Source organism: Ambystoma mexicanum, chromosome 6p, assembly GCF_040938575.1.
Source record: "Ambystoma mexicanum isolate Mex_15411 chromosome 6p, UKY_AmexF1_1, whole genome shotgun sequence".
NCBI classification, from domain to species: Eukaryota; Metazoa; Chordata; class Amphibia; order Caudata; family Ambystomatidae; genus Ambystoma; species Ambystoma mexicanum.
The window spans coordinates 1,519,667,495-1,520,630,150 of NC_090935.1; the positions used below are offsets into that span (position 1 = coordinate 1,519,667,495).

General features: G+C 46.5%; 2 protein-coding genes across 18 annotated transcripts in view; both read left to right on the top strand.

Annotated features, from left to right (window-relative positions):
* Positions 1-117,583, top strand: part of NRG1 (neuregulin 1) — a 2,309,699-nt gene extending 2,192,116 nt beyond the window's left edge. For 16 of the 17 annotated variants that reach the window (XM_069626365.1, XM_069626367.1, XM_069626363.1 and 13 more), the window contains 3 exons: positions 29,744-29,874; positions 49,375-49,578; positions 115,167-117,583. In XM_069626365.1, the coding sequence (XP_069482466.1) occupies positions 29,744-29,874; positions 49,375-49,578; positions 115,167-115,824 (993 nt within the window). In that variant the 3' untranslated portion in view covers positions 115,825-117,583. The remainder of the gene's footprint in view (positions 1-29,743; positions 29,875-49,374; positions 49,579-115,166) is intronic. The other variant, XM_069626364.1, reaches the window with a different exon arrangement.
* Positions 117,584-217,634: 100,051 nt separating this feature from the next.
* IDUA (alpha-L-iduronidase) lies at positions 217,635-834,485 on the top strand. The gene is made up of 14 exons (XM_069626380.1): positions 217,635-218,091; positions 325,627-325,767; positions 385,341-385,423; positions 421,921-422,028; positions 457,575-457,670; positions 506,917-507,119; positions 570,918-571,097; positions 587,454-587,670; positions 642,485-642,694; positions 645,324-645,445; positions 747,413-747,538; positions 777,452-777,528; positions 784,995-785,095; positions 834,340-834,485. Exons 1-14 carry the CDS (start codon positions 217,952-217,954, stop codon positions 834,438-834,440), a joined length of 1,905 nt encoding a protein of 634 aa, XP_069482481.1. The 5' UTR covers positions 217,635-217,951; the 3' UTR covers positions 834,441-834,485.
* Positions 834,486-962,656: the final 128,171 nt, after the last annotated feature.

Below are 962,656 nucleotides of genomic sequence, written 5' to 3' on the forward strand. Positions count from 1 at the left end.
GGTTCAATTGTATTTGTCTAAATCTGTGATTTCTGGATACTGTTTTAGGAAATATGAGGGCCCTTTCCCATTCCCCGTCCGTTAACTCTCGGCCTATGTCTGCTTCCCATTTGGATTTTAGCCCGGCACTGCGTGGGTTGGGGGTGTCATTTAGGTGGCTGTAGATCTGAGACACTGGTCTCCCTCCCTCACCTAGTTCATATAGTAGCGTAATCAGGGGGTTCGTGTCTGGTTCCTCCGGCCATGTCGGCCATCTGGCACGTGCCGTGGATCTTAATTTTTGGTACCATAGAAACTGGCCAACGTGGACATCATTTTGTTCTTGAAGTGTTTCAAATTCCATGAACTCCCCCTCCGTGTATAAGTCCCCCCATGAGTAAATCCCCTTCTGTTCCCAGTGCCTGAGGTGTTGCAGATCTGGATGGGTTTTGCATAGATCTGAGACAAGCGGTATGTTCGGGGAGTATTGGTGTTTAGCGTGTGCAAGGGATTCAGCCCTATGCCAGATTTTGCGTCCTAGGGAGACCAATAGGGGGGGCGTTTCTTATCAAATGGGTGGGGGCCCAGGGAAGTTCCTTCATATATAACGGGGAGACCAGTGGCTGCAGGAGTGGCGTCTCCGATGTGGCATCGTCTGCTAGCCATTTGGTGACAAATCCAAGCTGCGCTGCTAGGAAGTACTTTTCAAAGTTTGGGAGTTGGATTCCCCCCTGAGTGTACGGTAGTGACAACGTGGCAAGCGCAATCTTTCGTCTTCCCTTCCCCCACAGGAAGTCTCTCAGCATACTTTCCAGTAGGCGAAAGAAGGGCGCTTTGATGTAGAAGTGTACGTTCTGAAATCCATACAAGAGTCTGGGAAGGACAATCATTTTAGTTACGGAGGCCCTGCCCATCATGGATAGGGGGAGTTTCGCCCAAAAGGCCATAGATTTCCTCAAGGCCGGGAGAGCCGCTTTAGTGTTGCGCTCATGCATTTGTTCCGGGGAGTGCATTATGTGTATGCCTAAGTATTTGAACGAGGTGTTTTCCCATCTTATTCCCACCGAAGGAAGCTCCGATGCTTCCATTCCCTTAAGATTCGCCAGGGGGAATAGGCAGGATTTGGTTCTGCTGAATTTTATTCCAGAGACCTTCGCAAAATTATCTAGGACCTCCAGCATCGTGGGCACATTATAGTATGGGTCCCTGACAAATAATAAGACGTCGTCCGCGTAAAGAGAAATAATGTGGTCAATGTCTCCCAGCCGGATCCCAGCATCAAAAAATTGCTTTCGAAAATAGATAGCAATGGGTTCCAGGCCCAGTACGTAGAGCATGGGAGAGAGGGGGCAACCCTGTCTGGTTCCTCTGCATATGTTCCAGACCTCCGAAATATGCTTCCCCGTTTTTACTCTGGCTCTAGGTTTCGTGTATAGTATCTTGATCCACCTAATGAACCTAGGGCCAAAACCAAATCCCTCCAGAACCGCCAGTAGCCATTCCCAAAAGATTGAATCGAACGCCTTGGTGGCGTCCAGGGACAGCAGTGCGAACTCTTCTGTGCAATCTACAGTTTGAGCGATGACATGCTGCACTCGGCGCAAATTCATGGTTGTGTTTCGGGCTGGTATGAAGCCGCATTGGTCCTCATGTACTACTTCCCCTATAATTCTGGCCAGTCTATTAGCTAACACTGTCGTCAGGATTTTCGCGTCATAGTTAAGCATTGCTATCGGGCGGTAAGAGTCGCATCTATCAGGGGGTTTATTGGGCTTAATAATCGGGATCAGGAGGGTCTCTCTCATGCTATCGGGTAATATTCCTGTCTCATATGCTTCCCGAAAGACCTCATGTAACAGGGGCGTTAGTGTAGGCTCATACGTCTTATAAAACTCTGTGGGTAGGCCATCGCTCCCAGGCGTCTTGCAAGTGGCTAGTGATCTAATAGCTTCCGTGATTTCCTCAGTTGTGATATCTGCGTCTAGGGCCTCTGATTGCTCTGGGGGCATCCTGGGGAGTCCTATCTCTTCAAGGGTGTCCATGATTTTTTCTAGGGGGACCTGGTCATCATGAGAGTAAAGGTGTTCATAGAAGCCCTTAAACGTTTCGTTAATAGCTTGTTGTGTCTGTGCTGCCCCCCCCTCTTCGGTCTGTACTCCAGTGATTGTGCGCCTGGGGTGTTCTTTCTTGCAGAGCCAGGCGAGCATTCTGCCTGGTTTGTCAGCCTCCGTGTGTATTCTATTAGTTTTGGTGGCATAATCAAATTTGGCGAGCCTATTCCATGCCAAGGTAGAGTTAGTTCTAAGTGCTCTGAGGTTGTCCTCCCTTTGTTCTGTGTCGACCGGGGCTGCTTCCAATTGTTCTATTTCCTGCTCCCAGTGGGCCAGATCACCCCTAAGTTGCCTCCTAATGCCCCCTGCCTTTGCTATTATTTCTCCTCTCGTCACTACCTTTAGGGCGTCCCACATTGTACTTAAGCGGTCTACGCTTCCTGTGTTTCTTTCTATGAAGTCTTCTATGAATTCGTGTAGGTTCTCCCTAAATGTCGGGTCGCCCAGGGCATCTATCGGCATTCTCCACATTGGGATAGGAGGTCTGGGGCCAGTGTGATTCCAGCCCACCAGAAGAGGCGAGTGGTCGGAGATGGTTCTGCCCAGATATAGAGCTTCATCTATCTGTGAAAGGTGTTCATTGCTTATGAAAACATAGTCTAGTCTGGTGTGGAGACCGTGTGGAGAGGAGAAATATGAATACCCCCGAACGTCAGGGTGACACTCCCTCCAGGTGTCTGCCAAGTGTAACCTGTTGACTAGTAGGGAGAGGGCTGTAGTAGCTGCTGAGGGCCCCTTTGGGTGCGGAAAGGACCTGTCAAGTATCGGATCATGGACACAGTTGAAATCACCCCCCCAGAAAAGGATTTCATGCCTATTTAGCGAAATCTTAGTGTACATGGAGTTTAGGTGTGATGGGATGTTAGTGTTGGGGAGATAAGAGTTCACTATGCAAATATCTGATTGTTCTAGCCTGCCCCATATTATTACGAATCTTCCCTCTGGGTCAGACTCGGTTTTGGTTACCCGGAAAGGGAGTTGTGGGTGAATCCAAGTATATACCCCTCTTGCATACTTAGAGTACGAAGATCCGACCCCCTGGCCTCCCCAGTGTTCATTTAGCCTCGCTAAGGATTCAGCCGTGCAATGTGTCTCCTGGAGTAACGCTATCTGTACTTTCTTTCTGTTCAAATAGGACTTGACTCTATTTCGGCGTAGGTATGATCCCAAGCCTCTCACATTCCAGGTCAGTATCTTTATATTCATTTTAGCCGCCATTACAGGGTAATTGAGTCGCACTCACAGTTGTCCGACCCCTGTTGTCCTCGTGTGTCCTGCTATCTCGTCCTGGACTTCTCCCCGCCTGCCTTTCCGTTCCGGCCCCGGGTCTTTCGCTGGATGGAGATTCATGAACTTGTGTAAATCCCATTGTGGTAAATGGGAGGAAAACTAAACAAAACTTTCTAAACTGTCCCTAGCAGCTGCTTTTAACTTGCAGCGCTCAGGGGCTCCTGAGCCTTCCAGGCCACTCCTGGCCTTCCGGATCAGGTTGTGTGTGAGCAAACAGCTTACACCTTTGTTGGTGGGGTGGGTTGTTTATCCGCCGCTTGTGTGCTCCTCGGGTCTCGCGTCCGATGTAGCGAGGTTATAAGTAGGACTTTCATGATGGTTCAGTCGTCTACGATTCGTGTGGCTTCCCTTTTATTTGCTGCAGGGATTGCCTTCTGCCCACATGCACCCGGGGGTGGGTGGTCATCCCCGATCCGAGTTCGGTGGATCCTCCTTGCCATCTGCCAGGTTGTTGTGCTCAAGCCACATACTAGCTGCGGCTGGGGTCTCCAGGAACGTTGCTTTCCCCTTATATAGAATCTTGAGCCGTGACGGGTATAAGAGCATATATTTCAAGTTGAGCTTTCTCAGCCGGGCTTTTATCGGAATGTAAGAGTTTCTGGCTCGCTGTACTGCAGGGGTGTAGTCTGGGTATATGACTATTGTGGAGCCATTTCTTTTTATCTCCCCGCCTTCTCTGGAGAACCGCAGTATGATTTCGCGGTCTCTGAAATTTAAGATCTTTGCTATGATTGGCCTTGGATGCGATCCAGGTGGGGGACGTCTCTGGAGAGACCTGTGGGCCCTCTCGACGGAGAACCCCTGGGAGAGATTTGCCGCCCCTATTTCTTGCTGTAGAAGCGTTTCGATGAAGGTCGTCGGGTCCGGGCCTTCCAGATCTTCAGGGACCCCCAGTATACGAATGTTATTACGTCGCGCTCGACCTTCCGCGTCCTCTGAGCGGGCTTCTAGCCTTGTTACCTTTTGTTCCAAATCTCTAACCGCCAACTCCAAATCTCGGGTGTTCTCAGCATTTTCCTGCAGGGCAGTCTCCGTTACCGTGACCCTTTCCGTTAGGTTGCGGGCGTCCTGCCGCATAAGTTGCATGTCAGATTTCACCTCTTCGAGCCGTCCCTCGAGTGATGTGCGGAGGGCAGCTATTGCTTGGAGGACTTGTGTGTGCTTAAGGTCTTCCACTTGTTGGGGCAGGTCTTCGGGGGTTTCTCGGTCTTGTTGAGATGACTGCCGGTGGGGTTTGACCGTCGTGAAGGAGTCCATCGTGACTAGTTTCGGCTTGGTCCTGGGGGGAGACATCTCCTGATCGATGTTCTGTAAGTGCTGCCCCCTGCAGAGTTCCGTCGACGGCCCCTGTATTAAAATTTTCGTGTGGGCTACTAGGGAACTTTGGTCCCAGGAGTCCAACTCCAGGTATTCAGTTGTTTCTGGCTACTGGTGTTTCCCGGCAATTAGGTTCAGATTGTGTGAAGGGCCTTGCTCTGGAGGTCGTTGTGGTGCAAATAGGCCCGGGGCCTCAGGTTACGTCTAGTACTTTCTGATTCCTTCTCCAGTGGGGGTACTGGCATGCAGGTGTCTTCCCACCACCAATCAGAGTATTGGTCTCCTTTCTCTTCCTCGGGCCTTAGTGCTGTGAGTGGGTTCCGTCCGCTGGGGCCTTCGTTCCGCGGGGCCCCGCAGATTCAGACCAGCCCTCCTCGCAGGAGTCAGTGTTGGGCCCCAGGGCCGGCCGAGCCTCGCTCACTCGGTCTGCTGAAACCGCATGAGTTAATTGCGGGTGGTCCCATCAGGGAGCGCTGTGGAGGGGACCCGATCCCGCTTCGAGCGTTGGTGAGGGGCCCACCGCCTTTCGTTCTGTTCCCCGTGGCCGTCTCACCCTTGCACCGCCGGGACTGCTCCGCGTTCCCTGCTTTGGCGTCCGCGGCAGACGCGACCTCCTCCTGGCTGTGCCCGCGCCGCGGTTTCTCCTACCTCCGCAGTAGTCACCGGCGCCGGCCCCCGCTCTCAGATGCCCATCGGCGACAGGCTCCTCCACAGCTGCCGCCCTCAGCCGTGACGGTTCGTGGTATGATCCAGGGGGCCGAAGCTGGCCTTCCTACTCCGCGGCGGGCACTGCCATCTTGGAATCCCTGGGGGCTCGAGTTCGGGCTTCCCGTTCTCCGCCGTTCGGGCTCGGATTTCACCCAGAGTTGTTGCCGAGTGCTGGCAATCGGTTCCCCCACAATATTCTGGCCTCCGTTCGTCTCGTAGACCTGGATTCAGCAAAAGTTATGCGATTTTGTCAGGATCGCGGACGGAGCTCCGTGGAGGTCTGTCCTTACGGCATGCGTGCTGGCCACGCCCCCAAGGCCACAACCTTGATGAAGAGTTATATACATACTTAGGAACTTAAGAAAATGGGTCATCAAGAATTAATGAATGCTTTTCATTGTCCTCACTGCCTTGTGGAAAAACTTTGGGTTACTAGTGTATATTCATTTTAAGATCATTATGGATTTTTATGCTGATAGCTTATACACTAAAAAGAGTTTGTGAAAGTGAGGTTTGGTGGTATGATGTGTTTATTACATCTTATTCAAGATTTTAATTTCATTGATTAGTGCCTGGTTGTGGTTATATGATTGTTTAATTGGTGGTGTTCATGTGTGTTTTTATTTGTATTTTAACTTCTATTCCGTGGTCGTTCCCTTGCAAGAAGAATGAGAATTTAATTTCTAGAAATAATAGTTGCCTTTTGGCTGCCAATAGTTACATACAGAGGTTTTTAGCTTGGATTCATGTCTATGACATATGATGATTTTTAACATAGATGTTTTTTTTTATCTATAGATATTACATCAGCACTATGCACTTTATGAATCTACCTCAAGTGAAACTTCATGTAATTTACACTGTAGGAACAGTTACGTAAAGCCAAGCACTATGCACTTTATTGATAAGCATTAGACATATATCTGTATGCAAGGCTTCATCTATGCACTTTATGGCCAGTTTACAGCAAACTAGCACTATGCACTTTATTGCAAAATGTCAAACTTGGATGTGAACAAAAGGTTCATTCACTGTACTCCAAAATTACATCCATAATTGAAGTGGCAGCATTGTTTAAATTTATTTAATTAACAACACATTACTGATTACATAAAAGATTGTGTTAAAATGCCTGGAATCCAGCAATATTCTTACAGTCATGTATGTTTTAACTATAGAGTATCAGTAATAAAGTGCATGCAAGAATAGCTGTAATAGCGATTACCAAATGGCAACCGTGTTGAACAGCAAAAATAGGCTAAGAATTGGTAGTAATGGAAACCAAAAAGGGACCACCACTGGTAGTAGAACCATAGAGTTGGGAAATGGTGGGTATATCTACACAGTGTTACAGAGCACTCACTTGTACATGATCAAGCAGCGAGGAAGCTGTGAAACGCATTGTACTGTGTGTTTTCTATCTTTGGCTTATGCTGTAATAAAACTGGATATTTTCATGGACACTATATTTTGCTTTTGTTTTTTACTAAACGAATGAAGCATCTCTCTGGCGATTACCTCATCGTTTGGAGTGCCATCCCCTCGGGGGAAAGCAGGAATCACTTTCCCTTTTCTTGCAAATATATACAATGTATACAATGTTATGCAAAAGAAAAGTTTTCAAGAAATTAAATGTCAATATATTCAAGCCGTTGGCTTCCCGTCCCCATGTTTTCATTTGAGCTTAGCACAGTCTCTGGCTTCTCTAGCACGAGGATGCAGTTCAAAACGTCAACATCAGGGCCTCCAGTGTCAAAGTCTCTTTGCCATTCCAAGTCTCCTATTTCAGAGGGCCTGATGCAAACATAAAACATCAAAGTTCCTTTCTTCTTAGGATTTCACATGTACAAATTCTCAGAGTTTCGCTTCACCCCGGGTCCCGCTTTGCCGGGCTCAGACCCACTTTAACACAAAGCTTTCAATTGATCTCCCTCTGCTGGGATCGGACCAAATTTGTCTACTTTGCCAAATTTTCTTTACTTAAAAAATCAAAGGCTTTCGAGTGTGCGCAGGATTTTACTAAACCCGTCACAGGACCACTTTGATTCACAGTTACTCACTCTCTTCTCGATATAACCTCTTTCTCACTTTCACTTTTGCCACTTATCAATTGAATAACTTACAGAGACCTTCGATTGAGGACCAACGTGGTGCCGGACCACCCTTTCAAAGGTATTGTATCTTGCTTTGAAAGTTCAATCACTCATCAGCAGTTCAACTTTACTTGCGTCTTTTATCACACAAATTTTAACAATGTTTGATCCAGCGCTTGCCATACAATGTTGCTGCTTGCAACCTTGGCTTCAACACCGACCAGTCTTCTATCTGTCTCCCCAACTCTCCAGCTATATTGATTTCACTGACGCGGCTTTGTTCTTGGAGCCAAGGAAGGTACCACAGCGGCTGGTGATTCTCCCCGCCTTGATTATTGACACGGGAGGGCCCCTGGTATCTCCGACACACAATGCAGGATTCTTCAGCTTGGTTTCCTGGTCTTACAATTTCTATTCTCGAGGGTTCAGGTAAGTAACGGTTCCTTGTCAAAAAGGTCAAGGGAACTTCCCTCCTTGCGATCCTCTTCTGTTTTGCCATCTATCCTCTCTCGTTCAGCTGCCGTCTCGAACCTGCGGTTTCTTCATGTGCTTTGCCTAGCTCAGAGTGTGCACTTGTGCTCTGCCTTTTATCCGTTTGGGGAAGCTTAATGGAAGTCAGGTGTGTGTGATGGTCAGTAATTGCCTGACCTCGCCTGACCATTTTATTGTGACACATCAAGTATACGGCTTGGGTGTTAGTCTGTTTTCTCTCATAGCGGGCTGTCTGTGAGAAAGTGTTTTTGTTGTAAAAGGGCCAGGCGGTAGAGTTCCTAAATATCCTGGCCTGGTAGGATGGGGTAAAAGTGTTCTAGGAAAGGGGATACTGTGTCTCACCATACAGTGTCCCACTCCCCTAAAACCCCTCATCAGGTGATCCTCCCGCACTGGTCCAGCCCCAGGAGCTGGATCCAAAAGTGAGATGGCGTGTCCTTGCCACCAGGATGACAGTCCTCCGGGACTAGTGGGTGAGACACCTTCTGGTTTCTCACAGAGGGATACCCGTTTCCATCCTATTACTAAATACTTCCTGGCAGGCAATAGAGCAAAATAAATCATGTGTTGGAGACACTTCCTCCCACCCCTGATTTTCTCCAGCACAAACAGCACCTGCATAGGGTCCAACTACCTCTCAATCCCATCTGGGTCCCTGATCCACCCCAGCAACTCCTTCCAATAGCATTGAACCTTGAAGTACCACATGTGTTCATTATGTGGCCTTTTCCCCACACTTCCTCCAACATCCCTGGTTAAACGCTGGGACAAATTTGGAGAGGTCTACTGGATTGTACTGCCATCTATACAGCAGTTTAATCCAATACAATTTATACTGGCAGGCTATCAAGGTTTTATGTGTGCTGAGACACGGCTTTTTGCATAACTACTCATCCAAGTTCTCCTCTACATCCCCCCACCATCTCCTCCTGTAGTCTGCTGCACCCTTCTCTGTCTCTAGTACCAGGGACCTGTACATGATGAATATCAAATCTCTAGTTGTTCGCCTGCAGTTTAATACATTCTTGGTTCCCGTCAACTCCCCCTGCAATTCTGATTTCCACTTGTGGGCCATGAGGACATCCTTCAGTGGCAGGTAGTTTCCCAGTATCCAGCCCCTCTTCCAACAAATTATTCAGTCCCTAACATAGAAACGGTTGAGTCCTATGCTTCAATTCTGATAACATCACAACGGGGACACTGACTGGGAGCAACTGAAACAGGTATAACATTTTCAGCAGCACAGTCATCTTAAGAGCATTCAATCTGTCCATCCAGAAGAGCAGCTGTCGTGGCTAGTCCTCAAGTCCTTAATATAGGCTGCAGAGCGGGGGAGGGGGCAGTTTGTCTCAAAGAGCCCCTCCAGAGTCCTCATCACAATAACCCCAAGGTACTGATAGCCATCCTTCTGGACCTCCATGTTCAGCGCCTCCAGGTCATCTACCGTCCTAACTGACCCCCTATTGTAAGGGAATAAGGTTGAATTATCAGCATTAACCTTGAATCCGGACAGGGTGCCATGTCCCTCAATTGCGAGGAGGGAGGCTGGGACTGACATGCGTGGATTTTACATATGAAGAAGAATGTCTTTGGCATACATCTCTAGTTTGTATACCTTGCCTTCCACTGTCAGTCCCTTCTATCCACGTATCACTCCTTATTTTTACTGCTAGTAGCTCCATACAGAGAGCAAAAAGAAATGGCGACAGCTGGCAGCATTGCCTGATTCCCATCTTGAGGGGAAAACACTGCGACTGTACAATGGCCCATATCCTTCTATTAATTCCCTTCCCAAAACCTAGCTTTTCCAGAACAGCAAACAGGAATCCCCAGTCCACTCTATCAAATGCCTTTTCCGCGTCGAGTGCAAGCAGTACATGATCTCCTCCGTCGTAGCCTCTATTCAATTCAGAGTTTCTTTAAGCTTGTCTGCCCCATCACAACCGTGAATTAAGCCCACCTGGTCTGAATGCACCAGTGTGGCAATTAATGTTTCTAAATGTATGGCTAGAATCCTAGTGTGGATTTTTCCATCCACATTCAGTAAGGATAGGACTGACACCTCTCAGGATTCCTTCCCTCTTTGGGAAGCACCAATATGAGTGCTTTGCTAAGCGAGGGGGCTGCAATCCACGTCTCCATGATATTATATATGTTGGTTAAATGTGGTAACAATGACCCTGCGTACCTCTTATTAAAGCCAATAGTGAACCCATCGTCCCCTGGGGCCTTACCTATTGGCATCCTGTCAATCACCTTCGGAATTTCCCCCATGGAGAATGGGAAATCTAGACAGCATGCTTCCTCTGTGGACGGGGGTAGAGGGGAATGCCCTCCAGGTAGTGATCCACCACCCCCCTCAGCACCCCATGCACCCTTTTGTAAAGCTCTGCATAAACAGTGAAACAATTCTCTGTATCCTCTCTGGTTTTATGGCATTGCCCATCCTTATCCCTTAGCTTATCAACTGACCTGTCTGCTCTTTGAGCCTTGAGTCTGTCAGCCAGCAGTGCATCTGCCTTGTCCCCCCTTTCATAATATTTTTGTTTGATTAACCACAACTTCCTGACTGTATCAGCCATGCCCAAGTACCCCAACTCTAGACGTCTGTGAACTGCTATATCACTGCCTCTGTGGATGCCATTCCCTCGTGAACCTTCTCGTCTAACACCTTCATTTCCCCTCTGCAAGGAATTTTCGATCAGCCCTGTTTCCTGTTTCTTCTGCGCTCTGTCTCTTATCAGCAAACCTCCAAGTAGCTTTCCCTGCGTCTCATACTATACCTGTGTCGACTTCACTTGTGTCATTAAATTTAAAGAATTCCCGAATCCCGGTATGCATATGCTCTGCAAACACCCTATCCCATCAATACACTTCTACCTGGAATCTTTCCTACTGAGTCCCACCATCTCAACCTACATATGCACCAAATCATGGTCAGACCACCTCAGCGGCCGGATGGCCCTACTCACAAACATCTGTTATATGAGCAAATAATCAATACTGGTGTAGGTTTCATGTGGAGCTGAGAAAAGGGTGAAGCCCCTCATGCGGGTTGGCAGCCCTCCACATATCAACTAATCCCTTCAGCTCCAAGATCTCCCCAAACCCCCTTCTCTGCTCTTGGTTCCCTCTGAGAATGTCTATCCATGACCTCATATGCCCATACATTAATAACCCCCCCGACCCCACAATCCACATCTCCCCCACCTTTGCCAAGTCCATGGCTTGCTTGCAGAAAGCTTACTGCCCCTGATTTGGGCAGTAGTTTGAGGCCAGCAACACTCACACTCCACCCAGTTACCATTGTATGATGGTGTACCGTACTTGGCTCCAAGAGCAAAGCAGCATCAGTAAAGTCAACACAGCTGGTGAGTTGGGGAGACCGATACAAGACTGGTCTTTGTTGAACCCAATGTTGAAAGCATGGCGAGTGCTGGAACAAACATTGGTAAAACGCTTGTGATAAGAGACGCGAGTGAAGTTAAACTGCTGATGAGTAATTCAATTTTAAAGCAAGCTACAATACCTTTGATGGAGTGGTCCGGCACCGCGTGGGTGCCCCAATAAAACGTCCCTATAAGGTATCCAGCTCAGAAGTAATAACAGTAGATAAATCTGGTCCGAGCCCGGCAGAGGGAGACCAATTGAAAGAGAACAAATAAATGTGAATCGTAGTGGTCCTTCAACGGGTCAAGCAAAATCCTGGGCACAGTCGTAAATCATGAAGGTTTTGTGTTAAAGTGGGCATGTGCCCGGCCGAGGGTGACCCGGGGTGAACAGAAAATCACCAGAGAATTTGTACATGTAAAATCCTAAGGATTGGCAATAGGCTTATTAGTATATGCCCTTTTTATTTTGACAAGACACCACGAGGACTGCATTATTATTTTTTGATGGTTGTAACTTGCTCCCATCTTTAGATTTAGGATTAGATAGGCGTTTTTCAAACCCAACTGAAGTTCAATAAACACCCTTGAACTGTGATCACTTTTGTCTGTTTTACTGTTTGATACAATACCTTCCTTACACCACCTTCAAGCCATGCAGAATGCAGCAGCAAGACTCATTCTACACAAACCCAAACATTCACACATTACTCCAGGTTTCTCCCAGCCCCACTGGCTCTCCATACCCAAGAGAATGTATATCTTTTAATACCTCATCATACGTTCACAACAAACTGAAAACCATCACCACACAAATACAAGGCAAGCTAACCAAAATCTCATATGTATTCAGCTCTGCAGGCGAACATGCACACAAAAACAAGCCTTTATCCAATGGGCACCCAGAGGCTGGAATGCCCCCCATTCACATCCGTACCGCACCTTCTATCACCTTTTGCAAAAGCCTCAAAACGTACCTCTTTCTCCACTCCTAATCCAGTCAGACTACATATTCTGCTTTAATTTTCTTACCCTGTTCAAAAGACATTGCAACTTCTTTTCTCACATCCTCCCTTTGAACTGTGAAAGGTTCCAAAGACCCTCTGGGTAGGGCCAGAACTGTGTAAACATTTAAATCAAACAAAAAGATTTACAAAATTTGGAAAACACTGCGAGGCCTGTTGTGGCCCTGTGGTGGGGAAGAATCTGGGAAATGAAGGCACTATTTCCCAACTTACACGAAAGCTCGGTCTGATTTCATCGTCTTCTGTAGGGATAAAGCTGACTGCACTCTTAAACTATTGTTATTGCAATTCTTTTCTATGATTTGATGTACATTTAATATACTGCCTGACATAGGTTGTGAACTTGGTAGTGAGGAATGATTGGGATTCTGGGAAAGTTGTTCTAACTACCTCTGATCAGATCTGCGTCAATAAGGTACCTATTCCATGGACTTTTATTTAGTGTTGTGCGTCTATCTTTAGTCTAGCTGATTTTTCTTTGGAATGTAATCTAATTGTCATTTGTATAGCGCCTTTCACCATTGGTATGGCCCCAACACAGGTTGAACGACCTTGAGGGACAGAAGTCCATGTATGGGAAAGTTATCAGAAGTTTAGAATTCGTGGTGTACATTTCAGCCAAAACGAAGGTAGGTAGCGGTGGACAAGTCCCTGCAAGCCAACCTTTTTAAGCTGGGATGTGGATGGGTGCTGGGAAGTAATTCGGGGAGCATGTTAGCGCAAGAGAGACATTATGTATGCAACTGGGCTGCATTTTTATCGTGGGGATGGGTGCATTCTGATGGCAGAGGTGTTGTGCAATGTGTCTTAGTGAAATGTGTAAGGAAGTGACTCAAACATTCCAATGCGAAAGAACGGCTTACGCAAAGAAACAAATGTACTTTTGCCAGGAAAGCACGTTTATTGCATGCTAGCAACGGGAGCGGCTCGTCAGTTCCTTGGAGCTGAAAACAAACCCAATTTTCTCCGAACGACAACAAGGTTACAGCTTATATACCCAGTTTAGACAATTTACATAATCACAAATATTTTATTACAAAGTATCCCTCAAACCCACATACAAATTAACATAATCCCCTAGCTCTAAAACCGATTGGATACATTCACATAGTACAACCCTTCTGACATGCGATCTTCTTCAATAGTCATTCATTACATACTCCATATAATACATTTATCATTCATGAAATTCATGAATAACTCAGTGTATTATTCAGACCATGTGACAGAAACCCATCAACCCAAATAGTGATTGAGCAAGTCTTTCTATTAACACTTTAAGGCCTGGGGGGAGAGAGAGAGAGAAAGAGAGAGAGAGAGAGAGAGAGAGAGACAGACAGAGAGAGAGAGAGAGAGAGAGAGAGAGAGAGAGAGAGAGAGAGAGAGAGGAAAAAATAAGCCTTCCTTTTGAAGTGGTAGTAAAATTCCTTATCCTCCCAAATGCTCCAGGCGTCCCATACCATTTCCCCTGCATTCTCTCACGTAATTCTTTGACTGCCATCTCAAGTCATATAGCCTTTGGCATACATTCTACTTATTTCCCTGAAAGCCCATTAACCATCAGCTCTCAGAGTAACCCACTATGCAACCAGACATTTGTGGTCATCAAAAAACAGGCCTTCGTGCTCCCAGGGAAATTACACTTTTTATCTAAGAACCCAATCCGGACAGAAAAATCTAACACATGGCTTTCCATTCCGTTCTCTGCCTGCTGTTCTTTGCGATGTTATCACAACTGCCCATATGTGGTTTGCTTCCTACTTCCTTTCATGACCTAGTTTATCCAGCTCTCTAAACCAGTAAAAAAAAATCCCTTTAAATCCAGTGCATCTACGGCCTATTCAGTAAGGGGAACTTGCATTCTGCTATGTCTCCATCTACCCACAATGATGAACCCCATATTTCCCAATTCCCTAAATGTGTCTACAATCTAAACTATTGTCGAATTCCCACATGGTAGTTTTCCCTTTAATGAGTCCCTCTCTCGCCTGCATAAAGCTCCACTACATTCTTCTCAGCGCTACAAATTGTACATTGCACAATATATAGTATCAATGCTACTGCTACTCATGTTGCTGTCTACTGTAACTCTAAAATGTATCCACCTAAAAGACAAAGGGCCTCATTACGACCCAGGCGTTAAGGGTTAACGCCGTCGTTAACCCTTAACGCCTATTCTGATTTTAACGGCTGCTTTTAGCAGCCATTAAAATCCATGGCGCTAACCTGCCATGATGCTAATTACGCCACCGTAATTTACGGTGGCGTAATTAGCGCCTTCCCCACTCCCATTATGCCCTATGGGGCAAAAATGGGAATGGGGAAGGGAAAATGGGAAATGGGGATTTACCGCCCCACTCACCTTGGAATGGGGCGGTAAATCCGCCATCCACCATGGTGTAAAGTTGGCGCAATTAGCGCCTGGGTCGTAATGACCCCCAAAGTAACACTCATTTCAATTCTTCTAACTATATTGAACACATATTTAGTTGCAACATTGCATCTAACCCAGCTCCACCATGGCCTAGTACAAGTTACGTAGTGTAAACCTCTTTCTAAAACGGCTACCCCAACAAATGTATGTAGTGGGTGGGTGCTGAGAGGTAGTCTGGAGAGTATGTGAGAGAAGGAGAAAACAGTTGTGTGCAGCTAGACCAAATTTTTATTGTGGCAAATAGCTGCATTCTTATGCAGGTGGGTTGTGCAATGTGTCCTAGAGTAGTGAATGTAGTGGGTGGGTGCTGAGCGGTGGTCTGGAGAGAGAGAGCAGTAGAAACATTGTGTGCAGCTAGATCAAAGTTTGTCATGGGGAATAACTGCATTCTTATGACAGAGGTGTGTGCAGTGTGTCATAGAGTAGTGCATGGTTGTAGATGCCTGAGGGTGTATGGCAGTGCCTTTGGCTAGTTTTGATAAGCGTGGCATTTGATTTGTACCTGCGTGTCCTGTCTGGTTTCATGGTTGCATAGATGCAGCTGAACTTAGAAAGGGGTGAAATCAAGCCGCGGCTAAATTCTACACTTTGCTATACAAATACAGCTAGTATGATATAGCAACTGCAGTCTAAAATTCACCTAGATTCAACATCTTGGCTACACTCTGGAATGTGCATGTATACAAAGTCCTTGGCTAACCTCATGAATTCATCTAAAAGTGATACATTTGCTACCCCTCAAATTTCATCTCAAATACAATGCATTGACCACCCTCAAAATCCATCTATAAACAATACACTGGTTAGCCTCAAAATTCGACCAGATGAAATACATTGGCTACGCCCAGAGATTCGACCATACACAACACACTGGCTACCCACAAAATTCATCTAAGTGCAATGCATTGGCTACTCTAAAATTAAACTAAATGTGTTACATTGACTACGCTCAATATTCATCTAAGTGCAATACATTGGTTACCCTAAAATAAGTCCAAGTGCTAAACACTGCTCCCTAATGATGAAACAAAGTGCAGAACATTGACTACCCTCAAAAATTCATCTAATGCAATACCTTGGCTACCCTAAAAATGTATCTAAATACAATACATTGGCTATACTTGCTTTTGGCTATCTCCCCTAAGTTTGGAGTACAATATGCACCTGTCTGCTATTCTTGGCTTCTTGGTTTTGTATCTGTGGCGTGAATTCTCAACTGTTTTTTTATTGGGTATTCTTAGTCGGGTTAATTTTGGCAACATTCTTACTGTACTTTGTTGATTGTTTGAGAACATTCATTCCTGCCGTGGTCATCCTGGGTTGACTAGCTAGCTCAAAGGGGAGGACAGGTTTAGTCAGGGTGCCGGGGGAATATCAGTGTCATGAGGGCCCTCCGGAAGGCCAAGTGGTCCTCTATGCGTCGAATGCTAAGCGCCATAGAATTCCAGATATAGACGGCTTGGACGGAGAAGGTGGTTCCTACAATTCTGGTTGATTTGAAAGAGATCACCAGTAGGAGAGCGGTGCCAGAGCGCAGGTTTCTATAGGGTTGGTAGTGGGTGATTTTCTGTTAAAGGTATTTTGGACCTGTCTGTATGGCTCAGTGAGTGATGCACATGACTTTGAAAGTGATCCACTGTCTGACTGGAAGCCAGTGGAGGATTCGGGGGAAGGAGTTGATGAGTTGTGGACAAATTGGATGTGTCTAAACGGCTCCAAGACCGAGCTCACAGGCCAGAAAGAAATTGAGCCCACTCTACTCCACATTCTCTATTAAAAACACCCAAATCCCGATATCAGAAAAAGTGAAGACACTAGGAGTATATCTACAAGCCTCGTTAGGTGCTGAAGCACACACAGCCTACCTAAAGAGAAATTGCCAATACCACCAAATGCTACTAAATCAGACCATTGCTAGACCAAATAAACAGCACAACCATCGCTAGAGCCACTATACTATCTAGACTAGATTATGGAAATTCCCTACTCTTAGGAGCAAATAGCAAATGTGTGAAGAAATGTCAAACAATCCAAAATAACACCATGAGGACCATCACAGGAAGAACCTGGAGGGAACATATCACTGGAGAAAGGAAGGCCCTCCATTGGTTGGCTATGAAAGAAAGAATTACTTTTAAGTCTCTCACCATGGTTCATCGTTGCTTATACGGCAAAGCACCAGCCTACCCAAGAAACAATTCAAGTGGTATGAGCAACCAAGGCGGCTTAGATCCTCCAACACAGGCCAATTGCAAACCACCGTAACAAAAAAACAACACGGCCTTGGCAAGGCTTTCCCGACATTAAGCATAAAAAAATGGAACGAACTTCCCACCTCACTGAAGCTCGAATCCAACTACATCATCTTTCGGAAGAAATTGAAAACAGTACTTTTCAACTAACTCCGGGTAACAGGCCCGTCCGATCATGAGGAAATTGGTAATTCACACTCTGTCCTGTTTTCCCACTATCTGTTGTCTTGTCTCTTTATCAGCGCTCTGATGCCTGTGGGCTTTTAGCGCTATACAAACAAATAAATTTTAAAAAAAATTGGAGCTTCCTGAGTTATTAGGATGGGGCACCCAGGTAGAGAGTTTGTGTAGTCTAGTCACGAAAGGACAATCGGCATGATTCCTACCCCCACAGTGTGAAGGCAGAGGTAGGGAAAACTACATCTGAGTATGCAGAGGTATAGATAACATTATAAATACGTTTGTTCTTTTATAACATGCTTTATACTAGCGAGAGGTTTCTCATCGCGGGATTGGGATTCAAACCTGTTTTGCTGCGTTGTCTTTCTTCCAAGACAAACGTGTTGCCCCTTGGCTATCCTTACTCCCCTGTGATTTTGTCACAGTGCTAATGTAGTGTGATAGTCAGGTCAGTGTCCATTGTGAAGCCCAGATTTCTGACTGTGGTGGATTCAGCAGGGGAGCCTAGGGAGGGAGGCCAGGGGGTGGGTTGCGGGAAGATCTTTCCGCTGATCATGAAATGTTTTTCCTGGATTGAGCAGGAGGTGGTTGACCGTCATCCCATAATTAATGTCAGCGAGGCAGCATGTGAGGTCTGGGCTGGGGGATGTGGACAGACTTGGGAATTCTAAAGATGATTTGTGTATTGTCAGCAAAGTTGTAGCAGGTGAGGTTGTGTGAGCGGGTAAGTACGGGAACAGGGCCCATGGAGAGTTTGAAGGGAAGAGAGGATAGGCAGGCGCCTTAGGGGACTCTGTTACTGATGGGGCAGACAGACGAAGTGAAAGGAGGGAGGTGGGTGATTTGGTGTCTGTTGCTAAGGAAAGAGGAGATCCACCTTAGTGCTATGTCCTTAAGGCCAAGTGTGTGGAGTCTGTCAATGAGCATGCTGTGGTTAATGGTATCGAAGGCCGCAGAGAGGTCAAGGAGTATGAGTGTGGCACAGCACTCTGTGTCTGCAGTGTTCTTGAGGTCCTCCTATATGGGGGCTAGGGATCATTCAGTTCCATGAAGGAGTCTGAAGCCAGAGTGGGCAGGGTTGAGGAGGTGGCTGGCTTCCGTGAAAGTACTGAACTGGGAGTAGGCAGTGCAGTCGGTGAGTTTGGTTAGAAAACAAGTGCTAGAAATCACTCTGTAGTTTGCAGGCAGGAGCTGGTCAAGTGAGGTTTTGTTTCAGGAAGGGTTTGACGTGAGATGTTTTGTAAGCTACTGGGAAGATGCCTAAGGTGAGGGAAAAGTTAAGGATGGATCGCGCAATGCTGCCTGTGCAGGTTGAGGTGAAGATTTCTTTGAGGGAGGGAGGGAAGGAGGGGTTGGCATGGGTCACTCGTGGAGCCAGAAGGACGGCTGTCTGTCAGTAATTTAAGGAATTCGGGTCTAGAGATGGGAGAGAAAGAAGCAAAGATAGGCGGGGGTGGGCTGTCTGGTGGATTCATTTGGGCGATTGAGTAAAGGGGGTGGGAGTGCCGTCAGTTTCTTGTTGATGGTGCAGGTTCTTTCTCGCACTGTGTTGTAGAAGTGGTTGCAGAGGGCATCGCAGAGAGATTGGGAGACATGGGGGCAGAAGTGCAGGGGGCCATGAATTCTGTGATAATTTTGTGGAGCTCCTTGCTATTGTTACACCGTTAGAGATTCTGTTCTTGTAAAAGGATTTGTTGGCTTTACGGATTCTGGCTTTCTATATGTATTTATGGGCGTAGGCTGTTTTGTTTTTGGGGGGAGGTTGGGTTGGCCCACAATCTATGTTCAAGGGAATGGTTACGTGTTTTGAGAGATTTGAGGAGTGGGTGAACCTCCTGGGCAAGGGGCCTTGTTTGAAGTGGGTAGATCTTGAGGGTGTGAGAGGTAGGAGAACATTGGAGAGCCATGAGGCGAAGTGGCCGATGGAAGGTGTTCCTCCTTCCACTGGTAGGGAGGAGAGCAGGGAGTCAGGCAAATCTGGGGTTATGACCTTATTCCAAAGCGGGACAAGGTTTGATGGTCCAGTGTTAGTCATTCGTAGAGGAAGGGAGGGTAACAGAGAGAAGAAAATGGTTGCGTGGCCCGTTCATATGAGTGAAGGGAGAGCGCAGAGATGAGGTTAGTGGATCTGAAGATCGCATCAAGAGTATGCCCTACTGTGTGTGTGGCTTCTGTTACCTGCTGAGTCAAGTTGAGGGCTTGCAGGTTGTCCTAGGGTGGCCATGTCATGGGGCTGTTAGGGGCATCAAACCATAGGTTGAGGTATCCTAGTAGGGAGAGGCAGGGGTTGGAGATCAGGGTGGCCGGTAGAGAGTCACTTGTAGCCGGGTGGTCTGTAGATGAGCAGGAAGGTGTGGGTGAGTGAGGGGTTGATGCTGAATTTAACTAGAAGTGATTCACAGTCTGGGTCGCATGCCTGTGCCTCCCAGTGAGAGATAGTTGAGTGAGGTTTGTAGAGGATGCCAATGACACCTGCTCTGCTAGCTCTGTTGTGAGTGATGAGTGTGTATTCAGGAGTAAGGCCTTGTGTGCGATGGTTTGGAAGTCATCAGAGAACTAGGTTTCTGTGCTGGTCTTGAACCTGAAAATATGATAGAAAAGTGTTGTTTTTAAATTGCGATTGATATAAATTAGCTATCTTAGTGGCTAGAAGTAGAGACAATATGATATTTGAGGGAAAAGTGAAATAATTAAGTTTGGGAGCAGTAAGAAGATAGAAGATTAAAGAGACACAAATTAAGTTTAGGAGTAAGGAGGGAGAAAGAATGGAAATGGGACTGGACACAGAAGTGGAGTGGAATAGAGACTGCAGCATAGAAACCGAGGAGGAGAATAAAGAGAGCTGGGAGGAGAGAGTAGGGAGACCTAAAGTGTGTATACATTTTGAAACAATACAGAGGAAGAAAAACTGAAGTTTTGACAGCAAAGGAAAGCAGGTCCCGAAAGGCTAACTAAAGTGAAATGAAAGAATGTGCCTGGATCTGCAGAAGGTGAAGAATAGCAAAGTTGAAAATAGAATTGGGAGAGGAAAGAGCATAGGGCCAGGAAACCAAGTAGGAGTGAAGAGCAATAGTCAAGCCAAGAGACAATTACAGTGCGAATAAGAGTCAGAGTGACCGACAAATGAAAAAATGATAACTTTTGCAAATTTTGTAATGTTGACAATGGCAGCAACAAGCAAAAGAGATGTGATAAGAAAAGAGATAGCGGGAGAGAGATCACTAATCACACATTTTACAATCAAATTGTGAAAAGGAGAGAGAGTCAGGAGGAAACTAAATAGGACAAGGGGCACAGACATGAGGAGAGAAAGCATGAACTAACAGAAGCTCAGTCACTTTACCACAATGGCTGTCTGTGATCTTTTTCTGATCACTGCCAACAAATGAGGCCACAGGGGTTGAGAGGGAACCAATGGTCCAACAAAAAAGTTTGAAATTGCTTTATTTTTGTGTTCTGTAATAAGAACCCATGAAACAATATCCTGTTGAGTAGTCTCTTGATCCTTCAGCCTTTGACAGGTCACACTAGAAGGAAGGATCCTGAAGATTCTACTCTCACACCCTTCACTCAGCTCTCAGTATTGGTACAGGGACCCTGATAGAACTACTGTCCTGGTGCACAGCACTTCCCCACCCGTGAAGACTGGGAGCTGACTTTCCTTATAGGCTACACTTATCACAAATCAGACAGACACTCATACTTGACCTCAATAAACCTGGAAAAATAAGAGATGGTGTTATATATTAGCGGGTGGGACAAACACCATTGAGACAGTTTTGACGTTCAAACAGTCTTTATTTATTTTTTTATAACGGAATTTCTTCATCTGTCTAGTCCACCTTTTCACCTTGGTGTACGGGAAAAGGAATTGTGTACTTCTCAGAGGACGTCCTAACAGAGTTTAAGATAGTTAACAGGAGTCTCTTGTTAACTTCTTAATATAGACCCCTCTCCCCTCTTCAGACATCCTTTAGTTCTTTTATCTTCTCAGAGTAATCCTCTTGAATGGGCAAGACAGCGTTGGTCTATTTGCCATGAACTCACCAGCAGAAAGTCTTTAAAAAAAACTCGGGAGTGACGAGAATTCAGTCTTTAGTGTGACTCCCCCTCTCTCCTCCTCTATGCATTCAGTTCTTTACATATTCAAAGGGATTATGCCTCCAGGAGTTAGTTTCACTCTCCTATTCCTTCAATGGTATCACATATCTTTGTGCATTTAGTCTATAAGGGTTAGCGCAGCTGTTTGTTCTCCCCCCCTCTTCGGCTTCACTTACTTGTCTTCACGCGCTGCCGATCAGTTGTGATGTCTATTTCAGCTCGCTATTGCCTTCGCCTCAGCCCTCGACTCCCTTCTTCAGCGGCGGCGCTTCTGTGCGAGTCGCTTCCCAGGCCCCGCCTTTAATCAGGCCTCGATCAGTTGCTCGGGTACGCGTAACGACGCGTTCTCTGGTCTTCCCTCTCCGGCACTCCTGCGACAAGCCCCTCCACCTCGAACTCCTCCCACTCGTCGGAGGGGGCTATGGAGTGGAGCGGAACGGCACTGCAATCCCTCAGAAGCATGTCGGCCGGCTCCGATGACAATCACGTAACTTTTCCTATGTTACGAATTCGGTCCTCCTCCTCATGCCACTCCGCCAACGGGCAGACGGCCTCAACGTCTCTCCTGGCACAACCGGTGCAACTCCATAAGGCACAACAGGTGCCGCCAGTCACTTACGCACAACAGGTGCAATTCTAGACTTCGTGGCAAGTCTTTATCTTCTTACTTTTTAATATGCCCATTCGTAGGCAAACTCCTCCTCCGCATTCAGCCCCTAGTTGAAAACCAAACAAAAATAATAAAACGTCAGTATTAGAGAAACTGACCGTACCTCCCCTCCCCTCATTTCATTGGATTACAGTCCCTGTCACTCTAGTGTACACATCATCTTTGTGACATCATCCAGACATTCTATGCTTGCTGCTGTGATACTGGTCCATCCCGGAGCTCCCTTCATTACAAATGGGAATAGCTTATATATGCCTGACCCTCTTTCCAGGATCTTAGAAGTCACTTTCTGCAGGCCCCAAAATACGAACTCTTGCCGATTAAGACATAGGGGGCCTCATTACGACCCAGGCGGTAAGTTACCGCCTGGGTCGTACCCTTACCACCATGGTGTAAACTGTGTTTACACCATGGTGGATGGCGGATTTACCACCCCATTCCAAGGTGAGTGGGCCGGTAAATCCCCATTTCCCATTTTACCCTTCCCCATTCCCATTTTTGCCCCATAGGGCATAATGGGAGTGGGGAAGGCGCTAATTACGCCACCGTAAATTACGGTGGCGTAATTAGCACCATGGTCCCTTAGCGCCATGGATTTTAACGCCTGCAAAAAGCAGGTGTTAAAATCACCATGGCGCTAAGCGACCTTGTAATCAGGCGTTAAGGGTCGGCGCCGTTTACGGCGCCGTTAACCCCTTAACGCCTGATTCGTAATGAGGCCCAGGGACTCATTACAAGGGTGCCGGTAAGCCTACCGGCACAATTGTTGCTGTACCGGCACACTACGAGTCTGCGGGCGGGTGCTGTCCCGCCCGCCAGGGTCAGACCTGGTGGGCTGAACGGCACCCGCCTGCAGACTTTCACGTAAGCACCGGCACCGTTACTAGCGGTGCCGGTGCTTCCGTCTTCCCCATTCCCATTTGTGTCCTATGGGACTCAAATGGGAATGGGGATTAACAGTTACCGGCGCCTGAATTCTCGGAACGCCGGTGTCGGAATACTCGGGTGTTACCAGGAAGTCAGGCGCCGGTAAAATAAGCAAGTCAGGTGGTTACCGCTGGGCTTGTGATGAGGCCCATAATGTGCTGTGTATGTAGCGATCGGAGATGGAAAGCGACTTTTTATACCAAGTTACCGCTTACGACTTGAAATTGGTACCTCTTCTTACTCAGTGTGCCTGAACAATGACCTCTCCTACATCAGATCACTCAAGATGGTCATCAGTGCTACAAGGTCAAGGCAGAGATAATATAACATAACAAATGTAACCTATTTACGAAAATGAATTAGTGCTTTATCAGAATAACAACCTTCTTCCTTAAATGTGAGGCCTTATAAAGCACCTGTTTTGGAGACTGTTTCTGGTAATTCATAAACCATCAGTAGTCCTGCCTCCAACTACAAATAGTTATCCAATGTCTTACACCTGGCAATAGTTTTGACATTCAAATTGCAGACGTTATGAGCAGTTTGCTTGTAGTGAAGTAGTCTTTCTTCAGCTCACACACTCCCCTGTGGCTGTCATCCCAGCGAAAATTAGCAAAGCAGAAAAAAAAAAATGGAAGAAGGCAACGACCGGTGGCTCATGTGGTAGCACAGCATTTTGAGTAGTAAGAATTTTTTGCACCAGTTTTTAATGTAACCGATGCTTGGATTTTCAGTGCATGTTGGTTCTTGCTGAAATAAATGCGCACCTCAACAAAGTCCAGTGGCAAAACTTGGGGACCTACATTGGAGAGGTGCCAGGTGCCACTCTGAGCCAGTAGATGTTGGTCCAGGAAATGGTAGATGGGGGAACGCCAGACCACATGCCTTGGGTCCTGACAATAAGGCATGGGGCAGTCACAGAACTCGCTCAGCCACCACCCCAATGACTATTGGGGAAACAGGGTCAGCCATAACCCCATTAAGGAACTGCCTTAACAGTACTGGTGAACTAGTCCAATTCACTATCCATACCCAAACACGTGATTAAGAATTCAGGGTGTTTCGTTTTAAGTTTTCCTGGAAAGTGTTTTGATACAGTTCTTCCCGCTGCACTGCTGCTGAGGTAATGGCTCAAGCAAGTTTTCTAAACTCAAGAGTTCACAGGACTTGCACGTCATGCTTGAGATATCAATCACAGGAGAGGAACCTCCTACATGTTCACCATGTTAGAGAGAAAACAAACACCACTTTTCTCTTCCACTACAGGGATGACAATTTTAGAATTTTCACACAACAAAAGCATACTAGCAATCCCTTGCTTACCTAAGGTTTCCCTGCCTAATAAATCACTTTCTGGGGAGGCAGATGGTGGTACTTTAAAGTAGAGGATGCTGAAAAAGATCCAGAGGAGAGGGAGGAAAGCATTTTCAAGGCCACAGTATAATACAAAGTGGTGGCAGGCCTTAACAAAATCTCGGCCCATAGCCCTCTCAGCCCACGTGACCCCAGGTACATGGCCCAATCACAGGCAAGCCCAGTCTATACTACACAATTGCAATCCATAACTCTAAGAACAACCCCAAGGCAGTAAGACCAGACTACAAAAGCTAGTTCCTAAAATCTAGTGTGGAGTGTTCAAAAGGGAGCTGGAGGAAGGTGTTTGGTGGGGATTGGTCTTTTGAGAGTAGGAGAGCTGGAAGGAGATTGCTGGATTTTGATCGGAGAGGGAGCTATTGGAAGAGGAGAATGGTTGCCATCTGAAGGGAGAGATATTCAAGGAGGATGAGTGGTACCGCCTGGAGTTTTTGGAGGAGGAATAGAAACATACAAGAGTCTTGGAAGTGCAACAGAGAGCCTCATTCTGAAAAGAAGGGGAGAAGTAATGTCAGAAATCTGATCTATTATGTGTTCCCACAGGCTACTTTTGCTGAAACCCATTTTCCCTGCCCGTTGCTATAGGAAAATATTTGTATCCACTCCCCCTCATGGCACTTCTTCAATGCAGGGGACAGCCCCACAACCACCATTCTATCCCCCCCCTCCTCCCCTAACCATTGCCCATTGTTCTACAAGAAACACCCTGCAACCTCTCGTCTCCCATCTGGCCCACTCCATTTCCCGTCTGTCACTCTGCCCATTACTGGCTCCCTCCTACTCCTCCCACAACCTTTCTCCCCAAACCTGTACCTCACCCCTGTCCCCCACATTACCTATGACCTCGACGACCGCCACTTTCTGGTCTCTCTGTCTGACTGCACAGGTTGTCATTCAGCAAAGGCTGTCTGGGATAAAAACTTGAACACAGTGGGCAAAAGGCAGCATTCTAAAGGAGAGATACGTTTACTCGGGTGGAGGAAGGAAGCAATGTAATCTCAACAGTGGCCTCCTGGAAGGTAAGGATAGGCACAGTGCGACAAATAATATCGCAAGGAACAAGGTTGTAGACAGAGATATGGTCTGGACCCAGAACCTCCAGTACGCCATATTTGGAAGGTGGGCCCCTGGGGAACACGTTTTTTTCTTTCTCTGGAGCTTTTGGAGAGGGGCCTAAGACTGTGTGAGTCCTAGAGAGTTTTTGCTTGTTGCGGGGGGACGGGAGACTGGTTTGCAGGTCATGGAGTTCCTAAATCCTCTTCGAAGGCAATGATATGAGTACCTACTTGGACAGCACACTCTGTCCATGACAAGCCCACCAACTTCGTAAGAAATTGTCTTTTTCTGTGCAGATTACCCTCTTGGAGAGATCCATGCTACCTTCCAACAGAATCTTTGAATGTCTCCTGGATGGAACAGTGCCAAATCATGTGGATGGCTTTAATTTGTCTCGGTAGGATAGCTCAGGGGCAACGTGCTTGCCTTGGAAGCAGGATGACACAGAGCAACATGGGTTTGATCCCCGGGTCCACGCTTAGAAACATCTGGGTATTAAGCGCATTATAAATAACAAATCATATCATATCAATTGGTATGATGAAGCTGTACACTGTATTGGGAAAATATGTTGGTGACAATTACTGCCTAGAGTGAAGGTGTAGGATTGAGTGAATGTCAGGCAAGTGCAGGTTTGGTGCCATTTCCGATTTGTTAGTAAAGGATTAGCTCATCACACATTGCTTAGTTCTCAGAATTCCAAAGAAAATGTACACTATAGAACCCATCGCTTAAGGAAGCCGTATAGGTAGTATAAACTGTTGAAGAGACATTGGCCCGGTGCAAAGCAAGTGTGAAGAAAATGGATACTGTGGATGTCATTGCACAAAAATGATGGTGGAAGACATGGATTCAGAAGGAACATGGTCACAAGTGTTGATGAGTTTGCAAGACCAGCAAATGTCAGACCAATATGTTTCAAAAGAGGAGATTCTAGTAAGTTGGCCAGTGAGGTATCATGCTCTTCTACGAACAAAACAAAATCCTGGTTTAAACGAAAAGGCCATTAAATCAAGTTATGTAAAGAAACAACAAGTTTAAGTTCTAAGAACTGTACAGATAACCTTTGTCACCCTGAAAGGGGCCCCTAGGGGTCCCTCGCGTTATGGAAACAAGTCAAGTCACCACACACGATAGATACACCAGACATGAGGTTGTATTCCCAAAGCTAGGGTTTATTGCAAAGCAAATAGTCTCAGTTGGCCAACTCGGTCTCATGCCCCGCGACGTGAATCTCTAGACCTCGAGGGACGCAAGAGCGCGAATTACGTACATCAGTTACATATATACAAAATGCATATCATACAATCAGCTGTGACATGTTTAACACCCCCCTTTATTGGGTTTCTTTGAACTCAGTTTGATGATGGACAATTTTGAAGAATATGACACCTTCAAATATCTATTCTAGCAACAATATGCAACCTTGCAAGTGTTGAGACATCTTTTCTTTGTTGAACAGAACACAGTGCTTCTGTTCTTGTAAGCAAGCTACATACGGGGGAAGGGTCACATTCCAGAACGTGCTATCTTTGAGGTGCTATTCGTGTGCTGGGAGCCGACACGCTCTACAGGGCTCTGAAAAGGCGGGCCGTAAGAAGAGCATAATTCAAGCCTTTAGCTGCTTTATTCTAACACATTCTACCATATAACGAGACTGGCTGGCAGCTGTGAAATGATTAAATGCCCTGCGGCTCTCCTTCAAGGCTACATTCGGGAGGGAGCTGGGCATTCCTCTCCAGAGCTGCCTACGTTGTGTTTCAACAAACTCCTTATTAGCCTCGCGGCCTTGCGGCCTTGTCCTTTCACTTTCAGACAACAATGTTTAACAGTTGAGCAGTGTAAGCAGAAATGTGCTGCGAAGCAATTTGAACAGAAAGCAATGAGCAATTGTTAGAAAACAAAATGGCGATCCTTGTTACATCAAAATGGCCGCTCATTGGTCAAACTCGGAAACCTGTATTTCTATCGTTATGTACATGAGACGGTTGGCCTTCGGCCACCAAAATACGTTTGCCGTCAATCGTGAGAGGTGTCCATTTTTCTAGACCGACAATCCAACAACCAGATACTGAGGAAACCATTGACCTAGCTCCTACAGCCAGGTAAACGCTGAGGGGGAGCTCTGTTGCCGTTCATGATAGCAGTCAGTCACTAGTGTAGAAATAATTGAAAGCAATTGCCGATGGATGTCAATTCGTTGTTTAAAAAATGAACCAAAAAATCGCTTTTTTTATTTGCTGTCATTTTATAGCTATCAGTTTAAACATGCAGAAAGCTTTATAAAGACATATTATACCCCATGCATGTATGCACTTTCAATGTGTTCCCCTACATACGAGTTATGGTTAAGTTGCTAAATCCATAGGAAGACCTCTTTTTGGGCGGCTTATAACTTTACTCCCCCTAGACGAATCCTCACCAAACTTTGCAATAAAAGTATATGGCCTACTGTGAATATTTTTCTGGCAAGTTTGTTGAGGTTTCTTCAAGGGGGGGCAAAGTTATAGGTGGGTGCCACATTTTTATTTTTTCCATAGACTGAATGGAAAAAAACGTTTATCAAATTTGCGGCAGGAGCGGCGGCTTGGTCCCAAAAGCATGCTTTTGTAAATTTGGTGAAAATCTGTCCAGTACATTTTTTAAAAAATTGGCAAAATGTAGGTAAAAAGTCATTTGTGATATCTGGGTCCGCTCTGCGGACTAACTTCCCTGTTCGCTCCACGGACAGGACTCTGATTGGCCAATTGAGCACCGTGAAGTCAGCGGACACATGCCGTGCTCACCGATTGGCTAGGGGGAAGCGTGAGGTGCATCACATTTTCCGATGCGCCCGCCATGTTGGATTTGCGGATATCAACGGACAGCGCGGCAGCGAACAGGGCTGAAACCCAATTTTGGGGAGTGTGTTGGGGGGAAGAGTGGCTGGAGAGGGTGGGGGAGTGAAAGATGTGTCAAAAGCTGTATTTGTTTAGGTGGAGGAAGGCCATGCTGTGATCCCGGTGTCCGTGGATGCCGCAGTAGTCTGCGGACAACAGCGCCACTGAGCAGATTGTTGTGGGGTTTACTATGTTATGATGTATTGATTTTGGGTAGTTAGTGGAGTATTGGGTGGAGAGCGAATGTATTGAAGAGTTTGTGCATTGGCTGCAAGTACTGTCTTAGTATGTCAAATTAAGTGGATAGGGCTTGAGGTGATTGTGTTATGTTTTTGGGTTGTGGTAAGTGGGCAGGTGTTTGCTTGCATGGCTGTGTTATGCTGCGGTGGTTGTGGCCAGGGCCTAGAGTCGTGGGTGCATGGCCAGAGGTCGTAGGCCGGATATAGTCATAGGAAAAAGTCATAGGTACCCCTCTGTGAGAACGAACACGGCTAAATGACCCGTTCTTTGGTAGGGTTCCCACCTGAGAGTCCACCGCTACACTTTAGCTCACTGTACCTTTCACAGAAGGGAAATATCAATTTGCATATCAGTCTTTCTCCCACTCACATGGCAGTTCAGGTCCTTACGGAGTCGATAAAATGAGTACCATTTAGTTGGGCAATAGTAACATTAGGTATCTATTATTCAATGATGAAAGGTAATAAAAGCTCAAACTTTTGCCTGGTTATGGAAGCATGAAAAAGGAAATACTCAAATGATTATAGCTCACTTTGTTTATGTGTATCCTATACCAAGCCAGAGGTGTTGGTGGGGCGGGGGATTGAGGGGGCTATAGCCCCAGGCTTTTGGTTGTAGCCCTGAATAGATCAGAGGGGACAACCAAAAAGGCTAGCTAGCTCCCAGTCCCGACAGTCCCAAAATTAGCATAGCCACAGATCTTTTCCAGACCTAGCAACACCCCTGCACCAAGCCCAAGTTTCAGTAAACTTCAGGCATACCCTGTAGGGAAATCCTAGATAGACCATTCTCTGGCTCTCCAATAATCACTAAGAAATGTTGAAAGCTGGTTCTAGCCTGTTGCTTACTTGGGTTTGAGCTGGGCGCCAGAAAGCCTTGGATTGAAAAGACATGGTGTCATTGCAATCACGTTTTCTCACGGCATGCATGAATCCCAGAAATGGGATCATTGTGTTCATAAACAACAAGAGTAAAGGAATTAGCTGTGGAATCAAAACAACTGCTCTAATGCAACCCTGTATGCGGATGGTTGGAATTTGAATCTACTCTCAACAAATCACGTGTCATTTTAGCAGCCAGTTTGAACTAATAGCTGCAATTAAACAAGCTGCTATAAAGTTGAGCATTAATATCATATGGATGTTTTTTTTTTACAGCTTGTATTCTTTATGCAAATGTGAGAAGATAATTATGTGAACTTAAGTGGTGTTTGTGTTTTTTTTTAGCAGTATGTGTCAAAGAATATGATATCCAGTGAACACGTCATTGAGAGAGAAACCGAAACATCATTCTCTACTAGTCACTATACTTCAACAACGCATCACTCTACAACAGTCACGCAGACTCCAAGTCACAGGTATGTACATTAATGTTGAATATCTTAAATATCTAGGAAGGATAGCTCACGGGCAACAAGCGCAACACATGTTCATATCCCGATCCCGCGCTTTGAAACCACTCGCTGGTATTAAGCATGTTATAAAAGAACAATTATAATTATAGTTACTTCAAGATCAGCTTTAACAATTAAAAGCCTTAAATATGTATGGCAGCCCATGCTATGCATCTACAAATCTGTTTTTGCAATTTCCAAGATTGTACTTAATTTAAGATGCATCCATTTCAGCATATACAAGACACAAGTATATTAAAATCGCTAGCCTATAATTGAGGAAAGTAATAGGTAAATGAAAAAGGATAGAGCAACTATGGACATTTAGCAGAATTACAATTGTGATACATTTTACATTTAGGTTTGGATGGTGTTATTAAAACATATGGTGTGTTTTATGAGGCATCAGTAATTGTTAGAAATTGAAGAAGCAACTTAGAAGTTGCCAAATACCTTAACATACCCTTTTCAGGATATCAACTGAACGGCATCCTGCACACAGCCCTGCAGATGGTATATTTATTCCTGCACTGAATATAAAAACAGTCATATGAGGTACCAAATTTACTCAAGTCACGCTGTATTGTCGGCACAAAGCCATGAAAGCTTACAAAATCACAGATATAACACATTACTTTCACAAGTTAGGTTAAAAAGAAGTACAGCATATCATTTGAAAATGCATTCGTTTCAGGAAAACCCTGCAATTAAAACATCAGAGTAAAATGTGGCGTGCTTGATGCAGAAATTAAATTCCAGTAAGGTAATAAATACATGATCAACAATAGTTTCATAAATACTAAACCCCCTCCCCCATTAAATATCCAATAGAAATCCCTGTATTAAAAACGTTTTCCAAAAGCGAACACCCCGAAACTAAAGAATGGGGAGAGTACACTCGCAGCCCCATCTTAATATGGGGACAGTGGACCTGCAGCCCCAAATTACAAGCATTTCAAGCTCCTTGGTGATTGTATGGGGGGGAGGGGATCAAATATCCACTTCCATAACAGTGTAAATCTTACGTCTACATAGCCACGCCTGAAGAATAAAACTTAATAGTTATCACACAATCGGGATTAACAGTGCTTTTGCAAAACTTCACAGCATCCACCACTGATCGCACACCCTCACTTTGTAATAGTGGTTTCAAGTATCATACTCTCACCTGTTTCAGCGATTCACACAGCAATAAAAAGTGTACAATTGTCTCTTCAGAGACCATCCCCACGATTTTTCCACGATTTGGTGAAAGCAGCAATATTTAATGTCCCCTTCCTAAAGCCAATAAACAATGCACGCACATAGGATGGCTTCAAGTAATCCAGGTAATCTTCATGACCAAATACTGATTTGTATGCTAAATAATTTGGGCCGATTTTAGCATGCCAGAGGCTACCACCATTTTACTCCTGGATAGAGCAATAGCTTTATCCTTTAACCTCTACTTGCCACCCGTCACAATGGATTTTGGGTCCAGCCATAATGCTGCTTCATCGAGGCTAGGTAACACCCTTTTCACATGTGGAAACCAAGGGCTGCTATTGCCTCCTTCTAAGCCCTATACATGTGTCATAGCGCCCCAATATTTCTATAAACCTTGTGTACTCCATAGCCTTAGCCAATCGAGTACAGGGTAAAGCGCCATATGATCTTCAATCGGGTGCACACCCGTTTCCAGATGCAACAATGCATACGGGGTGCCTGTGGGTATCTGCAGGATTTGCTTCAGATTTTTATTTTCCATGCCGGTTCGGGTTTTTGAATTGGCATGCACCCTGAGTTCAGCACCATAAAGACATGTATAAATCGCTTGTTTGCTATACAGTTCTAGTACTGGGGCAATTGCCCCTCTGCCATGCCTTGCCTTGAATATTCTATGTATCGGCACCGGCATATTTCCCCAAAGTGGAACAGGCTCTATCTGAATGGGCAATCCAGAATCCATTTTCATGGAATCTGATTCCCAAGTAGTCAAGAAAAGTGCCTGTTCTAATCTTTTCCCCGCCACACTAATTGTTAGTCTGCAATGTTTTGAAGACCGGGGCCTGAAAACCAGCATCTTTGTTTTCATAATATTCAGTCTCATATTGAGCTCCTCACATTTTCGCAGAAAAATATCCAATAATAGTTTCAAGCCCCGGGGCGTAGTTTCCAGCAGCCCAGAGTCGTCTGCATACAGGAGTGCAGTGTACTTATCTGCCCCCATTTTAGGACAGTCCAGGCACTCCTGTATCAATAACGCAATAATCTCCTTCATATAAATGGAAAACAATGAAGGGGCTAGTAAGCAGCCTTGTCCCATGCCCTGCAATACAGGAAAATATTCAGTAAACTCTCCCGCCAGGCCATATCTTACTGCTGCTTTGTTCTGACTACATAATGCCTGGATATTAGAGATTAAGTGGGAAAGAGCTTTCCTTTTCTTTAGCACTTGCCACAGAGGTTGCCGCGACACCGACTCAAACACGTTTTTGAGGTCTACAAACATTGTGTACAAATTCATGCCTCTCAGAACCGTGTATTTATGCACCAACAGGAATAATCGGAAACTTTGGTATGTTGTTCTTTTTGCTTTTCCAAAATCCTGCCTGGAGATCACTAATAATACCACTAACCTCCGCCCAGGCCTGCAAACGAACCAACATTGATTTTTTGAAGATTTTGCTAGTGCTGTCCAGGAGTGAAATGGGCCTATAATTCTCTGAGGCCATACACCCTTTTTCCGAATATTGGGACAATTAAAGCAGATTGCCAGGATGTCAGAACAAAGATAGCATTAAAAGGTTTACACAAAATTGGGCCCCATACAGATGTTTCATCTTTATAAAAATAATCTCGCGGGATTCCATCTGGGCCTGCTGATTTTCCAATCTTCTGTTTACTTGTTGCGTTACATACCTCCTGCACCCTTAAATGGAGCCTATACTCTTCTAAGGACTCTTCCGCATTCACATTCTTCTCCATGGGGACTACATCTACATAGTTGACCGTGGCTTCATATAGGCCCTCAAAATGATTCTGCCAGGCATCTGCCGTTATGCAACAGACGAACGTCCCATCCCCCTTTGTATTTGCCCCGAGATTCTCTTCCAAAAATCTACAATGTCACCTCTATCGAATGCCTGCTGCAGTTGACACCATAGGGTCCTAACATGTGTGTTCTTCTTATCTGCTACCAACTTTTTATGCATCATTATATGTTAGCGCAGTTGTACCTTATCCAGTGTAATATAAGCCTTAAGACATTCCAATATCTGCTTCTTTGCTGCCCGGTTTTCCGCATCATACCACTTGGCTTGATTTATGGTACTTGCCTTAACTTTACTTTTCTCACAATTAAAATGCGGGTCACGTTTTTCAAATTCCCCCAGGATACTATCACTTGGGGTGTCATCACGTAAATCACCTCTAAGTTACTCAGGATGGACTCATAGATTATGGGATTTTTATCATACTCAATCATTTTTTGACCATTCGAGGACCTGGCAGGAATACCCTGCGACCATTAAAGCTCCACCCCTTGCAAGGTTATCATCTGTTAAATTACATTTCTTTTCCAGTTTTAAGGTTAATGTCTAAAGATCACTGTTCACTGACCTGTATATTCAATAACTCAGTCATCTACCTTACTCCAGTGCTTAGCCATTATCAGAATGTAATCCATTACTGAGCAGCCGTTTACCCCCGAAAATGTGTGACGAGCAGGCTTATCCCCAGGGAAACGTCTGTTACAGGGTCTCAGATGTAAATTAAACATACGAGAAGCCCAATCAAATCACTTTATTTCGGCAATATAGCCATAAAAGCATAAAAAAATACATACAGCATTATCAACAATATAGATCACAAAGACATTTTTTTTAAATTCCATAGATGCTGAATTTCAAACACTGTGTCCAATAAGGATCTTGGAGACCAATTTTCACAATATTGTGCGCCTGCTGAGTCCAAATACATATCAACCAATATAATGTTTATATGAGAAGTGTCAAAAGCATGCTTGTTCGCCTTCTTGGTTTTGTCTGCTACCAGTGAAGGGATCTCCCATGCCCTAGCTTGCTCCTCCCACATCTCTTCCAGTTCTATGATGAGTTCTAGTTGGAGATTGCAGTCCCCTGCCAGGATTATGTGTAATTTCTTCTGGGTCAGAGGAGCTCCAGGCTTAAACCATTTCCTGAATCGTCTCAAAAGCAACCCATCTGATGAGGCGGGTCGATTTATAGATGTTAAACAAGAGAATACATTTTCTTCTGCTGGTAAGCGCCACCAGGGGTAAAAGATCAGGCGAACCAGTTGATTGTGACTCAATTTTCCAATTTAAGATGGTATCAACACTGGTTAAGAAGCCACCACTAGTCCTCCCCCTGGGGCCTTTCTTTACAGCAGAGCAAAATATCTCGATCCCATGTAAATCTACCTCCCCCACTGGCCCAAGTTTCCTGCAAAACAATCACATTGAAACCCTGAATAAACTCCATCCAACTTGGCGCTTCTAAATGTTTAGCTAAACTTGCAATATTCCACAAGATTAACTTTGTTGTAAAATGATCGTAATTTTTTAACCTATCCCTCAGTCAATCTAATTCATCCAGATCCCTCCCAGGTAGAGCTCTCTCAGGAGCTGTGGTTGTACCCTCTCTAAGACCAGTGCCTTTGCTGATTCTACTCTTGTCTCCATGCCTTTTTTGGTATGCAATTGCACCTTGCCACCTTGCTCTTGTACACTGATACCCCCCCTCCGCCAGGTGTCAAGTGCATTCAAGCCTTCTTTGCAAACCTGTGGGCTGGACTATGTATAGATCTGTTGCGATGAAGCTGTCCACAAGGTTCCATGAGCAGAAACACATGTGTATAGTATCCTAGCAGCTATTCAGCATTCACTTGCATCTGCAATTCACAATGTCTTCTCTAATTATAGAGCTGCAACCCTTTAAACTACGGAACCAATGGGTACATTTGTTCTTCAGGGAATCCTGATCTTCCCAGCTTCCTGGGCCCAATCTTTGCACATTACACATGATGACTGAGGGTACTTTATCTGATGCATCCACAGTGCTGGTCCCGTTTCCATGTTTAAACTTTCTGTTCGGTGGAACCTCGGATATATCGCACTTGGTTGGAACCATTGTCTTGTTAGGGGGCCATCTCGTATCGACACTGGTGCTGAGTTGTTAGTTACATCTATTTGAGCTCCCGGAGAGTCCTCCTCACTGGGTACCATGGCATTACAACACATACTATTAATGTGCATATCTCCCCTCATTGTACCACTACCTCCCAGGAGCTCGCTGATGTTGCTCTTGGTGGTTCTACTGGGAGATATTTGTTCTTTTACCCTTTTACCATTAATTATTGTTCTTGTCTCTCCTTGTATGCTGGGAAGCGTCTGTCCCATAAAGGAGGTCCTCTCTAAGTAGCTTTCAGAAATATCTGTTCCCATTTTACTTACTAGTACTTCGATGCTCTCCTTCAGTATCCCAACTAGGTCTGACAATTAAGTTCTTGATTTCACCAAGAAGGGTCTCAATGATTCTTTTTCAGGATTCTGCCAGCTTACTTGGGATGTAGGTTTTTCCATGGGATCTAACCTGGTCGCTGTTACCACTACCTGCTCTCAGTTTTGTTACTCTTCTACTTATAACTGGCTTTGGGGGTTTAGATTTGGAATTTTTGGAAATTTCCATTACCTTTTTCCTTTTTGCAGCAGCACTTACCCCTTTATTTTTTTATCTGTTCTACCGGCCTGGGCCAAAGGGGCAAATGTATTAGATAGTCATACCAGCAGGTCAACCACAAAGCATTCTTCAGGTCTAGGTCTGATCCCTGCTTCAGCCTCGCATGGTTTCATTCTAACAGGGTGTTAAGACGGATTTCTGAACTCTGTCCTGGTGGCGCAGAAGTTCAGAAGGCCAACCTAATTACTTGGAACAGGGTAACCTCTGGACAAGCCAGACCAATCAAGGTAGCGATCGCGGCGGTCAAGACTAGGTCTCAAGAGGGGTGAGGGTGACTGAAAGCCCGCAATGAGCACCCAAAGCAAGAGCGCTTACAAACTACTCCAAACAGTTGTTATATCAAAAATAGATACACATTTATTTTAAGGCCTTTAAAACAATGACCGTAGCGAGAAAATCACAATATCACAATATTAAACCAACACATACCATATCAACACAATATATATACAAATACACAGTCGCAAGCGTTTAAAGCACGAAATATGTAGTCCACCTGAAAGGAAAGGAAAACAGGCAGTGCGATAACGCTTTAGACTCAGTTCGCCTTCAGAGGCACCTAACTAGATGGAAGTCCGAGCCCTGCGAAGAGTGGAGCCTTGTGCTCAAAGTACCTGCCACGCCGGTGCCAACGGGCAAAAGGGGAAGCTCTTCTTAGGAAGTCAGGCAGTTCGGGTTGGTGCACAGCAGAAGGAGAACAGGTTCCGCAACTCAAGCGCAGCCTCCACAGCGGGCAGAAGCAGAGCGCGAGTACGGCCAAAAGGGTGCTGTTTTTACACAGCAGGGAAAAGCAATGGGATACTGCAGGAGGGCGACCAGATCCTAGCTAAACTACTCACCGGTCCCCGAAGCAAGCAGACCCAGGCTTCTCCACGTTAGTTTCAGCAGCTGGCAGGTTCAGAAGAGCAGGGAACGCCTCGTAGTCGTGTAGAGCAAAAAGACGTCCCAATCGACGAAACCAGCACAGTTTGTTGTCGCAGCAGGACAACGGAGCGGCCGTGTGTATTCAAGCCAAATGTACACTCCTCCCTTCAGACTTGGGAACGCCAAGCGTACGAAGCGTGGGAGAGTGACAAGGACTCGAAATACAACACAACCTGGCGGCGGTTACAGAGCAGGACTCCCTTGTAAGCTGGTCAGTCAACTGGATGGCCCAGAGACACTTTCCGAAGGCTTACTTGGCAGGAGATGATGAAGTCGCCGGGAATAGCTGTTCCTGCTATTCCAAAGGTCGAAGCACCAGTACAGGCCTTCTGGTTCGATCCAAGGAGGAAAGGGTTTCACAGGACGACAGCAGTGCAAAGGAGGATTCCTTCAGCGGGTCACCAGCGATTCCTCGGTCCAGCCTCTTGGTTGCAGGATACTTGGCTCCTGTATTCCTTCGTTCGTGAGAACTCAGGAGATCGACATGGTAGTGGTGTTTCCAGCTCCCTCTTATCCACAGTTCCCTTCGCGCCAAAACGGAGGGGAGCCAATGGGAGATCCGCACATCAACACACATACCATACGTGGACCAATCACGGACCACGGTGGTCCCAGGCATTCACACCACCCTAGACTCTCTGGCACCCAGGATGTGTATTGGGACCAGACACCCCAGCCCACACCCTGGAGGCACACAAACGACATGTAGAAGCCCGCGAAAGCAGCCAGGTTTCGCGGGAAAGTACATGCCCAAATAAGGAAGGCCCCGGGTCGCCCGACCTGGGGAAGGTGAAGGGAGCAAGACGGTCAGTGGACAGGACAAAGGAGCCTCGTGGTCTGGCCATTTTGGGAGCCAGGCCACCATTTTGGGTTCAGTGCGAAAAACGTGCTCAGAACGCCAAAAGGAGCTCAAAATAAACAAAACGATCGCTGCCACCATTCCAGTCCCTGAATGACTTGCACCGATCAAATACCATCCTAAAAGAGTATCTAGGGCCTGTAGAAGGCTAGAGACCCAAGAGAGCTGTAACTTAGCTTACAGTGCCCTCTTGTGTCATGTTGCACTAAAGCCGCAACATGATAAAAGAAACTACGGGAAACAGCGTTCCCCGGTACTGACTGTCTTAAGGGCATGTCAGTTTCCCCATAAGAAAAGAGCGAAAGCCCAGAGGAGTGCGGCAGAAGGCTGCACTTCTCTGGCAAAGTCAAGAACAAGGTGAAAAACAACAGCAAAAAGTTTAGGGGTTGCCACATGGAAGGAAAATTACTTACAATTACGAAATCTTTCCTAACACAGGGGACTCAGTTGCGTTAACCTTTTCAAGAGTTCTGTTGGTCAACTTGCATTATGTACTTCAATGGGAATATAGGTTAGGTCTACGACTGTCCCACCTCCTCTCGCCGAAATGACTGGGAGGGAATAGATTTTCCCTTCCTCCTGCTGATATCTTCTCTATTTCAAACTGGGCAAGGGGATCCATATTACAGCTGTCTTGGGCACTTAAGTGGGGCACTTTGTCTTCTTTTCTTTGGTTCACTACTTTGGATGCCTCCCGCGCGGCTGGGGTCAGAACATGATCAATATCAGAGGCAAAAACATGATCTGTGTTTAATGCATAGTTGGCTGCTGCCACCAATCCTCTCCCACTACCAAACCTGAGCACCCTCCCGGTCTGCCTCCCTCCGGGCAATCAATATCATCCAATAGCCCTCTAATCTCTGTGATAAAAATATTCACGTCCTTAATTGGCTTGAACATTATTTATAATATATACTATCACCCTTCTCTGGTGAGAGTGAAGCAATAGCCTTTCTTTTGTGCATGTTTCCTGTGCCACTCATCCAGAGGGGGTTAACTGGATGGGTATAATTAAAGGGTGTTCACCCTTGTGCACAGACCCAGTTGCGTCAAATAGCCCAACTAATCTAAGGCTTATAGAGGCCAGATGTTGGTCACATTACTCAACCCCAAAAACCTAGATCGAATAGGACAAGCACTAATCCTAGATCGGTAATTAGGTTAAAACAGTTTTGACCCGTAACTATTCACATTCCTCTTGTCCAGTTCAATGTCCATAAACCAAGTCACCAGGAAGCTATTACCCCTAGTACTGCGGGAACCACCAGCCCACAAGTCTACCTCATACAAGAGAGGTAAAATAAGAAACAAGTTAATCAAATTATTCGCACAGAAGCAAGGCACATCCGAATGATTCAAGAGGAAACCACAGTCCAACTCCTCGCCCCTGCTCCCAGTGTCCCTGTGATCTCAATTCACTCTGGTTCCAATGTCCACTGTTGGTGTTTGTGCAGGATTAAAATGATGTAAATGCAATTATTGTTGCGGTTTTGAAAGGCATATCCAGCCATAAAATAATGTGATAATGCAATGCTTCAATAAAACAATAAGACCAAATACAAAAGTAAAAGCTGGGGTAGCTAAGTCTCCCCCTGAACATAAGCCAGAGAATCTGAGCCCCCACCTACTGTGTGGCTACTCACACATAAGCCATAGAGATCATTGATTCCTTGCACAGTCAACTCTTTATCAGTTTGTCAATGTTAAAGAAAGTATTTAGGTGCAGGACAGGTGCCTGCACCCCCGTTACAATCGTTACAGCTCGAAAAGAAACTGGTAAACCAAGCTTTTAAGTAAAGCGGGTTGTCGTGGTTATAAACTCACAGGCTCGCCACCACCACCAGCCCATAAGGTGTTTAAGGTGGTTAAGAGATAACAGGTGGCAGTACTCACATTGCACTCACGTTGAAATCGTCAAGGCCAGCCTACAAGGACAGAATACTGTCTGGAGCTTAAAAAGGAAACAAACGTTGGTCCACGCTTTGAACACACAAGGACGGGAACTCTGGTTATAGATTCACTGACTCTCCAACCCAGCTTGTACAGTCACACTTCCGTTAGAATTGAATTTTTCACTGCTCCTGCCCCCTTTCTTCAATTAGCTCCAAATTAGCTCCAAATAGCTACTCACTCTACAGCGGCTTTTCCAAGGCTTTCAAACATTGATACTGCAGGCAATGGGGCAGGTAAAGACCCCTCAGTAGCGAACACCACGCAGTAGCAAACACCGCCTTTCCGCCTGCTCTGGGCTTTGCCGCTACCGGTCAGGAGCCTCAATTTAAATGCTGGAGATAGGCAAATGCGGCATGTCGCAGTGAGCAAAGACCAGGGAACCAGGAACACCAGGCAGTAGAAAACACTGCCCTTCTGCCTGCACCAGGCACCAAATTTACCACATAGTTGCTTGCACTTTGCCTCTAAATTGCAATTTGCGGAATCCTATTCTGATTCCAACCAATCTCTAAAAGTAGGTGGTAATTCGTAATATATTGCAATGATTTCTTAAGGCAAAAACATATTAATGGTATTAACCATGTGTGAAATCAGAGTATCAATTCTTCCTTTGCAGACTCGGAGAAAGATCATAGCCCTTGAGTGAATGTACTGGCCTGCATTGGTGCAGCCATTATGGATGTTTTCTTGCTGTTAAATATCATTTCACTGGCATTCTGGGCAAAGACAATAACAAAATAAGAGATGATGGTTGGAAGGTTTAGAATTAATCTTAACTTCTGACATCACTCTGGTCAACCCCAAAGACCATCATTCTTTGCATGCCAAGTAATTACAGAAAGAGGAAAGGCCACATGCAAATAAGGCAATCTACATTTATGAAGCCAGACCTAGAGGATTTTCCAATGATTGCTTTAAATGGGAATATAAGGGGAACATTCAAGACGCTCACAATGAGTAAGAAGAATGTTTTATTGTGTGGTTGTCTCCCGCATTTTCCACAGTACTTGGTGGTAAATCCATGTTCTCCCTGATAATTATTTGCCCATGCATGCAAAGGGGGTCAGGGGATTGTAGTTTATAAGGATCCACTGGCTGTTTTCAAACAATGGCAAGTTTGGGCCACATCACGTCCATGTCAGTCTGAAGCATGCCAGGGTGAGTATTAGTAGTAGTTTGCCATTTATATAACACCTTTAATCCACTGATATTGCCTCAACGTGCTTGCAAGAGGAACGGCCTCAGGGCACCGTAGTCCAAGGTGTGGGAAAATTGTCAGGTAGGATTAGAATGAGTGTGTGCATTTAGACTAGGTCGGATTTAGTTGGAATGGCCCGAGCCCCAGTAAGCTACCCATGATGGTCAGGCATGTGGATGAGTGCTGAGAGGCAGAGGCGTAGCCAGGATTGTCTAACAAGTGGGGCCAGAAGCTAATGTCGTTGGGCCCAACGCAGTAACATTGAAATCTGTAAATGCACACAGAGTGCTGCTGAATGGGCATTTGCAGATTTTTGGTGAGCCTGGCCCGCTCAGGCCCTACCCTGTCTACGCCTCTGCTGAGAGGTGGTAAGAAGAGTGCGCAAGTACAAGAGACTTGATTTGTGTCCATCTAGACCACATTTTTTGTCATAGGACATAGCTGCATTCTCATACTGATGGTAGGGATGTTGTGCATGGAGTTTTAGTCTGGTGTGTGGAGGTGGATGCATGCGGGTTGTCGGCCATGCCTATGGCTGGTGACCACCAAAGTGGTGTGTAAATACGTACCTTGAGCCTCCGTTGGAGCTTTGCTTTTGAGGTAGCGGTGTGATCCGATCATCCGTTGTGTTCCAAATGTATACATTAGCTTGCTCTGGAGAAGGTGTTGGGGAGGCAGATTGCTGGAGGGAATAACCAGATTTTGAGGGCCTTCCTGAAGGAGAGGCAGTCATTGCCATGGATGCGCAGTGGAAGGGAGATCCAGAGGGTAGGTGACTGGACAGAAAATGAGGATTCTCCAATTCTGGTGGAATCAGTCGAAGGTAGCATCACAAGGAGGAGTGCAGAGCTAGATCTAAGGGTTACGATGGGTTGGCACCATGTAAGCTTGAGTTGGAGGAATTCAGGACCTTTCTTGTGGAGGGCGCCTTGTGTAATGCACATGGCCTTGAAGGACGCCTGTTGCCTGATAGGAAGGCCATGGAGCACTCTTAGGGCAGGAGTGGTGTGTTCTCTGGGTGAGAGGACAATGAGTAGTCTGGCTGCAGTGTTTTGAATTCGCTGGAGCTTTCTGAGCTGATAGGCGGGGGTGCCTAGGTAGAGGGAATTGGCGTAGTCTAAGCAGGAGGGGATGATGGCCAAGATAGCTGAGACTCTGTGAGGATAGGAGAGATAAGGGAAGATTTGCCTGAGAGTGCAGCGTAGATATGACAGAGGGGCAAATACTCACTGTCTACCCTTTATTGGTGCACTTTAACACACAAACATGCACAATTTAAGAAGCTCGGCCCTCTGTGTTACACATAGCACTCACTATGCTTGACAAGTTTAACCAGTCAAACATGATGAAAGATTAGATGCAAGGCCTTGCAACTAGCAGATGCCACAGCGTTAACACGGAAGTACATCCTCTCAATGGCAAATGGTGAATTTATTAACTGGAGGGGGGTAAATGGTTCCGACAAACATGCAGGAGTGACAGAGTGAAGCAGGGAAGTCCAAACCAAGGGGATTGTGGGGAAGTTCTCCTGCTGAAAATAATGGGTTAACATGTGCATTTTCAGCACACTTTTAGTGACGATTGGGTGAAAGGCCACTGTTTGTAACTGATTTAGCAGAGTAACAATCCAATAGATGCAAGTCACCAACAGCGCACATGAACAATTTCCAAGGTATTTTCATGATGTCTTTTCTCACAATGTACGCATTACAAAAAAGCATTTTCATGCTGGCTGCACCCATACATTCACATGCAGGTTAGACCAATGTAAGGCAGTGTTCCCATAAAAGAAATATATTCAAATCTGCTTTGCCCATAATGCCAGTAATGGTTGCATAAGAAAACATGTCCATGCTGTCTTTTCCCATAAATGGCAGTATCCCCACATACATTAGTACATACTCCATTGCTTTGCCAGTAAAAATAAATTGTACTTTAGGAGTGGCTGTCCAGGAGTACAGATGAGCTTATGTTGAAATGTAATTCAATTATTTTGTTGAGTGGACAATAGTTATACAGGATGGCTGCAGTTTCTGGTGTACTTAGGCACTGCGCCTGCCTATAATTTATTAAACATAAAGAGACAAGAGATTGGATGGGCAGAAGACGCTGTGCTGGTGCAGAAGCCTGACACGTGTGTACTCCAGACGAGGAAACCATACTTTGTGCCAAAGTCTTGCTTTTCTCTTAGCTGTCCCCTTGTGCCGCTTATACTCCAGGTTTAACACTCTTGGCATGAGGGCAGCTGGAATAACAATGCATGCATCTCTCAACCAAACCCCGTCCGGGACTATTGTAATGTCATTCTGGCACTTGCCATGTGTTTGCCTAAAGATTGGAGCATCTCCTTCCATTTTCATATTCTGGGCGATCTCAAACATCATTTGAAATCATGTGTCTGCAGTGGATGCATTGGCTATTTCCTCAATGGTGATGGATACCAGTACCATACCGCAGATTCATCAATCATGTTAACATGAGTTTTAACCTTTCCTTGTTCCTTATGTTCTAGATTGACAGGGAGCAGAGGTCGAGACAAGTAGTCTACTGGATTATCACATCCAGGCATGTCGGTCGGTGACATAGTACTCGTGCAGTTCCAACAGCCTCTTGTCAATTTGGGCTGGTGGATATAGGGGTGTTCCCAACATCATAGGAATCAGACGCTTGGGGCAGTGACCAATGAGGACCTCCCTCTTAATTTGAGAAGATCTCTCTGTTCATTCTCTGATAATGCCCAACCATAAGCAATCAGTTGAGTTTCATTGATCTGATCCCTTTGGGTGCAGATGGCCTCCAGACCAAATATGCTAGCATTCACTAAAATCTCAGAGGGGAATACGGGCTGAAAGAATGCCATGGTTGCTTTGGAGGTCAAAACCTCATTGAGATTTTGGAACGGAGATCCTTCTAGCGTATTGCATTGCCAGAATCATTCCCTTTTTGAGAAGTTGCTCGATGGTCTCACTGTTGCAGGTTCCTTATGAATCTTCCCAATGCATGACTATTTCAAGGAAACGTCTCACCTCAGAGGGTTTTGTGGAGCTGGGCTTGTGTGTATGTTACAGACCCTCGAGGGTGAGCTGATATTCCCTCTGCTTCGAATACTGAACCGGAAATGTCTAGTTTGATGCGCAGGACTTAACACTTTTCTTTGTGGATGGTAAATCCCTGTTCTAATAGGTAAGCCAATTCTGGTTAGGTTACACTTTCTCAGGGTCACCCAGATTGTGGCAACTTGGCTGAAATTCCACTGAGACCATATGTAAGGGTGCAGAAGTGATGGCATGGTGGTTGGCAGACACTTTTATTAAGTGGAAACATGAAAAGAAAACCCTAGTTTCCCCTAAGTCTAAAAGGAGATTCTCTGCCACAACAAAACTAAGGTCTTTTTTCAAAATGTCCAAGAACTAAAAAGAGTCCACCATCCTCTGTCAAAAGCCTACTTCCAACCCTTACACTTCAAGGCATAAAATAAGCAGTGTTGTATAGAAGTTTGCTATGCAATTCTGTAGGTTTGCTAATTAAATTGACACTTGTGTAGCAAAGATAGCTATTTAAGTTACCCTTTTCAATGAGAGCAGAGCTCACCCTGCATTTCTCTCTTGCCCCCAGGCCTCTCTCCACCCTTTTGTCCTCTGTTCACCGCAGTAATCATCTCTTCCACTCTTAAGTGCCAAATGCATATGTGGGAGTGCTAGTCAAGAATTTATTTTCTTCAAATAATTGCAAGCCAGACGTAATCGTGATGACACTTTTTTATCAAGTCAACTATATCCTGTCTGGCAAAGACCACTATGTGTTAACTGTATATTTTTTAAAAGACAGTCATGCAATTCCATTCCTTACATAATGCATAATTTCAGTATTGATACTGTGAAACACTTCAGTGTCTCTATGCTTTAAAGTAAACTTTAGGTTAGTATATCTAAATCTCATTATCAACTAGATTTCATTTTATTAAATTAGTTGCAGGAAATATCAAAGATTTCACTCTGTATGTCTGGCCTCTGTGTGACAGCAGCGTGTAAAACATAGTGTTTTTTTCTGACATGCACCATTTTTTTTCTGACATGCACCATTTTACAGAAAGTATATTTAAATATTTTGACTAGGGTCGAGTGCATTTCTCTTAGGTCGAGCAAGTAAACTAAGTTACATGACCTGTAGGTCGAGCGTAATTGTAAAGAATTTGCAAGACCTGACTCTTTTTCACTAATGTCTTACTTCAGTAGTATACAAAAATGCTGTATAGTTGCTCGTTTTATGTCTTCTGTACAAACAACTTCTGGTGACATCCAAAATATAAGTATACCATTGCTAATCAAATGGGTTTGTTTGCTAATCAAGCACAGTTTAATTAGCAAATTATGCTAATCAATTTTTGAAAACGAATGTATGCCTTGCACTTACAACTAAACTAGAAAAAAGTTTGCTGTCCTTCTTAGTCCAGAAGAATTTTTCAATTTTTCTGGACAGACACAGTTCAATATATCGGACAAATTGGTTCCCAAGGGAATGTCTCCCTTCCCCAGGTCGCAGTCTCTTTCCAAATAGGTCAAAGTAAAGTTTCAATTTGGAGAAAAACAAAGTTCCAAGCTGGCTTCTTGCACTTCCAAGAGAGTGCTTCCTTTCTCTTGCCGTTTAAGTGTTCACAAATACTCCATGGGTATTATTACCTTCCCCAGGTTCTCTCTCAGCTTCTCGCACTGCCAAGAGAATGCCTCCCTTCTCTTGGCTTTTCACAATGTTCAAAAACACACCAGGGGGTATGATTGCTCTCCCTTGGTTCTTTCTCACAGGGCTTTGGTAAAAACCCTGGTTCACTATCCTGCCAGGTCTTGCTCCGCATACACTGACGTCAGGTGAAAAGGTATGGGTCCCAGGTGCATATTTCCCCTCTCTGGGAGTCTGGCAATCCTGGTGCACTAACCTCCCAGGTACTGCCACACTGAAGATGCCTCAGGATGCAACTCAGTTTCATATATGGATCCCAGACCCTTATTTCCCTTCCATGGGAATATGCAGACCTGGAGCACTAACCTCCCAGGAACAGCCACGAAGAAGATAGCTCTGGATGTACTCTCCATGTGGGTCCCAGACCTGTGTTGTTCAACTTCTTTCCTAACAGCTGAAACTGACAGAAGCGGGAAAGAGTAGGAATGTGAGAGGAAAAAGAAAGGGACGTGTCAAGAACAGCAACAGGATGTAAGGCAGAGAGAGCAATGGGATGAGAGGAAGGGAGAAAGAGATGAAAGGGGGATATGGGGGCGTGGGTATAGTAATGGCAGGGAAGAAGAGAACTTCAGTCTTGGAGGGATTAAGATGGAAGCAGTGGGCCAACATCCAAGACTGAATAGCAAGAAGGCAAGTGGTAAGAGCAGAGTGAATACACAGAGAGAATGAATAAAAAGGAGCTGGGTATTGTCAGCATAAATTTAGAACAGAACCACAGAGACCATGAGAGAAAAGAGATTCAAGAAGGAGGGAGTGATTGATGGTGTCATAAGCAACTTACAGATCAAATATAACCAGGAGAGATGATTGCTTGGAGAGGCAGGCAGAAAGAAGTGCATCACAGACAGAGAGAAGAGCAGTTTCGGTGGAAGGGAGAGGACAAAAACCAGATTGATGGATAGGAAGGAGAGACAGCCAGTGTTGACATGAGTAGAGACTGGAGAATAGATGACTCGCTCAAGGTTTGGACAGAAAATGTAGAACCAAAATAGGTTGGTGGTTAGAAGGGAGTGAAGGGTCCAAATAATGTTCTTTATGGATCAGAAGAATAGAGCCGTATTTGAATTAAGTAGGAAAGGTAAAAGATTGAAGGTAAAGATTAAAAAGTAGGACCAAGTACGAAGAGAGAGACGGGAATAGACTGGGAATAAGAATACGGTTAAGAACCTGGAATAAACAACAGAGATAGGAGGTGAGAGAGTCAAAAAGATTGGTGTAGAAGTGTTGTTTGACAAGAGGAAGAGCAGTGTCTTAGTCAGAATGGATAGAAGAAAGATTAAGAAGGTCAGAAAGGGATAGAGATTTCCTCCAGTGGTGTTCAGCGTGACGCAAAGAGCGACGTAGGGAACGAAGAGCTGAAGTGAACCAGGGTTGTGGAGGCTTGCGTGAAGGAAAGAAAGAGGCAGAAGGATTCCAGAGAATCAAGGGTATCAAGGATAGAAGTTAATACTAAACAGAAAAGGAGTCGACTGGGAAGAATGGAAGAAGATCCAAAGGGGGAAGGGAAGATGTTAGAGAAGATATAAATAGGGACGTGTCGAAAGACAGACCAAAGGTCATTTAAAGAATGAAGAGAAAGAGGGTGAAGAAGAGGAAGGTTGAAGGGGAATAAGAGAAAAAGAAAGAAGAAAGTGGTCAGAAAGATAAACAGGAAGGGCTGAAACTGAAGTAAGAACAAGCAGGGAAGAGGAGATGTGATTCAAAGATGAACCAGAGATGTGGGAAGGAGTGGCCACTCTTCTACCCCTTTAAAAAAAAACGATGACTGACTCCCAACAAGTATGTCAACTCCCAACATGTCTTTCTTTTCCCTCTCTATTCTAACATTCTAGTGCATATGGTGATCAACTCGGTCACTATTAATTTGACGATAAATGAACTCGGGAAGACCCTCCAGTATGGGTTATGTGCATCCATCACTTCATTGAAATGGCACTCACACATATCTGTAATTTGCTTATCACTGCCCACTACCTCTCACTTGTTCTGTATCCTCATCCCCGTTGATCTATCCACCCTCTGCTACATGGTTGACCACTCATCCCTCTTCCCGACTTTCTCGCACCTCTGCTATCACACACCTGTTCTTGCCTGGATTTCCTTCTACTTATCTGGTTGCTCCTTTTCCATTCCTGGAATGCTGGAACATCTGCTCCAACCACACCTTTATAGGTTACGCAGGAGTCTGTCATTGATCCTCCCCTACTCGCTCCTCAAGCCTCCTCCCCAGGCAAGCGTAGTTGATCTCTAGTGTTCTGGTATCCTCTTTTGCAAATGAAAAATTATATTTTCGCTTTCTATTCCCTTTCCTTCAAACTTTCCTTCCACTGACTGCTTAAATGCCATTCAACACTAGACAGTACTTCATGGTTTGATGCTCAATTCCTCTAAAACAGAGGTAATCTACCTGCGGTCTTCTAGCACCTCACCCATCCTCCCAACTCCCCGTCCTTCCCACAGGCACCAATCCCTCATAGCGCCCAACATATGGATTCTCTCAGACAGCACTTAGAAGTTACAACAATTCATTGCAACTACCTCAAAGGCTGTACATTCGAAAAATCGCCCTGTTTTACCATTCACTCTGCTCCAACTCTCATCTCCAGCCTTAACATCAGCATCCTGGATTACTGCTTGGGCTCGAAAAGACCCCAGTTTACTCCTTTAGCCCACTAACTATTCCCTGACACGAATTCCATCCCCACTTCGGAAGACTTCAAAACTAGCCGAAAGAGACCCCTCCACTCACTTGCAGGAACACCCAAGCTGGCAACTGTAAGTCCCTATATCACCAAACAGCCACCCTCTATCTTGTGTACATGGATGTATTTAATGTGCATGACCATTCCTTTTTTATAAATCAATGCACCTTACTGTCGATATTGTTTTCTGTGCGGTTTGATCTCGTCTTGCCTGTGCTGTTACATTGCCTCCCTACTACACCTGCTAATGATGTCTTCTACTCTTGTACTAATCTAAGGCACGGTAAGACCCGCACGGTCATAAGTGCTCATGTACAGAACCTCTTGTTGAAGCTCCCCTTGCTATCCAAATAAATTTTACATGACAAAAAATTGACGCGTTTAAGTGATAATAGCATCAGGCAAGGGCTTACGCCCTCATAACCAGATTGAATGAGGGGACTAATGTGCTGGCGGAATATTGTCAGAAAAGGGAGTGTGATGGTGTGCAGTAGTGCTTGGCCCCATGAGGCAGCAAACATGCACTGTTCGTCTGTGTGAATAGTGGGAGCCCAGGCAGTGAGTAGGCTTTCATTATGCCTGTGACACAGAGTTCAGAAGACAGAGAGCCAAGGAGAGACAAAAAACAAGCATGAGAGGCTAGAGCAGAGCCGGAAGTGGCACCATGGAGAAAAGGGGCACCCCAGACCACGAAAAATTATGGCAACGGAGGATGCCATTGAAAACTAATTCACAGAGCCTTGTCATTACGCTCTCTGTGCTCTGATTGGTTAGTGCATGCTAATGATCTGTTCCGGACAATTTATATAGCAGGTGGACAAAATGTGTTTCCAGATATGACATCTGATCAGAAGGGATCCATTTTGTCTGGGGCGACCTAGATTCTGGATGTTAAGATTAGTTGAAGGGATTAAATAATGTCACGAGTCTACATGATTGTTTTCACCTTCAATGTTTGTGCTTTGTCTATGTATCTTGTATTTCGTACATGGAAATTACTCCTCCGTTATTAGTAAGAATTGAACTTTAAACTTGTAACCACTGAAATGATAACCTGGTGTGAGTAGATATCAGGTACACCCTCCCCTCACTGATGTTCTATATAGATCCAGTTGAGTGGAGCCCTTCAAGTGTTTGCATGATTATCTTATTAAATGTAGACACTCAGTGCTCAATTTGAAAAAAAAGAGGTGACCTCATGTTTGAATATCTCTTTGAGTTATTTTCTCCACCCACATCGAAAGGAATGATTGTGAGTGACAAATTATGGTAAAACATTAGGAGGAAAAAGAAGGTATTCATGAGTTTTTAGCAAATATCAAACTTTTTTTCTGTTTTATTGTCCACGATAAGCTGGAGCAACGGCCAGTCTGAAAGCATTATCTCAGAAAGTCACTCCGTGCTTATGACATCGTCTGTGGAAAACAGTCGGCATACAAGCCCAGCCGGACCTAGAGGACGTCTTAATGGAATTGGTGGTCCTCGTGATTGCAACAGTTTCCTCCGGCACGCAAGAGACACTCCAGACTCCTACAGAGATTCTCCTCACAGTGAAAGGTAGATATATTCTTTATACCCAGATCATTTTAAAAATGGTTGGAAGATGTACTATATTTTGAGAAAGACGCTGTTAAATAATATTGTCCTTATCCATCCTTATTGTGTATGTTTTGTACATTCTGCTTTAGGCAGGAGCACTCTTTCCATCCTTTGCTGTGGTAATCGCTCTGTTGCAGGCAGCTGATATCGTTGCTTCATAATACATGTTGGCCAGCAATAGTTTTCTTATCAAAGGCTGGTTGTGACATCACTTTGGATCTGTATTAATTAAATGACATCACAACTGCTCTTTTGGATGCATTTTATTACCTGCTTAAACTATTTTTCTGCAACACATTAGAACCTGCAATTTAGGTTTTTTTATGCAAACAGATCTAAATTGATTTTCTGCATCAACAGGAACATTTCTTACATTACAATACACAAAAAGCCATGTATTCATGTGATGACAGTGTAGTATTTTAAGGAATAAGATATTCCCTATTATACATAAGAAGGATATTACAAGACAGCTTGGCGTTCTGTGACCTTATGAAGGAACTCAGCCTTTGACCTTTTCCTTTATTTGGTCACAGAACTTCACAGTGCCTTGCAATATCCCTATAGCAGATGGTAGGGAGTCGTTTATCCCATATATCATTTAAAACATAATCTATTACAGGAATGGTGTCTGATGTATGATTTATTGGCCAACAATTTTCCACATCAGAAATCCACTGTTGCCAGTTTTACATTATAGTGGTATCTGACTTAACATATATATTTGAGAATAGAGTTAACTTTGAAAGTTTAGAATGGACCGTGGGCAAGATGACAGAAGCTCAATCAGAGTACATTATTGAACCAACACGTGTTTCAGGCATTACCTTGTCAACACAAGTATCATTCAACCATTGCTAGAAGGCAAAGAAGTGCTCTTGATTTTGTAATCCTGCAATAAACTATGTACTGGAAACAAACAAATCTAACTGAATGTAAATATTTGTTACAATTAGACTAGATTGGTCCTCCACTCAATGTTAGCCCAAAAGCTTGTAACCTCTGAGTCCCGGTCTAATATGATCTCGCATTTCCACTGCCAGTCAATATTGAACCACATCAATTGCCCCTAATCAGCGAGAGGTCATACAACTTGTGCAACTTTCTTTCGGAATTTTGTGTGCAATGGTAATATCTCACTTGGACTACTGTACATGCAGCGTTCCAAAAAGGAATTCCTGCAACTTCAAAGAATTGAAGATAACTGTGATACCCATGCAACTCTTCCTGATTAAAGAAAGGTCATACTTAATCGACCTCCTAGCTTACTAGAAACCGGTGAAAATCTGGCTATTGCCATCTACAAACTAAACCTTTTCAAAATCTTCCTTCAGCTGTTCATCACATCCTTGCTCTTCATCAGTGCCAAGATACCTTACGGTGAAAGTTGCGCATTCTAAGAATTTAAATAAATATCTAAACAAATACATCAGAACACTGTCTTCTCCACAATCCCCTGCATATCAGAACATTGTCCTAGGTACAGAAGTTCTTTAAACCTCATCACCCATCCAGAAGTATGAGACCAACTTAACAGAATCTGCCACTTTTGCATTCCTGACCTCCTCGTGCCCCAAGAGTGCTGCATCTTTTGTGTTGATCACTCGCCCAATCTGTTCTTTTCTTCTCGCCGCTATATGCCCTTTTCTGCACACGTAGCATACCAATGCAACTGAATGTTTCATCAGGGGTAAGGGAGTTTGCCAGAGGAATGTGAGAGGAAAGGGCCAAGGACAAGATTGACATTAGAATGTTTATTTACAGTGTTCCCAGAGATGTAGCCTCGGGAGGATAGCTCAGGGGGAACATGCTCGCCTTGGAAGCAAGATGACACAGAGCACCACAGGTTTGATTCCCCGGTCCATGCTTAGAAACCTCTGGGTATTAAGCGCGTTATAAATAACCTATAATAGCCCACTGTTGTCCCATTGTAACAATGGAAAGCGGATCATTAATTTGTTCCAAAAAGTGACATGCTTTCACACCTGAAAATCCTGCTCTTTATTGCACGTTTCTGAATAGTTCTTGTATAACACATGATTTGACAACTAGCACACAATACAAGAATACAATAACATTTACAGTTGCAAATACCCTATCAGAAATATGTTAGGCACCTTTGCAGGCCTTAACTGCTCTTGGACAGATAAGGCATCACCTCTAATCAAGCCTCAGTGCCGTCTCCCACGATAAGTGATCAGAAGGTGACTCTAGAGGAAAAAGCTGTCTCCTTAAAGAAAGACTGGATTGGGGACAGCCAGCGCAGCCTTCAAGGGATTCTGGAGTGTGACAAAAAGTGTGCACACAAAGGGCCTAATTCGTTGAACTTTTAGCGCAAGCCACTTTGCACTGCCAACAAACACCCTGATTCACAGACTGGTGCAAAGTCACATGTGCGCCAGTGGCACTGCAATTGTTTTTCTTATAAGGTGGCCAAAATTCTAATTTACAAATGTGTCCTTAAGCTTTCAATAAACTAGAAAAGTGATGCTATAGTCTAGGAAATGCTATTTTTTAAATAAAGTGAAAAAGTGGTCTCTAGAGTTCAATTTTAAATCCTGTTTTTTGACGTGCAAAACCAGGGCTTTGGAAGTATAATCCCTCACAGTCCATTCCTGGTGGTTACTAAGGCTGTTGTCAAAACAAAAGAGCGGATGGCTGGAAGGTTTAGAATAAATCTTGACCTCTGGCATTGCTCTGGGCAACCCTCCAGACCATCGTTCTTCGCCTGCCAAGCCATTACAAAAGGGGAAAAACCATATGCAAATCAGGCTTGGTCCCACCCCCAAAGGGGTAGCCCAACCCAAACTGCTAGGTCACATCCCTTTTGCACGAGACCACAAGCATCCCCCAGACATGTTTCAGCCTTGTTGGGCGTCATCAGTAAGGAGTAGCTTGGATCTCTAGGCCCAGCAGGCAAGGGACCCACGTTCTCCCCCAGATATGTTTCAGCCATGTTGGGCGTCATCAGTAAGGAGTAGCTTGGGTCTCTAGGCCCAGCAGGCAAGGGACCCACGTCTGGGCATGCCCTTCCCACTCGGGGTGACAATAGCAAAACAAAAGAGTTGATGGCTGGAAGTTTAGAATAAATCTTGACCTCTGGCATTGCTCTGGGCAACCCTCCAGACCATCGTTCTTCGCCTGCCAAGCCATTACTGAAGGGCAAAAACCATATGCAAATCGGGCTTGGTCCCACCCCCAAAGGGGTAGCCCAACCCAAACTGCTAGGTCACATCCCTTTTGCACGAGACCACAAGCATCCCCCAGACATGTTTCAGCCTTGTTGGGCGTCATCAGTAAGGAGTAGCTTGGATCTCTAGGCCCAGCAGGCAAGGGACCCACGTTCTCCCCCAGATATGTTTCAGCCATGTTGGGCGTCATCAGTAAGGAGTAGCTTGGGTCTCTAGGCCCAGCAGGCAAGGGACCCACGTCTGGGCATGCCCTTCCCACTCGGGGTGACAATAGCAAAACAAAAGAGTTGATGGCTGGAAGTTTAGAATAAATCTTGACCTCTGGCATTGCTCTGGGCAACCCTCCAGACCATCGTTCTTTGCCTGCCAAGCCATTACAAAAGGGGAAAAACCATATGCAAATCGGGCTTGGTCCCACCCCCAAAGGGGTAGCCCAGCCCGAACTGCTAGGTCACATCCCTTTTGCACGAGACCACAAGCATTTTACTAAGGCTGTTGTCAAGCCGTGAATCGGGCGCATGCAAAAGTCTAGGCTTTGAGGCCAGGCCGCCACATTTTCACTTTGACCGAGGCAAAATTAGAAAAGTGTTGTTGAGTGATGGAATGCCACTTTTCTTATATGCACACTATTCTAATTGAAAGCAAATCTAAATGGAATCTGTGCAATCCACAAGTCCATGTGCCCTCGCCTGACCGCATAGTAACAACCCTTGTGACCATTACTATTGTAGCAGTGACTTACCAAGTTGAATCTCCTCCTCTTGCAACATTTGTAATCTGTTTATTTATTTTTTTAATCGCCGAAAAACTACACTTATGAGGTGTCAAACTAGTTGTAAAAATGACAACCACAATGGTGTGGACGGTCACATAAGTCTGCTCTGCTATTGTGAAGAGTACGCACCTGTACAGTGTGAACGTAAACACCACTTGCACAACACTGCTACACTTTCATTAAAGAAGCAAGGAAAGAGTCGCTGTGCTCCGGGGACGCTTGCTAGCCCCTCTCCACCGCTTTTGCGTGAACCACAGCATGACATTTCTCTCTCCGCCACTCCTTCCATCTACCTCAGAATGCGGGCCCCGGAAGGAGCAGCCTAGTGGCCTCTATCTCCCCTTCTCATCCCAGAATAGAGCGAACACAGGGCATGAAAGATTGGCCAATTATATAAGAATTCACAAATGTAATCTACCTCAAGTAATCAGCCTACATCTTTTTTTCTAACATATATTTGTATATGCGCCATTCGTCGTGCACAGCAGAATGTTGATATAGGAACGCAAAACAGAGAATGGGCACAATTCAAAGAGAGATGGTCTTAAAAGCGTATTGTCATTCACGAAGAGTACAATTTTCATGTAACCCTGGAAAGCCAGTTTTAAAATGGGATACTATCAAAGAAGGTGAGCCCACACGTTATCATTTGAGAAATGGCAAATTGAGGCAGTTTATTACACTGCACTGTAAAAAGAAACAAACCGACAGCGTGACCGCTTCAAAACTTCCAGCAGCAACTTAGTCCCACCCCCAAAACACACTTCTATAGAACCACTTTGCAATGATGAAGCTGAAAGCTAAGCAAGTGGTCTCGCAATGGACAGTCGTGGGAACCCATGGAGAACCCCAAACTCGTCGCCAAGAGTATTCCAGTCCCAGGAATGAGGCCCCCCGAAACAAAAACAACTCTGGGTTGTTGTAGGGTTTTACACAATGTACTTCTTACAGTAAGCCAGTGAGATACATTGAGAATGGGCTTCCTAGCAGAATATTCTGTCACCTGGGAGTGCGTGGCTTCATAGCACTATTTGACTGACACCTGTACAAATGCACTCGGCCGACCCGCTTCTAGTTGATCTTTTCTATTGTGTGTGATAAGGCCTGAGTCAGCATCTGTGTGATCGATGTTCTGATTCTCGGGTGGTAAATGGAGCTCATCGGGAATAAAAATACTCTCCACTTCCATAGTTCTCCGCTCTGTACAGCGCTCTGCTGGTGTCTATCTAGGTCCGCGCTTTAAGCAATAGAAATAAAAATAAGCAGAGCATTCATACATGTATCATTTCCTTCATACTTATTTTATTTCCTTTGCTCGCCAACTCCCCCTAAGTCTCATCATGCCTTTATTACCCAATTCTAAACCATTTCCTGGTGCATGTGCCATGGCGGTACCTCGCTCAAATGTGCGCACAAACCATTTCATCTCAAGTATTCAATTTGCCTTATTTTTCGTACTTCATCTTTTACCAAATGATCCTCCTGACCATCACTGTAAGTTTCAATACATTCAATGAAGCATATACAGCAACCTTACATTATGAATATGCAGAGCCCTAGTGGCCATTACTATTGTAGTCGTGACTTAACGAATGCATTCCTCTCCTCCTGCAACATTTATTTATTTATTTTGTCTGTAGTTCTGAAACTTTTACAAATTAGAAACATCAAGACAAAATTATACACATAAAAATAAAAAGTCAACAGTACAAATTACAATACAAGGTAATGCATCGTGTTATCCATATTACAAACAGGGCACTATACGGTTCTTCCAAATAAACAAGCAGTCCCTTTATTCCTACTTGTAGTCTACAATCTTAAGGACAACCAGTTCCATCTTATAGCAGCAAGTGGGTGTTCAACGATGATAGTCGTCCAAATCATGGGTGTCTATTAGAAATATATTGAGCGGGATTCCCAAAGCAATTTCTTGGCATCAATGTACCATTTTAAAATATTTACTGGTATAAATATTAAAATGTGCTAGTCAACAAGTAACTGTGCAATTAAAATTAGTTAATAACCAAGTCGTCAATATCTATTATAGAGACACGCACAAGCTGGCCCGGCAATAGTCCTTGGGTAACAGTTTCTTGATAATACACCACAATCTGTACAAGGCTAAGTGTGCCCTTTCACTCTCCATATTGAGACAGAAATTCCAGAAAGAGTCCAGCTTTATAGGTTCGTAGATATGCACAAAGCCACCCATTGTGGTCATAATAGCTGGGCCTAAATATGAGCACTCTGTGAATAGATGTTTAGCCATCTCAAGCAAGTGCCGGTTATTAGATACGACAGGGCATATGCTGCAACAGGATGTTATACTGTGCCCCGCGGGACACCAACAAAGGAAGTTGGTTTATCCTTAATCTTAGTATAAACCACATGACAAGAGGACCAGAACACTGTCTCAAATATCTTTGTGCCGCAAGGAACGAGTGTGTGACATTTGCGACCTGCGCATATGTGCTCATTGTGGAGAGGTGTGTATAGTTATTAGTCCACACCCATTGTTTCAATTTTCTTTAAAATAAATAAATATTGCAAGATAGTGAGACAGGTACCGTGTTTACAATCTGGTATCCAACCAATATTGTCATACAGTTTGGCAATTAAGTTATTACATTTGTTTCCTTTGGGCGGCATCCCCAGTCCCATAGGCATCCCCATCAAGGTAAGCATTTGGCATTTCAGGCTGGCATACATTTTTAGGTGCAACATCCCCTGTTTAATCATTGCCTAGCCTTTCAATGATACAAGGCCTAGTTCCAGTCTAAGGAACTCAAAAGGGATTGAGGTAGGCAATTTTAGTGGCCTCTTCCAAAAGTAAACCTCGATTTTGTCTAGCCTCTGAAAATCAGACATGGCAAGGGCATCAAGGCCATATAGTACCATTGGGTACAGGCACTGTCTAAACAGGGTCATGATCCCTTCGAGTGAATAGCCTGCGGTATGGTTGGCAAACTTTCCTATCAGATGAGTCAAGCGTTTTGCCTTTATTCTTTTGGCTTCTTTTATATGGAGATAGGATCTGGAATTGCTCATTTCCAATCATAGGTAAGGGTACTTTTCTACCTTCGCAGGAAAGCCTAAGCCGGTGGTGAAGTCTGGGCATTTAACCTTCTTAGGTGCAATCACCATGACCTTGGTTTTGTCCATGTTAATACGTAGGTCGTTTGCCACAGTATACTCCACAAGTCTGTCAAATATTGCCTTTTCTCCACTGAATGTGTGATTAAACAGTGCAAGATCATCTGCGTACAACATACAAGGGACAGTCCGCCCCCCCAACTCTGGGACAACAGCCAGTAGCCTGTTTGAAGAGCGGAGGGAGGTCTGACATATATATGTTGTACAGCAGAGGTGCCAGGGTGCAGCCCTGTTTAACCCCCATATAGGTCCACGCTGGAGTAGTCTACCCTGGTCATCCAAGCGCACCTGTACCAACGTATCGTAATGAAGGTCTTTGAGTATACTCAAGAGCCACATAGGCAGCCCCATTGTTCCATCTTGGTCCATAACCTTTCACGGCACACTCCATCAAAGGCCGCCCGGACGTCCACATAGATGCTATACAAGGTTGACCCCCCTCCCCCCGGGCGACGTAACTTCCCTATACAGGGTGTCCATGAGCCTAATGTTATTAGAGGTGCCAAACCCTGGGCAGAAGCCTGTCTGGGTGGAGTTTAGGATGTTGGATTAATCCACCCAGTGTTGCAAGACCCCTAACACAAAAGTAGCAAAATGTTTTCCAGTGGAGTCTAAGAGGGATAACAGCCTGTAATTAGCCAGCATAGCACAATCCCCTTTTTTGTAGACAGGTATTAACAAAGCCTGGTGCCATGATGTCTGTATCACCTAGGAGGAACACTCTTTGTCAAAAAGAATGTTCAGAATAGATGCCAGCGTCTTGGGATTTTGGTTCAGGACTACGTTTGCCAGGCCATTCGGTGACAAAGCCCTGGAATTATTGAGTTTCCCATTTTTACTTTCAAATGCTTTCTCACTGAAGATCAGTGGCCAACCCTTGATCAGAAATTGGGGGAGGGAGACCCTAGGGGTGGTGCCACTATCCCCCTTAATGTTGTTAAGCCACTCAGACTCCTGGATGGGGTTAAGGATAATGTCCCTACTGTCTCCTTTAGCTTTGGTCGGCAGGGACCAGATGGCCTTAGGGCTACCTTTCTCAAGCACCTTAATCATGTTTTGCCAGTATATATCCAGCCCTTATGCCAGCCCCTGTATTTGTTTTTAATGTGTCTCACCCGACTGTGCTTCTCCAAAATTGACCCATTGGCCACTTGCACAACTCTAATTTCTCTGTGCATTCTACGCTTGGCGTCCCGTATATCCTGGTTGAATTTATTGTTGACTTTGTTGCTGGTCAACAATTGCGTCTCAGGGCCTTTGCCAGTTTTGGAGGCAAGTTGCTTAAGCCAAATTCTCGATCTCCTTAAAATTCAGGACATTAAGGGAATCTAGACCTACTCCCCTTATCACATTGACTAAAGCCCCAACCTTTTGTAAATTCCTGCGGTCTAACTTATAAGGTTCCCAGCATGGTTATGCTGCAGTCCCAAACACCCACTGGTGTCACCCTGTTTTGCATTTGTATCACCCAGTTCAATAATAAGAGTCAGCATATCATGATCACTAAAATCACAGGCTACAACTCTAAGCTCCCATACCACCAAAAGCATGTATTGTTTCCAAAAAAGTTATCTAGGGTGGCCCGACATTTGTTCTCCACCCAGGTATAATGTCCTGGGTTGTGCCCTGTGGTTCTGCCATTCAACAAAGTGAGGTCCCATCGCCTCAGATAATTTACCAATATTTTCCCCTTTTTGTTGCTTTCTCCTTGTAACTTTTCACAATATTTAGCCACGCTATGGTATGCCGCACACTGAAAATCATTGCGGTATTTAGCATTCAAATCCCCTCCGAGTAGTACAAGACCCTCCTCCCCATTGTTCGAGGCATTTACAGCTAGAATAGCTTCCAGTGAGGTATGGATTACATCCATACTTGTAGTACGGGGAGAATATAGAGGTTAATAACGAACAACCTCCAGGTATCCTGCTCCATGCCAGACCAAATCTCCACACCTTGTATATTACCAGCATCCAATGACTTTCAAGCTCACTTGAGTTTAAACTCTGGCTTATTCCCATAATTAGCCCACCAAAAGGCCTTCCCTTAAGGCCTTTATTAGCCAAGATTTGATAGAGATGGAAGCCCTCTATCTGTACAGGACAATCAAGCCAAGTCTCCTGCAGTAAAAAGACATTGTAGTTGGTCAGGATATGTATAGACCAATCGGGGTGCAGAAGATGACTATGTCCCTGTGTGTTCCAACTAACAATCCTGAGTGGTCAGTTACATCCCAACAGTATATTGTGGACCTTTTTTTGTTAAGGCGGTACCCAAAACACTTCTTTGTGACCTGAATAGGGACATGTATGGGACCCCTGTGTGGTGGAGGGATCATTTGAACGAATAGACCCCTGGTTCAATCCCCAATTTACCAGTACCCTGTTATACTGCTCCGACGAGTCAATGGTAGTTCGCTTAGGAGTTTCAAACTTCATACCACACACCGACAATTTCAGCCCTAAAGCACCCAAAGCATCAACACTAGCACACAATAAGGATGCCACCGCAGGGGAGGCAAGACGTCATAAGACAAAATTGGTGCTACTGTCCCACTTCGGCGATTCCAACTTGATAATGTCGCCAGATGAAATAGTTGACAGCCAGGGAATCGTTGCCCATAGACGGAGCAAAGTTGACCTGTTCAGAAAAGGACTCCAGGCCGCAGTTTGTATATCTTCGCGCTTGACCAGTCGTCCCCGCATTATGAATCCATACTTAGCACCTGCCTCGTCCAAAGTTGAATTTAGCAACGGTATGCTCCGCGTCCTCGTAGTTTGACACAATAGCCGAACCCGTCTTAGGGTCGGTGACCCATGCAAATGTGACTTGTGGGGTGAGCCCTTCTCTTACCATCCCAACCTTACCAGTGCCAGTCTTCTCATAGCCATACCCATTTAAAGACAAGTTACAGTGTGGACGCTGGTACTTCAGTGTCCAAGACTTATCACTGGCGTTAGGGTGGAGATTAGAGGCTACAGCACTGTCCTTATTTTTAAATGAAATTGATTTGGGCTTGGTGAGGGCCCACCTGTTCAAAGGCCCCTGTAGGATTACCATCCATCTGGATTCATCCGCCAAGGTATTCTTTATTGTTTTGGTCTTATGGGTACTCCTACACCTTCCAACCTAGCAGTAACCGATGACCTGACTATGCCCCGATGTGAATGTCCAGCTATGTGGTGTGTTAGTTTAGGTAGTTGTGACTATATCCTTCGGTACTCTCCTCGATGTATTGGAGTTAGGGCCAGGGGGTGTGGATTTTTAAATCATGGAAATGTCTGCGCACAGAGCATCTAGTGCATCTTCCTCATTTTTGGCAACGATGTTTACAGAATCCTGTGACCTCCATGTAGCCACAGTATCGTCAGAGGAAATAAGGATCCTAGTATTATGGTCCTCCTGCACCCCCGCTGTACTCCAGGGCGCCCGGGATGCGGGTACGACCAAAACCTCTTGCGAAGTAAAAGTCAACTTCACCTATCCACAACCCATAAAATGGGGTCATGTAGTTTTAACCCAGCAGGCAGTGCCCCGGTTGCTTCCACAATCTTGAGCAGAGACCACTTCATTGCACCAAGCTCCTTAACATGGTTGGAACACAGTACTAGCAAAGTGTCGAGTTTTGCCGATATATCCTTAAGGTAGGGATTAAGAGACCCACCCATGTGTATAAGGTAGTTAGAACACTGCATTGTCATAATTGCAGTCTCAGTGTCAATTTAGGGTCCAAGTTCTAAATCTGCCGACAATGCCTCTAAATTGGGCTATTAGACAGATTACCTGACAAGTTATCACTGATCACTTGTGTGGCTGTCCCCAGTGATTTGCGTTGCAGTGTTCTACACAAATTCAGGAGAGAGCCATTATTATCCAGCTAGTGTGTGGACCTAGACAAGGTTACTGATATATCTCCTATCATACTGGAGTGTGGAGGGGTGAACGTAGTCCTACCCTACCTTAATCCATGCTGTCCAAAGGGTAGACCAGACTTTGTAAGAGGGTCCGTTTCCCTATTACACCCCAACAGTACAGGCTCTACTCTGCAGTCCTGTGAAGAAACCAGTGATGCAGGATTGTGTTGCAGGGGGAACTCGGCCATTGTGGCAGTAATCTTCCTTCCTTTTTTTTGTTTTAGAGGCAACCTTTTTTGTGTTGTCTGTTGTGTGGTCTGCGCAGGACTTTACAAGTATTTCCCTTTCCTTTGCGTTTCCACCAGCGACTCCAGCCAGCCCCACTGCCCTGGGCTCAGGTTGCGGTGTTACCCAACGACCCAAACACTCTGCCTCACTCCGCCGACGCTCTGCCGTTCAAAGGGCTTATGAGCCCGCCTCCAGAAATGATTATCAGCCACAGTGGAAAGACTGCTGAATTGGTGCTTGCAGCGCTCCTCACGCTGCTGACCAAACACTCTGCCTGCCACATCGTGAACGGAGGATAGCACAGGGAAGCAAGACCATGCAGAGCCACGGAGGTTCGAATCCCGGATCTGCGCTTAGATACCGACCTCAGGTATGGTATTAGGCGCGTTATATAAAAAAAACATTAAATTAAAAAATAAATATTTACAATCCGGTTTATTTTATCGTCGAAATACTACCCTTGTGACGTGTTGAACTAGTTGTAAAAAGGTCAACCAATGGTGTGGACGGTCACGGAAGTCTGCTATGCTATTGTGAAGAGTATGCACATGTACAGCGTGAGCGCAAACACCACTGCGAAGCAAAATCTTTCTTGTTCTTGAGGTTTCTGCTGCAACAGCACCACCAACAGCTTGGGAACATGAAAACCGTGACTGAAATGGCTATAATCAGTGGTATCCATCTTTGGCACCTTAGTTACATGGCACACACACTACATTGAACTTGGTGTAAAGGATGCCTGTTTGATGTGCTAATTCAAAAGCATTCTTTTGATGATTAAACATGCCTTGTAACACTTAAAGCTTCTTTTTTTATATCTGATAAAGGTTCCAATAATTTGCTAAATCGATACGGAACAATTATTTTAATGTATTTTATTGTGCATTTCTTAGGCGCTTATACAACAAGTAAATTGTGTATCAAAGCGCCCACATTCCAACGGGGAGGGGAAATGGGATTGAAACCAATATATACACTAGAAGATAAAGACAAACCTACTAGGCCTTATGAGTATTCAGAACGTGCAAGTGCAGAGAGCAGAAACAATAAAAACAATAGCAGACCAATTGAATTTGACTTTGTATTTGAAATACACTTCATATTTCAGTTCTGCAGGCTAGAACACATCATGCTATTATTAACGAGAAACTTACATCAACTTCTAGTTTTTCCTTTGGATATACTCAGCTGTCGTTTAGGAGAAGCATTGAAATTCCATGTGGCATCACACGTATGGCACTTCCTTATCAACAGGTCTGACCTTGAAAGGAGTCACTTCATGGTCTGAGTTGACTTTACATAAGGGTCGGACTGGGGCATAAAATGGTCTCATGCACCAGTGAATGGCCCACAATTGCAAATGGCAATTCATTCCTTCTGTGACAGACTGACTGAGTAGTACCCAAGGGGGAGGTTTTTGATGAAATGTGATGCAAATTGTGCACTTTAAAGAATATTTATTCAGTAACACTGGTCAAATTTACTAACCGCATGGTGAAGTAGCTTATCAAACTGGCCCAAAAAAGTGGCCCACTTTGACCCAAAAAACTGGCCCACACTAGCATTTTGCATTTTTGGTTTGGGCATTACTGTATTGCATTATAGGCCAGCCCGAGCCTGCTTTCCAACAAAAATCACGGAGGGAAATGTTACTCATTATTTTATTTTCTCCTATTATTTATTATTAAGTGTCCAGGGTGCTGTGTGATTCCCACCTTGTTTCTCACCTATACAAATAATACTATTTTGAAGCTGTTGTAACAGGGTTTACTCTTGGTGAACTCAATGATATTGGTTGAACAACCATATTGTTGGTTGATCATTTTGAGACTTTTTTTTCAAATTCAATTTTTATTGGTGCATATGCAATTACTATTCAATGCAAACTTCCTGCGGACATTACCACATCATAGGACACCAAACGAGTTTTCTGTGTTTTCACCCCTTCCCAACAAACTGTGCAAAGCCCCCCACCCCGCCCACTAACCCCAACTGTTCTCTTATTATTATTATTATTATTATTATTATTATTATTATTATTATTATTATTATTATAGAGGCTCCAGGGTAATCACGTCTTAGATTACTCCGGGTCGTGAGATCCTGTCCTTTATGGGTGCATTCTGTGATATCCGGGCCTCAGTGGTGACACACTATTTATATCTAGCATTATATCCCCCCTCCCCCCGGTTCACTGCTTGTCTCTCCTATGGTGCTGAATTCCTGTCGTCTGTGGGGGAGGTAGGACAGTTGCTCTCCTCCCTTCAGCCCACTAACACACATGACTCTTCCCTCACCTCAAACTCTTGCAGGTTTTCCGGGTCATATTTTGCCAGGAAAGTTGCCCACTCCATAGCTCTTGTCAGGGCTCAGTTATGTATTTGCCTGGTCAGCTTCTCCATCCAGTACAGGTCCAGCGCCTTAGCTGCCCATTCTTTCTCACTTGGGAGTCTCACTCTTTTCCATCCCCCTGCCAGGCATGCCCTAGCTGTTAGCAAAATATAGTGTGGCATATGTGGGACCTTACCCATTCATCCTCAGACGTTTCCATCCCAAATAGGACCAGTAGGGGATCCATACTTCTTTCTACTCCCTCCGAGACTTCTTTTTTTAAACTTTTGTAAACAAAGTTTTTTGATTTGCACTTACTAACCACTCAGCACTTTATATAAAAAAGTGAGATTGTTTAATTACGTATTGACAAATAATATATAGTTTTTAACAACTAAAAAGTGTCATTATTTTTGTGACTGTATGATAAAGCAATGTCTTGATTAGATCATAAAGATCAATTTGTATATATAACAAACAAATTGGGGAGCACACATCCACATGGATGTTGAATACTAACTTGGGGAGTACTCATCCACATGGAAGTCGAATAATAACAGGAAAAAATGGTGAGCAGCATTATTTGATTTTGATGTTTATTATAACGGTATGAGAGAGTTAAATATCCAGATGGCCCCTTTGATTCTTTGATGCTGGGTTTACCTACGCCATACATTAGAGCTGATTGATTGAGATAAATAAATACATTTGTATAGCACACCAGGATGAGCCAAATTGTATCAAGGCGCGCTTGTTAATATAGCAAACAATAGATCTACAATCTCCTTTGGAAACACATCTTGGTGGGAGGGGGGGGGGAATTGGCAGATACTTATCCTTTGATCTTAAGGACCGTGTTGGTTGATAGCAATTTAGCTTTTCCACAAGATACATAGGCGCTAGGTTATTCAGACATTTAAAAACGATGCATCAGATTTTAAACTTTATCCGATCCTCCACTGCCAACCAGTGGTTTGATCGGCGAAGGCCTGATATTGGTGTAGACTTCTTTACCCCAAAACCTAATTTAACAGCAGCGTTTTGTGCTTTTTGCGGTCAGTGTATTTGTTTGGCAGGACCTCCGTCAGTAAGCTGTTGCAGTAATCCAAATTAGAATTTACTAGGGCTCCTGCCACTGTAGCATGATCTTTTTAGGGAACATAAGGAAGGGTCTGCCGAAGAAGCCGCAAGTTGTAAAAAACAGCCTGTACTTTGGCTGTGACCTGACCTTCGCAAACCAGATCACTCTGCCAGATGCATCCCAGGTTCTTTACTCTGTAGGCATACTTCAGTTCTGATCCCAGAAAAGAAGCTGGTGGGGGACACCTGTTCTCACCAATCAGATGCTTTGGGCTAAACAGAATCACCTCTGTCTTGTTTAGGTTAAGTTGGAGCCAATTAGTGGACATCCAAACTCCTACTTCTTTCAGACAGCTGCTATGAGGGATTCCTCTACGTCATTTAAGTAAGGAACTCCTGAGTGGCATCTGCATGACTGAAAGCTGACCTTATATCTTTTCAGGATCTCCATCAACGGGCATAGGTAGAGATTAAACACCAACGGTAATAGGGAGGCCCTTTGAGGCACCCCACAACACTGCGGGTGAGTATCTGAAAGAAAGCCCCCTAGTTTCACTCATTGTTGTCGCCCTGACAAAAAAAGAGGTAAACCATGTAAGGGCAGTAGCTGACGCATTCCTTATTGTCCTCAGTCCCTCAATGAGAGAGTTGTGGTCCACTGTGTTAAAGGCTGCGGATAGGTCTAGCATTACGAGAAGGGACAGTTCTCCTTGCTCTGCCACTCACAATAGTTAATCCCAAACCGCAACCAATGCAGTTTCAGTTCCAAATTTTGGACGGAACCCTGATTGTAAAGGGTCCAATAGGCCGTCTCTTTCGACATATTCCTGAATCTGCATTGTGACCACTTTCGCCAAGATTTTTCCAGGGCAAGGAACACCTGCGACTGGAAGATAGTTCTGTAAATTATCGGGATCTAAATTTACCTTTTTCAGCAGTGGAGAGATTGTGGGTAGCTTAAATTCATCAGGAACTATCCCCTGGCTCAATGGCACATTTAAAAACTGGTCATGAAAGGTGTTATGCGTGCCACACACAACCGTTTAAGAGATGTCAGGGTTCTTTTGACCACAGAGTCAGTCATTTTCAGTCTAGATCCACAAGTACTCCTATAGGTCGGGAACACTCAACACATAGCTTTTAGCTCCTCCTGGTACTTGTATTACGTAGACATCTTGATGGACCCCCCAGTCCTATCTGCTGCTTTCCCAGATCCCAGCGTTATGTGATGCAATGGAACCCATGTGCCTCGAATGGGTCCATAAGTGTTCAAGGAACACCTTGACGTGTCCATTCTGCAGTAGCAATTGGAAAACCTCCATATATTTTATCAGAGCCACAATGTTGCTGGAACTCCTAATCCTTCGTTTTAGGACAGGATTGGTGTTTGATGTCATCAGGGCTTGATCTCAGCTGGTCCTTTATATAATCTTGCAATTCTCTGCAAGCCTTTCAACCTGCAATGGTAAATATGAAATTTGCCAGCACGCTTTGTGTGATACTGCTCAAGACTTTCATTATATGTACTTCTCATATACTTGCTTCTACATTGGTCCATTATAATCCCACTATTAGACCAGTTACTTTCTCTAATTCTTCTAATCTCTCTTCATGATCACCTTCCCTGTATATATTACAGGCTGAAGCCAATGAATTGACTTGCTTTACTGAACTAGTCTCATTGTGTACCAGGGTTTCTCAGCATTTATTATGAATGCCCTTTTCAAATGTTTAGTCTTACAGGGTAGTTAAGTGTTTGTTTAATGTCGGTGCATGCAGTATTAAAAAAAGGCAGTTTATCTAGGCAATAGACTTCACCTCCCATTCAGTGGCTCTTAGTTGACAGTTCAGTCTGAATCTCAAACATGTAAGTGAAGCTCCTGCCTTCCGGGACTTCTTTGTCATTGAAAGACACACCTGCTTCGGATGTTGATGCTATAAATTCTGTAATTGAAGCAAAGTTGGTTTGCATTCACTCAAATCTTTACTTTATTCCTGACAAACACAATGATTAACTATAGCTACCAGCTCAGAGAGGGATTTTGATTGGCAGCCCACACAAGTACACTTTAGCTGCTGTTGTGTTTTAGGCAACATTTCCTGGCTACTCTTGTGCTGTGTCATCAGGCTGATTTATACCTGAATGATGCACGAAAACAACCTTCAAATGATCACAGAAATCTGCAAGTGACTCATCTTTCTTTTGCTTACAATTATTGATCTTGTCCCAATCTGTTTTTCATGGGAACTCTTGGAATGTTCTGTATTAAATCATCCCTAGCCTGCACCAAATTCACAACAGTTTCCAATCCCCAGTGAGCCAACCACTGTCTTTAGGCAAATGTTGGTGTATCTCGACTGTCATTAATACCCTTCTGAGATGATTCATATCAGCCATAAGGGGTTTTAACTTAGAATGACTGTCTTCAATCTGTGAGGCAGGCACGGTATGTAAGGACACAGACACAAGAGGTACAAGTTTCAACACCTTTATTAAGTTTGACTGGGGTTGGAGACTTCCTAAATGGCGCTAATGCTACAATGGAAGTAGTCTCAAACATCAAAGTAAAATAAAATAGTCCAAGTCAGTCAAACAAAGGAAAGGTCTGTATCAGAAACCTATACTTGCCCTCCAGCTTCACAATAACTAAGTATGGAAAAATTGATGAAAATAAAGTCTATCAAAAGAATGTCAGAATGGCAATGAAAGTGGCTCACCACTCCCTTCCCCAAGTTCAGTTTACTGGGGGTCTTACACAGTTCCTTCAAGGTGGATAGTATGCACAGTTCAAAGATTTGCCATAGATCTGTTAGGCTTCAGTCGCCTATTTCAGTCTCAGTTCAACATGCATCACAGTTCTCTTCAATGGATTCTTCCGGTCTTCCCTCACTCGGCTTCACAATTCTCAGACAAATAGGTATCCACTAAGTTCCTTCTTAATTACTTTCACAGACTGCCCTTGCCTGTCTTCAAAACACTTAAACGTGGCTGAAACACTTTCCAGCTAAACAGCTCTGCTTCACAGAGCTCGGGGAGAACTCCCTTCCCCAACCTTTGTACTTCTTTCACAATGCTCACCCGTCAAAGACCTTCGCAACAGCACAGTATTCTCACCCCTATGCATGACCACTCTGACAATAGGGTTCATTTTTCAATGTCCGTGCCTCTTACACTTGATTTTGGCCACTCTGTTCCTTATTTCACAAAAGCATATAGTTCATTAGGACGGGCCCACAGCCATTCTGTTCCTTGTTTCACAAAAATATCAGTTCACTTTCATTTTAGGCTTTCAGGATCTCTGCACGCTCTTTCCTTAGTGCCCTTCCCTTCAATGGCTTTCAAAACATTTTGCTTTCATTATTCACAGTTCTATTATCTTTTAAGAAGGATTTAACAACGTGGCTTCTCACATCGCACTGGTCTGTTACTTTGTTTCTCATCGGCTCCCTCGCCGGCTAAATACAATCCTTCAACACGTAGCCTTTTGTGTGTAGCTTTCCACAATCGCTCGTATCACAAACCAGGCTCTCCCTTTCTTTGAACTCAGCGGCTGTGATTGCTTTCATGCGTCCTTCAGTTTCCAACTCGTTGAGGTCAGGATCTTGCCCACCTGCCCCTCGGAAACTCCCAGGCAGAATCGTAGCCCTGGGGAGGAAACTAGAAGTTTTCTGGTGCATGGAGGAAAGGGATTAGCTGACCCCATAGCTCCCTTCTCTGAACTCGCTTGGCTTCTTGGAGCCATGGCTCCCTCGCCACGCTTTCTACTGCCTCACTTTGCAGCCTGACAGTGTCTCGGCGTTCTATTCTCCCTGGCCTCGTTCTCGGCAGCTCTCTCTCAGCTGCTCCTGTATCACAATCCAGCTTTCCTTCCTTCTTGGCCCAAGCCTCGCTCTCCGTGTCTTTCTGTGCCCCACCTTTTATAGTTTAAAAAACAGTCCATGAGTTTCAGGTGTGTGTGATTGGGACTGAGTGCCCGACCTTGCCTGGCCTTATTAGTGGGACAAGGCCAGTGCATGTTACTAGTGGTTATCTTCCTAGTTTCAGTCTTCCTCTTCCTTGTCTCAATTGTTGGGCTGATAAGGAAAGGAGGGGAGTTATGGGAGTTGTAGTATCCCATAAAGGGAAAATGGGGTAAATGACTGTCAGGAAATGGGAGCTACCTTCTGGTGTCTCCTCCCCTACCCAGGTGATCCTCCCTTGCTTTTCCACCCCCAGGGGTGGGATTCAATAGCGATGGCGCTTCCCTGGCCACTTGAATAAAAGCTCCCTGGGGACTGAGTCGTGAAACACCTTTAGGTTTTTCACAAATCCCTCAGAAAAACATTTCTCAGGCTCCTGACATTCAGACATTCTTTGGACAAATTCCTCAAATCCCCAGTTATCCATGGCACATGCACTTTTTGTTGGCTGCCTGTATCGTCTGTGCCCACTCCTGGTCATTGTCTCAGTAGAGCTTGAAATTGCACATTCGCTACACCATAAATTGCACCAGCATGTGTATCTGACTTACATTGGTGGAAACGCTAATTTCATGCCTGGGCGGTCTTGAGCTTGGAGTTGTCACTGTGCAGTCATAGTTGCCAAACTTTGGAGCTGCACTGCTGGAAGGTTTTGGGTTGGGCTTGTGCTTGCTCAGCTGACTCATATGCAGCATTGTGATTGTGATTTAATTTTGAGGTGCCCATTGTGAGGGGTCAGAAATGAGAGATGGGTACAAATCTGTAGTTTGCCATGTGCATTAAGGTTATTTGGGGATGGGATGAATGCCTATCTGTCCCTATCCTAACAGGAATGTTCCTAACCTAACTAAAACTAAAGAAAAAATAACCTTGTGTGCAACTCTATCTGACCCTCATACTATGCTGCACAACAAAAATGCAAATGGTACATTTCTCTGAGTTCAGTTCAACAAAAGTGTATAAAAGTTCAAACTTACAATTTTCACAAAGCAGTCCTTGTGACCAGGGTTGGATTCCCTTCCCCTGAATCAAGTCAGGCAGACTTTTGAAAGAGTTCTGTTTCAACAGTGCTCTATTCAGTTCATTGGCAAATGTATTTACCAGTAAGTCTTTGCATTGTTAAAGAAAATGTTTCTTTCACAAAACCAGCTGTTCACGGAAAAACCAAATCAATTGTTTCTTTCCCAAAGTACTCTTCCCAAGTTCAAAAGGATTATTTTCGAGAGGTGTAACACTTATCTGTTTTGTAGAATACTTTTGTCAGAACAGCACATAAAGGTCTCTTGTTAAACAATAGTTTAGTAGGATGATAAAGTGTGTACTTTCTTTCCACAACTCTCGAAACCACAACCAAGTTTCGTTCAGTAAATTAAGTATTCCTTTCCTGGTTTAATCGCCTGGCAGGATTAATTTCCACTTCTTCCTTTTGCGTTAGGCAATACTTGTTCCACATTTCTCCCCCAGTACCTCTTATGGGGAGAATTGTAGAATGTTTGCCAGCTTTTATAGTCTATTGGCTGGTGGCAATGCAGGTTACAGGTTCCCCAAACTGATATCCCAGGTAAGGAGAATTGCGCTCTCTTTGCCCCTCTCTTGTGCTTGGTTCAAAATTGTCTTTTAGTTGCAAGTGTTCTTCGCAGAGTGCCCCAGGGTTACTTCTTACCGGCTTCTTTTGGCGTCTTTGTGCAGTTTCTGGATGATGCTGTGCATTTGCGGTGTGGGTTGGACTTCGGTACACTGTCAAACCTTCTGAGTTCTCTTTGACAGCTCGTTGCAACTCATCAGTCTTTGTTGTATCTCCTAGTGCTCCAGCGCACTGTCGTGGCTCCCTGCGCTCAGGGATAACTCTCCCTTCCAGCTGGGAACTTCTCCCCCTGCTGCCGTTCTTTACGGTTCCACTTCCCGCTTCATACACACTGTGGCACCTCTGGACTCCTCTTCCAGTGTGGACCTCGGCGGCCCCTTCCACTTCTGCTTCACCTGCTTCTCTGGTGTTCTTGACTTATCGGACTTCCGTGGTTTCGCCAGCTCCCTTCAACTGCGGGTGATTTCTAAATGTAAGAAACAGTCCCACTTCTTTGACTGTATTTATTTATTTTATTTATTAATTGCATTTGTTATACGCTCAAACCCAGGGATGTCACAGCGTAGTTACATATATCTTTGCATCAATGGATACAGTTACAATCAATACATTTGCAGATGGAAAATACAGGGTTCACTATAAATTACAGTCAGATATTGTCAACGTTTAGTCAGCATGGTGTACCATGGGAATGGACAGTGGCTACCGTTGGCGGTACTACAGTGGTGGGGGTCACGGCGTGGGGGGGTTACCTGATCCTGTCTAATGGGTGGAAAAGGGCAGGAGCCAGCAGCCTAGAATTTATTGAATAACCATGTTTTAAGGACTGCTTGAAACACTGGTGAGAGGGCTCATTTCTAATGTGTAATGAGAGTGTGTTCCAAGTTTTTGGAGACATTACTGGGAAACTGCTTCCCCCTGCTCTGGAGCATTTGTAACGTGGGATAAAGAGATATGCATATTTGTTAGATCTGTGTGCTCTCAATGTCTTTTTCAGGGTGACAGTGTTATTTCAAGATTGGTGTTCCGCCAACAATCTCTGTCTGAACGCCAGCAAGACTAAAATCCTCCTCATCGGGACACCTTCTCCATCCTTTCCCCTCACTCTCTGGCCGGCCTCCCTTGGCTCTCCTTCCACCCCCACCTGCGAGGGTAAGAACCTCGGGGTCATCTTTGATTCTACACTTTCTTTCTCTGCCCACATCTCTGAGGTCTCTAAAAAGTCAAACTTCCTACTGCACCTCCTCAGCGGTACTCAACCTTTCCTCTCTTTCCCCCAGAAGCTCACTGTCTCCCAAGCTCGGTTCTCTCTAGGTTGGATTATTGTAACAGCCTCTTTGTAAATCTACCTGCCTCTTCTCTCTGCCCTCTGCAACTAATCCAGAACAGAACTGCAAGACTTGTCCTTTGCCTCAAGCCCTGGGATCGTATCTCTCCAGCTCTGAAATCTCTCCATTGGCTCCTAGTGGATGCAAGGATTAAATTTAAAACCCTCTGCATTGTCCACCAGGCTTTCTGAGGCCTGGGTTAAAATATCTTCAGCTATCCCTCCAGAAATGCCTCCCCTCTCGAGCTCTTCGCTCCTCCAACTCCCTCAGGGTCAGTCGTTTTTCAAAGAAACGAGCTGAGGGTAGATCTGTCTTCGGCTGGGTCCTCCCTCTGGACCAGCCTCCCTGCCACTCTAAAACTTGAGGAAAACCATCTCAGGTTCCGGAAGCACCTTAAGACCTTCCTCTTTGCTTCTGCCTTCGCCCCCCCTCTCCCCTGCTGATCTGCTGTCTTGGCACCTTGCAGCGGGACACCCTCTGTCTCAGGTCCCAGGTTCCATCTCACCCTGCCACCCTACTGCACTGCCTCCGGGCCACCCCTTGCATTGCGTTTGTATCTGTACCCGTACAGCCCCCCCCCCATTTTTTTCCCCTCCTGCACTTATCAGACCCACCTGATCTGCTGTCTCAAACCTAGCACTTGCCACTTAGCTGCACTACCACTTTGTGCTGATTTTATGATTTATTTATTTTTTATTATTATTCATCCTTATTCATCCTGTTTCTCCTTTGCTCTGCACTTTCCACCTTCTCCCTCCCCTCCATGCACTTTTCAACTCCACCACCATCACCTCCCCAATGTTGTTTCATTCTCCCCTGTTCCCCTCCCTTGCCTTGTCGCGCTCTGAAACACTTGTGTATGAGCGCAATATAAATAAAATATCATATCATATCATTTAGGTAAATAGGTGCCTTCTTGGCGAGGCTGTGGTTGAAACAATTGGACCGCATTGTCTCCTTTGCAGCACTTGTAATCATCATTTGCTCTTAGCTCCTCTTCTTCGTTTTAGGATCATACACATTATGGGTCTTGAAGTCCACAATGGTTTTAGAGCTTTCAATGCCATTTTGCTTCAGTTGTTTGTTGAACTGAAATGTATTAGAAACCAGAGATGTTCTATGAATGGTATGTGCAGTGATCTTGGGGTTACACATTTCTACGAGACAAACATTAAAATCATGGGGCATTACATGTGACCCATGGGTTCCTAAGATAGAAAACGTATTCTGGTTAGATGGTTTCTCATAAACATTTCTTGGGATTGTAGCTTGGGAACGATTTACGCAGTGACAGCATGCCATCAAGAATTTAGAGATCATAGGGTCTTCATCCTCACAGAAAGAGGAAGACTGTGTCTTTCCTAAGGGAGTCACCACTTTACCCCAAAGGTCACCTCCTCCCTCATGATGCCTCCCCCAGGGTTAGGATCAGGTAACGGCTGCCTTCCCCTGGCCACGTTGTAGGACATTTCAGGCTGGGGTTCAGTAATGACTGCAGGTTTCATCACACTAGCATCTCAATAATATATGCTTCTTCTTCATCCTTATCCTCATCCTCGTTATTTTTTTCCTTCAATTAAAGATACAGGGATTTGATCTGCCTATTTGCGGAAGGCGCATTAGAGCTTACTTCATTTTTTCCTTTTCCCATCCCTTCTTTTCTATATTTTATTTGCCAGCTTATCCCTTAGCTTTGTGTTTGTATCTTCCAAGCCCCTAATTCTTGATTTCACAACTCTTTGATCTTTCCGCAAACCAATTTAGAAAGACCTCTCAATCTTCCGGTTTTTTTTCCCATTTTGTCTGCTATATATGTGGCAAATTAACAAATGAACAAATTTAAGTCAAAAGAACCATTTACAGGAAATTGATGTTGCCAGTCCACCTTTATTTATGTATTCGGTATTTATAATGCACCTATACAGCAAATGGTGTTTCAAGGCGCAACAAGACAAAAGGGGATAAGGGGACAGAGATGAAGAAAATGGTCCTACTAGGCCTTGTGTCATTCGGATCGTGCAATTGCAGTAACCAGAAGTGCAGGGGAGTGGAGGGCAGGGGGGAGTGCCGGTCAAAGCGGAATATGTTAATGCTAAATTGGGAAGGGAACAGTGGAGAGCATACAAGTGCTGGGGGGAGATGGAAGGGGGGACGAGGGCCTCTTTGGGTAGGCGAGTGCTATGGGGAGGCCAGGTGGACAAGTTCCAGGCAAAAGCAGGGAGTGTAGGGAATGAGGTTCCACAAGCTAAGTGCGAGGGTGGGGCTGGATCGGGCTCCATAGGGGTGTAGGCCCTGTCAGGTTAGTACAGTGGGAGGGAGCCCGGTAGGGCGTGTAGGTTTTGGGGTGGGAGGCTCAGTGTAGAACAAAGTGCTGGGGTAGACTGGGTGAGGAGGGCCTGGTGCCCTTTATGACTCCGAAGGAACCAGGCAGCCAGACAAAATGCAGAGGGGGACATTAGCTGGTGAGGGGGAGAGGGAAGGAAGAAGAGAAAAGGAGGGTCCTGAGAAGTTTTCGGAATTTAAGGAGATCAGGCTCAAGCCTGAGAGGGACAGGGAGGCCATTCCATGGGAGGCTCCTTCGGAATAGAGAGATCTACCCCACCCACTCTGCTTGGAAAAGCGTCTGATCGACAGAGAGTTGGAGCTAGAAGACTGAAGGGCTCTAGCAGGGAGGTATTTAGGGACAGAGTTGGAGGTAGCGGGGTCCTAGGCCCCAGAAACCCTTGTGGATGATGCAGATTGTCTTGAACTTGATCCTGGCAACAACTGGGAGCCAGTGGAGAGATTTATGGGCTGGAGAGATGCAGTCTCTGGAATTGAGGCCAAGGATGAGTCTTGCAGTCCTATTCTGGATTAGTTGAAGGGGGCGAAGCGAGGACTTAGGCAGATTGAGGAAGAGGGTGTTGCAGTAGTCCATCCTAGAGCAGACAAGAGCTCCGGAGACAATGAGTTTCTGGGGGAAGGTGAGGAAAGGGAGAATGCCTCGGAGGCATTGCTTCTTGGCATGGTCCACGAAGTGAGGAGAGAATGAGAGGAGATGACACCAAGGTTTTTTGCCTCACACAAGGGTGATGGGAGAGGGCCCAATGGAAGGCAGCCAGCGAGTAGGAGGGAGCAGGCGTCCCAATGAGAAGGATCTCAGTCTTACTGGCATAAGGGCAGAGAATGTTGGCAGCACACCATGCCTGAATGGCAGTCACACAGTCAGGAATGAGAGAGGAAGAAGTGGCAGGAAGCTTGAAAGAGACCTGCGTGTTGTCTGCATAACACTGGAAGTGGGGTGAGAAGGCAGAGATCAAATGGGCTAGAGGGGCAAGGTAGATGTTGAAGAGCCAGGGCAAAAGGTTAGAGCCCTGAGGGACGCTGCAGGTGGAGAGTGTGATGGTGAAGAGAAAAGGGCCCAGTTTAACCTTAGAGAACTATTTTTCTAAATATCTGGAAGTGTCCAGTCGATAATCAGAACAGACCAGCATTCAATTTTCTCTAAAGGCTCCTGCTCATCTGGCTGTGTCCTCATTTCCCTTCTAATGTGTCCCAGCCTATCTAAGATGCGAAGGCTTCCCAATTTTTATTTCTGCATTGTTTATTCTCTCCCCTTTTTCACCCCGTAACTTTTGTTTACACCTTTGTGTCTACCTGTGTTGTCCGTGTAAATAAATAGTACAGACCCTCACACAGCCCAAGAAGAAACACCAACCTTCATGGAAACCCCTCTTTGAAACCAATTGTAGGGATTCCATTTAAGCCTTGTACCTGTCCATTGTGTGTCCCATTACAATCTCAGTCGGGTATAGTGAATCCGAGGCATGATGGGACCAAATTGTTGAAACCTAAACTTGTCAACCAGTAATCCAATAGCATCAAAGGTAGAGGAGACATGTTTTATTTCCATACAGCTGTGCAGAAATTAACAATACAACTTAAAAAAGGCAAATATCTCAAGTTCCTTCGTATATAAAACACAATGGTTCCTCCAAAAAGTGTTAACGCCTTCTCAATCATAGTAAACCCCTTGGTTTGCAGTCTTTGATTTGGGTGCAAGTCCCAGACTTGCACTACTTGTGGGATCTTGGGGTACTCTCCTCCCAAGTCCCTGTTCCTTCATGAACTGTCCTCCTTTCTCGTACAGGGGTCCAGCCCCTTTTGTTTCTGATTGTACTTACAGCTTCAGACCCTTTTATCCTTGGTCTCTCCTTTGGGTTCGAGTCCCAGACGTAATGTTGCTTCAGGTTTGTTTGGTTTACTCTTCTGTCAAACGTTCATTCCTTGTTCCTTTCTTGCATACTCTCTAACTTCCTTGGGTAATCTATTTCATTTGGGTTCAAGTCCCAGACTCGCAATTGTTATTCACAATAGCCTGGATCAATCTCCTGCCAAGCTATGGTTTCTCATGGCTTGCATCTACTTTTCATGCATTTACTTGTCATCCATTCATTACTGACTGGGTTATCCACCCTCCTGCTTTTCCATATTTCTGTGTATTACACTAAAAATATTTTCTGACCCTTATTCTGTCCTTTCCATGCTTTTCCCTGCTTCACCCGACCTCCTGTTACTTACCACCAGCCCATGTACCTTTGTTGTCGTTTCACGTCATCTGGGCTGTGGGATTCCTTCTTGAGGCTCTTGTACCACTCAGTTTTGCTCACGCTTCGATTTCTTGTCTGCAGCGTTCCACTTCCTTCCCGCAGTCGAATTTCGTCTCGGTGTTGCTGTGGACACAGTAAGACACTCTAGTGCCTATTCAATAAGTGAGCTTCAGAGAAACCGGCTCCATGGCTATGTAGGTTCTCTCTCCTTTCCCAGTAAACAGCGTCCTGCTTTTATGTCGGTCTCGCGTCTCTGTGCTCTGCTTACCAGCTGACAGCTTGGCTTCTTCCCAGTCACAGCTACCCAGAGGGATTCTTCTTTGGCTCTCAGCTGTGCTTTGTTTAAAGTCCTGCGTTGGGTAAGGGACTTGTTTTGAAGCAATCCGATTTGTCAAGGAACTAGACTACTCACTTTGTTTCACCCAAGTGATCATCATTCTTGCAGTCCTTTCCTTCGTCTTAGTACATGGTTTCAGAAATAATGAGTTAAAGTCTCTCTGATCTTACAATAGAACAGATCAGTGCTATCAGTACAACTAAAGGAAGAATGTAATACCTGAGAAGTGGCTGGAGGATTTTCAGCGGGATAATACTGTTGTCTCTTGAAGGTAGTCGTGCCTAGTCCCATAAGAGGTTTCCCTTCCCAGGTGATCCTCCCCAAGCGCACCACCTCCAGGGGGACTATTGTACTATGGATGCACTGCCTTATCCCCCTGGAAAAGGTCTACCAACCACTAGGGGAGAAGGGACGATATCCTCAGATTCATCACATACCTTCCCCTTACGCTATTGGTTTCTCCATCTCCAACTGGAAGCAGGACATAAAGATGACATTTCCTTGCCCTTCTGGTATTTCTGGTGTTCCAGATGTAAGCAAAAAGGTTGGTGATCAAGAAACCAGGACATCATTCTGGGGTTTTTATCCTTATGTAGGCTCATCCATGTAAGGGATGAATGATTGGCAATTAAATGGAATGTCCTACCTATGAGATAGTATCTTAAATACCCCACTGCCCATTTTATGGCAAGAGCTTCTAATTCAATTTTTGAGTAATTCTTCTCCCTAGGGAAGAGCTTGCGGCTGATGAACAATACTGGGTTTGGTATTACCTCCTATTCCAGGGACAAAACAGCTCCTAGGCCTATAGTTGAGGTGTCTGCCTGAAGAATACATTCTTTGTTAACATTAGGTACCTTCAAAACTGAAGCACTACAAAATATAGATTTTATGTCAAAACATGCCTGATTCGTCTAGTCCCATTTAAGTTTTTGGGGCTGAGCATTGTTTAGTTTGTCAGTGAGACAGGAGGTTATTGAGGAGTAATTTGGGATAAAACATCTATAATACCACACCAATTCAAGAAAACCTCTTTGGCCCAGTTTTATTTTATGTATGGTTGCTTCCTGTGCTCCTCTAACCTTTTTAGCTTGTGGTTGTCAGAGCCCATTGCTAACAAAGAACCCTAAGTATCTGACGGCTGATGAGGCCAAAAGGCATTTTTTCAGGCTAGCAGTAAGACCATCCTCCCTTAAGGATCGGGTAACTTTCTAGAGGTGTCTTAGGTGATCTTCCAAGGTCCTACTGTGAATAACAATATTATCCAAGTAGGCCCTGCAAAACTCAGAAAAGGGTCTAAGGACTTGGTTCATTAACGTTTGAAAGGTTTCCGCTACTCTGTGTAACCCAAAAGGCAACACTTTGAACTGAAATTGCCCCATAGGAGTGTAGTAAGCAGTGTTTTCCCTAACTAATGGATTCACAAGTACTTGCCAATAGCCCTTACTTAGATCAATCGAGGAAAGAAAGTTTGCTAAAGCCAATCAGTCGATAAGTTAGTCCATCCTGGGCATAGGATAGTTGTCAAATTGGGATATAGTATTTAACTTTCTAAAGCCAATACAGAGCCTCCACGATTGATCTGGTTTTGATGCTAAGAATATTGGCGAGCACTAGAGACTCTGGGAATGTTCTATTATATCGGAGGCAAGCATTTTCTCCACTTCCTCTCTGACTATTTCCTTTCTGGCTTCTGGGATTCAATATGGTTTTAGGTTGACAAGTGTATCGTGAGGGCTATGCGTATGGTTGAGTGTCAAAAACAACAGAGAACCGCTCCAACAGTTTTCTTTTGAGAGATAAATCTATGGGAACTAAATTGATTTCATCTGTTTCCCAGTTAATAAACTGGCCATCAATGCAGAAGAGTTCTTGACAGGGTCTTCCCTCCACTCCTTCAATAAATTAACCTGGTAAATATGGGTTTTACCATTCTGTCTGGTTGGCATACCAATAATTGCAGGGTCCGGTTTGCTCCAAAATTTCTTAAGGAGCGTGCCACCGGGAGATCATTGGTATAATGCATTGATATTATGCCACAGACAGGGACCAGAAGTAATGTTTGGACACAAGGGTGGCGCATTTGGGTATATACTTTTATTGATCAAGAAAGGTTGGGAAAATAACTCTCTAACCCTTGATATAAGAGGGGATTCCCCACCTCAAAGAAAATAGGGGAAACAGTCAGGATGTCCAAAAAAAAACATCTGTCCCAGTCACATCCTCAAAACCTATCTCTGTACCTCACACTACAAGTTAACAAAATGGTGCAAGGGTGATCTTGCTCTAAAGAGAACAGTGTTTATAAATGTTCTCAGCCAGTCGGGCTTCAAAAGGATTCGAAATAATGCTCAAGAAAAATAGTGTTCCAATCTTAGGGGGTTTCTTATTTCCCCTAGTCTTCAAAAATGGCAAATTTCAAGTTCATTTGTATATAAAACACAATGATTTCTTCAAAAAGTTCTACAGCTTCTCAGTCTTAGGGTTCTAAACCCCTTGGTTTGCAGTCTTTGATTTGGCTGTGAGTCCCATATTTGCAATACTTGAGGGATCTTGGTGTACTCTCCTGCCAAGCCCCTGTTTCCTAATGTACTGTCCATCTTTCTTATACAGGGCTCCAGCCCTTGTTGTTTCTTGTTGTACTTAGGGTTTCAAACCCTTCTATCCTTGGTCTCACCTTTGGGTGCAGGTCCCAGACTTGCAATATAACTTCAGGTTCATTTGGTTTACTGAGCTGCCAAATGTGCTGTTCCTTGTTTTTAATCTTGCTTTCATGCAGGGTCTCTGACTCCCTTAGGTATTCTATTTTGTTTGGATTCGGGTTAAAAACAGCCTGGTTCACTCTCCTGCTAACCTATGGTTTCTCTTGCCTTGCGTTTACTTTTCATGAATTTACTTGTCATGCATTCGATACGGACTGGATTATCCAACCTCCTGCATTTTCGTATTTCTCTCAATGTATTAGACCAAAAATGTTCTCTGACCCTTATTCTGTCCTTTCCATGCTTTTCCCAGCTTCCCTGACCTCCTGTTACTTACCACCAGCCTGCGTACCTTTGTTGTCAGTTCACATCTTCTGGGCTGTGGGAATCTGTCCTCAGGCTTTGGTAGCCCTCAGTCTGGCTCTCGTTTCGGTTTCTCGTCAGCAGTGTTCTGCTTCCTTCCCACAGCTGGCTTTCATCTTGGTGTTGCTGTGAACAGTTAAAGACGCTGCAGCGCCTATTTGGTAAGTGAGCTTCAGAGTAGCCAGCATCTTGGCTACGCTCGTTCTCTTTCTCAGTAATCCTGCTTCCGTGTCCGTCTCACATTTCTGTGCTCTGCTTTCCAGCCGACAGCTTGGCTTCCCCAGTCACAACTACCCAGAGGCATTCTTCTTTGGCTATCAGCTGTGCTACGTTTAAACGCCTCCATTGGGTAAGGGAGTTGTTTTGAACCAATCAGATTTGTCAAAGAACTAGACTGCTCACTTTGGGTGACCCAAGTGATTTTCCCTAATCCCATAAGGGGGTTCCCTTCCCAGGTGATTCTCCCCCTGTGCACCACCCTCAGGGGGACTATTGTACTGTGGACGCACCGCCCTGACCACCTGGAAAAGTTCTCCCCCTTTTGGAGAAGGGACAATATCCTGAGATTCTTCATAAGTACCATTTAAGACCTGTGCAATTCCACTTGGCCGAACCAAGTGATAGAGGTAAGCGCTTCCAACAGATTGTATCCACTACATGCAGTACATTCCTGCTTCTAGTGCTTATGTGATCCCTGTTCCTGTTATCCAGCAGTAAACTACGCCCTCATTAGCGACGTGAAGCATGTAATTGGCTCTACCTGTGCCTTGGACAGAGGTTGATATCATGCTTGTACAGCCTTATCATTTGTGCAAATGCCAGACAATCTGATCTTTCTGTGCCACCTCCCTAGACATGACTGCAACTACTGCAACATCTCCTACCATCCATGGCTAATGTACAACAGCCGCTAATCAGAAATCAAATACTGTCAGCTTTGACAGGTGCCTCTCACTGCCCCAAGCCACGAGTCCAGCTAAGGCATTTCTCCATTAATCTGTCAGCATTTTCTGATACACTTGCAATACTTAGCTACGTGACTGAGTCCTTCCCAACATGTCCAGACTCGGATGTTGCATCCTATTTATGCACATTGGGTATATTTCTAGTGTTTTACATCCTTAAACCATCGTCATTCTTTAGAAATCCGATTCCCAGGCCACCTCCCAGAGCCAAGGCCGACTGCAAAGTCAGTCGATTATCATGCCCACAATCATTCTAACGTAGCATGGTTTCAGGCTTCATAGCTATGTACTATTAGCCATATTGACCATAATGGAGGTTCTCTCGTATTATTGTCTAATCAATGACAGTCTATTTCTAAATTAATGTTCACGTTAGAAGAGAAGATGTATAGATCTGAGGAACTGAATAAACAAACAGTGTAATACATAGGCCAAAGAAAGAAGCAACCTAAAGCAAAACAATGGAATTATACATTCTTAATACCTAGTGCAGGGGTCAGCCTCCAGAGTTAGAGGTCTAGCAATCCTAAACAGCAAGAATCTGAAAATATAAGGAATGCACTGGCCGCCAGAGGGGCAAAACAGATTATTTACTATACATGAAAGTCTCAAATAACCTCATAAATGTAATCTCCTTCAGTACAGCTCAGCAAAGCTCAGCAAAGCACGGTTTATCGTTTCACTATTACAATAGGTCTCGGCTATTCAAAGCTTGTGTGTGCGTGGGCATGGTCTGGGATAAATGTAGGCTAATATGCGCTCGGGCATTCATCATTGACAGAGCATTGGTGGACCAGAGTTTAGAACATTCACCTGTAAAACACAAAACCGAATGCACTGTGGGTTCAATTCTCCCCACCGCCCCCTCAACCCACATTGTGCGATATAAATATATATTTAGAATAAAAGCCTTAATTTACACGGCATTAAGTCATTGACTAACATCCAAAATGTAACACATATTCTTAAAACTTGACACACAGATTTGGGATAGGGTGCTGATAGTCTAGCATGCTGACTGATCCCAAGAATGTCATCATTTTTTTTGTTAAAACATTTTAATAGTTAACCAACGAACAACAAACAAACAGCTTTACATGCGGTCCTGCACTCAGTGGCGGGAGCGGCTTTCAGCTTGATTTTTCCAGAACACTCTTCAGTTTATCATTTCTCATGTCTTATTGTACACTATATGTGTCTGGATGTATCTATTCAGAGTATCAGTCCGCTCATCTCTGGTTCTCAGCGGACGGCAGCTAATATTGTGCACTCACTCTTCCCCTTCATTCGTGTCTGCGTTTTCTTGGTCACTCAAGCTCTCTGATTTGTTTCCAGCTGCAGTTGTGAATACCTTTTGTATCATCATGTTCCATACCAGTATTTTCTCGCTGCTTTCATGTGCCCTCTTTGCACTGCTGTAGTACACACTGTTGTTTCCTCCAGTGACCATTGTTTCAGGTCTGCCCACCATGCCTCAAATGCCGGACCCGCTCTGGATTTCTAGCCCATCGCTATTCAGCGTTTCACCAGGATGCCAATTAAGTCCTTCATTTTGGCCAGATGTGCTCTCTGCTTGCTGCCTCTCGGGAATAGTCCCAGCAAATATGATTCTGCTGTCCAGGCTTGCATCTGTATTCCTCCTGCTGCTGCTCTTGCTTTGATTTGGTCCCAAAATGTCCCGATTACTGGGCAGGTCCAGAACATGTGTAGCAGGTCTGTGTCTACTGCTGTGCATCTGAGGCAGGCCTGTTTTGCGTTGCTTCCCATGTTGGATATCCTGCTGGGGGTGAGATATGCTCTGTGTAACGTAGAGCTGCGCTTGTCCGAACCTTGTGTTTCTGGAGACCTTCTTTGTGTACCTCAAGGTCCTAGCCCACCCTTTGTCGGTAAGGGTTATCTGGAGTTCCTTTTCCCAACTTTCTTGTGCCAGCAGTTCTGTGGTTTTTTGATTGCACAGGAGCAGTTCGTACAATCTGGACACTGTTTGTCCACCCTCAGCCACATCATACCCTGTGACCAGTGCCTCCTGGCCACCATTCGTTGATTGCTCTCACCAAGCTTTTCTGTAGCATGAATTGTCCTTGATGTATGTTATACTCTTCCATTAAGGTTTGGAATTCCACCCATCGTCCCTCTTTCCAGAGATCTCCTACTTGAGCTATTCCCTTGGCTTTCCAGTGTCTACGGTACGGCCTGGGCGCGTCTGTTTGGGTGTTCACCAGTCCTGCTAAAGGGATCTGTGCCGAACCAGGGTCTGGGCTTTTCTGGATTTTCCATGCTTTCCACCACAGGGTTAGGCCCAGTATGGCTATTGAAGGGACTTTTTGGTGCAGGATCTTTTCCATCCATATGATCTCTCTCAGGTAGCAGTGCTGCAGCTCAGGCTGTAAAATAAGTGTGTCTGTGGAAGTCTCATCTCCCAGCCAGCGTACCCCAAGCTGCAGCTGCCCTGCCAGATAGTACAGTTCAGAGTTTGGTAGTTTGATTCTGCCTGACTCGTAGTCTCTCTGTAGTGTGCTTAATGCCAGCTTGTTTCTTCCCCCGCCCCACAGGAACTCTCTTACTATTGTGTTCAGTTGTCTGAATAATACACAGGATATATTGTAAGGTATGTTTGTGAAGTAGTACAGGAGGCAGGGGAGTACTATCATCTTGAGAAGGCTGCTCCACCCATCATTCCCAAGGGCAGAGTTTTCCAGAATGCCATGGACTTCGTGATGCTTCTGAGTGCTGCCAGGGTGTTGCCCTTGTGTGATGCTGTTGGGTCATGGTATATGTCTATTCCTAAGTAGCGGAAGGTGGTCAGTGCCCATTTGAGACCCAGACTGGGCAAGTGGTTTGCGTTTATTTGCCAGAGCACCACTAGGGGGTACAAGGAGGATTTTTCTTTGTTGATGGCTATGCCTGACAGCTTACTGAATGCTTCTATGACATATAATAAGTGTGGAACATTTTCTTGTGGGTTCCTGATATATAAAAGCATGTTGTCAGCGTATAGCGAGACCAGATTGATGGTGTTACCTATACTTATCCCTGCATCGCCGTACTCCCCCCCTGAGGAAGACTGCTAGTGGTTCCAGAGCCAATATGTAAAGCATTGCTGAGAGGGGGCACCCCTCTTTTGTACCCCTACATATTTTCTTGGCCACTGAGACATTTTTACCTGTCTTAACCCTAGCTGTGCATTCCGTGTACAGCAGTCTAATCCATCGTAGGAAGCCCTCTCCCATCCCAACGTGTTCAAGTATGTGCAGGAGCCAGTTCCAGTTTACTGAGTCAAAAGCCTTGACCGCGTCCAGGGAGGCCACTGCGCATTCCTCCTGTCTGTGGTTTGTCTGATCTATGACGTGGTGTAGTCTTCCCAGATTCCATGTGGTGTTCCTTCCTGGGACGTATCCTGTTTGGTCCGTATTTGCCAGGGTTTGTATGACCTGTTTGGGCCTGTTTGCTAAGGCTGCCATAAGGATCTTGGTATCCTGGTTGATCATAGAGAGTGGTCTGTATGACCCTCAGTCCAAGGGCGATTTTCCAGGTTTCAGGGTGGGTATTATTAGTGACTGAAGCATAATATCTGGTAGTTGGCCCTGTGTATATGCCTCCTCATAGGCCTCTAGCAGTTTGGGTACTAATAGCTGCTTGTATGTTTTGTAGGACTCCCCTGGTATTCCATGCGACCCCGGGGTCTTAGCTGTTGAGAGGCTTTTGATTACAATTTCCAATTCTTCTGCTGTTAGTGGTGCTTCCAGTGCAGCTACTTGTTCTTCTGTTAGTTTGGGGAGTGCCATTTCGGTCAAGGCCTCCTGTATTTCCCAAGTTTCCGCACCTTGACTCGAGGAGTACAGATCTTCATAGAAGTGTGAGAACAACTGATTAATATCCTCTTGGGTTTTAAGCACTTATCCCACCAGGTTTTGTATTGCATTAATCGGGTCCCTTTGTTTTTCCTGATTAGTCAGCCAGGCGAGGAGTCTGCCTGGTTTGTCCCTTTTGGCATGTAGTTTCTGTACGTATTTCCCATAATCTAGTTTCCCCAGCTTCTCCCAGGTGGTGGTGCACTATAGTCCTAATGAGGTTAGTTCGACTGGTTCTTCTCCTGTTAGTCCTGCCTGCTTTTCTGCCACCTCTATGTCCCTTTCTACCTCTGCGAGTTCTCTCAGAATGGTCTTCCGGAGTCCCCCAGTTTTCCCTATTGCCGCTACTCTGGTGACTACTTTAAAAGCGTCCCATAGGGTCCCAGTCTTATCTACACTGCCTGTGTTGATTTGGAATACATCTCTGGTCTCTCGCATATGCTCTTGAAATACGCTGTCCAGTAGCGCTTCCGCCTTTAGCCTCCACATTGGTATAGGGGCTCTCTTATTTGTGTATCTCCCTTTTACCAGCAGCGGGGCATGGTCCGAGAGGGTTCTGGCTTTGTACTCTGTCTATAAATTCGCCCAGGGTTTCTGAAGATATAACCCATGTTCCATGTGGGGCGCTTTAGTGAGAGTATGCTCGCGTTTCATTGTTTTTCGTTCTCCAGATGCCCTCCAGTCGCAACTAGTTAGGAGTGTCAACAAAGCTTTTGCCGGTGGCGCTGGCTTCCTGCATTTGTTGTCTGATCTGTCTAGCATCGGGTTAAGTGTACAGTTGAAATCTCCTCCCCAGATGTACGTCGCTCTTCTGTATGGGGACAGTCGGAGGCCAGTATCTTAAAGAATCCTGTACCATCATGATTTGGATCATACGTATTCACCAGGCACACCACTCTGTTTTCTAACAGTCCATGCACTTTTGCCAGCCTACCCTCCTTGGCTTGTTCCACTTCTAGAATCTGGAAGGGGACATCCGGGGCAATCCACCTCACTACCTCTCTGGCATAGTTGGAGTAAGTTTATCCGTATATTTTCCCTCTCCACTTTCTCGCTTTCTTGCACTGTTTGTCCTTCGTCAGATGTGTTTCTTGTAGCAGTGCCACTTTTATCTTTAGTCTTTTTAGCCATGCATACACTCTTAGACATAGTTATTCAGCCCTTGTACACTCCACATGGCTATACTAAGTTCCTCTGGTCTCCCCATGACCTTTCTTGGTGTGACCCGTCTTTTTCCCATGCGCCTAATAGTCTCACATATTTGCACCCGAGACTGCTTCTGCTTGGTTCTTTGCCTTTGTGCCCGTTGCTCTTGTCTCTTCTTCCATGTTGTCTCTGTCTGCTCCTTCAGGGGCGCCGACGTAGTTGTGTATGCATCTTACTCGTCTCGTGTAATGCCTCCCTTCTCAGTGTGCATATCTTTGTGCTTTGTGCGCCTGCAAGCTGCTTCCGTAAGATGTGTGCTCCCGCTCTTGCTCTAACATTGAACCAACGAACATAAACCTTTACCGAACGCCCAACCACCCTCTCCCTGCTCAGTGTCTGCTGCTTTTCTCGCACAGTTCCAGTTTCCTGGGAATAGCTTGCCACAGCGCAATGCCTTCTAACTGTCATCATTGACTTTTTGGCGTTCCTTGGAGTCACTTGTCGTGACAGCTGTCAAGGCGGCCTCGGCGTTGCTTTTTCTCTGTCTCCCGCTCCATATTCAAAATGGCCTTTGTTGTATATTGGTGTCTCTCTAGTTCCTCCCGGTCTTCTTGGCCTTGTCCACTTGTGGGGTTATGGAGGTGCGTTTCCATTATTATTTTTTCTGGCTTCAAGTTGGGGTATGTCTTGCTGGTCCATCCAGGTGTGTGCTTCTTCATTGTTTACAAAGAAATGGGATCATCCGAAATGCAGTACCTTTAGATTGGCAGGGTATAAACGCATATATCGCAGGTTTGCGTTGCTGAGGCACTCTTTTGTTGGTCCAATCTGTGCTCTTTGCCTTTGTACCAGTATAGTGTAGTCCAGCTAGATTGCTAACTTTGAGGAATTTCTGGTGATAGCTCGGCCTTCTCTTGAGAATGCCAGTATCTTTTCTCTCTCCTTGAAGTTCATTATTCTGGCTATCATGGGTCTCGCTGGGGCCCCCAGAGTTATTATTTTACCAGGGCTCTATGGGCCCTTTCCACTGCAAAGCCTTGCCACAGTTTCTCCACTCCCCCCTCTTGCAGCAATAGATTTTCTACGTAGTTCATAGGGTCTCTGCCCTCTTCTCCCTCCGGTAGGCTGACAATACATATGTTGTTGTGCCGGGCTCTCCGTCCTCGACCCTGTTCTCCAAGGTTTTTATTCTTCTGAGCATGTCTGTGATTTGGGACTGGGCACCTGCTATGTTGCTGGTGTTATCCTGCACTTGTTGCTCCGCTGTGGTCATTCTGTCTGCCAGGGCCCTGACGTCTTGTAGTAGCAGGGCCACATCCACTATTACCATGTCCATTTCATGCTCGAGGGATGGCTTCAAAGCGGCTATCGCTTCTATGATGTGGCCATGTACTTGGCACCCTGTTTGCTGTTCCAGTCCGTTCCACTTCCATTTGTTGATGTATGCGGGTCACTTTAATTCTTGTGGGCATAGGATTCCATGCTGGTCTGCTTCTTCGTGCTCCCTGTTTGCTTGTCTGGCATGTCGCTAGCCTTTTAATTGTGTGTCTTGGTGGACGTTGCCACCCTGTCGGGGCAAGTATGATTAGCTCTGGCCGGTTCTGGACTTTCAAGGGCAGCCGGGGTGCCGTGCCAGTTTCAGGGCTCTCCCCCACTGTGCTCCTCCTTTTCTCTAAGCGTCTTGCTGTCGTGCTTCTTGGATCAGTGGCTCAGGCAGCCCTGCTTAGCTTGTTGGCCTGGTCAGTTCGTTTCTGTTGCACTTCACCCCTTCTTGCAGTGTGGTGGCGTCTCCTGACTAGGGGACCAGGGAGGAGGGGCCAATGTGCCACACATCCCAGCCTTTTCCTCGTGTTTGCCCCTTCTTATATGTGCAATGACCTGGGCTGCTTCTGTTCCCTATTCAGTGCTTGGGCAGTTGCTCTGTCCTTCCCACTGCGCCCCAAAACCTCTGTCCAGGAGCATCCAGTGGCCTTACTGTTGTGCTGTTCGTGGTGAGGGTTGCATTGGGGGATAGTCTTCTCCCCTGCTGGCCAGCTGCCTAATCTTCCTTCCTTTGTTCCCCTGGGTGTTGGGTGAGGGAGGTCTTGCTCTGCTCTCTGTTGCAGTGTGTTGCCTGTGTCCCCTCGCCGTGTGCTGCGCTGTTGATTCTGTGATCGCCCCAGTGGAGAAGCGCTTCCTCACTGGGAAGCTCTGTGGGGTCGCAAGGCAGCTGCTGCACAGTCCCTTGTGCTGCTGGTCGGCGGAATGTTCTTATGTGCCTCATCGGGTTGCCTTCCCCTTCTGCTCACTGCGGGTGCAGTCGTCATCGTAGGTCAGTCCTCTGTGTGCTGCAGGGGAGAAGGGGTGTGGGGTTGGAGGGACTGCTGCTCTCTGCCGCAGGCACCCTCTCTGCTCTCTGGGTTGTTCCGGCAGTACGTGCTCCACCCCTGGGCTCACCTGTTCTTCCGTAGCCACCTGCAATCGCCCATGGAGCAGCCTGCTCTCCTGTATTGGGTGGCAGTTTCACGCCTTCCCTCTCCTCCGGCTCCTTTCAATGCTGCATCCGACGACAGATCGGCTCCTCCGCTCTGATGATTATCTGCCTCACTTTGCACAGGACTCGCTCTGCTGTGTACCTCTGCTCCGCCGAGAGCGCTCAGCGCCCTTGTGGTTGCCTTCGCCCCTGCTGCTATCCGCCTCTGTCTCAGGGCAGCTAGCTCATGTCCGCCATCTTGTCTCTCGAGCATTTGCTGCTCCATTGCAGGCTATCGTGTGTTGACTCAACGCTTCCCTGCACAGCAATATTTTTCCTTGCTTGCTCTCTTCGTCCTCCAACACCTTTTCCTTAATTTTGCAGGCAAATCGGACCAGTCTGGAGTATCTGTTTGTAGGATCACGCAGGGGCTCTGGGGTTCTGCTTGTTCACTGCATGGCTGCCCAAGAATGTCATATTAACCCCATTTCATGGATTTACTCTGTTTATTTCCTCTTAGATGATCAAGATTGATCATAAAACGTGTTAAGGTGCTTGAAGGTGTTTACCTTAAAGATATTGCTTCCCATAGACAAATAATGCAAATTTCCTTCTTTTTTACAGCCCGCTCAGCCATTGATGTACAGATGTACTTACTCTTGGATTAAACAGCGCAAGAGTTAATACAACAGACTAGCCACACAAAATGTTTGCTTGAAGAAATCTTAAATAGATTTTATTCCTTCATATCCTGACATAATCAGAACTTTCTCAGCAGATGATTGGCCAAGATGTTTGTTTGTATCCTTGGACATGTAGGCCTGTATTCATAATGGACTAATCAGGAGAACTACTTGTTATAGGACAGGCTTCTTCAGAATGGAGTGTGGCATGTTGCCATGTATGTGACTGCAAATTCTTGTGATTTTATTAATTTATTCACACCAACAACTGCTTTCCAGCGCCTTCGACAGTAGAGTACTCATATGCTGCTCTTCTACTCCTCATCATAGAAACCGTCTGGGAACTTTGCACTTGCATTACATCCCAAGTAGTATCAAAGATGGCCTCAAGAAAACACCAACTCCCAAAGATATTTCGAGGGTTTTTATTTTATTTGCACTCAGGGATCTCTTTGAGGGCTGTCCCTCTCAATCTAGGGATTGGCAGTCCTTCCTTAGCCACAGTGTCCCTTAGTCCCGGACTTGTCACTAGAGATAGATCGATAAACCCTTCTATCTAATAGTTGTCTGACTGATGGTGATGGCCTAAAGGCAAACGCCTAATCTTTCTAAATCCCTCGGAGAACAATCTAGGTGGTCCCTAAAATAGGGTCCCCAAAGGAGATATTCAATGAAAGGTGCCTTTCGGACACTCTGGCCCGACTTGGATTTTAACTTTCATGCATTCCTTCTCACGTCCCTGGCCTTTTTGTCTCTCTTCCTGTTCTCCTCCTTCATCGTCCATCCTTCTCCACCTACCTTCTCTCTCTCTCTCACTTCCTACTCTCTCCCTCTGATGTTCCTCTATCCTTTCCTCTTTCTGCCTACCTCCACACTCCAATCTTACTCTCATGCTATTCGTTCTCTCACTTACCCTACTATCCATCTCTGCAGTACTACCCCTCTCTCCACCCTACTACTAACCCTCTATCCATAATACTATTACTCCCACACCTTCTTTCCCAGTCACCGTCTTTCTCTCTTCTACTCACCTTCACTCCCTACTCTCTTAGGCTCACATTCACCCCTTCCACTCAAGTACCCCTTTCACTCATTTACCAATATCTCACCTTGCATACTCATTCAGCAGTTCTCCTGCATGCCCTTTTCCACCCCTTCCCGATGTGCTGGTCCAGAGTGTTTCAGTAATGACGGCCCACTACAATAATCCATCTCAGTGTTGCAGTTCATGAACATGCTTCCCAGTGTACATGGGATGCCGAATTACCAACCGGACCGCTCTGCTGCCTTATAGCAAGTAACAGTCTCTTGCTCATGGGTGTTCACGCGTTCTGTAGTGCAGAGGGCTTACATTCGGATCTTGGGTGCAGTCGCTGGTGGAGCTTTGTGTGTGTAGGCGGAGTGAGTCGTACTGCTCACTGAGGTCTTTTACCACCTAGAGGTCTGTGGCGCACTCTCTCCTGGTCAGGTCTAGTGTTCACTGTTTTGCCACCAGATTGTGGATTCTTCTAGGGATGGGAAAGACAGAATGGTGTGAATTGTGCAATGCGGTATTAGTCAAGATAAAGTGGTACTGGCATTAAGCAAGCAGGCACAAAAAAGGGACATGACCTGGGGCCCTCCCAACTACCAACTTCCCCTTTAGGGTAGGGCTGGCTCTTGCTTCCATCTTGGTAGTCCTCCCACCCCAGGATGAGAGGGGTGGCAATCCCCTCCCGACAGGGTCAGCTTATGGACTCTGTCACAATAGACAAGAATGAATTGCTATAAAGTTGTTAATTCATATCGTCAAGGTGAACCCAACAATGGGCATAGCATGCCACTGGGGCACGTCATTATGTCAGGGGTCATCCACGAGCACGTATTCAATAATATACCAGAAGTAATCCACAAAAGGAGCATAAACCAGGCAAGAAGTAATGCTGTTTATTACAGCTGGGCAAGCACAAATAAAACAGCGCAGTGGAACAAAACTGATGGCTGAGAGCTCACAAAACTGGCCACTGCGTACAAATCTTTTATACAGTTAGAATATTATTTGCATATCAAGAAACAGTTGCCATTAGTGTTTCAAATTATTAAACATCCTACTACACTAATTGGTCGGACGACGCCAGTCCCCTATAGCGAGATATAGGTTAGTTGAAGGTGATTAGAGCAAACAGTTCTGCCTCTACCTTTGTTCATCACCTCCCCTGTGGCACCACATTCCTTTCTGCTCCACCCCATGATTTTTTTAGCAGCTTGTATAATACGTAATCGTACTGACCTCTGGAACTTTATTTGCCATTGGTCAGCACACTTTAAAAAAAACACAAGACATCCTGAGCTGGTGGGAAGGAAGACATTCCCACAGCATCCGACCAATGGGGAGACTTGTGGACATCATCGAGGACACAGTATACTTGTTGCCTTTTGAGGACACCAAAAGTCACCTTTTGATTGGCTCTTCCTGGATAGCTCCTTCATCCCACATCCTTCTTCCCAGGCCCACCTGCCAAAGGGCGATTTAAAACTGCTGATCATCCTGTGAGTGTGCCTCCCCAACATATTCTTGTGTATTTAATTTCCCCTGGTCTCAGTGAGCGCCCGTAAGGCTGGCTTGTCGCCTTTTATGTATTAGCTGGATCCGTTCCCAGTGACTTCTATTTCTTGGGAACAGCCAGCTTGACTCATTCTACCAGCACCCTACTGCATTAGAGCGTCCATTCATTTTTTTATGTGGCCTACCAAGCAGGGCCTGTCTGTGTTACCCCCATGTGATCTACTAACCTGTGGTTTTACTAAACACTGATGGCGCAGTGACACCCCACGTGTTATGCCACCATATTTATTGTGAGCCCCTACCCCACACACCCAGAGCTCATGTCCCCCCTTAAGCACCCCCGCCCCAATCCTGTCCCCTGGCTTCTCAGGCTACTTGTGTACCCCAGGCACCTTTATTGCAGCCGTCAATGATACCCTGTCCTGTGTATGGTGTACCCACTCCTGTTCCCAGTATTCCTGCAGCTGGTAGGTGTGCCCCCCTGGACAGTGCTGTATCAGCACATTCACTGCATTCCCTCCTTTGATCAATTTATCGATCCACACTCTTGCCTACCATTTCTTTGCTCACTGTTTTGGGCATTCATAGCCTTGTTACCCTGTCCATGTCCCCGTCGTCCTTCGTTCTCATTCAAGGTGTTGTCATGCAGTCCCGCCCGTCTAAGGAACATGCTACCCAAAAGGTGGCACTGCAAAGACCACCTACACCTGATCTTTACCATCATTTAGTCCAGGATGGTGAACTTCTTTTTTTCTACCATCCTTCCCCCATCAATAGCAGACAATATGTAACAAACTTTGTTCCTGCTGCAATTCATTTTTTAGAACCAACTGTTTTGCATAGAAGGCGATGAGCATCAAGACAATTATCTAGAATATTACATCCAACCACTCGGGCACCCAGGCAAACAATGAGTTCAGCCAGCTGTCTGGTGTAGTATCATGTGCCTCTTTGAGAATTTTTTCGTGTGGGGTGCAGATCTCCTCGACAGTCTCCGTGGGCATCCCGTTGGTGGCATTTGCAGGTGTTGCAATGCAGCAACTGCTGCCTATTTTGTGGCAGACCCCTCCCTCCATTGCTTTTATGTTCAGAACAAATCTGTTTTGAAGTGCTACCAAGCGTAGGGCCCTGAGTTCCTCCCTTACTGTATTCAATCCTTTCTCAGTTGCATTTGCCATCTGTAGCACCTTGTATCTAGTGATCTGCAGCCACTTGCATTAGTGGCTGCTTGCAATCCAGGAAGTAGCCGTGAGGTAAAAAACACCGGTGCTTTGCTGAATAGCCTGAAGTGATGTGGAATAGCATCCAGGCTTTTTGAAGACTCTTCTGCTATGCAGTTGCTGCGTCTTTTCCTTCTGTTTATTTTTCTCGCCTGTTCTCCCTGTTCCCTTTGCTCTTTTATCATCTTCTTTTGCCGAACTGCAGAGAGGTCGTTGAAAGGCAACAAATCCACTCGAGGTACGACCAAAGCAGGATTATAGAGTGTGATAAGGGCACACACCCCTCGCTAGTCTGGAGGCAACTAGGCATAGGCTTTTGTTCCACAAGCGCACCAATGATCCATCACCGCCGCCACCCCCTTCTGCAATGCCACAATGCTCATTGACTTCCCACAGCCAGTGTTCACCCCTACTATGGTTGCCCCTGTTGCTCTGAAACACAAAGAAAATTGTGAAAGAGGCTTTGTATGAACTCATTGATGTATATTGCCTATATACAAATCAAAGCATGTATATGCGCATTCCACACTGTCCGAAAGCTGCTGTTTATTTTTCTCATTACCCCTTCTTCAAATCCCACTAGCCCCTCTACATGACACTGCACCATTCCCTGTTCCCATTTTCCATTGTGATACACCGATCCCCATATTCTCATTAGGGGTCTGGTGTGGCACCATGGGATATTCTGCCCTTTGGAATTTTTTCAGTACACCCTATTGTAGGTCATGAACAACTGCTCTCCGCTTCGTGCCCCCTCCTTGACATATTCTTCTATTAGAATATGTCTTTGTGGCTTCTTTTGTGAACATGCTCTCTAGCTGTATATAATTATCAGTGTATACTTCTTCCCCTCCATCTATCTAATAAACCTCTACCATTTGCCCTTGAAACAGTCCACAAGTCTTACATAAAGACATGTGCATTAGGCATTCTTCCTCTCCTGCTGTTAACTCTTGAGGTAAGAATGTTTTGGTGTCCCTGCAACATGTGGGATCAGCGAGCACACATAGCAAGTGCCATTAGCCCTCTCTCGTCACACACGTTTCATCATACCAAACATTCCCGTGTCCTGCCCCCCAAATTGTTTCATAATACTTTTCTACGCTAAATATACTCCTTTTGCTGCACTTACTTTTTTCCTTTTCTGTAGGCATGCTGCCGTACTCTTTATTCAATAGAAACCTGAAGAGAAAGAGACAGATCAGAAAAACTCAGAACAATCCTATCCCTATTAGTGGCACATCTTTTTGACATTTTCTTCCATTCTCCCCAATGTTCGTACACCCAATTTTCTCTTCTACGGGCCTCCTGTAAAATCTGATAACAGAAAAAAGTGTTAGCAACAGTTGGCTAATAGTTCCCATGAAGTTGGTCCCCTCTCTTCCTCTCCGGTGGGTGTGACATTGTTGGCTCTGCTTATGTCTGAAATGTGGATCCATGCTCTTCTTTCTTTAATCTTTACTGCAATGACCGTCGTGAACACCACCTCATCAGGACCCGTAAACCAAGGTTCTTGCCATTAACGCTCGAAGTTGTGGATGAATACTTTATCACCAGGATAGAGGGGCATCGCTTGTGGAAAAGTGTACTTGTCCTGTGCACTTATGAATGCTGTATCGTTGGCCAGACAGCTTGTTGGTCATTGAACCTGGCGGGACACATATTTTGTTGCTTTTGTGAGTTCAGTCACAAATACGTGCATTTCTTCACCCAAAATCTATGCTGTTGTGTAAGCGTTTGAAATTGTATGTTCAGGAGGGACAGGCAAATGCATCCTTCTGCCAGTAACAATTGCATGCAGAGTCAAGTGATGATCCGCACCAGGCGAGCTGCACAATGCGAAATGCGCTAATGGGAGGCAATAAAGGCAATTATTTTTTTAACATATTTTTATTGATATTTCCAACAATGCTGTAACACTCTTTCCTACCCCTCAACCCTCCAGACCCTCCCCAACACCTCCACCCCTTACCCTACAGAAAGAGAGTGGACCTCTAAACAGATTTACAAAATCATAACATTCACTGAGTTCAAACCAGCCCCAGTACCCATAGTCTTTGAGGGCACATGCCTGCCCTAAAATCATTTTGGAGGAACGTCAAGACCCAAGTCCCAGTCTGCCACAAACCTTTAGGAATCCCCGAATCGTATTAGTCACCCACTCCAGTGCCACAAAGGACCAAATCTTAGTCATCCACTCCTGCTCCGCGGGGGGCAACTTGCTCTTCCACTTCTGTGCCACAAATAGTAAAGCAGCTACGCTAGGTACCATATACGCCTTTCTTTGCGCCTTGGACGGCAACACATCAATGACATCACCCACACCAACATGGTCTCTTTGAGGCCCCGCTTAATATGTGGGCCAGAACTCCCCTTCATGGCCGCATTGGCGGAGGCCCAGAAGGCTTGTATGTCTTTACTGTCCCACCAAACATGTTTCCAGGTCCCCACAGCCCCACACCCCCTCCAGCATTTGTCTATTCCAGGGTACCATTTGTGCAGCTTTTCAGGTGAGAAGTGTCATTGGACCATTACCGTGATCCACATTTCCCGGATCTGAATTGCTTGTGTTAGTTTGGGTATGGTGTGACCCAGGGTGACCTCCCATTATTTCATATATTGCCAGCCAGGTGCCCTCGGCTATCGGAGAAGATTTTGTAAAGAGCAGCAATCTTATGTTTGTCGCTGGAATTTGTCGTCATGTATCTTTCAAAGGGGTAAACTCTGTAGCCACCACCTCCTTAATCACTGGGTTCATTAACCAATGTCTCATCTGTGAATAGCGGAATCTCTCCCCTGCCCCAAACCAAAGTGTTCTTTGCATTGTATAAATATTTTGATCTCCTGGCCCTCTACTGTGTCTCTCAATTTGCGGCAGCCTGCCTCCTCCCGCCGGGTGAATGCTCCCCTCCCCCTTCCTGGCCCAAACTGTGGATTCTGAAAGAGAGGCATACATGGCAAAGGAAAATGTGTCAGTCCCACCAGATGGACAAGAGTCAAACACAGCTCCCACCAAGGCTATGATCTGGCTCACATACATCTTCTCTGGTCTGTCTGACCGTGCACACCAAAGAACCTCCTCCAGTAGCCTCCCCACCATGCCCTGTCCATCCTCCACCAAATCTTGCCTCGGTCCACCTAAACCACTCCAGGACCATCCTCACTTGAGCCGACCAGGTAATAGAGCTGGAGGTTGGCCGCCCCAAGACCACACACGTGCATAGAGGCCCAGAGCACATCCATTGAGACCATTGGATGTCTCTTTTTCCAAGGTTCGCGTCTGTTTCCTTAGAATATTGAAGAATATCGGCAGAACCGGTGTCGTGAGGGACTGGAAGTATTACAAGATCATGGGGATTATTATCATCTTAAGAGTATTGAACGTCCCCAGCCATGATATAGACAGCGGTCCCCACTCCTTCAACATCTCCTCGCTGACTCCAGCAGTGTGCCGTAATTATCTTGATATCTAGAGTTCAGGGATCTAGTAATGGGAATGCCTGAATATTTGATGATTTATTCCACCCATATATAATGGCCAGATATTCGCACCCCCTGAAGTTGAGCTTCTGACAGTGTCAAGTTTAGTAATTCTGATTTGTGTGTGCATTGATTTTCAGGCCTGCCACTGAGCCGAAAGCCTTGAAGTTCCCTGCAATCGCCAGTAATGTTGTCTCTAGAATGGAGATCGCGAGGAGCATGTCACTCGCGAAGGCCATCACCCTGTGCCTCCCTCCCCTCAACCCCCCGTAGCTAATGCCCACGACATCCGGTGCCAGCCGCAATTTTGACAGAAGCGGTTCCAACTGTATCACATAAAGGAGTGGGGAAAGTGGACACCCCAGCTTGGTACCCCGGGACACCTGAATCCCCTCAGATAGGTGACCATTGATTACTAAGCACAGAGAGGGAGATTGGTAGTTGGCTATAACCATCGGTAGTAATGTAGACGCAAGCCCATAGCCTCTAGCGTTCGAAAAAGAAAAAACCACTCGACCCGCGAGAACACCTTTTCGGCATCCAAGGCCAGCAGTACGGCAGGGGTCTTAGTTTTATTGACCTTCTCAATAAGGTGGCAGACTCATTGCGTGTTGTCGAACGTTTGCCAGTGGCGGATGAAGCCCGACTGGTCCAGATGAACCAATTTGGGGGAGTCATTTTTCTAAGCGGGTTGCCAATGTTTTCATTTGGCATCATTATTAATGCAATAGGGCAGTAAGAACTGTGCAGTGTGGTGTCTTTGCTTGCTTTTGGAAGGAGCACTACTGTCACTTCCTCCATTGTCGGGGTTATGTGCCCCGAGCTCCCAAATTAATTGAACAGTGGCACTAATATCGGGATCAGTGTTTCTTTAAACTTTTTGTAAAAACTCCATGGGAAGCCAATTTTTTTAACAAAGTTGTTGTTAACTTCGCTAAGCGTTCTTTAAGCAAGCTATTTAAACGCTCCACCACTCCGTTTTCCTGCGGCCGGCACACTGTGCAATGGCATTGCTTTATTCCACAGATGTTTGTAACCCCCATGAATAAGTCATTTGCAAAACGTTGCCCTTTGTCGGACCTTAGTTCATAACACACTCCCATCTTGAAAAGACCTCCCTCACCAAAAGTGTTGCTGCCAACTTTGCATTATTATGAGCACAGGGCCGTGCTTCAAGCCAACGCGAGAAAGGGCAGATGACAAGCATGTACCTATAAGACGTACATCTCTCTTGCATATTCACATAGTCATCATTTAAGTGCCGGAAGGGCCCTTCCGGTAGCGGTAACGTGCCTCTTATTGTTTTAAATGAATGACAGTTTTTAATGTATGACCTGTTAGAAACTGTTTACACACCCTGCAATTTACCGTAAACTCTGCAGCAAGGTCATGGAGGTAGGGGACGAACCACCCCTCATTTATTTTTGCTGCCACATGCTCTTTGGACACATGGGCAGGAAAATGTAGTTGGTCTAATGCTATAGCCAACAATCTTCTAGGCATTACTGGTTTGCTTGTGTTATTTTGCCTCCACACTAAATCAGTTAGGTAGAGAGAGCACACCTTCTATACCCATTGATCTTTTCTTCCTGGGGAGCTTCCCTCTGAAGGTCAATTATCTGTACAATAAGTATTGAGCTGAAGGGTTTGGTGTTTTCTGAAGCTTTATTCCCTTTTCCCCCTACGACCATCATTGGTACCTTCACTTCCACACCTGGGAATAACCTGGTTGTCCATTCAGGTAGGGGGCTTCTTTGGCTGCTCTGTCGGCCATGTCATTCCCTTGGGAGATCAAATCCTGCTGTGGGCAGCACACTTCCTGCTGGCAAAACTGTAATTCATCCTTGTCCACCTTCTACCCCTTGTCTGCTAGTAATGATCATAAGGTCTTCATCTGGAGTTGAAGGCCCTCCTGTCAGAATGCCTTAGCCTCCTCCAATGAATTGATTGTCTATAACTGGCCTTCATAGGAGTATTGGAGGGTTGTTGTATATTTTATTTTCCCCATCCTGAAGGAATGTTGCCAGGGGTCTAAGAGCTCTACGCCTCTGTGCTGTTGCTGATGCCAGGTCTTGATAGATTTGTATTGGGGCACCTTGGAAGGAAAGGTCTCCTTGTATACAGTTGGCAGTCATTATTTCTTGCTTTGTGGAGAAGGAATGGACCTGGGTGATTACGTCTGGGCAGCAGTCGAGGCAAGTCCTCTGTGCCTATGTAGCGTGTGGATACGGTCTAGGAGCAACATGGAATTGTTGCATTCTGGGAGGAGATTTTGGAAGAGGTCACCTGCGTAGGCTTGTAGGGCCTGATCCATGATCGCTGTCGGTATCCCTCGAATGCGAATGTTGTTTCTGCAGGCCATTTTCTCGATGTCCTCTTGTTTGAGCATTGTCCTCGTTCTTTTCTTCCAGGGCCTGGAATTTCCTCTGTAGTTCCATTAGCTGTGCTGCATGATCTAGGGTTTGTTCTTCCTTTTGTTGTCCCTTTGCTCTATTTTCCCCATCCGGTTATCTAGGCCCTCCACCTTGCACAAGATTTCTGTCATGCAATTTTGAAATTCCGACTTTGTCTGCCAGGAGGGATTTAATGTCCTCTTTAGTGGCCCTTTATCCCATCAGTCTATCTGGTGAGTGGGCTATAGCTCGCCCTGCTTCTGGCTTTTTGTTCTTCATGTGTTGTAGCATGGTGGCGATGTCTGTTGACTTATGGGGTTTCTGTTGCTTAGACATTGTGGTAGGGGTTCTCCCGGTGTGTGGTAGGGTGGTAGAGTGGCAGCATGTTCTCTTCGTGGCTTTGCCCCTTATTCCTTTGCTAAGGTTCTCCCAGTGCATGGCAACATGGTAGAGTAGTAGAGTACCCTACTTGTGGCTTTGCCCTTTCTCCCCCCTTGCTAGTTGTTTTGCCTGTGGGATCCCCCGTAGCCCGGTAGTTACGGAGGGTCCACACTGCTGGTGTTGGGGGGAGGGGGTAGGCCCTGAGTCCCAGTTTGATTTGCTGTGCGTTGTGGGTTTATGGGCATCTGCTTCTTTGGGGTCTCTGAGCGCACGTTGCAGGTCGAGTCGTGAAGATGGGGGGCTCCTGACTTACTTCAGAGCGAGGTGCTGGGTGCCCAGGGACTTCTGTTGCCTCTCCAGCGATGCTATGTGCCGGCTCCTCTGTCCCTTTTCTTTTCTTCTCGTGTGTCGGGTGGATGCTGTATGGAAGTTCGCTGGCCCCTCAGGCTCTGCCTCTTTTCTCTGCTCACTACCACTTCAGACTGGGGAGGGAGCGGGGGCTCAGCTTAATCTTCAGTTCCCGGCGGGTTAACAGCATTGCTGTTGGTGGCCCCCCAGGGTGGTCTGTGTATCTTTCTGCGCTTCAAGTGGCGGCCACCATCTTGTGGGCTGCCAGAGACAGTGAACCCAAATACCTTCGGGTTTGTTGGTGTTTGTGGGTGCCAATTCTCCCTATAAATTGTGTAGATTGTTCCCCAGGCATTCGGCTTCCCCTGCCTCCATTTGTGGATAGCTAGAACGACTTCATTCGGTGTAGATAACGCTGGCGGCGCAGAGCCTACACAGTTCTCTCAGTGAAGTGTCCACATTGCCGCCGCTCCGAAGCCACGCCCCCTGTCTGCTAGTAATGTTAAGAGGTGGACTGAGTCTACCCTGCACTGGCCTTCAGTCTCAAAGCACACCAGTCCATCTGGATCACCCTATTAAATATACTTGGGGACTTGCAGTACCCTTGTGGTAATCTAGTGTGTTCAAAGCACACTACTCGGTACGTGAACGCTGTCAGGTACCTGGAATCTGAGTGTAATCCAAGGGAAAAGAAGGCCTTTTTAAGGTCAACGATTTCAAAGTATTTTTCTTTAGTCGATATTATGTTACATAATATTGTGGCAGGATTCGGCATGAGTAGAAACTTGGCATCTACAACATTGTTCACGGGGCATACATCTTGTATGAATCTCCATGATCCCCCCTTTGATTTCTTTGTCGGGTATATGGCCATGTTGCATGGAGACGTTGATGTCGATATTATGCCCTGCTGCCATAATGCAAGAAGGGTTGTCTATATTCCTTTGCTTCACGGGACAGTGGGTACTGTTTTGCTCGCAGTAAAAATGCTCCCTCTTTCAATTTTATTCTTACATCCCCTATCCCTTTTAACACCCCTACATCATGGAGCCCTGTTGTCCAGTTTTTCAGGGACCTTCTTTAAATCCTCTTGTGTGTGCCTGCACTCCTTTTTCACCAGTTGTGTGAGTTGTGGTACTAGCTTCTCTAATACCTTTATAGGGCAGAGTATCTGTAGTTGGAACACCACCTTTCCCTCTTCTTCTTCCTCCCCATTTGAGAAAAACTGTTAATCAGTTACACCTGTTATTGTCAGTGTTCGGTCAATGTATAGCACTGTAAGCCAATCCTTCAAGCTGTAACATCACTAGGGTGTCCCGAGCACCTTCCTTGTGGCACTGAGGCCAAAATATATTTGCTTGTACCCCCGGCACCCAGCACAGTAGTGCCTGGACCCCATACAGGAATAACTCAGGTTACATGGGCTGTTCTCGCAGTGTGCTGTGGGCACATGCTGCCTGGAGGAGGGCTGTCACTCTGATCTAATACACGCCCAGTGTTGAGCACATTATCCCCTTTTTTCCATGAAAGATATAACATTGCATTCTGTTTGCTCAGTAAGTCCCTCCCCAGTATGTTTATGGGGGTGGCTTTTGAGTACAATAGGGGTGCTACAAAATGTTGTGTCTCTATCGTTAATGGTAAATCATCTTTTGTTACTGGAACCATGGCAATTTCCCCAGAGAAGCCTTGCGTGTCAATTACTTTGTTTGACAGTGGAAATCCACCCTCCGTTATAAATGACTTGGTGGCCCCGTATCTATCAGGAAAGAGAACTAGCTTGGTCCTATCTTCGCTGCTACCTCGAGTTCTTCTTCAGGGTCTTCAGTTTCTGTCCGGACAGGAAACACAGGCACTCCCTAAGGCTCTCCTAATGGAGTGTTATGTTTGGCGGGAACGGGAAGGGTTTCCCTCCCAACACACTGACTCCGATGTAGTGGGGTACCACATTCTGTCCCAGCACCATTGTATCTCCTGGTGCCTGTGTAGATGTTGTCGGCATACCGTGAAGTGTACCCCCGCACCCAACTTGCCTTGCTGATGTTTGTGGCTGTGCTTATAGGGGCTGTGGTTTTCCCTGCTATGTTTATGCTTGTGGGGTCTGTGGCTGCTATGGCGGGAACTGCTGTATGAACAACCCCTGCTGTTGCACTAATTGATATGCATGCGCTTGCTGCACAAAGGGATAGGTGCGTAAAAAAAAAAACCTGGTTCTTGGATACGAAACATGGTCCGAGAAACTGGTACCCTGCACCTCTATATCCTCCTTTTCTCCCACCTTTGTTGCATTTTCTATTGTCTGTCTCTCACTCTCCTAGTTTCACTTACAATAGTGTACTATTGTAGCCTGTATTTCTGGCCATCCCTTTGCCTCTATTCCTACTATTTTATCTAGGGACGCCTGAACATCCGATAGGAGTCCTTTGTTCTATATATGATGAAATAGAGGTGTGTACTCGTCCCATGATTTCCGCATTTCCAACGTCCAGAGCTCTTGGACCTGTTGTATATATTCGGCTGGATCCTCGTCTGGCTTCATCTTCCAGGCCATGACAGCCCCTAATTCTGAGCTGTCCGGATACATTCTTCTTAAAACTTTCAACATGTGTGCGCGGCATTTGTTAAATGGTGTTCCATCGTGTGCGTTTGGTACTTAATTTCATCCCCTTGTATCCTTCTTGTTCCCATATCTTATCCCCTTGGTCTCCATAGATTGACGTAAATACCCTATTGCTAGCGTCACTTATGCTGGTTCTTTTTCAAGTGCATATATCCACTGGCTGGCCCCTGCCATAAGGGAGGGCTAACTACAAATAAGGTTATCGTTATCCATTGGCTGCCATGGTACAGAATGTGCATTTCCTTCCCACTTCTGTAGCAACAGCATTTGCTTTCCCAGGCCCTGCCTCTAGTGCCCCCACCTTATTGCTTTTGCCAGCCCTATCTTTACTTTCTCCCTCTCGTTGCGGAGGATAGTTGACCAGTTCCTAATTGGCTCCCCCTGGTCTCCCCTTCTCCTCTGTTTTCGCCCCATTCTCCTATCTTTGTCCACTGTTCATCCTCCCCTTCATGTATCTCCTCTTCCTCTTTGTCTGACACAATACTGTCCTTGTCCCATATTTCTGTCTCCTCCTCTCCTATTGTGATGCTGTAAATGCATCGGAGGGACAGGGCCTCCCTGTCCTTGTCATGTAGACCTTTTTCATTTGTGTTCTGTATTGTTTTCTGCCCAGGAGTCCATGTGGGACTCCTGGCAGTGCAGCCCTTCCTATTTTTGGTTTGGTGTATAGACCCATGGGATACCCTTATGGCACCCATGGGTGGGGGTACAACCCTGTGCCCCTACTGTATGTTTTTGGGCACCTGTGTGTGGCCCATAGAGCAGGGTATGGGCTGGTGGCAGCTCCATGCTGAATTTGACAGGTGATCCGAGTATCCTCCATTTTGGGATACCCAGCCCCTGCCATTGGAATCAGTTGATTCCTGATAGGAAACAAGATGGCCCCTGTGGCCTCTTGCTTTCTATTGCCTGTTACCTTGTTTTCCCAAAGTCCTGGAAGCCCTGACTCTGTCCCTTCCCCCTGACTGGCTGTTGGGTGGAAGTTCCATATATGGTGTTGTTGTGAAGTCCAGGCCAGACTGGCTGGAGCCTTCCCAGTGTATGTTGTGGGTACACCCTGTGGGTGGGACCTGGGTGAATGGAGTGTGTGACCAATATGCACTTCTTGTTGTGGATGTCTGGAATCTGGTGTTTGACACAATGACTGAGATAGCCCTGCCCGAAACTGGTATGAATGCAGTGTGTAGTGTTGAATGGCTGGGTACTTGTCCCAATACCGAAAGCCGTCAAGGCAGATCCAAGAGAGGACCTGGTTAGGCACCCTCTTCCTGTGCTCCGAGGGACCATCGAGCACCGCTAACCTTTGCCAAAGTGCCCTGGAAGTCAGACCCTCGACAGGCTGCCGACCGGAGACTTGGACCGCCGAGGAGAACAAAGATAAGCACCGGACATTCCGTTCACCGCCGTCGACCAGGGTTCGCAGGTTTGCATAACCACTGGAGGCCTGTCGAAGCCGCGTTGCCCAGAAGAGGGGACCGCTTTACGTCATGCCATTGACGACCAGATACAGTGTGTGGACATTCCTTTGTGGGTGCTTGGGGACTACACTGTACTTAAGAACCAGCCTGCATCACCTCCTGAGAAGCTAGGCCTTGATTGCTTGTCCATTGCTACCAACAATAGAGAATCTTGGCTGGGGTCCTCTGTGCCTCTCCTCTACCATAAAGAGAGCGGAAGTACAGACCCCCTCCCCTCCAGTCTTGACACCCATATCGGCTTCCTCATTGTCGAGTTTAAATGTTATCCTCCCCGATGTCCATCCTTGTCTGGCCCCTGTGTCTCTTGCCTTTCGCCACACCTTTTCTATAACTCTCTGCTTGATTAAACAATGCGTCCACCTGTTGTTGTGTGCTTTTTTCTATGTCCACCAGATACTTCTTCTCTCCCCGGTCATGTGTCTCCCCATTCGCTTTTTCCTGCTTTTCTTTTTCCCATTTCCCCCTTGCTTCGGTCTGAGGCACCCGCTGTGAGTTTGTATACCCTACTGCTGGTCTTAATGCTGGGTATGTTCCGTACGATGGAGGCGGCCCACTAGGTCGGTCCATCACCTCGTCTGTTTTAAGGTCTGGCATCGCAGCCTTGTTCTTTTTCTCTTCATACAGTTTCCAGAGCCCCAAGATATTTTGTCTACTTTTTAACTTGAAGCCTTAGTACTTAGTTAGTTATATAATATGCTCTATTATTTTACTATCAGACATTCTTTCCCCTGGCCATGTATGGAAACACTGTCCTGCAGTTTCCTGAACCTGCTGAAAATTATATTTTAATATTTTATAGTGATATTGGGACAGTTTTTCACACATGTGGTCAAGGAGACTATTCAAAAAGCCATTATTCAATCTCTCTTCTCCCCCTTGTTTTGTCCTAATCGTCCCTTCCCCCTTTCTCTATTCACCCCCATGGCCCTTTTACTCCCCTTTTTATTTTCACACCCTCACGTTCATTTACTTCTCAGACACACATACTTATCGCTCTTCCTCCTTACGCCCTATGTACACTCTCTCTGGCCCTCTCCACAGGCCCACCCATGCACACCTACCAGGCACGCCAGCCCTCTCCATAGGCCCGTCCACTCACTCCATGCTAGTATGTCACCGGCCCTCTCCACAGGCTCACCTTTACCTATATTAGTGTAAATGAACACCAGCCCACACCCTTCCTCCAGGCTGGCGTCCACCGCTACTATGCCAAGCACAATATTATACACCCAGTACCTTTAGGAGTTGACCCTTCCACCTCGGTCTAAGCCACAAGATGAACAAAAGCTCTGCCTTTCACCTTACGTGGGACTGAAGATTATCTTACTTTTCGCCGGCTGCTAAAAACACTCTTAGTTTGTACTTAAACTTGTTGATCCCTCCTCTCAAATAGCGCCAAGAAACCTCCTGGTGTATGTGCGCTCAACAAATTCCTATAACATAACATAATATAACAACCATACTTGCCAACAATTTATCACTATGAACATTCTGACATATACCAGCCCGTAGCGCATTTCCTTGCTACTCCAACAAACAGACACTGCTTCAACAAGTAAATAAAAAGAACTCCCATCTCCTCAAATGATGCAACTATACAATTGCCTGCACTATGTGCAACTCCTATCTAATGGGGTCCGCCTCTTATTACACACCACTCTGCTCTACCGCAGAAGTGCCCCACACACATCCACTCCCTATGGGGTGGAGTGTACTAAAATCTATGACTACTACGGCTGATCGTCCTCACACTGTGAGGATGCGTCCTAAACACTGTTTCCAGGAGTGGTGTACCCACAATGATCTCTGCCTTAATGCCTTTAAGACTGAGATTCTCCTCATCGGCACACCTGCTCCCTCCTTTCCTGTCACTCTCTAGCCAGCCTCTCTTGGCGCTCTTCCTGCTCCCACCTGCGAGGCTAAAAACCTTGGGGTCATCTTCGACTCCACACTCTCCTTCTCTCCTCACCTCGCTGACACCTCTAAGAAGTCCCCCTACCAGCTGCACCTCCTCAGAGGTATTCTTCCTTTCCTCTCCTTCCCACAGAAGCTCACTGTCTCCAGAGCTCTGGTTCTCTCTAGGCTGGACTACTGCAACAGCCTCTTTATAAATCTGCCTGCTTATACTCTCCGCCCTCTGCAACTCATCCAGAACAGGACTGCGAGACTTGTCCTTGGCCTCAAGCCCAGGGATTGTATCTCTCCAGGACTGAAATATCTGCACTGGCTCCCAGTGGCTACAAAGATTATGTTCAAAACCCTCTGCATTGTCCACAAGGCCTTCTAGGGCCTGGGGCCTCAATACCTCCAACTCTCTCTTCCTAAATATATTCCTTCTCGAGCTCTTCACTCATCCGCCTCCAACCCCCTCAGGGTCAGTCGCTTCTCCAAGCAACAAGCTGGTGGTAGATCTCTTTCTTCGGCTGGGGCCTCCCTGCCTCCCTAAAACTTGAGGAGAATCATCTCCGGTTCCAGAGGCACCTCAAAATCTTTCTCTTTGTTTCTGCTTTTTCTCCTTCTCTCCCCTGATGACCTCCTGGCTGAAACTGAAACTGCACTGGTTACCTGGCCACCCTGTGTTCTCGGGCCCAGATCCCTCCCCCACCAGTCACACACACCTGCACTGCCTTCCTGGCAACCCCCGCACTTGGGGACTGTTTTCTGTATACCTACATTCCCACTACCAGCACTTGACACCTGATGTCTGCACTTACCCTTGCACTTGCCACCTGTTGGCCGTACTTTTTACTTGTTGTTATTTATTCTATTATCCCTTGCACTGCACTGTCCCCTCCCCTTTCCCTCCAACCCCCGCACTTTTCCCTTTTCCCCCTTCCCTTGCACGATCTGAATGACACCTGACCTATTAGGATCATTGTCTGTCTCCCCTCTGTTCCCCCTCCCTTGCCTCGTCACGCCTTGAAACACCTGTATAGGCACGTTATAAATGCCATTCCATATCATATTAAAATAAACCCCTCTCCCCTTGTGGGCATGCAACCATGATGCAGCACGTTCATGCACGGGTACACTCACATGTCCTAGAGATCCTTGAGTCCTCTCAGCACCAAGCCTTCCTCATTGGCTCACTCCTCCTCCTGAGCACCTCTGGAACTTAATCTGCCATTGGTCAGCACACATTAAATAAGAGACATCCTGAGCTGGTGGGAAGGGAGATATTCACACGGCATCCGACCCATGAGGGGCCTTGTGGACATCATCAAGGACACGGTATACTTGTTGCCTTTACCTCACCTTTTGATTGGCTCTTCCCGGATCGTCCCATCATCCCACATCCTTCTTCCCAGACCCACCTGCCAAAGGGCGATTTGAAACTGCTGATCATGCTGTGATTGTGCCTCCCCGAACATATTCTCATGAATTTAATTTCCCCTGGTCTCAGCGAGCGCCCGTAAGCCTGGCTTGCCGGCCTTGGATGTATCAGCTGGTTCCTTTCCCAGCGACTGCTGTCTTCTGGGAACAGCCAGCTTGAATCATTCTACCAGCACCCCTCTGCCTTAAAGCATACTTGTAATGTTTTATGTGGCCTACCAAGCAGAGCATGTCTGTGTTACCCCCATGTGATCTACTTACCTGTGTTTTTTATCTAACACTGATGGCGTGGCGACACCCCAAGTGTTATGCCACAATATTTATTGCGTACCCCCTACACCACTCACCCGGAGCCCCTCATGTCCCCCCTTGAGCTCTCCCAATCCTATTCTGTCCCCTGGCTTCTGAGGCTGCATGTGTGCCCTAGGCACCTGTATTACAGCAGTCAATGATACCCTGTCCAATGTGTGAGGTGCCCCCTCCTGTTTCCATTTTCACGCAGCTGGTAGGTGCACCCCCCTGGACAGCGCTATATCAGCACCTACACTACAACATAAGGAATTTGCAAGAGTGAGTGTTTAATAATGCAAACCCCTTTTGCCATTCTTTGGACAGCCCTGGTCTCTTCCCCGGTGGGAATCCAATGCAACCCCAAGGGATGGGGGGGAGGGGCTTGTCAATACAGTGTTTGGTAAATATGCCTTTGTAAGCACTAAAGCAGTTTACCTGGGAAGAGAGCAGCCAGAGGAGCCGTTGGTTCTATCCTCCTCACCATAGATTCACTGTTATTTCACATTTTAATCTTCTATTTATTTTTTTACTACACCTTAGAGAATTGGTAGATGCCATATTATTTATTATTTCCATTGGTTAAAGGTACTAGGAAAGGTGAATTCTTTACCCGATAGTGCAGAAGCATGTAATCCTGCCACCCATTTGACCCCACGCCACCAGATGAGTTTTTGTTTTAATTTCAGCAACATACTCTGCAGGAAGGCTGTCCTCTTCACCCAACCCACCCCGTGGCCTCTCGCTCTAGGCCCACCCCCCACCGCCTCCAACACAGTAAAAAACCTTGGATGCATTATGTTCTCAGACTTGACACTATCACATCACATCAATTCAGTGACAAAATGCTGCTATCTACACATGCACATGCTCTGCTTTTTCCCCTACCTGACCTTCACAAACAGAGTCACTCCGATCGTTGCTACAGTCCTCTCAAACTTACACTATGCTAACGGCCAATACCTGGAGGCCCTCACATCACAACTAAGAAAACCCCAACAAGTACAAAACACTGCATCAAGGCTCCTTCTTGCCCTAGACCCTGGAGAACACATCACACCCTCCCTCCCTGTCCTTCGCTGGCTTCCAACTGGGTGACAATCCACCTTCAAGGCAATGTGCATCACCCACTGTGCCCAGAACAACACATTGCCAGAATATCTACAACACAAACTCACATGCTACAGGCCCACCAGTAACTTGAGATCTGGTGAAGCACTCCTCCTTGTCATTCCAGTGGCAAGATCAACCAGAATAGGGGGCTCATCCTTCTCAATCCAAGCATACACCATCTGGAACACAATTCAGTTTTCCATTTTCCGCATAGAGGACCGCCTCGCCTTCTGGAAGGCTCTAAAAATCTGGCATTCCCCTTCTGCATGCTGAATGACTTAGCCCACCTCATTGATGAATGATCACACCCAGACAGAAATTCCGGGGGTGCCTGATGAGTCAATAAGATGGTTACTAGGCCACACAGAATGGATTCCAGTCAGGCCTTATGAATGCACTAAAATACCTTGCAACTATGTCCGGATTGTTTCTCTGGTACAACTAGCACTCTATCCATCACAACTCCTGGAACCTGGCCATCTCCCAGCTTACTCTCCACACTAAATCTGTTGGTTGTCTCCATGACCATCAGTCTGGCTTCAGACCAACCAAGGCACGGAAACTGCTCTCCTGAACACCCGTGAAGATCTGCTCTCTAATCCTGATTCCAGCCTTTCTTCTGTCCTCATCGTCCTTGACCTTTCCTCTACTTTTGACACGGTCAATCACACCATCCGGATCAATCGACTCTGAGAGAACCTCAGCATCATGAATCAGGCCCTGGAGTGGTTCACCTACTTCGTCCTGGACCGACCCTCACAGGTCCAACTTGGGTCCATTCTCTCCACCACCTCTCTCTCCACATGTGGTATTCCGCAGGGCTCTATCTTCTCACCCTGGCTCTTCAATGTCTACCTGGATCTTTTGGCCCACCTGATCTCTACCTTCTCTAACTTTCAGTGTTATGCGGATGACACTCGGCTCGCTTTCAGGCTCCCCTCAGTCTCCTCCCCTCTCTCGCTCATTCCTGACTGTCAATCCACGATTCAGGATTGCCGTGCCTCCAACGATCTCTGCATTAATGCCAGTAAGACGGAGATGCTTCTCGTGGGGCCCCTGCTCTCGCTTTCCCTCTCTCACTCTGGCTGCCCTCCTTGGGCCCTCTTGCTCGCCTTCCTGTAAGGCAAAAAACCTTGTTGTCTCTCCTTCTCTCGTCACATCACAGACCTTGCCAGGAAGGCCTACTACCATCTGCACCTCCTCAGAAGTATTCGTCATTTTTTAAAATTCCGCCAGAAGCGTACTGTCTCCAGAGCCCTGGATCTCTCTAGGCTGGACTACTGCAACAGCCTCTTTCTCAGTCTGCCTTCCACTACTCTCCCCCTCTGCAACTAATCCAGAACATGACTGCAAGACACCGGGTTGGCACCATATCTCTCCAACCCTGAAATCTCACCACTGGCTCCCGGAGGCTGCAAGGATAAAGTTCAAAGCCCTCTGCATCATCCACAAGGCTTTCTGGGGCCATGGCCCACGCTACATCCAACTCTCTCTTCCAAAATGCCTTCCTTCTTGAGCCCTTCGCCCAGCTACCTCCAACTTTTGAGGGTCAAACGCTTCTCCAGGCAGAGTGGGTGGTAGATTTCTCTCCTCTGCAGGTGCCTCCCTCTGGAATGGCCTCCCTGCATTTCTCAAACTTGAGCCGGACCACCTGAAGTACCCAGAAGCTGCTCAGGATCTTCCTGTTCTCCTCTGCATTCTCTCTCTCCCCTGCTGACCTACCTGCCTGCTGCGCCGACTGGTTGCTTGGCTGCCCCCAGAGTCTCACTGGGTAGCAGGCTCCTCCATGATCAGTCTCCCCTACACTACCTCCAGGCCTACCCCGCACTTAGGGGTTGTAACTACAGCCACCCCCCTCCTGTCGCACTTCCATGATCTGAATAACACAGGCCTAGTATGATTGTTTGTCTTGTCCTCCCTCTGTCTCTCTCCCCCTTGTCGTATCACGCATAGAAACACTTGTGTACAGGCGCTTTATAAATGAAATGCCATATATCATATCAGAACATAGCTGTATCCCTCTTGGGGCAGAGCCGCCCACCCACACACATCTGCAAAATCACTGCTCGACCTCAACCACCCAAGCAGACATCACCACTTCGAACAGAATGCAGCTGAGTCCTGCCTAACAAAATTGGTGCAGTAGTGCATATAATCAGTCTCCTCGACTCTCCTACTCTCCTGATAGTCTGTCACAGCACCCATCCTATAATCTGAACTCCATGGATTGCTATTAGGGACCTAGCCACTCACTACCTATCTTTGTGCTAGCTAAAAATGCACACACGCATTTTAGAATAATTCCTTCACATCTTGCATCTCAAACCACAGTCCTCTGAAAGGTGTTCATCCCCACAGTGCTTCGACACCATACCAAACGTGGCCATTCTGTTTAAAATTTTTTTTTAAATGATTAATAGTCCTGGCTGCTTATGGCAGTCTCCTAGCAGAAGTGCATGAATATTCGCCTTTCCTAGCCCCCACCATAACGCCTGAGCTCTGAACACAGCCATCAAAAGCACTTTAGAGCTTAAGAGCTCAGTAACTTAACACCGGACTGCCTCCTTTGAATTACAGCTTTGGTAACCTAGGGGAACTGGGAAAAGGCACAAGCAAAAGAATCCCATCACCTGTAGGAATGACAGGTCAAGTTCAGTCTCCCCAGGAAACCAGCGCTCTCTTCATTTGTTTATTTTATTTTTGCAACCTCTTACAATAGGTATTTGGATGTTGTTTTGTAATGTTTTTTAAAATTTTGTAATAACATCTCTCAGTGGAATATATTCACATTTCAAGTGGTTTGATTTCTTTACGTCGAAATATCACTGATATAATACCCACCACAACAAACCCACCCCACAATCTGGGACTTTTAAAATCTCAATATTCCCTTGTATTTAAAATAATATATCAAGCAATTCAATAGAAGCAGCTCATTTACAGAAAGTAAACACACAACCTGCCTGCTGATGTCTCACTAATGTTTTCATTCCAATTGACACCAACATACCATATATATATAAGTATATTTTAAATATATATACAAAAACAATGTCAGTCTGTCTGGCGAAGGTTCATGTGCAAAATGGGGGGCAAGGGAAGTATTTTATCTCTCTTTTTACTGAGTGATGCCAAACTACTAAAAGCTCACGGCAGAGCTATATTCCATGGATGTTGCATATTGGTGGGAGGGTCAGCGGCAACGCTGATTTGCTTTACCTCTGGCAATCCATCTAAGGACCATTAAACAATATCGTAGAGCAAGCCACCTCTCAACCCAGCCCTGGCTGTCTTCGCACACTCAAAATACCAGCTAACTCCCCGCCAGCCACCTCCTTAGATCAGATCTTTTACCTTTGTTCCATATTAATTGCCTCATCCAATCTGTTATTGAGTTCTCACATTTCATCCTTTTGCCGGACTCATTCTTTCATCCATTTTTTCTCATTTTGTTTCTGTTCTTTTTCGCTTTCATGTTTTTGTACAATCTTTTGCCTAGACTTCACCTATTATATTGGTGTATTATCCACCTTATCATTGCTTTTATGCTTACACCAAAAGGGCACCTTCCCGAGGCATTCCTTTCCACTGCTCAATGTCCTCACAGCCTTAGGTGATTCTCCCTATTTTAACATGTGGCCTTGGATTTTCTTTTCCCCATGAAGCAAAACTTGCTGCATTTTTGTAGAAAACATACTTCCCATTCGGCTCTCTCTCCCACACAATGTTTTATGAGGGCTGCATTCCTGAGCTCTTAGTGCTCACACCAGCAATAGGAGACGGCGGGACGAAGCCTAGGCTCTTACCTTACCCACAACTCCACAAAGCAGGAGACGTCTGTACCATTCCACATGCAGTTTAGATTTTGGCCTTTCACTTCACTGCAGCTCAATACTCCATTGATTTTAAGGTTCTGATTTAATGCCACAAAACTCCTGAAATTCGGCAGGTGTTGGAAGCTCTGCTACCTTAACTATGAGGCCCCCATTGCGCAGTTCCTAAGCACACTAACGCCATCACAAATCAAATTACTGATATCACATATGACATCACTTAGGACATGTCAGATGCCATCAGTTGTGACATCATATGGTACCACCACCTATGACCTCCTCAATGACCCACTTTGTATGAATTACTGGTAAGACCAGCCATTGGGAAACATTTTGGACTGCATTTAACAACATGCCAGAGATGCAATATACCCAGTATTTTATGAAGGTATGAAAACCTGTGTCAAGCATTGTAAATAATGTTTGGGGAACTACAGAAATGTGGTCTTGCACGTAGCAATCTACAAATTCAGATTCGATAGAGTGGGAGTCTCCAACCTTTAGATCCCCAGAGGTTTTACATTACAACTACCACTAGCCATACCCAGAATAGTCAATGGCGAGGGATCACAGGAGTCCTAGTCCAAAACCTATAGCTGAATGCTGGCTTTAAACCCCAGCACTAAAACCACTACATCCTTTGTCTGTCCAGGACTGTTTACAGTACTCTAGTTCTGATAACCAGGTGTCCTCATAACAAGAAAGTGTTTTTTTTTTAACATTGTTGACCCTTGCAGGCCACCTGCCCTAACCGTTACCCTTTGACATGGTCAGGGCCTCCCTTTTGATTTGTTGACAGTAAGTGAGTTGGTGGTAGTTGAACGCTGTGACAAGGAAGAGTGGAATGGAGTTAGTGGGCTACTGTGACGAGGAAGAATGATATTTTGGGTAGTGGGAGACTGTGACCGAGAAGCGTGAGGTGGTGTTAGTGGCAGACTACCCACTACATCCACCTCACTGGTTTCGTAGTAGTGGGTAGCGCCAACTTCCCTCGAGGACGCACAGAGGCAAGCTTGACCAGAAAAGGGAAGACAGTGTAGCAACTCCTGTGATCCGAAGTGGCTGTGAGGGGTAGCGGTCGATGTTGAGGCATCCGGAAGTTGGTAAAACTACAGAGCACCATCTGGCTGGCAAAAGGTAGCACCCTGACAGCCCAGACAGGAACAGGGATGAGCAATGAAGACGACAGTGACGATCAAGACAAGGATTAAGGTACCCCTTGGATTTGAGGGGTTTGGGCTTGGATCCCAACCCTGCATGCATATAGGTTGAAGCAGACCTACAAATAGACCCGGGAGAGAGCAGAGGCAAAGAGCAGAGTGGGGAAATACAAACAAACATAGGCACCATCAACAGTACACAGAGGCTTTCCTGCGAGAAGGGTGCTAATGGGTGGCAAGATTAAGCAGGGTGAAGAGACCTTCAGAGCCACCGAGATAACTGCGACCCCGGATGAACATTTCCAGGAAAACGGCCGCAGCACATGGATAGAAGTTATTACCTGAGACTACGGTGTCATTGGGAAAAAAACAGACAAAGCCCAGAGGCGCGCTAGATGGGGACAGAGAAGGTGGCAGATGAGATCCGGAGCAGAAGACTAGCAGAAAGGAACCGAGAGGAAAGGGCAGCAAAGTGACTCAGCCGCACTCGCCAAAGGAACAAACCACAGAGGATGACGGTGGATGATCATAAGCCCTTGAAGAAGGGGAACTATGCAATTCAAGTGAACCACAACGGTGCATCTTCAGAGAGAATCCTCCTTATAAATGGGCCCAAAAAAAACAGCAGCAAGTGACCACTAGTAAATTTAAGAAAGTAGTGATTAAAACAATCATCACTGACATTTCTGGTGTGGGCAGAGAATGACAGAGGCCAAGAACACCAAGAAAATAGATTGCCACTAACCAGAGAGGAATTGGACGCTGCCCTAAGCATATTGATGAAATACCAGACACAGTGGGCCTCATTACAAGGTTGGTGGTAACCCTCTGGTGCTACTGGAGGGTTGCTGACAACCTCGTAACACTGTTTCCGCCACCTGATATCCCTGGGGCCACTGGGACATTACAAGTCTCAGCGACCCGGGATATCAGGCAGAGGAAACAAGTCCCCATTCCCGTGGAGTCCCATAGGACACCATGAGATTGGGGACTCCGAAACACCGGCATGGTATTCAATAGACATGTATAGTATTTGTTTCAAAGACAGTTACCAATTGCGGTCTGTTCGGAGCGCCCTCAGTGCCAATTGTTCCCTCTGACACTCACCAGCTGATGATAGCTAACTCTGATGGCCCTCGCAGCTTCTCTCTGCCCGCGAGACTGAGTGGCCGTCTGATGCAAGTCCAGCCGGGCAGTCTTCCCTGCACGCCAGCTCTCAGAGGCTTCTCGCCCGATGGGTTGATGGCGCCCTCTCTCTCCATGCTTCTCCCACAGCTCCTGCTGCTTGCACTCTGCATTGGAGGTTCCCACACCTGAGCCATGAAACGAACCACTTACCTTGGGCCACACAAGCTCTCCAGGGTCTCCTTCGCTGGTCCCACCATGGCTGCCTCCATACATGAGGGTTCTTCTGCTGGTCTCTCCCATGCAGCCTCTCTGTTGCGCTCTCTGCCTCTTTCTCTGACCCTCCTTTTATACAACTGCAACCAGTTAACAGGTTGCAAGTGTGTGTCTTTACTTAGGTTTGCCTGACCATGATTAAAGGGACATGTCTGACTTTCTGCAGGAATCGTCTTCGTACGAGTACCAGAGGGGTAAAAGGAAGGTATAGTGTTTACTACTCTTGTCTCCTCTTCCTCGTATCAGTACTTTTAATTGTCAAATATGGGGAAATGAGGGGAGCAGTCTTGTAGTAACCCATAAAGGCCAGGGAAGTGTTAGGTAGGTAATTAGGGAAAGGGAGATACCATGTCTCGCTTAAGGGTACCCCACTCCTACACTCTGAGTACCCTCCACCCAGGTGATCCTTCCTCGCTTTTCCACCCCCAGGGTCGGGATCCAAGAGTGATGGCCATTCCCCGGCTCCCTGAGTAGAGGATTTTTTGGGTTTTTGGAGGGAGAATACCCTCAGGTTTCTCACAGCCGTTAAAACCCAAGACAAGAACTGTCAATGGCACTAAGCATTATAATAATCCAGAAACCTTTCAATACATTATTATATGTACAGTTATAAAATCAAGTGCAAAAGTAAAACTGATCACTGCATGACGTTTTGGAAGCCTGTTTTCTTATTCACCTTCAAACTAAATAATGAAGAGTGACAAACACTCTTGAAGGTTTCCATCTTTTCCTATGATGGGCTCTTATTCCATAGTTAGAATGTGATGGTGCTTGGTGGCATAAATAGAGCATACAGAATAATCACAAATGAATGCAAGTAGTTGTTGCCTTCCTATATTTGATTTTCTCTCTAGTGGTGGATATTGGGAGGGCCTCTTGTTAGCAACGATGTATATGTCAGTTGTGCTATATACACCTTTATACCATAAAGAAATTATAACAATGATATTTTTCATACGTGTTAAATTCCTTAAAATGTGTATCTAATTCCTGTTAGCTACTCTTTAAGCTACCACATATGTTAAGTTAGCGTATTATGGTTGTAAGTGCTGCAGTATAATAGGTTAAATCTTTGTTCCAGAATATGGTGATGCTTAATTGATAGGTTCTGAGGTGGCTTGTTGCATATGTTAGTTTGTCAATTCACTGTTTGTGGTACTTTATTATGTTATCAAATGGCTGTTATCCAACCTTTTTGTGAATTTGAAGATGTACATATCATATGATAACCAGTATCTACTGACTTTGCCTCTATTTGTTTCCTTTTTCGAACCTGCCATTTTCTTGCTGCTGATCGTTTTATTTTCACACCTTTAGGTATGTCTCAGCCATGACCACCCCAGCTCGGATGTCGCCAGTGGATTTCCAAACTCCTTGTTCTCCAAGGTCCCCTATTTCAGAGGTGTCACCACCAGTATCCATTCTAACTGTTTCTGTTCCTTCTGTGGCTGTCAGTCCCTTCATTGAAGAGGAAAGGCCTTTGCTGCTAGTATCACCCCCTCGACTACGCGAAAAGAGGTACGACCATTACTACAACCAGCAATTCCATTCATACCACCACAATCCTGTCCATGACAGCAGCAGCCTTCCACCCAGTCCTTTGAGGATAGTGGAGGATGAAGAGTATGAAACCACACAGGAATATGAGCCCATACAGGAGCCCACAAAGAAACCAATCGGCAGCCGGAGAGCAAAAAGAACAAAACCAAATGGTCACATTTCTAACCGATTAGAAATGAACTCTGATACAAGCTCTGGGAGTTGCAGCTCTGAGAGTGAAACAGAAGATGAAAAAATAGGTGAAGATACGCCATTCTTAAGCATACAAAATCCACTCGCAACCAGCCTAGATTCAGCCACTGCATACCGACTGACTGATAGCAGGACTAACCCAACTAGTCGGTTCTCCACGCAGGAAGACTTGCAAGCAAGGCTCTCCAGTGTAATAGCTAATCAAGACCCTGTTGCTGTATAAACATAAACATATAGAGTGACCTGTAAAACTTTATTTTATATAATGAAGTATTCCACATTAAATTAAACAGTTTATTTTATTTTAGCCCTTCAGCAAGTAGAAGACAGGAAAAATGTTTTATAAATTAAATATATGTATGTACAAATGTGTTATGTGCCATATGTAGCAATTTTTTACAGTATTTCCAAATAAGAACGATATCAATGGTGCCTTTATGTTATATTATGTTGAGAGCAGGTTGTGTACAGTTCCCGTGATTGCTCTTCCACTGTATTCTTGCAGACTCTCCGAAGAACAGTTTCTCTGCATTGGTGTGCATTGCATTAATGGTGTGGACTGGATATTTGATTTATAAATCTTAAAGCAGGTCCACCCTTTGCTTGAGACTCTCCGAAGAACTGTTTCTCTGCATTGGTGTGCATTGCATTAATGGTGTGGACTGGATATTTGATTTATAAATCTTAAAGCAGGTCCACCCTTTGCTTGAGGCAGTACTCCCATTTTTCAGCCCAGTAATGCAGTGTCCCCGAAAGTACTATTTTTGTCCGTACATAGTTAGTGTTTGCTTCGAGTATAGGGAATTAGTTCAGTCTGCTAGCCAGAGATTTGTGTACTTGTGCACTAATCCAACAGTAGATTCAACAGCATGCCACTATTACTTAAAGTAGATTTCCCAAGTTCCATTAAGCAAGAACACATACATATTAGGAAGAAAGTACTGTGATAAGCATGAGTGGTCTACTGCTCCGCTTAAGAATGTTCATAATATTTTTTGTTCGTTTCTGACACCGCGTGCTTTTGTTAAGTCTTTGGATGAATGTTCACGTTGGTTCCAGGCACAAATGCCTGTATGAAATATGATATATAAAACTCTGAATTAGTGTCCGGAAATATTGCAAGAGCTCTCCTAAAGTGAAGACGAGAAGCACTAAATAGACAAGAAGGGTCAAGTAATAAAGGTGCAATCATTTTTGACCTGATGTTTTAAAATGTTTATTTTTGACAGTGTACTTTCGGTCTGAAATTAGTCACACAAGGATACCATCTTGTAATAAATTACTTTTTATGAGCTCTCCAATTAACTGTTGGGAGAATATTCCTTGCACTGTACATAGGAAGTTCTTGCTATATTAAACTTTGTCATTTGAAGGACAAAGTGTAATTAAAAAATGATAAAACCTACAGATGAAAGGTTTCTAAAATTTGAACGGTTCCAGCTACTTTGATAAAGAAAATGATTTGCTACGTCCCTTTTGTAGACAAGCATGTTTGCATTAATTAGGCCCACAGTGTGCATGAGAACAGTTTGTTAGGAATGTGCATGCAAGCAGTGGTTCACTGTTACTGTTTGTGTATCAATGTTGGAAAGATTGCACCTTTACAAGCAGACTCCATTTTGCTTTCATTCATTTTCTCCTGGGTTACCCCAAAAATGAAGTATGGCTCCTGCTGCTTCTTCTTCCAGCCATTGCGTAGGGCAGATGATGATACATGCAATAGACCCATGCTCTGAAAAATAAATTAGTACTTTATTAGTTATTTCTTCAGACTTTTAAAGTGTGGATTTAAACAATATGAAAGCAGGCCTTAAGAAGATATTAGCAGAATAAAACGTGCAGTTTCAGAAATGTGGTTATCTTTTTCCTAGCGCAAGTTAAACATGCCTACGTGAAGTAGAAGAGCTAAAAAAATGTTCATGCACTCAATAACATGTCAATTTGTGTTTTTCAACACATAATTAAATGCAAGATACAGGATATTCAGTTGTATATTTCTTTTAGGATTGTGCTTTATTTGTTTAATGCTTGCATGTTGTTTTAACTGTTCTGAACAGGAACTCGTTACCAAATATAAGCAATATTCTCTTTATAAACACGTGAGGGGCGCCCGTTCAGGTGGAGTTTGTGTGCCATTTTGAGCAAAGTTATTCCCAAATTAATTTATTTTCCTGAACTTGTCATCTTATATGAATTAATCTCATTTGTTTTTAGAATCCTCTGCACAGTTTATAGTGTTATCAATGAAAGCTGTATGTTTCTTGAAAACCTAACTTAGTTATACTGACCAGTTCTTGGGACTATCATTTTATCTGGTCTGGATTGCAAAAGGTTGCATGACTGTAGAAGATCAGTATGCAATGGGCACATCTGGGCAATTCATCCTGCAGCTTTCATCATTGAATCAACTATACACACTGCCAGAGTTATACAGACAAAGATATAGCTACACATCACACTGTTCAAGTATGGATTATTTTGTAATTACATGTTAATGTGCATTCCATGGTGCAAAGTATTACTCCTTTGCAGTCCTATGAAATGTGTCAATTCTCTCACAATGTATGTATGTATTGGCTTTTATTATTTATATTTAGGCATCTAATGATAACGTTTCAATATAATTTCAAGATATAATGTCTTATTGTTTTACATTTCATTAACATTTGTAATGTACCATATTTTTCCTTTTATTTTTTAAAAGTAAATTATTGTTCAGAAGAGGAAATGTATATGTAATGGAAAAAATGCACAGATTGAAAGTCACACGGTACTTCAACAAACTAAAGACTTTATTATCCCAAAAACGAAGCAATAAGTAATCCATTCTTTTGTTTTTAAAACGTTTTGCAAGTTAACTTTGCTACATCAACCAATATGTATCAGCTTCTATAGCTTTGCCTTTAAGGATACTTCTAAGAGCATTGCTGAAATGCAGGATATGGCAATGTGCAGAAGTCATTTCAAATAATATTGCAAGATAAACACAAAGCAGGCATTTTTAAATATGTTTTCCCACAGGCATAATATTGAAAGGGACTATTGAAGGAATTAAGGCATATTTCAATGCTCAGAGGATAGGTAATTTGACATTATCAAAAATTCTGTAGTGTGGACAAGGACATTAGTTAACTTATTCTTAGCTGAATCAAATGAAGTCGTTCTGGTTCAACACAAAGTTGCTGTGCTTGAAATATGTGGGGAAAGGTCACTTCTCCAGCATGGGGTCTGGCATGGATTCACATGCTCATGAATATTCTCTGTTGTCAGGCTGGGAATCCTCAGTAAAAGGAAAAACAGTTTCACTTTCACTTAGTCTATTTCTCCCATAAACCAATCACATACTGCCCCCAGCCAATGACAGTTCTCTCCTTCAGCCCCTCCTCTTGTAGCCATCTTCAGATTTTTACTGCACACTTCAGTGTTGGGAAGTCCTTGAGTTTTGCTCTGCAAGCTAGTTCTAGGTTTTTTTTCATGGAAAAAGGTTCTATTTTCGTTCCAAAAGTTCTGTGGGTTCTCCTCTCCATCTGCTGACAGCGGGGATCGGTTGTCAGTGAAGTCCAGAACCCCTCAAGGGCGAAGATCGTCGAAGTTTCCAGAAGCCATCGGGCCTACTTCGCGCCCTCCGACCATTACCAAGAAGAAAGAAGGAAGATCCCATCCCTCTTCAAGCCCTGCACCAAGTGTGGGCTCCGAAATGTTTTTGTGGAGGGCAAGCACCTACCATGCCTCTGCTGCCTGCATCTGGACCACAAGGAATGAGATTGGGAGATATGATGCAGATTCTCCAAGAAGACGACAAAGGACAGCCACAGTAGACTGGCAACGTGGCTGATTGGCAAGGCCTCTGCCTCGAGCAGGGGCATGCCTCACCCAAGGCCGGTTGGTCTGAGGAGCAAGATTGTAAGTCTTTTGAGGGCGCCTCATCCATCGGGGCCCAAAATAAAACCAAGCACTGCAAGTCCGGGTCCACCAAGGTCGCTGCGGAAGCGGGTGCTCCGGCTGATAGGGCGCAATCGACATCACCCTCCTCCTCCATTTCCAGCCAGAGATCAAGCTCCTCCTCGAAGAGAAAGTCATCCAACTAAGCTGCAGGAGAAGCCTGAGAAGCCTCAGATGGAGGAGAAGGCCGGCTGCTATTTCAAAAGCTAAAGGGGCTGACCCTAAGAGGGTAGCTCTCACGGCGCAGAAGGTATCCCTCCCTCTGAGGTGGAGGCCGCCGTGGTGACTTTGACAAGGTCTGCCGGCACTCTGGAGAAGGCAACACTGCCTCAAAATCCAGTTCCATCCCCTCAGGGTGGAAAAAAGAGGGAGGTGGGTAAGGGGGACCCGGATCAGCCCCAGGCTGGGGCCCAAGCCATGGAAATTTCGGCCACAGTCCATGAGGATGTGGAAGAGCACAACGGCGATGAGGGTGCAGGGCCCAGTGTTTCCAATCACATCTGTTTCTGCTGAAAGATGTGTCTCTGGACATCCTATCAACCCTCCACACCTTGGTGTCAGAGATCCAGAAGAGGATGCCACAAGGGCCTGTTCCAACAGTCCTGCAGGCCTCCAACCAACCGCTGATGAAGAAAAGAAAGCGCCATCCGATGCCCCCATTTCAGCCTCCACACCCGCGTCGGGTCCCATATCCCCCTAGCATACCCAGACACAGGGAAGGATACAACCACGACTACGGACGACGACGATGGAATGGGCAGCGGGTCCCCGCAGCCTAGGGCGTCCCCACCATACGATGTGGGATCGTTCCACTCTATGATCGCCAAAGCCTCCCAACTGTTCCAGCTCGTGCCAGAGGAGACCAGGAAGGAGGGTTTCCTGTACCAGAGGTGTGAGGCCAAGAGGAAGACAATCATGGCGTTACCCCTCCAGGACGACATGTGGTATGAGGGCCTAGCCCTCTTGAAGAACACTTGCATGGCTCCAGCCAAGCGAGATGGGCTGGAGAAGAAGTACTGGGTACCAGAATCTGCCCCCAAGTGCACGAGGTCGCAACCATCGCCGGATTCAGTGGTTTCGGTGTCCACGAGAAGCGGTCCTCTAACCCATCCTCGTCGTCTTCAGTCCCTCCAGACAGGTGGACACCAACGGGAGGTAGGTGATCTACCCCGCGGAGTCCACCATTAAGGTGACCAACGCACTGGTGATCCTAGCCGATAGGACAGAGAGCTGCGGTACAAGCTGGGGCCTATTCTGGAGTTCCTCCCCGACATGGATGGAGGCAATTGCCCTCTTCCAGGAGGGAGAGACAGTGTTGGATCACGCCATCACAGTGGTGCTGGACGTTGCCGACACATGCTTCCACCAAATGGAGAAAAGTGTCTGCCTTTGTCGCCAAGGCTGGATGAAGGCCATGAATTTCCTTCAGGAGGTCCAAACGAAGGTACTGGACATGCCCTTCGTCAGCGAGTGGGGAAAGATCACCACTAACAGATGGGTGCTGGACGCTATTGCCAAAGGGCATACCCGGGAATTTTAGCACAGGTGTCTGAGTATTCCTCCGGTGGCCGTCAGGAGCAGCGCGAAAAGGGCTGATAGAGCTGGTTCTCCAGAGTCTACTCCAGATACTTCTTGGTAAGAGAGAAGACGGGGGGCTGGAGGAAGTACCTCAAGTCTCCGAAATTCAGGATGGTCATGTTGCAGCATGTGCTCAGCCAACTAGAAAGAGGGGATTTCTGGATGTTGCTGGACCTGGAGGACGCCTACTTCCACGTCCACATTCACAGGAAACGTTTCGTAGTGCAGGGACAGCACTACCAGTTCAAGGCTCTACCCTTCGGCTTGAAGTCGGCCCCCAGAGTGTTCACGAAGTGCCTGGCACCGGTGGTGGCACATCTGGTCTACAGGGGATCCATTTATAGCCGTACTTTGATCACTGGCTCTGCCAGGCCCGCTCGTGGGAGTTGGCCGTCAGACACCCAAAGGCGGCCATCAAGCTGCTGACGAATCTGGGATTCTCCATCATTTATCCAAAGTCCTGCCTGACACCATCACAGAACACGCTGTTCCTAGGAACCAGACTCAATACAGTGCCCTGCCTAGCATTGCCCTTGGAAGACAGGATAGCGGCCATTCAGGGGAAGGTGCAGCGGCTGTTGCCGACGAAGACAGCCACGTGCAGACCATCAAGTCATTGCTCAACATGTCTTCCTGCATCTACCTCATCCGGCTCTACGGGTTATAGATGCAACCTCTTCAGGAGCTCCTGGGTGCAGGCGCCCGGAAACTTTGCAGACAAGATCACTCTGGACGACAAGTTCTGTCGAGCCATAAGGTGGTGGGGCGACCTCTCCAACATCGCCCGTGGCACAGGGTTTCAGAACCCTCCATTCCATAAAACGGTCACAACAGACGCTTCCATGGAAGGCTGGGGAGTCCACAACTGACGTCTCCACGTCAGAGGCATGTGGCTGCTGCTGGAGAAGGATCTCCATATCAACATCCTGGAGCTGCGGGCATTGTTCTGGGCCCTCAAATCGTTCCTTCTGTCTCTGAAGGGCAAGGTGGTGAGGATCTTCATGGACAACACCCCCTCAATGTTCTACATCAGGAAACAAGGGGGCACTTAATCCCCGGCCCTCTCCAGGGAAGCACAGGGACTGTGGCGCTGAGCCATCCTACAAGAAATGTTCCTCGTCCCCCTTCATCTAGCGGGAGTCAAGAGCACCATCGCTGACTCCCTCAACAGTGAGTTGCACTCCTGCCATGAGTGGGAACTTTGGCAGAACCAGGTGGACCTCATCTTCGCCCAGTGTGGCAGGCCACAGATTGATCTGTTTGCAACGGCAGTGAACTCCAAATGCCAGAAGTTCGCCAGCAGATTCTATGGGAAGAGAGGTGTCTATACGTGTTTCCTCCGTTGCCTCTCCTGCTACACACTCTGTGTCAGTGCAGGATTATACTTATTGCCCCATCGTGGCCGATGCAGGTTTGGTACCCGGACCTTCTCAGTCGTTCAGTGGCGCCACCGGTCAAGCAACCAGCATCCCGGATCTTCTCACCAGAGAAAGCTGCGCAATACTGCATCACTATCCATGATCGCTCAACCTGAGGGCTTGGCTCCTGCAGCCCTCGAGTTTGGAGGATATGAGTTGCCGGCAGGTCAGACTACAGGAAGATCCTCGCCAAGGCCTGGGCATCGCTGACTCCGAAGCGATACGGTCACAAGTGGAAGCGCTTCGCTACATGGTGCCAGAAGATTATCCTTCTGAGGGTCACGGCCCGACATATTCTTCCGTACTTTCTAACTTTGGCCAAGGCTGGACTGGTGCACGCCTCCATCAAAGTACACTGGCGGCTATCTCCCGACCTTTCCCGCCTGTGAAAGCACCTGCCCCGTGTGGGAACTCAACATGGTTCTGATGAGGCTCCTGGGACCCACCTTTGAGCCTATGCTCAAGCCCCTTTGCGGGTCCTCTCGTGGAAAATGGCTTTTCTTGTGGCCATCACCAACGCCAGGAAGGTGGGTGAGATACAGGCCCTGTTCTGCAAACAGCCATACCTGACATTCCACGAATCAAGGGTGATGCTGCAGACGCACCCTCTTTCTGCCAAAGGTTCCGTCAGAATTCCACCTCAACAAACCGTTGATGTTACCTGTTTTTTTCCCGAAACCGTTGTCTCCGGCTGAGAGGGCCTTCCACTTGCTGGATGTTGCTAGTGCCCTGAACTTCTAAGTGGTACGCACAAAGAGTTTTCGAAAGACTTCACAGCTGTTCATGAACTTTGGTCCTGTGAACCATGGGAAGGCTTTTTCCAAGGCTTCCATCTCAAGGTGTCTCTCCAGCTGCATCATGTACTGTCAACGGTTGGCGAACCGACCGCTCCTCGGCCGTCTGAGAACCCATTACATCAGAGCGATCGCTGCAATGACGGCATTCGTGGCTGGTGTGCTTCTGCTTGACATCTTCAGGGCTGCTACGTGGAGGTCCACACACACCTTCACAAAGTTCTACTGCATCGACAGGGATTCCAGGGAGGAGTCCAGAGTCGGCCAAGCAGTGCTACGCAACCTGTTCGGTTGAGGTAAGTCTGTTCCAGAGGTAAGAGTGAATTGCTTCTCTTGAGCCTTGCCACTTCCCTTGGTTGTGTGATGTTATACTGCTGAGTATTCGTTATTCATGAGCATGTGAATCCATGCCAGACCCCATGCTGGAGAAGGAACAAGTTACTTACCTGTATCTATTGTTCTCCAGCATGGGGCATGGGGCAGGGGTCCGGCATTGATTCACATGCAAACCCTCCCTCCTGCCCCTCTGTGGTTCTTCTTGGTCATACTGCCACTTTATGTGCTTATAAAATCTGAAGATGGCTGCCAGAGGAGGGTCTTAGGGAGAGGACTGTCAATTAATGGGGGCAGTATGACCCAGAGGACAGTGATTGGTTTATGGGAGGAATACAGTTTTGTAAGTGAAATTGAAACAGTTTTTCTTTTACTGAGGGTTCTCAGCCTGACGACGGGGAATATTCATGAGCATGTGAATCCATGCCAGACCCATGCTGGAGAACAATAGTTACAGGTAAGTAACTTGTTCCTTTTTATTAGTATTGAGACAAAACAAACATAGTATCACTTCTATAGTCTTGACAGAATCTGGGAAATTCCAGAAAATTAACCAGATACATGCATGTAATTATGATTTCTTTAAATCTCAAACAGTCACATCGGAGTCAGATATAAATGAACAGTTATGTTGCAAAAAATGTTGGGAATATTCTAAGTGGCTTCCTAAATTATAACTTGAACATAATGGGAAACCTCATGAAAATAATTTCAATTCAATACTTTATTTCGACCAATAATGGGTCATAAACGTCATTACAATAGACAAAAAAGACAATAAAATGCATCAGTGAAATAAAACCATGGATGAAATGTAAAACATACTGAGAATAAAAACAATACACATTAAAAAAGGTAGGATAAAATTGCATGCTGTGGACACAGCTCATAAAACGGGCCCTGCAGCGGCTACGTACTTGAGTCGCTTCCCTCATTCCAACAACAAAAAGTGCCCCAAGCCAAAACGCACACTAGGATCGCCAGCCAGACAAAAACGCAGCACCAAAGATGCCCTATTAAAGTTACAGGGCATAATTAGGGTTAGCTAATATTTCTTCCTAGCATACTTATAGGCTGGGAAGAAAAAGACAAAATGCTCAATGCTTTCGACTGCACTAGGGCAGAAGGGACAAGTGGCCAGATAAGACGCATTCCAGCAATGCTTAAGAGAGGCCAAAGGCAATATGCCAATACGCATCTTCATGTAGTTAGGGGGCATCTCCATTAGTTTAGGGGCATAATGTCCAGGTAACATTCAAACCCTGGGGTTAATTTCCTGGCAAAGTAGGGAGTTAGACTGGCTGAACGCACAAAGATCGCTCTAGTGTCTCTCTCCCATCTAACCCTAGTGGCCTTCTTGAATAGTTCTTTGAAGTTCCTCAGGATAGAATCACGCTGCAACCTTCCATCCCCACCGCGGACAATTCCCTACGGATCGCCCAGAATCAAGGTAGAGTTGGGCCAACCCGAGCAAGACAAAACATCACTGACCACTCTCCTATATTTGGCGAGTGTACCACTGGACCACATCATAGCCCAGAGGAACACCAGCCTCACCAGAGATATAAACCCAATGCTCTGCAGGCCCAGATGCCACAGTACCGGTGCATTTGGTGCATTCACAGGGAGCCCCAAAGCCGATTTGAGGAATGTCTTTTCCGCTCCCCGGAGGTCTGCTAGGCTGCAGATACCCCACAACTCTGCACCGTACAGAGCTAATTGCCTTGCCTTACTCTCACAAATGTGCAAGGTTACACTGACTGGACCGCCCCATGCGCCTGAATGAATCTGGATATAGCCGCACAGTTCCTGGCCAACTTTAGACCAGCCCGCTTTACCTGTTGCGCCCAGGCACAATTGGCCATTAAACCCTTAAATAATCAAAGCTTGCGACCTGCTCAATGGGGCCGCCACTCAAACCGACTTCCAGGTGGTGGGACCTCTTGGCACCGGGTTTGTAAAACACCATGCACTGAGTTTTCTGTAAATTAATTTAAAGTCCATTGGCTGTGCAAAAGGCCTCAAATAGCTAGTTTCTTTCCTAACCCACTAGATGTCAGGGAAAGCAACACTGCATCATCAGCGAATAACAGAATGGGAATTTTCTCCAGCGCCGAAGATGGGGCATCTGTCTTCAACTTAATCACTTAATAAAGAGCCAAAACAGAATCGGGGCGAGGACGTATCCCTGCTGTATTACGGCCCCAATTTCTGGCCACCCCCGCGCACCTTGTAACTGCTTTATTATTGCAGTACAGTGACTGGATTTCACCCAGGATGCCCAATGGCAGATCTTAATTGGACGGCCCACAGGCATGCCCTTGGTACACTGTCAAAAGCAGTCTTCAAATCTACAAAGACTGCATACATTTTCATAGATTTTAACACAGAGTACTTCTGCAATATCAACGAGAGCTGCAGGACCTGGTCTACCTTGCTGACACTGCGTTGAAAGCCGGCCTGGAGATGATGAACAGCCCCCGCTTCCTGGCACCAGGCCTCCAAGTGGCCCAGCACTACCTTTGTGGACATATAAATCCCCTACCCGGCATCAAGGAGGGAAGTATGGCGATAGTTAGCCAGGCAACCCCTGTCACCCTCCTTAAATATGGGGACGAGGATTGCTTGGGTCCAAAAATAGGGAACCCTGTTAGCGACCAGCAGAGCGTTAAAACGCTTCAACAGGCAGGGGAGCCATATAGTCAGTTCCTGTCTAAACCAATCAATGGCAATTAAATCAGAGCCAGGAACTTCCCTGGCTTCTGAGTCACTATAGCCATTTGATATTGTGCATCAACAGCACCAGTGGAGCGGCAGCCTTCACGTCTGGCCTATAGAGGGCGGCGGGCTTCTGGCTACGGCCATTAGGGACACTGTCCCTACTATACAGGGTTCCAAAGTGCGAGACGCAAGCCGCCTCAGAGATGGTATGATGTGCCGGGAGGCCCACTCTACTATTTCCGCCACCAAATCTCCCACACGCTATCTCAGGTCCTCGTCTTCCTGGAGACCTGCCCTAATGACAAGTGGTTCAAATTGAAGGTTTAGATCCCCACAGGCAATCATTTTTTTTGTTGACCTGGATGACTTTCCCTCCAACCAAAAATTATTTCCTCCAATAACAATAGGGAATTATTGGCAGGGTTGCTTTGGAGGTTATAAACATGAATGCACAAGAGCCACAACCCATCGAGGCAACACATTTGGATTTCCATTAAGTCATCAGAGACAATGGGACAAATGCCGATTGACCGGAATAAGTCCACCTTTACCCAGAAAATTAGACCACCCCTGGATGTCATGTGCCACAATCGACCACGTCTCCTGCATAGCTATCAGATCATGGGAACACAGCAAGTCTAACCACTCTGAATCAACCATATGCTTCGTGATGGCAGCAATGTTTTTGACAACGTTAGTTTGGGCTCTGAGTGGTCCACCGAGGGATTTGGAATAATTGGACAGAATTAGGATCACTTACCACCTCGCCGGAAGGGAATGGGCCTAAAAACATTGGTGGAAACATATACACCTCAGGCAACAAATTTACCCTAGTGTGCACATGGCCAGCGGCACAATTATAGATTAGGATATGCAAATGACCCCCATGATTGATTGCCTCGTGGGCCCTTGCTGATTGCCGGACAGAAACTGTCAGCCGAAAGCACCAGTTGGACAATAAATCCCTGTACAAAAATAATAAGGAAGACACAACAGGGAAGACACATTCAATCAATGCCCAGTTTGTAGAACTAAACCAATTTGGGAGTTCAACACGCAAAATGTCTGCACTAGAAATGGCCGAAAGACTCAGAATCTGTTTCCAAAGACCTAGAAAGTGGGATCTTTTCACAAATGGGCTCTCGGCCTTTTGGCAGGTTTCCTTGTGTTTTACAAGGTTCCTGAAAACCGTCTTCTTGTCATATTTATGTATTTATTTATAGCTTTTGTTACATGCCTAAACCCGGAGGTATCACGGCATAGGTTAAATAGAAGTGCTCATCAGGTTACAGAGGAAGCTACAATACAGGCAGGGTTAGCTGCATAGTTAGTTATCATACAGGCAAAACAGTTAGGGCAGCCAAATAGTTACAGTATCGGCCAAATAATTTCAGTATAAAGTGATACTGGTTAGAATTTATTGAATAGCCATGTTTTGATGAGACTCTTAAAGCGCTGGTGGGAAGGCTCATTTCTAATATGCATGGGGAAGGAGTTCCAGATCTTAGGTGCAGCAACTGGGAAGCTGACACCCCCTGCCCTGGAGCTCTTGAACGTTGGGATGAATAGGTGCAGTGCCGTCACAAGAGTGGTGCACGGGGGGCAAACATTTTGGAGGCGAGAAAACCTCTCAAGCACCCCTTGTTTGGTTTGGGCTGCCTCACTGTGCTCTGTCAATCTCACATAATTGGTGCAAACATTTAAGCTTCTTCAGTTCCAAAATTAATCAGCTGCCACTGAACATCATCTACCTGTCACTGTGTATGATGTGTGTTTTAATGTGCACAAAGGGGCAGGGCAGTCCTCCCTAAAGCTGGCGTCACACACCACCCGCCGTCATGCCATCCTATATGAAACATAACTTAGCTGTAGTTGATTTGCTGTCATAATAATGAACCATATTTGGGATCCTCCACACACACCAGGGGAGATTTATCGCATCTCCTGTTTGCGGCAGCGCCGCCGGTGGCCCAGTACAATAAATCATAAGGGGGCCTCACCAAACGTTTTGCCCCGGCCTTACCACGCCTTGTGACAGCCCTGAATAGGTGTTTGCTAGAGCCCGATCTGAGGGATCGAGTTGATCTTTTTTGGGTGACACTGTTATTGAGGTATGAGGGGGCATCATTGGTAATACATTTGTGTGTGATGATAAGAGAATTGAATATGATTCTAGCTTGGATGGGTAGCCAGTGTGCTTCTCTCCCAATGTGAGAAATACGATCACTTCTTTTTAATCCAAAGGCTGCGCTTAAGGCTTTGTTTTTATAGCAATTGCAATTTACAGTGGTGAATTTAAATTGGGGGGCTGTTTTTCTGGCACCGGCGACGGTCGCAAGGGAAGGGTGTACTTTTACCGGCCAGTAGTTTCCTTTTCGATAGTATTTTCTCTTATAATGTAAGGATTTTAGAAGCTAGTGCATTCTGGATAGTGGTGCACTAGGCTTTGCTTGAATTAATGGGGATGGTTCAGGGGATGAGGGCTTCCAGTTCTCTAAGTATAGAGAATAGTTATTTGCTGTTGGAGGAGGCGTTATATATGCGAGTATTCAGGGAATTCGCTTTATGGGCTATAACAGCTGATTTGTCATTTTTGTTGGCTACCAGAAATGCGTTTGTAGTGGCTGTGGTCAGAGTCTTTTTGTGTAAGTGCTTTAACGCTCTTTTGTTACGTTGAAGAACAGTGAGCTCTTCATTGAACCAAAAATTGCTTCGTTTGGCATTGAAGGGTATTTCGGACGTGAGCAGGGCTACTGCATCAATGGTCGATTTCAGACAGTTGTGATAGATAGAGGAAATACTATGGGGTTGGTATTTGATATTTTGTAGCTAGGTCTCGAGGGTATCGGTCAGAATAGGGACATTATTTTCTGCTGTAAGTTTGCAGGTGTTTCTCACCGCAGTGGGGCAAAGTGTGGGTTGAGGTACACCCTGAGTATTTTGAGTCATTGGGCCTCATTACATGGATGGCGGTAAGGGTTTACCAGTACAGGTATTTTACCGGTACCAGTAAATCCTTACCGCCTTACTACGAGGTCCCTTTGCGCATTGGGGAATTTAACGCCTGCTTTTTGCAGGCGTTAAAAACCAACCCACAAAGGGACCAGGGAGCTAATTATGGTACCGTAATTAGCGCCTTCCCCATTCCCATAGAGCCCTATGGGGCAAAAATGGGAATGGGGAAGGGCAATGGTGGAAGGGGGAATTACCGCCCCGCCAACCTTGGAATAGGGCGGTAATTCCCCTTTCCACCAAGGCGGTGCCTGTATTTTACCGGCATGGACCAATGTGCTAATAGCACCTTGGTCCTCCGCCTAACGTGTAATGAGGCCCATTATGTTGAAGCATATTGGGTAATGGTCCAACCAAATGATTTCGGAGATGGATTCTAGCGATAAATTAACATTTAAAGTTAGGATCCAATCCAGGATTCTTCCTTTGGAATGGGTGGGGGAGTTAACAATCTGGGTAAAATGCATTTATTGGAGGGCTGTGTAGAATGCGGTAACTTTATGGTCCAGTTTGTCTTTCAATCCAAGGTTAATGTCACCTAGGATAATACATTTAGTGTTAGGCTTGAGGAGGGGGTGATGAGTAAGGGGATGTCGGATTCGGGTGGTTAGCATTATTTGGTGCTCTCTAGTTGATTAGAGAGTTGATTGTGGTTTTGGTGTCGATCGTAAGTTTGAGTAGGAATTTGTATCCAGCCACTGGGTCTAGTGTGCAGGATCTGAACTGCAGTGTGGCTTTAGCTATAATAGCTACTCTTCCTCCTGTGGTATCTTGGCAGTCAGCCCTAAGGATGGTATAGTCGGTAGGGATGGCCAGGGCCTGTAGGGGGCCGGAAACTTGATGTAACCAAGTTTCCATGATGACAAGAAAATCTAGCTGTTTCTCTAGGATTAAATCATGTATGTCGATAGCATGTGCTCCTAGAAATAACGCCTTTGAGGTTATGATACTGGCGGGGGCAAGGAGAGATCTGTAGACATGGGGGATTATGCACCTTGGGCCGTGTGGCATTCTGGTGACACTGTGGTGTAGGGAAGGGGGTGAGGGGTCGTAGGCCCGCGGGGATGATGTAGGCAGGTCTGTGCAGATAATCTCGATAGCCTAATGGTCCCCAGCATGGGGCGGGTGATGAACAGTAAGGTTGTTGGCGTTCTTGAACTAAGACGCTCATGAGGTGTTGTTCCTAAGCATGGGGTGGTAAACCCTGGTAGGCTTACACGGCTGGTGGATGGGGTGTTCCCAAGGGGGCTGACTAGGTGTTTGGAACCTATTACTCCTGTGGGCTGGGAGATCATTGTTTTGTCATTGGAAGGCCAAGTTGGTGGAAGGGGGATGCTTTCAGTAGGAAGGCTGTTGGGCAAGGGAGAGGGTTGTGCCGGGGACACCAAAGTCAAGCACGGGCATTACCAAGCTGGGTGAAGGTGCCTGCCGTGCAGGGCAGTAGTCTGGCCATGTTGTGGTCAGTGATATAGCTATTGGTGGTCGCCTGTAAGGTAGTCATGCTACAGGGCAAATTTGAGTTCAAGCGTTAGACGAGATACAGTATGGACCAAATTAACAACGGCTAGTCAAGTGCAGCATGATTTGGGTTCTAGTGGCAAACACACTACAGAATGCACTGCATTAACACCGGCGAGCAAAATTCACCAAGATTTGAATTCTAGCACCAAACAAAATACATTGGCCCTCATTACGACCCTTGCGGAAAGCGACTGACCGGAGCGCCACAGCGTAAATAGCGTTTCCGCCATTGCACGAAGGAGCAAAGTGCGGCCCATTCCGACCCATCGGGCACGAGCACCACGCCACGGCGGAAGTGCAAAGTCCGCGATGGCGGAAATGACCCCAAAACGGCCCACACCGCCGCCGTACGGCGCCCTAGGTGCAATACCGCCACCCCTCTTAGCGGTCACCGCAGTGTGCGCCTACCGGAAAGTACGGTGACCGGAAATATACGGAAACGGAAGTAAAAACATGGGCCCGGAACGGGAAACATCCCGGCGTACACCTATAAAACCACTAAAACCACACAACCACTAAAATCACTACCCTGAAACACACCCCAACCCGTCACCCACCCTAGCGAAACCAAGACAAATGGGAAAAGTAGCGAAGAAAGCGTGCGACCGCAAGCGGCAGGTCCACTTCTCCCGCGAGGAACTCACCGTGCTAACAGAGACCCTCCAGGAGAATGCTGCCGTCGTCTTCTCCACGCAAATGACCAGAACGGCACTTGCAAACAAGAAGACCATATGGGCTCTGGTGGCACAGCGGGTAAGTGCGGTGGGGACCGCACCCCGCACCCCACAGCAATGCCGCAAGCGATGGGACGACCTGCGGATACGCGTCCGCAGCATACTCTCTGCCAACCGCAACATTGCCACAGCCACCGGGGGAGGTCCTGAATCACCCATCAAGTTGACCCCCTGGGAAGAAATCTGTGCCTCCACCATCGGAATGGAGAGCATAGAGGGAGTCGGAGGGATGGAGAAAGGAGTGCAGACATCCGAAGATTCAGGTAGGTGTACCAGATAAAACAATGCCAAATCCACACAGTCCATCCATGTGAAGTACCATGCGTCCACATAGTGCAACAGAAACACATGTCCAGGAGAACGGCCACACACATCGGCCTGATAGCGCACGTTAAAACCCACAATAAATACATAAATAATTAAAAACCCCTAATACACGCACTACACGTGCAGCAGGCACACCCTAACTGCAGGCTGCCAAACAACTGCACCCTCACTCCACACACAAATCAAAGCACCTCCAAGGACCCGACCCAAATCACCCTCAGGTACCACCCCAGAGCATGTGATACAATGCCATTCCAATTCCCACAGACCCATCATTAACCCTCGCCCTCCTTTACTCCACCACAGGGTCCGATCCAAACGACGAGCTACAGGACACCCCTACCAGCACACCTGCAAAGAGGGCCAAGACCAACGGCCAGAGACCCTCCACCTCAGCTGCACGCATCAAGACACGGCAGCAGCACAAATCAGGTGGCAGCACAGAGGAGGGAACATCAACAGGCACCCCAGCAGCCAGCATGCCCACAACACCACCACCACAGGTCCCCCCAATGGATGCCACAGAAGGCACTGCCTCTGGTGGCAGCAGCACCATAGGTGAAACCCAATTGATGGCAGCATGCTCCGACACAGAAAACGGGGATGTCGAAGTCAGATCCATCCATGACCTGTCCCAATCCCCCTGTCTGTCCCATCCCGTACAACATGAGGATACCACGCAGGGGCACCCACAAGACAACGACTGGCCATCCCCCACAAGCCCTGTGGCAAGGCAACATGAGGACAACAGCCCCTCTGTGACACCCCCGCAAATGGGCATGGCCCAGCAGAGGCAACAGTCCCTCGACCAGTTAATCGTGCAACAGCAGCAAATGGCCACGCTCCTCAAGGACCATGCTGATGAATGTGGGGGCACTAAGGCAGACATAGAAACATCAACTGAGACACTTAGGGCAGAAATGGAGAGAGGCACAGAGACGCTGAGGGCACAAATGGAGAGTAGCACCGAGAGCCTGAGAGTCCAAATGGAGAGAAGCACCGAGAGCCTGAGGGGGGAACTGCATGCGACGTCCAAAGACGTATGTGCCGAACTTGCCGCAGTGCGCCGTGTGCTCACTGAGCTCTCGCAAACCCTTAGGGACATGCATGGACGTGAGCAGGCAGACACATCATCCGTTGCAAGTTCCGTCCAGGGCAGCCCCCAACGTAGATCTGGAAGGAACCTGCGCTCCACAGGCAGGGGTGCCCCTGATACCCGCAGAGGGGGCTTGCAATAGCGACAGCCCACTGACAATGAGCATCTTTGGACACTGGGGTTCGTGGGGGAGGTAGGAGGGTGGAGGGGGTGTGTTGGGCTCACTTGGGTGGCGGGTCGATAGGGTGTTCAACATGACATCACATATGCCATAAAAAGTGCACGATCAACCAATGAGATGTGTGGACATTGATTTCTGTGTACTAGGCCATCATAGGCGTACAGTCCATATTGTGCATGTCCCAGACACGCACAGTGCCACGAGTCCCGTGTCCATGTATCAGCCACCAGGCGTGAGTGCTAGAAGCATACATCAATGAGATGCTGACGAATGTCACGGGCCTCCGGTGCCTCGCAGACTCCATGAGGTGCTGCCACATCCCCACCCTCATCATGACCATCATCATGTGCTTGCAGTTCTGCGTCAGGGGGCATGGGCACATTTCTACGTACGCACATGTTGTGGAGCATGACACATGCCATGACCATCTTTGCAACCTTCTCATGGCGGTACAGGAGTGCCCCGCCAGACCTGCTGAGGCAGCGGAAACGAGTCTTCAGTAGGCCGAATGCCTGTTCAATGACTACACGGGTACGTGAGTGGGCATGGTTGTAGTCCTCCTCATGCTGGTCCCGTGGGTTCCGGACTGGTGTGAGGAGCCATCTCTTCAGTGGATATCCAGCATCACCTGTATGTGGACGAGAAACGTATGATGTGGAATGCCATTGCTACGTACGCACACCCCCCCCTTCCTGCCAGGTCATTGCCAAATCACATTCCCCACATAATCATGCATGTAATGAGACTCACCGAGTAGCCAGGATCTGTTCCCTGCGTGTCGCTCCATGTAGCGTGGTATTGTAGAGTTCCTCAAGACCATAGAATCATGGGTTGATCCAGGGAATCGGGCACAACAATGTGTAATGATCCTGTTGGAGTCACACACCATTTGTACATTCAGGGAATGAAATTGTTTTCTGTTGCGGTACTGGGCCTCCATGGCATGTGGGACGACCAATTCCACATGGGTGCAGTCGATGGCACCAATGCAACCCGGTATGCCGGCAAGTGCATGGAATCCCACTTTTGTGTTGGTAATTTCCTGCTCGGAGCGTGGTAGAGAGATGTAGTCGTCTGCGTGCTGCAGGAGGGCATCGAGCACTTGCAATAGTGTCCGTGAGAACAGTGGCTGAGAAATGCCATGCAACTGTCCGACTGTGTGCTGGTAGGTGCCTGTGGCCAGGAAGTGGAGTACAGACACCACCTTCAGTAGGGGTGGGATGGCGGTTGGGCTATCTATCATGCTGACAAGGTCAGCCTGTGTCATGTCCACAATGGCGGCTATGGTGTCCCGGTCCAGACGGTAGAGGGTGTGGATCTGCTCATCAGTGAGGTTGAACGGATGTGCTCGGAGGCGTGGGATTGCGGGCTGCCTGCGTGGTGGTAGTGGCTGTGCTGGCGGCCCTTGCTGGCCCTGCCTTGGCCTCCTCCTCCTCCTGCGTCTCCTTCGTGCGGCCGGTAGCAGTTGGTGTTCGTCTTCTTCTTGGAGTTGGAGTAGTTGCAGTGCTATCAGGTCCCCCAGGGCCAACATCGCGAGTCCTGCCGGTAGCATTTCGGTGTGGTTGTGGGAGGAGACTGGCTGTGCAATTTATGTGTTTTCAGGCTGTATGGCCTCCACCTGTGGTGATTAATTCCACCTGTGCAAGCTGCTCTCTCCTTTGGCCGAGCACGTCCCGCGCACAACGCTGCAAATCTGGGAATGGCATCTTGCTATTGCAATCATGTATTTGTACCCGATGGCCGTGTAACATTGGTTGACATGTTCATTCTGCTGTGGTCCCATTGTTGCGCATACTATCTGTGCAGTCGCGAACAGACTTGTGAAGGGTCAGTGGAACGTAGTACTCGAGTAACGGTGGGCCCTCATGCATCACTGTACCGAGTTGCAATGACGGGCGGGGCGTCCCATTTGTGGGTGAAGGCAGTTGCCATTTTCACACACAGCCGCACTCGATGGAATAATTAGTGATTTCAAACGGCCACAGATGCCTTTTCGGCGTGATGTTGCAAATGTGGAATTCCAAGGGCGGCGCTTTCGGTTTCCAGCTAGCGGCGAGGAGATGCCCACAGGTCTGACTGCAAATATAACGTTCTGTTGTTCAATGTCCTTGAGACAGGGCCCATGGCGAGGAAGCAATGATTGATATGAATAGTTTGGGATGCGCAATTGCTACATGGGCGATGAGGCCGGCCGTTCCCACATACATGTTACTTCACAACACTGGAATTACGGGCTGGGGCACTGTGGATTTTGCAGGCTGCATAACGCACAGACTCAATGGATGTTTCTAATGTTATGTGAGTAATTATTCAGGCGTTTTGATTCCGGGATGAGGGAATGATGAATGGATGCATGGGCAGGTGATTTGATACAGAGTTTGCCATGTACAGGGCTTCTTGGGATCTATCCGCCTCCCCTACGCTATGTGATGCAGGGCTGCCATGGTGGGACCATCGTCTATCTGGCCTTGTTGAGCCCTCCCTGTCTCGACACGCCCTCAGACACTTGTGTCCATGCACATTAACATTCCCATCTGATGGATTCTGTTTTGACAGACGCATGCACAGGTACACTCGTTTGTGATGGTGTTTGCACCTCGATATAGATGGTTAGGAGTCGCAAGTGGTTTTGGGGTGGTGATGATCCTTTGGAGTGGGCTAGCATGCATATGGCTGTGGATTTCGTGTGATCATTGAAGTGAGTTGTTGGAATGTAGTTCTGATGGCCATTCTGTTCTTTTTCTTTTCTTTTGGTTGACAGGTATCTCCTCCCCTTTTGCCACTGCCATCTGTATGCCACTCCTGCAGATGGGTTTTACTCCCGACACCTGCTGCTTCGTGTTAATCAGTGGAGCAGCATTACGATCTTATGGGACGATCGCCAATGGCCCACATGCCCTTACGCAGTACTGGTGGCTCGGAGCAACATTTCGGCCTTTCAGCTGGACTAGTGCCTCCCCATTGGGACGGCCCTGCGGTTCTGTGCGCTTCCATGTTGCCTTTTCGTACGTGAATGTGGCTCTGTGTACCATGAGGGAACAGGACGACACACAAGTAGTGGCTGGTCATTTCTTGCGGATGCAGCCCACAATGGTGATTGGTGTTTAGGAGTTCATGGCCTGATGGCTGTATGGGCTTGGTGACTTTGATGTGCATTAAATTTCTATTCTGATTTGGCCCGTGTAGCGTTTTTCTTTGCAAGTGATGTGGCATATGCCTATTTGGGGGGCGATGTATTGTGAGGAGATCTGCATTGGGTTCCAGCTTCGGAGTTTAGTTGCGTGGTACTGTACTGGGCGCGTTTGCCTACTAAGCCCGTGAGGTCAGGGATGGGGGCTGCCAATATGACAGTTTGAATGTTGTCATGCTCAGGGGCGGGGGATTGGGTTTTGTGTAACAGATGCCGGTCAGCCAGGTGGACTGGTGGAATGATGTGATTCTCGGAATATGGCTGGTCACAGGTGCCTGTGTTTGCGTGCGTTTCTTGGTGGGGGACTGTGGTCATGTCCATTGGGATGGCTTCTGTATTCGTGCCATCTGTGCCCTGCAGCTCCCATTGGCCCCTCTTGTGTTTCTTTTGTTCGTTGCCATGCATGGGTGACTTGTACATTTCAATGGTTGCATTGTGGCTTCATTGCACCTACGGGGAGTTGTACTTTGTGGGCAGGGAGCGGTGTACAGGCACTCAGTGGGGCCGTTTACGGTTGATTCGCGATGCCGTACTTCTCACCATGGCGGAATGGTACATTACGCCATGCCTGATGGCGTTAGGTATATGTCCGCTAGGGTCGGAATTGGCGTACCGTTGCGCCATGGTGGTGTTTGCGGTTTCGCATGGCGCGCGCGCGCGTGCTTGGTGCAGTTAGCGTTGGCGTTCACTACGGTGTCGCTAATGGCTTCGTACTTTGCGGTGACGGGTCATAGTCGCACCGAGCGCTATTCGATGGCGGTATTGCATTTCCGCCATCGTTTTCCGATTTCCGCAAGGGTCGTAATGAGGGCCATTGTGTTCTGGATTAACACTGGCGAGCAAAATGCAACATGGTTTGAATTATAGCGGCAACCAGAATATAGTATGCACTGGATTAACACTGGCGAGCAAAATGCAACATGGTTTGAATTATAGCGGCAACCAGAATATAGTATGCACTAGATTAACACTGGCAAACAAAATGCAACATGATTAGCATTCTAGCACCAACCAAAATACAGTAACCTCTAGATTAACACTAGCGAGCTACATGCAACATGGTTTGAATGCTAGCAGCAACCAGAATATAGTATGCACTGGATTAACACTGGCAAACAAAATGCAACATGATTAGCATTCTAGCAGCAACCAAAATACAGTATGGCGAGCAAGGTGCACCATGATTTGTTTTTACGGCAGACACGATACGGCATGCACTGGATTGACAAAGATGAGCAAGATATAGCATCATTTGAGTTCTTGATTGTGACGCAGGTCAGCAAGATCTGAGGCAAGATGTGCGATGTACAATGGTGGAGCAGGGATGTACTCACACGTGGAAAGGTGGCTATTGGCGTCCTCAGTGCAGGCAGCGTAAAGGAGGTGGCTATAGTGGTATACTGAGTGGGGGAAAGATTGGGCCAGAGAGTATTCAGCGGTTTCCGGTCAGGAAATAGTTATGGAGCCCCATTTGGTCAAACGGGTGTAGGCTGATTGTCACCACGGTCGGGGCAGGATTGTGCTGGGTCCCGTTTCTTGTTTTGGAGAGTGTGGTGAAGGGATGCATGCTAGGCTGGGCGGGGTAGCAACCAGCTACGTGAGGAGCAAAACAGCCAGATAGGCTTACCTCATGGCGCGGTGGTAGCTTTCCTAGGCTCACAGAACGGCAAATGCAGAACCAGGCCCTGACAGGACCCTTTCATGTCGTGCCTTCGATGGGAGGGCCGGTTTCTGCTCGACTGTCCTCCTGATTGGTTAATGAAGGTCAGGCCCCCATTCAGCTCAACACAGTGGATTCCAGGACTCCAAGAGGAACAACAAGCTGGCGATTAGGCGGCGGCCATCTAAACAGGCTTCAAACAAACGTGATTGTAAATAGGCACCATGAAAATAAAGCCTTTAGTTGCAAGTCAAAGCGATAGCACAGCTGTAGGCAGCAGAGCGCCACTTTAGGGTTGCATTGCGGGTGTTTCGCCTGAATTGGAAAATAAAGTAGCAACGAGCTACGTGAGGAGCAAAATAGCCATATAGGCTTACTTCATGGCAATGGAGATGCCAATCGAGGACGGTGTGCTGCTCCTGCAACGCACGGTGTGGTGGGAGCCTTCCTAGTTCACGGTGTGGTGTGGTGCGAGCCTTCCATAGTCACCAAATATAGGGTCCTCAGACAAAGTTGGGGGATAGAGGGGGGGGTGGAGGGGTCTTGGACTGGGAGTGCAAAGTGTAAGAGCTTCTCTTCATTGTAGCGAGCAAGCTGGCACTGCTGTACTGTCAAGTAAACTCCCCCAAAACTCTGAGGTTTTAACATATGGCATGTTTATTGTAGGCATACCAACCAGCCCTTGCACTGACGGGTCAGCTATAGCAGAAGAGGGGCTAGGGAAATTACCGAAGGGCCCATGCAGGGCCACCTGCCTGATGGTACAATCCCCCAGATCCCTAGTGACCAAGGTACGCTTAGGCAAGGCAGAGTAAAAATCACAAACCTTTGCTGCTGGAGCAGCTGGGAGAACACCCTTCGGGTGGATAGTTACGTTACAGTGCTTTGGAAGTTACACTGTTCACTTCGATTTCTTATTTGCTTCATTTGGAAAACTTGTATAATTTGGAATATTTTGTTTAGAGGTATCCCAAATCAGGTTACCATGTCCAGGCGTGTACATTTTAGGGATATTAGTATTAAAAAAATACAGCCTGGTCATGAGTTTACAGCCTACCTACATATTTCAAAAGTAAAAGCTTGCAAAGTGTTGGTCTGATTACTTAACAGTAATCTACATTAAGTCTTCTGTAACACAGACCTTTGAGTCATCACTCCTGGGATAGGCAACTTAAATGTCCTTGTAAAACAAAATGGTTCTGACCACATTTCTTATTGATTTCAGCTATGCCCTCCTTCCAACTGGCCCTTACACTAAACAACAAAACATTGAAAGGAAATAATAAACAACATAAAGGAATTAACAGTATTTAAACAGTATTTTCAATGACCTTCACCTGTCCTGGGTAAATCTCTCCCCAAGGGTTATACAAAGTCAATTCTCCAAATGTTTTAAAGAAAAAAAAAGTCTTGAACCTGTTCTTATGAGTTCCAAGTCAATACACACATTCATTAAACACAAATCCACTAGTACCAGTTGTTCAGCTTTCAGTTGAAAAAATCTCCTTCCAATTTCAGCCAAGAAAATAGCACCAATGGTAATCCTGGATAACTTCTTCCCAAGATCAAATGGGAACAGTTCAAAGATTAGGTTAACAACTTCTTCTTCTGCACCTTTTCAATTGATAAAGACCTCTGCAGTAGCTCTGGTATAATTGTGAGGATGCTTCTTTTGGATTGTTGCTTTCCTCTTGACAACCACCTTTCTACTACTGTTACAGCGGGAACTGTCTCCTTTGTTCCACGGTATGCTACTACTTCAACCAACTTCAATGTGACATCCACTGACAGTTTATACACCACCACAGTTCAGGTACTTCTGCTTCTTCTTATACAACTTTATACTTCAGAATGTTCAGGCATATAAAGGCAAGACACTTCGACCTCTACAGGTAGGCATGGCAGCCTTCTTGCCTATACTAAAAGAAAAGGGCAGGCAGCCTCTTTGCCTCTTATGTCTACTTGACTGCCTCTGCTCCAAGACTGACTTTCTGTCAACTTCAGTAGTGTTCAGCATTACAGATTATCTTCTTCTGCATGACTCTTATACAAGCACGCAGCTCCCTTCCCCCGCTTTGTTCACATCTTCTTGGTTCCAGTAACTTCCCTGAAACTGTACTACCAATCTTCCAGCTTCAGGTAACAATGTCACACTTGTATCATAGGACACTGAACCTTTAACAACCTCGCAGATCAGGTGGATAGTTCTTAATAGGACTGTTTTCAATTTGGATAGGCTTTGCCTTTTTGCTTGGGTAATGCTTGTTCTTCTAGTCCGTACAACAACTTCTGGGCTTCAAGAATACATGTTTTGGATACTACAAGGTTCAGCCTTCAAAGGAAAAACAGATTTAGGTACATATGACCACTGTTTATGATAGATCGTATTCTCCAAGAGAAACCAGTGATTGTATTTCTACTCAATATCACGGAAATATCACAGAGACAGCTTCAGACTCCTCTAAAGAAATACAGTTTGTCACACACAACCTTCCTTTGATGCTGTATTTGCTTCTACGACTTGTAGAAGTTAACGTGAGGTTTTTGGAATGGTTTGCAACAGGCGTTTCCTTTTTAATGAGAGACAAGTGACCACTCCGGCAACAGTAAATTGCTCGACAATGAAAAGAATGTTTTTCTTCTTATGCAAATACTATTGCTCTCAATAATAGTGCGCCTGTTACATTTCCATTATAAAAAGGCACTTCTACAATGACGAACAGTTTATATTCGCTTTTGAGCTCACGCAAGTTACTTCTGAGCTGGTAACCGTTACCGGCAAAGCTTGCTGAGTGAACCTGAACACTGAGCTCCACTCACCAGCTCCAGGAACACGGCGGTTGTGGGCTGCTTCACTTTCCCGACTTCAACTGCTACTTAAGCAGTAGGCCCTGAGCAAGGGGGGCAATACCACTTCAGGTAATGCCCCGGGGGCCACCGGGGAAGGGAAAACGTAGTCCGCTTTCCCTTTCCATGGCAGCCATTAAAAATTAATGGAACAAGGTAAACAAAATGTCCACCATGGAAAGGGCGAAGGGACGATTAGTCCCTTCTCCCTTTCCATGGTGGCCATTCAAATATAGGGAAAATGTAAACAAAGAAAATGGCCGTCATGGATAGGAGAGAAAGGACTATGTGTAGTCCCTTTTTCCTTTCATAATGGCCTGTCACAGATCGGGAGCGGATGCTCTGGGGACAGAAGTGTTCCCAGCACATCCGCTCCCGAAATGAACCAAAACGAAGGTAAGTGGGGTTGCAAGGGAGGGGATCGTTTGGGTTGGGGGGCGGGGGAGGGAAAAGCCCTCGATCCCTGACGGCAGAGGATTGCAGCCTCCAGCGTGTGGTGGCTCGGAGCGGGGATTAACCCGTTCCGAGCCTCATCATTATCTGAGTGGCTGCCACTCCCCTCCTGTCGGGGACAGGAAGGAACGTAATGGGGAGAGGGATTCCCAGTTGGGTAACGCCCCGGTGAGGGCCATTCAGAGTGATTGTTGCAATCTGATTGACCCTCGTCAAGTACTAATACTACTCCAGGCACTCTTCGGACCCACATTCTTCTTCAGCACAGGTGCCTGGTGTCCGGCCACACTAATTGGGAGTCTCCTTCACTCCTCAGTTCTCAGCTTGCCTTCTGCTATGGGCCTCGTGCTTCAGCACAGTCGCGGCCCTGCAATCACAGCTACTAGACGCATCTGGGGAAAGCTCCCCTCTCAGCAAGTCTTCCTCAGTGCAGCAACGGCAATGCAGGGTTTGAGACCACATGACTCTCTCAGAACTTGCAGGTGAAATCTGCTGTCTCCACGCTCTGACGTCTTTTTTGTGATCACACTTCCTCATGAATTGCCAGCCTCGTGCTCTTCTACTACTCCTTCTGTTGCCAGCCTTCCATCTCCTGTTCCAGCTCCTTCCTTCGCCCCTCTCCTGCTGCAGCCTTTTTTGCTTCCCAGGTTTGGCAGTTGGCTTCAGGTGTGAGCTATTCATTTCAATTGCCTGACCCTTACAAAGGCTATCAGGCCTAATTGCCCGACTACATCTGCATGCTTCTTCAACCATCTTCTTCATTTCAGTCCCTATTAGATTCTGGGACATGTAGTTTACGTTATCAACAATTTGCTTGGATGTTACAAATTTAGGGTTTACCATCTTAGATTCCATAGAAGGTTTAGAGATAATGACAGGTTTATATAACCTCTTCTGGTGCAGTGGTAAGAGTCCCCCTATTAGAGGAAGAATACTGTGTCTCATCTCACAGAATCTCCCCACTTCCCTGGGCCTTGTCTCCACTCAGGTGATTCTCCCGCAGTACACCACCCCCAAGGTTGGGATCAATAAGCGTCTGCCCTCCCCTGGCCACCTGGGAGGAGACTTTAAGCAGGATTTCAGTGAGGGATCTGCAGGATTCTTCACAGTATACAAAGCAGTGCCTGTATTCTCACCATATTAAAGTTGTGACAGAAAAATGTACTAGATGACATTGCTGCAGCAATGCTGCTTTTAAAACCCATTTATCCTTTCTTAAGATGCAGTACCCATTCAGAGACTCTCTGATAATATTCTGCAGCACTGTTATTTGTGTTTGGATAAGTAATAGAAACAACCAGCACTACTGAAGACATGGCTTACGGTCACTGTCTCTGAGCTCAGTTGAAAGCTTGCAACTGTGTGACACTGAACCTACTTTGACCTGGGTGAAATTCTAAGAACTCAACAAATACAGATGTGTAGGCTAAATTTATTAAAGAAAAACCACCATCAGCACTTTGACATCTAGGTCTGCACAGCACAGTGACCAGGTTAATCAAAACCTCCAAGGGGCACAGATTTTGAGGCTTGAGACTCAGCTGAAGCTTCCTCCTCAGACTTGCGAAGCAACAACCGGCCTTTGGCTCTGTCAGTTGCCAGTCATGTTGGAGTCCAGTGGTTCCACCGATCAGTGTCAGGTCCCCAGGGTGGGGGGCTAGCATCAAGGCTTTCCTGGGTGCAGGGGATAATTGATAGCTTGTAACAGGGCTGTGAGTTCCAGATTAAGGGAACTGATCACTGGTTTTCCAGTTCCGTTCTCGTTGTTATAACTCTGATGTCCACACGTTACCACACAGTATTTCACTTTCAGAACAGTTATTTAAAGATTTCAAGGACCAGCCGAGCTTCCTAATGCTTCATATTTGGTACCAACCATAACCACGCTAAGGAAGGATGAAAACCCCAAGGTGAAAAAGAATATTGGATGGAAAGCGTGTTCGATCCCAATAACAGAGTTGTATTTGCTCAAACCTTTGCCAGCTACCCAATCTCTGTAGGCGTGTCCACATCCAATCTTTTAAGGCTTCTTCTCAAGCTTTTGGGTGTGAATTCCAGCATGACTCAATACAGACTTATGTCTTATCTGGTTCGAGCAACTGTGGCCCTCAGTCTCCTTGAACTTATATGGCAACATTAATATCCCATTCTTACGTAAGAATTATGTACAGCCATTTGACTGTTGACTGGATTTACACAAGGGTTTCCAGTTGTAACACCTCCTGTGTGCAGCAGACTGTCCCCCATTAAAAGCAAACTAAGTCTGTCACCAACCAAAACAGGGAGCTGGCACCAACGCACACACACAGGGAAACAAGGTGTTTTAGGGGCACCCCGAAGCTGTAGCACTGATGGTACCTAAGGAGCACATTCAATATTCACTTCCCTGATAAGGCCTCAGATGAGAATAATCAGGGAAAAGTCAGGTTAACCAGGTTAGTGAAAATCAAAAGTACTTGGGGCTGTGCTAAAAGTGTAGGGTGGAACTTTTGGTTTCATTCATAACCAATAGGAAACCAGAGCAAACCCCAGACCAGCAGGACAAGAGATTCTATGAAATGATTTCCAGAATCCAAAACTCTGGACAGGTCTGGATTTCTGAGCACAAAACAGTTTAAGCCAATCCATAATTCAGAATTGATAGAATAATCAATATGGTGTCCCTATCTGGCAGTTGGCTGTCTGGATATACCAGTATCAAAGGGCCCATGTCTACTATTTCACAAGATGCCAGAGGGGTTGAGGGCACATGGCACCAGAAGAATGCTCACACCCCAATCTGGTCTGCAAAGGAAGCGAAAAAGATGATCCAACTCTAAAAATCTCAATCCCTCTTTTACAGGATGCACCAATGTGGAGGATTCCTGCTGCCTAAATGAGACTTTACCAAGACTTCCCATAGCCCAGAGTGGTGCCTGGATCTAACAGCACTTCCCAGATTTTAGCAATAGGCTGGGCAGTGCCCACTCCTGTCTCGAGGGTGCATGACATTTAAGGGAATATGGAGGGGCTCTCGGAAATCCCCTATGTATACCTCTTGGTAGAGTTTTGTTTGTCTGGGAGCATTCCAAGGCACCCAACACCCTCTTGTTTCCAAAGAGGGACGGTCACACAATGTGACTTAATCACACCCAGTAATCCCTAAATCTGGAATGCCATCCACACAGCTAAACTGACTATGCAAGAGCTAAACAGAATTGATGGAAAATAATTGATCAATAATATTTTCTCTGAAAATTGAGGAAATGGCCTTCCCGTGATAGCTTTAGCAACACCACAATTACCCTGTAAAAAGCTTGGATAGAGCACCTAATTATATGGTGGATTATTGGGCAACAGTGTTGCAACATGCAGTTGATTGATTTGTTAATGCCAGCACAGCTGTGATAACGTATATGATTAGACACGTGTAAACCGTTAAAGCTGTTTGAAATAGTGGGGGACAAGTAAAGTGGAAATTAACCACCTTCCGACACTGGCGGCAACACTTGTGCAGGTTTTGTGGGAAGCAATCAAATGACTTGTTCATAAGAGGCAACCAAATTACCTCTGCTGAAATGTACTTGTATGCTTTATAATGGTGTTAGTGGATTGGACATGAAGCAACTGTGAGTGACTGATTTATGGAGGGGAAGTTTATACCATTTCAAGCGCTTGGGGGTTTGGATCATTGGATGTGATAAAACCTTTTGGACTTCACCAGACCAGTAAATGGGGTGAGAAAACGATGCCCTGGTTGTCCAAATAATCCAAAAGTAAATGATGTAAATGTAAATCTTGTTAGGTTGGTAGCTGGAGGGAAACATATAATGTAACAGGGACAGGGCAAGGAATGTTGCATAATGGCATTGATTGACGTGCCCATTTGTCTTCGAAAACCAGTTTGATTCTGAGAAAGAGTGTCATGATTCTTTATAAACTGCTCTAACTCTTGAAGCAAGAGTATGGAAAAGATTTTGTAAGATGCATCCATGAGGGCTATTGGCCTATAGTTCAGAGGTTCGGCAGGATTTCCCTTTTTGTAAATAGGAACAATCAATGCTATATGCCATGAATGTGGAATGGTGCTGGAAATAAAGATATTGGGCCTCATTATGACCCAGGCGGAAAACCACGTTGCAAATAGCACCATGGTTCATGCCGGTAACTTACCGACTCCGCCATGGAGGAAGGGGAAATTACCACCCCATTATAAGGTTGGCGGGGCGGTAATTTCCCCTTCCTCCATGGCCCTTCCCCATTCCCATTTTTGCCCCATAGGGGTCAATGGCAATGGGGAAGGCGCTAAGTACGGTACCGCAAGTTGCGGTACCGTACTTAGCACCAAGGTCCCTTTGTGGGTCCCTACTTTAACGGCTGGTGTAGACCAGCCGTTAAGGTCGGGTCCCGCAAAGGGACCTCGTAATCAGGCGCTAATGGGTTAACGGTGCTGCAGCCTTTTACGGCGGAGTTAACCCATTAGCGCCAGGTCGTAATGAGGCCCATTTTCAAATTTTAAAAAAAAATTCTGGCCCAGAAAGAAGGATCCATTTTTAAAGCACAAGCTGGAATGCCATCTGGTTCGGAGGCCATAGAAAAATTAAGTTTGCCTATGGCCCAGATGATGTCCTCTATGAACCAAGTGAATCGAATGAGGGTCTGCAAATTCTTTTTAATGAACTGTTGACTTTGGAAATGCCTAGGGAGTTTAAAGTTTTCCAAAATGAAAGCAGACCAGACATTAGCAGCAATGGCGTTGGGTAAGACCTTCTCATTCAGGCTGTGTTTGCATAGATAGTTGATAGTTCTTTGATTATCGTGAATATGCATTACAAATCGATGACTTCTGCAAGCATTATTATATATTCATAAAATTTGCTTATTTGAGGCCATATATTTTCCAACTGATAACTTTTGTGCTGCAAGATGTCTCAAGTCGCTATGCTTTCATTTCTTTAACTCTGCTAAATAAGAATCAAAGCAGTGAGGATGTATTCTCTGTGATTTTATATATAGGTCAGACAACCTCACCAGTTTTTCCTGTATGATCTTGTTATTGAGTCTTTCCAAATGTGAATAGTCCTGCACAGAGTAACACACACCAGGATTATATAATACCATAGTATTCAGACTATTGACAAGTTTTTGACATAAAAATTTGTTCCACCGAATTGTGCACGGGAGACGCTTTATTTCAAAGAATTCTGGAGTGTTTGCAAGCTGAACCCAGGCATATTCTAAATTAATTGAAATGAGACAGTGATCACTCAAGCCCATGTCAATAGAGAAACTCAGAGTGCAATATTTCAAAAGTTTGTCAGAAATAAAAAATCAATTGTTGTGACAGAGTGATCCCTGTTCCAAGTATAATGAAGAGTATCATTGGAAAAGCTTACAACCTTCATATTCCATGCATGAAAATATTCCTTCCAAATCTGTCCAAGAGTCTAAGATTTTTTCACATTGTGAGACCCTTTATACACAGAATTGTAAACTGTGTCACCCTTACAATTGGCGTTGAAATCAACTCCCACAATGATGCCCTGGCGCTGGTTACATAACACAAGCATTTTCAAAAATAGAATCAAAGATGTTCATAACCACATCCAAATTATGTTTGATAGGGTTGAAGTATAGATTTATCAGCATCAGTTTATCCCTTTTCCCCACAGTCATTTCCATATCAATAGCAAGAATGTTACTTGAAGAATAATGAACCAATGTACTGACATTGATTGTATTAATGACCAAAATTGCCAATCCACCTATAGGACGACCCAACCCGTGTTTTAGAGCAGGACTGGAGAAGGTCGAATATCCATTTACGGACATATGTTTGAGAAACATTGTCTCCTGTAGGAGAATAATAGCCGGTGTATCAAACAACGAGTTCGACTTAAGTGCCGTACAAAAGTTATGAAAACCACAAACATTCCAAATACTTGAATATTGGTGTGGATACTGGTTAGTGCATTGACTAACTTGCCTATCTAAGACCAATCCTTGATATTGGAAGCAATTGCAGCTAATTGAACAAGAGCATCAGACGCCACAATAGACGGTGTAATGACATTTTGCAGTAGAAGCTTCGGGAATGGGCGACACATAATTCAAAAACTGCAGAGCATTTGTTTCATCTTGTAACAAAGTAATTTGCAAACCCAAATGTGAGAACTCTGTTTTGAAATTCCAAATCTGTTTAAGGACAATTGCTGAAGAAATTTTACACATCATTCTACTGTTATTAACATTTGCTTATTTCACCCATTCCACATCATTTGAATTTAGAGGTCTTAACATTGGAATTTTGTAGCAGCTTTTAAATATAAATTCACGATTTAATCATGCATTACCATGTATGGCCGGGTCGCTTAGCCATCCTAATACAGTGGCAGAGTTGTATAACAGTGCTGCATTGTCTTGAGTTTGTTTAAGACCCTGCTCAGATTCTTCAAGTTGTACCATGCCCTTGACAGTATCAACCAGCTCTGAATGAGATATACCATGTAAAGAATCTGAGGTAGGGTGTTTAACTAAACTTCATGTAGCATCATTTTCTTTTAATAACAAATCCTGTGGTTTGACCCCATTGCTCCTATGATCTAAGCTTGGACCGTTTGGTTTTCTTACAGGACCCTGAAATGACAGTCCATGATTGGTATCATTGGTCTGCTGCAAGATTTTGGTGGAAACCACCGTCATAGGATAAAAAGAAGAGATTTGTGTTTGTTTACATCCTAGAGTTGCTGAAGCACTTGAAGATTTGTTAGATACATCTGTTAATTTTCCTTTGCCAGTCGGCAATACATTCAAAGTGGCTTTAGTCTGTTTTTGTATTATAGTTTGCTTATTTCTTTTTGAAATTAGTGTTTCCTTTTTATTACTGCAAACTGGATCATCCTCTTCATGCGGATGCTCCAAAGCTAACTTACTCTCGGTATTTAGCTGATCCAGGTCTGCCACACCCACTTCCAAATTGCACAGTACATTGACATTAATACCGACAACATGACATTGTGTATGCTCAACTTTATTTGAGGTATTTTTTGAAATTTTTTTTATTTTTTGTTTTTTCATTTTGTACACGTTTTAGAGCCCTTGGTGTACGCGTCTTTGTTTTCGGGACATAAAAGCCCCCTTCTTCAGACCACTACCCTCAGTGTCCGACCTACTGTCTTCGATATCATTGGATGGAATTACCTCAGGTGCAGTCTCGCCATGTTCCAGTTCGAGTAACTGAACAAGTGCTGATGGACTGTCCAACACTACAGTAGAAGAAGGAACGTCATTGGGATCAAGGGATAGACCAATGTGACTGGCCAATCGTGTTAAATCGGCAGCAAGTTTAGTGATCATTTCCTCCACTCTGCTGTGAATTACAACTTGGGGGGCATTGATTGTGTTTTTTGTCTCATTCTCAATGCTACCAAAATCCTCTTTCTGTTCAGTTATTGCCTGTGAGAAGGAACATTTCAAAAACAAATCTGCATTCCCTGCAATATCAGTTTGTGAACACTTAACCTTAGTATAAACATAATCAGTTTGAGAGGCTCTAGACTGAGTGTTTTTTGCCACAGGTAAATGTTCAGAGACATTCTTAGAGACTATACCTTTGTTTAGGCTACCATAAACAAGTCCTTCGATCTTGTTTATGCATGCTATGATCTCAGTATTTGAGTGTTTTAAAGATCTTAATTCAAGGTGAGTTAGTTCATGCCCCTGGTCTCGAAGATTTAAAATCCTAGTCATGAGGGGGAATTGCACATCCAAATTCTCCGAAATATGGGCAACTGAGGATGGCCCAGAAAAGTTATTATGTGCTGGCACATACAATATCCTGGGAGGGGAGGTTAGGTCCACAGGACTTGAGCACCCGCATATCCCTTGCTTAAGGCTAGGGGTTAGATTTTCAGGGACACCTTCAGGATCGTGTTGAAACATTGCCTTACTAATAGCTTTTAACTGTTCAATTGTAGAGGGGCTCATTTTCGTGTGACTCACCTCTGAAGTGGACTGTAGTTGACCATCAGAGGCAACTGCAGTAGAAGTAACGTCTTGGACGCTTGCTTGATGCAAATGTACGTGTTCTATGCCGCCTTTTCTACCTGTGGCTGGCGTTGAAGTGCCAAGTGAAAGACATACCCGCTTAGAGAGTTCCGTCATTACACTGGATCCCATCATGGAACGATCTAAAATATGTTCACTGATAGGCTTATTTGGATTAGCCATCATCGTTGGTAAAATAGGTTCCCTGACACTTAAGAAACTATGATGGATAGAAAAATCCCCATCATACATATCCTTAATACGGAAGGATTTCTTATCAGTTGTGGAATCCCCAGGCAGACTAGTATGAACACTTTGTTCCTTATCAATATTTACATTGCTGAGTTGACCCGCCATTGGTACATGCGATGGGGATGCCACGACCACACTTTCATGACTTAAATCAAGAGGGGGCTCTATAGAACCTTGCATTTGGTTACACAGGGGTTTTAAAGTCTCTGAAAATTTGAAAGAACCTTCCTTAATAATAGCAACAGCAGGTTTAGTGTGTTCCCCGCTACGTAGATTGCTAGCCATGTTTCAAAAAGTGTGATTGTTGAGCCAAATCAGTAAGCTTGTACGCCCAGGAGAGATTGCACAGGTATACAGACGTATGTTTTAACAGCACAAAAATGGTAGTCTATCTCCTTCAGTTGGAACTTAATATAATAACAAATCAGTACAATTGCTATACTAAACAAGAATAGTTATGAATTGTAATGATCAAAATGAGCAGAGGACAAACTAAGTTTGCCATGCGTTTCCTTACAAAATAATAACTACAAACAACAATTACATACTCCCCCTCTTACCGATAGGTCGGCACGTAACTCTTGAATGCTGGACTAGGTGCACTAATTGCGGAACAAAAATCAGCCAGAATCCAAGGCTGGGTCTGGAGGTGTAGACGAGCTGCTCAGCTGCGCTACGAGCAGCGGACAGCAGACACCCCACTTCCGGCCCACTTCCTCGGAGCGCGCACGCAGGAGCACGCAGGCTGCTCTTCTTATTCATGCACAAAAAGAGGGCGTGGCCTAATAATAAAAAGTGCAAAAGATGATTGTTAAGCACTTATAATTATAGGTGAACCTGGTAAAATATGTATTTTATATATAGGAGTCCAAAAAGTCCTTTGGGAGATGATGAATGTGATGTGTACCAAGCAGGAGCGTGAAGGCTGCTCTTCTTATTCCGTTCACAAAAAAGGGGCATGGCCAAGAAGTTGAAGTCAGTGAAGCGCGAGGCAGAGTCCACCTGACAGCAGACAGCCCACTTCCGGACCACTTCTTTGGAGAGCGAATGCGCAGGAGCACGCAGGCTGCTCTTCTTATTCCGTTCGCAAAAAGGGGGCATGGCCAAGAAGTTGAAGTCAGTGAAGCGCGAGGCAGAGTCCTCCTGATGGCAGACAGCCCACTTCCGGCCCACTTCCTAAGAGCGTGCCTGAAAAAGTGGCTTCATGAACAGAACAATCTAACTAAGATATGCTTGCACACGTTAACAAAATACTGTTCCCTCCCCACCCATGACTCCTATGCTTTACTCTACCGGGCATTTACTCTAACCTCTATTGCAGAACATAGTTATATATTACTAGGCAACATTGACTCTTCCTCTCTTGGCTATGTACGTACATCCACTTTTTTATGTTTGTAAGTAATATGAATAATGTTCATGCACCAGAATTTCTGTTATTCATGGTGTCTTATAAAACGTTCCCTTTTGGAAGGCCTTCCAGCGACTACCCTGGCACCCCTGAGATGTGTCCTGCATGTTGCAGAACAGCTCATGAAAGGACTCTGGAAATTCAACCCTGACCCTCTCTAAATGCGCAGGATAACGCTGCAAGCCTGAATCATCTTCAAATCCTGTTGCATCATCTACAAGGCTGTCGCCCTGAAGTCCCCAAGCTACCTCACTGAGAAACTCAGCATCTCCAGAGGCATGTGATTCACCAGTATAAAGGAAAAGTGAAGACTTGAACTCCAATGGTGCAGAAAGGAAAGAATGAGAAGAACAGCCCTCTCTGTCTATGCTCCAAGACTATGGAACCTCCTCGCATCAACATCAGACTCACATCATTGCTGCTACAGTTCAGGAAAGAGCTCAAGACCTTCCTCTTCAAGGAATGGCTCCTCTGTAAGATATAGGTCTACACACCCTCCACTCACCACCATACCTGAGACGCTGATCTGCTCCTCACTGTCTCCTCCCCTGGTTGCTTGTAGATCTTTTGCAGCAAATTGTCTGCCTTTGCTCTCCCCTGTTAACTCTGACTCCCTTTTTGTCTGCTCCCTTCACTGTGTTCTTCCCATTACAATTGTAAAGCACTCTGTTGCTTCCCAAAGCGCGGTCCACGCTCAATAAATAAACTAATAAAAGCATCACCCACACTATGTAACCCAATTATCATCTCAAATATCGGATGCTGACTGTAGGTAAACACGCTACTTGAATGTGTAACATCATCCCATGTTTACTATTCTTAGTACATATGTCACACAAGCCCTTTGGTGCCCTTGCAAGTGAATGCATTATAAAACTCAAATATTAATTTGCTCTCAAAGGATTTTGAGTAGAGAAATGTCATACTCAGAGTCTCCCACTTTAGCATTGCTAACATTACCCTATAAGTTCAGAGCAACATTGCAATATCATTTACTTGGCCTGCAAGAGATAATGTGTATGGGCCATGCCTGGTATTACTCATCTATAGTATTAGGACAATTTTCAGACAGTAGAATGCTTTTCACACAATCTGCATCCTTTCAAAGTGTTCAGAGTTGTATTGGGCATAGACTGTAACAAATGATATTGTAACTCGCCGCTAGACAAAAACGATTTCACTTATCAGTTGTATAATCCTATCCAATGATATATGGGTGGGAAAAGTTGCAAACAATCTTGTATGCACTGCAAAATAATTGTGCGCATGCAGATTCATGACATTTTCTTAAAATCCATATAATATCAACGTGAGGCACTAAATATGTTTTGCTTGCAAATTGTTATGGGTATGTAAATATCCCAGTGAGTGTTTGGCTGCTACAATTGTACATTTTAAAGTTCCCTGTCAACTGGTATTGGAGGCTAGCACAGGGGGCGGTATTGGGTGAAAGGGCACAGGAGAACGCTCCTTGCGGTTGATGAACAAATCAGTAACTTTAAAAAAAACAGTCAGCGGTTTCGGCAGTACAGTACAGTGTAGAATATGTGTTTGCTGAAGGAAAGGAAACTCTAGTAACAGTCTAGGGAACTGCACTTTCGGTTTCTTTCTATGCTCAGCTGCTAGGGCATTTCAATATAAACGTGTTCATTTATTAACTCTAGCATTCCCCCGCATCTTGTTTAACTATTAACAATGAATTACAGAGGTATCCGCAGTTACAGAAGAAGGCTCCCAAGCTGCTGTACCTCTGAGCATTGATTATATTAACCTAAAAGTCCTAAATGTGTGATTCTCCTCATGGCTCTATAAGAAACCTCAGTAAGGCTCTTGTTGAATTCTGTCTAGGCTGTAGTGAGGAAGGGTGGGCAAAACAATAGACTGTATTATATGCCCTGCCATTGTACTTCCCAAATCAGGGTTACAAGCAAGGTTCTGATAAGAATTTTCTTCCTACTTGGAGTGAAATGATTTTTCAGGGAGTCAAAAAGTGATTAGCTTTCCCAAAAGGGATACTTTATGCTTATTAAAAGATGTTATTTGCTCTTAACATTCATCTTGAGATCAGGCAGAAATAGTATTAGTGTTCCTTCCTATGCCACTGGTCTGCTGGTCATTGATTCGAAAACGTATCAGCAAAGGTTTGTGGGCAGAAGCCAGGGGTTGGTTCCATTTGTTTCTGTTTTTAGGGAGTAAAAATGGATGGTGTATTTGTCTCTTACCTATAGGGCTGATTTTGAGTAACTCACAGGACAACATAATGTGGATAGTAAGCAGAAGCCGAGGAATTTTGATAATCCTATTGTCTGGTGCATTATTCTGATACAATTATCATCCTTACGCAATTTATGAGAGGCATGTTTACCTGGCCCTTGAGTTACTTCATTAAAGTGGGACATTGGGCCTCATTACGACCCTGGCGGAAGACCATGGTGCTATTAGAACCATGGTCCATGCCGGTAAGTTACCGACTCCGCCATGGAGGAAGGGGGAATTACCACCCCATTCCAAGGTTGGCGGGGCGGTAATTCCCCCTTCCTCCATGGCCCTTCCCCATTCCCATTTTTGCCCCATAGGGCTCAATGGGAATAGGGAAGGCGCTAAGTACGGTGCCGCAAATTGGGGCACCGTAATTAGCACCAAGGACCCTTTGCGGGTCCCTACTTTAACGGCTGGTCTACACCAGCCATTAAGGTCGGGTCCCGCAAAGAGACCTCGTAATTAGGCGCTAATAGGTTAACGGCGCCGCAGCCTTTTATGGCGCCGTTAACCCATTAGCGCCTGGGTCGTAATGAGGCCCATTAACTCATATTGACATGTTTTATGACACATTCCTTTAAGTTGCCATTATTCCATCAGCAAATATTGTTTCATGTCTGATTTATGACAGCCAAATTAGTTATGAAAATAGATATTAGTTTTTTGTAAAACACAGGAGAGTTTTTACAGTGACATAAAGCACATATTGTTTTGCTCCACATGAGTACTTTTGCTAGCTACTGTGTGTCACGTTACGCCCTGGTCCTACGTCACTTCGTTCTCTTTCGAATGGAAATAAGCTCGAGAACATGAAACAACGCCTTTGCCATACCCGATTCCATAGATTACATGGATACGGGTTGCCATGGCGACTGATGCCAATCACACCCTCTTCACAGTGTGTTACGTTGAGGGTGTGAGTTTCCATGGTAACCTATTTAACACTTCCGGATTGTTCTTTGCCTCGCTTCTCATTTTGAATCAGCTGCAAATTATGTCCTGTTTGGTATCTTGTATCCTGTGTTCTTCCTTGCCTCTGTCCCTTAACCTACCACCTTGTGAGCTTTGTGACCCGGGCCGCTTACCGACCTTCCCTTGCCTTCTGATTTGGATTGCCTGATTCACCATGCATCAAACCCGGTCTGCTGTACGACAACGCGCCTGCCTGCCGATTTGGACTGCCTGATTCACTGTGCATCGAACCCGGTCTGCTGTACAACAACGCACTTGCCTGCTGATTTGAACTGCCTGATTCACTGTGCATCGAACCCGGTCTGCTGTACGACAACGCACTTAGCTACCTTTCTGGATTACCTTGATAGGAATACATCTCCACCAATTGGATTACCCCATTCCGCATTATCCGAGATTTGGAATTTACTAACATACACACTAGTGTACAAGAAGAAAAGAGCCGAATTTGAGACTGCCACAATATGCGCTGAAGTCGTTAGCCGTCCTCGTGCCGGCGGGATAGGACTTGGACTAGTGACTGTCTCATTTCGATTAGGTGTCCTCGTGCCGTCGATTTTAGGCAGTAGTACACTGGGTGTCAAGTTGGCACAGAGACATCGGGCCTCATTACGACCCAGGCGGTAAGTTTACCGGTCGTACCTTTACCACCATGGCGTAAACTACGTTTACGCCATGGTGGTTGGCGGACTTACCGCCCCATTCCGAGGTTGGCGGGGCGTTAAGTCCCCAATCCCCATTTACCCTTCCCCATTCCCATTTTTGCCCCATAGGGCATAATGGGAGTGAGGAAGGCGTTAATTACACCACCCTAAATTACTGTGGCGTAATTAACAACAAGGTCCCTTAGCGCCATGGATTTTAACAATCTAAAAGCAGGTGTTAAATCCTCCATGGCGCTAAGGGACCTCGGAATCAGGCGGTAAGGGTCGGCGCTGTTTACGCCGCCGTAAACCCCTTACCGCCTGGGTCCTAATGAAGCCCATCATCTCCTGTGATCTTGGACCCTTTCCCAGTTTCAAGTCATTTATTCTGTTTTCATAGATCACATCTTGAGCCCATCCTGCCCTCTTCCCTTTTCTGATCAGAGCATTCTGGGAGACTTGTTCTACTCTGGTCAGTGGTTTTTATTATTGTCTCATATTTTGCATAGCATATTTTGCTCTAAGGCTAAGTTATTTATCTTGTTTCCTTGCAATGCCTGGTCGTCGTGTGGTGTTCCTTATCTTTCAACTAATAGATCCCTCTGTATTTACCTTGTGTGTTCAGAGGGTTACATTTGTAGAAAGAATTCTACAGCTACACTACGGGTCCAAGCTTTGCTCCATTGTATGGATTCTGATGGATCTGACACTGTGGCATATCTTGAGATCTTGAACTGGTTGATGAGTTCTCGTTATAATCGCATACAAAACATTTTCTTTTAGCCTTTGTATTTGGAAAAGGTTTTGTAAAATGCACCTTCTATACAGACTTGTAAAGAATTGCAGTGGTTTGGAAGGAGCAATTCCTTTCCAAACTCTCTTCGGAGATAGCAGATCACTAACTACTCATGCTCATAAAGTGCTTACCTTGTTAGTCAATTGCGCACATGCGCATGAAAGACAACCAGTTCCGCACTTAGAGAAAGATAATTAGAGGGAACATTGGTGGTGGCGTAAAAGAAAAATCAAGATGTGCGGCTATGCATCGACTATCGACGGCTAAATAGCAGAACCATACCAGCCCGATATAGCACCCCTTGAGTGGATGAGGCCCTCGACTGCTTAGTGGGGAGCAAGTGGTTTTCTGTACAGGATCTTTGGAGTGGGTATTACCAGATTCCTGTTACCCACGGATAAGGAGAAGACAGCCTTCATCTGCCCTCTAGGATTTGACCAGTTTACCAGAATGCCACAAGGGATAACGGGGACACCAGCCACATTTCAGCGTCTAATAGAGCGAACTGCGGGAGACATGAACTTGCTTGAGGTGTTGGTGTACCTAGATGATGTGATCATGTTTGGGAGGACACTACAAGAACATCACCAAAGATTGCTAAAAGTCTTGGACCGCCTTCAACAACAAGACCTGAAAGTCACCCTGGAAAAATGACAGTTTTGCCGCACCAGTGTAAAGTATAATGGACTTGTGGTGTCTGCTGATGGAGTGACCCCACTAAGATAGAAGCCCTTAAGACTTGGCCTCGCCCGCAGAACTTGCGAGAGGTGAGATGCTTTTTGGGGTTCTGTAATTATTACAGAAGGTTCGTGCCTCTGTTCCCTAAGATAGCACATCCACTCATGGATTTGACCAAAGGGTACCCCGTCCCACAGAAGAAGACAACGCTTCGGGGAACTCGGTCCACCACTTAGTATCATCCTAAGGAGGTTTTCGGCCTGCGCTGGAATGATAAGTGTGAACAGGCTTTTGCCCAGTTAAAAAAAACTCTTACTGAGGCACCAGTACTTGCTTACGCTGATCCATAGCTACCCTACATATTACATGTGGATGCCAGTTTTGATGGACTGGGGGCTGTACTCTATCATGAGCAACAGGAAAGCGTTAGACCTTTGGCGTTTGCTAGTCGCCGCCTGCGCCCAGCAGAAGCAAACTATCCTGCCCATAAGCTAAAACTGTTGGCCCTGAAGTGGGCTGTGTCTGAGAAATTACATGATTACCTGTATGGAGCTGCTTTCATCGTGTGAACAGACAACAATCCACTGACCTACAATCTCAAGTCCGCCAAGTTGGACGCCACAGGCCACTGATGGTTAGCAGCCTTGTCCACGTCCAATTTTCAGCTTGAATATTGCCCTGGAGTCAACAACGTTGATGCTGATGCATTGCCCTGAAGACCCCACACTGATGATAGCCCCGAGTCCAACTCGGGGACTGAAGTAGCCTCTGTGTCTGCCATTAAAGCTCTCCTTCAAATGGGAACTAGCCAAAAAAGTCGAACCAGCAGGGTGTATCGTCTGCCTGGGCAGGTCTGAGGAAGGTGTTCCTGTGAGCTATTGTGACATCACCAGCCTAATGGCGTCAGAACTGCCACACCTGGGCCGTGGCCAGCGGTGAGACGATGTGGATGTGAATACACTCAGCTCCGCGGGCCACCTAAAATCCTGTATCATCCAGCCTGATCCCTGCATGGTATCTGGGATATAAGCTGTTGTCCTGATGGAGAAGCGTATGGGGCACATTTCTGTACATTTTTTCTCACTATGAACGCCCGCCATACCGGCTGTTGGAGCAGGTGAAATTGAAGCTGGGGGAAATCGTTGCATCCAAGATGGCCGCCATGTTTTCTTGAGTCTGCGGCGACCAACAGTCAACACAGACACGCTGGGTGGAGGTCTAAGCCTGAGCGGAGAAGCAGATGCCCTGCGGAGGTGTGACCTGACCCGATCACTATCGTAAAAACTCCAAAGAGCCCGGGTGAGAGGAGAAAGCCAGGAGACCGAAGGCCACCTCGAGCGGGGAGGGCCCTGCAAGATTGCGTAATTGGCTGCGGGGCGTACGATGATACCCCTCTGACTGCAGTCCCTACGCACGAAACACCCAAGGTGGATACATCAGGACTCATGGGACGCCTCCGGTGAATACCTGGAACATCCAGAGCTACTGACCTTGCAGGCACGGTTATCCGGAGCAGATAGCAGCGTAATCAGCCCATACTCGGAGGGAAAGGGCAGACCACAGCAATTAGTGGGACCGAAGATCTCCTGCACCCAACGTGGAGTCCCAGGTCCCCCATCTGCTGGAAGCGGAAACCGCAGTATACACAACCACCCTGAAGGAGACGCAACCCAGGTCGCCCAGTAACATCTGTGCAATCCTGACCCGGGGAAGAGACACGTAAAACAACATAAATGGGCAGCAGGTCGGTCTGGCCTGGTGTGAAGACCGTAACACCCAGCAGCGAATGCAGCGACCAGCCCGACCGCAGCGGACCCACAGACCTAAAGGTACGGCGCACCGTCCGCAAAGCCTGTAATAGTGTGGGTAAAGAGTGCCTGCAAGCCGCAACTAACTGTGTCCTCTAGCGGTGAATGCGCAAGATGGGCAATGGAATAACTGCTGGTAGGCCTTCTGCTATTGTGCTTGGACGCAGCGATCTGTACACAAAAATCTGTGTCTTTCTAAACGAATGAATACTATAGTGTATTGGTGACACACAGAGCAGCATAGAGATCGGGAATACTAGACTCCCATGCCTGCTTCGCCAATGCTCCTGAAGCGCTCACTGACAAGGATAGGGCGTAAGACACTGATCACACAGCGAGTCCAGAGGCGAGAACCTTGGGCCTGGGACCTATCGGAGACCACACAGGTGACCCACTGGTGTTGGCATTAGAACAGCATGCCTCAAGGAGAGCCCCCAACAGAATGGAGCTGTCCGACCACGCAGCTGAGGCCAACGCAAAAGAAGCAAGAGATGGTGTAGAAATACCACAATTGCCACAAATGTGGTGAAGGGTCCTCTGTCACTATAACAGAATCCCCGCGCAGTGCCCCAAGCAAAGGATACAGGGTGAAGAATGCTCAGATTGACTGCTCCCCCAGGGAGACCCAATGTCCATCAATAGCAGGAACATGGTAATAATAACAAAGTAAACAACCACAGCTGGTACAAAACGGTGAGAGACAATACTGGCACGCTAAGATTGGGGGTCACCATCCAGAGTGTCAGACACATTTGAGGTGGGCGAATTAGGTGTTGCACCTGGTACTCTTGCCTATCATGGGAAAGGACAAACAAAAGAAACACGTTCTGCAAAGCAAGATTGATCAATTTGCGACACCAACCATGCTGAGTCGAGGAGAACCAGACCCATACACTTGCGCTACCAACATGGATATTACGCTTTTGGGGACGTCATAGCTGCCATAGCGGACTCACGCGCATCAATGGAGCAGAAAATGGATGGGATAATCACGGACGTCTCGTTCCTCTGCCATGACCTACAGAAGCTGACATCCCGCACAGGGGAAGCCGAACAGCACATCTCAGGTGCGTAAAACGGAATACAGGACCTTCATCAACAACTAGAGGGCGTTAAGTCGAGATTGAAAATAATGGAAGACATGGTGGATGCGGGAGAGGGGCGCTCCAGACGTAACAACGTAAGGATCTTGAGCGTACCAGGGAACACGGAAGGGTCGAGCATGGAGCTTTTCTGGAGCAATGGATCATGGACATGTTCGAACCAGACTCTTTCTCAAAATTCTTCTCTATAGAAAGGGCTCGCCGTATGCCCACGGGCAGGCCCATCCCTGGAGTGCCACCACGCACCATAATTGCAAAACCCCTCAATTACAGGGACCAGGATGCGCTGTTACAAAGGGCACGAGCCAAAAGCACGATAACCTATAACGGATCCAAGATTGCCTTCTTCCCCGACTATACATGAGACGTACAAAAAGCCAGGCAATCATTTGACCAGCTCAAGAAGCAACTCCAGGGACTTAATGTCAAATACTGCCTGTTATTTCTGGCCCAGCTCAAAATCTACAACAAAGGCACAACGGTCCACTTCACTGACCCGAAGGAGGCTTGGAAATGGGCAGAACTCCATATCGAGGGAGACTGGAAGACTACGTGCAGCAATAGAAATGGGAACAAGCGCGCCCGCCCGGACAGGAGACCACAACCACCACAACAACCGGTTGCAGATCTCCCGGGGGCAGCGGGGGAATGAAGCATGAGCCCAATCGTATGTTGCTCCCTGGGCTCTCCTCCTCCTTCTACACTGTGGCTTATGATGAAGTAAATGCATGTTAAACTCCATACTTGTATCACCAGATGCCACTGGGGAGAATCGGTGTGGCCAAGGAAAGGGCTGCCCCCCCTCCCCCCCAGAGGCAGACTTAGTAAGCTATAAGACATGACTTCTCGGGTAAGTTGCCTCAATTAGAAGCACCCAAGGTGAATATTCGAGAAGTGCTCAGACTCTTGGTGAGTGTTATCAATGTTAAGGTTTTAGTCAGAGCACGTAGTTGGTTGCCCTCCGACCAGTGTTCGGGCGACAGATGCTTCGAGTTGAGACGGAGTATGGGGTGGGCCTGGGGCAGGGGAATGTTTACAATGTTCCACGCAGTTGTGGGTATGTAGAAAGTCTGGAAAGATGGAGGAATTAATTAAAACATCCATGGTTTCGAGCGACACTTGACAACTTCACCTTGATCATTATTCTTTGTCATAAAGCAAACAAAAAACAATGCATCCACCCTGGGCGGCACGACCGTCAATTACGCCTACAACTGCTCAAATGGCCACACACAACACTAAGACCCGGGCCCTAACACTCCTCACCTAGAACGTGAATGGACTGGGAAACAGTCTAAATAGAAGAGTGGTATGACAGTTCCTGAACAGGCATGCTCCAGATGTGATCTTCTTAACTGAAACCCACCTGGCAGGCACAACCAATAACCTCTTCAAACGCACCAATTACCGCACAGCAATGCAGACGGGTTTCACAATGGGTGCCAGAGTAGTAATCATATTAATGCATAGAAGGCTTCCTTTACTCTAACAAAAGTAACACAACATACTGGGGGCAGGTTCACATACGTCACGGGTACACTGTGGGACAAAACAATCTCCTTGTTGGCGGTCTACTCTCCACCTACACTGTTAACTGCACTAATAGATGACATTGCACAATTGCTGGTTAATGACACATCGGACATACTAATCCTGGGGGCGGGGACTTCGATGACGTTACACAAGATTGCACACTCCTACGCAGTAGGGATCCCAACATCTGCACTAAGCTGGCTGCATTTGCTGAAGAGTTTGGAATTTGAGATTTGTAGCGCGATTTACACCCAGGGAAAAGGGAATATTCACATCACTCTGGGGTACATGCTTCACTATCGCGATTAGACTACTTTTTTCTACTGGCACCGATGCTACACATGGCAATGCAGGCAGAGTTTCATCACTCCCCCCTTCTCAGGACGATCGAAACCTTCAAACCAATCCCGCCTCCGATATGGAGACTGAATAGTTACTATCTAGGCTTCCCAGAACTGATAGAGTGCATACAAAATACTAGTAAAACATACTTTGAACTGAACGAAGGGTCGGTAGACAGCCCTGTCCCCTGTCACACTCTGGGAAGCCTACAAACCCCTGATCTGAGGAGAGATTATCTCCTGGACTGCGGCGCAGAAGAAAGCACACTTGAGATCATTGGAGGAGGCAGAGGTGAACGTTAAACAAGCAGAGGAGGCTCACTTGGCCCAGGATCACCAGGATACGAATAGATCCTTAGTCCTGGCCTAAAAGAAGCTACAAAACATAATATTAGATAACTCTAAACAGGCCCACGGTGCACTGCGGGCCAGAATCGATAAAACAGGGGACAAAGCAGGGAAGATGCTAGCGTGGCTCGAGCGTAGGGATGAGGGCCATAGTCAAGTAAGAGCAATTACACCTTACAACACCTTACAACGCTGAACTGCACCTGACGGATGCAGACATTGCGGAAGGATTTGCAAGCTACTGTGAAGAGCTGTACCTGGCTCCTAACACCCCTCCCGTGGCTTCCATACTGGACGAGATTACCCTCCCCCCCTAAACACTTACCAATTTGCTAGCCTAGAAGCAGAAATCACAGAGGAAGAAGTGATAGCTGCTATGTTGCAGCTTCAATCCGGGAAAACGCCATGAAGCCTATTGAAGCCTGGAAAAAGATAGGCGGTAACAAGGTGGCCCCTCACCTACTCAACATGTACCATCAGGCCAAAAGTCTAAGTAGTCTACTGGTGGATCTTAGGAAAGCAACAATAATTGTAAAACCCAAAGCGGACAAGCCCCCAGACAAATGCAGTTCATACAGACCGATATCGGTCATTAACAGTGAGGCAAAAATCCTGGCCAAACTATTGGTGGTGCATCTGCAGAGTGTCATTACGTCTTTGATTCACCCAGACCAATGTGGCGTTATGCCAGGCAGGTCCACAAGAATGAACATACGGAGACTACACCTAGCCATTGAGCGCGGCTAGATGCTCATTAGGATTGCTTGCAATAGATTTCGAGAAGGCATTCGATTCCATCTACTGGGAGGCACTCTGGGAGATTATGCGCCGGATGGGGTTTGGCGAACAGTTCCTGAGCTGGGTCCAACTGCTTTGTAACTCACCGATGGCTGAAGTCAGGATGAAAGGTTGAACTTTGCGATCCTTTGCCCTGGGTAAAGGGACAAGGCAAGGCTGCCCTCTGTCAGCGCTCCTTTTTGCTTTAGCAATGGAGCCATTGGCTCTGTTGCTGAGGGATGCACGAACATGGAAAGGTTTCCCAGGTGGACCAGGGTGGGAAGACAGTCTCATTGTATGCGGACGATCTAACAATATACCTTCGAGACCCCAAGACAGCATGCCCAGTGGTGACACAGCTGCTAGAACGATATGGGGCCTTTAGCGGTCTAAGGGTGAACTGGACCAAATCTATTTTGTTCCCGATCAATCGATTAGGTGAGGAAACTCCAGGGGTCACCAGAGACCATTCCCGCTATCTGGGTATCCGGGTCACGAAAGATCTCAATGAGTACATGCCCAATAATCTACAACCCATCACGGAACGGTTTGCGAGAGACGTGCAGAACTGGATGTCTCTACCCTTGACCCTGCTGGGATGGGCGGCTTTATTTAAGATGTTAGCACTCCCCCGTTTTTTGTACATTCTACAGAACGCTCCGCTACACATACCTACGAAGACGTTCCAGAAAATAGACTGCATATTTAGGAAACTCCTATGGGGTGGAGGGCATCTGAGAATAGCTCTTCGTACACTGCAAAGATCAGTATGGGAGGGGGTCATCTGTCTGCCACGGCTACAGACATACTATTGGGCCAGTCAGATGTCAGTGATAAATGATGCACTGCACGCTAACGCAACACTACCACACGTGAGGGCGTCATCTCCCATAAGGCTATATGCTGCGGTGCCCAGACCGGCCCCTCGAAACATGATGTCACAAACACCTCGAATATGGTCAGAGACACATGCTTTTATAGGCTGGGGGGGGGGAGTCACACCACTACAGCCGCTGTGGGAAAATGGAAACCTCCCAGAGGTGACCAAATTGCTGAAGTGGCCAATCTGGGTGAGACATGGTATAGAAAAAGTGACAGACATGACAATAGAGGGAACCATTAGATCCTTTGATGATCTAACTTCGACTTTTAATCTCCTGGCGACAGAGCGGTATCACTACACACAGCTCCGACATGCACTACAACAACATCTCCCCACCCTCTCTAACATGCCTGACTGTACCCCGATGGAGTGAAACATAGTTGCAGAACGGATTCAGGCTAAAGTCACCACAGTCATGTACAGTGCTATCACCTCCTTTGCCACTCCAGAACTGGTGAGTCTGAAAACAAAATGGGAGAGGGAGGTGGGAGAGATCATGTCAGAAGATTGGATTCAGATCCTAATGTACCCACCTGAGACAGCCATATCAGCCAGGCTACGTCTGGTGCAACTGAAGATATTGCATAGAGTCTACTATCCAAGGGTAGCCCTGCACCGTTGGGGTAAAATAGCAGAACTGAACCGCCTACGCTGTCAAAGGGAGGATGCACAGGCCGAACGCTTTAATTGAACACTGCTGAGTATGCTGGGTTCGCTGAGTGCCACCGATAGAAATGGAGCCAATATATATCCTCTCTAGTCCATGCCTACAATTGCAACAAGAATGACAGCACAGGATTCACGCCGTACCTTCTTATGTTCGGCAGAGATGCCCGACTTCCCATAGATTTCAGTTTTGGAGTATCTTCTGATGGAACAGGGATAGAAAGCTACCAAAAGTATGTGAAGGACCTGCAAGAACAATTGTCAAGAGCCTTCCGATTAGCACAAGCCTCTGCAGAACGCAATGCCCAGCATAACAAAAAGAGGTATGATGAGAAAGTCCGGTTCCACCACTTGCAACCAGGGGATCGGGTGCTCATCAGGAATTTAGGAAAGAGAGAGCAAAATAAGCTGGGCGACCGCTGGGACTCACAGCCCTATCTGATTGAATGACAGCTGACGGGGTTGCCCGTGTTTAGACTGTGACGGGAGGGCTCCCCGATGGAAGTGTAGACTCTCCAAAATCATCTTCTGTCTATAGGGGATGGTGTTGAAATGGATCCAACTGCTAAGGAAATCCCTTTCACCCCCAGTAAAAGGGACACTAGAGGTCTTCACCAGGAGCCCCTCCGGGGAGAAATCCAACCACCCACTAGCACACGTACTGTACCATCTGAAGCATACAAGACAGGAAAGAAAAGCAATATGGAAGATATAGAGCCTGCCACAATTGAAGTAGCCCTAAGGCCCTCGGACAATTCGAAACGCACAGAAGAAGATGAAGAAGATGGTGGTGATAAGGGCCTAACTGTTGGCTACTGGTATGGAAACGAGGATCCATGTCCAGCTGTGAGACCGTAATACAGATGAGACAAATCTGCCTTTGACCTACCCCTTAGTGGACGACCGTGTATCAGTCTTAGACAATCTCCTAGGGGGGTGTGGATCACTATGCCCCCCCTGCTCTTCTGTCTCATTGCCTGCCTTTGTGCACTGCGTTACTCCAAGATTACTCCTATCTTACTCCAATGGACACATTAACATAAGACACAAAGAAAACACATGAATCGATTCAACAATAGAAACACTTTTATTCATACATAGCAATGCATGATGCAAACACTACTATAATGCAAATCTCGAATTTGCACCTTTTATGCTTTTGGTGCAAATCTACCATGCAATGCAATGACTATAAGCCTTACAGGCTTCTAATGCAAATAATCTAGTAGGCACACCATTCCTCTCCATTCCAGACCATACTTCACTCTCTCTCTCTAAGACAAACCCTCTCTGATTACCCCATCTATCATGTCAGCCAAAGCTCTGTGTGATTCTAATTCCCCATGCATGTGTCTTATTCAGCAATACTCCCCTTTTCCTGTTCTTTGCTCTGTCTCTCCTCTCCCGCTAACTTCTGCAACCAGCCAGTCAGTGTCAGGGCCAGGCCTCTCTCTGCCAAGCTCTCAAAATCTGCTCTCATCAGAATGCTTCCCCAAGCTTCCGAATTCCCGAAGCTATTAGATTCTGCTGCACCAAAAACACTTCTCGCTCAATGGTAACTTCCTTTCATTCGCCTCTCAATCTCATGCCAACCAAAACGTCTCTCTCCAAGGCATCTCTCGAGCTACATCTAAAAAACTACAATCTCCTCACCTCTGGTTATACTATTGAATGACGTACACAAATCTCTATGTTTACACCCGTTCTCTAAGCTAAAATGCCTCTCTTTCTGTCTGTCTGCAATTCTATAATTGAGCAGTGCCTAAATGTCTATGTTGCATGTACTTGTACTTTTTCAATCACTGCGTGTTCTTTGTCAACGTGACATTTTCTACATATCTATACCATATCTCCTTCTGTCTGCCTGTGGTACAAAACACAATCTCCTCATATTTCTCCATTCAAATCCCTCTATCTTTCTGCATGCAAAGCTCTCTGTGCAAAGCTCTTCTCCCTCTCCATGGCGCTGCTTACCCCCACCTTCTCTCTTTGCGAGGCCCAAACCATGCTGATAAGGCCAATATGCCTCTCCTCTCAGACAAAGGTCATGTTATCTCTCTCTGCCAAGCAAACTGTTAACGATACTTGTACACTGTAACTCATAACATCTTTGCACTCCGCAGAACAAACAGCTTCTGAATGGCTTCATAATGCCATAGCCCTCATTCTTTCCCTATTCTCTAGGTAGTGCCTAACACATTCATTCATACCAAGCACTATACTCAAAGCTCAATGCATATTCTAAGAGCACACTCAATGTGTGTCTCTCTGCAATGCATACATAGTACATGACAAAATATCTCTATATGTATCTCCAAGTGGCACTTCAAATATAACAGGCCTCATTCTATATTCAAATTGCAAAAGCATACCAAGTGACAGAATAATGTGGATAGTCTAATGTTAGTATTTCATGTCACTAGTAATCAGTACTAATCAGAATGTATGATGGATAACTAAATAAGATGCAATGATGGATAACTAATCCCTAAATGGGTAATGATTCTCTAACAATGGGTAATGATTCCATAAAAATTATAACAAACCGGCCTGTCCATACCATCAGGTTCTACACAGCCTCTACTGAACAGTACGAAATAAAAAGAGAACTATCAGGGTTTAGGGACTCCGATACGGTCGTTCCCATCCAACAGGGAAGCCCACCAAGGCCAGATTCAGCAATTATGAATCAATCACCTGCATCAATAGCCTCGCAAGAAGCACCGCCTGAGCACCCTTCAGAGATTATACAGGAATTGTGACGTTCTCAACGAGAAGTCTGGCCCGTCAGAATTTTGAGCTATGATGCACCTGGAGCTCAAACTGAACACTTCCAACAACGAGTGCCTGTCCACACAAATACCAGCACAGTGATGTATATTAATGAACCAATGAGGGGGCCTAGGCAATGGTGGACTGTGCCATTGTTGTAGTGTGAGAAATGTCATGTTGTATTGTATCTACTACGGGAATAGCGAAACCCTTAGGGACAAGGGTTTTGATGGAGAAGGGGTGCGTGTAAACACACGTTTCTTTGAGGTTTCAGCATAAAAAAGGGCTCAATGCAATGTTCAGGGGCAGCCTGTGTGATTTCATAGTCCTTTCTTTATATCCGCCTCCCTCTCCACGTTTGTGGTTTTGGGCGCGTAAATTATAGGACCCGGTTAACGTAGGCTCCACCAGCAGGGGAAGCGGGGCCATGTATGAGGTGATTTCACCTCAGGTGCCGAGGGAGCTCCCCTGCTGGTGAGCGAAAATGGTAGTGCTGTTTGGGCATATCAGCCTGGAGGAGGATCACAGCAAGAGAGCCGGGAGAGAGAAGAAACCACACGGAAGCCCAAAGTTCTCCAGATGGCACCGAAGTAGGGACAGGCATTACTCAGCTGACACAGCAGCCGGGGCTGCTCAGGTATGAGAGAACCAAAGTGCAAAGAGGATACCCTGCCCTGCATGTGGCAGTGAGGTTTTAGCCACGGGCCGGGTGTTTTGTTTGTTTGACCAAAAGTACTTGGTTACTGTTAGTGGTGTCCCCGCATGGTGGCGCAGAGGTTGAATTTTGTTTTTCTTCAGTCGGGCAGTGTATTACGTTGGTTTAAGCTGCCACCATTCTCTCTCTCCATGGATGCCTGTGAGTAGAGGTGTTGAATGTTTACCAAAGGTGGAAGTGTTCCATCACAAGAGTAATTAGGGACGGACTAAGTTGGTTATTTAGTACATGGGGAAACGTTCTCTCTCTCAGGGGATGTCCATGACTAGAGGTGTTGAATACGTACCAAAGGTGGAAACGTTCAGGCACAAGAGAGATTAGTGACAGACTAAGTTGGTTATTTAGCATATGGGGAAACGTTCTCTCTCAGGGGATGCCGGTGACCAGATGTGTTGAATATTTACCCAAGGTGGAAGCGTACTGTCACAATAGAGATTACTGACGGACTAACTTGGTTTTTTAGCACATGGGAAAACATTCTCTCTCTCAGGGGATGTCCGCAACTAGAGGTGTTGAATATTTACCAAAGGTGGAAGAGTTCTGTCACAAGAGAGACTAGTGACAGGAAGAGTTATTTAATTAGCATACGAGAAAACGCTTGCTCCCAAGGGATACAGTTTGCCAGGAATGTTATGTATTTATCAAAGGTAAAAGTGTTCTGTCACATGAGAGTCTAAGGACCCTTAGAGTTGTAAGCCTAGTGAGACATTTTTCGAAAACGAATAGATTATCATTGGATGCTATCTTATGATTTGATTGGTCTATTGAATATACCTGCAAAAGCAATTGGACACTAATTCTTATTTGTGAGTATTTTGACTCTTGAATTTAAGTAGAGTCACAAGATCAAAGAGACATTGTTCTCATTTTGATGTAATGTGACGCTTCTTTTGCAGACAAATAGATTTGCATAAATGATCGGGTAGCAATCCCCATGTATGAATATTTTGACTCTTAGGGAGTCTTCATGTTTATTGTTGTTTTTCTTTTTCTTTTTTCTTTTTCCTTTTTTCATGTTAAACACTATTGTTGGACTTTGTGTAATTATGATGTTTCTATGTAACATGTTAAAACTTTGAGCTTGTGGAAAAATTACATTTTTTGTAATAAACTGTGACTTTTTCTACTATTAGGTTCCATGTCTAATACAGTTGACAAAATGGCAAGAATGGTTAACTTAAAGGATAGTTCCGGGACTTTTTTTTTATTGTTCCTATGGTTCGGCCATGTGTTTTTAAGCATAAATCGGTAGATCGTAGAAAACTTTCCTATGGACCTTACCCGACTTTTCGTCCATTAACGCACTCGAAAACATCCGCCATTTTATGATAATCCTCTCACTTGCCGCATCGCCCTGGCTCACCTGCTTTTGCGGCACTAAATCAAATCCCCCGCCCCTGAAACAGACTTGATCAAAACATTCATATTCCCCGCCTCTATCCGTGACGTGACTGAGCTGCGTAGGCAAACGCGCCCAGGCGTCTTCTACGCGACTCCACACAGAACCAGGAAATCAACACAGATGAGCTCAAACAACACAGCGCGCCACAATTGGGAATATGAAACTGTACTTTTAAATTAAACCGCAAGATTGTAAATTTGGTAAAGTACATTTATTTGACATCAAATGTTTTGAGAATATTCAGCGATTATCATTTTTATTTGCTCACGTTCCAAAAAGTTCGTTTCGAGGCACACGATGTTCCTTTGCTGTACACAGGGTCTTAGATCATCTCACAATACAGCGCCACAATTCGGAATATGAAACAGTGGTTTAAAAGCAAACGGCAAGATTGTACATTTGGCAAAGTACATTTATTTGACATCAAATGTTTTGAGAATATTCAGCGATTTGCATTTTTATTTTCTCACGTTCCGAAAAGTTCGTTTCGAGGCACACGATGTTCCTTTGCTGTACACAGGGTCTTAGATAAATGAATTTTTATTTGCTCTCGATCCAAAATATTTCGTCTTGAGGCAAGCGATGTTCGTGTGCAGTAGGCAGGGTGTTGGTTTACGATAAAATAAGCTCTTCGGTCGCACTGATAATCGCATGGCTATTCCAACAACGAGGCACTAGGGCACCACAACGGTCTGTATGTTGCTTCTAGCCGTTAGTACCGCGTAAGGGCATACTTGTACTTGGCGATCGTCCCACAAAATGGTCAGGGTGCTAACGTTGTTCACGCGGAGAAGCAACTGGCGATTATAGAAGCCATCCGCTGGTGTCTGGTACTCGTGACACAGACAATAATGGACGATGTATCTATTTGAAAAACATAAAAAAAGGAAATTAGTCTCACCATCAGATCTTTATTAAAATTATTCATTTTATATATTAGGTCTGGAAATTATTTCATAGCTAGGACAGTGCAACTGGGTTTTATACGTCAAGGGGGGCTGTAGGATACTGAGACAGTCCCCCAGTGCAGGGGTTGACAGGGAGGCAGTGCAGGTGGAGAGTGGAAGGGCCCAGGACCGAGGTCGCAGACAGTGAACAAGTTGTAGCAGGGGAGAGGGAGAGAGAAAGCAGAAGCAAAGAGGAAGGTTTGGAGGGGCTTCCGTAAAAGGAGACGGTTCTCCCCAAGATAGTGCGCGGTACAAAACAATATGCCACATAGAATGAACAAGTACAACTTAACCCGTCTTTAAAGCTACTGTATAGTAATTAAATTGCGGTATAAACTCATCTAAAGAGTTACTTACATTATATTTGCATTTTCCATTGTGTCTGTGCGTAGGGCAGCCCCGAAATACCACTCCTTCTATGCCGACGTTTTATTTCTTCTAATGAACGAACATGAAATGGCTTTCGTTTCTGAAATTATATTCATTATCGTTTCTTACGTGGTCCCGGCCTGTCAAGGTCAAATAACAATAGAACCTTATACTGAGTCGTGGGCCATTCTGGCACCCGAGAAAAAATCAAAGCAGCTGACCTTCACTTTGAACGAACACACATTCCTAGTTAGCTACATTCAGTGTAAGGCTGTCTTACAGGACTTGAAATTTACACTCCATCTTTGCATTTTGTTTGCGTGCTTTGCTGCCCCACAGAACCATAAATACGGAGACATTCTATATTTTTGGAAAAATAATTTATATTACTGTTTGGTTTAATTTAATGCGCAAATGAACAAGGTTGGATATATAAACATATTCAATGGGCCTGCGACATGAGGAGACTCGAGAGAACAGACAATCAAATTACAATCATTTAAACCGTGATGTGTATTTCTCAATGAGCTCTTCTTTAGGTGGACATGGAACAGAGGCAATGTTGGGTGGCAATGCAGTTGTCACCTGCACAGGTTCGTTCACAACTCCATTTATGTGCCTATCTAGGACGTCAACAATAAGTCTCTCAATAAACTCATATTGCATATCCTCAAACACTGGTTTGATCACCCATTGTTTACTTCTTTTAGTGAAGGCCTTATTGTAGCGAAGCGTCCCTAAAGTTCCCGTCGTCCTACTTTGTTGACGTCCAACGTTATGGTTATGTGCCAAGACCGCTAGAAGAGTCCGATTTATCATGCCCTCCATGCCAAAATGCAATCGTTTTGGCCTGTACTTTAGGCACATATTGTGGAACACCTCCAAATCTCCTGTGTGGCAGAATTCCGTGAGTCCCCTCAAATCTCTTGTTATAGTTTTATCAAATACAATCTTTTCAATGGCTTTGTGAGTGGGTGATGAAGGAATCAACCACTTCTTCTTCCGTGCCTCCTCTGTGGACAAATGGCCATGTTCACAATTGTGGAAATGTTGGTTTGTGTTCCAACGGTGAACGTTTGTGCAGTGTGGCATTACTGACCGCCATTTTTCCAGTAGAATTTCCAACGACCCTCCACATGTTTTTGAGCTCCACCAAAGATGGTTGCTGATTGACTTGGACCACTGTGAAATACCTTGCGTTTCTTTTTTTTTACCTGCAGCAGACATTTTTTTATTGATTGTTTTTGCAAGATGCCAAACGTCAAATTGGTGATTTATATTTTTGTACTCTTCTCTCATTGTCTTGGCAATTGAAATGTGTCTGCCCGTGGCTATCAGGTCGATCACCATTCCCCGCGATTGTAGTTCTTGCAATGATGCTACAAAGCCAACTTTCTCCATGGCCACTGAGGATGTACTTTGTGACACCTGCACAACCACCGAACTCACAATTTTCTTACTTTCCATGTCCTGAAAGTGGTAGGTGCAGTACTTGGCTGAAAATCCTGGGCTGTCGCACTGTCCATCACCGGCTAGCCTGAACCGTTTGCCCGCGAATGTACTATCAATAGACATTTTTTCCATTCTCCAAGCTTCGCTAATGGCTGGAAATAGATAATCGGTTTGGTATTTGTAGAACTGAGTTTTCGCAATGAAACGGATTCCCACAAACTGAAAGAAAGACTCTAATTTTTTAAAACTTGAACCACTAAAAAGTGCAGCCGCTGCACAAAGTAGATTGCCTGCTGGCAGTTGTCCCAGCATGGGTTGTGCAGACCATGAGAAAGGATGATATTTTGTACAGGTGGCATGTATTTTAAGGTTAGTGCCTCGAATTGCACGAGTCACATTAATCAATGGCTCCCCACATACTTCCCCACCTACCGAATGCCCACATTTCAACCGAATAATAATATCAATCAAACAACTATCGAATACAATGAATTTGGCCTCTTTCCTTATAGTGTCACTCTGCATCCCAGCTGGTTCGGCCTGTAACGTTGAGGACATGTCACTCACATGAAAGGTAGAATCTCTGATATCGTCTTCCGCTATGTTCAGTGATATTGAAGGTGTTTCATTGTAGTCCACTTCATTCTCTTCCATTGCAACATCTGTTCCTTCTCCGGCAATGGGTGAATAGGACAATTTCTTCAACTTTCTCGCGGTCTTAGTTTTTGCGGGTGTGGATTCTGTGAATTTATCTCCAACTGCATCCGAACTACCAGGAGGACATTCACTATCAATGGCTGGTGGTGGTATAGCTCCGTTGTCAATCACTTCATATTCTTCCCATTGGCACGATGCATCTCCAGTCTCAAGTCCCTGCCAAAAGGTTTGACAAGCAACATCTCTCGTTCGCTTCACTGTCTGTGTAGATCTAGTTCGTACACCCACTCGCAACTAGAGGACAGATTGGAAAAGGGATGTTCAGTTTAAACACAACTTACAGTATTGAACTATTAACAGTGAAAAACAACATAATATAGTGACCAGGACACTAACCTTCTTTTGCTTTCTTTTCTTTGAAACTTTCTTGCCTCGAACTTCAACATCAGGACGCTGTTGCTCCGACTCGTGTGTGCATGTCTCCACTTCCTCTTGCGCTGCAACGACTACATTTTCATGATAAGCACATCCATCACGCACTGACGCTCCATCGACTCCCTGAAACATAGAACTTTCATTAGTATGTATAATAATATTGAAAACACAAAATGTACTTGGGGACCAATACCCACGTACATCTCAATAGCAAAACACGAATGAACGCTTTGTGTAGAACATTCAAACGACAATTATTCACGCATTGTTGATCTAGTTAGATGGAACTGTCAAGATCCATACCTCGGGCTCCTCATAGACTTCCATTGATGATATTATTGAAGATGATGCTTCAGTGACTCCCTGAAACACAGTAATTGCATTAGTATGGTTTTCTATTTTGATAAAAAGAACAGAAACTTTGTGCAGGCGTGAACGGCTCATCTAAATAGACCTGCACAAATGATCAGTTGTCTAAAATAAATAATGGATATGTAAATATGATTCGATTTGCTTGATCGTTGGAAGTGTCACCACCCAGAGATCTGCATCAACTACTAGGGGTGATGTTCTTGTAGAAGAAGCTCCGTCATCTCCCTGAAACATAGTACTAGCGTTAATAAAGAAGGAAGTATAGCGGATGTAATCACGTCATATGATTTCGCTTGATCGAACTGTCAGTATCCATACCTCGAAATGCATAAGAACATCAAGGGACGATGTAACTGCGGTGCACACTTCTGCAAGCTGTTGCGCCGACCCGTAACTGCATGCTCCCCCTTCTTATTGGACTAATGCTCCATCGACTCCCTGAAACATAGGACTTTCATTAGTAATGAACACAAAATTGAAAAAAGAAGACACATAGGAGGGCGACGGAACTGTCCTGAAACGTACCTCGAGCATCTGAGTGACATCAACGGTAGTCGTCAATACGTTGGACTCCTCAGCATCTCCCTGAAAGACAGTACTTGCGTTATTTTGGATAACAATAATTATAACTGAAAACAAAGACTAGAGGACGAGTACAAGGGTGTACCATTAGGTAACATAATTACACGATAAATTAAAACTATTGATTTACATGCCTAAAACAAGTCAGTGGCAGAATAGCCAAGTAAGATTACCCGATAGGCGCTTGAAGTGGCTGATGACTGCAATAATGACACGGATGGAGAATCTTCCGCCTTCATATTGAGTGGATACATAAATGGGGAAATTATTGTTAGCTAATGCTACACACTACCGCAAGGCCAAGAGATAAATACGTAAACTTGACTCACCAGTGTAGGGATGTGGACGAATAGAGTGGGAATAGCGGTTGAGAGCAATTTTCGCCTCGCTCGCGGTGTGTTCTTCTTTATTAGCAATGATGTGGAGTACATGTCAGAGGTAAAGTGCCTGCTGCAGATGCGGTATCGATCACCCCTCTTGTCCACAAAGACCTCTAGGACTCTACTTTCAAGCTCAGACGGTGGATATCCGCAATATCGGACCCATTCTCTTATCTGATCTATTGTCTTAGGGAAAACATGCATTATAGTACCTTCTGATTTATTATGGGTCTTCGAAGGACAACCGCCAATGGAACAGGCAGGCATTGTGGAAAGTTCTGAAAAGAAAAGATCAACAATTCTCTATGAATACCAATGTAAACTCAGAACATGTGACTAGTTCCTTGCATGTACTGTCTTGAACGAAAAGAAATTGGACGCAAAATGATTATGGTACATGGCCTTACCTTGACGAACAAACAGTTAGATGCAGGGATCAGAGTAGTTTCTTGACGTAGAACAGGGAGCAGTTCACAGGTTGCAATCTGACGAGTTTCCTCGAAGTGGTCACGGAAGTTCACAGAGACGAAGAGCAGATAACCAGCACCTTCACGAGTTGACTAGCAAAGCGCAAAGAAGTGCTCATTAGAAATATGAAGTGGGTTATAAAGAATTCGAAACAGGGGTGTGTTTGTGAATGAATGACGTGTATATGTCGTGGCATTATGTGGATTGCAGGGGGCCGTCCAGCGTGAGGGGGGATGCTTGGCAGGAGACACGGGGTCTGGAGGTAGACATGGGAACAACAACCCATGCTCTATAGACCACTTTGAAGTGTACATGGTCTTTGGCACCTCTTGGCCTTTATCGCTCCCTGACTGCTCCAGTTGCCAGCACAAGTACCCCGGTGCGAACTGCCTTTGATAGGGCGGGGGTGGATTGGGGCGGTGGTCGTGCAGACAAGACACAGGAAGACTCGTGAATGGAGACACACTTATGTGGATTGCAAGGGGCCGTCCAGCGTGAGGGGGGATGCTTGGCAGGAGACACAGGGTCTGGAGGTAGACATGGGAACAACAACCCATGCTCTATAGACCACTTTGAAGTGTACATGGTCTTTGGCACCTCTTGGCCTTTATCGCTCCCTGACTGCTCCAGTTGCCAGCACAAGTACCCCGGTGCGAACTGCCTTTGATAGGGCGGGGGGTGGATTGGGGCGGTGGTCGTGCAGACAAGACACAGGAAGACTCGTGAATGGAGACACACTTATGTGGATTGCAGGGGGCCGTCCAGCGTGAGGGGGGATGCTTGGCAGGAGACACGGGGTCTGGAGGTAGACATGGGAACAACAACCCATGCTCTATAGACCACTTTGAAGTGTACATGGTCTTTGGCACCTCTTGGCCTTTATCGCTCCCTGACTGCTCCAGTTGCCAGCACAAGTACCCCGGTGCGAATTGCCTTTGATAGGGCGGGGGGTGGATTGGGGCTGTGGTCGTGCAGACAAGACTCGTTTGCCGCAGGGCCTCACCAAGGAGAGGCCATCTAACTGCATGTAAGAGGCTGGCTGCAGGATCTAGTACATGGAAGGCAGGGGGGTGAGTTTATAAATACCTCACCCTCCCAGGAGAATATATGGGTGCAGTTCACCCTGGAGACCCTGGATGCCTAGGCAGTTAGTCAGCAGCAGGCTGGCCTGTGGTGGCAAGGCGGCACGGGCCAGAGGTGGTCATCTCTGTACCCGGTGACCAAAAGGATGATTTATTATGATCAACCATATTTACCTATAACCATGTTTTGTATCAATAAAATACAACGGCCTTCCTTTTATTGCCAACGCTTGGACAAATCAAAACAACCATTGTTAAAATATATATTGGGTTTTATTTTGGATCTTAATTTCAATTGAACATAAATAATAAACATTACACATTGTAAATTTGCGGTTGCAGCACATCCAGGGAAAATCCGCGGTATTGTCCACTGTCGCTGGGGAAATGTTGTCTAATGGCAAGTACCGCACAGGCAGGTATTACTCTCCGAACGCGGTGTCCGAGCCTCCCGTGAAGCCACCAAGTGAAGCAACGATAGGCCACCAGCCTGTACCACCTGTGAAAATGAAAGATGCAAACTGTATTAAAATGACAAAACTTTATCACTATCGATTCAGGTAAAAAATGTCATTCTGCTTTGAAAAAAATTCTATCTAGAAAATGCACAATATGGAACCAATTTACATGCATTCGAATGATATGTAGATGTAATTTTATATGTGGGAGACGACCATGTCATAGTAGTGGCATCACTGACATCACAACCAGAGTATACTTACTCGTTACTCGGATTACGCGGACGAACAGTGGCGCGAAGTTCGTGCATAAGCACCATCATCATCCTCAACACGGTCCGTGAGAGGCAGGCTTCCCTGAACTCTGGCAGCTCGGTGATGCATTGCGGACTTTGCTCGCCTTCCTGCAGACTTTGCTCGCCTTCCGAAATGTAGGCCAGGCATCCCGAGTTTTCTCGGCAGCAGCAGTTCTCCTCCTCAGTTGGCATTAGCTCGCACCGATTGCACGTGCACCAGGTGGAGACGCTGTCCATGCGACATGGTCCAGGCTCTTCATCCGTTGACTGGTCCTCCCAACTGCCGTCCGAATCCCCATCGTTTTCGCGTGCTTGCCTTTCCAGTAGTTCTTCCTCGGTGTACTCGGGCTCGTACATATACGGCATTATTGTAGCCATTATGTGGTAAAGAAAGTAAAATAATTTATAGCGGTGGTACTGGTATCTGTTCACACGGGCTACAATCAACGAAGGTAGCTGACCAGAGCACAGAAACGAGTCACAGAATACTCAAAGTAACACAGAGAGAGGAATGGAATCGAAAATCTGCTGCTGTGTGTTGTGAAACGGTCTGTTTATACTTATTGAGGAAAGAGGCGTCCTGCCATTTCCATGGCGACACTTCATTAGCTGAGGCGCAGCGATTGTTGACACGAAACGGGAAATGGGCGGTACGCGTCTGCTGATGTCAGGCTCAGGGGCGGGGGATTTGATTTAGTGCCGCAAAAGCAGGTGAGCCAGGGCGATGCGGCAAGTGAGAGGATTATCATAAAATGGCGGATGTTTTCGAGTGCGTTAATGGACGAAAAGTCGGGTAAGGTCCATAGGAAAGTTTTCTACGATCTACCGATTTATGCTTAAAAACACATGGCCGAACCATAGGAACAATAAAAAAAAAGTCCCGGAACTATCCTTTAAATGTATGATTGGATCTTACATGTATGTGATATTGTGTTGAGTAAATAGCCGGCAATAGGATACTACCCGAGATAGTAACTAGCCACATCCAGTCAGTAAGGATCCCCTTTTTTTTCTTCCATCTTTTTTCTTTAGCATTGTTGGAGTAAGATAGGGTTCAGTACATTATTTCACTGCATCACCTATAGATCATCTTCCTGTGGGGATAACTTCTGTGGTCTTTACAAGACAGACTAGTGACAGGAAAATGTATTTATTTAGCACATGAAAAAACGTTTTCTCGCAGGAGATACCTGTGATCAGTAATGGTATGTATTTATCAAAGGTGGAAGTGTTCTGTCACAAGAGAGACTAGTGACAGGAGAAGTTATCTATCTAGCCCATGAGAAAACGTTCAGTACCAGGGTAATACCTGTGACCACTAATGTTATGTATTTATCAAAGGTGAAAGTGTTCTGTCACAAGAGAGAATAGTGACAGGAAGAGTTCTTTATTTAGCAAGTTGGAAAATGGTCATTGCCAAGGAAATACCTGTGGCCAGTAATGTTATGTATTTGTCAAAGGTGGCAGTGTTCATTCAAAAGAGAGAAGGTTGACAGGAATAGTTATGTATTTAGCACATGAGAAACGGTCATACAAGGGTATGTGAGGGGGAGCAACTCTGTCAGGGAGCTAATGGTGTTTAGAGACCCAATGTATGCATTATTTAATTTTACCCACTGTCTTTATATAAAACAAAAGAACCCTCCCCGGCCCCCGCTCAAACCAAACAAAGAAGTCTGTGTTTGTTTATTGGTCTTTGAGACCCTATCTGCTTTGGTTAACATGGCAAACCCCCCTCCCTGTGGGAGCCCTCTCTGGGTAGCTCCCCCTGGTGGCCATCTCACCCCAGAACTCTGGCACATGCATGCAGTAAGGTGTTACCCTATCATACTCAGGTCTCCCTCAGGTAGCTATTCACTCACTCTTACAGGAAGGAATAAAGAAAAGTAACACTACAGGGAGAAACACCTTACAACACTATGGGCAAGCACCCAACCTTGCCTAGTGGTAGCACCAGCCCTGTAACGGAACTGTATAAAGTAGGATTACCCTGGTCAGAAACAAGGCTTAATGAACTCGGATCCAAGTGGGGCACCGATTTAAATGAGGCACTTACAGGGCAGGAATGGCTAATGCTCTGATTCATAGCAAAGTAGTTTCACATAACGTCAGGTTCCAATGCGTGCAACATAAATGTTTGATGCAGGCATACGTTACATTGATGGTACTGGTTGAATGCCGAAAGATTCTAGACCAGGGTGTTGGGGATGTAAAATGGCAGATGGCCACTATCTAACACATATGGTGGGGTTCTCAAGTGGTGAAAGGAGTGGGGAATATAGTCGTAAATAAATTGAATGTACTAACTAAATCACACCTGCTAATATCTGTTAGACAATAATTACAAGAATAGGTAACATGGAAAAATTGGATCAGGCATCAGGCAAACTTGTGGCAATAGCACTTATCTTGGCCAGGAGGGGCATTGCGCTGACACGAGGAGTCCTAATGGCTATGTTGTCATTGGTATCTGAGCTTACTGCAGAAAAGATATTAGAGATGCTTTGAAGAAACCCGAGGGTGGGGATGTGTTACACACTATTTGGGATTTTGGCACAAGATTTGTGGAATTTCCGATCTCCTATAAAACCACCACGAAGGGAGTTTTTTGCATTACACATGTGGGAATGTTGATGTTGTGGGGTATGTTGCTGAGGATGGGAACGGTTTGAGGCATTATAATGGGATGGTGGTGGGGCACCTTCATATGTTCAGGTATGTTAACAGGCATAGAGGATGTTTTAAACATGAAGGATACAATATCATGGTTTTGCAGGTGTCCTCCTCTGTCACAATGGGGGTCACTACGAGTTTGGAGGCACCCATGGCTGCCTCCAAACTCGGGTCAGGGTTCCTTGAATGAGGAATTACCGGGCCATTCCAACCTTGGATGACGCTGTCATTCCTCATTCAATTTACCCATCCCCATTCCCATTGAGCCCCCATAGTGCTCAATGGGAATGGGGAGGGAGCTAACAACGGGCCCGTTAATAACGTGCCTGTTATTAGCTCCCTGGTCCTTTAGCAGCTCCCACTAAGGGCGCCTGGTAAAACCAGCCGCCCTTAGCGGGACCCGCTAAAGGACCTCATAATGCGATAGTAAGGGGTTAACGGCACCGGCACTCTTACCGGCACTGTTAACCCCTTACCGCCAGCCTCGGAATGAGGCCCATTATCTTTTAGTATGGTTTGAATCGGTCCTATAGCAATGTATGTTCATCTTTAATAATATATATGCGTAAAATATCTCTATAGATAGAAAAAGGAAATGCAGAATATACAGTCTTCTGTCAGAACCATACATATTGGAAAATAATGAAAAATACGTGTGTACTGTTTGAAGCAATTGGAAACAAACACAATGATCCACAGATTAGGGCAAATCGCCGATTTTTTCACAGGCTGCCATGCAAAGCCAATGCGTTAAAGACATCAGTGAAGATCAACCAGATTGTTTCTTGAACTGAATTAAAGTAAATCAGATTCACACATGAAATGCAACAATCAATAATATATAGTTTAAACAAAATGTGGATTTTGACTACACGCTATTGAGAAAAAATGCCGTGCTGTTCATGTCATCTGCTAACAGATGAAACCACACTCATTTGTGTGGTTTGAAAGAAATTGTCTGGCATGCAAACCATTGAAACTGGTTTTGCTGGTGCACCCAGGAGATAACATTCTGTGGACAATGGACGATGACTAGCAAAATACAGAGCCGAATCTCAATACCCATTGATGAAAACAACAACAAAAACAGGTTTCCAATCCTGTGGAGCACTCCTGCAGTATTGGTAAATGTGAAGTTATTGACTGGAAGGAATTGCCGTTAAGGAAAGGCATACATGCTTAAAATCATTGCCACAATCGGGGTTGTGTGTCTTTCAGGTTTCTACAAGCAATTTTCAATGCAGAGTGTAGTGACCTGTGGAATTATCTAGACTTCCAAAAAAACTTTCAGCGGATGCCACGAAATCTAAGACAATTTACAAAATCGTCCCAATTCTTTTAACTGATACTACGTGAGAGGTGCCGACTTTTGTTTAAACATGCAATAGTAGCTTCCATAAACAAAAGACGAGACTGTGAAATTGACCTGGGCAATTCAGTGAATGGTCAGTGTGGGCTACAGATGTTTTTAGTGCTAGAGGGTCTTCCTTAGGTGCAGAGGCATGCTGTGAGACTGGCGCATAGTGCCTGTACAGTGCCAAAAATCCTTGTTGTGAGGTGGGGGGGCCGTCAGGGATAAATGGTGGGCCTTAGCAGCAGCTGTTGGGCCATACATAATGACTTTGGAATGCCTGAACTCTATTTTGTGTCTGGTAATCTGCATATCAATGACCTACCCACACTGAGATTGTAGCAGGAACATCTTCTGTCTTGGATTGAGGGTAAAGTTAAGTGATTCTGCCCTTTCTTCCTCTCCTTCTTCTCTGAGTTTTTCTCCCAAATCTGTTTGGTGTTATTTTTGCTGAGGATTGTCTGTCAGGACTTGCTGATCCCATTTCAGCTTGCATTGGTCATGGGTGTTTGCTAAGACCCGCAGTGGAGGTGCCATCTATGAAGCTCGCCTTTCTAGATACCTGATGACTGCTATACTCTCTGAATGGTATAGATATAATATTAAGGTTCTCCAATGTATATACTCCCTGCATATCCTGTACTAAGCTTCTGTTGATGTTCCTTGCCACTCCGTGCATTCTGATGCAGAGGGTAACTATACTCTCTATCCATGAGTTGATATAAGCCCTGCCATGCTGCCTGGACCATTATATACACCCCTATAGATGTTTCACTGCAAAACAATCCCATTCGACCCAGACTTATTGTCGCTCTCAGTATATGGTCTAAGACCTCTCACTATATCATTAGGGGTAGGGGGGGCAAGTTGGTCAACTCTGATTCTACATTCAACACAGGAAGGTTCAGTAGACAGGTAGTAGTTTATGGTTATAGTTCAGTAATCACAAGGAGATGCCCACAGGCCACCTCTGTCATGAAAGTTCAGCTTCCAACTGACATTCGCATGGAACATTCATTCTGTGCTCAGGCCCTTAACTTGGGCGGTGGGCCGTTACCTACATGGTCGGCCCGCCACCTCAGGGCATATCGCCTCAATATTCTGTGCCGCAGATAAAATGGCCAGCAGGACAGGCAGACTATGAACAGGACCCTACACAACAAAGCCCCTCACCTCACACTCTTTCCCCAAGCACGCTCTCAGGCATACACGTAATTACAGCAGTGTTCACATTCAATCCTAATAGAATCCTTTCAAGCTTTCCTTAGAGGAATATGCATCAGTGTGGAGAGCGGGATTCACACATCTGTTACACTCGAGATATCTGCTTTAGAGCATTAAGTAAATGCTCTTGAGGCAGCTCGTGCCTCATGCGGGGACGCCTCTTTCTGTGGCACATTCAAGTTAAGCTGGATCTTTTTTGGAGCACTGCAGGCGGGGCGGTGAGATTTCCCTCCTATCTTTGTCGCCAAAGAGATACAGTGAATATGTTAAGATGGCAAAACTCTTGCACATTGGTCCATAGTAATGGAGTAATGGAGGCCAATCCTCCATTGTAGAAACCTACGATAATAGCAGAAAAAGGTATTTACCATCGGCACGCACGATTCATTTATAGGAGACAGCGCATCAGGAATGAGGTGTTATTCCTGAGTGTCAATAAGGACAATGTAAAACACATAATAGCAGAGACATCAATAGTTGTTCTGTGTGCCTCAGATCCTAGCAATGCAGATCACTCTACTACATCATTGGATGATGCACGCATAAAACATTCAGCCCTACGCACATCAAAGAGATTGAAGGTGGGTGCCATACGGTGCAGTTCCGATTGTAAAGGTTAGTTTAACAAATATTTTTATGTTTTCATTTTTTTCGTGTAGTTTCCTTTGTGTATGGCAAGACGCGATGGGAGGAGTCTGCGCCAATCCCATTTTTCAACATCATTTTGTGTCCTGAAGACGGATTCAAGAGTGCACTGAAAAAGGAATACAATTACCTATAGGTGTCCCTGTTTGTTATCCAGAAACACAACGTTGTATTGACACCTAACAGAGATTGCTATTTCCTGATTCTTTGTGTAAATAGCCCTCTCACGTGTGCTACTAACAACACCTGAAACATAACTGCTCCTAATTGTTAGAGGCAGTTTGATACTACAATCTGTTTTAGTCGTGCTCTGTATATTCTTGTTTTGATACAATGCCAGAACTTTACCTTTCTATTTTTTGTCAAAATGATTGCTGACCCTATGGGTCTACCTAGTAGGTTCTAGTAGACCGAGACTGAAGTGGTCCCAATTGTCCACGTCCCTGTGCGTAAGAGTGGGGGCGCTTTTGTGTAACTTTGTATTCTTTAATAGCAAAAAGGTCCAAATAAACACACTCACATAAATCGTTTCTATATTAATTTTTACTCGAATTGGGACCTGTGTAAATGGAAGCACTAAAGACATGTGTAACAGTGTTAAACCCGCCTTAATGCCTCCATTCACTCTCTTGGGGGATTTTCATAGTTTTTAAAGGTGGAGGGCATGGGGCGGAACGGGAGTTACATTTCTACCTCTTGTTTGCCCGCTGCCTCCAAAACCAACTTGGTTTTATGTCAGCATGATATCTTCATGCTGGCATAAAAATCAATGATTTCCTATAAATACACCTGCTTTTTGTCACCATCAGAAAGCAGGCAGATTCCTTAGGAAATAATGACGATTACCCCTGCATACTGCACATGGAGTCTTGATTCTATTAAATACAAGGAGGCAAGCATTAAGCTTTAAAACTGCTTTAATATACTCAATTTTCTTTTTTCTTTCTTTAAAAACTACATTTCCCTCTGTCACTGTAGTCCTTGACAGTGCTTGCCCAGTCCATATGTCACTACCTGTCCACTAACTCGTGCTCTTCTTTGGATGCTCCGAACTGATCCATCACTGTAACTTAATGAAACAAAATTTCCAACAAAATTCTGGCTTCAAAGTGCCTTGATTCCGCTTCAAGCATGCCGCGCCTTATCGCCTTTTCCAAGGCGCGTCATTGGTCCTCCATGTGGATGGAGCCCATGACTCTGCAATGAGGTCTGCTGCCTGTTTTTAAGTGCCCTGCAGTGCCCAGGGCTTCCTGATATCCCGCACGCTATTAGCAGGAGAGTCCCCTTTACTCTGAGAGGATGAAAAGACCCAACTGGGTCCCTGAGCAGGTGCTTTCCGGCCGAGAAGATCCGTGGGAGGTCAGGGTCGGAAACCATACTTGAGATTTCCACATCAGGGCTACTACAATCAACTCTGCCCTCTCTCGTCGGATCTTTGCTAACACTCTGGTCAGCAACATGAAGAGAGGAAAAGCGCAATGCGGTTCTCCTCTCCAATCTTGCGGAAAAAGCATCCACTCCATGGGCCGACGGGTCCAGCCTCCAGCTGAAGTAGCTGTCATTCTGCGCATTCAGCCGTGACGCAAAAGAGATCTGTGTGTACTGGCCCCTATAGTAGTTCTAGCTGCCAGAACACTTCAGTCACTGGAGTCCACCAGGTACCGGGAGTTCCAGTCCGCTACTACGTAGAGAATACCTGGAAGGTATTCCGCTGTGACTGAGGTCCCTGATGGGAGGCAAAAATGCCAGAAGTCCTTCGCCAGCTCGACTAGGAGCTTGGACCTCGTTCCTCCTAAGTGGTTGATGTATTTGACTGCTGAGATGTTGTCCATTTTCAGCAGGACGCAGGAATTGACCTTCCCTTTCGTAAATGCTTTGATCGCAAAAGATCTAGCTAGTAGCACTAAGCAGTTTATGTGGGGCTGCAACTCTTCAGCGCTCCATTTGCCTCCTGTCTCTAGCGGGCTGCATCTTGCTCCCCAGCCTACTCTGCTGGCGTCTCACTCTATAATTAGGCAGGGCGCTCTCCGAAGATGGCTTGCCCATTCCATGCTTCCATATTCTTCAACCACCACTCTAGCTCTGTGATGGACTTGCGATCTAGGCGAACCGACTGATGATACCTCAGCCCTTGCTGTAGGTGCTTTATTTTCAGTCTCTGCAGAGCTCGATAATGTAAGGGCCCAGGGAAGATGGCTTGAATAGATGAGGCCAAAAGTCCTACTATTCTCGCTAGGACCCTGAGGGATATTACTTGATTGCTCAGGCATGCTCCGATGTATTTCTTGATGTCTCGGAACATCCTGGTTGGCAACTCTAGCATCGCTTTCTTGGTGTCCAGAAAGAAACCCAGGAAGTCTAACCTTCTTGACGGTGTCATGTCTGACTCCTCTTGATTCACTAGGAACCCTAGCGAAGTGAGGAGCTCCTTCACCCATGAAGTCTGGTATATCAGAGCTTCCCTTTTGTCTGCCAGTAGTAGCATGTCATCTAGGTATATTGTGATATGAATCCCCTTCTCCCTGATTGCTGCAGCTACTGGTCTCATGAGCTTGGTGAACACCCATTGTGCTGAAGCTCTGAATGGCATAGTCTTGAACTGCCAGAAATGCCTGTTTCAGTCGAAAGCCAGGAAGGGCCGGAATTCTGCTTGGAGTGGTACTGTGAGATAAGTGTCGTTAAGACCTATCCTGGTCAACCAGTCTCCTTCTGTTAAGATATCTCACGGCTGGTGTATACCCTCCATCTTGATGTGGCGGTATAGAATCCAGCCGTTCAGTTTCATCAAGTTTATCACTGGCCTCACTTTCTCCTTCCTGTGCACTAGGAACATATTGCGTACACATTTTGGGACTGCTATACAGGGTTTAATGGCCCTCTTCTGCTCGAGCTGTTTTAGTTCATAGTACATTCTCTCTCTCTCTGTCTGCGCCATGTGTATTGCGTGCAGGATGAACTCTTGTACCGGCTTCTGCATAAAATCTAATTGCAACCCTTTGACTGTCTGCTGTACCCATGCATCGCTGGAAAGCGCGCACCAGTTCGGCCAATATTGCTCTGTCCTGCATTTTTGCCAACGGGTCTATGAGATGAAGTGCCTTCTCTTGGCAACTCTTCGAAGACCTGTCTATACCCTTGTGTAGGTCCTTTGCTGATTTGGTGACAAATGTCAACATCTTTGGGTCTAATTCGGGTGCTTCCGCATCTTTGCCTGGCAGGTCCGGCCGGGGGCACTCCGCCCTCATGCGTTGCCTTGTATCTTTGTCTAATGCTTTCCTGATCCTAAGTGTCAGGTACTTTGACACTTTGGGTGAGGGTTGCCAATCTGACGACCTGGGGTTTCTGATGTTTTCTGGCTCAAACATGTCTGATATTTCTTCGCCCTCACCCTCCAAGTCTTTCTCTTTCCGAGCCCTTTTTCCTCCAAAGGCTTTGGCCAATCTTCCTCTGGCTTCTCTTCTTCTGCCTTAGAGGATAGCGTGGCCTCCGGTGACTCTTGCTCCGAGTCTAGGTCTGGGTCTCCTATATTATCTTCTCCTGAGGTAGTGGTCATGAAGCTTGGCACAGCTAATTTCTGCAGGAAAGCGTTTCTCAGTTTCCCGAAAGCATCATTAGCCCCTGGGGCCTCCTTGCTTGTCCTGTAGTTATGACCCGGGGGTCGTCAGATTATTTCCTCTTGTGGGTCTCTGTACTCCCCTTAACACCTCCTTCAGAGGTCTTGGTGGACGTGCTTTGTTCTGTTACGGTGCTTTTAGGAGTCTGGCTTAAGATGAACTCTAGCGTAGCCAGCCTATCTTGCAGGGGTATCACCCCTTGAGCCAATGCATCCACCAACGAGCTAGGTCTTGCGCCTGCTCTTCTTCGCTCCACTCGTATTCAGACATCCTTGCGATGACTGGGTGCTGTGCCTCGGTACCTGAACTTGCATGCTGAGTTGCATGGCCACTGCTGCGTTGTGTTGGATGGTCTAACTCAAAATGATTATATATATATATATATATATATATATATATATATATATATATATATATATATATATATATATATATATATATATATATATATATATTCAGTGGAAAAACTTTGTTAAAGGGACGTTATGGTTAAATTGCGCTACTGAAAACCAATCAAATTCATTGAAAAAACATTGTTAAAGGGACGTTATGGTTCAGTTGCCCGATGAAAAACCAATCAAATTCAGTGAAAACCCTTTTTTAAAAGGGACATTATAGTTACTTTGCACTAATAACAACCGATCCATATTATGGTTACAAGTAAACCTGAAAACCCCCAGAAATTCAGCAGTTATGGTAAGCTAAGCAACCATAACTCGCCACCACTGTGCATTGCTGCGAATAACACCTATGTCAAAGATGACATCACAAATGTCATTAATGACAACACATGTGCATTTACTTGCCCTATTTCTTTGCTTCCGTTTTTGTCTAAACTTCTGGAATCACTGGTCACACCCCTCCTGTCCTCTTTTTTGGAATCTTCCAAAATGTTCAATCATGCCCAGGTGGGTTTTAGGCCTGGGAGAGGTACGGAAAGTGTCCTTATCTCGGTACAAGATGACATGTCCAGACTTGTCGATGCGGGCAGAGTTAGGGCCCTGATCCTGTTAGATCTCTCCGCCGCATTTGACACGGTGGACCACTCCATCCTTCTCTCTCGCCTTTCACAGATCGGGATATCTGGTGCTGTTCTTGCTTGGTTTACTTCGTTTCTTTCGGATCGCACACAGACCCTCGCTATGCCACCGTTTCTTTCCCCTTCCTGTTTTCTCACTTGTGGTGTCCCTCAGGGATCCTCTTTATCGCCAATTCTGTTTAACATTTACATCTGGGCCCTGATCTGTCTCATCCACTCTTATGGGCTTAATTGTTACTCATATGCGGATGATACTCAAATCCTGATCCGTCTGGATCAGGATCAGTCTGAGGCCTCTGTTTGCCCCCACGATTGCCTTAAGGCAGTCAGGATTTGGATGGATCAGATTTGGCTAAAGTTAAATGGTGATAAGACGGAGGTACTCTTGGTAGGCTGCCCCCCTAACCCCTCCTTGTGGACCCCTGCTTTTTGGCCCTCTGCCTTGGGCCTGTTACCCAATCCAGTTAGTAAAGTAAAGAATTTAGGAGTTATCCTTTCCGCTTCTTTGTCGATGTCTAACCAGGTCACGGCCGTGTGCCAGTCCACCCACCACCAGATTTGAATCCTCAAGAGGGTCATGCCCTTGAACCCGGAAGCCCTCCGCCCCCTGTGGTGGCCACGTTAGTCCTCACACGACTGGACTACTGCAATTCGCTCTATCTGTCTGAACCTATCGGCCTTATACACCGCCTTCAGCGTATGCAGAACCTTGCTGCTAGGCTGGCCACTGGCTCCCCTTATGGTGCCCACATCACGCCAGTGCTTCGCCAACTGCATTGGCTCCCAGTGAACCAGCAAATTCTTTTTAAATCTCTGTGCATTGTTTATCGGGCAATTCATGGTCAGGGAGCCGAATTTCTACTGCTTAAATTTACCCGATACCGTACGGACAGGGACCTCCGCTCTGCTACTTCTAACCTGCTTACTGTCGCTAGGTTTAACCGAGCAAGGCTCGGAGGTAGAGCCTTTTCTGTCACCGCGGCCAAAGTTTGGAACAGCCTCTCTGTATCTCTTAGGGCCACTGTTAACCATCTTGGATTCAGAAGAGCGTTGAAAACTAATCTGTTCTAAGCCCGACCACTCCATTGGTCTTCTTCGATTGGGTAGCTTCCTTTCCAGTGCCATGATACCCTTGGGAGAGCGTGCGCTTTACAAATGTTAATAACATAACATAACATTTACCTTGCACGAAAAGTCTGTACAAGGGATTATTATTGTAACGTTGGCAAAAAAGTGTCAGGGGTCATTGGGATAAATATCATGAGCTACGTAGTTTAAGGAATGCATTGCTATAAATAGTATTGTATTATGGAGGTCATTCCACTATAGGAATCTACTCATGTAGAAACATTGTGTGTAGCATACACGATAGAGGTGCAATGATCATAATGTTGCCCTGTTGGATAGTGACATGATAAATGTTTTCGTATTAGATGTTCGCGTATTGTGTTATAATAAGTAAGTAATGAAGCCCCACTTACTACATAATTGTATTACTACAGACAAAATATAAAGAAACCACAATGCATACATATATGAACATATAAAGGGGAAGCAACATAAGCAAAAAAGCAGCAGTACTAAAAGAAACTGTTGAGAACTTTACTATTTATCTTCATGAACAAAAATGATTGCTGTGAAGCCTGCTTATTCCCATATGTATATGTTTTAAGTGGGCAACACCTACTGCAAAAATGGTTTGTAAACTTCCAAAAAGGGCAGCAATGCATTTTGGATATTACGTAAAAAAGGAGATTGCCAGCATCAGTGAAATGGACACCATCTCTGCGGAAAATGTTGGTGCAACAAAATGTGATGTTTTCATTGTAAAAGGAAGACATACCAACATCTCGCAAAAATGCACAATCAGCCTTGTTGACATTGCTAGTCCCATGTCCATGCCTACCATCCTCAAAAAGCCACGTATGTGGCACGTGCAAACCGCGAACTACAGCAGGGTTCGCCGACATATAGTGCACTGCACTGGGGTGGGGAAAAAATGTCAACCAGGGTAGGAGATTTCCTCTTAGTGGTGGCTCTGAAAAGAGCCTTTTTATTTTATTATTTTTTTAAAGGTGCTTAAAAAGAAAACACCTTTTATTTTGTACTTTTTGTGTTTTTTAAAATCTTCCTTTCCTCATTATATCAGCCTCTCAACACCACCCCTCAGATTCTGCAAAAAATGTGTATTTCCCAGAATGGACAACGAAACTCCATCGGCACTAAAATACTGCAGACTAAGGGTGTGAATATTGTCATTGGAGAAAAGAAACATATTAGCACGCTGCAGAAGTACACCCATTCCTTTATTCACAATGCACCTTCCAACATTTTGTTGGGGATTGAACACATTTCATTGGTTCCATTGTGCTCTTGGTAATATTTGAGAAAAAAACACCTTTGCACAGGGGAAAATTACCATTAGTCTCCCCACGAAAGACTTCAACACAGGAATCAAACTTGGGGCACTGATGTACCTCAAATGCTCTCCTCCACAGTGCACCAACAAGATATCTGCACTACCAAAAGTAGACATTTTTCTACAAAAGTGTAACCAGTGCCTCCAAATTGTGTCCAGGCTCATTCCACCACAAAACCTGGAAACCCAAAATCTGTAGAAACACTTCTTGATTTAGCATATGTCTCAAGATCAGACAAAACTATCTCCATCTACCCAGACACAAACTCCTATCATCTTCACCATACAACCAACACAGCAATAAAAAAAGTATTACCCTCCCTTCCTGTAAAGCACACGCTAAACACCTGATTGGATAATCCCCATAGTACACTCCCATTTCCATGCCAAGCATGCTGACAAGCCCCGTATTCAGCACGTGTGATCCGCGGACTACCGCTGTGTCTATGGATTTCATAACAGAGAGGCAGCCCTTCTTCCCTTTCCACTTCACAGTTTACGGCACTCTCTCATTGTCTATTGATAAGCAGTCCTACAACCATCCACCAATCACATCTAAGATCTAACTCTAGCAACTCAGTACAACACTGCAGATGTACTATTGAACACTCAGAGAACAGCTCCTATGATTCCCAAGCAGCTGCATTCAAAAGTACTGTAAAACTCTCCAAGATTTCTACTTCCAGATTCATCCACATTTACACCCAGCAACAGAAACTACAGGTATGGATATCTTTTGTAATGCACATAGAAAATTAAAACTGCATATATGTTACCAAAGCATAGCAAGTACATATGTTGCATGCATGTGAACAGGGTGCCTGCCACTTTCCCTGTATAACCTACCAAATAATCATACTGTCATTTGTACCATCTCCTCCCATTAACTGACAGTTACTTACAATGCTATTCACTTTCACAGTTTTCTTGTACTTCCCACTAGCATAACAGCTGCAAACCACAGCAGCACTGCCTGTTAATGTTTTTTTTTATATAGAAAACCACACTGGGAACATTTCCACAGCACATGCAAGTGCCAGATGCCCACAATGCACACAAAAAAGAGAAACTGCATGTATATTTGGAAAGCATGCTAAACACATGCATTACACAATTCACAAAATGCACCATTGGGAACAAAGCAACAAAAATACATGTATACATTGGAAACAGTGCTATCTGTACATTTGAATACATAACTTAAACAACTGAAAATAATTTCTGCATTCTTGTAGTAACCATATATGTGTAAGAAACGTCCATACACAGTAATATTCTCCTTTCCAAGCCCTTTTTCTCACTCTACTATACCTTCCACTAATCCATTTCCAAAACAAATAGTGAAAAACACTCACACATTTCAAAATGACAGCCCCATAGAGCACAGTTACACTGCAGCACTGCCCCCACATACCAACAATGCTAATACACCCAAGTCCCCACACATATGCAGTGCTGTATAATTGCACATGCACACTAACTCTTCCTGCCAACAAGTCCTCCAACAATCAAAAACAGTGTGTTCTCCTGCTGCTATTACTGTACCATTAACACACATACCCACTAACTTCCTTCTTTTGCAATTGCAGTGAAGAACCGCCTGCTATAATCCAGTGACGTCTCTGCTGGAATAGAACCCAGAAGAAACCTACTCTTCACATCCAAAAAAGTAAGTGCAGTACTGTTTTAGTGTTCTGCTTGTTACTCAGTGCAGTGTTCTTCTATTTTAGCCTAGGCAATGTTATCCAAACCCATAGCAATCACTTCACCCTTACTCATTCCACCTTGTGAGGTCCACTGTTTCTATTGTCATCAGAACACCACTATGTTACCACCCACTAGTGTCATAAGAACACTGCAATGTCCTTACTTCTTCAAACACATTACACTGTCATGCACACTAAAGAACACCTTTCCTACAGGAACCCACACATATAACAGTACAACCTTCCCAACCAAAAGTAACAGCCCTTTGCACAATCATACTCCTGTATTTATACCTACCCTCATATTCAGACACTCATGCATAGTGTACACAAATACATTCCACAACTTCTAAACCCCCACTTTTCTTTTTTCTCCAACAGACACAAGACAATGCCTGCCAAAAAGCAAATCCGTAGAAAGAAATGCAGAAACAGAGGAGATAAAACTGAAGCCATGCAAAATGGCCATACACCTCTAGCAGACTGTGTACAAAAAGTTCAAACAAAACAGCGAATACAGTCACTAAGCAAAACAGAGCCAGGTGCCAGGAAAAAAAGTGTGACTTCTCTTTCAAAATGTAAAACTAAAACTAAATGCATTAAGAAGAATGCAACTACCGGTAGTGCTAGCACTACATCTACCAACAGTAACATAGCCACAAGTAAGCATTGCAAAAAAATAAATTTTACAAAAAATGTTCCACCATAGGATCCTTCAGAACCTTATAAAAACAGGGGAGAAAGCACGCTCCACCCTTAAAACTTACCGCAGAAAACTGATCCTCGAAGCTCTTATAGACAGTGCAATGCTCCTCAAAAGGAAATTATTTATATTGGTTTTAAACACAATGAAACCACTAACAAAATTCATTAGTAAACTACAAAGAGTACTTTGTAACTGACACAACGGGCCTCATTACAAGTGAGGCGGAACGGGTTAACGGGACCCGCTAAAGGAGGCAGAGCCGTTAAACCTGTTCCGCCTCATTACAAGCTCCCCTCGCGGGACCCGGTAAGTAACGCCTGGTCAAACCAGGTGTGCTTACCGGGTCCCGTGAGGGGAAGAGGGAGCAAGCAACGGGCCGCTTGTAATCGGCCCATTGTTTGCTCCCTCCCCCATTCCTATTCAGCCCTATGGGGGCTGAAATGGGAATGGGGAAGGTCCGGCCCGGGTTCCTGGAGGGAGGAATTACCGGGCCTTCTGAACTCAGAATGGGCCAGTAATTCCCCATTCTGGGAACCAATAGCGGCATGGCTACTGCCAAAATTGTAATGAGGCCCAATATTACTATAGATACCTTTGCAAACATCTGTGCAAGTGAGTGTATTCACACCACCAGCACAGCGCAATATTTCAATGACGAGGCATACAAACAAGAACTAACAAACCCAATTGCTATACTGTTACGCTCATCTGGTATCCACAGGGACGCCACCCAGCCGGGTTACTCGCTGGTATGCTTCTCAGCTTTGCCCTAATGTGGTCTGCGGGGAAGGTTCTTCCTTGTGCTACAATTAGACGTGCTCTCCGTCTGCAGGGGCGCGTTGGCTTTCTTGGGCGAGTGCGGTCCAGTTACTTCACTAACGCCAGCCCGTTTGATATTGTTCAGGTAGGACTTATTGCTGTTCTTTAGTTTTGTTGCTATCCTGCATGCCTTTCTTTGTTTAAAAATGTCTCTTTTTTCTCCCTTAGGTATGCGCAGCTTCAGCGCGGCGAACTGGCTTGGTTGAGCCCCGCTGGTAAATGATGGCACATTGAGAGCGCTATGATGCGGTAAGTAAGCGCTATGAACAGCGCTGCGAAGCCTTGCCTTTGCTAACCTGTGTTTTCCTTCCTTGTAGGTCGCGGTGTTCTTCAGCGTGAGTGGAATGTCCGGAGTGGTGCCAGCCGAGAGGCGACCAGCCAGGTAAGCCTTTTGAACAGTTCGTAATTTGTAAATGTCTCTACTGCTGTCTTTAATGTTGCCTCTATCTTCCTCTTTCAGGTCGTTCTGTCCGGGAGGCGTGCAGATTCGAGGAAGCTGTTCTCAGTAACTGCGAGTGTTTAAAGATGAAGACTGCAGGTAAGATGCTGCTGCTAATGATGTTCCTTTTGTCTCCTTGCAGGTTCTGCTTCTTCGAGGTTCGAGGGAATAGCTGGACACGGTGAGCGTCACATTGCAAGCTGTAAAGTAACGCAAAGCGTGTTGTCTTGCTCGGGTGTGGTTTAAATAGCCCCGGTAAAGTAGTCCCTAGGCTACCACACCCAAAACACTAGACCACATAGCTTGGTTCTTAGGAACCAAGCTATGTGGATGCCTCCATGTTGGCTGTCAATGCAATAAAGTAGTTCCCAAGCACATTGTTTTTCATGGTGTATGAGCCTGGCCCCATGAGGGCTTTTGAAGAGGATGCCAGGCTCTAGAGGCCCGAGTCCTGACTCCACCTGGCCAATGGGTTTGCCAGAGGGGGTTTTGGGCAAGGGTCATGACAGCACCCCCCCCCCTAAGGCCCCTCCCATGGTGTTCCTTCTGTCTGGCCCAGGTTTGGTTGGGAAATTCTGATGGAATTTCCTGATTAGACGTGGTGCGTGGATATTCTCGCTGGGCTCTCAGGATCTTGTGGTCCAAATCCTTTCCAATCGACGTGATAGTATAGCTTGGTCCTAGAGTATTTAGAGTCCAAGATATCTTTGACTTCGAATTCTGGTTCTCCGTCAACAAGTATGGGCTTAGGTGGTGTCCCAATCCGTGTGCCGGGTTGCATTGATTTCAGGAGGGACACATGGAATACCGGGTGGATGTGTAGATTAGGTGGTAAATCCAGTTTCACGGCTGTTGGGTTGATAATTGCCTTAATGGTATAGGGTCCTAAGAATCTGGGATGAAAGGTCTGGGTTCCCTTGATGGGTACGAATTTAGCGGCTAACCAAACTTTGTCTCCTAGTTGATAATCAGGGGCCTTTTTCCGGTGTTGGTTGGCAAATCTCTTTTGTTTTTCTTTGGCATGAATAAGGTGTTCCTTTGCCCTTTTGAAAGCCTGAGTAATGGTTGTGTGTAGAGTCTTTACCGCTGGCATTTCCAAGCTGGCTGGAAGGTCTAGTTCTGAGGTACGTGGATAAAGGGTATAGAAGGGCGTTTGTCCTGTGCTTGAATGCAAAGGATTGTTATATGCATATTCGGCTATCCATAGTAGGTCTTTCCAATTCCTTTGTTCGTGGTGCAGCATGCACTGTAAATATTGCTTGAGTGTCTGATTGGTTCTCTCGGTTTGGACGTCCGTTTGGGGATGGTGACTGGTAGATAGCCGAAAGTCGGTCTGCGCCATTGCACAACATTTTTTCCAGAAGTTTGAAACAAACTGGCTGCCTCGATCAGAGACCAGAACCGAAGGGAAGCCATGTAGCTTAACCACACCCTCCAGGAACCCTTTTGCTAAAGTGGCTCCGTCTGGGAGGCCTTTGAGAGGAATAAAATGGGCCATCTTCGAGAATAAGTCCACAACTACAAGGATGGTGTTGAACCCTTGGCTTGGAGGTAGATCAGTGATGAAGTCAAGGGAAAAAGTGTGCCATGGAACTGGAGGAATGTCCAATGGTTGTAGGAGACCAGATGTTTTTTTGTTTCTGTGATTTATTTTGTGCGCAAACACCGCAGGACTGAATATACTGAATGATGTCCTTACACCAGGTAGGCCACCAAAAGTTCTCTTTCACCTTAGCTAGGGTTTTGGCGATCCCAGGATGCCCTTCGATCAATGAATCGTGATAGTTTGAAATAATATGCTGTTGTAATTCCTTCTTGGGTACATATAGGCAATCCCTAAAAAAGGGTAGATGGTCCTTGATGGTATATTGTTCTCCATGAGTTTGCCATGTGAGGTAGGCATCAGGATTAATTGTCCGTTGGATTTCTTTTTGTAGTTCTGCTTGTGTTAAGGCTGTCGTGATACCCAAGAGTTTGTCTTCAGGTATAATAGGTACTGGGTCTAGAGTTGTATATACTATTTCATCTATGCCCAGGCGAGATAAGACATCTGCCTTTCCATTTCTAACTCCTGATAGAAATCTGATTACATAATCCTATTCGGCAAAGAAAAGGGATCACCGTAATTGGCGCGAGGACTGGGCCTTGACTGTTTTGAGATATTGCAGGTTTCGGTGGTCAGTGATGACTGTAATGGTGTGTCTGGCCCCCAGAAGGTAGTGCCTCCAGGCTTTAAAGGCGGATTTGATAGCCAGGAGTTCCTTGTCCGTGATGGAATAATTAATCTCTGGAGGTGAGAACTTTTTCCACTAGAAGGCCACAGGATGTAGCTGGCCGGTTTCCGGGTCTCTCTGTGAAAGGACAGCCCCCATTGCGAGACTGGACGCATCAGTTTCAACGACATAAGGGAGGTCTGGACAAGGATGTCGCAGGATTGGAGTGGAGGTAAACCTTTGTTTAAGTTCCTGAAAGGCTTCTTCTGCTTCTTCGGTCCAAGCAGACTTTTTATTGTCTTTTCATAATAGTACTGTGATTGGGTGCACAACCTGAAAGAAGTCTGGGATGAACCGGAGGTAGAAGTTCGCAAAGCCCAGCATGCTTTGTACCCCTTTCAGAGAAGTCAGTGAAAGCCATTTCAGAAAGGCATCTACCTTGTGCATGTCCATTCTGATGCCTCCTGGAGTAAGGATAAAACCAAGAAATTCTACTTCGGTGATGTGAAAAAAGCATTTTTCAAGCTTTGCAAACAAGCGATGTTGACGGAGCTTGGTGAGGACTGAAAGAACGTGCCTGACATGATTTTGTTCCTAGGCTGAGTATACTAAGGTGTCGCCTATGTACACTAAGGTGCACACATCAATTAACTCCCTTAAGATGTCATTTATGAAATACTGGAATGCCGCAGGAGCGTTGCATAACCCGAAGGGCATGACTTGATATTCAAACAAGCCGTACTTAGTACGGAAGGCGGTTTTCCATTCATCTCCTTTTCTGACTCGGACCAGGTGGTACGCTCCTCAAAAGGTCCAATTTGGTATAAATCTGGGCATCTTTAACTTGGTCTAGCATCTCAGGGATAAGTGGCAAGGGGTAGCGGTTCTTCACGGTGATCTGGTTCAATGCGCGGTAGTCAATGCAGGTTCTCAAGTCTCCTTCCTTTTTCGGTACGAAGAACAAAGGACTGGCTGCGGGGGACTTCGAAGGACAGATAAATCATTTTGCAAGGTACTGGTCTAAATAGGATTTCAAATGAAGGTTTTCTGGTTCTGTGAGAGCATAGATCCTGCCGCAAGGGATTTGTGCACCAGGAACAAGGTCGATCTGACAGTCAGAGGCCTGTGCAGCGGCAATGTATTGGCTTGGTCCTTTCGGAAAACATCATGGAAATCATGGTATTCACTTGGCAATGTATTAGTTGCTCCCAGGGTTGATACTGTCGCTCCGGGAGTCATGGGGATACAGACGTCGGGTTTCTCCTCTTGGTAATAGCAGGCAGGGGAGCAGTCACCGGGGAAGGTTCATTTTCGTGCCTGCCAGTCTATCAAAGGGTTGTGAGCAACCAACCATGGCATCCCTAGTATTAGCCTGAACTGAGGTGCCTTGATGAGATCGAATGAAATAGACTCCCGATGTCTGTCCTCACACAGCAAGGTTACCCTGGCTGTGCACTGGGTTACTGGTCCTAAAGCGATTTCTGTCCCATCCAAGGTGGTTACCTTGTCCATAGTTGGCTTAGAACGCAAAGGAAGCCCCATCTCAGCTGCCAGTTCTTGATCAATATAATTTCCAACTGCTCTGCTATCGATGTATGCTTCAACGGTATGCATTCTTGACGACTGTTGGTGGTTAATTAAGATCACTGGTATAGCAAAGTGCGAGGTCAGCAACTCTTTCTTCTGACTCGACAAACTGACCTCTACGTTTGTCGAGCTTGGTAGTTTTCCCATTCCTTAGCTTCATCCTTCTCTGTGGTCCCAACAGTTCTTCTTGGGGGCTTTACTGGACAGTCCATCAGGAAATGTCCTGGTTTCCCACAATATAAACACAGCTGTTTTTGTCTTCTTTTGTCCCGCTCTTGTTTTGTTAATGGAGGCCGTATCCCTCCAATCTGCATGGGTTCTACAGCATTTTCAGGTACACGGGGTGTGTTTTCCCTTGGTCGAACATACACGGTCCCAGGGTCTGACTTAGACCGGTCTGCCTTTCGGTCCTGCAACCGGTGGTCTAGCTGCACGACCAGATTTATGAATTCTGCACAGCCTCTGGGTGGATCAACCACCTGGGCTAAGACGTCCTTTAATTCGCCTCGTAAGCCTCTATGGAATAATGTGGTTCTTTTGTTTTCTGGCCACCTAGCTTTGGCAACCAGTCTGTTGAAGGTAGCAACGTACGTTAACAAGTCCTGATTCCCCTGTCGGAGGGACAAGAGTTCATTGTCTACTGCTTGTTCCTGGGTATGGCAAACAAAAAGTTTTTCCATTTCTCTTTGGAACCCCCCAAAGTCATGTAGTAGAGGATTGTCATGGGTTACCAATGGCACCGACCAATCTGCTGCACTACCACTCAGGTATGATAAGACAAAAGCTACCTGAGCTTGGTCATTTGGAAATGCTCCAGACCTACAAAGAAAATGAAGGCGGCACTGATGATTAATGCGCATACTTCCGTGGGTCGCCTGAGAACCTTTCTGGTGGTGTCAGGGGCACTGTTCCAGGTAACGTGATCTGTACCGGAGTGGGTGGTATGGCAGGGTTTTGCATCGTTGGATTGCTTCCAGGTAGAGGCGTCTGTCCTGCCTGTGATTGCAAGTATTGCCTGCTAATCTCTTCAGTGCGTTCTTTGGTCACTATTAGGTCTCTCCGGAGGGCATTAGTCTCTTGTCGGGCAGAACGAACCTCAGCACGAAGCTCTCTTAGTAATTGGGCCAATTGGTCTATTTCTGATGTCTCCATGGCACCCAGGTGGATTTGTTATGGTAGTCTTTGCGTTCTGTTACGCTCACCTGGTATCCACAGGGACGCCACCCAGCCGGGTTACTCGCTGGTATGCTTCTCAGCTTTGCCCTGATGTGGTCTGCGGGGAAGGTTCTGCCTGAAAATACAGGAGGCCTGTGTTCAAGAATGACAGAGTGGGGTAAGTATCCTCCCTCCACCCCTGTATGATTTAAGTCCCTCTGGCGCCCTCTTCTCACCTTGTGGTAGAATGAGGCGTGCTCTCCGTCCTGCCTTCTTTGAGGGTGCATTGTCTTTCATGGGCGAGTGCGGTCCAGTTACTTCACTGATGCCGGCTAGTTTGATATTGTTCAGGTAGGTCTTATTGCTGTTCTTTAGTTTTGTTGCTATCCTGCATGCCTTTCATTGCTTAAAATGTCTCTTTTTTCTCCCTTAGGTATGCAGACCTTCAGCGCGGCGAACTGGCTTGGTTGAGCCCGGCGGTAAATGATGGCGCATTAAGAGCGCTATTATGCGGTAAGTAAGCGCTATGCGCAGCGCTGCAAAGTCTTGCCTTTGCTAACCTGTGTTTTCCTTCCTTGTAGGTCGCGGTGTTCTTCAGCGCAAGTGGAATGTCCGGAGTGGTGCCAGCCGAGAGGCGACCAGCCAGGTAAGCCTTTTGCGAAGTTCATAATTTGTAAATGTCTCTACTGCTTTCTTTAATGTTGCCTCTATTTTCCTCTTTCAGGTCATTCTGTCCAGGAGGCGTGCAGATTCAAGGAAGCTGTTCTCAGTAGCTGCGAGTGTTTAAAGATGAAGACTGCAGGTAAGATGCTGCTGCTAATGGTGTTCCTTTTGTCTCCTTGCAGGTTCAGCTTATCCGAGATTCGAGGGAATAGCTGGACACGGTGAGCGTCACATTGCAAGCTACAAAGTAACACGAAGCATGTTGTCTTGCTCGGGTGTGGTGTTAATAGCCCCAACAAAATAGTCCAGGTAAAGTAGTCCCTAGCCCTAGGCTACCACACCCAAAACACTAGACCGCATAGCTTGGTTCTTGGGAACCAAGCTATGTGGATGCCTCCATGTTGGCTGACAATACAATAAAGTAGTTCCCAAGCACTCGACAAACTGACCATGAGGGCTTTTGAAGAGGATGCCAGGCTCTGGAGGCCCAAGTCCTGACTCCACCTGGCCAATGGGTTTGCCAGAGGGGGTTTTGGGCGAGGGTCGTGACAACTACGAGGATATTCATTAGCCTGCATTTCTGGACCTGCTTGCAGAAGCACCTTCCACAACATCAAAATGTTTGCAACACACCATTCAACTGTACGAAATCTTGTTCACAGACTGTACTATGCAAAACGTCCTGCTTATGCACTGGAGCATTTAAATAACATGCTCCTACATGGTACAGCCAAGAAAGTGCTTGAAGAAATAGACCACATCCAAAAGAAATATTTTGGAACTGAAGAGCACTTACAAAATCCAATAACTTTAGAAAAGAGTACTGACAACCTTGCAGATGTCAATTTTCTGTTACATACGTACAAAAAAGAAATAGCCATGTTTAAAAGCACATCTGCTGGAGTACCAAACTAAGTATGTGTGTGTTGCTGCAGAACTTTTTATACAAAGGGCACCAAAACTGTAGATATAACGTACAAAATAGAAGAGAATGAGCAATCCCAATGGTTCCAATTGACTCTTTAACTTGTAGCAGAAAAGAAATACAAAATGACTAACCTCTCAATACTTTGTACATACTGCACTACAACACTTGACAATAATCAAATGCCTTCATGGGCTATAACTAATGACTTGGAAATATTCCCACTGCCAAAAGCACTCCAACAGCTTAATTTTTATGAGAGCATTATAATCCAAACAGTACACCCATTTCAAGCGATAATACGCCTTCAACCAAAAACAGTGAAATTGCCTCCCTTTGAATTACTGAAAGGCATTTGTGGCAAAGTAGTCTATTTGCCATTAGATCTCAAAGAAAATGTAGACACTCTAGGAGTGCAGTGGCCAATAGATCAATCTTTGATTATCCTAGTGAATGGTGTACCTACAAAAGACAAAACAATGTGGCAGCAACCAGTAGACTTAAACAAAGTTAGAGAAGTCCTGCAATATCTTAAAGACAACAATGAATACTACAAAGAAATAAACATTGAAGAAAATCTAAAAGAAACCACCGAAATAATTCAGGATTCCTCATCAACTGGCCAATTTGAACTTCTAGATCCTACTACAGCCGCCAATATTTTAGACCAGTATAAAATTCACCCACTACACACCAAAGACACCATAGACGATGCACTAGAAACATATCAAATGCGGCAAGCCAAAGGATCTCCAATCAGCATATGGAAAAAAGTGTTGAAGCATGCACCTTTCCTCTACTTTTTCCTACTGGAAAAGGTAGAAGATACGATGAAAGATGCACACAAATAATAGCATCAGAATACCGCTGTTTACAAATGTATTCTGAACACCCCAGATTCAGACAAAATGTGTAATACATATTCCACCTCCGCTTTGAAAGTGAACCAGCAACTCCATGTTAAAGAGTTGCACACACATTAAAAACAGGTTCCAATTTCCTAAACATGTCTGCTGCACAGCTACTTCGAAAGGAGCAAGAGAAAGATGAAGTTTTACAGTCAAGTATTATAAATCTCTTGGCAAAAATGCGTGATACCAAAGAATACTGGTTCCAACATCATGCAGACACACGGTTTATGCTACGCAACCTTGACCCACCCACATGGTTTGTCACTTTAAGTTGTGCAGAGTATGCATGGGTAGACTTGCACGATTTCCTACGCATAGCAAAAGCAAACAAAGCAGGGATAGACGTGAAAACACCAGGAGAACTTTGCTCTCTTGACCATGTAAATGTGTCAAGGTACTTCCATCATCACTTTATTGCCATGCTGGACTTCATTTGTAATAAAATAATTCCTCCCCTCGGAGAAGTGGAACACTTCTTTTGGAGAAAAGAATATCGAGCCAGAGGAGCACTACATATCCACATGCTTTTGTGGATTAAAGATGCTCCTAAATTTGGTCAGGGCAGTGATGCCACTGTTTTGCAGTTCATTCATAAATATGTCACTTGCGAAATCCCTTCAGAAAGTACACATAGTGACCTACATGCAAAATGTTTACAGCTTCAAAGACACAAGTGTGGCAAGTATTTTCGGTGCAAATATAAAAACAAAGGAAATTACTACACCAAATGCCACTTTGGTTTCCCTAGACCTGTTTCAGCAAACGGACAAGTAAATAGCTTCATGTCTTCTGTTAGACACAGTATGAAAGGCAAATCGCATAAGGAAACATACTGCATAAAAAGAACCGAAGCATCAAAGTACATCAATGATTACAATGCAATCATTGCCCTCCTATGGAATGTAAAAATAGATGTGCAGTACATTGCAGACAATTCCACTACAGTTGCACGGTATGTCACAGCCTACTTAACCAAAGCAGAGAAAACAGAGCTGAACGACCTCTGGGAGGGCATATCATCTGACAAAACACTTCCACAAAAATTGTACAGCTTTGGCATAAAAATGCTTTCCCATAGAGAATGTGGCTGCTACGAAGCCGCAGACCGTTTAACCGGCACCGCCTTGTATGGGAAATCTGAAAACATAGTCTGGCTAAGCCTTGGTCCTGCTGCATCCAGAAAAAGAAATCTCAAATCGTACTATGAAATAGAAACAATAGCCACAAACAATCCCAATAGCCAGGACATTTTAAAAATAACTTATTGGACACATACTACCCAAACAGGAGTACTGCTTTGGAAACCATGTACCTAAACCACATAGCCCAAAACTTCTCATTCAAAAATAATATTAAACCAGATGAGAAAAAAGGTTAACACAAAGTCAAAGGTTGTGAGGGCAGCCTGGTTAAACTTACCAAACGCAGCCTCACCAATCATATGAAGTTATCGTTAAAAACTCCTCAACATAGAGAACTGTACTACATTTCCCTACTGCAACTTTTTAAACCATGGAGAAAAGAAGAAGATTTATTGGACACCCATGCCTGCTATGAATATGCTTTCAGTGTAACTGAAAGCACTATAACAGATGCAAATGTTAAACAGTACAAAAACATGTTAGACGATGAACACCAACAAGTAGAAGAATTTCAAACACAATTAAATGTAGACACTCCTGAGAGGAGCCAACATTCTCTTACAGTAAGCCAAGAACCACTTGGAAAGTCACTCATTGCAAATGAGGCAGAATTAGCCATGACTGAAGTAGAAAACACCATGTGTCAGTATGAGCAATCTGCAGAAAACTTTACTTTACTGAAATCACAACTAAACAATCAGCAGCATAGCATTTTCCTAGAAGTAACTAAAGAAATTGAACATGGTGTGCAGCACAAAACTAAAACTTGTACCTGTCAAAACTATAAACCTATATTCCTTTATGTAAGTGGTCAAGCTGGTTCAGGCAAAACATTCTTGATAAAAATGATCAGCAAGTTCATCCAACAAATTGACAAACAACAAGCTGTCAGCTGTTCTAACTGCCCCCACAGGTTTAGCTACCTACAACATAGGTGGTGTTACTTTACACCGGTTGATACTCCTTCCAGTAGAACACCAAAACAATTTAGACTACTACAAACTTTCAGCAAAAGCTGTGATGGAACTATACAGAGTTTTGAAACAAATGAAATGCTCCTAATAGATGCAGTGAGCAGGGTCTCCAACCTAATGTTGGCTTTAATTCACCTCAGATTGCAAGAGGTCCTTAAAATAGACTACAAAGGACTCTTTGGAGGAAAACACATTATTGTTTTCGGAGATCTTCTTCAGTTAACACCAGTGAAAGGTGAACCTATTTTTTAAACCTTAGGACAAAAGCTGTACCATAAGACACTTTGCAGCAGAGGAAATGTAAATCTCTGGCAACATTTCCAATAAAGAGAACTTTCTGAAAACATGGGTCAGTCTGCAGACCTCACCTATGACAACATTTTAAAAAGCATTCGGATTGGTGTGCTTTTTAAATAAGCAATAGGAAACGCATCCATGAGCTATACAGGCATAACACATGTGCTACTGATGTCAGGGAAAAATTAGCACACAAAAATGTAAACTGTATGTCTTTAATGCCAACCCTAGCAAGCTGTGCACAATTCAATGAAACAATGTTGAAAAAAGAAATGCAACCACTAGTGCAAATGCAGGTTCAATTGGTTGGAGTTGAAAGGATGGCGGTCCCCTGCGTAACCGGCAAGAGTTAGTAGGAACTAAATACACAGCTGGCAAATAGATAGAAGTTTACCGTTACATTAGATCTCATAGATACCTATAAACCTGTTGAGTCTTCAAAAAGGGGCATGGTTAGTACTCTGGAGGGTGGTCTTATTAAAGTCCATGAAGGGCACTGAGATGGTTGGGAGGATACAATAGGTTTAAGGTGGGTAGCCACCTCCGAAAGAGGGTGAGTGAACAGGCCTTTTCAAAGCTTGACAGCACCATGCATTCTGAGATATGTGGTCCTACTTCTGACAATGAAGTGCAAGTACCAGCATGCAAAGTGCTCTCAGGGGAACATATGAGGCCTGCTGCTCTATTACTCACACATGACATGTGACCCTCTAGGTGGCCTAGATTCCTGATTGATGTCAGAAGAAGTGAAAGATGACTTTTGTTGACAAACATGGCTTTATACTGTGGCCATTAAGCTGCATTTATATCAGTTAGTTGGATTGCCCGCAGGCATATTCACTGATGCACCATATGGTACTGAACCTCTGTATATACAGATGAAGACACAACCACGCCACACAATGAAGAGGATGGAGATATTGATCCTTACACTGTACACAATTAACTCTTTAATCAGCCACTGCACCAGTTGAGCAAAAGGAAGCACCGCCGCTACCACAGTTACAGGAAGACAGAAAACCCATTCCCTGTATGAAGACCAAGAGACGAAAGACTCTAAAACTCTGGACATCCTGTCCTCTACCTCCTCGTCTTCTCCCTCTTCCTCTCTCAACCCCTTTGGCCATCTCTATCTCTCCTCCTTTCTCCTCTTTATCTCTGACAACACCTGAGAAGGTTTCTAGAAAAGTCTGATCTATGAAAGTGTCGTCCAAACAGGTGCTCCCCTGCTCCTCCAGAACCATCAAGGACGATATTGACACCCTTGCTCCAGCCTTGGACGATTTCTGTAATCACTCTTTCGCCTCTGCAGTTGCCTCCCTCTGGAAGGGCCTCACTGCCCCTCTCAAACTTGAGCGGACCACCTGAAGTTCCGGAAGCAGCTCAAAACGTTCCTCTTCTCCTCTGCTTTCTCTCTCTCCCTCCCCTGCTGACCTACCTGTCTGCTGTACCGATTGGTTGCTTGGCTACGCTCAGAGTCTCACTGAGTCCAGGCTCTTTCTTGATCAGTCACCCTTGCAATGCCTCCAGGCCTACCACGCACTTAGGGGCTGTAACTGTAACCCTACAGCCCCTTGTTCTCCTTGCACTACCCAGAGCCGCGCTGCCCTGGCTGCACTTACTCTGAGCATTACTACCCTGTTTTCCCCTCCCCTCTTCCTTGCACTTCCCCCCTCCCTTTCACCTTGCATTTCTCGTTCTCGCACTTGCACGATCTGAATGACACAAGGCCTAGTAAGATCGTTTGTCTTGTCCTCCCTCTGTCTTCCCTCCCTTGTCTGGTCGTGCCTAGAAACACTTGTGTACATGTGTGTTATAAATGACTTATATCATTTTATCACAGATGGTCAGAAAAATATACAATGCTGCAGTAAGAAATGGCTAGACTGGCAGCACCTAAATGCCAGTCTAGCCAGGTAATTAAACTTAGCAGGACTGCTTTATCAGAAATGTGCAGTTAAAAAACAGGCTTACCAAACTGAGGAATGACCAGACAGGCTGCACCAAAATGCCTCTCTAGCCACTAATACCACATATCATGCCTGCTTAGTATGGACATAGACAATCATTATGATTTATCGCACAATCCTGCACCCCACACATCCCCTCTGCCTCCCATGCCCTACCCCAACCTCCAAAATCAGCTCCTTGGCCCAGAATTACCTTCACGTCCCTCTTCATTGCCCCAGAGCTTACGCATGAGACTCCTTGCCTCATAGGTAAGTACTGAGATGAGAAAGAGTGAGGCTAGGAGTAATGAAGATTACAGGTACCTAAGTCAGGCATTACCTCCATGTACCTTTACCTCATCCCAGTACATGTGTATGAGGCACATTGCCTCATACACAAGTACAGTAATGAGGAAGAATAGGGCTAGGAGCACTGGCGTAAAAGGGGCCCCCGCAGCCCCCGCGGTGTGGGGGGGCCCCGCTACCATATGCCTGGGAGGGGGCCCCACTTGGAGGAATATTTTTTTTAATTTCTTTTTTAAATCACTTTGCCTTCATAAAGAAATTATTTCTGTAACAGAAATAATGTCTTTATGAAGACAGAGTGACTACAAAAAAAAACATTCTTTTTGAAGTCAGAGGGCTCCCCCTGCCCCATGACATGGAAGACACCAGGCTGGAGGCCTCCATGTCATGGGTTGGGGGAGTCCTACGAATTTAAAAAGAAATAGATTATTTTTTTAAGTCACTCTGCCTTCATAAAGAAATAATTTCCGTTATGGTTCGGTCCTTAACAGAAATAATTTCTTTATGAAGTCAGAGTGATTTCAAAAAGAGACAATCAGCCTCATTAAAAGTTTGGCGGTAGCCTTGCTGGTAAAACCGGTAGGCTGCCGCCAAACTTGCTCTTTTTTCTGGCACCTGCGAATGGGCAATTACCGGTAATTGGCCATTCGCGGGGGCTGGAAAAAAATGCTCCCCATTCTCATTTTATCCTCATAGGGTTCAATGTGGATGGGGAGCTCGGATGCACCAGCACCATTCAGAATGGTGCCGGTGCATCCGACATGCTCTGCTCGCGAGTACCGGTACGCCCGCCAGGTCAGACCTGGCGGGCAGGAAGGCACCCGGGAGCAGAACTCGTAGTTTGCTGGTCTGGTAACAACGGTACCGGCAAGCTTAACGGTACCGTTGTTACCAGACCAGCAAACTTATACTGAGGCCCAATTTCTTTTTTAGTAATAGGACGACCCTCAAACCAATGAGGTGTGTGAGTGTATTGTGAAAGGGTGTACACTTAAATGTGGAGGTGGCTACCTGTGTGAGTGTATGGTGAAAGGGTGCACACAAATATAGGGGTGACTGGGTGTGCGTGTGTGCGTGTATGGTGAAAGGGTGCACACTTAAATGTATGAATGGCTGCCTGGGTATGCCTGTATGGTGAAAGAGTGCACACTTAAATGTAAAGATGGCTGGGCGTGCATGCATGTACATGGTGAATGGTGTTTGTGCTTGTGTTCAGGGGCACAACAAAACCTACATTTCGGGGGGCTGATTCTTCAAATGTTGGAAGAGGCGCTAACTTCACGGGTGGTGGGGGAAGCAAACTTATTTGTGTGGGGGCATCTAACTTCTTTACGCATTTTAATGAGACGATTCTAGTGCAGTTTCAATGTTACAAGCAGTTAACTCTCTCCTTTAAGTGTAAAAGCACCCACTTATGAACTGTTGTGAGAATGAACAGTCTCCTGTTCCCTTTCTACCCTTCCAATCACTTCCCCTGCATGAAAGTACTAAACCCACATCAAATTTAAATTGCCTAAAAAATTTGGCATTTGGATGCAGGTACTAACAGTGAAATGCTTTACGTTAGTAATGGCTGGGCCCTTGTTAACAGCGAAACCCAGGTGCCTGTTCTGTTCTGTTCAACGTCTGTGTCCTGTTCTGTCGGGTAACTGCTCTGAAGGTCAGCCAGGTTGAGTCAACATAGCCCACATTTTCTGGGGGTGAGTGCTGCAGCCCAGTCAACTGAATATTGTTCAGCCCCTACTTGTGTTTAATGCCTTCATTGCTTATTGGTAATCGTCATTAGTCCTAGCCCTATTCTTCCTTGTCCCTGTAGTTGTGTATGAGGCAGTACTTGGGTATGAGGCACCATGCCTCATACACAAGCACTGGGATGAGGTAGAGGTACATCGAGGTAATGCCTGACTTAGCTACCTGTATATTCATTACTCCTAATCCCACTCTTCCTCATGCCAGTACTTACCTGTGAGGCAAGGATCCTCAAACGTAAGCTCTGGGACAAGGAAGAGGGACGTGAAGGTAATTCCGGGCCAAGGAGCTGATTTTGGAGGTTGGGGTAGGGCATGGGCGGTGGGATTGTGCGATAAATCATAATGGTTGTCCATTTCAAGGCTAAGCAGGCATGATATGTGGTATTAGTGGCTAGAGAGGCATTTTGGTGCACCCAGTCTAGTTATTCCTCAGTTTATTATGACCTTTTTTTAACTGCACATTTCTGATAAAGCAGTCCTGCTAAGTGTAATTACCTGGCTAGATTGTCATTTGGGTGCTGCCAGTCTAGCCATTTCTTACTGCAGCATTGTATATTTTTTTGAGCATCTGTGATAAAATGATATGATATAAGTCTATTATAACATGCCTATACACAAGTGTTTCTTGGTGCGACAAGCAATGGTGTGAAGATAGAGGGTGGGTGGACAAGACAAATGATCTTACTAGGCCTTGTGTCATTCCAATCGTGCAAGTGCGAGAATGAGAAATGCAAAGGGAAAGGGAGGGGGAAGTGCAAGGAAGAAGGGAGGGGAAAACAGGGCTGTAATGCTTTGAGTAAGTGCAGCCAGACAGTGAGGCTCTAGGTAGTGCAAGGAGGACAAGGGACTGTAGGGTTACAGTTACAGTCCCTAAGTGTGTGGTAGGCCGGAGGCACTGCAGGGGTGACTGATCAAGAAAGAGCCTGGACTCAGTGAGACTCTGAGCGTAGCCAAGCAACCAGTCGGTACAGCGGACAGGTAGGTCAGGTAGGTCAGCAGGGGAGGTCAGGTAGGTCAGCAGGGGAGGGAGAGAGCGAAAGCAGAGGAGAAGAGGAAAGTTTTGAGCTGCTTCCGGAACATCAGGTAGTCCGGTAAAGTTTGGGAGGGGCAGAGAGGCATCTGCAGAGGAAAGAGATCTACCCTCCACTCTCTGCCTGAAGAAGCATCTAGCCCTTAGAGAGTTGGAGGTAGCCGGGGGAAGGGCTCGAGAAAAAAGGTATTTTGGAAGAGAGCATTGGATGTAGTGTGAGCCCAACCCCAGAAAGCCTTGTGGACAATGCAAAGGGTCTTGAACTTGATTATTGCAACCACCGGGAGCCAGTGGAGAGATTTCAGGGCTGTAGAGATATGATCCCTGGGCTTGTGGCCAAGGATAAGTCTTGCTGTCCTGTTCTGGATTAGTTGCAGAGGGTGGAGAGAGGAAGGCAGCTTGAGAAAGAGGCTGTTGCAGTAGTCCAGCCTAGAGAGAAACAGGGCTCTGGAGACAGTGAGCTTCTGGGGGAAAGTGAGAAAGGGAAGAGTCCCTTTGAGGTGGAGCAGCTGGTAGGTAGTCGGACTTCTTGGCAACGTCCGAGATGCAAGGAGAGAAAGAGAGAGTGGAGTCGAAGATGACACAAAAGGTTTTTTGCCTCGCAGGAAGGTGAAGGAAGAGGGACCTAGGTGGGCGGCCAGGGTGAGAGAGGGAAAGCAGGGGCAGAGGTCCCAATGAGAAGGATCTCCATCGTAATGGCACTAAGGTAGATATCATTGGCGGTGCACCAATCCTGAATCACAGATAGACAGTCAGGAATGAGCAAGAGATGAGAGGAGCCTGAAGGAAAGCTGAGTGCCATCCCCATAACACTGAAAGTTAGAGGAGAAGGTAGGCCAAAGAGGCCAAGTAGAGGTTGAAAAACAAGGGTGAGAGGATAGAGCCCTGGGGAATGCCACAGGTAGAGAGGTGGCAGAGAGAAAGGGACCAAGTTGGACCTGGGAGGGGCAGTCCAAGAGGAAGGAGGTCAGCCACTCCAGGGCTTGATCTGTGATGCCCAGGTTCTCATGTAGTCGATTTATCAGGATGGCATGGTTGACTGTGTCGAAAGTAGAGGAAAGATCAAGGAGGATTAGGACAGAAGGAATGCTGGAATCAAGGTTAGAGAGCAGATCTTCACAGGTGTTCAGGAGAGAGGTTTTGGTGCCTCTGGCAGCTCTGAAGCCAGACTGATGGTCATGGAGACAACCAACAGATTCAATGTGGAGAGTAAGCTGGGAGATGGCCAGCTTTTTTCCAAGAGTTTGCCCAGGAATTTGGGTGATGGAGATTGGGCGATAGTTTGCCTGACAGGTAGGATCGACAGACGGCGTGTTGAGCAGTAGGTGCACAAGGGAGTGGTTAAGGGGAGAGGGAACGTTCCAGTGGTGAAAGAGTGATTACAGAAATCGGCCAAGGTGCAGAGAGGGTGTCAATATGGTCTTTGATGGTTCTGGAGGAGCAAGGGAGCACCGTTTGGACAGCACTTTCATGGATCAGACTTGTCTAGAAACCTTGTCAGGTGTTGTCAGAGAGAAAGAGGAGAAAGGACGAGGAGAGGTAGACATGGCCAAAGGGGGGCCAAGAGAGGGAAAGGAAGAGGAGATAGTGGACAGGATGTCCTGAGTTTTAGCAGAGAAGTGAGAGGCCAGAGCCATACAGAGGGTCTGGGAGGGAACAGGAGAGGTGGAGACTGCAATAGGATTGACAAGTTCCATGCAGATTTTGAAGAGTTTTGCCGTGTTTTAGAGGACGCAGAGACCGAGGCTCCAATGTGTGCTCTCTTCTTGATGAGTGTTATTGCTTCGACTGGCATTTTTGCGCAACCAGTCTAGGTTTGTCTAAATGTGGCCTGGCATGCTTTACTGTAATGTTATAATGTGTCTACACTGGTCTACCGTGTGCAGCCAGTGGTACATGTTTTCAATGTGGCATGGCATTTTTAATAGCAACATGTGATTTGCATGTATTGGATTGGTTTTACCCTACAAATCCATGGCAAACACTCTGGCTTTTTAGCCAATTTTTCTCAGAAAGAGTGCTGTATATTGCATTAAAACACATATTTATATCTTTCTCCTAGTACAGTGTGTGGTATACCCCTTCAGCAGCACGTTCATGCGTATTGTGCAAGCGTGATAATCTAGGCCGGCCCAAAGTGTGGCACGACCCATGATTTTTTTTTCGAGCTGGGGGGGCCCCTTCAGCATGACTCGCAGGGGGGCCCCCACATTTTGTGTTACGCCACTGGCTAGGAGTAATGACGATTTCCAGTAAGTAATCAATGCATTAAACACAAGAAGTGGCGTAACACCATTGAGTTGACTGGGCTTCAGCACTCCACCCCCTGACATTTTGGGCTAAGTTGACTCAACCTGGCTGACCTTCAGAGCAGTTGCCAGACACAACAAGACACAGATGTTAAACGGCTCCTGGGTTTCTCTGTTAACAAGGGGCCAGCAATTACTAGCGTAACACATTTCACTGTTAGTACCTGCATTCAAATGCCCCATTTTTTAGGCAATTTAAATCATGATATGGGTTTAGTACTTGCATGCCAGGGGAGTGATTGGAATGGCAGAGAGGGAACAGGAGACCGCTTATTCTCACAGCAGTCCATAAGTGGGTGCTTTCAGACTTAAAGGAGAGAGTTAACTGCTTGTAACATTGAAGTGGCACTAGAATAGTCTAATTAAAATGTGTAAAGAAGTTAGATGCCCCCACACAAATACGTTTTCCCCTCCTACAACGCCCGTAACGTTAGGCCTATCCCACCATTTGAAGGATTAGCCCCGCGAAATGTAAGTTCTGTGGCACCCTGAACACAAGCACACACACCATTCACCATATACACACACTCACACCCAGCCATCCATACATTTAGGTATGCACTCTTTCTCCATACAGGCACAACCATGTAGCCATTCATACATTTAAGTGTGCACCCTTTCACCATACAGGCAGACCCAAGCGGCCGCCCATACATTTAAGTGTGCACCCTTTCACCATAGAGGCACACACCCAGGCAGCCACCCATACATTTAAGTGTGCACCCTTTCACCATACAGGCACACCCAAGCAGCCACCCATATATTTAAGTGTGCACCCTTTCACCATGTAGACACATCCAGGCAGCCAGCCATACATTTAAGTGTGCACCCTTTCCCTGTACACGCACACCCAGCCACCCATTCATTTGTGTGCACCCTTTCACCATACACTCATACAGACAGCTACCTACACATTTAAGTGTACACCCTTTCAAAATACACTCACACACGCACAAGGCATAGGGTTGAGCGGAGCCCTATTACTTCAAAAAAGACATTTTTCTTTTTGAAGTCACTCTGACTCCATAAAGAAATTATTTCCGTTAAGGACCGAACCATAAAGGAAATAATTTCTTTATGAAGGCAGAGTGACTTCAAAAATAAACTATTTCTTTTTGAAATTATAGGGCTCCCCCACCCCATGACATGGAGGCCTCCAGCCTGCGGTCTTCGATGTCATGGGGCGGTGGAGCCCTCGGACTTCAAAAAGAAAGTTTATTTTTGTTGTCCACTCTGCCTTCATAAAGAAATTATTTCTGTTACATAAATAATTCTTTATGAACACAGAGTGAATTCAAAAAGAAAGATTTTTTTCCAAAAAAGTATTTGAAAAAATATTTTTCTTTCTTTTTTTTTCTCCAAGTGGGGCCCCTGATAGATCCCCGCCAGGGGAGTCACAGGCGCACAGGCCGCACGGCCAATAATACGCGGGAGCCAGGTATAGGTATAACCTTCTTATTTCAATACAGGCGGCAACTGCCGTAACCTTCCCTCGTCCCTCCCCTTCCCTTGACGTCACGTCCTGGACGTCTCGTCCCAGGGCCGCAACGGCGGCCCGCCCACACAACGGTGTGGACCAACTGACATCTCCCCCCTTTTTGACATGTGAGACTATTGTCTTCTTTCTCACCCCATTTCCTCTATGAGGCGAAGTGACTTCATGCGGCTCCTCTGGGGACGTCTCGCCTTGATTGGGGTCATCCTTTCCGTTGCAGGTGTTGAGGTGTTTGCTTCACTTCCCGACTCCTCCCCGTCTCCGTGGTAGGGTTCATCACGAGATCTTTCTTCTTCACTGGCTAAGTCCATTTCCTAATGCTCTCCGTGGTGCGGCTTGACACGTTTGAAGTGCGAGCTGTTCCTGGTCACTGACGAGCAGTCACTCCTCTGGGCCGAGACCATGGTGCCTTTCTTGTGTGTAATGATGAGAGGGGTGGGTGCGAAGGTGGCTTCTTCCTTTCTATTTTTTGGTTGTCTGAGCCATACTTCGTCACCTGGTTGCATGAGATTCTCACAAGCCCGCCTCTTCCTGTCAGTGGCTTCCTTTGTTCTTGCCTTGCTCGCTTCGTCGTTTGCTCTTGCTTCTTGTTCCAGAGTTGTCTGTTCTTGTGGTCTTGGATCCTCTGGTAGCCTCGTTGTGATTGGCCTCCGGAATCGCAAGTCGGCAGGGCATACTCCCGTCGTGCTATGGGGTGTGTGTCTGTATTCCATGAGCAGTTGGTTGAGAGCTTTCTCGAATGGCTTGTTTTGCACGTGTGCAATTTGCAATGTCCTCTTGACGCTGGCCATGAATCTTTCGACCATGCCATTCGCCTGGGGCCAGCGAGGGTTTATTCGTCAATGTTTGAAACCCCATGTACTTTGCAAACTTTTGGAAGTCGTGGCTTATGAAGGTGGGACCGTTGTCCAACTTTATGACCTTGGGGATGCCATACGCTGATAGCATTCGGTTGAGTGCTGGGATGACGCTTGATGTTGCACTACTTTCCACAATCTGCGCGTCCGGGTATCAGGAATGTTCATCCATGAGTACGATCACGTGTGTGCCATCGCTCAGTGGTCCGAATAAGTCTATTGCGAGCTCCTCCCACACTTTGTTCGGTAGTGGTGATGTTTGTAATGGATTTGGGTGTGGAGGTGGGGCTACCTGTGCACAGATGTGGCAGCCCCCCACGATGGTTTATACCAGGTGGTCAAGTTGAGAGAACCACACCTTTTGGCAAAGAAGGCGTTTCGTGGCCGCTACGCCTTGGTGTCCTTCGTGGGCTAGGTGTATTATCCTTTCCCGGAGGGTTCTTGGGACGACGACTTTGCAGCCTTTCAACAGTATGTTGTTTTCTACCACTGTTAGTTCCTCTCGGACTTGGTTGAGCCATTTGACGTCTCCCTGTGTCGTTTCTGATTCTGCCCTTACTTGTTGTCTCATGAGAGTCTGCTTGTTTGCCTGCAGGCAGTGCCTTGCGATTCGGAGTGCTGGGTCTGATTCCGACTGCACTGACAACTCCGCCCATCCGACCGGCAGCGGTTGTAGGTGATGTAGGATGTAGTTTATGTATGCGTCTGCAATGGATGGTTGAGACGCGGTTGAGGCCTTTGGATGACATGACAGGTAGTCCGCGGAATTTTCTTCTTTCCCAGGTCGGTGCTTAATTGTGAATTTGTAGTCCTGTAGCCGTAAACCCCATCTGGCTATTCTCAGCGGCATCCTGGCTTTGGGATTGCCAAAGATGGTGAGTAGTGCCAGGTGGTCGGTGACTATTGTAAATTCCTTGCCAAACAGAAATAGGTGGAAGTACTCGCAGGCCCATACTACTGCCAGGCTTTCTTTTTCTGCTTGTGAGTAAGCCTGTTCCGTGGTCGTCAGGCTCCTGCTGGCATATGCCACTATGTGGGTGTTGCGTGGCTCTTCAGGGTCCTTTTGGGTAAGTATGGCGCTGAGTCCTACTGGGCTGGCATCCACAATTATTTCGGGGTCTCGGTTGGCGTCAAAGTAGGCCATGTCTTCTGCCTGCGATATGGCACCTCGGACCGTTTCAAATGCCTCTTGGCACTCCTTTGACCATATGAATGGTGTGTCTTTGCGCGTGAGCAGGGGTAGTGGGTTGGTCACGGTTGCATAGTCTTTCAGGTATCTGGAGCAGTAGCTAGCCAGACCCAGAAATGATCGCAGGTCTGTCGTGTTCGCGGGGGGTGGCTGAGTTAAGAGCCTTGACTTTTTCCAGATCTGGTCTCATTCCTTTGTCCGAGAAGATGTGACCAAAGAATCTCAGTGATCCCTTCGAGAATTCACATTTTGCTTTGTTTAGCATTAGTCCTGCTTCCTCCAGTGCCTGACACACTCTGTGTAATGCCACGTCATGTTCCTCCTGCGTCTTGCCGTATACTAGAACATCGTCTGAATAGTTCACCAGATTGGGACATGTCTAATCACTTTGTGAATCTCTTCTTGAAAAATTTCAGCGGCAGATGAGATGCCAAAACTAAGTCTTTTGTATTGAAAAAGGCCAAGGTGGGTTACAAACGTGGTAATATATCGAGATTCAGGTGCAATTTCAATCTGGTGGTAGCCTTTTGTCAAGTCTAGTTTTGAGAAGATTCTTGCTCCGTGAAGGAGGTGGATCATGTCCGTGATCCTGGGTGCTTGGTGCACCTCTCTCAATGGCAATGTTGGCTCTGCTCATGTCGACGCACAGGCGTATGGACCCATCCGGTGTTTTCTTGGGGACAGGGACGATGGGCGATAACCAGGGTGTGGGTCCCGATACGGGTTCTATTATGTTAATTTTGATTTGTTTGTCAAGTTCTTCTTCTATCTGCCTTTGGATATTAAACGGGATTCCTCGGTAATGCTGGGCCACGGGCTTGATGAGTGGATTTATATGAAGGTGTACCTTCCTGTTCTTTAGCTTCCCCAGGCCGGCGAATAGTTTTGCGAATGATTGTTCAATCGCGTCTGGTTTGGCGAAATATTTATGAGCCATCAGCTGGTATAAGATATGGACCAAGCCCATGTCCACCGCTGTTCTGAAGCTTAGAATGCACCCGCTGTTAGCTTCGGATTTTAGAATGTGCAACGGGATCTTTGCTGTGTGTTCCTTATGAGTGCACCAGGCAGTGATCTTGCCCTTGCACGGCAGGGGCATCGTGGAGCCGTAGGGGTAGATGTCGACCGCAGCTTTCTTGATCTTTGGCTGCGGTGTAAGTGATTCAAATGCTTGTTCGCTGATAATATTGCACGTCGCTCCGGTGTCTATCAGAAATTTTAGCGGGGTGTTGTTCACGTGAAGTGTCATTACGGGGCTGTGTTGGGTAGTCGTGGTATTGTCGTTTATGGCCCACACGTAGCCCTTCTTCCTTTGATCTTCCTCTGACGATGGGGTGTTGCTGCTTGTGGGGGACAGTGCCTTGATGTATCTTACAAAGCGCCTTCTGCGTGACGTCTCGTGTCCTCGGACGACCATCTGTCTTTGCGAGTGTAGCGGCTCTTCTGATCGCTGTCTTCTCTCCTCATGGGTTTCCGGTCGCTCTCCCCTCTGGACCTGGGTGGGCTCTGGCGAATGTATCTGTGCCTGTCTTGAGTTCGGGGATTGCTTGACGTGTGTTTCGGCGCATTCTTGCACATGGCCCTGTAAATTCCATGCCTCCGCATGCAGCGCATTGCTGTCCTACGGCCGGGCATTCCCCCGCATGGGGGTATTCGTACCAACATTTGTAGCAAGTGGCCTTGGGGCGTTTTCCTCCTTGAGTGGGGTTCGAGTACAGTTTGTTGACTGCTTCTGGGTTTTCCCCGTGTTGTTGTAGGGACACTTTCCCTAGATTGTCCAGTTGTGAGTCCACTGCGGCTTCCATGCGGGCCAGTGCCAGGATTTCTTCCAAGGATCTCTGTTTTTGTAAGAGTTGCTTGTGGAATGGTTGTGATAAACATCCTGCAATCACTTGCGATCTGAGCACTTCTTCGGTGGAGTATTTGTGGAATTCACAGTGTTTCAATTTAATGCGCAGACGCATTACAAAATTGTCTATGGACTCTCCCTTTTCTTGTCTGGTCGTATGGAAAATGTGGTGTTCATAATCGACATTCGCGTGTGGCGCAAAATACTCCGATAGTTTGGCATGCAGTTCTCCATATGTGACAGTGTCTACATTAAGTAACTCACCAGCAATGTCTCTCACTGCCGGTCCCACTGCCATAAATAGCGTGTTCTTTAGTCTCGTATCATCTGTTAGACCAATGGCACCGGTGTAGAACTTGAAGTCCCGGAGCCATATGGTCCAACGGGGTCCTACATTTGAGGTGTCTCGTACTTCAAAGGGGTTTGGCATGTGCATGACTTGAGATGCGCCCCCATCATTTTGTGTGTGCTGGTTGTTGTCTTGTGTGGCCTTATTTTCTCCTGATGGTGTTGCTGCTCCCGCCCCTCCTGAAGATGAAGCTGTGGTGCTCGCTGAGTCCGACATTTTGTTCAGTGTTCTGGGACCCTGTATTCGGGTATTGGGTGGCTGCCTCTGGTGGCGTTCTCTGGTGGGTTTCCCTCTTTCTGGGATGGTGATTTGTGGGTTGAATTCCTTGTGGCAGATGCTTGGTCTCGTGTTCAGCCCGTGCCGGTTCTCTGCTTGTTGAGCAGCACGTGGGGCAAGTTTCCATTGCCTTATGCGTGGCAGCTTCTGTGTGCCAGGTGGGGCGCGTGATGAGCATCAGGCGTGGGCGGTGCTTACCCGCGTGATGCCTCGACTTTTCCATGCTCGCTCGTCCAGCAGCTTACTCCTTGCTGCGCGTGCTTCATGGTGTGCTGACTCGCCCCGGTAACACGAGCACGTCTCTCTGCGCCGGGGAGCGGGCGCAAGTCTCTTGAGCCCCTCCCTCTGGCCGCGTGCGTCCCTGCGCCTTTCCGCGGTGCCTCCGAAGCTGAGGCGGTGCGCGGCCTGCCTGTTATGACCGTGTCCGAGGTGCGCCAACGCGCTAAACTTCTCGGCTGCAGGCCTCGACATGTTGCTGGTGGGTTGCTTGTCCTCTCGTCGCCATTGTTAGATCCCCGCCAGGGGAGTCACAGGTGCGCAGGCCGCACGGCCAATAATATGCGGGAGCCAGGTATAGGTATAACCCTCTTTATTTCAATACAGGCGGCAACTGCCGTAACCTTCCCTCGTCCCTCCCCTTCCCTTGACGTCACATCCTGGACGTCTCGTCTCAGGGCTGCAACGGCGGCCTGCCCACACAACGGTGTGGACCAACTGACAGCCCCCTCCCAGGACATGTGCTAGCAGGCCCCCTGCTCTGCAGGGGATGGGGGGGCCCCCATATACGCCAGTCGCTAGATCAGGCTACTGATCCAGCAGTGCACAGGTGTACACTATGCTTTTGGCATGGATCTTATGAAAGGGGAATCTGATAGCAGATTTTGTGCATCATTTTTATTACCCAATATACATTTTACAAAACACTGATTTCACACCCTTGCCAGGTGGCAATTCCTCACAGCTTTATGTCCACTTGAATAGTTCTGTGTTGACGGGAGGCACAATTTTAAACATAGCCCAAACACGTTTATTTTCGATAATGTACTGCTTTTATCCATAGATAACATATCTCCAGATTAAATAAAATAAGTTAGCAGTGCTTTCAGGACATAACTGTCACTGTTTGAGCCCTTCTGCACTGGAGCTGAAAGCGCAGCATGCAACCGTATTTGGGCTACTTTTCCGAACCAGGCGGGCTATAAGTGGGTTTCGATTCCTGTCAACCGTGCCGGGAGCGGGACACATCCAATGCCTGCTCATGTAGAACACCGGTGCGAAGGCAGCCAAAGGCAAGAGGAGTGGGCACTAGAATGCCAAATATTACATAACACCTAATCATGCTGCACGGCGAATATGTTTCTAGAAACATCTTGAATAATTTGTGGCAAAGCTAAAAGTTCCCGTATATTGAAATATCGAGGGAGATGTAGTACACAAAAGTTTTCAAACTGCAAAAAAACACGAGATAGTTTTTTTTTTTCTGACAGGTCCGACGAGTTTACCCGTCCCTGCAAAACTCACACTTCCGGAGAAATTCCTTGCAGAACTTTACGAAGCAAATGCCGGATGTCAACCGGGAAATGTTGTTCCGTGTAAGGGGTCATTTGCAGTGCGGATGTCTACGTTACACTGAGCAGTGAGACATATTCGTTTTAGCCCACAAAATAATAATTTGATACCGCGCTTCAAGGAAACGAATTAGTCTGCGCTGAGAACTAATGCGCAAGGCACGCTGAACTGACCATTTCCGCTCCCTTGTGGATCTGATTCTACTTGGTATTTTTTTTACTGCAGCGGCATGCGTTCAAACCCTGTTTTAGTGAAATTCTTGGTATTGGGTATTTTGGAAAGTGTGTCGACTCGCTCCTACGTAATACACGTTGATGTATCAAAACACGGAAAGCATTTCAATCACTTCTGGGAAAGCACGGGGTTATGGTAAGTTGAATCTAATGAACCCTTTATAGATGTAAAACTAATTTCTGCGTTTGTTGATTGGTTTGTTTCACTTTGTGGATTGGTTTGTTTCGCCTTAAAGCAGTACTTTTAACTTCCGTTAAAAGCACTCGAAAACAGCATGGTGACCAATCCTCCAATTTGTAGTCAACAGGCAGGACCATGGGATGTAATATACTTAAGTTCCAAAAATGGTAATTATAGCATAATGATAACTTCACGGGAAATGACATCACTTGACCTGATAATATCTCAGAAAATAGTATCACATGTCTTATGGCCCTAAACCACAAGTTTCTAAGCATAACAGTTTGAAATAAGTAGCATAGGTATTGCTTTAAAATGTGCACTTTGCAGTGCTCGCCTTACAAGCTGCGTTTGCTGAAGCCCTTTCTGCCATCACTTCCCTTGGGGTATACAGGAGTGTTCTCACCTTGTTGCCTTTAACCCCAGTTGCTCTGCATCAGCTACAAAGAAGGGTGTATAGTTTTTCAGTGGGAATGTATGGGTTCAGCTCCCTGCAGGCTGGCAGTCTTGTGATATTCGTTGGCAAAAAAAGACATTGTATTTCTTTGCAGGTATGATGCTAGGTCTGAAAAAGATCAGGGGCTAAGCTAATGTCGGGACTGGCGGGACTCAGGGCTAGCTATAGCCCTTTGGTTGTAGCCCCTAAGCTTCTATCCGGGGCTACAACCAAAAGACCCAGGGCTGTAGCCCCCTCAGCCCCCCCCCAGCAACGCCTCTGTTTCTTTGTCTCCATTAAGATGTGTGCACCCCATGGGTACCTCAGACTGTTTTCCGCTCCAAGCAAGCTTCCCACCGCCCAACCATTATGTTAAAATGGGCCCCACGTATCTTCAACCAGGCCTGTCGAAGCACAACCACTGTTGGCACCCTCCCGCACCACTGAAATACACTCAACATACGCTATTGCCAAATTGGCACTGCAGGCTGTAGCTTTTTTTGAGTGCTGCATCAAAAATGACCAGCATGTGCTCTGTGCAATGCTGCTGCTCTAACCCAACTGCAATATCCTGTGATGCAGGGGCTACTACTAGTACGTCTCTCAATGGCTACCAGCACACCACGCACCATCATAGTATGTATTCCTTGACTTCATTTGTGTTCCATACCCTCCCTATGAATGTTCTCTGTTCTGCACACATCTAAACTCTGTACATGTCCAACTTACCACCCCAGACCCTTCAGAGGTAGCGTACTTCCGATATGCTGCTTGCTTCTGCACTCATGGACATGTGCTTTCCGTACCTGTACTTCAGAATCCCCCAAAGTCCCATGCTGCCTCAACTTCCTGTGCCCCAGGTCTGTAACTCCTCTTCACATTCCCTACCTAAACTCAGCACCCTGCATTTACATTTTACAGCCCGATTCTTCCTAGTGCACTTACACTGACCTTCACCTTCCATATAGCTGAGGGTGATCTGAAAACAACAAGACGGGGCGTTTAAAAATAATCCAATTAACGTGATTGCTCTGGAAGAATAATTTGGAAAGTCAAAACAGAACAATGCATATTTGTTCCCCAACCAAATTAATAAAACGTTAGCCTGGCCTTCCAAATAATATGGAACAACATAGAGAAAATGTACATGCCTAGTTGAGGTTAAGGAGATGAACTTCGTGGTGTAGTCATCTCAGATCTGGTTACTGGGGAGGTGCCGGTTTCGAAGGCACTGCTGCATGTAGAAGGCATGTGCAGCACGGCATGTTTAACTTTTTTCTTTGCTGCAGACTAGCCCAGTGGTTTACCTTGAGCTGCCCAGTAGGGCGTTGTCTCACGAGCACCCTCTCCCCCACAGGAAACAGGGTACCAGAGAAAAGTCCTTGTACCATTAAATGCTAGTCCTAATCCAAGCAAACCTCCTCTGCGTCTCGGTACTGTTTCAGCAAAATGTAATGAATGGGGCAATGGCATCAGACTTCCCAAGGCCAGTCTTCAAGTAAGTGGCTAAATGACACCATTCAGGTGATCTGAGTTTGTCTGATGCAACATGTTCCATATGTCAGCCACTTGGAACAGAGGTGGAAAAAAGTCCAAACGACATAAAAAGAATAGAGAAAGATACAAGATCCGAAACACAATAGCTGCACAGTTCTTCAAAGCTGCAGGAGGTGGAGGCAGCACTAATTGTCTCATAACGCTGTGGCAGCAACAAAACTCTCTGAAATTACTGAGTGACAGTAAGAATAATCTCCAGCAGACCACAGTACAGAATCCACGCCACATCTACAACACCAAGAAGCCAGCAAGAACATCCACTCGTACCCATGCCTATGGAAGATTGCCAAAGTCAAGTCTCCTACTCTTGCATACTCCCCAGACTACTTCAAAGCACCCAAACACATGCCAGCTCGATTTGGATAGCTAGTAGGCTCTTGGCCACCCCTACCCACCTTCGCATTGGCTAAAATTTACACACGCATTTTAAACTCCTCTGACCAATTTTTTCACAGCTTGGACTTCGGTCCCCCGAGGGCGTTCAACCTCCAGCGTTTTGAGACCATACCAATGGGAAAAGGCACTATACAAATGACAAATTACATTACAAATCTGTGGCATAACATACTACCTCAATGGAAGTTTGTTTCGTGGGGTGCAACGGCACCACCATCCACTGCTTTACTTCAGACCCTGACGCAAACAAGCAGCAGTCTTCAGACCGTAACTCAGTAGCGGAGCAAGTTTCCTGCTGGCCGCAAAATGTAAGCCATCAACAACCTTTAAATACAATATGAAGGACGATTTCCATTCCTAATGAGTAGTACCTGGGGATTGCAGGACTGTTGTAGGTGGACTCGCCCCTTGCATTACTCCTGGGAACATTAAAGGATTTCAAAGGAGAGGCCACCAGGGGGCGCGTGGATGACGCTTTAACAGCCATCTCTGAATCAAGAGGGTCTGATAGAGCATGAGTCCCTGCTCCGCCCCCCACCCGCCACCCAGGAAGGCCATTTGAGGAGCTTTATACTGCTGTGGGTCTCACGCTTGTTTGGGCGATATCCTGGTGCCTGAGCTTGTGAAAAGGAGATCAAGCTAGGTGCAGGTTTCCCCGGTGTGAGGCCCAGGGGAGGGCGCATGGTGCCACAGCTCTCTTGGATGCTGTGGCCATGCCTGGAGGCCACTGCAGCTACATTTTGATTCGGGTGGGCGAACTGGGCGAGACCTCGGCCTCGGAGACAGGGCGAGACCCCTGGTGCAGAGACAAAACTAGAGGCCTTTGCTGTGCTGGAGCAGGCGTGCTCCAGTGGCCTTGTTGTGCTCTGTGAGGGTCTAGGAGCGATCAGCGCTGTGGGGGTCATATGAAGTTATCTCGCCCGTTGGCAAACACCATCTGGGTGGCTAGGGGGAGCGGGAGCCTGTTCTCCATGTTGTAGCCTGAAGAGGACTAGGAGCAGGGAGCCACATACAGTGCGCCCATGGTGGTTCAAATTTGGGAATGCTGCGAGTCAGAGGAAGCGGCCTGGGACTAAGTGGCCTCCCCTGGGGGGCTAGAAGCAGAGAATTGATGTTGGCGCCCGGCATTCTAGGTGGGCCAAACTGGGAGCAGATTCTGCATTTAGCTGTATATTCTGGGCCCAGTGTGTGAAACTGAGGCCCTGTACCTGGGGATACTGAGGAGAGGCCCTTGGGCCCTGCACAGGGGGTGTGCTAGCCAATGGTGACCGATCACTGAGTCGGCTGGAATAAGGCAGAGAGGCGGCCTGACTGGGGCTTACACACTCCTCCTGCCATAGCAGCTCAGGGATCATTAGGGAATTGGGGGTGCTCTAGACTGCCGCATACTCTACCGGTGAGGGGTTCAGTGCCCTGTGATCTCCTGAGGGGCGTGAGTCCCAGCGCCTGGGGTTCCGGTGCTGCCTAAGCAGGACTTGTGACTCTTTGTGGATGCTCGCCCTTCCCAGGGGGCCCTGATTGGGATTTTGCAGTTATTCTAGAACTGTGGGCCCCAGACTGTGCCCTGATCCCTCCCCTGGTGGGGGTGCTGTGGTCTCTCATTTGCACTGGTGCGCCTCTGCTGTTGGCTTGTCCGGTATTCTGGAAAGTGTTTTGTGGGACTTTAATTTCCTCTTGAGTTTATCGGTGGCAGTGGTGATTGGAGCCCGGGGAACTTGGGCACCCTCTGAAGTTCCTACCGCTCTGCACGTGCCTGGCCCGGCAGCTGGGGGGAGGGGCCATGAGCCGTAGTGCTGCCGTGTCCTGAGCTAGTATTTGCAACGACCGGGGGTGTGGTGTGGGTTCGTGTTTATTCTCATGGCCATGGACTGGAAATCCTCCCTGCAGAGGTTTCAGTTTGCTAGTTCTCCTGCGGCTACCTTGGGGCATGGAACTGCATTGGGCATGATGGCGGAGTCATCAGACCACCCGGTCTCAAGAAAAAGGACATTGTGGCACTGCTGGAAGAGATGAGGGGTATCTGCGCTGACATTGGGACCCAGAAGAACACCATGGGCAAATGAGTGGACTAGATCGATGAAGTTTTATCATCAATGAGGTTTGCAGTCGCAGACCTTGAGAGCAACCAGACCTGACTGGATATGATGGAGGTCCACATTGACATGCAGCTTTTAGAACTCAAGTGGAGGGAACCCGAGAATACTCTCAGGATAGATGATTTTGAGAACCGGTAAAGGGGACATAATCTTCGGTTTTTTGGAATCCAGTAGAGGGAGGGAGTTACGGAGAGGAACATTAAGCGGGTCATCCATGATGTGATTAAACTCCTGTTTGGTGGGGACTTCATGGCTGAGTCTACCAATGACAGAGCTCATTGGGCAGGAGGTGGGGGAAAGGGCCTGAGATCGGTGCTGGCCAGATTCCACTACTACGAGGAAACTGATGAGGATTCATGAAAAGGCCAGGATGGAGGATACGGTTTCACTGGGGGACTCAAGGCTAACTATCTTTCAAGATGTCAGCCTTCACGCAAGGCGATAAATGTGTGCGCCTCTGACACGATGGCTCAATGAGAAGGGGGTTCAATATCTCTGGGGATTCCCTTTCTCCATATCCTTCGAGTATGAGATTCAGAAGTATAGGTTAGTCACTGCGGATGACATTCTGAGGATCATTGAAGAGCTCATGGGTGTATCGGCCGAGCAATCCTGGGATGATGAAGGAACAATGGCAGAGGTTTTACAAAAGGTTAAGGGGGAAAGGCGGCAGAGAATTCCGAGCTGCAAAAAGTATAAAAGACTGAACACCCCTCTGAGGGGCGATGCTTGAAATTAATGTTCCTGGCGCTATGAGTTCTATGGCGTGAGTTGGGGTGGATGTTTTCACAAGAATGATATGGGTGTTTCTTAGCTGGGGATAACTGGATCAGGGGGAGCCGGAGCTGGACATTTTCAGTGGTCGAAAGTAGGGTTTGTTGACCAGGAGCAAAAACAGCACCTGGGGATCGGGCATCACCCTTTAGGCAGGAGATACTTCTGGGGAGCAGGGAGCTAATACATAGTGCGTGAGATGCAAACCCTTTGTCCATTATATGTTATCCAATAAGCTTTACATGTCTCTTAGGCGTGTCCTTTATTTTTTTTTATACACATTCCCAAATCTACACAGTTAACATTACATAGCTATGTTTGTATTGCACCACTTGCCTTTTGAGTCACAAGTAGCTCTTGGTAGCTCTTGGTTTCAAGCTAACCAGGCTCTCATTGGCTATAACCAGGAGCTAAACAGCTCCCAGCTCCTGGCAATTTCTAACCCTGCATTTTTAAGATATGGGTGCTTTTTGGTCTGATGACTGGGCAGAACTGGAAGCCCCCATGCATAAATGTTTTGGTTTGTTGCTGAGATGGGGGTAGGGGGCTGGGTTGAGGTGAGGTGAGGTGAGTTGGTAAGGGGACGCCCAGTGTCCAGTTGCCTTAGGCTGACGGGGTGGAGACTTGGGATACTCGAGGCCCTAGTGCTACACGCTTCGCTAGTTGGACTGAATAGGATGTTCTTGTGACATTGGTAAGATAGTTAATTTGGTGGGGCATAACGCAGAGGTGGGTCAGGGAAGGGAGAGGAGGATGCTTAATCCTTCTTGGACTGGTGCCATTATGGCGTTGGGGGCTATAGTGGGGAGGTGATGGGGAGGAGAGCTGTGGTGGCGGCTCTTCAGTGTTTAAACTCGAGGGAGGTGTGAGCAGTTCGAGCTTTGATTTGTGCAGCAGGCAGAGTTGATGTGGTGTCAGTGCAGTTTTCCTGGTGTCACCAATATGGGGATTGTAATGTGTTTCAATAGTGGGGGTGAATGTTGATCCGGTGGTGGGGTCTCTCATTGTCTGAGGCCTAAATCCCCCCCCCCCACAAAACGCTCTCTCGTCCTCCGAGAATTTAGGAGAGCAAAGTTGGACCTACTCCTTTTACAGGAAACTCATTGGGCCTTGGGCGCCCCTCTGGGGCTGAATTCCAGATTCATTGGGAGGCATACCAGGTCTCGTCACTGGTTAAGAACAGAGGATGGAAATAGTTGTGATGTCCACACTCAGGCTGACAGTTAACTAAACATTGCAGGACCCCAAGGGGAGGTACATTGCTGTAAGGGGTTGGCTGAGGGCAGTCCTGTCACAGTTCAGTCGGTGTATGGGCTCAACGAGGGACCGATCGGGAGAATCTGAGCTTGAGGGTAATAGGGCGGGAGGCCAAAACCCACAGCTGGTGGCACAACTGCACCGCTATAAAGCACGGCTGAGGGATTTGCTGGTTCAGGATACAGAAAAAAAGTTGAAATTCCTGAAGCAGAAGTATCATGAGAAGGGTGATATATGACGGATCGTATTCTGGCATGGCGGTTATGAAAGGTGGTGAAATCTAAATTGGTCAACAGAATCAAAAGTATGGACGGCGTGTACCTTTTCGACCCGGGGGCACTAGGGGAGGAGTTTTGGAACTTTTACGAGGCCTTGTATATATTGGAGTTCCCAGGGGATGGTACTCAGATGTCTGGATTCCTTGGCTCTCTAAGGATGCCAAGATTGTCCGACTTTGCGGCTAACAGTATGGACGGCTCGATAACCTCAGAGGAGGTGGCTCTCCCGATTAAGGGATTGAAATTGGGTACCACTCGGGGAGATGACGGTTTCTCAGTGAAATTCTACAAGATGTATCAGTCTTTCCTGGCAACGCATTTGGCCCAGTCTTTTAATAAAGTGCTAGAGGGTGACACAGGGAGTGTTCTTCATATAGGCATATATCACTTCTGAATACAGATGTGAAGATACTAGCAAAACGCCTGGGACTGAAGATGGAGCGGTTCCTACCATTGCTGATCCATGGGGACAGGTAGGTTTTATTCAGGGGCGACAGGGATCTGACAACATTAGGAAGCCCATAGACCTGATGCATGTGGCGCAAGGTGAGGGCAGAGACACAGCAGTGATCTATTTGGACTTGGAAAAAGCATTAGACTGCGTCGAATGGCCCTATATGCCTCAGGTCCTGGAAAAGTTCAGACTGGCCCCGAACATGGATTGCAGCACTTTACGGCTTTCTGACGGGCCGAGTATTAGTTAACAGGATGTTGTCTGCCTTCCCCCATTTGGCCTGAGGAATGAGGCAGGGTTGCCTTCTGTCGCCCCTCCTTTATGCCATGTCCCTGGAGCCTCTAACACTTGCGATTCGCACCAACTTGAAAATCAAGGATATCCAATGCGGAGAAATGTCCTTTATGTTGTCCCTATTTGCTGATGATATCTTGGCGTATCTAGCAGTTCTACACTCATCTGTCCCTGGGCACGTGTCCCAGAACTTGTCCTTCGGTCAGTTTTCGGGTCTTAAGATTAATATAGATACAGCTTGTATTATGCTGGAGGGCGCTGGCCTAGAGAACAGGGCACCATTTAAGGGAATGAGAGTCGAGACGGTGGGGCTTATGTACCTGGGAATTCAGCTTCCAAGCGATCTTACTGCTTTGTTTTTATCTAACTATAATCCAATGCTCGTGACTCTGGAGAAGGATTTAGCGAGTTGGGCTCTTCAGGTGCTCTTGTGGTATGGAAGGATCATCTCTGTTAAAATGAATGTTCTTCCCCAATTCTCTATCTCTTTTCGAGCCTGCCAACTGTGGTCCTGGAGACTTACGTCAGAGAACCGAAGACCCTGCTGGCCCGATTATGTATGGCCGAAAAAGGTTCCCAGAATTAAAAAATCAACACTAACCTTACATAGGGATTGGGGGGGATTTGCTTATTGGCGGCGGAGTTGTGGGTGCTGGTGGAGCATTTAAGAGACAACCTAGAAACATATTGGACCTTTCTTGAGGATATAGCAGAACACCCCAAGAAGATTAGAGATTATCTGTGCTCTCCGCTGGGGCGATCCCTCAGACGTTACGGTCACATCCTACTTTTGGGTTCTCTGGTCTATATGGAAGGAATCCAAGTCTAATGTACTCTTGGCTGTCCCCTTGTCGTCGGTATGGGGACCCCCTCTAGATCTAACCAAGCGGGGCTTCCATCATTCCCAGATCTGGTTGGACAGGAGGTTAGAGAGGGTAGGCCAGCTATTTTCAGAAGGGACCTACATAGGATATGACGCCTTCGCCGAAGTGGTGTGGAAGGAAAGGAATCATGTCTATCTTCGAATATCTCAGGGTAAGAGGGTTTCTCACTGATGGCAAGTGGGTGGATAACCTGACTAGGGACTTGACTCAGTTTGAGGGGGTCTTGGCTTCGGTGGAGGGGAGGCGGGGAATCCTTTTGTGCTTATACAGTGCTATGATCACAGCAGAGGTAGGGAATAGACAGGATTTCAAGCAACAGTGGGAAGAAAGGGTTGGTAGGGAAATACCGGAGAAGTCATGGTCCAAGATATTCAAGATCGCCTTTCATGAGAATTTGTTTACTTCCACCATAGAACATAATTTCAAGGTCCTACATGGGTGGCATAGAGACCCAATTAGGATCCCCTTAGTGTTCATGGACTCTTCCCTGCTCTGTCCACAGGCTTGTGGCTAGTGGGCCACATCGTTTCATGTGTGGCGGGACTGCCCAGTGATTCAGACCTTTTGACAGAAACTTGGGGAGGATTACCATTTTCACCGAGTTGAGGCACGCCATCAATGAGAGTCCTAACCCTGCCCACCGCTCAATATCTCGCTTCACTGCCGACGAAGAGATATCCAGGGTTCTGCGTCACCTGAATCCCCAGATAACGAAACCTGTCTCTCTGTATTCTAAAGGGGAGAACCTCCACATATTTCCCTTCGGTATCGGATAGGTTTCCTGCCATGAACGCCAATGACTTCCCCAGATTAACCTTAAAGCCCGACAAGTTTCCATACCGCTCACAACTTTGCAGCACCCGTGGCACTGACTGGGATGGTTTGGTGACCTAAAGTAACGCATCTCCGCAAACAGGATGACCTTGCAATGTGTGTCCCCCACCCTTACCCCACAGAACACCCCCCTCCTTCATTGCGGATTGATGCCACCCATGGTTCCGTCATCAATGCATATACTAGCGGGGGTAGGGGGCAGCCCTGTCTTGTGCCCCTCCCCAGAGGGAACAACCTCAATTCATATCCATTCAACACTACCCTTGCTGAGGGGCCGGAATACAAGGCCGACATCCAACCCAGCCATCTCGAGCCCATCCCCAGAGATGTGAAAACCTCCCCCATGAAGGCCCAGCTCACCCCGTTGAAGGCCTTTTTGGGTTATCCAAAGATAACAGAAGAACCCCCACCTCCCGCACAGCACAGTTCAGCACGTGGAGGGTCTTTCACATGCTGTCTGCTCCCTGTCTGTTCAGCCCGAATCCCACCTGATCCTGGTGGATCATCCGGGGAAGATATCTCTCCAGACGCGTTGCCAGGATCCTGGCGAAGATCTTTGCGTCCACATTTAGGAGATTGATGGGCCTATATGACCACATTCCGTCGGGTCCTTCCCTGGTTTGGGTGTTACGGCAATCAGGGCCTGAAGGAATGTCAGTGGTATTGTGTCCTACCCCCTAATTCGGTTGAACAATTTGGCAATTGGTTTCACAAGGATGGATTGGTATTGTTTAAAGAAGTCAGCCGTATAGCCATCCCCACCCGGGGTCTTTCCTGTCCTCAGCCTTTTAACAGCTCCCTTCACCTCTTGCTCCGCTATCTTCCCCCTCCAGAGCCTCTCGTTCCGAGTCCTTAAGTTTGGGAAGGGAATGCCCAGCCAGGTAATTACTGATGTCCTCTATCGACTACCCCTCCCGTTTAGTGTACAGTTATTTATAGAAGTCTGCAAAGCATTCCGCTACCTCTCCCCCCTCTTTACATCCTGGATACCTCCTACCGCCTCTCCATCCTACAGCCTCTAGTTCTATGTGCCAATAGGGTCCCCACCTTGTCCGGCTTTTTGTAATTCCTCTGCCACGTATACCTCATCTTGTTGACCACTTCCCCAATAAGAACCGAATGCAGAGCCTGTCTTTTCTCCCGCATTTCTCCCAAGAGAGCCTGTCGATTCTCATTCTTATGGGTGAGCCATGCCCGCATAGCCCTCAGTTCCTCACAAAGTCTGCCCTCAATCAACATTCTTTCACGCTTCCTTCGTGACCCCTCTGCAATAAGGAGGCCCCGAAAGGTGGCCTTCGCTACTTCCCACACTACCGTCTTCTCAGTTTCCCCATTATCGTTAATCTCAAAGTAGGCCTTGATTTGTTTCCTTAGGGATTCTTTAAATACTTGGTCCCTCAATAGGGAATCATTACAACGCCACCTATAATTTCTCGTGGTTCTTGGCAGTTGCCAATTCACTACCAGTAGCTTGTGGTCCGACCAGGTGATAGCCTCCACATTCGGCACCCCTAACTTGCCCCACCCCTCTTCCAATATCAGTAAAAGGTTGATTCTTGTGTATGTATGATGCGGGGGGGAGAAGAAAGTGTAACCCCCTGGGCCCAGCCACAATTTATGCCACACATCGACCCAGTAGTATTCCAACAGGAGGTCCCTCATGGCTAGGTTATCCTTTGTAACCTCTTTCATCTCCGTCCCCTTTGCCGACCACCAATCAAGTTGAGGGTCAGCTATAAGGTTGAAGTCCCCACCTAGGATCATGGCTCCTTCTGCCCACTTATCCATTACCCTGAACACCCGGCGGAGAAACTTTATCTCGCCTATATTAGGCGCATAGAGGGTGGCCATCCGTGTACCCTTGCACGTTCCCTTAATCCCCAGGAACTTCCCTAGTTTCTGTTTGCGGAACATGTTGCTAGAAAGGGACCGTTTATTTTGCAAATTCAGGCCCTTAACGTTAAGCGTACCCACCCGTCCTTCAACCATTATCGTTGCTAACCCTGTACTCAAAAACTTCCATGGGTCCTACTCGGCTCGAGGCCTTCTGTAAACTAAAGATCCATGGCTTAACCTGTCTAACCCCTCCCCTTTTACTCCCTCTCCTGCCTCAACACCACCTCCCCCTCACCTTCCTTCCCCCCCCCATCCCTCCCTACCCACCATCCCTGTTGAGGCGTCCGCCTCCACCTCCCAGGATTGCTGGGATCGGTCGACGAACCATCAGGGTCTCGTCCCCTGCCCCGGGTTATTTGTCTCCCTCCTCCCCTTATATCAAACCTAGTCAAGGAACCCCTCAGCGGTTCCGGCAAACCAGAACAATAACCTCACAAACTGAACTTCACCGGCCTCAATGGTGCCGGCATAAACCAAGAGAACATAATCTCCCTACTCCCTTCCCTCCACCCTCCATCCCTTTTTAGACATCCATCTACATTTCCCAGAAAAACTGGGTTCCGTAGACGAACCAACAGGGGCTTGTCCCACCGCCCAGGTCTCTAGTATAGCAAGGTTCTAGCTGCTTCACCCCTTAAGGGTTCTAGCTGCTTCACCCCTTAGTCGGGCCTAGAATATTCAATGTGTCCCACCGGTCTCAGGTTAGGTTCTACGTATCTTCCCCTAAAATCCCCTCCTCCCCTCTTATCGAACCAGCTCAAGGAACCCCTCAGCGGGTCCAGCCAACCACAACAACAATAACCCCACAAACGGTACTTCACCAGCCTCAACGGAGCCATTGCAAACTAAGAGAACAAAATACGCCAACCATGGCTACAAGTTAGAACAATTTACTCCCCCTTACAGCCCTCAGGGCATCCGAGGGCACAACAGAATGTATGCAGGTGTGCTGTGCATTTGCAGAGCAACTTCTTCTCACTTCAAGTGCCCCCCAAAGGCGGCCGGGGGGAGGTGTTTCTTTTTCTTGAATATTCGGGTCCCTTTCACCATTTGTTTCCCCCTGGTCGAGTCTGGGCCTCTAGGACCCCATGTGGGATCCGTGTCGTCATCTCTGCGTTCAACTGAGGGGCCCGGGCGGCCCGCAACCAAGTCCTCCGTGACCCTCTGAATGCCGTCTTCGGCCACAAGATGATGCCTCTCCCCTTGCTACTCAAAGACCAGATAAAATGGGTGTAACCAGCGGTATCTGACCCCCTTTTCTTGCAACCATTTGGTGAGGGTTGTTAGGCAGAAACCTGTGCAGTTCCCTTAGGGAACACTGCAAAAGATTTAGGACTACAGGTGTTAGCAGTAAACCCACTTGGTAGCAGTCTGTACCACCCAGATTTACCTGGTAGCTGTGGCTGAGCAGTCAGACTTCTCTCAAGAAGAGTTAGGCAGCATGCAAAGTATACACAATAGGCACTCAGACACACCAATACAAGCAAACACTGACCAGAGCTTTGGTATCAAAGTATATAATTATTTATTTAAAAACACACTGTTAGAAACACTGTTGTAAAATATTCTAAACACAGTTACTATTGTAATATATACACCCCTTTTTCCTTATCAGATAAGTCACAGTAAAACACCACTTATTTTCATACAGAGGTGAGCGCTTAACTAGATGGCACTCCAATAAGTTGTGAGAAAGGGAGGGAAAAAGACAGAATATGGAAAGGTACACCACTCTAAGATTCAGGAACACTGTTAGCAAGGCAGAAGAGCAAAAGTCACTGGTGAGCCAAAGTCCAAAGGCTGGGCCCACTCTTAGAGCAATGCACAAATGCGCCCAAGATCACAAAGTTACACTAGGCTTAGAAAGTCTTGCAGAGGGTTCAAAAAGAGTTTAGAGAGCCTTAGGAAATTTAGCCAGGGTGTCCCAGGCCAACCCAGGTTCGAAAGCCGGGGGCTAAATCTACCCCGTACAGTCGGTGGCAAGGGAAGCCACGCGGGACACGGTACCTTAAGTGGGAAGGAACCTCCAGCGGTGGCAGTTGTTCCTGGCAGTGGGTGCAAGTCGCGTCGTCGTCCAGGGGGAGGGAAGATCTCGACTTGGAGGAAAGATGAAGGTCGTTGCACTGCCAGGGAAGAAACCACCCGCAGAGTTTTCTGGTTAAAGGTGGTACCTTTGTTCGCGGTCGTGGTAAAACGTGGTATCCCGGTTGCCGGGGTGCTTGGCACAGGCAAGGCGGCCACGAGGTACGTCGGGAAGGCGAAAAGATGGTGAAACTGGTTATCCCCACCAGTCAAAGGAAGAAGACTCGCCGGCGGGAGATCTCCTCTGCCGTTGGGAAAAGTGGTGAGACGGTCCAGCAGGGCTCCACCGGTGGTGGCATCGTGGCAGGTCGGCTCAGCTTCTCCCTCATCGGATTCTTAGGTCCTGTGGCGACTTCTGAAGTTCCAGTCCCCAAAGCCCGGCTTTTATGCAGAAAACCCCCATTTACTCAGCCTAGCTGTCACTCAAACATGCTAAGTTGTGAGCCGGCCGGCTCACCACTTGGGCCAATCAGGACAGAGTGCGACTTGAGTTGCCTAGGCAACTCAGTCCAGGGTGCCTAAATCCCCCTCCACCCCTCCTAAGTACCCCAGACAGAGTGGCACCACTTTGGAGGGATTCTGTGGAGAAGCCCGCCAAAAAGTGGAACAAAGGGCTCGACTTGGGTTGGAGTCACAGAAGAGAACACAAACGCCATTTTAGAATCAAGTTTTGGCAAAAAATACCAACCGGAGAATTAATATTAATGAAATAAACCGGCGGTATGTTCGAGGCTACCGTAAATAATTAAATAAAGGTAGTAGCCTAAAACAATGGGAAATCCCATAGGAAAATATTTGCGAATATAAAAAGTAGTATCCACTGCCACCAGCCAAAACTCGATCAGGGGGGACGGAGACGTGCCCCCTCGACTAACAGACCCCGGGGCAATTGAATTGCCCCAGCCAGTACGTCCACAATATGATGGATTGTACTGGTTCTGTTCAGAATTTAAGACTAGTAAAGTCAATGGTGACTTTACATGCCCTGGGAGACAGTAGTCAGTCCCAGGGTATGGAGTCTATACTGGGGGGGTCACTATGACACCCCTGCGTTACTGCACTGAGGGTGCTGTGGAACACACATCACAAAAATACATGAACACCTATGGGGTAAAAGACCCAATAGCCCATTAAGCACATCTAGATTCAAAGAAACACACTCAAATCATGCCCAAGAGTGAGGGTAAAAGAGTCTCACTCTTGGCAGGAGAAAAAAATAAACCCCAAAAATCCAGCAAAGCTGCTGGGGACTCACTAGGTTAGGAAATCCAGCCTAAACAGAGAATTCTCCCTAACAAGGGTCCCACATTTTCTCCTCATCAGCAATGTGAGGGCCGAGAGGTCCTGAAAGATTGCCACTCTAGAGTCCCTGTATTGAATTTCCCGGAGACCCTTCGTCTTCTCCAAAATCCTGGCTTTGTCTCTGTAATAGTGCAGGCGTGCCAGCACCGATGGAGGGCCTTTCACTCCCCCACGGCCCGATGGACTCTATCATGAACCCCTCTCCAGCGTCTGCCCCGAGTGCAATCTGTATTCTGTCCTGCACTTTACCTTCCAGAGTGGGGTCTCCCCCTCTGCCTCCGATGGGCCAAAGAATCCTAGATTATTTCTCCTCCCACGGTTTTCCATGTCATCTACTTTGAGGCAGAGCTCCTCCTCCCGGCGTTGCACCTCCAGAAATCTAGCCTTCATCTGTGTCTCTAGGAGGCCCGTAGACATTTGATTGGTTTCGACCCCTTACATTCGATTCTCCAGCGTGGATACTTGAGCCGTGAGGTCCGCTATCTTGGCCCCCATGTCCGCCCTTATCCCCCTTATCTCCTCAAGTATTGTCTGGATGTTATTTTGGATGGAACTCATTTCCGCCAAGGTCGCAGGAGGGCCCCCGGTCTTCATCCCGGTGTCCGCTGACTTGAACTGGTACTTTGCCAGGGCCTCCTTCCAGCTCATGGAGTGCTCACCTGTTGGGAGATACCACTGAAGCCCACCCACACTCCATGCATAAGATGGGGCTTTTATGTGACTTTCGGCCACCTGGAAACTCAGGGAGTGATTCCACTCTGGCTACGCCTCTCACGTGTGCCTGCGGACGTTGTATGGCACTGCAGTGGATCCGGATTGCCTCCCTGGGGCCCTGACGTTGTGGTTGCACCTGCTGTTTGCCTCCTCTGTGGGACCCCTCACCGCCTCCCTGTGGTGTCTATGCTCTGACCCCCTGGCTCACTGTGGTTCCTTCATCCGGAGTCTCTTGGCATTGGGCGGGGTTGGATCCAATCTCGGGTTTATGGGCCCCCTGCCTCCCTCACTGCACACAATACAATGCACCTTACGAGGCGATGTCTGGTGGAGAAGGGTGTTGGTCCCACTTTCGATCCCCTCTGGTTACGTACCTTCTTCTTACCCTTTCCGCCCTGTCCTCCGGGGGATGATGGTGCACCAGGTCCCGTGGCTCTACTCCCTAAGAGTTGGCCGCTAGGTGTCTTTTGACCCAGGGTTTCCTGGATACGTTAAGGACCCCTCACCACTCCTGATTACATTCTCCCCACCTGTGGTGGAATGGGCGTGCTCCCGCGTCGGCCCTTGCAGGGAGGGTCTGGCAGGGCCTAAGGGTTCCTCCGGCGGTGCTGTGGGGCCCGTGTGAGTGCCCTTGTGCCAATGGGGCCTGCGTGGGGGAAGCCCGAGGGGTGGCAGCTCGGGGCACCTCTGCGTATATCTCCCTCTTCGGCGGTCAGGCAAGCACACTCCCCGTTCCGCCATATGCTGGTCGGCCATTGTTTCTATGCGGCTAGCACTGGTAACCCCCAGGCAGATATTATGTTTCTTGCAGGAGACACATTTGATGAAAGATGAGATTGAAACGCTGACGAAAGGTTGGGTAGGGAAGGTTTATGGTGCTTCGTTCAGTAGGAGATCAAGAGGGGTTGTGATCTTGATTAGAAAGAACACACCTATTAAGGCTTTGAAAGAGGTGTCAGATCGAGAAGGGCGGATGGTGAATCTGTTGATAGATGTACAGGGCCAATTGGTATCTGTTATATCTACGCGCCATCGGTGGATGACGGATCTTTCTTTAGGAAAGTGGTGCAGGCCTTACAAGACATGGGGTCACGGGACATTGTCTTGAGTGGTGACTTTAATAGTGTATTGAACTCAAATATGGACAGGAGTGGGATATCGGCTAAGGGGGGAGTTGACAGGCAACACTTGGCTTGGGATGATTTACTGTTGGAACATGATCTAAAGGATGGTTGGAAGATGGAGCATCCGACCTCTCGAGAATATAGCTTTTTTTCAGGAGCGCATTCGGTATATTCTAGGCCGGACATGTTTTTAACAGCTGGCAAGATGAAAGAATCTTATAAAACGAGCGAGATTGGCAGTATATTATTATCTGATCATGCGCATGTTACTCTGCAGTTGCAGTTGAGGTATTCCTTAAAGAAGCGTCCTTTCTGCAGGATGAATGTCGCCTTATTGCGCAAAGATGACGTGGTTGATACATTGCGAGAGGAGATAGATTGTTTTGTGACGTGTAATCATACTGGAGAAGTTTGTCCTGGTATAGTTTGGGAAGCTCTGAAGTGTACAATGAGAGGGCACTTGATAGCTGTTTCTATTGGACTGAGAAGGCAGGCTGATGACAGACCTCCAGGACTACTTGGCTCATTCACTGATGACATTAACTCCATCCTGACTGACAATACTAAGCCCAACTCTCAGGTGTTGTTACTAGGTGACTTTAACCTTGGCTTATCTGACCCTAGAGATCCTATGGCCACCAAGGTTGCTACTACACTTGCCAACTTAGGCTTCCAGCAACGCATTCTTGAACCTACCCACAACAAGGGCAGAACGCTTGACTGGATTACAGATCTTAATTGCAACACCTCCATAAGTTCTAATTCCGCCTGTGCTTGGTCCGACCATCACACACCAGCCACCAACCCTCACCCCAAACCTACTATAGCCCCCGCAATTCCTACTAGGAATAAAAAAGATATTACCAGGGACAAACTACTCCCTCTCACCTTTGCCATCCTGAACAACTGCGCCTCTCAGCACAATGATCCCACCGTCTTAGTAGACACCTTCAACCAAACACTGCTCAAAGCCATTGATACCATAGCACTGTTCAAAACAACGAGCCCATCTGAACTCATGGTTCACCCTGCAGCTTAGAGTACTGCGCAAAGAAAAACGCAGGGCTGAAGCACTCTCGAAAAGTCGGCCTTGCAAGGCCAACAAAGATCACCTTCTCATTACCTCCCTTAATTACAAGGAAGCTATCCTAAAAGCCATAAAAAAGACCTACAACCAGCGTATTTCACAAGCTGATTCCAACATGAAGGAGCTATTTAAAATCCTCAAAGAATTAGAATCCCCTTCACCCGTCCCTGATACTTGCAGTTAAGACAGTACGTGGTGTAACAACATCCAAAATGCAATTCTCACCAAAATACCCACCCTGCAATCCAAAATTAATGCCAAACAAAACATCCTTCTCATGTCCCCCACAACTAAACCTATGACGCATAAAATGGCCTCCTTCTCCCACACCCCATTCAGTTTCGTGCCACTCGCCACCCTGGAGGTGGAAAAAATCATCTGTAACTTAAAACCCTCCAACTGTCAAGGTGATTCCTGTCCTGCTTCTATCATCAAGGAATCAGCACATGACCTTGCTCCTTTAACCACCTTCATTAACTCCTCGTTCCAATCTGGAAGGGTCCCTAATAATCTGAAGGACGCTTGGGTCATCACTCTTCTAAAAAAACAACTCTAGATCCTGCGATACCAACTAACTACAGACCTATCACTACTGTCCCTTTCCTCTTAAAAATATTAGACAGAGCAGCATACTTACAGATACAGAACTATCTGGAAACAAACAATCTCCTCGATACAAGACAATCTGGCTTTAGACCTAAGCACAGAACAGAAACAGCCCTTTTAGACCTCAAAACCCAAATTGAGGACCTAAAATATAACGGCAAATTGGCCCTTCTACTCTTACTGGACCTATCTGCGGCTTTCGATTTGGTCAACCACCAAATCCTCTGCCAGCATCTGAAATCTGCTGCCCACTTCTCCGACAACGCCACTAATTGGATTAGATCTTTCCTAGACAATAGGAACATGAGAGTATTTTCTCCTACCTTCTCAGCAGATCCTACGTCAGTCCCCTGCGGAGTCCCTCAAGGGTCCTGTGTATCCTACACTCTACAATGTATTCACCACACCTTTGTTTGATGTGTTTGACTATCTGGGCGTCACCTATACTAATTATGCTGATGACACCCAGATACTCATACCCATCACTGGTGACTACATTGCAGACTCTAAAGCTCTGAATGACATTTACCAAATCATCCAAGCTTGGATGGCCCAACACAAGCTCTGTCTTAACGACGATAAGACAGAGCTCCTCATCCTGGGTACACAAGAGAGACTCAACAAGTTGAACCCTTCGTTCGGCTCCTTCAATATATCCTTCAATATTGATGGCAATTCCATCAAAGTATCTAAAGATACTAAAACTCTAGGAATCTACCTAGATTCCACTCTCTCCTTATCTAGACAAACTAACGCAGTCGTCGCTGCCTCGGCTTACACTTGCAAGCTGATCACAGCCTGCCGCCCATTCATCTCTACTCAGAACTGCATCACTCTCGTCAGGGCGCTGGTTATGCCCAAACTGGACTATTGCAACGCACTGTACCAAGGCACCAATAAGCGTAACCTCAACAAACTCCAGATCACCCAAAACAGTGCTATCAGAGCGGCCCTCAACATCCATAGATCGGCTCACATCACAGAAACTAGGAAGAACCTTCACTGGCTCTCAGTCGCTCTAAGGGTATCCCTGAAAGCGCTCCTCACTTACAAATGCGTAAACAACCAGGCCCCCATCTACCTAGCCTCCCATTTCACCCAGTACATTCCATCTCGGTCACTTAGATCTGCCCAATCTCAAGGCCTCATGATCCCTAGATACAAGCTTCAAACAGCCAGAGGTGTTAGTTTTCCAGTCTTGGCTGCTAAACTCTGGAACACTTTGCCACTTACCATTAGCAAGCTACCGTCACTGAACCTTTTCAAACACAAAGCCAAGCTATGGCTAACCACCACACAAGACTAACTGTTCATTTGAACATTGGAACACATTGACTTTCTGCGTGCATGATGGGATTCTGCACTGTTTTTGCACTCTACTGCTCTTTATGATGCATATGTAGGCTTGTAACGTTAACTGTATCTCCACTACTGTTGTAATTACTCTTTTGTATATATATGCCAGTCATGTAATTTTTCTGTTTGAAGATACGCGCCCGGTTGCCCTCGGGCCTGGTTGCGCTATACAAATAAATAAATAAATACGTAAATAAATAAATAAAGGAGGCGTTACTGGGGAAAAAGTTGAGTGACTTATCCCAAAAAGTTATGGCTGACCCGGTAGGTGCTGAAGTGGTGGCAGAACTGAAAAGGTTGAAGAGAGAGGTGAAATCGTTGATAGATGAGCGTACTGAACGTAGTAACTATTTCTCAAATGTGCTTATTAGAAGGGTGAGAAGTGTGATAGATGGTTGGCTTATAGGTTGAGGAAGAGGGATGCTGAGAGAACCATACCGGCGATTCGGGATGGGAAGGACAAAATTACGTATCATCCGGGTGAGATAAATACGTTTTTCAAGACTTTTATGTGAATCTATACAAAAATGAACCTGAAGTGACTGGAAGGGGTGAAGTTTTGTTGGATAGATTGGATCTCTCGAAGATTGGGGAACATGATTCAAAGTTGATGGAGGTGGATGTTACGGTTGAGGAAATTGAGAAAGCTATTGGGAAAACTAAATGTGGGGAAAGCACCTGGTCCTGATGGGTTTCCAGTTGAATTTTATAGGTTACTACCGCAGTCTTTTGAGAGACCTGTATTTGGAGTTGTTGATTAATGGTGTTCTACCAGATTGTACTAGGCGTGCGCTGATTTCTGTCTTTCTGAAGAAAGGGAAGGATGATACTCTACCGGCGAGTTATAGACCTATTAGTCTTATAAATGTTGATAACAAAATTCTGGCAAAGATATTGGCGATTCGTATTGAAAGTTTGCTCCCGTCACTGATTCATATTAACCAATCGAGCTTTGTGAAAAGTAGGAAGACCTCTAGTAATATTAGGAAAATCTTGGATACTATTTCCAAAGCGAGAGATCGACAGGGAGATTGTGCTATATTGTCATTGGATGCTGAGAAAGCTTTTGACAAAGTAAATTGGAATTTTCTCTTTTCAGTTTTGTCCAGGATGGGTTTCGGTGAGAAATGTGTTTCTTGGATTAGGCTGTTGTACACTGTTCCGACTGCTGAGGTTAACAGTAATGGTACGCGATCTGGGAAGTTTGAGCTGGAGAGAGGGACTAGACAAGGGTGTCCGTTGTCGCCGTTATTATTTGTGATTGCCCTAGAACCATTGTCTGAGACTATTAGGGCGGCTGATGAGGTGGTGGGACTTACGAGCTGGGGTTTGAAACAAAAGATTTGGCTGTTTGCAGATGACATGCTACTAGCTCTTGGCGATCTGGAAAGGTCTGTACCGGCGCTTATGGAGATAAAGGCAGATTTTCGGCTGTGCTCTGGATTCAAGATAAATTGGACTAAATCGGAGGTCATGCCTTTATCACATTTTGTGGACAGGAGATTTATGGTGGACTTAGGATTTCGGTGGTGTCCAGATAAAATGCTGTATTTGGGGATATGGTTGACTCCTGCGATTAGAGATTTGATTTCGGAAAATATTAAATCTGTATACAGTGGGTTGAGGATTGACCTGGACAGATGGAGTTTGTTGAATCTCTCACTGTGGGGCAAGGTGAACGCCTTGAAAATGATCTCTGCCCCAAAAATTAATTATGTTTTGAGTACGCTTCCTTTAGTGTTGCCGTCATCATTTTGGAAGGATTTGGACAGGATGCTTCAAGAATTCTTGTGGGATAGGAAGCCTCCGAAATTAAAGTTGTGGAAATTGCAAATGCACTAAATAAGGCCGGTTTAGGGGTTCCTAATTTCAGAGCCTATCACTTGGCTTTCATGTCAGATTTTTTGGTTCCATTCGTGGAAGACTTGCAAGATGTGTGGGTGGAGGCTAAGACTAGCTTTGTTGGGCCGTTGACTCCACAAGCTATCTTGACTTCTGTTTCAAAAAGGAGTTGTGGAAAAGATCCGCTGATTAAGAACTTGAGGAGTTCATGGAAAAATATATGTGTATATTTGGGTGTAGAGGCATTTAAAGAACCTGGTGCGTCGATATGGTTTACCCCTGCTATTAGGATAAATGGTAATGTGTTTTTTTTGGGCGGATTGGTTTTTGGGTGGAGTGCGTTCGGTGGCTGATCTGTTTAAATATGGCATTTGGATGACAGCGAGGGAATTGCAACGACACTTTGACATAGAGAACTTTAAGACCTCTGATTATGTGAAGCTTAAACGGGCGATTGGGAATGTGGACTTTGAGCGGAGAATTGATTTGTGTTTTGTTTACTAGAAAGCCAATTGGAAGGGAAGGAGGCCTGGCCAGTCGAGTATATAAAGAGATTGTGTCGCATTACAATGGTAATGACTTGCTAAGAGAGGAGTGGAGTAGAAGAATTGGGTCGGATATTTCGGAAGACTTGTGGCGACGGATGTGTGAAAATGTTAAGATGTGCTCTTTGGGGCTTACGGAGAGGTCGAGACGGATAAGAATCTTAATAAGATTTTTTGGACACCTGAGAAAATGATGAGTCGGGGGATGTCGGAGAGTGTATACATGTGTCAGGTATGTTGGAGCACATGTTGTGGGGCTGCAGGTTGGTGCATTTGTTCTGGGGTGAGATTGGTCGGGTGTCTGATGAGGTGATTGAGGGGTTGCCTGCTTTGGACTTCAAAATGGTGATATTGGGGAGGTATGAGTCTTTGGAGGATCTTACACAAAATCAGAAGAAGTGGTTGTTCCGAGGGGCGATGATCGGTAAGAAAATTGTTTTGCGAAACTGGAAGTCTGTATTGACTCTGAATATTGAGACGTGGTTGACTCAAATGCGAGACTTGGCAGCAATGGAGAGGATGCTTTACAGAAGAGAAGGGAAATTGGGTTTATTTGAGAAAATCTGGGGTAAATTTCTTCAGTTCTACTAGACTTGGTGTTGTACATGTGTAAAAGGGGTTGTGGGGTGGTAAATGGGAGATGTTGAGAATTCAGTTGGGGGCTATATATGGTTATATCTCGCAATGTACATAGTTGTTTTGTAAAATGTTTTGATTCAGGAATTTTAATGTCTGATGGAGTATATTCTAATGTATGTGATTTTAATGTTCTGTAAATAAAAGTTTCAACAACAAAAAAACATATTCTTCTCAGATTTCCTGGGGCTCAGGACAGAGCATTCACCTCAGGCAGCCATCTTGCCTGCGCCCCCTGGTGACCTCCTCACATTCTCTTTTTTTTTTCTTTTTTACCTTATCTGGGTTTGATAGTAGTAGCTCCATGGATACATTCAAGAAAGTAACCGACAGGTTGTTCATAATGGCTTGCTTAAGCATGCCCCAAATAGAATTGTTTTCTCCCGAATACATTTTCCTTAGGACGTTCATGGTTTTCCAAGTATCCATAGCTTCCAGGGATATCAGCCCCAGTTTGTATCTCATCGCTGGGACAGGGACACAGTCGGCGATCTCAACAATCTCCTCCAAAAGGCACCCTCTAATTTGGACCATTGACCCGATAAGGCAAGCATAGTTGTCTGTGCTCCATAAATCATAACGGGGGCCACCTTATGCAATATGATTCTCTAAATGAAGCTAGGGAAAAATGTCACCATTTCTTATTCATATGGCCACCCTGGGCAGCTAGCGCTGTCATTCTTCTCCTCTTGACAGAAAGTAATTGAGTCTTATTTTCTTTACATAGACCTTAAACCTCAAGTACGTAAATGATTCTACCTGCTCAAGGGTGGTATTATTTAACACCCAATTAAACTTTCCTCTTTCTTTCCAAACTCTCTGTTATGGAGTCAACATTTTACATTTCTCAACATGTATCCATAAGACATTTTCCTTGGTTTACTTCTCTACAGCCAGGGCTGGACTGGCCGTATCGGTCCATCGGCCACTGGCCGACGACCTTTGGGAACTGGGGGCCAGTTTTTTCCCCGAGGGGCCGTTTTGTTTTTAATTATGGGCTGTTTTAAATAAAAAAAAATGATCATTATAATCATTTGGCATGACAGGGTTGGATAGGCCCATCAGCCCGTGGCTGGGTTGAAATTATTTGGAGGCGGGCGTCGGGTGAGGGGCCAGTTTCCAGCCTACGCCTGGGCCAGTCACTCGCCGGCTCAGGGCTGCCTGCAGGCCCTGCCTACTCTGATCTGCTCTGCATGAGCAGGGCCTGCAGGCAGTGAGTCGGCACGAGAGACACCATGGCGCCAGTCGCCACTTTGCAAGTGAAGGAAGTGTTACTTTTTTTACAAAACACTGGGAGCGGGCCGGGCCGAGGTCAGCCCGCCCGCTCCCAGTTTTTGGCAAAAAAGTAACACATCCTGGAACTGCTCGCAACTGCCAAGTCCCTCAGTGTAAACCCCCCTCCCTTTCCCTGTGCTCCACAGCATGAATCCCCTCACACTTCTCTCCCCTAGAGAACGTACTAGATGAGGGTCTCTGCTTCTGAGAAGACCTCCGACGTGGACCATGGGGGTATGTGAGTGCAGGAGGTCTGAGGGTCTTATCCCCATTACAGCCCTCCTTCCGTGACAGCCAGGTAAGGAGCAGCGCAGTGTGGGAGGTAGCGGCCTAAGCGCATGTGTATGCGTGTGTTGTTGTGGGAGGGGCGGGACCATGGAGCCGTACATTGGAGAGGGACTGTTGCTAACATACATTCAAACAAAAAAATCTAACAGCAGGGAACAAGAGGAAAAAGCATATTTTCGAGTCCTGTTTGTTTCTGCTGCTTTCACATCCAATTCCTGTTACCTTCTCATTCAATTGGAGGTTGTTTTCCTAATTGGAATTACAAGGCCTGTTGCAGGTTTGGATTGAGGGGCACTGGCAGTGCTGTGTGTAGTCTTTGTCCTAGAATAGATGTATACAAGCATACATGACAATATGTCCCATTCCATGCAGAAGTTGTAATTCTATTGCAAGTGTTTCCATATGTGCAAACATTATCTATTCCATTCAGGAGATGCTAGTCCGCTCGGTTTTAACTTTGCATTCGTGGACTTGTAGTCAGGGCGGCGGGCCCCCCCTCCCCCTTACAAATCCCAAAATCAAGGTTAAAACAAGACAAGGCTATGAATGACCACATGTAATGGATAATGTTGGCATGCATGTTTTTACTTAGCAATTTGGAACTTGTAGTCGCCCTAAAATCAACGACTGCAAATACCAGAATGCAAAGTAAAGACAATAGTGGAGTGGACTGGTGTATTATACATCGTGAGTGGAATAGAGCCTGATGACACATGTGCTAAAGGTCGGGATGGAGGTGCACTGACAGATGTTTGTGTTATCTGGGTCCCAGTACTGGATTAGTGGGAGTGCTGTAGCCTGTAGATCATGGCTGAGGTGTATTCACAGAGCTCTGTGCAGGTCCTAGTATTGGAATAGCATGACGTAATGCCAGCAGTATTGGGATGCATTTGCAGCGTTTTGTATTGCGCTTATTCACATACATATTTGATGTGTCATTGTTCTGAGAATTGTGTGTAATTTTTAGTGCTGAAATAGCATAGGTTCAGTTCAGGAGTGCAGTGAATTTCAGAAGCTGTACGTGGGCCCTCCTGATAGTGCTCTAAGTCAGAATGTAGGGCCTTGGCAGAAATGTGTGTTGGTACCAGTACTTATGCTATGCCCACATATTCTGATTTACACTGATTTTATGAGCATTCACATTCACACCACAAAAATATATGCAATGCGCCAGGCCTACCTCCACTGCAGTGCTTTCTGTTGGATATTGTTGAAAATGATTGCATTTAATAACTGTTCTTAAGCGATAGTTGGCATCACAAATAATGTGTGCTTATTTGCTTAATGCTGTTGTCAGAAGGGCAGCTCATATATAGGCTTACAGCCGCTTATTTTGATCCAGGCGGAGGGGTACTTTATGAATCGGGGGACTTTCGTGCCTTTTCAGCATGGAGCTGGGTGCAGTGGTAAAGTATGCATCTGTCTCCAAATCCTCTGTGCAGCAAATTCGCATGCATTTCAGCCTTCATGGATTTTATTGCTGGTGGTGATGCTCGAGACACAACTGAATACCCACTTGTTTGTTTTTTGTACATGAAAAAAGAGGCATATTCCATAAGTACGTTTATCAATGCCACCTGCTATTCACATTTCTTGCAAGCACATTTACCGTTTGTTTTGTTATTGGATGCAGATACGATATGGAAACCGGGGCCATTTCCGTGTGTATAGTTACACCTGTTGTGTGCTGTATCTGTGGTGACACAGGCTTGCAATTGGGGGTTGGGTTGCCCTTTCTACAGGACATTGGTCAGATCCATTGTTAAGCAGGACAATGACATTGCTCCTGAAGTCTCAATCCACCACTCCATTTCTCTTATCAATGGAACGAATTGTGTATAGATTAGTCTTGGGCTAATTCTGCCTGTTGGTGCCTCAGAATATCAAGACCTTTGCTCATTTTACTATATCCGTTATGATAGCTCATTGGGTTGAGCACTCGCTGCTGTGACGAGTGTGAGATCTGCAGGTTGCAGGTTCGAACCATCTCAGCCTTCCATCCTTCTGAGGTCGATAAATGAGTACCAACACAGGTTGGGTGATATTGCATGTATATTTGTTCTATAAAAAAAGAGTTAAGCGTAAGTGCTATACAATAACATATTATCATTTGGCCTTGGACATCTGCTTGCATTCACAGTAATTTGACAATATGGATCTATGCACACAGATATTAATGCTACATATGGTGATCCATTCTTGTATAAAATGTATATCACATTAGTGAAATCATAACTTATTTTTCGTAGTGTACTTAGGAACAATGCTATTTGATGCCACTTCCTGTTTTATCAAGGGGTGAAGGGTCGTGTTCATGCCACTCCTGCGTCTCGGAGCTGTGTACCCTGTCACAGAACTGTATGCAGCGTTATGTTATTTTATGAGTTGTGTTGTAATGTAACAGACACACAAACCCTCCATAAGTAGGATTTTCTGTAAAGTCATGAATTGACACTATTCACGGTCAAATGATGGTTTGAGGGCCACTTTTTTTAAGGCAAGGGGTGGGCTACTTTTTTGAAGCGAGGGGTGGGCCACTTTTTTGAGGTGAGGGATGGGCCACTTTTTTTTGGGTGTCCGGGCCTATTTCTTGTCCCAGTCCGACCCTGTCTACAGCCATCAATTGGCGCTGCAATCCGATGGGGCTATGATTCATAAGGATCATATCATATCATGTTATGTTATTTGGCATTTATATAGCACTCTATATATCATTGGTATGATCTCAAAGCGCTGGTAGGTTGAACGCCCTCTGGAACCGCAGTCCTGGTCAGTAGAGAGAGATAGTGTTGTAGGGTGTGTGGGTGCACCAGTTATGTGTGCAGCTGGTGTAATTGGCGGATGGTAGCTGCAGCCTAGCGTTAGGTGTGGTGCTGAAGAGACCAGTTGAATGTGTGTAGTCTGGTGGGTGGACACCCAGACTGGGTTTTGGCTGTGTTAGGCCTGAAAGACGCTTATGTGAGCAACGAGGCTGGAATGTCATGGGATAGCTGCGTTTTATTAGGGTGATGAGGTGTTCATGGGGTAGTGTTCATATGTGAACAGCTAGGCCGAATTTATCAGGCGTATAGCTGTGTTCTAGTTGTGTGATGGTGTACAGTAGAAAGTACGCATAGTGATGTGATATGATATGATGGTTCATCTTTTGAGCAACCGAGATCAGGCATGTGAACAGGATGGCAGGGACCACAGCGACACACAAACACACAGTGACAGGGGGCTGGGCATACAGTGACAGGAGGGGGGCATAGGGATATACAGCAACAGCATGGGAAACAAGAAAGCAGGGTACACAGTGACACACGGGCACAGTGGGCACACAGGGGGATTAGAGGGTAGGGTAATACATTGGGTGCATAGCAACATCACAGGAACAGGGGGGTGGGGTACACAGTGACACATGGGCAGAGAGGGGCATAAAGCGACAGAGGGCTGGGCTTACAGCTACAGGACGGGGGTGGCAGAGGGATACATAGTGAGGGAAGGTACACAGCGACGCACGAGCACAGCAGGGCATACGGGGGCTAGAGGGAAGGGTAATACAGTAGGATATATAGTGACATCACAGGAAAGAGGGGAGGGTACACCATGACACACAGGCACAAAAGGGGCATACAGTGACACACGTCTGGGCTCACAGCGACAGGACGGCAGAGGAATACATAGGGACATGATGGGGAACAGAAGGCCGGGTACATACCGGCACAGGCAAAGTGGGGCGTTCAAAGACATCACGGGGGCTAGAGGGGGATCTGCGTAAAGTAGATAATTTTATGGGGGAAACAAGGAACGCGAGTGAAGGCCTCCCCAATGTTAGTGATAAACAGTTTAAACAGAATTGGCACGAGCAAGTATCCTTGTTTTAGCCCTTTCCATTCCGATGGGCGCTGACAAACGCCCTTTTCTGGCCAACCTAACTCGAATAGTGGTTGTAGAATGTAAACCCACTGGGATTGCTAGTAAGCCTGATGGACACCCCCATTTATGTACAGTTTATTTCTAGGCACTATATCGAAGGCCATGGATAAGTCTATAAACGCCACGTATAAATTTTGTTTTCGTAATGACGCTTCTTTCTTTAGTAACTAAAGTATGAACCTTTTTTACCTTCGTACCCAATCTTCTACAAAACCCTTTTTGAAACGTATCCATCTTTCTAGTCTTAATTACCCACATTCTAATTTCAGGTAGCACCAAACCAGTAACATTTTTGCTGGACTATGCATCAGGAATATTGGCCTATAATTGCTAGGTACTAGCCTCAAACCTTTTGTAAATATTGAGACACTTATTGAAGTTAGCCATGATGCCGGAAATATTTTTTCCCTTAGTATAGCCCTAAAAATACAATCTAAGACCTCCAACCAGATCCCTGGGTTGTTCTTCAGAACGATCATAGCTAAACCATCTAGCCCTGGAACCATGGATTCCTTACGTTTCCTGATCAAATCATGAAGATCTTCTCTGCCACTCCAAAGACCATGGAAGGTTTTCACAGTCACCTGCGCCACTTGAACTAACATTGCCAGTATCGGCCTTGTAGATCGATAGGAAATGACTTTTCCAGGATTCTTTCGAAATTGGATTTACCTGTGCGCCCATATGGGATGCATCAGTACCTTTTAATTAAACTCCAAAACTCGTAACTGCTTTTACTCTTTAACACTTCACGTGCGTTCTTGAGTGTTTGATGGAAACGATACATACGGAGCCAGGTTTTGTAGGATGCCTTGTAGGACGCTTTACTTGTTTTTTTACTTCTGGAGTCCTTTTTCTTTAAAGCCTTAAGGGCTTTCCATAACCCTGTTTTTTTAAACAATATATTGATGTTTATGGACTACTTTTGGGGGTTTGTTTTAGGCAATTTCTCATAGATTCCCTCCCATACCTCTTGGTAGTCAAAACATTTAAACCGATCAGAGAACATTTCAATGTATATGCTAGAAGACCATCTTAAATTAAAAGTTGTCAACCTATGCTCGTTCCACCGGACCCTGTTTAACCCCGTATTTATTTCCAAAGCGTAGGCATACCTAAGATGGCTCTTGAGTGCACTACTTACTGGCCATACTATGTTTATGGGGAAATGGTCGCTGACCTGTGCTTCTTCAGTGGTCACCTCAGATATTTCTGAGTAAATGTCCTTAGACACGTAACAGTAGTCCAGGATATTACTCTGGGGTCCCCTCTGCCAGGTGTTGTGGTGTACTTCATCCCCCTTGATTTTACCATTTATTAGACCCATTCCTCCATAAGGGACCCCCAGATGGCTCCCCTTTGATGGGAAGCCTTATCTGCCCCGTAATTGTTCTTTCTCTCAGCCAGTCTACACATCTACAATTTAGATCCCCACAAAAGGTCACTGAATGCATTCCTAACTGATGCCAACTAAACAAGATGTCTTCCACAGAGTCTAGGAACTCCTGTAAGTGAATCTTAAGAGGATTCCAGTATATGTTCAAATGGAGAGTATCAAGCCTTCCCGGGAACCTTACGTTGTTCCACGAGAGCTTTGTTGTCGGGCCCTTTTCCAAATGATGGGGTGGGGGGCATGCTTAGAGCTGGAAAAACCCACCTGAGGCCTTTTGGGGTGCACAGATTAAAAGTAAGATAAAGTGATTCAGGTTAACACCTGACAAGTTCACTGGCCTGTGCACAAAAAAAGACAGCCAGAAACATTAAACTTCCACAGAAAAGCTATTGAGCTCTCTTTGTCAGCAAGGTACTCATGTAGCCGAAATCCATTCTAAGGTGATGAGAACACTGCCGGATACTGCAAGGACAGCTGGAGCTGGCAGCCTAAGGGCACTAGCAAAAGCAGCCTGTAGCATGCAATCTGCAAAGTAAATGTACCGCATTAAAAGGTATTCTACTTTTGATAAGACGGCCACCAGAGGGCCAGCAGCTTGTGGCCCAGTTCAACTGAAAAATTGAAAGGCCCTGGCGCCCGTGCCTGTAAACATCCTTCCCTAAAGAAGATGCTTCGGCCATTTGGTTCTAGTTTCACCAACTTCCATACTTGCTAAATTAAAAATTGTTTCTGAAGTTTAGTCCTCTGCATACGAAGTAACCAACTGCATAAATCTTGGTCTGTTCGGAGCCAGCTTTTGATGCTTCCTGAACCTTGGGAGGAGAACTGCTGATGCTCAAGAGACCATGCTTTTGACTGGGAAGTAATACATACAGGACAACTGAGTTACTTCTCCCCTACAATTTCACGACAGTCTAAAGCAGAGCAGCTTACAGGGTGGTGTTTTCCACACATTACGGGAACGAAAACGAGGCATAATGCAATGGTATGTGTTCTCTAGGGGAGTAAATGCAGTACTGTCGGTTGTGTAGTCACGAAAGACAAATGCTGAATATTAATCACTGACCTACTACACACAAGAAACTCCAGATATATCGTTCCATTTTTCTTTTAAATGAGCTGCAAACTGATAGTGGGCACGGGAGGCAGAATGTAGTATTGGTTCAATAATTAGCTTCACTTAGAACCTGTGTGCCAGCAACTCACCCCAGTACAACATATCGTATGCAAATATAGTTAATGACTTATGGTATTAGATAATGCCACGTTCATATTTTGAGTGGATATGACGACATCGGAATGGGCACGGTTATTAAATACAGTTACACAGTAGAGTACGCTGATTGACAGACTTAAGGTCAGTTGACTTATTTGACATTTGTTATGCGCACGATCACTGGTACCGCAGCTTCCAGATGCATGCTTACAAAAAATAATTGAAGAAACAATTATGTCCTACATCAATACGTGTCCTCCAACTACAAAATCTGGCAAAGGTTGACAATTTCAACCTCCCAAGTTATTCCACTCTGCAATGGGAGTTAGGTCTCCACCTCCAGCTAGTGAAAAATCTCATGGGCCAGCTCTGATCATTCTTCACGCCCACCCACTAGCCGAAATCGGACAAGGTTTAACTCATTTCCCTTATGCAGCCCTGTCTGAGCTGTAGGACTACTGGCGAGGCATTATCGCCTGGGGAGATGTAAAACAACTTGACAGATACACTAAAGCAGTAGGATCAAATGTCCAAATCTGTAGACGATAGGAGTGCTTTAAAAGCCTTATCCTACTGCCTAAATCGGTAGGGATGGTAAGTATGTAATATGCACTGGAAAGGCCAACAGTGCCATTTTCCCAGCACTGGCATGGCTGCAAAATAGTATTAGCAAATGGGTATAGTATGACAGTGCTTGGCAAATGCCTATTTAATTGCTGTGAAAGAGACAACACAATTGGCTTTTCCAATGCTTGTTAACAGCACTTCAGTGCAAGGACATGCATATTCATTATAAATCTGGTCTATAGATATAAATAGCCATTACTTTACAGAAGACTGCGTAGAAACAACAAGGCTTTCCCTTAAAAGCACAGAGCTAGCTCAAAGAAATTCTAGGGGAAAGGTGTTTTAGATGGGATGGGGCAGGTAGGGATTGAGAATGATCATAGGGACTAACATGGCCATGAGGGGTCAATGGTTGGATAAATAACCAAACAATATGCACAGTAGGTGTGCCCCTCCCCTCACATCCCATCATCCTAGCTTCACTCCCCAAGCCAATAAGTGTAGTTTATAGGTAACCCTTACTGCACCACTTAATTGCCAACTTCTGGTTTCAGAGCTTTGACGTTTCAAGCGGCTATCGTGAGAAGGATATCCAGTCCTGTTTTTTCCCTTTGCTTCCTGGGACTTGTAGATTTTAGTTTGGGCTATTAGGTGGCGCTGAAAGTCTATTATTGTCATAAACATAAGCGTTTCAAATATGGGCTTTAGTAATGCTTTTCCAATTGGGACGATATTTGAGGAGAGATACTAAATTGTAATCCCACCCATACATGCCCATCTCGGAACTCTTTGATTTTGAGTGAGCTCTACCATGGAGGCAGCCATCTTGGATGCCGGTCTCTAAGGAAGCTCTGTGGAAACAAGCCGGCCATCTTTGAATGGGAAAGTTACCATGGGAAAGATATCAATTAGATAAGCTTCAGGTAGAGATTTATAATTTTTCATAAACGCATGATGTCAAATGTTATTGTAATTTCTAACTATCATTTTTTGTTTTCGTTCCTTTGCTACAAGCCATTTTTTTGCCCATGTATGTAACCAATATAATTACATTATGCTAGAGAGAAAGAAGCAGGGTTCTAGATAGTGAACACTCCTGTGCTGGGCTCTGTGAATGGTTCACTTGGAATTGTAATGTTTCTGCAAGGTCACAGGTCTGAAGAGTCAAACCCAATACCTCTTGAAGGGTAAAAAGTTTCAACATAAACGTCTTGCTTACCTTCCAAGGAAAGTATTTGGACCCTTATTTGTGAAAGGATCTCGGGCGTTTTCGCTTTGGTTATAACATGAAAGTTTTTATTTGCATTGAAAAATAGTTTAGACACATTGTCTTTTGGGTGAAGGTCAGCCCACGCCTGTTTCAACCCCTCAGGGTCTTTCTCAGGGCAATTAGGTAAGGTTTTTAGGGCAATGATCCCTGGGGTTCGAAGAGCCAGTGGCTCAGAGGCAATCCAATATTCTTGGAATGTTGTAGGCCGGTGTCTACGTGCTACAGTCAATGTGTCTAAACTAGTTTTCAATGCAAATAACTTTCATGTAACAACCAAAGCGAAAACTCGTGAGATCCTTTCACAAATAAGGGTCCAAATACTTTCCTTGCAAGGTAACCAGGACGTTTATCTTGTAATTACATTATGCGCCCAGCTGCCTATGGGCCTGGTTGCGCTATACAAATAAAACAAATACAAAATACAAATACACGTAAACCACAAACTTTACTTCTCTTGTCGTTTGCAAAATGTCTTGTCATTTGCAATATCTGAATGCCTCTCAATGACAATATTGTGTGATTGTTCCTGCAAGAACTCTCTCAAGAGCAGCATCATCTTTAAGTCGGTTCCTGGGATCCCTTGTCTCCTCAGGTGCTGCCTACAGGCCAAATCTTACAGTCCCTTTTTGCGAGGCTGGGAGGCCACTCGGATCTGGCCGTATCTCCCTTTGTTTCCTGATCTGGTGGGCTTCATGTGGACCATGTGTACCCATTGGGATGTCCGGCCCTGGCTGCTGGCATTTCAGCCTTTGCTCCTCGCACCTGGCGCTGCTGCCTGGTCGGTCCTGAAGCAGTAGCGTAACAGAAAATGTGGGTGCACACACCTTCGAGCCATGCTGAGGGCCCCCAACTCAGCAACAAATCACGGGTCACACGTGCCACACTCTGGGCCAGCCTAGATTATCATGCTTGCACAATACGCACAAACTTGCTGCTGAAGGGGAATGCTGCACGCTGTACTAGATGAAAGATATAAATATGTGTTTTAATGCAATATACAGCACACTTTCTGAGAAAAATTGACTAAAAAGCCAGGGTGTTTGCAATTGTTTTGTAGGGAACACCAATCCAATACATGCAAGTTGCCAACAGCGCACAGGAACATTAATGCTTTGCTATTAAAAATGCCATGCCACATTGAAAACATGTCCCACTGGTTGCACAATGTAGACCAGTGTAGACACGGAATAACACTACAGTAAAGCATACCAGGCCACATGTAGACATACCTAGACAGGTTGGACAAAAATGCCAGTCGAAGCAATAACACTCATCAAGAAGAGAGCACACATTCAAGCGCGGGTCTCTGCGGCCTCTAACAACATGGCCGAACTCTGCAAGAAACTGGTCAATCCTGTTGCAGTCTCTACCTCTCCTGTTTCCTCCCAGGTCCTCTGTATGGCCCTGGCCTCTTGCTTCTCTGCTAAAACTCTGGACATCCTGTCCTCTATCTCCTCTCCTTCTTCCTCTCTCGGTCCCCGTTTGGCCATCTATTCCTCTCCTCTTCCTTTCTCCTTTTTCTCTCTGACAACGCCTGACGAGGTTTCTAGACAAGACCAGAACCATCAAGGACCATATTGACACCCTCGCTCCAGCCTTGGCTGATTTCTGTAGATACTCTTTCTCCACTGGAACGTTCCCCTCTTCCCTTAAGCACCCCCCTGTGCACCCCCTCCTCAAGAAGCCGTCTGCCGGTCCTACCTGCCCGGCAAACTATCGCCCACTCTCAATCACCACTTTCCTGGGCAAGCTCTTGGAAAAGCTGGACATCTCCCAGCTTACTGTACACCCCGAATCTGTTGATTGTCTCCATGATTATCAGTATGGCTTCAGAGCTGCCAGAGGCATGGAAACCGCTCTCCTGAACACCTGTGAAGATCTGCTCTCTAACCTTGATTCCAGCATTCTTTCTGTCCTAATCCTCCTTGATCTTTCATCTACTTTCGACACAGTCATCCACGCCATCCTGATCAATTGACTATGTGAGAACCTGGGCATCACGGATCAGGCCCTGGAGTGGCTGACCTCCTTCCTCTTGGACTGCCACTCCCAGGTCCAACTTGGTCTCTTTCTCTCTGCCACCTCTCTCTACTGTGACGTTCCCCAGGGCTCTATCCTCTCACCCTGGTTTTTCAACCTCTAAGTGGCCACTTTGGCCCACCTGATCTCTACCGTCTCCTCTAACTTTCAGTGTTATGCAGATGACACTCTGCTTTCCTTCAGGCTCCTCTCCTCTCGCTCATTCTGGACTATCCACAATTCGGGATTGGTGCGCCTCCAACGATCTCTGCCTTAATGCCAGTAAGATGGAGATCCTTCTCATTTGGGCCCCTGGAACCTGCTTTCCCTCTTTCACTCTGGCCGCCCACTTTGTCCCTTGCTGCGAGGCAAAAAACCTTTTCATTTTCGACTCCACTCTCACTTTCTCTCCTCACATCTTGGACGTCACCAAGAAGTCCCACTACCAGCTGCTCCTCCTCAAAGGGGCTCTTCCCTTTCTCACTTTCCCCCAGAAGCTCATTGTCTCCACAGCACTGGTTCTCTCTAAGCTAGACTACTGCAACAACCTCTTTCTCAATCAGCATTCCTCTACTCCCAGCCCTCTGCAACGAATCCAGAACAGGACTGCAAGACTTATCCTTGGCCTTAAGCCCAGGGATTGTTTCTCTCCAGCCCTGATATCTCTCCACTGGCTCCCAGTGGCCGCAAGGATCAAGTTCAAGACCCTCTGCATTGCCCACAAGGCTTTCTGGGGTCGGGCCCACACTACAGCCGACGCTTTCTTGCAAAATACCTTCCTTTTCGAGCTCTTCCCCCAGCTACCTTCAACTCTCTAAGGGTTAGACACTTCTCCAGGCAGAGAGTGGGGGTAGATCTCTCTCCTCTGCAGGTGCCTCCCTCTGGAATGGCCTCCCTGCCCCTCTAACTTGAGCAGACCACCTGTAGTTCCGGAAGCAGCTCAAAACTTTCCTCTTCTTCTCTGTTTTCTCTCTCTCCCTCCCCTGCTGACCTACCGGTCTGCTGTACCGACTGGTTGTTTGGCTACACAGAGTCTCACTAAGTCCAGGCTCTGTCTTGATTAGTCACCTTTGCACGGCCTCTGGGACTATGACGCATTTAGGGGCTGTAATTGTAACCCTACAGTCCCTTGTTCGCCTTACACTACACGAGCTGGGCTGCCCAGGCTGCACTTACTCAAAGCATTACTGCCCTGTTTTCTCCTCCCCTCTTCCTTGCACTTCCCTCCCTCCCTTTCGCTTTGCATTTCTCGTTCTCACACTTGCACAATCTGAATGCCACAAGGCCTAGTAAGATTGTTTGTCTTGTCCTCCCTCTATCTTCCCTTCCTTGTCTTGTCGTGCCTAGAAACACTTGTGTACAGGTGAGTTATAAATGACTTATATCATATTTTATTCAGGATGCCCAGAAAAATATGCAATGCCGCAGTAAGAAACAGCTAGACTGGCAACACCCAAATGCCAGTCTAGCCAGGTAATTTAACTTAGCAGCACTGCTTTATCATAAATGTGCAGAAAAACTAAAGTCATACCAAACTGAGGAATAGCTGCACCAAAATTCCTCTCTAGCCACTAATACCACATATCATGCCTGCTTAGCCTGGACATGGACAACCATTATGATTTATCGCCCAAAAATCCCGCCCCCACACATCTTCTCTCCCTCCCACCACCTACCCCAACCCCCAACCCCAGCTCCTTGGCCCAGAATTACCTTTGCGCCCTTCTTCCTTGTCCCAGAGTTTATGTATGAGGCTCCTTGACTCATAGGTAAATACTGGGATGAGGAAGAGTGGGACTAGGAGTAATGAAGGTAGCTAAATCAGGCATTACCTCCATGTATCTCTACCTCATCCCAGTACTTTTTTTTTAATAGCACTTTTTATTAGGTTTTAGACAACAAAACAACATGAACAGTAGTATAATAAGAGGCAGCGGGTTCAGAAGGTACACCAAGCATATCAAGAAAAGAATGAAAGAAGGAAATGTCCTAGGCAATTTGGTGATCCGAGTCTCACAGGCATCTGAGCGGAGGGAGGGAGGGAGGGAGGGAGGAGGGGAGAGGGGAGGAGGAAGGCACAGGGGGAGTCAAGTCTCAGTATACGTGCAGCCATTTCCCCCCATATTTTCTGGAACTTTTGAGGGCATCTTTTCATTTTGTAGATGCGACGTTCCATAGATGCGCACCTGCTTATTTCATTGATCCATCGATTCAGGCATATTGTCTCTGCCGAACCCCAAGTTGCAGCAACCAGTCTTTTCCTTTCTCCCAGTGCCACTGCTAGGAATGATCTTTAATATTTGGTGAAGTCCACCTCCCCCCAGATTCCTAGCGCCATCATTTTGGGGTCCATTGGAATTGGGGATCCCATTATGGTAGATATCTTGTCAGTGCATTCCTCCCAGAAGGATTGTAACACTTGGCAGTCCCAAATCATATGAAAGAAGGTGCCCTTTCCCTGCTTACATCGAAGACAGGTCTCATCATCGGTCGCTCCCCTCTTCACTAGAGCTGTCCGAGGGTAGTAGGAGTGGTGGAGTATTCTGAGTTGTATCAACCTCAATTCAGTATCAATGCCTATATCCTGGGGAAACATCAATGTGTCCACCCACTCCTCCGATTCCAGCCTGCCCAGGTCCCTTTTCCACTTTTTCTTTCAGCATAGTAAGTTCCTTGGTTGCAAATGAGTTAAGGGCTTGTTGGAGAGTGGAGGGGATACGTTCCGGATGAACGTTGGTTTCGAGGTGGGAGGAGGGGGGTACAGCGGCTATATCCTGGAACTGAGCGTTTATGTGCATGTCTAAATCGGTCCATGGGCTGCAAACCAAATTTTTCGTTCAGGGTATCAAACTCCAGCAAGCGCCCCTCTTAGATTATGTGTGCCAGTGTGTGTATTCCATACCTTTCCCAGTTCCCAGAGGAGCCCCTTCTTTGTATTTCTGGGTGGTATATGTTGTGCCATAAGGGTTGGGCTAGTGTTGGTTTTGTTCCCCAGGCGATGCGTTTATGTGCCTCCTTCCAAGTATGGCGAATATGAAGTGACAGTCTTGTTATTCCCGACACTCTCCCGATGTCTGCATATAGAGTCTGGAGGGGTGAGATGGGGTGCATAGCTGATATCTCTATGCGGATATGTGGGAGTGTGGTATCCCCATTTAGCCATTAGTTTACCACCCCCGTGTGTGCTGCTAATTAGTAGGTGGGATGCATGGCAGTCCAATGCCACCCTCCCATACTGAGTGCTGCAATGTTGCTAGAGCGATTCTGGGTTGTTCCCTCCCCAAAGCAATGTGCGTAGGTCCCTATCTTTTGGCAATGGTTTCAGAGGGGTGGGGAGCGCTGCCCTACACATTAGTGATAGTGGGAGAGACTGCCAATGAGAGACGTCCCTATCGAATCTGTCTAGTACGGGTTGTAGATTAAGCTGGAGGAACTCATCCAGTGTTGGACCAATACGTATACCCAAATATTTGCAGCCCAGGATGGAAACCTGGTATGGGCAGGGTTTATGGATCACAGCATCTCCTCCTTGAATTGGGAAGTACATGGTTTTCTGGACGTTCACCCTTAGGCCAGCAAAGATTTGATATTCTCTGAGAGTTTGGGACACAATCGGGCAGGAGATCGTAGGGCCACTGAGGTATATGAGGAGATCATCCGCATAAAGCGAAAGCCGATCCTCTCCACAACCCGGCCAGGCAAAGCCGGACCAGTTTGTATCTGTTCCGGGTTTGATTGCCAGTGGTTCAATAGCGAGTAGGAGTAATAGGGGGCGAAAAGGGGCAAACCTGCCTGGTTCCGCGGCCGAATAGAAATGGTCTGGATGAACTGCCGTTTACTCTCACAGTTGCTTCAGGAGATGCATACAGAAGTTGAACACAGGAGATAAAACCCTGCCTGAAATTCATTTGTCTCATGATATCCCACAGGGCCTCCCACCCGACCGAGTCAAACCTTTTCGAAATCGACCGCTAGCAAGGCCAGTGGCTGCAATAACTCTGAGGCCCGGTCAAGGCAAATTGGATTCCGCGTAGATTCATGCGGGTGGACTTGTAGGGCATGAATCCGCACTGGTCCAGGTGAATGAGGGATTCGATCACCCTGAGCAATATATTAGCAAGTACTTGTGCAAGAATTTTTGCCTCACCATTAATCAGTGATATGGTCCTATAAGAGGTGCAGTATTCCGGGGATTTTCCCGGTTTAGGAATTACCACTATGCAAGTTCTTTTGAGGTCTAGGGGGAGTGCACCCTGTTCCTTGCTCCGAAGAAACATGCGGTGCATGTATCCAGTTAATGCAGCACCTAGGTGTTTCCAAGTTCCATTGGAAAGCTGTTGGGCCCTGGGGTCTTCCCGGTTTGGAGCCGGGCTAAGGTGTCTTGCACCTCACTCTTGGTGATCTCCGAGTCGAGTTGCCATTGAATAAAGAGTTGCAGGATCACTATTGGGTCAAGAAAATTGGAATTAACGGGCGTGGCGTCCTCCACAGGCGGGGAATATAGTTGTTCGTAATAGGTGGCGAAGGCCTCCGCTATGTTGGAGTCCTCTGTCAATAGTTCTCCGTCGGGCGACCAGATGGGCCGCACATACCCCTTGCTTTGTTCATGCCTCTCTAGCCCAGCCAGAGTCTTACCTCCCTTATCCCCTCTTTCATAGATGTGGCTCTGGATCAACCAATGAGCGGTCCGGCCATTGTCTAGGCCTCTTGTGCCGTTAATAAGGCCTCATGTGAGGGCTAGTTTTCAGCACAAGGAGTTGTTCCTCTAATTTGGACACTTGTCTTTCAGCATCTACAATCTTCTGGGTGTGATTTTTACGATAAGCCGACACTAAGGAAATGGCTTCCCCTCAGAGGACTGTTTTGTATGCCTCCCACAGCAAAATCGGACACTCCACAGAGACAGAGCCCTTGTTTATGTCGAAGTATTCTGTGGTCTTCTTCTCGAGTCCCTCAGCAATCTCTGGCAACCCCAAGTAATATGTATTCAGGTGCTAGGCGGTATCTGGTCTGTGGCCTGCGCACTTTAAAGATATAAGCCCCTTCTAGACGACATGTGGGAAGAGGGCCTGGCCCTCATGAAGAACCTTTGCACGACTTCGGTGAAACAGGATAGGCTGGAGAAGATCTATTAGGTGCCGGACTCCGCAGTGTCTGACGTTGCATCCATCGACGCATTCAGTGGTATCGGCGGCAGCAAGGAAACGGTTGGCCAACCCGTCTTCGGTCCCTCCAGACAGAGAAGGGAAGAAGATCAACGTTGTGGGAAGTAAGGTGAATTACACCATGGCGGCCACTATCAAGGCGCCCAGCGCACTGGTGATCCTAGCCAGGTACGAAAGGGAGCTGTGGTACAAGCTGGAGCCTATTCTGGAGTTAATCCCCAATGATAAGAAAATGGAGGCAATCCCTCTTTTCCAGGAAGGGGAAGTAGCATCTGATCACGCCATTACAGTGGCATTGGATGTCACCGACATGGGGTTCCGACAGATGGGGAACAGTGTCTGCCATTGTCGACCTGGTTGGATGAAGGCCACGAATTTCCGGCAGGAGGTCCAGGCGAAGGTGTTGGACATGCCCTTCGACAGAGAGAACCTGTTTGGGAAGGTCGTCAACGAGTCCCTCCAGGTCATCAAGGTGGATACAGAGACAAGCTGTTCCCAGGGCACTCTCCGGCAGCAGGGCTCTTCTTTTCGATCATCCAGGGGAAAGCTGAGCAGGTCTTCCAAAGGTTTCTCCTCTTCATACCGTCAGCTTTCCAGATGTATGACTGAGGAAGCCTACAGAGACCGTTCCCAGGCCTACGGTAGCGAAGGGCCGCATCGCAGTCGCCCGCAGGGCAGGACGCTGGCTCCAAAATAGGCCTAAACCGGCCAGGATGTCAGGCCCCAAGGCATGGACCCCAGTGGGAGGCCGGCTGACGAGGTTAGTTAGCGAGTGGAAAATCATCACCACCGACAGATGGGTGCTGGACGCTCTCGCCCCTGGAATTTCAACACAGGTGTCTGCGGATCCCACGGATTGCCCGTCAGGAGCAGCACACCCCTCAGCTCCTGGAAGAGGTACAGGCTATGCTGCGAAAAGGGGTGATGGAGCTACTTCCCCAATGGCTCTGGGGCTCTGGAGTCTATTCCAGATACTTTGTGGTCCGAAACAAGACAGGGGGCCAAAAGTTCAGGATGGTCACGTTGCAGCACGTGCTCAGCCAGCTGGAAAAAGGAGTACTTCTTGACGTTGTTCGACCTGAATGATGCCTTCTTTCGCATCCCCGTTCACAAGAAATATCAGAAGTTCCTATGCTTCGTAATGGAGGTGCAGCACTATGAGTTCAAGGCTCTACCTTTCGGCTTGAAGTCGGCCCCCAGAGTGTTCACAAAATGCCTGGCACCAGTGGCGGCCCATCTATGTCCATGGGGCATACACATGTACTGGTACCTGGACGACTGGCTCATTCACGCCCTCTCACGTGAGTTGGCCATCGGGCACACGGACACGACTGTCCAGCTACTGACGGATATGGGATTCTCCATTAACTATCCGAAGTCCTGCTTAACACCATCGCAGAATGTGCTGTTCCTAGGCGCCAGACTCAATACAGTGTCTTGACTGGCATCGTCCTCGGAGGAAAGGGTAGGAAGCCATTCAAGGGAAGGTGCAGAAACTGTTGTCGACGAGGACGGCCACGGTGCGGACCATAAAATCGTTACTCGGCTTGATGTTGTCCTGCATCTACCTCATCTGGCTCTGCAGGTTGAAAATGCTGCCCCTTCAGGAGTTCCTGGACGCTTTCTGGATACAGGTGTACGGAAGCTTCACTGACAAAATTCCTCTCAACGACGAGTTCCGTCGGGCTATAGGATGGTGGGGCATCTGCTCCAAAGTCGCCCAAAGGCCTAGGATTTAAAAAAAAAACCCACACCAGGAGACGGTCACCACGGACGCTTGCCTGGAAGCATGGGGAGCCCACACTGGACGTCTGCACGCCAGAGGCCTGTGGCTGCTGGAGGAGAAGGATCTCCATATCAACATCCTGGAGTTATGGGCAGTGTTCTGGGCCCTCAAGTCATTCCTTCCATCTCTGAAAGGCAAGGTGGTGAGGATCTTCATGGACAACACCACTGCAATGTTCTTCATCAGGAAACTGGGAGCACTCGATCCCCAGCACTCCCCAAGGAAGTGCAGGACTTGTGGCGCTGGGCCGTCGTACAGGGGATGTTCCTCGTCCCTCTTCACCTAACAGGAGTCAAGAACACCATTGCAGACTCCCTCAGCAGGGATTTACACTCCTGCCACGAGTGGGAACTTTGGCAGGACCAGGTGGACCACGTCTTTGTCAAATGGGGTGTTAGGGAGAATTATATGCAGTACCCTTTGGGAACACCACACACAATTAAGACTACAAGTGACAGTACAAATTCACTTTTGGTAAAAGCCTGTACTACACAGTAAAGTGGTAGCGATGGCTGAGCAGCCAAACTTATCTGAAGAGTAAGTGAGCAGTATCAAATAGTTACACACAGGACAGCAATTACTATGATTCAGGCAAACACTGACTCAAGGTTTTCAAGTAAAAGAATATACATTTATTTCACTCTTCAGTAGTATAACATTACACTATTATAAGCATTTTAAAAATCATACTCTTATTACACTATTATAAGCATTTTAAAAATCATACTCTTAATACACCACACCACTTCCCTTAAATTCCAGACAAGTTAAGTACACAAAATGAAGTGGGAGCAAAATGGTACTCCAGCAATTTAAAAGGGAGGGAAAGACAAAGTTAATAGAAATTGAACCACACCAACAGGTAAGTACTCAGGGCAATAGAGCAAGAGGTACTACAGTGATAGACTCAGGTAGAAAAGGCTTAGGGCCAAAGTCAATAGGACAAAAGTCTTTTGCTCAAGATCACATGGTTCTGGGTAGTTCGCGGTAAAGTTAGTGCCACGGATTTCGGACGAGGTTGGGTGGTAGAAAAGTTAGTTCAAAGAGAAGAGAAGGACAAGCCCTCGGATTGGAGAAAGATTTCACACACTTTCCCCGCGGGCTGAACGAAACGAGCAACCGGGTTTGCACAGTACCTTAAAACGGAGAGGAAGCTGTAGCTGAGGCGGACGTTCCTGGTAGTTCCAGCAGGCTCACGGTTCCTGAAGCGACTGTCGGACTGACACGAAGTAGGAAGACTGGAGGGTCCTGCACTACCCAGGGAAGAAACCAGCAGCAGAGAAAAGCAACAAATAAAAGGTGCGCTACTTAAAACCCAAGCAGGATCCAACCTTCCTGGCTATCCGGCCACTGTAGCTTTTTACAGCAAATTCGACCAGAGGAGGGGTCCTGGCTTGCAGTTTGGGCAAACTTGCTGGTCCCACCAGCTCAAGGGAAGAAGTTTCCTGGAGGATCTTCTCTGTCGGCCTATTCTGAAGATTCGGATCTGCAGCAGGGCTTCACCGGGCGGTTCAGTCATTGAAGTTGTCCTCTTCCATCAGCTCCTTGTTGGTTCTTTCATTCCAGTGGCGACTCTGCCTTTCCAGTCCCAGAGACCTGCTGTTTATGCAGTTTACCCCCATTCATTCAGCCTGGCTGTCAGTCACACAGCAGGGTGGCTGTCCTGGCAAGGACAGTCACTCAGCCAATCAAACAGGAGTGCGACTTGGGTTACCAAGGGAACCCATGGCAGGTGTCTTAAGGCCCCACTCTCTCATCCTGCCTACCCAGACTTTCAGACGATTTAAGGAGGGCTTCTGTGCAGGAGCCCGCAAAAAGACAGCGAACAAAGAATCAACCCCAGTTTGGCGTGCAGAGAAGAACACGAGAAAGACTGGCGAATAAACACAGCCGGAGCCAAAATAAAATGTATTTGGTCAAGCGGGTTTATGTTCGAGGCTAATATGATAGCTTAAAACAATCCCATGGTTATATAAGATAACCGCAGAAGAATAGTTAGGGTAGTTACCACTGCCACCAGCCAAGTCTTGATGTAAAGGGAGCAAAACAGTGCTCCAAGAGGAACAGACAAAAAGGGATATGAATTGACCCTTTCCAAATCTCCATGTAAGATGAGGTGTACTGGGTATGTAGTTTAAAGAGACTACATAAAGTTAATGGCAAGTTTACATGTTTCTGGGAGACAGTAGTCAGTCCCAGAAAATTGTGTTAGTGGGAAGTCTAAAAGACAACCCTGTGTCACTGCACTGAAGGTGCTGTGTAACACACACACAAATGGTGCTCATGGAGTAGGTGAGGCTCCAGAGCCCAAGATCACACACATGGTACAAACACACACAGCAAAACACATGTAAGAGTGGGAAAAAGGCTCACACTCTTACTAGGTGAAAATAATAAATCTTAGATATCCAGCAAAGCTGCTGAGGGACTCATTAGGTAAGTGAAATTAGCCATTTATGAGAATTCTCCCTAACATGGGGCAGGCCCCAGATCGATCTATTTGCGATGGCGGCAAACTCCAAATGCCAGAAGTTTGCCAGCAGATTCCACCATCCGAGGATTCTAGGGGACGCATTCTCCTTCCTATGGGAAGAGCTGTTCCTGTATGCGTTTCCTCCATTCATTCTCCTGCTACGAGTCATCAACACACTCAGACAGTGTCCATGCAGGATGATACTCATCGCCCCGGTGTGGCTGAGGCAGGTTTGGTACCCGGACCTTCTCAGCCTAGAGTCCCTTCTGGTCAAGCTTCTGGTGGTTCCGGATTTTCTCACCAGACAAGGAGGTTCAATCCTGCATCACGATCCAGGATCACTGAACTGAGGGCTTGGCCCCTTTAGCCCTATAGTTTGGAAGATATGAGTTGCCAGCGGACTGCATGGAGGTCCTCGCCAAAGCTTTGTTGACCTTGAAGTGCTATGGTCAGAAGTGGAAGCGTTTTGTTACATTGTGCCGGTCACAGAAGATTACCCGTTTGAGGGTCACAGCCCCACAGATCCTGCCCTACTTGCTATCCTTGGCCAAGGCCGGACTGGCTCACACCTCCATCAAGGTACATCTCGTGGCTATCTCCTGCTACACCAGGTGACCAGGGAGCTCTTCGCTTTGGTCCTACCGACTCATCAAGGAGTTTCTCAAAGGATGTTTCCGATCTTTCCTGCCGGTGAAAGCTCCTGCCCCGGTGTGGGAGCTCATTGTGGTTCTGACGAGGCTCATGGAGGGGGGGGGTTGCACCCAGGACCCATTTTAGCGTCTGCATCAGGCCCCACTCAAGTTTCTCTCGTGGAAGACGGCTTTCCTTGTGGTCATCACCTCTGCCAAGAGTGTAGGTGAAATCCAGGCCCTATCCTGCTAGCAGCCATACCTGACTTTACACAAATAGAGGGTGGTGCTGCGTACGCCCCCCTCCATCATGCTGAAGGTTCCATCAAAATTCCACCTCACCGAGCCTTTGGCATTACCGGTTAATCCCGAAACATTCATCGCTGGCGGAAAAAGCCTTGCACTCGCTGGACGTTGCTCGTGCCCTGAAGTTCTACGTGACACGCACAAAGTTTTTGGAAGTCTTCACAGCTGTTCTGAACTATGGTCTTGTGAACCATGGGAAGGCCTTGTCCAAGGTTGCTTCCATCTCAAGATGGCTCTCCGGCTGGATCACGCACTGTCATCGGTTGGCTAACCGACTGCTGCCCGGCCGCCCCAAAGCCCACTTCACCAGAGCGATAGTTGCAACGACGGCGTACTTGTCGGGTGTGACCCTGCTCGACATCTGCAGGGCTGCTATGTTGAGATCCATGCGCACCTTCACGAATTCTACTACGTCGACAGGGATTCCGGGCAGGAGTCCAGGTCAGCCAAGCAGTGCTACGCATCCTGTTTGCTTGAGGTGAGTCTGTTCCAGTGGTAAGTGTAATGGCTTCTGTTGGGCCTTACCACCTCCTGTGGTTGTGTTAATGTTGTAGTGCTATGTTTTCGTTCTTCATGAGCATGTGAATCCATGCCAGACCCCATGCTGGAGAAGGAACAAGTTACCTTTAACTATTCTTCTCCTTCATGGGCCTGGAGATCCACGCACACCTCCAGGCCCATGAACAGGTAAGTAACTTGTTCCTTCCCCGAGGTTCCCCGGAGAGGGGCTAAAAGTACCGGGGTCATTCTCGAGGATCCCCAAATAGGGGCTAAAAAGAAAACCAGCAGGACTGAGAGTGCCCACTCTGGGTGTCTCGGTACCGGGCGTCGGCCTGAGGTTCCCCTCAAAGGAGCTAAAATCCATACCAGCCTTCCTGAGTGGGCTAAGAAGTCGGACAAGGGTCCAAGTTCTTTAAATACCGGCTTTGCTGAGGATCCCTCACAGAGGGCTAAAGTCAGTTCCAAGGCTCCTAAAAAAATCCTGTCGCAACAATGGCTTCAGATACGCCTATGACGCAGGTCTCTTCAGAGTGTCACAAAATGGAGTCTCAGCCTGCACTGTCGGAGGCATCCGTTTTGTCTGACCCTTCCAAATCCAATTTAATGAGTTTGTCAGGGGGAATCTGGATGGCAACAGGGCCCCTGTTTTTGCTGCCTGAGCTGGATAACAGAATTCCTTTTCAGTCAGCATCCGACTAGAGTAAAACATTCCCTCTCCTGCCGACCATGGCTCTTCCACCAACATCGACCCCCATGCATTATGTTGATCAAGCAAGGGGTGGACCGTCTTGGCAGCAACTTTTTTTGACTGAGTCATGAAGGTTTGGTCCGTTGGATAGGCCACTGCCCACTCCTCGGCCCAGGGCGTCTTCAGAAGATGCTTTCTTTTGTTAATTTCAGGCCCTCATGCACTCGGACACAATGAAGGCGTATCTTAGGGATCTCTTCAAGGATTGGTGCCCTAAGCTTCTCGAGCCTCAACACGCTCCTCCACCACAGCCTCAGAGTGTGCCAAAATTGCCTCCTGCAGTGCCTCCTCTGCCTCCGGTGCCGCTGACTCCAGTTGCCCAGCCTCCAGAACCAATGGTGTCCGACCCGCCAGGCGTTTAGGGACAGCCTTCAGTTCCTGCCAAAAATTACGAGGGGGATATGAGCGAAGGCAATGAGGACCCGCCCCTTTCTATCAGGGCGTTTCATGACAGAGTGCTGGATTTAATGGTGGCATTAGATATTCCAACTCTGGAACCTCCGGCTTGGCAGGAGGGAGCTCTATCGGCGGGCTCTGATGTTAAAGTGACAGGAGCGCTCAGGACTTTTTCTACAAAAAGATGTGCTAGCAGAGGCCCACAAAATTTGGGATAAATCCCATATGGGGCATCACATTAACAAGAAGATTGATGCTCGTTACAAAGTACAAACTTCAGTCATTCCTTTTGGTTTCCTGTCTGCTTCCTTCCTCTACAGTAGTGGCGGTGGCTACGCTGCAGTGCAAGCCTTCCTCCTCTTCTTCCACCACCGCAGCACAGGTGTTGTACAAGGAAGACAAGATCCTCGAGGGCATTGGTAAAAAAGTATTTGCCAACGCAGGGCTTCAGCTAGGTCAGGCAAATACAAAGGTGATATTCGTGGCTGCTAACCTCAAACTGTGTAAAGAGTTTTCTGAGTTTCAAGACTGCATTCCTCAGGACATGCTGGAGGCAGCAGCCAATCATGTGGATACCTCAGCTCGAGGTCTCATGATTGGGATTGATGTGTCCCGCCAGGCGTGGCTCCATGCTACCATATTTTGAAGAGGTGTTCAGGAAAAGGTACTTGACCGGCCTTCGTGGGCAAGTATCTTTTCCATTCTTTCACAGATGTGGAGCTGAACAAAACAAAGGCTAGTACACTAACAGCCAAGATTGTGTCTGTTTTAGCAAAACCTGCTCTTTCCAAACGGTCCTATCCTCAGAAAACATACTCCTGATCAAGTTCTTTTTTGGGCTTTAGAGGGTTTCAAGACCGTAAGTCGTGCCAACAAGATCACTTCTCTAGTGGGCCTTGACGCAAGCAACCGAGAAAAGGCGGCCGGTTGTTATCCCGGTCCTTAGCCTCCTCTTCTAATACAGGCATACTAGCCTTCGATAAGTCGGCCAAATGATGTTTTTCATCGGTCCCACGAGTCTCTAGTTGGAGGGTGGATTTCTGTCTTATCTGGAGGCGTGGAGGACCATTACTGATGACTCGTGGGTTTTGTCTGTCGCCCATGCAGGCTTTCGGCTGCCCCTTCCAGATACCCTACCTTCACATCCTCCTTTACGACAGACAAGGTTTCCCTCTCTCCGGACCGAGGTGTAAAAGCTCTTGGACCTCACGGTGGTGGAGCGTATTTCTCTGTCGGAACAGGGGGGAGGGATTTTATTCCCATCTGTTTAGTGCCTAAACCCAACCAGACTGGCCTGCACGCTATTCTAGATCTGCCCAATTTCAATCTTCACCTTCCTCAAGAGAAATTAAAGATGATCACGCCCAAGCAAATCAGATCCTCCCTCTTGGCTCTGTGTGGTAGATCTCCAGGATATTTATATGCGTATTACAATATGGTCCCAACACTGCAAGTTCCTTTGTTTCTCGGTAGGTTCGGAACATTTTCAGTATCGAGTTCTCCCCTTTGGTCTCAGCTCGGCCCCTCAGGTCTTTGCGAAAATGATGGTGGTTATTGCAGTGTTCCTCCGGCTCTGGTAGTCCATGTCTATCCCTACTTGGATGACTGGCTACTTTTGGAGTCACTACCTGCAAACTGCAGAAAACCATCTTCAGATCCTTCTCCAACTGTTGTTTGGCTGGGACTGTCGGTGAACTGGCGAAAGTCGCTGAAGACAGTTTCTCAAGACCTGATTTTTTTTTTTTAGGTTTTTGTTGGGATACCTTCAATGCCAAGATTTTTCTTACCAAGGACAGAATGACAGATTTGTCAGTCACGTGCCACGTGTTCCTCAACTCATCTCACAGGTCAGCTTGGTGGTTTCAGATGCTTCTGGGCCTTACAGCTTCATGTGTTCTGGCTCTTCCTCTGGCGAGATTGAAGATGGGACGTACGTAATTAGTGCTAAGATGGAACTTGTCTCAAGCCTCCGATCCAGACTCGCTGTTTATTCCGATTCCTTCGATTTATGGTTACAGCTCTCCAGTGGTGGTCGGTCCCCATCAACCTTTTGGCAGGAGCCTCCTTTTGGGAGCCCATACTTCAAGTCACAATAACGACTGACTCCTCCCTTCTAGGCTTGGGTGCAACATTGGACCACCTAGAGGTTTCGATCTGTGATCATCCCAGGACAGGAACTCCCATATGTATTACCTTGAGATTTTCATGATTTTTCTGGCGTTGCAAGCATTTCAGCCTTCCATCTTCGGCAAGGTAGTACGCACAGACAATTTGGTGGCAATGTTCTATTTGAGCAAACGGGGGTACAAGGTTCCTCCGCTTGTAGACCAAGCATTCAAATTTGGGAATGGGCTGTGCAGAATATCTGGCTGCAGGCAATACACATTCTGGGTCAGAACAATATTGCAGTGGATTCTCTCGGCCGTCAGTCTGTGGCGAACTACGAGTGGGAGATGAACAAGAGGGTTCTTCTCTACTGTTTTTGCAGTGGGGTAATTCGACAGTGGACTTTTTTGCAACATCGGCCAACAAGAAACTTCGGTGTTATTTTTCCATGGAGGGTCTCAGTCCACATTCCTTGGGGGGATGCTCTTGAGATTTCGTGTGACAACATTTGGGCGTACACCTTCCCTCTGCTGCCCTTGATTTATCGGGCGCTCTTGAAACTCAGGGGTGCCAGCAATTGCATTCTGCTCTTTATAGCTCTGTGGTGGCGAGCCAGATTTTGGTTCTCGGAACCGCAGCATCTGTCATCACACAATCCGGTCAGGTTGCTGCAGATTCCCAATCTTCTACCCAGAACAGTCAACGGGTGTGGCACCCCTCCCCACAATCCTTCAGCTTAGCAGCATTGTTCCTGAGTTCATCTCTCTAGTGCAGTTCAGTCTTTCGGAAGACAATATGCGCATAATTCAGGCGGTATGCAAACCTTCAACACAAGCTCAATACAAAAGCAAGTGCTTTGATTCTGTCACTGGTGCATTGCCGAGCATCTTGATCCTCGCCAAGCTTCTATTAACTGTGTCCTGTCGTTCATCTCATACCTGCCAGCCACAGGCATCCACATTTTGTTGTGCAGATATTATTTGTCTGCCATTGGTGCTTACTCAGAGAAACCTGAAGGTGTCTCACTAACTAGTCCCCGGTGATCTGTCATCTAGGTGGCCAGGACAAGGCCCTCGCTATTGTATCCAGTGCCTGGGGGTGGACCAGTGAGAGTTTATCACCTGGAGGGGTGGTCCACCTTTTCCCCATCCTAGCCTGGAGGATACTCGAACACTCTATAACCCCTCCCCCCCTTTTCCGACATGAACACTTTCACACATCACGAAAGACGACGGACAAATACCAAAGCCAAGTTCCTCACATGTCCGAATGCCAGGGTCAGGCAAAGTCAGGCAATTGACCAGAATCGCACACACCTGACGGCCCTTTCCCTTCCCCACAGGGATAAAAGGTGGAGCACAAGAGCACAAGGCAGACAGCACGATGAGAAGGCTAACTCGGACAAGCAGTTCAAGAGGAGAAAGATGGCGCAAACCGAGAGGGTGACAAGGAGAGAAGCGACCTTGCCCTTTCCAAGCCAGTTCCTTGAAACCTCCACAAAGGGCTCATAAAACGACGAACAAAAGCCAGCGTTTGTTGCAGCAGGTGTCAACGGTACAGAAGGCCCTCCTCCGCTGATAACCAAGCTGAGGATAGACAATTGCCACCATGGTACCAACCTCGACTCCAGAGACTAGAAAAGCCAAGCAGTTCATCACAGACAGTGAGTTGAGGGGAGAGCCGATAAGAAACCGAACTGTGTTGAACGAAAAATAGCAATCGGCTGATTACAGAAAGTACAAAGAACTGTTGATACGCAAAGGGAAAGCCAGCTATAGAAGAGACAAGCACCACGTGGGTGCTCACTCAGGAAACTCTGGGCAATTACCCTGTTGTTAAAACTAACGTTACCAGAATGCCTTGGGAGAAAAGCGAGAAGGGGGTCAAAGTGGTCATACAGGGGTCTAGTAAAATCCTCTGTACAGTCAAAAGCATTTGACCGAAAGATGATTGTGAAGCTAAGGGAAAGCGAATACTGCATCGTAAAGTTGGAAAGAGTGAACCCGATGGAGGGATGTTGATAAAGAAGGGGCAAAGCCAAAAAGTCCTGATTAACAGTGTGTTGACAAGAGTGAACCCGGCAGAGGGATGTCCACAGTGAACTGTTTAAAAAGACATTAAGATTTGTGAATGTCACTGATGAAATTGTGTTCAAAGTCATTGTGAACCCAACGGAGGGAAGCAAACATTTGAGAAGGGTCTGAGCCTGAACAATGGGGATGAAGGGGTGAAAAGGCATCACCTAACGTGCAAGCAGAAAATAACTTTTGTTTTTTTGTTGAAGAAATTATGGCCTCGAAGGCAAGAGACTTTTTGTAGAAAAAGAGACTTACCCACCGAAGGCCCTGATTGTAATTGTAATGGGTTATTTATAAGGTGCTTAATACCCAGAGGTTTCTAAGCGCGGACCCGGGGATCGAACCTGTGATGCTCCGCGCCATCTTGCTTCCAAGATGAGCGTGTTGCTCTGCGCTATCCTCCTGAGATGCTGAGTGGAACTATTAGCTCGTGCTGGGGAAGCTCGAGCTTGTGCTGTGCTCAGGAGTCACACCTTGTCCTGTACTCAAAATGTGGGGAAGGGAGACCCCACTACCGCATCCTGACTTATTATTTGTAAACACTTCTTTACCTGTGAACCTTATCCCACACTCTTTGTTTGTATTTAGCGTAAGGATTGGCAATACGTTTTTCTAAGTGTAGGCCCTTTTATTTGACAAGACGCCACTAGGACTACCTTATTTTTATTTGATGGTCGTATCTTGTTCCCATCTTAGATTTAGGCTTAGATTAGGCGTTTTTCCAACCTGCATTTACAGTTTAATAAACACCCTTGAACTGTGATTACTTGTGTCTGTCTTTTCTGTTGCCACCATAAGTCCCTTACATTACCTAACGCAGATGCTTGCTCTTTTACGGTAACAAATCCTGTCATAAAAGAGCATTTCGCTACACTTTATCTTTTTTCTATGGTCAAGTCACCTTACCCTAACTGGGATCTCGGTGTGTCTCACTGCTCTCTGTCACAAACCCTTGGACTACAGAGCTCAAGTCCATCACCTGGAAAGGGGCTTTTTTGATAGCTGTTAAATCAGCCAGAAGAATAAGTGAGTTACAAGCCCTGTCAATTTAGCACCCCTTTTTGACTTTTCATAAGGGTAAAGTGGTGCTCTGCACACATTCTTCCTTCCTACCAAAGATTGTTTCTGATTTTCACATTAACCAGTCATTCACCTTGCCGGTTTTCTTTCTGGACCTGGCTTCAGACGCAGAAAGAGTCCTCCACAATCTAGATGTCAGGAGGGTGCAGAATTTTTACTTGCAAAGAACAAGCGACTTCAGAAGCACTTCACAACCTCTCGTAACCTCTGAGAATCCGAAAAGAACCCCAGCTTCCAAAGCTTCCATTTCGTGTTGGATTGCTTTGTGCATCTTGGAAGCTTATTCGCTACAAGGCCTTCATGCTCTAAAGGGCATCCATGCACATTTGGTGCGGGGGAAAGCTGCGGCTGTTGCTCTCCAAAAATATGTTCCATGGGAAACCATTTCCAAAGCGGCCACATGTGCCTCACCTTCAGCTTTTTGTATACACTATTGTCTTGATTTCAGTTCCCGGGCTGATGCCCAGTTTTGTCAGGCAGGCTAAAGAGATATCATGAGGATGGCAGATTGGGCAGGTGAGACGGTCTTTAAGGAGTTTTACCACAAGCTGGTGGAGCAACGAGCACAGTTAGTGCTGAGCAAGCTTTAAACAATCATAATGCTCGCCTACGGTATTGACAGAGGAGGAAGATTTTCCAGAATTACTTTTAGAAAAGTCTTGATTGTATTAAAGACCTAGAGGCGAGCATTATTCCCACCCAATGGAATAATTCAGAGTTACTGCAATACAACTGAGGTTTGATGTACATTGACTGGAATGTTACTGGGAGACATGCTGGTGTTGATTATCAATATTAATGCTTTGTTGATGTGCTGAATTATTCCTCTCCCGCTGTTGATGATATGATTTTTACAATGGGAAGTACTCCCTTGATAACGCTGAGGCTTTATCGACGGAGAAGCCCAACTGAGGAGAGCGGTGAAGATTTGCGACATAGAAGTTTGAGACAGACATTTCATAGTGCGACGTGGAAGGCTTGTAGCATTAAAAGTGTTGAAAGAGGATTCAAAAAAGAAGGCTGCTGGCTTTTAAGGGAGCGGCTCAGTTAGGATGGATTTTTTGAGTCACGTATTCCAGTGAATGCAGTTGAGGACTGACGGATACTCTTCCGTTAGAGTTCAATGTTTTTGATCCTGAAAGTTTTGGTTATTTGGAGATTTCAGTGGTCAAGCAAGTTTAAGAGTGATTGGAGAAGTTTTGCCTGGCTTAAATCTTGCTGCTGAGTTGTTTCTAATAAAGAGAAGCATAATGCTCACCTCTGTGTCTTTAATAGGATCAAGACCTTTCTAAAGATTTTTCTGGAAAATCTTCATTGTACTATATTCATACATATATATAGTGCGATGTACACTTGCACAGGAGTTGCACCTTAATTCCTGTATTGGTTGTAAGCAGGAGTTGAAATTGCCCCTTTCAGTGGCAACTTCCTCAGATGGACTTTAATGTAGATGAGGTCCTGCCTCTTGTGGTTCTTTTGATAAGCCTTCTTTCACCTCTATATGAACAGACTTTACCGGTGATCAATCATTTGCAATACTCTAGCATCATGTCATCAGTGCAGTGGAGGTTTGAACAAGCATTCGTCAGTGGTGGTGATGAGGGAAGACTCATATGGTGACCCATCAGGATTTCTTTGGGGCTTAGTCCAATTACTTTGCTTTTGGTCTATGAATACTGAAAACCACCAGGGTGTTCGGTGTGTATTTTGGCCAATTTCGTTTTGATAGTAGAATTCCGTCTCTCCCCTGCCTCTGCTGACTGTGGGTGGAGTGGTGCTTCTGTTGTATTCGTAAGGCCTGGTATACCTCGTTAATGATCGGGCCCGTAAAGTAAGTGACATGGTCACTGCCTAGCCTAACAAGCACTCCAAGCTGGGAAACAAAATCTCTAATCAGACGCTTAGCCACTGTCCCAGCAAAAGCCTTAAGGCATACATATGCTGCAACGCAGCCCAAGGTTGTGTCCACCATCACCATATTACATTTAAATCTGTTACATTTCTGAGGTTCAGTGAACTCCTTACATGTTAACGAAAGGGCCCCACGGTGAAGGCATGCTCCTGGTGTTGCTTTCACATTTTTTCCCATGTCGTCGTTCTGGCAAATGACTCGCCACCTGTAATTAATCTGGGCTGTTGAGGAAAAGACTGGTACCGATCTTGATTTAAGGGTGGCAATCATTCTCCCCTTTTCTCCATGGGTGTGTCAGTGGAAAATGCTAGCCAAGTAAGACAACTGTAACTTTGATATGACTAGGTAATCATTTTTACCCCTCCAAAGGTTATCAGACTGCAGGTGATGCCGCATTTAGACCAGGCATCCTTTTTCAGATTCTGGGACTGTATCTGCCTTATAAGGAGGAGGATGGTGGTGTCTGTGTCTAACTCCCTTCCTTTTAACGTTTCATCATGAAGCGGTAGGTGGGCAGTGCACTTCACGATTTCCACCTGTCTTGCAGCATGATAGCTTCATGCAGAGCAGAGACCTGCATAATGCGGACCATCCACCTTATAGCGAATTTGCACTTCAAACAAAAAATCATAACATTTATCATTTTTAAATGTGCTGCAAGCTTTCACAAATGCCTGTGGGCACACAATATATTATTTTACAAATCTGCCACTTTTTATTATTAGTGTGATTGTCAAACAAATCAGTACAGCACTAGTGGTGTTCACCACCACGCATCACTTACATGCACTAACTCCCTTTGTGAGGTTGATTTAAATCCAGAGGGATACACTTGACAGAATATTAATTCTGTAAGTTTATTAAGTACCTATAATTATTTTAATGAACCGATGCAGACTGGGATTTTCACATCTTCTCAATCTATCATTAAAAGTGGAGAGAAGAGGGTAGGGCACTCTGTGTACCCATGAGGAAAAAAGCTATAAGTATATTGAAACCGTTGTGTGAAAAAGCACACCGGTATTAGCTATTGGGGTATACATGGACAGAGAAGAAATCAGAACTAAGATTGAATACAAGAAAAAAGGTAGCTGTCAGTGGAATACATGACAATATCCATGCTGGGTTCAGGACCATTGAGAAAAATGGTAACATAACAGCACAGAGGTCTTGTACAAATAAAGAATGATCCTTTCCAGGATGATTCACAGGGACAATAGGAGTATTACAAGGACTTCACGTCTGGACTATTATTCCTTACTTCAACAGTGACTGCATAACAGGAGCAATCCGTTCCTTCAGGGCATATCTAGTATTAGCACCCTGGCAGGGGCAGCCAGCCATAAACTGGCTAGGAACGTCGGCTTGAACCACAGGTGATGACGCACGTTCATAACACCTGATGGGCGGCGCCCCCCCACCCCCGCCGCCATCTTCCCCCATACTAGTCCTTTCTTTTGTGTGTGTTTTTTTATTTGTACCACCTACTTACCTTATTTCTGCAGTACTTACCTTATTTCTGCAGTGGTGAGTGCCGCAGCTTCACTCGGGCGATAACTTGGGCTGTTGGGCCTTTTACCCACCTGCCCCGTTCCAACCCTTGGATCAGAGAATTAACACCATATTTGGGAATTCTAAGTAATATCTTAAAGGGATCAGCTCTTATTCGTACAGGCCCTGCATTGTGAACATACCACTTCATTATCATGTGAGGATCACAGGCAATCGGGGACTTGGAACAGTATCTCTGTGAGTTGTAGGAACAAGTGGATGTATTTGGGGTCTGGGGATGGAGATGGAATCTCCTTTAGTGTTGCTAACTTGGCTTCAATATTATCAGGAATTACAAGAAACACTCGACCTGGTGTACAGTAGTTGGTGCAATTCAGTGGGTGTACAGCAGTTGGTGCAATTCAGTTTAAATAATAGATCCTGCTCTAATACATTGACTGGATCAGAAAGTCTCAATAAAAGTGTATATTTATAGGTAAGGGGACCCAGTGTAACAGATGGAGGTTTCATATTGGGATGGGCTACAGGTGTATTCGATTTAACGGCAGTGTTGATCATGGCAGAAGAAAGAGGAATATTTGGATAGCATTCAGATCGTATAACTGACTTTCAGATAGTGTCAACCAGGCATGAACAGAATTCTTCCCTTTAACACGCTATACTTGAGGACATCCTCTCTCAGGCTGACCAAACACTGATCTTCATTCAGAGCACTAAGCACTTTGACATGGAATCTTACCGTTACAAGTTGGCGGACTCCCTAAACCTCTCCCCTGTGTGTTCTTTGCTATTCCCCAGCCTCTCTGCCACCCTCACCCACTCCCGCTTCCACTGTGAAACCCTCTTCCTCCAGTCTGAGACAACAGCCCATGGAGGGTTTGTGCAAGGCTCTGAGTTTTTCTAAACGATTTCTTTCTTTTGTACTTGGCATGCAAAACAATTATTTATTCCCATAACCAATTCCAATAAGGGCTTTGTGTGGCACCCATTTTTTAGCATACCATGTTTTGTTGCTGTTGCAATTTTGGCAATAGTCGCTGAACAAAAGCATCTGCCACAGCTTTTTCTGCAATGTCTGTTGCTTTTATTATGCTGGAATGCTGCATGAAGACTACTTTGAGCCAGCCCAGGGAGTCCGCTTTACATTCTCCTTTGTATTTTTGCAATTATTTATCTTTCCACAGTCTATTTTTCCTTGGGGGTTGCATTTATGAGTCCCTGCTATGCTTGTACCAAATCTGCACCTATCCCAGAATCAGCTACTGGCCAATCACTTTGATGAATAAGCCACTGTCTCACTTCGGTGGGCATAATTGAATGCATAAGTGCTTTCATGTAAACCATTGAGTGGGTTATACAGTTTCGTGACTGTCTTGTGTACCTCAGCAAATCTCTGTGGCTCCTCTCTAATGTTCAGCAAGACCTTTACAAGGTTATTAGTTCCCACTGTGACCATGGGGGCATTCACAGTCACTCAATTGTTTGTTTCAGCAGAGTTCCTTGATAAATAAAATTGCTAAGCAGACTGGGGAGGAATCTGGACAGTTTGCTGGGAAGTGTGACGAATCTTGCGATGTCGGCGCTCCTTTCCCAGGGAAAGTCTCTCCTCATGTGGCCAGGGAAAGGCAGAGCTACCTGATCGGACCCTGGGGGCGGCCATCCGAGGTGGACCACATGAGTGTAGACTAGTTAGATCAAACATGGTATCTATCCCCTGTTTCCTTAGGACCTAACAACACTCCTTCACCCGCACCCCCTCCCAATTTATCTATGGCATACTGTAGTATTGATTTAGAACATCCAGTCATGGCCAATAAAAATGTTCAATGACCGGGGCGTGGCCAGCAACGCCACCGATGTGGCAGCTCTGCTAATGGCCTCCGTACGAAGCCTGATGCCTGAGAGATAATACCTGGTTCATACTGAACCTACACGTCAGCAAAGCCATCTGCTGTAACAAGAAGATATTGTGTATCAGCAGTCCCAATATGGGACGATATCATGCAGGACTGATGCCCAAAATCTGCTGTTGAGCCTGAGACCACAGCTCCAGTGTACCAAGATGGCAGATGGACAAAGCAAGGAGAAGCTGTCCACCGTAGAACGTATTAACAGAGGAACTCTCACAGCTGGCCACAACTTCGTCTTGCGACGAGCAAAGCCGTTCGCCCAACCTCACAGAGTTTATCTAATGCTCGGAAGGTGCCCGTGGCTCCAGGGAAGACGCTGGAGCACCGATGCGGAATAGCAGGAGGCAACCCGCTCCTCCCCCCACACCAGGGTGCAGCGGGAGACCCGGACCCAGGCAAGTTGCAGTGCCCGGGCGGCTGCATCATCCTTGCCTCAGGAGCCCGGTGCCGTGCCGGGCCGGGCTGCATAGCAGAACCCTACGGAATAACACAGCCGTTCGCTCTGGTGATACAGCCAAAGAGGACTGCCGAGACAGTGATTAGCGGCATCCGTGATACGCACCGCACTGCAATCCCCAGGGCAGTGGAAGACCGCATTATACCTCTGGTGAGTGTGTGGCTGGGGCGGGCTGGCACTGGAAAAGAGAAGCTGTCCTCCCATGGGGTTAACATGTTGATGAGCCTGCTGGGTAGGGAGGGAGGTGTCTGCTCCCGGCGCACTGTTCACATGGTGCGGGGTAGAGGAATGGTCTAAAAGGACTCGGCTTGCCAGCGCACCCGGGACTTTAACTAAGTTAACCAAGAGAAGCCAACTGTGGGGGTAGGAGGGCTATTCCCCCCCCCACCTGCACTGCGAATATTGGGCCCATGGAGAAGACGGCTCCTCCACGCATTTACCCCTGGAACTGACGGGGATCGCCCCTCGCAGCACCACCAGCCAATTGAGCCCATGGAAACAGCCTCTATGCCGCCGGGATAGCCCTGCATGGTCCTGGGGTAACTGGAGGATCAGAGAATCCACGACATCCAACCAGCTGACTTCCCCCTCCCCCACCATAGAGAAAGTGGATCACAAGATCACAAAGACATGGACGCACCCCATGGACGCACCCCAACAATCGCTGCAGTGGCCCGGAGCCTGAAGTTGAGCGCCCCCTATAACAAGGGCAAACATTGGTGAACTTTCCCAGCTCCGGAGAGCACCCACTGGTTAACTCCTACATCGACAGGAGCTCTGTAGTGCTCAGAGGGATAGCAGTACTATGACCAATCACCTTAAAGCCCCGAAGAGTGGAGATATCCCCACCATGTTGATCCCAGGGAAAAAGGGAAAGAAGCTGGAGACAACCAAATCCACACCGCAAGCATCAGCTGGAGGAGCCAGACAATTAGCTACCAAGGAAGATATTCAGGTGTTTATCATGGCTATCAAATCAGAATTCTCCACCAAACTCGAGCATACGGATCAAAGAGTGACAGAGGTAGAGTAAAGACTGGGAGAAGTAGAGATCCTGACTCGGGAGCATGCAGCTCCACTTCTCGAAGTACAACAAAATATCTGTGCCCGGACAGACAGAAACAAGATCTTGGAGTATAAGCAGGAGGACTTGCAGAACAGGGCCCAACAAAATAACCTGCAAATTAGGGGAGTGCCTGCTTCGGTTCTAGACCAGAACCTTGTGGAAAATATAGGGGACCTATTTCAAGCCCTGCTGCCACACCTTGAGAAGTCCCAACTCCACTTGGATCGCCCCCACAGACTGCGTCCACGCAGAGGATTGGACATGGAATCCTCTCTGGATGTGATCACCCGAGTCCACTTCTATACGACAAAGGAGGCAATAATGGTGATAGGCCACTCCTGTGATGAACTGTCGTTTCAGGTGTCTCCCTTGCAAATCTTCCAGGACCTAGCCGCAGTGACCATACAGAAACTGAGGTCCCTTAGGCCACTGACCCTATTCCTCTGAGATCAAAAGATCAAATATCGTTGGCTGTTCCCCACTGCAGTCCAGTTTTCCTACAAAGGGGTCTCCCGAGCGATTGTACAGTTAGAAGAAGCAGAAACGATCCTGAATCCCACCTCGCCGAAGGTGGCTCATCTCTCGCCACCACCAGGGATGCAGACAACCTCCCCCGAAAACGAGAGGTCAAGGGTCCAGAAGGGTCGAAATAGGAGATAAATGGTCCCTACAGCCCATATCCTCGGGCCACAGGCGGCGTCGGTAGCGCCAAAACCTATATTGACTTCCTCTAATGCCCCGGATGGCCGGTCCGACGGAGCTTACAGAAACGGGGAATAAGATGTTAGTAATGGCGGGCTTTACACGGTCTAAGCCCAACTCCAAGGTGGATGTCACCTGAAGGCCCTTGGAGTGTACTGCCGATGGTCTGTGGCAGTCGAACAGTTTGGAGTCCATAGTTCGGACTTAGTTCAAAGTTATGTAGTTCTTCGTTGAGGGAAAATTCAGTTGGAGCAGGTACGCAGGAATCCGTATACTATGAATGGAAACTTCTGATCATTTGACTTCCCCCCCCTCCAGTCAACCCCCGTAAGGTCAACAGAGGAGAGCTTGGAAACTCTATTCCAAGAGGTGAACTTTGTCACTCTGAATGTCAAAGGCCTAAACTCACCGGTGAAGCGTAAATCCATACTGAAACGTCTAGAGACCTAGAGGGAGCATTAATATTTCTCCAGGAAATCCACCTGCTGCCCAGAGGATTATGCCTGTCTCCGGAGCAGAGATTTTCCAAAGCAGTTCTTGGCCTCCGGAGGAACCAAAAAAGGGGGGACGGCTATCCTGGTGGCCAAAGATGTTCCGTTCCAAGAATTGGACTCCACCACAGACCCTGGCGGCCGTTTCATAGGTCTGAAAGGGTTGCTTCTGGGCCAACTGCACTCGCTGGTCTCGATCTACACCCCGAATGAGGGCCAGGAACGCTTTCTGGCACACCTGGAGTCCGCCCTCCTCCCATTCTTAGAAGGCCAGGTCATTATTGAAGTAGACTTCAACAGGGTCCCCAACCCAGACAAGGACAAATCACATGCGCTAGCCCCTAGGGACTATAAATTCGCACTGGGAATCTTCCATTTATTCAGATCCCTGGGTGTGGTGGATGCCTGGAGGGTGCTGCACCCGGAGTAAAGAGACTACACCTTATTTTTGCAGGTCCACCGCAATTCCTCGCGCCTTGACTTGCTCCTAGTGTCGCTCTATTTCTTATCCTTCACTAATAAGGTGGACATCACCCCGAAGGTTCTCACAGATCATGCCCCGGTGTTGCTACAGTTTATATCCTGGAACCCGGCCCCCATATCCAGACCACAATGGCACTTGTATGACCCGATATTGAACGATATGGCCCTAAGAGATGAGGTGGCAAAAGCAATTAAGAACTACTTCCGAGAATACTCCACGAAACTAACCGCCCCGGCCACAACATGGGACGCCATGAAGGCGGTTATAAGAGAGCACTTACTACCACACACTGCAGCATATTACAGAAGGAAGAAACAGACGAGAGCCCCCCTGGAGCAGGAGATAAAGGACATTGAAGGTAAATACAAGAAGGGATGGTCCCCTAAGGGTCACGCTGCCCTACGGGTTGCACCTAATAAACTGGAGGCCCTGTATGCGGAGGAGACGGCGCAGACCCTGCTATCAGTTAAACACTTATTATGCTAAAAGTAATCAGCCCAATCACCTTGTGGCGAGGAATCTAGCGAAAACTAGAAGGCAAACCTTTATTACTGGCCTCCGGAACCAAGCAGGGGTAACCTAATATGGAGAACAGGAGAAACTACAGATGGCACAAACCCGTTTACTCGAGAACATGGCCAAGGCGGACAGATCGATAGAGGCGCAGATGCAATACATTGCAGAGGCTTCCCTATCTCCGCTGGCACAGTAGGATAAGAAGGCTTTGGAAGCTCTGATCCAACAGAAGGAAGTGGAGGCTGTAATTAAATCCCTGAAATCTCGTACCCCGGGCCCAGATGGTTTTTCATCTAGATTTTACTGTTTAGTTGTCAACTTCTCGCTCCCTTAACGTCCCTTTTTAATTCATTCCGGGAGGTCGAACATGTAACTTCCTCGATGCAAAACTCCAACACAATTTTGGTACTGAAGCCGGAGAAGGATCCTAAGGATTGCGCCTGGTATAGGCCAATCTCACTTTTGAATACTGATGCTAACATCTATTCAAAGGTGATAGAAAGTCGCCTAGCCCCACTTCTTCTCAAACAGGCTTCGTCCAGGGCAGGAAAACCAGAGACAACATCAGGCAGCGTTAACTATGATTGAATTGACTGGTCATAACAGTCAATTCAATCATAGTTAATCATAGTCGTCCAATGCCAGGAGGGCCAGAAACTGGCCCTCCTGGCATTGGACGCTACAAAGGTGTTTGACAGGGTGGACGGGTCTTTTCTGCACCTGACCCTGGAGACGTTCGCCTTCAGGTCTCAGTTTAGAAAGATGATAGCTGTCAACTATTTCGCCCTGAATACCTCACTCCAGATCAACTCGGAATGCTCACCCCCAATTCCCCTTACCTGTGGAAACACGTCAGGGGTGCCCGTTATCGCCCCTCCTGTTTGCACTTATTATGGAGCCATTGGCCCAATGCAAATGAGGGAATAATGCAATTCAGGCCCCGGTGGTGCACGACTCCTCCCATAAGGTCTCGATGTATGCCGATGATGTGCTCTTATCTATTACCAACATCAGCCCCTCCCTGCAGGTGGCCTTACAGGAGCTTCATGCATTTGGGCAGGTAGCCAGGTTTGACATTAATTTTGTGAAATCGGTGGCTCTGGGGGTGAACTTGTCTGCACAAGAAATGAGGGCTGTCCAGGCTATCTTCCCGATCCGCTGGGACATGACTTCTATAGCCGACATGGAGGTTCACTTGACGGCGTCTCCGAGGGACCTATACAGGGCTAATTTTCTTCCTTTGATTAAGGCGTTAGAACAGGACCTGGAGAGATGGGCAAAACAAGAAATGTCATTGATAGGGAGGATTACTGCCGCCAAGATGAACCTCCTTCCCCGGTTGTTATATTGCTGTTTATCCCTCCCTATAGAGATCCCCAAGCACGTAATGGAAACACTGCAATGCAAAGTATTGGGTTTCATTTGGCGGGGGAAGAAATCTAGGATCCCTGGGAGATTGATGATGCGGAAGGATCCGGGTTGGGGGTCCCTAATCTACTAAAATATGCAGAGGCCGCCTAACTGTCCCACTTGCCCACGTGGTCGGTGGATAGCCCTGCTCCGAGGTGGCTGGAGATGGAGCAAGCTCAATGTGCCCTGCCCCTTAGTTTCTTACCCTTTATTCCTCACTCATCGCGTAAGCAATGGCCTCGTCTATTATCGTCGACGAAAGCCACTCTGAAGGTATGGGAAGAGGTTCTACGAAGGAAAAAGATCTTTTAGGGAGTGGGCCCACTCACCCCAGTCTTTGGCAACCCGGCCGTCACACCGGGTATCCCTCGGGAAGCTTTCAAGCGGTGGAAACAGGGAGGCTTAATCACTTTGGGTGAACTATATGCTGAAGGCCTGCGGCGTTTGTTTCAGGACTGTAAAAAAAGAATTTAAACTCTCTGAGGAGCGTAGGTTCACATACGCCCAGCTCTGCCACTGGATTACTCACCCCGAAATAAGAGAGAAAGCCACTTGGTCCCTAAGCTCACTGGAATTTAATATTGGAGAGGCAACACACAAGGGAGGGATTTCAAAATTGTACAGAATGTTGCGGGAGGACCTCGTATTGCCGTGCCGCTCGAACTACATGTCCCGTTGGGAGGCAGATCTAGGCCTTCAGCTGGATGACGTGGCCTTGATGGAGATCTGGGCTAGAGTCCCGGCCTCGTCCAAATGCGTGACGAACAATGAATGTGGATTGAAATTGTTGTTCCAGTGGTATTACCCACCGGTACAGATTCACCACTTCCAGGCCTTAATCCCCATTACCTGTTGACCAAACTGTGGGGTGCAGAGCTCGTACTTTCATATGTGGTGGGACTGTCCCCTAATGCGGACCTTCTGGGAGAACATTATACAGGTGATTTATGACGTTGCTTGTAGTCGCCTCCCGCTGTGCCCATAGAACCTGCTGCTAGGGGTGCCTTGTGAAGAGGTATACCCAAAGTCAGGAGATCGGGCGAAGTTAATGACCCATTTGTTGCTGGCAGCACGTATCACTATCGCCCGTTGCTGGAAAACTGCTGAAGGCCCAGACTTTGGGCGATGGATCAAAGTCTGGGATATTTTGGTAGCCGAAAGAGTGTCTGCTGCAAAAGAAGGAAAGCTCCACCAATTCCAAGCAGCCTGGTCACCCCTGCTGGAATATGACCAAAAATTCCCAGCCCTGACCTTCAAACCACGGCTGATGCAGATATACCTAGGCCTGGAGGGATACAGATGAGGGCGGTGGACTGGAATGTAGATGAACAATAAGCAGGAGGTTGGGCGGGGAAATCGTTGCAGTTAGATTATTATGCATTTCTTCAGAGGTTGCTATATGCTGAAACGTATAGTTGTTGCTCCAACTGTGAAACTAATAAACATATATTTTAAAAAAATGTAAAAAACGTTCAATCACATTCCCCATTCCCCTTTGACTGACAGTGCTGAGACAAGGAAGAGGTCTGGAGCTGGAAAGCCCACACCGCATTCTAGTCATTGGAGGATGTTAACAAGTGCTGGGAATTACATACATCCCCCACCCTTTAATAACATTAAGAAAACAAGTACTGGGACTTTTGTACATCCCTCTCCTTTTATAACACTGTGACCCATTTATAACAATGAGACGAGATTACAAAGAGATTTTCGTATTGACGGATTCAAATTATCGGATTACACGAAATTGAAGTTGGCAGTTGGTATGATTGATTTTCAGAATGTTCTAAATCTGGAATTTTTTACGAGGAAATCATTGGTGAATGAGGGCGATTTGGCGAGCCGGGTGTACAGGCAGATTGTTCTTCATGATAAAAGCAATGATTTCTTAAGAATTGAATGGGATCGGAGAATTGGAGCGGATATTACTGTGGAAAGTTGGACAAGGATGTGTGAGAATGTCAAATTGTGTTCCTTGGGAGTGACTGAACGGACAAGACAAATTAAGATCTTGAGTAGGGTCTATTGGACTCCGGAAAAATTGTGGAGAGAGGTTTGAAGGATGGTCCGGAATGTTGGGCATGTGTTCAGGAGGATGGAACGATGGAACATATGATGTGGGATTGTGTGAAGGTTCGAAGGTTTTGGAATGATGTCGGTGGTATTTGCGGAGAAGTCTTGGATGTGACAATTTTTTAATTTTGAGACAATCATTCTGGGGAATGATTCCATTTTGGAAGATCTCACTCAATGCCAAAATGGTTCTTTAGAGGAGCTGCAATGGGTAAGAAGATTATCCTTAGAAACCGGAAGTCTGTTGCTACATTAGACAAAGAATTGAATTGTGGCTGAATGAAATGCAGGATTTGGCAACTATGGAGGAACGGTTGTATAGGAAACGGGGCAAGATGGGTTTGTTTGCAAAGATTTGGGGGAAATACTTGGAACTGTACTGAATTGATTTTGTAGTTATGAGATGTGAACAGGGGGGTTAGGGTGAGTTTTGTTTCATTGATATTGTTATATTTATTGTTTCTATGACTTTGTACATAACAATATTGTATTATACGTTGATGTTTTCTTATCTATATTGAAAATAAATTATCCAAAAAAAACAACAACAAAAAAACAATGAGACGAGGAAGAGGGATGGAGTGATGAAGATCACTAGAAACGGCAAGCCAATGCTGCGTTCTAGTCATTGGAAGATGTTAACAGGTGCATGACACACTAAAATCAATATAACGTGAAATGGGGAATGTCTCTTTGCTGAAGGTGCCGGGACATTCAAATATGGAACACCTTAACAAGATGAAGGAGTCAACCCTCCTGACGCTGGTTGGAACACTGCAGGGAAGCGAGCAGCAGACCGGAGCGAGGAAGCTGCCGAGAGCGGTGTCCAGGGATGTCAGGTGGTAGAGTGTTTGCCATGCTGCCATCCTGAACAGCAGGAGCTGCTGAGCGAAGAAGGCCAGCTGGGAACCAAGAAGCTGACGAGATATGCTCTCAGGCAGCAGACGAACAGCAGAGGAAACGGTGAGATGTGAGGTACGCTGAAGCTGCCAGAGAAGACCGGTAAGCCCGGAGAAGGAGATTGGGATACCAGGTCACCGTACCGCGTGCCGTTAGGAAAGAGCAAGAGCAAATCCCACACAAGGAAGCTTTAACATTTAACACATTTGGAGAAGGATCGGTGGTCCGACGTGAAAGATATAATTACATGGATACAGAAGCGAATGAATGCTAACGAAGAGTGTAAACCTGGGATTTGCACTGGAATAGTGACAGGATTCAAAACACCCTGTCAGTAGAGTAAACCAGACATTCGGTGAGTCTGGGACTCACCCGCAGGTGAAAAGACAAAAAGCCCTGGCAGGAGAGTAAACCAGGGATTGGAGAAATGGAGCAGAGGCCCCCAGGAAATGGGGAAGAAACCCCCCGCCTTTTTGAGTTGTGGACCAAAAGGGAAGAACAATACCAAAAAGGGCATCGAGGGCCAGAAAAATTACTGTAAAGTATTATGGGATCAGAATAAACTTGAGGGAAGAGCCATTCTCCTTGAGATTGTGGAATCAAGAGAAACAGACAACTCAAGGGAAGGGCAATTCCCTTTGGAATTGTGGAATAAAGAAAAAGTGCAGAGAAAAATCAAGGGAAGGGCCATCCCCTTGGAATTGTGGAATAAAGAGAGTTTTCTGTAAACTGAGAAATCTCAAATGAAGAGCCATCCTCTGTGTGATTGTAAAAACATCCAAAAGTGACATTGTGAATAACCAAAAGAACACTAGAGGAATGTAAGGTCCCTTCTCTAGTAGAACTTTATTAATTTGTTTTCTTTCTGCACCTTAGAGACTATATTTGGAACTTTGGAAGGAATCTGCAGGTGTTCAGCCAAGAGACATTACCCATTTTACGTTATATTGAGTTTAGTGTGTGAGGGTCATTTTAGGATTTTGGACACAGGACAGGGGGCCTCATTATGAGTTTGCCGGTAAAAAAAGAAAAATACTGGCATGCCGGTGCTACAGTGTCCGTGTAGCACTGCTGCCTGAATCAACAGTTGATTCCGAGTCAGCGTGCACGTGCATCCCGCCATGCCGGAAACGGTAGCACCGACATGCCCGGAATGGGCCCATAATCCCCCATACGGCATCCTCGCTGACTCCGGCTCCAAGCATGCCGCTGTTACCGGCACCGGTATTACCGTTACAAGAAATAACATCATCACCGTAAATGTACCGGAAGCCATTATAAAAACACAATCCATTGCAAGCCTCAGTGCACAGGAGTCTGAGGTAAAACCTGAGCAACTACTTATACTGAGAGACATGTCCACAAGACAACCTGCCATCCGGAAGTGCAATCCAAGGCTCATTGAACCTGAACTGAACATGCTTGCGGATATGCTTGTTGAGCACTCTGCCGAAGTGTAATGCACAGATCTACGGCGCCAGACACAAACTCGAAAGAAGCCATTTGGGAGGAGGTTGCCCGGAAGGTGTTGGCGGTGGGTACAACACGCAGTGCAGTGCAGGACCGCAGCCTCTTTGCTGCACAGCGCGCCCTGGGCATTGCCACAGGAGGAGGGCCACCATCCCCAAATAAACTGCAGGCATGGGAGGAAATGTGCAGCAGTATCATGCAGATGGAGGCGATAGAGGGAGTCGTAGATGCAGAGGTTGAAGATGTGTCCTGCTGTGATGCTGGTAAATTCCTGTAAGCCCATAAGCCCAAAGTCACATCACACAACTCATATCCCCAATGCAAATGGCTAGGCCAATAAGTCAAGTATGTAGAACCAGAGGACAGTATATCTCTGCTGGCATTCCACCAACCAGGGCCGGTCTTACACCAAATTGTACCCCAGGCGGGAAGCATCTTTGGCGCCCCCCGACCCCTGACTGGCTCACGTCTCTCCCAAACTACACCTCTGTCGTGCGACAAAACCCCTCCTCAATATGAATAAATAATTGCTATATAAATTAAGCTAGGTTCATTGCATTGTAATTCAAGTACTACAGAAGAATTCTAATTTGAATGCAGTTTCAAAGTGTCTGTACTGGCACACTGCGGTGTGAGCAGCCTGCCGCGGTCTGAGGGTCCACTGACCACTGGCCCTGTGTTGCAGGTGTTCTGTTCGTACCACCTCACATGTATTTCACAAGGGGCAATACTACACTAACCATATGATTCATTTTCTGATAGCATGTTATCATTCCAAGATGGTCAGTCTGGTACACTCTTATTGTACTCTTTCGAAATACCTCTCTGAAAGTGGGTAAGGGGACAATTGGCACCAGTGAGGATTCCTGTATGCTTTGCATTAAATCGCAGAGCATTTCAGGACTATAACAGTGATCAGAGAGCTCTACTTTTCATAAACAAGTATGTGATAAAAGGATTATATTTTTGCATCTCTAAATGCATAACCGATGCATGGCTTGGTGCTCACATCACGATTCGCAATACTCACTCTAACATTAAAATGGTTGTAACCATGAACCATACATGCTCATTTGGACAGCTTAAATTGTTGGATGCGAGTATTAAATGGCTGCAACATCAGCCATTCAAATGGGGTACAAGGGCTCTTATGCTTCTTTTTTCTGAAGAATTTTAGATGAGGAAGGGCCCTGTCTCACTGTGGGCATGCCCAACCCAATACAGAAACATCTTTTGGGAATTATATCTACAGACAGGACAGGATACTGCACAAAAGAGACACAATAAACAATGCGCAGAAAGGCTACACAGAAAGGATTGTACCTCTTACAAACTTTAGCCTGACCAGTAATAAGCTGATGAAGCGTTTTAAACAAAACTGGTTTCTAATGCATTGTAAAGGGTCCACAGTTCCTCAGCCACTACCTCCTCACTATTACGCAGGCCTCAGGGATTATTTCGACAAAAAAGAGCAGGCCTATGATCTAACTGAGCTGGAATTAGCATCTCTTATTAGTGCTGACATGCAGCAAGTGGAAATCATGGCGTGGCAGTGTAGAAAGGGCGTTTGGCCTAGTGGATGTACAATTTGAACCAACTTCTTTGTTTGCTTAATGTGTTTACGTGTGGGCACAGTATGGCATGCTCATCAGAGTCACATACACAAAACATTCCATTGTGCTTTAGTATGGACATTGGGCACATCGTACAACAACAGGTATATGTGCTGTTACATGTGGGAGTGCCACATACACGTCATTAACGAACATGATGGTGACTTGGGCAGTGCACAAATCATTGCGGTATACATGTCACTGCACTGATTTGCCACGGTCTATGGTCTGCACAGTGACATAATAAACCCTGCTTTCCTAATTAAGGTGCCAAGTCACATTGGGTTGCCATCTGGTGTGCGTGCTAGGCCTTGGCTGGCTCTGGCTTGTTTAGAAAATGAAAAGACCTTTGATGCTAAGCTGATGCATTTAGTCCAAAGCAGACACTACAAGCAGAACAATGTCAGTTAACATTCCCAGGGATGCACCATATGTAACTAAAAAGTAATATTGGTGTATCAAATAAAGAGATATGAAAATAAAGAAAAACGTTTTACACTTTTCTGTGTGGCACGTTAATTCTCTTTGCAGAATACATAGGTTTGATCAGCTAACTGATACCTGTCCTGGCCTGGTGAATACAAATGCCCCATGTTCAGTTCTTAAGACTGAAATGTTAAGCACATACTGTATACAAAAAATGGCTTGTTAAATGAGCCATCACTTATAAATTGCCCTACTTGAAAGGCTGTTGGCGCATTACTACACGCAACACGTCACATGCCTTGTAACCCATTTAGTACTTATACGAGTGCGGGGCAGGAGGCTTTTGTTTACAGTCATTCCCGATTCCCATGCTTGAGGAATTCTTAATATTCGGCAGCTCACACCCCTGCTATTGTTAAAGTGAGTCTTCTGAAGGAATATCAGCCGAGGTTAAATGTGCACCAAATGTGCTGCTTAAGTTGAACTTAATAATGTTGCTTTATGATGCGATAAAATGTTTTTGGCCTCTACCCCATTAGCCTTATGCATCAGTCAAAGGACATAAGCATTGCTTGAAATCAAACACGATTCAAGGTTAGTGTCCAATGGAGCCAAAGTAGATGATTAAAGTGGCTCAGCTTTGAGGGCCTGTGGGAGTTCCCAAAAACAACTTTGCTTTAAGGAGATTGGCAGGGGTTAATTGCCATTGTCTGTTTTTTGGTTGTACTTGAAGTTTAAACAAACTCACTGTTCCTTCCATTGCTGAAGGGAAGACCATTTCCATATGAACTGCAAGATTAAATGTTTGACCGTTGTTGATTCTTCCAAAATAATATACCACTTTTTTTATATAGCGCTTCATGGTGAATTCCTCCCACTATGAAGCGCTATAATAAAGGATGTATTTAATACCGATGTTAATGGTACCAAATGTATCGACATCAGAATAGGGCAGGTCTACCCTGGCGGGGATTCAAACTTTGAAGTGCTATCACAATTCGAGGTAGATTCGTGAAAACCTGTGTGCCAACTGTTTCCTTCCTACTGAATGCTAGAGCTGGCGGGCTGCACACAGCAGTCCCACTGTCCAAGGAAAAGGGGGAGACAGAACCGGCAAATGTCCGGGGCAGGCTCATCAAGACCTCCCGGTCAAGGCAAAAGGACATACATTAGATGCCTGCAGCAAATATGCAAAGACTCTGGTATAGGCAAAGGCGAGACATAGCATTTGGCCACGGCTCCATACCGACACCATTTCAACATTAACCTTGGGGTCATCTTCGACTCCACACTCTCCTTCTCTCCTCACATCTCAGACGTCTCTAAGAAGTCACGCCTACCAGCTGCACCTCCTCAGAGGTATTCTACCTTTCCTCTCCTTCCCCCAGAAGCTCACCTTCTCCAGAGCTCTTGTTCTCTTTAGGCTGGACTACTGCAACAGCCTCTTTCTAAATCTGCTTGCCTCTACTCTCCGCCCTCTGCAACTCATCCAGAACAGGACTGTGAGCCATGTCTTTGGCCTCAGGCCCAGGAATCGTATCTCTGCAGGACTGAAATCTCTGCACTAGCTCCCAGTGGCTGCAAGGATCACGTTCAAAACCCTCTGCATTGTCCACAAGGCCTTCTGGGGACTTGTGCCTCAATACCTTCAACTCTCTCTTCCTAAATATCTTCCCTCTCGAACTCTTCGCTCTTCCGCCTCAAACTCCCTTAGGGTCAGTCGCTTCTCCAAGCAACGAGTTGGTGGTAGATCTCTTACTTTGGCTGGTGCCTCCCTCTGAAACAGCCTTCTTGCCTCCCTTAAACTTAAGGAGAACCATCTCTGGTTCCGGAAGCACCTAAACACCTTTCTCTTTGCTTCTGCCTTTTCTCCTCCTCTCCCCTGATGACCTCCTGGCTGAAACTGAATCTGCACTGGTTACGTGGCCACCCTCTGTTCTCGGGCCCAGGTCCCTCCCCCACCAGTCACACACACCTGCACTGCCTGCCTGGCAACCCCCACACTTGGGGACTGTTTCTGTATCCCTACAGTCCCACTACCAGCACTTGACACCTGATGTCTGCACTTACCTTCGCACTTGCCACCTGCTGGCCGTTACCTTACCTACTGTTATTATTCTTTGCCATGTACTGCACTGTCCCCTCCCCCAGCATTTCCCCCTTCCACATCCCATGCACTTGCGCAAACTGAATGACACCTGGCCTAGTAGGATCGTTGTCTGTCTTCCCTTTGTTCCCCCTCCCTTAGCTTGTCACGCCTTGAAACACTTGTGTATAGGCGTGTTATTAATGCCATATAATATCATATCATATCATAAGGTAAGCGAAACAAACTGCTGCATCTTAGCACCCCTTGATAGTGGATAGAATTTAGGGTACAATACTTACAGGTAACTTTTCAGGGAGAAGCACTCGGCACCCAAGGTCAAGATGGCAAAGGCAGGCTCTGGCTCACTCGGTCTGGCTTTGGCTGGTCCTTGATCCAATCTGTTTCATCCGCAATTTCTGTGTCACTGCCAACGGACACAGACAGGGACAGCAGGTCAAGGAAGGGCAGGCTGCCCAGCCCTCATCAATCCCCCTGTGTCAGTCAATGCACTGTGCAGAGCATGAGCTGGAGGAGGGCACGTGCCAGGGCATGGGGCCTGGCTGTATGGCGGCAGCGCCACACAGGGAAGTGAAATGAAGCAACAAATGTTGCTATTTGCTGCCCTGAACTGGAACTGCAGTGCTAGCACTACATTAGAATTTATATAAAAATGAATGTGGCTGCAGGAGATGAAATAATGCAGAGAAAGACTGCTGTCTCTGCTTGCATGTGCACGCCACTCAGACTGGCCCCCTGTATGACTGGTGGTGGTAGGCCGACCGAGTTTGTTGAGTCCTACGGTGTCAAATGAAGATTCAGCAGCCATGATGAATGACTGCTGGCATAGAGGTGTCTCATGCCACAAAATCAAACCTATTAAGCTTTCATGAGGCATCTGGGTATGCTTCCACGGGCCGCTTTTCCACGGAACATGACTTGGTTCCCTTATTCTCGCAGTCACTGCCCCTCCCCAATGGCCTGTCAACCACCATCTGTACCGTCGTTAAGCGTGACCCTGCTCCCTTTCCTCCACTCCCCAGGTGCAGTGTCCACACTGCCGTGCAGAGCTGGTAGTCTCCGCTGGCTTCAGTACAGAGTAATGAGAGCCGCCGAAAGCTTGTCCGCAAAATTAAAGGCATGAAATGATGACCGTGTCCCGTCATGTAAGATTAGTCGGTACTGTCTTTTTAGGCATCTGTTTGCAGATGCACCCGTATGGGAAATGGAAAACAACAACTACAGAAATCGAGTGCAGATGGCTTAAACATTTAGAGCTGTGTGAAGGCATCACACGTGACATGCAATGGCTTGCCAGCTAGTGCCTTCCTTCTGGAGGGGACAGCGAGGCACCCCTCGAGTGTTTCTTTTTTCAGGTTGGAATCATACAGCAAAGCAATGACACCTCTTACAAATGTTAACTGACGCATAATTATTTAGCAGTCAGAGCAACTCTGTTTTTTCCTGCAGGAGATTAATGGGCGTTTCTTGCATTTGAGAAGTGAGGAATGTTTGCTGCTTTGCGTTTTGTATTGTGCTTTTTGCTTATTTACCTCGAGATACCTGTGACAGGACTGAAGTTCTGGAAGCCCTGGGGCGGAGGGGAGGGCACCCTTCTACCCAACGTTATTAAGGAAATGCCTGATTTGTTTCATGGTTCGGGCCCCTTGATTTTAACATAATTTTTCTTCACTCCCAAGGAAGGTCAGCAGGAGTTCAATTGAGCTGAAGCTTCCTTGAAGCATTTAGTTTCATTGAAGGGGACACTTTTTCGCTTTTAACAAATATCTTTGTCATTTAACTGCAAGCTGTTAATTAACTAAGCACTTGAGGCTCAGACACGGGGCAAACCTTCACATTGCAAGTTTAAATCCCGTGGTGGCACATGGCACAGCCAGTGTGTGTGTCATAAAAAGATACGGACGCTAAACTGTGAAAGATAAATGTACTTTTAACTTCTTTTTTTTTAATGAAATGCAGACTAGCAGGCTGCTGGTACGGCGCCCCTAGAAGCTGACTAACATCAGGCAGCCGCCTGATCTGCCTGACACAAAGACCGGCCCTGCCACCCACCGTCAATCTCGTTGCACACATTCACATTACACTTGCCAGCAACCCCCACTCACAGACCACTCGCACATCACACAGGTCCCCTGTATTGCCCCCACAAGTTGCATCTGCATGCACTCAGACACACATCCCCCAGACAATGCACAACTGCTGTTGTCACTGTCGTGCTACCACATGGCCAAAGTGACGTCAGTGTCACTTACCCCCACCACCAGCATATGACAAGATGCACACATCAATGATACATATGGAACACTTGACCCACCCACCATGTCCCATCCTGCTAAACACCATCAACGCAGCAACTGCCATAGGCAGCAGTTACATGTGAAACACATCCGCTTCACAAGCTTGTGTGGCATGCCCATAACACCCAAACTGGTAAACACCAGTACCCCAGGCAACAGACACTGCTCACACCATGTCCGCACACCAACCATGCACCCCCGACACATGCATGTTTGCACCATACCATGCCCTCCACCATGTCCATGACAATGCGCATAAATTGGAAAGTACTAGCATTTGTCTGTCTTATAGGTCCACACCCATCACTGATGCCTGACTTACTGTCCCCCACAGACACATCATCTGGCAATGAGGGCGAACAGCCGAGCGCATCCAGGGGCACCAAGGCACGGTCCCACTGCAGGACAACCACCAACTCCAGCCAGGATACCAGCACATCCGCCAGCAGACCGCAGCGGGCAACAACATCTGCATCCCAGCTCCCCCGACCCCTGCCAGCAGGAGGCACCTGTGTCTCAGCACCCCCCGCCAGTTGGATGAACCTGCCACCCAGCTGCCGCCAGCAGGATGAACTTGTCGCCTAGAACCCCCACCAGCAGGAGGCACCTATGTCCCAGACCCCCCCACCAGCAAGAGGCACCTGCGGCTAAGCCCACCCCCCAAAAGGCAGGAGGCACCTGCGGCCAGCCAACCCCTAAAAGGCAGGAGGCACCTGCGGCCAAGCCCCCCCCACCAGCAGGGTGAACCTGTCACCCAGACCCCCCCCAGCAGGGTGAACCTGTCACCCAGTCCCCCCCGCCAGCAGGATGAACCTGGACCCCTTCCACAAGGGGTTGGAGCAGACAACATTGGGTACAATGGTGGAGTGGAGAACATACCCAGTGACCAGAGCTATGGGGATGTGGCTGGATTCAGTCCCATGGGCCTTGGAGCCCACAACCCATACAACAACCACCACTACGTAATGTATGTGAGATTGAGGGCGCCTCTCAAGGATGGAGGAACGTCAGCAAGCAATGCAGAAGATGGTGCAGCAATAACATTCCGAGGCCCAGCTCATGCGGCAGACAATGCAGGACATCACCAGGAACACTGCACGCATGCTGGGCAGAGCCACAGAGGGAGTGTACTATCTGGCACGGCGTGTGAGGGAAGGCAGTGGATCCATTTAATCCCTGGTGGAGTCGATTGCTGTGTTGGTCCAGGCAATTGCCGAACAGCACATAACCACGCCACTGGGGCCATCCTCCAGCATGACGCCCACAAGTTCCCGGCAAAGCAGCCCTTTGCGTAGCTCGCAGTGGCTCACTCGCCCAGCAGAGGGGCACACCCCTCCGTCAAAAAGGGGGCGTAAATAGGACAAGGATGTGGTATGCGTGGGGAGGGATAGTTGTGGGGATAGTTGGGGAGGGGTAGTTGGGGAAGTGATATTTGGGGAAAGGGTGTGGGGATAGCTGGGGAGGGAGTGTGGGGAAGCATAGGTGGGGAGGAGGTGGGGAGGGATAGTTGGGGAGGGGGTGTGGGTATAGTAGAATGGGATTGTAGTGGTAGATAAGGACATTCACATTTGTACATAGTTAATCTTGTCACAATAAATCTGGTGTAGCAAAAAGACCGGACTGGACATTTCTCTTTCAGTGAGTGCATTTATTAATGTACAGTGTACAGTGCCCAGTGTGATCCATGTCCAGTGCCCAATGTGCTTGTTGTCCAGTGCTATGTCTGTTATATTTGCTCAAAAGTAGTGGTGAATTAGTTCTCGCCGTGTGGCACGTCCATCAGTGCCATTGTGGCGCTGTGCATTATCCTCCTCATCATCATCCTCGTCCTCAGCCTCTGGTGGCAGCATGTCCATGTAGGGGGGGTAGGCAGACATTGCGCCGAATACACATTTTGTGCAACATGGTGTTAGGAAAGATTTCATAAGAGTATGTAATTTTCCCGCTATGTGTCAATCCCCAAACTTTTTTGCTGCTGTTTTACACCATTGACTAAACTTTGCCAGAGAAGCACAGCCCTCAGCTGCACATCTCTGGGCTTTCGCTCACTTTTTATGGGGAACTGACATCCCCTTAAAACAGTCAGTACTGGGAGACTTTGTTTCCCTTAGTCCTTTCCTCATGTTGCAGTTTTTGTGCAACATGTAACAAGTGTGCACTGTAACTTACCTTACAGTACCCTTGGGTCTCTAGTCATTCCAAAGGCCCTAGAAACTGTTGCTGGACTTTTTATGAACTGTGCAAATGTGTTATGGACAGGACTGGTGGCAGCCATCGTTTTCATGTTTTTTTTAACCCTTTCTTGCCATGTAAAATGTGCTTACCGCGCTTGGCACGAATAGGTGGCCTGGCTCCAAAATGGCCCTGCCACGAGGTTCTTTGTCCTTTCCTTTGGCCATCTTGCCCCTTCACCTTCCCCAGGTCGAGCAGACTGGGTCAGTCCTTATTTGGTCATGCACTTTCCCGCAAAACCCAATGCTTTCGCAGGCTTCTGTATGCCTTGTGTGTGTGCCTCCAGGATGTGGGCTGGGATGTCTGTTCCCAATACACATCCTGGGTGCCAGAGAGTCTGGAGTGTCCTGAATGCCTGGGACCACCGTAGTCCATGATTGGTCTGCATATAGAGTGAATGTTTGTGAGCAGATCTCCTATTGAGTCCTTTCCGTTTTGGGGCAAAGGGAACTTTGGATAAGAGGAGGCTGGAAACACCACTACCATGTCGATCTCCTGAGTTCACACCGAACGAGGGATAAGGAGCCAAGTATCCTGCAACAAGAAGTCGAGTCAAGGAACCACTGGTGACCCACTGGAAGGTTTGGCACCCTGAGCCCGCTGTCGTCCCGTGGGACCCCTCTGCCTCTGATCGTCCTAGGAGGTCTGTGAAGAAGCTTCGACCCATTGAAATAGTGAGATCAACTATTCTGGGCACCTTCAACAAACCCTGCAAGTAAATCTCTTCGGAAGTGTCCCTGGGCCAACCAGTGGGCTGACCAGCTTACACGGGACGTTTGTTCTGTTACCGCCGCCGTTTCGAGGAGGCCCTCGAAACTTGGTATACTGCTTGCTCTGTGTCCACGGCACCCTCAGACAGAATTTCGTACACTTGGCATTCCCAGGTCTGAAGTGAGACGAGTGCGCCCGGACCGGAGTAACCGCGTTTACCGTGTTGCCCTGCTGTGGCAACGACCGGTGCAAGTTCACTGCATTTGTGACCCCCTTACCCCTGAAGCCTGCAGCAGTGGAAATAAGCTGATTCCTCCACCCGGAGCGGAGAAATCACCACTGTCCCGTTTGGGAATCCCCGCTGTATCTCAGAAACTACAGTGTCGAGATGTCCTGATTGTCGCATTCGAACCTGCCAGCGAAGTGGACTGTACTGTCGAAGTTTGGGTCTGCCTGCGTCGGAGACCGGTGAGTAGTCCTTACCCCAGCCGGTGGCCCCTAGCACAGGAGCCCCTTTTTACGCACAAAGTCACCCCTGAGTGCCCCTTCCCTTTCCACAGCTATTGCGAAATAGCGACTCCATCCCGCACTCTCAAACTGCCTCTGCCCTCAAGTGGAGGTTCTGCTTGAATAGTGGGAACTTGTTCTTCATCATCTTATCTACCTTGCTGAGCTGCTAGAGGCCCTTGAAGAGACCCAATTTTGGCCATTTGCACCAGCGCATGCAAGTACTATTGAGCATAAGGCTCCTCTCTACGTAGGGCTTTGGCTGCCTCTTAGTTAGGTGTATTCTTGATGTTGAACTGGGTCTAAAGATTACTTGCACTGCCTGTTTTCCTCTCCATCTAGGTGGTCTACATATTTCGTGCCTTTAACTGCTTGGACCTCATTGGTCTTGTGTATATATATTGTGTTGAGTGTGATGTATTGGTTTACTTTAGTGTTACTGTGATTCTTTACTTTGGTCTATGTTGCAAAGGCCTTGTAATAAATGTGTCTATATTTTTAATATAACACCTGTCTGGAGTAATTTGTAAGTGTTCTTGCTTTGTGTGCTCATTGAGGTCTTTCAGTCACCCTGACCCCTCCTGAGACTTAGTCTTGACCGCCTGCCATAGCTACCCTGATTGGTTTGGCTTGTCCAGATGTTACCCTGTTCCAAGAAACTAGTTTGGCCTTCTGAACCTATGCCCCTCCTGGTCAGAGTTCAGAAATCCTTCTTAACACATGGCACATACTAGCACAGTTTTGCCCACCTTTTCTGGGTGGTACATGAGGGCTCCCCCAGATCTGTTTAGGCAGCGGAACTTGGCCTTCAACAGGCCAAACATCTGCTTAATGATGCAGCGAGTGTGTACATGGGCACGGTTGTACGCCTGTTCGTGCCGTCTGTGGGGTTGCCTGATGGGGGTCATGAGCCAAGGCATCAGGGTATACCCGGTATCACTTGCACGGGAGCAAGAGAAAGAGTACATTTCAATTTCTTGGGCATTTCATGATGGCACAGGCTATATGGTGTTCATTTGAGAGGGCTAACATGCACAGGCAATAATTACTTTACATAGCATATGTTCTTTTCAGTGTACCCCAATGGAGCTGAGGCAGCATGCGTGTTGGGGATGTGTTTTGTGTAGTTGCTTTCACATGGACCATTCACAGTCTACTTGGCCTCTTAGATCTCCGTACAACTAACACCAATGGATGTAAAAGTCATTAATGTGTTAAAAATGAAAGTGGACTGTCCCTGTGCAACGGTACTTTTGACATTTACGTGATTAGCATTTGTGATTTAGTGGTAGTCCTGGTATGCGGTCTCCATTTGCAATCCTTCATCTAAACATTCTTAAATATCGTAAACCATATGACGAGAACACACATCTTTCAATTGTATGTGTGAGGGCTTTAGGGTGAAATAATAGCAATAAGAGTGGGTGAGTGTATTTATATATGATAAACGCTGAATTGGGTGAGACCGCCAAGTTTGAATCATGTATTAACAGTAGTAGAGGCATTTCGCATTTCTTAAAATCTAGTCTATACGCATTCTTTAATTTGGAATACTCTCCCTCTTTCTCTGCAATCTATTACTGTCTATTCTTCTTTTCGGGTTTCTCTACGATCTCATCTTCTTTCATCTGGTTAACGAGGTCTTATCACAATTATTGAAATACTTTGTGTTTTAAATATTGATTTCACTTTTTGTGCTGTTTCTGATTCTATGAACAGCGCTTTGCCGTAAAGCGCTATAGAACATAAAATACAAAATCCATATGATGTTGGAATTCGCTGTCCGTGCTATATTCCCTTTGCAGTCCATGTTTTTTCATGTTGCACCACAATGCCTGTAAGTATGGAAATGGCACTCCTGTTTTTTCTATGTAGGGAAGACCAGGTTTTTCACCTTTATTGCAGCCTGTTCATAGACCACGCTACACGTTTTGGATGTATTGCATGGCTCTGGCAAGCCTTCTTTTAATTTTGTGAATACTTCCCGATAGCATTTTTAATTTCTTTCAGTCATTAATATGTAAACCAATGGGAAAAATTTGGCATCCACTTCGCCATGTACACTATATAGCTGTTTGAATGGCATAGGACAACATTTATATGTTCCATCCAATTCTTACTGCTAATCTTGCTATGTTTTGATATGTTGCATAAATAATATATCTGTTTTATTCTGTCTCACTATCGAAATACGTACATTTATCGCCTTGCAATGTCGTCTTTAATCTCTCTAGAATTGTTATTTCTCCAACTTTTTGGGGAATTTGTTGTACTTTATTTTCCTTATTTCTTTGATATATTACTTATATGCCTCCCACCCACATCCTTGTCCCCCATGATGGCGTTTGCCCCCACCCCATTTCCCCCTGTGATGGGGTGTGTGCCCCACACGACCCCCATTGCCCACGTGACGGCGTGTGTGTACCCACCCTCTTCCCCCCTGTGATGGTGTGTGTGCACCTCACCCACCCCTTTGCCCCACATGATGGTGTGTGTGCACCCCACCCACCCCTTTACCCCACATGATGGTGTGTGTGCCCCCACCCACCCCCTTACCCGCAGTGATGGTGTATGCACCACCCCCTTGCCCCTCGTGAAGGCTTTGTGTTATGATATAGAAAAGATTGGGGCTTTTGGTAACCGACTTATAAGTCCATGCGCCAACCTGTTTTTTTGGAATTCAAAAATGTGTCGCAGTTAAGTGTGGGGCAAAGAAAAGGGGAATAAAACAGCCCCGACCCCTCGTACAACAAAAAAGCTCCACACTGTTAGAAACTGCGCCACATATATCTAGGGTGAAAAAGTTAGTGTTTATTGAGTTGCCCTCTGCGATAACACGTGTTTCGACACACAGGTGTCTTTTTCAAATCAGGGCTAGTGTTAACTGATAAGATAAAGAATTAATTTGTGATCAAAGGTAATGTATCAATCAACATTGTACAGTAATTTAGCATACATTGTGAAGAAGAAAAAGTAAACAAAATACATTTAAAAATTTGTCACAAATGAAGTTTCAAGTCACAAACAAACAAGGAGGGGTGTAGGGGGAGGAGGTGTAAGGTAAATAAAAGATAGAAAGAGAAAAAAGTATAAATAATAAAATAAAAAATGAAAAATGAAAACAGAACCAGAAGATCATGTTAGTACAAATATGTAATATTCCTATATTGCGTTCATATAGTGTATGAAGTGGGAAATACAGATTCCTTACCTATCATCCATATCAAAAGGTTTTTTCAATTCAGTGTTGCTACATGAAAAAATCATGGGTTTAATCCCCCTGTAAAGAGTCATATTTAAGATCAACATTAACTGCCAGTGGGCGCACTGTTTAGGCTTTCTCCTATGTGGTCAGAACACTTAGTATGATATCGCATCTCAGAGCTGATTATAAACATGTCACTAATTTCATGAATGTAGTTAGAAGAAAATATATACACAATTCCAAATATTTCCCCTGTTTGATACGTGGGGACACAATCACTATCGTAACTGGAAAATTGTTAGCGCAGGGGGAACCAGGAGCCGCACAACAAACACGCGTCTGGCCGCCGCGGCACTCAAAGGCACGCGGACATGAGCGCACAATCGCTGCACGGATCCTCCCCCTCAAGACAACCCATTTTGTTACATATTGGAAAAAAGGCACAAATAAAGTCCGTAGCTAAGTATCACGTCGGGATAGGTAGGTGTCTCACCTTAAACTGGCTTACAATCTCCTGCCGTCTGAAGCCGCATTTGTAGCTCTGCAAGGTGTTTGTATAGGTTGCCGTGGCAACTAACAGTCCTTTTTTGGTTTCGATCAAGTGTTGCCTCCTGTTGTTAGGTCAACATGGGCGCCATCCTGGAGCTGGGTCCCCTGCACTGTATAATGCATGATGATAGCTCAAGATCCACATTCCCAATACGAATGGGGGTTGTAAAGAGACGGTTTAAACAGATATAATTACATTATTTCTTGGTTAAAGCCTAAAACAGCAAACCACAGTCAACTTCAAATTATATTCAAGTTTTTAGGATTGATATTCCATATGTCTTAAACATGTACTTACCATAAATATGTCACATGTATCATTTACTGAGTGAAAACTGCGTGCTAGACAGTACTACGCTCAAGCCATAGTATTCATAAATCGTGACTGGTAAACGAAAAAAGTCTCACATATTGTAAACACAAGTTGACATGTCACAAGAATACCCATTGTGTAGGGATAAGGTCCTCGTATACAAATGTCGGTGAGTTCAAGCATTTGTGCAGTTCCTATTTAAGCTTCATTTCAGCATCTGTGCTATCAAATCACATGGTTAATAAGTGGTTCAAATCAGTAAATACATAAACATTTACAAATAACAAATCTGTACATCATAATTTAAAGAAAGTAGTTCATCTCGTGTTCTTGGTTCAATCCAAACTCAGTTGCTCTGAATCGGCAAATAAAGCTGGCTTCCAGTTGACGAAGGAGGACTTCTCTGTTTCCTCCTCTTTCTCCCAAACGGGCCTGTTTGAGGCCAATGAATCGCAGATGGGTTTTATCTTCCATTTGGTGTTCCTTATGCCAATGTTGGGCCAGCAGTACAGTTGTAACCAATTTGTCCATTCCATGTAAATGTTCTCTGATTCTGAATCTTGAGTTCACGTATGGTGCTCCCTCAGGGACGTCATTTCCCCAAAATGCCAGGGGTAGCGGAAGTGACATCACAATGTCACACCCCCAAGAGTGACATCACAGGAAGTGATGTCATTTGACCACACCCCCACGTGATATCACTCGACGTGATGCCATTTGACCACACCCCCACGTGACATCACAGGAAGTGGCCTCAAAGCATTATCCCTCAGTATACTAAGAAAAATATGGTTACAATATCAGTCTATTGTGACATTTCATACAAGAATGGATCATCATATGTAGCAGTGGCAAGGTCCATGTTGCCACGGGAAGTGTATGAACCCAATTACCCCATTTTCTTCTGATTCGACAAGTTACCTTCAGTGTTGCGTTGTACTGTTTGCAGTTGTTTAATGAACTTCATTACTTCTGGACCAAACAGCCATACGTCTCTGATTTGCATCTCCTCCAGAACCTAGAGCTAAGTTTAAAATGGGTTTGATGAATGCATTGGCAAATACTGCAACTCTAATTATGTCATTAACTCTCAGAAGACTGCTTTGAAAAAACACTGGCAGGAACTTTGAGCACAAAGTTTGATGTTAAGGCTTGAGCTCTAAGATCCCAGGAGGATGTGCATTGGGAGGGTATGAGAGGGGCGGGGCAGGAAGAGGTTGGTAATGGCCATAGGGATTAAAATGGCCATCTACAGTCGATGGGTATGTAAATAACCAAACAACACCTACAAGATTTGTGTCCCTCCTCCTATGCCATTTCTCCATAGCTGTACTCTATTCCAATAGTTTCGGCTTATAGGTGATGCTAAAGTGCCACTTAATAGCCAAAACCTTAAATAAGCCCACCACCAAAAAAAGAGTAGTTCATATTTGTTTGTACTTCTGTGTGCACTTTTTGGAAGGGTTGTGTGAAATAGGGTATTTTCAAAAACCGTTGGTCAAAAGTACAAGCCGCCCAATTATCATGAGACTAGCACAAACAACTGTCTAAACTGGCTTGTGGTGCTGCCCTTACATGAGTTGCTGGATAGACCACTCTTACTCTGTCAGAAAGTAGAGTGATAGGGGCTGGTTGAAGGAATGCAGAGCTGCAGGGTTGAAGGCCGGCATATAAAGGTTAGCTTCACCTCCTTCCCCCAACCCTTCTGTCATGGCAGCATCTGATCAGTGGTATATTACTAGCTTTGCTGGTGGTAGCTCGTTTCAGCCCCGCCTCCACCGTGCCTTTATTAAACTGAATGGCAAAACAGGCTTCTTGATTCCGTGAGTGACAGAGGGATATGATGGCTGGCGAGAGATTTGCTACCCCAAGCACCAGCTTAGAGCTGGCAATAGTCTCCCTCCCATTCTCCTCCCAATCAAAAGTGTTTCCCCAACCACACAAGCAATGCATGGATTTCCCTCCTCGGCACCATCAGACGTCTCCTAGCGGTCACCTGCCCACGGGATTAAACTACTTGGTGGAAGCACCCCTGGTAGTGAGATTACGCCTATAGGCTGTGTTGAGAGGTCAATGTGAGTCTCAGGGTGTCCTTGCTTCCTGGTGCAGTGGCGGGACTGAGGACTGTTGGAAGCATTCCTGCATCTAGGGTTCCTAGATGTGGGGCCTACCTTGCCTGTACAGCTACCTGTAAAGTATCGCCTTGTGCTCTCTTGGATCCCCCTCATGACCATCATGTCATAACATCCCGGAGCCCATTTCCAGCCCCCGCACATGAAAATCAAAATCTTATTCAACCACCGCCTCACCCCCTTCATCAAAGCATTCAAATCTGCGGAGCGCCCGGGTGCCAATTTTGTTAATTTCACGAGCCCCTAAATTCCTGATCAATGGCTGCATGGCAAACAACGAAACACAGGCCGCACCCTACTCAGTACCCCCAATGGCCCCAAACCAACACTGGACTCTTGGCCGCAACCACTCCCCCCATCCTCTGCCTGCAATTCCAGCTCCCATGCATACCCACCTGGTTTGCTCTCCCCCATGAATATTCCCTTGTTATATTTCACTTTGCACACCGACATAACCCTTTCCGAAATATGTGATGACCGAATGCAATTCAATTCAACTTTTGCAATAGCAATTGCTGCACTGTAACTGACTTCTAGTGCCCGCACTGTACCTCATCTGGGTGCCCCCCTGCGGCGATGTGGCTCCCGCCATTCCCAACTTGCTTGGTCACTCTGTGACCCAAACCCCTTTGTCCCTGGCTCCTGGTAAAAACTGAAACGCCCTACAAATTAACAAGCCCCAAATAGCTAAAAACACCCCCTTCCCTTGTATATCCACATTCCACAACCGGTTTACTCTAATGCAGAGCAAAACTCTGCTTTTTCGCTGGCACGACGTACATGGAAAGGGAAGTGTACCCCACAACGTTCAAGTGGCTGCCGCCTGTGCGTTAACTCACTGAGCTATCACAGCTACTTTATTGCTGGGACAACAGAGATGAAGATCTCTGCTCATATCCAATCCGCCTTCCCCTCAACCCACATTCCCTCAATCGACATCCTATCCTGCCACCCCCTCGGAATTTTGTTTTTCCTCGTTTTTTGGCTTCTTTCTTCCAAACTCGCATTTCCAAAAGGCACCGCATGGACACCAAAAACGCTCATATTTCCAGAAAGAAGCATCTACCACCCAGCAAACGCTGCGTAATTATTATGAACTGCACCCCACATTGTGAAACCTCCTTCCCTATGTTACCACCATCAATCCCTTTCAAACAACAGAACTGGCCCAAAGCAAGACGGCTAGCAAACTCTGGTACAACATGTACTTGCATCCTGTTTAACTATTCCGCACGATGAGAACACGTGTAAGGGGGCCGGATATGCCCCTGGTCGGCATCCAATAACGATCCCTGAAAATACCAATATCACAATAATAGATTGCTCTGTGCTGCTGCCGCTCTGTACCTCTCTACGCCCACTATTGCTCACTTGCGGAGAGCGCCTCATGATAAGTCCTTTGCCCCACAGGCCCCAGTTTTACCCACCTACCCTAGATAAAATTTCGAATTAACGTTCTCGCCCACCGTGTGCCCACCCTGACTTCCCCCATTCATCCGCCTGCATTACTTCACTCATATAAAGTCACAATCTGTTGTTGCTAGATTCTTCAAAGTGGTAACATTCCCCCACAACCTCTCCGATGTATAACGTTTAGCGGGCCCCCCGATACAGTAAACGAGCAGAGTCATGGTATTCCCTACAATTTGCAGCAACACACGGCACCAAACCCTTAAAGCTAGATGGGAATACCACATGGTGTGCGAAGCACACACACCCGACCTCAGCCTGGGCCTGCGGCAGTGCCGTGGCAGCAGGCAAGGGCTGTGCACAGCAACACCACCGACCACACAAATGATGCAGCAACCGCCCACACACCCGCCCACCCCCACACACACGATGCAGCAACCGCCCCCACGCACACACCCGCCCACCCCCCTCCTCTCAGTCAGACTTACACAGCCACTTCCACCCTGAGACTGTGTACTCACCTCACCATCACCGGGCCTTTCTTGGACACAGCCAGGAGGAGCTGAGCTCAGGAGCGCCGTGCACTTAGACAAACCGAAACCATGTGCAAAATGGAGGACCAGCAATGTGGCCACGCCCCCTCCTCTGATTGGACGGATGCCAGAGGTTGCAAGAGATTGACAGAGGTCGCTGGCCAATCGTCAGCGGTCGCTCTTGCGACCTCTGGCGACCCCCAAATGACGTCCCTGTGCTCCCTATGTATATCCGTTTGCAAATACATATTATAACATATACAATATAATTACTTCGGCAGTTGATAATGTCTTTGATTGGAATGGTTGTTCCCCTAACATCCGTAAAAGCATTCGTGCCAGGGTGCGCATATTTACACATGCTGCAACATCCACATTTCTTGAATCCATTTGGTGTACAGGGTAACCAGTGTGTTGGTCGTGGCATGGACACTTGTGGGAGTAGGGATGGGCTTAAGCTTGATTTCAAGGTTTTCGCTTTTTTGAAGATTAGTTTGGGTTCCTCATCAATAAGATCTGCGAGATGTTCATCCAATTTGAGTAGATGCCAGTTTCTCTTCAATATTTTCCTTATTTCAAAGTTATTATGTGAAAAGGTTGTGATAAAGCTAACTTCATGCTGTTGTTCTTCACGTTGCTGTATCCTAGAAGTTAGCGTTGCATCTCTCTGTATTTTTTTCACTTTCTCAAAGGCAGATTTTATGCAGTATCTGTTGTAGCCTCTATGACGAAATCTAGATTTAAGTAGCTCGCATTCTTGAAGAAAATCCGTATTATTGGTGCAATTCCTACGAGCTCTCACGAATTCTCCTGTTGGAATATTAGTGATTACTGACTTCTGATGACAGCCTGTGGCATAGAGGGTAGAGTTCGCCTGTGTTGGCTTGCGGAAGGTTTTGGTAAACAGTTTCTCTTCTTTCACTTAAATTCTAATCATTTGAAAATTCCTTTTTGCTATGAGGAACTACGTACCAACCCTACAATGGAAATTAAGATTTTACTACAAGAACGGATCCAAACATGGGAAAGGAAAGGCCTAATTACAGAAGAAGAAAGAGAATACATATCGGTCCCTCACCCTGTGGTCCCCACCATTTATTTCTTACCTAAAGTTCACAAAAGCTTCGACAAAATCCCGGAAGGAAGGCCGATTTTGGAGGTATTGGCTGGGCCACAGACAAAATCAGCGAATACATCGACAATATACTCAACCCAAGGGTATCTACTACTAAAGCATTCTGTAAAGATTCAACAGATGTCATTCGGAAATTACAGACTATTAGATGGGCCGACACATACGAACTGGTCACCTGGGATGTTCTCTTGAGTACGCATTTCGTGGGGAAACAGCCTCGCATTATCACTATGTAACTTTGTTAAAAGAGATGCTGACCATAACTCTGGAGAATAACATCTTGCTATTTGACAAGAGATATTTTAAACAAAAGCAGGGAGTAGTGATGGGCGTTAAGTATGCACCAGCACTTGCCAATCTTTTCATGAGCATGTTCGAGGATAAGTATGTGTACACAGACTAAGAATCACAAAACAAGATTGTGATGTGGACCAGGTTAATCGACGATATTTTATTAATTTGGAACGAACTGAACAGGAATTTACAGACTTCAAGGATCGTCTAAACGAAAATGATGAAGGGATTTTTCTTGCAGGACCATCTAGTAATACCAGTTTCGATTTCCTTGATCTTACAATGTATGTGAAAGAAGAGAAACTGTTTACCAAAACCTTCCGCAAGCCAACAGAGGCGAACTCTACCCTCTATGCCTGTAACGCTCACCTGACTCCCACGGAGGTGCTGGTCTAGTCCGGTTTGCTGTGGCCTCTTCGAGCGTGATGCGCAGAACTCGGAACACCGACTGAACAGGACCCTCAAATCTTGCTTGTCTGGTCCGTAGGAATATCCTTCTGCAGATGAGAAAGGGGATTAACAGTCTGCAGAATCGTGTGCTTGCTCCCGCCTTCCCCCCTTCGTTCTTCTCTAACTTCCTCCGAAATCCCCGGTTGAAGCTCACCTTATGGTTTGAAAGGATGAACTCTCCATCCTGCTTCTGGTGCAGGGGCGCGTGTTTGTCCAGTTACTTCACTGGTTTTCAGAATGGCGCTGGCAAAATCCACTTGACTTTTCCGAGCGGAACGCCGTAAGTATGAAGATTACAAAAGTTCAAGTGTAGAGCCTCCTTTTCTGTTGCCTTCCTAACCTGTGATCTGTCCTTTATTCCAGGTGCAGAATGAAGGCGATACGTTGGGATTAAATTGCCGATGGTAAACTCAGGTGAGTTAGCGATGGAGGCGATCCCTCTTAATGTCTTTATATTCCTCCAGTAATGTCTTTTGTCCTTTCCCCATAGGGGCCGGGGTGCGGTACCTGCCAACGAAGCGGCGCCGACCCGGAATGAGGAATGGTCCACCAACAGAAGACCGGTAAGTGTTATGGCGGAAAATTAGGCTTTCCTCATATGTTCCTTCTGCTCACCTTTTGTCTCTTCTTCTCTCCCCTAGGCGCAGAGATGTGGCGACCGGTGCAGACAGTCGCGGTGGAGCCAGAAGAACTCCCGAGGACAGGTGAGTGAAGCGCGGCACTGCAGCGAGCAACGCGGTGCTTTTAAATGAAAGTCTTTTCTCAGGAACGCTGGCGTGAAGGTTCCGGATGCAGGTAAGAAGTTTGATAAAATTCTTGGTTTTTACCTTTCTCTTCTCTTCTTTCCTTACAGGTGTTCCAGGAACGAGGCGGGCGTGGCTGGAGACCAGATGCAGGAGCAGACACGGTGAGCGTTCAGCTGCTTGGATGCAGAACAACGCGAAGCGTGAGCTACTGTCTGGGCGTGGCTTAAATAGCCCCCAAAGTAGTTCCAGGTAAGTATCCTTCCCTGGCCACGCCCGAGTGGCAAAATAGTCCCAATGAAAAAATAGTCCCTTTCAGGTCTCAGGGAGGCCTGAATCTTGCAGCATGGTCTGCATCAGGTAAGTGCACAAAACACCTTCCTTTATGAGCCTGCCGCCTATGGCGCCAGGACTGATGTCCAACATGAGCCTGGCGCCAACGGCGCCAGGACAGAGTCCAAAGAGCCCCTGTAAGGGGCCGCTGGGCTTTTACCCGGGGGCATGAAGCCTGCTCCCGGGGGTGCTGGGCCTGGCGCGGTGCTCCGGGGGTAGGCATCATGACAGCGCCACAAGCTGTCATCAGAAGTCAGTAATCACTAATATTCCGAAAGGAGAATTCGTGAGAGCTCGTAGGAATTGCACCAATAATACTGATTTTCTTCAAGAATGTGAGCTACTTAAATATAGATTTCGTCATAGAAGCAACAACAGAAACTGCATCAAATCTGCCTTTGAGAAAGTGAAGAAAATACAGAGAGATGCAACGCTAACTTCTAGGATACAGCAACGTGAAGAACAACAGCATAACGTTAGCTTCATCACAACCTTTTCACATAATAACTTTGAAATAAGGAAAATATTGAAGAGAAACTGGCATCTACTCAAATTGGATGAACATCTCGCAGATCTTATTGATGAGGAATCCAAACTAATCTTCAAAAAAGTGAAAACCTTGAAATCAAGCTTAAACCCATCCCTACTCCCACAAGTGTCCATGCCACGACCAATACACTGGTTACCCTGTGCACCAAATGGATTCATTAAAGGTGGATGTTGCAGCATGTGTAAATATGCGCACCCTGACACGAATGCTTTTACGGATGTTAGGGGAACAACCATTCCAATCAAAGACATTATCAACTGCCGAAGTAAATATATTGTATATGTTATAATATGTATTTGCAAACGGATGTACATGGTGAGCACCATACGTGAACTCAGATTCAGAATCAGAGAACATTTACATGGAATGGACAAATTGGTTACAACTGTACCGCTGGCCCAACATTCGCATAAGGAACACCAAATGGAAGATAAAACCCATCTGCGATTCAATGGCCTCAAACAGGCCTGTTTGGGAGAAAGAGGAGGAAACAGAGAAGTCCTCCTTCGTCAACTGGAAGCCCGCTTTATTTGCCGATTAAGAGCAACTGAGTTTGGATTGAACCAAGAACACGAGATGAACTACTTTCTTTAAATTATGATGTACAGATTTGTTATTTGTAAATGTTTATGTATTTACTGATTTGGACCACTTATTAACCATGTGATTTGATAGCACGGATGCTGAAATGAAGCTTAAATAGGAACTGGACAAATGCTTGAACTCACCGACATTTGTATACGAGGACCTTATCCCCACACCATGGGTATTCTTGTGACATGTCAACTTGTGTTTACTATATGTGAGACTTTTTTCGTTTACCAGTCACGATTTATGAATACTATGGCTTGAGCGTAGTACTGTCTAGCGCGCAGTTTTCACTCAGTAAATGATACATGTGACATATATATGGTAAGTACATGTTTAAGACATATGGAATATCAATCCTAAAAACTTGAATATAATTTGAAGTTGACTATGGTTCGCTGTTTTAGGCTATAACCAAGAAATAATGTAATTATATCTGTTTAAACCGTCTCTTTACAACCCCCATTCGTATTGGGAATGGGGATCTTGAGCTATAACCATGCATTATACAGTGCAGGGGACCCAGCTCCAAGATGGCGCCCATGTTGACCTAACAGGAGGCAACACTTGATCGAAACCAAAAAAGGACTGTTAGTTGCCACGGCAACCTATACAAACACCTTGCAGGGCTGCAAATGCGGCTTCAGACGGCAGGAGATTGTAAGACAGTTTAAGGTGAGACACCTACCTATCTCGACGTGATGCATAGCTACGGACTTTATTTGTGCCTTTTTTACAATATCTAACGAAATGGGTTGTCTCGAGGGGGAGGATCCGTGCAGCGATTGTGCCCTCGCATCCGCAGTGCCTTCGAGTGCCGCGGCGGCCAGACGCGCGTTTGTTGTGCGGCTCCTGGTTCCCCCTGCGCTAACAATTTTCCAATTACGATAGTGATTGTGTCCCCACGTATTAAAAAGGGGAAATATTTGGAATTGTATATATATTTTCTTCTAACTACATTCATGAAATTAGTGACATGTTTATAATCAGCTCTGAGATGCAATATCATACTAAGTGTTCTGACCACATAGGAGAAAGCCTAAACAGTGCGCCCACTGGCAGTTAATGTTGATCTTAAATATGACTCTTTACAGGGGGATTAAACCCATGATTTTTTAATGTAGCAACACTGAATTGAAAAACCTTTTGATATGGATGATAGGTAAGGAATCTGTATTTCCCACTTCGTACACTATATGAACGCAATATAGGAATATTACATATTTGTACTAACATGATCTTCTGGTTCTGTTTTCATTTTTCATTTTTTATTTTATTATTTATACTTTTTTCTCTTTCTATCTTTTTATTTACCTTAAACCTCCACCCCCTATACCCCTCCTTGTTTGTCTGTGACTTGAAACTTCATTTGTGACAAATTTTTAAAGGTTTACTTTTTCTTCTTCACAATGTATGCTAAATGACTGTACAATGTTGATTGATGCATTACCTTTGATCACGAATTAATGCTTTATCTTATCAGTTAACACTAGCCCTGATTTGAAAAAGACACCTGTGTGTCGAAACACGTGTTAGCGCAGAGGGCAACTCAATAAACACTAATTTTTTCACCCTAGATATATGTGGCGCAGTTTCTAAAAGTGTGGAGCTTTTTTGTTGTACTGCTTTGTGTTATGACCCCATCCACCCCCCCTTTTGATGGTTGTGTACTCCCCCTCGGGTATCACTTGTGGTGGTGTTACCCCCCTTTCTCCCCTGCTCCATTCTCTAGCATATGCCCCCTCCTGTCATTGTAAAACCAACCCACTGTTGCTTTTGTGTCAGTATGTCGATGTGTTCCCTGCCACCGTGTTCACGTGTCTAGTCTCGGCACTTTAATGATGAACCATCATACCATTTCACATCACTACGCCTACTCTCTACTATACACCATCACACAACTAGAACACAGCTGTACCCCTGACAAATTCAGCCTAGCTGTTCACATACGAACACCACCCCATGTACACCTCATCACCCTAATAAAACGTAGCTTTCCGATGACATTCCGGCCTAGCTGCTCACATAAGCATCCTTCAGGCCTAACACAGCCAAACCCAGTCTGGATGTCCACCCACCAGACTGCAAACCCATCCAACTAATACCTTCAACACCAGACCTAACGTTAGGATGCAGGTACCATCCGACAATTAGATCAGCTGCCCACATAACCGGTGCACCCACGCACCCTATGACACCTTCTCTCTCTACTGACTTGAACTGCGGTTCCCGCGGGCGTTCAACCTACCATCGCTTTTGAGGTCATGCAAATGATATATAGAGCGCTATATAAATGCCAAGTAACATAACATAACATAACTTGCATTTTTAGTAATTTACTGCAAGGCATCTCACCAGCCAAATGTGTGGACAGTTCTCCTAGTATTTGCCTCACCTTTTCTCCACTCGTACCTTCTTCTGTTTTTGCTTTTTGTTTAAAATCGCATATTTTTTCTTTCACCTCTAATTTGGCTATATTAGGTCCATGTTTATGCTCTTTAGTATAATCTATGTACTCACCCTTCGTGCTGGCTCTTCCTCTACAAATTTGTTTTTTATATTCTATCCATTTCCACAATTTTTTTCACTTCTCATTCGCTCCAAATTGTAAATATATCCATTGTGTTTAAGTTGCTCATTCTCTTTTGTTGACATTATATAAATTGCCTTTTCCATTTTTGAACTCTCCTACACCAATAAAATATGAAATCCACCAGTTAGTTTCTTAAATCAATTTTTAAATGTCCTATCATTGATTTTGGTCATCTTCTCCATTAACCAGTATAACACTTACCTTACAAAATGAAATCTGTATATACTTCTCCTGCTATCTTTAAAATCTCTGAGTTTCGACTTTCACACTTTCAACAGAATTTCAGTATGAATTTCAATTGGGCATATCAATTCCTTTCACTTTTAGAAGTGTCAGTTATCGGCGTTGGGTTTCCCTTCTGGATTTAGCAACGTTTCTCCTCAAAAGCAGCACCACTCTTATACGTACACTGCGTTCTTACGTTGCATCCCCTATGTCACTTCCTGAACCGGTATCTCGTGATATATCACTGTGTTGGACTACGTTATTTGTTTACCCATTCCTGGTACTGTGTTTCTATTATATTATAATATTTATACTGCAAATGCTATTACATTAGGTTTTGCAGCATGCATGATCAAGTTGTTAGTTCGGCCATTTTATCTTCTGTACTTTCCGTCGTGGGCAATCTCGTCACGATCAAACAACCCAGATCCTTCATCTGACCCTGCTCAATCCCAGTGTGAGGAAGTGCCGGGTCCCCATGCTGCCAGTCATTTACTGACCCTAATTGAGCAGCCCAGTAGTACCGTTAGAGATTGGGTCTGCCTATTCTCCCCTCCCATACTGACCTTTGCAATGTCTTCAGTGCAACCCGTGGCTGTTTATCTCCCCACAACAAAGGCGATGATAGGGGGGCTGAGGGTCTATAGCCCCAGGTCTTTTGGTTGTAGCCCTGGATTGAAGCTCAACCAAAATGCTAGCTACCCCTGAGGCCCGCCAGTCCCGACATTAGCTTAGCCCCTGATCTTTTCCAGACCTAGCAACACCCCTGCCCCACAGTAGCCCATGTAGGGATCCCTCGACATCTGTGAAAACTAGTCTAGGAATTGGAAGCAGGGCATTCTGCAGAACGTAAAGGAACCTGGGAAGCATCAGCGGTTTAAAGAGAGCTGCCTTAACCAATAGGGTCAGTGGGAGAGTTTGCTAGTGCCCTGTGTCTAGTACGAACCTGTCCACCACGGGCTGAGAGATTAAGTCGGGAGAAATCTGATAGGCTCGGGCTCAAATTAATACTCAAGTATTTGAATACTGAGGTCGCAATCGAATATGGGCAATCCCATGTGATCGCATCTTCGCCCCCATGCAATGGAAAAAGGACAGATTGTTGCCAGTTTATTTTTAAACCTCTACATCGATGCTTCAGGAGAAGTGTAGAGCAAGCGGACCCAGAACAAGAAATTCTCCCCAAACCCCATACGGTTCACCGAGTTGAGCGCCTTTTAAAAATCTATTTCGAGGAGAGCCAGCGAATACGGTATCTCAGCAGCCAAACCTATGGTGAGTTGCGTGCTATGCAGGTTCATCCGTGTGGGTCTAGAGGGCATAAAACCTGGATTGGTCCGGATGGATCAGGGAATCAATTACCCACAGTAAGCTATTGGCCAGAACCCGGGCAAGGATCTTAGCCTCTCGTTGATCAGGCATAACGCCCTATAAGAGGCACAGTACTCAGGAGGCTTACCAGGTTTTGGGAGCATCACAATGCTTGCCTTTCTGAGATCCAGTGGGAGACACACATCCTGCTTACACTGCATAAACCACACAATGTATTTTCAAAAATTGTCAGGTAACAGAGACAGTTTATTACATTGCGATGCAATGGAACATTTTGCAGCATGTTCCCTTGTGAACTTCAGGAACATCTTCGACACCGCCCTCATCACATCTGTTTATAAGAAAAATAAGGCTTACAAATAACTTCCTTATCAAGAACAATGAGGTTACATTTCGCCTTAAATGTTCTTTTTTGCTCTGGGAAACTATATGGATGGCATGCAAGTAATTTACAAAATAGACGGCAAGCGAAAAGATGATGGCTAGCAACCTAAAACTCAACCTAAGCAAAATCGAAATACTGATACTGTCCCCTCGCTGCCTGGCCTCTGGAAGTGTACAACTGTATAACTTCCCTAAAACATCTAACGACTAATAGACCGTAGATTTAAACTGGAAGTCAAGGCATTAGTCGAAAACTGCTTTTACTATTTACACTCAGACAAATTATGCCCACCTCCGCTTTCTCACACAGAATGTTGGCTGTTGTAGCTAACTCACAAATAAAACAGCTGATGTAAATTACTGCGGCTAGACTGTTACTCAGACTCATTTTGAAACTCATAACACTGGCTCATAGAATATTGCTCTGATTAAGATAATCCACTTGGTGGCCTTCTGCATTGCCTATCAAGCCATCCATGCCCAAGAAACAGAATTTGTCCTAAGCAAAATCTCACACCACTAGCCGACGAGGGATTTAAGATCCTGAAATTACATGTTAATACAAACTAGGACATTCTTCACAGAAGGATATGGATCCTGTACCATTTCCACTATCGTGGCCCAACTTTGGAATGCGCTACCAAGGGAAGCCCACACATTACAACCACCTAAAATTTTGAGAAATCTTAAAACCTAGCGTTTCAATGCACAATCAACAGAAATCAGACATGTACCAATAAATAGCTGAAACAGCACCTTCGATCAACTAACTCCCAGAGGCAAAGCGTAAGGGGAGTGCCACGCTAGCTTCCCACCATCTGTTTCCAAGCAAACCCATGGCACTCGGAGAACGGCGCCAATGATTAGAATATGACAACGCCTCTGGGTACCACTAAACCCTTAAGAGAAACCTTCCCCTTACCTTTATTCTCCAAAACGCAACACAGGACTTCAACATACTACAACCACAAAGAAGTCCAATACTTTCATCACAACGTAGCCAATAGTGGGGGCACTAGTTTGCACCCAATACATAGACCATCAGGTGCCCTATTGACTAACTCTCAATTTCTCAACTTCCTGCATGCAAACCCAAACCACCCACCTGCAAACATTTAAAAACCCTCTCCACAGACTCCAAACAACACAACCCTACACCTCTAAATCCCACTGACACAACTGCCCATCTTGCCAAAGCATGTGCACCCTTCAAGCACAATGTTTCCTCTAAGTCTTCGATAGTCCTAACACATCCATCTAGAAAGCTGTTTCACACGCAGTACTTTGGGTACTTCTGATCTGCACCATCAACCCAAAGCACTGTAATCTTGCTTTGTTCCCTCTACTCTTAACTAACAAAACTCACCGACACTTCCATATCTGCCAGAGTGCCCGGAGACCATGGAAATGGCAACGTTGCATGGTTTGAATCATAATGACATAACATGATTGAGCCATAGTTCCAATAGCTCCAGTAAGCTCCTCCCAGCACCAATGTTATCTGGGAACTAGAGGACTCTTAGAAACCCTAAAAACACCAGGTGCTCCTTTTCAGCTACGTTGTAGTAACAACTGCTCCACTGATTCCAATCCTTTGTAACAAGCAAGCAGGGAAATGAGCTGCTTTGCACTAAGGCAGCCAAAACATCAAGCTGCTGCTCTGCCGAGCATGCTCACATGCTAGGAAGACACTTAGGTGCAGGATCATTGTCAGGTGCTCCACTTCAGAATCTCCACCTTCAGTAGTTGAATAACTCAAACTGTTCACACACCACTTCTGCCCCGCTACCAAATTAGTCTTTAGTGTCTGTGAGGAGCCGTTTGAGACCCGAACATGCGACATTAGTTAGCACTCAACTACTTCCATAGTTCAGTTCCCTACATATTGTGAAAGGGCTTCATAGTTTCCTCAGTTTGGTTACCTTTTGTACAACAAATGGGCTCCCCCCCCCAAGTTATTTGTGGCTGCCCTCGGCTAGATAACGTTTTTCACAGTGGATAGTTGAGTCTGTATACGTAATCCTAGTTCTCATACTAGGAGGTAGGGACACCGTCTTGTACAACCCATTATTTGTTCAGACTTTAACCAGCAGTTCTAGTAGTGCTCTGAATCTCTTCCTTGGTTCTAACTTTTCAATAAAAATGAGTGGGGCCATTGTAGAACCTGATAGTATGGAGAGGCCTAGTTTATCATCATTATGGAATCATTACTCATTGTTCATTACCCATTATTACCCATTTAGGGATCCAGTTATCCATCATACATTCCTATTAGTACATGAAGTAATAACATTAGACTATCCACATTATTCTGCCACATATATGTAGCCATGTGTATCTGCTTGTAGAGTGAGGCCTGTTATATTTGAAGTGCCATGTAGATATTTTGTTATGTATTATGTATGCATGTAGAGAGACATGCATTGAGTGTGCACTTAGAATATGCATTGAGCTTTAAGTATAGTGCTTGGTATGAATGACTGTGTTAGGCCCTACATTCGAGAATAGAAAGAATGAGGTCTATGGCATTATTAAGCCATTCTGAATGGAGACACAGAGAAGCGCAGCTGAGTGCGGGAAGTTATGAGCTAGTGTGAAGAAAGGAATGTAAACAGTTTCTTGGCAGGAAGGTTGTAACTTTGCCTGAGAAATGAATGAGACGGCCTGGCTTATCAGCATCTTGGAGGCCTTGTTGTCGCAGACAGCAGAGACAGAGAAGGTGGGGGCCAGGCAGCAGGGAGTGCTTTTGCATGGAGAGGAGAGATGGTCTGTTCTCTGAGGTGAGAGGGATTTCAAGGGAGTGAATGGAGAAATATGAATAGATGGTAGGATGGTACCGCAGACAGAAGATAGATATGGTATAGATATGATGGCAAATGTCACGATGACAGAACACGCAGTGATTGCAAAGTAAAGTACATGCAACACAGACATTTAGGGACACCTCGGATTTAGAAATGCTGACACACAGAGAAACGAGGGAATGCTTAATATAACTATGGTGCAAGTGTGATTTGAATTGACACTATAACTGGAAGCCTGAAATTGAAGTAGAAATGAGACGTCTGGTTGGCATGAGATCAAGAGGCGAATGAAGGAAGGTACCATTGAGAGAGAGGCGTTTGGTGTGGGATTGATGCCACCTTGGCAGACCAGCTTGGGAGTGATCGATGAGTTTGAAAGAGGATTGAGGCAGTTCGGGTGACCAGACTTGGCAAAGGGAGCTGGAGGGGGGAGAGATGGGGTACATTTGAGATGAGACCAAGGGAAGTTTGCACATGCAAATGGGAAGTATGGTTTATGGCCTAAACTGATTGATTAGAACAGACTCACATAGAGCTTTGGCTGACATGATAGATGGGGTAATCAGACAGGGTTTTTGTTTTAGAGAGGGAGTGTGAAGTATGGTGTGGATTATAGAGGAATGCTGAATGCTGGCACTTGCCATATGGATATTGCATTAGACATGATAGATCACAGGCTAATCACAGGCTTGCATTAGAAGCCTGTAAGGCTAACAGTCATTACACTGCATGGTAGATTTGCACCAAAAGCATAAAAGGTTCAAATTCGAGATTTGCATTATAGCATTGTTTGCACCATGCCTTGCTGTGCATGAATAATGTATTCTATTGTTATAATTGAAACTGACTTGTGTGTTTTCATTTTGTGTCCATTGTGCATTTTATTTCGTTTTGTGTCTATTCTTATGGTTATGGTAATAACTTATGTTTGTGTGTCCATAACATAGTAACTTAGGAGTAACACAGTGCACAAAGGCCCTGAGATATAAGAACAAGGGGGAGGGAGCATAGTGACCCATACCCTCCTAGGAGTTTGTCTAAGAGGTAGATTTGCAGCACGGTCTCACACCATATGTAAAGAAGTATTCTTAATTGTGGGCAGAAAAACAGAACTACACAAGATCCGTCAGTGATTTACTCAGTATAATTCTTTTAAACTAGTCTTAAACTCCATCTGGTAATGATGGAAGGATCCTTCTTAATCCCCTCCCCTTCCTATCCAAACTAATTGCCCAAATCATCTTTCTCCTTATCGGCCACCTAGATTTTTTTTATTAAATGTATTTTTATTGGTTTTCAGAATAACATAGCCAACATTTCCCCAAACACTGCCTCCCACCCCATCTCCCCCCCTTCCTACTCTGTCTCCCACTGCCCCTCCTAGCCGGACGAGAGTTCTTTTCATTTCAGAGAAAGTTTGTGACTAAGGAACTGAAAGTCAAAAATGTGGATGTTGTGTGGGCACCATTTTACCATATAGTCACTTTGTAGGAAGGACCTTCTGCAGCCAGTCATAAATTGACGGTGGGGATTGTTGTTCCCATTTTTGCACAATTGCAAGCCAGGCTGCAATCAGAAAGCCCAGGAAGTTTCATTTTTAGGCTTTCGTCATGTCCCTAGACCGTGGATCCCTCATTCTGCAAAGCCATACTTTTTCTCCCACCTGGCCCATGTCTTTAGACATTGCCTCTATCTGAGATTTTACCTCGGACCACAAACCTTGGATACCCAGGCAGTCCCACCAGATGTGTTTCCAGTTACCCACCCTCTTACAGCCTCTCCAACACAGGTTTGATGTTTGCAGATACATAGCATTTAGCCTCTCTGGGGTGTGGTGCCATTGGACCATCATTTGTACCCACATTTCTCATCTGTATTGCCCGTGTTAGTTTTGGTATGGCCCTCCATGAGCGCGCCCATTGTGTTCTAGATATTGTTTCCCCCATCGACCTTTCCCATTTCTTCATATAATTCCATTGGATCTTCTCCTTTTGTGTGTTTAAAAATGTATACAGGGCGAGATGAGTTTATTTTTGCCTCTATGGGTCGTTAAGTAAAGCTTAAAGGGGGTTAGTTCTCTGGTCGCTACCTGCCTTATGGGTGGGGTCGACAGCCAGTGTCTCAGTTGTTCATATTTATATCTGTCTTTTGCCGCCAGGCCCATCAATGATTTGCAATCCTCGAATGATCTAATCTCCTTGTCCTGGTACATGTCCCCAATTTTTATATACCCTGCCGTCTCCCACTTTTTGTATGCCCCCTTCTCTATGCCCAGTGGGAAATCTGGGTTTCTGAACATGGATTTAAAGAGTGCTGGTGCTTCCGTTACCTCACCTCTTTTTGTTGTTTCATGCCATGTGTCTAGAGCCACCCTCATCACCTCGCTAATTTGAAGGTTTGGGTGTCTATATTTTTTCTCTCTCCCTAGCAGGTCCGACAGTGGTGTCCCCACCACCGCCCTGTCCGGGATGGCCCAGATCTTGTGTGTGTTTGTCCAGACCCATTCCTTTAGTTCCCACAGCTGCGCTGCCTCATAGTATTTGCGGAAGTGCTGTAAGGATAGCCCCCCTGTGTGAATTGGTGCCGTCAGCACTGTTCTTGCCACTCTGGGGGGTCTTTGTTTCCAAATATATGCCATAATTGTTCTGGTCAGGGTTTTAAAGAATGTCTTGGGGATTTTGATTGGTAGCGCCTGAAAGTAATACACTAATTTGGGAAGTGTTTTCCTTTTTATTGAGGTCATCCGACCCCACCATGAGATCGTCAGTGGGTTCCATCTCTATATCCTGTTTTATTCTCCCCAATAGTTTCGGAAAGTTCTCTCCAAATAGCTGTCGCACATGTGCTCTTAGGGTGATTCCTAGGTATTTAATCCCGCTGTCTGCTATCTTTAGGTTGAAGGAGGTTGACTTTCTTTTTATGGCATCACAATCCCCAGCTAGCATTAATAGTTCAGATTTCTGTCTGTTTTTATTTAATCCTGAGATTGTCCCAAACTCTTACAGTTCCTGCATAACCGCTTTCAGTGTCTGTTCTGGGTCTGACAATGCCAACAGCATTTTGTCTGCGTATGCCATTACTTTATAGGCTGCCATTTCTATGCCTTTAATAGTCTCTGTGTCCCATATTCTAATTGGGAGGGGTTCCAAGTAGATTGCATATAGGATCGGGGATAGTGGGCACCCTTGTTTAGTTCCTCTGGTTACCCTCAGTTTGTCGGTTACCTCTCCATTTATGCCTATATGCCGGGGGTATTATAATTGGCTTGTATCATTTTAATATATTGATCCCCAAAGCCAATTTGCTTCAGGATGTGTCATAGGAGCGACCACTCTACCCGGTTGAACGCTTTTTCTGCGTTTAGTGAAAGCAGTATGGCCTGTGTCTGGGTTATCCCTATTTTTTCCATCAAGTGTATTATTCTTCTAGTGTTGTTGTGTGTCTGCCTTTCTGGGATAAAGCCTGATTGGTCCTGAGCTATTCATTTGGGGAGCAGGAGTGTTTGCCTGTTTGCCAGGACTTTTGTATACAATTTAGCATCTACATTGATTAGTGATATCGGCCGATACGACCCCGGTAGGGTCAGATCTTTTCCTGGCTTATGAAACACCAGTACCTTGGCCTCATTCATTGACGGTGTGATGTTCCCTGTTTGTCTGAATGAGTTATATAGGTCAGTTAGAATCATAGTAAACCTATATTCTTCCTGTAAAAGATTGTCATGAAGCCATCCGGGCCCGGGGCTTTATTCAGGGGCAGTTCTAAGATGGCTTTCTTCACCTCCTCTATTTTTATATCTTTATCTAGCTGTTGTCTTTCGAGTTCTGTGATCTGCAGGATTGAAATTGTTCAGATAGGTTTCCTGATCTTGCCCTGAGGAGTTGTCCAATGTATAAAGTGTCTGGTAGAATTCTTGGAAGATTTCCCCTGTATCTTCAGTTCGGGTCTGTACTATCCCCTGTTTGTTTTTGATTCTTTTGACCTTTGGGTGTGTTGTTTGGCTCTCAGTTGTCTGGCTGAGTATTTATTGGCTTTCTTTGCCTTTGTATAGTGCCGATGTTTAAGGTATAAGAGGTTCTTCCCTGCCCGTTTCATGCAAAATGTTTCCAGTTGGCCCTGGACATGTGTCTGTGCCTTTTTCAAGTAATTTGTGGGGTTCCATATGACCTCTGCCTGAATGCCTTGAAGTTTCCCCTCTAACTCTTTTTCCCATTGATACCTCTGTTCTTTTCCAGTCGCTTTGAGGGCGATCAGCTGGCCCCTCATGACCGCCTTAAATGTTTCCCATATTGTTTCCTGCAATGTATCTGCAGAGTCATTGAGGATAAAGTATTCTAATATTTTCTCTTTTTGACCGTATTCTCCAGTACGGGGTCATGTAATATATCTGCTGGGAGTTTCCACCGCCACAGCCCCGCTCTCTTACCCGCCAGGGAGACTTCCACCCAGAGTGGGGAAAAATCCGAAATCGATATGGAGCCCAGTTTTATCCCTTGAATTTTCCCCATGAGCCCGGTGGATACCAAGATGTAGTCTATCCTGGACATCCTCTAGTGTACATGTGAGAAGTGTGTAAACCTATTTTGTTGGCCCATTCTCTCCCGCCAAACATTGCATAATGCCAGTGTTTCCATTTTACGGCGCAGGTTCTTTGATGGTGCCCCTTGTCCCTGAGTTCTGTTCCCACTTCTGTCTAATTGGGGTTCCAGGCTAGGTTTAAATCACCTCCCAGTACCATTTCCCCCGTTGCAAACCTTTCCAATTTTTCTAGTATCCGTCAGGAATCCTTCTTGGCCCGTATTAGGGGCATATGTTGATGCCAGTGTTATTGGGTGGTCTTCCAGGAACACATTTGCAAATATGCATCTCCCTGCATTATCCACTAGAGTGTCGTTTACGTGTATTCTCAGGTTTTTATGGAATGCTGGGATCAACCCTGCTCTCTTCTCTTCTGCATTAGCTTGGAGTATGTGGTTGGACCCTCTCAGATTAATTTTTCCTTCGTCCTTAGACCTAACATGCATCTCTTGTAACATTAGGATATCGAAGTTCCAATTTTCTATTTTTTCCCTTTTTACCAGGGTGTCCTCTCCCTGATTGCATATTTGTTCCCCCCAACCCTGGCTATCCCCTTCCTTCCTTCGTTCCCCCCCCCCCCCACCAGCCCCAACTCTGAACCGTCTCCTAGCCCGTAACAGACCAGCGGAGGGTCTGGGTTTCTATGGCTGCTCGATTATGTTGCCTGTCACACCCGACCCTCAAAGAACTTAGTGAAAACTTTGTGGGGGATCTTAAACCCCACTTGGGCTCCAAGTGGTTGACTCGGGATTGGTCCCTTCCTGGGCCTCAACCTGTCCGTTAGATAGCGTTACCTGTTGCCCCTTCGGGGTTATATGCTGTGACTAGTCCCTTCTGGAAATCTACTTCCATGGTAGATGGTGGTGCCGCCAGACTTTCTGCGATCATCATTTTGTGTTGCTGTTGTATTTCTTCCTGTGCTGAATTGTTTTCCACTCCCATGGTCACCTTCATGTTCTGTCGCTGCTTGTTTGCTTTCCCATGTCCCTTTCCTCTTTTCGCAGGTCCAGAATATGTAGGCCTTCGTCACAGGTGGTCACTCTGTGTGGTCTGCCATCCCATGCGAACAGCAGACCGAATGTGAAGGTCCATTTATATCAGATTTGTTTTGCCGCCAGTTCTTTCACCACAAGGCCCATCTCACGCCGTTTTTGTAGTGTTGGTATAGCTGTATTTCCACCCTGTTCATTCGGATTTGCCCTGTCGTTCTTGCTTTACGTAAGATTTGTTCCTTTTGGGGATATGAAGTGAGCGCCACCAGGACATCTCTGGGGTGTGCGCCTGGTTCCCCCATACTTCATGGGCCTACATGTTGGATTCGATCGATCCGGACCTCTTCTTCGCTGCTGGATAGTATGTCCTTGAAGACTTACTGTACCACCACTTTGAGATCTTTTTCTTCTACAGTTTCCACCATATTCTTGATCGGATGTTAGATCTGTGGAACCCGTTTTCTAGGTTCTCACACTGTAGTTCCAAGTTATGCATGAGGTGGATCAGATGCTCTTGTGTTTCTCTTGTTTGCTGTGCTTCTTCCTCCACATTCGGCACTATTCTCTCCAGCGTATCTGTTCGTTCTCTAGTTTAGCCACGTCGACCCTTAGTTCTTGTACTGCCTGTTTCATCTCATCTTTTAGTGTTTCAAATTAGCTGTGAAGGGTGGTCACAAATTGTTCCTGGAGTTCTTTGAAGCACGACTACATGTCCTCTTTTGTTACTATTTTAGAAATGCGGGGACATATGCTACCCCACCTTGTCTGACACTTACCGGGTGTGGATCCAGCATACGTTTGAGCAAATCACAACATGTGGTCTGTACATAAGAGATCACCCAATTTGCATGTGACACATTAACACATTTTTTATTTTCATGTTTTTTTTAAAAATTTTTAATTTACTTCATTTGTTTCCAGGTTTCCAATGTTTGTTTTTAACTTATTACAGGTCTGCCAAGACTTAGAATTTCTTTTAAAAATGGGCATATTGTCAAGATCAGTTTTTGCGATTTGCCGTTGAGCATCTCCATCCATCTTTCTTCTGTCTCCATTGATTGCTCTCTGATCTAATAGTAGCTGCCGAATCTAGATCTTTGTTCTGCGAGATCGTTGCATTCCATTAGTAGGTGGAACAGTGTTTCAGATTTTTGAGTGTCTGAACAGAAGCGGCAAAAATGTTCTGCTGGAGCGATTTGTCTGGTTTTGGCTAGATAGAAGCGTGTTGGTATGGTGTTCGTTCGGACTTTCAGATATATTGCACGGATCTTGGCATTAGGAAAGATGGTCAGGTAGGCTGGTAATTTGTTAATGGATCGAATGTTTGTGTCACATTGTAGGTTGAGGGAGTATTTTGTTTTTTCCTCAAGGATCTTTATCCAGTCGTTTTCCATTATTTTTATTTTTGCGTGTTGAGGTCGCATCGTAAGCATTTCATGTGTGATTTCTTCTGTTTGCATGAATTGATCCAGATTGCTTTTCCACTTAGCGAGGATTGTGTTGTTCATTGCTCTGTCGTGGTATATGGTTTAAAAATAGCTTCACAGGGCTATCAAGATAACCTTTTTCCTGCCAGTAGTTTCCGAGGATGTACAGTTTTTAAGGCATCTTTAAGAAAAACCTCATACATTGACTCTTTGCATTTAGTTTTTTGCTCAGTGTGGGTTAGTACACAAAAAAGTGACTTAGAATGTGGTCGTCATGACCTCACATCTATCTAGTCGACACTAAATGGTGTTTCTGGCACATAGTGGGTTGCTGGTGTACTAGTGATGTCTTCAGGACTGTTGAAGTGGGCTGAGTGTTGTCACTGATGTCCCTCAAGCTTGGAACATCTAAAGGTAAGCAGGTTAAAATTAAAACGTGGGTGTGTCTCTACAGGGACTGTGGGCCTGAGAAGTATGCTGTATATGATCCTACCTGAGCCATTGCTTTCCAGTGTCACAGGTGTGTCGAAGGAATGTTGAGTTCTTCGTTGGAGGCGCCTTCTGTGCGCCTGGGTTTAATGGATCCTGTATGGGTAGGATCTGAATTTCAGATGGGTAGCTGTAGAAAAGGATAATAAATATCAGGTGGTGTAGTCTCTTTCTTCTATGCACTTCACTTATTCTGTGGATGAGGGGCCATTTTTGGCAGTGATGGTGATATTCTACTCGTGCCCGCAATGTGTGTGACTGGGATAGAACTGCAAGTTTACATCGAGTGCCGTGCCGGCTGTGATAGTGATCTATGCCTCTAATCAAGAATGAACTTTGTACGTGCTCAATGGCTATGTGAAAAAAAGGTTTGTGAGGCTGAGCACTGTGTCAAGGTATTCAGTGAGAGGATGCAGAGTGCTCCCTTGTGCCGATATCGCGTTTCTACCATGTCGGCTGAAGACCGCTCTTAAACAGCGTTATTGGCTTACCTGCGTTCGCTCGTAGCTTCTGCCTAGTGTGTCTCTGGCGGTAGCTGTGGGTACCCGCATGCGTATTGTCGATAAGTGGACGCGCTGGTTGTGTCTGCGCGCCCAGCGATCTGGAGCACATGCGTGCAGTATTGGTGTTGTTGTCTAAAGAGGTGCTGTGACCTGCGCCTGCTTAATGTATCGCTGTGCGGTGACTCGTCACTGAATGGAGTGTTATGTAGGGCCCCTGTATGTCGATAGTGTGCGGAGCTGCAGCTGGAAAAGATATTCGGTTTTATGATCGCTACCATTGTTAAAAACAGTTGGCGGTGTCCATCCCATTAACCATTATGGTATTTGTGTGGTAAATCAGGAAAATATCTCTAATTAATCCATAACATATGTGCAACCTTTAGCACTATTAGGTGTATTTTGCATGATCACTCAATGAACCAAGTTTAAGAACAAATGGGACGACACCAAACACTAAACCTTTGGTAGTTAGTCTAATACTGGCTGTACACATGTCATTGGCCATTCTGGTGTTCTTTGCGTGCTATATCACGGGCATTTCTCTGTTACATTTCGTTAAATCTTCAGCATATTGCACTTTGGGAATGATCAAAATTTCAAAGTGAATCAATCGAAAGACAGGTGAAATGAGGCAAAACACAAGGCATTCTTGATTGCTCACATAGGTGTCTACTTTCAGAAAAACAAATTCCACTCAATGGACACATTTAACCCGTTCTTCACTGTGTCTAAACGGTGAATCAATTTTTGCTCTAATTTTCTCATTTCTAAATATCTGTCTCCCCCTCTGGCTTTCGCTTCAATGGTTTGGCTAACACACCATCTCAGTTCTGTGTGTTTGTGTTGTTTTTGGATGAAGTGCGCCACCATTGGTTTATCCCTTATTGCATTTTTGAGGCAAGACCTGTGCTCGCAAATCCTTTGCCTAACTTCACGTTTGCTTTTCCCTATGTATAATCGGTTGCACGGCATTTGATCATATAAATGCTCCATTTGGTCAGGCAGTTTGAGAATGTTTTGTACTTCCAAATGGGGCCGTTGAGGGATACTTCTTTTTGATCCTGTGTCAGGTGGCATACTGAACACTTTCCACAGCGGTAGTGTCCTATAACCGGTGGGAGATGCCAGAGTGTGGATTGAAATGTAGTTTTGGGTTTCTCTGTTGGGTAAGACCCGTGCTATTTTTAAGACTTTCAGCATTCAGGTGTACGGGTATAGCTGTAATGTTAGAATTTATATATAGACATGCAATGATCCTGTCGACCTCTCAGATAAAACATGGTTTGGCTGCCTAGGTGTGTTAGCAAACTTTGAGAAGATTTCCTTTGAGAAGAAGTTGAATCTGGACAGTTTTGAACTGCTCAGGACAAAGTACATAAAATGGAGGCTCTAGCCCAAAACGATACATGCCACTGGTCGGATGCCATTTATGGTTATTCCTTTCCTTAGATGCTGACTACATTCTAAGTATTGGATTTTCTTTAACATTCCACTTGGATGGATTCAGAACGTTTTACAATTTTTCTCAAAACCTATGCCTTTAAAATACTGCAACAGTACCTATCATTGAAACGTTTTCCTCTTTTCTCTAAATGAAATCTTAGACTTATAACAAAAATAAAGTTAAATATTTTGGGCGGTAGTCCAGGATCACATTCCGTGACATTACTGTAATGTACAATTTAAGCAGACACCGCAGGGTATAGTGGTCTTCATTTCCACATTTTTCAGCAAGAAAAAGGAAATATTGTGGCCCAAATGTAAATGTTTCACAGCAGTTATGCTTCATTAAAATAATTATAGGTTAAAATGTATTTAATTATCATTATTATTGTATTTATTGAGCGCGGACCTAGCTTTGAGAAGCAATTACTAAATTTACAGAATTCCATTTCCAATGTTCTTTTTGTGACAAATCAACTTCACACAGAGGTAGTTCCTACATATGGGTTATGTGTTGGTTTAGGCACTGGGATTGTGGGCATTGGTTATCAGAATCTGGCATGTATTTGATGATCACACTACAAGTGGCAGATGGGTGAAATAATATACTTTGCGTCATTTATGCAGCATTTCTGAAATGTGGCACACTTAAAATGGACATTTTGCTATATTTTTTTAAAACACAAAATCGCTGTTTTACAAGATATACACTTCTCCTTTTTAATGGGTCCTATACAGTGATTCGGTCAGTCTCTTGTTTGTATCTGTGCTGAATGGCAATCCAGGTTTAGTCCTTACACCAGAGACCTTTTAAAAATGATTAACTGAAGGAAGCTTCAATTACCGCCAGTCACTGTAAGCGACGGCAGATGTTGACTCCATAAAAAGCATTGCTTACTAAAACGTAGTCCATTTGCATTTCAGGTTACTATCCTACTATTTTTTCTGTAATGGCAATACGCCATGGGTTCTCATGTTTTGTTGACTTGATTGTTGCTACTCGCTTCTAATCTCACCACACAATTTGGCAATACCTATACAGCCATCTAGAATACTTTGTTTCAGGATCTTTCTGGGGAGGTCTATTGGACAGATTTGTGGCGGCCTATGTTCCCTTCTAACTTACTATCCCTTTATCCTTCTGGGAGACATGTTATCTCCCTGGTTGTTCCCATAGTGGGTGACAGAGTAAATGGGGCAGGAAGTATCCATGTTGTTTCCAATCTTACTGTGTCTGGCACCTGCTGTCATTTTTTTTGCCCCAGGCAACGTTTGCATATTCAGCTAGGATGCTGAGGATCTGTGGATTTGAGTATGAGAAGGGGTCCTTCAGGAGGGAGACAGAGGGGTCTTGTCTCTGGGTGTAGGGAGTAAGTGATGGTTTGGGAGTGCTGGGGTTCTTTTCAGGCGTGCTTAGTGGCAATTCGTCTGATGAGAGTTGACCATCCATAAGGGGTATACTGAGCAGGAACTGTTAGATTGTGTTAAATAATGCTGCTGGGTTTTTGGCCATCTGGCGTGGGCTGATGGAAAGTAATGCAAGGGGCAAAAACAGCATAACAGCGTAGCAGGGTTACGGCCTACTAATGTGTAGTCCATAGAAAAGTATTTATTGGCTTGATAGACAATTCAAGTGTTTCTGTCCCTTTGTATCCCATGGGAGGAAAATATCCCCTTCATTTATAGATACTCATCTACAAATCTGTGTTTGAAAAATAACTGAAATAATTTTGGATTGAGTTGTATGTTATGGAAATGATTTATTATGATTAAAATCTGGTTCTGTTGAAATGTATCGAGATGCTACTCTCTTATTGAGATGTATATATTAAGTATAGACTCCAATAACAAATGCATTAAAACATGCATCTTCATATTATTTTAAGAAGTTAAGGACTGTGGGGCTATTTAAAATGACTATTTTAATCCCAATGTTAACTTTAGGATTTTGTGTAGATTTAGTCATACATTTTTGTGCATTGTGTAAAATTTATTGCTAAAATACTATGTTATTCCTTTTTTCAGCCCTCCATTACCACACAATAAAGCAGATCAATATGATCTCAGCAATGATCAACATATAAACCTTGCATATGTTTCCTCAGTTCCTCACAGTGGTATTAAACAAGTTAGAATTCACTGGTTACTGGACCTCATAACTGTTGGGTAAGTAGTATTACTTCATAACTGTTCATAGAATGCTTAGCTTTAAAACACTGTTAAGCCCAGCTATTATATAACTATTGTCAAATGATTTTCTTGTAAAATTTCAAATGTTTAGAACAACTAGTTGTTCCCTTTGAAAATCGGGTGGCAAAACTCTGGAATCTTGGCATCCATTTAAACCATACGCTCTTCTTCATTTGCGAATAGCAGCACTTTATACTAACTGCCACTTAAAACTGCACTTTCCAGCAGTTCTTGACATGAAACAAACTTTTGATGAAAAGACCTTCTTGCTTAAAACTGGATCACTAGGGTTCATTGAACTTTGCGCCAACCCAAGCCAGGCCACACGCAGCCCTACAGATAAGGTGTGAATCGCCATCTTGTACTCGCAAACAATAGGCAAATACTGGCCAAAAATTAAAATAGGGAGTAAAAAAACTCCCAATAAAAAATGGGAAATGGACACGTCGGAGATTGTGCCCCTCCTTTCACTTACACAGATTCATGGATGTGTTTGATTTAGTAGTTCATGTAGTACCACTGGAGGAAACGACTAGAATTTGGAAGAGGTCAAATGTATCTTTTAATGTGCATGAACAACCTGGTGCAAATATGTATTTCTCACACAAATATTTCTGTTTTGCTGTTGAACATATTATTACTCGTTGGGAAGGGACATGTGTTTTTGGTCCCCCCCCAAAAAAAAAAAAATAATAATAATCTCACCCCCAACTTTCAAAAATATGAAGTGAAATACTCCCACTTCAAAATCTTATCTGCAGCACTGGCCACACGTATGATCTTGACGATAAACAAGACAATGGCTCCAGAGTTTACTTAATCTGAACTGGCTGCCCATCCATTTCCACAATATATTCAAGGCTCTTTGTATCACAAGGAAAAGACATGGAACTTATGTATTTATTTTTACATTTGTATAGCATGCTAAAGCCTGAGGCATCAAGGTGCTTTTTTCATGAGCAGTTACATACTAAGTCAAGAAACATAGATGGTGTAGCACATGGTACAGAGATAAAATAATACAATATGCAGGCGAGTTAGCATCTTGATCAGGGGTTTAGACCAATAGGAGAGTTTTTAGTGATTTCCGGAATGTCCAGTAGAATCATTCAGCTTGAAGGGTAGGAGGGAGTTGGTTCCACTGTTAGGCTGCAATGGTTGGGAAGCGGGAGCCTCCCGCTTTGGTTCGTTTGAGGTTTGGCTGAATTAGGCGTTGAGCATAGGCCGAGTTGTGGGTCTCGAATGAGGTAGCTCTAGTGAATTTCTGAGAGCGGTAAAGTGGGGCTTCCTGGGATAAACATCTGTGGGTGATTGATTGGGTCTTAAACTGAATCCTCTCGCGAATAGGGAGCCCATCGGCTTTTCTTCTTGCAGCCGTGATATGGTCCAGTTTGGGTATGCTCAGAGCTGCTCTGAGGGCATTGTTCTGGATGACCTGGTTATTCTTAATGTTGTACTTGGAGGTGCCTGCAAAAAGCGCATTGCAGCAGTCTAGTCTTGAGCCTGTGGTGGATCGGGTGATTGTGAGGCAGTTTTCGGAGGACAGGAAGGGCTAGCTGCATTAATAAGCTTATTCGTGTGTGCTGCAGTGGAGGCGATGGAGTTCACATGGCGCGGTAAGGGAGAGTGTGGCATCCAAGCATCCAAGTATACTCCCAGTGACTTCACGGATTGCAAGACTGATATTGGGGCGCCCTCAGTGGCAAAGGTAGTGTATCAGGGTCCGGTTTCTTAAGCATTGCTGCAGGGGCCATTAGGAGGATTTCTGTCTTTTCATTATTTAGGCAAATATGTTATCTGGCCATCCAGGTTTTACTGGTCAAGTAGACAGAGTTGAGTGTGGGGCAGTCTTCATTGTAGTTGTCAGAGAGGGGGTAGAATCTGTGTGTCATCGGCATAGTTATTTCCCACTTTCATTTCCAAACTGTTCAAGAATTGCACCCCATCCATTAGCCTGCTGTTTGGCTAAGCAAATACTCCTCCAAGGATCCTACGGACTGAAAAAGATTAGCATTAAAGGAATGGCCAGCAAGGGCTCTGAATAATGAGAGACGCTTCTCATTGGACAAAGACTTAAACCCAACCATTTTGAGTTCAGCAAACCCAAATAAACATCTTTTTCCAAAGAGCTTTCACTCGGGTATAATGTTGGCCCTTTCCTTAGACCGTTAGATGCAGGGTCTGTATCCATTAAACATGCTAACTAATATATTTGTTAATATTAACAAATAATGTGTAGTATCAGAGGCTGGAATGCACCTTTCTTCACAGTATTTTTAATATATCCGGTCTTACCAAACCTGGGTTTTTAGGTCGTCTGTCCCCCCTCCCCATTCTCCTACTCTTCCTTCCCTCTCCCTTCTTCTCCGAGCACAGCTCTCTGAAAATCCAGTTTACAAGCTGTATGATACACTAAATCAATAAAGCATTAAAGGAGAAGTTTTCTCAGGAATGGTATTGGTTTAATGGATGGGGCATGTATTTTAAAGCATATATCGATCAATCACAATTCTTTTTCCAAAGCATCTCACCTTTGATTTCCTGACATTTAGACATGCGAACCGCACGGATTGGAAACCGCCACCGTGTGAGAATATTATCAGTTTATCAATCGGCCTACGTTCTAGTGACCTGGCAGCAGTAAATCATAAAATAGGCCCCTCAAGCTGACGTCAGCAGATGCTAACTTTAAGCTTACACCCCTTGTCGCCATGCAAGTGCATCTCTCATTCGAATGTTCTATGTGACGTGTATCCATGGATTGTCCAAGCATCCTCTTTGCTCTATAAATATCAACAACCCCTTTCTGATCAGACAACCTTGGAGTTTCTCCTGCATTCATTTCAGTCTATTTCATTCAGAGCCTCCACAACTCCTTTTTGCTCTGTTCAGCTACATAGCAACTACAACGAATGGAACTGAAAAAGGTACTTAAACACTAGCTCTAATGAAGTTTCTTTGCAAGCACGCTCACTTTCAATAATCTAACAATATAATAAAAGGCCAGATGTATATTTTTTCCTGTCTGTTTATATATTTATTCATTTATTTATTGGATATTTGTATGGCCCCTTACACAAGTGTTTCCAGGCGCCACAAGAAAAGAGGGTTGGGGGGACATCGGAAATCATAAGAATACAAAACAAAGAAACAGTTATATTGATCTTATGACAATCCTACCGTGCAGTACATGACGAGAAGTGCAGAAGCGGGGTGCCCCCATGGGTGGGGGCAGGCAAGTGCTGGTTGGTCAGAGGCGGCAAGTGCTAGGGGAAAGAGGGGGGATGGGAAGAGGAGTGCAGTGGACAGGAGGACTAAGTTGGGATAGTCCAGGAAAGGGAGCCCAGGGGCAAGTGCTGGCAGAGGATGTTGGGGGGACTGTTGGTGGGTGGTCTGGCCCTTGTATGACTCTGAGGGAACAGGCCTCAGACCAGCGGCAGATGGAGAGTTTAGCATGGGAGGGGGAGAGGGAAGGAAGAGGACAAATCTTTCCGGAACTCAAGATTAGTTTCAAGTTTGATGGGGGTAGGGAGGCTGTTCCAGAGAGAGGCGCCAGCCGAGGAGAGGGATCTACCTCCCACACTCTGCTTGGAGAAATGTTTGGCCTGAAGAGAGTTGGCACCAGAAGGCCGGAGGACTCTGGCTGGGAGGTATTTTGGGAGATAGAGCTCGATGTATAGAGGTCCCAGGCCCCAGACAGCCTTGTGGTTAATGCAGAGGGTCTTGCATTTGATCCCTGCAGTCGCTGGGAGCCAGTGGAGAGCTTGTAGGACTGGAGAAGGCTAGGTCTAGCAGTCCTATTCTGGATTAGTTGGAGGGGGCAAAGGGAGGAAAGAGGAAGGCTGAGGAAGAGGCTATTGCAGTAGTCAAGCCCAGAGATAACCAGGGTTCTGGAGACATTGAGCTTCTGGGCGAAGGTGAGGAAAGGTAGAATGCCCTTGAGGAGATGAAGTTGAAAATTGGACTTCTTGGCAAGGTCCCTGATGTGTGGGGAGTAGTAGAGGGAGGATCCCAAGTTTTCTACTCCACAAGTGGGTAAGGGGAGGGGAGCCAGGGAGTCTGGCCAGAGAGTGAATGGGGAAACTAGGAGGAGGCGTCCCAATGAGAAGGAGCTCTGTCTTGCTGATAGTGAGGCACAGATCATTGACAGTGCACCATGCCTGAATAGCAGTCGGGTATGAGGGAGAAGGAGCAGTTAGGGGAAGGCAGCCAGAAAGAGAGCTGCGTGTCGTCTGTGCAACACTGGAAATTATGGGAGTAGGTGGAGATCAGGTGGCCCAGAGTGGCCATGTAGATGAAGAGCCAAGGCGATAGGATGGAGCCCTCAGGGACGCCACAGGTAGCGAATGGGGTGGAGGAGAGAAAAGGGCCCATTTGCGCGTGGGAGGGTCTGTTGGAGAGGAAATAGGTAAGCCACGCCACCTGCCTGGTCCGTGATGCCTAAGGTATCACTAAGACATTTTATGAGGATGGAGTGACTGACAATGTCAAAAGCAGAGGTAAGATCAAGGAGGATCAGAACGGAAGGAGTGTTAGAGTCCAAATTAGAGAGTAGGCAATCGCAGGTATTCAGGAGAGCAGTTTCAGTGCCTCTGGCTGCCCTGAAACCAGACTGTTGCTCATGGAACCAGTAAGCCATTTCGGTGTGGAGGGTCAGTTGGGGGATGGCCAGCTTCTCCATGAGATTGCCCAAGAAAGGGATAATAGAGAGAGCGCGATAGTTAGCCGGGCAAGAGGGGTAAAAGACATTGTTTTAGGAGAGGGTGCGCAAGAGAGTGCTCCAGGGGTTGAAGGAAAGAGCCTGTGGCAAAAGCGTGGTTGCAGAGGTCAACCAAGGCAGGGGCGAGAGTCCCGATGTTGTTCTTGATGGTTCTGGAGCAGCAGGCTAGCGCCTGTTTAGAGGAGATTTTTATAGAGCGGAACACTCTAGAGTTCTCATCTGGTCCAGGGGTAGAGAGGGAGGAGAGTGTGGAGGGGAGGGGGGCAAAAGAGGTGAGAAAAGGTGGGAGTTGGGGGGCAGATGACAGAGAGGACATGATGTCAAGAGTGTTGGAGGAAAAGTGGGAGGCCAGTGCAGACCATAAGGCCTGGGAGGGAGAAGGAAAAGAGGAGACTGCGGTAGGCTTGGCGAGTTCCTTGCAGATTTTAAAGAGTTCAGCCCTGCTATGGGTGGCTCCAGAGATGCAAGCTTAAACATGAGCTCTTTTCTTGGAGCAGATGGAAAGACTGTTTTGCCTTTGAAGTAGACGGTGGGCCAGTTTGTCGGGGGATGAGCTAGATGTCTGCCCGCTTTGCACCTTTGTTTCAAAGCAGCTAAGTCTGAGTCATACCAAGTGTTGCATTTGGAGGCAGGCTTCGTGCAGATCCACAAATATGCAAGGGGCAAGGATCTCCAGGGTTTTAGTGATAGAGAGATGAGGTTAGTTAGGACAGAGTCAGAAGGAGGGGTGAAGGAGGAAGCAAAAGCAGCGACTGACACACGCTTCATCGGTCGAATGACACAGGATGAGACTGGCAGTACGGGGGGAGGAGACAGGGGAGGTCAAGAAGGAAGGAAGGAAGAGAGGAGAGAGGTCAGACCAGGAGAGAGGGTTGGACATAGGGATGTCTGTTGAGATGAGAGCCTCAAAGGTGTGCTCTGCAGAGTGGGTTGGACTGGTGGGGAGGATAGTGAGGGAAAGTGTTGCAGAGGTCATGGAAGAGAATGTGGCTACAACAGTGGAGTGGAGATAGATTTTGAAGTCCCCAAGAAAGATATGTTTGGGGTGGAGGCAAGAAGAGGGGAGGGGAAGTCAGCCTATTCAGAGAGGAAGAGGGAGGAAGGACCTGGCGGTCTGTAGATGGAAGCAAGAGTAAGAGAGCAAGAAGGGTAGACAGACAGCCTGCAAAGTAGGCTTTCAAAGAAAAGGTACGATTGAGTGGGGATGATGAAAGCAGGAACCCACTCAGAGCCACTCCACCACCAGAGCAAGAGAGTCTGGAGTTGGACATGATCTTGTATCCCTCAGGAAGAAGAGCGTCACAAGCAATGACAGAGCTGGTCTTGAACCATGTTTAGTGAGGCAGAGGACATCAAGGTATTCAAGGAGGTGACAGATATTGGAGGAGTGTTTAATATCACAGCGAGAATTGAGGGTAGCTAACTGAAGCTGGTGGCCCCCTTTAAAACATTTGGAAGGGGGGTACAGGGGTGCAGTGCTACCCTTTGGGGCTGGGGGGAGCGATTGAGCAGTGGAAGGAGAAGGTGGGAAGTTGAAGAGGGAAAGAATACACCTGTCCAGAAGGAGAAGGTTGGACTGAGATCCCTGGGCCATGATAGTGCCATTGTGATAAATTAATGCTGCATTTTGAAGTTGCAAAGTGAGCCAAGAGCATTTCCCTTCTAGCACCGCCAGTAATGGGTTAGGAGGAGAAAGGGGAGAGGACAGAAACCATATGGGGGGTCCATAGGTTAGTTGAAGGAATAGCAAAGAGGATGTCAGTGATAGGCCGAATTGCCTCGACCCAGCATGCTAGTGCTCTCCCAGTATATAGTATTGAACCTACTTAATGCTTTACCACTACAGTGAGACAGCTCCCTTAGCCGTTTACTAAACCACACCAAATACTCTAAATTACATCTAGTTTACAAAATCATGCAAACCCTACTACTAATGTACTACCTACAATACTTGGCCCAGATTACCAGAACTACTGCTCCAACTCACCTTACACATAATACGACCATGGCCCTCCACCGATACACAACCTGCCTATATACTAGAGAATGTTCTAAGGGCACCTTTGTATACTTGGGCGCAGGCCTTGCCCGTATCCACTGCCCTAGACACTACCCTACACCATCCCCCATCCCATTTCTGCCCAATACCACACCCTTTCCACCCACACAGCACAATAACATGTACAGGCCGCACGCCACCTTCTCTGTGGCAATACTACACATTGTACACCCCTGTCGACCACAACACCCAAAACCACTTCAGGAGTTACAAAACCTATTACAGGACTTAAAAGAAAAACTAGACTTTCTTCCCACACCTTCTTACAACGCAAGAACCCTAGACCTACCACCAATCTAATACCCACTCACCCCCTATTCAAGAGAAAATCTGGCAATAATCGGAAAATGCCAATCATTAACACTGCACCTGATCCCCACCCCTCTTAACACTATCACAAAAAGCAAAGGGGCCCCTGAGCTCACCAGCAAACACCACCAATCAAAACTCACCCCTACACCACCTTCCAGAGAACCATTAAAAGGTGCATTACTAAATGTAAGATCCCTAGGTGCTCACGCCATAGACGTCCACGACCTCATCGTTGAAGATAAACTCGACTTCCTAATAACAACTGAAACATGGCTCTATCCAGCATCTGATCCCTAGCCATCCCTCCTGACTTTTCCATCCTTAGGGCTGACCGACAAGAAGACATAGGAGGTGGAGTAGCCATTCTCGCCAAAACCTCATTAGGCTTTGGAGGATGCAAATACGGAGTCACTGAAAGGAAATGAACTCCTCTCGCTCAAACTAGCCACTGACCCTAACACCACCATCAATTTCTTAATAATATATAGAGCCCCTAGCTCAGCAAACCACCCAGACATTGAACTACCTCTTCTAATCACCACACTCCTCAAACCTAAAACAAATGTATCATATTAGGAGATATCAAATTAGGCTTTAACGATGTAACAGGTCAAAAAGCCACTGCATTTCCTAATGCTCTCACAGAAATGCAATTCACCCAAATGGTCAACACCCCAACCCACTCCAAAGGTAGAATCCTAGTTTGGATCTTAACTCTAAATACTACCATCATTCTTGAAGACATCGTAGAATTATCCTGGACAGAGCACTCCTTAATAGGTTTTAATTTAATTATGGACAATGACCGAGTACCCCCACTTAACACACCTGTGCCCATCTTGAGTAGAAATTTCTGCAAACTCACCCCAGAAACCCTGACGCCATCTTGGAAAAACTGCTTGCAGCACAACCCATAATCAACCGCCCCCCTGAAAGCATCCCTACTCGCTACCATAATTGTTTGAGCACAGGCATAGATGAAGTTGCTCCTCGCAGACTTAAATTACTAAGACTCAAACGTAGCAATCCATGGTTCAATTGAGGAACTTGTTGAACTAAGAAGAAAAAAAGAGCCTTGGAACACCTCAATAGAAAAAAGCATTGCAGCGAAATCAAAAAATAACTCCTTAACATTTCTAAAACCTAGAAACTCGCAGTGACCACCCAGAAAGCTAACTCCTTGAACCTCGGCCTCTCCAATGCAGCATCCAACAGCAAAGAATTGTTCACCATCATAAAAGAACTTGAAACACCATGCCCGCCTCCTAGCCCATCCACAGCAAGTAAAGCCTGGTGCACCACCATTCAAGATGCACTATCATCCAAAATAAACAAACTACAAAGTAAAATCTCTTTACAAAGAAAAGCGCAAGAGCTCACCACCGGATTTACCCCCCCCCCCCTCCAACCACCACTAAATGTCCCAGACATCATAGCCAAATTCCAGTTCAACCAAGTAACACCCTCTGAGGTTCTCAATACCATAGCATCACTTGAGCCTTCAAGTTGCAAACGCGACAGCTTCCCAGGCAAATTAATTTAAGCTTGCGCCCCTACTCTAGCGCCCACCATTACTAATTTTATTAACGCTTCCTTCAACACTAATTCCATCCCAGCCAATATCAAAGAAGCAGGGGTAACCCCCTTACCCAAAAAACCCACACTCGACCCCACCATCCCCACTAACTACAGGCCCATTATGACAGTCCCGTTTGTGCTGAAAATCATAGATAAGATTTCATACACACAAGTTCAAGACCACTTAGAAAACAATCACTTACTAGCAGATAGACAATCAGGCTTCCGTGCCAGGCTCAGTACTGAGACAGCCTTACTAGACACGAAAAACCAATGCTATCAGAGAATCTGGAAACCTCTGCATTCTATTGCTGCTCGACCTCTCGGCGGCATTTGATTTAGTGGTCCACAACAAACTTTGTCACACAATAGCAAAAAACTTCCACTTCTCCAAGGATGCTACACTATGGATCAAATCTTTCCTCTCTGCCTGAACATCCACAGTAGCCATCAGTGATGAAGCAGCCAATCCCATAGCTGTGCCAGTAGGTGTCCCACAAGGCTCATGCCTCTCCCTGACACTCTACAATGCTTATACCAAACTGCTCTTCTCGGCGTTAGATGCTATAGGAGTAATTTACACCCACTTCGCGGACGACACGCAAATACTTATCCCCATCAAAGGTAACCTTGAGCAGGACACCATCACTATCAATAAAATCTACGCCTTCATCCAGAATTGGATGGCAACCAACAGTCTCTGTCTCAATGGAGAAAAAAAACGGAGATCCTGATAGTAGACGCTCCCGCCCGTCTAAAGAAGCTACACCCAGAGTATACCGCCACAGTCATAGATGGCTCCACCATTAACATATCCAACCAAGTTAAAACACTTGGTGTCTATCTCGATTCCAGCTTCACTATGTGCAAACACATTAATTCACTTGCATCTGCCACATCATACCCGCCAAACTCATTACACTTGGCCGACCCTTCCTCACACCCCAGAATTGCATAACTCTAGCCAGAGCCCTTATCCTCACTAAAATATATTATTGTAACATACTACTACTACTACGGAACTTCAAAGAAAAACATAAACAAACTACAACTGCTACAAAATAAAGAGCTGAGAGCAGCACTACACTTGAGCAAAAGAGAACACATCACACAAACTAGAATAGAAGCACACTGGCTACCCATACAAGCAAGAATTCTCAATAAAACCCTCACTATCACCCATAAATGTGTCACGCCAAAGCCCCGATTTACCTCAATGCCTCACACTTAACTATTCAGCAAGATCACTTGGATCTAGTGCCAACACCCATCTTCAGATCCCCAGATTCAAGAACGCTAGATCAGGAAACTCATGCTTTACTATAGCGGCCCCCAGAATCTGGAACTCTTTACCAGCCAATATTTGTAATGAGCTCTCCCACCTGCAGTTCAAGAAACTACTAAAAACCTGGCTGTTCAACAAATACTAACACTCTGAAGTATATAACTGTTGTGTAAATATGCTTTGCTTTATAAACTTGTTACTGTAAAGCTATACATCATACCAACCAAGCACTTCATACTGTAACCAAGAAGTAGCAACAAATCCATGTTACAATTAAGTTTGAAAGAATTCTATGCTGTCTGTCTATGTAACTGACATACGAAATGTAAGTTGTAAGTAACCTTGAAATATTACGCCGGGATACCCACAGATTTGGGTGTACAATCAAATGTAATAAATAAATATTCTGTCCGGAGGAAGCATTGATGTAGGTGTCTGAGTGACATTTTTTAGTTTCTTCCTTCCAGACTTTGTGAGAGAGGGAGAGTAGGAGATGGAGAAACAGTTAAAGTAGATAGGGGAGATGAGCACCATGGGGGCAGGGAACACAGGGGGATCAGAGGATAGCAGGGAGTGGGTTAGAGGCACTATGCAACAGTAGAATCACAACAGGTGGCCAAGCAGACAGAAAACAATGGATGCGCTAGAAGTGCCCAGATTTACAGATCAGTGACAAGTTTGTAAACGTACCTAAATTTGAATTTTGTAGCAAGCACTCTAAAGCATGCAAAACAAAATGGCTGCACAGATGGACAGTACATCTAATTCGAATTTTGCAGAAAGCACTCCAATGCATACACAATGAAATGGCTGCACAAATGGAAGCAGAGAGTATCGAAACGGTACGGGATCGATCTTTTTTTGGAGCAGGGAGGTTACAGAGCAGTAAAGGGGCCGTCCTTACGATGTATAATATGGAGATAATGCTGTTGGTGCTAGATTAGAAGTTACTGATAGGCGGTGGGAAATGGAGCAGGCAACAGTTTCAACAGGGATAGTGTCAAGGAAGATGGATGGAGCAATGGGTGCCGTAGCTACTTACCAGGGCCAGTGAAAATCCTGCTCCATCCAGCTGCAGACAGGCTCAGACAGGCGCCTTAGTTTGTGGGCCTTTGTGTCTGATGTCTTTGAAGACCCGTCCCTGCAATCAACATATCTGTGTGTCCTTTGACACAGTGCCAGACCTATTCCGCTCGCTATATCGAGATCTACCCCCCCCGCCCCAATCAAAGGCAGTTCTCACTTAGGACATGCACTCGTAAGGGGGTTGGCTGGATGGGAAAGCACAAGGTGCCAAATACCATGTAGAACTCAAAGGGATCTTGCTTCTAGGGACCAATTTCCATCCCTGACCCGGTGTCTCCATACTCTGCTTTGAAACCCCATCTCTGCAATCAAGATATGCATATGACCATACACAAGGCGCAACTTTATCCACCCCGCCCTTATCAAAAGGCAGTTCCCACTTGGACCATGCACTTGCAATAATTTTTTGTTTGTGTCCACATTCTTTTATGAAATTTGACATTGTTAATCCTTCACCTCTATCAATCTTTACACATACCTAAATATTATGTACCGATACTATATCACGCCCCTAAAAAAAAAGACTAACAACATTTAGGGGAAGTCCTTGCACACGACAAATTCCCATACAAACCCACTTTTTAAAGTATTTATAAACCAATTCAAATCCTTAGCAAGTAAACATCTCTTCAATCTACTAAGGATATCACAGCTTTTTTCGCTTCGTTGCTGAATTATCTTGTAAATTTTCACAATTATAGGTAATTTAAAAGTAACTTTTAGCTATTAGTGTTCTGAACTTGGTGCATGTACAGTGCAGTTTACTAAATGTACATACACATTTTCTTTTCATATATCTCAATTACCTCTCCATTATCAACCTTTCAATGTATTATTATACATCTTGAATTACTACATTAGATGACAAGGTCATACTCCTATGTCCCGTCCCCTTTCCTCCATACTTATGGGACATCTCTCCGTCCTGTGGGACGGTACCGGAGCACTTTGTAAAAAGCATCCAATTTTTTTTCAAAAGTTTGTCCCTCCTCTCTTTCCTGCGCGGGTCCCGGCACGCGGCCGTAGCCCCGGCAACCTTGGCTCCGCCCCGCGCATCGCCCATCAGTCCTTTTCTCCACACGATCGGGGCCGGACGCACTTGCATTCTCGCAAGATTTTCTTCCGTTTTTCCCTCTCTGGCTCTCGCTAGTGTTCGTTTACTAGTCTGTCTGTGTCTTTTGAACTAGATTTTCCAGACTGCTCATCGTGTCACTGTCGCTTCGCGAAGGCGGATCCCCATCCTCTTTGTTTAGAGTGTTTGGGTCCGGAACACCGTTGGGACTCCTGTTTTTACTGTGACTCCCTTTTGGTCTGGGCTCTTCAACGTCGGTTGGAGCGGTGGGAGGAGGTGTTCGGAAGGACTCCTCCTTCGCATTTTCAGGCGTTCATCGACGAGAAGAAGAAACGCCCGGTAAGTTCTTTGATTTTCAGAGTACCCCGGCCGGGGGATACCTTCCCGGGTTCCTCTCGAGCCGGGAGGGGCGTTGATCGCTCTGTTACCGGGGTTCACTCTCAGGTGCCTGTCGGGCCTAATCATTCTACCAGAGTTTTCTCCGAGGGTCTCCGTAAGGGGCCTGTGATCACCGGAGTACGCTCCGAGGCCCCTCCTGTGGGGGCTGTGTGTAGATCCAGTTCTACTGAGTCGTGGGGTACCGGAGCTTGCTCTGAGGCGTTCTTTCGGCTTCCCTCAAAAACAAAACCGGGGTACGCCCCGAGGTCTTGGCTGGGCTTGAGGTTACCGAAAGCATGTTTGAGGCCCGTGCCGATAAGGCTTCTACCGGGCCTAGGTCTGAGGTCCCTCATACAGAGGCTAAGGCTACCAACAGTTCTGAGGGGCCGGGCAAGGCCCTGTCGGTGACAGCGCACCGTTCCCGCTCTTGTGATGACACCAGATCTGTTGAGGGGGCAAAGAAGGTGGTTTCTTCTTTTACCGGCAGTGCCGACTCTCTTCCTTCGAAGGCTCAGTTGGTAGTTGGTATGTCGCAGAAACGTTCCAGCCCTCATAGTACCGGCTCGGCCGAGGTTCCTTACGTTAAGGCTAAAATTAAGACCCCTGATCCATCGACGGGGACCCCTGCCTCACTTCCTCATGTGCCAGCCAGTTTTTGATTGGAACGCCCGGATGCCTCTTCCGCACAATGTTTTGTTGCTCGCGGGGGCGACTCCCTTGATTTATGTGGGCCTCTGTGGCACTCTTCCCCGTTGCGTCCCTGGATTTGTCCACCTCATGAGAGGCCTCCTCAGGTTCTGAAACAATCTCGTGAGGACACCTTTTTCGGTAAATTTCAAGCGCTTATGCGCACTGACCCCATGAGGGAATATTTCAAGGGGCTTTTCAAGGAGATATGTCCACCCGCGCCTCCGGCTCCACCCGTCCTGTTGGTGGTTCCGCCGGCACCTCCCTTGCCCGTGGTGCCTCCCCCTGCGCTTCCGCCTGTGCCGCCATTGTCCCCAGTGGACAAGGCAGTGCCTGACTCGGCTCAGCAGGTGCCGGACCTGTCAGATGAACCTCAAGACGATCAGGACAACGAGGACCTGCCCCGCTCTACCAGAGCTTTCCATGACCGGGTACTGGACATGATGAGCTTCTTAGATGTTCCGGTGCCCGAGGCACCTGCTCCGCAGTAGGGCGTGCTTTCTGGGGCTTTCACCTTGTCTCCTTTGGAGCGTACCGGCCTGTTCTTGCAGAAGTACGCTCTGGCCGAGGTCCGAAGAGTTTGGGAAAAGCCACACTCGGGACTTTTTGTAAATAAAAAGATTGACGCAAGGTACCGTCTACATTCCTCGGAAGAAGTGGCCTTGTCTTGTCCGCCTCCCTCCTCCACAGTGGTGGCTGCGGCCACGTTGCAATCCAGACCTGCAGCTTCCTCCTCCGCGACAGCGACTCGGGTCTTGGGAAAGGAGGACAAGCTCCTGGACTCCATAGGGAGGAAAATCTTTGCCAATTCGGCCTTGCAGCTCAGGCAGGCCAATGCAGAATCGATTTTGGCGGGAGCTAACATGCGGATGTGGAGAGATCTGTCGGAGTTTGAGGAGCATATCCCGGTCGAGAAGCTGGAGGATTTCAGAGGAGGCCTTTCCGATGCCAGGGTCTTGGCCCAGGATCTCCTGGAGGCTGCGGCTCATCACGTAGACCCCTCGGCTTGGGGTCTGATGTTAGGGGTTGATACCTCACGGCAAGCATGGCTGCATGCCACTAAGTTCTCGAAGGAGGTGCAAGACAAGGTCCTGGACCTTCCATTTGATGGTAAGGAGCTTTTTCACTCTTCTACTGATTTAGAGCTCACCAAAACCAAAGACAGCACTCAGACGGCCAAATCTTTGTCTGTTCTGGTTAAACCTCCCTTCAAGACTCAAAGGCTGTTATCGCAAGGTCGACCTTCCTCTGGTTTTAGGGGCTTCCTCGACCACAGAAATCGCAGAGTGGATACTCCTGCGGGGAATAACCGCCGTAGACAACAGCGTACGCGGTATTTCTCCCGCTCCTCAGCAGGTTCAGGTGGCACTGCCACCGATAAACCTGCCAAATGAAGGTTTTCCGCGCGAGCACGAGACCCGGTGGGAGGACGCATTGCGTCTCATTGGGAGGCGTGGCAGACCATCACAGAAGACAGATGTGTTGTCATGATCTCTGCTTCCAAAAGGTCAGGGTTTTCCCAACTCCCTTGGAAGCAGATCCATAACCCAGGTTCCGAGTGCCAACCAGTCCCAATTGGGACCTTTTGGACCCAGTCCTGGCGCCAGTGGCACCAGGCTCATAAATATGCCCAGTCCCAGCGCTGGAAGCGCCGGGCTCATAATGCTTGGGTGGACTTACCTGCAGCAGACCATGCTGCTTACTTGCCTGCCAGTTGAGCCTCTGATCCTCTTCTGTTTGGAACTACTTTTCCTGTTGGGTGGGGCTGGAGCCACTCCCTAGATTCAGAACACTGGAACTCTTCTGGAAGGCAGGAACTCTTTTCTTACCAGGAACTCTTTTCTTACTTAGGCGTGGCTGTGGAAGGAGACACCTAAGCACTACAGGAGGCTATTTAAACCACACCCGGTGGATGAATCTTGCTTTGCGTTATTCTGCACCCTCTGCAGCAGAACGCTCATCGTGTCTTCTGCATCCGGTCCTGGGCCTAAGGAAAAAGGCTTACCATCCTGAATCCAGTCTTCAGCAACACCTATAAAGACAAGAAAGAACAGGTTAGCTTTCCGGCATCTGAAAGGCAAAGGCTTACCATCCTGAATCCAGTCTTCAGCAACACCTATAAAGACAAGAAAGAACAGGTTAGCATTCCGGCATCTGAAAGGCAAAGGCTTACCTACTCTTCGCATGCTCCGGAGGCCGTCGGCGCTGCATCCCGCATCTGAAAGACAAAACAAGGTGCGTTTAAAGAGATTGGGGAACTTTAATACTCACGTGCCATTACTCCTTTCCACATCTAACCCAGTGGGTATCCCGGCACCCTGCAGCCGCTCCAAACTTGTACCTGCAAAATAAAAAGACAGTTGGAGCGCATCGTGAAGCTGGCAACAAGCGCTTACTTACGTGCTTCCAGGCGCTTCTATCCATCACACGGGCTCCATCTTCAACTCACTTCAGCCCGTCATCCGCCATCGCCGGAACCCTGCAAAACAAGAGACATCATTATTAAAGACTTTAAAGACATTTGAGTTACTCGAAACTTACCGTTCGTGCAGTAAACGACGGACAGCAGTCCTCTGAAGTCAAGAGGCCTGCGCTACCTATCCAGTGAAGAAACTGGTTACAGCACCCTGCCCCGAGGCAGATGGAGAGCTCGGCATTCACTTACCTACGGTGAGAGCGTTAACCTGTGGGGATCTACAGGAGAGGAGAAGGGGAAAGAGATAGGGACACCCCAATAACCCCAGTTCATTAACCCTGTATTTTCTATCTGCAGACATCTTACTCTGCACGTCAGGCATACAGGGCACAGAGGTCCAGCCCAAAGAGCCAACCGGGTGCTGCACATCACCTTTGAAGATACGGTAGTCGCCCAGTCAAGACCGGCGCCTCTGCGAGAATCAGGTGAGCGTTACAGAACGCAAAGCCTACCGCAAAACTCTCGCCCAGGCGCTATGGAAACCTCGGATACTGACCACCTAGCCCGGTTACTTGGGGAACTAAGGGCAGAAGTGCATGCAGCTCGTCAGGAAACGAACGCTCTAAGAAGGGAACTAATTATTTCCAAGGAGAGAACGGATGATCTTGCTAGACAATTGCTACAGTCACAAGCCGGACAGACCCCGCTACCCGCATCAGGGGCAAATCTTCCTTCAACATCCTCTATGAATCCAGTGCAGATCAACCTACCTGGGAATGTACCCCTGGCTCCGCCCGAACGATTTTCTGGTGACCCAAAGAGGTTTGCGGTATTTATCAATCAGTGCCGGTTGCACTTCTTATGCCGGCCAGCAGCCTTTCCAACTGATCAAGCTAAAGTAGCTTTTGTACTTTCGTACCTTAGTGGCAATGCGGCAGACTGGTCGATCCCTCTAGTTAATCAAGATGATCCGGTTCTCCATGATTTTCAAGCCTTTCAGCTTAGTATGGAAAAACTGTTCGCAAGACATGCACAGGGGCAGGCCTTGGACAATGAGCTTCTTTCGTTGCAACAGGGAAATCAAGACCTTTTGGCTTATATTGCATCTTTCAATAGACTAATAGTGGAAACTCAATGGCCTGAGGACAAAAGGATTACGCTGTTTTATAGAGGTCTACGTGGAGAGCTCAAAGACGTTTTAGCCCAAGTAGTGAATCCCCCACAAGACTGTTCGGATTATATAGACTTGGTCGTTCAAATAGATCACAGACTGCAGAACAGGAAGGCCGATCGTTCCAAGTTTGATGCTCGAGTATTTTCCAAACCGCCAACTCCTTCCAAAGGAGTAGACTCCGGGGAACCCATGCAAATAGGGGGTCTGAAAGGTCCTCCAACACAAAGGGAGCGGGAAAGGAGAAAACAGTTGCAATTATGCCTATATTGCGGAAACTCACGGCACTTTCTTCGAGACTGTCCGGTGAAACCTGCCAAGAAGGCAGTAGGAGCTGCAGTTACCACAGTTACAAACTCTGAGCAGGGAAACGACCTTGCCCGACAAGAATAGAGGTCCTCTTGCCGAGCGTGAAAACCAGTTCCGTGACCTCGCATTTCGTGATACCTATGGTCCTCATTAGCCCTGATAATCCGGAACGATTACATGCAATTGAAGCTTACGTCGACAGCGGTGCCATCGGCAATTATGTGGATCATGAAATGGTTTTGAGGATGAATCTAATTCTTTGTCCCAAGGCTGTAAAGGACGTCATTACTACGGTGGATGGTACGGAGATAGCCTCCGGGCCAGTAACGCATACCACTCAAGAGGTGACGCTAGTAAGTCAAGATGGACACCATGAGAAGATCGTGTTCGATGTGATCAAGGCCCCTCAGTTCCAGATTATTCTAGGAATACCTTGGTTAGAGAAACACAATCCTCTGATCGATTGGCGAGCAAGAACGGTCCAGCTTCCAGAATATGTCTCTACTTGTCACCCTCCACCTGGTGTTGCACTGGCAGCAATTTCTTCAGAGACTCCCCAGTTACCTCCCGAATACCTAGAATACCAAGATGTTTTCCGGAAGGAGCAGGCTAACTCTCTACCTCCTCATAGGTCTTATGACTGCCAGATAGACCTGATACCTGGATCTACTCCTCCTTGTAGTAGAATTTATGCCCTCACCGAGCCTGAGAACCTTCACCTTCGACAATACCTGGATCAATACCTGGCAAATGGGTTTATTCGTCCTTCCAAGTCCCCTGCCTCTTCAGCTTTGTTCTTCGTTCCAAAAAAGGAAGGAGACCTTAGAACTTGTATCGATTATCGCTCCCTGAACCAGATCACTGTTGAGAATAGATATCCGTTACCTTTGATCCCTGAACTCCTGGACCAAGTCAGAAAAGCATGCATATATACAAAGCTGGATCTTAGAGGAGCTTACCACTTGGTACGAGTAAAAGAGGGCGATGAATGGAAGACGGCCTTCCGCATCAAGTATGGGCTATTTGAATATCAGGTCATGCCCTTCGGACTTTGCAATGCCCCGGCCGCCTTTCAATATTTTATGAACGATGTCCTCAGAGAGCTCATAGATGTGTGTGTTGTTGTTTACATCGACGACATTCTTGTTTATTCTTCATCGGAATCTGAACATCGGAAACACGTAAAAATGGTCCTCGAAAGATTGCGTCAACACAAACTTTAAGCTAAGTTGGAAAAATGTGTTTTCAACGTGACTGAAGTGGAATTCTTGGGATTCATATTATCACCTGGCGGAGTGCGTATGGATTCAAAGAAGGTCGATGCAGTTCTCAAATGGCCATCACCATCCTCCGTAAAAGGTGTGCAAAGCATGTTAGGCTTCGCTAACTTTTACCGCAGGTTTATCCCCGAGTTCTCTCGAATAGTCCAGCCCATCACTGCCTTGTTAAAGAAAAACAAACGTTTTGAATGGTCTACCGAGGCGGAACAAGCTTTCCAGGATTTGAAGACTAAATTTATCTCTGCACCAATCTTAAAACACCCTCGCCCCGAACTCCCCTACATCGTGGAAACTGATGCTTCAAGCCTTGCCATGGGGGCAGTTCTATCACAAAAGGACCCGGTAACCAATCAGTTGCATCCCGTGGCATTTTGGTCCCGCAAATTCTCGCCTCCTGAAGTCAATTACACGATTACTGACAAGGAACTTCTGGCTATCAAGTCTGCCTTTAAGGCTTGGCGGCATTATCTGCTGGGGGCCCGACACACCGTTACTGTGATTACGGATCACCGAAACCTGCAATATTTGAAAACCGCAAAAGCCCAATCCTCTAGACAACTCCGTTGGGCATTATTCTTTGCCGAGTTTGACTTCATAATTACCTATCGACCTGGTACAAAGAACGGTAAAGCCGATGCCCTTTCTCGGATGGGAGTGGAAGAACACTTGATCAACCCTAAACCTGTACCAATCGTTCCCGAACAAAGAATTCTGGGTGTAATCGCCACAGAATCCATAGAGGAAGTTAAGGATAAAGCCAGGCAACTTGTAACTCCAGCAGACATACAGAATTGGCATCTGCAGGGAAAGGACTTTGCAGTAAAGGACAACTTATTGTATTTCCAAGAACGATTATACCTACCCAGCACAGATTTACAGAAAAAAGTAATCTCTTGTTATCACGACTCTTTAATGGAAGGTCATCCCGGTATAGCCAAGACCTCAGAAAAGATCAAGCGCTACTTCTGGTGGCCGTCTTGGAAAAAAGATATCAGAGACTTTATAATGTCCTGTGGAGTATGCGCCCAAAACAAGAGTCAAAAGGAAAGACCAGCAGGCCTCTTACGCCCTATTGACATCCCACCTCGCCCTTGGCATACGCTTTCTATGGACTTCATCACCGATCTACCTCCATGCTCCGGATACAATACGATTCTAGTAATCGTGGACTTATTCTCCAAGATGGCGCATTTCATTCCGCTCAAAGGCTTACCAACAGCAGCAACTCTGGCCCGAGAATTTCTCGAAAACATCGTCCGACTGCACGGTTTTCCTTCGGTTCTAATTTCGGATCGAGGTAGTCAATTTATTTCTCATTTTTGGCGAAGTTGCTGTCGGTCCGCTCAAATTGATGTGAGACTATCGACCAGTCACCACCCTCAGACCGACAGACAAACCGAGAGGACCAATCAAACTCTGGAACAGTATTTACGCTGCATGCTGCAACAAACTGAAAAAACTTGGAAAGATATCCTTTGGATAGCCGAGTATGCCTACAATAACTCTGTCCATTCGGGAACTGGGAAAACCCCGTTTTTTCTTTTGTACGGCAGTCACCCTTGAACCTCGGAGTTGGATCCCCTCCAAGATCTTGAAACACCAGCAGTAGACTACCTGCATTCTACAATCACCCAAGCCTTTAAGGAAGCTGTTTCTCACCTTCAAAGGGCTAAAGAACAATACAAGAAAGGAGCAGATCAACATCGGAAGGAAGCCCCTCACTATCAAGTAGGGGATCAAGTCTGGTTATCCACCAAATATCTATCTCTAAAAGGGCCACGCACATTCAACCCAAGATACCTTGGTCCCTATTCCATCACTACCATAGTAAACCCAGTACCGGTCAAGTTGGACTTGCCCCCGCACATGAAGATACATCCGGTCTTCCACGTCTCTCTATTAAAACCCGTGCAACCTCAAACCCGACTAACCAAATCTCCAAAACCTATCCTAGTTGATGGAGAACTCGAGTTTGAAGTCAAAAGCATTCTGGACTCCAAGATCTCCAAATCTAAACTATTCTACCTAATTGACTGGAAAGGCTACGGCCCCCAAGAGAGATCCTGGGAACCTGCTGAATATGTCCACGCTCCTCGCCTAATCAAAAGATTTCACCGAACATTTCCTGACAAGCCAAAACCCCCGGAGAAGCCCGGTTTGGGAGGGGCCTTGAGGGGGGGTACTGTCATGATCTCTGCTTCCAAAAGGTCAGGGTTTTCCCAACTCCCTTGGAAGCAGATCCATAACCCAGGTTCCGAGTGCCAACCAGTCCCAATTGGGACCTTTTGGACCCAGTCCTGGCGCCAGTGGCACCAGGCTCATAAATATGCCCAGTCCCAGCGCTGGAAGCGCCGGGCTCATAATGCTTGGGTGGACTTACCTTCAGCAGACCATGCTGCTTACTTGCCTGCCAGTTGAGCCTCTGATCCTCTTCTGTTTGGAACTACTTTTCCTGTTGGGTGGGGCTGGAGCCGCTCCCTAGATTCAGAACACTGGAACTCTTCTGGAAGGCAGGAACTCTTTTCTTACCAGGAACTCTTTTCTTACTTAGGCGTGGCTGTGGAAGGAGACACCTAAGCACTACAGGAGGCTATTTAAACCACACCCGGTGGATGAATCTTGCTTTGCGTTATTCTGCACCCTCTGCAGCAGAACGCTCATCGTGTCTTCTGCATCCGGTCCTGGGCCTAAGGAAAAAGGCTTACCATCCTGAATCCAGTCTTCAGCAACACCTATAAAGACAAGAAAGAACAGGTTAGCTTTCCGGCATCTGAAAGGCAAAGGCTTACCATCCTGAATCCAGTCTTCAGCAACACCTATAAAGACAAGAAAGAACAGGTTAGCATTCCGGCATCTGAAAGGCAAAGGCTTACCTACTCTTCGCACGCTCCGGAGGCCGTCGGCGCTGCATCCCGCATCTGAAAGACAAAACAAGGTGCGTTTAAAGACATTGGGGAACTTTAATACTCAAGTGCCATTACTCCTTTCCACATCTAACCCAGTGGGTATCCCGGCACCCTGCAGCCGCTCCGAACTTGTACCTGCAAAATAAAAAGACAGTTAGAGCGCATCGTGAAGCTGGCAACAAGCGCTTACTTACGTGCTTCCAGGCGCTTCTATCCATCACACGGGCTCCATCTTCAACTCACTTCAGCCCGTCATCCGCCATCGCCGGAACCCTGCAAAACAAGAGACATCATTATTAAAGACTTTAAAGACATTTGAGTTACTCGAAACTTACCGTTCGTGCAGTAAACGACAGACAGCAGTCCTCTGAAGTCAAGAGGCCTGCGCTACCTATCCAGTGAAGAAACTGGTTACAGCACCCTGCCCCGAGGCAGATGGAGAGCTCGGCATTCACTTACCTACGGTGAGAGCGTTAACCTGTGGGGGTCTACAGGAGAGGAGAAGGGGAAAGAGATAGGGACACCCCAATAACCCCAGTTCATTAACCCCGTATTTTCTATCTGCAGACATCTTACGCTGCACGTCAGGCATACAGGGCACAGAGGTCCAGCCCAAAGAGCCAACCGGGTGCTGCACATCACCTTTGAAGATACGGTAGTCGCCCAGTCAAGACCGGCGCCTCTGCGAGAATCAGGTGAGCGTTACATGGGTCTTGTCAGCTCGAGCGGGCTTCCGCTTACCTTTACCCCCTACCCCACCCCTCAACCCTCCTTTTCAGCTGTCGGGCTCACCCTCCCTCAAGGACGAGATTAGAAACTTCTGCACCTCAGAGCTGTGGAACCTGTTCCCCTTGGGGAGCGAGGGGAGGGCTTCTACTCCCGGCTGTTTACGGTGCCCAAATCCAACCAGGCTGGCCTGCGCACCATCCTAGACCTTTCCCAGTTCAATCTTTTCCTACCCCAAGAGAAATTCAAGATGATCACGCCCAGCCAGATACGCTCCTCCTTGCAGATGGGCGATTGGCTCAGCGTTGTGGATCTTCAGGACGCGTACATGTATATCCTGATTGGGAACCCACAAAGGAGATATCTCCGCTTCTCTTTGGGAGAGGAGCACTTCCAGTTTCGAGTGCTTCCTTTTGGCCTCAGCTCAGCGCCTCGTGTCTTCACAAAGATGATGTTGGTGATTGCGGCCTAACTTCGTCTCCAGGGTATCCATGAGTATCCGTATTTGGACGACTGGCTCTTATGCCGGGGTGCGCCCCGAGGCCTTGGTGGGGCTTGGTGCTACCGAACGGATGTTCGAGGCCCACGCGAGTAAGGCTGTTACCGGACCTGGGTCCGAGGTCCCTCGTACAGAGGCTAAAGCTACCAACATTTCTGAGGGTCTGGCAAGGCCTTATCGGTGAAGGTTGTTTCTCACCGTTCCTGCTCTTGCGGCGACACCAGATCTGTTGAGGGGGCAAAGAAGGGAAATTCTTCTTTTACCGGCAGCGCCGAGGTCCTTCCTGAGAAGGCTAATTTGGCGGTTAGTATGTCGTAGAAACATTCCAGGCCTCCTAGTACCGGCTCTGCCGAGGTTCCTTATGTTAAGGTTAAAGTTAAGACCCCTGATACATCGACGGGGACCCCTGCCACACTTCCTCACGTGCCGCAGTTCCCCTCAGGTGATGACAAAATGGCGCCCGTTCCCGCCATGACCGTGGCGGCCATTTTGAACGCTACCCCTACAGCTGCGCCATCGGTGTAGGGATGGTTTCTCGGCCTTGTGTGCATCCTTATCGGTCAGTTTATGACCGGAATGCTCAGATACCCCTTCCGCACAATGTTTTGTTGCCTGCGGGGTGGGCACCTTTGGTTGATCTGTCCATCCAGATATAGGAGTGGGCCATGCTTCATGGCGTCTGGCTGCTTGCGGTGCACATCCCGGGCCAGCTGAATGTCACAGCGGATGCCCTCAGCCAGCGGACAGTGGTCAGCTACGACTGGGAGTTGAAGGCGGAGGTCCTCTCATTGACTTTCTTGCGTTGGGGCACACCGGAGGTGGACCTCTTCGCTACGGTGGTAAACCAGAACCTTCCTCGGTATGCCTCCAGACGGGGGCTGAGAGCCTCCTCTCTGGGGGTTGCTCTCGAGATTCCATGGCACAACATGAGAGCTTACGCCTTCCCGCCTCTGCCTCTAGTTCATCCAGCAATTGGGAAGCGGAAGAACTCTGTGAACTGTTCCCTTCTGCTCATGGGCCTGTGGTGGCCGGCCAGTTTTTGGTTCTCAGAACTTCAACACCTGTCGGTGTTTCCGCTGATCAGGTTACCAGTAACCCCAGATCTTCTTCATCAAGGGGAACAGCAGATGTGGTACCCCTCCCCACAATTGCTCAGCTTGGCAGCATGGTGCCCGAGTTTAAGTCTTAGAGCATTTTAACTTGTCTACGGATAACATGCGTATTATCCAGGCAGCCAGGGAACCCTCGACCAGATCCCAATACAGGAGTAAATGGCTCAGGTTCTGTCGTTGGTGTTTGGAAAAGCAGTTGGATCGAAGGGTGGCTACGATTGACACGGTGCTGTCCTTCGTGTCCTCCCTAGCAGAGTCGGGTGTTTATGTTCTGTCATGCAGAACTTACCTTTCAGCGGTTTCCGCTTACCTTGCTATAGACCAATGTTCTTATTCTCTGAGTAACCCAGTGGTTAAGAGGCATTTTGCAGGCTTGACACGCCTCTACCCTCCGGTTCGTATTCCGCACCCGCCTGGGGACCTAAATGTAGTCCTGACGGCGCTGTGCCATAAACCCTTTGAGTCAAGGGCTACGGTTGACCTCAAGTACGTGTCCTGGAAAGTATCCTTTCTGGTAGCCGTTACGTCATCGAGGAGAGTGAGTGAGCTCCAGGCATTGTCGGTGGACCACCTTTTCTTGGTCTTTCACAAGGACAAGGTAGTCCTTCGGACGAACCCAGCTTTCCTACCAAAGGTAGTGACCGAATTCCATCTGAATCACTTGATTTCCCTTCCGGTCTTTTTTCCGAACCCTCCCTCGTAGGCGGAAAGGGTTCTACACTGCCTGGATGTCCGAAGAGCTGTTAGGGTCTACCTGGACAGGACTTCCGAGCTTCGGAGCTCTTCCCAACTGTTTGTGACCTTCGGTAAGCCTCAGGGCAGGCCGGCGTCTAAGACATCTATTTCCAGATGGATTACCGCCTGTATCACGGAATCTTTCACCGTCCAAAAGCTGAAACCTCCTAAAGGTATCCATGCACACCAGGTGCGAGGCAAGGCAGCCGTGGTTGCTTTTCAGAAGTATGTTCCCTGGGAGTCCAGCGCTAAAGCAGCTACTTGGGCCTCCCCATCTGCTTTCTGTAAGCATTACTGCCTCGATATGAGCTCTAGAGCTGACGCTCAGTTCGGCCAGGCTGTGCTGAAGAACCTGTTTCAGTAAGGGGTATTTCCATCCACCCATAGTTCCTATAAGGAGTGCTTGGGAATCTCCCATAAGTATGGAGGAAAGGGGACAGGACGTAGGGGTATTAGCAGGTTACTCACCATAGTGACCACCTTACTCCTAGTCCAAAGTCCCCTTTCCTCCATACGCCCGCCCGCCGTCCCCTCTAATAAGGTTCCTCTGTTATTGCTAATAGGTCTTTGACCCTGCGATAGAAAAGGACTGATGGGAGATGCGCGGGCAGAGCTAAGGTGGGCGGGGTTACGGCTGCGTGCCAGGCCCCGCGCAGGAAAGAGAGGAGGGACACATTTTTGAAAATATTTTTGATGCTTTTTACAAAGTGCTCCGGTCCCGTCCCACAGGATGGAGAGATGTCCCATAAGTATGGAGGAAAGGGGACTATGGACTAGGAGTAAGGTGGTCACTACGGTGAGTAACCTGGTCATTTTTGAATATGTAAGGTTTTGTCATTGCTCGTATCTTTTTCTGGCACAATGGATGATCAAAGTACCAGTAATACATTTCTTTGTGTGACAGACTGTTGACATAAAAGTGGGTGATTAGCCTGGCGGGTCAGACTGGCTTACAGGGCAGTTACCAAACTCTAATACTTTAATAACTGTTTGTAATTTCGTGAGCATAAAACAATGCCTTCATGTATTGTTTTGTGGTGCACTAATATCAGCCATGATAAGACTCCTGGCACAATGATGCACATTTTCCCCAAGGATATTTTGTGTATATGAACATAGTTGCTCAATTGTGGCTTTCCAGTGTCACAAGATTGACAGCAGAGCCAAGGATATCTTTGAGGACTTCAGGGCCAATCGATTCCGCGTCTGCAACATACACTTCTTGAAAGATCTGTATGAAACTTCAGAGTTCACTAAAAGGTGTCTCCCCACTCTCACTTGCAAGTTACCTCCCAATGCTGTTCCCACTGTGTTTCTTCATGCACGGTCGGGTAAGTAGACAACATGAATGATTAATGTTTGTATATATATATATATATATATATATATATATATATATATATATAGCCTGCAGTATCGGCCATGTAGTTATGGTTAAGAATCTCAAGCCATAGGAAGAGCACTTTGTGGGCGGCTTATAACTTAGGCACCATTTGACAAATCCTCACCAAACTGCAAAAGAAGTATACGGCCAGCTCCGAATGATTATGCAAAGTTTGGTGCAGTTTTGTCTAGGGCGGTCAAAGTTATAGGGGGGGGTTCAAAACTTTTGAAATCCTCATAAACATAACAGAATATAATGGAAATATAAATGTTGCTCACGCCTACAGCCCAAACTGCTGGACAGATCTGCACCAAACATAGGTGAGGAGTGGCGGCTGGGTCCCGATAGCTTGTTTTTGCAAATTTGGTCTAAATCCGTCAAGTTTGTTTTTTAAAATGAAAATAAAATGGACAAAAAGAGGTTAAAAAAAAATTTGTGATATTTGCGTCTAGTCCACAGACTCACTTCTTGATTCGTTGTCCGCAGACACTTCTGGACCAATCAGAGAGCCGTGTGACGTTTGCAGACATTGTACACGCCCGCTGATTGGGCAATTATGAAAAAATTAGGTGCGTCAACACTTTTGAAATGGACGTCATGTTAGGTTCGCGAACTGCGCCCATAGTCTGCGAACATCATGGAGAAAAAATATTTTAAAAACACAACATTACTCTTGTTAAACTAATTAATCAATGGCTGGGGAGGTTAGGGGTGATGAGGATGGGATGGGATGTGGCCATAAAAATCCCACATTTTTTTGTTCAGGAACATTCCTGTGATGTTCGCAAACTTGCCAAAAGTTCAAGGACATCCATGCATATTTGTGCATTATAGGGTCGTTGAAAACCAGTTTTTGGATGGCTTATAACTTTTGTGCCACTCAATAAAACTGCACGTAATTTTGCAACATCATCCTAGACCCAGCCCCAAATGGTTCTGCTAAGTTTGGTGCTGTTTCGCCAAGAGAGGGCACAATTAGAGGACGGGTTCTCTGTTTGAAGAGCTTATAAATTTGGTGATGTTCTACGGATCTGCGTTTGAGTTTGCAAAAAGATTTTAGACCCAACTTTGAAGGTTTTTGAAAAGTTTGGGATTCTGTCAAAAGGGGGCAAAATTAGGGGGAGGAACTTAACATTTTTAGATGGCTTATAACGTTGATGCCGTTTGACTAATTTTCACAATAGTTGGCAAAAAGTTTATAGACACAACCCGAATGTTTGCGCAAAGTTTTTTTTGTCAAGTGGGGGCAAAGTTATATGATTAGTTTTTGTACGTACATTTTGACAGTTTTGAAAAAATAAAACATGCATGGATTTGCAGCAAACTGGTGCAAGGAGCATTGGCAAGGACCCAAAAGCATGGTTTTGCAAATGTGTACATGTTTTATTTTTTGAAAAGTGTCATACTGTAGGTACAATAAATAGTGATATACCTTTGGTGACTTAGACTGTGGCCATTTGGCTATGACCCGGACAATGTCCCGGGAGGATAGCTCAGCGGCAGCGTGCGCGTCTTGGAAGCAAGACGACACGAAGCAACAACAGGTCCGATCCCCGGGTCCGCGCTTAGAAACCTCTGGCAATTACGCAACTAAGAAAAACGAACAATTCCTGTAACAGCGCCTCGATGCCTGCGGGCTGTGTGAGCGCTTTATAAATGTAAAATAAATAAATTTAATAATAAAATGTGGCCTCTGGCCATGACCATGAGGGTCCAGCAATGCATTTAAAGTGGGCAATGACACCAGGGACCGGCTATGTGGTAAAGTGTTTCAAAATCAGGATAGGTTTTAATGGGAAACAAAATTCAGATCCTGGAAGAGCTTGATTTGGATGTACTCAGTTTCACCAAGACTTGGTTCACGGCCAGCTCTGTCATGAGTTTCAACACCCTTCTTCCAGATGGCTACTCCAAACCCAAAACCAACCGTCCAATACCCTTGCTGTTCTGATCTCCGCAGACCTCCCCTTCTCTAACCCTCTCACTACTCCACTCTCTTGGAGTGATCACTTCCTCCCTTCTTCCCACCTCTCTCTCTTCTCCGCAGGTCAAGCCGACTCCAGCACTACCACCTATCTTCTCAGTCATCCGACCTATGAAGCATGTGCCAGTTGCGGCTTTTGCTGCTACTTTCTCTCCTGCACTTTTGGCTGACTCACACCCTGACGCGACCCTCTCTAACCTTCATCTCTCGATCTTTAACACTGTATGTCCTTGTTCCTGTCATGAGGATCCACTTGAAGCCCAAATCCAAGTGAAACTCTTGGTTTACTCCCTTAAATGCAAGTGTCGGGCGGCGGAGAGGAAGTGGAGGGCCTCGGGCATGCCCCCTGACAGACTGGCCTGCTGCCTGCTCCAAAGGCAGTACAGACTCTGTCTTCTCTAAGAAGAGAGCCTACATCCAAGTCTGCATCTCTAACAACTGAGCCGAACTTTTGAAAATCTGCAAGGAGCTGGCCAATCCTGCTGCAGTCTCTACCGCTCCTGTTCCCTCCCAGGCCTTCTGCATGGCCTTGGCCTCTCATTTCACTACTAAAACCCAGGACATCCTGTTCACCCTCTCTTCATCTAACTCCTTGTCCTCCTCCTCTACCACTCCTGGCCCGTCTGAGGCCATCTTTCCTCCTCCTTTCGCTTGTTCACCCCTGACAATGTTTCTAGACAAGTCAGATCTATGAAAGGTTCATCAAAGCAGGTTCTCCCTGCTCATCCAGAACAATCAAGGACCACATCGACCCCCTTGTTCCAGGCTTGGCCGAATTCTGCAATCACTCCTTTGCCACTGGAACTTAAGCACTCTCTTGTGCACACCCCTAAAATAAGCCCTCGGCCTATCCTTCCTCTCCGGCTAACTATCGCCCGATCTCCATCACTCTCTTCCTGGGCAAACTCTTGGAAAAGCTGGCAACTTCCCAGCTTAATCTGCATATTGAATCTGTTGGTTGCCTCCATGACCACCAGTCTGGCTTCAGAGCTGCCAGAAGCACAGAAACTGCTATCCTGAACACCTGTGAAGACTTCCTTTCCTATCTTTATTCTAATCACCTTCTGTCCTCATTCTCCTTGATCTATCCACTTCTTCTGACACGGTCAACCATGCCATCCTGCTCAATGGTCTCTGGAACAACCTTGGTATTACTCATCAGGCCTTGGCCTGATGACCTCCTGTCTCACCAACTGACCCTCTCAGGTCCAACTGGGGTCTTTCCTCTCTCCTATCTCTCCCTCTACTTGTGGTGTCCCCCAGGGGTCTAGCCTCTCTCCCAGGCTTTTTAACCACTACCTGGCACCTCTTGCCCACTGCATTGCTACTTTCTGCTCTAATTTTCAATGTAATTGCAGATGACACTCTGCTCTCTTTCAGGCTCCCCTCAGCCACCTCTGCTTCTTCTCTCATACCAGACTATCTGGCCGCAATTCAGGCATGGTGTGCTGCTAATGATCTCTGCCAGTAAAACTGAGATGCTCCTAATTGGGACACCTGCTCCCTCCTTTCCTCTCTCTGGCTGCCCACTCTGGGCTCTCTTCCTGTTCCTTCCTGTGAGGCTAAGAACCTTGGTGTCATCTTCTACTCCACCCTCTCCTTCACTCCTCACATCTCTAAGAAGCCAAACTATCAGTTGCACCTCCTCAAAGGTCTTCTTACTTTTCTCACTTTCCCACATAAACTCACTGTCTCCAGAGCTCTGGTCCTCTCTAGGCTGGACTATTGCAACAGCCTCTTTCTAAATCTTCCTGCCTCTACTCTTCGACCTTTACAACATTATCCAGAAAAGGACTGCAAGACATGTCCTTGGCCTCAAGTCCAGGGATCGTATATCTCCAGATCTGAAATCTCTTCTCTCGCTCCCCGTGGCTGCAAGGATTAACTTCAAGACCCTGTGCATTGTCCACAAGGCTTTCCGGGGCCTGGGACCGCTCTACCTTCGACTTTCTCTTCCAAAACATCTTCCTTTGCAAGCTCTCCGCTCATCCACCTCCAACTCACTGAGGGTCAGATGCTTCTCCAAGCAGAGAGTTGGGGGCAGATCTATCTCTTCGGCTGGGGCTCCCTCTGGAACAGGCTCCCTACCCCTATCAAACTTGAGCAAAAACCACCTCTGGGTGCGGGAGTAACTCAAGACCTTCCTTTTCGCTTCCGCTTTCTCTCTTCCTCTCCCTTGCTGATGCACCTGACTGCTCTGCGCACTGGTCACCTTGTCACTCTCTGAACTCGGGCCCAGGCTCCTGCATGTCCAGTTGCCCTTGCACAGCCTCTGGACTCCCCAGCCATTAAGGGTCTGTATATGCAACCCTAGGGTTCCTTCTCTCTGCACTTATGAACCACCCGCTGGCTGCACTTGTGAGTTAACTGCACTTCCCCTTCCCCGTGGCACTTCTCCCCTTCCCTGCACTTGCACAATCTGAATGACACAAGGCCTAGTAAGATTGTTATTTCGCCCTCCCTTGTTTCCCCCTCCTTTTCTTGTCGTGCCTAGATACACTTGTGTACATGTGCTTTATAAATGCTACATCATATCATATCATATATCATGTAAATCAATCCATAGAACTTCCTGATTTCTTCCAAAACCCAAAAAATGCAACAGAGCGAAGTCTACATACCTTGGATGCCAGAAGGGCTTTCATATATTACTTTCAAAAGACTAAACCGCTCAGAAAAACAGACAGTTTGTGTATCTAGCTGCAGGAAGAGACGGGGATCCTAGCTCTAAATCGGCTATCTCAAAACTGATTGTCAGATTCATCCAACTTTGTTATTCTCAAGCCCAGAGTGCACTCAACCTGGGGCTACTGTAGCTTTTATTGCAAATGTCCCCTTAAATGCGATTTGCAAAGCTGCCACTTGGAGTTCTGTTCTGTTCATGCCTTCACACACTATTATTTAGATACACATTCTAAGGGTGACACACAGGTGGGCAACGCAGTGTTAAAACACCTTTTTGCCACTCTACCTTCAAACAAACCACCACCTTCTCCAAGAACTGCTCGCTAATGCAAAACATGTAATTCTAAGCATATCCACAAGCCTCAGAAGGCATACATTACTTACCGTAATCATATTTCTTATGCTTGTATCTGCTTAGATTCACATGCGCTCACACATGCTCCCCTCTTGGAGTTGAAGGTTCTAGGGCAGATCATAGATGTTTCACACCAAATCACAACTTGCCTTTTCTCCAAACATATATTCCATACTCCCTCATGTCGGAAACAAAACAATCTGAGGGACCTTGAAGCATGAGGGATAATGGTACAGTAGACATCCCACTAAGGATACTATCACAAACACGCCCAGTCGACGTCTCTTTTGGAACTTCGAAAACAGCGTGTGCAATACTCTGCACCTACCACTGGATGTCGGTTTATGCAAAGCATGTGACTCTAAGCAGATACAAGCATCAAAAATATGATTACGGTAAGTAATGTTTGATATATATTTGCACTGAAGCCAGTGAAAGTGAATAGTGTTATTTGTCTCTGTAATACTATTTTCTCTATTGTCTCAATTTTGGGATGGTCAAGCACCAGCTAACTAATCATCCCATATACATACAAATAGATACTGTTCTTAGAACAATTTCACTTGCACTTTTACAAACATTAATGCCATTGACACAAAATGACTTGTTGTACCATGATGCTTTGTACATAGCACTAAATGTTTGTACGCTATAGCCTTCATCTACAAGCAAGATGTTTCCAAAAAGGTAGCAGGCGCTCCTCTCCAGAAGGAACATGGCATGATAACCTGTTCTGAGAGGAGAGTTTGCAGCACACGCTTTTTGCTCACTGTGCCTTTCACAAATGGGAAATATCCATTTGCATATCAGTCTTTGTCCCGCCCACATGGGCAGTCCAGCACCCAAATGCTATGGCAATTCCTCTCTGAACAAGATGTGATCATCTATGCATATTACTATAGATAATAGCGAACACGCTTTGTCATGTTATGAATTATAACGCATTTGCATACAATGTTTGCCTAAATTGTGAATTTTATCTGTACAAACAGCCCGCCACATAATGCCTACATAACATGCATAAATAATATGTTTACATTACTGAGGCACTTCTGCTTAGAAGATTGGTATAGATTGGGTATGCTTATACAAGGAAACAGCCCTTTTCAAAATGCGTGCAGTGATGGCCATTAGTGCACTGGCAATATCACTTGATTGCTATGGCTGGGGCTAAATGTGGCACTCTGTTTGGCTTTATAAAACTGGCAAATGAGTCAATGACTGTAAAATACTATAGCCTGAAGAAGCTAGCGTATACAGCGAAACCTGTGGGGTTTTTAACCCGGATTGGTGAGTGATTTCTTGCTCTTTGGTCCACCATGATTGTCTGCAGTGTCAATCTTTTAATCTTGAGATGCACCTTATATATGGTACCAAGCATCATCTACGAGTGCCCGGCATTTTTGTTGTTTCAGAAACAGAGCTAAACCTATAATTAGGTCTAGCTCACCTAGCCCTTGAGCACAAGCAACGAGGCAGAGCGCTACATTCTTGGCTAACTTGTCTATTCAATATTTATTTTATTTATGTATTATTACATTTGTATTGCGCACCTACCCCTGGGGCAAATGGGCGCATATGCTGAAGAATATGGTTACAGATGAAGCAGGCTTAAGAGATTGGTTACAGGTTAAGCAGGCAAACGATCATGGTTACAAGTTCAGCTAGCTTAAGAATTTGATTACATGTACAAAAAAGGCTTGATTGGTTACAGCTTGTGCAAGGCATAGGAAATGCATGCTTAGGTATTTGGTTTCCGGGGATGCTAGGCAAAGCCTTAGTTACACATGGAATCACCTTAGGGGTGTTCAAACAAAGATAGTAGTAGCTTACACAAAAGGATGTAGGACGTGCCCAGATGCTTTTAGGTGGGGAGAGTGAAGCTAGGTATCCTGATTGAAGAGCCATGTTTTTAATTTTTTGCAGAATGACATTAGGGCAGGGTCTATCCTTATTCCCAGTGGCACAGCATTCCAGTAATTGGCCGCCATGACAGGACAACTTGTGCCACCTGCTCTTTGTCTTTTGTAGCTGGGCTTGGTCAGTTTACCCAGGTAAGCTGTGCGGGTGGGTCTGTCAGATTGGTTTTTAGTCATCAAGCTGGATAGATAACGAGGGGCAGTATTGGAGAGACATTTATGTGTGAGCATCAGTACTTTGAATTTAATCCGGTCCTTCACTGGTAGCCAGTGTATGTTTCTTCTGAAGGAGGAGATGTGGGCCGATTTAGGAATATTTAGTGCTGCTCTTATAGCGTTCTTCTGCACAGTTTGGAGTTTCGTGATATTTTTTATTGAAGAGCCTGCAAAAATGACATTGAAATAATCGATCCCAGAAAGGATGAGAGCTCTTGCCAGGATGATGGGGTTATCCTCTGTGAGAAATGGTCTACAGGCTGTGATAAGTTTAGCTGTGTAGGAAGATGTCGATATGATGGCGTTAACTTGCTGTAAAAGGGTCAATGAGGCATCAAGATAGACTCGTAGGGTGTTGACCTCTTTGGCAGTTGTGATGAGGTTACCATCGATGTTGAAGGATTGCTACAGTGGGGACAGGTTTTTCATTTTAGCTTGGCTTCCCATGATGAGGATCTCAGTCTTATCGTCATTAAGACATAACTCGTTATGCGCCATCCAAGCTTGGATTGTGTGATAGATTGTGTTTAGGGCATTTGTGTCAGTGATGTAGTCCCCTGTGATAGGAATTAGTATTTGGGTGTCATCAGCATAGTTTGTGTATGAGACACCCAAATTGTCTAATTTATCAGATAGGTTTAGTGAATGCGTTGTACATGGTAGGCGACACCCATGAGCCCTGTGGCACTCTGCACGTGACTGGTGAGGGATTAGCTGCTGCAACAGAGAAGGCTCTCATCATCCGGTTAGACGAGAGAGATTTAATCCATGCTATGGCGTTGTTAGAAAAGTGGGCATCGCTGGCTAGGTGACGGCATTGGTTGTTGTGATTTACAAGATCGAATGCCACCGAGTGGTCCAAGAGGAGTAGGATGGCTGGGTCATTTCTGTCTCTCATCTGGTCCATTTGCACTTTAAGATCTACCAAAGCTGTTTCCGTGCTGTGGCCCGGACGGAATCCGGATTGGCGGAGGCCCAGTAGGTGGTCTGTTAACAGGGAATTTTTGAATCTGGACATATGCTACCCAGTCCAGAATTTTTAGCAAGAATGGCACTGTGGTGATGGGCCGGTAATTGGTGGGTACATTAGGGTCAAGCGTCGGTTTTTTATATATATGGGTGGGAAAAGTTGCAAACAATCTTGTACGCACAGCAAAATAATTGTGTACATGCAGATTCATGACATTTTCTTAAAATGCATATAATATCGCGGTGAGGCACTAAATATGTTTTGCTTGCAAATTGTTATGGGTATGCAAATATCCCAGTGAGTGTTTCACTGCTACAATATCACATTTTACAGTTCCCTGTCAACTAGTATTGGAAGCTGGCACAGGGGACATGGGCGGTAAGGGCACAGTAGAACACTCCTTGCGGGTGGTGAACAAATCAGTAACTTTAAAAAACCAAGTCGGCAGTTTTGGCAGTACAGTACAGTGTATAATATGTGTTTGCTGAAGGAAAGGAAACTCTAGTAACAGTCTAGGGAACTGCACTTTTGGTTTCTTTCTATGCTCAGCTGCTAGGGCATTTCAATATAAACATGTGTTGATTTATTAATTCTAGCATCCCCCTGCATCTTGTTTAACTGTTAACAATGAATTACAGAGGGATCCATAGTTACAGAAGAAGGCTCTCAAGCTGCTTCACCTCAGAGTATTGATGCTATTAACCTAAAAGGCCTATATGTGTCACTTTCTTCATGGCTCTATAACAAACCTCAGTAAGGCTCTTGTTGAATTCTGTGTAGGCTGTGGTGAGGAAGGGTGGGCAAAACAATAGACTGCATTATATGCCCTGCCATTGTACTTTCCATGTCAGGGTTACAAGCAAGGCTCTGATAAGAATGTTCTTCCTACTTGGAGTGAAATTATTTTTATGGGAGCAAAAAAGTAATTAGCTTTGCCAACAGGGATACTTTATGCTTATTAAAATATGTCTTTGCTCTTAAAATTCATCTTGAGATCAGGCAGAAATAGTATTAGTGTTCCTTCCTATGCCACTGCTATGCTGGTCACTGATTCGAAAACATATCAGCGAAGCTTTGTGGGCAGAAGCCACGGGTTGGTTCCAATGTGTTTCTGTTTTTAGGGAGTAAACATGGATGGTGTATGTCTTTTACCTATAGGGCTGATTTTGAGTAACTCACAGGACAACATAATGTGGATAGTAAGCAGAAGCCAAGGAATTTTGATAATCATATTCTGTGGTGCAGTTATTCTGATCCAATTATCATCCTTACGTAAATGATGAGAGGCCTGTTTGCCTGGCCCTTGAATTACTTCATTAAAGTGGCACATTAACTCATGTTGGCATGTTTTCTGACACATTCCATTAAACTGCCATTATTCCATCTGCAAATATTGTTTCATGTCTGATTTGTGACAGCCACACAAAGATATTTGTTTTTTGTAAAACACAGGAGTGTTTTTACAGTGTTTTTACAGTGGCATAAAGCACACATTTTGTCTGCACATGAGTACTTTTGCTAGCTACTGTAGCATATCCTGAGGTCTTGAACTGGTTGATGAGTTCTCTTTATACTCACATACAAAACATTTCTTTTAGCCTTTGTATTTGGAATTTTTTTTTCTGAAATGCACCTTTTACACAGACTTGTAAAGAATTGCAGTGGTTTGGAAGGAGCAATTCCTTTCCAATCTCTCTTCGGAGATGGCAGATCATTAACTACTCATGCTCATAAAGTGCTTACCTTGTTATTCAATTGCGCACATGGAAAAAAACATTCCGCACAAGAGGCAACCAGTTCCGCACTTAGAGGAAGATAATTAGAGGGAACATTGCTCAGAGGTATAGCGGCTTCGGAGCCTTCTTCTGTAACTATGGATCCCTCTGTAATTCACAAGATGCAGGGGGATGCTAGAGTTAATAAATGAATACAGGTTTATAGTGAAATGCCCTAGCAGCTGAGCATAGAAAGAAACCGGAAGTGCAGTTCCCTAGACTGTTACTAGAGTTTCCTTTCCTTCAGCAAACACATATTCTACACTGTACTGTACTGTCAAAACCGCTGACTTGGTTTGTTAAAGTTACTGATTTGTTCATCACCCGTAAGGAGTGTTCTCCTGTTCTCTTTCACCCACACCGCCCGACCCCTGTGCCAGCCTCCAATACTAGTTGACGGGGAACTGTAAAATGTGAGATTGTAGCAGTGAAACACACACAGATATTTGCATACCCATAACAATTTGCAAGCAAAACATATTTAGTGCCTCAATATATTTTATGCATTTTAAGAAAATGTCATGAATCTGCATGTACACAATTACTTTGCAGTGCATACTAGATTGTTTGCAACTTTTCCCACCCATATATCGTTGGATAGGATTATATAGCTGATAAGTGAAATCGTTTTTGTCTAGCAGCGAGTTAGAATGTAATTTGTTACAGTCTATGCCCAATACACCTCTGAAAACTTAGAAAGGATGCAGATTGTGTGAAAAGTATTCTACTGCCTGAATATTCGTTGTCCTAATACTATAGATGAGTAATACCAGGCATAGCCCATACCCATTATCCCTTGCAGGCCAAGTAAATGATATTGCACTGTTGCTCTGCACTTAGAAATGCTAATGTGGGAGACTCTGAGCATGTCATTTCTCTACTCAAAATCCTTCGAGAGCAAATTAATATTTGAGTTTTATAATGCATTCACTTGCAAGGGCACCAAAGGGCTTGTGTGACATATGTACTAAGAATAGGAAACATGGGATGACGTTACACATACAAGTAGCCTGTTTATTTACAGTCAGCATACGATATTTGAGATGATAATTGGGTTACATAGTGTCGGTGATGCTTTTATTAGTTTATTTATTGAGCGTAGATCGGGCTTCGGGAAGCAACAGAGTGCTTTACAATCGTAGGGGGAAGAACACAGTGAAGGGAGCAGAGAAAAAGGGAGTCAGAGTTAACAGGGGAGAGCAAAGGTAGGCAATTTTCTGAAACGTATCTACAAGCAACCAGGAGAGGAGACAGTGGGGAGCAGATCAGCGTCTCGGGTACGGTGGGGAGTGGAGGGTGTGTAGACCTATGTCTTACAGAAGAGCCATTCCTTGAAGAGGAAGGTCTTGTGCTCTTTCCTGAACTGTAGCAGCAATGGGGTGAGTCTGTTATTGATGCGAGGAGGTTCTTGGAGCATAGACAGAGAGGGCTGTTCTTCTCATGCTTTCCTTTCTGCACCATTGGAGTTCAAGTCTTCACATTTCCTTTATACTGGTGAATCACATGCCTCTGGAGATGCTGAGTTTCTCAGTGAGGTAGCTTGGGGACTTCAGGGCGACAGCCTTGTAGATGATGCAACAGGATTTGAAGATGATTCGGGTTTGCAGCGGGAGCCCGCGTATTTAGAGGGTCAGGGTTGAATTTCCAGAGTCCTTTCATGAGCTGTTCTGCAACATGCAGGACACATCTCAGGGGTGCCAGGGTAGTCGCTGGAAGGCCTTCCAAAAGGGAACGTTTTACAAGACACCATGAATAACAGAAATTCTGGTGCTTGAACGTTATTCAAATTACAACAAACATAAAAAAGTGGATGTAGGTACATGTCTGGTAACCCTTCACAGAGCCAAGAGAGGAAGAGTCAAGGTTGCCTGGTAATATCTAGCTATGTTCTGCAGTAGAGGTTAGAGTAAATGCCCAGTAGAGTAAAGCATAGGAGTCATGGGTGGGGAGGGAACAGTATTTTGTTAACGTGTGCAAGCATATCTTTGTTAGATTGTTCTGTTCATGGAGCCACTTTTTCATATTTGTATTTACCTCTTTTCGCTGTATTCTGTTTTTAGGGCTTTTAGGTTGTTAAGGACGCACTTGCATAGTAGAGTAATGTAAATGAGCTAAACCAGAATATCAGAATAGTTAGGTATTTTAGGAGAAAGCAAATGTCAGGTGTAATTGCTGTGGCTTGTGCCTTATTAAATATTTTTGCATAGGTGAGAATGGCCTGTGTGCGCTGCTAAAAATCTTCTGGGCGGCACCCAGAAGGAAGCTGGGCAAGCGCACATGTGCACAGCTTAGAGGGGACATTGCCCATATGTATTGTTTACTTGCTAGGACATTGATGGGCTTTAAAGTGTATGTTCATGTCATTTGGAGTCAGAACATTTTAAGAAAAACCCTTCATTGAATTCAAACATTTTCAGTTTTTTGTTTAAATGTCCATCTTGCTAGGTTCCACAATTTAATAAACTAAATCATATTAAACATTTAAAAAGTCATATCTGTGAAATGGGTTTCAACTACACCTTATGTATGAAAACCCAAAATGCATCAGTTCAGAAACCTGAAGATGCGTGGGTGCAGTGTTCAGAAAAACGCACAAAAGCGTAAAGTTTTGCCATTTTTGTTTAATCAGTCAGCAGAACAGCACGACTTTGTGAGCCTTGTTTTATGAGTAGAAGAGACGCAGGATTTGCCATATTACCTTGCATAATATGTTATTGAGGTTTGAATAGGTCAAAAGGCCTAAACTGTGATGTATAAGGACAAAGAAGCACCCTTAAAATGGGTGGAGAGGGCATTCAGTTTACCACAAGCTGCACCGTGCCTGAATGCCTGTTTTTCAATTCCACCTGCTTCCAAAATGGCAGGCACAATGCGGCATGAAAACGAGGCCATTGTCTCATTGCCTAGCAACCGAGACGCCTCTTAACCCAATCATATTCCGCTGGTAGCTGGAAATGCCAGCGGCCACGAAGAAGGCCAGTAAAAGGTCCTGTTTGCCCCCACAAGTATCAGAAGCACCCTTAATCTGGGTGGAGAGGGCAGGAGCCCCCACCCACAAGCAGCAGCCCAAGCAGCCCGCTGCCCTCCAGCGACGATCCGAGCACCTGCAGCACCGCCATGTTGGCTTCCACCTTTGCCGATTACCCTTAGCAAATAACGCAGCTATGACACTGAGACATCTGTAAATCTAAGCATTTGCCATATGCTCAACGAAGCGCTAAATTTGCAGAGAATTTGCTTTAATTTTCACCTTACCACAAGCTGCATTGTGCCTGATTGCCTGTTTTTCGAATCCGCCTGCTTCCAAAATGGCGGCCGCAATGCGTCATGAAAACAAGGCCATTGTCTCATTGCCTGGCAACTGAGATGCCTCTTAACCCAATCATATTCCGCTGGTAGCTGGAAATGCCAGCGGCCACAAAGAAGGCCAGTAAAAGGCCATGTTTGCCCCTGTTCGCCTCAGGACGACAAGGTTATTAAAAACTACAGCACCGGTCCAACGTGCATGCAAGGTACTTTACTCCTGATTTACTGCCGTCGCCTCTTTCTCGCGACATAAACTTGACTGTATCTCTTCCGTTACGGCCCATTTTTTCCTGGCGTATGACAACTATCTTTTGGCCTGCCTCACCCGTCCTATCACAACGTCGCTAGGCCCCTCTTCCTCCACAATGGACCTATGTACTTATACATGCACTACCCCATTTACTGTTAGATGCCCATTGGTGCACACTACTGTTTAGAACTAGCCTAGACGGACAATAATCGCGGCTCTGTATTAAACTTGCCCATCTTGCAGTGCTCAGTCCAGCTTCCAAATGGTGCGGCACTATTTTTGCCCATCTTGCTGTAACCCCTTTGCAAAAACATTATATTGTACTGTTTGCTCCTATCCTGCTGATATCCGTCCAACACCAATTCGGCACTGCATCGATTCTTTATATCTTGTTATTTGTTAACCATAAGCTCTATATGCACTGCTGGTATCCCCATTGTCGCTAGCTGCCCTTTACCAAAATGTATACTTTTGAATGCTCTATCTGCTCACTATTACACTGTACTGTTTGAGCAAGCTTCCTTGACTTCTGCCTACTGTTATACTGCATGACTCGGATTCTTCATTGCCAACATCCTTCTACAACTAATGTTAGCAACCCGTACCTGGTCGTCTTGCTCCTACCCAGCTTATATCCCAATATCTGGTCACCTAGTGTTCACCTGTGACTATGTATGCCACCATCGGAAACCTAGTTCTGGTTAGACTTCTTACCCTGGCCACTATCATTAGCGTTAACACCCTCCGACCAATAACCTTATCCACCAGTGAGAACTTGCATACCCTTGCGCCTAGGAGCCGCATCACCATGGCCAAGCAATCTAATCCTGTTCACCACATTACACAAACCAACTTCCTTCCACCATTGAGCCTGCCTACGTTGATCAAACCTACTCCATTCCTTCCGCCTTTGAAGCCTACGTACACCTCGCTACTCTCCAGAACCTCCACACTGCCCACATTAACTATCACCTACAATTACTCCGACCTGCCACCTGACATCCCACAAACCACTATGACCATCATTCCTGATACCACTCTTGAACGCTTTGACTATCCCCAGTTTACTGCTTCCCAATTATCCATGCCCTATAATTAGCCAAAGTGCTATTTTTGGCAACAGACTCTGCAAATCCTACAAGATACCTTCTGACCCATTGCCTTTCAACAATCATCCTCAGCACTCACCCCAAAAAAAAAAAAACTTGTAAAGAAGATCAAATTGGCTTCTGCCACACCCAAACTCCCCACCCACAACAATAACCCTATGGTTATCCTTGGGGCACTGATCAATGCCAGGTCCCTGGTCGCCTCTGTACTAGATATTAGAAAAAAAAATCTAGATTTCATTGCAATTACTGAGATATGGTTACATGCAGCTGCTGGACCTTCCCTCCCCCCAAGCCACCCCTGACAACTCTACAGTCTTCAGATCGGATAGAGAATCCTCTAGAGTAGGCAGGGTTGCTTTCATAGCCAAAACCTCATTGGGACTCAGAATCAATCACACACCCCTAGTAAATCCTGCAAAATGATGACTGTGAAACTTTCCCTCACGAACTCACAAACCATAACAAAGTATCTAATTTATAGACCTCCGGACCCTTGGGCTCCTTCGAAGAAGAAATCAATACACTTCTTTCCACCAACACGAAACCTACTTCACAAATCCTCATACTAGGCGATTTTAACTTAGGATTCAATGACCCCACAGACCAACTTGCAATGTCCGTAGCCAACTCCCTAGCTGAACCTGGCCTCACTCTGAGTATTACTCCCTACTCATGACAAAGGAAGAATCCTTGATTGGGTAGTGGACCTTTACTGTATCACAACCATCACTTCTATTGAGCCACAACACTGGACCAACCACTCCCTACTGTCCTTTAATCGTCAATCCTGTACTCTTCCTAACAAAGAAAATCTTATTGCTCCTTCCAAGCCTACCAGGAACAAAAAGAATATTACAGTGGATAAACTTATGCCTTTCCTCCAACCCTTACTTAATCCCTCCTTAGCTTTCTCCGACCCATCAGATTTGGTGGATCTCTATAACAAAACCTTGACTACAGTGCTAGATAGCATTGCCCCTTTGAAAATGCGCAAAAGCAAACCTAAAGCACACCTGAACTTGTGGTTCACCCCCAACCTTAAAGCTTTAAGAAATGAAAAAAGGAAATGCAAGACATCCTGGAGAAATAACCCCTCCACAGTCAATAAAGACATCCTGCTCACAATCTCAGCCAGCTACAAAGAGCAAATTCTGTTACCAAAAAGGGATACCTACAATAACAGGATTGAGAAAGCAAGTTCAAGTTCTAGAAACTATTTACTATTCTAAGAGAACTTGAATCTCCCATCCCTACCACTGAAAACTGCATCAAGGACAAGACCTGGTGCACCAAAATTCAAGAAGCTCTAACCAGTAAAATCACCCTGCTTCAAAAGAAAATAGTAGCCAAAAAACAGACCCTGATACTACAGCCTACTGCACTTAAACCTGCACCTACCCTCCCGAAACCACAACAGCGCTTCATATTCACATCAAAGTCCACCCAAGAAGTAATTAACATTATTGCTTCACTTAAACCTTTCAATTGCCGAGGCGACTCCTGCCCAGCATCGGTCATCAACGATGCAGCCAAAGAACTAGCCCCCTTTATCACCACTCTCATTAATGCCTCCTCTCGCACCGGCACCGTTCCAACTAATCCGAAGAACTCATGGGTACTCCCAGTCCTAAAAAAAAACCCCCACATTAGACCCTTGCTTCCCCACCAACTTCAGACCCATCACCACTCTCCGTATTCTTCTTAAAATCATCGTCATGGCTGCCTACAACCAGATTCAAACGTACCTCGAGACCAATAAGCTACTTGTACTCGCCCAATCCGGATTCAGACCCCAACATGGGACAGAAACTGCCCTGATCGGTTTGAAGATCCGGATCGATGACCTGCAGGGCAAAGGCAAACCTGCTCTCCTGCTTCTGTTGGATTTGTCGGCTACCTTTGACCTGGTTGATCACAAGGTGCTATGCAGACACTTATCCTCTGCAGCCAATTTTCAACAGAAGCAACAGCTTGCATCCAATCCTTCCTAAAAAATAAATCAATGAGAGTCTTCTCAGCTTCGACAGCAGCTGATCCCATCCCCATCACTGATCATGTACAATGTGTTCACCAAACCATTGTTTAATGATCTGGACCATCTGGGTGTCACCTATACTAACTATGCAGATGACACCCAGATCCTCGTACCATTCATAGGAGATTATGACAGGGACCTTGCTCTTAACAATAAAATCTACCTCATCATCCAGGCCTGGATGGCCACTCACGGTCTGTGCCTGAATGATGAGAAGACAAGAGTTACTCCTCTTAGCCTCTCCTGGCAACATGAAGAAACTGAGCAACCAATACCTATCCTTTAACATTGATGGTAATAACATAAAGGTGGCTAATGAAGTTAAAACCTTGGGTTTTTACCTAGACTCCTCCCTGAGTCTGTGCAAACAGTTAGTGCAACAACCTTGACGACAGCATACACTTGCAAGCTTATTCATTCTTGCAAACCATTTCTCTCCTCGAAAAGCTTGATCACCCTAGCTCGAGCGCTTGTTTTATCAAAAATGGACTACTGCAATGCACTTTACCTAGGCGCCAGTAAATATATTGTCAACAAACTACAGATCTTGCAGAACATTGCCATCTCCAGATGGCAACACATCTCAACTACCAGGCGTAATAACAACTGGCTTTCTATCCAAGAAAGAATTCCGCTCAAAACAGACTTATAAATGCCTTAACAACGCTGCCCCGCAATACCTAGCAGAAAAATTCTTCAAAAACAACCTCATTAGACCTACTAGGACATCTAATACCGGCTGCCTAAGGGTGCCGAGGTATAAATCAAAAAGAGCATGCAGCAGCAGCTTCCCAGTCATGGCTGCCCAACTATGGAACTCCCTTCTCCCTACACTACGAACAGACCAATCCATCTACAAATTCAGAAAAGACACCAAACAATGGCTGATCTCCAAAGACACACCGCAGCAGATCCCTAATACTCTCCATGTATAATTACACTATACCTGGTTACTCCCACCTCCTCGCCTGCAAGGACTGACTGAGCATTCCCCCTAGTGTTATATGACTAGGGGAGTATATACCCTCATCTCTTACATCCTACTCTCTGCCTTTAACCCCCACTTGTATCCACATGTATTTATCTCTCATCAGTAATGTTGTATTTCGTATGTACATATCTTGCCTCCAGTTTAAGTTGTGTATCGCTATGCACACACCATGGCTTTTTGTGTAACTACTGTGTGTACTGCCCATTTTGTAACCATGAACATTCATATTCTTGTAATGCGCCCAGATACCTCTGGGTGTGGTGTGCACTATAAATAAATAAACAAACAAACAAAACAAACAAACAAAGCAGTACATTCCAGCAAAGAATGTACCCAGAACGGAGTGAGCGGAAGTTAGAAGAGATCTGTTACTGCCGTGTGAAGTCCAGCTTCCACCCCCCTTGCCCTCTGTCTTTGCATGACTGTGAGTTCGTGCCGGGCTCCTTCTGCCTTCTCCATTAGGTAGGTGCACTTGATGTGATGTACTGCACCTCGAGGTGAATTTAAGAAGAAAACAAAATACGAAATCCTAAAAGCTGAAAACCTCTTGCAATTTGGGCTAAATTCATTGTTTAATTGCGGATTGACATCGCACTGCCTGTTTCAGCTTCATTGCCACCAGAAGCTGGCTTGCTGTATTGCTTCCACGTGTTTGAACACTGTTGCCTGCTTATTTCAAGATCTTGCAGAATTTCCAAGATGGCCACCATTGTTTCTTTGTTGTTTCAGGCAGTCTAACCGAGCTGCTTTCCTTGCACTGCACTCCCATTGGTCATCAAGTGCATTCTTCTATCAAATTGGGGATCGGCAGGCTTTAGCCGGCCCCCTCACCAAAGGCCCACTCCTAAGGCCTCTGTCTGCTACCAGAACACTACTGGGGATCCTTTTTCTACACCTTGGCACCAGGCTTTTCAATAATGTTGCCACCACACTCTTCTATGAAATCCATATTGCCTTGACATTCACACTTCCTTAACCATGGGTTTGTTCCCTCCTTCCTGGACTCACTCCCATCCCCCTTTTGACTTTCACTCTCCCTCTCTACTAGTTTTTCCCATGTTCACACTCTTAATTGCTTTAAGTTTTTGACCCTTTGCTTGCATCTGAACCCAATTGTAAACTCACTGCTTGCTGCTTTTGCTTTTTGGTTTAAAAGACAAATCTTGCTGTTTTTGCTTTTTGGTTTAAGAGACAAACCTTGTTGTTTTTGCTTTTGAGGCCACCAGGGGGCGCGCTGATGTAAGCAACCTCAGCATGACGCTCTTGCCTGAGTAACCGGCAAATTGGGAAAAGCACACCTTTTTTGCCCACCCCACATCCTACGGCCCATGTAGTGTGGAAGGGGACTCGTGGCGGCACCCAGAGGTAGAAAAACCGGGCAAAATCGGCCCCGTTTCAGTCGAGATTGCAGCTCCGGGGTCGGAGCCGTAACCAAAACCAGCGCAAAGAAGAGAAAGCACGCCGAAGAGCTGACAGTGTTCGGAAGAAGAGGGGGGAACCGGGAGAAGTGGGGAGGTGAGTCTGTGCCCCCCGACATACGTGAGGCAAGAGCAGTGCAGGAGGCGTGAGCCACCCCCCTGCCAGCTTGGCGGGCTGCATGCGCAATGGAGTCAGTCGCCTGGGAGGAGGGGGGACACCAAATGCTATCACCGGCAGAGTGAGAGCCAGCAGAGAGTGAGCGGCTCAACATAGGAAACCTGCAAACATACTGTACTGGCTGGGAATAGGAGAGGCACTGCAGTGATTGGAGAAAGAACACGCAGGAGGAGGCAGCCCAGGGATAGCGTGGCCCCAGAAAAGGGAGACCCAAGGCCCCAATATCCATCACTGCCTGTATTTGTCACTGTACCCTGCCAGGGATAAAAGAACCAGCACACAGCCCTGGGGGTGACGCCTCCCAGCGCCACTGTAGAAAAGGCCCCTGTGGCCATATGAGGAGTGACCCACATGGATACCAGCGAAGTCTCCCACCGGATCAGGGATGGAGGGGCCTGGGGTACCTGCACCCCCCGTACCCCCCACCCGCAGTTGCAACCACAGAGAAGAACCCGGAGGGTAAGGAGGAAGCCCAGGAGCGAGGATACCAGAGGGGGAATATCATCTGTAGCGATTCAGACAACGAATTGGGGGATCCCGAGTAGGGTCTACCTGGGAAGGAAGTGCAGAGGTGTGGGCCCCCAGGTCCGCACCTGGGGTGTGTGTCCGCACCTTAGGAGACCCCACAAAAAGGGCCACCACCAATTGAGAGCACCCACTGGACGAGCAGGGTAAAAGGCTGAACACAGAGAAGGGGGTGGGCCGGTGGGGAGTCAGTCTGTCCCACTGAACTGGGGAACACTGACTGCATCAAGTGTAAAGAGCTAAGGTGAGGGCCTGAGGGTTTTCCCCAGGGCATTTCCCCGCTTTGGCGAAGAGCTAAGCCAATGAGAGATGAAGGCAAGTAGGGGAGTGCAGAGAGAGTTAAAAACAAAGACAGAAAAAAGTCGCCCTGCTTGATAGGGGGTAGAGGTGGCAGTGGTCGACCGTCCAATCACCCCCCTCCACCACAGGCGCCCATTAGGCCCGACCCGCGGAAGCAGTCAAAGGAGGAGGACCCCCGTAAATGGGAAGCAAAACCTGCGCAAGGAGGCAAACGAACAGAGGGGGAACTGACCCGAGAAACGACTCACCTGCTGACAGTGGTGCCTCACCCCACATATGGACTGGAGGATAAAACTAAGACGCTTTGAATACCAGGCAAGGAATACATTAGTTTTTAAAAATTGATTAGAGTTTATTTTATTTATTTGTTTATTTATACATTTAAATAGCGCTCAAAGCCCAAAGGCAGCTAGGCGCTGTTACAAAAAAACTTAAGGGTTTGGTTACAAGTTATTACACAAGGCTTAACGGTTACAGGTTACACATTTTACCTATTGTATCATAGGTATTTAGGTACCAATATATACAAGATAAACAATTAGTGCAAGTGAGTCATGCAGATATTAGCCTAAGGACATGGCAGTTACTACATGAGGTCAGTTTTGAACAGTAGGGTTTTTAGGCTTTTTCTGATGGACCAGAAAGAGGTGTCATTTCTGAGGTAGGCCGGGAGGGCTATGATCGAGAAGCTTGCTCCACCTGCTTTCTGTCTTCTAAATTTGGGGGTGACTAGGAGGTTGGTGTACTGGGAGCGTGTGGGTCTGTTAGAGTGGGCTTTGCGAATGAAGTTGCTGAGGAATAGAAGTGCTTTGTTTGAGATACATTTGTGGGTGAGCGTTAGTATTTTGAAGTTGATTCTGTCTTGGACCGGAAGCCAGTGGATGTTTCTCTTGCTGGTAGATATGTGGTCCTGTTTGAGAATGTTTAAGGCAGCTCTGATGGCGTTGTTTCGGACAACCTGTAATTTTTTTTATGTTTCTTAGACTGGTTCCAGCAAATAGTGAGTTACAATAATCTATCCTAGAGAGTATCAGGGCTCTGGCCAGGGTGATGAGATGAGATTATTATCTGGGAGTTTTCTAATTAAAATGGTATTGATTAGCAAACAGACCCATTTGATTAGAAATCTTTTAGTGGTAATGTCGCCAGAAGTTATTTGTACCGCATACATGAAATGAGCAACAATACAGCATTTTTGCGTACAGCGGAAATAAGACATTCGTAAGAACAGTTAGGACTTGCAAATTCATTAAAATTCAGCTTGACCTCCAAATCGGGTAACTTAGTTTACCTATTCAACCTAAGAGAAATGCACTCAACCCATAACAACGGATGACAACAAATGCGATATCTGTAAAATGGTGCATGTCACTACAAACCCGTTTTATGGTTGGCACACTGCTGCCACCCAGAGGCTAGCTATGCACAGTGAAACTTGTATTTGAATTTACTGCACACAAAATACATGTTAAATAAAAGTTTCAAACATCCCTTGCAAATGGTACTCACTCTTCATAAAATCCACTCGACTATGCGAGTGGCCGAAAAGGCTTTGCAAGCCGTTGATGAATGTCTGTAAAAGGTAAAGGGTTAGCTGCATGAAGGGACACAAATAGATATGATAATAAAAATGCTCTGAAAACATTTTGGCCCGCTCTCCTGAAGGTGCTAATATATAATACAATCATAATTGTGAAGCACATTGAGCTCTAAATGCTTACTACAGTGTAGATCTGTAAATGTAGCAACTGGATGGAACTATTGATCACTATTTTGCATAAACATCTAGTTAGCTTTGAGTATTCATTATGCAGGAGGAAAGAAAGTAGTTGATTACTCAGAGTTGATGGCGTAGAAAGCAGAGAACTGGGCAAATTAGGTGTAATATTGTAGTTTGGGCTCATCTCGCTTTCAGGTTAGCTGTTATAAAGCAAAAGGCTGATATAATAGAAAATCAATGAGCATAGCATCAGCTCATGGGTCGAGCACCAATTGCACAGATGCATGCAACCAGCAATTTACAGAACTAGGTTTGCCATTAAAAGCATTTGATCATGTGATCATGTACATTTTCAAAGTTTTCACTTGTCAATATGATGCATCTTCATCAACAAAATTCAATATGAGATTTAGATACTCTAGCCTAATCTTCACTGTAATGTATGGAGACAAAACAGTTTTTTACAGTGTCCATAGAATAATTATCCATTATGTAACAGCTTACATTTTTAGGAATGGAAGGGCATGACTGTCTTTTAAATAAATATAAGGTCTTTGCCAGACAGGATATCTTTGGCTTAGTAAAAGTATCACTAAAACAATCATCCCGATTACTTCTGGTTTGCAATTATTTGAAAAAGGAAAAGGAAAATGCAATTTTTGCCTAGCACTCCAACACAGGACTTTGGCACTTAAGAGTGGATGAGATGATTACTGCTGCACTTTCTCCCATTAGCACGTGGATTGACCAGAGAAAAGAGAGGGAAGAGAGCACTGAGGGCAAGAGATGAATGCAGGGCTAGCTGTGCTTTTATTGAACATGGCCATTTAAATAGCAAGCTTTGCTACACAATTGTCAATTTGATTAGCAAACCTACAGAGCTGCATAGCAAATTGCTATGCAACACTGCTTATTGTATGCCTTGCCAGGAGCTAGGGCGGGGAAGCGAAACCTCTAATACCATCATGGCGGAAGAGGGGAGCGACACCATGTCAACTAAGAGGGATATCGCCTCTCTTCTGGTAGAGATTTGAGGAATGATGGCTGACATTGGCGGCAAAGTAGATAGAATTAATGTTTGAATTGACAACTTGGAGAAGAGGCTCCAGGCATTCGAGAATAACCAGACCTCCCTCGAAACGCTGGAAACACAAATGGATATGAGGCTGGCGGAACTTGAGAGAAGGGAAGGTGAGGTAGCCTTAAAGATGGATGATTTTGAAAACCGGGAGAGGAGAAACAAGCTGCAATTCTTTGGAATCCCTGGGAAAGATGGTGACACGGAAGCAGACCTTCAGAGAACCATCCACGAGGTAGTGAAGGCGCTATTCATTGATGAGAATATGGCTGAGCCCAAACTGGAGAGAGTACACAGAGCAGGGGCAACTGAGATGGGCAGCGATCAGTGCTTGCACGTTTCCATAATTACCCAGAGAAACAAAAAATACTCGAAAAGGCAAAGGGACAAAGCTTGGTGCCCCTGGGAAGTGTGAACGGGGCCATCTACCAGGACTTGTCAGTGCTAACACTGGCGAATCGGCAAATATGCGCTCCCCTTACGAAGTGGCTCAGCGAGAAGGGTGTGAGGTACCGATGGGGGTGCCCATTCTTTATATCCTTTGAAGTAGAGGGATACAACTACAAACTGGTGACCGATGAATATATCCAGAGGTACATGGAGGAGCTGATGGGAGGAAAATGGACGACGAAGGAAAGGGCCAAGAAGATGGACGTTGGCGCATAGAGGGTCCAAACAGACACAAAGTCCCTGGCTTCAGAAAGTTCAGGAAACTGTGATCACCTACGGTGGGCCTTTCCTGAACAGTGGGATCTGCAGGTGACTATCAGTATTGAGTTTCATGGTTTGGGAGACTGGGGCGGTGACTTTATGGTTGAATTATATGTTGGTGAGAGTGGGAACAGAGGCGGGTTCGATACAGTGAGTTTGGTTGAGCCGGTCCACGAAGGAGGAGGACCACTGGCGATTCAATCTCGTCAGGGGAAAAGACTCTGGGCGTGGTTCGATGCTGAGGGGGGTTTAGGGGTGAGGAGGGCAAAGGGAGAGTAAAGGGGGGTCTTATGTTCAGGGTACGAAAGTTCTAATTCATTGGTATGGTGCAAGGGCCCAGTTAAGGGGGTCCAAACCTTGGAAGTGTCCCGGAGGAGGGGGAAGTAGTGTGTTCATTAAGGTGGAAGGAGATGTCTGGCCAGGATGATATGAGGGTAGGCTCCCTTAATGTCTGGGGAATGAACTCACCTACCAAAAGATTTATGGTGATACGTGAATTCAAGATGTCCAATCTGGACTGGTTGCGTCTACAAGAAACACACTGGAAGAAGGGGGGAGCCAAGGCTGCGACCCCGGGAGGTGGGGGAGGTGATCATGGCCTCTGACATAAAAAAGAGGCGTGGGGTGGCGGTCTTGATATCAAGCCGGGTGAGCTTTCCAATAGATGCGGTATTAACCGATCCAAATGGAAGGTATATGTTTGCAAAGGGCAACCTACAAGGGGTTAAGTTAACAATTGGCTCAGTATACGATCAGTATACGACCCGAATGTGCATCAATGCAAATTCTGGGAAAAGGTCAGAGACAAACTGATACAATTTGTAGAAGGTCAATTGGTGGTGGGTGGGGATTTTAACATGGTTTTTTTAGACCCACAGAGAGATTGCTAGAGGGTGGGAGAAGAACAACTGAGGAGGGTTATCCCGAATGACTTGGAGCGTTATAAATGGGTGAATAAGGTCCTAGGTTTATGTGACTCTCTGCACCCGATCCCATAAGGGAACATGCCTTTCTCTTTCTATACTGCTGTCCACGATTTGTTCACCCACATAGATTTTATTGTAGTGGATGTGACCCTAAAACCTCAAGTCCTACAATCCCAGGTAGTGCCGATCCCGTGGTCGGACCACGACATTGTGACAATTCGGCTTGAAAGGGGAGGAATGAAAAGTCACAGAGGGAACTGGAAATGTAATGATTTCCGATTATAAGACAAAGCTGTGCAATAGTGTTGGGGAGAATTCTCTCTTTAGGCTGAATTTCCTAACTTAGTGAGTCCCCCAGCAGCTTAGCTGGATTTCTGGAGTTTGGTTTTTTCTCCTGCCAAAAGCGAGACTTTTTCTCCCACTCTTGGACATGATTTATGGTGTTCCTTTGACTGTTTGTGTTTTATGGGCTATGGGGTCCTTTACTCCATAGGATCTCATGTGTTTTTACTATGTGTTACACAGGGGTGTCATAGTGACACCCCACCATAGACTCCATACCCTGGGACTGACTACTGTCTCCCAGGGCATGTAAAGTCACCATTGGCTTTACTAGTCCCAAATTATTAACAGAAACCGGTACAAACCATCATATTGTGGACATACTGGTCGGGGCAATTCGATTGCCCCGGGGTCTGTTAGTCGAGGGGGCCTGTCTCCGTCCCCCCTGATCGAATTTTGGCTGGTGGCTATGGATACTACTTTTTTATATTCGACTGCGAATATATCCCTATGGGATTTTCCCATTGTTCGAGGCTACCACCTTTAATTATTTAATTCTCATAGCCTCGAACATACTGCCGGTTTATTTATTTAATATTAATTTGCTGGTTGGTATTTTTTGCCAGGACTCTATTCTAAAATTGCGTTTGTTTTCTCTTCTGTGACTCCAACCAAAGTCGAGCCCTTTGTTCCACTTTTTGGCGGGCTTCTCCACAGAAGCCTCCAAAAGTGGTGCCACTCTGTCTGGGTACCACAGGTGGTGTGGGAGGGGGTTTAGGCACCCTGGACTGAGTTACCTTGGTAACTCAAGTCGCACTCTTGTGTGATTGGCCCAAGTGGTGAGCCGGCCGCTCACCACTTAGCATGTTTGATTGACAGCTAGGCTGAGTGAATGGGGGTGTGCTGCATAAAAGCAGGGCTTTGGGGACTGGAACCTCAGAAGTCGCCACAGGACCTGAGAATCCGAGGAGGGAGAAGCTGAGCCGACCTACCACGATGACACCACCGGTGGAGCCCTGCGGAACCGACTCACCACTTCCCGACGACAGAGAAGATCTCCCGGCTGGAGAGGCTTCTTCCCCTGACTGGTGGGCACAACCAGTTTACCTTCTTTTCCTCGCATCCCCAGGACGTCTTGTGGTCGAATTGCCCGTGCCAAGCACCCCGGCAACCGGATAGCCACTTACCACTGGACCGCGAATAAAAGGACCGCTCCTTTTACCTGAGAACTCCGCGGCTGGTTTCTTTCCTGGCAGTGCAACAGACTCCTGTCTTCCTCCCCGACGAGATCCTCTCTTCCCCCGGACGAAGCATTGACTTGAATCCGCTGCCAGGAACAACTGCCCCCGCTGGAGTATTCTCACCACTTTAAGGTACCGTGTCCGCCAGGCCTCCCTTTCTAAAGATTGCTACAAGGTAATAATAATCCCTTAACCTTCTGGACTGGGCTGGCCGCCTTGACCATCTAACTGGTCCCTTTCTTTGGTCCAACTCTTCCTGAACCTTTTCAAGACTTTTGTGCACTTCAACCATGTGACCTTGGACACATTTCGTTCTGATCCTCTTAAAGTGGATCCGACCTTCTGACCTCTAACTTCACGGTTTTACTTTGCCTTCCTCTCTTGTTGTGTTCTTGGAAAGTGTTGGGATCTGTTTCAAATTATACTCTGCTTTTCTCTCCCTTTTAAACCGAATTATTAGAGTGCCATCTGTGTTAAGCGCTCACTGCTGTCTGAAAATAAGTGGGGCTTTTTCTTTAGACTTGTCTAATATTCTTTTAAGGGAGTGTATATCTTTTAGTGACCGTGTTTTTGAACTGCTTAATATTAGTGCCTGTGTGTTTTACCAGATGTGTGTTTTAAATAAATAATTATATCTCTTTTACACCAAGCTCTGGTCAGTGTTTACTTGTTCTACTATGTTCTTTTGACGTATTGTGAATACTCTGTATACTGCCTAACTCTTCTTGAGGGAAGTCTGACTGCTCAGCCACAGCTACCAAGTAAATCTGTGTGGTACAGACTGCTACCAAGTGGGTTTACTGCCAAACGCCTGTAGTCTTAAATCTTTTGCAGTGGTCCCAGAGGGAACTGCACAGGTTTCTGCCTAACAAACAGGAAATACTCAGGGAAATAAAATAATATTTTCTCTTTAATGATACAGGGAAGGTGTGGATTCAGTCGGTGTGGGACGGCTTTAAAGCAACCATACGCAGGGCCCTGATGAGGATAGCTGCTGAGAGAGAGAGAGAGAGAGAGAGAGAGAGAGGGAGGTCAAACTCCATAGGAAAATAGATGAGATACAACCGGGAAGTGCCCGTGAGCAATATATCACCCGCCAAGGTGACAGAGCTCTGACGTTACAAGACGCAATTAAACACTATATTGACCCAGGAGACAGAGAAAAAACTCCTGTTCCTGAAACAGAAGTATCATGAGAAGGGGGACCGAGCAGATAAGATCCTCGCCTGGAGATTGAGGGAGGAGAAAAAGAGGTGGACCATCAGGAAGGTCATTAGGGCAGAGGCTAATAGGAGCTTAAGAGACGCCCAGAGAATAGGGAGTGAATTTGTAGAGTATTATAGGAACCTCTACTCGTTGGAGTGGGCAGGGGACGAGTCCCAACTTGATGAATTTCTAGATTCGGGCTTACCGGTCCCGGGGCTCCCTGGGGATATCATGAAAACTCTGGAGAATCCCAGAATCATAGAAGAAGTCATGCGGGCCATTGCGGACATGAAGTCTGGGACTGTCCTGGGGGAGGATGGGTTTACAATAAAGTTTTATTAATCATTCAGATCCCTGTTTGCCCCATGTTTGGTGAAGGTATTTAATGCGTGCTTATAGGGGGAACCCCTCCCCCGCACGATGATGGTAGCAATTATTGTTGTTATCCCGAACGAGGTGAAGGACCCTACCAGATACTCGTCCTATAGGCTGATTTCCCTTCGTAATGGGGGATTTTAGCAAAAATCTTAGGAACTAGACTAGACAGAGGTATGCCACCGCTAGTGCATGGAGATCAGGTGGGATTTATTAGGGGAAGGCAAGGCTCAGACAACATTAGGAAGACTATCAACCTGATACATGGGGCGCAAGTGGAAGGCCTGGACGCATGTTTAGTGACACTGGATTCGGAAAAGGCCTTTGACTGGGTCGAGTGGCCTTTCATGATGAAGGTGCTGGAGAGGATGGGGCTAGGAGCACATTTCCTGAAATGGGTGTCAGCACTATAGAATAGGTCCAAGGCGAAGGTTCGGGTAAATGGGGAACTAACGTAAGCTTTCGAACTCTCGAGAGGGACCAGACAGGGGTGTCCCCTCTCCCTGCTCTTGTATGCCCTCACTATAGAACCACTGGCGATTGCGATTAGGGTGAATGAAAGGATCAAGGGCATAGTGGGGGAAGAGCTTGAATGCAAAATCTCCCTGTTTGCCGATGATATACTGCCCTACCTACCGGAGGTCCAGGTCTCCCTCCCAGCGCTGCTGGCCCAAATTGAGTATGGTCGCCTCTCGGGTCTCAAGATTAATGTGGGTGAATCCGGAATCTTACCGCTATTGCAGCAGAGCCCCCTCCTAGACATGAAAAACAGCTAACAGGGTATGAAAGTGAATAAGAGCAGCATTCAGTACCTGGGCATATTGGTGACGAGGAATTTAGGCGAGATGGTGACCGCAGACTATAACCCCTTGGTCGATCTAAAAAGGTGGCACCCGCTGATACTGACCTAGTACGGACGGATGACCTCCATAAAAATGAATGTCCTCCCCAGATTGCTATGTTTGTTTACATACATCCCGAGCCAGCTCCTGGAGAAGTTCTTCATTGAAGTTATAGGAGAGCTTTTCAGTTTTATTGGGGAAAATAAGACTCCAAGGGTTAAGATGGCCACCCTGACTCTCCCGAGGGATAGGGGAGGGTTTGGGTATCCGGATATACGCTTGTACTACCGGGCGCCACAAGTCAGAGGAATGCTGGAACACATGAGGGAAGATCTTAGGGCTGATTGGACCTACCTGGAGGACCTTATAGCTCACCCCTTGAAGGTTAGAAACTACTTCTGGTCCCCCATCAGATCAGTAATGGACCACCTGCGGTCACATCCCACACTAGGAGTTTTTTGGTCGGTCTGGCGGGACGTGGGGTATACACAGATACACAGAGTTATACCTCATGGCCTTCCCCTATGTTGTCCATTTGGGGGCCACCATTTGATATGGGTCGCAAGGGATTTCCGAATTCACATAAGTGGTCAGACGCAGGGCTCGAGAGAGTGGGACGGTTTTTTGAGGATGGGAACTTTTGTGAATGGGACAAGATGCAAGATATACTGGGAGGGGACTCAATCTCTATATTTGAATTTCTTTGCATTAAGGGTGTCATGACGGATCCAAGATGGGGGGGTTGGGACAGGTAGAGAACTAATGCCAGTGGAAAAAGTCGTAGACCAGGCTGTGACAAGGAATGGTATAATACCCAAACTATATATAGCAAAGAACGAAACAGGCCTAAAGGGGAGGCAAACCTTCAAGAGATATTGGGTGGAGGTAATAGGGGAAGAGATTTCAGAGAAAGATTGGGCCTGCATATACAAGGTGGTCTTTCAGGGAGGATTGTTCACCTCCACAATAGAGCATAATTTTAAAGTGTTAATGGGATGGCACAGGGATCCGGTTAGACTGTCAAAGATGTTTCCGGGAACATTGCCGATGTGCCCTAGGGTGTGCGTAAGCCAGGGGACACTGGCCCACATGTGGTGGCAAGGTTCAAATGTTTTGGAAAGAGGTGTTGAGTTGGATGGAAGAGGTGACAGGGATAGGGCTAGACCTTGACCCGCTGCTGCTGGGGCTCCCACCCACAAAAAGATACAGAAGAAAATAGGCTTCCGAAGATGTGGGAAGCCATGGTGAGGGCGGGGAGACTAATTATTGCCCAATGTTGGAAAAACAAAGCGCTCCCCACAAAAGCAGTATGGGAAGGAAAAGTCAAAGCATGATGGTAATGGAAAAACTAACCGCAGCGGTGAATGATAAAACGGAGTGTTTCCACACCGAATGGTCTGCCCTGCTGCTTAAATGGGGGCTGCAGGAGGACCACCAGTAGACTAAGCCAGTGGGTGTGTGAAATGGTAGGCGAAAGAGTGGAAGTGGAGGTTGAGGGAGGACCTCTGAGTGGAGTTGACAAGGCAAATGTACAGACAATGAGTACTTTTTATCGGGGACAACAACAAAAGATATGCACACCATTGAATAAAGGTTGATGGGACGAGGGGGTGGGGGAGGGGACTGGGGGAAGAGGGGATGAGGGAGGAAGAGATCCAGATGATGGGGGCTAACGTGGATTGCACAGTTTTACTGTTATATTGAAAATGTCTGTTTTTCATTATAATTGCCATAAAATCGAGTTTAAAAGAAAATAGTCAAATCTTGCTGTTTTTGCTTTTCGGTTTAAAAGTCAAATCTTGCTGTACTCTGCTAACCTGCTCTGTAATTTGCTTGAAATTGTTGCTTCTCTGTAACTTGCTGGCCCAGTGACTTCACTGATCTCTATCTTCCACTCTTACATGCCTCCCCCCCTCCTTTCTCCCTCCTTTTGACGCTACCACTCCCAAGGCGCTTTCAGTTTCTCCTATCCTTTCCAACTGCTTCTCCATTGACTATCCTTCCCTTCTCACTAAGTCTGGTAGGAAGAAGTTCAAAAAGGATATCTTGGCCTCAAACCCTGGTCTCCCTATTGCTGACACCTATTCCAGTGCCTCTGCTAAACAGACACTCACCGACATCCTCTTTGCCTTTCTTTCGCCAGATCTATGGACTCTCCATATGATCTCTGTTCTCTGTCCTGTCTTCTCCTCTCCCATTAATGGTGGCACCCGATGGGAAGCCTTCAGGGTCCCCCTCGACTCCTCGTTATCATTAGTGTCTACCTTAATGGCACAGTCATGGCCCAAGGCCCTCAGGCCATTCTCCTCTTTGAAAGGCGTTTCCCTCGCCTCATCAATTTCCTTTCATCTCCTGCTGTGCCCTCCTCTCCCACCTTGGCTACCTTGCCCACTCTTCACACCTCCTCTGCCCCACCTCGGGCTCCTTCTTCACCTCCGCAGGGCATACCTCTGATTTGTACTCCTCCCCGGAAGGTCTTTAAGGCTGGCAACCTCCTTGATCTAGCCACTCTCAACTCTCGCTCTGCTGTCAAACACTCCTCTGACATCTGCCACCTCATGGAAGAACTTGACTTTGATGTCCTCGGTTTTACCTAGACATGGTTCACGGCCAGCTCTGTCACAAGCTTGGACACTCCCCTCGCTGATGGCTACAATATCCTCTCCACACCTGGTCCAGAGTGGGTGTAGTCCTGATCGTTCCTGAGTGGATTCCTGCCTCAATCATTCTCATGCAGACATACTCCTTTTTTGAATGCCTTGTCTGCAGGCTCTCTCTCTCTCCCTCCTCTCATCTCATCTCTCTCTCTGCCCCCCAGGCCAAGTCTACCCCAACACTGCCAGCAACCTTCTCAGATATCTGGGCCATGAAGCATGTGTCATTGGATGCTTTCGCTGCAACCTTCTCCCCCCCACCTCTGGCTGACTCACATCCTGACACAGCCCGGTCTTTGCTCTACTCTTCTATTTCTTATACTCTTGACGCTCTTGCCCCTTTCATGAGGATCTGTTTGAAGCCTAAAGCCAAGTGCAATTCTTGGCATAACTCGGACCTAGCTACACTTAAACGTAAGTGTACAGCGGCTTGTACATTCTCTGACAAACTGGCCCGTCGCCTGCTCGAAAGGCAATACCGACTCTCTGGCCACACCAAGAAGAGAGCCCACATCCAAGCCCATGTTTCTGCGGCATTTACAACTCAGCCGAACTCTTTAAAATCTCCAAGGAGCTGGCCAACCCGGCAGCAGTCTCTACCCCCCCCTGTCGCCTCCCAGGCCCTTTGCCCGACCCTTGCCTCTCACTTCATCTCAAGAGCCCAGGACATCCTGTCCACGCTCTCCTCCCCTCCCCCTTCTCTCCTCCCTCCTTCTGTGAACTCAGACCCTCCTTCAGCCACCAGCCACCTTCTTTCTCCTCCTTTCCTCTTTTCTCCCCTGACGAAGTCGCTAGACAAGTCCGATCTATGAAAGTCTTATCAAAACAGGTTCATCCCTGTGCTTCTAGAACCACAAAGGACCACATTGACACCCTCCCTCTGCCCTGGCCAACCTCTCCTTTGCCTCAGACGCCTTTCCCTCCCCTCTGAAGCACTCTTTTGTGCACCCTCTTCTCAAGAAACCCACAGCTGATCCGTCTTGCCAGGCTAACTATCGCCCAATTTCTATTACTCCTTTTCTAGCCAAACTCCAGGAAAAGCTGCCTATCTCTCAGCATAACTTCCACTCTGATTCTGTTGGCTTTCTCCACGACCATCAGTCTGGCTTTAGAGCGGCCAGAAGCACGAAACTGTTCTCCTGAACATCTGTGATGATTTGCTCTCCAATCTTGACTCTAACATCCCCTCTGTCCTCATCCTACTCGATCTCTCCTTTGGCCTGGCTGACCTCTTTCCTCTCTGATCGACCCTCCGAGGTCCAACTTGGGTCCTTCCTTTCCTCTAGCACACGCTCTACCTGCGGTGTTCCCCAGGGTTCCAACCTCACACCCTGGCTCTTTAACCAATACTTGGCAACTCTCGCCCACTGCAGTGCCATTTTCTGCTCAAATTTCCAGTGTTATGCTGACGACAATCAAATCATCTTCAGGCTTCCCTTGGCCACCTCTTCTCCTATCTCTGACTGCCTATCTGCCATACAGGATTGATGTGCCGCCAACGATCTCTGCATGAATGCCAGCAAGACGAGATCCTCCTCATTGGCATACCTTCACCCTCCTTTCCTGTCACTCCCTGGCCGGCTTCCCTTGGCCCTCCTCCTACCCCCACCTGCAAGGCCAAGAACCTTGGGGTAATCTGTTGCTCCACGCTTTCCTTCACTGCCCATATCTCAGATGTCTTAAAAAAGTCAAACTTCCTATTGCACCTCCTCAGAGGTATTCTGCCTTTCCTCTCCTTCCCCCAGAAGCTCACTGTCTCCCGAGCCCTGGTTCTTTCAAGGTTGGACTATTTCAACAGGCTTTTTCTAAATCTACCTGCTTCTACTCTCCGCCGCTTTGCAACTTACCCAGAACAAGACGGCAAGACTTGTCCTTGGCCTCAAGCCCTGGGATTGTATCGCTCCAGCCCTGAAATCTCTTCACTGGCTCCCAGTGGCCTCAAGAATTAAATTCAAGACCCTTTGCATTGTCCACAAGGCTTTCTGGGGCCTGGGCCCAAAATACCTTCATCTGTCTCTGTAAATACCTTCCCTCCCGAGCCCTTTGCTCCTCCACCTCTAACTCCCTCAGGGTCAGTCGTTTTTCTAAGAACCGAGCTGGGTGTAGATCTGTCTTTGGCTGGGGCCTCCCTGCCACTCTGAAACTTGAGGAGAACCATCTCTGGTTCCGGAAGCATCTAAAGACCTTCCTCTTTGCTTCTGCCTTCTCTCTTCCTCTCCTCCGTTGATCTGTTCTGTCTTGGCAACGTGCACCTGGTCTCACTCTGTCTTTAGGGCCCAGGTACCTGCTCACCCTGCCACCCACCCGCACTGCCTCTGGGCAATCCCTTGCACTGGGGTCTGTATCTGTAACCCTACAGTCCCCCACCATTCTTTTGCTGCACTTATTCAGACACACCCTGTCTTTTGCCTTTAGCACTTCCTAGCACTTGCCACTTGCTGGCTGCACTTCCACTGTTTTATTGCTTTTTTGCTTTTTGTTATTTATTTTTTTGTTTATTCATGTTTTATTTACTTATTTTAATTCTTGCTCAGCATTTTCCACCCCCCTTTTGCTCTGTCCCCTCTGCCTCTCCAATGCACTTGTGCTTTCTCAGTGTAATTGGGCCTAGTAAGATCGTTTGTTTTTGTTCTCCCTTGTTCCCCTCACTTGCCTCGCTGCGCTCTGAAACACCTGTGTATGAGCACGATAAAAATAAAATATCAATATCAATAGCTATGAAGTGTTTGTTCATTTCGTTTTTTTGATAATTTGCTTAATTACATATTATTATTTTATAGATTAGATGAAGGAAAACCTAAATACAATTTTACCAACCTGGATGCTTTTATGAATCTTCTCAAGGAAAATGGACTAATACCAGGTAGGCTTTGATTTGTTTAACCACAGAACAATACGTTACAGTTATTTATAGATAATTGAATCACTTTTAAAGATAAATCATGGTGGATTTTATACAGAGATCTGTATTTAATTTCAGACTTTATGAATTGCTACTCAACTTGAAAAGCAGCTGTGTCAATTTTCCTCATTTATCGCCATTGTTCCCTTCCTCCTTCGTACTTGCCTGTCGATCATCATATAATCTCTTTTTAATTGAGTCAATCAGTTCTCGTCAGTCATCGCACTGTTTGCTAAGTTCAAAGCATCAGACTCATAATGACTGTGCTAGGTCAGAAGGAGGAGACGGACCAATAGTTTCCATTTTAAAAAGGTTTACTGGAAATAATAAATTAAATGCCTAACTTTCTGTACCCTAAGGGTTTTTCTACCTAACATAACTACATTAGGGTGCTATTCTCCAAAGTCTGTCCCCCGTCCACCCTAAGCTGCTCTGACCCTACCACTAATACTAAACAACTAAAGAACAGGTGAATGACTCCCTTCTCCGGGATTGCTTTTCAGCACAAAGTTCTCATCAATATAGGATCTTCAGGTAGTCTGTTTCTATCTGTCGTAATAAGTTCTTCAGTTCTTTCAAGGGGCTTTTCCATACCTTTGTATTTTGGTTGCCTTGACTCTTTAGATTCCTCTCTAGCCTTCCTCTGATACTTGATTGAGTCTCTGATTATATTTTGGGCTTCACAAACCTTCTTTCTTCTTTAGGACAAACAAATCTGTACTTGGAACAACCCTCTTTCCTGTTGTTATGTATCTTCTCACTGAAACAAGTAGGCTGAGTCTTTGTTTGACTCTTGCTCTTCTTATAATCTTGCCATTCAAGGCAGTTCCTCATTGGAAAGGGAGTCCTTATCCCCAAGAGAGGAGTCTCTCTCCCTGTGAGGTCTCACTTACCACGACCCTTGGAATGTTTCATAGGCGGCTTCCTAGCCTCACAGGAAGGGGCTCCCCCCTTGGGCGAAGTGACTGAATCCCTTGATTCATCACATAACTCAAAGTAGATTCTTCCCATGTTGGTGATTTCAACAAAGCACTTGCGCACCACTTGAAATGCATGTGTTGACTGCATAGATCCTTTCATTTCCATTATTTTGAGAGGGGCAGGATGAAAAGGACTAGCAGCCTTGCCTCTCCCAGATCTTGCCACTACCACATCTCCCACTTGTATGACTTATTCCTGTGCCTTCCTTCATTTATCATCATGTGTTTTCATCTTGCCCTTAGCAGGAGAGTCCCGATCATGTACTGCTTTATTCTATGTATATTGATCTGCCAAGGTAATCACGTGAGATAACCACATCCTAACGGTCTGTCCAAACATGACGTTTGAAAGACACTTTACTGTAGTACTGTGAGGGGTATTCGTGAAGTCTCTCAGCAATTGATAAATCATTCACTCTAATGGACGACCACCTAGATTGACAATTGATGAATTCTCTTGATGTTGCCCATGAATTGCTCTACCTTTGCAAGAGCCCATAATGTGGTGATTCTTCGATGCCTTAAGCCCAAATATTCTTTAAAGTTCTTGATGTCCTGGTTTGTGAACAGGGAACCTTTGTCAGACTTAACAATTCGTGATACCCCATATGACGTGAATATTCTATACAACGTAGGTGTGACATTGGAGCCAGCTGTGGATGACACAATCTATGTTTCTGGAAATCAGGAGTATTTGTCCATCACTACGTCTGCCATTTATGGGGCCAAAGAAATCCATTGCGTCTTCATCCCAGATTGACTGTGGAAGAGGTGTCATGTGTAAGGGTTCTGGATAGGTGGTACGTCTCACCATGCAACGTGTGGAGCACTTCTGGAGCGTTTCTTTCTTTTTGTCTATACATTCTCTTGGATGATAAGATCCCACAGTACCCCCGCCCATGCAAGGTCAATCACTTGTTGTAGTGACATGGGACCATCTTGCTGCCTTTTAACACAATGTTGTCATTAGTCAGTGCGAGTTCATCTTTCACAAGAAGTATGCTGGCAACTATATTCTTCACATCTGCCTTCTCCCGTTCCACCCTCTGTTTGGCATGCTCCATTTGCCCATCGTCCAACAGCTGCCATTGATGTTATGTGATGTAATGTAAAGTGGTCTTATACAGTGCTCTTTTGCCAATAATGTTGGCTCCGCTGCGCATGGCACTGTAAGAAAGGAGGGCAGGTTGTGTTAGTCGGATAGCGGGAAGGCAGATGCAGAAACGTTTGGCTTGATGAATGCAGGTTGGAAGTACTTGTTACCTGTGTGTCAATATAAAAAAAGTTTTGTGCTTGGTACTGACTGGGCTGTTTGAATATATGGGCATCCCCGAATTGTGTAGTGCAAAAATTAACAGTATGGTTGTTGGGAGAAGATGGATGGAGTCTGAATCTATTAGGTAAACTAGACTGAGGTATGTAGCAGTATGGGAGGTGTAAGTATGCAAGATTTTTGTAGTGAGAAGTTAGTTCAGGAATTAGGGGGCTGGAGTGGAGGGGGCAATTGTATTATCACTTCATTGCTCTTGGTGGTAGAATTCACTGACATTGAAGGTACAGACAAGTGCCACTGGGAGAGTTTCCATGAGACAGCTTGGTTTCCTACAATGGGTAGTGCCAACAGTTTTTTAAAAAAAATGCTTATTGTTAATTAGCCCAAAAGGTGCTGGTGCACAGTGTTTAGTCAATTGCTACTACTTTTCATTTCATTCTTAAGTGGTTGGTTAAAAGTCAAGTCTTGAGCAGTTTCCCGACAGTCAGGTGATTCTCTTCCAGGTTGAGAGGTTTGGGTAGGTTGTTCCACAGTTTTGTGGCTAGAACTGAAAAAGAGGATCCTCCTTGCTGTCTCCTGTTGAAGTTGGGGACTAGCACTAGTGCATCATTGCTGGACTGGAGTATTCGGGAAGGATTGTAGTCTTGAAACTTGCTCTTAAGGAGGAACGGCCCACTCTGTGGTATGAACGATGGACTATGCAGAAGGTTTTGTAATGAACACTTTTTTTGGTGGGTAGCCAGTGAAGAGTACATAATGATGGTGTGATATGTTTAAATTGTGACAGACCATGAATCAATGAAGTCCATAAAAGTCAAAACCAGCATTGGCCACAAGACAGTGATGGTGAAACGAGAATGTATTGGGACAGACTCATGCAGTAGTAGGCTGAGGTGGGGGAGGGGGAGCAGGGTAGAAGAATCAAGCAAAACAAGCAACACCTGTGTGCGAGAAGTGGGGATCACAAGGGAACATCACAGGAGGACCAGAGGGGTTGGGGATGGCCTGTGGGGACAGAGGGAGTAAACACATGTTGGTACATGCTTACCTGCTGTCTGAGCAGGGGTTCGGGCCATGGGTCCTAACAAGTCCAAACAGGAATGGCCCTTTTCTTCATCTGCCCTTTTCTTCATCTGCCCTTTTCTTCATCTGCCCTTTTCTTCATCTGCCCTTTTCTTCATCTGCCCTTTTCTTCATCTGCCCTTTTCTTCATCTGCCCTTTTCTTCATCTGCCCTTTTCTTCATCTGCCCTTTTCTTCATCTGCCCTTTTCTTCATCTGCCCTTTTCTTCATCTGCCCTTTTCTTCATCTGCCCTTTTCTTCATCTGCCCTTTTCTTCATCTGCCCTTTTCTTCATCTGCCCTTTTCTTCATCTGCCCTTTTCTTCATCTGCCCTTTTCTTCATCTGCCCTTTTCTTCATCTGCCCTTTTCTTCATCTGCCCTTTTCTTCATCTGCCCTTTTCTTCATCTGCCCTTTTCTTCATCTGCCCTTTTCTTCATCTGCCCTTTTCTTCATCTGCCCTTTTCTTCATCTGCCCTTTTCTTCATCTGCCCTTTTCTTCATCTGCCCTTTTCTTCATCTGCCCTTCGCTTCAGAAGCCCGGGCGAGAGACGCCCTTGATCTAAGAGTCAAGAGCAAAGGAAGAGGATGGGCTAAGAAGATGGGCGAGAAGTCTTAGCAAGTCTGACTCATTTTCATCAAAAGAGGGTTTAATGTGGTAGGACACATAGATCACAGGTCTAGCGAAGTTAGCTAGTTGAAGGTGAAACAAAAGGTCAACCACGGAACACTTCACCCTCATCCTCAGATTGGCTTATCTAGCCCACCGCCCACAACTACTGGGAGGTTCCTCAGGCGCTCCTTCCTTCTCAGGACCAACCACTTCCTCTGCCTTGATAAAAACTACGGTGGAAACGCGCGTTGGCTTTTTGTTTCACATTCAGCATACTTCGGTAGACCTGTGATCTACATGGGTTTGCCCAGGGCTTTATTGAGGAAAGGTCTGATGTATGCCGATTTCAACTGAGGTGGGACTCTTCAGTTGCTGATGAAGTCATTAAGGACGGATAGGAAGATAGGCTATATGTCTGGAGATTTCATATTTGGTTTGTAAAGATTAGGGGGTATTTGGATACTCAGGAGATCCTGATGGGTTGCATGAGTCAATGGTAACTTGTAGGTCCTCTGTATTTGTATTTGTATTTATTAAATTTTATATAACTCTTTAAGCCAAAGCGCTTTACAAGAAACAACAGTTAATACATTACAAGCAAAACATACAGAATGCGAAAAGACAATCGTAAAACAGTATCAGTATCATACAAAACAAGACACATATTCAAAAACATCCAGATACAAATGTGAAAATGTCAAACGCAGCATTCCGTAGGAAATTGCCAAGAACAGTGGGTCACTAGTGGAACATGAACCCCACAAAGAAGCTAGCATGGGCATTGATTAACTATCAATTATTTCAATACAAATTATTTGAATCCATGATCAGATATGCTCTCTCACTGTGCAAAATACAATTGTGCAAGCATGCAAGTTGTGAAAAAGAAATAAAGACTATACAAATAAAAACAATTCATTAAGGGCACTAGCTATCAAAACAGTAGAAGTACAAAAAGTAAAAGATCTCCTTCTGCTGAGGAGTGCACATTTAGAATTTCTGGACAATTCATGGATTGCCATAATCTACAAGTAGTCACCCATAAATCTTAAGTACAGAAAAGCATCAATGGCATCATTCCAGTGGTTACACGCATTTCTCATCAACATTATTTAATTCAGTTCTGTGATTCTAAGCAACTGAACAAGAGTAAAAATCAATGGTTTGTGTATTCCCAACATCATTCTGGCCCATAAATAGAGGAATCCACAAAGGCTGGATTCACAAACTCGATCAGATGGACAGTACGAGGACCCTTAAAATGTGCACATTCCAGAATTAGATGTTTAAGAGATTCCACGGGCCAATTGAAATTCGGGAACCTTCATGTGGTGATAGGGTTACCTCCCTTTTCAACTGACCAGTGGGACACGCTCTCCCGGGTATGAAGCTGATTTAATTTGAATTGAATTGCATGTACATGGTTCTAGTTGCGCGACAAGGAAAAGAGATCATATAATTGTTATACGTATTTTTTTATAAAACCTGGGCGCAAAGTTAGGTCTAATGGTGTGACACTCAAATCCAAAAGTATGTAGTTCATTTGGTTAATAAAGATTATCAAAGATTGCGGGCCATTTTGTGAGGCCATAATGTTGAGATCAAGATATCATTAATTCTTTGGGGGTTCTAGGAACTTTGCGTAAGTGCAAAGCGACCTCCATTTTAAACGGCTTGATAAATATAGGAATCCAAATTCGTGGCGAATCACGATGTTGGAAATGGACAAAGCCAGATGCAAGGCAGATTTCATCAGATGACCTTGGAGAATATTTACACACTCATGAATGTCACATAAGCACATATCAGTACTGTATAAGGTCACCATCTCCACTTTCTTTAATTAAAGGCAAGATTGAATATTTGCAAAATTTGTTAAAAATCGCCCTCATTTGTGAAGAGAGGTCGTACTTTTTCATTAAATATGTTTGACCAATATTTAAGGGACAAGAGATGGCTGAGTGTATCCAAGATAAGTCATGGTAGAACATAACTCAATTGGAACATCTTCACTCGTCCAGGTAAAACGTCTAGTTTTTTTCCCCGCCATAAAGGTCAACATCTTAGTTTTCTCAACATGTGGCCTTAGATTATGAGTAGTAGCGAACTTTGCAAAAGAGTATCGTTTCTTCTGGAGGCCATACAAGGTAGCATCAAAAAGGATGACATCGTCTGCAAAAGCGAGCCAATGCAGGCGGGTCTTCCCTAATCTAACAGCGCACATCTCAGGGTATGCCCATTGCAAGTCTAAATCACTAAGGTAGAGATTAAAAAGTGTCGCAGCAAGGTTGCAACCCTATTTCAGTCCAATAAACATCGGGATCTAAGCTGTTGTTGCACCATCTTCAGACAATAGCGAGGAGGTAGTGGGAGGTATTGGTGGGATCTCAAGTGTGCGTGGGTAGGAGTGTCCTTTACTGTCAAGGTGATCCTGGATTTCTAGGATCTTTTGGTTAAAATATGTAGCAATCTGGCCACAGAGCTCTTGTGTAGGGGAAGGGTTTTTGAATTCTCTGATGATCTTAGACATTTCCCTTTCAGTTAGATGTGCCGAATCAATGCATTTGAATAATGTGCTTTTGTTGCTTTGAGCACTTCAGCCCTGTAAAGGCGTAACTTTTGATGGTAGGCGAATTTGCTAATATGTAAATTGTTCTTTCTCCAGTTTCCTGTTTTTCCTTTTTTAAGTGATTAAAAGGTTTTGTTAGGGGCAATGCAGTCCAACACCAAAATTATCCAGTTGTGATGTGAGATCTTTAATGGGGAGTATATTAAAACAAAGGTGCAGAATATAACACTTTAACTCATAGCTACTACTTTTAATTAAGTAATTATGTGGGGAATTACCTTTGAAACTTCAGTAATACTATTCTCTATATCTTTTGCATTGGTAAAGTTTCTCAATGTTGGTAATCAGGTCCCGTTGTTGAGTCTTTAGTTTAATAGTTTTTTCATAATCCGGACAAGTTTGTAAACAGTCCTGATCAAGACCCAAAATTGACAGATGTTTGGCCATAAAACTCTTCAGATAGGCTATAAATGGATTCAAATAAGGGGACGTACCTTTAACCAACAGCTGTAGGAGTGTGTTATAGCTACGGTCTGACTCTCCTAACCTTGCACATAGCATTACTCTCCTAACACACCAGAGCGAGTGTAGTGATGGGAGACAGTACTCAAGCCTCATGGCTTCAACCGAGACGGTTTTCGGGGTATTTATTATGGATCGCAACATCTTTGCTTCCAATTTTCCCAGCCATTTGATCTGTTCCATGGATAATACCTCAATTGCATATAATATTGCTGGGACCATACTTGCTTTGTAAATTTCTATAAATCCAGCAATATTGCACCCCTCACAAAATCTGCATAATATAAGCAGGTTGACTTGATTATTACTGGAAACCCCAAATAAATAAATTCTTGTACATTCTTCAAAGCTGTATTATACAAGTGCCATTTGTGGTTTTAGATAACTGTACATCTACAACCCAACGACATTGTACCAGTTTTTGATAAGTTAATGACCATTTCATTTCCCCTAGTGTAGTCTACTAATGCTGTTAATGATCGCTGCAAGCCGATGAAAGTCTGATCGAAGATGATAATATCATCCGCATAGGACATGCTAGTGATCATAACTCCATTTATTTTCGGTGGGAAATTTCATATGGTATGCAAAAAAACATCCATATCACCAATGAAAGCTTTGTACAGTATTGAGCCCAGGACCCATCCCTGCTTTAATCCTCGATTCACAGATGTGTATTCTGATTGGTACCCATCAGAACTGAGGCGTATAGTCACTGAGGAATTAGTGTACAAAGAGTCAATAAAGTAGAGCAATTGTGGGTCAATGTCCCACTTCTTGGAAAAATCAACATAGCAGCAAAACAAACCCGCGCCTCCTCCTTTTGTACGTGAGGAAATCAGGAATTGCAGAGTGGCGATATTTGTTATAGTATTCTAAGATTTTCTTTTTTTAAAAACATTTATTTTTTATTGGCATTTCGGAGAACAACAGAGGTCTGATTAGCAGAATTTGCTAATTAAACTATTTTTGATTAGCAAATATACTCATTTGATTAGCAATTTTGTACTCCTATTTTAAATGTCAACCGAAGTTAGTTTTACCCGAAGATATGCAATTAGCAAGAATACAGCATGTCTATGTACCTCTGAAGTAATACATTAGTGCAATGAGTGTCTGTAAAATGTAAAGGTTCACTGCATGAAGGCACCACATAAATAGATCTGATTAAAAAAGCTCTGAATTTTTTTTTCATTTCAAGGCTCTGTGCAGCTGGGCCATGCAGCAGTCAGTGGTGCATAGTGCAGTGTCCATCAAATTGTCAACAAGACATCAATAAAGATGTAATTGTGCATGTGTCATTTTTATTATCAAGTTTCATTTAGCTAGTGTTTGGCATAAAACAGCCACAAGCAACTCCCCAAGATGAAGACAGATTTATGACAAATTGGGGACATTAGTTATCTTTTTCTGCAGATCCAAATGCCAGATGCCAGTCTCTTGGTCTGTCCAGGTCAGTGAGGCCCTGATGCAGCACCTACCAGTTACTCGTGCCATAAAGTCTCATCTGCGAGACAAATGGGCCCAGCAAGTTAACATGTAATCATCCATTTGTGCTCTGGCTTATTGCAAGCCAGCAAACACTGAGATGATTTAAAAGATCAAAATTAATGATCTAAAAAGGGAGTGCCATCACAGACACATAAAAGCCAACAGAAAAATAATCAGGGTGCCCAAGAGGTTGTACATCTCTTCTCCAAACCTATGGCACACAGGCACCGCATTTTGCGACTCCACATCATTGTGGGAAGTATTGAGTGGCAAGTTAGCATCAAATTGTGCAATGTATGCCCATTAGGCCAACAAAACTGCCGAAGAATAAATAATGCCCATTTCTGTTCTTGCCAGCACACTAGTGTGGTTGGGTTGGGTCAAATGATTTGCCCAGGATCACACTGTTTGGTTAAGCAGTTAAGCCACAATTTGCCAGCAATTTAAGCAACTTGCCACATACCTTGCAACCTCTAATTAGTACACATATTTGTTTTGTGTTTCAAGAACCACAAAATGGTTGTTTATTTGCAAAGAACACAAATCACTCAAAGCAAACATCTTTGGAGGAATATTTGCAACACCCTGAATATAAGACTACAAGTTACAGCTCCATAACACAGCCTGCTTGCAAAAGGCCTTTCAAATATTGTTCCATTCTTGTAAAGCGCTGCCATGGCATCAAACACAAAAGATTATTTTTTTTTTGTTTAAAAAGATGGGCTACACTTAAGAGCAAGCTCTGCAATCAGGGACAGCGTTGGGGCCTTTCAACTTTTTCAGTTGATAAGGTCCATGACCCTCAGGGATGTCCCAAGCAACTATGTTGCCAGTTTGCAGTTTTATATAATAACATAGCAATCTATTTCTCTTTATATACTTTGTCCTGGGGCTTAATGCCTTACAAGCTGCATTTGCAGGAGCCCTTCCGGCCGTCACTTCCCTTGGGGTTATCACCTCATTGCCTTTTCACACAGGTTCCTCCACAGCAGGCACTTGCCAACATAGGATTTATATAGAATGTATAGCTTTTCATTTATTATTGTTTCAGCTTCCTGCTGACTGGCGTTTTAGTGATAATTGGCGGCTGTTAACCCCCAGATTATTTCTTTGTCATTTCATTGGGTAAAACTAATGCAGCATCTCCTGTGATTTCATCATATGCTAGTTACTATTTTTGAAACTGGTCCCAGGATGTTGGCATGTCACAGTCTTATATCAGATTATCTCGATGGATAGCATAAAACTGCAATTATCTGCCATACAAAGACGTTCCAAAATGGATCAGGTTTCACTGGAATACTGGCTTTCATTCTTGTGATTAAAGTGCTCATGGCACCTTAATCACGAGACTGAAGGACTATTTAAAGGCCTTCTACAGCACAATGCTGTTATTAGTTCATGCCGGTCTGCTTAAAAAGTGGTAATTATTTCCACCCACTTTCTAAGCACCCTGACCCCGCACTAATAACAGCATGGTGCTGCAGAGGGCCTTTAAATATTCCTTTTATAAACATTTATAATTCATTTATTACAAACTAACACTATCTTAACTTGTAAAATGAAGCATTTCTTCTGTGCAAGATTGTGCATTCCTGCCTGGCAGCTATGAAGACCTACTACAACAAACCGAGATCACTGCAGCTTCCAATGGGAACATAATCCTGAGAAAGGGGGACAGAGCACCAGATACCGAGACAGTCCCGGGAAAACTGGGACATCTCGTAACCCTAGGCCACCAACATAACTTGCTTGCAGAGGGCATTTTAAATATTCTTTCAGTCTTGTGATTAAAGCTCTTGTGGCACCTTTAATCACGAGACTGAAAGACAATGTAATAGGCCTTCTGTAGCAGGCTGTGTTATTAGTGCGGGGTCTGGGTGCTTAGAAAGTGGCAGTATATAACCTCTCTCCCGCCTGGACGTGGCAATAAATAATATTTCTCCCACTCATCCGGCCGGGAGAGATGTTACATACTGCCACTTTCTAAGCACTCAGACCCACACTAATAACTTAGCCTGCTTGCAGAGGGCATTTTAAATATTCTTTGTCTCTTCATTAAAGCGCTTGTGGCCCCTTTAATCATGAGACTGAAAGAAAATGTAAACGGCCTGCTGTAGCAGGCTGTGTGCTTAGAAAGTGGCAGTAAATAATATTTCTCCCACCTGTTCGGGCAGGAGAAATATTATTTCCAGCCACTTTCCGAGCACCCAGGCCTGCAGTAATAACATAGCCTGCTTGCAGAGGGCATTTTAAATATTCCTTCCTTCTCGCGAATCACGAGAAGGAACGAATATTTGAAAGACGATCTGCCAGCATGCCATATTACTGTGGAGCTGGGTACTAGCAAGTGGCTGGAATTAATATTTCTCCCACCCGAACGGGCAGGAGAAATATTTCTTACTAGCCGGCGGCCACTTGCTAACACCCAGTCCCGCAGACAAGGGGCTTGCAGAAGGCCTGCACCCTCCTCCCCCACCCTCTGCTATGCACCCCAGCATGACGCCTTACCTTGGATTGAAGCCGGGTCTGTGAGTGGAGTTGGGTGATCCTGCTGTAGTCTCTTTTCCACGTGACTTTGAGGCCGCACCCAGGCTGGGCTCATACATTGATACAATGGGGCTGATTCATGGAATTATTTGCGCCGAAAAACAGGGATTTGTGCGCCATTCTGCCCGCAAATCCCCATTTGTTAAACAGGGATTTGCCGGCAGAATGACGCACAAATCCCTGTTTTTTAGCGCAAATAATTCAATCAATCAACCCCAATGTATTTAGCCCAGCCCAGGAGCTTCTGACGACTGCCTGCACACTGTCAGTGCACCGAGCGCAGAGTTTAAATAAAAATGCACAGTAATCTGTGCATTTAAACTCTGCGCTCTGTGCCATAAATCATATCACAGTCTCTGTGACATAATTTCTAAATTAAAAGGCAAACCACTAACACTAGTTGTTGGTATGCTACTGTTCCTTGTGATATTTTGTGCAGAAGTTGTAAGTTGGAGATAGAGACTGCTACACATGTTCTAACGTCCTGTCCTGCTTTAGTAGACCTATATATTAAGGGGTACAGCCATTTTAATTTCCAAGTTCTATGTCTAACATAAGTGAAGACCAGTTTTGGTCAATAATCATGGGTGCTCAATCTCTTGTGGTCTGTGCTGCTGTTTTTGACATTTGGAATTTTTCAAAAATGGTTGAGAAGTGAAAGAGATTTCAAAGCATAATCAGGTGAGACCATTTGATGTTTCACTTTATTTTAATTGTGGAGGATTTTAGACTTTCAATGTTTGTAATTTGCTTAAGGTTTGTTTTCAATTAAACTAACGCGCAATAAATAAAGAGATAAAAAGATGATCAAAAGATAAAAAGATAAAACAATTCTAAAGAAGATTAAAAAAAAATCAAAAAAGAAATAAAAAGAACAGATCACTATTAAAAGGAAGAAGAGATAAAAAGATAAAGGTGATCAAGAGATAAAAAAGACTTCCCTCTTTTTTTTCTTGAAGATATTGTTTTTTTTCATAATCCTTTTGCTTAAGTCTAGAAATGTATACATAATGTTTCTCATATATGGATTTTGCCAGTTGTGTGTTATTTATTTTTGACTGATAAGAGAAGATCCAATTGGGAGAAGCACATGTGTTGTAGAACATCTGTGTTTGTTTTTCCTGCAGTGATTTCGGGTTATATCCCAGCAGTAAAAAAAAAAGAAGGGTGTGTAGGAGTAGGGTAGTAGCTGTTGGGGCTCTGAATTGTACAGACTCTCTATGTTAGCATCCCAAACAGCTCATCATTTTAGCATGCACATGTTAGCGTGGGTTTGAACTCCAATAGAGGCTCCGGGTGAAATTCATTTCTGGATTCAAGTGTATGAGTCTCAGGAAGAATTAAATAAAATGGCAATGCACAGAGCACATGTTTAAAATTACATGTTATTTCAGGATGATATTTCATATTTCAGTTGACTGAGCTGGACTAAATATAATACAGACATAAATTAACATACTAATCCAATCCCAGTAACAGGCAACTGAATCCCTTAATAACATTTAGTGCAAATTGGTGTATGTGGAAATATCCTGAAGGCGGATTTGGACATGGCGCTCTTTAAAAATGGGAAATTAAGCGTGCAGGCTGAGTGTGTGGTAAGCTGAAAAAGGCGAGATCCCTTGTACTAAAAAGGCCATTGTGTGAAGCAGGAAACACAAGAGAAAAGTTTCATTTTTCTTTTCAGAAATGCAGTTATCACAATGAGGAAAACACACAGAAGAAATTGTATGATGTGGGTGGATCCGGTCTAGGGGAGGTGTTTTCCTTGATTGACAGAGACATCTCTTAAAAATAGTGTTGAATGAGGGAGAAGGGCAGATATCTTTGGGCACTGAGAGACGTGACAGGGAGCTGGCAGGAAGCTGGAATTCTGTGCTGGAGGCCGTTTGATGTTGGAGCGACTCCTTATTTAAATGACCCTGGGTGGGACTGGCGAGAAGTCTGATGAAGATTCCCATCCTAAGCTGAGTCAGAAAGATCACCAACATATCTGGGCAAATATCAGTTTAAGTGAGGAGTTGCTGGGTTGATGGTTGGTCAGTTAGTCAGAGGTAAATAGGTCACTTCATTTCAAGTATTGCCTATTTTTAAACATGCATGTAATTCTGCATTTATGTGAATGCCATTGCTGTGCAACTTTCTTTTTTTTTTCTTCTCAAGTGCATTTCTCTTGCCAAGTTCTTGCCAAGACTTGGCACAGACAAGGTATTGAAAGCTAATGAAGTGCATTTGCACTGCTTAAATATCATGTGGGCATAACTGCCACTCTGTGTAAATTGCGTATTTATCTGTTACGATAAAACTAACCAATTCTGAAGTCACTTGTAGTCTTAGTTCATTTTGTTGAAGTCAGTCATTTCATTCGGTCTGCACGAAGAGATGGGTCACTATAAGAAATATCTCAAAGTGAAGTAACTGCTGTAAACTGCTTTGTTAAGGAGATTGAATGAATGTGCGGTATTTCAAGTTGCCTGCTTTACAATTGTGAAACTCAGCCAAAAGGGCGTACTGTGGCATCGTACATAAGGTACCACAAGGAAGCATAAATCATTCATCCAGAGTTTTCCAAGTCTAGTACTTCTGTTTATGGTGAGTGACCCTGGTAAAAATAATTAGTAGGCAGTATTCTAAAATTAGTCTCACCACTGTAAAAATACTGCAACGAGTTACAACAAAATAACACCGTAATAAAAAAAATACCACAAAGTAATGGATATAATCCCAAAATATATCCAGCAGAACTCAGGGTTGCCAACACTGGGGCGTGGGCCAGTGCCTCTTTGAGTTCGGCAAAATTGTCATTCATCTCCGAGGTCCACTGTATTGCCCTTTTCTGCGCTTCCTTGAGTTCCTGTAATAGGGGTTTAGTATCTGTTAATAGGGGTTTAGTATAGGTGGAATAGTCAAACACCCACGCCCTGCAATAATTGCATAATCCTAGCATAGTTATATGTATTGCCTATCTTCTCTCTGGTTTTATTTTACGGCCTTCTATGGATATTATTTGCCCCATGTACACCACTTCCTCCTGACAGTATTGCAACTTCTCCTTGTCCACTTTGTACCCCTTCTCTGCTAGCAATGTTAAGAGATGCACCAAGTCTGCCCTGCACTACTACTCCTTTTCACTGCATACTAGTAAATCATCAACGTATTGGATCTCCGTACTGCACGTCTGTAAGTTGCTTAGCTCCATCTGAATCACTGTTGAAAATACTTGGTGATTCACAGTACCCCTGTGGGAGCCAAGTATGTTCAAATCGGGTCCCCCGATATGTGAACGCTGTAAGGCATCTGGATTCGGGGTGTAGTGGGATGAGAAGAAGGCGTTTTTCAGGTCCATGACCATGAAGTATTTTGCCTTGGTCGGAATGTTGCATAAGATTGTAGCAGGATTCGGTACAAGTGGGAATTCTTCTTCTGCGACGCTGTTTAAGGGGCATAAATCCTGTATGAATCTCCATGACCCTCCCTTTGACTTTATCGGTTATATGACGGTGTTGCACGGAGATGTTGTTGCACAGAGATGTTGATGCCTGTATTATGCCCTGTTGCCATAATGCGCGAAGAGTAGAGTCCTTTGTCTGCCTTCCGTGATAGTGGGTATTGTTTCGCCCTTGGTAACAGAGCTCCCTCTTTCAACTTTATTTTTACTGCTCTGATTCCCTTTAGTACCCCTGCATCATGGGGCCCTGTGGCCCACAATTTCTCTTGCACCTTCAAGTCCTCATGTGTGCACCTGTTGTACCTTTTCACCAGCTGTGTCAGTTGTAGTACCAGATTTTCTAGTACTGTTACTGGACAGGGGATTTGTATTTGGAACACCATCTTTCCTTCTTCCTGCTCTGGGAAGAGCGGTTAGTCAGTCACCCCTGTTAACGTCAATGTTGGGTCAATGCACAGCACTGTACGCCACTGTATGTCATTGTCATCTGCCACAGATAATATCACCATATCTGTGCAGATCGCTGCTACTTCAAGCTGCAACACTATGGTGGTGCCTATAGCTTCTTTGTTCTGATATTGCGATCAAAATAAAAAGTCTGATGCCAGTCTAATACTTCCCCTGTATCCCTGGCACCCATTCTAACAGTACTTGAACCCCATATAGGAAGAACTCAGGGTACAAGGGCTGACCTCGCATTGTGCTGTGTGCATGTGCTGCCAGCAGGAGTGCCATCACTTGGGCGTAGTACATGCCCAGTGTCAAACACACCATCCCCTTTTCCATAAATTATATTATTGCACTCCGCTTGCTTAATAAATCCCTCCCCACGATGTTAATTGGGATATCCCTTGAGTACAGAAGGGGCATCACTATACGTGCGTTCCTATCGTTAGAGGCCAATATGTTGTTATTGTAACTGTGGCAGTAGTCCCAAGGCAGCCCTGCATGTCCATTACTCTACTTGACAATGGAAAACCACCCTCTCCTTTATACATGACTTGGTGGCCCCTGTGTCTATCAAGAATGAAAATGCTCTTGGTCCTATCTTCACTGCTACCTCGGGTTCCTCTTCTGGGTGTTCAGTTACTGCTATGACTGGCCACACATGCACTCCTGTGGGCTCTCCTATTTGGGGTTTTCGTTTGGCAGGAATGGGAAAGGGCGGATTTCCCCCATATCTCTAGCTAAGATGTAGTGGGGTACCACATTCTGTCCCAGTACCATCGTACTAACTTGGGTCTGGGCTGGTGCTCCTGGCAACCCCTGGGATTTTTCTCTGTTCTTCATCTGTCATGCTGCTACTTACATCTGTACTTGCGGAAGCAGCTGCTGTCCCTGCTGCATTTGCTCTTGTATGGACAATACCTGCTGGGGCTGGAAGTGCTGCCATCGGGACCTTGCTGTTATATCACTTGCTAGGCCTGTGCCTGCTGCTCACTGCTCAAAGGGACAAGGATGGGCAAAGTGCCCCATGTTCCAACATATGAAACATGGGCCTGTGAGCCAGTATCCTACTCCCCTATATCCTCCTCCTCGCTGCGGGTACTCTCTTCCCATTTGTAACTGCTCCCCTGCTTGGTACAGTCCCCCTTGTAGGTAGCTCCCCTGCTGTTGTACCCCCCATTGCAGGGCGGACAGCGGCAGCACATGTCCCCCAGGCAGGAGCATGTTTCCCACTATGAAACCCCCCTCCGTTGGGCGAGAGACACTGCAGCAGTGTTGAGTATGAGCATAGCTCCTTCCATTGTATATCATGCAAGCTTCTTCTGAACCAACTTGTTCTCTGCTTTTGCATTATTTTCTGCTGCCTATCTCTCGCTCTCCTGCTTCCTCTCACAGTAGCGTACTATAGTTGCCTGTATCTTTGGCTATCCCTTTGTCTCCATTTCCACTATTTTATCTAAAGACGCCTGGACATCAACTGGCAGTCATTTGGCAATATGTGGTAAAATAACGGTATGTATTCATCCCATGTTTTCCACGTTTCCTGCATCCAGAGCTCCTGGACCTGTTTTACATACTCCGCTGGGTCTTCATCCAGCTTCATCTTACATGCCATGACAGCCCCTAAGTCTGAGCTGTCTGGATAGATGTACATGCTCCTCAACACCTTCTGCACGTGAGCCCGACAGTTATTGGATGGTGCTCCGTCGTGTGCGTTTGTGTTTAGTCTCACCCCTTTGTATCCTGCCTGCTCCAATATCTTGTTTCCTTGCTCTCCTATTATTGCTGTGAATAAACTTTTCATATCCCCTATTGCTAGCGTCATTCCTGCAGTCTTTTTCGAGTGCATATATCCATTTGCTAGCGCCTGCCATGAGGCACGGCAAACTGCAAATGAGGTTATCTCGGTCCATTGTCTGCTATGGTACGTAGTGTGCATCCCCTCTCCCCTTCTGCAACAATGGCATCTGCGTTGCATATGGCCTGGTTCGTGACCCTCCTTTCTGCGCTTTCTCCTTGCAATTGCGGAGAATACTTGACCAGTTCTTCTTTTCTGCTCTTGTTCTCCTCTCCTCTGCTTCCACCTCGTCCTCCTTTCCTTCTCTGGCGTCGATTGCTCATCCTTCCAATCACTCACTGCCTCCCCCTCCTCTTCATCCTCTGACGCAGTGCTGTCTTCATCCCCTGGTCCATTTCTCCATTGTCTGGTTTAAATTGTATCCTCTCCAACGTCTACCATTTTTCGTCTCCCGTGCCTCCCTTCTCCCATGTTTTCCTTCTGACCTCCTTCTCTATTACTCTCTCTGCTTCAGCAAACAGCACATCCACCTAATGCTGTGTGTTCTTTTCTATGTCTGCCAGATACCTTTTCTCTCTCCCGTCATGTGTTTCCCTGCTCTTCTTTTTCCCTTGTCCACCGTCTTCTCTTTTTGGGGACACCCGCTATGGGTTTGTGTACCCTGCTACAGGTCTTAACGGGGGGTATTTTCCACACAGTGGGGGTGGGGCACTAGGTTTGCCCCTTACTTCTTCTTTCTTAACCTCCCCCTTTGTTCATCCTTTTTCTCCTTTTATAACTTCCAAAGGCCCAACATACTGTGTCCTTATACTTAGTTAATAAGTGAAAAAGTATGTTGTATTATTCTTTTGTCAAACGTTTCCTCCCCTGGCCATGCATAAAAACACTGTCCTGTAGTTTCATGAACCCATTGTAAATTGTACTTTATTTTATCATGATATTGAGGTAGTTTTTCACACATGTGGTCAGTGGGGCTATCCCAAAATGCCATTGTTCTCCCTTCCCCCCCTTATACCATACCCGTCCCCCTTTTCTCCCTCTTCTTATTTCCCTCTCTCTCTCCCTCTTTCTCTCTCTTTTATTCACACCCACACCCTCATTAATTCCTTAATTCCTTAAACACATGTACTTATCTCTTCAGTGGACCACCCGCTCACTCTTTTTCCATGTACACTGGCTCTCTCCACAGGTCCGCCCACTCACTCCTTGTTAGTACACCCCAGCCCTCTCCACAGGATCACCTTTACCTATGTTAATCTAAAAAATGGCAAGCGCAATATCATACACGTGGCATTGACCATTCCACCTTGATCCACGCTACAAGAAGAAGAAACGATACTTACAAATACTAATGCCCTAAACACCATCAAAAAGATCCCTCCCCTTGTGATCATTGTGAGAAACCTGAGGGTATTCTCACTCCTATATCCCATATCCCTTGGATCTTCTATGCAGGTGGCCAAGGAAAAGCCATTGGGCCTCATTATGAGTTTGCCGGTCTGGGAACTATGGTACCGGTAAGCATGCCGGTACCGTAGTTCCCAGACCGGCAAACTACGAGTTGTGGTGCCGGTGCATCCGGCTTCCCCATTCCCATTGAGCCCTATGGGGCTCAAATGGGAATGGGGAAGAACATTTTCCAGAACCCAGGAATAGGCAATTACCGGGTCCGCCAAGGTCGTAATGACCCAGTAATTGCCCATTCCTGGGCGCCGGAAAAAATTGCAAATTTGGCGGTAGCCTGCCGGTTTTACCGGCAAGGCTACAGCCAAACTTGTAATGGGGCCCAATGCTTTTGGATCCTCACCCTCGGGGTGGACAAGCGAGGGAGGATCACCTGAGTGGAGAACCCTTGGGGTTTGGGAGTGATTTGGTACATTTGACAGAGACATGGTATCCTCCTTATCCTCAGGATAACCATCCTAATCTTCCCTTGACCTTTAGGGGTCACTATAAAAGCGTTCCACTTCTCTCCCTCTTTGAAATGCATGACAATACAGAGACGAGGAAGAAACAACTAGGAGCTGTGAAGATTACCTCCATTTCCCGTTCAAGTACTGGGACAAAGAAGAGGCCTGAAGGTCAGGCATGTGCCATGGATTTACTTAATTATGGTCAGGCAAGCAAGGCAAGGCAAGGCAAACCCTTCATTTACACCTGCAGCCTATTAGTCCAACCCAGGTGAATAAAAGTTGGAGCTTCAGGTGGGAAAGCAGAGAGCAGGAGCAGAAGAGTGGAAGGAAGGAGGAGCTGAGACACCAGTACGCCAAAGGAAACCCTGTGAATACCGCTGGATCGTGAATGCTGATTGGAGGTCTCACAGAGGGGTTGGTGTTACACCTGGGAATCTACGTAACCCTCGGCTTTTGCATACTTCTCTAACTGGTGAGTGTCTCTTCCTCTGTCTGCGCCTGGCTGCTCCGGTTTGCCACCCTGGAGGTTGCCTAGGAGACGTGTGCAAGCTCCGAGCTCTACAGTGCAGGAGCATGATGCATGTCACGTGATGAACCAGCTGACTTCACCCGCAACGCGGCGCCACAGACTCCGCCCCTGGTCGCCTGCATAAAAGAAAGCCACTCCACCACGGCACTGCTTCTAATTGTAGCGTTACTCGGATCCTTATCACTGCTTACCTTTTGACCACAGCTTATTCTTCCCGACTTGATTTTGCCTGCTCCTTTTGAATTCATTGGATCGAATGTTGACGAACCTGACCTCTTACACTGACTTGTTTGCCTGACGTCTTTGTGCCTCGAACCAATCTGTATTTGGATTCTGTTCCTCACAGTGATGTCCGTGTGTATCCCATTACACGCCATGCTACAGCGCTACACCGCTTGAGTTCCGCTTCTCGCCACTGCTCATGTGTATCCCGCTACACGCCATGAAACAGTGCTGTTCCGCTTGAGACTCGCTGCTCGCCACTATCCACGTGTATCCAGCTATGTGCAACATCCACACCTGGTAAGACGCTTGTTGGTTGTTAGGTGCATTGTGCTCTGGAACAGTGACAGCCGACTCTGGTATTCCCAAACTCAGTTACTCGCCAATTAACTGCACACTTACTTGAGCCTGTATTCACTTCTTAACTTCCCTACGCCAACTACAAGGATATCTGGACCACTCCACGTGCATCACTGAACGCTTTGCTGCCTAGGTGCACCAACCCGACCCTAGCGTGTCCCTTGTTCCACCCGGGGAGATACCCTATACTAACCTTCCCATTTGTTATTTTCTCCTATCGTTGTTTAATGACTCCAGTTCACCTTCAGACAGTGGAGTAACTTTGCTGAAAATGTCGGGGGGGACATGACTTCTGAAGACACACTGCCCCAACCAAATGAATGGGGACAAAATGGTGTGTCATGAAAGTTGGGGGGGACAAACACACACCCCCGTGCCCTCTAAAATTACGCCCATGCCTTCAGAAACTCCCATTCCTCACAGGGATAAGCTGATCTTGCCTGACATTTCTCCTGAGAATTGTTAGCAAACAGTAACTAGGGCTCAGAGGGTTAATTCTGCTTTTTGGGTTTTCTCATAGGCCCAGACACTGTACCCCCTAGACACCACAGTAACAGGTATACATAGCACGTTGAGGTTATTGTTTGTACCTTGTTCCGCTCCCTTTGTGCTTACCTGTTTTGTATTTTCCTTACAGCATTTGTGTGGCAGTGTGTGTGTGTTCCCTGCTGTTTTATGTAATTAACACCTGTCTGTCTATACATTCAAACAGCAGAGGGGTGTATTGCAAAGAAGAGTTCCCTCATGTTGAGGAGGCCGGGTTCTGGGTAAATCCTTGGTTGACGAGAGGTTATTCATAGCTGTGGCTGACGAGCTGTTGCCCAGAGCGGATCATCTCCTTGTCCTGGTCACTCGACTCGAGGTCTACTAATCAATGCCCCGGCCTGCTTGGTGGTGAGTAACATAATTAGAAGCCATAGCAAAGAACGTGCCAATGGAGCCTACGGAAACCTTGGCACAGATTATGCAGATGGATGCAGACCTACGGACTGAATTGACCTTTGCACAAGAAGCCCTTCGTCAACGCCTCAATGCCCTACAGACCATGGTGACTTCGCCTGGATTACAGGGGGTTGATGTCACAGGGGCTACTGCCCCTGGATCCGGGTTTCCTTCTCCAAGGCAGGTACCCACTCCTGTGGTGGTGTCCACTGAATTCCCTTTGGCCCCTCCTGAACGCTTTTTGGGTGATCCCAAACAGTACAGAACATTATTGAATCAATGCAAGCTGCATTTCCTATGTCGCCCTTCTTCTTTCCCTACCTCCACTAACAAAGCTGCATTTGTTTTGTCTCATTTAGAGGGTACAGCAGCTGCTTGACCTAATCCCCTCCTGGAGGGAAATAGTCACATTTTATACAAATGTGATGCCTTGCTTTCAGCAATGATTAGAGTGTTCGACACACGATACACCACCCAGGCCTCAGATATGGAACTCCTGAAGCTCAGACAGGGATCTTTTTCTGTCCTTACTTATTTGGCTCGCTTTAACCAGTTAGCTGCTGAGCCGACTGGCCTGAAGAGAAGAAGTCTGCCGTCTTTTACCAATGGCTATCTGAGGCGTTAAAAGAGGCCCTCTCCAGTGTTCCTGTGGTTCCGACCGCATTCAGGGAATTGCTTGATCTGGTACTCCAGATTGATTCCCGTAGAGCTGAGAGGCGGCCGATAAGAAACCGGTACTGCCACCATTAGCTCCCGACACATCTGTCCCTTCAGCTTCCATTCCTGAACCCATGCAGATCAGAGCTTTCAAGGTCCTCTGACTCTGGCTCAGTGGGAACATCGCAGAACACATAACCTCTGCATGTATTGTGGCTCTTCAAACATCTTCTCCCTGACTGCAACTAGAGACCCAAGAAAAAGGCGGGAAATGCCAGATCCCGGCAGTAGACAGAGTTCTTATGTCGGGAAAACTTGTTCTGGACTCACCTGTTGCTGGCCAAGCAGTCCTGTTCCATCTGCCTGTTGCATTCTCAGTGGCATCGGGTCTTCCATTTCCCGGATCTTCTATTATCGACTCTGGAGCAACCGGTAATTACATTGATCATCAGTTTGCCGCTACCTCAGGGATTCCACTTGTTTCTAAGGCTCAACCTGAGATGGTCAGTGCGGTTGACGGCTCCGTCCTCGTTTCTGGATTGGTGGCACAACATACTGTGCCTCTTATTATATGCTCATCGGAAGGGCATTCAGAAGAGATCACATCCGATGTTATTAAAGCCCTGTCTTACAAAGTCATGTTGGGTATACCCTGGCTTCAACATCACAACCCTGATATCGATTGGGCTTTGAGAATGATCCAGTTCCCTTCAGATATCTGCAATAGCCAGTGCACGTATTCGCACAGGGTTACAAGAGCGACACGCTGTCAAGGATTAGTCGCCACGTCATCATTCATGGGGGTTGTCTCTGCTGGATCTGTCACCAGCGTTCCCCCCGAGTACTCCAGCTATTCAGATGTCTTCGACAAAGGCATGGCAAAGACACTACCTCCCCATCGTATCTATGATTGCCCGATAGACCTCGTACCAGGGGCAAAGATACTGTTGGGTAGATTGTATTCATTGTCATTGAAGGAAGACAAGGTCCTTAAGGAATACCTAGACAAAGCACTGGTTATGGGGTTCATCCGCCCTTCCAAGTCTCCTGCAGCCTCTCCACTCTTTTTCGTGCCCAAGAAAGAGGGTGATCTAAAGCCGTGTATAGACTATAGAGCACTGAACGCGCTCAATGAGTCAGGAACCAGTATCCTCTTCCCCTAATATCAGTACTTCTCATCCAGTTGGGGAAGTACCAGGTTTTCACCAAATTGGACCTATGGGGCGCTTACAACTTTGTACACATAAGAAAAGGCGATTAGTGGAAGACAGCGTTTAAGACCCGGTTTGGCCTTTATGAATACTTGCTGATGCCTTTCGGGCTTTGTAATGCCCCTGCTACATTCCAGGCGTTTATGAACAATCTATTGCATGATATTCTGGATCAATATGTAGTTGTGTATTTGGACGATATATTGATCTACTCATCTACCTTGACAGAACACATTCAACATGTGTCGTCGGTTCTACAACTCCTCAGAGACAATCAACTGTTCGTTAAAGCTGAGAAATGTATTTTCACGTGACCGAGGTGGAGTTCCTAGGCGTTGACCTCACCAATCACGGAATCCGAATGAGTTTGGCTAAAGTCAAGGCAGTTATGGAATGGCTTGTCCCTAAAACCGTCAAAGCCTTGCAGTCTTTCTGAGGCTTCGCAAACTTTTACAGGTGCTTCATACACTCATTCTCCTCTTGCAGCGCCTCTTACGGTATTACCCAGTGCTAAAGTCGCATATGCTTGGTCTGCAGTGGCCCAGCTAGAATTTGATCAGTTGAAGGCAGCTTTCACTTCGCCACCGGTACTACAGCACCCGAAAGCAGACCAGTCATTCTTTGTTGAGGCTGATGCCTTGGGGTTTACAGTAGATGCAATACTCTCTGTCTTGTCCACAATCCGGAGAGATGCATCGCGGCTCTATTTTTCCCATAAGCTGTCTCCATATGAGAAGAACTATACCATCACGGAGAGAGAACTGTTGGCTATAAGAGATGCTTTTGTCGAATGGAGACACCATCTTTCGGGTACTAGATAGCCGGTGACCATCTATTCGGACCATAGGAGCCTTTTGGCTTTTAAGTCCATGATATGCCTCACTGCTCGACAAGCCCGCTGGCACTTGTTCTTCTCACAGTTCCAGTTCATAATCCCGTATCGGCCAGCATGACTTCACGTCTCTGCGGATGCTATATCTCGGTTGCATGCCGATGACCGTCAGGTGCGCAGAGAACCACTCCCTCTCCTTCCTAACCAGATGGTTTGTGGGTGTTCTGTTCATCCTTCTCTACGGTCTTTCATCGAGGAATGGGTATCCTCGCATCTAACTGAGATTACAAATCTCAATCTGGATATTGTACCATTTATCCTGGGGCGAGTGTTTATACCACCCGGGCAGGCACGTACACATGTGCACGTACAATATACACATGTGCTGCAGTAGGCCCATGATTCCGTTGCCGCTACGCATCCTGGCCAATAGAAGACTCTTGAATCCCTAAGCCGTCTATGCCCAATGCAAATCCTCCAGAACCAAACCAATGGGTCTACTCCAACCACTCCCTGTTCCCTACAAACCTTGCCAGATGGTCTCGATGGACTTTGTGGTGGAATTACCTTTTGGTTAAAGGATTCAACACCATTTTGGGGGTGGTGGATTATTTCACAAAGTACGCGGTGTTCATTCTCTGCTCAGGTCTCCCATCAGCACCTCTTTCTTGTGAACATATTCAGATGGTTTGGTTTACCTGCCATCATTGTCACTGACAGGGTGACTCAGTTCACCTCCCAGTTCTGGAAGGCTCTTACTGCTTCCCTTCTCATTGATGACCGGTTCTCATCTTCTTATCCTCAGACGAAGGGGCAAACGGAACGGACTAATTCCACTTTGGAGCAGTATCTACAGTGTTTGTGCCTTCAGTTCCAACAGTCTTGTTTGTTGGCCCTGTCGCAGGCTGAGTTACGCCTATAACAACTCGATGCACACATCTACGAAGCTATGTCCTTTCTATGCGCTCTATGGCCATCATCCGCGCTAGTTACCTTTAGACCCCACCTTACCTGGTGACAATCCTGCTGCTCTCACTTGCGTGTGTGACATGGAACAGTTACATCGGGATGTCCTGTTGCATCTGTTGAATGCCCAGGAGAGGGCAAAGAGGTACGCTGATGTCCGCCGTTCCCTGGAACCGGTCTACCATGCTGGGATGTTGGTGTGGTTGTCGACTTGTCATCTGCACATTTCTGGTAAAAGGTCCTTGTTGCCTCGCTTCGTGGGTCCTTACAAAGTCGAGTCTTTGGTGAATCCGGTGGCTGTCCGCCTGTCGTTACCTGTTTCCTGGCGGGTTCACCTGGTGTTCCATGTCTCTTTGTTGAAGCCCTGCCAGCCTGCTACTCAACTGCCCTCACGTCCGGCTCCTGTTCTGGTGGATGGGGAAGAGGAGTTTGAGGTATCACGGATCCTGGACATCAAGTTTTCTCAGGGTTTGCCTTTCTATCTGGTCGATTGGAAGGGTTATGGCCCGGAAGACTGCACTTGGGAACCCTTGGCCCACATTCATTCTCCGGGTCTCCTGCGCTCCTTCCATGCTTCCAGGGGGTTGTTGTTGCTTTTGGGGGCAGATGCTGTTACACCTGGGACTCTATGTACCCCTCGGCTTTTGCATACTTCTCAAACTGGTGAGCGTCTCTTTCTCTCCCGGCTGCTCCCGTTTGGCAATGCCAGAGGTTGCCTAGAAGATGCGTGCAAGCTCCAAGCTCTACAGTGCAGGAGCGTGATGCACGTCATGTGACAAACCAGCTGACTTCACCCGCGATACGGACCCACAAACTCCGGCCCTCCTTGCTCACATAAAAGAAAGCCACACCACCACAGTGCTGCTTCTAATTGTAGCATTACTCAGATCCTTATCACTGCTTACCTTTTGACCAGGGCTTGTTCTTCTCGACCTGCGTTTGCCTGCTGCTTTTGAATTCATCGGATCGAATGTTGACAAACTGGACCTCTTACACAGACTTCTTTGCCTGACATCTTTGTGCCTTGAACCAATCTGTATTTGGATTCCGTTCCTCACAGTGCTGTCCGTGTGCACCCCGTTACACGCCACGCTACAGCACTACACCGCTTGAGTCCCGCTGCTCACCACTGTTCATGTATATCCCGCTACATGCCATGAAACAGTGCTGCTCAGCTTGAGACTCGCTGCTCGCCACTATCCACGTATATCCAGCTACGTCCAACATCCACGCCTGGTAAAACGCTTGTTGGTTGTTGAGTGCATTGCGCTCTGGAACAGTGACAGCCCACTCTGGTATTCCCGAGCTCAGTTACTCGCCAATTAACTGCACACTTACCTGAGCCTGTAGTCACTTCTTGACTTCCCTATGCCAACTACAAGCATATCTGGACCACTCCACGAGCATCACTGAACGCTTTGCTACCTATGTGCACCAACCCAACCCTAGCGTGTCCCTCGTTCCGCTCAGGGAGATACCCTATACTAACCTTCCCATTTGTTATTTTCTCCTACCAGTGTTTAATGACTCAGTTCACCTTCAGAAACTCCCATTCCCTACAGGGGTAAGCTGATTTTGCGTGTCATTTCTCCTGAGAATTGTTAGCAAACAGTAACTAGGGCTCACAGGGTTAATTCTGCTTTTTGGGTTTTCTCATAGGCTCAGACACCTTACGCCCTAGACACCACAGTACTAGGTATATATAGCATGTTGAGGTTATTGTTTGTACCTTGTTCCGCTCCCCTTGTGCTAACCTGTTGTGTATTTTCCTTAACGCATTGGTGTGGCGGTGTGTGTGCTCCCCACTGTTTTATGTAATCAACACCCCTGTCTGTCTATACATTCAAACAGCAGAGGGGTGTATTGCAAAGAAGAGTTCTCTCATGTTCAGTAGGCTGGGTTCTGGGTAAATCCTTGGTTGACGAGAGGTTATCCAGAGCTTTGGCTGACGAGCTATTGTCCAGAGCGGATCATCTCCTTGTCCTGGTCACTCGACTCGAGGTCTTCTAATCAATGTATTGATGAAATGGGGTCTTGGGATATCAACTTAAAATGCCCTGCGCCCAACATTGAAGGTGTGTCGCATGTCTGTGAAGGTACAGAGAATTATTCCCTTGCTCCGTTGTAGTCAAAAGTATTACAAAGAGACCTGTCACACATGGACTGCGCCACTATAGTAAATAACTTTCAGCCCTAGGTCATTGGAAATGATATTTGATTTAATATAAAATTGTAGCCCTTGTTTGAGACCTGTGTTTCGGCATGTACTGTGCCTTTTTCAATCAGGGCAGTAGAAGCTTTTTGTCACAATTTTTTGAGACCTTGTGGGTCTAGTGTCGTTAATTGTTAAGATGTCCTGGGTTAAAACAAAGTGCCTCTGTTATTCTCCGCGCGCTGGCTTTACAGTGACGCGCGGAGACTAACAGAGGCACTTTGCAAGAGGGATTAAAATACCTGTGGCGCTCAAAGGAGACAGTGCAGATGATAATGGTCAATGAAATGAGACCAAACCGAGTTAATTTACTGAATGTTGAACTGAATGAAATATGTGAACTCATCGCTTTGAATGAGAGACCAAGTTACTTTACTGAATACCGAACTGTATGAAATAAGTGAAAGTAACTTATTCTATTGAATGAAACATATTAAGTTTCTTATATTGAATACCAATGAATCACATGAAAAGAACTTATTTTGAGTGAATGAACTGAGCAAAAGCTACATTTATTGAATACTGATCTGAATACAACAAGTAAGCTGGCCTTAGTTGAACACAGAATTGAAAGGCAGAAGCAAAGATATAATTAATGAAGTGAAAGCCACATCTATAGCAAACTGAACTATTTTTCTGAATGCAATGATACAAGGTGAAACATCATTGATGAACATTGAAGAAAAGATCAAACTGGAAACGGAACTGAAGGAAAGAAGCAAATGTAAAAGTTGTGAAGCTGCACTTTAGGAAACTGTTTCAATCAAATATTGAACTTGACTTGTAATAGGGGGCCGTGTGCTCTGAAACTGCGCCTGGACTAGAGAATGTCTTTGTCAATAAGGAAGCTTGCTGTGGTGACAGCAGGAAACCAAATATTGTTAACCATCACACTTGGGGAAAGGAACGCTGAGTTGTGAGCATCCAGCTGAAAGACCAAAGCTTCAAGATATTTCATGTTGATACTGACACTAAGCTTAGGGACGGAAACCCTAAGTTTTGGTGACCTGGAACTGTTAGTCTGGAATTGTGTTGAACTTGGGGAAGTGCACCCTGAACTTTATATAACTATATTTAATCTAATACTCAAAGGAGGAGAAATTGAACTTGGTGGTGAATTATTTGACATTTGGGAAGTAGCTCAGAACTTTGTTTGGAACACTATTTGAGTTATGGTTGATATCCCTACACATTGTTTTTTATTAGTTGTGGGGGCAAATATAAGATTTGGACAGACTTAAGTTGGACATACTGACACAGACTTTCCTTAGTTTCTTCTGGTAGGGAACTCCAACCTTAGGATAGGGCAAGTTAGTGTTACGCTCCCCTGGTATCCACAGGGATGCCACCCAGCTGGGTTACTCGCTGGTATGCTTCTCAGCTTTGCCCTGATGTGGTCTGCGGGGAAGGTTCTGCCTTGAGGTAGAATTAGGCGTGCTCTCCGTCCTGCCTTCTTTGCAGGGGCGCGTTGTCTTTCATGGGCGAGTGCGGTCCAGTTACTTCACTGACGCCGGCCTATTTGTTATTGTTCAGGTAGGCTTATTGCTGTTCTTTAGTTTTGTTGCTATCCTGCATGCCTTTTTTTGTTTAAAATGTCTCTTTTTTTTTTCTCCCTTAGGTATGCGGAGCTTCCGCGCGGCAAACTGGCTTGGTTGAGCCCCGCTGGTAAATGATGGCGCATTAAGAGCGCTATGATGCGGTAAGTAAGCGCTATGCGCAGCGCTGCGAAGTATTGCCTTTGCTAACCTGTGTTTTCCTTCCTTGTAGGTCGCGGTGTTCTTCAGCATGAGTGGAATGTCCGGAGTGGTGCCAGCCGAGAGGCGACCAGCCAGGTAAGCCTTTTGAGCAGTTCGTAATTTGTAAATGTCTCTACAGCTTTCTTTAATGTTGCCTCTATCTTCCTCTTTCAGGTCGTTCTGTCCGGGAGGTGTGCAGATTCGAGGAAGCTGTTCTCAGTAGCTGCGAGTGTTTAAATATGAAGACTGCAGGTAAGATGCTGCTGCTAATGATGATCCTTTTGTCTCCTTGCAGGTTCTGCTTCTCCGAGGTTCGAGGGAATAGCTGGACACGGTGAGCGTCACATTGCAAGCTGCAAAGTAACACGAAGCATGTTCTGCAGTCAGGGTGTGGTTTATATAGCCCAGGTAAAGTATTACCAGGTAAAGTAGTTCCAGGCCTGCCACACCCAAAACACTAGACCGCATAGCTTGGTTCTTAGGAACCAAGCTATGTGGATGCCTCCATGTTGGCTGACAATACAATAAAGTAGTTCCCAAGCACATTGTTGTTCATGGACTCATGAGGGCTTTTGAAGAAGATGCCAGGCTCTAGAGGCCCGAGTCCTGACTCCACCTGGCCAATGGGTTTGCCAGAGGGGGTTTTGGGCGAGGGTCGTGACAGTTAGACCTTAATCTATCCTGACATTTAATTTTCTTTAACAAACATTGTTCAACTTTGAATCTCCTTTTCTGTGTCTCCTTCCTTGATGCCAACCTCACAGCATACAACTATGTTCATGCAGGGGTACACTTGCGTGTCCTTGAGATCCTCAAGCCTGCTTGGCACTGAGCCTTCCCTGTGGGCTCGCTTTTCCATCTGAGCGGGGGCAGCGCTCGGGACCAGTCAGACCTTCGCGAACCCAGCGTCTGCAGGGCCTCCTCGGTGGTGCACTTACAACTGGTCTGCTGTCGCCAAACCGGCACCCCCCAGGAGGGTTACCGTAATACCCCGAGTTGGCCGAGGTAACAGAGTATCTCGCTGGGGCCTCCAAAAATGAATTTGGGGGTCCTCTATGAGCACGTAGTCAGTAATTTCTCAAAAGTAGACCAAGAAGGAGTGCACACCGGGCAAGATGTAACGTTTCTTACAGCTGGGCAAGCACAAATCAAACAGCACAGTGGAACAGAACTGGTTGATGAGAGCTGATAAAAACACCCACCCCAGCACAATATTTTATACAGCCAAAACACCATTACCATAGCGAAAAACAGTTGCAATTACTGATACAAGCTATTGAGTGTCCCACATGGTTAATTGGTGGAACACGTCAATCCGCTATAGCTAAGCATAGGTTATTTAAAAATGATTGGAGCAAACATCCCACTGCCCCCTGGTTCTTCACCTCCCTCGTGGTGCCACATTCCTTCCTGTTCCACCCAAAAGTTAGTTGTTAATACATACTGCGTAATCGTGCGGACCTCCGGGACTTTAGTAACCTGCTATTGGGCAGCACAATTGAAAAAATATGAGACATCCTGAGCTTGTGGGAAGGGAGACATTCACATGGCATCCGACCAATGAGGTGCCTCGCGGACACCCGTGAGAGCACAAGATACTGTTTTTTTGTCAGGCACCAAAACTCACCATCTGATTGGCTCCTTCACATATGACCCCTTTCCCCACCTCCGTCTTCCCAGGCCCAACTGCCAAAGGGCAATTTGAAACTGCTGAACATATTATGGCTGTACCTTCCCAGACATATTTCTGTGAATTTAATTTCTCCTCGGTCCCAGCGAGCGCCTGATGGCTTGGCTCACTGACTTTGTATCCGCTGTTTCTGTTCCCAGCAGCTTGTCTCCTGGGAATGATCTGTCTGAGTGAATCCCCCCCCAACCCATGGTCGCGAGGGATCTGCGCAATTCCCATGCAAGGCCTGTCTGGGTGCCCCATGTAGTCTAATCACCTGTCGTTTTCACCTGATTCAACCTGCATGGCAGCACCTTATATAGTTAAGCAATCATGCCCATTCTGTTTCCCCAGTTCCTCCCTGGAGCCTCTTCACCTCCCTTCAGTCCCCTAGCTTCTCAGTCTGCGTGAGTGCCCGAGGCACGTAGCGTGCAGCCATCACTGATGCCCTGTCCCCTGCTGGAGGTGCCCCCTCCTTTCTCCCTATTCCCCCAACTGGTAGATGTACCCCCCTGGACAGCGCTGTTTCAGCACTTTCATTGTAATGGTATGGCATACATTTTTGAAAATTATACTTGCAGGTGTTGGTGAGTTTGAAATGACTTTTATTAAATTGTTATATTACCACATTGATGAATGAATGAAACACATAGTAAATAGAAATAATTTTGAAAAATCCAATGCAAACTTATTTTGTACATACATTTTTTTTTATTGAAAGTTCAATTGTTTAGTAAAATGCAATTTTTCTTAAAGGAAAGGTTGATGGAATAAACCAATTACAAATTATATTGCTGTGGTTGCGATAGTCTGTTTAAATCCTGTGTAATTTCCGGTGCCTTAGGCAATTGTTCACGAATGGCTCGAAACACACAGGCAGGTATTACTCGTTAAACACAGAATCCGAGTCTTCCATGAATCCACCATGTGAACGCTTGATAGGCCACAAGCCTGTACCATCTGTGAAATAAATACCAAAAAAGTGTTGTTGAATGAATTCCATATTTGCTTTTATACTATTCGGCCTATCTTCTAAAATGCAAGGGATTAGTATGTTTGAAAAAGGCACCTTTGTGAGTAAAGTACTGACAGTACAATTCTTGTCAAGTAAGGGTGATCTAGAAATGTGTACGCCCTTTCAAACAATTAGATAGGAACATAGGTAAATGTTTTTTTATTGTTAAAGGAAAAGTTATTGTAATGATTTGTCGTTAAATACAATGTTGAATAGTTTGGCTTGAATTAAGAACTATACCTTTTTTCTAATATTTGAAAATTGTTATCGTCAGTCACCCATCGCACTCACAATTTAGTAGGAGAACAACATAAACCGCACAAATTTAAAAACACAAAACATTCTCTTTACTTGGAGAAAAAGGGCGAACTGTTGCTCTACGTCCGTGCATCAGGACCATCATCCTTCTCAAGACGGATCTTATAAGGCTGGTTGCCCGGAAGTCATGCAGCTGGGTAACGCATAGCGATGGAGGTTCTTTTTGGGCTATGTAGGCCAAAAAGCCAGAGTTTTCTCTGCAACAGCAGTTCTCCACCAAAGTTGGCATTAGATCATATCGAAGGCAGGTACATCAAATGATAACATCTTCCATGCTAATCGGATCAGGATCCTGTGATTGATCATCACTGCTTACCGTAGATTTCCTATCTTTTCGCCTACTATCTCTCTCTCAAGTATTTCCTTGTCGTTTACTCCGGCTTCTATAGGTAGCGCTGAATTGTTGCCATCATTTTTGAGTATTGCAGTGAAAAGTAACTATGGGTGAAAAAGTTAAAAATGTGTAATTTGGCTAAAGTAAAGCAATGAGGTTTTAGTTTCAAATGCAATGTGAAATAAAATTAAGAAGCGAGACAGACATTTTTCAAAACCTCATAATGCAAATACAAAAGGAATAAGCATAAAATGTGTAATTTCACATTGGCACATAAACATTAAGTCATGTACATATATAATGTTTAACTGGTTTAGTAAAGACATTTGTGTATTATATAAACCAGTTTTAAATATACAGAGTGCTAACATAGTTAATTGATTTGAGGAAGTTTAAGATCCTGTTCTCAGTACTTTGTACTTGGTAGATAGCTGAACACAGCAGAAAGAAGTTGTGGAGACTTGTAACGAAATCAATGGACACCAAGGCAGCAGAAACCTGAATGTTGTATGATCAGAAAGGGTTTGTTGATACTTACCAAGGAAAGAGGCGTCTTGACATTTCCATGGAGACCGGACAATACATTGTGCACAGAGGGCATTCAAATGAGATGAGCACTGGCCTTGTGACTGTTAGAAAATATTTCCCTAAAACCAACTTTTCCTCCATAGTGCATGGCTCCCCAACTTTTTGCATTTGTTTTTGTATCCTAGCCTGACTTAAACTGACACGTCCTTCAGGCTTTCTGTACTGAGAAACTTTGTTTCTCTTAGTCTTTCAATGTTGTTGCCTCTTGTTGGTAACATTTTCTCATTGTATAAAGTACCTTACAGTATTGCTCAATGGGGCCATTGTGTTTTTCACGTTCACTGTTATGTAAACGAAAAAAGAAATAACAAACTTATAAAACAAATTTAAAATACCAAACAAATACCTGTTTTAAAAAAAAACATTTGGGGGTCTCCCCCAACCCCCCCATTTCCCCATGATGGTAACCCCTCCCCACCCGTTTTAATCCCTTACCTCGGCCCCATATATATTTTTAATACTAAATTATGTGTTTTTCGTTCTTTTAGATTTGTTAAAAATTGTATTTGTTATTTTCATTTAGTTAAGCTCACTGGATTCCTGTGTTTCGGCCCTAGACACACTCTAAGGAATTTCTGGTGGTTGTACAATGTGCCTCGGAACAGGCTGGTGGCAGCAGTAGCTTTTTCTTATACTTGTGTAACTTTTTACCAAGCCATACTGTATTTAGCGCGTTTGGCCCATAAATGCGGCTAGTATGCAACATGGCTGTGCCACAAGCTCCTTTGTCTGTCCGTTTGGCCATTTAGTCCTTTAACCTTAGACCTGCTCTTCGGGTCTGGGTCATCCTTATTTGGGTATAGTTTTGCCAGCGGGACCACTTCTTTTGCGGGTCCATGCAGGACACGTATGTAGGTACCCAGGAAGTGGGTTGGGACTGTCTGGTCACAATCCACACTACTGGTACCAGGGTGTCTAATGTGCATGAGAACACGAGAACCTCAGTGGTTCTGGATTGCACCACTGCTTGTGCGCATGCATGGAGCAGATCTTCCCATTGGTGGGCCGGGTGTGAACACTCGCCTGAATGTGGATATGAAGACGGGTCCTGCATTCATTCCAGCAGATTAGCCACAGATTTTAAACAGATCTGACAAAGGAACCAAGCATTCTGAAAAGCCGACCAGAACAAAGAACAATCCTGTGATCCACTGAAGTGGGCTGGCATCTGAATCCCGCTGTTGTCCCGATCGAGCCCTGATTTGAGCTTGATCTCAGAAGACCTGTAAAGGTGCTTCGAACCGATGGATTGGTGGGAAAAATCACTCTTGGCGTCTCCTTTTAACCCTGCAAGTAAGCCTGTTCGAAAGTGTCCTTGGGCCATCCAGTGGGCTGTCTAGCTGACTCCTTGATTGCCATGCAGGAGCATCCCTGTTTCGACCCAAGACTTTGGGGAATCACACCTTATCCAGCAAAGCATCCTACTGCCAAAAACCATCATCCCAGCTCCTTTGGCCCGTGAGATATGAGATTGCGTCTAACTGCGTGTGTTGTGCTTCCCTGCGCCACTGTGCGACAGTGATGGTTGCTGAAGTCGGTTTTCACACGTTCCTTTGAGTGCATCACTGCTTCTTTATACAAATCAAGAGAAGCAGTTCTGTCCCATGCTTGACCTGTATCGCACCCGCAGCACCAGGGCATCTGGGAACCATCTCCGGACTTGCTAAATCTGGACCAGAATCGAGCTAAGGGCGGTGAGTAGTGAAGTCACTTACTGGTGGCCCTTTGTTCATCCAATCGTTTTTACACGTAGGTTAGTTTTGGCTTGGGTAGTATTTGCTCCCGAAAGCTCTCTGAAGGTCAGAAACAGCTTTGTTCACCATAGCAGATCCTATCCTGACTCTTGAAACCTGTTTTACCCCTTAAGCATCCCCTCTAACTTTTTTCTGCATCCTAAAAAGTACTTTGAGAAATGTATGCACAACGCACACTTTTACGCTCGCCTCAGGGACCTTACCAGGCAGCATATTCCCCCTTCCTGCCAAGGTTGTTGATTTGTCCTGGCCTTTCATAGGCTATAATGCTTTTTTTCACTAGCTCTCTTCACGTACCCCTCACAGCGCAGAAATATTTGTTCTTTCTGTCCCCCCATCTTGTGGCTAATCTAAAGTTGAGCTTTCTCCAAACATTTCTTGTTGAGTAACTGGTTTGATGTAACAGCGCCTTGATGCCTTTCGGTTTAGTGTGCTTTATAAGTGAAAAAATAAATAAATAACACCAACTTCTTAGTTGATAGATGTTTATTCTATCCCCCCACCTTAGGGTACTTGTCAGCAGTCAAAGTGACCATCTTTCCCATGGGTCTTGCCTTTTTCTATCCTTCTGTCCTTTGGGGTTTTCTGGTAGAAAGCTCAGACTCTCCAGTCCCGCACCGAGGAGTCTAGTTTGTTAGGGTTAGTTCAGCTGCCAATCTCAACCTTGACCATTTGCTTCTCAGTGGCCTAAGTGTTTCTCTCACACTTGGCTCCATTCTCTCAAACACCCCTGGGGTGGCCCTTTCGGCTGTCAAGGGAGTAGTCTCTGTGCTCAACCATGGGATTCATGGGTAGATGTGCCTCTTTCAGTCCACCCCATCACCTGTGGGTACATGTCAGGCAGCTAGTTTGACCCTCTTGCCACAGACCTTGCTTTTTCTCTTTTTCTCACCTTGGTTAATATTGGTAACCCCCAGGATTCAACCGCTCCAATTCCCTCTGTGGAGTCTGTAGTTGGATTGGGCGAGTCAAAGCTGCCAATCTCACTTACCCTTAGTGGTCCATTTCTCAGTGGGGCAAATGTTTCTCCTACCCCCTTCCTAGTCTCTCTCGCTCTGCAGTTTATCCAGTCATCCACAAGCTTTCTCCAGGTAATGTGCTCCTTTTCCATTACGCGAGCTTCAAAGAGAATTTCTGCTTCCTCTAGTTCTTTGAATCCTACAGACTTTTCCTAGCCACTTTTATATCCATGGATAAATGGGATTATGTAATCTCTCTTGGCTTTGGTTATTTACCAGAGTGATCTGATTCATACACTCGGATTTGTCAGGCTTGCTATTTTTCATATATTCATCTATTAAGTAATCATCTCCACAGTGCCTGCTTCCCACAGTACCACAATATTCTGGGAAGCCTAGTCTTCACTGAAAACGTCGTGTCTCAGACTGCGTTTGGGTGTGGGGTATGATGTAGTTGTACATGCCCAAGGGTGTGAAAACACTAGGGAATCTTGCTATATCCGTTCTTTGGGGACCACTTTGAGTTAGAGCGTGCTGCCTCAATTCCTTTGAGCTCTGCTCCCTCATATAAAAACCTGAAGCTGATATAAAACAGCTGTTTATATCAACTGATGCAGGAACCACAACATAACCTTCTTTCTTTATGCCGCAATACTTTTCTGTAGTTCCTGTTTCCTTTACTTCTCTGCCAGCAGCCTCTAAACCTGATATCATGCACGGAGTAAAACTACTTAGTTGAATGGATAACCTTTTCTGCCTGTCTCTCAACTAGGGTATTCAGTTCTAATTTTAATATTGAACACTGTACTTTTATTGTCACCCTACATCTACGATGCCCTTTGGTTTCTTGTCTGCTTTTCCAGTCAGCATAGTCCACAACTTCTCTGCAATGCTTTCTGTGCTGTATCATTGAGTCAAGATCTATTTGAAGTGCTTTTTTATTTGTCTGATTGTGCAGCGAGTGCGAGCTCTGATGGAAGCATCCATTCAGTTTCCTGGCATCATATGGTACCTCCCACCCATATTTCTTAGTAAAAATTAAATAATGGACAGAAGCAGCAATTAGAAGAGGCCTAATTGATAACAACCATTATCAGCCTAGAATCTGAACAGCAGGACGTCATTGACTGAGTATCCACAATTAGGCATCCACTCCCAATCTGAGGAAAGTGCGCACACCTAGACCATCTGACCTACACCCACCTGTGCACATGGAAGCTGGCAGTGGAAATGCTTGAAATCCATCCATAAGAAAAGCTTTCCTTTACCAAGAAAGGAAGTTAATATTGTGTACGTCACAGATGGATATAAAATTAAGCAGTTCATAATGATACGTTTTAAGGTATTGACAATACAAATTTGTTCAATAGGCTTTCTTCACTAAACTGGTAAATTCTGATGTTCTCTGATTGTCAACAATATATCAGTTTTCAGTACAATGGGGTATCCTTCAAACAAATGACATTTACATGTGTTTTGTATACTTAAGGGTTTGAACTGATGGGAAGCCCCTCGGACTATTTTAATGATTTTGAAGATAAAAAGCAGGTGTTGGAGTGGAAGGAGCTTATCACTGCCATTGGCAAGCGGTATATAGGTGAGTTGGTATGGTAATTACAACAATTTTATTACATCAGTTATTATTAAAACGTACCTTTTAGCATGGATGATTTGGCACTTCAGATATAACTATAACCCTTCAATTTTTTGAAACTACATTGTATTTGTTTTAATTTTGTACAAACAATACAAGGGGACAAAAGTAGGAAGCTCCACGATGTTGCATCATGTTATAACCGTTCAATTTAAGTTGAAATTAAATTGTCTGAGTACAGGGCACACTTTTTCAACTTTAAAATGACACCTGCCAAAGGAACCCATGAATTATGTGAATGCACCCGTTTGCCAGATTAGTATGATTGAGAGGTTACACGCCATTCAATGTGTGGCTTCATATATCATTAGGACTTATATTATGGGCTGAGAGCTGAACAGGCAACTCAGCCAAAGCTTATTGTTCAAGTGTTTAATAATGGTACATACAGAAAACTAAGTTATTAGGTTTAAGCTAGGACACTTTGTGGGAAATCAACAAAACCTAAAACAAATCAAGCTTCCCTTTAGAATGGTCCTCAAACCCCCACCCCTCTTTTAGTCTCTGCCTACCTGGTGGGAAGAACAAGTCATATAGTATTTGGGGTTTTGATTGCCCCACACATTTGTCTTATCTGGTGATATTGCTTGCTTGGCTTTTGTAGTTGTCAAGATGTTGCACTTACATTCCCCACTAGTGACTCATCTAAATTTGGCTGCAAGTGACCTCGTTGGTTCCTACTCCTCCACCAAGCTAGGGCTCTACTTAAAAGCTTGTGTCCCAACCAGCCATCCTTCTTGTAACCTCTCACTTTGTTACCCCCTTCTCCATGTCTCTTCCCCTTCCTCCTGCTTTTCTCTTCACCATTTCTCTTTGACAATCCGCCATGCTCTAATCTTCATCTACTTCACCCGCCCTTCTCCTATTCTAGTCTTCACTACCTCCTCTCATTTCTAATGTTTCAAGCCTCCTTCTCTTGCTCCTGCCCTGATCCGCCTCTTTTCCTACCAATGGCTTCTTGGCACCTCCTCCCCTAGTGAGACATACAAGTGGATCCCTAATCCATCAACATTTACTTTGGCAGAACCTACAATAGAGAACAAATGGGGCAGGTATTTAACAATCAGCTAGGTAGTGTTGTTCCTTAGTGTAAAGATCTTCCGTCAGCATGTACTGTAGTAAACTAACACTAGTATACACTGCGTTCTGGCCTTTGAGTCATAATGTCAATACCCAGAAAGGAAAAAATTGTCCTTGATAATTGACAGGGCTTAGAGAGGAGCTGTACCCACATGAACTCTGAAAGTGCTTTGACAAATTTGCCAGATCTCTCACTTTATTGTTTGATTTGTTGAAACATTCCAGGCCAAAAAAAACCACTTAGGAAATGGTTTTGGATTTTCCAATTTCCCAATGCCATGGGGCCTTCAGCCCCAATGATCTTTAATATTGAAACCCTTTCAGATAATTTCTTATAGCAACGGCCTACTTTGTCATTGTTATAGTACATTACTGCAGGTTTTAGTAATCTGGTTGGGACAGCAATTGAAACTGTTGGAGGCAATACATCAGAAGGAGAAGTGACTTTCTTTTTTTAATTGATCATTTTAAGAACTGACTAGCAGCTATTGCCTTCTAACTCCATTAGCCCATTAATAATGTAGTGCCAAGAAAGCAATGTGGTTATCAAAATGGTGCTTACCTATACATAGACTCGCTGCTCAATGTTAAGTTAGGTTGCAAGGCTTTTATACTACGCAAAATCACCACTGTATTGGTCTAAGAGCACTTGGCTTGTCTGGAGGTTGGCATATTGTGCCCATGGCAGTGCATCCAGACCTTAGTCTGCAGAGGAAAAAGAGTAGGGATTGGAAAGTGGGTGAAATGCCACAGACGTAGGGATGGGATGATGGGTAAAGGAAAGTTTTGTGACAGCTTGGGTGTGTATGGATCTATTAGGATGTACCATAGATCAGGATTATACATTCTAAATGATTCTATGTTAAAATGTGCCCAGGAAAATGTAGTCATTTTAAAAAGTAGTCAGCAAAAAGTAGTTTAAAAAATGTTGTCTTTCAATACAAGCTGTGCAAAGATTGAAAATGTTGCCAGCAATAAGGTTGTCAAAAATCTATTTTTGAAGACAAAAAAGTAATAAGATATAACCCTAACGATGACCCAAACCTCTAATAAAACCTCCACCATCACCCTAAATCCATTCCTAACCCCTTCCCCAACTACAACCAATATTCTACCCTGGACTGTTAACTAACACTAACCCATTTTATTTGCATCTGACTCAATAGAATTCACCAAATAAACAGAAAATCGACAGTGAACCGAACTCAAACCCCATTCCCTGTGCACCACAAATTCCATAGCCTTTGCCCTAAGCCAAATCCTTGCTCTAATCCTAACCTCACCCTTGCTCTAATCCTAACCTTAGCCATACCCTAACTCCAACTTTAAAATGTACCCTAATACTTAGTCTACCCTAACCTACAAGTTTACCCTAATTCCTTTTCTACACCAACATCACGCCTACATCGCCTTCCCTCTCCAACCTCTCTATCCCTTTCTTTAACATATACCCAACCATTCCTCTATTGGCTCTAGCCTTGCCATAACCCCTACCCTAACACATATCCTTAAACTCACTCTATCCTAGCTACTAATCAACCCCAAACATCACCTGCCCTCGCACAACCACCCTGACCAGAACCGCTATTCTTACTCTAATCGTAAACCAGGCAATCACAAGCCCACTAAACCCTCCTTAAACCTAACACTTATCCTAGCAGTGCTGCATTTTTTACTACTTTTCTAGATAAGTTTTTGGCTCCGTTTTGCATGGCAACTTTTTCACTGCAGAGGTATTTTCACCACCATTTATTCACTGACGAGATTTTTGTTTACAGCATTTGCACTAATACCTTGTATACGTTTTGGGTTTGGGATTCAAACACACTGTCAATGTGAAGTGGTTTCAAGGAGCTAATATAAGTGTTGTGTCTGTGTGAGGGTCTTGAGCCCTCCCCCCAGTTAAATCATGTTGCCTTTTTTACCCCGATTATCTTTTATATTTTTACATGAAACAATAATTGCCAAGCATGGAAGCCAGATGTGTCCTGTTCTAGAATAGACTGTGTGAAGGATGAGTATAGCTGGAGATCGAAAGGGTATGGTGGTCCTTGATTGAGCTTTTTACACATTCCAGGATATGTTACAAGCCTATCACTCATGAAAGAGGGAGGAATAGTGTGCTGTTTTGATAGTCTATTGTCTGAGAGTGCAGTTGCTGCCTAGCTCAGTTAGAATTCCAGTGCAGTGTGCTATGTGTGTCACATGAGTGTTACCACATAAGTCTATGACAACAGGAAGGCATCCTCTTAGCAATGAATAGTGGGGAGGGAATCTTTCAGGCTGCAAGCCAACAGTACAAGCACCATTGGCCATGAACAGCCAGTTCTGTATTCGGGATAAGCGTTTAAAAAAAACTTCTTTTTGTTCGTTTTCAAAAAGGAAATACAAGTGTTAGAGACAACTCCAGTATACCCCATCCCCCACACACATCCCTCCCACCGGGGCCTGTCTGGACATATGTCTGGTAGGGGGGCCAGGAAACTCGCTCACCCATGTCAGTATAAGTCCAATAATTTCAGGCATTGGGGGCACCATTGCACTCTAAAATCCTCCTTTAGAAAGGTTAGGACCTTCCCCCAGTCTCTGGAGAAGCGCAGCAAGATATTGTTCATCGCGTATGTTGCCCACTCCAGCGCCAAAAAATCCCAAGCTTTCCAAAACCAATCTTGGAGCGTGGGGATGGCTTCACCCTTCCACCTCTGTCCAATTAGCGCATAGCGACCAGGGTTAACACCGTCCTTGCCTTCCTGCGACCCCAACTCTCTGCCTCCTCTGTGTCATCATCCAACCCCAGTAGGACCTCCTCCGGTGTAGACAATATAGAAATACAGCCTTAAAAGCAGCTGGTGGTGAATTCCTTATTTGTAACATGCTTGTTTTTGCAGCTCTGCTATTTGATATTCACTGTGAAAAAAGGCAGCAATGTCTGATCCTTTGGTACTGAGGCTGTCCAGTGCTGTTTAAACTACAGAAATAAAGAGATGGGTAAAAGCAAATTTGCATAGACATTAGCAGGCTTTTTGAATGTTCTGCATTCGGTGCTGCCCTCATTGCTAATTGGGCTTCTGCTCCAATTGTCATTCTATTGGAATCTTCCTTCTTTAACAACTCAAATTTTCCGTTTTCTTTGCTCGCATAGTTTCATCACGAAATTAGTATATTTGACTTTCTCAATGATCAGCATTCGGTACTATCTTCATTGTTGGATAGATTTATACTATCATTATGGGTATATTAGGGTCTTCTTTCTTAAGACTTCAAAAACTTTGGTTTCCCTACTTGCAGAGATTTCCTCGCAGAATTTCCAAATGAACATTGAAAAAGCCAAATCTATTAACTTTATGCTAATGTCTATGCAAATTTTCTTTTACCCCTCCTGATGAACCATCTAATGATAGAAGACGGGGAAACACGTGTCGAGGGAAAGACAAATTATGAATAAATTCAGACAATTTTCGGAAATAAAAAAGTGCATTAATTTGAGTTAATGAGAAATGAGACAACCTAAAGAAATGAGAAAGCACATTAATCTGAATTAAACAAAAAATGGTACCAAATTTAAATAACAAGGAGCAACAAAAAGGGTACCAAACTGAGGGAATGAGAAAAGGCATGAAACCCGGACAATTTGAGAAAATAAGAATTTGTACTAAGTAAAGCCAATTGGCGCAACATATTGGACCTCCTCCGGTGGCATAATCTCCTTGGCCCCTATAGGCCTGCACCTGAGCCTCCTGTACCTCCCTACAAAAGCGCTTTTGGGCATCTCCACCAAAATATCTGACCGCATACCCTTCCCACCACAACCCCTCCAACACTCCAGCGAGGTCCCAGGGTATATCTTGTAGAGTCGGGCCGACGTGTAATGCCACCTATAGAGCAGCATGTACCAGCATTCCTGTATGGGGTTGCTTTAACTACCTTTGGTATCCTTTTCCATAATCTCTCCCATACTCCCCTCGACAGATCTCTCCCCACCGTTCCCTCCCATCGTCCCATATAAGGCCAAACCTCCCGGGGAATAGCCTTGTCTCAGATTTTATAGAGATCGGAGACGAGCCCCTTGGATCCATCCTGTGCCAAAAGGAATTTTTTATTCGGGGCCCCCCCGACTCTCCCACCCCTATTATTTATCCCTATACACCACCCCACCCTATCTCTTATATGCCGTCCCCTCACCCCCATATTTTTCAATGTTTTTACAGCAAATTTTCGGCAAAAAGTGCCGCAAGAAAGAAACGGGGGATGAATGAACGTTGTAACGCCGCCTTGACCGTTGGATCTAGAATCCAATGCTGCAACTGAAAATACCTGAGCCTTTCGATTTCACCCACCCAAAGCACTGTTTGCATTCCGTCAAGTATATAATAGTTCCCTGGAACATGTCTCGCAGTTTTCTGCACCCCCTGCCATCTTTTAAATGCCCATGCTTCTGTCTCAGGTGAGAAGTCTGTAGTATTGAATATAGGAGTGAATGGGGACGGGAATGTCATGATCCCATACTTCCCTGCTAGTTTGTCACACGTTTCCGCCATTAGCCTAGTGATAGTGCTCATGTTCATGTGCTTTGGCCTATGCTGTCGCGGCAGCCACAGAACTGCCTTCAAGTCGTGACTCACCACAGCCCGATCCATTCCTACCCACTGATTCCCCCCTTTTCCCGAGAACCATTCCCGTATGATCCGCAATTGGGATGCCTCATTCTACAATCTAAAGTTCGGGAGCGCAATCCCTCCTTCCCCCCCTCGGGTAAGTCAGTAATGCTCCACTGATCCTTGCTGTCTTGCCCTCCCATATAAAGTCACCTGTTGCTTTCCTAAGCTCGCAAACAAATGTATTCAGGACTGGCACCGGGAGTGCTGGAAATAGGTAGAGCAGTCTAGGGAGCGTCACCATCTTCAATGCCGCTATTCTACCCATCCAGAAGATCTTAAGCGCCTTCCATTTTAGGAGGTCTGCCTTAATTATTGCCAGCATGGGCAGGTAATTGGCCCCATACCAACCAGCCAGGTTTGGAGTAATTCTAATTCCCACGTATTTGAACCATGTGGGCGCCATGTAAATGGTGACTCAGCCCTCAACCCTGCCACCTCCCTGCCCTAAACCGCGGTTCAGTAGTTTCGAATTAGTTATATTGAGGCCACCCCGAAATCCGATAGGATTTCCCTACTTGCCTTCAACGATTCCCCTGGACTTGCCAAAATCAAGAGCATATAATCTGTGAAGGCTGCTAGCTTCTGCTGTATGCAGCCAAATGGTATCCATGCACCTCGTCTGACTCCCTTATTAATTCCAGCAATGGTTCTAAGTAAATGACGTATAACAAGAGGGTTAGGGGGCATACCTGCTTGGTCTCCCTGCTCAATTGAATACCGCTGGACATTGATCCATTCATCTGGAGACGCGGCATTGGGAGACATCATTTGCCTGAACCATTCGCAGGAAGTTCCCTCCCAAACCCATCCTTTCCATCACACGGAATAGAAATGCCCACTCCACTCGATCAAAAGCCTTCCCGGCATCGAGGGAAATCAGGATTGCAGAGACCGAGGACTTATTCACCTTTTCTACCAGGTGCACCAGCTGTCTTACATTGTCAAACGTCTGCTGCACTTGTACAAAACTGGACTGATACGGATGGATTAGAGTAGGCAGCACTCACCCCTAGTCTATTGGCCAAAATGTTTGTATACATTTTTGCAACCACATTTATTAGCGCTGTTGATGATGTGCACTTCTTTTGATCTTTGTTGGGCTTAGGGAGGAGAATTGACGCCGAAATTCTGCCTGGCTCCCGGAAGTGGTTACATAGGCTGGTTAGTTGTGGGACCAACAATCCTTCAAATGTCTTATAATAATTAGCTGTAAAGCCATCTGCCCATGTGTCCTATTGGAGGGGTAGGTCCATTATAACCCTCCGGACCTCGTCTTCTATGATCTCCTGCCCTAGCTGCTTCCTTTCCTCCTCTGCCAATTTGGGAAGGCGGATCCTCTCTGGGAGGTCGGCCTGGGATCTATCCGGTGGGTTTTGAGATGTATATAGGTCCTTATAATAGTTGGCAAAGCACTCCTGAATCTTCTCTGTGCAGGTATGGCGGGACCCTTGATCGTCTATTCTAGCAGTGATATTATTTTTACCGGATGCCCCCCTAAGGTGTATTGCTAGATAACTTGTCGGCTTTGTTCGCCTTAGCATAAAATCACTGGCGAACAAACAATAACGACCTTCCTGCCTTCTTCGTCCTCAAAACATTGAGCTGGCCCACTGCTTGACAATATTCCCTCAATGTTTTCCTAGATGGGGTATTTGTGGCCTGCGTCCTACTAACATCAACTTCAGCCTCCAGCTGGGTTTCAAAGGCCCTCAGTTGTCTATCCCTTTGTGTTTTTAGGGCGATAAACACCCCCCTAGTCGAGTCTTTGAGCACATCCCAACACACTCTCTCCCCCATGTCAGAGGCTTTATGGAGGTCAAATAACTCCCTAATCTTCTCCTCTAATTCTCCCCTAATGACAGGGTCCCGCAGAAGCTCTCCCGGTACACTCCAACTCCACATCCCGATCTCTGCCCGGGCCACTGCAAATCCATTGTGACCACCGTGTGATCCAAGATCCCTAATGGGTCCACCACAATAATTGACTCAGCACCCAATAGGGGGGCTGTGAGAAACTCATGGTGACAAGTAAGACAGACACAATTGATCACAGTTCAAGGGTGTTTATTGAGCAATGAATGCTGTATGCGGGTTGGAAAAATGCCTAATCTAAACCTAAATCTAAGATGGGTACAAGCATTAACCATCAAATGAAAAATAAGGCAGTCCTGGTGGTGTTGTGTCAAAATAAAAGGGCCTATACTAAGAAACCCATTGCCAAACCTCACAACTAATAACAAAAGGAGTGTGGGATAATTTGTCAGGATGCGATAGCTTGGGTCTCCCTTGCCCACGTTTTGAGTACTGGGTAAGATGGGAGCTTGGAGCACAGTACAGTCTCGGGCTGTTCCAGCACAAGACTACAGTCCAAATGGCAGTTCTCAGGACCGTCGATGGCCAAGTCTTGTTTCCTTAGAAAGTCTCTTGCCTTCATGGCCTGATGTGTTGACATAACAAAAACAAAAGTTCCTTTAGCAAAGTTTGTTTCCAAAGTTGTTCCCCAGGGTTCCTGCCTCTTTTGGGCACTGACCCTTCTCAATTGTTTATCACAGTTACACGTAGGGTGATGACTTCACCCCTGGGTCCCCCTTTTCTAGGCGCTAACCCTTCTCATATCGTATTCTGAAATAGATCACAGTTTCAAATGGATTGTGTCCTCCAACATGTTCCTCATCTTTGACATGTAATGTCCAGCTTCGGCTGCTTCAGAAACATTTTCGGCAGAGGGCGCCCTGCGTCGATGGCTTTGTCGATGTCCCTCGAAGGCCTCCGTCGAGGGTGACGTCATCTGAAGTTATAAGTAGCACGCACCGCGCCTATTGGCCTCAGTTCCGTTTTTCTGCAAATGTGTTTGCTTCATGAAACTCGGGGCACCTTGTACTTCTGGAGTACTGTTATTTGCTATAATCTTCGATGATGTATTCGTCTTCAACCCCGATTACTGCTCTTTCTGGGCTCAGAAAGTGTAAGAGTGCGGCTCCAAGATGTCGATTACGGATCCTCATTGGGTCTGTCTGTTGTGCCTGGGCGAGGGCCACGAGACGGATACTTGCTCAAAATGTCAGTCCATGACAGGAAAGGCCTTGCGGGAACAAAAGGGGAAATTACAGGTAGACAAGGCTTTCAAGCCCCATAAATCCCGACCGGCTGGGTCGTTGACCGGCAAGTCGAGGGGCAACGCTCCTTGTCGGAAGAAGTCCAATCGCTCACGGTCCCGTAGTGGTTCCCACCACTCTTTGTACTCGTTGAGGCGGTCGAAACGAAGGCACAGCCGGTCGCCTTCCTCGTCGTCTTCGTCAGGTGGTACCCCTGAGAGGGTGACATGCTCGTCTAAGACATCGACACCGGCGGATCGGGAAGCTTTCCGGATGGAGATGCTTAACACTTTATTTTACAGAGACCGGGAAGAGCTCCGTCTGCGCCTTCTGTGTAAGCCAGCAAGGAGCGGTCTCAACCCAATACTCGCGCTCCCTCGAGCCCCGGTACTAGGTGTGATTCCCCTTGAGAGCCCTCCCGGCCTCGAGTAAGGCGTCGAAGGATCATTCGAAACGGAGAGAGAGGTATTGGTCTCTGACTTCGTCTAAGCCTTTGAAGCCGTCAAAGCCCTCAATGTCATCTTTGGTGGCAGTTGCATCTTCGATGCCTGTCAGGCCTTCAGTGCCATCTGCGCCGTTGTCAAAGTCGACTTTGAAGCCGTCGATGCCAGTGGGGCCTACTTGCCCAGGATGTGTTGTTCATCCTAGGAAGGCTTTGGCTAAGTCTAAGTCGACGCCTTTGACGCATTCTAAGCTTCTGGGCTCCATGCCAGAGAAAACTTTTGTCCCTCTTCCTAAAAAGGAAATTTTTAGGAACATCACTTCTATCTTTGAGGAGGAGGAATGTTCGGAGGAGGAGGGGGAGGTCCCCTTTGGCCTCCAATATGGACACCTAATATGCCAGAATGCCTGATGTCGGAGGAGAGCAGGATGCAAGACCTGTGTGACACTTTGCATAACGCAGGTGGAATAGATACCTCTTCCGAGCTGGAGTTCGTTAAACCAGACCCTGCAGAGCATGCTGACTCTTTGTATAGAAACCTTAAGTCTAAGGTGGTTTAATACTTGGGCTGTTTCAGACCCCCAGCACCTTATGATCAGGATGATCTTAACGATATTTTGGACAGGGGTCCGCCTACGAATGATGTTACCATTCCATGTGGCTCTTCAAAAAAGGGTGGCCAGGAATTAGGAGACCCCGGAGGCTAATCCGGCGGTGGCAAGTCACTGACAAGAAAATACTGCACCTCCAGTAGCGACCCTGGTTCTCCAGCATGGGGTCTTACATGGATTCACATGCTCATGAATATTCCCCGTCATCAGCCTGGGAATCCTCGGTAAAGAAAAAATCAGTATCAGTTTCATTTCTGATCTGTCTTTCTTAGTAGTAACAAATCACGGGCCTCTGGGTCATACTGCCCTCAGCCAATGACTGCCCTCTCCCTAAGCCCCTCCCCTGGCAGCCATCCTCAGAGTTTTTGTGTTGGGAGTCCTCGTGCTATAGTTCTCGAGCTTTTACTGCGTTTTGCGATTTTTTTTTTTTTTTTTTTTTTAAAGAGTTTAATCTCATTTTTTCAGTCAATTGAGCCTCAAGATCCACCGTTTCTACTTCTGATCAACGGGGACCCGTTTTGGAATTTTCTACACCCCTCAAGGGCAAAGTTTTCGTCGAGTTACAATTCTTGGAGGATTCCAGAAGATCTAAGGCCTACCTCGTGGACATGGCCCAGGACAAGGGAAGCTCGACACCCGGATCCAAGCTATTCAGGAACTGCCCTGAATGCGGATTACATAATGTTTTCAAGGAGGATGAGCATTCCAGATGTCTCTACTGCCTTCACGAAGACAAGACGCACGTGGAAAAGGACTGTGCGATTTGCAAGAACCTGTCGAAACGGACTATGAGGGATCGTCGGACCCGCCTCGCCAGCTGGCTGGAGAAGGGCCCAGCAGGTGAGAAAAAGAAGAAGTCCGAGCGGTCTTCTAAGTCCTGTGAGGGCGCCCTGGTGACGGGGGCCCCAACAGAAGGCAAAGCACTGCGAGTCCGCGAACACCGGGAGCACCAAATGGTCAGGCTCCTCGGCTGCTGGGCAGGGCGCACTTTCACTGATGCCATCAACCACGAGCCAATGCTCTGGCTCGGGGAAGAGAAAATCCGAGAACCCGGCTAAGCTTCTGGAGAGGCCCTGGTCGATCTCGAAGGGATCAGCCGAGGGGGAGCGAGGCAGTGACCCCTCCCCCAAGGTGAAGGCCTCAAGCACGCCCAAGGTGGTGAAGGCCTTGATTCACCCGGTGAAGGCCTCTACCGAGGGAGTCGCGGCGGCCCTGGCGAAGCCTGTGGAGGCTAACCCAGTAGATGTGACCTTGGGGCCCAGAGTTTCCCTGCCGCCATGGAGGGAATCCTCTTTTCAGCCCATTGATAAGACCCCCGTGAAGACCCCGGTGGAAAAAGGGGGGCGGTGGCCGTCACAGACACTGATACAGCCGCTGAGTTGTGAAGGGCCTCAACAAGAGGTTCAAGGAGGTCCGGTCCCACGGGGGGAACCCTGACGAGGTGGACGAAGAGAGCGACGGTTGCGCCGACGAGGCTCCTGTGGAGGAAGAGCAACCAACGTGCCCGTCGCGGCCAGTGCCCGAGCCTCAGGACAACTCGGTAGCCATTTTGATGGCAATCCAAACCTTATGCACGGAGATAAGGACGAGATTGCCCCTAACTCCAACGGACAACCCAGCAGAACCGGGCCCCTCGGGAAGCCTTCCAGACAAGCGAAGGAGAGTGCCCCCCCCGCCTTTCCAGCCCGTGCGGCCCGCTCAGCCTTCATCTCCTTCCCCGGATCCTAGGGATGACACGGGAACGGATACGGCCACGACGGGGACAGATGACGACGGTGGTGACGACGGGATGGGCCTTCCATCACCACTCCCTCGGACCTCTGCGCCCGATGAAATTGGCTCCTTCCACGCCATGATTACCAGAGCATCCAAGCTTTTTCGGCTCTGCCCTGAGGAACAGAAGAAGGAAGGTTTCCTCTATCAGTGGCGCAAGGCCAAGAGGAAGACGGTCCTCGCGGCACCGTTGATTGACAATATCTCGGAGGAGGGACTTGCTCTCCTGAAGAACCCGTCCACGATGCCTGCCAAGAGGGATCGGTACGAGAAGAAGTACTGGATCCCCGATTCCGCCCCTTTATGACCCGGATTCGGTCGTCTCGGCGGCAGCCAAGAAGAAGGCGGCGGGGGCGTCATCCTCAACTTCGACCTCCCCACCCGACGGCGAGGGAAAAAAGCTGGACGCCATGGGACGACGAGTCATCTCGTCTGCAGCGATGACAATTAAGGCGGCGAACGCCCTAGCGACTGTGGCCCGCTACGACAGGGAGCTGTGGTACAAGATCGCTCCCCTGCTGGACTTCCTACCGGACGACAGGAGGTCGGAGGCCCTGGAGATCATACAGGAAGGTGAGGTGGCATCGGACCACGCCATAACGGTGGCCACGGACATCGCTGACACCGGATTCTGCCAGTTGGGCAACAGTGTTTGCCTTCGACGGCGGGGATGGCTCAAGGCAACTGATTTTCGCCAGGACGTGCAAACCAGAGTTTTGGACATTCCCTTCGACGGGAATAACATGTTTGGAAAAACAGTGGATGAGTCACTTCAGGCCATCAAGACCGACACAGAGACGGCTCGGGCCTTGGGAGTGTTGCAGCAACGACAGCTGCCCTTTCGGAACGCCGGAGGCAGACAGGGTGCCTCCAAGGGATTCGGCGGCGGCTCCTCGACGTACCACCAGGCGGCCCGCTCCTCGTCGCAGGAGGCCTACAGAGGACGCGGCAAGTCAGGAGGATCTCGTCATCGTCGCCAAGGAAGCCAAGGCGCAAAGCAGGACTGTACCGGCCGTAGCGTCGGGTCCCCACCTGAGCACCCCGGTGGGAGGCCGGCTGGCGAACTTCATCAGCGTGTGGGAGTCCATCTCCACCGACCGTTGGGTGCTGGATGCCCTGGCCCACGGGCACACTCTCGAATTTCTAAAGAAGTGCCCCTGCATTCCTCCCGTGGCCAGGAAGGAAAATCACGTCCCTCAACTGCTGTTAGAAGTAAGGGCGATGCTCAAGAAGGGTGCCATCGAGCTCGTCCCGAAGAGTCTCCGGGGCTCCGGAGTATACTCGAGGTACTTCCTCGTCAGAAAGAGACGGGCAGTTGGTGCCCCATCCTGGACCTGCGGCAGTTGAACAAATACATCAAGGCACGAAAGTTCAGGATGGTCACCCTCCAGCACGTGCTGGGACAGCTGGAGGAGGGCGACTTCCTATCGTCGCTGGACTTGGAGGAGGCTTACTTCCACATCCCCATTCTAAAAGGACACAAAAGTTTCTCAGATTCGTAGTCCAGGGGCGGCACTACCAATTCAAGGCCCTGCCATTCGGGCTGAAGTCGGCACTCAGGGTGTTTACCAAGTGCCTGGCACCAGTGGTGGCGCGGCTGTGCCTGCGGGGGGGATCCACGTCTACCCCTACCTGGACGATTGGCTCATCGTGCAAGGACAAGAGAACTCGCCGGAAAAAACACAGCGGAGACCGTCCAACTGCTCACGGATTTGGGATTCACCATCAACTTGTCGAAATCCCACCTGGTCCCGTGGCAGGTCGCACTGTTTCTGGGAGCCAAGCTCGATACAGTGGCGCGATTGGCCTCGCCGTCGGAGGAAAGGACGAAGGCTATCTTGGGCAAGGTGCAGGGCCTGCTGGCCACGGACGTGGCCAGGGTGAGATCCATCAAGTCCCTGCTCGGAATTATGTCTTCATGCATCTACCTGGTGCGCCTGTGCAGGCTACGGATGCGTCCTCCACAAGAGTTCCTCGACGCCCGTTGGATACAAGTGACGGGCAGGTTTTCCACCGAGCGATTCAATGGTGGGGCGCCCGCGCATATCTCACGGCAGGCAAGGACTTTCAGACCCCAGTGCATCAGGAGACGGTGACGGCGGACGTTTCCCTGGAGGGGTGGGGCGAGCACACCGGAGATCTGCACGTGAGATTCCTTTGGCTCCCCGAGGAGAGGTCTCTCCACATCAACATTCTGGAACTCTGAGCAGTGTTCTGGGCCCTCAGGTCGTTTCTCTCGTCCCTCAAGGGCAAGGTGGTGAGGATCTTCACTGACAACACCACCACAATGTTCTACATCTGGAAGCAGGGAGGCACCAGGTCCCCAGCCCTGTCCAAGGAGGCCCAGGATCTGTGGCACTGGGCCGTTGCCCAGGGGATGTTTCTGGTGCCCTTCGATCTAGCAGGAATAAAGAACGTCATTGCTGACTCACTCAGCAGGGAGCTGTGCTCGTGCCACGAGTGGGAGCTGCGTCGGGATCAGTTGGATCAACTTTTCCAACGATGGGGCAAACCCCAGATCGACCTGTTTGAGACAGCGACGAACTCCAAGTGCCAGAGGTTTGCCAGCAGATTTCCCCAGCCGAGGAGCATGGGCTATGCTTTCTCGTTCCCCTGGGACAGCCTGTTCCTGTATGCGTTCCCTCCGTTGCCGTTGCTACTACGACTCGTCAACCAGCTCAAGAGGTCCCGGTGCAGGATGATCCTCGTCGCACCGGCGTGGCCGAGACAGATCTGGTTCCCGGACCTTCTGGACATGTCCGCGTCCCCACCAGTCAAGCTGTCAACGGACGCAGATCTTCTCTCCAGAGAAGGACGCTCCATCCTTCCTCACGACCCAGAGTCGCTGAACCTGTAGGCCTGGCTCTTGCAGCACTAGAGTTTGGAGGGTATGATATCCCGGCAGACTGCAAGGAGGTGCTTGCAAAGGCCAGGGCGTCCTCAACTCTCAAGTGCTACAGACACAATTGGAAGATGTTCTCTGTCTGGTGCCGTGAACAGAAGATTAACCCGCTGTGGATCACGGCCCCTCAAGTGCTTCCGTACCTGCTGTCGCTGGCCAAAGCTGGACTAGCTCATGCTTCCATCAAGATACATCTGGCAGCGATTTCCCGATACACCAGAACTAGGGGACGGTCATCCCTGTGGTCTCATCGCCTGGTGAAGGAATTTATGAAGGGACTGTTCCAATCGTTCCCGCCAGTGAAGGCTCCGGCCCCGGCGTGGGAGCTCAACGTAGTGCTGACCAGGCTCATGGGGCCGCCATTTGAGCCTCTGCATTCGGTACCGTTGAAATTTCGGTCGTGGAAAACGGCGTTCCTTGTGGCCATCACCTCCTCATGACGAGTGGGAGAGATCCAGGCCCTATCCTGCAAGCCTCGATATTTTACTTTCCATGAGACAAGGGTGGTGCTGAGGACACACCCCTCCTTCATGCCCAAGGTGCCATCGGACTTCCACCTCAACGAGCCTTTGGTGTTGCCAGTTTTCTTCCCGTCGCCTTCGTCGCCGGCCGAGAGGACTTTGCACTCGCTGGATGTAACTAGAGCGCTGAAGTTCTACGTGGACCGCACAAAGAGTTTTCGGAAGACATCCCAGCTTTTTTTGAACTTTGGACCTGTGAACCAAGGGAAGACCCTCTCAAAGGTTTCAATTTTTAAGATGGCTCTCGGGCTGCGTTATGCACTGTCACCGGTTGGCAAACCGACCGTTGCCCGGCCGTCCGAGAGCCCATTCGACCAGAGCGATCGCTGCTACTACGGCGTTCTTGTCTGGTGTGCCCCTGCTGGACATCTGCAGGGCTGCTACGTGGAGGTCGACGCACACCTTCACGAGATTCTACTGCGTCGATCGGGACTCCAGGGAGGAGTCCAGGTCGGCCAAGCAGTGCTGCGCAACCTGTTCACCTGAAGGTGGGCCTGGTGAGGAGAGAAGAGTTGCTTAATGTTGAGCCTTTGCCACCTCCCGTGGTTGTGCATGTGTGTACTGATATGTATTCTTATATTCATGAGCATGTGAATCCATGCCAGACCCCATGCTGGAGAAGGAACAAGTTACTTACCTGTAACTGTTGTTCTCCAGCATGGGTCTGGCATGGATTCTCATGCAAACCCTCCCCCCTACCCCTCTGCAGCTCTTCACTTGGTCATACTGCCACTTTATGTGCTACCAAATCTGAGGATGGCTGCCAGGGGAGGGGCTTAGGGAGAGGGCAGTCATTGGCTGGGGGCAGTATGACCCAGAGACCAGTGATTGGTTACTACTAAGAAAGACAGATCAGAAACTAAACTGATACTGATTTTTTCTTTACCGAGGATTCCCAGCCTGACGACGGGGAATATTCATGAGCATGTGAATCCATGCCAGACCCATGCTGGAGAACAACAGTTACAGGTAAGTAACTTGTTCCTTATCTGTCACAACACCCCACTCCCCGTCTACCTCGAAGCAGGCCGCGTACCCTACCATCCCTCCGGATAGGGACGATATGCGCCTAGATCGATGGGCACAAAAGGTATTTTCGGCGGGGAGTATGGCGTTGAAATCAGCCAACTCCACCTGTGCGCTTATAAATGTTCGTACACTCTTTGGGAGTGCATCTCCATGGCGGCGGAGCACATTCTCGAAGGGGAGGAGAGGTATGGCTTCCTCGCTATTGTTAAGGATGGCAAGGAGGCCATGTGTGAGTCCCTCCAATCTGGATTTGATTCTGTGGATACGGTCAGCAGATCCATGGCCATGAGCACTCTGATGCAGAGATTTGCGTGGCTGCGTAAGTCAGCGTTTGCAGCTGATGTGGAGGCTTGTCTTCTCAACATGCCATTTGACGGGTCTCATCTTTTTGGCAGCAAGGCTGACGAGAGCCTTGAGAAGTTGCAGACCTCTAAGGTGGCCGCCAAGTCTTTAGGCGCTGCTGTTAGGCAGCCTCAGCTTTTTTGTGCTAGTGGACAACCTTGGAGGGGGTAGATCATTACATTATTACTCTTCATTTGGAAAGGCGAGATAAATGGCCAGTCAAAGGGGCCAACGAAAGTTCCCTTGTGGTGGACGAGGTAGAGGTGTACCATCGGCCTCTACAACAGCCGCTTCAAAACCACTCTGAAGGCTTCATTCTCAGTTCACCATAGGGGGGCAGGCTGTCTCAGCATCTCAAAGAATGGCGAGCCATTACGTCAGATGCATGGGCTCTGGAAACAATAGCCCACAGCTACTGCCTTCCCTTTCTCAAGAAGCCTCAGACCAATCCACCGGGGAAACACTCTTTGAGGATTCCGGATCCGCTCCTTGGGCAGGAGATGTTAACCCTGTTAGAGAAAGGTGCTATAGAACCAGTGCATGTAGCACAGAGGAACAAGGGTTGGTATTCCCCGTATTTCTTTTTTTTTAACATATTTAATTTAGTTAGCACACAGGAAAACAAAGTATCACATCAATTCAGCACTTCTTTACAACTTTGACTCATAAACGTGCATCCCCCTGTACCCACCCCCGTACTTTGTTACTGGCTGTCCCCAGAGGCCTGCTCCCTCGCCAATTGAGCCCGAACACCGGCTCTCCAGCCCTCCGAGTCATGTACCTCATTAGGTCCTTTTCATGTGTCTCTGAGCTTCCGCCCCCCACCCCTTAGTTCTGGCTACCTTTCGGGACCTTCTCATCCACCAATGAAGTCCGGTTCCGGTCTGCTGCCCGCAGTGCATTCAACACCAGACGTGGTTTGTGTCAGGGCTGGAAAGCGTTGGTCATAGTCTATCACCAGAGACCACATGTTTGTGAAGCGGTGGAGGTGGCCTCTGCTTGCCGCCATGATTTTCTCGGAGATGAAGATGTCCCAGAGCTTGAACCACCACAGTACTATTAGGGGGGCCTCTGGGGGTTTCTATGTCCTGGCTATTGTGATTTTCGCGGCCAGGAGGATTTGTGTGATGAGGGCCGCTAGCGGGCCTGATCTTGGAAAGATGCCCGGGATCGGGGTCCCTAGTAGGAGTGGCTCCGGTTCCAATGGCAGCGTGATCTGGGTAATGTCTGTAATGGTGGCCATGCACTGGGTCCAAAAGTCTGCCGCCACTGGGCAAGTCCACCACATGTGTAGGTAAGAGCCTGGTGAGCCACAGCGGCGCCAGCAATGCGGGTCCAGGGATGGATTGAAGTGGTGCAGTCGGAGCGGCGGGTAGTACCATCTCAAGAGAAGTTTATGCGCGCATTCCCGATTGGTAATGCAGAAAGAGGACGAATGCGTGCGTGACCAAATGTCAGTCCAGTCTTGATCCTGGATCGGGTGTCCCAGGTCTCTCTCCCACTGCGACGTATATGTTGCTTTAGGTGCCAATGGGTTTGCCTGGAACAGACGGTACAACGTTGAAATACGTCCTCAGGCTAGGGGGTCAGCCGCAGTTAGTTCCAGAGCATCAAGCTCCCATGTGGCCGCCAACCGAGTCTGGCGGTGTGAGCACCAGTGCCTGATTTGGATATACGAAAACCTGTCAGACTCCGAGAGATTAAAGGCTCTTTTGCATTGGATGAACGTCAGTGGCTGGGTACCTTCGAATAGCTGACTCAGGGAGCTAAGGCCTCCAGCGATCCAGTTTCTAAAGTTCGAGGGGGAGAATCCGGGCGAAAAGGTCGGGTTGTGGAACACTGGGGCTGACGGGCTCAGGTCCCTCGGGATAACTCTGGATTTGCGTGCCCAATCCCATGCCTTTAATTTCTGCTTATTCAATGATAGGATGGACGGCCACGTTCGCCGCAGTGAGGCAGGAAGGTGTAGGAGAAAGCGCAGGGGGAGAGGTAATCGGGATTGTTCTATGTCCATCCATTTGGGGCGCCCTGAAGCAATAGTCCAGGCCCGAGTGGGAGCTATCTGTGCTGCCATCTGATACCGTTGGAGGTCGGGGACCCCGCGGCCTCCCTAGATCGGGGCACGTAACATGGTATTCCTCGGGATAGGGGCTTTCTTCCCCTTCCATATAAATCGGAATATCTTCCTCTGAAGTCGCTGTAGTGGGGGACGAGGGACTATAATGGGGAGGGCCGAGCAGGCGTAAAGAAATCGTGGTAGTAAATTCATCTTACAGGCCGTAATGCGATCCATTAGCAAGATTTCCTGCTTGAGCCAACTGTCCAGGTCTTTTTCTAAGGCTTTAAGTAGAATCGGGAAGTTTGTCCGTAGGTGTCTGCAGGAGAAGCGGGGATCTGCACCCCTAGGTAAGGGATAGACTTTTCGCTTAGTGGGATCCCGCACTGGGATCTGAAGGACTCCTTATCTCTCTGGTCTAAGCCTATCCCCAAGGCTGAAGATTTCGCGAAATTGATGGCAAATCCAGAGACCTTTCCGAATCTATGGATTTTCGCTAGGGAGGACCTCAGGGACCGGAAGTGTCTGTTATGGTCAGCATCACGTCATCTGCGTAGAGCGCGATCTTATGCTGGGTAGGGCCCACTTGGAGGCCTTTGATTCTGGCACTGAGGCGAATCCGCTGGGCCAAGGGTTCCATAACCATGGCAATGAGGAGGGGGGAGAGGGGACACCCCTGTCTGGTGCCGCATGTTAGGGGGATCGGGCCGGTCAGTACGCCGTTCACTCGGAGGAGAGTCGTCGGGGTTTGATAATTCACTAAGACGAGCTTCGAGAAGGATGGCCCGACGCGGAACGCTTCCAAGGTAAGACGAAGGAACGACCAATCTACCTTGTTGAAGGCCTTGGTCGCGTCCAGAGCCAGCAGAGCGAGTTTCCGAGAGTCTCGCTTAGCAATCTCGACCAGGATGAGGACCCTGCGTGTGTTGTCCGTGGTGGCTCTGTGTAGGATGAATCCTGTTTGGTCTGGATCTATAATGTCCGGGAGTATCTTCGCTAGACGGTTTGCCAGGACATTTGAATAAATGTTCGCGTCTAGGTTTAACAAGGAGATGGGTCGATATGCCGCGATGTCTCTGGGATCTTTTCCTGGTTTCAGCGCTAGGACTGTGATCGACTCTTTCATCGACTGGGTTATTGATCCTGAGGTGGCGAAGGAGTTGAAGTTGAAGAGAGTCGTCCCCGTATTTTTTTATTCCCAAAAAGGACAGGGGACTGAGACCCATCTTTGACTTGAGATACTTGAACAAGTCCCTCAGGAAAGAAAAATTCAAGATGGTCACTCTTTCTCAGATCCTTCAAGCTCTCCATCTTCAGGATTGGTTGGTGTCATTGGACCTTCAGGAAACTTATTTTCATGGGCCAATCCCTCTCAAGCACAGGAAATACCTGAGGTTCACCGTTGGTGGCTCGCACTATCAGTTTCGAGTCCTGCCATTCGGGGTGACCTCCGCCCGAGGGTATTCACCAAGCTGATGTTGGTGGGGGTGGCAGCGCATCTCAGGAGAGGGGGGATTCACGTCTATCCCTACACTAGACGATTGGCTGATCAGGATACGTTCTCCCGAACAAGCCCTAGATCATCTCAACGTTACCTGCCACTCTCTTCACAGACTGGGCTTTTCCCTCAATTTCAAGAAGTCCCATATGACACCTTGCCAACAGCTCCTATACATCAGGGCAGTTTTAGACACTTCTTTGGGAAAGTGCTCGCCACCCAAGGTGAAGGTTCAAGACATTCTCCAGATGCTAACCAAATTCCAAAATGTCCAGGATCTTCTGGCCTTCGAGTTCTGGAGGTTGCTCAGCCACATGGCATCCTGCATTTTCCTGGTGCCGGAGGTCCGCTTATGAATGAGATCCCTTCAATGGGCTCTCCGATCGCAATGGTCCCAGTACTCAGGACGGATGTCGGACCGGCTTCAGATTCCGGCCAGGGTTGCACAGGATCTTCTGTGAATGCGAGGAGACTGTTGTGAAGGGCGAACACTTTTGGCAACCATAGCCGGAGATCACTGTAGTGACAGACGCCTCACTCACGGGGTGGGGAGCTCATGCCAACGATTTGACTGTCAGCAGTCGTTGGTCTCCATCAGAGTCCAAGCTACACATCAATCTTTTGGAGCTGAGGGCAGTCAGACTAGCGTGGAAGGCTTTTCTGCCATCTGTACGGGGAAAGAATGTCTTATTCATGACGGACAATACGGTGGCCATGCACTACCTCAACAAGAGGGGAGGAGTAGGATCACTACCACTGTGCAGAGAGGCAATGCAGCTTTGGTATTGGGCTATTTAACATGGAATCTCCCTATCAGTGGTTCACCTGGCTGGGGAGGAGAACAAATCGGTGGACGCTCTGAGTAGGCAGAGCACAGTCTCCCACAAGTGGGAACTAGCTCAGGAAGTCCTTCAAGAGATCTTCGCCATTTGGGGAACCCCTCAAATAGATCTGTTCGCGACCAGTATCACCTGGAAGTGCAAGCTGTACTACTCAAGGGAATTTCCTCCGAGAGGTGCTCTAGGGGACACGTTCTTGGTGGATTGGGAATTCCCTCTACTGTACGTGTTTACCCCTACCCGTCATTCAGGAGGTTGAGGAGGTTCGGGAGCCACATGATCCTCATTGCCCCGTATTGGGCCAGGAGAACGTGGTACCTGGACCTTCTGGATTTGTCCATCTGTCCTCCGATACGTCTTCTGCTAAGGGAGAATCTTCTCTTGTGAGAGGGGTGGGGGCGGGTTCTCCATCCAGAGTTCAACACTCTCAACCTTCACACTTGGTTTCTGAAAGGTTGAGGTACAAGGATTGGGACCTTCTGGATGACAAAATGGAGGTGTTGCTTTCGGCCAGGAGGCCAGCAACTAAGTGTCTGCACCGTTGCTGTTGGAATAGATTTTGTGACTGGTGCAGAGACAGGAATGTTGATCCTTTTAAGTGTAAAACACTGGATGTTCTATTCTTTCTGCTTTCATTGGCACATAAAGGCCTTCAAGTTGGTACCATTAAGGGTTACTTGGAAGCGCTTTTGAGTTTTAAGCGCTTATCAGAGGAATGTTCCTATTTTAACATCGCTCTGGTCACTCAGTTTTTAAAAGGGCTCACAAATGTGTTCCCACCTTCTACATTTCAGGTAACGGTGTGGGGCCTCAACCTGGTTTTAAAATTCCTTATGGGTACTAATTTTGAGCCATTGCACTCATGTCCTTTACGGTTATTGACCTTTAAGACTATCCTGTTGGTTGCTCTTACATCTGCTAGAAGAGTGAGCGTGTTGCAAGCGCTTTCTTCCAAGTAACCCTTTACTATATTCCACAAAGACAGAGGTGTATTGAGGGTGAAACCCTCCTTTTTGCCTAAGGTTGTTTTGAAATTTCACCCAAGGCAGAACATTGTGCTACCTGCATTCTATCCTCCTCCACATCCTAGTATGATGAGGAAAGGTTACATCGCTTGGATCCTAGGAGAGCGTTAAGCTTGTATGTTTCCAAGATGTCCAAATGGAGAGTGGACGACCAGATCTTTGTAGGGTATACCGGACATAGACTAGGCCGGGCTGTTTCCAAACAGACCTTGTCTAGATGGATCATCCTAGCTATTTCAGAATGCTACAGTCTGGCAGGCAAGGACCCTCTTTAGGGGTTACGTGCTCATTCCACCAAGGACATGGCCACATCAACAGCCCTGCAAAGGGGTGTCCCTATTAAAAACATCTGTGGTGCTGCAAGGTGGTCCTCTTTACACATGTTTACCAAGCATTACTCCCTGGATACTTCCCACGCTCAGGATGTCGCTTTTGGCAAGGCAGTCCTTTATTCTGCCCTTTGATTATTTTGCATGTCTAAATTCCTCACCCTCCTCCAATCATGGATACTGCTATGGGAGACTGTCAAAGATGAGGAATACTTTGGAGGACACAATCCATTCAAAGAACAAGTTACTTACCACTGGTAACGTTCTTTCGACTGGATGTTCCACCAAAGTATTCCTCATCGCCCTCCCAACCTACCCCTCTTCTGAATTTCCCATGCTATTACAGCTTTCGTTCCAGCGCCTCGATGTCTATGGGCTGCAGTGCGCTCTATAAATGTAAATAAATAAATAAAATAAAGCCTGAGTACTGTCCTGCCCGTGTTTATGGGTACTTCTGATACACAAAGAGGGGGAAAAACAGAACTGAGGCCAACGGGCATCGTGCATGCTACTTATAACATCGGATGACGTCACCCCTGACGGAGGCCTTCGAAGGAGATCGACTCGACACCATCGGCGCAGGGCGCCCTCTGCCAAACAGACGAAGCTGGACATTACATGTCAAAGATGAGGAATATGTTGGAGGAACATCCAGTCGAAAGAACGTTAACAGGGGTAAGTAACTTGTTTGTCTTTACCAAACAACTTTGGGTGATAGCTTCACCCCCGGCTCTCCCTCGGTCCGGCTCAGACCCCTCTTCTCTTTATTTTCTTGGCTGATGGCTTCACCCCTGGATCTCCCTCGGTCGGGCTCGGACCCCTCTTGCCTTTATACTCTTGGGTGATGGCTTCACCCCTGGATCTCCCTCGGTAGGGCTCGGACCCCTCTTCACATTCACAATCGTCCAATATCGTTGGGATTCACTTCCCTTTCTTTCACAGTGCTTGTAGATCAGTCTTTCGATTGTAAATGGGGCTCTTGAATTAGCACCCACGTGGTGTCGCTTTCCCTCTGCAGCTGGTCTCCCCTTCTCACTTTTAGGAGTTCATTCAAATTTCATTAGCTTTGGTTCAAAACGTGCCACTTTGCGATTCTCACTCAACACAGCCTGGTTCTTATTGGTTCTCCCCTCGACTCACCTGCTGTGATGAACCGCTTGGCTGTTGCCTTTTTGGAGTCAAGGTTCATACCACAGGCGCAGGAGCTTCCCTCGCTCCTGCTTATTGGCATAGGTTTGCCCCTTGTACCGTTGACATCTGCTGCAGGACATTCACGCTATTGTGCTCGGTCTTAGGCTCTCTTCCACAAAGGCTCTGCGGGTCTGGGACAAAAAAGGGCAAGGTCACTTCTCTCCTCGCCACCCTCTCGATTCCTTCCGCCTTTCTCCTTCTCTTGAACTGCTGCATGTTAGCTGTCTCATTGTGCTGTCTGCCCTGCTCGCCTTGCTCGTACAGTGCTCTCTGGCTCCACCTTTTATCCCTGTGGGGAAAAGGAAGGGCTGTCGGGTGTGTGTGATTTAATTCAATTGTCTGACTGTGCCTGACCCTTGTGTCAGAACATGTCAGGTAAACAGGTTTTGCATCCGTTCATTGTCTTAGGTGTGAAAAAGTATTTGTGTCGGGAAAAGGAGGGGGCAGGGGAGTTGGAGTCTCAGAGTATCCTACGGGATAAGGAAGGTTTGTGTAATGGTCGAAGAATGATTGGGATAAAGAACAGAACATAGGGGATGTTGTTCTGTCCTAGTAAGTTAGGATTTTGGAACATGACAGACAAAGGGACAGTATTTCTAGGGTTTGCGGCTAAGTGGTAATAGCTGGGGTTGTGACATGAACAAAGGGGATTGTGGGAATCATAGTGTTTTGTCTGATCAGGTTGGGAATACGAAAAATGATAATCAGGGGGATGGGAAGAAGGATGGGGAGTATTTGAATGGAGACCGGTGAGCCAAGGATTCTGGGAGATATGCTTTGTGGGTATAACCGGGTTTGGGACCTTAGAGGATTGATTACGTATTGAGGGGTTGTTGGATTTGGGACAGAGAGATCTAAACAGAGGAAGGGAGGCAGTTGCAATACAGCACATGAAAGCTTCAGCTATCCTGCCCTTCTCTCCTGCTCTGCCACAATACTACGTCTCACCTGGGGTATTCCCTCGCGTATAACCACAAGTTCCCCTACCCAGGTGATTTCCCCCCCCCCCCACTGGTTCACCCCCAGGAACTGGATCCAACAGTGAGGGCCGTGTCCTGGCCACCTGGGATTCGCAAGGTCTTACTGGGAGAATACCCTCAGTTTTCTCACAGGCTGACACCCAAAAGATACGTGATTGTGTCCTGTGTACATTGGTGAAAAAGATAAACCCTTCCCTATTCCCCTGCACCCCCCTCCATACATCCCATAGACCAAGGGCTTCAAACCTGTCCCTCAGCTAGGCCGATGCCACTCCCCCCCTCCCCCCATAGGAACAACACCCCCCCCCATACTCCTATCTAGTTCCCGGGACCATGCTAGATTGAAATCGCCCATCAGTATCATTTTGCCTTAAACAAACCCTTCTAGGACCTCCAGCAGTTCACTCAGAAACCCCTTTTGCCCCACATTTGGGGCATAGAGGGACGCCAGCGTGTATGTAGCCCCCACGTATTACCCCACCACGTTTATATTTCTGCCACCTTTGTCCGCCTGGGAGGCTTTAATCCTGAAGTCCAACCCATCCCTAATAACTAGTGCCACTCCACACTTCTTCATTGGATTTGAGGCATAATAAATAGTAGAGCAGCCCCTCAGTTTTAATCTTGCCTGATTTTTCCTCTGGAGGTGGGTCTCCTGAATTGCCAGCACATCGGGGGCGTATTTCCTAGTAAACAGTCCCAGTTTTTCCCTTTTGAGAGGGGAGTTGAGGCCTCTCACATTATGTGTGGACCACTTGAAGATTACCCTCCACCATGGCTCCCTGTGCTGCCTCTTACTCATATTCCCTCCCCTGCTCTGCTCCTCTCCCCGTCTCCGCCTCCTCTGCTCGCTTCCTGTTGCCCCATTCCCATGTCCCTCATATAGCCCTGTTTCCCCCAACTATCCTCATACCCCAGTCCCCTGCTTTCCCTCCTGCTCCTTCCCTGCGCCCACCCCCCCCCCCCCAACTTGGGGATGTCACCCCCTACCTGCCAACTTTTCTCTTTTCTCTCTTCTCTCCTACCCCCTTCTTCTCCCCCCCGGGCGCTACTGCCCTAAATGAAATCAAGATGGAGCGTCCTCCGATGCTCCTACTGGCCAAGCCAAGCATTCGTTGTCCACCACCCCTTTTAAATTTGGTCAAGTTACCGTTCTTCCTCTATTGTTGTTACCTATCATTCCTCCGTTTTCCCTGGATTCCCCCGGCTTGGGCTGTGGGCCCCGTAGGGTGGCTCTTCACCTGCGTCGTTCTCCCACTGTTGTACATTCCCATATACAGGTCCTCGACTGATTCTCCGCTTGTTGGAGGCATTCTTCCTCGTGTCCTTGTGTCGTTTCCAGCTGTAGAAGATCTTCTCCCTCCTGCATGGATGTAATGCGTTTTTGGATCCATTCCCATTCAAATACCAGGCCAAAGGGGAAAGTCCATTTGTAGCGGATTCCTTTACTGGTCAACTACCTTACCACCGGACCCATCTGTCTCCCTTTAAGCAATGTGCTACCGGCCAAGTCCTGAAAAAGGGCTATTGTGGTGCCTTTGTATGTGACTGCTTCCTGCGTCTTGGCCGCTCGCAGGACAGTTTCCTTCAGCGCATAGCGTGAGAATGCCGCCAGCACGTCCCTCTGCCTGCCATTGAGGTCCCTAGCTGTCCTGACGGATCAGTGGATTCTATCCAGTTCAATGTTTTCTGGGCTTGTATCTCCCAGGAGGTCTGCAAAGATCCTCTGAACCTCCCCCTTTAGGTCCCTATCTGTAATGGATTCAGGAAGGGTTTTGACCCTTATTTGAATTCTCCTTGAGCGGTTCTCCATATTCTCCATATTCTCCATCTGCAGTTCCAGGTTTTGTGTGGCCACTTGGAGCGGCTCTATTGCTTCAACCTCTTGAAGCCACTTTTCCAGGAGATCCATCCTTTCCACTAGCTGGCCAACCTCCTGTCTAATTTCCGTTTGGGCCGAGTTAAGGTCTAATCTCATTAGCTGAAATTGCTCCTGGAATGCTTTCGTGAAGGTCGTCTGGAGGGACAAAGTGTCTTTGGTCTGACATTTCCAGGATCTCTCCCCTCTGCTGGGCCCACAAGGTGTTGATGGTGCCCGGCATGTCCACCGATGTCGCTGCCTGTTTGGAGGCCTTCGCTTTAGATGATTTGGGCATCTGTCTCATGCCCCTGACCGTCCGTCCTTCCTTCAGATACCTTCGCAGACGATCAGTTATCTTGTGCCGGGTCTCCTTATCCCCCTTTCCTGTTCTTGGGATGATCAAATGGATCACTGAGCCTCCCCATGTTGTCTGTTTGGTGCCTTATACGTCCTCCTGCCTTGATCTCACCCTGTGAGTGTCCTTAAATGGGTACATTCTGCCGTTGCGCCTCTGGGTGACTTCCTCTCCCTGGGCCTATGGCTAGGGGTCCGCCTGGGGGCCGTGTCTTGAGGTTCTTCCTTTCCGGGTCTCTTACCTTCTTATCTGTGCTCTGCAAGTGCTGCCCTTTCCTCGTCTCCTGCGGTACCAGCTGCTGCTCCTCTACTTTTTTTTTTAAACAATTATTATTTTGTATAACTTTAAGAACTTAGACATTGCATCTTTGAGTACATTGCGTCACATAACAAATCCCGTCTGTCTGCTTACTTGTACCCCCCCAAAAGCCCCCTACCCTCGCCTACCTTCCACCACATAATTCCATCCCCTCTCTCTATTACCTTCCACCAACCACCCTATTGTTAGCCCTCTCTTGTACAGGAGTATGCTCCACCTCTCTGATTTCCTGTGTAGAAGTGGCTAAATCTGCAATCATCTGTCTCCGGGCTTCCACCCCCCCTTCTTGTTCCGTACTCCTGCCTACTGCTTCTTGCCACACCATGGTCTCCGCATTCGCCCATTTCAGCAGGTCACTCCACCATACTTGCAAAAAAGGCCTCGTCCGCGCTTTCCACCCCATCGCTATCCTGAGTTTCGCTAGTATATATGCCAGATCCTTCAGCTTACTCACATGTTTAGCTCTCTTAGGCCTTGTGAAGCCCCCTAGTAGACAAGCGAGTGGTTATCAGATTTCCAAAGTGATATCCGCATTTGCCAATGCCTGGGTCACCTCCTCCCAGAATCTACCAATCTCTGTGCAGGCACAGAACATATGGACCAGAACTGCATTAACCTCTCCACATTTCTGGCATGATTGTGCTGCTGCTTGACTGAATTTCGCTATTCTATTCGGAGCTAGATGTGCTCTGTGGGTAATATATAATTAAGTCTGTTGGAGCCTTGCATTCCTAGACACCTTTTTGTGGTATGCTGTAGCTCAGTTCCACACCATGCCTGACATTGGTTCCTGCAAGTCTGTCTCCCACTGTTGCTTCGTCAGCCTCAACTCCTTCCCCACCTTGGACATTAGTTGCTCATATATGCGTGAGACTTCATGCCCACCTTCCGACACATCATAAAATGTTTCAATCGTGTCATTTAGTTGCAATGACGCTTCAGTCTCTAGCCACCTGCGCCTGCAATTCCTCAACAGGCAGGAGTATGTCAGGTGTTGCCCTGGGTGTACTCCTGTTTCTCTTGTCAGTTCCTCAAAATCTTTAGGCAAACCCTCCTTTATCAAATCCCCTACTATTGCCACCCCCTTAGGTTCCCAATATTTTCTCAAATTTCACCTCATTTGCTCATCAAGCGCTTCTAGCGCAACCAGCGGGATCTGCGGGGAATATGGTGCGACATTCCCTATCAAGTGACAGGCTATAAGCCACATTGCGCACCCCAATTTTAGCAACCTGGGCAAGCGGATCATGCGGGGGTCGGTAATCCATATAACTTTGTTCAGAAAGAACTGGGTTCTTGTCGTCTGCAACAGCCGCGACTCGTGTGTTTGTTCATCAGACAGCCATTTGGCTAGGAATTGAAACTGGCTAGCAACGAAATACACTTCAAAATTGGGCAGTTTTATACCCCCCCAGTTCATAAGAGTTCTGGAGCTTCCAAAATGCCACCCTGCATCTTGAGGTGTGCCATAGGAAGCTCTGGCATATACTATGCAGTTTTTTAAAGAACGGTCTCTGAATTGCAAATGGGACATTCGCAAAGAAATGAAGGAGCATCGGAGCGCTGCCCGTCCCATCATGGATAACGGCAATTTAGCCCAGAAAGACATGGAGTTTTTGATTTTGTTCACTGCTCTCAGTGTTCTGTGCATGTTCTGTCTGAGGATCGTGATAAAGGTCCTCCCCCAGGTACCGGAATGTGCCAATTTCCCATTTAATTGGCAGCACCGGCAACGTGCGCACCGGTTTCCCGACGTAACCCCCTAATGGGAACAGACTCGACTTCTGTGGGTTAATTGTTATGCCCGACAAAGCTGCATATCGCTCCTTCACATCTAGGATGTATTGCAAATTTGTCTCTGGGTGTTGCAAGCAGAGGAGCATATCATCTGCGTACAATGAGATCAAATGCCTTCCTCCTGGCGTGTCTTTCCCTGCTTCCCTATGTTCCTTCTGTAAATAAACCACCGGTGGCTCCAACACCAAAATAAATAGCATCAGATACCACGGACACCATTGCCTTTTGCCTTTGCTTATCTGCCACTGTTCTGAGATGATTGCGACCGTTTTGACCTTAGCTATTGGTTCGTTGTACAACAGTCTCACCCACTTGATGTATGTTGGTACCATACCAAGCCCTCCCAAAACCGCCACCAGCCACAGCCATCTAACCGAGTCAAATGCCTTGACTGTGTCAAGTGATGCAACCACGCATTGCCTTGTATCACCTTGAGTACAATCTATTATGTGGTGCAATCTATACAACTTAATGGTGATATTTCTGTATGGGACATGACCTGTCTGGTCCGAGGTGTATAAATTTGGCTATGACCAGTTTAAGCCTCAGTGTCATTACTGCATTGAGAATTTTCCCATCCTGATTCAGTAACAAAAGGGGCCTATATGAGCCACAGTAGATATCTGGCTTATTCGGTTTCGGAAGGGGGACAATCAATGACTCTCTTAAGGATCCAGACAATCTGCCCGTGTCCAATAATACATTAAGCATTTCCAACAGTGGGGGTAGGATTTTTGTGCTATATTCTTTGTAGAATTCCCTGGGAGCCCGTCTGCTCCCGGGACTTTGCCTGTCGGCAGTTCTTTGTTCACATACTCTAATTCTTCTAACGTGATGGGGACTTCCAACCTGTCTCATTCTTCTATGGTTAGCTTGGGCAGACTAATCTCTGTCAATGCTTCCTGTACCTCCGACATATAACACTCTTAGGTTTCCTCATATAATCGCCTATAATAGTCATAGAAACATTCATTTAAACCCTCTTGTGTCTCGCACAACGCTCCATATGGTCCCGCAATCGCCCTAACTGTCTCCCGTTTACTCTCGCTTTTATAGAGCCAGGCCAACAATTGCCCCAGCTGTCCCCTTCTGCATGTTGCCTCTTGATGTATTTCCTGTAGCTTAAGTTGCTTAACCTATTCCAATGCTTCCATCATTCCTGTTATAACTTGATCACCTCCTGTGCTTCTTCTAGGGACCTCTCCCCTGCTTGCGCTATGGCTTCTAGCCTTCCTTCTACTACCTACAGCTCTCATAAAATAACGTCTTGCATTCTTTTTGACTTTGATATGGCCGCTCCCCTCACCACCACTTTAAAAGCCTCCCACAGTGTACCTGCTGATTTCACACAGACCTTGTTATACCTGAAATATTCCTTCACCTTCTCCCTCAGATGTTCTTGGAACCCTGTATCTCTGAGTGCCTCAACCCTGAGTCTCCATGTTAGAATCCTAGCTCGGGGGAAGGCCCTGCCACGTGATGACTAGAGGAGCATGCTAAGAGAGGACCCTTGCCTTGTATTCTGCCTTTGTAAACTCTCAACAGTTCTTTTCCCGCAAACACGTAATCCAGCCTCCTGTAGAGGTTTGTAGAGGCCGTATAGTGAGAATATACCCTGTCTTGCGGATGCGTCGTTCTCCATACATCTGCCAACTTGAATGCGTGCAGTAATGTGTTTAAGACCTTCGCTGTGGGGGCTGTATGAGCAAATTTATCATCTGACCTGTCTAATACCGAGTATAGTGTACAATTGAAATCTCCTCCCCATATCAGCGCAGCATCCCTATACAGGCCTATAGTGGTATATAAGGATCTGAAATGGGCAGGTGTATCATGATTTGGGGCGTACGCATATTTCTCTATGGTGGCGTCATTACAAGTTTGCTGGTCTGGAAGTAACGGTGCTGGTAAGCTACCCGCACCGTTACTACCAGGCCGGCAAACTATGAGTTGTGCTTGCAGGTGCCTTTCTGCCCATCAGGTCTGACCTGGCAGTCTGGCGGCCACCCTCGTAATGAGGCCCTATATTCCACCTTCCCCCGTAGTATTATCATCCTGCCCTCTTTATCTGAGTAGGTCTGGAGGATCTAGAATGGGACTGTCGTTGCCACCAATATTAGTACCCCCCTGGCATATGCCAAGTATGATGAGCCTAAGGTCACCCCACCACACTTCCGTGCCAAGGTGTCCTGTCTATTTTTAGTTAGATGCGTTTCTTGCAGGAGGGCTATATATAGTTTTTGGTGTCTTAAATATGCCATTATTCTCTTTCGTTTGATGTAACTATTCAAGCCTCTAACATTCCAAGTTGCTATTCGAAATTCACCCATCCTATTTATGCATTTCCACACTCACTCCTTCGTTGTCCCGTTCCCGCACCCTCCACTATGTGTCTCTGTAGGCCAATATCCCATTAACTACCCAAACTCCCTGAACCCTCCCCCAACTTTTCCCAACATTTGCCCAGCGTCGAATCCGAAGCTCAGGCTTCCCCATATCTCACTCCTATCCCGGCTCTACTGCCGGTATTCGGGGAGCAGCCAGAGAATACTGAATTACCAGTATGCTACCTAATCTAAATGTGGGTGATAGTGTGATTTCTAGTGCCACTTAGATCTAAGTAGCACCAGTGATTCCTGCATTTAGCTAACTATACATTCCGCTTACGATTTTCAAACTATAATGTCTTTGTCGGATCATTTTGCCACAGCCACAGTACGGTTCATGTGAACCTTATTCAAACAATGCAGCCTCATTTATCACTTTCACTTCTTGTCTGAACAGGCCGACGGAGAGGGGAAACCAAAGTGTCCATCAATTTGTTCACATCGTCCGGAGTCTCGAAAAAAAAGCACAGTCTTTATGTATGATCTTCATTTTTGCTGAGTATAAGAACATGTATTTAACATTCGCTGTGCGTAACCTCCTCTTGATTGACACATAGTTAATTCCTTGCTTCTGCACCAGGAAAGTATATTGGAGGTACGCTTTGATGGTCGCCGATGCTCGGCTGATCATTCCTCCCTTCTGGAAGTGTTCTAGGATCCTTTCCCTGTCCTTGTAATTTAGTATCTTGGCTATGATCGGCTGAGGTGGAGCCCCAGTGGCAGTTTTCTTGTCAGGGCGCTATGCGCTGTTTCAACTGTGAACGATTGGGTGAGTGACTCGGCTCCTATCTCCTGCAACAGCATGTTTTCTATGAAGTTAGTCGAGTTCGAACCTTCCTCTCCTTCCGGAAGCCCAACAATCCGTACAGTGTTCCTACATGCCCGGCCTTCTGCCTCTTCCGCTCTGTTCCTGAGATTCTACACCTGTTGCTGCAGTATAGGGACTGCCTTGGAGTTTTCATTGCAACTGCTTGTGTTAGCTTTCACCTCTTTCTCTAGCACAATTGTGCGTTCTGTCAGTGCCCGAACATCTTGTCGCAAGAGGTTCACATCAATACTGATTGCATTGATTTTAAATTCCAATGTCGACTTCAACTCTGTTATGGCCTCCAGTATCTGCTCGTCATTCCGCTTGGGGGTCTCCTCGCCTCGTGCCACTTGTCCTGTTGTCTTCGCGTCGTCTGACGTTTGCACCGATTTGGCAAATGCGTCAAAAGATGACTGCTTCCCTTTAGTTTAGATGCCATTGTTGCACCCACTTGCCCTGCAGCGCTCTCTTCCTCTACTACCAGCGTGTTACATTAGCCGTTTTGTCATTATGTTGTGTTGAGCAGTGTCTCTGATGGTACACTTATTCAGCACACTGTGTTCAAATTCCTTCCTGGGGTTTGTACTCGTTATTCAGCCCACACTTGCCCTGATGTCACCTCGCAGCACACCTGTGGCAGGGATTTTCACTGTTTTGTGATCACTCCGGCACGCCACTCATCGCCGCTGTATCTGCAGGCGCTTCAGCAGGAACTCTCAATGTCTGAGGGTAGCGTGCTAGTCCACTCTGTCCTCCACTATTTGCTGCCATCCCCCTTACTTTATCTCTCCTTTAATTCAGACCTTGCTCTTGCCGTTGGTCTCCATCTGCCTCAGTGACTCCCAACGTGTGTTGCTTGGTATTGTCTGAAGTGTGCACTCCCTATCTTGGCTCTGATGCGTCTGTGCTTCTTACAGATCTGAGCTATTCTGCTCCAGGGAGCAAACCGTTCATGATCTGTGTGTTCCTCTGGAGTCTTCTGCTCCGGGGCTACTGCACCACCAAGTATCACCACACGCCACCCCACCTGTATTGCAGCTCACCGGTCTGGTGTGAAGTTGCAGGCCTCTTACAACAGTCTGGAGTGTTCTGGTTGTGGATATGCACCATCCTGTTGTGACCCTTGAAGGCTATATGCTGTTATAGCCTCTTACTTTGAAGCTGTAGTTCTAGCACGTCACATTGCAGCTGTATAGCCGGTTGAAGCTTAGTATGTCCTCTCTTCACCGCCTCAGATCCTTTGAAATCGCCTGCTCTTATTCTCCGTCGGCTGGCACTATGTCCATTCACTGCTAGACTTCTTTTCTGCCAGGTCGTGCTGATCGGCTCTGGAGCCGCACTCTGTTCTTTCGTTGATGTTATCTCTGACCTAGCAGTTTAATGGGCTGAGCCACCATGTCTCCAGACCACCGCCATAGGGTTCATCCATATGATCTACACCCCTCACAATACATACAGTATGCTGCAGTCAAGTGGCTGTGAGTTCTCTCTGGCGTGCAATTTCCAACCCTGCTTCACTGCTCACAGTGTGAATCAGTCTCACCCAGTGTCGTGCACATTCTGTGCCTCCGGTGCATATGAGGACCTGTGTCTCTCCGGGCTCTGATCAATTTTGTATCTTCAGTGTGCTTTGTCTGCGCTTTCCTTGCCTCTGCTACTGTATCCTTTGTGAAATGACTAACAGAGTGTATTGGCAGCTCCCAGAGGGTTCACTCACATAGCCCTATATGATCTTGCTTTCAGGTTTTTTAACGTGTCGCCGCTGCTATCTTTTTTTGTTACACTGGGAGCAATTCACGCAAATCATGCCAGTGCGCCTACGGCTATGTATCCATTTACATACTGCTTGTGTGTTCATTGCCTGGTGGCGCGGCAAGGTTTCCAGGCTCCATATAATAGACTGTGCTGCGGTGCGTGTAGGTCACCCGGTGCCCGGAGCTTTGCTGCAAGCATCTGTTTCCTGCGATCTGAGTGCACTGCGCTCCCTTGTTTCAGCTCTTCAGCCCGTTTTCGTAATTCCACCGAGGCTCTCGCTTCAATCACCGCTGTGCAGATCTGCAGGACTGCTGCACATTCCCACTGGAGCCGATAGCTCCAACCTGCTGTGGACTGAACCTGTTTCGCCTTCAAACGGTTATTTTTCCTCTTTTGTTACGCTCGCCCGCCCAGTCCGTTGTCCTTGGTTGACTGTCATCTTGTTTCTTGGTCAGAGGGCTACAGCAATACTTCTCAGGCTCGCAGTACACATGGTATGGTGTCAATTGTTACATAATTATGCCCATGCTATGCCGTGCACGTTCATGCATATGTAGTTATGAGTTTACCAGTCGTGGCAAACTCTGTGCATAGTTTCTTGTCAGGCTCAGCAGGAGCACCACAGGATCACCTCCTCTCTCATGGCCCTGTAGCCATGCCCCAGCAGCCGCTCCTCTACTTCACTTTATGCAGCGTGTGACTAGTCAATCTTCTCCTGCTGTTTCCCTGCTCCCGTGGTGCATGGCTTTCCTCCTTGTGACAGTGTCCTTGGGGGCCCTCCTCTCTTTCCTTCCGTGCTGGTGTTCCCCAATCAGTGAGGATTCCTGTCTTCCCGCTGCCATGGGGGATAGGCAGAAATTGAGGGACGGGCCCTTCCAAGTCCTTTCTAGTCGACTCTCCTATGCCGGGAGCCTCTTTTATTCTAGTACCGCCTCCCCGGGCTGCCCCACTCCACCTCCGCTCAGGGTCCTCTGAGGCATTGTGCTGCCACGATTAAGTCGCTACTGCCCTCTCAGCCTTAGCCAGCGGGGCGGTCTCAGAACTTCACTGCTACCGCCTGCCCGGCGGTGAGCGCCAATAGCATCTTCCACAGCTCAACACACTGCCTCACTCGCTAGCTCTGGTGCGGCGTGTCTTCTTGTGTCCCCCTGCTGGTTTCTTTGCAGGAGCCTGCCACTTCCCCAAGCTTTCCTCCGCCCGACAGTAAGTTTTCCTTGGCTCTGGGATGGTGGAGAAGCCTTTAAACCTTCCAGGGCTTACGGAGCGGCTGCCGACATGTTACCTAGTGTTGGCAACCATCTTGGATAGGTGGTTTTAAGTATGCAGGTTCCCTTCTGTTGACATATCCTTGAGGCTGCTGCTCAGACTGTCATTGGGCCCAGCCATCAAACATTTGAGGATTCCTGGAGCATCATGCAGACTGGGACCCTCTTAGCAGTTGCTGGGCTTCTCTGGGCATAATCTGCAAATAAACCACTCCTTTCCACCCACTTTCCTGTGCTGCAGTGACTTACTGAGGTTAATAGTTGGCTGTAGGGGAATCCAGATAGCTTTGGTAAGCCTGCTCAAGACTTCTAAGTAAGATAGGTGGTGATCTGTGTAGCTCATATATCCGAGTTGTTCTTGTTTTAATCCTTTGTTACTAGTGAATTAACAAACATTTTAACAATGAAAATGATCTATTGTGTATGCTTAATGTTTAACATATCCAATATAATGTGGCAACCTTTTTTTATTTGGGAAGAGTTGACCATATCAAGGCACATGCATTGAAGAATACTAAGCAAGCTTGAAACGTGTATTGTTACTTATATTAAAAGCCTGTTTTTATTCACAGACCAATATGGATTAAAGCATGTTTCCAGGTGGAATTTCGAAACTTGGAATGAACCAGACAATCATGATTTTGATAATGTGAATATGACTATCAAAGGTATGTTTCTTTGTGTCTTTGTGTCTGTGTGTCAATGGTGTTCTCATTGGATTTTTAGATGGATTGCTTGGTCCTTCACTGTGAATACTGTAAGGAGCTCATGGTGACAACAGCAAAGACGGACACAAGTGATCACTGTTGAAGGGTGTTTATTAAACTGTAAATGCAGGGTGGAAAAACCCCTAACCTAAACCTAAATCTAAGATGGGAGCAAGTTTCGACCATCAAATGAAAAATAAGGCAGTCCTTTTGGAGTCTTGTCAAAGTAAAAGACCTATACTAAAAAGAAACCTATTCCCAAATCCTTCCAACTAATTACAGAAAAAGTGTGGAATAGGGTTTTCAATAAAGAAAGAAGTGTTCACAAATAATAAGTCAGGATGTGATTGTCAGGGGTTTCCCTTCCCCACGTTTTGAGCATGGGACAAGGTGGATCTCCAGCTATCAGGTCATTCGATGGGTAAGTCTCTTTGATATGATAGTTTATTTATATAGCGCCTATACACAATGTGTTTCAAAGTGCTCCATAAAAAGTCTATTGCCTTCGGGTACCTGAGGTATTCAACAAAACAGACAAAAAAAATGTTGTTTTTTTTTCATATAAACTTTGGGTGATCATTTTTCACCCCTGGATCTCCCTCGGTCGGGCTCGGATACAAATGCCAAGGGGGACAATCCACTTCCCCAGGTCTTACAATACTTCTTGCACTCACAAAACGTAATGCCTTTTTAAACAGTGTCCCAGGGTTCACCCCATTCTGTCGGCCTCCCTCAGCCGGGTTCACTCTGGCAACCTTTTGCAAAACAGTTCACTGTGGACATCCCTCGGTCGGGTTCTCTCCCGTCAACACACTGTTCATAGGGGGTTCAGGCCTCGCCCCTTTTCATTAGCATCCCTCTGCACTGTTCATGCGCTAATTTTACTAAACGGGATTAATTTCCCTTTGCTTCACAATCATCTGTCGGTAAAAGACTTTTCGACGGTACAGAGGATTTTACAAGACCCCTGTACTGTGTACTGTACTGCACTGTCCCCGCCCCCTTCCCATGCACTTGTGCGATCTGAATGACACATGGCCTAGTAGGATCGTTGTCTGTCCTCCCTCTGTACCCCTCCCTTGCCTTGTCGCGCCTTGAAACACTTATGTATAGGCACGTTATTAATGCCATATCATATCATATCATATGACCACTTTGACCTCTTTTCGGCTTTTTCCTTTCTGGTTATGGCAGTTTATACCATTTGAATAGGGCACCTAATTCCACTCGTGTCTGCATACCCGTGTCTGCTGCGGCCCAAAAATGCCCCACTAATCAAACTTCTCCATGCACAGTCCCACCTGATAAGGAGGGGAAGGCAACTTGATTGATTTTGCAAGCATACAATGGCCACTTCCGCAACCACCATCAAGGAAGCAAATTTGGCTATCCTGTCCCTCAACGACAGGGAATGATGGTACAAGATGGGCCTGGTTTTGGACTTTCTGCTTGACTACATAAAAGACAAAGCTTTTGCACTAGTTTGTGAGGATGAGGCCATGCCGGACTACGCTATATCTGTGGTGGTCGATATTACAGAAACTGGGCCTCATTACAACTCTGGTGGTAGCCATGCCGGTAGAAACGTCAGGCTGCCGCCGGAGTCGTGTTTTTTTCTGGCACCTGGCTTTAGGGAATCACTGGAGCATTACAGTCCTGGCGATCCCTGAAGCCAGGCGCCTGAAAATGTTACTCCCCATTCCCACTTGAATCCCATAGGAGTCAATGGGAATGGGGAGGATCGAAGCACAGGCACTCTGGGCAACAGTACCGGTGCTCCTGTCAAAGTTTGAGGGCGGGTGCCGTTCTGCCCGCCAGGTCAGACCTGGCAGGCGGGACGGCACCCGCCTGCAGAACTCAGTGTGCCGGTCCGGTAACAGTGGTACTGGTAGCTTACCAGCACTGTTGTTAACGGACCGGCATACTCATAATGAGGCCCGCTGACTTCAGGCACTGGGGAAGTCCTATGCAGTAAGGGATGGTTCAAGGTGACTAATTTCTACCTAGAAGTGCAGTCTATGTTACTGGATATGCCTTTCGACATGGAGGACCTTTTTGTCAAAAATATCGATGAGACGCTTCAGGCCACTAAGCGCGATACTTATATGGTATGCTCCATCAACTGCATAAGCCCATTTATCCTGGATATCACATGACTACAGGCCCTTCTATCAGCCTCAGTCGTACCGGTCCAACACCTACAAGGGGATGTCCCAGGCATGCCGAGGGACTCAATGTTGCTTCGGTTCCTCTCACAGCTGGGGCCATTTTTCCAAGCAGATCTGACATGGTTCAGACCTTGCAGCTCCACTTTCACCCTATTGGGAGGGAAAAACTTTCCAATTTCGTAGAGTAGTGGCGTTCCATCACCACGACCACAGGGTGTTGTTTTTAATCCAGCACAAGTAGACATTGGAAGTCATTGGGTGCCTACTCTCCATTCCTTTCTTGTGAAAGGTAAAGGAGCACATGACTTTACTTCTACGTGCGATCTTGTCACTCCTTGCCAAGGGGGAGATCCAAAGTGTTCCAGTCCACCATCAAGGTCAAAGTGTCTACTCGAGATACTTTCACGCCAAGTAGAAATTCGGCAGCTGGAGACCCATACTCGTCCTGCGCCTCCTCAAATAATTCCTATGATCCCAAACCTTCTGAAAGGTTCCGCTCTAGCATATCCAAAGCCACATCATAGGATTCACTGTCGTTGAACAACACTTCCAGTTCAGGGCTTTTCCCATTGGCCTAGAAACTGTGCTGATGGTGTTTACCAAATGCCCTGTCCCGGCTGCAGCTCACCGCCTTTGTTCGGGGATCCACGTTTGCCCGTAACTCGATGACTGGTTAGTCAAGGCACAGTCTCTGGCTCTTCAGCATGATCAGAGCGCTCTGGTCTTGGGGTCTCGTCTGGACATGCGGTCTTGCATCGCTACCCCATCAGAAGACAGAGTGAAGCGCATCTTTGCGAAAGCCCTACTGGTTTTGCAGAAACTACTGTGTCAGTCTGCAACCTGAAATCACAGTTAGGGATGATGTCATTCTGCATTCCACTGTTCTAGTACTCTTAGGAATTTCTCGATGCCTGCTGGAAGCACATATCCAGTTCTTGGGAGGACAAGATTCTTCTGACATGCTACGCTGGGGGATGCTTCACTCCAATCTCACCCAGGAATCATCCTTTTGTCTACCGGACCATCGGGTCTCAGTCATGACAGACACATTCCTGGAGGGCTGCAGAGCACACAAAGGACGTTTCCAAGCCAGAGGTCTCTGGTCCCAAGAAAAAAAGGAGCTTCACATCAACATCTTGGAATTATGTGCCATGTTCTTGGCCCTCGAGTCCTTTCATGTGTAGCTTCAGGACAGAGTGGTTTGGGTGTTCACCAACAACACAACCATGTTTTACATTTGCAAACAAGGCAGCACCCGTTCCTCCATTCTTTCAAAAGAAGCTCGGGCCATATGGATATGGGTTCCTGCTCACAAGATTTTCCTCATTCCATTCTACATACCAAGAATACACAACACAGTGGTAGATTACCTCAGCAGAGGACATCGATCGTGCCATGAGTGAGAACTTCAGCAAAGCCAAGTTCACCACATCTTCTTGAGGTGGGGAACTCCAGACGTCAACCTCTTTGCTACTGAGGTGAACAGGATGTACGTGGCCTTTGCCAGTAGGCTCAGTCATCTAGGTAGCTTGGGTGATGCCTTGATGATCCCGTGGGATGATATGCTTCTGCATGCTTTTCCCCCGATCCCTCAAGTGCTCAACATACAAGAACAGCCGAGTGAATACCGTTACCTGGCATGGCGGGATGCTGGACTCCCAGGGAGGTTAAAGGACTATGTAATGGGGTGAGACACCTGAAAATTCAGATCTGTTTTAAATTGTGTGCACAGCAGCAACCCGCAGTGACGACACAGAGGATTAACTGGGTGAATAAAAGGTGCAGGCTGCCGGCATGCATGTACATGTCTTGTGTGTGGGTGTGCTCCATTCATAAACTGTACAGGCCTTCTCATACCAAGGGCCACTTGCTGAGCCCCTAGAGCTTCTCCTCTCCCAGCAGAGGATCAGCAAGGAAGAGTCACTCCTTACCCTTGCAGCATTCAACTGGCAGAGATCTATCATGTAGCTTGATACTCTCAGCAACTCAAATGCCCCATTGGTGAAGTTCTTCCCAGAGGTCCCCTGGGGTGGCCCCTACAGGTAGGATCAAACAGATGCTTCAGTCGTGTCTAAGTCAGTAGTTGAATGAATGCAAACAAACTTTTGTGAAAACTAGAAATCCGGTAAATTTTGGAAGTTTTGACTAATTATCGCCCGATCTTTACAGGCCCACGCAAACTAGCTTTGTTTTTGATTGGTCCAAATTTGGATATTTAATTTCCTACAGAAGTATGCTTTAATGAGGATTCCAGCCCTGCTGAAATGCCGCTCACACCGTTGTACTATTCTCTATTTAACTATTACCACACATCTATTTTAAGAGATGGTGTGGCCTTTGTGTATAAGAGGCCCTTTGCTTACATGAAGTCATCTTTCGTCAATCCAATACCTTTGAAGGTATTGTTATGATGTCCCATGCCTTGCCATTGCTGCCAGCATTGCAGTGTCTCAGGGTGGGTAGAAACTCCTGGTCCCTTCACGGCACGGGCATGGGCTAGAATTGGTTTGTCACATTGTGAACATAACTCATAATGTTTCTTGTGCAGAAAGAGCAAAGGTGTAGTAGTTGGTGATGGGGTGGAGCTGAAGGTGCAAAAGGAGGTGGAGTTGCAGAAAGAGCTGAAGGTAGAGGAGGTTATGGATGTGCAGAGTTTTGAATGTACAGGTGCAGAAAGAACTAAAGGGGTGGAGAGAAAAGAATGTGCAGGGGACGTGAGGGTGGAGAGATAAAGCTGCTGGAGGAGGTGGGGTGCGGAGACAGCTGAAGGTGCAAGAACAGGTAAAGAGAGAGTGGCAGATTTCAAAGGTGAAGGTGCCGAGTGAGCTGGATGAGCAGGTGGAGGGATAGAAGGAAGGATGATGGAGGCGAACATCGAGCAAGAGTATAAAAAACAAGTTGGAGGTGGTAAAGATAAAGATAAAGGATCAGGAGAGGAGATGGGATTCTGTAAAAGGTGAGTATCAAGATATTAAAGATGGTAAAGGCCCAAAGTGAGGTTATGGGGGAGCAGAGGAGGTTGGTAAAGGTTCTGACAAAGGAACATTCGAGAGGGAGAGATGTAATGACTGGAGACAAAAACGAGAAGGAGTAGGAAGTGCCCTTGTAACGTATGGGCACTGAAAGCCAAATAGCAACACAACGCAAACCTATCAACTGTCTGGAAGTAGTGGGAGAAGGAACAAGCATGTGGTGGAACATCGAGGAGGTCAGTAGGCAGCCAGCTCGCGGAACAGAGCCCAGATTTACTGTTGGGGCATTGAGAAATGTGCAGTGAATTGGTGAAGAGGAAAGTGTGACCGGGTTAGGCAGCAAGAACAGGTCCGTGGGACGGGGAGGTGAGCCGAGATCCCACAAGGCACTGAGAGACAGGCCTAGCTCACTTCACTTCTGTGAGACACTGCAGGTCATACTGCAACAGGTCCTGGAAATTCAATGCATACTCTTACAAATCCTGAGTGATGGTGTCTGTACCGTGGCCTCCTAGGAAGGCTCCCAAGAATCTGGACATTACTTGTTGAAGAAACCTTGTGTCTAAAGTCTGTGTGACACAGAGGCCTGGTGAGACTTTTTGAAGCAAAAGGACTTTTGTTTGCCATTTTGACCTCCATTCGATTGCCCACAAGTATATATAATCCCAAATAAACCTGTCTGAATCTGAATATGCAGAGTCCTCTTGAATTATCTACACAAATATGTTCCTTTCATGCAATCAAGCCTTCGCTTTTTTTCTTTTAAATCACCCTTCAGGTATTAGTAAAAAGGATTGTATTATTGGCTATTCTGAATTGATCTTGGACCACACTACTTATACTAATTATTTTCTGCTATTCAGCGACTTTAGTCTATTGAATCACATTATAGCAAAACTATATATTCAAGTGCTTACAGGATATTACTGATCATAATGCCCAATCTTTGGACTGGATTCGAAGTAGAAATCCCCTAGTGAACAATATCGTTGCACATATTTCAGACTGGACTGACCCTTTTAAGGTCAATGGTGATAGTGTATTGCCCTGCCAACCTTCACATGTAAGCTCTCATTTCGTCCCTAAAATTATTGGGCTTGCTAGTATTTTACAATGCCAGTATTTTAGACCTCATCATCACTGGGTGATAGGAACATACCCTAACCAAGTCATCTTAAGTATTAGATGGATATTTCAGATGCTGTCACTCCCCTTATAAAACTAAAACAAGCTTGCAAACCCCTATGCCAAGGCAGGTATACCCTCACACTCTGAATCATTTTGAGAAGATTAAGGAAAACTTGTAATCAAGCTATAATTGCAGCCAATAAAATACAGTATGATTGAGCCCAATTCACCACAGCCCCTCCAACACCTCATCCAAAAGGTTCTCCTGTGCTTTGAGTCATTCTTAGTGGGATTATAAAGCTTCTGTTGAGCAATTCAGATTGGACTTTCCCATATTGAATACTTTTAGATGTGCCCCACCCATTTAGAGGCATCAAATCTCCTTTGATGTCACCCCTCCCCCCACTTCTTCATTTATCCCCATCTTGGATTCTTCCCTGCCTGCTTTTAATATTTTATAAATATTTAAGATGAGTTCCCTGGATATATTATTTGAAACCATTCATTTTTCAAATGGGAGTAGGGGCCTCATTGCTGCCTCCTTTATAGTTGGATGCATCACCCAGTGTGTACACATTGGAAAAGACACACTTTAGTTAACAGAAATTCCTTTATACACACTATGAATGATTTCACACTCCACTGCTTAAGTCATCTTTAATATACCACCTTCAGTTGGGCTTCCATGCCACAAATGCCTTCAGTGGCAAGCCCAGCATGAATTGTGCATGTATGTTGGAGGGGAAAGTTGCGAGACCCTCTCTAGTTGCCAATTCATCCCATGTTTCCAAATCTAGTGATTGGCTTCACTTGAAGCGGGGCAGGTCGATTGATTCTTGGGACCCAGTTTCTGCCAGTAAGATATCTCGGTGGATTGTGCGTGTTGCTGTGATCTGTGTTGATTTGCAGTTCGCAGGTTCAAATTCTGGCAAGGTCGACACGTATTTCTTTGTGCAGGACAGTCTTAAAAGTTGCATCTGAATACATTTGGTTTACATTTCCAGTGTTTTGTGTGAGCTGCAGATTAGGTAATGTGGTTGGTCTGAATCAGGACTTGCCCACCGAGGCTTTGTTTTAAGTATTTTAATCTGCAAGCTCCAGCCCTACTCTATAAACGAAAGTCCAAAGGGTGCTTGGCATGATGTCTGTAAATTAACAAAGCCCTCTGTCCAGCATCCTACCTTAACCTAACCGCTTTACCTAGCTGACAAATGAAAACAATAAAACAAAGACAGATTGGTAGAACTAGTAACTGGAAGTGATGGCTGTTGGCTTCTAACCTCAACTCTGTCCCTTTTTAGTAAAGGCATTTGCCCACAGTTTACGTTCAAGAACAACAGTTCTTGGTGTGCCGGGACGGTATCAAGGTATTTCAGCACAGGCCTTGAATGATTTCTCCCTTATGGAACATTTCAGTCTTTCCCACCACTTTGAAGTTCTCTCAGTCTCTCCCCACTCTCGGGCTCTTCTCCTCCTTCCTTCCTCCCCACTTTAAGGGTTGTTTACATGCTCTTCTTCTCACTCTGGGGTGTTCTCAAGCTCTTCCCATTTACGCACCACTCTGGGGCTTGTTTAGTATTGGTGTTCTCCATGGCTCTTTTCTCTCTTCCTCTCTCCTTAGCCCGCCTCCTTCTCCACTGGAGCCACCGTGTACCTGAATGTCTCAAGCGGTATTCCTTGCTATAGCCGTTAGTCTTGCCAGTTCTCTGGTTGGCAGGGAGTCGTTTATGCGTCTCTTCTGCCGGACTCTGCGTTGCTCTCCCGGGGTGCGAATCTCTTGTCCTGACCAGTTGGTCGGTTCTGAGTTACTTTTCAGCTGGGCTCCAAGTCTGCCCACCGATACGCCCTTGCTCATGCATCTTGGTCCATGCAAAATCGCTTATGCATCTTCTCATCTGGGCTTTGTATCGTCCTACCCATACTCTCTCTCGTTCTCTCAGCTTGGTTGGGATGGATTCACATACAAGGCTGCTCTGCTGGACTCAATGCCATCCCACCGAGACACTCTCTCGTTTTCTCAGCTTGTTTGTGATGGAGGCACTTATGCGTCTTCTCATATGGGATCTGTGCCATCCTATTAACATATTCTCACAGCTCCATTAGGGCAGTCGCGTGTGCAGATTCTCCACTGTGCTCCGCTCCGTTCTATTGAGACTTTCTTGTTCTCTAAGGGCTGTTCAGGCTATCTGTCCGTCAGCTACATCTGTTTGCACTCTTCCGGTGCACGTTGCAGTCCTGCGCACCAAAATGGGCGTTTTTTTCTCTCTTGCTGGACACACTTCCCGTGGTCTCTTTGACACTGTTCAACTCTGCAGAGCCTGCTCGGGCCCCTTCTGTGATTGGCTGTTCCAGGTATGCTCCTCCAGTGGGCTGGTTCACTCATCTCTCCTTAGTCTTCACAGGAGATTGGGCATACCTAGGGTCAGAAGCCAAGTCAGTCATTTGTAAAGGTTATTTCATGGTCATCACAAAATCTATCCGCTACACACCCTAAAAAGGCGTTTGTGCCTGAGGGGGGAAGGATGGTGGGTTGCCTATCCCTTTCAGAGTTTCTATCTTCTAAGGGGGATTCAAGTTCAGAGGGATCCCACTTACCCTGTGCCATAGGGGGTGTTAAGCTTAGTGGGCTCATCTCCCTAATTCCAAAAGGGGGGTTGCTCCCCGTTGGGGAGAGGCGACAATCTCCCTGCAATTGTCACAGTAACTTCATCTCTAGTATTACTGGTATCAGACATCATTCTCGGTCTGATGCTACATGTTGTGACCCAAGGCCACAGCGAGGGGCAGATGAACCACCTGTCCTTTCTGGAGTGGGCATCATGTACACTCGAATAGACTGTGTATTCCCTAGCAGTCTCCCAATGGCACCTCCAAGCATTGATTAAATCGTAACTGTCACACAGAGCCATCAGCTGTTTAGTGCCCCCTCACGTTCTTGCAATGAAATATCCACTGTGCAGGTCCATAATAACCTTGTGTGGGATAAATCCCATAGTGTTTTATAGAACTATTATAACTTCCTGTGCCAGTGATGTAAATGATGAGACTTGTCTATTTTTCCACAAGTTGGTATGCCCTGTGGGTGTCAGATGCGTTTCTAGTAATATCACCACATTACATATGTCTTTTGAGGTATGCCGTTACTTTGAGCTATTCCAGCTTTAAGTTCGGGAAACTTCCCCTTCGTCGTTGCCATGATTGCTGAGTGGGGTAGCAGTGGTTTGCAAACGCGCTCTGTATGGGATAAAGTACCCCATACTTTTAGTTATAAGGATATTTTTGAGTTCCTTTATAAGATCACAGAACTCCGAAGTGACTTACAACATCCTTTTAACATAAGGTAGGGCGTATTGTATTGCTTATAATACATAGACACACACTGTCGTCCCCTTTAATACTCTCTCTCATGCTTAATCTAATTTAAGAACTCTCCCATTTGCTAATGTGCAGCTTTGCAAGTGTTGCAAAATAATAGTTTAAACATTTTAATAAAATGCACTGAAAAAACGTTTTCATTTTGTACTTTAAGATAAGTAATGACATGCAGCTTCAGTGCACAAATTAAACACTCTACTATAAACAGCTCTGTGGCAATTAATCGTTGTAACGTGTCACTTAAAACTATTTAACAAGCAAGGAATATTAAAAGCTTGTAACGGCTTTAATTAACTGCTGCATTGGCAGCTGGAATTCTGCCTTTTGCTGGCCCAAGCAACAGACATTGTGATGTCAAAACTGAAGCATAATGACTGATTACGGAGCAGTTCTGATGTAATTTTCTTATTGCAGGTCAGTTGTGATGTCACAACTAACCTGTAATAAGAACATTTGTCCAGGGTTTTATACAGATATAGCAGGCTACCTTGTATTATAGGTAGCCCCCTTGTTGTGTAGAGCCAGGTTAGGGTGCAATGCGACCCAGGCTGTATCCAAGCAACTTAGTGTATCACAGCCACGCTCAGTTTGCTGTGTAGAACTGCTAAATCATTTTTCATATCCCATCTTGCCCCCACCCTAACTTGGCTTTCCACAACTACCAGTGTACTATACTCCCAACTCCCTATATTACAACGCCTAGCAATGTCTCACTTAGGAGGACAACTGCTTCTCACAGCAGTCAACTATTTTTTAAGGTGACTTATTTTGTTCTCGAGGTTGTGAATTATATCGTCTGCGTTGCCAATTTGTTTCTCGGCTTCCGACATGCAACCACAGAGCTGTTCAATTTTCTGTTGGGATGCCTCAACCTTATTTGCCAGTGTCATTTGTGGGCACCCATTCTGCCCTATAGGGTAGGAAAGCAGCACATGAGATACCATTTCATGCATTAATTCACCTCCTATAAGTAATCTAGGATGGGCTAGACAAAGCCTGTTAGTAGAAGATAGTGTTAGAATGTAGCACCTAGAATGCAGACTAGTGATGCTCTATATACTTGGAGAGCAATCAATACTGCAATAGTACATGTAGTGCTTTGAACAGCAAGAAGCGCCCAGAGTGCTAGATGCCTGTATTAACCTGTATTTGCTGTACATTTGTAAAGTATCCTTTTAGTGAGCTGTGTGTAATGTTACTTTTTTAATGAACTTGTATTCATTATAAAGAAAGCACCCAGACGCTTGATTGCTTACTCAAATATACATGCACGCAAACCTATTTAGTTCTGCATAGAATCCTATCTGCTTACATATTGAACCAGCAAGCAGTGCAAGCAAATTTATTTTTATTCCCCATAAAAAGGATTAAACAGCAGACTAATGAAGAAGTCATGACAATGTGAAAAGGCCTTACATTTGTACCTTTAAGCATAATGCTGTTTGGAGCATTTTGCTGTGCCATGATAACATAGGTAGACAACCCGGAGCACCTTGCTGAATATTCATAACAAGACGAGATGCTTTGAGCACCTTGCCAACAACGGATATGTCGCCAGACACTAAGATTTGTTATTGTAGCCCTGTACTAAGAGGTCCAGTGTTTTGCTAGGATGTTTACTACATCACAGATGTGGGGCAGGGCTTAGTGCTAGGTAACATTGGTTTGCATTATACGCTGGGGAACTGCCTAACGAGTGACATGTACGATTAATGATTAGGGGGTTTACATTTAGAACATAAATAAACACCATGGAAAGCCTAGCTGGCTAGATGTAATGATCCCAGTCGGTCGGGATATCCCTCATTCAGGCGTTCAGGCTAGGCAGAGACACTTAGATACATTAGCACGTCAAAGATGGGTGTTCGCCTGGCACACATGGCATGTACATCACTCTCAGCATACACTTCCATGGACTTTTGTGATGTTTTACAGTAATTGCCTTCACTTAATATGGCCGCTACAAGGTCCATTCATAAATTGCAGCACGTTCCATTCCTATTGCAGAGGGAGGGAGCTATTTAAGCCCCGCCTCCGCTGGAACACGCTTCGAGTCTGCACTGCTGACAGCAGGCAACGCTACCAGCGTTTCTCCTCACAGAACCTGTTAAAGGAGATAATAGAGACATGAGTTTTACAGCTAACTACAGAGCTCAATAGTTAATAGAAAAGACTTGCCTGTCCAAGGTTATCTCCGAAGCAATTATCTTCAGTCAGAAGTTTCACTCACTGCTGCAGCATCTTCAGTCAGCAGTCTTCGCTCATAGTCACAGCATCTTCTGTCGGAAGTTTCACTCACTGCTGCAGCATCTTCAGTCAGCAGTCTTCGCTCGTAGTCACAGCATCTTCCGTCAGAAGGTTTACTCACCACCGCAGCATCTTCAGTCAACAGTTTTCGTTTGTAGGCGCAGCTGCTTCAGTCAGAGGTTTCTTCTGCAGCCACTGCATCGTTCGAAGGTATTTCTTCCTCAGCTTTCCGAAAACCTGCAGACAATACAAGAGGTATTTAAAATAACAGTAAACAAATTTAATAGTTACAGAAAGAAGTATTTTAGTAAGTATTTACATACCTGAAGTTTCTTCAAGTTCATGTTTTTGCCTCACAGTTTTTTCCGCGCGCTTCCCTGAAGGCTTCAGTTACTCCGTTTTTAAACGTTTTCTCATCCTGAGTAATTCCCCAGCCCTCCGCAGCCATAATTCTTGTTCCTAAATACTGAGAACCTGAAAAAGAAAGGAAAAAAGAGCAAGTTATTAGAAAGAGAGATCTCTCCAACGTAGGACTTTATCCAAGCCCTAAGTGATTACAGTATTGTTTCCAGCTACTTACCCCAAGGCTCATTCTTAAAAAAGTAAAGCCATTTTCTGTGAAGAGACTATAGAATACTTCAGCTACCCAAGTTACCTTTATTTCATCATCGCAACGCGCCCCTGTAGAAAAGCAGGATGGAGAGCTCCACAAAAAATACTCTGGTGAGAAGGGAGGGATTAAAAGGTACATATCTCATGTAGTAGTACTTTAGTCAATAGAGGTTATAGTGTTCTATTATTGTATTTGTTCTTTAAACAGAAAGTGAAACCAAATAGTGTCAAGCACCAGGTCCACAGGCTGAGAAGGCATTACGCTCTCGAGGAGTTCAGGTAAGTGTTGCACTAGATGAAACAAGCTGCTGTTGGACAGACCTGTCAGCAGACAGGGAATGCTATTCTATTAGAAGTCTTCATCTTATAAGTGAAATTGCATATTATTGCAGTGGGGTATTGCTTGAATGTATTGTGAAGGGTCAGGAATGGAACTCTGACACAATGGGTTCATGATTTTGGCCATACACTTTTATCAAACAAAAGTGGGTGTGGAAAACGCCTCTCCGTCCCTAGTTTAAGAATTGTTTTCCCTACCAAAAACGCCCAATGGTCGGCCCTTTGCCAGGGTGTCCAAAGTAATCAGCCCTGTGTCCAAAGTAATATTCTGACCCTTACATTCTAAAATCAACTCTAACGTGAAAGGTAAATGCCTGTAGCCTTAAAGTGTACAAATGTTCAAAAGAAGAAATGTTAAACTCCAAAATAAAAGTTCCAGGTGGATACAATTCACAGTTAAAAGGGGTAACTCCCTTCCCCTGGATTTCACGTCACTTAATAGCAGTTCTTGGAGTTTCTTTAACCCACAGAATTAGCACTCAAACTAACTTTATTGACAATCTGAGTCTTAGTACACTGTCTGGTGTACTCTCCTGCCAGGCTTCCTTCACTCCTGGGTATGTTTCAATTACACTCCTCTGCTATCTTTTGTTATATCTTTGTCAGGATGCATGCTTTATATGTAAACACTTCAGATTTGTGAATGCCTGGTATACTCTTGTGCCAGGACTTTATTTGTATGCACACCCCTTGTTCTGATATACTTGTTCTCATACACCTGTGACTTGTGCCTGGTATACGCTCCTGGCAGAGCTTTCTTTATATGCAAAACACTTGTTTGCATCTGATATTCAGATGTTTCTTGAAAACCCTCCTGTTCTAATTAGTTTCCTCTGCTCTGCCTTTACTCATCCTCTTGGGTGACAGTGCGCTCTCCAAATTCTGTTTAAAATAACACAACTTGCTCCCACATGTTTTGTTTCGTACTTGTAACTTGATGCCTGTATATATATATATATATATATATATATATATATATATATATGCATACAGCAAGGGTAAGAGCCCATCTAGTACAGCAACATGAGTCGTTGCACAGCTGAATATTATCATTGATTTCAACTCCATCCTTCATCATCTGTGGCATCCTAGTTATTTGAGTAACCCCCTGGTCCCTGCACGCCCTCCAGCCACCATTTCCGAAAATACCTGCATTGGCTTCTATTGCCAACAATGCGGGCAAAGGCTGCCACGCTCCTCGTATTCCACTAATGTTTTACTGCCTGGCCTTGCACCTAAGCCCTGGATTGGCTGATCTTCACAATATCAGCACTCGGTTCCAACTGATAGGTGGAGGTGGTTGCCCAGAAGTCCTACGCAGAAGGGCCAAGCAAAAGGGCCTGTCTGCGCCTGTCCATGATGGTTCGTCGACCGTCAAGCAAACCTGTTGCCTCATCATCTCCCACCGATCAATGTGTGTACGATATTGCACTCTACCCCTATCTTCACCATCTGTTCCATCTCTTGCCTGCTCTCGCCCACCACTCATCCAAGCGGTCCATTCATGTCAATGCGACATCATCACAATTGCCCTGTACCGTGTCCGACCCTGGCCCGATCTGCCGCTTCCCCGGCAGTACACTGCCACAAGCAGAGCTCTGTGAACCCGCGATTCACAATATCTACGACTCCACCTTCGCGCACACTGAGCTACATCACGAACAGCCCAGGTTATGACTGCATAAGTAACCTTCTGCTAGTTCATTCAAACTTTCTCAGATTCCCACCTACTTAATGTTCACAAAGAAAATGATCAGAACACGACTAACTGGCTATGCTTCGCCCACGAGTAGTTATACAGCCTCAACTCATTATGTCTAACTGTGTTCGCCCAGCCCAGTTTTAGCAAATCGTACTTGCCTATTTTGCCTAACTGTGCTCCTCTAGCCCATTGTTAGCAATTCGAACTTGCCTATTATGCATAACTGTGTTTGTCCAGCCCATTATTAGCAATTTGAACTTGCTGATTATGCCCAACTGTGTTCTCCCATCCCATTGTTAGAAATTCGAAACATGCCTATTATGCATAACTGTGTTTGTCCAGCCCATTATTAGCAATTTGAACTTGCCTATTATGCCCAACTGTGTTCTCCCAGCCCATTGTTAGCAATTCGAACTTGCCTATTATGCATGACTGTGTTTGTCCAGCTCATTATTAGCAATTTGAACTTGCCTATTATGCCCAACGGTGTTCTCCCAGCCCATTGTTAGCAATTTGAACTAGCCTACTATGTCTAATTGTGTTTTCTTAGCCCTTCGGTAGCAACCCAAGCTAACCTTCCAGGCAAAACTGTGTTTCTTTACCCCACTGGTAGGATTCTTAACCTGACTGCTAAATCCATACTACCATGACACCCTTGGTAGCATCGCAATTTAGTTGACTATCCCAAATGGCACTGTTTCTCTATGCGTGTGACGGGCATATATACAGTCCTACTAAGGGCCATCCTAGACCTGATTTCTTCGACTTGCACCTCAAGCCTATACCGCCTACCCGTACCTTACCCATCTCAGATAGATCAACTACCAACTTTCATGGATGTCCCATCAATAACTTTGCTACCTGGTAACTCGAGCTGTGCACGGATACCAACCTCCGACGCGTACATCTATGACCTACCTAGAACTGACAGACCATGCAGTCCTGCCAGCAGAAACTATAGACTTTGCTCTAGGCTTCCTAAATTATTTGGACCACTCGCCAGTTCTCCCACCTCCATTAATACCAGAAAAACATGGCCACTAACGAAAACCACCCCCCCAATCATCCGCTACCAAAGATCTGCCAGCACAACAAACCTTTCAATGTTCCTCTTGAGAAAGAATCCAATAACCAGTTCCCACTAAATGCACCTACTGGGAATAATACTCCTCACTTCAAAGGGGCCCTAATAAATGCCCGGTCCATAATGGCACACGCCGTAGAGATAGCTGACCTACTACAATTAGAAAAGTTTGATTTCCTACCCATCACCGAGTCCTGGCTCCATTCGCAGCCGGACCCACCCTTAAGCTGGCCGTTCCTAAGGATTACACAATTCTCAGAGCAGACAGAACTGAGGCCCACGGCAGAGGCGTAGCTATAATAGCCAAAACTAACCTAGCCATGAGACTAGCCCCCTCACCTGATGTCAAATCTTGTGAATTCTGATCACCAAATTACTGATCTCTCGTTCCCAAACCCTACCATTAACTTAAAATACAGACCCCCCGGGCCCGTAACAGAATTAGTACCCGATCTGATTGAGAAGTAGATTGAATAACTGAATCGGATAAAGATCCCCTTACTGAAGTCTTCGAGAGGTAAGTCCTGGCAAGGAGAAACGTTGGAAAGGTTGTCTGATCCAGAAGTGGGAGTGCTTCTGTGGAATGAGTAACGGTAGTTCTTAGCGGGAGAGCGGGTGAAATTCCGGGAAGAAACGGACCTATAAATCAAGGTAGAGATTAGAGAAGAGCAGAACTAGTGAAGGGAAAGGCTCCTAGGAATGAAAAACTTATGGAGCGTCTTGCTGTGGAGTAGCGACGCATCGGATTGCGGAACCGCTGCCAGTAAATGTTGTCACGTGATCATCTGCCGGTGTCCATGCCGTATGTGAGAATCCAGCGTCAAACGCTGAAATGAAGCAGGCATAAACCGCAGCCATTTTAGGAGGGGTCAGGAATAGAGAGCGGCATACTCTGCTGCGATGCCAAAAAGACCAACAGTGGTAATGGGATGTAACAGTATGCCCCCCTCGCAGAGGCGCACAACCTGGTTTACTAGGATGAAGCCGATAGAAACGGCGAACCAATCTGGGAGCAGGAACCTCCGAAGCAGGCTCCCACGACCTTTCAGCAGGTGAGTAACCTTTCCAGTCAATCAAAAACTGCAGACGACCCCTGTGATAGCGAGAATCGCAAATGCCTGCCAACTCAAACTCGGGACCCAAAGGAGTAACAATAGGAGGCGGACAGACTGAGTGCATCCTCCGAAATCGATCGGGCATGTCCAACTTGATCTGGGACAGGTGGAAAACCGGATGGATCCGGGACCATGATGAGGGAAGACAAAGATGCACTGCAGCCTAGCCCACCAATCTGAGTATCCAGAAAGGACCAAAAAACCTCAGAGACAATATGGACGGAACAAGGTGAAGAGGAAGAAAATGAGAGACCAACCAAACTTTATCACCCACAATAAGATTCAGAGCCCGTCTCCTCGGAATATCGGCATAGTGCTTGGCCCGATCTTGTGCTTCCTGCAAGGCCAAGAGCGCCGAACGATGACCAGCCCGAATATCGGAGAGGAGAGCATCCACTCCGGGAATCCGAGTGGAAACGGGGGCAACCGTTGGGACAAACGAAGGATGATAGCCTAGGTGCAATGAAAAGGACTAGTCTTTAGAGCAGAATGAGGTGCATTATTGTAAGCGAACTCAGCCAGGGGCAACACTTCAACCCAATCATCTTGTGCGGAAGAGACGAAACAGCGCAGGTTAGTTTCCAAAGTCTGATTCTATCGCTCAGTCTGGCCATTGGTCTGAGGATGGTAGCCAGAACTTAAAGCTCTCCTAATATCCAGTCGCTCACAAACCTTCTGCCAGAAATGAGAGGTATATTGAGGATCTCTGTCGGAGACAATAGCCGAGGGTAGACCATGACGAACAGAGATCTCGGAGATGAAGATCCGAGCCATCTGATCCGCATTAGGAAATTTGACTAAAGGGGTGAAATGAGCCATCTTGGTAAAATAATCCACGGTAACCATTATGACCGTCCGACCCTCAGAAGGAGGGAGATCCGCAATAAAATCTGTGGATATGTGTTGCTATGGCTTATCGGGTATTGGCATCCGAGAAAGCAGTCCCATTGGGGCTTGTCTTGGGTTCTTGGATTGGAGACAAACAGCACAAGCCGAAACATACTCTTGAACATCGGACTGGAGAGAGGGCCACCAGAAGTGTTTTAATTAGATCAAACGTGGTACGGATACCCCAATGACCTGCAGCTCGGGAATCGTGACACATTCTGAGTACTTCCTCCCGAAGATCTTTAGTTGGGATAAATACTTGCTGCCCATGAAAGAGAACCCCTTTCTCCCGTATAAGTTGGTGAACGGGAGCAAGGTCCTCACAGGATCGTTGATGTTCCGCAGTCGCCTGTATAATCTGAAGCAAAAAGTCAGAAATGACAAAGAGAAAACGGGCTCTAGGAAATAGTCTTTCGGAACAAAACGTAGAAGTAAAAAGTTCTTTGCGTGAAAGAGCGTCAGCCCTAATATTTTGTCTTCCAGGAAGGAAGGTAAACAGAATTCTGTAGGGCAAAAGAAATGTGCCCCATGAGCTTGGCGACTATTGGAGGTTTGGGCGTGTTGCAAGACTTTGAGGTTTTGATGATCCATCCTTACCACAACTGGATGCGGTGAACCCAAAAGTAGGTGCCTCCATTCTTCGAATTAGTGTTTTATAGCCAGGAGTTCTTTCTCTAGGACGGAGTAATTAATTTCAGATGGAGTGAAAGTTTTAGAAAAGGTACGCAACTGGTGACTCACTTCCAGGACTAGTCTCCTGTAACAGAACGGCCCCAATGGCATAGTGAGAGGCATCAGTCTCCAAAATTAAAGGTTTGTGTTGATCAGGCGAGACCAGTATGGGAGCAGATGTAAATAGATTCTTCAACCTCTCGAAGGCTTCCTGCGCTGAACGGTCCCAGGAAAAATGAACACCCTTCTTCAGTAGTCGTGTAATAGGGGAAATTAATTCTGAGAATTTAGGAATGAATTTACAATAGAAATTGGCAAACCCGATGAATCGTTGTATATCTTTGATGTTAGATGGATTCGGCCATTCTAATACTGCTGAAACTTTCCTTGGGTCCATGGAAACTCCATGAGCAGAGAGCACAAACCCGAGACAAGTGACCTTGAATTGGTGGAATTCGCACTTTTCAACCTTACAGAATAGCTGATTGGCTCCTAATCTATTCAACACTAATGACATGTGTCGTATGTGTTCAGTTGGGTTAGAAGAAAAGATCAATATGTCATCCAAGTAAATGACAGCCTAGTGCATCAAAACATCAGCGAAAAGGTGGTCCATAAAATGCTGAAATATTGCTGGAGCATTGGAAAGGCCAAAGGGCATTACGCGGTATTCGAAATGCCCAAAGGGCGTACGGAAGGCAGTCTTCCATTCATCCCCTGGGGCAATCCTGATAAGGTGATAAGCACCTCGAAGATCTAATTTGCTATAGATGGTAGCTCTGCGCACGGCCTCCAGGATGTCAGGGATCAAAGGCATTGGGTATTTATCAGCCACGGTTATCCTGTTGAGACCCCTGTAGTCAATACAACGACGTAATTCATTTGAGTCTTTTTTCTTTACAAAAAATAGAGAAACTCCAGCCGGAGAAGTAGACTCGGTTATCAGACCGCTCTGCAGATTAGACTGTAAATAATCCTTCAGAACATCCTTTTCTTGTTGAGAAAGCATATACATGCGCCCAAAAGGTATAGGTTGATCTGGTAGAAGTTCAATATGACAATCATCTCTTCGATGAGGAGGGAGTCTCGTGAACTGGGGATTAGAGAACACTGTCGATTATTCAGAGTAGCAATCCGGAATTTGACTTAAATTGCTAACTGTTGTGATAGTTGTAGAATGAGAATTGTTAGGAGAAACATGAACACCCACAGACTGTTGGGAAAGGCAGTGAGATATTCAGAACCCAAAAAGAGGGTACCTGCCGAACAATTGATATAGGGGTTGTGTAAACGCAACCATGGTAGGCCAAGGATAATAGGGAAGTAAGCAGCCTTTATCAAATCAAAACTCAGAGTTTCGTTGTGGGACATGATGACACACGTGAGAGGAATTGTCTGCTCGCGAATTAGTCCTGAACTCAAAGGATTTCCGTCTACTCCTTGAATGGGAGTAACGATGGATTTAGGAGTATGTCCAATCCCCTGCTCCTCTGCCCATTTGTCATCAATAAAATTGCCGGCCGCTCCACAGTCTATCAAGGCAGGAATTCCACAAAGTTCCTTTTCTTGGAACATTAAACTGACCGCGACAACCACCATGGAATGATCGACTGAATGAGTAGTATGTAAGTTATTTAGGGTTGTGGAGGAACCATTCCTAGTGACCCTAGCCGTGGTTTCTCTTGCGGCTGGGTCCGGGAGTTTCCCGAATTCTTGACCCCGGATCGTCGGGGCGGTACCAGGGTACAATCCTTTAAGACATGCCCGGATGATCCACAATACATACACAAGCCTTGGGATTTGCGGCGCTCTCTTTCCGCAGCTGAAAGTGTTCCTCTAGCCGTGCCCAACTGCATCGGTTCGTCCATAGAAACTGAGCGGGCAGGAGAAATAAGCGGCTCAGGGCGGGATGGGTATCCCCTTTTTTTTTTACATTCATGGGAACGTTCCTGAAGCCAGTAATCAATCTGCATAATTACCATGATCATATCGGCCAGATTAGCCAGACGCGGAACTCTAGACACTTTGTCTTTGAGCTCTTCAGTGAGACCGCACCGAAAAAGTGTAAGGAGAGCATCGTCAGGCCAGGCGGTTTCTGAAGACAGTTGTTTAAATCGAGTGATGTATGACGTAAGGTCTTGTGACCCTTGTCGGAGATCAAGGAGACGTTCTTGGGAAGCAATCAGAATCTCCTGTCTGTTGAACATTGATTTCAAACTATTTATAAATGCTGGGTAAGAGTCCAGGACAGGATTCCCTGATGTAACTAAGGGAGTAGCCCAAGCTAGTGCAGGACCAGTCATATGGGAGATTAGGAATCCTACTTTATCCTTGTTGGAAGTGAAGTATCGGGGTTTAAAGGTAAACTGGATAGTACAACTATCTAGGAATTCCTTAAGTTTGTGCGGTTCCCCATCGAACTTGCCAGTGGGCATTGCCGAAAGGGGTACCTCCGGACTCACTCGAGCAACTTGCTGCTGAAGCTGAGCGTTTTCTTGTTTAAGACCTTGTACTTCATGAGATAAAGTTTGCACGGCTGACATCAGCTGTTGCATCTGTTGTTCCATCGCTTCCGCCTATTTCGTACTTTCTGGATTGGCGTCGCTAACTGTAATGACTATATTTCTGAATATGCCCAAATACGAAATCTGCAGAATCCACCAACCTGATTAGACGACAGCAGCGAGCAGCAAGAAGTAGTTAAGAATCCCCCTGGGAGCCTTACCACCCCTCCGTCCTAGAACCAGGAACGGTGGAAGGCAACACCCTCAGGGAAACCCTTTGTGGTAAAAAACCCTAGTCGGTGTAGCAGGAGACTTGGCACAGCATGTAGTAACTTCAGAGGCTCTGGTTCAGGAATTTGGGAGGTTTCTCTGATCCAATGGTGAATGTATGAAGCAAACAGTCTCCCGAAAACCTCTTGGGTAAGTATATAGTAAGAGAGAAAAGATGTTACTTCTAAGTGAAACTTCAGAGTTGTGAAAAGTGAAACCCTGGACACAACCCACCTGTATAGCATAGAGGATGGCTGTCTTTTTGTGCAGTGGCGGGTCTGATACCTTTCTGCAAGGGGAAGAGAGGAGAGTATGATGCCAGGTAATTCTAATTATGGAATGCCAAGAAAGAATTGTAACGAAACCTACTTAGTCAGCGCTGGAGTGAAAGGTAGACAGGAATTCTGCGCAGATACGTAACTTATCGGAACTGGACTCGATCGTCTGAGGTAAGGTAAGGACTCTGCGGAAAATAACAAAATTAGTATCCGATCTGATTGAGAAGTATATTGAATAACTGAATCAGATTAAGATCCCCTTACTGAAGTTTTCGAGAGGTAAGTCCTGGCAAGGAGAAACGTTGGAAAGGTTATCTGATCCAGAAGTGGGAGTGTTTTTGTGGAATGAGTAACAGTAGTTCTTAGCGGGTGAAATTCCGGGAAGAAACAGACCTATGAATCAAGGAAGAGATTAGAGAAGAGCAGAACTAGTGAAGGGAAAGGCTCCTAGGAATGAAAAACTTACGGAGCGTCTTTCAGTGGAGTAGCGACGCATCGGATCGCGGAACCGCTGCCACTATATGTTGTCACGTGATCATCTGCCGGTGTCCATGCCGTACGTGAGAATCCAGCGTCAAACGCTGAAACAAAGCAGGGATAAACCGCGGCCATCTTAGGCGGGGTCAGGAATAGAGAGCGGCATACTCTGCTGCGATGCCAAAAAGACAAACGGCGGTAATGGGATGTAACACCTTCTTCTAGGTGACTTTAACTTGGGGTTCAAAGACCCTAAAAACCAGCAAGCAGCACTAATCGTCGACACTCTTGCTGAAGTAGGTTTCAATAAAGAGCAACTCGCCCAACCCACAACAAAGGAAGAACCCTTGATTGGGCGGCAGACTACATCTGTAATGCTTCCATCATGTCAATCACCCTACAGTCTTGGACTGACCACCACCTCCTAGCATTCTCACTTGAAGCCTCCAACTACTAAAAACAACCCTTCGGCCCCCTCTATACTTACCAGGAACAAAAAAAACATTACAGCCGACAAACTTCTACCCCTTATACTACCTACACTAAACTCCCTACCAGAATCCACCGACCCCTCCATCCTAGTCGACAAATGCAACAAAATAATGTCTGAAGCCTTAGCCTCCATTGCCCCGCTAAAATTGAGAAAGAGCAAATCTAAAAGGCATCTGAACACCTGGTTCTCTCCTTATCTCAAATCACTGGGTCTAATAAAAGGAAAAAGCAAAGCTATATGGAGACATCTATCATCGAATGACAACAAGTCCAACCTTAACCTCATATCTTCCCACTATAAGAAAGAAATGCTCCTAGCTAAACAAGAATCCTATAACACGAGAATTTTGCAAGCTAACTCAAGTATAAAAGAACTGTTCATAATTCTCAAAGAAATCGGAACTCCCATCCCTGAGCCAGACAACTGTGTGAAGGACAAAAACTGGTTCACTAGCATACAAAAAGCCCTAACTAACAAAGTAGCATCCCTCCAGGATAAGATCGCCAATAAAAAAGAAAACCTTCTCAACTCTACCCCACAACCTAGCAGAACCACACCCTCACACAAACACTTACGCCACTTCAGCTTCTCCAAAGTGTCCATCCTAGAGGTGGAAAAAGTCATCCTCAACCTCAAACCATCCAACTGCCGAGGCGACCCATGCCACGCCGAAATTATTAAAGACGCTGCAAGAGATTTATCCCCTTTCATCTCTAAGCTAATTAACGCATCTTTCTCCACCGGTACTATCCCTAGAAACCTTAGAGTCCTGGGTACGCCCACTCCTCAAAAAACAAACACTAGACCCTTCCATACCCACAAACTACAGACCCATCACCACAGTTCCCTTCCTGCTCAAAATTTTAGAAAGGGTTGCATACCTCCAAATACAGCAGTATCTAGAACAAAACCATCTCTTAGGAGTCCGTCAGTCAGGCTTTAGGCCCCAACACGGGACCGAAACAGCACTGATGGACCTTAAGGCCCAAATCGATGCACTTGGTGACAATGGAAAAACTGCCCTGCTACTACTACTTGACCTTTCAGCTGCGTTCGGTCTGGTAGACCTCACCTACCGAAGTGAACTGCATCCTATTTAACGCCCGATCCGTAGCAAAAAACAGACACTGCATCTTTGACCTCCTCTCAGCTGACAAACCGGACCTGGTTTTCATCACCGAAACGTGGTTCTCTGACGACTTTGCCCCAATCGCCAATGAAGGCTTCCCCCCTGACTACTCCCTCATTCCACTGAACCGTCCCTCTAGAGGTGGGGGAATAGCATTTGTCTTCAAGTCTCACTTCCACGCCTCAATCATCGACAACCAACCTTCCATTCCTTCCTGCAAATCACTCCTCGTTAAACTATCCCTCTCCCCGTCGTTCTCACACAGCTTCCTAATAATCTACAGACCCCCTGGCTACGATAGACCATTCTCAAACAACCTCTGCGATTCTATTGCCACCCTTCAACTAAACCATCCCAACCTCACCCTCCTTGGAGACTTCAACATATGGCTCGACATCCCCACCAACCCTATGACACACTCTCTGACGATCTAGACGCAATAAACCTCCAACCCCACATAAACAGCCCGACTCACTATAAAGGACACACTCTTGATGCCATCTTTAGCTCACACAACCGGATACATCTTAACCCCCCCCCCCAACCCTATCATCTGGTCCGATCACTTCATTGTTTCTTTCGCCATTCGCTCACCCGACCCCCTTCCCGTACTCGAACCTGAACCTCCGAAGCTACACAAATGCTGGAAAAAACGAATAATCGCTCCTAACCTAGCTGACGCACTCCTCCAGTCTCCGCCACCTACCTGCCAACTCCATAAACAACTAAGCCCCGACGCCTTTGACTCATGGCTCAACACCTCACTAATGCGGCTCACACCCTCTTGCAAACCATCAGCCCGCCATGGCCTGTTCCCTAGATGGTTCACACCTGAGTTGAAGACCACTAAACAACTATATAAATACCTAGAACGCAAATGGCAGAAAGACAAAACCCAGGAGAGCAGAGCCACCTTGGCCCGACACCTTCATCAGTACAAGGCCGAAATCCGGAAAGCAAAAAAAGCCCACTACAACTCCCGAATCCTAAACTGCAAAAACCCCAGCAAAGAATTTCACAAAATCATCTTCGAATTCACCAAACCGGCATGCACTACAACCGTCCCGACCCCCTCACAATCGCTGTGCGACTCTCTCTCTCCCTCCACTTTACACCACGGCTCTCAAAAGAACAAATGCTCTAATCACCAAACTGTCTCTCTTACATCCACCAGGCAACCCACCCCTCCATACCGGCCAACCCACTGCCTGCGACCACTACGCAACCAATGCTCAAATCCTTTAGTCCATTATCACCAGACCAATTTCTCAAACTTCTATCTGCCCACAAACCATCCAGCTCTCTACTAGACCCTTGCCTGGCCACAACCCTCAAAGAAATGTTCGCTTCCACCTGCGCAGGAGAACACGCAAGATCCATCATAAATGACTCCCTTTCCTCAGGTATCTTTCCGGGTGCATTCAAAGCGGTTCATGTCAAACCTCTAATAAAAAAATCTTCCCTCGACCCTCTCGAGCCCAAAAACTACCGCCCCATCTGAAACACCAGGTTCCTTGCCAAACTCATTGACCGAAATGCCTACTCCCAACTAAATGCCTTTGTCGAAGCCAGCAATCTCCTAGACCCCGCACAATCAGGTTTCAGAGCCCATCACGGAACTGAATCCACCCTAACCTTAATCTGGGATGACCTTAAAATGACGGCAGACTCGGTGGGATGCGCCGCATTAATTCTTCTTGACCTACCCGCCACCTTCGACACAATCAATCACTCAATCCTCCTTGACTGCCTCCACTCCCTAGGAATTTGTGGAACCGCTCTTAAATGGATAGCTTCATTCCTCAAAGATAGGTACCAAATAACAATACTCTCCAACTACTCCTCCCAAGCCCGACCAGTCGACACGGGAGTCCCACAAGGAGCATGCCTATCTGCCCTCCTGTACAATCTCTACTTGATCACCCTCCCACCAATAATTCGTTCACACAACATCCTGTGTTACAACTACACTGATGACACTCAACTAATTCTAAAACTCCTGAACTCAACACCCAACTGCCGACCTGACCTCACCTCCTGCCTCCTTGACATAGAGGTCTGGATGACCCAAAGCCACCTCATGTTAAACCGCTCCAAAACTGAAATCATGGTATGTGGCAACTCCAAACTTCTTCCACACTCACTACCCTGGCCACCCGCCATGGGCAACTCAATGAACCCCTCTAGCTCAGTGAAAAACCTTGGATGCACCCTTGACTCTGACCTAACACTCTCGCGCCAAGTCAACAACATCTCAAAGTCCTGCCACTACCACCGTAAAACCCTTAGGTGCATCTTTCCATATCTCTCCTTTACCAACAGACTCTCCGCGGTCCAATCAATTGTTATATCAAGACTGGACTATGCAAACCCCCTCTACCTCGGAGTCCACGCTTGCCAACTGAATAAACTTTAAAGGGCACAAAACACCGCAGCCAAACTGCTACTTGCACTCGGCCCAAGAGACCACATCTCCCCATCCCTTAAGAATCTGTACTGGCTTCCAGTGGCCCGAAGGGTGACTTTCAAAACCTTATGCATTTCCCATCGAGCATTGCATAAAACCGGACCTCAATATCTTCAAGACAAGCTAAAACCCTACCACCCTGCACGCACTCCAAGATCAAACTCAGCCGGCCTCCTAGTCATACCTAAGACAAACTCAGTCAGGTTAGGCGGATCATCATTCTCAGCCTTGGCCCCCATGCTGTGGAACGCACTCCCACCTCACATCTGCCTAACTGAAGATCTAATGTCTTTCCGCAAACTACTGAAAACCTGGCTCTTCCCCTAAAACCAACCCGTACGCAAACTAACCCAAAAACAGAATAACAGCATCTCAAATGACACCAATCTACTAGATGCGAGAAATTAACATCTGATAACCACTAATATAAAATAAAAGGACAAACAGAATAGAACAAGTAAAGTAGACCAAACCAGTGAAGTGGATAATAAGAATAAATCGTACAAAAACAGTAACGAGATATAAATGAATGAAATGGATGAAATGCATGATGAATGAACAAAGTGAATGGAGTGGATGAAATCGTTAGACTGGATGAAATGTGTGGAACGGATGAATGCGCTGAGCGGATTAATGCGCTGAGCAGATGAGTGTGTAGATCAGATAAGTGTGTAGATCGGATGAGCATATAGAACGGTGTTGCGCGGATGAATATGTAAAGCGGACGAGTGTGTAGAGCGGATGAGTGCGTAAGTGCAGAGAAGTGTGTAGAACGCAGGAGTGCGTAGAGCAAATGAATGTGCAGAACGGATCAGTGTAGAACCGATGAGTATGTAGAGCAGATGAGGGTGTAGAGCGGATGAGTGCGGAAGTGCTGATGAATGTGTAGAACGCTGGAGCAGATGAATGTGCAGACCGGATGAGTGTATAGAGCGGATGAGTGTATAGAGCGGATGAGTGTATAGAGCGGATGAGTGTACAGAGCGGATGACTCTGGAGCAGATGAGTGGATATAGCAAATGAATGCGTGGAAAGAACAAGTGCATAGAGCGGATGAGTGCGAGGAGCGGATGGGTGCGCAGAGCATGATGGGTGAGCAGAGCAGAAGAATGCGCCGAGCGGAAGAGTGCACAGAGCGAACGAGTGTGTAAGAATGGAAGAGTGTCTGGAGCGGATGATTGCGTAGAATAGACTAGTGGGTAGAGCCGACTAGTGTATGGAGCAGACGATTGCGTAGAGCGGGTGAGTGCGTAGAGCGGGTGAGTGCATACAGCGGGTGAGTGCGTAGAGCGTGCAAGGGCATAAAGTGGATGAGTGCCTAGATCAGACGAGTGCCGTAGAGTGGACCAGTGCACAGAGCGAAGGAGTGTGTAAGAATGGAGGAGTGTGTGGAGTGGATGATTGCGTAGAACAGACTAGTGGGTAGAGCTGACGAGTGTATGGAGCAGACAAGTGCGTATGAGCGAATGAGTGCGTAAGTAAGGAGTGCGTAAGAAAGGAGGGGTGCATTAGAGCGGGTGATTGGGTAGAGCGGGTGAGTGCATAGAGCAGGTGAGTGCATAGAGCAGGTGAGTGCATAGAGCGGGTGAGTGCGTAGAGCGAGTGAGTGCGTAGAGCGTGTGAATACGTAGAGCGTGCGAGGGCATAAAGCGGATGAGTGACTAGAGCGGACGAGTTGCGAGGAGCAGATGAGTTGCGTAGAGCGAATGATTGCCTAGAACGGATGAGTGCGGAGTGCATGTAGAGTGGATGAGTGCCTAGAGCAAAAGAATGCGTAGTGCGGATGATTGCATAGAGCGGATGAGTGCGTAGAGCCACTGAATGCATAGAGCAGACGGAACGGGTCACGTATGTGGATTGAATGGGTGACGTATGTGGATGGAACGTTTGAAAAATATGGATGGAACGAATGAAGTATGTAGATGGTACAGGTTAAATATGCGGATGAAGTGCATAAAACAACCTAGAATACACAGAACGGATCGGAGTAAATAGAACAGATTCGAATGCATGAAATGGATTGGAGAGCATGGAGCGGATTGGAGTGCGTGGGGCGGACTGGAGTGCATAAAATTGTGTGACTTACATGGAACGTTTTGGAGTGCATTGAACTTTTGAAAGAGCATGTAACCCATCATATCACATCACCACGCTTACTCTCTTCTTTACACCACCATTCAACTAGAACACAGAGATACTATGACACCATTCGGTATAACTGTTCTCATACTAACATGCATACTCCCCATCACTCGAAGTAAGCACTGCTGGTTACACACCCCCCAGCCAGGTGTTCTCCTCAGGCCTAACGCAGCCACATTCGGTCTGGATAAATCCTGCCAGAACGAACACACACTCCTGATCTCTCAACCACCACACCTACCGCTAAGAAGCTGCTATTACACAAATGCCACACCAGCTGCACACATATCCGGTGCTCACATGCACCTTTGACTCTCTCTACTGACCCGAACTCCGGTTCCTAAGGGCGTTCAACCTACCAGCGCCTTCAGACCATACCAATGGTACATAAGGCGCTATATAAATGCAAAGTAACATAACATAACAAAGTACTCTGTAACCACCTGGACTCGGCTGCACACTTCTCGCAAGACTCAATAGGCTGGATACAATCCTTCCTGAATAATAGGACCATGCGTGTCTTTTCACCTTCATCATCTGCCGACCCCATTACTATCACCGGTGGGGTGCCTCAGGGCTCCTGGGTCTCTCCCACCATGTACAACATATTCAATACGCCCCTTTTCGATGATCTTGACGGTCTCGGTATCACCTACACTAACTATGCAGATGATGCACAGATCCTCATACCGCTGACGGGAGATTACGACAAGGATTTGGCCTTGGTGAATAGAGTGTACCTCATCATCCAGGCATGAATGGCCACCCATGGTCCATGCCTGAATGCTGATAATCCTCGGCACCACCCCCAACCTTAATAACCTCGGCCACAAATACACCAGCTTCAATATAGACGGCAATACTATTAAAGTTGCCAAAGAAGTTAAAACACTAGGTTTCTACCTAGACGCTACCCTTTCCTTGACCAAACAGGTCAACTCCATGGCCTCTGCCAGAGCTTACACCTGCAAGCTAATTAGAGCTGCTAAGACCTTCCTTTCCATGCACAGTTGCACTACAATGGCCAGTGCCCTAATTCTTTCAAAACTGGACTATTGCAATGCCCTCTACCTGGAAGCCAACAAATACATCATCAATGAAAATTCAAATCCTCCAAAATAACGCCCTTAGAGCGGCACTGGGTATACCAAGAAAAGAGCACATCTTGGAGATAAGAAAACTGAATAACTGGCTCACCACCAACGATAAAATCTTGCTTAAAAAAGCTTCCCTTACACACAAGTGTCTTAATAACGCCGCCCCACGCTATCCTATTGAAACATTTAAGAGACATTCATCCGACCGACCAACAAGAATGGCCAACGCTAACACCCTGACCGTACCCAGATTCAAACTTTCCAAAATGGGCAGACGTCGCTCCCCAGTTAAAGCCGCTCAGTTGTGGAACTCCCTACCCCTGACCCTAAGGGCAGACCAAACATACCCTCACTACAGACGCAACATCAACTGGTTTAAAGAAAATGACCACTAAAACCTTGGCCACCTCCCAACACCTCCACCCTACCATCCCACAACATGCACAATGACTCCTCGCAACTTCGGCCTGACATATACAGCGACAGATATGGCATAAAGTAATATCAAAATGTTTTTTTTCTTTTTACCTTTATTGTATATACTTGGACAGCACTGCAACCTAAGCTGAAAATATCCTTGTTGCGGGTCTAGCGTGAATTACAAAAAATAAAACAAACAAACATATATTTCTGAGGCTTGTGGATCTGCTTAGATCACATGCTATGCATAGGCCGACATCTAGTGGTAGCTGCGGAGTATTACATTTTTTGTTTTCAAAACTCGAAAAGGGACGTCGACAGGGCATGCCAGTAATACTATCCCTTGTGTGACGTCCACTGTCCCCGTGGTTCTTCACGCATCGAGGTCCCTCAGATTGTTTTTTTTCTGCCTTTGTAGTTGGAAGCAAATCGCAGAGTTCCTGCTTGGCTGACGCCATTACTGAGCAAAGTTTAAACTTCGTTTCTCTTTCTGTCCTTTCGACAAATGTTTACCGCAAGATCTCCGGCAACAGCTCCGAGGACAAGATCATCATCGACAAACTTTCGCGTGCGGCCTTCAAGGCCCCAACGGGCCTCGCACCTGCACAGTAGGGAGAGCGGGGTGAGGTGTCCCTAGGAGAATGCATATTCCCCAGTACTCCGATTTATTTAACCAGGCTGCCATCTTTATACACAATGGAAAACACTCCTTTTAAATTCTGTCCTTCCTGTAACAGGAAGTTTCCCTGGAAGGATTTACACCAGGTGTGTAACCTTCGTTTTTCTAGGGACCCCGTCGAAAAACAGTGGAAGTAAACTGTTCAGGCCCAAAACTTTAAAGGACCGCAAGACTAAACGCTAGGCCCACCACGCCATGCAGGCCGAGGCCGGCATGTTCATCGCAGGAGCCTCCACCGATGGCAGCATCGGCATCCCTAGTGATGCTGTGGTGATCAGGATCCAGTTGATTCTTGCGTGCGAGACCCTGACCCCAGCAGGCAGGCCGGCGGTTCTGCTACAGGGACAACACCCAGCGGTTCAAGCACCCCTAGTTTGCACCACACCAAGCACAGCCCTCAGGGCCGAAAGTCGACCACGTCGTCGACCGATAAGCCACAGCAGTGTGGAAGGGTGTTACTCACCGCTCCGTAAATAGGTCAGGAAGATAGATATATGACCTTGGAGACAATATGTACACAGGAATCGATATTTAGCCACCAATTCCAGCTCTCCTGAGTACAAGACTCAGGCTAGAGGGGCTCTTCTTTACAACGTACCTCTCTGCTGTTTCTATTGGAACAGACAGAGATGTCAGTTGAATAAAAGAGCGAGGAGAACACACACTGCCAAGAACACACACTGCCAATACCAAAGCTGCAAAGGAATACAAAGATATTAGACAGTGTTGAGAAAACAAGTAAGCAATCAAGCACATTATGGGACAGGAAATACCTAGGCAGGGATTGGAGTGGAACTTTCCCCGGAATGGACCTACAAGTAAAGAAGGAAACCCAAATGAGTGAATTAATCTAATGGATTCTTCCTATAGAGAGTTTTAGCCAAAACTACAGACCTGAATTGTGGGACTCTCAAGGGTTAACGATTTTCAGGAATGGAGAAAACGACAGGAAAAAATAATAAACAGGGAAGTTAGTACAGGGAAGTAAACCCGTGCGGCACGAGGGTCGCGCTAGAGCCGGGTTGGTGCAGGATCAGGAGAGCGTCAATATGCACTTTGAAAATAAGTTTGTTGAGTTCAATGAATCTCCCAAATCCAGTAGAGAGGAATACCAACAGAGCAGTAGGTAAATAAGGTACAATAGTCAAAGATGGCGCTGGCAGAAATATAAGAAAATAAACACAGTTTGTTACCTGAAACACACGCTTCCCAAACGAAGGTTGGAGCAACTGAAGTGTTCCGAGTAACTGCTGATGAATGAGTTGCAAAGAAAGCAGGAGCAGGGAAGGACAATCCAAGTAACGTTCCGTGTCAAATACCAGAAGATCACGACAATGATAAGGGTGTAGAGAAGGCAGTCCAGGGGCAGTCCAGGTCGATACTGTAGCGTAAGAAGTGCCAAGGCAATAGGAGACGTAACAATCCAAAAGTTCGGGCGAGGGTTGGAACCAGGAGATCAAGTTGGGATTTCGTGACAAGATTTCACGAAGAAAAACGGACGTAAGCGCAAATAGTAAGAAACAATTAGCAGCAACAAGCCCGCTGGAAGACGGTAGTTTTAAACCCGTAAGGGGAGCGTGCCTTGTTGTACATCTTTCACGTACGAGATGTGTCAGCTGACACGGGTTCTGCCGTAGCTTGTACAGACGCCATGGCAACCTGTATCTGCTCCACAAAGGAGCCTGTGAATGGGACGTACGCTGCAGGGAAGTTTTTCTCTGCCGAAGTGCAAAGGGAAGGTCTGAACATTCCCTGTCCTCTGGGCTATCGTGGTAGCGATCACCACATGACGGGCCCCCGAAACAGACCCCCAAGTCAGTTTCCGACACCGCGTCTATATCTAGGAAGTCCTCGGGTTCAGGGAACCAGGCGTCGAAAGACGCATCTACGGCACAGGGAAAAAGCTCTAAAATGAGCGACTTAATAAAGAAGCATATGATATGTTATATGATATGATATTTTATTTATATCGAGCCCACACACAAGTGTTACACAGAGCACGACGAGGCAAAGGAGGGGTACATGGGAGGACTTAAAAGCAAACTTACTAGGCTCAGTGACATGGAGAACGCGCAAGTGCAGGCGAGAGGGAAGGCAGAAGTGCAGGGGGCAGGGGGCAGGGGAAGAGTGGAACGTGCTAAACACGTGATCAAAACAGCAACAGGTAGTGCGGCCAGCAGGTGGCAAGTGCAGGAAAAGGCACAGACACGAGTGTCAGTAAGTACAGGAGGGGACTGTAGCGTTGCAGATACAGATCCAAGTGCAAGTGTTGCAAGGAGGCAGTGCAAGTATGTGTCTATGTGGGCAGGGATCTGGGCCTGAAATCAGAGGGTAGCCAGAAGCCCAGTGCTGAAACAGACAGAGATCAGCAGGGGAGAGGAAGTGAGAAGACAGAATCAAAGAGGAAGGTCTTGAGGTGCTTTCGGAACCGAAGATGGTTCTCCTCAAGTTCCAGAAGGAGGCCCAGCCGAAGAAAAAGATCTACAACCAACTCGTTGCTTGGAGAAGCGACTGATCCTGAGGGAGTTGGAGGTGGAGGAGCGAATAGCTTGAGTAGGAAGCTATTTCCAAAGGAAGAGTTGAAGGTATTGCAGACTCAGGCCCCAGAAGGCCTTGTGGACAATGCAAAGGGTCTTGAATTTAATGCTTGCAGCCACTGGGAGCCAGTGAAGAGATTTCAGGGCTGGAGAGATACGGTCCCAGGGCTTGAGGCCAAGGACAAGTCTCTCAGCCCTGTTCTGGATGAGTTGCAGAGGGCAGAGAGTCGTAGCAGGCAGATTTAGGAAGAGGTTGTTGCAGTAGTCCAGCCTAGAGACAACCAGAGCTTTAGAGACCGTGAGCTTCTGGGGGAAGGAGATGAAGGAGGAATACCTCTGAGGAGGTGCAGTTAGTAGTTTGACTTCTTAGAGACGTCAGAGATGTGTGGTGAAAAGGAAAGCGTGGATTTGAAGATGACACCAAGGTTCTTAGCCTCAAAGGTGGGAGCAGGGAGAGGGCCAAGGGAGGCCGGCCAGAGAGTGACAGGAAAGGAAGGTGCAGGAGTGCTGATGAGGAGGATCTCAGTCTTACTGGCATTAAGGCAGAGGTCGTTGGTAGCACACCACTCCTGGATTGCAGACAGACAGTCAGAGATGAGAGAGGGAGAAGAGGGGGGAGATAGGAGCCGGAAAACGAGCTGAGTGCTGTCCGCATAGCACTTAAAATTGGAACAGAGAGCAGCAATGCGGCGGGCGAGGGGTGCCGGGGATTGTTTGAAAAGCCAGGGAGAGAGGTTAGACCCCCTATAATTGATTTCCTATTAAAGGCCAGGACGTCGAAAAACACAACATCTTCCACAAAGTATTAAAAGTAGGGATTACTCTAAACCCAGACAACACCCTCTCAGGGCAATGCATCATAAGAAGACCATTGTCCCAGAACCACCACCTACATCTACCCCCTCTGTATTGCCATGCTCTTCCCAGTGGACCCCAGAACAATTTGATTGGGTCATGAGAAGAATGTTCAGTTTTATAAACTTCTTTGATGAACATCCCAAACAGCTCCCCAACATTCAGGGCCCCCCACAAGGCGAGACAGCAAACATGCAGCCTGCAGCCAAAAAAGACTGCATGGACACCACGCAGGCCACTACCTTGTCATACCAAGACCTAGGCTAAGACACATATTTTTACGACACTCAAGGCTCACATGACCCTGGCTCGTTTTCGGACCAAGGGGACACAGGGTACTTAGACCAATACTTTGATGATGACGATGATGGCGTATACATCATCCAATCCCCAGACCACACCAACGCACTGGTGTCTGACTCCCCGGTAGACAACCAACTGACTTGAGCATGACCTGCTCTTAAAGGCAGCAGAGCACTTTAAGATAGATACCCAGGGAGCCCAGGTCGATAAAGACTTTGTGGAGGACATCCTTAGGGATGTGAAATCTGCAGCACAGTTTATCCCCTTGCTTCAATCGGTCCAGAGGCGTATTCAGCGCTCTCTGCTTACCCCCAAACTGACACGGGCAGTCAACCCATGCATCAAAACGATGTTTAGACCAGCCCCATCAGACAACTTATAGATTAGGAGGCAGTTGAAGCCCGACTCAAGAAAGAGAGAGGGAACCCCTCGGGCCTCTGCCGAAAACCTGCTGAAAAGGATAGTAAGAAGATCTACACCCTGGGCAGGAAAGTAGCTTCCTCAGCTGCCTGTCAAACAAGAATTGCTAATAATACTACGTTATTAGCCAGTTTATAGTTGCCACAAGTGGGACAAGATTGCACAACAAATAGACTCAGTCCCATAGCCCCTAAAAACACAGCTCTCACAAGCCATCGCTGAGGGGAGACGGGTAGCAAGCTGCATCCTTAAAAAGATCCTAGATGCAGCAGACAAAACGGGGAGAATCTTTGCAGAAGGCACACTAATCAAACGCCATGCATGGCTCCGTCAATCAGGTTTCAAATTGGAGACCCAGACTACCCTCTTAAACATACCCATTGAGCCCAACGCTTTATTGGGCAAGGCAGTTGAGAATGCACTTAAAAGCGCAAAGGAGGAATATGATACCCTCAAATCCCTGGGACAGCTCACTAACAAACCCTTTGGGCAGAGAGGAGGCACTAACACACGCCGTTTTAGAGGACAGAACTCCCGGCGGTACTCTAACTACAACCAGGGTGGCCAAAATTCATCCTGGGGTTCTTCACAAGGGCAGTCCTCTCAACAGGGTTTTCAAAGAGGCCAAAGAAGGTCTACTCGTAGGGGCAGATCCTGCTACTCAAGAGGGGGCTCAGCCCCTCCTAAGCAATGACCACCCACTACAGGTAAATAAGGGTATTTATTCAATGTACTTCCTTGTGCCAAAAAATACCTAACAATGCGCCCTGCGAACACCTATGTCAACCCACAAAGATTCCACATGATAATGCTATATGAAGTAATCCCACTGCTAAAACAGGGGAACTAAATGGCGACCTTGGATATGAAAGATGCATACTTTCATATTTCAATGTTCCCAGCGCACATAAGATTCTTGCCCTTCAAGATAGCGACCCAACACTACCAATTCATGCTACCCTTCGGTAAAGCCTCCGCTCCAAGGGTATTTACCAAGGTACTAGCGGTAGTGGCAGCGCACCTACGTAAAGAGTCAATACAAGTGTGCCCTTATCTGGACGACTGGCTGATAACAGGGGAATCCCCCCAAATGTGCAAGCAAAATACCCAGAGAACGATCAATCTTCTGTTCCAATTGGGATTCTCAATCAATCAAGAAAAAATCGAGTCTTGTTCCAAGAAAAACAAAACAGTTCTTAGGAGCTGTCATAAAAACAGAAGAGGGTCTAGTCTTTCCGTCAAACAAAAGGGTGTAAAACACTGCTGCAAATACCTCAGTATCTAGCCGGTCACCAAATAACCGTATGCAAAACAATGTGCTTGCTTGGGATGATGGCTTAATGCATTTGCCTGGTTCCGCACATATGGCTGTGCATGCGCCCAATGAAAGAGCGGTTAGCAAAACAGTGGTCTAAGGCATGCGGTCAGTGGGACGATCTAGTGATGGTTTTGCTAACCCTAGTTCAAGCGCTACGCTGGTGGACAAAGGAAAAGCTCTTAATGGGGAAAACTTCACAACCCTAGGGTGCAAGCAGTTGTCACAACAGACGCATCACTCACTCCATTACCTTCACCACACAGCGCATGCCCTGTGGACACAGATCACAGCCCAAAATCACATAAACCTTTTGGAACTGCTAGCAGTGCTCAAAGCTCTACAAGCTTTCCAAGTGCACCTGTCAGTTCAGACGGTACAAGTTCTCACAGACAGCACGACTGCCATGTTTTACATAAACAGGCAGGGGGGCACACACTCTCCAAGACTATCCAGGCCAGCACACAAAATGTGGAAATGGGCACTCAAGCCAGGCATGTTCCTAACGTCGCAACATGTTCCAGGGGAACTCAATTCTCTGGCAGACTCATTAAGTAGAGATCCTCTACCCGAAGAGCACGAGTGGCAGCTCGACAAAAACATGTTAGACAATGTCTTCTCCCTCTGGGGCTAGCCCCCTCTAGACTTGTTCGCCACAAGTCAAAACAAACAATGCCCAGACTTCGCATCCAGGTTTCCTCAACTCGGATCCAAGGGGAACGGCCTGTGGATGAACTGGTCAGGGAAATTTGCCTACGCATTTCCCCCTACATTGCTACTGAGCAGGTTGGTGAGCAAAATGCACCAGGAACAAGTGACACTAATCCTAGTTTCTCCTATGTGGGCGAGACAACCTTGGTTTCCCCATCTGCACAAACTGGCGATGTGCGAACCAATCAAACTCCCGTGCACCTACAACATGCTCACAGACCACGGGGGGACAAAGTTCCACCCACACCCTCAGTCTATGAACTTGACAGCTTGGCTCCTGAAGTCATTGAGTTTGGCCATTTTAAAGCTACCACAAATGCGTATGGAAGTCCTCAAGGAAGCACGCAAACCAAACACTCGACACTGTTATTTTAACAAAGGTAGAAGATTTGTAATATGGTGTCAGGTCTATGGTCTAACAAGTCCGACTCTTCTTGTTCATCACTGAATACAACTTCCCCCTCCTCCTCACCTGTGCCTTCAGAAGATGAATAGCGCAAGCGTCTTTGTCTCCTTCGTTCCTTTTACCTTTTTTTGTAGAGATACGGCCTCCCCCGGATATAAGCCACTCTTCTGCCTTGAAATAACAAGGTAGGCAGAGGACCACTTCCCGAGAGCGCCTATCGGAGGAAAAAGCCAAAGCTGAAAAAACCTCTGTGGATTCCTGATCAAGTCCTTCAGAAAGGCAGATGTTGGTTTGTGGTAATCCAAGGTATGAAGAAGGACTCCAAGAAATGTGGAAAAAACCCACTCAGTCCGCGGATACAGGATCTGGCGCCCAGTGGATTGTAAGTTTGAGCAGAGGGGAAGTGGAATTGTCCCTTCCTGACGGCAAGGGTGTGGCCAGGAGGTGGAGGGCAGCCGAGAGAAAAGTATGCGGCAGAGAGGGTAAGTGAGAAAGAGGAGCAGCGTAGGACGCTGAGGGGAAGGACTGGGGCAGACCAGGAGGAGCGAGGGAGCCGCAGCGCGGGAAAGAAGGAAGCAGAGGAGAGTCTGAAGGTAAGCCAGACGAAGGATAAAGCAGAAGAAAGCAGTAGGCAGATACCTGATTGACTCCAAGAGTCTAAGGAGAAAACTAGCGTGTAAACCCGAAAGCACTGAAGCGGAATGGAGGTTGGAAGCGGTGTTAAAGGAACACTAGACATAGAAGACAGACAAGGAACAAAACATAAAGACTAGACCGTAACTCATGTATGCAATAGGAGATAGACAAAGAAGAAGGACAACAAAGTAGATAGACCCGCAAACCAGGAAGAGGACAGGATAGAGAACATATAAAAGGGACAAAAAGAAATAAGCCCATTAATCAGGAAGAAAACAGTACAGAGGAGGGAAACCAAACCTGGTGGTGATCCTAATGACGGCGAAAATGCCAAGTACTGCACAGCCTCCAAGCAGGAAGGTGCATGACATATGGTGCCTGTCAAAAAAATGTAAACTCATTCGAATGTACTCCTTCACACATTATTCATTACATGCTCCACTTACTAGGCTCTGGGCTAGTATTTAACTCCATCAAGGTTCACCTAGAGGCTCTATCCGCGTACACCACTTCTCAAAGCAAGGTGTCCTGGTGCAAAGTTCCAGTCATTAACCACTAAACTGCCATGGGTTTTTCCCCCCCAGTGCCAAGGAATTTTTTGTTGATTTCGGTATGTCGCCATTCAATCCCTTGTTACTTTTTTGTTACAAGAGATGTCTCTGCCAAATTTGGCCCCTTTTTTCCACATGTAGGCGGTCGTACCGCCATCAAGGAATACTAGTTTGCTGTAGGGGAGTGAGAGAAAATAACCAAAAAGGGAGAACATTTTGGTTTTTTTCTGAAAATGCCAATAAAATGATGTACAAAAAAGCCTGTGGTTTTTTTCCTTGTAAGGGCTAGGAACAAATGGTTTGCTGTGCTGAATTTGCCATTTTCCAAGTTTTCAAGAACAGGTTGAGTGGAAACTGTTTTCTGAGAGGTAGGCGATTTTGGCCTTTTTCTCCATTCGGACATGCATGGACGGAATGGAAGAAAAGGGTAGGAAAGCTGAATGGGAGGACAGAAAGGCATACATTTCTGAAAAGTAGACAAAATTCCAGGTTTAGGAAGGGGTGATTTGCGCAGGTCAGTCAACAACTATGTAGGGAAAAATTGGGAAATTGACAGAAAAATAAAAGTATGTGGTGGACATGGTTGGCCCGGTAAGGCAATGGCTTCTGTGAATTTTGAGAAAAGCAATGCTCCGCTACGTTCCCCCGACTCTTCCAGTTAGGAAATCATACATTTTTCGTAATGTTTCCAAAACAAGCAATACCACAAGCCAAACACTGAGCCATGGTACACAGGATTTTTATGCTTACGGCCTAAACAGACATACTTAGCATGTGTAAATAAGGAAAACAAATGTGGTGAGGAAGGGCAAGCATACATTTTATGAAAGAGCACAGGCAGACCTTTTGAAGGGTAGGTGACTTGTGCAGGTTACAAAGGGTTGTGTGACAAAGTGCAGCAGCAACTGGGTCAAAACGTTATGAAACCCACGCAAACACAACAAATGTCCTACCTTCTCACGTTCCCACAGGTGTCCCGACGAAAACAGTACCTCACATGTATGGGTGCACCTATCTGGGCACAAAGGGAAATACCTAAAACACTGGTAACCCCAAGTCTTTCGGCAGAGCTGATTTTCAGGAATTTTGCTCATGTGGACAACCTACAGATTTGGGCCTAGGGTGTCCAAGCCACCAAGGAAAGCAGTGAACCCCAAGCATTTCTGAAAAGAGGACACCCGTAGGAATCCACAGAGGTTCGACTTGCACCAATCATCCCAGAATGTATTACCCACAATCCCCGGCAAAGTCCCAAATTTGGCAAAAAGAACACAATTTCCACACATTTCACTCTGCTCACCCACCAAAACACGCCACCAACAACACATGGCCTACCTTCCCGCCTTCTCACAGGTGTCCCGACGAAAACGGTACCTCACATGTGTAGGTGCACCTACCTGGGCGCAAAGGGAAAATCCTAAAACACTGGTAACCCCAAGTCTTTGCAAGAGCAGATTTTCAGGAATTTTGCTAATGTGGACAACCTACAGATTTGGGCCTAGGGTGTCGAAGCCACCAAGGGAAACAGGAAACCCCATGCATTTCCGAAAAGAGGACACCCATAGGAATCCAGAGAGGTCTGACTTGGGTGAATCGGCCCAGAATGTTTTACCCACAATCCCCAGCAAATTGAAAATTTTGGCAAAAAAAGCACAATTTCCGCAAATTTCACTCTGATCACCCACCAAAACACACCACCAACAACACATGGCCTACCTTCCCACGTTCCCACAGGTGTTCCGATGAAAATGCTACCTCACATGTGTGGGTGCACCTACCTAGGCGCAAAGGGAAAGCCTAAAACCCTGGTAACCCCAAGTCTTTCGGCAGAGCACATTTTCAGTAATTTTGTACATGTGTACAACCTACAGATTTGGGCCTAGGGTATCCAAGCCACCAAGGAAAATGGGGAACCCCATGCATTTCCGAAAAGAGGACACCCATGGGAATCCACAGAGGTCTGACTTGCGCGAATCACCCCAGAATGCATTACCCACAATCCCTGGCAAAGTCCGAAATGTGGCAAAAAACCCTGTTTTTGCACATTTCACTAACACACCGCCAACAACAGATGCCCTACCTTTCCACGTTCCCACAGGTGTCCCAGCGAAAACGGCACCTCACATGTGTGGGTGCACCTACCTGGGCACAAAGGGAAAAGGCTAAAGCACTGGTAACCCCAAGTCTTTCGGCAGAGCAGATTTTCAGGAATTTTGCTCATGTGGACAACCTACAGATTTGGGTCTAGGGTGTCGAAGCCACCAAGGAAAACAGGGAACCCCATGCATTTCCGAAAAGAGGACACCCGTTGGAAACCACAGAGGTCTGACTTGCGCGAATCGGCCTAGAATTTAATACCCACAATCCCTGGCAAAGTCTGGAATTTTGCGAAAAAAACCCATAATTTTCCCACATTGCACTCTGCTCACCCACCGAAACACGCCGCCAACAACACATTTCCTACCTTGCCGCATTCCCACAGGCATCCCGACGAAAACTGTACCTCACATGTGTGGGCGCAAAGGGAAAAGGCTAAACCACTGGTAACACCCAACCTACAGATTTGGGCCTAGGGTGTCGAAGCCACCAAGGAAAACAAGGAATCCCATGCATTTCCGAAAAGAAGATACCCGTGGGTATCCACAGAGGTCTGACTTGCGCAAATCTCCCCAGAATTTATTACCCCAAGAAGGGCTACATGAGATGCCCCACATCCAATTGGGGTGAGGAAGGGCCACCCCTTTTCACTAAAAACATCCATGGTGGTTCAGTGCACCTCCACGTCCACCCAAAACAACTGATACATTTTTTTTAAAACATTTTTCTTGCCCCTTTCCTAGGGGCAGAGCTGCCCCAGTATGGGCAAAACGTACTGCTCCATGCATTGGGGGGCCAGTCCAATGTTTTCTGGTGGCCCTCTCCCCCCCACTCCAAATGGATGGGGGCATCTCTTGTACTCCTTCCTAGGGGCAGATTGCACTAGCAATCTGCCCCCAGGGAGGGTCACATGAGATGCCCCCATCCATTTGGGGTGGGAGGGGAGAGGGCCACCCCCCTGTCCACTGAAAACATCCATGGTGGTTTAGTGGCCCCCCCACACCAACCCAAAACAAGTTATAATTTTTGTTTTTGAGTGTGCGCATCTGGCCGCAGGGGGGGGGGCAAAATGGACTGCCCCAGGCTTGGGGGGGTCCTGTGCCATTATTTCTGGTGGCCTTCCCCCCACACCAAATGGATGGGGGCATCTCATGTAGCCCTTCCTAGGGGCAGATATCTGCCCCCAGGGAGGGCTACATAATGTGCTCCCATCCACTTAGGGTGGGGGGGAGGGCTGCCCCCCCCTTTCAAGGCACAAGAAATCCTGGTGGTCTAGTGGGCCCCTCTGTGCCCCCCCCACTCCCACCCAAATCTTTATATATTTTTTCTTTTTCCCTGGGGGCAGATGGACACTCATCTGCCCCCAGGGGGCCCAATACTTATGAACCGATGCTATGGGGCCCGGGGGAGAGGGCTGCTTACTGTAAGCACCCCGCCCCCATGTCACAAACAGATCCCTGGTGGTCTATTCGCATTGCTGGGTGCGGATCGAGCGCTCTGCACCCAGCAAGGGGAGAGTATCCCCTTTCCAACGACACCTCCCTCAATCTGGACGGCACAATAGCCGTTCAGATCGAGGGGGAGAAAGACTCACCTTTCATTTTCACTGCGGCAGACTGAAATGGCTGCTGCGGGGAAACTGAAGGAAATCCAACCCCCGGGCCGTGAGGAGGAACCTCCCCCTCACATAGCCTGGGGGTTGGATTTAAGTTTTGCGCCTAAAAAGACGAGCTATCTCGTCCTTGGCAACACAGAGATAATGTCAAGGACGAGATAGCTCGTCTTTGGCATATAAGAGGTTAATACATTCATGGAAGGAGTAAAGAGAGTTTACCCCTATCTCAAACCCACCTCCAGGGTGGGACGGAAATGTGGTACTCGCAAAGCTATTATGACCCCCTTTTGAGCCTATGCACAAATCTATGCACAGATCCAGCCTTAAACACCTTACATATACATGCTAAGTCATGTGAGAAACAAAACAATCTGAGGGACCTCGACGTGTGAAGCACCATGGGGACAGTGTCGACATCCCTTTTCGAGTTTCGAAAACATAAAATGTTATACTCTGCAGCTAACACTAGATGGCGGCCTATGCATAGCATGTGAATCTACGCAGATACAAGCATCAGAAATATGATTAGGGTGAGTAAGGTATCCCATACTAATGGAAAGTGAAGTACTATATGGAACAACAGTGGTTGCGGCCTCTTTCTACATCAACATCAAAAACACACCTTGCCCTGAAAAAATGGACTGAACAGTGAGTAGTTTAAAAATATATCAAAAAAGTATTTATTCATGAACCACTAGTTAACAGCGAGAAACAGATTAAAATCTGATGGGTAGAGCAACACAATAATGAGAAAAATGTATATTTTCACAAAATACATCCAACATCACAGAGAACACAAAAACATTAGCTATTATAAAAAACTAAATCAATGAACTTTAGGAAAAGAGCAGCTATGAAATTCACTGTGGCCATAAAAGGGAATGGGGAAAGACTGGAGGAGGTCCGCACATACAACTTTGCACTCTGCACCCAGCAAGGGGAGAGTATCCCCTTTCCAACAACACCTCCCTCGATCTCCAGCTCCAAGTTGGCTTTGGAAAGAGCACGTGTCCAAAGCCAACTTGGAGCTGGAAAACTACGGTTGGAGAATAAGAACGTTTGCACCGTCACATTGGCCGTTGCAATATCTCCAGTATTACAACTATACAGGCTGAAGGCAGTACCAGCGGCCATGTACAGAGAAGAGATCTGGGGGTTGTGCAAAAAAAAAAAACAGCCTGGGAGTCTCCGAAAACAACTTTCTCAAATCCATGCTGGTCCAACCAAAAGGGTCACTAAATGTAATCTTGCATTTAGGGGGTGACCGCCGGCCAATCGAAGACACAATAGTCCGCAAACCACTCTTGCTATGGACACGTCTGTGGACCTTTCCAGCCCTAGCCAACTCCAGAGCTATGCTGATAGACTTCATGTCTCTGGAAGGGCGCAGTTCCACCCGTGGTTGAAACATGTAAAATTCTGGTTGCACAAACGTAATCTTCCGAACCTGTGGGAATGGCCATCATCCATGGTGAAGGGCTCCTCTGACCTGGTTTAGAAGGCGAGCCTACAGTTGTGTAGGAAATCCATGGAGGCAGCTTACCTTAAACTTTCATGTGGTCGTCAGTGCTTGAGACTCGATGTAGAGTTTGGGTTTGAACAATATCTTGATTTTATCCAACCCCCACATGGATGGTCACTTTATTTAGACTTAAGAGCTGGCACCTTGAGATTTGCTGCTTACACTAACAACTGGTCACCGACAAATACCCCAGAATGCTTAATTTGTGGTGAATCCGAAGAATCAATTTGCCACTTTGTTGTTGTGGCAGTTACCTATGTTTAGATCAAATGGTATTCTGAGGATAGTAGAAGCGCTACATTTTTGCACCACTAATGGCGATTTATCTGTGGTCCACCTGGTGGCTAATTATCTACACATGGCATGGATATGGAGAAAGAGCGTTCTTTTAAAAAAAAAAAACATATTTATTTAGCTTGACAACACAAGAGAAGCGAGCAGCATTCGAGTCAGTTAAAGGTCATACACATTGCATACAGTACAGGTACAGAGTGGTAACATACGTCATGATTGTAAACATGGGGATTATACACAACATGGGGAAGAGGCCGGGGACCCGGTGTTTCAGGAGACGGTCAGTGGGGGGAGGGAGAGGAGGTGGGAGATTCAACATCCGAGTCAGTACATGTGGGGGCCATGTAGGACCAAAACTTCGACCAGATGTCTCTGGGCTTCGAATGAGTTGGCTGCTGATTAGCCCAGGATTCTTCGGTATCTGAGGCCCATGTGACTGCCCTGAGCCACTGCGCATGGGTGGGTGGTGCGGTCTGGAGCCAGCACAATAGGATGCAGTGTACTGCGAGTAGCATGCAGAGGCCAGCCAGTTTTTTGGAATCATGGCGCAGCTCAGGGAAGTCATGGAAGAGACACTGTGTTGGAGACAGAGTGATGTTCTGATCAAGGATAGTTGACATGGTGGAGCATATTTCCTTCCAATACTGTGTAAGGCAGGGGCAGGGCCAAATCATGTAGATGTAACCAGCACCGTCACAGCCACACCTGGGGCATCTTGGGGAGTGGTCATTTGACATATGGTGCAGTCTGTTCAGGGTATAATGGTATCTGTGCAGTACTTTAAACTGAATCAACTTGAAACGGGAATTAAAAGATACATTGTGAGTACGTGCACACATAAGGGCCCAGCGCTCATCGGTCATTTCCACCCCCAAGTCCTCCCTCCATGCATGCTTCAGTTTAGTGAATGCAGGGGTGGATCTGGTGTGTACTAGGGAATATAGTCTAGATACCTTACCACTCTTAGAATTAGAGGCGGATAGATCTGTGACCTTCAGGGTCGTCCGGTGGTATCGATGGAAAATTGGGGTATTTAAATTGAAGATTTTTCCACAGGGACGAATATTGGAGCCATGTGGATGGCTTCCGTCTCAGAGACAGCGGGAGAACGACCACTCAACAAAGTTGTCCTGCTCAAAGACGTCCTGGATCAGTTCATAGCCTGCCTCAGCCCACCGACGCACGGTAAGTGGTGTTACATGCGGAACCTCTGGGAAGAAGTTCCACAGTGGTAGGTCACCATGAAAAGGGTGGGTCGTGGCTAGTAGTTTCCAGGTTTTAGATAGGGCAAGGGATGTGCACACTACAGGATCAAGTGAGTCTAGGACTACTGGCATGGGAGTGAGAACTAAAGATCGGATATCTCGATCACTAACCGATAATCTCTTGAGTCTGACGTGTGGGGGAGGATCTGATGTATTGAACCAGTGCGAGGCAAATTGGGACTGCGCCACCAGCCAGTATCTGAGGAAGTCAGGGGGAGAAAGAGCGTTCTTAATCTAATTGACAAAGCAATTTCTGGTGATAATTACATGTTTATCTGTTTTTATACGATATGTATATCCTTGTTTTATTGCTGTTCAATTGTTGTTATTATTACTTTTTTAATCAGGTTGCGCTTCTAAATTACCATGCTCATTTGGGTTGACTATTGACTTGCAGGGGATTTTTTGCAATGGGTTTCACGCGAATACACGCTGTTTTCAATGGTGTCCACATACACATAGGGTGGGCATATTAAACTGTATGAATATGTAATGTTGTGCTCTGTGGTGGCACACTGCATAATTTACATAAATTATGGTGTCCCGTTTGACACTGTAGTCACTTTTCTAATCTATTTTTCCTCTTTGCTCGGCTGTGCATTAAATAATAGTCTGACCTCGGTTTGACGTCTATGGTCCGACATGCCGGTGCTGACACGTGAGTTTCACATATTTTATGTTTACCTGCAGGTCACGTGACCTCAATCACATTCATAATATCACTGTGGAGAGTAAATCGAAACTTGCATGAACAAAGTGACCCTGACCAGATGGTAATTGGGCTATCTGAGACTAAACAGCGAGTATGCGAATTAAGCACCAATTATCATTAAATTGATTTGGGCCCCCTGTTGCCCATTTTCTATCAATTCAATTTCAACTTCTATTGTGATTCCCAAAGAGCACCCGTTCCCACGTGGTGTATATCGATGAAGGTGTATGTTTGCATACCATAGCCCAAGGTTACTGCCTCCCCTTCATTCTGAGACCTCAGAACTATCCACCGGGGAGCCATTCTTTAAAGATTCCAGATCTGTTCCTTGTACAGGAAGTGTTGACCCTGCTAGAGAAAGGTGCTATCGATCCGGTACCTGTAGCGGAGAGGAACAAAGGATGGTATTCTCAGTGCCTTAAGTGGCACTACAAATCGAGCCGGGGCCCATCGAGGGGGCGTGGCCTAACAGCGCGGGCCTCGATGGCCCATTAGGCCATTCCCCCTTGACGAGCCCCGGCTCAATGGGCTACTGGCACCCCTGCCAGGCAGCCTTTTGTAGAGATTAGCACCCTCTCCCCTTTGGGGAAGAGGGTGCTGATCTCTGCATTTATTTTCTATAGGCTTGCCTGGCAGGGGACAGCGCCTGCCTATTCAGCCTTAATGGTGATGCTGCCCCTCGCCAGCTGGGGAGGGGCAGCGTCACCATTAAGGCTGGAAGGGTGAGGCCACTGGAAGCAGAGGCCTTTTTCCTAAATACTGAAGCTCCCGAATCCGCGGGAGCTCCAGTATTTAGAAAGCAAGGCCTCTGCTTCCAGCGGCCTCATGTTTCTCCATAATGGTGGCGCCGGCCGACGGGAATCTCTTGATTAAAGGGATGCCTCGCAGGTGCGGCGCCACCATTATGGCTGAAAGGCATTTTTTTCTGTAGCCTGAAGCTCTCGCACACGAGCGAGAACTTCAGGCTGTAGAAAAAAATGCCTTTTCGTGTAGTGGCCGGGGCTGTCAGGGGAGATTACTGGGCCCCGGCAGGGCCCCGCCTCAAAACGAAATTTCGGTGCCTGCCGGGGCAGAGCCCCGGCAGGCCCCGGCCCACTTAAAGACCTGGGTATTCTCCATAGTTCCTAATCCCCATGAAGGATGGAGGACTGAGATACTTGAACAAGTTCTTCAGGAAGGACAGGTTCAAGATGGTCACCATTTCTCAGATCCTTCAGGCCCTCCTACTCCAGGATTGGATGGTGTCAGTGGACCTTCAGGATGCTTATTTTCCTGTGCCAATCCATCTCAAGCACAGAAAGTGGTGGTTCTCATTATCAGTTTCGTGTTTTGCCATTCGAGCTTACCTCCGCCCAAGGGTTTTCACCAAACTGATGGCTGTGGTGGCAGCGAGTCTCAGGAGAGGTGGGATTCATGTATACCCCTACCTGGATGATGGGCTGATCAGGGTGCGTTCTCCAAACAAGTCCTGGATCATCTCAACGTCCCTGCCACTCTGTTCACAGACTGGGCTTCTCCCTCAATTACAAGAAGTCCCATATGACACCATCTCAAAAGCTCCAGTTCATCCGGGCTGTACTGGATACATCCTTGGGAAAGAGCTTGACACCGAAGGTGGGGGCTTAAGACATTCTGCAGATGGTCGCCAAGTTTCAGAGTTCCCATCGTCTCCCGGCCTTTAACTTTTTGAGGTTGCACGGCCTCATGGCATCCTGAATTTTTCTGGTGCCAAAGGCTCGCCGCCTGAGAATGAGATCCCTTCAATGGGCTCTCAGGACACAATGGTCTCAATTCTCGGACAACATCTCAGACCTACTTCAGGTTCCAAGCAGGGCCGCACAGGATCCCCTGTGGTGGGCCTACAAGGACAACATTCTGAAGGGAGAACCCTTTTGGCAATAATGGCTGGAGATACTGTAAGGTACTTGGCACATAGCTAAAACGTTGCCAAGAAATGGCAACAAAGTCGAAGACTAAGGGAAACATAGCTTCCCAGTACTGACAGCCTGAAGGACGTGTCAGTTTCCCCATAACAGATGAGCGAAGGCCCAGAAGAGTGCAGGTTAGGTTACGTACACCAAACAAAAGCAAAATGTTTGGCAGGGTTCACAAATGGAGGGGAAATTGCACGTAAGGGAAATCTTTTCTAACACCCTCCACTCTGATGATCTTCCCTCCCGTGTCCACCCCCAGGGTCGGAATCCAGAAGCGATGGCGTTTCCCTGGCCACTTGAACAGAAGATCCCTAGGGAGTAGATGTAGATGTGAGAATACCTTCAGGTTTCTCACACTGTGCACATGCAAGCATTTGCTTTCCTATAACTGAATATTTTTTCATTGGTCCTAGAAGTGGCCAATATGCAAACACCTTGGTGGCGCCCAGCCCAAAGGCACTGGCATCAGTGGTGTGATAATAGTGGGTTTGCGTTGCACAAACTGACAGAGTGGGTGGGGGGGAATCAATATATTTGTCTTTAGTGTGTTGAAAGCCATTTCTCACTTTTCTGACCACTTGTCTGGTGTACTCGAATGGTTCCATTTTTGCAGAGAGCACTTCTACGAACTTTTTGCGACCCTTAAAGGAACCCTGTTGTTCTTTGTACATGAAGCTGCAGGGTCTGGTAAGGGCATCTACTAGAGATATTTTAGTGTGGATTCCAGGTACTCAACTTCCAATTGCTCGAATTCTAATGAGACTCTTCTGGCTGTAGACCAGAATGCCACATTCCCCACGTCCTGAAGCAAGTTGGTAGTAATTCTCTGGAATATGGCTGCAGAAGGAGAAAGAACGAAAGGCATCCCTTGCTTGGGAACGTGACTTTTCACAAACTGAAAGCTGTATAATCTTTTGACTGCAGGTGTAGACGGACTTGGTGATAAGCATTTTTCAAATCCAGTTTCGAAAAATACTTTGGGACAAGTCGCAGGAGTTTGGTTACTACTATTAGGATGTGTATTAAGCATGTACCTAGCTTCGGGATCCATTTGAGAGCTTTGCAAATCATAGGGGAAGTACACAGTGAGGAAAGCAGACTTTTAAGGGAGGGGTCCAACATGAACCCTTGCTCTTCTCTGCACACCTCAATGTTTTCTGTTGTCATAAATGATTTAACCACCTCTATTAATTTTCCAATTGTATTCGTTTTCTCATGAGAGATTTCTATGTATAACTATCTTATGTACCCATGATATATAACAACGTGAATGTGTATTGATCACTATACAGTGGGCCTCATTATGACCCAGGCGGTAACGATGGCGCTATTTGCGCCATGGTTGCCTCCAAAACCTTACGGATTCCGCAATGGTGAATGGAGCAATTACCGCCCCATTCCAAGGTTGGCGGGGCGGTAATTCCCCATTCACCCTGGCCCTTCCCCATTCCCATTTGAGCCCCCATAGGGCTCAAATGGGAATGGGGAAGGCGCTAATAACGGTACCGCTAATTGCGGTACCGTTATTAGCTCTGCAGTCCCTTTGCGTGTCCTGTCCTTAACGCCTGGTAAAACCAGGCGTTAAGGGACCTCGTAGTAGGTCGGTAAGGGATTACCGGTACCGGTGCCCTTACCGGTAATCCCTTACCGCCCGGGTCGTAATGAGGCCCAGTGTTTTGTTTTGCTTTCTTTGATTGTGGTTGTATGTTTAGATGGTAAAAAATAAAAATAACTGATTCGCTGAAAAATGTGTTTCATTTTGTTTACTTCTTTTAGGATTTCTAAATTATTATGATGCTTGTTCAGAAGGTTTAAAAGAAGCAAGTTTGCTATTGAAATTTGGCGGTCCAGGTGACTCTTGCCGGCCATTTCCAAAATCACCAATCTGTTGGAATCTTCTGAATCACTGCTACAACGGAACAAATTATTTCTCTGGAGAGACTGGTGTGCGGTTGGACTACATAGCTCTACATAAAAAGGTTAGTTTGTTTTGGTTTGCTAATCCTTGAAAATATTCACCATTTGCTGACATAGCAGTCATGAACACAATTAAAAGAAAAGTTCAAATTACTTTTCAAAACAACTGATACGTTTCACAAAGATGCAGATGTCCGTCAAGGGTGTGTATTTGGCCCCTTTGCTTTTCCTTCTATTTATCAATTATCTGGCACACCACATATGAGTATAAGAACGAGTGATGAAACCATACTTTGCTGATTTTGGGCCTCATTATGAGATTGCCGGTACCAGCGGCATACCGGCAATCTCAGTTTACTGTTTCTGCTGCCCGATCCCCAGATTACGGGCGGAATGGTAAATTTCCATTCCCATGGAGTCCCTTACATGGCGATGGGAACCACTGAAACACCGGCACCATTGCTAACAGTGCCGGTGCTTCAGTGAATTCTCTGCAGTAGGGGACTGAATTACTGGCAGGTCAGGCCTGCCAGTAGTTCACTGCACCTACCGGCAGACTCGGAGTAACCCGGTCCGGAACAAATGCCAGAGCCGGTAGTACTGGCCGTTTTACTGGCATTTTTTCTAGACCGGGTTACTTGTAATGAGGTCCAATTTATTTGGCACATAGGCAGGGTTTCAGCAGAGAGAACTATATTGATGAAATCGAGCCCTCGTAGTCTCAAGTACTCTATATGAAATTTCAATTTGGCATCTTGCACTTAACTCCCACCCTAAAAGAATGGAAGATGGTGGGCTCAGATCTCTGACCCACGTGTGAGCTGACTAAGGAAATGCTTTACCATTTCTGCTTTCTTGTCCAGGGTATAAACACTACAGAATATTATACCTCAAGCCCCTTTTAATGAAAATGAAAGTTCAATCAGTCAACGATGTTATATGGCTATGCAGATCAACTGATAATGATGTAATCACTACCATGATTAGTAAGTACTTACACGGATAATGGCTAAAAAGGAAAGTCATGACCAAATAGCTGCATCATTGCATATGTCCTACCCCCTGCACCAGTGTCCTCACTCCTATGTCATCAACTGCCCATACCCAGTTCCTGTTTTTCCATCTACTGGGCGTGTCGGAATTCGCTGCGCTCCGTGACGCCCCCTTTTTCTGGCGGCGTTAGATGTATATCCCATTTTTCATGCAATTATTTTATTGTTTCTTTTTTATACAACGCGATGCCTCTGGTTTCTTTTTTCTTTTTTATACAACGTGGTGCCTCCCTCTGATGTATGCAGTTTACTATGGGATTCAAGCAATGCATCTGTTGTAGGAAGCAATTCTAGGAGCCCTATCCACAACATGCCTGCGTCCGATGCCTCGGTATCCATCACGCAGTGAGTTCATGTCTCTCCTGCTGTAGAATTCACTGAGGTCTCTGTGTAGTCGTCTTCTCTCCATGTCACAGCTGGGACCTGTATCAAAGGTGACTGAAGACTTTGTAAGGACCAGGAGGGATGCCGACATCGGTTAGAGGGGGGACCATACCTGCAGGTGGGGCATGTGTTTTGGCAACGGCCCTCAGTACCCATGTGAAGACCTCCTCTCCAGTTCCAGGGTCTTCACAGGACTATTTAGGGGGGAAATCTGTTCAGCATCCAACTCTGCTCCACAATTGGTGTTCACCAATATACAGGTGCCCAGACCTTTTGTGTTCAATATAATATACAGTCCTGCTCAGCAACCATCCAGTATTGGCTCTTCAACATCTCCTTTAACACTAGCCAGGCATGGCTAACGATATTACCAACAAAGTCCTTGAGACTGTTATCAAACGTTTCTGGACGTTTTAGCCCAACACATTAACGATAAAATGGGTTCTTCTGAGCCTCCTCAGGGAGCAGATACTAAAGAGCCAGCTCCTTTACCAACACCAGTTTCAATTGAAGGAGAGGGCACTTCTCCTCCTAACAAGAAACAAAAGGTGTCAAGGACACAGACACAGACTCCTACAAAGATTTTTCATGACATTGTGGCAATTAGAAATGACACCAAAAGACAAACCAGACATCCAGAGTCTTTGGAAAATGTCCTTCTCAACAGACTAAATGCCCTCTCCCTATGGAACTGTCTGTTATGGAGCAGGCCGTGACTCATTGGGATAAGCCCCACATTGTTTTATTTATTAATTTTATTTATTTCTATAGCGCTGCAGCCCACAGGCATCATAGCACTTTCCATACAGACAAGGGATGTGGTGATGAGACAATACAGGTATATAGATAATGAGTGTGAGGTGATCATTTTAAAGTAAGGATATTTGAATAAGAAAGTTATTAGTTTCTTTTTTAAAGCTTTGCAGGTTTATTTCAGTTCTCAGGGGCTCAGGTAAGGTGTTCCATTTAGCAATGGCTATGGTAGGGAAGGCTCTACCTAAGCCATTTGTTTTTGTTTGATACCTTGGCCTGTAGTAGTCCTTTGTTCAGGGATCTAAGATTTTGTGTTGGTTCATATTTCTTGAGTTGTTTTTGGAGGCAAATTGGGCCTTTTCCATTTGTGGAGTCGTGAACTAGCATCATAGACTTAAAAATGATTCTTTCATCTATGGCTAACCAGGGCAGGTCTCTTCTTTCTCCTGTAATGTGGTCCCTTTTAGTTTTGTTAGTGATGGCTCTAACCGCATTGTTCTATATCACCTGGCACTGATTTATGCATTTTTTGCTAGCTCCCAGCATAGGTGCGTTTTCATAGTCTAATCTTGAGAGGATCGTGCCTCTGGCTATGGTTGTGCTGTTTTGCTTTTTCAAAAGCGGTCTAATTTTCCTCAGAGGTTTTTGGTAATATTGGCAGTTTCTTTTTAAGTATGCTACCTGGACTTCGGCTCCGAAGCTGCATGTAAATTCCTAATGTTTTCACCTTTTCAGCCACCGCGATTGGTTTTTCCTTGATGTTAAAGGTGGCATAGTCTGAGCTCAGTTTATTTCTGGCTAATGGTGAGCCAAAAATCATGAGCTCAGTTTTGGTGCCATTTAGGCACATCCAATTTACCTTCATCCAGGCTTCAATGGTATTATATATGAATGTTAATGTATTACTGACTTGGTTGTAGTCGCCACTCAGCTCGAACACCAGCTGTGTGTTGTCAGCAAAATTAGTGAAGAATATTCCAAGTTGTTTGTAATGTACATAGGCACCATAGGTACAAATTAAACAACAGTGGGGAGAAACTAGCTCCTTGAGGAACGCCACAATCCACTGGTTTAGTTGTTGATGCCTGATTTCCCCATATTATTTTGGATTGTCTGTGGAACCATGTTATCCAGTCAATAGCACTGTGGGAGAGGTCCAATAAAAAAAGTAGGCCTGCTTTTCCTTTGTCCAGGAGTCCTAGCATTTCTGTTTGTAGGTCTAACAGAGTGGATTCAGTGCTGTGCGCTTTTCTGAATCCTGACTGCTGTGGATGGAGGAGATTGTTACTGTCTACATATTCTTGGAGTTGTTCTGTAGCGATTTGTCCAATATTTTCAGCAAGAAATTACAGTTTGTAATGGGACGAAAATTGGATGGGTCTTGTTGATTTAATTCTGGTTTCTTTGGCAGGGGTGTAACAGTAACTGTTTTTATTGTTGTCGGTACAATATGGTCTCTGAAAGAGGCATTTACCATTCGTGTGAGAAATGGGATGAATATTTCTGGATTATCAAGGATCAGTTAGGATGGGAGTATGTTTTCTGTACATGATGTGCAGTTTATTTTAGAGAGTTTTCCTCATGTTATCGTTGGTAAGTGGTGTAAACTGAAATTTAGGATTTTGTATCATTTGGGTTTCTTTGTTAGGGTAGTTAGATTGAGGTGTGCTATTTGTCTTACACTTTGTTATAGACTCTCTAGCTTTGAGAATTTTGTTGTGAAAGGCTATTTGTACATTTTCGCAGTCAGTTTTAGTGGGTTGAAATGGAGGTGAGAGAGCTTTCGGTTTCTCTATAGATTTTAAAATTTGGAAAAGTTTACCTGTGGAGTTTCTTGCCGAGTTTATTTGTTCGTTGTAGTGGTTTTGTTTAAGTATGATCAATTTTTTCTTGTATTCGGTGTCTGCATTTTTCCAGTTGGTTTTGTTTGCTTCAGTAGGATATTTTAACCATTTCCTTTCCAGTTTTCTTTTTCTTGTTTAAGTGCAATGGATTCTTCATTGAGCCATTTTTGGTGATTGACATTTGGCCTTACTTGCTTGTCTTTTTCAGGAGCGTGTGTATCTAAGAGTCCCTGAAAATGGTTATTATAAGCTTGTATGATCTTGTCACAAGAGTCAATGTCTGTCGTGGTACCCATGATGTGCTCTATTCCTTGAGTAAGTATAGCAGTAGTCATTTTCTTGAGGTTTCTCCCTTTTGTTTTATTAGGGATGTTTAATGGTTTCTCGATTTTATGCTTTGGTGTAAGTGTGACCTTGATTTTATGGTGGTCGGACCAAATACATGGGTGAGTTTCTGGAGCTGTAGTCTCAATGTTGTGACTAACTATCCAGTCAAGTTGATTTCCTGAGATGGAGGTAGCTTCATTGTTTGATAAAGTAAGAGCAGTTTAGTAGGTCTTCTTCTAGTTGTATGGCTCCTGGGTATTTAATATTGCCTCGCCATTTGTTTAAGTCACCAAGAAGTATGGTTCCTGTGTTTGGAGATTTAAGATTGTTTAACAGCAGTGTAATTTCTTCATTGAAGTCCGAGACTAACGAAGGTGGTCTATAAATGATGATAATATTTAAGCAGCTGTTTTGGGGAGGGGTGTCAATTTGAGGTGCAGGATTTTTCAACCAGTACATTGTATTGGTGCTGGGAAGAACTTAAGACTTTGTTTGGCAATTATTGCCACTCCTCCGCCTTTTCCTATTTCTCTGTTAATAAAGTAGATGGTATAATCTGTTGGTACGGCTACATCAATGGTAGGGCCTGTTGGTTCTTGTAGCCATGTTTCTGTGAGGCATAAGATGTCAAGTTCTTCGTCCAAGATGTAGTCATGTATTTCTTGGGCATGCTTGTTTAGTGATCTCGTGTTTAGTAGTCCAATTTTATATTGTGGTAGTTGCAGTTTTGTGACTGTTTTTGTTTTTATGGGCGTCTTTTTTGTATGTATTTGTTATTGTTTGTATGGTCAGTGGGTTTATCAAGAGATGGGTCTTAAGTGGGATTTGAGATATTTCCTTGAGGGGGAGTGCTATGAATGGCATCTCTTGTGTCAAGGTAAGCTTTGACCGTTTGTTGGTTTTTTAAGCATATTGTTTGTGCCAGCAGTTTTCAAATTTTGGGGGTAACCCATACCTGTGGTCTTTCTTCAGTGCGGGGGGAAGATTGGCCAGAGTTTTCTGGCGACACGGCGATGGACACCGTGTACGGCATAGACCGGCTTCGTCGCGGATGCGCCTGAAGTTTCCTTAAGAGCGACGTTTAGGCACTCTGGGAACTGTAGTTCCCAATAGAATGTGCGTGCGTGCAAGCCCAAGAAGGCAAGGTATCACGGCAGAGCGCGAAGGTAAGTAAACAAAGGAGCAAAAGAATGAATGAACACTGGGTACTGGAGTTTAAATCTCCTCCAGCAACCACAGTGACACCAAGAGTCTAGGCAAATTTGAATTAGTTAATAGTTTTGACAAGAGTTTTGACAAGAGTGGTTACATTGATCCTCAGATTTCTAAATCCTTGGACAATAAATACCAAGTACCTAAAGAGGAACCTTTTGTACTCATGGGGAATCTTCCTGTGCAATCTGCTGTGGTTTCAGCTGCTTTGAGTTCTAAGGGAAAAGGTCCTTCACCTTCTCCTTCTACCGTTCTAGATAAGAATTCTAAAGCCTGGGAGACACGGGGGAAAAAAAGATCATATGCCAATGCTTCTCTCCAATGCAGACATGTCAACACAGCCACGGTTTTGTTTCAATATTTTAAATTTGGAAAACCTGTATTGCTTCACAGAACTGCTTCCTCAAGAGGGACGGATGAATTTTCCTTCTGGGTTTCGGAAGGAAGAGGCGGCCATTCAACAACTTCAGGTTCTTCAAAAATGCAAGGCTAAAGTTACTGTGGCTGAATCACTTAGTTTGATCTCAGTGAAACAGCCTTATCAGAATTTCAAATCCTTTAAACTGCATGCTCAGAGAAATAATGGTTCTTCAGTAACCACTAAATCCTATTATTCCTCTGTTTAAAAAGAGGACTTATGGGCCGAAGTCAGGGGTTACCCACTCGAGTACCTCTTCTCAAGAACAAAAGAAGTCTGTTTGACTTCCATTCGGGATGTATGTTCCAACTGCTCCAATCACTATCAAGGAGCATACATCCCTGATAGCAGGAAGGATTTTGAGTGTTCTTCATGAATGGGAAAACATCACTCCGGAGGAATGGGTTTGATATATCGTTCACCACAGATATTCCCTTCCTGCTACACTTCCATCTTCTTGTCGCAAGGGTCCAAAAATCATCTCCAGAACTTTTAAAAGAGATTCAAAAACTTCTCTTTTTGGGAGAAATAGAATTGGTTCCAGAAGAAGAATTGGGGTCAGGGCTTTTACTCTCGTTATTTTATAAATCCAAAAAAGACAGGTAGAATTCATCAAATCTGAACCCGTTTTTGCTGGTGGAGACCTTCCACCTGTTCACTGTGCCTCAGATTCTCAAAGCTCTCCAGCTCAATGACTGGATAGCATCCATAGATCTTCAAGATACTTATTTTCATATTCCCTTCTTCAAGGAGCACCGCCAGTATCTGAGGTTCACCACGGGGAAGTCACATTACCAGTACACTTGCCTCCCTTTTTCACTCATTTCAGCCCCCAGGGTCTTCACCAAAGTCCTGGGGGCTGTTGCAGCTCACCTTCAGTTGCAGGTGATGCATCTATATCCATACCTAGACGATTTGCTTTTAAAAGCACACGCTCCAGAAGAATTGTTACAGAAGATGCTACTGACATGCGACACGCTTTATGATCTAGGTTTTTCAGTAAACATGGCAAAATCAAAACTCATTCCTTCTTAAACGATTCAGATTCTTGGAGTGGGACTGCATACTACTCATGAAAAGGCCTTCCCACCATCAGAAAGGGTGTCAGCAATTCAGCAGGTGATCTTTGTTCAAACCACATCAATTTCTTTCGGCATGGTGGTTCTAAAGATTTTTGCGGCTGATGGCTTCTTTCATCAATCTAGCCCCCTACGCAAGTCTATGAATGAGGACCATTCAGTGGCATCTTGCCAGCAACTGGAACCAGCTGTTGGATTCTCATGATATGAAGATTCCAATCCCGAGTCACATTCTGTCACACACACACACACACCCAGAACATCAGGACACGTCTAGGAATCATCAAACTCACACCGCTCATGTTTGTACCACCCAGCAGCAGCATGATGTACAACTAGCACGCTGTTGAAAGCTCCCGACATCAAAGGGCATTGTTGCATTCCAGCTACTGTATCCATGGCAGTTTCACCTGTGCTCAGATTGGCGGTTGCCGTGGAGATTGAGAGAGGCGCTTACGGCGTGGTTACTGGTTCATGTGACATGGACCCGCTCACGTGACTGAGTGGCTATGGCAATAGAATAAAGGCACGCCGCACACACTACGCTCCGCTACTTGGCTGTGAATCATCCTGCACGTAGCGTTCCTTGTGATTCTGACCCTCGGCTCTAGTGGATCTTTGACCTTGCTTCTTTCACGGATTTAGCCCTGGATTACCCTTGGCTACGATGAACCTCTTCTGTTTGGCTTACACGAACTGCTACGACTTTGGCTATGTTATTACAGACTACCTCGTTCATTCCATTTCGGCTTTGTCGCTCCTCTGTTGCTTTCCACGACATTTGCCTTTTAGGTTCTGCTAACAGAGTACTTCAGACATCACGTTTGTTCCCACCTCTCCATCCGTGGGGACTCTCACAGACATCAGCTCAGGTGGCTACACTCTCCGTGCCTGTTAGGACCGGTTAGCCTAGCAACTGGCCCTTTAATAATTACAACAGTATTCCGCCTGTGGAGGGAAAAGCAAGGATCCGGTTTCACCTCCACCTTAACACTTCTCCTAGGCATTCCACCGGTAGGTGCCCTTTTTTTCCCTCTCCTGCATCTTGTTGTTGGTTTACTGCATTACAATCCAAGTGTTGATACATTAACCCTCCTGTTTCCATTGCAGCTACCTGGGGATCCGGTGCTTGTTGTTCCAACCACCTGTGGCCTCAATAACTGGTCAGCAAGTGCATTATATCTCCCTGACTGGTACTTGGAGACAGAGGTATTCATAGTCTACGCGGAGTCTGTTTCTTGACACATTCAGGGTTCCCTGATATGGTGGAACGATCCAGAGAACATGCTGATCTGATTTCCCATTCAAACCCCTCATCATCAGATGGTGCTTACAACAGGCTCATCAGAGTACAGGTGGGGAGCCCGCTGTCGGGCTCTGTCAGCTCATGGTATTTGGTCAGTCCAAGAAAAGAGAGATCACATAAATGTCTTGGAACTCAGAGTGATTTTTTACACTCTAAAATCCTTTCTTCTGTTCCTTCAGGGAAAGGTGGTCAAAGTACTTACAGACAATACCATTGTGATGCATTATGTCCACAAACGGGGGGGGGGGGGACTTGTTCTCTTCCTCTGTGTGTCCTTGCAGAGAAAGTATGGTATTGGGCCATGGAGAACTACTTTTTCCTGTTGGCATCCAACCTGCAGGGGAAAGGAAAACGTCTTAGCGGACAAGCTGAGCAGGCTACTATCCGCTGCACACGAGCAGGACCTGAAAATGTCAGTAGTGAAGATGATATTCCAAAAATGGGGCCATTGAGTGGTGGACCTCTTTGCCACACAGTACAATGCTCTTTGTCCTCAGTTTGCTTCAAGGAAGGGACTGGTTCATCATTCCCTGAGAGACGCCTTACAATTGGACTGGTCGAACAAAACACTTTATGCGTTCCCTCCATGACCCCTTGATACACAAGACATTACTCAAGTTCAGGTTGTCTCAGAATCTTACAATGATTCTTGTAGCCTTGTTCTGGCCATGTCAGATTTGGTTCCAAGATCTCCTGGAACTAGCAGGGACATCCAAGTTAGATCTACTGATCACAGAGGATCTATTGACTCAACAGAAGGGGGCAGGTGCTTCACCCCTCCCCTCGCTTGCTGAACTTGAAAGCTTGGTTCCTGAGGAACTAACCCATCTACAATTATCAGAACAGAATCTGAAGATTATGCAGCGTCCAGGAAAGCTTCAACAAGAAAGCAACATCGAAGTAAATTGTTGCGTTTCTGCCTTTGGGCTCCAGACTGCAGACTCCACTCTCTAAATGCATCAGTTGTGATAACGTTATGTCTCTCATACTCTATTTAGTATCTACAAGAGTTAAAGTCAATACTTGCAAACATTATTTGCCTGCTATTGGGGCTATTTGAATAGGGATCAAAAATAATTTTCTCTGGCAAATGAAGCTATTCAGAGGCACTTTGAAGGCCTTCTTTGTTTGCATCCACCCTTTTGTGAACCACCACTTCAGTGGGATCTAAATATAGTCCTTTCGGCTCTAATGCACTAGCCTTTTAAGCCAATGGCATCCTTTGAATTGGAGCTTTGGACATGGAAGACAGCCTTTTACAGCCTTTTGTAATAGCCATTCCATTAATCGGCTAGGATGATTGGAGAGCTCCAGGCTCTTTCATCCAAGGAAACGTATTTGATTTTTCCCAAAGATAAGGTAGTCCTTCGTACAGTACCCTCTTTTTTATAATAGGTGGTTACCGATTTCCATCTCAATTAGGAAATCTTCCTTCCGGTTTTTCATCCCAGGCTGCATGCTTCTGCAGCTGAGGAAATCTTGCATAATCTGGATGTATCAAGAACTCTTAAATTTTATTTAGAGAGAACTAAACCATTCAGGAAATCAGACCAATTTTGGATTAGTTATTTTTTTTAAAAAAATATATTTTTTATTGGTTTCACAACAAACTTCAAACAGTGCACCTCAACATGATGCATAAACTACTCAAACCCCAACCCCCGCCCTATCCCCCCTCTCCAAAGTCAACACAGAAAGACCAGCACCGTTCACTGATCCACAATTGTCTCTTCTTCGCCATAGTCCAGGGAGCTATCCGTATCTAGTTCTTTGGGTCACAGGCCCGTCAGGGATGCAATCAAGTGTTGCCACGCCATCAATGATTCTGTTTCCTCTTCCCCACCTCTACATGCTGCTTCCCTCCAAATTACCGTTTCAGCCTTGGCCCACTGCAGGAGGTCCCTCCACCAGGTGTCTATATTGGGTCTCGCCTGGGCTTTCCATCCCATGGCTATCCTCCTTTTAGTTAAAATATAGGCTAGATCTTTGAGTTTGTACACCTGCTTGAGTTTGTGCCGTCTCGGGGAAACCCCCTACCATGCATTCCCACAAGGAGTCTATCACCCATACAATCCCCTTGGATGCCATACGATCCGCAATTTCCTACCAGTATCGCCCGAGTTCGGGGCAGGCCCAGAAGATGTGTACCATCCCAGCATTTTCTTCCCCATATTTCGGGCATCGCTGTGGGGCTGCATTTACAAACTTAGTGATTCTCCTGGGGGTCGTATATGCTCTGTGGGTTATGTACAATTGTATCTGTTGTAATCAGGCTTTTCTCAACACTTTTTTGTGATTCCCCGCTTTCCTCTTCTCAGTCCCGTCTAGTCGGAACTGCCTCCTTACCCACTTTGGACAGCAGTATTTCGTAGATTCTGGAGACCTTGTGTCCCCGTCTGATACCAATTGGAACATTTCTATAGCTCCATCTGGCTGTTGGGTCAGTTCTTCTTCTGACCATATCTTCTTTAGCATAGCTATTACCCCTGCATACGTGATGTATTGCCCCTTATGTAGGCATGTGCCTTCGCACAAGCTATCAAACTCTATTCTACCCTCTCATTGCCACACATCTCCTACTGTTGTCACCGCCACCGGCACCCTTATAGCCCGTCTAAGTTGGTCATCTGTCCCCTTTAATGTCACCAGGGGGATCTGCGGGGAGCATGGCGTCCAGTTTCCCAGCGTGACACATGTCCTATGCCAGATCTTCCTGCCCAGAGTTAGCAGCGCCACTCTCTTACTCTCCGGGGGTTCTGTTACCCACATCCACCCGTTTAGGAAATATGGTGCACATTCCGCCCTTAGCAGCCTGGACTCCGAAGTGGTATCGTCGGAGAGCCATCTAGCCACGTATTTCAATTGCCCCGCTAGGTAATACAACTCAAAGTTGGGTAGTTTGATACCTGCCCGATCATGTGGGTTTTGTCATTTCCATAGGGCTACTCGGTTTCTAGAATTATGCCAAATGAACCCTCTGCACATGCCGTGGAGTTTGTTAAAAAAACGTTTAGGTATCTGGTATGGGACGTTCGCAAAGTTGTGCAACAGCCTGGGTAATACTATCATTTTGAGCAAAGCCGTTCTCCCCATCATGGTTAGGGGCAGCTTCGTCCAAAATGTCATACTGCGTTGTATCCCTACAATTGCCCGCTACTTATTATTGTAATGTTCATCTCCTACATTGTGATACACATTTATCCCCAGGTATCTGAAGGTATCTACCGCCCGTTCGATCTCTAACTCGGGCAACCTATCGAGGGGTATTCCTTTATATCTCCCTAGCGGGAATATCATGGACTTCTGTGGATTTACCGTTATGCCCGATATCAGTGCGTAACGGTCTAATACTTCTAGTATATATTGTAGATTTTCTTCAGGGTAACTTAGGTACAGCAACATGTCATCAGCATACAATGATATCAGGTGCTGTCCGCTTTTCGTTTTGATGCCCATCTCCCCTTTTGGTATCTGAGATATGCAGCCAGGGGCTCCAGTGCTAATATGAACAGCACCGGGGACCAAGGGCAGCCCTGTCTAGTTCCTCTGCTTAGTGTCCACCTTTTTGATGTCACCGACCCCGTCCTAACTCTAGCAATCGGTAAACTGTACAATAATTGCACCCATTGAAGATACACCGGTCCCATCCCGAACTTCTTCAGGACCGCCAATAACCAGGCCCATTTAACGGAATCAAAAGCCTTCACTGCATCTAATGAACCTATCGCCTGTTCTTGGGAGCTTCCTGCTGGTCTATTACATGGTGCAATCTCCGAAGGTTATCAGAGATTCTCCGCTGGGGGACATAGCCTGTCTGGTCATGGTGTATTAGAGTACTTATCAATGGTTGTCATCTATTTGCCATCACTGCAGTGAGGATCTTACTATCCTGATTTAACATTGACCACGGTCTGTAGGATCCACAATCAGTGTCTATTTTGCACGGCTTGAGGAGTGGAACGATGACCGCTTCTCTTAGAGTCTCTGGCAGCTTGCCATTTTCAAAGGCCTCTTTCAACATGGCCAAAAATGGTGGTAGCAGGTCTGCCATGTATGTCTTATAAAATTCACTAGGGAGGCCATCGGCTCCTGGCGCCTTATTAGTGGGCAGGTTCCGGATTACAAATTCCAGCTCCTCTAATTCCAGTGGCGCCTCAAGCCTTTCCCTATCAGATACTTCTTGCCTGGGTAGGATGATATCTTCCAGCACTTCGTTTATGTAATCTTCTGCGCCTGTTTTATCGGTGTACAACTTGTGGATAGTACCTCGGGAAGCACTGGTTTACTCCTTCTGGGGTGTTCTCGAGGGTGCCGTCTTCGCGGCGCATCAACCAGATCACCTATCTCGGGGGCTCGTTTTTACACAACCAGGCTAATAATCTGCCTGGTTTATCTCCACATGTTGTCTCTTTATGTATTTCCTGTAGTTAAGGTTACAAAATCTCTCCCAGTAGGTTCTGCATTTGTCGGTCAGGCGCCGTATCGCTTCAGTTTTCTCCGGGGAGTCTGGGCCTAGTTGTATTTTAGTCTCTATCTCCTTTTCGGTAGTTTGTAAATCCGCCACTATACCTCCTAGCAGCACAGTCGACTTTGCTATCGCCACCCCCCTTATTACTACCTTAAATGCTTCCCAGAGTGTGCCTGCTGATGCGACACTTCCAGTGTTAAGTTCAAAGTATTCTTGTATTGCTTGCCTGAGGTCCTCCCTAAACATGGTGTCCCTCAGTGCTTCTGCGCGGAGTTTCCAAGTCAGAATCCTAGGCCTAGGTGGCGAGATCTGGCATGTCGCCAACAGAGGTGTATGGTCTGATAGTATTGCTGCTTTGTACTCAGCCTCTTTGAACTCCGCCACTGAAGAATTTGACACTAGCATATAGTCTAGTCTGGTGTATAAATCGTATGGGGCCGCATAATGTGAATACCCCCTAGTGTTGGGGTGAAGCCTCCTCCAAATATCAATAAGCTGGAGTTCTCGCATAAGTGTGATCAGAGCCTTTGCTGCCGGGTTGGGCCTGTTCGTTTTATTATCTGACCTCTCCATCTTGGGGTCCAGTGTGCAATTAAGGTCTCCCCCTATTATGACTGCCCCTTCCATGTATGGGCTAAACATGGTATATAGACTTCTGAAATAGGGTGCGGTATCATTGACCGGGGCATAGATATTAATCAGGTTGACAATTTTGTTACCCACTATCCCTTCCGCCAACACCATTCTCCCATCTTCTTTTATCTCGTGTCGTAGCAGTTTGAACGGGACGTGGGGCGCAATCCCTATAAGGACTCCCCTAGCATAAGCTGAGTTATGTGGCCCCTATTATGATCCCTAGCCACTTCCTCTTCATCAACTCTAGCTTCTCTTTAGTTAAGTGGGTTTCCTCCAACATTTCTATATCTATCCTCTGCCGGTGTAAATACATCATAACTTTATTACGCTTGATATAGGTGTTTAGCCCGTGTACATTCCAGGTCACAACTTTAAGGTCCCCCATCGTTCCGCCTGCCCTTCTCTCCCGCTTCATCCCAACCAGATACAGTTGTGCTTGCAGCCCTTTCGTGTCAAACCCCTGTGTCATCATTATTGATCCCTCTCCTTTCCTCTCCCTTACCCCAAAACAAAACACCCCGCTAACTACCCCAACTTTCTGTGAGACCTTCCCGTTGTGCCTCCTGGCTTTTCTCCCTCTACCCTCCCTCCCCATCCACAACTGTTGCCCAGCTCCATCCCTGGATCTCAGGCTTACCTGCATTTAGTCCTTTCTCGGTAGGCCGGTGCTCGGAACCCAGCAGGGAGTTACCACCTAACAGTAACCTGACTATACTATCTCTGGGGTATGGGCGTGAGTCCGTCGCATCCCCCGCTCTATGCACTATTGCGCTGTGTCCGACCACAACCGTTTATTCATCACTTAGCTTATGTGTTCCGGTCAGCCTTGCTCGTCTTATATCCCGGTCCCAATGTACAAAATATATAGTGCCTCAGTTTCTACGAAATGCCGTTTCACTTGTACGTTACGCCTCCCTTCTGGGTGTCCGTTTTCAGACGGGCAGTTCTGTGCATCCAGCCGTTCCTGTGGAACACCTTCAGTTTAGCTGGATACATCAGCATGTATTTGTAGCCTGCGTCCCGCAATCTTTTCTTCACCGTTCCATAGTTCATTCGCCGTCTCTGTACCATAAGTGTATAATCTGGGTATGCCGTAATGGCTGTGGATGCTCTTTGTATTGTGCCGCCCTTCTGGAAGTATTCTGGGATTTTCTCCCTGTCTCAATAGTTCAATATTTTGGCGAATCTGGGTCTCGGGGGGGCAGTGGTGGGTGTTGGTGGCCTCCGTGTCAGGGCTCTGTGTGCCCTTCCCACCGCAAACCCTTGGGAGAGTGCGCCTCCCCCTAACTCTTGCAGCATCATCGTCTCAACGTAATTCGTTGGGTTAGAGCCCTCTTCGCTCTCCGGGAGCCCAACAATGCATACATTGTTTCTTCGGGCATATCCTTTAGCTTCCTGGGCTCTGTTTTCTAGATCGCTTACGTGTTGCTTCAGTATGTGAATCTCTGAGGCGTGAGCACCACATGCGGCCGTATTTGAGGTCACTTCTTTCTCTGTTTTGCCTGTGTGTTCTTTTATTGTTCTTACAAATTGTCGCAGTAGATTCACTTCCTCCTGGACTGCGCCGACTTTAAGTTCCAATGCTGTCTTAAGTTCGGCCATGGCCGCTTCCAGTTTGGTTTCCCAGGTTAGCTTTAGTTCAGCAATTGCTTCTAGGATCTGTTGGTCCTTGCGTGCCGGGTTTGCGTCCGTTTGTGGGATCTTTTCTTTGCTTCTAGTACCTTCCGCCGGCTGTGGTGTTCTTGTGAATTCTTCTAGTGTGAGCTGTTTCCCCTTGGGCTTGCCCTGCTTGGATGCCATCTCGGGATCGTCGCAATCTTTGGTTTCGGCTGGTGACGGATCAGTCCCGACACTTAAATCTGTTTAGCTTGGCAGTATTTCATAAGGAATTTGGCGTGGTCAGTTTATTCGTCACTGGGCTCCTTTTGGATCTCTCGTGTTCCTTTGGTCATATGATCCCGGGTGCTAGAGCAGAAATTGCACGACTTCTTGCTGCCGCTGTGTGAGTTTTCTGGGTATGTGGTCGCTGCCCTATGCTAGCCTCCGTTGACCCAGGGCCTCTGTTTTACTTCCTCTATGGGCCCTGCCTCTGTCTTGTGAGGCACTGTCCACACTCTGCAGGTAGTGTGGAGTTGGTGTTGGGGAGGAGCTCTCCTCTTGCTGGTGCCGTGTCAGTGCTTTCCATATTATGAGGCCAGGTAATGCTGTCTGTTACTGAGACACTTCAGTATGGGAGTGTGCGTGCACTTGGCCTCTCAGCCTGCATGGTCATGTTGGCTCTGCACCATCCTTCCTTCATTGTAGTCCCAGGGCCATAATCACATTCCTCTCTCTACCTCATGTGTCTACGGGATCAGAAATTATGGCTGGACCTCTTGGAGATGGGTTCTCAACTCTTTCTTGGCTGAGATGCGAGGCACCGTCCTCTGAGCAGGCTAGTGTGCAATCCGGGGCCTTCTCGTTCGATGTCTTATAGATGCTTGCGCCCGCCCCTACCTTGCAGGACCCAGGGGCGCAAGGGGACACGTCTCCCGGGCCACCTGCTCTCTGGGGCTCCGGTGGCGCTAGACTTCCAGCTCTGTAGGGCTTTGTAGATTGATTGGGCAACGCCTCCGGGCATACCTGGTTTTTACCCCCAACCGTGCCCCTCGGGCATAACCCCCAGTACAGGGTTGACACCAGCCTCTTGTGTCCTGAGCAATCCAGGGTAAGATGAACCATGTGAGCCCAGGGCTTTATTCTCTGGTCGCTACCATGATGTGCAGGGACAGCGTTAACCCGTTTATCCTTCTCGATGTTATATGATGCATCAGGTGATTGTTTCCTCAATAGCGGGTCTTAATGGTCTCTTGTGCGGCCATCTTGAGGTCGCGCACTTCGGCGTTCGATATGCCTTCCAGCGCCGATTACGCGCTACTTTTCCCGGGGCTTACCCCAGCTGTCGCCTCCCGTGTCTGTCTTCCACCCAGGCACCCGCATGTAGCCACACAATACGTGGCTCTTAGAATCGTGTTACTGTGTGGGGGCCACTGACGGTTCAGGGTCCTTGTCAATTTCTCCCACAGCTGTGTCGTGCAACTAAGTATCCCCACCAGTCTTTCTTCCCCAGACAGGGGGAGTCTCTCCTGAAGCGGCGCGGATCTGCCGATTCGAGCCTTTTTTTTTTCTGACGTGCTGTTGTGGGTTTGTCCGCATTCAGTAATCTGTTGTTATTTGGGTGCAGCAGTCCTCGCTCCCAAGCCCTCGCCCGTCCCGTTGGTGACGCCTTGTCCAGCCACAAATATTCTGCCTTTGGGAGTGTGGGGCCGTATGTGTGGGCTGCTGGCTAAGGCGCGATGGTTGCCAGGCTCGGGCTCCAGTCAGCTGTTTACTCTGCAGCCGATCCCTTTGTTCTCAGGCGCGGCCATCTTGGGACCACACTATACGTTTTCGTAGAAATGTTTCCTCGGGCATATCTTCCCGAATCGGCATACTGGTCAGGTTCCAATTGTTCCTGCCTGTGACTGTCTATTTCACCAGCGCAATGATGCAGTTGCAGTCTTCTACGGTCGCTTTTAGTAGTTCATTTTTTCGGTTCAATGTAAAATTTGCGGGAGACACTGCCAACCCATGTCTTCTTACATGGCTATCAAGCCACGCCCCCTCCAAATTTGGATTACTTATAATGGTCTTTTCCCTGGTAATAAGACTGCTGAAGCTTCTATTGCCAGATGGGTTGGTTCTTGAATCACCAAGGCTTACAACGTGTAAGGGCTCTTGGTTCCACACTTTGTGCTCATTCCACAAGAGCCAAGGCAGCATCAGTAGTCTTTATTAGGCATGTCCCCATCACAGAATCACGGAATCCTCCAGGAAAGATACCAAATTGATGCAGGCATACCCAACCAATTGCGAAGAAGAGGGAGCATGGACAAAGAGAACCTGAATCACCATTAAGGTAATTTTCATATTTTAAACATTATTACAATGTAATACTGATTTTGTAGTTCCAATATTTGAATATATTTGTGATGAATTTCTGATGAATTGTTGTATTATATATGATATTTGATTTTGCCCAGCGTTAAGACTAACGTTGAATAATACTTTGAAAAGTTACGTATTAGAAAAATTGCTTATTGGTAAATACTGTAATGACCTGCCTGCCATCCATCTAAATCCCTCAAAAATGTACTTTGGAGTATAACAGGGAGATCAGACATCAAGTGGATCAGTTTCATTACCTTTGGGTGAGATTCTTCAAGAATGGAGCATGGGCATCAAAAGCAGATAGAGTGACTTGAAACCGAAACATAGATGTGGTGCTACACTGTCTTTTGTGAAGCATTTTGGAGATAAGGCCACCGCCACGTGTGAGGGGTCAGAAATGAGAGGCGGACACAAAGTGGTAATATACTTAACATTAGCCATTTTATTAACAGAAAGGGGTTTGGATAAAGGCCTAACTTTCCCTAGCCTAACATGAATGTCCCTTCCTATGAAACTGAGACTAAAACAGGTTGACCCCCACACTAACATATTCAAGCAAAAAGTGCAAGGTAAATGTTTCAAGGTAAATGTTAAACTGTATAGTATAGAGAGCGGGGTGTTGAGGTTGGGGGAACACCCACCAGGGCCCATACCGACCCCACCGAAACACATACCACGAGAAGTTCGAACTTTTGGTAGTTAAAACATTTCGTGGTGTGTGTTTTAGGTCTTTTGGTGGGGTTGGTAATTTTTATTCGGACTTTTCGTCCGAAACCAAATTTAATATAGTAAAAACCACTTTGACTGAACATGCAATGCTATACCTTGTTGTGTGCCAGGCATTTTGGAGTGAGCCGGTAGAGCTCCGCCCAGGGGACTCCTTGGTGGTGTCTGAGCAGGGCAACAGGCTGGCACAATAAAGTGCCAACTTAGAGACTGTACATTCTGACCTCTCGGAATGGTAGTTTAGTCTGCTTATGGAGGGAAAGCTAGCGTATACAGTTCAAGGAAATGGATGAAATATTGTTAAGACTGAGAAAACGGGTGCAATAGTATACAGGTACAATCTAAGATGGCCATCTCCAGGAAAGTCTGTGTATTTGATAGGGAAATTCAAAAGTGAATAGTCTTATTAGAAAAGAGGTCAGGTGCCTAGGGAAATGCCCATTAAAATCCTGGGAACATAAAGGAAAGGAGAAAAAAAAAGTTGCACCTGCAGTTTAGAACCTGCTGTAGAACATACACTAGGGGGAAATATATACGCAAAAATCAAGAACTATTGAGTAAATTTGCCACTCATGATATTTGCACAATTTGGTGGATCCTAAATAAAAAATGCAAGTCAATCACATTTTCAGTCATCTGGCGTCTCGGAGGAGATTTGGGTTGACTAGTTTACAGGTAAATATGAAGCTAATGATAGAGAGGAGGTGAGGCCGATGAGTGTGGATACCCTCCTTGGGAGTGAGCTCCCACTGGTCTTTTCCCGAGGAGAAATAGAGCTTATAATTAACAAATTGAATAACTCTGAGCCTCCGGCCCGGATGGAGTAACAAATGGCATTATTAAAAGAAAATCATTCCTCTAGGCGGATATCCTAGACCATCTCTCCACACATATTGTGACAGACTGCACCTGCCCTCTCCTGACCATCTTCAACGCTGGTTCCCATCTTAAAACGAGGGGATAGAGAAAATCTGGCATTGTATCGACCCATCTCTTTGATTGACACAATTTCAAAAGTCTTTGCGACTCTCCATCTAGGTAAACTCATTTGTTGTGCAGAGGACTCAAATAAACTAAGCCCCCCTCCAAACTGGGTTTAGGAGAGGTAGTGGAACTCTAGTGAGTGGGATCACTTTAACAGCCGGTCTGTCAGATATTGGTCCACCAAGAGGCCGCTCACTATATGTGGCCACAGTCGATCTGTAAGCTGCCTTTGATAACATCAACATATCAGTGTTTTGGGCTAAATTAGGAAAGTAGGGGATTAATCTGGGCTTACTATCATTAATGCAACTTTTGTATTCAAAGAACTCGACCAAAGTAAGACTCAATTTGCAGGGCGAACTATCCTGAGAGATTCCTTAAAAACGTGGCGTACGTCATTTTAAACAAAAGATTGTGTAAAGATTTTCTAAAATGAAAATAGTGTTCCAAAAAGAAACATAAGACAATGCAATGCTGTACTCGGGTGACCTTATCTTCAGGTATTTCTTTGCCAGTTCAAGATAAGTCAATACAAAAGGAGTGTCCATGGCTCTTTAAGGTACTGCTCAGAACAAATCAATTCACAAAAGTTCATAAGATTCTCTTGGGGTTCTCTTCCTCAAGATTCTTAAATCTTACAAGTCCTTTAGGCCTCTCAGGGTTCCCTTCAACAAGCTTAAACCTCTCTGATTGCACAGTTTCACAAAGGTTCAGCTTTTCAGGATTCACTCTTACAAGATACAGATTTCTTCCTTGGGTTTAAACAGTCTTTCAAAATACTTTGTGGATTTTGCTCCCACTTCACTTTACGTGTAGCTCCCTTTTTTCCACCTTCACACACTTCTTCCTCTTTAGTTCAAACAGCCTTTCACAATATTTTGGGGACCTTGCTCCCACTTCATTTTCGGTGCAACTCCCTCTTTTTCACCTTTTCTCAAGGGGCGCTGTTTGTATTTTCCTTTTTTTTCTTTTTTTTTTTTAAACGTGTTTATTTTAAACAGGCAGGTTATGGCAATACAAAGCTTAATTACTTGCGACATGTAGCAAACAGTAATCCCATTTGACGCTCTTCCCACCCCACCCCTCAGGCTCACGTTCCTTCTTCACTTCCCTGTAGGGGGTCTCCATCCCGCATAGTTCTCCTGGCCAGTTGGGGCTTGAAAGTCAGGGCTGGGAACCTTTGGTCAAACTCCAATACCGGACCCCAGATGTTGCGAAAGCGATGCAAGGTGCCTGCTCTGGCAGCCGTCACCTTCTCGGCGATCAGGATGTCCCAGACCTTCATCCACCAGAAAGGCATGAGAGGGCCTTCCGTCGTTTTCCAGGTGCGGGCTATCACGTTCCTACCCGCAAGTAGGCATTGTGACAATAGTTTGGCCTTGGGGCCAGACCTGGGGTAGATCCCGGGGACCGGTGCTCCAATGAGGATGGGCTCGGGGGCCAAGGGCAGTCGCACCTGAGTGATGTCCGCTATCGTCGCTAGGCATTGTTTCCAAAAGGCTTGGGCCTTGGGGCAGGACCACCACATGTGGAAGAAGGAGCCTATTTGGCCGTACTGCCTCCAGCATTGAGGGTTGATCGTGGAGTTCATGTGGTGGAGTCTTAGGGGAGGGTACTACCACCGGAGGAGGATCTTGTAGGTGCACTCTCTATTCGTGATGCATGATGAGGAGGTGTGAGCCTGGGACCAGATGTCGACCCACTGTTGGTCTTCAATCGGATGGCCCAGGTCCGCCTCCCATAGGGCCATATACCGGGTCTTGGAGGTTAGGAAGTCCGTTTGGAGGCGCTTGTACAGAGTGGAGATTCTTCCTCGGGGCAGAAGCTCCTTAAGGGTCAGTTCGATGGCTGTGGGGGGACGAATAGCCGTCTGTCGAGTCTGAGGATGGGTGCACCAGTGGCGTAGCTGGGTATATGTGAACCTCTCTCATTCCTGGACCCCAAAAAGTTCTTTGCATTGCTCAAAGGTGCAGGGTGGCCCCCTTCAAAAAGTTGACCCAGGGTCTCTAGGCCTCCTGCAATCCAGGCCTTAAAATTCCGGGGAGACAGACCAGGAGAGAATGAACACTGGGGAGAGGGGGCTGAGCCCCGTCGGGATCTTATTCTGTTTCAACGCCTTGTCCCACACCAAAATGGTGTGTTTGGTGGATGCCAGGAGATTCCGCCACTGTCTCCGTTCCGGAGGGGGGACATGTGGGAGTAAGCATAGTGGGAGGGGCAGCTGCGCTTGTTCAAGGTCTACCCATCTAGGGCGGTTGGTAAGGACTTGCCATGATTGGATACAAGACAGGTGAGCCGCCATTTGGTATTTCTGCAAGTCAGGGACCCCGAGCCCACCCAGTTTCGCGTTGCCCAGCATCGTAGATTTAGGGATCCTGGGTTTTTTCCCCCTCCAAATAAACTTCATCATTTTCTTCTGTAAGCGTTGATGGGCTTTCGCTGGGACAGGCACCGGGAGTGTGGAGCATGCATACAGAAATCTCGGCAGTAAGTTCATCTTACAGGCTGTAATACGGCCCATCAGCGTTATCTCCTGTGTTGCCCAGCGTCTCAAATCTGCCTCCAAGTTCGTAAATAATGGGGGGAAAATTAGCCCGGTAAGTTTCGCTTGGAGTGGCCGGGATCTGAACTCCCAAGTAGCTAAGTTCTTTGGTCGACCAGTGTATTGGGCACAGCGGAACCAGGGCCTCTCGGGCCTCCCGGGTCAAGCCCACTCCCATGGCGACTGATTTCCGGTAGTTAACTGTGAAAGCTTTTGATCCTGCCATAGCTCGTTATCTCAGCCAGGGGTTGAGGGAGGGAGGAGCGGGGTTTCGTGATAGTCAGGAGGACATCATCTGCATAGAGGGCCAGCTTGTGGTGCGCCGAGCCTGATTGAAAGCCTTCGACTACAGGATTCTACCTATTCCGCTGGGCAAACGGTTCCATAATTAAAGCGAAGAGGAGTGGCGATAGCAGGCATCCCTGTCGGGTTCCGCAAGTTAGGTTGATAGGGGAGGAGAGGGTGCTGTTAACTCTAAGAAGGGTTTTGGGGGCTTTGTAATTTGCCAGCGTCATGGTGCAGAACTCCGGACCAAATCCAAAAGCCTCCAGGGTAAGCCTCATGAATGGTCGCGTCCAGGGCCAGGAGCACCAACTGTCGGGAATCCCGGGAAGCGAGTTCCACCAGATCCAAGGCTCTTCGAATGTTGTCGGCCGTGGAGCGGTGTCTTGAGGAAGCCACTGTGATCCGCACTGATTATCTCCGGCAAGAATCGAGACAGACGAGACACCAGGATTTTAGAGTAAATGTTAGCATCTATATTGAGCAGGGCAATGGGTCTATATGATGCAGGGTTCTTCGGATCGCCCCGTAAGACCGTAATTGACTCCTGCATGGACGGGGTTACAGTGCCCGTGGTCCTGAACGAGTTAAACAACTGTGCCAAAGGTGCTAATAGCTGGGGTTTAAAAATATTGTAGAACCTGGTTGTATAGCCATCAGGGCCAGAGGCTCGGGATTTGAGAGCTTTTATTGCCTCGTCCACTTGATCGGCACCTCCAGAGAGTCACAGGCTGTTCTTTTTAGCCGGGGAAGTGCCGCACCCCGCAAGTATTCCTTCTGTTCCTCCATGACCTGCGCTGGAGCGGTCATCACCTGATCACCTGAGTTAGGTGGGCCGCAGCGAGCCGCAGTTTGTCCTGGTCAGCGTAATGGACCTTGCCTCCTTGGTCCCTTAGGCCCACAATTGTATTGTTCCTCTTTGTTTTGGCAAGTTTGGCCACTAGTAGCTTATTTGCTTTGTTGTCTTTAGCATAATAAAACTGTTTTGCTTTTGCAATTTGGTGGGCAGTGTGTTCAGCATAGTGGGCCTCAATCTTTTTCTGTGCTATCCGGATGGCTCGCTGGGTTTTAGGGGTCCAGCCCTTCTCCTTATGGGTCCTTTCTGCATTTTTAAGAACTTCCTCAAGGCTCTGGCGAGTTTGACGCTTGTGTCTATGATAGGCCGCTCCTTGCGCAATCAGTTCACCCCGCACTACTGCCTTCATTGAGTCCCAAGTGTTGGCGGTAGAGGTGTCCTCACTGGGGTTTTCCTTAAAGAAGTTGGAGATCGTGGTTGCGATTGCGTCCCTGAGTGGCATCTCGTTGAGAATCGGATCGTATAGGGTCCATCTGCGCTGTTGGGGGTTAGCTGGTTCCTGCACTCAGATCTCCAGGGTCACCGGAGCATGATCAGACAAGACTCTGGAGCCAATCGTCACATCGTTTGTAAACGTAAAGATTTGTGGGGACACTAGGAGAAGATCTATCCTGGAGAAGGTCCGGTGGACATAGGAATAAAAGGAAAAGTCTCTTTCGAATGGGTGGAGTACTCTCCATGAATCCACCACCCCCAAGATTCTAAATAGTTTTAAGAGAGCCAGGGCTATGGTGAGGCCTCCAGCACTGGGTGGGTGTGACTGGTCTTTTGAGGGGTCCGGGACCCCATTGAAGTCCCCTCCGATCACTATCTGGCCCTCCAAAAACGGGGAGAGGGTTGTACACAGGGATTCATAGAATGGCGCCTGGCCTGAGTTGGGTGCGTATACAGAGATTATAGAGTAGAGTTGTCCTAGTAATAGGCATTTCACCGCCATGTATCGCCCCTCCGGGCATCTTATAGAGTCCAGAATCTGAGGGTTCAGGCCCCTGCCGAATAGGATAGCTGTGCCACCCCTCTTGGATTTCCCAGACGCGAAAAGTTGCTTCGGAAAGTCTCAGGAGCGCAGGCGGCTGTGGTCTGCCGGCAGCAGATGGGTTTCTTGTAGCATAGCCACAGCTGCACCGTCATTCTGAAGCTTCTGTAGGATAGACTTGCGTTTGGCGGGCGAATTTAGTCCCTTGACATTCAGGGAGACGAACCTTAAAGTTCGGTGTTCCGGGGCCAGGGCCGGGGAGGTTGACAAGTCTTGGGGGAGAGGGGGAGATATAGAGGAATCGGCCATCATGTCGCTGAGTGTGTAGCCATTCCCCAACCTGCCTGTGGGGTTTTTTCTCGGGCCGCCAACGGGGGGACCGAGTTTTAACTGAGGGTGGCTGACCTTTTGTGGGTCTAATGCCTCCCTTGGCCAACGGGGCCATCGAACAGTGTGTAGCCAACATGGCTAACTTTATGAGCAATCATAGTGGTTTGTTCCAAGGACTCGTAGATGGCCGTGGAATAATGCCCGCTGCTTAAAGAATAAAGCTTATCTGTGTACCTGAGGGTGTAGATCGGATCATGGTGCCGGACTGTGAGCCGGGATCGAGGTGGAAACTCCACCATGGGGGTCGCATCTGGCTATTTCCTCTTCCGGAATCTGGGAACCCTCGACCAAGAGTTTTGTCTGGGATTAGGGGAGGCCATCAGGCTTGAATCAGCCGCTGCTTCAGAGGGCGGGAGGGACGAGGGATTGGAGGCATCTGGATGTAGAATGTCAGTAGCATCTTCCAGGTGGCTAATTTTCCTGAGCGAGCCCTTGTAGGAAAATTGCAAAGCTGTGGGAAAGAGCCATCAGTAGCGGATTTTTTGATCCTGAAGAAGGGTGGTTAAAGGGCGAAGTGCTTGCCTCTTTTGAACAGTAAGCGGAGAAAGGTCCTGGAAGATCTGGAGAGAAGTCCCTTGAAATGTAATTTCGTCTTTGGAGCGGCTTATTGCTGAGATGGCTTCCTTCGTAGTAAAGAAGTGCACCCTATTAATGACGTCGGGGGGGCCATCCGATTCCACTCTGCGTCAGGGGTTCAGCCTGTGGGTGCGATCCAGGAGAAGGAGTGAATCTTCGAGGTCAGGGAGAAGAGATTGGAAAAAGAGGCCCACATATTCAGCTAACCCCTTGTCTGGGATAGAGGTGGGAACCCCCCGAATGCAGAGGTTGTTGCGCCGGGCCCTATGTCCTTGTATTCCAGGATGTCGCACCTGTCCAGCAGTAGTCCCATTGAGCGTTGGTCCTCTGTTAGCGCGGAGGCATGGTCTTGGATATGATCCTCAACAACTCCTACTCTTTGTTCAACCTCCGAGACCTTTTTGTCTGTACTTTCAAGTTTAGTTGTGAGTTCTGTCATACAAGAGCGGAATTCTGATTTGATATCCGCCATGAATTCACGAATATCTTCTTTGGTCGCTAAGAGTCCCTTGTTATCTAGGGATTCCCGTGGGATAGAGGTGCCAGAATCTTGTTTTTTAGCTTTGTCGGAAGCGGTCAGCAGAGTTGCTATGTCCGAAGACTTGGTGGTCTTTTGTTGCTTGGACATCGAGCTAGTTGTTAGAGGCAGGACAATGGCCGCCGGGAGCGATGTAGTAGTGAGGACTGTGGGCCGGGGTGCCCCAGGAAGCGCTCAGGGAGAAGCGAATGCGAGCTAGGCCTACCTTAAATCTCTCAGGGGGCTCCCGCCGAAGGCTCCCGCCGCCAACCGTTGGGAGAAGGGTCTCTCATCTTCGCTCCAGGAATTGAATCGCTTCTTAGGCCGATATGTGTCCATGAGCCGGAGAGTAGGCCCCACCGAGCATCCAGGTGGGCCACCAACGCAGCCGAGTAGATCTCCGTCTGCTGGAAGTGTGTAGGCGGCGTGGGCCGGGGTGCCCCAGGAAGAAGGGAGAGGGTGCGCAAAATGGGGCCGATGTATGCGGGGCTCCCTGCCAGTTCCAGGGGGGGCCCCTCGCCGGCCGATGGAAATAGTCCCCGTTTGTCTGGCTATCCGGATGTGCGACCGTCCCCTCCGGCTCAAGTGTTACGGGAAGGATCGCCTGCTACTCGTTACTGCGGCCGCCATGATACGTGCGCCCGCCATCTTGGATTCTCTGAGCCGCAGGGGGGGGGCAGGATTCAGGCGACGAGTATGGACATAGTGCTCCCTCTCACAGCTTTCATCTTTGAGCCGCTAGTGCTCCATCGGTTCCGATCCACATAGTTGGTGTCGGTGGATCGTATAGGCCACAGGAACCGCGCAATTTTAGCTGAAGCAGAGGGCCGTCCACGGGCGGCTTTAGAGGAGCGACTGCATCGCTGTAATTTCCTTTTAATGCTAGGTCAATATTAGAGACTTTCGAGAACACACTTTCCCTATGCGCGTCCACTCTGATACTTCAGGCCCTTCTCTTTCATTTGTGCCGCTTGCATGCTTTTTAATTTCTCCTTTAGCCTCCCACGAGCACAGGGTTTCTTGGCATTCAGAAACTCACCGGTTGACACAATGCTGTCGAGAAGGCTCGCCGGCTTTCGGGGCTGAAGTCGGGGTCTCACTACCTGCCCCTCAGATACCCTTGGGACCTGGACTCCTGCCAGGGGAATGAGCATCTGCCTGGCCACGGCCAACAGGACTGCATATGCCCCAATCCAGCTGCTTGGAGACACGGCTCCCTCGCCACGCTGCAACCCTTACACCACACCGGGTCAGTGTCTAGCTCTCCTCCGGACTCCTCTGGGTCTTCCTGTTGCAGCTTCCTGGCCTCCAGCTTCCACGGCTTGCTCCCTTCTTTTTAGCATAGCTGGTTTAAAAGCAAAAAGGGATCCCCTGTTGGACTCAGCCACACTGCCTCCCTGTTGCTCTCCTAGCTGCTGCCTAACTCTCCGTTGTGTGCTCCACCGTTCATACACCTGGGCCCTTTCAAGGGGTTTCAGGTGTGGGTCCTTGGACTTCTCTGCCTGACTTGCCTGACTCCAATCACGGCAATTATTGGGACATGCCTGACCTGCAACTCTGTAGGCTTCAGGACCCCTCTTCTTCGTCCCACTACTAACGTGGTATTTTCTATGTGTAATCTGCATTACTCTTTGCATCATCATCTTCCTCTTCACCGTATTTTGTAGGATCTCAGAGGACATAACGGGGCATGACCCTTTCCCGGTCATCTGAGAGGTGGCCCTAAAAGGGATAAATTAGAGAATGCCCTCACAATTCCCTTTGTGTGTTCATCAGTGTGCATACATGTTATTATCTCTCCTTTACAGTGGGTTCTTCAGGACAACTCCACCCTCCCTCACCCCTCCCGAGCCTGCGCATTAGGAAACTCCTTGTTGTCTGCTTCTGGGCACTGCATAGCACATTAGGTCTGAATCGTGTTTATATTTCATATTGTGGTATTTAGCATGTTATCTTTCTACGCACATGCAAAACTAACATGCATCAATTTTAAACAAAAAGTAACACTAAAGTAACATATCCCCTTCACATTTAACTACACTGGATACATATGAACTTGCAACATCGCGTCCTGTTCGCCGCACACCCAGTCACAAATATGGCACGCACAGCATGAACCCCTCTTTATCGTTGGGGCATTTCCTGATCACCGCAACAGATTCTGGCCTGGAATGTAGCCAGCCTTTTAGCTAAGATGCAAGATACTGACTAGAACTTACATATATTGTGCTCAGACAGGATTACATGAGTTTTCCGATTCTAGCTACAAAGGGCTTGCATGGACGACATAGAAGGGCCTCTTATTATGCATGTCTATGAAGCTTAATGCATCCATTCAAACTACTGGTTTAAATTCCAAGGATGTTCAAAATCATTCAGGCCCTTTATGTGGAATGAGGATTTAGAGAACTAATAACTACAACTGACCCTACTGTTCTAAAAATGCACCATAAGTAATTAAAGAGATGGCAAAGTTATTAGATTCCCATGTACAAATGTTCTGGGTTAGGGATGCCTCAATTAAAATTGTGGTGGGTGAAGGATATTTTGAAGCAGAAGGGTGTGTGTGAAATTCCTAGTTTGGAATGTCTGTAGCCTCTGCTTACAGATCCATTGGCTAAACATTTGTTGATTCTGTTTCCAAAGCAGGCCTCCGAACAATGGTTACTTGCTTGAAGATCACCCGACCAAGCCAATTCATATAGACCAAGCCAATTCATAGGTCGCATGGAATAACCAACCATATTTGTTATATCCTATTGCACTTAGTTAACTGGGAACTATTGAATCATTCCAAATAATGGAAAGTTTTGAGAGTAACCATGACCCGCTGTTCGGATCACAGACTCTTCTTAGCCAATGTGGCTCCAGTCATATGGAAACTAGTTGCAATTTTAAACAAATAAATAAAAGGAAAATAATGTTCTGGTCCAAGATAGACCATGAGACATTTCTACCACTAACTTAAAATACTGTTTCACTTGTATCTTTGATAATCCTGTGCCTACTGAATATTTGTTGGATTCATATGCTAAACCGCAGGTCATTTTGGTACTAAATCTCATCATGCTATTCAGAACAAAAAACATAGTGAGATAAACTCATGCTTCAGTGCAGATTTTCATGCAGATAAAAGTGCTCCATTAATAGCTGTAATGGAACTAGCAGGTGGCTTTGATTATATGGTACAAACTCTATGCAATGATCATACAGCCTTGATTAATCAGAAGAAAAGAGAGATGGAAGAATATAGGTCGGAGATGTATTTGGTGGCCTCATCTACCATCATTCTCTGCCTCCATTTCCTACTTTAGTCACTCTAATACTGAAGACGTCCTATCTCCCAAAATCAGGAAACCTCTGTTGATCTCCAGGATGCATACAATCTACCCGCAAACGTTCTGTTCGCGGACAAACTGCCTGCATTAAAACTGCTCATGCCCCCGTTTTGACAGTTCATTGAAAACAAGGGCCCGAGTAATTTTTGTCCACTGCCTCTATTGTTAAGGAAGTGAAGGACACCCGTGCAACCACCTTTTGACTTACTTACACGAACATGAGGAGCGGGGGACACCCCCGTAACCAGTGCACCTTATGTTCAGGTAAGTAGGTCAAAAGGACCTAACGTTCAAATATAAACAATCAAATTGGTAATTCCGATCTCCCTGGACACCAAAAAGACTTTTGTCATGGTAAACTAGCCCCTTCCTGTTCAGCATTCTGTCAGTCATGGGATTTGGAACTAGATTTATTCAAATGATTCAGGCATGATATAAACACCCAATGGCCAGAATGTAGTCTAGTGGGGTGGCTTCTGAGCCAGAAGCATGAAGCTGGGCTGCCCCTATCGCCCTGCTTTTTGTACTTTCAGTGGAACCATTTGCAAATAAGATTAGACAAAATAATACGATCAAGGGAATAAAATGTACAAACCTAGAACACTAAATAAATGTGTTTGCAGATGACATTTTTTAAATATCTCTGTGTAACCCCATGCATGCCATCGCTACTGAAGGAGATAGAACACTTTGGCAAAGTAGCAGGTTTTAAAATTAAAGGGCACAAATAAGAAATGCTAAACCTAACCCTAACAAGGGATCAAGTTGGAGACCTCCAGCGGGTATTCCTGTATCAATTAGCAACCAAGAGCATAATGTACTTGAGAATCTATATCATCCCGACAGTTGAAGGGCTTTATGCAGCAAACTATCCTAGACTCTTCACACAATCCAAGCAGGAATAGTGATGGAATATGTAACAAACTGTCTCACTCATGGCTGGGGAAAACTGAGGTGATTAAAATGACAAATCTACCAAGGTTCCTTTACCTATTCCAGGCACTGACCATCATTGTTCCCAAGCCTTTTTTGGTTAACCTTAGGAAGCTTTGCCTGGCCTGCATATAGGGATTACATGCAATTGGGACAACAGCGACAATTAGAAGGCTTAGAGAAATACCTAAATGAAACAAATTGCCTGCAGATAAACCCAAGTAAATCATATGTTTTGATTGCCATGCCGTGAAAGAAACCAAAGAAGTTTACCTCGAAACTGGGTAACTTACTGATTTTGAAAGTTGAATCCATATGCTATTTAGGATTTATAATCTCAATAGCAAAGCATTGTGAACACCTGAAAGCACGCCTAGATGAAAAAATACGTATGTGTACTTCACTTCTGATGGTCATAAAAAGAAAGCGATGTGCCTACTCATTAAGCCCATTTATTGAGTTCTATAAAATCAAAGTTTCACCAACTATCCTCTATGGGTGCGAACTCCTGAACATTAGGGACCGGACATTTTTGACATGTGGGAGGGCAAGCATAGGTTTAACATAGACAGATTTTGTTTTGAGACTTACTGACATTGACTATCCTTAGAAAAAACAATTGAGGGAATACCCAAAGTAGAGAAAGGGCAAGATAGGTATTTATCCAAACCCAAGTATTTCAATAAAGGTTTTGAAACTTGTAAGCTTCTGTATCTGTGTCAACCTCTTGTCACCATGCCTACCTCACATATGGTGTCAGGAGGGGGGATGCAGCTCAACTGAAACAAGTTGGGGATCCCACCAGAATGGAGAACAGTATTACTTAAAATGGAGCCCCCTGAAAAAATGACACCAGAAAGAAACTGACCCAACACCCAAGTACTCAAACTATAGGTTAGGGATCACCTTTCACCCCTTAAACCCAACGGCTATTCTTCCAAAAAGGCAAAGGGTGGAAGGATAGATCTGTCACCTTTTGTGTCCCCAAGACTATCTAATACCAGGGAGAGACAAAATTGTGATCTCTTTGGGGATGCAAATAAGTTTACTCATCAGATTGTCTATCTATCTATGTGATACCCTGCACACAGAGAGAATTAAAAATACTACCCCTTCTCTCCTGTGGAGATGAATTGAGATTTGTTTTACTCCATTTTCCTTCCACTCCCATAAGGATCAACAGGGGTGAAATAGTGGGAAACATAGTATATGAGAGTATGTGGAAACTACTACCCAAGAAGACCATCAAAACTCCAGATATAATTGGCTTCTCCCAGAATGATTATCCTGACCTGATAAAAGGAGATGGGGAGGAATTGTCTCACTCTAAGAGGGATAGGTTATTGAAGCCAACACCCATTCCCCGCAAAAAGATAGATCGCTTGTTTGTTTGTTTGTTTATTTATTTATAAAGTGCTCTGGACGCTGAGGTAACTGGGCGCATTACAAGACAGCTTAAGATACTTATACAGCAAATGTTGAGGCAGACATGCGATACACAAAAAATGAGGGATACAAAAATAAATGACAATAATTTACAATCATACATTGAAAGTCAGAGGTAAAGAGGGAGCAGTATAATGGTCGTGGTATAGCAGTTATTGAGTCCTAACAACAGGAACAGAAACGTCACTGGTGAGGAGCCACTTTTTTGTGTTCAGTCTGAAACTATGTAAAGCTTAGTCAGTTAAGTTAAGTGGGAGGGCATTCCACGCTGAGGCTGCTTGAACCGGGAAGCTAGAGCCACCAGCTCTTTTTAGGTTGTAACGAGGAGCGATAATGCAGCAGGAGTTGGCTGATCTGGTAGGTCTTGAGGAAGTTCTACTGATGATTTTGTCTTTGAGGTATTGGGGGGCAGCATTATTGAGGCATTTATGGATGGTGGAGACAAGTTTGAAATATATTCTACCTCGAATAGAGAGCCATTTGTAGCTCTGTCTTATTTCAGAGATGTGTTCTTTGCTAGGAATACTAAGTGCTGTTCTCAGAGCATTGTTTTGTAGGGTTTGAAATTTGTTTAAAACGTGGTTATTGGCTCCTGCATATAGTGCGTTGCAGTAATCAAGTTTAGACAAGATTAGTGCACGAGCTAGTATGATGCGGCTGTTTATAGATAGGTAGGCTTTGCAGGCATTAATCAGCTTACATGTGCAGGCTGTGGCTGAGGCGGTGGCGTTGACTTGTTTCCTCAAGCTCAACATGGAGTCGATATAAAAGGCTAGTGTTTTAGTTTCCTTGGAGGTTTTGATTACTTTGCCGTCTATGTTGAAAGACGAGTATTTGGTATTTACTTTAAGGTGTGGGGGGAACCTAGGATGAGAATTTCAGTCTTCTCATCATTCAAACAAAGGCTGTGGGTGGCCATCCATACTTGAATGACAAGGTAGATTTGGTTGAGTAGGGAGTTGCCAGAGTCATAGTCACCAGAGAGAGGAATCAGTATCTGGGTGTCATCTGCATAATTAGTGTAGATGACACCCAGGCGGTCCAATATGTCAAATAGAGGTTTGGTAAAGACATTGTATAGAGTGGGGAGACGCAAGAGCTTTGTGGCACTCCACCAGTGATGGGAATGGGGTCAGCTGAGTGCGTAGCGGGGGAAACCCTCATTGTTCTGTTGTTGAGGAAAGATTTAATCCAACTACATGCTTCTTGTGAGAAGTTGGCAGTTGAGGTGCAGTGTTCACAGAGTATGTTATGGTCTACCAAGTCAAAGGTGGCAGAAATGTCAGGCAAGAGGAGTAGGGCACATTGTCTGTTATCTTTCAGAAGGTCGATTTGTGTTTTAAAGTCAATTAAGGCTGTTTCCGTTCCGTGAAGGGGTCTGAAGCCCGACTGTCTGAGTTTTAGGAGGTTGTTCGTTTCAAGGCAAGTCTGAATTTGGATATACGCTGCCTTGTCAATCATTTTTAGAAGAAAAGGGACTGTCGTTATAGGTCTGTAGTTGGTCGGGATGATAGGGTCTAGTGAGGCTTTTATTAGTAAGGGCAGAACCCAGGCATCTTTCAGGTTGGTAGACATAATTTGAAGGAAGCGTTTATGATCCTCGTGATGAAGGGGGGACGATCCCTAGCCACATCTTTTATGATTTGTGATGGGCAGATGTCTCCTTGGCAGCCAGAGGTTTTAAGGGAAGCTATCATTTTTACGACCTCAGGTGTGGTGACTTGGGCAAATTTGAATTCAGATTTGAAGGCTAACAGGCAGATTCATGGAATAATTAGCGCAGCGCAAGTGGCCAAAAACGTGCGAATCGCAGTGGAATAGCGAAAATCGCAGTGCAAGTGCGACAATCGCACGAAAAGCAGCGCACATCGATTCACGCAAGGCCGTGCGCGAGAAAACCATCGGATGTGCGATAAAAAAGTGCGCGGCGCATGTTGGCGCACAGGCCATCTAACTGCGTGCGCCAGGTCACAGCGAAAATCGCACAGGCCACAGCGAAAATCGCACATAGCGCGGCGCACGCAACAAAAGTAGGCGAAACACGGGGCGTAACACTCGGAATGGGGAACAACTTGCCAAAATGTGGGCGTCACGGTGGAAGTACAGGGCACAAGTGCGCGGAACGCCCACACGCTCGCCTACAACACGAATTCATGGAATAGAATAGGGCAAAAAAGCGCACGCTCAAACCAGCGCACAGGCACAAACACGACCGCCACAAGAAAGCAGGCGGTAGCGTCTCTGCGCCTGTAAGAAATGTGCGCCAAAAGGTGCGCCAACAAATAGCACCTATATACTGCCATGATGAATGTCCTATACTGTGGCCCTCCAGGACAAATGACGTGCAAAGGGGTACCCACAAACACGGACACCTGCTGACAAAAAATACGTGTGCGTGTATACCGGGGTGCGCGGGAAGTCTCACACGCGATTTGGCCGTGTACGTGGATTTCAGGGGTGCGCGGGAATTTCCACACGCGATTTGGCCGGGTACGTGGATTTCAGGGGTGCGCGGGAAGTTCCACACGTGATTTGGCCGGGTACGTGGATTTCAGGGGTGCGCAGGAAGTTCCACACGCGATTTGGCCGGGTACGTGGATTTCAGGGGTGCGCGGGAAGTTCTACACGCGATTTGTCAGGGTACGTGAATTCCAGGGGTTTGCGGGAAGTTCCACACGCGATTTGTCAGGGTACGCGGATTACAGGGGTGCGCGAGAAGTTCCACACGCGATTTGGCCGTGTACGTGGATTACAGGGGTGCGCAGGAAGTTCCACACGCGATTTAGCCATGTACGTGGATTATAGGGGTGCGCGGGAAGTTCTACACACGATTTGTCAGGGTACGTGGATTTCAGGGGTGCGCGGGAAGTTCCACACACGATTTTGGCCGGGTACGTGGATTTCAGCGGTGCGCGGGAAGTTCCACACGCGATTTGGCCGTGGATTACAGGGGTGCGCGGGAAGTTCCACACGCGATTTGGCCGGGTACGTGGATTTCAGGGGTGCGCGGGAAGTTCCACACGCGATTTGGCTGGGCACGTGTATGACAGGGGTACGCGGGAAAATCTACACGCGATTTGGCTGTGTGCTCCCAGGTATTCCCTGTACACCCTCCACGGCCCCTGCAGGCAGCACACACCACAGGGGACTACCCTGCACACCTGCTCATGTCAACCAGCACCCCCACCCCCCAGCCACCAGGGGCAGCCTCCACCAGGCCCCCACTCATGTCTCCCACCACCCCCACCCCCCAGCCACCAGGGGCAGCCTCCACCAGGCCCCCACTCATGTCTCCCACCACCCCCACCCCCCAGCCACCAGGGGCACCCACCACCAGGCCCCCACCCATGTCTCCCACCCCCCCCACCCCCGAGCAGTGCAGGGGCACCCTCCACCAGGCCACCACTCATGTCTCCAACCATCCCCACCCCCCAGCCACCAGGGGCACCCACCACCAGGCCCCCACCCATGTCTCCCACCCCCCAGCAGTGCAGGGGCAGCCTCCACCAGGCCCCCACCCATGTCCCCTATCACCACCCCCCCAGCAGTGCAGGGGCAGCCTCCACCAGGCCCCCACTCATGTCTCCCACCACCCCCACCCCCAGCCAGCAGGGGCAGCCTCCACCAGGCCACCACTCATGTCTCCCACCACCCCCACCCCCCAGCCACCAGGGGCAGCCTCCACCAGGCCCCCACCCATGTCCCCTATCACCACCACCCCCCAGCAGTGAAGGGGCACCCTCCACCAGGCCCCCACCCATGTCCCCTATCACCACCACCCACCAGCAGTGCAGGGGCAGCCTCCACCAGGCCCCCACCCATGTCTCCCACCACCCCACCCCCCAGCAGTGCAGGGGCACCCTCCACCAGGCCCCCACCCATGTCCCCTATCACCACCACCCCCCAGCAGTGCAGGGGCACCCTCCACCAGGCCCCCACCCATGTCCCCTATCACCACCCGCCCAGCAGTGCAGGGGCAGCCTCCACCAGGCCCCCACTCATGTCTCCCACCACCCCACCCCCCAGCAGTACAGGGGCACCCTCCACCAGGCCCCCACTCATGTCTCCCACCACCCCCACCCCCCAGCCAGCAGGGGCACCCTCCACCAGGCCCCCACTCATGTCTCCCACCACCTCCACCCCCCAGCAGTGCAGGGGCAGCCTCCACCAGGCCCCCACCCATGTCCCCTATCACCCCCCCCAGCAGTGCAGGGGCAGCCTCCACCAGGCCCCCACTCATGTCTCCCACCACCCCCACCCCCCAGCCAGCAGGGGCAGCCTCCACCAGGCCACCACTCATGTCTCCCACCACCCCCACCCCCCAGCAGTGCAGGGGCACCCTCCACCAGGCCCCCACTCATGTCACCCAGCACCCCCACCCCCCAGCCACCAGGGGCACCCTCCACCAGGCCCCCACTCATGTCTCCCACCACCCCCACCCCCCAGCCACCAGGGGCACCCACCACCAGGCCCCCACCCATGTCTCCCACTCCCCCACTCCCCAGCAGTGCAGGGGCACCCTCCACCAGGCCACCACTCATGTCTCCCACCACCCCCACCCCCCAGCCACCAGGGGCACCCACCACCAGGCCCCCACCCATGTCTCCCACCCCCCAGCAGTGCAGGGGCACCCTCCACCAGGCCCCCACCCATGTCCCCTATCACCACCCCCCCCAGCAGTGCAGGGGCAGCCTCCACCAGGCCCCCACTCATGTCTCCCACCACCCCCTCCCCCCAGCCAGCAGGGGCACCCTCCACCAGGCCCCCACTCATGTCTCCCACCACCCCCACCCCCCAGCCAGCAGGGGCACCCTCCACCAGGCCCCCACTCATGTCTCCCACCACCCCCACCCCCAGCAGTGCAGGGGCAGCCTCCACCAGGCCCCCACCCATGTCCCCTATCACCACCCCCCCCAGCAGTGCAGGGGCAGCCTCCACCAGGCCCCCACTCATGTCTCCCACCACCCCCTCCCCCCAGCCAGCAGGGGCACCCTCCACCAGGCCCCCACTCATGTCTCCCACCACCCCCACCCCCCAGCCAGCAGGGGCAGCCTCCACCAGGCCCCCACTCATGTCACCCAGCACCCCCACCCCCCAGCCACCAGGGGCAGCCTCCACCAGGCCCCCACTCATGTCTCCCACCACCCCCACCCCCCAGCCACCAAGGGCAGCCTCCACCAGGCCCCCACTCATGTCTCCCACCACCCCCACCCCCCAGCCACCAGGGGCACCCACCACCAGGCCCCCACCCATGTCTCCCACCACCCCCACCCCCCAGCCAGCAGGGGCAGCCTCCACCAGGCCCCCACTCATGTCACCCAGCACCCCCACCCCCCAGCCAGCAGGGGCACCCTCCACCAGGCCCCCACTCATGTCTCCCACCACCCCCACCCCCCAGCAGTGCAGGGGCAGCCTCCACCAGGCCCCCACCCATGTCCCCTATCACCACCCCCCCCAGCAGTGCAGGGGCAGCCTCCACCAGGCCCCCACTCATGTCTCCCACCACCCCCACCCCCCAGCCAGCAGGGGCAGCCTCCACCAGGCCCCCACTCATGTCACCCAGCACCCCCACCCCCCAGCCACCAGGGGCAGCCTCCACCAGGCCCCCACTCATGTCTCCCACCACCCCCACCCCCCAGCCACCAAGGGCAGCCTCCACCAGGCCCCCACTCATGTCTCCCACCACCCCCACCCCCCAGCCACCAGGGGCACCCACCACCAGGCCCCCACCCATGTCTCCCACCACCCCCACCGCCCAGCCAGCAGGGGCAGCCTCCACCAGGCCCCCACTCATGTCACCCAGCACCCCCACCCCCCAGCCAGCAGGGGCACCCTCCACCAGGCCCCCACTCATGTCTCCCACCACCCCCACCCCCCAGCAGTGCAGGGGCAGCCTCCACCAGGCCCCCACCCATGTCCCCTATCACCACCCCCCCCAGCAGTGCAGGGGCAGCCTCCACCAGGCCCCCACTCATGTCTCCCACCACCCCCACCCCCCAGCCAGCAGGGGCAGCCTCCACCAGGCCCCCACTCATGTCTCCCAACACCCCCACCCCCCAGCAGTGCAGGGGCACCCTCCACCAGGCCACCACTCATGTCCCCCACCCCCCAGCCACCAGGGGCACCCACCACCAGGCCCCCACCCATGTCTCCCACCCCCCCACCCCCCCACCCCCCAGCAGTGCAGGGGCACCCTCCACCAGGCCCCCACCCATGTCCCCTATCACCACCCCCCCCCAGCAGTGCAGGGGCAGCCTCCACCAGGCCCCCACTCATGTCTCCCACCACCCCCACCCCCCAGCCAGCAGGGGCAGCCTCCACCAGGCCACCACTCATGTCTCCCACCACCCCCACCCCCCAGCCACCAGGGACAGCCTCCACCAGGCCCCCACCCATGTCCCCTATCACCACCACCCCCCAGCAGTGCAGGGGCACCCTCCACCAGGCCCCCACCCATGTCCCCTATCACCACCACCCCCCAGCAGTGCAGGGGCAGCCTCCACCAGGCCCCCACCCATGTCTCCCACCACCCCCACCCCCCAGCAGTGCAGGGGCACCCTCCACCAGGCCCCCAGCCATGTCCCCTATCATCACCACCCCCCAGCAGTGCAGGGGCACCCTCCACCAGGCCCCCACCCATGTCCCCTATCACCACCCCCCCCAGCAGTGCAGGGGCAGCCTCCACCAGGCCCCCACTCTCATGTCTCCCACCACCCCCACCCCCCAGCAGTGCAGGGGCACCCTCCACCAGGCCCCCACTCATGTCTCCCACCACCCCCACCCCCCAGCCAGCAGGGGCACCCTCCACCAGGCCCCCACTCATGTCTCCCACCACCCCCACCCCCCAGCAGTGCAGGGGCAGCCTCCACCAGGCCCCCACCCATGTCCCCTATCACCACCCCCCCCAGCAGTGCAGGGGCAGCCTCCACCAGGCCCCCACTCATGTCTCCCACCACCCCCACCCCCCAGCCAGCAGGGGCAGCCTCCACCAGGCCCCCACTCATGTCTCCCAACACCCCCACCCCCCAGCAGTGCAGGGGCACCCTCCACCAGGCCCCCACTCATGTCTCCCACCACCCCCACCCCCCAGCAGTGCAGGGGCAGCCTCCACCAGGCCCCCACTTATGTCTCCCACCACCCCCACCCCCCAGCAGTGCAGGGGCACCCTCCACCAGGCCCCCACTCATGTCTCCCACCACCCCCACCCCCCAGCCACCATGGGCAGCCTCCACCAGGTCCTCACAATCCCCAATCATGTGCGTCATGGTCAGCCTCCACAGCCAAAAAGCCCAACCAAGTAACCCATTCACCCACATGGAAAAGGAAATTACATGTTACACCCCCAATGTTCATAAAGCTAATGAACCCATGTCCGTCACACACAATGGTTGCAATTGAATGGGAAAACACCCAACATGACATGCATGAACGCAATGAGATGATACCACACAGTGAAGTATGAAAACAAAATTGTATTAAAAAAATAAGAATGCAAATGAAATGAAACAAACTACAATGGGAATGAAAAAAAGATAATCTGCATGTCCGTGTAAAAAAATAAAAACACCAAATCCTAATCCAAAAAAATGTAGTCCAAAGTCAAATGAAAAATAAAATCAATCCAATGAAGAACTATGTACAAAACATCCAAGGGTCCATGAGCCCAACTGAACAAAGGAAACCTACAAAAAACCCTAACTAAAATGAAACTATATACAAAAAGTGGAGCAGTGTCCGTCGACTCAAATCATAAGAACAAACAAAGGAAACCTAAAACTAAAGAACTATATACAAAGGCGGCGGGCAAGTCCAGCGGCTCACTCCGTGGTGTTCCGGGCCAGGGCATCATCGAACTCCTGTTCGATGTCCCGGAGGCGGTCCTGTTCCATGGCCCCGAGGGTCCGCAGGGACGACGCCGTGTCCTCCTCCAACCCCCTGCGGATTGCCTCGAGGCACTCGGCCCGCCTCCGGGCCCTCCGCATTAGTTCTCCGCCCTGACCATTGTGAGCCGCGCCTCTTCCGCCCGCCGCTGCACCGCACCTATGGCGTGGCCCAACCGCTGCCACACGGAAGACACTCTCTGTCCTGGGTCCTCCGGTCCTCCTGCCCTCCGGCCGATGCCTGCCCCTCCGATGTCGAAGGCCCCGAGCCTTCATGGCTCCCACCATGTTGCTGCTGCTGCTCTGCCTCTGCCCGTGCACTGCCTCCTGCTGCCTGCACATCCTCCGCCGGCTGGGGTGCAGTCGTAGATGTGGCCACCCCTGCTGGACGTCCGACTCCCGACTGTGGCAGGGATGCCTCCTCCACCAGCCTGGCTGCACCGTCAGAGGCAGCACCACAGGGCACCCAGGTGACTGATGGGTGGGAAGATGGCACAGAGGGCGACTGGCGCGTAGGGGGTCCAGTTGAGGAGGGGGTCGGAGCAAGCCCCATCAGACGGAAGAATCCGGCCTGGGTGACCTGTCCCAGCAGGCTGACGTGGTCAACGAGCCATTCGAGATGACGTGCAGTCTCTCCATGAAAAGACTGCAGGTCACCTCGCATGGCCCGTTGACGCAACGCCACACCAGCCAGGACAGGCTCAACCCGGACCTGGATGGCCACGTCCGCAGGCAGAGGAAGGCCAGTTGACGTCAGCTCATCCCCTGCCTGAAAACGGGTCTGGACGTTAGGCATCCCTGCTGGTGCAAGATAATGCAGGGACAGGATCGGGGACAGGATTGCACACAGGCACCTCCGCGGCGGCCTGTGCTGCTTCCTGTCCCTGGTCCTGCACTGCACCACTAGCACCAGTGGGATCCCCACCTCCAGACCCCGTCTCTGGTGCTTGCACGGCCTCCTCCTCCACCAAACCCCCCACCAACCTGGATGACTCCGTGCCATCTTCCCCTGTTGGGCCCTGTGGGGTCCCAGCTGCCCCTTCTGCTGCCGAGGAGTCCAACTCCAACCTCCGCCTCTTGGACCTCCCCCCGGCAGCTGCGGCCTGGGACGCGGCACCGGACTCCTCACTCCCCGACGAGATGACAACACGGGAGGGGAGCCGGGCCTTGCGTCTCCGGCAGGCGGTGGGATCCCCGCCGCTGTGCTCCACAGCACCTTCTCCGCCCTCGTCATCAGTTGACGCTGCAGACAGGGAGAAACAAAACACAGGCATCAGGGCACTGTACAATGGACACATACACACATGACAGTTGCACATGAGTGGCATTGGCAAACCTCAGACATGTCATCACAATCCCCAACACACATGTCATTACAACTCGCACACATGAGCCATACCACAGCCATATCGCAACTGCCACCACCATCCCTACACATACAACTGCATGAGCAGCCAAAGGGGAGCCAGACATCACATGCAACACAGGAAGTGCACCACACATGTACACACACCACCACACTTGCATGCATGTGTACACCTCTGCCAAGTGTCGCAGTGTTCAGACGGGCATCCATGTCACATCTGCCAATCAGGCTTCCACATACCGCTGTCACATGCATCCATGTTGCATCACTGTTGCACCCTTGTCAAATACACACACATGCACATGTACACAGTGCTCATACATGCAGCCGAAAACAACATACATGCGTGACATCACCGACATGTCTACTTACATACACATTCATCCAAACATGTGTGCACACACAACTGCATTTGGCATGCAAGCCTACACACACAAGCACCATCCATGTCTCACACATTACAGCCCTGGCATGTGTCAGCCCCACGGCCCTGTACACCCCCACCCATACTCGACCCCATACAAACAGATGTGCAACCTGCACACTATCGAATAATCACCACACGCACTGCTCACAATCAGGATGCATGTACACTCACCGCTCGACTCCAGACGGGTCTGCTTCTCTAGGACCTGGACGTGGAGCGCTGGGGATATGCGTTCCAGGACCCTCATCTGTTCTTCCGACAAGTGGCCCCGGCGCCCCTTGGCATCCGCTGCCTTCAAAAGGCGCCGGGCCTTGTTCAGGGTCCTGGACCTGAAGTCCTCCCAGCGCTTCCTGACATGTTGTAAGTCCCGGACTGCCACCCCCTCCGCGTTGATGGCAGTCACGATGTCAGTCCAGATCCGAGTCCGTCCTTCCTTGTCGGCGCGGGAACTTCCAAAGAGGGCATCATACTGCCCCAGGACTTGCTCCACCAGGACACCAACTTCGGTGGCACTGAAGCTGGTGCCCCTCTGCCTCTCTGGCCGGGGGTTGTCAGTGGTCACAGATGGTGTTTGCCCCGACATGACAACCCCAGAGGCAGGAGTGGGTGGGCAACTGGGTCCTGGGGCTGGGCTGTGGAGTGATGGAATCCCAGTTGGGAGTCTTCAGTTCCAGCAGGGGTGGTCACAGCAACAGCACCCCTGGCTGATGTGCAGGCAGCAAATGGCATTGCACGTGGGCAGCAGGCAGTCAGACAGCAGCAGATGGCTGGTGGGAGCGTGCTCGGGGCTCTAGGGGGCAGTAGTTCGGCCTTCTGGGCAGGAGCGTGGTCTTCCGTGTGCTTACGCGTGGCCAGCTTGATACGGAGTGATTTGGCACGTGAAAATCCTGCACGTCAGCGTGAAAATCGAGGAAAGGTCCTTAGCGCGTAAGCGCGTCAGCACGCATACGCGATTCTATTGGACCAAAGGCACTCAGCGCGTAAACGCGTCGCCAGCGTATGCGCGTCTATGAAGTCACGTGCACGTTGAATTGGGCACACGTTTGAAAATGTTGCGTGTGAAAAAAATGAAAGACACGTCCGAGTGTCAAAGCGTGTAATTGGTGGGAATGGGCCTAGCGCGTACACGCGGCAGTGACAAAGCGTGTAATTGGTGGAAATAGCCCTACACGCAGAAGTGACAAAGCGTGTAATTGGTGGAAATGGCCCTACACGCAGAAGTGACAAAGCGTGTAATTGGTGGAAATGGCCCTAGCGCGTACACGCCGCGTAAGTGACGCTGGACGTGTGGGCCTGTATAAAAGGTACGTGTAGAACACCATTTCCTTGTACGTGCTTTTCGTGGAGAGCGAGTGGGTGAATTCTGTACTTCTTGTCGTTTCACACGCGATTTACTTCACGGCGTTTCAAGTTCGTATTCCCTGTTACCTCTGACAGCTTTTTCTCTTTTTTCTCTTTTACTGGTTTACCTGGGCCTGTTCCCTCAAACAATGTTCTCTTCTACTGTTGTCCTGTCTCCTCAGACAGCGTACATATCTTCTTTTGGCGGGGGTGTTGCCAACCAAACGCGCTCCTTTTTCACGCTCTTTTATCTGGCAGACGGTGAGTCACGCACGTATCTAACATCTGTGCTCGCCCCGTGTGTAGCCTACCCCTTCAGAGGTCATTCTAGGCTGCGTGTGACACGCATACGTTCATTCTTGTGTTACTGGGTGCCACAGCGTAGTGCAGGTTTTTCTTTCTGCACACGTGGTCTAGGAGGGGTTGCGTGCACGTCATCTCCCTTTTTTGGGGCTCCTGTGCGTAGAGTGACCCGTCATCTTTCCCCAGGGGTTACATTCAGCCTTGCTAGAGCACTAGGGTACAATTACCATCTGGTACCCAACCCCTTTGACCCCCAATTGCCCAGGACAATAGTTTACAGCCACTCCCATACGCACATTAACATCAGTGCCATGGCTGGGAGGCGAGGATTCCGTAAGGGTGGCAAAGGTGGAAGAGCCACAAGTGGTGGCCGTGGTGGATCCGGTAGGGGACGTGGTCGTTACTTGCAGGGTGAGCCTGTCCCCCCATGTGTGGAGGACCAGTCAAGGGCACCCATAACCCCCCCTCCCGTTGAGGCTGATGTGGCTGACACCATCCATGCTCAGCCCTTGTTGGACCAGCCCATTGTGGCACCAGACCTGGCTGACTCCATGGCTGACTTCCAGGTCAGCAGGCCTATGACACGTGCGCTGGTGCACGTTGATGTCATCATGCCACGTGCATCTGGGGTAGCAAGGTCATCTGCTGCCCCAAGTAGGCAGGGCGGAGAGGCTGCAGGGGCAGCTGCGGCTCCATCCACCCCAGCTCTCACACACCCAGCCAGGACAGTGTCGGTCCTAGTCCATCCTGCTGACATTCCCCCTGACACCATTACACTTGAGCCAATGCCTGCACCAACTCCCATGCTGAGTGTGCAATCCCACACTCCTGATACAGAGTCCACCAGGGCTCCTGCCCCTAGTGTCCAGAGCGGCGCAGGACACTCAGGATCACCACCACCTTCCAAGCGGAAGAGGAAGAGTGCTCGTCCGGCACAGGCTGATGCCCCAGACACGGCTACACAGTCCGGCCCGTCCAGGAAGCCCAGCTTCACGGATGACGAACTGAATGCACTTGTCGAGTATGTGTCCGCACATGATAACGAGATGGTCATTGTTGCAGGATCCAAGACCACACCTGCACAACGCCAGGCACACTGGCAGACCGTTGCGGACATCGTAAGTGCCCTTGGAATCGTGAGGCGCACAGCCAATGATTGCTATAAGCGCTGGAATGACCTAAAGCGCAGGGCAAAGAGTAAGCTGGCCTCAAGTCATGCCGCAACTCTAGTGACTGGAGGTGGGTCTCCAGTAGTAGACATGGAACTCACTCCACATGAGTCAGTCGCTGGGACCTACGTCACGGAGGAACAGATCCAAGGCGTGGGAGATCTGCCTGATTACGAGGCATTGTCCGGTGAGTGCACATGCATGTGTGTGTCATCCATGTGCATGGTGTGTGTGTGAGGGCTTCTGTTTGTGTGCCAGGTGAGAGTGTGTGCGCCTGAGTCGTATGGGTCAGCCATGTGCTTCATGCAATACATCCTGCGCAGCTGCATTAGGCCATAGCAGTATCCCTTCTGCCAACAGTAGACATCTAGCCCAACTGCACGCCAGTTGCCCTTGAAGTGTCACCTTGCCACAACATTGTTGCTTATTTTTCACTGTTCATTCAGGCAGATTGTTTGCATTCCACCACTTTTACAAGGCATTTCGCAGTCCTCTAGTCACATGTCTGACATGGCTATGGTAAAGTGGAGTGACTTTGTTACCTGGATATCATTTGTTCACACATGTCCCTGTGCAATTGGACCATTTTGGACTGGCAGCTCCAGGTGAAAAATCTGACCTGTTTGAATTAGAAAAGCTATTACATGCGGGTACTGGACTGAATGAATAGGTGCTGCCCTCCTCTCCATCTTCACTCAATAGCAATGGTACATGCCATCTGTGTGATGGCATGTGTGTTTCACCTGGCAATCACAGGCCAATGTGTGATGCCACTGCCAGGCAGCATGCAGAAAATGTGTTCATCTTCCATCTTGGTGTCATCAGTGTGTGCCATTTGCCTGCCCTTCATATGCAATGAGGGTGCATGCATGGGAGGGTTTTAGTCATGTGGGACATTTGTCAATCAAGTACTGGTTCTCTTGCTTCTCAGCCCTCATTGTGTGCCATGGTGCTAATGCCTGTTTCCATTTCTTTGTCTTTATGTCTTTGCAGGGGAAGACGCACCTGATACTGCTGGGGTTGTGGAGATGGTGCAGACCCAGGAGGGGTCCGAGGGCCGACCAACCACCAGTGAGGGACGTGGTGTGGTGGTGGGTGAGAACGCACAAGTGCTGCAGGTCGTGCTCTCAAGGGGTGTCTCTGGCTGCACCTCCCCCGAGCTGTACTCAGGTGTTGATTCGGATGATGAGACCTACGTGCCGTCGCAGGTGAGTGTTCCAGGGAGGGATTCTGTTCTGTCCCACCCACCTGCACCAGGGTCAGAACCCTCAATGGGGATGTCAGTGTTGGCAGCTACGCCTTTGGTGGTTACGGATGCAGGGTCACACTCCGTGACATCTGATCCTGTTCCTGGGCCAGCAGATCAGAGGGGGAATGCAGTCCTGCAGCCTCAGGCAGTGCCGGCACAGCAAGGCGCACTTCGCCTTGCCCCAGACAGGTGTGGTGCCCGCCGACGTGGTGGTCGTACACCACCTGGCAATACCGCATGGGAGCAATCCATTTACGGTATGGCAACCCAACAGGCAGCATCATCCGAGATGATGGCTCAGGCCATGGATAGGGTGGCCACTTCCATTGTCCCCCCTGAAAGGCTGATGGAGCGACTACAGCAGGCAACCGACTCCATCTGCCAGTCACACAGGGAGGCCATGTTGGCGTCCAACAGGGACAGGCGGGCGGCACTGGCGACTCTGCAGGAGGCCATCTCTATAGAGTCCCAGGGCCACAGGGAAGCCCTGAGGCAGTAGCTCCTTCACCTCAGGACGACTCTTGTTGAGCTTGAGGCTTCAACACACCAAAGGACAGAACAGCAGCTGGAGCGTCTCACCCGTACACTCTCAGCTGAGATGCAGGCAACGAGGGCGGAGGTCCGGGCATCCCGTGAGTTGTTGCATGGGGACCTCCGCACACTCATCCTCCAGAACCAGACCTACCACACCCGCATGCTTGCAGCCATGGAGGAGCAGACTAGGGCCTTGCGTGGGCTGCCTCCCATAGTGCAACCACCTCCGGATGCAGCTGCACAGGGTGATAATAGCGACAGCAGTGATACTCCCACAATAGGGTAGCCGTGTGGGCCATGAGCCCATGGAGGTGTTTTTTTTCCCAGGATCCACACAGGTGGGTTTTGGTGTGCACCCTGTCCTCGGACCTCCTGGGTGGCCTCCCAAACCCCCCCGGCCCATCAGTGGCCATTTTTGATTTTTATTTAGATTTTTATTTTTAAATTTATTTTTCCCAATTTTTTTGGGACAATTTGTTGCCTTCCGTGGTTCCTGTGGGCATACGCTGCATTGTGGCTGGGCACATGCAGGCTTGTCATGTATTTGGTTCAGATGCTTGGGTTTGAGTCACACACACCCCTCCTGCTCCCCGTTTCCATGGGCTTGCAAAGGGTGTGCCCAAGTGACATTGACGTACATGGTGACATTGGACTCCCACTACATGTGTGGGTAGTCTAGTCAATACTGTGTATACATTCCTAGTGCATATTGCTGTTGTGTTGTACACTGCATGTTGCATTGATGTGTAACTCATCATCTGTGTCTACCTCCCAATTTGCAGGTCCCTTCCTCATGTCTACACAAGGCCCTCTAGTTTGGAGATGGGGTCCATGTTGGCAGCAGTGCACCTACTACTCTACATGGCGCCAACACTGCACAGTTGGTAGTGGTGGGAGTGCAGGCATTTCCAGGTGGTGAGACTACTAATTTATTACATTTGTGATGTCATGTTAATGGTAGTACCTGCTCAAGTTTGTTGTTGGTCCTGCATTACTGTGAACATTTCAGGTTTTGCAAGTTTAAATTAGGGACACTGTACATTGTGACACTAGTGTCATGTTGTGGGGATTACTTTGTTTACCTGCAAATGGCATGACATGGCACAGTGTGTCGTGTGGCGGTGCTGGGGATGGGTTGGCTGACATGGCACTGTCCTCTTGTTGCATTTTGCAAGTGGGTATTTATTTTAGCTGCTTGGATGTGTTTCTTCACAAAACTGCATTGGTGGTGTCTGTGTGGGTAGGGATGCACACATTGTAACACTTCCAGGTGAACAATCTCAGGCTGATATGGTTTTCACGGTTGATTCTCCAGACATTCAGGATCAGTGTCAGGTTGAGTCATCATTGATTGTCAGATGGAATGTGCCAGGGCAGTGTGCACTCCACAGGGGTGTGATTACTATGTGAAGTAATTAGCCACTAGCTGTGTACGGGCTGCCTCCCCCTGTGCCCTTTCCCCTCCCATGCGCAGCGGCTGTGCATGTGGTTGGGGATGTGGGGCCACCACCATGTCCACAGCCAGGCCCCGGCGTGTTGCAACGTTGTGCAGGACACATGCTGCCACTATGATCCTGCACACCACTGGGGGAGCGTACAACAGCTGGCCGCCAGAACGGTCAAGGGAGCGAAAGCGTGACTTTAGCACTCCGAATGTGCGCTCCACTATGCCCCGGGTTGTAATGTAGGCTGTGTTATATCTTACCTGGGGTGGCGTGGTGGGGTTCCGAATTGGCGTCATCATGTGGGGGCTGAGAGGGTAGGCACTGTCCCCTGTGGAGGTGGTGATTGGTATCATTGGTGGGGTTGTGACCTTGCTCAGTATCTGACATGCATGCATGTGCAGTGGCATTCATACTCACCAAGCAGCCATGTATCGCCATGCCGCCCAGCTTCTAGGTCCCGGCTTAGGGTGGACATTCGGTAAATGAAGCTGTCGTGGGTGGACCCGGGATAGTTGGCATATACTGAGGTGATGATTCCCTTGGCATTACATACTACCTGCACGTTGATGGAATGCCAGTGCTTGCGGTTCCTATAGATGTGCTCTGATGCCCTGGGGGGACGTAGAGCCACATGGGTGCAGTCGATGGCACCTAGCACTTTGGGGAATCGTGACACACCGTAAAAATCCAGGGCGGCAGCATGCCTTTCTGCAGGTGTTCTGGGCAGGTATATGTGCCTGCGGACTGATGGGCGTGCAGTGATGATGTTCAAGACCTGGTGTAGGCACCGTGACTGGGTGGCCTGTGATACCCCACCCACTATGGGACTTGTCCGCTGAAATGATCCAGTGGCTAAGAAGTGCAGTACATTGAGGACCTTCTCCAGGGGGCTGAGTGCTTGGGAGCACAGGGTGGGTGATGTGAGGTCATCCTCCCACTCACTCACCAGGTCCAGTATTATGTGTGGTGGAAACCTGTACCTCCCATACACCTGGTCATCAGGCATCCCGAAAAGGCTGGTTCTGGGTGTGAATATTCTGGCCCTGACTATCCTCCTCCTCCTCCTTTGGTAGCCCACGCCCACTGCTGCTAGGAACGGTATGTTCATCCTGGGTCTGAGCTTGTTATTTTGTTAGCGCGCAAATTTATGCGTTGCGCATGTTGTAGGCGAGCGTGTGACCCGCGCACCCCTGAAATCCAGTACCCAGTCCAATAGCGTGTGGAAATTCCCGCGCACCCCGGGATACAGGTGCGCTGACGTACTTGCGTGTGTAAGTGCCCGCGCACCCCTGATATACACGTACATAGGCCAATCGCGTGTACGCGCACTTTTGTCCAATTACACGCGATGACACTCTGACGTGCTGTCCAATTACACGCGATGACACTCTGACGTGCAGTCTTTCCACGTGTGCTCTGTCATCACGTGCTGTGTGGGAAACACCCGTGCGGGTCACGTCACAGACGCGCTTACGCGCTGAGGGCCTTTGGTCCAATAGAATCGCGTATGCGTGCTGACGCGCTTACGCGCTAAGGGCCTTTCCTCGATTTTTACGCTGACGTGCAGGATTTTCACGTGCCAAATCACTCTGTATCAAGCTGGCCACGCGTAAGCACACGGAAGACCACGCTCCTGCCCAGAAGGCCGAACTACTGCCCCCCAGAGCCCCGAGCACGCTCCCACCTGCCATCTGCTGCTGCCTGCTGCCCACGTGCACTGCCATTTGCTGCCTGCACATCAGCCAGGGGTGCTGTTGCTGTGACCACCCCTGCTGGAACTGAAGACTCCCGACTGGGATTTCATCGCTCCACAGCCCAGCCCCAGGACCCAGTTGTCCACCCACTCCTGCCTCTGGGGTTGTCATGTCAGGGCAAACACCATCTGTGACCACTGACAACCCCCGGCCAGAGAGGCAGAGGGGCACCAGCTTCAGTGCCACCGAAGTTGGTGTCCTGGTGGAGCAAGTCCTGGGGCAGTATGATGCCATCTTTGGAAGTTCCCGCGCCGACAAGGAAGGACAGACTCGGATCTGGACTGACATCGTGACTGCCATCAACGCGGAGGGGGTGGCAGTCCGGGACTTACAACATGTCAGGAAGCGCTGGGAGGACTTCAGGTCCAGGACCCTGAACAAGGCCCGGCGCCTCTTGTCGGAAGAACAGATGAGGGTCCTGGAACGCATATCCCCAGCGCTCCACGTCCAGGTCCTAGAGAAGCAGACCCGTCTGGAGTCGAGCGGTGAGTGTACATGCATCCTGATTGTGAGCAGTGCGTGTGGTGATTATTCGGTAGTGTGCAGGTTGCACATCTATTTGTATGGGGTCGAGTATGGGTGGGGGTGTACAGGGCCGTGGGGCTGACACATGCGAGGGCTGTAATGTGTGAGACATGGATGGTGCTTGTGTGTGTAGGCTTGCATGCCTAATGCAGTTGTGTGTGCACACATGTTTGGATGAATGTGTATGTAAGTAGACATGTCTGTGATGTCACGCATGTATGTTGTTTTAGGCTGCATGTATGAGCACTGTGTACATGTGCATGTGTGTGTATTTGACAAGGGTGCAACAGTGATGCAACATGGATGCATGTGACAGCGGTATGTGGAAGCCTGATTGGCAGATGTGACATGGATGCCCGTCTGAACACTGCGACACTTGGCAGAGGTGTACACATGCATGCAAGTGTGGTGGTGTGTGTACATGTGTGGTGCACTTCCTGTGTTGCATGTGATGTCTGGCTCCCCTTTGGCTGCTCATGCAGTTGTATGTGTAGGGATGGTGGTGGCAGTTGCGATATGGCTGTGGTATGGCTCATGTGTGCGAGTTGTAATGACATGTGTGTTGGGGATTGTGATGACATGTCTGAGGTTTGCCAATGCCACTCATGTGCAACTGTCATGTGTGTATGTGTCCATTGTACAGTGCCCTGATGCCTGTGTTTTGTTTCTCCCTGTCTGCAGCGTCAACTGATGAAGAGGGCGGAGAAGGTGCTGTGGAGCACAGCGGCGGGGATCCCACCGCCAGCCGGAGACGCAAGGCCCGGCTCCCCTCCCGTGTTGTCATCTCGTCGGGGAGTGAGGAGTCCGGTGCCGCGTCCCAGGCCGCAGCTGCTGGGGGGGGGGGGGGTCCAAGAGGCGGAGATTGGAGTTGGACTCCTCGGCAGCAGAAGGGGCAGCTGGGACCCCACAGGGCCCAACAGGGGAAGATGGCACGGAGTCATCCAGGTTGGTGGGGGGTTTGGTGGAGGAGGAGGCCGTGCAAGCACCAGAGACGGGGTCTGGAGGTGGGGATCCCACTGGTGCTAGTGGTGCAGTGCAGGACCAGGGACAGGAGGCAGCACAGGCCGCCGCAGAGGTGCCTGTGTGCAATCCTGTCCCCGATCCTGTCCCTGCATCATCTTGCACCAGCAGGGATGCCTACGTCCAGACCCGTTTTCAGGCAGGGGATGAGCTGACGTCAACTGGCCTTCCTCTGCCTGCGGACGTGGCCATCCAGGTCCGGGTTGAGCCTGTCCTGGCTGGTGTGGCGTTGCGTCAACGGGCCATGCGAGGTGACCTGCAGTCTTTTCATGGAGAGACTGCACGTCATCTCGAATGGCTCGTTGACCACGTCAGCCTGCTGGGACAGGTCACCCAGGCCGGATTCCTCCGTCTGATGGGGCTTGCTCTGACCCCCTCCTCAACCGGACCCCCTACGCGCCAGTCGCCCTCTGTGCCATCTTCCCACCCATCAGTCACCTGGGTGCCCTGTGGTGCTGCCTCTGACGGTGCGGCCAGGCTGGTGGAGGAGGCATCCCTGCCACAGTCGGGAGTCGTACGTCCAGCAGGGGTGGCCACATCTACGACTGCACCCCAGCCGGCGGAGGATGTGCAGGCAGCAGGAGCAGTGCACGGGCAGAGGCAGAGCAGCAGCAGCAACATGGTGGGAGCCATGAAGGCTCGGGGCCTTCGACATCGGAGGGGCAGGCATCGGCCGGAGGGCAGGAGGACCCAGGACAGAGAGTGTCTTCCGTGTGGCAGCGGTTGGGCCACGCCATAGGTGCGGAGCGGCGGCGGGCGGAAGAGGCTCGGCTCACAATGGTCAGGGCAGAGAACTCCATGCGGAGGGCCCTGAGGCGGGCCGAGTGCCTCGAGGCAATCCGCAGGGGGTTGGAGGAGGACACGGCGTCGTCCCTGCGGACCCTCGGGCCATGGAACAGGACCGCCTCCGGGACATCGAACAGGAGTTCGATGATGCCCTGGCCCGGGAACACCACGGAGTGAGCCGCTGGACTTGCCCGCCGCCTTTGTATATAGTTCTTTAGTTTTAGGTTTCCTTTGTTTGTTCTTATGATTTGGAGTCGACGGACACTGCTCCACTTTTTGTATATAGTTGCATTTTAGTTAGGGTTTTTTGTAGGTTTCCTTTGTTCAGTTGGGCTCATGGACCCTTGGATGTTTTGTACATAGTTCTTCATTGGATTGATTTTATTTTTCATTTGACTTTGGACTACATTTTTTTGGATTAGGATTTGGTGTTTTTATTTTTTTACACGGACATGCAGATTTATCTTTTTTTCATTCCCATTGTAGTTTGTTTCATTTCATTTGCATTCTTATTTTTTTAATACAATTTTGTTTTCATACTTCACTGTGTGGTATCATCTCATTGCTTTCATGCATGTCATGTTGGGTGTTTTCCCATTCAATTGCAACCATTGTGTGTGACGGACATGGGTTCATTAGCTTTATGAACATTGGGGGTGTAACATGTAATTTCCTTTTCCATGTGGGTGAATGGGTTACTTGGTTGGGCTTTTTGGCTGTGGAGGCTGACCATGACGCACATGATTGGGGATTGTGAGGACCTGGTGGAGGCTGCCCATGGTGGCTGGGGGGTGGGGGTGGTGGGAGACATGAGTGGGGGCCTGGTGGAGGGTGCCCCTGCACTGCTGGGGGGTGGGGGTGGTGGGAGACATGAGTGGGGGCCTGGTGGAGGCTGCCTCTGCACTGCTGGGGGGTGGGGGTGGTGGGAGACATGAGTGGGTGCCTGGTGGAGGGTGCCCCTGCACTGCTGGGGGGTGGTGGTGATAGGGGACATGGGTGGGGGCCTGGTGGAGGCTGCCCCTGGTGGCTGGGGGGTGGGGGTGGTGGGAGACATGAGTGGGGGCCTGGTGGAGGCTGCCCCTGCACTGCTGGGGGGTGGGGGTGGTGGGAGACATGAGTGGGGGCCTGGTGGAGGGTTCCCCTGCACTGCTGGGGGTGGGGGTGGTGGGAGACATGAGTGGGGGCCTGGTGGAGGCTGCCCTTGGTGGCTGGGGGGTGGGGGTGGTGGGAGACATGAGTGGGGGCCTGGTGGAGGCTGCCCCTGGTGGCTGGGGGGTGGGGGTGCTGGGTGACATGAGTGGGGGCCTGGTGGAGGCTGCCCCTGCTGGCTGGGGGGGTGGGGGTGGTGGGAGACATGAGTGGGGGCCTGGTGGAGGGTGCCCCTGCACTGCTGGGGGGTGGGGTGGTGGGAGACATGAGTGGGGGCCTGGTGGAGGGTGCCCCTGCACTGCTGGGGGGTGGGGGTGGTGGGAGACATGAGTGGGGGCCTGGTGGAGGCTGCCCCTGCACTGCTGGGGGGTGGGGTGGTGGGAGACATGAGTGGGGGCCTGGTGGAGGGTGCCCCTGCACTGCTGGGGGGTGGTGGTGATAGGGGACATGAGTGGGGGCCTGCTGGAGGGTGCCCCTGCACTGCTGGGGGGTGGGGGTGGTGGGAGACATGGGTGGGGGCCTGGTGGAGGCTGCCCCTGCGCTGCTGGGGGGGGTGGTGATAGGGGACATGGGTGGGGGCCTGGTGGAGGGTGTCCCTGCACTGCTGGGGGGTGGTGGTGATAGGGGACATGGGTGGGGGCCTGGTGGAGGCTGCCCCTGGTGGCTGGGGGGTGGGGGTGGTGGGAGACATGAGTGGGGGCCTGGTGGAGGCTGCCCCTGCACTGCTGGGGGGGGTGATAGGGGACATGGGTGGGGGCCTGGTGGAGGGTGCCCCTGCTGGCTGGGGGGTGGGGGTGGTGGGAGACATGAGTGGGGGCCTGGTGGAGGCTGCCCCTGCACTGCTGGGGGGTGGGGGTGGTGGGAGACATGAGTGGGGGCCTGGTGGAGGGTGCCCCTGCTGGCTGGGGGGTGGGGCTGGTGGGAGACATTAGTGGGGGCCTGGTGGAGGCTGCCCCTGCACTGCTGGGGGGGGTGGTGATAGGGGACATGGGTGGGGGCCTGGTGGAGGCTGCCCCTGCTGGCTGGGGGGTGGGGGTGGTGGGAGACATGAGTGGGGGCCTGGTAAAGGCTGCCCCTGGATGCTGGGGGTGGGGGGGGTGGCAGACATGAGTGGGGGCCTGGTGGGGGCTGCCCATGGTGGCTGGGGGGTGGGGGTGGGAGACATGAGTGGAGGCCTGGTGGAGGCTGCCCATGGTGGCTGGGGGGTGGGGGTGCAGGGGGGACATGAGTGGGTGCCTGGTGGTGCTGCCCCTGCACTGCTGGGGGGTGGGGGGGATGGGAGACATGAGTGGGGGCCTGGTGGAGGGTGCCCCTGCACTGCTGGGGGGTGGGGGTGGTGGGAGACATGAGTGGGGGCCTGGTGGAGGCTGCCCCTGCACTGCTGGGGGGGGTGGGGGTGGTGGGAGACATGAGTGGGGGCCTGGTGGAGGGTGCCCATGGTGCCTGGGGGGTGGGGGTGGGTGGGAGACATGAGTGGGGGCCTGGTGGAGGCTGCCCCTGGATGCTGGGGGGTGGGGGGGGGTGGGAGACATGAGTGGGGGCCTGGTGGAGGGTGCCCATGGTGGCTGGGGGGTGGGGGTGGGTGGGATACATGAGTGGGGGCCTGGTGGAGGGTGCCCCTGCACTGCTGGGGGGTGGGGTGGTGGGAGACATGAGTGGGGGCCTGGTGGAGGGTGCCCCTGCACTGCTGGGGGGTGGGGGTGGTGGGAGACATGAGTGGGGGCCTGGTGGAGGCTGCCCCTGCACTGCTGGGGGGTGGGGTGGTGGGAGACATGAGTGGGGGCCTGGTGGAGGGTGCCCCTGCACTGCTGGGGGGTGGTGGTGATAGGGGACATGGGTGGGGGCCTGGTGGAGGGTGCCCCTGCACTGCTGGGGGGTGGGGGTGGTGGGAGACATGGGTGGGGGCCTGGTGGAGGCTGCCCCTGCGCTGCTGGGGGGGGGGGTGGTGATAGGGGACATGGGTGGGGGCCTGGTGGAGGGTGTCCCTGCACTGCTGGGGGGTGGTGGTGATAGGGGACATGGGTGGGGGCCTGGTGGAGGCTGCCCCTGGTGGCTGGGGGGTGGGGGTGGTGGGAGACATGAGTGGGGGCCTGGTGGAGGCTGCCCCTGCACTGCTGGGGGGGGGTGATAGGGGACATGGGTGGGGGCCTGGTGGAGGGTGCCCCTGCTGGCTGGGGGGTGGGGTGGTGGGAGACATGAGTGGGGGCCTGGTGGAGGCTGCCCCTGGTGGCTGGGGGGTGGGGGTGGTGGGAGACATGAGTGGGGGCCTGGTGGAGGCTGCCCCTGCACTGCTGGGGGGTGGGGGTGGTGGGAGACATGAGTGGGGGCCTGGTGGAGGGTGCCCCTGCTGGCTGGGGGGTGGGGCTGGTGGGAGACATGAGTGGGGGCCTGGTGGAGGCTGCCCCTGCACTGCTGGGGGGGGTGGTGATAGGGGACATGGGTGGGGGCCTGGTGGAGGCTGCCCCTGCACTGCTGGGGGGTGGGGGTGGTGGGAGACATGAGTGGGGGCCTGGTGGAGGGTGCCCCTGCTGGCTGGGGGGTGGGGGTGGTGGGAGACATGAGTGGGGGCCTGGTAGAGGCTGCCCCTGGATGCTGGGGTTGGGGGGGGTGGCAGACATGAGTGGGGGCCTGGTGGGGGCTGCCCATGGTGGCTGGGGGGTGGGGGTGGGAGACATGAGTGGAGGCCTGGTGGAGGCTGCCCATGGTGGCTGGGGGGTGGGGGTGCAGGGGGGACATGAGTGGGTGCCTGGTGGTGCTGCCCCTGCACTGCTGGGGGGTGGGGGGGATGGGAGACATGAGTGGGGGCCTGGTGGAGGGTGCCCCTGCACTGCTGGGGGGTGGGGGTGGTGGGAGACATGGGTGGGGGCCTGGTGGAGGCTGCCCCTGCACTGCTGGGGGGGTGGGGGTGGTGGGAGACATGAGTGGGGGCCTGGTGGAGGGTGCCCATGGTGCCTGGGGGGTGGGGGTGGGTGGGAGACATGAGTGGGGGCCTGGTGGAGGCTGCCCCTGGATGCTGGGGGGTGGGGGGGGTGGGAGACATGAGTGGGGGCCTGGTGGAGGGTGCCCATGGTGGCTGGGGGGTGGGGGTGGGTGGGATACATGAGTGGGGGCCTGGTGGAGGCTGCCCGTGGTGGCTGGGGGGTGGGGGTGGTGGGAGACATGATTGGGGGCCTGGTGGGGGCTGCCCATGGTGGCTGGGGGTGGGGGTGGGTGGGAGACATGAGTGGAGGCCTGGTGGAGGGTGCCCATGGTGGCTGGGGGGTGGGGGTGGGGGTGGGTGGGAGACATGCATTGTTGATCAGTAGTGCAAGGTGACATGTGGGTTGGCTGGGGGGCATGCCCATGGTGGATGGGCTGCCTGCGGGACATGAGCAGGGGTGCAGGGTAGTCCCCCGTGGTGTGGGCTGCCTGCAGGGGCCGTGGAGGTTATGGAGCGTACACCTGGGAGGACCCACACGGCCAATTCACGTGTAGTACTCCCCAGAACCCCTGAAATACACATACCCTGCTGAAATTGCGTGTGGAACTTCCCGTGCACCCCTGAAATACACGTACCCTGCTGAAATCGCGTGTGGAACTTCCCGCGCACCCCTGGAATACACGTACCCTGCTGAAATCGCGTGTGGAACTTCCCGCGCACCCCTGGAATACACATACCCTGCTGAAATCGCGTGTGGAACTTCCCGCGCACCCCTGAAATACACGTACCCTGCTTGCACGGGGCCAATCGCGTGTGGAACTTCCCGCGCACCCCTGAAATACACGTACCCTGCTTGCACGGGGCCAATCGCGTGTGGAACTTCCCGCGCACCCCTGAAATACACGTACCCTGCTCGCACTGGGACAATCGCGTGTGGAACTTCCCGCGCACCCCTGAAATACACGTACCCTGATGAAATCGCGTGTGGAACTTCCTGCGCACCCATGGAATACACGTACCCTGCTCGCACTGGCCCATTCGCGTGTGGAACTTCCCGCGCACCCCTGAAATACACGTACCCTGCTGAAATCGCGTGTGGAACTTCCCGCGCACCCATGGAATACACGTACCCTGCTCGCACTGGGCCATTCGCGTGTGGAACTTCCCATGCACCCCTGAAATACACGTACCCTGATGAAATCGCGTGTGGAACTTCCCGCGCAGCCCTGAAATACACGTACCCTGCTTGTACGGGGCCAATCGCGTGTGGAACTTCCCGCGCACCCCTGAAATACACGTTCCCCGCTTGGCGTTTGCTGTTTGCCAGCCCGGTGAACTGGTCCAGGGTTAGCGCAGCCCTTTGCGATGATTTAGCGATTTTGATGGCTTTTCCTTGCGCGAGGGCGTTCTTGGGGGCGTTACTGGCGCTACTGCAGGGTCGCTGCGATTCTCTGCGCCACGGCTGGTTTGGGAGCCTAAAATCCATGAATACGCTGCGCGCGGAAATCGGTTTTAGCGCACGTGCCTGGCGCAGACAATCGCACGCGGACACTCTGCGCCAGCCGCTTGCGACACTTTTCTGCGAAATTCTATGAATTACCCTATAAGTGTTTTTCAAGTTTGTTGTTGGTCTCTGAGCAGTTAATGTTCAGTTGTTTGGTGGCAATTTTGTTTTGCAAAGTGGCAATTTTATTCGCTAGGGCATTTTGTATGCCAGTACACCAATCTTTTAAGGTGAGAGTCATCAGGGGTTGTAGGTGATTCTAGCTCTCCGAGTATTCTGAATAGTTCCTTGATACTGGAACTTGCGTTTAGAATCCTGTCGTTGTAAATGTTGTGTTTAGTTTTAATGATCACAGAAATCTCCTCTATCTACAAAGCTAACTTTGTAGATGGAGGAGATTTCTGTTATTTTCTTTATTCTCTTTGGTAGGTAGGTTTTTCCAAGTGGTCTCACATTACCTTTTTTCAGATATTGGGGTTTTTAAGTGTGGGGTAAACCACGTATTGAGATGTGCTTTAGGTTTGCCTTTGCAGAGTTTCAGGGGGGCAATGGTGTCAAGGGCGTTAGTCAGTGTGTTGTTAAATAGATTGATTAGTTCTTCTGGGTCTTCGGTGGTGGAAGAGTTCAATATTGGGATCAGGATTGGAGTTAAGTTCTCAGCTGTTATATTGCGCTTGTTTCTAGTAAGTCATGGTGGAGCCATGCTCCTGGTTTTAGTGACTGGTCGGGTAGCCCTAATAGTAAAGGTGAGCAGGGAGTGGTCTGTCCAAGACACAGGTTCAATGGCGGATATTGAAGTGGCACAGTTGTGGTCGGCGAGCCAATCTAGGGTTCGACCTTTCACATGTGTGGGTTGTTTGATTCTTTGTTTGAAGTTAAGTTCGAACAAGGCATCTTCAAGGGATTTAGCAGCCTGGTCATTGGGGTCAGATAGGCCTTGGTTAAAGTCACCTAGGGCTATAATTTGGGATGAGGGTTTGATGTTGTCAGAGAGCAGTGTAATAATATCCTCCTCGAAGTCTGCAGTAGGTCCAGGAGGCCTGTATATGAGGTGGAGAGTGATGGTACTGGAGTGGGAGGTAGTTAATTTGGCTGTGATAAGTTTGCAAGACTTGAATGTAGGGGAAGGGCAAAGTCTGAGTGCCAAGTTAGCCCGAGCTATGAAGGCGGCGACTCCTTCTTTAGAGGTCTGCCTATAAGCTTGAATAATGGTGTTGGAGTCGGGTATGGCTAGCATTAAGGAAGGCCCAGCAGCTGCATGAAGCCAGGTTTCAGATATTGCTCGGAAGTCAAGTTCATTATTAGTAATTAGATCTGCTATGTCTGTTGCATGTGCAACTAGAGATCTTGCGTTTATTAAGGCTCCTTTAATGGTAGGGACTGGGGCATCAGTGTGTTTGGTAGGCGAGGAGAGGTGAAGTCTTTCCCGCTTTTGCTTGTGTTTTTTTTTGTTGCTGCGCTGGTGGTAGTCTGGAGTAGTTGGCATGGTGTGGGGGGTGGAGTTGGAAGTGGTTGTGCAGCTGTTTCCAGGTAGGGGTTAACTAAGTTGGTATCAATCAGGAGTCTGGACCCAAGTCTAAAGTTTCTAAGGTGCCCACAGCAAGGTTGGTTAGGAGTGGGATTGGCTGTAAATCGCTCAATCCATTGGATAGGCGTGAGGTAAGATGGGTCGTTAGGATTAGTTGGGCTGGTCCGATTTTTATCGAAGGTGGCTTGAGGGGGCAAGCATGGAGTCAGATTACTAGGGGAGATCACACAAGTTACTAGTAATGAAGGAAGAAATGGTGTAGGTTTAATCAGGCTAGACCGGAGCATTTTCTGAACAGGCAGGCGATCAGACGGCTCACTGGTGAAATATAAATGCAGAGTAGCGAAGGCCAGGAGACTGTCAAGGAGCTGCTTAGTGCGGACCATGCTAGGTTCAGCAGATGGTTAGATAGAGCAGTAGTGGTGTATTGATCTACAGTGGGCAATAGTTCACAGTAAATCAACATGGTAATATTAGCATAGCACGAGCTGGCATAAGCACGTGCAAAGCATAAGGAATAAGAGGCACGAAAGTCGCAAACAGGCATGTGCATAGGAGTTGAAACGATAGTCTGAATAGGCTGGTACAAAACATGGAGATGGAAGCACTCCTAATGTAAGTTATACACACATTCACGCTGTGTAAGCGTCGGCAGGCAGTGTTCATAGAGAAGGTGCCGCAAGCTAGTTTCAAATAATAGATGACATCATGACCATTCTAGCATGTACTGTACAGGGCTTAGATTTTACACAACAGCGGTTTGAATCAGAGGTGGCGGCGAGATGGGGCACGCCAGTTGCTATAGAGCATGATGAAAGTAACACAATAGATCTGCATTAAACAGTAAAATAGTAGATCCCAGTAGCCAGAACAATGCAGGGATAACACAGTCCAGTGCAGAGCATTAGGTAGCGAACATTATTGACAGTTTCACATCGGTTGTGAAACCGAACATTGACACGCTCTGTAAATATAGTTAATTGTAGAAAGGTGAGGGGAGAGTGCTGTAATGAGGAGCGTTAAATAATAACGGTAACATGAACACGCTGTGTGGGTTTCCTGTAGATAAGATCCCTAGTGCTAAGGTACTAAAGTGATTAGTCTATGAAGCGGAGGTGGCAATAGTCTCAGAGTGTGCGTTAACAAAAGGAGATTACTTGCACAGTGCTGTGCCTCGGCAGGGCAGGGCGCCAGCGGCCCACTACGGACAGGAACAGACAGGCCTGACCCTTTCTGTGCGGCCGTCCTGCAGGCTGGCTCTCGCCTTCTGGTAGTGGCGAAGGAGGAACGCAGCAGCCAATCAGGTGGCTGAACGCAGGGGAGCGGTTGCTTAGCAACTTGTACACTAAACTGCGGTGGCCATTTTAGCAGTGCCGGCGACTAGCTGCATCTTGGTGTCGGTGTACAGAATCAAATGCGGGCAGATGGCGGCAGAGTCACAGTGGGCGGATGAGCCTAATCAGGCATGTTGAGGACCATGGGGGGCTTCACCTGAAAGGATTGGCGTAGCTGATACAGACCAAGTGATCCTCCGGGACATCAAGCTTATGGACGGAGTTGGGATCCCTTCCAGGGGCCTACCCTCTTGGACCCAGGGAACAAGAACCTCTTTTTGGGGACCAAACCCAAGAGGGGCCCAATGAATCGCCATCTGAATTACAGAACAGCATAACACCTGATTCTCTGGTGAAATAGGGAAGGCGAACATCACGCCCAGGGTTTCCTACTATCGCCCCAGATGAGTCTGAATCCCCCTTCTTAGAATGCTTTTTATTTTGTGGGGATTTGGGCCATATCCTAGAGTTCTGCCACAAGAACCTGGAAGAAGAGTTGATGGAGATGGGAGAGGGGAAGAAGGGAGAAAACGCCATCCTATTAAAACCTACCTGTGAATCTCAGGTTCCAGGGACACCATTTTACAAGTCCTTTTCTCCAGCAGACAATGACCCAAATCCTTTATGGGAAGAGTTGGAACCATCGTTGGGACATTGTCTAGCACTAAAGAACCAGAGCCGGAAGCAATAGGTACCGGTTTTATGTACACCAACTCTAAGAAAATAACACCTGCCCGGCAAACCAAAGATGGTTGCATACTTTCAAACCAACTGTGCTATTCTTGTCGGAAGGTTGCTCACCTCAATAGATATTGCCCTTTAAAACAGAAGGAACGTGTCCCTTTTACATCCAGGGAAGAATTGAATGGAAATAGATTGTACCCCTTTTTATACACTGGCGAAAAGACCTCCTATGATATTCCAGTCATATTTAAAGAAAGAACTATCTGCGCCCAGTTAGATACCGGAAGCAAGGGGTGTGCCCTAAGAACAAATGTACTTCCACTTGGTTGGCAGGATAGGGGGAAAGAAGGAGTAGGTTGTGTACATGGCCATATTAAGAGACTCCCACACACACAGAGATCCCCATAACTTTTTTAGGAGAAAGGTTGTACTTAACCATGGCAGTAATTCCCAATTTACCAACCACATTAATACTGGGAACCACTTTGCCCCAATTCGATCAATGGGTTTTACAAGTGGCGAAAATTAAAATTAAAATCTCTAATGCTGAACTTCCTCACCTAAGAGAACCAGAACACACCAGGTCTGAATCAGAAACCCACAGAAAACCTATTTCCTTAATCAGAACTCCAATATACCAACAAAATAGCCCTTCTGCAGGTATTCCTTGTGCGGAAAGCCATTATTATAGGGGAAGGGAATGTGAGAATTCTGAGGGCATTCTCCCATTTATCCCTCTTAAGGCCGTCTCTCAGATGACCGAGAAAGGGTCATGCCCCGTTATCTCCCCTGAGATCCTACAAATATTGTGAACAGGAAGATGATGCAAAGAGTAATGCAGATTGCAAATAGAAAACACAACGTTAGTACTGGGACGAAGAAGAGGGGTCCTGAAGACTACAGAGCTGCAGGTCAGGCATGTCCCAATAATTGGTGTGGTTGGAATCAGACAAGTCAGGCAGAGAAGGCCAATGACTCACACCTGAAACCCCTCGAAAGAGCCCAGGTGTGTAAAAGGTGGAGCACACAACAGAGCAGGCAGCAGCTAGGAGAGCAACAGGGAGTCTGTGTGGCTTAGTCTAGCAGGGGATCCCTTTTTGCTTTTAAACCAGCTTTGCTAAGGAGAAGGGAGCAAGCTGTGGAAGCTATAGGCCAGGAAGCTGCAGCAGGGAAGAACCCAAGGAGTCCGGGGGAGAACGGGATGCGAGACGCTGACCCGGTGTGCTGTAAGGGTTGCAGCGTGGCAAGGGAGCCGTGTCTCCAAGGAGCTGGAGTGGGGCGCATGCAGTCCAGTGGGCCGTGGTCAGGCAGATGCTTGTTCACCTGGGAGGAGTCCAGGTTCTGTGGTTATCTGAAAGGCAGGTGGTGAAACCCTGACTCAGTGCTGAAGCCAGCGAGTGTTCCCGACAGCATTGCGTCAACTGGTGAGTGTTTGAATGCCAAGAAACGCGGTGCGTATGTGAGGCTAAAAGGGAAATTTAAAAGCATGCAAGCGGCACGAAAGAAAAGGAGAGAAACTTTAACATGCTAGTGGCCCGAATGGAAGGAAAGATAAGGGCCTGAAGTATCACAGTGGTCGCGCATAAGGGAACGAAAAGCTGTGCGTTCTCGAAAGTCTCTGATATTGACACAGCATTAAAAGGAAGATACAAACAGCACCCCTTGAGAGGAGGTGAAAAAAGGGGGATGCTACGCCGAAAATGAAGTGGGAGCAAAATCCCCAAAGTATTTTGAAACTGTTTAAACCCAAGGAAGAAGGCTGTATCTTGTAAGAGTGAATGAATCCTGAGAAGCTGATCCTTTGTGAAACTGTGAAATCATAGAGGTTTAAGTTTGGGGAAGGGAATCATGAGAGGCTGAAAGGTCTTGTAAGATTTAAGAAGCTTGAGGAAGGGAACCCCAACAGAATCCTACAAACTTTTGTGAACTGATTGGTTTTGAGCAGTGCCTTGAAGAGCCAAGGGAACTCCTTTTGAATTGACTTCCTTTGAACTGGCAAAGGCCACCTGACGCAGCCTTGTTTTATGCTTCTTTTTTGGAACACTGTTTTCTTTTTAGAAACTCCCTACGCAACCTTTTGTTTAAAGTGTGAGGGCAAGCATAGGTTTGAGAAAGACAGATTTTGTTTTGGGTTTTACTGACATTCACTATACTTAGAAACATCAGTTGAGGGAATACCCAAAGTAGAGATAGGGCAAGATAGGTATTCATTCCCACCCATGTATTTCAATAAAGGTTTTAAAACCTCTAAGCGTCTGAGTCTGTGTCACTCTCTTGCCACCATGCCTACCTCACAGAATTTATAAATCTGTATGTAGTAAGCTTTTATGAATTAATTTAGACTCTGCAGCCAGCAGTTTGTGCTGTGAATTTCAGGTGGCTGGGAAAATCTAGTTCTGTAGGATTGAAGGTTAAAGGAGGAACAATGATTAACCAAGCAGATGGTCAGCCGTTGAGCAGTAAACAATGTTTATGGCTTGGTAGCTCCACAGGATGCAGATGTAATCTCTGGGACCCGGCCATTTCTTTTGACCAGCAATAAACATGGGATGAAGTATCAATACGCAGGAGTTTCAATTGGATTCTCAGTTGTGCTGTGGTAAAATGGTAGTCATTTAGATTAGAATGTTCCATTGATGCCAGTAAGCTGGGGTGGATAACATGGTTATGGCCAGTTCTAAGAGAACCTGTTTATTCAGCCTTCATCATGTTGCTTGTAGTATCCATGCGAACCATGTGCAATTACGATTAACGTTAAAGGGCTCAGGCCAGTTTTTACTGGTAATGATTTATGTTTGCACACAAATGTTTAACAGTGTGATGACGTCATGACCTACCACGGACACATCCCAAGAAGGGGTGTTCTATGAACATGATCTGCAGAAGGTAGTTAAGATAACAAGTGGGCAATGTGAATGGAAGCATTGGGGAAAGATGGGATTTCTTTGTATATGTTTTCCAGTCACATGTGGGGGTGGATTGTAATAAAATATATGTAAGTGTTCTAACTGTTGCAAACATGTATATATTAGGTCAATGAGTGTGGATCAGTGAGACTTAGGATAGTTTAGCTCCAGAGGGTCATCTAGCTGCTCCCCCAAAGATGGTACAATAAACTTGCTTTACGTTCAAACGTGCAATCATACCTTAAGTGGTGGGCCTGCTTGGCTGAAGGTGATTAGGGGCCCATCTATACAGATCTTAAGCCTTCACTTTGAGTACAAATGGGCTTGGTTGGGGAAGGGAACTAAATGGACAGGGAGCTTCTGAGGAAGGAATGTGCCTCATGTGAATTTTAGAACCAAGGGATCTGAATCAATTTCTAATAAACCTTCAACAAAAATACTGCCAGGCCCAAAATGAGTGAATGATTGAATACCAACCTCTTACTCCAAGAGCTGACTAGATCTCTTTTGCTGCTCTGTGTGGGCTCCTAGAGAATTCATTTTCCTTAACTTGTCTGGGGCTCATTGGGACCAAGCAGTCCAAGCTGGATTGCCCCTTTTGGGGTAGCACAATGCCTAGTTTGTATGTGGTCTTTCCGATTTCTTTAATGGCATGGCAAACTGAAGAACAAGGGTGTGGAAGGTGGCTCAGAGCTCTGCCAGTGGTTAAGATTAGTTATGAACCTTCTAGCCATCGCCCCTTTTGTTTTGGTATAGCCCTCATTCCTCAACATTAGGATCACATCCTGCGAATCGAGGTTGAGATGGAGCCCTACTCTGAGATTTGCTAGTTCCCACAATGTTTTTCAAGCATCATAAAAATAGTCTTAACTTATGAAATGTTGTTACATGTAACATTTTTAAATGTTTATCTTGCTTGTTTATCTTCAAAGAAACTGTAAAAAGTGTACATTTTTATTGCATCTTTAACAATTCTGAGGTGCTAGTTTATTTCAACCATGTCTTAAATTTGTATTTTACAGGGAGCAGGTAGTTCTTTACACATTCTAGAGCAAGAAATGGAGACCATTGGAGAAATCCATAAACGTTTCCCTAACTTCATCTCAATTCCTATATACAATGATGAAGCAGATCCTTTGGTAGGATGGTCCATTCCACAAAGATGGAGAGCTGATGTAACCTATGCAGCAATGGTGGTTAAGGTATGCACAATAAACGGCATTGCTGTCCCAAAAGCAACATTTTAATTTTATTTTCAAACGTTTGTTTGCATATCATTTCTTGGACAGGTTCTAAACAAGGTAGTGAAGAGTTGGTTCCTTACATTTTACACTTGGAAGCATTGTAGCAGCAACAAATGGAAAATTATCCAAGACGTACAGCCATCAGTTACAGAATGTCATTAGTCCAGGTCATTTGGGGACCCACAATTCTTGATCCATTAGTATACTTTGTTAACCTTATATATGTATGCCCCATTGATCCGCTCTAGAACACTTAAGCATAAAACATATTTAAACAGAAAAGGTCTACAGACCATACCAGGATTATCCATACAAATCTCTCCAAAAGGCTACAACATCTGGATGTACTTTGCAAAGATGTACCATAGAAATGCTGTAAGGTTTTCTGCAGAAAGGTTTTTTCCAAATTTTGTATCGCCACCTATTTAAAATTGAGCCTGCTGGGTCCCTCCATCGATATTCCAGACAGTCTTGCCACAGTCAACAGGTGTTTAATAAGTTCAGCTTTATGACTTGTTCTTGCAGATAAAGCGTCAGCTATGTACCCTAATATTTCAATCATTGGCTCCAGAGGTAACTGAATTACAGTGATCATTTTTATTTTTACCAGGACTTCCTTCCAATAAATTATAACTTTTGGGCATCCGCAACACAGATGTGCTTTTCGGGGCTTAGCCCTCTCCATCAGTGTGTTTAATATGACACTGTGAAGACGTTGGGAAATCTATCGCATGCTCCTCTTGGCGTGCTAGGTTCAATTAGAGGTATGATTCCTGGCATTCTTTTCAAGTGAGAACTATTTCTTGTCCTAACATGCCTTCAGCCGTGATAAGGGACCCTTTCCTTTGTGTTATGGTGAGAGGTTCTTCGTTGAACGCTGCCATGTTCTTACGATTTTGTGGCTGTCTTGCAATGACAATGTCTCCTGGTTCTAGATAATTTCCTTCGGCCCTTCTTTTCTGATCAGCCGCTTCCTTCATGTCCATCTTCCGTGACGCATCCTGCTGTCTCATTTCAGCGTCACCTTGGTACATTTCCTCTTCCAGACTTATGTGGGGTAATCTGGTTCTCACATTTCTTCCAAACATGACTTCTGATGGTGATTTGCCTGTGGTACTCTGTGGGGTATTTGCGATAGTCTCTCATTAGTTGGTACAATAACTTTTCCACTGGTTCTCCTGTCAGGTGAGCTATCTGCGTGTTGCGCTAGATGTTTCCCATGAATCTTTCGACTGTGCCGTTTGCCTGAGGCCACAACAGTGTTACTTTTCGGTGATGGAAACCCATGTACTCTGCAAAGTTTTTGAAGTCCTGTCCTGTAAAGGGGGGCCCATTGTCTGATTTCAGTATTTTTGGAATGCCATACGTGGCAAACATCCGATCCAGTGCAGGGATAGTGTGATATGCCGCTGTGGATGGTACAATTTGCACGTCTGGAAATCTTCAGTATTCATCAATGGCTACAAGGATGTATTCACCTCCCTCTAGTGGGCCATAGTGATCCACTGCAATTTCTTCCCAGGTCCCTTCAGGTAGTTCAGTCATTCTAAGTGGTTCTGGTCTGGTTTGAGGGTTAAGGTCCACACAGGTGGGGCAGTTCTTGAGCAGTTCTTCCACTTGGGTATCCAATTGAGGGAACCATACCCTTTGCCGCAGCATCCTTTTGGTAGACATTATTCCTCGGTGTCTTTCGTGTGCAAGTTCAAGGACTTTTTTTCTTAGGGTCTGAGGAATCCCTAATTTGGTTCCCTTGATTAACAGTCCTACCTCTGTTTTATCGAGTTCCTCTTTTACTGCCAGTAGACATGTGATGTCCTGTCTAATTTCATCTCCTACATTCTCCTTGAGTTGCTTTGCGTGTTTCCAATGACCTGTTTCAAGACATCTCATGACGATCTGTATTGCTTGATCTGTGTTGGATTCTTTGGCTATTTGTTCCATGTCTAACCCTTGCGGGGCATTTTCTTAAACCACATACATGATGTATTGGTCTGCTATGGATGTGTCTGGGCTGCAATCTTGGCTGGGATGACGTGATAGGAAGTCCGCTGGATTTTGTTCCTTCCCAGGTCTATGGATGATGTCAAAATGGTAATCTTGTAGCCTTAGAGCCCATCGGGCTATCCTGGGGGACATTTTGGCCTGAGCGTTGCCATAAATGTAAGTGATTGCACGCCCAAACTATGGCTAAACCTTATAATGGTTTTCTCCCCCACATGCATAGCAGATTTGACCCATGGCAGGGCACGTGCCTTCATGTGGGTATTCATGCCCGCAACGATAGCAGAAGGGATCTGTGTTCCCTTTTGGGGTGTTTTCAAGCTTATGTAGACTCTTGTGCTTCCCGTGCGTGATGGTGATGCCATCGAGACCTTCTACTTGTGCTGTCAGTGCCGCATCTGATTGGGCCAGGCGTAGGATTTCTTCGAGGTTTCGCGGCTTCTGCAGTAGCCGTTTCCTGAATTTCCCCGCTTTCACACCCAACTATAATTTGGGAGCGAAGGGCCTCCTCGTTTGAGTACTTGTTAAAGTCACAGTGTTTCATTTTGACTCTCGGTCTCATTACAAATGCATCCATAGTCTCCCCTTTTAGTTGTTTCATGGTGTGGAAAATGTGTCATTCATAGTCCACATTGGTGTGCGCTGTTAAGTAGTCAGTGAGGGTCGCTTTTAGGTTACCGTAGGTGTCTGTTATCTTCAGGAAGTTCATCTAGAATATCTCTTACATTGGACCCTATGGCATGAGTGAGTAAACTGTGTTTCCTTTCATCCTCCAAAGGGCCTACTGCCTTGAGACACACTTCAAAGTCCCTCTACCATTTCCTCCACCTTGGCCCCAATGTGCTGGTGTCACTGAGGTCAAAGTTGGGGGGCAGCTGTGATATGAGACTGTCCGTCATGCCTGTGCGTGTTACTCTGGCAGGTGTTAGTTGTGCAGTTAGTGATTCCTCAGAGGAATCATCAGGTATGACAAATGCTTCACAACTGTGCACTTACTGTTTTTGATGGTAGGTGACAGCAGCTATGCCTCTTCTTGGTATTTGACTCTTGCTGTTCCTGGGTGTGATGTTTTGGTGCTCTTTTACCTGACGGTGCTTCTTGGGGTGTTGTCTTTGACTTGGAGGTGGGGGTGCTCACACCTTTTGCTGCATTGAGCAGGAGAGCGGGGAGCTGCCTTGCCCTCCCCCACTTGTTGCTGCCTGTGCAGGAACTTTCAGAGTGTTATGGTTGCGAGGGAGAGAGAGCCATGGGGAGCCGATGCGCTCCACCCACGTGGGTTTCCGTCTTGATTCGGAAGAATTAGAAAGAAAACAAAAGTTTTTTTTTTTAGTTTTTTTTCAAAACCATGGGGAGCCGATGCGCTCCACCCACGTGTGTTAACCGCCTGTGGTGAGAACTTTCTTTAAGCGTGGGAGCCGATGTGCTCCACCCACTTGTGCCGCTGCTTCTTGGCGGGAAAGCTGTGAGGAGCCGATGTGCTCCACCCACACGCCTCCGTCGTTGACGGGAATGCCGGCCTACCTCACATGTGGGAAGCCGATGCGCTCCACCCACAGGTGTCTGCTTCACCAGGATGTGGGGAGCTGCCTCGCTCCACCCACGAGGCCAACGCCGTTGACGGGATGGTCCGTCCGGAATGCAGGGAGCCGACGCGCTCCACCTGCAGATTTTCTCTTTGCCGTTGGCGGGTACATGCCTGGAATCCTGAGGAGGATTACAGCTGGCGGGGAGTCTCCTCACTCCCCACCCGCCTTACCTTACCGTCGCGCCTTGGCAGGGCTGCGGCCTGCCCCTCGATTGACACTTGATGTGTCACGAGCACGAAGCGCCGGAAAATAGCTGTTGTGGCGTTGATTCGTCCACCTCGTCGCCAGTGTGAAGACGTTGGGAAATCTATCGCATGCTCCAGCCCCCAGATTAGAGATACCTCACTTCATCAAGGGGCGGACGCAGGAGACTTCATCAAACACACCTTTATTCATGTCCAGCTACTCAGGAACTGCCTGAGCCTACGCACATCCCGCCCCTCCCCTTCCCGTGGCCCCGTGTTCCTCTCCACGTGACAAGGGAGTAGGTGACGACATCACAGGCACTAGTTTACAAAGCTTCAAAGGTGTCATCTCAAGCCAATTTGGGAGAACACCCTATGCATGTAGGAAATAAATATATATGGTCCCTTTCCCCTGGATGATGAAGGCACTATGCCTCCATCAATTGTAATTCATGAAACAATCTTGTCATCAATTTCACAGCATTTCTGAAATCAGTTGTGGAGGGGCTAATGACTTGTCTGCCACTGGATATTGGAGAAAGGTAATGTCTCCACCTACCATAATCTTACACTCCATAAATCCTGCAATCCTCACGAGAAGCCCAGCCAGAAAGACGTTCTGTTTCTCATTTGGGCATCTTCTGAGGGAAGAGGTGCCCAAATAAAAATTCCTTAACTAGTAGACAGCTCCCTAAGGATCTTTTATGAAGTCAATAATTTTAAATGGAACCTTCCGATGCGAAGGATAGCCGTCACAACTGTGTATCCCCACTAAATGCAAAGGAAAGATGCAATGTAAAGGAAAACCTTTATAATGTAATGAAGATTGCTCATGCTAGCTGCACTGGTCAGTCTTGATTCTATTAAAGACAAGGAGGCGAGCATTATGCTTAACTCTTTAATTTGCCACCAACATAGCACTTCAGCTTTTAATAAACTTTTCTCAAAACAAATGTTTCTTTTGCTTTCAATAAAAGAAATCATTAGTATTAAAAGTTTGACTTTCTTTGTAGAGGCTCTCCACTGATCTCCTACTAGTCCCATGAGCCTCCTGGTAAACAGTAGTACTTCCTCCACCAATCCGGTGCCTGACTCTCCTATAAGGACTACCAGCACTAGGTCGCTTCCTCTTTCTTTGCTTGCCGAAATAACCAAGTCCGTATAACTCTTCAACTTTAACTTCCTCCTCGAGGCAACTGTGGTCGCGTCTTACTATCCATAGGGTCCAACGGGACAACTGATTTCGCATTCACCTTAGTTCGCGGTATTCTCATGCGGGTTTCTGCTCATCTCCTACGAGAAACAGAAAAATAATAATGTGAGGAAGGGAATGCGATGCACTGATAATCCGATCAGTTTCAAATACTTTCAATAGTGTAATTGAATTACTTATCGCATTCATTTGGGTGGGCTATAATGCTCGCCTCCTTGTCTTTAATAGAATCTAGACTGACCAGTGCAGTTAGCATGGGCAATCTTCATTCTATGACAAGACGGAGGCGAGCATTATGCTTGTTCAAAGCTCTGTACCACCCTACAAGCCATTTCTGAAACTGGCTTAAAATATACAGTCTTAATGATGGATTCTGAGGACCAATCCGCTGCTTTCATGATGTCTTGCAAAGACACTCTTACGGAGAAGGCCCTAGAAGCCATAGCGCCTCTGACAGAATGTGCTCCAAATAGGGTTAAATCTATGCCAGCTCACTGCATAATGTCCCTCACCCATCCAGCAATTGTCGCTGTGGCTACTGCATGATGGGGCTTCCTGCGCGCAATTAGCAATGGGGTGACGCTTTGCGGCCTAACAAGCGCTGTCGCGGTCTCATAATCTTTAATGCATTGCGCTACGATTAGTTTTGTGTTTTCGGGGAAATAGGGATAGGAAATCACTCTGGAGTCGGACTTTGTCCTTTGCATAATGGTAAAAGCAATTCCTTCCGGATAGAAGATCTTTCTGTCTATCTCTAAAGCCTTCACATCCGAGACTCTCCTGCATGCTGTTAGACAGAGCAACATCGCCAATTTCCCAGAACGCTGGGACCCGGATAGCTGGCTGTTTTCCGGCCAACTCGTAAAAAATTGCAGAACGTCACGAACGTCCCAGAGGGAAGAGTATTTGGGTTCCGGCGGCCTCTTCATCCTAATTCCTCTCAAAATCCTTTGAACTGCCGGGTGTTCCCCTACCGGAGCTCCTTCCACTTTCTCATATCCTGCGGATAGCGCAGACCTATAGACTCCCAAAGTCCTATAAGCACAGCCTTCGAGGAATTTGTTTGCTAAAAAGTTTATGACGTGTACTATAGGTGCAGAAACGGGATCCAACTGTAAGTTTGTGCACCATCTCGCCCAGGCATCCCATGCCGAACTATAGCTTCTAAAGGTGGAAGGCACCCAGGAATCTCTGATACAGTCCGCAGCGATCTGCGAAATTCCTGGCAGTTCCCATCTCTTCCTGAAATTCTGCAGGCTATGAGATGTAGGGAGCCCGCCTCCATCAGAGGATGGCACTGGCCGGATGGGCTGAGGAGGAGGTCCGGGCGATGAGGGATCTTCCTCGGAAAATCCGAGGAAAGTTCCATCACTACTGGAAACCATGGCTGAGACTTCCAAAGGGGAACCACTAGGACTAGCTCTGCCTGGTCTCTGCGAACCTTCGCTAGAAGTCTCGTGATCATTATGAAAGGTGGGAACGCGTAGTGAACTGCTCCTGTCCACGACTGAAGGAACGCATCCGTCCCCGCTGCACCCGGGTCCATCCTCCAGCTGAAGTAGTTTGCTGTCTGTGCATTCAGTCTGGAAGCAAAAAGATCTGTGTGCAATGGACCCCACAACTGGTCTAACTTGTGGAAGATTTGGGGAAGCAGTTTCCAGTCGCTGGAATCTGTCAGGTACCGAGAGTTCCATTCTGCTACACCGTTCTGAGCTCCTGGAAGATATTCCGCCGCTACTGCTATCTGGTGCTGAAGGCAATAGTGGCAGAAATCTTTCGCTAGCTCTGCTAGCATTCTCAATCTGGTGCCGTCTAGCTTGTTTATGTACCGTACCGCAGAGATGTTGTCCATCTTCAGCAGCACGGAGCACTTGACTTTGTCCTTGATGAAGGTTTGAACCGCAAACGAGACCGCTAGCGGCTCGAGACAGTTTATGTGGAGCTGTAACTCGTTCTCTGACCATTTTCCTCCTGTCTCTAACTGACCACACCTCGCTCCCCATCCAGCTCTGCTCGCGTCAGATTCTATAGTGAGTTCTGGAATGTCGCCGAAGATGGCTAGACTGTTCCAGGCTTCCATGTTTTGCAGCCACCAGTGAAGCTCTGAGATTGCCTCGCTGTCTAAGGTAACTAGTTGGTGATAGCTTAGACCTCCTTGTAAGTGTCTGATCTTGAGCCTCTGAAGGGCTCTGTAATGTAGGGGTCCTAGGAAAATCGCTTGGATGGAAGCTGCTAGAAGCCCTACTATTCTGGCTAGGTATTGTAGCGAGATGGTCTTTTTCGCTAGGACCGTCTTGATCTCCTTCTTTATTGCTTTCACTTTCTGGTTCGGGAGTTCCAGAGTTGCTTTTACTGTGTCTATGGTGAAACCCAGGAATTCTACTCTTTGAACTGGCTGCAACTGAGACTTGTCAAGGTTCACCAGGAAACCCAGGGAAGATAGTAAGGTGAAAACCCAACGAATATCGTTGACTAGGGCGCCCTTGTTCTGGTTTAGGATCAGAATATCGTCTAGTTAAATTAGGATCCGAATACCCCTTTCTCTTATGGCTGCTGCCACTGGCTTCATCAGTTTGGTGAAGGCCAATGGGGCTGAGGCTAGCCCCGAAGGGAAGGCATTTGAAACGCCACACCTCTCTGTTCTAGCAGAAACGTAGGTACCTGTGGTGGGCTTCTGCTATAGGCACTGTGAGATATGCATCTTTCAGATCCAGACATGCTAGCCAATCTTTCTCGCGCAATAGGTCTCTGAGAAGATGTGTTCCCTCCATCTTGAAATGATTGTATTTTAGCCACTCGTTTAGGTTTTTTAGGTTGCCATCTGGACGCGCTTTCTCTTTTCTGTGAACGAGGAACATATTGCTTATAAACCCTGGGGAAGACTTCGACTCGCGCTCTATCGCATTTTTCTGGAAAAGCTTCACTAGCTCGCTCTGAAGAAGCGTTGCTTCCTGCGCTGCTAGGTGTATCGCTTGCGGGTCTTGGGCTTGAAAAGGGTTGCCTAGAAAATCTACGTGCAAGCCTTCTACTGAATTTAAAACACAAGTATCGCTGGATAATGCGTGCCAAGCGTTCAAATTGCAGGGTCCTACACCCTACTTGCACATTTGAGGTACTCACCACCAGTGGCGCCTGCATGTCTGTGGGCTCCTCTTTGTCTGCGACCTCTTGGGAACCTCGTCCGGGAGGGGAAGAAAGAGTCCTGTTGTCTTCCCTCCCAATATTGTGCTCTGTTTCCTTGGGGCCTGCGATGATAGGAATATCGACCGGACGCTCGCCCCCTTTGGCGTCCGGTCCCAGCAAAAACTCGCCCGGGAAAGATTCTCTTAATGGAGCTCTGAGCTTTCTCGAGGGCTGAATAAGTTCCCACGAATTGAGACATTTCTTTCGCAAAGGCCTGACCAAAAAGGCGGCCTTTCGCTCCTTGACCCGCTTCATTCGACGATAAGTCGCTCAATTTTGAATCATTTTTCTCTTCTCCTCTCGGAAGAGAGGACGCAATTGGCGTTACCCAAGAAACGCATGGCTCTTTGCGCCCAGTTTGCTAGGACCAGAGGATCAATAGGGGATCCAGTGTCTTTGGCTTTCTCAGCCAGATCCATAATTTTTGCCAATGGGCCTGCTAAATCAAGGACTTTATCTTGACACCCTCTCCAGGCTCTATCCACGCCTTTCCTGATATCTTTGGAAACCTTTGTTACGAACGTAACCATCTTCGGGTCTAAATCAGGAGTTTCTGATAACTTGTCCGGGAGGTCTGGACGGGGGCATTCTGCTCTCATGCGAGACCTTACCTCCCTGTCGAGAGGTTTATGTATATGCTGCGCCATGTAAAGCGCTACTTTCGGGGAGGGAACCCAGTCCGTGGATTTAGGGTGCCTAATAGCCTCCGGATGGAACATATCGTTTGTGTCTTCCTCTTGATCTAGGATCACTACTTCTGCTGCGGTGGGCCCTGAGGGGTCATGATCACCCTCTTCCTCGCCGTCGGGCGAGTAGCCCTGATCTATGTCCCCTAAATTATTCACCCCTGGGGCCGGGGGTCTGGGCTGGCAATCTGCCGATTTTGCCAGGAAGGCCTTCTTTAACCTTGCGACGGGATCGTCTGTCTTGTGGGGGTCCTGGTCGACCCTCCTTTCCTTGCTCGGGGGGGGGGTCAAAGAGTCTGCGCTCTTCCAAGCCTTACACCCCAGTTCAACCCCTCCAAGGGGGTGTCCAGTCGACAGGCCTTCGCCTGGGCTAAGCGCCCTCTTTTTTTCTAGGGGATTCCTGCTCCTTTTGTAAAATCCATGCCTCCAGCATGTCTAACCTCTGAGCAATCGGCTGCACTCCTTCTGAAACCGCCAGTGATCGGGAATCTCCCAATACTTTTTTAAAGCTGAGTGACAGCTCTGTTTCTTGATGGGAGGGTTCCTCCTCCCACTCTTCTTCTGTGTATTCAGGAATTGTGGAATGCTCCCCTTCATAATGGGCCATAATGTCCTTTTGTTAGCAAGGCTAACGTTCTTAGTCGACTGCAAGAGTTTTGACCCACTTCGCGAGAGACGTAAATTGATTCTTTTTTTTTTATCAGCTAAACACATCTGTATTCACTCGTGCTCCGCGACAGGAATTCCGTCTTTTTTTTTTAATTATTTTTTTTATAAAGCTGTAAGCTTTTCTCTGGGCATCCACACGCAGCTCTCTCCATCACTCGATAGTAAAGCGAATGCTGGAATGGCCCGGGGAGAGACGGGAAGGCTCGGACCTCCCGCTCCCTCAGGGTCCTAGCGCACGCCTGCCGTGCAACGTCTAGAGGAGCGGGCCGGATGCCTTTTACAGGCGAGAGCGCCTGCGGCTCCGGCTCCACCTCCTCAGCCTCCCGCGTTTCGGGAAGAAATTACTCATTGCGCGGCTCTTCCGAGCCGCTTCAGTAAGAGATGGAGCGGGCGCGGGGCGACGCTCGAGCGGTAAGCTTGAAAAGCCGTATTATGGAAATACAAATGTAATCGAGAATTAATTAATAATATAAAAGAAATTATTTTTAAAACATTTTTTTAAATTAAATATATACGCTGCACGGCAAAACGTTCATATTAGGTAAATCTCTCACACAATGTAAGCGAAAATGAGCTCTAAAGAGGTATATTAAACTGAGAATATGCATCACTTATCTGTATGCTGGCAGCAAAAAGAAAGAGGAAGGGACCTAGTGCTGGAAGTCCTTATAGGAGAGTCGGGCACCGGATTGGTGGAGGAAGGACTACTGTTTACCAGGAGGCTCATGGGACTAGTAGGAGATCAGTGGAGAGCCTCTACAAAGAAAGTCAAACTTTTAAAACTAAAGATTTCTTTTATTGAAAGCAAAAGAAACATTTGTTTTGAGAAAAGTTTATTAAAAGTTGAATTGCTATGTTGGTGGCAAATTAAAGAGTTAAGCATAATGCTTGCCTCCGTCATGTCATAGAATCTAAATTCATCCCTAGGTCTAAGAGGGGCATCTTGGAGCTATGGCACTCATGTCCCCGAGTCCTGCAGGCATTTCAGAATGTCCTCTTCCTTTGTGAATTGGGGCACTAGACATTTCGATCGGTTGTCTGTTAATCCTCTATTTAAAAAAAATATTTGTATAGTTAATATGTTAACTTCCATTAGGAAGTACATGACACCATGCTCATAACACAGCAAGGCCATGAACGCCAAATTTGAAAGATACTATCCCTTTCCTGTGAATTTGTAGAAGAATGTCTTTTTTATCATTTCATCCGATCTTTAGACTGAAACAGTTGGCGCCCCTTCCTTATCAAATGTGTACTGTAAGATTATTATCCAAGACCCTTGTGCCACCAATTGCGGAAAATCCTGTTTGATAGGTATTGTCATTGTGTAAAATGTTATAAATATACTTTTTGGCATGTGTCAGCTTTCTAGTAGGCTCAGTCTATTGCATACTTTTGGTAGATGATGCATTTATAGGACATTTATCCTGATTATGGCATCTGTGGTGTGTTCTTTCAGGGATGCTTCAGTGGATTTCCTGTTATGTTGCATGCCCCTGCTAATGAAAACATGAAATGTGGATTAATGGCGAGTAGTTATTTGACTAACACAATTTTAACATTCAATGATTGCTCAGTTCAAAACGCCAAATGTGTCACTTTTCCTTCAGTTAAATTATTTCAGACAATTGAATTACCCAAAATACTGCCAATGGTTGTACAAACATGCACAAAGGTATGCATATCTTTTTCACAAAATGGTTAGGGTTTCACAACAGCTGGAACTGTGAGAATGTCTTTCATCTATTAATTGATTTCTGAATAGTTCTTAGGTAATGTCGTTTTTCATGGCATAAGAGGCAAGCATAAAAGAAGTTAATAGTTGACCAGCTTTTCCAAAAGGTTCACTAGATTAATTTTGAAGGTCCCTATGTTGCAGTACTATATCCAAATGTTGTTGTATTCGTCTCTATTGAGTTTTCACTGAAATATGAAGGTTGATCTTTTTAATCATATATTCCCCAAACAATAGCACAATAGAGACATTGACGTTAAGGCCCATGCCCATGGAAGGGGCTGCAAAATAGCAGGAACATTTGCCTGACCTAACTTGAAATGGTCAAATCATACGAACCCACCTTTGTGGCAGGTGAAGTGGCAAATAAGGAAGTTGTAGCAAATTGGTGGGACCCTTGCATATTATGCCTTGAATGTATGGTGCTATGTGGAGCAAGAAAGGCAAGATGCTGTGCATCTGGGACGTAGTCTTTGCCATCCTGTGCTAGCTTTGTCGTACATGTCTTGTAAAAGTTCTCACAGAATAACTCAAGAAAAAAAGGCTGTGACCATATATAGAGCCTAGAAGGAGAAACCCATTTGATCTAACAACTGATCAAGTTGATTACTGCCTATTTGTGCTCGGAGCTTTTTCAATGCCTGGGCTCTAATCAGATACAAAGAGACCATCAAATGGAATCGGCCAGCAAGCTGCCCTATTGGTGTTGCCTCATGGCTCTGACCTGTGCAGCACCCAAACTAACCAGGATGTTTGTGGTACGTCACCAAAAGGTCTAAATCGAAGCAGCCAATATGGAAAGCAGACCAGTGGATCCAACACAAAGAATGAATAAAAAGTTCAATTTCGAACAATTCTTTTACATAAAAACATATAATAAAATATAATTTTCATATAGAATTTCCATGGAAAACACCATTGCAAATAGATATATTAATGACAGCTGGTCTGTAAAAAAATCCATCTGCAAATATCACATTTAACGTATAACGGAAGATAAAATTAGGTCCTACTTCCAATCTCAAGATGAGCAACATAGACTGACTAGAATATGAAATATACAGATTAAGCACTCCTAACCTTTAATCAAACCTAATTTCTCTGTAGTTGTGAGTAAAGTAACATAATACAAGCGAGAAATCTTCATAAGTCAGGGTTTTAGACACACAGCTTCCCTGAAAAAGCCTGCCATAGTATTCCAACCCAGGGGATCATCACTCATATAAATCATCATGGCTGGTGGGCATTGCCTTAATTTTACTTGTGGAGTGGGGATACTAAATAACGGTGCTGAATAATTTGGAATGAATTAAGTGAAATAATGCTAAAAGATTTCAGGGGAACTTTTATCACAATAAAAAAAAGTCTTAGTAATTTTCACACTTCAACATCACCCTTTCACAGTAGAAGGTGGCAATGAAACCTAAGGAGAACTCATGAGAGTGTACTGTGAGCCTAGTCTAAATACACTTTCTGTAATGCCCGGCACTTCAGAGGGATATATGATCTATTATGTGGTAATTTCCCTAATTGCTAATTAGCAATGATTCAAAATGTTGTTGCAATTATCATCAATCATGCAGGGGTTCAAAAACCAGTGCTCAAAGCATAATACCGTGTAACTGCAGTGTTTTGCCCACAAATAGCATCCACATGTATTGTGCTACACATCACTCTAGAGTAAATCTTGTTACAGGGCTTGGTACTCCATGTTTGCGTCTTAGACTATATAGAGATCCATTGCAGAACGGGTCTCAAACACGATGGTATCTGCAATGTAGGGTGCACCCACTTTGCAATGTGTTGCACATTCTGCGTCCCAAACTGGGTAAACACAGCAGTCGCAAAAATTGATTTGACATACTAACTAGCGGCTCACTAATCCCATACCGCAATTTAGTAACCCCATACTGTGCTAGGACTGGTAATGTTGCCTGATGCATATCCACCATAAAGTTGATTGGGTAACTTCCCAAAGTATGAGCAAAATGTGTTATTGGAAAATTTGCCTGAAAATATTAATATGCTGCTTCCCCATATGTCTTGTCCGAGTGAAGGTGCATGTAAAATGAATGTCAAGGTAGTCATACCCCTCTACCCAATCTGTGTCTACCCCATTTCAATATATTGTTTGAGAATTAAAGGTTCTATGCACCAGTTAGGTTACTTTGGATTTGGCAATATTTTATCCCTTTAATTGCATGACCCACGTAAACTCTGTGCAGTTATTAATCAACTGCTGGAATGCCTTAGGTGGTCAATCAAAGAGGAAACTGTCATCGGCTTATAGTCATAGCAGGATTCAGTGTCCCTCCATTGCTGAAACATCTCCAAATGAAAACTTGAAGTCATTAAGATAATTTATGTCCGATTTAAACAAACGGGCCACCAAAACATAACCCTCCCAATTCCTTTAGCTTAGTAAAATGAAACTGTTACCTCCCCCTTAGGCCCCACCCCACTCAGAGTCCAAATCTAACGAGTGCCCTGAAATCTTAGTGAAATGCTTGAAGTATATCAAGGGTGCCACTGGGTATTCCTTTTGACTGCAGACGTTCCCATGAAAGATCTCAAGGCATTCGAAAGCCCAGGATAGTTCCATATAGACCATGTGAATGGGCATTGTGACTGGGTGGCCCATCACAAAGTTCCACGCTAACTCGAATAGTCCGAGGGTGTTTATTGGTACTTCACAATCACTTTAGGCCAGGGATTCTTGGGTAGTTCTCAAGGCTAAGCGTGTTCATGGGGATTTGGTGCTAGGGCTGTTTCTGTCTTTCTCGACTTCCTTCCTTCCACCTCCCTAGCACAGGCGTCCTTATCGGGATGTTGTATCTGGCCAATGGTAAGACCTATCTGTCTGAAGTTCTGATTAAAGCTGATGGTAGTCAGTGGCTAGCTAACTCCCATGGTGTCTTCTAGGCTTTCCTTGACCTATCCTTCTTTGTAGGCTTGGGGAGTTCGGGATGGTGCCTTCTGTCACCCGGTTTCACTCGTCTGTGTCGCACCCGTTCTCTCCTAACCCTTCCCTACACTGGGTTCCTGAATATTCTCCTCCCACCGTACAACTGTGTCTCCGATCTCTCCACATTTCCAGCTCCACCCTTTGATCTCACCCCTCCTCTTACTCCTGTTCTTACTATTGATCTTACCTCAAACTACCCCTCTAAGTCAATCCCTGCTGTGACTGTCTCTTCGCGCCTACCCTCCACTCTGCTTCCTTGCTTCTCGCTATTCTTCTTCTAATTCTTTGTGTCTCTTTCTACTCTTAGCACTAGCTACTCCGATTCTCCCCCTCCCTGTGGCTCTTCCTACTCTCCCTCTACTACTCCTGTCCTTACTCCGTTATTATCACTCTCCCTTTACTACACTTCCATCCTCTTACTACAACTGTTGGTCTATTGATGCTTCTGCTCACTAACGCTCGCTATCATCCTCTGCTACCAACTACTGCTCAACTGCCCATTCCACCTACCCACTACTCCAGCTACCTATTGTCTCTACTCACAACTAGTACTACTACTGCCTCATCCACCACTACCCCCTTGCTACTCCTACTCTACTCCTCACACACTCCACACAGTCACAAAACCTCTACAGAGCCCGCTCTCCAATAGCTTCTGCACTCCCGCCTCCTCTGGTCTCGGCCGTCCTTCACCAACTCCTGTCCTCACCCAGTAACCCACACTCACTCACAAGCACTTACTTAAAAACTCCACTCCCTCCTAGGATTGGTAACTTACAATGGTGAATCACCAACATGTCGCCAGGGGTATGAGTGGTGAAGAACGGGAGGAGGCTTCATAGGGGCTAGTTAGTGCCACTCCCAGGAGTCATGTAGCCTTCAGGCCTTCCTTGGGTCTTTAACTAATACGGGTGCCTGGTGGTTTAGTGGAGCTCATTTTCCCTGTGCAGGCACCTGTGGAGCCATTGTTTAATAGAAATAGCCTCCCAGCTGGGCTTGTGTAACTCTGGTATCATTACAGCCGCCGCACGCGTTCGAGTGGTCGATAAAGGTTTTAATATGAAAGAGGGGCCTGTGTTGCACCTGCAATATTGATGACTGGGGTAGAGGAGATGTTGCGATTTAGCATGTGTCCGGTGCAGTTAATGAGAATGGGGTGGGTGTTACAATTACATGGTTCGAAATTTCCGGCAGCTGGGCGCTAAATTACTCCTTGTAAGGCCTCCCACTGAGGCAGCCAGTAGCCTGCTTGAACTGCTTCTGTAGTAATTTCTGGCTACCGCCACTAGATGGGAACAGAGCGTAACAGGAACTGCAATTTGTCAGGGAAGTACATTCACAGATACTGTTGTTTCCGTGTTTGTAGTGCAGCACCGAATGAAGACAGGCCCATTTAAACGCCAAAAGATGCATTAGATTTCCTCAGTTTCACAGGAACATCTAATTTATCCATTGACGTTATCCATTGAAGTTTGAATGGCATTAGCTTAATTCATCGAGGGCTGACTTCTAAAACAAACATTGGTAATATCAACAGTTTGGGCTTTGTGTTTGAATTATCAAACAAACCAGTTCATGCATTCTTTCTTGTGAACAGCTTTTATTGTGTCTAGAGTTTTCCTAATTCTGATGATAATTAGAATTTATTAGCAAGGATGAGCTCCCTTAGCAATGTTTTTATGTATTTCTTAGGGGATGGGTCACAAAAAATGAACACGCTGTTTACCAAAAACTCCTATTGTCTATTACTTGTAACTGCGTGAGGCCCTATGATTATTTTTCCGCACAGTATTTCAATTCTCATGACTGCTGAAAGCTCCTGTGTAAATCATGAAATACTACTCTTACGCCTCGAACCTTTCCAATTGGGCAATCCAATTACGTGCCTCTTTGTGATTATTCTCTCATAGGACAGCTGAAATGGAGATCATCTACCCCAGCATGTCAGGGTCTGACAGAGGATACAACCACCCTTCCCTGCAGGGCAGTAAATATAGGGAGTGCCTTAACAATGGGAAGCCTGAAACAGTTGTTTGAGTTCAATTCGAAGACATTGGAAAATAGCAATAACCTACTATTTTGACTTTATAGGTGATTACCCAGCACCAAAACGCCTTTTTGTCAAATGGCCATGGCAGTATCAACTACACTTTGCTGAGTAATGACAATGCCTTCATGAGTTACTACCCTCACCACTTTACCCAGAGGACGTTGACTGCAAGATTTCAGATGAATGACACTAAGCCACCACATGTTCAAATGGCAAGAAAACCTGTCCTTACTGTAATGGGATTACTGGCATTACTAGGTAGGTCGAAATAACAGACTGAATCAACGGTTGATGTTCATGTTAATGTCTCATTTTTAGGGGTTGCATAAGCGTTTGTCCTGTTATATCATGCCAGATATTGCTTGGAAAACTAGTAATCATTTAAGTCGCAACTTTACAATTTCCTACTGAATTTGGCATCCAGCTTCTATGAAAGAGGCCCGCCTTTGCTAGACCTTAAGGCCCTGTGAGGAAGGCTGACTTGGTGGTTCGGCATGAAAGAGACTGGGATCTGCTGGGTGAGGAGGCAAATCCCAGCCCAGGGGCTAAGCATAAGTGTCATTTACTTAATCCCTAACTGCTCAATTATCCTGTGTTTATTTTTTGTATGTAGAGCACCAAGAAACCACACAGGTGGCAACAGTGTGCGGTATAAGAACCTTTAACATAACATATGTTAGGAAAGGGTAAGGCATAAGAGATAGTAACTCACTCATTGTATCTCTACGATGAAATCATTGGCTTGAATTGTGTTGAAGTGGGGTTGCTGAATTCTCACTCTGGCAGAACAAGGGCCTCATCACCAGATGGGCTGTAGCCCTTAAATGTGGTGGTAACGGTATTACCGCCGCATTTAAGGGCTGGCCCTATCACGAGTTGGGCGCTAAATCGGCTGTTTTACCTCCAGCCTTTTTCTGGAGGTGAAAATCCCTGTTTTCGGCTGTATTACAGCCGGCTGCATTAGCCCGCAGCATTAGCACTGAAAATTCCCCATTGGATCCAATGGACCCATTCAGGAATGAGGATTTACCGTTAAGGACCAACCCGCGATTCGGTGGTAATACCGCCAGACCGGTCGGCGCTAGGGCTATTACAGTCGGCTGGATTACAGCCGGGAATACAGCCCAACTCGTGATGAGGCCCCAAGTGTTCTTCCCAATGGCTATATATGATAGTTGAAGATCACGGGAGACGGGATGGAATCTTTTAAGATCCTGCTCAGGAGATGCTGAGGTATGGAGAAACCCATTTGTGTTCATTTATTTTAATTAGATAGCTTCTTTACAAATCATTCTAGGTAGTGTTTTTGATTTGCATGTGTACGGAGAGGGTGTAGAGTAGTATTTGATGTTTAATGTTATATAAATGGGCATTCATCGTGCAGTAGCTATTGTTACGACACACAAGTGCAATAAGGAACTAAAAGACGGAGGCTAGATATTAAGAGCTACTGTGAAGATGGGGAGAGCATCTGTAGTTAATGATGCATGGTTTTATATTAAAAAAGAAACGTAGTAAATCATTGTGTGCTGTAGTTTATGGATATTCCGTTATGTTATGGTTTAGGTAGGCTCGCCTTGCCATTTAATCAGCTAATCCACTTGTTTGAGATTTTTGTCTGACACATTCGGTTTAATATGAATGCGAAGAAATTGAATTGATATTTTATTTCTATCGCGCTCATACACAAGTGTTTCAGAGCGCAACAAGGCAAGGAAGGGGAACAGGGGAGAACAAAACAATAATCTTACTAGGCCCAGTGACATTGAGAACGCACAAGTGCATGGGGGAGGGGAAAAGTGCATGGAAAGGGGGGGAGAAGTGGAAAGTGCGGAGCAAAGGAGAAACAGATAAATAATAATAATATCATTAAATAATAAAGCCAACAAACAGTGGTAGTGAAGCCAGCAAGAGGCAAGTGCTGGGTTTAAGGCAGAAGACAGGGTAGGTCTGATAAGTGCAGGAAGAAAAAGGGGAGGGACTGTATGAGTACAGATACAGACCCCAGTGCAAGGGGTGGCCGGAGGAAGTGCGGGAGGGTGGCATGGTGTGCAGGTACCTGGGCACAGAGGACAGGGGGTGGCCAGGTGCACGGTGCCAAGAGAGAACAGATCAGCAGAAGCGAGGGGTGGGGGGGAGGCAGAAGCAAAGAGGAAGGTCTTGAGGTGCTTCCAGAACCGGAGATGGTTCTCCTCAAGATTTAAAGTGGCAGGGAGGCTGTTCCAGAGGTAGGCCCCAGCCGAAACACATTAAATGTTTAACACACACCAATAATGGCCCACAGAATATTCTAAAGCAATCAAGAACTCTGGTCATTGCTCCCATCACCCAATGGCATTGTAGCACAGACATTGGTATATTGTATTCTATGTTTGACTGCTTTTCCTCTGCTTTTACTCCAGGACTTTTAGGTTTTGGAGCAAATGCTGGCTCTTGCTAATAGGAAAATAGAGACGTGGGGTGTTGAGCAGCAGACTTGGTTGCCGTAGGAACTTGTAATTGTTGTCTAAAATCTGCTAAAGCATAATTTGTTTTGACTTTTGTGCAATCTCAGCTAATGAGGGGTTTGCATATTAGCGGGTGTTCAATGAGGAGTTGGCACTGGCAAGGTGCTTTTCCTATGAAAGATTAGTGTGAGAGACTGTTCCCATGAGCTGATGCTGCCTGGTGCTCATGCACCAGAACTACTTTCAGTCCTCAGCTTTTGTTTCCCCGCTCTTGCCCTGCTCCTCTTCTCTTCTCTGCTTCTTTCCTTTTCTGCTTCAGCCCTTTCTCTGCTCCCCTCTTCCTTTTTAGTATTGGCTGTTGTGTGGTGATAAAGGGCCACCTACAAGCCAAAACGATTGCTTTGGGTACAGCTAGGAGAGCAATGACATATGAGTTAGTACACATGGTTTGGTTATTTACCAAGCCTTTAATAGCTATGGCCATTCCCACACCCTCCAGCCCATTCCCACACCCTAAGCTACCTCTATCAAGCAGTAACCTCAAACCTTGGCCTGCCAGTGTTCTTTCTAAGCAGTATGCTGAGATTTAAAATTAATTGCAGTTGTAAATGAGCTACTGGTGTACAGGGCTGGACTGGCCTATAGGGAACTCTGGAGATTTCCCGGTGGGCCTCTGCACCCTGGGCCTCTTTTGTGTGGCATTTACAAATTTTCTCATAGGAAAAGCATTGGGCTTGCTGAAAATGTGTCATATGGGGCCCCATTGAACTTTATTTCCAGGGCCTCTTTTGGTCCCCAGTTCTTATTTCCAGGGCCTCTTTTAGTTCCCAGTCCACCCCTGCTGGTGTAATAGAAATGCCATTACATGTGTGTCTTCAGTCACAAGGTTTGTATCTGTTATTTGCACTCAAGGCATGTTAAAGACAAGCATTGACAACGCCAGCCATTTTGACTTCTGTAAATGCATTAGGGAGGCATTTGTCATATGCATATTGTAACGGTGTGGAAAGAGGAGACTGACACACAGGTGGGATGATTGTTGCTAAATACTTTTATGTGTGAAAAAATAAAGGAAAAAACCTATCTAACCCTATTACTAAGAGGGGTTCCCCTGCCTCAACTCAATACCAAGTATGTGTCAGAATGTCTGTAACTAAAAGTCCACCGTTCTGTGTCAAAAACTATTTTCTTCCCTTTCACTTCTAACTAAACTAAAAGATTGGTGAGTCTACTTAATGCAGAAGAATGTCTCTCCCTCTCCTCCTGTAGAGCGGAATACCACACTAGTAAACTACCACACTAGTAAACTGGAGGGACTATTTCCTGAGAGAATGACTCCCTTCCCCAGGTCGTAGTCCCTTTCAAAGGCATGTGAGAAACCTGAAGGTGTCTCCCTAACTAGTCATCGGGGATCTGTAATCCAGGTGGCCAGGATACAGCCATCGCTAATGAATCTAGTTCCTGGGGGAGGACCAGTGCAGGAGGATCACCTGGATGGGGTTCCTCGGGGAGTGGAGGTGGGACACAGATGGGTGAAACACAGTACCCCCTCCTTATAACACCTTTTCCCCATCCTACCACGTAGGCTACTCAGACACTCTAACCCCCCCTTTCCTACACAAACACTTTTTTACACCACGAAAGACAACAGATTAACACTAGAGCCGTTTACCTGACATGTCCCAACACAAGGGTCAGGCAATCGACCAGAACCACACACACCTGACGGCCCCTTCCCCACAGGGATAAAAGGTGGAGCACGAGAGCACACTACGAGCAAGGTAAACCGCACAATGAGACAGCTATCCCAGGGCGGCAGTTCAAGAGGAGGAGAAAAGCAGCGAGATCCAAAGGGCAGCAAGGAGAGAAGCAACCTTGTTCTTTTTGACCCAGACCCACAAAGCCTCAGTGAAAGGAATCATAAGGCCGGGAACAATAGCCAGCATGTTTTCCAGCAGATGGCAATGGTACACAGAGCCCTCCTACACTGATAATCAGGGCAGGGAGAGACACTTGCTACCGTCGTACCATGCTTGACTCCAGAGACAATAAAAGCCAAGCTGTTCATCACAGCAAGTGGAAAGGACGACCGATAAGAATCCGAACTGTGTTGAATGAAAGTTGCGAATGGGAAATTAAGGGGAAAACCAGCAGCAGAGAGGCCCGGCACCATGTGGGTGCTCTCTCGATAGACTCTGGATGATTCCCTCATTGTTGAAACTACCGATACCAGAAGGCCCTAGGAGATCAGCAAGGAAAAAAGTGGTCATACAAGGGTCTAGCAAAACCCCCTGTACAGTTGAAAGTCTTTGACCGGCACGTAATTGGAAAGCTAAGGGAGGTGAATCCCGCATAGTGAGACAGGAAAGGGAACTGTGTGTTTGGCAAGAGTGAACCCGACAGAGGTATGCCAACAGAACAGGGAAAAGCATGATGCCCCAATAAACATTGTGTTGACATTGTGTTGACAAGAGTGAACCCGACGTAAAGCTGTCCACAGAGAATGGTTTAAATTGCAAAAGGAGAAATCGTGTGAATAAAAGCCATAGTGAACCCGACAGAGGGAGGCTGCTTTTTGAGAGGGATCTGAGCCCGCAACATGGGGATATAGGGGTGAAAAGCCATCACCCACCATACATCCAGAAAGGAACTTTTTGTTTTCATATTTTGAACCCATCAGATCCTCGGAGGCAAAAGACTTTTTTGTCGAAAAGAGACTTATCCACCAAAGATCCTGATACCTGAGAAGGGAACTGTAGTCTCATGCTGGGGAAGCTCGAGAGTGTGCTACGTTCAGAAGTCCCGCCTTGTCCCGTGCTCAAAACATGGGAAAGGGAGACCACTGGCTATAACGTCCTGACTTAACATTTGTGAACACTTCTTTCTTTCTTGTGAACACTGACCCACACGCTTTCTGTATTTAGTTGTAAGGATTGGCAATAGTTTTTTTTTTTAGTATAGGCCCTTTTATTTGACAAGATGCCACTAGGACTGCCTTATTATTATTTGATGGTCGTAGCTTGCTTCGCATCTTAGATTTAGGTCTAGATTATGCCTTTTTCCAACCTACCTATACAGTTTAATAAACACCCTTGAACTGTGATCACTTTTGTCTGTCTTTACTGTTGCCACCATGAGTTCCTTACAGGCACCAAGCAAAGCTCCTGAATGAAAAGTCTCAATTCACAAATAAAGCAAAGTTCCTACTCAAAACCTTGGTAGCAGGAGAATGACTCCCTTCTCTTGGTCTCTCTCAGGCTTCTCACAATGTTCCCAATGCCAAGAGAAGGACTGCCTTCTTTTGGCTTTTCTCACAATGGTCACAGATGCCCGGGGCAATGACTCCCTTCCCCTAGCTTTTGCTAGGCTTCTCACAATGCCAAGAGAATGACTCCCTTCTCTTGGCTTTTATCGCAATGTCTCACAATGTTCACAAACATCAGGGGGAATGTCTCCCTTCCCCTGGCCTTTCTTAGGCACTCCCTGAGCCTCTACAGTGGCTCAGTTAGGGAGACCAGGAACAATCCCCTGCGAGGTACTGCCCCCTCTTCAGTCACTGATGGGCCTCCGACCCTGTATTTATCAAACTGGGTTTCCTACTGTATCACTGGTATACTTCTCTTCCAGGAATACTGTGTCCCCACTTGTGGGTTCTCGAATCAGTCACAATGGTTTCTCGTCTCTGTGTCCAAGGCCCCTTTATATTGCTTTCTCGGATTTGGGTCCCAGACCCCTTTGGTGCTGCTTTCTCGGATTCGGGTCCCAACCCCTTTATACAAGTAGCTCTTGCGCTCTTGAGGTTTCCAGGCATCCCCTGTACCTTCGGTGTGGGCTCCTGATTGCTCACATCGCTTTCCGGCTTCTACACGTCTTCCAACAGTTCTTCTGTGTTGTTTCCTGTTTGCACGTTGTCATACGAAACTCCCCAGCACTTCCTGGAAGCCGGACAGCGTGTACCTGTTGGGCCAGCTCCTGCGGCACGCTTCTGTGCTGGGTTCCTCTGCCTCTTCCGGCTTTGGTTCCCTGGTTGCCTCTTCATGAGTTCCACCTGCTGAGTACCACCCCCAAGGGGACTATCGGGTAGCGTCCTCACCTCCCTGGCCTCCTGGGAAGGGGCTCCGCCTAGGGGAAAAGGGACAATATCCAAGGATTTGTTACAACAGGTAATCGCACAATTTTCCAGCTGTTGCCATCTTATTGCTAGGTGGTACCATTGTGACGTTGCCTGGGAAAGGCCTACACAAAAGCCAAAACTGTTGTATTTGCCAATGCTCGTTTTCATATTCTTTTTGTGCTCCTCAATCCCTTCCTCTGCAACCCCACCTTCCCGTTTCCCAGATAACTGGAGTAGAGTGGTGGGACATATCACTGCATAGATACGTGTATATTTCTTTGTAACAAGTGTGTGCATTTGTGCTGTGAGTGTATGTGTGTGCACATATTGCAGTACATGTGGGTGTGTTCCTCTTTCGTTTGCAGCAGTTGACCCCTAGGTCAGGGTGTAACATTTGCACTGACCAATGGCTAGTGATGTTTGAGTCTTGACGAATAAGAAATGGAGTGCTGCGTGTCTGTGTAGAATTGAGCTGGCTAGTGACTTCGGTATGGACGGCTAGTAGCTTGCAACTTGAACTTTTGCCACCTGCCCTAGGGTGAGTGTACTGTTGTAAGTCACATATTTATTTTTGTTTTGTCCCTGGTCAATGTTCCACTTCTCCAGCATGGGGTCTGGCATGGATTCACATGCTCATGAATATTCCCCGTCGTCAGGCTGGGAATCCTCGGTAAAGAAAAAACCAGTATCAGTTTCGTTTCTGATCTGTCTTTCGTAGTAGCAACCAATCACTGATCTCTGCGTCATACTGACCACAGCCAATGACTGCCCTCTACCTAAGCCCCGCCTCCGGCAGCCATCTTCAGATTTTTACCACACGTTCAAGTGTTGGGATCCTCGTGCTATTGCTTTCGAGCGTTAGTGCTATTTTTTCACGTTTTTGCTCAAAAACTTCGATTTTTCGGTCAAAAAGAGCCTCAAGCTCCACCGATTCTTCATCCGATCAACGGGGACCCGTGTCGGATTCGTCTACGCCCCTCAAGGGTGAAGATTTCGTCGAGCCACGCTTTTGGAGGACTCCAGAAGTTTCTCAGGCCCATCTCGGACATGGCCCAAGAGAAGGGAAGCTCGACGCCCGGAAAGCTGTTCAGGGTCTGCCCTGGATGCCAGCTTCAGAATGTCTTTAAGGAGGACGAACACTCCTTTTGTCTTTACTGCCTACATGGGGACAAGACGCACGTGGAGAAGGACTGTGCGTTTTGCGGCAATATGTAGGAGCGGACCATGAAGGACCGCCATCAACGCCTCGCCAACTGGCTGGAAGGGAAGAGCCCGTCAGGCGAGAAGAAGAAATCCGAGCAGTCTTCTAAGACCTTTGAGGACGCCCCGGCGATGGGGGTCCAACACAAGGCCAAGCACCGCGAGTCCGCTGGCACCGGGAGCGCCGAACGGTCGGGCTCTACGGGTGCCAGGCAGGGCGCATCCTCCCCGGCACCATCAACCACGAGCCAACGCTCTGGTTCGGGTAAGAGGAAGGCCGAGCACCCGGCGAAGCTCCTGGAGAGGCCCCGGTCGAGCTCGAAGGCCCCATCGGAGGGAGAGCGAGGCAGTGTCCCCCCCCCCAAGGAGAAGGCGGTGAGCGCACCTAAGGTGGTGAAAGCCTTAATCCATCTGGCCAAGGCCTCTATCGAGAGCCTGTGGAGGCTACACCAGTGGTGGCGACCTCGGGGGCTCAGAGTCAGAGGGAGTCCTCTTTTATGCCCATCGACAGGACCCCCGTGAAACCTCCGACGGAGAAGAAAAAGGGGGGGCAGGAGGTCGTCGTGGATTCGCTCTCAACCTCTGAGGAAGAGCTGATCGAGGTCTTAACCCACGGCATTGGCGTGGAAGAAGACCAGCCCGTCGGGAGGGATCCCGACGTAGGAGACGACTATAATGTCGAGGGTGCCGACGGGGCCCCTGACCGCCCGTCGGACTCCCCTCAACCAGCACCGCAAGACAACTCGGCAGCCATTTTGTTGGCTATACAGTCCTTATGCTCGGAGATAAGGACGAGACTGCCGTAACCACCAGCGAAGGAACCGCTCCCGACGGGGGACCCAGAGCCAGGCCCTTCTGGGAGCCCTCCCCCTAAAAGAAGGATTCATCCTCCACCTCCTTTTCAGCCATCGCGCCCTGTTCAGCCCTCCTCCCCGTCCACGACTCGTGGGGATGATACGGGGACTGACACGGCCGCAACGGGTATGGACGACGAGGTTTACGATGAGGATCTGCCGTCGTCACCTCCCACCCGGGCTTCCTCGCCCGACGAGATTGGATCGTTTCACTCCATGATCGCCAGGGCATCCCAGCTCTTCCAGCTCTTCCAGCTCTGCCCGGAGGAGAAGAAGGAAGGTTTCCTTTATCAACGGCGCGAGGCCAAGAGGAAGACGGTCCTCTCCGTGCCTCTACTGGACGATATTTGGGATGAGGGCCTCGCCCTCCTCAAGAACCCATCCACGACGCCGGCTAGAAGGGATCGGTACGAGAAGAAGTACCGGGTCCCGGACGCGGCCCCCTTGTGCATCCGGGCACAGCTGACCCCGGACTCCGTGTTCTCCGCGGCGGCCAGGAAGAAAGCGGGGGGGGGTGCGGCCTCTACGTCGACTTCCCCGCCGGACGGCGAGGGAAAGAAATTGGATACGATGGGACGCAGGGTCATCTCGTCTGCAGCGACGACGATTAAGGTGGCCAATGCCTTGGCTATCGTAGCCCGCTATGACAGGGACCTGTGGTACAAACTGGCCCCCCTGCTGGACTTCCTACCGGACGACAAGAAGGCGGATGCCCTAGAGATCTTGCAGGAAGGAGAGGTGGCGTCGGACCAGGCCATTACGATTGCGACGGACATCGCTGACACTGGATTTCGCCAGTTGGGCAACGGCGTGTGCCTTAGGCGGCGTGGATGGCTCAAGGCTACTGACTTCCGTCAATACGTGCAGACCAGAGTCTTGGACATGCCGTTCGATGGAAACAACCTGTTTGGGAAAACAGTGGACGATTCCCTTCAAGCCATCAAAGCAGACACGGAGACGGCCCGGGCTCTTGGGGTTCTCCAGCAACGGCGGCCGCCCTTTCGGAGCGGCGGAGGCAAGGGTGCCTCCAAAGGTTCCGGCGGCGGATTTTCCACCTACCGTCAAGCGGCCCGTTCATCGTCGCAGGAAGCTTACAGGGGACGAGGCAAGTCAGGCGGACCCCGCCGTCGTCGCCAAGGAGGTCAAGGCGGCAAAGCCTCGTCGAAGCAGGACTGAACCGGCCGTAGGGTCGGGCCCCCACCGAAGCACCCCGGTGGGAGGCCGGCTGGCGAGCTTCGTCAGCGTGTGGGAGTCCATCTCCACCGACCGTTGGGTGCTGGACGCCCTAGCCCAGGGTCACGCGCTCGAGTTTCAAAAAAGGTGCCCGTGCGTCCCCCCTGTGGCCAGGAAAGAACATCACGTCCCTCAACTTCTCTTGGAGGTAAAGGCGATGCTCAGGAAGGGCGCCATCGAGCTCGTCCCAAAGAAGCTTCGGGGCTCCGGAGTTTACTCAAGATATTTCCTCATGAAGAAGAAGACGGGAGGATGGCGTCCCATCCTGGACCTACGACGACTGAACAAATTCATCAAGGCACAGAAGTTCCGGATGGTCACCCTCCAACACGTCCTGGGTCAGCTGGAGGAGGGCGATTTCCTGTCGTCGTTGGATTTGGAGGATGCCTACTTCCATATTCCCATCCTAAAGGGACACCGAAAGTTTCTCAGGTTCGTGGTCCAAGGGCGTCGCTATCAGTTCAGAGCCCTTCCCTTCGGACTAAGGTCGGCACCCAGGGTGTTCACCAAGTGCCTCGCACTGGTGGCGGCGCAGCTGCGCCGAGAGGGGATCCACGTCTACCCCTACCTGGGCGACTGGCTCATCCGAGCCAAGACGAGGGAGCTCGCTGTGGAGCACACGGCAAGGACCGTCCAACTTCTCACGGACCTGGGATTCTCCGTAAACTACGCCAAGTCCCACCTGGTGCCCGCGCAAGACGCACTGTTTCTGGGAGCGAAGCTCGACACAGTGTCGCTTTTGGCCTCTCCTTCGGAGGAAAGGACGAGGGCCATTCTGGGCAAGGTGCAGCGGATGCTGGTTGCGGACGCGGCCAGAGTGAGGTCCATCAAGTCCCTCCTCGGAATGATGTCTTCTTGCATTTACCTCATCCCCCTGTGCAGGCTCCGGATGCGCCCGTTGCAGGAGTTCCTGGACGCGCGCTGGATCCAGACGACGGGCAGCTTCGAGGAGAGGATCACACTCGACGAGAGTTTCCGACGAGCGATCCGGTGGTGGGGCACCCGCGCACATTTGACGGCGGGCATGGACTTCCAGACCCCCGGCCACCAGGAGACAGTGACCACGGATGCCTCCCTGGAAGGGTGGGGAGCGCACACCGAGAATCTGAACGCGAGAGGCCTTTGGCTCCCGACGGAGAAGTCCCTCCATATCAACGTCCTGGAGCTCCGTGCAGTGTTTTGGGCCCTCAGGTCCTTCCTTCCGTCCCTCAAGGGCAAGGTGGTGAGGATCTTCACCGACAACACCACCACCATGTTCTACATCAGGAAACAGGGCGGAACCAGGTCCCCAGCCCTGTCCAGGGAGGCGCAGGATCTGTGGCATTGGGCCGTCGCCCAAAGGATGTTTCTGGTGCCGTTTCTTCTGGCAGGGATAAAAAACACCATCGCCGACTCACTCAGCAGGGAGCTGCGCTCGTGCCACGAGTGGGAACTACGACAGGATCTAGTGGACCGCCTCTTCGGACGGTGGGGCACACCCCAGATCGATCTGTTCGCGACGGCGACGAACTCCAAGTGCCGGAGGTTCGCCAGCAGGTTTCCCCAGCCGAGGAGCATGGGCGATGCTTTCTCGTTCCCCTGGGAGGGCCTGTTCCTATACGCGTTCCCTCCATTGCCATTGCTGATCCGGCTCATCAACCAGCTCAAGAGGTCACGGTGCAGGATGATCCTCGTCGCACCTGCGTGGCCGAGGCAGATATGGTTCCCGGACCTTCTGGATTTGTCAGCGTCCCCGTCAATCAAGCTGCCAGTGGACGCGGATCTGCTCTCCAGGGAAGGAGGCGCCATCCTCCATCACGACCCGAAGTCGCTGAACTTGCAGGCCTGGCTCCTGCAGCGTTAGTGTTTGGAGGATACGACATACCGGCCGACTGCAGAGAGGTTCTTGCAAAGGCCAGGGCGTCCTCAACTCTTAAATGCTACGGACACAAATGGAAGAGGTTCTCTGTCTGGTGCCACACACAGAAGATTAACCCTCTGCGGATTACGGCTCCCCAAGTACTGCCGTACCTACTGACGCTGGCCAAAGCTGGACTGGCGCACGCGTCCATCAAGATTCATCTTGCTGCGATCTCCCGATACACCAGAACCACGGGGCGGATGTCGTTGTGGTCTCATCGTCTGGTGAAAGAGTTCATGAAGGGACTGTTCAGATCGTTCCCGCCGGTGAAGGCTCCGGCCCCGTCGTGGGAGCTCAACGTGGTGCTGACCAAGCTCATGGGACCTCCGTTCGAGCCTCTGCACTCGGCCCCGTTGAAGTTCTTGTCGTGGAAAACAGCGTTTCTTGTGGCCATCACCTCCGCACGACGGGTGGGAGAGATCCAGGCCCTTTCCTGCAAGGCCCCGTACTTGACTTTTCACGACACAAGGGTAGTGCTCAGGACGCACCCCTCCTTCATGCCCAAGGTGCCGTCTGACTTCCACCTCAACGAACCCTTGGTGTTGCCTGTTTTCTTCCCGTCGCCTTCGTCGCCGGCTGAGAGGACTTTGCACTCGCTGGATGTGGCTAGAGCGCTGAAGTTCTACGTGGACCGCACGAAGGGTTTTCGGAAGACGTCACAACTCTTTGTGAACTTTGGACCTGTCAATCAGGGAAGGCTCTCTCGAAGGCTTCCATTTCTAGATGGCTCTCCGGCTGTATCATGTTCTGTCATCGGTTGGCAAACCGACCCCTGCCTGGCCGTCCGAGAGCCCATTCCACCAGAGCGATCGCAGCTACCACGGCGTTCCTATCTAATGTGCCCTTGCTGGACATCTGCAGGGCTGCTACGTGGAGGTCGACGCACACCTTCACGAAATTCTACTGCGTCGATCGGGATTCCAGGGAGGAGTCCAGGGTCGGCCAAGCAGTGCTGCGCAACCTGTTCGCCTAAGGTGAGCCTGGTGAGGAGGTAAGATTTGCTTAATGTTGAGTTTGATGTGATGCTTAATGTTGAGCCTTTGCCACCTCCCGTGGTTGTGCATGTGTGTACTGCTATGCATTCTTTATTCATGAGCATGTGAATCCATGCCAGACCCCATGCTGGAGAAGGAACAAGTTACTTACCTGTAACTGTTGTTCTCCAGCATGGGTCTGGCATGGATTCACATGCGAACCCTCCCGCCTACCCCTCTGCGGCTCTTCACTTGGTCATACTGCCACTTCACGTGCTACCAAATCTGAAGATGGCTGCCAGAGGCGGGGCTTAGGTAGAGGGCAGTCATTGGCTGTGGTCAGTATGACGCAGAGATCAGTGATTGGTTGCTACTACGAAAGACAGATCAGAAACAAAACTGATACTGGTTTTTTCTTTACCGAGGATTCCCAGCCTGACGACGGGGAATATTCATGAGCATGTGAATCCATGCCAGACCCATGCTGGAGAACAACAGTTACAGGTAAGTAACTTGTTCCTTCATGAGGGTGTGAACAATGTGGCAAACCACTTGCTCTCATCTTTGTGCTATTGTATCGGCCCACTTACTGGGAGTGCCTCCACCATCTGTAAATGCACTCTTTAAATTAATTTCTGATGGAAATTGACATCCCCTTAAAATAATACCTAGTGGGCGTGGCCTGGCTAGTGACCGATGGTGCCGATGGATAACTACCTGTGTCGGAAGCCTCCGATAGCGTACAGGCAAACTTTGGCATGTGGGATCATTGTTTGAGCTGTTTGCGACACAGATTTCTCTTGGAACGGAGAGGCTGCTGAGGCGAGATGGTGGACGGGAGGCAGCAGAGTTGATCTGCAGTGGCTGTCCGTACCGAGCATATTCATGAGTGGGTGCTTCTGCTGCATCGCGCTTTCCCCTCCATGACACTGAGTGGTTGACTGAAGAGTCTCTTACCCACAATGAGCTGCTGCCGTCTTTGCTTGTGGAAGCGGCTTACCTCGACTGCTTACAGTGAATTGGTGGTGATGGCAGCCCAGGTAACTCATAGCGGATATTACCAGACACGCGAGCGGCTGTATGTGGTGACTCTAATTTGGACTACTGTCGTCCGATACGTTGGCTGGTTTTTGGAGTGAGGCAGCAGCCTGATTGACTGCTCCCGATTGGGGGGGCGTCAGTACGATTGTGGCAGATTGGCCAGGCGAACTCCACTGTGGCAAGGAGGTGTGAAGGGCCCCGACCGACACTTCAGCAAATATTTGATGAAGCATCAGTCTATAGTGTCGGGTACATTGGAGTCTGAAGTCCCCAGCATTTTTCTATTTTCTATTACCAAGATTCTGAAGGACTGCATTCTTAATGCTATGATGGGTGCAGTTGTTGGGAGGAGAAGCTGCCGTGGTAGAAGACTAGCAGTGTAGATGTGTATTTGCATTGGACTCAACACCACGAGTCCCTAAGGATATAACAACTACTTACTGGGTGAAGCTTGTACTTTGCAGGGATTCTGGCAAGACCTACAGGTTGTACCACGCAGAATCTCTTCATAATTGCTGTAATTTCCTCTATTCCCTTTCCTATACTTCCTAGATCAGCATAGGGTACACACCATACAGGACTAGAGGATAAATAACGTGGGGAGGACACGGGATGTGTGATTGGTGTTACCCAGTTTCTAAGACATTTTGATCTGAACACTGAAAGCCCATCGGGATAAATGGACAAACTGTAACTAATTAAATGACCCCACTAGCAGAAAGGGAGGGATAAGTTGTCTTGAGCATAGACTTTAAATATGCTCTTTGTAAAAATTGCTATGCATTTAAATCAAATAAAAAAAAGAATATACTAACATCAAGGTGCAGTTACCATCAGTGGTTCAATTATGAAGACCAGTAAGATTAATGACAAATCAGCCGTCTCGATTAAGGATATGCTTCATCAAACTAAATTGGATCCTAGTGGGACCCTGGATCCTGATTCTATTTCTAGTCAGAATTTAGACACGTAGCCAGCCACAAAGGGTGACATCACGCGTTTGCTTCAGTCTACCCAGAAGGAGATGGCCACAACCCTACAGGAATTTAGCAAGCTGAACATATATTGGGTGATTTGGAAATGGCTTTCTGTGACCAGGCTAATACTGATGTTGATTTGGAGCAGAGGATGACTGCGCTTGAGCTACATCGGGCCTTCTCTGATGAAAAACAAGAATATGTGGAGAATTGTTCGCAGAGAAATAATATTCGCATCAGAGGGATCCCTCGAGATGTTCCAGATCCCGAATTAGAATCTTATGTCCGTGATCTTTTCCTTGAGATATTGAGACAGACAGAAGCAGATCTTACAATGGTCCGGGGACAGAGTTTACTCTAATTTTCAACAACGCCAGGAACTCGTGCCTGATGTTTTGACACGGGTACATTTGTTTAAAAGCAAGCAGCTCAGATTTCAGAATATTTTTTAAAAAAAGGTAGCAGGCGCTCCTCTCCAGAAAGAACATGGGATGATAACCTGTTCTGAGATGAGAGTTTTCAGCACACATTGCTGTTGGTACTCTTGTTCAGAGAGGAATTGCCATAGCATTTCGGTGCTGGACTGCCCATGTGGGTGGGACAAAGACTGATATGCAAATGGAGCTTGCCCATCTGTGAAAGGTAGAGTGAGCAAAAAGCGTGTGCTGCAAACTCTCCTCTCAGAACAGGTTATCATGCCATGTTCCTTCTGGAGAGGAGCGCCTGCTACCTTTCTTTGACATCTTTCAGAATACTAGGTCCTAAAGAGGAGTATTGTTTAGAGTAGCCACTCTGTCGTCATTTCAAGATCTGGCTCAAGGGACGATTAAACATTTTTGATAAATGAAGCCACTGACTCAGTGGTTGAAGAGTAAAGGTATCCCGTATAAATGGGGGTACTCGTTCCGAATTCTCTTCAAATTTGACGTTGTACAGAGCCAATTTGTCTCTCTCCAAGCGTCCATAATGTATGGAAGATTCCCCACACAGATTTGGAAATATCTGAGGACATTGGACGTGAGGCCTTCCTCCAGAGACAGGTGTAGAGCACGCTCGAGAAGAAGCGGGTGACGAGAGTGCAGGGTACCCTCGACAGACAGGCGTGAGAGGAACAGAGATTTATAGGGTCCTGCCTGATATATTTGGACAATGTTATGGCTTTTTGCATGTGGTATTTCAGTTTGAAATACGAGGGTGACATAGGTTTGCTCACAGTTGTTGCATTTTAGCTACTGGCTTCTTTTGAGGTCCTGTGGAGCTGTGCTGTTGAATTTTTTAATGAGAATTTAGAGCATTAGTGCACTTGCCCCGTTTCAGGTGTCCTTTTTGACCTGATGTATGCCCCATATGGGGTAATATCTCTGTTTAAAAAAAAAAAAGAACACTTTAAGAGATTTTTACAGTGCTGGTTTTTCTTTTTTAGCATTGAGTGTTGGATGTTGAATGCATCTTATGAGAGCGGTGTCTTTCATAAGTGGTATGTAGTTATGGGAACATTCGATGGGGTCAGGTAGCCTGCTTCGTGGGCAAATTGGTGTCTGGAACTGTGTATAGTGTAGCGACATATTAGTGATGAGAGAGCTTAAGATTGTATGGATGAATGTGCAGGGCATTAATTCCCTGAGGAAACGTAAAGGTGCTCTCGCCAAACTGGTTGATTTATAGGTTATACAGCCCAACTTCAGGAGATGCATTTGTTGAGAAGCGATTGGCCGAGACTCCGGTCAAAATGGTTTCTGCATCAGTATTTTGCCTCTTCACCCCAGAAGAAAGCGGGAGTTGCGATCTTCATTAATGCCTCACTCCGCTTTGAGAAGGTGAAAGTCTTCAGGCATGATCAGGGAAGATATTTGGTACTTCATATTCGTATGTGTGATAGGGATATGATCCTGATCTCGATATATGGCACTAATCAATGTCACAATGAATTCTATGCACAGGTATTCCTTGTATTGCTCAGTTAAAAAAAGTGGACCTTATTGCGGGTGGTGGTTTCAATGTGGTATTGGATGGAAGATTGGATAGGTCAGGGGCTGCAACTGAGGCAGATGGTGCGAAGTCAGTTTCCCATAAGAAAGCAATTGATGATCTACAATTAATCACATGTACATCGTAGTTGTTCACAGAACTACTATTTTTTTGGTGTCTCACTCCCTTTTTTCAGGGATCAATTCCACAAGTATTGAATTAGCATTGGGATCGGAACATTCCCCTATTACACTTCAGATTGTTGCATATGTTGGGGGAATTGGGAATACTCCCCTGTGGAAATTGAACGATACTTTGTTGGCAGGTATAGCATACTGCACTACTGTTTCAGAAAGGATCACCTAATATTTTTAGGATAATAATCTAGAAGATACCTCGAGGGAGACTACTTGGGATGCTTTCAAACCCACCTTACTTGGTGAGCTTATCAGTTTACCTTTAGCAAGGAAGTGTATATTGGCAGCCCAAAGTCTAGAGGATGAGCGTAGGCTTCAGGATTGGGAGTCTCCATACAAGAGAAATGGGTCTCAGAAGATGTATTGGCAATTACAGGTGGCTCATGCAGAACTAAAAGCACTCTGGGCGGATGATAGCTCCCATAAAATGCTTTCCAGAAAACACTTTTATTTTAGTATTTCCAATAAAGCTTTTCGGACTTGGCCTATAAGCTAAAAGCCAAAGAAATAATAACACTATAGTTCGATTGGTAGATGAAACAGGTCGCTTGCATGATGACGAATCTACCAAAATGCAGATTTTGTCACAATACTATAAAGGGCTGTTTAAAGTAGACACGCTAGATAGGACCTGTCAATTGGAATTTATTCATGAAGTGCATCTTCCATCCATAGCAGTAGTTGATAAGCATGTATTGGAGGATTTCATAACTGCGGAGTAGGTTTCTCTCGCTATTCGCGCTCTCCACTTGAATAAGGCTCCAGGCCCAGATGGCTTCAAAGATATATTTTATAAAATGTTTTCAGCTGTATTGTCGCCTCATGTAGCAAAATGATTTAATACTTTCCCGGAGACGGGGGCGATAACACATACTATGGGGAAATCGGTACTTACATTGATAAGTAAACTAGGCAAAGATCTTACTTACGCCATTTCCTATAGACCTATAGTGGTTCTCAACTTTGATTCTCGTATTTATTCTAAGGTCTTGGTAGCTCGTTTGGTATCACACGAAAAAACTGTATATAAAAACCGAATGTTTGAAATGATCGGATTTCGCCTGTACCAAAATTACAGCAGAAAATATCAAACATTTTAAACATTCGGTTTTCATTATAGCGACAGGGGTGTCCCCCGCACCCTTGTTCGCTATAATGGAATTGGGGGTGGTGGGGGTGTCCCCCACGCCCAAAACAAAGTTTTGGAGAAAGAAAACAAGGAAAGGACCCTGCAGCGCCAGTTCCCATCCACGGAAACTGGACTCATCCCTGGCACCAGACACACAATCATATTTGTAAAACTATTAATTTGTAAAACTATTGATGTTATTGAATGCATTATCCATTGTGAAGGCATCATAAAGTAAGACACAGACAACAGATTCAACTTTTTAAGTATATTTATTATGTTTCTAAAATGCAAGGATGGAGTAAGGCCTAGCTTGCCCTGTGCTAAGGTGGGATTTCCCCATCTAACGAAAACTAAGGATAGTCTGTGTCAGGAAGTTCAACTCAAAGGTCTGTCTGCGTCCAAAACCTATACTCGCCCTCACGACTAAACATATACAATGTGTAGGGATGTCAGCATCAAAAGAAATAGTGGTCAAAATAAAGTTCATAGCTTCTTCCAGGTCTTGGCTTGATTTCAGCTTCCCCTTCTCCAAGTTCAGAACAGCTCTGAAAAGGCCTAAGGTTTGTCTTCCCCAAGAGTTCAATACAGTTCACAAAGTTCCAGGGTTCCCTTCTCCAAGAAGTCAGCTCTCCCAGGTTTCAAATCAACAATCAGTTCAAGTCTCTTGACTTTCAGAACAGTTCCAGTTCAACTCCTTAACCATTCAGGCTTTTCAATAGTTCACAAAGGAAGGTTGCTTTCTCTCTCTGTATTTCTCAGGCACAAGTAACTGTGGCAAAATGCAAGCTTCTTTACATTTGCTTGCCTTGGCTCTTTTCAAATAGGGGTCACTCGGTCTAAGCGCAGTTGTCAGACCACAAAGTCCACCCATTACAAGTCAAGCAACCGATAATCCTTGGCACTTTGTTATACTTCTGTATTCTTCAGATATATTGATCAACATTTATTTCATGTTTTTCTTGGCACTCTAGGCTTTGCCACAATGTGTCTTTCACATAACTCATTCCGTGGTGTTCATCCTTTTCCACCACCTTGCTTTCACTTTATTCATAAATGTTCATCACTTTATCTCGTGCTGTATTCAAATAGGCTCATCACACCTTTCAGTTAGTTTGGTATTCAATAATGCTTGCAGCATTCTCAAAAGTACTTATAACCTTTTGCAGCTTGTTCGTTATTCAACAACATTGAATGTATTCTTCCATATCAATTGTAATGGGTTTTAGTTAGTTTGGCGTTGAAATACGCCTTTTTCCAGTGTTCCCTTCTTTACACTCAATGGTCTGCTGTTGCTCCTCCGGGACTATCTATTCGGTTTCCGAGCTTCTTTCTGCTCCGCCTCTTGCTTGTGGAACTGCTGTGGACACGAAGCAATTGGGACAGCAGGATCCTCGACCCTCTCACAGCTTGCGCTGGCCCCAGCACCCTTTCTGTACTCCTGCTCAGCCCGGCTTCCCTTCAGCCGATTCCTCTGCAGCCCGCTCCACTTCTGTACGCTGCATTCTCTCCAGGCCGGTTCTCCCCTGAATAGGTCTCTCCTGGGCGGTTCTCTCCTTTTTGCTGGGCGGTCACCCATTTTATACACCTGGGGCTTGTAAGTGTTTTCAGGTGCAAGTTCTTCACTTTAGTTGCCTGACCAGAACTAAGCAAATTAGCTGGTCATGCCTGACTTTTATAACGGTACTCCTCCACAGTCCTCTTCCTCGTCTCATTACCATAGTGGTGTGAATGAATGGAAATGTGCATTACTCCGAGTTGCTTCTTCCTCGTCCCAGTCTTAAAGAGAAATGGCTGTGGGACATTTTGAGTGGAAGAAAGGGGCAAAGACTGATAATAACCAATGAAGGCAGGGTGACTATAGGGTTCCTTTTTACAGGGGAAAGGGGATAACATGTCTCATACAAAGACATCCTCTCCCCACTCCCCAAGTTCCCTCCACCCAGGTGATCATACCTCGCATCTCCAACCCAGGGTCGGTAACCAAGATCAATGGCCTTTCCCTGGCGACCTGAGTGGTGGACCATAGGGAAGTAGAAGTGAGGATTCCCTCAGGTTCCTCACACCAGGGAGCCTCTAGCACGATGGATTTGATAATCAGCTGAAATCTGTGGGCTGGGGATAGCGGGTGTTAGGTAAAGATTTGGGGTAGCACACCACAACAACTTTAGCCTCCTGGCAATAGCACCCAACCTTTGGTATAAGTCTGAGCTACACAGGTTGGTAGAGTGATAGAGCAGCCAGGCTTATCTCAAGAGGGGTCAATGTGAGCAGTAGATCATTTACACAAAGATTCACAATCACAGGTACTCGAGGTTTCTTGATAAAACAATTAATTATTTATTTACCGGTCATTTCAAATAAGCCTTTCTAGAAGGCAGCAATATAATAGCAACGCACATATATCTTCAAAATACACACTCCTAAACTCTAAATCAGCGAACACCCATTTGGGATCCCACTCGGACAATCCCTAAACGCTCAAGGTGACATCAATAGTTTAGCACACAGTGGGCATTGAGATATTACGGTGAGTATTTAGAATAGTTCAGAGGTGTGTCAAAGCAAAAGTCATGGCTATATACAACAGATCACAAGTATTCTTAAGCAGGCAATTACTTTTTAACCCTCCCCAGTCAGAGGACAGAAGAGTCTTTCAGTGGAAATAGGTTAGGCCAAAGTCATTAGGCAAATGTCTATGTAGCTGAAGCACATCTTGCAGGCAAGTAGAAAAGACTTTGCACAATTTTTTAGAAGTCTTGGGGGGAAAAAGAAGAAGCAATGTAGGGCCACAAGCTGTTAGGTTTGTGAAGAGTAGAAATACATCTACAGCAAGAGGTAAGTTCTCTTAGACTTTACAGTACCTTTAATTAGAAGAAAAGCAGCAGATGGCTTCTGTTCCTGTGCAGCTCTGCAGATTCTGGTGTTCCCGGGCCTCAGTCATGGGGACAAGAGGGAGGACTCCTGGGGATTCTTGCACTGCAATGGGACAGTTACAGACAGCAACCGGCTATCTTCAAACAAGTGGCAATTTGGTGTTTCAGCTCCTCGCGTCTACCAAGGTGGTCTTTCCTTGCATCTGGGGTCCAGCACTCTGTTGAGGTGGTTCAGGTTCGGTCAGTCCTGCTTCCTGGGAGTCCGGAGGATCTTCCTGGAGCTCTTGGCCAGCTTAAAAGCAACTCACACAAACTGGTGTTCCTCTCCCTGACTATTCAGTTCCAGCAGCAACTCTGTGGAATTTCAACCAGCTCCGAGATGGATGTCCAGGTGGCTTACTTTGGAGTTGATTGGTCCCACCAACTCAAAGGGAGAAGTCGTCCTTGCAGGGGCTTCTCTGTCGATGCGAAATTGGAGCTTCAGCACAGCAGCAGGGCTTCACCGGTCAAACCAACGGTCGAGGACTTGCAGCAGGCATCTTCAAGTTCTTCTTCGGATTCCTTCGTCCAGTGGTCGAATCTGTCTTCCAAGCCAAAAAGCCTTGCCTTTTATGCAGGTTTCTCCCATTCATTCCAGCCTGGCTGTCAATCATCCAGCAGGGTGGCTGTCCTTGCCGGACAGCCAGCTGGCCAATAACCAAGGAGTGCATTCCTGTGTCCTAGGAGACTAAGCAGAGGGAGTTTCGGGCACCTCCCTCACTTCCTTCCCCCCCACCTGACACCTTGGAGCCAGGGGCGGGTTTCACTCGTGAAGCCCTCCAAAGACAAAATGAACAAAGGGACCAAACCTGGTTTGGCGCACAGAGTAAATCTCAAGAAGGACCAAAACAACAAGAAATGGCAAAAAAAGAAGACTGGGCCATTTTGACAAAAATTGCACCCAAGGGTGCTTTACTGCAGCTGCAAACGCAGCCCGCGGTAGAGGCACACCACAGTAGTAAAAAGTAACCACTGCCACCAGCCATTAATTGTGTAAAGGGCAACATAAAAAATGTTACATGAGAAGTTAGTAAGATAGTGTGTGCTGGGTCTATAGAGTTACAATTGTAAAGTAAAGTCAATTTCACTTTACTGCCCTGGAAAACAATAGTTATCCCAGAGAAAGGTGTTCAAACCTTGGGGGGGGTGGTGGGGAATCTGAAAGACTTCCCTGTAGCACTACACTGAAGGTGCTGCGTGCTGCTATGTAAAAAGATGCCTATGGAGTTTGTCAGACTCCACAACCAAAAAGAAAAAGAGAGAATATCACATTAAAATACATGAGTGGGAAAAAAAGTCTCACTCTCTCCAGGCAAAAATAAAAAAAGTCCTGGAGTACAGCAAAATAGCTGGGGGTCTCCTAAGGTAGAGGAATTAGCACATTTCTGAGAATTCTCCCTTACATTGGGATACCAACATAAGGTATCCTTATATGCAGACTATCTTCTTTTTTACATGTGCGAATCACAAATCATGTTACCACACAGTTTCCCTACTAGAAGGTTTCTGCCAGGCCTCTGTTTTCAAAATTAACTTTATGAAGTCTACTACACTTAATATATCGGAGACGCCTGAGACAGTTCGCTGTTTGAAGAATTCTTGTGTGTTCCAATGGTCCTCCAGTAGTCTGAAATATTTAGGGATTCATCTCACTATGCAATATGATCAATTGTACTTTTACAATATTCTGGGGCTTTTCCTGGCTGCTAAACAAGCTTTGACTAGGTGGGGTAAATCCAATAACGCATGGCTGGCGAGAATTATCACAATTAAAATGACCTTATTACCTTAGCTGTTGTATATTTTCCAAGCTTTTTCAGTATGTATTCCAGAGAAACAATTGAGGATCTCCAATCTCACATTGTTTAGTTTATATGGGCTAATAAATTCCCTAGGGTGGCTAGGCATACGCTTATGGCGCTAAAAAGAAAAAGGAGGTGGAGCGATTCTAGATATTGAAAGTTACTTATATGCGGTGCAAATAGCTCCCATACTTGATATGATATGATATGGTATTTGTAACGCGCCTATACACAAGTGTTTCAAGGCGCGACGAGGCAGGGAGGGAGGGAAACAAGGGGAAGACGGACAAACGATCCTACTAGGCCAGGTGTCATTCAGATCGTGCAAGTGCAGAGGTAAGGGGAAAAGGAGAAAGTGCAGGGGGAGGAGGTGGGGGGAAAAGTGCAGTACAAGGTAAGTGGCGTAATAAAATAATAAATGATAATAAATAAAAAGGGCCAGCTGGTGGCAAGTGCGAGGTAAGTGCAGAGCAAGTGCTGGGTAGGGGGCTGTAGGGATACAGTGACAGTCCCACAGTGCAGGGGGAGCCAGGGGGGCAGTGCAAGTGGAGAGTGGCTGGGCCCTGGACCGAGGTCGCTGAGAGTGGCCCAGATGCAGGTTAAGTGTAGAATTTAGTGGGGAGTTAAGCAGGTTTAGCAGGGGAGAGGGAGAGAGAAGGCAGAAGCGAAGAGGAAGGTTTTGAGGTGCTTCCGGAACCGGAGATGGTTCTCCTCAAGTTTCAGGGAGGCAGGCAGGCTGTTCCAGAGGGAGGCCCCTGCTGCGGAGAGAGATCTACCCCCAGCACGTTGCTTCGAGAAGCGGCTGACCATGAGGGAGTTAGAGATGGATGAGCGAAGGGCTCGTGAAGGAAGATATTTAGGAAGAGAGAGTTGAAGGTATTTAGGCCCCAGGCCCCAGAAGGCCTTGTGGACAATGCAGAGGGTTTTGAACTTAATCCTCGCAGCCACTGGGAGCCAGTGAAGAGATTTCAGTCCTGGAGAGATACGGTCCCTGGGCTTGAGGCCAAGGACAAGTCTCGCAGTTCTGTTCTGGATAAGTTGCAGAGGGCGGAGAGTGGAGGCAGGGAGATTAAGATAGAGGCTGTTACAGTAGTCCAGCCTTGAGAGAACCAGGGCTCGGGAGACAGTGAGCTTCTGGGGGAAGGAGAGGACGGGAAGAATACCTCTGAGGAGGTGCAGCTGGTAGTGTGATTTCTTAGAGACATCAGATATATGAGGAGAGAAGGAGAGTGTGGAGTCGAAGATGACCCCGAGGTTTTTAGCCTTGCAGGTAGGGGCAGGAAGGGGGCCAAGGGAGGCCGGCCAGAGAGCTGCAGGGAAGGAGGGAGTGGGTGCGCCGATGAGTAGAATCTCAGTCTTACTGGCGTTAAGGCAGAGGTCATTGGCGGCACACCATTCCTGGATAGCAGACAGACAGTCGGAGATGAGGGAAGGAGAGGAGGAGGCCAAGGGTAGCCTGAAAATGAGCTGGGTATCGTCCGCATAGCACTGGAAGTGGGGGCAGAGGGCGGCGATGCGGTGGGCAAGGAGTGCCAGATACTTGAAGGTTTTGCCGCCAAACAGAATCCTAAACACTGGTTGGCTATTAAACCAAATGTGATTGGGGTGCCTTTGCATGATTAGTGCTCCCCGACAATAACAAAAGGTACAGTCCAGCTTCCACCGGAGCTGCAATTAATTATTGGGATAAGGTTTCCCATAAATATGCAGTAACTTCATTTCCATCTCCCCTGACCTTGTATGGAAGAATTTGGAATTTCCCCCTGGTAGGGACACTGGGAGGTTTACTCGTTGGATGGACAGTGTACTAGTAAGACTGGGCCAATTGTTTCAGGCTAATCAACTCTTGTCTTTTGAAAAATCTATACCTGAGCCGTGTGGTGCAAGTCTCAGCAGAGCAATAAGAACGGAACTGTGAGCAGATGGAAGAAAACATGAAACAGTGAAGCAACTCAGAGCAGGTCATCCCAGGAAGAACTGGCAACACAGTCCGGACACACAAAAGGTAACAGGAGTGGCAGGGGACTTGGTAGGGGGTTGGGGCTGCTCCAGAGTCAAGTGAGCCTCAGAGGAGTGATCTCCCCATCACAGTAGTGACATTCAGAGAACCAAGAGCCAAGAAAACCTCGGGAGTAATCTTCCTTATCATAGTAGTGATACCCAGAGAACCAAGAGTCACAACAGCCTATGGAGTAATCTCCCTCATTGCAGTGGTGACATTCAGAGAATCAAGAGTTAAGAGTGCATTGAGAGGAACATGCCTTATCACTGTGGTAATCTAGTTAAGATCAAAGAGGACATTGGACAACAAGAGCTATCTGGAGATCATTTTCATAATGTCAGAGGACAGTGTGATGAATTCCATGGTGTCATCACTCCTTTCCCAGTGGTGACCTCTCCCCATGTGGCCAGGGAAAAGCAGCCGCTACCTGATCCTGACCCTTGGAGCGACTATATGAGGGAGAATCATATGGGGGAGCATCCCTCAAGGGAGTGACGTGACATCCTTAGACGTGACATGGGATCCCCCTTTTTTTCTGGGATACCCCCCCATTCCCCATGTCTTAATGGCATGTTATCATGACTCTCTTCACCCACCCATGAAGGCTACTGAGAATACTTTCCCATACTCTGTATACAAGTCATCAAGAGGTGTCTCCCCTTTCTCTAAATGCAAAATTACTATAACAGTGAAGCTGAGCCGAGTAATGAAGATGGACTGAGACCAGAAGCACAAGCTGCACTGTATTGGTTGCAAGCTCATACTTGATGCCGGGACATTTAAACCACTGAACCAGATGACAGGAGAGAGATGCTGGCTGGGAGAATCTCCCCTCAGTATCGATCGAGGGACCACAGTGCTGTCGAGGAGTCCTTGGAGCCAACGGGATCATGGAAGAGGCCGCCAAGGAGAGCAGACTGCAGGAACCAGTCGATTGTGCGGATGCTATGAGAGGAAGAGAAGGTAAGACTTCCTAGCGCATGCAGGTACCAACAAGCATCCCCCATGCCGCTTGACCCTGAAGAAACCCAGAGCAGGCAAGCGGGAGCCGCGAGGGATGCAGAAGCCACAGAGCAGAGGCGGTGAACCCAGAAAGAATGAATGGGACGCCGAAGAGCCGTTGCATGCCACAGAGAGCTGATGAGTCCGCCAAAGGGAAGCTGGGACACCGGGGCATTTCGGCAACCCTACCGAAGGCAAATAAGAATAAGTGACACATGTGAGAAAGATTGAGAGACTCAATATTTCTTAGAGACATAACAGAATATAATATATTGTCAAGTTAAAAAGTGTGCTCAGTGAAACAATGAGAACGTCCTGGCAGGAGAGTTTAGCATGCAGATTCAAGTTGCAGTTGTGTTCATATGAGTAAGCCCTGGCAGGAGAGTTTACCAGGCAAAGTCATTTTAGACTGTGTGTTAAGTAAGTCACATGAGGAAGTCCTGAGAAGGATACATCAGGAATAACCAAAGACTGTGTTGAAACGATATTAAAGAGGAGAAGAAACCTGGCAGGAGAGTATACAAGGTATCCTACCAAGATTAACAGCCAAGTTGTTTTGCATACCAGTTGTTTTGTTGATCAAAAGAAACCCAGGGAAACTCATATACCTAAAAGTTTAAAGTGCAGTGAAGAGAAATCCAGGGGAAGGGAACCATCCTCTGGAACGATGAACTTTATCCATTTGGAACTTTTCTTATTTTGGAGCTACACCTTTCCTTTTTTTGGAAAATGTGTACACGTTTCAAGGCCAAAGACATTTCCCCTTTCACATTACAGTTAATTTTAGAATGTGAGGGCCAGAATAGTATTTCAGACACAGGAATTTATTTTGCTTTGGACATTTTTACATTGGACACACCCTTAGTTTTGTTTTAGGTAGGGAATTACCTCTTAGAGACTGAACAACGCTGCATTTTGTAACCCCTTTTTCTTTCAATAAAGGTTTAAGTCCAAAACCAGTTCTCTCTGTCCGCGTCTCATTCCTGGCTCCTCAGAACAAGGAAGAATTGCTGGAATTGTAAGGCATGCTTTCAGAAGCCCTTGGGAAGAAGTGAAGACACATTTGAGGACTATTGCTAAAGAATATCCAAAGACAGCCCTCAAGGCTGTGCAAGGTCGGTCTGGAGAAGGGAGTCATTCTCCAGACCATAATCTCTTTGTTAAGTTAGATGATAGTGGAAAAGATTGTTGGAAAAGAGGTAAAGACTGAGCCATTTCACCAGAATGGAGACATTCTCCTGGTATTACTTTCATTTGGATGCTGAACCCATTTGTAAACTAGTGGTACGGTTAGAGTAGGTTTTTGGACAGAGCACAAACACATTTTATTTAGACAAACATCCTAACAACGAGTGCCCGAGTTGATATTTGTATAGGTAGGGATAGCCCTTTAGAAATAGGTGAGGTAAGACTTTTGCTTTATTTTTACAATCAAAATTTGTTAAAACATGCCACCTCTTTGTCCGACTCCTTACTTCACCATACCACATGATCAATAATGTTACATTTGCTTTTAATCAGAATTTCACATTTTCCTGGGCTGGATATGCCTCTTATCCCGGAAAGCATTTAATCTGTGGAGATGAGGCATACCCGTGCTTGCCCCTCAATTGGGGAAGGGTTGCTACATGGGATGTTTTCTGTGGCAGTGCGTCACACCTCTACATTCCCCGTACTAGCTCACCCTAAGCAAAGTTGTTCATGGGAGCAATTTGTCGGAGGCAAGGGTTACCTGATAGCAGCATTGGGGATTAAAATGAATAGAAATCTGTTAACACAGCTCTCACTGTTGGTGGAGAATATTGTCAATGCAAAAGTCTCCCCTTTGTCTATGCTGTTCCAGGAACAGGTAGCCCTCCGAACCATGGTTCTTCAGAACTGTATGGCGTTAGACATGGTTCTGTCCTCCTATGGAGGCGCCTGTGCAATCATAAAGAGTGAGTGTTTTACGTTTATACCAGATTACACAAGCAATATCTCTGACATCATTACTCACATCCGGCACACTGTAAGCCTCCTGCACAATAGGCCGGAGGCGTCCTGGTCCTTTGGGACGTTTATCAGGAGGAAACTGGGATCCCTGGAGGTGTCTGTCAGACAGATCCTGTTGTTACTCATTGTCATAATCTTGGGTCTGTCTTAAATGGTGGGAAAAACCCTTTATTATCAGTTATATGTAACACCTCTTCTGTAGTGTCACAACCTGTTCAAGTGCCTTACTGTCATGCTGAAGAAGATATTAAGTGTTATGACCTGTTGGAATGTGATGGTTGGTCCCCTAGAGATGATTGTAATGAGACTGGAGGGAAGGTTTCATAGGAGGGGACTGTGGAGGAACATTGGGAAATTAAATTTCATGTACTCCCCATGTCTGGCACTGCAGTATTGTAGTGACTACGCCCTGAAACCTGCCATGTTTAAACAGTGTTTCTTACTTATGCAAGTCAGAAACTGTAGGACATACTGCGAATGTCTTTGCAATGAAAGCCTCTCGCCAAGCTTGTTGGAATGCTCACTTTCTCATGTCTCGCTTCTGACATGTTTCCCTTTTGGCATAAGCAAGCAGGATCTAAGCTCTCGCTTTCTTAAGAAAAGCAGTGCAGGGGAGCGGAAGTCATCATATTTCTAATGCTCTTACGCGCCTCAAACCGTATGTGAATCTTTAAGGAGTGTTGGCACCTGACTAACTGGGTTACAACAGGCTGACTTCACTGATAACACTGGCTTACATGAAAGACCAAAACTTAAGGCTGATATAATGAGGCTTTATTCTTTGCTAGCAGGATGAATTTAGTGTGCAACTCTGGCCTGTTGAGGCCATCCTTTACTTTGGAAAGTATGAGCCCTGGCGGCTTGGATGGAAGGGGACGCTCAGAACTTTGTGTCTCAGATTGCTGGTGGGTTTGTGTTGTCTGCTTTCTATGAATAAAGTGTTCACCAATCCACCAGAGTCGTGAGTGATCCTTTTTCCTTAATAAGATAAACAAGGAACCCATGTCGGAGGTTTATATTCTAGAGAGTTATTGAGATCATCGCCTGGTCCTTATGGGTAAGGGCAACCTTGCACAACTACTGACAGTGGTCCCTGTTTTAATAGGAAGTTAGGGTTCCTTGCTGCTAGAACTGCCATCAAAAGGCATGGCTCTGAATATAAACTGTAGTGCTTCCTGAAAGAAAGTCTGCTAATGATAGATCTGGTAGAGAATCTTGAAAGATGTTAGCATTAAGGGACTCCAGAGTGATTGGACATAAGCCAAACTTTAGAACGAGGGTACATCGTCAAATGCACATACACGTGCAGTCCATACCCTTAAATCCTTTTGTCCTTCCCACCCCCATATTAGTTTGTATGTTGCTACCAAATATGTCTCCCATTGAAATAATGTCCTTAGTGCACCCTATGCTGCCTTGGTCAGCCTGTACTGTTCCTCCCTTAGAGGCCCACCTGCAGCTCTGCCCTTCCCACTGTGAGACGGGCATGGTATCAAGAGACGGCACAGACAAGTGAAACACAGTTTGAAAACCTTTATTCTCAATGGCCAAGATTATGTAATGCCTAACTTGCCCTAACTCTAAGATGAGAATGTTTCCTTATGGAAAGAAAACTAAGGGAAGTCTAAGTCCATCAGTCCAAAATAAAATACTGTCTGTGTCAAAACCTATGATTGTCCTCACTTGTAAAGAATAATAGAATTAATAGGATTTGGTCAACTCAATAGTGTTCAAAATAAAGTCAGTCAAGCAAAGCTTTATTCTGCAAATGTACCTTTAGCGCACATATGAATACAACATTATAAAATACATTGATTACATACAAAGCAATTCATAATCATTTTTAAATGTACAATTCCTACAAGTACACCAATAAAAACCAGCTGGAAAAAGTAAAAACCAAGTAGAGATAATCAGGTAACTGGAGGTTGGATCCTATGAAGCCAAGCACAGTGAATATATTTGGCGACAAAATATACTATATTCACTACAACAGTAGATTTGCATAAGTTGATAGCTTCTCTTGTAGTCTTGACATATGCTTTCTGAACAGTGGCATCAAGTATATTTGTCTCAGATTGCTGTAGCACACACAAAAAAACAGAAAATGGGTGACGGACTCAGGATCCAGACCACACATCGGGCATGTTTCAAAATTGCCACCCCCCAGCCGCGAGTTAAAGTCCTGGCCTTCAGTGTGCCAATCCTGAACTCCAGGAATAGGGTATGTGCACAACTGTGGATATTAAATCCAAATATTTCTCTGGTTTCGAGGATAAATAAGCCACCCCCATTTTCAGGTTTAAGCATGAAATTGAGGGATACTTGGATATCACTTTTGGCAATCGGCTTGATATCTCTTTTCAAACTACTGCGCTGGTTGTGTGGATTCCACCATTTTTCCTCCAAACCTGCCAGTTTGAGTTGTTGCCTAATGTGAGCCGACCATTGAAGAGAACGTCCACCTGGGTGGTTCAACAAATCTATATATGTTTCTTGGTACTTTGCAAGCTGAAGGGACCCCCAAAGCCTAATCCAGTAAAAGACAGGTTTCTAAGCCAACCGGTGGATAATGGGATTGGGCCCACATTTCATTAGTAATGGAGTACTTGGAAAGATGCGTGTTAGTCTAAGTAGCTTTTTCAGAAATGTGTTGCGCTACTCCCAGATTCTGGCAGTTAGTATGGCCCCCGTATCTTGGCTCTGTAAAGTACTGCAGATGTGGACTCCATGGATAGATGTTAGTAACAGGAGACACAGCTTGCTCTCCATGGGAGGCAAAGCATTTCTTAAGGCCCCGGTTATCTCTTTCCAGGATGGTCTGTGACCTACTGTATTGGGCTGCCCATGAGCCTGTATCCGTAAACCTCACACAGGTAGTACTAGTGGGTAATAAAATGAAGTTAATGTGACAGTGGTGCCTTTCTGCAGCTCTCTTTCCCAAGTTTAAGGCACTCAAGATTATAAAGTTCCACAAGTCTCTCAGGGTTCACTTGGCAAAGAAAAGTTCACTTGGCACAATGTTCACTTGGAAAAAGTTCATTTGGCAAAAGATGTTTTTTTAATATATATTTGTTTATTGGTTGATGTAAACCTTTACAAAAATCAAAACAGACAAAATTACTAAACCAAGAACATCGAATCAAAATACACATACATAGAATTTGTTAATTCAACATCCAATCTTTTCAAATTAAAATTTAGCAATTAAAAGATGTAGTGCACAATTCAACACATACTAATATTCAACTAATACCAAAAATCAAGAATTGATGTCAACAAGTCTCCGACTAAAATACAATATATAGCAGAAATACATGACTATAATTACAATGCCTAACTATCTAAGTAAACATTTAATTTCATCATTTGAATATTCACTAATAGTAGTATCTACGACTAAGATAACCAAACGTCCTGTTACTAATGTTCTGTTATATTACAAATATTGTTCAAAAAGTCAATCACCCTGATCTTTAGAGCAATTGATGTACCATGTAACATTTCAAGCCACATCACATTCCTTTGTACCCAAGTAGGATCACTGACAAATCTGACAAAATGCTCTAGCCTCTCTTTTCTTAAAGATGTACAGACTAACAAAAGATGCAATAGAGTTTCCGTTTCTCCTTCAACTTTGCAGAATCTGCACATTTTGTGATGATCAGACAATTTATTGCGAATGGAACAAATTTCATTTGTATTAAATACGTTTAACCTAAAACGCATTATACTATTCCTCGTATGTCGTGAAGGATATTGTATGAGGTAGTTCTCAGGTGTCGGTTGCCATTTCCATGCAGATACGGTCTGGTAGTATAACTTCGAATTAAGTATTACAGCATTATTATTAACCCAATCAAAAGCTTAGATTAGAGTCTTAACCTTCATTGGTTTGTTCATTAAACACTTCATAGAAACATTTTTCCACATTATGTTTAAGACAACTCATAAATTCCTCTGATAATTATTACTACATAAACTGTTCAAAGAGTTATGATCACTTAGCACTGATTTTCTATATAATGCTGTCTTCTTACAATCCAAATACTTTTCAAAGAACACAAACCAAACCCATACCGTATAACTTCAATGGGTATGTATTTTGGTAAGAAAAATAGAACTTTTCTCCATATAATAGCTTCAATGGTTCTCAAGAATGGATACATATTAATTGGAAGGAATTCAAAACCATAAGCAAGTCTGGGGATGACCTTCAAAATATAATAATCTCGACAAGTACACATGGTGAATTTACCATATTTTCTCTCAATGGCACAGATGTGTCTGGCAGCCTCAATGGCCTTTCTTTTCAGACAATTTTTACTAAAGCTATTAGTCATAGAACTAGAGAACAAATATTGCAAGTATCGAATCGACTTATGAAGTTGAATCCTCGCTCCTTCTACAAACCAAATTGGCCTAGCGCATTTCTGATTAATATTTCCCAAATTAATAATTATTGTTTTTTGAGGGTTTATTTTCAACTTTAAATCGTTTATGAATGTTGTAAAAGAATCAATCAATCTTTGGAGACCAATCTTTGTTTTATCGAAAAGCAAAAAATCATCAGCGTATGCGATCCATTTTATTTCCGTTGGTCCTACTTTAGGTGCAACAAGACCACCATTCTGGAACACATTACGAGCACCAGAAACATAATGTTAAATAATATAGCAGCTAATGAGCAGCCTTGTTTTAGACCGTTCATTGCTTTAAATTCTTTTGACATTAAGCTGTCATTCCCCAGTCTAACATTCATTACAGTATTTGAATATAAGTGTATCAATATGGCAAATAAACCACCATCAATGTTCAACGCTAAAAGCATCTGCCACAATAGAGGTCTATCAACCATGTTGAAAGCAGATGATAAATCCATAGAAGCAGCGTACAGTGGGAGTTGCCCTGAACATTTGGATTTAGTCTGCAGAATCGACACAAGTTGACCACCAACATCAGTTCCAATTCCTTTCCTAAATCCAAATTGCCTAATATCCAAAATTCCACACTCATCGATCCAATTAGTTAGTTAGTTCTAAAACAAGAACAGCAAAGATTTTAGCCTCCATGTTCATCAGTGATATCGGTCGGTAATTTATTGGGATCAACCGATTTCCCTTCTTGAATATTAAAACCACATACAATAGTTTCCAGGACTTGGGCATTCTCTGAGTTTCAATCACTTCAGTAAAAATTAAACTAAGTATGCGTGACCATAGGAAAACATTTTGTTTAAGAGTTGTTTAAAATGTATTAATTGGACCAGGACAAGAAGATGATTTTGCTTTTCGAATAATGTTCGCAATGTTGTCTATTGAAACATCAAGTCGCCATTGTACAGAACTAATACCCCGAGTAGGACAAGGAGTAGTAGAGGAGCAATACAACTTGTAGACCAAACATCTTCACTTATAGGATTTACAGATATTTGCGCTTGAGAAGTTCCGTGTACCTTTTCCTGGTAAGTTTTTTAGGCTTCTCCGGGTCTCCTTTCTGTGATCCCAGAAGCTCTTTAGATTATGCATCTCCTTGCTTTCAATTGGGCTCCCCTGGTCATGGCGCAGTTGTCAAACCGCACCGCCCACCCATTACAGGTCACGCAACCAGGTGCCTTATCCTTAATAGAGTTCTCTTTTCCTTATACGAGGGTCTCTGCAGCCAACCTGAATCAATCTCCTGCATGATGGCCACCCCAATGCATTTGCAACATTCTTTGCTTATTCTGGAGTCTCTGCAGGCAGTCTGGATCAATCTCCCGCCTGGAGGCCACCCCAATGCTTTGTTTGTTGTCAACTTTCCTACCAGTTTTGGGAATTTTGCTCCCACTTCATTTCTTGCACAGCTCCCTGCTTTTAGGATCTCTATTTCGCTCACGTTTAGTGTCCGCGCACAGCTCCCCTCTTTGCAGACACTTCCTTTCTTCACACAGTAATTCGAGAACAGGTAATCATACACGTGACCACTCTGCCGCTGTGTATCCTTGTAATTCCATTTGTCAGTTTTACTCGACGCGTCACCGGTCTTACGCATTTGGGCTGCAAACGTTGTATCTTGCTTGCATACTTCATTTCATTTTACCAATGTAACAATGGATCAGCACGCCTCTTGGTTCTCTTCTTTGTTGAAAACAGAGGTCTATGGCCACACTTTTCCCAGATGCTTGGTCACACAGACACTCGCGGTCCCTGTTTCTTCCAGCTGGTCATGGGCAGGTACGGCTCCTCAGCTCTCCTCCCAACTCGCACTCTCTGCTGATAGCTAGTGTTACTTGTATACTCTCCTGAAGACTTAATAGGCTGCAAGTGGGCATGGTTGATTTCAATTTCCTGACCCTGCCTGGCTTTGTTAGTGGGACATGGCCTATGAAGATGTTGATATGCCTCTATCTGCATCATCTTTGTTCCAGTACCATAGTGGTGTTTCTCATAGGAAATCTGTACTCCTCTTGATTTCCTCTTCTTCATCACACTGCTTGAGTATTACTTGGGGAAAAAGAAGATTGTGTGTCTTTATACATTCTATGAAGGCCTGCGGGAGGGTTGGGTAGGTCACTTTCAAGGAAGGGGGCATACCATGTATCTGGTCTAGGGGTGTTCTTAGGATATGAAATTGGTATTGGTTCTTTCACTGTGGTATCTTAAATAAATGATGTTAACATGGAAGGAAAATGTTGGTTTCCAAAGTAGTTTATGATATTAGAGGGACGGGAGGATAAGTCTGGGTTGTAGTTATATAAAGGGGTTTTACATTCTCTTACTTTCCTCTGAGTGTGAGTGTTTGCCGGAAGATCTTGGGGTAGGGTAGGACATGCATGATAATATCCTTTGACAGTAGAGGGGGGTAGGATAGATCAGAACTAGGAAAAGGGGGGATGCCAGATCTTATCTTCGGGCATCCAACTTCTGTTCTTCAAAGACCATCCATCCCATTAGTACCCATTCACCGTCTCACTCCCGGTGTCAGAATCTGTCAGCCTTACCCTTCTCTTGGTTACCTGAGTGGGGGTGGGCGGTCTTAAGCGGGTTAAATGTGAGAACACCCTCAGATTTCGCACACCACAAATACTTTCATTGAATCCAGTGATTTGCCATTGATCAGCGAACTGTTGTGGAGCCAGTGGGGCTCCACGACAGAAAGCTGCAACACACACATACAATTTCTGGGAACGGTGGAAGCCATTTAGATTGGATAAGGACAGGGCATCAATCAGGAAACAGAGGTACATTTAAGGGAAGATAGGAAGCAGGAAGTTGTGGGTGTACCAGGTGAGGTCTGAGGTGGAATTCGACCAAGACACCAGCAAGAAGAAGTACAGAGCAGTGGCTTGTGGAGGAGATTGTTGGAGCAGGTCAGGTATTGGTGAAGGAGATATAGTGGCACTGAAGTGGGTGTCATACAGGTGTAGAAAGGAGAGTGTAAAATTAGAAGGTTGGTACAGGATGAAATGAGTTGGGGTTGAATGATTGTAGGAGTGAGAGTGACAATAGTAGGAGGAGGAGGAGTAGGAGAAGTGGTGGTGGTAGTAGTAGTAGTAGGATGAGTGGTAGTAGTAAGAGGTGTAGTAGTAAAAGGGGGAGTTGCAGGATGAAAAAGAGTAGTATCATCAAAGGGTGGAGGTAGACAAGAGGTAGAGTAAATATCCGAGGGACTAAGGAGGAATAAGGAAGGCGATATGATGTGATATGATATATGATATGGCATTTATAACGCGATGGAGATAGTTCAGGGAGGAGGAGAGAGTGAGCATTTTGGACTAAGGAAGATGCAGTTGAGTAATTGCAAGACATGATTCTCCTTGTTCTGTAGAACACTAAGTGGGTTAGTGTAGGGAAAGTGAGGAAGTTCCCTGGGTAGCTCTGAGAGATCAGGCACGTCTTGAAGTAAGACACTGCAGCATATTTAGATTTGAGCATACTGTGGGTGTAACGATTGATAGCACTAACCTAGGGATAAGGACACCTGGGATAGGGAACAGGGTGTATGAGGCAAGAGGGATAGGAGACATCCCTAGTGGCCACATCAATTAAAATAAAAACCTTGAACTTTCCTTGAGATTCAGTGTTTTCTGTCTTTCACTGCTGAAACTATAGATGCCAGGCAATACGAGCTAGGGGGACAACTCATGCTGTCTGTTCAACAGCGGGTCTTGCCACTGGGGCGAGAGGTGTACGTTTGCCCATGAAGGGACAACGTGTGCGGCATATCACCTTGCCACACAGCACAGGGATGGACACAGGGCAGAGGGGACTTTGGTGGTGCAAAGAAATGGAAGGTGGGAGAAGGGGCCATCACAGGTAGACAGGCAATGGCTTAACGCATTATTGATAAATTACCAAAGGGATCCTAAGAGAGACTTGTGTTATAGAGGGATCAGGGATGGTGTCAACATACCTTATGAAGGGCCACTGACCATCAGAATGTCCCAAAACTTACTTTCAGCAGACAAACTGCTGGAGATAGTAACAGACACAATTTGGAAAGAAAAGGAGATGGGCAGGGTAGTGGCCCCCTCCCTACACTTCCCATGGACAATTATATAATATTGGTACCTTGGTGTGGTACCTAAGAAAAATCAGGGTAAATACCATCTCATTCACCACCCGTTGTACAGTACAACAGGTGGTGAATGAGATGGTATTTACCCTAAATGATCTTAACCTTAGCCCTATGCTAACTGCAACTCTAACACCCTAATGCTTACTTTAACTTAACCACTAGGTTTATCGTAAACGCTATACTACCATCACCAGCCCTCTCCAGCTTCCCCATCCCTTGCTTTAATACTTATCCATACCATTACTCCATTAGCCCTACCTTAACACTAACCCTGACAACTAATCTACCCTAATGACTAACCAACCCCAACTCTTTTACTCTAACAACTATCCTTACCCCAAACGCTATCCTAAAACAAAACCAGGCAACCACAAGCCCAGTAAACCCTCCTTAGCCCTAATAATTACCCTAGCATTTTTTGATAGTTTTCAGACGCATTTTTTCACTACTTTTTGCTTGCCAAATGTTTCCCTGCTGATAGTTTCAACACGACTTTTTCACCGACTCCATTTATTTGGCTACATTTTCACTTGATACAGAGACAACATGTTTTGATTTGTCAGCTGAAATAATGTGCACAACCATAACTTTTCACAGAGAGAACAAGCTGCCGAAAATGTTGCGAGAATAATAAGTTATGAAGCATGCTCTTCCTGTTTCACCATTCCTTCGCACTGTCCGTTTCGAAATAATTTGGAGTATTTAGTCTTTCAAATGATGCAGTGCTTTTGTGCGCTGAAGAAAGGAAATCTTTAAAAAAAACATTGGCAGAGATTTCTTTGTCTTGTGTGGCCTTCACCAAATGAATGGTATTATCTGTGTTTAAAGCCAGATCTATTGTTTCCCAATGCCTGGTTGATGTACGTGATCCCTTTGAAATGGCGACGATACCGTTGTTTCTATTAGCAAATGATTGCGTTTCAAATCTATATGTAAATTGAGCGTCAAACCGGTGGCAAAAACGGCAGTCACCGCCTTCAAGTTTGTATGCATTTTGCTTGCAGCAGGCCGTCCCCACCGTCTTTAAGGGAATGCGGTGGTTGGCAATTTTGCAACCGTATAATAAAATATATTCAGAACTGGGCCACACATTTCATGTGCTGACAGTTACAGTATCATTTTGTTAGCCTCCAATGTCTTGCCATTAGAAACATGCATTGGCAATGCCAATAGTTTTTTCGTTTACCGTTGTTTTTTACATGTATGTGCACCAGGGTGCAAGGAGGCGAGTGTAGAGTTTTAAAGGAGGATGCGATAAGGGGTGCAGGTGTGCAATGGAATGAGAAGGCGAATAGAGCAATGGAGGAAGCCAATGATGAGCAAGAGGAAATCTTTGTGAGGAAGGGTGAGGGAGTAAGAGAAAAAGTGAGTGCGAGAGGAAGGATGAGAGAAAAAGTAAGGGCTGAGAGCAAAGGTGAGCTTTGGAGAAGACGGAACATGGGGATATCTTCAAGAGTGGCCGAGAGAGAGCGCAACAGCACGTGCAGGGAGAGAGCGAGAGAGTGACCGTGTGGACAAGGAGTGATAGTGAGCGGCAGTGCACACGGGCCAACTCGGCAATCCCACTGTTCGTGTTATGATCAGAGACTAAATAAAAAAAAACACCATTAAACACTTTATCTATTTTGAACATACTTGTATTTTGTGGGCTCCTGAAGGTATACATTTTCCCATAACTAGTTGTACCACCAAAGCCTTGCTGGCTAAGTGCACCCTCTGCAGACACATGAACCCACTAGCTATCATCCCTGTATTAATAAAACATGTGTCCTGCAGATTGCACGCTTGAAGCTGGTTTCAGGTGCATGTACCCAATCTGAAGTCTTAGAAAGCTGTGTTGGTAGTGATGTGAGTGGGCATCCAAAGAAGTGGATGGTTGAGGGGATTTGACCACATGTTCGGAGACCCATATTTCCATAAAAGTCAGTTCATCTCCTGTGGCCCTGCTGAATACTCCTGCTTCAACCAAAGGTGGAGTGGGGTGGGAGGCGGTGTTTGGGGGGATGGTCGGGGTGCACCCATATTTTGGCTCCCATCTTTCTCACCGTTCATCCATCTCTTTGGTAGTTTCAAGAAAAGATGGGATAGTATAACCTACCTAATTCGGTCTCCCCCATGCCACTGTGGGACCGCAGGTGTGTAGTGCTGGCTGTGAGACCGCAAGTGGCAGAAATGGGTACATATGAGGGTGACCGGGGCTATAAAATATCACTGTATGGAGGCAGTGAGTTTCCAGTGCTGTGACATGGCATGGGTCCCCTAATTCCATAGCGCTTTGAATAATGGATGTGCCTACCACCCAACTCAGTGGTATTCATTATCGTGAACTTAGTAGGGTGAAAGTATGTTTTGACCCTGATGGAGTCGAAACTAGAACATGCACGTATTTCAGAATTCAAAAGCATGTGCATTAACCCAATGAGCTATTAATACTTTCATATTGCATTTACACACCGAGAAGGGCAACATGGAGTGGATGTTTATAAACCAAGCAAGAGCACATTTAATAACTACATACAACTCATTTGTGCTAGTTAATGTGTGGCATCACTTTGTAGCAAATCATCCTAAAGTATTTTTCAAACTGAGGACAGGCTTTATAGGAGTGTTATTGACAGAGTATTTGTCCGTGTCCATCTTTCAACTTGATTGGTAGGTTTGTAAAATGCACGTTTACCTGTTAAACTAATCTGCATGTTCAAGACATTTTTGAAAGAAGGTGGACCCACAGAAAGCTGTTTATTAGTGTGCAAAAAAATCATTATCGAGTTCGATTTGCCGCCTGGTGACCAGAACAGATGCTGCTTTAATGAAAGGATGAGGCGAAGAGAGCAGGCTTTGTGGCACCTCCGAGCCTCCAAGCAACATCTCCTGTCCCTCCTTCCTCACTACTGTGGAAAGAAAACAACTTTTATCCAAGACTTTGGAACTTCAGTAGCGGATGCCATATGAGTGATACTGAAGGAACTTCCACGCACTCCCACACATGGACCTTTGTATGGCTCTCTAGGTGTTGGTGCATTAAAGTCATTTTTAGTTTTGGCTATTAGGTGAGGCTTAAGTATCACCTGTAAGCCACAGCATTTCCAGTTGTCATGCCAACCACACAAACTGCTTCTGGAAACCCCTTTGTAGCAATGTTTTGTTGATATTTGGTGGCGTATGCCACCAAAAAGCGCCAAAGCGCCAACACCAAAAGTGACTAGGCTGTTTCTTAATTTTAAGAAAATTGTAATACTTGCATTCGCTCAGAACTATCTTTTTGACCCTGCCAGCAATGAAAGCATTCAGTGTGTGATTTGGGACACCCTGGGATTTCACGTGTAATGGTCACATCTATATCCGCTTTTACGCTGATTTTGAGCTGAGACTTTAACTCATTCTCTACCTGCACTACAAGCACCCACCTCTTGGCGTTATCACACAATTCAAACACACTGAGGCTGCAGGTACGATTCTTGCTAGTAGGAATATGCGACGATTGTGGAAATCTTGTATCAATCCCGGAATTAAATGCTGGATGCAAGCCCTTTAGATTGGGAGCAGATTGCTGAGGTGCCCGGCTGTACATTTCCAAGGCATGCATCCATTTGGCTTTGGGGGAAATATCCTTATGGATTATTATGGCTCCCGGAATTGATACAACTAACGGTGTATGTACCCTGAATACGTACGTTCCTTTCCGATGGAAATGGTAGTTCATATGGAAAGAACTTGGGCAGCATTTAGATTTCATAGCAAAGCAGCTTCTGTCCACACAAACCAAATCACCTGTTCTCGGCCCTGTACACTCTGTACGGAAGGCATGGTATCAACAGTAAGACAGACACAAGTGACCACAGTTCAAGGGTGTTTATTGAACTTCAGTTGGGTTTAAAAAATGCCTAATTTAAATCTTAAAATAGGAGCTAAGAGCTTCAAAAAATTATAATGCAGTGCTAGTGGTGTCTTGTCTAAACAAAAGGATCTATACTAATAAACCTATTGCCAATCATTACCTCTGAATACAAATAGTGTGGGAAACAATGTTATGCAAAAGAAAAAGTGTACAAGAAATGATATGTGAGGATATTCAAGCCGTTGGTTTCCCTTCCCCACATGTTCAGCACGGTGCAAGGTGGCACACTTGATTTTAGCACAGTCTCTGGCTTCTCTAGCACAAAGGTGCAGTTAAAAACCTCACTATAATGGCCTTCTGTGCCAAATTCTCTTTGCTATTCAAAGTCTCTTCTTTCAGAGGACCTGATGCAACAAACAACCAATAAAGTTCCTTTCCTTTTAACATTTCACATGTAAACAATTATCTTAGGTGATTTACTATTCACCTCGATCCTCCTCCGCCGAGCTCAGATCCACTTTAACACAATGTTCTCAAGATTTTCGCGTATCCAATTTCTCGGGTGATTCACCCCGGATCCCCCTCCGCCGGGCTCAAATCCGCTTTAACACAATGTTCGTCTCCCTCTGCCGGGCTTGGACCAATTTATTTTCTTTAACACAAACTTGTATTCCTCCAGCATGGGGTCTGGCATGGATTCACATGCTCATGAATATTCCCCGTCGTCAGGCTGGGAAACCTTGGTAAAGAAAAAATCAGTATCAGTTTCTTTTCTGATCTGTCTTTCTTAGTAGTAACCAATCACTGGTACCTGGGTCATACTGCCCGCAGCCAATTACTGCCCTCTCCCTAAGCCCCTCCCCTGGCAGCCATCCTCAGATTTTTACTGCACGTTCAAGTGTTGGGAGTCCTCGTGCTATAGCTCTCGAGCTTTTACTGCGTTTTGCAAATTTTCAAAGAGATTTTATCTCATTTTTCAGTCAATTGAGCCTCAAGCTCCACCGTTTCTACTTCCGATTAACGGGGACCCGTTTTTGGATTTTTTCTACACCCCTCAAGGGCGACTTTTCGTCGAGTTTCTCTTCTTGGAGGCTTCCGGAAGATCCTTGCGGCCTACCCGCGTGGACATGGCCCAGGAAAAAGGAAACGCGACGCCTGGACCCAAGCTCTTCAGGAGCTGCCCTGGATGTGGACTACAGAATGTCTTCAAGGAGGATGAACATTCTCAATGTCTCTACTGCCTTCATGAAGATCAAACACACATGGAGAAGGACTGTGCATTTTTCAAGAACATGTCAGAGTGGACGATGAGGGATCGTTTTACCCGCCTCACCAACTGGCTGGAGGGGAAGATCCCAGCAGCGGGTGAGAAAAAGAAGAAGTCTGAGCGGTCTTCTAAGTCCTTTGAGGGCGCTCCGGCGTCAGGGGCCCAACAAAAGGCTAAGCACCGCGAGTCCGCGGACACCGGTAGCGCCGAAAGGTCGGGCTCCTCGGCTGCCAGGCAGGGCACAATTTCACCGATGCCACCAACTACGAGCCAACGCTCTGGCTCAGGGAAGAGGAAAGTGGAGAACCCGGGAGAAGTCCCGGTCGATCCCGACGACAGCCGAGGGGGAGCGAGGCGGTGAACCTCCCCCCCAAGGTGAAGGCATCAAGCGCCTGCAAGGTCGGGAAGGCCTTGATTCACCCGGCTAAGGCCTCTATTGAGGGAGTTGTGGCGGCCCTGGCGAAGCCTGTGGAGGCTACCACAGTGGAGGCGACCTCGGGGCCTAGAGTTTCCCTGCCACTGTGGAGGGAACCCTCTTTTTCAGCCCATCGATAAGACCCCCGTGAAAACCCCAGTGGGAAAAGAGGGGGGGGCCCGGTGGCCTTCACGGACACGGATACGGATACAGCCTCTGAAGAGGAACTGGTTGGAGTCATGAAAGTCCTGAACAAGGAGTGCGAGGAGTTCCGGTCCCACGAGAAGGATCCCAAAGAGGCGGACGAGGAAAGCGACCGCGGTGACGACGAGGAACACGTGGAGGCGGAGGTTTCCACTCCCCAACCATCACGCCCGTCGCAGCCGGTTCCTGGGCCACAAAACAACTCAGGGGCGATCTTGATGGTGAGCCAGGCCTTGTGTACGGAGATAAGGACAAGGTTGCCCATACCACCATCTGACGACCCAGCAGAGCCTGGACCGTCTGGGAGCCCTCCAAATAAGCAGAGGAGAATTCATCCACCCCCTCCTTTCCAGCCCTCTCGGCCTGCACAGCCTTCTTCCCCATCTCCAGAGTGAGGGATGATACAGGAACAGACGGGGACGGCTGACGACGGTGGTGACAACGAGATGGACCTTCCATCACCACCTCCTCGGGCCTCCGCACCCGACGAAATTGGCTCCTTCCATGCCATGATCACCAGGGCATCCGAGCTCTTCCAGCTCTGCCCCGTGGAAGAGAAGGAAGGGATCCTCTACCAATGACGGGAGGCCAAAAGGAAGACGGTCCTCTTGGTCTCGCTGCTCGACGACATCTGGGACGAGGGGCTGTTGCTCCTGAAGAACCCATCCACAGCCCCTGCCAAGAGAGACCGGTCGGAGAAGAAGTACCGGGTTCCGGATTCCACCCCCATGTGCCTTAGGGCACAGCCTACCCCGGATTCGGTTGTCTCCGCGGCAGCCAAGAAGAAAGTGGCGGGGGCGGCAGCGTCAACTTCAACATCTCTGCTGGACGGCGAAGGGAAAAAACTGGACGCCATGGAACGACGGGTCATATCGTCGGCGGTGACTACCATTAAAGCGGCCCATGCCCTCATGATTGTGGTCTGCTACGACAGAGAGCTATGGTTTAAGATCGCTCACCTGCTGGATTTCCTCCCAGACAACAAGAGGGCTGAGGCCCTAGAGATCCTACAGGAGGGAGAGGTGGTGTCGGACCACGCCATAACGGTGGCCACGTACATTGCCGACACTGGGTTCTGCCAGATGGGCAACAGCGTTTGCCTTCGCCGGCACGGTTGGCTCAAGGCAACTGATTTCCGTCAAGACGTGCAGACCAGGGTCCTGGACATGCCCTTCGACGGGAGCAACCTGATTGGCAAGGCAGTGGACGAGTCGCTGCAAGCCATCGAGGCTGACACGGAGACGGCTCGTGCCTTAGGCATTCTCCAGTAACGACGGCCACCCTATCGGGGTTCCGGAGGCAAGCAAGGTGCCTCCAAGGGATTTGGCGGCAGCTCCTCGACGTACCGCCAGGTGGCTCGCTCCTGGTCGCAGGAGGCCTACAGAGGACGCGACAAGTAAGGAGGATCTCGTTCGTCGTTGCCAAGGAGGCCAGGGCGGCAAGGCCACCGCCAAGCAGGATTGAACCGGCCGTAGTGTCGGGCCCCCACCTGAGCATCCCGCTGGGAGGCCGGCTGGCGAACTTCGTCAGCATGTGGGAGTCCATCTCCACTGACCGTTGGGTGCTGGGTTCTCTGGCCCACGGGCACACACTGGAATTTCGAAGAAAGTGTCCCCGTATTCCACCTGTGGCCAGAGAGGAAAATCACGTCCCACAACTGCTACTGGAGGTACGAGCGATGCTAATGAAAGGCGCCATCAAACCCGTCCCAAAGAGGCTCCAGGGCTCCGGTTTTACTCGCTGTACTTCCTCGTAAGGCAAAAGACCGGGGGTTGGCGACCCATCCTGGACCTTTGTCGTCTAAACAAGTATATCAGGTCCCAGAAGTTCCGGATGGTTACCCTCCAGCACGTGCTGGGAGAACTGGAGGAAGGTGACTTCGTATCGTCGCTGGACTTGGAGGACACCTACTTTCACATCGCCATCTTGAAAAAACATTGGACGTTTTTGCGATTCGTAGTCCAAGGACGGCACTACCAGTTCAAGACCCTTCTCTTCGGACTGAAGTCCGCGCCCAGGGTGTTCACCAAGTGCCTAGCACCAGTGGCGGCGTGGCTGCACCTACAGAGGATCCACGTCTACGCTTACCTGGACGACTGGCTCATCCGGGCAGAGTCAAGGGAACTCGCCGTCGATCACACAAGGTATACCGTCCAACTGCTCACGGATCTAGGATTTTCGATCAACTTCACGAAATCACACCTGGTACCGTCGCAAGTCGCCCTGTTCCTGGGAGCCAAGCTCGATACAGTGGCGCGACTAGCATCTCTGTCGGAGAAGAGGACGAAAGCCATCCTAGGCAAGGTGCAATGGCTGTCGACCATGGCCGTGGCCAAGGTGAGGTCGTCAAGTCCCTGCTCGGCATGATGTCCTCCTGCATTTACCTCGTGCGCCTTTGCAGACTACGGATGTGACCACTGCAGGAGTTCCTCGACGCCCGTTGGATGCAAGCGATGGGCAACTTCGAAGACAGCATCTCGCTCAACGAGAACTTTCGACAGGTGATCTGGTGTTGGGGCAACTGCGTGCATCTGATCGCGGATATGGACTTCCAGACCCTGGCCCATCAGGAGACGGTGACGACGGACGCCTCCCTGGAGGGATTGGGGGCTCATTCCGTAGATCTCCACGCAAGAGGCCTTTGGCTGGCGGAGAAGAAGTCACTTCACATCAACGTCCTGGAGTTCCGAGCCGTGTTCTGGGCCCTCAGGTCATTCCTTCCGTCTCTCGAGGGCAAGGTGGTGAGGATCTTCACCGACAACACCACAACAATGTTTTAAATCCGGAAGCAGGGAGGCACCAGATCCCCAGCCCTATCCAAGGAGGCCCAGGATCTGTGGCATTGGGCCATAGCCCAGGGCATGCTTCTGGTACCCTTCCACCTGACAGGAATAAAAAACACCATTGCCGATGCAGGGAGCTGCGCTCGTGCCACGAGTGGGAACTGCGGCAGGATCAAGTGGACCTCATCTTCCGACGATGGGGCAATCCCCAGATCGACCTGTTCGCGACGGCGGCGAACACCAAGTGCCAGAGGTTCGCCAGCAGGTTTCCCCAGCCGGGAAGTATGGGTGATGCCTTCTCGTTCCTCTGGGACGGCCTGTTCCTGTATGCGTTCCCGCCGTTGCCTTTGCTGCTGCGACTCATCAATCAACTCATACGGTACCGGTGCAGGATGATCCTCGTCGCACCGGCATGGCCAAGGCAGATCTGATTCCTGGACCTTCTGGACATGTCAGCGTCCCCCCCAGTCAAACTGCAGACGGACGCGGATCTCCTCATCAGAGAAGGAGGCGCCATCCTCCACCACAATCCAGCGTCGCTGAAATTGCAGGCCTGGCTCCAGCAGCGCTACAGTTTGGAGGGTACGATATCCCGGCAGACTGCAAGGAGGTACTTGCAAAGGCCAGGGCGCCCTCGACTCTCAAGTGTTATGGACACAAACGGAAGAGGTTCTCTGTCTTGGGCAGTGCACAGAAGATTAACCCTCTCCGGATTACGGCTCCTCAGGTGCTGCCATAGGGCAGGAGTAGACATGCCCTACCTGAATTTCCGGTCCAAGATAGTTTAATGGCTGAAATCGAAGGACCACCAAGATAGCTAAGTGCCAAGGCTATCCCTTCATGATTTCCGCACACATTGTAACCTTGTGTGCCTACTTTGTACTCTTGTATATACTGTATATATTGCCTGTTTCCCTCATTATGCTTTGTATATATTCCAATTGTCAATATGTACATTTTGTATTTTGTAACTAAGCTTCGCATATTCTTGTAAATGCTGCGCCCTGATACCCTTGGGTACATCCACGCATTATAAATAAAACAAATAAACAAACCTACTGTCGCTGGCCAAGGCGGGGCTGGCGCACGCCTCCATCAATATCCATCTAGCAGCGATCTCCCGCTACTCCAGGACCCCGGGGCGATAATCTCTCTGTTCCCATCACCTGGTGAAGGAGTTTATGAAGGGACTGTTCGGCTCATTCCCACCGGTGAAGGCTTCGGCCCCGGCGTGGGAGCTCACCGGGGTGCTGTTCAGGCGCATGAGGCCCCCATTCGAGCCGCTGCATTTGGCACCTCTGAAGTTCCTGTCGTGGAAAACGGCGTTTCTTGTGGCCATCACCTCCTCACGACGAGTGGGAGAGATCCAGGTCCTCTCCTGTAAACCTCCATACTTGACTTTTCACGATACGAGGGTGGTGCTGAGGACGCATCCCTCCTTCATGCCCAAGGTGCCATCAGACTTCCACCTCAATGAGCCCTTGGTGTTGCCAGTTTTCTTCCGTCGCCGGCCGAGAGGACTTAGCACTCGCTGGATGTAGCTAGAGCGCTGAAGTTCTACGTGGACCGCACAAAGAGTTTTCGGAAGACATCACAGCTGTTTGTGAACTTCGGACCTTTGAACCAAGGGAAGGCCCTCTCAAAGGCTTCCATTTCCAGATGGCTCTCCGGCTGCATCATGCACTGTCACTGGTTGGCAAACCGACCGTTGCCCGGCCGTCCGAGAGCCCATTCGACCAGAGCGATCGCTGCTACCACAGCGTTCCTATCTGTTGTGCCCCTGCTGGACATCTGCAGGGCTGCTACGTGGAGGTCGACGCACACCTTCACGAGATTCTACTGCGTCGACTGGGATTCCAGGGAGGAGTCAAGAGTCGGACAGGTAGTGCTGCGCAACCTGTTCGCCTGAAGGTGGGCCTGGTGAGGAGGTAAGAGATGCTTAATGTTGAGCCTTGCCACCTCCCGTGGTTGTGCATGTGTGTACTGCTATGTATTTTTGTATTCATGAGCATGTGAATCCATGCCGGACCTCATGCTGGAGAAGGAACAAGTTACTTACCTGTAACTGTTGTTCTCCAGCATGGGTCTGGCATGGATTCACATGCAAACCCTCCCTCCTACCCCTCTGCGGCTCTTCACTTGGTCATACTGCCACTTTACGTGCTACCAAATCTGAGGATGGTTGCCAGGAGAGGGGCTTAGGGAGAGGGCAGTCATTGGCTGGGGGCAGTATGACCCAGAGACCAGTGATTGGTTACTACTAAGAAAGACAGATCAGAAATGAAACTGATACTGATTTTTTCTTTACCGAGATTCCCAGTCTGACGACCGAATATTCATGAGCATGTGAATCCATGCCTGACCCATGCTGGAGAACAATAGTTACAGATACGTAACTTGTTCTTTACAGAAAGCTTTCAATTGATCTCCCTCTGACGCGCTCGCACCAACATTATCTACTTTGCCATCAACCTTCTTTACTGTATCAATATCAAAGACTTTCGTTGTGCACAGGATTTTGCTTGACCCGTCGCATGACCACTTCGATTCACAATTCTTTGCCACTCTTTCACTTTGGTCAACTCTCAGATGTGTACCTTATGGAGACCTTCGAATGAGAACTCACGTGGTGCTGGACCAGTCTGTCAAAGGTATTGTATATCTTGGTTTCAAAGTTCAGTCACTCATCTGCAGTTCAACTTTACTTGCGTTGGTTATCACATGCATTTCATACACTGCTCGCTCCAACGTTCACCGTACAATGTTGCCGCTTGCAACCTTGGCTTCAACACAGACGGTCTGGTATCTGTCTCCCCAACTCACCGGTTGTGTTTATTTCATTGATGCTGCTTTGTTGTTGGAGCCAAGGACAGTGCCACGGCAGCTGGCGATTCTCTCCGCCTTGATTATCGACAGAGGAGGGCCCCGGGTACCTCCGACATACAATGAACGATTCTTCAGCCTGGTTTCCTGGTCTATCGCTTTCTATTTTCGAGGTTTCGTGAAAGTAACGGTTCCTTGTCGAAAAGGTCAAGGGAACCTCCCTCCTTGTGATCCCCTTCTGTTTCATTGTCTTTCTCCTCGTGTTAAACTGCCATTTTGGAACTGCTGTTGACTCGTGTGCTTTGCCTCGCTCAGAGTGTGCTCTTGTGTTCCGCCTTTTATCCGTGTGGGGAAGTGTAATGGAAGTCAGGTGTGTGTGATGGTCAGTAATTGCCTGACCTAGAATGACCATGGTATTGCGGCACGTCAGTTATACGGCTCGAGTGTTAGTCTGTTTTCTCTCATAGCGAGCTGTCTGTGAGAAAGTGTTTGTGTTGTAAAAGGGTGGGGTTGAGTTCCTAAATATCCAACTTGGTAGGATGGGGTAAAGGTGTTATAGGGCAGGAGATACCGTGTCTCACCATCTGGTGTCCCACTCCCACTCCCCGAAGACCCCTCACCCAGGTGAACCTCCCTCACTGATCCACCCTCAGGAACTGGATCAAAAAGTGGTGGCCGTGTCCTGGATGACTAGTGAGTGAGACACCTTCTGGTTTCTCACTACTCACATTTGAAAATGCATGTAGAATTTCGTTTAAAAAAAGGGGTGGTCTTCTCACGATAAGTATATTCTAAGGCACATTGGCTCTGCTGCAGGAATTCCTCTTACCACCCTGATGTGTCCCCGTGCAGGTGCAGCCCTTGCATTTCTGATTGGCACATGCTGTCCACTTGTGCGCAGAGTCTAGAGTGCACGGCGGCATACGCATCTTTGCTTGAGCAATGGATTGCAATGACAAAGGCTGCTTGTGACTTGCCATTGCTTCAGCATGCTGCCGATGAGCCCAGCCCCCGGGCTGCAGCACCTTCACCATCCAGCTGCTTCACTTAAAAACATATTTGTATTTGTATTTTTTTTATTTGTATATAGTGCGCCTGTCCCAAAGGCATCTGGGCGCATATCTTAGGTTACAGTGACAAAGTAAGTGACAACAAGTTAGTTACAGTAATATACATGAGGAGCAGTGAGAGCATAAAACATAGCTAACATAAATGTAGATTTAGATTACTTGCAAATAATTTACAATGTATTTACAATCATGGAGCTAATCCGACACTAATGGCAGTGAAGAAAGGTACGAGGACAAGCGGACTGGTTAAGGCCTGTAGGAGTTAGGCAAGTCTTGGTTAGAAAGCCACACTTTGGACTTGCGCTTAAAGGCGTGGAATGAGGGTTACGCTGTAAGAGGGTTGGGCATGGAATTCCAGAGTTTTGTGACGAGGACTGGGAAGCTCGCACGGCCTGATTTCTGAAGTTTGTATCTGGGTAAGTAGAGACAGTGGGCTTGGGCAGCTCTTTGAGGGTGGTTAGAGGTATGGTGGGTAAATTGGCTAGCCAGGTAACTGGGCACCTGATTGTTCAAACATTTATGCGTCAGTGCAAGTGTTTTGAGGGAGATTCTTTGGGCTGCTGAGAGCCAGCATAGGCTCCGTCTGGTGTCGGAGATGTGCTGATTCCTAGGGATATTTAACGCGGCTCTAATGGCATTGTTCTGGGTGACTTGCATCTTGCTGAGGTTACGTCGACAAGTTCCTAGATACAGGGCATTACAATAGTCCATTTTCAGCATAATCAGTGTTCTAGCCAAGATGGTGCAGTTGGCAGTGGTGAGGAAGGGGCTGCATGCTGTGATGAGTTAATACATGTAGGCGAAAGCCAGGGTTTCATCATTTGTTTGTCTGGAGAGTGAAAGGATAGAATCAAGATAGATGCCTAAAGTTTTAGTACTGTTAGATACTTTGATGGTATTGCCATCAATGACGAATGATTTGAAGGAGGGGTCTAGTTTGTTAAGTCTGTGATGAGAGCCCAAGATTAGGAGCTCTGTCTTTTCATCATTGAGACAGAGCTCATGTTGGGCCAACTAAGCCTGGATGACCTGGTAGATGTCATTTAAAGCTTTTGTGTCAGCCATGTGGTTCCCGGTGATGGGGATGAGTATCTGGGTGTCATCGGCGTAATTAGTATAGGAGACACCCAGATAATCCAGAATATCGAAAAGTGGTTTCGTAAAAATGTTAAATAGTGTCGCCGAAACGCATGATCCTTGGGGTACCCCGCATGGGACTGGTGATGGTTCAGCAGAGGCAGAGGGGGAGAAGACCCTCATGGATATATTGTCCAAGAAGGATCTGATCCAACTACGAGTATACTACGAGAGACACGTGTTCCACACAACCAAGCATAATAAGGGGGAGTTAATAGATGCTTTTAGTGATGCGACTGCACGTGCGGATGAAGCACTGCGACTTTAACAACTATTCCAATGAAGAAGCCCTAAGATCACAAATCATTCAACATGCTCCAAAGACACCTCCTGCAGATGAAGCAGTCGCTCAATGAGATCCTGAAGCTTGCCAGATCCGAGACTGCCCCTGAACTACAGCTGGAAGCCATGGGCAATATCAAAGTATCAGCTGCGGCATCTCAAACCGTTCACAAGAAAACCACATTCTTGACAACTCAACAGAACAGTGATCATTTCTGCTACAGATGCGGTTATGAGTTTCCTCACAAAGGTGTGTGCCCCACCCTGGGTCAACAGTGCACGGTATATGTGGAGAGAATCACTTCAAAGAAGTGTGCCGCATTTCCTGCAGTCAGGCAAGAAGAGAATGCACACTAGTGGGAACACCCAGGCAAAAGACATACGTGCCACACTCCATATGGGGATGCTAACACTGTATGAACACCAACACCGATGTTACAAGGACAGAGGGGACGACGGTTGGGTGCCCGACAAATCAATACTTGAATGGCGCACTCGTCGCTCATCCAGTTCGAGGCCCCAGCAACGACCCAAGCAATATGTGAGATGCATGATAGAACAATCTGCCTCAGACAGTGGTTCCAGCTGTTCCTCGGCCAAAGAGACAAAGATCCAGACAACCCGCCCAGTAAGAACTGAAAAAAGGGTACTTATACGCTCTGGGAATCCCATGGCCAAAGAACACAGCCCCATTCCGCTACTTCAGATACAAAGGCTGTCGGCAGAATTCCTAGATGACTTGGGGCAACTGTAAATGTCATTAGCGAGGGAGTATATGGCAAAATCCCAAGAGCCATGAGGCCCAAACCTGCAGAGGTGAACATATACTCCTACAGATCCAGAACACCCCTGCTGTGCAAAGAATACTTCCTGGCTGAATGCAAATACAAGGGGCAATTCAAGATGTCCAAACATGTGCTTGAGGCCGGCCGCAGAAAGTGGATGCATCTTAAGTTTCAGGGCTGCCCTAGACATGGGCCTGATCCACATACTATGCCTCATAGCCCACACGTATATTGATGCAACCGACAAAATGGAACAGTTATTTCCTAAGTTTTTCAAAGGGTTAGGCAAGTTACAAAATAGACGAATAAGTCTACACATCAACTTCGAGGTGCGCCCAACACTCTAGGGGCATTCCCATAATCATCCAGACGCAGGTGGAGAAAGAATCGCACAAGTTGAGCAAGACATTATCGAGCCCGTGACTGGTCGCACCCTGTGAGTCTCGCCCATAGTTCCGGTTCCCAAGAAAAGATCGGATGACATCAGCATCTGCGCCGACATGCACAGACCTAATGAAGCAATCACGAGGGAGAGGCATCAAGCTTCAAGAATTACGGACATGATCCATCTGTTGAACAGTGCAAACATCTTTTCCAAACTGGACCTTAGCAGGGGATATCACCAGCTAGAGCGGACTGAAGAGTCCAGATATTTAATTACTTTCATCACGCACTTATGTTTGTTTATATACAACGGCTAAGCTTTGGAGTGTTTTCGGCCGCTGAAATCTTTCAAGATGAAATTTATAATGTCATCAAGCACATTCCCAACTGTCTGAACTCCAGTTATGACATATTAGTGTTTAGAAAAGATCAGGCCCAGCACGATAACACTTTGACCAGGGTTTGCATGGCAGTAGAGGCAGCCAATTGCATGCTAAACAAGGATAAGTGTGAATTCCAGAAAAAGGATCTCTACAATTCTTCGCACACATATTCTCAGAGCGAGGAATGTTGCCAGACCCAGAAGAAGTGGCTGCCCTGACCAACTGTGAATTGCCCACAAATGTGTCTGATCTATGTCAGTTTCTGGGACTCGTCAGTTAGTGCACAAGATACATACAAATCTTTGCGTCTTTAAGCGAACCCCTCTGCACGCATCTCCAAGAAACAGGTGCCTTTTATATGGTCCGAATCGTGCCAGGAGGCATTTGAAAACATCCGGCTGCACATGTCATCTGCCGACAACATGGCATACTTTAACACAGGTCGAGACACTGAGCTCGCACTTGATGGCCGTCCTTAGGGTTTGGGGGCCATCCTGGCTCAAGTGGACCCAGAGTCAAGTCACCAGACATAAGGCACATTGTTTCATATGCAGGCAGGAACCTATCTCATACGGGCTAGCAGGAGCCTATCTCATACGGAACAGGCATACTTAAAGGCTGAGAATAAGGGGTTGGCAGTTGTGTGGGCCTATGAGCATTTTCACTTGTTCTTGTATGGGAAACGGTTTGACTCACCATCAAGCGTTCCTGTACATATTTGGAAACCCACAGGCCAAAATGACTCCTCGAATTGCTAAATGGGGCCTCCGGCTCCAGGACTATCAGTTTCGCATTGTACACAGACCCGGCAAGGAAGAGAACCTAGTAGATTTCCTATCCTGTCATCCAATCACATCAGTAGAGACAAACTCCAAAATTGGAAGGGGTCGACGTCACACAGATAGCGCAGGAGGCAGGAAAATGACCCAGCTATCCTGATCATCCTACGATGCCTACGGTCTGGAAGATTGAAACAAGCCAAGCAAATGGGGAAAACACCTGTCCTGTGACACAGAGACATTCAGGGGGTTACTCCTAGTAAGGGAAGAACTGACGTGAGCTGAAGCAGGCCTACGGTTGAAAGGAACCAAAATAGTGATACCTCGCATTCTGAGAAAGAATATATTAGAATTGGCCCATGAAGGACACCTGGGCATAGTGTCCACAAAGAGACACTTGCGCCAAAGGATTTGGTACCCGCAACTGTATGGCCAGGTTGAGGCTCTGCTTAATGATTGTCCCACATGCACTGTCATAAATCTGCACACCAGACCCGAGCCTCTGCGAATGACAGAGCTACCCGAGCACACATGGGATGTAATTGCCGAGTATATGGGTTTCAGACACAGAAAGGTGACTCCGCTGTGGCCTCAAGCCAATGGGACAGTAGAACGCTTCATGAGCAATGTCAAAATTCTACAAAGCGTTCTACTGTCCCATTGACTTGAGCGATGTCAAAAGAACTGTCCAGATTGACCATCTAACTGAAGAGGCTGTAGAGAAGATACTTATAAACTCTTGAGAGACTACAGAAATACCTCACACAGGGTTCAAAATTAAGATTAGATTAGCATGAGGTAAACGCAGCTCCTGGGTATCCAGCATTATCCAGTGATCAGGAGCTACCACTGGGGAACCAGGAGCGAGTACATAGCGTTCCGTAAATATAACTTCCACATAAGATACAAACTTAACATTTTGATAATTGTTTATGACCCCCTTATGCTTCAAATGTCTTATAGATGTGTCCTAATACTTATTTATAGATCGTCCCAAATGCAGAGCTAAATTCACATAGGTTTGTTTCTTTGGAATCACAGCTGGCCTAGGGAGCCAAATGTAGCTCCTGGCAGCTGTTGATCCCAGGCTTAACAGGCTCTTCTCAGCTACAAGCAGGTGCTAAACAGCTCCCAGATCCCCTCAATTTCGAACCCTGTAGCACCACCGGGAAGATTCCATCAGAGGTCATGTTCAGGCGTAATGTCAGATTTCGACTACCTCACATCACACTGCCTGAGGAAAGATACCCTGAAGATCAGGAGGTGAGAGAGCGAGATGCTCATGCTAAGGCGTGTATGAAGCACCATGCTGATACCAGACACGGGGCAAGAGATGCAAACCTCCAAGAAGGAGATGCAGTAGTACTAAGGCAACCTCGCACTCACAAACACACTGCAGCATTCAGCAGTGCCCCGCTGATTGTCACACACATTAAGGGCTCACTGATAACGGTGGAGGACAGGCAGTGGCAGATAACAAAGAACTCATTGCACTTTCGAAGGTTCCCAGGGACACTGTGCGGAGAATAATGTAGAGAATACAGAGACAAGGGAATCGGAAGAACATTATGGCAGTGAGGGAGAAGAGTCGGAATGTGTGTTTTTGTAGCCCTCCTGAACATTCCAGCCCTGAGAGATTTCCGGAGGACCCCACCTGATCACCTCAGTGAGCCAGAATCAAACCGAAAAGACTGATTTAAGAAATGGAGTAATGTTAACGTCATTGTGAAAAAGGGGGGAGGTTGTGGTATCTTCCTGATCACGTGGGGGGGTCAGGTGGGAAGGAGGGCGCCAGAAGGCACAGGGAGCGGAGTGGGCAGAAGGGGAGGGGATTGCCAGGTCCGGACAAGGAAGAATAAAGGTGTTTCACTGCAGCCTGGAGTCTGCGCCTCGTTGTTTAAGTATGTCGCCATGTGGGAGGCTGTGCAAAGTATGAATGTAATGCTGACAATTACTGCTTTATATTAAACATATGTTTCCCGTAATGTCATAGTCGGACAACAGCTAGGTAATGCAAAGTAAAATGCTTACAAAAATGTGTCATGTTAACCTTACAACTCCAAGATGGCCTATCTGTTTTGTACGGTGTCGCTATCTCCCCGAGCCTTGGTAGAAGAACCAAAAACGGAGCACTCCGCAGCTTTGAAAGGCACCCAGAGATGTGACATGTAACAGTGCTCCTGATTGGGAGAAAACACATTCAACAAGTCATCATTGTATTATGGCTGTGTATTATAACTGAAAGGAACACTTAGTGCATTAGACATTATACGCCAAAGCATTTCCGGTTGTCATGCCAACCACACACTCTGCTTCTTGGAACCCTTTTCTTTGTAGCAATGTTTTGGCGATATTTGGTGGCTAGGGCCACCAAAAAGCGGCAAACCCAAAAAATGGGTAGGTAGAAAGTTATTATGTGATTGCTATTGTTCCTTAAGGATTAAACCTATGAATTGTAAAGTTCAAGGATGTTAGAACTCACTCGTGCCGTCAGTCTACTAAATGCATAAGGTAAGCCTTGTAAAGGTCATTTACTCTATATTCATGTACATTCGAAATGTGGAAATTAAGTGCGTTCATATATGTTTAGCTTTATTCCCCATTTTATTTATATAGGGGACAAACAGATCGCAATCGACGTGGAGAACAATGAAGAAAAAACGGATGACATTGTCGGAGCAATAGCCACTATTCATGAACCGGCAGAGATGAACACATCGGATAGCTGGCAGGCCTCCATAATTATTTATTCCAGTGACGATAACCGAACTTCATCTTCTCTTAACTGTGTAATGTTGAATCTTACACATTTTCCTAGAAATAAAGGTAAATAGATGATATCCTCCCTCTTACGTGTATCACTTATACAGTTAGTCTTTTGTTTAATTGTGAAAACATATATTTGTATTTGTGACCGTTTGACAGTGTGTGTCCCACAAAGTGTATGCTTGTTTTGAGTGTATTGGCCTTGCTTGAATACATTTAGAACACTTTCTGAGCCTGTCGTGGTCCAAATCTGCATTCTGAACTCATACACCTATTGCATATGTGCATACGGGGTCAGAGTTAAAGAGGTTTATTTAAATAAATAAACAACAAATGCTGAGCTAGCCCTATTGCTATGAGGGAAGTTCCCTACCTGACAAAACTAAAGCTAAGGATGCAAGTCAAGTCCAAAGTAAAAATTCTTGTGTATGAATCCTAACCAACTAACTGGCCTACTACCACTAAGCACCTAACTAAAGGAAAAAGGCGAGGCTTACACAATAGCCTTGGTATGGGTTCTGCCTGGCCCACCTTGTAAATGACTTGCTCCCGGTCTCAAAGTTCCTTTACAAAATAATGGTATAGTCTTCACAATCTTCATATAGTCTCCCACCCTTGCGGCACTGGTACTCCCCAAAGTCCTGTGGCTCTTTGGTAAGGTGTCTTTTTTTTTTCTTAATCACATCATTAGACTTAGGGCACCTGTCCGCTTGGGTATTGCAAGTTTTGTGGCTTCATGCACTTCGCTAGCATTGCTGCAGAGTATTCACCTTCCTTTCACTCTGTTTTAGGAGGGCCGTATGCCCGTTAGTTTCTCTTAAATTCTTGCGCTTTTGGCAGCTATTCCGGCCTTCGTATACAATGTTCGTATCTCTTTCAGTCTGTTTTAGCGAGGCTGGGTGTCAATTCATTTCTTTGTTTGTTGTACCTGCATTGGTTTCTGTACAACTGGAAATTAACAGTCATTGGCGTCACTGCACTGACATCCACAAGTCTGTAGCATATGTTTACCCATCAGTACTTCTCTGTGTTTAAAAGGTGTTTGCCGGGTCGAACTCTGGGACCCAGTCTCCTTTCCTGTCTTTGGCCTTGGTGTCGGTTGCTGGGTGCCTGGGGCCAACCAATGCTCTTCAGTGTTTGCGCCCCCAGAGAAGACGGTTGTCTTCCTGTTGTATCTCTTCCTCTGGCTGGAGCCTCTTGCTCGGTCAAGGCACCTGCCGTTCAGCCTCCAGCTAGTGGGTCTTGCTTCGGTCACGCGACCCCTGTCTCTGAGGCCTGACGTGATTCCGCCCCTCCTCCCTCTCTCGGCATCTCGCTTCCATTACCTTCAGCCAATGCCTTTCCAACATCCATGTAGGGGGTTTGGACAGGAAGTTCATTATTGGAATTGGAGTCCTTGTCCTTAAGAGGGGAGTCACTCGCAGTGAGGTCGAACTTCCTCAGACCCCCTCGGGAGGGCCTTGCTTAGCATGCTCACCTCCCTAGCCTGAGATGGGATGGCTCCCTTCTGGGGAGAAGGGACTCATTGCCCAGATTCGTCACAGCACTCAATGAATGCCTTAATAATAATAATAATGGTTCATAATTGAGTTTCTTATATTTGAATGTTCTCTACTATTACAGTCTTTCTAAGTGATACTTGTCTAGGTTTTTACACTTGTTCTCTCGCCTGACCTTCTACTTGACTAATAATTACAACACAGCCTAGTCAATCAACATCTGAGGACCAACCCCCCTCATATGAAGGAATTGCTCAAATGTGGAGGCCACAAGGAATGCATCCTAAAAGTCTGTAGTCCATTTGCTCCCACCATTTTCCAAGTTCCTCTTCTAGCAATGCCTCTGGTGCAGTTATTTGTTCTTGTAGTGTGGAAGATTTGTGTACAGCTTGACTTGTGGCGACTGTCTGCTCACCCTGGTAAACCTCACAAAAACGAGTTGCTAGCACTGCTGCCCAATGTGTTTCTTGGGCAGCTGCTGTCATGCAGACTTCACCTTGCAAATAGTTCAATAGTTCATGTTGTGTATTATTGGACTGTTATCTTCGTCCCTGCAATACTGTAGATGGATTGCTTGAAACAGTTTCACTATTGACCCTTTTAATACATTGTAATACTTCTGTGTCAGCTATATGCACCGCTATGCCATGGAATAAGATACCATATGAATTTGTATAATAGATATCGGTGCTCCATAAAAGCTTTTCAAGTGGGAGAATTTTACTCCCTATTTTTTAGGGAGTAAAAAACGAAAGTCCCAATTCCAATGGGAGTATTTTATAAGAAAGTAGAATTATGTTTTAAATGTAGAGCAGTAATGTTTTTGTAATAAATATTTGTGCACCTAGTTATTCACGCACATTAAAAAAAACATGTATACCTTTTCAGCTCGGACAGTAATAATAGTTTTCTCTCTGTGGCACCGTTTGTACTTCTGGTCCAAACATATCCATGGAGCTGTGTGGTTGGAAGAAGGGGGAGGGGCTCTTATGGGTCTGATTCCTGTTTTTGGTGTAGTGTTCTGAATTCTTCCACATTTTCCAACTTTTTTATGCATGTAAAATAATTATATGTCAAAAGCACAATTACATGTTTTTAACGATTTTCCGTTTTCTTTTCTGAAGTGTAGTCTATCTGAAAGTTATACATCAAATCAAAGTTGAACTATATGATATTTTTTTTCTCTGAAGGACTTGTATATGTAACATATTTCATGGATAATAATTTCACCAACCCATTTTTGGAATGGTCAAAACTCGGAAGCCCTGACTTTCCTACTATCAAACAATTTCAACAAATAAGGAAAGCTGAGGTAAGACATTTCTATTTGACAATATTGTATGGACACCTCCAGTTAACCAGTGTGTAAGCATGTGTGGCGCGACAAACAAAGGGTGTGGTGAAAGGCAACAACAATGCACATATATATCGAAGAAAATAAGTTAATTTTGCACTTGTAAAATCAATGGATTGCTAATTTCACCAGAGGAAAAAAATGTTTTAAGTGTGTGTAGCAAAATTGTTATCAACACTTAGATTTTCATCTCCGCAGTCTTACAGCTTGCAAGGGACAACATCCAAAGAAGCACATTTCGTTGTTGCGGGACACAGCTTCGCCAGCATTCCTACCCACATTATTAGTTGCCAGCAAAGTGTTAAAATAGGAGAAAGAAACATCGAAGGCTGTTGTCCTTGTGGGGCAATTAAAGTTGTAATTATTAGAATGTAATGTTGTTAATGTGATAGCTGGATCTTATTTCCTTGTGTTAGGCAGAATTACATGCAGTACCCTTTGGGAACACTACACCCAATTAAGACTACAGGTGTAAGCACAATCTCACCTTTGGTAAAAGCCTGTACTATACAGTTATGTGGTAGCAGTGGCTGAGCAGCCAGACTTATGTCAAGAGGGATGTGAGCAGTACAAGATGTTACACAAAGGACTTGCAATCACAGTAGTTCAAGCAAACACTTACTGAAGGTTTCTTGGTAAAAGAATATACATTTATTTACACATTTAGTTAGAAAACATTCCACTAGTAAGCAGCTCAATATCACACTATCATACACTACAGTACACAACCAATAGGTTTCTGAACAAGTTAGGCTCCCTTGAAGTGGGAGCAAAATGGCACTTCAGTAACTTTCAAAAGGGGTAGAAAGACAAAGGTTATAGGTTACAATTTCTTCCAGGGGCAAGGCAAATAGTTTCAGTTCACTACAATAGGCAATTCAATTCAGTAGGCCTTGGCCAAAGTCAATGGTTAGTGTCTTGGATAGGATAGCACAGTTCGGGTAGTAAACAGTTAAGTCTTTGCCAATGTTCTTAGAAGTAGTTTGCCAGAAAAAGAGTTATATGTCGGTTTAGGAGCGAACAAGACTCGAAAGTTGGGAAAGTTTCACAAACTTTCAGCGCAGCAGAAAGGATTTCCACACCACGTTTGCACAGTACCTTATGGATGAAGCTGAGGCAGTTGTTCCTGGCAGTTCCTGCAGATCTTGCTGTTCTGGGCTTCAGTCATGGGGACAAGGTGGACGACGTTGGGAGGTTCCTGCACTGCCCAGGGAAGAAGCCACAAGCTTGACTAAACATCGGTTTTAAGGTGTGAGTGCCTTAAAGCCCACACACTGGTATCCTTCTCACTGGCTATCCGGTTTTCCACAGCACTCTGAAGAAAAATCGACCAGTATGGAGACGGTGTCCAGGTGGCTTGCGAGTTGGTTGTTCCCACCAGCTCAATGGAAGAAGTCGTCCTTGAAGGGGCTTCTCTGTCAAGGGGGTTTCAGGCAATTCGGACCTGCAGCAGGGCTTCACCGGGCAAAACCAACGGTCCAGGAGTTGCAGCAGTCATCTTCCTTCATCTCGTCTTCGGTTCTTTCGTTCCAGTGGTCGGCTCTGCCTTCAAAGTCCCAGAGACCTGCTTTTAATCAGTTTTCTCCCATTCATTCCAGCCTAGCTGCCACTCACCCAGCAGGGTGGCTGTCCTTGCCAGGCCGGACAGTCAGCCAGCCAATCATGAAAGAGTGCATTCAGGTCTCGTAGGAGACTAAGCACAGGGAGTTTAGGGCACCTCCCTCACATCGTGTCCACCCCAGACACTCAGGCGCCAGAGGAGGGCTTCGGCACTGAAGCCCGCCAAAGGGCATTGAACAAAGAGTCCAAACCTGGTTTGGTGCGCAGAGTTAAACACAAGAAGGACCTTTCCTAAAAGAAACGGCAAAAAAAGATGACCAGAGTCTGTTTTTATTCTTGGGTGCCATATTGAAAAACATGGCTGACCCGATTTTTAGCTACTGGTGTTCGCGGTCAGGAAAAATCATGTTAGTTTGTTCTAAAACCACTGGCACCAGCCATTTCAAGAGGAAAGAGTAACATTTCACTGTTAGACGAGTGTTTAGACATATGTGATGCTAGGCAACCCCGCCAGCACTCTATAGAAAGATATTTGTGCTGGGTCTATGAATTTAAAAATACTAGCAAAGTCAGTTTAACTTAACATGCACTGGGAGACGGTAGTCAGTCCCAGAGAATGTATTTAAACCTTGGGAAGTCGGAAAGACATCCCTGTGCCACTGCACTGAAGGTGCTGGTGACACACAAGAAAAAGATGATGCCTATGGAGTTTGTTTAAAAACTCCATATCCAAAGAACACAAAAGTAAAACACATTGAAAATGAAACGTTCAAAGTCCCAAAATATAGCAAAAGAGCTGGAGGGCTCTAAGGTAGAGGGAATTTGATGATTTGCTTGTGGTTTAAGTGGGCAGGGGTTTGGGTGGGCACTATCGCCTCGAGCACTGCTAAACTCTTCGTAATATGTTGCATAGGGTGTGGACAGTTTGGGCATGTTGGGGTAGCTCAAGGGGGAGGGTGGGGTGGGCTTCGGGGGTTGGGGGATTGTTGTGTTTGTTTGGAGCTCCTGGAACACGTGAATGACAATTGTACAGAGTATCTGTTTGTCATGCAAAATTCCCCAGGTTTGTGGGATAGATATGCAGACAGGGTGGGCGCAATGAGATTCGACCTTGACCCTCAGGACAATAATATAGAACATTAGAGAGGGTAATCTGCCCGGTAGGATGCTGAGAATTCTCCTGTACATGCAGCAGCATTAACTTTGAACTTGCTTTCCTGCAGGAGATGCATTTTACGCCAGCAAGGGAAGGCAAATGGGCTACGCAATGGGGCTGTAATAGGTACTACTAATCATATTCTGCATACTATTTGTATTTGTTTTTTATTTATTTATAAAGCGCACCTGGCCCCAGGGCATCCGGGCGCATAGTTTGTAATACAGGAAAGGTTACAAGATAAAGTTACAATAGAGAGTTTACAAGAGTTAAAGCATTTACACGATATGTACAGGCAGAATAGAAAATATACAAATTAAAATAGACATTTACATTATGTATACAGGCATAAACAGCAATTGCATGTTATTGAACAACTTAACTTATTAAAGGTATTTACAGGTACTAAGGCCATGGGTCGAAGGTAGATCGCCCTGACTAGGTCAACAAGGTTGGGCAGACAGCCAAGCTTTGGCTTGCTTTTTGAATGTGTGTAAGGATGGTTCCGCTCTAAGGGGATTGGGCAGCGAGTTCCACAGTTTGGCTGCTAGAACGGGGAAGCTAGACCCACCTGATCGCTGCAGATTGAAAGGGGGTATCGAGAGGCAGTTGGCCTGTGCACTTCTGAGGGGCCTGTTTGCTGTGTGAGTAGTAAATCTATTGGCTAGGTAGGAAGGTGCTTGGTTAGAGATGCTTTTGTGCGCAATAGCCAGAGTCTTTAAAGATACTCGTTGTGTGACTGATAGCCAGAGGAGGCTTTTTCTAGAATCCGAGATGTGGTGAGTTCTGGGTATGTTTAGCGCGGCTCTGATGGCATTATTCTGAATAATCTGTAACTTGTTAAAGTTCCCTTGGCCGGTGCCTAGATAGAGGGCGTTACAATAGTACATTTTTAACATTACCAGTGTTCTGGCTAATGTAGTGCAATTAGCTGGGGTTAAGAAGGGGCGGCAGGCAGAAATCGGCTTGCATGTTTAGGCAGCTGAGGAGGAGACTGCATTAGTTTCCCTAGAGAGAGAGAGGGTGGAGTCTATGTAAATACCTAAGGTTTTAGTGTCCTTGGTGACTTCGACAATTTCGCCATCAATGACGAAAGAATTGAAGGCAGGATCGAGTTTGGTAAGTCTTTGCTGAGTACCTAGGATGAGAATCTGCCTTTTCGTCATTCAAACAGAGTTCCTGTTTCGCCATCCAGGCTTGGATGACTTGGTAAATGTTGTTAATTGTGAGGGAGTCAATCACGTGATCACCAGTAATAGGTAGGAGTATCTGAGTGTCATCTGCATAATTAGTGTAGATGACACCCAGAGAATCGAGGATATAGAAGAGAGGCTTTGTGAATACATTCTAAAGTGTTGGTGATATGCACGATCCTTGGGGTACTCCGCATGTGACTGGGGCAGGTTCAGCAGGTGCAGAAGGGGAGAAGACCCTCATTCACCTGTTGTCCAGAAATGATCTAATCCATGCAGTGGCTTTGTCCGAGAAATGGGCTGTTGTTTTGAGATGGTGGCAGAGGATTTGGTGATTGACTAAGTCAAACGCAGCAGAGAGGTCGAGAAGGAGAATAAGGGCTAGTTTACTCTCATCTTTAAGATCCTTGATCTGTGTCTTGAGATCAATTAAGGCAGTTTCAGTGCCATGACATGGACGCAACCCAGATTGTCTGAGTCCCAGGAGTTTATTTGTTTCTAAGTAATCTTGAATCTGTAGATAGGCTGCCCAGTCAAGTATTTTTAGCAAAAAAGGTCCCGATTGGCCTGTAGTTCGTTGGGATGTTGGCATCAAGGGAGGTTTTTATTAGGAGTTGGATGATCCACGCATCCTTAAGGTTATCGGGGACAATTCCAGTGTTGAAGGAGGAGTTTATAAATGCAGTGATGAACGGCACTAGGTTATGGGAGGCTTCCTTAATAATATTGGCAGGGCAGGTATCGCCTTGGCAATTAGAGGGTTTAAGGTTGTTAATTATATTTTCCACTTCAGAAGTGGTGAGGGATGTGAAGTTGAATGGTTTGAGGGCATGGTGGCTGTTATTTAAGTTAGGCTGATGAGAGGTATTTTGTGGGTCAATCAGCAGGCACATTTTTTTGTTATTGATTTTGGTTTGAACAGTGGAGATTTTACCAAGAAGTGCCTTTTGTATATTTGCACGCCAAGTATTATCTTTGACACAAATGTCAAGAGGGGGGGGCTGGGGATTCTAGTTCCTTTAGTATTAGGAATAGCTCCTTGGTGTTGGATTTGGCTTGTCGAATGCGCGTATTATTTGTATCTTTTTTGGCCTGGAGTATCGCGTCTTTGTAGTTAATAGTGGCTAGTACTAGATTAGCTTTGTTCGAATTATTCGGATTGGTTTTCCATCGAGCCTCTAGGTTACGTTTCTCTTTGCGTAAGGCTCTCAGTTGAGGTGTGAACCATGAATTGAGGTGACCCCGAGGTTTGGGTTTCCTTCATTTGGTAGGGGCGATAAGATCTAGTGCTTTTAGGAGAGTCTTGTTATACAGATATACCAAAGCAGTGGGATCTGTGCAGGTGGTGGCATGTTCATTGAGTGTGGAGGATGAGAGGTAACAGTTTGCGAGTAATGTCTCTCTTGTTTCTGGTCGAGATGGCAGGTGCTATGTCAGGTTCTGTCTGGGTAGTCTTGGCAGAGATACTAAATGTGATCAGATGGTGGTCTGTCCAAATACATGGTTGGTTCAAGTCCACGTTCAGTTCGCAATTTAAGCCAGAAATCCAGTCAAGGATTCTGCCCTTGGAATGTGTAGGCTCATTAATGTGTTGTGCAAAGCCTAAACTGGTGAGTAAGTTGTTAATGTCTTGTGCTGCGGAGTCCTTGGGGTCATGCAGTCATACTTTAGGGAGGTAGCAATTCTCATTCATCACTCTCTTAAATTCCGCCTCTCTGAGATAGCGAGAGATCAAGAAGGGAGAGCCTTACTGATCAAGGAGTTTGTGAAGGAACATATATGCCCCTAACATTGATGACCCGATTTTCTTTATGTGGGTGTTTGTGAAGCTGGCTGCTGTGAGGGGGCCACCATAATCTTGGGGGCCGGGGGACCTTAACTCAGTGCTAAATACGACTATTGACTGGTCCAACACAAGTACACACCCACAGTCTAAAGCAAGCTTGAGGGTGATTGCTATCTGCACTGCATACGGGTTGGTTGACACCTGGCCGGTACAACAAATTGAGAAGCGGGGTTACACCTTTCACTCATGGGTGTACGGCTCGGCTATGTGTATAGACTACCTATTCATCACCAGCGCCCGGGGAGTTTCGATAGGGCAGTGTGAAATCCTCCACAGAACTATCTCAGACCATTCCCGTGTCACCGTGGAGTGCTGCGTTGCAGATAGGGCTGCTGGTGTGAGACGCTGGAGATTTAAGCCAGAAGCCCTTAAGGACGAGGTTTTCTATAAGATGATCTGGAAGGAGATTACTGACTTAATTGGTCACAATGTGGGATCCGTGGGTTCACACGGGACGATATGGGAAAGCCTTAAGTGCTACGTATGGGGGATATGTATGACCAAGGAGGCTGGCATACTGCGACTGATTAGGGAGCACACTTTGAAAAGGCTGGAGTAGGAGTTTGGAACCTCCGGGGATATCCTGGCTAAGATTAGGGTACAGCTAGACAGTTTCAATAAGAATGCACTTCGGGAAGTCCAATACCTTAACAAGGGGTGATTGATAAGGCAATATGTGGAGGGTCAGAAACCAGGATCCCTGGTGGCCGGGATGTTGGATACAGACCAGACAACACACACAACATATACAGGTGATAAGGGACTCGCAGGGGGACAGCAAAAATTGTAGAGTCCTTCTGGGATTTCTATAGTGATTTGTACACCTGCCGGTCCACTAAGGATGTTGCCTCCATACAACAGTATTTGGAGGACATCAAACTCTATTAGTTGGTCCCCTTCCAACAGGAGGTACTCATTGGGGAAGTGGCCCTGAAGGAAATACTCCTGGTCATTGGGTACCTCACAGGGGCCAAGGCTCTGGGGTCCGACGGCCTCCTCTGTTAATTCCATAATGTCTGCATCGTCATCCTGGCCCTGCTTCTCCTGCAGATGTTTGAGGAATCCTTGACATTTGGATCCCCCACCCCCCAACCCTTAGGGAAGCAACAATTACACTCTTACACAAGAAAGGCAAACCCCCAGAAGATAGTGTGTTGTATCGGCCGATTTCCCTCATCAACGTTGACAAAAAAATATTCGCCAATGTGCTGGCCAATCGGCTTCTCTTGATGCTGGGACTGGTCCTGGAAGATCAATCGAGTTTGTGCCAGGGAGGAACACTTCCTACGGGCTGGAGAGATTCTTCTGGGTGCTGGTAGCATTAGACTGCAGGCCATATTATTAGACACCAAGAAGGCATTTGACTCACCCCTCCTATTCTCCGTACTGAGCAATTTGGGAATGGATTTATCAAGATGGTGAAACTCCTCTACACCTATCCCTCTGCTAGGATCTCTGCGGGGGTGCATCTGTCTGGCAGGGTTGAGATGGGGAGCGGGACCAGGCAGGGCTGCCCTCTTTCCTCCACGCCTTTTTTGCATTAGCAATGGAACCCTTGTTGGCCACACTACGTGAAAGATACTTACAACTCTGTCCTCATAGACTGATAATCTCCCTCTATGCTGATGACGTGGTTTTGTACCTGATGGACCCTGCTGAAATCAGATGCTGGTAATGTGGCAAGTGATCAGATTCAGGGGTTTTCGGGTCTGTGAATCAGCCATGGTAAGTCAATGGTGTTCCCCCTCACTGAGAATTCTGTGACCTTCCCTGATGAATTTGGCCTTCGATGGGAGCGGGAGAACACCAGATATTGGGGCATAGCGGTCTCACGGAACCCAGACATCCTTTTCCGAGAATATTACGGCAGGGCTGTTCACTCCCTCAAGGAACAGACCCACAGATTGACTGGCCTCCCATTGTCTTTGATGGGACAGATATCTGTGAATAAAAATTGTTATATTACCTAGGTTTCTATATCTGTTTACAAATATCCTGATGTACCTTCCGTCAAGTTGTTTTTCCCGTCTGAAGGGAATCATTGCTGGTTTCCTAAGGGTGGGGAAAGCAACCCAGGCTGTCCTGGTCCACACTGACTCAACCTTACTCTTGGGGCGTGTTGGCCTTGCCTGAATTTGAACGCTATTATTGGGCGCTATTTGTCCTTCTGGTATGCCACACAATTTATTAGTCCCCATGTCCAGGTCAAGAGGGCTCTGGCTGCCCCAGGCTTATTGAGGACGGTGATCCTGGGAAAATGTAAACCCCAACCCGGGGTGGGTAGCATAGTGCATAACACGTGCGCCATATGGCATAGGATAGCCGACACGATGAATGTGGATGTTCTATACACACTTGTAATACCGGCTAGGCACGTGGTAGGCATGGAGATCACAAAGGAACCTGCATATTTGCAGTGAACTCGAAAGTTGGGGTGGATAATTTTTGTGACTTTTACCCCAATGGGAAATTCATGTCCTTTGAACAACTTAAGGAGAGGGGGGTGCTCTACTTTTCTGGATGTGTTAATGTATTTCTGGATAAAGAACGAAATTAAGGAGAAGTTCACTTCTTTCCCCGACCCTCTGCCTACTTGCTCTCTGCTTCAGGAAATCATTCAGGCCCAGGGCGGTGTTCGCCTGGTCTCCCGGCTATAGTCGCCTGATACCAGCTATCCCATGGGATGAGGTTACCCACAGACATAGATGGGAGAGCAGTCTGGGTGCAGGGATTGGAGACGAGGCCTGGAGATATATCATGCTTCAAACTAAAAAGGTCTCGCTAAACACTAGGTTTAAACGGGTGCATTTTAACTTTGTACATCAAACATACCACACCCCAGCCAGACAGCATAAATATTACCTGGAAACGCCTGATGAATGTATACGCTGTAAGGCAAGCCTGGCTGATTTTGTACACCTAGCATGCAAATGCTCAGTGTTTGCCAGGTTTTGCGGGAGAAGTGCTTGACAAAATGTCTTGCAAGCTGGAAGAGAGGCTGGGTTTGTTGGCTTGTACCAGAGCTTTGCCTAAGCATGCACACAGGCTGGCAGGTCTCCTTCTGATGCTGGGTCACAGGCGGGTGCCTGTGGCATGGTGGAAGGCCCCCCTCCAGGGGCTGCGGCATGGCCGGAGGATGTGGCCTACTGATAAGACCTTGAAGTGCCATTTATACGAACTATGCCTTTGCATGCCCAGCCCCCAGATATGTGGGGACCATACATCCAATACTTGATGGCAATCCTGGAATCCACTCAATAGTACATTTGCCCATTCTATTTACTCAAACCCCCATACCCATATGGGTTTTACCCTTAGATCCCCCTACATATGCCCGTCAGAAATCTCCCATAAAGCCTCAACATCATGTGTTCCCCCTTTGTCAAGTATTATAGCAAAACCAAAGTAATATCAGATTCTGGCTCAACAGGCAGGCACTGCCATCTGTTCCTGGCCTCCTGTATCATTCTAATGTATGTCCAATATTGGCTAAGGTGTACTCCATATTCCTCTACCACATAGGTGAATTCCAGGATAGTGCCATCTTGAAACATATCTCCCCACGTGACGTCCCCCTTGCTCTCCCAGTGCGTCCAGATAGTCTAGAGATCCCCATCTCACAGCCAAAGGTGGAAGCCAGCGGAACATTATCTGAGTATGGCTCTCGTATGTCCAGCAGTTTCAGGGTTCTAAACCATAATCCCTTTCCTAGACACAAAAGGTAGGGGTAAACCAGAAACCTCCCTTTATCCTCCCACAGTAACTCCTTCAGAGTGACGTCCAGCGGACTACATCAGTCTGTAGGCTAAAGTGGCCTTGTCCGACAGGCACTAAGAGACAGCATCCAGTGACATCACAGCACATTGTTCTTTCCTTGCCCCAGTTTTATCTATGACATGGTGAAGCCTTCTGAGATTCAGTGAAGTATTCCTGCCTGATACAAATTCTGTCTGGTGTGGGCATATGAGGGTCGTAATTACCTGATGCAACCTCCCTGCCAATACAGCTGTAAGGATTTTACAATCCTGATTGATCATGGAGAGGGGCCTATATGACTCGCAACATTGCTGAGGCTTACCAGGTTTGGGAATTTGCACCATCACAGACTCTCTCATACTCAGGAAGAGTACCCCGCTCTCATAAACTGATGGGAATATCTCCAGGAGCCTCAGAGCAAAGTCTTTGAGTACTCCTTGCAAAATTCCGCCGGGAAGCCATCCCCTCCCAGTGTTTTAACATAAGGTACTGACAGGATCACAGCACGCACCTCCCCACCGTCAATGGGGCCATCAGGAGAGCAACCGCGCAAATAGTTGCCATAAGTGTCAACAAGTATCTGCAAAGATTTTGGAGTTCTAGCAAGTAGTATTGCATCATCAGCATAGCTTAATGCAGGCAAACCTCTATACCCCCACAATTGGGAAACATCAGCATTTGTATCTTCTAGGGTGCATATAAGGGAATTTATATAGAGATTACAGGAGGGGTGCAAGAATGCAGCACTGCCTAGCTCCCTTCCCCGCCTTTATGGGTACACTAAATTCTCCCCCCTTACCATAGCTAACTCGAACCTATGAGTCGGCATGGAAGGCATCATCTGAATCAGGGGCTTATCGATAACTGTTTGGTCAAGGGTCACCCAAAGAATCCTCCGCTCTGTGCTTAAAGGCCGAGCTCCGGTCCATAAAGGCTGCGTAGACAGGAGACCCCAGAAGGAGGGCAGATTTTGCCAGAATCAAATATAGATGTAAACACTGATTTAAAGTACCCATACCAGCCTTTAAGGCTAGTTGGGTGTCTGTCAAAAGGTGGTGCTCCTTTACATAGTCCTCCAATCCATTTGGTAATATCCCTGCAAAAAGCTTAGATGTTCCATCCAGCAGGGTGACTAAGCGACGGGAAGATGGAAGGGACTTAGTACCCTTTTTGAAAGTCGGCACAACCCTGTGTAACAAATCTAGGGAATTTGTTTATCGACGAGGTGGAGCCATCCCCTTTAGGACTATAGAGGTGTGCCTGCTACGTAAAACCGTCCTAGGAGACGAGGCAAACGGGATCACACTGGGGGAGACCCACCCTTAGGGAACAAAGAATCCCCAGGTGAGACATTTGTAAAATCTCCCTTAACACCAGAATTCCAATTGTTTGTTGGATACATGGTGGCTGAACACAATAATAATGTACAGGGACCTTTAAATGTCCCTGGTTTGTCTGCTGACCCCACCCTGCTGCCAGAGTCTAGGAACCTATGGACTTGAAACTCTCATTGCAGAGAGGCACATAAATGGGCTAAAACCCTTATCTGTAGGGAGAGAGACAGCCGCTGTGAGGAAGCCAACCACTGCAGGAGGCTCAGCCTGAGAAAGGCTCTGCACAGCCAAAGCCTGTGCTGTAGCGCTGAGCCAATCCAGCCTGGAGGCAGGAACACGTTGCATACATGATGGGAAGAGGAATCTCGGGGCCAATCGAACGCTGCCAAAACGAGGCCATCGGAGATCCTGAGCCATCCCTGTCTCTTAATAGTGAGAGACTGAATCGCCAAAGAGGCGCTGCACCGGCGTGTATGAATTACGACGCCCGAATGAAGCACTACTTATGAACGGACAAGCCGAGAAGCATGGTTCTATCATTACTGCAGCATCCCCCTCATCCGATGAAAAACACAGCGGAAAAGCAGATGCGTGGTTAGCACAGAGAAAACGGAAGAGGGCAGCAGAGCTCTGAGGCTCTCCACGACGGGTGAGGATAATTTGAGGCAGGCTAAAGAGCTCAAGGGCCCATATTGTCATGACACTTACCCCTGGCCCTCACTGGCAAGTCAGCCTTCCAGTTGGGGCCAGGTCAAAGGCCTTAAAACCTCATCTAAGACTCTCTTGGAGTCAGTCCTGGCGCCATTGGCGCCGGGCTCATAACCATCATGAAGGCCAACATTAGAATGGGACTTTTTACTTGGGACTATTTAACTTGGGGGGGGGGGGGGGATCAGCCAACATGGAGGCACACACATAGCTCAGTTACAAGGAACTGAGCTATGCAGTCTAGTCTTTTGGGTGTGGCAGGTCTGGGACTATTTTACCTGGACTACTTTGGGTGTGGCAGGCCTGGGACTATTTTACCTGGACTACTTTACCTGACACTATTTAAACCGCACCCAAACAGCAGAACATGCTTTGCGTTATACTGCTGTGGGCAGCGTAACGCTCACCGTATCCAGTTCTTTGATGCCAGCTTAACTGAAACCAAGGACCTGCAAAGAGAGAAAGAACACTACGAAACTTACCTGGAACAGTATCCTGTCTTCAATCCATCGCTGACTTCAGTTCCACTCACCTGAAGGTATGAACTCCATCATCCGGCACTGCATGCATCCTGGAATACCATAACCTGGAAAGAGGAGAATGAAAGACAGCATTAGTAAGCGTTTACTCATGTTTCCTCCCGAATGAAGAAAGCCACACAATTCTTACCTGGGTAGTCCTCTCCTGGTCAGTATCATTGCTGGAACATTACGGCGCTCGGCGAGGAACATCGCAACCTGCAAGGTGAGAAAAGACACAGGTTAGCAATATAAAAGGCGAAACAGTGCCGCGCATCGCGCATTACTCACCGGACAGCATCGCACACACCGCGCTTTCGCCTACCGGCCCATGCTCATTTTCAGACTGCATGACAACACGAAAATACCTTTCCATACCTAAAAGGAAAGAAGCAATACATTATTATTCGAACTAAGAGGAACATAAGAACTGCATATAAAGACTGTAAAGCAGCAAACCTACGGAGTCGCAGCAGGCCTGGATTCCCACATGGGGGCCTGCACCACTGAAGTAACGTGGTCGCTGCTCGCACCCCACATCTACACGCCCATGCCACGAGGAGCAGGACGGAGAATCCACCTTTTACAATATTTAGGTGAGGAGAAGGCCCAAGGGGGATGAAGGGGTTGAGGCCAAGGGAGGTGGGAAAACATAAAGACAATCTGGTATTGAATCCAGCTCTCCAATATTGCTGACCCATCTTTAACCAGAGGCCTTACCAAGGGACTGGGAGAGGGTTCGAGAGTGCAAATCATCCAACCAGGGCTGGGTGGCGTCCCCGTGGATACCAGGTGAGCATAACAGAACGCAAAGACTCAATAATATTATCCACTTGGGCATCAGGGAGACTTCTGAGACTGTGCAGTTAGTTCAGTTGTTGGGACAATTACGCGCTGAAGTACATTCAGCCAGGCAAGAAACCAACGCTCTTAGGAGGGATTTTATTCTTATTAAGGATTGTACCGACGAAATAAGTAGACAATTGCTCCAATCACAGGCAGGACAGAGACCATTGCCTGGTAACATTCCGCCAGCACCTGTACAAACCACCAATCCAGTACAAATAACCCTCGCTGGGGCAGTTCCTTTAGCTCCACCTGAACGATTTACAGGGACCCCAAGAAGTACGCAACGTTCATGAACCAGTGTCGTCTTCATTTCCTTTGCAGACCTGGGGCTTTTCCTAACGACCAAGCGCGGGTTGCTTTTGTCTTGTCATATCTGAGTGACAGTGCTGCGGATTGGTCGCTACCATTGGAAAATCAGGATAACCCGTTGTTACATGACTTTGGGGGTTTCCAGATGGAAATGGAAAAACTCTTTGCTCGTCATACCCAAGGCCAAGCATTAGACAAACTTTTGTCACTCCGTCACGGAAGTCAAGACTTGCTTACATATATAGCAACATTTAACAGACTAGTCGTTGAAGCTGGGTGGCCTGAGGAAAAAAGGACCACACTATTTCATCGGGGTCTACGAGGGTAACTAAAGGATGTCCTTGCTTTAACCCACCTAAAGAATGTGGAGAATTCATCAACCTTGTGGTGCAATTAGATCACAGATTACAAGACCGAAAACTGGACCAGATAAGGTAGACACTCGAGCTGTGTATGTCCGGTCAAAGGATAATGTTCCACGTACATTGGAAAACACGGTAGAACCCATGCAAATCGGAGGTGTACGGCCCCCTTTAACTAAAACTGAAAGAGACTAGAGAAGGCAACAGCAATTATGCGCTTATTGCGGAAAATCAGGCCACTGATTGTCCAGTGAAACCAACAAGGAGAACTCTTGGAGCCACAGAGAAGGAAGATAATAACAAGGAGTCGGAAAACTACCAAGCCCGGCAAGCGTAAAGGTCAACTTGTTGAGTGAGAAGGATGAGCCACAGACCTCACACTTTGCATTGTCAGTAATTTTGATCAATCACCAACAATCATCTCGGATGCATGCTGTCGAAGCATACATAAACAGCGGAGCAGTTGGGAATTATGTAGACCAGGATCTGGCAGCAGAGTTGGGGCTTCCCTTATGCTCTAAGTCAGGCTTGTCCAACCTTTTTGAATGTGGGGCCGAAGCATTCACTTTTTGTCACCCGGAGGGCCGGCGAGCCAAAAGTGAACACCCTGACCCAAAGCAGTATATTCAAAAGCGATGGTGTGTGACCTTTCACACAATAGCATCAAAGGCATAGCCATGCAGTCCCAAAGATAGCTTTTGGTGTCGGGGGCAGTGATGAAAGGTTAGTTTCTTGTGAATTCTTCCAGTGTGTATGTGTTGATATTTCTCGGAAATAGTGTGGGCGACCGAGCGTAGCGAGGGAGCTATAACAATATAGCGAGGGTTTGGGGGGGGGAGGGTCCCCCCCCCCAAGATTTTTTTTCCAAATATGGGGCTGAAATTGTGCATTTTACAGCAGGAAAAGTGACCAAAAAGCCATACGTTTACAATCAGTTCTAAAGGGGAACATGTACATTCCATGTCACTAACAGCAGACAAGAACATTGTAGAACACAACACATTTTAATGATCAATGTGTCCACAGTGTAAGACAGCACTGTCACTGATGTAACACATTGACATGCTGGTTGTGCCCAAATTATGCCTCTGTAGCAACATGTCTGTGCTGGCTGTTACCAATTTAGGCCAGCATTGTCCTCTACAAAGCATGATTGATGCTGCCTGAGCATGTGCAGTGTGCCCAATACATATGCCAGCTTATCTCTGTAATTCACATGCATTACTTCTGTGGTAATGAAAGAAGCATAATCCAATTCCATGGGGCACCTGAGGCAGTAAAAGTCCTCCGCCACGGCCCGGTTTATTGGTCGGACCCAACATTGCAGAAATCAATTAATTAATCGTGTCCACGGACCCGACAAACATTGAATAAATAAATCAGGCAGGGGAGCCGACTTATGAATTTCCTGGGTGGTGCCCAAATATAGGAAGTGACATAACCAGCACTTACATGACCGCATTTGCACGTAGTCGCCATCTTGGTGCGAGGGGTACGGGGGGTGCAGAACAGTGGAAACATTGGCTAGCATGTATTGCATATACTAAAGGCAAGTAAGAAGGAGGTTTAAGCCTTCCAGTTGCTTCCCAGTAGGCCAATACTGCCCCTACTCCACCCCTCTATAATCATCCAGGTTGTAGTAGCCCTCAAAAGGCAGAGCAACACAACTAGGATAGGAGAACGAAATGCCATCCCATCCTGTGAGTGTGTCAAACCTCAGAGCAAAGACTGTGCGTGTGCCGTGGAGCACAATCTCACTAATTTGGTGCAATTCGCGCAAGTGGGTGCATGGGAATGCCATGCGTGTGTGTGGGCTGCATACCCCGGATCACTTGCTCACTTCTTCACTGTGAAACTCTGTCCAAGGCAGTACTGTCCCAATGCTGAGAAGTGTCATATTTTCACATTAACTATGCTTAAGCACTTTGGGTTATTGAATAGTGCTGCTACATTCGGAGTAATTCCATCCCTTTAAATATATTCGCTCTTGTATAACCACAACAGTGTTGATTTATTCTGATGATGATGAAGATGATGTTAGACTTGCTCAATAGTTCTGGTTCTGTATCATTAAATGTACTTCAGATCTTCGGAGTCTCGGGAGGATAGCCCAGGAGCAACACAGGTTTGATCCAGCTGGGTACATTATACCTCTACATCGGTGCACCCCTCTTACCAAGAGGGGTGCACAGAGGGGTGCACAGATGTACAAGTACACCCAACCCAAAACGATTTTTTAGAAATTGGGGGACAGACTTGCTTTGCATCTGTGCTTCCATTTCTAAAAATCGTTTTGGGTTGGGTGTACTTATACATCTGTGCACCCCTCTTGCCAAGCGGGGGGCACAGATGTACAAATACACCCTAACCCAAAACGATTTTTTAGAAATTGGGGGACAGACTTGCTTTGCATCTGTGCCTCCATTTCTAAAAATCGTTTTGGGTTGGGTGTACCTCTACATCCGTGCACCCCTCTTGCCAAGAGGGGTGCACCGATGTACAAATACACCCAACCCAAAACGATTTTTTAGAAATTGGGGGACAGACTTGCTTTGCATCTGTGCCTCCATTTCTAAAAATCGTTTTGGGTTGGGTGTACTTCTACATCTGTGCACCCCTCTTGCCAAGCGGGGTGCACAGATGTACAAATACATCCAACCCAAAACGATTTTTAGAAATTGAGGGACAGACTTGCTTTGCATCTGTGACTCCATTTCTAAAAATCGTTTTGGGTTGGGTGTACGTCTACATCCGTGCACACAGATGTAGAAGTATACCCGAACCAAAACGATTTTTAGAAATTGAAGGACAGATGCAAAACAAGAGCATCTTGCTTTGCATCCATCCCACAATTTTTAAACATTGTTTTTTACCCAGCTTTTACCCGGGCCGCCAGAGAGAGACACAGTATGGATGGAACAAAGGACCATCCATACTGCGTCTCTTCTCTCCGGCCTGGGGGGCCGGAGCACCCGCATACTCTGCGCCCCTGAAACTGGGCCGTGTCCTGTAACTGCCTCTGGTGCTGGGGGCACCAGAGGCAGTTACAGACCACGGGCCGTTTTATTTATTTATTTGTTCAATGTTTGTCGGGTCCGTGGACCCGATTAATTTATTTATGCAGAAATAAATAAATTAATCGGGTCCACGAACCCGGCAAACTTTGAACAAATAAATAAATAAACCGGGCCGTGGCAGAGGCAGTAACAGTCCTCCGCCACGGGTCCGCCCAACATTGCAAAAATAAATAAATTAATCGGGTCCACGGACCCGACAAACATTGAACAAATAAATAAATAAACCGGGCCGTGGCCTGTTACTGCCTCTGGTGCCCCCCCCCTTTTAGGGGGCACCAGAGGCAGTAACAGTCCTCCACCACGGCCCGGTGTATTTCTTTATTTGTTCAATGTTGTCTGTACAGCCTCGCGGGCCACATGAAATGGCTTGGAGGGCCGCATTGTGGCCCGCGGGCCGTATGTTGGACAACCTTGCTCTAAGTCGACTACTGAAAAAGTTACTACTGTTGATGGGACAGAAGTAGCTTCCGGACCAGTAACCCAATATACAACAGCACTAACCCTACTGTGCCAGGATGGACACCGAGAATCTATTGCAATCGATCTCATCAAAGCTCCCCAGTTTCGACTAATCTTAGGGATGCCATGGTTGGTAGCTCACAACCCTCTAATAGATTGGCGTGCCAAGAAGTTGGCCTTTTACGATGATTGTGCTCGCACCTGTTATTACCAAGAAAAGGGGAAAACAGACTTATGTACATCTGCTACTCCCAGTACGGCGGTGATTGTACTAGGTGTGACTAGTACTCTACCAAATGAATACCAAGATTTTCAAGACGTGTTCCAGAAAGAACAAGCCAATACTCTACCACTGCACAGGCCCTACGATTGTCATATCAACCTACCTCATACCTGGTGCGCAAATTCCTTGTGGTCGAATCTATGCACTTACTGAACCAGAAAACCTCCATTTGAAATCTTATCTAGATCAGTACCTGGCAAATGGATTTATCCGCCATCTAAATCACCGGCAGCCACTCCCTTATTCTTCGTACCAAAGAAGGAAGAAGATTTGAGAACTTGCATCAACTATCGCGCATTAAACCAGATCACAGTAAAAAAAATGAATCCACTGCCCCTTATTCCCGAATTATTGGATCAAGTCAAAGACACCCAAATCTATACCAAACTGGACCTTAAGGGGGCGTACCATCTTGTTCGAGTGAAGAAAGGAGACGAATGGAAAACCGCCTTTCTTACCAAATACGGCTTGTATGAATACCAGGTAATGCCTTTTGGACTTTGCAACACTCCTGCTGCATTCCAGTACTTGGTTTTGCAGGAGTTAATCGACGTTTGCACCCTGGTTTACATTGATGACATCTTAGTGTATTCTGCTACAAAAGAAGACCATGCCAGGCATGTCCGCTCCGTCCTTACTAAACTCCGCCAACATAAACTGTATGCTAAACTCGAAAAATGCTCTTTTCATGTCACCGAAGTGGAGTTCCTCGGTTTTATCCTCACACCAAAAGGTATCAGAATGGATAGGCACAAGGTAGATGCCATTCTTAATTGGCCATACCAACTTAATTTAAAGGAATCCAGAGTATGTTGGGCTTTGCCAACATTTACCGCTGATTCATCCCAGAATTTTCCCAAATAGTTCATCGAATGACATCACTATTGAGAAAAAACAATAAAAACCGAAGAAGCAGAGAAGGCCTTTCAAGAACTTAAGAAAAAATTCACTTCTGCTCCAGTTCTACGGCATCCTCGCCCAAACCTCACGTATATAGTTGAAACCGATGCCTCTAGCATTGCTGGGGGAGCTGTTCTCTCACAAAGGGACCCAGGAACTGGCCAGTTACACCCTGTGGCCTTCTGGTCATGAAAATTCTCACCTCCCAAACTCAACTATGCTATCACAGACAAAGAACTCTTGGCTATAAAATCAGCTTTCAAGGCATGGCGCCACTATCTCCTTGGTGATAGACCTACTGTCACGGTCATAACTGATCATCAAAACCTGCAATACCTAAAAACAGCAAAGGCTCAATCATCCCGTCAACTGTGGTGGGCTCTTTTCTTCGCTGAATAGGACTATGTGATCACCTACTGGCCAGGAGTCTGAGACGGAAAGGCTGACGCCTTGTCCCGCATGGGTGTTGATGAAAAGGTATACATAGGTATCCACTAGCCATCATTCCAGAAGACAAACTCCTGGGTTTTATGACAACATTGACACAGGGTGAACTCCAAAAGAAGATCCAACTCTTAATGGATCCCACTTTCTCACAAGAGTGGTGTACACCATTAAAGATCAGTTACCATATTTTAGGAACCGTCTATACTTGCCAAGTAAAGATTTACAAGAGCAGGTTATTTCGGGTTATCACGACTCCCTGATTGAAGGTCATCCTGGAATTGCCAAAACTCTAGCTAAAGTAAAACAAAACTATTGGTGGCCCACATGGCGTAAAGACATCTTGCAATTTATCCAATCTTGCGGTGTGTGTGCACAAAACAAGTCCCAAAAGCAGAAACCAGCTGGTCTTCTCCAACCGATGGAAATTCCTCCCGCACCATGGCACACACTGTCCCTTGACTTCATTACAGATCTACCTCCCAGTCAAGGATTCAACACCATCTTAGTAGTTGCAGACTTGTTCTCTAAAATGGCACACTTTATTCCTTTTAAGGGTCTTCCAAATGCATCCAATTTAACAAAAGTATTCCTGGAGGAAATCGTACGGCTACATGGCTTTCCATCGGTCTTGATCTCAGATCGAGGTAGTCAGTTTGTATCCAACTTCTGGAGGAAATGCTGTTCAATGGCCCAAATTGACATTCGACTATCCACAAGTCACCTCAAACAGATGGCCAAACAGAAAGAACAAACCCTCGAGCAATACTTATGTTGCATGTTACATCAAGTGGAAAGAAATTGGAAGGACTTGTTATGGACAGCTGAATATGCCTATAATAATTCATTACACACCAGCACTGGACAAACCCCTTTATACACTATATATGGTGGACATCCACGGACTTCAGAATTGGATCGCCCAACCCCTTTGGAAATGGCAGCGGTTAAAACCCTACATACAACTATTTCCCAGGCCTTCAAAGAAGCAGCAGAACATTTACACCAAGCCAAGAACAGACAAAAGAAATTTGCTGACCAACATCGTAGTAAAGCCCCCGACTATCAAATTGGAGACAAGGTCTGGTTAGCATCAAAATATGTGCCCATAAAAGGGACTCAGACCTTTTGTCGCCGATATCAGGGACCTTATTCTGTTGAATCCATAATAAATCCAGTGGCAGTTAAATTAGCCCTACCACCCACTATGCAGATTCATCCTGTGTTTCACGTATCACTCCTGAAACCGGCACAACACGGTACTCTGATTACACCACCACCAAAACCAGTATTAGTTGACGGAGAACCAGAGTTTGAAGTAAAGGATATCCTAGACTCAAAATACACAGGATCCAAACTATACTACTTAGTTGATTGGAAGGGATACCGCCCTCAAGACAGATCATGGGAATCTAGTGAATACATCCATGCACCTCGCTTAATTAAAAAATTCCATCAGAATTACCCAGCCAAACCAGGACCAGGCAGAAGTGCAACCGTGAGAGGGGCCATGGAGGGGGGAGTGCTGTCATGACCCCTGCCCCTGGCCCTCACTGGCAAGTCAGCCTTCCAGTTAGGGCCAGGTCAAAGGCCTTAAAACCTCATCCAAGCCTCTCTTGGAGTCAGTCCTGGCGCCTTTGGCGCCAGGCTCATAACCATCATGAAGACCAAAATTAGAATGGGACTATTTACTTGGGACTATTTAATTTGGGGGGGTTCAGCCAACATGGAGGCACACACATAGTGCAGTTACAAGGAACTGAGCTATGCGGTCTAGTCTTTTGGGTGTGGCACGCCTGGGACTACTTTACCTGGACTACTTTGGGTGTGGCAGGCCTGGGACTATTTTACCTGGACTACTTTACCTGAGACTATTTAAACCTCACCCAAACAGCAGAACATGCTTTGCGTTATTCTGCTGTGGGCAGCGTAACGCTCACCATGTCCAGTTCTTTGATGCCAGCTTACCTGACACCAAGGACCTGCAGAGAGAGAAAGAACACTACGAAACTTACCTGGAACAGTATCCTGTCTTCAATCTATCGCTAACTTCAGTTCCACTTACCTGACCTGAAGGTACGAACTCCATCATTCGGCACCGCATGCATCCTGGAATACCATAACCTGGAAAGAGGAGAAAGAAAGACAGCATTAGTAAGTGTTTACTCACATTTCCTCCCGAATGAAGAAAGCCACACAATTCTTACCGGGGTAGTCCTCTCCTGGTCAGTACCATTGCTGGAACATTACGGCGCTCGGCGAGGAACATCGCAACCTGCAAGGTGAGAAATGACACAGGTTAGCAATATAAAAGGCGAAATAGCACCGCGCATCGCGCATTACTCACCGGACAGCATCGCGCACACCGCGATTTCGCCTACCGGCCCATGCTCATCTTCAAACTGCATGACAACATCAAAATACCTTTCCATACCTAAAAGGAAAGAAGCAAGACATTATTATTCGAACTAAGAAGAACATAAGAACTGCATATAAAGACTGTAAAGCAGCAAACCTACGGAGTCGCAGTAGGCCTGGTTTCCCACAGGGGGGCTTGCACCAGTGAAGTAACTTGGTCGCTGCTCGCCCCCCACATCTACGCGCCCCTGCCACGAGGAGCAAGACGGAGAATCCACCTTTTACAATATTAAGGTGAGGAGAAGGGCCAAGGGGGAGGAAGGGGTCGAGGCCAAGGGAGGTGAGAAAACATAAAGTCAATCTGGTATTGAATCCAGCTCTCCTATATTGCAGACCCATCTTTAACCAGAGGCCTTACCAAGGGACTGGGAGAGGGTTCGAGAGTGCAAATCATCCAACCAGGGCTGGGTGGCGTCCCCGTGGATACCAGGTGAGTGTAACACATATTGGACTTTCTGAGGCTCAAGAGAAATGAAAACACCCCAGAGGGGTGAACCTGAAGTAAAGATCCCACAAGTGAGTACCAGAAACCTAAAAGAAATAGAAATACGTGGGAGGGTTGAGCGTTGGCAAGAGAACCAATAGATCTGAAGGACCTGAGAGCCTAGTGTGGGCTGAGAACTCGACCCATTCATGAAGGTTGGGAATACCAAGACCCATGAACATTAACAGTACAGTCACAAGGTCCATGCCGGATTGTGAAGAATTCCAATTGGGCGTCACACACCAAACCAGGACCTTCGCCCTCAGCCTTAGATGTAGCGCGCAATTAGAAAGCTTTTTCTTTAATTTTCAACTAATTCAAATTGAGCCAATACCCGACCCGTCTCACACCCCCTTTTACAAATACCCTGGGTCACAATGGACCATGAACCAGGCCGGTGGGTGGTAACACAATATTTATTTTAATTTCAAAGAAAATTACACAATTTTTGTATTGGGCAGCAATCACCAATGGGGTGATAATTACAATGAAAACAACTGAAATACACTGGGGTAACCTTCTTCAAGAACATATCCAAAGCACAATTGAATAGGAGCACTTTTTCAATTAAGATAGCTAGCACCAGAGTTAAGATTTCCCCCTGCAATGTTCCCTCAACCCACAATTCTGAGTGGATAGAAAGAGCAGCAGATAGTCAGGGATATGAGCAGCAAACAGAATTTAAAACCTTTTTCAATGGCCTAAAAGTACACTCGGATTTTAACAAATCATTAATTATATGTGATATTAAATAATGATGTACATATGTTTTATCACATTCTCATGGCTGTCATATCACTAGCAACTATAAGGTAAGATATCACACAAGGCATACAGTTCACAAAGCAGGTTGAAATGGAAAACACAGTGCAGTCAATCACACATGGAAAAGTTGCATTTACACTTTTTTCAGTTTTAAATGTCAAAAAGTTTTTTTAAAACAACGGGTGAAATATCCAAAATCGCAATGCGGTTTTTGGGCAGGGTGATAAATGCACATCACAGGGACAATATGAATGTGAAAGAGTGACTGTAGCTGAAGAACTGGATGAGATTTTCAAGGTGAAAGGAGGTTCCGTTTTGGTAAAATGAAGCAATTAAGAAGAGCAAATCGGTCTGGAAAGAACAGAAAAGTTTTACTTAAACTAAATTACTAAGACTAGATTGTTAAAGAAAGACACGGTACAATCCGAGGTTAATTTGCAACTTAACCCTTTCACCCCGTGTTCAGATCTATGTGGGAATTAATTTAAATTATTCCAAATATTGCTAAGCAGTTACAAGAGGAGGTGAATAAAAGAATTGCGCTAACACTAGAAAAACAAGGACAGGGTGCACAGAGAATTCGAATAGTTTAGTTACCAGGGTATGGATAGGATTACTTGGAGAATAGAACAAAGACAAAGTATCAAGATGGGGTAGGCTATGGATTGCTATGGGCAATCACAATCCGCTCTTGGATTTGGGATTAGGAACAGCCAACCAGGTTCTGGACTCCAAGGCTCGGGTCACCAGATAGCAGGCTCTCCTGGCAAAAGACAAATGCCTCAGCGGGATGGAGCAGATAAGCAGGGCAAGCAGGCGGCACTGGAGAATTCCACAGTGGGCTCAGTCACCTTTCCCCTTTCTCCCTGAATTTAGTGGGATTGTGTTATGGGGTTTTAGTGGGATTTCTGGATCAAGGCCTTGCTGGATAGGATCAGATATGCTTTGCCCTTGCAGTAGAATCTTGCAAAGGTGGATCTGGAATGTCAGGATACGCAGGTGCTGGAAATTCAGGAGAGAGTGTCTCTAGAGTTCTGTCCGCCACCCTCCACCCTTATTTATAAGCCATGGTGACGACATAGGATTATATGGTGGGGCAGGCTTAGCTGGGCATGACTCTAAACAACTGGATTGGTCGGAGGGGATTGCTACCGCCTTCCTGTCAGCTGGTTGGACTTTTAGAGACATGACATCAGCTGTATGATGTGGGTTTGCTATGTCCAAAACCTCCCACAGTTAATTTTGCCAGAACCCACTTTTGACATAAATGGCACATTTTACAGTTGTGGTATCTTAACCAATTACATAGGCAGATTACCTATTTTACGCAGAGCATGACAGTCCAATGTTCACGGTCGTAGGACTTTGTTTCGCCCATCTAATCGTTTTTCACGATTTTCAGTGATAAATATTCGACCTAATATTCTATAACTTTATACATGAGTATAGATTATCATAAGGCATGTAAGTATTGAATTTCACAGCTGCATCATGTACACTTTCCTCAGACTGTCCAATTCTCTGCCATTTCTGTTCCCAATATGGTAGTGAAGGCTACCACGTCTTAAATTAAAAACCACAAAATTACATTTAAACTGTTAACTTTTTACATTCCTGCGAAGTCCTGTTGCAAAGAAAAGTCTTAAAAGTTTATTAATAAAATGGTCTTGAGAGCCAAAATGGTCAGGATTGTTCACCATATAAGGGCATAGTTCCAAGGCTGCTCTTGAATTGGCTTTGAAGCTCCCAGTAGAAATCGTGGGAGGTGTGATTTCCTTTTTCACATGCCGTGTCCCAGAATCCCTATTGTAAGATGCCCCAGCCCAGACAAAAGTCTGATGTGCCTGTGATATGCAGCCTTTTGACCCATTCAAAGTTTTCGAAGGTAGCAATCAGCACTCATGTGTCCTAGAATCTATTGTGGCTCCTTCTGTTGCTTGCAACTCCCAAGCAGAAACATGTTTGGCTAGTTTTCAGAAGGCAGCCCATGTCTTTATTTCTTATTTAATTTTGTTTTAAATCAAAAGCAAGCCTGTTGAATTAAACATCCCACATATGTTTCCCAGCAAAACCCCCTTTACATTGCTTAGGCCAAAACAGGGCCTTCTTTCAACATTACATTTTTAAAACGGGCATTTTTCCTTATTTGCAAAAGCGCATTTTAACACATGGTGAAGTCTGCTGGCTGACCATTTCAAAAGGCTTTCTCTCTGAATTTCCCTCATTGTTTTGTAGCCCCAGTCAGTTTCACTTCTTCAACAATATGTTTAAGACACAGGTCAATTGAAATTGACATAGGCCCAGAGAGCCAGAGTCTCTTTTGCAGCATTGATAGTTGACATTTTGTAACTCAAAAGTCAAGCGTTTTCCTGTGCGACTGAAAATAAAGCTTCTTTTGATATCTCAGATTTGGCTGACAAAGCCTGTCATACAGGGATAATGTTCTATTTGGCTGGAGCACAATCTGGATATGGTGGGCATGGCAGGGCCTCATTGATGAAAGCAGTGTGATGTTGAACAGATGGAAATAGCATCAGAGCACCATCATTATAAAGGCCACATATTTCCTTTTTCAAGGGGAATGTGGATCAAACAGCAAAGCAGTGGTGCTTCTCAATTTTCTTCTTGGTGCATGTAAGCAACACACTATCAGACTTTCTCAGTGTGCCCCTTGTTCCATTCTGCCCAATAGGCAAGATGGTGCAGCCATCATTTTGTAGCTATAAAATGCAGTTTTGATGCGTGGCAATTGTGCTCAAGGAGCCAGCGCAGCCATTTTGCTGTTAACTGCTGAAGTGCAGCTAGATGATGTGATGTGAGGAGGTACTGCTGAGGGGGTAAATATATCCCACAGGATCCAGAAAATTAATTGCTTGAAAGGAGTTGAAAATGCCATTAATGGGCGAGCAAGAGAATCTAGCTACAAGAATGAAGGATCTACAAGTTCAAGTGTTACATTTAAGGTATACACTTTCCCAGCTAATCGAGACTTTGTTGAGTGGGTTAGGAGGGCCCTTTTATATAGAATCCCAAGGAACTTGTTTTGAACTTTACAAGCAGGTGACGGTCCGAAAGGCCACAAGGATAGTCATTTAGGAGCAGCTTCTGCACCAGCCAGCACAAGCCAAAAGAAATATGGAAGTAAAGAACCCTTCTCTAGGCTAACTCATATTTTTGTTGTTAGTGGCAGGGTCAGTTGATAGGGTAGGGTAGGATAGGTTTGGAGAGAGGACGAGGTTTATTTGTGTAAAATGCCCCGATGAGCACCCTTTTTGTTTTTTCTAGGCTAGAGAACGTCCATCATAAAATCGGAGATAGTGAAGACCTTTTCTTTATTTTAGAGACGTTTGCAAACATGTCTTGTCCTTCGGCTGTGTCTGACCTACCGCAGTTGCCTCTTTTCCAGCTATCTGGAATGTGCCTTGTGATAGTAAGGGCGTTAAAGACTTGTCAGGAATGGGGTCAACAAATTAGGGTTGGTACAAAGTAATTTGGCAGCCCATTAAAGCCTTTAAATGATTTTTGTCTCATTACGGAAACTAATTACCCAACCAAAAAGGAAGACTGAGTCACTTCTGCAGATAGCCACTCTTCACCTATCCCCTCAATAATACAGTTAGTACATTACAGGGCGTCGAAGTGCTTAATCCAATCCTTTTCTGACACATATTGTTCTGGGGCTTATCCAAAACCAAGATCCAACCTGTTCAGATTCCTATTTGGAATCATTAAAAGAAGCTGCCACGCAAAGAGTATACCAATGGTCCCTAGCCATTTTTGCCCTTCTCCTCCATGACCTAATATCTATAGCTATTAGGGGAAGGAGCTTCAAGAGCTGCAAAAAGCTCCTTCTTTGTTTTACAGCTGGCCAAAAGCTATGATTTTGTACAGGCATGGCTGCTCCTCCTAGCAGGCTTTCTAGTTCTAAAGATTGTCCTGCAATTAGCCACATAGAGGGCAAAGAAATTGCTAATGTCTATTGGTGGAGACGCAGGTTTTATGCAAGTCATTAGGACTCCCTTGTTTAGGACTACAACCTTGTTAGATTACTCTGGGTCCCTTTCCAACGGAGCACCCAACCATGTGTTCCCTTTGTCAACGGTTGAGTGTAAATATCATCATTATCAATCAGCTCCCTTCCTCTCCTTGCCCAGCTAAGTGAGAGTGGGAGGTGATTATTCTTGTACCTCCCGGGAATCTCAAAGCCATTATTGCAACCCCACCACTTCATAGAAATCAGTATAAGAGCTATAAAACTGCGGTATCTTCCTTTGTTAGAAGTAACATTTCTGTCATTCTTCCCATTGAATTTACTGTGTACTGCTTTGAACCCTGACTCTATCAGGATAGCCCATAGCACTAGAGCACTACTAGAGGATCTGGAATCCACCAGACACGGATTTGGAATCGACAAGGCAGTTTTACTAATTTTCGTAAAAATAATCCTCCTCAGTGCCTAATCGTACATTAAAACTGCCTCCAATATCAAAGGAAAACACGACGCTGTTGATCATGAACATTGGACATGAATTTATGTAATATTTTAGTAGGGTGGCTATTCCGTTGCCACTTTTATTGTTATAAAGGTTGACCAAAGTGAGAGGTTTAGCTCCCAAGTTGTAGCCGTCACTGAAAAAATATGTACATCTGACTAGGCAGATAGTTTTACATCCCAGCCTAGATTAATTGAAACATAAATAGCTAGACTCCCAGATGGTTGACCATTCACACTAAGTAAGCCTCAAAGTTGACATATGAAACAGATGGAAATCGTGAGGATGGATGGGCTCAATTGCCCAGGTTATCTGAAACATAATAACCTAGTGGTCGAATCTTGACACGTGACAAACCTACTTGATCTACCTTAGAAATGTTTACACCACTTCCCTTCTAGCCACCTATCAGCTTCCCCCCAACTAGCTTTTGCGACTCAATTGTTCCATTTGTTTTCAGCAAAATGTCAAGTGGGACCCCAGATGGTAAGTGTCATGATCACTGCTTCCAAGGAGCCAGGATCAGCCCAACGTCCTTGGAAGCAGGCCCCTAACCCTGATCCTAGGCACCAGCCGGTCCCCACAGGGACCTTTTGGACCTTGTCCTGGCGCCGGTGGCACCAGGCTCATCAGAAGCCTCGGTCCCGGCACTGGAAGCGCCGGGCTCATCATTGGTGTGAAGATGCTTGGGTGGACTTACCTGCGGCAGACCATGCTGCTGACTTGCCAGACTCTTAAAAGTCCTCGGTGAACTGGGACTACTTTTCTTACCTGGGTGGGGCAGCACCACTCCACTGGAACTCTTCTGGAAGCAGGAACTCTTTTCTTACCTAGGCGGGGCCGTGGAAGGAGACGCCTCATCACTCCAAGGCTATTTAAACCACACCCGATTGATGAAACGTGCTTCGCGTTATTCTGCATCAGCAGCAGAACGCTCACCGAGTCTGCTCCAGCTTTTCTTCTTTAGATCCTGAACCTGCAAGAATTATACTCACCATTCCGGTACCCGAGCAACATCAGCACCTGCAAAAGATCAGAAACAACAGGTTAGCAGAACGAACTTTCACACACAGTGTTTGCTTACCTGATCCATCGGCAGCGGCCGTGTCTCACGCTGCACCTTCGCCTGCAAAGACAAACAGCACTATTTTACTTACCGGCACGCCGTGCATTCCGGATTCTTCACGCTGCATCTGCACAAAGACAAACAGCATTATTTTACTTACTGGCACGCCGTGCATTCCGGATTCTTCACGCTGCATCTGCACAAAGATAAACAGCATTATTCTACTTACCGGCACGCTGTGCATTCCGGATTCTTCACGCTGCATCTTCACCTGCATAGACAACAACACTCACCGGCACGTGGCGGATTCCGGATTTCTTCTTTCTGCATCGTCGCCTGCAAAGACAAAGAAAGAGACAGTAAGAGCGCTTGCCATACTTACTCAATTCCAGGCGCTTCACTGCCACGCATAAAAGACTATAAAGACTAAAGGTGTCCAGAAACTTACCGGTCGTGCAGACAACGACGGTACTCATCCTCTGAAGTCAAGAGGCTAACGTTTCACCAGTGAAGGAACTGGCAACGGCACCCTGCACTAGACGCAGATGGAGAGCCCAGCATTCACCTATCTAAGGTGAGCAAGTTGACCTGGGAGGGGGGTTCAACAGACAAGCTGGGAGGAGAGAGATAGGGACATTCAACAACCCAGACCTTTAATCCCCATATTATTTCACCTGCAGAAACCTCACCCTTCGAATTCGACACACAGTGCGGAGAGGTTCGACCCCAGAAGCCAACCGAATCCTGCACATCACGTTTCGTGTTACGGACACCTTCCTGCCAAGACCCGCGCCTCCGTGGGAATCAGGTGAGCGTTACAGAACGCGAAGCCCACCACTAAACTCCTACCCAGGCGCAATGGAAACTTCAGATACCGATCAACTAGCCCAGTTGCTTGGGGAATTAAGAGCAGAAGTACATGCAGCTCGCCAGGAAACGAGCTCTCTAAGAAGAGAACTGATAATTTCTAAGGAGCGAACAGAGGACCTTGCTAGGCAGTTGTTACAAACTCAGGCAGGACAGACACCTTTGCCCGTTCCAGGAGGGAGTTATCCTTCTGCATCAGCTTCAAATCCAGTGCAAATCAATCTGCCCGGTAATGTGCCCTTGGCTCCGCCCGAACGCTTTGCTGGTGATCCAAAGAAATTCGCAGTGTTCATCAACCAGTGCCGCCTGCATTTTTTATGTCGACCAGCTGCATTCCCAACGGACCAGGCCAAGGTAGCTTTCGTGCTTTCTTATCTCAGTGGCAGTGCTGCAGATTGGTCGATCCCTTTAGTCACCCAGGATGATCCGGTTTTACACGATTTTCAAGCCTTCCAGTCCAGCATGGAGAAACTGTTCGCAAGACATGCACAAGGGCAGGCCTTGGACAATGAACTTCTCTCATTACGACAGGGTAACCAAGACCTCTTGGCTTATATAGCCTCTTTCAATAGACTCATTGTGGAAACACAATGGCCCGAGGACAAGAGAATAACGCTTTTCTACAGAGGCCTGCGTGGAGAGCTCAAGGATGTGCTAGCGCAGGTTGTGAATCCTCCACAAGAATGTTCAGACTATATTGACTTAGTTGTCCAACTAGACCATAGACTACAGAACAGGAAGGCAGATCGTTCCAGATTTGATACCCGAGTGTTTTCCAAACCACAGACCTTGAATAAGGGAGCTGACACTGTGGAACCCATGCAAATAGGGGGCATGAGAGGACCTTTAACCCAGAAAGAGCGGGAAAGAAGAAGGCAGCTGCAATTATGCCTCTATTGCGGTAATTCAGGACACTTTCTTCGGGACTGTCCCGTGAAACCAGCTAAGAAGACTGTAGGAGCCGCTGATACCTGTACCACAAGTTCTGAGCAGGGAAACGACCTTGCCCGACAAGAGTAGAGGTCCTCTTGCCGAGCGTTAAGATCTGTCCCGTGACCTCGCATTTCGTGATACCCATGGTCCTCATTAGTCCTGAACGTCCGGATCGTTTGCATGCAATTGAAGCTTACATTGACAGCGGAGCAATCGGTAACTATGTGGACCGTGAAATGGTATCAAGGATGAATCTACCCCTTGTCCCTAAGGCAGTAAAAGACGTCATCACTACTGTGGATGGCACGGAGATAGCCTCCGGACCAGTAACGCATGCCACCCAAGAAGTGACGCTGTTGAGTCATAATGGACACCGGGAGAGAATAGTGTTCGATGTAATCAAGGCCCCTCAGTTCCAGATCATTCTGGGAATCCCTTGGTTAGAGAAGCACAACCCTCAGATTGATTGGCGAGCAAAGACGGTTCAGTTTCCAGAGTGTTCTACCACTTGTTATCTTCGACCTGATGTTTCACTGGCGACGATCTCTTCTGAGGAGATTCTCAAATTGCCTCCCGAATACCAGGAGTTCCAAGACGTCTTCCAGAAGGATCAAGCTAACACCCTACCTCCTCATAGGTCTTACGACTGTCAAATAGATCTGATACCTGGAACAACTCCTCCTTGCAGCAGGATCTATGCCCTCACCGAGCCAGAGAACCTTCACCTCAGACAGTACCTGGACCAATACCTAGCTAACGGGTTTATCCGTCCTTCAAAATCTCCAGCTTCATCGGCTTTGTTCTTCGTTCCGAAAAAGGAAGGAGACCTTAGGACTTGCATAGATTACCGCGCCCTGAATCAGATCACTGTTAAAAACAGATACCCGTTACCTTTGATCCCTGAACTCCTGGACCAAGTCAAAGATGCCTGTATATACACAAAGCTGGATCTCAGAGGAGCCTACCACTTGGTACGGATCAAAGAGGGCGATGAATGGAAAACGGCCTTCCGCACCAAGTACGGGCTATTCGAATATCAAGTGATGCCCTTTGGACTGTGTAATGCTCCTGCTGCTTTCCAATATTTTATGAACGATGTCCTCAGAGAACTCATTGACGTATGTGTAGTTGTCTACATTGACGACATCCTCGTCTATTCATCATCTGAAGAAGAACATCAGAGACATGTTAAAAAGGTTCTCGAGAGATTGCGTCAACATAGTCTTTTTGCTAAGCTTGAGAAATGCGTCTTCAACGCAACGGAAGTCGAGTTCCTGGGATTCATACTGTCACCTAACGGAGTCCATATGGATTCAAAGAAAGTTGATGCAATTATCAAGTGGCCATCACCAACCTCTGTAAAAGGAGTTCAAAGCATGTTAGGATTCGCTAACTTTTACCGCAGATTCATTCCTGAATTTTCCCGGATAGTCCAGCCCATCACCGCTCTGTTGAAAAAGAACAAACGTTTTGAGTGGTCTTCTGAAGCGGAACAAGCTTTTCAAGATCTAAAAGCTAAATTCATTTCTGCACCTGTTTTAAAACACCCTCGCCCAGAACTACCTTACATCATGGAAACGGATGCTTCTAGTCTTGCTATGGGAGCAGTGTTATCACAAAGAGATTCGGTCACAAACCAACTACATCCGGTTGCCTTTTGGTCCCGCAAGTTTTCGCCTCCTGAGATCAACTATTCAATTACAGACAAGGAACTTTTGGCCATCAGATCGGCCTTTAAAGCCTGGCGGCATTATCTTCTAGGAGCCAGACACACAGTCACCGTAATGACAGACCACCGCAATTTACAATACCTAAAGACAGCCAAAGCTCAGTCTTCCAGACAACTTCGTTGGGCTCTGTTTCTAGCAGAATTTGACTTTCTAATTACTTATCGACCAGGCAGTAAGAACGGAAAAGCGGATGCCCTCTCCCGGATGGGAGTAGATGAACATTTGATCAATCCAGATCCAATACCCATAATCCCAGAACAAAGGATTTTGGGTTTGGTCAGCACTCAATCTTTTGAAGACATCAAGACCACGGTGAAATCGCTCCTAACTCCGACCGATGTGCAGGACTGGCAATTAAAGGGAAAAGATTTCTCAGTAGATCAAGACCTACCATATTTCCGAGGACGATTGCACTTGCCCTGTGAGAAACTACAAAAACAAGTAATCTCCGGTTATCATGATTCTCTAATGGAGGGGCACCCTGGCATTACCAAAACCATGGAAAAGATCAAAAGACATTTCTGGTGGCCATCGTGGAAAAGGGATATCAGAGACTTTGTAATCTCCTGCGGTGTGTGTGCCCAGAATAAAAGTCAAAAGCAAAGACCAGCTGGCCTATTACAGCCACTTGACATCCCTCCCTGTCCATGGCATACCCTGTCCATGGATTTTATCACGGACTTACCTCCATGCTTGGGATATACTACCATCTTAGTAGTCGTGGATCTATTCTCGAAAATGGCTCACTTCATACCCTTGAAGGGTCTGCCTTCAGCCTCAGTATTGGCCCGGGAATTCTTGGCAAACATTGTTCGCTTACACGGTTTTCCTTCGGTTTTAGTCTCCGATAGGGGAAGTCAATTCATCTCCCACTTCTGGGGCAGTTGCTGTCGTCTAGCCCAAGTTGATGTAAGACTTTCGACCAGTCACCATCCCCAAACTGACGGACAAACCGAAAGGACAAACCAGACACTAGAACAATATCTACGCTGCATGCTCCAACAAACAGAAAACCCCTGGAAAGACATTCTTTGGATCGCTGAATACGCGTACAACAATTCGACTCATTCTGGAACCGGGAAGACTCCCTTTTTCTTGTTATATGGACACCATCCTAGAACCTCCAACCTGGATCCTCCCCAAGAAATTGAAGCACCTGCTGTGGATCACTTGCATTCGGAGATCACCTGTGCTTTTAAGGAAGCCACTGCCCATCTGCAAAGAGCTAAAGCTCAATTCAAAAAGGCAGCCGATCGGCACCGTAAAGAGGCCCCTCACTACGCTGTAGGAGATCAAGTCTGGTTATCCACTAAGCACCTGCCTTTAAAAGGACCCCGCACTTTCATCCCGAGATACCTTGGGCCCTACCTCATATCTGCCATAATTAATCCGGTGGCTGCCAAATTGGAATTACCTACGCATATGAAAATACATCCAGTATTCCATGTCTCCTTATTAAAACCAGTACAACCAGAAACCCGATTGACTGAACTCCCGGAACCCGTTTTGGTAGACGGAGAACTCGAATTTGAAGTGAAGAACATCCTAGACTCCAAAATTTCCAGGTCTAAATTATACTATCTGGTTGATTGGAAAGGATACGGTCCCCAGGAAAGGTCTTGGGAACCCTCAGAACACGTCCACGCACCTCGTCTGGTCAAGAGATTCCATCTGAATCACCCCGACAAGCCAAAGCCCCCGGAGAAGACACACTTAGGAGGGGCCTTGAGGGGGGATACTGTCATGATCACTGCTTCCAAGGAGCCAGGATCAGCCCAACGTCCTTGGAAGCAGGCCCCTAACCCTGATCCTAGGCACCAGCCGGTCCCCACAGGGACCTTTTGGACCTTGTCCTGGCGCCGGTGGCACCAGGCTCATCAGAAGCCTCGGTCCCGGCACTGGAAGCGCCGGGCTCATCATTGGTGTGAAGATGCTTGGGTGGACTTACCTGCTGACTTGCCAGACTCTTAAAAGTCCTCGGTGAACTGGGACTACTTTTCTTACCTGGGTGGGGCAGCACCACTCCACTGGAACTCTTCTGGAAGCAGGAACTCTTTTCTTACCTAGGCGGGGCCGTGGAAGGAGACGCCTCATCACTCCAAGGCTATTTAAACCACACCCGATTGATGAAACGTGCTTCGCGTTATTCTGCATCAGCAGCAGAACGCTCACCGAGTCTGCTCCAGCTTTTCTTCTTTAGATCCTGAACCTGCAAGAATTATACTCACCATTCCGGTACCCGAGCAACATCAGCACCTGCAAAAGAGCAGAAACAACAGGTTAGCAGAACGAACTTTCACACACAGTGTTTGCTTACCTGATCCATCGGCAGCGGCCGTGTCTCACGCTGCACCTTCGCCTGCAAAGACAAACAGCACTATTTTACTTACCGGCACGCCGTGCATTCCGGATTCTTCACGCTGCATCTGCACAAAGACAAACAGCATTATTTTACTTACTGGCACGCCGTGCATTCCGGATTCTTCACGCTGCATCTGCACAAAGATAAACAGCATTATTCTACTTACCGGCACGCTGTGCATTCCGGATTCTTCACGCTGCATCTTCACCTGCATAGACAACAACACTCACCGGCACGTGGCGGATTCCGGATTTCTTCTTTCTGCATCGTCGCCTGCAAAGACAAAGAAAGAGACAGTAAGAGCGCTTGCCATACTTACTCAATTCCAGGCGCTTCACTGCCACGCATAAAAGACTATAAAGACTAAAGGTGTCCAGAAACTTACCGGTCGTGCAGACAACGACGGTACTCATCCTCTGAAGTCAAGAGGCTAACGTTTCACCAGTGAAGGAACTGGCAACGGCACCCTGCACTAGACGCAGATGGAGAGCCCAGCATTCACCTATCTAAGGTGAGCAAGTTGACCTGGGAGGGGGGTTCAACAGACAAGCTGGGAGGAGAAAGATAGGGACATTCAACAACCCAGACCTTTAATCCCCATATTATTTCACCTGCAGAAACCTCACCCTTCGAGTTCGACACACAGTGCGGAGAGGTTCGACCCCAGAAGCCAACCGAATCCTGCACATCACGTTTCGTGTTACGGACACCTTCCTGCCAAGACCCGCGCCTCCGTGGGAATCAGGTGAGCGTTACAGTAAGATTTCCTTATGTTGGACCGTCTAGCAATTGATTTCCTGCAAGCCCCCTAAAAAATCAGATCTAATACGGATTGTGAGGTCCGCTGTAGAACGTCCAAATCCCCTAGATAGTCTTTAGCATTCAACAGGCGTACCAATCCCTGATAGTCTAACAATCCCACCACCAACTGTTATATAAAAGAAGCGCAGGGGGAGAACTTCAGTATTGAATGGTGCCAATGTGAACTGTGCGATAACATGTCTAAGAACTTAGTAATAGAATTTAGCGTTATGGTTATGCATTTATCGAATCTAGACAAATGTATGGAAGCAGGTAATGTTGGGATGTTTGTCAGAGTAACAACTAGAGGGGGTAAGTCTTTGAAGGTTTCTAGGGACCCTGTTGATCATACCAGACCTTAAACCATACCTCCCTCATAGGTGCCCTGTTCCTCCCAATTGCCAGACACTTGGAGCTGTCTTCAGTTGGCAAAATCTATAATCTCAGAGGGACAACCCAAGATCCCCACGGTCAAAATAGGCTTTTCACCAGTATTGGGCTCCTTTACCCCATATTTGACATTACCCTTCGTCACTGACCCATGTCCCCCCTTTATATGGGCCTTTATTGGGCCTAAACAGCGGATCCAGAACTCTGCAATTCGCCTTCACAGCGCTAGAGGGATCCGTTTTCTTCAACAACCCCTAGTTTGGACCTAGATCTCTCCTTAGATGTGTCTGCTGTGGGCTTAGCAAGCTGAACGCTCCCGTTGGACATATATCGCTAATTATGTTTCCCACCCACTCCGAAGCCACTTAATAAGCCAGAAAAATTTGTCTACTATAGTTTGCAATCTCAGCAAAACCTTGTGGACATTCAGTATCTGGCTCTCCATAAAGGCTAGCTGCTTCCCAAAAGTCTATTCGGATGTTTCCTTCCAAGTAAGTGTTCAGGGAAGGTCGGATTAAAGGTGACCAGTCATTCAGGAATTACTCAAACCACCATCATAATCACTTGATTATGTCCCCCCACCCTACGCCTGGAAAAAGGAGTTACAGGAATATTACTCATTTTGTTCTCTACCTGATGAAGAATAGCTTCCAGATCATCTGGAATTATTTCCGAAATAACCTTATTTATTTATTGTTTTGACTGCCAACATAATTTTTTAATCCGGAGCCTGACAGTCTTTTTAAAAGGGTTTGAGCGTACCTGTCCCATTTTCCTGCCCTTCTTCCATTGTCTTACGGGCTGACCGTCCTTTGGTATTTTTTGCCACTTTGGCCTTCTTTTTAGCTGTTGCTCTGAACCAACACCCAGATGATCAAAAGCTTGGTGTTTAGCTATCTTGAAAATGCAGCACTACGGACCCAATAAACAATGGTTTGCTTGAGCAGTACAGGCCCAAGGATAAGAGGTAATAAAGAACAAAGTGGCAGTAAAGGGCTTGTATGTGTGTCCAGTTAAAAGATCGATTACAAAAGGTTCGAATGCAAAAGGTGAGAGTCAATAGGTTCGAAAACCAAAGGTTCAAATTTTTTTTTTTATTATATTTATTTTGGGGTTTCCATGTAGGTTAAAAAAACGTGTTTTTTACCTAAAAGTGGTGGTTGGGCCCCCCCCCCAAAAAAAAGAAATAAAAAAAAAAAATACATTTTTTCGAACCTTTTGTTTTCGGTCCTTTTGATTCGAACCAATTGTAATTCGAACCTTTTGATTCAAACTTTTGACTTATAACCGCTTGTATGTTGTGAGAAACCAAGGGGTGTCTTACCCGCTAGTCCCCGGGCACTTGTCATCCAGGTGGCCAGGACACGGCTTTGCTTTTGGATCCAGTGCCCGGGGGCGGACCAATGCGGGAGGATCACCTGGGTGAGGGGTCTTCAGGGAGTGGGGGCGAGACAGTCGATGGTGATACGCGGTATTCCCCTCTTTTTTGTCCAACTACCCCATCCTATTTATTAGGATATTCCGAGAGCCCAACTCCCCACCCCCTTTTTACACAAACACTGGGCCGAGGAAGATGGTGACTGAGAGTAACCAGACTAACTCTATCACATCGTACTGGACATGTCCTGTTAATTGGGGCAGGCAAAATCAGGCACTTTACACTAAGTGCATACACCTGATAACAGTTAGCTTTCCTCACACGAATAAAAGGCAACACCTAAAGACACACTCTGAGCAAGGTGGAACAGGAGTACGAGCAGGACTTCTGGGACAAAGGCACACCTGCTGGAGCAGAGCAACTGACCAAGGGGCGGGAGCAGCGGGACGAAAACCGCAAGGCTTCCCTAATGGAGGTCGTCACCTCCGACAGACCACAAAAGACACGTGGAGAAGGCCAGATCCCACAAGTGAAGATTGCATTGTGTTTCAAGGATGCCAACGACCCTCCCAGGTGAACGGCAGAGTTGGGGAGGCGAGGTCAACCCTGTGATACTAACCTTGACTTGGAAATTGCAAACCAAGAAAGAAGCGCACACAGTCGGTGAGTTGGCAAGTGACCTGAGAGAGCGGTTTGTGTTAAAGCAAATGAAGTAGCAGCATTATATCACAAATGAAGGCTGCACGCGTGTGAATGAGACATGAAGAAAGGCAGACCTGTAAATTAACTTTAAAGTGAAATGGAGCTGTGAGATCAGCGATACTAATTAACAGAGTGGTGCGGTGAAAGGAAGTAGACCATTTGAAATTCTCTGAAAGGTACATTGTTTGAAGCTAAAAGGTGAACAAACAGCAAAAGTAAAACAGTGAAAGCTGAGTCGAAGTGGTCCTGCGGTGGTCTGTAAAGGAAGCCACGCACATTCGAAAGACTTTGACATCTGAAAGTGGTCTGAGCCCGATTGAGGGAGACCTGAAGTATAATAAGCTTGGGCAATGGAGCCACCTTGCAACTTTGTGTTGAACTTTATCGTGAGTGGTCTGAGCCCGACAGAGGGGAACCTACAAGAACTGTGTGGTGAAAGTCTGAGCTCGGCAAAGAGGGATCTTTGTGAACGTGTTGGTTGAAAAATTATTTTGGAAGTCAGACAAAGAGACTTTAACGTGGAAATACTTGTGTACAGGCGCGTTATTAAGGCCACATCATATCATATCATATAAGGCCAGGCGGGCCTCGATCCACGGATTTGAACTGGTATTGTTTTGGAAACCGAGCCAGGGTGTCTCATCCTTACTCTGTGAAGCCTAACCATGGGGTGGAGAGCTGGTTCAGCCACATTTTCATTTGAACACTGATTTTTCGTTTTGCATACATTTCTCCTTTTTACACTTTTTGTAAAAGAGATCGGGCAGGCATTAGGTTTTGTTAGCATAGGCCATTTTGATTTGACGGATCCACTACGAGGGTTTTGTTTATCGTTTGATGGTTGAGACTACTCCCATCTTAGTTACAGGGCAAAATAGGAGTTTCTCCAACCACAACATTTTCAATAAAGGTTTTACAAATTGTAACCAATGTGTCAGTGTCTTGTGATACCATGCCTTCGCTACAATGTGTAAAGAACAATAGTGCAAGTGCCAAGAACAAGATTACAAACACATAAACTAAATACTCCTGTTTGTTAAGAAACAATACGAAACAAACTCTGAATCCGCAATCAGAAATCCATAAGATTTACAATATGGGGAGCGGGCGATTAATAATATAAAAGGTTAACAAATAATCACTCGGAGGAGAGGGCTGCTATTGATGCCAGGATAGACGTTCCTGAGGTCTTGCCGACTATTGGACAACTTAATGTGGGAAAGTCACCTGGGCTTGATGGATTACCATTGGAGTTTTATAAATGGTTTGAGGCTCAGTTAGCACCTTTCTTATGCGATTTGTTTAATCAGATCTTGCAGTCTGGCTATATGTGTCCCACAATGAGGGAGGCTTTCATTACACTGATTTCTAAACCGGGGAGGGATCACCGGTACTTTACTAATTACAGACCTGTATCGTTACTTAATGTCGATATTATGTTTTTTACTAAAGTGTTAGCGATTACATGAGGGGCTTGATTGATGGTTCCCAAGTGGGATTTATGAAAGGTTGGAGTGTATATGAAAATATTAGAATGATTATTGACATTTTAGCGGTTCATGGTAATGTGGTGTCAGATACTGTGATGATTTTGTTTTGCTAATAGGGTGAATAAGAGGTTTTTGGAGTTTGCATTGATGAAGATGGGGTTTGGTCCTTTTTTTTTTTAGGACTTGTCTTGTTTACTTCGGAATGTGACAGCAAGGGTTTTGGCGAATGGTGTGATTTCTGACTTGTTCTGGTTTCACGAGGCACCTTTTCTGTTTAATATTGCCTTGCAATCATTGGCAGCATATATCCGGCTGGAGCAAAGGATACGTGGGGTTTGTATAGGGGGGTCAGGAAATAAAAGTGTGGTCTTATGCAGATGGCATGACAGTCCTAGTGAAGGCTACGTTTGAGTTGGTGTCGAGTGTGAGAAACCTGAGGGTATTCCCCCAAGTAGCCCTCACGAAACCCTTATTCAGGTGACATGGGGATGGCTGGTGCTCTAAGATCCCAACCCTGGGGGTGGACAAGCGAGGGAGCATCACCTGGGTAGGGGAACCCGGGGTTATGCTGGGGGAATCACCCCAGGTGAGACGCGGTAGTGTGCCGTGGAAGATGGAGAGGACGACGATATACCTGGGGCCTTTGTAGGCTATAGTACGTTCACCAACCTTCCTCCCATTGAATCTATCTACCCAAAATCTACTATCCCCTCTGTATGTAACAAATCCCATAGGATCCCTTACCCCGCTGCATTCAGAAACCATCTCTTTCAGAATCCCTGTTTTCCAGTTCCCAATCTGAATACTCCCAATCATTCTTCTTCCCGTCCCTCTGATTGTTTTCCCGCACTCCGAACCTGCTCAGACAAAATACTACAGTTTCCACAATCCCCCCCCTGTTCGTTTTACGGTTCCAACTATTCCCGTTTAACCTGCAGACCTTACCAATCTCGTCCTTCTGATGATCATTTTTTGAATTCTCACAAACCCTCCTGCTTATTTCACAAACCGTCCCTAGCCCCATCATATCCCATAGGATATTCAAATTCTTTAACCCTCACCCTTTCTGACACAAACACCCTTGCACAACGGACTTGTAATGTTAAACCTGTGTACCTGACATGTCCCAACCCGAGGGTCAGGCACTTAACTTAAATCACACACACCTGACGGCCCTTCCTTTTCCCCAGAGGGATAAAAGCTGGAGCAAGAGAGTACAGGAGGAGCCAGGCGAGTACAGCAGACAACCCTACGAGACGGCTACCACGCGGCAGTTAAAATAAAATGGAGAAAGATGGCAGGAAATCGAGAGGTTTGTGAGGAGCGAAGTTACCTTGCACTTTACGTCTTTAGCCCGCGAAACTTTCACGGAAGAGAGCCTAAGACTGTGAACAATAGCACAACTGTCCTGCAGCAGATGTCAACGGTACACAGGGCAAGCCTATGCCGATAAGCAGGAGTGAGGGAAGGTCCCGCGCTCGTGGTACCGGGCTTGACTCCAGCAGTTCCACACTGCTGCTGAGTCGAGAGAAGAACCGATAAGAATCGGGCTGTGAGGAGTGATAATTGCAAAGTGGCAAAGTTTGAACCAAAGCTAGTGAACTCTGAATGAACTGTTAGAATTGTGAAGGGGAGACAAGCTGCAGAAAGAAAGCGGGACCATGTGGGTGCTAACTCGAGACATTCTGGTCGAGCCCATATGAGATAAACTTCAAGTACCAGAAGGCCGTAGGAAGGCCTGCGAAATAGGTCAAAGTGGTCACAAAGAGGGTCAAGCAAAATCCCTGTACAATCGAAAGACTTTGATCTACAAGCACTGTGAAAGAAAGGGAATTGAATCCCGTTAAAACAAGAGGGGTCCGAGCCCGATTGAGGGCGATCCAGGGGTGAAGCCATCACCCAAGAATATAAAAAGGCAAGAGGGGTCCGAGGCGGAACGAGGGAGATCCAGGGGTGAAGCTATCACCCAAAGTTGTTTGATAAAGGAACTGTGATATATTTTTGAAATACGATACGTGAAGGGTCAGCGCCCAGAAGGGGGAGACCCAGGGGTGAAAGCATCACCCAACATATCTTGGAAAATAACTTTCATTTGTTAAAGGAACTTTTGTTTTGTTGTTTGAACAAGTCAGGTCCTCAAAGGCAAGACACTTACAAGGGAAAACGAGACTTGGTCATCGACTGCCTGATAACGGAGCACAGTATAGTCTCGGGCTTTTAAAGTGTCCTGAAAGCTGCAATTTGAACTGTTATCTCGTGCCAAAGACGCCCAAGACTATACTGTGCACCAAGTGTCCTGGGAGCTGCCATTTGAACTGTTGCCTCATTCCAAAGAAGCCAGCGACTGTACAGTGCTCCAAGCTCCCATCTTACCCTGTGTCCAGAACGTGGGGAAGGGAGACCTAAGCTACTGCATCCCGACATATTATTTGAGAACTATCCCACGCCCCTTTTTGTATTAGTTCTGAGGTTTGGAAATAGGTTTCTTAGTATAGGCCCTTTTTGATTTGACATGACACCCCTAGGACTGCCTTATTTTTCATTTGATGGTTGACGCTTGCTCTCATCTTAGATTTAGGTTTAGATTAGGCGTTTTCCCAACCTGCATTCAGCATTCATTGTTCAATAAACACCCTTGAACTGTGATCACTTGTGTCTGTGTGTCTTGTTGTCACCACAAGTTTCTCACAGGAGGCTGTTAGGGCATAAAAGTCAACTGGGACAAGACGAAAGTGTTCCCACCATCCACCTCCTGTGACAAGGGGATTCTTTTATCTTGGAATTGTAAATGGCCAGATGTTGGAGTGAAATATTTGGAGGTACATATTATACAAGACCTGAAAAGGAATTGTGGAGTTCAGGAGTTCAATGGGAATAAGGTGATTGACATTAGGAAGTGGGATAGGTTAACCATTGATATATGGGCTAAGGTGAATGCTAATAAAACGGTGTTGTTGCTGAAGATTTTATATGTTATGCCGTCACTGCCACTTCAAGTGCCTAATCCCTACTGTGACAAATTGAATAGGTCTTTCATAATTTATTGTGGGGTGTTGGTAAGCGTCCAAAAAATCCACGATTCATTCTGCTACGCAGTGTTATAGAAGGGGGCTTTGGTTGTCTGCATCTTGGGACATATCACATGGGATTTCTACTTAAAAAAGCAGCTCATTATTTTGCATTGGAAGTTGATGCATCACCTCTCTGGTCGGGGGATAGAAAAATATGCATGCAAGCCATATACCCTGGCTAATCTATACTCAATGGGGAAATTGCCAAATGTGGAATATAGATGGCCTTCTGTTGTTGCTACTAGGGCAGCTGTGGGGACCTGGTTGACCAGTGTTTGGGGCTGAGCTATGATGCGTCACTATGGCACAACCCAGCGCTCTAGATAAGGAATAAGGGCTTATACTGGCGTGGTTGGGTCATGAAGGAGATATTGAGGCTATGTGATGTTTTGAGGGAGGGGGAGTTTTGATATGTTTTTGAGATCTTCAGCTGAGGTTTCAATTGGGGGAAAACGGAGACAAGGTGCTATAGAGAACTACGGTCCTTCTTACTACATAGGTTTAATATGTTAGGTACTGTACTGGAGGCTAAACCGAAACTGTAAAATCTTTGATACATCACAGCATATGGTATCAATTTATACTGCTATGATGCTTATGGAACAATCGCTTTTGGATTCCTGGGATGAGTTGAGATGGGTTTGGTCGGATGAGATGGGCTTGGTGATTTCATGAGTGGGACAGATTACTTAAGGTTGGAGTTACGTCAAGACTAGATACGAGTCTGAGGTTGATTAGACAGAGGATTCTGGGGCAACTTTATTGGACACTTGTGAGGATGATTGGTCTGGGTATATTGAATAATGATACTTGCTGGGGATGTGGTGGGGATTGAGGCACCTTGCTGCATATGCTTTTGAACTGTTCGAGAGGGAGGGCATTCTGGGGAGAAGTTTTGGATAGGGTTGATGTGGTGTTGCAGGTCAGGAGATGTGATTTATGGGGAGAATATGAGGAATGGATCAATAAAGCATTGGTAGTTGCAGCAAAGCAGAATTTGAAAGTTTGGAAGACCAGGAAGAATCTGTTTGTGTAGTATTGGTTAAATCACAAAGTCCGGCGAAAATTATCAAATGCCTGACGCTGCGTGATAAAACTTGTTTGGTCCAGTTGGACAATGCTCGGGAGAATGCCTGCTAATAGGTCCATGAGTACCTTTTGAGTAAATGCGGGAATTGTAATTTAGGACAGCAATGGGTCTATACAAATTACTGAGATTGGGGTCCTTCTCTGGGTTACCAATAAGTGAGAGCAAGGACTTGCCCATATTAGGTGAGATATCCCCAGTGTCAGCAAAACTATTAAATAAAGTGACTAGATGGGGAGGCGGGGCAAGAAGATCAACATATTTCTGAAAAAATAAGGCTGAATAGCCATCGGGCTCAGGATCTTTATTATTGGGGAGGGACCGGATGACACGGTTAATCTCATCAAGTGTGATCTGACTCTCCAGAAGCTGTTAGTCCTCTGCAGAAATGGAGGGTAAATTTGCTTCCCAAATTAACTGTTTTTTGGCCTCTATATCCCAACTATCGGCGCTGAATAAGGACGTGTAGTACCCCACCAAGATGAGCATTGTAGAGGTTCCATCTTCCTACAACTGGCCATTATCATCCGGCAACTTAGCAATGGTATTTTTAGCCATTGGGCCTTCAATTTGTATGCAAGGAAGCATGAGGCTTTGTTGGACGGATTAACATAAAATTGCTTAGTGTAGAGTAGCTTGTGTGAGACATCAGATACCCATAATGCCGTCAGCTCAGATCTAGCTATTTGCAGTTCTCGATGGACCCTCCTGGAAGCCCCCGTTTTATATTGCAGGTCTAATTCGAGCACTCGTTTCTCAGCTTCTCCATTTTGGGACATCAACAACCGCTTACTTGTAGAGGCCAAGCTAATAAGCTCACCCCTTAGCGTGGGCTTAAGAGCATCCCAAACTGCCCCAATGGGCACATACCCTGTGAGATTTCTCTGAAAATATAAGAGATGGCGGTGCTATAAGCTACATCCGAAAGCAAGGAGTCATTCACTTTACAAAAAGTAGTTTTCCATCACCCAAAGCAAATGCATCGATCTGGAGCGTAATTGTAGCGTGATCAGAAACCACTGCCAACCTAATATTGATGTCAGCCACTTTTGGAACCAAGGGGTGGTAGACTAAATGGAAATTAAAAGCCAGGAGTGACTATGATGTGCATGGGAGAAGTAGGTATAGTCTCTCTCCAGAGGGTTTGTAGTTTCCAAATGTCCACCAGTTGTAAATCCACCATTGCCTGCCTATGGGGTTCAAGCCTGGTTATATCTGACCCTCCAGCTAAAGTGGATCTGTCAACCCCACTATCCAGCACTACATTAAAACCTCCACCCAATATGAGTTAGACCACCTGGTAATGGGCAATGTGCGGGAGCGTCTAGGCATAAAGCGCATCTTGGGATTGGGACCATAGACGGAGAATAAGGTAAGGGAAACCATTTGGAACGAAGCTTGGGCCAATCAGCCTGCAACAAGAGTGTCTCTTGCAACAGGACAACATCAGCTTTGAACTCTATCAGCTTAGCCAAGCCACTCTTCTGTTTCCTTGGGGAATTAAGCCCTTGCACATTCAACAAAAGCACCTTAAGATCCCCTATTCAGACCAGTGTCCCACAACTCGTTAGCCCGATAGCCATGACCCCCCTCTTTAGTCTCCCACTAAAGAGGTAGTGCCAAACTGACAAAAGTTGACCCTAAGAAAAGAAACCCAGTGCCACATAAATCTTAGAACGAAAAAGAACAAAGAAAAAAAGAGATCCTGTTCGGAATAAGCATTGAGTCAATAATTAAGACAACAAGGGCAGCTACTCCAGTTGCCCTGCCCATATATTCATAAACTTAAAAACTATAAGCAACTTCGTGGATGCCATGGAGTCAACTGAGCAGAAACATTTCAATAGTGAAAACAGCATCAAAAGAGCACATTACAAACCTGTGAGAATGAACCATAAGGCCACATTGGGCAGTCATGCAGGCCCCTCTGAGACCACGCTTCTCTCTCGCCTGTCCATAGAGGGCCTTCTACGATCTGTGCACCTGCTCTTCCTAGAGCGCATCTTAGACCAATCCTTTTGAGGGGTGACCTGCCCGAAACCTTCAGGCAGCTGAAGATCTGCAAGAGGAATCTTAAGCACTTCCAGCTTTGTAGCAAGCAAGAGAAATTGATGTTGGATGCCTTCGTCGTAGCTAAACATCATGCAGAATGGGTATCCCCATCGGCATTGGATGTCCTTCTTCATTAGCCATTGAGTAAGCAGCCGCATGTGTCAGCACCTGTGGATTGTCCCAGTCGCCAGATCTTGGAATATTTTCAGTTTGACCCCTCTAAACATGATGTTTCACGGTTTCCTAGTTTTCCGGAAAAATAAGTTCCCTGGTCCGTAAGAAATGGACCTACGACAGCGCATCTGGAAGAAGATTCTGAAGTTGCTGGAAATTAGAATAAACCCTATGTGTCGGATCCAGTGTGAGATCTACTTGCTCATAGTCCTCTATGATGCTACAAAAGAGATCCCGCACATATGCCACCGGGTCTTGATCCAGAACTTCACGAGGGACACCGCAGATCGAGACATTATTTCTTCATGACTGGTTCTCGCTGTCTTCCAGCCGCTCAACCGTGATCACCATATGCATCTCCAACGCGGCCACCCTCTGTTCAAGCTGATCGTGAGAATTGGCCTGATCGCCGAAACCCGTCTCCAGGTTGCTTAGACGATGTTCCGCCTGTTGAACATTATGTGTTAATTCCTGGAAAGAACCTTTCAGCTCCTGAAGGGTGGATGCCATTTCCTTTTAGATAGATTGAAGTAATTGTGCAATATCTCCCTTGGTGGCTGTCTGAGAGTTGGAATCCAATGCAGGAAGCAGATCATACCTGCCGACCCAGATGAGGTTGACTTTGGTGGTTGTTGCAAGAAATGCCAAGGACACCAGCAAGTTAAGCAGCAAGAGTGTTACGTTTCAATAGATGACCTATAGCCAATGGGATAGTCCAATCCAGGTACTCACAAATAGGGTGCAAATGCAGCAATAAGCAGCCTGCAGCGCACTGTAGTCTGCCTTTGGCCAATTAAAAATCTAAAACCGACTGTGTTTTTCTTTTTTTTGTGTGTCAGACTTTGCCCATGCGACTTGGTCCTTGTGAATTTAATCCTGTTAGTCACGTCTCTACAGTGATCCGGGGGCAGGGTGTGGGGGTGCTGCAAGCCAGGAAGGCAGAGCCAGCAGAGCTCAAATGGGAAAGGGACACTGTCATGACCTGTTGCCGGCGTAGGTCGTGGTCACTCCGTCAGGGTACAAGCCTTGTATCTCCTCTGCATTTTCTTTCTCCCAATATGGCCCCCGATTGCTCCATTCATTAATGACATTGCATGCACTAGTCACCAGCAGTGATTCGTCCTGGCAACCTGCGCGTCCAGCATATTTGCAATGGATGCCCATAGCTGGACGCCGCGCTACTCCATTTCCAGATGCTACGTAAGTTTGCCACTGGTCTTTGGCTATCTCTGCCCTAATATTCTCTCTTGCTTCATGTAAACCTATCTTTATGCATTATAGCGTCTCCGAGTCATTTGTAGATGACTTAGTAGAGAGCTCCTGCGCTACCCGGCGTTCAGACGGTCATCCCTCCTCTCAGAGCTTGACCGGCATTACACGATCGGTAATCTACCCCAAAGGAGTCTGCGCCTACAAATTGCAGACGGGATCACTCTCACCAGTGTTATAGTAAGCACGAGATGGAATACTTTCCTGCTAAGCCCCGCTCTTCACGCAATCTGTATTCACATATCCTGTCTTTTAAGCCTGCACACAATTCATGTGAGAGCACTTGCGAGCACGATGATCTTCAGCTCCAGAATTGATCTTCTACTCGCGTCCTTTTAAGAACTAAGGGACCTGTACACAGGTTAATATCCACGCTACCTCCTGTTATACTTATGCTTTATTCCTGTCTTTGACCTACATTAACCGCCTCTATCACTGGCTTTTCAGTACACGGTCATAGCCCATCTAGATTATCCTGTCTTGAGAACCTTTGCACTAGAGCGCCATTTGAAGACCAGGGCAGACTCCAGACTGCACGCAACTCCCCTTGAAACCTTAACCTCAAGATACATCGATCCCCATTACAAATATCGGGGATTTCTTACCCCACCGGGTTTCCCTGGGTCCTCTGCGCTCCCCAGATCTGGTCACACGGCTAGGGGCCACAGAGCTCCGGGGGGATTCCTTGCTTTCAGCTGCTTCATTGGATCCAGGTCGGTGGAGTTCTCCCATATAGTCAGTTGTTTACAAGGCTATCAATTATCCATATGACAGACACAAGCAAGCTGTCCCGATCTGGAGCTCCCCTGGTAAAAGCGACTGCATACACGCAATCGTGGAGAAATAGCAGAGGGCTTCCAATGCCAGGCAACTCACTGGCCTGCAAAGAGTCTATTAGTGAATGCAATGTGTCAGGCCATATAGACCACAAGGCTAACCAGGCAGAAATGGAAAATCGGATCAGCCCACTTAGTCAATTATTTCAGAGACATCCATTGCTACACGCTAGCAGCTGTTCTCGAGCGCTCTGGGTTGGAATCACAGGAGCTCAGGCGCAGAGCAATGATCCTGCCCACGCAGTCTGCCCAATAAGTTCACTGGAGCAAAGCCGCTCCTCTGGTGAGTCCTGCAAACACAGTCGGAATCCAACTGTTGCCGCTCCTCACATCATCCACAAGGGAGGTTGCAACCAAGTCTGCTGATGGTAATGCGGGTAGCCACAGATGGGGCTGTGCGTTATCAACACGCTAAATGCTTCCCTCGCCGACCACTGTCAGAAACCATCACGCCAGCCCAGGAATCTTGGGGCCTGCCGGGGATGTGAAGGCATAGTCTGTCCCTGCTGGGGTTGGCAAAGGCAGGCAAAACCAAATCGCTCGGTCCACAGGCTTAAGCAGGGCACAATGCCCAGTCACAGCATGCAACTATGGCTGCATAGATGACATGAGGACACGGCTGCCTTGGGTCACCAGAAGAACTCAGCCATCTTGGGCTCCTGGGCTGCGTTGAGAACAAAAAGTGTTTGCACAATCCAGGTCGCAGTGGCAGGTAATGTCATGGGTCTCCGGCAACCATGCCTGCTGTTTTGATGTCCAATTAGGGGTCCAGCGCCACAAAGCTCGTGTTCCTTGGGTGGGCCATGGAGCTCAGGGGTCTCACGACTTCATTATCCTCCAGCCGGGCCATGCCCCTGCCGCTGTTATGTACGCCTCACGTCCCACAAGCGCGGTGCTGTGATGCGGATGTGGAATAAAGAGCCCGCCCTGCCGGAAGGCAGTGAGTCCCAGGAACGAGCCAGCGAGAGCGTGTGATGTCTACTTTCCGATCCGCCGCCCGGCCTGCTGCAGGCCGTGATGTTCTCTCCGTACGCCAGCTGCACTGACAGGGAGAGATATAACAGCCGCCTCCCCAATGTTCTTTGAAAATCTAGCTCAGTGCAGAGCAAGATACCTACTGCGTCAGCCCTGTGCAAGGCTTGACTTATTCCGTCGAGGGATCCTCTTCTCTCCGAGGCTTAACATTTCCATCCCCTGGCTCCATCTGGCCAATAATGCGCTCCCGTGGCTGGGAGTGGGAAAACGCAGACTGGCGACTTCACATTTCTAAGCGGTCCACCCCACCTGCAGTGTGCTGTGTTGTGTTTGGGCAATTCAAAATCCAAAACGGACTTGTGTTTTTTTTTGGTGTGTCAAACTCTGCCCATGCGAATTTAATCCTGTTAGTCGCGTCTCCAGAGTAAAACGGAAGAAAACCTGCTCTGTTATTATAAATTGATTGTGTATACTCTTAAAAGATGCGCCATAACATATTACTTAATTGTCCATTTAGTGTTTGATTTTTGTATTTCAGCCCTCCTTGGTTGACACGTTTTTCGGCTACTGAGCCTTTCTCAAAACCCGGCTTCATTTCAAATACTCAAATCTAATCTACGCTTCTGTGTCTGTTTCGTTAGTTTTCCCTTTAGTTTCCGTGCTCTTTGCTGTTCATGGGATAATCCCTACCTGTTACTAGAACAGTTTGTCACCCGCTGGATACGCTTGCGTCGGCACTCCTAGTCGTGGCCAATTCAATGCAAAGCACCCACTGCGGATCGGTACCTCCACTGCCACTCGCAACTTTCCTCTATAGACTTCCTCTTGTGTACCCCCATCTGGTGCATGCTCGAGACATCCTACTGCACAATAGTCGTTTCTGCACTCTAGGTGCAAGGCCAATGTAAATATCCACAGCAAATTCGCAACTTCCTTCTGCAGACTGCACTCTTTACTCTGCAGGCTTAAAACTAGATAACACAGAATCGAGCCTGTACCCTGGAATGAGATACTGCCTGCAGAGTTTTCTTGTTCACGCGAGACACTTTGCACTGAAGACTTCTGGAGACTTTATACCACACAAAGCATGTGTAAAATGCAGTCTCCAAACATTGCTCGCTGTATTTTTAGCCGTGCAGGCCGTATACTGGCAATAGTTGTTCCTGCAGGTTTCAGTCGTACGTGTGTTCTGTGTAGTTCTCTGCGTGGTCCCCTTGTAATGTGCAGCCAGCTGATGTACCCAGTACCATCTTAACTAATTTTGTGGCACTGAGCACGGACATCTTTTGGGGCCCCTCCACCAAACCGAAGGAATTAAGTGATCAATAATATCTGGTCACACCCTTGACCCCCTCGTCGCGATCACAACCTATAGGATGATATTCTGCCTTGCAGCATTCAAAATAAGCATGTTTACTGCCTTTAAGTCCCCCTAACCTCTTCATTCTTGCTCTAATCAGAATGATAAACAAGTAGCACTTGAAGGTCAACATTAGCAGTCTATGAAGAGGTTACTTCTGTTCTAGTATAGATACAGGATACTTTTTATCAATAGCATCCAGGAAGGTATGCAGCCTGTAGTATTAATGCAGGACCGTATGTAAAAGGTACATGTAACTCAGAATAGACCGAAAACTCACATTACCTGCCCCACAAAATGCAACAGGGCTGAAGCATGAGTAGAGGAGACCAATTGGAAGGAAGGAGGAAGCTACACATACCATAGCATGAATAGTGGATGCTATGGAAGCTATCAGGAATTTGTCTGCATCCAGACAGACTGAGATAAAAAGTGGATATGGTTTTCAACTAGTGTTGCCATTAGAAATCAAAGAAACACAGGCCTGTGGTGTGCAATATATCAATGCTCAGTATTCTAGTGGAAGCACCACCAAAGCCAGTGAAACCAGGAATGAGGCTTTTATGAAGATCATACCATGAGAAGGAAATCACTCTGAAGGGCTGACAATTTTGAAAGGATTAGGGACTGGCAATTTTGAGAAGTTAGGCAATACAAGATTAAATGAGATGCCCAGGATCCCGCATTGGTTAAGGGGTGGATGTGTGCCAACTCTGCAATTTCTGCATTTGAACACTTTCTTTTCCAGTTCTTATAATGAATTCAAACAATCTGATTTCACACAACTGACATGCAAAGTACACAAATCACATTGCCAAACATGACCATTTTCAAAAATAAAATATTATAGAAGGGTGTTATGAAAAATGGGAATGATTCTATATTAATTCTCTCCATCATCAAGGGAAGTATATAAGTACCAGCATACCAACCAATGCTATTTAAAGCAATTAATCTGTGGTTTTCTTTCGTATTTTAAAGCTTTAAATACTTCCAAAACAGTGGCTTGTGATATTATCATTTATAAACGTGCATAAAAACCTTTGACATTTACAAAAAAAGCAAACAGTTTTTTGTGTCATATGAGCAAACCTTAAAATATGCTTGCCCGAGGCTGGCAAAATCTGGTCCGCTCTCTTCTGTGTACCACCCCTTTCAGGGGAAATGGCCTACATAAGAGGAAAGATCAAGTAATGGGCTAAACAATACCACTGCATGCACAAATGCAAACCTCACAGAAGACAGCACAGTAATGTAAGAGATATTAGATGATTTGACCAGGATCACTATATCGTCTGCTGACAAAGCCAGGCTACAAGCATGAACGCTTTTGTTCCACAGTCTTGAATTTGGATACTTATTCACCTCTTGGACTAACAGTTGATGCTCATCATTGGAGGTTTTACAACACCCCATCTGAAAAAAACAATGTCTACACCTTCACCATACAGATGAAATGTACGTTTTTATAGCAAACCCTCTCTGGTGAAGGTAGATTGCTGATAATAGCACCTGTTGTGCTATAGAACCAGGTACATAGCAGGCAGGTTTATAAACTTCGAACATACGAAAGGCTCAGCCAGCTTTGCTGGAATGTGCTATTCTAATCTTGCATATGAACACATATCTCTGCAATGAGAGCTTAACACACTGAGCTAACTTCTAAATGATTGTGGCATTCAATTTATCAATATGCATTTCAACTTTAACTATTGCACATGATCAACATAATTCTCACAGGAAGGAACGAATGCTACAGAGTTTTGCCGTTAAGAACACACAAAGTATGTATACCACAGTCAACACAGAAGGCATTACAAGATGAATGAATCAAGAGAGAATGTACTTGTCAAAACAGACAGGCAATGGGTTCAGAACCTCAGTATTAGGGAGTAGTTTAATGTATGTGCTAACTTCCTTCAACCTTAGAGACCCCCAGCTCATTTGCTGGACTTAGGACTTTTAATTGTTATCCTGGAGTGAGTGAGACCTTTTTCTCACTCTCTGATGTATTTTTGATCTGGACTCTGTGTTCCTTTGGGTTTTGGAGTCTGACAAACTCCATAGGCATCACTTTTGTACTGTGACACACAGCACCTGCAGTGCAGTGTTACAGAGACGTACTTTGGATTTCTCGTAAGGTGTAAATACCTTCTCTTTGGTGAACTACTGTTCCCAAGAGTGGTAAAGTGAAATTGACTTTACTTACCGGTTTTTTCTATGTAGGTCCAGTACACCCAATCTTATGTGGAAGTGCTGGAGGGTTACTTAGGAGCCCCTTTTGCTACTTACACATGTAAAAATGTTTCTTACCCTCACTACATTTAATGGCGGGTGGAAGTGGAACCGACCTTCAAACTGCAGTGCACAAGTCCTCCAGACATCCTCCCTCTTGTCTCCACGACTGAGGCCCAGGAACCCAGAAACTGCAGGAATGCATCCTGAGCAGAAGTCGGCTGGATCCTCTTCTTCCAACCTAAGGTACTGTCTTGACTAAAAGGGTACTTAACCTCTTTTGGTCCGTAGCTTGTCTGTCTCACTGGAGACTTACAGTAGCTGGTTTTTCTGCAGAGTTGCTTACATCTTTGTTTTCACAAGCCTTACAGCTTGTGGTCCATCAGTGATTCTTTTCTACAAGCTCTCTATATAACATTGTGCAAGACTTTTGTGCTATCTGCAAGAAGTGCCTCAACTCCCCTAGACTTTTCTCAATTGACATTGGCTGTCCTGGCTCCCTGCAGACTCTTCTGACCCACTGACTTTGTGTTTAACTGTCCTTCATAGGTGGTACATAAATTACTTGTATTGCTGAGAAAGGGTTAACCTAAACTTCATTGGGGGATTGTAAAGTACTCACCTGTTCAGAGAAACTTGTTAACCTTTGTTTCCTTCCCTACACATTTCCTTTTTCCACAACCTCAGTATTGCATTAAGTGTTAAAAGTGATACATCAATGTTTACAGTGTCCGAGCAATTGAAGTCACCTCAGGGTGTTGGAGGTGTGCGTGTGACATCCCACAAGGGTATCTACTTACTTAACTTAAATTTGAAGAAGTGTATTTGAAGTGTATTTTATTGTTGCATATTACCCTTTCTAGAGAAGGCTTATTTTAAAACTGACTGTTAAATGAATAAATGTTTTACTAGAAAACCTTGAGTATAAGTGTTATTTGAATACTTGTCATTGTGAATCTCTGTTACATCTCTACAACTCACATTTACCCCTCTTGAGATACGCCTGGCTGCTCAGTCACTCTACCAACTTGTGTAGTACAGACCTATACCAATAGTTGGGTTTTCTATTGCCAATAGGACAAGCCTGGTGTAGTCTCCCATAGGGTTACTACGTACAATCTTGCCTAACACTTAGAAGCATGCCATACAATATCCTGACATGTGCTATTTAAGTCTGACGAACAATGTCATCTTACTTCGTTAGATCTGGCAGACTTGTGGGGCACCCCCTCCAAGGTGGGGGCCCTGGGCAAGTGCCTCTTTTGCCCTCCCATAAAAACGTCTCTGGGTGGGTTCCATGTAATAATGTTGCCACAAAAATACTGCCATGCAAAAATATCGCCGAAAAGTGGTCGTTTTTTGTGGCGTCATTATTGCATGGAACATGCGGGGGACACCCGCACAACCACCAAATTAAAAAAAAAAAATGTTGCCCCTGTCGCCATATATATGGTCACCCAAATAATATCGCCACAACATTTTCCCGACGATATTATTTACGGCGACCATATATGTGGCGATATTATTACCTGATACCTCTGGGTGTACCACAAGATACAGACACACCCTGTGCACACTTCTGCTGCAGCCCCCTTAAAATGCTTCCCGGGTAGAACTGTTAATGATTTCCGGGTGTTGCGTCTCAAACACGTGGTCGCAATCTCGCTTCAGCCAAACCAGCATTTTCCTTCTCCCGTGGTTGCCGGAAAGCAGCAACCAGTGATTCCCTGCAATCAGACTGTGATAACAAACTGCTGAAGTGCAGGTGTTTTCTTTCTTCCGCATGAACAACTAAAACTAAGCAGGAAAGCAGAAGGAAAACTATGCATTTGCTGGCAACCGAGCCCTGTACCAGACTCGGACACAGAACAAAAACTCTGCACTGGTACCGAAATGGGGGAAAAGAAAAAGGTTGGTTTTCAGCATTCACTGAAAGCGTGTGCGCTCTGTGCAGAGAGCTGGATTCTGTTTCTGTGCCTCAGGAGCCCATTATGGGCAAAATAACGCCTGAGGTACAACCTTATGGTCTGACCTGGCTGTTTGATCAAAGCCGCCTGGCCATGCATTTCCCACAGCCAGGGCTGGGCATACTTGCATACATGCCAACCCTACCGATTTAGGCGGGGACTCCACATTTTTAATTGAAAAATGAGGCTGGTTTTTTTGTAAAATAATTATAACCCCAATGCAATCCTATGGGGAACATACATTCTCCTGATTGCTGTGGTGAAATCTCCCTCTCAGGGGCTCCCAAATGTTGGCATGTCTGTTAACTAAACACCTATGTGTGCTATTCTTTTTTTCCCTTGCCTGACCCACTTCCCTTTTTGAAGTGGGAAAGTGTTGGGCCTCTTCGTGCACCTTGCCTGGTGTCAGGAGCGCACAGGCCAATAGATACATGTCGGAGTGTACACAATCATATAATGAACTGCACTGGTCGGTCATTTTGACACTATAAAAAGTGATTTTTTTGGTTTTGAACATATTGCCTCAACTCCGATCTAGAAAGCCTCGACATTAGCCTTTACTGGCTGTGGCGTCGAATCGCCAACCTATTATCGATAGATAAAGAGGCCCTCCTTTTTGGGCTGGAGGAAATTCTTCAAAAGCATTGTCTGCACTTGTCTGAATTGCGGGAGTGATGGTGCCATGCACATGTTTATTTTTGGGTATGACAGTAGTGTACCAACACATAAAGCCATGCATTTATTATGGCAGTCACTGCCGCATAGGGGGGTGGGGGAGGATGGTTGGTAATGGCCTGCCAGGCTTATAAGCGCCTTCGCGAGGCCTGACTGCCATGTCTCTCACCCGACAAGGGGGTGATAGCCATTCACATCCCAGGTGCATATGGTTTAATTTTTATACGTTTTTGGGTCAGGAGATGGGCTGTGCACGTTTGGCATGAGCCTAATCTCCCATCAAAAAAATAAACCAGACACCGTCGCCATAGGAAAAGCGGCTTAGTCCTTTTTCCATCTCAATGGGGACCAGAACACAAAGCTCTTGTCCAGCAGGGGGTTGGGGTGGAGGCGGGGTGTCGGGTTTTTTGTTTCAGGTTGGGGTTGGGGGGGCGAGGATTAACAGGGAGAGGCTGTTTCTTCCCCACAATCAAGATGGCACCGACCTGGGAAGGGCCTTGAGTGGCAGTGTCTTCGTGCCTGCTGATTGGGCGGCCTTCCCCTGGTGCAAATGTAATTTAAATCCATGACAGTGTTTCAAAGTACGCCAGTGTTTTGTGCTTTTATCGAATCTGTGGTTAAACGGTGATGATCGTTTTCTTGAAAGGGAGTCATGTTGCAAGTTATGAATATCTATAGATCTTTTATATTGCAGAGTAACCTAGTGTAATACCTTCGACTCTGCACTCTCCTTCTCCCCTCACATCTCTGATGTCTCTAAGAGGTCACACTACCAGCTGCACCTCCTTAGGGGTATTCTTCCTTTCCTATCCTTCCCCCAGAAGCTCACTGTCTCCAGAGCCCTGGTCCTCTCCAAGCTGGACTACTGTAACAGCCTCTAACTAAATCTTCCTGCCTCCACTCACCGCCCTCTGCAACTTAACCAAAATAGGACTGCAAGACTTGTCCTTGGCCTCAATCCCAGGGATCGTATCTCTCCAGGACTGAAATCTCTGCACTGGCTCCCAGTGGCTGCTAGGATTAAATTCAAAACCCTCTGCATTGTACACAAGGCCTTCTGGGGTCTGGGGCCGAAATACCTTCAACTCTCTTCCTAAATACCTTCCTTCTCGAGCTCTTCGCTCATCTGCCTCCAACTCCCTCAGGGTCAGTCGCTTCTCCATGCAACGAGTTGGTGTCAGATCACTCTCTTCGGCAGGGGCCTCTCTCTGGAACAGCCTTCCTGCCTCCCTGAAACTCGAGGAGAACCACCTCCGGTTCCGGAAACACCTCAAAACCTTCCTCTTTGCTTCTGCTTTCTCTCCTCCCATCCCTTGCTGAACACCTGCACTGGTTACCTGGCCACCCTTCTGATCTCTAGCCCAGGCCCTGTCAACTGCCCACCTGCACTGCCTCCCTGGCAACCTCTGCACTTGGGGACTGTTTTCTGTATCCCTTCAGTCCCCTTTCCAGCACTTTGTCCGCACTTCCTTGCACTTGCCTTTTTTTAATGTATTTCATTATTTATTCAACTTCCCATGTACTGCACTTTCCTCCCTCCCTTCCCCCCTTGCACTCTTCCTTTCCCCGCTTCCCATGCACTTGCGTGATCTGAATGACACCTGGCCTAGTAAGATCGTTTTCTGTCCTCCCTTTGTTCCCCCCCTTGCCTCGTCGGGCCTTGAAACACTTGTGTATAGGCGCGTTATAAATGCCATATCATATCATATATCATATCCTACCTGGTTGAGCCATAATTATTCTCCAGCATGGGGTCTGGCATGGATTCACATGCTCATGAATATTCCCCGTCGTCAGGCTGAGAATCCACGGTAAAGAAAAAAACCAGTATCAGTTTCGTTTCTGATCTGTCTTTCATAGTAGTAACCAATCACTGGTCTCTGCGTCATACTGACCACAGCCAATGACTGCCCTCTACCTAAGCACCGCCTCTGGCAGCCATCTTCAGATTTTTACCGCACGTTCATGTGTTGGGATCCTCGTGCTATTGCTCTCGAGCGTTAGTGCTATTTTTTCACGTTTTTTGCTCAAAAACTTCGTTTTTTCGGTCAAAAGAGCCTCAAGCTCCACCGACTCTCCATCCGATCAACGGGGACCCGTGTCGGATTCGTCTGCGCCCCTCAAGGGTGAAGATTTCGTCGAGCTACGCTTTGGAGGACTCCAGAAGCTTCTCAGGCCCGGACATGGCCCAGGAGAAGGGAGGCTCGACGCCCGGAAAGCTGTTCAGGGTCTGCCCTGGATGCCAGCTGCAGAACGTCTTTAAGGAGGACGAACACTCCTTTTGTCTCTACTGCTTACATGAGGACAAGACGCACGTGGAGAAGGACTGTGCGTTTTGCGGCAATATGTCGGAGCGGACCATGAAGGACCGCCATCAACGTCTCGCCAACTGGCTGGAAGGGAAGAGCCCGTCAGGCGAGAAGAAGAGGAAGAAATCCGAGCGGTCTTCTAAGACCTTTGAGGACGCCCCGGCGACGGGGGTCCAACACAAGGCCAAGCACCGCGAGTCCGCTGGCACCGGGAGCGCCGAACGGTCGGGCTCTACGGGCGCCAGGCAGGCGCACCCTCCCCGGCACCTTCAACCACGAGCCAACGCTCTGGGTCGGGTAAGAGGAAGGGCGAGCACCCGGCAAAGCTCCTGGAGAGGCCCCGGTCGAGCTCGAAGGCCCCATCGGAGGGGGAGCGAGGCAGTGTCCCCCCCCTCAAGGATAAGGCGGTGAGCGCACCTAAGGTGGTGAAGGCCTTAATCCATCCGGCCAAGCCCTCTATCGATACTGTCACGGCGACCCTGGCTCAGCCTGTGGAGGCTACACCAGTGGTGGCGACCTCGGGGCTCAGAGTCTCCCTGCCACCTCGGAGGGAGTCCTCTTTTGTGCCCATCGATAGGACCCCCGTGAAATCCCCGGCAGGGAAGAAAAAGGGGGGGCAGGGCGTCGTCGTAGATTCGGCTTCAACCTCGGAGGAAGAGCTGATCGAGGTCTTAAGCCACGGCCTTGGCGTGGAAGAAGACCGGCCCGTCGGGATGGATCCCGACGCAGGTGACGACGACATCGTCGAGGGTGCCGACGGGGCCCCTGATCGCCCGTCGGATTCCCCTCTGCCAGCGCCGCAAGACAACTCGGCGGCCATTTTGTTGGCTATACAGTCCTTATGCTCAGAGATAAGGACGAGACTACCGTTGCCGACGGAGGAACCTCTCCCGTCAGGGGATCCTGAACCGGGACCTTCTGGCGTTCCCCCGCCCAAGAAAAGAAGGATTCACCCTCCACCTCCTTTTCAGCCGTCGCGCACCGTCCAGCCCTCCTCCCCGTCCACCCGAGAGGATGATACGGGGACTGACACGGCAGCGACGGGTACGGACGACGAGGTATACGACGAGGATCTACCATCGTCACCTCCCACCAGGGCTTCTCCGCCCGACGAGATTGGTTCGTTCCACTCCATGATCGCCAGGGCATCCAAGCTTTTCCAACTCTGCCCTGAGGAGAAGAAAAAAGAAGGATTCCTTTATCAACGGCGCGAGGCCAAGAGGAAGACGGTCCTCGCGGTGCCTCTACTGGACGACATTTGGGATGAGGGCCTCGCCCTCCTCAAGAACCCTTCCACTACGCCAGCTAGAAGAGACCGGTACGAGAAGAAGTACCGGGTCCCGGACGCGGCCCCCCTGTGCCTCCGGGCGCAGCCTACCCCGGACTCCGTCGTCTCCGCGGCGGCCAGGAAGAAAACGGGGGGGGTGCGGCCTCCACCTCGACTTCCCCACCGGACGGCGAGGGAAAGAAATTGGACACTATGGGACGCGGGGTCATCTCGTCTGCAGCGACGACGATTAAAGCGGCCAACGCCTTGGCTATCGTGGCCCGCTATGACAGGGAGCTATGGTACAAACTGGCTCCCCTGCTGGACTTCCTACCGGACGACAAGAGGGCGGATGCCCTGGAGATCCTACAGGAAGGTGAGGTGGCGTCGGACCACGCCATCACTATTGCGACGGACATCGCCGACACTGGGTTTCGCCAGTTGGGCAACGGCGTGTGCCTTAGGTGGCGTGGATGGCTCAAGGCTACGGACTTCCGTCAAGACGTACAGACCAGAGTCCTGGACATGCCTTTCGATGGGAACAACCTGTTTGGGAAAACAGTGGACGATTCCCTTCAGGCCATTAAAGCGGACACTGAGATGGCCCGGGCCCTTGGGGTTCTGCAGCAACGACGGACGCCCTTTCGGAGCAGCGGAGGCAAGGGCGCCTCCAAAGGTTCCGGCGGCGGTTTCTCCACCTACCGTCAAGCGGCCCGCTCGTCGTCTCAGGAGGCCTACAGAGGACGAGGCAAGTCTGGCGGACCCCGCCGTCGTCGCCAAGGAGGTCAAGGCGGCAAAGCCTCGTCAAAACAGGATTGAACCGACCGTGGGGTCGGGCCCCCACCGATGCACCCTGGTGGGAGGCCGGCTGGCTAGCTTCGTCAGCGTGTGGGAGTCCATCTCCACCGACCGTTGGGTGCTGGACGCCTTAGCCCGGGGCCACGCGCTCGAGTTTCAAAGAAGGTGCCCGCGCGTCCCCCCCGTGGCCAGGAAAGAGCTTCACGTCCCTCAGCTTCTCCTGGAGGTAAGGGCGATGCTCAGGAAGGGCGCCATCGAACTCGTCCCAAAGAGGCTTTGGGGCTCCGGAGTTTACTCGAGATACTTCCTCTTGAAGAAGAAGACGGGAGGATGGCGCCCCATCCTAGACCTGCGACGTCTGAACAAATTCATCAAGGCGCAGAAGTTCCGGATGGTCACCCTCCAGCACGTCCTGGGTCAGCTGGAGGAAGGAGACTTCCTGTCGTCGTTGGATTTGGAGGATGCCTACTTCCATATTCCCATCCTAAAGGGGCACCGAAAATTCCTCAGGTTTGTGGTCCAAGGGCGTCACTACCAGTTCAAAGCCCTCCCCTTCGGACTACGGTCGGCACCCAGGATATTCACCAAGTGCCTTGCACCGGTGGCGGCGCAGCTGCGCCGCGAGGGGATCCACGTCTACCCCTACCTGGACGACTGGCTCATCCGAGCCAAGACGAGGGAGCTCGCCGTGGAGCACACGGCAAGGACCGTCCAACTTCTCACGGACCTGGGATTCTCCGTGAACTACGCCAAGTCCCACCTGGTACCCGCGCAAAACGCACTGTTTCTGGGAGCGAAGCTCGACACAGTGTCCCTTCTGGCCTCCCCGTCGGAGGAAAGGACCAGGTCCCTCCTGGGCAAGGTACAGCGGATGTTGGCTTCCGACGTGGCCAAGGTGAGGTCCATCAAGTCCCTCCTCGGAATGATGTCTTCTTGCATCTACCTCATTCCTATGTGCAGGCTCCGGATGAGCCCGTTGCAGGAGTTCCTGGACGCGCGCTGGATCCAAACGACGGGCGGCTTCGAGGAGAGGATCACACTCGACGAGAGTTTCCGCCGAGCGGTCCGGTGGTGGGGCACACGCGCGCATCTGACGGCGGGCATGGACTTCCAGACCCCAGACCACCAGGAGACAGTGACCACGGATGCCTCCCTGGAAGGGTGGGGAGCGCACACCGAAAATCTGCACGCGAGAGGCCTTTGGCTCCCGACGGAGAAGTCCCTCCATATCAACGTCCTGGAGCTCCGTGCAGTGTTCTGGGCCCTCAGGTCCTTCCTTCCGTCCCTCAAGGGCAAGGTGGTGAGGATCTTCACCGACAACACCACCACCATGTTTTACATCAGGAAACAGGGCGGAACCAGGTCCCCAGCACTGTCCAAGGAGGCGCAGGACCTGTGGCATTGGGCCGTCGCCCAAAGGATGTTTCTGGTGCCGTTTCATCTGGCAGGGATAAAAAAAACACCATCGCCAACTCACTCAGCAGGGAGCTGCGCTCGTGCCACGAGTGGGAACTACGGCAGGATCTAGTGGATCGCCTCTTCCGACGGTGGGGCACACCCCAGATCGACCTGTTCACGACGACGACGAACTCCAAGTGCCGGAGGTTCGCCAGCAGGTTTCCCCAGGCGAGGAGCATGGGCGATGCTTTCTCGTTCCCCTGGGAGGGCCTGTTCCTCTACGCGTTCCCTCCTTTGCCACTGCTAATCCGGCTTGTCAACCAGCTCAAGAGGTCACGGTGCAGGATGATCCTCGTCGCACCTGCGTGGCCGAGGCAGATATGGTTCCCGGACCTTCTGGACTTGTCAACGTCCCCGCCAATCAAGCTGCCGGTGGACGCGGATCTACTCTGCAGGGAAGGAGGCGCCACCCTCCACCACGACCCGAAATCGCTGAACTTGCAGGCCTGGCTCCTGCAGCGCTAGAGTTTGGAGGATACGACATACCGGCCGACTGCAGAGAGGTTCTTGCAAAGGCCACGGCGTCCTCGACTCTTAAATGCAGGGACACAAATGGAAGAGGTTCTCTGTCTGGTGCCACGCACAGAAGATTAACCCTCTACGGATTACGGCTCCACAGGTACTGCCGTACCTGCTGACGCTGGCCAAAGCTGGACTGGCACACACATCCATCAAGATTCATCTTGCTGCGATCTCCCGATACACCAGAACCACGGGGCGGACGTCCTTGTGGTCTCATCGTCTGGTGAAAGAGTTCATGAAGGGACTGTTCAGATCGTTCCCGCCGGTGAAGGCTCCGGCCCCGGCGTGGGAGCTCAACGTGGTGCTGACCAAGCTCATGGGACCTCCGTTCGAGCCTCTGCACTCGGCCCCGTTGAAGTTTCTGTCATGGAAAACAGCGTTTCTTGTGGCCATCACCTCCGCACGACGGGTGGGAGAGATCCAGGCCCTTTCCTGCAAGGCCCCGTACTTGACTTTTCACGACACGAGGGTAGTGCTCAGAACGCACCCCTCCTTCATGCCAAAGGTACCGTCGGACTTCCATCTCAACGAACCCTTGGTGTTGCCTGTGTTCTTCCCGTCGCCTTCGTCGCCGGCTGAGAGGACTTTGCACTCGCTGGATGTGGCTAGAGCGCTGAAGTTCTACGTGGACCGTACGAAGTGTTTTCGGAAGACGTCACAACTCTTTGTGAACTTTGGACCTGTCAATCAGTGGAAGGCTCTCTCGAAGGCTTCCATTTCCAGATGGCTCTCCGGCTGTATCATGTACTGTCATCGGTTGGCAAACCGACCTCTGCCTGGCCGTCCGAGAGCCCATTCCACCAGAGCGATCGCAGCTACCACGGCGTTCCTTTCTGGTGTGCCCCTGCTGGACATATGTAGGTCTGCTACGTGGAGGTCGACGCACACCTTCACGAAATTCTACTGCGTCGATCGGGATTCCAGGGAGGAGTCCAGGGTCGGCCAAGCAGTGCTGCGCAACCTGTTCGCCTGAGGTGAGCCTGGTGAGGAGGTAAGATGCTTAATGTTGAGTTTGATGTGATGCTTAATGTTGAGCCTTTGCCACCTCCCGTGGTTGTGCATGTGTGTACTGCTATGTATTCTTTATTCATGAGCATGTGAATCCATGCCAGACCCCATGCTGGAGAAGGAACAAGTTACTTACCTGTAACTGTTGTTCTCCAGCATGGGTCTGGCATGGATTCACATGCGAACCCTCCCGCCTACCCCTCGACGGCTCTTCACTTGGTCATACTGCCACTTCACGTGCTTCCAAATCTGAAGATGGCTGCCAGAGGCGGTGCTTAGGTAGAGGGCAGTCATTGGCTGTGGTCAGTATGACGCAGAGACCAGTGATTGGTTACTACTACGAAAGACAGATCAGAAACGAAACTGATACTGGTTTTTTTCTTTACCGAGGATTCCCAGCCTGACGACGGGGAATATTCATGAGCATGTGAATCCATGCCAGACCCATGCTGGAGAACAACAGTTACAGGTAAGTAACTTGTTCCTTATGTGATGTAAATTATTTTTAACCTGTACTATTGAAAAATATATTTTTTTAAAGATTGTTTAAGAATCGTATACAAATAAAGAATAATAAAAGTAAACCTTTCCCATCAGCAGCTGGAACACCTTAACAACATTATGTAAGGGTTTAGGAGAGGAAAGAAAGTATCTGACTGTGCTTAGTACCGAAATGTAATATTTTTTAATTTTAAATAAATGATAACAATATCATTACTTTAAAATAAAGTATAGGAGTTTCTAACAATGAAAAGATACACATTAAATATAATGTAAAATATTTTTAATAGGGCCCTGCATTGTGTTGGTTGTTGTGAAGTCAGACATCGTTTTTGTTATGTAATTAATGTTTTTATGATATTTTGTACTGAACCAGTAAATGTGTCAATCTGTCTAAAAACAAAAAACACGGAACCTGTTAACAACGACATGTACAATGCTTAATTCATGTTAATACAAGTCGGAGGGCAAAAGCTTTGCCGGAAAAGAATGAATGCAAAATTATAAGCATAGAAACCCTGATATAAGTTCTAAAAAGTACCAATAAATTAGAAGAATTCGGTCCAAAATACAGAGTTCCAAAAAACATGTATTTTTCATTGATTAAAGTATAAGTAATTTGAAATCACTATTAATAATGCAAAGTGTTTGGTACACTTCTGTTAAATGTTCGTCTGAACATATTGTACCCAACATATTGGGTTCTCCTTAATGTAAAGACAATACACTCTGACTGCATTAGCAAAATGCAGCTATATCATTTATCTTCCAGGCATCATCACAAGTAACATAATGATGGGTGCCTGGAAATTCAGCTGCACGTGGCTCAGGACACTGTTTATAGTTTCATGGAAACAATTTCGGTTCGATGTGTTCTTTGCCACATTTAAAACACAGTAATATTTGCTTTTCCGTTTTCACTTTTATCATGATCTACGATTGAATTTATAATGTGCATTTCACAAGGAACCATTGTTAGGCAGAATTGCATGCAGTACCCTCTGGGACCACCACATACAATTAGAACTACAGGTCTGCAGGTGTAAGTAAAAAACAACCTTTGGTATAAGTCTGTACCACACAGTTTTGTGGTAGTGAGCTGAGCAGCCAGGCTTATCTCAAGAGGGAATATGAGCAGTACAAGAGATTACACAGAGGTCTTACAATCACAGTGGTTCAAGTAGACACTTATACTCAAGGTTTCTTGGTGAAACACTTATTAATTTATTACACAATAATTTAGAAAACATTCACTAGAAGGAGGCAACTTAATATTATACACAAACACACTAAGTTTCTAAACAAATTAGGCTCCCCTGAAATAGGAGCAAAATGGCATTTCAGTTACTTTCAGTGGGAGCAAAAAGGCACAAGTTAGTAGAATAGATCACAAATACTTTCTTAGGCAGTGCAAATAGTTATATTTCACTAGAGGACTCGATTCAGTTCAATAGGCATAGGCCAAAGTCAATGGACCAGTGTCTTGGATAGGGAAGAGCAGTTATTGAAGTAAATGGTAAAGTCTTTGACAAAGTTCTCAGTAGTTTGGATGAAAAGGAATCATATGTTGGGTCACAAGCTGATTAGGCCTGTAAATTGGGAAAGTTCCATGAACTTTCACCGCGAGAGAAGCGTTCTGTCAATAGAGTTGGCACAGTAACTTAGTATGAAGCAAAAGAAGCAGCTGAAGATTATGGTTCCTGGCAGTTCCTGCAGATCTCGCTGTTCCTGAGCCTCAGTCGTGGGGACAAGAGGGAGGACGTTGGGGGACTCCTGCACTGCAAGGGATCGTCAGAAAACAGGGACAAAATGGAGTCACTTTAGTTCGAGTAGCTGTTCTTCAAGCACACAAGCTGGTGTACTACCCCCTGGTTAATCCTAATCAGCTTTGGGATTGGTATCCAGGTGGTTTACGAGTTGATTGGTCCCACCAACTCAAAGGAAGAAGTCGTCCTTGAAGAGGCTTCTCTGTCGAAAGGAGCTTTGGCGATTCAGACCTGCAGCAGGGCTTCTCCAGGCAAATCAACGGTCCAGGAGTTGCAGCAGCCGTCCTCTTCCAGAGTGTCTTCGGTTCTTTCGTTCCAGTGGTCAACTCTGCTTTCCAGTCCAGGATACTCGCCTTTTAAACAGTTTTCTCCCATTCATTCCAGCCAAGCTGCCACTCGCCCCGCAGGGTGGCTGTCCTTGCTGGACAGTCAGCCAGCCAATCACACCAGAGTGCATTTGGGTCTCCAAGGAGACTAAGCACAGGGAGTTTTGGCCACCTCCCTTACTTCCTGCCCACCCCAGACACTCAGACGCCAGAGGCGTTCTTCAGTCCTGAAGCCCGCCAAAGGTATGGAAACAAAGTGACCAAACCTGGTTTGGTGCGCAGAGACAAACACTAGAAGGACCTTTCCAAAAAGAAATGGCTAAAAAAAGAAGACCGGCACCCGTTTAAACAAAGGGACTTAAGGCGCCATCTTGAAAAACATGGCTCCTGCGATTTTTAGCTACCGGTGTTCGCGGTCGGGAAAAATCATGGTAGTTTGTTCTAAAACAACTGCCATCAGCCATTTTGATAGAAAAGGGTAGCATTTGACTGCTACATAAGTTTCTAGACACAGGGGATACTAGGTAATCCCTCCAGCACTCTATAGGAAGATGGTGTGTGTTGGGTCTAGGAATTTAAAAAGATTAGTAAAGTCATTTTAACTTTACATTCTCTTGGAAACAGTAGTTCATCCGAGAGGAGGTATTTAAACCTTTGGGAAGTCTAAAGAGACATCCCTGTGTCACTGCACTGAGGGTGCTGTGTAACACACATCTAAATATGCCTGTGGAGTTATCTAAAAACTCCATAATCAAAGAACACAAGAGTAAAACATACATCAACATACATGAGTGGGAAAAAAGGCTCACACTTTCCAGATAAAAATATCAAGTCCTGAAAATCTAGCAAAGTTGCTGGGGGTCTCTAAGGTGGAGGGAATTAGCACATTTATGAGAATTCTCCCTAACAACCATCAAAACTGTCTTTAAGCACAGAATTGAAATCTGCTATCATATCAGACAATCCTTAATTTGACCAGTTTCATGTGTGATTAATAATTCAAATTAAATAAACAATATTCCTTTTCATACATGATTTTGTATAATTGAGCCTGTCACTTGACATCTTTTTATTTGGTTTTCAACAAAATGTACATTTGCATAGTCTTAATTTCACATGTTCATTGTGTGAATAGTCCAAACAAACAAATAAAAAATGAGGCCTTTATTATGAAAAAAGTCCTGCTACTAGACTCTCTTGGTTCTTTCTATCCGCATACTCTTGGCTCTCTATCTCACTCTCTCCCAACATCTTGGGTCTTTATCTATAGACTTGTATTTCAAACAAAAATGGGGTTGGAAAATGCCTCGCTGTCCCCGCTCTAAAAGGGATTTCCCCTACCTAAATCGAAACAATGGGTGTGTCCTATAACAAGGTGTACAAAGCAAACTGTCCTGTGTGCAAAATCCTATTCTCACCCTCAAATTCTAGAAAGCAACTCTAAAATGTCAAGAGTAATGTCTTTGACCTTGTAAGTGCCTGAATGTTCAAGTTAAAAATAAATGTAGAACTCCAACACAAATGTTCCCAATGGGTAAAGGTTCGAGTTCCAAGGGACAACTCCAAATCCCTTTCCCAGGTTCTCCTCTTATAGATGTCCATGTTTGCAAGGGTAGGAGTCTTACTTAGACTTCACTGTTAAGTAAAAATTGTTTGTATGTTAAACAACTTCATTTCGTAGGATACCTGGTGTGTTCCCTTGCCAAGTTTCCTCTCCACTTCAATATAGTTTCAACTCAGTCTTTAGCTATACCTGATGTAACCTCATATAAGGACTTCCTCTTGTGAACTATTTTACACATTTGCCAACTGGTACAATTGCCTGGTATACTATCCTGCCAGGGCTTTCTAATATACTTCACTTGACACACTTGCAAACTTGACAATGGGCCTCATTACAAGTTTGCCGGTCCGGGACCTACGGTACCAGTAAGCTTGCTGGTAGCATAGTTCCCGGACCAGCAAACTACGAGTTGTGCTCGCAGGTGCCTTTGTGGGTGAACTGAACTGGGTCCACGCTAGCAGCAGCACTTCCAGGGGCCGCGGCCCAGAGAATCACTTTCCAGCATTGTGTTTGTGTGACACACAGACAGGAACTAGGAAGCTCATTAAGCTTGCTGGTTTCTGTCTGGAGATGAGTGAGTGCAAAGAGGTTAGGTCGGTGTAACATGAAACGTGGTTCGGGTGGCATTTGAAAGCAGAGCAGAGGTACTTTCTTTTTAAAAATCATTTTTAATTGTGTTTGTGTATGTTTGTTGGGGTGCTGGGCAGCGGCCTGACACTAGTGAGGGCGCGTGTCACATTTGGACAATGTGAGCCGAGCTCACAGTACACATTAAGGCCCCAAGTATGAAGACACACTAACAATAACAAACGGTGCATTCTCTGTGGAAACCCACAGCTCTAAAATTAGTCTTGCCTCTTTTCAGATGCTGCTAATGCACCACCATCCTAAGTTAAAAATGAAGTTGGCAGAAGGTGCGCCTTCCCCAAGTAGAGTGGAAAGAGTCAAGCTGAGAAAACCTGTGACCCAAAACTGTCGTACTCTGCAAAAATCTGTGAAATGAATTTGAGTGCTGTATGCCTTCCAAACATGCTGAACCTTTGTTAAGCAGTTTTTGCTCTAGGTGCGCAAAAGGAACTGTACAGGATTTTGTGCTAAAAACACACTTTTGGGAGCCCTGTATAACTTTTCCCCCTGCCGCCAAAAATAATCTTCACCAAACTGGCCAAAAGTATTTCTAGTTTTGCAGACACTTTTTCAGGAGGGTTTGATGCAAATTAGTAAATGGGTGTCATGGTTCAGGTTACAGGCCACCAAAAACTGCTTCACTTACCAAACTAAGCAGGGTCGTATCCAGCATTGTAAGAGTGTGTGGGGGAGGGTGTGGGGTTGCAGCAACAAAATGCAGTGTGTGGTATTCCACATGGTCTCATTGGTGCCCCAAAACCACCCACCGCAATCAACTTTTTTGGTAACATTAGTGGAAGATGGCATTTTAACACGCAACAAAAAAAAAACTGCAAGATCATTCCAGATGCAGGAAACTCGCCTATTAGAGCTCTATCCAAGCCCTCTGAGGCAAAATACATGCAAACTTCCTAATTATTATATGGATTGCACCAACAGAAGGGACTTCATAGAAAAGGACATTGCAAGGCGCATCATCAGTCTTTGATACTTGGAGGCACCATGGAAGTGACTTTAGAATAAGTTGCCATAAATAAGCCAAGTGACAAATAACTTTGTGGTGCAAAATACCTAAATTGGACTATTGTTATATGTGGAGCAACTCTATCGTCATTAGGCTTTTCGATTGCAATACCATAATACATTAACATAAGCTTTGAAGTGAATCAGTCACCTGCAGAACTGCAGATAAGGCACAATGTGATAAAATGATTAAATGGTGAAACTGGGACGTGGACAATTTAAGCGACCGCGCACATCTTTCCAGGTTTAGTTGATATAGATATGTATTAAGGTTTTGCTTTACATTCATGTGCTTAAATATTTATTTATAGCAATGTCTTGGAAGCAAACCACATTACATAATAAACTAGCCTTTCCAAGTAAACTAACCATACACTAAATACATTGGGCCTCATTACACGGTAGGCGGTAGGGACATACCGTTACCGGTAAGGGATTACCGGTATCGGTAAATCCCCTCCCCAATCACGAACCGGACATACCGCTATTAGCGGCGGCACTATTAGCGGCAAGTCCGTGAGCGCGCGGCCCCTCAGACCGGAAATAGCGGCATAGCGCTAATATCACGGCATCACGAGCCATGCGTACATGGCAATACCGGCATGTAGTAGACTCAAAGAACCCTTACCGGCAAGGCGCTAATACCGGCATCGCGAACCACACGTTAAAAGAGCACAGCAGAGTTCCCACCTGCCACAGGTGGACAAAATCAGCACAGGTGGAGGCAATGGAGAATGGCAGCACAAAAGAGCACACCACACCCCTCCCCACACCCATTCCCACACCAAGATGGATGCAATACTAGCAGCATTACATGGGCTAGAGGACATGATTGCAGTGCAGCAGCTACAACAACAGGCAGCACAGAGGAGACGCAGGAGGAGGAGGAGGAGGGCAAGACAGGCGCAGCAAGCACCACCAGTGCACCTAGTGATACCACAGAGGCAGCCACCAATTCCCAGGATCAGAGCCAGTCCAGTCAACCTAACCCCTGAGCAGATACACACCCTGTACCGTCTGGACTGGGATACCATCACCACCATAGTAGACATGATATACAACGACATTGTGAGTCTCATTGACATCCGTACTGCCATCCCCCCTCTACTGAAGGTAGCAACAGTGCTCCACTTCTTGGCCACAGGCACCTACCAGCATACGGTAGGTCAGATGCATGGCATATCACAACCAGTATTCTCACGCACACTGAACCAGGTGCTCGATGCCCTCCTGCAGCACACAAGTCAACACATATACATGCCACGGACTGCCCAGGAGATCTCCAACACCAAAGTTGGCTTCCATTCACTGGCAGGCATCCCAAGTTGCATCGGGGCCATCGACTGTACCCATGTAGAACTGGTGGTCCCACATGCCAATGAGGTAGTGTACCGTAACAGAAAGCAATACCACTCCATCAACGTCCAAATGGTATGTGACTCCAATAAGATCATCACACATTGATGTGCCCGATATCCCGGTTCAACCCATGATGCAATGGTCCTGCGGAACTCGACAATACCACGATACATGGAGCGACATGCTGGACAACGTTTGTGGCTACTTGGTGAGTAGCAGGCCGACCACATGTCAGTGTGATGTGGCTTGTGACTGGGGGGGGAGATGCATACTCCAACTGGGCGTGAATGGGGGGGGGGAGATGCATACTCCAACTGGGCGTGAATGGGGGGGGAGGGGTGGAGATGCATACTCCAACTGGGCGTGAATGGGGGGGGGGGAGATGCATACTCCAACTGGCCGTGAATGGGGGGGGGGATGCATACTCCAACTGGGCGTGAACTGGTGTCATGAGAAGAATGGACATACATATTTGCATCACTGTACAGTGAGGCAGCCCACAATGGACCAGAGACAAAACCACATGCTGGAAGTGAGTGCCACGGCAAACATATCAATCCATTACACCAAACAGGCCATTCCAAACAACATGCACACCGCACAACACACCATTCCCCCCATTACACAAATCAGCAACATGCATATCAAAATCACAACTGAAATGTACGCTGAACAACATCAGAAATGGTCCGCGCACATGAGTGCATAGAAATGGATCCCCTGTAGCCATTGTGGTGAGGCACACCCGTACCCCACCACAGAATTGCCATCAAACAGCATGGGGACATCAACTAAGGAATGGCAGTGTACTAGCAGTGTGGCACTAACGTTGCCAGGGCCAGGAAACACAAATCACTTAAACTCTGGCGGGACATGGCAATCCCTGCTGTATGCATGCATGGTGCATGTCCACTTGCAAGGACCACCTCACCTTCCAACATTGCAGTTACCCTGATTGCCATGCGTGCTTGGATCAGTGGATGTCGTTGAATATGCAATGTTTGTTTGTGTGATATGTGCACGCTCCACATTATGTAGACACTTACACATACCCATTGTTGCACCCATGCAGGTGATGCAGGTTATCCCCTGAAGAGGTGGCTCCTTACCCCTGTGCGGAACCCACAGAACAGGCACGAAGAGGACTACAATCATGCACACACCCGTACCCGCGTGGTGATCGAGCAGACATTCGGCCTATTGAAGGAACGCTTCCGGTGCCTCAGCAGGTCAGGCGGGGCACTCCTGTACGGGCATGAGAAGGTGGCCAAGATCACCATGGCATGTGTCATGCTTCACAATATGTGTATCAGACGGAATGTGCCAATGCCCCCTGACATAGAACTGCGACCACCGTCTGAGGATGATGACGGGGATGAGGATGGAGGAGAGGGGGCTGCAGGTCATGCAGGTGGCGATGCCCATGAGGGACGTGCTGTGCGGCAGCACCTGATAGACCATTGTTTCTGATGCACATGGATTAGGAGGGTGCAATTGGTGTTCAGCTCAGGGCACGGGGTGTATGGAGGACATAAACACAGTGCACCCTTCAACAATAAAGCACACATACACAATGATCAATGTCCAGTCATGTGATTATCCATGCCATTACGTGTGTAGTGAGCATTATGACATTCAAACGTGCATGTACCCTCCACCCCAACAACCCTCACCCCCTCCCCCCACAACTCCCCCAAACACCCTCACCCCCCTCCCCCCACAACTCCCCAAAACACCCTCACCCCCTCCCCCCACAACTCCCCCAAACACCCTCCCCCCCTCCCCCCACAACTCCACCGAACACCCTCACCCCCCTCCCCCCACAACTCCACCGAACACCCTCACCCCCCTCCCCCCACAACTCCACCGAACATGGTGTGCACATCAGTGCTGCATTAGTTCCAAAGTGTCAACAGGGACAGGCTGGCCCTACTTCCCTCCTCCACTACCACCATTGGGGGGTTGTGAGTCTGACCGCCGCAAGGACCGGCTGGACCTGCGCAGGATGGTTGTCTGGTCGGAGCTAGTAGACGAGGGGGTGGCTGGTTGATCTGCTCCCTGTGAGTGACGCATGCTCTCCATCGCCTCAGCAATGCGCGTTAGGACCTGCCTCACAGCGGCCATCTCGTCACATAGGCGCGTCGTGTTGCTGTCCATGGCAGCTTTCATGTCCCTTGACAACACCCGGATCTCCTCCCTGGTCGAGGCAGCCTCGCTCACTTGCCGGGCAACCAGGGCATTGAGCTCCTCCTGGTGCTGGCGTATCGGGCTCATGGTGTCGTCTGCGGCCCTGCCCCTGTTACTCCTCGGCGCAGCTTGCTGCATGTGGCCGACATCAGGTGAGCTTGCCATGGGACTGAATGACCCATCCATTGCATCTCCGGCATGCACCTCATGGATGCTGCCATTGGATGTGTTGCATGGGCTGTGGAGTGGGGACAGCTGGGTGCTGGGTGTACGCTGCCCTTCCGGTGTCGGACATGTGTCGTCCACATCACTCATAGGTGCCGTGGCTGCTGCTTCCCCGACGGAGCTATTGGCTGCGGACGGCGTGCCTTCTGGCACTGGCTCCTGAGTGGTGGGGGTGGGTGGTGGGGGTGCTGCCACAGTGTCGGATGGCATTTCGACCCTTGGTGTGGTCGTTGCGTGGGTGGCTTTTGAACGCTGGGCCACTCCAGATATCCCAGTGCCCCTCGATGTACTGGGCCTGGTGCCTGCATCCTTTCCCTTGGCCTGCTTTTTGGGTGGTGGGGCCTGCGTTGCAGAGTCCAGCTCCTCACTGTCAGATTGTGACCCTGTGGGGGAGTAAGACAGGGATAACATCAGTGATGGGTCAACGTGCATCATGCATATGTTGTTGTTGCTGCAGTTCTTTGGATTTGGACATCTAGTTTGGGCCTGCAGGTTGTTGGCCAGATGGGTGGGTCATCCGGACATGTGTCAGGGTGACACGTGTGTGAGGTGCTGCATGCATGTGGTTGTGTGGGGATGTGCAGGGCATATATGCAGGGTTGTGTACATGTGTGTGTGATGACCCCATCCATTAGCTGATTCCCAATTCACATTTGGGGGAGGGACTCATGCTTGGCATTGCTGTGTTTTGCGTGGTCACTCACCTCCGTCTGACGTTGTTGCCACACCACACTCCATTCGGCCCACTCCCTCGATGGATTCTATGCCAATGGTGCTGGCACATGTCTCCTCCCACTCCTGCATCTTCATCGGGGATCCACCTCCGCCTCCTGTGCCCATGGCCAGATTCCTGTTGGCCGATAAAATGCTGCGTACACGGAGGCGCAGATCATCCCACCGCTTGCGCACGTCCTTTACGGTGCGGGGGGTGGAGCCCACCGCACTGACTTTCTGCGCCACCTCAGCCCAGATTTCCTTTTTTCTCAGGAGTGCCGGGCGCCGCATGTCGCTAGCGAACACTACGTCTGCATTTGCAGCCAGGGTGTCTGCCAGCATTTTCAATTCCTCGTTTGAGAAGCGTTCTTTGCGCTGGCGCGCATCGGCTTTCTTTAGGGCCTTGGGCATTGTTTGTTCTTGTGGGATGTGGTTTTGCCAGTCGTGGTGTTGCTGCAGGTCCTGAGTGCAGGGGATGGCAATGGATTGTGTTTTTAAAGATGGCCGCCGGGCTCTTTCCCGTTCCGGTGCGATGACGCTATTTCCGGTTCCGGTGTTTTACGGTGACCGCTAATAGCAGTGACCGCTAACAGCGGTGACCGCTAATAGCGTGCAGCATGAGGGCGGAGGTGCTATCAGCACTTTGGTCGGAGCCGGTAAGGTGCTTTTGCGCCATGGCGGTAGGGTCATTTACCGGCATGGCCCTATGCGCGTGTCCGCTAACTCGTAATGGAACGCTATTAGCGGTCTCCTACGATGGCGGACACGCTAATAGCGCCATGACGGTAAATCACATTTTTTAGCGCCTACCGTGTAATGAGGCCCATTATCATATATGTATGTTGAGCAATGGGAGTATGGCTCTATTTTTATTCTTCCCATTCTGCAGGCAAAGTCACAATATCATGTAGATTAATGTGAGCCTAATAAATCCCCTTGGGTTTTAAAGCAATAGTCATTATTTCATAAAGCATGCAACATTATGCACCCTTCTCACTTCTGATCACTCCCTCCTATTCACATTTCTAAAGGGACAAAAGTCCCAGCTAATAACCTCCTCCCCCTCATCAGTGCCTAATGGCTCACATTGTAATGATCTTATGATGCAGAGCAACGTGAGGACCCTGTGCTGCCTGGAGCTCCTTGGGACATTGTCCTAGCAGTGGGACACAACTACCATTTTCGCGCTGTGAAACACTTGTGTACGAGCGCGATATAAATAAAATATCATATCATATCATTCGGAATGAGTAAGGTGTACTGCTACCAGGACAATGAGGCTGCTGAGCAGGAATTGCTCAGCACAATTGTCCTGCCAGCAGGACACCTTTGCTGTTGGGTGCCCTCTTTGGTGTTCCGAACGGGAGAGGTGTCCCAATGACTAATGTTCCCGGTCTGACTCTTCAAAGAGCCACGGGGGTAGCTTGCTCCCCCTGCCTCTCCTAGCTTGTTACTCCACTACTTGGAGCCATTTGAACACATGAAAACATACCTTAATTTTAATCAGTCAGAATCTTGTAGAAAAAATGTATCAGCACGTACACATATAAGGTGCCGTGCAGAACCCAAGTTTGGAGATATATGGCATTTAAAAATTGATACCAAGTATACTTGGTCATGTTGTGTGCACACAGTGTATGTCAATGGAGGTGTTGGGTGCATTTGTGTGTGAGTGAAAGTGTATGCAAGCATATGTGTGTTGACTTTTGTGTCTGAATGAATGAAAAATAATGCATTGTTTGTATGTTCTATTGGAATTAAGTTTCTGAATGTTATGTTGTGTCACTGGGTGCATGGCAGGCCGTCTGAAGATGTGTGGGTGCCCAATTGAATTTTAAAGAAAGGCCACCAGTCTTATGAAAGTCAAACCAGAGGGTCAGCAATTGACTCTTGTGGTATAGTAGTGTAGTGTTAACCCTCAGGGATGTAGGCTGTTTGACCGAGGTAGAAAATTACGGCGAAATGGACCATAGTCATTTTCGCTGCGTATACATTTTTACCTCGGTACAAAAACCAAACCCATGTCCCCCAAACCGCATGTACACCCACAACCCCCCTTGCTTACCTTTTCTCCATCTGCCGCCCATCCTGTACCCTGCAGCATCAGATCCACCCATCTAACGTTGGTCGGATCTGACAATACAGGGTCCCTTTTTCTTTTGTTTTGTTGGGTCCCCTGCCACCAATGCTGAGGAAGAGGGGGACACACCTGCAACTGCCGAAGCCAAAAACACCAAACATGGGGAGCAGGCGACACCCCTGCAACCCCAACTCATGTTCGGCATCTTCGGCTTTGAACTAATGGTGGTGACCGAATTCAGTCAAATCTATCATTCAACCACATTTTCTCAAACAATTTGGCAGAAACGATCTCTAGGAGCCATCATCCATCCTCCCTTCTCCCCAACCGTGTCCTCCCTAACAATTTCAGCAAATTTATTCCACTGCACGCATGGATTGCCAGCCATGACGGCACCAGGGTGCAGTGGGCGAGAGGATATTGGAACACAGGTGAATAAGCCTCTGTTTTTGACTGTAGCACAAGCTCATACAATTCCCCCCGAGCAGCCAACGTCATTTAATTATGCCATGCATGAAGTGGATGACAAGGACATCAAAGTGCTCGAAGTTCAGATTCCGACCCAATTGCCAATTCTACATCTCCCATATCTGCCTATTTGATGGATGGCTTGCCAGACAACTTATCGGATGCGCTATTAAAGCAGAACTCGGTAAACTAATTATAGTTTCACTCCATCCTGCGACCTCTATTTCACTTCTTCCCCCAGACGTTGAAGCAGTATGTCTGTACAACCATTCCCATGCCAAGTAGTTTGAGCAATTTAATGCACATGCAATGGCAGACGTTAGGGCAAACCATAAGGTAGCGGCCAGCTCTCCAACTTAAAATGCTAATGAGCTGCTACAAAATGAAAGCATAAGGAGCCAAACTAATCATGATAATTGGCAAAATGACTCTCTATCAAATATGCAACAACATAGTGCAGAAACCAAGTTCCGCACATTGAATGATAGTAGCACACAATTACTTGCCCTCAATGAGCCTAATAACTTCTCTTTTCCGGTGTTAACCATTATCTTAAATCTTTTAGACAACGGGCATGATGTATCGCATGTTGAGTTAAGAGACATAAAGTCATCCATATCTGACATCACCGGCAAACTTTACAAACTAGAGGCCTTCATGTACACATATGAAAATTGTCATGTACACAAAATTGGAATTAATGGATTAAAACTCCTGAATTAGAGTGTGAACCAACTAAAGCTAACATTATAGGGTATATCACCAAGGCTAGTGAAACCACACACAATGATTTAGCACAAGGGGCATCAAATAAATCTTACACGGACGTAGTCAAAAATCACACTCTTTGCAATGAAGCAATGGCAGAGGTTTCTACCAGCTCATTACTAAAAGCGATCTCTTATAACACAGAGCAAATAGCTGTCATTTTGACTAATTTAAAGCACATACAAGGAATGTTGCATCAAGAAGGCGAGAAGTCTCACTTAATTGGCAAAATGAAGGAGACAGAGTCAGTGGCAGTATACGATGCGCCAAATAGTCCTACTCCACTCACTGACATCATAGAAAGTAACAAAAAGGCAGAATCAATTGCGTCTGAAATATTGCCAATGTCCAATAAGGAAGATCTTGAAAGTGCCAATTCTCACTTCTCGTGCAGAATGAAGCGTGTGGAACTAAGAGCTCAAAAAAGAAGAGTAAATAGGAAAAAAATCCAGGAAAGTCTGGGGGATAAAACGAAAAACCAACCAATGAAAAAAATCATGGGTCATAATTCAAACATGAAAAATATATGCAATCTTTCTAACGATGACAAGATTATCAATTTAAATCAATTAGATGAGGAAACGAAATCTCTTCTCGAAATTTAAGAAAACAAGGCCAAGCAGAAAAACATAACTACATTATTAGGCAACCAAGTTCCTAAACCTGTAGAATAACGTGTGAGCTTGCCATTGCTCAATAATCCCACTCATGAACACCCGATTGATGCTAAAACAATCGATTACATCTCTATTCCATACCATCTTTTAACTAATGAAAACAAAATCAAACAATCACAACTATCTCAATTTTTCCCATAACATGTAGCAAAAAAGTAAGGGGTCATGATGCCAGCATCACACTGGAATCATGTAGTAAAATCAAAGCCAACCCCACAGACCATAATGAAGCAAGTAAATAGGGGATTGATCTGAAATTCAAGCTCAATCTAAGGGGGCCGGGGTGTCCCAATACCCCCTAAATGACAACAATTTAAATCCAAAAGCTCTCATAGAGAGTAGGGACAAAGTCACTGATCAGTTGCAAAATCAGTTGAACAGCCCTCTGGCTAATGAGATGCTGCCTGTTGAGCTCGCTACTGAACTTCCCAATATTATGGGATGGCTGAGTGATGCATCAGTAAATGGAAGGTAGAGGCTAAATCCATCTTTTATGCTACACATTTTCAGACAAAGTCTGCTATTATGTACTCTCAACTCTGATGACCTAGATTGGATCACCCTGCAAATAATATTAATAATCACATGATTTGTTGTTTTCACTCCCACATAATCACAAAACTTGTGTGGGCGCATAAATCGGACCTAGACTTCTGGGACTCGTGCTGAAACTATTCAACAGTAAAGTAGCAGGAGAAGAGTTTTTAGGAACAGAGGAACTCTCGCTTGATAAGTCCCAAGTGCCGCCTATGTATGTTGACACCAAAAATGCTCAGAGCGTAGAATTGATGATAGAATTCTCTGCAATTGCCAGTACGGTCAAAGACTGGTCCTGGCTAGAACCGCTTATGAACAGCTTCTTACAAATCCAAAAGGCAAATGCACAACCGTAGCCTGGAAGGATTTGTAATTTAATCCTGGAATTCGTGTGGCTTTTCCAATCTATTTGCTTGGCTTAACTCCTTGATTCCTATTAACAAGCCTGCAATAATCGTGTTAAAAGAGATAATGAATTTGGATCACTTATTCATTCATGATTATACAACTTATACACAAGCAGCCAAGTGTGGGTCTGCTGGCACACCAGCGGGTGGCCTCGCAATCTAAGTGGATAATAACCTTGAAGTTTATACCACTTTGATTGAAAGCTTGAATGAATTATTGGCTATAGAACGTAGCTCTTGTAGCCACCCTAAACTCATTTTTCTAATGGCTCCATTTATTTCTAATGGCTCCATTTATTGGAATCGAGCGATGATTCCAATTGACTCCACACTTTACTAGAAGATATCTCTATTCGGCAGCCCAACAGCGATGTTATCCTAGGTGGAGACTTTAACTCTGCATGTCTCAACATAACTACCCCCTCGCTTTCGTTACCCATAACAAAAATCAATCCATCGCAAAAAGGAGAGGGAAAAGATGGCAGGAATATTTAGAGGATTGGGACCCGCAGCTGGTAAAGATGGAAGTGGATGACCACAATTGTACCTGGAAACGAGGAACGTCGAGTTCCTAAATTATTAATTTTGTGTTTGGAAAAATTGTTTGATCGAATTTTGTGAACCGGTTAGATTAGAAAATTTTAAACTGGGCGATCATATGTCTATAATATTGACTGTCAAAATACCTCTTTGTGTGCACGAAAAGGTAGCATGGCTTGCCATGATTTAGATTGATCGGCTAACCATTTCCGTTCAGTGGAATCCAAAGCTCTGCCGTGAACTAACGTATAGGGTAAGCAGGGATATTCTTTGTTCCTCTGACTTGAACGTTAATGGTTCAACATATGGAGAAATGGAACACTGAGGTAATTGAATCCCATCTAAGTAAAATGGCACATACAGAATGTAATCAAGATTGAATTCACACACATTCCTTTAATGCGAAAGTGGCTACTTTGAAACGGCCAAAAAATAAACAAACAAAGGTCAACCATTGTCCTGGTCCCAATTCAAAGGCATGAAAAATAGCATCTGTCAAAAACATAGAACAAACTTAAAGCACTTAAACAGCAGTTACATAATGCAGATAACCAGAGGATGATTGCAAATCTATGCAAGCGTAATACCAAGAACATTTGGGCAGCACTGAGAAGTTCGACTACCCCTCACAGCAAGCCTCTTAACACTTCGATCTCAGTTGAGAAATGGCAATCTTTCATCCTCCAAAAATTCAAGATGCCAAGATAGCACATGGATGAAACTTTTGATATATCAATATTACCTGGCTTAGAACAGTGCCCTTGGACTCTTGTAGATATTCAAGGGGCAATTGATAAGCTCAATTATTCCAAAGCAGCGGGACCGGACGGCAACTCAGCTTGCATCTTAAAAGCAGACTCCTATTTCTGGGCCCCCCTACTGAAATCCAAGTCTGATCATATTTTTCACTCTAATAAGATATCTGAGATTGGCTAAGTGCAATCATTATTCCTTATACAAACAAGGCAATCCCAACAATCCTGGTAAGTTTAGACCCATTACCTTAACAGATGGCTCGTCTAAGGTCTTTTCACTTCTAATGTTTGCCCAACTTGAACAATACATTCGGGCACATGGCCTTTTGTCTCGCTATCAGGTAGGATTTCGTAAGTTCATGGGGCCATCCCTCAATGCCACAATCATTGCCCACATTATGGAACAATCGAAGCAGTCGGACTCTGGACCTATTTGCATGGCTTCTTTGGACATGACCTCTGCTTTCGATCGGGTTATCAGAAATCGTTTGTGGAATAAAATCCCGGTGTCTCCCCGGTCTTGGTTCGCTTAATTGCAATTTTTCACCAAAACATCAGTTTTCGAATGCGCATCAATCAAGAAGGTGCGCTTACCCACTTCATACCTACATTCATGGGGGTAAAGCAGGGATGCAACTTGGCACCAACTCTTTTTAATTTGTACCTATGTGATGTGAACAAGATATGGCAAAAGGATAACATCTTTGTGATAAGGCTGGGTAATCTCCATTAGATGGGATTCGCGGATGATTTGATCCTATCTGCAAAACAAACATATTCAATGTTCTCTATATGCCTCTGAATTTAACCTCCAGGCCAACCCTTCTAAATCTTGTATTATTTTCTCTAACAGGAAGAGGATTAAAACATTCAAATGGACAATTGCAAATATAGAGATTGAAAGGACCTTTTCCTTACAATATCTTGGTTATTTTATATCGGACACTGCCTCCTTGAGCAACTAGGTCAACACAATCAATCAGAAAATGAGACCCTTGCTGTCCCAGGTGAAACTTCTATTAAGGATGCATTGCAAATATTCTATGGTACCCGTCATAGAATTCTATATTTTAAAAGTTGAACCCAATTTTATTATTTGGATTGGACATATTTTTGTTGAAGATACTTGATAAAGGACAGGGAATCATGTGGAAACAAACCTTAGGCCTTGCCATGTCTCTTCCTAATTCCATCAAATGACATAAGCTAGGCTTGAGCTCACTATCTGCAAAATTCCAATAGCGCAAGCTGACTTGCTATACCAAAATATTGAATCCACAGAGAAATTCGATGTATCAAGATCTAGGCAGAATGATTAAAGAGGCCAATCCAAATTCTGTGGTGCGATTTCAGGCAAACATGAAGAATCTGTCACGACCCTCACCCAAAACCCCCTCTGGCAAACCCATTGGCCAGGTGGAGTCAGGACTCGTGCCTCTAGAGCCTGGCATCCTCTTCAAAAGCCCTCATGTGGCCAGTCCTGGCACCTATGGCACCAGGCTCATACACCATGAAAAACAATGTGCTTGGGAACTACTTTATTGTATTGTCAGCCAACATGGAGGCATCCACGTAGCTTGGTTTTTAAGAACCAAGCTATGCGGTCTAGTGTTTTGGGTGTGGTAACCTAGGGACTGCTTTACCTGGACTATTTCGTTGGGGCTATTTAAACCACACCCGAGCAAGACAACACGCTTCGTGTTACTTTGCAGCTTGCAACGTGATGCTCACCTTGTCCAGCTATTCCCTCGAACCTCGGAGAAGCTGAACCTGCAAGGAGACAAAAGGAACATCATTAGCAGCAGCATCTTACCTGCAGTCTTCATCTTTAAACACTCGCAGCTACTGAGAACAGCTTCCTCGAATCTGCACGCCTCCCGAACAGAATGACCTGAAAGAGGAAGATAGAGGCAACATTAAAGAAAGCAGTAGAGACATTTACAAATTACGAACTGCTCAAAAGGCTTACCTGGCCAGTCACCTCTCTGCTGGCACCACTCTGGACATTGCACTCGTGCTGAAGAACACCGCGACTTACAAGGAAGGAAAACACAGGTTAGCAAAGGCAAGACTTTGCAGCGCTGCGCATAGCGCTTACTTACCGCATCATAGCGCTCTTAATACGGCATCATTTACCAGAGGGGCTCAACCAAGCCAGTTCGCCGCGCTGAAGCTCTGCATACCAAAGGGAGAAAAAAGAGACATTTTAAACAAAGAAAGGCATGCAGGATAGCAACAAAACTAAAGTACAGCAATAAGACCTACCCGAACAATATCAAACATGCCGGCGTCAGTGAAGTAACTGGACCGCACTCGCCCATGAAAAACAACGCACCCCTGCAAAGAAGGCAGGACGGAGAGCACGCCTAATTCTACCACAAGGTGAGGAGAGGGCGCCAGAGGGACTGAAATCATACGGGGTGGAGGAAGGATACTTAGCCCAGTCGGTCAGTCTTGAACACAGTCCTCCTGTATTTTCAGGCCGAACCTTCGCCGCAGACCACATCAGGGCAAATCTGAGAAGCATACCAGCGAGTAACCCGGCTGGGTGGCGTCCCTGTGGATACCAGGTGAGAGTAACAGAACGCAAAGCCTACCATAACAAATCCACCTGGGCGCCATGGAGACATAAGAAATGGACCAATTGTCCCAATTACTAGGAGAGCTTCGTGCTGAGGTTCATTCTGCCCGACAAGAGACTAATGCCCTCCGGAGAGACCTAATAGTGACCAAAGAACGCACTGAAGAGATTAGCAGGCAATACTTGCAATCACAGGCAGGACAGACGCCTCTACCTGGAAGCAATCCAACGATGCAAAACCCTGCCATACCACCCACTCCGGTACAGATCATGTTACCTGGAACAGTGCCCCTGGCACCACCAGAAAGGTTCTCAGGCGACCCACGGAAGTATGCGGCATTCATCAATCAGTGCCGCCTTCATTTTCTTTGTAGACCTGGAGCATTTCCAAACGACTAAGCTCGGGTAGCTTTTGTCTTATCATACCTGAGTGGTAGTGCAGCAGATTGGTTGGTGCCGTTGGTAAGCCATGACGATCCTCTATTACATGACTTTGGGGGGTTCCAAAGAGAAATGGAAAAACGTTTTGCTCTCCATACCCAGGAACAAGCAGTAGACAATGAACTTGTTAACGTACATTGCTACCTTCAACAGACTGGTTGCCGAAGCTAGGTGGCCAGAAAACGAAAGAACCACGTTATTCCATCGAGGTTACGAGGCGAATTAAAGGACGTCCTAGCCCAGGTGATTGATCCACCCAGAGACTCTGCAGAATTCATAAATCTGGTCGTGCAGCTAGACCACCTGTTGCAGGACCAAAAGGCAGACCGATGTAAGAGGGACCCTCGGACGTGTATGTTCGACCAAGGGAAAACGCACCCCGTGTATCTGAAAATGCTGTAGAACCCATTCAGATTGGAGGGATACGGCCTCCATTAACAAAACAAGAGCGTGACAAAAAAAGACAACAACAGCTTTGTTTGTATTGTGGGAAACCAGGACATTTCCTGAAGGACTGTCCAGTAAAACCCCCAAGAAGAACAGTCAGGCCCACAGAGAAGGATGAAGCTAAGCAATCGGAAAACTACCAAGCTCGACCAACGTAGAGCTCAGTTTGTCGAGTGCGAAGAAAGAGTTGCTGACCTCACACTTTGCAATACCAGTGATCTTAATTAACCACCAACAGTCGTCAAGAATGCATGCCGTAGAGACTGCGCATGCGCGAGCCGCGCATGAAGAGCTAATCGTCTCGGGCTCCCGGCGGCCGCGGAATATATCCTGTAATTATTCCGCATATCGGAACCACCCGACCTCAAGACACAGCACCCCGGTGGCGGACGTCCCCAGGCAACAATAGCTGCAGCCTGGGGCAAAATCGGTCCCGGGAAGGCGAAGAACACGACCCCGGACTCGCCGGTGCGAGACTTGCCGCCATTGCCGTGTGGCTGCAGAGCGGCCGCTCCGCCCCATTCCCCCCTGAGCCATCGAGGTGCGGACACTTCACAGAAGGCAGGAGACGTCCCCGAACCGACACCTACAGGCTGCGGCCTGGAGCCCCTCTCTCCCCGTGCCACGCAAGACAGCCAGACGCCTACCCTCGCTGCCGGGCCGGACCGGACGGCATATGAGAGGAAGAGGACGGGGGACGAGGCACGGAGCTGGGACCTCTCCGCCCCTCCCCCCCGCCACTGGTGAGACAGCAGCAGCCGGGGTTGAGCCGCGACACAGACACAGGCAACACGGTGTCGTGCTCCCCCCAACAATACCGACAAGGTACGTGGAGCCTCTCCCCCCCCCCCATACAACGAACCAAGAGACAGCGTCCCACGCGAAGGAAGGGGCACACCCCCCTCCCACGACAACAACGGAGCTGGGTGAAGGGGACTGAAGGCGCTCTCTGCCCCCACCTCTAGGAGCACCCTGTACTGGTGACTGTGCGCATAACCTCACCCCCACACTGCGAAAGGGCTTAAAAGGCCCAGAGGACTGGCCACAAAGCGGCATCTTTGGGACACGATTGTTGGAGGCACGAAGGCCCCTGATGCAGGACACCTAGACGCACTGGCAAAAAGCTCTGGACACACACCCCACAAGGGAGAACAACTCCCGGTGGGGACAAGCATTTGGGCAATGTCATGATGCCTACCTCCAAGGAGCCAGGTCCGACCCAGCAACCCCAGAGGCAGGCATCATTCCCCCCAGGGAAGTGCCAGTGGGCCCAAGCTGGGGCCCTTTGGACACAGTCCTGGCGCCTTAGGCACCAGGCTCATGTTGGACCCCTGTCCTGGCGCCTTGGGCGCCAGGCTCATAAAGCTAGACATGTGTTCAAGTGTTTTAATGTGCACTTACCTGATGCAGACCATGCTGCTACATCCAGGCCCTCTTGAGGCCTGAATGGAACTACTTTACCTGTGGGACTACTTCCCACCTGGCTGTGGTCGGGTAAGGGTACATACCTGATCGGTGGAAGGATACATACCTGGAACTTCTTCCAAAGCTATTTAAACCACTCCCGATCAGCAACTCACGCTTTGCGTTGTTCTGCTCCTCGCAGCTGGACGCTCACCGTGTCAGCTCCTGCATCTGGACTTCAGCCACGCCTGTCAGCATCCTGGGTCACCTGCAAAGGGAGATAAGAGAGAATTGGGGAGAAAGAAGACCTTACCTGCTAAAGCTGCATCACGGAGACATCACACCGACGATCCTGAAAGGGAAGACATCATTTTTAAAAGCATTTCGCTTCGATCGCTGCAGCGCTGTATTTCACTCACCTTTCCTGGGCACCTCCATCTTCAGCAGCGATCATCCGGATCCGCAGTCACTTCCCAGAGCCTATAGAGAAAAAGACAAGAACACAAGGTGGGAGAAGGAAGGGAATAGGAAAAGCTCAGTTTCCTTCTAAGACTTACCTGTTGGGTCATTCCCATTCCATTTCGGGTCCTGCCGCTTCCTGGCATTCCGGACCCCGGCCCCTATGGGGAAAAAAGACAAAGACATTGAATGAGCGAATGCAAAGACATTACCCGAACGCTCATCCAGAACTTACCTGTCATTTACTGGAACTGCACGTTTCACTTCGGGTCGGCGCCATATCGCTGGCATTCCGAACCCCGGCCCCTAAGGGGAAAAAGACATAAGCGTTAGCGCTTGCTGCAATAAGACAATGAACATTATTATTAAGCTTGAACTTTTGAACTTGCTACAGAACTCTTACAGCGCCTTATCTGAATAGTCAAGCTTATTTGAACTCCCATCAAACCTCAATCCAGTGAAGTAACTGGGTTTCAACGCGCCCCTGCATCAGAAGCAGGAGGGAGAACTCATCCTTCCAGACCCTAAGGTGAGACTTCACGGGGAATCCTGGAAGGGTATCGTGGAGGGTTGGAAGGGAGTGGGAGGCTTGAGCATTATTCCGTCAGTAGGTAATACTCCCTTTTCACGCACAGGGGAATATTCCTGCGAGCCAGAGAAGCCAGAGTAGAGGGGCCCTACCTGTCCATCCGCAGAGTCCTGCGCTTCACCATTGAAGAAGCATCAGCACTCGAAGCCAGACCTGCGCCTCCGTGGGAATCAGGTGAGCGTGACAGAACGCGAAGCCTACCCACAATTTCCCACCCGGGCGCTATGGAGACTTCCGAGACAGATCAGCTGGCCCAGCTTTTGGGGGAATTACGGGCAGAAGTGCGCTCAGCCCGCCAGGAGACTAACGCTCTCAAAAGAGAACTGATCCTATCCAATGAAAAAACAGATGACCTGGCCAAAAGGTTATTGCAGGCCCAGGCAGGGCACACTCCTTTATGTAATACCGGAGGTACTTCCACATCAATGGGTTTGAATAACCCGGTACAAATCAATCTACCTGGACACATGCCTTTGGCCCCGCCTGAACGTTTTGCGGGGGATCCCAAGAAATATTCCGTCTTTATGAACCAATGTCGTTTACACTTTCTATGCAGACTCGGGGCCTTCCCTAACGACCAGACCAAGGTAGCCTTTATACTATCTTACCTCAGTGGCAGTGCTGCCGATTGGTCTATTCCACTGGTAAATCAGGATGATCCCATTCTCCAGAATTTTCAGGGTTTCCAGGCCAGCATGGAAAGATTGTTTGCTCGACACTCAAGGACAGGCCCTTGATAACGAACTGCTATCCTTACGACAAGGTAATCAGGATCTCCTGTCCTATGTTGCCACCTTTAATAGACTGGTTGTGGAAACTGGATGGCCAGAAAACAAAAGGATCACATTGTTTCATCGAGGCCTGCGCGGAGAGCTTAAGGATGTTCTAGCTCAGATAGTAGATCCACCCCAGGTCTGCGCAGACTACATAGACTTGGTGGTTCAACTTGATCACAGACTTCAAAATAGAAAAGCAGATCGGTTCAAGTACGAAACCCGAGTACCGATCAAAACCCACGGTAACTCCAAGAGTACCGACGTATCCGAACCTATGCAAATCGGCGGTGTTAAAGGACCATTAACGCAGAAGGAACGAGAGAGAAGGCGGCAAATGCAACTTTGTCTGTATTGCGGGACTTCCGGTCACTTTCTTCGAAATTGTCCAGGTAAACCACCTAAGAAGGTGGTTGGAGCCACTGATAACGATTTATTGACACCTGATTCGGGAAACGACCTAGCCTGACAAGCGTAGGGGTCCGCTTGCCGAGCTTGAAAACAAACTCTTTGACCTCGCATTTTGTCATGTCAATGGTGCTCGTGGACCCAAAACAGCCTCTGCAGTTGCATGCTACAAAAGCATACATCGGCAGTGGAGCTATTGGAAATTACATAGACCGTGAATTGGCTTCCAGGATTAAGCTCCCTATCCGCCCGAAAGTAACCCAAGATGTCATTACTACAGTAGATGGAACCGAAATAGCTTCAGGGCCTGTAACGCATTCCACTGTTGAAATGACACTGGTGGGTCAGGATGGACATCGGGAAGCAATCGTGTTTGATGTGATCAAGGCCCCACAATTTCAAGTAATTCTTGCAATTCCTTGGTTAGAAACACATAATCCCAGAATTGACTGGGGAGCAAAGAAGATAAGTTTTCCTGATTGTGAACCAACTTGCTATCCAAGAAATCCAGTTATGGGTCTAGCCTCAGCAACTTCCACCCCTGTACAGCTACCGTCAGAATACCAAGAATTCCAAGACGTTTTTCAGAAGGAACAGGCTAACACGTTACCTCCCCATCGGTCTTCTGATTGCCAAATCGATCTGGTACCCAATGCTCAACTACCTTGTAGTAGGATTTATGCTCTTACGGAACCTGAGAACCTGCATTTGCGTCAGTATTTAGATCAGTACCTAGCCAATGGTTTTATTCGCCCGTCCAAGTCTCCTGTCTTCTCAGCTCTGTTCTTCGTGCCGAAAAAAGAGGGCGACCTTAGAACATGTATAGACTATCGCGCCCTAAATCAAATAACGATTAAGAATTGTTATCCTCTGCCCCTGATTCCTGAGCTTATCGACCAGGTGAAAGATGCTTGTGTGTACACCAAGTTAGATCTCCGAGGAGCTTATCACCTGGTGCGTATAAAAGAAGGCGAAGAAAGGAAGACTGCATTCCGCACCAAATTTGGCTCTTCGAATATCAGGTGATGCCCTTCGGTTTGTGCAATGCACCTGCCGCCTTTCAGTACTTTATGAATGATGTTCTTCGAGAACTTATCGATGTCTGTGTCATTGTTTATATTGACGACATCCTGGTGTACTCTTCTTCAGAATCCGATCACAGAAAACATGTTAGGGCAGTTCTTGAGAAATTGCGCCAGCACAGACTATTTGCAAAGCTCAAAAAATGTTTTTCATACCACAGAAGTTGAGTTTCTCGGATTCATCCTGACACCTCAAGGAGTCCGAATGGACTCGCGAAAGGTGGACGCCATCCTCAAATGGCCATCTCCTAGCTCGGTGAAGGGAGTTCAGAGCATGCTCGGCTTCGCCAATTTCTATCGAAGATTCATCCCGGAATTTTCCCGAACAGTCCAACCCATCACAGCTCTCCTAAAGAAAAACAAACGCTTTGAATGGACTCTTGAGGTCGAACAAGCCTGTCAGGACCTGAAAACCAAATTCACCTCTGCACCTGTATTGAAGCACCCGCACCCAGATCTCCCTTACATTGTGGAAACCGACGCATCCAGTTCGGCCATGGGAGATGTCCTGTCGCAGAGACCCAGAAACTAACCAACTACACCCTGTGGCCTTTTGGTCCAGGAAATTTTCTCCTCCTGAAATCAACTACGCAATTACCGACAAAGAGTTACTGGCTATTAAATCTGATTTCAAGGCTTGGCGTCACTACCTTCTCGGGGCAAGACACACCATCACCGTAATTACGGACCACAGAAATTTACAGTATTTAAAGACGGCCAAAGCTCAATCTTCACGACAACTCCGATGGGCTCTATTCTTTGCGGAATTTGATTTCGTAATTACCTATCGCCCTGGCTGCAAGAATGGTAAAGCGGACGCCTTATCCCGGATTGGCATGGAAGAACCAAATTCGAGTTTAGAACCTGTGCCAATCATACCTGAACAAAGAATCTTAGGCCTAACTTCATTGCAAACTATTGAGGACATCCAAACGCAAGTAAAACAACTTCTAGACTCTTCAGCCTTACTGGAATGGAGTCAAAAGGGTCCTCATTACACCGTTAAGGATGATTTACCCTACTTCCAGGAGCGGTTGTTTCTGCCAAGTAAAGAATTGCAAGAACTTGTTATTGCCCATCATCATGAATCATTAATGGAAGGACACCCTGGTATCGCTAAAACGGAGGAAAAAATCAAACGCGACTTCTGGTGGCCTTCTTGGAGAAAAGACATAAAGTCTTTTGTATTGTCTTGTGGAATTTGCGCCCAAAACAAGGGTCAAAAGAAAAGGCCAGCCGGCCTACTTCAACCCTTGGATATTCCACCGGCATCATGGCACACCTTGCAAATGGACTTTATAACTGACCTGCCTCCTTTTGCTGGTTACAACACTATCCTTGTAATTGTGGATCTATTCTCCAAAATGGCCCACTTTATCCCTTTAAAAGGTTTGCCTTCAGCTTCCACCTTGGCCAAGGAATTTCTGGAGAATATAGTTCGCATACATGGTTTTCCTTTCCTATTAGTCTCGGATCGTGGAAGTCAATTTATCTCCCATTTTTGGAAGAAGTGTTGCCAACTAGCACAAATAGATGTGCGGTTATCCACCAGCCACCACCCCCAGACCGACGGACAAACCGAGAGAACCAATCAGACTCTCGAGCAATATCTTCGGTGCATGTTACACCAATCCGAGTTAAATTGGAAAGACATCCTTTGGATCGCAGAATATGCATACAACAATTCAGTGCATTCTGGAACCGGACAAACTCCTTTTTATACTTTGTATGGTCACCATCCTCGGACCTCTGACCTAGATCGACCTCTGACCCTGGAAATGCCCGCAGTAAATCATCTGCATTTCACAATAACCCGAGCCTTCAAAGAAGCTGCAACTCATTTACAGCAAGCCAAGAAAAAGTATAAAGAAAACGCTGATTTGCACCGAAGTAAAACTCCTCCTTACCAAGTAGGAGACCAGGTATGGCTAGCAACAAAACATTTACCCCTCAAGGGCCCGCGAACCTTCAATCCCAGATTCATAGGACCTTATCCCATCAAGGCTATAATCAATCCCTTGGCCTTTAAACTGGATTTACCGTCTAACATGCGTATTCATCCAGTTTTTCATGCATCACTTTTGAAGCCAGTACAACCAGGGACCCGACTGTCCAAGCCTCCAGTCCCAGTTCTAATTGAAGGGGAATTAGAATTTGAAGTTAAAGACATTTTAGACTCCAAGGTGTTAAAGTCAAAATTCTTCTATCTTGTAGACTGGAAGGGATATGGACCTCAGGAGAGATCGTGGGAGCCTAGTAACCATGTTCACGCACCTCGATTAATACAAAGGTTCCACCAGAGATTTCCGAACAAGCCAAAACCCCCGGAGGGAACAACCTTGGGAGGGGCCTTTAGGGGGGGTACTGTCATGATGCCTACCTCCAAGGAGCCAGGTCCGACCCAGCAACCCCAGAGGCAGGCATCATTCCCCCCAGGGAAGTGCCAGCGGGCCCAAGCTGGGGCCCTTTGGACACAGTCCTGGTGCCTTAGGCGCCAGGCTCATGTTGGACCCCTGTCCTGGCGCCTTAGGCGCGAGGCTCATAAAGCTAGACATGTGTTCAAGTGTTTTAATGTGCACTTACCCGATGCAGACCATGCTGCTACATCCAGGCCCTCTTGAGGCCTGAATGGAACTACTTTACCTGTGGGACTACTTTCCACCTGGGTGTGGTCGGGGAAGGATACATACCTGATCGGTGGAAGGATACATACCTGGAACTTCTTCCAAAGCTATTTAAACCACACCCGATCAGCAACTCACGCTTCGCGTTGTTCTGCTCCTCGCAGCTGGACGCTCACCGTGTCAGCTCCTGCATCTGGACTTCAGCCACGCCTGTCAGCATCCTGGGTCACCTGCAAAGGGAGATAAGAGAGAATTGGGGAGAAAGAAGACCTTACCTGCTAAAGCTGCATCACGGAGACATCACACCGACAATCCTGAAAGGGAAGACGTCATTTTTAAAAGCATTTTGCTTCGATCGCTGCAGCGCTACATTTCACTCACCTTTCCTGGGCACCTCCATCTTCAGCAGCGATCATCCGGATCCGCAGTCACTTCCCAGAGCCTAGAGAGAAAAAGACAAGAACACAAGGTGAGAGAAGGAAGGGAATAGGAAAAGCTCAGTTTCCTTCTAAGACTTACCTGTTGGGTCATTCCCATTCCATTTCGGGTCCTGCCGCTTCCTGGCATTCCGGACTCCGGCCCCTATGGGGAAAAAAGACAAAGACATTGAATGAGCGAATGCAAAGACATTACCCGAACGCTCATCCAGAACTTACCTATCATTTACTGGAACTGCACGTTTCACTTCGGGTCGGCGCCATATCTCCGGCATTCCGAACCCCGGCCCCTAAGGGGAAAAAGACATAAGCGTTAGCGCTTGCTGCAATAAGACAATGAACATTATTATTAGGCTTGAACTTTTGAACTTGCTACAGAACTCTTACAGCGCCTTACCTGAATAGTCAAGCTTATTTGAACTCCCATCAAACCTCAATCCAGTGAAGTAACTGGGTTTCAACGCGCCCCTGCATCAGAAGCAGGAGGGAGAACTCATCCTTCCAGACCCTAAGGTGAGACTTCACGGGGAATCGCTGAAGGTTATCGTGGAGGGTTGGAAGGGAGTGGGAGGCTTGAGCATTATTCCGTCAGTAGGTAATACTCCCTTTTCACGCACAGGGGAATATTCCTGCGAGCTAGAGAAGCCAGAGTAGAGGGGCCCTACCTGTCCATCCTCAGAGTCCTGCGCTTCACCATTGAAGAAGCATCAGCACTCGAAGCCAGACCTGCGCCTCCGTGGGAATCAGGTGAGCGTGACAGGCAACCCCCCCCCCCAAAGCTCTACCGAATTGCACGTGGAGGGGTGTGGGTGACTGGCGCCGGAGACAGCGCCCCTCTGCGCTTCAATCCACTCAGGAACAGTACACATTCGAGATGGTGGGCACGGTCCTCACGTGTACGCAACTACAAGACGCTCCCCCCCAGTGGACCACAGACTCTCCAACAAGTATACCGGACCACCCAGAACTGGGGATTGGCGCTTAAGCAACCCACGCAGCCCCTACCCCTGCCGGTGCTTCGAAACAGAGACAGAGTGGCAAAAGATAGACGACCGGCGAGCCCACCCTGACTCAGTCCCCTCAGCGATCCCCGCGGGGCATCCACACGACCCACCCGGGCCTAAATCCTCACATAAACCACCGACTCGGCCATGGGCAAAGACAAGGTCAAGCGGCAAACCCTGCAGAGTAAAATGGACCTTTACACAGTGGCGGCCCCCTCTCGCCAGGAGACACAACACCCGGCGGAAGCAGGCAACATGGAAGGAACTCAGGACCCCCAACTCTCCCTGAATGACTTAATGAAGGCAATTGGGGACTCGAGAACTTCGCTGGAACTTAAAATAGGAGGTGTCTCCACGGAAGTATCTCTCCTACGCCAGGATCTCCGCAACCTGTCGTCCAGGGTCGGAGAAGCGGAACAAAGGGTGTCGGATACAGAAGATAACGTCCGCCAGTTGGAACAACAACTAGTCATAATCGCCCAGAAAGTCAACCAACTTGAATACCGGGCCGAAGACAGTGAGGGCAGGGCACGCCGCAACAACTTTAGGATTCTCGGGATCCCGGAGAGAGAGGAAGGCCCTAGTGTCGAACTTTTCCTAGAGGACTGGCTACCTCATGTCTTTGCCCCCAAGAAATTGTCGAAATTCTTCTCTATCGAGAGAGAACATAGGTACCCACTGGGCGACCCACCCCAGGAGCCCCGTCCAGAACAATAATAGCACGCCTCCTCAACTACCGGGACTGAGACGCTATCCTGCAGATGGCACGGGCCTCCGGCCCAATCACATACAACGGCTATAGAGTGGGGTTTTTCCCGGACTATACTAAAGAGGTCCAGAAGGCCCGCCAGTCATACGACTCTGTCAAGAAGAAACTTCACTCTGTGTCAATTAAGTTTGCTCTCTTCTTCCCGGCGATACTCAAGGTCCACCACGAGGGCACGACCCATTTATTCCACAATCCCAAAGAAGCATGGGATTGGCTCGAAACACAGATCCTCAAAGGGGCCCATGGCCCGACGCTCGCACTCCGAACCACCTGCGCGCAAACCCGGGCAGCGCTCGCCACCCTTCACCCAGATAGACCCGGAAACCGCATCGTCACAGCGTTCCACCCAAAATACCACAGAGAACGGATGAGGTCTGGGCACCACAGAACCGAACTTGCCACGTGACAACACGGAAACTACATCATTGCGGCCGCCACCGTTCAGGTAACGCAGTCTCCACAAGGGCTACCACCCTAGGTCGGGTCATCCCGACGCAGTTTAAGTTCACCAAGTTATAAGTTCAATGTTTGGGCGACAGGTGCTCCCAGTTGGGGGGGGGGGGAGTACAGGGTGGGGGGAGTTTTGGGGAATCGAGGAAACAGAATCACGAGAAAAGAAAGCTAGAAACAGACGAGAGTAGGCAAGGCAAACAAATACTGTTTTGGGCCAGGACCAGAGACACAAGTACCTGCCAGCCTTCAGGTGCTCCAGTGCGAAGCGGCCCCCCAATGTCCCCCCCGAGAGGAAAACGACATACGTCCCCAGGGGGAAAAATGCAACTGGCACTAACCCTCCCTGCTACCCCACCAAATAGACTCACGCAGACAGGATGAACTCCAACAAGGTGACAATACTGTCCTGGAACGTCAATGGCCTCGGCTCTAGCATAAAGCGGAGACTGGTGCTCCAGTACCTAAACCGACACTCGCCGGACATTGCCCTCTTAAATGAAACGCACTTGATAGGCACAAATACCAACTTTTTCAAAAGGTCCAACTACTCGAATGTCTACCATGCCGGATTCACGAAAGGAGCCAGGGGCACAATGATTCTCGTTCACAAGAGTGTCCCTCTCCAGGTTAGGAAAATCAGGACGGACCCCCGGGGCCACTATTTACTGATGCTAGCAGACATCTGGGGCGAGAAATGGGGCCTGGCAGCAATCTATGCCCCCCCACGCTGACAAAAGAACTGCTCGCCGAGCTTCAGAGCTTGCTCCTGGAGGAGGAGGCTGATGTGTGGGTGCTCGGAGGGGACTTTAACGAAATAATGGACATCACAGTCGACAGAACCTATAGGCGAGCTGGAACATGCCCCACCTCCACGCCGCTCGCCACGTTCGCCGAGACCTCAGGAATGGTGGACGCATGGTGCACACTTCATGGAGACGAGGCAGGGTTCTCCTTCTACTCAGGTGTCCACAAATCATTCTCCAGGATCGACTATGCCTTCGTCCCCCGCAACATGACCCACAGGCTTCTCAATGCTGCATTCCTCGCGAGAGGAATTTCAGACCACTCCCCGCTTCTTTTAACTCTCAAAAACTCCTCCTGCCGCCCGGATCGTAATTGGCGCCTAAATGCATACCATCTCCGTCTTCCTGAAATTGCGGAGGAGCTAGAAAAGAGGACAACGGAATATTTTGAACTTAATGATGGCTCGGTGGACTGCCCGATTTCGATCTGGGAGGCATACAAAACAGTCCTACGAGGGGAGGTTATTTCCACGGTTTCCGCCTACCAACAACGCAAAGTCCAGAAGATCCGGGAAGCAGAAACACGCGTCCTGGAGTGTGAGCGACAAATCCTTATACAAAACACCCAAGAAGCAAAGGAAGCGATGCTCACGGCGCAAGACGCCCTCAGTAACCTGTCCCTAGACAACGCACGAACTGCCCACCAATTAGTCCGGAGCCAAATATATGAAAGGGGCGACAAAGCTAACAAGACTCTGGCCTGGTTGGAGAGACGCGTGCAAAGCAGGGGACACGTAAGGGCAATCAGATCTCTGGATGGGACATTGTTGACAGAAGACTCGGATATCGTCGAGGCATTCGCCACCTATTACAAAAATCTTTATACCCCACCCATTGGGAATCCATCAGTTGAACCCTCTCGATACCTCGACCACATCAGATTCCGATACTCCCGCAACACCAATCTGATCTCCTGAATGCTGACATCACTGACACCGAGGTACAAGATGCACTGGTGCAACTCCAACCCGGGAAAACTCCGGGCCCCAATGGGTTCCCAACTGAAACATGGAAGTGCCTCGGTGGCATGCTACTTGCCCACATGCACCGCATGTTTCTACGCAGCTGGGAACTAGGCGCACTTCCCCCAGACCTCAGGAAGGCATGCATAGTTGTCATACATAAGCCTGGGAAACCCCCGGAGGAATGCGCCTCCTATCGTCCGATATCCTTGATCAATGGCGAAGCGAAGGTTCTCGCCAAAACACTCGCTAACAGACTGCTGCAAGTGATTGAGACCCTCGTCCACCCAGACCAATGTGGTTTTATGCCCAATAAATCAACTCGGATGAACTTACGCAGAGTCCAATTGGCACTGTCCAGGGCAAAGGAAATACCAGCCCCACTCGCCCTCTTGGCGGTGGACTTCAAAAAAGCCTTTGACTCTGTGTGGTGGGATGCTTTGTGGGAGATCATGGCTAGGATGAACCTGGGGCAGACATTTTATATCCTGGGTAAACTTTTATATGCATCCCCGGAAGCCACGGTGACGGTGAACGGCAGGTCCTCCAAACCATTCCCCCTGGGTCGGGGCACGAGACAGGGATGCCCGCTGTCTCCACTCCTCTTCCTCCTGGCCATCGAGCCGCTAGCGATTGAGCTTAGAGCTAACACCAACTGGACTGGTTTCGTCAGGCCGGGAGGGGGAGAAGACCGCCTTTCGCTCTATGCGGATGACCTGCTCTTATACCTCAGTAACCCGAGCATCTCGTGCCCGGTGGTCTCCCTCATACTCATGGAATATCAGTACTTTGCAGGTCTGAAGGTTAATGATGCCAAAACCATCTTCTTCCCGATTCAGGGTGGCGCGTCGGCGATCCCGGAGACCTGCCCATATCACGTCTCTATCAGGAAACTCAAATACCTGGGTATACGGCTGGACCCGATGCTTGATGGGTTGCCCCGGCTTAATATACAACCAGTCATAGAGCGGTTCAACAGAGACACCCCCCATTGGCAATCTGTTCCCCTATCACTAATTGGCCGCGCCGCATTATTCAAAATGATAACCCTTCCCAGACTATTGTATGTCCTCCAAAATGCCCCATTCCCCATCCCCCGAGAAACATTCACACTCATTGACAAGAACCTGCGCACACTGCTATGGGGCGGGAAACAATCCAGGATTGCCCTTGATACGCTCCAGAGATCGGTGTGGGAGGGAGGCATCGGTTTACCCTGCATACGCACCTATTACCTGGCCACACAGATAGGGGTGGTGAATGACTGGATGCACACGGATCCCACACTCCCACACACCCATATAGAGCTGGAGACCATGTCCCCGCTAACACCGCTCCAAATCCTCTAAGCCACGCACGGTCAACTCCCGGTGCTGCCCAAAATGACCCACCACATCCGGCGCACATGGCGGGCCGCACACAAACTAATCGGCTGGGAAGAACAGCCAACACTGTCGCAACCCATATGGCACAATACACTCCTCCCGGAACTAGTGAAAATGGGCTCCTTCGGTCACTGGCTGGCAAAAGGAATACACACATTAGCACACGTGATACAAGAGGGTCGCCTCCTGAGCTTTGAGACCATGCGTGAACTGTCCCACACCATCCGCACCCAATTCCCCGACACTACGGTCGTACCCCCCTGCTCTCCCATCGAGACCAATATCCTTCCACAGCACATCTCCTCTAGGGTCACTTCCACTCTCTATCAGGCGCTTAACTCATTCGGGGCTACACAACTCGACGGGCTAAAGGCAATGTGGGAAAGGGATCTGGGCCCCCTGGAACCTGAAGAATGGGTGGAGGCGTTAATGTCCCCCAAAGAAATTGGAATAGAATCCAAGCCCAGACTAATACAGTTGAGGATTCTCCATCGTTCATACCACTCACGCACTGCAATGGCCAGATGGGGTGGAATAGAAGACGGGACGTGTGTCCGATGCAAAACTGAACCCGCCACCTTCTACCATATGATATGGGACTGTCAGGTGATACAGGCCTTCTGGGTGGGCTGTGTCAACACAATCTCAGCCGCTCTGGCGACACCAATTCCTAGGGACCCCAAGATGATACTCTTGGGCATTGGGGGTGAAGTAGACCTGTCCAAATATGAGAAAATGTTTTTGGCAATTGCGTTGGGGGCAGGCAAAAGACTTATTGCGGCCAATTGGGGATCTGCCGATCCACTGAGCCTGAACCGTTGGAGTAATGAGTTGGACAGGTTTGCAACCTTAGAGCGCCGGATCTATAATGCAAGGGGCTGTCCCCGCAAATTCGAAAAAGTATGGGGTAAATGGCTAGACGCTCAATGAGCCCCGCGGATGGGGGTACACCGGTAACGCTGCTAGCATTGTTTGCCTGCCTTGTCCTATTGATGTCTTACGGGCCCTGTTGCTATGGATAATTGCCTTCAACGTGTATACCGCTGATTCATGTCTTATTCATGTATGTTTCTTTATGTTATGTTGTTAAAATTCAATAAACAGAGTTATAAAAAAAGAATGCATGCCGTTGAAGCACACATCGATAGCGCAGCAGTTGGAAATTATATTGATCAAGAACTGGCAGCAGAGATGGGGCTTCCTTTGTGTTCTAAGCCAACTATGGACAAGGTAACCACCGTGGATGTGACAGAAATCTCTTCCGGACCAGTAACCCAGTGCACAGCCAGGGTAACCTTGTGTTTTTCGTTCGATCTCATCAAGGCACCTCAGTTCAGGCTAATACTAGGGATGCCATGGTTGGTTGCTCACAACCGTTTGATAGACTGGCGGGCACGAAAATTAACCTTCCCCGGTGACTGCTCCCCTGCCTGCTATTACCAAGAGGAGAAACCCTACGTCTGTATCCCCATGACTCCCGGAGCGACAGTAGCAACCATGGGAGCAACTAATACCTTGCCAAGTGAATACCATGATTTCCAGGATGTTTTCCGAAAGGACCGAACCAATACATTGCCTCCGCACAGGCCCTATGACTGTCAGATCGACCTTGTTCCTGGTGCACAAATCCCTTGCGGCAGGATCTACGCTCTCACAGAACCAGAAAACCTTCATTTGAAATCCTATTTAGACCAGTACCTTGCAAAAAAATGTATCCGTCCTTCGAAGTCCCCCACAGCCAGTCCTTTGTTCTTTGTACCGAAAAAGGAAGGAGACTTGAGAACCTGTATTGGCTACCGCGCATTGAACTAGATCCCTGTGAAGAACTGCTACCCCTTGCCACTTATCCCTGAGATGCTAGACCAAGTTAAAGATGCCGAGATTTATACCAAATTGGACCTTCGAGGAGCGTACACCTGGTCCGAGTCAGAAAAGGAGATGAATGGAAAACCGCCTAACGTACCAAGTACGGCTTGTTTGACCCTCCTGCGGCATTACAGTATTTCATTAATGACGTCTTAAGGGAGTTAATTGATGTGTGTGCCTTAGTGTACATAGACGACATCTTAGTATACTCCGCCTCGGAACAAGATCATGTCAGGCACGTTTGTTCAGTCCTCACCAAGCTCCGTCAACATCGCTTGCTTGCAAAGCTTGAAAAATGCTTTTTTCACGTCACCGAAGTAGAATTTCTTGGTTTTATCCTTACTCCAGGAGGCATCAGAATGGAAGTGCATAAGGTAGATGCCATTTTGAAATAGCCTTCAACGACGTCTCTGAAAGGGGTACAAAGCATGCTTGGCTTTGCGAACATCTACCGCCGGTTCATCCCAGGCCTCTCTCAGGTTGTGCACCCAATCACAGTACTATTATGAAAAAACAATAAAAAGTTTGCTTGGACCGAAGAAGCAGAAGAAGCCTTTGCGACATCCTCGTCCAGACCTCCCTTATGTTGTTGAAACTGATGCGTCCAGTCTCACAATGGGGGCTGTCCTTTTACAGAGAGACCCGGAAACCAGCCAGCTACATCCTGTGGCCTTCTGGTCGTAAAAGTTCTCACCTCCAGAGATTAAGTATGCCATCACAGACAAGGAACTCCTGGCTATCAAATCCGCCTTTAAAGCCTGGAGGCACTACCTTCTGGGGGCCAGACACACCATTACAGTCATCACAGACCACCGAAACCGGCAATATCTCAAAACAGCCAAGGCCCAGTCCTCGCGCCAATTACGGTGGGCCCTTTTCTTCGCCGAATATGATTATGTAATCACATTTCGACCAGGAGTCGGAAACGGAAAGGCGGATGCCTTATCTCGCATGGGCATAGATGAAATAGTATATAAACTCCAGACCCAGTACCTTTTATACCTGAAGACAAACTCTTGGGTATCACGACACCATTAACACAAGCAGAACTACGAAAAGAAATCCAACAGAAAATGAATCCTGATGCCTACATCTTATGGCAAACTCAAGGAGAACAATATACCATCAAGGACCATCTACCCTTTTTTAGGGATCGTCTGTATGTACCCAAGAAGGAATTACAACAGCATATTATTTCAAACTATCATGATTCACTGATCGAAGGGCATGCTGGGATCGCCAAAACCCTAGCTAAGGTGAAAGAGAACTTTTGGTGGCCTACCTGGCGTAAGGACATCATTCAGTATATTCAATCCTGCGGTGCCTGCGCACAAAATAAATCACAGAAACAAAAACCATCTGGTCTCCTACAACCATTGGACATTCCTCCAGTTCCATGGCACACTCTTTCCCTTGACTTCATCACTGATCTACCTCCAAGCCTAGGGTTCAACACCATCCTTGTAGTTGTGGACTCATTCTCGAAGATGGCCCATTTTATTCCTCTCAAAGGCCTCCCAGACGCAGCCACTTTAGCAAAAGTGTTCCTGGAGGGTGTGGTTAAGCTACATGGCTTCCCTTCGGTTCTGGTCTCTGATCGAAGCAGCCAGTTTGTTTCAAACTTCTAGAAAAAATGTGTGCAATGGCGCAGATCAACCTTCGGCTATCTACCAGTCACCATCCACAAACGGACGGCCAAACCGAGAGAACCAATCAGACACTCGAGCAATATTTACGGTGCTTGCTGCACCATGAACAAAGGAATTGGAAAGACCTACTATGGATAGCCGAATATGCATATAACAATTTTTTGCATTCAAGCACGGGACAAACGCCCTTCTATACCCTTTTTGCAGACATCCACGTACCTCTGAACTAGACCTTCCAGCCAGCTTGGAAATGCCAGCGGTAAAGACTCTACACACAACCATTACTCAGGCTTTCAAAAGGGCAAAGGAACACCTTATTCATGCCAAAGAAAAACAAGAGATTCGCCGACCAACACTGGAAAAAGACCCCTGATTATCAAGTAGGAGACAAAGTTTGGTTAGCCGCTAAATTTGTACCCATCAAGGGAACCCAGACTTTTCATCCCAGATTCTTAGGACCCTATTCCATTAAGGCAATTATAAACCCAGCAGCAGTGAAACTGGATTTACCACCTAATCTACACATCCACCCGGTATTCCATGTGTCCCTCCTGAAACCAATGCAACCCGGCACACGGATTGGGGCATCACCTAAGCCCATACTTGTTGACAGAGAACCAGAATTCGAAGTCAAAGATATCTTGGACTCTAAATCCTCTAGGACCAAGCTATATTATCTTGTCGATTGGAAAGGATATGGACCACAAGATAGATCCTGGGAGCCCAGTGAGAATATCCACGCACCACGTCTAATCAGGAAATTCCATCGGAACTTCCCAACCAAAACTGGGCCAGACAGAAGGAACGCCATGGGAGGGGCCTTAGAGGGGAGTGCTGTCACGACCCTTGCCCAAAACCCCCTCTGGCAAACCCATTGGCCAGGTGGAGTCAGGACTCGGGCCTCTAGAGCCTTGCATCCTCTTCAAAAGCCCTCATGGGGCAAGTCCTGGCGCCAGGCTCATACACCATGAAAAACAATGTGCTTGGGAACTACTTTATTGTATTGTCAGCCAACATGGAGGCATCCACATAGCTTGGTTCCTAAGAACCAAGCTTTGTGGTCTAGTGTTTTGGGTGTGGTAGCCTAGGGACTACTTTACCTGGACTATTTTATTGGGGCTATTTAAACCACACCCGAGCAAGACAACACGCTTTGCGTTACTTTGCAGCTTGCAACGTGACGCTCACCGTGTCCAGCTATTCCCTCGAACCTCGGAGAAGCTGAACCTGCAAGGAGACAAAAGGAACATCATTAGCAGCAGCATCTTACCTGCAGTCTTCATCTGCAGACACTCGCAGCTACTGTGAACAGCTTCCTCGAAGCTGCACGCCTCCCGGACAGAACGACTTGAAAGAGGAAGATAGAGGCAACATTAAAGAAAGCAGTAGAGACATTTACAAATTACGAACTGCTTACCTGGCTGGTCGCCTCTCGGCTGGCACCACTCGGACATTCCACTTGCGCTGAAGAACACCGCGACCTACAAGGAAGGAAAACACAGGTTAGCAAAGGCAAGACTTTGCAGCGCTGCGCATAGCGCTTACTGACCGCATCATAGTGCTCTTAATGCGCCATCATTTACCAGCGGGGCTCAACCAAGCCAGTTCCCAGCGCAGAAGCTCTGCATACCTAAGGGAGAAAAAAGAGACATTTTAAACAAAGAAAGGCATGCATGATAGCAACGAAATTAAAGAACAGCAATAAGACCTACCCAAACAATATCAACCGGGCCGGCGTCAGTGAAGTAACTGGACCGCACTCGCCCATGAAAAATGCGCCCCTGCAAAGAATGCAGGACGAAGAGCACACCTAATTCTACCACAAGGTGAGGAGAGGGCGCCAGAGGGACTGAAATCATACGGGGGTGGAGGAAGTATACTTAGCCCAGTCGGTGAGTCTTGAACACAGTCCTCCTGTATTTTCAGGCAGAGATTTCCCCGCAGACCACATCAGGGCATAGCTGAGAAACATACCAGCGAGTAACCCGGCTGGGTGGCGTCCCTGTGGATACCAGGTGAGCGTAACAGAATCTTTTAACGAGAGTAGTGAAGACCTTGGCTGTGGGTTTCTTCAAGTCAAAAAGAAACATTTTGAATTTGATTGGGTCATTACGATTGAGCCCATCAATACATATAAGTCATATAAGGAATATGCTTGATTTGCTAAATAAAAGGAAACCACTTGCAAAATATTTATTATATTTCCCATGCGTTAAAGCTTGCACATTATTTCTTCGATTTCGCCTCAACCAATTTCACACTTATGAGCGTAGATATCATTGGCAGAAAAATACTGAAAAAGGTGAAATGGGATGCTGCCATTTTTGCTCAGTCTGATTGCAAAACTCTGAAACATTTGGTTCTCTATTGTTCACATTTTGAAAGTGATAGAATTACATTGCTTGGTAATTTTAATATTGGGAATACCATGCATTCTAGGGAATTGGTGTGGATTTGTTGTATGTGGGGGAAAACATCTCCTTGTTAATAGCACTTACTATGTTCCTGGTGAGAATCACTGAGTTTTTATATTCGTTAACAAATATTCAGTATAAAAAAATTATAGATTTTAGCATAATCTATAATTTAGCACATCAAAAATCTTGAAATAGATTGCATGTTTTCTTTGTATCGCTGCATCACCTACTTATCTTGGGCTAATCTGAAACTGATGCTCATGCAACCACGACAGAAACATTCTTGACCAATTGTAGTAGACATTTTAAATCGAACAACGCAAATATGGTGCAAATCTTTAAATGACAAAGTTCATATTGACTTTAGAAGATTTTATATCATGACTTTTTGTAGGTAACTGTACAGCATAATTTGCACATTTGCTTTTTTGCACGTAATTTAATTGCAGAATTTGCACACTGCAATATGTCTTAGGGATCCATTGGTGCATAACTCTACAGCATAAATTGCACATTTGTTATTTTGCACATAACCGAATTGCGGAATTTGCACACAGTAATATGAATCAGGGACCAACTGACCAATTTGCATGTACCAAATGCTATGTGTGATCTGATGTCGAGCTAGAAAATAATGTGATGGTAAATTGTTTGTAAAGGTTTTTTTGGTATGTGTCTTTAAACCAAACACAAATAAAGAAAAAAATATGTAAAAAGCCATTGTGATCTTGTCCTCTCGGTTAACGGGTACTTGACAGTATCCTTTCATCAGATCAATCATGGAGAGGAAAACGACAGTCCCAAATCAATCAATCAGATTGTCCGTCCTTGCCACAGGATAACTGTCGAACTGGGATAGCTTCTGACCTTTATCGATCATCATTACTTCCCTTAGCATTCTCTTCACAATACATTTACCTTCATGAAAAGGGAATTCAATATCTGGAACTTGATACCAATTTGCTGAATGAGATTGTGAGCAGTGCCATGCTGTGAGAGGAAAAGCAATGGATGGATGGAAGCCGATAAATAAAAATGTTAGAGATGCAGTAAAAAGATATCAGTGAATGTATTTTTTCTCTTGGATTTATTGACAACATTGTCTGCATTCATGTTTTATTTATGCTAATAATTAATGTCACATTTATTTAGGACCCAGTGGTGCAAAACGCAAGACCATTTCCTGAAGAAGGCAATCTGCTGATGAAGGTTGAGCTACCCATACCATCAGTGTTTCTAATTCATATTTGTGCGCAACCAAACTCTCCTCCAAATCAGGTAAGGGAATCTGCATTCTGCAATGTTGGGTTCTGACTGTATTTGACAGATACATGTACTTGTCATCTATTAGACATGACGTGATTCAAGGTGTGTTGTACAGTAAATTCTGAAAGGAAATGGAAAAGAAAATCCACGAGAGGACAACAAATGTAGTTTTTGATGAATCAGATTTTTTTTTTGTTTCTTCTGTTGTCAAGTTTGAAACACTAAGAAGAATTAGCTTTAAGTCTTTTTGTAAAAATAACTGATACAAACTCAGTTTGACTTTACATGTACCCATGTGCATTATTGAATATTCCAATTTCTCCTCTTCATTCATCCTTAGTTCTCAATTTCTCCTTACACTTTATTCATCCTTCTCAGCCCCTAGTTGTCCTTCCTACTCTTCCTACCCCAATGCTCTTGCCGCACGCCCTCATTCACCCATCTCATCATCAACCAGCCACCCCTCTCCTTAGATTTTGTCACTCCTCAAGTCTCCAAACGTCTAGCTTCCCTTCGTTACACCTCATAACACACTACTTTCCCTAACACCTTACACCGCCATCTTTATACCGCACATCCTCTTCTTCATTCATCAAACCTCAGTTCTCACTCCTCACTTCTTTTCTTTAGTCATTTTACCCACTCGCTATACCTTTCACCTTCTCACTACTCATGTCCCTGTCTTACTCCAATAACCTCTTCTACTCTTTGCATTACTCATCACTCATCTTTCTCAGTCCTTCTACTCTTCACCATTTATACCTTAGTCATCGCTTCTCCTCAGTTATCATTGATCAACTTAATATTGCATACCCTACTTCTGACTCCTGATCTCTCATCCACGCCCCTTATTTATCCTCCTGAGTGATCAGTTGTCCTCTTTATTCCTTCTCTTCATTCCTCATGGATCAGTGTGCACTACTATTAGATTTCATTCTTTTTTCATTAACTAGCTTTATCCTGAGTATCATATGATAATCTAGTATTCCCTCTACGTCTCTCTCGCTCTCTCGCTCCCTCGCTCCCTTGCTCCCTTGCTCCCTTGCTCCCTTGCTCCCTTGCTCCCTTGCTCCCTTGCTCTCTCTGCTTTTCTGTGTGGCCGAGATTCATGCTGTCAGGTGTGTGTTTGCTAGAGCCAACTCAGCTGTTTCTGACTGCAATGGGACTATGGAAAACACAGATATCTTGAAGGTCTGGTGTTGTGAAGCTATGGCAAAAACAAGGAAATCATAGAATTGTACTAACATTGTATACTTGTTCTTTCTACAATGCTACAATGTTCATTTCTAATTATTAGTTCCAGTATATTGTAACGCTCACCTGATTCCCACGGAGGCGCAGGTCTGGCTTCGAGTGCTGATGCTTCTTCAATGGTGAAGCGCAGGACTCTGAAGATGGACAGGAAGGGCCCTCTACTCTGGCTTCTCCGGCTAGCAGGAATATTCCCCTGTGCTTGAAAAGTGAGTATTACCTACTGACTGAGTTATGCTCAAGCCTCCCACTCTCTTCCAACCCTCCACGATACCCTTCCACGATTCCCCGTGAAGTCTCACCTTAGGGTCAGGAAGGATGAGCTCTCCATCCTGCTTCTGATGCAGGGGCGCGTTGAAACCCAGTTACTTCACTGGATTGAGGATTGATGGGAGTTCAGGTAAGCTTGACTATTCAGGTAAGGCTCTGTAAAAGTTATGTTGCAAGTTCAAAAGTCCAAGCTTAATAATAATGTTCATTGTCTTTTTGCAGCAAGCGCTAATGCTTATGTCTTTTTTCCCCTTAGGGGCCGGGGTTCGGAATGCCGGAGATATGGCGCCGACCCGAAGTGAAACGTGCAGTTCCAGTTCCAGTAAATGGCATGTTAGTTCTGGATGAGCGCTCGGGAACTGTCTTTGCATACGCTCATTCAATGTCTTTGTCTTTTTTCCCCATAGGGGCCGGGGTCCGGAAAATGCCTGGAAGCGGCAAGACCCGAAATGAAATGGGAATGACCTAACAGGTAAGTCTTATTCGCTTCCTTCTCTCACCTCTTATTCTTGTCTTTTTCTCTAGGCTCTGGGAAGTGGCTGTGTATCCGGATGATCGCTGCTGAAGATGGAGGCACCCAGGAAAGGTGAGTGAAATGCAGCGCTGCAGCGATCGTAACGAAATGCTTTTAAAAATGATGTCTTCCTTTTCAGGATCGTCGATGTGATGTCTCTGTGGTGCAGATTAGCTGGTAAGGTCTCTTGCCTCCCTTTGCAGGTGACCCAGGATGCTGACAGGCTTGGCTGAAGTCCAGATGCAGGAGCTGACACGGTGAGCGTCCAGCTGCGAGGAGCAGAACAACGCGAAGCGTGAGTTGCTGATCGGGTGTGGTTTAAATAGCTTTGGGAAAAGTTCCAAGTGTGTATCCTTCCTCCGATCAGGTATGTATCCTTCCCCGACCACACCCGGATGGAAAGTAGTCCCACAGGTAAAGTAGTTCCATTCAGGCCTCAAGAGGGCCTGGATGTGGCAGCATGGTCTGCATCAGGTAAGTGCACAGTAAAACACTTGAACACATGTCTAGCTTTATGAGCCTGGTGCCTAAGGCGCCAGGACAGAGGTCCAACATGAGCCTGGAGCCTAAGGCGCCAGGACTGCGTCCAAAGGGCCCCAGCTTGGGCCCGCTGGCACTCCCCTGGGGGAAATGATGCCTGCCTCTGGGGTTGCTGGGTCGGACCTGGCTCCTTGGAGGTAGGCATCATGACATATATATTGTAGTCATAACAAAAATGCTACACTTGTTTTACTCAACAAAACACATTTTTAAAACTTAGAATAATCATATAAACCATTTTCCTCATTGAAGGTTATCATTCCAAGATGCACAGCTTGGTACACGCCTCTGCGTACGCTTTTGAAATACTCAATTGAGAAAGTGGAAAGGGACAAATGGCCTCAAAGTAGATTGCTGGCTGAGTTGCATAAAATAAGAATATCTTGGGAATGTAAGAATTACCACAGATCTTTGTTTGACAAATATGTCTGTTACTATAGACTTCTTTGTATGTTAGAATCACTAACTACATAATGCAAATTGTGTTTGTAATCATCAACCATATATACTGAATCCAGCAGAGCCAGGATTTTGATATGAGGATAGCATAGCTGACACATATGTGACTCTATTTGGTTCTGAGGTCATTCCTGCTTCTTGTTTCAGGAGATGGTTTCAACTCCCCTCACAGAATTGTAGAAGACGAGGAAATGAGGGGATTCCAGGTTGCAGGGTATGGATGGCTGTGCACATGCTTAGTCCCCTTTGCACAGACATATTTAATGAATTGTGTATATATACTAACATATAACATGAACAGAAGAAGGAAACTGTCCTACAGAATTAATCAATTTGAATATCAGAATATGCGTCTCTCATAGGAAAAATACATATTGAAAGCACACAATCACTCAATGCCATTAACCCCTTCCTCACCTAAGAGTTTCTTTTAAATGTCTGGAGAAAGCACCACATATTACTCTAAAATGTTTAGTGTGTCCTGGTAGATTAAGCCTTCCCTACAATTAGCATTTAACGGTTCATTAAACGATAGCGAACTACTAAGAGGGCTAGAATGTATCTATGTATTTGGCAAAGAATATCCTAGCCAGCACATTAGCCTTGATATGATATATGATATATGATGTGGCATTTATAACACGCCTATGCACAAGTGTTTCAAGACGAGGCAAGGGAGGGGGAACAGAGGGAAGACAGAGACCGCAATCTTATTAGGCCAGGTGACATTGGGATCACGCAAGTGCAGGGGTTGGGGGAAGGGGAGAAGTGCAGGAGGAAAGGGGGAGGGGGCAGTGCAGTACATAAGGTAACCGTAGAACAAAATCAATAAAGATGAATAAATAAAGACAATAAATGTGTCCAGCTAGTGGCAAGTGCTGATAGGGGGCTGTAGGGATACAGAAACAGTTCCTGAGGGCATTGGTTGCCAGGGGGACAGTGCAGGTGTGCAACTGGCGGGGAGGGAACCTGGGCCCAAGATCAGAGGGTGGCCAGGTAACGAGTGCAGTTTCATTTTCAACCAGGAGGTCAGCAGGGGAGCAGAGGAGAGAAAGCAGAAGCAAAGAGGAAGGTCTTGAGGTGCTTCTGGAACCAGAGATGATTCTCCTCAAGTTTCAGAGAGGCAGGGAGGCGGTTCCATAGGCAGGCCCCAGCAGAAGAAAGAGATCTACCACCAACTCGTTGCTTGGAGAAGCGGCTGACCCTAAGGGATTTGGAGGCGGATGAACGAAGAGCTTGAGAAGGAAGATATTTAGGAAGAGAGAGTTGAAGGTATTGAGGCCTCAGACACCAGAAGGCCTTATGGACAATGCAGAGGGTTTTGAACTTAATCCTCGCAACCACTGGGAGCCAGTGCAGAGATTTCAGTTCTGGAGTGGAGAGATACGATCCCTGGGCTTGAGGCCAAGGACAAGTCTCTCAGTCCTGTTTTGGATCAGTTGCAGAGGGGGGAGAGTAGAGGCAGGAAGATACAGAAAGAGGCTGTTGCAGTAGCCCTGCCTAGTGAGAAACAGAGCTCTGGATGCAGTGAGATTCTGGGGGAAAGTGAGGAAAGCAAGAATACCTCTGAGGAGGTGCAGCTGATAGTGTGACATCTTGGAGACGTCTGAGATGTGAGGAGAGAAGGAGAGTGTGGCGTTGAAGATGACCCCGAGATTTTTAGCCTCACAGGTGGGAGCAGGAAGAGGGCCAAGAGAGACCAGCCAGAGAATGACAGGAAAGGAGGGAGAAGGTGTGCCGATGAGGAGAATCTCAGTCTTACTGGCATTAAGGCAGAGATCATTGGTAGGACCCCACTCCTGGATAGCAGACAGATCATATACAAGGAACCATAGAAAAACGTAGATATGTTTGACAAAAATAATATTTGACCTTCAATTTCGATATGAAGCATAACAATTTGACTTAGCTTAATAGCAATCTCATTTCAAAATCTTGCTAAAAGGTGCAGTCAAAATCATATGTCTTTCTATTATCGTTCTCGCCACACCACTGACACTAAGCATGCCTAGCTGGAATCCACCTATTAAGTTTTAGTGCAGTACATTTGAAAGGTTACTTTACACTCTCTAAGTTGTTTTAATGCAAGATGTGAATAGATTAATTTGTTCAAAGGTTTTCAACCATTCTCTCCATTACTGCTGTAGTGGAGAATTTCTACCGCCACCCCGTAATCACTATTCATTCATGAAATATATTATTTTTTTATTTTTTATTGTAAGGTGGTTTACATAAAACCTTATACAACAAAAGAAACATAAAAACTGAATTACAGACAAATTAAACAGTCAAAGATTTAAATAAAAGAATCAATTACATTAATCAATGCACTTGTCAGTTTCTTAAAAGATACATTATCACCCCACATGAATCTTGACCACAACAATTCCTTAGAGTAAAGCAGTTCAATTCCTTACAGAATGAAATAGATCTAGTCACAGTCAAGGCTCGACAGTCCAAAATCCAGTGTCTTGGGCTTTCACTTCCAAGCCAACACTGCATCATCGGTACGACTTGTAGACCAGTTTTTGACCCTCTCTGTCAAGGAGTTCCCCCCCTTCTCACCTGAGTTCGATCTTTGCTGGATTTTTTGATCGATGCCGCCTTGCGGACAGATCGGGTCTTGAATAAGGCTGCACGAGTCTCTTCCGACTCCAGCGTGCATTCAAAGTTCCGGGATGCAAAGATCCAGGAATCCGGGAAATGTACAGAGTGCGCTACTCGGCACACAAGTCCAGGAATCAAGAAGGGAAGTAAAAGGGACTAGGAATGGGGTTGGCTGGGAAAGAACCAAGGAAAACAATACCGCAAGCTACGGAGCACACGTCTGGTCGCTACTTCGCAATAGCATTGAGATGCGCGGAGCCGCGGGAGGCGTGGTCTATTAATAGAACACGCTACGTCCAACGTGTAGAGCGAGGAAGTTGTTTCACAGTGGACGGCCATGTTGGGAGTACCAGGGAGTGTAAGCCCCGTTGAGACAAGGACCATGAAGTCCAAAAGGGGCGTGTTCTGTAGGTCATGTCAGCATGCCTCCTCCGAAGACCCCTTCCTCCGGGTTTGCCCCGGTGTATAAGGTGAAATCTTCTGAGCAGTCGACGGGCCTTGAGATTAGAAAGTGGTTCCCAGGTTCTTTCACTAGGAGGATATCCTTTCCATTCAACCAGGTATTGAAGCTGATCCCGTTTATACCTGGAATCACATATTCGGGATACTTCATATTCCAATTGGTTGTCGACCAGCAGAGGAGGAGGTCAGCAGGATTTCCGGGAGGATTGGGTGTAGGGTTTTAATAAGGATGTGTGAAATACTAGGTGAATTTTCTTCCAGGAGTCTGGTAGTCTGATCCGGTATGAAAATGGATTGATAATTTCCTTGATGGGAAATGGACCATAGTACTGAGGGGCCAACTTGTTTGGCCGTAGATGTCAGGGTAGTAATTTCGAAAACAACCAGACTTGATCACCAATTGTATAAGAAGGGCCTGGTCTTCTTTTGGAATCCGCATATCTCTTAGTCTGTGTTCTGGCCTTCTCTAAGTTTTCTTTGCCCTCCTGGTGTACATTGATGAGGGTTTCTATCCAGGAGTCGACAGTAGGTACTGGTGTAGGATGAGGGAGAACAGAGGGTAGGACCGATGGATGGAAACCTTGGCTACAATAAAAGGGACTGGTCTTAAATGCAGAATGATCAGAATTGTTGTAGGTGAATTCAGCCACGGGTATCAGGAGTGACCTGTCCTCCTGAACTTTGGTGGCAAAACATCGAAGATACTGCTCCAGGGTCTGATTAGCACGTTCTGTGGCCCCGTTGGTTTGGGGATGATAACCAGATGAGAGGGGGCATTGGATTCCCAAAATGCGACAGAGATGTTTCCAGAATTGAGAGACTTATTGAGGTCCTCGATCAGATATAATCTTGGAAGGAAGTCCATGCAAATGGAATATGTGTTCCAGGAAGATTCCAGCAAGCTCGGGCGAGGATGGTAACTTACACAGGGGTGTAAAATGAGCCATATGAGTGAACAAGTCTATGGTAACCATGATGTTCGTGTATCCTCGGGAATGTGGTAATTCCACAATGAAGTCTGTAGCAATGAATTCCCATGGCCTTGTTGGCAGTGTAGGTTGCAGTAGAAGACCCGCCGGTCTCTTGTTATCATGTTTATTTTGACTACAGATAGTACAAGCTTTGAAGTACTGCTGTACGTTGGTCTTCCTTCCAGGCCACCAAAACTGTCTTTGTATGAGACAGAGGGTGTTGGTTATGCCACGATGTCCGGAGTGAAGGGTATCATGACAGAGGTTTATTATTCTTTGTTGTAATTTCTGTGTAGGAATGACCGGTGCATTGTCCTTGAATAAATATCCTTACTTAACTTGATTCCTTCTTGAAATATCCTTCCAGAGATCAGAGGATTGGGTTTACACTCGGATTTCTTCCAGGAGATTGACTGCTTGAGCTACAAAAATCATGTGGGGAAACATTTTAGGATAGGCCCTATCTTCAGTAGCTACATAGTCAGGACGTCGAGATAAGGCGTCAGCAATCAGGTTTTGTGATCCGGGAACATGAGTGATGTGGAACTGGTACTGGGCAAAGAAGTAGGCCCAACGTGCCTGGCGACTGTTCCTACACTGCAATGACTGTAGAATTTGAAGATTCCGATGGTCTGTGCGGACCTGAAATGGATATCTAGCACCCAGAAGTAGATGTAGCCATTCAGTGAAGGCTTCGCGGATCGCTAACAGTTCCTTTTCCAGGATGGAGTAATGCGTTTCACTGGGAGTCAGGGTTCGTGAAAGGTAAGCAATGGGGTGTTCCAGTTTATTCTCAAGTTCCTGCTTCAAGACCGCTCCTATGGCGTAGTTAGAGGCATCCGTTTCCATTAGGAATGGTCGATTTATGTGCGGTTGGGCCAAGATGGGGGCTTGCGTGAACTCTGTCTTTAAACGTTGGAATGCCTTATCTTGCGGAGTAGACCAGATAAAGGAGGTGTCTTTCTTCAAGAGAGCAACGATTGGCTGAATGATTTTGAAAAAGGTAGATATGAACTTCCGGTAGAAGTTGGCAAGCCCCAGGAACGATTGAACTTGTTTCACGGACGTGGGAGCGGGCCATGCCAGTATGGCCTTTACCTTTGAAGGGTCCATACCAATTCCTTCTGGGCTAAGGATGAATCCTAGGTAGTGAACAGAAGTAATGTGAAACAAGCATTTTTCGGGTTTGGCTAAAAGTTTGTGTTCACAGAGTTGTTGTAATACTGCCTTTACATGTTCTTCATGCTTTAAAGGATCCTAGGAAAATATCAATATGTCGTCCAGATAGACAATGACGAAGAGGAATAACATGTCAGAAAACACCCTATCCATAAAACGTTGAAAAACTGCAGGGGCATTAGCTAGTCCAAAGGGCATGACTAGATATTCATAGTGACCAAAGGGTGTTCTAAAGGCTGTTTTCCACTCGTCTCCTTCCCAGACACGGATCAAATGATAGGCACCCCGGAGATCCAACTTCATGAATATTACGGCGCCTCTCACAGCTTCCAGGATACCCGAGATCAGGGGCAGTGGTTACCGATCTTTGAGGGTGCATTGATTTAAGCCACGATAGTCGAGGCAAGGTCTGAGTTCCTTGGTGTCCTTTTTGGGAACAAAGAACAACGAAGCACCCACTGGAGATTTTGAGGGTCTAATGGTGCCGTTTTCAAGGTTGGTATCCAGGTATTCTCGGAGGGCCTTTTTCTCAGGTTCGGAAAGGATGAACATTCTGCCGAAGGGAATCACTGCTGAGGGATCTGTATCTATGGCGCAGTCTTCAGGTCTGTGATGGGGTAAGGCCTGGACTTTGGCAGTTGAAAATACATCAGCATATCCCTGATAGGCCTCTGGGACTTGTATGATATTGGAAACCATGAGTGGTGTTTGCTGGTCTCTTGGTGGTTCTTTAGTGGGTGTCGAGGAGGGATCCAGGAATAGACAGTGGGACATACACAACTCTGAGCCTAGGAATAGTGATCTTGCTGTCCAATTGATATACGAATTGTGCTTCTGTAACCAGGGCATACCCAATACCATGGGGTAATGAGCTGACTTAATGATGTCGAATGTAATCCGCTCTTGGGGATGGTTTATAGAAAGCTGGATCTCTTTTGTCTGCAGTTTTATGAGTCCTGAAGTGAGGGGTCTTCCGTCGATTGCTTCCACCGGCTGCATGGTACTTCGTGTCTCGTATGGAATATGATGACTAACAACCCAATCTTGATCAATGAAAATTCCCATAGCTCCGCAGTCTACCAAGGCCAGAATGGGATAGGTCTTATTCTTGCAGGGTGATAGGAAGGCCTGTAGTATCACCAAATTGTTTTGTCCAGGAGAGTTCAAGGATGGAATTGATGTGGAGCAAGCGTCTCTCTCCCGAAGCTCTGTTCCATCTAGAATCGGGAGTTGGCGTTTCCCGAATGCCGAGGAGGGGCTAGAGGACACTCCCTAACCAAGTGTTTGTCTGAGGCAAAATACATGCACAACCCTGTATGAATCCTTCTCATCCTTTCTTGCAGGGATATAGGTCCACGGAAGGCTCCTATCTGCATTGGTTCTGGTTCAGTGACTGAGCCTGGGTTTGTGTCCATCTTGGTGGTACTCTCAAAGGACACTTTCGGAGGATTACCTCTGGATTTCTTCTTCTCTGCCTTCCTTTCCTGGATACGGAAATCTATTTGCATGGCAAGGTCCATTAATGTCTGGAATGAGTTTGGGCGAGCAACTCTGGCCAACTCATCCTTAATCTCACTCATTCAGTCCTCTCCTGAAAAGGGTAAAACTCGCCTCAGGGGACAAAATAGCTTCCTTGACTAATTGCTTGAATCAAGTTACATAGGTGAGCATATCCTGGGATCCTTGCTGGAAGTCTAACAGGCGTCCATGGGCACTATAGACCTGCTCTGGACGTTCAAACATGGTCTTAAGGGCTTGTATGAACCCACCATAGTCCTCTAGGAGAGCATTGCCGGAATTAACGAGAGGCGTAGCCAGGTTAAGGCGTTTCCTGAAAGGTGGGAAATTATGAACCCCACCTTCGCCCTGGGAGTCGAAAAGTAGTAGGGTTTAAAAGTAAAGTGGACCAAACATGAATCCAGGAATCCGCGAAGGGTTTTTGCCGACCCATCGTATTTGTCCACTATGCCGCCCAGCAACACACTTTCTTTTGTGGCAGAATCATGGGATAGAACTAATTGTTTGAGAGCGGCGTTTTCCCCCTTTAGATTCTGCACCTCGGTTGATAGCTCTTGCATGCCACGCATCAGGTCCTGGACGGCCGCTTCCATGTCCATATCGAGTTCGGTCGGGTGGCGTCTCAAACTGTCAAGGAGTTCCCCCCTTCTCATCTGAGTTCGAACTTTGCTGGATTTTTTGATCGATGCCTTCTTGCGGACGGATCAGATCTTGAATAAGGCTGCACGACTCTCTTCCGACTCCAGCGTGCGTTCAAAGTTCCGGGATGCAAAGATCCAGGAATCCGGGAAATGTACAGAGTGCGCTACTCAGCACACAAGTCCAGGAATCAAGAAGGGAAGGAAAAGGGACTAGGAATGGAGTTGGCTGGGAAAGAACCAAGGAAAACAATACCGCGAGCTACGGAGCACACGTCTGGTCGCTACTTCGCAATAGCATTGAGACGCGCGGAGCCGCGGGAGGCGTGGTCTACTAATAGAACACGCTACGTCCAACGTGTAGAGCAAGTAAGGTGTTTCACAGTGGACGGCCATGTTGGGAGTACCAGGGAGTGTTAGCCCCGTTGAGACAAGGACCATGAAGTCCAAAAGGGGCGTGTTCTGTAGGTCATGACACTCTCTTTAGTGTGAATCTGATTCAATTTGAATCGCACATACATCTTACGACTCCTCATGCTTGGAAAACACTTCAGGTAAGTTGCTAACTGGCTTACCCTATGAGGAAACCTGGCGTACTCAGGATATGAAGAATATTTAAGCAAGGCTTCGAGAGTCCATCTCCACTCGTGCTTAAAAAGTTTTAATTTTACTGCATCAGGATTAGATAGTAACTCCATCTCCGGTGAACCAATTCTCTCCAACAGATTATGCATATGAACCCTTAGTAGGGTAACTGATTAAAAAAACAATCTACCAATATCTGATGCAAGTCTATGTACAAGGATTGGGTGCGGCAGAGACAGAAACCTGACGTAAATAGTGAGTTGGCGCCAATGATAACGAGCCTGAAGCAAAGTTATATTCAGTTCATGGAGTATAATTGGGTTAGGAATCGAAGTGGAAATCCCCAAAACGTTCTTCCAAATTAGACCTTGTAGAGAATCTAGATATGGACCCAAATTTACAGAAGCCATGTCCAATCCATACAGTAGAGTTGGCTCAATCTTACCTAGGTAGTATTTTAGAATGGGGAGAATAGAAAATCGGCACAATTTCCCAAATATCCATTTCATGTGAGCTAACAAAGGAGACAGTTTATCTTTTAAGGCTATATTCCACATGTTTAAGGAGGGCATGTTTGTAAGATTATAAACCAAGTAGTGAAGAGATGACACCAACTCGACCCTTACAACCCCCATGGTCCACCACATAGTTTTGGGTTCCTTATTATTTGAGAAAATGACCACCTTAGATTTCACACCGTTGGGCAGCAAATTATTCCTTAGGCAATACACATAAAATATAGGGTTGTTTTTGGAGACCATGCATAGTCCTATCAAATAATATGATATCGTCTGCAAAGCCCAACCAATGAATACTTGGGTGTCCCAATTTTACCGGTACCACGTCGCTATTCCGCTACAGATCCTCTATGTCACTTAGGTAGGCATTGAAAAATGTAGATGCCAGAATGCAACCCTGTCGAAGACGCAATTGGACAGAAATAGGCCGTGAGACTGTACCTTCCTGATTCAAATGTATTCTCAGCATAGATGTTTGATGTAAAAAATGAAATCAACTGTACCAATTTTGGTGGAGTGTTGTATTTTAGCAATTTATTACATAGATGTTCTCGTACAACACAGTCAAATGCTGACGACATGACCAGCAAAGCCATATATATATTGCCACCTTGATTGAGTTTTACATTATATAACAAATGTTTGAGTATGGTGGCATTAAGGGACATACCCATGTTTTGGCGAAAACCCACCTGAAAGATAAAATGTTACATTGACTCAAGAAGGTGTTCAGGTCTTAACAACAGGGTAGCAAAAACCTTGCTTACTGAGTCTGTCAGTGCAATGGGCCTATAATTGCCTGGGTCATTCGGGTCTCCCTTTTTATCGATAGGAATAATGATGGAATGGGACCAGGAGCATGGGACTATATGTGTTGCATAATGTTGCCAAAATAAGGTTTTAGAAAATGGGTGCAGGCACAAGGGTCCCTTTTCAATAAAAAAGGTGGAAGACTGTCAGGGCGGGGGGGGCCTAGATGGTTTAAGTTTGTTTATTGCCCAAACTATATCCTCAATTAACCAAGAACAAAGACGGTTGATAACACGGCACCGAAAGGGGTCAGCAGAGTTCATAAATTCTGCAGGAGTACTACATTTCTTAGTCAATAAAGACACCCAGGTAGATTCCTGGATGGCATCACCCATAAAAGAAGTGCTTGCCTCAGCTTTGTTGTTAATATGAGCCAGGATTGTCTAGAGTATGATTTTAATAAGAATCCTAAAACATGGTCTGATTATCTCTTAAATACAGGTCGTGCTTTAAGGATTTAACAACATTTCTGCAACACTGGCAGGCGCGCTTCTTATGGCTTGGATACTCATCCATGGAAATATCCTTACCCTTAAGTAGCCTAATTTCTCCGTTTTTGCCCATTCGAGGCCTTGATTCTAAAATCAAAGTAGTGCGGGTGCATTCCTTCGGTAGAGGCTTCCCCTCAAAGGACATCTTTTTGATGCATTCAATAATACTTATGCCCAAAGATATACAACCCACTTGAAACAAGTCCCCGTCCACAGCCATCAACTCTTTCTGCTCTACCATATCACCCTGAAATAAAATCTTTATTAGCCTATTATACATTCTTCTGTCCCAGCGACAAGCTAAACCTCTTCTATCCGATCTCACCGGAAACAGCATAGGACAAACTTTGTGTATTAGTTGGTAATATCAGGGTGAAGTGAAAACATCAAATGATCTCCTACTTTTTGATCATGAAAATCAAGTTGCTACACACATTTTTCATAATGGAAGAAACAGAAAAATAATCAATCCAGGAAGCAGTAGTGCCCCTATGCCAAGTATAGAACAAGGCAATAGATGACGGAGAGTTATCTATGTGTTGTAAGTTCCAATCAGACCGAAAGGAATCCCAAGCAAGACCCTGCGTAAAATGATTAGATAGTCCTAGAATACAGTAGAGGTGGTTATAGACCTGGCCATCGGCACAATTGGCATTAAAGTCTCCCCCCCACAATCCTTGCATGCTGGTGTCTCACCAGTAACCATGATTCAAAGATCTGTAACAGAATAGATTGAAAAGTATTAATGGAGTATTTAGCCAGATTCCAGTATATGTTAACTATTCCCCCGCTACATCAGGCAAACTGGCATGCACTGCCAAGATGCCCTCACATGCAAACCACAGGTTATAGGTGATTTCTTTTTATTTAGTATCTATCGCAATGACTAGACCACCACTGGGTCGACCCCTAGTTGAGCGAGTTACTGGAAGGTAATATGTCGGAAAACCCTTAAGTTTAATATTCTCCATATTCATAGTTTCCTGAATGAAAAGAATATTGCAGTTTCATTGGTACATTGAGTCATTCCATATATGCCAAAAATGTGTCATGCCACATGGATTTGTAACTCTCACCTGGTATCCACGGGGACGTCACTCAGCCTGTTCTGACCTCTTACAACCTCCAACCCTTCCCTGGAGTCTACTCGACTGGAGACTGGGCCTGAAACAAGGATTGATAGAGTTTAACTCCCTATTGTCTCTGTGTGCTTGAACCCCTTCTTCTCCGGGGTCCAACCCTTCCCTTTGATCCACAGCTCACCTTGTTTTCTTGGAAAGTGTGCTCTCTGTCCTGCTTTCAGCGCAGGGGCGCGTTGATTGATGAGGGCTCGTTGCTGCCTAGTTACTTCACTGGCAAGAGTCCGACAGGTAAGTATAATGAGTCTTTTGAACAGTTCTCTAACTTCGTTCCTTTCCTTCCTTAGATGATGGCGGGCGTCCTGGGATGGCGACGTGCTGCTGAGATGAGTAGCGCTGAAGGCGAGTGAGAGCGCGATGCGACCCTTTCGTATTTGTATTGAACTGAGTTCTTTTTCTGTGTCTCTTAGGTGCCGCGACGTTTTCAGCGTGGGTGCCGGTTTTGAAGAAGAAATGCGGTGAGTAAGCGCAGTATGCGGTGCCTCTAGATGTTTCCACGCTAACTTGGAGTGTCTTTTCCCTCTTGCAGATGGATGAGAAGTTCCGGAGACAGAGTTCCCTCAGAGCGGCTGGGATTCAGGTAAGCGTTTGAAGCTCGTACAGTCTTTAAAAATAAGCGAAGATTTTCTGAATGCTTACTAATGCCTTTTTTCTGTTCTTTTCCCTTTTCCTTAGGAAGCTGCGTGCCAGGATGGGAAGGACACCACCGAATATGCCCGCAGAAGAGAAGAAGCAATGAATGATGGGCGGAAGCGCCGCAAGGTAAGGCTGTTCCTAACGGTGTTCTTGTTCTTGCAGGAGCTGAGCGCAGAAGAAAGATACAGGCCTACTGGAGACCGATCCGAACACAGTGAGTGTCACGCTGCAGGTGCAGAAAACACAAAGCATGTTTCTCAGCCTGGGCGTGGCTTAAATAGTAGTCTCTGGGTATCCCAGGTGTCTCTGGGCTGAACCACACCCAAAACACTAGACTGCATATGCAGTTCTAGGAACCGAAATATGTGGGGGCATCCATCTTGTCCCCATCAATAGACTACAAGTCTAATCCCCAATGTTATCCTATGGGAGTGAGTGAGTCTGGTGCCACAAGCACCAAGTGTGACTCCAAGTGGGTCTTTGGAGGGATGGAGAGGCCCTTGAGGGCCATGTAGGTGATTGTGGCCTGGCTCCAGCCTGACATCTTGGAGGGCGGGGGACATGAGGGACATGAGCACTCCCCACCACCCCCCCCGCCCCCAAGGCCCCTCTCAAGGTGGCTCTTCTGTCTGGTCCTGTTTTTTTTGGATATTTTGATGAAATCGTCTAAGCAAGCGAGGTGCATGGATGTACTCACAAGGCTCCCATGTCCTGTCTTGTGGACCATACCCCTTCCAGTCTACTAAGAAGTATAATTTGGATCTGACGTACTTTGAATCCAGGATGTCCTTGACTTCGAATTCTGGCTCCCCAGCGACTACTACTGGCTGCGGTGGCGTTGCTACCCGGGTCCCAGGTTGAACAGCTTTAAGGAGGGACACGTGGAACACAGGATGAATCTACATGTTTGACGGCAAAGCTCGTCTGACCGCCACATGACTTATCACAGAGGTGACGGTGAATGGACCCAGGTATCTTTGACGTAAAGGTCGGGTTCCTTTAATGGACACGTGTTTAGACGCCAGCCAGACTTTGTCTCCCACTTGGTAGTTGGGGGGCCTTTGCTCGGTGTTGATCAGCAAACTTCTTTTGGCGATTCTTAGCTTGAAGTAGGTGTTCAGCTGCCCGTTTAAAGGTTTGAGAAATGGTCGTGCGCAATGTTTTGACTGCTGGCATTTCCAGGGTTGTAGGAACGTCCAACTCAGAAGTACGTGGGTGTCTGCCATACATGGTATAAAAGGGTGTCTGCCCAGTGCTGGTGTGTAGGGAATTATTATAAGCATATTCAGCTATCCATAATAGGTCGAACCAGCTTCCTTCAGCTTGGTTTAACATGCAACGCAGATACTGCTCGAGTGTCTTTGTCCTCTCAGTTTCACCATCCGTTTGGGGTTGTTGACTGGTGGATAGCCGGATGTCGATCTGGGCCATAGAGCAGCATTTTCTCCAGAAGTTAGATACAAATTGAGTACCTCGGTCTGAGACTAAAACTGAAGGAAACCTATGGAGCCGTAAAATGCCTTCAAGAAATACCTTTGCCAGGGTGGAAGCATTTGGAAGCCCCTTAAGAGGAATGAAATGTGCCATCTTTGAAAATATGTCCACAACCACAAGAATAGTGTTAAACCCTTGACTGGGTGGTAAGTCAGTAATAAAATCGATGGACAACGTGTGCCAGGGTGCTGGTGGGATTTCCAATGGTTGTAATAGCCCAGCCGCTTTCTGCTTGGATGACTTGTTTTGAGCACACACTCCACAAGATAGGATGAATTGGATAATGTCTTTACGCCACGTGGGCCACCAATAATTTCGTTTTACCTTGGCTAGGGTTTTAGCGATTCCGGGGTGGCCTTCGATCAAGGAATCATGATAACCAGACATTACTTGTTCTCGTAGTTCTTGGTTTGGTAAGAATAAACGATTCCTGAAGTAGGGCAACTGATCTTTTATCATGTAATGTTCTCCTTGTGCACTCCACGCTTGTAATTGCTCCGGACTCATCAGGTTTCGGATTTCTTCATGTAATTGTTTCTGAGTTATGGTTGCTGTGATTCCTAGGAGCTTGTCAATCAGGATGATTGCTATTGGGTCAGGGGGTCTGATACCCTTGCTCTTCCACCCCCATACAGGAAAGAGCATCGGCCTTCCTGTTTTTCACCCCTGGTCAAAATGTAATCACGTAGTCCTATTCAGCAAAAAAAAGAGCCCAACGTAGTTGTCGTGAGGATTGGGCCTTTGCCGTTTTTAGGTACTGGAGGTTCTGGTGGTCAGTTATTAGGGTGATTGTGTGTCTGGCACCCAAGAGGTAGTGCCGCCATGCCTTAAAGGCTGACTTAATGGCCTGGAGTTCATTGTCTGTGTTGGCGTAATTGAGTTCAGGGGGTGTGAATTTACACGACCAGAAGGCAACATGGTGTAACTGGCCTGTTTCGGGGTCCTTTTGTGAGAGTATGGCTCCCATAGCCATGCTTGAGGCATCCGTTTCCACCAGGTATGGGAGATCACGGCGAGGGTGGCGTAAGATTGGGGCAGATGTGAATCTTGCTTTGAGTTCCTGGAAAGCTTCCTCAGCTTCTGTTGTCCACTGGAACTTTTTGTTGCTTTTCCTTAGCAATGACGTGATGGGATGCACGATGTGCAAAATCCTAGGATGAACCGGTGGTAGAAGTTTGCAAAACCCAGCATACTTTGAACCCCCTTGAATGAATTTGGGGATGGCCAGTTCAGGATAGCATCTACCTTGTGTACATCCATTCGGATTCCATTCGGGCTGAGAATAAAGCCCAGGAATTCCACCTCAGAGACGTGGGATGAGCACTTTTCGAGCTTGGCGTAGAGCTGGTGTTGACAGAGTTTCTCCAATACGGATCGGACGTGTTTAACGTGGTCCTGCTTTGATGTGGAATATACTAGAGTATAGTCGATGTACACTAGAGCACAGACCTCAATCAATTCCTGTAGGACATTGTTCATGAAGTATTGAAATGCTGCAGGTGCGTTGCAAAGGCCAAAGGGCATTACTTGATATTCGTACAAGCCGTATTTGGTGCAAAAAGCGGTTTTCCATTCGTCCCCCTGTTTTACGCGAGCAAGGTGATATGCCCCCCTCAGGTCTAGTTTTGTGTAGATTTGGGCATCTTTGACTTGACCAAGCAATTCAGGGATCAGTGGCAGGGGGTAGCAGTTTTTTATGGTAATCTGGTTCAGTGCGCAATAGTCGATGCACGTTCTCAAGTCCCCCTCTTTTTTCGGTAGGAAGAATAGAGGACTGGCTGCTGGAGACTTCGAGGGACGGATGAACCCGTTGGCCAGGTATTGGTCAAGATAGGCCTTCAGGTGCTGGTTTTCTGGTTCCGTGAGTGCGTAAATTCGCCCACAAGGGATTTGTGCACCGGGTATCAGGTTGATTTGGCAATCGTATGGTCTATGGGGTGGCAGGGTATTAGCCTCTTCTTTCTGAAAGACATCTTGGAAGTCCTGGTATTCACTTGGTAGGGTGCCGATTGCCACAGTCGCAAGCGTGGAGGTTCTGGTGTCTATTGGTTGTTTCTCTTGGCAATAACGTGTGTGGGTGCAAGTCTCGGGAAAGGCCAATTATTTTGCTCGCCAATCAATTCAAGGATTGTGAGCTACCAACCATGGCATTCCCAAAATCAACCGGAACTGTGGTGCCTTAATGAGGTCGAAAACGATAGATTCTTGGTGTCCATCCTGGCAGAGAAGGGTTAAAGCTGCAGTGCATTGGGATACTGGACCAGAAGGGCGTAACGGAAGCCCCATCTTTGCCGCTAGATCCTGGTCGATGTAATTCCCAACAGCTCCACTGTCAATGTACGCTCTTACTGCGTGCATCCGAGATGGTTGTTCGTGATTGATCAAGACCACAGATAGTGCAAAATGGGAGTGCAAAATGGGAGGACTGTAGTTCACTTTCTTCGCTCGACAAGTGGACCCCTACACTTGCCGGGCTGGGGAGTTTTACGATTCCTTGATGGTATCTTCCTTGTCCGTGGCCCTTACTGTCCTCCTCGGTGGCTTCACATGGCACTCTTTAAGGAAATGACCTGACCTTCCACAGTACAGACATAACTGCTGCTGTCTCCTTTTATCCCTTTCCGCTTTAGTCAAGGGGGATCTGACCCCCCGATTTGCATTGGTTCTCCTGAACCTTCCGTTGTGCGGGCAATATTGTCTTTTTAACGCACATACATAGGGCGAGGGTCCGATCTGGTTTGATCTGCTCTTCGGTCCTGCAACCTATGATCCAGTTGAACAACAAGGTCAATGAATTCTGAGCAGTCTTTCGGGGGGTTCACTACTTGTGCGAGAACATCCTTGAGCTCTCCCCGCAACACCCAATGAAATAACATGGTTCTCTTCTTCACTGGCCATTCTGATTCAACTACGAGTCTATTGAACGTGGCTATGTATGTTAATAGGTCTTGATTCCCTTGGCGTAGGGACAGAAGTTTGTTGTCTAATGCCTGCCCATGAGTATGACGGGCGAACAGCTTTTCCATCTCCTGCTGAAAGCCCCTGAAGTCATGCAGCAAAGGATCGTCTTGGGCCACAAAGGGTACAGACCAGTCTGCGACGCTACCACTCAGGTAGGATAGCACAAAAGCCACCCGTGATTGGTCATTCGGAAAGGCCCATGGTCTACAAAGGAAGTGCAGGCGGCACTGGTTCATGAACGTTGCAAACCTCTTGGGATCCCCCGTAAATCGTTCGGGCGGGCCAAGGGAACTGCCCCAGGAAGGGATAGCTGAACGGGATTGGCTGATGGTGCTGGCATCGAGGGCACACTTCCCGGCAATGGTGCATGCCCTGCTTGTGACTGGAGAAGTTGCCGGCTTAAATCATCAGTGCGTTCTTTGGCTACTATCAGCTCTCTCCTCAGGGTGTTGGTCTCCTGTCTGGCTGCATGTACTTCGGATCATAGCTGCCCCAACATGTGGGCTAACTGGTCGGTTTCTGACGTTTCCATGACGCCCAGGTGGATTTTGATGTGAGGCTTTGTGTTCTGTAACGCTCACCTGATATCCACGGGGACGTCACTCAGCCTGTTCTGACCTCTTACGACCTTGAACCCTTCCCTGGAGTCTACTCGACTGGAGACTGGGCCTGAAACAAGGATTGGTAGAGTTTACCTCCCTACTGTCTCGGTGTGCTTGAACCCCTTCTTCCCCGGGGTCCAACCCTTCCCTTTGATCCACAGCTCGCCTTGTCTTCTTGGAAAGTGTGCTCTCTGTCCTGCTTTCAGCGCAGGGGTGAGTTGATTGATGCGGGCTCGTTGCTGCCTAGTTACTTCACTGGCAAGAGTCCGACAGGTAAGTATAATGAGTCTTTTGAACAGTTCTCTAACTTTGTTCCTTTCCTTCCTTAGATGATGGCCGTCATCCTGGGATGGCGACGTGCTGCTGAGATGAGTAGCGCTGAAGGCGAGTGAGAGCGCGATGCGACCCTTTCGTATTTGTATTGAACTGAGTTCTTTTTCTGTGTCTCTTAGGTGCCGCGACGTTTTCAGCGTGGGTGCCGGTTATGAAGAAGAAATGCGGTGAGTAAGTGCGGGATGCGGTGCCTCTAGATGTTTCCACGCTAACCTGGAGTGTCTTTTCCCTCTTGCAGATGGATGAGAAGTTCCGGAGACAGTGTTCCGTCAGAGCTGCTGGGATTCAGGTAAGCGTTTGAAGCTCGTACAGTCTTTAAAAATAAGCGAAGATTTTCTGAATGCTTACTAATGCCTTTTTTCTGTTCTTTTCCCTTTCCCTTAGGAAGCGGCGTGCCGGGATGGGAATGACACCGCCGAAGATGCCCGTTGAAGAGAAGAAGCGATGGATGATGGGCAGAAGCCCTGCAAGGTAAGGCTGTTCCTAATGGTGTTCTTGTTCTTGCAGGAGCTGAGCGCAGAAGAAAGATGCAGGCCTACTTGAGACCGATCCGAACACGGCGAGTGTCACGCTGCAGGTACAGAAAACACACAGCATGTTTCTCAGCCTCGGCGTGGCTTAAATAGTCTCTGGGTATCCCAGGTGTCTCTGGGCTGAACCACACCCAAAACACTAGACTGCATATCGAGTTCTGGAACCGAAATATGTGGGGGCATCCATCTTGTCCCCATCAATGCACTACAAGTCCAATCCCCAATGTTATCCTATGGGAGTGAGTGAGTCTGGTGCCACAAGAGCCAAGTCTGACTCCAAGTGGGTCTTTGGAGGGATGGAGAGGCCCTTGAGGGCCATATAGGTGATCGTGGCCTGGCTCCAGCCTGACATCTTGGAGGGCTGGGGACATGAGGGGCAGGAATCATGACTGGATTCCAGGATAGAATCTTAATACCATGAATGTTAGGGTTGATTAAGTCCTTGGGTTAGAAACGCAAAGGTTTTGATCAAAGACTCAACCCAAGACCAGTACTGGAGTTCCTTAAGCTTAGAAAGAAAACGTACAATAGGTTGTATAGTGGGTACCTTACTGGCAGAGGATACAGGCGATTTTAACACAACCTCATGGGGTCCCAAAAACAACTTTGCTACTTCCGTAGATTTAAGTTCAATCAAATCTTATCCCAAACAATGTAGGAACGCCCTCAGTCCCCAAATCATATTTGCTATAATATCTGAATAAAAATAGGAGTGTACTTTGGATCTATTCAAACTTATAGAGCCATGCTTCTGTTTATTAACCTCCCACCCTATGATCTTAGAAGAACAGGTAGAAGTAAGATCAATCAGTGCTGGCTGTTCATTAATGGAATCCCTCTGATTTGTCAGTGAAATGTGAAAAACCTGGACCAGGAATTGATGGTGAATGACCCAGAGATAACTCTGAGTTCATAGCAGCAGAGTCCACAGCCGCAGTAGGCTGTACAGCCATTGGGACAGCTTGAGCAGTAGATGCCATTGTTTGAATCAAACTGTCCGCTACCTTGGATGTAGAAGAAATGGTAGAACCACGTTTTTTGGTATTCAATATCCAAAAAGAAGTAATTTTGGAGTGTTGACCTCTAACCAGATCTTCAATTAATTTATGAGGTAAAGTAGACGTAGGACCCCAAGGACTTTCAGAGGTCATATTAAACTGCAGATTCCAGTCAGGAAGATTACATTTAAGCGTGTCAGTACCCATCTCTTTGCATCATGCAATGGGACCTAGTAATGTGATCTACCACCACACACGTTGAAGGGATTGAAATAGCCTGTATACAATGTTTGTGTTTTTAGAGCCTTGCTCCTGTCACTGTGTTGGTGTCCAGTCAAAGGATCGAAAACAAAGGATCAAATGCCGTTTTTTTTCGAAACCAAAAGGACCGGGAATTTTTTTTTTCTAATGCTTTTATATTTATGTATTTATATAGTTTTTAGTTTAGTATGCATAAAAACATTTTTTTTAAAAGGAAAACGTGGTTGGCGGGGGGAACCCCCCCCATAAAAAAAAAAAAAAAGCATTTTCTGCACTTTTGGTATCGAAAAAAAGACATTCGATCCTTTTGTTTTAGATCCTTTCACCTACAACCCACTGTGTTACATAAAGATTATCCTGTTCAGCAATTTGATGGTCATTAGATTGATGATTAAGATCAATAATAGTATCTCTCGCCGACAATTGACTCATGTTTTTTAGAAGCATTACCAGATCTAGGTTTTAGAGCTGGCTGATTTAATTTGTCTTTTTAATCCTGTTATTTTTCATTTTTTTTTCTCTCCTTATTCATATGATTTGTAAAAGGAGGAGAAAGAGGATCTTCTAGATGGACTGAAGAAGGAGTTTGAATCATGACATTGTCCTCTCCCACTGTTACCGGATTGGAGGGGAAATCCGAGAGAGTTAGGGGCACGTTTAAACTTGCAATACAGTTCACTAGGGGAGAGGGTGAGTCCGGAGATGAGATCCTTTCACTGATAGTTTCGACAATACATCCTTACTCAAAAGCAGGGGACTTCGACGTAATCTCATTCTGCCTCATATCAGATGTGATGCTGGAAATGAATTGGGGGGACAGGTCCTCCCTGTCATTATCCTGTACTCCTTTTTTATGTGTGTTCTGTGTTATTTTCTGCCCAGGAGTCCGTGTGGGACTCCTGGCTGTGCAGCTCCTACTCTTTTTGGTCATGATGAACAGACCCTTGGGATACTCTTATGGCACCCATGGGTGGGGGGTACAACCGTGTACTCCTAGTGTATGTTTTTGGGCACCTGTGTGTGACCTAGAGACCAGGGTATGGGCTGGTTGAAGCTTCATGCTGATTTTGACAGGTGCTCTGAGTATCCACAATTTGGGATACCCAGGTCCTGCCATTGGAATCAGTGGATTCCTGATAGGAGACAAGGTGGCCCCTGTGGCCTCTTGCTTTCTGTTACCTGTTACCTTGTTTCCCAAAGACCTGGGAAGCCCTGACTCTGTCCCTTCCCCTGACGGGCTGTTGGGTGGAAGTTCCATATATGGTATTGTGGGGAAGTCCAGGCCAGACTGGCTGGAGCCTTCCCAGTGACTATATGTTGTGGGTATAACCTTGGTTTGGGACCTGGGTGAATGGAGTGTGTGACCAATATACATTTCATGTTATGGGTGTCTGGCTTCTAGCGTGTGACACAATGAATGAGACAGCCCTGCCCGAAACTGGTATGAATACAGTGTGGTGTGCTGAATGGCTGGGTACTTGCCCCAATCCACTTTCCTTGTTGCGATTGTCTGGATGGAGAAGAAAGGCCTGAATGCACTCTGAGCTTGATTGGCTGCCTGCCTAGTGAATGACCTTCTGAATGATTGGATGCCTGAGCCTGGCTCAGCAGTGTGAATGAGAGACAGAACAGTGTATCTTGGGACCTTTCACTTACTGGAGTTGTTCAGAAGCTGAAGTCGAAACTTGTTTACTTTCGAAGCCAAGCTGGAAGAAGAATTATTGCTGCTGCTTTCCTTCAACGCAATCTAAAAGCTGTTGTGCCTTCGAGAACTGATCCAAGAGAGGACCTGGCTAGGAGACCTCTTCCCGAGCTACGAGGGAACATCGTGCACCAGCTAACCTTTCAAGGTTCGGAGGACCGCTGTAACCTCGTCGACCAGAACTGCAATGCTCCATTGCCTAAGACACTTTGAATCAAGGACTCCCTTGCTCATCACTATCGACCACTTTGTCCTGCCGAAGAAAGTCAAGGTCACTGACGAACCAAGGAGAATCCGCCGGTGGGTTTCCCGCCACCCAAAGACCTCAAAGCCGCCAACAAAGATCCGAAATCCAGCCGTGGTTGAGACCCGATCGCCAAGCCGTCTCCCTGGCTGGGCCTACGTTCTTCATTGACTCTGCTTTGTGTCAACGAACTATCGTCGTCGAGGTGCACCGCACGCCTCATCCTTGCAAGACGTCCACGACTGACCGTCGACGAGCACCGCAAGGAACGAAGCAGCTGCCTCAACAACATTGTTCACCCTTTTCTTCAAGGAATCTCGACGATCCGTGGCTCCTCCCTTAAAGGGAGTTCACCCATGAAGGATTTGTCGAGGACCCGATGTCAGACTCTGCTAAACCAGGCACATTGGGGTAGTGGAACCCTTTTAGACCATATGAACCAATATATGGACTGGGCTTGTTGATTGACTTTATTTACTGGTTGCCCAGGTGGGAGAGAACTGTGTCTAGTGGTAGGGACCCAGTATTCTGTAAATTGTTTAATCCACCTTGTCTCCCTCTTATGTTAAAGATTCCAATCGGGCGTCACACACCAGACCCGGACTCTTGCCCTTAGCCTAGGAGGTAGCGCACAATTAAAATAAGTTTTCTTTATTTCCTACGAATTCGGATTGAGCTGGCACCCAACCCGTCTCACACCCCTTTTACAAATACCCCGAGTTACAATGGACCATGAACCAGGCCGGTGGGTGGTAATACAATATTTATTTATTTTACTTAAATGCAGCGTTAACGGTATTACCACTGCATTTAAGAGCTGGCCCTACCACAAGTCTGGCTTATTTACCCAGAGCTCTGAGCTCGGGGTAAATTCGCAGAACAAATGCCCATTCTTGGTGCAATTACTGCCAGCAGTTTTACCGTGCAGTAATTGCGGCAAAAATTCTAATGGGGAATGGGGATTAACAGTTAGCGCTGAACCCATGATCCAGCGGTAATGCTGCCGGACCGGTGGGCGCTAACGCTAATATAGTCCTGGGGTATCCCAGCTGGAATACCGCCCAACTCGTGATCAGGCCCCTAGACATTAAACACTGATGAATCACCCTGACATTGCGGCGGCTATTATTCAGCCGCAGTCAGCTGATAATGCTGGGGACTTTCACTCTTTTTCTGCTGCTCTGACAGCCAAACGCAAGTGGCGCATGTCATATTGTGACTCATCACTCCTGGCCCTTCGGCAAGCCACGGCCATTTATTAGGCAGCCATCGTGCTAGCTAAATATGCGCTTTTCGCAGCTCAGGTGTAAGCCTCGGTAAACTCCTCTAAAGAGCTTTTTAAAGTAGCCCGCTATCTCTCCTTCCCACCCGTTAATTCGTTGGTGGTCCCTTCTCAACAGCTCTGCAACTCACTGTCCTCTTTCTTTGATGACAAAATTGTGATTGTTCACCAGAAAATCTCTTCTGCGGCCGGTCTCTGCCTTCCTTTGGCCTGCCCTGAGGGCCTGAGCCTGCCCCTTTCTGTCTGGTCTACCTTTCCTGTCTTCATGGAGTCCGCCGTGATTGCAGCTGTGCTCTCACTCAAATCGGCGTCCCCTGACGGCGCCATTCCACTTAGCATCCTTAAAAATATCTGTCCTAACATTGCACCGCCTCTTACGGCAGTGTTTAATGCTTCCTTTTCGTCAGCTCACATTCCCAACTCCCTTTGCTCAAGAAACCTGGTTTGACCCTTCCACTCTTTCTAATTTCAGTCCCATCTCCTTTCTTTCGTTTCCTATGAAACTCCTTGAAGCTTTGGTTACTCTTCATCTCTATTCATTCCTTGAGGTCTCTAGGTGCCTTGACCCTTTCCAGTCCAGATTCCCGCCTGGTCGTGGCACAGAGTCGACTCTAGTTGCGGTGGTTGATGATTTGGTTCAGATCGTGGATCAGGGGAGCTTTGCCGCCCTGATCCTGCTAGACCTCTCTGCATCCTTCGACACTGTTGACCATGCAATTTTGCTTGAGTGATTGTCAGAGGCCGGCCTCTCTGGCCTAGTCTTTGAGAGGTTTGCTTCTTTTCTTCCAGGTTGCTCCCAGGCTCTCTCTCTTCCTCCTTTTTTCTGTGGCAAAACCATTCAACTGCGGTGTCCCCCAAGGTTCAGCGCTTTCCCCTCTTCTTTTTAATCTCTACATTTGGTGAAGCTGATTCACTCTTTTGGGTTTCAGTGTTTCTCCTATGCTGATACACAAATTCTGCTTCGGCTTGACCCCTCCTCCCCGGCCTCAGCAGAGCGCTGCCGCTCCTGCCTGTTCGCCATCAACACCCTGATGAGCAGAAACTGGCTTTGCCTTAACAGCGATGAAAGAGATTCTGGTGTTCGGATCCCCCTCTGCCTCTCTTGGCTGGTCGTCAGCCTATCGACCTTCCATCCTTAGCCCACTTCCTTCACCCTCACTAGTGCTCAAAAACCTGGGGGTGAAACTCACTGATTCTCTTTCCATGCAGTCAGATTAGCTCAGTCTGCTAGTCAGTCCACTTCAAGTTGCGTGTCTTGCGCAAAGTCCTCCCATTCCTCCCTGCTCACCTTCACTCTTTGGTAGTATCGTCTCTTACCTCTGGCTCTCTTGATTACTGCAATGCGCTCTATCTGGCTCAGCCGGCTTATCTTCTCCAGTGACTTCAAATATTACAAAATGCAGCAGCCCGACTTGCCGTTGGGGGCCCCCAGGTTTTGCTCAGCCTCTCCTATCTTGGCTAAACTGCACTGGCTCCCTGTGGCGAAACGCATCAAATTCAAGGCCCTATGTGTGGTCCATTGTGCGTTTTTATGATAAAGGCCCCGAATTTCTGCAGGCCAAATTTGGCCCTTATGCCCCCACTCGGTATCTGCGTTCCACTTCATCCCTTAGGATCACAGTCCTCCGTTTTGGGTTGACTCACATAGGGAGGGTTTGGGGGGGTTGCTCTTTCTCAGTGGCAGCGGCTTCTTTGTGGAATGCCACGCCGGTTTCTCTATGGGCCATGGATAACCACTAAGTTCCGTCATGCTCTCAAAACTTTCCTCTGCACAGTCTAGCTGGCCGCTTCCTTCAGTCTTGGTTTTTCCTTAGCGCCATGATGCCCTAGCCGGTGTAGGTGTGTTTATAAATTATTTTTACATTACATTGCATTACACTGGAGTGGAAACGGAGGCAGAAAACACATGAACCCAAGCTATTACTGGTCAAAATAGGCAGAGCAGATCTGTGGGACATAAGGGGTGGAGCAGGAGATCAGTAGCTTTAAGTTGGCAGCATGCCTTTAGGAGGACCTCTGGCATGGGGTTCCCATGGGCTGCACATAAAATAAAGCCTGTCTCCCGGAGGCAGGGTTTGAAATTGAGGGGAGCAGGGAGGTATATAGCTCCTGCTTGGAGCTACCTAGAAGAGCCTGGTTAAATAGACACCAACAGCTACTATAAACTTCTATTGGGTCACTGTGCCACCTGATGCCAAAGAAACCCAAGGAATATAGCTCTTTACTTTTGGGACAATCTTTAAATAAACCTTAGGACATGTCTACATGACATTTAATGCCTAAAGGATAATAAACAGACACAATTGTGTCTTCATTTTATGTAGAATTTAGATTTGCAGGACACTATGTACTAGCTTTTCCTTAGTAGTAACTCCTTTTCACTGGCTAATGCTGGATACCGAGGAGCTGCTTTTAGCTCATACTTCCATTCTTAATTTCGATTCATGAGGAGGTGAGAAACCTTTAAGCAAGAGTTGGTTACACTTGCTGATCTAAGGGACTCTAGCCTACCTCTGTTATGGGCTCACGCCAGCACTTGATTAAACATCTGGTCCTCCAAAGCACACAGGTCAGAGTTCACAAGTCCCTATCCACAAAAAAGACACTAAAGCCTCAAGGTTGTCCTTTGCACCCACTCACCATTTTAAACAGCCTGATGTATTTCCTAATACTTTGAACCTTTTGCAAGTACAGATTTGGCAGATTATTATCCTTTTACCGCATGCTGTTTGCTAGATATCACTATTGAGCTATGTTAAATTTTTGTTTAAAATAAAATCTGTTTTGGAGCCACCTAAATTAAACTCCCTCATTGTGTGATGGTCTGTTCCACCATGTGCTTATGCCACCTCACACCTATCTAAAAAGAACTGTCCTACATTTTCTGTCCACAACGATCCATAGATTAACGATGATTAATGTTATTATTATGAGTGTATTTATTGAGCGTGGACCTAGCTTGGGGAAGCAGCAGAGTGCTTTACAATCATAGGGGGAACACCACAGTGAGGGAAGCAGGGAAAGGTGAGTGGGAAGCCAATAGGAGGGCAAGGGTAGGCAATTGGCAGCAAGGTATCTGCAAGCAACCAGGGGAGGAGACCGTGGGGAGCAGATCACTGAGTCTCAGTGGGGTGGGGAGTGCAGGGTGTGTGGACCTAGGTGTTAGTGACGAGCCATTCCTTGAGGAGGAAGGTATTGAGCTCTTTTGTGAACTTTAGAAGCGATGGGGAATCTCTGATGTTGACTACTAAAAGGGTGTTGCTTCTCTAATGACCAGTGGGGAGAGAACTGAATGATTTGTGAGACCCCATTGTTGCCACTCGACAGGACTGCAGATGCCCTAAATACCCAACCTAACAGAATCACAGGAACATTTACACCCACCTGCCCTGAATACCTTAGCCATACAGATATCCTCCCTTTTCCCCATCTGCCTCCATCCAGAGTCCTCTACACCCCCTCTGGTAACCTCTGCATTACTATTTCAAAAACGTTCCTTCATATTCTCAATTAGTCCCCCTTTTTACGATTAGCCTCAATAAGAACCCTGAGACCTCACATCTTCATTGGCCATTAGCTGTGCTTTGAATATTGCCATTGTTTTGAATCTAGTTATGCTTTAATATTGCCACAGTGTTGAATCTAGCTGCCCCCTGAAGTTGACATTGCCTTTAATCGTGGTACATTTTGCGCTTTGCCACTGTTAAATCTATCTGCCCCCTGAACATTGCCACTGCATTAATTCTAGCTTCATTTTGAGGGTAGTCTCGATTTTGTTTTGAATCCAGCTGCACTCTGAATATTGCCACTGCCTTGAATCTAGCTGCCCTCTGAATATTTCCACTGCTTTGAATCTAGCTGGGCTTTGAATCTGGCCATCATTGTTAGCTGCCTTTTGAGTGTGCTCATAGTGGTGCTGGCCCATAATCGCAGATCTACCCTTCAGAGCAGGGGCAGAGGACTGCCACCATGCCTAGCAACTCCAAGATTAGAGGGGTACTATGGCTCACCGAAACCTGGCCAAACCCTCACCCTGCCCCCTCCACCTCCTTCCTCCACATTATCAACCCTCACGGGGAACTCTACCCTTCCCACCCGCCCCATACATCTCCCCCTGCACCACCCACAAAGACCCCCTTCCAAACCATCCCAGTCTTCCCACACCCATCCTAGCACCCTCCCTGCCCTAACCCCATCCCCAACCCATCAAAGTCTTTGCATCCCTAAGCACTGCTCAGACTACCCTCACCAGTAGCCCACTCTCGGCTGCCCTGACAAAGGACAGTGAACATTAATTTGGGCATCCTGACAATGATGTGTTCACTAGTTAGTCTTGTTGAGGTAGGGAAACCCCTCACAGAGTTAGGGCAAGTGAGGCATTTTTCCAAACCCCTTTATGATTTAAATAAAAGCGTTTGTGAAGCAACCAAGACTGTGTCTGTCTCCTTACTCCGGTCCCTCGCGGTGCGTAAAAGTAAAGAGTAAAGAAAGATGAAATCCCCTTTACTCCTTGCTTTTTACTCTCGGCATTGGTAAAAGTAAAACACTGCCTGCAAATTAAACTTTGTAGGTGGCATTTTTATAATGGATTCCAGTGGAACCCACTTACTATTGCACAGTTGCAGTCACGAGGCGTATTCCATTGGTTTTACGCCTGCATGAAAATCTCATGGTGGCGTAAAACCCTCTGCTCCTCCGAGACGGAGAAGAAAAGCAAAGGAGAGGTGCTAACTTCGGTTGGCTGCTGTCGAACCCCCCCAGAGCGGCCCACAAATGAGAGGGAGCAGAAAAGAAAACTGTCAAGACACTTTTATGCTTTCTGTTTTCCCCACCAATCATTATAAAATGACCCCATAAGTGTTTCATTAGTTGTGCACGAATTAGACATTTCCCTCAATTTACCCATGCAGATGTTTTTCCTTCACAGGTGACGAGTGTACGTCTAATTGGTCTCACAAAGGGACAGGTGGCAGTCGTTTGGAAGGATGAATATTTGAAAACCAAGTGAGTACATTCCATTTAAATTAGTATTTTAAAGAAATGTACGATAGATATTTCACATGCCCTTTCCCCAATTACCTTGAAAAAACACTTTCTAATACCTAATGTCATTTTGTTATACCAACTGTTCAAAATGTAGTTTCATTTTTATTTTTTTTCACAAATCAGTTCATTGGTTTAACATTAAATAGATGGAAAAAGCAAAATGTTTACAAATAGTTTTTTGTAAATGAAAACAGTGCACCATCTATGCAAAACGCAACATACAATGGTAATATACAAGGTTTCACATTAAGCATCAATCCTGTCATGACAATATGCCAGGTTCTTTAACTTTCTGACACTGTGGAGAGGGACCTCTCATCACGCTCTAGCAACAAACTGATGGTCCAGTAGGAATAGATGGCCAGCAAGTCTCCTGGAGTGGCCCACTCTGTCTCTAATAAGGTGGAACAACCCAATTATAGAAGGCCTAAAAAAATAGTCCATAGGTGCCCCTCTGCGAGAACGAACACAGCGCATTGACCTGTTCTTTGGGAAGGTACCCACTGGAGACTCTGCAGCCACAATTTAGCTCACTGTACCTTTCAAAGATGGGAAATATCAATTTGCATATCATTCTTTGTCCCGCCCACATGGCCAGTCCGGCACTAAAATGCTATGGCAATTCCCTTCTGAACAAGAATACAAACAGCAGCGCCATATACGTGCTTCAGCCTTGTTGGGCCTCATTTCGCAGACTTCTCTGAAAAACCTGGCACTTTCCAGCATGCCCTGAAATCATCCACGCTGTAAGATTCAACAACCCCTCTGCTATCAATTGATTAACCCCCCCCCCCCTTTTAGGATTCCTTAGAAGAGTGGTAAACTGGGGAAGAAGAACTGGAAACCAAACTTGGGACGTCCAAAACAGGGCTACCAGTACTGCCCCTGCTTGCTCCTGTTGGATTTTCGCCAATGTCCTGGCTATCGGTATGAATGGAAGGAACGTGTAAGTAGTCTCTGGAGTCCAGGGTTGGGGACACATATCCAAAGCTACCACTTCTGGGTCAGGCCTCCAACTGAAAAATCTGGGTGGCTGAGTATTGAGCCGCAACACAGGGGGATCTGTGTGCAAAGGACCCCACCACCAAAGTAGACTTGAGAAGTCTTCCTCATGTAACCTCCAGTCACTGCTATCCCTGAGGTATCCCGAGTTCCAGTCGGCCACCATGTTGGACAGCCCTGGAAGGTACTTTAATAGATATCTGTCCATGCAATAATTCTAGAAGGCCTTGAACATCTCTGCCAGAAGCATTGACTTTATCCAGCCTAGGTGATTGATACATCTCATAGCCGAGATGTTGCCCATCTTGAGCAAGATACAGGAACTGACGGCTTCTTTGGCAAACGATCTTAGCACAAAGGACCATGTCAACAGCTCCACGTTTATGTGCAGAATCTGCTCCTGACCCAAACCTGCAACCAAGCTTTAGAGTAATTGCGCCACACCCTAAAATTGTCTTTGTTCCATACAAATTTCAGACAATTTACAGTTTTGACATACATTCTTTACTGGATTTGCTGCCAACACGTGTTTCGACCTCCTACCAAGGTCCACCTCAGGGCTACAATACCAATCACATGTTCACATAGTAACACAGGGATATACCACACACACATTACATACATTCGTATTCCATTAGTGACATAAAGAGAATTTCTTTACATTGGTTACAAGACACAAAGCAAAACAGATAATTGAGACAATACAAACACACAGCCGGTCCATAAATGGTTTGGAGTAAATATTAAACTGTCCCTACTTTTCCAATGTCACACCATTGTTCACCTATACTTAATTTCACATCCACATCCTTATTTAAGTGTTTGCCACCGCCAAAACATCCCTACTTGGATCAATATACCCGTGCTCCCCTGAGCACCAATACAGTGGGCATCCACTACCTGGACCCGCACTCATGCACAATGTGTTACCACATGCCACCTTGCGTCCGTAAACCTATCCATAGCTGAATAAATACTGTTCTCTATAATATTGTCAAGTCCAAATCCTTGCGTAATCCACTTGTCAATCTGCTGTGCCAATTGGCATAATTTCTATAACTTCCTGTAAAAATAGTGACACACTAAATAAACATCAGCATTCAGCTCCCTATTGTCAATGTTTGTTAATATAAACCAAGCGCTTCCATGTACCCCATTGCTATACCTGATTGGCTCAAGCACACTGTATACCTTACCGGAATAACAATAATATGTTCAGCAACATGCTGTCAGTCTCAGGGATTGAATCCCGCCTCATATTGGTCTTGTAATCTGCCTGTTTCTAAGAGATAGAGGACAAAACCAATCTTTATTCAATACCTCCTTATGCTCATTAAGCTGTCACATCACCAGCGCAGCACCCATATTATTCAAACCTCTGTTTACCTTGCGTCACCCAACGTTTCTTTACTCAGATTAGCAATGCTATGTATCCACAAAATAGATGCAGGTCCACAAATGTCCTTCATGTTCAAATATCTGAAACAAATAACTCAAATTAATCACAATGTACTAAATTGGCCAAAGTTGGTCAGTCATCACATGTAGTAAAACATATTGCTCTTATACGTATTTCTGTTCACAATGACGAGATCTCGATAGATCTTTCTGTGGCATTCCGCTGCTCAAAAGAGGCACCATTTCAATCGCGCCACTCTAGATACCATTTCCACATCTCCCACATCGGACGCAGTGCGTCTGACGTAATCCCTGATTGCCATTTCTGAACAGAACACGTGCAACCGTGCATGTAACCAGAAAAGCATTGGCGTGCATTATGTTAAAATCTCACTGCCCACCTAGATATCCTCTACACACAAATAGATGTATAAAGCTGTTTTCACCCCACTACATAATAGCGCACACATCATCTGTCTACATGTACCAGGTTCAGCTATAACGCTTGTCTCCCTTTCACAAATATATAGTACCACATAACTCTGCCCTTATCATTGGTCCAGCATCAAGTCTCCTACATCTAACACCACTAAGTGATAGTGCAAGCCTCTAGTGCCTACATGCACCGCATTCACCTAAAGCGCTTGTCTCCCTTTCACATGAATATGGCACCACATATCTATGCTCGCACCTGTTAAGATCCAATTTTAAAATCCAAGTGGGTGATTTAGTGGTGGCAAGAACCTATCATTTTAACCACCTTTTTGCATTGTTCCAATAACTGCATGTGTAAATGCAACCCAAATGAGCAACACAATTTAGCTCTAAAAGATGGTATCTTGGTTACATAGTTCCACAAGTGTACCCACAAATTCTACATTGATCTTGTGTAGATCTGGTCCCTTATTGTATGTGCAATTCATCATCACCTCCGATCAGGCTTCTTTGTATATTTTTGAAGACGAATCCCATATGGTTTGATACTGCTTATTGTCAAGAAAATCTATATTGCCATATTTGCCCCTATGCAAATCAAAGTTGCTTCAAACCTAACATCTGAAACAACAATCCCATGATTCACAGAAAGATTCCCATTTCATGCTGTGTATGTAATCCTAGCTTCACCAGTCTATTTTTACAGATTATCTTGGCCTCTGCTTGCCTCAGCACCCTCTCTCGGTCTCCTAAGCTAGGCTCATTGTTTTAAGACCAATGAAGCGTAAATCCTCCTTTCTGTCCATTTGATGGCATTCCTGCCAATGCACTGGTAATGGTAGTTTTGGGTGCTCTTTATTTAGTGTACCTAGATGTTCCCTAATATGTCTCCTTAATTCCGGGATTGTACTTATAACACAGTTTAGTCCACACACACTGTACAGTACACCACATATTTGGTTCGACAATTTACAAATTCTGCAACTCAAAATTCATCATCAATGTTAATTCTAATACTTTTACACTCTTTAGTATAAGTACACGTGTTAGAGGTTCCACACTTATATGATGTAGCCATGTCTTGCTAGGTTCTAGAGGTTTCATAAACAAAGGGCTCAGTTGGCTTCTAATCGTGGGTGCCCTAGTATACACCATACTGGGTTTATCAGATATATAGTTTTTTCAGATCTGAATCTAATGTCAAGATACTCCAATGCTGCTGAAATATCGTACACAAGCAGCTATCAGCATTATATTGTGACATCTTTTGTCTAAAACCCTGTATTCTTTCTCAAATTCCTCAGGCTCCCTGCAATTCCTCCTAGCCCTTATGTATTCACACGTTGGTATATTATGAATCACACTTAATTTATGGCAATTGCTTGCCAGTAACAATGAGTTTACCTCAGTCGGTTTCCTATAAGTTCTAGACATGATGGTGTGCCCGATATAGAGGTGCACGTCTGACCCAGACCACTTGTCTTCTGTGGCGAGGTCTCTGTATTTGGCCCCCAGCCTTTTCTGCTAACTTCCAACTCTATGATAAAGTCTCAAGCCTACCCAAAGATGGCCCTGCCATTCCATGCTCCCATGTGATTCCACAAACAACGGGGGTTCTGGGAGTTTCTCTACTACCGGCCTATATCACGGGTTAGAGTCTCACCCAGAGTCTTTAGCTCACCATCCTTTCACAGAAGGGAAATTTCCACTACACATCAGTCTTTGTCCTGCCCAAGGGCAGCCCAGCATCAAAATGCCTGGCAATTCTCTTCTGAACAACCAACAGCAACCCCAGACATGTGTTTCGGCCTGGTTGTGTCTCGTCAGTGAGGTGGAGCTGTGCCTCTCTAAGAACAGTGAGCAGGGGTTCCACGTCTGGATTACCCTTGTAAATTAGGGTGAAAACCCCAAACTACTTAATATGCACAAACAAGGGGGGTTCTGGGAGTTTCTCTACTACCGGCCTATATCCCAGGTTAAAGTTCCACCACCATAGATATTCCTCCTTAAGTGGATCACTGTCGGCCTCAGAAGTGGTCTTTAGTGCAGAGGGTCTGCAAAATAAAGGCCTATATCGACGAAAATAGTAGGCCTATCACTCTGGCCTACTTTTGCGGCAAGGGAGAGGTAACAGAGGGAGGACAGAGACAGCGATCCTACTAGGCTGAGTGTCATTCAGATCGCGCAAGTGCAGGGGAAGGGGGAAGAAGACAAGTGCAGACTGGGAGTGGAGGGGACAGTGCAGTACATGGGGTAATAGAATAAATAAACAATAGGAGAAGTACGGCCAGCTGGTAGCAAGTGCAGGGCTAAGTGCAGACATCCGGTGTCAAGTGCTGGTGGGGGACTGTGGGGGGATACAGAAAAACAGTCCACAAGTGCGGGTGTGTAACTGGTGGGGTAGGGGACCTGGGCCCAAGATCAGAGGGTGGTCAGGTAACCAGTAAAGTTTCAGCTAGGAATTCAGCAGGGGAGATGACGAGAGAAAGCAGAAGCAAAGAGGAAGGTTTTGAGGTTCTTCCGGAACCGGAGATGGTTCTCCTCAAGTGTCAGGGAGGCTGTTCCAGAGGGAGGCCCCCGCTGAAGAAAGAGATCAACCACCAACTCGCTGCTTGGAGAAACAACTGACCCTGAGGGAATTGGAGGCAGATGAGCGGAGAGCTCGAGAGGTAAGGTATTTAGGAAGAGAAAGTTGAAGGTATTAAGGCCCTAGGCCCCAGAAGGCCTTGGGCACACTGCAGAGGGCTTTGAACTTAATCCTCGCAGCCACTGGGAGCCAGTGCAGAGATTTAAATCCTGGAGAGATACGATCCCTGGGCTTAGGCCAAGGACAAGTCTTGCAGTCCTGTTCTGGATGAGTTGCAGAGGGCAGAGGGTATAAGCAGGCAGATTTAGAAAGAGGCTGTTGCAATAGTCCAGCCTAGAGAGAACCAGAGCTCTGGAGACAGTGAGCTTCTGGGCAAGGAGAGGAAAGGAAGAATACCTCTGAGGAGGTGCAGCTGGTAGTGTGACTTATTAGAGACATCAGAGATGTAAGTAGAGAAGGAGAGTGTGGAGTCAGAAGACGACTCAGAGGTTTTTAGCCTTGCAGGTGGGAGCAGGAGGCCGGCCAGAGAGTGACAGGAAAGGAGGGAGCGGGTGTGCCGATGAGGAGAATCTCGGTCTTACTGGCATTAAAGCAGAGATCATTGGCGGGACACCACTCCTGGATAGCAGACAGACAGTCAGAGATGAGCGATGGAGAAGAGGTGGCCCAAGGTAGCCTGAAAATGAGCTGAGTGTCATCTGCATAGCACTGGAAGTTGGGGCAGAGAGCGGCAATGCGGTGGGCAAGAAGTGCCAGGTATTGGCTGAACAGCCAGGGAGAGATGTTAGACCCCTGGCGGACACCAGAGGTAGAGATAGAGATAAAAGAGAGGAAGGACCCAAGTTGGACCTGGGAGGGTCGATCAGAGAGGAAAGAAGTCAGCCACGCAAGGGCCTGACCGGTATTACAGAGGTTGAGACATGAGGATCATGTTGTCTAGGTACAGAATGAGATGGCATCGTCCATTTCTGAACCTTGTTGCTACGGTTCTCATGAATTCCCAGCATCGTCCTTCCTATTTGAATTTCAGAAACCACCTGCTGTGGGAAATATCAGTACTGTGAGGTAAGCATTTTTCAGATAGAGGAGTACCAGACAGTCCCCTGGAAGTAGGATATCTCGCAGCATGTGGATTCCTATCATCAAATTGAAGTGCCTGTGTAGAATAAAACTGTTAATCTACCATAGATTAATGATGGGCCTTGTTTTCTCTTTCCTTTTTAACAAAAATAGATTGCTTACGACACCTGCCAACGGCTGGAACACTGGCGCAATCTCGCTCTTGCTTGCCAATTCGGCAACTTCCTCATCCAGTAGCTTGTGGTCCCCTTCCAAAGAAAAGCATGGGTTCTGATTTGTTGCTTGGGAAGGTTATACAAAAAGCTTGAGGTGAAAACCCATGACCGCCTGTCATATCCAAGTCTCTCCTGACAATTTGTCCCAGGCTTGTTTGCAGAGTGCAGTTCTGACCCACACTGGCAATGATTGCACTGTGCTTGTCACACCTACCTAATGCCTTGAGTGGTTGTCTTTGTGTGCGTCTCCAGCTGTGGCCCCTTCCGGCACGTCCCCTTGTGGTGGGGGGTGGGGGGAAAAAGGCATCGGCTCTGTGCTCTTGCCAATATTGGAGCGCTGCCATGTTGGTCTGGGACCTGCGGTCTGTAGAATTCCAACCAGAAGAGCGGCCTCTGCTGCCTCTTGCAGCCCTGGGGAAAATGTTTGAGGGCACTGTATGGGGAAAATGTTTGAGGGCTGATAATATGATGGCAGATTAGCACCAATTGTAATACAATAGAGGACTATTTTAGCCGATATGCAACCTTCTAGTTATGGCATTTGTGATAAATGTGCATGTTGTTTTAAGTAATCTCTCATTGCATGCTGAGATCTTTCAAGGTATTTCTTTGCACAGTGTTTCTTAAAATGCTAGAGCACTCGAAATAGCAAGGCGAAACTTCTTTTAAATGCTCCTCATGATGTCATTCATTTGCATTTTTAATAGGTGCTTAAAAACATTTGAAGTTGAATTTTCTCCTGATGCAACAATCTACAGGCGAATAAATGCGAAGGATACTATATTCACATTGTTTGTGTATAGTCCAGGTAAATATTAAATGTTTTGGGTAATTTGTGTTTCAAGGTTTCATGGTTGAACAGTGATAAAACTGTTCTACAAAGGCATTTATTCATAATTATACATCTGGTCTTGTTATTAAAATAGATTTCCTTTTTTAATTTACTCACCAAAAATCTTTGAGATTTATAGGAAGCTTGGTGAGTCCTATTTCTACGGATTGTTTGTTTGCCTTCTTATCTTGTCCCCTGAAAAAACTGAGCACCCGAAAATGAGATCTAGGCAGAATTGTTAGGATATACACTTCTAACATGTTGGACATGATCATGAGGATTATTTGGTTATTTTTTTTATAACCGAATTGTTATAAAATAAAGTTATGTTACAGAACACCTTAAAGTTGCGTGTGTCAATTGTGTATGACAGATGAAAAGCAAATTTCAAGAAAACATTGAAAAACCTATAGCCCATGTTTGAAATTCATACTGAATATTTGTAGAGAAATATAGAAAACCCTTTACATATTGAGTTCTCTTTCTCCTTTCTGGGAATTGGAAGCAAGAATGTGAGGGACTGTGATTCGTTGAATGCAAAGATTATTGATGGACTCCCTGAACACTTTCTTCTTGGTAAATTCTTGCACCAGTCCAGGAGCTGCTCCAGGAAGGAACATACATCTGCTTGCCTAGGAGAGAGGGTAAAATGCGCACACCGCTGGAATATCTCTTTCGTAGCTAATCATAAGTTTGGAAAGAGTGGTGCTTCTTTGGGGAGAGCCCCTCCTTTGAGGCCTAGCTGCACCTGACCTATTCCAAAAGGGAAGCATTGTTTGAAAGAAAAAAACGTTACAAAGGTAGGAAAAGAGAAGAGAGGAAGAGAAGCACAAAAAGCCCCTCCCTGGATGGTGGTGCTGCCTTGATCAAACTCCTCCCCTCAGGGGCCTAAAGTCAGTTTCAAGCCGGGCCACGTGTGCAGAGCGACCTGGCACACTTATCATGGGCCTGGGCTGCATGGCTGGGGTAACCCATGCACCCATGGGGCTGTGGCAGCTCAGTCAGGGCCCACCCGGTGGCCAGACCAGACAGGCCTCTCCTCAAAGGCTCCGGCATCATGTGGTGTGCTACACAGCAATGATATCCAAAGATCAGGATACTCTACGCTCACGGTACATACGATGAGTTGCCCCGAACATGCGTCCTGGCTTTCTATTTTCTTTATGCCCTTTTGGATTCCTCTCTCCCCTGCCCAGCCCATTCTTGGCTAATGGAGCGTTTGTCTTTTTTCACAACATTCCTTCCATGGTGGGCTAGATGGATCATTCTAGGTAAGTATTTGGGCTTTAGGCACCATGGAGATGATTACTCGTGTGAAGGAAGCAGCCGGATGTAGTGTGATCATGCTGCCATGGGGAGTGCTGTGACAAAGAAAAACATACAGAGGAAACAAAAGCTCTGTGTGTCCTATAGAGCCTGGTATATCTGCAGAGTATGTGGCTAGCAGGCCAGAAGAGGGAGCTCATGCAGCCGCAGCCATCCTCCATCTACCTAACAGGTGGCCCTTGCAACTAACACTGGCAGCCCTGTCAGTGCTCCACCATGCTGGATGATGAAAAAAATGAAGATAAAAAAATATTTTGCTCAAAATATTTAAGATATTGTGCGTTTTTCACCGCGCTGCCCTGCATCTTTGTACTGGTGGTGGCACACAACTCCTTGATGTAACAAATGCTGGAATCTCACATCTGGTGTGCTTTACAGTGCCGTCCACGTAGCAATTCAAACATGGCCACCGTATTTTTTGTGCTGTGATAGCAGCCCGAGTGCTTTCAAATCTGCCTCCCTGCATGCCCATTTTTCATTGGGCAACATAAACTAGCCTTTTGGAGACCGGGACCAGCAGGCTTTAGCTGGCCCCATCATCAAAGGCCCACTTTCTAAGGCCCTGTCTGTTCCCCTGTCCATTGCCTGGACAGGTCTGTGGGTCCACTCCCACCCCCCAAACTGTGCACATGGAGGCTGAGAAAAATGCCACATGTTCTGGACATTGAATCAATGGAACATTAAACTCTTTCTGCAAAGGTCAGTTTCTGCAATCAAACTTCGACCATCTTCTCCACACCTGGGACTGTGCCAACTCCCTCCACTGCTGCATTGTGTTCTTGTGCTGCCAAATTCTGTTTTAACTTGTGTCCAGCTGCTTAGTGGGATTTTCACCTTAGCCTGCCAAAATCGAATTTAACTGTTCCCACCTGCTTCATTGTGCTCTGGACCTAGCCCTGCCAAAAACTGTTTTTAGCTGTGCCTAGGGGCCGTGTGGCGTCACCATTACCTGTGTGCGCTACCCTCTGTCTCCCCCCTTCCCCTGTGCCACCCCCTTCTTTGTGTGCATCAGTGCTTTCACACTGCAGCCTACCATGTCAGTATCTATCTCTCCTATCTTCCCTAACTGCTTCACTATCTTTTATCCTTCTCCTATCACTAAATCTGTCCAGAAGAAACTTAAGGACATTCTGGGCTCCAACCCAGACCTTCCTATTGCAGACACCTATGTCACAGCTTCTGCCAGAGAGACTCTCACTGACATCCTCTTCTCAGTTAACGCACCTGACCTATGGACTTGTCACATGGTCGGCTTTTCTCTACTATCGCTTCTTCTACCATTAATGGTGGAACTCGCTGGGAGGTCCTCCTTTACCACTTCGCCATTTCCAGAGTCCTCGTTAATGTCTATTTCAATGGAAACATCATGGTTCAGGGTCCTCAACCCAACCTTCTTCTCTTTGACAGGCTTCTCCCTCGCCTCTCTAACCTTACCTCTCCCTCCGGCCAGGCACCCTTGCCCTCTGTGCCTTCCCCCTCCTCTGTATAGACACCCTCACCCGGCCATACTGTCCCGGCCCCCTTGTCAGCCTTGGCTCCTTCGTATTTCTCCACTTTCCATCTTGCCCTCTGGCCACCCTCGGGTGGGACCACTGACCCCAGCTCCCCTTCCCCCTGAGGAAGACCCTCAAAGATGGCAAGCTGCTTCACATTGCCACTCGCAAGACTCGCTCTGCTATCAAACACTCGTCTGACATCTGCAACCTCCTCAAACTCATGGATCTTGATGTGCTCGCCATCATGGAAACTTAGTTCAAGGGAGCTCCGTCACAAGCTTTGACACACTCCTCCCTGAAGGCTACAAAATCCTCCTGGGAAGAAGGGTAGGGGAGTGGTTCTTATCTTCCCAGAATGGATAACTGTTGATCGTCCCTTCCCAGGCCTACTCCTCCTTTGCGTGCAAAGTTTGCAGACACTCACTCTCCCCTAAATCGTCTCTCATTATGGCCACCTCTATCGGCCACCAGGACAGTCCACTCGCTTCCTCTCGGAATGGGCCGAATTGGCCTCCTCTCTACTCGCATCCTCTTAACTCCTCCTTATGGGTGGTCTCCACATCCATCTGGACTCTCCTGACTCCTCAGGACCTTTCCGCAACCTATGCGATTCTCTCTCCCTATCTATCCTACCCTCTGGCTCCACGCACGCCGCGGCCCACATCTTGCATGTCCTCTTCTCTACTGATATCCCCCTCTCTACCCCGCTCACTACCTCTCTCTCCTGGACTGACCACTCTCTTCTCTCAACACACATGATGCTCTTCTCTCTTCTTGCAGCAACACACCCTCTGCCACTCGGCTTCAAAGTCTGCAGCCCATGAAAAAAGTGACTCTGGCTGACTTTGCCTCTACCTACTCTCCTCCTCTCATTCCTGTGGCTAACTCCCACCCTGACACAGCCCTCACCAACCTCAACCTTTCTATCTCCCAACACACTTGACACTCTTGACCCTGCCAAGAGTGTCCGACTCAAGCCTTCCAAGAGGTGCAACTCTAGGTACGACTCCGATCTGTGTTCCCTTAAATCCAAAGTAGGGCAGCTGAGCGGAAATGGAACTCATCGGGCAGACCATGTGACAAACTGGCCTGCAGCCTCCTGCAAAGACAATACCAACTCTGCATCCACTCCAAGAAAAGAGTATTTATTCAAGCCTGCATCTCTGCGACATCAAACAACACGGCCAAACTTTTCAAAGTCTTCAGGGAACTGGCCAATCCTGCAGTAGCCTCTTCTTCTGTCACACCCACCCAGGACCTTTGCTCGGCTCTGCCTGCACACTTCATCACAAAAACCCAAGACATCCTTATTTCTCTCTTCCACTCCACAGCATACACCAACACCAGAGCCTCCCTTGGCCCCCTCCTCTTACCCTCTCCCTCTCCTGTCACACCTGATGAGATCACCAGACAAGTCCGGTCTATGAAGGCTTCATTCAAACGGGTGGAGCCCCGCCCCTCTAAAACCATTAACAACAATATTGACTCCCTTGCCCCAGACTTTGATGATCTCTGCAATCTCTCCTACTCCACTTTAGTTTTCCCAACTGCCCTTAAGCACTCCCTGGTGCACCCTCTGCCGACCCCTCCATTCTGTTAAACTACCGCCCTATCGCCATCACTCCATTCTTGGGCAAACTCCTGGGGAAGTTGGCTATCACTCAGCTGACCCTCCACACTGAATCTATTGGCTGCTTCCATGACCATCAGTCTGGCATTAGAGCATCTAGAGGCACGGAAACAGCACTTCTGAACACCCGTGAAGACCTGCTCTCAACTCTTGACACTAACACTACCTCTGTCAGACTCTACCCGCCCTTCAAAAAACCACACCACGTGTGGGACCTCAATGTAGTGTTGGGCGCCTTGGCCCACAAGCCGTTCGAGCCAATGGCGTCCGCGGACATCAGGCTGGTGACCATTAAAACAGCTCTGTTAGTGGGCCTCACCTCTGCTTTCAGAGTCAGCAGAGCCAGGCACTGGTAGCTTCAGAGCCCTATACTACTCTTCACAAGGATAAGGTGGTTCTGAGGACACATCCAGCATTCCTACCTAAGGTACCCTCTGCGTTCCATCTTAACGCGAAAATAGTCTTACCCACTTTCTTTGCCGAGCCTAAGGACGAGGCTCAGAGGGTTTTGCACTGTCTGGATGTCAGACACGCTCTGGACAGGACCAAGGGCTTCCGTAAGTCGGACGCATTGTTTGTCACCTTCTGAGGGTCAATGCCTAGGTATCAGGCATCCAAGGTATGCATAGCACGGTAGATGGTTTCGGCCATCATGGAGGCCTATGAGGGGCAGCACGAGCCACTTCCAGCTAACTTGCACACCCACACTGTCAGAGCCAAGGCCACGGCCATTGCATTCCAACAGCAGGTCCCATGGTAGGTCATCAGCATCGTGGGACCTGGGCCACCCCTTCGGCTTTCTGTAAGCATTACTTTTTGGACGCCGGCTCTAAGTCAGATGCGGCTTTCGGACAGGCGGTTCTAAGGAATCTGTTCTCTTAAGGAGGGTCTCCTCTCCACCCTACGGCTACATTCAGTTGTAATCGCCCATGCAGTATGGAGAAAAGAGACGGGACGTAAGAGTGATTAATAGTTACTCACCGTAGTGACTAACGTACTTTTAGTCCATAGTGCCCTTTCCTCCATACGTTCCACTATCCTCCCCCATAATAATACTGGTGTCATTTTGTAATGTTAATATATTGTCAATGGGGACTGAGATGTGGCGCCTGCGGGCAGAGTCACGGGAGCGCATGCTCCCAGGGCCGCACCCCTGCACGCCTCTTCATTTAAAGGGGAAGAAGGTTTTTTTCGGGTGAAAAAAGTTCCGTCTCCCATCCCTACCGAGGGACACCCAAGCAGTATGGAGGAAAGAGGACTCTGGACAAAGGGGACTGTGGACTAAGAGTACGTTAGTCACTATGGTGAGTAACTATTAATATTTTGGTGATCATAGATTATGCTACTCTGATTCCTGAGCCTTTTCCTCTTAGTTCTAACAACACCCAGCAGATTCTGAAACATCTAATCCCCTTTCTTTCTCAAGTTGGTTTTCGTACAGAGATATTGACTGATCAGGGCTCGAATTTCATGAGTAAACTCATGGGGGATGTTAAAGAGTTATTACATATTACCACACTGAGAACTTCTGTGTATCATCATCCGCAGACAGATGGTCTGGTAGAAAGATTTAATAAGACTCTTAAAATCATATTGCGGAAGTTGGTAGATCAGGATGGGAAAAATATGGATCAAATGATTCCATGTGCATTGTTCGCAGTCTGGAAAAAACCTCAGACTTCTACTGGGTTTCACCCTTTTGAATTAATTTATGGGAGGGAGCCCAGGGATATATTGGACATGCTCATGGAGACTTGGGAAGAGAGAGCAAGGAGTCCCCTATACCTATTTCTCAAACTGCTGCAAGGGTTAAAGAGCACATGGCAGCCGTTTGATCACTGGTACAGACCCATATGGCCAAGGGCCAAGAGCAACAGAAGACTTCTTACAATCAGAAAGTCTCATTGTGATCCTTTTCCATCGGCCCGAAAGTCTTAGTGTTGTTGCCCACATCTGACAACAAATTGGTCTCTAAATGGCATGGTCCTTATGAGTTAATGGAACAGGTAGGCCAAAGTAATTCTAAGATCTCCAAGTCAGATCGCAGACAAAAGACCCAGGTCTACCATATAAACCTGTTGAAAGAGTGGAAGGAAAACCCTGCTGAGTCTAGTGCCACTATATTATCTTGTTTGGTACCTAGTGAAGTTGAAAACATCACTCTCATTCTCCCATCTTACAAACAATGAAAAACAAGATATATTCGATTTCCTCTTCACAGGTATGTCAGTAAAAAACATTGTGAATCTCCAAACCATCCAAAATAATTATCTCTGTACTGCAGTAGGCATCCCCAAAAGGGAACACATCTCCACTGCAAGGAGACAAGTCCATTGGCTACCCATCAGAGAACGTGTCCTCTTTAAAACACTTGCCTTAACTCACACGTGCATCAACCACACAGCCCCACTCTACATCTTGCCGAGAGTAAGCAGATCTCTTGCTTCCAGACCAATGAGAACACCCTATGCAAACTGACTTATAATTCTCAAAGTGAAAAGAGCTAGAGGGGATGGCACAAGCTTCCCTTTCATTGCCGCTAAGCACTTGAACTCCCTGCCGCCCTCCCGTAGAGCAGAACCATCACACCTCGCCTTCCGTAAGGCTATCAAAACATTGCTATTTGTCAACCTGCATGTTGTATAGCCTGCACTGGTACTTGGAATGCTTCAATATGCAAGCACATTATGTAAGCTCCATGTAACTAAGTTGTTATCTATGTAACAGCACCACAATGCCCCCGGGCTGCTTGTGCGCTTTATAAATGCAAAAAAAAGGAATAATAAGAGCAATTTCCTGATGTGTTTCGAGAGGAACCTGGAAGAGTCAAGTACATGTACCACCCTATCTGCACTCCAGCAGGCAAGGTAATACACTTAAGACCTTATTGTTTACCAGAATCACGTAAGGAAATTGTTATTAAGAGGTAGAACAGATGCTTAATGAAAATATCATTGAGCCTTCCACTAGTCCTTGGTGCTCTCCCATTGTGTTGGTGACAGAGCACAATGGGAGTTGGAGATTTTGTGTAGATTTTAGAAAGGTGAATACCATCTCTGCTTTTGATGCCTATCCAATGCCACACATTGACAATCTAATAAATAAACTGGGCAGCGCCTTTTGTCAACCTTAGACCTTACCAAAGGATATTGGCAAGTTCTGTTGTGTGAACCCGACAAAGAAAAAATGGCTTTTGTTACTCCCCTAGGATTCTTCCAGTTTAAGGTTTTACCATTTTGTCATGATTACATCCAGGGTTTCTGGTTTAGATTCAGGAGTTCAGGCCAGGTGGGATTCCTTGTATAGATCTGTAGGCTTTAGATGTGTGTTAGCTTGGCAAACATTGCATTCTCACAGTTCGCAGTATTAAGTTAACCATGGACTTCATAGGGACTCAGTAGTATACCAGTACCCCTAAAATGGCCGCTCTGTGGGTCACTGATAAGTTATAGTAGAGAACTAGGCATTGGGCATTGAAGGCTACTTAAGCCCCGCCTTTGCAGTAACACGCAATTCGCGTTAGGTCTGCTGACAGCGGTGTAATGCTACCGGCGCTTGGCTCGCAGAACCTGCAGAACTAAAGAAAAGTAATAATAATAATCTGAAAAAAACTCACAGAATATTTAACAGATCACAGATTAGATTTACCGGCTAAAGTTTCCACCGCCGCAGTCTTCAAACAGAAGAATTTCTTCTGTCATAGTTTCCAGTCGGTCATCAGCCTTCGTTCGCAGCCGCAGCAACATTCCGAGGTTTTTCCGGCTCCGAAGACCTGCAATACAAGGTACCATAGTTATAGAACGGACATTACAGAATTAAAAGTGAAAGATAATTCCTACGCACATTCGTACCTGAGGCTCTCATGAGTTTTCATCACAGTTAAAAGCCACGCTTCTCAGAAGAAGGCTACAGTTTAGAAAACAAACTTTCGCTGTGCAGCATTCTTTTCCCTGATACGCAGGTATACTTGCCACAATCAAAAAACCCTGTCGGGTTACTGAAGACGCTCCTTTTTTAGCGCGCTTCAACCATAGCAAGTGCGCCAATTTACCTCAAGAAAAGGTCTTCATGTTTCTTTCTTTATAACTCCTAGTTCTTCAGTTAAATCTTATTTCTTCAGAGATACTGCAAAAGCAAAGAAGAATTAATAGTCATCAAGAGAGATCGCTCCAACTTTAGAACTTTTTACCGCAGAGACATTTGCCTTTCTCCTTGGTTCTGTCAGAGACTATTATTAAATTTTAAGACACTTACCTTCAGAGGCTTACCAGAGTTCAAAAGCAGCTTAGTCTTCAGAAACTCAACATCTACGCGCCCCTGTGTGATTTCAGGTTGGAGAGCTCCAAAAACACAAAACACAGGTGAGGAAAGTGTGGGTCTTAGAATTAAAAGGGGAGATTATTCAGGGTGGAAGGCAGAAGAGTCCTAGAAGAATGTTATCATGCTTATCAATTACAGTACCTCCTCCTTGTTATCTCACTTTCATGACAGGAAAAACCCTTTAAGAACTAGAGTTAGCAGATCAACAGGGCCCTTGGATTATTAGGCTCCTGTGGTGACCAGGTAAGCGTTACACATTTGGTCTACATGGGGCTCCAGCAACCTTTCAAAGACTAATGGATAACATCTTACAACCTTATTCTGACTTCTTTGGGGCATATATCGATGATATTGTGATTCATAGTCGAACCCGGGAAGATCATTTGTTCCATCTGTACACCATTATGAGGGCCATGGGGAAGGCAAGTCTAGGAGCCAATCCTAGAAAATGTAACCTGGCTCACTCCGCTGTTAAGCATCTAGGGTTCTTCGTAGGCAATGGTAGTGTCCAACCCCAACAGGAAATGAGCAGTCCTTGATGCACCCTGACCAAAACCAAGAGAGACTGGAGAGCCTTTTGGGGATTGATAGGCTACTATCAGTGGTTGATTCCAAATTTCTCTGGTAAGACAGCCCGGTTGACTGAAATGCAGAACCTCAGAAGATCAATTGGGGAACAGAAGATATTTGTTTTAACTCCCTGAAACAGACCTTAGTCAGATTCCCATCTTGAAGGTTGCAGACTTTTCGAAATAGTTGATTCTGCAAACCGATGCCTCCTTGACAGGACTGGGTGCCGTCCTATCCTAAGAGCATAGTGGGTTGGAACATCTTATACTGTATATTAGTCGGAAATTGTTCCCTAGGGAGAGAAATTAATCTCTCATTGAATTAGAAGCTCTAGCTATAAAATGGGCCCTTCTCCATTTTAAGTACTATTTATTAGGCTGAGAATTCAGATTGATTACAGATAATTATCCCCTAGTATGGATTAGCCAGAGGGAGGAATCCAACCCTAGAGTAATGCGATGGTTCTTGGACCTTCAGCTGTATTGCTTCTCAGTGAAATATCAAAAAGGCTGAGAGCAAGGTAATGTGGACTACCTTTCGAGATTCCCCTGTGAAGCTCTTGGGTCCACCACACATTGGGGAAGGGTATGTGAGAAACCTGAGGCTACTCTCACATCTACTCCCCTGGGATTCTCTGTTCAGGTGGCCAGAGGAGGATCACCTGAGTGGAGCGTCCATGGGGATTGGAGAGAGGGTACCTGATGGCGAGACATGGTATCCCCCATTTCCTCTTATTGACCTAACCTCCACTCCCCTAGCCTTCATGGGCTATTGCAAGGCTCATTCCATCATCCCTTTATATCTCCTTTGAGTACTGGGAAGAAGAAGAAGAGGCGACTAGGAGCAATGCAGATTACTTATTGTAAAAACCACTTTAGTACTGGGACGAAGAAGAGAGGTTTAGAGACATGCAGGTATGAGGATCAGGCATGTCCCACTAATAAGTATTCACAAAGTCAGGCAATTGAGAATAACTGGGTTCACCTGAAATCCCTTGACAATCAAGGAACATTTAAAAAGATGGTGTTCTTACAGGGAAGTAGAGGGGTGCGGGAGAGAAGCTGCAGGAGGAGCAGAGAACGTGAAGTGAGGTTTGCAGAGGGGACGAGAAGATGAGGTGCCAAGACGCAACAGAGTTCCTGGGATTTCAGTCGGCGTAGCAGTGCCGGTTTGGAAAGTCCTTGTTGGGGAAAGGTGAAGCACGACCGTTGTGGAAGAAGCGCAGGTGGAGTCCAGCATATAGGCCGGGAGCACTGCAGAAAGCACTCGGCATTGCAGGAGTGAGCATCCGATAAGCATCTGTAGCAATGCAGGGCTCTTAGACACTGCATGAGGGGCTGTTAAGCTCGATGCTCACCAAAATGCATACCGCACATGAGTTTTGAAAGCCGATCATCCAGAAAGGTTGAATGCTTGAAACTCCTGAGTGCTGAATATCGCTGAAAGGCTGGATATCGAGAATCGTGAAGGGCACACGTAATAAAAAGCCGGAAACCTGTATACCGTGAAGATCGGATATGATAAAAAGGGACTAATGAGCAAGCAGCAAAAGCAGAATCCTAAGATTGAATTCAGAGCAAATGGAAAGGGCTAGTGAGCCCCCTACATTAGAAAGGTGAACATTATTGGCTGAATATGAATACACCTTATTGACTTTGGCATAAAAAAAGGGATGCATGAGCCCACACCACAGAAGCTGCTTAATTCTATTTTTACCAAAGAGAACACCTCAAATAAGAGACTTGAACTTGTGAACCATTGAATACCAGATTGGGGGGTGGGGGGATATTGTGGTTGTGACCTGTGATGGGTGTGCCGTTTGGTCTGACAACGACGCATAGACCAGAAGCCACTACCGGTTTGTCAAACAACAAAGAGGTGTGAACATTTGTTGCATTTATTTTGGTGAAGGGAGTTCCAAGACCACTGTGTTGAATAGACCTTTGTTGCCTTTGAACTTTGGCAAGGGAAACCCCTTGGATGTGAACTGTGAAATCAGCAGAAAGACAGAAGGTAACTTCCGAACTTGCTTAGTGTTTGATAGAAAAGGCTATATTGGAACTGTAGTGACTTTGCATAGGAATACATAAATCCAATGCCAGCTCTTTTCTAATCTGTTTCAACCTACCTGATTTCATTTTTGCCTTGCGCTACATAGGTTTCTCATATGCAACTTACCTGACTTTACTTGTATCTTTGTGCTACTTTTGTAACTCTTATGCAATTTACCTGACTTGACTTTTAATTTTGTGCTACATATGTAATTTACCTGTAACACCATATTCACTGTAACTAGCGCCTAGATGCCTCAGGGCTTTGTGCGCTGCTATAAATGCAAAAATAAATAAAATAAACTGTGATGAAACAGAGAACCATAAAGAAACGTATATATTGTCACTCCTTCAACATTTATTTTGGAACACTGATATTTGGTTGAGAGCATTCACCCACTGGATTTTGTGATTTTGAGGACAGCATAGGTTTTGACACAGACTCTTGCTTTTGAACTTCCTGGCAGACTTCCCTTAGATTTTTTTAGGCAGGGAAATCCCACCATAGTATAGGAGTAGTTAGGCGTTATTCCATCTGATTCTTAATAAAGCTACTAAAATATACTTTTGTTGCCTGTGTCATCTCTCTTAATACCATGTCTGTCTCGCAACAGGCAATACCTTCAACAAATAAAATTAAATTGCTAAAATAGTATCAGTCTAGTGCATGTCTAGTTACTATCCCCAATAAGGAGCAAAATGCGTTAGTCAGAAGAGGTGGTTAGGTGGTCATATTGGAGCGAGTGAAACCAAAGTGCAGAGGCTTGTGTCCAGGCTTTACCACCAGACAATACAGTGATCCTGAACAGATCTTCTTCATTGATTGTATAGTACTGGTCTGTATAGTACTGGTCTATCTTCGGGGAAAGGTTTGCCCCCTGCATATTTTCCCAGTAAGTGATACTATCAACAACCTTTATTTGCAAAAATATCTCAGAGAGAGGAACGTCGGAGCTGTCCTTGCCAGCATTCCATACTATGGCACAGGATCGGTGTCTGCAGTGTCCTGGCTGTTTAGGTTGCCTGGGGGTTTTGGAAGTGTCTGTGTGCCATCCCAATGGATATCATCTGATTTAGAGAAACTGTGTTTTGGGGTGTATTGTGATTGTTGCATGTCTTGCTCCCTTCTGGAGAGGGCATGTATAGCTGACTGTTAAATTAATCATTGTTTGTAAATCAGAATTGCATGCAGTACCCTATGGGACCACCACATACAATTAGGACTACAGTTGTAAGCAAACCCAACCCTTGATATAAGTCTGTACTACACAGTTTTTGGTAGCGAGCTGAGCAGCCAGGCTTATTTCAAGAGGGAATGTGAGCAGTAAAAGAGGTTACACAGAGGTCTTACAATCACAGTGGTTCAAGTAGACACTTACACTCAAGTTTTATTGGTAAAACACTTATTAATTTATTAGTCATTTAGAAAACATTCACTGGAAGGAGGCAACTTAATATCATACACAAACACACTTCAGTACCAAAGCAATACGTTTCTGAGTAGAATTAGGCTCCCCTGAAATACGAGCAAAATGGCATTTCTGTCACTTTAAATAGGAGAATAAAGACAAAGGCACAAGTTAATAAAATAGATCTCAAATACTTTCTTAAGCAGTGTAAATACTTTTAGTTCACTAGAGGACTTGATTCAGCTCAATAGGCCTAGGCCAAAGTCAATGGGCTAGTGTCTTGGATAGGAAAGAACAGTTCTGGTAGTAAACGGTAAAGTCTTTGCCAAAGTTCTCAGAAGTAGTTTGTACGAAAAAGAATCCTATGTTGAGTCACAAGCTGATTAGGCCTGTAAGTTGGGAAAGTTTCACAAACTTTCACAGCAAGAGGTAAGTTCTCTCAATCGGGTTGTCACAGTACCTTAATATGAAGAAAAGATGCAGCTGAAGACGTTGGTTCCTGGCAGTTCCTGCAGATCTCCCTGTTCCTGAGCCTCAGTCGTGGGGACAAGAGGGAGGATGTCGGGGGAATTCTGCACTGCACGGGACAGGTCAAAAAGCTGGCAAATGGAAGATCTTCAGTTCAAGTAGCTGTAGTCAAGCACACAAGTTGGTGTCCTTCCCCCTGGTTAAACCTAACCAGTTCCGAGAACGGTATCCTGGTAGCTTATGAGTTTATTGGTCCCACCTTGAAGGGGCTTCTCTGTCGAGATGAACTTGGCAATTCAGACCTGCAGTAAGGCTTCACCGGGCAAAACAACGGTCCAGGAGTTTCAGCAGGCGTCCTCTTCCAGCTCGTCTTCGGTTCTTTCGTTCCAATGGTCGACTCGCCTTTTAAACCGTTTCTCCCTTTCATTCCATCCTAGCTGTCACTCACCCAGCAGGGTGGCTGTCCTTGCCGGACAGTAAGCCAGCCAATCACGTCAGACTGCATTTGGGTCTCCTAGGAGACTAAGCACAGAGAGTTTCGGACTCCTCCCTCACTTCCTGCCCATCCCAGATACTCGGGCGCCAGAGGCGGTCTTCAGTCCTGAAGCCCGGCAAAGGCGTAAGAACAAAGGGACCAAACCTAGTTTGGCGCGCAGAGACAAACTCTAGAAGGACCTTTCCAAAAAGAAACGGTGAAAAAAGACGACCGGGACCTGTTTAAACAAAGGGGCTTAAGTCGCAATCTTGAAAAACATGGCTCCCGTGAATTTTAGCTCCCAGAGTTTGCGGCCGGGAAAAATCATGGTAGTTCATTGTAAAACAACTGCCACCAGCCATTTCGATAGGAAAGGGTAGCATTTGACTGCTACATGAGTTTCTAGACACAGGGGATACTAGCTAACCCCTACAGCACTCTATAGGAAGATAGAGTTAAAAAGACTAGTAAAGCCAATTTAACCTTACATTCTCTGGGAAACAGTAGTTTATCCCAGCGAAGGTATTTAAACCATTTGGAAGTCTAAAAAGACATCCTTGGGTCACTACACTCAGGGTCCTGTGTAACACACATGAAAAGATGATACATATGGAGTTATCCAAAACTCCATAATCAAGGAACACAAGAGTAAAACACACATCAAAATACATGAGTGGGGGAAAAGGCTCACACTCTTTCAAGGTAAAAAAAAAAAAAAAAATCCAGCAAAGTTGCTGGGGGTCTATAAGGTGAATGGAATTAGCACATTTATGAGAATTCTCCCTAACATTGTTTAATCGAGAAACCTTGACTGTGTGTGTTTATTTGAGTGACTGTCACTGTGAAACTCTGTGTTGCGGCCCTGTTGCTCACGTTGACCCCTCTTAGGATGGGCCTGGCTGCCCGGCCGCACTGCGGTCCTGCGTCGTGCAGTCTTGTACCGGGGTTGGGTTCCTGTTGCTGTGGTCTTCCATAGGATACTGCACACAATTTTGCCTAAGAGGAAGGTATTTAAACCTTGGGGAAATCTGACTTCCATGTGTCACTGCACTGAAGGTGCTTTGTGTCACAATGTAAAGATGATGCCTATGGAGTTTGTCAGAATTGCATAAAAATACATGACTGCAGGGAAAAAGGTCTCACTCTCTCCAGGTTAGAAATTAAAAGTCCTAAAGTCCAGCTAAAAGAGCTGAGGGTCTCTACAGTAGAAGGGAATTCGCACATTTCTGAGAATTCTCCCTAACACTCGGCCCACTGTCCCCCACACCCACTATTTTTTTTTCTTTCTTTATTTTAGCGTCTATTGCCCATTCGGCCCTTGTGTGTTACTCCTCTTGAGGACCCAGGCCCCTCGTTGCCATGCTTGCTGCTCCTGTTCCTTCCCTGCACCCTCTTCCTGATTCACTCCCTCCCGCCCGCACTCTGATTGGTCCACTGGACCGTGTGCTCATAGCCTAATGGCCCCAAAGCAGCACCGGGCTCCACTTTTGTTCCAGGAAGCCAGGTGAGTGTGTGCTATTTCTTTTGGCCTCTATTGCCCATCCAGGCCTTGTGTGTTACTCCTCTTGAGGCCCCAGGCCACGCTTTGCCATGCTTGCTGCTCCTGTTCCCTCCCCGCACCCTCTTCCTGATTCACTCTCCCGCCCCGCCCACCCCCGCTCTGATTGGCCGCCTCGCCGTGTTACCCAGGCCATTACCGACCAACCCAGGGCAGTCCATGCAGCCCGGCAGTCCATGCAGCCCTGCGACGAAGGGCCCAAGACAAAGGGCAGCTCCAACGAAGCGGCTCCAGATCGTATATGCAGGTATCCGCAGGAGAAGCAAGATGCCAGTAGCTTGCCGTTAACCAGCACCAACCAAAACGTAAATATGGCAAGGGTGGGGACTGAAGAAATTACACACCAGAAAGCCCTACCACTCTTACTTAAAGTCTTACTGTGGTACATCATACAGTCACATTTTAAGGAAAGTTGAATTTAGAAAGTAGGTCTAATAGCATTACTGGGTTAAAGTTGAATCTAGAAAATGTGCCCTAATAGCGTCACCATGTTAAAGTTGAATCTAGAAGGTACTCCCTACACCATTGAGTGTGACTAATAGCGTTACTGTGTTAAATTTGAATTTAGAAGGTGTTCTCAACATCATTGAGTTTTCCCATATTCGCATCACTGTGTTAGAGTCAAATCTAGAAAGTATGCCCTAATAGCGTCACAATGTTAAAGTTGAATTTAGAAAGTATGCCTAATAGCGTTACTTTGTTCAAGTTGAACTTAGAAAGTAGGCCTAATAGCGTTACTGTTAAAGTTGAATTCAGAAGGTATTCCCAACATCATTGAGTGGACCTGGTTGCTTGCACTTTACTGATTACCATCATATCACACTACTACGCTTACTGTCCCCTATACACCATCATTTAACTAGAATACAGCTTACTATGACACATTCGGTATAGCTGTTCTCATACTAACATGACCCCTTGAACAACCCATCATCCTAATAAATCACAACTAGCTGAGCACATACCGGCTAGCTTAGGCGTCTCCTCAGGCCTAACGCAGCCAGAACTCAGTCTGGGTGTCCACCCTCCTGACTGAACACATCCAACTGATTTCCTCAGCACCACACCTATCGCTAAGAACCAGCTATCACGCAACAGCCACACCAGCTGCACACACATTAGTTGCGCCCACGCACTTTACAACACTATCTCTCTCTACTGACTTGAACTGCCGTTCCCGAGGGCATTCAACCTACCAGCGCTTTGAGATCATACCAGTGATACATAAGGCACTATATAATTGTCAAGTAACATAACATAAATGAAACAAGAGCCTAACTCGCTCAGCTACATTCTTAATCATAGTGGCACACAAACCTACCAAAATGCATTTCAACTTTGGTTATTATATGATAATTGTTATTACATGTGATCAACATATTCCAAATAAAGATGAAAATGCTACATAGTTTGTGCTACAGTGATTGCACAAACTGGATGTAATGCAATGAACACAGAATGTTTTATAGGTTATATTGATTAGATGCTAACTTAGTTGCCATAGCCTCATCAGCAAACAATACATTATCATCATTCTTATTAAAAAAAGTTTGACATCAAGTACTTGAAACAGCAGAGGGCCTAATTTACTAAACAATGTTCAATGGGAGCACACATTCAAAAATGCGTTGTAAATCAGGTCCAGAGTGTCTCGGTAGCAGAGACATGATTTCAATGTGCAGAGCTGAGAGTCACAATGTGAGCTGCCTATATTTATGCTTCTTTCTAGTCAACCATCACCCTACTGCCGGAGGATTATGCTGTGCTAATGGCCAGTCTGATGGCACAACCGTAAACCCTCCCACCCTCACCGATCCGTTAACATGCGTGCAAATACATAGATAAGTATGTATTTCATTTTTATATGTGTGCACCTGCCACACCTTGTGTGGCTCCTATTCCCCACAAGGCCCGGGGCAGTTTGCCCCTCTTGAACCCCACTCATGACAGCCCTACTTAGATCTACCTGTAAAGTGTGGAGACAGTACATGGCAGCACATTTTGTGAACCACCACACTTGAAGTTCTCCAATTACAAGTAGATAGTAAAGTTTTCGAAAGAGTAAGTTATAATTGAAAACCATTGCATAGTGTATTTATTGAAAGAAGGTGAATCAACCAAAGATGTTTTGTTTTTGTTCATTGAGATGGTCATCAGAACTTAAGAGATTGATTATTTTTAATAAAACTTTTTATAATCTACAATCACATAATTCTTGTAAATCATTTAATACAGAGTATCTGATCTAAAATGGATATATGTATTGTTAATAATGTGTAAGTATCCTGAGATGGGCCTTTTTCATCTCTGCATTAAGGGGAAAGCCTACATGAAGAAGCATTGTATTATATATAAAGAATCGGAAATAGAGATACAACAAACTCAGAATCACGCCAATCTTTCTATTCTTTTACTGATAGCTGGATAAAGCAAAACTTTACAATATGGACGGGCAATTATTTTTTCTTTGAAAACAGCTCCCAGATAAGTCAAGCAAAGATTTAGTAACCCTAGCATTTGAAGGGTTGCTATTAACAAGGACATTCTGCAAGCCAGATAGTTCAGGAGAGATTGAAGGGGATTACGGATACTCTTCCCAATTAACAATTGATACCAGAGTAGAGGGATACTTCATCCTTAAGTAGTATTATTGACTGCCATTGCCTTCTCACCCTCTGTGATTCCTGTGCTCCGGTGTCTATTTTTTTTGTTCTTTTAGGGGTGCAACTGTTTATTTGCTCCTGCCTGGGAGAGAGCATTTCTTAGCCCTATTATTTTTCTATGGGGAAGGATCTTCTTCTTGTTTTTGGGTTTGAGTGACTTTACTCCGAATTTACAAGTTGATCACGGTTCAATCCAACACCAGTTCCTTGTTTTGTTACAGTCCTATTAATTATTTCTCAGCAGCACTTAGGTACATGAACTCAGTTGGGTCTTTATCTTTACTCCATGTCTGGATTTCATGGAACCATTTGTTGCAATCTCAGTGGGAAATGACGCAGTATCCCCTGCAAATCCATCATACCCTCCTTACCAAACAGCTCTTTAAGTCTCCTCTGGCCCATTCATATAAAGGGCAGCTGTTGCGATGCTCCCTTCCTCAGGTTGATCTGAGCATTTTGAGATTATGGTGCCTGTAAAGACTGGTAGGGGGTGTCTGTACTTCTGTTCTCTATATGGTAGAGGGGAGGCACAGAAGACCCCAGCCAAGATTCTCTATAGGGTAGCAATGGACGAGCAATCAAGGCCTAGCTTCTCAGGAGGGGATGCGGGCTGGTTCTTAAGTACAGTGTAGTCCCCGAACCCCCACAAAGGAATGTCCACACACTGTATTACTGAAAACACAGTCTTTATATAATTAATATTCAAAGGTATGTACACGATCACAATAACACACTTTGTACTTGGAAGTCAATAATGATAAATATATACACTTATAGAGTGGTACCACTAATGTTATCAAATCTCATTAAAGTGCATCAACTGTACGGTTAATAGGTCACACAGATCAATAACAAGTAAACCAGAAATAGAGATAGGAAGGAACACAAGATGGTTGAAACAATAGGCAGAATACTGACCCCTACCACTAGGCGCAGTTCTGTGTGGAGATCCCCCCCCACCTGGGCAACCTGTAAATAAAGATATATAACACAAGCCCAGTCCATATGTTCAATAGTCTCACTTCTTCCTATTAAGGTTTTACCCCCCCAATGTACCTGGTGGAGTAGAGTTCTCCGACGATGCACCGACCGATCCTTCTTGAGTGCCTCCCTTTCAGGCGGGAGCCACGGATCGTCGAGAGGTGTCGGGGAACTTGGCGTTCGGTGTCGGGGAATCGACGGCCCTTCTTGAGTGCCCTCCCTTTAAGGCGGGAGTCACGGGTCGTCGAACGTCCGACGGTGAACAGGGTGAACTACGGCAGGGAGGTGGCAGCTTCGTTCCTAGCGGTGCTCGTCGACAACAGAGCGTTGGCGTCCTGCAAGGAAGAGGCGTGTGGGGCATCTCGGTGACAATAGTTCTGGACCGCAAAGAGATGATGAAGAACTGTGGCCCAGCAAGGGCGTCGAGTCGTCGGCGTCTCTGCGGTCTGTAGGTGGCGGGAAAACCCACCGGTGGATGCTCCTCGGCGCGCCGCCGGTCGGGCCTTCTCCAGCGGGAGACAAGCGGATGGCGATGCAGACGAGAGCGTCCGATGATCAAAGGAAGTTCTTAGGCAAACGGGAGCACGGCGGCTCCTGTCAGCGACGGCGGACATCGACAGTGGCGGACAACAGTCCGAGTGCTTCTCCTTGGAGTTCCGCAGCAGTCCCCGTATCGGGTCGGCAGCCTGTCGTAGGTCTGTCTATCAGGGAGTGTTGGCAAAGATCAGCTGTGCACGATGGTCCCTCGTAGCTCGGGAAGAGGGCGCCTTACCAGGTCCTCTCTGGGTCAGTCCTTGGAGGCACAGCAGCTTTCAGATTGTAAAGGAGAGCAACAGCAATTCTTCTCGTCCAGCAGGGCTACAAGGTCAAGCGTCAGTTAATCCAGTTACTCGTCGTAGTGGACTTCAGCTTCTGAACACGATTCCTAGCAGTGAGAGGTCCCCAGATATACTGTTGATCTCCCATTCATTCCGCTGGGTCACACTCAAGCATCCAATCACGACTACGGGCATTCATGCAGGCAGGCAGCCAATCAGGCACACAAGGTATTCAGACCATTCACTTCTCTGCAGACACTCACAACAAGTTATGTGTATTGGGACAAGTACCGAGCCAGCTGCATTCATACCGGTTTCGGGCAGGGTTGTCTCAGTCATTGTGTCAACCACCAGATACTAGACACCCACAACACAGAATGCATATTCGTCACACACTCTATTCACCCAGGTCCCACCCACAGGAGGTACCCACAACATACATCACCGGGAAGGCTCCAGCTAGTCTGACTGGGCCTTCACAACAACACCATATATGGCACTTCCACCCAACAGCCAGTCAGGGGGAAGGGACAGAGTCAGGGCTTCCCAGGACTTTGGGAAAACAAGGTAATGGGTAATAGAAAGCAAGAGGCCACCGGGGCCATCTTGTTTTCCATCAGGAATCAACTGATCCCCATGGCAGGGCCGGGGTATCCCAAAATGGAGGATACTCCGCGCACCTGTCAAATTCAGCATGGAGCTGCCAACAGCCCATACCCTGCTCTGTGGGCCACCCACAGGTGCCCAAAAACATACACTAGGGGCACAGGGTGGTACCCCCACCCATGGGTGCCATAAGGGTATCCCACGGGTCCGTTCACCAAACCAAAAGAAAGAGAGCTGCACCGCCAGGAGTCCCACATGAACTCCTGCGCGGAAAACACGACAGAACACATGATAAAAAGCAGTAAAGGACAAGGATACGGAGGCCCAGTCCCTCCGATGCATTTCCAGCATCACAGTCGCCTCCCCCAGACTGAGGTGGAGGGTGCCTTATCTCCCACGGGATAGACACCCTCATCCAAACGGTCAACATACCTTCTGGAAAGGCCATCTGCATTATCGTGACTCTTCCCTGGTCTGTGCTCTATGGTGAAGTCTAGCCCTTGCAGGACCACCTGAGCAGTTTCGGGTTCTCACCCTTCATCTGCATAAGCCACTTTAGGGGCTTATGATCTGCTTGGACCTTGAAGGTAGACCCCGTAAGGTAGGGCCTAAAACGCCTAAGGCTCCAAACTATACTAAAACATTCCTTTTCAACAGTAGCCCACCTAAGTTCTCTACCCTTGAGTTGTCTACTGATGAATATGATAGGATGTTCTCTCCCTTTGTCATCTAACTGGGACAAGACAGCTCCAATTCCGGTGTTGCAGGCATCCGTCTGGACGATAAAGGGTCGGCTGTAATCAGGCGCACACAACACAGGTGCCCGACACAGACTTTCTTTCAAGCCATCAAAGGTGGTCCAGCTATGGTTCCAAAGTCCGCCATGAAATTGCGATAATACCCAGTGAGGCCCAAAAAGGCTCTCACCTGGGTTTGAGTAGTGGGAGTCTCCCAGTCCTGTACATCCTGTACCTTACTGGGGAGAGGTTGGATTTGACCCCCTTCTACCTCATGACCAAGATACGTGACTTTCCCCTGAGCTATCTGGCACTTGGTGGCCTTGATAGTGAGGTTAGCCCTTTTTAAGGCCTGCAACACTCTACCCAGATGTGTCAAGTGCTCTTCCCAAGTGGCACTGTAGATGGCAATGTCGTCTTAATAAGCCACACAAAAGGCTTCCAGCCCACTGAGAGCATGATTGACCAATCTCTGGAAGGTGGCAGGGGCATTCTTTAACCCAAAAGGCATGACCCTAAACTGGTAGAGTCCCTCTGGTGTGGAGAACGCCGTCTTTTCCTTGGCATGGTCCGTCAGAGCTATTTGCCAATAGCCTGAGGTGAGGTTAAAGGTGCTCACAAATTTGGCAGCACCTATGGTGTCCACGAGCTCATCAGCCTGGGGCAAGGGGTGCGCGTCTGTTTTGGTGGCGGCATTGACTCCTCGGTAGTCCACACAGAGCCTCCAATCCTTGGTACCGGCCTGGGAACTTGCCTTGGGGACAAGGACCACTGGACTGGACCAGGGACTGGTTGAGGGTTCAATAACACCCAGATCCAACATCTTGGCGACCTCAGCCTGGATGTGGTTCTTAACCGTATCCGACATTCGACAGCTCCTGCTCTTGACAGGCACGCTGTCACCAGTGTCAATCTCGTGCTTACACCACGGTGTAAGGCTTGGCGTCAGCGAAAACAGAGAGGCATACTGCTGGAGCAAAGTCCTGCAGGCCTTCTGCTGCTCGGTTGTCAAATCTGAAGAAAGCTGCACTCCCTCCACTGAGCCATCCTGAGGGTTGCTATGCAGCAAATCAGGAAGGGGCTCACTCTCATCCTCTACTTGCTCTGAAGCCAGCAAGAGACATGAGACTTCTGCTCGCCTGTGGAACGGCTTGAGCCTATTAACATGGAATACCTGAGGGGCTACCCCTGGGATTCCCATGTCAACCAGATAATTGACCTCGCCCTTCTTGGAGACTATCCGGAAGGGTCCAGTCCATTTATCTGCCAATGCCCGAGGCTTGGTAGGCTCCATCACGAGGACCTCCTTTCCCGGAGTCCACTCCACTTGCGATGCTTTAAGATCATACCAGTATTTGTTCAATTCCTGGCTGGCCTTGACATTCGCCATTGCTTGACCCATCATCTGTGTCATCCTCCGTCTGAGGCCTAACGCATAGTCCCCCACTTGCTTAGCGGGACCGGGAGGGGTGGCTTCCAAGCCTTCTCTGATCAAGGCGAGGGGCCCCCTCACGGGATGTCCAAAGAGCAACTCAAAGGGGCTGAAACCAACACCTTCTTGAGGTACCTCTTGGTAGGCAAACAGCAGGCTTGGCAGGAGGAAATCCCATTTCCTCCTTAGGGGCTCTTCCAAAGCACCTAGCATGCCCTTGAGAGTTTTATTAAATCTCTCAACCAGACCATTGGTCTGGGGGTGGTAAGAAGTGGAGAACTTGTAGGTTACCCCGCATTCTTTCCACATGGTTTTCATGTAACTAGACATGAAGTTGGATCCTTGGTCAGAGACAACCTCCTTGGGGAATCCAACGCGGGTGAAAATGCCCAGGAGGGCCCGGGCAACCACCTTGGCAGTAACAGTCCGAAGGGGTATAGCCTCAGGGTACCTGGTGGCATGATCTACCAAAACCAGGATGAACCGATGTCCACCTGACGTGGGAGGGTCAAGGGGACCGACGATGTCGATGCCCACCCTCTCAAACGGTGTGCCAACCACTGGCAATGGCTGCAGTGGGGCAATGACTCTGCCTCCAGTCTTGCCAGACAACTGACAAGTTGGGCAGGTCCTGCAGTGGGACTCCACTTCTACTCCCATCCGAGGCCAGTAGAAAAGGGCAGAGAGCCTCTGCTTAGTCTTCTTGGTACCAAGATGACCAGCCAAGGGCACCTCATGCGCCAACTGCAGTAGGAAGGGCCTGTAAACCTGGGGTATCACCGACCTCTTGAGGGCACCAGGTCCAGGCTTAGTGGGCTCACTAACAAGGAGCTCACTCTCCCAATAAATCCGGAAAGTCCTAGGCACTTCGCCTTGTGCCTGGGACAGGGCCTGTTTCCTCAGACCCTCGAGAGAGGGACACTCTCTCTGTCCTTTACAGAAGTCTGCCTGGGAGGGTCCCCCTTCAGCTAACAAGCATTGAAGATCGGGATGATCCTCCGGGTTGAGAACCTCTCCCATAGGAGTCTTCTGGCTCTTCCCCCACAGGAGTTGAGACGGGGGTTTACCACTGGACCCAGCCTGTCCGGAGCATGGATCCCAATGGGTGCTGTAGGAACAGCAGGAAGAGAGGGGGCTCCCTCCACAGAGGTGGCCTTCTTGCTCTTCCTTTGTCGTGCCTTAGGCCGCGCCTTCGGCTCGGGTACCTGACTCACAGCCAGACCCGGTGTCACCTGGGACCTAGTGACCGCAGCAGCAGTCATGGGAAGACCATCCGTGATCAATCCCAACTCGACTAGATCGTTACCTAACAGAATGTTAGCAGGGACGTTGTCCTGAACCAGGACAGGAAGCTTTGCTGTATTGTCTCCAATTACAAGTCTGACTCGGGCTACAGGCGATAATTTGGGAGGCCCACCAGCTAACCTGGTGGTTCTCAGAGGAGCGTCTACATAGTCCTCTGGCTTGAGCAGGGTCCTGTCCGCCACTGTCATGCTTGCCTCTGTGTCTCTCAAACCAGTAGAAGGCTGGCCATTCAGGAGGACACTTCTCAAAAATCTACGGGTGTTCTGTGGGATAGTCGCCAGTACTTCCGCGTACTGGTCCCAGGCCCCAATGGACACTAAGGAAATCTCTACGGGAGCACCAAAAGTGATCCCTGTAGAGGAGGGGAGGGCCGTGGCCTCCACCTCAGACATGGGGTAAGGGTAGGTCAGGCTGGCAGCCTGTACTCCGAGTGCCTTACCTTTACACTTGGAGTCACCCCTTTTGTGATCCAGAGCCGCACAGTCCCAACAAGTGGCGGGAGTGCGGGGTACGGTACTGGAACCACCGGGAGCCTGCTTTGCAGCAGGTGGACCACTACTCTTATTCCCACCCACAGATGACTTATCCCCACTAGATCTTTGGGTCTTAGGAGAGGAGGGTTTAGGTTTATTCAACTTTGACTGCTTTTGGGACTCCTCAGCTTTCTGAGAGGCCCCCTTTTCTTTGTCCTTCCCACTGGAGTCCTTAGGGGACACCTGGTGGGAGACCCACTTCTCAGCCAATCTAGCCAGCTTAAAGGGATCCAAAATGTTCTGGTCAGCAACATACTGACGCAGCTCTGGTGAACAGGCTTCAGAAAAATGCTCAAAAAACAACAGGTGGGACAATTCAACAAAAGTTTTCACCTTGTAACCATCAATCCACCCCATCATATTCATGTGCGCAGCACTCACCCAGTCAACCCAAGACACATTCTCTCTTTTCTTAAAATCCCTGAACCTTTCAAGGTATTGGGTAGGCGTCTTGCCAGACTTGGCAATCAAAGCATATTTCATACACTCATACTGACCCCTTTCTTCCACACTTAGCTTCAGAATACAGTCATATCCAGTCTGAGGCACTCTGCTGAGCAAACACTTAGCCCAATCTCTTTTGTCAACATCATGAATTGCACAAGCCATTTCAAACGCTTCAATCCATTGGAGGATATCAGAACCCTCCGAAAACACACCAACCAAATCCTTCATAAATTTAGTTGCTGGAGACCTGACACTCTCACTGGGTTTCGCTGAAGTCTCCACTCAAGCTTTCTCTAGCTGGATTCTCTGACATTCAGTGTCCTTGTCTTTGAGTTCAAGATCCCTATTCTTGAGTTCCACTTGTTGCGCCAGCTCCTCTTTCTTAAGTTCAGCATCTATTTCCAACTTGCGATATTCAAAGGCCAATTTCATCCTTAATAACTCAAGTTCCAAGGAATTGCTGGGGTTCGGAACAAAGGCAGCAGGAATGGTGGCATTCCCAGAAACAGATTCATTAGAAACCCCAGGGGCAGAGTCCTCATTGGTTGCATTCCCTCCCCTCATCAAGAGTTTCACCATCGGTCTGGTAGTCCACCAGGGCAGCTATCAGCTCAGCCCTAGACTTATCCACAAAGTCTAACTCCCTGGCTTCACAAGCACTCCGGAGAGCCTCTAAGCTCATCCGAGTCAATTTACCATTCGCAATAGACTCCATTGCTTGTAATGCAGTTATTTTGTACACAGCCAAACCTTAATCGAATAAAGTGCAGATATTTTGTAAGTGGCACAGTTATACACTGAGTCTTAAAACCATAAGCATCCCACCGCTGCCACCAGTGTAAAGACTGGTAGGGGGTGTCTGTACTTCTGCTCTCTATATGGTAGAGGGGAGGCACAGAAGACCCCAGCCAAGATTCTCTATAGGGTAGCAATGGATGAGCAATCAAGGCCTAGCTTCTCAGGAGGTGATGCGGGCTGGTTCTTAAGTACAGTGTAGTCCCCGAACCCCCACAAAGGAATGTCCACACACTGTATTACTGAAAACACAGTCTTTATATAATTAATATTCAAAGGTATGTACACGATCACAATAACGCACTTTGTACTTGGAAGTCAATAATGATAAATATATACACGTCTAGAGTGGTACCACTAATGTTATCAAATCTCATTAAAGTGCATCAACTGTACGGTTAATAGGTCACACAGATCAATAACGAGTAAACCAGCAATAGAGATAGGAAGGAACGCAAGATGGTTGAAACAATAGGCAGAATACTGACCCCTACCACTAGGCGCAGTTCTGTGTGGAGATCCCCCCCCACCTGGGCAACCTGTAAATAAAGATATATAACACAAGCCCAGTCCATATGTTCAATAGTCTCACTTCTTCCTATTAAGGTTTACCCCCCCCCCCCCCAATGTACCTGGTGGAGTAGAGTTCTCCGACGATGCACCGACTGATCCTTCTTGAGTGCCTCCCTTTCAGGCGGGAGCCACGGATCGTCGAGAGGTGTCGGGGAACTTGGCGTTCGGTATCGGGGAATCAACGGCCCTTCTTGAGTGCCCTCCCTTTAAGGCAGGAGTCACGGGTTGTCGAACGTCCGACGGTGAACAGGGTGAACTACGTCAGGGAGGTGGCAGCTTCGTTCCTAGCTGTGCTTGTCGATGACAGAGCGTTGGCGTCCTGCAAGGAAGAGGCGTGCGGGGCATCTCGGTGACAATAGTTCTGGACCGCAAAGAGATGATGAAGAACTGTGGCCCAGCAAAGGCGTCGAGTCGTCGGCGTCTCTGTGGTCTGTAGGTGGCGGGAAAACCCACCGGTGGATGCTCCTCGGCGTGTCGACGGTCGGGCCTTCTCCAGCGGGAGACAAGCGGATGCCGATGCAGACGAGAGCGTCCGATGATCAAAGGAAGTTCTTAGGCAAACGGGAGCACAGCGGCTCCGGTCGGCGACGGCGGTCGTCGACAGTGGCGGACAACAGTCCGAGTGCTTCTCCTTGGAGTTCCGCAGCAGTCCCCGTATCGGGTCGGCAGCCTGTCGTAGGTCTGTCTACCAGGGAGCGTTGGCAAAGATCAGCTGTGCACGATGGTCCCTCGTAGCTCGGGAAGAGGGCGCCTTACCAGGTCCTCTCTGGATCAGTCCTTGGAGGCACAGCAGCTTTCAGATTGGGAAGGAGAGCAACAGCAATTCTTCTCGTCCAGCAGGGCTTCAAGGTCAAGCGTCAGTTAATCCAGTTACTCGTTGTAGTGGACATCAGCTTCTGAACACGATTTCTAGCAGTGAGAGGTCCCCAGATATACTGTTGATCTCCCATTCATTCAGCTGGGTCACATTCAAGCATCCAATCGCGACTACGGGCATTCATGCAGGCAGGCAGCCAATCAGGCACACGAGGTATTCAGGCCATTCACTTCTCTCCAGACACTCACAACAAGTTATGTGTATTGGGACAAGTACCGAGCCATTCAACACTCCAAGCTGCATTCATACCGGTTTCGGGCAGGGTTGTCTCAGTCATTGTGTCAACCACCAGATACTAGACACCCACAACACAGAATGCATATTCGTCACACATATTCACCCAGGTCCCACCCACAGGAGGTACCCAAAACATACATCACCGGGAAGGCTCCAGCTGGTCTGACTGGGCCTTCACAACAACACCATATATGGCACTTCCAACCAAAAAGGGGGAAGGGACAGAGTCAGGGCTTCCCGGGACTTTGGGAAAACAAGGTAATGGGTAATAGAAAGCAAGAGGCCACCGGGGCCATCTTGTTTTCCATCAGGAATCAACTGATCCCCATGGCAGGGCCGGGGTATCCCAAAATGGAGGATATTCCGCGCACCTGTCAAATTCAGCATGGAGCTGCCACCAGCCCATACCCTGCTCTGTGGGCCACCCACAGGTGCCCAAAAACATACACTAGGGGCACATGGTTGTACCCCACCCCTGGGTGCCATAAGGGTATCCCACAGGTCCATTCACCAAACCAAAAGAAAGAGAGCTGCACCGCCAGGAGTCCCACATGAACTCCTGCACGGAAAACATGACAGAACACACGATAAAAAGCAGTAAAAGACAAGGATACGGAGGCCCTGTCCCTCCGATGCATTTCCAGCATCACAGTGCCTCCCTATGCATTTATGTTTTTGGAGAGAGAGAGCACCTCACTTTTGATGTGGTTGAGTTTGTAGCTTGACAGCTTTCCTAAATTCTCAGTCATTGTGACCCAAGCCAGCAGCATATTTCCTATATCAAACCCAAAAAGCAGCATGTCGATTGGGTATAGCACCAGCTTGTACTTTTCACTAGCTACGTGCATTTCTTTACTCTCCGGATTCTGTCTTATTGCGTCCAGCAGTGCGTTCTAAATCAAGGAAGATCAAAGAGTGACGGAGGAATGGGCTTCCCTTTCCGGTACGACAATGTTGTTGGAAGGGCATTGACCTTACATGTCCACAAACTTCTGCAAAAAGCCATAGCATGACAATACAGCAAAGAAAGAGAGAGAACTCAATTTAAACTTATCAAAGGCTTTCCCCGCATCCAACTAAAGTGCAATCGTTAGTGTCTCTATTCCTTATAGATGCCGAAGATCACACCACCAGGGGTCGTAGAAGCCTGATCCGGCGTCTCCTTCACTCGGGCTGAATCAAGCGACTCAAGATCAATATTTATCACAATTTCATGAACCTTTACTTCGGGTTCCTGCTACTAAACACGTCGGGCACCTCTGAACTGCAGACTCACTCTACCAGTACGCTGCCTTTGCATCACAGCGGCGTGTTTTCCAACATGGCCTCCCACCTCCCCAAGTTCTTATGCGGCTGAGCGTGACTGTACTCCACCGACAACGAGGCACATCATCAAGCCCACACAAGACCTCTCAGTGCGGCATATCTTCGCGTGCTACAACAGCTCGCACCCTATAAGCCTCTACCACCCTGGGCCTCAACAGCACCTGTGCTGCGCACTGACCTGGGCTGTCGAGCCTCCCGCCCCTAAGTGCGGAACATCGGACATATCTTCAGGACCATGAACCAGAGGCAGACGTGTCAGCTTCCGCAACCTCGGCTGACCCTCCTCCCTCCCTCATCTCTGCGGCTCCTGAGCGAAGCTTTGCGCCCCAGGTCCTCTCCATGTGTAGCATCGACCACCCCACTGCACCTACTTGCGACCCCAAGGGCAGCTTCTGGCCGAGGCAGTAACGCCATTCTCACGGCGTGAAGCTCCTACGCTCTATTGACCACTCCTCTTACCCTGCCTCCTTGGACACTACATCTGTGCAGTCTATTGGTACTGAAAGTCCATTACATCCTACCTTTGCTGACCCTCCTTGCAATGTCCCCCAGGACGCTAATCTGTTCTTTGGATCCTCATTGAGGAAAGTATCAACCTCCCCATTGGCAAACCACGAGACGCTGCAGGCGCCCACAGACCCGAGGTAGGAATGCCTCTACCGAGGTAGGAAAGGCACTCCTGCTGCTTTCCTCATCAGACACTACATTTGGGCCGTTTTCCAGTGCTGGGGTTTCAGATACACCTTCCCATGGCCGATCCTCCTCCTAACAGCCTCCAGGGCGTAGCTGTCTCCAGATCTTCACAGTGAGAAGTCTCCGGTGCCTCGGACTGCCCTGCTGTACACCGAGCTATCCTACTGTGCCCTAGCCCCCACCAGACCCTACAGGAATCCTCCAGACTACTCTCTTCTACTCGCCTTTTCTCTGACCGTAGACATTGGTCTGTCCACTCCCCTCCGGTCCACCCTGCTGGGCACCCCTCCGATTACCACTCCTCCTATCCCCCCATCTCAGCCTGCTCTCATCTGACTGTTCCTCTGAATACTGGACTGATCTACTGGGCACCAGACCCCTACTGGCAAGCTCTTTCACTCCACCCTCACTATCAAGGGTTCTGCACTACCGGATCTCTAACCTTCTGGCTGCACACGCTGGACTACTCTACTGTGCCGCATCCTCTGTGCCTACTCCCGTTGAATCCCCGTACTTTCCCTATTCTCTCCACACCCCCTCTTGTGTACTCCCCCATAAAAATCTCTCTGCCACTCTCCAACGACCTCACAGCCAACAACTCCTCACTTCCTTTTTCCACCCAAGCTTCCACCTTACCAACCCAGCATCAACCTCCAGCTCTCCCCCACACCTTCTAGCCCCTTGTCACTTCGCCAGGAATGCGCTACTACAACTACCACTACCCTCCACCCTCTCACCCCACACCCAACCCCCTTGCCTGCCCTTCCGCAAAAACCTCTGCCTCATCACCATGACCATTTCTGCACTTAACCTTTCCTCTCCTCCCCATCCCCCATATTCCCCTACCCACCGCCCCAAATTCATCTATCCTCCAACCATTGAAACCTCCAGCGTCATTGACATTGCCCTTTGGAATGCACAATCTCTCTGTAACAAAACTGCAGCTGTTCTGGACATGTTTCTACGGCTAAACCTTAATTTCCTGTGCATTAACGAAACCTGGATCCCCCTTTAATTCAACTGTGCCTGCTTCACTCACTTCCTCCTCCTCTTCCTTTACTCATGTCCCCCGTCCTAGCACCGGTCTACTCTTTCATCTCAAATGCCTATCGACCCCCTGTCCAACACTTTTCCCAGTGTTCCCCTCTTTTGAATATTTGTATAAAATCTTCTCCTCCCCCCATGCCATTTCCTTTCCCATCATTTACCGTCCTGCCGGTCCCCTTTCATCCTTCTATGAGGACATTGACCTCTTCCTCATCTCCCCCAGCCCCACTCCCCTATTAGTACAGGGCGATTTTAACCTCCATCTCTCCTCACCAATCCTCCCCCTCTTATCCATACTTGACTCTTACCTTCCCTACCCCCTCCCTTCCTCACCTACCCACTCTTCTGGCTCCACTCTCAACCTCATCTTTGTCTGTTCTTTCTCCCCCTCCTCAGACTCCATCCTCCCTACCTCCTTCTCCCTCTTGCCCCCTCGCTCTCCTCCTCCCCCTCTTTCTACAGACGCGACCTCCGTAACTTTAACCCCTTTCTCTTCCACGACACCTGCGCCTCCTCCCTCCCCCTCTATCCCACTTCTCATCTCTCTCAGCAGACGACACTATCTACTCATTCCCCTTCCCTCTCTTCCAGTCTTGACCTTCTACACCCTCTCTCCCCCTTCTGCCCCTCCCGTAGACCCTCTCAACCTTGGCTCTCTTCACATCTTCTATCCATGCGCCGCCTTCTCCGATGCCTTGAAATATGCTGGCTCAAACACTGTTCACCAGCCAACCAATCCTCCTACCACTCCCTTAGACGCTTGCATCAACTCAGCCAAACGATCCTACTTCTCTAATCTCCTCCACTCTCACTCCTCACACCCCGGCCGTATCTTCCAAACCTTATCTTGCCTTCTCTCTCCTCCCACCCGGACCACTCCGTTGCCTCTCCTCTCTCACCCTCTGACCTTGCCGACGACTTCTCCTCTAAAATACTCACCTTACGCCAGAACATTCTTAGCTCCCCCTCTTTCTCTCTCCCTTCCCCATCTCCCACTATCCCTCCCTCCTAATTGTCCAACTTCACTCCTGTTAATCATTCTGATGTCTCCCTCCTCCTATCCAAAACTCACCCTACTGCTGCCCCCTCTGACCCCATCCCACTCCTCTGATTCATAAAGTTTATCCCCTCCTCATTCCTTATGTCACCTCCTTCTTCAACATCTGTCTCACTACTGCTACCTTTCCTTAAGCCCTCAAACACGCTACAATTATCCCTATCCTGGAAAAAAAACCTCTGCCAACCCCCTCTTGGCTTCGAACTTCGTCCAATCTCCCTTTTACCCTTCCTCTCTAAACTCCTAGTTTAGCCTCCTCTACTCCCAACTCTCCACATGTATCTCCTATCTCTCTCTTCTCCCCCCTACCCAGTCTGGATTTCGCCCCAAACATTCAATTGAAACTGCTCTCACTTCCATTCTTAACTCACTCCTCACAGCTCACTACTCTAAACACTCATCCGTTCTCATCCTCCTAGACCTCTCAGCCGCCTTTGACACTGTTGATCACCCCTTACTCCTAGACCCTCTTTCCTCCTTTGATCTCCTTAACTGATTCTCCTCCTACCTAGCCAATTATTCCTTCGCTGTCTCTTGGGGCATCTCCCCTACCCACTCCCTGGACTTCAGCGTTCCCCAAGGTTCTGTACTTGGCCCTTTTCTCTTCTCACTATATACCTCCTTCCTAGCCCCTATCATCTCTTCCTTCGGTATATCCCACCACTTCTTCGCCGATGACATCCAACTCTTCCTCCCCTTCTCTTACTTCACTCCAGACATCCACTATTAACTCTCCACCTGTCTCACTACTGTCAAAGCCTGGATGTCCTCCCACTTTCTCACCCTAAATACTGACAAAACTGAAGTTCTATTCTTTCCCAACAACACACTCCCTCCCCCTTCACCCTCTCCCTTCATCCTCGTTCCCCCTGCACAACTCCCCATTTCTGCTTCTATCTGCAACCTCGGCCTCCACTTCGACTCAAACCTCTCCTTTAGTCACCACATCTCTCCCACTGGTATGACGTTCTTTCATCATCAGGCATTTTAAAGCCGGCATCACATTTTTGGGGGTGAGAGGGGAAGGGCAGATAAGTGGTTTGGGGGTTGGGTATAGTAAAAATAGGTGCAGGAGGGGCGAATTGAGGGGGGGGATTGGGGTGACCCCCCCAAAAAAAATGTATTAGATGAACTGTCAAACACGTTTAAATTGCAGTTAAAAATTAAATACATTTGGTGTGTGTTAAACCGATGGAGGGTTTGGGGGTAAACCCCCACAACATTTTTTTTTTGAAAAAAAATCTGCGGCAAAAAACCCTGCGATGAAAAGTCAGTCGATGAAATCACATAGAACCCTCACATCTTGCCCCCTTAAATCCCTCTACCATTCTGCTAACCGTACACTCTGTGCCCTTTCTCCTCTTGACTCCATCTCCCTTTCTCTCTCCTCACTTGGCTGGCTTTCCTTTCACTCCCAACTCAAATTCAACTTCTCTGTCTCATCTTCAAATCTCTTCACGACCTAGCCCCTCCCTACCAAACCTCCCTCCTCTGTTTCTACACCCCCTCTTGTCCTCTCCGCTCTGCCGATCACTTCCTACTCACTGTTTCTCCTGCACACTGCCCCGTCCCGCTCCTTCCAGCTCCTTGCCCCTCTCCACTTGAACTCTCTTCCTCTCCCTATCCGCTCTATCTCCTCATACTCATCTTTCCGCTCCTCCCTAAAATCCCACCTACTCCTACCCCCATCCTGACCACTCTTTACTACTTCTCATCCTCTATAGCCTACTCAGGTTGTACTCCTGCCCCCCAGCCCCCACTACCTCTTACCTCCTTTTTCCTTCCTAGGTTATTCTCCAATGAACTCTGCAAATTGTTCTATATATTGTTCTTGGTTTCTTGGCTCATGATATGTATTTTATGGTTTATAGTGAGTATTTCAAATGACATTTTTTCGATTGCAAATATGTCGAAAACATTTCGTCTAAAAAAAAATGTTCATATTGGTGCATTACTGAAGACAGTCTATTTGCAATAATGTTCACATATATCTTTGCATCTACATTGATTCAAACGATCGGGCAGTAGCATGACCAGGCTTTAGCAGGTCTTCCTTCCTTATGGTTCACTGTCACCAGCCAGTCCTAGTGACTTTCATTAGGCATGCTTTCAAGCACTGATCTTAGTTCTTCACGTTCAAAAGGGGCCTCAAGGTTCTGAGACTGTTAAGTCCCCAGATTCTCAACAGTGACCCTCTAGAGGGTCATTTCTGTGCACTCCATTCCTGCAACCCCAGCCCAAGCAATTATCCTTAGTTTATTTTAGCCACTCCCTCTTCCCTCACCCTTAGTTTATTTAAGCCACTCCCTCTTCCCTCACCCTCCCTTCTATATAACTCCACAAGATGATCCTATAGAACGTATGCCCATATAGCAGAGCCTATAAATAAATCCAACTATACAAAGCTCTCGCACGCCTAGAATGTCTACTTGATATTCCTCCCCTCACCCTTTCCCCATAAAGGGGTCAGATAATGACCCTTGGCTCACTGTCCCTCATGCGGTGCTATGGCCCTTCACATCTTCAATATATTGCCCTCCTTTCATACACAACATCATTATCAGTTGCTCTCAATATTTACCTAACTCCTATCCTTCCAGCCCCAGAGTTAAGGCAAGCTGCCTTTATGCTCCTTAACGTCATTCTTATTAGTCATCTCTCTTAAATCTCTCCACTCCCTATCTCGTGCAATAATCCTCTCAATTAAATACTTATTTTGTAAAACTTAATTTAAATGCTTGGCAGAACAAATTAGGCACATTATTACCAGAATATTGAATGCAAAACACAATAGTACTCATGGGTATCAATTCATTACATGCACGGTGTGGCCCAACTCGTGCTATTATTCTTAAACAAGGATGTGCCTGTATGGTGAAAGAGTGAACACTTAAATGTATGGGTGGCTGCCTGTATGTGCCTGTATGGTGAAAGGGTGCACACTTATATCTATGGGTGGGTGGCTGGGTGTGCGTGTGTGTATGGTAAATGGTGTGTGCTTGTGCAAAAAAACTACATTTCGGGGGGGCTAACTCTTCAAATGTTGGGAGAGGCGTTAACTTCGTGGGTAGTGGGATGGGGCCCATTTATTTGTTTAGGGGCATCTAACTTCTTTATGCATTAATGAGACAAGCAGTTAACTCTCTCCTTTAAGTCTGAAAGTACCCACTTATCGACTGCTGTGAGAATGAGCGGTCTCCTGTCCCCTCTCTACCCTTCGAATCACTCCCTTAGTAAACCCAGATCACGATTTCAATTGCCTAAAAGGTTAAGCATTTGAATGCAGGTACTAACAGTGTAATGCTTTAAGTTAGTAATTGCTGGGCCTTTGTTAGATGTTAAACGGCGCCTGGGTTTCGCAGTTGTGTCCTGTTCTGTCCAGCAACGGCTCTGTAGGTCAGCCAGGTCGAGCCAACATAGCCCATAATTTCAGGGTGGGGGCTGAATCCCAGTCAGCTCAATGGTGTTGCGCCACTGCTTGTGTTTAATGCCTTGATTACTTATTGGTAATCTTCATTACTCCTAGCCCTATTCTTCTTCACCCCAGTACTTGTGTAGGAGGCAGTTTGCCTCACACACAAGTACTGGTCATACACAAGTACTGGAATGAGGTAGAGGAACATGAAGGTCCTTCTGGGCTGAGGAGCTAATTTTCGGGATTGGGGCAAGGGACTGGGGGAGTGGAATGGGCAGGGATAGTGCGATAAATCAAAATGGTCATACATTTCCAGGCTAAGAATGCATGATATGTGGTATTAGTGGCTAGAGAGGCATTTTGGTGGAGCCAGTTTAGTAATTTCTTAGTTTGGCTTGACTTTTATTTTAACTGGGCATCTCTGATAAAGCAGTCCTGCTAAGTATAATTACCTGGTAGACTGGCATTTGAGTGCTGCCAGTCTAGCCGTTTCTTACTGTGGTATTGTATATTTTTCTGGGATTCTGTGATAAAATTACCATGATGTGTTATTGCTTCAAATGGCATTTTAGTGCATCCAGTCTAGGTATGTCTAACTGTGGCCTAGCATGCTTTACTATAATATGTCATTACGTGTTTAGACTTCTACATTGTGCAGCAAGTTGGACATGTTTTTATTGTTGCATGGCATTTTTAATAGCAAAGCATTACATTAATTAAAACATTAATGTTCCTGGGCACTGTTGGTGACTTGTATGTATTGGATCTTTGGATTTGTGTTTCCCTACAAAACAATTGAAAACACTCTGGCTTTTTAGCCAATTGTTTTCAGAAAGTGTGCTGTATAGTGCATTAAAAAACATTTTCATATCTTTCTGCTAGTGCAGTGAATCACTGCAGCAGCGCGTTTGCGTATTGCCCAAGCGTGGTAATGTAGGATGGCCCAGAATGTGGTGTGACCTGTGATTTGTTTGAGTTGGAGGGAGGTGGAGCCCTCAGCATGGTTCGAAAAGGGCCCCCCAAATGTTGTGCTACGCCACTGCCCATGAAGTACCCGATTCAATCAATAAATGCATTAACCTGGGAAATGTTACAATGAACATGTTATCTATTATTAGTAGGAACATAGCACGGGCTCGTCAAAAATGTATGAAAACTGACACTGTCAACATTCTGTCTAATTATGACATTATTTTACTCCAAGAAACCTGATCTTTCTCCGATGTCATCTTAGATGGTTACTGTGCCTACCAAACTTAAGCTAGTAAGAACAAAAGAGGAAGACTATTGGGAGAAATATGAACGTTAGTAAAAATCGTCTGTTCAGTCTCTGGAAATCCAGGGATGCCTAAACCTTAAAAGTATACATGCATTTGAATTGCACCTTGGAAGGGACACACTAAATGTAGGAATTACTCTGTACAATAGCTCACAAAAAAGGACAAATTAATCCTTGCTAGACATTCTTAAACATTTTATCGATATGATAATTTAATGTTAGAAAGATACGAACACTGATTGTGGGATTATTGTGGGAGGAGATTTTAATTTGAAACTGGGCAATGGCCCTCCTCTGGATTTATTTGACCGAAATGAAGATCACCTAATGGGTATCTGATCACCTACTATGAAACACCCCTGAATGTGTGCTATATGCATAATATGTTATACCTGGATGTTCAAATGGGTTTGTGGTCAGTGAATGGGTGCACCCCGAACGATATTCTGGGTAAACTCACAGTTAAGGGCCATCGGGGGGTACTCGATTGATTATTTGTGTATCCCTCTCTGTGGCCTAGATTACAAGACTTTTATGTCTTTGAAGACTTATGAATGGACCACCACCCTATTTTACACAAAATACTCTGGGGGAAACGAATGTGGGGGCACAGAATTCAATATCACATATGACCCAACCAACACTGAATCCTTGATGCAATAAAATAAGCTAGTCAGCCACACTCTGTTTTTGTTAAAAAGGAAGTAGCGTATCTAGCATTAAGGATTTGTCCACTGCTTTTGACAAGGTGAAACGGGCAAACATATGAGAAAGACTAAGATCACTTAAATGCACCAAGGATATAATTACTGCTTTGGAGAACATCCACAAAGAGACAGTGGCCTGTGTAAGGAGTGATAGAGGAGGACACTACATCATATTTTCCAGTTGGTACCAGAGTTAGGCAGGGATGTGACCTGGCACCCCTGCTATAATGATTTACAGAAGGGCCTAATCAAACTCGGAACTCATGTCCTTAAATTGAGCATTAAGCAGTACCCTGCGTTACTGTACTAATTGGCCGCACCCTAATTGTACTCCAGAAACATACATACAAGTACACTATTCATGAATAATCTAGATCCGGAGAAGTTAACGCCTCAAATTCTGCAATACTAGTGTGCTCTAGGCCAAGGAAAGGTATCAAGTGAATTTGGGTATCTGGGAATTTCCTTCAAGCACCTTCTATCGGGTGCGAGTCACTGCAGGAATACACCTCTTGAATGAAACTGGGTAATGGTGTTTTTTTTTTTGTTGCTTTCTAGTTCTTCAATTTCCCTACCAGAAATATTTTGGTGTTAAGATTAATATTTGGGAAGGGTAGACTGCTCATACTTGTTAACGTCTGTACTCCACATTTTTCTTCAGCACCGGGTGCACACTTTGTAGTTTTCCACTGGGGCATAGAGATGGCCTAATCTCTGGTATTCAAAAACAATGCTTCGTTCTGATTTAATTTTCCTGCTGGGAGGTGATTATAATGTAAAGATGGGTGAAGCCATTAACAATCTTACAGCGGATATAAAAGAGAATTTATTTTTGGGAATAATAGAGACTGCTATGATATATCCGAGCTTGGATAGTAAGGGCTTGTTTGCCTTGGCTTTTTTGCCGGATGTAAGCATATTCCCCATTAATGGCTATTCTCTGGGGGATAACCCTTGTAAATCAACCTTTAATAATGGCAGATTCATGTCCATCATAGATTATCTTATTATCCTGAGTAGTTGGTGTGGGATGCAAAATATGGAGGTTCTTGAGAGGGTAGAGATTGATCATCATCCCGCTCTCTTTTCATCTCCACAGATGTAGTGACTTAAATGATTCGGATTCATTTAATAAAAATATTTAGGCCCCTGTTAATAGTAGGAGAACAATTAGATGCAATACGAGGATTGATCATGTGGAAGGTTGCTTCACTGGGCTTGCCAGACATTCCAAAGTGCTTGTCATGGAGTACCGGGGATCTAAACAGAGTTAGGGAATTCACTAGGGTAACTTGGATAATCAAGGACATGTTAACAGTAGTGTTTTAGAGAAGGAACAAAGCGCTAGCTGAGTAATATTTGTAAATGATTCCGGAGTGAGCTTCCGCAGGCTCCTTTTTAAATAATGTATTCATTCATATTATTCATTATATAACATTCAATAATGGTAACACATGAAACGATATGAGCATGCTATAGTTAACCACCCCCCCCCGAACCCTCCACAATCTCTGACAATCTGTTTGAACTTCAACAGATTGGGTTTTGAAGCTCCGGCATTATGAAAACCACCTCACAAAAAGTAATTAATTCCAATCTTTTTCAGTGTTCAATTTACCTTTGCATAGCTGGCTCTATGCAGTTCAATTCAACTTGATTTAGCTAAGCTTCTATAGGCTCTTATATGCAGAAAGATGAGGATGGGGATCCACACCTGGAAGCGTCTTTTCAGCCATCCGTGGAGCCCATCTGTAGTCTCCACAGGCTTCAGTCTTCCTCTTCCTCTACCATCCTCTCCTCCTCTTCGTCAGATCGATTCCCCAACTCTTTTATGGGAGGTCCTTTTACTCTTGGGGATGCAGGCTATAGAACCCGTTCCTCTTGTAGACAGGGCTTCGGTTTCTATTCCAGGATTGTTGCAGTATCCAAGAACAACCAGGCTGGCCTGAGGGTAGCCCTGAACATGTCTTTTCTAAATCTGTCTTTACAGCAGGAACGCTTCAAGATGATTACTCCTGCACACATAGCCGAGTCTCTATGTGTGGGGCAATGGATGTGTTCCCTGGACCTCAAGGATGCATACCTGCACAAACCCATATATGAACCACATCAGAAGTTTCTGCGGTTCACAATTATGTCGTATCACTTTCAGTACTAAGTGCTGCCCTTCGGCCTGGACTCGGCCCCTCATTTCTTCACATAGTTGACGAATGCAGTGGCGGGCCTCGTCCGCTTGGAGGGCCATCATCTATACCTTTACTTGGATGACTGGCTGGTGAGGGCGGGGTCACCCGAAGCAGTGAGGCACTCCTGCCAGAGGCTGGGGGATACCCATCATCAGTTGGAGTTTTCTCTTAACCAGCGGAAATCACCGCTATGCTCATCTCCGGAACTGGTCTTCCGAGGGTGTTCCCCAGGCCCGAGAGGCTGATGTCCCTTCGCAAGGCAGTGGGACACTTTCTGGCCAACTTGTCCACCTAGGCATAGTGGTCCCAGCACATTTGCTCAGTGTTTAGCGCCTCCAGCTCCACATGGTGGCCAATTGGGATCAGAAGACGGGGTTGCAGTTGGACAGGATCCCTATACCGCCTTTCCTTCTGCCCGACCTTCGCTGCTGACTGATGGATGGCAAAGTTTCAGTGGGAGCACTCTTCACCCGACCGTAGCCTACCCTTGTGGTGATGACAGAGTACTCTCTTTCGGGCTGGGGGCCCACTCTGGAGGTCTATGTGATCCATTGAGCATGGTCCAGGGCGGATGCCCTCCTACATATCAACCTCCTCGAGCTCCGGGCAGTGGCCCTGGCCCTCAAGGCATTTCTTCCCCTTATCAGGGACAAGGCGGTTCTGGTCAGGACAGATAATTCTATTACAATGTTTTACCTGAACAAGCAGGGTGGCACCTGTCCCCCCCCTCCTATGTATGGAGGTGGTTTCAATATGGGAATGGGCGCAGACGGTGGGACTCTGGATATCAGCAGTCCACCTCCCAGGGGACAGCAATGCGGAATTGGATCAGTTGAGCCAGTTTGGTTTCAACACCTACAAGTGGGAGTTGCACAGTGACTCCTTGTTGCCCTTGTTCCAGCAGTTTGGTTAATTATCATCTGAGGCTTCAGTACTCTCAATTTTCGGATGACAACTGGGACATCATTCAGCAGGCCAGGAGGCCCATTGCCCATTGCCCAGTATAAGAGCAAGTGGACTAGGTTCTGCCATTGGGCTCACAACAAAGGGCTGGACCCTGTCACCTATCCTCTGGATGATGCACTGGCCTTTTCGGCACACCTGGCTCATTCTGGAGTTAAGGTGGGTACTTGCTGCATGTATTTGGCGGCCATCAGGGCTTACAAGAATTCCCCAGGCATGTGGTTTTGGCAGCCAACGTGGTGGTTAAGGCCTACCTTAAGGTGCTGTCAAGGCTTTTCCCTCCTGTGCATAGGCCACACCAGGTCTGGAACCACAATGTGGGTCTTACTACTTTGCAAAGCAAGACTGTCAAGCCAATGGCTTCTGTGGCCATCGCTTGGGGACACTAAAGACTGTTTTATTGGTGGCTCTCACCTCTGTTCACAGGGTTAGTGAGCTGCAAGCGTGGTCTTAGTGCGAGCCTTTCACCACGTTTCATAAAGACAAGGTCATCTTGCACACTCACCCAAACTTCTTGCCCAAGATGGTCTCTCCATTTCATCTGAATCAAACAGATCTGCCTCCCGGTGTTCTTCCCGAACCTGCAGTTGGAGGCGGAGAGGGCTCTGCATTGCTTGGACCATAAGAGGGTCCTCAAGTTTTATCTGTCTCTGATGAAATCCTTCAGGAAGTCAGAGGCACTGTTTGTAATTTTTGGGTGCTCCTCCCCCACCCGTTGCATGGTTCAGAGCATTTCAGAGGTGTATACGGCCATGTGCAAACCTGTTCCAGAGGGGATTCATGCTCATGTGGTCAGAGCCAAGGTCACGTCCATCGCGTGTCAGAGAAACACTTCTTGGGAAGTCATCAGCAAGGTGGCTACTTGGACCACTCCGTCGGCCTTCTGTAAGCACTATTCATTGAACACCAGCTCCAGATGCGATGCAGAGTTTGGTTGGGCGGTTCTGAAGAACCTTTTTGCTTCATCATAGATATGAGGCAGGTTATAACAGCTCTATCCTATGTTTCTTGTTCGCTGGAATCACCCACAAGGATGTAAGAAGGAGGATGCGACGAATGAGTAATTAAATTTACTCAATGTAGTGACTGGAGAACTCAGTCCATTGTCCCCTTTCCTCGATACTTCCCACCCACCTTCCCCCGCTAGTATGCCAATGTCTAATATGTGTAAGTGTAGCCAAGTATCTAAGCATCCAATGTGTTCAAAGGGGACTGAGGTGATGTGCCAGAGGGCGGATGCTTGGCGGGGCGTTCCCACGCCTGTGGCAGCGCCCAGCGCTATACTAAATTTAAAGGGGGGACTAATTTTTTCACTGCCACATTTTCCGGTAGCGTACCCATGTTGGGGGACGCCCTCAAGGATGGAGGAAATGGAGCCATGGACCAGGAGTACTCTAGTCACTACGGTGAGTAACTTTAATTTATGTGGTCTGTCTTCTGAAACATTGAATCACTTCCTCGTTTTCTGCCCAAATTTGAGAACATTGAGAGGGGTCTACCTGAAACCCATACTGAGAATGGAGGGTAAGAAAACATCAATTTCAGCAATAAATATTTTAAAATCAACTACAGACCAAGGCACAGTAAACAAGGTAGCCAGGTTCATTCACAGAGCCTGGCTTAGTACTAAGGCACCAGGTTTTGAAAGGTAATGCTGATTCATTATTGCTGTCATTCTTTGTGACAATTATTGTGTAAAAGAAAAGGGCTGCAAGTTTACTCTCCCCCTAATGTTAGTTATCTTTGCTATTATTGGAATATCACATGGGATTTGGCTCCGACAAACTCTTCTCTCCTAATTATGAGTTATTTTAGTAACAAATCAGCTTAAAGATTATGCACGGTTGGAATATTTAATTGTTGGCAATGTAAATATACTGAATGTATGTAACTAACCATGATTAATGTTATAATTAAGTCATGATCACCTCTATGAGGGTATGATGCTGTTATGTTTCTTTTTAAACATTCTGACTGTTTAATTATCTTAAACCGGAAGTAACCGCAACTAAAAACACAGTTTTAAAGGACAACAGTCGCAACGGACGAGAATGTAAGTGCTCAAACAGAGCTCCCATTAGTAATTTTAAAACCAAATTCAGATCCCATCCAGGCACCTGGAAAGGCGACGGTGGAAACACATTAGTTAGCCCTTTTAGAAATGGAGAAATCAAAGGGATCTTAAAATAAGAACATTCCTCAGATGAGAGCTTAAATATGGACAGCCCCACCAAGTAACCCTTAATGGTACCCACTTGCAGGCCCTTGTGGGCTAAAGAAAGCAAAAAAGACAAGGAATGGAACATTAGAAAGGATCCACATTCTGTAGCCTGCACCATTCACAGAACTTTCTCCAACGGCAAGGCAACGGTACAGGGATTTTGTTGCGGGCCTTCTGGCCGAAAGCAACACCTCCATCACGTCTTCGGGGAGGTCCCAATCCTTATACCTCAACCTTTCAGATACCAAGCATGAAGGCTGAGAGACTTGACCTCTGAATGGAGAACCCAACCCTCCTCCTGTGAGAGCAGATCGTCTCGGTAGGGAAGACTGCGTGGAGGGCAGATGGACATGTCTAGAAGGTCCGGGTACCACGCTCTCCTGCCCCATGCCGGAGCAATGAGGATCATCCAGGAATCGAACCTCCGTAACCTCCGCAACACTTGCGGAATGACAGGGCCTCGAGGGAACGCGTACAGCAGTGGGAAGGACCACTCCACTACGAAAGCGTCCCCTAAGGCTCCTCTTGGAGGAAATTCCCGTGAGCAGAATCTTTCGCAACTCTGGTTGACACCCGTGGCGAAGAGTTCCACTTGTGGGGTTCCCCAAAGGGCTAAGATCTCCAACGGAACTTCCTGAGCCAGCTCCCACTTATGAGAGACCGTGCTCTGCCTGCTCAGAGCGTCCGCCGCCGCGTTTTCATCTCCAGCCAGATGAACTACCGAGATCGAAATTTCCTGCTGGATGGCCCAGAACCAGAGCTGCATCACCTCCCTGCACAACGGAGTGACCCTGTCCCCCTTTTTTTGTTGAGGTAGTGCATGGCCACCGTATTGTCCGTCATAATCAGGACATTCATCCCCCGCACAGACGTCAGAAAAGCCTTCAGGGCTAGCCTGACAGCCCACAGCTCTAAAAGCTTGATGTGGAGTCTGGACGCCGACGGAGGCCATCGGCCGCTGGCTGTCAACTCGTTGGCATGAGCTGCCCAACTCGTGAGGGATGCGTCCGTCACAATCGTCACCTCAGGCCAAGGTTGCCAAAACGGAGCTCCCTTCATCAGATTGCCTTCGACGGCCCACCACAGAAGATCCTGTGCGACCTCAGGCAGAATTTGAACGGGATCCGACATCCTGCCGGAGAACTGCGACCACTGCATCTTGATAGCCCACTGCATAGATCTCAATCGCAGCCTGGCCTCTGGCACCAGGAAAATGCAGGATGTCATGAGGCCGAGCAACCTCAAGAACTCGAAAGCCGGGAGACTCTGGGCACGTTGAAATTTGTCCACCATCTGCAGAATATGATGAGCCCTCACCTGGGGAGGCGAACACTGCTCTAGGGATGTGTCGAGCACTGCTCCTATGTATTGGAGCCGTTGGGTAGGTGTCAAATGGGACTTCTTTAAATTGAGGGAGAAGTCCAGCTTGTGAAGGGATTGGCAGGTGATGGACAGATGATCTAGGGCTTGCTCGGGAGAGCGCACCCTGATCAACCAATCGTCCAGGTAGGGGTGGACGTGAATCCCCCCTTTCCTGAGATACGCTGCCACCACCACCATCAGCTTGGTGAAGACCCTTGGGGCGGAGGTCAATCCGAACTGCAGGACGCAAAACTGAAAATGGGAGTCGCCAACGGCGAACCTCAGGTACTTCCTGTGCTTGGGATGAATCGGCACATGAAAGTAAACATCCTTGAGGTCGAGAGATACCAACCAACCAATCCTGAAGTTGAAGGGCCTGGAGGACTTGAGAAAGAGTTACTATCTTGAACTGGTCCTTCCTGAGGAGCTTATTCAGCCAACGCAAATCCATGATGGGTCTCAATCCCCCGTCTTTTTTCGGGATCAAAAAATAAGGGGAATACCATCCCTTGTTCCTCTCTGCAGGGATAGGATTTCCTGCACAAGGAGTGGATCCGGATGCTTCAAAGAGAGCTTCCCCGGTGGATTGTCGTGAGGCCTCTGCCGGAAGGGAAGACAGTAGCCGTGGGTTATGATCTCCAGAACCCACACATCTGAAGTAATGGCTCGCCATTCTCCAAGATGCTGCGCGAGTCTGCCCCAACCGGCGAAGCATGGGACATGGCCTCATGATTGAGCTGACGCGGCTGCGGCAGTGCCTGAGGGCAAAGAGGCAACTGCCCGACCGGCTTTTGCACCTCAAGTCCTTGCTTTCCACCTTTGGTACTCCCACGGTGGCCCCTTTGACTGGCAGCGCTTCTTGATCTACCAAAGCTAGAGTAGTATCGAAAGGAACCTCCCCTCCATTGCTGTACCCTAGAATGAAAAGGCAGAGGTTGATGTACTGCAGTGCTCAAAGACTTTGCTGCAGCTTTGGAGGTGTGCAACCTCTCAAGGCTCTCATCAGCCTTGCTGCCAAACAGGTGGACACCATCCAAGGGCATGTTGAGAAGCCGGGATTGCACATCAGGAACAAACCGCGACTTCCGAAATCACGCAAACCTGCATATCATGGTGCTTGCAGCCATGGACCGGCTGACAGTCTGCCGTATCCAAACCCGACTGAACGGATTTACTTGCCGTCTTGCACGAGGGCTAGAAAACCATCCTATTCTTCCCCTTCGGGAATATGCTCAGCCCGCAAAAGATGCACAATTCCACAGAGTGTGAGTGAATCTCGCCAAGGCACAAACGGAGTTGGCTGCCTTCAAAGCCATACCCCCAGAAGAAAATAACTTCTTCGCCCAACCATCAAAGCGCTTATCGTCCCTATCAGGAGGGATGGTAGTGTGAGCAGCCTGCTTCGCGGGGGCTGTAGCCGCCTGCACCATCAAACTCTCCGGAGTAGGGTGTGTCGACAAGTAGCAGGGTTCACTATTGGCTGGGTGGTATTTTTTTGGAAGCGACTTATTCATTGCCGGGATACTCTCCGGAGCAGTCCAAGCCGCAGCCATCCTTCTTTGCAAAGCCATGTGAAATGGCAACACCGCGTCAGTGGGTGGACCTTGGTCCAGGATGTCCGTCAGATCATCCTGATCAAAATCAACAGGTGGAGCAGACCACCCCAAGTATTCAGTCACTCTTGACATGAGACGCCTATAGGAGGAATCGGCATGCATCCCAGGCTCAGGCCTGCCAAACTCCACCTTTGGAGAGTGTCAAGACCACTGGCATCCTGCAAGGACTGACGTAGTTCCTCCATGTGACTGTGCCCAGAAAAAAGGTCATCAGGGACATCAAGAGGCACAACCATCTCCTCATGAGACCCTTCCTACACCTCCGAAATATAATCCAATGGTTGGAACAAATCCAATCTGGGAGGAGGAACAGAATAGGGCTCAGAAACATTCCTCACAGACCTACCTAGAGCCGCCTTCAGAGTTTCCACAGCCCTCTGGGGCAACTCCGTCAAATCCTCCACAAACGGCATCGAAGGCGCAGAGGTAATCGGCGTATACGTCGACCGAGGCGCCGACGGGGTCGACAACTTCTTTGAGGGTGGAGCCCCGAGAGCGTCCCTCTACGGACACTCCCATTCTGCCCGCGACGAAGACTTGGTGGGACAAGTCAACTGTCTGGCTGAGTCCTCCGACGAGGACGGGGAAGGCGACCGGTGACAACGCTTCCTAGAATGCCTCCAAGAAGCAGAGGGATGGCGGGAACCACTCTGAGACTGAGACCCCCTGGATTTTCGCAGTCGCGGAGAGTCGCCCCTCGAGTCATCGATCGAAAGCCCAGCGGACTTCGATTTATGGGTCTTACACACCCTATCTACCTTTAATTTCTTCTTACATTCCCACAAGGCCTTAGACGTCAGGGACTGACAATCATCGCAGTCTTTGGTGGCGTGGCTTTCGCTGAGGCACCAGAGGCAGATGTCGTGCAGGTCTGTGATGGACATTTTCGAACTGCAGTCCCGACATTTTTTTAAAGCCTGACTTCGGGGTAGTAGAAGAAGAAGACATCGCTATCGAAGAGAAGAATCGAGCGGGCTGAGATTCCGAAGCAAACACGTTTGCTGAAAAAACAGAACTGAGGCTATGGGTGCCGTGCGTCCTATATATAACATCCGGTGACGTTGACCCTCGACGGAGGCCCTCGAGGAACAACGTATCGACGTAGGATGCCCTCTGCCGAAAATTAGATGTGGAATACGTCGGAGGACACAATCCCCTCAAAATATTTTTTCTAAACCTTTTTGTGCATTCTTGATGTGTCTGTATATCTGAAGTTTGCAAACTATTACATACACTGTCTCTAATGGATTTGCCTTTTGGACATTCCTTAACAATTATTCTAATTAGGGAGTGTGATGATTGTGGTGATACACATACATTTGTAAATTAGTGGTTTAGTGTATATCTTGTGCACTGTTACTCACATTGCTACCTTTATAAGAAATCTTTCTTACACTTGCAGATAAATGTGTATATTTTCGTTCTACGGCTTTATGGACTATTGGCAGCGTGGGGACTTCCTTATCCTTTGTCTTCTCAGTTTTAATCTGCTGTGGGGATGCTTTTATTAGCCCAAGCAAGGATGGCTGCCCCTAGAAAATTAGCTACTTCTGAGTGCAAGCAAACCTGGCCAATGATCTTACAAGAACTTGGATCCTCAAGCAAGAGCACGGCACAATTACATCTTGCATGAAGAGGCCAATGCCTTAACCTATTCTCCATATATATTGTTCTCTATAGTTACTAGTCATATATGAGCTGCCTTTAGAGCAACCATACATAGCGCCTAGGACGCTATTCAACCCACTGTATAGGTCACTGTGGTGTATTTTAGATTGGGAGCACACCGTAGGAAAATGTATTAACAACACTCTGGAAAAATGCAATAGTTTAAATTATCAGTGCTACGTTTAGTGACGTTTTGTGCAGCAGTTCATGCATCCCAGTAACCAAACCCTTTATGGATCATTAACCTTCATCACACTTCCCCTCCGATGATCATTCCCAAATTTGAATCCAAAACGTTTTAGGGACCTGGGGGGGATTTTGATATGGATTGATTTCTCCAAAGTTAACATCTTCGATTAATGGACTCTGAGAGAGCAGATTTGTCCATCTTAGTATTGGCAGCTTCAAAGTATGTTACAATTGAAATTGTATGTTAGACTTTCTACTCGTAATTCATGATTCAAAAAACTATCGTTTCTTCTACATGTATGCTTTTCTTTGCATCTTGTTCTGTATACAATGTATAGTATCTTTATTGATGTAGTGATCAGGGCACTTCTTGAAGAAGCTTTGGATCCCCCCAAATTGGGTGCAGACAAAATACCAGCTCTCGCCTTTGCGATCAATGCTGTACTATTATCCACTTCACCACAGGGCATTAAGGTGGCACTGGTGTCCTTCTCGAAAAAGTGTGGTGAGCTCAAGCATACTTTTAATATTGGGGAAACTAAATCCCTGAAGTTTTGACCCATGTTTTCTAAACAACATTGGCTAAATGTTAGTGTTGGCGGTATTGCGCTTGAGCAAGTAACATTTTATGATTGCTTGGGGGTTGGATTCAATGTGAATGGGTTCAGGTCCTCTCAAATCGACAAAGTTGGTACCAATTTGACCAAGAGCTGTGGTGGGATTTTGAGCATGTATAACCAGCATGGCAGGAGAGCTATTTCCCCCACAATTGAACTATATTGGAAGCAGGCCATATTGTCAGCCGCCTCATGGGGCAGAAATATGGGGTTGTGTATGTACCCCAGACTTGGATAAAGCAGAGAATACATTTCTGAAAAAAATGTTTTTGCTGTCTCGTGTAACCCAAAATGCCCTTATTCATATGGAGGTTGGTTTGCCTTCAATCGCTAGCGAAATAAAGCTGAAACCAGCTGTCAATTGTTTAAGGTTGTGGTATCCTCCAAGGTTGGAATTATATTGAGATGCCATTGTTCACTTGCTCAGTTTGACTGGAGGAAAGAGTCTACCATGGGTTATTCATGTGAATAATATGTTGACCATTTTGAATGAGCAATATCTCTGGTGGCACCCTCAGCTCATCAAAAAAGCACCCTTAACGAGGGTCAAGAAAGCTATAATCTCTTACAAAAGATAAATTATGGTTACGGATTGCTAAAGTGAAATTGGCTGAGAAATATCTTGGAAGGAAGCTCGAATTTGGTTTTGAAGCATACCAAGGTTCCATCAAACCTTCATACGTGCAAGCCTTATATTTTGATTTTCGTATTGGGCACATTAAGGCTGGCCACATATACAAAATCTTGGGGATGTGGTAGTATAGATACATGCCCATTATGTAGTTTGCACGTACAGACAATTTATCATTTTTTATTTTAAGTGCTTGAGGTCTCAGTATCTGGAGCCCATATTACGGGTGGCCGGCTTTACGACCGCCAGTGACGCTTTGAGCTACCTGACCTCTACACAAGAATCGGATGTTGTCATGTCAGTGATCAAATGTATCTACAAGGCCCGGTTCAAAAGACCTAAGAGATAATATAGTATTACTGTATATAACTGAACAATTGCATTTAGGCGATATTGTTTTGGTGTCAATCTAAGCAGCACACATATACAGGGCTCTGTGTTTTCTCCCCACTAGCAAGTCTCACCCTAAAGGTACTTAGTAATTTTTATTCTAAAAGTACTTTGCGGGCTGCGAGAAATCTCTCCCTGTATTGGTAATAATTATATTTGCTTGCCCATGGATCACCTTGAAAACTCCTCTTTAGCAAGGTGCAGTCAGTGACGCCTGATGGTATTAGCTATATTCATATGATGTTGATGTCATATTTTATCAATCATTTTAATGTTTTCATTTTCCAAAATCTTCATTTATATTATGAAAATGAAATATTGTTTTATCACTGTCCTTTTAGGCTGCTCATATGTATATGTATTTTTGATGATCTTTAATGGGTCCACTCCGAATAAAGAATATTTGGATTGATACAATTTACAGGAGTGTGATTTTTTCCCCCCTGCTTATAATATAACCAAAATGTGTGTGTTTGTAATGTTTGCATGTCACTTAAACATTGCTGTTCTGCCTGAACTTTAACTTCTATCTTTTTATTTTCACAGAAAGCATGATGGTCTCTGGTTTCTATCGCGTTTGTGCTGTTGACTACTGGGACAAGCCAGGATTATATTCACTACCAGTAAAATACAGAGACATTTTTTAATGTAGTGCGCTGCTTTACAAAGTATAATAAAGACTTCACAAAGTCTGTTGCTTCTTAATTGATTTACAATATTGTGAGAAATTACACTCGGGAGTCAGGCGAATGCTGAAAGAATATTTATTTTCTTTTGGTAGGATAAGTTCCTTAAGGGCAAATAAGATAACAAGTCCTTCCGGTTTCCTTCACCGGTGTCTTGGCTTCCCAGAGTGTGTTGGCCACAGTCCCAACTTTGTTCTATCTCTTAGTGTCCGGATAGGCCCACCACTCCGATTCTGGCGCGCTTTTAACAGAGCAGATGGGTTCAGGCCCCCACCAATCATTGAGCATCCAGCCCAGCCGCCTTCCCATTGGCTCTCGAGGTATTACCCCGCCTCCCTGAAAGGGCGCAGTCCTGGCATGCTGCCGTTCCCGTTCTTGCTGTAGTGCATGACACCTGTGCCGGTCACGTGTCCGTGGCTGCGCATAATATGGGCAAGGCTGGATGCTGGGAGCCTTCCTCCGCTACGGGTAGCCCCGGGCTTGTCACTGGGAGCACGGCGATGATGGGCTGGTCGCCCCTCGCCTACATCTACAAGCTCCGGTGAGTATGGCACACCCCCATCTGGGCCGGCTTGCAAAGCAGTTAAGCCATGCGCGGTGTCGCCGCAACTATTGGTAGCGGCTCCCCTTCCAGCCACCGCAACCAAGTTAATGGGCGGGTCCTGCCGGGAGGTCCCAGCACTAAGGATCCCAGTGTAATTGGGATCGGGTGCGGATAGTCCTCGCCGCGGCTCTAGCCGTGGCGTGTCTGATGCACTCCGCGGCTCTAGCCGAGGCGCGTTGGATGTACGCCGCGGCTCTAGCCGAGGCGTGTCGGATGTACGCCGCAGCTCTAGCCGAGGCGTGTCAGATGTACGCCGCGGCACTAGCCGAGGCGTATCCTCACAAATATATATCAGTTGATAAAATTAAAATAATTCCCTTGGGAGTTTTAGAATACAACTACTTGCCTGTTTAATGCCTGCATATCAGGGTAACGCATTGTATTTCAGGTTAAGGATAAAAGTTTGGCAGAGCACATGTGTATTTTCTGCAGCACTGTAGAAAAAGTGAAATAATTTGCACCATCAATAACATTGCAATTACCCAATAATTTACTATTCCTCAAGTTGGCTTTGAAGACCTACAAAGGACTTCACCCATACACATTGAACTGATTAACATAGCATAATGGACACCAATTATTTGATACATTATTTCGCCTCCCATCAGTGATACTACGAACACTTGGGTTCAGTTACCCCCACCCTATTGTACTTCCTATGGTGTCTGACAGCTATGCGTGGGTTGGACTGCTGCAACAACTGAACTACCTTGGGACTTTCAGAATAAACCTGTGTACGGATACCGCTAGTCTATTTAACATCATTCTGAATGCTGCAGAATAATCTCAGGCTCTTTTTTTATTCTGATCTGTCTTTGCACATGGCATAGCTGGACCAGTGATTCACTGCATGGGTGAAGTTAAGAAACTGGAATCCAGAAACAGCCCGGGTTGAAATGCCTGTAAACTCTCACATGCAGTGAATCTGATAATCCGAGGTGACATTCTATGTTGCCCATAAACTACAATGACAATCATGATTTCTCCAGATCTTTCAATGATTTGTTCATGGTTGTTTGTGGCATCCTGAATTCATGCATGAGTGTGGGAGGCACTTTCTCTGTATCCTCTTTCTGTTCTAGTCCCCTGTTAAAACAGGAGACTAGAACAGAAAGAGGATACAGAGAAAATCTGCCCTTAAATCTTTTATATGGATTGTCTCTGCATCTGCCCTCACTAGAAGATTACACATGTCTCTTTCTATGCTGGTTTTACTTTGTAGTGCAAACGTCCAGATCATTACTCTATCATAATAACCCCAATTTTAAAACAGGGAAAGTACGTATGTTCAGTGTAATGGGATCAGATTAGCTTGCTGTTAGATTGCAGTATTTAACAGTTTTGTAGGGCAGTTACCACATAAAATGTGAAGACATACTCCACTTCTGTTTTAGTGTGTTATAATACTTGCGGTCACTGTGCGTTATAGACACTTTAGTATAAGAAGTATTTATCAATACATTGCCGTGATCTACTGTTTTAAATATATATTTGCAACACCCCCCATTCTCGGCAGAATTTTTGTTTAACTTTTATATTTGCTACATAATTGCAGATCATGAGCAACTCTGGGAGACATGTGGCGGAATGGGAAAGTACTAGAATTTCAAACGCTAGTAGATGAAACTGGATTGCACCAGGGGCAATATATTACCTGCACTAGATTGGTTAAGCAAGTAAGGAAGACCTGGTCCGAAATTGAACTGGAAGACCAGCCAGATATAGCAATCGAAACAATGTATGACATCTCGGAAGGGGGGCATGAGATATCCCGGATCTATGAACTAGTAATGTCCAGGGTGGGGAAGGAGGTGACCCAGTTAAGACAGGAGTGGGTGGAGGATGCGGGGGAGCGCATGCAAGACGGACAATGGGAAAGAGCACAGAGATACCATAAAAAGGTCTCCAGAAACAAGAGACTACAACAAATCCAGCTATACATAACCCATAGGGCGTGCATGACCCCTCAAAGGGTCGCCCGATTCAAGAACGCTAGGACACAAACATGCCAGAAATGTGGGGAGGTGAACGCGAGGATGATGCACATGTTCTGGGCATGCACGTGGGTCGGGAAATTCTGGGGAGAGGTAAACCATCGCCTAACGAGAAAGGAATCAAGCTAGATGTGGGATCCATGTGGGAATGGATGATTGGAGGATTCACTAGGCCACGCAACCTAATACATGTGAGAAAACTTAAAGATCTGGCATACATCCTGGCCAAACGCAGGATAGCGATGAGCTGGAAAGCAAGCCATAGACCCAGGATAGAGGTATGGTGGCATGACCTTCTAAAATGGGCCAAAGCAGAAACAGTGGTATGGTACGAAGCAGCCAATAAGGGGGAGGAGGATGAAGCGGGATCACTGATAGCCTGCAGACAATTAGTGGCCACATTATCTGGGTCTACCTAGACTAGTCCAAGCAAGCACAATACCTGCGAGAGCACGGAAGAAGTGCCTCCAGAGAAAGGATGATTGAAGGGACTGATGAGTAGGCTCGAGTTAAGGGGGGAGGGTTAGAAGAGGGCAGCGACAATTGCACATAAATGTATAAGATGTTAAGAAGTTGGGAATGTATACTGTCGGGTGTGTTTGTGTTGTTAAGATGTAAAAACCAATACAAAATTTAAAAAAAAAACAAAAATAATTGCAGATCATGAAATAGACTTGCTGTTGAACTGCACAATTCTATTGAGGAGTGTAAAGTAGATGTGGTTGATTCAATGGACAACTGTTTTGTCTTAATATTTCCCTTCGTATTTGATGCCTTTCCTGTTAGCTAGAACGTATTGGTTAACAGCCTAACAGTGCCCAAAACACTGGTCCTGAAATTTAGTTCATGCTTCCTGTGCCACTCCTGGTTTTTGCTGAATGTAAAACTTGAGGTGCTAGCTCGATATTGGTATGGAATTTACCATTGCAGTAGACTGGTTCAAGCACCTATTGGATAATATTAATATGGCAAGTTTTGTGATGCTAAGCTTATTTAAAGCTAATACAGAATTGAGGCGCTCGAGAGCTCGCGTCCAAGATGGCTGCTGCTTACTGAACTCTGTAGGAGAGGATCAGGAGGAGGGGACTAGGGTCTGCAATGGCCCAGTTGCAGGAGCACTAATTAGCAAAAGCTAAGAGAAGAGCGGATGTGACTCTGCAGCTAAAGTTTGGTGGCTGGCGAACAAAACCTTGCTGAGGTTTAGCCTGATGAACGGGGTGCCGCCTACCCTGTGGTGAGAACATGTCAGCTGCGCGAGAAAAAGCTGTCTGGGAAACACAGCCCGAGCTCCATGATCGCAGTCGGAGTACCCAGGCAGCTGCGGCGCCTTTGAAGAGCGGTCCTGCACAGCGTGAGATGGAGCTGTGTAGGAAATGGGGCCCGAGCTTGGTGACTGCAGTCGGAGTACTTCAACGGCTGCAGCGCTCTTGAAGAAGTGTCCCGCTAAGTCGCGAAAGTTTTCTAATCGGAGCAGCTCAGCGTGAGGCAGGGGGGAGGAGGAGCTGTAAAGAAGGTTCTGGTACAAATCAGTGTGTGTTAATACCTGCCCCTTCTCTTGATGTCAGCAGTGTAGCCGTTGGAACATTTGCTGGGCTAGGGGGAAAATACTGCACTTAAACAGCAAGGACATTGATGTGAGCTGCTGAGCTTGGAGGCAGACGTGTGTGCTGCCTGAGATCGGGCTTGTATGGCCTAGCAGCGTGCCTGTGCTGGGAAAGTAGTGGAACCAGAGGAAGTCAAGCGACAGCAGCTGACTGAGGTTCCACATAACCACAGAGGCGGATCCGGTGGAGTAGAGCTATTTGGGACAGCAGTAAGGAAGACCTAACCGTCCCCTTCTTACTATTGTTGCTGAACACCAGCTGTGACCCCTGTATATCGATGATCTGGGATGGTGCTTCTGGCAAACCTGCGATATCTCATGACACCCAATGTGGAGTAAATGATCTCGGCGTAGCCCAGTGGGCTAAGAAGCTGGGGGCGTTTAAGCTCCTGCTCAGCTCTAAGGAGCGGAGGCAAATCTGCTGTGTTGCTTGCTTGGTGGTGACAGGCAGCGGCGGAACATTGGGCTGGCATAGGTGGGTCAGGAAGCGACTGGATGATTTTAAATTTGCCACCAGTGTTGCTGAGCCGTCCAGTAACAATCAATGGGGGGGCATAAACAGCAGGAAAGTGAGCGTTGTATGTAGATGTAAGGTAGCTCTGGTGCTCCTGTCCACGTCGTGTAGAGGTCCGGCAAAGGAGGGGACCTGGTTGATTCTGTCGGATGCCCAAAAGGGAATAAGAAGCAGGGCCACCTACAATTCACGCAGGAGGGGCAGGCGGGGTGTAAGGGCACTATGGCTGCTTCAAGGTCAACAGGGCAGGAGGAGGTGGCATCGCCCGGTTTGGCCACAACTAAGGCCAGAGAGCCAACAAGTCAGTCCTCAAAGCTGAGCCTGGTACTGGCTGAAATGAAAAGCGGCTTTGCATCTGTGAATTCTAAAGTTGACGGTATGGAATGTAAGATGGATCGCATGCAGGAGAGGATAGAGAAGGAGAACAGTCACCTATGTGAAGCGGAGCACAGAGTAGGGGTGCTTGAGGACACAAGCAGCGAAGTGACCCTGGCAATCCGTGGGTTACAGAAGGAGGTGAAAGAAATTTGAGACAAGAATGAGGATTTGGAAGCAAGGGCTCTACGCAACATTAGAGTGACTGGGATTCCGAAGTCACTACCAGCACAAAATATGGAACTGTTCATGGAGGCCTTCATCAAAGAGGTTCTGGGAGATCCCCCGTTTCCCCCTCAATTTTTGGTGGAGAGAGCGTACTGAGTCTCAGTGCAGAAACCCAGACCAGGGCAGAACCCACGCCCGGTCATTGCAAGATTGTTAAACGATCGCGATCGGTAAACAATCTTGCACAGGGGACGTGAACTGGGAGATCTCCTCTATAGGGAGGCCAGAGTGTCGTTTTACCAAGATTTCACCCTGTCTGTGCAGAAGGCCCGTCTCTCGTTCTTGGCTGAAAAGTGCTTGCTAAGGGAAAGTAGGATGCAATAAGCAATGCTGTACCCCAATAGGATGCGAGTCATCTATGAGAACAGAACTCATTTTTTTCACAGATCCGGCTGAAGTGATTGCTTATATTGAATCCTTGCCTAATACCTGAGGAGGTGGGGGTCTAAAGTGGTCATATTATTGTATGAGAGTGTCTTCTGATTAGTATATAGCTACGATTGCATTTAAATTTGATCTTTATGTGTAGACTGAGAGACGGCGAGCTGTCAGAATCGTGGTATTTGGTGCAGCGCCTATGTGGCTGCTTTTACTGTTTTTTTATGTAAAGAAATGGGGCAGTTGCTGTTTATGCTGGTACACGTAGTCCTCCTCTGGAGTAGCTCATGTTGGTTGGTCAAACAAAGTCGCAGAGTTCAGTGCCCCCGGGCAGGTGCCCAGATGTGAGGGGGTTATTGTGTTTGGATGGGGGCGGGCATAGCTGCTGGTTGGATTAGGGCTGTGGGGGTGGGCGAGGTCTGTAACGATGGAGGGGGGGCAAGGGCTCAGGGTTAGAAGGGCAGGGTGGAGAGATTTGGGGCAGGCTGGGGACTGCTATGGTTTGGGGAGTTCAAGTAAAATTGGTTCATGTTACTTGTAGAAACTGCAGAGTACACAAGACTTTGGTTTTGTTAAACTTAGGAGGGCATGTAAACGGAAACAGTGTGGGGATGGCTGTGGTTCGGACACCAACACTGCACTCTCCTATGTTGGAATGTGAGAAGTCTGAATAACCACGCTAAATTGCGTTAAATTGTGACTTGTGGGGAGCTTCATGGCACTAGGCTACTACTTCTTCAGGAAATGCACCTGGTGGGGAAACTGAATGATAAACTAGCTAAGTCCTGGGGAGATGCCCCATACTATAAGTCTTATTCCTCCTATTCACGTGGTGTATCATTTATTATTCACAAGTCATTGGGATTCAGATTGGAGAGGAATCCTGAAGGGAGGTTGTTACAGTGTCAGGGACACTGGCTCGGAACCTAGTTCCTTTGGTCAATGTATGTGGACGATCCTGGTTTTTATGATGCCCTCTGGGTAAAGTGCATGACACACACACACACACACATACACACGCCTACACACACACCTACACACACACACCTTTAATGGTAGAAAAATGAAAGATGCATCGTACAAGGCAATGTACAACACATAAGCAGCAACAACATAGAAACAAACAAAAGGAGGACGCTGTGGTGTAGCAGCCTGCAGACAACGCGGTTCGCGCTACACTGAGCGCTTGATCACATGGGGGGGGAGAAAGTTTAACAGATACAAATACACATGTAGAAAGCAGTCCCCTGACTATGTCAGTGACATCAACAAACTAAGACTACATGAGGAAACAAGAGCGGCCATATTGGAAGGGAGTGGGAATGCATAAAAACTCATAGTGCCAATAATAAAAGCAACCCTTCATGAAAATAACAATATAGTGGATGGGCTAAATACTAAGTGCACAGTGAACAGATAGTTTATATGCGTGTTACAGTAGTACGGCCAATAATACGGCCAATGGCCAGTAACATAACAAAGTAAAATATGCACTCCCAAACCTGACATTACATTAAGCCTTGATTAAAAATGAGTATACACAGTTATTAAATCGGCTAGATCTATCGTCCAATATGACACATAATCAATAAAAGCAGTAAATATGCACATAAAAAGCAGTTCAAACCCCATATTAGCAGATCACTAATATAAAAGGATAGCAATCATCCAATATTAAAATCATGAACACATATGGGGAATGTTACCATAGCCAGAACATACACAGTAAAACCGCAAATACTAATAAACCTCATAATATAAACCAATATATCATGTTGGGCCCATAGATGAAATAAAAACAAAAACAAGCCAGCCAAAATATTAGGTAAAATGGTCAGTGAATACGGCTATTCTAACATTATGTGTCCAATAAAGTGCCAGTGCAGGAAACATTATTTTTCTGTGCTAAGTGCAAACTAGCAGCAAGACAACAATGTGTATATCCAGCCTCATAACATGAGGATGTATTAAAGTGCAAATGCATAAGCAGCAGAATCATGCCCAAAGGTAAATACCATAATGGGGATGATAATAGAGAGAGACAATATTAAAAGCCCAAAATCACATGACCAAACATAATTAAATCAAAGGCTGAACAGGCAAGATCAATGATTAGGGCACAACTAACAAAAACAGTAAAAAAGAAATCACAGACATACAGAACACTGCATATGGACCTCCAAGTGAAGTAAACATTATATGTGTTCACTCCCCCTGCATTGCGGAATAACCAGCTAAATCATGAAAAGAAAATAGGAAAAAGGGAAAAAATGAAGAAAATTAATCAATCAAAACCTAAACAAAAACAAACAGGTAAACCAAAAAATATAATCCAAGTGGACATCCCACTGCAGGAACAAGAGGCTGTAAAGAAAGTCAACAAAGCAGAAATGGCAAAAATGACATGCATAGGTGAACAACAAATAATCAAGTGCCCAAGAAAGTGTACAACTCCTCGTCTACATTGTGACCCTTGGGATACTTGGTATCAAAGTCCAGAATAAATCTGGTTTCAAGTTGTCTCAGCTTCAAAATACGGTTGCCTCCCCTAGGATGAGGAGGTACATGTGCCACTGCAAAGAACGTTAACATTTTCACATCATTGTCATGTTCAGATTTGAAGTGTTTGGCCATTGGGTATGTCGGGTCAGAATTCTTAATAGCTCTTAGGTGTTGTAAAATTCTGAGTTTCAATTTACATGTCGTATACACACACACACACACACGTTTTACCTACCTTGTGGGGACTATGTGTGGGAACCTACCTTGTGGGGACTACCCTTTACCAATGTTTTGAGAATATGCTAATAACAGAAATATGTTAAGAAAAAATTTGTAATATAGGATCCCGCTTTAAATTCACAAAAATGCTTATTTTTGATCGCTTGTACGATACCATCTTTGTGAGGACTTGAATGTGTGTTAGCAACCGTGTGGGGACTTGCTTCATTACTCTTGTTTGGAATTGAGTGCAACCATATGCAAATAGCTAATTGTTTGATTCACAGTACTCCTTTGTAAATTACACAATTCTATTTCTATATGATATGGCATTTATAACGTGCTTATACACAAGTGATTCAAGGCGCAACTCGGCAAGGGAGGGGGAACAGAGGGAAAACAGAGACAACGATCCTACTAGGCCAGGTGTCATTCGGATTATGCAAGTGCGGAGGAAGGGGAAAAGTGCGGGGACGAGGGAGTGGGTACAGTGCAGTACATGGGATAAATGGAATAAATCGTACAATAATTAAAAGTACGGCCAGCTGGAGGCAAGTGCAAGGGTAAGTGCAGGTATCAACTGCTGGTAGGGGACTGTAGGGATACAGAAAACAGTCCCCCAGTGCAGGAGTTTCCAGGGAGGCAGTGCAGGTTTCAGCCAGGTGTTCAGCATGGGAGAGGAGGAGGGAAAACAGAAGCAAACAGGAAGGTTTTGAGGTGCTTCCGGACCTAGAGATGGTTCTCAAGTTTTAGGGAGGCAGGGAGGTGTTCCAGAGGGAGGAACCAGCCCCAGAAGGCCTTGTGGACAATGCAGAGGATTTTGAACTTAATCCTCGCAGCCACTGGGAGCCAGTGCAGAGATTTCAGTCCTGGAGAGATACGACCCCTGGGCTTGAGGCCAAGGACAAGTCTCGCAGTCCTGTTCTGGATGAGTTGCAGAGGGCGGAGGGTAGAAGCAGGCAGATTTAGAAAGAGGCTGTTGCAATAGTCCAGCCTAGAGAGAACCAGAGCTCTGGAGACAGTGAGCTTCTGGGGGGAAGGAGAGGAAAGGAAGAATACCTCTGAGGAGCGGCAGCTGGTAGTGTGACTTTCAGAAACGTCAGAGATGTGAGAAGGAGAGTGTGGAGTCAAAGATGACCCAGAGGTTTTTAGCCTCGCAGGTGGGAGCAGCAAGAGGGCCAAGGCCGGGCACAGTGTGTCGGGAAAGGAGGGATCGGGTGGGCCGATGAGGAGAATCTCAGTCTTGTTGGCATTAAGGCAGAGATCATTGGCAGCACACCACTCCTGCATAGCAGACAGTCAGAGATGAGAGAAGGAGAAGAGGTGGCTGAAGGTAGCCTGAAAATGAGCTGAGTGTCATCCGCATAGCACTGAAAGTTGGGGCATAGAGCGGCAATGTGGGGGGCAAGGAGTGCCAGGTAATGGTTGAACAGCCAGGGAGAGAGGTTAGACCCCTCGCGAACACCACAGGTAGAGATAGAGGAGAGGAAGGACCCACATGGACCTGGGAGGGTCGATCAGAGAGGAAAGAAGTCAGCCACGCCAGGGCCTGACCGGTGATACCCAGGTTATCACAGGGACGGTTGAGCAGGATGGCATTGTTGACCGTGTCAAAGGCAGAAGAGAGATCAAGTAAGATGAGGACACACAGGGTGTTGGAATTAAAGTCAGAAAGCAGGTCTTCACGGATGTTCAGGAGAGCAGTTTCGGTGCTTCTGGTAGCTCTGAAGCCAGACTGATGTTCATGAAGATAACCAACAGATTCAGTGTGGAGATTAAGCTGGGAGATGGCAAGCTTTTCCAGGAGTTTTCCCAGGAAAGGAGTGATTGAGATTGGGCGATAGTTAGCCGGGCAGGACGGGTCGGCAGAGGGTTTCTTAAGAAGAGTGTGCACAAGGGTGTGCTTCAGGAGGGATGGGAAGACTCCAGTGGCAAAGGAGTGGTTGCAGAAGTCGGCCAGAGCAGGAGCCAGGGAGTCGATGCGGTCCTTGATGGTTTTGGAGGAAAAGGGATGACCCCGTTTTAACGAGGTGCCAACTGCCCACATCCTAAGGATGGATGGTAAAAGATTTGCTATTCCCATAAGTCATTTAAAAGCACCTAATTGTAGCATCACACCTGATTATAAACACTACAGAGGTGTCAGGAAAGATAACAAGGGCACAGAAAGATGACATAAGTGACTGAGAATCACATACTGTGGGGAAGCAATGATTTAAACTCTGTTTTCATTGTTCCACAGTCACCATCTTGCCCTCTGACCATGTCCTCTACCTCTAGGATTGTTGTGATGATAAAGATGCTACTGTCTCCCTTGAAGTTCTTTGTGATGTTAGTGAAGTAAATTTCCTTAGAAGGATGGTGCATATAATAAGGTTATTGAAGTCCCCACAGCGATGGCATTATTTTAATTATGCTGAAGTCCCCACACAGATGGTGCGCAATTATAATGATGTAAAAGACCCACCAGGGTGCTGTATGATAATATGGATGTTGATGTCCACACAGAAATGGTTTGCGATCATCATGATGTTGAAGTTCCCGCAAAGAGGCTGTGTGATTATCATGATTTTAAAGTCCCTATATACATGGTGTATGAAGTTGGTGATGCTGAAGCCCCAGTAGAGATTGTGTCATGCTATTGATTTTTAGACGCTCACGGAAATGGTGTGTGATCATTAGGTTAAAGTTCTCACAACGAGGGTGTGCGATTATCATGATGCTCTAGTCCTCCGAGAGATGTGGTGTGATAATGGTGATGTTGAAGTACCCTCTGTGATGGTGTGTGTTTGTCATGATGTTAAAGTCTTTACAGACATATGGCCTCATTATCAGTTTGTTGGCATCCTGCCGGTAAATCCAGCGGGATAGCACGAAACGGTAATACTGTTACCGGCACCTGGTCTGCCGGAATTACCAGCAGATTACAGGTGCCAGAAAGTGCCATTACATGAAGTCCATAGCAGAAACTGTCGGTAATACCAGCACTGCTAATACAAGCATTTTGTGGTGGTGGGGTGCCGAAATTACCAGCAGCTCAGAACTGCGTGTAATTGTATGTCATTATATTGATGTTCAGGTCCGCACAGATATGTTGTGTGATAATGTTATGGGAATACCCACAGGGATGATGTGTAATAGCGTTGATTTTAAAGTCCCACAGAGAAATGTGTGATAGAAATGATGACAATGTGCTGAAAGAGATGGTGTGTTATGTTGATGGTGATGTTAAAGGCCCCTAGAGAAATAATTTGTTATAATAATGATTTTAAAATCCACTCATAGTGTCTGATGTTGATAATATTGAAGTCCCAACAGATGTGATGTTTGATAAGGCCCCCACATGAATGCTGTGTGAGGATGTTAATGTCGAAATAACATTTATTAAATTATGATTTTCCCTGCATTGATGGTTTGTGAAGGGTCCCCCAAAGGTGTTCACCTACAGCGCTTTGAGTCCATATTGATGAGATGGGATAAAGGCGCTATACAAATGACAAATTACCTTACATTACATTATTTGATTGTGCTTCCCTCAAAGAATTTCTGAGAGATGATTATATTTTATTTATCTCCAGAGGGGGGGGTGTAAAATGACAGAAAATACATGTTTCTGGATTAGAAGTCAATTTTCAGTAATCTGCAGACACCCAATTAGCAAGTAGACCACACCTCGTCCAGCAAGTGAACCACAGCTTCTGCGCAGCATTTATTTGGTGATCGTTGTACTTTTGTCTAGATGTAAATGTTGTTTGCGTCAGGGGTTACATTTTCAATATAGGTAGTGTGTATGGTAATGATAATAAAGGTCTTAAAGAGATTATCTGTGACAAAGATGTTAATGCCTCTATCCATGTGGCAAGGGGATTACTTTAATTTCCATATCTCTGACATGGATACTATGGGCCAGATCCTCACAAATCTGGGCATCGAAATGAGATGCGCAATGGCCCAAAGAAGTGCCTCTGCCATTGCACATCTCATTACGCTACACATATTCACAATAAAAAAACAGAAAATGCACTTGGCACACCAGATCACAAAGCGCTGCGCAAAAGAAACACAAATAGTGGCGCAAAAAAGGCCACACCCACAGGGAAGCGCCTGTCTGTAGCACATCTGGCAGTAAGGCACCAAAGTATAGCACACAATGTGACGCTGACCGAAAAACGTGCACCTCATGTCATTTACAGATAGACTGAGCACAACTCATCACAGAAACTGGCGCAAATCTGGAAGAAGCTGCAAGAAACCCAGGTAGACCAGCAGGACAACTGAAAGGCCTTCCATTTCCATCCAGCAACATCTAGAGCTCCAAAATGACATCCAACAACCTTGAAGGTGGCCAAGAAGGCGCGAAAGGATGCTGTGCACCAAACTTCACCCAGTAACAGCTGGTCATGATGATAGTCTATATGTCAGATCATGGGGCTACCCTATACAACCTGCAAGGGCAACGGGCAGGGATTGCCACAAAAAATGTCAATGCAAAAAAGAGGTCAAGAAAAAATGGGGAGACCTGATGCAGCAAACAAAGGAGAAGCTGACAGACCAGAATGAACATGCGGCAGCCCACCAGCAGAGGAGGTAGTGGCAGTAGGAGACATCCGGGGACCTGACACAGCTGCACAAGGTCAAGGTGAGTAAAACAGTATCATGTGTGATGAATCTGTGGATGTCCTCCCTTCAATCCTAGGTTGAGACCTTTCCCATGGGGCCAGGGCGGTGTGTCCACAGTACAATAGTCCCCCTGGGATTGGTGCACCGAGGGAGGATCACATGGGGAAGGAATCCCCTTATGGGATTGGGGACGACCATTTCCAGAGAACACAGTATGACCCTGCTTCTATACACCCAACCCCTTATCAAATCCTCCTTCCCCCACTCTAGATGGAGCCAATGTGTTTTTTTCTGTCAAGTAAGTCAACTTAAAGTACTTGACAAGACTGAAATACCAGAGAAGACAACGTATGTTGCATGTGGTTTGCAAACTGCTACTGTGATGATGATTACCAGGAGTTTGAGGATCAATCTAGAGAACCAAAATGAGCGGTCTAGCTTCTCATGGCATGTGATTGGACCAAAGCAGTACAATGGTCCAGCTCAGGAGTTCAAAGGCAACTCAGATGGTATGCAAGAGGAGAGCTATCATCCGAGGAGGAACTGCTGGAACCGTGCACCAGGAGATCACAATATTTGTTGTCTCACAGCTCTCTTGTTTTCACAATTGAAAAGTATGATCCTCCTATATGGAAATTATTTTCTGAGGGGCAGTGTGGACCAGCAAATGTTTTCATTGGTGGTGTTTAAATGTTTCCACAAATATGCTTGAAGTAGTCTAAAACAACCAATGTCAGTTCAGGGAGGTTCTCCCCTGGGAAAGTGTTAAAATTAGGCGTTTTACAGTACACTTACTGCAAAACAAATGGGTAAAGGGCCATATAATTTCCAAGCACTTCTAGGGTACCATAAGCCAAGTCACTGAAAGTGCACAGTACCATTTTCCAAAAATGTTTTGTAGATGCCTTTGCCCAGAAAATGTCATTGTAATAAGACCCTTTCTTACTGTCTGTGGCAATGTATGGCAACATTGCTATATAAGAACTCACCCGTGGTGGCTTTGCCCATAATGCACTAATGCCAGGGTAAGAAGACATGCACAAACTGGCTAAACCAATATATGCTGCTGATCCCACCTGACACAATAGTGTTGGCTTTGCACAGAATGCTGTAACGTAAAAGAAATTGTCCAGGCTGGCTGCACCAAATACACCACCACTCCAATCTGAAGAGAACATAGCACGGGACATACCCCTGCAGCCAAGGTTCTGGTGGACATTTCTTATCTGCAGCACAGTGCACTTGCAGAAAGATGTTACAATTTTTAACAAACCTTAAATCTTTTCACCTAATGCAACACGGGGAGTGCAGACACACCAGTCGCCAATACCAAGGGAGGCACATGAAGTGCTGTGACCTTGAGAAATATTTTGGTGGGACACAGCAGAAATTTCAGTTGGTTTAAGTATTTGTTGGGGGAAACATAACATCCCTCATGAGAACTGCAATGGTCGTAGATGGGTTACTTGGTTTTAAATGGCAATAGGATACCATATGGTATTTGGGGGTGGAGAATATTCTTTATTTATTAGCTCTAATTTCAGGGCTGCGATCACTAACCAGGTGTTATGCATTAGTAAATGGAAATGTATTAATTACATTTCCTTGATCAAGATGGTTGTTTTAGCAACATTTATATCCATGTTTCAGAACATCCCAATCTTTTGACTTATGATCTTTTTTGCCAAATCACGAGGTCTCCTCCGGGAATCAATTTGTGATGGGAAATGTTTAAGATTAATGTTAAGGTTCAGACTGCAATCTGAAGATAGGTGGCTTCTGATTTTGAAGTATAATATTTGGTTGTGCAAGCTTGTTTCTTTTCAATGTGTTTCTTCCCAGCCTGGCCATCTGCGTTTGTGTCCCTGCTGTGAGTGGCAGTTTTTACCTGTTTTTTTTTTTTTAAAAATGTATTGTGGTTTGTAGAGAATTGCACCACACACAAGTTTTCTTCAGGGCACTGCTAGGTTACATAGCATGGTAAGCTATTGGATGATACAAAGGATAACATTTGTTTAATGGCAAAAGCGATGGAGTCTGACCCAATGGAGTCTCAGCTCCTGAGACACAAGTGTGATGGTGAGAATAACTTGAAAGGGTTCCATCTCGAGGAAGGGGCCCAGGCAGCACATTGATTCTTCAGATTTGTGAAAAAGCTGGAGGTCTAAATTCCAAGAAAGACTGAGGCAATTTCCAATGCCAAAATTTGCACCAGTAGGACTAAACAGAGCTGATATATGGGGGTCATGGGCCGCAATTGGGATAACAAAGGAGAATGTATGTATTCAGGAATAATGAGGAGTCCAGAAAGGCATTACTGCCTTTATGTGTGAACAGGCATGACCCGATCGGTATATCTCCTTCAGCTCTTTTGGTAGCGCAGGCCAAAGGCAGGCTATTTCTTCAGGAGAGGTGTGAGTTGATAACAGCAGCAATCTAAACAACTTAAGTACAATAGTTCCAAATAAACAAATGTACAATCAAGGCTCTATACGATATAGATTTTTTATCAAGCACTTGCTACCACCATAGAACTTTTTGAGGGTCACCAATGATGGAAATTAATGGTATTAACACTTATTGGCACCTAGGAGTCTGTCCCCTAAATATATTTTGCTGGACTGTCAAAATTCTGGGGTAGCTAGCCTTTTGGTTGTAGCCCATGATCTTCTATCCGGGGCTACAACCAAAAGACCCAGGCTACTGCCCACCCCAGAACCCTTCTTAGCGGCTCCTCTGTACACAACCTTAAATGGGGGTTGGCCAGATACGTACCCAATCCAACACTGAGCACTGCTCTAGTCCAGTTCACTAACAGCTTTTCTTCTTGTCTATGCTAGAGGAATAAACACTTGGGTAGCAATTGGGACAGAAATGTTTCCTCAGAAGAGTTGTTTGGCTACCCTTATTGCACTGGTTTGCTGCCTGATTACTACTGCAGCATAGATTGCAACAGAGTCTACCTTTGCCCTACATACTCAAGGACCTAGATCTATCGGCTGCTTTCGACAACGTTGATCACTCCATCCTGCTCGCTCGTCTCTCTGACGCTGGCCTCTCCGGCTGGGTTCTCGACTGGTTCACTTCTTTCCTGTCCGACCGCTCCCAGTCTATTTCTCTTCCTCCTTTTCGTTCAGGCTTGCTCACACTTCTTTGTGGTGTCCCTCAGGGTTCTGCAATGTCCCATATTCTATGTAATGTCTATATCAGACCCCTTCTGTTTCTTATCCAGGCGCATGGGTTCCGTTACTATTCTTATGCGGACGATACACAGATCCTTGTTTGCCTCGACCTTACGCAAGCCGACAGTGCGGCTCGGCTCAGGAGCTGCCTGCAGGATCTGGGGCGATGGATGATGAGCAACTGGCTAAAGCTTAATGGCAGGAAGACTGAGGTCCTGGTTGTGGGCACTACATCTCCCCAACTATTCTGGAACTCGCAATTCTGGCCTTCAATTTTGAGCCCTCTCCCCCTCCCGGTACAATCGGTCCGGAATCTGGGCGTAAAAATGTCTGCCTCTCTGGCCTTTGATGACCAGGTGGCCAGTGTATGCAGGGCAGGGTATTTCAAACTCTGCATTGTGCGGAAAGTCCTGCCCTTCATTCCCGCCGAATGCCAGGCACCGGTGGTGGCAGCTCTGGTTCTAAGCACCCTTGATTATTGTAATTCCCTTTATTTGGCTCAACCACTCTAGTTGATTAATAGGCTTCAACTACTGCAGAATGGCTTATGTTACTTGTTCTCCTTCCATTCGTCAGTGCCAAGATGCCTCTGGGTGTACATGCGCTTTAAGTTTCTGTAACATAACCTAACTCATACCCTGCCACAGGGGCATTGCTAGGTTTGTAAAAGATCTGTGGCTAGAGCCCATGGTAAGCTTAGACGGCCATATAACTAGTCTATATCATGTGAATGTACGCGCTGTGTCGTGCTTTCGAGGGATAATATTGCATAGTATACAGCTCATACTCATTTGAGGACTGCTAACAAAGCTATATTGCTATTCCAAAGTGTGAACTCTCATCCAGTAGTGCTGATAGGCTAGTGCTCCTTACATTGAGGAGAGCAGATTTTGTTCCTTCCTGAGGCCTACAACTAGATTGAGACTTGTGCAATTGGTTTGTGTGTGGTACTTGCAGATATGCTAGCTCTCACAGTGCCAGTTGCTGCCAAGCTTGGGATATTTTGGGTTCTTGGTCCTGATCCCTTTTCAAGGTGGATCAGAGCCTAATTCAGATGCAATGATTGCAAACCCCTGGTCTGCCAAGGAGTCGGACACTCTCCACCAAACTTGCACCAGCTAGTGTGCACACTTTACTAGTTCAACAGAGGAAGCCTGAGCATGGCCTGAAGACGTACACCTTCCTCTCTGTGGACTCTCCCTGTTAATTCTCCTACACACTTGAGCTTTTCACAAGGCCACCTGCACAGTCTGATTCCTAGCAGAAGCAGTGATGCACACATTCAGGCCCTCCTACAATTGAGACAAGAGACAGTAAAATATTGCATTCTGTCTGAGGCGTGTCCTGCAGGTGTCTACTCTGATGGGCCTGAGAGAACATCCTGCTACTCTTCAAATCAAGGGATTGGAATCAGCAACAAGGCTCCATTGCAAGGCGTCATGGTAGTTGAAGTACCAAATGCAGGAATTGCAGAGCATTTCAGATCTTCAACATACACCAGACCTTTCCCTATCCCTGGGGATGTGTCAGGAAACTAGGACACAGCAGTTTCTCTGAGCCTTGCAGGGAGACAACTTCTACAAAGATGGTACAGAGTGATGGTGGCATAGTTGGATGTGTGCAAATAATAAACAGTGACTAAGTGAATTGGTTTTTATCATGCATATTCAATGGCCAATCTTTACATGTATTAACTTTCCTGTAATTCCCACTTTTACTTTAGAGTTGAGCATGCCCCATTGTTCAGAATCAGTTTCTGGCTACTCGGTTCACTTGATCGATTTCCTTTGTAACGTGCACAACATCTGGTCTCCTGTATGTGCTGAAACTGTGGAGACTTGTGGTATTGTGTAGGTCTGGTAACCCAGAATCCTGCAATGCCACAATTATTGACTGGTAGTAACTGGTACCCCACACACGGAGCTCTGCCTCAGGTGCAAGGTTGCGTACTGCTGCTAAGCTCAAGGAAACCGGCTGTAGAAACTGCTCTTTGTTGCTCAGCACCTGTAGTAGTCACTATTGTCTGCAGCTGGTGTGCTCCCTAGCTCCTCAATCCCCATATCCTTGCACACCTGGCAACATACTGCTTCCTTTTTTGCTCTCTGGGCCTATGCAAAGAGAGGCTCCTTGGATTTTGCTGTCTGGCACTTCTTCTCTTTTAATCAAATCCTGTATAAGGGCACTTTGCTTTGGGCTGTTTGAAGTTCATGGTCTCATTCGCTGTTGTCTCTTCTCCATTTCCTGTATCTGTTTCTGTTCTTTGATTGCTCTAGGATTTCTTTTGTTCCCTAAGCATTGATTGTTTGAAGCAACTTATCAGATGGGTGGAGAGCGCTATTTAAGTTCTGTTTAAGGATAGGGCATTTGCCTGGATCAACTTGTCAGAGTGAATCTTAAGAAAACCTCATTTGGCTTTCAAGGCTTATCCTCTAAATGTTGTCTCTTAGAAACTGTATCTCCTCATGTGGGTTCTCCTGCTACCTTTGAACTGATTACACTCGGGTTGTCATCTCCTTTCCATTCCCGGATGTATCCAAATGTATTACTAATTGGACTCAGGCACTTCAATGCCTCATGCTTAACTCCTCCCAGAGCAAAGTCATTTAATTCCTGCCTGTGCTGCCCCAGCCCTCCCCACCCCTTTCTGCTTTCACCCTGACCTCCTCGCACCAGTATCAAAGGCTGGTAGCATCCCCTTGACAGTGAAATTAAGCCGCATTAGATCATTGCATCCACAGCTGAAATGCTGGACCTAACGACCGCTAGGCAGGTCTCCTCAAACTCTACTTAGCAGACAGGCGTGACTATTGCTCCTGCTTCCTCCTGGTTCTCTCTCAAATGTTAACTTTGCAACTCTCACCCTTGATGGTCTCTGTTGCTGCTCCCCCACCCCGCCTCCTCGATGGCCGACTCTCTGTACAGCATTGTTACTCCCACCAAGGGCTGGACTCATTATTGCACATCTGGGTCATGCAAAAGGCTGCTTCTTTTCTTGGGGTGCTTGGGTCAGGCTTTGGAGGGTATTTCATCAGTTGGCCAATAAATATTCTTACCTAGTTAAAATCCTGCAGGTGCGTGGATCTTGATGAGATTACCGAAAATAAGAGTGGAGGAGCCCTTAACAGCAGCCACGGTCAAAAGATGTACAGAAAGCTAAGCAACAACTCTCCCCTTCGGGCGCCTCCCTTGTGCTTGGCAGGAGAAGCTCTCTGTCAGAAATCAGAGGAGGCCTGGCATGCCCTGCCCTCTAAACCAAAACTGACCTTTTCTTTGAAATTAAAAGCACTTCTATATCGATCGTCAACGCCGCCTTAAAAAACGCTTCTAGGCATTTGTGAATTTTGGGGGAGTTAAAGTAATCAGTAAAGATCGATAAGGTTTTGTTTTCAGCCATGTCTATTTAGAAGAATGCACGGCCGGCGTTTGGACAGAAAGCAGATGTGTGTCATTTTGGGAGTGTCTCCAAGATAGGGATCTCGAAGGTGGAATTAATTTCCAGGGGAACTTCAAAGCCTGGACATAAGTGCCTTCTTTATCACCCACCTGTCTCCTTTTGGCATTAGCAAAGAGTAAATAAAAATCTGCAATGTGTTACTTGCCTCCACTTGAGAGCTGAACTAAATAATACGTGTGCTCAACATTCTGATTGAAGTTGGAAGATGGTATATAATTAATGCCCTTTAATAGCATCTGCCTGTTCAGCTCTGCTGCTACCGTTTTAAGGGTTTGCGTGGGTGCCACCGTGCAGGACGAGAGAGGATAATTGTTTGGGCTGGAGGAAGGCAATGTCATGATGCCTACCCCCGGAGCACCAGGCCAGGCCCAGCACCCCCGGGAGCAGGCATCATGCCCCCAGGTAAAAGCCCAGCGGCCCCTTATAGGGGCTCTTTGGACTCTGTCCTGGCGCCGCTGGCGCCAGGCTCATGTTTGACATCAGTCCTGGCGCCATAGGCGCCAGGCTCATAAAGGAAGGTGTTTTGTGCACTTACCTGATGCAGACCATGCTGCAAGATGCAGGCCTCCCTGAGACCTTAAAGGGACTATTTTTTCTTTGGGACTATTTTGCCACTCGGGCGTGGCCAGGGAAGGATGCTTACCTGGAACTACTTTGGGGGCTATTTAAGCCACGCCCAGACAGTGGCTCACGCTTCGCGTTGTTCTGCATCCAAGCAGCTGAACGCTCACCGTGTCTGCTCCTGCATCTGGTCTCCAGCCATGCCCGCCTCGATCCTGGAACACCTGTAAGGAAAGAAGAGAAGAGAAAGGTGAAAACCAAGAATTTTATCAAACTTCTTACCTGCATCCGGAACCTTCACGCCAGCGTTCCTGAGAAAAGACTTTCATTTAAAAGCACTGCGTTGCTCGCTGCAGCGCCGCGCTTCACTCACCTGTCCTCGGTAGTTCTTCTGGCTCCACCGCGACTGTCTGCTCCGGTCGCCACATCTCTGCGCCTAGGGGAGAGAAGAAGAGACAAAAGGTGAGCAGAAGGAACATATGAGGAAAGCCTAATTTTCCGCCATAACACTTACCGGTCTTCTGTTGGTGGACCATTCCTCATTTCGGGTCGACGCCGCTTCATTGGCAGGTACCGCGCCCCAGCCCCTATGGGGAAAGGACAAAAGACATTACTGGAGGAATATAAAGACATTAAGAGGGGTCGCCCCCATCGCTAACTCACCTGAGTTTACCATCGGCAATTCAATCCCTCAACGCATCGCCTTCATTCTGCACCTGAAATAAAGGACAGATCACAGGTTAGGAAGGCAACAGAAAAGGAGGCTCAACACTTGAACTTTTGTAATCTTCATACTTATGGCGTTCCGCTCGGAAAAGTCAAGTGGATTTTGCCAGCGCCATTCTGAAAACCAGTGAAGTAACTGGACAAACACGCGCCCCTGCACCAGAAGCAGGATGGAGAGTTCATCCTTTCAAACCATAAGACGGATATTCCTACGGACCAGACAAGATTTGAGGGTCCTGTTCAGTCGGTGTTCCGAGTTCTGCGCATCACGCTCGAAGAGGCCACAGCAACCCAGACTAGACCAGCGCCTCCGTGGGAGTCAGGTGAGCGTTACAGAACGCGAAGCCTTCCTACAAATTCCCACCCAGGCGCTATGGAAACTTCTGAGACTGATCAGTTGGCCCAACTACTGGGGGAATTACGGGCCGAAGTACACACCGCTCGTCAAGAGACTAATGCTCTCAGGAGGGAAGTGATTGTATCAAAGGAAAGAACTGATGACCTGGCTAGACAGTTTTTGCAAGGTCAAGCTGGACACACTCCTCTACCCGGTTCCGGGGGGAACCCCGCTCCTGTGGTTCCCAGTAACCATGTGCAGATTAATCTACCTGGAGACATGCCGCTGGCCCCACCCGAACGCTTTGCTGGGGACCCCAAACGATTCGCCGTATTCATGAATCAGTGTCGTTTGCACTTCCTATGCAGACCTGGGGCCTTCCCTAATGACCAGACCAAGGTAGCCTTTGTATTGTCATATCTCAGCGGCTGTGCTGCCGATTGGTCAGTTCCACTGGTTACTCAAAATGACCCGATTCTCTGTGATTTTCAAGGATTTCAAGCAAGCATGGAAAGGTTATTTGCTCGACACTCTCAGGGGCAGGCTCTGGATGACGAACTCCTATCCCTGCGACAAAGCAATCAGGACCTCCTATCCTACATTGCAACCTTTAATAGACTAATTGTGGAAACTGGGTGGCCAGAGGATAAAAGAATCACGTTATTTTATCGAGGTCTACGCGGAGAACTTAAAGATGTCCTGGCCCAAGTTGTAAATCCGCCCCAAGAATGCATAGAATATATAGACTTAGTGGTCCAATTGGATCACAGACTTCAAAACAGAAAAGCAGATCGGTCCAAGTTTGAGACCCGGGTGTTGGTCAAGGCCCACGCTAACCCCAAGGGTGCTGATGTCTCTGAGCCTATGCAAATTGGAGGGGTTAAAGGACCTTTAACTCAAAAAGAACGTGAAAGAAGACAGCAGATGCAATTATGTCTTTATTGTGGGTCCTCTGGACACTTTCTACAAGATTGCCCGGCAAAACCGCCCAAGAAGGTGGTAGGAGCCGCTGATAAAAATCATGAAGACTCTGTTTCGGGAAACGACCACGCCCGACAAGCGTAGGGGTCCGCTTGCCGAGCTTGAAAACTAACTCTCAGACCTCGCATTTCATTGTGCCTATGGTCCTCGTAGATCCGGAACAGCCTAAGCGGTTGCATGCAATAAAGGCATACACCGATAGTGGGGCTATAGGAAATTATGTGGATCGTGAATTGGTCTCTAGGATTAACCTCCCTCTACGTCCTAAAACCAGCAAAGATGTCATCACCACAGTCGATGGAACCGAAATTGCCTCTGGACCGGTAACACATTCCACTGCTAAGGTGACACTTATAGGTCCGGACGGCCATCGGGAGGCAGTTGTGTTTGATGTAATCAAGGCTCCACAGTTTCAGGTTATTCTCGGAATCCCTTGGTTAGAGACACATAATCCTCGAATTGATTGGCAAGCGAAGAGAATAACCTTCCCGGATTGTGCACAAACCTGCTACCCAGAAAATCTGAAGATTAGTCTAGCGTCTGTAACCTCTGTCTCCATGCAACTACCTCCGGAATACCAAGACTTTCAGGACGTCTTCCAAAAGGAACAGGCCAACACGTTACCTCCCCACAGATCGTACGATTGCCAAATCGATCTGGTGCCCGGTGCACAACCCCCTTGTAGCAGGATTTATGCCCTTACTGAACCTGAGAATCTGCATTTGAGACAATATTTAGATCAATACCTAGCCAATGGTTTCATTCGCCCGTCAAAGTCTCCGGCATCCTCGGCTTTGTTCTTCGTGCCCAAAAAAGAAGGCGACCTTAGAACTTGTATCGACTACCGCGCATTGAACCAGATAACTGTTAAAAACCGTTACCCTCTGCCTCTGATCCCTGAACTCCTTGACCAGGTGAAGGACGCTTGCGTATACACCAAGTTAGATCTCCGGGGGGCTTATCATCTGGTGCGAGTAAAAGAAGGCGACCAATGGAAAACGGCCTTCCGTACAAAATATGGATTATTCGAATACCAGGTGATGCCTTTCGGGTTGTACAACGCGCCTGCTGCCTTCCAATTCTTCATGAACGATGTCCTTCAGGAACTCATCGATGTTTGTGTTGTCGTATATATCGATGACATTCTTGTGTACTCCTCTTCGGAATCTGATCACAGAAAGCATGTCAGGGCCGTCCTTGAGAAATTGCGCCAGCACAAACTGTTTGCAAAGCTGGAAAAGTGCATTTTCCATACCACCGAGGTTGAGTTTCTTGGATTCATCCTGACACCTAAAGGGGTCCGAATGGACTCACGAAAAGTGGATGCCATCCTCAAATGGCCATCACCTAGTTCGGTGAAAGGTGTCCAAAGCATGCTTGGTTTTGCTAATTTTTATCGCAGATTTATCCCGGAATTTTCACGTGTGGTACAACCCATCACTGCCCTCTTGCGAAAAAAGAAACGCTTCGAATGGACCGAGGAAGCCGAACAGGCCTTTCAGGAATTGAAAGCTAAATTCACGTCCGCACCTATTTTGAAGCACCCGCGTCCCGATCTCCCTTATATAGTCGAAACCGACGCGTCCAGCTTAGCCATGGGAGCCGTCCTGTCTCAGAGAGACCCTGAAACCAACCAACTGCACCCCGTAGCATTTTGGTCCAGAAAGTTCTCGCTGCCTGAGGTAGATTATGCAATCACCGACAAGGAATTATTAGCCATTAAGTCCGCGTTTAAGGCTTGGCGGCATTATCTTCTTGGCGCCAGGCATACCATCACCGTGATCACTGATCACCGAAATTTACAATATTTAAAAACTGGCAAGGCTCAATCGTCATGTCAGCTCCGATGGGCTTTGTTCTTTGCTGAGTTCGATTTTGTAATCACTTACCGCCCCGGCTGTAAGAATGGCAAAGCGGACACGCTGTCTCGAATAGGAATGGGAGAAATAGACACAAACTCAGAACCTGTGCCGATAATTCCCGAACAAAGAATTTTGGGGATAACCTCTTTACAAACCATTGAAGACATTCAAGCACGGGTAAAACAACTCCTGGACTCTACAGCCTTGCAGGATTGGATCCAAAGGGGGTCTTACTTTTCGGTCAACGATGGCCTACCTTACTTCCAAGGATGCTTATTTCTGCCAGAAAAGGAATTGCAAGAACTGGTTATTTCCTGTCATCATGATACCCTGATGGAAGGACATCCTGGCATTGCCAAAACTGAGGAAAAAATTAAACGACAATTCTGGTGCCCTTCCTGGCGAAAGGATATTAAATCTTTCGTGATGTCCTGTGGAGTTTGCGCCCAAAACAAAGGCCAAAAGACAAAACCTGCCGGTCTTCTTCAGCCTTTAGACATTCCACCAGCACCTTGGCACACCTTGTCACTAGATTTTATCACAGACCTGCCCCCTTGTAATGGATACAATACTATTCTGGTTGTGGTGGATTTATTTTCCAAGATGGCCCATTTTATTCCGTTGAAAGGATTACCTTCAGCTTCTGTCCTAGCCAAGGAATTCCTCGAAAATATCATCTGTTTGCATGGATTCCCGTCCATACTAGTCTCCGACCGAGGAAGCCAGTTTATTTCTCATTTTTGGAGAAAGTGTTGTCAACTGGCACAAATCGACGTAAGACTCTCAACCAGCCACCACCCACAGACCGATGGTCAGACGGAGAGAACGAACCAGACCCTTGAACAATACCTACGATGTATGTTGCACCAATTGGAGGGTAATTGGAAGGATATTTTATGGGTGGCCAAATATGCATACAATAACTCGGAACACTCTGGAACTGGACAAAGCCCCTTTTATACCCTATATGGACATCACCCTCGTACTTCAGACCTGGACTCACCTCTGAGCCTTGAAATGCCCGCAGTGGACCATTTGCATTCCATGATAACTCAAGCCTTCAAGGATGCAATTGCACATTTGCAACAAGCGAAAGGGAAATACAAAAAGAATGCAGATCTGCATCGGAGTGAGGCGCCTCCATACCAAATAGGGGATCAAGTATGGTTGGCTACCACACTTATTGCTCAAGGGACCTCAAACTTTTAATCCAAAGTATTTGGGCCCTTACTCGATCAAAGCTATAATTAACCCAGTGGCAGTCAAGCTCTATCTACCAGCTAACATGCAGATTCACCCCGTTTTTCATGTGTCACTTTTGAAACCAGTGCAACCAGGAACCAGATTAATAAAGCCACCAGAACCAATCCAGATAGATGGGGAGCCTGAATTCGAGGTGAAGAACATTTTGGATTCTAAGATCTCAAAATCAAAACTTTTCTATCTAATTGATTGGAAAGGGTACGGGCCTCAGGAAAGGTCTTGGGAACCCAGCGGCCACGTACATGCACCTCGGCTGGTAAAAAGGTTCCATCGGAATTTCCCAAACAAACCGAAACCTCCAGAGGGAACGACCTTGGGAGGGGCCTTGGGGGGAGTGCTGTCATGATGCCTACCCCCGGAGCACCAGGCCAGGCCCAGCACCCCTGGGAGCAGGCATCATGCCCCCGGGTAAAAGCCCAGCGGCCCCTTATAGGGGCTCTTTGGACTCTGTCCTGGCGCCGTTGGCGCCAGGCTCATGTTGGACATCAGTCCTGGAACCATAGGCGCCAGGCTCATAAAGGAAGGTGTTTTGTGCACTTACCTGATGCAGACCATGCTGCAAGATTCAGGCCTCCCTGAGACCTGAAAGGGACTATTTTTTCATTGGGACTATTTTGCCACTCGGGCGTGGCCAGGGAAGGATACTTACCTGGAACTACTTTGGGGGCTATTTAAGCCACGCCCAGACAGTAGCTCACGCTTCACGTTGTTCTGCATCCAAGCAGCTGAACGCTCACCGTGTCTGCTCCTGCATCTGGTCTCCAGCCACGCCCGCCTCGATCCTGGAACACCTGTAAGGAAAGAAGAGAAGAGAAAGGTGAAAACCAAGAATTTTATCAAACTTCTTACCTGCATCCGGAACCTTCACGCCAGCGTTCCTGAGAAATTACTTTCATTTAAAAGCACTGCGTTGCTCGCTGCAGCGCCGCGCTTCACTCACCTGTCCTCGGGAGTTCTTCTGGCTCCACCGCGACTGTCTGCTCCGGTCGCCACATCTCTGCGCCTAGGGGAGAGAAGAAGAGACAAAAGGTGAGCAGAAGGAACATATGAGGAAAGCCTAATTTTCAGCCATAAAACTTACCGGTCTTCTGTTGGTAGACCATTCCTCATTTCGGGTCGGCGCTGCTTCGTTGGCAGGTACCGCACCCTGGCCCCTATGGGGAAAGGACAAAAGACATTACTGGAGGACTATAAAGACATTAAGAGGGGTCGCCCCAATCGCTAACTCACCTGAGTTTACCATCGGCAATTCAATCCCTCAACGCATCGCCTTCATTCTGCACCTGAAATAAAGGACAGATCACAGGTTAGGAAGGCAACAGAAAAGGAGGCTCAACACTTGAACTTTTGTAATCTTCATACTTACGGCGTTCCGCTCGGAAAAGTCAAGTGGATTTTGCCAGCGCCATTCTGAAAACCAGTGAAGTAACTGGACAAACACGCGCCTCTGCACCAGAAGCAGGATGGAGAGTTCATACTTTCAAACCATAAGACGGATATTCCTACGGGCCAGACGAGCAAGATTTGAGGGTCCTGTTCAGTCGGTGTTCCGAGTTCTGCGCATCACGCTCGAAGAGGCCACAGCAACCCAGACTAGACCAGCGCCTCCGTGGGAGTCAGGTGAGCGTTACAGGCAATTAGAGCGTACCCAGCTACCACAATCCTCGCTGAGCTCAGCATTGGTGAATTACAGTATTGCATTTTTAAAGTGATTTGCTAATGTCTTGAGGGGTCCCAAATGTTCTGTTGGGTACCGAGTGCACCATACATTCTGAAAGTCTTCCCCATGTGATGTGCTTCGGCGCCAAACACAAGCCCTCTTTTTTGAAGTGCATAGAACAGGAATTCACTTGACAGGTTGTTAAAGAGAAATATACAAATGAAATCATTACTTTGTGATCGAATGCACATGTTTACACTCAATTTTAATGGATGGCAATGTACATTCGTACGCCAATGTGGGTACTTGGGGCTAGGCTTTTGGTTGTGGTCCCTGAGCTTCTATCTGGAAAAACAACCAAAAGACCCAGGGCTATATCCCCCCCGCAGAAACCCTCCTAGCGATGCCTCTGCCCTGCCATTCTTGCATTTGAAATAGAGAGCACCATTAAGTCACTTTTCTAGGAGGGCGTGGCTAGGCCATCAGTAAAGATGGCTCCCTCTGTGCCTCCGATGAACAAGAGAAAAATGCAACAGACCCCTCTCCTGGCCACCCAATGCAGATAATAAAAGAGCTTTGTGCAGTGCGAGGTCCGGAGCTGCTGATTGGTGCTTTTCTGACTGCTGAGGGCCCCCGCAACTCGAAGATCAAGCGGGATGCGACCTGGCCCGTCCAATCGGGGAATGGTGCCTCTCGGCCTCGTTCCGGCATGATGAAGCAAGTTGCCGACTCGGGTGGCTTCAACGAAAGATTGCTGCTGGATTTGCCTCTCTCTGTGCCCAGCCCGCTATCCTCAAGTGGTGGCGCTTGCTTGGTGGTGTGGGGGGGCCAATATGAAAGAAACCCCTAGGAATGTGACTTTGCTTCCTGTTGCTCACTAGAAATTGACAGGATGTCACATAGAGATTTCCTACAGCTCAGCATCCAAAAACACGATCACTGCAGACACAACTCGATTTCCTCTCCTGCAGGCATTTTGAAACATCACGGGAATGGTCCTGTGCCTCACACCATTGTACATTCCCTAACAGAAAAACAATGCAGGAGACATGCTCCCCATCAAGGACTAAACCAAAAAACACCCAACCTCTTAACACAATGCAGCATATACTGGCACTGTGACCTCATCAGTGAAGAACACTTCAATGCCACAGTGCATGGTGTTCATTAAACCCTACCTACTAATTATCAAGCTCTACACCAAACACTTCACATCCAAACCTTAACTAGCCGCTCACACACGCCTACCCATCTCCTGACATCAAACAGAAATCTACAAAACTACAATCCAACTAACGAGCACTGCAATCTTGCATTTTTTCTCTCCTCCCGACTTATCCAGCCCACCCGCTTTCTTGTAGATCTGCCACAGTTCCTGGAGACAATAGGAGTGATAGTGGAGGACAGTACAAATCCTACTAACATTGATATCCATCATGATGTCCTCCTTCAGTGTGGAGAACTTCAGCTCCTCTTCCCGGTCAGCCTCTTTCTCCCCGCCCTGCCTTCTCTTCCCAGGGTCTAAGGAGTGTCATAAAAAGTGCAACAAATAACAATGAGAACCCTCTACAAAGGTTTGTTAAAGATATACCTGAGAATACAGAGGGAACAAGAGCAAAACCCCAAGAGAAGAAAACATGTAAGCAAAGAAATAATTTTACTTCTAAAAGGACTGCTTAAACTATGGCACTCACGACTCAACAAATATAATACTACTGTGATACTATAGAAAACCATATAAACTTTCCCTCTTTCTCTACCATGTGTTTATATCATTTTTCTTGCGCTTCTGGGGCATATGAGCAGGTGATGGAAATTTTCTATTTGGCTGTTATCATTTTTTTCAGTTGAAAGCCATAAGAGGTAAATGTACATTATTTATATGGGGAAGCTACCACAACACACTATCACAGATTAAACAAATACTTAGCCAAAAAAGCCAAACTCGCTACAAAAACACACCAAACTCCAACAAACTACAAAAAGGATCAACATCAATCAGATACTTTATCTACCAACTGCTAATACACTGCTCCATTGTTAAACAATCCCTGCAATCGCCATCAGCGTGTGAGCCTGTCCAGTGCAACACCAACCCTCACATCCTATCAAAACCACATGGTAGTGAGCTGGCCCTTAAGGGACACACGTCTTTGAGGAGATATGTGGTCTCAGACTGGTTAGAAGAAACTCAATGAATCATCCAAGGTCACAAAACTAACACACTAAATAATCCATTATTGATCACAAGATCCACAGCTGTTGATTAGATGACAAAGCATTGAAAGGGACTTGAAAACTCGCCACAAAGGTTATTGGGATGCATCAATAGAAAAATGCATCCTATTCTCGTAGTAGTAATGCTTCTTCAATAAAAGATTAACTCATTGCCTTCCGTCGATTTTTGTAGATTTCCTCCAGGCGGTCTTTAATATTCTCCTGAATAATAGTTGTAGGGACATTAACATTGTAATGTACTTCTCTTCTGGGGAATTTCAATTCTATTAACAAGCTTCACAATGACGAAGTTGATGTGATTATGCACTGTCCTGTTGATGACTTAAAAATCACCACTGACTTTCAATGCAGGCGCATCATTAAAATGCACACCATCTCTGTGAGAACTTTCACGCACACCATTCCTGTGGGGACTTCAACATAATCACACACTATACCTCTGGTTACTTCATGTCATCCCACACCATGCCTGTGGCAGGTTGAATATAAACAAACTTTAACCTTGTGTTGACTTTGATATCATTCCACAGAAGCCAGATGATACGTTTCAATGTAGTCCCTCATAATGTTGCCAAGATTCTCATAATCCTATATTGAATCAAACATGAAAGAAAACCTGAGGGACCCCAAACTTTCCTCTCCTCCCAATGTATCCAACCCACCCACTTTCTTCTAGATCTGCCACAGTTCCGGGAGACAATAGCAGTGGCAGTAGAGCATTTTACAAATCCTAGTAACATCAACATTGGCATCCATCATTGGAGAATCCTTCTCTTCCTCCTGTGTCGAATAATGCAGCTCCTCTTCCTTGTCTGCCTTTCCCCCATTTTCCTCCCAGAGTCTAGTGCACACCATGAAAAGTGCAACAAATGGCAACACGGACATGCACAAACCAAAAACCCAAAAGGTGTGTATTAAAAATAACCCAGAGTGTGGAGAGAAAGCAAGAGCAAAACCTAAAGTGAAGAAATACTAAAACGCACAAATCAGGGATGGCAGGAGGGGCAAACTGCCCCGGGTCGCGCGCTTGCAGTGGGCCTCGCAGCACAGTCCACCCGTGTTCTTTATTCACTCAGGGGACTGTGCTGTCTGCCACTGCAATGATTTTGATGTTTGTTGCGAAACCGTTTGGCTCTGCAACAAACAGCAAAATAATGGGAGACCGCAGGGCTCAGAAGTGAGCTCTGCTTCCTTCCATTATTCAGCTGACAAAGTAGACATGCTGAATTACAAGAGGACTCCTCACCTGTCAGGCAGCATATCTACGTGTCGGAGTGAAGGGCTGCGTGGGTGCTTTTGAAGGGTGCATGGAGGTAAGGTAAATGTTTTTTATTTTAAATTTAATGTTGTATTGCTAGTATGAAAAATGCGAGCCAGAATAACATGGCATCGATGCGCAGATATTTTGAACACACTTCGCCCATTGCAGTAATAAAGTCTGCATTTCAGCGGGCTTCACAGAATGAGCAAGTAGCAGAGAAAACAGAGCAAGGTCACAAAATATTATGTGAGCGGACTAACTGCGGATAATAGTTATTGTATTGTCCCCTGAAGGACGAATACAGAAGGCGAGTCGGAGCACAATGCAGGTGCATAAAGGGGCCTGGGAATGAATGAGAGCGGGGTGCTGGGTTTTTCCCCTTCTAAATGGATTTTTGCACCCTCTGTATCTTCGAGTTGTGATCTGCCTTTCGCCCGAGGGCAGAGCACAATTGGGAAGGGCAGAGGATGCCCCCATAAAGGAGAGGGCATCACAGAGAAAGTTAATTGGATGTTGAACCCCAGGTGATGCAGTCTTGCTGAAAGGGAGGACCCTGTTAGAGGCAGTAATCTCTTTGCCTACCTGCTGAGGGACTAAGCAATGCTGCTAGTGGCTAAGATAAAGTTTTCTTCTGCTTTCATTTTAACAGTGAAGTTACCTGTATTCTAAAATATATATCTATGTTTGTATATTAATGTTTATTGGTGTTTTTTCCTTTTATAGTCATTTGGTATAAAGGGCCTAAAATGAGCCGTTTTATAACTATATGATGTATGTGTGTTTCTTCTGCTAGTCCGAGTCCAATTACTTATCTTTTGTGAGAAGAGGCTGGGGAGACATAAGTGTTGGTGTTCTCCCCTTAGGGCCAAACAGACGCAAAACAAATATGTATTTATGTGTCTTTTAAATTAGTATGTATATGTGTGAATGCATGTGTGTATGTTGGTGTTTGTTTGTGTCATTGCTGTGTTTGGTTTTATGTATGCATGCAAGGAGTTGTGACTGGTAGAAGAATGCATGGGTGAAAGGGGTGTGTTGGTGTGTGCAGCCCCACCCCTAAATTTAGCTGCCCTGCGGGCCATTTAATTAACATGTGGGTTCATGGCATCAGCGGTGCAATTAGGCTCAAATTTCAGGGGGAGGGGGACTAACACTTGAAATATTGGGAGAGGCGCTAACTTAAGAGGCTGTGTGGGAGGGATAAATTGACTTGTGTGGGGGCATCTAACATCTTTCCACATTCAAATGAGATTATTCTGGTGAAGCTTCAATGTTACAAGCAGCTAACTCCCACCTTCATTTCTGAAACGTCGCACTTAACGACTGCAGTGAGAATGAGATGTCTCATGTCACCACTTCCCTTCTAATCACTCCCCTGGCATGCAAGTGCTAACCCCACATCACGATTTCAATTACCTAAAAATGTATGCATATGAATGCAGGTGCCCGCAGTGAAATGCTTTTATGTTAGTAATTGCAGGGCCCTTGTTAACAGCGAAGCCCAGGCACCATTTACTGTTTGTGTCCTGTTCTGTCTGGCTACAGCTCTGTTGGTCAGCCGCACAGGGGCTGGATGACAGTTTTGAAAGCGGATAATGATGAGGGCCAATAAACCCATTGCGCTCCCCACTGAGGGATGGCATCTGGGCCTTCCAGCTTTTACAGTTGAAATGGGCCCCTCCCCAATCTGCCTAATCTACTCAATGGTGTCGCACCACTGCATGGCATTCCTTTTGTATGTGTAATTAGGTGTGTCACCGATAAGCCAAAACGATTCAGTGGTGGAAATAGACTTTTTTCTGGGGCATCTCTAACACAGTGAAAGGGGACGGATACAGCGACAGGAGGATAAGGAGTTTGTAGAGCAGGTATTTTTAGTAACCCCCATGAACATTTGCTTCTTCTCCTCAGAGGATTTTATCGTCAGCAAAGTTCAAAATCGGCACCGTTTCTTTTAATCCTAAAAAATGCACATCAATATTTCCCGTACATTGCAGGGATTTCACAGGGCTCCCGCTCAGACCCTTAAGTGGTCTCGTGGGGAAGTGTCTCACTTTGGAACTTAGCGACCACTGTTTAAATCCCTGCCCAACATAGTTTAAAGCATGAACACACATATAATAAACATATAATGCACATAGGTTTCCCAGATTGTGGAGCTGTATCTGAGACATGGTGAGTAATTTTTTGCCCGATCCTGGATCTGGGAAGATTCTTCCCAATTACAGCATTGAGTACAGATTGGAAGAAACGTCATATGAGGGACAGACACAAAGCTTGAGATGTTAAATTATTTGCCCACCCATTGACTGCTCATGGCCATGCTAGTGCATATGGCCATTCTCGCCCATTTCCTGCCATCCCCACCCAAAGCACCTGCTCAATGGAACTCTTTGAGCTAGCTTCAAACAAGCCTTGCCATCAAACGTTGCCCTCAATGTGCCTGCAAGTGTTTTCTCAAAGTAGTCTTCTGAGAGTTAATGACTCCATTGTAGTTGAAAACACAGAACTGGTGTAATAAAAATTCAAGTCTGCCATCAGCCACTCGATTTAAAAGCACCCTGCGTGTCTTTCGCTGAAGTCCTGTTAAAAACAAGCCTTGTCAAAGCCAACAGTTTTGGCTTGTGAATAAGTATTAGGCATTTGCCAGGCACTGCTATTAGAGCTCAGGTACTCACACCATTGTGCACCTGGTACCATCAACAGCCAGCTAATACCAATACAGAAGTGCCTTTCCCAGGCCTACACGAAAGCCCAAACTGTTAGCATTGCCAATGCTCTTTTTGTTTTACCCTTGATGCACAGGACTATGCATCAAGGTTAAAGCAAACATACTACTTGTCTTAATTGGCCCACATTGAATTTAGGCCACTCTAGCCAGTAATAGCAATTATGGTGCACAGTCAGCCTGGAGATACTTTCTGTGCATGGTATTTTTACTGGCTGGCAGTCCATACATGCTAATAATGGCATATATTGATGCAGCCTGCATCGACATACATAGGAACAACCACCATGAATATATTTGTATACTATCATATGTTGTGTTGAAAGGTGGAATGGTATCAGAAAATGTTACCGTGCATGGTATGTGATTTGCAACTATTGGGATTTTCCATGTGCTTCCATACAAAACCAATTGCAAACTGTATGGATTTCTACCCAATTTTGCAAAGAAAGTGCTGTGAAATGCATAGTTTTAACCCAATATTTCAAACACTCTTTAGAGTAAAAAGAAACCTCAAGCAACCCTTGTTTGGTTTGGGCTCCATCACTGTGCTTGCTCTGTTAATTCTGCATAATTTTGAGTCTCTTAAGTTCAGAAATGTACCAGCCTCCACTGTACATCATCTATCCGTCACTGTGTATGGTGTGTTTTATTGCGCACAAAGGGGCTAGGTGCTTCTTAATGCTGGCGTCACGCACCACATGCGTCATGCCATCCTATATATATAGATGCATACGATACAAAGGTTAGTCCGGCATAAACCTTTCTTCAGTAGAGAACTCTAACTTTGCTGTAGTTGATTTGGAGTTGTAGTAATACATCATATTTGGGAAGCTTCAAACAAACTACAAACAAAAGGGGAGATTTCTCGAGTCTCCTGTTTGCGGAGGTGCCACTGTTGGTCCAGTGCAATAAATTGTAAGGGGGGGCCCAGTGCAATAAATTGTAAGGGGGGGCCTCACCATATGTTTTGCCCTAGGCCTCACCACATCCTGTGACAGCCCTGACACAAATAAACAATTCTACTTTTAAAACTACTGCTTAATCTAAGGCACCACTCCGCTAAAATGCTACCACAATACTGTACAATTCAGTACAAATCCATGTTGGAGACACAGTGTAGTGTAAATAATGTTTATTATGCTTATGGGGGATATGAAGAAAGGGTTACTTTTTGGGGACATCTAAAAATTCTTTTTTAAGGGTACACAAAAGGGTAAAGACATAAAGAAACTGGGACACCACACTATCATACATTCAATAAATACTAAGAAAAACGGCCTCAAAGTGGCTGAAAAATCACATCAAACTACAAAAAGCTCCAAAAAGACCAATACCTGTTAGACAAACTACCTTCCAACTCCTCCACAGTGATTCAATGCTACAACATCCCTCCCAACAGCATCCAATAGTGTGCTTGCCCAGTGCAACACTGTCCCTCACATCCGATCAAAACCAAAAATAGACAAGTGAGCTGGGCCTCAAATAGGGGACACCACCTTTAGGAGATGTGTGGGCTCAGACTGGATGAACCAACTTGATGGCTCTTCTAAATGGCTCTATTCGATAAACTAACATAAAAAATCCTCTATTTACCACAAGATCCACAGCTCTTGATTGTATGACAAATCCCTGTTAGTGACTTGAAAACCCACTCCAAGTTCATTTTGATGAGTCGGCAGTATACATTTATCCCACTCTCGTAATATCGATGCATCTTCACCAAGAGATTCATTGCTTTCCACTGGTCCTTTTTTGGGGAATTCAATCAGGCTGTCTTTAATATTCTCTTGGATAATTCTTGAAGGGACCTTCCTTTACATTGTCATACACGTTTCCCATGGGGAGTTTCTAATCTATCACACAGTTTCACTGTGAATAAATTGATGTGATTACATACTGTCCTGTTTGGGACTTAAAACGTCACCACTGGGTTACTGCAGGGACATCATTATTACACATGTCATCCCTGTGAGAATGCTCACACACCATTCCAGTGGGCACTTCAATATATCATCACACACAATCCATCGGGGCACTTCATGCCTTCCCACACCATGCCTGTGGCAAGTTTAACCTTGTGTTGACTTTAATCATCCCACACAAGCAAGATGAAAAATATCAATATTTATTTAAGACAATGTTGCCATGAATCTTTCAATATAATCATACACCTTCTGTTGGATACATCGGTATCATCAAAGAATATTCCTCCTCAGACTTCAACATCATTTAATCTACAAACTATTTTTAAATGATAATGTGCATGTCCTTTTGTATGTACTAAATGCAGCTAGTTGGTCTCGGCCCTCTCCCTCCTTCCTTCCCTCCCTCCCTCCCTCCCTCTCTCTCTCTCTGTCCCTCCCTCCCCTTTCCCTCACACCCTTCGCCTTCCCCCCCCTCTCTCTCTTTCCTGATAGGGGCAACACAGGATTACTTGTATTATTGGATCTGTCAGCGGTGTTCGATCTTCTGGACCATGAACACCTCCTTACTTTGAGAGACGTAGGGCTATGCAGCTTGGGTACCACCAACTGTGTGTGGCCCTTCCTATCACATTGGACCTCTAGAGTCTGCTGGGAAGATGCCACATCGCCACCAGCACCCTTTGGCTGCAGAGTTCCACAAGGGGCCTGCATGTCCCCTTTGCTTTTCAACCTTTACATCAGGCCTCTATGTGATGATCTAGATGAGTCAAAGGTTTTTTTCACTAACTACGCTGACGATACTCAGCTAGTCTTTGAACTTTCAGGGGATTACTATCTTGACACTGCTATCCTGGAACACATCTACAGCCAGATTGAAGCCTGGATGAACTACAACTGGATGTGTTTAAATGGGAATAAGACTGAGCTTCTGATCTTTGGCATCTAACGACTAAGACCTAAACTTGATCCCAGATACCAGTCTTTTACCATTCATGACTGTTGTATTCTGGTTTCTGAGAAGGTCAAAACCTTAGGCTTTCAACCTCGAATACTCGCTCAGCTCTGAAGCGCATGTAAATCAGACTGTAAAAAACTTCATATTACCTCTGATTACTGAGGAACCTTTAACCTTTTTATCTGAATCCAACTGCTCATCCATTGCACGGGGAACAATTCTTTCTAGACACAACTATACCAATGCTTTACGGATTGCGGCTAACAAAAAAACATACAGGATTTACATATGATGCAAAACGATGCTGTATGCATTAGTAAAGGCAAAACTAGGAGAGCACATTACACGCAGGCTGCAAGACCTGCATAGGCTTCCAGTCACTGCGCGTCTACAATTTAAGGCTGTGGTACTTGTCCATAGGTGCCTACATGGTACACTTCCGGTCTATATAAAATAAAATGGTATCTCCTTACGAGCCCTCAAAAAGGCTCCATTCAACAATGTTAGCAAACTTAAATCTTGGGATTCTGACCAAGGCTAACAACTTAGGAAGATTGCCCCAGGTCCTTGCTGCTAAAACATGGAACTCCCTCCCCTTAAACCTGAAACAGCAAAAGGAACACAAAAGGTTCTGCCGACAGCTAAAAATCCTATTTTTTCAATTAAGCCACTCTAACGACTAGGTATAGCTCCTGTTGTCCTGTTTAATTGATGTTGTAGCTGTGTTTTTGTGTTTGGGGCGACCTGATACCTGTGGGTTCCCGGCCCCCTACAAACAAATAAAATAACACAGGAGCCGCATAGAGTACCCAGGACGCTCTCCACTAACTCCAGGGCCCAACAGGAGCCAAGACTGCCAAAAAGGACAGCCTTCAAATAACGGAACCAGGACCCCAATGAGGGCTCACAGCAACTTCACACATGTCTTGAGAAAAGACCTCCAGGGTCGAAACACGTGTCGGCTGACCGAATAGGTACAGTTTCGGAAACACTAACAATTGTACTAACAAAAGCCACCCAAGAAAATCACCAATAAAAAACGAATTGTTTCGTATCTGCAAGAGTGTTTGAAATAATCATTACAGCAAATCCAAGCAAGATATCCAGGAGAAAAAACTCTTTTTCTATCAACCAAACTGGGATCCAGGCTAAACCCCAAACCACTCCTGTGATCTTGCAAAACTCCCAAAACCTTAAAATTAAATGGGGTTTAGCACAGGCAGGTTCCACTCCTAGAGCCTAACCTCACCCCAACAAATACAATAACACCACAGGGTTTCAGTATAATTATTCTGCTAAAACACTATTACACTGTCAACAAAGTGAGAATAACTCGTCCTCTCCGCTTTTTACTATTGTCAAAACATGAAGAACCAGACGTTATTATACAAGCCTTCATGCTCGGTCCACACATCATGCCTCTCCCTGGTAACTACTGCTATTCCATATGTCTGTGCCATGTCTACAGAAATGTGATCCCCTTGGACATGACGCCTCCCACTCACACATGCTCATCAATCTGCCTCAGCCCCAGCTTTCTTTCAACCTCTTTAATGGTTCATCCCCAAGAATTAATATTGTTCAGAAGCCTTTACAAATTTTACATCATGACAGTTTCTAAATTGGATACCTTTCTTTTACTGTTCCAAAATAATAGGCTATAAGTCAACCAGGACAGTATAGTCAAATGTGTGCAGCAGGATAGCCACACCTTTTCTCCAGAGACACTCCTCTTATGACAGTAGACTCTAGGATGTCAGCATAAGAGGGGTAGACCAGTTGGACATTGCCATATGCTGTTCCCTTGGGGAATTTCAATTCTGTCACAGACCTTCACTGTGAAGTAGATGATGTGATTACACACTGCCCTGTGATGGACTGAAAACTCCCCAATGATCTACACTGCAGAGACATCGTTATTACACTCGTTATTGCTGTAAGTACTTTACACACCATCCCTGTGGGGACTTCAGAATTAGTAGACAAAAAAGCATGCAACCGTATTGTCGGAGTAATTATTAATCAAATAAAAGTCAGCGGATGATTGAGAAACGCTGCACGCCAAACTAATAATTTGCATGAAAACCAAAGAGTAATAGAGATTAACAGTTAAGCATGGAGTGCCACAGATGATACCATGGCTGATGGTGTACCTCACTCACTTGCTCCATTTTACATTGTTATGTAGCCATTAAGAGGCAATAGTACACTGCGATTCCACCACGTCACTGACAAATCAAATTTCGTCATTTAGTGTTTGATCACAATAGAAAATATAACCATAGAATTAATAAGCACAAAAAATGATCAGAAACGGCGCATTTTTGCACTAGAGCATGTCCACGTATGCATTGACATTACAGCACAGCATGTTACAATGACAGATCATTTACAAGTTATCACTATACCATGTTGGTGCCAATTTTAGTTAGGTACAGAGAAATGTTTCCAATTAGAATGACATAATTCAAAGATTCCTAATTGGAATGTCATAATTCAAAGACCCCTTGTCACCATTCTATGTTTACAGATAAGGCGCGCTTCTAGCTGCCTAAGCTTAAGTTCAAGGTTGCCTCCTCTCTTGGATAGGCAAACCTGCGCTAGTCCAGTAAACTCAATGTCTTTTGCATTATCTAATTGGTGACAGGTTTCCCAGTGTGTTGCCAGGGGATATTTAGATTCCTGGTTGGAAAGTGTTGATAAATGTTCACGGATACGGATCTTCAAGGGCCTAATTGTACTACCAATATAAAATAAACCACAAATGCAACTTATGCAGTAAACACATTTCGTATTACAATTAATAAATGAATTAATTGCATGTTTCCCAGTTATTCCAAAGTCCACTGTGTTGGTCTCCAAAGTATGCATGCACATATTACAGCTCCCCCATTTGTGGAAGCCATTGGCCCGACCTCGTGAGAGCCATGTAACTCCACTTAGTGGTTGCGACATAAATGATGGACACAAGATATTTTTAAGTGTGGGTGCTCTGCTGAAGGTAATTGCAGGTTTAGGCTCTAACCATTTAGCTAGATCATGGTCTAGATGGAGTAAATGCCAGTGACGTTTCAGAATCATATAGATACTATTACTATCAATATTGTAATGAGTAATCAATCTAATTTTATTAGTTTGTTCGTTGGAACAACTTTGTCTGGTTTTAGGTATCAGCAGGTCAGCTCTCCTCATACTTGACACTTCACATTCTGCTTTATTAAGTAGAGAGGGCGTGTAGCCCCATGTTTAAATTGGTTATGGATCAACACCTTTTCCACCTCGAAGTGAGCATCAATCGAACAATTCCTCTTCACTTTAATATACTCCCCTTTCGGGATATTGTTAATGACAGTTTTTGTGACAACTGGATGAGTGTAGCACAGCATTAACTGATGTTGCTTTCCAATACGTCTTAGTCTTGAAACCATCCTTGGACACTGAAATGTTTCGATCAAGAAAATCAATTGAACAGTCACTGAATTGATGTGTAAATTGTAAGCCCTAATCATTATCACTGAGAAAATCTACAAACTGAGATAAAAGTTCCACTGTGCCAGTCCAGATCATAACAACATCAATATACCTTTTCCACAGGTATATTGATGGGAAGAAGACAGTTTTGTTAAACACATATTGCTCCTCAAACTGATGCATAAACAGATTTGCACTGGTGTGCAAAGCTTGCCCCCATGGCAATGCCAATTAGTTGTTTATAATATGTATTGTTGAACAAAAACACATTATTTTGCAAAGCACATAGAAGTAAATCTTTAACCATTTCAATATGCAAATGATATGATGCTAATTGTTGGCGAAAAATGTAGTTGATACTTTCAATTGCTTTCTGATGACCTATTGAAGTGTATAACGCCTTAACAACAAGTGTAACCAATAAGACATTAGGTAGAAATGATACATTCTCAAATATATGTAAGATGTGCATTGTATCACGTACATGTGTCGGTGTAGACTAAAGACTTTGCCCCTCCAAAAGACTGCAACGCTTCATACTATTGTTAAGGTTGGACCAGCTCCCGACATTAGTGCTCACCGGCAGAAGAGAGCAGAAGACTATGGAACAATGCATTTGTCGGCTGTGTAATAAAGCCGCCACACTAGAGTCAGCCCGACATGTATTAACTCAATGTGGAAGTTTGATGGATGTAATCCATCGCCACATTGGGTTGTATACCCATGACCTTGCAACTATTGCTGATTCAACATTCTGGCACCATTGCATACATTCGAGAGTATGCAAGTTTTGACTGCTTTGTATAACATCTGGATCAGAATTGAGGAAATATTGGGTATCAAGATCTGACCACTGTGACCTCATTAATCCTTGGACCCCGCCTTTGCCTGGAAATATTCCAGGCTGTTGAGATCCGAGGACTTTAATGATATGATGAGCAGCGTGATGCTCATTTATAGGTCTTTCTCCTGTTCCTTTGCAGCTAAGGTGGCATAGTTTGGATCTTGGATATGTTGGGCTTGGTTGTTTAACTCCTAATTGTGTAATTTTTAATTGTTCTTTTGCTAAAAGTGATTCTTTTTTCTTGATTTGATATTTGATATTTAAATATATTATTAATTGCTTTGCTATATTATTTGATTTTAGTACTATTTTTATATTTTACATATTTTTATGACATGTGTAAAGTTTATTTCACTAAACTGTATCACATTAAATAACAAAATAAAGGAGAAAGACATTCATTCACATATATCGATATCGGTTCAATAATTCCACCCTGCCCACTGATAATTGGTCTTCCTTCCGGTATATTCACATATGACTTCTGGATCTTCGGAAGGAAGTACACAGTTGGCATGATCGGTTGCTCTGGGTTCAAGAATGCTTTCTCCACATCTGTAATAATCCCTAAACTAAACCATTTTTCTATGTTCATATGTGCTAGTTTCCGTATATTCGAAATCGGATTATTTTTAAAAATTTCATAACACCCAGGAGTGTTCAAGTGGGACAATGCCACACTAATGTAATCTTCTTTGTCCATAATTACAATGTTACCTCACTTGTCGGCTTCTTTAATCACAAGGGAGTCATTAGAGGCTAACTTGAGCAATGCTAGTGTTTGTGATTTGGTTAGATTAGAAAGTTTGTGATGTGAATGTTTGGAACATCAATCACTAAGTGCTTGAATGTCATTGGTCACAGCTCGGTGGAAGGTGTCAATAATATTATCTTCAGAAGAGACAGGCGTAAACTTAGATATTTTGAAAAAACTTTAATTTTCAGGTTGCATTGCTGAATGTCCAAATCTTTTAATGTATACAATACACTAGATTCCCTGTCTGACATTGCACCATCGAGGGAGATCAATATATGCGTATTCATCATTACTTGTATGGAGAGTTCCGATGGTTCAATGTCCACTGGTTTGGTGCAGCGTTTCTCAAACATCTGCTGACTTTTATTTGATTAATAATTACTCCGACAACATGGTTGCATGCCTAAATGCGCAAGAACAACTATTTTAATTTAGCAGCTTAGACACTTTTGTTGCAAATACATCATTGGTTTTGTCTACTGTTATAGTAGATTTTACTCCCTCATCCAAGATGGCAGACACAGTAACACTGATTAGAACCCTCCAGCTAACGCTAGAGTGGCAGCGCGCCCTCCCGATGATTCAGTCTGTTGCAGAGAGGCCGGTAAATGACACACTCTGTACAATTGTATACGGTCCCTGACCGCGAGTTACTACTGACAATGAAAGCAATTGGAACCCTCAGTCTAATTTGTGATCCATATCTCTTTCTTTTTAATTGGATCATCGCGCATGGCTCACCTTGGCTATATGGATGTGGTTTTTCAAACTCAAACCCGATTATACAAATTATTTTTACGACGACGGCTCGTGTGACACGCTGCAGCTACCCATATTATTGAGCATCTGCAAAAGCAGTATTATTTCAGGTAACTTGACGACTTTCTAATGTATAACATACTAATGCAGCTCCTCTTTACCTGAATTTTATCAAAATCGCAACTTTTTTGCACATCTCTTACTCTGCTCCCTTTACACTATAGAACACAGCAATCAAACTTACCTAACTGGTTATTCAACATAAGTGGTAAGTGACTACCTAATTAAACTTGCATGTCAAAACTCTAATATGTAGTATGAACTGCAATGCTAATCAAGAGATATAGCTAACTAAGACTCAAATTATCTATTCTCTAGCGCACAAGATTTTACAAGATTGTTTGGTAAATATGCTTTATACTTACACTCTCAATCCAAGCTAACTGCATATCTGGATTCGTCATACACTTTGACCATGGCTATGTGTATGCCTCCCATGCTAACTGGTGTTTATTTTGATTTTTTTCTTTCTTTCTTCGGCCCTGGACTGCCTCCATGTCAAAACGTGAATTGGTAATAATGCAACATTTCTTTCCATAAAAATGATATCCTTACTTATGAACTGTCATTGACTTTACACATTGTGGTATTTATTAATAAATATCTCTGACTGGATGCTATCTGAACATGTTATGCAACCCCTAATGCTCCCTTGGTCTGGTCCATACCAATTTCAAATTGGAATGTATATAATTGCCTATACTTGGTTTGAATAATTGTCAATTATTATGATTTTACTTATCAGCCTCAGAGGAAGAGCCAACCTCGAAACACGTGTCAACCTGTCTGAATATGAATTAAAATACTGTACAACCGTACATTTTGGACTACATGGTGTGGTGCAGTGTAATTGTTTACAACTGGTCTAGCAATTTCTCTACTGTTGGGTTCAGGGCAATGCACCCACACCTTAACAATGAACTGCTGCCACGTACCAACTACTTACTTTACACTCGCAAGCGCTGTGACTCTCTGTGGCTTTTTTGCCCACTCTCTCCTTTTTCTGCTATTGGCCGGAGATATCCAGCTGCTGCATTTATTGCTAATTAATAAACATGGCAGAAGCTGCCAAATATACCCTAACTAGAGATGAGGATATTAAAGCACTCTTTGCTCCTCGAGGGTCCACCCTCAACCCATTCAAACGCCTAACTAGTGCTACTGAGGACCTCAAATCAAAATGTATCAAATTAGAATGTTTGAGCATAAGGGAGATTAACACAATTTGGGAAATCACAACACTCAAACACTACTTACAAGAAAAGAAAATACAGAGAGGTCTCAGAATACTCATTCTTCCAGACTTTGAGGATCCTCGGGATAATGATCTAGCAGTCGAGTGGGAAACAAACCTGATCTCCAGTTCAAATACTATGATTAAATTACTCATTGAGCATGCAGAAAGTGAACATGCTCATATAGCTAAACAGATAGATGAGCTCAAACAAGAAATTGACCTCTTTGACGCTCCAAGCGCTACTATTGATAAAAAAATTTAAAACCATGTATAATATATTAACAAAACACCAGGATGAGGTTAAAATGAGGAAATCGAGGACATTTTCTAGAGATGATAGGGATTATAGAGTTTACACTTACCAACCTAAATTTGACAATGTTTCAAGATCTCACAACAGTAGTGCAGTGTCATCACCTGTCAGTTCTGATATTGAAAGTGATTTGTATAGACCAAATAATATCATATCCGATGAAGCAGTAGGTACAGAGGGTGATAACTCTAATGAGGGTGCGATATTATCTGAAGAACCAACAGAAACCCCTACTCCTGCACCTTTTTTGGAACAAATAAGGTGGTTCAAAAAGGGCAACAGACAAGAAGCCATAAGAAAAAAGGTAAGGTTCCGCCTCCTGCCTGTCACCAATACTTCAATGCCAGGTCCAAACCTAGGGGCACAAGGGGCGGCCAACAAGGGTGCTGGTAGCGCCGTTCTGCCGGGCATCATGTAACAAGAGCGTCTTATCAGAAATCCCTTCAGAATCAGAATATGCAGAATCAGACCAGTTAGACCTAATCTATGATCTAAGCAAATATCAGCTCTCCCCAGAAGAACACTCTGTGTTAAACAAAGGCCTGTCTTTCGCACCATCTGGTGTCAATGATTATGTACAGATCCAGATAGATCTATTCAAGTTTATAAGAAAACTAAAACTTAAAAAATATTTCGCCACACAAGTAAAAAAATATTCTCCCAAACCAGTGGAAATTGAGCCATCGGAACTCTCCTTACAAGTAATGATGAATACGCATATATTGATCTCCCCCGATGATGCAATGTCAGACAGGGAATCTAGTGTATTGGATACATTCAAAGATTTGGACATTCAGCAACGCAACCTGAAAATTAAAGAATTTTCAAAAAAATCTAAGTTTACGCCTGTCTTTCCTGAAGATAATATTATTGACACCTTCCACCGAGCTGTGACCAATGACATTCATGCTCTTACTGATTGATGTTCCAAACTTTCACTTCACAATCTTTCAAATCTAACCAAATCACAAACACTAACATTGCACAAGTTAGCCGCTAATGACTCCCTGGTGATTAAAGAAGCCGACAAGGGAGTTAATGTTGTAATTATGGACAAAGAAGATTACATTAGTATGGCATTGTCCCACTTGAACACTCCTGGGTGTTATGAAATTTTTAAAAATAATCTGATTTCGAGTATTCGGAAACGAGCACATACGACCATTGAAACATGGTTTCGTTTAGGGATTATTACAGATGTGGAGAAAGTATTCTTGACCCAGAGCAACTGATCATGCCAACTGCGTACTTCCTTCCAAAGATCCACAAGTCATATGTGACTATACCGGAAGGAAGACCAATTATCAGTGGTCAAGGTGGAATTATTGAACCGATATCGATATATGTGAATGAATGTCTTTCTCCTTTAGTCTGTAATACACCGACACATGTACGTAATACATGCACATCTTACATATATTTGAGAATTTATCATTTCAACCTAATGTCTTATTGGTTACACTCGATGTTAAGGCGTTATACACTTCAATAGATCATCAGAAAGCAATTGAAAGTATCAACTACATTTTTCACCAACAATCAGCATCATATCATTTGCATATTGAAATGGTTAAAGATTTACTTCTATGTGCTTTGCAAAATAATTTGTTTTTGTTCAACAATAGATATTATAAACAGCTAATTGGCATTGCCATGGGGGCAAGCTTTGCACACCAGTGGCAAATTGGTTTATGCATCAATTTGAGGAGCAATATGTGTTTAACAATACTGTCTTCTTCCCATCAATATACCTGTGGAAAAGGTATATCGATGATGTTATTATCTGGACTGGCACAGTGGACCTTTTATCTCAGTTTGTAGATTTTCTCAGTGATAATGATTGGGGCTTACAATTTACACATCAATTCAGTGACTGTTCAATTGATTTTCTTGATCAAAACATTTCAGTGTCCAAGGATGGTTTCAAGACTAAGACGTATCGGAAAGCAACATCAGTTAATGCTATGCTACACTCATCCAGTTGTCACAAAAACTGTCATTAACAATATCCCGAAAGGGGAGTATATTAGAGCAAAGAGGAATTGTTCGCTTGATGCTGACTTTGAGGTGGAAAAGGTGTTGATCCATAATAAATTTAAAACACGGGGCTATGCGCCCTCTCTACTTAATAAAGCAGAACGTGAAGTGTCAAGTATGAGGAGAGCTGAACTGCTTATACCTAAACCAGACAAAGTTGTTCCAATGAACGAACTAATAAAATAATATTGATTACTTGTTACAATATTGATAGTAATAGTAGCTATACGATTCCGAAACATCACTGGCATTTACTCCATCAAGACCATGATCTAGCTAAATGGTTAGAGGCTAAGCCTCAAATTACCTTCAGCAGAGCACCCACACTTAAAAAATATCTTGTGTCCATCATTTGTCTCAACCACTAAGAGGAATTACATGGCTCTCACAAGGTTGGGCTAATGGCTTCCACAAATGTGGGAGCTGCAATATGTGCATGCATACTTTGGAGACAAACACAGTGGACTTTGGAATAACTGGGAAACATGCAATTAATTCATTTATTAATTGTAATATGAAATGTGTTGTTTACTGCATAAGTTGCATTTGTGGTTTATTTTATATTGGTAGTACAATTAGGCCCTTGAAGATCCGTATCCGTGAGCATTTATCAACACTTTCCAACCAGGAATCCAAATATCCCCTGGCAGACCTGTCACCAATTAGATAATGCAAAAGATATTTGGTTTACTGGACTAGCGCAGGTTTGTCTATCCAAGAGAGAAGGCAACCTTGAACTTAAGCAGCTAGAAGCGAGTCTTATCTGTAAACATAGAATGGTGACAAGGGGCCTTAACTGAGTTCCATGTATTCCTTTGAATTATGACATTCCAATTGGAAACATTTCTCGGTGCCTAGCGAAAATTGGCACCAACATGGTATAGTGATAACTTGTAAATAATCTGTCATTGTAACATGCTGTGCTGTAATGTCAATGCATACGTGGACATGCTCTAGTGCAAAAACGCCCTTTCTTACAATTTTTTGTGCTTATTAATTCAATGATTATATTTTCTAATGTGATCAAACACTAAATGTCGAAATTTGATTTGTCAGTGACATGCTGGAATCGCAGTGTACTATTGCCGTTTAATGGCTACATAACAATGTAAAACAGAGCAAGTGGGCGAGGTAAACCATCCGCCATGGTCTCATCTGTGGCACTCCATGTCTAACTGGTAATCTCTATTACTCTTTGGTTTTCATGCAAATTATGAGTTTGGCGTGCAGTGTTTCTCAAACATCCACTGACTTGTATTTGATTAATAATTACTCCGACAATATGGTTGCATGCCTAAATGCGCAAGAACAAGTATTTTAATTTAGCAGCTTACACGCTCTTCGTTGCGAATACATCATTGGTTTTGCCTACTGTTAAAGTAGCTTTTAGTCTCTCCTACAAAATGGCGGACACAGTAACACTGATCAGAACCCCGCAGCTAACGCTAGAGTCGTTCAATATAACGTAGGGAGACGGGGCAGCACGCCCTCCCGATGATTCAGTCTGTTGCCGAGAGGCAGGTAAATGACATGCTCTGTACAATTGTATACTGTCCCTGATCACGAGTAACTACTGACAATGAAAGCAATTGGGACCCTCAGTCTAATTTGTGAACCAGATCTCTTTCTTTTTAATTGGATCATCGCGCATGGCTCACCTTGGCTATATGGATGTGGTTTTTTAAACTCAAACCCGATTATACAAATCATTTTTACGACGACGGCTCGTGTGACACGCTGCAGCTACCCATATTATTGAGCATCTGCAAAAGCAGTATTATTTCAGGTAACTTGGCGGCTTTCTAAGGTTTGACATATTAATGCAGCTCCTCTTTACCTGAATTTTATCAAAATCGCAACTTTTTTTGCGCATCTCTTACTCTGCTCCCTTTACGCTATAGAACACAGCAATCAAACTTACCTAACTGGTTATTCAACAAAAGTGATAAGTGACTACCTAATTAAACTTACATGTCAAAACTCTAATATGGAGTATGAATTGCAATGCTAATCAAGGGCTATAGCTAACTAAGACTCAAATTATCTATTCTCTAGCGCACAAGATTGTTTGGTAAATATGCTTTATACTTACTCTCTCAATCCAAGCTAAATGCATTTCTGGGTTCGTCATAGACTTTGACCATGGCTATGTGTATGCCTCCCACGCTAACTGGACGTTATGTTTATTTTTTCTTTCTCTCTTCGGCCCTGGGCTGCCTCCATGTCATAACGTGAATTGGTAATAATGCAAAATTTCTTTCCATAAAAATGATATCCTTACTTATGAACTGTCATTGACTTTACACATTGTGGTATTTATTAATGCATAACTCTGACTGGATGCTATCTGAACATGTTATGCAACCCCTAATGCTCCCTTGGTCTGGTTCATACCAATTTCAAATTGGAATGTATATAATTGCCTATACTTGGTTTGAATAATTTTCAATTATTATGATTTTACTGTATCAGCCTCAGAGGAAGAGCCAAACTCGAAACACGTGTCAGGCTGTACTGAATCTGAATTAAAATACTGTACAACTGTACATTTTGGACTACATGGTGTGGTGCAGTGTAATTGTTTACAACTGGTCTAGCAAATTCTCTACTGTTGGGTGCAGGGCAATGCACCCACACCTTAACAATTAACTGCTGCCACGTACCAACTACTTACTTTACACTCGCAAGCGCTGTGAGTCTCTGCAGCTTTTTTGCCCACTCTCTCCCTTCATTTATAAACCTGACATCAAACCAAAATCTACACCACTACAATCAAACTAATAAAATGAGAGTGCTCAGCCAACAGATCTCTGCAACATCATTGCACAGAGTCTCCACCCTAAACACAAATATCCCAACACCATTTATTACAAAACAAGTATAAATCTCACATTCATGCAGAGCTTTTGGCTACTCAACATCAAGCACTACAATGTTGCATTTTTGATCTCCTCCTGTCTAATCCAGCCCACCCACTCTCTTCTAGATCTGCCACAGTTACTGGAGACAATAGTAGTGGCAGTGGAGCACATTACAAATCCTATTAACATTAACCTTGACATCCACTGAGCACCACACACCGTGGGTAATAAGCAGTGCTCAGATTCCTGAGGGTTTGTAGCACTATATAAATGCTAAATTATTATAATTATTATTATCCACCATGGTAAAATTATTCTCTTCCTACTGTGTGGAGAAATGCAGCTCCTCTTCCTGGTCAGCCTTTTCCCGCTTCTCCTAGTATCTCAGGTGCGCCATAAAAAGTGAATAAATGGCAACACTAAGATCCCCCTGCACAACCCGAAAACCCAAAGGTGTGTATTAAAAATAGCCCAGAGTAGAGAGAAAGCAAGAGCAAAACCTAAAGTGAAGAGACATCTAAACAAACAATTCTACTCCTTTTAAGGCACCACTCAGCTAAAATGCTAATACAATACTGTACAAAACAACACAAAACCATGCTAGAGAAACAGGCAAAGTGTAAATAATAATTTTCTTTTTTTTAATCAATTTGTATTAGTTCCCAACCAAAATAACATACAGGCTTATAAATAACCACCATTGATACATCCCATTGTTCATCTGTTCAAACCTCCCCTCAAACCTCCTCACACTCTTCTCCCCCCTCTCCCCGCCCGCCCAAACAATTGCACTAACAATGTCTACCTATGGTATTGTATTAAACTGCTTGAACTTCCCACCATATCTCTATCCCAACTTTTGTAATGTTGGATGTATCGGATTCCAAGAATCTGCATTTGCAGGGGGGCGTCAGTTCCTGTATCATATGTTTCCAAGACATTAAATCTGTGTTCTGTTCCTCCTGGCCTCATCTGGATGCTTCTTGCCACATGGCTGTTTCTAAAAGAAAAAGATAAGTACAGTCGCACACCTAAGGATATCATTAAAGCAACCAATGTATGAATAGTGAGGTGCACAGGAGTGTATAGCGACCCCGACACTAGGTCGTGGTTAATAAGACAAACAGTGTGCATGGTCTCTGGAACACTCGCGTCCCATGCACACTCAGTGTTGCTGTCCGAAGGACAACCAAGGTTCAAAAATATTCTCAATATGATAAGGTATTGAGATCAATTTGGTAAGGTATTAGAATCAATTTGGGTCCTAGTAAGATATAACCCTAGTATGTCTGCAATTGGTTTTGTGCAAATTATTTCAACAACTGATATTTAATGAGATATTAGGTTTGTGTTCAAAGAGCATGTATTTTTTATATAGTGAAATCACATAAATAAACAATAATCATCTCATATTGTACATTGTGTCAGCAGTTCAAAAACAATGTTGACACATGAATTCAACCATACAAATATCTTGTGTGACAATAATATAAAAAGTGTGTTCACAAATTTGAAAAATAAAGAGCTCCACGCATTTCGGGATATCCAATCCCTTCTTCAGGAGCTGGGCAATGTGTCCATTCATTATTTTCTTAATAAGTGTCTTGCTTCACTGTAAACTTAACAATAAGGATAGTATCAGTACACTTGGTTCCAGCATATGTATATTACTATATTCTATACTTCCAGATTTGAGTTTAATCATACCTGCCGTGAGTGCCAGTTTAGAGATCCTTTGGTTTCTCATTAAGGATGTCAATAGATTAATATTTCGTAGGGTGTCTATCTCCACCTTTCTAACGGAGCAAATCTGTAAAACGGATAATTCATTCTAAATATTGGAGATCCCATTATTTTATAAGCCATAGAGGTAGTATTGAGGCAAGTCAATGTACCTTGTTGTCAGTGATCATGCTCAGAGGACTCTGGAATAGAGGTTAGTCCGTTCGGGCAGACCTACATAAACTGCTGTATTGTGCTGGTCTCCATACCGTTGGTATCCTGCATATTAAAGGATAGTGCATGTTTTAAGGGGATATCTATAGTTCAGCAGTGTATGCTAAAAAACATCAGTCGCTCAATAGTTTCAACATATGGATAACACTGGATTCTTACCCAAGGAAACATCCGTAGTTGTCGCGCCCTTTCCCAGGTGTGCCTTGCAGTTCGGGGTTCCTCTCTGCACGTGTCTAACCATTAGTAGGGGAAATATGGTAATATCATGTCACTGATAGTAAAACGGAGAAGGCCGTTATTAGTGATCTGACCCTTTAAACGCTGGTTAACAGATCAATTCATAGTCATCTCTTACCTATCCATAAATTAAATGGAAGTTTGGAGTTGACTGTCATGAAGAGTAGTACGTACGCTGTCCTGGAGCAAGAAGAGCCCTCGCAGACACCAAGGTTTAAGGTTGCTTGCTTAGCAACCGGTAACCAGGAAGAGTTGCTAGGCGTGGAGACAGCCTATCCAAGTCGACTACGTCACCAAGTTGCTTAGAGAACACTAAGTGAACGTTTGAAATCAAGAAGTATGCATCGCATTGGTTGTCACCAGGGGAGCCGACTTATGAATTTCCAGGGGGTCGGGGGGCCCAAATTTAGGAAGTGACATCACTGGCAGTTATAGGACCGCAAATTTGCGTGTAGTCGCCAACTTGGTGCAACGGCGCGCGGGGGGGTGGAGGCTCATGCAGCGCAGAACAGATTGTTTATGTTTTATGTATTAAGTTGTTCCACTGTACAGCGCTTTGGTGTAAGGCACTTTATAAATCAATAAATCAATCAATCAATTGACCATTGCTCCACCAGCAAAAATCTCTGGCACACTGTGCCTCCCCCCCTGGGCCTCTGGTGCACTGTGCCTCCAACCCTGGACCTCTGGAGCACTTTGCCTCCCCCCCCTGGGCCTCTGGCGCAATGTGCCTCCCCCCTGGGCCTCTGGCGCACTGTGCCTCCCGGGCACAAAAGGGAACTACGTGAGACACCCAAGGACGGGAGCCAAAATCAAACTAAGACTATGCCATATGTGATGCAAAATCAGTAATCTACACCATTAGTTGCATGTGCAGAATTTACTATGTGGGATAACCAATGAGGAAAATGAAAGCATGTTGCAATGAACATAAGAGCAACATTCGAACAAAGAACGTACACTCACCAGTGGCAAGACTTTCTGTAGCTCAGTTCAAATTCCAGATATTAGAGGTGGTACAAAGATCATCCAGAGGCAGAAACCATGCTAGGTAATTGGACCAGAGAGAATTATTCTGGATAGGCAAACTGGATATCATTGCACCACATAGAATGAACAAGGAATTTCACCTAGGAGCTTTTCTGTAATAATATCTGGGGAATAAAGATTTGAATATGAAGTATACAATCGAACACACAAATAACCCAGACCTGACATTTTGATTACATTGTCCATGAGAGAGCCCCGTAGGGGTCAACAATCACGTAAGAACATAATGACTTTGTTCACAATTCAGGAACTAGGTTAACACAAGCCACATTGTTATACCGAAAAAGTAATCACATGGCCCGAATGATATGAATAGTATTGTTGGCTAGAAGCAAATCGAATCATGTGACAAACTTTGCAAACTAAGAAACCTGAATGTGACCATAGGGAGTCCATTTTGAAAATTCTGGCCATTTTCTTTTTTGTAGCGCTTTGCAAATATATTCTGTACTTTAGATCCACACACGGTGCAAGGCCACAGCTTGAACTCTGAAATGCTAACATAGGCAGGAATGTAGAGTCGTGCAGAAATACATTGTATTCCCTTTCACTGAGGCCTTGAAGTTGTGCAGAAGCCGCGCCTAATCAGTAGCCCAGGGGCCGGTTTGTCTTGCAATCGCTGTTGTAAAAGGCAGTCAAACATGAATTATATGTAACTAGCGGTGCTTCTTCACGAAGGATGGTATTTTTGCCTCAGAACTGTCTGACCCTTAGCTCATGAGCCGCAGCAAATGGATAACGTTGAATGGAATGTCTTTCTGCTAAGAACAAGCTACCCTCCCTGTGCCAGTGCTCCATGTTCCTCATAACAGAAAATTGTCTCTGCAGCCTTTGCTAGAATAACTAATGTTTAGACTAAATGAAGACGTGTCATAACTGTCAGACACAAGTTCCACCGGAATTCATTATTGAGGTCATGACTTTGGCCTTGTGTAAAAATGTCTGAGTTCAACAAACAGTTCTATTTACAAAGGGAACTGCCATGGGGGTGACATTTGCCCCCAGTTTGGCAATTTTGTTCATGGCAACATTTGTGCATACATTTGTGTTCAACCAAACCAACTGATGGCAGGGCAACATTAAGCAATGGCGTTGTTACATAGACAATGTGATCTGTCTATGGGAAGGACCAGAGGAATCATTAAAAGATTTCTTCTCATGGCTAAACACGTGCAGCCCTGACATTCAATTCACAATGGAACATAGCAATTCAATTCATTTTTTGGACCTGACAATTGGACACAACCAAGGGGTACTAGTCTGTAACACCTTCCGCAAACCAACAAATTGGAATACCTTATTGCATTTCAACAGTGTTCATCCACAACACATAAAAGAGAATTTACCATACAGACAATTTCTGAGGATCTGCAGATATTGTACCTCTTTGGATGATTTCCACCATGACGCTACTCTTCTGAGCAGCAGGTTACGAGAAAGAGGCTTTCCGAAGAAATTGGTATCTTGAGCCTGGAAAAGAGCCCGCTTTACCTGTTGGGACTCACTTCTTACCCCAAAAACATCTAACACAGAGGAAGACCAGATAACATGCATGGTGACGCATGGACAACATGTCTTCTACATCAAAAAGATAATTTACAAATACTGGCTCATAGTTAGGCTCTGTTTACCAAACCAACAGAAACCAAGATTTGCATTCCAAAGGGCCCGCAACCTAAGAGAACACTTGAACACTCAATATACACAAAAAAAGACAATCCAGGGAAGCCTTTGGAACCACTGTCCCCTAACAGGACATTATCTCTGTGGGTCCTGTTCGGTTTGTCAATTCACTTAAAAAATACAACCATTTCAATTGGGAGATAGACATGGACCCTGAAAGATGTCTCAAATTGCAAAACCAACCAAGTTGTATATTGCATTGAGTGCCCATGCCATTTGCGATATGTGGGCCAAACGATGCGCAGTGTCGGCATACGGATCTCAGAACACTGTTCAATGATCCGGTGTAATAACCTCACCTCCCCCCCATTAGGGGGGGAGGTGAGGATACACGGTACAACATTACATGGAGAAGAAGCATAGTCCACAAGACCTGAAATGGTGGGTCCTCGAACGAGTTCGAAGTGGCCCCAACATCCAAGGCCGACTTCTAGACTTGGAGTGTAGATGGATACACAGGATGGACTCAGTGGCCCAGGGATTAAAGGAACATTTTTTTCCCTACCAGTGACTTTGAGAGGTCTTTCTAACCCACACGGCCCACACTTTGAAGAAAGTGCCCGGCTCATGTTGTCCCCCACAGGGTAGCACCCACTTGTTGTTCCACGAGAAGCTACATGGCAGCGAGACAGATGCCATTTCCGGCTTATCCAATTTCTGCCTGGTGGCCAACCGGACCTGAGGACAAGCGGCCTCCTGCATGGCAGCTTGAACACTTAATATACACATAATACCCGCCATACCAGCTGGGTTACACCATACATGCACCGACCAGGGGCATACAGGATCCTGCTACAGTCCCACATGTGTATACAGCCTGCTAAACACCAACTCTGTGTGGATTGGGAACTAACCAGACGCAATACCAGCATGAGATTTTCCAACACAACAACACATATTCACCTCGCACAGAGGCGGATGTGGATCGGCAATGAGGCTCCCACTCTTCCACTAACAAGACGTTTATTCCAGTGGAAAATTGAGGCATCAGTAATCAAGGGACCCATGCATTACTTAACAGACGCAGGCAATGGAACGTCCAGCCATTAATTCCTTGTCCCTGTGCAACGCGTACCTCTTCCGTGTAAATGATGTCATAACCAATCAGGGCTCCAGAAAACAGAGACCCTGATTGGACTAAATTGACACACTTAAGCAAGGTTTGACCAGCATACGGGTTGACTTCGGTTTCACTGCACTGCACGCAGGCTCCCTGGGAAATGGCCTGACATCACATCAAGATACCGCAGTCATTACCGAGGCAGCCCCACGTTCGTGGACAGCATGAAAGACTGATTCCCCGCAGTTGCCCCAAGCACCAGCACCATCTTCCGTGTTCACCATGTCACACCCAATCGGGGAACAGGCATTGCTGAACCTCGATTGGATGACGGAGACACACCCACAGCCATTTGGAGGCTCGACCAGCACACGCGCAGTATCCAGCTTTGCCGCACTAAATGCAGATTCTTCGAACATTGCTCTCCAGTCTGTGAGGACACCGCCAAGCCCGGCGAGGAAGTCCTCGAGCCGGGCTCGACATTGAGGTAAATATGGCGGACGTATTCACATGAGTATGTCCTCTCTGCTACATGGATGGCAGCTCCTGCAGCTGGTCGCTGCTATATTTCATATTTCAATATTTTTACACAGTCAGAGGACCCATAACGTCTTCTGACAAAAGGACTTCATTACACGCCACCATAGAGGTGCAAGGAACCACCCGCTACGCCCTTCAAGATTGAATCACCACAAGGGACACCCACACGTGCCGGATTTTTAAAGGTACTTTTTTATGACTTCTTTGTGATCATATGCAAGAAGCCCACTCAGCGCAGTTTAGGAGAGGAGTTTGGTATCAGTTTGGGGTTTCCCCCAACCTACGCGCCAAACGCGTAGAAAGGAGCATGAAATTCCATGCCTCCCCTTTCTTCTTTTTCTCCTTTCCTTTTTCTTCACAGGGGCACTTTCATAAACATATTACAAACCCTTGTCCTCGACCCACTGTACATGCGCTCAACCCTACACCGGTGCCGTTTAGCAGTTCTGTGGCGCTCTCATCAATTTGACATCCTGATTTGGATGCAACTCTCCGGCTGAAGAGCGGGCCTCAACGAGAAAACTTTTAGGAGATCTGTGGTGAGTTAACATGCTCATGATGTATGCCAACCACAGCAGGCCATAGGTATACATTTTTTTTTTACCCTGACTTACTCCAAGCCCACTTAAATGACATGTTCCTATTGTCCCTATTTTCCATTGCATTAAATGCATGTCTCCACTACCAGTTGCCTAATAATGTCCAGAAAGAAAACACACAATTTCTCTAAGAGGATACGCTATTTATTCTTTCCGCTCCTGTTTTTTTCTGTTACAGGGGCCGTTTTTTTACCCTGAAGAAGGCGGCCGCCATGAACAACTAGAAATCATTCTGATTTGCTTGAAATGAGTATGCAGTTCCCGCCGAAACGTAAATTCTCTGCAAGGGGGAACACCAAGTCCAACTCGAGGGTTCTCAGCCTGACACCTCTCATGTGATCCACATTCACCTGTTAGTTGTAACAGAACCCCACCCCCTGCAACGTTGCCATGTGTTTATTAGACTTTTATTGCAAAAGTTATTTGGCATCGGTTTATGACATATGCACATTAGAAGTTTCCATGCATTAGACACTTGGCATCTGTTGACTGAAAGTGTGGCATTTGTTCAATAGAATTCTCACTGCCACAGATACGGCATCTATCTATCAGAATGTTGGTATATGTTTATCAGAAATTCCACTGCAATAGAGACTTGGCATCTGCGTATCAGAACTTTAACATCTGTCTATGAGAATTTCTACCTCTATAGATGTATTGAATGCGATTAGTGTGGCATTATTTTCTCAAATTTTAGGTTATAATTTACCATGAATATATAGGTGTATTCAATGTTTTTGTTTACTGTTCTTTAAGTCTTCATTCGGTTTCTATAGAGAACCAAATTAGTTTAGGGACCACTGTATTTTGTATGCTTTTCTGTTTATGATAATATATTTTCCTGTTTCAAGCAAAACCTTTGTTATATGTGCAAAAGTATATAAGAGAACATTTTTGTTTCATTACAATTAATTATATTCAATATGTAGCCCCTCGATGTGTTTCAATCTGGACAATACCATGGGCTACACACTTTGGGATCCGTTCCACCAGTAGGCAAAAAGGGTTCCCCAAAACATACCCTTCTTTAGAACACTAACTATATGGGAAGAACTCTTGTGTAGCAGTACTTCCTCCTTTTGGTTCATAATTACCGAACCCTAGCCTGCATGACATGTATAAGGGCGGGACGAATAGCATTAGCAAATGTTGAAGTATTATCTATATATATATATAACTGCTTGAGCGCTGTTCGCTCTCTCTCTCGCATCTCATGGTGTCTGGGACGTGAGGCGTTGAGACCCAGTCAGCCGACTGAAATACTTTCGTTAAAACCAGACTTGTTTGGAAATTGAACCTCACGACTGACGTGTCATTGAGTATATGGTTATTGTGCCTTATTTCCATATATGGACTAACAACATGGTCACAAAGGTAGTGTCTATATATATATATTCAAGACACATTGGGTAGACCGTAAGCTGAAGGACCATAAAGGTTAAATGAATATAGGAAGAAACTCTGAACTGTGACATTTTGGTGGAATTGTGTGTATAGACCAACGTGTGTAAGTCTCGATTGTAAGTCCCTATTGTAGTCGAAATGTTCGCAATTGTACAATTTATTCTTGGGTGAGATATCCTAGATTGAATAATGACACTCAATAAGGATAGCAACTTGGAAACACAAAATAGATGCAAGAATTGATGATCTTAGAATGTGAACGGGAGTACCACTGATCCACAAGGTAACATAGATCCTGTAACATAGTAAACAGATACACAATGTCCATATATGGTCACCTTGCATGTCAAAATGCACAACTGATACAAGACACTACCGATGCAACCTGATAGGGTCACTAACATGTATTAATTCGACAACAATGGGACAATTAGGTACGGTACAAACTAACACATTATTGTGACCCGGCTGACGGAGATTTATACCATCAGATCCAGCAATACAGTATACTTATTGAACATATTTACTAAAAAGTCCTATTTTGGTCACTATGCAAGGCCTAATACAGGACGAACACAAGATACGACTGATGCAGCCTGACAGGGTTATAAACTTGTATTAATCTGATAACAACGGGACGATTGAGTACGGTATAAACTGCTCTGCTGACAGAGATTTACACACTCAGATCTGGCAGTATAGTAACCATTTTGAACGTATTAGCTGAAAACCCTTCAATAGTGATATCCTGGGTTTACACATTGTTATTTCTCTTGTTTCTCACAATCTGAATTGGTCCGTATTCTGGGCACTCCTCCAAAATACATACTTTTTGGTATTTTCAAATCATCATAATTGATATATAGGAGACACGCAATACCGTGGAACCTGTATATAGACAGAGTCCTTAAAACTAATTTACCTGCGCGCCTAGAAGTTATTGTGACAAGTTGTTGAATCTTCTCAGCGATAATACTATGATTTTGTTGAGGTAATGCTAGTTCATCTTAGTGGGGCTGCTATAGGTTTGATGGGATAACATCAGCACTTCTCAGTTGAGCTGCTACACTATTATTGACAAGGCCCCAGCACTTCTCAACAGATGTATTCCTTTTTATTTTAATTGATTATTTATAATGCGTGTACTACCCAGCGGTTTCTAACCGCAGATTGAGGGAGCTAACCTGTGTTGCGCAGACCGAGGGAGCGAACCTGTGTTGCGCATACCGAGGGAGCGAACCTGTGTTGCTCTGTGTCGTCATGCTTCCAAGGCGAGCACGTTTCCCCTGAGCTATCCTTCCGATACTCTAAAGATCTGAAGTATATTTAATGATACAGAACCAGAACTATTGAGCAAGTCTGTCATGATAAGAATAACTCAAAACTGTAGTGGTTATACAAGAGCTCATATATTTAAAGGGATGGAATTACTCAGAATGTAGCAGCACTATTCAATAACCCAAAGTTCTTAAGCATAGTTAATGTGGAAATACTACACTTCTCACCATTGGGACAGTACTGCCACTTCTCACAGAGGCTTCTACACCTTTTATGGGGCAGCACTGATCCAGCCTACTGCTCACATGCTCAGAATTGTCATTTCTCAGCAGGACTGAAACACTATACCATTGTGTCCTGTATGTTGAGTGCTTCTTCACCACCAATGTGGATTCATGGCCCTCTCCCAGTGTCTAAATAGTAGATCTGTCTACATTCAATTGGCAACAAGCATGTCCGGAGCTGCCTGCTGTCCATAAGCTGCCGCTCAGGATGTTGGGAGCCGTGATGGGGCAAGGGATAGAAGGCTCAAGCCTGTCGGATAGCAGAATCAGCAGGGTCTTAAATCCTGCTCACTCGTTCTGGAGGGGCCATGGGGCAAATGAGCCTGATCCCACATACAGGGGGTTGATACCCCTTTATCTCTCCTGAATGAAAGAATGAGCTCTCTCAGACACAAGTTATCACCCCTGCACACACATTGAATGAATATGGTTTGGATCTATAGATCGAGAAAACTGAAGTGACAATTCAGTTTTTTTTTTCAAAAACAAAACAGTGAAAAGAGCATTTAACTGAAGGGGAAAGGGGGGAGTAGGGGAGTGGGACTGGGTAGGGGGGAGGGGCGGAGATGAGTTGGAGGAGGGAAAGGGGAAGGGAGAGACAGGGGAGGTAGGAGAGGGGAGAGAGATGGTCAAGGGGAAAGAATGAGGAGAGAGGGGATGGAGAGGGGGGAGGGGGTTTCAAGGAGGAGAATGGAGGAGGAGAGATTTAAGGGAAGTGCAAAAAGAGGAGAAGGTAGGGGTGGGGCGGAATGCGAGAGGAAGGGAGTTCCAGTGCAGAGGTGCTTGGAGTTGGAAGGAGCGGAAAGGGAGGAGGTACAGAGGGAAGGAGGAACAATGAGAAGGAAATGGTCAGCGGATCGAAGGGAATGGGAGGGGGAGTAGAAAGTGAGAAGGGAGTAGAGGTAAGGGGGAGCGAGACCATGGAGGGGTTTGAAGACAAGGCATAGAAAGTGAAATTTAAGTTGAGAGTGAAATGGTAGCCCGCCAAGGCAGGATAGCGAGGTAGAGATGGAGTCACGGGAGGTAAGGAGACATGGGGTACGAACAGCAGAGTGGTAGATGGATTTTAGGGGGGCAAGATGAGATGTAGGTAGTCCAAAGAGTAGGGAAGAGCAATAGAAGAGGCAGGGGGCAAAAGATGAGGGAGGAGATTAAGAGTTTGGTAGCGTGAAACGTGAGGGAGGGCCAGATTTTGCGAATATTGAAGAGGTGGTAGCGACAGGTGCGAGAAGTGAGGGAAATGTGCTGGGAGAAGGAGAGAGAGGAGTCAAAGAGGACGCCTAAATTACAAGCTTGGAGAGAGATGGGGAGATTAGAGGGAGGAAAGTGAATGAACGGGGGAGGAGAGGAAAGGGGAAGAGAGTTGGAGGGAAAGAATAGGACTTCGGTTTTGTCAGTATTAAGAGAGAGAAAGCGGGAGGACATCCAGTTTTTAATGGCAGTAAGGCAGGAAGAGAGTTTTTGGTGAAGGTCAGTTGAGAAGGAGGAGAAAGAAAGAGTTGAGTGTTGACAGCATAGAAGTGGTGGGAAATGGCAAACGAGGAGATAACAGGGGCAATGAGTCAGTTTCAATACCTGAGCGGCTGGGGCCCTTTTTTGCGATAACTATCTTTGTTTTGTCCAGGTTGATAGTTAATCCCAACTGAAAGGCACATAATTCAATGCAAAATGGGTGATTTTTTGGATGAGAACACACCTAGATTTGAAATATTATTAAAGGCACAAAATACAATGCAAAATGGGGAGTGGGATGGAGAACACTCATATATTAGAAATATTAATAAAGCACACAATTCATTGCAAAATGGGGGTGGGATGAAGCACACCTAGATTTGAAATAGTAGGAAAGGCAGACAGTACAATACAAAATGAGGTGTAAAACACACCTAGATTCTAAATATTAAGTAATGCACACAATACTATGCAAAATGTGGTGTGTGGGATGGAGAACACACCTAGATTCAAAACATTAAGAAAGGCATGCAATGCAAAAGGTAGTAATTTCTTAACTCTAACTCAATTTCTCCAGCATTGGTATCTTTCATGGATTCACATGCTGTGAATATTTCTCGTCAGGCTGGGAAACCTCAGTAACTTTAATATAGTGGTTTTCCTATGTAAAAACTTTTATAGACGTCTTTATGGGTGCTTTTAGTCCGCGCCAATGGGACGTCCAGTATAAATAGCCCTGCCCCCACGACTTCCCTTCAGATTTTAACCTTACCAAGCACGGAAAAAGGATGTTTGCCTGAAGGAAGGAGGCTGGAGGGTGTATGTGAATCAATGAAAGTTACCAACACTGGAGAAATGGAGTTACAGGTAAGAAAACTACTCCCTTCTCCAGCATCGGATCTTTCATGGATTCACATGCTGTATATAGACTACGAAGCAGTAAGAGTATCTGGAGGTGCATACAGGCAAACCACCATACCTATACAACAGGTAATATAACCAACCATAAGACAGCAATTTCAGACATTTCAGAACCAGAAACCGTAGCAGAGTCAGAACAAACCCCGAAAGCTGCAGGGCTCACCTTACTGGAATGGACGTTGAAGCACAGCATGTCCCACCTGCACGTCCTCTGTATGTTGATTCAGACAATAGTGAAGGTGTGTGGCAATGCCCATGTTGCTCCCTGGCAAAAGTCACTGGCCAATACGCCTGCCCAAAGAGCCGCCGAAGACGCTGTGGACCTCGTAGAGTGAGCCCTGGGAGTTGATTGTAAAAACAATACCATCGTGAGATGCCTTGCTTCGAAATTGGTTTCCCCTTGTTAGAGCGGACGAAAGCCACAAACAGTTTTCTCGATGTCCTGAAGGACTGAGTCCTGTCCAGATAGATCTTCCAAGCCCTCTTGACATCCAATGAATGTAATGCTTTGTCTGCTGGCTTGTTAGCCTTGGGAAGAAAGGTTGATAAGGCTATCGTAGAGTTCTTGTGAAAATTAGACAGAGTCCTAGGAATAAAGTGGGGATTCGTCGAAAGAAGAACCTTGTCCTTCATGAAATGTAGGTAAGGAGGATCAATGACCAGAGCCTGTAGCTCCGACACCCTCCTGCCAGATGTAATCGCCACTAGAAAGACCAACTTCCACGTGGGAAACTACAGAGCTGCCCATGACAGACTCAGTGGTTTCATGTGGGCCGACAGCACCAAGTTGAGACTCCAGATTGGAGAAAACTTTGGGGGAAAAGTCCTAAACAGCCTCTTAAGAAAATGCTTAATCAAACTGTCACTGAACAGAGGTTTAGAGTTGCGTCATTGTGAGAACCTAGAGATGGCTGTCAAGAGGACCTTGATCGATGACAACGCCAGACCCTTCTCTGCCAACAGCAGAAGATAAGGAAGAAGTTGTGAAGGTGAAACCTGTAATGGCTGCAAGTTTGATTGCTGTGAGCACTAGACACTGACCCTTTTCCACTTACTGCTGTAAAATGAGTTTGTAGAAGGTGCCCTTGCAGCCTCCAAGATGCGACGACACTCCCAAGGAATCCTTAGTTGCCCGAATTCTGACTGGTCAGGAGCCACGCTGCAAGGTACAGTGAGCCCAGGCTGTGATGGAACATCTTTCCCTTGTCCTGAGAAAGAAGATCTGGCTCTGACCCCAGGTGAAGAGGATCGTCCACTGCCAGGTGAAGAAGATCCGAGAACCAGGTCTGTCTCGGCCAGAATGGGGCCACCATGATCACCCGGTGAACCATCTGAATCGTCTTCCTGATCAGGGGAAACTGAGGAAACGCGTACGCAAACAGACCCGTCCACAGGAATAAGAACTCATCCCCCCATGAGTCCAGATGAGACCCTCTGCTGGCAAAGAGATGGCACTGCTTGTTCTCTGGGCTGGCAATCAAGTCCAGAGGGGAGTCCCCCATTTTCAAAAATCCTGGCCACTTGGTCGTTCTTCAGCCGCCATTCGTGCATCTGAGTGGACTCCGCGCTGAGAGCATTCGCCTGAACGTTTTGAACTCCTGGCAAGTAAAAAGTCAATATCTGAATCTTGTGCTCTACTGCCCAGTGCCAGATCGCCAAAGCCTCCTGGGACGGGGGTTGTGAATGTGTGCCCCCCTGTTTGCGCAGATTAAACAGTCGTGATGTTGTCTGTCAGAATCCGTACCACTTAGGCCTGAATGAGGGGTAGGAAAGACGTGAGTGCCCAGTGCACAGCCCTTAATTCCAGAACGTTGATGTGCAAGGAAACCTCTGTGAGTGACCCCAGGCATTTGACCTAAAACTGCCCAAGGTGGGCCCCCCAATCCAACCTGGGAAGCATCGGTCACGATTGTGTATTGAAAATCTAGCTCCAACAGGGGCATACCCCTCACTATGTTTCCGGAACGAGTCCACCACTGCAGGGCTTCCGTCAGCAACCGGGAAATGAGAACCTTGTTGGACCAGGAGCCCTGGCTCTGAGACCACTTTGATGCTAGAAACCCCTGTACTGGCTGCATGAAAAGACAACAATTTGGGATGAGTTGAATGCAGGATGCCAAGGTGCTGAGAAGAGACAAGTACCCTCTGACCGTAACCGTCCTGTCTGGTACAAACAAGCCTGCCATGATCAACAGCTTTCCTATCCTTTCCTTGGATGGCTTCACCAGATTGAGTTGCGTATAAAAATGAGCGCCCAGAAAAGCCAACTCCCTTGAGGGCGTCAGACAGGATTTTGAGAAGTTGACTACAAAGCCCAGACGCTATAAGAGCATTGAGAGATTCCTCCGTCCGCTGACTAGTGTCCCCTCTGACCAGCCAGTTGTCAGGATACGGATAAACATGGTGTCTGTTCCTGTGAAGGAACGCCGCCACCGGTGCCAGGCACTCAGTGAAGGTCCTGGGAGCCAACTTTAGTCCAAATGGAAGAACCAGAAACTGGTAATGCTTGACTCTGACCATGAATCGTAGAAACTTGCGATTCCTGGGTTGCATGGGGATATGAAAAGATGCATTTTTGAGATCCAAGAATTCCCGACTGAACCGCCCGTATGACAACTTTTGCTGCTTCCCATTTTTGTTTAGCTGCCTCAGGTCCAGAATGGGGCACCACTTTTGATGACAAAGAACCGGGAGTAGGTCCCTCTTCCTCTTTCCGATGCCAGAACCCTCTCGATAGCTCCCTTTCGCAGCATCAGACACACCTCTTCCTTCAACACCTGTAGATGTAGTTGCTCTCTTTTCATCTGTGGAATAGGGAGGTGTGGTTGCCGGAACTCAGAGTAGCCGTATTGGACAGCATCCAGCACTCATCTGTCCATTGTGATCAAACGCCACTCGTCGATATGTTGCGCCACCCTTCCTCCCAGTTAACTACCGTTGAGGCTTCGATTGACGGCCTTCGAGAGGAGGACCCCCTCTTTTGCTGCCCTTGGTAATTCTTGCTTTGTTGGGTGGACTGAAAAGACTGTCGGAAACCCTGGGAGAAATAGGAAGATGGACTGTATCCTTTGTCACGGGAGCATGCACACCACGCATTCCCTGAGGTTCCTCGAAAGGGGCGAAAAGACTGCTTGCCCTGCAGTGCCATCAGTGACATTGCCGTATCCGAGTCTTCCTAATGTCTCATCAATCTTGTCACTGAACAGCTGCTCCCCTTCGCATGGCATGTCCACCACCTTGTGCTGGACCTCTGGCTGGAAATCAGTACAGCAAAGCCATGCTTGCAGCAGAAGAACTACTGCATTATTAATCTGCTTGAGCCCAGATGCCAGGTCAACCGCAATATTAATAGTGTGATTGGATGCTTCCTCCCCATCACGAACCAACAGCATCGCCTCCTTCTGCTGCTGCTCAGGCAGGTGGTCCAACAGAGGAGCCAATCTGTGCCACATCTCACAGTCGTATCTCGACATGATAGCCAACGGGTTGGCTGCCTTGAACGTAGTAGCACCCATCGTGAGGACCATCTTTCTGCAAGCATCTAGCTTATGGCCTTCATTTTCTGGGGGAGTCGCATACTTGTGCTGGGTACGTGCCTTCTGGCCTGCAGCTTCTGACACCACTGACTCCGGCGTGGGCTGCGACGGAAGACACTTTGGAGTCGACTGGTGCCTTGAACTTCTCCAAGTGCCCCTTGACTGCATGCTCCGTGAATGGGTGGCGCATAGTCCAAAGTCCTTCCTGCCACACGTGGTCTAATATGGGGTTCGGGAAGACTGCCTTTCGCCTCTTCCCCATATGATCAAACAGAAAACAGCCTTTCCGTTCCTCCGGAATAAGTCCAAACTCATGGCACGCCTTCGCCATCATAGCATGAAAAGCTCCAATATCGTCCAGCGGAGATGACTGAGCCAGACTACTCGGAGCATCCAACTCTGGCTCTGTTTCACAGGTATCCACCCGTCAGGGAGCAGACGAGACCGTCGAGAGAGTCTTGCGGAACTCTCTCCGGGCCAGACTCCACCAGTTCCCCTTCCTCCTGATCCCTTCGAGGAGGGCTCACCGCTCTGGCAGACAGTACAGGAGGCTGGACCACAGAAGGCCTTCTGGGATGAGCCAGTGCCTTTGTCGCGAGGGGCTTCCGACACTTGCTTCTGGCAAGGAATGGTAGGCAAGTCCAGCCGCACCGGAACCGTTGGAGTGTTGGGCAGAATCACATGCAGTACCCTTTGTGAACACTACATGCAATTAAGACTACAAGTGTCAGTACAATTTCACCTTTGGTACAAGCCTGTACTTCACAGTTATGTGGTGGTAGTGGCTGAGCAGCCAGACTTATCTCAAGAGTTGAGTGAGCAGTAGAACAAGTTACACAAAGGACCAACACATACAGTGGTTCAAACAAACACTTACTCAAGGTTTCTTGGTAAAAGAATATACATTTATTTACACAGTCAGTTTGAAAACATTACACTAGCAAGAGCAGCTCAATATCATATACTTAATACACCACAAATACACAACCAATAAGTTACTGAACAAGTTCAGATCCCCTGAAGTGGAAGCAAAATGGCACTTCAGGTTCTTTAAAAAGGGGTAAAAAGACAAGGTTAGAAAAATCAACAGCCCAAATGCTTTCATAGGCAGAGCAAAGGGTTTCAGTAGACTACATCCAGCAATTCAATTCAATAGGCCTGGGCCAAATTCAATGGTTCAGAGTCTTTGTAGCACAGTTCTGATAGTAAACGGTCAAGTCTTTGCCACTGAGTTTAGAAGAATTTGGCAAGGCAAAAAGTAAGATGAATGTTTAGGGAAAGACAAGCCTTCGAAGATGGGGAAGTTCAACGAACTTTCGCAATGGCCGAAAAGATTTCCGGACCGCGTTTGCACAGCACCTTTTTATTGAAGAGCTGAAGCTGAGGCAGTTGTTCCTGGCAGTTCGAGCAGATCTCGCTGTTCCTGAGCTTCAGTCGTGGGGACAAGGAGGATGTCAGGAGGTTCCTGCACTGCCCAGTGATGAGGCCACAAGCTTGGTAAAACATCGGCTTAAGGTGTGAGTGCCTTAAAGGCCACAAACTGATATCTGGCTATCTGGTTTTCCACAGCACTCTGCAGAAAATTCTACCAGGAAGGGGCAGTGTCCAGGCGTCTTACGAGATGGTTGTTCAGACAAAACTCTAGGGAAGAAGTTAACCTTGACGGGCTTCTCGGTCGATGGAGTTTCAGGCAATTCGGACCAGCAGCAGGGCTTCACCAGTCATCCAGGAGTTGCAGCAGTCCTCTTCCTTCAGCTCGTCTTTGGTTCTTTTTCTCCAGTGGTCGACTCTGCTTTCCTGCCTTTAAACAGTTTTCCCCCATTCATTACAGCCTGGCTACCATTCAGAGCCAGCCGGCCAATGATGCCAGAGTGCTTTCAGGCTAAGCACAGGGAGTTTCAGGCACCACCATCACATCCTGTCCACCCCAGACACGCTGGCGCCAGAGGAGGGCTTCAGCAATGAAGCCTGCCAAAGGCCAATGAACAAAGGGACCAAACCTGGTTTGGCACGCAGAGACAAAAAAGAAGGACCTTTCCTAAAAGAAATGGCAAAAAAAGTCACCCGGAGTCTGTTTTTACAGATAGGTCTTGGGTGCCATATTGAAAAACAGGGCTGACCTTATTTTTAGCTACCGTTGTTTGCGGTCGTGAAAAATCATGGTAGTTTGATCTAAACCACTGCCACCAGCCTTTTATAGTAGGAAAGGGTAACATTTGACTGTTACATTAGTGCTTTAACTCAGGGGAAGCTAGGCAGCCCCTCCAGCACTGTATAGGAAGATAGTGTGTGCTGGGTCTGTACATTTAAAGAGACTAGCAAAGCCAATTTAACTTTACATGCTCTGTGAGACAGTAGTCAGTCCCAGAGAAGGTATTTAAACCTTGGGAACTCTGAAAGACATCCCTGTGCCACTGCACTGAAGGTGCTGTGTGACACACCGAAAAAGATGCCTATGGAGTTGTTTCAAAACTCCATAACCAAAGAACACAAAAGTAAAACACATTGAAATTGAAAAGTTCAAAGCCCCAAAATATAGCAAAAGAGCTGGAGGGCTCTAAGGTAGAGGGAATTTAGCACTTGTGTGAGAAATCTCCCTAACAGTGGAGCCTGAGGCACAGGGAGCCGGGCATCCAACTGCCCCAGAAGCGACAGCAGCATTGTAAGCACGTGCCTGGAGAGCAAAAGTGCGGATTGACTAGCGGATATTGAGGCGGGACAGCCCCAGGCCTGATGTGGATGGTAAAGAAGGCTGCAGGCCCAACATCAAAGGATCCAGAAACTGAGTTTCTTCCTCCTCCGGACCCAAGTCAAAGTCATAGGTCCACAGCCCCTGCTGAAGAGTACCCATCGGAAGGACGTATGGAAATCCTGACCCGTACTGCTCGGTACCCCTCTAGAAGATGACTGAGCCACGTCCGCCATCAGCTCTGCCGTGGACTGCAGTTCTACCATTGCCGGAGCCATTTAGGTCATCACCAAGGTAGTCAACGGGGCCGTTATCAGCAATGTCGTTGACGTGGTTGTAGATAGTAAGGCTGTCACCGACGGAGAGTCCCTCGAAGAGGCGTCTGTCGTCGTAACTGATAACAGCCCAGCCGATGGTGTGGTCACCGTCACTGACAACTCCTTCACTGGAGAAGAGGGCCACTTGGACGAGGACCTGGAGCATTGTTTAGATGCCTCATAGCCCGAAGTACAGTGATGCCTGTCCTTCGAAGACTACTTTGATGAAGAGGACGAATGAGACCTCGACTTCTCCATTTCCAAAGCATGTGTCCTTCAGCGACTGTTCCGTCGCTTTCCTTGGGCGTGAACCAGACGGCTTTGGCTTATCCACTCTTGACACAGGCTTGCCTTGAGAGGTGCCTCCTGACCCCTTCGACATCGGTCGGGCCACGGGCGATGCACCACCCAAATCTGATGCTGGCAGAAGGAGCAGGGGACCCCCACTATTTCTCCTATTATAGCAGACTTTGTTAACACCTCCTTCAGAACCAATGTAGTCCCCAACATCAAAGAAGCCTGGGACACGCCTCTCCTGAAAAGCCCATACTGGACCCCACCATACCCACCAACTACCGTCTCATCACCACTGTCCCCTTCCTCCTGAAATTAATAGATAAAATAGCCTACTCCCAAATTCAATCCCACTTGGAATCAAACCCTCTACTAGGAACAAGACAATATGGCGTTCGGCCTAGCACAGCGCAGAAACGGCTCTACTGGACTTAAAAATCCAAATGGATAGCATCAGAGATTCAGGCAACTTCTGCCTTCTACTCCTATTAGATTTATCAGCAACGTTTGATTTGGTTGACCACAACAAACTCTGCAAAACGCTGTCAGACAACTTCCTCTTCTCACGTGATGCCACATCCTGGGACAAATCCTTCTTAGCTGATCGAACCTCTAGAGTTACCCTAGGGAAAGAAGCCACGGATCCCATTCCGGTGTCACGACCCTCGCCCAAAACCCCCTTTGGCAAACCCATTGGCCAGGTGGAGTCAGGACTCGGGCCTCTAGAGCCTGGCATCCTCTTCAAAAGCCCTCATGGGGCCAGGGTCATACACCATGAACAACAATGTGCTTGGGAACTACTTTATTGTATTGTCAGCCAACATGGAGGCATCCACATAGCTTGGTTCCTAAGAACAAAGCTATGCGGTCTAGTGTTTTGGGTGTGGCAGGCCTGGAACTACTTTCCCTGGTACTACTTTACCTGTGCTATAAACCACACCCTGACTGCAGAACATGCTTCGTGTTACTTTGCAGCTTGCAACGTGACGCTCACCGTGTCCAGCTATTCCCTCAAGCCTCAGAGAAGCAGAACCTGCAAGGAGACAAAAGGAACATCATTAGCAGCAGCATCTTACCTGCAGTCTTCATCTTTAAACACTCGCAGCTACTGAGAACAGCTTCCTCGAATCTGCACGCCTCCCGGACAGAACGACCTGGAAGAGGAAGATAGAGGCAACATTAAAGAAAGCTGTAGAGACATTTACAAATTACGAACTGCTCAAAAGGCTTACCTGGCTGGTCGCCTCTCGGCTGGCACCACTGCAGACATTCCACTCGGGCTGAAGAACACCGCGACCTACAAGGAAGGAAAACACAGGTTAGCAAAGGGAAGACTTCGCAGTGCTGCGCATAGCGCTTACTTACCGCATCGTAGCGCTCTTAATGCGCCATCATTTACCAGCGGGGCTCAACCAAGCCAGTTTGCCGCGCTGAAGCTCTGCATACCTAAGGGAGAAAAAAGAGACATTTTAAACAAAGAAAGGCATGCAGGATAGCAACAAAACTAAAGAACAGCAATAAGACCTACCTGAACAATATCAAACAGGCCGACATCAGTGAAGTAACTAGACCGCACTCGCCCATGAAAGACAACGCGCCCCTGCAAAGAAGGCAGGACGGAGAGCACGCCTAATTCTACCACAAGGTGAGGAGAGGGCGCCAGAGGGACTGAAAGAATATGGGGGTGGAGGGAGGATACTTACCCCAGTCGGTCAGTCTTGAACACAGTCCTCCGTTATTTTCATGCAGATCCTTCCCCGCAGACCACATCAGGGCAAAGCTGAGAAGCATACCAGCGAGTAACCCAGCTGGGTGGCGTCCCTGTGGATACCAGGTGAGCGTAACATCCGGTTCCTGTAGGTGTCCCTCAAGGCTCTTGCCTTTCGCCTACGTTTTACATTGCCTATACCAAGTTACTTTTTGCTGGCTTAGACGTTATGGGTGTCATCTACACAAACCTCACAGATGACAGATCCTGATCCCCAGGTCAGACATCTACGACCAAATCACAATCCTAATAAACAACATTTACGCCATTATACAAAATTGGATGGCAACCAATTGTCTTTGCCTCAATGATGAAGACTGAAATCTTCATTGTAGGGGCCCGTCCAAAATCAAATCCCTCCATCCAGACTACACCTCCATCATTGATGGCATACCCATCCCTATTCTTACCCAAGTAAAAAATGGGGTGTTTACTTGGACTCGAACCTTACCATGACTAAGCATATCAACACCCTTTTCCTGCTCTACCACCTACAAAGACAAACTTCTAGCTCTAAGTCGCAAATTCTTAAGACCACAAAATTGTATCACCCTCTCTCGTGCTTTAATTTTGTCAAAATTAGATTACTGCAACATACTACTACTAGGCTCCTCACAATCCAACTTAGCAAAGCTCCAACTCTTACAAAATAAAGCACTAAGAACAGCACTTGGCATCAACAAATTTGACCATATCTCCAACATAAGAGACGCGCGCACTGGCAAGCCGTCAAAGCAAGACTACTTTTCAAAACCCACTTTCACAACCAAATGCCTAGCCAAAAAGGCCCCCTCATACCTCAACAATACAGTAACTCCAAAGTCTGCATCAAGAGCCCTGAGATCGAACAACTTGTCCCATCTCTGAGTGCCACGCTTTAAACTCACGATGAAGGCAGTAGCTTTCCGGTCCTTGCACCTAAATCCTGGAACTCTTTCCAAGTTACTCTAAGAAACTAATCTTCCCATCCCAAGTTAAAAACATTCCTTAAGAATTGGCAATTCAGCAACTATTAACTGCCTAAGGCCCGTAGCTCTACATCAAACTCAGCATCCCAATTCACTAGCTGCTCCCTAGCTATCTTTAATGTTAACTACCATTTTGTAACCTCACATGGTGGACAGGATGTACTATTTAATGCCTAAACCTCTATGATTGTGTATCTTCCTCCCATTGTAACCAGACAAAGCAAATTGTCTGTAACATACGCTGTGATACCCAAGGGTGTGGGCGTACAATAAATGCAATAAATAAAAATGATGGGGCCAATCGAAAGACCACTGAAACAGCGAAGGCTGTGTAGAAAGCGAAGAGTTAACTCACAGGAGAAAAAACGTGATCCCAACAGTTTGGAGACGATTGAAATCTGAAGGGAAGCCGCAGAGGCGTGGCAATTTATACTGGACGTCCCATTGGTGCAGACTAAAAGCACCTATAAAGACGTTGATATGACACCCTGTGTCAATGTTTTTCCATAGGAGAACCACTATATTAAAGTTAGAGGTTTCCCAGCCTGATGACGGGAAATATTCACAGCATGTGAATCCATGAAAGATCCAATGCTCGAGAATGAGGGTGTGGGATGGAGGAAATCCCTAGAATCGAAATATTCAGTAAGGCACACAGTGCATTGCAAGGTGGGGGTGGAGAACACCTAGATTTAAAATATTAAGAAAGGCACCCAATCTTTGAAAGGTGGGGGTGGAGAACACCAAGATTTGAAATATTAAGAAAGCCACAAAATGCAATGTAAAATGGGGGTGTGGGATGGAGAACACACCTAGATTCAAAATATTAAGAAAGGCGCACAATGCAATGCAAAATGTGGTGTATATTAAGAAAGGCACACAATTCAATGCAAAATGGGGCTGTGTTGGATTGCGAACACCTAGATTTGACATATTGTTAAAGGCACAAAATGCAATGTAAAATGGGGGAGTTGGATGGAAAACACACCTAGTCTTGAAAGATTAAGAAAGGCACAAAATGCAATGCAAGATGGTGGTGGGATTGAGAACACAACTAGATTCGAAATAGTAGGAAAATCACAGTGCAATGCAAAATGGAGGTGGAAAACACCTAGATTTGAAATATTACAAAAAGCACACAATACAATGCAAAATGGGGGGTGGGATGAAGAACACACCTAGATTTGAAATATGAAGAAAGGCACACAGTGCAGTGCAAAATGAGTGTGGGATAGGGAACAACCCTAGATTCAAAATATTAATAAAGGTATGCAATGCAAAATTGAGATGGAAAAACACCTAGATTTGAAAAATGAAGAAAAGCACACAATGCAATGGGAAATGGGGGGTCTGGGATGGAGAACACACCTAGATTCGAAAAATGTAGAAAGGCACACAATGTGTTGCAAAATGGGGGTGTTTAATGGAGAATAACTAGATGCGAAATATTAAGGCACATAATTCAATGCAAAATTGATGTGTGGGATGGAGAGCACCTATATTCGAAATATGAAGAAAGTCACACAATGCATTGTAAGATGGTGGATAACACACCGAGATTTGAAATATTAAGTAAGGCACACAATGCAATGTAAAACGGGTTTGTGGGATGGAGAACACACCTAGAATCAAATTATTAAGACAATGCAAAAAGGCGTGTGGGATGGAGAATACACCAAGATTCTAAATATTAAGGCACGCAATGCAAAATGGGGATGTTGGATGGAAAACGCCTAGACTTGAAAGATTAAGGAACACAATGTAATGCAAGATGTGGGGTGGGATTGAGAACACTAGATTTGAAATAGTAGGAAAAGCACAGTGGAATGCAAAATGGAGGTGGAAAACACCTACATTTGAAATACTACGAAAGGCACACAATCCAATGCAAAATGGGGTGTGTGCGATGGAGAACACACCTAGATTGGAAATATTAAAAGGCACACAATGCAGGCTGGAGGTGGAAAAACAAACCTAGATTCAAAATGTTAAGCAAGGCACACAATGCAAAGTAAAATGGCGGTGGATGGAGAACACACCTAGATTCGAAATATGAGTAAAAGCACACAATGCAGTACAAAATTGTGTGTGTGGGATGGAGAACACCTATATTCGAAATATTAAGAAAGGCACACAAGGCAAAATGGGTGTGTGGGATGGCGAACTAGACGCGAAATATTAAGGCACATTCAATGCAAAATGGGGGGGTGAGATGGAGAACACCCATTTTTGAAATATGAAGAAAAACACGCAATGCAAAATGGGGGTGTGGGATGAGAACACATAGATTCAAATTATTAAGAAAATGCAATGCGAAAACGTGTGAGGTGGAGAACACCTATATTCAAAATATTAACTAAGGCACAATGCAAAATGGAGGTGGAAAAACAGATCTAGATTCAAAATATTGTGGATGGAACAATGCAATGCAAAATGGGAGGTGTGGGATGGATACGACAAGAAAGGCACACAATTCAATACAAAATGAGTGTGGGTTGGAGAACAAACCTAGATTTGAAATATTAATAAAGGCACAACATTCAATGCAAAATGGGTTTTGTTGGATGGAGAACACACCTAGATTTGAATTAAAGGCACAAAATACAATGCACAATGGGGTAATGGGATGGAGAACACACCTAGATTCAAAATATTAAAAAAAGCACAATGCAATGCAAAATGGGTGTGTGTTTGATGTAGAACACACCTAGATTCGAAATATTAAGAAAGGAACACAATGCAATGCAAAATGGGTGTGTGTTGGATGTAGAACACACCTAGAATAGAAATATTAAAGGCACACAATGCAATGCAAGAGGGGGCTGGGATGGAGAACACCCCTAAATTCAATATATTAAGAAAAGCACAATGAAATGCAAAATGGGGTGTCTGGTATGAGAATACCCCTAAATTCAAAATATTTAAAAAGCATGCAATGCAAAATGGGGGTGGCCTGGAGACCACACCTAGATTCGAAATTTAATAAAGGCACACAATGCAACATGGGGGTTGTGGGATGGAGAACACCCTGGATTTCAGATATTAAGAAAGGCACACAACAATGCAAAATGGGATGTGTGAGATGGAGAAGACACCTAGAAACTAAATATTGAAAGGCACACAATTAAATGTAACATGGGGGTCTGTGGGATGGAGAAAACAAATGAAGAAAGCACACAATGCAAAGTGGGGTGTGGGATGGAAAACAGACCTAGAATCAAATAAAAAAAAGGCACACAATTCAATGCAAAATGGAGGTGGTAAAGCACACCTATATTCGTAATATTAAGTAAGGCATGCAATGCAAAATAGGGTGTGTGGGATGGAGAACACACCTAGATTCGAAATATTAAGAAAGGCACACAATGCACTGCATGTTGGGGGTGTGGGATGGAGAAAACACCTACATTCGAAATATTAGTTAAGGCACACTGCAATGCAAAACGGAGATGGAAGAACACCTAGATTGGAAATGTAACGAAAGGCATGCAATGTAAAATGGAGGTAGTTAAACACACCTGGACTCAAAATATTAATTACAGCCCAAAAAGCAAACTGGAGGTAGAAACACAGCTAGATTTAAAACATGAATAAAGGCACACATTGCAGTGCAAAATGGGGGATGTGGGATGGAGTACACCTAGACTCAAATTATGGCACACAATGCAATGGAAAATAGAGGTGGATAAACGCCTAGATTCAAAATATTAAGTAAGGCATCATGCAAAACGGGGGGGGGGGGGGTGGGATGGAGAACAGGCCTAGATTCGTATTTAGAGACAAACAATGAAATGCAAAAGGTGTGTGTGGGATGGAGCACACCTAGATTCAATATGAAAGGCACACAATGCAAAATGGGAGATGGGGGAGACCTACATTCAAAATAGTAAGACAGACAATGCAAAATGGGGGTGTGGGATGGAGAACACAACTAGGTTCAAATGATTAAGAAAGGCACAATAATATGCATAATGTGGGGAGTGGAATGGAGAACACAACACACCTAGATTCGAAATATTAAGAGAAAATACAATGCAAAATGGGGTGGGGCTTGTGGGATCGAGAACAGGCCTAGATTCGAAATATTAAGAAAGGCACACAATTCAATTCAAAATGGGGGTGTGGGATTGAGCACACCTAGATTAAAATTATTAAGAACACAAAGCAATGCCAAATGGGATATGTGGGGTGGAGAACACACCTAGATTTCAATTATTAAGAAAGACAATGCAAAATGCAGTGTGAGGGATTGAGAACACCTAGATTCGAAATATGAAGCAAGGCACACAAAGCATTGCAAGGGGTGGGGGGTGGAGAACACACCTAGATTTAAATTATTAAGACAGACAATGCAAAATGCGCTGTGGGGGATGGAGAACAAACCTAGATTTGAAATATTAAGAAAGACACGCAAGGAATGCAATGCAAAATGCGGGATGTGGGATGGAGAAAACACCTAGATTTGAAATATTAAGAAAGGCACCCAATGTAAAATGGAGGTGGAAAACAGACCTATATTTGAAATATTAAGAAAGGAACTCAATGCAATTCAAAATGTGGGGTGTGGGATCGAGAACACCTAGAAACAAAAGATTGAAATGCCCAATTAAATGCAACATGGGGAACACCACCTAGATTTGGCATATGAAGGCACAAAATGCATTGCAAGGGGGTGGAGAAAACATCTAGATATGAAATATTAAGAAAGGCACACAATGCAATGCAAAATGGGTGTGTGGGATGGAGAACACACCAAGATTCGAAATATTAAGAAAGGCACACAATGCAATGCAAAATGGAGATGTGGGATGGAGAACACCTAGATTCAAATCATTAAGAATTGAGAACCCACCTATATTTGAAATATTACCTAGTGCACAATACAAAATGGAGGTGGAAAACAGACCTAGATTTGAAATATTAAGAAAGGCACAATGCAAACTGGAGGTGGAAAACACCTGGATTCGAATTATGATGGAAGGCACAATGCAATGCAAAATAGGATGTGTGGGATTGATAAAACACCTAGAATTGAAATATTAAGAAAGGCACACAATGCAATGCATAATGAGGGGAGTCGAATGAGAACACCTAGATTTGAAATATTAAGAAAGGTACATAATTCCGATAAAAATGGGTTTGTTGGATAGAGAACACACCTAGATTCAACATTTAAGCAAGGCACACAATGCAAAAATGGGGGTGTGGGATGGAGAACACACTTAGATTCAAAGTATTAAGAAAGGCACAATGCAATGCAAAATGGGGTGTGTGGGATGGAGAACACCCCTAAATTTGAAATATTAAAAAGCATGCAATGCAAAATGGGGTGTGTGGGATGGAGAACACCCCTAAATTTGAAATATTAAAAAGCATGCAATGCAACATGGGGGTTGTGGGATGGAGAACACACCTAGATTCGAAATATTAAGAAAGGCATAATGCAACGCAAAATGTGAGGTGTGGCATGGAGAACACATCTAGATTTAAAATATTTAGGAAGGCAAACCAAACAATGCAATGCATAATGTAGGGTGTGGGATGGAGAACACGCCCAAATTCGAAATAGGAAAGGCACACAATGCAATGCAAAATGGGGGCGAGAATGGAAAACACCTATATTCAAATTACTTAGAATGACAATGCAATGCAAAATGGGGGGTTATGGGTTGGAGAAGACACCTAGAATCGAAATATTAAGAAAGGCACACAATTCAATGCAAAATGAGTTGGATAGACAACAAACCTAGTTTCTAAATATTAAGGCATGCAATGCAATGGACAATTGAGGTGGAAAAACACCTAGATTTGAAATACAAAGAAAGGCACACAAAGCATTGCAAAGGGGGGTGGAGAACATACCTAGATTTAAATGATTAAGAATCAACACAAAATGCGGTGTGTGGGATGGAGAACACACCTAGATTTGAAATATTAAGAAAGCCACACAATGAATGCAATGCAAAATGGGAAGTGTGGGATGGAGAACACACCTAGATTCGCAATGTTAAGGCACAATGCAAAATGGAGGTGGAAAAACAGACCTAGATTCAAAATATTACGGAAGGCACACAATGCAATGCAAAATTGGGGGTGTGGGATGGAGAACACCTAGATTTGAAATATTAAAGGCACACAATGCAAAATGGGGGGTGCGATGGAGAAGACACCTAGATTGAAAATAGTAGGAAAGGCACACAATGCAATGCAAAATGTGGGGTGTGGGATTGAGAAGATACCTAGAAACGAAATATTGAAAGACACAATTAAATGCAACATGGGGGTCTGTGGGATGGAGAAAAGAAATGAAGAAAGCACACAATCCAATACAAAGTGGGGTGTGTGGGATGGAGAGCACACGTAGATTCGAAATATGAAGAAAGGCACACAATGCAGTGCAAAATGGAGGTGGTTAAACACAGGGTCGAAATATTAAGAAAGGCATGCAATGCACTGCAAAATGGGCGTGTGGGATGGAGAAAACACTTAGATTTAAAATATTAGAAAAGGCACACGATGCAATGCCAGGTGGAGGTGGAAAAACACACCTAGATTTGAAATGTTAGGAAAGGCATGAAATGTAAAATGGTGGTAAACACACCTGGATTCAAAATATTAATTATGGCCCACAAAGCAAACTGGAGGTGGAAAAACAGCTAGATTCAAAACATGAATAAAGGCACACATTGCAATGCAAAATGGGGGATGTTGGATGGAGTACACCTAGACTCAAATTATGAAAGGCACACAATGCAATGGAAAATGGAGGTGGATAAACACACCTAGAGTTGAAATATTAAGTAAGGCACAATGCAAAATGGGATGTGTGGGATGGAGAGCAGACCTAGATTCATATTTAGAGGCACACAATGAAATGCAAAAGGGGTGTGTGGGATCGGGCAAACCTAGATTCAAAATATGAAAGGCACACAATGTAATGCAAAATGGGGGAGATGGAGAACACCTAGATTCAAAATAGTAAGACGGACAATGCAAAATGGGGGTGTGGGATGGAGAACACCTAGATTTGAAATATTGAGAATGGCACACAATGCAAAATGGAGGTGTTTAAGCACACCTAGATTCAAAATATTATGAAAGGCACACAATGGAAAGCAAAATGGGGAGTGGAATGAGAACACACCTAGATTCAAAATAAGGCACAGTGCAATGCAAAATGGGGATGTTGGATTGAGAACACACCTAGATTCGAAATAGGAAAAGCAGATAGTACAATGCTAGATTTGAAATATGTGTGGTGTGTGTGGGATCAAGAACACGCCTAGATTCAAAATATTAAGAATGGCACACACTGCAATGCAAAATGTGGGGTGTGGGATGAGGGATGGAAAAAACAGCTAGAATCAAAATATTAAGAAAGGCACACAATGCAATGAACAAAATGGGGCGGGGGTGAAGAGCACACCTATATCTGATTATTAAGAAAGGCACACAATTCAATTCAAAATGTGGGGTGTGGGATGGAGAAGATATCTAGAAACTAAATATTAGGAAAGGCACACAATTAAATGCAAAATGGGAATCTGTGGGATGGAGAAGACACCTAGATTCGAAATATGAAGAAAGCACACCATTTTATTTATTGCATTTGTTAAACACCCTGACCCTCAGGTATCACGGCGTTGTTACAGACATCTTATGGTAAAATCAGCAGTCTTACATTTACAAAATTAATACTGGTACAATAAGTAACATATGTAGATACAATGCATGGTTACTTTTAATATTTACATATTCTAATATTGGTCATGCCTAGGGAGACCTCTGTAAGGATCTATGGCATGTGGACAATGTGTAGGATGTGTGGGATAACTAATATTGGTTAAAGAACCACAACCTCCTCTCGAAGGCTGACTCTCAAAGGCTATTACCTTTCTGCGCCTGTCCGCATCGAGACGGGGGACGGGCCCGGTCCCCTTCCTCCAGACCCAGCCACGCAGCTACCAAGGCACAATCCAGTGAAGAGACTGAACCTGCATCAAGCGTGTCCAGGAACACTCACACGCCGGTGCCGATAACAGCTGACTACAGCTGCTCCATCAACTTGCCGGCTCGAGGGCTGTGGACACGCCCCCTCGAAAGAGAGACTTCAAAGCCTGCAACCCGACGCCCTTGTGGCGTGAAGCCCGCGTCAGTAAAGGGCGCGAGTGAAAACTGTTAGCTGTTTGCTGTGCGCTGTAAGCCGGTGAGATGGAAAACACTACAATGAAGATATCCGATATCCGAGGGGAAAGACCTTACAACAAAGGCGTCTCCTGAACCCTTGGACACTGGCCAAACCTGCAGGAAGAAGCGCAAAGGTAAGTCAACAACCCAAGAGTGGAGATATTAGTCATGTAGAAAATGAAACATTAAATATCCGGCATAAAACAGAAGAGCCTCCAGCGAATTGGACAAACCTACAACCGATTACACAGATACCCTCTCTTTACACCCTAGCAGCTAAAGCAGCTGGATTATGCGAAGAAAGGGTGAAACGCCCAGGTCGAGCAAACCCGAAACAAGTATGTAAACTACTCACGTTACCTGCACAGATTGGGAATCTAGTGTCAGACCAATGTCAGTCAGAATTCTCTCCACTCAATATCGATGCTGTTGAAATAAACTCGGCCTTGTTTCAATCCCCATTCGAAGTAACTGACCTTGAAATTCTGAACGCAACTAGCCAAACCAGGAAACTATATGGATCCAATATCACTATCGACAATGTGCTAAGCCCCAGTGTATCGAAACCAAGATCAGTCCCACAATCTCAAGGAGAGACTCTCCCAAAATTCAAATCAGAGACTAGCATTCAAAACATAAATGACTCAATAAAAAGAGCGAATCAACTGAAGAACAGTAAAGTCCAACCTAGAAAAGAATCAAAAAAGCAAAGCTCTCCCCCCGATCCTGTCAAGAAGAGAGAAAGCCAACAGAAAATTGAGTCACAGAGTCAGCCTGTCCAAGAAGCACGAGACAAACGACTGACTGAAAAACTAAAAGCAGATTATCTTGCTGTCGAAGCCAAACTGACAGCAAGCTTTCAAAATGAAGCAAATAAAAAGAACGAAGAAAAAAGGCAGTTTGATCCAAAAAAATCGCTCTACAATTCGGAAGCTCGATGCCAAGCCACCACTAGTACCCCAATAACAAAATTCCATGATCTGATAAACTTCTAATCAAAATCAACAGAATATTGCGATGCTACGTTAAATTTGTCAACTGTAGCTACCAAATCGCATCATGCAAAAGATGATAACGAAATTAAACATGGCCAAAACAGATGTAAAACGCATGAAAACGAAAGTCAAAATATCCGCGAGTCAGGAGCCAAACCCAACCTTTCAACAGCAGCAGCAATTCAAATTCACAATAAGGTTCTGGCAGCTACAACTCTAGCGTTATGTCCATTCATCAATCTCTACCAGACTCTCCACGAAACCGTGAACAAACAAACGATCATGATGACAAATTTGCTTTCCAAAATAACTGCAATTGATGAGTTCACAAAATTTCTGCACTGTAAAATCGAACATTAGGCAGAACAATCAGCGCAATGGCAAGCAATTCAAAAAGAGCAGATGCTAAAAGATCAATCTTCTAAAGACGATCTAATGGCAGCATACTTGAATCCATAAAATGGATGCACCAAAACAAAATCACAAAAGATTCCCAGACTGCATGCTACAGCTCTAGCAGAGCTTGTAAAGAACAACTCCTAATTCCAACAGTTGATATTGACCCAAACGAAAACGCTGAACCAGTCCAGAGACCGTTAGCTGGACTATACCCGACTGTTACTATAGCATTGAAACCTACAAAAAACATTGTCCAGCAAACATTCAACGGCTGCTCTCAGAGTAAAACAGCAAACACACCAGATATAATCGTTCTAGCTGACAATCAAAACTGCCAAAAACCATCAAGTATTCCCCCACAAGAAATACCCTCAAAAATCCAAACGGAAGAAGGCGACGGGAGAATGAAAGATAGCAGATCAACATTACTGAAATCAAAAACCAACGAGAATGCTATTCTAACGGGTAATGCCGAAAAAAACACCTCATCCTCATTTGGAATATTTTCAGGCTCTGCAAAAACAGGATACTGAAATGTGAAAGGATTAACAAGTGAGACTGCAATCTCAAACAAGAAGCCACCAACGAACGCGCACAAAATCAACCCAAGGAAGCTCTTGCGTCAAGCAGCCAAATCTTTTATCCGCAACCTTACCACACCTAAGAAGTCAGCTTTGTTCGAACACGCAATGCCTCAAGATAAAGTGACCGATGCCCAAAATGTACCTGCGGTAACAGGAAAGATTTTTGGTGCTGTAACCGCAATTAAAAATACCAATAAAAAAAACCATTGGCGATTAGATTCCAAAAGTCAAGCAAGCTTCTCCTCTTCTGCCCTGTCAATCGACTTATGTGATCTTTCAACATACTCAGATGAGCAAATTAATGAAGTAACAAGTACGCGTGAAATTGAAATCAACTCACCTCAAAAAGACAAATGAACAAAGGCGGACACTGCGGACAAAACTAAACCTAAAAAAAAAAACACTCTTCTAGGATTAACCCCATTGCCAGAGGAAAAAAAAGCTAAGCAATCACCACAGCCAAACAAAAGTAAACTTAACTCAAGCTGCAAATTAAATCCCAAATTTACACGACAACAACAACTTGTCTCACAGGTGAGAGCCTCCAAAAAAACTGCGCACAAATAAAATTACGATTACAAAATATTCACTCAGACGACGGTGATGTGAACCTAAATCGCACCAACATAATGAAACTATTCAAATGCATTCCTGCGCTACGCACTGTAACCTCTGAGGACATATTGATCGTTCAATATGCAACAGAAAGAACTTCGGACCAAGTACTGCTTCATATCAATTCACTGGCTGTAAGGAGAACGCTATTAGATGCAAAAGATGATCTCCTACAATACGGATTTGATCTTTCCATCGAGCCTCAAGATTATACTAAAGTTGACCATGCGACTAAAAGAAACCCTGTCCCAGAGACTCGAATGGAACAAAGAAGAGAACAACTAAGGCACCATCTATCCAACTTAAGTCAAGAAAAGTCGAACATGCCATCAGAACATCAAGATTCAAGGCGAAAATATCACACTACCACCCGGAACTAGCTAGAGACTGAATGTCATGCCCAGGATCAGACCCTAATTTCTTGGAACACAAGAGGATTTGTGCACTTATTAAACACCTTTCCAGTAAATATTGACAGAAACTTCGCCATATGCCTACAAGAAACATGGTTGCGAGAACCCCCTACTAGAGACAGGTATACGATCCTATTAAATCCAGCTGGAAAAAATGGGAAAGGAAGACCTTTCTCTGGATTACTGATGATGATAAAACATTCAGCACATTGGCAAGTGAAAGAAACATTCAATCCAAATTTATTTGTGCAAGGAGCATTACTCGAACAGCAAAACAACTCATCTGGCAAAAAAAAAAAAACCTCAGATGCTGCTCATAAACACTTACTGAAATTCTGCTATGATTACCCCTGCCAAATTTGTCAATTCTGTAACAGCAATGATAGACATTTACCTAACACTTGGAAACAATCTTCAAATTATGATATGTGGAGATTTAAATAGTACTTGTTTCGAGATGGACGACCTGACGTCGAAACAAAGGCTCAAAACGTTCGAAAAACTGTCAGTAGAGGCCAAATTGTGGTGAAGATCCGAAACTGTATATTGCTGAATGGACAGATTCAAGGAGATCTACCAGCCAATACAACCTGGCATCAAAACCAAACGAAGAAAACATTAGACTATATCTGGATCTCTCATAATCTACTTAAAAAGGTCACACAACTAAATGTGATACAAGCTCGTAACAGCGACCACTCCCCATTGAAGTTAACTTGGCACACAAGCAAGCAGCTGCTATCGACCAAATATGAAAACAATGTTTGGTCAAATGCAACTGGAAATAGTCTCCGGATCAACGGGCAGCAGATTTGTCAACTCACTGCCATGTTTGATCAATCCATAGTCAGAAAAGATGCAAACTATGTGCCACTGTTAAGTAAATTTATGGTGAAAATGACCTCGAAAGGGATAGCCGGCCATCATCACCAACATAAATTCAGTAATCAGTTAGTGAAGGAAAAAAAAATATTTCTGCAAGACATCAGAAAATTCAAGAAAACAAACCATCATAATCAAAATTGGGTCAAATCGTTCTCCACCCAAAGAGATCAAGAACGGGCAGAAACAATGTTAGAATTATTTCAAAAACATAACTCGAGGGAAATTTGTGCCATTTTGAACGCTGGTAACACCAAAAGCAACCAAGCATTGATCAACGAAGTAGAACACCCCAGCGTTGGCAATCATACTTCTTTGACTTATTCAACGAGGGTGACAACAAAAAGGAAATTAATCATGGAACACCAGCTGAACGATGGAACGTAGCAGAGTCTCGTACTGACATCACAAACGCAATCATGCAGCTAAAGAACTCAAAAGCCCCAGGCCCTGATAACATCTCAAACATGATGCTTAAAAAAGAACCAGAACGGTGGGCACAGTTTATTGAAATACTATTTGAGAAAATAGAAACTAACCAAGAAATACCTTCTTCTTGGCGAACAGCCGTGGTAGTGCCAATTCACAAAAAGGGCTCAAGAGCTGACCCGGCAAACTATCGCCCGATAGCTTTGTTGGATACAATTGGCAAACTATTCGCTTCATTCTTACAAAAAAAACTGGCAGCCTGGGCTAAACAAGAAGACATTGGCGATTGTCGGCAAACAGGTTTCACTAAAGGCGTGGGCATTGAAGTAAACCTACTACTACTAAATCTACTAAAGCTAGCCTCGCTAAAAGGCAAGAAACCTCTTTTCTTAGCATTTTTGGACATGCGGCAAGCTTTCGACAAAATAAACCGAAAGCCTCCTTTGGCAAAAACATATACAATGGAAATGTCCTCCACACATATTGAACCCGATAAGAGCATTGTATGAAGAAACATAGGTTCATATCTCAACTAATCAAAATGGAGATCTGACACACTCGATCCCAACGTCAAAAGGAGTCAAACAAGGATGTCCGCTGGCTGAATTACCATTTACATTATTCATCTCCGACCTACCAATCGAGCTAAAAGAAGTAAGGTGCTTTCCACCGAGAATAAATGGCCAAGACCTAAACTGTATTTTGTATGCAGACAATATCGTTTTGGCTGACCACACAGCAATAGGATTACAGCGGTTGTTGAATAAACTAAACATCTATCTCAGAAAGAATATGCTTGAGATCAATTCAACCAAAACCAAAATCATAAAAATGAAGAACACGATGGGTCAGAAATTATACCATTTTAAATGGTTCGTGGCAAACGAGGAAATCGAAACAACAACGTTGTTACGTTACCTCGGAATCATCTACAGAACTTCCATCAGAGAATGGCCATGGTACCAAGACCTGCAAAACAGAATGCTAACATACGCCCTACAAGGCCTGAAATTACACAACGAATACGGAAAATTTTCTGTTCGACCATTACTAACATTCCACCTAAATAAAGTACTACCTGCAATTACATTCTGGGCCGAATGTGCATGGAACCTCGACTTTATAGTATGGGATGTACTAGAAGTGTTGTTTTGGCCTAAAGCCCTACGATTACCCAGATATGTCTCGATGACGAGCCTGCAATACGAACTGGGGATAAATTCTTTGCACGACTCAACAATCTGGAAAGCTTGTGCACTCCGACGCAAAATAAGAGAACACCCTGGAGAACCAGCTTACAAAATACTCGAACCAGATACATCTACCTCAAATTCACAGATTCTAAAGGAGTGGACCTATAAAGTAGACCAAATTATGGCGACCGCTGACATCGAAATTGATTCTCTGCAATACCACCCGCAGCTGGTCAAAAAATGTCTCCAATGGTGGGGATGGATTCTGAATAGTGAAAAAAGAGCACTCCTCAAATGTACACTCCCGTCAGGATTTGCACTAAACAGACTAAATGGACAGCCAAAATATTTAGTCAAATGTTCATCTCTCCACCATCGAGACCAATTTTTGCGATTGCGGCTAAATGTACTACAAACAAACGAAATGAGATGGATAAGAAAAAATCCGGAGCAAAAAGACGACTTATGTAGACACTGCAAAAAAGATACAGAATCACTTTACCATCTGATGATAAATTGCGATGTAATCGCGAGTCAAAGGGCTTTTCATTTGGGCTTTTGCTTTCCAATAAATGGAAATAGTGAGGAATGGTGGTCGCGTGTGACATCAGGTCACAACATGAAAATAACTTGTGCGATAATCGACTTTTTAGACACAATCTTGAAAGAACAATAGAAGACTCAAATGTTAACCCTTGAACCCAAGAAGTAAATAGCTTGGGAAAACTCTGACATTCAATGATGAAAGTAACCACATGGAAATTCTGTGATAAAAGTTTGTACAAACTAAAGATCACAATAATAAAAACATAAAAAAAATAAAAATTAGAAAGGAGTATTCAATTTTAATGTTAGCTGGAAGCTCATTCCATAGTTTAGGGGCCATGACTAAGAAGCTGCTGCATCCTGTTCTGGAGCTTTTGAATCTTGGGACAGCAAGGAGAGATTGTGTTGGATCTGAGCATTCTCTTTGATTGTTTTTTACTTATTGAGTTTTTAAGTAGATGGGGGCTTTACTGGCGAGGCACTTGTGGGTGATGCACAGTGCTTTAAAGATAATTCTTGCTTAAATGGGTAACCAGTGTGTTTCCCTCCTGATGTTAGAGATATGGTCAGACTTCTTGATTCCTAAGGCTGCTTGAAGCGCTTTGTTTTGCATTCATTGTAGTTTCCCTAGGTTGGCATTGGACATCCCTACTAGGAGTACTTTAGAGTTGTCCAACTAAAATGGAATTAACGCTCTTGCTAGTGTGATGCAGTTTATGGGCGAGAGGTAGTGGTGACTCAATTCAATCAATTTAGAGGTGTAAGATGTGGATGCTGAATTGCAATGCAAAGTGGGGTGTGTGGGATGGAGAACACAGATTCGAAAAATTAAGAATGGCACAATGCAAAATGGCGGTGGTTAAGAACACCTAGATTTGTAATATTATGTAAGGCACACAATGCAATGCAAAATGGGGTGTGTGAGATGGACAACAGACCGATATTAAAATTATTAAGAAAGACACACACAATGCAAAATGCGGCGTGTTGGATGGAGAACTCACCTAGATTCAAAATATTAAGAAAAGCATGCAATGCAAAGCGAGGTGTGTGGGATGGAGAACACACAGATTCGAAATATTAAGGAAGGCTATATTCGAAATGGTACGAAAGGCACAATACAATGCAAAATGGGGCTATGGGATGGAGAACAGATCTAGATTCTAAATATTAAGGTACACAATACAATGCAAAACAGGGGGTGTGATGGAGAAGACAATCAAAATATTGAAAAAGTACACATTGCAAAGTGGGGTGTGTGGGATGGCGAACACACATATTTGAAATATTAAGAAAGGCATGCATTGCAAAGGGGGGGGGTCTGGGATGGAGAACAGACCTAGAATCACATCAAAAAAGGCACACAATGCAATGCAAACTGTGCATGTGTGGAATGGAGCACACCTAGATTCAAAATATTAAAGGCACACAATGCAACGGGGTGGGCGTGGGATGGAGAACACACCTGGATTCGAAATATTAAGGCACACAATGCAACATGGGGGTGGTTAAGCACACCTAGATTCGAAATGTTAAGGCAGAATTCAGTGCAAAATGGGAGGCTTGGGGTGGAAAGCAGCTATATTAAAATTAAGAAAGACAATACCCTGAAAATGGGGGTGTGGGATGGAGAAAACACCTGGATTCAAAACATTACGAAAGGCAACCAATGCAATGCAAAATGCAGGTGTGGGATGAAGAACAGACCTAGATTTGAAATATTATGGAACACAATGCAATGCAAAATGAGGGTGTGGGATGGAGAACAGACCTAGATTCGAAATATTAAGGAACACAATGCAATGCAAAATGGGGGGTGGGATGGAGAAGACAGAATTGAAATATTAAAAAAGGTTCACAAATCAAAATGGAGGTAGTTAAGCACACCTAGATTTGTAATATTAAGTAAGGCATGCAATGTAAAAGGTGTGTGTGGAATGGAGCACACCTAGATTCAAATTACTAATAAAGGCACGGAATGCAAAGCAAAATGGGGGGTGGTGGGATGGAGACCACACCTATATTCGAAATCTTAAGAATGGCACACAATGTAACACAAAATGGAGGTGGTTAAGCACACCTAGATTTGTAATATTAAGTAAGGCACACAATGCAATGCAAAATGGGGGGTGTGGGATGAACACACCTATATTCAAATTAAGAAAGACAATGCAAAATAGGGGGTGTGGGATGAATACATTTAGATTCGAAATATTAAGGCATGAAATGCAAAATGGAGGTGGAAAAACAGACCTAGATTTGAAATATTAAGAAAGGCAAACAAAACAATGCAAAATGGAGATGGAACAACACTTACATTCTAAATGGTACAAAAGGCACGATGCAATGCAAAATGGGGGTATTGGATGCAGAACAGATCTAGATTCAGAATATTAAGGCACGCAATGGAAAATGTGTATGTGTGCAATGGAGCACACCTAGATTCAAAATATTAAAGGCACACAATGCAAAGCAAAATGGGCGGGGGATGGGATGAGAACACACCTAGATTCAAAATATTAGAGAAGACAACCAATGCAATGCAAAATGGGAATGTCGGATGGAGAACACACCTAAATTCGAAATATTAAGGCACACAATGCAATGCAAAATGTAGGTGGTTAAGCACACCTAGATTTGAAATGTTAAGAAAGGCACACTTCAATGCAAAATGGGGTGTGTGGGATGGAGAACACAGCTATATTCAAATTAGGAAAGACACAATGCACTGAAAAATGGGGGAGTGTGGGATAGAGAACACAGATTTGAAATATGAAGAAAGGCATCCAATGCAAAATGGGGGTATGGAATGGAGAACAGACCTAGAATCGAAATATTAAGAATGGCACGCAATGCAATGCAAAATGGAGGTGGTTAAGCATACCTAGATTTTAATATTAAGTAAGGCATGCAATGCAAAACGTGTGTGTGGAATGGAGTACACCTAGATTCAAAATAATAAAGGCACGCAATGCAAAGCGAAATGGGGGTGGGATCGAGAACACCCATAGTCAAAATCTTAAGAAAGGCACACAATGCAATGCAAAATGGAGGTAGTTAAGCAGATTTGAAATATTTAGAAAGGCACAAATCAATGCAAAATGGGGGGCTGTGGGATAGAGAAGTCACCTAGATTCGAAGATTGGCACACAATGCAATGCAAAATAGAGGTGGTTAAACACACAGATTAGTAATATTAAGTAAAGCAAACAATGCAAACTGGGTGTGCGGGATGAACACTATATTCAAATTAAGAAAGACAATGCAATGCGGAATAGTGGGTGTGGGATGAATACACCTAGATTTGAAATATTAAGGCATGCAATGCAGAATGGAGGTGGAACAACAGACCTAGATTTAAAATATTAAGAAAAGCAAACAAAACAATGCAAAAAGCAGATGGAAAAACCTATATTCGAAATGGTATGAAAACCACACAATACAATGCAAAATTGGGTGTGGGCACGAGAACAAGCCTAGATTTGAAATAAGAAAGGCGCACAATGCAAGGCAAAGTGGATTATGTTGGATGGAGAGCCCACATAGCTTCGAAATATAAAGGCATGCAAAGCAAAATGGTGTTGGATGGAGAACACCTTAATTCTAAATATTAAGAAAGGCCCACAATGCAATTCAAAATGTGGGGTGAGGGATCAAGAAACCCCCTATATTCGAAATATGAAGAATGGCAGACAATGCAGTGCAAAATGGAGGTGTTAAACACATATTTGAAATATTAAGGAAGGCATGCCATGCAAAATGGGGTGTGTGGGATGGATAACATACCTAGAATCGAAATATTAAGAAAGGCACACTGCATGTGGGAAGTGAGATGGAGAATACATCTAGATTTTAAATATTAAGTCACAGCATGCAATGCAAAATGGGGGTGTGGGACGGAGAACACATCTAGAGTTGAAATAATAATCAAGGCACACAATGCAATGCACAATGTGGGGTGTGGGATGGAGAATACCTAGATTCAAAATACTAAGAAATTGCAAAATGGGGTGTGGAAAGGCGAACGCACCTAGATTCAAAATACTAAGAAAGGGACACAATGCAAAATGGGGTGAGTGGATGGAGAACACACTAAGATTTGAAATATTAATAAAGGCACACAATGCAATGCACAATGTGGGGTGTGGGATGGAGAATACCTAGATTCAAAATACTAAGAAATTGCAAAATGGGGTGTGGAAAGGCGAACGCACCTAGATTCAAAATATTAAGAAAGGCCTGCAATGCAAAATGGAGGTGGAATAACACCTAGATTTCAAATATTATGGAAAGCATGCAATGCAAAATGGGGTGTGCGGGATTGCAAGCACACCTGGATTCAAAATGTTTAAAAAGCACAATGCAACATGGGGGTGTGGGGTGGAGAACACACCTATATTAGAAATATTAAAGGCACACAATGCAGAAAAATGGAGGTGGAAAAATACCTAGATACGAATTACTAAGAAAGGCACAATGCAATGCAAAATGGGGGGTGGGATGGAGAGCACTCGAAATATTAAGAAAGACAGACAATGCAACGCCAAATGTGGGGGGGGTGGGAAGAAGAACACCTAGATTTGAAATATTTAGAAAGGCACACAATGCAATGCAAAATTGGGATGTGGAATGGAGAACAGATTTGAAATAATAAAAAATGCAATGCAAAATGGAGGTGGAAAAAACCTACTTTCACAATATTAAGAAAGGCACACAATGCAAATTGTGGGTGTTGCATGAGAACACACCTAGATCCGAAATATTAAGAAAGGCAGATCATGCAATCCAAAATGGGGGGTGTGGGATGAGAACACCTACATTCAAAATATTAAGACAATGCAAAATGGGATGTGTGGGAAGGAGAACACACCTAGATTCAAAATATTAAGAAAGGCCCACAATGCAAACTGGAGGTGAAAAACCACACCTAGATTCGAAATATTAATAAAGGCACAAAATGCAATGCAAAACTGGGGGTGGTGGAGAACATACCTAGATTCGAAATATTAAGGCACACAAAGCGAAATGGGTGTGTGGGATGGATAACATCTAGATTCAAAATATTAAGAAAGCCAGACAATGCAATGCAAAATGGAGGTGGAGAAACACCAATATTTGAAATATGAAGAAAGGCACCCGATGCAACGCAAAATGGGGGTGTTGGCTGGCGAACACACCTAGATTCTTAATATTAAGAAAGCCATGCAATGCAAAATGGGGTGGGGCGGTGTTTGGAGACCGCACCTAGATTTGAAATATTAAGAAAGGCACACAATACAAAATGGTGTGTTTGGGATGGAGAACACAGATTTGAATTAAAGAAAGGCATGAAATGCAATATGAAGGTGGAAAAAACACTTTGATTTGAAATATTAAGAAAGGCACACAATGCAATGCAAAATGGGTGATGGATAGCCACACACCTAGATATAGGCAATTGCGTGCACAGAATAATGCCCTTTATCAATATCCAGGGTGAGTTCTATGCTGTGTGAGGACCTATGGATGAAGGATGTGGAGGGGGGCACGCTTCATATATATTAACAGTGTGAAATCACAGAAAAGTATGTTACAGGAAGTGACATGAGGCTTTGATACTTTGTTATCATGGAAAGTAGCGTTAAAAGAAATTGTCATGGCATCAAACAAGATTTGTGATATGCAATGTATGTTATGTTGATTTAAACCATGCACCACTGCCATTTGTGATCTCCAGGTGCTCCATAAATGGTCACAATTATTTACAGAGCAACAAAATGAGTGGGACATTTTGTCTCTTGAGATAAATGTGGACAAAATCAATTCTGAGGCCTTCTACTGTTCACTGACCCGTCACATTGAGATAAAATCATTTGCTGACGGAAGTGTGATTTTAGAAGGTAAAGTGGTGATGCAGGGATTTGAGCCCATTTTGAAACAGAAGTTTGACCACATCTTCCAGGCTCTAGCTGATATAATGTTGTATTATTGTCTTTCAAGAATACTCTAGACACAAATCATAACAAACCACTTTGACATACATCCTAGTAGAAATATGCTAAACAAAAAGAGTATCACTGTAGTTTTGTTTTCTCCTTCTTTTTTGTTTTTTTTTTTAACTTTGTTTATTTTAAATCAAGGCAGAATGATAAATACAGACATTACATGCAAGGGTTATCTCAGCAGGTTGACCCCCAGTCTTTAGACCCCCCCTATGTCTTCTCTCCCTGTCCTCCTCCCTGGATTATCAGTCCCAAAAGCTCTGCGAGCGGGTTCCTCCCGCCCGGGCGATCTGGCCGGAGTCTCAGCGGTCAGGAGTCTCCCTCTGGGCTCGCCTGGTTCGTCAAGATCCAGAGGGCTCTGGCGGGCCTATAGGTCAGGGCGGGGAAGCGCTGGTCGAATTCCAGGACTGGGGCCCAGATGTTCTGAAAGCAGTGTAGCATCCCCGCTCGTGCTGCCGTTACCTTCTCCGCTATCAGAATGTCCCATACTTTGGTCCACCATTGAGCAATGTGGGGGCCTTCCGGGGGATTTCCAGGTTCGGGCCACCACCGTTTTCCCTGCCAGTAGGCAGTGAGTCAATAGTTTCGCTCTGGGTCCGGAGCGCGGGTAGATCCCGGGAATTGGAGCTCCTAACAGGATCGGCTCCGGTTTCAAGGGAATCATTGTTCCGGTAATCAGCGAAATAGACTCTAGACAAGCTTTCCAGAACGGTCGGATCTTCGGGCAGTCCCACCACATATGGAAGAAAGAGGCAGGGAGGCCGCATCCTCTCCAGCAAGCGTGGTCTATCTGGGGGTTCATATGGTGGAGTCTGAGGGGCGAATAGTACCATCGCAGCATGATTTTGTATGCGCATTCTCTGTTGGTGATGCAGGTGGATGCGGTATGTGTTCGGGTCCATATGTCCACCCAGGTTTGATCCTCTATCGGGTGTCCCAGGTCCGCTTCCCATTGGGCCATACATCGGGTTCTTGTGGTTAGGAAGTCGCTTAAGAAGCGTCTGTAGAGGGTGGATACGCTGCCGCGAGTCGGGAGGTCTCCTAGGGTGAGTTCCAGGGCAGTGGGAGGACGGGTCGCTGCTTGCAAGGTTTGGGGGTGTGAGCACCAGTGGCGTAGTTGGATATAAGTAAATCTGTCACATTCCCGAAGTTGGAACTTCTCCTTACATTGGGCGAATGTGAGCGGTTTCTCCCCTGTATACAGCTGGTCTATGGTTTCTAGCCCACCTTTGGTCCAATTTTGGAAATTGCGGGGATGCATGCCCGGTGCAAACATTGGGTTGAGAAAGACCGGGGAGCGTGGGCTCAGTCCTCTTGGCACTCCCTTTCGTTTCAGCGCCCAGTCCCAAGTGCTAAGGGTGTGTTTGGTCGACAGCAGGAGCTCTCCCCCATGGGACCTGAGGGGGGGCGGGATATGTGGCAGAAACCGCAGAGGCAGGGGGGTCCGCGACTGTTCCAGCTCCACCCATCTCGGGCGGTCTGTCGTATTTTGCCAGGCCTGGACCCGGGCCAGTTGGGCTGCCACTCTGTAGGCCTGAAGGTCTGGAACCCCCAGTCCCCCCAGTTTGGGGCTCCCCAACATAGTTCTAAGAGGGATTCTCGCTTTCTTACCTCTCCAGATAAAGTTCAGCATTTTCCTCTGGATCCCTCGGAGAATCGGAGTGGGGATTGCCACTGGCAGTGAGGCGCATATGTATAGAAATCTCGGGAGAAGGTTCATCTTGCATGCCGTGATGCGTCCAAGCAGCGAAATCTCCTGGGTCCCCCATCACTTCAAATCGCCCTCCAGTTCCTTGAGAAATCGGGGAAAATTGCATTTGTACGTCTCTTTCGGATCAGCCGGAATGTAAACCCCCAAATAGGGGATGGCGCTCCTTTCCCATATTATCGGACATATCCTAGTCAGCGGCTCTCGCTCTGCTGGGGTGAGGCCAATGCCCAAGGCAGAAGATTTATCGAAGTTTATGGTGAGGCCCGAGACTTCGCCATAGCTGGTGATTTCGCGAATCGCATGTTCAAGCGATGAGGGGGCCTCCGAGATCGTAAGTAAAATGTCATCCGCATACAGGGCAAGTTTATGATGTGAAGGGCCGCTTGTTATGCCCTTGATTTGGTCATTCCGCCTAATTTTTTGTGCGAAGGGCTCCATGGTGAGTGCAAAAAGCAAGGGCGACAGCGGACAGCCCTGCCGAGTCCCGCATGACAAGGGGATTGGAGCCGAGAAGTGGCCGTTGATCCTCAGGCTTGTTGTAGGTCGATCATAGTTGGCCAGCACCATCGTTCGGAACGCCGGTCCGAAGCCGAAGGCCCCTAAAGTGTGTCCCATAAACGTCCAATCCACCCTATCAAACGCCTTAGCTGCATCGAGGGCCACCAAGATTAATTTTTGGGAGTTCCGGGAGGCGAGGTCCACCAGGTTCAGGGTTCTCCGGATATTATCGCCTGCGGTCCGGTGCCGGATGAACCCAGCCTGGTCTGGATGAATGATATTCGGCAGGATGCGATTCAAGCGGGTCGCCAAAATTTTTGAGTAAATGTTCGCATCTATGTTCAAGAGTGCGATGGGTCTATAAGAGGTTATGCTTCTTGGGTCTTTTCCGGGTTTAAGCAGAAGGATGGTGGTCGATTCCTGCATCGATGGGGTCACCGCCCCCGTTTCCCTGAAAGAGTTGAATAGGGTGGTGAGATGGGGGGTCAGTTGCGACCTGAATAGTTTGTAAAACCTGGTTGAGAAGCCATCCGGGCCAGGGGCCCGTGATTTGAGAGATTTGATGGCGTCCTCAATTTCCTCCCCCGTGATGGGCTCCTCCATTTCATCTCTCATTGCGTCAGAGAGCTGGGGCACCTCTGCCTGCCGAAGGTATTCCTTCTGTTGTGCTGGGTTTCGTGGGGTTGCCTTCACGGTTTGGGCCAAGTGCTCAATTGCGAGGCGTTGCTTCTCGGGTTCTGAGAATAGTATGACCCCGTTGGTGTCTCGCAGGCCCATGATCGCGATGCTGCGTCTTTGCTTGGCTAATTTGGCCACCAGGAACCTGTTCGCTTTGTTGCCCTTCGCATAATACGACTGTTTGACCTTCGCCATTAGTTGGGCGGTTTGTTCCGCGTAATGGGCTTCCAGCCTTTTCCGTGCCGTGCGAATGGCCCGTTGTGTTCTGGGGGACCAGCCTTTCTCCTTGTGGAGTGCCTCGGCCTCTCTCAATTCGAACTCCAGGGCTGTCCGGGTTCGTCGTTTATCTCGATGGTAGGCCGCACCCTGGGCTATCAGGGAGCCCCTGATTACTGCCTTCATGGCATCCCAGTTGTTTGCTAATGAGGTGTCTGAGGCCGGGTTTTCCACAAAGAAGTTCTTTATTTCCGTTGCGATCTTGTCTCTGGTGGCCATGTCGTTGAGGATTGGGTCGTATAGCATCCATTTGCGCGGGGTGGTGGGGTCAGGGTTCTGAACCCGAAGCTCCAGGAGCACTGGAGCGGGTTCGGAGATCGCTCTTGTGCCGATAGTGACCTTCTTAACTGAAGGGAACGTGTGAGGTGAAATCAGGAATAGGTCAATCCTTGAGAAGGTGCGGTGGACATACGAGTAAAAGGAGAAGTCCTTATCATCAGGGTGAAACACCCTCCATGAGTCTATTATCTCCAGGGTCCTAAAAAGACGAAGGAGGCTGAGTGCTTGGGCGTAGTCGCCTGGGGTCGGGGGGTGTGATCGGTCTTTAGTGGGGTCAGGGACCCCGTTGAAGTCCCCACCGACGATCGTTTGGCCCTCCACAAAGTTGGCGAGCGATGTGCCCAGGGCGTCATAAAAATGTGATTGTCCAGAGTTGGGGGCGTATACTGAAACGAGGGTGTACAGGTCTCCCAACAGGAGACATTTGATCGCTATAAATCGGCCTTCTGGGCATGTCTTTGTTTCCAGAATCTGTGGGTTCAAGTCTTTCCTGAAGAGAATCGCCGTGCCTCCTTTTTTGCTTGTGCCAGAGGCAAAGAATTGAAGCGGAAATAGCCGAGACCGAAGGCGGGATACATCAGCGGGCAACAGATGGGCCTCTTGAAGCATGGCAATCGCAGCCTCCTCGTCGCGGAGTTTTAATAGAATTGTCTTTCGCTTGTTAGGAGAATTCAAGCCATTAACATTCAGGGAGAGGATCCGAAGCGACTGAAAGTCCTCTGGGGGCTCACTCTCCGTTCCCTGCGTTAGGGGGGGGGGTCCTGGGGTGGAGGTTCAACTGCCATGACTGACGGAAGCACTCACAAAATCATTCTGCGCTTGAGGTTTTAACACGAAATCCCAACGGGGGATCTCAACTTTAACAAGACGGTAGACCGACTTTGTTAGTACGGTCATACCTAAGGCCAACAGGGCCAATTGTCCCATATTGTGGGTTCCCAAGGAACAGAAGATAGAAAGTATCCTTGGGGTGGGTATGAACCATGGGAATGCCCCGCCGCCGTCGTGTACTTAAAGGAGGTTGGCATGTAGGTAGCGGGTTCTGATTCAGACGAGCATGTCTGTGTCCCGGCTAGCTCATTGACGGAGCCTGGGACCGTGGAGGCGTCCACGTTCATCATTTCTTGTTGTTTCGTTGTATCGACGACCAAGGCGTGCGTTTAGCTTTGGGGGAGGGAGGCGGACCAGGGTTCTCAGTCCCCTCTGAGAGTGGCGTGGAAGGGTCCCGGGGAGCGGTCGGGTGCAATATTTTCTCCGCGTCTTCCAGGTGGCTGATTCGGCGTAGGGTGCCATTATATGTGAATTGAAGAGCTGTCGGGAACAGCCATCTGTAACGGATCTGTTGCTCCTGGAGGAATAATGTCAGAGGCCGAAGTGCTCTTCTTTTCTGGAGTGTGAGTGCCGAAAGGTCCTGGTAAATTTGAAGAGGGGTGCCCTGGAAAGTGATCTCTTCACCTTGGCGGCTGATCGCTGATATCGCTTCTTTCGTTGTAAAGAAGTGGACCCTAGTGATCACGTCTGGAAGGGGATCCGAATCTGTCCCGCGGCGCTGGCGAAGCCTGTGGGTGCGGTCCAATATGAGCCGAGATTTGTCCAGATCTGGAAGTAGAGCCTCGAAGAAGTTTGCCACGTAGTCCGCTAGCTTGTTATCGGGGACGGAGGATGGGATGCCCCGGATGCGGAGATTATTGCGTCGGGCCCTATTTTCGAGATCTTCCTGTTTAAATTCCATGATCTCGCATTTGTGATGCAGGGAATCGATCGATTTTTGCATTTCCCCCAGAGCGGTGGTGTGCTCCTGGGCATGATCTTCGATCTCTCCAAACCTCTGCTCGAGTTCTGTGACTCTCTGATCTGTTTGGTCAACTTTGGTGGCGAGTTCCGAGAGGCAAGCGCGGAACTCAGATTTGATGTCCGCCATGAAGGCTATTAGGTCTCCTTTAGTGGCAAGCTCGCCCCTGTCCTCTTGTTGCTTCTGTGGGGTCAGTTTGGGAGGTTCCTGTTTCTTGGGTTTCTCTGTAGCCGTAAACATGGCGGAGATATCCGTGCCTTTGCTCACTTTTGTTTGTCTCGACATGTGTTTTCTCCTTCTTGAACAGAAGCTAAATTTAACAGAATGCAAAGCAGCATGAAGCAGACTTATCACTTGAGCTTTGAAAATGTACTTTCATGACAGGTTCAACAAAATAGGTTGAGGTCACCTGATTTAGGGTTAGTTTACACAGGCATTCAAGAGGACACTAAAGTGGTTTGGCAGGGCCTCAATGTGGAGGGCCTTAAAAGAAACACTGAAACAATGTGCTTTTTCGCCAACTCCTTATTTGCACACACTCTTCTCGGGTTCTCCTTGTATTATCTCAACAGGTGTGCCGGAACAGAAGCAAAGAGCCTGAATGCAGATATTGAAAATACGTTACATTCTATGTGTAAAAGAAAAAGTATATGCCAGTGGATGGTGACCGTTTATGGAAGTATGGTACATTTCAGCAGCATTTTAATTTTGAGGCCAAGTGAATGCGTGCTCACACACATTGGCTACAATGTGTCTCAAAACCGCCTGCGTCCACTGACGGATATTTTATTTTACAAAAGAAACAATTTTGCAGTGCCTTTGCTGCTCTTATTCTAGCACCACGTATATTAGAATAGCCACAAAGACACTGGGGGTACAAATGTATATTCTGCAAAATCTATGTTACATCCGTGTTTAGTTGAAAAGAAATGTATTTGTCAATAGTCAGGGGCTATTTGGGGGGGATTGTGGCACATTTTCTAATCCATTTATATATGTGGGAATTCCTGGTCTCACAAAAAGGCTCACATTCGGCTACAATTGCTCTAAGTAGCACCTGTCCACTGACAAATATTTTACAACAATATAGTGTTTTATCTGTGCATGTCTTTCAAACCCTACGTTCAATTGGGGGGTTAAGAGTCTGGGGGCACAAATAGAGACACTGAAAAACGCAAGCTGAACGATTTTTTGTAATGCAAATATTTGTCAGTGGTCAAGAACTGAGAATTGAGACATGAATCTGCAATAACAAAAATGCTCAAATTTGTCCTTCAATTCCTCAAACTAGCCCCTGACCACAACCAAATAAGTGTATTGTATTTATCTTTACAAAGAAAACAAGCTAACGGAATGTGCAGGGTATTTTAATAGAGTAATGGGATAGGAGAGGAAGCAATGGGATACATTCTATTGTTTGCTAAGCGCCCTCATCAGCCACCTTTGCCCCCACCCCCATCTAACTTCCTCCTATCCTCGCTCACACTAAGGAACTACTGGGAGGGGAAAACCAAGTTTAAAGCGAGGAGGCCTTTTTTCGACCTGTGGCGTTTTTTCCATCGTTTATCACTTTCAACTGAAAACCGGAAAGACTAACACTTACTTCCACTAATAGAACTACTTCCTCTGATGACACTAACATTATGGGAGTATTACTAGGCAAGTGCACTTGTTTGTGTAAAGTGAAAGCAAATGCTACCTTTTTATGTTGCTCCATCTGCTGAATGCACTTCCTCTGCTTAAACATCACTTCCTCTGAGTGCTGTAAAGCAGATAACAAAACTGACACACGAAGCAAGAACAATGCTTACAAATTAAGTTATAGAATGTAATGTTTCTTTCCTGCTGAAAAAGAGGTAGACATTTTATTTTTGTAAAAGCTTTACGTTACCTTTAAATAGAATTTAGGAACATGACCACAGGTCATGACTAACATTCAAGCCAGGTCTCAATCCTAGAAGCAGTGTAGCATATAGCAGAATTTGGAAAAAAGTTTAATCTATTTGGTAAAGGCATTCTGAAATATGTGAGACGCACTTTCTAGCCAGAAGAGACTGAAGTCTTCCCTCTTGTGTTAAATAGCTTCTGTCAGTTCAGGCACTCATTCTGGAAAATTAGCTCAAACTTACTGTGGTAAGGGGATACTGATGAACACCTTAGTTGATTTCAAATGTTCCTTTGAAGGTATGCTTTCAATAAACTGGTAAAGGGATACATCCAGCTCAATATGTTGTCATCATTGAGACGGGGAGGAAGGATTATAAGTGGTGATGGCTTATTTTTCCTTTATAAGTTCAGGTATCCTATAAGCCGTTTCAGTTCCATACAAGACAGGCGAGATGCATACAGCAAGCCTCATTCATACCACCACAACCCTCAAGTGCTATGTACAATGTTCTCAAAACACTCACCCAAAGTTCAGGTAGCTGTTCATTCAACCTGCATACACCAGCTTGCGATCTCTCATGAGAATAGTATTACACCACCTAATGGGGAAAATAGAGAACTTTGATATTGTTTTGGATAGTCAATTATGTTATTTTAGGTAAGCTATCTATATCTGGGAGATTGAAAACATGTATTTATAATATGATTATAAAGGCAATTATTACTTTATTTTGTAATCAGTAAATTGTTTTATTAAACCAAAATCAACTTAAAAAAGAAACTGTTCCTTTGGGTGAAAGAACAAGTTATCTGGCTACCTGCAAATGCCCCTTAAACAAAATACTGACCTATGCATTTTTACTTATGCATTGCAATGACTAGCTGTTTATTAAAAACAAAAAGTTATAATCTGCCCTGGTGCCTACTACCTTTTCTATTTCTTCTATTCGTGCTGTGGTTTACACTAAACCTTCCACACAATACTACAAAAAAATAATCATATCACAATGTTAGATTACACAATTGAACTACAAATCCAAAATGTCATTAAGATAACTTCTAAAGTGTGTAACGGCACACATTAGACTGTGCTCCCCAGATCATTCTCTGCCACAGGGTGTCCTATGCATGATTATTTGAAACGCTACAACCTGTAAAGTGTAATGTTGACAAATCTTTCAAAAAGGGGCAGGCAGTAACTATGTTTCAAGGCTTCCACAATCAAATTATCTTTACATAACCTAGCCTACATGATCACTCTTTCCTTAAAAGGCCCATCCCTCAACCTATGATTTCAAGAGTAGGGATAAAATGTAACCTAAACCAAAGCATAACATTCCACAACCTCCCAGAAAGCATCAAAGATTTAGGAAGGGAGCTACTCGACTTATGAAATATAGCAAACTCTTTATAAAAATGCGCAAACGTATCTCCACCATATTGAAATAAGCCACTACATTTTGTTTCACTTATTAGATTGGACACTAGGCCAATAATCACCAATCTCAAACAGCAAACCCTTGTTCTTTGCTATCCCATTTAGCATCACAGATCACTCCTTTAAGCAGTAATATCCTCAAAGCCAAATTTGGGGGAGGGTACAAGATGTTGGTGATGTGAACATTCCCGTTCTCGCCTATGCCTATAAGTGAGTTCATGGGAAATCTTACCCACTCTTATAAAATGAGACAACATCAGCAGTCATGGAATGTAGAGTTGGTTCTAGGCCACCTGAATTGTTCAATTCTCTTGTGGTTACTGAACCAATACATGTTACCACTTCAATTAAGTATTTAGGTATTCCTTTTCAGTCTAGATTCAATGGTGTCAGACACATTGAAAACATCTAGAGAGTCAGGTGTTGGGACATTTTTTGGGAGAGCTTATCAAGTGTGCACCATGGACATGATTTTAAATGTTTATATAGTCAAAGCAAAGGCTAATTCTAAATATGAGGCTGGAATTTAGGCAAACCCGAAAGTATGCACCAAGTCCACGAGAATATTTTCCTAAAAAGCTTCTTGGATCCCAGATGGCCTTCACTACAGAATTGAGCAGGTCCTTTAGATCTGCCATACTCCAGATTCACAATGGGGCCACCAAAGTGACTTTCTTGTCTGGGGAAACACTGGCCTGACACAATGGCTACTGTGTCCCTATGACCAGGGAATTGTCTTGACATACACTTTGTCCTCATCCCACACAAAGTGGCCACTGGTAATGGCCTTTACCCCTACGTGACTATTGGTCATGTACTGCAGCAAACACCAGTGCCCCTGTGGGCTGGGTAAGGCATTTTGAGAATGCACCAAACTGACCTTGCCTTTCAAACAACACATGGGTCATTTGGAACTCTGGATATTACCTAAGAATATGGCCTGCTGGGTGAGTCACGTGTCTCCACGTGACCAGTTCACCAAGATGAGAGCTCTGCATGTTCTTTGCATATCTTAGTTTTCCCACAACTTTTAATCCCTCACAAAAGTACATATATGGGCATGACTGGGGTTTACATTTATCAAAGGATTTTATTCCCCTCAGCACGGTTCATGTGATGGTCACATGGGGCCTCATAACGAGTTTGGCAGTTTTTCCGGTGGTAAATCTGCAGGAATACTGCCCAACTGAATTACTGTTACCGCCACGTGGTCCATCAGAATTATCGCCGGATTACAAGTGGGGCTTTTTGGTTAGAATTACTGTGGTGGTAATTCAGCACATTTTTCGTCGGAGAGATGGATGGAGGATTCACCTCCAGCACAATGCTGGGGGTAAATCCTCCACTCCAGGGCCCTACTCATAGTTGGTGGAGCAGAAACATTGGCAGTAATTCCGTTACCACCAATTTGCTCCCGATCCACTATACTTGTAATGAGGCCCATGGTCCTTTATCCTAGATGCTAACCAGAGTCACATTCATTTGCCAATGTAGCCACTGTACAAAAAGAAAGATCAGTGTGCCATCCGATGTGGGACATGTTCATTCTTATTACTTTTGTTTTTTGGTTACCTATACTTTTTGAAGAGGTTTATAGTAATTGCTGAAGGATTAGTAATTGGTGAAACTAATTTTGGCTCATTTTGTGTGTTGCAACACGTAGGAAAGCACAACTAGGTAGATAGTGGGGAGATTGATATGGGGAGGAATATGGGGAGGGATGTTGATGTGAGGAGGGATAAATAACCTGCAGTCTTGTGTGGCTAAAGCAAATAGAATTGATATGTTGCAATCAGACGCATCGTTAGGCATTTAATTAAAAAGGCATTCAGAGCCTAGTCACTCATTTCCTCACATAATTACAGCAGATCCTGCATGGAGGCAAGCTGTATTTGTACCTGTTTTCATATGAATTAGAATTGAGTCACAATGTGTTGCATTAGTATTGGCTATTAGCGCCACCTATAAGCACAATTTTGTATTAGAGTACAGCTAGGTAGAAATAGGACTTGAGGGACAAAACTTGCAGGTGTTTAGTTATTTACCCACCCATTGAATGCCTATGGCCATGCTAATCCATTTTGCCAGTCTCACCCAATACCAGCACCCCCGTCCCCTGCCCAAAAAAGATCCTCTTAGAGCATGAGCTAGCTTTATCAAACCATACCATCAAACTTGCTCGTAGGCCCTGCCCGTGTTTTTTCAAAGTAGTGTTCTGAGAGTTATTGACTTATTTGTAGCTGTAAACACGTGTAATGCAAATGTCTTAACAGGGTCTGCCTTCTGCCACTCTATAAGCACTCATTTTGTCCTTCACTGAAGTCCTGTTATAAAGCATTGGCACAGCCATGTTATAAATCTTTGGCACAGCCAACAGTTTAGGTTTGGGTAAAAGTAATTAGGCATTTGCCAGACAGCTATTATATGCCCAGATCTCGTACCATTTTGAAGATACCATTGATGGCAATAAATACCAGTACGGCAGCACCTGGTGAATGCCTTTCCCATGCCTGCACAAAAGCGAAAGCTGTTACCATTGCCAATGCTTAAGTCATTTCTGCCCTAAAATCAGTAGAATGTGTGTCACAATCATTAAATCAGATGTGTTCCTGCAGCACAATTGATGTGGATTGCATGTCCAACAGAAAGATGACCTGTGCTGAGTGCAGTTTAATAAAATGTTTGGTTTCTAAACGAGATTATGGTGGGCTCGCTCATTGACAAATCCAATGGGAGCCAACAGTGCCCGAAGTGCAACATTGAGGGCTACCATGAAGCCTGCACCCACTCCATGCCTCCGATCAGTTTTGGGTGTGCTCAGAAACACTGTTTGGTAGTGCCATTTAGGAAGGCTCCCTTTCTTACTAATTTTCATATGGTCTCATTGGTATGATGTAAAGTGTGTCAAGTATTGCCCAAGTATTAGGCTATACTATCCTAAAATGAAATAGATTTTACAAATCAGTGAGTTGCTCTATTCTTTCTGAGCAGGCCCAATAAAGACACACATTTACTTTTCACAGGTTCCTTATGTTTGACCACAGCGCACAGTATTACGCTGTGGGGTGCATTTAAAGGCCCCAAACTGAAGTCCCTTTCACATGAATAGCAGCAATTTAAACACTGCAACAAAAACAGTGTGATTTTTTCTTTTGTTCATGAATAATTAATGAACCATTTGGAAAGGTGCCTACCTATCATTATCAATGGACAAGCAGCAGTTTAATTCACAAAAGGAGGAATCCAGGAATCCTTCAACATGGAAAACAGTGTTTTCAAACATTGGAAGCAAACATGGCATGCACATGTGTTAGCAAATAAAAAAGGCTTTAAAAAGCCAAAATGGAAAAAGATATCACTCACAGAAAAATGTCAGGAAAGCAGAACAAGATGTGTGGGTTGACCAAAGCAATGTATATTATGGTTCACCCCCAAAACTGCAGTGACAGTTGAGACACCAGGAAAAACCTGTTCTGGCTGGGTGCAAAACTTCACAATGAAAAGCCCCACTCCAGCTGGATGTCACACCTCCCATTTAATAACCCTGCAATAAAATGTCATGCTGCTGAAGGCATCAAAATTCACTATTCTACAGACTTGCTGGCAGGAAAGCGGAAAGCAGGGACTTGAAGATAATGCCATCCTTGGCTGAAGCATGACTAAAAGGTGTGAATCCTTGTTGCACCCACTTCAAAGAGACTCAAAAATCCCTGGTCACAGGCTGATCCAGGGGAACAGATGGCTGTGGGGGATGAAGCACCCATCCCATTTGCTGACAGAAACACTCAATATAAAAGACCATTTCATTTTTAGGCATTTTGCAGAGCAATCTGAATATTAATTTCATTTTTATGCCATTTTTCATGTAATTTCTAGGCAGTTTTGGGGGTATAAAATGCATCTAACTGTGACTCTGGGAACTGTGATGGCCAGTTAGACTAGGTTTCTGGCTGATCTGAACATGTTATAAATCTGAGTGGGTAAAAAGGTGGAAAATTAAAGTAGAAATAGGCTGGATAACTTACATATTCATAACTGTTCATTTTAATGACACATGGCCATGCTACATCGTACGGATTTGGTGGTCGGCTTATCTAATTCCCCATGATCAGTTAAAACAGAAGATATGTTTTGTATGATAGTTGCTAGTACATAACAAATGGAAAAAGACAGATGGTGCTCCTAACCTCTAAACCAATCCTGACTTGGGGCAGAGAGAGGGTAACTACAATCCTAGTGCCAGGGATTATTATAGGGTATTCCCTCTAGATTGTAAATTCTAGTGGTGTCATTTCTGTCTATAGGGCTGACTGTACTAAGAGACAACTGGGGAAAACAGGAAAGGGAGGATAGAATGCTGCTGAAACTTACCATCTTTATCTCATGATGCATACCCCCGGGCATTCAGACCAAGTCCATCAACCCCGGAAGCAGGCATCATGTTACCTGGAGCAAACCCAGCAACCCCTGTTAGGGGCTATCTGGGTACAGTCCTGGCGCCTATGGCGCCAGGCTCATAAGGGACATCAGTCCTGGCGCCATAGGCGCCAGGCTCATATGTTAAAACTTACCTGATGCAGACCATGCTGCAAGGGATCCAAGCATCCAAGCCCATGTGAGGCTTGAAGGGACTATTTTATCTTAGGGACTATTTTGTTACTTGGGTGTGGCTGTGGAGGAATACTTACCTGGGACTAATTTGAAGGCTTTTTAAACCACGCCCGAAGAGCAGCACATGCTTCGCGTTATTCTGCATCCAGCAGCGTAACGCTCACTATGTCTGCAGTCAGCATCCAGCATCCTGCCACGCCCGCCTCGAGTCCAGAGCTCCTAGAGAGAAGGCAAAGAAGAAGAAAGGTTAGAACAAGAACTTTACTGGATTTCTTACCTGATTTCGGATTCAGTGTATCTTTGAACCAGAAACAGACTTCATTTTAAATGCGTTGCATCGCCAGCAGCAGCGCCGCGCCATACTCACCGTTCCTCGCAGCAGCTCTACGATCCAGAGCTGTCTCCATCACCTGGTTGCCGCATTCCAGCACCTAAGGGGGACAGGAAAACAACACGGTGAGCCAAGGGAACAAACAAGGACAATCTCTTGCCACCAAATGCTTACCTGATTTACCGCAGGAGGTATTATCGACCAGCACGCCAAATCTTCCTACGCTGCACCTGCAAGAAAAGAGAAAGCAGCGAGTTAAACCTTGGCATCATTTACCGGACAGTGTTACAAAACACAGACTCTTACCTGAACGCTTTCAGCTGCCACAAGACGATCATCTTTTGGGTCTAAGCTGCAAAAGAAACAAGGAATAGGACATTTTGAACTCATTAGAACTATATACTTACGGCCTTTCGCCCCGGAGGTTTGGAGCCAAGATTTGTCCAGAACTCTTCCAATAGTAGAGTAACTGGCCATCAACGCGCCCCTGCATTCTTCGCAGGATGGAGAGCTCATCATACAAAACTACAAGGTGAGCTTTGTGAAAGGGAATGTCAGAAGTGATAAGTGGGGACGCAGTGAGGTGTTAATACTCAAATCCATGTGTGGCTAATTCCCTTTCTCCACCTTTAGGAGACTACTTCTACGGGTCAAGCAGACGAAGCTAGGTGGGCCAGTCCAGTCAGTCATCTCTGCACTACGCATCACGTTGGTGGAGACCGTGGCTGTCCAGTTCCGCTCGACACCCCTGTGGGAGCGATGTGAGCGTAACACTTTAAGAGTGCAGTGACCAGACCCCTGATCTTTCTTTCCAGAGTGTCCTGAGATGCAGGTGGCTTTCCTTAAACTTAAACAAAGGCTTGCTAAGTAGCTATGACCCCAGCCTTAAATTGCATAAGCCCTTCATTTTGTAGCTAGTGCATCCAATATTTCCCCTTTGAAAACCACTATTGCCAGTGTAGTTCAGTCTTTGCTCGTTCATTTATGTCATTTCCCATTGAAGAACCTTCAGTCATTTCAGTAACTCCCTAGTACAGTACATTTTGTTCAGTAAATCAATAAATTTCCACATTATTTCACGGGATAGCAAAAGTTAACATTCAAAACTAACTCTCCCTTCCCTGTGTCTTGCGAGTCATAAGTATAAATTGTTCCCCAAGAAGCCATTTAATTAAGAGCTGAAAAACCAATTTGTCCATGTGTTAAATGGTGTTTTACAAACGAATTCCTATTTGCATCTGTCCTTTTCAACCCAAACCGATTTGGTTGCGAGTAATCCCTTTGCCCTGAGTAACTGCTGTGCCCCTGTCGATTTCACTGAAATCCTTGGTTCCTATGTGCCTTCCTCATTGTGGAAAGCGTGCATGTCATTTGCAGCTCCAGCCAACATTTCTGTGATTGATATTTTCGTTTCTCTAAAAATGTTGCTTCATCCTTTAAAAATTGTTTTTCCCAAAGTACCCATGTTCCCTCTACCATATTCTGAGCGCGGATTTTGAATTGCATTTCCTTCATTTTTCATTTCTCAGAGCTTGCCCGTTATTCCCACTCCTGGCAAATTCAGTGATTTCCATTTTCATTTTTCTAAACATTTCCCTTAACCTGTTTAAACCCGTTTTTCCTAGTCTATATCTCTTCCCCTACTGTACCCTGATCACGGATTTTGAATTGCATTGTGTCTCCGAGTGTGCAACCTTGACTGTATTTGGTTATTTATAACCAGCTTTCTAAGCATGGACCCAGGGATCGAACCTGTGTTGCTCCATGTTGTCTTGCTTCCAAGGTGAGCGCGTTGCCCCCGAGCTATCCTCTTGATGTGTAAAAACCACCAACAAGTCTGGTGCCTCACTAGTATAGAGAAAAGGGAAGTAGCAGCATGCACAGTAGCGCAGCTGGAAGCATAGGTGTGATTTTAGTCAGAGGCACTACACATGGCCAAATCAACGTTTGGGATTGGAATTGCCAAACACCCCTAATTATATGTCACTTTCATGTTGGAAATGAATTCCCGATTTCAATATTATTTATAACAAATCTTTTTAGGTTAACACGCTCAACTGACCACCATAGAACAGACTTGCTCACACCAATTCAGGGAAAATATTTAACTACTTTAGAAGGTCACCAGCTGTTAATGGTTCACTCTGGGATTCTCGGTGTGTGATTATACTGTGCATCAGTAATAACATCCTAGCTCACTTTAACATAACCCTATCCCTCCCACAATATTTCCTATCCACCATTCCAACATCAGCTAAGCAATTCCCAAACAGTCCCTAGCTCAGCCATACAGTCCCAATCAAGCTGTCTAGCTCACCCCACCAACCTGCGCACAGCCTCGATAACCTACCCAGGCCACCCAATCCCCATGCTCCCTAGCTCATCCAGCAAGTCATGTCAGCAACCCCAAACGACCCACTCTTGTTCACTATCAAAATACCCACCTCTGCTAAGCTGGCTCCAGTACGTCCCACCCACTTAAGCTCATCCCAGCAAGCCCTCATTACACACTGCACCAATCCCACATATACATATATCCCCTAGCCTCATTCCATCCACGACCCATGAATACTAGCTCATCCAAGGAACTCCACACAATCCAAGCTCACCCATGCTGCTGAAACCTGCCACCATCCACTCTCACTCCAGCAGCCCCACCCCACCCCACCATTATAGCTTGGCCCATAACTCGTTGCCCATTTAATAGCTCACCAAGGGCACTGTCAGGCACTAAACAGCAACCCCAACCTACTGAAACCCCACCCACTTAATCTCATCCCAGTCAAATCCTCCCCAGATCAGCGCCAACCAACTATTGCTCACCCCGCAACCCATCACCCACCTCTAATTCATTCAAGAAAACCTTCACCCAAGCATACCTTAGCAGCCTTTCCCCCGCCCTTGGTCACTCCAGAAGCCACCCACCCTAGCTCACCCGAAGAGCCTGTATAGTACCACAGTAACTATCACCCACTCTAACATAGCAACCCTCACCCCTCAACCCTATCTAAGCCCAGCAACAAACCATTAGTTCATCCAATAAACTACAGACCCAACATAGCACAGTACATATAAACTCCCACATCTCACCAGCAACTGCTCCACCCAAGGGATCTACCCCAGCACCTCCCCAACCACTCAAATTACCTGCAAAAACATAGCTCATTGATGCCACCATAGCACTGCCCAGCAGCTCAATCATAACTCACTCCCATCCTAATTCAATTGATAACAAATATCAGGCAACTGGAAAATGTGTTAAGAACCTGCACACATGTCAGTGGATGCCAAATATATGGCAAATGTCTATATAATGCCAACACAAGAGCCAAAACTGTTGGCTGTGCCAATGTTTTCTATTGTGTTTAGTTATGTCAGCAGTGAGTGAAATTAGAAAAAAGTTGTATTTTGTTCCCTACTTTAAAAGGGACAGGTGATTTTAATATCGTTTATGAAGAAATACAAGTAAAATGTCTTTAAATTAAGTCACAAGGAAGCGATTAATGAACACAGAAAAAACGTCATGCATACCATGCAATGTTAATTACATTTTAAAGAAATACTGTGCTACAAACTACAACATAACATGTTTATGTATTTCTATATAATTTGATTAGCTGACTACTAATCTTTCGTAGCCCCATGGTCCGTCCCCAGAGTCTAATGTTCACCTAATGTCATCACAGGTATTCAATGCCCCTCCAACGAGACATCCCATGGGACCCGTGGGGGGTGACACCGTTCTCACTCCAGCTGAGATCCGTAAAATACCTAGGAACACATATAAGCACAGCAATAACAGAACTTCGCAATCTCAATTACCCCCAGATCCTCAAAAGCATCAAAAACGATCTGGAAAGATGGGTCACTTTGACCCTATCCACAGTGGGGAGGATCAATGGCCTAAAGATGAACTCCTTCTCTAGATTGATCTATATAACAATGCTACCAATTGGCCCGACTCCCCATATGCTGAAAGAGTTAAATAAAGCCATTAACAAATTCATCTGGCGGGGTAAGAAAGTGCAGATTCGACTCCCCATACTACAGGCGGACAAACCAAACTGAGGCCTAGCAGCCCCCTCACTTAAGGCCCATTACCAAGCAGCTCAACTAAATTGGGTACAATGAGTTGGCGAAGAATGGAACCAGCACTAATGGCCCCATTAACCACCATAGAGATCATGACGACACCGCCACACAACCTTCCACCAACCATCAATGCACACCCGATTGTAGGACCGACCCTACAACAATGGCACAAATTACAGGTGGCACAAGGGGCGCCAATCAGGAAAGCACCGGCCTGGGCAAGCGTATGCTCGGTCCTGACTTATGGGCTGACAGACAATTCATTGAAATCAAGCAAGCGAATGGGCTAATGTGCAGGTAGTGGACATAATGGAGGAGGGGTAACTGATGGTGGCAGGGGACTGGCTTTGATATCATACTATACAGGCTACGATTCTCAAACACAGCACTAGAATCTCGCCTACAACCCCCCATGCAATGCGAGAAAGACATGGAACTACACACAGATATATTGCAAATTCACACATTCTACCTAATGACAATACCAGGCAAAAACAGAGTACATACATTAGCAGCAACATGGTCAGAAGTCGGGGAACCCCAATTAGTGCCCCAGACTTGCAAAGATGCTTCTCTGCCATCCCTGCAGTCTCCCCCAACCTCAAAAATAGGGAAATTCAGTACAAAATACTACGATTATACTACACTCCAACCAAGCTACCCAGAATGGGGCTCGAACCCACAGCCCTATATGCTGGAGAGGGTGAAAAGACACAGGAACAATGGGGCACATACTATGGACCTGCCCCACCATCATCCCCTACTGGCGCACTATAAATTGAAAAGTTAACAGACATCGAAGGGGCCAACATTCCTTTCACTCTGAATGTGATCATCCTAGGCACAGATGGGATGAACTGGCATGACAATGCACTAATACGCAAACGTATATATTTTTTTAATTTTCTTTTTATTTGATTTAATTGTATAAGCATATTTTACAAAACAAAACAAAGTTCCCACATTAAATGTTATAAATCCGTAGCACTTTCTCTCCTCTCCAACTCCAAATTCAAATTCAGGACCAGATTCCAAATCAAATTCAAGTTCAAATTCCCAGTTCAATTTCAAAACCCCCGTTAACATGCCACGCGGAGTAGGAACTTGAGATGAAGGGTGGAGAAGCAAAGACCCATAGCGAGGTCAGGATCAAAAAGGTGGAGAGGGTAAGGAAAAAGGTTAACCGCCCTGAGGAATGTTAGGGAAAATGCTAGAAAGGTGGCATTTGCATTCGAACCCGACAAATTCCGCCCTCAAGTGAGTAGACCAATGCCTCGAAAGAAACCCTCCTCCGCTATAACCCATGTGGTCTTTTCCCCGCTCATGAGCCGGCACCACCATTCTTCTTCATCATACACATGCAGATTTTTGAATAAGTGACCCAGGTGTGTTAAGCGGGGGCCCGTGACCCCTAAGCAGTTTGGCAGGAGGTGTCTTATAGTTTCCGCCATCTTGGGTTGTCTACAAAATCTGCAAACTGCATCGGCTGACAATTTTCGTCTTGCCAGGACTTCCCTTGTATGAAGAATGTTGAGGCGGATTCTTAGGAAGTTTTCCCGGACATTTTTGTCCGGTCCTTTTAACAGGTAAGCTTTTAATTCATTCACTTTTGACATCTGCGGAGGAAGATCTGTCATCAATTTGGAGGCCACTGCTTTTTTCAAGGTATCTATCATGTGGGATGAACTGGCACGACGATGCACTAATACGCAAACGTATATATATCTTATAACCTTCACAGCACAAAAACTGCTGATTATACATTGGAAGTCAGCAACATTACGCACCACCACTGAATGGTGGAGCTACTAGAGGCATATGTCTGATGAAGTGGGGCCTAGACCAAAAGAAAGACATGACATCACTAAACCCTGATAATGGGTACTCAAGCTGACTCAACAGACCCACTAACAAGGACACAGGACCACGCCCGTACATTGCAGACGGGTGGGGTAAGGACCTCGGAGACGGAGGTGGGATGGCCTCTGGAGAGAGGGGGGAATACAGAAACAGCGATCAACCACCCTGGTCACTACAAACGGTACAGTAACCGCACAAAATGTTTAACTATGAATACGCAAATGATGAGCCGGATTGTCTCAAATTTTATTGATTGTGCTCATGTTTATGTTTAAAACATTTTAACAGTTTGAAAAAAAATCACAGGTCTAAATTCACAGACAATACCTTTGGACAGTAGCTCTTCACATAGAATAGTAAATACATTGGATGCAATTATAATGAAATCCGTTGAGCGAATAATTTGCTTTATTTGTCTTTATTTTGATTGTTCTTCCTTTTTAATTGGTTGGCTTAATTTTGTCAAGTGGCCTTGAAGAAGCATGCACCTCATTTGTTCATATTAGACATTAGAATTGTGGAACTCAAAGGCCATCGCTATATTTCTGTTTTGTTAGACATGCAGGTTGGCCCTAGATTCATTTCTACTTCGCTAGACGATCCAGTTGTGTACTTTTAGTTACGTTATTTGATATCTGTCTTTTTGAATATTGTTTTTATAATATTAGGGATATCTTATTTCCTTTGGACGGTGTAAATAGAAATATAAAAATGTTTTTATTAGCACAAAAATTACAAAAATTAAGGTAATTGTTCTGCACAGCATGTGCTTTCGACATGCAGGGTCCCTCTGGGTTCTATCATCTCCCCTATCATTTTCAACATCTAAACCAAACTCTACACAGTCTTTCAGTCACTCATGCCATGATCAACAATAACCGAATGTCGACCGATTAGAAATGTACATCGCCAAGACCACAACTGCCCACCTAGGCTCCAGTCAAGGAAAAACGCAAATGTAGGGTTCTCGTCGAAGTCCGCAAATCGCTATACTTAAATGGTCTACCAAACAGCATTCCCGCCAAGACCCTTCCAAGCTTCCTGCAGGATCCAAGATACACAAAACGAACCTACTTGCCCCTTTTGACCGATCAGCTTTGCACTACATACACAGGCCCTCACACACTATCTTAACGCCTGTTTGCAGCAGCTTTACAACCATGGAGCAGCTCTGTGCTCCCTGTACAGTCCCCAACTTCTTCAGCTCCATTATGTCCCCTGCCAGACTTGCATCTCCTCCAATAACCCAGCACTGGTATCTGATATTGGGGTCTCCCCACCAAATTCACAACCACATGGAAGCACGAATGGTAACACTTGCCATCGTTACCTGTATCATAAGGTACTGTTGCACCATACAGGATCTACAAATTAAACTGGTGCGCTCGAGAAGCACTCCCCAGACTCGTATCACACGCACATTGTCCAGGCCATACACGTTAAAGACTACTGACCCAGTATCTGCTTTCCATCACATGAAACCTCTCCATTTCCCTTCTTACCAAGGCCACCCCGCAGATATTGACAGCATGGCTCAGTTCCTCCACCTAGTAGTACCCGTGTCTTCCTCTGGTCAAATATCACCCAGCTCCGCCCGAGCCTGCTTCAGCTTACTATAATACATCCAGCTCTGTGTAGATATGTAGGATACTGCCACATCGCCGTCCATATTCTAACAAACGTTTCCTCGCACAGGATCAAACAGATCCACCCCAGGATGTATGGTCTCTTTCCACAGATTGTCACTGGTGCTTTAAACTTTAAGCTGGCGATAACGGGACTCAAACCGCCCACTGTGCTCCAACTTTTATAAAATGACAGATTCCAAACTCGCATCACGTTAGCACGCGGCAGTATCGCCTTGTTGCATATCTCCTGCTGCGCGTCAAGTCATTGCAAAAGGAAAACCACTGGCACTGGTTCGCAGATCCAAGTTCACGCCCCTCGCCTTGTCAGCCTACTCTTGTACCTTTTATAAGGTATGTCTATTACACTCAAGTGAGTCCAGTCCCTCGCAGTTTCCTCCAGACATCCTCAGGTCAACTCCACATTCATAGTGAAGGTAGTAGGAATTGAGCACCTACCCTATGTCAACCCCTTCAATTTATCCCGATGTATTGGACGTGATCCTATAACTGCTGAACCCATATGCATGCAACTAGTATTGGCCGGACCCTTGCCCTCACCAGTAATTAAGTTGGAGCACAAAGTTTGTCAAGTGTTGGCAATAAAAGGCCGTAGGATTTTATTGTGCAGATATGGTTATGGGAATAACAATAATCACATATCATAATAATCATACTTTTGGGCACCGGGTCCTGAGGTTGCCCCCTCAGGCCTGTGCCGCCTTTCCTGTCCCACGACTTGTTGTGGACACCGTACAGTGCACTGTACCTCTTTTCCTTTGTTCTTCTCCCTTCTTTTGTAGGGTTGGAGGGTTTTGTGGTAAAGAAGCAAAGAGTGGAGGAAGCTAAGTGAACAGCAAATCTCCTGTTTGTTTGGGTCCCCATTCAGGGTCTACAAACAGATTGTGTTTTCCTAGAGCATGCTGCTCTTATTTAGAAGACCCAGGGGAGCCTTGGGTCTTTCATGTGCATAGTGGTGGGGTTGTGAGCCAGCCCCCAGGCCGGTGTAGCCGACTGTCTGGTGCCCTGAGGGGGGGGGCAGGTCTTTGAACCTGTATCCTGCCCGACTGTTGGTTTCTTCCTGGGTGCTTAGCACCTTGTCGCTTCGTGGAAGGGTGAGGTGATTATTCGCACCTCACCCTTCCCGGGCTTTGTGTGACAGAGACTGCGTGTCTCTGAGTCTGTGGAGGAGAGGAGCAGGCTTGGTGGTGGGGGCTGCCCCTCTCCCTAGCCTGCCGGATGGTAACAGCAGTTACCCTGCCTCACCTTGGGCAGCCCTGCGGCATTGCCCATAACTGCTGAACCCATATGCATGCAACTAGTATTGGCCGGACCCTTACCCTCACCAGTAAATAAGTTGGAGCACAAAGTTTGTGAAGTGTTGGCAATAAAAGGCTGTAGGATTTTATTGTGCAGATATGGTTATGGGAATAACAATAATCACATATCATAATAATCATACTTTTGGGCACCGGGTCCTGAGATTGCCCCCTCAGGCCCGTGCCGCCACACACAGGCAGGTTGCCGGCTGACCGTGTTCCCCCGAAAGTATCTCTTATTGACAACCTCTGGAAACTCGGGTTGCTGTAATTTCTCGAAAGAAATGTTCCATGCCTTGGTTTGATAGGTGGGTGCCGTCTTTTAGAAAAAGCTCTGGGTCACCCAAGGTAATGGCCGGGTGTTTTATGAAACCCAGGCCTCTTGCTATTCAGAATTTCTCCAGCCCCCTGTTAAGTTTCCTTCAGGAAATGTCTACTGATTTGTAACAGATGGCCCCCTGCCATTTCTTTATGGGTAGGATGGCCGAGAAATATATTTCTGTGTCCCTCCAGTTGTGTGAAATTCCAGCTAGGTAGGAGCAAATTTCCTCAAATAGTTTTCTCCTTCCTGTGGTCACCAGGTCGTTGCCCCCTAGGTGTACTATCAGGAATTCTGGCGGGTCTCTGTATGCGACCAGCTCTGCTAGCGTTTCGTGGATGTTGGCCCAGCGGAGGCCTCTGTATCCCCACCAGGAAGCAATGGTGTTCCTGAAGGGTGGGCCCTCTTTGGTTTCTTCTGCCCATCGACCTGTCCTGAAGACGAATGAGTGTCCGACTATCCATGCTGATCGGATTGGGGTCTTCCCCCGTCTGTTGATTCTAGAGGGGTGGAGAGAAGGGGGGGATGGATATATTAGCTGTGGTCTGATGTATCTTTTGTAACAATCTGACTTTCATCCCCCTAAGTTTTTTAGCTGTTGTGGTGCCAGGCCTCCTTGCCATGCTGTGGTGGCGGCCCCGATTCTAAAGGAGTAGGTGCCAAACTCCTTGGGATCCCAACCCTTTCAGTGATTGCTTTCATCAAGCCCCCTTTAAATTGGTAGCGGCTTACTGCCGAGGCATCCTTGTGGATTAAAAACCTCCCCCCCCGCCACTCTGGGCCTTTGAGCATAATAAAGGTTGGTGATGCACACCAGGCAGTTTGTTGCATCATCAATGCAACAAATGTTGATGGTTCTTTTGGCTCCCGTTTTGGACTGTTGTATGTCTATGCTGATGCTGTCCTGTCTGACCTTGGCCTCCATGATGCCTAACCCGTTGTTGGCCTTGGTGCTGGAGGCGATGAGTTCTCCTACCCGGAAAGCCCTGAAGTAGGCCAGGAAAAATGCTGTTTTGAATATTATGATCTCATATGGATGCCAGCATATGGCTTCCAGCTGGTCCACTATTTTTACTAGCTTGTTGAAATCTAGGGGGCGGCTGGTGTCTACCTGAGGTCCCTCTATTCTGCCCCAGCCTTTCATGGCGTAGGAGAAAGGGCGTTCTGGGTGGGATCTGAGTCTCTCCGTATTTTTGAAAAATATGAAATTGCTACTAGGTGTCTTTTTGCCCAATCTCTCTTAAAACCCTGCTCATGCGCCCATTTTAAAAATGTCTCTATGTCTTTAATCTTTATTCATTCTACATGGTTTAAACCTGTGGCTTTAAATACTATTTGTAAGCACTTGTACTGAGCTGAGGCGCTGCTTGCCAGTGCTTTCTCTGCCATCTCTGGGTTCGTGCTCTCTGTGGGCAGCGTGTTGTTGGCACCCGTTTTTGAGGTGCCTGGTTCTTGTTGGGCACCCCGGCCTTGGCTCTCTGGTGCTGGCGTTGATGCTGTCATTCTTAGCTTCCCATTATTGTGCAGCAATCCGCTGGTATTGGCGTCATCTGCTCTCGGGCGTGTGGTGCTAGCTCCCAGAATCTTGGCCACTGAAAGCAAGATAAAGCATCTGCAATATTATTATCCGCTCCAGAGATGTGCTTTGCTTTGACCACAATGTTTTCTTGTAGTATGACTGCTGTAATGGCTTGTAGGATTTTAGCACTAAATGGCATTTGGTAGATCTTCTGTTTATGGAGCCTACCACAGCCATGCTGTCGCACCAGACCAAGAGTTCTGTGTTAGCTAGCTGTCTGCCCCAGATGTGTAAGGTTAGCCAGATGGGAAATATTTCTAAGAAGGTGATGGTTTTTGTCCACCCGGCAGATTGCCATGAATTGGGGCAGTGTCCTGCCACCCATTCTGAGTCTAGTATGGCTCCAAACCCCCTGCTCCGGGCTGCATCAGTAAAAAGGACCCTTTTAGTCCATGTATTCAATGGCGTGCACCAAAGTGTGGTCCCGTTGAAGTTTCTGAGGAAATTCCCCCAAATTTCCAGATCTTGTTTCACCTCTGTGCCTAGCCAGATGTGTAGGTGGGGTTTGGTGTATGATTTGATTTTTACTTCTAGACTCCTGGAGAATGCCCTCCCTTGAGGGATGATTCTGGCTGCAAAGTTGAGACTTCCCGCCAGTGACTGGATTTCTTTTACCGTGGCCTTGTCTTTTGTTGTCAGGCCTTGTATTTTTTCCAGAAGTTCTGCTATCTTTATTTTTGGGATTCTGCATAAGCCCCTTGCAGAGTCTATCTTAATCCTCAGAAAGATTATGATGGTGGCTGGATTGGTTGTTTTTTCTGTTGCCAGGGAGATGCCCCACTGTGCGGCCATTCTTTCTAACATGGCCAGGGTTCTAGTGAATTCTTCGGATTTTGCTGGTCCCATTACCATGAAATCATCGAGGTAGTGTACTACCTTGGCCCCTGGTCTCTGTTTTTGGAATGCACATTGGAAAAAAGAGCTGAACTGCTCAAATAGAGCGCAGGATACTGTGCATCCCATGGGGAGGCATCTGTCAACATAGAATGTGCTTTTGAACGTGAAACCTAACCATTGCTGAGAGTCCGGGTGGACTGGCAGTAATCTGAAAGCAGATTCAATGTCTAGTTTGGCCATCAGGGCATTCCTACCACATTCCTGTATGAGTCTCACCGCCTCTTGGAAGTGTGTGTAGGATACCAAAGATTCTGTGTGCGGGACCCCATCGTTCAGTGATTGGCCTTTACGGTAGGGCAAGTGATGAATTAGCCTCATTTTCCCAGGTTCTTTTTTAGGGACCTTTTGTAGGGGGGATATTATGTAATCCTTGAAAGGCATGGAGTCCAAGCGACCTGCAATCCTGCCTAGTAGTAATTCCTTCTTGATTTTGCTCTGCACCATTTGTGGGTTGTCCCTGGCTGACTTCAGTTTTTTGGGGATATTCTGTGTCCCTGTACCCTTGAAAGGGATGATGAAACCTTTGGTAAAACCTTGCCGGATTGCCTCGCTGGTTTCTCTGTCTGAGTAATTCCTGAGTGCTTCTCTAAAATTGTTTGGATTGATGGGGGTTCTGCCTGGCTGTAACAGTGGGATTGGTGGGGTGGGGTAGGTGCTAATCTTTTTTATTTTTGTCTGGAAGTCTGGTGCAATTGCTTGCTGCATGGTCACCGTTGCAGTTTGTGCAAATGTGTTTATACCAGCATTCCTTGCCCCAGGTGCACAGGTTTTTTCCAAAGTTCCTGCATGGGATGTTGGCTTCGGGGGAGTGGTTTTTGTTCTTCCTGTGGGCATTAGACTTAGCCGCCCATGGCTGATTCTTCCAAAAAGGGCTGTTCCCCCTTTTTGTGTTTTTCATTGTATGCAAATCTTGGGCCCTGTGAATGTTTTTTATTTTTGGGTGTTGCTTGGGTGGCCTCTTCCTCTAATGGAGGCTCGGCGTTTAGCATGTATAAGTCATTCTGCACCTCGTCCCATTATATGGCTGGACTCTCTGACATGCTCCTCCTAAATCTAATATCATATGCTAGCTAGGTCTTTCCCTTTTGAGCGATTTTTACTTCTCTGATGTATGCCTATAGTTTTTTGCCATCCTCGGGGAATTTTTCCTCATATATGGTTGCCAGGATGGCAAAGGATTGCAGCCAGTTTTCCCAGTTCTACTCTACCTGGGCTTTTCTGGCTATGGCTTTTTCCTCTAACTTTTTGGGGTCCCTAAAAGCGTCTCTCCCTTTACGTTGGGCTTCTATAAGTGAAAACATTTCGATGAACTCTTTTGCCCATATGGCTTCTTTGATTGTACTGTCAATGTTCCATGATAGGCATCTTTTGTATCTATTCAGTATTTCTGTCTGGAAAGATTTCAGCTTTAGGTCTAATTGGGCACTGCTAATCATTACTATGGCTGATGAGTTGTTGCTGCTTGCCCCTGTTTTTGCCCGGTGTGTTTGCATTGGGGAATTGCCCATGCTTTAAGAGCACCTGTCGGGTCTGGCGTTGCCGCTGTTGGCGTAGGCAAACCTGTGGCGGCTGCGGCTGGTGCTGTTGGCACGTGTGGGGGTGGTGTTGCTGGGGCTGGTGATATTGAAGTTGTTGCGAGTGGGGGGTTGACAATGATGTCGGGTTCTAGTGGTATGATGGGGCCTTTAGGCCTGGTCCCTCCTGGGGGGAGTAGTTGTTTACCCCTAATTTCGAGCAACAATTGTTGCATTTCACTCATGTTCTTGCATAATTTTGACAGTTTTGTGTTACCTTTTCCCATGCCTTCTGTTGACTTCCTTTTCTTAGGTGGTGTTGTGTGGACCTCCTGACCGGGTGGCGTGGGCACCCCTTCTTTTGGTAGGCCATACATGTTTTCTCTGACCCAGGCCCAGCCATAATGTTCAGCTGCCTCAATTGCTGCTATCAGGTGAGGTGATTTGGGCTTCTGTGTGGGGTTTGAGGGTTCCTGTGATTTTCGTTTGGGACCCATGCTTCTTCAGCCTGTTTGATTACAAGATAAAAAGAACTTTGTGTGACTAGACAGCTGTTTTTGTTAAATAGACATGTCCATGCAGGTTTGTTTGTTGCCCCTTGGAATTAGACTCTCAAAACTTGTTATGTTGCTGCCCGTGTTGGGTAACTGGCTGATGTTGCGCCACGGAACTCAAAAGACTATGTTTGAAAAATGTTCATTCAGTTTATGTGCATTTCATATTTGCCCTGTGTGGCGGGTGTGGGCTTTGAACCCCTGTTGTTCCTGGGCTGCCTTACATTTTTTGTGCCCAAGCGCATGGTCCAGGGCAGTGTAAACTATGGTCCGTTGTTATTTGGAACTTAATAATTTAGCATTTGTATTGTGCTATGAAAACTTAGGTATCCGAGCGCTGCTTATTATTACTCAGTGTCTTTCTTTAAATAGTCACAAACTTGTGCCCAAGCTCAATGGCCCAGGGCAGTGTAAATTATGGTCCGTTGTTATTTGGAGCATTTATATAGTGCTACGAAAATGTAGGTATCTGGTACCCACTCCCGCTGTGTTATTTCTGCCCATGACTCCACACCGGTAGCTCACCGCCTTCTTCAAGTGTCCCCTTGCCAGCTCACGGTTCTTGGTATGATGGCGCAGCACGGAAGCCAACTGCAGATGTGTCCGGGCCTCCTGCCCCAGGCCCGGCTTGCTCCCCAGCACTGCCTGCAAGCAGTGAATGCACAGCTTCACCTTTGGAAAGCTGGAGGTTCGGGAATGTTCATCCAGGCCTTGCAGCACCACGTACCAAGGCTCTGCCGCCAACAGTGGCAGCTTTCTCTAAAGAGTCCCTTGTGAAAGTACCTAACGTATGATTATGAACGTAATAACTTTAATCCGTTGGTTATGTGTTTGAAACATTTTAAATGGTGGCAACTTTTATTTTTGCCGCACCTGTGCGTGAAAACCTATCAATGCTGCTTCTAACGGAGAATGTGGCTCAAAGGGTAACAGACATGCTCAAAGTTAAAATGGAAGCCTTTTAAGGCCATTACTGCCACAGCACGTAGGCCACTGTAAAGCTCTTGACCCAGGAAGCACGGACTTGCATGCTAGATTTTGGCTATGTTTACACAAACATTTTGTAACTTTGATCTTTCACATGCTCACCAAAGACTAACCACACTTCTCCAACGTCAAACCGGCAAAGACTGCTCTCAAGGTAAGCTAGGTTTTTATACCTGCCTTCCAGCTAACTGGAGTGAACCATATTGCTCGGCGAGCAGGGGTGGACGGGTCATTAAGCTAATATTGGTTTAAAATTATAGTGTGTGATCATTTTACTGAGAAGGGAACGTATAAATATAGTTTGAGGATTTTATTGTAACTATTTAAAAATATGTTGAGATAAAGGGAGGGAGGAAAACTAAAGATGTGGAAGGTAAACGTACCCTGTGCAGCTGAAGGACTTGGACTGGTCCAGTCACAAAGAGGGAATCTTTCTGTATAGTCAGTTCACTGGAAGCAGTTGATGCAGAGTTTTAAGTGTCGGGATGGTTTTTAACGTTGGAGAACAATGAAACCTTCCTTTGCAAGTAAGGTGGTTGTTTTACGAGAACCTGCTGTTGATTGTTTTGGGAGTGGTTGATTTACACCATTTAATAAAGTATTGGGCCTGTGGTATAATTTATTGTGTTTTGGAGTACAGCGCCACTGAATATGATAACATTATGGCCAGCAATAATGTGGCACACATATAGCCAGCCATAGGTCGCTAGTGTAACATATGGATATGCGAATGGAGACAGGCTGCAGATTTAAAAGCATACCAGAATATATATTTTTTTCTTTTTCTCTCATTTGAAATGCCTCATTTACAGGAGACCACATTAGCTGTCTAATTGACTGACTTAATTAACAAATACTAACACCGGTACTAACTCAATAATATTATAATGTGCTCTCCAAGAGGCAGAAGAGACATGCTCTGAGAATCATTTTAAACATGCATTTAGATTTTTTTCCTTACTCTCTCTGTTCACTGTGTTGGAGGAAGCAAAATCTGCATGCCAGGAAATGAGTTTAGACACAGTTTCTTACTGTAAAAGTTGAGCTATTTTTGAAGGAAGGAGGATACTGTCTTTTGAAATTGATTGGAGACACGTAAGCATGGGGGATGCAACAGAGTTCTGCTGGACAAGGTCTGACAGAACTGAGTTCAGATCGCTTTGGCTGAGCTGCCGGGGCGAGTTTGCTTTGGCTGAGCTGCTGACACAGAGCTTCAGAGACTGGGCATTCCTGGTCACACTTGACACTGGCTTGAGAACTGCATGTTTCTCGCTGTGCATTTCAAACTGCAAGGTTACGAGGACAACCCTGGGCCCATTCCTCGGAGGCGGCAAGCCAAGGGAGGTCGCGTGTAGGAGAACTACAGATAGCTGGTAATTATCTAAGTGAATTGAGGTTGTGTGCCATACGGATGAAATGTTTCTATAAATATCAGGCAGGGAGAGTATCAATAGGGAATCCCTGTGTTTAATTGCCACTTTATAATGTTGCAAAGTGAATACTGTTGCAGTGATGTACTTTTTCTTCTTCTTGTTACAAATAATGTGAAGTGAATTTCGTTGTATTACAATTTGTGTAGAGTGTTTTTGCTTTTGTCTCTTTATTTGGGGTATCTAAAATAATATATTGGGAGAAGGGGAAGATGTTTAAGTAATACATCTGTCATGTTTCCCATACAGATGGAGTAAGTTCATTAGCAATTATAAATAGCAGTGTGCGTGTTTCCACTCAGTGTGTGTGTCTTCTGAGTGGAATATAATACAATAGTTCTTGCTGGGCGTACATGAATCAGCAAAAAGAGGCCTATGGAAATACAGTTCACTAATGTAAATAAATTAGTGATAATACCACAGGTTATTGGGAATGCTATATGTGAAATTGTGGTATTTCTGAATGTAGGTCCGAGGCCTCTAGAGATCACACGAACAGTCTAAACAAAAGAAGGGGGTTTTGTATGTTGGGGCCACAAATAGAACAGAAAAATTATGCTCACCAAAATACCACCACACATGATGTATACCGCTAAATAATCCTGTATACTGTAATAAGGAATGGTCCCTGAAAGGAAATAGTGCCAAACCCAATCTAAATGCAAGGAATAGTCATTGTCAAATTACCATTTTTTTTGGCGGTAAGAAAATACTGCCGGGCCCCAAGTCTACACAAAATACCCAACATATTTATGGTGCATTGCAGGCCGGGAAAGTGATCATAGAGCACCTGCTGGGCATGGCATATGTGTATCACACTACCATTGTACATTAGAGGGAACCCATTTCATAATAGCAGTGTATCACTAAAAAGGAATTTCAGAATGTCTCAAATAGAAGCCACATTCTCAGAGCTAGTGCAATATTTAGAGTCAAAGTTATATGCACATGGGAACGTGGTCATCGAACAGTGCCACAGAATGGCACGACCGCATTCATGGTGAAGTGCAGAAAGAACCACTAGACAACATTTTTGCAGAAGGCAGCATAACTCAGGTTTGCCTTCTGAGATTATTAAATGCAGCTCATAAACATGCAGAGAAAGATTGTCTGATACTGCTATGTGCCAAGGCCTGGTTTATTTTGAATAGGTCCCTTTGAATGCAAGAAAATGATGCTAAGCTGATTAACAGGTTAAAAGCTGACCTAGATGGGGCAAGTAAAAACGAGGAAATATTAAGAGCAGAAGTAGAAGGGTGTAAAAAAGACATGCAGTTAAAATGCAGAGATTTTGATATTCAATTGTCCAAAAGCAAGATACAGTTTGAGGACAGTGAACAAGAATTGGTACACTTAAAAGCATTGGTGGACCACATTAGACAAGATAACGATGAGATTGTTACAGAAATGTAGGTTTTACAAAAAGAACATTTTGAAAAAGAAAGTGATCTCCAAAATGCAGAACAGGAAATGGTTAAAATGCTTCAAGAAAGAGACAAGAGAAACAAAGAATTCAATGAATGACAAATGCAAATTTGCAACATGCAGGAGGTAATTAATAAAATGAGTGATGAAAACAACTATTTGCAAAAAGAAACAGACAGGCTCCTTAAGAAGTGTAAGGATTTGGAACAGCAAATATGCATTTCCAGGTCCCAGGATAGACGGCAGGGCACCACATTCAATGGTGTTCAGGTGAATTCTATTTCTACCCAAAGATCCAATGCCCCAGTGATTGGGCGGGTGACTGAACTTGGTTGCAGCTCCCTTGGGGGATTTGATACACCCATTGGGGGCCACCACCAATCCCATACACCTGGAACCAGGGTTGAATCACCAAGTAGTGCAATTCCATGCATTGCAACAAGCAGCCCCATAAAGATAATGAAATCCATCAAAGCTCTGATCAAACCATTTAAAAAGGGAGGGGAATGCTGCATAGAGGATCACTTAGAACCGGTCCATGACATTTGTAAAGCCCTCCAGATACCTAAGGAACAATACAAACAGTATTTTCATTTAACTTTAGATGCTCCCACGGCCAGTATCATAAGGGGATTAAATGAACAGCAGAATATGACATGGGCAGAGTTTGAAAAAGAGATTAGGCGTCATTTTTCTCCTTTCCAGTCATTGCAGGAGGCAAAGAAAGTTGCTTACACAATCACTGCTCGGCCTAATACATCCCCTCGCCAGTTTTTACAGGACTTAAAAAGCATTTTCTCACTTTGATGTATCTTTTGACCCCAATTCTAATGAGTTTAAAACTGCCTACTTCTATGGGTTACAGAAAGACATCATATCACAGTTGGTCCGTGAATTTGATCGTGACAAGTCCCTTGGACGGATTGTACACCAAAGCACAAAACTATATTAAGTACTCTATTGTCAGGGTAGAGAAAGTGATAAAATGAAAGACACTAGACCAAAAGTTAAAGAACCTTCAGCAACAGTGATGGAAATCAGGTCAGCCAAAATGTCCCTTGAGTCTGCTCAAAGTCCAGGTAAAAATAATTTGACACCTGAACAAAGGGGTAATCAACAAAGGTCGCCACTCCCTGTACCAATGTTTCAATCACATGATCCTATTAATAGGGAGAGAGCTATATCAGCCTTAGGTACTTAGGAGATAGGCCCCGGGCAGGCGATCGGCCTGATATGTCAGGTATGAACAATAACCAGAGACAAAATCAGGATCAAAGAAATAATGGTTCCTACCAGACATTGGGGACACAGAGTAGATTTGATCCCAACACCATGATATATGGTAATCAGGATAGACCCCGATATGTGGATCGATTTACTGATAATGGGAATCAACATAGGGGCCAGTACCCACAACATGAGAGACAGGACATGAGGCAGAATATGAACTACACTCCACGTCAGTACAATGATTCCCCACCAGGGGACTACAACCAAAGGATGGGTGCACCCCGCTCCCCTAAACATATGAATCAAGAGTTCTGGAACAATCCAAATAGAAATCATTCCCCTGAGAGGTATCAGAATAGGTCCAATCAGGGGGAAAACAACCAATATGGATCTTGGCCACAGAGAGATGATTCTAGAGAGATGGAGAGATTCCAGTGTCTCGAGGCCCAAGTGAAAATGTTAGCTGAGCAAATAGGAATGCTCTGTACAGCACAAAAACAGTCATCAAAGGAGGGGGCAGAAAGCCATAGCAATGATTGGTTGGTTTCTGAAAAGTGACTAAGTACTTATAATACCTGCAGTGCCAAGAAAATAGATTGCTCTGATGTGATTTTCCATAATGACTCTGAGATGTATAAGGATTCAAAAATAAAGATACCGGTAAATGAACATGTGACAGAAAGTGCAAATACCCTTATGAAAGAAGTTCGGTTTAACCTAGAGCTAAATCAAACATTGGAGATGTGTACAAATAAAAAGGGAAAACCTGAAATTCCAAAGGAACAAAGAGACAGATTTAAGAAAAATGACTCATGCATGGGGAATGTCAGTGAACAGAGAGTGAGTGGGGATGCTATAACTCCTTCCGTGGGCAATCAGAATAATAACCAAACACAGGCAGAAAAAAAAGAAATACTCAAAAGGAGGGTACAGGTCAATCACCTGAAGAATTCTTTGAGCCACATATTTTTGAAGAAGTTAAAAGGACTGGTACCATACCAAATAATCACAAATGCACAGAGTTAGACAATGACAAATTGCCAAGTGATGTTGTTACACATGTTCAGTTGGAGGATTGTAATGTGACCTCTGATGATACCTGGATGGATGGGCGAACGGTGGCCACACTCCAAAAAACCTTTGAACATGGCGAATTTAATAAAGTCTCTCACACAGAAATGGGCAAAAAGGAGGGAAAAATGTCTTTCCATTTACCAATGTGCTTAGCCAAAAGTGAAAAAGGCCCGAGAAAGGTGAGTCCTGAGATCAGTAAGAATTTGCACTTTTTATGTGCGAGGAAGTTGAAGACAGGTATTATGCTCCCATCACTGTAGAAGAAAAATGCAAGACATTTGCAATGATTGACACTGGCGCACAGGCCACAATTATGTCTAAGGAATAAAGAGTATCAATGAAGGGAGATCCCCACAGAATCAGATCACAGTGAAGGAAAATCAAGGTCAAGTGCATAATTTTAATGGGGAGGAGGTGCCCATGATAGGTGTCACCGAGGTTGACATAAAGATAGGAAAACACAGAATGAAACAAGAAGTATTGATCACATCTATTTGTGAAATTCCATTTCTGATGGGAACAGATTGCCTGAAAAGATTGTCTCCTCTCATAGATGGGGTGAATGGAGTACTGTGGTCCTTAACCAAAAAACCATTGAGACCTAAGAAAATAAAATCACAAAACAGCAATATAAATGATTGTCACACCGTTGCCAAAACAAATGATGCATTGGAGGTATATCTCCAGAATAGCTGCATAACTAGCGTCACTGTTATCTTAATGTGCCAAGATAAAATGCAGAGTGATGATGAGAAACAATCTGTACAAATATACTTGGCCCCAAGGAAAAAATGGCAAACTGCCATAGATGAGCACACATTACGTTTTTATTTAAAAGAGAAGACATGCATACAGAATAGTGCTCCTAAAACAGATACAGAAAAACACATCACCACTCTTGCTGAAATACACATGGAAGATGAGCAACCATTGGTTCACATTGGTATAAATGACTATTCTAAAACAACAAAGCCACTTTAGCACTTGAACAGGAAAGGAGTTTCATTAATGAGAAATTGTTGCAAAAAATAATGGAGAGGGAGGAGATCCTGAAATTTAGAATTAAAAACCAAATTGTCTCTGGTTTGGACAGTCCAGACTTTGAAAACCGAATTGCAGGCAGATGCATGCTGAAGATTAGTATTGGACAAAAAACAATTCACCATAATGTTTGGATAGTGAGTGGGACACAAAATGACTTTTACATGGGCAATGATATCATGCACAGAATGTGTATGGTGTTAAATTTCCTTAATCAAAAAATATGGTCATGCATAGGTGGGCCGGCACCTGAATTTGAAGACAAAAGAAGGACTTATCATTGCACACAGCTGGTCCCATATGCAATTGGATTACAGCTGAAGAAGGATTTTATCATCCCTGCATTCACCAAGCAGTTTGCAATAACACTGAAGTGCAAATATGGACAGCAGATGTAGGATTCTGATGCATTTGTGTGCTTAAATGAATCCATAAAACAGCAAGGCCTGGATTATGAATACATTCCGTTGCTAGATGTTGGTGAAGGGTCTGTAAAAATTATGGTGAATAATAAAGGTTGTCAAGATATTCATTTAGAGGAAAACTCCCCATTAGGAATGGCTATACAACAATCTCATTATACCGCAGATCTAAATAACATGGTGATTGGAAATATCCCTGAAAAGTATATAGATGCCAAGGGTTAGTTGGCAGAATACCTGGATTCCCAGCCCAAGGGAATATTTAAAATTCATTCTGTGTTCCCTTACGATTCAAATGAGACAGTGTGCTGTCATCAAGAGGATTGCATAGCATTTAACTTAATTGAAAAGGAAACAGAAAATCAGCCCATTGAAGTGGAAGCTGATATACCAAAATATTTAAATGTGGCAGTATTACAAAGAGACACAGCCACACAGTTAGAAGAAAGCACAGAGATTCCGCCACTGGAAGATTTCCCAGAATTTTCAAAAATGGTAGAGGAGCAGATTTTATCAGCGGATGCATGCGACAGCGATGAAGATAGAAATGAATTGAGGAGAATATTTATGGAGTTTAAAGATGTATTTGCTAAAGATGCTTATGATTGCGGTCTAACTAATTTACATGTGGCCACGCTACCGGAAGGGTGAAGTAGAAGCCCAGTATTTGTGCGCCAGTATATGTTACCACTGGCATGTTGAGAGTTATTGGCAGAGATAATAAAAAATGTGGAGTCTCGGGGAGTTATCAGGCCTATTCATAGCACATCCAACACACCTATTTTAGGTGTGTTAAAGCCAAATGATCAATGGCGGCTATGTGCAGATTTGAGAGAATTAAATAAAAGAGTGCCAGTATCAAGATGGCCACTGGCATTCATTGATCAAGGCCTAGCTCAGGTACATGGTTCAAAAGTGTTTACCACGTTAGATCTCACCTCAGGATATTGGTGCGTGCCATTGGCAGAGGAGATTCACAATTTATTTTCATTTTCATTTGATAAGACTCAATACTCATGGGTTAGAGTTCCATTTGGGTATGTCAATAGTGGGAGTGAATTTGGAATATTTTTGAGAAAGGCCTTAACTGATGCAGCGGAAAGAGGTACCATAGTTTATGTGGATGATGTACTGATAAAAAATGAAAGCTTGAAAAACCATTTTGATGAAATAAGACATGTTCTTGGCCAATTGCAGAAAGCAGGCGCCAAAGTATCTTTACAAAAAGCACAATGGTGCAAGAAAAAAGTGAATTTTCTAGGCCATGAAGTGACTGAACATGGACTAAACCCACAAAAGAAGCAAATAGAGGTGATACAAAAACTAAAAGACCCTAAAAGTGTGAAAGTGGTAAAAAGTTTATTAGGAATGACAGGCTATAACAGGAAGTTCATTGAGAATTATGCTGAAATTACTCAACCATTGACTAAACTGCTAAAGCTGAATACACCCTGGAAATGGGAAAAAGAGCAGTCTGAGGCAGTGGCTAAATTAAAGGAATGTCTTGTCAAGGCACCATGTTTAGCATTCCCCATAAAGGATAGGGATTTCTTTATAGAAATAGGTTTCTCTGAACATTGTATGTCAGCAGTGTTATCACAAAAACATGACTTGAATCACAAAACCATTGCCTAAGCAAGTAAGGCGTTTTCTCAAGTTGAAGTTAAATTCAATGAATGTGAAAAGGCCCTTTGGACCACTGTGTGGGCGCTACAACATTTCCGCCCCATTGTTCAGGGTGAAAAGGTGATTATTGAGACAAATCATCAACCTTTTCAGTTTTTAGAGAGTAAAAGAATTAGGTCAGGTAACCTAGCACAGTCCAGAATCACTTCATGGACGCTGGCATTGCAGGGCTTTCCTGTAGAAGTGAGATACGGCCAAAATAAAATGAGCCCAGTTGCTCAGGGCTTGGCAGATCTACATGACTGTGCAGCTGAACATGTATCAAATGAAGTAGAAGTGGAAGCTAGTTTATAGGAATTTGGGCAATCACCACACAAAGCTTTTGATGAAAAGACATGCAAGGATTTGCCGAATGTATATGTTGACGGTTGTGCTTTTCACATTGAAAATGACACTAATAAACAATTAGTGTCAGGGATAGGAAATGTCTGGTTGAAATGTGAAGGCATCCCCAATATAGGGATGAGAATTGGAGCTAGGAGCAGTGAAGTAGTGGAATTGGCAGTCATTTATAAAGCAATTGCTACTGTAGTAGATAATAAATTTAGTGAAATTGTCCTGGTGACTGATTCTGATTATGCACAAAATAGTTTCATAGAATATTTGCCTGGCTGGAAAGCAAGAGGCATGGTTACATACAATAAAAAGCCACTTAAACATGGAAAAATTATACAAGCCATAGACAAATTGGTGTCAGAGAATAATTTGACAATATACTGGAGAAAAATCTGTGGGCATTTAAAAACTCCAGGAGAGGATAAGGAGGGGAATGATAAGGCAGATCAGCTGGCTAAAATTGGGGCTGTGATGGGAGAATTGCTACCTATTGAACATTTACTTGGTGAAATAC

Excerpts from the sequence above, each read along its gene's own strand:
- IDUA (XM_069626380.1), top strand. The coding sequence starts at position 217,952 with ATGCGTTCAAACCCTGTTTTAGTGAAATTCTTGGTATTGGGTATTTTG. Across the intron at positions 587,671-642,484 it reads GGGATTACTGGCATTACTAG|GGGACAAACAGATCGCAATC; the intron begins GTAGGTCGAAAT and ends TTATTTATATAG. Across the intron at positions 785,096-834,339 it reads ATTGTTTGTGTATAGTCCAG|AAAGCATGATGGTCTCTGGT; the intron begins GTAAATATTAAA and ends TTATTTTCACAG.